Below are 1,037,206 nucleotides of genomic sequence, written 5' to 3'. Positions count from 1 at the left end.
TGACCTCTGCTTCATCACCCTTTCTACTCCTCCTTCTATCTGAGTTCCATTAACAGAAACTCTACTGAAATGGCTTTCTCCCTTAAAAGAAAAAAAGCTAAAACCCATAGATTTAAAAAGAAATACAAAAGTGTGAATGAAAATGAGAGAGTACACATAGCACACAGAATCTTTACCTAAAGAAGTTCTCTAGGCCCAGCACAGTGGCTCACGCCTGTAATCCCCGCACTTTGCGAGGCGAGGCGGGCGGATCACTTGAGGTCAGGAGTTCAAGACCAGCCTGACCAACATGGTGAAACCCTGTCTCTACTAAAAGTACAAAAGCTAGCGGGATGTGGTGGCAGGCACCTGAAATCCCAACTTCCTGGGAGGCTGAGGCACAAGTATCACTTGAACCAGGGAGGCAGAGGATGCAGTGAGCCGAGATCATGCCACTGCACTCCAGCCTTGACTACAAAGTGAGACCCTATCAAAAAAAAAAAGAAAAAGAAAAAGAAAAAAAAAAGAAGAGGTTATCTAATTTTCTCTCTCAACCCCTAATAGCAGAGAACCATAAACTATGGGGGAAGAGAAAGAACTACCACAACCTAAATCTCATGTTTTAATGTAAGAATGTTCTCACGCTTTTCACTCTATTCCATAGTATCTATGTGTGTTTTAATACTTTTAAAAATGGTTTTAAACATCAGGGAAAAAAAATTTCCCCCACTGTCTCATTGATTAATGGTCAAATAAGAGGTAACGGTACTACACCCATCCATCTGGGGAAATGGGTGGATTAAACACAGCGGGCTGTACAGAACTACAGATCAAGGCAGTTTCCTCACTCATTTGTGCGTCATTGTATTTTGAAAACTCAGACTGGCATAGATATGTAAATATGAATAACAGGCTTTTCACTGCTTTTTGAGCTATGGCAGGATTATTGCTCAAAAAAGTGCCAGAGAGCAATGTTTTCATTAAGCGTACATTCTTGCTGAGTGTTAAAGTCACAAGTCATATGTTGACTAAGAAGATCTTGGCTTCCCTAATCCATCCCTTTTGTCTCAGAAAATACTTGTTCGTGGACTTTTCCAGTGAAGAAAGTTAATGATGTTCTTAAAAGTCCATCAATGCTGTAATTCCATCACATACAAATGAACTGAGCCTCATAGGAATCATAGTTTCCACCATCAATTCATCCAAGTCCCGCTTAATTTTCATTGCATTTTCTTAGATGAGTACTATTTTAGCTGGAGTTTTTAGGAAAGCTGAAGTGCTAATGCTTCCTTGAAAGATGCAAACCCAGGGCAACAAATGAGGAACAGGAGAAATGAGACAGGAAAGAATAGAAAGCAAATACATAGTGATATGTTATCAACTTGGCCTGTGCTTCATGAACCTGAGAAGACACAGCCAGTTGCTTAGCCATGCAAAACTGTGCCCAAGAACCCGCTATCAAAGAAAATACTGAAGAAGAAATTTACCTGAAAGCTACCTCCCATTTCCTCCAGCTTCCAGGATGAGTCATCATCTGACCCCTCTGACAGCTACTAGAGAAACAAATCCCATACTTTGCAGCCAAGGTATGGTTATTGTACTGGATTGTTCTATAGGCAACATGGTTATGCTGGAAACTATGTTTCCCCAAATCCCCTTTCATATATGCTTCCAGACAGACAAAATTGAAGTTGCCTGCGACTTAGGAGGCAATACTGAAGCAGCGTCTTCGTTTGTCTCTCGTCACCTCTAACCAATGACAACTTTCATTACATTCCGACAGTCGTCATTGGTTAGAGGTGGTGATAGACAAATGCCATTTCTAACCAATGAGAAGAGATGCAGGAGAGTTCCTGTTTGTTCTCATTCTTCCCTGCTCTGCATTCTCTTCTAACAAGTAACTGTGACCACAGGCTAGCTAACAGACTCTTCACAGAAACTCACAGAGGCAGCGATCATAAAGACCCAACAACTATCTGTAGATGTCTACACCAGCCATTTTTGTGCTCTCACTACAGCAGCCGGATGTGCCTAGCCTAATATCCAGATTTCCCTGCAAGCTTGGACTCCTCTGCCCAAATCAGGACTGTTCTCTGATTCCCCTTTTCAGACTTTTAGACTTTTACTTATCTGACTCCTCCCACAAATGTGATGTAATAGCTGCTGCTTCTTTTTTTTTTTTTTTTTTTTTTTGAAACAGGGTCGCCCTGTCACCCAGGCTAGAGTGCAGTGTGATCTCAGCTCACTGCAACCTCCACCTCCTGGGTTCAAGCAATTCTCCTGCCTCAGTCTCCTGAGTACTCAGATTATAGGTGCCCGCCACCATGCCCAGCTAATTTTTTGTATTTTTAGTAGAGATGGGGTTTTACCATGTTGGCCAGGCTGGTCTTAAACTCCTGACCTCAGGTGATCTGCCCACCTCAGCCTCCCAAAGTACTGGGATTACAGGTGTGAGCCACTGTGCCCAGCCCTAATTTCTATAATAAATTCCTTATTCAATACATTCACAATGGTCCTGCTTCCTTGATGGAAGCCCATCTGCCAGGAGCTTAGGCTGGATCTGCTTCAGGAGGCCTGGACGGGAGCAATCACTTGGGGACTGTTGAGGCAGGGCAAATAGCTAAGAAACCTGGAAAAATGTGAGGCCAAGAGATTCTAAGGATGAACTCTACCTGTGCTTTATTCAAATAGCAAAAATATTCATAGTTTTGCCTTGTATTTGTTAACTGAGAGAGTTCAGCTTTGAAAATCTTTTTATTATGACTAAATTAACCTACTTTGGTTAATCACACTCATGTCATCAAAATGCATAATGGCTTATTTTTGCTTTTGTTGAGACATTGTTTTGACTTTTTTGACTTTTAGTATGGAAAATAACAGATCGAACCTCAGTTGGAAAATTCTGACCCGTACCTTTCCCCGGCTATGGAAGCATCCTAACTGAGTTTCCTGTTTTAAGTTTGAACATAAAGATGAGTAGTAGTCTTTTGTAATTTACTTTTTGTAAAGTCGATTTTTTCTTTTTTCTTTTTTCTTTTTTAAACATTTACTATTTTTACAATACCAAAACAGCACAGTAAGAAAATCAAAAGGCAGGCTGGGCGCGGTGGCTCACGCCTGTAATCCTAGCACTTTGGGAGGCCAAGGCGGGCAGATCACGAGGTTAGGAGATCGAGACCATCCTGGCTAACACGGTGAAACCCCATCTCTACTAAAAATACAAAAGAATTAGCCGGGCTTGGCGGCAGGCGCCTGTAGTCCCAGCTACTTGGGAGGCTGAGGCAGGAGAATGACGTGAACGCGGGAGGTGGAGCTTGCAGTGAGCAGAGATCGCGCCACTGCACTCCAGCCTGGGTGACCGAGCGAGACTCCATCTCAAAAAAAAAAAAAAAAAAGTTTCAACAAAATACATGATTTTTAGGGAGCATTACATCAATTTGGGAAATAAATGTATGCACATATTAAAAGGTGACACCAAATTTGACCAACGAACAGACTGCAGGTAAGAGTGTACCAAGGCCCCTTAGCCCTCAAAGCACTAGGGAATATTGAATCCTTCCTGCAAGAAATCATTATTTCAAAGAGTTTGCCCTTTGATTTTGTTTGTTTGTTTTGTTTTTTTGTTTTGTTTTGTTTGTTTGTTTGTTTTTGAGACGGAGTCTCGCTCTGTCGCTCAGGCTGGAGTACAGTGGCCGGATCTCAGCTCACTGCAAGCTCCGCCTCCCGGGTTTCCCGCCGTTCTCCTGCCTCAGCCTCCCGAGTAGCTGGGACTACAGGCGCCCTCCATCTCGCCCGGCTAGTTTTTTTGCATTTTTTAGTAGAGACGGGGTTTCACCGTGTTAGCCAGGATGATCTCGATCTCCTGACTTCGTGATCCGCCCGTCTCGGCCTCCCAAAGTGCTGGGATTACAGGCTTGAGCCACCGCGCCCGGCCTGTTGAAAAACTTTTTTTTACCAAGATTATTGCCATCAAGAACTCCTGGGTAAGCATCCGGCAAGTTTAGAAGGTCAACCTTCAGTCCTTGATTCCATTTAGTGCTATATCCTTTATTCCCACACTCTCATCATCCACCCAGATGACTTGCTGATCCAGCCCGGAGAATATTGTTATATCTACTTCAGAGTGAACCTTTCATTCAGAGTGCTTATCCAAGTGGCGAAAATGACAGAGAATTGAGATTTCATTGAGCTTATCTGGACAGGTTAAGCTGTTTTGGGGAAAGGGTTGGGTACCTGTTTCATTTATTTAATTCGATAATACTTTTTGAGTGCCTGCTCTGTATTGGGCATTATTCTAGATGCTTGAGACATCATAAGTAAGCAAAACAAAGACCATGCCCTCATGGAACTTACATTCTAGCTGGGGAATATAGACAATAAACAATAGGCTTAATAGATGAGAAAATTACACAGTATATTAGAAACTCATAAGTGATATGGAAAATGTAAAAGCTTAAGCATGTTAAGAGGGTTGGAGGAGGTTTGCCAGGGTTCAATATTAAATAAAGTGGCCAATATTGGCCTCACTGAGAAGATGACACTTAAGTAAAGACTTGAAGTAGATGAGGGAGTTAATTAAGCAGATATCAGGGAATGGCAGGAGGGGCTGTTCCCTTTCCAGTCAAGGAGACCAGCCACTGCAAAGCAAGTGGAGTGAGCATACCTACTATTCCAGAGGGACAAGGAGGCCAAAGCATCTGGAACACATGGACCAAGACAGTGAAGTAATTGAGGCCAGCTTATGAAGGCCCTGTAGGCCATTGTTTGCACTTAGACTTTTACTCTAAGTGAGATGGGGGTTAATCATAGGATTCCATGCAGAGGAATGGAATGGTTTGATTCATGTTTACGAGTGTGACTTTGGCTGCTGTATTGCGAATAGTTTCAAGGTGGGCAAGGCTGAAAGGAGAGAGGAGGCTGTGGCCGTCATCCTGGTGAGTGATAAAGGTGGTTCAGCACCAAGTGGTAGAGTAGAAGTGGCAAGAACTGACAGAATTTAACATGTACTTTAAAGGTAGAGCCAACTGGATTTTCTGATGGATTGGATTTCTGATGGATTGGATCTTGATGATAAGTGTTTGCATGAATTATGATTAAGACTAATTTTGGCCGGGCATGGTAGCTCATACCTGTAATCCCAGCACTTTAGCAGGCCAACGCAGACAGATCACCTGAGGTCAGGAGTTCAAGACCAGCCTAGTCAACATGGTGAAACCCCGTCTCTACAAAAATACAAAAATTAGCCGGGCATGATGGCAAATGCCTGTAGTCTCAGCTACTCAGGAGACTGAGACGGGAGAATCGCTTGAACCTGGGAGGTGGAGGTTGCAGTGACCCGAGATCATGCCACTGTACTCCAGCCTGGGTGACAAAGCAAGACTTCATCTAAAAAAAAAAAAAGAAAAACAAAAAGAAAAAACGACTTATTTTCATTGTACTATTCACTCGTTGGTGAGGTTGTGGGGAGGAAATGCAGGGTCCTCCTACCTCCAGCTATCAGGAATGCTGATCACTGACAAAGATCCTAATACCTGAGAGTGACCATTACACTTGCTGCCCGGCAGCACAGCAGTGCTCAGTTCACTGGACTTTTATAAAACACACACTCAAACATAGGATTAGTCCACATGGAAAGGTGGAATATTTCGGTATACACATGACAACCCCATAGGAAGTTTTTCTCCAAAGCTGTTGAATAAAATTAGCAAAGTAGAACCCACTGCTTCATATCCCAGGGTCTAATTTTAGAAAAGTAGACTTTTTTGTAAGTAAACTCAGACCCAGAACATACTTATTCAGCCCACAGGTCCTTTCGTGTGACTAGATCCTTAAGGTTTCCTGGTTATTACATTAGTCCCCCTCTATTACATTAGTCTCCTTCCCCTACAGAAGAACTAACTGAGCAAGAAGCCAACCTTCTTGATTGATACAGATGCTAAAAAGGTGAAAAGCTCTCCAAAAGGCGGAGATTCTAAACCTAGTACAAACCTTTCCTAGTTGTTTGACTTTGAACACGTTTCTGAACCTCTGTCTAAACTCCAGGTTGTTCCTTTATAGAAGAGTTGAAAAAATAAAAACTTCCAAAAATCTAGTAAGATTGTTGTGAAAGTGGTTGCAGTAATGTGTAAAGTAACTCATATATAGAAGGCTCTGGACAAAAGTTGGTTGGGTTATCTCTGCCTTCCAAAAGTCCATCTTTCCTTGAAGATGAAATACAAATGTCATGATCTTCGTGAAACTTTTTCTGATCCTTTCCAGGTTTGCATTAATCCCCACATAATGGCTTCCTGCACTCCTACATTCACCTTTTCTTAGCAGTAGTTTTAGACTTGTCTTGTTCCCTCTATTTGATTATAAGCTTCATGAGGGCAGCTGTTTGTCCAAATTGTTGTACAGTATATGGTGCGTGATTAGTACATAGCAGCCTAATTTAATCATTTTTAAAATTTATTTTAAATTGATATGTAAAAACTGTATATACTTATCATGTACAACTTGTTATTTTGAAATATATATACTGCAGAATGACTATATTGAGCTAATTAATATAGATTACCTCCCATACTTATTTTTGTGGTAAGAACACTTAAAATCTACTCTCAGCAATTTTCAAGAATATAATACATTGTTATTAACTATAGTCACCATAGTTTTTTGTTTGTTTGTTTGTTGGTTGGTTGGTTTTTTGAGATAGAGTCTCTCTCTGTCGCCCAGGCTGGAATACAGTGGTGCGATCTCGGCTCACTGCAATCTCTGCCTCTCCTGGGTTCAAGTGATCCTCCTGCCTCAGCCTCCCAAGTAGCTGGGATTACAGGCACCTGCCACCACACCCAGCTAATTTTTGTATTTTTAGTAGAGACAGGGTTTCACCATGTTGACCAGACTAGTCTTGAACTCCTGACCTTAGGTGATCTGCCCGCCTTGGCCTCCTAAAGTGCTAGGATTACAGGCATAAGCCCCCATGCCCGGCCTAGTCACCATGTTTTACAATGGATGTCTTGAACTTATTCCTCCTATCTAATTGAAATTTAGTATTCTTTGGCCAACATCTCCCTAAACCCCCCTTGTCAGCCCCTGGTAACCACTATTCTACTCTCTACTTCTACGAGTTCAAATTTTTTAGATTCCACATGTAAGTGAGATCATGCAGTATTTATCTTTCTGTGCCTGGCTTATTTCACTTAACATAATACTCCTAAATTCATCCATGTTGTCACACATGACAGGATTTCCTTCTGTTTTAGGGCTGAATAATATTCCATTGCCTGTATATACCACATTTTCTTTATTCATTCATCCACTGATGGACACTTAGGTTGATTGTATATCTTAGTTATTATGAATAATGCTGTAATAAACATAGAAGTGCAGCTAGCTGATGACATGTTGATTTCATTTCTTTGTTTTTTCTTTTTATTTTTAGTAGAGACAAAGTCTTGCTATGTGCCCAGGCTGCTCTCGAACTCCTGAGCACTAGCAATCCTCCCGCCTATGCCTCCCAAAGTGCTGGGTACAGGCATGAGCCACCGCGCCCAGTCTGATTTTATTTCTTTTGGACACGTACCCAGGAGTGGGATTGCTGGATCATATGGTAGTTCTATTTTTATTTTTGAAGGAACTTCTGTACTGTTTTCCCTAATGGCTGTACTAATTTACATCCCCAATGACAGTGTACAAGAGTTCTCTTTTCTCCACATCCTCTCCAATACTTGTTATTTTTTATCTTTTGATGATTGCCTTTCTAACAGACATAAGGTAATATCTCATTGTGTTTTTGACTTGCATTTCTCTGATGAGTAGTGATTTTTAGCATTTTCTCATATACCTGTTGGCCATCTCTAAATGTCTTCTTTTGATAATGTCTATTCACATCTTTTGACCATTTTTCAATTGGGTTATTTGTTTTGTTACTATTGAGTTCCTTATATATTTTGGATACTAACCTCTCCTATCAGATGTATGGTTTCCAAATATTTTCTCCTATTCTGTAGACTGTCTCTTAATTCTGTTGATTTCCTTGGCTGTACAGAAGCTTTTTATTTTGATGTAATCCCATTTGTCTACTTTTGCATTTGGGGTACATATTCAAAAAATCATTGCCTAAACCAATGTTATGGAGCTTTTTCTCTATGTTTTCTTCTAGGAATTTTACAGTCTTAGGTCTTACATATAAGCCTTTAACCCATTTTGAGTTGATTTTTGTTTTTGGTGAGATAAGGGTCTAATTTCATTCTTCTGCATGTGGCTATCCAGTTGTCTCAGCACCATTTATTAAAGAGAATGTCCTTTCCCCACTGTGTGTTTGGCACCCTTGTCAAAAATCAATTGACCATAAAAGTGTGGGTTTATTTCTGGGTTCTCTGTTTGGTTCCATTCATTGGTCTATGTGTCTGTTTTTATGCCAGTATCATGCTTTTTTGACTACTACACCTTTTAAATATATTTTCAAGTCAGGTAGTGTGATGCTTCCAGCTTTGTTCTTTTTGCTCAGTGTTCCTTTGGCTATTCAGAGTCTTTTGTGGTTCCATACAAATTTGAGGATTTTTTTCTATTTCTGTGAAAAATGTCATTAGGATTTTGGTAGGAATTGCATTGAATCTGTAGATTGCTTTGGTTAACATGGACATTTTAACAATATTAATTCTTCCAATCCATGAACGCAGGATATCTTTCTGTTTATTAGTGTCTTCTTCAGTGTTTTTTCATTAGTGTTTTATGTTTCAGTCCACAGGTATTTTTACCTCCTTGGTTAAATTTATTCCTATTTTATTTTATTTTTAGCTATTGTAAATATGTTTTTTTAAACATTCTTTTTGAGATCATTCATTTTTAGTGCATAGAAACACTACTGGCAGGGCGCGGTGGCTCACACCTGTAATCCCAACATTTTGGGAGGCTGAGGTAGGTGGATCGCCTGAGGTCAGGAGTTGGAGACCAGCCTGGTCAACATAATGAAACCCCATCTCTACTAAAAATACAAAAAATTAGCCGGGTGTGGTGGCAAGAGCCTGTAATCCCAGCTACTCTGGAGGCTAAGGCAGGAGAATCGCTCAAAACCTGGGAGGTGGAGGTTGCAGTGAGCCAAGATCACACCATTGCACTCCAGCCTGGGCAAGAATAGTGAAACTCCGTCTCAAAAAAAAAAAAAAAAAAAAGAAAAAGAAAAAAAAAAAAAGAAACACTACTGACTGTGTTCTATCCCCTTGCCTTGACAACTGTATCTTTGTAATGATCTGGAAGGAATTCGGAATCTTTAAACTCCATGTAGTTATAACCAGACAACTTGGCAGTGTAGGAGGATATAGCCCTGAATTCAGCCTGTGCCTCTTCCCTCCCCACTGCCAGCTCTGGCCCATCCCAGTGGGGGAGGGTCCTGATGCTCACACATAGGGAAAATCCAGTTCCCACATCCAAGCTCTGTCTACACCTTCCTCAAACAGCTGCCCCTTAGCCTCAGCATCAGAGTGCAGTGTAGAAGAGGGACAAAGGCTCTGGGTGGGCATGCCACCTGTACATCTCTTGCCTAAAAGGAGGTTCATGGCTGGACGAGGGTCAGAAAGGACCTTTAAAACACAGGTCCCACAGCAACGGTCCCCTCACCTGACACAGAACAGTTTGCCCTGCACTTAGATTTACCTGGTTTAACTTTAACATATCCCGGGAAGAAAAATTAGTTAAACCAGTTGCCTTATACATATAAAACCTGTCAGTCTTTCTACTTCATTATTAAACTCCATCATTACAGAACTATAAGAATATTCAAACCACTCTTTATATCTGAACTTCCCCAAAAAACTGTTGTTTTTAATTTTACCTGAATACATATTAATAAACAGTGATAGTCAAATTCTTCTTCTTTTTTTATTTTTTATTTTTTTGAGAGAGTCTTGTTCTGTCGACCAGGCTGGAATAAAGTGACATGATCTCAGTTCACTGCAACCTCTGCCTCCTGGGTTCAAGCGATTCTTGTGCCTCAGCCTCCTGAGTGGCTGGGATTACAGGTACACACCACCATGCCTGGTTAATTTTTTGCATTTTTAGTAGAGGCAGTGTTTTGCCATGTTGGCCAGGGTGGTCTCCAATTCCTGGCTTCAAGTGATCCACCCACCCACCTAGGCCTCTCAAAGTGTTGGGATTACAAGCATGAGCCACCGTGCCTGGCCAAATTATTCTACATAGAATACAGAGAGGAAATTGCTAAAAGTAATTCATAAAATATAGATTCTATTTCTGTCCAAATCTAATTTGCAATTTAAACAGATGGAGACCAATTTCTCTTTAAGAAGATGTGTCTTCAACATCTGAAAACTAAATGTATATGAATGAGTAAAACAATATAGCAAACCCTCCAAACTTGTATTAAAGAAAAGGTCCAGTAGTAAGTGTCAAGACAGGGAAGGATCTTGGATCTGTTTCAGTGAGACTTCTCTTCCTTGAGTCTTGTTATTTCGATTCCCTTGACACATCCACATCTGACTCCTAGGAATTCTGCCCCAAACACAAAGCTCTTTTCTTTGATTCCATTGAGCAGAGCTGACATGTGCTGACATTTCCAAAATATCTTCACTAAACAGTAAAAGCAAAGTTAATGGCAATAACTAAAGAAAAACTTATATAATTTAAACATGGCCAGCTTCATTTCCAGAGTAAGGTTTCTGCTTCTGAGTCAATGAGCTGTATTTTAACACCCACAGGTTATTATTTCCCAAGTAGCTCACATGGTTTTCTTGCCCTAAGGATTCCCTGCCTCTCTCTTGGCTGGCGGTCTCTGGCCATCATCTCATCATTTTAGCTTCCCAGGAATAATTTAATTATCCACTTTATCCAGTCCTGTGGATAAGAATCCAGTTCCCAGATGCATATTTATAGATTCCTTTGAAACCTCTCACACAGGTCCTGTTTTTAATTAAAAGGAACAGTCTCTTGCAAAACTAATTGTGAAAATTTTGTTAATTGATAAACAATAGGTAAACTTAAGTGATCAACTCTCTCCACAGCCAAATAACTCAGAAGAGACCTTTCTCCCTTTTCCAAATACAGGGAAATGAGCTCATCTGTTATCAATTCCCCATGGGGATGTATTGACCACAGAACAATATGCATGCATAGGCGTAGCATTGGTGCGGCCCAAATGAGAGTTAGTTTAAAATGGTTTTTAGGGAAATTCCCTTAATTACTGCAGATGGGGGAACAATTAAAATTATTATGAACAAAATATAATAATCCTCTCTTTTTTGCCCAACCAGGATCTAATTTTAAAGTAGAACACAGTTTAGGGGCCAGGCGCACTGGCTCATGCCTGTTATCCCAGCACTTTGGGAAGTCAAGGCAGGAGGATCACTTAAGCTCAGGAGTTTGAGGAGACCAGCCCAGGCAACACCATGAAACCCCATCTCTACTAAAAATACAAAACATTGGCCGGGCGTGGCAGTGTGCACCTGTGGTCTCAAGTCCTTGGGAGGCTGAGGTGGGAAGAGCACTTGAGCTTGGGAGGTGGAGGTTGCAGTGAGGCGAGATCATACCACTGCACTCCAGCTTGGATGACAGAGTGAGATTTTGCCTCGAATAAAATAAAATGATAAATAAATAAATCAAGTGGAATACAGTTTAGAAGTGTGCTGATCAATATAGTATTCACTAGTCACATGCGGCTATTTATATTTTAGTCAATTTTAATTACAATTCAATGAAATTTAAAATTGTGTTCCACAGTTAAACTAGCCACATTTCAGTGCCCAATAGTCACATGTGGCTTTTGGCTACCCTGTTGACTGAAGAATAGAACATTTCCATCACCACAGCAAGTTTTATGGGACAACTCTGATCCAGAAGGTTTTTTTTTTTTTTTTTTTTTTTTTTTTTTTTTGAGACAGAGTTTCGCTCTTGTCACCCAGGCTGGAGTGTAATGGTGCGCTCTCGGCTCACTGCAACCTCTGCCTCCTGGGTTCAAGTGATTCTCCTGCCTCAGCCTCCCGAGTAGCTGGGATTACAGGCATGTGCCACCACCCCCAGCTCCTTTTTTTGTATTTTTAGTAGAGACGGGGTTTTGCCTTGTTGGGCAGGCTGGTCTCAAACTCCCGACCTGAGGTGATCCGCCTGCCTCAGCCTCCCAACGTGTTGGGATTACAGGCGTGAGCCACCACGCCCAGCCCAGTAGGTATTCTTACTATTAAAAAGGAACAGAGGCCAGGCGCGGTGGCTCACATCTGTAATCCCAGCACTTTGGGAGGCCGAGGCAGCCAGATCACCTGAGGTCAGATGTTTGAGACCAGCCTGCCCATCATGATGAAATCCTGTCTATACTAAAAATACAAAAGAATACTTTTACACTGTTAGTGAGAGTGTAAATTAGTTCAACCATTGTGGAGGACAGTGTGGTGATTCTTCAAGGATCTAGAACTAGAAATACCAGTTGACCCAGCAATCCCATTACTGGGTATATACCCAAAGGATTATAAATCATTCTACTATAAAGACACATGCACACATATGTTTATTGTGGCACTATTCACAATAGCAAAGACTTGGAACCAACCCAAATGCCCATCAATGATAGACTAGATAGAGAAAATGTGTTCATTTACACCATGGAATACTATGCAGCCATAAAGAAGGACGAATTCATGTCCCTTGCAGGGACATGGATGAAGCTGGAAACCATCATTCTCAGCAAACTAACATAAGAACAGAAAACCAAACATCACATGTTCTCACTCATAAGTGGGAGTTGGACAATGAGAACACATGGACACAGGGAGGGGAACATCACACACCAGGGCCTGTCAGGGAGTTGGAGGCAGGGGGAGGGATAGCATTAGGAGAAATACCTAATGTAGATGACGGGTTGATGGGTGTAGCAAACCACCATGGCACATGTATACCTATGTAACAAACCTGCATGTACTGAGCATGTATCCCAGAATTTAAAATATAATAATTAAAAAAACCAAAACAAAACATTAGCCAGGCGTTGTGGGCACCTGTAATCTCAGCTACTTGGGAGGCTGAGGCAGGAGAATTGCTTGAACCAAGGAGTCAGCGGTTGCAGTGAGCTGACATCACACCACCATATTCTAGCCTGGGCGACAAGAGAAAAACTCTGTAAAAAAAAAAAAAAAAAAAAAAAAATCAGACCCCAGAACTTAAAATGTTTTTCCTGTTACCTCAGTCTTGAGCAGAACACTAAGGACTCAGACAAGAATGAGATAAAAATTGCAGGGCTCACGGGTAGAAAACAAAGCTTTTATTTATTTATTTTTTCAAGTACGTATCAAGTGTTAAGACATTTTCAACATTTCTGTGTGTGTGTGTGACAGAGTTTCACTCTTGTTGTACCAGCTGGAGTGCTATGGCGCGGTCTCACTGCAACCTCTGCCTCCCGGGTTTAAGCAATTCTCCTGCCTCGGCCTCCCGAGTAGCTGAGACTACAGGCACCTGCCACCACGCCCAGCTAATTTTTGTATTTTTAGTAGAAACGGGATTTCACCATGTTGGCCAGGCTGGTCTTGAACTCCTGACCTGAGGTGATCCACCCACTTCGGCATCCCAAAGTGCTGGAATTACAGGCATGAGTCACCTTGCCAGGCCATTTTCAACATTTTGGAAAGAAGCAACACCTATTCAATAATTCATGGATACAAAAAAAAAAAAAAAAAAAAACCTATGCTTAAAGTGAACTTTAAAGTACACAAATAGAGAGTAAGAATACATTTCCTGATGTATGAAGTGGAGTCCCAGTGCAGGCCAATGTAGGTAGAAAACAGAAGAGACAGCAGAACCAGGAAAAAGAGAGCATGAGACTGGACCAAAACAGGTATTACTGTCTTAGTAGCCACATCTGGCTATAAGATTATGCCAGTTCCTTAGTAAGAAAGAATTACAAATTATCAGAACCCCAGTACATGCTTTTCATATTTTCGGTTTTTTGTTTTGTTTTTGTTTTTGTGAGATGGAGTTTCGCTCTTGTTGCCCAGGCTGGAGTGCGATGGAGCGATCTTAGCTCACTGCAATCTCCATCTCCTGGGTTCAAGTGATTTTCCTGCCTCAGCCTCCCGAGTAGGTGGGATTACAGGTGCCCGCCATCATGCCCCGCTAATTTTTTGTATTTTTAGTAGAGATGGGGTTTCACTATGTTGGCCAGGCTGGTCTTGAACTCTTGACCTCAGGTGATCCGCCCACCTCAGCCTCCCAAAGTGCTGGAATTACAGGCTTGAGTCAGCGCACCTGGCTTTTGTTTTTATTTGTTTAAATTGATTATACATTTTGTGCTATATTTTATGCTACCTGGCTCTAATTATTCTATTTATTTTGATTTATGTTACCTTTAAATTTATATCCCTTATGTCATATGGTTCAGGGATATGTAAGATTTGGTTAATTCATTCTTTTTTCCAAATATTTCTCTCTAGAAAATCAATTTTTTTTTTGGAAAGGCGATCACAAGTTATATTTTTGTTGCTATCAACCATTTGATCTCCTGTTCATTTGATAAGCCACAGGATCTTAGTCAGGTACAAATCTGCTCAAGAAGGGGGTTGATCAAGCATTTAGAACTTGATTCAATGTAAGAAGCAGGGTAATACTGTTTCTCTTCTTAAACACACCCACAATTTTGATATCTTCCCTGCCCCAGGCTGTGACATAGCATGTTTCATACTATATATTGAAGGTTTATATATCTTCCAGTTTTTTAAAGTTGTTTGTTTGTTTGTTTTTCACACCGTCTTGCTCTGTCACCCAAGCTGGAGTGCAGTGGCACAATCTCAGCTCACTGCAACCTTGGCCTCCTGGGCTCAAGGGATCCTCCTGCCTCAGTCTCTTAAGTAGCTGGGACTACAGGTGTGTGTCACCACACCCGGCTAAATTTTTTGTATTTTTGGTAGAAATGGAGCTTTGCCATATAGCCCAGGCTGGTCTCAAACTTTTGGACTCCAGCAATCTGGCCTCTTCAGCCTCCCAAAGTGCTGGAATGACAGATGTGAGCCACCACGCCCAGCCTATCTTCCAGTTCTCTAGCCTCAATTAAAGGATTCTAGGTAGATTTCAGCAAAACTATTTTGGGCCTACAGTGAAGTGAAAATACAAAGCTCAGTTTACACCAGTCTAAGTTTAGGGAGATAACCAGATTTTGATTAAGACAAGAACAGAATAAATATGCCCGTAATTGCCAGAAGGATGCCTCACCAAGAAGGCCGACTGGTAAAAAACTACCAGTCTTATTCATCCCACCAGTTTCTCACTATGCATTAGTGCCTTCTTGCTCTTCATGTCCCTTTTTGTCCATCTTATATTCCAGGGTCCACTGTTATAATAATTTCTCCCATAAAATTTCCTCAATTCCTGAACTGCTCTTTCTGATTGGCTACATTCAAACCCCGTAAGAACTCAAGTACCCCAGCTTCTCTTGCTCTGCATGCGAGCAGCTGAACATTGGTGGAGAAAATTACACATTGACTTCACTCTACCTTTAGAATCTTAGTTCTCAAAAGTACTCGTTATACAACAGAGCAATCACACGACTTTTCCTGTAGCTTTCTTTTTTGCTCTCAAAAATACAATCTCATATATTCTTCTCCATCCTCAAATCTGCTACTCCATACCACTTCAAACCTCTATGTGACAATTTTGCATCATTCTTGTTGAGAAGTTAGAAGTTCAAACAGGAACTTCTTGCTTTCCATTTCACCCATTTACAAACCTACCTGCATCTAATTCTATCTTCTCTTTCTTCCCTCCAATTACCACTGATGGATTCCCCCTCTTCTCAGAGGCCATTGACATATAAAACATGTACCCGGGATACCAGTTTTCTGGCTACCTCAAGGACTTTGCTTCTTAAGTTAGCCCTTCCCTCTACTATAGGATCTGCCACTCCCTCTTTCTGGGATCATTTCCAACAGTATACAAGCATGCTTTAGGGCTAACCATTCTAAAAAGCCTCCCTGATCCTATTCTCATCTCTCTAGATGCTGCATGCTCCTCTGTTCCATTCCAGAGCTAATTTTCTCTACCTTCTCACTTCCTATTCCCTCCACAGGCCATTTCTATCTATTTAATAGCTTCTGCCCTGCTATCTGCCAGACTGCTCTCATTAAGCACCACAGGTTGGTCTTAGTGACTTCCATGTGGCTAAATCCAACATATGACTTTCTATCTACATCTTACTTGATCTTTTACCTGCATTTGACAAGTTTACTACTTCTTCCTTGAAACACTCATTCTTCTTTCTTGATTTCTGGGAGACCACATGGTTGTGATTTTTCTTCCTAGCTCTGACATACCTCTCTCAGTTTCTTCATGGTGCTCCTTCTATTAACTTCTTTTTTGCTTGCTTGTTATTTTTTTGTCTATTAACTTCTAAGTGTTGGTATTTCTGAGCTTTCATTCAGGGTCACAGACGCTTCTCTTTTCTGTGTGATCCCTCCTTGCAAATCTCTTCTCTGATCTACAGACACCGATTTCCAACTTCCTACCTGACATCTCCACTTAAATGTTTCACAGCATTGCAAACTTTACACGTTCAAGACTAAACTCATTTTATTCTTACCAAACCTCTAGGGTTTCTTATGTCAATAAATAATACCACATTCCGCTTAATTGCTCAAGTCTAAAATTTCACTTCTTATATCTAATCAATCATCAAGTCCTGCTGTTTTTGCCTTCAAAATACATCCAGTATAGTAATACGGACTTTCCATTTCTCTCTTCTCTCACTGGAAATCATACATAAACAAAAGAAGGAGAGAAAGAAGAACATTTCTTACAAGAAATGTTTTCCATTAAACTAAGGAAACAGCTAAAATCCTAAACCACGAAACAAATTATGTGGTTCCCCCAAGGCAAGGAAGATCATGCAAGAATCCACATTAACAAAAGCAGAAAGAGGGTTTATAGATGTAAATTTCATAAAAAGACAGCAAAGAACACTTCTTCAAGGCAAAAAGTATGTTTTTATTTCCAAAATCTCAATACCTTGTTTCTAACTAGGGACAAGGCACACATGTTGTCCACGAAAGTACCCCTGGACCTGGTTTTGTTCTGAGAAGCAGCAGAGGAAAACTTAAGTGAGAAAATATATAGACAAGCCATACTATAGGAAGCAGTCTGTCTCTATGGCAGAACCAGGGCAAAAATGCATTGTGAAAATTTTCTGCCTGTTTACTTTGGCTGAGGAGAACAGAAGGTTAAACAAAATTACACAAAATCAAGGTTATAAAAAATGTTCCACTAACTGGTAAGTGACCCTGGTCCTTCTATTACATGAACCTCTTTCATGTAGTGGCATAGGAAAAACTCAACTGTTTCAGTGATGAGTAATCAAAAAGGAATATGCACAGTATTCAAAAAAGATGCTACACAAAGAAATGGAAGAACAGAACAGGAAGAAACAAAGGGTTGATAAAGCACACTTACAGAAAAAAAATGTTTTCATAAAGCAGCTTAAAATTATGATCAAACATTTTACCACTAACCTTAAACATAGAATGAATGAATCTCCTCTTTGAGGAAGAACCACAAAGCAAAAATATAAGAGCTTATGGAACAGATGTTAACACAACAGGAAGAAATGAAATGTAAACTGATAGAGCATATGGAAGGGTGGGAGAAAAAAATGTAACCATTGCAGAAATAAAAGCACAATGGGAAGGAATATGTAGGTAAATATGTCCTGTTGAAAACACAAAAAGGGATATATTAAGTAGAAATGAGGAAGTGAGCAAAATGAAACGGAAATGAAGAGATTTTTAAAAGGATTAGATAGCAATAATAGATATAAAAGGCAAGCAAAGGACAGCCAATTGCCTAATTGAAGTATGGGGAAAACAATTAAACAAAATAAGGAAATAGTACTTAAAGATACAGCTGTAGAAAAATTTCCTAAGATAAAAGAATACTTAAAATCTTAAAATTTTCTTTTTATATTTAATTTAATTTAATTTAATTTAATTTAATTTTGAGTAAGCGTTTCACTCTGTCATCCAAGCTGAAGTGCAGTGGTACAATCACAGCTCATCACAGCCTTGACTTTCCTTGGCTCAGGTGATCTTCCCACCTCATTCTCACAAGTAACTGGAACTGCAGGTATGTGCCACCACACCCAGCTAATTTTTGTATTTTTAATAGAGATGGGGTTTCTAGAGATGGGGTTTCGTCATGTTGCCCAGGCTGGTCTCAAACTCCTGGGTTCAAGCGAACTATCCACCTGGGCCTCCCAAAGTGCTGGGATTACAGGCATGAGCCACCGTGCCCAGCCAAAATCCTATCTTGAAGGGACCCAATTTATTCCAGGAGAAACTCTCCTGGAACAATGACTGAGACATACCCTATTAAAGTTGTGGAACTTTAATCAAGGTGACATCAACAAGAAAGCAGACTAGGAGGTCCTAATGCTTATCTTTCCATAAAAACAACAATTAAACAATCACCTACTGACGAAAATAGCTCTGGGATTGTTCCAGATTACAAAGAAGAAACTGCAGCAAACCAGTGGAGCACAAGAGGAAGGATGCCCATATGGAAAAGCATAGCAAACATTTTATTCACATTATCTTATCCCCCAGTTCATCACAGCTCAGCACCAAGATGGATCCCCTTGGCTGTGACCTCCTCCCAGCGGGAAAAAACAGACTAGAGGGATTCTGGCAACCTTTGCCACCAAAGACTTCAGCAGTCCTTACTACAGCTGCAGACACCTGCAGCTTTTGCCACCAAGGACCACCCTTCTCCCCAGTTTTTGCCAACATTGATATCAGCTGATGGAGCTGATCTGAGTCCATGCCACTATGCTCTCCAAGAGGAGTAGCTACCACTGCAGCCCCCTTGCAGCTGGAGCTGGCATTCTCATACCTATCTGTAGATTAATGTCTTTCCCCATTGAAGCCAGTCCACAAAGTCTGGAAGAGGTGACTGCTCCCTCAAATATTCAGACATCCCTGCAAGGCTATAAGGAACACAAAAATTCAAGAAAACATGACACCATCAAAGGAACACAATAATTTTCTAGTAACTAACCTTAAAATGATGGAGATGCTAGCCTGGCGCGGTGGCTCAAGCCTGTAATCTCAGCACTTTGGGAGGCCAAGGTGGGCGGATCACAAGGTCAGGAGATCGAGACCATCCTGGCTAACACGGTGAAACCCCGTCTCTACTAAACATACAAAAAATTAGCCGAGCGTGGTGGCGGTCACCTGTAGACCCAGCTACTCAGGAGGCTGAGGCAGGAGAATGGTGTGAACCCGGGAGGCAGAGCTTGCAGTGAGCCGAGATCACGCCAATGTACTCCAGCCTGGGCAACAGAGCGAGACCCCATCTCAAAAAAAAAAAAAAAAAAAAGATGGAGATCTATGAATTTCCTAACAAAAAGTTCAAAATAATTGTTTTAAAGAAGCTCAGTGAGCTATATGAGAGTAAAGATAGACAATTCAATGAAATGCAAAAAATAACACAAGAACAAAATGAGTTCAACAAACAGGTAGGAATACTAAAGAAGAACCAAACAGAAATCCTGGAGCTGATGAATACAATAAATGACATGAAAAATGCAATACAGAAATTAAACGGCAGACTCAATCAAGCAGAAAAAAGAATCTGTAAACTCAAAAACGGATCATTTAGGCTGGGTGCAGTGGCTCATGCCTGTAATCCCACTAAAAAATACAAAAATTAACTGGGCGTGATGGCATTCACCTGTAGTCCCAGCTACTCGGGAGGCTGAGGCAGGAGAATCGATTGAACCTGGGAGGCAGAGGTTGCAGTGAGCCAAGATTGCGCTGCTGCACTCCAGCCTGGGCAACAAAGCAAGATTCCATTTCAAAACAAAACAAAAAAACAAAAGAATATCAGCTGATTTCTCAACAGAAACTTTGAAAGCCAGGAGAGAGGGAGAAGATGTATTCAAAGTACTGAAAGAAAAAGACTGCCAATCAAGGATAAATTGTATTTTAAAAATAAAGAGGTAAAGCATTTCTCAGACAAACAAAAATGAAGGTAGGTAGTCACCACTAGACCTTACAAGAAATGTTTAAGGGAATTCTTAAAATTGACATGAAAACATGCTATACAGCAAAGTGAAAACGTGAAAGCATAAGTCTCCTAAGTAAAGGTAAATATATAGACAAATACAGAATGTAGCACTGTAATGGTGGTGTTTAAGTTACTTTTAACTCTAATAAAAGTTAAAAGATAAAAATTGTCAATGGGTATACAATATAAAAAGAAGCAAGCTGGGTGTGGTGGCTCACACCTGTAATCCCAGTGACTCAAGAGGCTGAGACAGGAGGGTTCCTTGAGGCTAGGAATTTGAGGCTAGTCTGGGCAACATAGCAAGACACCATCTCTAAAAAAATAAATAAATTGGCCTGGCGTGATGGCTCATGCCTGTAATCCCAGCACTTTGGGAGGCCAAGGTGGGCGGATCACGAGGTCAGGAGATTGAGACCATGGTGAAATCCCGTCTCTACTAAAAATACAAAAAATTTGCCAGGCGCAGTGGTGGGCACCTGTAGTCCCAGCTATTCAGGAGGCTGAGGCAGGAGAACGGCATGAACCCGGGAGGCGGAGCTTGCAGTGAGCTGAGATGGCGCCACTGCACTACAGCCTGGGCAACAGAGCAAGACTCCGTCTCAAAATAAATAAATAAATAAAGTAATTAATTAATAAATATTAACTGGATGGAGGGTTGTGCCCATAGTCCCAGCTACTTGTGAGACTGAGATAGGAAGATTGCTTGAGCCCAGGAGTTTGAGGCTGTAGTGAGCTATGACTGTGCCCCTGCACTCCAGCCTAGGTAACAGCAAGCCCCCATCTCTGAAAGAATAAAAATAAATACATTTATAAATTTAAAAGAAAACAAACTCTGACTACAAGAACATAAAGTGTTGTAGGGGAAGTAAAAGTGTAGTTTTTGTGTGCATTTGAAATAGTTATCAACTTAAAGTAGGTGGTTACAACTACAAGATATTTTATGCAAGCCTTGAACTAATTGCAAAGAAAAAAACCTACAATTGGTACCTGAAAGATACAGAGAAAATAATCAAAGCAAATCACTACAAAAATTAAATAACAAAAAAAGCAAGTGAAAAAGAGAGAGAGAAAAAAAAACACTTTAAAACAGACAGAAAACACTTAACAAAATGGCAATATTAAGTCCCTATCTATCAATAATCACTTTTTGAGATGGAGTTTTGCTCTTGTTGCCCAGGCTGGAGTGCAATGGCACAATCTCAGCTCATTGCAACCTCCACCTCCCGGGTTCAAGCGATTCTCCTGCCTCACCCTTCCAAGTACCTGGGATTACAGGTGTGCACCACCACGCCTAGCTAATTTTTTTATTTTTAGTAGCAACAGGTTTCACCATGTTGGCCAGGCTGGTCTCGAACTCTTCACTTCAGGTGATCCACCTGCCTCAGCCTCCTAAAGTGCTGGGATTACAGGCATGAGCCACCACACCCGGCCTATAATCACTTTAAATGTAAATGGATTAAAATCACCAATCAAAAGGTATAGAATCGCTCAATGGATAAAACAACAGGATTCAGTGCTGCCTCGTCTACAAAAGACTCATTTAAGATTTGAAGACACATGTAGTCTGAAAGTGATGGGATGAAAAAAGACATGTTATGCAAATGGTAACCGAAAGAGACAAGGGGTAGCTATTCATATATCAGATAAAATAGACCTTAAGTCTAAAACTGTCTCTAGAGACAAAGAAGGTCATTATATAATGTTAAATTATACATTTACCTATATAATTTATATGTATCATACATTTACATGTATGACGGAAAATCAATAAACAGTTGACTTAAAGAACATTCTAGACCAAATGCTCTTAACAGACATAACTTTCCACCCAAAAGCAGAAGAATACACATTCTTCTCAAGCGTGCATAGAGCATTCTATAAGATATATCACATCTTAGGATTCCAAACAAGTCTTAATAAATTTAAGAAAATCTAAATCATTCCAAGTATTTTTTCCAACCGCATGGGATAAAACTAGAAATGAATAACAGCAGGAAAACAAGAAAATTCACAAATATATGGAAACTAACAACATGCTTTTGAACTTGAAGTCAAAGAGGAAATCGAAAGGGAATTTAAAAGGGATCTCAAGACAAATGAAAATTAAAACACAATATACAACATCTTATGTGATGCAGCAAAATCCTAAGATGGAAGTTTATAATGATAAAGGCCTACATCAAAAAAGAAGAAAAATTAACCAAGCCCAAAGTCAGGAGAAGGAAGGAAATAATAAAAATTAGGGCAGAAATAAATCAAATAGGAAATGAAAAAAAAACAGGAAAAAGCAAACTAAAACTTGGTTTTTGAAAAGATAAAACAAAACTGACAAACCTCTAGTTATACTAAGAAAAAAAGAACACTCAAATAGATAAAAGCAGAAATGAAAGAATAAACATTACAATGGATGCCTCAGAAATAAAAAACACCATGAGGGACTATTATAAACAATCATATGCCAACAAACTGGATAACCTAGAAGACACAAAAAAATTTGTAGACATATAACCTACCAAAACTGAATCAAGAAAAGGTGGAAAGCCTGAATAGACCAAAAACAAATAAGGAGATTGACTCATAATCAAAAACCTCCCAACAAAGAAAAACACAGGACCAGATAGCATTGTTAGTGAGTTTGACCAAACATTAAAAAATAATTAATATCAATTTTTGTAAAACTCTTCCAAAAAAGAGCAGAGATAACACTTTGAAACTCGTTTTATGAGGCTAGCATCACCCTGATGCCAAAACCAGACACAAACACTACAAGGAAAGCAAGATACGGGCCAATATCCCTGATTAACAAAGATGCTAAAATCCTCAAGAAAATGCTATCAAACGACCGGGTGCAGTGGCTCGTGCCTGTAATCCCAGAACTTTGAGAGGCTGAGGTGGGAGGATCACGAGGTCAAGAGATAGAGATCATCACGGTCAACATGGTGAAACCCCGTCTCTACTAAAAATACAAAAAGTAGCTGCGTGTGGTGGTGTGCGCCTGTAGTCCCAGCTACTTGGGAGGCTGAGGCAGGAGAATTGCTTGAATCCAGGAGGCGGATGTTGCAGTGAGCCAAGATCGCACCCACTGCACTCTAGCCTGGGGACAGAGCAAGAATCCGTCTCAAAAGAAAAAAAAAAAAAAAAGGAAATACCATAAAACTGAGTTAAATAGCACATTGAAAAGATTAGAGCATGACTAAGTGACATTTATCCCTGGGATTCATAGATAGTTCAAGTTATGTAAATCAATCAATGTGATACAACGCATTAACAAAATGAAAAGAAAAAAACACGATCATCTCAATAGACACAGGAAAAGCATTTGTCAAAATTCAACATCCACTTGTTTTTAAAACTCTCAGCAAAATATGTATAGAAGAAACTTATTTCAATACAATAAGGATCATATATGAAAAGCCCACAGCTAACATCATATTCAAAGCTTTCCCTCTAAGATCTGGTGAAAGGCAAGGATGCTTGCTCTCACCACTTCTTTTCAACATACTAAGTTCCTTAACTTAAACCAAAAGAGGCAAAAGACTTGCACATTGAAAACTGTAAAACATTGATGAGGGAAATTCAAGAAGACACAGATAAATGGAAAGATCCTGTGCTTATGCCTTGTAAGAATTAATACTGTTTAAATATTCATACTATCCAAAATGATCTACAGATTCGATGCAACCTCTATCAAAATCCCAGTGGAATTATTACATTAATAGAAAAGCAATTCTAAAATTCACATGGAACCACAAAACTCTGAATAGCCAAAGTATCTTGAGCAAGAAGAACAAAGCTAGAGGCATCACACTTTCTGATTTTGACATACATTACAAAGCTACAGTAATCAAAAGGGCATGATACTGGCATAAAAACAGACATATAAACCCATGAAACAAAATAGAGTGCCCAGAAATAAATCCACACATCTATGGTCAACTAGATATTTGACAAGGATACCAAGAATACATATTGGTGAAAGAATGGTCTCTAATAAATGGTATTGGAAAAACTGGATATCCATGTGCAGAAGAAATTGGACCCTTATCTCACACCAAATACAAAAATCAACTCAAAATGGATCAAAGACTTGACTACTAGACTACTAAAGAATCCATAAAACTACTAGTAGAAAAAAATAGAGAAAAGTTTCTTGACTTTGGTCTGGGCAATACTTTTTTGGATGACACAAAGAGGCAACAAAAGCAAAAACAGAGAAGTAGGGTTGCATTAAACTAGAAATCTTCTGCGCTGCAAAAAAAAAAAAAAAAAAAAAAAAAAAAATCAACAGAGTGGAAATGCAGCCGATGGAATAAGAGAGAATATTTGTGAACCGTGTATCTAATATTCAAAATATATAAGAAACTCACACAACTAAATAGCAAAAACAAAACAAAAAGAAAATGAAAGCAACCCAACTGAAAAATAGTCAAAGGATCTGAACAAACGTTTCTCAAAAAAAATATAAATTTGGCCAACAAGCACATAAAAAGGTGTTCAACTTTACTAATCATAAGGAAATTACAAATCAAAATTAAAATGAGATAACACCTCACACCTGTTAAAATCACTGTTATCAAAAAGACAAGAAGATAAGTGTTGGCAAGAATGTGGAAAGAGAACCATTGTACACTGTTGGTGGGAATGTAAATTGGCACAGCAGTTATGGAAAAATGAAAAACAGAACTACCTTATGATCCAGCAATCCCAATTCTTGGTATATATTCAAAATGAAATCAGTATGTTGAAGAGATTTCCATACTTCCATGTTCATTTCAGCATTATTCACAATAGTCAAGATATGGAAACAATAGTCAAGATATGGAAACAATCAAAATGTATGTGCATTATATATTACATGTATACATTCCATTACATATGCTTCAATGCATATGTATAATGGAGTATTATATATGTAATACATTTATGTATATAATATTCCATTATGTACACTTGTATATGTATATATGTATTCCTATATAATCCATTATATATACAATGTATATCATATATATTATATATAATGGAATACTATTCAGTATTTAAAAATAAAGAAATCCAGCTAAGCATGGTGGCATAGGCCTGTAATCCCAGATATTTGGGGGGCCGAGGTAGGAGGATCGCTTGAGCCCAGGAGTTTGAGGCTGCAGTATGCTATGATTGTGCCTGTGAAGACCTCCTGCACTTCAGCCTGGGGAGCATAGCTAGACCTCGTATCTAAAAAATTTTTTTTTCAATGAGAAAAGAAGAAGGAAATCCTGCCATTTGTGACTGCATGGATGAATCTGGAAAACATGCTAAACGAAATAAGTCAGATGCAGAAAGGCAAATACTGCATGATCTCACTTGTATGTAGAATATAAAATAGTAAAACTCACAGAAGCAGAGAACAGAATAGTTTTGCAAGACGAATAAGCTCTGGAGCGCTAATGTACAACAAAGTGACTATAATTAACAATAAATCATTTTATGCTTGAAATTTGCTAAGACGGCAGATCTTAAGTGTTCTCACCACAAAAAAAAGAAAAGAAATTGATAACTATATGAGGCAATGGATACGTTAATCAGCTTGATTGAGATTATTATTTCACAGTGTGCACTTTAATTACATACAAGTTTTATTTGTGAAGTACACCTCAATAAAGCTGGAGAAAAAAAATAAAGATAAAGTTGCTAAACTTCAAAGATAAAAATAATCATTTAAAAAGATAAAACAATGTAACCCAGGAAGAAATAAAGCTAGCTTTAGACTTCTCCGTAGCAATGTTAAATACTAGAGAGTCTTCAAAGAAAAAAGATGTGATCCAAAGATGTCATCTAATTGTTGCTTAAGTGCACAAGCATAATTACGACAAAGTTTTGAGATGCATATTGTTCCCCTGAGTGCTACTTTATGATTCTCTCAGATTAAAAAAACATAGTCCAAACAAAAGATAACCCGAGAAACGACTATAGAGGACTAGAAGGAAGCAATGGATATATTTGTCTAAGAGGAAAACAATATGGGGTAATAAAAATTTATTATTATTATTTTTATTATTATTATTTTTTTTTTTTTGAGACGGAGTCTCGCTCTGTCGCCCAGACTGGAGTGCAGTGGCGCGATCTCCACTCACTGCAAGCTCCGCCTTCCCGGGTTCCCGCCATTCTCCTGCCTCAGCCTCCCGAGTAGCTGGGACTACAGGCGCCCGCCACCGCGCCCGGCTAGTTTTTGTATTTTTAGTAGAGACGGGGTTTCACCGTGTTAGTCAGGATGGTCTCGATCTCCTGACCTTGTGATCCGCCCGTCTCGGCCTCCCAAAGTGCTGGGATTACAGGCGTGAGCCACCGCGTCCGGCCTATTATTATTATTATTTTTTTAAGATGGACTCTCGCTCTGTCGCCCAGGCTGGAGTGCAGTGGCACCGATCTCGGCTCATTGCAACCTCCACCTCCTGGGTTCAAGTGATTCTCCAGCCTCAGCCTCCCGAGTAGCTGGGACTACAGGCACGTGCCACTATGCCTGGCTAATTTTTATAGTTTTAGCAGAGACGGGGTTTCACCATGTTGGCCAGGCTGGTCTCAAACTCCTGACCTCAGGTGATCCTCCTGCTTTGACCTCCCAAAGTGCTAGGATTACAGGCGTGAGCCATGGTGCTCAGCCCAAGAGTCCTATGATTAAAACAATAAACTATTTATATTTAAGTAAATATTGTTAAAACAGCAAATATATCTTAAAGCATCCATAGGAAATGTATAAAAGTTGAGCATGTATTAAGCCATAAAGAAAATCTCAATAAGTTGCAGAAGGGAAAAGGTGGACAACTCTGATCAAAATGTGGTAAAAGTAGAAATTAATATCAATACCAGACTACACAAAGCCTCTACCACCACTACCCGGGAATGTGAAAAGTAGGAGCTCTCTTAAGTAATAGGTAAAATTCAAACTGAAATTACAAGCTATATAGAAAATAACTATGAAAAACTATATCAGAACCAATGAGGTACTAAAGCCATGCTTAGGGTAATGTTTTAACTGTAAAATACTTCTACTAATAAAAAAAGAAAGATGTACGAATTAATAAATAAAAAAACCTACCAATTAATATAAGGGAATGAGAAGAAGAGAATTAATGGAGATGTCAGATATTAATAACTTCAAAAACATAAAAAGAGTAAAACTATTAACTATATGCAAGAGCTATTTTTTAGGAACACAGTAACAATATAATATAAACTGTTGTATCCTTAACAACAACAACAACAACAACAAAAATAAAGTACGAATACACAGAATGATAAATGAAAAGGGAGAAATAGTTCTTATGTAGAAGTAGACAAAGAATCCAGTGACCTTGCTCACCCCTGTTACAGAGAGCTGCTATTATCTGTGAAAATAAAGTGGAAAACAGGGATGAATAGATGAATGGACTTTGAAGAGAAGTTATAGTCTTTGTTTCAACAATGAGGAGTGTCTTATTCAATACATTATTTAGGTGTACTATAGCTAGATACATATAATTTGCCAAAACTGACTCCAGAAGAGACAGAAAATCCAAATGGACCAGTTACCACAAAGGAAATACAGTTGTTTCACAAAAAATTCATAAAGGAACAGAAAATTCCAAAGTTTTAAAAACCGTTTTGAAGTATATTAAAAGAAAGAAATATTCTAAATTATTCTCTGTCTCTCTCTTTCTTCCTGAGACTAGTCTTCCTCTGTCATCTAGGCTGGAGTGGAGTGGGGTGATCATAGCTCACTGTAAACTTGAACTCCTGGGCTCCAGTGATCCTCCCACCTCAGCCTCTCCTCCTGAGTAGCTGGCATATCAGATGAGTGCCACTGTGTGTGGCTAACTTTTTAAAATTTTTTTGTAGAGACAGGGTTCTCACTATGTTGGCCAGGCTGGTCTCAAGCTCTGGCCTCAACAGGTCCTCTTGCCTTGGCCTCTCAAAGTGCTGAGAGTAGGGGTGTGAGCCACCATGCCTGGCCTAAATTATTTTAATAACCCAATATTCGCATTTAAAAAGCCACATGACGCAATCTCACTTATGACTGCGGATACAACGTTTCTAAAACCAAATCAAACAAAACAAAACTGCAGAAGTATTTAGTAGCATAGTAAAATTATAAGCCCAAGTAAGTTTTATTTTTAAAATGCAAGGATAATTTAAAGTAGAGTGATTCATTGCTATAATGGATATAAGGAGAAAAAATCATAATATAGTTTCTATATTCTATCTATATTCTATATCTATATTAGAATATATTCTATTAGAATCTATTAGAATATATTCTATTTCTATCAAGAAGGCATTTGATAACATTCAACAGTTACTATTTGTTGAAGAAAATTAACCTCCCAATAAAATAATAGGAATAAAAGGAAATGTCCTTGGCATGTAAGACATAGTAACCTAAACCCGAAAGCTAGCATTATGCTGAATGGGTAAATACTAGAAGCATCCTCATCAAAGTCAGGAACAAGTCAAGGATATTCTAGACATTTAACACATGATAATTTAAGACTATCCTAGAGGTAGTAGCTAAATTCAATTAGAGACAAAAACAAGTTAAGATGGCATATAATTATCGTAATTTGAAGATGATATGATTATATATTTGGAAAATCCAAGAAAATTGACTATTACAAACAATAAGATAATAAAATAAAGTTGTTACCTACAAAATGATTATATGACAGTGAACATATACATTGCTCTCCCTAAACCAATCAGAGTGTTTCAACGGGATGGGCTCACACTGCAGTTAGCATTAAGGCGAATCACATGTAAACAGCTTGCAATGGACTGTCTTCCACTCCCCTGACCCCCCTAAATTTAAGGGCTGTTTACAGGGAAAAGGAGAAATGGATACTGGATGGAAAATAACACATGTCCACTCAACCAAAGAAGGATTAGACATTTTGGTTAAGATTAGGAGCCAGTGCTAATCTCCTCTCACAAAATGGGGCTAAAAGAAATAGTATACTGGTTACTAAACAAAGATATTTAAAGAGAAGCTAGCAAGAATAGTAAAAGTGCTAGGATTTTTATTTCCTGCAGTAATATTTAAAACGAAGTAATTGTGTCTCAAATCCTGATAAATCATAACAGGCTGCGTTACCTGTTCCATCTTCCTGCCTTTCCTCCCCTGTTGTTTATTTTTTCTTTTGGCACATAAAATTGTCCAGATGAGCCATCTAGGAAGGGTACGTTAATTTAACTGGGCATATGTGAGCATTAAAGGCTTGTGACACACATTGTTACATAAAGAATGCTGAATGCTTGTATGCTGTAATGAATGTGTGAGGCCAATAACATTTTAATGGACACATCATTTGGTAATTGTAGATTATTGGATCCCAAATACCTTGCTCATTAACAGGTGCTCATATATTTCAATTACTCTTATTCTACTTGGTTGGTTTAAAACAATACTTTTTAAGAAAGCCTAATTAGAGGTCTTCTGAAGTTTTAGCCAAGATGACTTTAAAAATAGCAATAATTATATAGCATTGACAATATTTTCATGATTCACAAATATAGAAGTTTAATAATTGCTTTTAGAAGTTTACTTTGGCTAAGCATTTTTAAAAACAAGTTACTTTGAGTGTCAGAAAGATAATTGGGAATTTATTTTTCAGAATGAGTTGTTCTTCACTAGAATAAAATTCAATATCTGTTAACATTACATAGAAAATAGAATTTTTATGATCCACCACCAGCTTGACTGAATTATAGTAATATGGCAGTGGAGAGATGACAGGTATCATTTGTGTGTGGGAAGCATTTGGCAACATGTTTTGATGCATTTCATTCCAAGACTTTCCTCCAATAGGTATTACTAGGTTTAGGATGATAATTTTTTAAAGTTCTATTAAACATTTTTAAAGATAAAAGGGCTAAAATAAATTTGTGGTAATAATTCAGGAAGATGAAATAAACATGGAGCTTGTGAAAGCAGATAATGTAACTGTTGTTTGTATTTTAAAGCCTCAACCTTTAAATTACAAATATGTAATTTCATAGAAAACATGCATTTGTAATACACATTTATATTGTAGTTAATACACATACTAGTTTGATATATTAAAATGATTATAATACTGTTTCAAATGCAGAATATAAAAATTATTACATGATAAACACATACTAATTCACACTCAAAAAGTTTATTTTTAACATGATCTAAAATACTATTTTTTCTCACTCAACCCTTTTAAAAGGCACAAAATAAGGAACAGACAATGATAAACACATTCGGTTGAAACTAAAATAAGAATACAGTATTTTTAAACAATCAGTTTTTTTTGAATAGTTGATGCAAGCACTTTATGGTAGATAAAAAAGGATAAAGTAAAAAAGATAGCTCTTTTTCTTTGCTGCTGCCAGGTGCCAGCTCTTCTCCCTGGAGGATACACTATTACCAGTTTGTTTTTTTTTTCTTTCCAGAACTGTTCAATGCAAAGAAGCTAATGAATGGGTAGAAATAATATAAACAGTATCACTGTACACATGTTTTTTTAAACTGAAGAACACCTTTGGGAAAATATTCCATATTAATGCCCATAGAAATACCATATTCCTTTTTAACATTTGTGTAGTATTCCATTGAATGATGCACCATAACTTTCACTTCCTGTATTAGTCAGGGTTCTCCAGAGAAACAAAACAAGAGGACATGTGTATACATATAAAATTTTCTTTTAAGGGAGTTACAGAGGCTGGCAATTCCCAAATCAGCAGGATGGGGTAGTAGGTTGGAGAAGAGCTACTTCTCTACAGGGAACAGCCAATGTTGCAGTTCAAATCTGAAGGCCAACTGCTGGCAGAATTCCTTCTTGCTTGGGGAAGGTCAGTCTCTGTTCTATTCAGGTCTTCAGTTGATTAGATGAGGCCCACCCATGATATGGAGCACAATCTTCTTTACTCAGAGTTCGCCAATTTAAATATTAAATGTCATCCAAAAACACCCTCACCAAAACATCAGAATAATGTTTAACCAAATATCTGGGCACCGTGGCCCAGCAACATAAAATTAATCATCACAGTTCCCTATCAATGGCTAGTCTGTTTATAATTGTTGGCTAATATATTGTGTATTCTAACACATACACATTTCACAGATACACAAGTATATTACAGATTAAATTCCTAGAAGTGGAAATGCTAACAGTCCATGGGTGTATGCTTTTAACATTTTGATAAATATTGCTAAATTGTGTTTTGAAGTGCTTGTACCAGTTTATATTTAGAAGGATGAGAGTGTCGGTTTTCCTGTCCTTTCCAACACAGTGCTACGACATTTTTTAATCTGCTATTTGGATGGGTATGATATGAATCAGGTAACTAATAAGAAGGCATAGCCCGGTGCTGTGGCTCATGCCTGTAATCCCAGCACTTTGAGAGGCTGAGGCAGTTGGATCACGAGGTCAGGAGTTTGAGACCAGCCTGACCAACATGGTGAAACCCCATCTCTACTAAAAACACAACAATTAGCTGGGCGTGGTGGTGCACGCCTGTAATCCTAGCAGGGCATTAGAAGTAGGAGAATCACTTGAACCCGAGAGGTGGAAGTTGCATGAACCGAGATCACGCCATTGCACTCCAGCCTACGCGACAGAGCGAGACTCTGCATCAAAACAAAAACAAAAACAAAACAGAAGAAGGCATTGTATGTATTTTAGCAAGGATATTTCCCATCACGTATGCAGATTCAGGATGTACATAGTAGTGTTATCATAATAATAATGTAATGGAATGTAGAATTCAATTTATTTTAGTATTAACATTAGTGCTAAGAGGTTATAAATGAACCAAAATTCTTTATTTATCATTAAGAATCTGATACAGGCATTTACATTTTTCAGTTATACTTTGCTATGGTCTGAATGTTTGGGTCCTCCCAAAATTCATATTATATGTTAAAATCCTAACATCATGTGATGGATGGCATTGGGGGGCAGGACCTTTGAGAGATTATTAGGTCATGCAGATGGATCACTCAAGAATGGGATAAGTGCCTGATATGTATGGTTTGGATCTGTGGCCCCACCAAATCTCATGTTTAACTGTAATCCCCAGTGTTGGAGGTGGGGCCTTGTGGAAGGTCATCAGATCATGGGAGTGGTTTCTCATTAATGGTTTAGCAGCATTTCCTCGGTACTGTTCTTGTGACAGTGAGTAGGTGAGTTAGAGTGAGATCCCGTTGTTTAAAAGTGTGTAGCATCTCCCCCTTCTCTCTCTCCTCCTCTTGCTCTGGCCATGTGAATTGTGGCTCCCACTTTGCCTTCACCATGATTGCAAGTTCCCTGAGGCCTCCACAGAAGCTGATACCACTGTGCTTCTTGTACAGCCTGCAGAACCGTAAGCCAATTAAACCTCTTTTCTTTATAAATTATCCAGTTTCAAGTATTTCTATATAGCAGTGTGAGAACTGGGAATGGACTAATACAGTGCTCTTATAAAAGCAGCCTGAGAGAAACTCCTTGCCCCTTCAACCATTTGAGAACACAGCAAGAAGGCAGCCTCTGTGAGCCAGAAGATGACCCCTCCAAATCTGCCTTGAACTTGGACCTCCCAGCCTCCAGAGCTGGAAAAGATAAGTTTCTGTTGTTGTAAGCCAACCACTTTATGGTATTTTGTTATAATAGCCTGAATGAATTAAAACATACTTTAAGGGATAATCCACATACTTGGGGAATATTTACAAATTTGGAAATTCAGTAAAGTTCTCAGGATAGATACCGTGTTTTAACATTAAAGATGAAAGATCAGAATCAAAGGAGATAGATTTAATAGGCATTTGGAAAATCAATTCAATAGGAAATTATTAGATAGAAACCACCTCAATGTCCACTGAAAGATGAGTGGACCGGACAAAGTGTCTCAAGCCTGTAGTCCTGGCACGTTGGGAGGTTGAGGCAGGTGGACTGCTTGAGCTCAGGAGTTCGAGACCAGCCTGGGCAACATGGCAAGATTTTACCACTACAAAAACAAAACAAAAAAAAAAAACCACACACACGAAAAATTAGCTGGGTGTGATGGTGTGTGCCTGTAGTCTCAGCTACTCGAGAGGCTGAAGTGGCAGAATCTCTTTAGCCCAGGGAACAGAGGTTGCAGTGAAGCATGATTGCACCACTGAACTCCAGCCTGAGTGAAGAACAAGATCTTGTCGAAAGAAGAAAGAAAGAAAGAAAGAAAGAAAGAAAGAAAGAAAGAAAGAAAGAAAGAAAGAAAGAAAGAAAGAAAGAAAGAAAAAGAAAGAAAGAAAAGAAAGAAAAGGGAGAGAGAGAGAGGAAGGAAGGAAGGAAGGAAGGAAGGAAGGAAGGAAGGAAGGAAGGAAGGAAAAGTAGATAAAGAAAATGTGGTATGTAACATACAATGGAAGACTAGCCTTAAATAAGAAGGAAATCCTGTCATTTGTGACAACATAGATGGCCTGGAAGATATTACACTAAGTGAAATAAGCAAGTCACAAAAAGGCAAATGCTGCATAATTTCTTTTATGTGAGGCACCTAAAATAGTTGACTTGTGGAAGCGGAGAAGAGAATAGTGGTTGCCAGGGGCTGAGGGAGGGAGTGTCTGTTCAATGAATATAAAATTTCAGTTATGCAAGATGAATTATCATGCACTTAAAATTTTGTTAAGAGAACAGATTTTGTATGAAGTGTTCTTACCATAATACAAGTAAAATAAAATAACGTAACATAAAATAATTAGATTTACAGGTGAAGAAGGGGGAGGAGTTGGGAATGATGACCTCCATTCTCTTACTATTCTGGCTTTGGAAATTGGTGGGAATTCATCTCTGAAGGAATCATTTTGAAGAAATACCAAGTTGTGGACAGATTTCACATTCCTCCTATTGTTCTGTCGCTAGTTACTTACACTGTTGTCTTCAGTGGAGACTCAGGACATAGAAGTTCCCAGAAGCAGAATTATGGTGCCTTCTGACCTCCTGGACCTCTAGAATTCCCCTTTCCCCTCACCCCTCGCCCCTGGGGTTTGGGAACTCTGAGGCTCTTCTCTGTTCAGTGACATATGACTCACAACAAAGGTGAAACTCATAAGGAGTTTAGAGTCTTCTTCCTTCTCTCCCTCCTTTCTTCTTTCCCCACTTCACTTTCTTCCCTTCCTCCCCATTTCCTTCCTTTCTTTTTAGTACTTTTCTTTCTGCCTTTCATTCAACACCTTTACCGAGGACCTTCATAATCCAGGTAATGTGTTAGGTTCTGATCATACAGAGATGAATAAGATGCAAAAGTTACAGTTCCTTGAGGAACTGATAACTTCAAAAAGAAAAATGCAAATCAGTCACTTCTCAACATTCTTTATTTGTGTATTATCTGCTTTGTGGTAGCTGTTGAAATATTTTATTCTAGTAGCCAAAATTTGTTTTTAAAATATAGAAGTATAAACGAGCAACATAAGGAATATATTTTCAACAAGAAAATGCTCACAGCTCACCCTATTATGAATAGCTCTTTTGTTACATAATATTTCAGACATTTCCATCAGGTTTCACCAGAGGTTTGATCTGTGATTAACATAGTATCTTAAGTAAATTATATAACAGTTATGAAATTTATAATTTCAATGACCATTACATTGAATCTATAATTAAATAATAAATATCTACTACTATACTGATTATTTAATTAGTTACTGTTCCTTTATCTAGGAAGGCATTATTATATCACTATGCTGTCTTATAGTTTAATAAATTGTTCATCTAAAATCTTATGCTAATTATGCTAATTTTGCTTATTATTTAGAAGAGGTACAACTTTTTTTTTGTTTTTTTTTTGAGAGAGGGTCTCACTGTGTCACACAGGCTGGAGAGTAGTGGTGCAGTTGATCATGGCTCACTGCAGCCTCGAACTCCTGGGCTCAAGCGATTCTTCTGCCTTCTGCCTCAGCCTCCCAGGTAGCTGTGGCTACAGGCACTTACCATCATGCCCAGTTAATTTTTAAATTATTTTGTAGAGATAAGACCTTGCTGTGTTGCCCAGGCTGATCTTGAGCTCCTGGCCTCAGGCAGTCCTCTTGCCTCCTGCCTTGGCCTCCTGAAGTGCTGGGATTATAGGTGTGAGCCACTGCACCTGGCCAAGGAGGTACAAGTCTTAATAAAACTGCAATCAAAATTATACAGAACAGAATGGGGACATTCAGAAAGTCTAAGCTTATTCTCCTGTTCCATTATGGACACTCTGGAAGACATTGAGGAGGTTCTTTCCTGTGTCTCTTTTTCCACAAGTCAATTTAGATTAATCATTATCATCATTTTGTGACTTTGAAAATCTAGGGTTTCAGAATAAAGGGTTAAATAACTTTATACATTTGAAAAGAAATAAATTTAAAGAAATTTATTATTTCTTTCTTTTCTTTCTTTTTTTTTTTTCTTTTAAGATGGAATATTGCTCTGTTGCCCAGGCTGGAGTGAAATGACGCGATCTCAGCTCACTGCAGCCTCCGCCTCTTGGGTTCAAGTGATTCTCCTGCCTCAGCCTCCTGAGTAGCTAGGATTATAGGCCCGTGCCATCATGCTTGGCTAATTTTTGTATTTTTAGTAGAGACTGGGTTTAGCCATGTTGGCCAGGCTGGTCTCGAACTCCTGATCTCAAGTGATCCACCAACTTTGGCCTCCCAAAGTGCTGGGATTACAGGCATGAGCCACCGTGCCTGGCCAAAATTTATTGTTTCTGATTCATAGAAAAGTGTTAACATCAAATTATTTTTAAAATTATGTTAATGGTGAAAAAGATAATAGAAATTTCCTTGTCATAAAATTAAATTTTGTTTCTTTTTTAAGGAAGTAAAAGATATTAAGGTATTACATTTAAATACAACTTTTATATGGCAATAGCAATGGATGAATCTCCATTTCATTTCAATAGAAACTATACAATTTGGTTTCCTATTGCGAGGGCTTTAAATCATGATACTTAAAAACAGTCTTATTTTCCTAGTTGCAAAAAGCTCTGTTAATCAGAAAATGCACTCTTCTGTTCACAGAAACAGATGGTATGTAATATTTGACCTTCTCAGAGAAAATAGAATTTAAAAATACTTGAACAAGAGTACAAACATATGAATTTTGAAATGCTGCAGGTGAATACACAATTTCTAGTTAAAAGCTCTCTTAGAATACATCTCTCATCAAATACTAGGCCTTGCTTGGGATAAAGGAAATCATTCATTGGAGTACTCTGCTTCTCTTTCACATCTCTTGGGAAAAGAGGAGGAAAATCAGACAATGAGAAAACGAAGAAAGCAAACTCTAACCATCAAGGTTTCAAATGTGTAGTAGACATACATTGGGTTGACCACCCAGTTCACAATGCTTCTCCAAATGGCTATATTTTTCCTACTTATCCCACCCCACATTTGGGAAAATGTTCATCTTCCCCTTGCTCTGAATTGGAGGTTCCATCCTGTTACTGATATAACTGCCAGCCCCTGAAGAGATATGCATATGACTCAAGAAGGGCTAATCACTTGGCCATTGTGATTGGTCCAAGGGGTGCATGTATGAGTTAGTCTATGCCAATCAGTCTCCTTCCCAGAGATTTTCCAAACTGGGGCTAGGAGGAAGCACTTCCTTTCTGTTTGGTTGCTAAGCTATGAGGCTAAGTTTGGATCCATCACAGGCCATGTTTCCAGTCTTACACAGATGGCAGACCCAAAATCATAAAGCTAAAAATCAGAGAGAAGCAGATTCAAGCATAGAGAGAGAAAGAGAGGGAGAAGACATTTAAATTATCACTTCACACCCATCAGGATGGATGGCTACTATATTAAAAACAGTGTTGATGAGGATGTAGAGAAATTGAAACCCTGTTGGTGGGAATGAAAAATGGTGCAGCTACTGTGGAAACCAGTATGGTGATTCCTCAAAAAATTAAAAATAGAGCTACCATATGATCCACCAATTCTACTTCTGGGTATATATCCAAAAGAATTGCAAGCAGAGTCTTGAAGAAATAGTTGTACACTCATGTTATCAGCAGGATTATTTCACCATAGCCAAAGCGGAGAAACAACCCAAGTGTCCATCGATGAATGGATAAAGAAAATGTGGTATATACAAACAATGGAATATTATGCAGCATTAAAGACAAAGGAATTATGACACATGCTAGAATAAGAATGAACCTTGAGGACATTATGACACATGCTAGAATAAGAATGACCTTTGAGCACATTATGCTATGTGAAATAAGCCAATCACAAACAGATATACACTGTATGATTCCACTTACATCACTTACATATGAAATATCTAGAGTAGTAGGGTTCATAGAAACAGAAAGTTGAAGGGTAGTGGTTAAGGGCTGGAGGGAGAGGGAAATGGGGAATTTTTGTTTAACGGACATAGAGTTTCAGTTTTGTAAGACAGAGGTTGTGGAGATTGGTTGTACAACCATGTGAATATCCTTAGCACTACTGAACTGGACACTTAAAAATAGGATGGTGAATTTTATGTTAGTGTGATTTACAGTTAAAAATTTTTAAATTAAATTAAATACATTATTGTAATCATTAGAAGAAAATGTAGCTAAAATACATGAAATGTAAGCATGACATCAAAAGTAAAAGTCATAACAGAATGTCTGTGTATACAAAGAATGTGTTAATGTTGATTATCTGTTGGCCTTTGTGTTATGGTTACTTTTTAAAATCTTTGATTTGCTATTTTTCTGTAATGAACATTATTGAGTTACATAATGAGAAACTGCAATAAATAATTTTTAATTGGCAAAAATGAAATATTGTGGGTTTTTTTGTCATTCACCAAAGATTGTGAATAATTATAAAATTCCGTGTTAGTAAAGATATGAAAACAGCTACTCTTATGCACTGCTATGGGAATATAATCTGGTACAACCTTTCTGAAAGGCAATTTAGTCACCTGTACAGGCCAAAATTTATCTGTGGTTTCTAAGTCTCTTTATCTGAATGAATTGCTTTCTGTTTGTTTGTTTGTTTGCTTGTTTTTTGTTGTTTTGAGATGGAGTCTCGCTCTGTTATTCAGGCTGGAGTGCAGTGCACCATCGCAGCTCATCAACAGTACACAGGAAGCTACTTACCATGGTGGAGCCATTTGCTATCACTTTGACATCTTGTCAAAAAACAAGGGCATGTGTGGAAAGACTGAAAAATGGCTGATAAAGGGCCAACTTTAAAAATAGAAAGGAGATAATTAGGAAAACTCAAACCAACACGCTTAATGCTTCTGTTTAGACAACATCCTGAAGCATTAAGCGGCAACATTTAAATAATATTTTTCTCAGTAGAAGAAAAAATGGAAAAAGGGTGTTTCTTTCATAATACTGATAGCATATCACACTTATATTACTTGAAAAAGTAAAAAAAATTGGTAATATCCAGGACTATGTAATTAGGCAGAATTTTAAATCTGACATCCCTAAAGATACAGTTTTCTTAACTTAAACATTGATTTCTAATGCCTACGGTCTGATAAAAATAGATGTTAGCAAACAAAATAGAGCTAATTTGTGTCATAAGAATTAAATCTCTGTCTGTTTCTGCAAAAAATGATTTAATCTGCTAATGCCTGGGGTAAAGGATTTGTAGCAATTTTTCAAATAGGAATAGTTCCAAATACTAGCTTTTCCCAGATATTTCCCCCAAGGACTTATTACAAGAGAACTTCAATTGATGTGTAAATGGAGAAGACAACTGCCTACACGGATGATTCAGGAGAGTACCAAAACCATCTACCTTACTAACGCCAACAGATTCATTATCTTCCTTCCACCAATCTCTGGGTATGTTTTGAATGGAATAAGCCTAAAAACAAACAACAACATCAACAACAACAACAACAACAAACAGTTTATTTCTACTGCAGACTCTTGAAGGAGAATGACACTTTAAATCTTGTTATGAACTAAATGTTTATGTCCCCTGAAAAACTCATATGTTGAAATCCTAACCCCCAAAGTTATAGTACTTGGAGGTGGGGACTTTGGGAAGTAATTAGGTTATGAGAGTGGAGCGAGATTAGTGCCTTTTTAAGGAGAAGAGCTTTTTCTCTCTTTTTCTGTCTCCCCATCCCCTTCCTCTTTCTCTGCTCCCTGCCACATGAGAATACGTGGAGAAGATGGCCATCTGCAAACCAGGAAGTGTGTCCTCTCTAGACACTAGATCTGCAAGCCCTTTTATCTTGAACTTCCCAGCCTCCAGAACTGTGAGAAATAAATATCTATTGTTCAAGCTGCCCAGTTTATTGTAGTCTGTTGTAGTAGCTGGAATTGACTTAAGTAAGGCAAGTCAGCTCCAGTAAGGATGAGTTACTCTTCTGAGAAGGGAGGAGCCATGCAATATGAATGCATGGAACACAGGCATCACTAGGAGGCAGGGGGTGAAAGAGGGAGAAAATAGCAAAGAAAAGGGTGGTGGACCAGACAAACTCGTCCTACACCTTAACCTGCCTTCCCAAGACAGACTCTGGTTTCCACTTAGGCTTTTTCCGTTCCCATTCTCAACGTCTATATTTTTCCACTTCATGTTGTTTGATCAAGAGATGGAAAGTGGAGCAGGCAAAGAGAAGTTCATAAAATTTTAATGTTATAAATTATAGCCTTATTTAATAGTCAAAAAGTTGAAAAAATAATGGTCCTTTGTAACTCCAGAGAGAAATCAGTGAGCAAGATGGCACAAGTAGGCTTTTGGAGAGGCAGACTGTGAGTCAGAGATGAGCAAGAAGGAGGTTCATTAGGCATGCTCCAAGGATCATCACCTAGGACAGGAAAGGCAGGGAAAGGGAAGGGACTGGCAGAGGGAGAAGTGGAGCTGATGAATTGATGGATTCTCAATGAAACCCTTAGCCCTCTGGGATATTCTGAAGCAGGGATGACCCATCAAAGATGCCTTGAATTGGGGCAAGAGGGCTAGGCCTTTATACCTCTGCATTGACCAGTGATTGGATGTAGACCACCCCAGAAAGGGACTGTCACCTTAGGCAAGGAATCTCTCTTCAACTGAGGAAATCCCTGAAAGGAACTGACAGCTGAGGGCTGCCTCGTCCACAGCATTCCTTGCTGCTAGGGGAATAAAACCTTCAGTCCTGAAGGGAGAATCTGAGCAGTGCATGACAGTGACCACCACAGAGAGAAAACTCGTACCTACCACAAAGCTTAATGCATGTTTAATATTTGTTTAATAATTGAATATCCTTGTTCTATCTTGCAAATTTTCCCGTTTCCCAACAAAAAAATAAATATGGTATTATTAAAGTTTTTATAGACAATTGTCTTCGATAACTAGTTTTTCTGATGTAAAAGACTGGCAAGATATCGTTCTGTAGCTAAACCTGTGGCCAAGGAAAATGGCATTATGTGACAAATATCTGTGAGAGTCTGCTGTAACTTAATGTACGTTTAGTTTTGCATTTTTGTGAAAAACAATTTGCATTTTGAAGCCATGTTAAACGTACAGAAAACTTACAGAAAGAGGAAAAGTCACTTTTGTTATTTGAATAGTTTGAGAGTAAGTTGCTGATCTGATGCTGTATTACCCCTATACTTTAGTGTGTTTTTTCCTACAGACAATGATATTCTGCTATTTAACCAGAACACCACTACTCAAGACAGGGAGTTAACATCAGCACATTGCTATGATCTAATCCTTAGACCATGTTCAAGTTTTACCAAATGTTCCAATGTAATTTATAATAAAAGAATCCAGTCCAAAATCAAGTACTGCATTTAGTTCATCTCTCTAGTTGTCTTCAATCTGGAACCATCCTGTCTTTCCTTGACTTTCAGGACCCTGACACTTTAGAAGATTATATGTCATTAATTTTTATAATGTTCCCCAGTTTAGCTTTGTCTGATATTACCTTATGATAAGGTTTTGCTTCTTTGGCAAGAATCTCACCGAAGCAATGCTGTGTTCTCATTGCATTCTATCAGAAGGTCTACATTTTTGATTTGTTTTATTACTGAGATGTTCACTTTGATTATTTGATTAAAATGGTATCTTCTAGGCTCCTCTATTGTAAATTGACTCAGTTTCCCTTTTTTTATTCATAAATATTTTGCAGGACATAGTTGAGGCTATGTAAATATCTCATTCTTCACTAGGTATCAATTTATTTATTTATTTATATGACTATGAACTCATGGATTTATGCTTTAATCAATTTATTACTATTATTTACTTTGATGCTCAAATTGTTCCAGATTTATCTAGTGGTGTACCCTTCAAGCTGACTTCTGAGTCATTTTGACTTGATGCCTGCACAATTTTGGGGGGCACTTCTTACTTTCTAGCCTAGTAAGATTTTCCAGGTTAATCTTGTATTTCCTCTGCCCTAATCCTGAAATCAGCCATTTCTCTGAGCTCTACTTTTTTTATTTTTTATTTTTTGAGACAGAGTCTCTCTTTGTTACCTAAGCTGGAGTACAGTGGCTCCAGCATAGCTCACTGCAGCCTTGAACCTCCTGGGTTCAAGCAATCCTCTCATTTTAGCCTTCTGAGTAGCAGGCACTACAGGTATACACTACCACACCTAATTTCTAAAAAATTACTTTTGTAGAGACAGGGTCTTGCTATGTTGTTGAAATCGTTTGGCTCTGTGTTCCCACCCAAATCTCATCTTGTAGGTCCCATAATTCCCATGTGTTGTGGGAGGGGCCTGGTGGGAGATGATTGAATCATGGGGGTGGGTCTTTCCTGTGCTATTCTCATGATAGTGAATGGGTCTCATGAGATCTGAAGGTTTTATAAACAGGAGTTTCTCTGCAGAAGCTGTCTCTTTGCCTGCTGCCATCCATGTAAGACATGACTTGCTACATCTTGCCTTCCTCCATGATTGTGAGGCCTCCCCAGCCATGTGGAACTGTAAGTCCATTAAACTTCTTCTTCCCAGTCTTGGGTATGTCTTTATCAGCAGTATGAAAACAGACTAATAAAGTACATTGGCACCGGTAGAGTGGGGCATTACTGAAAAGATACCCAAAAATGTGGAATCGACTTTGGAACTGAGTAACAGGCATAGGTTGGAACAGTTTGGAGGGCTCAGAAGAAGAGAGGAAAATGTGGGGAAGTTTGGAACTTCCTAGAGACTTGTTGAATAGCTTTGACAAAAATGCTGATAGTGATATGAACCATGACATCCAGGTTGGGGTGGTCTCAGATGGAAACAGGAACTTGTTGGGACCAGAGCAAAAGTGACTCTTGTTATGTTTTAGCAAAAAGACTGGCAGCATTTTGCCCCTGCCCTAGAGATTTATGGAACTTTGAACTTGAAAGAGATGATTTAGGGTATCTGGCAGAAGAAATGTCTAAACAGCAAAGCATTCAAGAGGTGACTTGGATGCTGTTGAGGGCATTCAGTTTTATTAGGGAAGCAGAGCATAAATGTTCAGAAAATTTGCAACCTGACAATGCAATAGAACAGAAAAATCTCGTTTTCTGAGGAGAAATCCAAGCCAGCCTCAGAAATTTGCATAAGTAATTAGGAGCCAAATGTTAATCCCCAAGACAATGGGGAAAATGTCTCCAGGGTATGTGAGAGGCATTCATGGCAGCCCCTCCCATCACAGGCCCAGAGGCCTAGGAGGAAAAAGTGGTTTCATGGGCTGAGTCCAGGGTCCCCATGCTGTGTGCAGTCTAGGGACTTGGTGCCCTGCATCCCAGCTGCTCCAGCCATGGCTGAAAGGGGCTGATGTAGAGCTCAGACTGTGGCTTCAGAGGATACAAGCCTCAAGCCCTGGCAGCTTCCATGTGGTGTTGAGCTTGTGAGTGCACAAAAGTCAAGAATTGAAGTTTGGGAACCTCCGTCTAGATTTCATAAGATGTAGGGAAATGCCTGGATGCCCAGGCAGAAGTTTGCTGTAGGGGTGGGGTCCTCATGGGGAACCTCTGCTAGGGCAGTGCAGAAGGGAAATGTGGGGTGGGATCCCCCACACAGAGTCCCTACTGGGGCACCACCTAGTAAAGCTGTGAGAATAGGGTCACCATCTTCCAGACTCCAGAATGGTAGATCCACTGACAGCTTGTACCATGCACCTGGAAAAGCCACAGACACTCAATGCTAGCCAGTGAAGGCAGCTGGGAAGGAGGCTGTACCCTCCAAAGCCACAGGGGTGGGGCTGCCCAAGACTATGGGAACCTGCCTTTTGTATCAGCATGACCTGGATGTGAGACATGGAGTCCAAGGAGATCATTTTGGAGCTTTAAGATCTGATTGTCCTGTGGATTTCAGACTTGCATGGGGCCTGTAGCCCCTTTGTTTTGGCCAATTCTCCCATTTGGATTGGCTGTATTTACCCAATGCCTGTCCCCCTATTGTATCTAGGAATTAACTAACTTGCTTTTGATTTTACAGGCTCATAGGTGGAAGGGACTTACTTGCCTTGTGTTGGATGAGACTTTGAACTATGGACTTGTGAGTTAATGATGAAATGAATTGAGACTTTTGGGGACTGTTCAGAAGGCATGATTGGTTTTGAAATGTGAAGATATGAGATTTGGGAGGGACCAGGGGCAGAATGATATGATTTGGCTCTGTGTTCCCACTCAAATCTTGTCTTGTAGATCCCATAATTCCCATATGTTGTCGGAAGCACCTGGCAGGAGATGATTGAAACATGGGGGCAGGTCTTTCCCATGCTATTCTTATGATAGTGAATGGGTCTCATGAGATCTGATGGTTTTAAAAACGGGAGTTTCTCTGTACAAGCGCTCTCTTTGCCTGCCACCATCCATGTAAGACATAACTTGTTCCTCCTTGCTTTCTGCCTTGATTGTGAGGCCTTCCAAGCCACGTGGAACTGTAAGTCCATTAAACCTCCTTTACTTTCCAGTCTCATGTATGTCTTTATCAGCAGTGTGTAAATGGACTAATACAGTTGTCCAGGCTGGTTTTAAATTCCTGGGCTCAAGCTGTCCTCCTGGTTTGGCCTCCCAAAGTGTTGGGATTACATGGGTGAGCCACCACACCTGGCCTATGTCTCTGAACTCTATTAAGGTCACCTCTCCACTAGGGCACTTCACCCATCATAAGGATATAAAAGTATGCTAAAGAAGAGTTTATGAAAACTCTATAATGGAGTGTTTCTTGCTCTTTGAGTTTGAAAGATACAGCACTCTGTGCTTGAAATTCTAAGCTCCAAAGGTACAGATGTCATAGGTTTATTCCAATATCTTTACTGTGTAGATGTGTATCTTTAGTATATCTAGGAAGTAATGTAAAGTTAATAGTTTGCATAACATAGTACAATTTATATAGCCAAGGCCTGTAAAAGGTGATAAAATCCATTTAAAACTGCTCTGTGGTAAGATTTGTGATTGCCAGTTCAGCAGCATAAGGGTGATGGACTTTGAACAGAATAGACAACTTGGGTTTGTGTCTCAGCAGGACCCTTTAGTAAGAAAATAATCTCTATCTCACTGGGTTGTGTAAATATTAAATGAGATAGCTCCCATAAAGCTGCCAAGTAAACTATAAAGGACTATTTTAATATAAAATATTATTTAAAAATGCTTACATTCACATAACTATTAAAACCTCAAAAAATGAACTTGGTTTTCTCAAGGAAAGTAAAATCAATGTGGCAAAACAAACAAACAAACAAACAAATGGTAACACTATTAGCCTTTTAAAACTGAGATTGTATTTATAGGCTGCATTTTTTTCACAGAACCTTAATAGAACTCAAATTGCAATTGTGCTGAAATCTCTCTAATGATTGCCATTATTGCTTAACTTTCTTACATGCTTTGTTAAATTCAGGATATGCTATTCTTTGGGGTCATCTACAGATAAATTGTTTGTTAGACTGTTAAAATTACTGAGAGTAAACCACTGATAAAGAATAGTCTGCAGCTCTTTCAAAGGTTTGCAGACTATGGGTGGACCTGAATAATGAGTTAGGAAGAAAGTGAACTATTAAACAATTCTTACTTGTTCTTATTTAGTTGGAGTTTTATAGAAAAGAAGAGAAAACTAGTGCATTGCTGTTAATTTTGTACGTAAGAGTGTTATTGTCTTTTTAAAAAGTGATTAGCTTCTAGAGACATACTAAAACATGAAAAAATGTAATATGAAAGAGACATTTTTCCTGAGATGAGTGGATGAAAGTTCAGGAGTCAGCAAACTTTTTCTGTAAAGGGCTAAATAGTAACTGTTTTAGACTTTGCAGGCCATACAACTTCTTTTGCAACTATTCAACTCCACTACTGCAGCACAAAAACAGGCATGTAAACAGAAGTGTATGGCTGTGTTCCAACAAAATTTTATTTGCAAAAAGAGGCGACAGGCTGGATTTAGTCTGTGGGTCATAGTTTCCAGCCTCCGGGGACAAAGGAAACTAAATTTGCCGAGATTCATGATTATGAAAGCTCAGTGATGGGTACATAAAAGTTGTTACACTATTCTGTGTACAGTTTATATATTTAAATTTTTCCATAATAAATTTTCTATAATAAAAAGTCAAAAACAAAGAAGAAAGAAAATTTTGATAAGAGATAGAGAAGAAAATGAGATAACCAGGCTGTGATAAAATACCTTCATATTTGATATACACTCATTTTACTAGTTTAATGGTCCAATCTGCTGGCTATTTTCCATTTATTTATTTATTTATTTGACAGGGTCTTTCACTGTCTCCCAGGCTGGAATGCAGTGGCTTGATCACGGCTCACTGCAGCTTTGACCTCCTAGGCTCAAGTGATCCTCCTGCCTCAGCCTCTCATGTAGCTAGGACCATAGGTACATGCCACCCCACCAGGACAATTTTTGTATTTTTCGCAGAGACAGGGTCTCATTTTGTTGCCCAGACTTGTCTCGAACTCCTAGGCTCAAGCAATTCTCCTGCTTCAGCCTCCCAAAGTGTTGGGATTACAGGCATGAGGTACCACTCCTGGCCTATTTTCCTTTTATATAATCTGCCTGATCATTTTTTTAAAAAGGTACTGAATTGGAATATTTATGAAACTATTTTTTGGTAATAGACTAAATTTGGCATACTTAAGTGCCAAGGGATTTTAAAACCTTTTATTTTTAAAAAACCAACACATGAAATAAAGGATATATTTCATATAGGATTCTAGGACTTAGGATTACAATGCTATTGAAAGTTCATGATTGGCATTATTCCTTTACTCAAAACTCATGGCCATGATACATAATACATTAAAGGAAAAAAATAGACAGCTTATTATTATTTTTTTTAATGTGTTTAAAAAAAAAAAGAAAAGAAAGGACTTAGCTGTGTTCAGTAAGATAAATCTCTGTGAGCCAGGAACAGAAAATGCAATGAAGAAAATAGGTAGGTGGGAGTCATGAGCCTGCTGAATTCTGGGTCAAGAAGTAGACAGAGGCAATTGTGAGTTCATATCCTTTTGGGAGATCAGAGACAGGTTCACTGCCTAAAACCAGGAGCTAGGCTGGTGATCCTCACTTAGTCCCATCCCTTTCACAAGGAAGCTTTAAAAAGCTGCTGACTACTGCTTGAGACTACAGCTTTAGGGGAAGCTGTGAGCTTCAGGAGGCAGGACAGAAACACAAGCTGGCAACCAATATTCTACATGTTATCATGAAGGATGTAATCAATGACTTGTCCACATTATCATTTTTTAAAATTTTATTTTAAGTTCCCAGATACGTATGCAGGACATGCAGGTTTGTTACATAGGTAAACGTATGCTGCACCTATCAACCCATCACCTAGGTATTAAGCCCCACATGCATTAGCTATTTTTCCTGATGCTCTCCCTCCCCCTACCTGCTCTCATCACCACTGACAGACCCCAGTGTGTGATGTTCCTCTCCCTGTGTCCATGTGTTCTCGTTGTTCAGCTCACACTTAAGAGTGAGAACATGTGGTGTTTGGTTTTCTGTTTCTGTGTTAGTTTGCTGAGGATGATGGCTTCCAGCTCCATCCATGTCCCTGCAAAGGACATGATCTCGTTGCTTTTTATGGCTGCATAGTATTCCATGGTCTACATGTACCACATTTTCTTTATCCAGTCTATCACTAATGGGCATTTGGGTTGATTCCATTTCTTTGCTATTGTGAATAGTGCTGCAATAAACATATGCGTGCATGTATCTTTAAAATAAAATGATTTATAGGTCCAATTTATTTACCCCTTTTTGTGCCCATATCCTTTGCCAATGTAACGTTGAAGTTCTTCCCATAAAAGGAAGTATGGTCCGGCACAATGGCTCACACCTGTAATCCCAGCACTTTGAGAGGCCGAGGCGAGTGGATCACGAAGTCAGGAGTTAAGACCAGCCTGGCCAAGATGGTGAAATCCCGTCTCTACTAAAAATACAAAAATTAGCCAGGCATGGTGGTGGGTGCCTGTAATCCCAGCTACTCGGGAGGCTGAGGCAGAGAACTGCTTGAACCTCCAGGTGGAGGCTGCAATGAGCTGAGATTGCGCCACTGCACTCCAGCCTGGGTGACAGAGCAAGACTGTCTCAAAAGAAAAAAAAAAAAGCAGTATACTTTTCTGGGCTCAGCCATGGGACATGCTTTGGCCAATAGGGTGTTAGTAGGTATGATGAAAGCAAGGACTTGAAATGTGCTTATCAGGCGCGGTGGCTCAAGCCTCTAATCCCAGCACTTTGGGAGGCCGAGACGGGCAGATCACGAGGTCAGGAGATCGAGACCATCCTGGCTAACATGGTGAAACCCCGTCTCTACTAAAAATACAAAAAAAAATTGGCTGGGCATGGTGGCGGGCGCCTGTAGTCCCAGCTACACGGGAGGCTGAGGCAAGAGAATGGCGTGAACCCAGGAGGCAGAACTTGCAGTGAGTGGAGATCAGGCCACTACACTCCAGCCTGGGCGACAGAGCGAGACTCTGTCTCAAAAAAAAAAAAAAAGAAAAAGAAATGTGCTTATCTAATGGGGCTTGCCCCCTTGTACTTTTGTCACCACAATGAGAATTTTCCCCAGGGTAGCTGCTGCCCTGGGCCCCAGAATAAGCATGCTTAGCAGAAGTGCCCTCTCTGTTTGCAGACCTGGCAACTCCGCTCACCTTACACCCTCTCTGTGGCTGACAGTGCCCCAGGTGATATGATCCAGCAGCCTCCTGGCCTCGTCTCCTCCACTCTCCCTCTCTCACTGTTCCAGGCCCACAGCTTCCTCCCTGTCCCTTGAACACTTGCCCCAGGCTGTTTGCACTGGCACACCCTCCTCCATTCTTCCCAGCTGGGCCCTTCTCATCACCCATAAGTCAGTACAATTGTCATCTCCTCAGAGAGGCCCAGGCTGCCCAGGGCCCCAGATTCCACCTGCACCTCAGAATGAGCATGTGGAGCATAACTGTCCTGGCTGCCTGAGACCTGCTTTGTAAAGTAAAGCTACTTCAGCGACTGCAGCCTGAAGTTGCCCTAAATGACTTGCAGACCCATGAGAAAATTAAAAGGTTATTAACAAAATGAAAAGCTTAAAAGCTTACATGTCACTGAGATTTTGTGATTGTTTCTTCCATAGCAACAGTAAGCTAACTAGAAGTCAGCACCTAATACTGGGATGCTGCTGTAACCAGAACCTAAAATGTATGGTATTAGCTTAGGGTGGTGGATATGGTGAGGGAACTATTAGAGAAACTGAAAAATGGCAATCTATATTTGTACAATGGTTGCCCATAGTAATGTGGAGGATAGTAGGATAGTTTCTAGGCATATGTCAAAGGTATGGGGCTAGGTGCTTTAAGTATTATTATTATTATTATTATTATTATTGAGACCAAGTCTCACTCACTCTGTTGCCCAGGCTGGAGTGCAGTGGTACGATCTTGGCTCACTGCAACCTCTGTGTCCCGGGTTCAAGAGATTCTCCTGCCTCAGCCTTCCGAGTAGCTGGGATTACAGGTGTGCGCCACAACATCCAGCTTATTTATTTATTTATTTATTTATTTATTTATTTATTTTGAGACAGAGTTTCGCTCTTGTTGCCCAGGCTGGAGTGCAATGACGCAATCTTGGCTCACCGCAACCTCTGCCTCCTGGGTTCAAGACATTCTCCTGCCTCAGCCTCCTGAGTAGCTAGGATTACAGGCATGCGCTACCACACTTGGCTAATTTTTCTTTTTTTTTTTTTTTTTTTTTTGAGAGGGAGTCTTGCTCTGTCGCCCGGGCTGGAGTGCAGTGGCCGTATCTCAGCTCACTGCAAGCTCCGCCTCCCAGGTTTACGCCATTCTCCTGCCTCAGCCTCCCGAGTAGCTGGGACTACAGGCGCCCGCCACCTCGCCCGGCTAGTTTTTTGTATTTTTTAGTAGAGACGGGGTTTCACTGTGTTAGCCAGGATGGTCTCGATCTCCTGACCTCGTGATCCGCCCATCTCGGCCTCCCAAAGTGCTGGGATTACAGGCTTGAGCCACCGCGCCCGGCCTAATTTTTCATATTTTTAGTAGAGACAGGGGTTTCTCCATGTTGGTCAGGCTGGTCTCGAACTCCTGACCTCAGGTGATCCGCCCACCTTGGCCTTTCAAAGTGATGGGATTACAGGCGTGAGCCACTGCGCCCGTCTTTATTGTATTTTTAGTAGAGATAGGGTTTCGCCATGCTGGCCAGGCTCGTCTCGAACTCCTGGCCTCAAGCAACCCACCTCCTTCGGCCTCCCAAAGTGCTGGGATTACAGACATAAGCCACTGCTCCCAACTTTAAGTCCTATTTGATAAAACAGCAAGAAAAATGAGAAATTCAGAAAAAAATCCCACTGACTTGCAAGAGGTGTTTAGAGAGCCCAGAACTTGCTTAGTTGAAGAATACAATTCTTAATCTCCAGTGAGTTTCAGAACCATCCTGGGAGAAAAACATCAAACTAAGGACAAGGCTGTTATGTCCTTCATTTAGACATCTGAAAGAATTAAAGTAGTGCCTGGTAGATCCTTTCACCTGGAAAAAGGGGTTTCTAGAAAGCTTAAGGGCAGGGTCCCTCAAAAATTGAGTGAGCATTAATTCCTCATAATAAAGTCTAGAAAGACAGGCATGTAGCAAAAATAATTGTGGGTGTAGGTTTTTTTTTTTTAGACAGAGTCTTGCTTTGTCACCCAAGCTGCAGTACAGTGGTGCAATCTCGGCTCACTGCAACCTCTGCCTCCTGGGTTCAAGCGATTCTCCTGTCTCAGCCTCCCGAGTAGCTGGAATTACAGTCACATGCCACCACACCTGGCTAATTTTTGTATTTTCAGTAGAGAACGGGTTTCGCTATGTTAGCCAGGCTGGTCTCAAACTCTTGACCTCAGGTGATCTGCCCACCTCAGCCTCCCAAAGTGCTGGGATTACAGGCGTGAGCTACCATGTCTGGCCACATAAATTTTTAAAAAGAATAAATTATGAAACAAAGTCAGGCTTAAGTGATCCAAGAATAGGTAGAAAGAGTTTTTTAAAAAATTTGCTGGACATGGTGGCATATGCCTGTAGTATCAGCTGTTTGGGACGCAGAGGCAGGAGGATGGCCTGAGGCCAGAAGTTCAAGGATACAGTGCATTATGATTGCTCCTGTGAATAGCCACTGCACTACAGCCTGGGCAACATAGTGAGGCCCTGTCTCTAAAAATGTAAATATTTTTAAAATAAATAAATAAAATAAAAGAGTTTAAAAAATTAGGAAAACATACCAATTTCAAGACTCAATGGACATCCTAGACTGCACATGGTCTAAGAAAGAATTACTATATTTTAAGGCATTACTGGGGAAATAATGAAAAATGCAACAGAGAGAGATTTTTAAAAATAAGTGAGAAAATAAGTGACACAGAGACCAGATTGAGAGGCTCCAACTGTCTAATAAAATTTCAAAAGAAGAAAATAGACAAAATTACAAAGAAGCAACATTTGAAGACATAGGGGCAGATAACTTTCCAGAATTGAAGAATAATCCCTTAGAGTAAAAGTACATTCTGTACCAAGCAGGATAAAATATTAACTCTTACATAGACACATAAGAGTAAAACTGCAGGATACAAAAAAAATTTAAAGTTATCAAAGAGGGAACAAAATCAACCATAAAGGAATAAAAATTAGAATAATAACAGATTCCTAATTGAGAAAAATAAGTGACAGGATGCAATAGAATGATGTTTCAAATTGCTAAGGGAAAATAACTCCGGTTGTAGAATTCTATACTAAGCCAAAAGCTACTATCTAAGAGTGAAAGCAAAGTAAAGGCATTTGCAGACAAAAAGGAAACAAAATGAAACAAAACCCCAAAATACATCTCACTGAAATAACCATTAGAGCTTGCAAGAAGAAAAGTGAAGGTAAGGGAAAGAAGTTAGATGCAAAATACAATGGTGATTTTATGGTATGTGAATTGTATATCAATAAAATTATTTTGCTTAAAAAGAAACAATGATGAGCATAAAATTGTCATGTTTGAATATTAATTTTTTAAAAAAATATTTTATGATAAAAATGTTGATACTGAATTTCCAGACAACAATAAAAGGAAAGGTAGGAATCTGTTAATGAGTAAACAAAATAATGTCCTTTTCCTGTTTGGAAGGAAGGTAGAAATACTAAACAACTTTAGACTTTAGTAGGAAGTTTAAGGGAGGCCCCTAAGAAACATAAATGTAATCTGTAACTTCCAAGTAAGGAGAACATCAAAGTGGGGGGATAATAGAAAACCTTATCAACCTGGCAGATGAACAGAACTAAAGAACCAAATGTAAATAATGGTAAACACATAAAATAAAGTGGTAAAAGATAAATGCAAGAGCTAGGCATGATGGGCCGGTGCGGTGGCTCACGTCTTTAATCCCAACACTTTGGGAGGTTGATGTGAGTGGATCACTTGAGGTCAGGAGTTCAAGACCAGCCTGACCAACATGGTGAAACTCCGTCTCTACTAAAAATAGAAAATTAGCCCGGCATGGTGGTGCACGCCTATAATCACAGCTATTTGGGAGGCTGAGACAGGAGAATCGCTTGAACCCAGGAAGCAGAGGTTGCAGTGAACCAAGATCACACCATTGCACTCTAGCCTGGGCAACAAGAGCAAAAAAAAAAGAAAAAAGCTAGGCATGATGGCACACACTAGAAGTCCCAGTTATTCAGCAGTATGAAGCAGGAGGATCACTTGAGCCCTGGAGTCTAAGACCAACCTGGGCAACACAGCAAGACCACACTTCTAAATGAATGAATAAATGAGTAAATAAGTAAATCTAAATGTCATTAATGACAATGAATGTAAATGCGTTAAAGTGACCTAATGATTCCACAGACTATCAGATTCCACAAAGAACAAAATTTAGCCACATGTTGCTTATAAGATACACATCCAAAGTAAAATGTCACAGAAATTTTGAGAAAAAGGAATAAAAATACACTACATAGGAATAAAAATACACTACACTGATTCTGAAAATGATAGAGGAGCTTTTATCAGACCATGTCTCCTACAACAATTACAAACTCTGGGCAACATATATATATATTCAATTAGTTCACATATATATGACCTAATTGAAGGTACTTGGAGAATTCCCAAAAGCAGGCAGAAACCAAGGGGAGTAAACATTGAAAGAAGAGAACCACACCGGGTGAGATTCATGTTTATGAACCTTTACCTCAGCACAGCAATGCTAGAACTCAAGCAGAAAAGTGCAGTCTTAATGGCTTGAGTCAATGGGCACACTATGGGGATGCCTAAGCAATTTGAGAGCAAGGGAGCATCCCCTAAAAAGGGCAGAGCCAAAAAACAAGGAGTCCCAAAATCTATGATAAACCTCACTCTAAATTTTTGGCTGACTCTTTGGTTGTGCATGTGCAAGGGAGACTACCAGAGGTGGTGGTGATGGAAAACAACACCTGAAAGGCTGAAAACTCCAACAGAAATCCAGGGGCCACCCATTGCAAAAGAGGGAGAGGTGGAAATGGGGGTCCAAATCAGCTAAGTGCCTGCTAGAACAGAAATGAAGACTCTTCATCTAAAGGTAATAGAATCTAGTCTAAACAATGTTTGATTCCCAATGTCTTACATATGATAAAGCTAAACATGTGAATTACTAATGTTACAACTGTTACTCTTACATTGGGCTACTCTTCAGCCAGGAGAAGGAATGAATCACTGATACGCACCACAGCATGGATGAATTTCACAGACTTCATGCTGAGTGAAAGCACATAAATACAAATGAGTGCACAGTCAACTGTGTGTATCCCTGGTTCCACATCTGTGGATTCAACCAGCCTAGTTTGAAAATACGTGAAAAAAAAAAAAAGGATGGTTGTGCCTGCATTGAATACATACAGATCTTTTTCTTGTCGTTATTTCCTAAACAATACAGTATAACAACTGTTTACATAGCATTTACATTGTACTAGATATTATAAGTAATCTACAGATAAAGTAAACAAGAAAATGTGCATAGGTTATATGCAAATACTACACCACTTTATTTTTATTTATTTTTGAGACAGGTCTTGCTCTGTTACCCAGGCTGGAGTGCAGTGGCACAATCTTGGCTCACTGCAACCTCCACCTCCTGGGCTCAAGTGATCTCCCCACCTCAGTACCACAAACAGCTGGGAATATAGGTAGCCACCATGCCAGGCTAATTTTTCTTTTGTTTTTGAGAGATGGGGTTTCACCATGTTGCCCAGGCTGGTCTCAAACTCCTGAGGTCAGTGATCCACTCACCTCAGCCTCCCAAAATGCTGCAGTTACAGGCGTACGTCACTGTACCTGGCCTACATCATTTTATATGAGACTTAACAATTTGAGCATCCGTGGATTTTGGTATCTGCAGGGAGGTCCTGAGAACATTCCTCCTCAGATACCAAGGGACAACTGTATACTGTATGATTCCATGTATGTGATGTTCTAGAAAAGGCAACACTATCTAGTGTGAATGAAATCAGAAAAAGGATATTTTTGTGAGATTGATGGGAAAGGGGCATGAGGGAACTTGCTGCCCCAATAAAAATGATCTCTATCTTGAAGGGGTGGGATTGTCAAGAACTGTGAAGGGTCTGAGATGTTATCCTACTTGCAAGATAAAAAGCCTGCCACCATCTCCTGCATCAGATACAAAGGACTTCATTATCCGCAACACAGTAAGCAGCCTAAGCTGCATGTCTGCCTTGGCTCCTTTTGTCCCCCAGGCCTTACAGGGGTAATGCAGAGTGACCTGAGTGGATGCCATGCATGCCACAGTGTGTGCTAGAACTGAGGAACACCAAGCTTAAGGAGCCTAAATCTTTAATCAAGAGCTGTAACTCTGCTTGCCCTTTGCCCTGGAAGGAGACATTATCTTAATTTTACTAACCAGAATTTGTCTCTTGCACCAGAGGGAGACATTATCTGTCTTCTGATTCTGTTATCTATATAAACACCTTTAAAAAGATAGTGCCTTTGCTTACAAGACAAACAGAAACACAACAGACCCATGGGAATAGTCTCCAAGTGGGTTATAAGAGTGTATGCGTTAATCAAGAATTCTCAAATCTTACACTTAAGATGTGTAGATGACACTGTAATCTTTATCCCCAAAAACACAACAATAAAACCCTTTAAAACAAACACAAAAGCAGAATTAGGTGTGGCCAAATTAAGGATGACAGTAAAGGGGGATTCCTGTGTTCTTGTGAATCCTCTAAAATTGATAGGTTGGGGAGAAGCCAGCCTGCCTTACTGGCAGCTGACTCACTGTAAACTACTTTTTCAAACTACGTTATATAATAGAAGCTTATAATAATTATATAAGCTATTATACATAAGGGCAAAGAAGTCATCTTTTTTTCTCTTCACCATTATGTCCTCGGCAGCTAGTACATACATGTTCAATATATTATTGTTGAATAAACTTGTACAACCAAGGTGAAAAAGGAACCAACACTTTGACCCCGCAGTCACTGAGTCACCCTCTTTATTCTGCCATCTCTAATCCTTTTCTCTTGCTTTCACTTCTTCTCATCTCAGTTATACTTTTCTTACTTTATTCTTCCACCTCATTCTTTCACGGAGTCATACAATGGAATAAAATTTTTTTCACAATTACATGGTCTATTTATAACATAAAAGATTTTATACTTCTTAAAAAACAAATAAAACCCAGAACAGTGGTTGAATTAAACAGCGTGTAAACTTAAAAAAAAAAAAATCATTAAACAAGAGTCCTCAAAAAATTGGGTAAAGACTCATAACTGTTCCTGTCCATGGAAATCTTCAGTAAAAGGCCAAAGATTTATATGATCTGAAGAGAAACCGGAGTATCACAGTGTGTGAACTTAAGTGAGGCCATGGAGTCATATTTCTTGAGCGTGAATCCCAGCTCCATTACTTATTTGCTATGTGTCCTGTCAGAAGTCATTTAACCTCCCTGTGCCTCACAGTATTAATTTCACAGAACTGTTAGATGGCTAAATGGGAAAATATCTCACAGTGCTTGGAACAGTAGTGATATAGTTAGAGTTTAACAAGTATCATCTATTATTCAAAAATCACCTAGATTTGTATTTGGACTGTGAACCAGGCACTAGTAAAATTGTACAAACAACAAAAACACAACATTAAAATAAAAATTAGCATAATCTTTAAAAATAAGCCTAAGTAAAACTTCAGTTTGAAAGGGTAGTACCTAAACAATTATTGCAACATCTATAGAGAATACACACTTGTTAACAGAATCTCTGCAGGAGACATACATAGGAATCCTTTATGCTATAATCCAAATGGATAAAAATGTATTTTGTGCCTATTTTTGTAAGGTGCATAGCTGTGTTTGAGGTTACGAAAATAAAACACAGGCTTTGCTCATAAAAACTTTACCATCTAGTAGGGTATACAATATATTTTTTAAATTTTTTTTTCTTTTTTTTTAGATGGAGTCTCGTTCTGTCACCCAGGCTGGAGTGCAATAGCATGATCTTGGCTCACCGCAACCTCCACCGCCCGGGTTCAAGCGATTCTCCTGCCTCAGCCTCCTGAATAGCTGAGATTACACAGGCGTGTGCCACCATGCCTGGCTCATGTGTGTGTGTTTGTGTGTGTCTTTTTAGTACAAATGGGGTTTCACCATGTTGGTCAGGCTGGTCTCAAACTCCTGACCTCAGATGATCCACCCACCTCGGCCTCCCAAAGTGCTGGGATTACATGCATAAGCCAACGTGCCTGGCTCTTTTTAGTTTTTTTTTTTTTAAAGTACAAATGTTCGCTAAGGAAAAATGGAAAATAGTGAAAAGCAAATACACCCATATGGCTCTTTCAAATTCATTCTAGCAAATTCATTCTAGCTTAAAAAAATCATTAACTACATTATATGGAATTTTGTATTCTGCTTGCTTTCTCTAAATAGTAAGCATGATTTCCATTCTATCCCATAGTTGTGGAAGGATTTGTTGTTACATAATTTTGATTAGTGTGTGCATGTGGTAGCACCTGTAATCTTCATTATGGCCAGTGATATTTAGTGTAGTGGTTAAGAGAATGGGCATCAATTTTAAGTCACCTGTATCTGAAGTTCAGCTTCCCCATTTGCTGGCTGTTACTTGAGCAAGTTACTTTATTTCTCTGAATGTACTTCAGCTTCCTGTTGATAAAATAGGAAAAATAGTACTTACACCATAGAGTTTTGAGATATATGTAAAGCCACTTGCCCAGTGCCTGGCAATAAATCTAGCAAAGAAGCAGTTTTAGACATTGTGTTTGCCTTACCAACATGCTTTCCATACCTTCCCCATTATATTGCAGTCATGCAGTTGGGAACAAGGCTAGACACTGATTCATTTAAACAACCCAGACTAATCCCATCCTTCCAGTTAGTGATTGTTTCAGACTAATCATGAATAATCCAAAGAGTCCATGACATTCATGTGATCACAAGAATGGACAAGTAACCAATTTGGGCAAACAGATCTCATTGTGGATTTATTGAGATGCGTATTAGAGTTCGAGAGCAGCCTGGGCAACAAAGTGAGACCCTGTCCCCGAAAAAAAAAACGTATTAACAGTTTTTTTTTTCCCCGCAATGGGAACTGCTCTTTCATCAAAGGATAAACCCTACTTGGCAATGGTATGTTGTTCTTTGAACACGTGATTTGTACTTCTAATATTTTATTTAGGTTTGTTTGCATCCATATTCCTAGGTAAAAGAACAATTTATAGCTTTGAAAAGACAATTTTTGTCTTTTCAATGTTTTGGTGCCAGGGTAACAGTAACTTCAAAAATTGAAAAGACAATTTTTGTCTTTTCAATGTTTTGGTGTCAGGGTTACAGTAACTGCACAAAATTTAATGTAGTGTACACTCACCTTTTTCTGCCTACCAGAGAAAATTTATATAACACAGGCATAATGTGCTTCTTAAAAGTTTGGGAGAATGCATAGCGTGATCAGGACTCTTTTGAGGAGATACAATTCATTGGTTACTACATTAATTTTTTTCTTTGGTTATTGACTTGTTTGAATTTTGTAATTCTTGAGTGGGTTTTCTAAACTTGTGTACTGAATATGTCATAGCAAATATTTCAATTAAAATACATTTATTTTTAATAATTTTATTTTTCATTATCTTTATTATTTCTGATTTTGATTTTTTTAAAAAATGCATTTGTCAGGAGATTGCCTATTTGCTTTCTTCTGAGTTATTCCTAGTATTATCCATATTGTTACTTTTTCCCCTTGTGTTACATGTCTATTAGTTCATTTTCATGTTCTAAATAATAGTGGCTATCAGTTTGCCTTTCAGCATAGCTTTAAACACATCCTCTAGCTTTTATTTGCCATTTTGTTTTCACTCAATTTTACTGGATCTTTTTGAAAAAACTGTTTAGAAGGCTTCTAAATTATTTTTCACATGATTGTGATTTAATTATTAAAATCTTTTAGTTTTATTACCATGTATAACTTTTGCCTTTTAAAATGCACTGCAGGGAAATTGTCAGGCTCTAAGGATTGCTTTCAGCTATTACAGGCCATTCAGATGCTGAAGTAATGTACAGCAGGTGGGCACTGAATGTCAGAGCCATTTCATTCCTCCAGAAATCTAAGGAGGCTGACAGGATCTACGCTTAGGGTAGAAGAGAGTAAGAGATGTCCTTGCAATCAGACCAAAGTATTTCAAACAGAGAGGCTGGAAAGAACATGTTGGAGGTGTTTCTTTTATCCTGCTATAAATACTCTAAATCAGCTGATGTGCAGAAAGCTAAGAGATCTTTCTGGGTCCTCTATGCTGCTTTTGTCATTTGGTATTGCTTTCTGATCGATTTGTAAACTATTCCATTTGAGAAAAGTTATATTTTTTCTATACATATAAATTTTGCTTTATTGTTCATTTCTTGCAGATAATTTCTCCCCATATTTGATTTGTGTTGTGATGGTTCACGGAACATGTTAAGGTTTCCATCACAATCCCTACACCATTGTAAAGTATACTTTGTACTTTCATATTTTAATATATAAAAGTATATATATTATATATTTATATATATATAAAGTACTTGCAATTTCACATTTTAATCCTATACGAGCCTGCGTATAAGTGTCAGGGTCTGTTTTCTTCACTACTAATTGTAATTTTATCAGTGACTATGCTTCTGTTATTTAGCTTTATAACTTCCCCTTAAATTGTACTCTGAGATACTTTTTGTGTTAAGTGTGTGTGACAGAATTGGATTTGAAGGTAAGTCTCTTGGATGAAGGAAATAATTTCATTTTGTTTTTAGAATTTAAACAGTTTAAACAGTTTTGGTCTTATGCGCTTTTTTTTTTTTTTTTTACTTTTTTCATGGACACAATTTCACTTTTGCATTGTTCAAGAATTTGAAGAGAAGACATTCTGTTATTAACTTTATTATTAACCACCTTAACAGATTTCAAAAGATTCTTAACCTTACATTTAATTATCAAAGTAAAAAACGAATGAATTTTAATATTTCTTTACAAAAGAGAAGGATTTTACCCCTTACCTGCCTCTGTCCCCCCAAAAAAAGAAACTGCCATTCCTTCTTGGCCTTCATTAACTTAACCTAGGGTTATAAATCCCACTGAAAAATTTCAGAATAGATAAGTCATATGATAAACCTCTTTTTTATAAAAATGAAATTTACAATTACTTTCATTATTCTAATAGTTTCCATGATGATTTCAATACTCACCGACTGGCCTTTCTTTCCTTATTCTTTTATTCTTAATTTTGATTCATTTTAGGAGTGCGGTGATTAATTTTTTTCCGGAAAGGGCAAATGAGCAGTACATTGTATATCACAGAATGTCTGTTACCTTTACAATTTGGATGAATAGAGAAATCTTGGGCTACAAAACTGTAGACATTGCTCCATTCCAGATGGCATTTAAAATGTGTAGAAGAGGATCTTCAGTCTTGTGGCTTTTAAAATTTTTTAGATCAACGATTTTTTTTTTTTTTTTTTTTTTAGACGGAGTCTCGCTCTGTCGCCCAGGCTGGAGTGCAGTGGCCAGATCTCAGCTCACTGCAAGCTCCGCCTCCCGCGTTTACACCATTCTCCTGCCCCAGCCTCCCGAGTAGCCGGGACTACAGGCGCCCGCCACCGCGCCCAGCTAGTTTTTTTGTATGTTTTAGTAGAGACGGGGTTTCACCATGTTAGCCAGGATGGTCTCGATCTCCTGACCTCGTGATCCGCCCGTCTCGGCCTCCCAAAGTGCAGGGATTACAGGCTTGAGCCACCGCGCCCGGCCGATCAACGATGTTTTTTCTATTAAAATGAATTATTGTTTATTGGGAACATCTATTAGTCAATGGATAAATCTCTGTAATCAGCCTTTTTGATCTGCATCTTTTCTCTTACTATATACATTGGAGGGTGATTTTTGTCTTTCGCTCTGGTGCTTTTTGTTCATCCTAACTTATTTAAGCTGCAGAATCCTTTAAAGGAAAGCTTTTAAAGCACAATATATAACATTGATGAAAGCAGTTCTGATCTGGATAATGAACAGGAAGTGGGGGAACTTCCGTCTAGCTTCCCTTTGTGGACTCATGAGAACCCACAGGATTCTGAAAAGTAGTTTAGTATTCACTTGGATTCAATTTTCTTTAGTGCTATGACTATTTACTATTTCTGACACAAATATTAATTTAGCTTCTCCGTTTCTTTTCTCACTCTTATTCTCCTGCCCTCTTGCCATCATAATAACCTGCTGCACCATAGGGGGAGCAAAAGCAGGTATTTTCTAATATTTCTTGTTCTATAAGCACTGGAAGAACAAAGTCCTTCTTTCTAAATGCTTCAGGACATTGCTCTTCTCTCATTCTGCAGAACTGTCTGTTTCACCAGCCTCATGCTGATTTTTGCTTTATTCACTAAGAAAGAAAAACTTTAATTGAAGTATAAGATAAATAAAAAATGCATACTCCATACAGTACAGCTCAAAAACGATCAGTTATCCCATCCTGGTCAAGAAAGACAAGACCACCAGCACACCATAACTCCCTTTGTGAACTTCCCCATTCGTCTGCTCAACGGTATGTTTTGCTTGTTTTTGAACTCTGTAAGTGGGAATCCTACAGCACATCTTTTGTTGGTTGGTTGCTTTTGTTCAACATTATATTTGTGAGATTCCTTCAAATCGTTAAGTGTGGCAAGATTTAGCTCATTTCCTTGCTATACAGTGTCATATGCATTCTGTTCATGGACACTGGGGTTGTTTCCACTTTGAGGCTACTATGAATAATACCAAGAATGTTTTTGTATGTGTCTTTTGGTACACATATGTACACATCTTTGTTGGATATATGCTTAGAAGTGGAACTGCTGAGTTGAGGGCATATATATATTCAACTTTAGTAGATACTGTCAAACATTTTTCCAAGTGGTTGAGCCAATTTGCATCAGCAGTTCTTGTTGTTTCACACTGTCACCAGTACTTGGTATTGTCAACATTTTAATTCTTGCTGTTCATACCACTGTTAGGGTAGCTTATTGTAGTTGTAATGAGTAGTTCATTGATGACTAATACGGCTGAACATTCTGAGTTTTAAAAGATTCTTAAGCTTAAATTAACTATCAAATTAAAAAGAATATTTTAATATTTCTTTACAAAATGAATCTATCCACTCCTCCTGTCCTCTGCCAAAACAAAACAACCCCAAAACAAAACTAAATAAAACTCCCCAAACAAAAAACCCTGCCCTCCTCTTGGTCTTCTTTTGTGAAGTGCTTGTTCAAATCTTTTGCCCATTCAGTTACTTATTTCACAATGAGGTTATCTAGGCCAACTGCAGAGAACTGGCAGACTCTGAATATTGCTTTCAGTTCTTTCACAGTCTACTCAAGTAAGTGCTGATATAATATCCAGCAGGTGGTCAAAGGTGTTAGACTCATTTCATTTTCCCAGGAAATCCCAGGAGGTCCGTCAGATCTAGGGTGGAAGAGGGTAAGGGACTTCCTTGCAATAAGATCAAAGTTCTCAGGGCAAAGAAGCTGAAAAGAACATTCTGCGCCGCCCCCCCACAGCGCCCCCCATCTGTAAGTATTCTAAATCAGCTGATGTGCAGAGGCTAAGACATCTTTCTGTGCTGGTTATGTCACCTTTGTCATTCATACTCTTCTGGTCAGAGGCAGGATCTTTTATGACTCCCCTACCGAGGTGAATGCCAGGTGTGGTTCTCTTAGTCAAGGAAACCTCCAACATAGTGCAGCTTCAGGGCCACTAGTGAAGGAATGCAGAAAGAAGCCTATTACGACCAGACTCTCAATAGCTGTCTCAAATTAATAGTATAGCCTTCTCATACATAATGAGTGTCAGAAGATGGGAGGCTAAGGTGTCATCTTGTTTTATTTGTTTGTTTGAGACGGAGTCTCGCTCTGTCGCCCAGGCTGGAGTGCAGTGGCGCGATCTCGGCTCACTGCAAGCTCCGCCTCCCGGGTTCACGCCATTCTCCTGCCTCAGCCTCTGGAGTAGTTGGGACTACAGGCGCCCGCCACCACGCCTGGCTCAGTTTTTGTATTTTTAGTGGAGACGGGGTTTCACCATGTTAACCAGGATGGTCTTGATTTCCTGACATCCTGATCGGCCCATCTTGGCCTCCCGAAGTGCTGGGATTACAGGCGTTAGCCATTGCGCCCCGCCATCATCTTGTTTTATTAACAGGATGTTCCGATGTAAAATTGGAGTCAGTCATTTTTAAAAATCCTACCCCTTACTAGGATTCTACTAAATTTCTGTTTAGTAGAAATTCTTTCTAGTTTCCACTAATCTTAACCTAAGCTTCTATGATTGATACAAATTTTCTTCCTACTTAATATTTTCAAGGATGTTTTTGTAGAACCCTGAGAGAGGAGGTTTGCAGAGGCTTGCATTTACACTAATAATTATTATCTTTCTTATTTTCTAGATGAGAAAACAGACCCAAAAATGCAATGTGGGTATATGAAACTCACTTTTGGGGAACTAAAGGCTAATAATATCAACAAGATCTAGAAGACATGATAAATTTCCGCTACAAATAGCTAAAAGCTATTAAGTAGAAGCTGGGTATTCCAGGTACATTGCTAATCTTTAAGGATGATGTAAGGGAGGTTTACTTCCAATTTTTTTTTTGTGTGTGAAATACCCCCTTTGAGTTAACACAGTAAAATAAGGCTGTAGGGACTACATTACAGTACCTGGTAAAGACTCCTTATTGCCTGTGATTCCCAGATATTCCTAACAGGACTCATCTCCTACTACTTTTAGCCTAAATCTGGGATATTGCCAAAGCAGATCCCCCTGTCCAGTGCTCTCAGCAACTATTGTAGCTTGTTTCTAAAGTCAGTCCTTTTAAGTAACAGATTAAAATATTCTTCTCTACCCTCTTCAAAATGGTCATGCTGGCACTTCTATTGAGTTACAAATGTACTAATATAGAAGAGGGAGGAAGTCTTTTGTGCCAGTGGGGCAATGAGATAAGAATGTAAAAAGTATCTCCTAGGGCCAAAACCCAACACAATGGATAGGCTTTGTTTTATTTGAATTTTATTTTTGAGATGGAGTCTTGCTCTGTCGCCCAGGCTGGAGTGCAGTGGCAAAATCTTGGCTCACTGCAACCTCTGCCTCAGTCTCCTTCGTAGCTGGGATTACTCCAAGAGATTCTCCTGCCTCAGCCTCCTTAGTAGCTAGGATTACAGGTGACTGCCAGCATGCCTGGCTAATCTTTTTGTATTTTTTTTCAGTAGAGACAGGGATTTACCATGTTGGCCAGGCTGGTCTCAAACTCCTGACCTCAAGTGATCCGCCCACCTCAGCCTCCCACAGTGCTGAGATTACAGGCATCGGTCACTGCGCCCGGCCCACATAGGCTTTGTTGACAAAGAGAGGAAAACAATGAAATTACATATTTTTACATATCAGAACTTCTAGTAAATTAGTATATAACTTTAAAGTAGATGACTTTAATTTTTTTTCTGGCATTAAAAAAACAACAAAAAAAACATAGCAAGCAAGCAAACAAAACCCTTAAAAACTCTTGAGCTAATGAATGCTGTTACCTATGTCTTGTTAATGCTAGAAAATATTGATAATATATGAGGAAAAAAATTAGTTGTAACATCATTACTTACAAAATCAGAAAATAATTTGGAGAAGAATTCAGAGAACATAGTTTCACAGAAGTTATCAGTGGAAGCACTTAGGTTATTCTTCTGTGCTCAGTATTTCTCCCAATTTCTTTAGAAAACAGTACTGGTACTTGCCTTTTCACACAGTTCTTGAGTTTTGTACCTCATATACAAACAACTGTTTAAAAATGGTCTCCTGATGCCTTCCTTCTGCCACTTCTGCAGCATTTTGGTCAGACAGGCAGTTTCTAAGAGTCCCACGTGGTGCAGCCTACGTTAGCTAGCTCACAGGGACTTTGACATCCAGATACTGCCTTCAATTCATATATGACAGTCACAGAACTCCCTTTTTCTCCGATAATTACTCAAATAAATTTTCACAGAGCCTGGTAACTTTCTCAAAGTGTAGTGGGAGCTGCATTGTCTACTAAGGACAAGACTTTTCTACCTTAAATAAAGTCAAAGCATGGCCATTGTAATGAATGAACTACAACTTGATATTTTAACTCAATATTTCTGTCTGATCTCCTACCAATACCATACCTTCAGTTCCCAGGATCCATGTGTTCTTGAGCTACTGTTTCTAGAAAAGGAAATAATGCAATCCATTTATTAGAATTCATGTATTAAAATGGAACTTCTTGTCTAATAAGGATGACCATTTTTGTTTTCTCTTTACTGAAATCATATGTAAAAATAACTGCCCTGATTTTTAATAGCGCTTACCATCCACATATGGAACAAAGCCTGCATGTGGCTATACCTCTAGGTGAAAAGGCAATAGATTTCACTTGTTCTTGCCCTCACTGATTTTCAGCTTTAGTATTTATTAAAGCTATTGAAAGTTACAATGTACCTATAAATCAAAAGGTTTTTGGGTACATCAAAAAAGCATTCATTTTACAAGAAGATTCATCTTATGATTGTAAGAACACTCACATACATACAGAGGTATTTCTGTACCCTTTTGATTATTCTATTTCAGTTTTTTTGACAATGATAATTACATCTCCTTCATACTCCTTTGTCATTTAAAACACCTAACATGTACCTATGTACTTCTTCAGAATCGCAATCTTTGGTAATTTAGTCAGACAATTCACTTAAAAATAAATGTAAATAAAAATATTAGGTAAAAGCTTTGAATGGCCTAAACAATTACTATCCTTTACAAACATCAAAAAATACTCACTAAGATAAAAAAGATGGCCTGTTATTTGTTATTTGTGCGACTGTGTTTTTCAATTTCTTTTTTTTTTTTTTTTGAGACAGAGTTTCACTCTTTTTGCCCAGGCTGGAGTGCAATGGCGCGATCTCGGCTCACCGCAACCTTCGCCTTCCGGGTTCAAGCGATTCTCCTGCCTCAGCCTCCTGAGTAGCTGGGATTACAGGCATGTGCCACCACCCCGGCTAATTTTGTATTTTTAGTAGAGATGGGGTTTCTCCATGTTGGTCAGGCTGGTCTTGAACTCCCGACCTCAGGTGATCCACCTGCCTCGGCCTCCCAAAGTGCTGGGATTACAAGTGTGAGCCACCGCGCCCGGCTTGTTTTTCAATTTCTTAATGCAATTCATATTTACTGATATTAAACTGAGGAAAAACCAGATGCTTAATTCTAAAAAATGCCCAAGGTAAAAAGACTAGGAAACAACTTCTCCATGCCTTTCTATTACAACAGTCCAACCTAAGGTCCAACATAAGAAATCTCCTTGGGCCAGTATATTCCAAAGTTAACATCACTGACCACCCCATCATAACCACAGCTTGCTCAAAAACTCACCCCAAACCTGCAGAACCAGTATACCTACATTTTAAACAAACACTTACAGTAATTCTTGTGGACACCAAAGTTTAAGAACTACAGTTTTGGCTGGGTGCGGTGGCTCATGCCTGTAATCCTGGCACTTTGGGAGGCTGAGGCGGGCAGGTCACCTGAGGTCGGGAGTTTGAGACCAGCCTGACCGACATGGAGAAACACTGTCTCTACTAAAAATGCAAAATCAGCTGGGTGTGGTGGCACATGCCTGTAATCCCAGCTACTTGGGAGGCTGAGGCAACAGAATCGCTTGAACCCGGGAGGTGGAGGTTGCGGTGAGCTGAGATCGCAGCATTGTACTCCAACCTGGGCAACAAGGGTGAAACTCTGTCTCAAAAAAAAAAAAAAAAAGAGCCACAGTTTTAGGCATTTCAAACACCATCATTTCTGTCTCAGTGCCTTAAATTAACATTGGAATGCTGCAATTTATCACCAATGTTTATCACCACCTAGTGGTAAAGTCCCTTATTTCTACTTTCCATGGGTTCGTTCATACTGAATAGGATCCCAATTAAGAGAGAACAAAATTCAGAGAAAGCTAGAATTTTAGAGTAATAATTTCCTGGGTATTTTTCACTACCTTTTTATCTATGGTAGATTAAACCTGTGGAACTAAAAATACTGAACATTTTCTAAGTGTATTTAACCATGAAAAATTTTTTCTAGTATTTCAAGGAACATAGTTTGGAACATGTTGCTTTAGAAGCAGCAAATTTGACAGTTGCTTTCAGCAATTTACCATACAAGACCTCAGTTAATTAATTTACAAGAAGGCTTTAATCAGGCTTATTTTAAATGTTATTTCTTATTTTAACTACATACTTGAGAGGTTTATTGAGATGTATTACTTATTATTTTAAAAAGTTTTAAAGAAATATATACTAATAAAACTCCACTGTGTTGGCAGTTTTAATAACTAACATTTGCTGGGCATCTAAGTATTTATATATTATGTTCTCATACTCAAAGTGCATCTAAGAAGTAGACATTAAGGTGAAGACATAAACAACTAGATTACTAAATGCTATTTTTTAGGTTCTAGAATTTCCTCATTCTAAGAAAAATCTAATATTCTGGCTTTTAAAATACAGTTTTAGGGATCAACTTCAAAAGATAGGAAGACAGGACCAAGGCTAAAAAACTGAGAGGATTAAGATGAAATGCACTCTGAAGCTGAAGTAAGCATTGTTTACTGAGACATGCAATTGGGAAGGAAAACAAAACAACAGGTTGCACTGAAAAAGCAAAGTGTTTTGTAGGTAGAGAGGTATCATACAATCTCTTTAAAATTTATACTATGATTCAAAGAAATACATCTAGATAAGGCACCTTACTCTTAACCACAACTGTTTGCTGGGACTGGCTGCCTGACTGGTAGAAGGGAGAAACTGGGATCATTTAATTTGAATAGAGAATGTGGAGGGCTGGCCAGGTATATGACGGCTACCATATGACAGATTCAAGTTCTCCTAGAAAGCCCAGTGAAATACTTTAATAGGGGAAAACTGTAGGAAATAGGATCTTATCTCAATTGTGAAGATTAACCAGAGATGCAATGGACTCAGGTAGGAGGTAGAGAGCTCCTTTCTGTAACTAAGTGTTACTTTTACACTATTTAGATTAACCACCTGGAAGAAATATTTTTGAGGTAATTTGAGCATTACTTACATGGCAGAGCCAAATAACTTGTAAGGAACAATTTAATTCCAATCTGTGAAAACTGAACTATATGTACCGTAAATGAGTTTGGTATAACTACACCTATTTTTGGTAATTAATCCACAGCTCCCCTCATTTAGGTTTTTCATTACTTTAAAAAAAAAAATTAAAAACAAAGAAACGGAGGACAGTGGCTATTCACAGGTATAATAACAGCACTCTATAGCCTCGAACTCCTGGGCTCTGGCACTCCTATTGCCTCAGCCTCCTGAGTAGCTGGGACTACAGTCACGCGCCACTGCACCCAGTTTTGCTTTCTCTTTAAAATACATCCTCTGACTCACAGAAAGATACCTGGCCCAATTCTTATCAGCAGTTTTGCCTGTGATGATAAGACTAAATTTTCTTATCTAAATTTGCTAAAATCACTGACTTTTAAAAGAAAAGATTTTAGTTTTCCAGTGGAGATGTCCAAGTATAAGATACTCAATTATTAAGATGGCTGAATTTAATCTTTCATCGTTAGTTTGAGTCAGAATGTGAGTATAATGAGGAGATAATTATGTTTTAACAAATGCATATTATTTATAATACCTTTTTATAAAAAGTGCCAAATGCTTGATTTAGATATACCTTTTTGATACATATCAATTCAACTCCAGAGCTAATAAAATTTTTTTGTTAAAGTTTTAAAAATACAAGCAGAATAGATCCCTAATTTTAAATCTTTATTTAGTTTTAGTTTTTATTTTTGAGACAGGGTCTCGCTCTGTCATCCAGGCTGGAGCAGTACTATTGTGGCTCACTGTAGCCTCGGTCTCCTAGGCTTAAGCAATCCTTCCACCTCAGCCTTCTGAGTAGCTGGGACTATAGGCACACACCACCACGCCTGGCTAATTTCGTAATTTTCTGTAGAGACCAGGTCCTCTATGTTGCCCACGCTGGTCTCCTCTTGAACTCTAGGGCTCAAGTGATCCTCCCACCTTGGCCTCCTAAAGTGCCAGGATTATAGGTGTGGTGAGCAAACCACCCCCAGCCCTAATTTTTAATCTTTAATTTCAAAATAACTATACCTCCTATTGTAGTCTGTTTTGAAAATTCCTTACATTTCATATTTTTGGAGTGGCTATTATTTCTATAAAGATAAAAATGTCCATCCCCCAAAGCCACTGACATTTATTTAAATTTATTATCAACAAGTTTTAATTTTTTTTTTATCACTGTTCCCTTATAATCTTAAAAGAGCTTTACAAAATTACCAACACATTTTGGTATAACTAAAAAAAATACTGTATAAAATATTTCCAATGATTTTTGTCTTTTGTCCTTAGATTAAGTGTAAACAGTTAAGCTCCATGTATAGATTGAGTAGCAATTACCATATTTTATTGACTCTAAGATGCAATTGATTGAAAAAAAGCACCTTTTCATGTTTTATTAAGAAAGAAAATAAGGTTGTTAATTACATTATGCGATACAACTGATATCGAGATGCTTCTACTTTCAGGGGTGTTAGAATGAGAAAGATGTGCATCTCAAAATCAATGACATATGTCATTTAGTCAAATTCTAAAGACTGTCTATTGAATTTTTCCATTCTTGTCTTTCACATAAATAAGTCATCATTTAGTTAAGCAAAGAAAACTTTATTTCTGCTACACGTAACAACATATTGCTCTAAGGAACAACTACTATATTCGTTTTAGCATTAATGTATGGATTCAAAAATACATGTCAGCAATCCCTGCTTCCCAGACAAAACAATGCTGTACACAGACTATCAGGTATATGAAAAAAAAGCTGTCAACTGTCCACAGGGAATGCGTCCAGTCACATTTTCAGTCAGTCAGCTGAGGATTATGTCATTATTTAGTCTTTGTTCTGTAGAAAGAACACAACACAAGTATGAAAATCATCACCTGAAAGGAAAGGAAATAACTGTTGTAGTATTCCTAAAATGTTAGGAATTGTTCCTTTATTTCAATATACCCAATGTTATCTGCTTAATCATAGCTGCCCCCAAATAAAACCAAACTTACTCAGAAGGGCGATGCAGGTGCTGAATTTCTAGAGGGAAAGTGTTGTGAATTAATAAAAAATCCGATTCTCTGAAATACTAAAATTTCTATTTTCCTCAAATAGAGAATTACATTGTGGTTATCAGACCCATCTCAAAATAGAACTCAACTACTTTCAATGTTATATCCTTGGATCAGCTGCTTCTATTTCCTGGGCATGACTCACTTAATCCCAGGCCCATACCTCAGAGATAAAATAAACCAGCCTTCATGAATGGTGTTTGCAGCCTCTTAAAAATTAAAGAAACAAACAAAAAAGTGCACCTACCCCCCAAAACTTGTCACAATCATATAAAATTTGGGAAAGTCTTCCACAGTATTTTATCGAACCTTAAAATAAGGTAATATATTTATTTAATACACCAACAAAGAAGAAGAGTCTCATAATGGAGTCCATTGTAAATAGAAGATCCGCAGCAAAAATAAAAAAGCCATGCTGCAATTAAAAGAAATTCAAAACCGTGTAGCTAATCGTATCCTATCCAAATAGCCATTTCAACTAACCTGACCCCTATTTTATCTCTGCCCTGAATATGTGTAACAGTTCAAAAAAGGGAAAAATGATAGATTAAAATTTTTGTGAACAGCCATGCTGAATATGCAATTCCTCTAATGTAGGAAATTGGATGAGTTTCAGGGAAAAATGTGGTATTATAAGGCTTAGTTCTCACAGTACCAACTGGCCATGAGGTAGTTTTATATCATTATACTTTTAGTTTCTGATCATTTGGATGTCATTATTTTAGATAAGAGGACATCTCAAAGGTTTCACTGAAGCTACAAATGCAAGAGTTTTAGCTTAGACTTGCAAAGCCTTTTTTTCATTTTACAAGGAATTTTGTTGACTCATTGTCTCTCAAAAGCCCTATGAGAAAACTGGGGCTCAAAAAGGCAAAGAGGGTCAGGTGCAGTGGTTCATGCCTGTAATCCCAGCACTCTGGGAGGCCGAGGAAGGCAGATGACTTGAGCTTAGGAGTTCAAGGCCAGTCTGGGCAACACGGCAAAACCCTGTCTTACAAAAAAAAAATTACCCGGGCATGGTGGCACATGCCTGTAGTCCCAGCTACTGGGGAGGCTGAGCTGCGAGGACTGCTTGAGCCCAGGAGGCAGAGTTTGTAGTAAGCCAAGATCAGGCCACTGCACTCCAGCCTGGGTGACAGAGTGAGATTCTGTGTTTAAAAAAAAAAAAAAAAAAAACGGCGTAGAGACCAGCTCAGTCACAGTTAAATGGCTTTTTATTTTAAGCCCAATAATCTCTTTAACATGTAAATAATCATTAGAAAAGGTTCAACCATAAGAGTAATTTATATAGTTTTCTATACTGAGAAGTCTAAAGTCTATATTATTGTCCTTTTTAAGGACAAAGATTTATTGAGTAAAAGCAAGAACTATTTCCTATTCTTGAAATACTCACAGACTAGAAAAAACACATTTTTTGCATGCTAGAGAATAGCTTGTCCAAACAGAATTCATTCTTAACATTTTATCCATAAACAGGAAAAAATGCCTGCTAATTCTTTCTCACTGCCAATTTAATATATCCAGGGTTAAATTGCTAACAATGTATGGTACGATGAGAGTGGTTTTGTCATTTAATAAAACATTTTAAAAGATTTAAAAATTAGGATTATTCATAATGGGCCCAATGGGCACTTTCTCTTGTCAAATGCCTTCTATGAAGGAGGAACTAATTATGTGATCTGTTCTAGGAGAGGAAGGGTCATCAGCAGTGATGCCTGGCAGGATTCATTCTCATATGTGCTAGCTCACACAATTGGTCAGAAAGAAAATCTTAAGTGAAAAAAATAAAGGTTTCAAGCCAGTAACTTCAAACTGAATTCAAAGTGCCTGCCATCTACTACATTTGACCTATAGTAGACTTGGAAAGTTGGTGTGTGTGAACAGGAAAACAGCTTCCCCTGAAATTCAGAATTATTTTACAGAATAAAAAAAGCCAAACTTTAGGCTGGGCACAGTGGCTCATGCCTGTAATCCCAGCACTCTGGGAGGCTGAGGCGGGCAGATCACGAGGTCAGGAGATCGAAACCCGGTAAAACCCCGTCTCTACCAAAAACACGAAAAATTCGCCGGGTGTGGTGGTACACGCCTGTAGTCCCAGCTACTGGGGAGGCTGAGGCAGGAGAATCGCTTGTATCCAGGAGGTGGAGGTTGCAGTGAGCTGAGATCTCACCACTGCACTCCAGTCTGGGTGACAGACCGAGATGTCTCAGAAAAAAAGATAAAAAAAAAAAAGCCAAAGGAATATTTCCCCAAACCACACAGATATAAACTAACTGTCACAGTCAAAGAAATTGTAGTTTGATTTTTGGAAACTAATAAATAAAATAGGAAATGGAATTCATATGGCTGTATGTATCAAAATTTACAATAAAGAGTTTTTGGTAAATTGTTAGGTTTTCTTAAAAAATACATATATGCACACGAGAATATTTTCTGAAGGTACTGTTTTAATGCAAAAACTCACAAATATAAGTCCAGAAAACACCAATATTTAGGTTCAAAAGGTCCAAAAATGATATATTATTTGATATTGCTTTTTAGGCATTTCATTAGAGAGAAGTCAAAACATTATCTTTCTAAACGACTGTTATAAATTACCTCAATTCATAACTCAAGACACCAATTCTTCAAGTTAAAAATCTTTAGAAGTATTTCAATTTTTTTTTTAAAGCAATCCTTATTCTAGCACTGGACAATTTTAAAGTTTATATAAGCACATAATAAAAAGTCAAATTCTTAAAATCTAAGATTTCACAAACAAAAAACAATTATCTTTCTAAACTGAAATGTGGTTTTATTTTATAGAAGGGCAAAAACATTCTTCAGTAAATGTCAACAATTTTTAAAGTTTAAATAGTTGCAAAGCTCTTTTAACTGACAACTTCTAAATCACTAAAAAGAAAAGTTCATAAAGTACTTACACATATTCCTCATATACTATTTACTCAATATGTTTTAAAATTCAGATTAAAAAGGGCTTACCTCAAGAATCAGTAAGTTCTTTGCCGTTTGTTAGACTCTTCTCTTGGCGAATCTGCCAGCATAACTTTAAGTCTCACCCCATTCAGAATCTTCCCATGTAGAGTGGCAATAGCGTCATTAGCACTTATTCTATCGGCATACTTGGCATACCCCACATTTTTTCCTGATACAAGGTAAACTTCGATCAGGTTACCAAAACGACTGAAACAAAGTGAAAAAAATAATCAACCAAAATTGATAAATACAGCTTCTCAGGTCTAAAATTTGGAGTCCATTCTTAACTCCTTTTTCACCCTTCTCCCCACATCTGACATCCAACTCATGTCATCTTTTTTTTTTTTTTTTTTGAGATGGAGTCTCGCTCTGCCGCCCAGGCTGGAGTGCAGTGGCCGGATCTCAGCTCACTGCAGGCTCCGCCTCCCGGGTTCACGCAATTCTCCTGCCTCAGCCTCCCCAGTAGCTGGGACTACAGGCGCCCGCCACCTCGCCCGGCTAGTTTTTTGTATTTTTTAGTAGAGACGGGGTTTCACCGTGTCAGCCAGGATGGTCTCGATCTCCTGACCTCGTGATCCGCCCGCCTCGGCCTCCCAAAGTGCTGGGATTACAGGCTTGAGCCACCGCGCCCGGCCTCATGTCATCTTAAACATCTCAGTCAGTCAATTCTATTCATTCTCATTAAGACCATCATCTTTTCCTTAATCTAATTCCTTTTTCACTAGTTTCCTTAACCCTGGGCTTGTCCCTCTTCAATCCATTTTCCACTCTGTCTTTTCAGTGATCTTTCTAAAACATAAATATGATCATTTACTCCCTAAAAGTCCCCTCTGCAGCTCCCCACTGCCTCCATGGTGACAACAAATCCCTTAAGATAGCTCGAGAGCCTTTCTAACATGGTCCTTGGACTCTTTAGTTTCATCTTCCCTAACAATCTCTCAAATTACCTATCTAATAGCCCTTCTTTTATATTCTCTATGGCAGAAATAACCATGCACACTCCCAGCTTTCACCTGTGGAGAAATTATTTTTATCCTTCAGGTCTCCACATACACCTGCCTTCTTTCAAGGCTTCTCAGAGTTTCTAAGGTAACTGCTCCTCCTATGTATCTTACACATTCCTTATCACAGCAACAATCACACCGGGTTGTAATTTTCTGTTTACCTGTCTGTTTCCTACATGAGATCAGCTCTAAGATGACAAGAACTATAATGTCTTGTCCATTTAATATTTTGTTTACATAATGTCTCTTGTACTTAGCACAGTTCCTGCCTTGAACAAAGAAGAGGTTCAAGAAAAAAACTAAATATATCAGTTAAATAAAGGTCAAAACACTTGAACCATGTCCTGATTTTTTTTCCTTTTGAGCCTCAATATACTATCACATTATGTCCCTGATATTTTGTGCAGTTCTTTAACAAGTTTTCTATCTATCTAATTCACTAACATTCTTATAAGGCAAATGGGAAAAAGGCCTAAAAGAAAAATCGAAGAAAGGAGTTATGTTAAAAACACAAAAATAAATAAGAAACTTCTCTTTTTTATTATAAAAAACATTTATATGTATTTCCCTACAATCAAGTAATTGTTTACACAATGCAAATGGATAACCCTTAAGGATCCAACAATGCACCAACAAAACAGAAGATGCTTAGTAAAAAAAACACTAAAAACAAAAAGGGTCTCACTCTGTCACCCAGGCTGGAGTACAGTAGCACAGTCTTGGCGCACTGCAACCTTGACCTCCTGGGCAAAAGCAATCCTGCCACCTTAGCCTCCCAAGTAGCTGGGACCAAAGGCATGTACCACCATGCCTGGCTAATTCTTGTCTTTTTTGTAGAGATGGGGTTTTGCCATATTGCCCAGGCTGATCTTGAACTCCTGAGCTCAAGTGATCCTCCCACCTCAGCCTCCCAAAGTGTTGGGATTACAGGCATGAGCCACTGCACCAGGCCCATTTTATGTCTTCAAAAACAAAGTAGCAGGAAATTCTGTATGGAGCCTTAGGATGTGTGACTGATAAACAAGAGAAGAAAATAATCAGAAATTGAAAAAGATGATACAAATGAGGAGTTTTTAAAACCAGAGAACAAATCATCTCTACCTGATAGGTACTGGAGGAAGGAAGTGTCTAGATTATGAGAATAATTAAATTACTAGTGTAAATAAAATATAACAAAAAGTGTAACTTTCTTACCAGAATATATCTTCTAATACGTCTAAAGGTAAAGGATGAGGATTAAACACAATAAAAAGTCTTTCTTTCACAGGAGTTTCAGGAGGAGCTTTTTTTTTGCATGATGGAAGTACAACATCTGTCTGGATTTGAGGCAACTGTGATCCAGAGCTTCCTCCAAATTGCTGTTAACAGGTAAACAAGAAAAAGAAAAAAATGCCCTTTACGGATTTTTGGCCAAGAGCTAAAGACAGATATGTATCATGGCATCTATGTGGTCTTCCACTATAGCTCTGAAAATTTTCTTACATAGACAATCAACAAAGTATGATTTCTCTTCACATTTATTTTATATGCTATTGATATATTATAAAGGTTAAATTCTTACCTACTTACCATAAGTTGTTGCTGACTTGGGTTATTCCACACCATTGATGCAAGCTGTGCAGCTACCATCTGTGTTGCCATTTTTCTAAGGAGACTGGAGACAATAACTGATAATTTACAGAAAACTAAAAATATTCAGTCTTTTAACAGTAACTTGTTTTGTGTGACTTTCTCACCTGAGAGGTCAACTGTTTTCTATTTTTATTCTTCAAGTCCTATCAATCATGTACACTCAAAGCTCGGCTTTAGACACTCCTGGAATGGTACTTACTCTGTTGCATTACTTCCATCATCAATGAAGGAAACACCTATTCGATTCCCAGGAGGGTACTGAAATCCATGTAATTTGTATTTTGCATAAATAGCTGATGCTACATTAAAATACTGAACCACTCCATGACCTAAAATAGAGAATATGCAGAAATGAAAAAGGAAAGCAGATTGAGTGCCTGAGGCCTATGTTACAATCTATCTCAAAAGTGAAACCATATAGAACTCTAATATCACATAACTAGTAAATACAGAGTCAAATGTATCAGAAAACACAGTTCTGTTATCATATGTGCAACAAGTGTATTCCTACAAAAGGAAGAAATAATTTAGGGAAAAATATGAACATGATATTTTAAGGAAAATGGAATATTAACATACACCCTGTCTAATAAATTTAATTTTAGGATACTGGCTTTTCTTATATGACACCAATATACTTAAAAGTCTAAATTTTTATTCTTTGAAATCTACTTTGAAATTTTAAGATTTTCCCAACCATACTGGGTAGGAAATGGAATGAGAAGTGATAGTTGAAAAGAATATATACTCATCCTGGCTATCTGCAGCAGTAGAGAGAGGAAAAGTGATTTGAATGAAAAACAAAAAGATAGGGAACAGAGGATCTCAGATCACAAGTGACATATTTTACATTCCTTTGGAGAGATTTCTGCCAAAGGGATGAATTTCAATTTAGGAGGGTGATGCTGAAGGCAGGGACAATGTTATAATGCATTCCTTAGAGAGCCCAGGAGCTTGTGACACAACCAAAAGGTTTTCACATTTATAATACAGACCACTGGGGAAACACTTATAATTTATGTTCATCTGGAAACCCAAGCATCCAATATTTTAATGGAATTAAAATAAAATGCAGAAATCAAATGACCATATAAAGTTAATTCAAATGAGATTCGAACTATATGATGACACCTCTCTTAATAAAAAGATGTTCCAATGACACGTATGTTTCAGACACATCCAACCAGAGAAACAAAACAGGAGGTACAGGAACAAATACATTTCAACATACCAGATAAAAGGGAGGGAACAAAACAAAATAAACACAACTTCACATGCATATAACAAATGTGCCAGAGAACACAAAAATGTGTACCTAGAAGTCTTAGAACGGAGAATGACAACATATGATCGGGTTAAGGTTGGGGATGGCTCAAAGACAGCTCTACAAAAAGACTAGTGCTGGGTCAGGTACTAGTGAGTATGTAGGGGTGTCTGTATGAAGGGTGGAGTTACCTTAGTCCTGTTGGTCCACATGACCAAACTCACATCACTACCTCTGTGTCAACAGCCATGTCACTCTAAAAGGACTAAATCAGGTATCCTTACAAAACTGGAAGAAATGCCAACCAAGTATGATTTCTCTACCACCCCTCACTAACAAAGAAAAAAGAACACCTTAGATTTACTGAATGCCCTATTACATGCCAGAACTTGCATTAGGTTATTTTACATATATTATCTCTAATTCTTACCCAACCCTGGCAAAGAAAGTGTCAATGATCCCATTTTACATATGAGCAAAGAGAGGCTCAGAGGGGATAAGCAAATTGCCAAGGTCTCAAAGCTACATGCCACTGCTGGGATTTGTACTTGATTCTGATGCAAAATGGAAGGCCAGACTTTCCCATTATGCCACAATGCCTCCATTAACAAAGAGCCTTAATAAAATCAAATGCTTAAAACACAAAGATGGGTTAGCTAATGCTAGATAATGGGTGTAATCAATTAACTAATTAATAAGTTCAAATGGCTGATATTGGAGTCTTGCTTCCACTGAGAATTGGAAGAAGCAGAGAGAGAAGTAGGGCATTTAGATGCTTGGAATGAACAGAAGGAGGGATATAAATGTAAGAGAAAGAGATGTAGGGATGAATGAGGAGGAAACTTTGTGAGTTTCATAACTTTGTCTAGCATTAACCAAAAGAGTACGCAGAGACAGAGGCTCTATCCTGAGGCATTTTTTGTTGTGCAACTGGAATACAGAATGTTACATTTTGTGGGAGTTAAAATATATTTTACAGTGAATAATTTTGTAAAAAGAAGATATATTTCCAGGGCTTTGTTTATTAAGGTATCATCATATTTTGAAGTCTAAAGTAGAGAAAAAGGAGAGATAAAATTCCTCTCACATGAGCAATATCTGACATAAAAGTGCCACTGGAGAAAAGCCATTTTAACAAAACTCTGTGTGTGTGTGTGTGTGTGTATATATATATATATATATAAATGTGAATATTATTTTACCATAATTTGAATAAGGATCTCGTTGAACTTCACAATATTCCAATCCTGGTACTATATCAAAAATGCTGAAAAGCTGTTCTTCAGTGAAAGGAACTCTTGATACAACTGACAAGCGTTTGGAGATTGCTTCCTGGCCTCGGCTGTCATTCTTGTCAAAACTTGAAAATTCAGATTGTTGTTCTCCAACAATATAAAAAAAAGTAAATCTTTAGATTTCTACACAGCCAACAATTCACTTAACATTTTAAATACTAGAATACAAAGAGTCCATTGTACTGAATAAAAGCACTGTATTTTGTAATAGGCTTCTGGTCATCAGAACTACTGATGAGACTAATGACAAGAAAACAGACAACTCTCCCCACTCCCCTACCTTTAATGCAGAAATATAAGAAGAAATGCATAGTCTAATTTCACAGAAATAAGTTTAGTATGCAAAACTGAAAAATATGGCAAGTATTTTACCTGAAAGTTTATGTCAAATAACATTCACAGGCCTTACTTTCATTACCCATTTTCCCCTTTTTCTATTAGAGCTTCTACTTTTACCATTCCTCTCTTTTCTGTAGCCCTAATTTTAAAGCAGCAGTAGTTCTGGGACAAAATTTTAGGACTCATACTGAGAGGATATCTACATATGTCTTTTTAAGTTTTTGGTCAGCTGTACAGCGGCAGAAGCTCACCCAAAAAAGTGGTGGTGATATGTGGCAGTGGCAATAGTTTCTAATATGAGGAATGCGTAATTAAACAGAGAAAACTATAATTAGAAATCAGTTAAACAAAATAAGTATTAAATATTAAGAACTTTAGGAGTGATAATCCACTTTTTAGGAATTAAAAAAACCTACATTTAAGATTTTTATTCACTAGGTGAAATTTATAGATGCCCGATAACAGAGTATTTTTTAAAACCCAAGTTAGATCGCATATACTACATTATACTATTAAAAGTAAAGGTCGCCTACTTACCAAATGGAAACATATTTACTCTAGGTTCATGTCCCAAAGCCTCCTGCCTCATATTACTATAATAATCTTGTTCAGAGGATTCAGATGCTTTATTTTTAGGTTCAGCCAAGATTGCTCTAAAACCTGAAAAGAAAACCCATGAATTTCAAGTTTCATAGCAAATTTAACATACCTGCAAATATACTTGATTGCTAGTGCCTGACTCAGCTTTATAAATATAATTGTACAAAGGAAAATCTATACAATGGCCATCTCCTCCAGACCTACTTCTTTGCTTTCTGGAAGATGGCAAAGAGTAAATGACAAACAGCAAGTATACCAAATTATGGGTCAATGTAGACATGAAAGATCAGCAATTCTATGCTATCCCTTCCCATCTTCCCCTGTTACAGATAATATCATCATTCATTCACTTAAGCTCCTCAACATCAAAATCCTGTAGGGCTTCTTCATATTTAACCTGTCACCAACGTTCTTCCTTTGAAATGCGCACAATTGGAATATGCTATCTTTTACCCTAACTTCCCTGCTTCTGTTTTTAATTTAGATTCTCTTCAGTTAATTACAACAGCCCTTTAACTGGATTTTTTTTGCTTCTGGATCAAGGGTTCTTAACTAGGGGACCAAGGATGAACTTCAAAAGGTGGGAAGACTCCATGAACCCTCTGAAACTTTAAATAAAATGCTTATTATGCATTTATGTGCACATGGGCATATTTCAAGGGTTCAGTTTTCTTCACATTATTCAGTGGCTTAAAAAGGATAAAACCAGCTCGTTTGAATTCTTCTCTGGAAATCTATCATTAATACTGTGGGGTTAGATCAACTGTTCTTACTTTTGTCTTTCTAAACAATCTACAAAGGAATTCTAATGCGGACTAACCTTGAACTTTTCCTAACCTCCCATATATTGTTCCCATGTTCCAATGTACCTAGTTAACTGTGTCTCAGAATGTCTCAACAGAAATACTGTGCTTTACTCAGACAGCTGCCTTCACAACACTAAGCAAAAGACATGTTTATTCCTGGCATGGTGCCTCTGCTAGCACTGCTCTCACGTTCTGTCCTGCCTACTCGACACCAGACACAAGTCCTACCCCCTTGGCATGTGTTGCCACGCTCATCCAGCACACTTGTTTTTCACCATTGACAGACTCTACCATACACTTATGAACATTTTTTTTTCATTTGGCAAATTCTTACTGAGTCTACTATAAATGGCAGTTACTTTTATAGAGAGCTTAATAAATCTTTATTGAGGGCCTATTATTGTACTAGATACCTGGAGTGACAGACTAATAAGACATACTTCTTGCTTTCAAAGAGCCTTTTAAAAAAGTTTTTCCATTATTCTTTATTTTTTGCCTATTAGATCTTGGCTACCCAATACAGCTATAAATTCCTTAAATGTGAGGGCTGCCATATACTTCATCTGTATCTCTCTACTTAGCATATTGATCAGTATACTGCAGGTACTCAGTTAGTGCTGGCTAAATGAGAAATTCAGAAGGATCTAAGAGAAAATTTTCATATGTACCTTCAGGGTATTGAAGAATTCTACTGATTAACAGTAATTCTTTCCAGTATGTGTAGATTTTTATAATGTCCTAAAATCCAGTAATTTAATCATTCTACATATCAATATACCTAACTAGAAGTACACCAACAAAGAATATTCTCCTTGACATCTTTAAAATTCTTATTCTTTATATATACAGCAACAACAGAAGATCACATTCATGTCATTCTAGCTTGAAATTAACCCTATCTATATCAATTACCTATGTTAGCACATCTTATAAATCTTATCCTTAACCTATAGGTTTATTAATTATACTTTATACTCTTTGGGATGTAGATCAAATATAAACAAATATAAAGAATATTTTAAAAACCCTGAAAAGGTAAGTCAAGTTTTTAATATATAAAATTCTAAAATACACTTAAAAAACCCTAAAAACCTATACAAATAATACCCAAGGTATGCATTTCACTTACTAAGTTAATGTAGTTGTTCTTATTTCTTCAAGATAGTGCCTCAATAAATGTTTAATCATAGCCCCAAAATATTTTTCTTCCTTGGACTGTAAATATTTAGCCACTGCTAAAATTACATTAGCAGATACAGTTATTATCAAAAACCCATATTAAATTCAGTTATTTAGAATAATCAGAAATTTTTACAAAAGTTTTTAACAATGTTAAACAAACATATCCTTACTTCGATCACAGTTTTCTATTGCTTGGGCAGCTTGTGATGGTTTTAAGTATCGTACGTAGCCCAAACCTTTACTTTCTCCAGTGACTTTATTCTTAATAATGCTGCAATACTCGATATCTCCATACACCTAAAAGAGTTAAAAGACATGATTTCCGGGGACATAAAATTAATTGAACAGAGTATTTCAGAACCAAAATGTTGTTTATATGTTACCCTTGCATGCAAACAAAGAAATAAACAGTATAAACTATGCAGATATTGCAATATGCAAATATGCTTATTTCACAGACGAGGAAGCTAGGCTTTAGAAAAACCAAAGAGGGACAAAGTCACAGAAGAAGAGTAAGAATTTGTACATGGTCTGGATAGCTCCAAAGTCTTGCTCAACAGTGGTTAAGAGCCAGAGCTCTGGAATTAAACTTTCTAGATTGAAATCCTGAATCAACCACTCATTAATTAGGCAGTTTACTTATTCTCTCTGTGCCTACCTCTTTATTAAATGGGCCTAACAGTAGTATCTACATCACAGGGTTGTTTAAGGGTTAATTGAAGTAAAACACGTAAAGTGCTTACATGGGGCTTGGAACACACTCAAAGAACATTAGCTATAATTACTTGTCTGTCTTCTAACAGGAACATAAATGATTGTGTATTCTTTTGAAGGAGTGCTTTTCAAAGAGTATCTCTAAAATATGCTGGTTCACTCAGAAAGTTACTATTCTGAGAAACATGCAGTAGTGCTTACTTTTAATGTTCAAAGAAATATGCAATATAATTGATATTATTTATTTTATAAATTCTTAAGTAATCAATTGTCAACTTAATTATCGTACACTAGATTAAAGTGTAATATTTGTTCATTCAGGAAAAGATAAAAATTTATAAATATTTAAGGTAAAAAACATTTTCCTTACCACTGGAGGAGGCATAAAATATATGTTTTTGGTATTTACTATTTTTGAAGTATTTTATTGAATTCTCAATTGGGGTAGGAGTGAAAGTTTGAAAATTACTTTTTACTGCTTGTTTTCTTTCTTGCTTGTTGCCACCCAAATCATGGTAGGATTAGTAGAAAAAAGATAAAGAACTACAACTCAAAACAATTTAAAAATTGCTTTTTAATAATCTGTGTGAAAGCTTATCACTGCATAAGTTAATGGCTAAAAAGACTTAAAATTATCCTCAAATTTCATTTATATAGGTCAGAGCTATACTTATGTTTTCTTCTTTAAATATAACTCCTTCAAAGGCCCAATTTTAGGACAAAAACTCTTCAAAAAATAAGCCTTTCTGTGAATGAGTACCATGTCAACATACCATAGGCCTTTTCTAAATACTAGATAATACAGTTCACACACTCAGGTCTGCCTGATTCGCCTTTACATGCCAGGCAACAGAGGGGAGTGAAAAGAGCATGCTTTGAAATTTTAAAGACCAAGAGCAGGCTCCAGACTCCGATAGCCTGGGTTTAAATCATAGCTCTACGACCTACTAACTGTGTGACTTTACTTAAAAGTTTCTGAGTTTTATACTTCATTTCTGTGAATCTCTACTTTCACAATAAAGTAGGGGGAGACTACCATTACTATTTTCCAGTTTTTATATATTCTTTAATTTTGAAAACTAATTTATGCTAGGTTTAATATTTAAAAAGTAGATTGAAATTGATGAAAACAGTTATATAATTCCCCACGACTACTCTATTGACCTTATTCCAATGACACTTCAGATTTAGTACCCATACAACCTGTATAGGACTATGAGTTATCACATATGCTAGCTGATTAGAATAAGTACCTTAAATTTTTCCCGCAGATCTTCCTCTGTGTAGGACTTTGGTATCATAACAAAGATTCTTGTAAGTTCTTCATCTTCAACATCTCGGTGACTTCCAGATGATCGGGACTGTGCAATGAAAACCTAAGAAACAAACAAAACTCCCAAAATAAAATAATGTCAACTATTTTCCCATTTCTTAAATTTTTTTCAAAAGCAATTATTCTTGCAATGACTTTTTATTTATTTATTTTTTTTGAGATGGGGTCTCGCTGTGTCACCCAAGCTGGAGTGTAGTGGTGTGATCATGGCTCACTGCAGTTTCAACGTTCTAGGCTCAAGTGATCCTCCCACCTCAGCCTCCCAAGTAGCTGGGACCACAGACACATACCACAACACCCAGCTAATTTTTTAACATTTATAGAGACAAGGTCTTGCTATGTTGCCCAAGATGGTCACGAATTCCTGGGCTCAAGTGATCCTCCCACTTTGACCTTCCAAAATGCTAGGATTACAGGTGTGAGCCACCGTGCTGGGCCTGCAATGACTTTTTTTTACGAGCTAATACCAATCTCTGCATTGTTTGTTTCCCAAATGTATTTCTACTTTTGCATTTGTTTTAGCCAGAGCAATTTGAATAAATGTAATATAATAAATTAAAACACCATAAACAAGGGTCCTTGCATTGTTTGTTTCTCTTTCCTTTAAAGGGGTCTCTATATCTTGGTCTCTAATCCACTGCTGGTAAAGGGGGCTCTATATCATCCAAGCATGAAAAAACTGGAACTTATGAAATTCCAGAGTAGGAAGCAGCAACTAAGAAAACCACAGTATTAGAGACATATCCCTTTATAGTCTACTTCTAGTTATTCCTACAGTAAATCTATGCTATATGTCAAGCACTATATGAGTACAACTATTGAGTAACACAGAAATGGCCCACTAGAGTTTTGTGGCTGATATCAGTAATAAATGGTAAATAGGGAAATACAAATAGGGAAGCTTTAAGTATATGCAAAGACATTAGAGAAAAAAAAAAAAGAATCTCAGGTAAGATGAAATTGGAAGTGCCATCAGAACACAGATTTCTACATTTTAGAGGACTGAGGTGTTTCAAATCTCTGACAAAGGAGACAGTCTATGTAGAATGTATGTAAAATAATTAACCTCCTCATGGTAGATTTCTCCCATAAATTTTCACCTTCAAAGACTATGAGCGTTCATAGGCTCTAGATAAGAAGCATTCTTGCAAAACTAAAGCCAAGATTTTTTTCTTCTGTTTTCTAGGTTTCCCCCTTTCCGCCAGATAAATAGTTGGTCACAGAATAACTTTTACTTGGACAATCTTTTCTGGCTGAGGCCTGGTATGATAATATTCTTGTGTTATAGATCCTCTGAAACTTTGCAAAAGCAAAGTACGATAGAAATACTGAAGCTGAAGTAATTTAACTGGAAATGCTGAAAACAACACAAGAGTGTTCCAGTCGAAGATGGCTCGAGCTGCAGCTGCTGAATGAAACTAGGCTGTTAGGGTGTGGTGGCTCACAACTGTAATGGGAGGTTGAAATGGGAGGATCGCTTGAGCCCAGGAGTTTGAGACCTGCCTAGGTAACATAGTGAGACCCTGTCTCTATGAAAAATAAAAAAATTAGCTGGGCATGGTGGTGCACATCTGTAGTCCCAGCTACTTGAGAGGGAGGATGAGGCAAGAGGATTGCTTGAGTCTGGGAGGTAGAGGCTACAGTGAGCTGTGATCAAGAAGCCACTGCACTTTAGCCTGGGTGACACAGCGAGATTCTGTCTCAAAAAAAAAAAAAAAAAAAAAAGAAAGAAAGAAAACAAATGAAACTAGACTGTCTAGCTAGGTACTACAGTGAAACAACCTTCTGGCTAAAACTGAATAGTCAAAAATGTGACAAAGAAAATAGTAGTTTATTTCTTTTTGGGAACAAGATCTTTAATTTCTCTGCAGCTAAAAGAGAAGGTACATTTCAGTGCTGGGCCTTTAATTTCTCTTGTAGAAATTTATCAGGGGAAGGTGGTCCACCAATTTCAAATATGGCACCTTTTCTTGGGTTGTCCACATGGGCTCTGTGGCCATGTTACACTCAAAATATAAAAACCCTCTCCACTAAGGTCATAATTGGACAGTGATGAAACACATCAGTCTACTACAGAGGTCAGCAAACTACAGCTCCATTTTTGGTATAGCCCATGATGTAAGAACTGTTTTTACAGTTTTTAAGGACTGTAAAAACTGTCCTTAAAAACTGTAAAAACAGACAAGGATTTGTGACAGAGACTGTATGTGGCCCACAAAGCCTAAAATATTTACTAGCCAGCCCTTTACAGAAAAAGTTTGTCAACTCCTGATCCTGTATGCTGTGACCCTAAATTAATTTTGTTGCTCTCCTATTCTGACACACTTCAGAGGGTTGGAGAGGTGGGAGGAAGGGACTGTTTACCGTGTTACTGGTATATTCCCAGGCTCCTTCTCTTTTGTGCATGGAGCAAGACCTCCAGAGACTGAAGTATCTCTGAGTCCTTTATTTACATAAGTCCATAATAATACCATTCTCAATTTGGAAAACAATTTTTTTAAAAATTGAGAAAATATTTTTGTGCAAAGTACCAACAGAATAACATACATAGCAACTATTTACACGGGGCAGACGAAGGGTACAATTTAAGCAATTGCCAGATTCTCAGGACTGAGTCCTGATTTGAGATCACAGGGAGTAAGCAGTGACATCTTGGCTATTACCGATCAACAACAAGGACATATTGAGGGCTTACCCTGTGCGAGGCACTGTGCTGAAAGCACAGATTATGTCAAATAACCCTCAAAATGATCCTTCCTGACATGTGTCATTATCACAATGATTTGGCTCTTCTTAAGGCAGTTTACTTTGGTCTGCTTTCAAAGAAAATTTGCAGTAACAGAAAGGGTCAAGAACCAAATGTATGCTATTAACACTTTCAGAAACAGAGCTCGTTCAAAATAATCTTCCAAAACAACAAAATGTGATGAATATGTAACAGTGACCGTTTTAAACACCTGCACTTAGTATTATATACATGTATTCTTTTGTCTGGTACTGGGAAAACGTCCAACACCAGAGGTCCCCAGTTTAAAGTACTTTTGTCAAGTTGTTAACACCTCATCTCTACCTGAGGAAAAGCAGAGTTTTTCCGTTTGTTATAATGGAAATTCTGGGCATCTGAGAGAAGAAGGTCAGAAAAGTACTCAAAGTAGGCTAGGACGAGTTTGGCAGTGAACTCAAGAGCTGGTGGATTAGTGAGGGCGAGGGAGAGAGGACGCCCAGCCACTGCTGTTCTGTCACCCGGTGGCCGCGGTTGCCTGGTCCGCTCTCGGGGGGCAAACATTCCGCTTCCCGTCCCCTTCCCTGCAACCCAGCGCAGCTTCGTGGGAGGGGAGCCTCTCCTCAAAGCAGCCCCTGTCCCTACACCAGGTGCTGTCTGGTCAGCTGCCGGGAACGGATGTTCCACTCCTCCCTCACCCCGACAGAGCGGCAGGTGAAGGGAGGTCCGAAAGGCCCACTCCTTCCCCCGAGGGCACCCCGACCCGGGCACCCGCACCTTGATGGGCTTGGTGTCGTTGGGGCCGAGGCACTGGCCATGCATCTCCTCCATGGCCCTGCAGGCCTGTGAGCTGCGGGCGAACTTGACGAAAGCAATGCCCTTGGATTCCTTAGTGTGCTTGTCCCGCACCACCCAGATGTCCTGGATGTCGCCAAAAGGCGAGAAGCGCTCCCTCAGCACCGACTCAGGCGTGTACTTGCTGATCACAAGGAAGATGCGGCTGTTGGGCGGTTCGTCCAGGCTGTCCACGCCCGGGCGGAAGCCCCCGCCGCTCGCAGAGCTGCCAGCTTCGTCCATGGTACTCCACCTGAATGCAAGAGCCTCAGTGCTCTTTGCTTCTGCGGTGTCTGCCACCACTGCTATCTCACACCGAGGCTTTGCGGGCTCGTTGCTCCGCTTCCGGGAGAGAGAGGAGTCCTGCGCCAGGCGCTGTCCAGCCGCGCAGGATGCGGCCTTCCGGGGAGCGGCCTGCAGCGCCCCCTGGCGACGCGGGGGACGCTGACGCAGTCTAAGTCTCCAACCCAGCTGAGCCTCAGCCCAAGTATCAATTGTGTAATCCTTGTTCCCTGCAGGCAGAAAAGCGCTGCCTACTGCACAGGCTTTCCCAACGCTGGCTTTACCCCACCCCTAAGGCCAAGGATTCTTTCCAGTGTTAAAGAAAAAATTATTCATGACACTCATTAGAGATGGTACAGGAAGGCCAACTTTGACAAAAGGAGACATGGTGATAGGTCCAGGGACAGCTGCAATGGGGTCTTGCAGTGGGAGAGAGAGATTGGACTGAATTTTGACTCTAATAAGGACACATTTCTAACCAAGAAGCTGGGTGGGAGGTCAGTGGATGGAAAATTACTAAGAGGGTACATCAGGGTTAAGGAGGATTCTGGCTAAACCAACTTGACAGGATACTTGCTGAAGGCAGGCCAGGGTGATTGATATCCATGGTGGTCAGATACTGGATTTTCACTACACTGATTCACTACACTGAATCTTGCTGAAATTGGATTCTACAAGGACAGACAGCCCAAGATCAAGCCTAGTCAAGCAGAGGACTCAGAGGAGCCTAACTAAGTTTTGGTCAAAGAGGAGAGTCCTTTGTCATCATCTTGATCATAAGCTCAATAGACAATCAATATAGGACAGAGTTCAAACTACACAGCATTAGAGTGGAAAGGAACATTTGAGATCATTCCATTTCAACCTCATTTGTTAGAGATGAGGAAACTGAGGCCTATAGCATAGCCAAAGTAATAGAGATAAAAGTACAGCTAAAACCAGAACTAACTTGGCCGGGAGTGGTGGCTCATGCCTGTGATTCCAGCACTTTGGGAGGCCGAGGCGGGTGGATCACGAGGTCAGGAAACCAAGACCATCCTGGCTAACACGGTGAAACTCCCTCTCTACTAAAAAAATACAAAAGAATTAGCCAGGCGTGGTGGCGGGCGCCTGTAGTCCCAGCTACTCAGGAGGCTGAGGCAAGAGAATGGCGTGAACTCAGGAGGCAGAGATTGCGGCACTGCCCTCCAGCCTGGGTGATAGAGTGAGACTCTGTCTCAAACATGAACAACAAAAAACCCAGAACTAACTCCATCTGTTGATTTACTCAACTTCTACAAACAACCCTGGGGTTGGAGGGCAGTGAGGGTGGACTGCTCACCTGTGGAACTAAGAGAAATCATAGAGTGCAAGCAAAGTGGGAAACGCCTTCTTGCTAACAGGCCTTAGAGGAGAGGTCAGAAATCCAGTAGAAATCCAGAAACAAGGTCTCGATTTAGCAGTGGCATTGGAATGAAGTGAAAGGAATAAACCCCTACGTAGACTGAGGGCAGAGTTCTTCAAATGAACAAGTTCTGGATGCTAAGACCTAGGTTGCTATGAAGTCAACCAGATAAATATTTACTGTGCTCCAACTATGTGCCAGGCTCCATGCCAGGAGCTAGATATATAATGAGGAAAAGGAAAGACATGTCCTGAGGGCTTGTTTTCCCCCACTGTGGAAATCTGACATGTAAATATATAATGCAAAGTAATGTCAGATCATGTTACATGGTTTTGCTACTGAATTGTGGGAGCTTGGACAAGTTACTTAATACTTGCAGCTTCAGTTTCCTTAACTGTAAAGTAGGAATAATATTACCTACTAAATAGGTAATACATATTATTTTATAGTTGCATTAGTTAAGCTTGATAGCCACCTAATATATGCAGGAGCATGACTATCAAGTTTAATTAATTCACCCATTCACTTAATAAGTATTTTTGACTATCTTATATGTGTTAGGCACTGTGTTATACTGAAGGGATGTAGTATTGAGCAAAATAATTACTCTTCTCCCCCACAGAGTTAATCATTTAGCCTTGTATAGTTATGCTCATATGAGATAATATATATAGAGTTCATAGTTTAGAGATCAAATGAGATAATATTTGTATAATGGCACAATCGAGATTAATTTTCTTGTTTCCTTTGACTATGGTATCCACTTCCCCACCCCTGATATTGTACAGTTGTGTGATGACTACTGAGAGTCAGGGATTGTGGGTTGTTACCCTGGATTTAGCACTAACAAGATTTTTATAATTTCTCCTTGTATTACATTCCATATCTGTAATGAGGGCTCTGTTTACCCTGAGGCTGAGCAACTCTAGGAAGTATCTTTTCTTAACTTTCCATTTCTCTTTATCCTATCCACAACAATCAAGGTAAATGAAAATAATTTGATAGTGTAATAATTTTGTTGATGAGAGGAAGTGCAAAGCAGTATTATTTGCAAACCAGTGCCATCTAGTGGAAAATGTGTAATTTTCTCAAATTGTTCTGACTGGGCAATCTCTATTCTTTGTGAAATAAGACTACTGATTGGTGTCCTGAAAATTTTAGGCTGTTATTGAGAACAGTTAATTTTTTTCTCAAAAAAAGATAAAAGATTCCATAAAACAAAACCAGGAACAGAAATATTGTAAAATGCCAGGAAAGCAAAATTTCTTTACTATTCAATTATGTGAAATATGACATATTCAAGGAAAATTAGAAATTTACTTATAAATTAAAAAATATAGTAAGTACATTTTCTTCATGACTTATGTATTTATTTTAAACAAATTTATTGAGATATAATTCTTCTCATTTTTCCTTTCTTTCTTTCTTTCTTTCTTTCTTTCTTTCTTTCTTTCTTTCTTTCTTTTTCTTTTTTTTTAAGGGATGGTGTCTCACTATGTTGCCTGGGGCAATCTTGAACTGGCCTTAAGTGATTCTCTTGCCTATGCCTCCCAAGTAGCTAGGATTACAGGAGAGACCCACCACACCCAGTGAGATCTAATTCTTACATCATACAATTCACTCATTTGATGTATTCAATTAAATCGTTTTTAGTACCTTCACAGCATTGTGCAAGCATCATCACAATCAATTTTAGAACGTTTCATCACTCAATGACCAAATTGTTACACTTCAAATCATAAAACCTTTGAACACGAATTACATGTAACTAAAACACCTAAAAATGTCTGAGGTTTAAAAGAATGATTTTTAGTTAGTCTGCTTAATAGAAGAAACCAGATGCTGGGCATTTGCAGATTAAATTTTTTTCAAGGCTTTAGAACATGTAGTCTATAAGGCACTGTTATTGGAATGTGCATACATGTTTGTTTCGCATGAAATTCAGATTTTTTTGAAACCTTTCTCCCTCAAATTTTTTCTTTTTAAAATGAGAGGTGATATTGTGACTAATTTTTGAATTGCCAGGAGCAAATAGTAAATTTTTGTCATTATTTTCCAAACTCAAGTACAATGAGACTTGCTTAGTTGGTGCTATTAGTCTTCATATGTTACATTTAATTAACTAAAAGTGTTTTGCCCTATTTGCAAATTTTTTATAGGTTTTAAAACTAAGACTTATTGGTGATCAATTAGTAGCTTTCAGATTGTTATATATGAATATGGTCCAGAGTTTCCATTTGACCTATCTGTAAGGCTTAGCCTGACCTGTGGCAGGCACTCAAGAAATGGTAGTCTCCTTCTTGAGTTTGCATGCCTTTGTTTGAGTTTGAGAATAAAATCTAACACCTGATTTTTTTTTCACCATATACCTGCTCCTTTTGATTCAACTTGAGGACATACATCTTTTAAATGTGTAGATCACAGAACAAAACTCATAGATTCCACTTAGAACAGTTTCATTCAAGCATCTGGTGACTGTGGCTATTTAAATTAAAATTACTTAAAATTACCTAAAATTAAAATGAATTATAATGAAAATAATTAAAAATTCATTTCCTCAGTTGAATTAGCCAGTTTTCGACAGCGCAAGAGCTATCCACAGCCACAGCTACCGGACAGCAGGCACGCACAGCCAGAGACTGCACAGCAGGTACAAGGCTTTAAGCCTCTGCGAGAGGTGGGATCCCACGGGATCTGGGGGCCAATCAGCAGTGCGACCGGGGCCTGGCTTGCCATTGGCTGGCGACCACTGGAAGCACGCGTCCAGCTGCGCCTACAGCCAGGGCATGAGGTTCTCTTTCTGGATCACCAGCCTCGTAGTTGAGGCGTGGACTCTGGCCGGGTGGCTGTCACAGGTGACTGCTGGGAGCGGGGGCGAAGGGCGGAACCGCTGGCCGTTTTTAATGCCAATATTAAAAAGTATTTCATTAGCATTTCTCTTTTTATGAAAAGTAAGACATAACAATGGTATGTACCCTCCTAGTCCTCTTTAAGCACTTTCAGTTGGGTAAAAAAAAGTTGTAAGCTTCCACAGTGTTTCAGATACTGTGTTCAACACAGGCTTGCCAAGTCACCCTTAAAAAGGAATCGTTGGCTGGTCATGGTGGCTCACACCTGCAATCCCAGCATTTTGGGAAGCCATGGCAGGCGGATCACGAGGTCAGGAGTTCGAGACCAGCCTGACCAACATGGCGAAACCTCGTCTCTACTAAAAATAAAAAAATTATCCAGGCGTGGTGGCACACGCCTGTAATCCCGGCTACTCAGGAGGTTGAGGCAGGAGAATCGCTTGAACCCGGGAGGCGGAGGTTGCAGGGAGCCGAGATCACACCACGGCACTCCAGCCTAGGCGACAGAGTGAGACTATGTCTCAAAAAAAAAAAAAAAAAAAAAAAAGGGAATTGTTAAACCTGTAAGATTATAGATTTAATATTAATTCTTCTACACTGATTACCAACCTGTGATGGTAAAGAAGTCACTTAATCTCTGTTTGCCTCATTTTTTACATCTATAAAAATAGAGATGTTAATGGTATCCATCTTACGGGGCTGTTGTGAGGACTAAATGAGTTAATATTTAAAGTGCTTAGAATATGCCTGTCAAATATTAAGCACATACAGATGTTTGCTCTATTTAATGTTGAAATTACTTCGTTCTTGGAAGAATGACCATTTTCATACTAGATGCCACATCTTTGCCTGTTTCAGTGAGAGATTTCTTTTGAAATATGAAATGCTGGTAGAGTGCCAGATGATTATAGGACAAAATATTCTCTTCATATTCTTCCTATCCTTCTCAAGATATTCTATGCCTTGCTCTCCTGCTCTTCCTTTCCTGCTATTACTGAATCTATTGGTTTTAATGCACTTGAAAGAGGGTCATAGGTATTTGCACAGGCAATATTCGTCTATAATTAGAGAGGGCAGCAGTAAACGTTGTAATTGTGATTAATGCTGGTAGTTTTAACAGTTATAATGGAAATATGTTACACGTGACTTTCATGTGCAATCTGTAGTTTATGAGTAAGGACAGTTTTTTGTTTTTAAATGTCTAGTTTCCTGAATTACTAGTAACATTTACTTGGTACAAAAATCAATATGATTTTTCTTTTTTCTCTTTTTTTTTTTTTTTTTTTGAGGGAGTCTTGCTTTGTCACCCAGGGTAGAGTGCAGTGACACAATCTCGGCTCACTGCAACCTCCGCTTCCCAGGTTCAAGTGATTCTCTCACCTCAGCCTTCCGAGTAGGTGGGACTACAGGCGTGCGCCACCACGCCCGGCTAATTTTTGTATATTTAGTAGAGACGAGGGTTCGCCATGTTGGCCAGGCTGGTCTCGAACTCCTGACCTCAGGTGATCCAACCACCTGGGCCTCCCAAAGTGCTGGGATTACAGGCGTGAGCCACCATGCCCAGCCTCAATCTGATTTTTCTGCTTTGTATAAAAATTGGAAATAAAGATTATCTAGTTAGTTCTTAGATGACTTTTTTATGATACAAACTTCATGGTTATGGTGAATGTATTTTGTGAAAAGGCCAAAAATGTGTTTTTGTGACTGAAATTTTATCCTTTATGGTCTGTGCTCAAAGGCTCACTGAATTCTGAACCTATTTAGATAATTAATAGAACTGATAATTGAATGCAGTACTCTGAGTGATGTGTGAAATTTTAAAGTAAGCTTCTCTTGGATAAAGTAAAGTTTTCTTACCCGGCTTTCCGTGAAACCTGAACTATTGGTTAATAGCTTAGTTGTTTTTGGATACTGCCTAAAGAAAACTGTCTTCCCTTTACCTGGATTATTGGCACTGTTACGGGTTTCCACATAGATTTAAAGAAGTTAGGGAGATACTGGTTTTGCAGGTTGTTGTGTATAAAGCTTTGGCCTTTCTTGGAGTAGTAACTAACAGTGTTTATGTTATTCTGCCAATATTGAAAAATACAGATTGTTTAACTACAGTATGTTAAACCATTGTTTGACTTGTAGTTAAACAATATGTTTCTTCAATACTGGCAGAATAACACAAATGTTTTCTTTTCTATTGATAGATGAATATGTGCTTAGGACTCTACTTTCAAAGAATTAGGTATTTTCATGATGTCTGTAGTAGTAATTCTTTGTGTTCAAATCCATCCCAAACCCCATCTCCCTTGTACTCATTCTTCACAGAACACAAAAACAGAAAAATAAAACCCAGACAGTGTATTCCTTACTACATCAAAGTACACTTTGTTTTTGGACAGAAACCACAAGTGTTTATTGCAGAAATCTGGCCAAGCTCCCAGTTGGCTGGGCAGGTGAGATAGGGAGGAAGTGATCTGACCCAGGGAGGGGCTCAGAGCTGTGAGATGATATTGGGTGCCAGGCTGCAGGTGAGGCCTGTGCCATCTGGTTCCACATTCAGGGCCTTCATTATGTCATCCTGTACCACCATGAAGAACCTTCTGAGACGTTGATAAAGTACAATTTTTTGATAGTTTGAAATTATTTTAATTTTTACATCATTTTAGATGGAGGAGGCATTTATTTAGTTATAGAATTTTTAACAGTCTCAACCAAAATATCTTCGTAAAAAATTTATTTTATGTATCTACCACCATACAGTAAGGTTTTTGTTTTTTGTTTTTGTTTTTCGAGAGGGAGTCTCTCTCTGTCACCCAGGCTGGAGTTCAGTGATGAGATCTCAGCTCACTGCAAACTCCGCCTTCCGGGTTCAAGCAATTCTCTGCCTCAGCCTCCCGAGTAGCTTGGATTACAGGTGCCCACCACCATGCCCGGCTAATTTTTGTATTTTTAGTGGAGACGGGGTTTCACCATCTTGGCCACGCTGATTTTGAACTCCTGACCTTGTGATTCGCCCACCTTGGCCTCCCAAAGTGCTGGGATTACAGGTGTGAGCCACTGCACCCAGCCCAGTAAAGTCTTGACTACTTAAAACTGTATATTTTCCACTACATTAGTATTAAATGCATACTAATGCTGACCGAACTCATTAACGTCATTTCTGATTGCTTTCAGATAATGCTTGATCTAATTTGGTATCTGTAACTAAGAATGTAAAGTAAATGAGAAATTATGTTGCATATAGGTTTCCATGGCTGCATTCTTTTCTGTATAATTTTTATTTTTACAGTTTGATTATTGTAGATATATAAATACTCATAGTAATATCACATTTAAACAGCTTTCCTATTCTATTCTTATTTTTAAATAAGGGGATGCAAAATTAGACCTATATGTTTTACATCATCTTTTGCACATGCACTTTTTAGAAATGAAAAGGATTATGATTGACCTGGATAAATTAATATAATTCTTTGAAGGCTGAAGTAAAACCTGTTTGATACCAATAGCAGTTTCTGAAGTAGCTATGGCTAGAAACTTAAAATAAGCCTAATTAAAGAGATGATTGTCTTTATGAAATTGGATGCTATAATATATCTGTGTTTTTGAACACTCAGACATTAAAGCGTGCATGCTTTAAATGATATGTTTTTGTTTAACGTCATCAGCATTCACTTCAGCCAAAGTGATGGAATTCTTTTTTCTCTCCAGCTTTGAAAATCTAACAGATATATATTTTTGGTTTGTGGTTTTAATGTTCCATTGCAGAGCAACATGGGAGACGCTGAAGCAGGCAAGAAGATCTTCATTCGAAAATGTGCTCAGTGCCACACAGTGGAAAAAGGTGAAAAACACAAGACTGGTCCAAATCTCTGGGGCCTCTTTGACTGAAAAACAGGACAAACACCAGGGTTTTCTTGTGCAGAGGCAAACAAAAACTAAGCAGGTAAAACTAAACTAAAAAGTTTTTTAAACTTTTTAAACTAAAAAGGTAAAAACTAGCAGTTATGGGAGAGAACCAGATACTTTGTAGGAAAGAATAAAGCACATGATTTGGCATTATAATAATTTCCTAATCTGCGGTGTTAAAAATGGACCACTCTTTACATATTACTGAAATACGGATTTATATCGTAAGACCTGCATTTGGATAACTGATCATCCTTTTAATCAGAATAATTAATAATCTTGTATGTCATAGGTTTTTGCCTATACAGGGTATTTGATTTTAGGTAATACATTTATCTTGAAAAAGTATAAGCTAGATTTTTAAAAAATCATATTTTAGTGGTATAATGAAAGTAGTGATTCTATTTGCGGTATTGATTTTAGCAGAGTGGGAGGAATATTATATAGTTTGAAGAGTATATTCAGCATGGTTTTTTGTTGGTGGAAAGAGGGTAGATAAAATGAGACAGTATCTTAGGGTTAAGATCGAAGTGGTTGGAAAAGACTACTCTATCTTTGCAAAGCAATTTGTCATTCCTGGATATTATAATCATATGGAGATATATGTGTGTGTATATATATGTGTATATGTATATATATAAAATCTCTGAGAATGGAGATTATAATATAATCCTGTTAAATATATATATATAGTTATATATCTATATAAGCTTTTTTGAGAGAGAGATATTTATATATCAGCTTTTTTCAAAATAGGGTATAACTCTATTTGAAACTTTTCTTGGGGCCTAGCATATCTTATAGGTTGGCATTTCAAGTCACTACTATTTGGAAACGGTTTTATTTTATTTTTTATTTGTTTTTATTATTTTTACTGAAGTGAAATTTATGTAACATAATTAGGCATTTTAAAGTGTACAGTTCCGTAGCATTTAGTGCATTCATAATGCTGTAAAATCACCACCTTTCCCTAGTTTCAAAACTTTTTTTTATCACTCCAGAATAACTGCATCTATTAAGTAATCACTCTGCATTCCCTCTTAACCCTATTCCCTGGCAACCACTAATCTGCATTCTGTCTCTTTGGACTTGCCTATTGGGTCATATAAAAGGAATCATATAATATGTGACCCTTTGTGTCTGACTTCTTTTACTTAGCATAATGTTTTCAAGGCTCATCTAAATTGTAGGACGTATCAGTACTTCATTCCTTCCCCCCATTGGAAATGTTTATTTAACAACAACAACAACAAAATTACAACAAACAACCCAGAATACAACAGGTGGTACTGAGAAACTAAGTCTAATAATTTTTTATGGCAATCAATACTTCTCGTGATGCTTTTCATTCCTTTTTATGGGTAAAGTTCTAGTTATGGCCTCTAGCTACATAATTCCAATCTCTGACTTTGTTATTACATGATCCCTGTGCATCTCTGTCTCTACATAACCATTTTCTCATAAGGACACCAATCATATTGGATTGTGGGCTTGTCCTACACCAATATGACCTCATCTCAGTTAATCACATCTGCAATGACTCTATTTCCAGACAAACTCATATTCTGAGTTACCAGGGGTTAGGACCTCAACATATCTTTATTTGGGGGAGACTCATAATAAAGGACTACTTTTACATATAAAATAAATACATAATTGGCCAAACATGGTGGCACGCACATGTAATCCCAAAACTTTGGGAGGCTGAGGTGGTAGGATTACTTGAGGCCAGGAGTTCAAGACCAGCCTGGGCAACGTAGTAAGACCCTGTCTCTACAAAAAATAAATTAGCTGATGGCTGGGCATGGTAGCTCATGCCTGTAATCCCTGCACTTTGGGAGGCCAAGGCAGGTGGATCACCTGAGGTCAGGAGTTCAAGACCAGTTTGGCCAATATGGTGAAACCTCACCTCCTAAAAAAAATAAAAAATAAAAAACTTAGGGCATGTGTGATGGCTCATGCCTGTAATCCCAGCACTTTGGAAGGCCGAGGTGGGCAGATCACGAGGTCAGGAGTTCACACCAGCCTGGCCAACACAGTGATACCACATCTCTACTAAAAATACAAAAATCAGCCAGGCATGGTGGTGCGTGCTTGCAGTCCCAGCTACTCGGTAGGCTGAGGCAGGAGAATCGCTTGAATCCAGAAGGTGGAGGTTGCGATGAGCCGAGATCACGCCACTGCACTCCAGCTGGGGCAACAGAGCAAGACTTTGTCTTAAAAAAAAAAAAAATTAGCCGGATGTGGTGGTATATTCCTCTAGTCCTAGTTACTCAGGAGGCTGAGGCAGGAGGATGCCTTGAGCCAAGGAGGTTAAGGCTGCAGTAACCCATGATCTCACAGCTGCACTCCGGCCTGGGTGACAGAGTGAGACTCTGTCTCAAAAAAAAAAAAAAAAAAAAAAAAAAGAAATTAAGTACATAAATTTATAAATACATAATTGATAAAGTACTTATACTATAAGTACATTGAATAAAATTTAATATTTGTCAAGTCAATAGTATTTTATCATCTTTTAAAATATCAGCATATTTATTATTAACACAATATCATTGTAGTTGGGATGTGCAAAAATGCTGGTGATAGGTACTGGTAATACTTTGGTCTTTCTCCTGGGTTCCTGCAAGGAACCTCTAAAACCTTGCAATTTCTAGAGTGACAGGAGTATGTTTGTTATTATAGTTGGCCCTTGGGACCAAGACCTGAGTTTATGTTAATACGATGAATCGTGGTGAACTCCCAGATAGTTTCAGGATGGGTGCTGACCAAGCTGCAAGGACTAAGCAGGTGATTACAGAATTAAGGCTTTGAGCTAGATGAGTAAGTCTGACCTCTGGGAACAGAATGGGGGTTGGAGGTTGAGTTCAGTCACATGGCCAGTGATTCACACAACCATGCCTGTGTAATGAAGCCCCTATTAAAAACTCTAGACACTTTCAATTGGAACTCTGGTTGAGCTTCCTGGTTGGTGAACACATCCATGTGTTGGGAGAGTGATGAGACCTGATTCCACAAATAAATGACTCGGAAGCTTTTCATTTGGGACCCTTCCAGCTGTCACCCTATGGGTCTCTTCCTCTGACTAGTCCTGATTTGTATCCTTTATAATACAACTGTAATTGCAAGTATAGTTCTTTCCTGAGTTCTGTGAGTTGTTCTAGTGATAAATTATTGATGTTGACGAGGTTGTGGGAACCCCTAAATTTGTAGCCAATTAGTTGGAAGTTTGGGTGGCTTGGAGCTGGTGTCTGAAGCAAAGGGACTATGGAGTCTGTGCTTACTCTGGGCAAGTAGTATTAAACTTGCATTGCAGTTATTGCAGTAGGATTCTCAGTTGATAGACTACTGAATAGATCAGTTTTTAACTCATCTTCATTGTTAGCATTTATATGACTTTTTATTTTTTAGAGTAGTATTTCTCTGTAGAGTCATTTTATTATTATTATCCTGTTATAAGCACAATTTTTGAACTTCTAATTTGTAGAGCAGTCTTAAGCCAATATTGTTCCTCTAACTGCCAGTAATTTGAGGAATTTATTCCTTAATAGCATTGATTTGAAAAACTATTAAAACTTATAACAAATATGTCTTTTATTATATAGATTGTTGCCAATGGTTGAAAGTTGTATAAGGCTTGGTTTTAACGTTATTTAAGAATTAGAAATAAAATTTCCGTAAATCGGATTGTTTAAGTAATATTTGTGACTAAATTGAGGATATAATATTATTATTTGTTCTGCTGATGAAATAAGAATAATAAGTAGCTTACTATGTTAATTGCGCTAGGATTTTAAAATAAGTTGACTTAAAACTAAACAAGGATTTAAAAAATACATTAGCACAGCTTAGCTAAAAACAGACTTCAAAAACTAAGAAGAACCAGGAAGTCAGTGGTTCAGTGTTAATAAAAATTGTGGTGCACTGTCAACCATATTTTATTTTCTGTGTATGACCTTTCTGTTTCAAATAATTATACTATTTTTATTTTCAGAAGATTACAGAAATTCTCAATTTTAAAGATTCTTCATCCCATATGACTTGTATAGAATATAATTTTATGAAACTCATGATTATAGCAGTAATCTTATGTGGTTTTTAAAATTGTAGCAAAATATATATGAGATAAAATTTACCATTTTAACCATCTTAACTGTAAAATTCTGTGTCATTTTAAGCACATTCACATTGTTTTGCAACCATCACCACCATCCATTTCCAGAACATTTTCATTTTCTCAAATTGAAACTCTGTACCCATTGAATAGCCCCTGGCAACTGGTATTCTACTTTGTGTCTTTGTGAATTTGACTGCCCTAGGTACCTAATATAAGTGGAATCAAATCATATAGTATTGGTCCTTTTGTGAGTGGCTTATTTCACTTAGCATAATGTCTTCAAGGTTCATCTATGTTGTAACACATGTCGAAATTTCTATCTTTTTAAAGACTGAATACTATTCTATTATATGTAGATAGCATTTTGTTTATCTATTTATCCATTGATGGAGACTTGGGTTGCTTCCACCTTTTGACTCTTGTGACTAATACTGCTATGCACATGGGTGTACAAATATCTGTTGAGTCCCTGTTTTCATTCCTTTGGGTATATACCCAGAAGTGGAATTGCTGAATCCTATGATAATTCTGTGTCTAATTTTTTGAGGAACAACCATATCCTTTTCCACAGTGGTTGCATCATTTTATGTTTCCACAACTCCATTGTAAATTAGAATACACAAGGGTTCTAATTTCTCCAACTTCTCACCAACACTTATTTTCTGTTTTTGTGATAACAGCCATCCTAATGGGTTTGAAGTGCTATCTCATGTGGTTTTGGTTTTCATTTCCCTAATAACTGGTGATGTTGAACCATATATATTGTGTTTTTCTTTCTTCTTCTTCTTTTTTTTGAGATGGAGTCTCACTCACTCTGTCACCCAGGCTGGAGTACAGTGTTGTGATCTCGGCTCACTACAACCTCTGCGTCCCAGATTCAAGCTATTTTGTTGCCTCAGCCTCTGGAGTAGCTGGGATTACAGGCATGCACCACCACGTGCAGCTAATTTTTTCTGCTGTTGTATTTTTAGTAGAGACGGGGTTTCACCAAGTTGGCCAGGCTGATCTTGAACTCCTGGCCTCAAGTGATCTGCCCGCCTTGGCTTCCCAAAGTGCTGGGATTACAGGCGTGAGCCACCGTGCCTGGCCATACTGTGTTTTTAAAAACATCAGTAAATGGAAAAAAATTTTCTTTTGAGAATAATGTCTTTATAGTGCATTGAAGTGCCACTTGCATTTTTGGGCAGTGATAATTGAAGGAGGTTTTAGAAACAAGTTGTTTGAATTAATTCATGATTTTTCCAGGATTCTATGTTAATAAATGGTGGAACTAGGATACAAACTCTGGTTTTCTTGGGCCTTTAAAGAAATCGTATCATGAGATTAGCATATTTAGCTAAACTATCTTATAAGGGATTTAAGTCTTTATCTTTTGCCTATTTTCATGTCAAATCTTGTTAATGGATGCAGTAAGAGCACATTGAATCATAAATGTATTAATAACTTTAAAAATATTTTGAAATGCTTACATTATACAAAAATTCAAATAGTTCAAAAGAAATATTTACCATTATGAGTGGTAAGGAAATTATGTATGTTCACTTTTCCTGACCTTCTCCTATTCCTGTCCCTCTACTGACTACATTTATTTGGCAATACTACTCTTTTTGATAATTTTGATAGTCATATTTATACTTGAAAGAATATCCATGTGCCTCTATAATTAGATTGATCTACATTAAGCAACATCCGCTTATCCTCCACTCTGAGGGATGACAAAGTCAAAATATTTATACAACTTCCCATTTTTCATAGTCTCCAACTCTTACCACTAAGGTATGTTGTTACTTCTACTCTGATATGCCATACATCATTAACACCCTGTGTAACCATAATTACCACAGTTGTTTTTAATATTTGTTCCACATTTAAATTGTACCAGTGAGTGTTCCCAGATTTTACCATATTATCTTCATCTATCTTTTGGTTGGTGGATGGTTTTTCTATTAGTTATAACAATAAGAAAGTATTACTGGAACTATATTGTCCCAGTTTTTGGATGTTTAAAAACAGCTGGGGATTGTTACTATACTTGAATGATAATTTGGGCATAAAATTATTGGGAGACATTTTAATTGCTCAGGATTTTATATGCTTTATGTTGAATTATTGTTTGGAGAAATATGAAACCAGCCTGATGGCTTTCCATTATGAGTTACTGGGTTTTTTATTTTATTCTTTTCTCTCTATGTTTCAGTAAAAGTCTTACTGAGAGTTAGCAAATTTGCTAGGCTATATCTAGGCCTTGATTGATCAATTTCAGTATCTCCTGGGACATGTCGTATTCTTCCAGTTGATAGATTCAGTGCTTTTATTTTTGAAAGTTTTCTTGAATTATATGTTGTAATAGTTTTACTCTATTTCATTTGTTTTATAGAAGTCTTACTTGGGCCACCAGTTGTACAGATTCTTGTATCTCCTTGTCTGAGGATCTTCTGTATCTGTCATTTGACGTTAGGGCTGATACCTAGAGTGATCATTTAAAACTATTTTTTCCATTTCATTTGTATCAGTATTTTGAAGTCTGATTGTGCTAGCAGTAGCATTGTCCCTTTTTGCTGTCATTTATGTGTTTCTGTTTTATCATTTTCTACTCGCGCCTTTGTAGCTCTATGGTTTGGCTCTGTGTCCCCATCCAAATCTCATCTTGAATTGTAATCCCCATAATCCTCACATGTCAAGGGAGGGACCTGGTGGGAGGTGATTGGATCATAGGGGTGGTTTCCCTCATGCTGTTCTTGTGATAGTCATTGATTTCTCATGGGATCTGATGGTTTTATGAGTATTTGGAAGCTCCTCCTTCACACTTCTCTCTCCTGCCACCTTGTGAAGAAGGTACCTTGCTTCCCCTTCATCTTTCTCCGTGATTATAAGTTTCCTGAGGCCTCCAGGCCATGTGGGACTGTGAGTCAATTAAACCTCTTTCCTTTATAAATTACCTAGTCTCGGGTATTTCCTTATAGCAGTGTGAATGGACTAGTATAGTAAATTGGTACCAGGGGTTTGGGGCACTGCTATAAAGATACTTAAAAATGTGTAAGAGATGGCCAGGCGCGGTGGCTCATACCTGTAATCCCAGCACTTTGGGAGGCCAAGGCAGGTGGATCACGAGGTCAGGAGATTGAGACCATCTTGGCTAACACGATGAAACCCCGCCTCTACTAAAAATACAAAAAATTAGTTGAGTGTGGTGGCACGTGCCTGTAGTCCCAGCTACTTGGGAGGCTGAGGCAGGAGAATTGCTTGAACCCCGGAGCCGGATGTTGCAATGAGTTGAGATCGCGTCACTGCACCACAGCCTAGGCGACAGAGTGAGACTCTGTCTTAAAAAAAAAAAAACACAATGTGTGCAAGAGACTTTGGAATTGGGTAATGGGCAGATGTTGGAACAATTTGGAGGGCTCAGAAGACAGGAAGATGTGGGAAAGTTGGGAGCTTCTTAGAAACTTGTTGAATGATTTTGACCAAAATGCTGACAATGATGTGGACAATGAAGTTCAGGCTGAGGTGGTCTCAGATGAAAATGAGGAACTTGTTGGGAACTGTAGTAAAAGTCACTCTTGCTGTGCTTTAGCAAAGAGACTGGCGGCATTTTGCCCCTGCCCTAGAGATCTGTGGGACTTCAAACTTGAGAGAGAAATGATTTAGGGTATCTGGTAGAAGACATTTCTAAGCAGCAAAGTGTTCAAGAGGTGACGGAGCATAAAAGTTTGGAAAATTTACAGCCAGAGCATGTGGTAGAAAAGAAAAACCTGGGCCGGGCACGGTGGCTCATGCCTATAATCCCAGCACTTTGGGAGGCCAAGGCGGGCAGATTATGAGGTCAGGAGATCGAGACCATCCTGGCTAACATGGTGAATCCCCATCTCTACTAAAAATACAAAACAAAAAAACAAAAAAAAATTAGCCTGGAGTGGTGGCGGGCGCCTGTAGTCCCAGCTACTCTGGAGGCTGAGGCAGGAGAATGGCGTGAACCTGGGAGGTGGAACTTGCAGTGAGCCGAGATTGCACCACTGCACTCCAGCCTGGGTGACAGAACGAGACTCTGTCTCAAAAAAAAAAAAAAAAAAAGAAAGAAAGACAAACCTGTTTTCTGGGGAGAAATTCAAGCTGGCTGCAGAAATTTCTACAAGTAACAAGGAGTTCATTGGCAAGACAATGTTAAGCACCAAGACAATGGGGGAAATATCTTCAGGGCATGTCAGAAACCTTCAAGGCAGCCCCTCCAATTACAGGCCTGAGACCTAGGAGGGAAAAATGATTTTGTGGGCCAGGCCTAGGGCCCCACTGCTGCTCTGTGCTCTGTGCAGCCTTTGGACTTGGTGCCCTGCTTCCCAGTCATTCCAGTTCCAACTATGGCTAAAAAGGGCCAAGGTACAACACAGGCCATTGCTTCAGAGGGTGCAAACCCCAAGCCTTGAAAGCTTCCATGTGGTGTGGGGCCTGCAGATACACAGAAGTCCAGAATTGAGGTTTGGGAACCTCTGCCTAGATTTCACAGGATGTATAGAAACACCTGGATGTCCAGGCAGAAGTCTGCTGTAGGGGCAGAGCCTTCATGGAGAACCTCTGCTAGGGCAGTGTGAAAGGGAAATGTGGGGTTGGAGCCCCCTCACAGAGTCCCCACTGGGGCATTGCCTAATGGAGCTATGAGAAGGGGGCCACCATTCTCCAGACCCCAGAATGGTAGATCCACCAACAGCTTGCATGTGTGACTGTTTTGCCACAGATACTCAATGCCAGCCTGTGAAAGCAGCCAGGAGCAGGGCTGTACCCTGCAAAGCCACAGGAGTGGAGCTGTCCAAGACCATGGGAACTCATCTTTTGCATGACCCGGATGTGAGATATCAAGTCAAAGGAGATCATTTTGGAGCTTTAAGATTTGACTGCCTGGCTGGATTTCAGACTTGCATGGAGCCTGTAGCTCCTTTGTTTTGGCCAATTTCTCCCATTTGGAATGGGTGTATGTACCCATTGCTTGTATCCCCATTATATCTAGGAAGTAAATAACTTGCTTTTGATTTTACAAGCTCATAGGAGGAAGGGACTCACTTTATCTCAGATCAGACTTTTGACTATGGACTTTTGAGTTAATGCTGAAATGAATTGAGACTTTGGGGGATTGTTGAGAAGGCATGATTGGTTTTGCAATGTAAAAATGATGTTAGATTTGGAAGGGGTCAGGGGTGGAATGACATGGTTTGGCTCTGTGTCCCCACCCAAATCTCATCTCGAATTGCAATCCCCATAATCTCCACATGTGGAGGGAGGGACCTGGTGGGAGGTGATTGGATCATGGGGGCAGTTTCCCCCATGCTGTTCTCATGATAGTGAGTTCTTACAATATCTGATGGTTTTATAAGTGTTTGGAAATTCCTCCTTTTCATGCTTCTCTCTCCTGATGCCTTGTGAAGAAGGTACTTACTTTCTCCTCACCTTCTACCATGGTGGTAGGTTTCTTGAGGCCTTCTCAGCTATGTGGAATTGTGAGACATATAAACCTCTTTCCTTTATAAATTACTCAGTCTTGGGTATTTCTTTACAGCAGTGTGAAAATAGACTAGAACACTCTACTTTGAGCCCTTAATTCATAATGGCCTTTTCTGAATCCATGGAAATGTGGTTATGATTTTCATCTGCCTGTTTATTAACACGTAACTTCTGATGTGTATTTTTCATTTAACATTTCGATTTTGTTTTTTGAAACAGGGTCTCACTCTGTTGCTTAGGCTGGAGTGCAGTGGTGCAATCTCAGCTCATTGCAGCTTTGACATCCTGGACTCAATTGATCATCCTACCTCAGCCTCCCGAGTAGCTGGGACCACAGATGTGCACCACCATCCCTGGCCATTTTTTTTTTCTATTTTTTGTAGAGATGGGATTTCACCATGTCACCAAAGCTGGTCTTGAACTCCTGAGCTCAAGCGATCCACCAGCCTCAGCCTCCCTAAGTGCTGGGGTTATAGGTGTGAGCCACCATGCCTGGCCTAACTTTTGTTTTTCATATTCCTTTCTGCTGTGTGTATGTGATGTGTGTGTGTGTGTGTGTGTGTGTGTGTGTGTGTACTGTGTGTATTGTGTGTATTTTCAGTACTTTCTTGTGCTGGTTATTTTTTATTATTATCCACCTTTTGATGAAGATAGTCTTTTTGGACTAGTTATTTGCCAAAGGAAAATAAGGATGATGGCTGAGTTTTCTGGTTAGTTTTGACGTCTTCCTTACCCATAGTTATGTTAGATATAACATATACCTGAGCGTGTATGGGTGTATGTTTTGGTGGGGCTGTTATTTGGCTCTTTACTTCAGCTGGCAAAGACTGGCAGGCCTGGGGTTATGTTACCTTTACAGTTTCTCTTGTACCCTATAATGTAAGTTAGAGTCCTTCTTTCAAAGAGGACATATTTATGTTTTCTTCATTCATCCTGGCTCCCCTGGTCCTCCATGGTGTCAAACTGAATTTAAGAAGACTTTCATGGCCAGCTAATATGTCCTATTCTTTTTGAGCTAAACAAAGGCTTATGCCTTTGCCTTTCAGAGTGTATCACCTACTTTGAAGAGATGGTTAGTGAAATATGTCATTCCACTCTGGGGTCCAGGTTTCATGTCCTTGGTAGGCTTCTAATTATAACAATTATAATAGGTGCTTCCTCAAAAGTTTTATCAAAAGTGAAGGTAGCATTTCTATTTTTCTTTCTCCATGATCTTTTTGACTGGTTTTAGAAAGAAAAAAAGGAACCTTTCTCTATTTTCTTAAAACTGGATTTTTGAAATCGTGGATTTTGATGGAGATCTGGATAGAGGCAGCTTGGTAGGCTAGGTAGAAAACACATGGAAACATGAGTTAGTAGTCATAAATTCATGACTCTAGGTGGCTTTGTAATCTTAGGGCAAGCTTTGGACCATCGTTTACTAATCTGCAAAATTAGAGATTGGACTACATGATCTCTAAGACCTTTTCTAGAAGGAACTCACTGTGATTCTTGGAGGATGAGGAACTGCTTAAGCACAACATGTCTTTGGTGGTAGTTCACTGGTTTACCGTAGAAGACCCTAAACAGTATGCGACTATTGGATTTCTACAGAGAAGCCAAGGAGTGGAGACAAATTTTGGAAATTTCTTACAGGTCAGAATCTGTAAGTCTCAGTTAAAATAACCTCCCTACGGAGTCCAAGATTAATCTTTTGTTCACATATGTAGGTCAGATCAGAAAGTAAGCCCTACAAATGTAACTACACAAACTTAAAACTTACCTTCACCTTTGTAGGTATTGTATGGGGAGAAGAGACTCTGATGGAATATTTGGAGAACCCAAAGAAATATATCCCTGGGACTGCACGTGGTGGCTCACACCTGTAATCCCAGCACTTTGGAGGCCAAGGCAGGCAGATCACCTGTCTTGAGAGAGAAGATCTTATTCAATATATGAAACGGGCAACATCTTCACTTCAGAAATACGTTATAAGCCAAAATTTCTAATTTCAAAAATTGCACGTTTAAAGAAGTCATATTTGATCTTTTTTGATCAGCCTGTAGTAAGTTTAACATTTTAAAATAAAGGTTGGTATTTTTTATTGTGTGTGATCTACTGATCAGGAGCCCTTCAGAGTCTGAACTCTCTTTTGTTGGCTTGCTAAGGATGGGGATAGGTCAGGATGGAGGAGGAGAAGGAAGGAAACTAAAATCTGTTGTGGTTCAGTAGTCTCTACATGCACAAAGTATTTTATAAGCCTAACAACTACTATTGATGATGGTTTCCACATACTTATTTCTCTGTAATTTAAATGTAAATATAGAAGACATTAGCTTTAATTTTCATTAAGTTGTGCTTGGTTACATGTTTGCTTTTTATTATAAACAATACTTAAAGCAACTTTTTAAAAAGTAGGGAAAATAAGGTCACATAATTGATCTTACCTTAGGAATATTTTTGGGAAAAAAGAGCAAATTGTTGACCTTGGCTGACATAAAAGAGATAAGGAGAAAAGCAAGTCCAATGTTGTTAAATATTTATGTCATATAACATGTAATCTTCCTGCATTAAGATACTCTGCTAATCCTGAGTAATATGAAGCTAGATTTGCAGAGAAGGATAGCAGGGACACTGAGAGAGGGGGAGAAAAAATCCCAAAACCTTCATCATAAATGTGGAAAGAGCCCCCACCTTTCAGCAAATGTAAGAGACACATGGTGGGGCAGGTTTACAGCAGGACCCGGGTGGAAGGGAACAGTGACTTTGTGTAGTATGAGGCAGCCCCTGAAGCAGCTATGCAGTCCTGCAAGTATTGTATCACCGAAATATGACCCAATGCTTGAAGGAGAAGCTGAGTCCGTACCAAAGGGATAGGTAGTGGACTAGGTCTGGAATCATTATGGGTAATGATAAGACATGTGTTACCTCATTTACACTTCACAACAATGCCCCTGTGATGTGGGTTTTACCTTCTGTGTTGACACCTACAGAGATCTGGCACCAGAACCAAGACTTGGATCTTCTGCTCCAATTGCTTGTGGCTTTTCACCATTATCATAGGGATAATATTTTAGCAAGTTAAGATATTAGTGGGCTAGGTGCAGTGGCTCATGCCTGTAATCCCAGCACTTTGGGAGGCCAAGGTGCACAGATCGCTTGAGCCCAGGAATTGGAGGCCAGCCTGGTCAACATGGTGAAACCCTATCAATACAAAAAATACAAAAATTAGCTGTCCATGGTGGTATGTGCCTGTAGTCCCAGCAACTCGGGAGGCTGTGGCAGGAGAATTGCTTGAGCCTGGGAGGTCAAGGCTGCAGTGATCTGTGATTATGCCATTACACTCAGCTAGAGCAACAGAGTGAGATCCTGTCTCAAAATAAAATAAAATGAAGAAAAATATTAGCATATGCCTCCTGTGAAGATATCCTAACAGAGTTCTCAGAGTGAGGGGAACATATTGACAAACAGTGATTTCTAGACGGTTCCATTAAATCTGCTAAGTGCCCAGCCTTACTCTTAATGCATCTGGTAAGTCGGGGAGAATGCATTCCTCATGGAGCCCAGTGTCAGTATTGTGTAGGAAGAGTGCCTGTGGGGGCCCAGGGAGGGTTCAGAAAAAGCTGAGCTTGTTATTCTCTCCCTGAAGGAATTATCTGATAGGGGCAGAGACATCTGTAGGGACTCCAAGAGTGTGCTAAGGATGTTGCCAGTCTCAGAGCTCAGTTAGGTGTGCAAATATGTAGAATTAGGTGATGTACCCCCTATCCTAATTGGCATGAGGCCAGAGAGCTCTCTGAGAAAGAACTTGAACTCCATCCACATTTATAATTACAGTTTGTGTTTATACAACCCTGACAGATGAACGTGGTGGCATTGATAAAATTGCAGGGGGAAGTAAGAGGCCCTCAGGTTTGGAGCTTGAATACTTTTGACTTACGGGAAGTAGAAGAAAGATGGTATGAGGAGAGTTGAGATGAAAAAGGCAGGTGGGTAGAAATGGAGAAATATTAAGTAGATTTCCATTTAAAAAATTGTAGTTAGAAATAATGTGCTGAATTTGCTTTGAATTTATGTTTACCTTAGAGCAAAATAAGTATCTCTTTGCTGATAGCAATGTTTCCTGTCAAGAAATAAAAGTTGGAAGAAAGTTTGCAAATGAATGCAATAATTAAAATACTTTATTGTGATAGGTGTTATTATTGAATATATATTATTTCTGAGAGGCTTAAGTCCATTTTAGGATGAATTTGCATGAAGGGACTTTTGGGTGTGGTGGGGATTTTATACTGTGCCAGTTTAGCTAAGCTGGAACTGCATCTTCCAAATTATTCTCTATATTGTCCTCAGTTAGGGCTAGTCACAAGAGAAATTTGTCTGAGATTCAAAAGGGGTCAGGCAGAAACTGACATTTGGAAGGTCAGTTCAGGGCCCCAGGTACAAATTATACTTGTAACTAATCTGTTGACTCACCTTTGTGTGATAGGACAACAGCTCTTCCAACTCCTGCCGCATATTCTTTTATAGCTTCTTTGAGTCTTGGGCCAGGACTGTGTGGAGCTTCGAGGGGAAAGGGCCTAGGTTTTTCAGGCCACTCATATCATCCAGATTTGAAATGGGGAGAAACAGACAACACAGGTACCAGTTTACCCTCACAGGCTTGTCATTGCTCTCTCTGTTTGGTTTGCAGAGCAAGTACTTGCTCTGCTGATCTACAACAACCTTAGGCCCACTGCTAGATGCAGAGCCGTTAACAAAGATCCTTTGACCAGACTTGAGTCAGGCTCATCTAAACTGTCTTCTCGACTAGGCCCTGATCTTGGTCTCTGTGTTTGATGCACTTAGTACAGTTTTAGCAAGAATTGTGCTAAACTAGTTTAGCAAAAATCTCCCACCCTTGGTATCTGATAAAATTCCTCACCCCTCAGCTTTTTTATCTAATCCCCTGGCCTGCCTTCAGCAAGTATTCCGTTAAGTCGGTTTGGCCAGAATCGCCTCTTACACCTGGCGTTTCCTCTTAGTGCTTTTTCATCCACTGAGCTTCCACCCTGCTTCTTAGCTATAAACTCCACTTAACCTTGTTGTATTTATAGTTGAGCTCAATCTTTCTCCCTACTGCAAAACTCTCATCGTAGTAGTCTCTTCTTCAGTAACATCCTTCTTCCTGTCTTTAAGCAGTGTCAGAATAATTTTTTTCTGTAACACCAACAACCTCCCATAGTCGTCTTCACTAGTTCTGCTTTGTGGTCTTACTGACTTTCCTCTGATAGTTTAACTGTCCCTTTCTCGACCTTTATCTCCTCAACTTCTCCTCGAATTGTGGAAGGCCTAATTCCTATAATAAATTCCTTATTCACATCAATCATAGTGGTACTGCTTATCTGCTCAAACCCTAACTGATACGGGCACCGTATCTGTGCAACGCCTACTTTGTGAAAGATGAGAACCTCTAAGGAAATTACTCTTTGAGTGCACTTCCATCTAAATTAGGTGTGCCCTGACAGAGCAGAGGAAATAATAATTAACTTTTACAACTCTTTACAGTTGTCAAGTTGTTAAAGTCTGAAAATGTCTCCTACACTTGAATTAAATATCTAGTAGGAAAAGGATTCATATTAATCAGAGAAGAGATTTCTATCATGATGAAATCTGAAAAAGTAAGTATTTTTGTTTTGTAGTACCGTTAACAGGAACCAGGAGACTTTAGTGACCAGGAAATGTTATGGTGATAACATACCAACAAAAATATATTTAAAAATATGTAGACCATTGGATGATTACATAGGAACATTGATCACTTTTAGCATAGGCAATTCTAATTTATATCTTCATAAGGATCTAAAAGGACAAAGTGTTGTTTCATTTAATTGAAGTGAAAATGTGAGATTAGTTAACTTGGCAATTATTTGTGTGTTACAGAAGGTACAGAGAGACTCTTCAGAAAGGAGTGGAACATTGTTAGATCCTGTATTCTTCAAATTTTTTTAGACTACTGAGTGAAGTACTTACCAGATGTAAACCTCTAGTCAGTAGGTCTTGTGGGAAACAACATACCATTTATTTTTCTTTTTTCTTTTTTTTTGAGACGGAGTCTCGCTCTGTCGCCCAGGCTGGAGTGCAGTGGCGCCATCTCTGTGCACTGCAAGCTCCGCCTCCCGGGTTCACGCCATTCTCCTGCCTCAGCCTCCGGAGTAGCTGGGACTACAGGCGCCCGCCACCGCGCTCGGCTAATTTTTTTGTGTTTTTAGTAGAGACGGGGTTTCACCGTGTTCGCCAGGATGGTCTCGATCTCCTGACCTCGTGATCCGCCCGTCTCGGCCTCCCAAAGTGTTGGGATTACAGGCGTGAGCCACTGCACCCGGCCACCATTTATTTTTCAAGAAGAATAATTTTTTGAATTGAACTCTTGTGTCCTACAAGATGTTGTGTATAATACAGCATAATTTTGAGCATTTACGTTTTGCTTATTCTTCTTCCTCATCACATTCTTTTAAAATATTAACATAGATTAGAATTTAGAATCAAATTTTCGTCTTTGCATTTTTCACTTGGTGATCATTATGATTGAGTTTGAAATCACAATTTCATGTATTTCCTCAGCTTGAATTCCTCATTCCCCACAAAGTGGGGCTTCATGTAAACACGTAATACTGTGAGAGTAAGGCAAGTCAGAGTGGGGCACCATCATGTGAGGCAGGGGTTGCATGAAAGGCAGAGGTGGGGGATTTCAGTGCAGAAAAGGACAGTATTTCCTAATCTATAAAATGGGAGGGGTTGGGCCAAATCTCTCATTTTCAAATATATTTTATTTGCAGAACCATTTGTTTAAATGCAGCCCTCCTCCAAAAAACAAACAAAAAACAAAACAAAAAAAACTCAGTGTGTAAAACAGAACCACTCTGATTGAGGAGGAGTGGGACACCTTCCCTACTCCTCCACATCCTTCCTCCCTACTCCTAAGTATAAAACTACTTTCAAATAAAGTGTACAGAGGTTAGAAAATGTTTGAAAATGTAGTTTCCATACTCTCATTTTATTTTATTTTTGGTTTTTAAAATTTGTATAAATTTTGTTACATGCATAGATTACTTAGTGGTGAAGTCAGGATTTTGGGGTATCCATCACCCAAGTAACGTACACTGTACCCATCAAGTAATCTCTCATCATCCACCTTCTTTTCTCCCTCTCCCTTCCAAGTCTCCGTTGTCTATCATTTCACAGTCTATGCCCATGTGAAAGTGTTATTTAGCTCCTACTTTTAAGTGACAGCATGAGGTATTTGTCTTTCTGTGTCTTACTTGTTTCATTAAAGTTAATTGCCTCCAGTTTTATCCATGTTGCTGAACGAGATATGATTTTTTATGGCTGAATAATACTCAATTGTGTATATATATGACCTTTTCTTTTCCCTTCCTTCCTTCCTTCCTTCCTTCCTTCCTTCCTTCCTTCCTTCCTTCCTTCCTTCCTTCCTTCCTTCCTTCCTTTCTCTCTCTCTCTCTCTCTCTCTCTTTCTTTCTTTCTTTCTTTCTTTTTTGAGCTGGAGTCTTGCTCTAGTCACCCAGGCTGGAGTGCAATGGTGTGCTCTTGGCTCACTGCAACCTCTGCCTCCTGGGTTCAAGCAATTCTCCTGCCTCAGCCTCCTGAGTAGCTGGGATTACAGGCACCTGCCACCACACCCGGCTAATTTTTGTATTTTTAGTAGAGACTGGGTTTCACCATGTTGGTCAGGCTGGTCTCTTTGGCCAGGCTGGTCTCAAACTCCTGATCTTGCGATCTGCCCACCTCGGCCTCCCAAAGTGCTGGGATTACAGGTGTGAGCCACAGCGCCGGACTGACATTTTCTTTATCCAGTCATCCATTGGTGGACATGGAGATTGACCATATCTTTGCTGTTGTGAACAGTGCTGTGATAAACATACAGATGCAGGTTCCTTTTTGTTACAATTATTTCTTTTCCTTTGGGTAGATAGTGGGATTGCTCATTTTAAAGTTGAGAAAACTGAGGCCCAGAAACTTCTCCAAAATCAAACAGTTTAATGTTAGTTCTCAAAACTGGGACTAGAACATGAGTCCTGGTTTCCCTAAATCTGATTTTCCTACTTTTATGTGGGGTTCTGGCCAGATTCATACACTTTTAATGACTGTCATCTATCCAACCACTTCCTCACGTTTAACTTTCTGTCCTTCTATAAAAACTGCAACAATCATACAAAATAAAAATTTTTACATGGAATCTTTCTGTTTTAATCTTACCAAGAGGTTTATTTTTGGTTTGTTTTCCTTTTTTGGTAAGTATTTGGAATAGTATTATGTGAAAATCATGGCTCTATAAATTACTGTTTGATCATAAAAATAGAGTGGTCATTTTAAACCACGTATGCCCATCTCTGCCATAAATAAGAATGTGGTCTGTTACAGTGGATTATCATTCATTAGCTTATTCAATAAATATTTATTTATTGTGCGTTATGGTATCTGGTCTCTAATGATGGCCCCTGATAAACCATATGCTTCCAGCTGTTCATGCCTTTGTGTAGAACTCTCTCACGCTGAATCTGGGTTGACTTTGATTACTTTAACAATAGAATGTGATAGAAGTGATGTTATATTAGTTCAGATCCTAAGCATTAAGACCTGGAAGCTTACATTTTTGCATTTTTTGGAAGACCTACACCACCATGTAAGAAGGTCGGCAGTCCTGCTGGAGAGACCATGTGGAGAAACCTTATGTAGAGAGAGAGGCCTGAGGCTATTGGAAGAGGGGAAAGGGGAAAGATTGATTCAGCCAGGAGATGGGGAGAGAGAAGTTGAGTGATTCAGTGGTTCCAGAGTCCCAGCTGAGCCCAGACAGAGTGATCCATTCAGTCCAGTCAAGTCTCCGGGTGACTTCAGCCCAAAGATTGTTTTTATTAAGTTACAGTCTTTTAAAAACCTAGGATAGTGGCACAATTGTCTCCCAAAATCTGTTTGATTTTTGTTCTTTTTGTCTATCATACTTTGTGCTTGTCAGGCTTTCGTGGAGTCACATTCTTTTTACTGAGCCATTTATTTGCCCCAGTACTGAGTTTTAATTGGCTTTTGTTGCAAGACTATTTTTAATTTCATCTGAAATTGAGATGAGAAATAGTTGCAACTTTCAGGTCGGAAACTTCTGGGATTTCTGGATTCTCTATTTTCCCTTGAATCCCTGCTTATAAATAGGCCAGTTCTTTTTCTGAGTTCACTTCTTGTACAGTCTTGATAAACACAGCTAGTAATGACCAAATACACTAGTAACATTTTGTTCTTCACTTTCTTCACCTGAAGCTGTATATTCTTTAGGTTTATTTTATTTTTTTATTTCTACTTTTATTTTAGATGCATGGGGTACATGTGTAGATTTGTTACATGGGAATATTGTTTGATGCTGAGGTTTGGAGTATGGATACCATCACCCAGATAGTGAGCATAGTATCTGATAGGTAGTTTTTAAAACACCCCCCTCCACAGTGTCTTTTGTTCCCATATTTATGTTCATGTTCATTAGATTTCTTACCTGTTTAAGGTATTGTAGGTGACAGTTTCACCAAATATTTTATACCTGTATAACATGGGTCACCATTTTTCCAGCTCCCGATAATAGTTTCCATGCCACTCTCTGTCATGTATTGAATATAGGGCCATATATTTTGGTGATAGCAGCACCTCACTTCTAGGTCCCAATTTCTGTATGTCAACTTGCTATAGTAACAAATTCTCAGGGACTTGCAACAACAAAGCATTTATTAATATTTCTCATTCACATGGCATAGAGACTGTGGTTGGATGTGGTTTTGCTCCAAGTGTCTTCTCATTCTAGAACCCAGGTTAAAGAAGTACTTATATGGACATTCCCATTCATGTGGCAGAAGAAAAGTCCAAGAGCCACAGAAGAAGCTCCTCATGTTTCATGAAGCTTCTGCTTAGATGTGGCATACATAGTGGGTGCTCACCTTCTACTGATCAAAACTTAAGTAGTCAAGGCCAATGCCAATTAAATGAGAAGGTATACTTTCCCTGAAGGAGGAATGCAAGTCGCAAGACAATTGTCACTCTTTTAGAGGGAAGAGGGTAGTGAATAATTGCAAAAAAAAAAAAAAAAAAAAAAAAAGCTATCTACCATAAACATGCACATGCATTTCTTTTTGCTTGTATTTTTGCTTCATACAATCTTTCTGTTGAACCCAGTCTCACTGCTCTTTGACTTACCTGTTAACCTGACCAGTTATGCCCTATGTGTCAACTTTGCTTTGTTCTTTTTTCTAGTTTGTATAGTTGCTTGCAGCCTGCCTGCTCCCATGTCAGACTTGCTTGTGTCTGCATTCTGGCTTGCAAAACCATCAGCATTTCCTCCTCTTCGACTACTTCTCCCATTCTGATATGTGAGCAACAAACCAAGACTTTGTAAAATCCAAGTTTAGATTGACTATGGGCTAGTGATCAAATTATTGTGCAATTTTACTTGAAGCATAAAGAAATTAGATAACAGATTATTTGATAGCTAGGACTAGAAGGTTCTATTCCACAATTATATCCAAGAACCTCTCTGAGCTACTCAAGGAGATAATTTGTCATTGACGTTAAATTCTGATTTAGAAAAGAAAGTTATTTCTCTTGTAATTCTGGTTAGAATAAACGTGGTCTTTTTACCTTGGAGTGTTAATTTTACTTGAAGATAAAAGCCCTTTTTGGATTTTTATACTTTTGAGGTTTCATTTATTCTGACATAGAGGGATAGCTATAATACACTATTGAGTAAAGAAAGCAAATTTCTGATGGATCTTATAGAATGACTCACTTTTATGTATAGTTTTTTTCTTTTTTTTTTTTGCATTTAAAATGGGAAGGCATTTTATTGAGATGTCTTGGAGATGAGTGTACAAATGGGTACAACAGTAGCCATCACTAAGACAAATGTCCATTTTGACTTTGACTTTGACTTTCCCCTCAAAGCCTCTTTAATTAAGATGAAAAAAACAAAAAAACAAAAAAAAAAAAAACAAGGTTCAGCAGATGTCATTGGGTGCAAGTCTGAAGAGACATTAGTTAAGTACAGGAGACAGCAGAAATAAAACAAAATGAATCAATTAAAAAACCTGGACATAACAGCTGAAGTTGTGACTTCATTTGGAGGTTTAATATGCTGGGAAACTCAGAAAAATTAAACACGTCTTGGAGTCTTAACTTCCTATATCTTAATTTGCCATACTTCACATGGTGATCAATGGAACTACTGATATTTTCATTTTTTTAATTCCTCTAATTATTTTATTTTATTTTTTAATTAATTAATTAATTTATTATTATTATACTTTAAGTTCTAGGGTACATGTGCATAACGTGCAGGTTTGTTACATATGTATACTTGTGCCATGTTGGTGCGCTGCACCCATCAACTCATCAGCACCCATCAACTCGTCATTTACATCAGGTATAACTCCCAATGCAATCCCTCCCCCCTCCCCCCTCCCCATGATAGGCCCCGGTGTGTGATGTTCCCCTTCCTGAGTCCAAGTGATCTCACTGTTCAGTTCCCACCTATGAGTGAGAACATGCGGTGTTTGGTTTTGTGTTCTTGTGATAGTTTGCTAAGAATGATGGTTTCCAGCTGCATCCATGTCCCTACAAAGGACACAAACTCATCCTTTTTTATGGCTGCATAGTATTCCATGGTGTATATGTGCCACATTTTCTTAATCCAGTCTGTCACTGATGGACATTTGGGTTGATTCCAAGTCTTTGCTATTGTGAATAGTGCCGCAATAAACACACGTGTCTGACAAAGGGCTAATATCCAGAACCTACAAAGAACTCAAAGAAATTTACAAGAAAAAAACAAACAACCCCATCAAAAAGTGGGCAAAGGATATGAACAGACATTTCTCAAAAGAAGACATTCATACAGCCAACAGACACGTGAAAAAATGCTCATCATCACTGGCCATCAGAGAAATGCAAATCAAAACCACAATGAGATACCATCTCACACCAGTTAGAATGGCGATCATTAAAAAGTCAGGAAACAACAGGTGCTGGAGAGGATGTGGAGAAATAGGAACACTTTTACACTGTTGGTGGGACTGGAAACTAGTTCAACCATTATGGAAAACAGTATGGCGATTCCTCAAGGATCTAGAACTAGATGTACCATATGACCCAGCCATCCCATTACTGGGTATATACCCAAAGGATGATAAATCATGCTGCTATAAAGACACATGCACACGTATGTTTATTGCGGCAGTATTCACTATAGTTTTTTTCTATACATACAAGAATATGTATGTTTGTGTATATGTGAAGGAATATATATAGCTATTGGCTATTGATACATACACACTGATAAGTATGTGTTTCTTGGGAATGGAGATGGAAGACTTATTTTTTCTTTATATAATCTTATGTTTAAATTTTTACAAGCATATATTATCTTTTTCATAAAAGGAGGAAAACTGAAAGTATAGCTCAAAGTCACTGAAAAATTTTGTCAAATGCAAAAGCAAAATCTGCGAAACTTTTTTCTGTCACTAAATTTCATATTATTCTATGAAAATCCAGAAAGAGGAACATTTTCCTGCATAGCAAGTTATTAGGAAACTTATTTTGTATGAATTTTGGGAATGTGGTGTTATTAGTTGTACAGCCAGTCAAAGGTATGATGAACTACTGTAGCAGGAAAAGGTGATTCACACACTTTCTGGTAGGGCTCTTTGGATCTATATGCCTGCCCTGGACATGTGCTTTATTGGCCAGTCTGTGGAAACAAGCATAGCCAGTTCTTTGGAAAAACAAGTGTGTCATTTTTCTGAGCAGTACTTAAAAAAGTTTTTGTTTTTATTTTTTGGCTTCTCAAGTTGGTTCAATTTCCTACCACTTTTGTGCTCCTTCAAATGTTTAGTTCTACTGGCCGGGCGAGGTGGCTCACGCCTGTGATCCCAGCACTTTGGAGAGGCCGAGGTGGGTGGATCACCTGAGGTCAGGAGTCCGAGACCAGCCTGACCAACAAGGTGAAACCCCGTCTCTACTAAAAATACAAAAATTAGCCAGGCGTGGTAGCAGATGCCTGTAATCCCAGCTACTTGGGGGGCTGAGTTAGGAGAATTGCTTGAACCCAGGAGGCAGAGGTTGCAGTGAGCTGAGATTGCGCCACTGCACTCCAGCCTGGGTGACAGAGCAAGACTCCATCTCAAAAAAAAAAAAAAAAAAAAAATTTAGTTCTACTGAGTTCTGTTTTTCTGTATAGTGATTTTTCAATTACCCCTAACTAGCAGAAAGTATGTGAGAAATAAAAATAAGATTCTAAGCCCCACAACTGACTGAACAGACCATCTCTTGGCCAAGGTGATCAGAGTAACCTTGAAAACCAAGTTCTCAGCCAGGATTGTGTGAGAGGTCAGATATGGCTTGTTACACTGTCTCCCTGGCTAACTCTTCCTTAAGAGTTCAACAGAAACTAGCCCTTTCACTGACAACAACCAGCCAGTTGATGCTGCCCCACCGACCACAGAGTGGTTCTGGCCAGTTCACCCAGAATGCACAGTGAGGGTTTTTGTATCCTCTGCTTTACATTTGATGTCAGAGAGCAAAAACATCACCCTTGGATCATGCTAATGCTGCTGTTTTTTTGTACGTGGGCCCCATGAAGGAATATAAAGCTGAACTGTGCATGCACATTGTTTCTTCTTTCATAAATATTCATGACTCCTCCTATAGCTGATTGAATATGTATGTTTGGCCACCCTGCTAAGCATAAATTCCTGTTCCCTTTGCCCTTCCCTCAAAGTGTCTGTTTCCAGCTTCCGACTAGAGATTATGCTTCCCAATGTGTCAGAATGGCCACCCTGCAGGCTGTAACACTTACGAGGGTTGAAATTTGTGAACTCTGTCGTTTTTTAGTTGACATATGGTTTTAAACAAGGTTTTACATTAAAAAATGGTATACGTATTTTAAAATTGTATTTCAGGTATATGGACTGGTGGCTAAATTAACAACAATAATAATAGAATGGCTAACATTTATTGAGAGTTTACTATGTGACCCAAACTGTTCTGTTTCTTTTATTTTCAATCGTGCTCCTTTTGTATAGATACTATTCTTTTATTTATTTATTTATTTATTTATTTTTTTGAGGCGGAGTCTCGCTCTGTCGCCCAGGCTGGAGTGCAGTGGCCAGATCTCAGCTCACTGCAAGCTCCGCCTCCCGGGTTCCCGCCATTCTCCTGCCTCAGCCTCCCGTGTAGCTGGGACTACAGGCGCCGCCACCACGCCCGGCTAATTTTTTGTATTTTTAGTAGAGACGGGGTTTCACTGTGTTAGCCAGGATGGTCTCGATCTCCTGACCTCGTGATCCGCCCGTCTCGGCCTCCCAAAGTGCTGGGATTACAGGCTTGAGCCACCGCGCCCGGCCTTGTATAGATACTATTCTAAGTGCTGTACTCGTATTAACTCATTTAATACAATTCTATTAATAATTCACATTTTGCAGATGTAGAAACTGAGGCATCTTGCTCCACCATTGCTTGGTACTAGTAAGAATATGCAAAAAGGGAAATTGAGATCAACTTAAAATAATTAAAGGTGGTAACAGAGATGACATTGTGCCTGAAGCCCCGCACAGTGGCCTTCACTATGACTATGTGACAGATAGCACCGCTCCCACTTCAACTGGAAATCTAAATGACAAAAGTCAACCTACGAAGTACTGGGTAGTCTCTGATACATATTTAAAGTATGAGTTATATTGCAGAAATGCAAATGATTTCAATCTTGGTGTTCTTTTGTGAGGAAACCTTTGACAGTAAGTGTGGAAATGATAATTTTTAATAATTTTTTAAAAAATTACTTGTACAAATGTTGAAAGAAAATCACCAGAATTGTTTGCAACTGAAGAAAGAAAAGACTGAGCTAAAAGCAATACAGTGAAGTCACTACCACAAACAAACAAAGTGCTTAAAACTCCCTCCAAGGTCAGTGTCAGAATATCCTTGGAGGGTTAAGCTCATTTAGTAGGGGAAAATTTGGTGAGGCCCGGTTTGAAGAGATGGGTGAAAGAATGCAGGCAAAGGCACCCAAGCAGAGAAAGGTGCCATTTTGGTCATTGTTAACAAATGACACTTTCTGCTGTGCTCAAAAGGATATTTGATGAGATACTGAAATTAACCAAATTCTTTACCTTATTATTATAGTATAGCATGAATTGAATAATTTGCTCAATTTTTTTCTCTGTATTTTCTTTTACTCTTATAAACTGGTTAGACATTTACGTTGGTTTATTTCTTGGTGATAAGATAGCATGTAGAAAAGTTTTCCTATAAATACAAGAATCTCATTAAAAAGCAGGTTATGTGCCAAAAAATGTGTATGTATACACAAGTGAGAAAATCTTTCAGAGGCTAAACTTCAGGAGGAATATCTAGCATCAGGTTCTGTCTTGATTGGTTCTTCAGTGCACAAGGGTACATTCATTAGCTGTTTTTATAACATGTAGCTGTGATGTAATTAGAGTTTCCAGAATGATAACTAATTATGTTAGTACTATTCCACATTACATTGCATATTAGTAAGATTAATTTGACAACAGATTCATAGTTCCTCAAAGTTCAAACTATCTTTGATTTTGATGTATTTATTTTGGAAAGATAAATTCTGACATTAAAACATTGCAAATGTTTTATGAATAACTTGTACAGTATATTTTTTAAAAAATGCTTATTTGAAACTAGAGCTGGTTGGCCTTGCTGTAGTCTGTGATTTATCATGATCACTCAAAAAATAAAATAAATAATTGAGGCCTGCCATGTTTTTTTTTAATATATTAGTTGCTGTGGAAGTTACTCTTGGGAGTAATATTTCATCTTTCAATCAAGCCATAAATAACTGATGAGACTAATGGAGACTGTCTTTTAAATGATAAGGCATTTATATTCTATTTTTATAAAATTTTTCCTATAAGACATGCAAAACAGTGCTGGAATGATTAATTATTTTTGATTTAGTGAATGAAGGCATGGCAATTAAAAAGAAAGGCATCATTGCTTAATATTTATTTCTACCCTTCTTCTTCTATATAATCTCCCTGAATTAAAACCTAAATTAAAATCTGTTGTTGGACACGTAGACCAATGTAACAGAATAGAGAACTCAGAAATAAGACTGCACACCTACAATCATCTGATCTTTGACAAATCTGACACAAAAAAGCACTGGGGAAAGGATTCCCTATTTAATAAATGATGCTGGGGAGAACTGGCTGGCCATATGCAGAAAATTGAAACTGGACCCCTTCCTTACATTTTATACAAAAATTAACCCAAGATGTTTTAAAAACTTAAATGTAAAACCCAAAACCATAAAAACCCTACAAGAAAATCTAAGCAATACCATTCAGGACATAGGCACTGTGGCAAAGATTTCATGACAAAAACTCCAAAAGCAATTGCAACAAAAGCAAAAATTGACAAATGGGATCTAGTTAAACTAAAGAGCTTCTGTGCAACAAAAGAAACTATCACCAGAGTGAACAGACAACCTACAGAATGGAAGAAAATTTTTGCAATCTATCCATCTGACAAAGGTCTAATATCCAGAGTCTACAAGGAACTTAAAGAAATTTACAAGAAAAAAAACAAACAGGCCCATTAAAAAATGGGCAAAGGACATGAACAGACACTTCTCAAAAGAAGACATTCATGTGCCCAACAAACATATGAAAAATGCTAAACGTCACTGATGATTAGAGAAATGCAAATGAAAACCATAATGAGGTGCCATCTCAGGCCAGTCAGAATGGCAATTATTAAAAAGCCAAGAAACAACAGACACTAGTAAGTTTGTGGAGAAAAAGGCATGCTTTTACACTGTTGTTAGGAATGTAAATTAGTTCAACCATTGTGGAAGACAGTGTGACAATTCCTCAAAGATCTAGAACCAGAAATAACATTTGACCCAGTAATTCCATTACTGGGTATATACTTAAAGGAATATAAATCATTCTGTTACAAAGATACATGCACGTGTATGTTCATTGCAGCACTATTCACAGTAGCAAAGAAATGGAATCAACCCAAATGCCTGTCAATGATAGACTGGATAAAGAAAATTTGATAGATACGCACCATGAAATACTGTGCAGCCATAAAAAGGAACAAGATCATGTCCTTTGCAGGGACATTGATGGAGCTGGAGGCCATTATCCTCAGCAAACTAACACAGGAACAGAAAACCAAACACCACATGTTCTCACTTATAAGTGGGAGCTGAACAATCAGAACACATGGACATGGGGAGGTGGGAAACAACATACACTAGGGCCCATTCGGGGGGACGAGGGGAGGGCGAGCAGCAGGAAAAATAGCTAATGCATGCTGGGCTTAATGTCTAGGTGATGTGTTGATCTGTACAGCAGACCACCATGGCACACCTTTACCTAGGTAACAAACCTGCACACCCTTGCACACCCTGCACATGTACCCCAGAACTTAAAATAAAAGTTGAAGGAAAAAAGAATCTGTTGTTGAATTTTTCCCTCCAGCTTTTTCCTCCTTTTGTTCTATTAGTAGTAGGTCTATACTCTCAATATTAATACTATTGTTATGGATTAGTTATGGATTCTATTGAATATAAATAATATAATATTGTATTTAAGGATATGTCTGATTTTTAGAAAATAGATTTTCTTGCCTGTCAGACATCATCAACAATATCTTGTATTGTCAGTTGTTCTTTAAGGTAGACGTTCTACCTCCCTAGCTAGACTGTACATGTTCCTTGAGGAAAGAAATGACTCTTAGACTATTTTATATTGTCAATGTCTTAACTCAACAGTGTTGATTGTTTAAGATATTTTAGCAAAGTTACCTTTATGAAGACTCAAGGAATGTTTTAAATATTGAATTTATCCATATTCTACTGAGTTTGAGTCTCCAAATATATAGAAAATATTTTCAATAATGAAAAACCAACCAATGTTTTATCAACAAATTATTCTTCCGCAAGATACTTTGATTATGGCTGATTTTTCTGGTGAAAAATACTCTATTGATTTTAAGATGAAGAAAATATGTAAAACATTTATGGCGTGATATTGAAGCTCATTTTTTTCTGTAACTTTACGGTACATTATCGTTTACCAAGATATCTTTGAAATTTTAAAAACTTACCTTCTAGATACTTATTAATCTTTAATACAACTATGAATGTAGGTGGACTTCTGGCTTAGAGTGCTTTCAATTTCTAAATTGATAAAAGAAGAGACAAAAGAGTAGTAAGATGTGTTTTAATGCAAAGTATTTTTAAAATGGAGAATTAAATGCATCGTGTTGGGCTGAATAAACACCAGATGTTCAATGGTATATAGCAGGTAGATGACCAAAATGTATGGAAGCAGGACACATAGGACACAGCACAGCTTTTTACTGGGGAAGCAGGAACCATAGGATGTGTGACATTTGAAATAGGTGTTAATGGAAAAGAGAAGTTTGAGAAGCAGGGAAGGCGAAAAGAGCATTTCAAGTAGAAGCCCAGAAGAGAGAAGGGGAGAATGCTTGGAGAGTTATGGCAGGAGGTGAGAAGAGAGATGGAAAATAAAGGTGCGCTGAGGAAAGCTCTTGCATTCGTTTCTTAGGGCTGCTGTAACACATTACCACAAACATGGTGACTTAAAACAACACAAATTTATTCTCTGACAGTTCTGGAGACCAGAACTCCAAAATCAAGGCATTGAGAAGATTGATTTTTTTTTTTTTTTTTTTCCGAGAGAATCTGTTTCATGCCTCTCTCCCAGAATGAGGTGGTTGCCAGTAATCCTGGATATTCCTTGGCTTGTAGACCCATCACTCCATGTGTACCTCAGTCTTCATACCACCTCCTCCTCTGTGTGTCTCTGTGTCTTCTTTTTTGTGCATCTATTATAAGGAAAGTGTCACTGGATTTAGAACCTACCCTAAATTCAGGATGATCTTATCTTGAGATCCTTAACCTAATTATATCTGCAAAGACCCTCTTCCCAGCAAGGTGACATTCACAGATTCTGGTGGACATAGCTTTTGTGGAGCTGCAGTTTGACCCATTACATGCCTTTTGACAAGGACTTAATGTGCCATTTTTACATTTGTTATGTGGAAGGTGATACTGGTTGGTAGAGAATGGACAGATAGTGAAGGCTTGAATTAAGGAAAGCAGGCTTGGAGAAGACAGCTGGATTTAAACAGAAATTTCTGCAGTAAAATATACAGGATTGTGTGATTTCATGTGGGCGGGAGTGAGAGTGGTCTTGGAGATGAGAAATTTGAGGTGCCTGTGAAACATTTAGGAACAAATATTTTGTAGTTGTTAGAAATGGGGCTTTGCCATGATCATGTCACTGCACTTATCTGGGCAGTGGAGTGAGACTCTGTCTCAAAAAAAAAAATTAAAAAAAAAAAAAAAAGGAAATAGGATAGGCCTCTGAGGTTCAGGAGAGAGTTTGTGTGGTGAATTGTTAGATGAGTGGCTCCCAGTGAACCATACCTGTGAGTATTCATGTCCTTGTCCCTCTCTCAACTGATGTTGTGCTTGGCTATATAATTGGCTTTGACCAATGGGACATTAACAACTGTTATATAAGCTTGATAGGCTCTTGCATATTGGGCTTACCCTCTTGCAACACTCCCTCTTGAAATCCAGATGCCATATTGTAAGGAAGGGCAGGTTATCCTACTGGAGACAGAAGCCATGTAAAGAAAACCTGAAAAATGAGATACAATGTAGAAAGAGGCCTCCTGGAGAAAAACTGAGCAGCCTCAGCCACAAGTCGGCACTGAGGCCCTAGATATGTATGAGAGGCCTTCCTGGACCTCCCAGCACATCCCAGCTGCCGGTTGAATGCAGCCACATGAGTGACTTCAGCCAATACCAAGTGAAAGAGAAGAACCACTAGTTAACCTAGAGAATTGTGAGAAGTAGGAAAATTGTTATTTTAAGTAACTACGTTTTCAGCCTCCCTTTACATATTTGATGATGCTCACTGGTCACACAGTAAAAGTCAGTCATGTCTGTTTTAGGAGATGAATAATTAGGAGGCAAACTTAGGAGATAGAAGTTCATTGGGCTTTAGGAAGTTGATACCAAGTTGTGAGATGTTGGTAAGGGTGGGATGGAGCTATGAGTAGATCAGAGGTTGGCCTGGCAGGTGACTTTGGAGCAGTTATGTGTCCGCTCTAGATTTCAATGTAACCATGAGCAAAATGTGGAAAGCATAGTACTAGATGAACTGTAAGTTTCCATCCAGTACTAAAATGTAATAGGTCCCCTTTGGAATAACAAAAGTTATCTTGCCTGCCACCCAATGTTTTGTACATTGAAAGTACTCAACAAATGCTAATTGGCCATGATAAAGAAATAAATACTTAGATAAAAAAGGAACCCCTTATTCTTGAAAAATACAAATAGGAAGACTCCTTCATCTTCTTTAATGAGAGGCTACTTGGACAATATTTACAGCTTGGTAGAGGTGGGATAGGGTAGATGGAGAAGGAGCCTGCAGAGCCTCTCCTTGCTCTGAGTGATCTGTCTTCACAGTATCATACCTTTTCATGTGTGATAGTGCCCCGGGGGATCCTATGGACTGCACGGTATCTTCACAATATCATATCTTTTCAGGTATGATAGTTTGTGCCTGAGGGGCTTTATAGACTGCAAATGTTGTCATAGAGTGTGTTATAGATAGTTTTGATGGAATTAGCAGATAAGCAGAAGAGGTCAGAATTACACAGAAAATTATTTGGAGCTGTATTTCCTAAAGAGAAATATATTTTTATTTCTTTTACCAAAGGAACCCCTTCAAGGTTCCATATTGGACCATTCTTTCCTAGTGGGACCTCTTCCATTATTTCCTAAGGGGACCTCTTCAAGTTTCCATATAAGGCCAAGAATCATCCTTTCACCCCTCCAGAATTTATATAGATCCTCCTCTGTCCCCTCCTACTCTTTGCCCAGTGAGGATGAGGTATCAACAGACTTCAATACCTTCTAGCTTATGTCTGGTCAGTGATGGAAGGGAGGGAAAAGAATAAGTTCCAACTATTATTAATATTTGTTCCTAATATCCCTCTTTTGAGGTTAGCTTGAGCTGTTGATGCCTTTTTTTTTTTGAGACAGAATCTCACTCTGTTGCCCAGGCTGGAGTACAGTGGTGCGATCTCAGCTCACTGCAACCTCTGCCTCCCAGGTTCAAGCGATTCTCCTGTTTCAGCTTCCTGAGTAGCTGGGATTACAGGTGCATACTACCATTCCAGGTTAATTTTTGTATTTTTAGTAGAGACAGGGTTTTGCCATGTTGGGCAGGCTGGTCTCGAACTCTTGACCCCAAGTGATCCGCCTGCCTCGGCCTCCCAAAATGCTGAGATGACAGGCATGAGCCACCGTACCTGACCTGTTGATGCCTTTTGATGGGCTGTCACTGCTCCCCTCAAGGCAGTAGTAACTATCCAATCCTCTTTGCTTCCAAGTCCTAGTAACTTTTTCCTCCTCTTCCCCTCATGTCTAGGGGTGGTAACTTCTCTACTGCTATGAGTACCAGGTTTCTTCACTATTTCTGTGGTTTACCTATATTTCACTTTTGTAATTTGTTCCTTTGTAAATCAACCTTCTTGGAATTTAATTAGAATGTGCTCTGTTTCCTGTTGGGAGTATGACTAATACACATACTATTCTGCAGATTGAGAGTGAAGATCAATGGCAGTGTGGCCACACCAATACACATCTTGTTATCAGCCCTCCATTGCAGCCCTCTGGACTATCTTCTGTGTGCTGTCTGTCACTTTCTCATTTTCTTCCCCAACCATTAACTCCTTTAGTGACCTCACATACCAAGCTGGGAACATGGCTACAGCCGATTCAAAACCAAGCTCGAAATGTTGAATTCACTTTTTCGGATTTCTCTTCTATTGCTTTCCCCATCCTTCCCAGTATTCTTCTCTACTCTCACTTCTCTTGGTACTGTAGACGGAGATCTTTAGTAAAAAGCACAGGTTTTGTCTTGGTCTTCTTTTGTCCCCAGAGCCTGGAACATGGTAAATGCCAAACAACTGCTTGTATAATGAATACCTGGAAGATGGAATTAAGGAAGTGTCTTTATTAAACTTTCTGTTTCTAGGAAGCCCAGGGTTGGTCTACTTCTCTCCCTTCCCTGAGAAGCTCATTGCTTCATTTTCATCAGATCTCTACTCAGTGCTTTTCTTGTCTCCATGCACAACGCTGCTGCTGTATTATAACCAGTCTCAGGGTAGTAAATGTGTTTTGTTGTTGTCTTGTAACAGTTTTATTGAAATATAAATTACGTACCATACAGTTCATTCAATTAAATGTACAATTCATTGAATTTCAGTATACTCAGATTGTGCAACTATCAACACAATCAATTTAGAACATTTTATTAACCCCCAACCCCCCCAAAAAAACTCACACACATTAGGAGTCACCTACTTCCTCTCCATCTAGAAAGTAATCTATTTTCTGTCTGTATGGATTTGCCTGTTCTGGACATTTCCTATAAATGAAATTTTATAATATGTGGTCATTTCTGAGTGGCTTCTTTCACTTTGCATGAGGTTTTTAAGCTTCATTCAAGTAGTAGCATGTATCAGTGCTTCATTCCATTTTATGATTGAATAATATTCCACTGTATGGAGATAACACATTTTATTTGTCTGTTCCTCAACTGATGGACATTTGGATTATTTCCACTGCATATTGGTGAGTGTTTAACAATTAGCAGTCCATAAAAAAAAAAAAAAAAAAAAACCCTGGCACATAACATTTGCTGATTTCCATGGTGTAAACATTCCCATTGTGACTGATTGCAAGCTCCATGATGTGACTGAACACAGAATTGGAAAGAGATTTTAAACTAGGTGCTTGTGAGTCCTTACAAGCCAGTTTCAACATATCACTAACCATCTTTACTGATAGATCACTCGAGTGACCAGAGGCATGGCTACATGCAGTGAAGTTTCCATACACCGTCACCTTAGAATAATAATAATAACAAAAGTAATACAACAGCTAACATTTACTGAGCACTTTTTATGTGCCAGGCACTATGCTAAACATTTTTTGTTTCCTTTTAAATCTTGATAACCACTCACCTTCTTGGAAGCCAGCTGCTCCAAATTACCAGGATTCTATGCTTGGTTTACTGTCTCCTAGCTGGTCTCCCTGCTGTTTATTAAATACCCCAAACTCTTTAGCACTTGCTTCCTCTACCTGGTAAACTCTTTTTCTGTACTGTTTTACACCCTTTCTCTATGTAATCTACCCCTGCCCCAGGTGCATGAATTTGGTTAAAGTCATGAATTGCTCACATAGGAAACTTTATTTGCTATTTTCGGGGAAATGCAATTCCATTAATATTTACCGAGCACCCACAAGGCGCTGGGCAGTGTTAGTGAGCAAGTCCCAGGAATCCTGGGAACCAACAATCCACAGTCACATCCCAGAAAAATAACCCTGCCTGTCTCTGAGGGTGAACGACACCCTCGATTCCTCGGAGTCCGCGTCTGTGTTCAGATCTCTGCAAAACATCAACACTTCTATCTCGGACTCCCACTGGGTTCCCGCTGGGCCTCCTCGAAACGCTAACGGATTAAGGGGCGGTGAGTAGGGAAGGTTGGGGAGGTAAGGGAGCAAGAAAGCGGGGAAGGAACAAGGTGCGTTTCCCTCTTCTAATCGTGTTCCAATCAGGAGTCGTGTACTCAGGCGCCGATTCTGGCCGTCCAGAGACTCTTCCAGGAACCGCCGGCCGCCTGGGCCGTGGACTTTGGCTGGTCTGGCTTCCGCGGCTCCCTCCTCTTCTCTCCTTCCTCCAGGCTCTGTGCCTCACTCAGGGGCGTGTCCTGCCCTACCTCCCTGTCACAGTGGTCCACTCATCCGGTTACAGCAGCAGTTCCAGCAGCAGCGGCGGCAGCCAGAACAGGAGCAGCGATAGCTACGGTTTCCAGAACAGGAGCCGGGGCAGCGGCGGCAGCTCAGTGCTGGGCACCTGTGCGAGCAGGAGTAGCAGGACCAGGGGGTGGGGTCGGTGCCAGCCACTCTGAGCCAGAGAAGGAAGGGGCACCTCCCAGATTCCACTGCTGGGAATAATCTCCAGGGGAGGTGGCACTGAACTGGGAATACTGGTGGGGGTGAACATGTGCAGGAACAGCTAGAGGCCTCGGGGCGGGAAAACATTTGGTCTACGTGTGGACAGGCAAGGAAAGCTGTCTGGGACCATGGCAGCCTCCCGCCTGGACTTTGGGGAGGTGGAAACTTTCCTGGACAGGCACCCAGAGTTGTTTGAAGATTACTTGATGCGGAAGGGGAAGCAGGAGATGGTTGAAAAGTGGCTGCAGAGGCATAGTCAGGGTCAGGGGGCTTTAGGTCCAAGGCCCTCTTTGGCTGGTACCAGCAGCTTGGCTCACAGCACCTGCAAAGGTGGCAGCAGCATTGGTGGTGGCATTGGACCAAATGGCTCTGCCCATAGCCAGCCTCTTCCCGGTGGCGGGGACTGTGGTGGGGTTCCCTTGAGTCCCAGCTGGGCCAGTGGCAGCAGGGGCGATGGGAACCTGCAGCGGAGAGCTTCTCAGAAAGAGCTAAGGAAGAGTTTTGCCCGCTCCAAGGCCATCCACGTGAACAGGACTTACGATGAACAGGCGACCTCCCGGGCTCAGGAACCCCTGAGCAGTGTACGACGGAGGGCACTTCTCCGGAAGGCCAGCTCCCTGCCCCCCACCACAGCCCATATTCTCAGTGCGCTGCTGGAATCGAGAGTGAATCTGCCTCAGTATCCTCCTACAGCCATCGACTACAAGTGCCACCTGAAAAAGCATAATGAGCGTCAGTTCTTTCTGGAATTGGTCAAAGATATCTCCAATGACCTTGACCTCACCAGCCTGAGCTACAAGATTCTCATCTTTGTCTGCCTTATGGTGGACGCTGACCGATGCTCTCTTTTCCTGGTGGAAAGGGCAGCTGCTGGCAAGAAGAGCTTGGTCTCCAAATTCTTTGATGTGCATGCAGGAACCCCTCTGCTGCCTTGCAGCAGCACAGAGAACTCAAATGAGGTGCAGGTCCCCTGGGGCAAAGGCATCATTGGCTATGTCGGGGAGCATGGAGAAACGGTCAACATTCCTGATGCCTACCAGGTAGGACTTTGCATTGTCCCCTTCTCCCAGAACCCCATTGGCTTGGGAGATAAGCTTTCGGTTATCATCTGGCATCCAGGAACACATTAATTTAGGCTCTTAACAATACAAATCTTGCTATTTAAATTCCTGAGTTTAAAGTAGTTAGAATGTTCCTACAGCATCTTTGATGTGTTGGTCCTTTCTTTTTTTTTTTTTTTTTTGTTTTTTTGAGACAGAGTCTTGCTCTGTCGCCCAGGCTGGAGCGCAGTGGCCGGATCTCGGCTCACTGCAAGCTCCGCCTCCCGGGTTTACGCCATTCTCCTGCCTCAGCCTCCCGAGTAGCTGGGACTACAGGCGCCCGCCACCTCGCCCGGCTAGTTTTTTGTATTTTTTAGTAGAGACGGGGTTTCACTGTGTTAGCCAGGATGGTCTCGATCTCCTGACCTCGTGATCCGCCCGTCTCGGCCTTCCAAAGTGCTGGGATTACAGGCTTGAGCCACCGCGCGCGGTCCTTTCTTAACACCCAATGGCTTGTGGGAAATTCATATATCACCCAATAACACCACGTGTTTCTCTGTCAAGACACTTTGTCTTTAACACTTTGACACTTTGGCTGATCTGGCATCCACAGCTCCCTCCTCCTCTCTTTAAGATATCAATGTGTGGTTTTAGTATGCGTTTGTGAGTTGCTAGAAAAAGATATGTGCTCCAGAATTCCAGTGTTAAGATGGGCATTTTGGTGTCTTTGATGTCGTTTGGAGACCATAATGCATTTTCATTCTCTAATTCAGTATTGGAAAGGCAACAAAGTGCTTAACTACTTCCCTGTTCCCTTCTTTAGATTAGAGTTGCACAGGTTGTAAGGTAGGGAAAAGAGGAAGAGAAGAGGAATGTCAGGGGGAAAATGGTCCTGTGACCCATTTGTGCCTTCTTAGTATCTATTTTAACTGTTTCTGTTGTTGAGATTAGGAAGATTGGACAGATAGAGGGGCTAGTTATCTTTAGGCTTGAATGTAGCATTTTCTGTAGTCAGCTTTGATAGGACTGAGCAAGTAGGTTTTTAATTTACGAAACAAACAAAAAATATTGATAATTGTTTAGCAACTCCAAAGCCATCAGCAGGGTAAACATGTTAGTTTCAAGTGGAAAAGGAAACCCAACATGCTCTCATCTGGGTTTTCTGAGCCTTTCATTTTCACAGCGTTTTGAACTTGATATTAGATGCTGGATCTGAAAACCAGTCCGTTCTAATTTCTTCAGTATTTATTCACTGAATGTGATGAAACTGGATGTTATTTTCTATGAGACTTCTTCAGGGTTCATAAGAATTAAAAGTTCTCATCCTTGGTTAGGAAAGTTTTATAGTCATCTAGTAAGTACTTCTTCCAGTGGTCTCAGGGAGCTACATGTTTCTCTGGAGTTTAGTTGCTGTTGCTGAGAATAGCAAAAAGAGTGGGAAGGACACTAAAGGTAAAATTTTATCTATTTCATCTGAAAATTGACAATTTTACATAGAAAATTGACTAACTTGTACTAAAGCCAAGTTTCATATTTTTGTGGGATGTCTGCCAACCTAACACTTTAATATTAAAGGATGTTTGTCAAAATACCATTTTTGTTAACCTTTTATTGTAGACTAAGTGCATTATTCATTTTATCTTTCTTGAAAACTTTAAAAGGTGTAGGTGAAGCAACAATGAATGGTTTTCAACAAGTGTTTATTTCTCTACAATCCTAGAAAGCTATGAGAAGAAATACAAGCATTTAATAATTCATATGTTGAAGATTCTGTAAACATTTTGTCACAAATTATATTTCTAGAGAAGTAAAACAATCACAAATTTTCTTCTTTCCAATTTTTTTTCCACATCCTTATTTTATGCTTGGGCTAAAGAAAAATCCCTTCCTAGTTCAATGATACTTACTCTAGCCTGAGGTTGCAGCCTTTTCTCTTTATTGCCCTTACTTTTAAAATTCATCCCCAATTGATTTTCTCCCATTTCTGTAGCTTTTGTTTCTTAATGTCCTCATTCAGGCCCTAACTTTTATTTCATACTGTCCTTTCTTTAAGAGCATAATTCTCAAGTCTCTTCAACAGTTAACTTGTCTTGCTGCTGTCTGGAATTGTGGCTGTAGGTGTCATCACAGGCAGGCGAAAGCAGGTTTTCAGCAGCTGCTACTTCCTGTGGGCTTTACCCTTACTCTGCCGAGTGTCTTAATATTTTTGGAAGCTGACATTGGGAAAGAGGAGTTTTTTTTGTTTTGTTTTTTCTTTTCGCCCCAGAATAGTAATGATGGCTGCAAAAAGGGATGTTGGGAGGCCTGGCGAAAGGCAGGTAGGGGAAAGGTGCTATATGGGTTGGGAATTTACCCTTGGTTTACCTTGCTTTCATTTCTAACTGGTTAGAAAGTTTCTCTTTTCTTTTTCCATTGGCTTTTTTTATGTATCTCTGTATTTTTAACTTGGTGTAGTTTTCTTCATTTTACTTATGCTACTCTTTGATAAAGCTACTTTTTTTCTTTATTATGGTGCACTACAGTCACCAATGATGTGACCTTGGGAGAATTTCTTAATCTCTCACAGCCTCAATTTCCTCATCCATAAAATGGGGACAATAATATCTACTTAGCAAAGGTTATTTTTGTTTATCTCAATAAAATGAGATATTATGTCAAAGCCCCTAAAATAATATTGGTACATGGCAATTACCCAGGAAATGGTAACAGTTTATGAAGATAACGATGATATCTAGTTTGCTAATATTCTTTTTCTTTCTGTTTACCTTATTTTCCATTGTTTTTCTCCTTATCTGGAACTGAGATGTGAAGTCAGCATGTTTTGACCAGCTTAATCTTTTCCATGCTCCACCCTTAAATTAAGTATTTTAGAACCAGGTTTACATTCAAGGAACATGAAAATATCTATCCTTCCATTCTCTACTTAAAATGTCCCTAAATGTGGTTGGTAATACCATATGCTAGCCTATCAAAAGTTCTGCACTTTGTTCCTCTTAGTAAGACATGCAATATAAACTTTTTATAAGGTTGTCATAGGGAAGAATGTTGCATCCTTCCCCAGTTCTAGCATTTTCCTCCATCCTTTCCATTTCCTGGTGTTACAGATGTCTCTTAATGAAACTGACAACTTTCCAAATACATGTTCTTTTGTCATGATGTTTTAATTTGTACCATATATGCAAGCATCTTGAAGTTTCTATTTAAATATGTAACCATCCTTCCTGATTCTTTGTTAACTACTATATTTTTAAGGTGTTTCTTGCTCAGCTTCAGACAGTGTATTTTTTCTTCAGGAGGTAAGAATTTTTTTTTTTTTATCACACAGAGTTTCCAAATTTAATCATTTGATAATTACATTGGTGATACTCTTGGGGGTTCCTAATATGGGCAAGAGAATGGGCAAGAGAAAGGCATTGAAGAGACAAAATTATGATGATAAGCATGGCATTCTGGAGTCAAGGGTAGAATATTTAATGAAAGGCTAAAATTGAATAGAAATTCTGACAATCCAAAATCCCTCAGTTTATTTCATTATTTTGCATTACTCTCCTCAATTAGTCCTAAAAGACAGACTTGAAATTAGGAAAAAAATAAATTGTAAGTGGAAAAAAAAACCATTCATTTTTAGGTATCCAGTCCAGATCATAGTGACTGCAGTTTACCTTTCTCCCAGATAGTTATAAGTTATTTAACAGCCCACATTAATATAGTAATGAAAAAATTGCCCTCAAGAGGTTGAAAATAAGAGCATTCAAGTAACAGGTGTTCTCTTTGAGATTATTCTAAGCATTCAGAATATAGCACTTTAAACATTCATAAAAATCATGAGGTGAATTTTTGTCAGTGTTGATAATGATAATACAGGTGTTTGATGGGCTTGGGTGTGAAAAGCAGCAGGATGTTTTGTTAGATGAACTGAGAGGAGGAAAGGGGATGACGCTGAAGGGTTACAGGTGCGCCTACCTTTCAGAAGATCTGTTTACACAACAACTTCGTTTATTCATTAGTTCCAACAAACATGCACAGAGAGAGCCCATTATCCCCAAGGCCTTGGGTAGAGGACCTATGGGTGTATAAAGGACAGGATATACTTCTGCTCTCCAAGGGTGTACAGTAGAGAGCCATGTGCTGTCCACAAAAAACTAGTACCAAGCTGTACAAACTAAATGATGTTAGTCTTGGATGAGTATGGAGTCACTTTGTGACTGGGCTCATGATGAAAGACTTCTTGGAGGAGGCACCATTTGAGCTATAAATAGGATTAGATTTTCCAGTTAGAAATAGTTGTGGAGTAAGGAGAAGTGATCCAAGTCCAACAAAATAGCTTCAACGGAGACACAGTGATGACCAAGTACCAAGTAGGTGTAAGGGAGAGTGAGTAGTTTAATTTGGCCAAAATACTGCATATTGCATATCTATGACATTCTGTTGTCATAGAATGATTTGCAAAAGTAAGGTGAGGACAAAAGAAGGAAGGACTTTGAATACCTAGCTAAAGAGTTCAAACTTCACCAAGAGTAGGCCACAGGGAGCCATTAAAAACATCTTAGCATGATCAAAGTGGTGTTTTGGGTAACCTGGTGGCAGCAGCTGAATGGATTGAACAAGGAGAGGCTCAAAGCTGTGGAAATAATTAGGAGTCTACTGTCATGGTCTGGTGGAGCCATGATTAACAATTAAACTCAAGCAGGAACAGTGGGAATGGGCAGAAGGAGACAGATGGGAAGTGGCCTGCGGGTGTGGATTTGGGAAAGCAGGGAGGGAGGGCAATGATGACTCAGATTCTAAACCCAGGAGATAGGAGGAAGTGTGATGCCTTTATCCAGAAGAGGGAGAGAAGCTGGGTTAAGGGGAAGATTCTCAGTAGGTCCAGCTACATAATTTGTGGAGCCTAGTGCAAGATGATAAAGCAGGACTCTGGCCGGGGTTAAAGAAGTCAGTCCCCACTTCCCAAGAGTCTGTCCCCCCGTTCATAGCAACCTCCTGTCTGAGAGTCTGAAGGGATTGCAACCTCCAGGCTGGGGCATTCTCAGTATCTGGATTGAGGGTGGGCAAGGGGCCCCCGCTGAATTGCCTGCCACAGGTGCCATGTTGCTGCCAGCTCTGGGTGAGGAGGGCCACATCCTTTCTCTTCCCTGAGGAGGTGTGGGGCATGCACCTGCCCCTCTCCGCACCCTCCCCACACCCCATCTAAGAGCAGAGTGCAATGGCAGACATGGAATGTGGGCCTCTTCCTCGACCCATGTGACCTGGTTGCTAAGGGCAGGTGTGAGACTGGGGAGGATGAATGGGGCCTGGGACACCAAGGAGCAGGGATCAGGTGGCCAAAAACCAGTTCTGGGCAGGCAGTGGGAGGGGAGACTGTATGTGAACCAAGGTTCTGGACTCTGGGGCTCATACTGCATTGTTCCATTGGACTTTGCTTACAAAGCACAAATTCTATGGTAAAAAGTATTAACAGTCTCACACAGCATAGCATTAAATCTCAAGCAGGGGTCTTTCAGCCACTGCACTGGTCACATGCTCATGAAACGGGCCCTGAATCTGAGTCATATGGAGTCAAAGGTAGAGAAGTTCAATCTTAATCCAGCCTTGTCTACTGCAGCCCTTCATGTGGCCTCAGCACCATCCTAATTAAACTACAGGCTGTTTTCAATGCCCAGATAGTGCTTTTCTATTCCTGTATTTTGCATACGTTCTGCCAGGACTACTTCTCCATCTTTGCTCATTTAGAACCTGCTTGCCATCTCATGACATGAGAAGGGAGAGCTGAGTGCCTTATCCTTAAAGAGAGGAGTTGGAAAACAACCCCAAAAATATACATAAAGTTGTATTTAAGAATGCATTGTAATATGCTGATATATATTTATTATATGTATTTTCTAATACTATGAATAACGATATTTAATACTTCATTGAATTTCAGTTTTCTTTTTGGAATAATCTCCATTGAAATAATCACATTGAAAGTGTTTGCCTCAGAAGGAATTAATTTTAGGTGTCTAGAAAATTCAGCGATGAGAGTGCTTCGTTTCCTGATGAGCCAGTGCTGATAGATATGGACTACACTCATGTGATTGAGTTGCTAAGATTTGTCTAAAAAGGCAGATGTTGATCCTACTCCAATACTGATAATATAAAAAAGGAGTTTCATGAAATCTTATTCCAGCTTTGCACAGTGTTTAAAAAATTCCCCCAAGCCCACAAACATGTTCACTAGCCCAGAACCAGAGTTGATTTTGTGTTTGAAGTAGGAAACTCTGCTATTTCAGCCTCTCTTCCTGACAGACACGATTGTGATAAACACAAGGACAAATTGCATTTGCTGCTTTGTACATGAGGATAGCTTACAGAAAGGCACAGTTCCTACAGAATCATGAAAAGGTAATTTAAGGTTAACTAAATTTTTTTCCCAACCCATAAGCTAAATGTTTACTAATCTGACCAATTTATTTTGGTTCATGAGGTTTGGGTCACCTGTTTATTGACAACGCTGGCTTAATTTGGAAGTTAGGGTTTCATGTTGAATACAGCGTTGAAGAGTCATACAAACTTTCCTCTGAAACAGCTTTGAGTTGTTTTATAGGAAAGTCAACAAGATCCTTGAGGTACATTGCTTGCTGCTTATTTTAAGGGTAGTATTTTGCAATATAGCCACATTCTTTTGGAAAGTGAAATTTGAATCAGATAAAGGCAGTTTAATCATAAAAGACTGCGTTAAGTCACTAATATTTTAGGAGAAGTTTCAGTTCTTGGTCATTTATAGGCATTGAGGCTATATTTATTTATTTATTTGGTTTAAAATAGTAAAGGTCTTCTGGCATTAAAAAATATACTTTCTATAATTCCTGAGGATTTTTTTTTTTATTAATTGGTTGGTTTTGACTGAACAGTGGTTTCACATATTAATGACAAATTATGTTTCCTATCATAAAATATAGCTTAAAGGCTGTTGCAAATTCAGGACAAGAAATCTTCTTTACCTGAAGGGAAAAAAAAGGGGAAACCTATGAGATACCTCTTTAGGGTGTCTATTTTTTTCTTTTTTTTTTTAGAGACACGATCTTACTATGTTGTCCAGGCTGAATTAAAACTCCTGGGCTCAAGTGATCCTCCCACCTTAGCCACATGAGTAGCTGGGACTATAAATGTGTGCCACTGAGCCCAGCAGGGTGTCTACTTTTTTTTTTTTTTTAACGTAATAACAGAAGGTAGAGGGAAGCTTCACTGTGGATGAATAGTAACTTCATCTATGGAGTACAAACTCTGAGTCAGACAGCTCATTAGCAAGCTTTGTCTCTTTTAATCCTCTCAAAAATCCCCTGAGGTAACTATGACCACCCCCATTTTACAAAAGGAGAAACCGAGGCTTGGACAGTTTAAGTAATTTGCTTAAAGTGACTCCATTGGTAAGTGAGGGAGCTGACTCGCTTATTCTCTTCAAGTTATTCTGTTTATTCGTGAGATTCTGTATCCCCAAAGACACTCCATAAAAGGTAACCTTGGCCAAACACACTTACAGAGAAGAGGTGACTTTGGTCTAGTTTGTGGAACCTGTTCTCTGTACAACCTCATTAAATCCATTTGCCTGACAATTGAATTCTTAGGTTACTAATAACATTGTTAAACAGTAAAAGGCATCAGAGTGTGACAGAATATGCTCTAGACTTATAGTCAGGAATTGTGGTTCTATTCCCATTTCTGCCTTAGTTTTTTAGCTATAATATAGGGATAATATGTTCAGACATGTCTGCCCCATAGTATTTTGTAAGCCTCTAATCATCAAATCTAATCATTAGATTGCAATGAGATAATGGAATAGCATTTTCAAATGGATAAAGTCAGAAATGTAAGGCCTTATTAATGTTTTAAAATACACAGTCCAGAAGGCTTTATTCACAGTGTTGTCTTTGGAAAGGGCTTTGAACATAATAGGAGAGTTTTGATCTAAAATGTAGTAGTACCTGTATTGACTATATTTCCAAATTTTCTTTATTCTTGATGTTCTAGCATTTGAGGCCTACGACCCTGGAGAGACTGCCCCTTCCAGGGCTAGCTAATTTCTAGAGAGAGTGAAGAACTCCCTTTTGAGGGTACCTTTGATATATAAATCAGCCTATCCAGAGCCCACTTCCCTAACTATGTCCTTTATCAAACTCTCATACACCCAGACAATATTCTCCTTGCCCTAAATCACCCAGGGCCAAGTACCCAACTAAAGACCACTCCTATAGCCCATAGTTTGCCAAAATTAATCAAACTAGCCAATCCTAAACTTACTTAGTATACTCAGGGTAGGTATACCCTGTCTCAACCATCCTTCCCTGAAGACCCTAGTAAAAGTTCTGTGCCATGCTCTGCCCCAACTTCTGCCTCCGGACTGACCCTGGCCCTTGCCTGTGTGGCCCTGCACAGTGTGCCGTGCTTCCTGTTTCTAGGGTCTGTGAGTATGAACTTTCTTCGTGACAGTCATTTCTGTGTTTGCTTTACCATACCCCATTAAAACAAATCCCAGGTACTTTTTAACACAGTACCACACATACATAATCCCTTAAACACAAGAAATGATTAAAATGTAAAGAGATCAAATGCTTTAAATGAATATTATGCTGTCAGGATTAAGAGGCCGTAATAAATATTCTACCTTTGATGAACACAGATATGTTAAATTTCTTGATACAATTGATCAACATGCCTATTTTTCTAGTACAAAATGCAATTTCAAAAGTATACATTGGGTCTCTGTGAAATAAATCCCCATATGAAATCTCCAAGTTGATGATTTGTTGTTTTATTGTCAAAATATTAAAAATTTTTTAAAAAGATGGTATTTGGCTCAAGCACTTGTAAACTAAATCAATTCTAGCTGCTGGCATTAAAGAATAAATGAATACTAAATTTCATGCTTGTAATCAAGATCTAATAATTTAGTAGGCAAGTATATCTATGACAGTTTTATTTTAGATGTGTTGATTCCTTATACAACAGATAGACTTTCTTTATGGTTTTGTGTTTGGAATTGATGATACTTTTAATACTAGCATTATCTTTTTTTGCATTTATGTTGCATGTACTACTTTATCAGATTACCAGAATGTTTCAACCTTTACATTTTTCAGTTAAAAAATTAGATGATACTCCTTTTTCATTTAAATGGCTGTGCACAGTTTAATGAGCTAACAGTTTTTATGGGTATTTGGCAACTTAATATGCATGATTACATATTTAAAGTTTTAATAACAGCTGTAATGGCATTAAGAATTACAGGCTTGGGACACTGTGGGAAAGATTATCCAGGGCTGCTAAAGAAACAAGCCCAGATTTTTGTTCTTTTCTGAATAAAGTCCTCTGGAAAAGTGAAGCTCTAATCCCCTCTCTCTAATAGCCACCTTTATGGCTACTCACACTTCCCTGTTAGCCTCTTCTTCCTTTTGCTTCCAGAAAACCACTAAGTGAGAGGGTGCACACACTGTCACTCTGTGCAACTGCTAAGGTAGCTGCTGCTGCTGCCTTTTTTTTTTTTTTTCTGTCTTCAGATATGTGAGACTGGAGTCAGATTCTTCTCTCACTTCCCCATCTTTGAGCACTGGCTTTGAAAGCCCAAGGCAGCCCTAGCCATAACAACTCCTTTTTATCATAACCCTAAGATTATCATGCAGAGAAGCAAAGAGGAGAGGAAACAGTGGTAGCGAATGTCCCATGCATTAACCAAGCAGGGAGATGAAGAGCTGGAAGCTGAGCCATCTCTCCCCTCTCTCCTTTGCCATTCATTTTTAAAATGAATGAACAAAAGGAACAGCCTCTGATTTAGTCGTTTCCTTTACTCATGCCTGCTGTGAATAGACAGAAAGGAGCTTTAAAATATAAAGGGCAGGAAAATATTTTTCTACCTCTGACTTAACCAAATTAAGATTATTTGCTATGTTAAATTAAAGAACAGAAAGGTCAGCTGGGGAAAGAAGAGCTACTATCACTATAAGAATGTTTCATACTTAAGACTTTGGGTTTTTGTTGAAGAAAAAACTAATTTTGTTCTTCAGAAATAGATCAAATGAATGAAATGAAGTAAGAAGTTTAGAGTAAAAAGAAACAAACAAAGCCTCCAAGAAATATGGGAGTATGAGAAAAGATCAAATCTACGTCTGATTGGTGTACCTGAAAGTGATGGGGAGAATGGAACTAAGTTGGAAAACACTCTGCAGGATATTATCCAGGAGAACTTCCCCAACCTAGCAAGGCAAGCCAACATTCAAATTCAGGAAATACAGAGAACGCCACAAAGATACTCCTCAAGAAGATAATCTCCAAGACACATAATTGTCAGATTCACCAAAGTTCAAATGAAGGAAAAAAAGTTAAGGGCAGCCAGAGAGAAAAGTCAGGTTACCCACAAAGGGAAGCCCATCAGACTAACAGCAGATCTTTCGGCAGAAACTCTACAAGCCAGAAGAGAGTAGGGGCCAATATTCAATATTCTTAAAGAAAAGAATTTTAAACCCAGAATTTCATATCCAGCCAAACTAAGCTTCATAAGTGAAGGAGAAATAAAATCCTTTACAGACAAGCAAATGCTGAGAGATTTTGTCACCACCAGGCCTGCCTTACAAGAGCTCCTGAAGGAAGCACTAAACATGGAAAGGAACAACTGGTACCAGCCACTGCAAAAACATGCCAAATTGTAAAGACCATCAATGCTAGGAAGAAACTGCATCAACTAATGAGCAAAATAACCAGCTAACATCATAATGACAGGATCAAATTCACACATAACAGTATTAAATTTAAATGTAAATGGGCTAAATGCTCCAATTAAAAGACACAGACTGGCAAATTGGATAAAGAGTCAAGACCCATCAGTGTGCTGTATTCAGGAGACCCATCTCACATGCAGAGACACACATAGGCTCAAAATAAAGGGATGGAGGAAGATCTACCAAGCAAATGGAAAACAAAAAAAGGCAGGGGTTTCAATCCTAGTCTCTGATAAAACAGACTTTAAACCAACAAACATCAAAAGAGACAAAGAAGAGACATTACATAATGGTAAAAGGATCAATTCAACAAGAAGAGCTAACTATCCTAAATATATATGCACCCAGTGCAGGAGCACCCAGATTCATAAAGCAAGTCCTTAGAGACCTACAAAGAGACTTAGACTCCCACACAATAATAATGGGAGACTTTAGCACCCCACTGTCAACATTAGAGAGATCAATGAGACAGAAAGTTAAAAAGGATATCCAGGAATTGAACTCAGCTCTGCACCAAGCAGACCTAATAGACATCTACAGAACTCTCCACCCCAAATCAACAGAATATACATTCTTCTCAGCACCACATCAGACTTATTCCAAAATTGACTACATAGTTAGAAGTAAAACGCTCCTCAGCAACACACCACAGTGTAATCAAACTAGAACTCAGGATTAAGAAACTCACTCAAAACCGCTAAACTACATGGAAACTGAACAACTTGCTCCTAAATGACTACTGGGTACATAACGAAATGAAGGCAGAAATAAAGATGTTCTTTGAAACCAATGGGAAGAAAGACACAACGTACCAGAATCTCTGGGACACATTTAAAGCAGTGTGTAGAGGGAAATTTATAGCACTAAATGTCCACAAGAGAAAGCAGGAAAGATCTAAAATTGACATCCTAACATCACAATTAAAAGAACCTGAGAAGCAAGAGCAAACACATTCAAAAGCTAGCAGAAGGCAAGAAATAACTAAGATCAGAGCAGAACTGAAGGAGATAGAGACACAAAAAACCCTTCAAAAAAATCAATGATTCCAGGAGCTGGTTTTTTGAAAAGATCAACAAAATTGATAGACCACTAGCAAGACTAATAAAGAAGAGAGAAGATTCATATAGACACAATTAAAAAATGATAGAGGGGATATCACCACTGATCCCACAGAAATACAAACTACCATCAGAGAATACTAGAAACACCTCTATGCAAATGAACTAGAAAATCTAGAAGAAATGGAAAAATTCCTGGACACATACCCAAGACCCAAGACTAAACCAGGAAGAAGTTGAATCCCTGAGTAGACCAATAACAGGCTCTGAAATGGAGGCAATAATTAATAGCCTATCAACCAAAAAAAGGTCCAGGACCAGATGGATTCACAGCCGAATTCTACCAGAGGTACAAGGAGGAGCTGGTACCATTCCTTCTGAAACTATTCCAATGAATAGAAAAAGAGAAAATACTCCCTAACTCATTTTATGAGGCCAAAATCATCCTGATATCAAAGCCTGGCAGAGACACAACGAAAAAAGAGAATTTTAGACCAATATCCCTGATGAACATCGATGCAGAAATCTTTAATAAAATACTGGCAAACCGAATCCAGCAGCACATCAAAAAGCTTATCCACCATGATCAAGTGGGCTTCATCCCTGGGATGCAAGGCTGGTTCAACACATGCAAATCAATAAGCATAATCCAGCATATAAACAGAACCAAAGACAAAAAACACATGATTATCTTGATAGATGCAGAAAAGGCCTTTGACAAAATTCAACAGCCCTTTATGCTAAAAACTCTCAATAAACTAGGTATTGATGGTATGTATCACAAAATAACAAGAGCTATTTATGACAAACCCACAGCCAATATCATACTGAATGGGCAAAAACTGGAAACATTCCCTTTGAAAACTGGCACAAGACAGGGATGCCCTCTCTCACCACTCCTATTCAACATAGTGTTGGAAGTTCTGGCCAGGCAATCAGGCAGGAGAAAGAAATAAAGGGTATTCAATTAGGAAAAGAAGAAGTCAAATTGTCCTGTTTACAGATGACATGATTGTAGATTTAGAAAACCCCATCGTCTCAGCCCCAACTCTTCTTAAGCTGATAAGCAACTTCAGCAAAGTCTCAGGATACAACATCAATGTCAAAAATCACAAGCATTCTTATACATCAATAACAGACAAACAGAGAGCCAAATCATGAGTGAACTCCCATTCACAATTGCTTCAAAGAGTATAAAATACCTAGGAATCCAGCTTACAAGGGATGTGAAGGACCTCTTCAAGGAGAACTACAAACCACTGCTCAACGAAATAAAAGAGGACACAAACAAATGGAAGAACATTCCATGCTTATGGATAGGAACAATCAATATCTTGAAAATGGCCATACTGTCCAAGGTAATTTATAGATTCAATGCCATCCCCATCGAGCTACCAATGACTTTCTTCACAGAATTGGAAAAAACTACTTTAAAGTTCATATGGAACCAAAAAAGACCCCACTTTGCGAAGACAATCCTAAGCCAAAGGAAAAGCTGGAGGCATCAGGCTACCTGACTTCAAACTATACTACAAGGCTACAGTAACCAAAACAGCATGGTACTGGTACCAAAACAGAGATATAGACCAATGGAACAGGACAGAACCCTCAGAAATAATACCACACATCTACACCCATCTGATCTTTGACAAACCTGATAAAAATAAGACATGGGGAAAGGATTCCCTATTTAATAAATGGTGCTGGGAAAACTGGCTAGCCATATGTAGAAAGCTGAAACTGGATCACTTCCTTACACCTTATACAAAAACTAATTCAAGATGGATTAAAGACTTAAATGTTAGACTGAAAACCATAAAAACCCTCGAAGAAAACCTAGGCAATACCATTCAGGAGATAGGCATGGTCAAGGACTTCATGTCTAAAACACCAAAAGCAATGGCAACAAAAGCCAAAATTGACAAATGGGATCTAGTTAAACTAAAGAGCTTCTGCACAGCAAAAGAAACTACCATCAGAGTGAATAGGCAACCTACAGAATGGGAGAAAATTTTTGCAATCTACTCAACTGACAAAGGGCTAATATCCAGAATCTACAAAGAACTCAAACAGATTGACAAGAGAAAAACAAACAACCCCATCAAAAAGTGGGTGAAGGATATGGACAGACACTTCTCAAAAGAAGACAATTATGCAGCCAAAAGACACATGAAAAAATGCTCATCATCACTGGCCATCAGAGAAATGCAAATCAAAACCATAATGAGATACCATCTCACATCAGTTAGAATGACGATCATTAAAAAGTCAGAAAACAACAGTTGCTGGAGAGGATGTGGAGAAATAGGAACACTTTTACACTGTTGGTGGGACTGTAAACTAGTTCATCCATTGTGGAAGACAGTGTGGCGATTCCTCAAGGATCTAGAACTAGAAATACCATTTGACCCAGCCATCCCATTACTGGGTATATACCCAAAGGATTATAAATCATGCTGCTATAAAGACACATGCACACGTTTGTTTATTGTGGCACTATTCACAATAGCAAAGACTTGGAACCAACCCAAATGTCCATCAATGACAGACTGGATTAAGAAAATGTGGCACATATACACCATGGAATACTCTGCAGCCGTACAAAAGGATGAGTTCATGTCCTTTGCAGGGACATGGATGAAGCTGGAAACCACCATTCTCAGCAAACTGTCTCAAGGACAAAAAACCAAATACCGCATGTTCTCACTCATAGGTGGGAATTGAACAATGAGAACACCTGGACACAGCAAGGGGAACATCACACACCAGGGCCTGTCATGGGGTGGGGGGAAGGGAGAGGGATAGCATTAGGAGATATACCTAACGTAAATGATGAGTTAATGGGTGCAGCACACCAACATGGCACATGTATACATATGTAACAAACCTGCACATTGTGCACATGTACCCTAGAACTTAAAGTATATATATATATATATAAAAAGAAATAGCCTAAAAAGGATCAGGATCAACAATTCCTGTAGGTAGCAATATTAATCATTTCTTGTGACTACCTTGTGAGGTTATATATTTAATGAAGAATTGCATGGAAATAATTTAATGCAAAATTATGTGGAAAGATATGAAGGCATAAAATGGAATCGGTATGCTTTCTTACTACCAAGTGAAGTCAAACTTTGCTTCTGAGCCACCTCATCTCTTTACTCTTCCCTATTGATCTCACCCTCATGCTTGAATTCTAACTTAGCACCTACCACAGGATCTGGCATAGAGTAGATGCTTGGAAGATCATGTTTGAGTAAGTGGAAGAGCCTTTGTTATAGCCTTTATTTTGTCTCAAGACTGACATACACTGATGAGTCCATTATGTGGGTTTGATTTCTCAACAGGGGTATTGTTGGCATCTTGTACAGACAATTCTTTGTTAGAGGGAGGCTGACCTGTGCATTGTAGGATGGTTGTTTAGTAGCATCCCTGGCCTCTCTCCACTAGATACTTGCCTAGTCTGGACAATTTAAAAAGTCTCCAGACATTGTCAGATCCCTGGAAACAAAATCACGCCCTCACCGCCTGGCTCCACTGACCACCACTGATACAGGATAATTTGGCAAGAACCGTATGCTGCCTTAAGAATAGTCACAACTTCTCCAGCCTGGCCAACATGGTGAAATTTCGCCTCTACTAAAAATACAAAAAATTTCCCGAGTGTGGTGGCACACACCTGTAGTCCCAGCTACTTGAGAGGCTGAGGCAGGAGAATCACTTGAACCTGGGAGGCAGAGGTTGCAGTAAACCAAGATCATACCATTGCACTCCAGCCTGGGTGACAGAGTGAGACTCTGTCTCAAAAAAAAAAAAAAGAAAAAGAATATTTACAATGGCTTATGTAACAATTCCAGTCACGCTAAGAAAAATTTTACAGGTTTGTGCAAAGATTTGTCTATACGAATACTTGTTGTAGTATTATTTATAATAATAATACATTATCAATCCAAACATCCAACTAGAGGATTGGATGAATCAATTATGATATATTATAAAAGGGAATATTTAATCATAGGAAGTTGCTCAGAGAATATTAAGTGAACAAGGTATATTCAACAGAATCTCAGTTTTCTTAACAATAACAACAGAAGCATAAGGGAGATGGTGAAGTGCATCATTTTCAGAATCAGACCAAATTCGATTCCCAGTTCCATCATATCTAAGGGTTGTGTCATATTTTACCTCTCTAGTTGCTAGTTTCTGCAGTTCTAAAATGAGGATAATGATACCTACTGTCTTAAGAGGTTGTCAAGATTAAACCTGAAAAGTGCTTAACACTGTTTGTCACTTTGTTTGGGCTCAGTAAAAAGTCATTAGAATACCGCATGGTCAAAGGGTGGAGGTCAATATGCCAAAACACTGATAGAGGTAATCTCTGAGTGGTGGGCTTATGACTAATTTTTCTCTTCTCTTTTTGTTTTCCTTTATTTTTTTCTCTATATATACTAATCATTACTTAAATAAACCATATTTGCTTTCTCAGATACCCTTCCAAAGTCAGTGGCACACAGTAGTAACACAATGGAAGCTCACTTCTCACTCTCTGAGGCTCAGCACAGGTCTTCCTGATTGATAGGTGACTCGCCTCCAAGAGAGGATTCTTTCCTTCCTGAGCCTCAACATGGGAGTTCGAAGGGTGCTGTCAGCATTAACAGCCCATCAGCAGATGAGGGAAGAGACAGAGAAAAATGGGAAATGAAATGAGAGATTTTCCTGTCCTGTCAGGAAGTGGCACACATTTCCTGCTCATATTTCATTGTCTTTCTAGACTCTAGAACCCAGGGATGTGGCCATAGCCAACTGCAGGGAGGCTGGCAAAGGTAGCTTCACCCTGACCCAGAGTGGGTCCCAGCCCCAGTCCGATCCAGTCACTGCATGCCGTCAAAGTCCAGGGCCCTCAAGTGGTGAGCGTCCTCTCCAGCTGGTCATGATTTTCACAGGCCTGTGCTTGTGTGTGTGATTAACTGCCCATAACAAAATCTGAGAGGGAAAGCCAGTTAGGCTTTGGAAAAGGGATCAGAATGGCAAAGGGAAATGATTCTTCCTGTTTTAGTTTTCGCTGTTCAGAATGGATTAGGGAATAGGACTCTGGGGAATAGGACATTGGAGGTAGGAAATTTGCTTATGAGATTGTTGCCTATAAGCTCTGAGGGTTACAAGGTCAAGAACTGGGACTAGACCCAGCTACATAATTTATAGGACTCAGTGAAAAATGAAAACAGGGGTCTTTCTAGGGACAGGGAAGTCAATCTCCCCTTTCCCAGGCCAGCCCCTACAGGCAGCCACCTGACCCATGGTAGATGGGCAAGCCCCAAAAGATGACAACCTCTGTGCGTGAACAAGCTTGCTACCTGGATCAGGCGTGGGCAGGAGGCCCCCACAGAGTCGCTTAATGAACATGCTGTGGTGCTGCCAGCCTGGGGTGGGGACATCCCAGGATGGCCAGGGCTTTGCCCTACACAGAGACACTGACTCTCCCCATACCCATACCCTGGGCCCTGCTAGAGGTGGAGGGCAACAGTAGAACACAGGTATCTCTGTTCACTGACCCTGTTGCAGCCCTGAGTAGAGCAAGGCAGGGCTCATGGAACTGGGGCAGGAGGCAGAGGCTGAGAACCTATCAGAAGGCTGGACTGTATGTGAACCCCTGAGGCATGCTCCATCAGACCTCATGTACAAAATACAAATTCCAAAATAAAATTATTAAGAATTTCAAGATAATGACTGTAGTGCATTAAACTTCAAGTGTGGGTGTGGGGACTCTTGTTGGCACAGCACCCTGGGTGGCTGCACTGGATCTAAGCTCATGGAGCCCAACTGGTGTGAGGCCTAGACTATGACTTTGTCAAGATAAATAATGAGAATGGCAAACTCTCCATGGAAGTTCATTCTGTTTTCCACTAACTTCCATAGTAATTTGTCTGTATGACTTGCTATTTCTTCCAATTTTGGTTGCTTTAATTTTGGCTCACCTGTCTTTCTCTCCATTAGACTATGAGCTCCTTGAAGGCAGATGCTATGATTTTCTTCACTTTGTAGCACTCCCTGTGTTTGGCATGGTACCTAGCACATAGTAGGTAGATACTCAATAAAAATGTTATATGTTATATGAATAAATGAGAAAAAGGAAATGTATTAGTCTGTTCTCATGCTGCTGATAAAGACATACCCAAGACTGGGAAGAAAAAGAGGCTTAATGGACTCACAGTTCCACGTGGCTGAGGAGGCCTCACAATCCTGGCGGAAGGCAAGGAGGAGCAAGTCACATCTTACGTGGATGGTGGCAGGCAAAGTGAGAGCTTGCGCAGGGAAACTCCTATTTTTAATACCATCAGATCTTGTGAGACTCATTCACTATCATGAGAAAAACACAGGAAAGATCTGCCCCCATAATTCAGTCACCTCCCACTGGATTCCTTCCACAACATGTGGGAATTGTGGGAGTTACAATTCGAAATGAGATTTGGCTGGGGACACAGCCAAACCATATCAGGAATATGATGAAAAATTCAGCCACAGGGTAAGTGACCTAAATACCAGTACTGGGTTACCAGGTCAGATTAGGACCAGGGGGTTTAGCTAATAATGCTGAGCCAGGGGCCAGGCAGGGTGGCTCATGCCTGTAATCCCAGCACGTTGGGAGGCCGAGGTGGGTGGATCATGAGCTCAGGAGTTCAAGACTAGCCTGGCCAACATGGTGAAACCCTGTCTTTACTAAAAATAGAAAAATTAGCCAGGCGCGGTGGCAGGTGCTTGTAATCCCAGCTACTAGGGAGGCTGAGGCAGGAGAATCACTTGAACCCAGAGGGCGGAGGTTGCAGTGAACCGAGATCGTGCCACTGCACTCCAGCCTGGGCAACGGCGTGAGACTCCATCTCAAAATAAATAAATAAAATAATGCTGAGCTAGGGCACTTGTAGGGTAACGGTCCTTGCATTTTCTCATACGTAAGGGTAGGACAGGTTCTCTGGTCAAGTGGTCAGGGGCAGGGCTATCATGGTCCAGGCTGTGACTGTTGGAGAGATGAAGGTTCAGGGGACCAAGCAATTCATCTGTTACCACTAGAGAGGAGGAATGAACGAGGTTGGAAGGATGGAGCAAGAGAGAAAGACTATGACTCCAGTGGTGATGATGTAGTTAATAATGGCAATGTTGGAGGAAACAAAATGTATTCTGCATTTCATATGTTTATTTAAATGACCGTGGTGATATCTTTTGGGCAAGGCAGTATCATTTGCTAGGAAGAATATAAAAGGTCAGGCTGGGAACTCTCTGATGTAAGGGTGGTAACTTGAAGCACGTTAATATATATAAAGAGTTAGAACTCAGCCTTTGATGAAAGCAAATGCTCTGCCACCACCAGCATTTCTGCTTTCCCCTGAAGAACCAAGAGCACAGAATATGTTTTTCTAGTCTGTACTTCTCTATTTGTTTCCCGGAAGTGTCCTCCAAGATTGTCAGGTTTGTTTTTGGATTCAAGGTATTTTTATTTGGATTATCTACCATTACCCTAGAAAGTACTTAACCTCCACAATTCTTCTAAAGTCATCTGTGACCAGTTTTGTTAAACAGCTAAATGACATTTCCAAAGACGGTGATCACAACAGTTAATGCTCCAAAGCTCAAAAGAATAGTTAAATGCATTTATGTACATGCCTCAGAGTCCCCTGAACTGCTGGCTATCTCAACATCTCCTCTTTTCTCTTTGTCTTTCTGTGTTTCCCCTCCTCTTTTCATTTATTTGTCTTGTCCTCTTAATTTCTTCCTTTTGGACATCCCACACCTGCCGTTCCTTTTGTGTAATGGCTTCTCCTTGTCCGCCCCATTTTTCCCCTTCTCCCTCCTCCTATCCTTCATCTTGCCTGTCTTTCTCCTCATTCACTTTTCTCTTTTCCTAATCCTCTTCTTGCCTTCTATGACCTTAATATCAAACTGATATAACATGAAAATAAGTACTTGTTCCCAGTTTTTAATTTTACAATCAAATTTTTAAATCTCACAGGCCTCTCTCATAGAACAATTGTTTCTTTTTTACCTCCATGTGGCCTGTGAGTGTATCCTTCTTTTCCATTTTAAAATCAGATACATGAAATGTTTGTTTTTCTTTTAAATATACAGAGTTTAATTACATTTTAAATTGTTACCCATGTGGCCCTTGGTTGTAATTTAGTTCCTATATTGTAATATCTTGCAATGTAAAAAGGACCTTGCCCCTCCATTCTAAGTAGAACAAATCACAGGGAAATTTGTATTTAAACACTTGGTATGCAACGTCCAGGCTTTTATCAGAATGAGAACAATAATAAATATTCTTTCTTTGATATATCTCTTAGCCTGGTATCTACCAGGAACTTTTAGCAACAGCAACTCAGGAGTTATCATGCCAGCAATTCTCAGGCTCATTGATTGTTTGAAATCTTGTCTCTGTTAACCTAAAGTTCCTGATGGTGAGTGTCCCCTGCAGGACAATTTTTCTTTCTTTTCTATACAGAAAAGACATATTTTCCATCTTCCTGAATCCACCAGGAAGCATGTGGGATAATCACCTTTGTTATTATATTTCTTCTCCCTCAATATATTAACGCTCCCAAACTTGCTTAGTCATTTGTAAAATTCAGCCACAGGACTTGTTGGTGCCCTTCTGTGACAAGTCATCAAAGGGAAAGTCAACCACGCTTTATCAACCGTGTAGCTGTTTCTGAGAGCTTTTTTTTTCTTGACTAAAAACTACACAGAACCATAACATCTGCATCTTTCTTCATTATTTTTAGAAGAACATAATCCCTGGGCCTGCATGTGAAAGTGTATTTAAAAAAATATCACCCCAGCTTTATGAAAGATACTTTTTTTCTTTCCTAAATAAAAGAACCCATTTATTACGAATGCATTTCTTATTCTCAAATTTTCTGTAAATGTGCAAAGCTAAATAATAAGGCCAGCTTTTCAATATTTGAAATAGAAAAATGTGAATAAAGGAACATCAGATGACTTTTTCTTTCTATCTCTTCCTGTAGGGCTGTCACCTTTGATAACCACTATTTGCCTAAGGAGATGTATATAGTAAAATTATCATGATAATAATAATTATTATTACAATAGAAATACTAGTTGGTCCATTATTGTTTTTCTCTTTGTAGAAATTCCATCTATAAATTCCTTAGTCAATGCATTTGGAACTACAAGTGATGTTTCTAATATTTGAATATGACTTTCAGCCTGGCACTTTAAAGACAAAAACCTAGGTCTTTGATTCCTTTCTTTTATTCACCTACCATATTAAGTCCATCAGAAGGTTCTTTTGATTTACTCATAAAACCATCTCAGATCTGTTTACTTTTCTCCAACTCTACTACCACAACTCTTACATATGCCACAGGCACTTTAAGTGCCAGGCTCAAAGTCATATTCAAATATTGGAATATTAAGATTACATTCAAATATTGGTTATTCAAATGTTCAAATGTTGAATATTCAAATATTCAAATATTGAATATTTGAATATTCAAATATTGGTTATTAAGCTCTTCATAATAACATTTTGAGAAAGGCAGAGTAGGTGTTATCCTTTCCCTTTCATAGATTAGGAAACAAACACTGAGAAGTTAGGTCCTCTTCCTGAGGTCACAGGGCCACAGTGTTAGAGGAAGAACTCTGTGTTCCTCTCCCACTGTTCCTCCCACTCCTGAATTTTGAGAGGACCCAATACCTACCTTCTTTCTTCCCTACCCTGACCAAATTGAGATGAGAAAAAAGACAAAAAAGAAATGCATATGGGACATCAAAATATCATATTTATGGCTTAGGAAACAGATATTGGAATATGGGCTTATATTTCTAGGCATGTATAATTCTCAGGTCCAGAATTAGATAAACCTACTCTCCCAAGCACAGACAATGCTGGAAGCCCACAGTCGTCCTCATGCAAGGGGCCTGTCCCTTTGGAAATTACAGCATCAGGGAACTGAAAGCCTGCTCTTTGGGGGTGGCCTGACTCCCAAGGATTAAAGGAAAGAAGGAGCTAGGTTATGCATGCACTGTTAGTCTCCCTAATTTCCTCATCAGATAACTCACCCCACCTTTCTAGGGAGGAGCAAGGAATGGATCCAAAGTCTGGAGGGGTTAAGGGAAGTCTCCTCATGAAAAACAGAAAAGGGGGAAATATTGTTCCTCCTCTTACATATGCCATGCCACCTCTCAAACAGATTGTTATACCCAGAACATTGAGAGAACTCTTTCTTTCACACCGCGCCCCCACCCCCATCCCAATACTCTCTTGCCTTTTCCTTATCTTCTTTATCTTCAGTTGCCCAAGCCAGAACCCTAGGTGTTACCTTTGATTCCTTCCTTTTATTCATCTATATATTAGATCTATATATTAGATCCATCTGAAGATTCTTCTGATTCACTCCGTAAAACAATCTCAAATCTGTTCACTTTTCTGCAACTCTACTACCACAACTCTGATTCAAGTCACCATTATCTTTCACTCAGATTATTGAAACTGCTTCCTAGTTGTTCTTCTACTCCTGTCTGTAACCATTTCTCACGTAGAATGTTCATGAGCAAAAGGAGTTCATCCTGGGTAGGCAGTGGATAGGATGGTAGAGCCAGATTATTCAACTGCCTCCAGTTGAAGGCAGTGAGCTGTGGAAGGCCTGGGAGCAAGAGGGGGCATAGATCTGGGCTTCCCTGCACTCATCACCTGTGGGAATGCAGGCAGATGACCTGCTCTCTCTGACCCTCATGTACAACATGGGAGGGTTAGGAAAATGACTTCTAAGACTCTCCAGCTCTAAAATTCCATGTTAATTATGAAAACACAGAGGAGAAACCTTACAAAATAATTCTGCCCCCAAATTTTAAGCTAGTATCTTTGTAGCAAGTTATTCTTGGTGTTGAATGAGGCTCGTATCTGATCTGCTGATAGTGTGACTAGTGGCTACTCTATCATGTTACCAGAGGGCATCTGACTGAAAGTACTGATGAGGTGACTTATAACAAAGCTCTATTTGTGTAAAAGCATATTGGGTTTAAAAAATTTTTTTTACATTTAACTTTTTGTTTTTATTTATTTATTTATTTATTTTTATTATACTTTAAGTTCAAACGTGCACAATGTGCAGATTTGTTACATATGTATACATGTGCCATGTTGGTGTGCTGCACCCATTAACTCATCATTTACATTTGGTATATCTCCTACTGCTATCCCTCCCCAGGCTCTGGTGTGTGATGTTCCCCTTCCTGTGTCCAAGTGTTCTCATTATTCAGTTCCCATGTATGAGTGAGAACATCTGGTGTTTGGTTTTTTGTCCTTGCGATAGTTTGCTGAGAATGGTGGTTTCCAGCTTCATCCATGTCCCTGCAAAGGACATGAACTCATCCTCTTTTATGGCTGCAGAGTATTCCATGGTGTATATGTGCCACATTTTCTTAATCCAGTCTGTCATTGATGGACATTTGGGTTGGTTCCAAGTCTTTGCTATTGTGAATAGTGCCACAATAAACAAACGTGTGCATGTGTCTTTATAGCAGCATGATTTATAATCCTTTGGGTATATACCCAGTAATGGGATGGCTGGGTCAAATGGTATTTCTAGTTCTAGATCCTTGAGGAATCGCCACACTGTCTTCCACAATGGTTGAACTAGTTTACAGTCCCACCAACAGTGTAAAAGTGTTCCTATTTCTCCACATCCTCTACAGCACCTGTTGCTTCCTGACTTTTTAATGATCTCCATTCTAACTGGTTGAAATGTTATCTCATTGTGGTTTTGATTTGCATTTCTCTGATGGCCAGTGATGATAAGCATTTTTTTCATGTGTCTGTTGGCTGCATAAATGTCTTCTTTTGAGAAGTGTCTGTCCATATCCTTTGCCCACTTTTTGATGGGGTTGTTTGTTTTTTTCTTGTCAATTTGTTTGAGTTCTTTGTAGATTCTGGATATTAGCCCTTTGTCAGTTGAGTAGATTGCAAAAATTTTCTCCCATTCTGTAGGTTGCCTGTTCACTCCGATGGTAGTTTCTTTTGCTGTGCAGAAGCTCTTTAGTTTAATTAGATCCCATTTGTCAATTTTGGCTTTTGTTGCCATTGCTTTTGGTGTTTTAGATATGAAGTCCTTGACCATGCCTATCTCCTGAATGGTATTGCCTAGGTTTCCTTTGAAGGTTTTTTATGGTTTTAGGTCTCACATTTAAGTCTTTAATCCATCTTGAATTAGTTTTTGTATAAAGTGTAAGGAAGGGGTCCAGTTTCTGTTTTCTGCATGTGGCTAGCCAGTTTTCCCAGCACCATTTATTAAATAGGGAATCTTTTCCCCATTTCTTGTTTTTCCCAGGTTTGTCAAAGATCAGATGGTTTCAGATGTGTGGCATTATTTCTGAGGGTTCTGTTCTGTTCCATTGGTCTATATCTCTGTTTTGGTACCAGTACCATGCTGTTTTGCTTACTGTACCTTGTGGTATAGTTTGAAGTCAGGTAGCGTGATGCCTCCAGCTTTGTTCTTTTGACTTAGGATTGTCTTGGCAATGTGGGCTCTTCTTTGGTTCCATATGAACTTTAAAGTAGTTTTTTCCAATTCTGTGAAGAAAGTCATTGGTAGCTCGATGGGGATGGCATTGAATCTATAAATTACCTTGGGCAGTATGGCCATTTTCATGATATTGATTGTTCCTATCCATAAGCGTGGAATGTTCTTCCATTTGTTTGTGTCCTCTTTTATTTCGTTGAGCAGTGATTTGTAGTTCTCCTTGAAGAGGTCCTTCACATCCCTTGTAAGTTGGATTCCTAGGTATTTTATACTCTTTGAAGCAATTGTGAATGGGAGTTCACTCATGATTTGGCTCTCTGTTTGTCTGTTATTGATGTATAAGAATGCTTGTGATTTTTGACATTGATGTTGTATCCTGAGACTTTGCTGAAGTTGCTTATCAGCTTAAGAAGAGTTTGGGCTGAGACGATGGGGTTTTCTAAATCTACAATCATGTCATCTGTAAACAGGACAATTTGACTTCTTCTTTTCCTAATTGAATACCCTTTATTTCTTTCTCCTGCCTGATTGCCCTGGCCAGAACTTCCAACACTGTGTTGAATAGGAGTGGTGAGAGAGGGCATCCCTGTCTTGTGCCAGTTTTCAAAGGTAAACGCTTCCAGTTTTTGCCCATTCAGTATGTTATTGGCTGTGGGTTTGTCATAAATATCTTTTGTTATTTTGAGATACGTCCCATCAATACCCTCGTTTATTGAGAGTTTTTAGCATGACGAGCTGATGAATTTTGTCAGAGGCCTTTTCTGCATCTATCGAGATAATCGTGTGCTTTTTGTCTTTGGTTCTGTTTATATGCTGGATTATGCTTATTGATTTGCGTGTGTTGAACAAGCCTTGCACCCCAGGGATGAAGCCCACTTGATCATGGTGGATAAGCTTTTTGATGTGCTACTGGATTTGGTTTGCCAGTATTTTATTGAGGATTTCTGCAACGATATTCACCAGGGATATTGGTGTAAAATTCTCTTTTTTCGTTGTGTCTCTGTCAGGCTTTGGTATCAGGATGATGCTGGCCTCATAAAATGAGTTAGGGAGGATTCCCTTTTTTTCTATTGATTGGAATAATTTCAGAAGGAATGGTACCAGCTCCTCCTTGTACCTCTGGTAGAATTTGGCTGTGAATCCATCTGGTCCTGGAACTTTTTTTGGTTGGTAGGCTATTAATTATTGCCTCCATTTCAGAGCCTATTATTGGTCTATTCAGGGATTCAACTTCTTCCTGGTTTAGTCTTGGGAGGGTGTGTTTGTCCAGGAATTTATCCATTTTTTCTAGATTTTCTAGTTTATTTGAGTAGAGGTGTTTCTAGTATTCTCTGATGGCAGTTTGTATTTCTGTGGGATTGGTGGTGAATATCCCCTTCATCATTTTTTATTGTGTCTATTTGATTCTTCTCTCTTTTCTTCTTTATTAGTCTTGCTAGTGGTCTATCAATTTTGTTGATCCTTTCAAAAAATCAGCCCCTGGATTCATTGATTTTTTGAAGGGTTTTTTGTGTCTCTATCTCCTTCAGTTCTGCTCTGATCTTAGTTATTTCTTGCCTTCTGCCAGCTTTCGAATGTGTTTGCTCTTGCTTCTCAGGTTCTTTAGTTGTGATGTTAGGGTGTCAATTTTAGATCTTTCCTGCTTTCTCTTGTGGACAATTAGTGGTATAAATTTCCCTCTACACACTGCTTTAAATGTGTCCCAGAGATTCTGGTATGTTGTGTCTTTCTTCCCATTGGTTTCAAAGAACATCTTTATTTCTTCCTTCATTTCGTTATGTACCGAGTAGTCATTCAGGAGCAGGTTGTTCAGTTTCCACGTAGTTGAGTGGCTTTGAGTGAGTTTCTTAATCCTGAGTTCTAGTTTGATTACACTGTGATCTGAGAGACAGTTCGTTATAAGTTCTGTTCTTTTACATTTGCTGAGGAGTGCTTTACTTCCAACTATGTGGTCAATTTTGGAATAAGTGTGATGTGGTGCTGAGAAGAATGTATACTCTGTTGATGTGGGGTGGAGAGTTCTGTAGATGTCTATTAGGTCTGCTTGGTGCAGAACTGAGTTCAATTCCTGAATATCCTTGTTAACTTTCTGTCATGCTAATCTGCCTAATGTTGACAGTGGGGAGCTAAAGTCTCCCATTATTATTGTGTGGGAGTCTAAGTCTCTTTGTAGGTCTCTAAGGACTTGCTTTATGAATCTGGGTGCTCCTGCATTGGGTGCATATATATTTAGGATAGTTAGCTCTTCTTGTTGAATTGATCCTTTTACCATTATATAATGGCCTTCTTTGACTCTTTTTATGTTTGTTGGTTTAAAGTCTATTTTATCAGAGACTAGGATTGCAACCCCTGCTTTTTTTTTTGTTTTCCATTTGCTTGGTAGATCTTCCTCCATCCCTTTATTTTGAGCCTATGTGTGTCTCTGCATGTGAGATGGGTCTCCTGAATACAGCACACTGATGGATCTTGACTCTTTATCCAATTTGCCAGTCTGTGTCTTTTAATTGGAGCATTTAGCCCATTTACATTTAAATTTAATACTGTTAATGTGTGAATTTGATCCTGTCATTATGATGTTAGCTGGTTATTTTGCTCATTAGTTGATGCAGTTTCTTCCTAGCATTGATGGTCTTTACAATTTGGCATGTTTTTCAGTGGCTGGTACCAGTTGTTCCTTTCCATGTTTAGTGCTTCCTTTAGGAGCTCTTGTAAGGCAGGCCTTGTGGTGACAAAATCTCTCAGCATTTGCTTGTTTGTTGAGGATTTTATTTCTCTTTCACTTATGAAGCTCAGTTTGGCGGGATATGAAATTCTGGGTTGAAAATTCTTTTCTTTAAGAATATTGAATATTGGCCCCCACTCTCTTCTGGCTTGTAGAGTTTCTGCCGAGAGATCTGCTGTTAGTCTGATGGGCTTCCCTTTGTGGGTAGCCTGACCTTTCTCTCTGGCTGCTCTTAACATTTTTTCCTTCATTTCAACTTTGGTGAATCTGACAATTATGTGTCTGGGAGTAGCTCTTCTCAAGGAGTATCTTTGTGGTGTTCTCTGTATTTCCTGAATTTGAATGTTGGCCTGCCTTGCTAGGTTGGGGAAGTTCTCCTGGATAATATCCTGCAGAATGTTTTCCAACTTGATTCCATTCTCCCTGTCACTTTCAGGTACAGCAATCAGACATAGATTTGGTCTTTTCACATAGTCCCATATCTCTTGGAGACTTTGTTCGTTTCTTTTTACTCGTTTTTCTCTAAACTTCTCACTTCATTTCATTCATTTGATCTTCAATCACTGATACCTTTCTTCCAGTTGATCGAATAAGCTACTGAAGCTCGTGCATGTGTCTCGAAGTCCTTGTGCCATGGTTTTCAGCTCCATCAAGTCATTTAAGGACTTCTCTACACTGGTTACTCTAGTTAGCCATTTTTCTTATCTTTTTTCAAGGTTTTTAGCTTCTTTGCGTGGGTTTGAAGATTCTCCTTTAGCTTGGAGAAGTCTGATCATCTGAAGGCTTCTTCTCTCAACTGATCCAAGTCATTCTCCATCCAGCTTTGTTCTATTGCTGGCAAGGAGCTGCATTCCTTTGGAGGAGAAGAGGAGGTCTGATTTTTAGAATTTTCAGCTTTTCTGCTCTGGTTTCTCCCCATCTTTGTGGTTTTATCGACCTTTGGTCTTTGATGATGGTGACGTTCAGATGGGGTTTTGGTGTGGATATCCTTCCTGTTTGTTAGTTTTCTTTCTAACAGTCAGGACCCTCAGCTGCAAGTCTGTTGGAGTTTGCTGGAGGTCCACTCCAGACTGTTTGCCTGGGTGTCACCAGCGGAGGCTGCAGAATAGCGAATATTGCAGAACAGCAAATGTTGCTGCCTCATCATTCCTCTGGAAACTTTGTCTCAAAGGGGCACCCGGCCATGTGAGGTGTCAGTTGGCCCCTACTGGGAGGTGCTTCCCAGTTAGGCTACTCGGGGGTCAGGGACCCACTGAGGGGGCAGTCTGTCTGTTCTCAGATCTCAAACTCTGTGCTGGGCGAACCAATGCTCTTTTCAAAGCTGTCAGACTGGGACATTTAAGTCTGCAGAAGTTTCTGCTGCCTTTTGTTCAGCTATGCCCTGCCCCCAGAGGTGGAGTCTACAGAGGGAGCCACGCCTCCTTGAGCTGCCATGGGCTGCACCCGGTTCGATCTTCCAGGCCTCTGTGTTTACCTACTCAAACCTCAGCAATGCCAGGTGCCCTTCCCCCAGCCTCTTTGCTACCTTGCAGTTCAGTCTCAGACTGCTATGCTAGCAATGAGCGAGGCTCCATGGGCATGGGACCCTCCAAGCCAGGCATGGGATATAATCTCCTGGTGTGCCGTTTTCTAAGATTGTTGGAAAAGTGCAGTATTAGGGTGGGAGTGACCCGATTTTCCAGGTGACGTCTGTCACAGCTTCCCTTGCCTAGGAAAGGGAATTCCCTGACCCATTGTGCTTCCCGGGTGAGGCGATGCCTCGCCCTGCTTCGGCTCATGCTCGGTGGACTGCACCCCCTGTCCTGCACCCACTGTCCGATAAGCCCCAGTGAGATGAACCTGGTACCTCAGTTGGAAATGCAGAAATCACCCGTCTTCTGCATCGCTCATGCTGGGACCTGTAGACTGGAGATGTTCCTATTTGGCCATCTTGGAACCTCCCTCCAGCATGTTGTTTTATATATCTTTAGGGTAGCTGGGGAAAAGTCATTCTTTGATACTGCCACTTCATGATTTTTTTTTTTTTTTTTGAGACAGACTGTTGGTCTGTGGCCCAGGCTGTAGTGCAGTGGCATGATCTTGGCTCACTGTACCCTCTGCCTCCTGGGTTCAAGCTATTCTCCTGCCTCAGCCTCCCGAGTAACTGGGATTACAGGTATGTGCCACCATACCTGGCTAATTTTTTGTATTTTTAGTAGAGACAGGGTTTCATTGTGTTGGCCAAGCTGGTCTTGAACTCCTAACCTCAAGTGATCCATCCGCCTCAGCCTCCCAACATGTTGGGATTATAGGCATGAGTCACCATGCCCAGCCTTGGGTGATATCTTGAAGAAAGAAATTAAGTGGTTCCAAGTTTGTTTCTGGGTCTTCCCATCGACTCCAATAAAGCATATAGACAACTATCATGTCATAGGATCTGAGTCCTTTTGTCTCCAAGTAAAAAACAAAATAACAGAATTTTTTTCTGCATAATTATTCATCTAAGAACACATAATAAGTCTACAGGAATGAGATAGGCTCTAGACATAGGAATAGTGGACAAAAGATATATGCCTCAAACTAACAACTTCACAACCTATAATTCTTTTAGAGTTCTATGCACCTCAAGATTTCTGGCTTTTCCAACTGTAAGAGTCTCCAGACATCTCTGAGGACCCATCAGCAGTGAACAAGTTAATTAGTGATTAACACTAACAGAAATAAATTGACCACTTGATACAAGCAATAATGGGACCCAAGATAGGTTCATTGACTGAGAAGAGTAAAGAGAATCTACCAGGGAACTCAAGCTGAACTGACTACCTCAGCTTTGCCAAAAGCAAACCATGTTTAAGTCAGGCCTGCCTGACTTGAAAGGGTTGATCAACAGCTGTCCTTGACCTTGTATCTATCATCTCGCCTTCTGACTCTGTGACTTTATTATTCTGAAGTTCTGACCCCAATTCTTCAATTATAAAAACAAACAAACAAACAAACAAGCAAGAAACCTAATTAGAAAGGAAACATTGATGGTTACAATACAGAGATCAACTACTTTCTCAATGTTATATTTCTATAATTTCTTAGACAATCTACTACATGATTGTTTCACATTGTATAATTTATTATAAAATCTTCCAAAAGGTGAACTGAATTCAACATTATAATAACATAAGACTTCTGCTGATAAGACTTCATCCATACATTTTATAGTCCTTAAAGGATCAGCTGCAAAAAATTCATTTTTCAGTTAGCACACAGGTGAAGAGCTCATATCAACTGTACCAACCAACCCCCCCCAAAAAAATTAATAGTGATAGCCAATATTTATTGAGAGTATGTTATGCACTAGGCACTGTGGTAAGATTTAGTTATCTTATTTAATCCTCACAAGGTTCTATGAGATAGACACCATTACTTCCTACGTTTTACATGTGAGGAAGCTAGACTTGAATAGTTTTAGTAACTTGCCCACGTTTATACAGCTGGTGACAGGCAGAGCCCAGATGCAAACTCAAATTATCCAGCTCTGTTTAGACTCTACAGTTTTACCATTATTGGAAATATTAAGGATTACATTCAGGTTCTGTTCACCTGTTCAAGGCTGGATTCCTGTCCATGAAAGAAAGCGGCTCCTTGATGGAATATGGAGTTCAAAAATCTGCTAGAATGCATTCCAGAAGCTGTTTTAGCCATTCACATCCATTGACATCAGGTAAATGATTATTTTTGTGCAAAGATCCCAACAATTGTGTCGGGTTTGGAGAGTTTGGAACAAGAAGCCTCAGGAAACTTCATGGTTTGCAATATAATCTATTAATACCTGTGAAGGCGATACTACTACTACTCCTATTACTACTACTACTACTACTACTACTACTACTACTACTACTACTGACAGTAGTGATAGTTAACACTTACTGGAAGCTTTCTTTATTTCCCCAAGGTCACACAGCTATTAAGTTGGAGAGCCAGGATTTGAACCCATATTGTTGGAGCCACAGTTTGTACTCTTAACCACCACAAATTGCTGTCTCTGTAAACAATGAGCGGCAGTCTGTTCAACATCTTTTCACAATGCTCTTTACTAAAGTTGTGAGACAGTGTTGCCAAGGACTAAACAATGTTTCTGGAAGCTATGTTGTGAGTGTGCAAAATGGATAGTTTCTTTAAATATGAAAAACTTTCATTTTTCATCATAACTAGTCAGTACCCAAACCTGCAGGAAAGGAATCTGTTTATGTTACTAGGAATTAACTGGAGGATATAGTTAACAGATTTCCTACAACATTTTAGAGAATTTTCAAGGCAGAGTTTGAGTTGCTCTATGCAGGTCTTATACTTGCATATATCCATCATAAAACAAGAGATGTACAATTTGTCTCTGAGAAAAAACCTGAAGCTCTAGTGTATACAAGCAAGCAACTTATTCTAGAAAAAAACTGCACATTTCTCTTTATTGTGAAACTTTTTGTAAACTCTAGGTAACCTGTAAGTAGGGCACGGAAGTTTCAGCCATACTAGTGATCTATTGGTCCAATAGCTTTTTGCTGTTTGGCTACAGGGAATGTCCTTTGGGGGCATTCGTTGCTTTAGTCATGGATTAGTTTGATTGCTGGGGCTGGACACCTACTGAAGCAATCAAACATAATAAGTGGAGTGGGGTATAACATCCCAGAAAAAGACATCTAGGGACAGAATTTGGGAAATGGAGAGTTTCTAATGTTTCTAGACTGATTCCTGTTCTGTATTCTGAATGTGGTGATATATTTGTGTAGCACTTTATGATTTATAAAATGCTTCACCATATACTATCTAATTCATTCTTGCTGCTATGAAAGGTAAGAATTACTCTCCTCATTTGGAGGGTAAAGAAACAGTCTGAGAGAAGTTAAACGGCTCAGTTTTGGAGCTGGGCAGGGGATTCAGGACTTGTGGCATCGCATGCAGTAATTGTTATACCTCCCAAGAACTTCTTATGTGACCATGATAATGAGAGGGTTTATATCAGAAAACCATATATTTTACTGATACACACACACACACACACACACACACACACACACATAAACTTTCTGTTTTTGGAAAATATGGCAAAATCAGGATTCTTCACTTCTTTGGTCATTGCATTATTTTTATGAAACAGCCTATTACTGGAAAAAATATTTGAAAGACAGTTGCAATTCATGATGTGCCTACTCTTCATGAAGCAAGAGCTTCAAGCTTTTGGGGAGATACTTTATTTCTTCTATGTTTTCCTTCTGCAGAAGTCAATCTTTGCTAATATATTTAATCATAGACTGGAAAAAATAAAATGACCTGGTGTTGAACTGGTCACAATAGAATGGCAAGCAGTATTAACTTCTCACTCTGTTCTAGCACATTAGGCTGAACATAAACTACTGTTTGTACCACTGACAAGTTTCTTTATGGTTTTTGAGCTATGTTAAACACCAACATGCACAGAGGCCTTGAGGACAAATTGCTAACTCTTCAAAGTAGCATAGTGTGGTGAGAAGAGCCCAAGCTTTAGACTCAAGCATCTCTGAGTTAGCATCGGCTCAGTTATTGGTAAATTACTTAACATGAGATAAGTTACTTAGCTTCTCTTAGCTTCAGTTTCTTCATATGTATAATGGGGCCAATAATATCCACTTTGCATGGTTGTTGTGATTATTCTATGTATCAAAACTCTGGCACAGATATTTGCATACATAAATGCACAGGTTATATGGTAGGCTCCTGGTAAATGATAGCCATCATTGCTATTATCTGAGGAATCAGTAAGTCTCGTAATTACCTCAATTTCTTTGCAGTTTAAACTGATCACAAGTCTCATTTAGTGCCTGTTTTAAATGCTAGCTCACCATATGTGGTGCTGGAGTAATTGGTATGACTCTTATGTCTCCGCTTGTCTACTGGCTTAGAAGATCAATATTCAAAGCCAAAGTTATGAGCCATCTGCCACTGCAAAGCCAGACTATGTTGTCTTTCTCTCTTCAAGGCAAGTTTTGATGTCTGAAGAACCTTGATCTGTCTTTTCTGGATAGTCACATCTGTGTACCTTAGCAGGATTTGGCTAATATCTTGAATTTAGTGTGAAAGGAGGACCCAGTGGAGAAATTTCCTGGGGAATTCAAGCTATTTATAAGCCATCAATGTGAATCATCTGCCCATGACAGATACTGTCCGTTAGGGAAATAGCATTGATTCTTATTTTACAAAAGTACAGTTCCTTAAGTTCCATTTCACAAATGGGCACCCAGTACCTAATATCAGCCAGATATAATATAATAGTATAAGGCTGCATTGCATAAACCACAACCAGAATTTATCTTTGTGATAGTATCAGTTAGAAACTATAACTAAAGGCAAATGATTTGTTTTTATCCTGTAAAAGGGAAAAAAATCCATAAAATCTTTAGCAGCCATGGATGCCTCAGCCCCCATGTCCAAGGGGGCCAGCTGTCCCTCACCTCCCACCATTCTCTCTAATGATTTAACATGAGGTTAATGCAGGCAGCTTTGCATCAATAAGCAATGCCTGGGTTAAGCGCTCTTGCCCCTAAGTGTAGGTTTTTGTTTGTTTCTTTGTTTTTAACTTCTATGTAATATAGTTATAATTTTAGAGGCTTCATGGCCGAATGTCTTGAATGCCTGCAAGTTTTTAAAATCAGGTTTAGCATTCTGAATGTTACTTAACAAAATCACATACTGAGGCCCATTGTGGGGAGAATGGAAAGTCCATCATGTAAAACAGATTAGCTACATATTAACATCTTTCAATTTGCCACCAGTTTATTGACTTGGAATAGCCATTTACTCTTTAAAATTGTATATGTAAGGGTAAAGTTCCATGTTAGATCTTTCAGAATATGAAATAGATCAAATATATCAGTAGGATGGATGGATTTATTTATTTATTTAGAGACAGAGTCTTGCTCTGTCACCAAGGCTAGAAAGCAGTGATGTGATCATGGCTCACTGCAGCCTTAAACTCCTGGACTCAAGCCATCTTCCAGCCTCAGCTTTCTAAGTAGCTGGGACTGCAAATGGGTGCCACCACACCAGGCTAATCTTTTTCTTTTGTAGAGATGGGGTCTCAATGTGTTGACAAGACTGGTTTCAAACTCCTCAGGTGATCTTCCACTTTGGCCTTCCAAAGTGTTGGGATTACAGGCTTGAGCTACCCATACCTAGCCTCAGGATGAATTTTATTTAATTTTATGTATCTTTAGAATGCTTGAATAAGAACTATTTATGAGGTATGTGAAGCCAGCTGAGGCTGCATAAGAAAATTACATTTACTAATTGTCCTCTTTCCTCACACAAGAACCTAGACCCATTTAGAAACAGAGAAAAGGAATAGTAATGTTTACACCATGCCTTTACAATTTTTTGAAAAGAAAGCAAAAACCTTTTATGTGTGAAAATTACTTTTGCGTGATCATCTAAACTTTGGAGCATATAATTAATGTGGGCCTTATCAGAAATTTATGTTCAAGGTAGTCCTTTAATTTGCAGGCTAGTTCAGCTGTTTTGTAACATCTAGGGGGATAATGCTTGAAATATTGTCTTTTCGAGGAGAAAAGGATACAGGGCAGGTGTGACACTGGACAGACAGCACTTCCAAAGAGGAATTTACTGCTTTTGATGCCTCGGCAATGACACCTGTCACCCAAAGTGTTATGAAAAACTGGAAACTTGCCATGCGGACTTAAAATAAATATTAGTTTCTACCATTTTTGAAAAAAAAATGTGTGTGAAAATAGCTCATTGTAAGTCTTATCTAGTTAAAAGTTAATACTGAATATGCCTTCTTTACAGAAGTCACATGGTTCTCTAAAAAATTTTCTGGCCGGGTGCGATGGCTCACACCTGTAATCCCAGCACTTTGGAGGCCAAGGCGGGCAGATCATGAGGTCAGGAGTTCAAGACCAGCCTGACCAAATATGTTTAAACCCCATCTCTACTAAAAATACAAAAATTAACTGGGTGTGGTGGTGCACGCCTGTAGTCCTAGCTACTCGGGAGGCTGAGGCAGAGGTTGCAGTGAGCTGAGATTGCGCCACTGCACTCCAGCCTGGGTGATAAAGCAAGACTCTGTCTCAAAAAAAAAAAGTTCTGAGCTTGGCACGGAGATTCACACCTGTAATCCCAGCAGTTTGGGAGACTGAGGCAGGAGGATTGCTTGAGCCCAGGAGTTCAAGACCAGGCTGGGCAGCATAGCAAGACTTTGTATCTACTAAAATTCAAAAAGATTAGCTGGGCATGGTGGCTGTGCCTGTCGTTCTAGCTACTCAGTAAGCTGAGGAGAGAGGATCACTTGAGCCTGGGAGATCAAGTCTGCAGTGAGCTATGATTGAGCCACTACACTCTAGCATGGGCAACAGAGTGAGACCCTGTCTCAATAAATGAATAAATAAGTAAGTAGATACAAATTTCTGACGGCTCATTTTTGTCATTCTATATTTGTTGACTTTAAATTACATGCATGTCAGACACTAGTATCAAAGTCATAAAAATTACTTGGACAAAACAATGTAGAAAGAATTGTAAAGAACTTTTGAACTTTGTATAAATGGAATAATTCTACATGTATCCTTTTGTTTCTTTTTCTGCTCAACATTATATTTTTGAGATTAATTCATGTTGAAATGTGTAGCAATAATTTCCAGTGCCATATAATGTTCCTTTGTATAAACATATCAAAATTTGTCCGTCCTACTATTGACAGACTTTTGAGTTATTTGTAGTTTTATTTATTTATTTATTGCTATTATCAATAATGCTGCTATGGGCATTTTGTGTAGGTCTCCTGGAATCTTGGCATCATATTTGCATGACCGCAGACTTTTAACTATTCATTTTTGTAACTTTTATTTATTTATTTTTAACTCTTAGGTTTGGGGGTACATGTAAAGATTTGTTATGTAGGTAAACTTGTGTCATGGGGGTTCGTTGTATAACTCTTTCATCACCCAGGTATTAAGCCTAGTACCCAATATTTATTTTTTCTGCTCCTCTCCCTACTCTCACCCTCCATCCTCAAGTAGGCCCCAATGTCTGTTGTTCCCTTTTTTGTGTTCATGAGTTCTCATCATTTAGCTCCCACTTATAAGTCAGAACATGCAGTATTTGATTTTCTGTTTTTGTGTTAGTTTGCTAATAATAATTGCCTCCAGCTCTATCCATGTTCCAGCAAAAAACATGATCTCATTATTTTTATGGCTGCATAGTATCCCATGGTGTATATGTACCACATTTTCTCTATCCAATATGTCCCATTGATGGGCATTTAGGTTGATTCCATGCGTGTCCTGCAAAGACATTGATTCCATGTCTTTGTTGTTGTTAATAGTGCTTCAGTGAACATTCTTGTGCATGCCTTTATGGTAGAATGATTTATATTCCTCTGGTTATATAGCCAGTAGTGGGATTGCTAAAAATATGCAATGAATGAATGCCTCATGAATTTGCTCATCATCCTTGTGCAGGAGGCATGCTAATCTTCTCTCTATCATGCCAATTTTAGTATATGTGTTGCCGAAGTGAGCACAAGGATTCGTTTCTTAGTTATTCATTTTTCTTCTTCTGCTGCTGCATCTTCCTCTTCACAGTTAATATATATGAGGCCAGGACCACCATGGTCACCAGAGCACAAATTCTAGCTTTCCCTACCAAGCCCATTCCCCTCATGGCCACCTGATGTATGGACAGGGTCCTCATTTACCTCCCAGCCAATAGAAGAACAGGCCACTCACGGTGGGTATGAAAGTATAGGTCATGCAGATGTTTGGGATGAACTCAGTTAATGACTCCCCCTCAACCTTCTTTTCATATGTTTGTGTTTTCTCTTACTGTGCAGTACTGGTCCATGTCATTGGCCCATTTTTCCTATTGAGTTTGCTTTTTGCTTATTGATTTGTAGGAGCTCCTTATATATATGTATTCTGAACACCACCCTCCTTATTGGTTATATGTATTAACAAATATTTTTCTTCTCTATTGCTTGATTTTCATTCTTTTTTTAAATAATGTGGAATGAAAGAAGTCAGACAAGAATGCATACTGCACGGCTGATTTAGATAAAACTGTAACTGTAGAAAATGCAAACTACTCTCTAGTGACAGGAAGCAGGTCAGTGTTATCTGAGGTATGGTGGGGTGGGAGGGATGGAAGGTGGGATTAAAAAGGGCATGAAGAAACTTTGGGGTGGGTGATAGTTATATTCATATCTTGATTGTGGTCATTTCGTGGGTGTAACCATAAGTTCAGATTAATCAAATCATATATGTTAAACATGTACAGTTTTTTTGTATTTCAATTATATCTCAATATATCTGCTTTTTTATAAAAATAAATTTGAATATTTACATTAAAGGGTATCTAATCTATAACCCTTAGCAATTTTTTAAAAGTATACTCTAAGTTCTGGGATACATGTGCAAAACATGCAGGTTTGTTACATAGGTATACATGTGCCATGGTGGTTTGCTGCACCCTTCAACCTGTCATCTAGCTTTTAAGCGCCCCCATGCATTAGGTATTTGTCCTAATGCTCTCCCTTCCCTTGCCCTCCACTCCCTGACAGGTCCTGGTGTGTGATATTCCCCTCCTTGTGTCCATGTGTTCTCATTGTTCAACTCCCACTTATAAGTGAGAACATGTGGTGTTTGGTTTTCTGTTCATGTGTTAGTTTGCTGAGAATGATGGTTTCCAGCTTCATCCATGTCCCTGCAAAGGACATGAACTCATTCTTTTTTATGGCTGCATAGTATTCCATGGTGTATATGTGCCACATTTTCTTTATCCAGTCTATCATTGATGGGCATTTGGGTTGGTTCCATGTCTTTGCTATTGTAAATAGTGCTGCAATAAACATACGTGTGCATGTGTCTTTATAGCAGCATGATTTTATAATCCTTTGGGTATATTCCCAGTAATGGGATTGCTGTGTCAAGTGATATTTCTGGTTCTGGATCCTTGAAGAATCACCACATTATCTTCCACAATGGTTGAACTAATTTACACTCCTACCAACAGTGTAAAAGCGTTCCTGTTTCTCCACAGCCTCTCCAGCATCTGTTGTTTCCTGACTTTTTAATAATCACCATTCTAACTGGCATGAGATGGTATCTCATTGTACTTTTGATTTGCATTTCTCTAATGACCAGTGATGATGAGCTTTTTTTCATGTTTGTTGGCCACATAAATGTCTTCTTTTGAGAAGCATCTGTTCATAGCCTTTGCCCACTGTTTCGTGGTGTTGTTTGTTTTATTCTTGTAAATTTGTTTAAGTTCCTGGTAGATTCTGGATATTAGACCTTTGTCAGATGGATAGATTGCAAACATTTTTTCCCATTCTGTAGGTTGCCTGTTCACTCTGATGATAGTTTCTTTTGCTGTGCAGAAGCTCTATGGTTTGATTAGATCTCATTTGTCAATTTTGGCTTTTGTTGCAATTGCTTTTGGTGTTTTAGTCATGAAGTCTTTGCCTATGCCTGTATCCTGAATGGTATTGCCTAGGTTTTCCTCTAGGGTTTTTATGGTTTTGGGTTTTACATTTAAGTCTTTAATCCATCTTGAATTAAGTTTTGTATAAGGTGTAAGGAAGGGGTCCAATTTCTGTTTTCTGCATGTGGCTAGCCAGATTTCCCAGCACCATTTATTAAATAGGGAATCCTTTCCCCACTGCTTGTTTTTGTCAGGTTTGTTGAAAAATCACATGATTGTAGATGTGTGGTGTTATTTCTGAGGTCTCTGTTCATTCCATTGGTCTATGTATCCGTTTTGGTACCAGTACCATGCTGTTTTGGTTACTGTAGACTTCCAGTATAGTTTGAAGTCAGGTAGCATGACACGTCAAGCTTTGTTCTTTTTGCTTAGGGTTGTCTTGGCTATACAGGCTCTTTTTTGGTTCCATATGAAATTTAAAGTAGTTTTTTTCTAAAGTCAATGGTAGCTTGACGAGAATAGCATTGACTCTATAAGTTACTTTGGGCAGTATGACCATTTTCATGATACTGATTCTCCCTATCCATGAGCATGGATTTTTTTTTCCATTTGTTTGTGTCCTCTCTTATTTCCTGAGCAGTGGTTTGTAGTTCTCCTTGAAGAAGTCCTTCACGTCCCTTGTAAGTTGTATTCCTAGGTGTATTATTATCTTTATAGCAATTGTGAATGGGAGTTCACTCATGACTTGGCTGTCTGCTCGTCTATTGTTGGTATATAGGAATGCTTGTGATTTTTGCACATTGATTTTGTATCCTGAGATTTTGCTGAAGTTGCTTATTAGCTTAAGGAGTTTTTGGGCTAAGACAATGGGGTTTTCTAAATACACAATCATGTCATCTGCAAACAGAGACAATTTGACTTCCACTCTTCCTATTTGAATACCCTTTATTTCTTTCTCTTGTGTGATTGCCCTGGCCAGAACTTCCAATAGTATGTTGAATAGGAGTGGTGAGAGAGGACATCCTTGTCTTGTGCTGGTTTTCAAAGGGAATGCTTCCAGCTTTTGCCCATTCAGTATGATGTTGGCTATGGGTTTGTCATAAACAGCTCTTATTTTTTTGAAATATGTTCAGTCAACACCTAGTTTATTGAGACTTTTTAGCATAAGGGCTGTTGAATTTTATTGAAGGCCTTTTCTGCATCTATTGAGATAATCATGTGGTTTTTGTCGTTGGTTCTGTTTATGTGATGGATTACATTTATTGATTTACATATGTTGAACCAGCCTTGCATCCCACAAAAGAAGCCGACTTGATCATGTTGGATAAGCTTTTTGATGTGCTGCCGGATTCAGTTTGCCAGTATTTTATTGAGGATTTTTGCATCAATAGTCATCAGGGATATTGGCCTGAAATTTTCTTTTTTTGTTGTGTCTCTCTCTGCCAGGTTTTGGTATCAGGATGATGCTGGCCTCATAACATGAGTTAGGTAGGAGTCCCTCTTTTTCTATTGCTTGGAATAGTTTCAGAAGGAACGATAGCAGCTCCTTTTTGTACCTCTGGTAGAATTCGGCTGTGAATCCATCTGGTCCTGGACTTTTTTTGGTTGGTAGGCTATTAATTACTGCTTTCATTTCAAAACCTGTTATTGGTCTATTCAGGGATTCAACTTCTTCCTGGTTTAGTCTTGGGAGGGTGTATGTGTCCAGAAATTTATCATGCCTTCTAGATTTTCTACTTTATTTGAGTAGTACTGTTTCTAGTATTCTCTGATGGTAGTTTGTATTTCTGTGGGATCAGTGGTGATACCTCCTTTATCATTTTTTATTGTGTCTATTTGATTCTTCTCTCTTTTCTTCCTTATTAGTCTAACTAGTGGTCCATCTATTTTGTTAATGTTTAAAAAAAACCAGTTCCTGGATTCACTGATTTTTTTGAAGGGTTGTTCATGTGTCTATCCCCTTCAGTTCTGCTCTGGTCTTAGTTATTTCTTTTCCTCTGCGAGCTTTTGAATTTGTTTGCCCTTGCTTCTCTAGTTCTTTTAATTGTGATGTTAGGGTGTCGATTTTAGATCTTTCCAACTTTCTGTTGCGGGCATTTAGTACTATAAATTTCCCTCTCAACACTGCATTAGCTGTGTCCCAGAGATTCTGGTGTGTTATCTCTTTGTTCTCATTGGTTTCAAAGAACTTCTTTGCTTCTGCCTTAATTTCATTATTTTCCCAGTAGTCATTCAGGAGCAGGTTGTTCAATTTCCATGTAGCTCTGCGGTTTTGAGTGAATTTCTTAATCTTGAGTTCTAATTTGATTGCACTGTGGTCTGAGAGACTGTTTGTTATTATTTCCATTTGTTTGCGTTTGCTGAGGGGTGTTTTACTTCCAATTATGTGGTTGATTTTAGAATATATGCTATGTGGTGCTGAGAAGAATGTATATTCTGTTGATTTGTGGTGGAGAGTTCTGTAGATATCTTAGGTCCACTTGGTCCAGAGCTGAGTTCAAGTCCTGAATATCCTTGTTAATTTTCTGTCTCATTGATCTGTCTAATATTGACAGTGGAGTGTTAAAGTCTCCCACTATCATTGTGCGGTTATCTAAGTCTCTTTGTAGGTCTCTAAGAACTTCTTTTATGAATCTGAGTGCTCCTGTATTGGGTGCATACATATTTAGGATAGGTAGCTTTTCTTGTTGCATTGATCCCTTTACCATTATGTAATGCCCCTCTTTGTCTTTTTTGATCTTTGATGGTTTAAAGTCTGTTTCATTAGAGACTAGGATTGCAACCCCTGCTTTCTTTTTACTTTCCATTTGCTTGGCAAATATTCCTCCATCCCTTTATTTTGACCCTATGTGTATCTTTGCATGTGAGATGGGTCTCCCAAATACAGCACACCAATGGGTCTTGACTCTTTATCCAATTTTCCAGTCTGTGTCTATTAATTGGGGTATTTAGCCTATTTACATTTGAGTTTAATATTGTTACATGTGAATTTGATCCTTTCATCATGATGTTAGCTGGTTATTTTGCACATTAGTTGATGCAGTTTCTTCATAGTGTCATTGGTCTTTATATTTTGGTGTGTTTTTGCAGTGGCTGGTACTGGTTTTTCCTTTCCATATTTAGTGCTTCCTTCAGGGGCTCTTGTAAGGCAGGCCTGGTGGTGACAAAATCCCTCAGCATTTGCTTGTCTGTAAAGGATTTTATTTCTCCTTCACTTATTAAGCTTAGTTTGTCTGGATATGAAATTCTGGGTTGAAAACATTTTTCTTTAAGAATTTTGAATATTGGCCCCCACTCTCTTCTGGCTTGTAGGGTTTCTGCAGAGAGATCCACTGTTAGTCTGATGGGCTTCCCTTTGTAGGTAATCTGACCTTTCTCTCTGGCTGCTCTTAACATTTTTTCCTTCGTTTCAACCTTGGAGAATCTGCCGATTATGTGTCTTGGGGTTGCTCTTCTCAAGGAGTATCTTAGTGGAATTCTCTGTATTTCCTGAATTTGAATGTTGGCCCATCTTGCTAGGTTGGGGAAGTTCTCCTAGATAATATGCTGAAGTGTGTTTTCCAACTTAGTTCCATTCTCCCTATCACTTTCAGGTACAGTAATCAATCATAGGTTTGGTCCTTTCACGTAGTCCCATATTTCTTGGAGGCTTTGTTCATTCCTTTTCATTCTTTTTTCTCTAATCTTGACACCTTATTTCAGTAAGTTCATCTTCAATCTCTAATATTCTTTCTCCTACTTGATAAATTTGGCTATTGATACATGTGTATGCTACAGGAAGTTCTCCTGCTGTGTTTTTCAGCTCCAATAAGTCATTTATGTTCCTCTCTAAACTGGTTATTCCAACAGCCTTTTATCAAGGTTCTTAGCTTCCTTGCATTGGGTTAAAACATGCTCCTTTAGCTCAGAAGTGTTTGTTGTTACCCACTTTCTGCAGCCTACTTCTGTCAGTTTGTCAAACTCATTCTCCATCCAGTTCTGTGCCCTTGCCAGAGAGGGGCTATAACCATTTGGAGGAGAAGAGGCATTCTGGTTTTCTGAATTTCAGTTGTTTTTTGCACTGGTTTTTCCTCATGTTCATGGATTTATCTACCTTTGATCTTTAAGGCTGATGGTCTTTGGATAGGGTTTTTGTCTGGGGGTCCTTTATGTTGATGTTGACGTTGACGTTATCACTTTCTGTTTGTGAATTTTTCTTCTAACAATCAGGTCCCTCTTCTTCATGTCTGCTGCAGTTTGCTGGAGGTCCACTCTAGATGATATTTGCCTGGATATCATCAGTGGAGGCTGCAGAACAGCAAAGATTGCTGCCTGCTCCTTCCTCTGGAAGCTTCATTCTAGAGAGGCCCTGGCCTAATGCCAGCCAGAGCTCTCCTGTATGAGGTGTCTGACAACCGCTTTTGGGAGGTTTCTCCCAGTGAGGAGGCACAGGGGTCAGGGACCCACTTGAGGAGGCATTCTGTCCCTTAGCAGAGCTGGTACACTGTTGCTTTTCATTTGTAATGGAAAATCCAGGTTCTTTTTTTTTTTTTTTTTTTTTTTGAGACCGAGTCTCATTCTGTCACCCAGGCTAGAGTGCAGTGATGAGGTCTTGGCTCACTATTACCTCTGCCTCCCGTGTTCAAACAGTTCTCCTGCCTCAGTCTCCTGAGTAGCTGGGACTACAGGTGCATGCCACCATGCCCAGCCCAAGCTCTTAATTTTAATACAACTTGATTTATTGATCTTATAGAAATTTGCATTTTTGTTCTTATTCTTGAAACAGGGTATGAAGAAAAATATTCTCCTATAGTGACTTGGGAAATGTTTATAAATTTGTTTTCATATTAAGTATTTAGTTTAATTGTAATTCCTCTTTTTTGTGTTAGGGTGTAGGATATGAATACAATTTTATTTTTTTCTATTTGAATAAGCAATTGACCTAGGGTCATTTATTGAGTAGTTCATCTTTTCTTATGATCTGTGATGCTTGCTTTGCCATAAATCCATTTTTTGTATGTGCATGGGTTTGTTACTAGGCTCTCTATTATTCCGTTGGTCTGTTTATCTATGCCTGTATTACCATCATACTACCTTAAACTTTGTAGCTCATAGAAAGTATTAATATCTAGCAGAGTGAATCTTCTCCCCGACCCCTATGCCTTGTTCTTCCTCAGGAGGGTCTTGGCTTCAGCTGGCCCTTTATTCTTTCATGTCAGTTTTATAATCAGCCTGTTGAGTTTCACACATACACACACATACACACTGTGATAGGATTTCTATTGGAATTGCACTGAAGTTATAGGTCAGTTTAGGGGGAATTACAGGTTTATGAAGTCAGTTTTCCCAATAATACAATATTGTTTTTTGCAATTTAATCTTCTTTAATGTTTTTTAAGACTTTTTTTTTTTTAGTTTTCACTATAAAAGTCTTACACATTCTTTGCTATATTATATCCTAGGTATTTAAAAATGTTTATTGATGTTTTAAACAGTATATTTGAAAAATTATATTTTTAGTTAATTGTGGTTATCGAGAAATGCAGTTTACTTTTGTGTATCAATTTGGAATCCAACAACTCTTATTTAAATTTTTATCCGTAGCTGTTTAAGATTGTCTGTGTAAGCAATCATATCATCTGCAAACAATGATGGTTTTCTTTCTTTACAATCCCTTACCTTTTATTTCTTTTTCTTACCTCCTTACTGTGCAAGAACCTCCAGTATCATGTAGAACAAGACTGATTATAACAGATCTCTTTGTCTTCAAACTGAGCTTATAGAAAATGCTTTCAGTTTAATCATTAGGTATGAGGTTTCTGTGGGTTTTTTGAGATTCCCTTTATTGGGTTAAGAAAGTTCCCTTCTATTCCCAGTTTGCTGAGGAGGTAGTTGTTATTATTTTTAAAATCACAAGAGAATGCAGAGTTTTATTAATTTTTTCTGCCTTTATAAAGATATGATTTTTTTACCTTACACTGTTAATGTGGTGAATTACTTTAATGGCTATCATATTAAACCAATCTTGCATTCCTAGGAAGCATCAACTTGGTCATAAAAAGTTACCTTTTTTATACATTGTCTGATTTGTTTCACAAAATTTTTGGTTTTTAGGGTTTTTTGCATCTGTATCTATTCATGAGCAAGACTGTCTATATTTTTATATTTTCCTTCTCTTTTTCTTTTTTTGTCACCCAGGCTGGTGTTCTGTGACACAATTATAAGATTCACTGCAACCTCAACCTTCTGGGCTCAGGTGATCCTTGCACCTCAGCCTCCCAAGTAACTGGGACTACAGGCACAAACCACCATGCCTGGCTAATTTTAAAACATTTTTTTGTAGGGACAGGGTTTCACCATGTTGCCCACTCTAGTCTCAAACTCCTGGGCTCAAGCAATCTTTCTGTGTTGACCTCCCAAGGTGCTGGGATTACAGGTGTGAGCCACCATGCCCAGCCTTTTTTTTTTTTTTTTTCCTTAGAATACTCTTGTCTGGTTTTGAAAGCAAGGTTATATCACAAATGAACTGGGAGAATGGTCTTTCTTTTTCCATTATATGGAATAGTTTGTAATAAATTAGAATTGCCCAATGCTCTGATGTTTTGTAGAATTTCCTGGAAATCTATCTGGATCTGAGGATGTGTGTGTGTGTGTGTGTTAATAGGAATATCTTAAACTACGGATTCAATTTCTTTAAAGCTTATAGGACTCTTCGTGTTCTCTAGTTTTTTGAAAGATTTTTTGGGTAAGTTTTTATCTATTTATTTCATCTAACTTTTCAAATTTATTGGCACAAAGTTGTTCATAACACCATTATATTTGTTTAATCTTTGTAGCAACTATAGTTTTAGCCCCATTTTATTCCTGATTTTTTAAAATATAAGGCCTCTCTCTCTTTTTTCTCTCTTGATTATTCTCTCTAGAGAATTTCATATGTTATTCTTCTTTTGAACTTTGTTAATTCTTGACTTAATTCTAAGTCAGTTTTGTGCTGCTATAACAGAATACCATAGACTAGGTAATTTATAATAAACAGAAATTTATCAGTGCGCAGTTCTGGAAGCCAGGGAGTCCAAGATCAAGGTGTCTGCATCTGGTGAGGGCCTTCTTGCTATGGCATAACATGGTGGAAGGCAGCATATGGTGAAAGGGCAAAGACTGCTGGGGTGAGGCAGACCCACCTCTGCAATAATGAACCCACTCAAGTGATAATGGTATGAGTGTATTCATGAGGGCAGAGCTCTCATGACCTAAACACCTCTTAAAGGTCTCACTTCCTAATATCGTCACAATGGCAATTAAATTTTAACATGAGTTTTGAGGGGGGAAACATTTATAAAAATTGTCTTCATTATATATTTCCTGCCATTTTCTTTAACTTTTGCTCTTATTTTTGTTATTTTTTCAGTTTTCTGGAATTTATTTTGCTGTTCTTTTTCCCTAACTCCTTATGGTTGGATGATTATTAAGTTGAACATTTCTTTTTTTCTTTTCCTGAGATAAGTATTTATGACAGAACTTTTAAGAACTCTTTAACTGTGGACCACAGTTTTCATATATGATGTGTAATCATCCTGGTATTTTTATAGTTAGACATTATTTTTCTTAGTATTTTTAAAGTATTTTATAACTTCTATTTTAATTTTTTGATTGATGGGTAATTCAGAAATGTATTCTAAATGTTTAAATATTTGGTTTCACTAATTATCTTTTTATTATTGTTCCCAACTAAAGTGCATTGGAGTTAAATGATATTTTCTGCATGATATCAGTTATTTGACATGGTGATTTCAAATTGGCTAACTAGATGACTTAGCTTTTGGTGAATTTTCATAAAATTTTCATGTCAATCATGGAACTAATTGTATGAAATCTCTTGTTGTAGGGTGCAGTGTACCTAGATGTATCAGACGTACTTGTATGTGAGTGTGCTGATGGGTGGCTTATGGTGGGGAAGACAATATCCAATGATGCCTATAAGATAACCTTTCTTAAGAAAGGCAGAGGGACTTGGAAGCTATGAAATTTTTCAATTTGTTTTTGCAACTCCATCTGAAGGAATATCTAGGAGTCTTATAGACTTTGGTAGCCTAAGGCTTGTTGCAATTTCTACTGCTTCTGTTGTTCCGTACTATGCAGATCCTAAAGTGAAGAATTCTAGTTGGTTAAATTGATTGCTCATTTTATTGGAACACCTCAGAAATGAATTGAGATTTATAGAATGGTTCCTGATCCTGTTATTTGCATGAGAGTAAATGCTAGCCGATATATCAGATCTTTCTAGCCCAGCAAAACCCAAACCTGAAAAATATGAATGGTCTAATTAGCTGGCTATTCCAGGTGCTTGAACTAGTTTGTAAAACAACCACTGCAGCATTTTGCTAGCTGGCTAAGAAAATGACATGTTACAAGGCAGCAGGCAAGAGAACAGTTCTAAGAGGGGCTAGTCAACTCTATCCAAGGTGGAATAGCTTAGATGAGAGTGCCAATGAACATGCCGACTCATTTCTCCAGTGTGTCTGGCTAGAGGACTCCTACTCTCAAACATTTATGTGAAAGCACTTTGGTGCTTTATTTAAGGAAAAGGCATACTTACTTGTATTCATCCAGATTATTTACAAATGATTCCTGCTGATGGGATCCAGCCTCTGAATGACCTCCCCACAGGTTGACACCTTCAGTTTGGTATGTCACTTCTACTCTCAAATTATAGGGCAAGAGATTCATGTCCCCATTTTTTTTTTTTTTTTTTTAGTGGAACATGTGACCATGTAACTTCTGCAAGGAGTCCAGGTACTCTCGGCACTGTTGCTTATTTGTAACTGAAGCTAGGGTGAACACCAAGGAAATGGAGAGCCTGGCCTGGGAATGGAGAAGAAAGGCTTCAGGGATGCAGGAACTTATAGTGGGGAAGGGAGTGTGTATGGAACCAACCAGCTCCAGGGATCCACCTGGAAGGTTGGTGGGAAGTAGTGTTAAGCTGCTTCCAAGTCCTTTTCCCAGTGGAAGATGCCTGACTTTTTTCTAACCTGGGCTTTCAGTGGTGGAACACACTGCTGTGGCTGGAGGACTTGTTCACAGCAATCTTTTACAAACTTCTATTTACTGGTTTAATAGTTTGTTGAGTTTTTTTTTTTTTAGTTGGTAGTATTGATTCTTCTGGAAAATCAGGATGTTTTCCAAGATTATATATGCTATGCCACATAAGAGGTTGTGATATTTCACATTAAATGTGGAGAGGGTCCGAATCTGAGTTGAAAAATCCATCCATTTCACATATCAGAATATTGCCCAATTATAGTATCTTGACAGTCTTTCTGTTCTTTGTTCTTTGTGATTTTCAGGCAATACCATCAAGTTCCTTTGGCATTATGGGTAGCAGGTCAATTGGACCTTTTATGAGAAGAGTTTTTTAGCTAGGATGATAGAGGCTTAAAAAAACAGCCAGGGCCATTTGGATTGCTAACTTAGACTCACTTATATCTTGCTAAAAGTATAGAGTGCTATGGTTTTTCATAAATTATTTATGAATATTGACCCACCTCCAGCTTGACAGCTGTCATCTGGTGTATGTTGCCTATCTATTTTACTGGCAATTCAGTAGCATAATGACTTCTATCCTTTTGGAGGGCACTTTTGAAACTATTGTGCTGTCTTAGATGGTAATTTCATCACCCTTAGGAAATTATGCTAATTTTACTGATTTCTAAACCACTTTTCTTCATGTAACTTCCTCATGTCATAATAAAACCACTTATAACATGTAAAATAAATTCTAACACCTTTTTTTTAGTGGTAGTGTGTTTATATCATAATATAATCCATTTCCTGTTGAATATGTAGATATTTTTCAATTTTTCCTTATCATAAATTCCTAGAAATGAAATTATTAAAGAGTATAAAAATTTTTAAAGACTTTTGTTACTTGTTGCCAAATTGCCCTCCATATTTATTGCACTAATTTATATTCTCATTAGTGTGTACAAAAGTAGACATTTCACTGGTCCTATCAATAAAGCTAGATATTGGCCTCTTAAATGATTAATACTATAGTATTTCATGTTAAAATAGGAAATATGTCTTGCCAAGGTTTGAGTAAATTTTTTGTTTTACTTTTGCAATTTATTAAGAGATGAGTACATTTAAGTCTTTATTCTGCTTGAAATTAATTTTGATGTCTGATGTGAGATAGGGGTCTAACTTCTTTTTCCCAAATATAGCACTAGTTGAATAATCCATAATTTTCTGACTGATTTGAAATAATACTCTTTTGATTAACTAAATACACTTATTTCTATAGACATTTATTTCCACATGCATATATACATATATAGGCATATATGTGGCTCTCTATTCTCATTCATCAATTTTTCTATTTTTAGAACAGTTTTAATTATTGTTGCTTTGAAATAGATTTTAAAATCAGGTACTCATTGTATTTTTATCATCATGTTTTCACAAGAAACTATGAACTAAAACATTTTGAACATTTTAAAAACATTTTTAAAAACACATTTTATTTAAAAATCTGTTTTTAAAACACATTTAAAAATGTGACTTTAAAATATTTCAAAACCTAAAAAAGCTTTAAAAAGCAGACTTTAAAAAATTACTTTTTTCTTTTCTTTTTTTTTTTTGAGACAGAGTCTCACTCTGTTGCATAGGCTGGAGTGCAGTGGCGCAATCTTGGCTCACTGCAACCTCCGCCTCCTGGGTTCAAGTGATTCTCCTGCCTCAACCTCCTGAGTAGCTGGGATTACAGATTCCCACCATCACGCCTAGCTAATTTTTGTACTTTTAGTAGAGATGAGGTTTCACCATGTTGGCCAGGCTGGTCTTGACTCCTGACCTCAAGTGATCCGCCCACCTCGGCCTCCCAAAGTGCTGGGATTACAGGCGTTGGCCACCGCGCCTGGTCAGAAATTACTTTTTAACATTAAACTTTTGTCAAAGAGGAATTGTAACTTCCTATATTAACAATAAAACCTTTATGTAATTAAAATATAACATATCTCTATGACTTTATAAATTATGGTATTTGCCATAAATGTGGGAAGGATCAGCATGTGATTGAGACAGCTGCCTACATATCAGTTACATTTTTGGGCCATTTTTCGGGTTGTCTCAGTTGTCTTCAGTGGAAAGAATTCCAGAGCTCTCTGTTGGAGGTGGTCCATGTTAGGTTCTGATGAATGGATGAGACCAGGTCTCCATTGTCTCACTGTTACATCTGTTCTTCTGACCTGGACCTGGCTTTTCATGCATCACTGTCTCGACCTTGGCTTGCCCTGTATTCTCTACTTTCTGACTGTTTGTCTGGTGTCTGAATCACAGCTTCGTGCTGATAATTCCCTTGCTCTTATTTGCAGACTCCCTGGCCTTCCTGGTTTCACCTTAGAGCCTCATTTCCCTGATTCATTGCAGTTCTTAGATGGTCTCACTGTGCCAGGGAGAAAGGTGCCTTCTGGTTAGCTGACCCTTCCCATAGCTCTTTCTTCAGGTACTGGCCTTTTCTTAGACATTTTCATTATACACAATAAAGCTTATAGAGCATGACGTTGCATTTTAACTCCAGGTACAATATATTTGCAGACTTACTGTAATAGATATCTGGGCTGTCTATTAAAGCAGTTTAAGAATTCATCATTTTCTTTTTTACTATGTCAGTTGCACTTTGGTTTCAAGTGTGGTGTGGGTCTTCATTTTCCTGTGAATTTCCCTTGAGATTTGTATTTATTGTAATGAAGAGAAATAATGGTAGTCATGATGATAAGACAGGACCAAAGAAAAGTGCCAAGTAAGAAAGGAAGAACAGAGGGAAGTAAGATCAGCAAACAACATTTACTTTAGCAACATGACTAAAACACATGCCCCAAACAACATGGTAATCACAATAACTTTTGAAATTTCATATCACATTATTTGATGGTGTCTATCAACCATCAATTCTATTTGAAAGACTTAAAGAAAGGTATGCCCTTTAAAAATTTAGCAAATAGAGCTTACCTGTGTGAATGTACAAAATACTCCACTTCCAACTACATCACTTCAGGTCCATAAAAGAGTGAAGCTTCAGAAACAACTTTTGATAATCTTTTGTACTATTTAGAACTCTTTAGGAAAGAATTTGGAGATTCTTTTTGTTTACCATACAGCAATGAAATTCTGCCAATACATATTAAGAACAACAATGATAATTTTTCACTTTTTCTCAGCAAATATCAAATTAGGAGGCTTAAAGAATGAGCTCTGTAGTTGCCACATGCTATGTCTTTGTTTTCATGCAATGTAATCTCAAGTCTTCCATCAATTCAGAACAATTAGTTCTTCTTTCTATGAAGAAAGGCAGAATAATATATTTCAAGTTATTAAAGACTAATCAATTTTTGAAAGCTTTGCCTTCCAACCATTTTCTGGAAAATAAGTGACATCTACTGGTAAGTCGTAAGTGTAAGGAGATGATTTTATGAATTTGAATTAAATGAGTATTACTAAATGATATATCAATAAAAGCAATTTTTTGAGCTTCAGAAAGTTTGGCAATCTATTGGTTTGTATTTCAATGGATTATTCATTTTATATTTTTTATTTCCTTTAGCTTCTCTATATTACAACTCCATAAGGCATTTGAAAGAGGATGTAGACAAAATATGAGACTGAACTTTTTCTCTGAATCTTTTGGTGGGGCAATGGGCTAATGTGATGTTGAAAAAGGTATGCAGGCCTAGTTCATTAAGCCTTCAGGGAAAGTGGATGGAAAAGACAAAATAAAACAAAAGCTAAAGCTCTAAAGCATGGTTTATAATCCGTTGTCTTCAGACCCTGGAGGCCTTGGATTTTTTTTTGGAGATGGAATCTTGCTCTGTTGCCCAGGCTGGAGTGTAGTGGTACAATCTCAGCTCACTGCAACCTCTGCCTCCCGGGCCCAAGCAATTCTCCTGCCTCGGCCTCCCGAGTAGCTGGGATTACAGGTGTGCACCACCATGCCTGGCTAATTTTTTGTATTTTTAGTAGAGACAGAGTTTCACCATGTTGGCCAGGCTAGTCTCAAACTCCTGACCTCAGGTGATTCACCCGCCTCCGCCTCCCAAAGTTCTGGGATTACAGGCATGAGCACCTCATGAGGCGCTGGATTTATTAAGTGACCCTCTAATTCAGTGGTTGTTAACCCTACCCTGACCAACAGCCAGAAGTCAGATCCCCTCCAGGGCCCCTCCCACTACCAATTGTGATTTAATTGGTTGGGGTGGGGCTAAAGCATAAGTACTTTCCTAAAGGTCCCAGGTGATTCCAGTATTAACAACCTCTGTTCTATTCCTATGTGCGTCTAAGTGTCTGTAGGCCGAAGAAATACTTTATATACATGCATATCTTATTTCACCTTTTCTCTCTAATTTCTTTATAATTTTTCTCTATAATCTTCTCCACAATTTACAATTATAACTTTATAATTTTTGAGCTATATTTTGTAACTCAAAGACAAGGTCATTTGAAAGTGTTATGGAATTAATAGGGGCTTTTGTTGTTACATGTTTCCTCATAAGTATGTTCTGGAAACATAATTACATCATGTGGACACTCTTAGACTTGAACAGTTTGAGCATTTTGGCTATGAAGGACCTAAGGTAGATTTGCGATTCTGGTTTTTAAAAGTCACCCTTGTAGATTAAACGTTGGTCAAGATTAGTTCTTGGCTTAATCATGAGTACTGGAAAATTTTACCGTAAAGTATTGGGGATAGAGTCCTTAAATACAGAGGGAATAAAAGATCTTAGGCGACCCATCTTTGCCATGAATGTGGGACCCGGATAAGATTCTCAACTCTGAATCTTGCCTTAGGGAGCCTCCAGTGGTTTCTCTGAGAAAGTAGAAAGAGAAGATGGATTTCTTTTGCTTTGAGGCTTCTTTCGTACTTCTAAAGCATGTTTTTTGAGGGCTGATTGGGATTCTTGAGCATATTAAATATAATTCATTCTCAAAGACATGAAACCTGAGTTCAGAGGTTGCTTTTTACAGCCTTTGTGGATCTTGAAGGTGGGAATCCTTTTTTCTGGTTGTGCTTCATGGCACTACATTCAACTCCGAAACTTGCAGACGGGGTCCAAGTGCAAGATCCGGGGTCAGAAATGTATCCAATTACTGTTCTCTATGAAGGAGGCACAGGTCGGTTCCTTCACTGAGAAGTAAAAATTGCTTTTTGCCTTGTGACTTTGTCTTTTTAAAGGTTAAAAATCACAGCTGCATGTTATATACAAAAGACAGATCTGAATACAAGGCATGGAAAAGATTTCTGCACTTCTCAAGAGCAGTTGTACTTAAATTATCTGGGCTAGAAAAAATATTATGACATAAAAATACTCAAAGCAATAAGAGTCTACTACAATTATAACAACTCATTCCAGATTTTAACAACCTTACTTTACCTTAATTTATTAGAAATCTCTCCTGTTGTAGATCATTTCTTGTTCTTTTGTCCTAAGGGAGATGAATAAGAAGTGGGCACCATTCTCCATATGATATTTCATTATAATCCTTGAGGCATTTGTTAGTTTCCTATTCAAGTTTCCATTTTCAGAAACAAATAAGCACATTTTTTGCCTTCTTACTAGTCCTATTTCCTCCTTACCTGGCGTTCTGTGAAGCTCTGCTGGTGATCGCGGTGACCTTCTGAAGATCCTGGGCTTAAAAGTTGTTAGGTGAAATTCCCATCCTTACCTAGACAATTTTTATTTTCCATTCCAAGTCCTTTTGCTGAAATTAAAAAAAAAATGTCTATGTCTGTATCTATATGTAAATCTATCAAACTTCTTTTTGAGCATCTGCACCACATTGATGACCCACAGTCAACTAAACCTTCAAATGTCCAAAACGAAACTCATATTCCCCAGAATCTGTTCCTCACTGTGTTCCTTACTCAGTGAGTCATCCCACTACCCACCCAGGCACCTGCACCAGAAATATGGAGTCATTTTTACTTCTCTAACTTTCACAACCTTCCAAATTAATCAGCATAGAATCAGTTCTATTCATTCTACCTCCTAAATATCTCCCAACTCAGTACACTTTCCACCACTCCTACTGCCACTAACCACCATCCCAGCTCAGAGATGGTTCATCTCTCACCTGGACCTCTTGCTTCCAATCCATTCTTTACATGTAGCCATAGCAGTCTTTCTAAGATGAAGACTCAGTCATGTCACTCCCACTCACCTTCCTAAAATCCTCTAGTGACCCCTTGCTCCCTCTATGATAAATTTACAGTTCTACACCTAGTTACTAGGCACCGTCTCATCAGCCTCCAGCTGTCTTTCCTACCCCATGTCTGACTCTTCCCACAAGAGTCATCTTCAGCTTCTTTCTGTTCCTCAAATTAACCAACGTTTATTGCCTCTGGACTTTAGACATACTATTCCCTCCTTCTGGGACACTCTCCTCCACCTCTCCCTAATGCTTCTCTCTTTTTTTTCTGGATAATTCCTATTGATCTTGTGGGTATAACCTTAAAGACTTCACTTTCTTTGGGAGATATTGTCTGACCTTAGACTAGATGTGGCACCCTGCTGTGTGTTCCATAATGCTCTGTGTTTCCTCTACTATTATACTCATTTGTGGTGATTACTTGGCTAGTTAAATCTATTTTTTAATTTCTTCTATTATTAAACTTTTCTTTCCTCTATAATATCAGAGTAATATGTTCCTTTATCTAATTATTTTCCTAATTTTCTTCATCTACTATAATTAATTTATGCTTCAATTTGGGACCCAGCTTTCTTGATTGTTTCTAATTGGAAGATTAATCTACAGATTTATATATATATTAGGAAAGTGCATAATTGTATCAGCAATTCTGACCTCCCATTAGATTAGATTAATTTGATTTTATCAAGTTTTGAGTTAATTTGTGAGAATTATAAGTAGTGTAACGAAGACACAGACAAAGCATGTCTTAAGATGCATTGTTTTTTAAAACCATTAAGACTTAATGGAGGCTGAGTGTGGTGGCTCATGCCTGTAATCCCAACACTTTGGGAGGCCAAGGCGGGTGGATCACTTGAGGTCAGGAGTTCGAGACCAGCTTGGCCAACATGGTGAAACCCCCGTCTCTACTAAAAACACAAAATTAGCAGGTGTGGTGGCACATGCCTGTAATCCCAGCTACTCAGGAGGCTGAGGCAGGAGAAATACTTGAACCTGGAAGGTGGTGGTTGCAGTGAACCGAGATTGCACCATTGCACTCTAGCCTGGGCAAAAAGAGGGAAACTCCATCTCAAAACAAACAACAACAAAACAAACAAAGACTTAATAGAATAAATCTTTCTTCTTAGCTTTATTTTAAATTAAAAAATTAATACTTACCACATGTATCAATACAATTACATTTTCTCCTTTTTGTTTTTGAGACAGAGTCTTGCTCTATCACCCAGTCTAGAGTGCAGTGGTGCAATCTCGGCTCCCTGCAACCTCTGCCTCTCGGGTTCAATCGATTTTCCTGACTCAGCCTCCTGAGTAGGAGTAGCTGGGATTACAGGCGCCCACCAACACACCCAGCTAGTTTTTGTATTTTTAGTAGAGATGGGGTTTCACCATGTTGGCCAGGCTCGTCTTGAACTCCTGGGCTCAAGTGATCCACTCACCTTGGCCTCCCAAAGTGCTGGCATTACATGCATGAAGCACCGAGCCAGGCCACGTTTTCTCTTTAAGTTATCAGTTTATCAGGTGGATTTAGAGAGGTGAGGAGATGGTGGGGAGAGTTTAGAGTATTTTTATGACTCCTTATCATGCTAAAGCATCCCAGTGTCTATTGTTCTTATGTGAGTATGCTTTAGCAATGGGGTAGCAATCTACTCCATAGCCTTGGTCTACTCAGACTCAGAGTTGAGTTTTGGTCCGTAAGAGACCCTTTTCAAGAGATGCAGTTTATCACAAAGGTAAGGGCAAACAGGCTGTGCCTACTCCAGAGTGGATTTTCAGTCCAGTCCATCATGGCCAACACCACCATTGCTATGCAACCACCAGAATACATACCACTCTACTTGTTCCTCCCCATTTTAAGGCGTTTCTCATTGATAGATTTTATTGCTCTCACTAATGACTGAAACCTTTATCATTTAGGACAATGGTTCTCATATGAGGATAACAGAGGAGCATTTAAAAAAATACCAATGCCTAGTATTGATTGATTCAATTTGTGATGACTTTCTCAAGTTAATTTTCAGATGCAGTCAGGGGGAAGAACCACTTATTTTGGTCAAAGGTGCACTTCACCTTGTTTAATAAATTGATTTATCAACTTCTACTCTCTTCATATGTAGACTTTCACCTTTATCTCAATCTCCCCTATTCCAGTAAATGATACTTCCATCCACAGTTTCTCAAGTTAAAATCTGAGGCTCTTTGTCTTTTGTCTATTCTCCCCTCCCAGCTAATCCATCAGGAAGTACTACAGGCTCAACTTTCAACATATTTGTCTACTTGTCTTTGCCCTCATTGCCTTTTTCTTAAACCCAGACTATCCTCATACCTTACCTGGACCACCAAAATTTCCCAACTGGTCTATTTCAATCCTGTGTCATCCTCCACAAAGTTCTTAATTTTAGATAAGAATAAGCCATCTACATTTATAAAATCTTAATATTTTACTACATTGGGCTTTTTTCACATAAAAGAGTCTGTTTTGTTACACAGCTTTTTATTTTTAGAAATTTTATTTCATAGAATATATTTTTATATTAGAAAATTTCAAATGGGGAAATAATTTTTTATACTTTTATACTTGTAGGCAGATTGTTTTAGGACAAGTAAAATAAACATATTTGAAGGATTAAGTTTTCATTTAGAATGTTTGATATTTTAATACAATTACAAAGGAGACTTCTTCCCTAAACGGAACTTCTCTATATTCAGCAGCTTTCCAAGCTCCACTTCTTAGAATTTAGAAATTAGTAGTGTGAGATATCAGCTTTTTCTAATTTTAATGTTTCCCAAGGACATGGATCCATCAATAGCTGATATCAACCGAACAGAGGGGGAAGTTTTCAAAACTTAAATTTTGTCTAATTTTCTGCAAAGTCTTTATGCATGAATTAACAGTCTTTCTCTTTGTCTATCCTTATCAGGAAAAATACAGGAGATGTTTGATCATGTATTTAGTAATTAAACTGAATTTTCTTTAAGAGATTGGTAAATGAAGATGCAAAAGCTCATATATAATGTTTAGTTATACTCTGATTCTGGGAAAAAAATCTCATAAACTCACCAGAAAATGGGACTCAGTTGCACAGTTTCTTGAATACAAATCCTCTCAAACTTTTCCTCAAAGATTAAATTCTGGGCTGGGGGCAGTGGCTCACACCTGTGATCCCAGCATTTAGAGAGACCAAAGTGGGAGGATTGCTTGAGGCCAGTAATTTGAGACCAGACTGGGCAATGTAGTGAGACCCTGTGTCTACCAAAAATAAAAAAGAATAGCTGGGTGTGGTGTTGTGTACCTGCAGTCCTAGCTACTTAGGAGGATGAAGCAGGAGGATTGCTCGAGCCCAGGACTTTGGATGCCGAAGGTGAGCTATGATTGCGCCAAAGAGTTTTGTCTCAACAATGATCTTATCTGTTACTTCCTTTTTTTTGTTTTTTTGGTTTTTTGTTTTTTGAGACGGAATCTCGCTCTGTCGCCCAGGCTGGAGTGCAGTGGCACTATCTCAGCTCACTGCAAGCTCCGCCTCCTGGGTTCACGCCATTCTCCCGCCTCAGCCTCCTTGAGCAGCTGGGATTACAGGCGCTCACCACACGCCTGGCTAATTTTTTTCTATTTTTAGTAGAGACGCAGTTTCACTGTGTTAGCCAGGATAGTCTCGATCTCCTGACCTCATGATCCACCCGTCTCGGCCTCCCAAAGTGCTGGGATTACAGGCGTGAGCCACCGTACTTCCTTTTTATTGTTAGTAGAATGGCATGGCAGAGCAGAGGCAAAGAGAAGTACTTTTTAAGGTGTTAAGAATTACTTTTTAAGGTGTTAAGTCTAAAAGGTCAGTGCTTCCACAGCATGGCAACAGCTTTGCAGATGCCCCCATCATGATAGTTGAAATCACAAAGCCCGGCAAAGGTTAAAGTCAAGTGTGCCAAGTTAAAGTCAAGTGTGCCAAAAGGCCTGCCTTGGCAGCTTTCTCTGATGCGTCTTCATAGACATAGTCTGAAACAACTTGTTCAAGGTCCCAGTGACTAAGGAGAGTGAGGGCTGTAGCCAGGGAGTAGTCCATCGCAGAGCAAGGATTCAAAACAGCAGCTGGAAGCAGGAGGTAAACACTGGAGCTAAACACTGACAACCCCATCACCAGTCCAGTGGATAGATGCAGCCTTGAGAACAGAATGGCGGCTGGGTGGCAGGTGAACGTGCTGTGCTCCACACTATCCTGAGGTAGGTCGGCCGTAGGGATGTGCTGAGACATGGCAGGTCTGACCAGTGGGGTTCAAAGCAACAGAGATCAGCTTCCTTGTGTGCCACAGATTAACTCAACCTTCAGAGAACCACCACCTTGCTCGTGAATTGTTTTTCTTTCTTTCTTTTTCTTGAGACGGAGTCTCACTCGCCCAGGCTGGAGTGAAGTGGTGTGATCTTGGCTCACTGCAACCTCCGCCTCCTGGGTTCAAGCAATTCTCCTGCCTCAGCCTCCTGAGTAGCTGGAACTACAGGCACCTGGCACCATGCCCAGCTAATTTTTTGTATTTTTAGTAGAGACAGAGTTTCACCATGCTAGCCAGGCTGGTCTCGAACTCCTGACCTTGTGATCCACTTGCCTCAGCCTCTCAACATGCTGAGATCACAGGCGTGATCCACCGCACCTGGCCCCCCGAATTGTTTTTCTAAAGAAGTAAAGCTTTCTTGTTCTAGTTGAAGCCTCCTCTATGCCTCTCCCTGATGCCACTTCCTTCCTTCCTCTCAGCGGGTAACCACTAATATAAATGTAATGTTTATTATTCCCTCGCATGCTTTTATACTTTTGCTACATATTTGAATCCATAAATGATATTTAGTATTATTTTTAAGTATTGTGGTATTATATAGATGGTATCAGACTGCTGTTTGTTTGTTTCACTTAACATTGTGTTTCTTATATTTGTTCATGTTGATACAGGCAGCTTTAATTTATTCATTTAAATTGTTGTATAATACACTACCAAACCACAAGATCATAATTTATTTTTCTCTTGATCAACATTCAAATGGCTTCACATTTTTAATTTTCATAATTGATGTTGCAGTGAACATTTGTGTACCTCTCTTCTATATATTCGGAAAAGTGCTTCTACATATATGCCAAGTAGTGGTATGTGGACCCTTAGGACCTTTTCTATATTCTGCATAATTGCAGTGCAATCTTTTCAAAAGAATAAATTATTTAAAAAATATTATTGAGCATGTATAATAGGCATGCTAGGATGACGCAGTAAATAGAGACAAAATCTCTGCTGTCTTAGATTTTATATTTTAGTTGCGGGGAGAACAAGTAAACTGGTAAGATAATTGCAGAGAATCTAAGTGCTAAATAGTGGCCAATGCCATTCTTCTGCTTCAAGATCTTCAGAGGTTTTCCATTGCATTTGGGATTAAATATAACTCTTTCTAGGCCTGTGAGACTTGGCACCCTTTGGTCACTGCCTCCCTCTTTCACTCTCCCTTTGTCTCCCTACACTCTAGCCACATTGACCTTTGACTTTTTGGAACTTACTAAGCTTTTTCCTGCTTCAGGACCTTATATGTATTAGTTCATCTTCCTGGAAAGTTCTTTCCACCACTCTTTGCCTGGAAAATTCTTACTCATGATTGAAGTCTCAGCTTATTTGTTCTGTTTTCAGAGAGAACTTCCTTGATCCCCTTAAAAATAGGTCCTTCATATTCAGTCTCTCTCATGCATTTTGCTTTTTTCTCAGTAACACTTACCACAATATATAAATATACATTTATACATTGTCTGCCTCACCTACTTGATTGCAACTTCCACCTAGCCCATAGCCTGACATGTAGTAGTTCCTCAGAGAAATTTAAAAATAATGAATACAGATTGCTAATTTTCTGAAAGTTTGGTCACATACTTATTTTGAGCAGGAGATTTGGTTTTGTTTGGGTTTTGATTTCCCTCTCTTTAACTGGACCCTCCTGTCTCTGGGGTTTAGGGTGGCCTTCATGGATCACCAGACCAGAACCAGGCCTCATAATGGCATTTAAAGACTCCTGGCCAGGCACTGTGGCTCCCAACACTTTGGGAGGCCAAGGCTAATGGATCACCTGCAGTCAGGAGTTCAAGACCACCTTGCCAATATGGTGAAACCCCATCTCTACTAAAATACAAAAAAAAAAAAAAAAAAAAAAAATTGCCAGGCATGGTGGCTTGCATCTGTAGTCCCAGCTACTTGGGAGGCTGAGGCAGGAGAATCGCTTGAACCTGGGAGGTGGAGGTTGCAGTGAGCTGAGATCAAATGACTGCATTCCAGCCTGGGTGACAGAGCGAGAATAGCATAGCATAGGCAGCAGTGCTTTTAAGCCTCTTTTAACATGGGTGTGCAGAAGGTACAGGAAGAAGCCTCACTCCAACCCCTGGCTTGAAATAGTTTATCATCAGATTGGATGATAGTTTATCATCTACCTTGGAGCATTTTTAGTCACAGTTACCTTCTCGGGAGCCAATCTTTTTCTTTTTTTCCTTCCACCCTCCTTTATCTCTCTGCTTCCCTTCTTTCTCTCCCTCCTTCCATCCATTCCTTCCTTCCTTGAAAGTTAGTTGAAGGTATTATGATATTTCACTAACCAAATACTCTAGCATGTATATCCTAAGAATAAGGACATTCTTCTGCATAATTATAACACTTGTATAATACCTAAGCAAGTTTATAATGATACCATTATATGACTGAACTTTCTCCAATTGTCCCTCCAAAAATGTCCTTTGTGGAATTTTCAAAATTTCTGGCAAAGGATCACATATTTTATTTGGATTTCGGGTCTCTTAAGTCTTCGTTAAACTGGTATAGCTCCCATAGTTTAACTTTATATTTATTTTTTTAAAAAACTTTTTTTTGTCTCTCATGATCTTGACATTTTTTAAGCATCCAGGGTTAGGTTTCTGATAGAATGACTGATGATCTCTACCTTTCTTAATTTTCATTTCCTGAATAATTAGATTCACGTTACACATTTGATTGTATTCTTGGTGATGTTGTGTCCTTCCTGTTGCATTATATCAAGAGGCACATGGTGTTAACTTTTCTTCTTAACAGTGATGCTAAGTTTACTTGTTTGAGGTGGTGTTCACCAGATTTATTCACTACAAAGACACCTTTTACCTTTGTAATAAGGAATCTTTGGGTGTGGCACCTTGAGACTGTATGACTATACTGTTTAAGTTAAACAGTTTTTCACCCAATGGTATTAGCATACTTAATGACCCTTGCTTGTAAACATAATTATATTGGTAGTTGCAAAATACATACTGTATAATTTTATCATTTATTTTATATATTTTAGCTGGCATTCTATAGAGAAAATTTTTATCTCCCCATACCCCATATCTTTTGGGGAGGATTTTGAAATATCATTATGTACTCATAGATTCTTTTTTCACAGAATCATTTTGACTAGAAATAAAGTAGTTCTATTTTGAACAATTTTTCACAGTGTTTAGTATATATTTCTCATGTAAGTTTCTTATATGACATTTCATATCCTGTCTTTTTAAAATAACACATTTTCATAAATCGCATACTATAGGCTTTCCTTAAAAACACTTTTCCCCAATTTTGATACGTTGCAGTTGGGCTTCAAGTCTCTGTCTTCATTTACTATGGCAAACAACTATGGTGTTGACTTATTTTGATTTATATTCCTTTGGTGAATTAAAAATGAAGTCAAATCTGTTATTTTGATTAAAAATCCATGGGGCTAAGTTCCCAGTGATAAGGTATCATATGCAGAAATAAACCTCTCTCTCCTTCTCCCTGACAATAATGCACAGGCAGTTAATGCTTTCTTTGTCTTATTTTTAGGATCGACGATTCAATGATGAAATCGACAAGCTAACTGGATACAAGACGAAATCATTATTGTGCATGCCTATCCGAAGCAGTGACGGTGAGATTATTGGTGTGGCCCAAGCGATAAATAAGATTCCTGAAGGAGCTCCATTTACTGAAGATGATGAAAAAGTAAGATTTCATACCTTTTGTGAATTGTACTTTCTTTCTTGGTCATTGATTGCTATTCTCCTTTAAAAGACAAGAATTATGTGAATAGCTGTTGGATTAGCCCGTTCATGGATCAAAGAGCTTTTTCTCATGGTATACAAAATGAAATGGGAGTTTTTCGATATTTCATAGAATGTGGTAAAATTGAAAATAATTATTTCATCTTTTTTGTAGCTTGCTTTTCATTATAAGCCTCGGTGGTATTGTTGTTGTTCCCTGGTCTTTATCTTCCTTATAAGTAAGATAAGGATCACACCACCACACATGGCCTAAGGGAAGATAGAAAATATAGGAAGATTGCTGTGTTTCAGAAACTCAGCACTTTCTCCTATATTTTTATAACTACAGTGAAGAATTGTTTTCTCAGTTCTTATATAAAAATCCCAATAAAAACGAATGTTATTTAATTGTTATTCCAAATTGCTAATAAAAAGAACATTACTTTTGTCCCTGAAGAGTAATTGACCTTGGTGGAAGTAGTGTACTTTTTGCTCTGAAATTTTAAGTTCTTTCACTAGTAGTTTATTTATCAGCTTATATTAAAAGAGAGAGTCCTCAAAGAACTGAGGTTCTGGCTTTGAAGCTTCTACCTTTATATTGAATAAAATCTGGTTGAATATTTATAAAATTTGTGATAAAAGCAAATCTCAAATTAGTTTGTTTAAGTTTGATGACTCTCATATTCCTATTTAATTAAAAAACACTTTATAATTTAACCTTCTGGATGTGGGTTTGTTATTTGCCAATGCTAATTACAAATGCATTAAATTAATACAAATGTTCTGGTACAGAAGGTCAACATGAAATATGATTGTAAGGAAACAAGAAGGTTTTTAAGTGAAGAGAGTCCTTGATTTAGGTCATTTTTATAGTGGAATTGAGATGGCCCAACTCTCTGTAAAGGTTTATGAATTCATAGAGCATGATAGGACCGCAAAAGATTTCTTACAATGAAGTAAACTGCTATGGCATACGAGGCACTTGTATTGGGATCATAGGAGGCACAAAGATAAATCCCAATCATGTTATGTCATCCAGGAGCTACACAAGGCAGGAGACAAGAATCATCAGCAAGTTGTTCTCAGACAGGCTGGGGGCGCCTAGGAAAGAGAGGCTTGTTCTCACTTGGATCTGAAGAGGCTTCCTGGAAGAGGCAGTATTTGATCTGTCCTCTGAAGCAAAAATAGGCCTCCATCAGACAGAATCAGATGAGAAGGAGAGGACGTTGTTTAGAAGTGAATATAAATGTAGGCCACTTCATTCACAATAAAGATATTTCCATGGAATGTAAGATAAAGCAGAAATTTCATTTTGTGCCATCATAGATGGCAGAGTACGGAGATGATGTGCCTCTTATACAGATTTAGATAGAAGGATTTGGGTTTTGCGTCTTTCCAAACATAACCACTACATACCCATGCCATCCCCCGAACAGTTTAGTTTTTACACAGATGGTAGTCCTGCCTTTGCTCTGCTGCATTCATTTAAAAGGAACTCATTATATATTTAGTTCTTATCTTTGATTCCATTTATGTTAGATTTGTTTTCTGAACTTTTGCTAATGGACTTATACCTGTGAGATAGAGCTTCATGACCTGTGAATAATTTAAAGGGAAGATCTGCACAGGACTTTGTACCTTTCTTGAGCAGCATCAATGTTTACTTCTATTAAGAATGAGAGCCTGGGACTGAGTCCCAGCTCAGCTAATGACAGGCAGCTGCTTGGATACACAGCTCACACTTATCTCTGACCTGAAGTTTTCTCATCTGTCAACTATACTATTCACCACTCTATAGCCAGAGAATTAAATACGATCATCAATGAGAAATATTTTGCAAAACTCAAGAAACTAGGCAAGTGTAAAATACAATTTTTTAAAATAATTAAACTAACATTTTCCCTGTGAGTTTTAAAATATTCTTCTTAATTTGTCACTTATCCCCAAGCAACTTTTTTCTTAGATTCAACCGTATCTGAGTATTTTCTGGCTTGAAATGATATGTTTTTCTCTTCTGTAGTTATCCCTTGTGCCACAGTGGCATTTTATCTTCCAGTCTCTACAATTCCCACACCTGACTTGAAAACCCTACTCTAGTTTTGCTTCTTGTAAGAAGTCCTGCGAGTTTGTGCAGGTAGATTGTGTTCATGCAGCTGGCACCGGCTGGAGAGTATTTTATCTCAACAACTTCTGGATATGGTTATTGTTATTTCCTGAAAGGATCCTATATATTGTAAACCAAACAGAAAAGGTGAAGGAGAAAAGCAGGAAACCAAATCTAGAAGTGATTCACGGGAAAGTATTTCTTCCAAATAAGGGAAGACAGCAAAGTATAATGGCTGTACTGGCCATATGGTGAGTCTATTTGGGTTGAAATTACATCTCTGCCATGGCCTGATAACCTTGGGCAAGTTACTTACCTTCCCTGAGCCACAATATTCTCCTCTTAGAAGAGGGGTGATAGTAACACTTATCTCACAGGGCTGTAAGGAGATTAAATGAGAGAATCCGGGGAAAGCACTTGGAAGAAAACTTAGGACTTAGTAGTTCTCATGAGCGATTGTTTAGCTTTTCCTGACAGCACATGAATACATGTGAGGTATCATGTGTATCTCAGTCAGGTCTCAGTTTAAAAATTACCTTTGTCTAATTTAAGTCTATACATTCATATTAAGTGGACCTCCCAGGTTGCTGAAGGGTGGTGCTGGGAGGGTGGCACACCCAGAGAAGGATCAGAAGCTCTGCACCTCTTCCCCTATACCTCGCCCTATGTATCTCTTCATCTGGTTGTTTCTGAGTTACAACCTTTTACAATAAACTGGTATTCTGTATGAGATATTGGATATACAAAGGGACAATGACCAGTCCTCGCATAACGATAGACCCACATTCTCTTCAGCAAGCAGCTTAGAAGGCCAAATCACAGTCTCTGTAGCAATCAGCCTAGCACAGCCAGGATTTGGTCAATGACTGCCACCTTCCCTATTTTTTTGCTCTTATCATGCCCTCCACCCCTGCATACTTACAACTCAGAGCCACTGATGTCGTGCTTCTGGTTACCTGCCTTCAGCTTTCCCATGCCAACAACCTCCACTCAGAACATACCTAAAGTCTTCTATTTTTTTCAGCATAAAACTTGTGCACTCCCCTTTGAGTGTTCCAAATGCAAGCAATGGTGGCTGTCTTCCTTGTTATAGCACGATCTGAATAAATAACCTCTGTTTTTCTCATTTAAAGACAAATTTTTATTAAACACAATCTATACGCCAGATGCTCCTCCCATGTTGGGATTTCTCCAATTAAAAGGGGGATATATTTCTTTATAAGTTCATGAATCTCTTGCCTTATTAATGCAGATACTGTTTTACTTGGTTGTACAAGGTTATGCTTATATGTAGTAATTTGCATTCTACGTTTTAACCCAGGTATTTCTTACATATGTGTCCACATACGGATATATTCTACATTTGTCATTTTGGGAGATCATAAAATTTTCTTATTTTCTTTTTCTACAGAGCCTCGTTTGCTTAGTCACTGTCCTATTAGTGAGAATTTGGATTTTTTCCCCCCTGTGTTTCACTAATACAAATAGCCCCTGAGTGAACATCTTGAACAAATTACTTTTCTTTTGTGTTATTTCCTTGAGGGTATATTCCAAAGACTGAAATTAATGAGTCAAAGGGCAAGAAAAGTTTTATAGCTCTCATTCCATGTTATAGATAGCTTTTTGAAATATTGAGCCCATTTACAGTGGTAGCAGTATGCATACCTAATTTCTCAGAGCTCTGCCAACCTCATTCACTTCACATTTTAAAACTCAAATTAGTTTTCCTTGGTCAGTCAAGCAGACTTCAGAAAACCTTCTCCCATGTTCAATAGCATAAACTGCAGCAACCAAAGTAATTTTAATGTTGCCTACAAGTAAGAAAACAAGGAAGCAAAAAGGAAGCCATGTCATGAGTGTTAGATGAGAGGGTCTGGAGTCAGAAAGTCACCAAGACAGGTTCATGTCTTTGCTCTGCTGCTTATTAACTGAGTGACCTTCAGCAAGTGGCTGCATCTCTCTAGCCTCAGAACCTCCATCACAGGGTTGTTGTGCGGAGTAAAATAGATAATAGATGTAAAGTGCTTAGGGTAGCACTTATTATCAATAAATGAGCCTCATGAAAGTTCACCATATATTTCAAAGCCAGACTAAAGTAATTTGAACCCTCTTTGTAATTTTACTTTATACACATAACTGCCATGTCATCATTCACATGGGTAGTGGTAAATTTGTTGCACATTAGCATAATATGATTTGTATGTCCTGATATCTTAAAATGTCAGCGTCTAGAGACCATAAGTTATGTTCTGTATAATTTCAAAACATTTTGTAATATGGAAATCAGTAAATCATTTGACTGAGATAAATTAAAAATTAAATGTGGTATACTCATTTCTGGGCTATTTATGTACCTAACATAATTGTGCATAGGACCACCATATTGTGTTTCTTGAAAATTCTATACTTATAATTCAGTGGCTGTGCTACATCATGTAATACATATACCCTGTAGTAGAAGAGACTGGAAAAATCACCAGGTCCATTCCCTGCCACCTTTTCCCTCATCCAGTGCAGGAAACTTTACCTGACAGATAGTCATCCAGCCTCTGCCTGAAAGCTTCCCTTTTAATGACTTTAAAATCCTCATGCTCTTTAAAGTTCTTGGATAATTAGCAATAATTTATCAGCAGTGGTGAGAGTTTGTATGAAATATAGCCTACTGTATTCACATATTAATAATTTAAGTTCCATACTGACAAATTACTAGTTTGATAATTCATGTTGAAAGTACACACAAAGGCAGACCATGCAGAAGAGATGATTGGAATTTTCTGGTTCACTTTGTGGGTTTCAAACAAATGTTCCTATTTTTCAGGAATATGTATAAACTAGTTGAATTAGGTGGTATGACTAGACTCTTTGCATTCAATTAAGTCATTACTTTGTTATTCCTGGGTGAGTGAAGGAAGGTATTATTTTGGAGAATAAAATAATGAGACCTGGATAGGAGCAAACATTTGTGATCTATTAAGATGTGTGGGCGCGCTAGCATGAACCTGGGAAATGAAAATGAGCAAGGGCTCTTATCTGCCTTCCCAGGTTCCTATACCTCTGCCCTAAAAGTGTCATTTCATATTGCAGTGTTCCATAAAGTATGATATGTTTATTGCAGGTACTTTCCAACAGCCAATGTATTAGCAGCTGTGGCTTGAAGTTCTCCTTTGGCTAATCTCTATAGATTTTTTTTTAGCCCTGGTCACCTCTCTTCAGCTCATGATTCGGAGTGTTTGGTTACCCTGCTGCTCTCCTTCATGCTGACATGTTCCACCACCCCATAGAGCTGGGATGCAGCCAACTTGAGCTTGGTTGCTGAGGGGCTGGCTGTGTTCCAGGATCTTGTTACTGGTGATGCTGCCCTGCCAACTGGTGTTGAGGATGGTGCCTGAATGATGCTAATGAGTCTCTGCAGAAGCTGGAGTTTTGTTATCAGCAACAGGCCTGAGACTCACAGCCAGATAATAGGGAATAGGGAGAATTTTATAAATTCTTAGCCTCACATTTCTAATAGTGTGAGGAGAATGTTTAGGATTCATGAGATGTCAAAGGTGCACAACGTATTTAAGTTTACTGTAGTAATGAGGGGGATATTGACTGTGTCATGCTGAGAAGGGGCAACAAATTGATGGCCCCAGAAGACTGAATGCAGTTCACACATGTATGATTTGCATGGGATTTGACTGGCATAGAACTGATTTTTTTTTAAAATTAGATTACCTTTAGACATGGCTGCAAGCTATAGTACTACTATAATAGCCAACCCTCAGACAACTAATCAGCTTAATAAAGTCAATTTCATGGGAGCAAAGACAGATTTCTTCTGTCATCTTATGAATAGTTTCTACTAAAGGTACTTTTCAAAGGTACTTTTTGAATAGTTATTTTTAAAAAATATTGTTATGAACATGAATAGTGGTATTACAACTCTGCCAGGCAACTTTTTTATGTTTCATATTAATTCACCATTGTCTTTATAAAAGATACACAAATGCTAAAAATAATTAACTAATTATTTTAAAATACTCTTTGTGTTCTCCTTTCATTTTTTTTCCCTTTTTTGTCTACATTCCAACTAAGTTAGATTTTTGAATCTGTTGAAATAAAACTATAATTAAGCCCAGGTGAGATGGCTCACACCTGTAATCCCAGCACTTTGGGAGGCCGAGGCGGGCAGATCACGAGGTCAGGAGTTCGAGACCAGCTTGGCCAACATGGTGAAACCCTGTCTCTACTAAAGATACAAAAAAAATATAGCCAGTGTGGTGGTGCGTGCCTGTAATCCCAGCTACTTGGGAGGCTGAGGCAGGAGAATTGCTTGAACCTGGGAGGCAGAGGTTGCAGTGAGCCAAGACTGTGCCATTGTACTCCAGCCTGGGTGACAGGACGAGACTCCGTCTCAAAAAAAAAAAAAAAAAAAAAAAAAAATCTATGATTAAAAGTCAATCATTAGCAAAAAGGTTTTAAAAGTCCTGGCAGATGGCTCATGATTTCATTATATTTGATCAATAAGACTCCAGTCCTGGAATAATTTGGATTGAATCCCATAACTCATTAATTCCAATATTTTATCTATATTTAAATGATCTACTCACTGCACTATTTGCCTTTCAACAGCTATTACCCAGGCTCCATATGATCACTGTGAAACTATAATTTGTTCACTAATTTGTTTGTGTTTTATGTGTTCACTCGACTATATCTGACTGAGTGGTTCAAAAACAACCAAGATTCTTCTTTATCATAATCCATCCAACTGTTTACAAAGAATGTTAAAATCTGGAACTCAAGTGGCACTACAGTTTTCTACCAAAAATAAACCAGTTTCTGTAATTCAGTAATAGCTTTAGAAGGCCAATATAGTTCAGAGAAAAATGAAATCAAGAATTACATTGAAAACAGAGACCATTAAGTTCTCTAAATATGTTTCATTAATTATTTTGCTCATTTTTCTGAAAACCTTCCTGCCTTATCAATAAAAAGCATTCACTTCTCTTCTTGTAATTGAATCTTAACATAGATGTAGTGGGATAAAATAATGGAAATAAAATTTATGGAACACTCTGGCAAAGATGCTGTGGTAGATGAAGTTGGAGTTACAAGGAAGAAGCAAGCACTGGCCTGGCCTTGAAAGAACTGAAGTCTTTCTCATTCACTCTTCTAAAATGCTGCCAAGACAGAGGCAGAAAGAAATGTATAATACTGTCAAGCATACTTTCATTCTTTACTAAGAGAAACAGGTTACGTTTGGAATTCAACATCTTTGGTTGGAACACATTGACTTTTTCCCCCCTTGTTTTGATAGAAATGGAACTAAGTGAAAGTAGTCTTTTCTGTAGTCTTCAAATTTTATAATGCTGTTTATTTTAATTTAATCCCATTCAGTTATTTAGTTGTTATACACTGACATTAAATGCTGTATGTCATGACTTTTTTCAATAATTTTGTTCTTTCAGGGCTAGAAATAAACTTAAAAAAACAACAACCACCAAGATTTGTGGGAAAACTATCACCAACACAGTACCTGCCAGAACTCAGGTTAAACTTCAGGCTTTTTTTTTTTTTTTTTTTTTCTATTGGAGCAATATTGCCATGGTGTCGTGGCTCTGGTCTTTTCCTCTTCTTTAGGCAGAGTCTAACTTTGGGGTAAAAAGGCAAATCTGCTTGCCAGGGTCCAGCTTAGGGGTTAACATTCAACAAAAACTGGTCTACCCTGCCACTCATTTTGTCTTGGGCTTCCCACTCCCATACTTTTTGTTATATTCTTATCTAATTGCATGGAATTCTCATTTCCACCCTTCTTTTAAAGCCAAATTCTGTCATCTCAGACCTAAGTAGGCACTATTCCAAAAGTGATTATTGCTTGTCTTTAATAGTGTTTCCTAATATTTTATAGTTTGACGTTTTTTCCAGATGTCCCTAAAAGATTGCAGTTGAATTTTGACTAACATTTATTAAGAAAATATATAATGATCAAATATTAAGGAATTTAAGGAAACAGCAACACAATAATTGAACAAAATGAAGGACGATACCTACATAGTGTATTTTAAAATTCCAAATGCAGATAATGCTTGGTATATGCATGTGGATTTACAGGCCCCTTGCACCAGAAATTCCAGTGTCTTCCTGATGGCTGATATACTGGCATTTGTAATTTCCTGCTTCCCTAGCTCCTCTTTTTGTTTCTAGGAGTTACCAAGGAAATGATAAATGCTTAATTGCAACATCCTTCTTTCCATCTCTTTCCACATACTCTGCAGGATCTAGGTAAGGTAGTTTGCAGTTATCAGGAACATGAAAAATAAATGAACTTAGTAAGTTATAGGGCTCTTACTGTTACAGTGCTGAATGTGGAGGACTTTGCATGACCATTGATCTGCATACTATTTTTAATAGCTATATAGTGTTCCATTTGTGCGGAAAAACTATTCATTCATTCACTGTTTATTGCATTTCTACTTAGTAGACAGTATCACATTTGAGACACGATTCCAAATGCTGAAGTTAAACTGATGAATTAGGCAGACAAAAATTCTTGCCCTCTCAGAGTTTACATTCTAGTGATAAAAACAGACAACAAACAAAGTAAATATATTAGTATATAATGTAATTTCAAGTAGTGATGAGATACATAATTTTTTTAAGAGATGGGGCTTGCTATGGTGCCCAAGCTTATCTTGAACCCTTGGGCTCAAGCAATCCTCCCACCTCGGCCTCCCAGAGTGCTGGGATTACAGGCATGAGCCACCATGTCTGGCCAGGATACGTAATTTTTATAATTTAGATTATTCAATTTTTCTGTAGCTTTTATTTATGTGAATGAGCTTAATTAGTCTAGGTGATATCAAAAGGGCTAGCAGTAAAGTAGGATCTTTCACTAGGAAGCAAGATTTGGTCCAGAGCTGTTGCTCAAATAACTATGATAAATTGTAACTGACTCTTCAACAGAATCTTACTTTTTTTCCCCTTTACTCCAGGTGTTCATGTAAAGTGCGAACACCTGGAGTAAAGGGGACTCAACTCAGTTACTGAGTTCATTTATTTTTCATGTTCCTGGTAACTGCAGACTACCTTACCTAGATCCTGCAGAGTATGTGGAAACCCCTCTAGGCTGCCTTAGGCACTAAAACTTGAAGTTCAAGAAAGTATTGTCTTATTATTATGTTCACCCCAAGTAACTTTTTGTTGTGTCTTCCTATGAGTATTAAGTTGTAATCACAATTTCTATTTGCCATCCCCTGAACTAGGGAAGTTAAGAGACTGGATGATAATAACCTGACATAGCCAGGCTGTAGATATGCATCATAGTGCTGAGCAGACAGGACTCTGGCACATCTAGGAGGAAAAATTTGGGGGGTAAGGAGAGCTCGTTGCGTTCTGATATTAGGGACTGATACATCCATAGCTCTTAATGCTGGCAGGACTTGAAACAGTATTTTAGTTAAGCCACTTCTAAAAGTGCAAAATGACAAAGAACTATCTTATAAACTCTTCTCTGATTTGTTTAGGACTCGGACAGGAGAGAACGATTTGCAATTGTAGATTAGAAGTAAATTTGTTGGCAGGCAAAATTTTTATTAAAGAACTAGAATGGGATGTGGTGAATTCTTATTTACTGGAGATTTCAAATTAAGACAGATAACGGTCTTCTTTGAATAACTAGGTTAGTGTTATTTGAATAAAATAGCAAGGTTGCTTTTCTTTTCATCTTAGAATGCTGAAATACTTGAATCTGAATTTTTAAAAATTAAATTCCTTTCTGACAAAAAGTAAAATTTAGTAGAATCCAGGTATATTTGTCTATCTTTGAATTGGGTGTCTCTGCCTTTCTTGGATTTTCTTTTCCTTTTCTTTGGTGATAAGATTATTTCCTAATTTTAAAAGTAATATGAGCTTATTATAGAAAATTTGAAAAATACAAAAAAGGGAAAAATTAGTATCACCCATAATCCTAACTTTCAGAGATAATACTGTTAAATTCTTGGTTTATTTACTTATATTTATTTATTTTTACCTATAAATAAAGGTGTGTTTTAAAAATTTGCATAAAGTAGTATACACAGTATTTTAGCATGCTTTAAGTAATTCTTCAAAGATATAATTTACATGTTTGCATTATTTTCCACCATGTAATTATGCAATAGTTTATTTAATCATTTTATTTCTTAACATTTAGATTGTTTCAAAAATCACATTCTTACATAATTACAAATAATATCTTTACAAATAAGTCTTAGACTATGTCTTAGAATAGCCATTAGGTTGATCTATTAAATTGCTGAAGTTAGAAATCATTAAAAAAAAATAACGGGTTTGTACATACACAACTATGTGGTAGATAGTTTAATATTTTCATTTTCCTAAATTTTGTGCTTTCCTGACAAAACATTTTAAAATTTATGGTTGTTTATTATATTTTCCTCAACTGAGGATGAAAAGAAGGTGAGGATTAGTCTAATTTTAGCATTTTTCTTGCTTTAAAAAGTTGCGAGTCAAATCAGAATTTGCAAATAGCATTTAATTGCACTGAGTGATTAAGTGAGGTGTTCCAGTGTGAATTACCCTGCAGCCTACTTAGAGCATTTTTCTGTGTATAACAAAATTGATGGAGTATGCTGATTAAATGAAGCCACATCATATTTCTTGTTGGAGAATTTCAAATATAATGTAACTGTGATATACTTTGTAGTTTCTATTTTTAACAATATGTAGTGATTTTAAAAGTCAACTGGGATATTTATTTTTTCCCTTTCTTCTTTTCTGAATTGAAGGTAGAAATGAAACCATTTTTTGGTTATTTCCCATTATTTCCTTTTATTTCTCCCACGTGTGCCCTGGATAATATCCTGGCTAGATAAGAGTGTAGGTTATTTTCACTGGCAGATTCTGATTCCACTGCCAATCAACAGAAGAGCATTTCCCCCACCCCTTTCATATTCTGCACACTCTACTTAGAAATGAGAAAAAGTCTCAAAGGTAGGCAAGACTGTATTACCAAAGCAGGCAGCAAGGCCCCCAAGGGAGGGCTCAAGCTGAAGTGAGAGTGTGTTAAGAGGGGGAGAAAGTAATGAGTGGTTTTGAAAAATGAGGTTATGTAAGTTAGAGCTACCCAGAGATGCTTTGAAGGTCTGTTAGACACAGTTCTTGAAAGGGGGTTTAAATAAAACTAAAATATAATAGCAAATTCTCTCACTGAAGAGAATTTAAAATGATACCTCACAAGAATTAATTGACATCATCAGAAGGCTGGAACGGGTTTTAACCATCCAAAAAGTGTGCTTGGTGTTTTGGAAGAATTGCTCTCCATAGCATATAATAAGTGGCTGTGGGAAATCAATACCTTTTATTTAAAGGTGCCTCCCAATGTTTAATAGCATTGGGTAGCATCACAGTGTCTGGGCAGTTTCAACTCCATTCTCAGTGCTTGGTTATTTGGTATACTTCATTTACAAAAAAACCTATCCATATCTATCTTCTTTCTTTCTCTTAAAAAAGTTTCTGATTAATTTTGCAAAGCTGTAATACCGATATCAATTTTGTTTGTCCTAATGTCTCAGTGATACTTGTGATGTAGTGTAACTGAAATTTGTTATGGGTGTTCCACTTTCTATTTCCAAACCTGGAGTGAGGCATCAGAATAAGTCTTCAGTTATTCTCCCTTGTCATGAAGACAGAGAACCACGATCTTTGGATGAACCTATAAATGCCCTTTGCTTCTTTTCAGAGGTTAAATTTATTTTTAAATCTCAGCTTAACACTTTGACATGATTCCCATCATGTTTAGAACAGTCACAGGACATGGTGGGCGTTTTGCTGTTCTTATTCTTTTAACCTCTGAAACAGGGTGGCAGGAATTATTGTCTCCATGAGACTGAAAATATATTTTGCACTAGATCTAGAGTGCCTATTAAGATTTGATCCTGATGCTGTGGCTTGTTGCTATGGCTGTTTCCATTGTTTTACACTTTAAAGAGCCATCCAGTTGGGTGTAATAGTGCAGGTAGTGGGCTTGGAGAAGTTCTGAGGTGGCAGTGGTGCCGGCAAGGACAAGGGTAGCGGGAGCAGGCCCTGGGCTTGTTGCTCACCTTGCCGATGGTAGAGGAGCTTTATGGCAACTATGGCATCATGGCTGATGCCACAGAACAAGTAGGCCAGTGTAAAGATGCCTATCAAGTGATACTGGATGGTGTGAAAGGTGGTACTAAGGAAAAACGATTAGCAGCTCAATTTATTCTGAAATTCTTTAAGCATTTTCCAGAATTGGCTGATTCTGCTAACAGTTAGACTTCTGTGAGGATGAAGATGTATCTATTCGATGTCAAGCAATTAAAGAACTGCCTCAATTTGCCACTGGAGAAAATCTTCCTTGAGTGGCAGATATACTAATGCAACTTTTGGAGACAGATGACTCTGCAGAATTTAACCTAGTGAACAATGCCCTGTTAAGTATATTTAAGATGGATGGAAAAGGGACTTTAGTTTCGTTGTTCAGCCAAATACTTCAAGGAGAAGACATTGTTAGAGAACGAGCAATTAAGTTCCTTTCTACAAAACTTAAGACTTTACCAGATGAATTCATAACAAAGGAAGTGGAAGAGCTTCTACTAACTGAATCCAAACCAGTCCTAGACGATGTGACTGATGAAGAATTTGCTCTATTCATGAAATACTGCCTGGGTTAAAAAGCTTACAGACAGTAAGTGGAAGACAGCAACTTGTAGAATTGGTGGCACAGGCCGACCTAGAACAGACCTCCAATCCCTCTGATCCTGACTGTGTGGACAGGCTCTCACAGTGCACTCGGCAGGCAGTACCCTTCTCTAAAACTGTCCATTCCATAAGGTTTGTGACATATTTCTGTGAGCAGGTTCTCCCTAGCCTTGGTATCTTAACTATCCCAGTGGAAGGTCTTGATATACAGTTGGAGGTATTGAAATTGTTGGTGGAGATGAGTTCATTTTGTGGTGACATGGAAAAACTGGAAACAAATTTAAGGAAACGATTTGATAAGTTATTGGAATACATGCCCCTCCCTTCAGAAGAACCAGAAAATGGAGAGAATGCTGGTGATGAAGAGCCCAAGCTACGGTTCAGTTATGTGGAATGTTTGTTGTACAGTTTTCGCCAGTTGGGCCGAAAACTTCAGATTTCTTAACAGCCGAACTGAATGCAGAAAAACCCAAAGATTTCAAAATCAGGCTGCAATACTTTGCACAAGGCCTGCAAGTTTATATTAGACAACTTCGCTTAGCTCTCCAGGGTAAAACGGGTGAGAACAGAAGAGAACAGAAAACAGAAGAGAACTAGATTAAAGTTGTTGCATTGAAAGCAACAAACAATATCAATGTTTTGATCAAGGATCTCTTCCACATTCCTCCTTCTTGTAAGAGCGCAGTAACACTGTCCTGGAAACCTGTATGAAAGGTTGAGATTGGGCAAAAGAGAGCCAGTGGATATGCAACTTCAGGTTCACCACCCAAGAAATCTTCAGCAGTACAAAAAAGAGATGCCAGGCAGATTTATAATCCTCCCAGTGAGAAATTTAGCAGCAATTTGGGCAACTTTAATTATGAGAGGAGCCTTCAGGGAAAGTAGAAGTGGCCGAGGTTGGGGCACATGAGGAAATCGTAGTCATGGAAGACTCTACTGAATAAGACGTCAGCATTCTTCAGCATAGTCATGAACTTAATATGCTTGAATCCTACTACTTATTGGATTGCCAGGGATGTCCCCTTAAACAGACTGCTGCCTTCAGCTAAAATCTTAATGTTCTTTATACTTTGTATGTATCATCTACTTTTGTAACAGACCATGGTTGTGTCCAAGGCAAAACCACAGTGATCTTTTTGGATGCTTTGTCTGCAATATTGACTTGTTTTTGCAATATCGTTATTCAGACTTCAAATTGTGAATCTTACTTTTAAACATCTTGATAATTTGTTGTTGATAGCTGTTCATTCTAAAAGGTAGTGAAATTCAGTCTAGTTCTGCTGATAAAGATTATCGGTTTTGAAAAGTTACTGATTTTCCTCTTCCCTCTGTCTTAGTTTTTTGCCCAATATATAGAGAAGAGTAACTGTAAATCTTAACATTTTGTTTTTATTGTTTAATAAAGCTGCTAGGCAGTGGTACAACATTCCTACCTAGTGTCATAAAAGCACAATATTTACATAGCTTTCTTAAAATGTAGGAATGACATTACATTTTTAGGAGAAAGTAAGTTGCTTTGCACTGCTTACTTAACTCTTTTCCATATATTGTGATACAAACTTTTGAATATGGAATCTTACTATTTGAATAGAAATGTGTATGTGTAAGATACATAAATACATAAGCATATATGTGTGTGCATATGTGTGTGTATACATACATACATACACACACATGTGTATACATACACACATACATACACATGTGTATACATACACACATATGTGTATACACACATACATACATACACATGTGTATACACACATACACACATACACATATGTGTATACATACACACATACACACATATGTGTATACATACACACATACATACACATATGTGTATACATACACACATACATATATACACATGTGTATACATACACACATTATATACATATATACACATATGTGTGTGTGTATATATATATATGCTGTGAAACTTGACTACACAACATAAATCACTTTTTTAAATTCCAGGAATGGGTAGTCTGACACGGTGATTATCTTTTTGAGGCTGAATCTGTTATTAACTTGTTATTTAGGTTTTTACTTCCAGTAGCAAAGGATTCTAAGTCAGTTGCACTTATGTGATTATTGTTATTTAAAACTAAAAATAAAGGCTGTATTTTCTTTTCTTTTCTTTTTTTTTTTTTTTTGAGACAGAGTTTCACTCTTGTTGCCCAGGCTGGAGTGCAATAGCGAGATCTCGGCTCACTGCGACCTCCACCTCCCAGGTTCAAGCGATTCTCCTGCCTCTGCCTTCCAAGTAGCTGGGATTATGGGCACTCATCACCACACCCAGCTAATTTTTGTAGTTTTAGTAGAGATGGGATTTCACCATGTTGGCCAGGCTGGTTTCAAACTCCTAACCTCAGGCAATCCACCCGCTTTAGCCTCCCAAAGTGCTGGGATTACAGGCGTGAGCCACTGTGCCCAGCTAGGCTGCATTTTCAAAGACAAATTGTAGATTGCTATTGGTGAAATACAGCCAAAATACTGAATCTGATGTAATATAGGTTTTGACAGGAAGAGATAGTGTAATTTAGAATTTGGAGATTTAATAACCATGGCTACCCAGAAAAAGTGACTTGATAACATGGTACCAATAAGTAAGGGATGCTCTCTCAGTTTGCTTTTGCCATTTTCAAGATTTTAAAGTCCCAGGTTATCAGTCAAAATTATTGTATAAGTCAGCTTAAAACAGCGGATGGGGGGGGGGTTTGTGAAGTGTTTAACGTCATAGACACTTTTAGTAGCATAGAGCCTTTGTTCTGCATTTGAATGTTTAGTATATTTTTGTTTTACAGTTAATCTTCCCTCCGCAAGTTTGCTATTCAAATCAAATGCTTGAATGACATTTCTAGTAGTCTGATGTATTTTTTAAGGAATAGTTTGTGATTCCAAAGCAGGTATCTTCATTACCATTACCTCTACACTGCAGAAGAAGTAAAACTCCTTTGTTAGATTTACTGCACACGTTTATGAGGAAAATAGTTCTGAAAGGCTAGAATGATACAAGTGAGCAAAAGTTGGTCAGCTTGGCTATGGAGTGGTGGCAATAATCTCTAAACATTCTAAAAGATTATGAGTTGAACCTAAACTCGCTTAGAATCTGAACAGACAAAGGAGTATAAAATTGCCATTTGAAAACTGACCTGCTAATCTGGACCTCAGAGATAGATCAGCCAGTGGCCCAAACCCATTTCAAGTACAGAAATTGTATTGAGACTACAGCTAAATAAATTTAAACATTAAGTATAATTTTTCCACTTTTCTTCTTTATAAGCATATTTGTAAACTCAAAGCTGAGCAGAGGTGACTTTACTCTCTCAAGTCTGATACTGAGTTGACTGTTCCCTTACCCCTCACTCTTCCCCTTATCTTTCCTAAGGCAATAGTGCACAACTTCAGTTACTTTTGCTTCTGAATTTGGATGAAAAACTTAATATGTGGATTTTTTTTTCTTTTTCAAGACACCTGTTTATCACCTTGTTTAAATGTAAATGTCTCCTTATGCTTTTGAAATAAATTTCTTTTTGTAATTAAAAAAAGACCCATCCAGTTAAAACAACAAAACTATACAAATGATGGCAAACTTCTGATCAGCAGCATGGATTTCTTAAGTAAAGGAAAATGGGAAACCAAACTGCTTCTTACGTTCTTGTCTTCAAATGGTTACCAAGGGGAAGATTATGCACAGATCATTGGGTCAAGTAAGGGTTATTGTTCCCTCAGCAATGCACATTGTAATAAGTCATTCTCCTTCTTGAAATTACATCTTCACTAGGATCAGTATATAAAACAGAGTTCTATTTGTGCTGGAAGTACAAGGTCACAGCCATTCACCTGGAAGGTAATCCTTCGTAATTATCCCTGGGGAAAAAAAACTTGGAAAAATACTCTGTGCTCTTCATGGTTCAGTGATGTAAAATGTTTGTGTCATGCTCATTATGGACATTAAAGGCAGGGAGCTTATCCAACACACAGACCTGTGGGTCTGGTGCTGTTTTTTTAAAGACAGTCAACTGGAAGATGGTAGCATACATGCCATGTATACAGCTTTTTATGTTTACTCTCTTAGAAGCTGGTGGAAATATCAATCATTATAACATCAAAATTTACATTTGCAGGCCAGGTGCAGTGGCTCACACCTGTAATCCCAACACTTTGGGAGGCAGAGTTAAGTGGATCTCTTGAGCTCAGGAGTTCGAGACCAGCCCGCCCAACATAGTGAAATCCCGTGTCTGCTAAAAATACAAAAATTAGTCAGATGTGGTGGTGGGTGCCTGTAGTCCCAGCTACTCGGCAGGCTGAGGCAGGAGAATTGCTCAGGGAGGGGGAGGTTGCAGTGAGCTGAGATTGCGCCACTGCACTCCAGTTTGGGCAACAGAATGAGACTCTGCCTCAAAAAAGAAAAAAATTTACATTTGCGGAGTCTAATCTTCACACATATATTAAATCATATAATTCTCTCAATATTCTTATGAGGTAGATAAGAATTGTTAATTTTTTTCTTTATAGATGAGGTAACTGCAGTCTGTCTTGTCTAGCAAGAAGTTAATAGTGGAGCTGGAAAGTCATTGTTCTTTCCTCTCATTTTTCCTAGCTTGTCATTTTTCATAAACAGTGCGTTGACTATTCCTACTATTTAGGAAGAGGGGAGCTCAAAGTAAAGACTACCCCCATTTGATGAATTGTAAAAATGATGTCATTCAATATGTCAGAATATACAGACAATCAATAGGAAATGTAATTCTGTTGGAAGATTATATCTATGAAGTCACAGATAATCAGGTTGCACGTTGAGTTTGTTAAAGACATAATGGCTGCGCAAGCCTTATTTTATCAATCCTTACAGAAAAATTTTAAGAACTATGCACACTGAATGTATGAAAATCATAGAAAGCAAGGGGATTTTAAAAAATTACTTTATTCAAACTCTCATGTTAGAGCTAAACTTTTTGTTTTTTAAATAAAAGAAGAAAAATAAAGAGGTTTCAAGATTTTAAATTATTTGCTCCAGATTGCACAATTAGAAAACCACACAGCTGAGAGTTGAATCTGTGCCTTCAAATGCTACTGTCCCCTAGCCTTACTCTCTACCATGCAGATGCTTGGCTGCCTGTGGACAGAGGGCCAGATGACAGTGGTGGTTCTACTCAGCTCTGTATGTCCTTGGTGAGCAAAACCACAATGGTAGCCCCATTTTATGAGGAGGAAAATTCTGGTTGAGAAGTGCCCCTAGAAACAAGAGTCAGTGGTGTAACTTAAGTCTCAAGTGCTTCCTTGCCTGTTTTCTCACAGATAGTAGAGTGTACCATGTTTCTGCTTGCGGAGAATCATCTATATATTTCAGCCATGAGAGTTAAGAATTAAGAAAAAAGGAGAAAAAAAAGAATATCTGTTTTCCAACTATCATTGAAGTAAAGTATATATTGTCATGTTCTTTGACAATCTTGATCATGTTGGAATCAAGTCAAAATGCTAAGGGGTGCGGTTTTAGGCAGTCATTGTTCTGACTTTGTTAAGGCTGATATTTGGATAGATCAATGTTCTATTATGTCAAACTGAGGGATCTTTAAAAATTGTTATGTAAATCAAAAGCATGCTTAGCTGAAGTATCTTGAAAGAGTGCTTTAGCTACTTAATTATCTTCTGATGACCATTGATCTCTGGCCAAATCATTGACACAATGGGTTTAAGAATAAAGAGAACCATTGGAACAAAAGTTTATGCAGAATGTACTCTTAACCATCAGACATAGAAACATTAGTGGAAATGGATTAAGAATAGGTAGGAGACAGATACTTACTGAAGAGGCAAATAGCATGAATGGTAGAAATATTTTAGTAACTTCTGTTTACTATCTATATACATAGAACATTTTGATTCAAGTGTTTTTGATGCAGGTGTTTTGACAGTTAAAGTAAGTGGACGCCCTGGAATCTTGTTCCACACTTAACCACCATCTGATTTCTGAGCAATTTTTTATTTTTCACTGTATTAATTTATATACTGTTTGAAAGCTTTGTTAAACTTTGGTCTTGTATTACTTTTATTTCTGAGGTGAATCCTATTTGGTGGTAATGTATTATTTTGATATAATGCTGGGTTCAGTTAGCACTTAATATGAATAATGAAATTGATCTGTAGATTTTTTGGTACTATTTTTATCTCTACTGTCTTTATTAAGATTATGTTAGATGTATCATTTTAGAATTAGGAAAAAAGCAGTAATATATTATTTAGTCTTTTATAATTAGGAAACCTCTAAGGGGGTATCAGGTACTCCCCCAAAGCATTATTATAAAAGAGTTTTACTATAAGGGTAAATGTGTTATTTAGAGAACAGTTAGAAATTTAATTAGGGTCTCTGGTAGGACTGGAGCTGAGAATAAGAGATTGTATTATGGCCCAAATCTCTTCCCCTCAATATGTACCCAATTAAAAAGAAACCTCAGAAAACTTATTGAAAGAAGATAATGCGCTTTATATAGATGTTTTGCAGCACTTAAAAACTCATGCCATCATAAAAATCTGGAAGAATTCTGTCCTGACCAGCCATGAAAAAGTTTTTTGATGTGACTTTCTATAATTTGCTTATGAAAAGAGTATATATATTTTCATTTCCAAATGTAAGATATATTATTATTATTATTATTGTTATCATCATTTTTTGAGATGGAGTCTCACTCTGTTGCCCAGGCTGGAGTGCAGTGGCATGGTCTCGGCTCACTGCAACCTCTGCCTCCTGGGTTTAAGCGATACTCCTACCTCAGCCTCCCGAGTAGCTGGGATTACAGGCGCCTGCCACCACGCCTGGCTAATTTTGTGTATTTTTAGTAGAGAAGGGGTTTCACCATGTTGGCCAGGCTGGTCTCAAACTCTTTACCTCATTATCCACCCACCTCGGCCTCCCAAAGTGCTGGGATTACAGGCATGAGCCACCGTGCCTGGCCCGATACATTGTATTTTACTTTTTTGAGAAAAGAGTCTTACTCTGTCGCCCAGGCTGGAGTGCAGTGGCACAATCTTGGCTCACTGCAACCTCTGCCTCCCAGGTTCAAGTGATTCTCCTGCCTCAGCCTCTCAATCCCGAGTAGCTGGGATAACAGGTGTACACCACCAGACCCAGCTAATTTTTGTATTTTTAGTAGAGATGGTGGTTCTACCATGTTGGCCAGGCTAATCTCAAACTCCCAATCTCAAGTAATCTACCCATGCTGGCCTCCCAAAGTGCTAGGATTACAGGCGTGAGTCACCGTGCCCAGCCAAGATATATTTTACATATTTTTTCTTTATTTTATTTATTTATTTAAGATGGAGTCTCACTCTGTTGCCCTGGCTGGAGTGCAGTGGCGTGATCTCAGCTCACCACAACCTCCACCTCCTGGGTTCAAGCGATTCTCCTGCCTCAGCCTCCCGAGTAGCTGGGACTACAGGTGCGCACCACCATGCCTGGCTAATTTTTGTATTTTTAGTAGAGACGGGGTTTCACTATGTTGGCCAGGCTGGTCTCGAACTCCTGACCTTGTGATCTGTCCACCTCCGCCTCCCAAAGTGCTAGGATTACAGGCGTGAGCCACCACTTTTTTTTTTTTTTTTTGAGACAGAGTCGCTCTGTTGCCCAGGCTGGAGTGCAATGTTGTGATCTCGGCTCACTGCAACCTCCGCTTCCTGTGTTCAAGCAATTCTCCTGGCTCAGCCTCCTAAATAGCTGGGATTACAGGCTCACACCACCACACCCGGCTAATTTTTGTAATTTTAGTAGAGATGGGGTTTCACCATGTTGTTCAGGCTGATCTTGAACTCCGGACCTTGTGATCCACCCGTCTCAGCCTCCCAAAGTACTGGGATTACAGGTGTGAGCCACCGTGCCTGGCCTTAAATACTTTTTGAAACTTTCCCACCCCCCCACCCCCTGCCACAGATACTTGTAACTCTGAAAAATTACTGCTATAAATTTTGAAAGTAAAAATCGTTAAGTTCTGTTATTGATCAACCACATTATTAAAAGGCAAAAATAAGTGAGTGTTAAAATTGTAACATTAAAGCAGGAACCACAAAGTCTGATATGCAGAAAATTCCATATACAAGTGAATTTTCATCAACTGGGCAGTTATCTGATGGAAACAATTTATGTTTCCTTCTGAAAAGAGTACATGGTTACTAATCATGTAACTTGTACTAGGTGAATCCTTACTCTACCTCTATCCTTACCTATCCCCGTTGGTGCTGGGACGAGGCTTATCAAAGGAAAAAGTATGTTGGTTCTGCATATTATTATTATTTAAAGAAACTGAAACTGTAGTGAGTGGTGTGAATTTTAGGTTGGATTCAAATGTCACATAGTCAATTCTCTTTCTCTTTCCCCCTTTTCTCCCTTCATTTCCATCTTGTTTCTTAAAGGATTTGAGGCATGTGATGGAAAATATTGGAATATGAATAAACTTTCATGGCCAGATAATGTGATAAGCTAGGAATTCTTAAGGAGTTTTTTGATTTTTGGTTTTTATTTATTTTTTTCAATGCTAGGATGTGATGGTAATTTCCGACTACTTTTTGTCTTGACCAGAATGTGTCATTGATCCACTCTTTCTGGCATGAGGTGAGGTTGGAGGATTCCAGTGGACTCCTGGTATTTAGATAAATGCTCCTAACCTCAGGTTGAAGGAATTTCAGATGAGGAGCAGTGACTAACTGAGCATGTACTTCTTGATTCCTGCCAACCAGGAAAGCTATTCTCTCTCAAAATTGGGACATTCATTAACTGCAGTGAAGATCCTTGCTAACACATAAGTATAACTATTAGGATTGCATCCCCAGTGGCTAGTGAGTGGAGTCATTTCCCCACTGTGTCAATGGCATCAATCCCTAGTTTGTGCATAAAGGAATTCACAGAAAAAATATCCTCTGTTTGACAGGGGAAATGAGCATTCATTTCCTTTCTTATTTGTAGCTTGCTTCTGAGTATGGTAGAAAGATTTGGCTCTAGGCAGAGTATTCTTTCTGGACTTCGTTCATACTGTGCTATGATTAATAGCTTTTCATCATAACCACATCCAGAATTGATATTGCTTTAGGAAACAGAATTCCACATCTCTAGTGAATTGCTTATCTTTCTTGAAAAAGAGTAGATTGCTCATATTGTCACTCTTGTGTATTTTCTGATGTAATGAGGGGACTAAGGCTATCAATTGCTTTAGACTGTATGACGGTATTGAAGACCACTTAACAGAATGCTGAGTAATACAACTGAATCAGTCATCTCACCAAAAAGTTGAGCGTGTGTATGTAGAGCTTTGAACGCAGTAGCAGGCAAGCCTATTTTGCCATCCTCTCTGAGATATAATACCGAAATTTTGCAGACAGAAGTGATACATTTTTATGTACAGATAACACACATATCTTGATGCATCTAGAAACCCCGATTAGTTTTGAGCAAAGTCAAAATAACGGGATTACAGAAGACCTCACAAAGGTTTCAGAGGACTCAGTTTCAATGCACATTTCTTGCTGCCTGTATACTTGTCATATGACCAGGCTTTCCATAGCTGCTCTCAGTGGCCCTCAGCTTGGCTCATCCTTTTGACTTCCAACATCAATTTGTGTCTTATTCCCAGTGCCACAGACAGTGAAGAGAAGATGACTGCCACATGAGAATAGAGTTAGACAATTCAGACACTCTGGCAGGACTGGCTACATAATTTATAGAGCCCAGTGCAAAACGAAAAGGCTGGGACCCTTGTTCAAAAATTAAGAATTTAAGCCTGGGACAGTAGGACTTTGAATCAAGCACAGGACTCTTCTAAGCATGGGGCCCCTTGTGACTGCACAGGTTGCATGCCTATGAAGCCTGCTTTTTTAGTCTGGAAATAATGAAGGTAGAGAGGAATTTGCTTTACATTTTTGCAATTTGGAAAGCAGTAATAGAATGCATGAATTTTGTTTACAGTGTCTTAGAATATTAAAGCTAGGGAAACCACTGAAGTTTCAAGGTGGGTGGTGATAGCATGTGCTCCTTTACAGCATAGCAGGAACAAACTCTTTCTTTAAGAAGTCACACAAGGTAGATTGAAGAGTTTCTTATTTGTGTTGGCCACAGAGTTGGGTTGAACCATGGAAGCATCAAGAGATGACTGTGAAGACCAAGCCTGGGCATGGGTGACATTATTGAACTCCTGGTCTCAGGATAATCGTAGAAGGCTCAAAGTAAATGTTGTGTGTATTGATCCAGGCCTGGGTTGGTTTCATCAGTTAGAGCTTTAGAGTGAAGATTCTCACAAAACTTAGAAGAGACGAGAAAACACTGCTGCACAAGATTTGGTGTGTGGCAATGGTGGTACTCAGTGACTTCTCACACTTAATTCACTAGAAATTGTGTTTATAGTCTCTCCTCTTTCTGACTTTAATTTTACATAGCTGGTCAGTTTTTAATGCATGGACTGTGACAGTGGGGAGGAAAGACTTAACAAAGACTTCTTTGAAGGAATGTTCTAGAGCCACTGAAAAGCTAAAAAAATAATATTGTCTGGTTCTTTTTTCATCGTAACACAAAGTATTAAGCAAAAAATAAAAACATAATAAATGATAAACATTAAAACACAACTGAGAAATTTCTTCATTCTTTAAAGTTCTTTAAGAAGAGAGTTGACCCCGTTTTTTTTAATGCAATAGTCATGAATAGAATATTTGTTTCTGAACAAAATAATTCTAGAGGCAGCAGCCTGTTTTCTACTCATCTTGCAGTTTAACAAAACATTTATTTCTGATGAGAAAAGATACTCCTGCAGGGATGTGAAAGTGTGGAGTGGCTCACTGTGGTAGAGACTTTCATTTACATCATCTTCTTTATTATATGTAACTACCCAATTTGGTATGTATCATTATCCCCACTTTGAGATAAGAAAAATGTGGTTCAAAGGTAAACATTTCAATAAGAACATTCCTCAGAACAGTGATTGTGTAAGGTATCAATTAATAGTTGTATGGTATTATACAGCTATCATACACAATTAATAATTGTGTAAGGTATCAATTAATAGTTCTATGATAATTGAATGGTTGGAAAAATACTTGATTTTAGCAAACATTAGGGAAGATTAGGAAACTTGGAATATGTAATTGACATTCTTGGAGTATGTAATTGAGGCCTTTCGTTCTTTACCCTTTTCCCTCTTCTTCCCCTTAAGGGTTAGAAAGTCCTCTGGCTTTCGATTCTCACAGTAAGAAAAGCTGCCCTCAGAAAGCAGCAAAGAAAATGGTATCGGCTGTAGCACTGCAAGCTGGTAAGGGACATATTTTGGAGACATGGTCTTCATGGAATCATTGCAGTTTTGCTATTTAAGTTGATATCAATTGGTTAATCTATCTCTGTTTGCAAAAACACATTGAAGGATGTAGTTGCAGCAAAGTTTGTTGAAAAATACTGGACACTAAGTATTATATTTAGTCTTCAAAGTTAACATTTTATGGTAGCTTTTATGTATGTGCTGAACACCATTCTAAGCACTCTACATGCACTATCTCATTTAATCTTAATCATCTAGTGAGATATATACCACTATTATCCCCATTTTTTTTTTTTTTTGGGATGGAGTCTCACTAAGTCGCCCAGGTGCAGTGACACGATCTCGGCTTACTACAACCACTGCCTCCTGTGTTCAAGCGATTCTCCTGCTTCAGCCTCCTGAGTTGCTGGGATTACAGGTGCATGCCACAACACCTGGCTAATTTTTTGTATTTTTAGTAGAGACAGGGTTTTACCATGTTGGTCAGGCTGGTCTTGAACTCCTGATCTCGTGATCTGCCGGCCTCAGCCTCCCAAAGTGCTGGGATTATAGGTGTGAGCCACTGTGCCCAGCCCTATTATCACCATTCTTAAGGAGACAAAATCAAGGACCAGAGGGTAAAACACATGAGTAGTAAGTGGTGGAATATGGACTGGAACTAGCTCCTTAATCACTGTGGATATTGTGTCTAAGAGGAAGAACACAGAACATTCATGAAACGTCCATAGTGGGCAGAGCAGGCACACAGGGACTGTGAAAAGGCTCTGACCCTGCTGCTGCAGATGCTTCTGTTTATCCTCGGCTCTCTAGTTTCATGGCTCCTGAAGGCTGACTCTGCGGCAGGAGAGAAGACAAAGCTGAGAATGGGGAAGGGATTCAAGGATGGATTAGCCTGGTGGTAGGATCTGGAATCCCCACTTTCCTGAAGGTCTCCAGGTGGAAGATGATAACAGGTGTGTTTTACCTGTGTGTTCCGCCGACCTTACAGGGTCATGGTAATTTAGTGCTATCACCATTTATTCTTTGCCGTGTTTGTAGTTGCGTACAAAGGGGTGGGGTTAATCTTTTTTTTTTTTTTTTTTTTATATAGAGTCTTGCTTTTTCCCCCAGGCTGGAGTGCAGTGGCTGGATCTCTTGGCTCACTGCAAGCTCCACCTCCTGGGTTCATGCCATTCTCCTGCCTCAGCCTCCTGAGTAGCTGGGACTATAGGCACCCGCCACCATGCCCTGCTAATTTTGTTTTTGTATTTTCAGTAGAGACGGGGTTTCACCATGTTAGCTAAGATGGTCTCGATCTCCTGACCTCGTGATCCACCCGCCTTGGCCTCCCAAAGTGCTGGGATTACAAGCGTGAGCCACCACGCCTGACCAGGGTGGGGTTAATCTTACTCTACTTTTGGACAAAAAAGGACTCAGAAAGTGAGCAAAAGGACCCTTTTTGCCTTGTTTCCTTGCTGCTTAAAATAGTTTGATAGCTTCCTATTTGAGAGAACTTATTCTAGATAAAAGGTTTTTGGTTAAAGATCACTTTGGCTCATGTTTTTTAGGGCAATTCCACCCTTCTCCAACATAATGTGTAAGCTTTAAAGAAGCAAATGCAAGCACTTGTGCATTGTTCTGCTCTTCATGTAGCAATTTGTAAAACTCTTGCAATCCCACTTTTTGTCTTTGTACTGTATCAATTCTTAAAACTTTAAAGTTCAACAGCAGAAATCTCTTATTTTACAGATTAAGAGACTGAAGCAGATAGAAGAGACTTGTTCAGTGAGATACACAGTGCAAAGTTTGGATGAAAATCAGTGTTTCTTTTTTTTTTTTTTCTTTTTTTTTTGAGACGGAGTCTCGCTCTGTCGCCCAGGCTGGAGTGCAGTGGCGCGATCTCGGCTCACTGCAAGCTCTGCCTCCCGGGTTCACGCCATTCTCCTGCCTCAGCCTCCCGAGTAGCTGGGACTACAGGCGCCCACAACCGCGCCCGGCTAATTTTTTGTATTTTTAGTAGAGACGGGGTTTCACCGTGGTCTCGATCTCCTGACCTTGTGATCCGCCCGCCTCGGCCTCCCAAAGTGCTGGGATTACAGGCGTGAGCCACCACGCCCGGCCGAAAATCAGTGTTTCTTAACATTGAGTTCAGAATTTTTGCATTGCCTCTGTGCCACTGATTAATGGATTAATGAATTTCTCTAAATATGGAGGCTGAATGCCCAAAATGCCATTGCAAGTGAGAAGAGAATATTATCCCTTACTGATTTTTTTGTTGTTTCAATGAGTCCCCTGAAGATGAAAAGAACCTCTGTTATGCCTGTGTTCCTTGCCTTGTGTAATTTTAGTTCAAATCACAGCAACGCACAGATTAAATGAAATAGCTGGAGATAAGTTGTGTCAATCCTTCAATAAGGTATAGTACTATTAAAATTCAGAACTCTAAATGATCACTTTTCAAGAAAGCTTTACTATGTATCTACGTTTTTAATTTCAATTACCAACTCTATTTGGCGTGTAGACATTTTAGTAGAGTTGTTAAAGAAAAAAAAGCACTGTATTAACTATAATCAGCTGGAGTGATAATAGTCACAGCACAGTGACTATCAGAAGCAATTGAAGACCATTACTGGAAAAATCAAATATGTACCTGATTTCTATTGTATCAAATGCCAGTTGATTTATTGGTCCATTAGAGCAACTGGAATCTGTTTCAGGAAAGTGTTTATTTGTACAAGTCAGAGGTACCTTAGAGAAGTTGGAAAGTTCTCAGTAAGAGTTATTGAATTTCTACTTTATGAACTGCTGGGTGGTATAATAGCAACTACATAGAGACACAGAATGTCTAGGTAATTTGCCAAAGACCATAAAGCCAGTCAGCTTTGGAACCAGGTAGACCTCAGGCACTGTGGCTATTAACCACCATGCTTCAGTCTCTGCTGTACAAGGCGAGCTGGGAGCTTTGGTAGACGGTATTCTTGAATTCAAAACTTAGTTCTGCTACTTAGTAGTGTGTAAACTTGGTAAATTAACTTATACCTCTGTTCACTTTATTAAAAGAGAGAGCAATAGTTCTAATCTCATGGGGATTTTCTTGGTGAAGTTTGTGTATATAATGCTATCTACTGTACTTATCACAATATCTGGCATCTAATGAGAACTTAATATGTGTAGCTTTTATTTTATTAATATTATTTTTATAACCATGGAGAAGTTAAAAATTAGCAGATACATTATATATCCCAAGGAAGTCTTGATTTAATTGGGAACTGAAACATATAATTAGGTGCAAATTAATCGAGAATAAAAACATAAAGAATAAAATCCCGTAATTTGAAAATGCTCCAAGGAGGCACTTGTATAACCTATGTTTTCTTTCTTTCTGGAGTTGTTTTCATGCAATTAAAAGTATATGTATGCCATTCACCCCTATCTTCAGCAATATGGTATGGTTTCATGAGAAAGTTATTCATTCTATATTTTTAGTATATGGTCTAAGTTTTCCATTTACCCTGTTGCTACAATCTGTTTACAAGAGCAAGCAATTTCGTGCAGTTTGCTATGCATCACTTTTAGCTCTTTCCTTAGGCACCAGTCTAAAATCAGGATAGCATTAAGCCACTTTCAAATTATAGTGGTCTTTTCCATTCATGGCCACATTTCAAATTTTTATATAAACCACTTCGCTTCCCAAGCTGTCCAACAATTGCACACCAAGAGACAATAATTTTGGTATTGATTGATAGCTGCTAAGGAGAAAAAATTTCACAGAAGGAAATATGAGCACCAGTGCATTAAAGAGAAGATATATTGCTAATTTATTTTATTAATTGGTGCTACTCTGGGAGTCTGTTTTGTCATGCACTTCTGATAAGAGCTTCTAATCAGCTTCAGAACTCTTTATCTAGAAGGTCACTTTCCTAAGCTGTCAAAGTCAGTTGCCTTGCTTAGTTGACTGAAACAATCAGATTACACAGACTTGATGACTAAACTTTTTTATGTTATGGCTATACCTAGTGAACTAATAATTCTTAGTTTTCTGTCTATCTTGCAGTTCAATGATAAATTCATTGGTGCCATGTATTTCAAAATAAAAAATAATAAGAAACCCAGAACATATGAAAAAGTTTCCTTTAGTCCACCAAATAGCAAAACTCTCATGCATTTATGTTTATTTTTTGAGTAATTAATTTATCACAGTAAGTGGCTTCTTACGTTTGGTAGATGGCCTAGAGTGTGTTTTTGATTATAGCTGCTTTCTTTTCATTTATGTAATCTTTCTTTATCTTTATTCTGCATTGCAGCCTCAGACTTCTCCAGTTTTCTCAAAGCTACTTGGACTGGCTCACTTTTTAGAGTAGATGTTGATTAAAATGTGCATCAATAGCCCATTGCTTATAGTGCCACCTTGTGGTCTTCATCCATCACTGCTGCCCACTTAACAAGCACTGCTGGTCCTCAGTGGGGCCAAATCTAAAATTAAGTTTCTTTAAGAAGTGCATCCCTAGCACGTGTAATTATTTGTTTTTAGACCACTATTGTAGAAAATCAGAGTAAAGACAAATTACAAAGTGAGAAATGACTATTATTGAGGACAAATTAGAAATAGAAACTAACCATCTCTAAATTATTTAATACTGTCAGAGGGAAAATATGTTTACTTTATGAAGTCTGGATTTATAGTTAAATTTTTCATGATTTTTTTCTTGAGACAGGGTCTCACTCTGTAGCCCATGCTGGAGTGTAATGGCGCCATCTCGGCTCACTGCAAACTCCCCCAGGTTCAAGTGATTCTTGTGCCTCAGCCACCCAAGTAACTGGAATTACAGGTGTGTGCCACCCTGTCTTGACTAATTTTTGTATTTTTAGAGAGATGGGGTTTCACTATGTTGACCAGACTGGTCTCGAACTCCTGGCCTCAAGTGATCCATCTGCCTGCCTTGGCCTCCCAAAGTACTGGAATTACAGGTGTGAGCTACCACACCTGGCCTTGTTTTTATAGTGTAACAAGAGGCTGGTACATTTGAATTCTTTTTTTGGCTATCAAGAAACTACATTTTGCTAGCAGTTTTTAGAAGGCAAGAAATTAGGTGCCTTAAGTGTCATCTTGTTAAATTGTGAAATATTTAATCCATTCCTCCTCATTTTGGTTCTTCTTCTGCCTTCACATTGGCATATGAATCTTTCTTCTCTGCCACACGGTTCTGTCATAGGAGGTCATTAAGGCATTTGAATGAATCAATATAGCCCTAAAAACCCTAAAAAACCTAAAACCACCAAGGTGTTGTATCCCCTACTGGCCTGCATTCTGTCCTCAGAGAGTCCTATTTTTATTTCCTTTGCTAACTAATTTGAAGTCTTTTTTAGGTTGTACCCATGATTGCAGTGTTAGAATATTAACCATAGTATGTTGCAATTTGGGGCAAAATATATATCATTTTGTAAAACATATGAAGAAATAGAGATTAATGTGTAGTGTTTGGGCATTATTTTGCATGGTGAGAGTGGGGTTACGATCAGGGTGACGGCAGAGAAAACTGGCCAATAAAAATAACAAAAGCTGGCCGGGTGCGGTGGCTCACGCCTGTTATCCCAGCACTTTGGGAGGCCAAGGCGGGCAAATCACGAGGTCAGGAGATCGAGACCATCCTGGCTAACATGGTGAAACCCTGTCTCTACTAAAAATACAAAAAATTAGCTGGGCGTGGTGGTGGGCGCCTGTAGTCCCAGCTACTCAGGAGGCTGAGGCAGGAAAATGGCGTGAACCCGGGAGGCAGAGCTTGCAGTGAGCCGAGATCGGGCCACTGCACTTCAGCCTGGGCAATAGAGAGAGACTCCATCTCAATTAAAAAAAAAAAAATTGCTTATATTACTCACTAAAGACATTTAAGGAGAAAAAAAGAAATTAGCTGAAAAGAATTCATCTTGATTAGTAAGTATGTAATTTATATTTATTGAAGTTCCATTGAAGAGCGTTCTCTTCCATTTGTGATTAGTACAATTGAAGTTGTTAGACGATTAACACACCATTCAAAGTAAGGATACATGCCCTTTCTCTGTGTGGTATATACTTTTGCAGGCCTAGTTGCAAAGGCCTGTGCCAGTTTTCTTTGTCTCAAGACCAGGAATCTGTAGAATGGCAAAGAAGTCAATATCCTGCCATTCCAGATTCAGCTAAGAGCATGAAGGATACTCATTAAGTTCATACCTACGTCATTACATTGAAAAGACTGAGTACTCCTTCCTTTAAAAAGAAAATAAACAGAAAATGAATCACTAGAGAAGGATATTCTACAATTTTGAAGTACTTCATGTACTAATGTCTCTCCTACAGAATATTTCTAGCAAGATAATTTCATAAATAATTGTTATAGGGTGAGTTGTGTTCCTCCCACACCCCTGCAAAAGATAAGTTGAAGTACTAACCCCAGTTCTTCAGAATGTGATTTTATTTGGAAAGAGGGTCTTTACAGAGGTAATCAAGTCAAAATGAGGTCATTAGGGTAGACCCTAATCCAATATGACTGGTGTCCTTTCAAAGGAGTCAACATGGACAGAGGGACCAATATCCACAGAGGGAAGACTCTGTGAAGAGATGCAGGGAGAATGCCATGTGAAGACTGGATTTACGCTGCCATAAACCAAAAAATGCCTGGGGATACCAGAACCTGAAGACAGCAAGGAAAGATCTTTCCTTTATAGTCTCAAAGGGAGCAGGACCCTTCTGACACCTTGATTTTAGACTTCTAGACTCTATAACTGTGAGACAATACATTTCAGTTGTTCTAAGCCATCCAATTTGTGGCACTTTGTTATAGCAGCCCTAGGAAACTAATACAGTAAATATTGGACTAGTACTTTCTGCCGTGCCCTGTGATGAGCACTTGAGAAAAATTGTCTTATTTACATCTAGCACCAACCTCTGGAAGGCTATTATTATCTTCCCAAGATACTAACAGATGAAGATAACTAGCTTACTGAGGTTAAGTAATTTTCCCAAGATCACATAGCTATTAAGTGAAGGAGCTGGGATTTGAACTGAGATTGGTTTAACTCTAGCTTCTGTTGTGTGTGTGTGTGTGTGTGTATCTAGTTCTCACTGGATTAAGGTCACAGCCACTTTCACACCACCCTCATATCTCATTGAGAACCACTCACCTCTATTTAGAGGAGAATTACTCTTGAAATTCACTGACAACCCCACCTTTCATGTTCAAGGGCACAAGTAAGACTCTTCATTTCTCTGACAATAAAATGTTGGAAACATTCTCTTGACTCTTTATAATTCGAAATTTATAACCTTATTGGCCTTTTCCCCCACACCTCTCAATTTATTTCTGCTTTTTTCCATCATCCAAATCAATGTAGTTTAATATGTGCAACAGAGTGAAAAATCTACATGGAGTCAATTTTCTGCTTCAAAAGAATTTCTTTTAAAAAATCCAACCAATGTCTTCATAGAAAAACTAAATAAATCTGCATTGAACTGTGTAGATGTCAGAGATACTGAACCTGGGCTAAAACTTAAAACCCAAAATTGTATCAGTGAGAATAAACCCATCATTCTGAAAGCAGCTGTCCTCCGAAGGTCAGAATAAGTGGTATATTTTTACTAATTCTTATTTCTGTGTTACAGTTTGACTCCATTCACTGATCAAAAAAACTGAGAAATAAGTTTAATTTCTAACAATGCCACAGGTTGATGCAGTTAAAAAAGGAATTACAGTTAGACCAATAGTTACACAATACAGACAGTTGATTGGACATTTGTCATAGGATATAAAAGCTAAAGCTATCAAATTAGATTTCTATTAACTCATCAGAGATAGAATTGGGAATATCAGGGTAGACTTGATTTATAATGCCTAAAATTTCTCCCTATCTGGTATTCTTAACTCGTTGGTCCACCTTAAAGCAGTAGGTTTGAAAGTTTTTTGACTGTGACCCATAGTCATGGCAATCAGGGGAGGAGTTTCAAGAAGGAGGGCTATCAGCACTGTCAACTGCTGTCGGAGAGATACTAGTGATCGTCTGGGGATGTCCATTCACACTTGAGAAATAAAGCTGTAGGAGAGATCCAAGTCCCTGGATTCCATATAATTGAGTCGCTGCATAGCAGGAAAATCCTACGTCTTTGTAGGTGTTCCATATTTCAACAAACATTGCTGTATAGACAAACCACCAAGGCCTTAGGCAACTCACAAGACAGCATCTATGCATCCTGAACCTTGAGTTGGCTATCTCACAGCAATACAAAAATAATTACCAACCATCTATGGCATATTTCATTTTCATTTTCTTTTTATATTGGTCACCCCCAACACATTGTTCATAAAGTAAGAAGAAGTCACTAGTTTTATATGTCAACCTAAAATAACAACAGAGACAGACTTTCCAAAAAGGAGTTTATTCAGGAATAGCAAGGGATTGCAATCCTGCTATGGTGAACCATGGACACATCCAGAGGGGCTGGGGAAAGGGGGAAGCTTTTACACATAAAAAGGAGAAATTAATGTAAGCCATTTTGAAACAAAGGCCATTGGTTACAGGGACTTGTTGCAGGGGTTGGCATTAGCTCATTGGTGGAGGTAGCTGTTTTTGGACAAATGTCCTTGTGCAAGAAGCTTATCTGGAATGCTGTGCTTTTGAGGAGTTCCTGGCATCATTTCTGTCATAGGCATACATGCAGCAAGTTCTTTTGATAAGTCCTGTTACAGGGATATGTGCATGAGGACTCTTTCTTCATGGCCTTCTGGCTCCATTTTCTTAGGGTTTGACACAAGTGACCATATTTTGGTATTGAAAATTTCTACACATATATGTGGAGATTAGAACATAAAAGGGTTAAGTGACTTGCTCAGGGCCCCACGCTAGTTAATGGTTGTCCTGTCAGGCTAGCAAGGCTCAAAAGTCCTCAGCAATTCTCCTGCCTAAAGCTGAAAGAATCAGTTTTAGGCAGTTTTTACAAAGCCATGAGCTTCATACTGCTACCTTAGCTGACTAAACTAATACTCAACTAAACTGAACTAAAATAACTGAGTAAAACACAGATCTGTCCTGAGTTGAAGAATGCCAAATAGAGACATTCTTTACTGGTCAGTCATCAGAAAATCAGACCACATTTACATATATAACTAAAATAGTCACAAAACAACACTTATCCTTACTAAGTGCAATACACTGATTTTTTTACTTTCTTTCATTTACAAAAATATACTGTACAAGACTTAATTTCATAGCCCATTTGAACTTAGAGGTATCCTTGAGTATTGTGAGTCACAGCCACATATATTTAGTGGGCTGTCAGATCTTGCCTGCTGTGCCACAGAACTCCCAAGCTGCCTTCTCCACTCTGGCCCTATCTCATTAAGCTTTCCCCATCTCTCATCAGAGCTGTTATAATAGGCACACGTTCCCTTTTCTCAGAGTAGCAGATCCAAAGCTTTTCTTCCCCATGTAAGTGCCTACCAACCTCTACCCTAGTCCCATTCATTTGGTAACTGGCTCATTGGTTACAGAGAAGGGCATCTGGTAGGAGTCCTTACCTTTGAACTTACCAGTTGGGATGCTTGTCCTAACTTCTTAGACTGTGTCCCACTGATGTCCCTTCTTCTGTCTAGGGTCAACTCCTCCTCATATATATAGGACCCTTTGCCCACCCAGCTTCTTTATAGCTTTTTCTTCTTTCAGCTTTTTCTTCTCCTCTAACTCATTCCCCCTTGCTAACCTCTCCCCTATCATAAAACATCCTTTTTGCAATTCTGCCATTCTTTTCACATCTCTTTCTCTTTGCTTTCCTTAAAAGATAAACATCTTGAGAGAGGATTTTACACCTGATGTGGCCATTCCATCCATTTTCATTTATTCTTCACTCTAGTTTAATTTGGCTTTCTCTCCACCACTTCACTGGGTGCTTCACGGAGGTTGAGTATTACCTGTCAGACAAATCCCAGGGTGTATTTTGAGTCATTAGCTCCTCTTGGTCTTAGAGCAGTAACTGATACTCTTTGAAATCTCTCTGGCCTTCTCTCACTGTTCTTTTCCTGTCTCTCGGACCATTCTTTCTTAGGCTCCTCTTTCCTGCATGCCCTTCAGTGTCAGGGTTCTTTATGTAATCCTCTTCTACAAATGGTCTGCATTTTTAAAGTGGTTTTTTTCCTTTTCATGACATTATCTACCACTTTTACCTTGACATTTCTAAATCTCTCTTTGTAGCTCTGCTCACCTATTATACAAACCTAGCTTGATGGATTTAGCTTTTATATCCTACTGCTGGGATCACTTTCATCTAAGTGAGGAAGACAAACAAGAAAGTGATACATATTACTTACTTTCTTATGAGACTATTGGTGTCTAGATAATTCTATTTCTAGTTCTTATTATGCCCAGAAGTCCACAATGGGAAGTCACTACTGGATTGTCACATTATGCCTTTTATAACTGCCTTTTTTTTTTCTTTCTGAATTACTTAGAGGTTGCTATTTTCTAGAATTTTCTTTTTGAATTGTCTAGGTGTTCCCACCAGCTCTGTAATACGTTGAATGACTGGTATTATTGTCCCTTTTCTGCTATTATATTAATGGGCAGGAAGAGAAATACCCTGGTGACCTTACATAACGGGACTTATTATAAATATCAGCCTCCTCCTCCATCCTCTCTCTCTTCCTCTTCCTTCCCCCATCTCCTTCTCTCTGTCTAGACAGTGGATGACCAGTCAATAAAGGATGTCCCTATTTGGCATTCTTCAACTTGGAACAGCTCTATGTTTTAGTCAGTTATTTCAGTTTAGTTTAGTATTAGTTTAGTCAGCTAAGGTAGCAGGATGACGTTCCATGGCTTTGTGAAAAGCTGCCTAAAACTGAAAGTATCTGTGAAGGTAGGATAATTGCTAGGGACTCTTGAGCCTTCCTAGCCTGACAGGACAGCCCATTAACTAGCTGTGGGGACCTGAGCAAGTCAGTTAGTCCTCATGAGTTCTAATATCCATATATGTAAACTACTGACTTCTCCTTCCTACTTCATGAGTAGTTTGTATGGGAGAAAATCAATATGAAAAGAAAAGGAAAAGTAAATATACTGTAGGTGGCTGGTAACTATTTTTGTATTGTTATGAAATAGCCGGCTCAAGGTTCACATGCATAGCTGCTGTCTTGTGAGTTGCCTAAGGCCTTGCTAATGGGTAGTTTTTCTATACAGCAATGTTTGTTGGAACATGAAGAGGTAGGGTTTACTTGTTATGCAGCTTCTTAATCCTATAGAATCCAGGGACTTGTATCTCTCTCACAGCTTTATTACTCAAGTGTGAATGGATATCCCCAGATGACTATTTTAATCAAACAATGGTAACTACATTTGCTTCAATAAATAATGATCCCCAGATATCAAGTTATCATGGTCATCCTTTTAATCTCTCTGAAGCAGTTGACGGTGCTGATAGCCCTCCTTCCTGGAACTCCTCCCCTGACTGCCATGACTCCATGCTGTAAGACTCTGGTCTACTGCCTGCCTCAGTCTTCCCCTGTTGTATCTCCCATGGTTCACTTCTTTTACCTTCTTTTATCTTGAAGTGGTGGTGTCTCCAAAGTTGCTGTCTTCTGCTTTCCCTTCTGTTCTACACTCTATCCCTTGGGAGTCTCATTAGTGTACATGATTTCAGCTAACACTTTTAGGCTAAACCTAGGTCACTAGACTTATTTGACTTTTGAAGCTCCAAGGCTCCACAGGTCATTTCTGTTTGGATCTTCTGCTGTCTTCTCAAATGCTACATACCCTGAATCAAACTCACTAACTTCCTCTGCTTGTGCCCTGAGTTTCATCATCCTCTTGAGTTTTCTGTGTTGGTCAGTTTTTCAACTACTTGGCTAGAGGCATTGGCATCATCCTTGATTCTGCTCCTCCCTCTAATCTCATGCCTATATGTAACTAATCAGATAGAGTCAAAGTCTATCGATGTGACCTAGAAATGACTCTTGGATCTATAAACTTTAAAAATGAGAGTTTATATTTCTACATTCTTCATTCTTGCTCTCTCTATGAACTACTATTGCTAGAATTACATTTTTACAGTCCTAATGTGAACGTGTCAGTTTAAATATTTGACAGCTCTCTATTGCTTCTAGCATAAAACCAAACCTTTTTAACATGGCGTTTGAATGGTTTCAGGATTGAGTCTCAACTACTTCTCGAGTCTCTAGACAAATTGCGCATATGTTTCAAGCTTGATTTACGTTGGAATTTTTGCCATTTACGGTACTCGAAATGCATATTCCCGGCTCGTTATCTTTGCTTATTCAATTCCTTTAGTCCAGAATTCATTGAAAGTCACTAATGTTCATTAAAGTTCCCCATATAATACCATTCAATAAATGTTTCTTGGATTGAAATGTCATTAATAACTTCCCTTCTGAGCATAAACGTGAAAGCAGAGGTCAATTTTTTTTCAACATTGTATGTCCAGTAATTAGCAGAATGCCAAATGCATAGTAGAAATTCAAAAATATTTACTTGGAAATAAAATCTTTAGAATGACTAGTCTGCATGGTTATATGCATTTTTAATGCCCATTTATTCCCTAGGAGATACAAAGTAGTGAAATATATAGTTAAAAACATAAAATCAGCATTCTTTACTGTCCACTGGCATGATTTGTGGGGGAGAATGGCTACTTACAAGATTAGTACTGACATAATTAGTTGCAAACCCCTCTTTTAGTCACTAAGATTTGTTGATAATAATGAACATTTATAGGGAGAGGCTTACTTACATTTTTTTCTTTACATAAAATTTTGCGCATATAGGAATCATAGGTTTCAGTATCATATATTACAGGGCACATCTCTGTTCCTTGATTTCTATTAGTACAGCTTCACAATATAGTGCCCATGAAACACTGAGTGTTTAAACCTATATCAACATTAACAGTGAAATTATGGGTATAATGCAAACACTGGATAGGTTTATTTTATTTTATTTTACTTTAAGTTCTAGGATACATGTGCAGAATGTGCAGGTTTGTTACATAGGTATACATGTGCCATGGTGGTTTGCTGCACCTATCAATCCATCATCTAGGTTTTAAGCCCCGCATGCATTAGGTATTTCTCCTAATGCTATCCCTCCCCTTGCCTCCGAACTCCTGACAGGAACCAGTGTGTGATATTCCTCTCCCTGTGTCCCTGTGTTCTCATTGTTCAACTCCCACTTAGAGTGAGAACATGCAGTGTTTGGCTTTCTGTTCCTGTGTTAGTTTGCTGAGAATGATGGCTTCCAGCTTCATTCATGTACCTGCAAAGGACATGAACTCATTGTTTTTTATGGTTGCATAGTATTCCATGGTGTATATGTACCACATTTTCTTTATCGAGTCTATCGTTTATAGGGATTTGGGTTGGTTCCAAGTCTTTGCTATTGTTAATAGTGTTGCAATAAACATACAGGTGCATGTGTTCTTATAGTAGAATGATTTATAATCCTTTGGGCATATACCCAGTAATGGGATTGCCGGGTCAAATGATATTTCTGGTTCTAGATCTTTGAGGAATCACCACACTGTCTTACACAATGGTTGAACTAATTCACACTCCCACCAACAGTGTAAAAGTGTTCCTATTTCTCCACAGCCTTGCCAGCATCTGTTGTTTTCTGACTTTTAAATAACTGCCATTCTAACTGGTGTGAGATGGTATTTCATTGTGGTTTTGATTTGCATTTCACTAGTAATGGTGAGCTTTTTTTTCATATGTTTGTTGAGAGTTTTTAATAATGGAAAAATTGGTTCATCCTATAGGAATTTATTTGACTGCATACGAGTATTTTCACCTGAATTGTTTGCTTTTTAAAATAGTTATTTAAGCTTCAGTTTATTTGGAATTGTATATAGTAGTTCTTTGTTACCTTCTCAACTAGTGAGCATCACTTAGGAGAGCATCAGAACTATAAATTTTCTTTAGTTTACTATAGAAAAAACAATTTCTACCTTAGCATAATTTCTGTGATCTAGATAAAATAGGAATCAATACAAATCTACTAAAAAGGAGAAATATTTGTCTTTTTAACTGGCGTTGCCTGAACAAATTATTTTATTGCTTTGAGAACCACAGGGAAGACTAATTGGTGTTGACATAAAAATAAATATTTACATTGATAAACCTTGATTTATTAGGAGAAAAAATAATATCTTACAGTTTAGAGTCAGAATAAATACAGTCTGGTTTTTTTATTTTTATTTTTTGTCTTTGTTACCTTGTTACCAAGGTGTAGGGGATAAATAAGAATTAGCACCTCATCTGAGAATCACCTAATCACCACTCTCCCAGTTGAGAGGGTATGAGAAAGTGATTAAAAGCATCGATATTGAAATCAATCAGATTGTGGCTTGAATTATAATTTGTTATCTGTGTGACGTTGGACTAATTGCTGAATCTCTCTCAGACTCAATTTCTGCATTCATGAAATTGGTATTCATTTATTCATTTGTTTATTCAATTATTCAATAAAATAAGCAAAAATACATTTGTCATCATGGAATTTACATCCAATATGGAAATAATAACAGTACCTAGCTTCTACAGTTGTTGTGGGAATTAGCTGATAAATGCAGATAAACTGCTTAGCACAATGCCCAGCACCTAGTACATCTAGTAAATTAGAGAAAGTGACTAGTATAGTTTGACACACATATAGAAGAGGTGCTTGTGTGGGAATAGGTGCTTGTGTGGGAATGGGCCCTGGAGAGATAGTAGATTGGGGCCAGATTTTAGAGGCTGAGGTTTATTCAATACTTACTACTGTCAGTCTATACTAGGTGCTTTAAGCTTGCAACAATCCTGTGAGGCAGATATTGGAAATTAACATTTATTCAATCATTCCTTCATTCAATCAAAAAACCTTTATTATAAACACAATCAGAAGTGACAAAGGAGGCTGGGCATGGTCACTCACACCTGTAATCCCAACACTTTGGGAGGCCGAGGTGGGTGGATCACCTGAGGACAGGAGTTCAAGAGCAGCCTAGACAACATGGCAAAACCCTGTCTCTACTAAAACTATAAAAAATTAGTTGGGTTTGGTGGTACATGCTTGTAATCCCAACTACTTGGGAAGTTGAGGCAGGAGAATCTCTTGAACCCAGGAGGCAAAGGTTGCAGTGAGCCAAGATCATGCCACTGTACTCAAGGCTGGGCGACACAGGGAGAGTCAAAAAAAGAAAAGAAAAAAGAAATGACAAAGGAGACATTACTACCAACCCCATAGAAACACAAAAAGCCTCAGAGACTATTACAAACATCTCTAGACACACAAACTAGAAACCTAGGAGAAATGGATAAATTCCTAGAAACATACAGGAAGGAACCAGTAAACAATTGAAACCCTGAACAGACTGATAATGTGTTCCAAAACTGAACCAGTAATAAAAGCCTACCAACCAGAAAAAACCTTGAATTAGATGGATTCACAGCCAAATTTTACCAGATGTATAAAGAAGAGCTGGTACCAATTCTACTGAAACTATTCCAAAAAACTGAGAAGAAGGACTCCTTCCTAACTCATTCTATGAGGTCAGTGTCATTCTGTTACAAAAACCTTACAGAGACACAAGAAAAAAAGAAAACTTCAGGCATACATCCCTGATGAACATAAATACAAAAATTCTCAACAAAATACTAGCAAACTGAATCTAGCAGTATATCAAAAAGCTAATCCACTATGACCAAGTAGGCTTTATTTCTGGAATGCAAGGTTGGTTCAACGTGTGCACATCAATAAATGTGATTCATCACATCAGCAGAATTAAAAACAAAACCACCAGATCATCTTACAGACACAGAAAAGGCTTCCAATAAAATTGAACATCCCTTCATGTTAAAAAAAAAAAAACACCTCTATAAACTAGGCATTGAAGGAACATACTTCAAAATAATAAGAGCCATCTATGACAAACCCACAGCCAACATCATACTAAATGAGCAAAAACTGGAAGTATTCCCCTTGAGAACTAGAACAAGACAGGAATGTCCACTCTCATTACTCCTATTCATCATAGTACTGGAAGTCTCAGCCAAAGCAATCAGACACGAGAAAGAAATAAAAGACATCCAAATAGGAAGAGAGGAAGTCAAACTATTTCTTTTCCCAGATGATATGATTTTATACCTAGAAAATCCCATACTCTCTGCTCCAGAGCTCCTAGGTCTGATAAACAACTTCAGCCAAGTTTCAGGATACAAAATCAATGTACAAAAATCAATAACATTTCTATACACCAGCAATGTCCAAACTGAGAGCCAAATCAAGAACACAAGGTCATTAACAATAGCCACACAGAAAATAAAACACCTAGGAATACAGCTGTCTAGGAAGGTAAAAGATCTCTGCAATGTGAATTTCAAAACTCTGCTGAAAAAAATCAGAAACAACAAATACAAATGGAAAAACATTCCATGCTTATGGATTGGAAGAATCAATCATTAAAATGGCTATACTGCTCAAAGCAGTTTACAGATTCAATGCTATTCCTATCAAACTACCAATTACATTTTTCACAGAATTAGAAAAAACTATTTTAAAATTCATATGGAACCAAAATGACCCCAAATAACCAAAGCAATACTAAGCAAAAAGAACAAAGCTGGAGGCATCACACTACCTGACTTCAGTCTATATGACAAGGCTACATAACCAAAACAGCATGGTACTGATACAAAGAGAGACAAATAAACCAATGGAACAGGTTAGAGAACCCAGAATTAAAGCCACACACCTACAACTATCTGATCTTTGACAAAGTTGTCAAGAACAGGCAATGGGGAAAGGACTGTCTATTCAATAAATGGTGCTGGAATAACTGGTTAACCATATGCAGAAGAATGAAACTGGACCCCTTCATTTCACCATATACAAAAATCAACTCAAGATGGATTAAAAAGTTAAATGTAAAACTTAAAACTATAAAAACCCTAGAAAAAAACCTAGGAAATACTATTCTGGACATAGATCTTGACAAAGATTTTATGACCAAGACTCCAAAAGCAATTGCAACAGAAAAATTGACAAGTGGGAACTAATTACAGAGCTTCTTCACAGCAAAAGAAACTATCAACAGAGTAAACAGACAATCTACAGGATGGGAGAAAATATTTGCAAACTATGCATCTGACAAAGACCTAATTTGCAGAATCTTTAAGGAACTTAAACAAATTAGCAAGCAAAAAGCAAACAATACCATTAAAAATGGGCAAAGTACCTGAACAGACACTTCTCAAAAGAAGACATACACATGGCCAGCAAGCATATGAAAAAAAGCTCAGCAACACTAATCATTAGAAATGCAAATCAAAACCACAATGTGATACCGTCTCACACCACTCAGAATAGCTCCTATTAAAACATCAAAAAATAACGAGTGCTGGTGAGGTTGCAGAGAAAAAGGAACACTTATACACTGCTGGTGGGAATGTAAATTAGTTCAGCCATTAAGGAAAGCAGTTTGGAGATTTCTCAAAGAACTTAGAACCAGCATTTGACCCTGCAACCCTATTACTGGGTATATACCCAAAGGAATAGAAATCATTTTACCATAAAGACACATACACATGCATGTTCATCTCAGCACTAGTCACAATAGCAAAGATACAGAATCAACTTAAATGTCCATGAGTGATGGACTGGATAAAGAAAATGTGGTTCATATACACCATGGAATACAATGCAGCCTTAAAAAAATGAGATTGTGTCGTTTGCAGCAACATGGATGGAGCTGGAATCTATTATCCTAAGCAAATTAACACAGGAACAGAAAACCAAATACCACATGTTCTCACTTTTAAGTAGAAGCTAAGCATTGAGAACACATGGACACAAGAAGGGAACAATAGGCACTAGAGCCTATTTGAGGGTGAAGGGTTGGAGAAAGGTGAAGATCAAAAAACTACCTATCAGGCAGTGTGCTCATTACCTGGGTGATGAAATAACCGGTACAACAAATCCCTGTGACATGCAATTTACCCATGTAGCAAACCTGCATATGTAGCCCTTGAACCTAAAATAAAAGTTGGAAAGAAAAAATAATAGAGTTAAGTACTAAATACACAATCAACTAAATAGCTAAAAGTTTAATATGATTAACTCGGAGAAATAGATATGCGTATTATATATTTGGGGAATTGATGGATAGAAGGTAACGCTTCTTTTAAAAATAAATCTTGAGGTTGCACTGAGCTGAGATGGCGCCACTGCACTCCAGCCTCTGTGACAGAGCAAGACCCTGTCTCAATAAAAAACCAACCAACCAAACAAAACAGAAATAAAATAAATCCCGTTGATTATTTGACTTTTTCAAGTTATTTGTGTGTATCACTTGGAAAATAATATAAATTAAATAATATACAGTAATTTTAAAAAACAGCCATTATTGAGGATCTTTCTATACCAGGCATTGTGCTAGGCACTGGAGATAAGAAGATGGGTAAGACTCAGGGCCTCCCTTGCTGAATCCACTCACGATGACAGTTCAGTGAAAGGCATGCTGTGGTAGAGTAAAGCAGAGTACTTCCCCAGCACCTAACCCAGTCTGAAGGGGTGCAGCTGGATGGTGGAGGCCACTGGAAACATCTCAAGCTTGGGTTACAAAATAGCTCCAGTTCTCAAGCAGCCACCCTACCCCATCCTCAAGTTTTATTTGTGGCTTTCTAGATACTCTCTGGAAAGCTGCCCTATACTTGTGCTCTAGGATAAGAGCTATTTTCAGATATCATATTTCTGCAAACAGATTTCAAGAGAGAAGCAGAGAATAGGGAAAGAATGGGTTGGGAGTTTCTCTGGATCTGCTCTCTCACCTTGCAAGTGGACCAGGGGAGAGTAGTACTTGGGTAGCTGAACTGTGGCTAGGTGCAGGCAAGGGTGGGCCTATTCACTTCACTGGACTTGAGTTTATCTTTGTAAGTTGGGAAAATAACTTTTCCTTGGAGTCATTTTTCATATACTCAAAGGAATTATAGTAGAAGACCTTAAAGATCTGCTCCTGCTCTGATATCTCATAATTCTCCATGGAGGAGGGTAGGTCACCATATCGTAATGCTTATTTGGGGGTATGTGGAATGCAAAGTTACACTAGCACACACTTAGGTCTGTTTCTCGTTGAGGTTTCCTCTGGAATCTGTATAGAGCTCATCCTGAAGATACGGAAATATTGGTGTTTTGAGGGAATGAGTGAAGAAATTGTCTGAGGAGGAACCTTTATAAATTTAGTGGAAGATATTTAATCATTTGGAAGCAGTAGATTTTAGTTTCTTATTTTTCTCTCTCTGAAATAGTTAAAGGACATAGGTAACAGAAAGCCTATTGACTGCCAGATTTTATTTATTTTTCCTACAGAAGGCACAGGGATCTGGAATAATTCCCACCATCTCAACTAGTTTCTCTATTTACTTTGTCTTAAAAATTCTTCTTGGCAACTTTTCTTTTGAAAATTAAAACTTTGATCTTTGGGAAGTAACAGTTCAGAATGTTTTTTTTTTTTTTTAAATGGCATTTGGATACAGTATTAACCAAACTTCCAGTTCAAATCAGAAAATTTCTGAGATTTTTTTGAGATTTTTTTCTTTAGCTTTTTATTATCTCCCCCTGTGTTACTTGTGTTTGTTTTTATGATAAAGCATGCTTTAATTTGTCTAATAAATATATTCCTGAAATAGGAGTCAAGCTGCATTTAAAATGTTGTTAGGATTTGTTGTTCAAATGGCCACTACTCTGAATTTATTTTGCAATGTAACTTATCTGGCCCTAATTTATCTTTCATGTATGCTTGGATTTTAATTTATTTGGTTTGTCTAAAGCAAGGCATATCAGTTAACTATTGGATCTATTCCTGTTTATTACTCTCATAAAATCTAGAGCTATCACTTTAAAATTTTAAAATCCAGAATCTCATGTGATTAGCACTGTTCCTGTTAATAGCGATGTAGTTTTCCTTTATTTATAATATATTTTATATCCATGATAGTGTACTGTATAATTTCATTATATAAATAAATGGGCTTATTAAGTTTGAGTATTTTCATTTTACTGATTGTATAACTATAAATTGTGACTAGGGATATTGATACATTTGTGGACATTTATTCACTGAACAAATCTTTATTTAATGCCTACCAAGTGCAACACACTGCACTGAAAACACGGTGGAATGTGAAGTATAATATATGACCTTCTTTAGGAAGTTACAGTATATTTGGAGAAATAGATATACACAATAATAAGTTACATGATGCAAGGCTTAAATTGCAATATGAGATGACAACTTAAAAGTAGCATTTCCCGAACTGAAGTATGTGAGATAATTTTAGGTAGTAGGCATAGACAAACTTTTTTTTTTTTTTTTTTAGACAGAGTCTCACTCTGTCACCCAGGCTGGTGTGCAGTAGTGTGATCTTGGCTCACTACAACTTCTGCCTCCTGGGATCAAGAAATTCTCCTGCCTCAGCCTCCCAAGTAGCTGAGATTACAGGTGCATGGCACCGCACTCGACTAATTTTTGTGTTTTTAGTAGAGATGCGATTTCATCATTTGGCCAGGCTGGTCTTGAACTTCTGACCTCAGCCTCCCAAAGGGCTGGGATTACAGGCATGAATCACTACGCCCGGCTTACACAGACAAACATGTTTATATTAATGGTTATATTTACAATTATTTTCAATTTATGTCAAATGTTATTGACTTTCCATTATGGTCATGATCTAAAATTTCCTATAAAATTAAATGTAAGTAAAAATGTGAGAATTGGTTTCAACAAAACGATAAAGACCAAAACATAACAGGTAGTATGTGAATATGGGAAAAAATAGTGAAGGGTATGTGAATACTGAGATTTGGGAGTCTGTTGAAAGAAATGTCATACAGTTATTTGTAACAAGGCATGTTGCCGGTGATACAGCCTCTATACTAGAGAAGGAAAGGTCTCAGCAAGCTGGGATGTCAGGCCAGGCTCCATGAAGACTTGAGACTGGGCAGAGAGAAGGGTGAGCTTCACGCCTTAGGTGAGATTCTCACTGATTGAAAAGAAAAAAACCTGGAGGCGAGAATTCACATTCTCTTCTGGGACAGAGAAAGAGTTTGGAGTAGAGGTTCTGTGTAGGAGCGGATGGGAGGAGGGGCTGAAGATATCAACTGGAGAGAGGAAAATTATACAGGACATTGAATGTTGGGCTGAGAAACCTGGACTCTTCCTGCTGTTTGTAGGAGGAAGCATGTTACTCAGTTTGGGGGCAGCATCCTGGAGGAATGATCAGGAAGGTTCTGAAAAGCCATCTTGATCACATATATGTCTCTTAGCATGAGATTCTCAATATTGTAATTACTGAAGCATTTGCTATCTGGTATTGATATCTCCTTTACCACTGACCGTGCTTCTGCATCAACTTTGACCTGAAAGACCAACCAGTCAGGAGGCAACATTAGGATGTATGTGGATCCATTTAAAGGGGTCATGTCTAGGACAAGACTAGACTAGTATTAAATATGAGATGCTGGGCAGCCCAAGACAACTTTCCATAGTTTTGCTTAGGGCACACCTATTTTCTGTAAATAGCTATGTTGTACATGCAAAAGAGTTGTAATTAATGTGTTACGTTAGATTTGTTTTCATGTGCTTCATTTTTTTTCTTCTTGACTTGGCAGCTTTTCTGTTTTAGACAATTATACATGAATATGGAAAATCTCAAGTTCCCTTCTATATAATTTGCTTTAGTTCTCTCATGGGGGCAGCCCGGGCATTTTTAGCAACCTGGGAGTAGTTCTTCTAAGTTTATTCTGAAGTATGTTTACATACAAGTTTGGCTATAAAAAAGTAGACATGAAATGACTCTAATGTTTTATAATGAAACTCAATTTCAAAAAATATTCATAATGAAAACCATTATTAATTCTACTATTTAGTTGAAATTTTTTTCATTCCCAATGAGTTTCAAAATGGTACCTTTAGCTGCTTCTTTGATACACAATGGTATCAAAGTGGAACTATTTTCAAATTGTCTTCTGTCTTCTAGGTGGATGAAAAGGAGAACTTTGGTTTCCCATCTCTATTTCAATTAGAGTTTTAAAGTCCGCTTTAATTTATTTTTATATCTATTCTCTGATGACACTTTGAAACTCTAAAATAATGATGAAAAAGATAATGGAAACTCTAAGCCATGGGGAACTTTCCTAAGTTATCCAGGGATCAAAAAAATAATGACAGTGATTGCTCATCAACCCTGCCAGGAGGTGCTGGGCTAATTCTAAACCTTTAGTTATGTATCAATAAGCAAGTACATCACTGTGTAAGCTGGGGTTAATGCTTAGCTACTTAGGAAAAAAAAGAGTGTGAATTTTATTGTTACTTTATTAAAAGAATAGTATAATTATTTATTCTAATAATAAACATTAACCAGTATTTCTAATACTGAAAATTTTGAAGGTGTTACAATTGGAGTAAAATTTAAAGAAATATAATATAGAATCTTCTCACCAATACTTAATAAACCTGTATCTCCTCGCATCCGTATCTAAATCCAACTCTACTTGATTTGAGTTTTGGATATCCAATTGATATATCAAATTTTAGGCCTCTTTGCAACCTATTTTCTCCAAAGCCTTTCCTATTCCAATAAAGGACCACACCATTCCCCCAATTGTTCAACCCTCAAATCTTTTTCTTATTACTCAAATTAATCAATTCATCAGCAAATCCCTGTTGGCTTGAAAAATATCCCAGTCTCTCCTTTCTCTCTGTTTATACAGTTACCATCCTGATCATGATCCAAGCCACCCTCATTTCTTGTCTGGACTATTGGTATAACCTCCTGTTGGGTCCTCCTGATTCCACTAGTGCTCCATAACCATGTATTCTCTTTAGGGTAGCCAGAGAGATACTTTAAAACTGTAGATCAGATCATGGCCCTTTTATGCATTAAAAAACTGCCACAGGCACTTTTGGCACTGTATCCAAATTCTCAGCCCTGGCTTCCAAGGTCCTACATGATCTAGGTCTGTCTTCCTTTGAGACACCTTTCCGTCTTCTTTCCATCATGTTCAACACTCTCCAGCCATAGGGATTTTTCTGTTCCTGACACATACCAAGCTCATTTCAGTCTTAAGGTTGTTACACGTCTTCATTCCTCTTCTTGGCTCTGGTTTCCAGGTCAGCTTCTTCTTGTCACTCAATACCCCTTCCCTGGGAGATCTTTTCCAAGTTAGTCCCTTGACCTTCAAGTTACTCTTTTCTTATAGCAGCATGATTATCTCATTCATTTACTTGTTTATTGCCCATCTCTACCTCCTCCACTGTGGTGTGTAAGCTACTAGAGAACAGCAACCTTATCTTCATGGGAATTTCTCATTCCCAATAATTAGCACAGTGCCAGGAATGTAATAGGGGCTCAATAAATTTTGTTCAATTAGTCAATCTATTAATTCAGCATTTTTCTCCTTTTATTTCATAAATTTAAGGAGACAAATCTTTAGTTATTTTTCTCAGTTTCTTTCAGTTTGCTCTTACTATTATATCAATCTCTAACTCTGGAATTATGTGGAGAGGCAGGAAAAAATAGCACTTTCCTCTACTAAATCCATCTCTGAGAGTTGCTCAGTTTAAGGAATTATGTCCTTTCCTTAAGGTTTGATTCTGATGAAATTCACCTTGAAGTTTTAGCATTTCTCTTTTGATAGCCATTCTCTGCACTTCCTTCACTGTGCAGAAACCAAAAGAGGGAGATTAATTAATCCCAGTGTGCGCAAGAATGATATTCCATGATTGTCTCTTTAAGGTTACAAGGGTGTAACTAACCCTCTCCGCCTTATCTTATTTCCATTTGTGGATATAGATTTGTTAGTCTGAATTTTCTTTCCACATCCAAAATAAAATATACTTGTTCGACAGTTAAATAAAACTGCACAAACACTTAAAGCAGAGATAAAATGCAAGTAGTTTCACAAAGGGCTTGCGCTATTCTTGGGATGACCTTGTGCTGCTCACGAACATCCCTCCGTCAAGGCCATTTACCAGATCCTTCTACATCCTTGTATGTACTAAGGAGGAAAAAGCATGCTGCAATACTTTGTGTACTAGAGGATTCTATTTATTTTTTAAAATGCATTGAGGCTGGGCACGGTGGCTCATGCCTGTAATTGCAGCACCTTGGGAGGCTGAGGCAGGTGGATCACCTGAGGTTAGGAGTTCGAGAGCAGTCTAGCCAACATGATAAAACCCCATGTCTACTAAAAATACAAAAATTAGCAGGGCCCGGTGGCGCACACCAGCTACTTGGGAGGCTGAAGCAGGAGAATCGCTTGAACGCGGGAGGGGAGGTTGCAGTGAGCCAAGTTTGTGCCACTGCACTCCAGCCTGGGCAACAGCTCGAGACTCTGTCTCAAAAAAAAAAAAAAAAAAAAAAAGAGGCATTGGAAAAACAGAGGTAGAGGATAGAGGAATGTATAGGTAGGTTTTCAACAAACAGTTTTGGAATTATGGTTTTTTTTGTATTCTTTTTATCTTTGAAGGCTTTCTAGATTTTTTTTTTTTTTGAGACGGAGTCTCACTGTGTCGCCCAGGCTGGAGTGCAGTGGCGGGATCTGGACTCACTGCAAGCTCCGCCTCCTGGGTTCACACCATTCTCCCGCCTCAGCCTCCGAGTAGCTGGGACTACAGGCGCCCGCCACCATGCCCGGCTAGTTTTTTTTTGTATTTTTAGTAGAGACGGGGTTTCACAATGTTAGCCAGGATGGTCTCGATCTCCTGACCTCGTGATCCACCCGCCTCAGCCTCCCAAAGTGCTGGGATTACAGGCTTGAGCCACCGCGCCCGGCCGGCTTTCTAGATTTTAAAACAATAACATGTATTGCTCTTGTTTATTATTCTTACTACTTTTCTAATCATAAAAAAGAATACTGTTTAAAAGAAAATTATTGTAACTAAAACCCAAAGGTGGTTGTGAGCAGCCAACCCTCTGGCACCTTTGTGTGTGACAAGAGAGGGCCTGCATCTCTTCTCTCTAATAACCTGGAGAATCACATAGCTCAATGGGCTCCGTTTTATTTTCTGGTTTAGAAAAGCTGGTTTCAGGTTCACAACTGGGTTTGAAGTGTAATTCTTTTCCAGACAAAAGTGGTTTAAAAATCACAATGTACTACATAATGGGATTTCTTTTCTTCCTGAGCAACATTACCCAGGGGAAGTTTTTTGTTTTGTTTTGTGTTGTTGTTTTTAGGATTTAAAAAATTACTTCAATTGAATTGATAATGTTTGGTTCCATGAAAAGAAACACTATTGAATTTAACAGTTCTAACCATGGAAGTTCTGAGACCATTGAAAATAAAGAATTAAAGTTTGCCATCTTCTTTATCCTTTTTTGTTGGGAGAAATAGCATATATTATATACAGTGCTGAGTTTTTAAGAAAGGCGGAAATATTTGTACATTTATGTTCTCTTGTGCTAGGAGAAGCCAGTGCAGTTGATGACATCATTTTAAGTACCTTGCTGCTGCAAGTCTGATCAATGGACCAGCCCCTTGTTAGAAATGCAGAATCTCAGGCCATTGCAGACCTACTGGCTGTTTAACCAGCTCCTCAGTGTCTCTTAGACACGTTAATTGGGAAGCACTGTCCTAGACTACTTTGGGAATTTCCAGGTCCTAACTGCTACACCTCTAGTTTCATTTATTGCCCTTTCTCCTTTTCATCTTTTATCACTCATGACCAATAACTTATGGAGAAGTCTGTAAAGCAGGACTTCTTAACCTGGAATCTGTGAACTCTCAGGGAATTGTGGGTGATTTGTGAACCCACTGAAATTCTACACAAAATTATGTATGTATATACATACTCAGCTTTCATTAAATTCTCAGGAAGCAAACAAACAAAAAAAAGCCATTCCAGGCTATAAAAGCATAAATGCCACCATGCTTGTCATTAAAACATGGAATTGGATGACTCTTGTAGTTACAGAATTATTATTCCTACCCAGGAAAAATCTAAGATAAAACATCAATAAACCTTTCCCATTGTTTTAATAAAAAGAATCAAATTGACTAGAGAATTGATCACAGAGACCAGTAATTTTTGGAAGCAGCTTTCTAATTCCCAAAAATTGAATTATACTCCACTGGTCCTGATGTGGTAGGTTAGGAAAATATTGCTTTTTTAGTACTCATAGGTCTTGCATGCTTTAGGGTAATTAAAGATAAATGTCTCCATAATGTGAGTTTTGTGCCTTTACTATCATTTTGATTATTTGATTCCCTATGACAGAGCTCCTCAACCCTGGCTACATATTAGATTCATCCCATCCCAGACCAATTGAATCAGATTCTCAGATCCCCTGGGGGTGGAGACCAGGTTTACTGGGTTTTATTTTGTTTTAACTCTCCCTGGGTAATTTTAAAGTGTAGCCACGTTAAGAACCATTTGCACAGAGCAATGTTTTTGATAAATTCCAGAATGGCCTAATTGGGGAATCGTGTGTCTTGCATTAATTAAGGGGCACTTGATTTTGTTCCGCCTGGGCAATGAAATCCCTTTTTCTGTTGAAATATCATTATATATGTGCACCACTGTGCTGTCTTTCTTCATTATGTCAAATGGAGGCTGATGTACAAAGAAGCTGTCCAAATCTGGAACTGACTTCAAGAAATCCAGCATTTCGTCTGCTGCTCTAATTACCAGTCCATCTCAGAAAACCTTTCTGATTTTTATATTACCAGTGACTTTTCAAATACAATAAACCTGAAAAGGACCTCTCTCTTGGGCTCTTTTATGGAGGATACTTGATATGCTCTAAGAATGATGGAAATGAGTAATTGTGCTATAACTAAAGAATTTAATTGTAAGTAACATTTTCCCCCCATTAGAAGTACTTGGCTGATAGTGGAGTTATAAAATGAACAGCCTCTGACATTTTACAAGGCTAAGAATACATAAAAATCTGTAGGATTGAGGATTTCAAAGGGAACAGGGAAGCATTATAGACCAGAACACATAAGAATCTGTAGGATTCAGGATTTCAAAGAGAACAGGAAAGAGCATTCTAGATGGGAAATAATTTACAGTCACTGGTATGCCTTTGACCAAGTAAAGGAAGTGAAATCCCGTGATAAAGTTTCGATTTGTAAAGCTTTCCACTAAGACACATTCACAAATTGATGCACAATTACATATTCAAATTTTTCTATTTGGTACTTCAAGCATTTCTAGCATTATTCGATTTTGCAGGCAGTGCTCCAAAAAATAACCTTAGTTTGCGAACTATCCTTTTGTAAAGGAGATCTCTGGCAATCCGGGCACTTCTCACTCTTTTGGGAATTTCCATGGGAATTAGAAGGATTTGTGCTCACCTCAGGAATGAACTCACCAAGGGTTTATTTAATTACAATTTCCTCTAAGATGATGAGAATGCATTCCTGAGAATGATAAATTGACATCATTTTAGGAGTTGGGAAATGGGGAATGGAGTTATACAATAATTTAAATCTGATGAAGATATTTTTGAAGTAGCAGCTTGTACCCAACATTAATGAAAAAAATCGGAACTGATTATTTTTCTAGTATCTATGCTTTAGTCATAATGCTTTCTCAGTCTGGAGAAAATAAATTTTCAGAAAGATATAATGTAACTTGTATGATATTAACTTTTCTTAAAAACAGGATATTCACTTTTCTTTAAAATGTTATGATATTCACTTTTCTTTCCTTCTAGCTAAGGGATTTCTCAGTTTTTCCTTGTGAATATATTATAATCAAAGTGATTTTCTATTTGGAATGGAAGATGCATGCCGGTTATGTTTGTGCCTTTCATCTTTACATTGGCTTTTTTAATTGTAGGAACCTCACCAGGAAGCTCTATGACAAAGTTGCCCTTCTTTCTAATGTGCTTCAGCATCATTCTTGGAAGTTTTTTTTGGTTTGTTTTTTGTTTTTCTGATGGAGATTACAGTTTTGTGGCAGCTAGGCACTTGTCTGTTGTTTCATATTATTCTATCTTATAAAAGTTCTACACCTGAGTTCATGAGTTACCCGCCTATTTCATTTCAGTTGCTTTGATGGACTTTGCTTTTAATTTAAGCCAAACTAAAATACTCACAGACGTTTGGCGACGAATTTGAAATGTTTTCCCACTTTTTAGGAAGACAAATGACTGTTGAGTAGTGAAGTTTAATAATCATTTTAAATTAAGCCCACGTTTTGACTGTCTAAAATGTCTCAGGCTCTGTGTTAGGCATTCCAGGAAAAGCAGTACTTGCCTGTCAGGGAATCACATATGAGAGGGAAAATAGAAAACTAATAACTATAATATAGTGTAAAGTGCAATGTACAGAGTGGGGGTGGACCACAGAAAGATGGCAGAGACCTCTGAGAGAGTTGGAAAGGGATGCAGGAAGGAAGAATGTAAGTTATTAATATCACCTGTTCAGTTACAAGTAACAGCAACCTCTTCAAGATAACAAGCCAAAAGAGAGAAAGAAAATAAAGAGGGATCAGTTTCCTGGAAGGATATGGATTTCTGACAGAAAAAGAATAAAAGAAAGAAAGCTGAACCAGGCCTCAGAAAGTACCTAAACTGCTGAGTTCTGAGCATCTAGGTATCAGAAACTAAAGGACAGTTCCTAGGGAGAGTTACTGTAGGATGAATTGACTCCCAATATTTTCTGTCCTTGCATTGCCTCCCTCAAGGTTCCTAAGAGAAAGTCCAGTGTGGGCCACGTGCCTACCGCTTAGATAAGACAGGGGAGGCACTTTGATTTACAGTGCAATCAAAACTGTGTGCAATGAGGGAAGGGTAATTCCCAAAGAGAAATCAAGGTGCAATTACTGGAAGAAAGTGGAATGGATGCTATCAAGCAAAAATAATAGAAGTCTGTTCCGGGAAGGGATACTTAATCCTTGGAATGTAAGTAGGAGTCTCTTAGGTGGAAAGTGGAAAAATGGCCTTCTAAATAGAGGGCATGGAATAAACGAAGAGCCATAAAAGAGTCTACTTTGTCGTGTAACAGCAAGACATTTAGTATGGCGGGAACGAACTATACAAGAGGAAGTTTGGGTGGCAAGAAGTGGCAGGAGGTGAGTTAAGAAAGATATCCATATGGAAATACCTAATGTAATGTAAATGACAAGTTGATGGATGCAGCAAACCAACCTGGCACATGTATACCTATGTAACAAACCTGCACGTGTGCACAGGTACCCTAGAACTTAAAGTATAAAAAAAATTGCCCTTTTTTTCCCCCCTAAACAATCCTCTAAGAATGTTTGCAAAGAAAATAGCCTTGGAAGATAAAGATAATACTTCTCTCTGAGGAAAGGGCAAGTTTGTTTCTGCCAAGGACAATGAAGATAATATCTTCCTCTGGGGCTCACTGTCAGGTAAGCTTACTGCCTATTATAGAGTTGGGTTCTTCTATAACGCTCAGAATTCCTTCCCCATAGCACGGCCCATTGCATGAACAGGTGTCACATATCCCACTTGCATTGCCCTTTGGGATTGAGTCTCAGAAAACCTTCACAAATTCTGATACTCTGCTTACCACTATTACTCTAAGAAGTAAAGTTCTTTGTCTCTGACCCAGGAATCTCATGCCTTCTGTCACCATCCATAAAATTATGACAAGCTAACTAGATGATTTCAAGTGGAGTAGGATTTTAGATTCTTCACTGTCTTGGCAATAACAATACCTGAAAAATAATATAAACTATCTTTCTCAACATTTTGTGTCATTGAATTCCATTGATAAATTGTGGAAAGCACTTATTAAATTTAAGACATTCTCATATTCAGTGATCAAGAAGGTACTGTCATAATAAACTTTCACTAGAATCCAGCTATTAAAGCCTCATGTACTTAGCCAGGCAACTAAAATTGCCCAAAGTGAAATTTGTTGTTCAGTTAGATCATAGGGACACCTGGCTCCTTATAAATATCTTTCTGTTTTCCTTCACTATTGTACAAGACTTCTCATTTTATTTCTGTTCATACTTTTTTTTAAAGTAAAACTTGTTTACACTTAGCTCAGAGGAACATTTCTATCTAACATAGAAGATTCACAACAGGAAAGTTAAACAGACTTGAATTGGTAAAATATTAGTTGTGTTTGCATAGATTAATGTGTTAATTTTGTACATCACAGTTTCTTCATCTGTAAAAACAGAATGTTAATACCTACCCTACAGACTTAATAATTTTTGTAACAATAGAAGGACTAAGCATTATTAACATTGTATTGAGATGGATGTCACAACTCCCCATATCGTTTTCTTCCCATTTCTCCCCATCCTGAAAATCTCTGCCCCTCATTCTCTCCTAGGCTAGACTAATTAATACTGAGGATAATAGCCTGGTCATGCCTACTTGGATGTACCCTGCCCTGTGACTTCAGGGAGATTTTGCCATTTTTAGACCAGATACCAGACTTTGAGGATGAAGACTAAAGAATGGACAGAGATGGGCAGAAACCAGGTAGCAGAAGTTGAGAGAAATAACTAAGCAAAAGTGAGTTATAAAGGTAAAGAAGAAGGAGAGCTAAAACAAGAGGTAGGAAACTTGCTGGGGAACTCTAGCAATTGAGCTCTGGAGAGTCTGGAAAAGGTGCAAAAAAAATGGGGAGGAGAGAACAGAAAGTAGAAAAGTATTGTTAAGAGTTACTACTAGGATTCCCAAGGTATGTCATTAAGAAATAAAACTGCTTTTGTAATTTGCAGTTAGTGTCAGAAGAAAGTGGTTGTTGAAATGTGATTCTTTGAATGCAATATTTTCCTAAGTTTGAATCACATAGATCACGTATCTACAGTATCAGTACTTACGTTTAAGTTATACACAAACTGTTATATCATGTTCTCAATGAAGAGTTTTATCTTTACTTTTCCTGCTATTCCAGAATTAATATGAAATGAGGAATATAAAATAAAAGAGACCTAGATTCCACTGTCAAAGGCAACTAAGATATTTATTCATATTTGCATCATGCCCTGTAAGAATGATAGTATAAAACCTCTCTATCAATGTGAAAGCTCTCATTGTCAATCTAAATTGTCTAGAGTCACTGTCAATCTAAAATGACTCTACTGTCTTTGAATAATGCAGACCTCCCAGTTACCCAACAGCTCCTTCCTTTGGGTGCTGTGATGAGGGTAGGTTAGGCCCTCAGTGGGAGTCATATTAATCAGGTCATTACAGATACAGGATCATTGTCATTAGGTATTAATTAAGTACTCTATGGCAAGCACACTACATTATGCACATCATATGTTTTATCTCATTTATTTCTCACAACACATGATGCGAGAAGTATTATTATTATGATTACCTCCATTTTACAAAAGAGGAGAAGCAGGCTGAAGAAGCTCTGAACACATCTGGCTCAACAGGTCTGATTAATCCAGATGCCTACTCACCAGTATAAATGGCAATGCCAGAATTTGTTTAGGATGACTGATTTTAGCTCTAGAATGGGGCAGGAATGAGTCTGAAATTTGGCATTCTTAAAGAGTACAGCAGCTTGTCAAATACTGTGTGTGTAGGATGGGCACTAGAATATTTCTCCTGTCTTTTTAAGATGTTTTGTATCAGTTTATATCTTGTGATTAAACATTTTAAATACAAAAAAAGAGAAAGTTCTCCATATTAAATGCAAAAGGATTAGGACTTTTGGTAATATATATAATCAAGTTTTATTATTACATTTTTTTTTAAGAGACAGGGTCTCAATCTGTCACCCAGGCTGGAATGCAATGTTGCAGTCATAGCTCACTGCAGCCTTGAACTCCTGGGCTCAAGTGATCCCCCCACCTCAGCCTCCCAAGTAGCTAGGACTACAGGCATATGCCACCACTTTTGGCTAATTTTTGAATTTTATTTTTTGTAGAGATAGTGTCTCACTGTGTTGCCCAGGCTGATTCTGAACTCCTGGACTCAAGCAATCCTCCTGCTTCAGCCTCCCAAAATGTTGAGATTATAGGCACAAGCCACTGCACTCAGCTTGTTATTAATTTTTTAAACAATTTAAATCAGTAGAAAATTAAGCAGAAAATTGACAAAGAAATTTAATTGATTAACATACATCAGAAAAAAGTTTAACTTTCGGAAGTGAAAGTTAATGAAAAATAAACAGATACTAGTTTCGACCTATCATTTTTCTATCTAGAGTTTGAGAGGGCCAGCTGGGATGGAGCTTTTATGTATTGTACATGAGAGTATAAACTAGAACAAGTGTTATTTTTCTAGAAAAGAATTCGACAGGTATATTAAGATTCTTAAAGTTTTCTTTTCTTCATCTCTGATCCAAAAATTCTACTTCTAAGGTTTTGCCTGGAGGCAATAATCATGGATGCAAACAGATACTAAGTTCCAAGTATCAGTGTTTTATAAAATCAAAAAAATTGGAAATTTTCTAGAAAATAGTAAGAGAATAAGTATTAAACTATAAATCCTAATTCAGACATTAAATCTTGTTTTCAAAGAATTTATAACAACACAAAAGGATTTTCATGTTACATATACGCACATGCGCATAGTATTATTTTGACTCTGTTAAAAAAAAAAGTGGGGGAGCCAGGCGTGGTGGCTCAGGCCTGTAATCCCAGCACTTTGGGAGGCCGAGGCAGGTGGATCACGAGGTCAGGAGATCAAGACCATCCTGGCTAACATGGTGAAACCCCGTCTCTACTAAAAATACAAAAAAAAAAAAATTAGCCGGGCATGGTGGCGCACGCCTGTAGTCCCAGCCACTCTGGAGGCTGAGGCAGGAGAATGGCGTGAAGCCAGGAGGCGAAGCTTGCAGTGAGCTGAGATTGCGCCACTGCATTCCAGCCTGGGTGACAGAGCAAGACTCCATCTCAAAAAAAAAAAAAAAAAAAAAAAGTCTTACACACATACAACATACAAGTACCTACCTACCTGCCTACCATCTATCATGATCTATATACATATCTGAAGGAAACAAAATAAAATATTAAGAAAGGCTATCTCTGGATGGAGGGCTATCACTGAAGGGTGGGTGACTTTAACTTTCTTCTTCATGCTTTTCTGTGTTTTTCACATTTGTAATGAATACATGTTGCCTTTCTTTTTAATGTAAAATTAAAATTAAGATTTTAAAGTAGAGATATATTTATAGAAGTGATTGTGTAACAGATCAAGCAATGCAGAGATCTAATAAAACTGTTCATTTTCTAATTGTTGGATATAGAAAAGATTGTGAAGCAACCTAAATTTCCATCAGTTTTTTAAGCAGAGCCTTGAAAAGTAAATTCACATAAACAAAAATCCTTAGTGTAGTTCCACCTTGTTGTATAACTCAGTTAGAGGGTACCCTATCTGTTGCAAACATCAATGATGAAGGCTGTTTCAGAACACTTTACCAGTTACACATTGACAGAACTTTCTTTTGGTTATATTTCCGTTATTGGTTATTTTGGTTATATTTTCCATATCCTCTAATCCAAAATTTCTCCTGCCCTAAGGTAAAATACCTTTCCTCTTGTCTCTTTCTAGAGGATGGAAGGAAAAGATGGGTCCAGGTCTTTATTTTCGTCCTTCATAGACTAGAAGCCTGCTTTCACATTACCATATGGTCTTCTTTCCTTTAGATTCCAGAACAAATCATGCAAATAACCTCAGAAATGACAAAGAAAGTCCCATGCTCTGCTCATTTTTTCAGAACGTTTGACAGCACACTGTAAACACACATGAAAACAAACAAACTCAACATTAACTTCTGAATGTGTAAAGGACGTTTAAAAGTGGCTCCATCAATAAATGGTGCTGGGAAAACCGAACATTGACATGCAAAAGAATGAGGCTAAAGCCTAATTTTACACCTTACACAAAACTTAAAATGGATTAAAGACCTAAGTGTAAGACCCAAAACCATAAAACCTAGTAAGAAACATAGGGGGAAAGCTTCATTACACTGACTTTGGCAGTGGTTTTTTTGAATATGACATCAAAAGCATAGGCAACAAAGGGAAAAATAGACTGGGTCTATATCACACTCAAAAACTTCTGGGTGTCAAAGAACACAATGAACAGAATGAAAAGGCAGCATATAGAACAGGAGAAAATACCTGCAAATTATATATCTGATAAGGAGTTAATATACAGACTACATAAAGAATTTGCACAACCCAACGATAACAAAAACTAACATGATTTAAAAATGGGCAAAGGACTTAGATGACATTTCTCCAAAGATGATATACAAATGGCTAAGAAGCATGTATGAAAAGATGCTCAACAGCATTAATCATTAAAGAAATGCAAATTCAAACCACAATGAGATATCATGTTGCACCCGGGAGGATGGCAACTATCAAAAACAAACTAAGAAAAAAGAAAAGTGTTAGTAGGGATATGGAGAAATGGGAACCCTTGTGAAGTACTGGTGGGATTGTAAAATGATGCCACTACTCTGAAAAACAGTATGGCATTTCTTCAAAAAATTAAAAGTAGAACTACCATATTTTCATGTTACATATACGCACATGCACATAGTATTATTTTGACTCTGTTAAAAAAAAAAAAGTGGGGGAGCCAGGCGTGGTGGCTCAGGCCTGTAATCCCAGCACTTTGGGAGGCCGAGGCAGGTAGATCGCGAGGTCAGGAGAAATCCCACTTTTGGATATATATTCAAAGAATGAAATGCAGGGTCTTGAAGAGATATTTGTACACGCATGTTTATAGCAGCATTATTCACAATAGCCAGGAGGCTAGAAGCAATCTAAGTGGCCACTGATGGATAAATGGAAAAACAATATTGTGGTATTGTACACCTACAATGGAATATTTTTCAGCTTTTTTTTTTATTATTATACTTTAAGTTCTAGGGTACATGTGCATAACGTGCAGCTTTGTTACATATGTATACTTGTGCCATGTTGGTGTGCTGCACCCATCAACTCGTCAGCACCCATCAACTCGTCATTTACATCAGGTATAACTCCCAATGCAATCCCTCCCACCTCCCCCCTCCCTGTGATAGGCCCCCATGTGTGATGTTCCCCTTCCCGAGTCCAGTGGTCTCATTGTTCAGTTCCCACCTATGAGTGAGAACATGCGGTGTTTGGTTTTCTGTTCTTGCGATAGTTTGCTGAGAATGATGGTTTCCAGCTGCATCCATGTCCCTACAAAGGACACAAACTCATCCTTTTTATGGCTGCATAGTATTCCATGGTGTATATGTGCCACATTTTCTTAATCCAATCTGTCACTGATGGACATTTGGGTTGATTCCAAGTCTTTGCTATTGTGAATAGTGCTGCAGTAAACATACGTGTGCATGTGTCTTTATAGCAGCATGATTTATCATCCTTTGGGTATATACCCAGTAATGGGATGGCTGGGTCATATGGTACATCTAGTTCTAGATCCTTGAGGAATCGCCATACTGTTTTCCATAATGGTTGAACTAGTTTACAATCCCACCAACAGTGTAAAAGTGTTCCTATTTCTCCACATCCTCTCCAGCACCTGTTGTTTCCTGACTTTTTAATGATTGCCATTCTAACTGGTGTGAGATGGTATCTCATTGTGGTTTTGATTTGCATTTCCCTGATGGCCAGTGATGACAAGCATTTTTTCATGTATCTGTTGGCTGTATGCATGTCTTCTTTTAAGAAATGTCTGTTCATATCCCTTGCCCACTTTTTGATGGGGTTGTTTGTTTTTTTCTTGTAAATTTGTTTGAGTTCTTTGTAGGTTCTGGATATTAGCACTTTGTCAGATGAGTAGATTGCAAAAATTTTCTCCCACTCTGTAGGTTGCCTGTTCACTCTGATGGTAGTTTCTTTTGCTGTGCAGAAGCTCTTTAGTTTAATGAGATCCCATTTGTCAATTTTGGCTTTTGTTGCCATTGCTTTTGGTGTTTTAGACATGAAGTCCTTGCCCATGCCTATATTACCTAGGTTTTCTTCTAGGGTTTTTATGGTATTAGGTCTAACATTTAAGTCTCTAATCCATCTTGAATTAATTTTCGTATAAGGAGTAAGGAAAGGATCCAGTTTCAGCTTTCTACTTATGGCTAGCCAATTATCCCAGCACCATTTATTAAATAGGGAATCCTTTCCCCATTTCTTGTTTTTCTCAGGTTTATCAAAGATCAGATGGCTATAGATGTGTGATATTATTTCTGAGGACTCTGTTCTGTTCCATTGGTCTATATCTCTGTTTTAGTACCAGTACCATGCTGTTTTGGTTACTGTAGCCTTGTAGTATAGTTTGAAGTCAGGTAGCGTGATGCCTCCAGCTTTGTTCTTTTGACTTAGGATTGTCTTGGAGATGCAGGCTCTTTTTTAGTTCCATATGAACTTTAAAGCAGTTTTTTCCAAATCTGTGAAGAAACTCATTGGTAGCTTGATGGGGATGGCATTGAATCTATAAATTACCTTGGGCAGTATGGCCATTTTCACGATATTGATTCTTCCTATCCATGAGCATGGTATGTTCTTCCATTTGTTTGTGTCCTCTTTTATTTCACTGAGCAGTGGTTTGTAGTTCTCCTTGAAGAGGTCCTTTACATCCCTTGTAAGTTGGATTCCTAGGTATTTTATTCTCTTTGAAGCAATTGTGAATGGAAGTTCATTCATGATTTTGCTCTCTGTTTGTCTGTTACTGGTGTATAAGAATGCTTGTGATTTTTGCACATTAATTTTGTATCCTGCGACTTTGTTGAAGTTTCTTATCAGCTTAAGGAGATTTTGGGCTGAGACGATGGGGTTTTCCAAATATACAATCATGTCATCTGCAAACAGGGACAATTTGACTTCTTCGTTTCCTAACTGAATACCTTTTCTTTCTCTTGCCTGCTTGCCCTAGCCAGAACTTCTAACACTATGTTGAATAGGAGTGGTGAGAGAGGGCATCCCTGTCTTGTGCCAGTTTTCAAAGGGAATGTTTCCAGTTTTTGCACATTCAGTATGATATTGGCTGTGGGTTTGTCATAATTAGCTCTTACGATTTTGAGATACATTCCATCAATACCTATTTTTCAGCTTTAAAAAGGGAAAATGTCCCGTTACATGCTATGACATGAATGGCCTTGAGGGCATTATTCTAAGTGAAATAAGACAGTCACCAAAAGAACCATACTGTATGATTCCATTTATAGGAGGTATCTAAAGCAGTCGAATTCATAGAAACAGAAAGTAAAAGGATGGTTGCCAGGGGCTGGGAGGAGGGGGAAACAGGGAGTTGTTTAATGAGTATAAAGTTTTAGTTTATACTCTAAAATAAGGTCTAAAGGTCTGTTGTACAACAATGTGAATATACTTAGACTACTGAACTATAGACTTAAAAATGGTTAAGATGGTAAATTTTATGTTATGTGTTTTTTTTTTTTTTTTTTTTTTTTACAACAATTAAAAAATTTAGCCGGGCGCAGTGGCTCATGCCTGTAATCCCAGCATTTTGAGAGGCCGAGATGGGTGGATCACCTGAGGTCGGGAGTTCGAGACCAGCCTGATCAACATGGTGAAAGCCCGTCTCTACTAAAAATACAAAATTAGCTGGGCGTGGTGGCCCATGCCTGTAATCCCAGCTACTTGGGAGGCTGAGGCAGGAGAATCGCTTGAACCCAGGAGGCAGAGGTTGCAGTGAGCCAAGATCATACCATTGCACTCCAGCCTGGGCAACAAGAGCAAAACTCCATCTCAAAAAAAATAAATAATTAAAAAAAATGGCTTCAATGGATGGTATAAGAATAATAGCTAACGTTTGCTGGGCACTTGTTAGGTGCCAGTTTCTATTCTAAATGACTTACATGGTTAATCTCATTTCATTTTCGCAACAGTTTTATTAGGTAGAATCTATTATTACCCCCAATTTTACAACCAGGGAACTGAGATTCAAAGAGGTTAAGAAGTTTGTTCAAGGTCATAAAATGAGGAACTGATGAAGCCAGGGTCCCATCCTCAGCAGTCTAGCTGCAAAACCTGTGTTCATAACTATTATATTACAAGGCTAATGTAGATGAACATGTTTAAAACAGCATTTCTTTTAGAAAATAATTAATATGGGAAAGGAAGACCCTCATTACAGAAGGACTGGAATGGGAGTATGAAGTCCTGCTCCGTAGCCAATGTGACCCTGCTTTTGTCACTGAAATACTCTGAGCTTATCTGGACTAGACGGACTAGATGATATTTAAGGTCCATTTATGCTACCTGAGCCTGTAAGTCATGTGCCAAAATATCCTCTAGAATTGCAGCTGCGAAGTTATTCCGGGCTCCCGCCACAGGGAGAAATGTTTGGAGGTTCTGAAACACTCCACATTCTGTCCTTGCGTCTTCTGAGTCCTGACTATGGCAAATAATTGGTTTCCTTAAAGTAGAACATGTTACTTTTCCCTATCTCCAATCCCTGTGCACCAAATAACCATGGCGGCATGGGGAGAGGGGAGGAAGAAGAGGGCAGCTGGTGTAATCAGGTCAAATAAAGGTAATTCCAGAACCCCATTTGGCTGGACTGGTGTAGCATTCTGCATTCCAGATCTTTTTGTAGGGAGAATTAAATGTGCTTTAAGGTGCTTTTTAAATTACCCTGTCAGGCAGGGCAATAATAGTGATTGAGGGTACTCGGTATTTTGGGAAGAAATTTGAATCTCTGCACCTGAATCAATCCAGGAAAACTTGCCATGCTGCTAAATAAACACTTGCGTCAGGAAAAGGATAGGTGGGAAGGATGTGGAGGGATGGAGGGAGTTAGGCTTTGGGGATTGAGGAATTTAACTGATAAAGGGGTCCTCATGAGAGTTATAAGAAAGCAAGGGATCGAACTTGGTGGAATCTCAGCTTCTCCACTTACTAGGTGGAAAGTTTAGGGCAAGCTGCCTGATGTCTTCAAGGCACAGTTTCTTAGTCTGTCAAAATGAATTGGTAATACCTAAATCAGAAGATTGCCATGAGGATTAAATGAGATACTGTATTCAAAACACCTAGCACAGTTTTCAGCTTGCAGCAGGGATTGAACGAGTGCTGGCAGGAAAGCTGAGAAAGGAGCTTTCATTACCTGGAGTTCAACTGGGAGTTGTGGAGAAGATTAAGAGCCCTAACCTTCCCCCGACTGGTGTTAATTTTTACTGTGTATTCTCTTTCTTTGATATTTAGTCCAGATTGATCTGGTCTGAAATATGGTCATGTCAAGCTTTGATTTGACTAAGAAATATGTAAATGTGGAAACAAGTCAGTGCTTCCCAACATGTGTGTCATGAAGCACCATTTCTTTTAGACTGCAAGATAGCGGGTAAACGATGTCCTACTTAGAGACTTACAGTGTATATTCACCTGTAGGGAATGAAAAGTATTTCCCAAGATTTTGTTTAATTTAGTGATTCTTAAATTTATTTGACAGAACCCTTATCCCATGACAGCTATTAATACCATTCAGAACACACTTCAGGGTGATTTCTTGATTCCTGTTATTTGCAAAGTGAATTGCTTGTATTTCAAAAATTACCAGAATGTATGCTTTTCTAAATGAAATTGATAATGGTATTAGCTAGGAGTGCAAAGGACAAATAGGAAGACAAATTATTATAAATAGGACTTGCATCCTTCTTTCAAGAAGCTGCTGAAATCCCACCTTCTTAGTTCAGCTCTTCTGGAATAAATAAAATAGAATCAATTCCCAGGACTCTATTAAATCCTGATTATCATTTCATGTACTTTTTCAAATATAATTCCAAATATTATCAGGGCTGCCTTTTGGCCCAGATGTCTTTAAAAAAACATAGCCCAACACCAAATAGGTTGATTTAGATACTCAACCTCTGAAGAAAAAAACAAATTGGAGAATGTATTCTTAATGTATGGAAAAAAATCTTTAAAAGATAGTGTTTTTAAGAAAAATTATGGAAAGCTTCATCCTGTACATATTAGATAAAATAGTATAGTAAACCCATTCGCCAGTTGTACAACCATTCACTTCTGGACGATTCTATTTCATCTCCACTCCTATCCACTCCTCCTCCTCCCATGCAAATTTCAAACATCATTCAACTTTATCCACAAATATTTAAGTTATAGATCTCTAAAACAGAAGGATTCACTCTTTTAAAAAGCATTGAAAAACTATTTTTGCATTAAAAATTAACAATAAAAAATAAACAAACAATAAAAATAATAAATAAAAAATTGCTTCATAAAATTTTATAACAGTTTATTTGTTCAGAATAAGGTCCACTTATTATGATTGGCTGATACATCGTTAAATATTTTTAAAGTATAGATTCCTTTGTCATCTCTTTTTTTCTCTTGCAATTTGTCAGTTAAAGAGAAGGCTAACATGACCAACTTGTCCTGGTTTGCCTAGGACTTCCCCTGTGTTAGCACTGGAAGTCTCATGCCTTGGACAGTCCCTCAATCCAAGGATGTCTGCTCTGTAATGTTTCCCACAATATGGATTTTGCTGATTGCATTCCAGTAGCTAACATTTTTCTCTGTAACTATCTATTTCTGTAAATTGGTAGTTGGATCTAGTGTCTTGGTTAAATTCAGAGTCAACTTTCCTTCCTTCCTTCCTTCCTTCCTTCCTTCCTTCCTTCCTTCCTTCCTTCCTTCCTTCCTTCCTTCCTCCCTCCCTCCCTCCCTCCCTCCCTTCCGTCCTTCCCTCCCTCCCTTCTTCCTTCCCTCTTCCCTCTCTCCCTCCTTTCTTCCTTCCTCTCTCCCTGCCTCCCTCCTTCCTTTCTTCCTCCCTTCCTCCTTCCTTCCTTCCCTCCCTCTCTCCCTCCTTCCTTCCTCCTTTCCTCCTTTCTTCCTTCTTCCCTGTCTCCCTCCTTCCACCCTCCTTCCTTCCTTTCTTCCTTTTTTCTTTCCTTTTTTGTTTTTGGTAATACTGCTTTATTAGTTGTAATGTGGTATGCCTCTGCCAGGAGATATATAATGTCTGCTTGGCTCTCCTTTTGTAATGTTAGCAGTTGTTGATAAACAATGTTTAGATTAACAAAACATCTTAAAAATCCTTTCCCAGCTCCGATTTCTTCTCCTATTACAGAAGTTCCTGGTTGTATGTTATGCAAGTTTGCTAGGGCTGGAACAACAAAATACCAGAGATTGAAATGGTTTAAACAACAGAAATATATTTCCTTACAGTTCTAGAGGCTAGAAGTCCACCATCAAGGTGTCAGCATGGTTGCTGCTTCTGAGGCCTGTCTCCTTGGTGTGCCACTGGCCATGTTGTCCCTGTGTCTTCATGTTTTCCTTCTGTACCTGTGTCCCAAGCTCCTCTTCTTCTAAGGACACCAGTCATATTGGATTAGAGTTCACTCATGTGACTTCATTTTATGTTAATTACCACATTAAAGACCAGCCCTGATTACATTCTGTGGTGCTGGGGTACTGGTTAGGAACTTCAGCATACTGATTTTGGGGGGCAAAACAATTCAGCAATCACACAAACCAAACACTCTTTATTCGTCTTCTTTCTTTTTAATAGGAATCTACACTACACCTCACTGCTATGGGTTTCTGAGTAGGGGAACCTTATCCTGAGCCCCAGGTGGGTGAATTATGGTGGGTCTGGGTTATCTGGTGGGCTGATTTTCCTTGCCAGGGAATTGTGTAAGGATAGGTAGGAAATGCAGTTCCAGCCAGGTCAATGGGATGTGAGGAGGCTGCCGAGAAGCTTCTGAGGAAGATGGTCCTCACTAATTAGAAAGAAGACACAGGAGAAGAAACAGAACTGCTTCTGCTGGAAGCTGAGGGAAGCAGGCCAGCCTGCTGGTGCACCACACATCTTTCGATTGGTATGCGTGGCAAAGCAGAGGGATGGACGGACGTCCTTGAAGAGCCTTTGGAATTGGAATCACCTAACCCTACCTCCTTACTGTGGAGTTTCCATGTGTGATGATAAGTCTTTTCCCTTTTAGGAAACCCTAAGCTCATATTTCTGCCACTACTTTCAGAGGCATCCTAAGCAACATGTCCCCTAAACTCTCTCTCCTAAACATATTTAACAACTCCAAACCCAGCTGCTAGCACTCTTCCCTCCTCCCTTCCAACCTCCTCTTTCACTCCAACATCCTTCCTTTTATCCTAATTGTCATTCTTTCCTTTTTCACTCTAAAATTTTTATCTTCTCATAGTAACTCCTTCTTATCTATTTATCCCTGAGGTTGCAGGTCAAAGAAAAATATTGGGAATACTCACAGTTACCAATTTCTGTCTGTCTTCATATGATACGTCCTTTTTGCTTTTGCATTGTACCTAGTGTTTATGGCAGTGTCTTTTGGCTGCTTGGGGCTCCTCTTCAGAAAATAAAATCTATAGCCTTTTTCCCTATTTCTTGGAAAAAGAAAAACTTTCCTGGAAATGCCCCTTGTATTGGGTGACAGATGAATCTGCATCCTGTCTGGGGTATACAGGATCTTCTCTTCACCTTGGAGATCAAGGCAAAGTTAAAGTGTTCTTGCTCTTCCCATTGTAGGCCTTTGGAAAGAAAAGACAGAAAGTAAATTTAGATCAACTTAGTGAGTAGATTTCACAAGAAAAGAGTCATACTTTCTTGCCAAGAGGCCCAGACGCGGTGGCTCATGCCTGTAATTCCAGTACTTTGAAAGGCTGAGGCTGGCAGATCATGAAGTAAGGAGTTTGAGACCAGTCTGGCCAACATAATGATACCCCGTCTCTACTAAAAATACAAAACATTAGCTGGATGTAGTGGCGTGTGCCTGTAGTCCCAGCTACTTGGGAGGCTGAGGCAGGAGAATCACGTGAACCCGGGAGGCAGGGGTTGCAGTGAGCTGAGATTGCACCATTGAACTCCAGCCCAGGAGACAGTGCAAGACTCCATCTCAAAAAAAAAAAAGCTTTCAATTTATTATTAAATTTCTGTTTTTAATCAATTGTGTGTCTTTCATGTCTCCTCCAGGGTTGACATTTATAACTAAGTGCATCACAGGTAGAGTGACCATATAATGTATCATTCAACTGTGAGTGAAAGGAGGTGGTTCAACAGGCAGAAGCCAGGTCTCTCCCAAACTGTGATGTATGGTCACTCTAATTAAAGTGCTGTAAAAGCATTTACAATGTTCTTCTGTTGAAATGTGTAAAGAGATGCCTCACAAATATTTTAGGGGCCTAGTAACTAGTCCACACTGTTCCCCAGCAGCCTAAACTTTCAGAAAATTGAAGCTCTGAGAAGTATCAAAAAGATATTAAAATATAAAGCCTTCATAAAAGTATCCCTTAATTTTATTTATTTATTTATTTATTTATTTATTTATTTATTTATTTATCTATTTATTTATTTTAAGATGGAATCCTTCTCTTGTCGCCCAGGCTGGAGTGCAATGGTGCAATTTCAGCTTACTGCAACCTCCTACCTCTTGGGTTCAAGCGATTCTCCTGCCTCAGCCTCCTGAGTAGCTGGGATTATAGGCGCCGGCCACCAAACCTGGCTAATTTTTGTACTTTTAGTAGAGACAGGATTTCAACATGTTGGCCAGGCTGGTCTCAAACTCCTAACCTCAGGTGATCTACCCGCCTTGGCCTCTCAAAGCGCTAGGATTACAGGCATGAGCCACTGCACCTGGCCATATTCTTTAATTTTTAAAGCCCTGGAATAAATTAATAAATTTCCAATCCAAGACACTTTTCAAATAGCCACCTATCTGTGGTAGACCGTCTGAGATGGGGAATCTTTAGAGACCTGTCTTTCTCAGCAGTTTTTCAATTAGGGAAGATCTGTGAGCAGTTGATAAGTGAAACGCTTTGCTTCAACTAAATCAAGAGCACAGGGGTGGCTTTCTGGCCATGGTTCCGAACAATGAAAGTAATATGAGCTTTTTCTAGCACCTGAATGAAAAATAGATCTGGCGTCATTCACAGAATGTGAAATGACGGGCTGCAACTCTGACATTGTCACACAAATACGAAAATACAGCCAAGTTCAAAATAGACCAGGCATGGAAAACTTTAGCAATATGTTCTGGGAGAGCAAGAAAAAAAAATGTAAAAGAACATTCTTTATTATGGTTCGATACTCAGTTTTTCACACTTCAATCTGCCAAGTAAAACACACGCTTTCCTTTTTCCTCTCTGTCAACATCTCACTCTCTCAAATAACATTCCACCCATCTTTTTCTATGGTTCCCTAAGACAGTAGGTTAAGATAAATACATAGATGTCTATAGAAGACATTGAATTTCCCAAAGGAGTTTTAGGAGAAAATAAAGCAAAATTATATAAAGAAGAGACAACGTATGTTGACGAGTGATTTTATGTTCCCAGACACATCATGGGGCAGGTTGAGAACTGATCAGGTTGCTGTGTTGAATGGCCAGTTCCTTAGGTATTCAGGCCTTTCTGACATCTCATGGAGATAGGGAGCTGGGGCTAAGGTCCCTATTACTCCCTTTTGGCTGATGTTAATTTTGCTCAACATCGCATTTATGATGGGTGTTACAGTCAGGGCTGGGCCTCAAACCTAGGTCTTCTGGCTTCAAGTCTCAAGCTCCTTCCATGGCATGCCCCTGAGTAGCCTGCCCCAACAGATTTGCCTCTGGCTGCTCCTTCCCTCAAGGATCTCAGGACATGGCCTCAGGCTGGCAGGGTGAGGCAAGGGCCCCACCTTGAGTGTGGAGGATATGGAGGGTAGTTGGTTTGTGTAGTCTCTTGGGTACTGCCTGTGATTTGTTGTGTCAAGCCTCAGAACAAACACAACTTTGCACTAAGAGGGCAATTTGAGGAAATCAGTCTTCACACTAAAAACAAAAGCACTAGCCTGAAAATTTTATGTATAAATCAACATGGTAAAATGACATCTCACAATGACATTCACTGCAGCTGAACTACTCTTGTTTTCTGATCCTTTGCAAATTTGTAGCTATTTAACCCAACAATTTCCAACACAGGAACTCCTGACCCCTCACAGTCTGAGAAGTGGTGGTAAGTAGTGGTGGTAAGAGTTGAGGTGTTGGTAAAAGGTGGAGGGCCATGAGTAATTAAATAATTCAAAAAAACTAACAGAGACAACATGCTTAACCAGAACAGGTCTATGTAGATTAAATAAAACAAGATATTTTGTGTGCTTTTGGTGTGAATTTTATCAATATCTTCTTTTTTTTTTTTTTTTTGTATTTTTATTTTAGATTCAAGAGGTACATGTCCAGTTTTGTTACCTGGGTATATTGTGTAATGCTGAGGTTTGGGGTACAAATAATCCTGTCACTCAGGTCCTGAGCATAGTACCCAACAGTTTCTCAACCCTTACTCCCTCCTCCATCTCTAGTAGTCTCCAGTGTCTGTTGTTGCCACCTTTACATCCATGAGTACCCAGTGTTTAGCTCCCATTTATAAGAGAGAACAGGCATTAATTTGCTTAGAATAATAGCTTTCAACTGTATCCATGTTGCTGCAAAGGACATGCCCTCACCCTTTTTTATGGCTGCATGGTATTCCATGGTGTATATATATCACATTTTCTTTATCCAATCCATTGTTGATGGTCATCTAGGCTGATTCCATGCTTTGCTATTGTGAATAGTGCTGCGATGAACGTGCAAGTGCATGTGTCTTTTTGGTAGAATGATTTATTTTCTTTTGGGTATATACCCAATAACGGGGTTGCTGGGTTGAATTGTAGTTCTGAGTTCCCTGAGAAATCTCTAAACTGCTTTCCACAGTGCCTTCACTAATTTACATTCCCACCGGCAGTGTATAAGCATTCTCCTTTCTCCACAGCCTGGCCAATATCTGTTGTTTTTTGACTTTTTAGTAATAGCCATTTTGACTACTGTGAGATGGTATCTTATTGTGGTTTTGATTTGCATTTCTTTGATGATTAGTAATGTGGAGCATTTTTTACATGTTTCTTGGCCACTTGTATGTCTTCTGAGAAGTGTCTGTTTGTGTCTTTCGCCTATTTTTAAACAGGGTTATTTGTTTTTTGCTTGTTCAGTTGTTTATGTTCCTCTTAGATTCTGGATATTAGACCTTAGTCTGATGCAAATGTTTTCTCCATTGTGTAGGGTCTGTTTACTCTGTTGATGGTTTCTTTTGTTGTGCAGAGGCTCTATAGTTTAATAAGATCCCATTTGTTGATTTTTTTGTTGTTGTTGCTGTTGTTGTAATTGCTTTTGAAGACTTAGTCATTAATCCTTTCCCAAGGTGTTCAGAATGGTGTTTCCTAGGTTTTTTTCTGGGATTCTTATAGTTTGAGGTCTTACATTTAAATCTTTAATCCATCTTGAGTTAATGTTTATATATGGTGAAAGGTAGGGGTCCAGTTTCATTCTTCTGCACATGGCTCGCCAGCTATCCCAGCACCATTTATTGAAGAAGGAGTCCTTTCACAATTGCTTATTTTTGTTGATGTTGTCGAAGAACAGGTGACTGTAGGTGTGTGGCTTTATTTCTGGATTCTCTTTTCCATTCCATTGGTCTATGTGCCTGTTTTTGTACATGCTGTTTTAATTACTGTAGCCTTGCGGTATAGTCTGATAGTCTGAAGTTGAGTAATGTAATACCACTGGCTTTTTTTTTTTTTTTTTTTTTTTTGACAGAGTCTTACTCTGTCGCCCAGGCTGGAGTGTAGTGGTGTGGTCTCGGCTCACTGCAACCTCCATCACCCTGGTTCAAGCAATTCTCCTGTCTCAGCCTCTGGAGTAGCTGGGACTACAGGTGCATGCCACCATGCCCAGCTAATTTGTGTATTTTTAGTAGAAATGGGGTTTCACCATATTGATCAGGCTGGTCTCGAACTCCTGACCTCAGGTGATTCACCCACTTTGGCCTCCCAAAGTGCTGGGATTACTGGTGTGAGCCACTGTGCCCAGCCTGGCTTTGTTCTTTTTGCTTAGGATTGCTTTGGCTATTTGCACTCTTTTTTGGTTCCATATGAATTTTGGCATATTTTTTTCCAATTCTGTAAAAAATGATATTGGTAGTTTGATAGAAATAGTGTTGAACCTATAGATTGCTTTGAGCAATATGGCTATTTTAATGATATTGATTCTTCCAATCAATGAGCATGGAATTTTTTTCCATTTGTTTGTGTCATCTATGATTTTTAAACAGTGTTTTGTAGTTCTTCTTGTAAAGATCTTTCACCTCCTTGATTAGATGTATTTTCTAGGTACTTTATTTGTATGTGTGTGTGTGTGGCTATTGTAAATGGGATTATGTTCTTGATTTGGCTCTCAGATTGTACATTATTGGTGTATAGAAATGCTACTGAATTTTGTACATTAATTTTACATCCTGAAACCTTGCTAAAATTATCAGTTCTAATAGCCTTTTGGTAAAGTCCTTAGGATTGTCTAAATATAGAATCATATCATTAGTGAAGAGAGATAGTTTGATTTCTTCTTTTCCTGTTCAGATGCCTTTTTTTTTTTTCTTTAACCTCTTGCCTAGTTGCTCTGGCTAGCACTTCCAGTACTATGTTGAATAGGAGTGGTGAGAGTGGGGATCCTTGTCTAATTCTAGTCCTCAAGAGGAATGCTTCCAGTTTTTGCCTGTTCAGTATGATGTTGGTTGTAGCTGTGTCATAGATGGCTCTTATTATTTTGAAGAATATTCCTTTAATGCCTAGTTTCTTTAGGGTTTTTATCATGAAGGGGTGTTGGATTTTTATCAAGAGCCTTTTCCTCATCTATTGAGATGATCTTTTGATTTTGTTTTTAAGTCCATTTATGTGGTGAATCACATTTATTAATTTGTGTATGTTGAACCAATTTTGGATCCCAGGAATAAATCCTACTTGACCATGGTAAATTAATTTCTTGATGTACTGTTGAATTTGTTTTTATGTATTGTTGAATTTTGTTGAAGATTTTCATGTCTATGTTCATCAAAGATATTGGCCTGTAGTTTTCTTTTTTCATTGTGTCTTTGCCAGGTTTTGGTATCAGAGTGATGCTGGCTTCATAGAATGAATTAGGGAAGAATCCCTCCTCTTCAATTTTTTAGACTAATTACAGTAGAATTGGTACCAGCTCTTCTTTGTACATCTGGTAGAATTCAGCTGTAAATTCATATAGTCCAGGGATTTTATTTGGTTGGTAGGATTTTTATTACTGATTCTATCTCAGATCTTGATATTGGTCCATTTAGTGTTTCAATTTCTTCCTGATTCAATCTTGAGAGATTGTGTGTTTCCAGGAATATATTTGTTTCCTCTCGATTTTCTAGTTTGTGTGCATAGAGGTGTCATAATCATCCCTGAGGATCTTTTGTATTTCTGTGGAATCAGTTGTAATGTCATCTTTATCATTTCTGATTTTGCTTATTTGGATCTATTTGGGTCTTCTTTCTGTCTTTCTTCCTCTCTTTCTTTCTTCTTCTTCTTTTTTTTGTTCGTTTGTTAATCTAGCTAGTGGTCTATTGATCTTGTTTATCCTTTCAAAAACCAACTTTTGGTTTTGTTGGTTCTTTGTATGGATTTTGGGGTCTCAATTTTATTCAGTTCAGCTCTGATTTCAGTTATTTCTTTTCTTCTACTAGCTTTGGGGTTAGTTTGTTCCTGTTTTTTAGTCCCTCTAGGCTTGATCTCAGATCGTTAATTTTAGATCTTTCTAACTTTTTGAGGTAGACGTTTAGTGCTATAAACTTTACTCTTAATACTGCTTATGCTGCATCTCAGAGATTTGGGTATATTTTGTCTCTGTTTTCATTAATTTCAAAGATTTATTTTTATTTCTGCCTTGATTTTGTCTTTTATCCAAAAGTCATTCAGGAGCAAGTTGTTTAATTTCCATGTAATTGTGTAGTTTTGAGAGATCTTCTTGGTATTGATTTCTATTTTTATTCCACTGTAGTCCAAGAATATGGTTTTTCATGATTTCAACTTTTTTGAATTTACTGAGACTTGCTGAGAGCCAATTTTAAGTATTCTCATCACAGAAATGATAAATACGTGTGGGAATGCACATGTTAATCAGTTCAGTTTAGCCATTCCACAATGTATATATATTTTGAAACAACATGTTGTTCATGATGAATATGTGCACTTTTTATTTGCCAATTAAAAAATAAATAAAGGGCTGGGCGCGGTGGCTCACGCCTGTAATCCTAGCACTCCGGGAGGCCGACGCAGGCGGATCACGAGGTCAGGAGATCGAGACCATCCTGGCTAACACAGTGAAACCCTGTCTCTACTAAAAAATACAAAAACTCAGCTGGGCGTAGTGGCGGGTGCCTGTAGTCCCAGCTACTTGGGAGGCTGAGGCAGGAGAATGGCGTGAACCCAGGAGGCGGAGGCTGCAGTGAGCCGAGATCGTGCCACTGCACTCCAGCCTGGGCAACAGAGCAAGACTCCGTCTCAAAAATAAATAAATAAATAAATAAATAAATAAATAAAGTAGAACATTGACAATAAAACAAAATTAGAGATAGGTGGAGTTTTTGTTTGTTTGTTGTTTGTTTCATTTTGTTTTTTGAGACGGAGTTTTGTTCTTGTCGTCCAGGCTGTAGTGCTATGGCGCAATCTCGGCTCACTGCCAGATAGGTGGAGATTTTAAAACATAGTATCCATAAGGAAAAAAAAAGTAACAAAAAGGTGTTCTTGATGAGGAAAAGTGTGGGATCTATGGATTAGCCTGTGACAGTGTGAGCAAGGGGAGGTGATCCTGGCTAAGGAGCCACAGTGCAAAACTCCCTCTATGTGAAAGTTCTGGGGCTTTTCTAATTAAGGTTCAGAGACAAGTTGAGGCTCCAAGCATTCTACAATCCTCTGTGGATCCTTAGTAGGTCCCAGTTGGTTCATGGATCCTCTTTGGGATTTAGGGTGTGTTAATCAGGATGAGCATTTGTATTTTGTCCAGGGCTCCCAAAATGACTCTGGGCCTTGTGTTAGTCAATGCCTGTCTCTACTTTCTCTGTGTTTGTCCAAGTCCATGGCTGTCCTACACAGTGCATGTGGTAGCTTCCCTATGAATACTTGTGGGATGAGATTTCCTATCCTTTCTACTCTTCTGTGAATCTTATTTCCAGATAGAGGAGGCTTGGGCCATGGAGTTTGTTTTCCAGTTTTCTATACTATTCAGTATTTTCTGTTATTCAGAGTAGTTATTCAGTATTCTACTTTTAAGTCTGATTACTGGGCTTCCCTAGGATGCATACTGGGACTCATGCCAAGACTTTTTTTTTTTTTTCTATTCTGATCTGTGTTAAGCTCATTTACAACTCACCCAGGTATTGAATATGGTGCTTACTTGCAAGGTAGCCATTGTACAGCTGCTAATATCTGCTTGCCTGCTTGGCTACAGGCCTTTTCATTTTATGAGCATGCACAGTCTGTCTCCTGCATGCTCCGAAGGAACTTGTTTAAGAGTAAATCAGCCTCTAATCTGTTTTCTTAAATTTATCAGAAAAATTAGCTTCCGAAACACTAGTCACTTTGTGAATAGCAGCACAAATATAATGATATTGTGAGAGGGCTGTTGAATTTCACATAATTAATCAATCAATTGAATTATCTAAGAATAAGCTTTAAATTGAGCAATGAGAAACCTAAAGTCCTAAATGCCAAATCATATACAGGTACTGACAAAATGAACAGCCCACACTTATTCTATCAAACTTGTAAACGGTGATTCATTGCTGTTTCTTGGCAGGGAGTATATTTTGTTTATTATAATCATATTTATCCTGGAACTCTGGTTTGTTAAGTAAATAACTTATACAATGGTAGGATTATTGCTCAAACAGCGGTTACCTATTTACAGATCCCATTGCTGTCTTTAGAGTCCCACACAGGAGCAGACTGAAAGAAAAGCAACACTGTGTGTTATGATTTCTGCACTGTGAGCTTGATGTGAGACTTGGGGGGAAAACTTTATAAAGTTCTAAGTGGAATTTATTCAACTACAAAATTAACTCTCTCTTCCCACACCCCCACATTCACCCACATACAGCCTCCTGAAGTAATTTAATTGAGATTAACTGTAAAAGAAACCCAGGAAAATGCCAAATGTTGAAGGGGAAGGTAAACCACAGAAGCCACCTCATGGGAATTACGAACTGAAACAAGAGTCTTGTCCTTTTATGGATGAAGCTTCAAATTCATCCTAGCAGGCTTTAAAATACTGATGCAGCCTTTAAAATACAGTTATAGCATACAGTTACTCAGAGTATAGTAGTCTTCCCTTCTCAGGATTCATGCAGTTACTAAATACCCATTTAGGTCTGATCTTAGAGACATTGAACCAGTGTTCCTGAACATTTTGCCCAGCAAATGGGGATTCTCAGCTAACAAAAAAAGTGGTCTCTCCAAATATGGTCTCTAAACCCAGAGAGTGTGCACTCTTCTTGAAGTGCCAGGAGCAAAACAGGGTATGAGCTGACACCTTGTGGGCTGGTGCACACTGCTTTTGTGGGAAGGAGGGAACAGCCATCCGAAATGGAGGGAGGAGATTTGGATGACTGTGAGAGAACCCAGGCTGGGAGCACTTGCAGAGAAAAGTTGGCTATCCTTGTCTTGATTTTCCCCCTCTGCAACATTCAAGTTCCCCTGCAAACTCCAGCAAGTCTCCTGAAGAAAAAATATTTCTTTTTTTTTTATTCATCCCCCCAGGTGGACCTAAAAGAACACACTTTACTTTTTCAAGGTTCTCAAACACCTTCACTTTAAGGAACATAAAAATTGAAAACCTAACTTCAAGATTATTTCTAGACTATTCTGTTATTTTTATTTTTATTTTTTTGAGACAGGGTCTTGCTCTGTAACCCAGGCTATAGTGCAGTGGCACAATCATGGCCGACTGCAGCCTTGACCTCCCATGCCCAAGCGATCCTCCCACCTCAGCCTCCCAAGTAGCTGGGACCACAGGCATGTGCCACCAAACCCAGATAATTAAAAAAATATTTTTTTTAAGCAGTCCTCCTGCCTCAGCTTTCCAAAGTGCTGAGATTATAGGCATGAGCCATTGTGCCTGGCTATTCTATTGTTTTAAACAAAGTTAATTATTCAGTTTCAGTCAGAATCAGAACTTATACAGGAACTGGAGATATTGAACTTACATTAGTTTTCTACAGTTTTTTTTTTTTTTTCTTTCTCTCTCTCTCTTATTTAGAGACAAGGTCACCATCTGCTTACCCAGGCTAGAAGGCAGTGGCAAGTTCACTGCAGGTTTGAACACCTGGGCTCAAGTGGTCCTCCTGCTTCAGACTCCTGAATAGCTGAGGCTACAGGTGTGCACCACCATGCCTGACTAATTCTTTAACTTTTTTTGTAGAGATGGGGTCTCACTTTGTGGCCCAGGCTAGTCTCAAACTCCTGGCTTCAAGTGATCCTCCTGCCTCAGCCTACCAAAGTGTACAGTTTATTTTTAGAATCACAGAAATAAAATCTTTTACATTCTGTCAAGTGATTGTCATAAAGCTTTGTGAGTATTCATTAGATGAGATTTACCAATTGATGTTTTGTCTATATTATTATTATTATTATTATTTTGAGATGGAGTTTCGTTCTTCTTGCCCAGGCTAGCTTCCCAGGTTCAAGCGATTTTCTTGCCTCAGCCTCCCAAGTAGCTGGGATTACAGGCATGTACCACCACATCTGGCTAATTTTGTATTTTAGTAGAGATGGGGTTTCTCCATGTTGGTCAGGCTGATCTCGAACTCTCGACCTCAAGTGATCCGCCCGTCTCGGCCTCCCAAAGTGCTAAGATTACAGGCATGAGCCACCATGCCCTGGCTATGTTCTTTAAAAATCCACTGTAATAATATATGATGAACTTGACTTTATTGTATTTTAAATAATAACTCAGAGCTTTGAGATACTGTTTTGCTTTATGAAAGTAGTTAATGTTGGTATTTATTTCTCAAAGGTAGAAAAACTAATGCAAAAATTGGGTTACTAAAGTAGTTATTTTATTGTCCCATTTTACCAATGATTTGATATATTGTCAGCAAAGGTTTATGGAAAATAAGTTTTTCTGGAAGTCCTCTGTTAAACACTTTACTCTTTTTTTTTTTTTTTTTTTTGAGACAGAGTCTCGCTCTGTCACCCAGGCTGGAGTGCAGTGGCCGGATTTCAGCTCACTGCAAGCTCCGCCTCCCAGGTTCACGCCATTCTCCTGCCTCAGCCTCCAGAGTAGCTGGGACTACAGGCGCCCGCCACCTCGCCTGGCTAGTTTTTTGTATTATTTTTTAGTAGAGATGGGGTTTCACCGGGTTAGCCAGGATGGTCTCGATCTCCTGACCTTGTGATCCGCCCGTCTCGGCCTCCCAAAGTGCTGGGATTACAGGCTTGAGCCACCGCGCCCGGCCAAACACTTTACTCTTAACTCTTTCATTACCAAGCGCCTAATGGAACAGTTTCATCTTTGACAATGTGAAGCAGCAGTCTGGTATTTTGGAGTGTGATGAGAGTTTTGTTCTCTTTTATAATCTCAACAGTTAAGAAATGAATGTCTATCCTCTTCACATTTCCATAGAACAAAATCGGTGCTGGATATTCATGTTAGACATTGGACATTTAGGAAATATTTGCTAATTTGACTTAAGTACAACAAGTGGCAGGTTTACATTAAGGCAAATTTTTTGAAAATGATGCTAAATAACCAAGAAAGAGAAAATATTTCAAATGCAAAGGCTGACCTGAAAAATTTGACTAGCTGTCATGGCAATAATTGATTTTTTAAAATTTATGATGGAAAGGAAGAGAGCTATTGTTTGGCTTTATATTTCACTTCGTAGGTGTGGGTCAGGGTCACTTGTGCGAGGGCCGGGAGAAAATGAGAGTGGAATACATGTTGGAGTCAGACTGTGAAGGTCCAGGAATGCCCTGACCTGAAGGCAATAGGAAGTTGCTGAGGACATTTAAGCGGAGACTACGTGATCAGATCTGGGGAGTAAATGGTGGCAGAGAGAAAAGGAGATCTCAGCAGGGAGACACTGGAGGCAGAAAGACCAGTGAAGAGATTTTTCTCATGGTGCAGGTGATCATCGATTAGGATTTGCAGACGTGGGATAAAAAAATTACCAGAGTGATCTAGGCCTTCAGGTCCTCAGAATGAACCAGGATTTTAAGTACATAGGCCCCAAAATATCTGAATAGTGGTAGACTGAGTCGAGGGGAAAAAAAAACCAGGAAACACAGAAAATAATAAATAAAATGTTTATCTGTACCACATTTTGGACTTAAGCAAAATCAATAAATAGTTATGAAATATGTTGAAATTGTCAACTCCCCTTTGGAACATATCTGAGAAGCAATCCTTTCCTTCAAACCTTTCAAACCTTAAAATCTGAAACTTGCTGCATCTCTTATTTGTGAGCTTCATATTTTACTCCCTAGAGCTGTTTTCCCTCAGTACCTTAATTTCTTACTTGCTTATTTGGGTTCTATCTACTGAATTATAACATAAACATTGAGGATATATTGAGTTATATATCAGTGAACCAAAATGTTCTTAGTGATGCCTTAAACTGATTCTTTTAGGCATAGAATTTGTTTCTGAGACAATAAGAGTATAGACAAGAACATCTAAAGCTAGTATTTTGCTATGAACTTTCCCTAAAGTATCATGAAATCAAGAAGGAAAGCATAAATTCCTTTTTAACTTAAAAAAATTTGGTAGAAGTACAGATGATAAATCAATAATCTTTTTTTCCTAGAAAATGAAAAAAAATTTCTGAAATTAGCTTAAAGCATATATTAAGAATGGCTATCTATGATACGTTGGCAAAATAAGATTAGTGCTGAGTCTAATATGTAATTTACACAAATAATGCTTCCAATGATAGGAATTGTTTATTTGTTTTGGTTTCTATCATCTTTATTATCTTTCTAAATTGATATATATTTAGAGAGAATTTTTGCTGCTTCCCTATTTTTTTCAAATGGAGGAAGGAGATTTGGGTGACTGCGAGAAAACCCAGGCTGGTAGAACTTGCAGAGAAAAGTTGGCTAGCCTTGTCTTGATTCTCCCTCTCTGCAACACTCAGGTTCCCCTGCAAACTCCGGCAAGTCTCCTGAAGAAAACAGATTTCATTTTTTTAATTGATCTCCCATGTTGACCTAAAAGAATGCAGTTTAGTTTTTCAAGGTTTTCTTCTTCAAAGAATAGGGAAGATTGTATACAAGAAAAGATTGCGTAATGTAAAAGTTGATCCTTTATCTACCCCAACCCACGCCTGCCTTGTAAGCTTCTTGGTAGCTGTGCGTATGGGAAGATCTGCCCCACATTCTCCTTTTGTAGGTGATTGTGCCTAAAGAAAGCTTAACGGCTGGCAGAATGTGAATCAACATATAAATCCATAAAGATATATATTTGTGTGTATGTGTGCATGTCAATTCAAGAATTATTTCTTGAGAAACATTGTGCCAGAGATTGTGCCCTATTTTAGAAGGAGAGAAAAATAAATAAAATATTGACTCTGATATCAAGGAGTTCACTTTCTCTTCATGATTTGACACTGGATCTTATAAATTCCTTGAGTTGATGGCCTTCTCTAACTCTCATGGTCATAAATAAGTGTTAGGGAATCAAACTAACTTGCAAGAGTTAGTCTGCCAGAGATATTCATAAGGAAAATTTCTGCCCTTTAAGACCAATACAAATAGGCATCATTGCTTTTGGCTCAGGCAAAACTCTACTTGGTAGTCAGCATTTCTGTAGTGTCAGCTTAGGTCGGGCTCTGATTTGATCATGGCCATGGATGCTATAATATATCAACAAAAGTCCAAAATACAATTTGGGTTCATATATGATCATGTTACATTTATCTTAGTAAGTGAAGACAAGAATTTAAAGCCATGGCTCATATTCTCAACTATTTCTTTGAAAGGAAAAATAGAAAAGGAGATGACAAAAACATACAGATGTTTCTTTAAGCCAACACAAGCTGTGTCTGACTTGCTTACTCATTAAATAATAAATTACACTTTAGAGTAAAGCAGATATCTGGATTTCTTGATCTGATGAATGATAAATTACTTTAGAGTAAAGCAGATATTTGGATTTCTTGATCTGGTGAATGTATGTCTTTCTATATGACATTTTCTACACATTACTTTAGACCTCTGACAGACTGTGTTATTTATTAATTCATTCTTTTATTTATTTAACATACATTGCTCGAGCCACCACTCTATGCTAGTATTGCACTGGATGTTCGGAAACATCAGCCTAACATTCTTAAGAATTTCAGAATATTTTTAGAAGTAGATTTTAAATTTTATGAAATCTAAATAAGTGAAGTGACACTGAGAATTCTGCCAGAAATGAAGGTTAGTTATAACTTTCTCAAAGGACTTTATATTTGTGTACGTTTATTATCTTGGACATTCAGCATCTTGGTGGGAGGCCTTGATTTTCTTCTGGAGAACTATCTTGTCCCCATCTCTTAGTCTTTGTTGGCTCTACTCAAAGCTCAATCATGGGTATATGGCTGAGTTCTGGCTAAGCCTACTAGAGGATTGGTTTTCTTTGGCCTCAGAGATAGGTTCAGCAATCACCATGTGACCCAATTTAGGTCAATGAGAGTGACAGACAGCTGAGATAAAAGGAGGATGGGTCAGAATTTTAATGACCTCATTCAAGATCTTATTCATCTCTTACTGAAGCTAGCCCTACCCCTGTACTTACTTTCTTTCTTTTCTTTCTCCTATATATATATATATTTTTTTGTTGTTGTTGTTGTTGGGGGAGAGAGAGAGGCTTGCTCTGTCAGCCAGGCTAAAGTGCAGTGGTGCAATCATAGCCCAGTGCAACCTCAAACTCCTAGGCTTAAGTGATGCTCTCACCTCCAGTTTGCCATGAACTGTGACTGTGCCACTGCACTCCAGCCTTGGCAGCAGAACAAGACCCTGTATTTTTTTAAAAATTAAATGAAAATAAATAATAAATTAATTAATATTTAATATAAAAGTACTGCATTAGAGGTATGTACAAAGAGCTATAAAACCGTTAGAGCTATAAAAGCATATAAAGTGCCATTTCTTTGGTGGGATGAGGAGAGTGCAGAGAGAAAACGGTAGAGCAAATCAAAAAGTCCAGAAAGATTTTATTGAGATATTTGAGCTGGTCCTTGTAAAATAAGTAGAGTTTGACAGATGCACAAAGTAGGCAAGAAGGTTCTAGAATGACGGAATTATGAAGGACAAAGACAGAGGTATAAAACTTAGTTGTACCTAGGCATGATAATCTATTGTGACTAGAATATAAAAAATGTAAAGGGAGAAGAGTGCTGGAAGATAAGTCAAGAAAAGTCCACTGTGTGTTGGGAATAGATTGTGAAGGGCTTTGAGTGTAGGCCCTCTAAGCAATAGGAAGCCATGGAACAGCCAGAAGGGTAGCTTGGATTGGGGTGGGGGTGAGGGAGTGGAAAGTGATGATTAAAGGAAGCAGACAATGTTGAGAGATAACTAACAGGTAAAATTAGCTGGACTCAGTGATGTTGGGTATGGGACATGGCTCTAGGTTTTTGGGTTCAGCCCTTTGTGGAAAGATGGTGCCTTCACTAAGATATACTCCTCTTGGAAGAGAAATAAGTGGTTGAGGGTGTTTAATTATGAGTTCTGCCTTGGACATAAAGTACTTGAGGTGCTTTTGAGACATCTAAGTGAAAATGTTGAGTAAGCTATTGGATACACACAGATCTTGGGCTCAAGGGGGTAACCTGGGTTAGAAATATAAACTTGAGAGTCATATGCATGTAGAAGGCAATTTAATCCAGTGTTGTAGATAAGATTTTTTAGAAAGAGAGGAGAGTGAGATAGGAAGTCTCAGAATCAAGCCTTGAGGAGTGCTAAAAAGTAAGTCAGATGGGAAAAAAAATCACTCTGCAAAAGAACATGAGAAGGTGGAAAGTTTTGTAAAGTTAGGAAAAGTAAGATATTTTAATGATACTCATTTGAGATAACTCTTTTTCCCTTCCAGCTTCCTGTCTGTCAGATTTCCCCATTCATCAGGTGTTGCTGAAAGGCCATAGATATTTTTGGGTTGTAACTAGAGATAAGTCCAGCTGCAGATACCTTAAATTTGAGTTTAGTAGGATAATTTTTATGGTTTCCAATCCCTTTTGTGGAAAGCTGTTGCTAGCTTTATGCTGTAGGAATGGCTTTTCTGAATACTCTTTTGCTCACCATCCCAGTTAACTCAGCATCTTGATGCAGAGATACAAGGTCAGTGGTTGTATTTTGATATGAAAGTGGTCTATAGCATGTGGCTCTGGAAGTATATGTATAGTGAAGGAGAAACAAGGTTTGAAATGTATGAATTCAGAAGCTAGTCTATGGAAAAAATCTTCCAATCAGACTTGTAAAATGTGGTTTTTCATAGATGCCTAGTCAAAATAGAAATTTTATGCTCTCCTATCAGGAGCATACTCAAAAATGCAGCATATGCCATGATAAACATGATTTTTTTTTCTTTTTTTTTTTGCTTTTAGATGAGAATTAGTGCAAATAGGAATGTGTCTCTGGGTAAAGTTGTATGTATTATGCATCCCATCATCAATAACATAAAGCTCATTTTTATCAATATGCTAATGAGAATGTAATTATTTTCTGTATATCTATAGGAAAATAATATTAAAAATTATAGTTACATGCAGAGGCAATAAAAAAGCATGCTATCAAAAATTTAGAAAAATTAATACAAATATGCTATATTTCTGGATCTTGTGATGTTTGGGATATTGTCAATTTAAAAAAACTTGTACATTGTGATTTCTTTTCTAATTCTAAAAAAAAGTTATTTTTGAAACAATTTTTAATTGAAGCAAAATATACATATATAATTTACCATCTTCACTGTTTTTAAGTATAATAAATAGTACTCATGGTGATAATAAATAATATCCCTTCCCAATTGTATGAGTTTTAGGCCTTACAAAACCTGAATTTGCTCCTTGTTAAGACATTTAAATAAATTCATCTGCTTATTTACTTAAGATAAATTTCTAATAATAGAATTGTAAGGGCAAAGGGCCTGTACTTTTTAAAGGGATTTTATACACTTTGCAAAACTGTTCTTCAGAATTGTTGCACCAGTGAATCTCCCTCAAGAATTATATGAGAATGCTTGTTTTCCCATATTATTATTGGCCCTGGGTATTAATTTTGATGATAATATTTGTCAATATAGTAGGAGAAATCTGGTAGCTCATTGTTATTTTAATTTATATTTCTTTGATAATTAGTGTACTGAGCATTTTTCATTCTTTTAGCTATTTGTGTTTCTTTTTGGTAAACTTTCTGTTTATGTCTTTTGACCATTTTTGAGTTTTTTTTCTGATTTTTTCCTACTTAGGATGTTCATAATTATCATAAACATCACAAAAAATTTTCCTAGTGTCCTTTGCTTTTTAATTTATTTTATGTATTGAGATATAGATGTTTTCAATTTTAAATGTGTGTGAAGTCTCTCATATAATTTCCACATATAGGGTTGGAAATGCACAAAGTATGTTTGGTTGGAAAGGCCTTTCACAATGAAGATCTATGTAAATGTTTACCACATTTTCCCTATGGCTTTTATAGTTATATATTTTTATTCTATCTTTAATGTCCCTGGGCTTTTTCAAAAAGGATTTTCTAATTTTTAGGCTTTTTTCAAATGACGAACTATGTCCCAACACGATTTATTGATGAAACCATCCTTTTTTTACATATGAACTTATTTTATGTATTTGGTTCTGGACCACTGTTCCATTAAGTTGCATGATTATTGTTTCCTTAGTACTATTCTGTTTTGGTCATCATAACCTTACAATTGGTTCCTCTTATTTCTCTTGTTTCATTTAATATTGACTATTGTTAAACGTTTTTCATTTTATTTGAATTTTAGAATTACCTTTTTAAAAAAAAAATTCCAAAAGTATCATTCTACGTTTCACTAGAATAAAATTTATAGATTAATTTGGAGAAGTAATTGATATTTTTAAAATATTGATTCAATATCTTTTTACTGAGAAATATGGCATGTTTTTCCATTAAAAATATTCTTTAATACCCATTATAACTTATTAAAAATTTTATAGCCATTGGGTATTGGATTTTATCAAATGACCTTTTAGAATATTAAGATGATCATTTTTTCCATTAAAAGTTAATATGAAAGTTTGGAATAATTGATCATGAAACATTGAACCATCAGTTTATTCTAAATATAAATTCTTAGTCATGTTCCATTTTTTAGTATTTATATTTATATTTAAATTCAACTTTCTAATATATAGATATGTATAGATATTAAATCTTCTGACAGGGCGCTGTGGCTCACGCTTGTAATCCCAACACTTTGGGAGGCCGAGGTGGGTGGATCATGAGGTCAGGAGTTCAAGACCAGCCTGGCCAATATGGTGAAACCCCGCCTCTCCTAAAAACACAAAAAATTAGCCAGGCATGGTGGCGCGCGCCTATAGTCCCAGCTACTCAAGAGGCTGGGGCAGAAGAATTGCTTGAACTCGGGAGGTGAAGGTTGCAGTGAGCCAAGATCGTGCCCCCCTCCAGCCGTTTCAAAACAAGAAAGAAAGAGAGAAAGAGAGAGAGAGAGAGAGAGAGAGAGAGAGAGAGAGAGAGAGAGAGGAGGGAAGGAAGGAAGGGAAGGAAAGGAAGGAAGGGAAGGAAGGAAGAGAAGATGTTAAATCTTCTAATATTTTTATTTAGAATCCTTATCTGTTTTCATAAGGGATCTATTTTGTAGGTTTGATTTTTTTATTATTTTTATCATGATGTGCTATCAGTAATAAATAATGTGTCTTCAAAAAATATTTGAGAGTTTCCTTCTCTGGATTCTGGAATTGTTTGAATAGCATAGGAATTTTCTTGTTCTTGAAGGTTTGAAAGAATTTGCCTATGAAGCCATTTGGACTGGCCCCCTTTCTGAGAATGATTCTTTTACAAGTCTCTTTGTTATTTCTGTGGTGACTATTTTACTCAGAAATTTTGAGGTCTTCTTGAAGAACTTGATTCAGTTCTTGATTCAGTTTTGTTAATTTATATTTTGCTTAAAATATACAAGTTTACATCAGATTTGCAAATATTTAAGTTTGAGATTATGGCAAAAAATGTCTATTATAATTCTTTTAGTTGTCTTCTGTAGCTGTGACTCTATTTCTTTTATCACTTCTGTTTTAGTATATTTTCGGGGTTTTTCCCCTCTGATTAAACTAGCTAGTGATTTATTTGCCTTACTGCTTTTCCCTACATGAGCTATTTCTGGATTTATTTATCAATTCTAATTGTTGTTTTCTCATTTACTATTTTCTACTTTTATTTTAATTAATTCTTTCCTTCTGCTCTCTTTAGGCTTATCATTTATTCTTTCTGTTTGCTTTGTATGTAATTGAGCCCTTAAAATAAATAGCCGAACCATTAACAGAAAGGAAGCAATAAAGGAAAGGCTGAGACTCTGTTGCAGACAGAATATGGGTGGAAAGTAGAAACCGTGAATAGGGGCAAGAAAGTATTTTGGCTTCGAAGCTAGCGTCTTAGTTTGTAAGTTCGACTGTTCTAGGATACCAAATAAGAAATCTTGTTGAATTACTGATGACTCATGTAGACAGTTTCCTCTCTGCTATTTTGGATTGATACTTTGGTTTGTTAATAAATGATTGATTGGCCCTTCACAAAGTTCTGTTTTTTAGGCCAAACTTTAAAGCTCTTTTTGTCTTCAAGGCTATCCATTAAGAATGCCCTGAATTTACTAGGTACCACTTTTGTGTTTTAGTTGCATAGATACAGTTTATGAATTTTATCAAGGCTTTTACACTTATAATATCCATTTTAGGTACTATTACCTTAATTAAATATTAATGCTCTAAGCATATTTTTCAGAGCCTTCTCTGGTTTAAACTCCACTGGAGAATATTACTGGAAATTAAAAAATAGTATGGTTTATTATCCATGTCATTTGTGTTGCATTTGGATGATGAATTATTTTGGAAATTAAAAAAAAAGATATGTAAGTAGAAGAATCCCCTCTGGGTCTCATGTGTTTCTCTAAATAGCAATTTTACATTTCCTTATTATTTTTCCTGAGATTATTGCATATCTTCCACAGTGTCTGTAAAATGCTAAGCCACAGTCTTAAATATTGGAGGTATTTTCTGATGAGCTTCTAATGACATTTTTAAAAATACTGTATGTGGTATGAAAATGCTCACACTAGTGTAGTTTGAAAAAGACTAGCATTTAATATGTGCAAGACATATTTATATCTTACATTTTAAAAAGTTAAGGCCAGGCGCGGTGGCTCAAGCCTGTAATCCTAGCACTTTGGGAGGCCGAGACGGGCGGATCACGAGGTCACAAGATCAAGACCATCCTAGCTAACATGGTGAAACCCCGTCTCTACTAAAAAAATACAAAAAACTAGCCGGGCGAGGTGGCGGGTGCCTGTAGTCCCAGCTACTCCGGAGGCTGAGGCAGGAGAATGGCGTGAACCCGGGAGGCGAAGCTTGCAGTGAGCTGAGATCTGGCCACTGCACTCCAGCCTGGGCGACAGAGCAAGACTCCGTCTCAAAAAAAAAAAAAAAAAAAGTTAAGACAATGGAGCACGTTGGGATGGAGAGTTAGTGTGTTTAAATTTATAGCTTTTCCGGATGGGAAACAAAGGTTACTGGGTTCTTGTCACATTGCAAGGGTGAGAGGATCTTGGCTACTGTTGCAGCAATGGTGAGAGATCTGGGAACTGTTACCAGAGATGGTGAGTGATGGCAGTGCTGGAGTAGGGAAAATCAAGGCCATGGGAACAGAAGTTTCAAAAGCTCCTGAATTGCTTATGCCTACATCTGGATAGCAATCAATGATGGCTTCCAGGATTTGGAACTGGGTGATTTGAACTTTAATGATTTTTTTTTTTTGGCACATATGGAGGAGGAAACCCTCTTTCTTTTGGAAGAACAGGGGAATTTGAGATGATAAACTTGGTTTCGGAATGCTGAGTTTGTGGCACTATAAGAACTTTCAGGTTGGCCGGGCCCGGTGGCTCACGCCTGTAATCCCAGCATTTTGGGAGGCCAAGGTGGGCGAATCACAAGGTCAGGAGATCGAGACCATCCTGGCTAACACGGTGAAACCCCGTCTCTACTAAAAATACAAAAAAAAAAATTAGCCGGGAGTGGTGGCAGGTGCCTGTAGTCCCAGCTACTCAGGAGGCTGAGGCGGGAGAATGGCGTGAACTCGGGAGGCAGGGCTTGCAGTGAGCTGAGATAGCACCACTGCACTCCAGCCTGGGCGACAGAGCGAGACTCCGTCTCATAAATACATAAATAAATAATTTTTAAAAATAAAATAAAAAGAACCTTCAAGTTGAAATATCCTGTAGGCACCTGGTGATGTGGAGCCAGAGCACAGAGAAAATGTCAGCACCAGAGAGCCCACTTTGAGAATCGTCCCAGTGGTAACTACTGAAGACACAGATAAAAGGGAGGGACTTTGGTGCCGGTTCAGTTACTATGGTTGAATTCAGAGTTCAATTCAGTCTAGGACCAGGAATACTAAAATTAGACTATAAGATAGAGGAAGCAAATGTTTTCAGAGCTCAAGTTGTGTCTGGATTAGAGACTGAAAAGTGGGTCTGGGAGGTAGCAGATGTGACTAATCAAAAGTGGGGTTAGTGATGTAGGGAAGTGAAATCAGAGGCAGAGGGAATTTGTGACAGACCAAAGTTCAAGAGCAGAAGGAGGAAGTCTTCTCAGCTGCCTTAAATATATGGCAGTACTGAATTTGTTGTCTTTTCTGACTCTTGCTCAAAGGTTAATTCTTGCATAGACAACCCACTTTATTTTGTAATATTTGTAATATTGTGGAAATAAATAAATCCTTAGAGGGAGAATGTAGAAGGGGGTAGTTAGAAGACCAAAGACTGAACCTGGGAATATAACTTGAACATGAGTGTCAGAAATGTAGAAAAAGATTAAATAGGGGTGTATAGTCCATGGAAACCAAAGTTTCATATACAGTTGGTGATCAAGTGTTAAAGGCTGCAGAAAATAAGAATGTAGAATAGTTGATGCATTTCATGATCAGGTAATTGGGACGTCATAGACAGGCCACAAGCCAGCCATTTCTGAAGACTGCAAGACCGTAAGCAGAATGGCAGGGAATGAGGACATGAAGCCAAGCAGATGTAGATTACACAGTGAAGATGGAAGCAATACCAAATGAAGGGAAACACTCTTCCTTTGAAGGGACAGGAAGGATCCAGACATAGGAAAGGGTGGGAATGCAAAGTGGCACAGCCGCTTTGGAAGACAGCTTAGCAGTTTCTTGCAAAGCTAACGATACGCCTACCATGCAATCCCACAATTGCGTTCCTGGATATTTATACAAATGAGTCAAAAAATTATGTCTACAAAAAAAAACTGGCACATGAATGTTTATAGCAGCTTTTTTCATAATTGTCAAATCTTGGAAGCAATTGAGATGCTCTTCAATAGGTGAATGGATAAACAAACACGGGTATATCCAGTTAATGGAATATTAGTCAGTGATAAAAAGAAATGAACTATTAAGCCATGAAACGATGTAGAGGTACCTTAAATGGATATTGCTAAGTAAAAGAAGCCAATCTGAAAAGGATATATACTGCGTGATTCCAACTATGTGACATTCGGGAAAAGGCAAAGCCACAGAGTCAGTAAAAAGATTAGTGGTTGCCAGAGATTCAGGGAGAAGGAGGGAAGGTGAAGCACAGGGAATTTTTAGGGCAATAAACTATTCTGTATGATACTGTAATGGTGAACATGTACATTTGTCAAAATCTGCAGAATGTGTGACACAGAGAGTGAACCTATTGTAGACTTTGTAGACTGCACTTTAGTTAATAATGTGTCAGTATTGACTCATCAGTTGTAACAACTGTACCACTCTAATGTAAGATGTTAATAATAGGGGAAACTGTGTGCTGGGCGGGGTCCATGGGAAATTCCTGTGCTTTCAATTTAACTTTTCTGTAAACCTAAAACTGCCCTAAAAAAAAAAAACTATTTCTTTAAAACAAAATTTTAAAAGGAATAAAGTACTGATATATCTTCAATATAAATGGACCCTTAAAACAGTATACAAAGTAAAAGCAGCCTGACACAAAAGGCCACATGCTGTATGATTCTGCCTTTATGTAGTGTCCTCTACTTTATGAACCAGGAATTATAAAAAGGAAGGAGTCTGATAAACGAGACAGTGAAAGAAAGCCTTCTGCTACTAATAGGAGGAAATAATGTGAATATATTTCAAATTTAAAGAAAAACTTAGGCATTTCTCATCAGAAAATAGTCTAAGAGGAAATTTTATGTTCATATGTTGATTGTGATATAATAAGATTTTTCTAGCATTTCAGGGTGTTGATACATTGATACCTTGACTAAGTTACTCTATTGTGTAACTTCCCGCATTTATTTGTGCTGGGTAAGTGGGGAATCATAATGATCTTTTTTTTTTTTTTTTTTTTTTTTTGAGATAGAGTCTCACTCTGTCGCTCAAGCTGGAGTGCAGTGGTGCGATCTTGGCTCACTGCAAGCTCCACCTCCCGGGTTCACACCATTCTCCTGCCTCAGCCTCCCAAGTAGCTGGGACTACAGGCATGTGCCACCACGCCTGGTTAATTTTTTGTATTTTCAGTAGAGACGGATTTTCACCATGTTAGCCAGGATGATCTCGATCTGCTGACCTCGTGGTCCGCCCGCCTCGGCCTCCCAAAGTGTTGGGATTACAGGCGTGAGCATAATAATCTTAATAACTAAAACTCAAGAATGCCTGGATCAAACAGTAGCTCAAACCAACTTTTTGCAGAAGCTGTGAGTTACAAAGGCAGATAGAATAAATGGGCAGGATGATATATGTAGGTCAACCTGCTTATAAAAATAACCTTGGCAGAGTTATATAGGCAGATATCTTTGTAAAAGTTCCTCACATTGTGAGAGGGAGTAGGCCAAGTTTACTGAGCCATAATATTTATTCATCTTAGACAAAGCACTCATAGCTTGTAGGCCTAATGGATTGTATCAAACAGATGACAATTACTGTTTGATTATCAATTAAGATTATCAAATAAGTTCATGAATTGTGAAAATGAAAAATGTTTAATATTCTTAGCACATAAAGGGTACTTACTGAGCAATAAGTAATAGATGAATGTCCACTAAAAGATAAGCAAAATAAGCAAAAGAGGCCATATTTAAAAATACAGACAACCAACAAATTATGAAAAGTGTTCAATCTATTAATCAAACAGATGTCACTTAATACAAAAATTATTGATTTTATCCATCGGATAGACAAGATTTTAAAAGAATGATAATACCCAATGTTTTATGAGTTGGAGTAAATGAATCCTCTGATTACTGTTAGTGGGAGTATAAATTGGTAGAGCCTTTTTGGAGGATGATTTGGCAGTAGTAATTAAGTGTTTTTGTGCACATATTCTTCAACCTTAAAATTCCACCTTTAGGAAACTGTCAAACAGAAGTATTGTCCAGGTGCATGAAGATTTATTTGTAAGAAAGTTGACAGCAGCATTATTTGTAATAAAGAAAAATTAGAAACAATGGCAATGTCTGGTAACAGATACAACTATCCCCTAGAATATTCTGCAGACATTAAAATGAATGAAGTAAGATCTCTTCGAAATAACATGTAAAGATTTCCAAGATATATTGCCAAGTGAAAAAGAAGGTATCAAAAATAACTTATAGTGTGATCTCACTTATGTTTACAAACAATCCTAAAACTAGATATTGTGTGACTGTAGCCATAAAACATCCAGAAGAATACACTACAAATGCTAGCAGGGTTGCACCTTGGGAGGGGAATGGGTAGTGGGACAGGAAATTGAGGGGCAACTGTCATTACTTTACTCTGTGCACTTCTGTACTGTTTTCTTTTAGCAAAAAGTAAATGTGTTCATGTTGTTAAGGATTATTTTAAAGGGTACATACACTCCAATCAATTAATATTAGTAAAGCATTTAGAATATTTCCTGGTACAGAAAAGCGCTATGTAAGTTGTGTGTTGAAAAAAGTAAGTTCCAATATCAATGTTTTACTCTAAGAAAATAATAATGGGATTTGGAAAGATTTAATTTCAAGGGTGTTTAACCCCAGGATTATTAATCTAAAATTGGAAGCAACCTAAATGTCCAATGTTGTATGATTGACTAAGTAAACTACATTAATCCATACTATGAACAGAGTATTTATGGTAATTTTTAACACTTTCTTGAGGTATATTTTACATATCATAAAATGCACGCATTTCAAGTGAGCAATTCAATGACTTTTAGTAAGGTACAGCCATCACCATAAATCAGTTTTAGAACACACTACCAATAAGATCCCCTATGCCCATTTACAGCAAATCCTGTTACTGCTGCTAACGTAGGCAACCACTAGTCTACTTTCCTTCTGTATAAATTTTACATTTCTGGACCATCCAATGGGATATTTTGCATCCATAGAAACTGGTCATAATAGGTAATATTATGTATAGGATTAGCCTATTTGACTTTATGTGAAAGGAAAAAGAGAAGAAAACTTGAATGATATATTCCAAAATGTTAATAATGGTTACCCTTGAGTGGCATAAATATGGGTACTTTTTTTTCTCTTGAAATCTATGATCAGAAAAAAAATTATTTTAGAAAAGACATGGGTCCTGCAATAGATTCCTTCAGGGTTTTCCCTGAGTATCTGAAAATAAGAGGGTGGGAATAAAAAACTGCCCCCAGATATGGGAAGGTTATTTCCCTAAAGTTCTGGGGGGTGGATATAGGACCAAATAGAAATAAGGTTGTTGAGTGATATGAGTAGCACCTGCATAATTCAAGCACTCAGTAGACCACAGCCTCTAAAAACTCAAAGAGAACAGGTGTTGATGCTACTAGGCTACTTGCCAGGAACTGAATTCAGCCTCTCTGCCCCTGGATAGCCTCCTGGGGATATTTTAGCCAACACTAGCTTGTAGGAGGGGGGCTAGAGTAGTCGAAGGGGCTCATTCCAACCTCCCTGGGATCCCAGCTTTAGTACTCAGGTACAGAAGTAGAAGCACCTCAATCTCCCTGTCCTAAGAAGGGAACATGGAAGAAGAGTGATGGGGGTGCCTAGACAGGAGAAGGGGAGCCTGTAAAGACTCACGCTTTAGGATGTGTTCTGCCCCAAATTTGGACCAGTGAGGAGCCCACCTTAGGTTTGCTTTCCTTGTTTCCTTCCCCACATCTCTGCCTCATTATCTTGTCCTTGTTTCTGTCTCCGACAAACAAAGCTTCTCCTCCTTTTTATTTGCCCTCTTATTCTCCATTGTCTTTTGTGAATGAAGTCTCCCACCCTATTCTTCAGAATGTCAATTCTCATAGTGGACAATTTCAAAAGGCATGGATTATCTATTCCATTACAATATTTTCTTTTGTTTTCTTTTTGGAGATGGAGTCTCACTCTGTCGCCCAGGCTGGAGTGCAGTGGCACAATCTCGGCTCACTGCAACCTCTACCTCCCGGCTTCAAGTGATTCTCCTGCCTCAGCCTACTGAGTAGCTGCGACTACAGGTGCGCACCACCATGGCCAGCTAATTTTTGAATTTTTGGTAGAGTCGGGGCTTCACCATGTTGGCCAGGCTAGTCTTGAACTCCTGACCTTAAGTGATCCACCTGCCTCGGCCTCCCAAAGTGCTAGGATTACAGGCATGAGCCACCGCGCCTGGCCCCATTACAATTTTTAAAACAAAGTTTGTATTTTATATTTCTTTGTATTTTTTGGAGTCTGTTTCCTTTGAAGAGGGCACAACACTGGTAGAAAAAGGCATGCCTTAGCCAAGGGCATATATTTTGGCACGAACTAACAAGAGTCATTTATGATTCTGATTCCTAAAATAAAAGCTCCATCTTTTATCTTTATTGAATTTGCGTAGAAACAAAATTGCAATGAATGAAGCTACACCTCTGGAAGCAGGGCTTTCTTCTGGAATCTCTGGAAAACTCCAAACTCATTTAAAAATGATTTTTAGTATTATATTCCTAAAAATGCTCTGAAAGTATTTCATCATATGAAAATAATGTGACTGCTTTCATATTTTGATATGTTACATTCTAAATTACTCTACTTGAAGAGTTTATTCAGCATTTGAGTCACAACTATCTTAAAACATCCCCAGTTCCAAATCAGTGGGTTCCAAATCAGTGAAGCTTTATTATATAGTTACTGCCTGAGGGCAGAAGTGACTTTAAGAGTCCTGTTTTCAGAATCTACACAGAGGGAGGAAGTGTTATCTGTAGGTGGGAAAACCTTTTTTCACCTGTTCATTTGGCTGACAATGATGTGGCTCTTCAAGCTGTTTTGCCTTCTACAAGTAGGGTCCACAAACGGGATGGCCCCCTTCACTAAGATTCTCTAGTGTAGACCACCAGCATTCTTTAATGATGTATAATTGTACCAGACCACACAATGGGGCTTTAATAGCCTTTCTCTGTGACTTGCAAGTTTGAAAAGACTGGCTTCCTACTGTCTTTTTTTCTGTACATTGATGGAAGGCCCAGTGATCAAATTCTATGCATATTAGTGATATTTTAATGAGTTCCCAGGGCTAAAGTGACTTTTTTACACTGTTTAATGATTTTCAGTTTAACTCTGTTTCTGAGTGGGATGTTGTAAAGATTAATTAGCCAATGTTCATAAAGTGCTTTCAAGCCGAAAAGTGCTGCACAAGCGTGTACAGACTCATTAGCTTCTTAGTCATTAAGGCTTTTTAGACCTTTGTCATTCTGAAACTACATAGTGAAGGCCAAATTAGTTGGGTTTTTTTTTGGAAATAAGGGACTTCAGAAAGAGCAGAATAGAGTAATATGTGTGTGTGTGTGTTGCACAATTACACATTGTGCAATTGAATCTGACCCCAGAGGGCTGAATTGTCATGCCAATGAATGACACAGGGTAGAACATTTCTTACGTTAACAAACATTCTCTCTCAGTGTGCAATGAGTCATGAAGGTATAATATTGTCTCCATCCACAGTAATGTTTGGCCAGTATATACATTGGAGGTTACCATGATTCAATTAAGCCTTTCATTGAGGCTGAAAAAATGCAAATTAACTACCAATGACATAAAGAAGACCTAAAAGAAACCAGAGACAAAGGGAGATAATCTACCAAGAATTTGATTGGCAGCTGGCTTTTTAGCAGCATCAATTGCACTTGATAGGGGAATAATACCCAACTACCTTACCTTTTAAGATTGATTAGAAAATAAACATATTTTCATACAAAACTAAAAGCATTTACCACCAACACTAAAAGATACTCTAAATGATTGTCTTTGGGAAAAATAAGAGTAAAACTATATCACAGAAAGAATGAAGGAGATGTTGGAAGGAATGAGGAGGAAAAAACTGGTACACATGTGGGTAAATCTAAGCAAACATTAATAATAACAATAATAATAATGTCCAATAGGGCCAACATTTGGAAGGCCTTAACAGGGCGTTGAAATTTGAACTTTAGCCTGTATTTTCGTGAAAATATTGAAGGAGTTTGAGTTGCCTAGTAATCATCTCAGGGATATAGTTAATTAGTGGTAAACTTGAAAATAATAATGGTGTCATGCAATGTAGTGTACGGGCTGCATGTTAACCGAGGGCCTGATGGGAGAAGGCAGTCAGGAGGCTCTTGTTAAATTGAGCTGATCTGTGCATTCCCAGTACAGTGAGTAGGGTGTTCATTTTGCCATTTGCTTTTGTTTGGATGCTGTTATAGAAGCATTAACTTGATAAATTGGAGTACACAAAACAAGACAGCAGGAGTCTCTTTTGCCATTCAAAATGCCAAGTTAAATGCCTTGTAATTGGCTTCAAATAGCAGAGCTTTCGTTGTTTTTCATCTCCACTAAAGGATAAGAATTGGAGGTATATTGTGATATGAGGGGTTTGTTACATTTGTATGAGAAAATTTCGTGAAAGTGACATTTGCTAGATGTGTAAAATGGATGAAGATTGTGGAGTTGCTTTTCCTGAGGTTGTGAAAAGTAAATACCATTCATCTGTCAGGACTAAATTGAGGGATGCTTTGTCAGACACAATGGGGTAGATGAAAAGAACTAATACCAATCTGATTTGCCTGCTTTCTTGATAGTACATTGTACTATTCATGAAGAATAGCTTATACTGTTTGGAAAAGGTATTTGCAAATTCTAAATTTTTAGATGAAAAACTAAGTTTAACAGAAACAAGATTGGATGAGGATGAAGAGATTTGCAATTGACTGACGGTTTGATGTTAGGCTGTTCCTAGGCTCCTGGGGACACTACAGTGTTCCCACTGGGCTAAGACTGGAACCTCTCTAGCCATGTGTGGAACACAGCCTGGTTCCCAGTCCCTGATCCATTTTCCACTCTATAGCTGGATCCACACCACAGGACCCTCACCTGTGGGCCCAGCTTTGCCACAGCCCCTATCTATGAGCAGTTCTGTGTCTCCTTAAAACATTGTGCCTCACATTTCATACCGATGGGCCCCTTCTTTTCTTCTGCCATTTCCCTCCCTTTCACTACCAAGAGTATAAGCTGATCCTTAAAGCTCCACCTGGAGGCGAGGGCCCAGCTGCCTGCTGACAGGCTCAGTTTCTTTTCTGCCCAGACTTTCTACTCTGGCCTTCATAACCACACTCTGATGCCTATCAGTGTGGTTTGTGCTCTACCTAGGATTGCCCTTACACCAACTGCTAGATATATTGCCCCCTGAGAACAGTTGCCTTGTTATCTCCAGAAACCAGGTTTTGCCTGCTCTATCAGAACTGCTTTCTGCTTCTGCAGTCTCCTATGACTGCTCATACACTGGAGTAATGGACGGCTAGTCTTAGTAATCTATCTTGCACTGCAGTTAACCAGACTATCATATTAATGGTGTGAAAGATATGTATGACTTTGGGAAGCAGGAGAATGTAGACGTTAAGAAGGTAGATCTGGGGGGCGGAGCAAGATGGCCAAATAGGAACAGCTCCAATCTCCAGCTCCCATCACGAGCCACACAAAAGACAGGTGATTTCTGCATTTTCAACTGAGATACTGGGTTCATCTCACTAGGGAGTGCCAGACAATCGGTGCTGGTCAGCTGCTGAAGCCTGACCAGGGAGAGCTGAAGCAGGGCGAGGCATCACCTCACCTGGGAAGTGCAAGGGGGAAGGGGATCCCTTTCCCTAGCAAGGGGAACTGAGACACTCAAAACCTGGAAAATCGGGTAACTCCCACCTCAATACTGCGCTTTACCAAGGGTCTTAGCAAATGGCACACCAGGAGATTATATCCCACACCTGGCCGGGAGGGTCCCACGCCCGCAGAGCCTCCCTCATTGCTAGCACAGCAGTCTGCGATCTAAGGGCAAGGCAGCAGCAAGGCTGGGGGAGGGGTGCCCGCCTTTGCTGAGGCTTAAGTAGGTAAACAAAGCCTCTGGGAAGCTTCAACTGGGTGGAGCCCACAGCAGCTCAAGGAGGCCTGCCTGTCTCTGTAGATGCCACCTCTGGGGACAGGGCACAGCTAAACAAAAAAAAAAAAGCAGCAGAAACCTCTGCAGACACTAACGACCCTGTCTGACAGATTTGAAGAGAGCAGTGGATCTCCCATCATGGAGTTTGAGATCTGAGAATGGACAGACTGCCTGCTCAAGTGGGTCCCTGACCCCTGAGTAGCCTAACTGGGAGACATCCCCAACTACAGGCAGACCGACACCCCACACCTCACACGGCAGGGTACGCCCCTGAGACGAAGCTTCCAAAGCAAGAATCAGACAGGTACACTCGCTGTTCAGCAATATTCTAGCTTCTGCAGCCTCTGCTGCTGATACCCAGGCAAACAGGGTCTGGAGTGGACCTCAAGCAATCTCCAACAGACCTACAGCTGAGGGTCCTGACTGTTAGAAGGAAAACTAACAAACAGGAAGGACACCCACACCAAAACCCCATCAGTACGTCACCATCATCAAAGACCAACAGCAGATAAAACCACAAAGATGGGGAAAAAGCAGGGCAGAAAAGCTGGAAATTCAAAAAATAAGAGCGCATCTCCCCCTCCAAAGAGACGCAGCTCATCACCAGCAACAGATCAAAGCTGGACAGAGAATGACTTTGACGCATTAAGAGAAGAAGGCTTCAGTCCATCAAACTTCTCAGAGCTAAAGGAGGAATTACATACCCAGCGCAAAGAAACTAAAAATCTTGAAAAAAGATTGGAAGAATGGATAACTAGAATAATCAATGCAGAGAAGGCCATAAACGAACTGACAGAGATAAAAACCATGACACGAGAAATACGTGACAAATGCACAAGCTTCAGTAACCGACTCGATCAACTGGAAGAAAGAGTATCAGCGATTGAGGATCAAATGAATGAAATGAAGTGAGAAGAGAAGTCTAAAGAAAAAAGAGGAAAAAAAAAATGAACAAAGCCTTCAAGAAGTATGGGATTATGTGAAAAGACCAAATCTACGTCTGATTGGGGTACCTGAAAGTGAGGGGGAAAATGGAACCAAGTTGGAAAACATTCTTCAGGATATTATCCAGGAGAACTTCCCCAACCTAGTAAGGCAGGCCAACATTCAAATTCAGGAAATACAGAGAACGCCACAAAGATACTCCTCGAGAAGAGCAACTCCAAGACACATAATTGCCAGATTCACCAAAGTTGAAATGAAGGAAAAACTGTTAAGGGCAGCCAGAGAGAAAGGTCAGGTTACCTACAAAGGGAAGTCCATCAGACTAACAGCAGATATCTCGGCAGAAACTCTACAAGTCAGAAGAGAGTGGGGGCCAATATTCAACATTCTTAAAGAAAAGAATTTTAAACCCAGAATTTCATATCCAGCCAAACTAAGTTTCATAAGTGAAGGAGAAATAAAATCCTTTACAGATAAGCAAATGCTTAGAGATTTTGTCACCACCAGGCCTGCCTTACAAGAGCTCCTGAAGGAAGCACTAAACATGGAAAGGAACAACCGGTACCAGCCATTGCAAAAACATGCCAAATTGTAAAGACCATCGAGTCTAGGAAGAAACTGCACTCCTCAGCAAATGTACAAGAACAGAAATTATAACAAACTGTCTCTCAGACCACAGTGCACTCAAACTAGAACTCAAGACTAAGTAACTCAATCAAAACCACTCAACGACATGGAAACTGAACAACCTGCTCCTGAATGACTACTCGGTACATAATGAAATGAAAGGAGAAATAAAGATGTTCTTTAAAACCAATGAGAACAAAGATACAACATACCAGAATCTCTGGGACACATTTAAAGCAGTGCGTAGAGGGAAATTTATAGCACTAAATGCCCACAAGAGAAAGCAGGAAAGATCTAAAATTGACACTCTAACATCACAATTAAAAGAACTAGAGAAGCAAGAGCAAACACATTCAAAAGCCAGCAGAAGGCAAGAAATAACTAAGATCAGAGCAAAACTGAAGGAGATAGAGACACAAAAAACCCTCCCAAAAATCAATGAATCCAGGAGTTGGTTTTTTGAAAAGATCAATAAAATTGACAGACCGCTAGCAAGACTAATAAAGAAGAAAAGAGAGAAGAATCAAATAGACGCAATCAAAAATGATAAAGGGGATATCATCACCGACCGCACAGAAATACAAAATACCATCAGAGAATACTAGAAACACCTCTATGCAAATAAACTAGAAAATCTAGAAGAAATGGTAATTTCCTGCTTACACTCTCCCAAGACTAAACCAGGAAGAAGTTGAATCCCTGAATAGACCTATAGCAGGCTCTGAAATTGAGGCAATAATTAATAGCCTACCAAGCAAAAAAACCCCGAACCAGATGGATTCACAACCGAATTCTAACAGAGGTACAAGGAGGAGCTGGTACCTTTCCTTCTGAAACTATTCCAATCAATAGAAAAAGAGAGAATCCTCCCTAACTCATTTTATGAGGCCAACATCATCCTGATACCAAAGCCTGGCAAAGATACAACAACAAAAGAGAATTTTAGACCAATATCCCTGATGAACATCGATGCAAAAATCCTCAGTAAAATATTGGCAAACCGAATCCAGCAGCACATCAAAAAGCTCATCCACCATGATCAAGTGGGCTTCATCCCTGGGATGCAAGGCTGGTTCAACACATGCAAATCAATAAACATAATCCAGCATATAAACAGAACCAAAGACAAAAACCACATGATTATCTCAATAGATGCAGAAAAGGCCTTTGACAAAATTCAACAGCCCTTCATGCTAAAAACTCTCAATAAATTCGGTATTGATGGGACGTATCTCAAAACAATAAGAGCTATTTATGACAAACCCACAGCCAATATCATACTGAATGGACAAAAACTGGAAGCATTCCCTTTGAAAACTGGCACAAGACAGGGATGCCCTCTCTCACCACTCCTATTCAACATAGTGTTGGAAGTTCTGGCTAGGGTAATCAGGCAAGAGAAAGAAATCAAGGGTATTCAGTTAGGAAAAGAAGAAGTCAAATTGTCTCTGTTTGCAGATGACATGATTGTATTTTTAGAAAACCCCATCATCTCAGCCCGAAATCTGAAGCTGATAAGCAACTTCAGCAAAGTCTCAGGATACAAAATTAATGTGCAAAAATCACAAGCATTCTTATACACCAGTAACAGACAAACAGAGAGCCAAATCATGAATGAACTTCCATTCACAATTGCTTCAAAGAGAATAAAATACCTAGGAATTCAACTTACAAGGGATGTAAAGGACCTCTTCAAGGAGAACTACAAACCACTGCTCAGTGAAATAAAAGAGGACACAAACAAATGGAAGAACATACCATGCTCATGGATAGGAAGAATCAATATCGTGTAAATGGCCATACTGTCCAAGGTAATTTATAGATTCAATGCCATCCCCATCAAGCTACCAATGAGTTTCTTCACAGAATTGGAAAAAACTGCTTTAAAGTTCATGTGGAACCAAAAAAGAGCCCGCATTGCCAAGACAATCCTAAGTCAAAAGAACAAAGCTGGAGGCATCACGCTACCTGACTTCAAACTATACTACAAGGCTACAGTAACCAAAACAGCATGGTACTGGTACCAAAACAGAGATATAGACCAATGGAACAGAACAGAGGCCTCAGAAATAATACCACACATCTACAGCCATCTGATCTTTGACAAACCTGAGAAAAATAAGAAATGGGGAAAAGATTCCCTATTTAATAAATAGTGCTGGGAAAATTGGCTAGCCATAAGTAGAAAGCTGAAACTGGATCCTTTCCTTACTCCTTATATGAAAATTAATTCAAGATGGATTAGAGACTTAAATGTTAGACCTAATACCATAAAAACCCTAGAAGAAAACCTAGGTAATATAGGCATGGGCAAGGACTTCTTGTCTAAAACACCAAAAGCAATGGCAACAAAAGCCAAAATTGACAAATGGGATCTAATTAAACTAAAGCGCTTCTGCACAGCAAAAGAAACTACCATCAGAGTGAACAGGCAACCTACAGAGTGGGAGAAAATTTTTGCAATCTACTCATCTGACAAAGGGCTAATATCCAGAACCTACAAAGAACTCAAACAAATTTACAAGAAAAAAACAAACAACCCCATCAAAAAGTGGGCAAGGGATATGAACAGACATTTCTTAAAAGAAGACATGCATACAGCCAACAGATACATGAAAAAATGCTGGTCATCACTGGCCATCAGGGAAATGCAAATCAAAACCACAATGAGATACCATCTCACACCAGTTAGAATGGCAATCATTAAAAAGTCAGGAAACAACAGGTGCTGGAGAGGATGTGGAGAAATAGGAACACTTTTACACTGTTGGTGGGATTGTAAACTAGTTCAACCATTATGGAAAACAGTATGGCGATTCCTCAAGGATCTAGAACTAGAAGCAGCATATGACCCAGCCATCCCATTACTGGGTATATACCCAAAGGATGATAAATCATGCTGCTATAAAGACACATGCACATGTATGTTCATTGTGGCACTATTCACAATAGCAAAGACTTGGAATCAACCCAAATGTCCATCAGTGACAGATTGGATTAAGAAAGTGTGGCACATATACACCATGGAATACTATGCAGCCATAAAAAAGGATGAGTTTGTGTCCTTTGTAGGGACATGGATGCAGCTGGAAACCATCATTCTCAGCAAACTATCACAAGAACAGAAAACCAAACACCGCATGTTCTCAGTCATAGGTGGGAACTGAACAATGAGATCACTTGGACTCCAGAAGGGGAACATCACACACTGGGGCCTATCATGGGGAGGGGGGAGGGGGGAGGGATTGCATTGGGAGTTATACCTGATGTAAATGAGGAGTTGATGGGTGCTGACAAGTTGATGGGTGCAGCACACCAACATGGCACAAGTATACATATGTAACAAAGCTGCACGTTATGCACATGTACCCTAGAACTTAAAGTATTTAAAAAAAAAAAAAGAATTACCAATAAAAGAGAATAATTTTAACAACAACAACAACAAAAAAAGAAGGTAGATCCTAGGGTTAGGCCGCTTGGATTCTAAATTCAGCTTCACCATTTACTATCTAGGTGACATCGTTAAGATTTGTAAACGATCTGATTTTACTATACTGTACATGCAGGCTAGCAAGTTAATCTGCCACAGTCTCATGGATGCTGACAGAAGACATGAGACTCCTGGATCAGTGACAAAAAACAGTTTATTACTCACAACAATAGCAATAGTTTGAGCATCAGCATTTTTGCTGGTTCCCTGACCCCAGTAATAGCACATATAGTAGATTGCATGACAGCAGAGGAACCTCAAATGTCAGCAACCCAAATTTTTTATAATGAACAGTGAGCCTGCCTGACTTCTGTCTAGAGGGAGATATTGTCTTTATTATACTGGATAGTAAACACTTCTGTTCTTTGCTCTGAAAGGAGACAGTATCTCTGTCTTCCAAGGCTGTTCGTTGTATAAGCATTCCCAAAAGATACAGCCAGTGCCTCTCTTTGCCACATGTGCAGAAACACAAAATATCCATAGAGAATTATCTCCCAAGAACTTTGGGTAAGTTCTTAAAGCCTTAGTTTTCTCATCTGCAAACTGGGATTAATGGTAAAACATAAGTGAATATAAAACAGATATAGTGCATATACAATGCTTAACATCATCCCTAACACATAGCATCATGCCTGACATGTTGACAGAAGGGCTTAGCCAATGTCAATTACTATTATAAATTATTTTTTCTTGAATAAGGTACAGGCATGTTTACTGAATTCTTTGTTTTCTCTAGTAAATAGAATATTGCAGCTTAATGATGTTTCACATTATTTGAATCACCAAAGATTAGAACCAAAAAAGACCATAAACCTGGCATTTATAGATAAGAAAAAGGTTCAAGAGCTTATGTGATTTGTTGCATTTCATACAGCAAAACTGTAAAAATAACAAAGATTATTTGATTTAAAATTCAGATTCTTTTTAATTTCATATAATACCTGGAACTCAGTAAATATTGGAATTACAAATGAAGTGAAGCAAGCCTGTGATATATTAGAAAACATTTCACATGTTCATTTGGTCACTCCCCTCTTACTTGCTTGACTTACCAACCACCTTAAATTTCTCCCCTGAAGGCAAAAATAAATAAAACAAATAAGTAGTGGAAAGTTAAAATAAGTAACCCACATCTCCTCCTTGCTTTTATCCCCGCTATAGTCACTGTCTCCATGGCAGAAAAAAACAAAGAGCCAAAAACAAAACTTCCAGAAAACTACAAGGAAAGTGCTTGCTGTATGTGTAGGTGATATTGAAAGTGGTCCCATTCTGCCTAAAGGCAGGGAAATTCTGATGGAATATCTGGCAGCTTTATGCCAATAGCTTTATCTTGGTTTATGGACAAACTTTCTAAGGCATGAGGGGGAGTAGCAAGAAAGGGGAAAGTAGGGGGTAACAGAAATAACATCTAGTTCCAGAAGGCAATATGTGAAAATCCAGAAAAGGAATTTATCCCAAAAACATCCACAAAAATCATTTATTTTTGTACCTCTTCTTAATTCTGACCCCATTGTTTCTCTATCTTCTTTAAAAATGAAGTCATAGCTTTAGTTTTTATATGGCTCTGAAATTCTTTCCAGGACTGTAGGTCAGAGTTGGTCATGCCCAGGTAACCAAAGAAAGATTTTAATAAGGACATTCAGTGATAGGGAATGTGAATTGCCCTTCATCTTTTGTGCACCTCAAGTCCTCTGCGTAATTACCTTGCACTCCAGGTGATTCTGTTCTGGATGTCCCGGGTGCCTCACAAGTGCTTCCTGAGTTGGTGAGGCTGCCGTCATCCCTCACCCACAGTGGGCACTGCACTGCCTTCTGCTGGATACAGCAGGAATTGTTCTATTTTGCCAGGGCTTTGTACCTCATCCTAGGGCACCATTGTGTGTGTGTGCGTGCATGTGTGTGTGTGTGTGTGAGAGAGAGAGAGACAGAGAGGACAGAAAGAGAGACATAGAGAGACTATGATATAAACATGCTTTTTCCCTCTTGCTTTAGAGAAGTCCCAAGTATGTCACTTGTTTCATCTACATTGTGAAGAATTTACGGAAATAGTTCTTTCAGTTTTTACTTGGCGCATTCTGTCTCTCTGGAATCAGAGACTTTGGAGATGAATTTCTTGAGAGTGCAATGCAGTAGTAAAAATCCCTATGCCTAAACCTCCATGATAAGAAAGCCTTTGTTAGGAGTAGGCCCATCACGCTGGGTTTTTCTGCCCATATGAGGACTTCTCCATCACAGGCTCCCAGCCTTTCCTCATCAGGCTTCTGCGGAAGCCTCCCACCAGTATGATTTGTGTCCAGTTATGTCTACCCAGTGGTAGACACAATTAGAGCTCTTTTGCAGAAGGTTGCCAGGCCTGCTGACCCCACTGGGCCCAGCCTGACAGGCATGTTTAAAACTAGTAGCGGATAGGTCTAGAATCAAGCTGAAATCCCTGCTACAGATGTGAATTGTGTGCCATATACATATGGTATATGCCATATGCCAACAAAAGAATTGACTTATATCCTGCCTACCTCCAAATGTGAGTATGGGCACATGCCTTAAATTCCAGGTGTATCACAGTTTGTTTACTTATTTATCCTTCTTTTATCCAAGAAGCAATACAAGCTGCTTTAGGCACAGTTCCTATGTCACAGCCCTCATAATCTGTTGCTTCACTTTATGTCTTCATAGATGTGAATTCTTTAGTTAAAGACTGATTTACAACATCTTTCAGTTAACTTTGAAAAATATTCATTCTGAAGTTAAAATACTAGTATCAACAACTCTCTGTACTCAATCTCTGTAGATGCAAATAAAGTATTATAATCAGGCATATAGAGGAAGTGTGGAATTTAGCGAAGGATGTAGCAGTGTTTTTATGTTTTAATGTTCTTACTGCTCTCTTTGTCCCAGGTTATGCAGATGTATCTTCCGTTTTGTGGAATTGCCATATCTAACGCTCAGCTCTTTGCTGCTTCAAGGAAAGAATATGAAAGAAGCAGAGTGAGTAAATAAAAACATTATTGACACTCCTCAATACTCTCTTTCTAGTTTCTGTAAGTCACTATGTCTTTTAAAAACAGCCAATGAATGATCTTTGAATAGTACAGGAATCTTTTTTTATTTGTATAATTCTGCAAGGCTGTGGTTGAAGATACACTTGAAGCAATAAGCCCAAATGGAAGTGGATACAAATTATCTGTTGTTATTTGGGAGAAGGGGTACAAGCTTCTTTTAAAAATGAAATTGGCTGGGCACAATTGCTTATGCCTGTAATCCCAGCACTTTGGGAGGCTGAGGCGGGCAGATCACAAGGTCGGGAGTTCAAGACCAGCCTGGCCCACATGGTGAAACCTTGTCTCTACTGAAAATACAAAAATTAGCTGGGCGTGGTGGCGGGTGCCTGTAGTCCCAGCTACTTGGGAGGCTGAGGCAGGATAATCGCTTGAACCCGGGAGGTGGAGGTCACAGTGAGTGGAGATTGCACCACTGCACTCCAGCCTAGGTGACAGAGTGAGACTCCATCTCAAAAAAAAAAAAAAAAAAAAAAAAGAGAAAATTAATATCACATCTATACTGTAAGGCCGCAGATAAATCCTTGCTTATTTATGGCTTTGAAGCAATAACACAATTTGGTGATGCTTTTACAACTAAGTTCCTTTAAGAAGCAAGTTATGTTACAAACATGATCTTACCCCCACTTCCCAGATTTTATTTTTGAATTGAAACAATTTTTGGATTGAAACAATTTTTAAATTGAAAGGGTTTCTGAAAGTGCCCCACACTAGATACTGGGAACAATAATGCAAAGACTGTTTTATAGTATTATAAAGAAACACTTAGAGAGATCTCTTATACCTTCAGGAGCTACAGATCTAAGTTGCAAAAAAGGCAAAGTCTAGTACTCAAAAAATGCTAAATTATCAAATAGAGATTAAATTATATTGTACTCATTCTAATGTTAAATATAGGAAGATTACTGTAACAATTTAGAAATATATTTAACAAAACGATGTTCAAAAGGGTTTGAAACCCTTAATTAATCTGGGCATCAAGTTGATTAAAATTTCATTTGCTAATTATTATGCTTTATGGATATTTTTTATCAGTAAACAGATGAACAGAGTTGACTAATACAGCCATGGTCCTTAGCATGGCATACCACATCTTTTCTCTGATTTGATCTTCTTTTCATCTTTAGCCCCATGTCTTACCATGCTCCTGCTTTCATCTGGCACTCCAGCAATATAGTCCCCAATTTCCAGCAAACAATCTGTTTCATTTGATCATACCTTTAACTGTATTCATCTCTCTGCCTTCAATGCCTCATGTCAATCCCACTCCTTCCAACCACACCGTCTGCCTCACACATTCTTCAGGACCCAGCTCAGCCTTCTGATTAATCTTCCTTTCTACACTTATGGTTTTGCCTTGTATCTACTACCACTATCCTATTATGAATACTTATCACACTGTATTATGATATTTAAGGAGGTCCCACCTCTCCAACTACATTTTGAACTCCTTAAGGGAAGCTTCATGTATGATTAATCTTTGCATTCTTGTGTATGGCACAATTAATTTATTCATTCAACAAGTATTGATTGTGTAGTTCCCTTTCACATGCTGTCTATCCAAATCCCCGCCCTTATGGAACTTACTATTCATGAGAACAATAGATAATAGATAAGAAAACACATTTTTAAAATTGCATAGTATAGGTAGCGATAAATACTGCAAGGAAAAATAAAGTGAGATAAAGGGATAAAGGGTTGAGGAAGGTTGGGTTGGGAGGATGTGTATTTTAGAGGGTGATCAAAAAGGTCTCTATAAGGAGATGATCTATAAGCAGAAAGCTAAATCGAATGAAGGAGCAAAGCCACATGAAGGTCTGGGGAGAGCATTCTGGCCATGGAAATACCAAGTACAAAGGACTTGGGTCAGGAGAAAGCTTGGTCAGTGTGTTTAGAGAGCAGAGAGAAAGGGGGGAGTGAAAGGGAAAAAAAATAAAATGAGGTTGTGGAGGCAGGCCAGATGGTAGAAAAGCCTGTGGGCATGGCAAGGGCTTTGGCTTTCATTCTGAGTGCAATGGAAAGCCATTAGATGATTTTGAGCTGAGTCTGACTTACTTTTAGTAGAGTTCACTCTGGCCTCCCTGGAGACGATAAACTGGCTGGGGAGGGAGGGAGAAGGCTGAAGCAGTGAGGAAACTTAGGGAAGAACTGTATTGAAGTCAAAAAATAATATGGCTGGGACTAGGGCAGTGAGAAGTGACAGACTTCCTCCAAAATTGGTGAAATCTACGGGGTTTACTGATATGGGAAATGAGTGAAAGAGACTTGTGGCTGGCACAGCTGGCAAGTAAACGGTTCGATACAGGAGTCTAAAGTTCTGGGGAGATGTCAGGACTGGAGATTGAGATTTGGGAACCAGCAGCATATAGAGGCTATTTAAAGCCAGGGATCTAGCTGGGTTAATTTAGGGATGGATATGTAGATGAGAGAATGGAAAGCTCCAAGGACACGCCCAGGAGCGAAAGAAGGTCACTAGAAGGAAGGACAAAAAGCAGATACTCGTTTCCTGGAAGGCAAGTTGGCATCAAGAAGCAGGACCTATTCAACTGTGTAAAATGTTTCCATTATCTGTTGAATTGGATATTGTCACGTGAGTCCATGTGAAGAGAGTATACCAACAGGCTTTGTATGAGCAGTAAGGCTGTTTATTTCACCTGGGTACAGGCGGGCTGAGTCTGAAAAAGGAGTCAGCAAAGGGTGATGGGATTATCATTAGTTCTTACAAGTTTGGGATAGGCGTACAAAGTACATTCTTAAGGGTGGTGGAGAATATTACAAAGTACCTTCTTAAGGTTGGGGGAGACTATATCATATTAGTTAGGGTAGGGCAGGAACAAATCACAATGGTGGAATGTCATCAGTTAAGGCTATTTTCACTTCTTTTGTGGATCTTCAGTTGCTTCAGGCCATCTGGATGTATACGTGCAGGTCACAGGGGGATATGATGGCTTAGCTTGGGCTCAGAGGCCTGACAGATATCCCAGATTTTCTTCTCTTTTTCTCCTATCCTGGAGCTAGTCTGCATTGTTATTTGTAAAACTTTCATCACTCGTTAATAAAGCAGCAATTTTAAATTAGAAACAATAAAATTACTATAATGTGATTTGTCAGTGCAAGACTCAAGGCACAATTAGTTTTTCCTCTGAGGTGAATGTTCTTGTTTATGGATCCCAGAGGCTCTCTCCATGCAATCACAACAAATTGAAAAGTTAAATAATTGTTCAGTTAATATGATCCATCTGAAGAAATAGTCTAGATGATTAAAGAAATAATGTTTTCCCCATTAATAACAGGGCATTTTGCTTGTAATTACTCAGAAAATTCTGATTTTTAATATCTGAACATGAAATTATTGTGCATTGACCCCTTACAGAGATTTGCTGTCCAAATGCCAAATAGCAAAATTCACTTAAAAGTTTTTTCACCTTTTGTTGTTCCTGTTTGCTTTGGGATCATGGAGCAATATGGTCCTTAGCTCTGTTCGGTCTTTCTTTAGAGATAATGTAACCACCCAGTGGGTTCACTTTGCCCACTGCCTAGACAAAGTCAATTTCTCAAGGCAGGGAAATTGCAATAGAGAAAGGTTAATTCACCGAGTTGGCTGTGTCAGAGACCAGAGTTTTATTATTACTCAAATCAGTCTCCCCAGATCAGAGTTTTTAAGGATAATTTGGTGGGTGGGGGAAGGCCAGTGAGTAGGGAATGCTGATTGGTTGGGTTGGAGATGAAATCATAGAGAATTGAAACTGTCCTCTTGCCCTGAGTTAGCTCCTGGGTCGGGAAGGTCACAAGATCAGATGAGCCAATTTATCGATCTGGGTGGTGCCAGCTGATCCATCAGTTGCAGGGTCCACAAAATATCTGAAGCACTGATCTGAGGAGCAGTTTAGGAAGAGTCAGCTGTATGACTCCTAAGCCATAATTTCTGATTTTGTGGCTAATTTGTTAGTCCTACAAAGGCATTCTAGTCCCCAGAGAAGAAAGAGGTTGTTTTGGGAAAGGGCTATTATCATCTTTGTTTTAAACAATAAACTATAAACTATGTTCCTCCCAAAGTTAGTTCAGCCTATGCCCAGAAATGAACAAGGACAGTTTGGAGATTAGAAGAAAAATGGAGCTGGTTAGGTCAGCCCAGCGATAATTTTGCAATGGTGGTTTCAATAACCCTACCTAGGATATTTGGTCCTCTTTCAGTTGCTCGGTGAACTGGACTTATTTCATGTTTTTCCTAACTCATTCAAATGCCTTTTTTTTTTTTTTTTGAGGTGGAGTCTCACTCTTTCACCCAGGCTGAAGTGCAGTGGCGTGATCTCGGCTCACTGCAACTTCTGCCTCCCAGGTTCAAGTGATTCTCCTGCCTCAACCTCCTGAGTAGCTGGGACTACAGGTGTACACTACCACACCCAGCTAATTTTTTTGTATTTTTAGTAGAGACGGGGTTTCACCATGTTGCCCAGGCTGCTCTAGAACTCCTGGCCTCATGTGATCTACCTGCCTTGGTCTCCCAAAGTGCTGGGATTATTGGCATGAGCCACCATGCCCAGCTACTCAAATGCTTTTTTACCTGAATAGATTCAGAGAAGAAATTTTCACGTTTCAGTGGTTTCAGGACAAATCAAATTCATTATTGAAGTTGAAAATTAGTCATGTCCCTGAGATGATGATTAGCACCATGATGAATAGGTGTGAATTTGACAATTCATGAAATCCTTTTGTGAGAGATTAGACTTGAAATTGCACCTCTTTCTACATTCTATTGAATCAAGTGCCCTCTGGGCAATTCACTGTCTGTGTAATTTTCTGATTGCTGTCTGAGAGAAGCATAATATCTACCATGTGTACATAACCTACCATTCTTAAATCTCTGGAAACATCCATGCCATTAAAAATTCCAAGCAAATATTGTTTATTTTTATTTTTTATTTTTCACAAATGCATACCTGACCTGAGCAAACAAACATTATTTCAATGCAAAAAAAAAAAAAAAAAAAATTGCAGCTAATTTCTTAGCTGGAGAAAATCACAGGTTACTACAATTTAATTTTTAAATAAGTACACAGTTTTCAAGTTAGAGCTTCAGATTTTTTTCTAAGTCGTGTACTTTTCATTCTGCTGTTTAAAAAAAAAATTAATGTATTTCTTTCCTGATATATAAATATCTAAATGTTCTCCTGGACAGTTTGGGATAAAGCAGTATGTCCTCTTGTGTAGAGGAATTAAGGAGGGTATATATGTATGTGTGTACATATATATTTATTTATATATATGGAGGGTATATATATTTTATATATGAAGGATATGTATATATTATATATATTTATATTATATATGTAATTTATATATTTATATTTAGCAAAGACTAAATGTAAATTACATATATTTTATATATATATATATTTTTTTTTAAGAATCTGAACCTTAATTAGCATTCACCTCTCTAATTCTTTCAGAGTTGTATAAGGGATGTGTATTAGTGAAAAAGTCTGAAGTTTGACCAAGAATCTCTTTCTTCCTGATAGTGAGGAAGAGCTGCTTTGTAATTTTCGGAAATCAATGTGCTTTAGAGGTATTCATTATTTATAAAATATTGTTTTTTGTTTTTGTTTTTGTTTTTTGTTTGTTTGTTTGTTTTTGAGAAAGGGTCTCACTCTGTTGTCCAGACTGGAATGCAGTGGTGCGATCTCGGCTCACTGCAACCTCTGCTCCCTGGGCTCAAGCGATTCTCCTGCCTCAGCCTCCAGAGTAGCTGGGACCATAGGCACATGCCACCATGCCTGGCTAATTTTTTTTGTATTTTTAGTAGAGATGGGGTTTCACCATATTAGCCAGGCTGGTCTCAAACTCCTGACCTGGTGATCCACCTGCCTCAGCCTCCCAAAGTGCTGGGATTACAGGCATGAGCCACTGCCCCAGCCAAAATATTGGGTTTGTACCTAGTTGCATTGCATAAAAATTACTATAGGAGAGGAGAAATGCCTATAGCTAATGGTTATGTGATCCCTGTGTCAAACTGAAATATTAATAATCAGAATTTAGTTCTAAAGAGTTTATTAAAGTGAAAAGCTGGGAATGGCCAATCCAGGAGATGCAGACTCCAGAGAAATAGGGTAAATGTTCCAAAGTTAAAAGTTAGACTCTTGCTTCTATAGGCACAAAGCAACGAAATCTAATAGGATTTCAGCATTTTCTATACAAGGCTGGTGTATGAGTTATAACAATATAATTAATTACAGTTTGTTTTCTTTTCTATACAACTTGTTTTCTTTATAGCTGGTTTTCATTTTCTTTCCAATTTAAAAGAGTATATTTAACATTCCATCTTAAGGCACTGTGATGGCCGTGGAGTCCTTGTGTGAGAGGAGAAGAGGGAAGTTAATCTGTAGTGAAGATCAACAGTGAAGAGGGAAAGGGTCTTCTCTGGTGCTCTTTAGTAATTTTCAACATTTTACAAAACAATGTTGGTAAGGAAGAAGGCTAATCTATAGTGAGAGAAACAAGGGTTATAGTTGACTTGGTTACACCTGCCTCTCAAGTGACCCCTATAATCATCATCCTTTAAGACTCAAAATAATCTAGAGTTCCAATAGCTTAGGTTTTGAGTTACTTATTTTCAAACCTGTTACAAGAACGAGCTCTATTCTCAAGTTGTATTTTGCAGTTTAAGCATGTATTCTAAAATTGAGTGATAAAAACATATCAAAACAATCATAAAAGTTTTTAAAATTAGCTACACAAAAAGATTTATTGTATTTTATTAAAGCAAAGACTAAATTAAATTTTAAGGAAAAAAAACAACGTTTTTTCAGTTTTACATCCACCTAAATACAACTATTTCATATTTTCTAGGCTTTGCTAGAGGTGGTTAATGACCTCTTTGAAGAACAAACTGACCTGGAGAAAATTGTCAAGAAAATAATGCATCGGGCCCAAACTCTGCTGAAATGTGAACGCTGTTCTGTTTTACTCCTAGAGGACATCGAATCACCAGTAAGTTATCTGTTATCTTTTAAAGTTGAAGACGGTGTGAATAGAATAAAGTTGAGTTTATTTGTATTTAAACTTGTGAAATTGACTTGAATCACTCTCTTCCTGACTCTTCAATCATGAGGCAACTTTTCATAAAACAAGAGTTTTTTATTTTCTTTATGTGTATTTCATTCTCATTTTTCAGTCAACTTAGAAACATAGACTTTAAGCTAACAGGGACTTTCTAGATCTATCCCAGGCCTTTGTAATTGCAGATGAAGGAACTAAGGGGTTCAGTGATTTGCCCAACCTCACACAACTCCATTAGAAGATAAACTCAAGTGTCTGTCTCACATTTTATTTACCTATGAAGGGTAATGCCTTCAGCATTTCTGGGGGTGGATTTCAGTCCAGACAATGCTCCATGGTCTTCGTAAGGCAAGGAGGAAGCAAACAAATGAGTGGAGATTCAGTACCCTTAGCTCTTGGAGCCCAGACAAACTGGACTCGAGCAGATTGGAATGGCCGGTCGTTGCTGGGCTGTTCCCTGCAGCAGGTTTGTCCTGTGGAGGCTTCCAGGTTCTTTCACAGCTGCTGTGAACCTGTGAATTCTGGCACAGAGTAGCCTTACCAGGTGAAGAGGGCCGCTGTTCACTTCCCTGCAGGAGTTCCTGCCACTCCAGAAGGAAGCATCTCATTCAGGGCCTTAGGGCTGCCTCACCGTGGCTATTTGTGGCCAGCTTTCTGGTTTTATTAAGCCCTTTGGCTTTCAGGGGGAAATCTGCTGGGTAGATAAGCAACAATATTGAAATAATAATCATCATCAATCTAAATTCTTGAAAGCTAAATGTCTAAACCCTTGGCAGCAATTTAATATCTTTGCTGAGAACTTGCTTCAAAGATCAGGAATTGTCTAGCAATTAAGAGTTGCTTTAATACCTGACAGAATGTTATTTTGCCACACTTTACTTACAAAAGATTATTCCCTTTGCCTTTAGGTTTATTTTCCTCAAAGAATAAGAACCTTAGGGTAAATTTTGGAGATTCAATAATAAGTATTGTAAGACTCACAATAATGAGTTTCTTTTAAAATCTACGTCTAAAATGTTTAGAAGTGTTTCCCCAGATTTTAGCAGAGATTGGGGCTATTTCTGTTTCAGTCAGTGTGGTTTACACAAACAATAGCCTGAAAAGTATCCTGTGACTGTATAAATCTCAGCTGAACCTTGGGAGAACATGCACACACACACACTCCAATAGCCCATACTTAATGGAGTGCTTTCAGAAACTTTGTGAAACATTTTCATTCATTTAATCCTCATCTTATAAGGTAGGTGTTATTATCACCCTATAATAATTTTATAGATGAGGAAATAAGGCTCAGAGAGTTGCGTGACTTGCCAGTCACCTCCACTGCCTGACTCTAAAGCCCCTTAAAGGATGGGAAGCGGTGGGGGTGCTCATTAGTACCTGGCAGGTTTCAGGGCCACAGAGAAGCCCCCATTAAACAAAGGCAGGAAGGGCAACTGTTGGGGCTTTGGCTTCCAGGATAATCTGAACCACCCCAAGGTCCCTGTGAGAGCAAGTGGCCGGGGGTGAGGGTCAGGGGTAGGTAGGCTGGAATCTGGACACAGGCAAACTCATTGTTTGCTAGCTCAGTTGTAAACAGATATGAAAGCAACTTAAACCATCTAAGGGTGGTCATTCTTGCTAATCTTCTAACTTGAACTCGTTTTTATGGTGTGGTCTAACTCTGGCAAATGACCAAAAAAGTATAGATGATGGAAGTTGATATTGAATGTAGGGGCAGAGCTGGAGGGAACGGTAGAAATAGCAATATCTTCATGGTATGAAGTAGGGAGAGGAGTGGTCAAAAAACACCATCTAGTTAGGGTAGATGGTACAAACGATAACAGCACTGGCTGGTATTCTACTGAAAGTTCAAAAGGCCTCTTTGCTATCACTGCTGAACACTCTAAGACTAATGTTGGGGCAGAAAATTCTGGAACACTCCTCATTATATCTTCTCTTTTCTTACCCACCCCCCTCCAAAGTGATATTGATGGAAAAACCAAACTCTGTAAAATATTTTATTTTTGTTTTGTTTTGGTTTTTTGATTTTTTAAATTCTAATGTTCTAAATTTTAATTGATAAATAATAATTTTATGTATTTATGGTATACAGTGTGATGTTTTGATACATGTATATATTGTGGGATGATTAATTAATATATGCATCCCCTCACATACTTATTTTTTGTGGGAAGGACATTTGAACTTCACTCTTAGCAATTCTGAAATATACCTTGTTACTAATTATAGTCACCATGCTGTGTAATAGAGCTCAAAAACATATTCCTTCCGTCTAATGAAACTTGTACACTGTGACCAACAACTCTCCACTCACTTTTACTTTTAGCCGCTGGCAACTACCATTCTACTTTTTGCTCCTATGAGTTCAACTTTTTAAATTTTAGAAATAAGTGAGATCATCCAGTATTTGTCTTTCTGTACCTGGCTTATTTCACTTAACATCCTTCAAGCTAATTCATGTTGTTTGAAATTACAAAATTTTATTCTTTGTAAAGGCAAGATAGCTTTTTGTTGTTGTTGTTGTTGTTGTTGTTGTTGAGACGGAATCTCGCCCTGTCCCCCAGGCTGGAGTGCAATGGCGCAATCTCAGCTCGCTGAAACCTCCATCTCCTGGGTTCAAGTGATTCTCCTGCCTTAGCCTCCCGAGTTGCTGGGATAATAGGTGCCCACCACCATGCCCAGCTAATTTTTGGGGTTTTGCCATGTTGGCCAGGCTGGTCTCAAACTCCTGACCTCAGTTGATCCACCTGCCTCGGCGTCCCCAAGTACTGGTATTATAGGTGTGAGCCATGGCGCCCAGCCCAGAATAGCATATTTTAAATGGATAAGTGTTTCCATTACCTTGTGTGTTTTACAGACTTATTATTGAAAGTTTCCTCTGTCATCAAGTCCCTCAAAGCACCTCCAGAAAAGCATCTCTTGAAATATGAAACTCACTCCTTTTTTTTTTTAACTTTTATTTTAGGTTCAGGTATACATGTGCAGGTTTGTTATATAGGTAAAGAGGCTTTTTCTGAGCCAATATGAGTGACTGTGGCCCAGGGGAAATACAAATAAAAGAAGCCTTGAGTAAGTGGTCCCAAGGTAGTTGGATCGCAGTTTGGTTTTATACATTTTTTGGAGGCAGGAGTTACAGGGAAAGACATACATCAATACATGGAAGGTATATATTGGTTTGGCACGAAAGGGCAGGATATCTTGAAGCAGGGACTTACAGGTTATAGGTAGGTTCAGAGATTCTTTAATTTGCAATTGATTAAAGGAGTAAGGCTCTATCTAAAACTCAGAGTCAGCAGAAAGGAATGTTTCAAATTAAGATAAGGATGCTATGTAGCAAGGTTGGTGGCTTGCAGGAATGACTTAACCCTTCCTTGCCTTACATGTGTTAGGTCTTGTTTATAATTTGGTATCTTATTGCCAGAATGAGTATGTTTCATGAGTCTATGACCTCTATTTGAACATTAATGCTGCTCAGCTGTGTATGAACTCCAAAACGGAGGGCAAATAATGAGAAGGCTATTTGACTTTCCTTCCATTTATGGCCAGGAATTCAGTTTTTAAGGTTTTTCTTGGGTCCCCTTGGCCAAGAGGGGGTCTGTTCAGTTGGAGTAGGACTTTATTTTTAGTTTATAGTGAGAATGAGCTCCTCTAACACCATAGGGATGAACTCTGAAAGTAAAAGTGAACCAGGTGAAAAAAAATATTAATCTGTTCAGTATTGTTCCAGAAGCTGTAAAGACTTGTTGGCAAGTCTGCTGCCTGTGGAGGTGGTAGGAGAAGTTTGGGGTAAAAGTATCTATTTATGTGGCATCCCCAGCAGAAAACCTACCAATGCTGGGCATTCCTTTAATACACTTCTCACCAAAGGCTTCTCAAGACTTTAGGCTTGTAGGTGTCACAGTTCTGTGCACCACCCAAGTTGTGCAGTAGAAATTATAGAAAGGAGATGAGAAACAGTCACGCCACATTCAGGAGAAGAAGCCAGGATAAACAGGAGAATGTTTATCTCTGCCCCCACATTCAATGTCAGCTTCCATCATCTGTACTTTTTTGGTCATTTGCCAAAGAGTTAGACCACACCATAAAAACGAGTCCAAGTTAGATGATTAGCAAGAATGACCACCCTTCTAATCTACTGTATTAGAAGATTTTCAAACTTGACAAAGTTATTTTTACTGGAAATATTTCAATAATAAGTATATTTTTATAATAATAAAGGAATCCATATAAGATCTCCGTATTACCAAGCAAATCCACAGTTCAATTATACCTTTTCCATATTAATTATGACCTTTCTTTCTTTCTTATTATCAATGAACCTGTCACTAGCAGGATGCTTCTTAGACAGTCTTCATCACCTCTGATGCCGCTGGTATTTATGATAAACACCAAAGAGCTTTTTCTTATGCAAAGTGCTAGTTCCATTTTTTAGATGTGTTATAACCAATAATTATCTACATAATGTAAAGCAAAAATTTCAGGAAAAAAAGATTGATATCAAGGGGTTAAGGGAAGTCTCCCTGTCCACACCCCTCCCCAACTTGACAGTAAGCATGTGGTATGTTACTTCAGGGGAGGAATGACTGAGAATACGGGAACAGTTAAATGGAATTTTAAGTTCCAAAATGGACTTTTAAAATTTATAGCAGGGCTTTGCACAGTAGCATGCACCTACAGTCCCAGCTACTCAGGAGGCTGAGGCAGGAGGATTGCTTGAGCCCAGGAGTTCAAGGACAGCCTGGGCAAAATAGTGAAACACCACCTCTGAAAATCAATCAGTCAATAAATAAATGAATAAATAAATAATATAAAATTTATAGCAGGGTTATTCTGGAAAACCAAAACTTTTTCCTAAAGGCTTGAATGAATCAGAACGTAAAATTATGAACAAAACAGTAGAATGGAAAGAGAATAGATGAAGCCATAGACTATCCCATTCTTGGATTGCCTGGACTAAGGGAGGAGAATCGGAGAGGAGAATAAGAAATGTGAGGTCATCAGTCTTCCTAACCTTGCTCCCAGACTCAATTCTCCGTATAGTGATGGTGGTGGGCGTTGGAGAGCGGGTGGGGGGAGTTGAAACTTCCCCTAGACACCATGGCAGGAAAAATAGGTGACAATGTCAGAGGCGTTAAGAGGCAGTGAGAGCCTGACAGCTTTTCTAGAGTCCCGAAGGAGCATAAGAGGCAAATGCAGCTTTCCCCATTTCCTGGCAGACATTAACAGAGGGAGGGCTGGGGCCTGAAGAAGCCTAGCTGTCAGGATGAGGAAGGGACAGGGTTGTGACCTGGTGCTGAAGGGGCTGTGGATATTTATGCATATCCAGTGTTAGGAATGACTATGCTGAGGGCCAGCAAGGCCTTCTTATCTCAGAACAGAGGCCAATCTGCTTGAGCGGGTGACTGCAGACCTGCCGTGTCTCTTCCAAGCACCCGGAAAGGTGCAGGTCACCTTGGTGAAAATTTCAGTATTAAATTAGTTTAAATCTGAAATGACTGAGAAAACCTGAAGTGGCGGATTTAACTGGAGTAATCTCTTTTGTATTCTGTCAATAAGCAGGCTTGGGGTCAAGCAGATAAATTTAGTTGAATTATAGAAAAAGAATATGTTATTTTTTTGTATAGCTGTATCTGTGAACTTTTAAATCTATAATCAATATGCAAATTATATTCTATAATTAGTTATCTTGTATTCAATCCACATATGTAACAATTAGATAGATGGGGAGAATGATGTATTATTCTATAAATGTTTTGGAAGCAAATGGCTGGCAATTTGGGGAAAAAAGAACCGTAAGAAGCTGGATTTCTAGTTCATACCTATAAAAATATAATTTTTATAAAAGGCAAAATTATGATTCATATAAATATAAAACAAATGCAAGCTGAAGATTTTTTAAACTCATTAATGTATGAGAGAACCAATATGATGTTAAAATCAGTCCAAAGAGTTCTTGAGAAGTTAGGTATTTATGGGCAATGTTAGGATACAATTTCAAAGTTAAAAACAACACTGGTTAAAGACAAAACTAAGCCATAAACTATAACCTTCAAGATTATCTTTTCTACTGGAGAGAATCACTTGTATCTCTACCAGAGAAAGGTACAAGTTAACATGTAATTTCACTAAATCTGGAGTCTTTTATCTGTATTAACCAGTGAGAGGAAGGAACTAAGTACATTTCTTAGATCAGAAATCGGCAATGTTTTCTGTAAATGCCCAGATAGTAAATATTTTAGGGTTTGCAAGTCACACAGTCTCTATTGCAGCTACCTAACTTTGCCCATTATAACACAAAAGCAGTCATAGACAATATGTATAAAGAATGAGCATGGCTGTGTTGCAATAAAACTTTATTGACAAAAATAGGTAGTAGATCAGATTTGACTAGCAGACAAGGGTTTACAGATCACTGTTCTAGATAATCCTTTGCCCTCTTATAACACTGAAAAATGAGTACCCAGCTTTTTGCCTTATTTCTGTAATGCCAGTGTAAACTTCAGATGAATCAAAGATTTAATGTTAAAAAATCAAATGCAAAAATACCAGTTAATATGTTTTATTCATTTGGTAGGTAAAGGCTCATTAGAACAATCATTCAATTCTGATGAGAATAAGCACTTTCAAACAGCTCTATGATTTTTTTCAGCCATCAGATTGGTAAAGCTTGAAAATAATTGTAATAACCAGTATGAGTATGGGAATTAGAAAATTGACTTTCTCGTTACTGATAGTGGGAACTTAACTTGGGATAACTTTTATGGACATCAGTTTGGTAAAATATATTTGGAGATGGAGTCTTGCTCTGTCACCCAGGCTGGAGGCCCAGGCTGGAGTGCAGTGGCGTGATCTCGGCTCACTGCAACCTCCGCCTCCCGGGTTCAAGCAATTCTCCTGCCCCAGCCTCCGGAATAGCTAAAAATATATTTTAACTTGAAAAAGGGATAGGCTTTGCACCCAGCAACTCCTCCTCTTAAAATTTAGAATAATGAAATGGATGGAGACCAGACCAAACCGAGTATATAAGAATACTTATTGCATTCCTATAGTAGTGTATTTAGTACTATATAGTATATTATATATATACTATAGTATATTTATATATAGTATATTATATATATCCTATATAGTATATTTCATATAGTAAATAATTCAAATATCAATATATTTATATAATGAAATTCTATGTAGTGTTTTAAAACAATGATATATGTCTATATTCATAGAAACAATGTCTTTGATACAATTTTAGGTGAATAATAAAGGGGAGAAACAACATATATAAAAAGCTGTTTTTATCAAAACATGGGTATATAAATGAGATTACATTTTCACAACCATTAAATTGAGGGAGCTTTAAATTTTCTCCTTTTGAGTCATATTTTCTTGTATCTTCTCTTCCAGGAAGAGTCATGAGTTTATCATCTCATGGAAGGAAAGGGCAGGTAGTCAACCTCTTAGCAAGAGAACAAACTTAAAAGTCAGGGTGCCAGGAGAGAGGATTTGCTAAATGGATTTATCTTTTCTTTTAGCAATTAAAGACCAATCTGAACACCAGGACAAGACATGCAAACTCCGTAATCCACAAAAGAAGTACTCATAACCCCATGCCACAAGTCATCACTCCACTTCCACCTCATATAAGGTTGGGAGGGCTGCTTAATTCAGTAGCAACTAGGTAAGATGAAGTATTGAATAAAAGGCTGAGTGAGGTTACTTGCCTTCAGCCATCTTGGGCAGAGCACAGTGTTCACCAAAATAAGTCACGTATACTTGCTTGAAACAGTAAGAGCAGATGCCTGGGCAGGCTCAGGGATGTTTCTTGAGTCCTCCTTGCTGCCATAGATTGGCAGAAGGGGTGGCCAGGGTGAGTGGAACAAAAAAAGTTGCAGACAAGTCATCCTGGAAACAAGGCTGTTGATGTATCAGGATAAATGGGAACATGAGTGGCAAGTCACCCTGCAGCTGCTTATCTTGGCCAGCTGAAGAGATTTAAAGGCTAATTCATTACACAAAAATATCTATGTCATATTGGACTTCACAGTAAGCATAGGAGACTTCTCACCAGGCAGAAACTGAAATGGCTGCTCAGAGCAGAGTGTTGGTGAGAAAACACTCAAAGATAATAGACTGAAATTCAAATGCAGCCACCCTAAATCATTCCCCTGACTTCACCCTCCCTGTCCATTATTCATTTAAACATTAACACCCAACAAAGAACCACCAGCATGGGGCTCATGCAAAGATACTATAAGAAAAAAAGTAGGAAGGGATGTGAAAACAAAAGCCAAGTGAAAAACACACACCAGAAAAACGCTTAAAGTTTTCCATGAAATGAAATAAAAAATAATAAGATCTCTCAGGAAAAATAAAGTTGTTCAAGAAAGAGATACAAAAGCTTAAGGAATAAATGATAAGCAGTATAAAAGATAAGAAACTGGGTTGGTAGAGCTTGGAAAAAAGTAGAAGAAAAATATGTAGCTGCACAGAAAGGAATACTACATTAAAAACAAGAAGAAATAATACTTCTAAAATACTTTTAGGGACACAAAATTGAAAATAAAATGGAAAATAATAAAGCATTAAAAAAGGAGAATGATAAAAATGGAATCAGAATAACAGAGGTCCAAACTAAGGATAATTGGCAACTCTAAAGAGAACATGGCAAATGGAACAGGAAAAAAAACATTCAAAATTATAACACTAGGACATTTTATTGAGATAAAGGCAATCTTGGATTTACAGACTGAAGAAATACACCATTTCAGGCAAAATTGATACCGACTGCTTAGCACTGAAACACATTTGGTGTTAATAGACTTCAAAGATATTGGAAAAAGTATATGGGCATTTACACACAAAAAAATCAAAGCACCTATTGCAGGAAAATTCATTCGGATGTTAGACTTTCTAGTCGCAGTCTCCTGTGCTAGAGGACAATGGGCAATATCTACAAAGTCCTCAGGGAAAAAAAATGTGACCCTCTAATTTTAACTCCAAAATTTAAAGCCAAACTCATAGACAATTACACAAGCTGTGGAGAGATATTTTCAAACATGCAAAGAAGAGCACTATAATGTTGTTCTAAGAAGCCCTTCCTGAAAAATATGACAGTTTGAAATCTAGCCAAGCAGGTGATGAGTGGGGAAGTTGGGATAAATAAGATGGGTATTGAGTATTGAACATATTTAAATATCGAAGTAAGGCTAAAAAACAATGGAGCATATACTTGTAGATACAAATGTAAACCTTATATTGTAAACTGTAACAATAGTGCTGGTTCCCCATGTTCTCCAAGTTCCACAAGTGCAACAGGTGGGTGTGGGCCTGCACGTGTACTGGGTCATATTACAGAAGAGGTCATATTACAACACTGTGCTTGGGAAATATATCCCTTTTCTATTGAGTGGTATCAAGCCTGGTGTTTGTCTGAGGAAAGATGTTACTTCATCTCTCAGGTTTGTTCACTGCAAATACAATCCTGAGAACTGAACTAAGGCCTTGCAGTCCTGACCTGCATGGCTTGGTTTTGTGGATTGCCTCTCTCAACAGGTATCTTTGGTTTTGTGGAATATTTTAATTTTAATGTGTCAAATTTATTAACCTCCCTTTTTGATTTGTGCTTTAAAGGTTTTGTTATAAAAATCTTTATCTACCTTTAGTTATAATGGCATTATTGTATATCTTTTTATATTCATTTGGTATGCATGGTCTTTTTTATCCATCTAGAATTTATGTTTTTGTGTGGAGTATAAAGCGGTATGTGTATAACCAATTATCTTAGAACTGTTTTGCCTCCACTTTGTAATGGCACTTCAAAATTATAGCATTTCCATATACACCTGGGTCTGTTTCTGAGCTCACAATTTTGTCCTGCTGGTCTATTTGTTTATTTCTCCACCAATATCTGTCTGAATTTCTGTAATTTTGTAATGCATTTTGATATCTGATAGGCCAAGTCCTCAGTGCTGTTCCCCTTTAAAACTGGCTTGCTTATTCTTGACCTGTCATTCTTCTCTAAAATTTTAATAGCAGCTTAGCAAGTTCCACGAAAACTCTGTATAGATTTTGATTGAAATTGATCTAATTTATAGATCAATTTGGGTGACTTCTGCAAGTAACAGAATATTCAAGGGCAAGTGTCGTTCACACTGAGAGCATTTATTAAGTTACATGACGAGAAGTCTCTAGGAGGTGGTTCTGGGGATGGCGCAGCAGCCAGATGATGTGATCAGGGACCCAGTCTCTGTCCACCGCCCTCTGCTTGTCTCAGTAGTTGGCCATCACCAGCTGGCTTTTCCCTTTATAGTGCACCAGGCAGCACGTCTGCACATAACTGTGTTCAGAAGAAAGAGAAACTTATTTTCACATCCCTCTCTTTTGTCTCAGGGAGCAAAGTCCTTTTTGTTTGTTTGTTTGCTTGTTTGTTTGTTTGTTTGAGATAGGGTTTCACTCTGTCACCTAGAGTGCAGTGGCACCATCACAGCTCACTGCAGCCTTGACCTCCCAGACTCAAGTGATCCTCCCACCTCAGCCTCTCAAGTAGCTAGGAGTTCAGGTGCACACCATCACATCCAGCTAATTTTTGTAGAAATGAGGTTCCACTAGTTGCCCAAGCTGGTCTTGAACCACTGTGCTCAAGCAATACTTCCACTTTGGCCTCCCAAAGTGTTGGGATTACAGGCATGAGCCACCACACCCAGCTGAGGAAAATCTTTTTATTTATTTATTTTTTTTTTTTTGGAAGGGCTTATCCAGCTAATGTTTCCTAAGACCCTGTTAATCAAGAATGAAATGTCGTCCAAGTCATCTATATTCTTAATACTTTTCTATTATTCATCTATCAGTCCCTGATGACAGGTGTGTTCAAATTTTTAGCTTAACAGATTCCTCAATATTTTTTGTCCAATTATATAGGTTGTTGATTTAGTTGTTAGTATTAATTATGTGTTTTTGAATTGGGGGTTGCAGCTGATTTTGATGGGAGAGTGTTTTTGTTTGTTTGCTCGTGCCATTGCTTTCTTTCTTTCTCTCTTCCCCTCTTTGCTACCTGTCTAATAGTTTGCCCAGCTCCCTGACCCCAGTCAAGAACCAGGACCTATTCTGGTGGCTCAGATTTCCTGCTATGTAGTAATATTACACCAAGCTGGAGGCAGCTTGGTTTAGTTTCTTGGGGTGAAGCTGGGTCACCTGTTCCCTACGCCCCAGCAGGAACTGAAATTCCGACGATCGTTGCCAGCCTGTTTCTGGACTTGGAGTTCAACAGGCCTACATGTCTTCAGGCTTGTGAGTTTAGAGATCTTTTCCCTCCTTTCCCTTCTCCTCCCTACCCCTCTCCTTTTCTTCTCTCTTCCTTTCAATCTCTAAATGTCTTTCTGATTTCCTCTGTGTTTTATCAGTCTTTGCTCTGCTTTTGGAAGAGATCAGATGTGTAAAAGCATGAACTTATAGCACCATCTCTACTGACATTCTATATACTTTTATAGTTAGAAAACAAAACAGTATCATTTCAGGAAAATAAAAGTTTCTCCCTCCAAAAATAAGTTTTATTTCTATTTTATTAGGATAATTCCTGAAAACAAAAGTTCTATTTGTATTTTGTGATTCTAATACTCAAAAAAAACTGCTTATTGCAAATTTATGTTTTATGGCCTCTATATTTGAAGGGAATCAGGGAGAAAAAAATAATTCTGGTTGTAGAAGCCTTGATTCACCAAGATCTTAACTCTGCGTTTAGAAACTGCATTCATGGTCTTTAAGCTGGGCACTCGGATGTAAACTGTTCAGTTTACTGAATCGATGCCAAAAATAGAAGTGAGAAATGCCGTTCTAGCCCTTTCTCCTGACAAAATTAATATTTTGCTCCCTTTTGCTTCTCTTAAGTGTTTCAGTCCATTGATTTTAAGTGACTTTGTCAATGGTATTTTCCATTAGACTGGGAAGAAAGAAAGATTGCTCCATAGCTGGCTGCTGCTGTTAACATTAGGAACTATTTAACTCCTTGAACTGAATATTCCCAGCTTACTATTATTCCATCCTATGAACCTGTCTAAGCAATTCCTATCACTTCTCTTAGTTCTTTCCAGCTCAGGCATTTACTATTATTTCTATTTCTTTTTGTGTGTAGTCAAGGAAAGTGAATGTAGACATTTTAATCTTATGTCCTAAGGCACTGTCTCAAGTCCTAGTTTTTACAAGTGTTCTCTTCTCATGGATCATCCTGATGGCTGGCAGCTATTTCATTGTTCAGAACTCTACAAAGTACTTTCTAACTAAGCTTGTAAATACCTGGTTAGTGTCGAGTTTCTTTACAAAACTGTGAAGCATAAACTAACTAGGCACACTTGTTTTCTTATATCCTCCTTAGCTCTTTGGTCCTTTCGTAAATATACACACAATTAAGCCAGTGAACTAGATGGTCTTCCTGAATCCGACACTCAAGGGAAAGAGATGGGGTGAGCATCCTCCGATTGTTCTGGGGGCAGTCTGTAATTCAATGCCCTCCTTCTCAAGTGAGTTGTAAAAGTTGCTTCAGCCTTTCCTTTCTCTATCACTTACTTTCCATTTCCCTACCTTTCCTTCTTTGATTTTCCTTCTCCCTGTAAATAAGCCCACTTAAATTCAGTTTGATTTTTGCTCCAAGTGTTTTTCTAGTGTGCAAAATGGAGAGTATTAAAAAAACTCCTCTGATGATAACCCAAACTATTATTGTTATATACACAGTCATCCCTCAGTATCTGTGGGGTATTGGTTCCAGGACAGTGCATGGATACCAAAATCTATGCACACTCAAGTCCAGCAGTCAGTCCTGCAGAACCCACAGATAAGAAAAGTCAGACCTCTGTATCTGCAGGTTTCACATTGCCCTGAATGCTGTATTTTCGACCTGCATTTGGTTGTGGATGCAGAACCCATGGATAAAGAGGGCCAATTCTATTAACTGAAAAAAATTGCATATATACTACTATACACACACACACACACACACACACACACATCATTAATGTATCATATTACTTGTTCATACATATTAACTCATTTTATTAACTGCATATAGTAAATAAACTCACATCATTAATCATTTATATGTTAAATATACATACATATGCATATATATATATATATATATATAAAATCTCCAACTACTGAATCCCTAACCCCACTGGCTATCTCCATTACATCCCATCCCAAATCTTCTCCACCTCTGATATTTCCTATTTTAGACAATAGAATCATCACCATGTAGTAAGTAACTCAAGCTAAAATCCGTAGAATAGTTTCCTAGTCATTCTCACTATTCTACATTCACTTGTGTCTATGATCTGTTGCTTCTACCTTGAAACATCATTTCTAGCCCTTCCTTCTCACTCCTTCTACCACCTTCTTCACTCTGTCTTTACTGATTTCTCACTAGGACATTTTTCCTCTGACTCATTTCTTGCTTGCAAACAGGGCACTCTTCTTTTCAATCAATTACCGCTTCTTTTTAAACATGCACTGGCCTCTCATATGATTCAAAACATTGGTAATTGTCTATTGCTTGTATAATAAAGCTCACACTGCCCAACATTCAAGGCCCATCACTTCTGCTTCTAACTTAACTTGCGGTTCTCCTCTCTAGTCCTCAGCCTTGCTCCATCCTTTTCTTCATCTCTACCCCACCTCCCCATGGTCAGCCTATGCATATATTAGTCTATTAGCACAAAAGATACATATCTTTGTGCAAATAGTCCCAGTGAAAGACAAAATACACCAGACAGTGAAGATCATTTCATCTGGCTATTGCAATAGGGAGAATGCTCATTAATGGGAAACATCTCAAAGAAAAAGAAAGGTACTTGGGGTTTCACAGGAGCATATAGACAAGGGAGTTACCTACATCATTCATGAGCCTTACAGGAGTCATGAGGAAGGATGGAGAAACGTCTTATTTTGGAATGTGCTAGGGCAGGGTGGTCTGTTGAGGATAGCCAATTCTGGAACAGTGTTAGGGAGATTTCTTTATAATTACTATTTTGGGGGAGCACAGAGCTCAGGTAAAGTTCAACATTGTCAACTCTACTGGCTATTCTCTGGAACCCCTCCACTCCCCAACTATCTATGGTTGGTCTTTCTGTCTTTAGCTCAGTGCCCTTGAAGGCTGATCTTTACTTACCACACCACTTGGGCTCTCTTGTCCTCCGGCTGCCAGTTGGGTTTGACAAATAGAAGGTATGAGCAGAAGATTTAAGGGCCAGAGGAGTGAACGACATTGGGTGCAGTTATTTTCCTTATTCCTTCTGTACCAGTTCTAGGAGTGGCTAGATCCTTCCATGGCCTCTCTTCACATGGATATCAAACTCACCTCCAGGATCTCAAAATCACACTTCCTTTCTTCCCTCCCTCCCTCTTGTGTAACCTCAGGCCTAGGAGGTTACACAAGACCTGCTTTCCAAAGTTGCTAGTCCCTGGGTGCCTCACCATTCCTTATTGGGTTCTTTTCACCCTACCCACACTTCCATAGCTTTCCCCTTTTTTGAGTTATGTTCAGTTAAACTCTCAGAGTTCTCTATTTTCTCCCAAAATGAATTGATTTATTCCCTCAGCCTGCGAAACTTCCCCCGCTTGTCAGCCTAGAGCATTCCACCTCATCACACAGTTCACATGAAGACTTCCTAAACACCTTCCTCTGTGCACTGGCAGCATTTTGGACGTACATTGTGGTGAAACATTTGTGAACTGTTTCCTCCTCTGTAATGTGTTGTGAGTTTCTTAAGGATAGGACATGATTTGTGCCCCTTGGTGTTTCCAGAGCCTATAGCAGTGCCTGGTGCACTAAGTATTTGATAAATGCTGACTTCATGAATAAATGATTAGAGTAAATTGGCATAAGTGAGAGATTTATTAAGAAGCATAGTAAAGGGGCGGAGCAAGATGGCCGAATAGGAACAGCTCCAGTCTCCAACTCCCAGCGCGAGCAACACAGAAGACCGGTGATTTCTGCATTCTCAACTGAGGTACTGGGTTCATCTCACTAGGGAGTGCCGGACAATCAGTGCTGGTCAGCTGCTGAAGCCCGACCAGCGAGAGCCGAGCAGGGTGAGGCATTGCCTCACCTGGGAAGCGCAAGGGGGAAGAGAATCCCTTTTCCTAGCAAGGGGAACTGAGACACACAACACCTGGAAAATCGGGTAACTCCCACCCCAATACTGTGCTTTAAGCAAACAGGCACACCAGGAGATTATATCCCACACCTGGCCGGGAGAGTCCCATGCCCACGGAGCCTCCCTCATTGCTCGCACAGCAGTCTGCGATCTAACCTCAAGGCAGCAGCGAGGCTGGGGCAGGGGCGCCTGTCATTGCTGAGGCTTAAGTAGGTAAACAAAGCTGCTGGGAAGCTCGAACTGGGTGGAGCTCACAGCAGCTTAAGGAAACCTGCCTGTCTCTGTAGACTCCACCTCTGGGGACAGGGCACAGCTAAACAACAACAACAAAAAAAGCAGCAGAAAACTCTGCAGACACAAACGACTCTGACTGACAGCTTTGAAGACAGCAGTGGATCTCCCAACACGGAGGTTGAGATCTGAGAAGGGACAGACTGCCTGCTCAAGTGGGTCCCTGACTCCCGAGTAGCCTAACTGGGAGACATCCCCCACTAGGGGCAGTCTGACACCCCACACCTCACAGGGTGGAGTACACCCCTGAGAGGAAGCTTCCAAAGCAAGAATCAGACAGGTACACTCGCTGTTCAGCAATATTCTATCTTCTGCAGCCTCTGCTGCTGATATCCAGGCAAACAGGGTCTGGAGTGGACCTCAAGCAATCTCCAACAGACCTAGAGCTGAGGGTCCTGACTGTTAGAAGGAAAACTATCAAAACCCCATCAGTACGTCACCACCATCAAAGACCAGAGGCAGATAAAACCACAAAGATGGGGAAAAAGCAGGGCAGAAAAGCTGGAAATTCAAAAAATAAGAGCGCATCTCCCCCTGCAAAGGAGCACAGCTCATCGCCAGCAACGGATCAAAGCTGGACGGAGAATGACTTTGACGAGATGAGAGAAGGCGGCTTCAGTCCATCGAACTTCTCACAGCTAAAGGAGGAATTACATACTCAGCGCAAAGAAACTAAAAATCTTGAAAAAAGAGTGGAAGAATTGATAGCTAGAGTAATTAATGCAGAGAAGGTCATAAACGAAATGACAGAGATGAAAACCATGACACGAGAAATACATGACAAATGCACAAGCTTCAGTAACCGACTCGATCAACTGGAAGAAAGAGTATCTGCGATTGAGGATCAAATGAATGAAATGAAGCGAGAAGAGAAAACAAAAGAAAAAAGAAGAAAAAGAAATGAACAAAGCCTGCAAGAAGTATGGGATTATGTAAAAAGACCAAATCTACGTCTGATTGGGGTGCCTGAAAGTGAGGGGGAAAATGGAACCAAGTTGGAAAACACTCTTCAGGATGTCATCCAGGAGAACTTCCCCAACCTAGTAGGGCAGGCCAACATTCAAATCCAGGAAATACAGAGAACGCCACAAAGATACTCCTCGAGAAGAGCAACTCCAAGACACATAATTGCCAGATTCACCAAAGTTGAAATGAAGGAAAAAATCTTAAGGGCAGCCAGAGAGAAAGGTCGGGTTACCCACAAAGGGAAGCCCATCAGACTAACAGCAGATCTCCTGGCAGAAACTCTCCAAGCCAGAAGAGAGTGGGGGCCAATATTCAACATTCTTAAAGAAAAGAATTTTAAACCCAGAATTTCATATCCAGCCAAGCTAAGTTTCATAAGTGAAGGAGAAATAAAATCCTTTACAGATAAGCAAATGCTTAGAGATTTTGTCACCACCAGGCCTGCCTTACAAGAGATCCTGAAGGAAGCACTAAACATGGAAAGGAACAACCGGTACCAGCCATTGCAAAAACATGCCAAAATGTAAAGACCATCAAGGCTAGGAGAAACTGTATCAACTAATGAGCAAAATAACCAGTTAATATCATAATGGCAGGATCGAGTTCACACATAACAATCTTAACCTTAAATGTAAATGGACTAAATGCTCCAATTAAAAGACACAGACTGGCAAACTGGATAAAGAGTCAAGACCCATCAATCTTCTGTATTGAGGAGACCCGTCTCACATGCAGAGACATACATAGGCTCAAAATAAAGGGATGGAGGAAGATTTACCAAGCAAATGGAGAACAAAAAAAGCAGGGGTTGCAATACTAGTCTCTGATAAAACAGACTTTAAACCATCAAATATCAAAAGAGACAAAGAAGGCCATTACATAATGGTAAAGGGATCAATTCAACAGGAAGAGCTAACTATCCTAAATATATATGCACCCAATCCAGGAGCACCCAGATTCATAAAGCAAGTCCTTAGAGACTTACAGAGAGACTTAGACTCCCATACAATAATAATGGGAGACTTCAACACTCCACTGTCAACATTAGACAGATCAACGAGACAGAAAGTTAACAAGGATATCCAGGAATTGAACTCATCTCTGCAGCAAGCAGACCTAATAGACATCTATAGAACTCTCCACCCCAAATCAACAGATTATACATTCCTCTCAGCACCACATCACACTTATTCCAAAATTGACCACGTAATTGGAAGTAAAGCACTCCTCAGCAAATGTACAAGAACAGAAATTATAACAAACTGTCTCTCAGACCACAGTGCAATCAAACTAGAACTCAGGACTAAGAAACTCAATCAAAACCGCTCAACTACATGGAAACAGAACAACCTGCTCCTGAATGACTACTGGGTACATAACGAAATGAAGGCAGTTATAAAGATGTTCTTTGAAACCAATGAGAACAAAGATACAACATACCAGAATCTCTGGGACACATTTAAAGCAGTGTGTAGAGGGAAATTTATAGCACTAAATGCCCACAAGAGAAAGCTGGACTAAAATTGACACTTTAAGATCACAATTAAAAGAACTAGAGAAGCAAGAGCAAACACATTCAAAAGCTAGCAGAAGGCAAGAAATAACTAAGATCAGAGCAGAACTGAAGGAGATAGAGACACAAAAGCCCTCCAAAAATCAATGAATCCAGGAGTTGGTTTTTTGAAAAGATCAACAAAATTGACAGACCACTAGCAAGACCAATAAAGAAGAAAAGAGAGAAGAATCAAGTAGATGCAATAAAAAATGATAAAGGGGATATCACCACCAACCCCACAGAAATACAAACTACCATCAGAGAATACTATAAACACCTCCACGCAAATAAACTAGAAAATCTAGAAGAAATGGATAATTTCCTAGACACTTACATTCTCCCAAGACTAAACCAGGAAGAAGTTGAATCCCTGAATAGACCAATAGCAGGCTCTGAAATTGAGGCAATAATTAATAGCGTACCAACCAAAAAAAGTCCAGGACCAGATGGATTCACGGCTGAATTCTACCAGAGGTACAAGGAGGAGCTGGTACCATTCCTTCTGAAACTATTCCAATCAATAGAAAAAGAGGGAATCCTCCCTAACTCATTTGATGAGGCCAACATCATCCTGATACCAAAGCCTGGCAGAGACACAACAAAAAAAGAGAATTTTAGACCAATATCCCTGATGAACATCGATGCAAAAATCCTCAATAAAATACTGGCAAACCGGATTCAGCAGCATATCAAAAAGCTTATCCACCATGATCAAGTGGGCTTCATCCCTGGGATGCAAGGCTGGTTCAACATTCGCAAATCACTAAACGTAATCCAGCATATAAACAGAACCAAAGACAAGAACCACATGATTATCTCAATAGATGCAGAAAAGGCCTTTGACAAAATTCAACAGCCCTTCATGCTAAAAACTCTCAATAAATTTGGTATTGATGGATCGTACCTAAAAATAATAAGAGCTATTTATGACAAACCCATAGCCAATATCATACTGAATGGGCAAAAACTGGAAACATTCCCTTTGAAAACTGGCACAAGACAGGGATGCCCTCTCTCACCACTCCTATTCAACATAGTGTTGGAAGTTCTGGCTAGGGCAATCAGGCAAGAGAAAGAAATAAAAGGTATTCAGTTAGGAAAAGAAGAAGTCAAATTGTCCCTGTTTGCAGATGACATGATTGTATATTTAGAAAACCCCATCATCTCAGCCCAAAATCTGCTTAAGCTGATAAGCAACTTCAGCAAAGTCTCAGGATACAAAATTAATGTGCAAACATCACAAGCATTCTTATACACCAGTAACAGACAAACAGAGAGCCAAATCAGGAATGAACTTCCATTCACAATTGCTTCAAAGAGAATAAAATACCTAGGAATCCAACTTACAAGGGATGTAAAGGACCTCTTCAAGGAGAACTACAAACCACTGCTCAGTGAAATAGAAGAGGACACAAACAAATGGAAGAACATACCATGCTCATGGATAGGAAGAATCAATATCATGAAAATGGCCATACTGCCCAAGGTAATTTATAGATTCAATGCCATCCCCATCAAGCTACCAATGAGTTTCTTCACTGAATTGGAAAAAACTGCTTTAAAGTTCATATGGAACCAAAAAAGAGCCCGCATCTCCAAGACAATCCTAAGTCAAAAGAACAAAGCTGGAGGCATCACACTACCTGACTTCAAACTGTACTACAAGGCTACAGTAACCAAAACAGCATGGTACTGGTACCAAAACAGAGGTATAGACCAATGGAATAGAACAGAGTCCTCAGAAATAATACCACACATCTACAGCCATCTGATCTTTGACAAACCTGAGAGAAACAAGAAATGGGGAAAGGATTCCCTATTTAATAAATGGTGCTGGGAAAATTGGCTAGCCATAAGTAGAAAGCTGAAACTGGATCCTTTCCTTACTCCTTATACGAAAATTAATTCAAGATGGATTAGAGACTTAAATGTTAGACCTAATACCATAAAAATCCTAGAGGAAAACCTAGGTAGTACCATTCAGGACATAGGCATGGGCAAGGACTTCATGTCTAAAACACCAAAAGCAACGGCAGCAAAAGCCAAAATTGACAAATGGGATGTCATTAAACTAAAGAGCTTCTGCACAGCAAAAGAAACTACCATCAGAGTGAACAGGCAACCTACAGAATGGGAGAAAATTTTTGCAATCTACTCATCTGACAAAGGGCTAATATCCAGAACCTACAAAGAACTCAAACAAATTTACAAGAAAAAACACACAACCCCATCAAAAAGTGGGCAAAAGATATGAACAGACATTTCTCAAAAGAAGACATTCATACAGCCAACAGATACATGAAAAAATGCTCATCATCACTGGCCATCAGAGAAATGCAAATCAAAACCACAATGAGATACCATCTCACACCAGTTACAATGGCGATCATTAAAAAGTCAGGAAACAACAGATGCTGGAGAGGATGTGGAGAAATAGGAACACTTTTACACTGTTGGTGGGATTGTAAACTAGTTCAACCATTATGGAAAACAGTATGGCGATTCCTCAAGGATCTAGAACTAGATGTACCATATGACCCAGCCATCCCATTACTGGGTATATACCCAAAGGATTATAAATCATGCTGCTACAAAGACACATGCACACGTATGTTTATTGCGGCACTATTCACAATAGCAAAGACTTGGAATCAACCCAAATGTCCATCAGTGACAGACTGGATTAAGAAAATGTGGCACATATACACCATGGAATACTATGCAGCCATAAAAAGGGATGAGTTTGTGTCCTTTGTAGGGACATGGATGCAGCTGGAAACCATCATTCTTAGCAAACTATCACAAGAACAGAAAACCAAACACTGCATGTTCTCAGTCATAGGTGGGAACTGAACAATGAGATCACTTAGACTCCAGAAGAGGAACATCACACACTGGGGCCTATCATGGGAGGGGGTAGGGGGGAGGGATTGCATTGGGAGTTATACCTGATGTAAATGAGGAGTTCATGTGTGCTGACGAGTTGATGGGTGCAGCACAGCAACATGGCACAAGTATACATATGTAACAAACCTGCACATTATGCACATGTACCCTAGAACTTAAAGTGTAATAATAATAATAATAATAAAATTTTAAAAAAAAGAAGCATAGTAAGAGATGATTATTTAATTCATTCTTTTTCTTTTCTTTTCTTTTTTTTTTTTTTTTGAGACAGAGTCTTGCTCTATCACTTAGGCTGGAGTGCAGTGGTGCCATCTCGGCTCACTGCAGCCTCCACTTCCCAGATTCAAACCATTCTCCTGCCTCAGCCTCCTATGTACCTGTGATTACAGGTGCATGCCACCATGCATGGCTAATTTTTGTATTTTTAGTAGAGATGGGGTTTCACTATTTTGGTCATGCTGGTCTCGAACTCCTGATCTCAGTTATCTACCTGCCTCAACTTCCCAAAGTGCTGGCATTACAGGTGTTAGCCACCACACTTGGCCTATTTAATTCATTCTTTTGCCATTTTGAGTAGTCCTCTTATAGAAAAATAGAGATTCAGAAAATTAAAAAACAAAAATCATGATTACTTAGTAGATAATTTTTATTTTGGTGCCAGGAAGATCTATTTGAGCCTAGTTTTTATTTTTTTAACTTGTTTTTAAATTAAAAGAACAGAGAGAAGCCAGACTAACTAACACTTGACAAATATCCAAATCAAAAAGGCCTCTGTCCAGGGAGCGTTTCCAAAGAACAAGCAGGGAGATGTTTTGTTTACTTCACTTGGCAGGTACACTCCCTTCCCCAGGGTGCAATAATCAGGGCTGATCAACAGCAAAGGGAGCTTGAAACCAGTTGTTTAGTATCATTGATCTAGAAACTACTTGTGATATTTCCCTTATAAGATTCTCTTTTTTACTTACTGTGTGTGTATTAATTTATTTAATCCCTGTTCATTTAGTAAATGTATAATAAAATCAAAGTTGGATTTAGATAGTAAACTTTTAAAATTAATAAAACTAAGAATTATATAATTGGTCCAAGACAGGAATAAAGCATAAATTCTATTCTATTTTATTTGTGCTTTATCCTATTTGGTATTGGTCATAATTTCTGCAGTGTCACTCTATATATCCCGTTAAATTATATCCAAGTATTTAAGCTGTTTTTGCTGTTTTATTTTTTAACCCAGGTATCTGACTGTAAACAATTTTCTATTTGAATGCATTATATTTTCAATTCTTTTTAAAAATATAAGTTGTCTGATGCTTTGAGGAGCAATCAATGGCCTGCCTGCCTAGAATTTGCTATTCAAAGACACTTGTGAGTGTGAAAGTGGGCACTATTAATAATTGTCCCTGGACAACAGGCTTAATTGGAGTGGAACTGTCCTCTGCCAACTGGGGATATATCCTCAAGTATATCTCTTACTGCTTACCCTGGTGCCTAAAATTTCTATCATTGCAGTACTGTTTCAAATTAAAAGATTATGACTCCAAGAATCCTCTTTCTGAATATAGCTATATTACATGGGAATATTAATACATTAACCTATCATTAGCCATTAACAATTTAGCGAAAATAACTGATCTGGCCTGGAAATGGCTCTACACCAGATAAGTTGGCAAACTTTAAAAAATAAAGATCTATCTTCTAAATATTTTAGGCTTTGTGGCCTTTATGGTCTCAATTGCAACTGTTCACTCTACTGTTATAGTAGAAAGCAGACACAGACATTACTTAAATTAATGAGTATGGCTTCATTACAATGAAACTTTATTAATAAAAACAGGTGGTAGGCCAGATTTGGCCTGTGGGCCATCCTTTGCCCACTCCTGCTTTTGAGGACTGAGAGGCTGGCAGATGAGTTTACATCTCCAGAATTATGTTACTTCTCAACTGTTCATCTTGCTGCCCTCATCATGGACTAATGCCATGTGTATATTGCCTTGCCAAATAATCTGATGACTCAAGGTCAGTTTGGCTATGAACCTAACTTCAGAGGTCAACTCACCTTGCACTTTAAATTTCTCTTCTTTAAAATATTGCAGTATTTGTCGTTCCCCTGAGAAACAGAACCAATAGGAGACATACATAGATAGATAGATAGATAGATAGATAGATAGATAGATAGATAGATAGATAGATAGATAGGTGATAGATAGATTGAGATAAAGAGATTTATTCTAGGAATTGGCTCACATAATTATGAAAGCTAAGAAGTCCCACAGTCTACTGTCTGCAAGCTGGAGAACCAGGAAAGCTAGTGATGTAATTCAGTCTGAGTTCAAAGACCAGACAATCAGGAGTCCCAGTGTCTGATGGCAGGGGAAAATAGATGTCCTAGCTCAAACAAAGAGCACATTTGCCCTTCCTCTTCCTTTCTATCTGAGCCCTCAGTGGGTTGGATGATGCCCACCCACATTGCTCAGGGCCGTCTTGTTTACTCAATTTATTGATTTGAATGCTAATATCTTCCAGGAACACTTCGCAGATCACCCAGAAATAATGTTTTGCCAGCTATCTGGGGCACCCCTTAACCCAGTCAAGTTGACATATACCAATTAACCATCACAAATGTTAAGTCTTAAAAGGTTAGAGACCTTATTTATTATTTCTTTGGTATCTTCCTATGCTATCCAGTATTTTATACACACTGGATAATCAATATTTAACCAGAGATCAGTAAACATTAGTATTTTCATTTTTCTTCTATAGACACTAATGAAAATGAGTATTTTCATTTTTCTTCTAAAGACACAAGAACCTAAGAATTCATATAAGTGTAAAGTTAGGGAACATAGTCTACAATACTTCCCTCACTCCTAACACCAGTTATGAGTTTTGGAGTTCCCAAGACCATGCTCAGTTTCAGTAATTTGCTAGAAGGGCTCAAAGAACTCAGTGAAAGCTGTTACACTCACAGTTACAGTTTACTACAGGAAATCATACAGATTAACATTAGCATGGGGCAGAGTCTAGGAAAATTCCACATGTGGACTCTGCTCATGGAGTCATGGATAGTGTGAATGTCTCCTGGCTATCATGTGTGACAAGATGCGTGAAATTTTGCCAACAGGGCCTAAGCCTTAATGTCTAGAGTCTTTATTGCGTCTTGATCACAAAAATGGGGTTGGCTGCCCATGCGACTGACCTCTGACTCCATTCCTCCAGTGGTCAACTGATACCATGTGACCCAAAGCTCCCACCCAAATCATATTGTTGGTGTGGCTTGAAGCCCCTATTCTAAATCACATTGTTAATCTTTGCACGTTAATCAGGCAGGACATTCCAGGGGTTTAGAGATTACCTCTCAGGAGCCAAAGACAAAGGCCAGACCTCTCTTTAGGGAGGGTTCAATTCTTTTCTACACGCAAGGTCAATTGTGGTTCATGAATACAGTGTCTGACTTTGATCATGGCACCATAAGCCAGTTTATTGGGGGACACAGCTAATGCATTCTATGGAATGCTGAAGTTGGATGATACATAGTGCTTGACTTTCCCCTTACACATTAAAAATGAATGTAGAAAACAAAACAAATACAAGTTTTGTCCCTGTTTTTCTTCTCAGCCTGTAATTTATGTTGGAGTAAAATGTTCTAACATTTTAGAAAAAAAGTGTTTTTTCCTTTTAGTAGTTTTTCCAACTTCTTTTATGTTTCAAGAGTTAAAACATTCTGTCATTTCATTAAGAGACATTTATATATCTTATCCATTCTCTGTAGATCTATAGGTTCTATGGCTTTAAAACGCCATTATTTCCTATTCCATTTCTTATATCCCTCAGTTGCTATTGCTCAGATGGAAAAATATTTTTAAAAGATCTTTATTTTCTTTCATTCTCTAGACATTTCTCACATCTGTTTTCTTAATATTTGAAACCAGAAGTGCACTTATTTTTTCTAGGGAGCGCTAGTTTTGAGAGGCCAGGGCAAGTTAAGCTTCATACTATAAAGCAAGCTCCATAACTGCAGAGATTTTATTTTCTTTTACTTTCACATTTGTAACTCCAGCGTATACTACACTGCTTGACACATACAGACAGTACCTATTTGTTGTATTGAAAGATAATTTTCAAAAAGTTAAAAATTTAACTCTTGCAGAAATCTAAAGCAAGCGTGTATCAAAGATTTGTTTAACTCATTAAAAAGAGAAACAGCAGGGTGGCAAAGTTGGTTCTAAAACAGGCACTGAAAGAATGCCAGCATAAGATTGCTAGATGAGCTTTTTAAAATGGTTACTACCAGTCAGGATAATACAATTGTAACCATTGAGCTTTTCTTTTCTCCTGCACAGAAATCATTTGCATCTTTACTTGGATAAAATTTATTTGCATTGCTGTCAGATTTGCAGAAATTAACATCTACTCTTACCAAGTTGTAAATTATTCTAATCAATAGTAAGAAGTAGGCCAAATGAAGCATTCTTAGTAATATTGGAGGATTTAATCTCATCTGTCAGATCAGGAATTAAAAAATATGTCCTGCTCAATTTTCAAATGCAGAAACAATTAACAGTTTATTGATAATTTGATTAATCTTATACCAAGCCAAGTGTTTTACTTCAAGTTACTTTTTAGTCTGTGTTTACTCAAATTTGGGCATATAGGAGGTACTCAATAAATATTTGTAGAATTAATAAATAAAAGTACAGTTTAAGTATTCTGGTTTTGAAGGAGTCATGTTCAAATAATTTGCTGCTACAATAACACTTGCTCTTGCTTATTAAAGCAGTGAGAAGTGGGATCACTGGAGCTATGGACTCAGAACAACATGGCTTCCAGCAAACCACTTAACCCCCTAAGCCTTAATTTGCTATCAATAAAATGAGGGTAATATCTACCTTCTGGGATGTTGTAAGCATTGATACATACATAAAGGATTGTTTATAATGTGTGCAAAATCCCTCATTTGCAGGAAAATGGTCTCTCTATGTGGTTTGGCTCCCTTTCAGCATAGTGGCCTCAGGGCAGTTGCACTTCTTGCATGGTGACTGAGGACTCCAGGCACACATATTTCATCAGGCAAGGCAGAAGCTGTGTTGCATTTTACAACAACCTTGGAAGGCATGTAGCACCTCTTCCATATGCTCTATTTGGTGAAGCTTTCAGAAGCCCACCGGATTTAACGAGAGGGGACACAGATCATGCCACTTGGTAGGAAAGTGGCAGGGTCACATGGAAGAGAAGAATATGGGGTAGGAGATATTGTTGTGACCATCTTTGGAAAATAAAATTTACTGCAATGAGTGATTCTGCAGTGGCTTAATTCATATTACAATATGAAATGAAATATGTTCTATGGTTGCCAAGGGTATTTCCTTGCAGTCGAGCTATTGTCATTGCCCTACATTCATCTAGTCACACACAATTTTCTTTGTGATGAGCCTTTCTTTTCTTTTCTATTTTTTCCCTAATGTTGCATTTGCCTAGCTTGAGTTCATTACCTCACTGATAAAGCTGTTTTAATGTTTAATCTATTCCTAGTTTCCAAATCATTTTCTCAGGTGCCCATCAATTCCTTGTAAGTGGTTAATTTAAAAGGCCTTTGAAGCATGACATATGGCTAAGGCAAATCTAAATGTTAACCTTGGAAGCATTCTATGACATTCAGATGGACTCCTTTCTCTACAGGGGCTTGTTTTTCTATCATGTGGTATATTTTGCCAAAAGAGGATATTGGGGCTCAGAAAAAGATACTTCAAAGCATGGTGCCTTGGCATACTGAGCACATTGATCTAAAGGAAATTAAAAGGCCTTAAACTTGAGTCCCCTCAGAACCAAGAACTTTCTAACCTTTCTTGTTCCTCCTCACAAGTACAAGGTGGAACTCTCTTCCATCCCCTCCCTGAAATTTTATTAACCAGAGAATACTATTCTCATATCACAGGAAGGAAGACTGAGGAATGTCCCCATGCCCAGACAGACTTTCCATCTGTTCTTCTGAGGGCACTCTGAGAGATTACCTGGGAGACTTTATCTGCATAATAAGATAACCTTTGGCCAGATGTGGTGGCTCATGCCTATAATCCCAGCACTTTGGGGGGCCGAGGCTGGTGGATCATCTGAGGTCAGGAGTTCAAGACTAGCCTGGCCAACATGGTGAAACTCTCTACTGAAAATGCAAAAATTAGCTGGCCGTGATGGCACACCCCTGTAATCTCAGCTACCTGGGAGGCTGAGGTGGGAGAATTACTTGAACCCAGGAGGCGGAGGCTGCAGTGAGCTGAGATCAGGCCACTGCACTCCAGCCTGTGTGACAGAGTGAGAACCTGTCCAAAAAAAAGAGATAACTTTTGTTCACAGTGAAGATCCACCCCTTACCTTCTTGAAACCTCCTCCAGAGCTCAGAGAAACTTTGTCCCTGGTCATTGTCTGTTCTTTGGGCTCATTTTATTCCTCTGAAAATTTTTTCTATCCCTCAGAATTGCCTACATCCCCCATCCGTCTCCCCTACAAAGAGGATGCTATTTAAGCTTCAGCCATCTGGCCCTCCTTTGAGTCTCATATTTTATATGGCTTCTGTGCTTCTGCACATTAGTACATTTGTATGCTTGTTCCCCTGTTAATCTGTCTATTGTCAGTTTATTTCAGCAAACCTTCAGAGGGTAGAAGGAAAAGTTTCTGTCCACCCCTACAAGGGCCAGAAATAGTGCCTTTCTCACTCAACATTTGTAGTGTTGAAAGAGCTAGCACTCTAGCATCAGAGATTTCCTTTCATGCCAGTTGCCTTATTTAATTGTGTGAAACTGAGTACGTCTCTTAAAAATTAGGAGTTAGTTTCCTCATCTATAGACTGAGTATAAAATTCTTTACTTTAGATTTATAATAAACAAATGCTCAAAGAAGCTTCTGCTGTAGGGCCTGGTTTACAGTATAAACTCAGTATTAGCTAATAATAAGAAAAACTACACTGACATTTTCTGTTCCCATAAATTCCCCCTCAACATAAGTCTTGGTCAACTCTCGCACTGGTATGCTGATTTCACTGAAGAGGTGAGAAAGGCAGTGTCCACACAAGAATGATTGTTGAAGAAGGCGGCTTCCTCTTCTTCCTTTAGGTGGTGGCACCACAAAGTTCACCTGAGAACAGTGATGAGCCAAGCTTATTAATGAGCTAATTCCAGGAGCCTGGAGTTGGCAGAGGGCATCTTCTTTGAGGGGTGTTCTGTCCCTACCTGGGTCTCTATTGCTGTTGATTGGGTTGTTAAAAGAACAGTTTTCTTTTTAAGTATTCAGATGAGATTTTCCTTTACCTGACCTCCATAGCTCATGGGACACATAATTGTAAAAATATGTACATGTTTAGTGAAATGTATTAAAACTTCGACAATGTATGCTTTGTAAGAAATAGGATACAAAATGTAGGATGGGATTCTCCTCTTCTACTCTCTCTTGGCATTTCTTCACTTAAAATCTCTCTTTAATCTCCAACTATTATAATCATTATAAAGATGAAAAATGTTTATTACATTATTTTAAACTGCAATAAAGCTTTAATTGACCTGGATTTATTATCTTTCTATGTGACAGGTGGTGAAATTTACCAAATCCTTTGAATTGCTGTCCCCGAAGTGCAGTGCTGATGCTGAGAACAGGTAGGGCTTATGCGGTTCATGTGTCTTTTGATGTTCTTTGGTCCTTGGTGTTAGCAGCGTTGCATAATTCTTAAAAGATAGTAGTAGTTCTTTATATTAGCAAGTACAACCAAATAACATGACTCTTCTGTGTTTCAGGCCATAAATTAAAACTATAGCTTAAAAATAAATACATATACATCTAGCTTGCAATCCATTTTTAGGGCCAAATTTTTGGACTTGTAATAGGATTAAAATGTTGCCTTTAGCTTTTAGTCCTCTTTTCCCTGAACCTTATAAAATTTTGTTGTTGTTGTTTTGTTTTGTTTTTTTTTTAATTTATTTATTATTATTATACTTTAAGTTGTAGGGTACATGTGCATAACGTGCAGGTTTCTTACATATGTATACTTGTGCCATGTTGGTGTGCTGCACCCATCAACTCGTCATTTACATCAGGTATAACTCCCAATGCAATCCCTCCCCCCTCCCCCCTCCCAATGATAGGCCCCTGTGTGTGATGTTCCCCTTCCTGAGTCCAAGTGATCTCATTGTTCAGTTCCCACCTATGAGTGAGAACATGTGGTGTTTGGTTTTCTGTTCTTGTGATAGTTTGCTAAGAATGATGGTTTCCAGCTGCATCCATGTCCCTACAAAGGACACAAACTCATCCTTTTTGATGGCTGCATAGTATTCCATGGTGTATATGTGCCACATTTTCTTAATCCAATCTGTCACTGATGGACATTTGGGTTGATTCCAAGTCTTTGCTATTGTGAATAGTGCCGCAATAAACATACGTGTGCATGTGTCTTTATAGCAGCATGATTTATCATCCTTTGGGTATATACCCAGTAATGGGATGGCTGGGTCATATGGTACATCTAGTTCTAGATCCTTGAGGAATCGCCATACTGTTTTCCATAATGGTTGAACTAGTTTACAATCCCACCAACAGTGTAAAAGTGTTCCTATTTCTCCACATCCTCTCCAGCACCTGTTGTTTCCTGACTTTTTAATGATCGCCATTCTAACTGGTGTGAGATGGTATCTCATTGTGGTTTTGATTTGCATTTCTCTGATGGCCAGTGATGATGAGCATTTTTTCATGTGTCTGTTGGCTGTATGAATGTCTTCTTTTGAGAAATGTCTGTTCATATCCTTTGCCCACTTTTTGATGGGGTTGTTTGTTTTTTCCTTGTAAATTTGTTTGCGTTCTTTGTAGGTTCTGGATATTAGCCCTTTGTCAGATGAGTAGATTGCAAAAATTTTCTCCCATTCTGTAGGTTGCCTGTTCACTCTGATGGTAGTTTCTTTTGCTGTGCAGAAGCTCTTTAGTTTAATGAGATCCCATTTGTCAATTTTGGCTTTTGCTGCCGTTGCCTTTGGTGTTTTAGACATGAAGTCCTTGCCCATGCCTATGTCCTGAATGGTACTACCTAGGTTTTCCTCTAGGATTTTTATGGTATTAGGTCTAACATTTAAGTCTCTAATCCATCTTGAATTAATTTTTGTATAAGGAGTAAGGAAAGGATCCAGTTTCAGCTTTCTACTTATGGCTAGCCAATTTTCCCAGCACCATTTATAAAATAGGGAATCCTTTCCCCATTTCTTGTTTCTCTCAGGTTTGTCAAAGATCAGATGGCTGTAGATGTGTGGTATTATTTCTGAGGACTCTGTTCTGTTCCATTGGTCTATATCTCTGTTTTGGTACCAGTACCATGCTGTTTTGGTTACTGTAGCCTTGTAGTATAGTTTGAAGTCAGGGAGCGTGATGCCTCCAGCTTTGTTCTTTTGACTTAGGATTGTGTTGGAGATGCGGGCTCTTTTTTGGTTCCATATGAACTTTAAAGCAGTTTTTTCCAATTCGGTGAAGAAACTCATTGGTAGCTTGATGGGGATGGCATTGAATCTATAAATAACCTTGGGCAGTATGGCCATTTTCACGATATTGATTCTTCCTATCCATGAGCATGGTATGTTCTTCCATTTGTTTGTGTCCTCTTTTATTTCACTGAGCAGTGGTTTGTAGTTCTCCTTGAAGAGGTCCTTTACATCCCTTGTAAGTTGGATTCCTAGGTATTTTATTCTCTTTGAAGCAATTGTGAATGGAAGTTCATTCCTGATTTGGCTCTCTGTTTGTCTGTTACTGGTGTATAAGAATGCTTGTGATTTTTGCACCTTAATTTTGTATCCTGAGACTTTGCTGAAGTTGCTTATCAGCTTAAGGAGATTTTGGGCTGAGACAATGGGGTTTTCTAAATATACAATCATGTCATCTGCAAACAGGGACAGTTTGACTTCTTCTTTTCCTAACTGAATACCCTTGATTTCTTTCTCTTGCCTGATTGCCCTAGCCAGAACTTCCAACACTATGTTGAATAGGAGTGGTGAGAGAGGGCATCCCTGTCTTGTGCCAGTTTTCAAAGGGAATTTTTCCAGTTTTTGCCCATTCAGTATGATATTGGCTGTGGGTTTGTCATAAATAGCTCTTATTATTTTGAGGTACGTTCCATCAATACCGAATTTATTGAGCGTTTTTAGCATGAAGGGCTGTTGAATTTTGTCAAAAGCCTTTTCTGCATCTATTGAGATAATCATGTGGTTCTTGTCTTTGGTTCTGTTTATATGCTGGATTATGTTTATTGATTTGCAAATGTTGAACCAGCCTTGCATCCCAGGGATGAAGCCCACTTGATCATGGTGGATAAGCTTTTTGATGTGTTGCTGAATCCGGTTTGCCAGTATTTTATTGAGGATTTTTGCATCGATGTTCATCAGGGATATTGGTCTAAAATTCTCTTTTTTTGTTGTGTCTCTGCCAGGCTTTGGTATCAGGATGATGTTGGCCTCATAAAATGAGTTAGGGAGGATTCCCTCTTTTTCTATTGATTGGAATAGTTTCAGAAGGAATGGTACCAACTCCTCCTTGTACCTCTGGTAGAATTCAGCTGTGAATCCATCTGGTCCTGGACTTTTTTTGGTTGGTAGGCTATTAATTAATGCCTCAATTTCAGAGCCTGCTATTGGTCTATTCAGGGATTCAACTTCTTCCTGGTTTAGTCTTGGAAGAGTGTAAGTGTCCAGGAAATTATCCATTTCTTCTAGATTTTCCAGTTTATTTGCGTAGAGGTGTTTATAGTATTCTCTGATGGTAGTTTGTATTTCTATGGGGTCGGTGGTGATATCCCCTTTATCATTTTTAATTGCGTCGATTTGATTCTTCTCTCTTTTCTTCTTTATTAGTCTTGCTAGTGGTCTGTCAATTTTGTTGATCTTTTCAAAAAACCAACTCCTGGATTCATTGATTTTTTGGAGAGTTTTTTGTGTCTCTATCTCCTTCAGTTCTGCTCTGATCTTAGTTATTTCTTGCCTTCTGCTAGCTTTCGAATGTGTTTGCTCTTGCTTCTCTAGTTCTTTTAATTGCGATGTTAGAGTGTCAATTTTAGATCTTTCCTGCTTTCTCTTGTGGGCATTTAGTGCTATAAATTTCCCTCTACACACTGCTTTAAATGTGTCCCAGAGATTCTGGTATGTTGTATCTTTGTTCTCATTGGTTTCAAAGAACATCTTTATTTCTGCCTTCATTTCGTTATGTACCCAGTAGTCATTCAGGAGCAGGTTGTTCAGTTTCCATGTAGTTGAGCGGTTTTGATTGAGTTTCTTAGTCCTGAGTTCTAGTTTGATTGCACTGTGGTCTGAGAGACAGTTTGTTATAATTTCTGTTCTTGTACATTTGCTGAGGAGTGCTTTACTTCCAATTACGTGGTCAATTTTGGAGTAAGTACGATGTGGTGCTGAGAAGAATGTATATTCTGTTGATTTGGGGTGGAGAGTTCTATAGATGTCTATTAGGTCTGCTTGCTGCAGAGATGAGTTCAATTCCTGGATATCCTTGTTAACTTTCTGTCTCGTTGATCTGTCTAATGTTGACAGTGGAGTGTTGAAGTCTCCCATTATTATTGTATGGGAGTCTAAGTCTCTTTGTAAGTCTCTAAGGACTTGCTTTATGAATCTGGGTGCTCCTGTATTGGGTGCATATATATTTAGGATAGTTAGCTCTTCCTGTTGAATTGATCCCTTTACCATTATGTAATGGCCTTCTTTGTCTCTTTTGATCTTTGATGGTTTAAAGTCTGTTTTATCAGAGACTAGTATTGCAACCCCCGCTTTTTTTTGTTCTCCATTTGCTTGGTAAATCTTCCTCCATCCCTTTATTTTGAGCCTATGTACATCTCTGCGTGTGAGATGGGTCTCCTGAATACAGCAGACTGATGGGTCTTGACTCTTTATCCAGTTTGCCAGTCTGTGTCTTTTAATTGGAGCATTTAGTCCATTTACATTTAAGGTTAAGATTGTTATGTGTGAACTTGATCCTGTCATTATGATATTAACTGGTTATTTTGCTCATTAGTTGAGGCAGTTTCTTCCTAGCCTCGATGGTCTTTACATTTTGGCATGTTTTTGCAATGGCTGGTACCGGTTGTTCCTTTCCATGTTTAGTGCTTCCTTCAGGGTCTCTTGTAAGGCAGGCCTGGTGGTGACAAAATCTCTAAGCATTTGCTTATCTGTAAAGGATTTTATTTCTCCTTCACTTATGAAACTTAGCTTGGCTGGATATGAAATTCTGGGTTTAAAATTCTTTTCTTTAAGAATGTTGAATATTGGCCCCCACTCTCTTCTGGCTTGGAGAGTTTCTGCCAAGAGATCTGCTGTTGGTCTGATGGGCTTCCCTTTGTGGGTAACCCGACCTTTCTCTCTGGCTGCCCTTAAGATTTTTTCCTTCATTTCAACTTTGGTGAATCTGGCAATTATGTGTCTTGGAGTTGCTCTTCTCGAGGAGTATCTTTGTGGCGTTCTCTGTATTTCCTGGATTTGAATGTTGGCCTGCCCTACTAGGTTGGGGAAGTTCTCCTGGATGATATCCTGAAGAGTGTTTTCCAACTTGGTTCCATTTTCCCCCTCACTTTCAGGCACCCCATCTGAGAAATTTGATGGACTGAAGCCTTCTTCTCTCATCTCGTCAAAGTCATTCTCCGTCCAGCTTTGATCCGTTGCTGGCGATGAGCTGCGCTCCTTTGCCGGGGGAGATGCGCTCTTATTTTTTGAATTTCCGGCTTTTCTGCCCTGCTTTTTCCCCATCTTTGTGGTTTTATCTGCCTCTGGTCTTTGATGATGGTGATGTACTGATGGGGTTTTGGTGTAGGTGTCCTTCCTGTTTGATAGTTTTCCTTCTAACAGTCAGGACCCTCAGCTGTAGGTCTGTTGGAGATTGCTTGAGGTCCACTCCAGACCCTGTTTGCCTGGGTATCAGCAGCAGAGGCTGCAGAAGATAGAATATTTCTGAACAGCGAGTGTACCTGTCTGATTCTTGCTTTGGAAGCTTCCTCTCAGGGGTGTACTCCACCCTGTGAGGTGTGGGGTGTCAGACTGCTCCTAGTGGGGGATGTCTCCCAGTTAGGCTACTCAGGGGTCAGGGACCCACTTGAGCAGGGAGTCTGTCCCTTCTCAGATCTCAACCTCCGTGTTGGGAGATCCACTGCTCTCTTCAAAGCTGTCAGACAGAGTCGTTTGCCTCTGCAGAGGTTTCGCCTGCGTTTGTTATTGCCCTGTCCCCAGAGGTGGAGTCGCCTGCGTTTGTTATTGCCCTGTCCCCAGAGGTGGAGTCTACAGAGATAGGCAGGTTTCCTTGAGCTGCTGTGAGCTCCACCCAGTTCGAGCTTCCCAGCAGCTTTGTTTACCTACTTAAGTCTCAGCAATGGCGGGCGCCCCTCCCCCAGCCTCGCTGCTGCCTTGCCGGTAGATCACAGACTGCTGTGCTAGCAATGAGGGAGGCTCCGTGGGTGTGGGACCCTCCCGGCCAGGTGTGGGATATGATCTCCTGGTGTGCCTGTTTGCTTAAAGCGCAGTATTGGGGTGGGAGTTACCCGATTTTCCAGGTGTTGTGTGTCTCAGTTCCCCTGGCTAGGAAAAGGGATTCCCTTCCCCCTTGCGCTTCCCAGGTGAGGCAATGCCTCGCCCTGCTTCAGCTCTCGCTGGTCGGGCTGCACTCCCCAGTGAGATGAACCCAGTACCTCAGTTGAAAATGCAGAAATCACCGGTCTTCTGTGTCGCTCGCACTGGGAGTTGGAGACTGGAGCTGTTCCTATTCGGCCATCTTGCTCCGCCCCCCCTCTGTTTTGTTTTTTAAGATGGAGTCTCACTCTGTTGCCCAGGCTAGAGTGCGGCAGCACAATTTTGGCTCACTGCAGCCTCTGCCTCCCGGGTTCAAGCAATTCTCCTGCCTCAGCCTCCTGAGTAGCTGGGATTACCGGGGTGTGCCACCACGGCTGGCTAATTTTTATACTTTTTGTAGAGACAGGGTTTCACTATGTTGGCCAGGCTGGTCTCGAACTCCTGACCTCAGGTGATCTGCCCGTCTTGACCTTCCAAAGTGCTGGCATTATAGGTGTGAGCCACTGTGCCTGGCCACCTTGTAATGTTTTGAAATAAATCTTAAGATATTCTGCTGACTCCTGAACTTTGAATCCAAGTTATTTAGGTAAGTTAACATGGAATAGTACTAGAGCAAACCTGTTTTTGTTAACCCAACAGTTTCAGTTTGTTTCTTTTCACATCACATATTTGACTAAATCTTCTAATAAATCAAGTAAAATTTTAGATATATCTTAGCTGTACAGACAGCCGAATTTTCTGCTTTATTTTGGCTCTCTGTTTCTCTTCCTCCCTCTTGTTTGTCCATACTTGGCCAATAACATCCCCTTGGAAAAAAGACTGAGAGTTTCCAGGGATTCACTTCTTGTTCTCATTGGCATCTTTGAGGCTATAACAGGGTGGAAATGATGATTGCAAGCAATCAGTGAATTTCTCTTAGCTTTTTGCTGCCTTGAATAATAGCTGTGTTGCTACAAAAATTCTCTGTGGTCGCCTCTAGAGGAAGGGTTAAAAAATAGTGAAATTAACCAAAATGCAGACATGGAGAAAGAATCATAAAGCACTCAGAACAGTATGATGATGATGACAATGATGATGATGTTGATACTAAAATATGAGCAACCTGAATTCTTTGGCTGCTATGTGTTCCATGTAGCATGCTAAATGATTTATAAGCATTTAATCCACCAAACAATCTTTTGAAGTAGGCATTCTCCCCATATTATAAAAGAGAAAACCAAGGTTCATCAAGTTTAAGTAACTTGTTTGAGGCCGTGCAGCCAGTAAGTGGTAGCCACCAAGGACAAGATCACCTAGATAAGACTCTCCCAACTTCTGAACTTTGATTCCATTGCTACACGTCATTTAAAATCTGGTTGTTGATCTCATCTAGTGAATATATGTCGGATTAATGTTTCCTAAATCTAATGGGTCAGTCAGAATTAGGCTTAGAAAGTTTAGTAGAAACTAAAATCTCAGGACACACACTGAGAGATTCTGATTCACTACTTTGGAAGTGAAGTCCTAAAGGTCTATAAGTTCTAAAGGCCCTCTGGGTAATACCTATTTCAAGATGTAATACTCAAGAGTAATTTGATTTTTATATCTATTATTGCTTTAAATTCAGGAAATAGAAACTGGTAAATAAAAATAAAAAGTAAATTACTTTTTATCAAGGGCACGAAGTTTAAAAAAGGCCTTTGCTACATACTATATAACTCCATTTACAGGACATTCTTAAAACTTCAAAATTATAGGAAGAGAAGGCAAATCAGTAATTGCCAAGGGCAGGAGATGAAGAGAGGGGTTGACTTCAAAGGGGTAGAGGGTTGAGATGGAAACACTCTGTGTCTTGCTTGCAGTGGTGATTATACAACTGTATCTGTCAAAACTTGCAGAAATCTACCCCAAAAAGGGTGAATTTTACTGTCTGTAAATAATACTTTAAAATGGAAATTTAACTGGGAAAAAGAGTTCTTTGGTAAGATGTTTTATACTCATAAAAATGTATTTATGTTCACATCTATATTTAATGCCAGCTAATCTATATCCAGCAAAGATATTTAAGCATAGAAAGTTACTAGTGGTATACTCAGCAATTTTCCTAAATAGAATGTTGTAAAACAACGTGGAATACAATAGAAAAGTATCTATTCATGCTGATATCTTTAGCTATCTCTCATATATGAGGGGGAAAGTTTTATGGAGTTATTAAAACACAAACTTTGAAGTCCTAATGCTTCACTATTGTTATTTTTTTATACTGCTGAACACGTTCTCATGGTCACTTCAGAGTTAAGTACTTCTGTTTTTTTTTTTTTTTTTATTATTTTTAATGCTAGGAGAGCTTCCATGTCAAAATGAAATGACCCAAGACCTAGACTGCCCTTGGCAAACTTTCTGATAATACAAGAAAGCAAGCAAGAAAGGTCAGGTTTTCTTTAAAGAGAAATTTGAAAAGTGCCTTTGAACTTTGACATTATGAGATAGTCCTATTCATCATTCTATTTATGGCTTTTAAATTAATGTGGAATGTTCATTTATCTCAGAAGACCTTTCCATCATTGTCCAGTAATTTTCCTTGTGTAGATCTGAGTTCCTTCAGTCATTTATTGGAAGTTAAAGGATCCAAGACAAGTGACTTCAGAATTTACTTCACCAGTGACATGGAAGGGACATTGAAATGGGCTATGAGTCTACAAATCACAGCCTGATCTTTCCTTTAACCTTTCATCATTTAATATCTTCACTATAGATGATGTCTATTAGATACTTCAGTCCTCTGAACATCAGTGAGAGTTATAATAGTGTAGTTTTTAGAAGACAATTTCTATGGCTCCTTGTAACAATGTTTCAGGGTACTATTTCAATTCTGATGAACTCTGGCTTGAGGCTTGCTGATTTGTATAGATAGTCCTTGAAGCCATTTTTTAATAAAAACCAGTTGTGCTGACTCATCACTTCTGCTTAGTATCTTTCACAGCTTTGTCATAACTAGCCTCCTCCTGTTGGTTTCCATGCGATAAGTACCAACCAATTCAAGAGCTGGAAATGATTTGATCTATCTCCCTCCGTGAGGTGTGCTCCTCTTCCAGGGTATCACTGGCAACATCTCTAGTGACAAGATTCTCACTATGTCATGATAGACTTCTTGCATTTATAAGCGGTTCTAGTAGTTAGAAAGGCATTTTATGTTGAATTATGTTCCTGTAACTTCTATCTGTTTATTCTAAATTTGTTCCTTGAAGACAGTTATTCCTTCCTTCAACAGTCATATATTGAGTACCTACTCTGTGCTGAATCTTCTGCTAGGTGATAGGGCTACAGAAATTTTTTTTAAATTAGCAGTCTCTGTCCTCAAGGATCTCAAGGGCAAAGAACAGTGGTGGGAGTGGGTTAAGAATATAATACAGATTGCATTGGGAGTTATACCTGATGTAAATGACGAGTTGATGGGTGCTGATGAGTTGATGGGTGCAGCACACCAACATGGCAGAAGTATACATATGTAACAAACCTGCACGTTATGCACATGTACCCTAGAACTTAAAGTATAATAATAATAAATAAATTTTAAAAAAGAATATAATACAAAAATAACCAGATTTTACCAGGCCTCCAGACTATGGCTTGAAATAAATAGAGTCACATTAATAGTTATAATTTATATATTTGGCTGCTTAAACATTTCTCCTGTGTAGTGTAGCATAAGGACCCTAGTCCCTTGTAAAAGCCATCCTTGAAGTATTCCTGGAGTTTCTAAGATTTCTTTTTTTAAAGACAGGGTCTCACTCTGTTGCCCAGGCAAGAGTGCAGTGGTGCAATCATAGTTCACTGTAATCCTTGCACTCCTGGGCTTAAGCGATCCTCCCATCTCAACCTCCCAATTAGCTAGGACTACAAGTGCCTGCCCCCACACCTGGCTAATTTTTAAATTATTTTGTAGAGACAGGGGTCTCACTGTGTTGCCCAAGCTGGTCTCAAATTCCTGACCTCAAGGGATCCTCCTGCTTTGGCCTCCCAAAAGTGCCCAGCCTAAGATTTAAAAAACAAAACAAAACAAAACAAAAACAAAAACAAAAACTAATTTATTACTGACTCATCATTTCTTCTAAGTGACCACCCATAAATCCTCTCCCTCTGGCCATGACACAGTAGCGTCCTATGATGTGGGCTTCCTTGCCAACTCCAGAATTCCCATGGGCATAACTGCACTCCTCACCAGTGCCGTGCCACAGCTCCCTGGACACCCCAGTGTCTTAGATGCACCGGTGACCTTCACGAACCTGGGGAAGGCTGGGTAATTTGTGCAGAAATGGGAAGAAGGCTCACTTTCTCCCCCAGGTGTCATAATCTGTTGCCTAGCCCCTAAACAGCCCCGAGTGTACCCCATTTTTACAGACCTTTTAATTCCTAAAGCTTTTGTTAGATGTTAACCCACAGACGTCCAAGTGCATGTAGGGAGAGAGATGCACAAAAATAAATAAATAAATAAAGTGGAGGACAGAGTGTTGAGTAGCCTGAATGTTAAACCTTTTATGAAGACATTTTTCCTTTTTTAAACACCGTATTTTCTCTGAGTTCCCTGATCATGAGTATTGATGTTTCCTGTCCTTTAGTGAAACAGTACACTCAAGGCAGGATGGGATAATCTGGTATATTTTAGAACAATAAGGAATTAGAACTAAAAGAGATTCTATTTCCAGAATGAATACTTTTTCACTGTCTGGGAAGATACAGGTATTTGCTTCATGAGCATATGGGAAGAAAAGGATCCAGCTCTTAGCTCCGTTAATAACAACAGAAACAACATGACACCATTTTTGAGTTTTACTATGTGCTAAGTACTGTACATGAATTATCCCGCTTTTTCCTATATTACAGATAAGAGTTAAGAAATATGTCCAAAGTAACATAGTAAGTTACAGAGGCAATATTTGAAACCCAGTTAGCCTGGCCCTGGCACTAATCCTCTCAGCCATTACATTTATTACTTGCAAGTAGATTACCTGGGAAAATTCAGTAGAATTGCTAAAAGAGCACAATGCCTGGCACATAGTAGTTGCTCAATGATTTGAAGGCACTTTTTCTAACACTGAACATGTTGAAAGTCAGGATGGTATCTTACTACCAATGATGTCTTAGTGGCAGTTGGTAACACAGCTATTGCCTGTACATGTGCAAACTTGGTCAGGGCTTTGTGTTGTCTCTTCAAATGTGCATTGTACGTTGTTGGTACTACATAGATTGGACTTAAATGCTGGTTAATATGTGTGTCCAGTGAGATTACAGTATGGTCTGGCATTGAAATGAAAAGTTATTGTTCTTGCAGAAAAACATAGGAATAAGAAGTGGAGTGTAAATCTGATATTAGTGATGAAAATATTTGTTTTTGGAAAACTGGTCCCATTTCTGTATGTTCTTCCAAAGCAACAATGAAGGAAGAAACTCCCAAGAAGATGAAGTGTTTGCTATATTTTGTTACTGAAATACATCTACACGGGTCACCTAACACATGTCAAATTATGCAACTGAAGGCAGGAGAAATTGCCAAAGCTCTCACAGTAAATGAAAGAAATTTCAAAACAAGAAGAGGCTCATATAACTAAACTCGTGCATGATGCAGGACTGTTACTAAGGTGTGGAATATCAATTTGCCAAAAATTTTCAGCTGATTGGAAACTGCTTAACATCCAGTAACATGTAATTCATTTAGGAAAAACTAAGAATTTAGTCAAATAGGAAATGCTGAGAAGACCTCAGTGTCCTTTGACATGCCTGCCAGTGCCAAAAGTGCTAAAACAATTAACGTTGAGAACGCAGATGACAAAATATACAGCATTTCAGTGTGATGTCATGCATGATGTCAGATGGTCGAAACTTCTCACCATATTTCATTTTGAACAATATCTAACTAAGTGTGGGAGGCAGCATGTTGGCCCCCAAGATCCTCACCGTTTGTCATATATTCACATTACATTACAAGCCACAGAGATTACAGAGATAATTAAGATTACTAATCAATTAATGTTAAAATAGGGAGATTATTCTGGATTATCTAAGTGAGTCTAAGATAATCACGTGAACCCTTAAAACAGAGCCTTCTCCCAGTTGAGGAAACAAAAGGAAGATGAAGAGGCACAACAGAAGGGAAAAATCAGAGACATGTTATGCATGAGCAGGATTCAACACATGTTGCTGGTTTAAATATAGACAGGGCCAAATGTCAAGGAAACCTGGACCTCAGTCATACAGCTGCAAGGAGTTGAATTCTGCCAACAATCTGAATGAGCTCCATTCTTCCCCAGAGCCTTCAGAAAGGAATGCAGCTCTGTCAGTTCCTTGATTTTGGTCTTATAAGATCCTGAGCAGCAAATCCAGCATGTCATGATGAACTTGTGACTTCCAGCCCTCTGAGATAATAAATAGGTGTTGTTTTAAGCTGCTGTATTTATAGTAATTTGTTATGCAGAAATGGAAAATGAATGCAATTTTAGTGTATGAGTTTGAACCCCTTCTCATGTGAAAATGAAATTGAACTCAATGCTGTTATCTTATGTGTGTGCACTCATGCATGCATGCACATACACACACATAGAGATGAATGACAGGTGAGCTGATGAGTGAGTGGTGTACAGCCATGTGGAAAGATGGCCAGAAGTCTTACTTAACCTTCCAAGTTATGTTAGTTGTTGGTGCATTTTTAGACATGTATCTGCACAGTGAAAGAATTTCTAGTGGTAAGACTGGACATTAGCAACCCTTAAAATTGCAGCCAACAAACCAAGGAAAGATCACTTTAGGAAGGAATATGAGTTTGGTTTTATTAAAAAACCCTCCAATGACATCTTCTACTAAGTTCAGTAAGTGACGGCATCAAAACTTACAAGAGAGTGTCAGCAACTTGGAAGAAATTTCTGGAGATGATAGCAGAGCACTTTTAAAGATACATGCTGTATCATTAATATCCTGATGGCTTAGAGGATAAGATCTGTGAACACTGATGACTGAATTCAGAACTGATTTAGAAGAGTGACACTCTTTATTTTCCCTTGTGTATAATCAACTTGTAGAGTTTTACGTTTTCCTTCAAGAATGGTATATGATAGAATTTATATCGAATATGAAATATCTTTTAAAATAAGATTAAAATATTTTAAGTGATAATGCTTTGCCTCATAACATTTTTTTCTTTTAGTGGGCTGACGACAACAACAGTGCATCTTACAATCGATGCTATCATAGATTCAACGACGTAACATGACCCTAGAACCGCTTTGTTTTTCCTGTGGCTTTTCCACCCCTTAGCTCATCTACATCTCCCCCTGAGAGTACATATACCTCAACTTTGAGACGCACCTGAGAGAGTTTAGAGTTTCTTTAAATTTTAAGATTAGACAGCCCTGTGACTTTTCTCAACATTAGTTTTCTGCATTGCATTTTTTAGGTTAGAAGAGTGAAAATGCCTTATTGATTTTTATTTCCTTTTCCTTTACACATCTGTGTGGAATCTAGTTCTGCAAAACAGATTACCCCTTCTAGCAATGGTTTGCGACCATTCCTGACTTCTCTGAAACTCTTCCTTTAGATTTCCTGCCACCATGGCTCAAATCCTATCATTCTTTTAAGGAGAATTGACTTCCATGAGACGTAGCTCTAGTGAGACAAACCACAGGATGATCTCTATAGTTAGTCCAAGGGTCTCTTAGCAAGACTCCCAGAGACGTCTGGGTTACCATCCTTTGTCTTTGTCCAGCAGCAATGATACATTCAGGAATAAACTTGGAATAGCCTGGAGAGATGAAGTATGATGAGTGAGGATTTTGTTTATTCCTGAGTGTACTATGATTGTGCCCTGCAATCATATTGCAAACTTTTTTTTTTTTTTTGGAGACAGAGTCTCACTCTGTCACCAGACTGGAGTGCAGTGGGGCGATCTCGGCTCACTGCAACCTCTGCCTCCCGAGTTCAAGCGATTCTCCTGCTTCAGCCTCCTGAGTAGCTGGGACTACAGGCACGCCACCACGCTCAGCTAATTTTTGTATTTTTAGTAGAGATGGAGTTTCATCATTTTGGCCAGGATGGTCTCAATCTCTTGACCTCTTGATCCGCCCCCGCCTCGGCCTCCCAAAGTGCTGGGATTACAAGCGTGAGCAACCACACCCAGCCCGTATTGCACACTTTATAACTCTGAGATGTACCTGGCTTACATGAGGTGATCTCCAGTACCTCATCAGATTATGAATATGATTCTGGGCCTGGAGGAGCACCTCCATGCACCAGAAGGTTTTATGTGACTCATCCCACTTGGACATTATCACTCAAAAGCCTGCAACCCTGGTAAAGCTTTTGGGAATCAGAAATTCTGTCCCTACTTTAAAGAATGTTACTAACTGTCTTTATGTAAATTCTGACTGTGCTGACTTTATTGTGTATCCCTTAGATCATGACTTTCAAACCGTTTCTAATGAAATCCATGACAAAAATATCCAAACCTAGGTAGTGTATATAAATATACACACAAGTATACACACACATATCTAAGACAAATATTTTATGCAACTATACTTACCTTTACTATGCATCTATATTCTTATCTATTCTTTTAAGAAAAGAAAAACAAAACTAAAACATCTGCTATCATGACTGGTGGCAGGCACAAACTTGATTTCATGATTTACACTTTGCAGTGACCCACAGTGTGAAAAACACTGCTTTAGACTTACAGGCCTTGTCTGATTTGCCCATGCAGTGTTTGTGGCCTCACTCAGTACCTGTATTGGTTACTATTAAATACTGTGATTGTATGAAACTGGTATTTCACAAGCATTCCAAGAACTACTTCGCTCAAATACATATTATCCTTCAAATTAGACACCTTGGAGAGTAGTTTGTTTATGTAAGTCTTTTATACATCTGTTTAGTACAAGTGAATACAATATATGCCTGGAATCCCAAGGACACATGCAGACACATTTGGTCCTACCAAGGCCTTTCAGCTACATTCTTCAAGTCTTGTACTGTAGTCATTCTTAGACATACATTCATGAGTCACTTCTGCTCTCCAAAGAACTTATGCCAATATTAGATGAGCAAAAGGATTTTCAGGAGAAATAAATGTAAAGGCTAAAGAGAGCAGGATCAGCAGTAGATGGGGGAGAGCATTTGACCACAGTGCTCTGTAGAAGAAAAGAGAAAAGTAAGAAGTGAGTATGAAGAGTCTCTGGTCACAGTGTGGTTTGGAAAAAATTGCTGCCTGGCCAATGGGAAGTCCTGAGCAGAATTTGCCAGTTGGAGAAATAATGCTTCCACAGGAGTGACCCAGTTCCTGCCCTCACCACGCTCAGTCATTGTCAGGGAACAGCTCCAGGGGAAGCTTGGACCCAGAGGCCTAGAGACAGAGGTGTCAATCAGCTGTACTTCCTGATGAGGTTCTCCAAAAGGAAGATGTGAGTGGGGATCTCCATGGCCACAGCACTTGGTGGGCTACTCAATAAGTATCACTTGATTTATTCAACTATCCAAAACAATTTTTGTTATTCTTACTTGGCAGCATAATTATCATCTTTATGCTAATTATTCTTATCTTTAAGTTTTTTTTCTTGAGATGTAATTCACATACCACAAAATCAACCTTTTAAGGTGTTCAATTCAGTGGTTTTTAGTATATTCACAAGCTTGTACAACCATACCACTGTCTGCTTCCAGAGCATTTTCATCACCCCAAAAAAGAAACTCTACCCATTAGCAGCCACTCCCCTGTCTTCCCTCCTCCCAGGCCCTAGCAACTACTAATCTACTTTCTGCCTCAATGGATTTGCCTATTTTGGACATTTCATTTAAATGGAATTATATAATATGTGACCATTTGTGTTTGATTTCTTTCACTTAACATAATGTTTTCACTATTCATTCATGTTGTACATGGACTTTATTCCTTCATTCTTTTTTATGGATGAGTAACATTCCATTGTTTGGATATATCATATTTTCTTTATTCATCACTTGATGATGTTGTTTCTACTTTTTTGGCTATTAAGAATAATGCTGCCGAGAACATTCATGTACAAATTTTTGAGTGCACATATATTTTTGGTTCTCTTGGGTATAGGCCTAGAAGTGGAATTGCTAGGTCATGTCGTAACTCTGTGTCTGACTTTTGGACCAACTGTCAGACTGTTTTCTACAGTGACTATACCATTTTACATTCGCACCAACAAAGAATGAGGGTTCCATTTTGATGCTTATTTTTGATGCTTATACTTATTTTTCTTTCTGTCTGTCTTCTAGTTGTAGCCATCTTAGTGGATGTGGCATAGCATTTAATTGTGGTTTTTGTTTGTTTGTGAGGTGCAGGGGATAGAGTCTCATTCTGTTGCCAAGGCTGGAGTACAATGGCATAATCTCGGCTCACAGCAACCTCTGCCTATTGGGTTCAAGTGGTTCTCCTGCCTCAGCCTCCTGAGTAGCTGGGATTACAAGTGCCTGCCACCAAGTCCAGCTAATTTTTGTACTTTTAGTAGAGATTGGGTTTTGCCATGTTGGCCAGGCTGATCTCAAACTCTGAACCTCAAGTGATCTGCCCACCTGGGCCTCACAAAATGCTGAGATTACAGGTGTGAGCCACTGCACCTGGCCAATTTGTTTGTTTTTAATGACCATGATTTTTACAATTAGGGTGCTGTTCAGGCTCAGAATTCTAAGCCTAAACATTATGTAGTGGCAAGAAGTGAATGACCACTTGAAAATGATGACCCATATGATTACTTTTAAGTAGTAATGCAAAAGGGGACTCATTTTCTTTATGGCATTCCTCATGTGTACAAAACAAGCATATAATATTAAAGAACACTATAGGTTATCCCATCCATTAGTCACCCCAAAACATAGTTCATGTTACTTAAGATTATTTTGGACCTAAAAATTTATCCTTTGAAGAGTGCTATCTCATAATTGATTATCTCCCTTTATGCCATTTCTGAAGTACATGATGAGTCCGTATCCTTGCTGGGCAATTTGTCTCTTCGTTTTTCATATATTATGTAATTTTATTTTCTTAGAAACTCTACCACAATTCACATCAAATAATTCTATATTTGGACCATCATTTTTCTCTCCTCTACCACTTTTTCTATTTGCTAAATTCTTTTTTAAAATGATTTTTATTATGTACATTTAAGGTATACAACATATGGGATACATATAGATAGTAAAAATGTTACTATAGTGAAGGAAATTAACATAGCCATCATCTCACACTTTCCCATTTCTTTGTTTTTGTTGCAAGAGCAGCTAAATTCTACTCCTTTAGCATGAATTCCACATACAATACAATTGTATTACCTAAGGTCCTCATGTACATTATTTCTCTAGACTTGTTCATCCTACATATCTGCTACTTTGTATTCTCAGACCTACATCTCCCTATTTCCTTCCCCCGACCACTACCCCTAGTAACTACTGTTTTGTTCTCTCTGTATATTTGTAATTTTTAGATTCCACATATAAATGAGATTATGCAATATTTTTCTTTCTGTGTCTGTCCTGTTGCACCTAGCGTAATGTCCTCTAGGCTTGTCCATGTCATGGCAAATGGCAAGATCTCATTCTTTTTTAGGAATGAATAATATTCTATTATATATATGTACCACTTGATAATATTAAATTTCTTTATCCATTCATTAATCAATGGGCACGTAGTTGTTTCCATATGTTGGCTATTGTGAACAATGCTGCAATGAATATGAGAAAGTAGATATCTTTATACGGTGGTGATTTCATTTCTTGTAAGTATGTACCCAGAAGAGGGATTGCTGGGTCATATGGTAGTTGTATGTTTAACTGCTTTAGAAACCCCATACTATTTTCTATAATAGTTGTACCAACCTACATTCCCACCAACAGTGTAAAGGTTCTCTTTTCTCCACACCTTCACCAACACTTGTCATCTTTTGGCTTTTTGATAATAGCCACCCTAATGGGTATGAGGTGGTATCTCACAATGGATTTGATTTGCATTTCCCTGATGATTAATGATGTTGATAATGTTGAGCACCTTTTGATGTACCTGTTGGCCATTTTAATGTCTTCACTAGAGAAATGTCTATTCAGATTTTTTGCCCATTTTTAGATTAGGTTATTTGTTTTTCCACTTTTGAGTTGTATGACTTCTTTATAAATTTTGAATGGTTAACCCCTTATCAGATATATAGTTTGCAAACATTTGTTCCCAATCCATAGTTTGCTATTTCATTTTATTGGTTATTTCCTTTGGCATACAGAAGCTTTTTCATTTGATGTAATCCCACTTATTTACTTTTGCTTTTGTGGACTGAGCTTTTGGTGTGATATTCGAAAAATCATGACCAAGGCATTGTCCAGGAGTTTTTCCCCTATGTTATCTTCTAGGAATTTTATAGTTTTTGGTCTTATATTTAGATATTTTTTCATTTTGAGTTGATTTTTGTGTATGGTGTAAGATAATGGTCCAATTTCCTTCTTTTGCATTTGGAAATCCAGTTTTCTCAGAACCATTAATTTAAGAGACCATCATTTTCCTATTGTGTCCTGTTGGTGCTTTCATCAAAAATTAGTTGACCATGCATAATTTGGATTTATTTCTGGGCTCTATATTCTGTTCCACTGGAATGTGTGTCAGCTTTTATGTCAGTATCATACTGTTTTATTACTGTAGCTTTGTAATATAATTTGAAATCAGGAAGTGTGGTGCCTCCAATTTTGTTTTTCTTTCTCAGTATTGTTTTGGCTATTTGGGGTCTTTTATGGTTGTATACAAATTTTAGGATGCTTTTTTCTATTTCTGTGAAGAATGCCAGTGGAATTTTGATAGGTATTGTACTGAATCTGGATATGCTTTGGGTAGTATGAACATTTTAACCATATTAATTCTTCCAATCCAGGAGCATAGGATATCTTTCCATTTATTTGTCTTTTCTTCAGTTTCTTTCATCAGTGATTTATAGTTTTCAGTGTACAGATCTTTCACCTCCATGGTTAAAGTTATTTCTCAGTATCATTTTATGCTATAGTAAATGGGATTGTTTGCTGAATTTCTTTTTCAGTTAGGTCATTATTTATATATAAAAATGCTACTGGTGTTTGTATGTTGATTTTGTATCCTGCAATTTTACTCAATTCATATATTAGGTCTAACAGTTTTTTGGTGGAATCTTAGGAGATTCCAGAATTATGTCATCTGCATATAGAGATAATTGTACTTCTTCCTTGCAGTAAGTATACTTTACAATTCCTTGGAGAGGCAGCCCATTGTAGTTTTGATTTGCATTTTCCTAGTGGCAACAATGTTATGCATCTTTTCATGTGATTATTGGCCATTTGTATGTCTTATTTGGGGAAAGTCTATTCAAGTCCTTTATCGTTTCCAATTGTGTTGTCTTTTTATTGCTGAGTTGATCCCTTTACCGTTATGTAATGGCCTTCTTTGTCTCTTTTGATCTTTGATGGTTTAAAGTCTGTTTTATCAGAGACTAGGATTGCAACCCCTGCTTTTTTTTGTTTTGCATTTGCTTGGTAGATCTTCCTCCATCCCTTTATTTTGAACCTATGTGTGCCTCTGCATGTGAGATGGGTCTCCTAATACAGCAAACTGATGGGTCTTAACTCTTTATCCAGTTTGCCAGTCTGTGTCTTTTAATTGGAGCATTTAGTCCATTTACATTTAAGGTTAATATTGTTATGTGTGAACCTGATCCCGTCATTATGATATTAACTGGTTATTTTGCTCGTTAGTTGATGCAGTTTCTTCCTAGCATCAATCGTCTTTACAATTTGGCATGTTTTTGCAATGGCTGGTACTGGTTGTTCCTTTCCATGTTTAGTGCTTCCTTCAGGGTCTCTTGTAAGGCAGGCCTGGTGGTGACAAAATCTCTCAGCATTTGCTTGTCTGTAAAGGATTTTATTTCTCCTTCACTTATGAAACTTAGTTTGGCTGGATATGAAATTCTGGGTTTAAAATTCTTTTCTTTAAGAATGTTGAATATTGGCCCCCACTCTCTTCTGGCTTGGAGAGTTTCTGCCGAGAGATCTGCTGTTAGTCTGATGGACTTCCCTTTGTGGGTAACCTGACCTTTCTCTCTGGCTGCCCTTAACATTTTTTCCTTCATTTCAACTTTGGTGAATCTGACAATTATGTGTCTTGGAGTTGCTCTTCTCGAGGAGTATCTTTGTGGCGTTCTCTGTATTTCCTGAATTTGAATGTTGGCCTGCCTTACTAGGTTGGGGAAGTTCTCCTGGATAATATCCTGCAGAGTGTTTTCCAACTTGGTCCCATTTTCCCCCTCACTTTCAGGCACCCCAATCAGACGTAGATTTGGTCTTTTCACATAATCCCATACTTCTTGCAGGCTTTGTTCATTTCTTTTTCTTCTTTTTTCTTTAGACTTCTCTTCTCACTTCATTTCATTCATTTGATCCTCAATCGCTGATACTCTGTCTTCCAGTTGATCGAGTTGGTTACTGAAGCTTGTGCATTTGTCACGTATTTCTCGTGTCATGGTTTTTATCTCTGTCAGTTCGTTTATGGCCTTCTCTGCATTGATTATTCTAGCTATCCATTCTTCCAATCTTTTTTCAAGATTTTTAGTTTCTTTGTGCTGAGTATGTAATTCCTCCTTTAGCTCTGAGAAATTTGATGGACTGAAGCCTTCTTCTCTCATCTCGTCAAAGTCATTCTCCGTCCAGCTTTGATCCGTTGCTGGCGATGAGCTGCGCTCCTTTGCCGGGGGAGATGCGCTCTTATTTTTTGAATTTCCGGCTTTTCTGCCCTGCTTTTTCCCCATCTTTGTGGTTTTATCTGCCTCTGGTCTTTGATGGTGGTGACGTACTGATGGGGTTTTAGTGTAGGTGTCCTTCCTGTTTGATAGTTTTCCTTCTAACAGTCAGGACCCTCAGCTGTAGGTCTGTTGGAGATTGCTTGAGGTCCATTCCAGACCCTGTTTGCCTGGGTATCAGCAGCGGAGGCTGCAGAAGATAGAATATTGCTGAACAGCGAGTGTTGCTGTCTGATTCTTGCTCTGGAAGCTTCATCTTAGGGGTGTACCCAGCCATGTGAGGTGTGAGGTGTCGGTCTGCCCCTAGTGGGGGATGTCTCCCAGTTAGGCTACTCAGGGGTCAGGGACCCACTTGAGCAGGCAATCTGTCTGTTCTCAGATCTCAATCTCCATGCTAGGAGATCCACTGCTCTCTTCAAAGCTGTCAGACAGGGACATTTACCTCTGCCAAGGTTTCTGCTGCTTTTTGTCCTGTCCTCAGAGGTGGAGTCTACAGAGGTAGGCAGGCCTCCTTGAGCTGTGGTGGGCTCCACCCAATTTGAGCTTCCTGGCAGCTTTGTTTACCTACTTAAGCCTCAGCAATGGCGGGCGCCCCTCCCCCAGCCTCACTGCCACCTTGCAGTTGGATCTCAGACTGCTGTGCTAGCAATGAGGGAGGCTCCATGGGCATGGGATCCTCCATGCCAGGTGTGGGATATAATCTCCTGGTGTGCCATTTGCTAAGACCCTTGGTAAAGTGCAGTATTAGGGTGGGAGTTACCTGATATTCCAGGTGTTGTGTATCTCAATTTCCTTTGGCTAGGAAAAAGAATTCCCTTCCCTTTTGTGCTTCCCAGGTGAGGTGATACCTTACCCTGCTTCAGCTCTCGCTGGTTGGGCTGCACCCGTGGACCAGCACCAACTGTCCGACACACCCCAGTGAGATGAACCCGGTACCTCAGTTGAAAATGCAGAAATCACTTATCTTCTGTGTTGCTCACGCTGGGAGCTGGAGGCTGGAGCTGTACCTATTTGGCCATCTTGGGTGTGCCCACAATTAAGTTCTTATTGACTATAGTCACCCTATTGTGCTATCAAATAGTAGGTCTTATTCATTATTCCTAATTTTTTTGTAAGCATTAACCATTCCCACCTTCCCCTGAACCCCCTCTACCCTTCCTAGCTTTTAGTAACCATCACTCTACTCTCTATGACCATGAGTTAAATTATTTTAATTTTTAGATCCCACAAATAAGTGAGAAAATGTGACATTTGTCTTTCTCTTCCTGGCTTATTTCACTTAACATAATGATGTACAGTTCCATCTATGTTGTTGCAAATGACTGGATCTCATTCTTTTTTATGGTTGAACAGTACTGCATTGTGTATATGTACCACATTTTTTAATCCATTCATCTGCTGTGGGCACTTAGGTTGCTTTCAAATCTTAACTATTGTAAACAGTGCTACAACAAACATAAGTGCAGATATCTCTTCAATATACTAATTTCCTTTCTTTTGGGAATATATTCAGCAGTGGGATTGCTGGATTTGTATACTGCACTTATACACTCTTGGTTGGAATTCCCACCAACTATGTACAAGTGTTCCCTTTTCTCCACATCCTCACCAGCACTTATTATTGCCTGTCTTTTGGATATATGTCATTTTAACTGATGAGATGATATCTCATTATAGTTTTTGTTTGAATTTGTCTGATGATCAGTGATGTTGAGCACGTTTTCATATGCCTGTTTGCCATTAGTATGTTTTCTTTTGATAAATGTCTGTTCAGATCTTTTGCCCACTTTTTGGTCAGATTATTAGATTTTTTCCTATAGAGTTGTTTGAGCTCCTTGTATAGTCTGATTATTAATCCCTTGTCAGAAAGGTAGTTTGCAAATATTTTCTCCCATTCTGTGGTTTGTCTCTTTACTTCGTTGTATCCATTGCTGTGTAGAAGCTTTTAATTTGATGTGATGCCCATTTGTCCATGTTTGCTTCGATTGCTTATGCTCTTGGGGTATTGCTAAGAAATCTTTGCCTAGACCAATGTCCTGGGTATTTTCCCCAATGTTTTCTTTTAGTAGTTTCATAGTTCAAGGTCTTAGATGTAAGTTAAACAAATATTTTCTAATGTACCATTTTAATTATCTTGTCATTTCTTTCACTACACAATTTTTTCAGTTATTTTCTTAGTGGTTGCCCTGGGGATCACAATTAATATCTTAATTTGTAACAGTCTAGTTTGGATTACTGTCAACTTAATTTCCACAGTATACAAAAACTTTGCTCCATATAGCTTTGTTCCCTACCCCCTCATTTGTGTTATTGTTGTCCTACTAATTACATCTTTTCATATGATAAGCCCATCAAGGCAGTTTTATAATTTTTGCATTATGCCATTGTCTTTAAATGAGATAGGAGAAAAAAGAGTTACGAACATACATTTATACTATCTTTCATATTTACATATAAAATTTTCTGTATCAGTTCTCTTTATTCTTCATGTGGATTCAAATTGCTCTCTGGTATCCTTCATTCCAGCCTAAAGGCTTTTCTTTAGTATTTATTATAGGATAGGACTACTGGCAACAAATTTTCTCATTTTTTTTTTTATTTGAGAATGTCTTAATTTTTCATTTTTGAAGTATAGTTTTACTGGATATAGAATTCTTGGTTCATAGTCTTTTCCTTTTGGTACTCTGGATATATTATTCAGCTATTTTCTAGCCTTATAGTTTCTGATCATGGAGCTATTAATCTTATTGAGGGTTACTTTTATATAATGAGTTACATCTCTGTTGTTTTCAAGATTTTCTCTTGTCATTGTCTTAGGACAGTTTGATTATAATGTGTCTAGATGTGGATCCCTTTCAGTTTATCCTACTTGTAGTTTATTGAGCTCCTTTAATGTGTAGATTAATGTTTATTTCAATCAAATATGGGAAGTTTTCAACCATTGTTTCTTCAAATATTCTTTCTGACCCTTTGTCTCCTTTTCTTTTTCGAGAATCCTCATTATGCATATGTTTGTATGCTTGATGGTATCCCACATGTTACTGAGACTTTGTTCATTTTTCTTCATTCTTTTTACTGTCTGTTCCTCAGACTAGATGTTTTGAACTGACCTATCTTCAAGTTCAATGATACTTTTTTCTGCCTTTTCAAACATGCTGTTGGGTACCCTAGTGAATTTTTTATTTCTGTTACTATACTTTACAATTTTTGAACTTCTATTTGTTTCTTTTAAATAATTTCTCTCTCTTTATTGATATTATTTATTTGGGAGACAGTCTTCTCATATTTTCCTTTCAGTCTTTAGGTGTGATTTCCTTTAGCATTTGGAATGCATGTACAATAGTTCATTTAAATACTTTGTCTGGTAAGTCCAACATCTTGGCTTACTCAGAGACAGTTTCAATTGACTGTTTTTTCTATATATGGAGCATCCTTTACTATATCTTTGCATGTCTTATAAATTTTGGTTGAAAACTGAATGTTTTAAATAATATAATGTGGAAACTCTGGAAATCAGGTCTATCCCCTCACCCCACCATCTAATGTTTGTTGTCATTTCTGTTTGTTGCTATTATTGTTGTTAAGTTGTTCAGTGACTTTGTAGAACTAATTATTTAAAGTCTTTATTCTTTTTGGGGTTTGGCAACCGAAGGTTCTGCTCAGTTAGCTTGGTTGTCAGCTAATGATTGGACAGAGATTTCTTTAAAAGCCTGAACCAATAAGCCTTCCAGCCTTTGCTGAGGAGCGTTATGTGCATGTGAGGGATGCCTTCAATTCTCTGACAGGGATTTTACTTAGTTTTCATTTTCTACTTACACAGAGCTTCAAAATCTGCTAGAGGTGAGAGCCTTCTCCGTTCTTTCCCAGACTTTCATACAGTATTTTGTGTGTGTGTGTATGTGTGTGTGTGTGTGTTACATACGTTCTAGATGTCTATAAACATGTGCAAGCTTTTCAAAGCCTTCTGGGAACATCTCATTCCCAAGCTTATCTCATTAAGCTTTTTGCTCAGCTTCTTGTTAGCTGCAAGTGTTATCACCACCTGAAGCAACTGCCATGTTAAGCAATTACTGCTGACTTTTCCCCACAAATATCCCTGGGGGTAAAGGCTGTTCTTAGTAAACAAGCTCTGAGTCAGGTCAAATAAAGAAAGACAAGTTCTGTGAATGGAGGTTTCCATGGAACTGCCAAACAGGTCAAATAGTGACAGTTCTCTTGGGATAGAGCTTTTGGGGAGCTCCAAACTCATTCTTCCTCTGCAAGTGGCTGCTAGGCTGCTGATTTTCACAGCTACCCCAAAGATGGAGAGAGGGAGATGGAAGTAAGGTAAATTAAAAAGCCATAGATCTTGCTGTTTTTCCTGAGATTCAACTATACTTGAATAAATACTCACTGGATTTTTTGCAAGCCTTTGGTTAATTTCTAGAGTTCTGAAAAAGTTGATTTTGACAATTTTTGCTAGTATTCTCACTGCTTTTATGGAGGTACAAATTTTCAGTGATCTACTCTGCCAATTTGGAACTTCTTTCCTCTTCTCTTTACTTTTTCTTTTATTTCTCTATGCCCAAGGTAATAGGGAATGTAAGTCAAACTTACAAACACCGATATGAGACAAAATATTTCCACAGTATATAATGAATATTTCATATTTGTTCCGTTTTCTTCTGCATGGATCTTCTTTCTTCTACTGTACCTCTGCTAGGAAGGATGTAATAGGTGTTTTGTATAAATACAAATATGCTACATACTTCAATGTCAAGGAAATGAAGAAAACTTTTATAACATTAAAAAATTAAAACAGCACCATAACTACCATGACCTGTCATCTTGGAATGTAAGCAAGATTTGTGTTGCTATGTAACTTCCTTTAAACAAGGACTTTCTTTTTGACTACTGGCTAGCATATTAAGGGTTGCTGAACCTCATTTTGCCGATATTTAATGTTGTCAGTCGATGAGCAAGTGATCCAGATAACCTTAGAGGCTCATTTCTACTCCCTTTCAGTTGTCTGGCAAGGAGGTGGCTGAGCAGGTCTGAATTCGCTCAATGGAAGACAAGACTGGTGCCAGAGGTTGAACTCTGAGGCTCCCTCTTGGTATCAAGGCCACTTCATTTACCAGGAAGCTTCATTGTTACAGAGTCACCCAGATATTCTCTGCCACCTTTCACTAAAAAATATGCAGAGTGTATGAAGTTGGGGTGATCCACTGAAACACTATCGGCTTGGCCTAAGCACATCTCTCAGGGAATCATGTTGCTTTGATACTTCTGGGATTCCATATTTTCCCCCACAAATAACCCTATTTTGTAAATATACTCCTTGGTACTAATGAGGTATGTGTCTGTGCCCCATTTGCATGATATTAATTATAAGAGCTAAACATCAATGAAGGAAAGGAAGCTTTTGTAATGAAGTAGTGTATCTTCCAAATTCATCTTAATAAGCTCAAGGAAATGTATTTTTCAAGCATCTAATCTTTACCTCTTACCCATATGTAATTTCCATCTTTTCTTTATCATGGCATTGAATATGAAGACTCAGATGCTCTCATTACCCCTATTTATTTCAGACCAATGAGCTTGTCACTGTAGTAAAACTGTCACAGACGAGAATGAAAGCTATGAAAATGTTCCACTAACAATAAGCCACATGAATAAGTGCTGAGATCAAGCATATTAAAGTAGCCTATAAGGTCAGCTATCCCTCAGATTAATACTATGCAATAAACAGAATTATGGCAATTTAGAAACCTTAACAGTTGGTTTTTATGTTTGTCTCTCTTGCTTTAGTAGGTCTCTCATTTAACATGCTTTAATTAATATACTAACAAATTGAATCTGCTTCCTTTCTTGGTGTGTGTGTGTGTATATATATGAAATATATACCTATACATACATATATATTATATACATATATATGCAGAACTTGTTGGGAAGGTGTGCCCTCAATCTAGAGATGTATGGAGGTGTCCACAGCACCCTCACAGAAAGATACTGTAGGGCTACTTGAAACCTCCAGTAGGATAGAATCCTGACTGCTCTATTATCAGCAGTTTTGCCAGCTGGCACATTTTCTCCTCAGTATTTCTCCAAATCTGATAATGATGCCACTGTCAAAAACATTTAACATCTTCTCTACTGTCCTAGGAGTTAAGGAGTTAAACAGAGTATGTCTTACCTTGGTGTTTTTAATTAAAGAAAAATCTTTGTGATATAAAGAGCCAGTATTTATTGAGAGCCTTCTATGCACTAAGCAGCCTTCAACATTCTATTATTTTATCCTCAAAACAGCCCTGCAAAATGAGTTTTATTTCCCCTGTTTTCCACTACGGAAACTAAAAATCAGAGATAATAATACAATTATCTGTAATCTCACTGACAGGAAATGTTGGACCAAGATTAACAACACCACCACCAAAAAAAGCCACCTAGATTTATCCAGCTGTGAAAGAAGCAGGCAGTTGTCATTATATGATGCTAAATGGTAGATACCAACCACTTACGGTAATGCCATCTGACACCCATCTGAGAGTCACAGCCACACAGTGACACCAACTTGTAGGGGTGATAAATCCCATCATTCTAATTGCAGAAGTTAAGGAAATAAAATATAGAAAATGTGTTCTTTGGTCACCATGTGTTAATTTCTGATATTACAGAATGCTTAAAATGAGAGGAATAAGAGTGTGATGAAGTGTCCTCAGGCAAGACATTAAAGGCAAGTCCACTAAAGGCAAGATCATTATAAATTTAGGAACTCCTGCAACTTAGAGCATCTTCTCCTACCACAGAGTAAGAGCTGTCAGGCTGGCTCTGCTTTTTAATTACATTCTTTCCCATTACTTTTTTTGACTAAAAGACTTGTTCGATAACCTTCAAAGACATACTTAAGCCATTAGAAGATTATTAATGTCCCAAGTCCTGGGTGTTTGAGACTCTCCTGCTGAGGTCCTAGCTTTGAGTCCCCCTGGTATTTACTTAGTTCCCTAATCTTCTAATTAAAAGACAACTTCAAAAAGCATTGCACAGCTGGAGGCTTCAGGAAGGGCTCCAGGGATAGACAGGCTGAGCGAGGGGGAAAAAAAGTAAGGAATGCAGTTTCTTTTTGTGAACCCAACCTCAGATTGACTTCTAGTCAATGAAACAAAATGTCAAATACTCTCATATAGATCAAAAATCAGTATTTGGTTTGCAAAGCATTAAAAAGAAATCTGTCCCAAATAGTTATTTGAGTTCCTGACTTTTTGCCTCTCTGGCTCCTACCCCTCACTGGGTAACACTCAAGCTGTCAGAAGGGCAATTGACAATCATTCGTTGGTAATGAGAAAATAGATTGTGTTTATGTTGAAACTTTGAGTCCCACCCTAATAATCTATTTTTAGTTGATGGTCACACACTCTTCATTGATGCACCACTGGTGCATCAAGGGTAGTGTGTTATTTCGATCTTGAAAATGGCAAATTTGAGGTGCTCAGGAGGAAGTCTCCAGAAAGTCCTTAGGTATATACATAGGGAACTCTGGACTCTAGGGGCTGCTGATACAGATGAGAGTCATCTGTGTGGGAAACCAAATATTGCATGCTCTCACTTATAAGTAGGAGCTAAATGATGAGAACACATGGACACTTAGAGGGGAACAGTGCACACTGGGGCCTATTGGAGGGTGGAGGGTGGGAGGAGGGAGAGGATTGGGAGAATAACTAATGGTTACTGGGCATAATACCTGGGTGATGAAATAATCCATACAATAAACTCCCATGACACATGTTTACCTGTGTAACAAAACTGCACGCCCTGAACATGTGCCCCTGAATTTAAAAGTTAAAAAAAAAAAGACATTTTAAAAACAAAAAACAAAAAGAGTCATCCGTATGGATGTAGTTTGGGATACAAACCTTGTGCATGGATCCACAGAGTATATTGGTTGGCCTCTTCCACGGTAGCCTTATTCGTCACTTCCACTATGTATCCTAGGCGTCAGCTCTAGTATTTACTGTACCAATACAGAAAACCCCATACTTCTTAAAGCTTTACTCATGTTATACTTTTGTCTGAATTGGCTTTTATCTTCTTTCTCTTCCAAGTGAACTCTTACTTATCCTCTAAAGACCAGCTTAGACCAACATCCTTTCACATCCTTCCATTAGGCCATTTGTCACAATTCAGTATTACTATTGTGAACTCCCTGAGAGTATACCCCTTTGGCTTCTGCCCATACCCCTTTCTGTATAAGTAGGGGCTAGGCTGGGCTGACATCTATATAAGGATGGGTTTCCATGTGCCAGTTTCTTTCGACAAAAAGGAAAAGATCCTTATTGTTCACTCAATGCAAGACTTGGCTCACTCCTGTCCAGCACTTAGTAGAGGCCAAACTAGGGGTCATTCTTGAAAGATTCCTGGCAGTTTCTAGTGAAGACATCTAACTAAACTCTTACGTTGACAAGAGAAACATCAACACAAGCACAGTCTAATGATTAGCATTATTTTATTAAGATGTTTTGTCTTCTAATGTAGAGACTCTTTTTTTTAAAGTAACGCTGAAGATAATCTTTTTATTTTTACACAGTTCTCTGTATTTGAACCTTCAGCTAAGCCAGGATTTTCAGACAATTAAAGATGTTGAGTCGCTTATTCTGGGGTATTATACTTTGTCTTGTTTTGCTTTGCTTGTATTGATTTACCTCCTACACGACTCTGCAACTTGTCAACCCTGAGGTTTATATATACCTCACCGGCCCTCACTCCAGGGGCAGCCACATTTCAGGAATTACGTGTTTTTTGTAATAGGGCAGTTCTCTTTTATCCCTCCACAGTCAATATATTTGAGCTCATGAAGCTCTCTTTGAAGTCAGTTTGAGTCTCACATTTGGAAGCAAGATACCACTGAGAAGAATCTAAACTACAGCCTTTTATGTGAAACTCACTTAAAAATATACATTTTCTTATACCCCCTTTTCTAGCAAAATAACAAGATAAAGGATTTCTTTACAATTAGAGTGTTATTCTAAAATGAATCTTGAGCTTAGGGAGGTCTACTTTGTAGAGAGTTAAAATCAGCTATTAAGTGGTTAATTATGACCTTTTAAGGAAGTTCACTGAAGTTCAGGTGTCAACTATATTTATTTTACTTTTCTCAAACACTTATATCAATATATTTTTACTGTCTGCTGCTTTTTCCTTTAAGTCAGAGTTTTTTTAAATATCCCTACTATAGGGATCAAAATAATGTTGTGACTTAAATGTACAAAGCTATTAAACATGGACAAATGAAATTAAACATAGACAAGTGATTTGCTTTAAAAAAACTTTATAAACATTTGAATGGTTTCTCAATCAACCATTAGTCTTCAACAACAAATGAATGTTGCTAAGAATTCTATGCCATTTTTTCTTGTTATGCACTAGTGTACAGTTAATGTCTTGGCTACACACACACACACACACACACATACACCAACATTCACACTAGACATTCACTTGCATGAAGAGAGTCATAAGAGGCTTTGTCTTTTTGCTGAAAGAATGAGTTGGTACATGAGTACTCGTCTAATGTGAATGGGCATCCCAGCCCTACCCTCTATGTCTACAGAGAGGGGTATGGGCAAAGGCAAAAGGAGCTATTTAAATAGGAAACTTGTGACAATGTGGGCACACGCAATATGGCATTAGGGCCCAGGCACCAACATGTGCATACAGCTTGGCAGATGTATTCTTCCCTTCTTCCGTGAAGCTTTGGCACTCTGGGAGCTATTGGTCAGGCTCCCTCAAGTGATTTCTAAGCAGTAGGCTTTAACAAAGGGCCTTGAATGAAAGAATAAGTATCCCCAAAACTCATTTGCACCCATAAGCTTTGGAGGCCTGGGAGTAATCAAGGTGTAGTTGTGTTTCCAAACAGCAGTGAGTCTCTATCTTGGTTCTGGCCCAAACTGAAGGTCAGGGAAGGACTTGGAGGTGTCTGTGGTCTTACAGCTATGCACATGGCAGCTAAGAACTACTGAGCTGACATAAACTCATTTGCACCCATAAGCTTTGGAGGCCTGGGAGTAATCAGGATGTAGTTGTGTTTCCAAACAGCAGTGAGTCTCTATCTTGGTTCTGGCCCAAACTGAAAATCTTAATATTGAATTTGTTGGCCTTTGATATCTCTGGTGGGAGTTTCTAGACTCAAGAAGGTTGGTTAATTTGCCTTTGAATAGTAATTTAAACTTCCAAAAACTTATAAAAAATAAGACCTATTGGGAACTATCACTCCAGACCTTTGTTGGTAGAAACAGGGCCTAGAATGAAGGAGGTGATCATAACCCCTTCATCCTACTCAGACCCCATGGAGAGGTCTATGAACTGGACGGGCTTTCATACTCAAAAGGACTGTTAACAAGGGGGGCTACATCTAGGACTGGCATGGTATGAATGAGAAAGGCATGCCACAAGAGGAGTAACCTAAGGAATTGGAGACAGGTGGGAGAAGAATGATGTTAGGTGGATGATCATGGGAGACATGTTAATTATTGCTAAATATTTTGAGGGCTGTCAGATAATGAGGTTCATGCTCTGTGACCACAAACCAAGGATAATGATTATTAGAAAGTAAACTGAGCTGCCACAAAATATAATGTAATATGTGATAGGTAGTAAGTTTCCTGTCACTGATGGTGCTCCATGTGAGATTATACGCCCACTGAATCTATAAATTACCTCAGGCAGTATGGCCATTTTCACGATATTGATTCTTCCTATGCATGAGCATGGAATGTTCTTCCATTTGTTTGTGTCCTCTTTTATTTCATTGAGCAGTGGTTTGTAGTTCTCCTTGAAGAGGTCCTTCACATCCCTTGTAAGTTGGATTCCTAGGTATTTTATACTCTTTGAAGCAATTGTGAATGGGAGTTCATTCATGATTTGGCTCTCTGTTTGTTTGTTATTGGTGTGTAAGAATGCTTGTAATTTTTGCACATTGATTTTGTATCCTGAGACTTTGCTGAAGTTGCTTGTCAACTTAAGGAGATTTTGGGCTGAGACAAAGGGGTTTTCTAAATATACAATCATGTCATCTGCAAACATGGACAATTTGACTTCCTCTTTTCCTAATTGAATACCCTTTATTTCTTTCTCCTGCCTGATTGCCCTGGCCAGAATTTCCAACACTGTGTTGAATAGGAGTGGTGAGAGAGGGCATCCCTGTCTTGTGCCAGTTTTCAAAGGGAATGCTTCCAGTTTTTGCCCATTCAATATGATATTGGCTGTGGGTTTGTCATAAATAGCTCTTATTATTTTGAGATATGTCCCATCAATACCGAATCTATTGAGAGTTTTTAGCATGAAGGGCTGTTGAATTTTTTGACTTTTCTTTTTGCATCTGTTGAGATAATCATGTGGTTTTTGTCTTTGGTTCTGTTTATATGCTGGATTACGTTTATTGATTTGATGTTGAACCAGCCTTGCATCCCACGGATGAAGCCCACTTGATCATGGTGGATAAACTTTTTGATGTGCTGCTGGATTCAGTTTGCCAGTATTTTATTGAGGATTTTTGCATTAATGTTCATCAGGGATATTGGTCTAAAATTCTCTTTTTTGTTGTGTCTCTGCCAGGCTTTGGCATCAGGATAACGCTGGCCTCATAAAATGAGTTAGGGAGGATTTCCACTTTTTCTACTGATTGGAATAGTTTCAGAAAGAATGATAGCAGCTCCTCCTTGTACGTCTGGTAAGGTTTGGCTGTGAATTCGTCTGGTCCTGGACTTTTTTTGGTTGGTAGGCTATTAATTATTGCCTCAATTTCAGAGCCTGTTATTGGTCTATTCAGGGATTCAACTTCTTTCGGGTTTAGTCTTGGGAGGGTGTATGTGTCCAGGAATTTATCCATGTCTTCTAGATTTCCTAGTTTATTTGCATAGAGGTGTTTCTAGTATTCTCTGATGGTAGTTTGTATTTCTGTGGGATCAGTGTGATAGCCCGTTTATCATTTTTTATTGTGTCTATTTGATTCCTCTCTCTTTTCTTCTTAGTCTTGCTAGTGGTCTATCAATTTTGTTGATCTTTTCAAAAATCAGCTCCTGGATTCATTGATTTTTGAAGGGTTTTTTGTGTCTCTATCTCTTTCAGTTCTGCTCTGATCTTACTTATTTCTTGCCTTCTGCTAGCTTTTGAATGTGTTTGCTCTTGCTTCTCTACTTCTTTTAATTGTAATGTTAGGGTGTCAATTTTAGATATTTCCTGCTTTCTCTTGTGGGCATTTAGTGCTATAAATTTCCCTCTACACACTGCTTTAAATGTGTTCCAGAGATTCTGATATGTTGTATCTTTGTTCTCATTGGTTTCAAAGAACATCTTTATTTCTGCCTTCATTTCGTTATGTGGTCATTCAGGAGTGGGATGTTCAGTTTCCATGTAGTTGAGTGGTTTTGAGTGAGTTTCTTAATCCTGAGTTCTAGTTTGATTACACTGTGGTCTGAGAGACAGTTTGTTATAAGTTCTGTTCTTTTACATTTGCTGAGGAGTGCTTTACTTCCAACTATGTGATCAACTTTGGAATAAGTGCAATGTGGTGCCGAGAAGAATGTATATTCTGTTGATTTGGGGTGGAGAGTTCTGTAGATGTCATATTAGGTCCACTTGGTGCAGGGCTGAGTTCAATTCCTGGATATCCTTGTTAACTTTCTGTCTCGTTGATCTGTCTAATGTTGACAGTAGGGAGCTAAAGTCTCCCATTATTGTTGTGTGAGAGTCTAAGTCTCTTTGTAAGTCTCTAAGGACTTGCTTTATGAATCTGGGTGCTCCGGCATTGGGTGCATATATATTTAGCATAGATAGCCCTTCTTGTTGAATTGTTCCCTTTACCGTTATGTAATGGCCTTCTTTGTCTTTTTTGATCTTTGTTGGTTTAAAGTCTGTTTTATCAGAGACTAGGATTGCAACCCCTGCCTTTTTTTGTTTTCCATTTGCTTGGTAGAGCTTCCTCCATCCCTTTATTTTGAGCCTATGTGTGTCTCTGCACGTGAGATGGGTCTCCTGAATACAGCACACTGATGCCATCCCCATCAAGCTACCAATGACTTTCTTCACAGAATTGGAAAAAACTACTTTAAAGTTCATATGGAACCAAAAAAGAGCCTGCATTGCCAAGACAATCCTAAGCCAAAAGAACAAAGATGGAGGCATCACTCTACCTGACTTCAAACTATACTACAAGGCTACAGTAACCAAAACAGCATGGTACTAGTACTAAAACAGAGATATAGACCAATGGAACAGAACAGAGCCTGCAGAAATAATACCACACATCTATAACCATCTGATCTTTGGCAAACCTGACAAAAACAAGAAATGGGGAAAGGATTCCCTATTTAATCAATGGTGCTGGGAAAACTGGCTAGCCGTATGTAGAGAGCTGAAACTGGATCCCTTCCTTACACCTTATACAAAAATTAATTCAAGATGGATTAAAGACTTAAATGTTAGACCTAAAACCATAAAAACCCTAGAAGAAAACCTAGGCAGTACGATTCAGGACATAGGCATGGGCAAGGACTTCATGTCTAAAACACCAAAAGCAATGGCAACAAAAGCCAAAATTGACAAATGGGATCTAATTAAACTAAAGCGCTTCTGCACAGCAAAAGAAACTACCATCAGAGTGAACAGGCAACCTATAGCATGGGAGAAAATTTTTGCAGTCTACTCATCTGACAAAGGACTAATATCCAGAACCTACAAAGAACTCAAACAAATTTACAAGAAAAAAAAACAAACAATCCCATCAAAAAGTGGGTGAAGGATATGAACAGACACTTCTCAAAAGAAGACACTTATGCAGCCAACAGACACATGAAAAAATGCTCATCATCACTGGCCATCAGAGAAATGCAAATCAAAACCACAATGAGATATCATCTCACACCGGTTAGAATGGCGATCATTAAAAAGTCAGGAAACAACAGGTGCTGGAGAGGATGTGGAGAAATAGGAACACTTTTACACTGTTGGTGGGACTGTAAACTAGATCAACCATTGTGGAAAACAATGTGGTGATTCCTCAAGGATCTAGAACTAGAAATACCATTTGACCCAGCTATCCCGTTACTGGATATATACCCAAAGGATTATAAATCATGCTGCTATAAAGACACATGCACACGTATGTTTATTGTGGCACTATTCACAATAGCAAAGACTTGGAACCAACCCAAATGTCCATCAGTGATAGACTGGATTAAGAAAATGTGGCATATATACACCATGGAATACTATGCAGCCATAAAAAAGGATGAGTTCATGTCCTTTGCAGGGACATGGATGAAGCTGGAAACCATCATTCTCAGCAAGCCGCAAGAACAGAAAACCAAACACCACATGTTCTCACTCATAGGTGGGAATTGCACAATGAAAACACTTGGACACAGGAAGGAGAACATCACACACCGGGGCCTGTCATGTGGTGAGGGGAGGGGAAAGCTATAGCATTAGGAGATATACCTAATGTAAATGACGAATTAATGGGTGCAGCACACCAACATGGCACATGTATACATATGTAACAAAGCTGCACATCGTGCACATGTACCCTAGAACTTAAACTATGATAAAAAGAAAAAGAGATTACATGCCCAATTTTCAGATGTGTTGAAGAAAAGCTTGAAGGAGGGCCATTGAAAGCCCATACAAATGTCTCTGTGAGAATTAGGAAAAGGTACCCTCTCCAGGTGGATACAACTTCAAGCAAACAAGCACAGTTAGACTAATTTCAACCCCCACTTCTCCCTTTTATAGGGCATCCCTGTCCAAGGCGGAACCTGCACAACTACATGTGGCTGTGGCTGTGATCTTACCATGTTCTGTCCCAACAGCAACCAACTGCAAAAGAGAAAACCATACTGAATAAAAGGTCCCTCATAAATCAGGGGGAGGTGATAAGCTGTAGGAACTTTTTGAAAGAGCTTACCCTTAAAGTTAGATGTGTCTTTCCAAAAGCGGAAATAATTTGGGCCCTTTCCTTTGTGATTAAACTCACAACATCACATCACTGAAATGTATAAAGGTGTATGTCATGTGCAGAATTTGCTTTAAAAGTTGTGATGCGGGGGGCGGAGCAAGATGGCCGAATAGGAACAGCTCCAGTCTCCAACTCCCAGCGCGAGCGACACAGAAGACCGGTGATTTCTGCATTTTCAACTGAGGTACTGGGTTCATCTCACTGGGGAGTGCTGGACGATCGGTGCTGGTCAGCTGCTGCAGCCCGACCAGCGAGAGCTGAAGCAGGGCAAGGCATTGCCTCACCTGGGAAGCGCAAGGGGGAAGGGAATCCCTTTTCCTAGCCAGGGGAACTGAGACACACAACACCTGGAAAATCGGGTAACTCCCACCCCAATACTGCGCTTTAAGCAAACAGGCACACCAGGAGATCATATCCCACACCTGGCCGGGAGGGTCCCACACCCATGGAGCCTCCCTCATTGCTAGCACAGCAGTCTGTGATCTACCGGCAAGGCAGCAGTGAGGCTGGGGGAGGGGCGCCCGCCATTGCTGAGACTTAAGTAGGTAAACAAAACTGCTGGGAAGCTCGAACTGGGTGGAGCTCACAGCAGCTCAAGGAAACCTGCCTGTCTCTGTAGACTCCACCTCTGGGGACAGGGCAATAACAAACGCAGCCAAAACCTCTGCAGACGCAAACGACTCTGTCTGACAGCTTTGAAGAGAGCAGTGGATCTCCCAACACGGAGGTTGAGATCTGAGAAGGGACAGACTCCCTGCTCAAGTGGGTCCCTGACCCCTGAGTAGCCTAACTGGGAGACATCCCCCACTAGGGGCAGTCTGACACCCCACACCTCACAGGGTGGAGTACACCCCTGAGAGGAAGCTTCCAAAGCAAGAATCAGACAGGTACACTCGCTGTTCAGAAATATTCTATCTTCTGCAGCCTCTGCTGCTGATACCCAGGCAAACAGGGTCTGGAGTGGACCTCAAGCAATCTCCAACAGACCTACAGCTGAGGGTCCTGACTGTTAGAAGGAAAACTATCAAACAGGAAGGACACCTACACCAAAACCCCATCAGTACATCACCATCATCAAAGACCAGAGGCAGATAAAACCACAAAGATGGGGAAAAGGCAGGGCAGAAAAGCTGGAAATTCAAAAAATAAGAGCGCATCTCCCCCAGCAAAGGAGCGCAGCTCATCGCCAGCAACGGATCAAAGCTGGACGGAGAATGACTTTGACGAGATGAGAGAAGAAGGCTTCAGTCCATCAAATTTCTCAGAGCTAAAGGAGGAATTACGTACCCAGCGCAAAGAAACTAAAAATCTTGAAAAAAAAGTGGAAGAATTGATGGCTAGAGTAATTAATGCAGAGAAGGTCATAAACGAAATGAAAGAGATGAAAACCATGACACGAGAAATACGTGACAAATGCACAAGCTTCAGTAACCGACTCGATCAACTGGAAGAAAGAGTATCTGCGATTGAGGATCAAATGAATGAATTGAAGCGAGAAGAGAAACCAAAAGAAAAAAGAAGAAAAAGAAACGAACAAAGCCTGCAAGAAGTATGGGATTATGTAAAAAGACCAAATCTACGTCTGATTGGGGTGCCTGAAAGTGAGGGGAAAAATGGGACCAAGTTGGAAAACACTCTTCAGGATATCATCCAGGAGAACTTCCCCAACCTAGTAGGGCAGGCCAACATTCAAATCCAGGAAATACAGAGAACACCACAAAGATACTCCTCGAGAAGAGCAACTCCAAGACACATAATTGCCAGATTCACCAAAGTTGAAATGAAGGAAAAAATGTTAAGGGCAGCCAGAGAGAAAGGTCGGGTTACCCACAAAGGGAAGCCCATCAGACTAACAGCAGATCTCTCGGCAGAAACTCTCCAAGCCAGAAGAGAGTGGGGGCCAATATTCAACATTCTTAAAGAAAAGAATTTTAAACCCAGAATTTCATAGCCAGCCAAACTAAGTTTCATAAGTGAAGGAGAAATAAAATCCTTTACAGATAAGCAAATGCTTAGAGATTTTGTCACCACTAGGCCTGCCTTACAAGAGACCCTGAAGGAAGCACTAAACATGGAAAGGAACAACCGGTACCAGCCATTGCAAAAACATGCCAAAATGTAAAGACCATCGAGGCTAGGAAGAAACTGCATCAACTAACGAGCAAAATAACCAGTTAATATCATAATGACAGGATCAAGTTCACACATAACAATCTTAACCTTAAATGTAAATGGACTAAATGCTCCAATTAAAAGACACAGACTGGCAAACTGGATAAAGAGTCAAGACCCATCAGTCTGCTGTATTCAGGAGACCCATCTCACACGCAGAGACGTACATAGGCTCAAAATAAAGGGATGGAGGAAGATTTACCAAGCAAATGGAGAACAAAAAAAAAGCGGGGGTTGCAATACTAGTCTCTGATAAAACAGACTTTAAACCATCAAAGATCAAAAGAGACAAAGAAGGCCATTACATAATGGTAAAGGGATCAATTCAACAGGAAGAGCTAACTATCCTAAATATATATGCACCCAATCCAGGAGCACCCAGATTCATAAAGCAAGTCCTTAGAGACTTACAAAGAGACTTAGACTCCCATACAATAATAATGGGAGACTTCAACACCCCACTGTCAACATTAGACAGATCAACGAGACAGAAAGTTAACAAGGATATCCAGGAATTGAACTCATCTCTGCAGCAAGCAGACCTAATAGACATCTATAGAACTCTCCACCCCAAATCAACAGAATATACATTCTTCTCAGCACCACATCGTACTTACTCCAAAATCAACCACGTAATTGGAAGTAAAGCACTCCTCAGCAAATGTACAAGAACAGAAATTATAACAAACTGTCTCTCAGACCACAGTGCAATCAAACTAGAACTCAGGACTAGGAAACTCAATCAAAACCGCTCAACTACATGGAAACTGAACAACCTGCTCCTGAATGACTACTGGGTACATAACGAAATGAAGGCAGAAATAAAGATGTTCTTTGAAACCAATGAGAACAAAGATACAACATACCAGAATCTCTGGGACACATTTAAAGCAGTGTGTAGAGGGAAATTTATAGCACTAAATGCCCACAAGAGAAAGCAGGAAAGATCTAAAATTGACACTCTAACATCGCAATTAAAAGAACTAGAGAAGCAAGAGCAAACACATTCGAAAGCTAGCAGAAGGCAAGAAATAACTAAGATCAGAGCAGAACTGAAGGAGATAGAGACACAAAAAACTCTCCAAAAAATCAATGAATCCAGGAGTTGGTTTTTTGAAAAGATCAACAAAATTGACAGACCACTAGCAAGACTAATAAAGAAGAAAAGAGAGAGGAATCGATGCAATTAAAAATGATAAAGGGGATATCACCACCGACCCCACAGAAATACAAACTACCATCAGAGAATACTATAAACACCTCTACGCAAATAAACTGGAAAATCTAGAAGAAATGGATAATTTCCTGGACACTTACACTCTTCCAAGACTAAACCAGGAAGAAGTTGAATCCCTGAATAGACCAATAGCAGGCTCTGAAATTGAGGCAATAATTAATAGCCTACCAACCAAAAAAAGTCCAGGACCAGATGGATTCACAGCTGAATTCTACCAGAGGTACAAGGAGGAGTTGGTACCATTCCTTCTGAAACTATTCCAATCAATAGAAAAAGAGGGAATCCTCCCTAACTCATTTTATGAGGCCAACATCATCCTGATACCAAAGCCTGGCAGAGACACAACAAAAAAAGAGAATTTTAGACCAATATCCCTGATGAACATCGATGCAAAAATCCTCAATAAAATACTGGCAAACCGGATTCAGCAACACATCAAAAAGCTTATCCACCATGATCAAGTGGGCTTCATCCCTGGGATGCAAGGCTGGTTCAACATTCGCAAATCAATAAACATAATCCAGCATATAAACAGAACCAAAGACAAGAACCACATGATTATCTCAATAGATGCAGAAAAGGCTTTTGACAAAATTCAACAGCCCTTCATGCTAAAAACGCTCAATAAATTCGGTATTGATGGAACGTACCTCAAAATCATAAGAGCTATTTATGACAAACCCACAGCCAATATCATACTGAATGGGCAAAAACTGGAAACATTCCCTTTGAAAACTGGCACAAGACAGGGATGCCCTCTCTCACCACTCCTATTCAACATAGTGTTGGAAGTTCTGGCTAGGGCAATCAGGCAAGAGAAAGAAATCAAGGATATTCAGTTAGGAAAAGAAGAAGTCAAATTGTCCCTGTTTGCAGATGACATGATTGTATATTTAGAAAACCCCATTGTCTCAGCCCAAAATCTCCTTAAGCTGATAAGCAACTTCAGCAAAGTCTCAGGATACAAAATTAATGTGCAAAAATCACAAGCATTCTTATACACCAGTAACAGACAAACAGAGAGCCAAATCAGGAATGAACTTCCATTCACAATTGCTTCAAAAAGAATAAAATACCTAGGAATCCAACTTACAAGGGATGTGAAGGACCTCTTCAAGGAGAACTACAAACCACTGCTCAGTGAAATAAAAGAGGACACAAACAAATGGAAGAACATACCATGCTCATGGATAGGAAGAATCAATATCGTGAAAATGGCCATACTGCCCAAGGTAATTTATAGATTCAATGCCATCCCCATCAAGCTACCAATGAGTTTCTTCACCAAATTGAAAAAAACTGCTTTAAAGTTCATATGGAACCAAAAAAGAGCCCGCATCTCTAAGACAATCCTAAGTCAAAAGAACAAAGCTGGAGGCATCACGCTACCTGACTTCAAACTATACTACAAGGCTACAGTAACCAAAACAGCATGGTACTGGTACCAAAACAGAGATATAGACCAATGGAACAGAACAGAGTCCTCAGAAATAATACCACACATCTACAGCCATCTGATCTTTGACAAACCTGAGAGAAACAAGAAATGGGGAAAGGATTCCCTATTTTATAAATGGTGCTGGGAAAATTGGCTAGCCATAAGTAGAAAGCTGAAACTGGATCCTTTCCTTACTCCTTATACGAAAATTAATTCAAGATGGATTAGAGACTTAAATGTTAGACCTAATACCATAAAAATCCTAGAGGAAAACCTAGGTAGTACCATTCAGGACATAGGCATGGGCAAAGACTTCATGTCTAAAACACCAAAAGCAATGGCAGCAAAAGCCAAAATTGACAAATGGGATCTAATTAAACTAAAGAGCTTCTGCACAGCAAAAGAAACTACCATCAGAGTGAACAGGCAACCTACAGAATGGGAGAAAATTTTTGCAATCTACTCATCTGACAAAGGGCTAATATCCAGAACCTACAAAGAACTCAAACAAATTTACAAGAAAAAAACAAACAACCCCATCAAAAAGTGGGCAAAGGATATGAACAGACATTTCTCAAAAGAAGACATTCATACAGCCAACAGACACATGAAAAAATCCTCATCATCACTGGCCATAAGAGAAATGCAAATCAAAACCACAATGAGATACCATCTCACACCAGTTAGAATGGCGATCCTTAAAAAGTCAGGAAACAACAGGTGCTGGAGAGGATGTGGAGAAAGAGGAACACTTTTACACTGTTGGTGGGATTGTAAACTAGTTCAACCATTATGGAAAACAGTATGGCGATTCCTCAAGGATCTAGAACTAGATGTACCATATGACCCAGCCATCCCATTACTGGGTATATACCCAAAGGATTATAAATTATGCTGCTATAAAGACACATGCACACGTATGTTTATTGCGGCACTATTCACAATAGCAAAGACTTGGAATCAACCCAAATGTCCATCAGTGACAGATTGGATTAAGAAAATGTGGCACATATACACCATGGAATACTATGCAGCCCTCAAAAAGGATGAGTTTGTGTCCTTCGTAGGGACATGGATGCAGCTGGAAACCATCATTCTTAGCAAACTATCACAAGAACAGAAAACCAAACACCACATGTTCTCACTCATAGGTGGCAACTGAACAATGAGATCACTTGGACTCAGGAAGGGGAACATCACACACCGGGGCCTATGATGGGGAGGGGGGAGGGGGGAGGGGGAAGGGATTGCATTGGGAGTTATACCTGATGTAAATGACGAGTTGATGGGTGCAGCACACCAACATGGCACAAGTATACATATGTAACAAATCTGCACGTTATGCACTTGTACCCTACAACTTAAAGTATAATAATAATAAATAAATTTAAAAAAAAAAGTTGTGATGCTTTTAGAAAATGTTTGCTATGGGCTAAATAATATGCTGAGCACTTTGCATGAATTATCACCGTAATCTCCACAGTAGTAGTATTAAACCCATGTTACCGATGAAGTTTTCCTGAGATCATTTTGCTAGAAAGCAGCAATTTGATTGAGGTATGCCAAAACCCATGATCTTAATCATAACATAAAATTACCTTTTGTTTGTGAAGAAGAGAAGCAAGCTTTTGAAAGCTCTAACTCAGTGTTATGATTCTGCATTATAGTAGACCATTAGGAATTCCAAAATTGAGCTGGTACCTAAGCCAGAATGTGATTACTCTGGTCTGAATGTTTGTGTCTGCCCAAAACTATATATGTTGAAATCCAGTCCCTAATGTGAGGGTATGAAGGGGTGCTCCTTGAGGAGGTAATTAGGTAATGGGGGTAGAGCTCTTATGAATGGAATCAGTGCCCTTATAAAAGAGGCCCCAGAGCGATCCCTCATTTTTTCTACCATCTGAGGACAAGAAGGCACTAGACACTGAACTAAAGCAAGAAGGCACTAGATACTGAATCTGCCAGTGCCTTGATCTTGGTCTTCCCAGTCTCAAAACTGTGAGAAATAAATATTTATTGTTTATAAGTCACCAACTTATGGTATTTTGCTCTATCAGCCTGAATGGACTAAGACAGTGATGTAAATAGCAAGTGACAAATCAACTTTCCTGCCTGTCTCTCTGAGGATCTGATCACTCAGGCCTTAATTTATGTCCCTGTGCAACACTGAACTGAAGAAATGCAGAGATGATTTTCAGAAAATCTGTTTGCACTGTTGCACTGACCTGTAGGTCAGTTTGAATCTCACCTCCTCTCTGAAGCCTTAGCTAGATTACAACACCTGAAGTCATTTCTCCCTCCATGGACGTCTTCAGCATTCGTGATAGGTACAGTCGACTTGGCAACGTATCAACACAGCTATGTGAAAATTTTTTCATTTGAAATTTGAAGTGGGCATTTAATTTTTGTATTGTTTAAATGTCAGTGTGTTTATTTCTCATCTCCCCAGCCAAGTAGCAACCTCCCTGAGGGCAGAGATCATAGCTTATACTTTAGAAACCGCCTCAACTGTGCCTTGCACAGAGTCAATATTCCTTCTGCACTGTTCACTGATTTTACAATGATTTCAATTCAGTATGCATACTGAACCAAGCCAAATTCTAAGCATGTTTTAGATTTAGAGTGAGTTTTTCAGGAACCCCTGTCCAGTAAGTGTTTTTGTCATCATATCTTCTTTTGGAATTCTGTAAGTAGGGACCTAAAGCTCTCAGTTATCAACTCCAGTGGTTTTTCCTACCCCTTCCTGTGACTGAAGTCTCAGACTGAAGTGTTTACTATCTTTAGCAGCTTCCTTAAACTCTCTCTGGTGTGGACTGCCCTTCTCTATTTGTTCTTAGGTGACAACCCACTATTCTTGCTATAACGCTATCCATTAACTCCTTTGGAAAGGTAACAGGAAAAATACTATAATTTAGGATGTTGGGGTCAGATTTAGGTGAAACTTCCATCTCCACTTGGGAAAGTTATTGAGCATCCTAGGTCTCCATTTTCTGATCTATAAAATATAGAGAAGCATATCCATCTCATAGGATTTATCTGAGGACAAAACAAATTAGTCAGGTAAAGTATCTAATCTGACCGTTGGCCCACAGTAGATGGCAATAAGTTTAAGTTTTTCCTCCTTAAAATTTCTTCTCTTTCTCCCCTCCTCTTTTATTACTACTTTTCTTCTCCTTCCCTTCCCTAGATATAGATTTCCCAATGTGTTCTGTCCCTGAGTGATCTCATGCATTTTATATTCCCTGAAAATTATCCTAACTCTGGATTAGAGTTTTCAGTCCTGATTACTGATAGGATTTTGTTCCTGGACTTTCAAAAATGAATATGTCCCAGGCTTACAGAATATCTATCATCTTTCCCCTATCTCCCCACTCCTTAAAACAACTGTGTTCTGCTAATAGGGCCACAGGCACTCAGGAGCAAAATGTAAGCCGCTGCTATCTGGCCACAGAGCCTATGAAATCTTCTGCAACACCTCTTGAGTCACCAACACCATTGCCTCCCACCTGCATGACTTCTGTGGTTTACAGGACCTCTTCCCACCTTCAGTGTCTCTTACCCAGTTCTTGATGCTCATTGTACCTGGATTAAGCTTTCTAAAATCACATCTTAAACCAGGTCACTTCCCTGCTCCATATTCTTAAACAGTTCTCCATTGCCTATAACTAAGGTCTCAGCAACTTGGTCAAGGTTTCACCTTTGAGCCTTGACCTCTTTTTCAGTTTTATTCCCACCATACGATTGCTCATTGTGCCAAGAACACACTTTGCACTCTGCTGCATTTGTGTCTTTTGTTCCTGCTGTTTCCTTCTAACTCCTCCAATCTCTCCTTGCTGAACTCTTTCTCATCCTGAAAGACCCAGCTTGAAGGTTGTTGGCACTTATTGGTAAAACTGGCTCCTTCCTTGAGCACCACCCTACCCAACCATTTTTCAGGTTCCTCCCTTGACTTCTGTGCCCAGACTTCTCCCCAGCTCCTGCTGCAGCGATGCTTCCCACACTCCACAGAACACTCTAGGTCAGCAGCTTCGAAATGGTGTGACCACAGAACACCTCAATAATTAAAATGTGGAATAAAGTACACAGTGCAGAATGAACTGGCAAGCCAATTAATCCCTGAAAGAAAGGTCAGAATTTAGCCCATACCCTTTTATAAACTGAGAAATGGCTTCACTAAGTTAGATCTTTGTGTGAGGTGCATTATCTTGTTTCTTCCTAGATTTTGCTTTCATTGCAGCACAACATAAAATTTCATCTCATGAAATGCGACGTATATAAAACAGCAAAGAGAAAATAAAAACTTCTTTGTTGTTTTGTTTTAGAAAATAAAGCTTCCTTTTCTCCTTGAAGTACTCAGTCTTTTAACTTCTTTGATTTAGGTGCCATCTAAGAACTACAAGACTCAACTTTTTATTAAAACTTCCATTTTTCAGCCAGGGAGTCATAGAGAATAAAGTTTATGTATTATTAATGTTTAACATGCAATAAGGGATGAATAACTTTACAAATACATGCTGAATTTATCAGACACAGGGCAGCAATCATTACAGATGAGATATATTAATGATGATAAATAATGTCCATGTGTCCAACTCACTCATGCATTCAATGGCCTTTCCATGCAGTGTCCTGCCTTCTCAACATGGCATAATTTCACACAGGGACATTATTGCATAATACCAAAGACAACGTGCATGTTTAGTGTTTTCTTATATATAGTGCAGTTTAGATTAAAAAGTCAATAGAGTGATTATTATTCTTGCTGTAGTATACTCATTTAAAATCTCATGAAATCCAGGGTTCCACAGAAGTCAGCTTGAAAACCTTGCCCTAGTATGCTTGCATCCATTCACATAATTTCAATTATCACTTGCCAAGCCACAAATCAGACATCATCCAGGAAAATTTTCCTGGCCAATACTAATTTGAGCAGTTCTCAATTTTGTATCTCCACAGCTCCTGGCAGGGCTCAATATATACTTGTGGAAGAAAAGATGGAAAGGAGGAGAAGAATGGGGGATACTAACTAATTCTTACAGCATTTCTGTATATGTAGGGTCTGTCGTGAAAGTGATACAGGGGAAAGTTAAAAAAATCACTTAGCATAAAATTCCTTGTTCAAATTAAATATGAAAATAGTTTTAATTATTAATGTTAAGGGTCTGTTGCATTAAAATAGGCTTTTAAGTGAGATTTTGTAAGTGGGATATGTGCTATTGTTAAGAAACATAATCTAAAATTACCAAAATAGTTAACTAAGATACTAAAATAGTTATTAAAATATTACTAAGTTATTAAAATAATGACTAAGATAGTAAAATTGTTTTTCAAATAATTACTAATTAAAAGGCCATAGTCTAGATACGTTCTTTTGCTGCATTTGTAATTTTTTAAACTCGCAATTTACTTCCTGATTTTTCCCCATTTGGGTTTCATTCTTCCTTGTGCCAAAACATCTAGTCTATTCAATTAAAAAGGGTAAGCTGGGAGGTTGATGGAATTTTATTAGTTGTTGGTATCTTATTGTTAATTTTGTCCAGCTTTGGGACCTAAATACCACCTAGAGTTTCTCTCTGAATCATAGGGAATCTATGGTTTCTGCCCATGGGTTTAATTATTATACATTATAGCAGGTAAGTCATTTCGAAGTAGCCACTGATAATTACCTTGCTATTGTTCTGTGACTAATGTCACTTACTGCTTCTTAATAAGGACAGATTATCCTGATATTAGTGTAATTTATAGTGTTTGCTTTCAAGAAAACTTATGTTTCTCTCTTTTCTTCCTGCCTACCTTGGTGCTCTGATAGTTTCAAAGAAAGCATGGAGAAATCATCGTACTCCGACTGGCTAATAAATAATAGCATTGCTGAGCTGGTTGCTTCAACAGGCCTCCCAGTGAATATCAGTGATGCCTACCAGGATCCACGCTTTGATGCAGAGGTAAGAGGAGCCCCTCTGGCTGCAATCCTAAGGTTCAGTTGTCACACTGTTGAAAACAGTTGAAACACAAAAAGGAACATTATACAGATCGACAGCAATTCCTGAGTTTACTGGTAATTATTTTGCATCCTTCCCCTGTGATCTTATTTTTAGCATTGCCTACTGTTGACTCTAAGTTAGAAAAACTTAGAGTCTACCCTGATTTATAGCAAGATGGTTATCCTTAGTCTGATGCTGTTTTATGATTGGGTATATTTTGTATTAAACTATGAACTACTTAATAAAGAAGTGTATATAACAAAGTTATTTCCCAATAGACCTTAAAACAAGTACCGTATTTATAAAAATTGCTTCCAAGAAACAGTAAGTTGGTGTTATTGTTTAATAATAATTAAGCACACTGTGTTGATATACAGAATATATTAAAACAATTTTGAAGTTTACATTCTAAGGTAGAGTATCATACAGATAAATTCACATGTACTGATAATGTGTCTATGTACATATGTGTACTCTATATATATACTCATATATACATATTGATTAAATGCAAGGCTTCCTATTGAAGATTGCCCAGCTGAGCTCTGAAGAGTAGCATTTTTTTGGTGAGGAAGGGTGAGGAGACATGTGTTCCAGGCAAAGCTGAGCAGACATGGGGTGTTGGGGAAGTGAGATGGTCTAATGTGGCTGAAGGGCCATGATGCATGAAACTGGAGAGGGAAGCAGGGATCAGATCACCAAAAGACTTTGAAAGGCATGTTAAGAAGTTGGAGTATTTGTTCTGTGCAATGGGAAACCACTGAGTTTTAAATGGGGGAGAAGCAAGAGTTGTATTTTAGAATGATCACACTGGCTACAAAGCAGGGGATAGGTTAGTAATGATAACAACTGAACAGTTAACCATCAACCCTGAGAAGTAGATGTCATCATTCCCATTTTACAGAAATTGAGAGCTGCTCTATGGCTCTGGAGGCAGACAAGGATTCAGTTCTACTACCACTCAAACTCCACAGCCGATACTCTAAATCCTGCCCTGTGCTATCTCCGTTGTCTGTGGCCAGGACATGGTGATGGCAGGGGGGCTGGGGTCCAAGTCTAATTTATAACTTCAGTCAGATCATCTTTGCAGATCTCTGCAGGAAAATCTTATATTCCCAAACTTACCACCTACCTGTAGCTGCCTAGCACTCTCTTCCCCAGGCTACATTTTCCATGTATTCTCTATTCCTTCTTGAGGTTAGAGGCTCCTAAATCCTTACATGAACTCCTAGTCTGGGTGGGGCGCCTTTCCAGCTGCTCCCTTGGCTGTCCTAACACTGACTACCCTCTAGTTCTCCTCAGTTTTTATACATTAAATCTGAAATTCGAGTTACCTTCCTTAGGAAAGTTCACAGTTCAAAGTCCTTCAGTTCTCCTCTGGTAAGGTAGAATGCTACTAACTTGGTTATATGACTGGCACACTGAAAGTGATTTACAGATGTCAACATTTATATACTTTTCCATTGTGGTTGGGTTAGGACTGATGTTATGTACTTTTGCCTTGTGCTGTGTTTTTGTCTTCCTTGAATTTGAACTCACCAGTTCTTTGTTTTTCTATATCGTTTCATTGCACGTTTGAATCCCCACCAAATATATTGTTATATTTTTCATGTCTCTGAACATTGCATAAATTGAAAAATACTATATGTATTAGTCTGTGGCTTACTTCTTTTTTCCTCTCAACATCGTTACTGGGTTATGTAAACATGTAATGTATTCATTTATTTCAAGTATTCTACTGTATGAATAAGCCTCACTTTGTTTATCCACTATAGTGTGACTGAATGTTTGGATTCAGTGAGTTACTGTCACATATATAATTGCAAGGACATTCTCTAAGTGCTCAAGTATAACAGTTTTCCTAGAATTCATATCTAGGAGAATGACATGCTGGATCATAAACTACAAGCATCTTTTCCTTTACCAGGGAATAAAAAATTCTTGTCCAATCATTGCTCTTTTTTTCTTATCAAAAATACCACATTGAGTAAGTACAATTAATATCTCAATCATACTTCTTGCTATTACAATATAGTGAGTTTGAATATACCATATCATTTTACTACAGGCAGATTTTTACCATATCCTTTTCTGATTAGTGATACAGCCATATTACATTTTCCTCCATGCTCGTAGTCTAGTCTAATAAGGCAGTCTGTTCTGCTGATCCATAAGAAGAACAATGTGGAGTCTCCAAAGGCAAAAAGACAACAGTTATTTCTGTGGGATTGGGCATAAAAATTTCATGTCCCTATCTAGTGGTTAGAAGCAATGATGTCTGAAGACAGTAAACTGTGGTAGGTTAAGCAGTGACTCTTTCATGAAATCACTTTCTTCTCTATGATAAAATAAAGCATGAACTTAAACCATCATTATTTGTTAGTCCCTCACCCAAACGCTTTCAATCTGTGTGGCAGCAAATACTAAATTTTAATTGCGAATCTGAAGATGCATTGTATGCTGATTTTTACATGTTTTCTTTGCATGGTACTGAAATTCAAAGGTAGTTTACATTTCTCTTCTCATTCTGAGAGAAAAAACTGGAAAGGAATTAATGCACATAAAGGTGATAGAGAGGTTGGGGATGGAAGAGAGACAGTGAAAGAGAAAGAAAAGAAAGAAAGAAAAGAAAGAAAGAAGAGAGAGACTGTGTTCTGTCTAAATACAGACATTTAGTAGATATGTCCTATAAATGTGTGTGTATATGTTGTGTATGTATGTTGTGTGTATGTACGTGTGTCTTATGTATTACACTAGGTCAAGCAAAACTATTTATCTGCTTATGCTTCCTCTCTCCTCAATTATATTTTACCTCAGGGACAGGTGGCAACTGTTTATTAATAATAAATGAAACAGACTCAAGACTGAGTCACAGGGCTCTCCCAAGAGGCTAAGAGACCTGAACCTTTTCCCCACAATGCCTGATGTAAGGTGGTATAGATCATAAGATAAAGACAACCATTTCAGGTAATATTTTTTCATTAGTGTGTCAAGTATTTCCCTCAAGATAAAAAAAAAATCATGACAAAATGAAATTGCTTCATACTTTCACCCCGTTGTAACCATCTGCACAGATAAAACAAGACCACGGCATTGCATTAAAGAAAGAGTTTAATAGACATGAGGCCAGTCACACCACGTGGGAAATGGAGTTATTACTCAAATCAATCTCCCCGAGAATGTGGGGGCTAGAGTTTTTGAAAAATAGTTTGTGTGAAGGGGTGGGGGTAGCTAGGCAGTGGGTGCTTGACTGATTGGGGGTGTAATCACAGGTGGGTGGGAAATGGTCCTCATGTGTGCTAAGTTGCTTCTGGATAGGGCCACAGGAGCAGTTGATGGGTCCCCGTGGAGACTTTGGTCTCCTCAGATGCGCAAAAAACCTGAAAAGACATCTCAAAAGGCTAATCTTAGGTTCTACAATAGTGATGTTATCTGCGAGAATAATTGGAGAAGTTGCATATCTTGTGACCTCCAGAATAATGGCTGGTAATCATTTATGTCTACACCTTAGCAGAATTCAGTCTTCTCTTTCCTCCTAGCCTGGTGCCCTCTCATTAACTTTACAAAGATGATTGAGCTTTGGAGAGAGAAGAGCTATTATTATTTACTATCAACTAAATGTCTCCCAAAGTTAGCCTGGCAAAGCCCAGAAATAATTAAGGGCAGCTTGAAGGACAAAGGCAAGATTGAGGTTGGCCAGATCAGACCTCCTTCACTGCCATAATTTTCTCTCACTGTTATAATTTTTGCAAAGGTGGTTTTACCACCCTTAAAAATGATTCTAGAATCATCCTAGAGACAGAGAGCACCTTTTAGAATTGTGTTGCCTTCCTGCAAAGGTCTGAGTCCTTTCTTGTTGAGTCTGGTACATGGGTCCATATTTTTCCCCAGTTGAATAGTTATTTGTCAGTGGTATAATATTAAAAACTTTTTTAAATCCAGGATTAATTGATGATTATTATCTCCACTGAGAAAAGTGCTTGCTTTTTTGTTCTCTGCACTGACTTCTCTGAATAGTTTCAGGTTGGTTAACAAGAAAGATAATTTGCAAAGAGGTAGCATGGGGAATCCTTTTCAGAGCATTTCCTATATTTCCAACAAATTTTCTCAACTTAAGTGTACCTAATGGATTTAAATTTGCCAGAAACACAATTATTCAGAGCACTAATGATGCAGCATTTTTTTTTCTTTTTTTGTTCCTTAGCTCAGCTAATCTGGGTTCTTGTCTCATGACCAGAAAGAATTAGGCACATAGACACATTGAAAGGTGAGGAGGACAGAATTTATTAAGCAAAAATAAAGCTCTCAGCAGAGAGAGGGGGGTCCTGCAAGCAGGTTTCCACCTCACAAATTGAATACCGGGACCACTACACATGAGTTGAAGAGGCCGGGGTCCTCCTTGCATAAGGTGTTAATTCCTGGTGACTCCACCCCATTTCCCCAGAGCATGTGGGCCTCCAGTCCATTGCAGGCATGCAGGCAAGCACCCTGTGCAGGTTCCCTTATCTGTGCAAAACAACTGGCGTAAACAGTTGTGGGGCAGGTCAAAGATTCTCCAGGGACCCTTCTCTGTCTGCCTCTTGCCTCTATCATTCCTTCTCCAAAGAGGTACATCTAACTGCCATTAGAATACGGACAAAGACAGATCTTAACTGCTTCCTGCTGACAAGGGGCACTATTTTGGGAAGATGGCAGTCAGATCTCCCTCAGAGGCCTATCTACGGGTCCCTAGTAAAAGGGAGCCATTGTCTGAGGTTCTGGTTGCATGACCGTTTGGAGTTTGACGACCTAAAGGGGAGAAGAGAAAAACTTGGTTATTAGAAGATGTATCAAAATGAAACAAAAGTGGGGGGTAAGGAGAGCTCAAAAATCCCAAGATATCTCGGCATGCCGAGATAACTAGTGGCTATACTTATGCCTGCTAGGATTTGAGGGCATGGGGCTTGGCTTTGATTAACTTTCTTGGTGTTATTTCCCCAAAAAAGGAAACCTCCAGGTTATGGGCACCCTATTTACTCCCACCACCTGGCAGGATTTGTGGGATAACTGCCCAGAACTAGAATATTGATCCAGATTTTTACATTACCCATCCCTTTTGTTTCTTCTGAGCTGCAGCCAGAGATCACTGGTTGGTTCACAGGAATAAGCAGGGTGAATCTAAAATGCAGACAACAACTTAAAAACAACTAATGAGACTAGAATATAATGACAAATGTATGATAAGTTCTGGAACATAATTTTTCTCTCTTCAGCCCTCATTTTTGTTAAAAACAAATCACGATAGGACTGAGTTGTTTGCACAATAAACGTTAGTCTTATATTTGGCCTGATTATTTGCATAAAATGCAGCAAGAATAATTACTTTCACATAGGCCTTTTAAATTGGTATTGATGGAACTCTGTTCCACAGAATCTCAGATAAGACCTTTTAAAGCCCAGCCCAGCCATAGGTTTGTATCCTCAAATATCTATGAGTTAGGTAAATTCCTGTCTTCTTAAGTCCCAAGAATATGGGATACCTGTGCCTGTTAGAAAGTGACGTTCTTTACTCACCACAGGTTAGAAACCCTGTACAGGGACTGTGTAGACAAGGTATGAGGACAGTTTTCCCAAGGGTCTTTTATTGGCTCTGCAAGGCAAGCTTGATTCCCTAAAGGACAGCATGCCATTCCAGTCAAAGACTTGATAAAACAAGGCTTGATAAAACAGTTTCTCCAATTGCATCCTATTGCAAAAGAACATAGATTCTTATTGCACTGACGTAAATAGGTATATTGTCATGAGTTAAGAATACTCGGCCAGGCGCGGTGGCTCAAGCCTGTAATCCCAGCACTTTGGGAGGCCGAGACGGGCGGATCACGAGGTCAGGAGATCGAGACCATCCTGGCTAACACGGTGAAACCCCATCTCTACTAAAAAAATACAAAAAAAGTAGCCGGGCGAGGTGGCGGGCGCCTGTAGTCCCAGCTACTCAGGAGGCTGAGGCAGGAGAATGGTGTAAACCTGGGAGGTGGAACTTGCAGTGAGCCGAGACTCGGCCACTGCACTCCAGCCTGGGCAACAGAGCGAGACTCTGTCTCAAAGAAAAAAAAAAAAAGAAGAATACTCACAAATAGTTTTCAAACTCTAGAGGAACCTGGCAGAGAGAAACAAATATGCTCCAACTTTTGTCTACAAGAGTATACCTTATTCAATTATTAAAGACTGTAAATAGCTCAAAACAAAAGTTTCCTTGACTCTGGAAAACAAGGATGAACAATGTTTTAAGCAAAAGTTAAAAAAGATTACTTAGTTTTTCTATTAGTTCACTCCATTCAATTAACTCTTGTTCTGCTTGATATTCATGAACACTTCAGCTCTTCATGAATCCTGTACATTTTTCCTTTATTCCAATGTCATGGTCTACAACGTTAACAGAAAACTGCATTTGAGATCACCTGTGAAAGTTCTACAGCTGACTATAAACCATCTTTTGAAGAGGATCAAAACAAGAAAACAATCGTCTGTGAACAGCAAAATATCCAGAGTAGTTACAGTTAAAAACACGATTGACAAAGAAATTTGGTTATCTCTGTGGTTTACAATAACTTAATATAATAACCTTAATTATGATTGATAGCATATACTCAGACATTAGAATTTTAGAAATCCTATACAATTTTGGAAGATATATTAATGTTATTCACTGAAATATAACCTGAAGAAAATTAAGCATCATTTTGGCAATCCCATGTACCTAAACATGTCGAATAATCCTGTTTACCTCTCTTTCAGATGTTTCAGTGGCCCTCTGTAACATCCAAAAGCTAGGGGTCAGGAACTGCAGTTTGATTTTTGCCTGTTAAATATGTTTGAGATTTAGAACACTTGATATTAAGAAATACAATTCCAGATTACCATAAGCTATTTATTTAGCCAAAATGATGACTCAAAAAAAAATTTTAAGGTAAAAAAACTTTCATTATCCTTTACTATTATATGGAAATCTTACTCAAGGGAAAGAAAGCCAAATTTTACCCTTGCATTAGTCTACTATTAATGTCAACTCAGTTTTCTAATGAAATCTTACAGACAATTCTATCCAATCTTAACCAGTTTGACCATGAGGTAAGATTCCTATGAACTTTTTATAACCCTTTACAAATTTTGCTAAAGAGCATATTGGTGACTTAAGAGAATGTTGGTGTGCTTTTATTTCAATGCACAATTTACAGAAATAACTGTATAGTACTCTTTTGAATTTAGTCAGTCTGTTCATGCACAGAATTCCTTTTGCAAGATTAATTTTTTACAATCTTTCCACAACTTGTTTAAACCTTAAGCTTTATCTCATCTAATTCAAAACAATCCTTTAACCCTAGGTAAAAATTTACATTTCCACACATTATTAAAATCTTTTACTAAAAACATATTTTACACACCATTTCTTACACACCTTGCGTGTAAATTCATTTTCAGTAGTCTCAATTACATGTATAATGGTAACTCTTAGCAGTTTTTAACGTTAATGTAAAATCTGGTAAGTTGTTTTAATTATGTACTAGGTGCCAATAAAATTTGACTCCTTCCAGCATAGTTAAGAATCTGGTTAATTCCATATGTCCCCAGGTCTTACCAAGTTGTAAAGCAGGCAAGTTGAACAGTTCTCAAAAGCCAAAGAAGCAGTTTACAACCTTAAAACAGTTAGCAAACCTAATACCTGATTTGCATAGTTTTGACCACCTATTTACATTTTGATGACGTTTACATTTTACCAATAATCTTTAAGACTGTTTTTATATCTCAAAGATTAAAGTCGCATGAACTAAAAAGTATTACAACTTTTATCTTTCTTTAAAAAAAAATTCATCTAAGTGCTTATTTTTCTTCAAACCAATTAATTAGAGCTCTTTTCTTTATAAACATAACACACATAACACATATATGATTATATAGACAGACAGAAGAAAATCCAGTAGTTGTAAGATTTTTCATTTGCAGTCTAATTTGATTATTGGCCTCTGGGTGGAGCCCTTTAAGAGCAAGGCTAGGAAAGCTCGTATTTTCTAGGGCCTAACAAACGGATATGGCTGGAAGACAAAAACAGATTTTGAGAGGGATCTATCTGCCTCTAATTTCTGGGTTCCATGAGGAAAACAGAGGTTTCTCATAAAATGAGATCTGTGGTGCCTTTTCTGTTTTTCCCAAGGAGTCGCAGGCCCTCAGAAATTATTTTAGGACCTCTCATGGGTGCATTAAGAGTGGCAAGACAAAATGGAGAAAAATAATTCAGTCAACTGAGAAGAAACCTTTTTTCCAGAAAAACAAGATTCAAGAAGAGAAAAAAACCATAAAGGTCCTTTAAACATACTTAGGTATCCACTTTTAATTAAGCTGAGCACTGCTTAAGAAAGTCCTTTTAAATCCCTTAGTACCTGCCTTTAGCCATGCCAAGCAGCCAATATTTCTGGCTTTCGAACTTTACCAAAAGTAACCTCACAGGTGAAACCAACAAGCCTCAATTAAGGTTATGACTTAACTATGAGTATATGAAGTATTTTCAAAGGGGAGGTAAGCAGTTTTTACAACATCTAGAATCTTTAAGGGTAGCTCAGAGAAGGGAAGATTTAAGAAGAGAAGCTAGAAGTTGTTCGTGGAGGGGAAGAGAATCAGCAAATGGTAGAAGTCACACAGCTATTGACTTGAAAGTATTCATTCTTCAAGCCAGGATTGAACCTGAGCCACCATTGTAAAATGTCAGAGACTAAAAGCACTCCCACGTGGTTACAGGTCATGCTCCCAAGGACGTAAACAAAATACAGGCCTGCAGCCAAGTTTGTTACTAATCAGTTTGTTGGGCTGACTTGAAAAGTGGACTTACGGGGTCCTACACCCACATCCTATCCTAAAGTACCCCTCTTTCTGATAGAACCATACAGAAAGACATGTAAAGCATACCAGATTGGCTACAGCTTAAGACAAAACTCACAAATCCTTTTTCATTAATCAAAACTTTACAGAGAACGTAAACAGTGATCCTTACCATTCCTTTTACTAGTTTGCACAGGGAGGGAGAGGCCAAAAGTCCAACTGGTAAAAAAAAAAAAAACAAACTTTTGCCTTTTGCTGGCGTGTCAGGCTTCTGGATTCCCTTCCCCTCAGCTCAGTTCTAAGCCAGCTTCCTTGGGTGCCACAGAGGACACTCAACCTCCAGAGAACTACCATCTTGCTCCTGAATTGTTTTTCTTTCTTTCTTTCTTTTGAGATGGGGTCTTACTCGCCCAGGCTTGAGTGAAGTGGCGTGATTTTGGCTCACTCCAACCTCCACCTCCTGGGTTCAAACAATTCTCCTGCCTCAGCCTCCCGAGTTTGGGAAATTAACTTTTCCCAGTTGGAGATGCATCCAAGGGGAGTATCCTGTAGTACAGGGACACAATTACCCCTCTGTGAAAAGAGGACAGAGGAAAAAGGAAAAAGAAAGGAGCCCTCAGGCCTCAGGATGCATTTGAGAGAGGTACAGACTAAAGATGAATGGTTACCCAGCTAGGAAGAGGAGATGAGGTGTCCCTAATTCCTTTGTCTTCCCAGTGAATATGGGGTACATGAGGAAAAGAAAGAAGAGGTGTTTCTTGTCTTTCTTCTGTCCTTATATCTTCAAGTCCTGGCAACCTTGACAGGGTGCTACCCATGAGTGTCAGCGCAGCTTCCACCCATGTTAACAGAGGGGCCTAGAAGGTGGGAATATCTGTACTCACCCACGTATGCCCTGTCTCCACTGTTGTCATTACCTTTGAGTTCCTTAGACCTTGACAGACTGCAGCCAGCAGCTGGATGCCGCCTCCTTATCATAAACTGAAAGCTGAGGTAAAGCTGAGGAGCTGGTTCTCCTCAAACAAGGGACGAAAAAAAGGGTATCTTGTGAATTGGGGTCCTGGCCTAACAAGATGCCTTCCAAAAGGAAAAAAAAACTCTTGCATAGAAAATCTCCCTATATCTGCAAGGCTTCATTAACTACTAACAGGGTGGAGAAAAGGAAGGAAAAAAAGCTTAGGTGCAGGTCTGGGAAGATTCCTTGGGGAGAAACCTCTTATTCTTATGCAAATGGGTTTCTCCATCAGGGAGAAAAACCTTTAATTGCTGTCTCCACCCTGGGGCTCCCACCAAGCTGGACCCCTTGATCAGGGGAACACTGGCCAGCTAGCCACCACAGGCTCAGGCCATGTGCCCCAGACAGGAGGGAGTGGGACAGGGAGCCACCGCTCACCCGTCTGTCCTGTGCACATGCCTGCGACCATTGAGGTGAGGATGATACGCCCCTAATATTGTAAACGAAAAGATAGGTGTCAATACATTCCCCCCAAAATGAAGGAAAATCCATGGAAAAGACTGGGTTGGACTGAGGCCGACATTTCCAATGCCTGAGAATGATGGGGTAGGGAAGGGGGCAGTTTCCCCTGCCTTCAGAAAAAGTCTAAGGGTGAAAAAGCCCAGAAACAAAAGTGAGAGAGATGTTTGGGTCCACATTTTACTCACCCTTCTGACAAGTCCCCATAGAGGCCACCAAAATGATGCAGAATTTTTTTGCTCCTTAGGTCAGCTAATCTGGGTTCTTGTCTCATGACCAGGAAGAATTAGGCAGACACATTGAAGGGTGGGAGGGTGGAATTTATTAAGTGAGAAGAAACCTCTCAGCAAAGACAGGGGGTCCTGCAAGCAGGTTTCCACCTCCCAAATTGAATACCAGCACCACTACACACCAGCTGAAGAGGCCAGCTCTACCTCTGCATTAGGCCCAAATTTCTGGTGGCTCCACACCATTCCCCCAGTGCATGTGGGCCTCCAGTCTGCTGCGGGCATGCCCAAGTAAGCCGCCTGTGCAGGTTCCCTTATACGCACAAAACATCTGGTGGAACACTTGTGGGGCAGGTTGGAAATTCTCTGGAGAGCCTTCTCTGTCTAGGCCTTTGTCTGCCTCCTGCCTCTATCACTAATATCTATTCTAAATTTCTCATTAGCTCAGTGGCTAACTCTGGCAACTGAATTCTTTTTACTGACCCCAATACATCAGAAATTGGGATAGAATACCCCAAAATGGATTGGCCGTATTCTGGGATTTCATACTATGGATACATCAACTTTCAGTAAATAGAAATACTGGATATTTTTTAGCTTACAGGGGAGGAAATGGAGACTTGGAGAGTTGAAGTGATCTGCCAAGGCCATGCAGCTTTCTTAAGGCAGAGCACAGAGCACACTCTGGGCCTTCTGGTTCCTGATTCAATGCTCTTTCCTTTAGCATCCTCTTGGGGAGAGCATCAGCTGCTGAGGGTCTGCCTAGGCAATAGAGTCACCACATTCCTCCTTTCTCCCTTCTCACAGGTACATGAAGTCATGGCCAGCATACCTACCTTTTTGTCCTATCTGCTCTGCTCATGAGCTGAGGAGTCTTGGGCATACCACTTAGTTTGCAACATGTGAAGTTCTACATAAATACCTTATAAACTGTGCAGATATAGTCACCAGGTCCTCCCTTATAGGAGCCAGCAGTATGATAAAAGTGGCCAGACATCCAGGGACCAGGTTTCCTAGGCACATTGGAGATGACTAAATGTGGGGGCTGGCTGTGTTAGTGGTGGCAAATCCATGTGGGTCTGAAGCAACCTCAATTCTTGCCTCCTCAGAAGAAAGAATTTGACTGAGGGGCATTAGGCAGAAGGAGAGACTATGGCAAGTTTTAGAGCAGGATTGAAAGTTTTTTTAAAAAAAGCTTTAGAGCAGGAATGAAAGGAAGTAAACTACACTTGGAGGGCCAAGCAGGTGACTTAAGAAATCAAGTGCGCTGTTTGATCTTTGACTTGGAATTTTATACATTGACATACTTCCAGGATCTCTCATTCCTTCTCTCTGATTCTTCCCTTGGAGTGTGCTGTCTGTATACATAGTGGCCTGCTAGCGCTTGGAAGGGGAGCAGGCACAGTGTGTTTACTGGAGTTGTATGCATGCTTACTGGAGGCATTCTTCCCTTACCAGCTGAATGTTTCTTGAAGATCATATATCAGTTAAACACTACCATTTTGCCTCTTAATGCACATGCTTGAGTCTGCTAGCCCAACTCCCAAGATCTTATCAGGAAGCTACTTGTATTAGTCGGGGTTGCCTAGAAAGACAGAACTAATAGGAGATACGTATATATATATTTGTATTTGAGTGTTAAGAAGTATTCACTCATATGATCACAAGGTCCTACAATAGGCTGTAAGTTGAGGAGAAAGGAAGCCAGTCCTAGTCCCAAAGCTGAAGAACTTGGAGACCCATGTTCGAGGGCAGGAAGCATCCAGCACAAGAGAAAGATGTAGGCTGAAAGGCTAAGCCAGTATGACTTGTTCGCATTTTTTTGCCTGCTTTATATTCTAGCTGTGCTGGCAGCTGATTAGATGGTGCCTACCCAGGTTAGGGGTGGGTTTGCCTTTCCCAGCCCACTGACTCAAATGTTAATCTCCTTTGGCAACACCCTCACAGACACACCCAGGATCAATACTTTGCATTCTAGAATCCAATCAAGTTAACACTCAGTATTAACCATCACACTACTGGTCACTAATTTCAGGGTTTTTCTATCTATCGGGAGACTGCCTTTTGTTGGCACTGGCTGTGGCCAATTATTATTTTAGAGAGACAATTTAACAACCACCTGACCATCAACTGATGGTCACCTGACATTTGTGGAGGTTGCGGGGGACGGGGCACTCCTGCCCTGCTCCTGCCTGACTAGCTACCTACTGTAATACCTGTACTGTCCAAGCTTATGCAACCCACCAACCCTTAAAACATATAGCTAAAGCCAGTTACACTTGTATATTTCAAACATAGCCCTGATGACTACATTTACAATCCCTGTATCAGTTAAAGTAATATATAAACTTCAAAATTTCTGTGGCTTAATACAATAGAGGTTTAGTTTTTGTTCATGTTAAGCCCAAATGGGTTTTCCTGATCAGTGTTGGTGGGATAGGGAGGTGTTCCCTATTATGCGAATGAAATATTTCAGCAGCAACTTATGAATGACTTGCCCCATGGACCATATTGTGAATTCTTCAGACTGATAACTGCTGGTGCTGATCCCAATACACCCATTTGTGTGCATTTGATAGTTTCTTCTTCAATTCGGACTAGCATAGGAAGCTTTCCAGTTTGGGAATTCATGATGCCAGTGGCTATTTTCTGTTAATAAGAGATAATTTACTCTATCAAGCTTTGCTTTAGGTATACAGTTAATGTATGAAGGGAAGCTAATTTCTAATTTCTGTGTTTTCCTATCTTGATAAAATTCAGGGAAGTCCTTAGAAACTCTGCCCAAAGATATGCAGCAAGAGAATGATCTTTATTTTGAAATCTCAGTTTTGAAACTGTTGGTCTTCCTTTTGATAGAAGCTACAAAGGGATGTCTTTAATGTTATGTAAATCCCATCCCAAGTGCTGTCAGATGCCTGCTGAGAGGGCTATGGGGCAAGTAATCATAGTTGTTTACCTGCTGGGTGTTCTCTTAGTGATTGTCTTAAATATTTAATGGAGTCCCTCCTTGTGGTGAACAGAGCAGACTTAGCAGGTGAGCCATAGTGATTACTTGCCTTCTGAATGCCTGTTTGACTTGGCTCTCAAAAGTGGCACCTGCTGGGCTTGATAGCATACGTGGTTTTAAGGCCAAACTCTTTGGCTTATGGGTGGAAAAGTTATGACAAAAGATTATATAAGATGTCACAGAGCCAGAACTAAGTTTGTGAGCTTTAAATTCTGCAACCTTATGAAAATCACTGTTTATTCTGTTACAAGAGTCTCTGGAAAGAATGTAAGACAGGAAAGACCGACTCAATATAATATTGTTTATTTATGGTGGTACAAGAAACCCTCATGTTTATGAGTCATCTGTTCTTAGGTTTTGTAGCTTTATCAGTCATCTGCTCCATGGGAACAGGGTATCCATGTTTGTTTCTGAAGACATTGTCAGGATTATTATGTATATTGATTTCCCACTGCAGCAAAACAGATCACCACAAACTCAGCACTTGAAAACAACACCCAATTATTATTATTATTATTATTTGAGATGGAGTCTTTCTCTTTCACCCAGGCTGGAGTGCAGTGGCACATTCTCAGCTCACTGCAACCTCTGCCTCCTGGGTTCAAGCAATTCTGTTGCCTCAGCCTCCCGAGTAACTGGGATTACAGGTGAGCCAAGATCATGCCACTGCACTCCAGCCTGGGTGACAGAGCAAGACTCCGTCTCAAAACAAAAAAGAAAATATGCATATACTGTTTATGTATATACACTCACATATATTATTCTATACACACTTCTATACATTATTTTAAACATACTTCTCTTTGGCTCACTGCAAGCTCCACTTCCCAGGTTCACGCCATTCTCCTGCCTCAGCCTCCCGAGTATCTGGGACTTTCCTTTCCTTGAGTGTGGACAGGACCTGTGAATATGTTAGGACAGTCACTTCCCTGGTGATGTTACGTTACATGGCAAAGACGATGGGATGATCACTCCTGAGATTGTATAAGCCACTCTGGACATTATGTAAGCTTACATAATGTCCAGAGTGGCTTATACAATCTCAGGGAAGTGACTGTCCTAACATATTCACAGGTCCTGTCCACACTCGAGGAAAGGGATTATTCAAGATATGTAGGAAGCCAGAGTTGGGGGTGGTGGCAGGTGGGATTCTTAGAGGCCATGTTAGAATTTTGCCTATCATAGGCTGGGCATGGTGGCTCACGCCTGTAATCACAGTACTTTGGGACTACAGGCGCCCGCCACCACGCCTGGCTAATTTTTTTTGTATTTTTCGTAGAGATGAGGTTTCACCGTGTTAGCCAGGATGGTTTCAATCTCCTGACCTCGTGATCCACCCGCCTCGGCTTCCCAAAGTGCTGGATTACAGGCGTAAGCCACCACGCCCGGCCAGTATATGCATATTTTTAATAGATATTTTAAACTTAACATGTCTAAAGCACAGATTATAGTCTCCTGCCCCCCAAGCCTGCTCCTCTCTCTGTTTCCATATCTCTATTGAGGCAACACGATCCTTCAAGATGCTTATGTCAAAAAAAGTATAGGCATGATTCTCCCTTTCTCTCATGTTGAACATGAATTCATCAGGAAGTCCAATTGCATAATTTATCCAGCATCTGACCACTTCTTACCACTCAGCTGCTACCACCGACATCCAAGCTACCATCATCGCTGTACTATTTCATGTACAAATCCTGTTAAACTGTCCCTCTCCTTTTACTTTTCCCCTCTATACTCTTTTCTCAACACAATAGTCAGAGGCTATTAAATTTTAAGTTATATTACAACTCTACCCACACACTCTTCAGCGTCTCCTTGTTTCACTGGAGTAAAAGCCAAATTTGCAATTCTTTCAGAGACCTACAGTGCCAAACACCATCTGGCACCCTATCATTCACCCCCATCCCTTACTCATACTATGCAAGCCACACTAGTCTCTTTGTTCCTACAACGTGCCACTTACACACCCACCTCAGGGGCTTTGCACTGGCTACTCCCTCAGCTGAAATACTCTTCCCCCAATATCTGCATGGCTCATATCCTCTCCCCTTTAAGACCGTTGTTCAAATGTTACCTGACAGTGAGGCCTGATACCCTTGGTACTCCTTACTACTCTTATCATGCTCTGTTTTTTCCCCATCATCTTACCATCTTCTAACATATAATTTATTCATTTATCTTTGTATTGTTTACCATCTCTCTTCTATCACTAAAATGTAAGCTCTATGAAGGTGAAGATTTTGTTGTTGTTTTTTCCACTGATATATTCCCAACACCTAGAACAATGTTTAGGACATAATAGACATTCTTGTTGAATATTGTTCAATATTGTTGAATATATTATCTATGTATAATTTATGTATATGCTTTATGTCATTAAATATATTATATATTGACATATGAACTTAATACATATTTATAGGAAAAGGTGAGGAAGGACTGGTACCAACCTGTTAATAATTGCTATCTCTACAGATGGCAGGGTTAGAGCTTTTAATTTTATTCATGCTTTAAATTTTTCATGTGTTCATATTATTTTTATAATCATGAAAAATTTTAAGATATTCTAAAATCTTAGACTCTCTGTATCTTATATGAAATTATGTCTTACCAGGTTACTGTGAGTCTTCTTAAGGTTATAAACAATTATTGAAAACTGTGATTGAAATAATACAATATCTAAACAAGTCAACTTGCCTTGCTGTATCTTTGGGGAATTCAGATGGATTATTTTCTATTCGTCTTTGCCTTTGTTTCTTGGGATTTATTCCAACTAGGAGCATTGTCTGAGATTGTCCCAATAGCATGTACATAAACTGCATTTGCAGATGACCTGCTCTTGTATTACGTGACTTCTTAGAATGCATACTCTATTTACAAATATCTTCACCATTACAATCATTCTGTCCTTGCTTTCAACTGGCATTGTGCCTCTGAATTCAATTTTCTTTAGTTAGTTGCACTTTAGTTTATCATCTGTGACACTTTCTGCCCTTCTCTTCTTATTAGATTCCAAGAACACATTAAAACAAATACATTAATGCAAAACAAGCCATTATTTAGTCAATCTAAGGTATTATATTCTATTGTTTAATTCAGTATTTCCTTCCATTTGTGTAGTTATGGAGAGAATTTTCAGAGCCATCACATGCAGTATTTGCTTTTTGCCTACAATAAGAATGAACACTGACTCAACATTTAAATAGAAAAGGTTCATTCAGCAAAGGGAATGTCAGAAATTAACTAAAAAGTAGGGCAGGCCTTATGCATGAATGGATTTGGTGGTCCATTTATTTGTTACAAATTCAGGAGAGGCAGGAAACCCATCAGCACCTAGATCTCCTCTGCCATGGAAGGCCAATGCCCAGAGTTACACAATTAACACTAAGGCGGTGTGATCTAAACTCTGTAGCTCTTCAGTCCCATGCAGTTCTTCCATGTAAAGTTTTTCCTCTGATTTTTTAAAACCTATTATAGACAACTCAATAGTACTTATCCTTGTCATGTAGCAGTTAAAGATAATGGGGCTCCAGGCTCTGAGATTCTGTGACTGAGAGCGTTAAAGCCCATTTTGCCTGCCAGATCTTTGTGATGGAGCACTCCCGCACCCCCACAATGGCTGCTGAGAGCTAGCCTGGCAGGAGAGGTCATTCTCTATTCTCTGTAACACTTTCTGGTCTATCAGTTATGCTTCTGTTACAAAGGGAAATGTGCAAAATTGAAAACATTAAGAGACAAAGCTCTGTGGATCAGCTGAAATTCATTTGCTCTTGTCAATCTTCTCTCAGTTTCTGTTACTTAGTGTGAACCAGTTTGAGAACCTTTCCTGAGAAGAAGGGTAGATTGGACAGTGGACATAAGAATTACAGATGAGCAGGAGGGGAAGGAAGGTTAGAGGTTAGAAGTTAGGGGGATTACTAAGACTTAAATAAAATATAGAATGGGGAAGCAGTGGGTAGTGAAAACAAATACAAGTCCCACAGTTCTAAGAATCCAACAGACTTTGCTGCATGGGCAGTGGAGAAAATGCCTCAGCTCCAAGCATGATCATTTATTTTGTCAGGAATTTAAAGAATCATGTACAGACACTATTCTACCAGCCATTAGGATTGATCCTATGTGTAGATAAGACAGACCAAACTCAATTCTCTCTCTCATATTTCATGGAAATCAAGGGACTGACTTGGAACATTGGCTCCCTCAGCTTGTCTGGTTACTAGAATTTCTCACCAATAGATTACCTTTGGGGAGAAAGTATTGCTTTAGATTATTGTTAAAGTTCTGCATATCTTTCTAGAGAAAGGAAATACACTGAACATTAATAAATAGTATTATATTATCACCAATTTATTTAACATTTCCTTTGACCACTTTTGAGAGACTGGAAAATATAACAAGTACATGTTGATGGCTCCAAGAGCTAAACCATCTTTAATTAGATCCATTAATTGAAAAGGCCCCATGAAGACAGAAACTAGGTAACATTTTTAAGTAGACATATCTTTGATTGGAAAGAACTAACCACTCCCAGAAATATATTTAGTTTAACTGTTGCCTTCTAGAAAGGCTGCTTTGTCTCACATGGTCTAACTTTTGAGACTCTAATGGTGTGAATGTTAAACCAAGAATGACCAAGCAGGCACTGTGTGGAACAACAGAGCAGAATTTTTTGGCAGGTGTTCTTTTCAATATTAGTAATATTTGTATTTGTAAAACTCCTTACAAATTTTGAAACCCTTTCACACACAAATTTTCATAAAACAACTTGGAAAACAAGAAAAAGCACAAAGATGAGAATCAGCTGTGAGGCCGAAATATGAAGATAACCAATGTTACCATTTTGGTGTGCAGGAGATAAATATTAATGATAAAATTGAGGCATTGAAACTTTGGGTGACTTCGTTGGGGTGGTGTGGCTGATGGGCATTTTTAAGCTCCATTGACTGATTTGATATGGAGAGTTGGGGTTATCTGGTGAACAGGAATGATTCTTTCCTTTATACTTGCTTATTACTCTTTCTCCCTGTTTGGAATCTATTTAGACATCCTGTGCTTCTTTCATCTCCCTTCTCTTTTTCTTCCAGCCCCTGCAAAGGATAAAATGAACTCCTGGGCCTTGCCTTTTCATATGGTTACATGAACTAACCTGGATTAGCACAGCTTTCCAGAAACAACAGCTGCTACCTCAAATAGGCAATTATTGTTCCTAGTTTGTAAATTTTAGATAATAAACACAGGTAATTTAGGCAATTTTTAGGGAATTAGAAATTTCATTAATGATTTTTGAATTTCATTAGGGAATTTCATTAATGATTTTAAAATGGAAAAATTCACTCTCCTCACACTCTGCCATCCTTCCTTGTTCTCCTCTCCCACCTAATTGGCCTCATCAAGCATGTTGATCATCACCATTCCTTAGCCTCTCCTCCTTCCCTCAACCATGATGGAAACACTTTAAAGACACCCTCTGCATTCTCTGATGCTTCACCTCTTCTCCTGTGCTCAGCCCATACAAGACTCAAGCTCTGAATAGACGCAGCTCTGCTTTCTCAGTGTGACCTTCCTCTCTTCCAGGACTAACCACTTGAATTTTATTCCTGATCACATCCTTTCTTCCCTTGACCATTTTTGCCTTCAATTATCCCACTATGTTGCTAAATTCAGTAAGCCATTTTCAGTCCTTATCTTATTAGACTTTTCTATAGCATTGGACACTGTTGCTTCCCCTAAGTTCTACTTAGAAAATAACTTCTTCCCTTATGGACAAATTACCTGTGTTTATTATCTAAAATTTACAAACTAGGAACAATAATTTTTAAATTCTCATAGCCAAGAAATTCAAAGGAAACTATTATGGTCATAATTTTTCCAGGATCCTTCAATGTATATAATATGCTTTTGTATAACCACAGGCATGTACACCATTATCATTTAATGTATTAAATATTTTCCATATGAGTAACTGTTCTTGTATAGCATGATTTTAATTAGATGCATAATATTGTGTTGTATGAATGTACTATTATTTACTTAACCACCTCCCTCCAGTTGAATATTCGTGTTATTCTAATAAATCACTAAGATAAATAATGCCATGGTTCACACTTTTACATGTAAAGCTATGTGCATAGCTTTGATAATTATCACAGGATAAATTCCTAGATATGAAATTGACAGGTCAAAGAGTAGGTATTTATACTTTTTAGGCTCTAGATACACATCAATAAACCTATTTCCAGAAAGGTTGTAGAAATCTGTTCACACATTATAGATGCAGTAAAGCCTTCAGGTTAAGAGCATGAGCTTTGGAGTTCTTGTCCATCCCTGTCACTGATGTCAACTTTTTCTTCTAGCACCAAATATTGTGTTCCCCAATGTTCAATTTTTAGTCTTTTTGTTGGACAAGTTCTCTCTTGCAATAACCATGCAATTAACTTAAATCTTACCCATGCAATTAACACAGAGGACTGATGACTCCAAGATTAGTATCTCCAGCCCCTCCCACTTGTAACGTGTGTCCATTTGGAGTTCGTATCATTTCCCTCAAATTTCCTGTGTTCCACACTTCAAGGAACTCTTCCACATTTACTCAAGCCAGAAACCTCAATGTTATCTATCCTCCATGGGTATGGGAGAGTGCATACTCCCACTTTCCCAGAATAAAGAAAAACTCTTTGGGGGAATTGTAGTGCTTTAAAAGTGATGGGTAAACAAAATTCTCTTTTATTTAACTGGCGAACAGCCTAAGGTTTGTTTTTCTCACCACCAGCTTCTAAATTGTCTTTCTTACTACATGTTCCTTTTCTTCTTGCCCATTGTGACCTGTCCCTCAGCTGCCCGGATTTCGTAGGAGAGGTTAGACAGGGGCTACTGTTGTCCCAGAGTTGGCAGAGACAATTGTGTTTACTACTTGGTGCTGCCTGAGACCCAGTGGTCCGTACAATATGTGACCCTCCCTCAGCAAAACAAAGCAGACCCAGCCATCCTAGTGCTGCTATGGCTAGCCTGAGTCTATAGATTATACCTCTCTAAAATTGGCTTTCTTCTCTTCATGCTTACTGGTATTGCCTTAATTCAGATTTTATCCTTAGGGAGAGGAAGAAAATCAGTTTGTTTTTTTGGAAGATAACTTTGATGGATGTGTTTGCCTTTGGCTGTGCTCCTTTGAGCCAGTCTCTCTCATTCAAGGCAGTTAATCTCTGTAAGTCTCATCTGATAAGAGAGGATGATAACAGTACCTACTTCATGGGGTGGTTGTAAAAAGTATAAAATAATGCATAAGAAAGTGCTGAGCGGAGTGCCAGACACAGAGTGAGCATCCAACAAATGTGAGCTTATCATCATCATTGTTGTCTTTGAAGACTCACTGTAAAGGATCTCAAGCTGCTCCTGATTTCTCTAAACAGAGTTCGTTGTCTTTCCAATAGTGTTTGAACGTCCTCTACTTGGACACTTATTTTATCTCAATATTTCTATCTTTCCTAGACTGTGAGTAGCTCAAGGGTAATGACTATTTGAATTCATTTTTCTATCCTCAACACTAAGCAATGTGTCTGGTGCATAGGAGGTGGTAAATAAATATTTTTTGGAAGAGTACACTGGACAAATGATTTATGCTTATGTTTTTGTTTCTGTGTCTGGAATTCTCAAATATCAATCGATGTAATTCACTCTGTTAACAAACTAAAAAAGGAAAAATCACATCATCTAAAATTACATGACTAAAAGGTATAAGAATTAAGGGATAAGATGACGTGATCATGTGGCAAGAAAATCCAAAACACTTTACAGGTAAGATATTAAAGTTAATAATTGAATGTAGCAAGATTGATGGAAACAAATTTAATATTAAAAAGTCAATTATATTTTTATGTACCAATTACAAGCATTAGAAAACAAAATACTGATGTCATTTACAATAACATGAAGTTTTTAAACGTCAAGATACAAATATAACAAATTATGTGTAAGAACACTACATGGGAAAATACCAAACTTTGCTAAGAGAAATTTTAAGAGCCTTAAAAAAATTAAGAGATATTTATGGATTGAAAGACTCAGTTTTGTATATGTGTCAATTCTCCCCCAAATTGTTAGATTCAAAAAATACCAATAAAAATCCCAGGAATGTATACGTATGTGTATAAACTGCAAATTGATTCTAAAATTTTCATGTAAATGCCAGAGGTCAAAAATAGTCAAGACAATCTTGAAGAAGTACAAAGTTGGAGGATTTGCACTACCAGATACTGAGCCTTATTACACAACCGTGTTATTTAAGACAGTATGGTACTGGCATAACGGCAGATACCTAGATCAATGGAATAGAACAGAGAGTTCAGAAACAGATCCAAATATATATGGACAGTTGATTAATGAAAGCGATGGCACAGTAGAGTGCTGGGAAGAGGTATTGCTTTTTCCCTCAAAACAGTGCTGGAGCAATTGAATATCCATTTCAAAAAAAAAAAAGAAATTTTGACTCCTAGCTCATATTATACATGAAAATCATTTTCAGTTGGATTATAAATTTAAATGTGAAAGTTAAAACAATAAAGATTCTAGGAAAAGCATAGAAGAATATCTTCATGAGGTTGGAGTACGGAAAGATTTCTTGAATAAAACCAAAAAAGTACTAACCATAAATTTAACAATTGAAATATTTGACTATATCGTATTAGGGACCTCTTAATAAAAAGACACCATTAAAAGAGTGGAAAAACAAGCCATAGAATAAGAAAAATATTTGTAATACATATATCTTGCAGAGGGCTCTTATCCAGAATATAGAAGAAACTTTTACAAGCCAATTTTTAAAAATCAGACAACCCAACAAGAAAAAGTCCAAAGTTCTGAACAGGCGCTTCATGGAAGAGAGTAGAAATAGATGATAAATATATGAAAAGTTGCTCAACTTCATTAATCATAAGTAGGAAAATTATAAATTTATTGCCCAAATTTGGACACTTTTGAGAATGAAAGGCATATTATTAAATAATTATGTCAGGAAAACAGACTTAAACCAGGATTTATGGTCACCCTAGTCATCAGAGATAATCAAATTACTTTCACAAGGAGATACAACCACATATCTATCAGAATTGTCAAAATTTTTTTTTAAAGCCTGACAACATCAAATGTTGGTGATGATGTAAATCAACTGGAACTCTCATACACTTCTGGTTAGAAAGTAAATTGGTACAAGTACTTTGCAAAACTTTAAAAATATATATTTTGAAGCTGAACTTGTGAATAACTCAGCAATTTTATTGTAAGTATATGCCTATCAGAAATGCATATGTGCACTAAGTATGTACAAGAATTTAGGGGCATGGAGGTGGCTTCTGGGGTGGTGATAATATTCTATGTGTTGATCTTGGTGGTAATTGCATAGATCTGTTCATTTTGTAAAAATCCATTAAGCTGCATACTTAAATTTTGGGGCCTTTCTACATGCATGTTAATCTTCAAAAGACATTGAAAAAGAGAAACTAACATATTGGTACAACGAATAGAAGATATCTGGAAAATTAACTTCTCAAAGAGAAATGTCAAAAAGAAAAAATCCAAATATAAAATTTAGCTGTGTAAATTAACTTTTAGTTTCAAGTGTTTAAAATATGTGGCTCTTGCCTTCAACAAATAATATTTTAAAATATATTTTTATCTCAATATCCATGATCCAAAACCTTCATATCTTATTGTTTTCTCCTATTGTATCAGAACACTAGATTGACCTTCCTCACTGAGAATCACGATCATGTTAATTCACTAAGACCCTTTCACTCTTAGTGGTTTCACTCTAGCCATTCAAATATGGACCATTGTTTTTAATATTAAATGGAGTTTGTTACTCAATGTTTAATGTTGATAATTGTACCTCTGTATTTTAAATGTCACCTCCTGACATCTTTTGGGGTACAGAAGGAAAATCTTCAAACCTCTACATCTATCTTACCTTTTTGTATATAGATTTGACAACATAAATAATTATTTAGTAATAGTAAAAATATACAGTATTAAAAGTAAATGTAAATATGACAGCATTATAGGCACAAATATTTTTTACTAACAAGTGTACCCAGTCAAAGATAAAAATTGATCACTGGTTTAATTGAAATGCTTTGAATACCCAGAGGAGAAACAGTTGCTGGAATTCTTGTCTGATGGTGTGGTCATGATCAAGATAGTTTTATGTCCAGCTTTCTATGGCTGCAGGGATTGGAGGAGGTCATGTTGGTTTGGGATTTTTTTGGTTGATTCATATGTGGCTTGGGTTTGATTTCTTTAGGATGTTCATTGTGATTAAGGAGGCAGGTGAGTGAGTTTATGCATTACAAAATTAGGTTACAGTGTATAAAATAACTTTTAAAAAGTTATTTTTGAATATCTGTTATGAAGAATGGAAAAAAATGTACATCAAAAATGAATAGTTAATATTCAATTTTAATTAACTTCTTTCTTGTTTCCTAGGCGGACCAGATATCTGGTTTTCACATAAGATCTGTTCTCTGTGTCCCTATTTGGAATAGCAACCACCAAATAATTGGTAAGAGATGACCTAAATAGTTAAACTGCTTGAATAAAGAAACAGAAATTTGCTTTAAAATACTCCCACATCGATCTAATTAAACTAAAGAGCTTCTGCACAGCAAAAGAAACTACCATCAGAGTGAACAGGCAACCTACAGAATGGGAGAAAATTTTGGCAATCTACTCATCTGACAAAGGGCTAATATCCAGAACCTACAAAGAACTCAAACAAATTTACAAGAAAAAAACAAACAACCCCATCAAAAAGTGGACAAAAGATATGAACAGACGCTTCTCAAAAGCAGACATTCATACAGCCAACAGACACATGAAAAAATGCTCATCATCACTTGCCATCAGAGAAATGCAAATCAAAACCATAATGAGATACCATCTCACACCAGTTAGAATGACAATCATTAAAAAATTAGGAAACAACAGATGCTGGAGAGGATGTGGAGAAATAGGAACACTTTTACACTGTTGGTGGGATTGTAAACTAGTTCAACCATTGTGGAAGACTGTGGCAATTCCTCAAGGATCTAGAACTAGAAGTACCATATGACCCAGCCATCCCATTACTGGGTATATACCCAAAGGATTATAAATCATGCTGCTATAAAGACACATGCACACGTATGTTTATTGTGGCACTATTCACAATAGCAAAGACTTGGAATCAACCCAAATGTCCATCAGTGACAGACTGGATTAAGAAAATGTGGCACATATACACCATGGAATACTATGCAGCCTTAGAAAAGGATGAGTTCTGTCCTTTGTAGGGACATGGATGCAGCTGGAAACCATCATTCTCAGCAAACTATCACAAGAACAGAAAACCAAACACCGCATGTTCTCACTCATAAGTGGGAACTGAGCAATGAGATCACTTGGACACAAGAAGGGGAACATCACACACCAGGGCCTATTGTGGGGACGGAGGAGGGGGCGGGATAGCGTTAGGAGATATACCTAATGTAAATTACGAGTTAATGGGTGCAGCACACCAACATGGCACATGTATGCATATGTAACAAACCTGCACGTTGTGCACATGTACCCTAGAACTTAAGTATAATAATAAAAATAAAAAACGAAAAAATAAAGATCACCTAGAGCAAAAAAAAAAAAAAAAAAAAAGTAATGGCAAAAACTGCAATTACTTTTGCACCAAACTAATACAAAGTCTGATGAAAGTTCCCATCAGTACTTTTGTTTGTAATAACAAAAAACTGCAAACAACCCGTATGTCCATAATAGTAGAATGGATAGATTGAAGTATATAGTCATTCAATAGAATACCAACACAGTAATGAGCGTAAATTTTTGCTATACAAACAATGTAGATTAATTACAGGAAAATTAAAAAATAAAAAATAAAAATAAAATACTCCCATATCCTTTTTATGTGTTCCCTCTTTTATGGCCAGGACTCATCAAACTATGTCTCATACTCTTGTATAATTTCATAAGCGCAGACTGCTAATGAATCAACACTCTCCACAACTTGAACAAATATTTATTAAGTTGAAAGAACCAATAAATTTTAAAGTTGGAGAGAATCTGAGTTATCAACCAATAGAACTCTTTTATCTCACCCTGTGGAAATAGAGGCAGAGAGAGAGGGGAAAAAGCCAGAGAGCGAGAGAGAGACAAATGACTTCAAGAAAGCCACAAAGTTAGTAGCAAGGTCAGGAATAAAACTCAGGTTTCCTAACTCCTAGTACAGACTTTCTTACTATGTCAATGTGTTTACATCTGTGCTTTTATACATGATGTAAAGGAAAAGGAAGAAAGAACATTCTCTATTGGACATAATACTGAGCATGCATTTTCTGCCTGGGCAGTTCTGAAATAGGCCACATTTTCCTCACAGTAAGGGAATCATGGGCAAAAACAGCTTCCAATTTTTCTCTTCCTCCATTCCCCTTTCCTTCTCCTCAAAAAACTCAATTAGGAAAGCATCAAATTCAAGAAAGAAGCCCAGGCAAGGAGAATTCATGGTTGAAATAGAGAAGTCATGAAGGATGGAGGAATTAGTTGAAATTACTGAAACACAATAAAAATGTGACTTTTTTCCCTAAGAGACGTAAGAACACTAATTCATTTGGTAACTGATGCATCTATTTGCCTCTCTCTGCTTCCCCCTAAAATTGCCTGTTAAAGTCTAAGACACTGCTGCTTATTAAAGGATTTAGTATTCTGTGAGTGTTTTTAAGATCTGAATTCTGAGATAATTTTTTTTCATTAGCTTAATCTGCATAAGAATATTGGTATGTTACTGAATATAAAGAATATTCTAAGACTTGGGATCTAAGCCTCTAGTACAAAGACTTAAACTACATCATGCACCAAGTTTTAAATAAATTTATGTTTAAAGGGAAAGTCCATAGGAAACACCATGTGTTACCTGTAATCTCATAGTCTACATTTCAATCCTAAAAGTAAACATCCATTATTACTTCAAAATTAGGACCATAGTTTGCCTGGTTACATGCTAATAGTTTTGTGTTTCATTATTTATATATATATATCTTCTTGCATAGGATGACTTACCTCCCTGGTGGGAAGTTGGGTGTTTTTAAACATACAAGCATACTTGAGAATTACAGCTAGTTTTTTTTGTGTGTGTACTAAATGGGGACACAGGCTAATGGTTTTCAAGATAGTTGATTTTTCTTGTTAAACTTGTGTATTTTGAAAGTCATGCCCTGAAACATCTGGTATAATACTAGAAGTGAACTTTGGAAAAAGTAATCACTCATAAATTAAGTTTTTTAGAACTATATGTACCCCCTGGTAGCAGGAAACAGAACTGACTTTGCTTTGAAGGTCAACTGTATTATATCAACTTTTATTGCTTGTAGTAATTCCTAACATTTCTTGAATGTTTATTCTGAGTGAAGCAATGCGCTAAATGAACATTCTAACATCTCATTTAATCTTCATAACCCTCTTAGTTAACATTTTAATCCCCATTTTACAGATGAGGAAATTGACTGCTAAAAAATTTAGGTAATGTGCCCAAGGTCACACACCTGATGGTGGAGTTGAAATTTGAACTCAGACCATCTAAGTCCAAATCTTATGCTCTTAATCATAATGTCATACTGCCTCTTTCAAGTATTGTGCTTCAGATAATTTTATATATATATATATATAATATATATATATATAAGTATTGTGCTTCAGATAATTATATATATCAGTTGAAATATATATATATAACTGAATACATACACATATTCAGCTACATATATACTCAGTTGTATATATAATCGTGTGTGTGTGTGTATATATATATACGAACACTAATTCATTTGGTAACTGATGCATCTATTTGCCTCTCTCTGCTTCCCCCTAAAATTGCCTGTTAAAGTCTAAGACACTGCTGCTTATTAAAGGATATATATATACACACACACACATACATATAATATATGGGGGATATATTAGAGTTACTGTAACTAGTCATCTAAAATCAGATTAAAGCCTTGGTAGAACTCCAAACTTTACTGAGATCTAATCTAAATAAATCGGCCTTAAAGAGAGACTGCATTGTCCTACATCTCAGATTTATTCTCATGAAATCGGCAGGCACTTGAGAGACCAGAGTTTAAAGTGAGTGCAGTTCTCTAAAGAAGGCATAGAGTTAGCTGTGGCTACTCTATTAGAGAAACGCAATGTCCAGTACTAAAAATGACCACATAATCCACTCTTTCCCCACAGGAGTGGCTCAAGTGTTAAATAGACTTGATGGGAAACCTTTTGATGATGCGGATCAACGACTTTTTGAGGTAAGAAAATAAGTTAATAAACCAAGGTTTATATGGAGTCATCAGTAGTCCCCTGGTTGCAGCCTGCCCAAATTCGAAATGACAAACAATTATTAATCAATTATTATTATACTTAAATGGAGGGCAAAATTTACAGGAAGATTTAAGGAATATGTAAATGCTTAAGTGAGATTTGATCCTATGGTTTACGAACTGGATTATTTTGTAACCATCCATTATTTTTATCCTAATTTTGTTACAGAATTACCCTCTCTTTCCCCCAAAGTGTTATTTTCTTATTTTTGTCTTGCTTGTGTGTATTCAGAGTCATGAAACCCTGAGCCAGCTCTGCCAGGTGTACTGTCCTCACATTTCTCTTGTTTACGTGCTTCCATTAATTCACTCCAGGCACTCTAGCTGGAGAAGTTAGCCTTGAATGGGCTTCCTCATAGACTGTACCAGTAGCCAACATGAAGACCCATGATTATCTTTCTTTAGTCAAGAATACCTCATAGCTTCTTTATTAATGGTTCTAACTCAATCCTCCTTCCCCTTAACACTTACCTTATGGTTACATTAACTTGGTTTCTTTACCAAAGTATTTTATAGCCTAGCGACTAAAAGAGGTTGCTTTGGTTAAATAGAATAGATTAACTAAAATCAGTCCACAACCTAAATAAATTAAGAACCCATTTAAACAGACTGTATGTTTTTAAACATATGAAGTAGTTTCTCTACAATAACATTAAATTCATAATTTTTCCTCATGTGCGGTGTGAGCTATAAAGTTGTCATATAACAATAGTAATTAAGAATTTTAATGTGCCTATTTTCCCAAGGCCTACCTCTGTGTACAGTAAGATTGTATTTTCAGACCCATCCCTGGTGACTGCCTGCTTTCATAGGAGATTTTGCCAATGAGTTGCTGCAATGTTTAATTAGCAGGTTCGCTCTTTCCTAGGCTTTTGTCATCTTTTGTGGACTTGGCATCAACAACACAATTATGTATGATCAAGTGAAGAAGTCCTGGGCCAAGCAGTCTGTGGCTCTTGATGTAAGTATAGTATTTATGTCAGGTTTGTATGCTGTCAGCTCTAATTTTATGAGAGAAAAAATTTCCCTGGTTATGGGGTTTAATCTCTCAAATTTTAATTATCTATTCATTGGGCCTTAATCATTTTAGGTTGTGGGTTTAAATCTCATGAAGTCCGGAGAAACACAATGTTGCGTATAATTTCAGGGGTTCATAGATGCCCTGAAGCTCATTCATATAAGTACTATGTTTACATGTAGATTTTTAAAATTACATTTATTAAATAGTGACAATCCAAAGATAATTTGGCAGGATTTCAAATTTATTTTAAACTTAGATTTAAATATATATAGATAATCTATAAAGTCACAACTTTTCTTATCATAGGAGAAAACTTCACTATGAGGATGTATGACCTAGATGGGGAAAACTACTCCTGTCATTATCTGATTCCCTTTCTTCCTCCCTCCCCCAACACATGTCCCATCAAGAACCTCGACCTGTTCCCTTGTCTGCACACATGTCCTCTCAGACACTAACTTCCAAAAGAGCAGTTGTAATCTCCCCCTGAATCTCAGATGCTTGTTTTGACTTAAGACTTATTTTTAATCTAGCTTCTGCTCTATAGACTTTTTTTTTTTTTGAGTCTCACTCTGTTGCCCAGGCTGGAGTATGGTGGTGCCATCTCAGCTCACTGCAACCTCCATATCCTGGGTTCAAGCAATTCTCCTGCCTCAGCCTCCCGAGCAGCTGGGATTACAGGCATGCACCACCATGCCCAGCTGATTTTTGTATTTTTAGCAGAGATGGGGTTTTACTATGTTGTCCAGGCTGGTCTCGACCTCCTGACCTCAGGTGATCTGCCCGCCTTGACCACCCAAAGTGCTGGGATTACAGGCATGAGCCACCACACCTGGCCTGCTCTGTAGATTTTGCCAAATATTTTCTTTACATCTATGAAATACTTACTAAGTAGTCAAGATAAAATGTCAGTGCCAAGATGAAAGTATATAGAAGAGTATGATATAATACACATGAAATCTTCAAAGTATTCTATTTGTCAAGCCAGATATAAGAAGTAGGCAAACTGATGTTACCTGCACTGCTCTGATTTGAGATGTAAAAGATGTAAAATTATAGTTACTCTCTATATGCTTTTAATTTTATGGCTAAATCATGAATTCTAGAAGCACGGGGATTTTTATTTGCAATGCCTAGCAGGGTGCTTAGCACAAAGGTGGGATTTATTGAATAATTTTTTAACGGAGGGTGGGAGGGAAAGAAGGAGGAAGGAAAGAATCCGTTACCTTGGTAAGGGATGCTTTTTGTTCTTCTGAGACAGCCCTGCTTTGTTTAATATGTAATATCTTTTTATAGTAAGGACTAAAAACAGTATAGGGTGAATCAATAAATGAGTGAACTGTAAATATGCAACCAACCGATGAGAATCATTAGTAGAGCATTAAGGGTTGTGTGCAGAACTATTTTCAAATCCTGGATCTGTCACTCACCTCAATTGTGAGAATTAAATGAGATGAAGCATGTGAAGATGTTAATAAGCATTCAACAAAATCATAGCAATAATACTATTATTATTTGCAGTAGTATATTTATTACTGAGAAATCACTATGGACTGGGGGGAAATAGCAAAGGACAGGAATTTAGAACAGCAAATGTTGAGTTATACCTCCTTCACCATCATCAAATTCTCATCTCCACAGTGTTGTTTCACCCATTGTTTTTCAGTACCTGCAGCTATAAAAAGAAGGACACACCATACACTAGTCCCATCTAAATCCTACTTCATTATGTCACAGTATAATTAACACACAAAGAGAAAACATCCTACATATGCCCATATTCTCACTCCTCACCTACCTCTGGCACATCATCATCCTCTTGAGAAGGAGCTAGAATAACTGGGTTCCAGCATGAATAGCCATTTACCCCCAGATGGGAAGATTCAGTAAAAGATACCACTCTTACTGGCACTACCCCTACCCCAATGAACCACAGTTACCATTACCTAGAAAACACTCATGTACCCTAGAATTTCTGGCCACAGTCTCCTTACCCATGAATTGCTTATTTCAGTTCATAGTGAACACCTCTTGTTTATATAACCTAGATCCCTCCATCCTTAGACACAAAAATTATTACCGACTCTGACAAATCTCAGCCCAACTCTTAACCTTGCCACAATCTTAAACTTTCAAGAAGTTGACTTACAGGTGTTGACTTGTATGTTCCACATGCTTTATTTTGTGCCAGTGTCGAAAGTGGCATTCCCAGTCAGAATTATGGCATTGCCATCTCGCTCTCGCCGCTTCCACTCTCAGCCAACTTCCACCCCACCGAGTATGAAATTCTTGACACTAGTGATCAGGTGGCATCCACCCCACTCCCTGGCCTGGGAATCCATATACAAGAGTATCTGGAAGGATTTCTTACCCTGAGGACTTTATAAAGACAGAAAGTGATTTTTTGAGAGCCACTAAACCCAAACTCAGGAATGAGATATACATATATTATAATATACATCAACTTCTGAATAAATATATATTTTTAAATGTATGTATTTATACATATTATATATGAATATGTGTAAGTGTAATATTTTTCTAAATATTTCTGTTAAAAGTATGTATTTATAACTTGCTTAGTCCCATAAAAGATTTGAGCTACTTTATGAGAATATAAATGATCCAACAAATTTAAAAAAAAATAAAATAGTAATAACAGAACTGAGAAAGAGAGAAAGCCAAGAGAAACAGAACCAAATGCCATGTTATCCTTCTATCATTCCTATCCTTTCTTTCTGAGATCCTGGGCTAGCCCTTTGCCCTTTTCCATTGTGGCTAAGGAAAGATTCCCCACTCAGGTGTGCCCAGGTTCCTCTTCTCCTTGTGTGGTTTCATTTTTGCTTATTCTCTTCCATTATTATCCTCCTTGACCTTGACCCCAAAACAGCTGTGTCTAAATGTAGCTCTTTCAGTCCCATAACCTTATTGCAGTGTCTTTTTTTTTTTTTTTTTTTTTTCCAGTTAGCAACAAGAGTGGAGGGAAATAATCCATTCCACAGCACTCAGTGACAAAACCACCCTGGAATCTTTTCCTTCCTTAAAAAGGGAGCACAAGTAGTTCATGGCCTAGAGAGTTAATGGAATACACGTCTTGCTGTGTTGTTCATGAGACTCAAGAAACAGCACCACACTGTTCTCTTCTGTCTTTTAAAAATCCTATCCCCAAAGCATTTTTTCATAAAAATACTTCCATCTGTGGTTCATCCTCTGAAAGTAAATATTCTCCAGATAAATTCCCTGAAAGACTAATAATCCCCACAAATGGGGCAGAGTCTCTAAAACACTCAGAGCTCACTGGAAGTACACTTAAAAAAAAAGATAGGGCTTTACCTTTATTTTTTTTCTCCCAAACAGTCACTGATTTCTATATATTTATTTAATACTGGCTCCTTTTCCTAATGATTTTGTTACCGGGAAGTACAGGAATCCTCAGTTCATGTCTTACTTGGGAGAAAGAATTCAGCCAAGAGACCAATTAGTACTGTAAGCAAAAGATCTATTGAAAGAAAATAAAGAGTATAGAGTTTATTGAGAGAAGGACACTCCAAGAGAGGAGCAGGCTGGTCCAGCTGGAGAAACAGGAGTAGCAGCAGCAAGGGTTAGGTAGTAGCAGAGATAGTGCATGCTGAAAGATGAGGCAGAGCAGGCTATTTAAAGGGGAATGAGCCAGCAGCAGCCCCAAGAGTTCTGCATTGTGGTTATTATGGCAGACTGTTTCTTCAAGCTTCTGCTTCTGCCTCAAGTCTCCACCTTTGTCTTTGTCTAGTTCCCACTTCTGCCTTATGTTCCCACTTTTTCCCCCACCTAGTTTCCACTCCAGATTTGTGGGATTCCCCCTTACTGTTAGTTCACATGTATGTGCAGGCCAGTGTTGGATACGAATTCTATATAATGCCTGCATTACTCATTATCACCACCTGAGGAAGGTTGGAAAGTGGTTAAATCTGTACTTATTCCACCTGTGTATCTCTTAGGAATTTCTCCTTTTTCCCTATTTCCCCCCTTAACAGCATGTAGCTAGCTACATTCTGACAGGTTAATTGCAGAGTGAGTGATTACTGGGAGTCTTAAGGGGCATCTCTTTCTGCATAGGTATTTCCCTTCCTCTCTGCTTATAGTTAGGATGCATGTTTTGGGTGGTCTCTGGGTTATGAGATTTTTCCAAACCTCCCTTTTCCCAGGGCACTCCCCCTCCTTCTCGTATCTAGCTTATCCGCCTGCTCAAACAAGTTGAAATACCACATTAAATTATATAAATTCATATATATTTTTTTTTCAAGTATATTTATTTACATGTTATTTTGTCCCATTGATCTACCTATTTCTAAACCAGAACTTCATTGCTTTAAGTACACTTTAATGCAGATCTTGCTTTGTGTCGGTATCCCCTGCAGAAGGAGGTTGCTGACTTTATCCATGCAAAAGGCAGTGTAGGGAGAAGATTTAAAGTGTTGATTTTAGTATTAGCCTGATTAGTTAGTTAGATTTGAATTCTGGCTCAGTAGCTATTGACCTTGGGCAAGCGACTTAACCTCTCAATCTTGTTTTATTCACATGTTAAATGGGTATAAGAAGTCTGTTTTCCCCATAAATATATACATCTACTATATACCTACAAAAATTAAAAATTAAAAAAAAATTCAAGCCTGTTTTAACAGTTACAAAAAAAAAAAATACAGGGGAAGTGTTTAGAAAGAGTGTTTAGTTATAATTAGCACTTAATAAAAGTTAGTTGTTCTTACCACCCGGTGCATTTGGAGTCCTTAATCCTCACTGAGTTTTGTCTACTTAGCCCAAGATTCTTGTAAGAGTATGCTGACTGGGGAGCTATAGTTTTTTTCACCTGTTTTATCAGGAAAATCACTTCCTGCTTAAAGTCAGAGCTAAAAACAGATTGCCTCTTTCCTAGGTCTTTGATACATGCTGTTTAGTCACACCACTGAACATCCCAGAAGCATTGCAAGTGCAACTGCTCCAGGGCACTAGTGTTGGCTCAATGCAGGCCCATTGTCTGGAGATTGTTACTATATATGTATCTGCAGAAAAGTCTAGGCCATAGAAATACAAAATTTACCATGTCAGAAACAGAACAGGTCTTTAAAAGCTAGACGGCTCCAAGGACAAAGCTTCCCCAAAAGACTTGCCATGCAAGGCAGTCCTTTCCCTGTTGTCACGTATTGGCAACTTCAGCTCATTTCATCCACAAACCACACATGGTGAGAAATAGAAATGTAAGCATATAAAACATTTTCTACTGTTCTGGCCTTTAAAAACTGGAGTGACTAATACATTATCCAGATTTTGTTTAACAATTGAATTATCAACTCAATTATTCTGATGACTGATTTTCTTAATTTCTTGTAATTTAATTATACAATTCTATTGTTCAAATCCTTTGTCCTAAATACATAAAATTAATAGTCTAAGGCTCTTAGAGAGCAGAAATGCTCTTAAAGCTGAATAATGGAACAAAGAGGGGGATTTGCTATCATTTTTAATAACTTTAATTTTATGATCCTGATTTCCATTCTGCATGACCAAGAGCTTCAGAAGAGCTATGCTAATGTATGTTCACATTTTCTGAGAGTAGAAATTCTTAGGTAAAAGGGGTAACCTTTTTCTAAAAGCCACAATCCTACCTAAAATACAAATGTAGATGTAGAATATAACTTCCTCATTTTGAACATCAGGAATTGTTCTTTGGGGTGTCTTTCACAGTTATTGCCAATGAAGCCTTACCTAATACTGAAGAGAAATTTGCCAGAAAATATAAGTCTGTGTGCTAAGGGACACTGCATACAGCTTTAGGATCAGAAGAGGGAAGAAATGAGGGTCAGACAGAGAGTAAGAAAAAGGCATATGCAATCAGGATCCAAGCCCCATTTATTCTACCTCCCCAAAGCCTCTCTCATCTATTTCTGCCTTTCCAATTGCGACAGCAACCATCCTACTTAAGGACTCCATTATCTCTGTGCTGGACAATTGCAATAACCTTCTACTTGTTCTTCCTAAAACATATTTTAGATTTCATCGCTCACCTACTCATAGACCTTAAATTACTTCCCCATTACCTATTAAAGTACAAATGACTTTGAGGCCCTCAGAAATCTCATACCAAGCTATTTTCCTACCCCTGGCTCTCATTTCTCTTCTTAAGAGTATTGTATGCTACCTACAAACCCAATGACGTCATAATCTGATGATCAGCTACCTGTTTCACTGCCATCTGATCTCCACTCTAACCTCCCCTCTTTTGTCATTCTCTGTTCCAATTATGCCATATCCACTCAAAATTTTCCCATCATTCAAAGCACAATGTAAATGTCATCTCCTCTGTAAAACTCCTAATCCTTAAGTTTTTTTGTTCCTCTGTTTGCCCTATATTGTCATTAATTATGAGTCTGTATGTTTACCTCTGCTAAAACATATGTGCCTTGAAGTGTGTGATCATGTCTTATCTGCTTTTATTCCTTTTAATATTCTATATATAATTGGTACTCAGTAAAAGCATATTGAATAAATGAATGCATCCCACCACAAATAATCATTTTGTCTGCCACGGCAACATTCTGGAATGGAAAAGCTTGAGCTATGTTGGGAGAATTGACAGTCACTCTTAGTGGCAGTCTTGCTGACCACAGACTGGCATAACATCACCTCTGTATTCCCTTCCTCCTTCATAAGCCATGGGTACAAATACAGAGTTGCTTTTATTTGGGGAGGATGGTAGACCTCTTCCTAGATACCACCTTCCATGGGATATATCCTTAGATGAGGATGAAGAAGCCAAACCGACTTCCTGAAGGTAAGGGAGAAGGAGAGAAGTGGAAACTTCATCAGGAATCAGGAAGATTTCATCAGGAATCTTCTAAGCTCCGAGGAAAGATTTTCTCTCACTAGGTGAAAGGGCTAGACTCAGAGGCTAGAAGTAGAATGCCACTTCTTTCTTTCTCACTCCTCTTCCTTTAAACTTACTCTGGTAAATCAATCATCCCCATTCCTGTATAAACTCTCTAGCACCATTCCACCACTTTTTTGGCACACACAGATGTTAAATTGTCTCTAAGCTTCTTCCCTTCCCCTCATTTAGAAGCCTGTAGTCGGGAGAGAGACACAGTCATAGCTTCTTTACTCTTCCTCACTTCACCTCATCTCCCAATTCAGGTACAGGGTTCAAGAGGGAGGTAGGATGAAAGGGCAAAGTCTTATGATTTCCTAACCTGATTTCAGGGCCATCTGTGAGACACCAACATTTTCTTTTTGTAATGAGCTGCTTTTATAAATTCTTCAGAGAACTGCCTGGCTGGGAATCTCCTGTTAGCAATTACTTGTGGGTTTGCCTCTCCTGACTGACAGCTTATAATCCATTCTCATTCCTGGCTTCCACTGGCCCATCGTGACCCTCCCTCTGTGGGGGCCAGCTCACTTCTCTAGGCAGTCCTCTTGGTGAAGGTTATTTTTTGTTGTTTTTGTTGTTGTTGTTGTTGTTTTAAAAGAGTGGTAAAATAAACACATGAAATTTATCATTTTAACTGTTTTTAAGTGCAAAGTTAGGTAGTATTAAGTACATTCACATTGTTGTGCAATCATCACCACTGTCCATCTCCAGAACTTTTTCATCTTCCCAAACTGAAACTCTGTACCCATGAGACACTAACTCTCCACTCCCCTCTCCTCAGCCTGTGGCAACTGCCATTCTACTTTATGTCTGTGAATTTGACTACTCTAGCTACCTCATATAAATAGAATCATACAATATTTGTCCTTTTGTGACTAGCTTATTTCCTTTGGCATGTCTTCCAGGCTCATTAATGTAGCATGTGTAAGAATTTCCTTCAATTTTAAGGCTTGAATAATATTCCATTGTAAGTATATACCACATTTTGTTTATCGATTCATACACTAGTGGATACTAGGATTGCTTCCATGGTCTGATTATTTTTCATGGGTCTTTTTGGGTCAGGGGAAGACTCACTCAATTTAATGAGTCTTTGCTCATTAAATTGTACAAACACAGGTCCCCTCAATGTAGCACTCCACTGTCTTCCCTCTGTCCACTAACCTTTAGAATTTTTAGGTATGTATCAGCTACCAGTGTTTGCTAGGATGTCACATCCTAGGGAAATACATATTAGGTTCTCCAAGTAGTTCTGTAGAAGGAAGCTTTAAGAAACCCTAGCTAAGAAATCTTCCATATAAGGCTTTCTCATAAACTGTTACCCTTTTCTTACACAATTCAGAGATGAACAGTGAGCAGCTCAGCTTGGAGGAGGTAGAGCTAGTTTGGGGCATTTTCTTTCCAAGTCCTGCATAGATAACCTAAATGGCTTAGCACCTACCTTTAGAATATAGTACCTGTTGTTCTAAGTTATAAACTCAGAAAGAGTTCCACTTAAACATCCTTTTATCTCCCAAAAAATTTTTTCAGACAATACTGTCAGACAATGATCTAGTGATTGTCTAAATGATAACTATCTACTCATGTTAATTCACAGGTACAAGGAATATCAAGTTGTCCATTAGAAAGCTAAATGTAGCATGCCAGTAGATACAGAATTGTTCTCATTTGTCAATTCTTATTTACTGAAAACATGTTAGAGTAGGTAAATATTTCTTTCTCCATTGCCTACAAATTAGATCTTTCAAGATTCTCCACTATTGACATCAATATCTCACTTCATCGCTCCATGAAAAAACCTAGATTTATTAGTCTTTTTCAAATATATCTTGAAATTTTTATTCTGAAACTTTTCTCCATTTCCTTAAAGTAGTTCCTAACAAACCTCAAATTTCACCTCTTTCATTAATGTTTTCTCACCTATCCCAAGAGTTGTGATTGTTTCTTACTTTTAATCTCTTTATAAAAGGGCTATTGACACATTAGAAACTGTTATTTTAGTTACTCTTCATATATAAATATTTTACAAAGACTAGTGAAAACAGTAGTAATCATGTAGATATTTAGTATGAGGATAAATATTAGATAGTTTTTCTGAGGATTCTTGGATACTAAGTGTAATCCATATACAATATTTATCTTACTTGTTCTTTTAAAAATGTTTTTGCCAGGCATGGTGGCTCACGCCTACAATCCCAGCACTTTGGGAGGCCAAGGCAGGAGGATCACTTGAACCCAGGAGTTCAAGACCAGCCTGGGCAACATGGCAAAAATCCAACTCTATAAAATACAAAATACAAAATTAACCAGGCTTGGTGGCATGCGCTTGTAGTCCTAGCCACTTGGGACATTGAGGTGGGAGGATTGCTTGAGCCCAGCAGGTCAAGGCTGCAATGAGCTGTGATCATGCCACTGTACTCCAGCCTGGGTGACAGAGGCCCCAGTCTCAGAAAAATAAAATAAAATAATAAAAACAAAAATGTTTTTAAATTATAAGAACAATGCAATTGTTATAGAAAATGTAAAAAGTGTTTAGAAGAAATAAAAATCAGTGGTAACTTACTGCTTAAAGCTAACTACCTTATCATTTGGATTGACAATTTTTTCTTTCTTTCAACCCTTTTAAGATACCACTGTCTTTTGGCTTCCATTGTTACTAGTGAAAAATCTGCCATTATTTTTGTTGTTCCCTTAAATGTAATGTTTTTTTTCCTTACTGCTTTTCCTTTTAGATCTTTTTCAGTCATTTGACTATGATGTACATAAATGTGTTTTACTTTATGTTTCTTATGCTTGGGGTTCACTGGGTTTCTTGGATCTAAGAGTTGATGACTTTCATTGATTTCAGAACATACTTGGCTAATATCTTTTCAAAGCTTATTTTTTCCTATTCTCTCTCTTTCTGGACCCAGTTACATATATGTTGAATCAAATGATATTGGCCCACAGTTCTCTGACACTCTGACATTCTTGAGTTCTATAAATTTTGACTTGGTTCCTTTTTAAGGTTTCATTTCTCTGCAGAAACTTACCAACTGTTATTAATTATATCCACCTTTTCTTCTATAAATTTCTATAAATTGTTCTATATATTCTAAAATTCTCATATAAATTTTTAACATATAATTCTTTATAATTGTTATTTTGGATTCCTGGTCTTTAATTCTAACATCAAGGGCACCTGGAAGTCTGCCTGTATCAATTATTTCTTCTCTTGATTACAGGTCACATTTTTCTGCTTCTTTGCATGTATTCATAAGTATTTATTGCATACCAAACATCTTGTATAGAAGGACAAAAGTAGATAATACTTTTACTAGCTTTGTTTGAACTAAATAAAATTGTTTGTTTTGTCCTATTTCTCATAAAGAGGATATGTGATTTTTTAAAAAATCTCAGACAGCTAGAATGAGAGGCTGATCATAAAAATTTGACCATCTGCAATGCTTTAGCTGGGGGTTGGCTGAAGCTTTATATTAGTTTCAGTTTATTTCTGCTTTAAAAAGAGATTATGAAGATTTCTCTTTGCCCTTCAACCCAATCTCAACTACCCAGGCTGCATTGAGTGACTGGTCATAATCAGGATTTGACCTGGGTTTGAAATGCAGCTAGAGTTCATTTCAGTTCTCTTTGGCATCAACTCCATTAGGGCCTTGAACCTTACTCATGTGCAAGAATGTAAGATTTCAGTTTTCTGGCCCTGCACTCATCATCAATTTCACAGCAAAATTCCTGTGGCAGAGAATTTTCAAGCCAAGAGATTTGCATTTGTGGCTCTTCCAGATATGAGTCTGTTTGCCAACCCACACTATCATTTGAAAAATTGCTAGTTTTTCTCCTTTTAGGAGTTGCTCTATGATGGCAGGCTCATCTCTCCACTATGTAAACAATTGGTCCCAGGTATGGAAGCAGTCACTGCTCTTTATTGGTCTATAAAAGGCTTCTCTTGACTGGAATTTTATTTGTTTAGACTTCTCTTTGTCTCACACTCACTCTTTAACAGCTTTAAAATGAAGCATGATTTTTAGTTTATCTCTTTTTTGTTGTTGTTATGAAGGCAGTGATAATCTTTTGAGATCTTCTTTACCTATCCATAAGTTGAAACCACTGGCCAATCCTTTCTATTTTCCACTGCTGATCTGAATGTATCAGATATTAGCATTTTTGGTAATTTCATGATATTTTGTCAGGAAGGAAGTTAAACATATTTTTAGTCTATCATCAATCTCTCTCCTTGAATTGTTAATATTTCTTGTTTTATACATTTTTATTCCATATTATTTACAAAAATAGGTTTAAGACCATGAGGTATTTCTTTTATAGATTTAAAATTACTCTTTTATTTGATTGATTTGACCTTGGAATCAACTTAGTTTGAAATCAATGTTGTTATCTATGCTTTCTCTTTTGTTTTACTTATTTTCTGGAATACATTCATTCAATGAAAATTTCCTATTTCTATTTCCTATTTCCCAGCATTGTGCTGGGCACTGGAAATAAGGCAGTGAGAAAGGCAGACTTGTTTCTGCCTTAAAGAGCTTAGAATGTGGAGGCGAACAAAAAAAAAATCATGCAAACCAGAATATAGTAACAGTTGTGATAAATTCTTGTAAGGAGAAAATACAGGAGGCCATAAGAGCATCTGAGAGGGAACGCAACCTCCACTGGGGTTTCCGGTAAACCCTTCTTAAGGATATATATTTAAACCAATAATTCCCGACTCATCTTTTTATTTTTTATTTCTGGGTCATTTTGTTTTAGGCATATTTTTGTAAACTACATACATATATATATATATATATATAAAAAATTTAAAAATACGTTTAGGGAGTAGAAGTACATATTTCTTACATGGATATATTATGTAGTGGTGAGTCAGATTTTAGTGTATCCATCACCCTAATACTGAACATTGTATCTAACAGGTAATTTTTCAATTCTCACCCCCTCCCAACCTCCTACCTTTTGTAGCCTTCCATGTCTATTAATCTACTCTGTATGTCCATGTGTACCTGTTCTTTAGCTCCAACTTACAAGTGAGAACATACAGTATTTGCCTTTTCTGTTTCTGAATTATTTCAGTTAGGACAATGGCCTCCAGTTCCATCTATGTTGCTGCAAAAGACATAGTTTCATTATTTTTTATAGCAGAATAGTATTCCATTATGTAGATATACATAACATTTTCTTTACCCAGTCCTATAGTGATGGACATTTATGTTGATTCCGTATCTTTGATATTATGAATAGTGCTGTGATAAATATATGGGTGCAGGTATCTTTATGAGATAATGATTTATTTCCCTTTGGGGATATACCCAGTAGTAGGATTGCTGGATTCAGTGGTAGTTCTGTTTTCAGTTCTTTCAGAAATCTCCATACTGCTTTTCATAAATATTTACTAATTCCCATCAACAGCATATAAGTATTTCCTTTTCTCTGCCTCCTTGCCAGTATCTTTTGGTTTTTAATAACAGCTATTCTAACTGGTGTAAAATGGTATCTCATTGTGGTTTTAATTTGAATTTCTCAGATGATTAGTGATGTTGAGCATTTTTTTCATGTGTTTGTTGCCCACTTACATGTCCTTTCCCCACTTTTTAATGAGGTTATTTGTTTTTCTTATTGAAATATTTGCGTTCCTTATGGATTCTGGATGTTAGCCTTTTGTCAGATGCATAATTTGAAAATTTTTTGCCCATTCTGTGGGTTGTTTACTTACTTGATTTTTTTTTTTTTTTTTTTTTGGCCGTACAGAAGGTTTTTCGCTTCAGTCCCATTTGTCTATTTTTGTTTTTGTTGCCTTTGCTTTTGAGGGTTTGGTCATAAATTCTTTGCCTAGGCCAATGTCCAGAAGAATTTTCCCTAGGATACTGTCTGAGATTTTTAGAATTTGAGGTCTTATATGTAGGTCTTTAATCAATCTTGAGTTAATTTTTATCTGTGGTGAGAAATATGGGTCCAGTTTCATTCTTCTGCATATGGTTATCCTTGTCTTGTTCCAGTTCTTAGAGGGAATGTTTTCAACTTTTCTCCATTAAGTATGATGTTGGCTGTGAATTTGTTGTATATGGCTTTTGTTATGTTGAGGTATGTTCCTTCTATGTCTGATTTGTTGAGAATTTTTATCATGAACGGATGCTGAATTTTGTTGAATGCTTTTTCTGCATGTATTGAGATGATCTTACGGTTTTTGTTTTTAATTCTGTTTGTGTGATGTATCACACTTGCTGATTTGCATATGTTGAACTATTCTCACATCCCTGAAATAAATCCCACCTGATCATGGTATATTATCTTTTTGATGTGCTATTGGATTTGATTTGCTAGTATTTTGTTGAAGATTTTTGTGTCTGTGTTCATTAGGGATATTGGTCTGTAATTTTCTTGTTTTGGTGTGTCCTTGTCTGGCTTTGATATCAGGGTGATACTGGCCTTGTAGAAAGTGTTAGGGAGAATCCCCTCTTCGATTTTTTTGGAATAGTTTCAGGAGGATTGGTATTAGTTCTTTATGTGTTTGGTAGCATTCAGCTGTGACTCCATCTGCTCCTGGTCTCTCTCTCTCTCTTTTTTTTTTTTTGGTGTTGTTGTTGTTGGGAGATTTTTTTAATAAGTGATACAATCTCATTGCTCTGAATATAATTTTTTATCTAATCTGAGATTCTGCTTTTAATGAGGGATTTGACTTTGTATCTATTATTTCATCTTATGCTATCTGAGCTTCTACTTTCTTATCCTTTGCTTTTTCTGAAATTTACTATTTGGACTATATTTTGCTTGGTTTCTTTTAGTCCTTACTTGTAGTGAAAATTATTTATTCTCACTTTTTTACAAAATCATTCTTTAATCAATATTTCTCTAGTTAATAAAGACAAAAATGAACCAGTATCTTTTAATTTCTTACTATATAAAAAACAATTGGAGTATATACTTTCCCTGTAGTTTCCTAGTATTTGTTCATGTATTGTAGTTTTTAGTTAACATTTTCATTAGCAAATTTTAAAATTTATACAAGTGCTTTTGCAGTATGAATACAGCTGTATTCATAACATTTCATTAGGCATAATCTTTTTGTTTTGGTAGTCTAATCTTGCATATCAAAATGCCCCAAAATGTATTAGCTTAAAGCAACAATTTTGTTATTTCTCAATAGTAAAAAAATGTCTTGATATATTATTACCCCAAAAAGTTCCCTTGTGCTCCATCCCCAGGATATCACTGCTACCCAACACAACCAGTGTTCTGATTTTTTCCACCATAATTTTAACTGTTCTAGAATTTCATGTAAATTCCATTATACAATATGTACTCTTTTAGGTAAGGCTTCTTTCAACCACCATAATGCATTTGAAGTTTGTCCAGGTTGGGTATATAACTTTGATGTTTTTAATTGCTGTGTGACATTTTATTATATGATTATACCACAGTTTATCCATTCTCCTCTTGATCAATACTTTGGCTGTTTCCATTTTGGGGCTATATGAATAAAGCTGCTATGAACATTTTTGTATAGGTATTTTTGTGAACATATGCTATGATTTCTCTTGGGCTAATACCTAGTATTGCTTGGTCAAAAGGTCAGTGTGTGTTTAGTTTTCTAAGAACTTCCAGGTATATATTTTTCCAAAGTGGCTATACCATTGTACATTTCTATCAAGTAACTATGAAAGTTTTAGTTGTTCCACAGCCTCACCAGTATTTAATGCCATCATTGATTTCAATTTTAGTCATTCTGGTAAGTGTCTAATATTCCATTGTGGCTTTAATTTTCATTTCCCTTATGACTAAAAATGTTGTACTCTTTTCTGTGTGCTTATTTACCATTTGGATATCTTCTTTTGTGAGCTGTCCAATTTTTTGGCCCACTTTTAATAGGATTGCTTGTCCTTTTATTGTTGAGTGGAAGGAGTTCTTTATACATCCTGGATACTAGTCCCTGGTCAGATATATGTATTGTTAATATTTTCACCCAATTTGCAGCTTGCTTATTCATTTTTTCATGGTGTCTTTTGATAAGAAGATGTTTTTAGCTTTGATGAAGTCTAATTTATCAATTTTTTAATTTAAAACTTATTGCTATTAGTGATCTAAGAAACCTTTGCCTACCCACAAATCAAGAATATATTGTACTGTTTTCTCCTCTAAAAGCTTTTTGGTTTTTGCTTTTACATTGTGCTCTATGATTCATCTTGATAGCCATTGAGGTTCATTTTTTAAATAAAATATTTATCATTTATTAAAAAGTTCTTCTCTTTCCATGGGATCACTTTGGCACCATTGTTTAAAAAATAAGTGTTGGTCCATTTCTGATCTGTGTTCTTTTCCATGGATTTGTTGATTCTGAGCTCTTGCATTAAAAAAATCTTTATTAACTCTAATGTGAGTTTAAATTCTGCTGTTATAATTTGAGTTCTCTTGAAACTGTTCCACATGTTAACCATCTCCATTGTTGTCTATATAGTCATTCACTGAGTAAATGTTTGAGCTTCTGCTTTGCGGTAGACACCATTCTTGGTACCAAGGACTCAGCAGTCAAAAATCAAGCAGTATTCATATTGTCATGAATCTTATATTCTAGTGAGACAGGCAGTAGATAAGTAAACAAATAAATTAGCAAGATACATTTATTGTACTGTATCATAAAGAAAATGAAGCAGGATGTTTTAATAAAAAGTGACTAAAAATATGGGGCTACTGTGGATACATTCAGGAGAGACCACCCTGAGCAAGTGACAGTTGAACTATGTTAACTCATTCTTCTGTTCGTTTTATAAATTTCATTCAAACCTATTTTGCCTATATGGTTTTCTGATCCAGTTTCAATGATGCTCTTTCTTCTTGTATCTTATGAAAAAACTAAGCGTAAGATTTCTAAAAGGTTGCGTGCATGAAACAATTATCAGATGTATTAAAACATTCTCTCTGGGTTTTTAGGGTGCTTCTTTCCTTCCCTTGGACTGCAGTGTTTGCCAACAGGCAAGACTTTGGGGTTGTCCCTAAGCTCTCTTGTGGTCTTCTTATGTCCTGTTGAATCTCCTTGGTTAGATATACAAAAGGGGAGCAAACTTATATATTAATGTTTAATTATTAGGCTGATTCTCAGCATCTAGCATGTAGACATAGATCTAGTAGACTCCTGCTAGGCTGAAATGGAATATTCTTCCCCCAATCAGGTCTCAGTGGTTTCTGGATCCCTTATGTATAGAGATGTGTCTATGGGTCTGGTTCACCATTATGTCCCCAGTACCAGCAGCACAGAGTAGACATGTAAGAAATGTTTGTTGAGTGGATCAAGTATAGCACAATACAAATAAAAATCATAATTAAAATACAAGAATCTCAATCCTCAGCATACATTGCTACTAGGAATTTTGAATAAACTACAGTTAGGTGATTAAAAGGGCAGGCTTTAAAATTAGACTGTTAGAGGCTGGGCATAGTGGCCCACACCTGTAATCCCAGCACTTTGGGAGGTCAAGGTGGGAGAATTGCTTGAAGCCAGGAGTCTGAGACCAGCCTGGGCAACACAGCAAGATCTCATCTCTACAAAAGGAAAACAAAAAATTAGCCAGGCATGGTGGCATGCACCTATAGTCCCATCCACTCAGGAAGCTGAGGTGGCAGGATCCCTTGAGCCCTGGAATTCGAGGCTGCACTATGATAGTGCCACAGCCTGGGCGACAAAGTAAGACCCTGTCTCAAAAAAAAAAAAATTGTTTTTATTAGACTGTTAAGATTATTCTTAAGTTGTTTTTACCTTTGTTCTGAGACTGTTAGGATTTTAATTTCAGCGGTGCCACTTTTTTACTTGTGCATCTCAGGGCAGGTCAATTTCTCTGTGCTTCATTGTTCTCACTTCCCAACCTTGTGGGATTGTTATGAGGATGAAGTGAATTAAGGCCAGTAAAATCTTTACCACTGTGCTCATATAATGTCGAAAGTAGTAGTTACTTATATTATAACATCCCCCGCCGCCACCATCATACAGTGCTTTATTTGCAATGACTCTCTCCCACAAGATGAAAGCGAATACTTCTTCAAAAACAGCTATCATTCAGTAGAAGGTGAACTGGTTGATTTTCTGGTTAGTACAGATCCTGGTCTCTGAGTGAGAGCTCAGACAGTAGAGAAAGGAACACTGCCCTCTGGAGACTGCTTTCAGAACAATGCCTTCCCATCTTCTTTCAGACCAAAGGGCACTGCTTTATTTGGGGGGAGGAGATGAAGCATGGTTAAGCCACTAGTTATTTTTCTCAATCCAGCTGCATCTGCCTTATACTTGGTGAAAATTCTCAGATTCTAGTAGTAGGTTATCAGTTTTAGTTATTTATGGTTTCTAGGTTTTCATTTAGGTATTCTGTGGAAAGTGGGAGAACCTACCTGGAGAATCAGCCATGAGGTATCATTTTTTAGAAATAAACTTTATATTTTACCACAGCTTAGATTTACAGAAAAATTGAGAAGATAGTACAGAGAGTTCCCTTATACCTCATACCCAGTTTTCTCTATTAAGATATGGTACCTTTTTTATAATTAATGAACCATATTGCTATATTATTATAAACTAAAGTCCATATTTGATTCATATTTCCTTAGTCTTAACCAAATATCCCATTTTTGTACCAGGATCTCATTCAGGATACCCTATTACACTTATTTATCATGTCTCCTTAGGCTCTTCCTGGCTGTGATAGTTTTTCATACTTTTCATTTTTGATGACCTTGACAGTCTTGAGCAAACTGGTCAGGTATTTTGTAGAGTTTCCCTCTATTAGAATTTATTCAATGTTTTCCTCACAATTAAACCAAAATTATGGGTTTGGGTTTGGGTTTGGGGAAGGAAGGCACAGTTTAAGTGCCATTTTAGTCACATCACATCAAGGGGACATACTATCAAAATGACTTACCATGATTGACGTTAACCTTGATCGTCTGGTGGAAGTAGTGCTTGTCAGGTTTCCCCAATGTACAGTTACTCTTTTTTCCTCTTTCTACACTGTAGTCTTTAGAAGGAAGTCACTATGCACAGCTCACACCTAAGGAGTGGGGAGTTATGCTCCACCTCCTTGAGGAGGAATTATCTACATATATTATTTAGAATTCTTTTGCATGGGATATTTATCTCTTATCTCAATATATTTATATACTCAGGATATATATACACCAATATTTGTTTTACACTTAGGGTTATATTCCACTACTACTTCCTTCAGCAGATATCATTTTATACCAGAATCCAGTAAGGTAATTTTTTAACAGCAACAAAAAAGAACTTATGTATATGCACAAATGGTGCTTCTCTGCAAATAGTCAGCAGGGGTGTCTGTGTACTACTTCTAATAATTATATCATCATTTAAATATGTTTGAAACACTTTAATGGAAACCATGAGATTTGTAAGATAAATAATCATTAATGTTACAAATGGATCACCTATTATGTGCCAAGAACTCAATTTTCACCAAAACAGCATAGACTGTGACTATGTAAATTTCATAAGCTGTAGTACAATCTCATGTGATTTCAGTCTAATAGAGGACAGAGACAAATGAAAGTGTGATTACTGTAGAGTGTAATGAGCTCCAGGAAAGAGGTAGATACATTAGGGGAAGCATAGAGGAGGGGCATCTTGTTCAAAGTCAGACGTAACTGCTTTGCAGAGAAGGCGATTTCAGAGTGACAACAGTGAGCTATACAATTTGTAAAGACAACTAGCAGGAATGCTCCAGGGAGAAGGAAAGACATGGGTAAAAGTAGGGAGAACTGAAGTAGCATGCTATTCAAGCACCTCAGTGCAGCTAGGGAAAAGGGCACAACAGGGGAGAGGCAGGGCCTGAGACTGGAGAGCTACCAGGGGCCAGATCACAAAGCATGCTTGTATTACATGAAGGAATTTGAACTTAATTCTAAAAGTGGTGGAGAATCATTAAAGTTTTCAGCAGGAGAGGAACATGATCAGTTTGACATTTTAGAGAGATCATTCTGGAAGCTGTGAAGAGGAAATTTATCTATTTCATAATCATATTTTTTAAAGGAAAATGTTGATCATGTTTTTATTTTATTTTCTGTTAAATGATTTTGGTGGTTTTCCAAAATCAAATCTGCTCTCAAATGATTTGCCACCACTGTTATGGTCTAAGGAACGTACTTTGAGATCCTGGATAAGAGTTCCCAAACACAGCAGAACATTTGGAGTAACTTAACATAGTCCCCACAGTGGCCTTAAGAAGTAACTGTTATTTGGATGCATTTGTTCTGGTTTATTTGTTTAAAATTTTTCTTTCATTACCTTACATTCTTCTTGTTTCTTCTGCTTTTACTATGTTTTTCTGGTGCTTTTTGAAATGCTACATTTATTAAATGCTTATGTGTCAGGCATTAATTATGTGTTTCGCGTATGTATTTTATTGAATCTTCACTAAAACAGCATGGGGTACACAGTATTATTCCCATTTGACAAGTGAGCAAATTGAGGCTCAGAAAGGTTTAGAAACTTGCTGAGCAGGGTTTTGTGGCTTGCATTTCACAGCTAGAAGTAGAGCCAGGATTCAAGCTCAGATCTGTTTCAAATGGCCATGTTGTACAAATTGTACTGCAAGGGCTCTTTTGAGGAATGTCCTATCAATTGCAGGAGGGCATTTACCACTGGAGGCCTTGGCTGCCCTGACGGAAGTGGGAAGAGAGCCGAGGTGAAGAGCCTGTTTTCTACACCAGGGGGCATGCTTCTGGTTTATGAGACTGTGATGACAGTAATTAAGGGTAAATAATGAAGACTTGCCCATTGATTTAAAAGCTCAAACTGAATAAAGTACCCTTGGAAATGTATTGTCCTCCTCCTCCTCTTTTACCTCACTGAAAATTACTAACTTGTCAGTAAGGAAACTGTTTCTTTCAACCCTAATGCTTTTGGTTTTACAGTGCAGATCCTAGGAGTAATAGCCAGTGTCTCTGTTGGGTTCCGGCAGCTCACTTTTTTCTGGAGCAGTTGCTGAGTCTAAGTTAGTTGACTCAGGTCACTTACCCCACAGTGTGCGAAAGAGAACAGCTTTCTGTAGTGGAACAGCCATGCCTTCACCTGCTGGCTTCCCTTGTAAAACACTGGCTTATGAAAGCTGTGTTTATAGTCAGCAAAGTAAGAAACTGACATTCACTTTAGGCGCAACGCTCAGTATCTTGATAGTGCTGTCATAAGGGGACAGTACCAGGATGCTGTTTTCAAAAGGTGGCAAATCACACCCCACATCCAACCAGAAGGAACAAAGCCTACAAACCGTTTAGAAGACATTGGAGTTACTCACCTCCTGTTCCACCTAGCTCCCACTCCACACTGTGCTGAGTTTGAACAGCTGTGAGCCCTATATTCTGCATATTTCAGACTTGGTCAACCCCACACACAGCCCCTACAGAGGCGCATCCAGAGGAGCCCAAATCTCAGGGAGAAGCCCATGCAGGTCCTGGCAATGGGCTTGGGGCATTTGGGGTACCTGGGGGGATTTGAGATACGTGGAATTTAGTTTGGCTGATCCCAGGTACCTGGAATAGAATCTGAATGACATGTTTCTAGAAATCCATGGACTTTTCTTTCCAGGGGATGGAAGAGACAGAGTGGAGCCCTTCAAAGCTTGGGGCCCAGGCCAACTCTCACAAGTCAGTTGTCTGTGTGTCACAAAGACGCTAACCAGGCTGCTGCTCTGAGTGTCTCCATCCCAGCACCTGCCTTCATTATGGCCTTAAAGTCACAGTCAGATCTTTCCAAGAAGACTTACTGTAGCTAAAATCTTAAAGCAATTATTTTTATATATATGTGTGAGGTTTTTTTAATAAAATAATAGTAAGCTTTTTAATTATCTACAATCCCCAGGGACAACTTGGGAGCCTTTTATTTCACGGGGCCTCCCTAACCACCTGAAAGTATTTGATGATGCAGAGTCTTAGGGAGGTGGGATCCACATTTCTCAACACATAAAAATGATAAACAGAGGGTGGTGGATAGCCCAATTTCCCTGATTTGATCATTACACATTCTTTGCATGTAACAAACACAGGTACCCCATAAATATGTAAATTATCATATATCAATAAAGGGTAAAACAAAACCAGCTTGGGGTTATCTTCAATTCCCTGCCCAGTGGAAAAAGGAGAGGCCTGACTTCAGGCACCCAAGAAGGCATTTCAGAAGGCATTTGGCCAGCACCTAAAAACAAAGAGCATAAAAGCCCCCACCACCTTCTCCATGCCCTAAATGTGTACATCACATATACTGATAAACTCTGTGGTAGTTAAGCTGAAGTGGGTAATCAACACTTTCTAGCCAAAACACCTGCTCTTGGAATGGAAGCAAACAGGAGCCAATCAGAACATTGGCACAGGTGTTGGGCCCAGAGCAGAGACTGGAGAAACATTTACCTGTTGTAGCCCCTTCCCGTTCCATCAGACGTCACCAGGTGATGAATGTAAGGAAGTTTTCAAACCCTCTGTTTTTATATATCTATTTCCAAAAGCGTGTCCCACCCTAAAACACTCCTCCCATTGTCCAGAAACTCCAAATTTGGCCCCATCAGACCCATCTTCAAACCTCACATTCAACTCCCTGTAAGTGATTAAATTCATCCTGTAAAATGAAATAAGAATAAAGGTTAAAATGCCATTTTAAAAACCAGACACCGGCCAGGCTCAGTGGCTCATGCCTGTAATCCCAGCACTTTGGGAGACCAAGGCAGGCGGATCACGAGGTCAGGAGTTCAAGACCAGCCTGACCAACATAGTGAAACCCCATGTCTACTAAAAACACAAAAAATCAGCTGGGCGTGGTGGTGGGCACCTGTAATCCCAGCTACTCGGGAGACGGAGGCGGGAGAATCACTTGAACCCAGGAGGTGGAGGTTGCAGTGAGCTGAGATCGTGACACTGCACTCCAGCCTGGGCAACAGTGCGAGACTCTGTCTCAAAAACAAACAAACAAACAAAAAACAAAAACCAGACACCAATTAACAAACAGCAGACATTTGTTTGTGAGGTGTGTGTGGGCGGGGGTGTGTGTGGGGATAGGGGTGGGAATCATACCCAGATTGCCAAGGAATTAGATTCACCCAAAGAAAAAGATCTGGCTCATGTGGGTCTGTGAGGCTGACAGCAGCCCCTGAGCTTGACAGAGATGAGGGGAAAGCTGCTTTTACCTCTTTGAAAAGGAGGAAAATGGCTCCTTAATTTAGCAAGTATACGGGGCCCAATTCGATGAGCCTGCCTCTGGGAAATTTGTTTTTATCCCCAGCAAGTGCCTACGCTTACTTGTTTTAACAAAAGGCCAAATTACTATGGTTTCCAACTTCTGTGATCTAATCCCCGGTCCCTCTGTGACCTCCTGTTATTCTCGCTTTCCTCACTCTATCCCACTGGCCTCTTTGCTTTTCCTTAAACAAACTAGGCACATTCGCGCTGTAGCACCTTTGCACTTGCACCCTACACCCTCTCATCCTGATATCCACATGGCTTACTTTCTCTGCAACTTCAGGTTTTAATCGTACTATTCAGTGCTCCCTCTGCCCAGACAGTCTTATTTAAATCTGCCGTGCCCCCTTTCCTGCCCCCAACATGCTAATCTCCCTTCCCTGCCTTGTTTTTCTCCATAGCACTCATCATCACTTGACACACTACCTTTTACTTATTTCACTCCACTCTCTCCACTCTAGAACATAAGCTCCATACTGGCAGAGATTTTTGTCTCTTTTTTTGACTGGTGTATCCCTAGCACCTGCAATAGTTCCTGAAACATAGCTGATACTCAATAAATATTTGTTGACTGAGAAATCTTTAAAGGCATTGCGTTTCCCAATACTGGTGCCCATCCCTGCCTCAGATTCATAATGAAATTCACTATCTGCAGCTTCAGATGGCCGTGAACCAAAATGGTCCAGTCCCTCCCCATCCTTCTACTGACTAGACGCCGGAGCAAGTCAGCATGCCTGATCCCTGTACTGCCGCAGTGTGAGTGATGGAGCCCCAGGTACTCATAAGCAGAGGGAAGCAGCCTTCCTTGTTTTGGGGTCCAGTTTGCTTGTATGTGGCCTCACATGCCCTTTCCTCCCCCTTTTTGATGGTCTCTGGTGTATGGATCCCTCCTTCAGGGACCGGGACCTGGGACCAAGTGCTTCTGTGTCTCTGGTCCTTTCCTCCCCGAGTGGAGCTCTCTTTTTTTGCAGATCCCTGTGCATTGTCTCCACAGATCGGGGTCTCCCATCTGCCATCCTCATCCAGCCACTCTTATCCCTCCCACATCCACTCTTGCCCACCTCTAATCCACCCTCTATACAACCAGGGCCATGTTCTACATGTAATGTGAATCCATTTACATGTTCAAGAACAGGCAAAACTACACAAGGGAATGAATGCCACAAAAGTCAGAGTGGTGGTCACTTCTGGGGTGGGGTATCATTGAGGAGGGGCACATTAGGGCCTTCCAAGGTCATAATGACTGGAAAACTAACGAGACAATGTCAGCCTCTTGCCTAAAACCCTGGATGGCTTCCCATGGACCCTAATAAAGTCTTTATCTGCCTGAAAGGCCCTGCATGACTGGGCCTGTGCCCAGCTCTCCTGTCTCCTCTGCCCACTCACACGCCCTGACACCACACAGAGGTGACTGCTCCCTCTGCCCAGAGCTCTTCCCCTACCCGTTGGCTAGCTGGTTCTTTATCATTTTTCAGGTCTCAGCTTAAATATCATGTCCTCAAAGAGGTCATCCCTAACCAACTTCCCTGCCACTCGCCGCCATTCTTCCCACCTCCTCCCATGGTTTCTTTCAGCATTTTGCTGCTTGACTTTGTAGCAATTGTTTCAACTTGTATGTTTGGCTGTTTAGTGAGTGCACAGTTCTGGGCACAAATTAAGTCTTGAATGGTTATGTCTTGATTGAATGAATGGTTCATTCATCAGTACACCCTAGACTGCATTGATGTGATTCCCTGGTTTACTTGAATCTAATCTGATCTCCATGGCCACCAACCTTGGCCCAGACAGATTGGAAATTGCCCTTTTCATTTTTATTTCATCCATGGTGACCAGTCACTCCTGTAGCCCTAGTCAGTTTGACAGTGGCCCAAACTAGGCCTGTCTCTCCTTCCTCCTTTTACTTCAGAAGGAACTCCCAGCGGAGCCGCGCTGTTTCAAACATAAAATGCTCCATGGTGTTCCTGCATAACCAATGCAAATAAGCAATGTATCTCTCTCTCAAATCATAATGGTAACCCTTTGATTATGCAAAAACCATAGGAGGAGAGGAATGGAAAATCAGTATATATAAATATTTAATAACATGCTACTCAGAAGTATGATCTTAAGTGAAATCAGACTACTAAAAGTTCTAGTTATATAAATTATAGATTTGAACACAATTTGGCACATATTATAGCTGTTTCAGGAACAGCAATAACCAATCCAAGTTGTTCAATCATCCCCAAAGAATGCTATGTTCTTCTTTGTTCTTATTAACAAGAAAAGCAAGTAAGCAAGTAGTTCATTAGAAAGCATTTGTGAAACATTAATACATTTAATAACCTACGTGATTAAGAAAAACAGCCTCACTTTAAAACAGAATGAGAGGAGTAATGCAATTGTGGGAATGGAACACTTATTTTGAAACAGTTATAAATTATAGTCCAATATGCATATGTATAGAGCCATATTTAATCTCACTAAGAATTAATCATTAAAACCTTTTTAATTTAAGTGTTAATGCCTGAGATCCTTTATAGGAGAACACTAAAAGCTTAGAAAAATCAGAAGACTCATTATCACATGCAACATTTTCAAAAGAAATCGGCTATTTCTTTCACCTTAAGGACTTTGAAATGATTAAAATTAATAACTAAGTATTTCCCAAAAGTTATATAACAAAAATAAGCCAATCATTTTCCTTAACTTATAATAATTTTCTTCTATAGGTAACAAAATATACTCAAAGCAATAGAATTTAATGATCATATACTCTATGTACTATGTATGTTAAATATAAACAATATTTAATAAACATATACTATAATCTCACTTATTTGGAGATCATATCTATCAAACACAACCCTGAAACACAAAAGAGAATCAGGAAGAAAGCAAAAGTCAAATAGACCACAACTTTATATACTAGAGTTCATACATTGGACTCATTTGCTCTGATTTTAAACACTATTCTAACATAACTTGCTATTTGATTGCCCAGCCCATTGTGGTAACCATCAGTGCTCATCACCAGTTTTTTCTAGTTCTCTTCCGTCTGGGCCCATGATCATATTACACTGCCTCATTTCCTTGAAATCAAGTGGAGTGCTGTAACTTGCTTTGACCAGTGAAATATTATTGAAAAGTGCATATATTTTTTAACTTTTACTGATGAGGAAACTGAGACATAGGTTACATAATTAGGCCAAGGTTACAGGTCTAGTGAAGCCAGGATTGTGAGCTCAGCAGTCTGACACAAAGCACCTGTGCTCAAAGACCAAACTATACTGGCGCCCCAGTGTTGGCATACTAAGCACTGACAAATTAAAAAAACAACGTTTTACTAAATGAAAGGAAATGGCCTGTCTTAAGAATTGCTGCAGGTAATCCATACAGCAGTTAATCCATATAAACAAATTAAGTCCTACCACTGACCCCTGCAAATAGGGAGACAACAAGCTGAGACTACAAGCCTAGGGCAATTCACAGCATGAATTCTGATTTCTGTGCTCAAAACTGTGTAGTAGAGTTGACTTACATGATTATAATTTTCAGCTGGATCTTAATCAGATTGCTTTCATAAGCCAAAGATGTCACAGGGCAAACCTCAAAATTGGAACTCAGCTTGGGAGGTCACATGGGTTCTTGGCTTGTGCAGGAAAGAATTCAAGAGCCAGCTGACAGAGTAAAGTGAAAGCAACTTTATTAACTAAAGGAATAAAAGGGTGGCTACCCCATAGGCAGATAGCAGCATGGGCTACTTGGCTGACTATACTTATGGTTATTTTTTGATTATATGCTAAACAAGGAGTAGATTATTCATGAGTTTTCTGGGAAAGCAGCTGAGAGTTCCCAGAATTGAGGGTGCCTCTCCCGTTTAGATCATATAGGGTAGCTTTGGGACAATGCCATGGCATTTGTAACTGTAATTATAATTGTAAACTGTCCTGATGTTGGTGGAGTTTCCATTAGTATGCTAATATATTATAATTAGTGTATAATGAGCAGTGAGAATGACCAGAGGTGTTTTCATAGCCATCTTGGTTTGGGCAGGTTTTGGCAGACTTCGTTACCACATTCTGTTTTATCAGCAGTCTTTGGTCTGTATCTTGTGAAACAAGTCCTGCTGAATTCCTTTTTCATCTCTCCTCAGAGACTATACACTCTTCCTTAATCCTAAAATGTTGTAGAGGGACCAGAGTTTCATCTTCTGTAACTGCTTCATCCTGAACAGGGGCTGTCATCTCCATCTGCTCTGGAGGCATGGAAATCTCTCACTACCTTATCTAATGATTTGTAGGGACTCAGTCCTTCCTGCAGTGGCACAGGCTGGAATCCTTGAGTCAGTTATCATTTTTGTCTGGAACTTTGGTAGCCTGGAAGATATAAACTTTACCCATCTGAATACCTGTTGAATATAACAAATAATTTTTTTAATGAAATAGCACCTAGTGATAATTAATTAAATGCTTAACCCCAGTATAACAATGCTTATAGGAAGAGATCAATGCCATTTGAAACCTAAGTGAAAGGCTGGAAAACCAGTCCCCTATTGTCTGAAATACAAAGCCAAACAGATTTTCAATAAGAGGCATTTTTGTGGAAATAGAAGAAAAACAAAGGTAATTTTGGGCAAAATCTATCCAGATGTTAGACTCAAAGCATCTTTAGTTACAGAAGAGGAAGGCAGTGGCAATCTGACTACTCGTTTTTCTTTCCTGTATTGCAAGGAATAAGCTTTAGCTTGCAGGGCCTCAAGAAAAAAGGTAGTAGTAATTTTAATGCGCTTAATAGAAAAAAGAAAAATGTGAAAATGTTAGTTTGGGTACTTGTTGCTCAGAAAGAATTTAGAAATCAGTCCAAATTACAGGGGAAAAAAACACCTCAAAGCCCTGGACAAGACTAGAATCTAACCACTGAGCTAATAAATGACTTAAGATACATATGAGAACTTCTGAAGTATAACAAGGTGAATGAAATGTTATCTAACCATAGGCCCCAGCATTCCTCGCTAAGACTAAGGAAGGAATTCTATGGGAAAATCCTTGACAAACCCTCTTGATATTGTACAGATTATGAGGGAATGAATATTGACTGCCTCTAGCAATCAGAGGATGTGGGAAATTATTCTGTATGAGAAATGGAGAGAATTGTGTTATTATACATTTGAATATATGGAGAGGGGAAAGAGAAAAAGAGAAAGTTACATTGGAAGGAAGCCAGAAATATGAATAAAGGCTGAGACTGTACAAGACTAATGGTCAGTGAAATGCCCCATTGGTGGCAGGGGCAAAATCTGTTTTGAGAATGGTGGAGCTGATACTTCATGAGAGGGTGTTTGTTTGTTTGTTTGTTTTGGTGCAACTTCATAATTTGTCTTTTCAGAAAAGAAGTGGGGAGGGGAGAGATAGAGAAAGAAGGAAGGGAAGGTTGGAGGAGGGAAAGAAAGAAAAGAAATGGAGAGAAAGAGAAGAAAAAAGAGAAAGAAAGAGAGAGAGAAAAGGAAGTAGGGAAGAAAGGAAGAGGGAAGGAAGGAAGTAAGAAAGAAAGAACCTTCACACTATACTGAATTTATGAATGCATGATAGCAGTGGATATTTTTTGGTGTGGAAATTGAGGAGGGAGCTGATTTTCACATTTAGTGTGATGATTATATAACAGATACAGCACAAGAATACATAAGAACTCAAAGACCAAGGTGAGAATATAAACCTGCCAAGAAGTTGTAGATATTTTGAAAAAGACTTTGAATTTCCATAGTATTTCATGAGTTTAGGGGTTCAGGTCAATCTTATCTAGATTTTGGAAGACAAGGAAGTTTCAGTTGACACCTGATTACAGAAATCTATAGATGGCATAGGGTGGCAAGTCCCAGTTGAATGTTGATAATGTTTTGTTTATTTATTGCTTTTTAACGACTTTTTGACAACTTAATGGTTTAAACAGAAACCCCACATGGAGTCAAAGGGAAGGGACGTAGACCCCACCTCTCATAGAAATAGTGTCAAAGAATGTGTGGTCATCTTAATTCACCAGATAATAATTTGGATGTAGTTGCAAAGTACCTGTTAAATTTCAAGATTTATATAATACAAGATATGCTATCCTTTGGCAAGGGCACAGGTACCAATATTTAGAGGGAAAGATAGTTTGGGAAGCTGCCAAATGAATATCAGTGTTGTCATTATGTACTAGCTAATGAATAGTATTTAGCCTTATGAATGCATCTTAATGACTTGCATTTAAAAATTAGATTGAGATTTAAAGTGTGGTTAATAGAATTAACATTTTAATCTGGGTAATGACATAGAATGATTACATTAAACCTTTGATTTGGGTGAAAAAATGATGAATGAATTTCTCATCCAAAGTTAAGGACCCACTCAAACCACTGGAGAGTCAACTCCATACCTTTGAATAAAACAAAATGCAAAAATGGCATGTCTCTTTGGTGAAGAAGTTTAATTAAAAGAGAATTCAGCCGGCATGGTGGCTCACACTTGTAATCCCAGCACTCTGGGAGGTCAAGGCAGGCGGATCACCTGAGGTCAGAAGTTCAAGACCAGCCTGGCCAACATAGTGAAACCCCTTCTCTACTAAAAGTACAAAAATCAGCTGGGTGTGGTGGCACACACCTGTAGTCCCAGCTACTTGGAGGCTGAGTCAGGAGAATCTTTTGAACCCAGGAGATGGAGGTTGTAGTGAGCTGAGATCAAGCCACTGCACTCCAGCCTGGGGAACAGAGCAACACCCCGTCTCAAAAAAAAAAAAAAATAGAGAATTCAGCCAAGGTGGACAAGGTCTCAAATTGACCGCAAACTCTATTGGCACCATTTTTGCAACAGTGTGTGTTTACTTTGTGTTTTTGTATCACATTTTGGTAATTCTTACAATATTTTATACTTATTATTATATCTGTTACAATGACATATCTGTTACAATGATCTGTGATCTGTGATTTTTAATGTTACTATTGTAATCCTTTGGGGCACTATGAACTGTGCCCATATAAGGCGACAAACTTAATTGATAAATGTTTTGTGTTCTGACTGCTCTGCTGACCAGCTCTTCCCCATCTCTCTCCCTTTCCTTGGGCCTCTCTATTTTCTAAGACAAAACAATATGGAAATTAGGCCAAGTAATAACCCTACAGTGACCTCTAAGTGTTGCAGTGAAAGGAGGAGTTGCACGTCTATCACTTTTAATCATAAGCCAGACATGATGAAGCTTAGTGAGAAAGGCATGTCAAAAGGTGAGACAGGCTGAAAGCTGGGCCTCTTATGCCAAACAACCAAGTTGTAAATGCAAAGGAAAAGTTTTTGAAGGAAATTAAAAATGCTGTTCCGGTGAACATATGAATAGTAAGAAAGTGAAACAGCCTTTTTGCTGATATGGAGAAAGTTTTAGTGGTCTGAAGAAAAGATCAAATGAGCCACAACATTCTCTTAAGACAAAGCCTAATCTGGATCAAGGCCCTAATTCTCTTCAAATCTATGAAGACTGAGAGAGGCAAGGAAATTGCAGAAGAAAAGTTTGAAGCTAGCAGAAGTTCATGAACTTTAAGGGAAGAAGCCATCTCCAAAACATAAAAGCGTGAGATGAAGCAGCAAGTGCTGATGTAGAAGCTGTAGCAAGTTACCCAGAACATCTAGCTAAGATCGTTGATAAAGGTTGTTACACTAGACAACAGATCTTCAATGCAGACAAAACAGCTTTCTACTGGAAGAAGATGCCATCTAGGAATTTCATAACTAGAGAGAAGTCAGTGTCTTCAAAACCTCAAAGCACAGGCTGACTCTCTTGTTAGGGGCTATGATAAGTAGCTGGTGATTTTAAATTGAAGCCAGTGCTTATTTACCATTTTGAAAATCCTCGGGCCCTTAAGAATTATACTAAAGCAAGCCGGAAGTGGTGGTGTACACCTGTAGTCCCAGCTACTTGGGAGGCTGAGGTGGGAGGATCACTTGAGGTCAGGAGTTCAAGACCAGGTTGGGTGACAGAGTGAGACTCCCTCTCTAAAAAATAAAAAATAAAAGAATTATGCTAAATCTACTCTGCCTGTACTCTATAAATGGAACGGCAAAGTCTTGACGACAGCACATCAGTAAACAGCATGGTTTGCTAAATGTGTTAAGCCTCCCATTGAGACCTCCTACTCAGAGAAAAAGATTCCTTTCAAAATATTACAGCTAATTGACAATGCACCTAGTCACCCAAACACTCTGGTGGAGCTGTACAAGGATATTAATGTTGTTTTCATGCCTGCTAATACAACATTCATTCTGCAACCCATAGATCAAGAGTAAGTTCTACTTTCAAGTCTTATTATCTAAGAAATACGTTTTGTAAGGCTGTAGCTGCCATAGATAGTGATTCCAACAATGGATCTGGGTAAAATAAGTTGAAAACTTTCTAGAAAGGATTCACCATTCTAAATGCCATTAAGAACATTTATGATTCACTGGAGGAGGTCAAAATATCAACATTAACAGGAGTTTGGAAGAAGTTGATTCTAACCCTCATGTCTGAATTTGAAGGGTTTAAGACTTCATGGAGGAAGTAACTGAAGATGTGGTGGAAATAGCAAGAGAACTAGAATTAGAAGTGGAACCTGAATATGTGACTTAATTGTTGCAGTCTCATGATAAAACTTGAACAGATGAGGAGTTGCTTCTCATAGATGAGCAAAGAAAGTGGTTTCTTAAGATGGAATATACACTTGGTGAAGATGCTGTGAACATTATTGAAATGAAAACAAAAGATTTAGAATATTACATAAATTTAGTTGACAGAACAGTGGCAGGAATTGAGAGGACTGACTCCAATTCTGAAAGAAGTTCCACTGTGGGTAAAATGCTATCAAGCAGCATTGTATGCTACAGATAAATATTTCATGAAATGAAGAGTTAATTGATGTGCAAACCTCATTGTCTTATTTTATGAAATTGCCATAGCTTCAGCAACCACCACAGTGATCAATCAGCAGCCCTCAACATTCAGGCAAGACCCTCCACCAGCAAAAGTATTACGACTTGCTGAAGGCTCAGATGATCGTGAGCATTTCTAGCAATAATGTATTTTTAAATTAAGGTATGTGCATTTTTTTTAGATATGCTATTACACACTTAATAGGCTACAGCATAGTGTAACCATAACATTTTTATGCACTGGGAAACCAAAAAACATGTGTGACTCACTTTAATGCTAGATTCACTTTATTGAGGTGATCTGGAACCAAACTCAGTATCTCTGAGGTATGCCTGTATTTTATTATTACTCCATGTTTGGCAGGTATCTTTTATTCTACTTTAAATTCAGAAACTATCAGTCTTTCTTAGATGTTTTGAAAATATTTTTATGATAGATTCTGAAGGTCATGATAACGTGATAACAGATCACACAGCAGACACAGTTATCTGAAGTACCTTTTGAACATTTCATTCTATTATACAGCAGGCAGTGTCTTAAATATTTGACAATAAAAACCGATGATTTCTCAGTTTCAATGCATCTATTCCATTGCCATGTCTTTGAATACTGTCATCACCTTGTTAAGAAATCCTGGAGTATGGTTCTTCACATAGTTAGATGACACTTCTGTCTGGTCATTCCAAGTAAATTGGCTTTTCATTTCTTGTGGTTTATCATCTTTCTTAGGTTAAGGACTACTTTTGAGAGCAAAGCTTCTTTATTTCTTTGGAGCTCATCAATATAAATTATTTGGGATTTTGCTTCATATCAGCTTAGCTTAAGTCAGCCATCCAGCCTTCACCAAGCGCCACTTTGCCAGCAGAGCAATAAACGTATTCATGCAGCCCTTTTGTGCCCGAGACACTCAGTCTGAATCCTCAGTGGGATCTTTGTTTCTCCTCGCTCTTAAGTGCTTCTTTACATTTGTGTTCCTCTCTGCTGGTATAATGGTCCGTATCTCATTTCAGGAGCAAATGACTGCCCAAATCCACAACAAATTAACATTCAAGACAATTGGTGCAAGAGATCTGTCCTCCAACTACTCAGGGGCAGTTCTGGGGGTTGCAAGACAAGCATTTGGTTCTGGTCCTGAATTGCATGTAGAGAATGGCAAGGCTTGATCCAGTGGTCCTATCTCATAGCTCTGCCCATTGTTTTTCTTTTGAAATTTAGTTAATTGTCTTTTCCTGCTGTGTAAACACAACACAAAAATGTGACTTCTTTCCTCTCTCTTTCATGGGTCTGATAATTGCCTTATCTGCTTTTTTGTTGTTGTTTTGCTGGAAGCAAGTTCAATCCAAAAGTTAACTAAAGTTGGTATGGTTTTGCAAATAGTGATTTATTTTAGAAACTATAAAAATTTCTTAAGTCAGAGCTCACCAACAAAACTGAGTCAAAAATATTTCTCAATTACTACCAAAACAAAAGATAAATCCATCTATCACAGAAATTTTCTTGTGAAAGTTTAATGCTCATCAAGTGATCTGTGGATTAACTGTTTACTTTTGTACATATGCTTTACACAAATTTTACTTATCTGTCAAAAAAATTAACCGATGTGTACATTATAGTAATACTCTCATAACCTAACAAAGTTTCTCATAAAGAATGATGGTATATATAAAAAACCATGTCTTACAAATGCCTCTTTCTTCAAAACTATTATAATGCATTCGATTAAAGCTTTTTTACTTGATCAAAGGTATTATTATTCAAAAATGTATGATGAACCTAGATACTTGCTATGAAATATATAGTTTGGAATTGTGGAGGAAACTAACTTATCCAGAAAAGTGGTACAATAGTAGTTTTAAATAATATAATTCTGTAATTTGTTAAGATTTATTCTCAACTATAGAAATTTGCCTGATTTTTAGCCATTATCTGTGCCATATAGTATTATTTATGTATATAAAACAGTAACGATTCTTTTTTGAAGATTGACTATGCTAAAAGTAATTAGGAATTACTTTTTTTATATTTCCTTCAATGGCCTCCATAGATTTGTGACAGGTCTTAGGTTAATGTGGTTATGTGACTGTATAAACTTGCTCCGGCTGCCATAACATAACAAAATACCACAGACTGGGTGACTTAAACAACAAATATTTATTTTCTTACAGTTCTGGAGACTAGAAGTTCACAATCAGGTTGTGTATCAGTTCCCTCTTACTCTGCTAATAAAGGCATACCCAAGACTGGGTAATTGATAAAGGAAAGAGGTTTAAGTGACTCACAGTTCAGCATGACTGGGGAGGCCTCAGGAAACTTACAATCAGCAGAAGGGGAAGCAAACATGTCCTTCACATGGTACAGGAAGGAGAAGTGCTGAGCAAAAGGGGGAAAAGTCACTTATAAAACCATCAGATTTCATGAGGACTCACTCACTATCATGAGAACAGCATGAGGGTAACTGCCCCCCATGCTTCAATTACCTCTCACCAGGTTCCTACCATGAGATGTGGAGATTATGGGAACTACAATTCAAAATGAGATTTGGTTGGGGACACAGCCAAACCATATCAGGGTGCCAACATGGTCAGGTTCTGATGGGGGCTATCTTTCTGGCTTGCAAATGGCCACCTTCTCTCTGTGTCCTCACATGGTCTTCTATTTCTGTTCTTTATATTCCGTACTCCTCTTCTTATAAGGACCCCAGTCATATTGGATTAGGACACACCCCCATGACCTCATTTTACCTTAAGTACCTCTTCAAAGGCCCTGTCTCCAAATACAGTCATATTCTGATGTTCTAGGAATTAGAAATTCAATAAATAAATTGGGGAGGTTTGAAAATATTTCAGACTTGAGGCATTTGGTAAGCTTGCCAGATAAAATATTGTGGAAGAAATGTCATTGGGAGATGTTGTGAGATGAGGGTGAAAGGAGAAACATAGTATTTTGGGACGCAGCTTAGCGTTTTCCGGATTTGGTTCTAACCTTCTTAATTTGGAGCACGTAGAAGGAGGGTTGCCAGATAAAATACAAGACACTGAAGTACATTTGAATTTCAGATAAACCATAAAACAATTTTAAGTGTACATATGACACAAATAGCGAAAATATTTATTGCTGATCTGAAATTCAAGTTTAACTGTGGGTGTCCTCTATTTTTATTTTCTAAAACTGGTGATCCTATCTACACTGCTTACTTTATGCTCATACATAAGGCATATCATGATTTCATTGAAAAAAATACACTAATTCAGGCCACTAATAATACAAACAGTGAGACATATGAGAAATGGAGACAGTCTTTTAAGATCATTTTATTTTTTCTTCCTTGATTCATTAAATATTTACTAAGTACCAACTAAGTATCAACCATACTCCCAGGGATAGGATATACCTTCATGACCAAAACTAGACTAATTTTTGCCTTCAAAATGCTTACAGTCTAGTGGGGGAGGCAGGTGATGAATAAGATAACAGGTAACTCCAATTGTGAGAGTGGCATGAAGGAAACAGCCTGTTAACTCAGAGAATAATGGAGTTAACAGGGGCAGGGTTGATTTCTCATGATGGTCAGGGAGTAATTCATTGAAGGCGTGACATTTAACTTAATTTCAGAAGATGATACCAATGAGGTGATGAGGACAGGGAAGCTCTGAGGTAGAAAAGCACTTGGTATGTAAATGAACAAAAATGAGGTGAGTGTGGCTGAGTGTGTAGAAGATGGAGCACATGAAGCATGAAGTTTAGTTTGAGAACATGCCAACAGCCAGATGGTGCAGGATCTGTCCAGTCACCATCCAGGCTTTGGACCTAACCTCATGAACCTGAGATCTGTGACCAATGTGTGGATACCATTAAAGGAAATACAGCAAAAGTGCAGTGGGAAGCCACTGGTGACTGATTTGATTTCTACTTTTTAAGATCACACTGGCTGATGTGTACCAAGGAGATTGGATTAGTATCCAATTGATACTAATTGATTGGATGGAGTGGTACTTACAGAGCTGAGGAAGACTGAGAGAGAAATGGGTTTGTGCGGTATATTAATTTCCTGTGGCTGCTCTAACTAATTACCACGATCTTAGTGGATTAAAACAACACATACTTATTATCTTACAATCCTGCAGGTCCGATGTCTGAAATGGGTCTTACTGGGCAAAATTCAAGATATATGTAAGGCTACATTCTTCTGGAGGCCTTAGGGGACAATCCATTTCCTTGCCTTTTCCATGGAAAACCTACCCACGTTCCATGGCTTGTGGCCCCTTCCATTTCAAAGTTAGCAATGGTTAGTCAAGTCTTTCTTACATTGCATCACTGATTCTCTTGCCTCCTTCTTTCACTTATAAGGACCCCTGTGATTACATGAAGCAAAGCCAGATAATCTGAGATAATCCATCTCAAGGTGACCAGATTAGCAACCTTAATTGCATCTGCAACCTCAATTCCTCCTTGTGACATATCATATTCACAGTTTCCAGTGATCAGGACATGCACATCTTGTGGGGGAGTGTTATTCTGTCTATCACGTATGGGAAAATCTGCATGTATATTTAGATGTGTTAAATTTGAGAAGCCAGTGAATTGACCAAGTTGGAAGTTAGTGACGCAGGCAGATGAGTATGTGAGTGAAAAACTCAAAGAGATTTGAAAGTTATCAACACAGAGATGGTGTATAAAGACCTGAGAGTGTATGGCATCACCAAAGAAGAGACTGAGCCTAGGAACTTCCACATTAACAGTTAAGGTAGAGGAGAAGGGACCAACAAAGAAAACAGAAAGAACAGCTAAAGAAATAGGATGAAAACCAAATAATGTGGTGTCATGGAAGCCCAGAGAGGAGACTTTTAAAAATAGAAGCGAGTGCTCCCTGCAATTGCAAAAGGCAATTGCAGATTCATCAATGGACTTGTTAGCAAGAAATTGAAAGCCTTGACATGAGCTGTTTCAGTGGAGAGGTGGGGGCAGAACCAAAACTGAAGCAGATTGAGGAGTGAATGGGACATGGCCAGTGGCCATAGGTGATGGGGAAAAGTCCTATGTGACCACAATAGCCTGTGTAGATGCTTGTTAAAATTAGCAAGGTGATTACATTTGGTCACAGACTTTTCAACAAGAAGCTGGGAACTAAACAAAAACCTAGCTTGGTTGTGTATTTACATCCGGTCAGAATCACATGATGGCTAAATTGATACAATACATGAAAGAGGTACAAATATTACTGGGTTCTCGCTGTAACCGGTGTATAAAACCTGCAAACACTGTGGGTAAAGTGAAGCACCACCATCTTGCTGAATGCATCCCAGAAAATCCTATAGGACCAAACAGAAAAGGAGAAAATCAGAGTTCTTAAGCAAGATTTAAGGGTCTCTTACCTTAAGGAATCCACTCCTCTGGCTTGTTGGTCTTTCTAGGGATTCTTAGAGGGAACAATGCTACCATCTTCCTGGACTGTGGCTTAGCAATAGGGCCCAGTCCTTCAAAACAATGTACTCCTGTTAGCCAATGATTCCTTCCTGCTTGCCAACATGGACTGTATTCTTCTGGGAGAAGGTAGTTGAAGGATTCTTTAGCTAAACCATTTCTCCCCCACCTCTACTGGTTCTCACAGTCCTACAAAAGGAAACAGGAACTCTCAGAAACAAGAAGATTCAGAAGGTAAACCAAAAGCTTCCTTATCATTAACTTTATCTAATTAGGTAGAATAAATAAATAACTATGTACTTAATAGATTAGCCAGCAGAGGCTTAAAATCTCAGGATACCAATCCAAAAAAGCTTTAGCTCTAAGATGTGGCCCATGAAATTTAAGAACCATGAAAAAGTAACCAAAGCTTTTATTTATAAGTCTTATTCTTTAACTATACATAAATTTAATTTCAGATGTATCATAGACATAAACATAAAAGATAAAATTATAAAGTTTGTAGAAGATAGCATAACGTATATATTCACAACTCGGGGGCAGGAAAAAAATTTTAGAAAGGATATGTGAGATTGAGCACAGTGGCTCATGCCTGTAATCACAACACTTTGGGAGGGATAATTGTTTAAATCCAGGAGTTCAAGACCAGCCTGGGCCACATAGTGAAACCCTGTTTCTATAAAAAATAAAATTAGTTGGGCATGGTGGTGTGTGCCTGTAATACCAGCTACTTGGGAGTCTGAGGTAGGAGGATCACTTGAGCCAGGGAGGTCAAGGCTGCAGTGAGCCAAAATCGCGCCACTGTACTCCAGCCTGGGTGATAGAGTGAGACTCTGCTGGAAAAAAAAGAAAGAGATAATATGTGAAACGATAGCAATTTAAATAATTGACAAATTACACTTTATCAAAATTTAAAACTTCTATTTATTAAAATACACATTAAAAGAAAATTAATAGACAAGCCATAGACTGGAGGTAATATTTATGAAACATATGTCTGACAGAGGACTTGAATCCAAAATATACAAAGAATTCCTACAACTCAATAACAAACAAAACAAACTATTGTAATTTTAAATGAGCCAAAAGTCTTAATCTGTAATAATTGTCTGCTTCACTGATTCAAATAGTTTCAATTTAGTGGAGGAAATAGCTTTTTTTTTTTTTTTAATGAAGTGGGAAGAGTTGATTTAAACAAACCTGACTAAGCACCACCTGGTGGCAGAGATTTTGAATTGCAGCTTGAGTTTTTGTGGGATATTTTTTAAAGGTAAAGTTTGAACAGTGAATCTGCAGAAATAGACTTGAAAACAGTAAGAAATTCTAATAAAATGGCAGCCAAATTAAATTTTACCACAGTAAAACTGAAACAAAAGAGCAAAGTCAATTCATCTGTGCACTGAAATATCTATTGATATTATAAGATAATGATATAATATCCAGCCAAATATTTATTTGGTAGAATTTTAATTGAATATTAATACAATACATATAAGTTGGCTATTTGTGTGCCAGGTATTCAACATGTAGTATTGCATTTAATCTTCCTAAGAACTCTGTAAAGTACAGGACCACTCCATAGAATATTTCCATGGTTAAAATTTCCCAGTAGAATATATCTTTATTTTTAATAACCACACCTCATAGAACATATTTATCTCTCAGTACAACATTTTTCTGAGTCCCCTCCCAAAAGTGAAAAAGGATTGAGAAAACTATGGAAAAACAAGTAAAGTCAGTAAGAAAAATGTTTACAATGGAAGAGAAAGTATTACTTAACAGAAAGAAACTTTTTGTTAATAACTATATTAGTTATGATCAAAAAGTAATACTATTTATTTATTTATTTATTTATTGAGATAAGAGTCTCACTCTGTCACCCAGACTGGAGTGCAATGGCACAATCTCAGCTCACTGCAACCTCCACCTCCCGGGTTCAGGTGATTCTCCCACCTCAGCCTCCCGAGTAGCTGGGTTTGCAGGCATCCATCATCACGCCCAGCTAATTTTTGTATTTTTGTAGAAATGGGGTTTCACCATGTTGGCCAGGTTGGTCTTGAACTCCTGACCTCAGGTGATCCACCCGCCTCAGCCTCCCACAGAAAGTAACATTTTAAGTAACTATAACATAACAGTATTTTTTGTTTTATATATACCTATGAATTTTACTGTGCTTTATTGAGTTTTAAGAAGTTACTGCAGATCTTATAACGCACTGTAATTTTTTTCCAATTAAAAATAATTAAAAGTAGGTTCCCTGTTAGTGTTTTCAGGAGGAGCCTCTACGTTAAGCAGTAGATGCCTGTGTAGTATTATGCTATACCACCTTATATATGAGACCCAAAGAGATTAAACCATTTGCCCAAGCTCCCAGGGCTTGGAAGTGGAGGTGTGACAGCCTGACTCTGAAGGCTGTGTTCTAACCACCCTGAGACACTGCTTCTATTGTGGCTTTGCTTGTATCACACAAATGGTATGTGCCATAGGTCAGTGCTTCTCAAAGTTCTTGGTCAATAGGTTATTAGGTTGAATGTTACCAGTTTGATGTTACCTAAAAGGGAGTTCTGTGGCTAATTAGATTTGGGAAATACTAAGTTTAATGAAATAAAGCATGTTACTTTACTTTTTGCAGCCAAATGTGCACTGTGATTCTCTAAGGTTGGTAGATGAAGAAGGCGTTAGCATTTCCCAGACTTATTTGTATGAGATTTGTATAGATTAAGAATGTAGGCTGGACGCGAAGGCTCATGCCTGTAATCCCAGCACTTTGGGAGGCTGAGGCGAGAGGATCGCTTGAACCCAGGAGTTTCAGACCAGCCTGGAAAACATGATGAGACCCCTGTCTCTACAAAACAATACAAAAATTAGTTGAGCATAGTGGTATATGCCTGTGGTCGCAGCTACTTGGGATGCTGAGGTGAGAGAATCACTGGAGCCCAGGAGGTCAAGGCTTCAGTGAGCTGTGATCACACTACTGCGTTCTAGCGTGTGCAATAGAGTGAGACCTGTCTCAAAAACAAAACAACAACAAAAAATGTGTCTGGCAGCATAAAACATATAACATACATATGCTATTTATGTATGAGTGTCCATATGTCTGTAAATATGCCTTATGAAATACCACCAATGTGCATTTATTTGACTCACACAACAAGACGTCTGGGGCAGGGGAGCCTAGGGTCAGGCTCCTTTCTCTTTTCCTTTCTGTTCTGTTCACAGCAAGCTGGCATTCACTGCCATGCTTGTCAGTTCATACACACCAGATTTTGCTGCACCTCCAGGCTTTACAGCTGTATTCCACAAAGGAAGAAAAAAGAAAGAAGCAGTGCCAGCACTCCCACTTATAATTCATTGACCATCACAGTGGCATAAAGGCCACCCTGTAGGACCACCCCAGCTGCAGGGAGCCTGTGAATTAGGGTTTTTACTTTTAAGCCTCTGTATCAGTGAGTTCTGATGTAGATAAATTGCAAAAGTTGATTCTCACTCACATGATATGTCATCAGCTGCAGGTTGGCTGCAGTTCTGCTCAATATGTCTTCTTTATTTGGGGGCTCAGACTGAAGGATCAGCCCCTCTCAGGCCATGCCCTTCTCATGGCGGAGGGAAAAAGGAGGTGGCAGAACCATGTGATTGCTGTTGAAGACACACTCAAAAGTGGCATTTGTTACTTTCCCCACATCCCATTGGCCAAAAGAAGTCACATGCCAATGCGGATGTAAACAGGGCAAGGAAGCACAATCCTCTTACAAAAGGGGTCACAGATATATATATCAATATAATCTTTCCTAATATAATAAAAGCAGGCAAATGAGAATAGGTGAGGAAATGGAAGTTGAGTCATCAACCTGGTTGCTACAGATCACACACACGTGCTCTAGCTTTTCATTTGCTTTTAGAGCATTTCACAGGACAAGTATTCACATCCTTTGGGAACTATAGTTTTGAGCCACATCAAGTCTTGTTTTTTGTTTTTTGTTTTTTTTGATAGGGTCTTACTCTATCGCCCAGGCTGGAGTGCGGTGGCATGATCTCAGCTCGCTGCAGCCTCGACCTCCTGGGCCCAGGTGATTCTCCCATCTCAGCCTCCATGAATAGCTGGGACTATGGGCACACACCACCATGCCCAGCTAGTTTTTGGATTTTTTGTAGAGATAAGCTTTCGCCATGTTTCCCAGGCTGGTCTCAAACTCCTGGACTCAAGTGATCTGCCCATCTCGCCCTCCCAAAGTGCTGGGATTACAGGCATGAAGCACTGCACCTGGCCATTGTCCTTTTCATAAAATAACTATCTATAGAAAAATTCTGGTATAAAATATTCTTTAATATGTGAATTATGTCAGAGAATATTACTAGACAGGTTGTATCTTCCCATATGTTAAAATCCACCTTTAAATCAAGGTGATATACATGAGCAAAGCTTATTTTTAAGCCAGGAGAATTTCAGAAAATGCAGTCATGTATAGTTATTAAAATTATTTTTTTCTTCTGAATCAGGTGCTATCATATCATGCAACATGTTCAAAAGCTGAAGTTGACAAGTTTAAGGTAAGGAAGAAGATGGTTTCCTTATTGGTGCTTACAGTTAAACTTCTCTTGGCTTCCTGAGCTCTGTCATTTGCCTCTAGAGAATTAATCCTGCTCATTGGGAGCTGGAGGACTAGCACTGGGCAAAGGTGTATTTGTATATTTCTGTTTTAGAAGGGAAGAGGGACTTATATATAACTGAGTAGTCATTTTGTAATCATTTACATGATTCAGTATTTCTTCCCAATTATTAAGAAAGCACAGTATCAGGGGAAAAAATCTGTAATATGGTGAGAGTCAGGACACTTGGTTTTGGCATCGGTTTTACCTCTAATTTGCTGTTCAGTTAAAAACTTAGGGCTGTATTTCCATCTGTAAAAATATATGACCAGATTGAGATAATAATAGCTAACACTGTGTGCCAGATGCACTACCAGGCATTTTACCTGCATTAATTCGTTTAATCCTCACAATCCTGTGAAAAGCAAACTGTTTTACAGATGAATAAATGGAAGCACGGAGATGCCAGGCCATGGTCAAACAATTGTAAGAGGTGTAGCAATCTGGCCCCAGAAGTGGAGTTCTTAACCACCGTGCTTCCCTACCGCACAGGGTGATCCCCTTTCAACTCCAACATCTGATGAGTCTGTGAATGAGTGTTAGATATTCCTTATCACCTTAGTTACTACCATTTCCTTAAGTGCAATTCAGAATTCTTGCTTGTGTCCCTGCACTCCTACCAGGCAGTTTAACAATGAGCAAAACACTGGAGTAAAGGGAAATTGATTTCCTTTCCTTTTGAAAGTTTTGGTGCCTGTCTTTTTACATATAGGTGGCGGTTCAGAAAATTATCAGGAAAAGCTACCACAGTCATGAGAAAGATCATGTTTTGTATTGCAATATTAGAATGTAATATCACTTGGTGATGGCTACTTTTCTAAGAGTCCCATTTGCATATATATGGCGCAGAGACCATTGGGCCTAAGAATTGAATCAGATCATTAGAACTGAGCACATGAGGTCGGGCGAGGTGGCTCAAGCCTGTAATCCCAGCACTTTGGGAGGCCGAGACGGGCGGATCACGAGGTCAGGAGATCGAGACCATCCTGGCTAACACAGTGAAACCCCGTCTCTACTAAAAATACAAAAACTTAGCCGGGCGAGGTGGCAGGCGCCTGTAGTCCCAGCTACTCGGGAGGCTGAGGCAGGAGAATGGCATGAACCCGGGAGGCGGAGCTTGCAGTGAGCTGAGATCCGGCCACTGCACTCCAGCCTGGGTGACAGAGCGAGACTCCGTCTCAAAAAAAAAAAAAAAAAAAAAAACTGAGCACATGAATGATGAAAGGGAGCAAAGGAAGATGTTTGTTCCAAACACTGAGCGTAGGGATAAAAGAACTCCTTGCAAGGGCCAGAAGCAGCACATATACTGTGAGCATAGGAACTACTTGGGCTCCATCCAAGGGGATAGGGTCTATTATTGACTTAAAGAGATGCTTTGGGGAAGGACCTACAATTGTAACACAGATAAAAAGGGAGAGATAAGGTGACAGCTGACAGCAGAGGGAGGAGACAGAACAACTAAAACCACAGCAGTCAGGGCCCATTTGTTGCAGAGGAAACCATCCTGCATACCAGCTTGAACTCAAGCTCCATCAGGACAGCACTAATTGTATGTTTTATTCACTGCTGTATCTCTCCTTCCTTTTATGGTCCTTGGGATATAGTAACACTCAATAAATACTTGTTGAATGGATGAATGAATGGATGGATAAGTGAATGAATAAATAAATCCAAAGAGTACCAATGGTTCTAGTACTCAAAGCAATTAGTCATTAATTTTAAAATGGTGATAATATATAATTATTTTATATATTTCATATAAATTTTACTTAATGTATATAAATTTTATAAATATTTCCATCAAAAATATTTAAACTTTTTTTATTTTAGCCAATAAAGTTCAATTATTGGCCGGGCGCGGTGGCTCAAGCCTGTAATCCCAGCACTTTGGGAGGCCGAGACGGGCGGATCACGAGGTCAGGAGATCGAAACCATCCTGGCTAACACGGTGAAACCCCATCTCTATTAAGAAATACAAAAAACTAGCCGGGCGAGGTGGCGGGCGCCTGTAGTCCCAGCTACTCGGGAGGCTGAGGCCGGAGAATGGCGTGAACCCGGGAGGCGGAGCTTGCAGTGAGCTGAGATCCGGCCACTGCACTCCAGCCTGGGCGACAGAGCGAGACTCCGTCTCAAAAAAAAAAAAAAAAAAAAAGTTCAATTATTCAGAAATCCTGTTTATGAAAATATCCAATTCCTGCTAAAATGCTCATATAATGTTTATATTATATTTTTGCTGTTATTATAATTATCATCATTGCTAAAAGAGGGAAGTGGTAGGCAAGAAGAAAGACAGCAAAGATGATAATATGAGCTTTGACTCATATGACCAAATATGACTGCAAGAGCTGCCCAGAGATATAGCAGGCCAAAATCCATAGTCGTTTACTTTTTTTTTCTTTTGAGACAGAGTCTGGCTCTCTGTCACCCAGTCTGGAGTACAGTGGCACAACCTCGGCTCACTGCAACCTCTGCCTCCTGGGTTCAACTGATTCTCCTGCTGCAGCCTCCCAAGTAGCAGGGATTACAGGCACACATCACCATGCCCTGCTAATTTTTGTATTTTTAGTAGAGACGGGGTTTCACCATGTTGGTCAGGTTGGTCTAGAATTCCTGACCTTGTGATCTGCCTCCCAAAGTGCTGGGATTACAGGTGTGAGCCACTGCACCCAGCCTAGCTGTTTGCTTTCTAAAGGCACCAACATTCAGGCTTAATATTTTGCTTAAAGAAAACATTGCCCTGGAATTTGGTATGCATTTCTATTGTTAGCTCACAAATATACTAAATATGAAGTATTTAAATTTGAGAAAAAAGGGTTATTTCATCTTAAAATTATCAAGATTGATAATTTAACTGATTTACTCTAGATTTTATCATGAAAGATATTAGCTAGTATCCTATTACAATGTAATTGAGATATAATAGATCATTTTAACCATTTTAAAATGGGAGTTTTCTTGATATATACAGTAAATAAAACATTATTCTAATTGGTAGTTGATGTCTGTTATAACTGCAGCAATAACATTAAAATGTAGTGGGCTTAAAATAATCCTGCACGTAGACAGTGAAAAGCGTTTACTGAGATTCCAGGCTGGAATACATGCAATGGCAGTTTTCTAACATTGTAGCTAAATAACAGTAAATATGTGCTTTGTTTTGACCAATATATATGACAAACCATGTTTACGTTCAAGTATATTGTCATTCTTCCTGTCTTCAGTACTTTTTTAACAAAGATGATTGTAAAAAAATTTTTTTAAATGTGCAATGATTTGAAGTCTGGAATCAGAGTTATCCATGAGATTTCATGAGTTAAAGCAGGGGTCCTCAACCCAGGCCATGGACTGGTACTAGGCCACACAGAAGGAGGTGAGCAGCAGGTGTGCAAGCATTACCACCTGAGCTCCACCTCCTGTCAGATCATCAGTGGCATTAGATTCTCATAGGAGCGCAAACTCTATTGTGAACTGCGCATGTGAGGGATCTACGTTATGTGCTCCTTATGAGAATCTAATGCCTGATGATATGAGGTAGAACAGTTTTATTCCAAAACCATCCCCACACCCCCACTCCTCCCAGGTCCATGGAAAAATTGTCTTCCATGAAACTGGTCCCTGGTGCCAAATAGGATGAGGACCACTGAGTTAAAGGATGGCTGAGTCCCAATGTATTGGACTATACCCAACCAGACTAGTGATCAGTGATTCAGAGCTTAAGCCAGAGTTTGGGAAGAAACTGATTCATCCAGTGCTGACAAAAATCTGGAGGTCAAATTTTACACACATACGTATGACAGACTTCAGTTGGAACCCAAGCTGCACCACATCTGGGATGCAGAAATGTCTGGGAGACAAGTGAGTTGTAGTTATTTATATGAGAGACTAACAGGCCTTCTGAGTCAAGAACTCTTCCTCATGAAAGTTAAGGCCACAGACCTCAGTGTCTAGATGATTCCAAGTTCAGCATGAAGTTTTTACCTTGGATTTATCCCTCACCTCAGCCTCCCATGGATCCATGTTCTTAGCTGAGAATGTGAGTAAACACAGAAGGCGTGGACTTTGGTATAGTTTCAGTGCATTAAATGCTCCTGATAGAATGAGGGTCAGCATGCCAACAGCACACAACAGAAGGCAGCAGCCTAATGAAGGAAGCATCACTACGGACCCGTGGCAGGGCCCCTTCCTACCTGTGTGACCAGCAGAAGCTGATGGCATCGATGGAATCAATGCAGGCTCAGTGGTCACATTTTAAGGACAGGTAAGGTATACCCTGAGTACTCCCAAATATAAGTAGGAGAGATGGAGACTCTGTACTATTGGAGAATGTGATATATACACGATTAATTACTCTTAGTTTGGTACCATTTGTACTCAGAGATTGTGGGGTCTACAGGAAGATTGATTTCACATAAGACAAACCTGTAGTGAATCTTTAATAATCATTAATGCTAGGCGGATGCCATCTTAGCCTTCCTCATATCTGGTCTTCCTATTTCACACCCCTTTATGTTTTGGGATTTTCTCCCCCTATTCTAGAATGCCTTGTTAGGGGGAGCATTGTTGTTCTGTTTTATTCTGATAACCCTATTACTTCTGTTGGGAAAAATTTCCTTGAGGAGTGTGTAGTAGTGATGGCTGAGAGAATGGGATTAGAGTGTGAAAACCTTTCTAGAAGTGTCCTTGGACTGTCCAGCAAGAATAAATTAGATAAAACAACATATAATTACTCATCCAAGAATGTCAGAATTTGGGTTTATTTTTCCTGATTCTGATATATCATTTATACTTCAAGAAACAGTCTTTCTTGTAGGTTCACCTATACACAAAAAGATCACAGAACTTCCTGGAACTAATGAATTAACCATTTTGAAAGTCTGATTCAATAAATTATCCTTTATGGGTTGATTGTCCTGTGCATCTAATGAGGAAACCAGGATCTAAAAAATGGTTTTTAATCCTCATTAACATTTACTGATCTTCCATGAACTTGAAATAAGAAAGTTATATGCAGAAAATTTGTGCAGATTTTAGTGAATGTTTATATCTCTGCAGCTCTGTGCTAACAGGAATAATGTATAAAGACCATATTGACAATTACATCTCCTTGAAGATGGCTGGTTTAAAGGCTTTCAATAACCTAAAGATGCCAGCTGTGATAACATAAGAAAATGAGTTTAGTACCCCAATTATATGCTCCCGTAATTTTATGGACTTTCCTTAGATTCCAATGCGGTGAACAGACCAAACAATTATCACTATATATTGCTAGTTTACCAATTAAAATCAACTCATGGACGTTGTGGTGTTATATTGCCACCTTGTATCATCCCTGCCTTCAATTGAGAACTGCATGGGTTACGGCTGCAATCAGAGATGAACTCATTTACAGCACTATAACTGCCTCAGTAATTAAGCACCAATAACTCAGGTTGGGGTTTGGGTTTGGACTACCTCATATGTATTTCAAGTTTTCAATGTTAATGCCTAGGCCACAAATTAATATCCTGGTAAATAAAATAAAATAAAATAAAATGCCAAGAATAGGTATTCCTTGTGGCATTTATATCCTGAAATAAGAATGAGTGCATCAAAAATAGGATCTTATGGCCTCCTTTGCAGACTGAGCAATAGGATGTGATTTACTAGGCTTAAAAAATAAATTAGATTTGAGAAGACACTTTAATCCATGAAATAGTCTAAAGTGTATAATAAGAAGCTTCAGCCCTCAAGACTGCCTTTACAGCTATGCCAGGAGATGTGTCTGCCATGTGCCCTGCACTAGGGCCCCTTGCACAGCAGGCAGGTGCAGGGCTGCCCCCCTCCCCTTGGCTGGCCAAGTGCATGGGGTGCCTTTTAGTAGTTGATCTGCCAGGTGGTGTTCCTTTCTCCAGTTGGCACAAAGGCACTACACACACTAGCCATCGCCCTGTGCAATCAATTTCTAAGCCCTGGAAGAGCCCAATCCTTGCAGCGGCCCCTTGCAGAGGCAGAGTGCACTATGCAGACAGAGGGTAACACCATGGCATTTACCCAAACTCAGGTGACACAGAGAATGCCGAAGAGGAAGAGGGGGTAGACCTGAGTCCCATGGACAGCTGCGGGATGGCAGAGGCCGGGGAGCTTACTACCCACCCCATCCGTAGGGGCACCTCCAGCTCCTCCCCGTCAGGGCGAATGACCCATAGAGGCTCCTCCACAGCCAGGGATAAAGCAGGACTTCTGGGTACCAGAAAGAGGGCAGGAGCTTTGTCTTGTTTCTCTGCAGTCTCAGTTCTCATGGCCTTCCTGAAATGCTACCTTCTGAAATGCCAACAGTGGCTTTCCAGTGCATCTCGGCTCATTTCTAAGGTTGTTTAAAAGATTACTTCGAAGCCATATAAAAGGAATTTCGGTACCTAGCCTATGCTGTCTCCTCTTCTGTGCCCGCCTTTGGAATTTAGGAAGCTGTTTTGACTTTAAATAGTATTTATGCCAAGTTTAATATCCAAGTTTTTGCTTTGTTTTGTTTTGTTTTGTTTTTTATCGTCAGGGAAAGTTATTGAACCTTCACCAGGAAATTGACTGCAGAGAAAACAGCTGCATCAGCACCCTAAAGGGCATCTCCTGCTCACAAGCAGCGGCAGAGCCGGGTGGCTTGCACTGATCAGGACGCATCCATAAATATGCGGAGTGCTTTGCGTTCAAATGTCCAGCTCTCTTTATGAATTGTGTCTTAATCAAATGCCACATCAGAAAAAGGATGGTTGTACTTTGTCACTCTTGAGTATTGAAGACAGTGGCGGAGGGCGGGAGGAGTGGGTGCTGAGCATGAGAGGAATCAGGTCTGCAAGCCCAGGCTGGTCTTTCCTCCTGCTGAGCTAAGCGGCTAGGGATTGAGGGCCCTTCAGGGACCCGCCTGACCAAAATACATCCTGTGGTGACCCTGACCTCCCCTCACATCAACTTCAGCAGCCACTGTTTGTCACTTCTATTTGAAAACAAAGCAAGGACACTGTCCCCACAAGGTCACTGTGAGCATCTCCTTTCCCTGGGAGGAAGAGTGGGCCTGGAGGGTTTTCTCCTGTCTTCTCCCTCCCTCATGTTAGCACAGCAGAGTTCACTGCATTCCCTAAGTGTCACATGGGAAAGCGCAGGAAGTCTGAACCTGAGGCAGTGAAATAAAGGAGGGTTCATTTTGTTTCAGAGTGCTAGGAACAAAGCGGCGACAAGTCCTGAAGGTGCAATGGAGAGCAACAGTGTGGCCCAGTGAGATCCCTGACTCCTGAACTGTGAAGGGAACTGGAGAGGTTAAAGTCATCAGAACCTTCCAGAATGCTGGGGCATCTGGGACTGTATCACTTTATCTTCTTTTTGGTTTTCCTCTAATTAGATCCATTGATAACTCTAGCTGTGGAGTCAGGAAATGAAGAACACATAGCCCCTCACCTCAGTGAGAGGGACTTGAGTTAGCCATCACAATGGGTGGCCTTCCCTCTGCTGTTCACTCAGTATGCACAGAGCTACAACCTCCTGGCTGTTGGGCTTCTGTAGCCCTCAATCTCCAGTTGCACACTTTGGCTATCATTGTACAGTCATCATGGGGTCCTCATCACCGCCCGCCCCCAAATGCAGTCCTGTCCATTCTGCTTTCCAAACATCTCCTGCTCCTGTCCATCCTCACAGCCTTCACCAGTTCAGATCCTCATTCTCCCTCAGGCAGGCCATTATTGTACACTGCTCTCCTAGCTGGGCTCCCGCCTCCTGCTGTTGACCCTATCCCAGATCCATCCTGTGCAGAGCTAACAGATGAACAGATGAACGCTTCTGTTGGCGTAGGTTCCAGCTCTCAAAGTTTAGTATCTTCTAGAAGCCTCTAAATTCTTTCAATTTGAATTATTTAATTGGACATTAAAAGTATTCCAAACTAACTTTCAGCTCACTTTTCCAGCCTGATTCCCATGCTCACACTGAGCCATCCTTAATCAAATAGTTCTACTTGGTGTTTTCTGCCCATTCCCCGTCCTCTTATATGTTTGCACCCATCCTTCTTCCTATCTGTATATATAAAGCCCTAACAATCGATCTGACCCTTCTCAACTGCCCCCTTCTCCATGAAGTCATTCATGCTGTCCTTCAGTCAAAAGTGACCTTCTCATTTGCCCTTCTTCCTGCCATATTCATCACTTTCTACCTTGCAATATAAATCTTGGTGCACCTGTCTACTCAAATGATTAAAGCAGATGCATTTTTAGGAGAGAATCCTAGACTTACTCATTGGGTAACCCTATGTCACTTAAAGCCATGCCTTGCACCTGGGTGCTGGAGAAATTTCTACCTTGTGACTAAATTCCTTGAAATGTTTGCCATTTTTATGGCAAAAGAAATTATAATGCTTGGGTGGGATTTTGAACAGGGACCTATGACAATGGAAATTTCTGACAATTTCGTCCCAACCCTTGCTTTATGCTGTTTGAAACCCCTTGTTTTTATGTTCCTGTTGTACCCTAAACTATATGAAAATAAAGGAATTCCTTTCCTTTGTTTAGGATAGGTATTGGCCCTATCCTCTTTGGAGTGTGGTGTAGTGATAGTGTCTCTCTTCCCTGCTGGAGACAAAAGCCCCTTGCCTTTAACTCTTAGTTGATTTAGCAGTCTCTTAACTATTAAATAAGTTTCTTCATTCATGTATCCTGCTACCACTACCCTGCTGACTAAATTTTTTAAACCTATTTTTTTTGACCTTCAAAACACCTAATACTTCATTATTTGTATTTGTATTTACTATTTTATATAGTTCTATATTCTGTCTTTTGTGTTTTTGAAATCATGCTCTGGTTTGGCTGTTCTTCCTATTTTTTCTCAGTTGGAAATAATTCATCCAAAATCTTTTAAGTGTTTGTGAATCATAACTCTTTTGGTCTCAAGACACCCTGTGAAATAGGAAGTTAGGAGACAATGTCTGGCCAAAGGGTTTTCTGCAGTCTCAGTAGCCAGACCTGCCCTTTTAACAGTCTTTGTAAGACCATGGACACAGTAAGACAAGAGCAAGCAAATGTATAAAAAGACAACGCAGCCACCAGACCTTTTGGTTGATTTCCATTTCTAGGCTTCAGGTTTCCTCATCTGCAAAACAAAACCATTTCTAGCTAAAAAATGCTATAATTTTATGAACCTATAAAATTCATCTCTAGGAGAAAAGAGGAAAATAAAACATAAAACAACTTAAATGTTGACAAAACATTTAGGGGTTTTTATGATTTTTGAATACTCAAATTTTTGAATTCAAGCTCTGTTCAAGATAGCTCAGTTTGATTTAATTACATATAAGTAATTTCCAAAGCCCCTCATGACTATATTATATTTGCAAGGTAATATAATAATACTCATGAGGAAGATATGTGATTACTTGTGTAAAACAAGAGACTCAATCTCATCAGTCTCAAAACTATACACTAATGCTACCTATAAATGTTTAAATAATAAAAATGTCTTAAATAATAAGAAATAGCAGTGTACAAAAACATGTACGTGTCCATCATCTCACTTGAGGCTCACAAAGTCTTGGTGAGGGCAGGGTTAGCATATCTCCATTTTACATAGAAGGCAACTAAGGATCAAAGAACCAGAAAGAAAAATGGAACCCCTCTGCTTTGGTTTTTCTTCTGCAATGTTTTGTGTGATCTTGAAGACAATGCTGTTCTTCAAGTGGTGGAGTAGGAAAACGGAAGCAATGTCATGGAGTTTCATTCGTAAGTCATTTATTTTGATTCAGCTATTATTCTTGGAATCTTGGTGGCATTTTGACATGTTGGGGGTCAAATAAGCATGAATGGTAGTGACGTCTGAGAAAGGCAGACAGAATTGTTGACTGAACTTAACATATTGACTTTTAGTAAGACTGTTTATGGTACTCTTTGGACAATTAATATGTAATGTTGTTTTATTAGAAACTTCTTTTTGCATTGTGGTTGTGCTATCCATGCGACATTTTGCCCTGGAGGTTTAGATTGCTTGGAAACCTAAGGAAATTGGAAACAGAAACATTATGGAGACATTGCATCATTCTTAGCAAGCGAGTATATGATTCATTATTCTGACATCTCGCCTGTCTTCCTTACAGTCTGATTGGCTATCTAGCTGTATCGAAATCTCTTGACATCTGGAAAGCTCAGAGGAAAAAGAGCAGTCCCACTCTATTATCTTGTGCTCTCCAGGCCTGCCAAGTACCTTGTACGAAAGATAACAAGGATACGAGATTGCAAACATCAGTTTCATGATAAAGCACTTGTCAGGTGATAAAGTCTTATGTTTAAGGCATGAGCACGTATGAACTAGAGACTATTTGGGGGAAGATATGAAGTGAAGAATGTGAGACTGGGCTTGCATTTTTTATGATATTTCCTATAGTGATACTTGATATTGGGAACATCAGGGATGGTAATCTGCACATCTGAAATATGATGATTTTAACATAAAACTCTCAAGGTAAAATTTTAAAGATTTTTCAAAATTTTTAGCTATTCTGAATTAGCTCCTGATACTGTTTCAATTTGTGTGTGTGTGTGTGTGTGTGTGTGTGTGTGTGTGTGTGTGCACGTGCTTCAGCTTAATGGGATAGTCATATGATTTGGAGTTTCAACTCTGGCTTTACAAAAGGATCTCATGGCAATTCATTGTCTCCAAAGAGAGAAGCAAATGGAAAAGCCCTGAGAAAACACGGTCTGAGATGAAGCACTTTGGCCACTGGGTGCCATCCTTGCTCCACGTAAGGATTTGCTGTGCCACATTTCTAGGAAAATGGTTAAAACCCCAAAGACAGTAATTTAAAAGTAATTTCAAGATATAATAATGTTTGTGTGTATGCATGACCTGGAATATGTTAGTGACATGGACAGCTTATTCATTTGCCCAGGCACAAGGTGGAGGGACTGGGGGACTTTCTCCTTTGGTTTAGCCTTAAGAACAAAGCCTGGGTAAGGCCCTTGTGCTTGCTGTATCCCAGTGAGGCAGCCAGTTGGTGGCCAAGGAGGCACCGTGGAGGTCTGGTGACTGTTGATGAGGTGGTGCAGTAGGCATCTGGAGGTCAGCAGGTCAGATGCTACATTAATTGTTTTTATTGTGGTGTGTAATTGCAGCATGCATGCAGCCAGGAGACTTGAGCCTCGCTGTCTGTGTGCCTGCACTCTATCCCTTCAATGCATTCATTTCCTTGCCAGAGCTGATACAGCCATCAAGCACTCCTTCTCTTCCCTTTCCCTGGAATGCTGCATGTTGGTGAAATGGTAGCTTTGTTGAGGTGCTTTTTGTTTCCCTAGAAGCAGTTCATAACATTCACAAAGACACCACCTTAGCCAAATATCAGAACATCTACAGTCAATACACAACATCTGTGCAGGATTTTTCTGTCTTTGGATTTGATACCCATATCTATATACAACCAAGGAATTAAACTCAGCATTATAAGCAAGAATAGTCACAGAGAATATTCTAAGACTGTCCTGTAATTCAGGATGATGTTTCCATCCAGGGACTAAAGCATTTCGTTGAGACTAAAAGGAATTAGGCTGTGAACAAGTCAGAATTTTAATGAAAATTGAAAGTCTGTTACAGTCCCACTGTAACAGAAAACTCTAGAATCGTTTCTATAAGACCACATGGTAGAAGGGATCTAAGTTCAAAACAGATTTCACCTCATCCCCCCAGGCTGGGGGCCCCAGCATCTGGCCTCACGCTGGCTCTGAAAGCCTTCCCAGAGCAGCATCCACAGGTACTTCTTTACAATCCCTATAATTAAATCCACACCCGTGAAAGGCGAAAGTCTGAGAAGCACTGGTAAGAACTTACAGTGAGGCTGTGTTCAACCTATCCAGGGATAAGAGGTTTAATACTGTTCTGTCATTAAGCATCTACAGGTGGACGGACTTTAAAATACATTTCCTGGGCTTTCTGTAGGATAACATGATACCAATCATTATACATTTTCAAATATTACTGTTCACTAAGAGAAATCCTATGATAAGCACAGCATTTTTGCTCATTCCAAGTGCTTTCCTAGCTCTTATTTCACTGAATGTTAAGAGCAAGCCTCTGAAGGAGGCATCAGTGGCTCTATTCCATTTAAGGATCAGGCAGCTAAGAAAGATGTTACGCTGCCAGTTTGGAGACCTTGGTTCATGCTGCTGAGGCCCTTTTCTTGGGCCCCAGTGTATGCTCAGTCTACTCCATGTGACAGTCATCTGGAAAATAAACATTTACTGAACATTTTACCAGCTGCCAGGCTTGTTTTTGGTGCCTTACCTGTATTAATTCATTTAGTCTTCACAAAAACCCTACTATTATTTTTCTTATTTTACAGATGATAAAACTGAGGTACAAAGAGAAACGCCCAGGTAACTACATTGCACACATTAAGAAATTGAGATATGGGTGGGCATGCTGAATTTGTAAGATCCTTTTTGAAATGACGTGGAATGCTTTTTGTTTGAGATTCTTCTGGCCTTGGCTTGACCCTCTCCTTATCATCTGATTGTGAGCCCTTGAATAATCTTGATTTACTTTCTCGATAGATGAATTCAGGTTTCAACAGATCTTGCTAAGAATGTTTTGGCTTGTTTGTGTGTTCGTTTGTTTGTTTTAAGGTTACATACTTTGAAAAGTAATCCAGCCCCATTGCTTGAGCAGGTATGATTCCTTAGCCTTCAACATTCTGGAATATCAACTTCAAGGAATATGTTTGTGGGCGCTGACAGCACTTATTTTCTCCAAAGGGCAAATTTCAAACAATTCCCGTGCTGAGTGATCCCATTCCTCTTGCTACTAGGTTCATTTTCCTAACATATACTATAATTCACCTCTGGCCTTCCTGGAGATGGAGATGAGTTTTGTGAAAACCAGGCTTTGTGATTTCTGCGGGAACAGGTGGCCGTCCTCAACACTTGGGCTTAAGTGTGTCAAACAACTCTGTAAACCACTGAAGCTGGCTTTTGAGGAAAACCACTTTTTACTCTTCCCCTGACCACCAGCAGAAAAGATTTAGAATTCGGAAACAAACGAGAGGAGCATGAGAGGTTTTCTGTGATGACATTGCTCCAATGTGAATTTAAAGGGAACTTCTTTCCCTTTAAAACCATGAAGAAATGTATGCTTCTGCCTGAAATATCTTTTAAACCATCAGTGGTCTTCTTGAAAACAGCTTTCCTCCGGTTCTCTAAGGAGTTGTGTGTGAGGGCAAAAGCCGGTTATTTTGATAACCCTGAAAGACCACAGGTCCACTATTCTAGTGTTAGCAGTGGCCCTGTCTGCCCTGGGGTGCAAGCAAGCTTCTCTCCCCATAGGAACTCTTTCTCTTGTTGTGTGGTAAATTCATTTGTGGGAAGTCAGGGTTGAAAAGGGCCCAGGGTCTCAGATGTAAAATCTCCTTCCTCTACATAGTATGCAAAAGCCCAGAGTCTTCCCAGGAAGTGTTAACAAATGAGAGTACAGTGCACACCAAAAGGAAAACCTGCCCCACACAATGGGCTCCTGCAAAACCATCTGCTACCCTCAGAGCCACTTGGCCATTGCTGGGGCTGGCTGCCTCTACTAAGCACCCAGGTGGCCCCTTGGGCCAAATATGAGAAGCCTCACATTGCACATGGAGCTCTTGGGTGCTCACTGCAGACTGGCTTGCTCTACAAAGGGGTAAAAGTGGCCTCTGGCAGAGCCTAGGTTTCTCATCTTTCAGCAACTCCTTCTAGAAGGGAACTACACATTCCCAAGTTCCAGTTTGGAAAATATCAGGGGCATTTTCTGATTGGCCTACTTGGTTCACATGTCCATCCCTGGACCGGTCAACTGTGATGAGGAGTGTGTGCTTAGAAAAGTGTGTCAGTTGGAAAAATCAAATCTAGGTGGAAATATGGGGTCGCAGCAGAAGGAGGGCCAATTCTAGAAAGGAAAGAGGTACCTGGTGGAGAGTATCATAGCTGTCCTTCACAGTACATGCAGGTAACTTTTGCATGACCCCATGCCCTCTTTTATGGCAGGCAGGCATTTCCTGGGATACAGGTGAGACGCTCACAAGAGCCTCTTCATAATGTCTAGAAACTGGATGACACCCACGAGTGATTGCTCTGTCTACTGAAGTGGTTCCACAAGTGATGTTGGCTATATCGCATCATTGAGAAGAATGTTCTACTATGTCCTTAAAGCATTTCTATTTCCACAACTAAATAGAAATCAGGGGTGACCCCACTGATGCTCACCCTGATTTGGCTCTCAAACTTACCCAAATATTATAAGGCAAATAAATATAACTTTCAGGGACATGCCAATTACATTGGCGCAGGAACTCCTCACTAATGACTAGCGCATCAGGTCTTCTCAGGTCAGCCTCTTTCTCTTGTGTTTGAACACTGTAGTCTCTGATATATAGAAAAGTCCCTGCAACTGGATCAACCAATAACCCACAGATTTCTTCTAGTCATTTCTTCATAAATTTATTGGGACCTGATGGAGAATTAAGGAGATCAGACAGGCCAAACATCCCTAGATCTGATATTTGAAACTCATAGTAAAATAGCTCAACTCCTAATCTACTTCCTGGCCTCATTAGAATTCAATTAGTAGAAGGACATTCCTTCCTAGAGGCTCGTTGGCAGATTTGTGTGTGAACAGTTAACCCGGTGTTAACAAAAGCAGTTACTTGTATCCAAACAGCTCTCTCCAGCTGCAAAGATGAATCCCAAAGCTGTTTAGACAGGACTGTGCTTATCCTCCCACCAGGATGCAAATATTTTAAGTGGACAGAGTGAGATAAAATGCAGCCAATGCTGCCCCTGACACTGACCACATCCTGTGCCTGCTGGATTTTTGGACTTGAAGGTCAGGGGAGGAAGGTGAAGGAAGGGACGCTGGAGACAAGGAGGCAAAGAAAATCCTCCATGACTTTGTTGAAAATTATTTTCCAAATAAACAAAGTTGGGCTTTAAAATGTATGAACACAAATTCTATCAAAGTATGTGGAAATACCCATATATTTCTTGAACAGGAGGAACTGCTCATCAGACCATAAAAAGCAGGAGATTTGAGGATAGGACAACCTTGAGTTGTTGTTGTTGTTTCTTTCTTTCTTTCTTTCTTTCTTTTTTGTCTGCAGTATTTTCTGCAATGTTCTTCAGATGCCTGAATGTAGACTTAGGGAGATTTATTTTTCTTCTAACAGGGTATGTTATAGTTGTCACTCAGCCTTGAAATAGTCTTTCCCTCCAGTGGACCATCAGGCCAGTAATATATTTGCGTAGCTATTCCCAACTGTCACTCCTCTGCCAGCCTTCATGTGTCAGCACTGCACAGTATGCCCAGCCAGCCAATGGCAGGCCTTGAAGCTGCTGCCTTTAAGGGACTTGTTTTCAAAATATTCGCAGTCACCCAGCAACAGGAAAGGGAATTTCATTGGCTCTCTCGCTGTCAGCTGGAAAGGAGGATGATCCAGATGGGCCTCAGCTGTGAAGATCAAGATGAGACATGGGGGGCGGGGCAGATGTTTGGACACAGAAGCCTCTCAGTGGCAAATGTGGTATTTTATAAGTATCAGATGAAGCAAGGTTTTCATCCATAAAAATCAAATGTAAAAAAGTGGCACCATACCAGGACAGGTAGTTTTCGTCTGCAGTGTCATAGGATGCATACAAGATAGATGTTGCCTCCCGCCCAGTCTTATCTGCCTGATAAAGGGAAGTGCTGCTGAGGGATAGGAAGGGCTTCTGTGGAAAGTGAATTAGGGCTTTTGGTGTGGAAGCAAGCTTCTCTCTGCCAGGACTAACATGCCATGTAGAGTGGGTATTCTAAATGCAAAGCAAGTCACAATCTGATCCTGTGAATTATCTTGCCCTTAAAAAGTTTGTCATTCTGCTTGACCCTTCAAGCTGATTTTTCTTCCTCAGAGAAAAGCAAAGGAGAACCAAGGAACTAGTCAGGGTTGCCTGGGCCTTGAATAACAGGCCACGGTACCAGCTGTCTACTCTAATTTCTCCTTCATGTGGACCTGGGCTATTCAAAGGGAAAGACAAGATTTTCCTCTTTCTGGTTTTACTCTTTTGTTGTTACTATAACACAGAAAATCAATATTAATGGAACGTATATGTGAATCAAAACAACTAGGGAATGCTCTGAAAAGAACATGCTGTAAAACAGACAAGAAAAAATAAATGATTAAATTATTGACATTCAGTCCTAGCTGAGGATCTGCCCTCTCAGCACTTCCGACTATACGTTGGAAAGACATTCACTTTCAATGACAACAAACAGTTAAACTGCAAATGCTTCAATGCCAGGAATCCATACATTAGTTGTCATTAGCTGCGGACTTGAGCCTAATTCAGGGCAAACAGTTTGATTTGTAAGAGTTCACTGAATATACATTCTTCACTGCCGTTCACCTAGGCATCTGCTCTTTCCCAGTTCAGAGCAGCAAAATGGAGGGAAGGTGCTTTTTGCTTTTCCAGAGAGCTAGTCAGATTGGAAATTAACCATAACTCACAGTTATGATAATCAACAATGGGCAAACATATTAACTTAGATTGCATACTATTGCATGCATGTTAATTCGGCAGACTCGCATTAACAAATTAGTGGGTGAATATCATTCCTATGAACCTCTAATGGGTATAAATAATGATACATTCAGATTTGTCTTAGTTAGACTCTAAGCTACTTGAAAATTGCTATTATCTCTGGTGACTGACAAAACGCCTGATGCATAGTAGGCACTCAATAAAACATTTGTTGAATGACTAAAGCAATACACTGATGACTGAACTAATGAATTGATACGTAAACCCAAACTTCCAAATCCACCTGAGCTTCACAGATGATAAGCCTTGGAAAGCTGTGAAACATTTAGATCTTTTACATGTTTGGGTATATGCTAATAATGGAAAGTAAATTCAGGAGACCTGAGTTGTAATCTTGTTTATTCACAACTTTCTATGAGACAAATGTTATTATTACCTCATTTTATGGATGAAAAGACTGAAGCCTAAAGAGGTAAAATAAGTCACTGAAGGTCACAGAATTAGTAGATCACAGTGTAAGATTTAAATCCAGGTCTAATCCAGTGCTCATGTTGTTACCATTATAGGAGTCTACCCTGACACCTAGGTATTTTTTGAGTAGTGAAGGAAGAACTCAGGGAGCAGGACAGGCCACATTTCACCACAGCATTAACCCTTCTTCTGTTCCAAAGCCCAGAGTAGAACATTGAAGAGAAAATGCTTATAAAATTCAGATACTATTTTGGAGATGATATGAAATACACTGAGAGTCATGATGCAGGCTGGATGGAAAACCTGAGCTCTCAACAGGTAACTGATCTCAGGTTGCAGTTTTTCACGTTCTGTTTCTTATGGTGAGTGCTGCAAAGGTGGGAAACTGCCTCATCTGGCTCTGATTTGACCGTCACCATCACTAGATGTGGGTTCAAGTCCCAGCTCTGTCTCACATCCCACTGTGGGCAACACCTTAACCCCTGTGGGCCTCCCTTTCCACAGTCACAAAAGTGAGAACAGAAGAACCACCTCAAGGGGTTGTGTCAGGATTAAATAAGATGGAAATATGAAAAAACCTATATTTATCCTAGCACATCGTAGATGCTCAATAAATATTAAGTGCCTGTTTCTCCTGTACTCTTAAATAAGATGAATCTCATTTGTTTAGAATATTATAAAATGAGTCTACAAAGTCATCTCGTTTTTCTCTCTGGTCTTGCTTAATCAGTAAATTTTTGTTTCTTATTTAAAGAAGAGAAGAAATGGGTTTTCTCTTCCAGTAAAACTCTAGAAAATCTCAGACACAAGGAACAAATTTAAAGCTAGAAATCTACATTAGACACAGCTTTCTGAGGCTCCACCTCCCAGGCTTCTTCCCCAGCTCCCATTTCCCAGGGAAACTGCACTAATGATATGGACATTTCTGGGGCTTCCAGGACCTGCCAGATCAATGGGAGAAAGGCTTTCATAAATTGTAGATAAAGTCTTGGAATGTTTACCTACAGCAGAGGTTCTCATCATTTTTTGTGAGGAAGCGCTACTAGTCATTTACGTAAAGTTGGTATATTGGCAGGTGTAGGTTTTCTGGGTGGAGCAGGCAGCCTGTCCCTTCCTGCTGAAAATGACAACCACCAAGGAGAAGGAAGTGTGATAGGAAGTAAGTCCATGAACAGGCAAATCCACATATCAGCTAAAACTCCAAGATCAGTGAGTAGATCCAGATCTGACCCCAGGAAAAGCTTCTTTCTCAGACACATCAGAGCTTTGGAGAGCTTTTCTTTTTTTTTTTTTTTTCTTACTCACTATGACTGTATGCACTAGAAAGGGGATAATTGGGATGCATAAGTGAGAGGCTTCCATCAGTGGCTCTCAGCTCTGGCTGGACATTAGACTTGCCTAGGGAAGGGAGCCTTTGAAAATAATACCAATACCTGGATGTCACCCCAGACCAATTTAAAATAAGTTGGGCAGTGGGCCAGAATTGATATACTTTTGGAGCCCCCAGGTGATTCCATAATAGAGCTAGGAATGAAAAGCACAGATCTAGCTAATATTTTCCAAACTGGTATCTCATAGAACACTGCTCCACAGAATATTAATAGATGTGCCACATGCCCACAAAAAGTGTTTTGGTACTAAAATAAAAATTTTAAAAAGCTATATTACATAAAGTTAAACAGGTGTTTACTGTACAATTTCTGAGACTTTCTACCCTTGTGGGCATTGTGCCTCAAATGGTAGAGTACTAACTTTACCCAGCCAGTTTTGACCACACCTTTTAGGAAGCCCATCAGCTGGTGGCTTCTCTAACAATGTGCTAGGGAACGCCAGTCTAAGCACATGCTGGCCTCGGACTTGGCCTTGGCCTTGGCCTCACATTGTCAAAAGAAAGGTAGAGAGAGTCTTGAGCCGAGGCATCCACCAGTGGCCATACTCTGTAATCTGAAATGCCGCAGAACCATCCAGATCCTGGCACTGATATTATTTTGAGAACAAGCCTTTAATTATTATGCTCATCATTAAATAATGGTTGCAATAAAGACTTATCTCAGGAATTTCCAAAGAGCAAGTCACTTTCATTACAGTAATGTATATTTCAAAGCTGCTTCATTTTTTATAGTATTTCCACCCTGAAAAGAAAATTTGTTGCTGTTTTGAGTTATAAATTGCCCCCAAAGAAGGGGAGCTCCTAAAGATTCATACTGCCTTATATACCCAGAGACACTCAGAGAGCAAGTCTTTACCTCCAGCCAGGGATCTCTGAAAGGAGGTGGAAATAAAACCGAACTGACAGTGATATTGAGCTTGAGTATGTGCAGAAATTAACGATGTACTAACTATCTAACTGCCTAAAATAAAAACGGGTAGTCAGTGATTTGTATTTTACTGAGCAGAAGTGGCAAGGTTTCTAATGTGCAGCTGAGATTATGTACTGTTGTAAATGAAACCCAAACTCTAGTTTTCAGGATCTGAGAAGGGAGCTCTTTGAGCCTGCATCTTCCCTTCCTAATATAAGCCTGCATATTCCCTGAATATCTGACTTACTGTCTTTCCAACAATGTCGTTTTTCCATTTGTAGTTGGTAATATATAACCATGAGCAATTTCTAAGTCATGTTAAACTAGTGACCATACTCCATGCCAAGGGCCTTAGAATCATTAGGTATAATGAAAATAATAATAATAATTTGCATTACCATTATTGCTATCATTAGTTGAGCACTTACTATGTGCCAGATTACATGTGTTATCTTAATTTAATCATTAAAACAACTCTTAGTTGTCTGGGGAGCTGTGGTGTTAGAATTGCCTGATCTGGTCACATTTCTTTAATCATCCTCTTTGTGACACATTTATTGATGAGAAAGCTGACTGGAGTATGGCCCACTGCAATAGCCATAGAAAACAGCAAAGCTAACTAGCTTCTTAATCTCATAATCACTACCCAGAAAGGAAAGAATAACTTTGGGCATACTTAACCTGACTGAAATATAAATCTAATGTTTTTTAACCTCTGGGAAGGATATATAAAAAAGGACAATAACAACAACAACAAAAAGGAGAGTTAGAATATGAACTCCTACAGTGGCTCATGCCTGTAATCCCAGCACTTTACAAGGCCAAGGCAGGAGAGTTGCTTGATCCCAAGAGTCGGAGGTTACCGTGAACTATGATTGTGCCACTGTACTCTCCAGCCTGGGCAACAGAGTGTGAGAGACCTTCTCTGACAACAACAACAACAGCAAAAACCTCCTGTATTTCCAGCAAAAATAATGGTAGATGGGTCTACCCATCTAGTGTGTCTGATGAGTAGTGTCTGATGGGAAACGCAGTCCAGCCTGGCCCATCCTTGCAATAGCACACGCTGTATTTGACTTAAAGAAAATGGCTTTTGGCATTTATCCACATTATTTTCCACTATCTAATTCTAAAGCACAAAATTTCTAGTTGTGCCAAAAGCTATTTTTATATTTTATTTTTATTCCCCAGAAAAGAGTTTCCAATGTTGAAGAATAATAATTTTATCAATATAAATTACCTACCTGTAGGTGTTTTATATCATATTCAATGACAAACTATGAAATGTAACATTTTTGCTTTGACAGCCCATGAAATCCATCATCTATTTTCATAGATCCTTCATTCAGAAAAAGATTTGATTTTCAGGATTTATGGTCCGATCAGAAATGTTTGAATTAAAGATTTGCAGCTTTTGAAATCAATATCAGGATTTACTAGTAAAAACCTAGAGTCAGTGGGTGAAATGTTATTGTAATCATTTATCCTTTGTGACCTTTAAAAGAATAAAAAAATAACTGCTGTCTCATGCCTATAGTTTATATCCCACAACACTAGATAAGAGCAAGAAGCTTTTTTCATTCACCCTGTAGTTCATGACTCTTCCAAAAATTACCAGTACACTGTTGCTAGGAGGCAGAGGCATTGCAAGATCTCACTGTTTAATAATACACAAATAGATAAGATAGAAAAAGGGCTTTATTCACCTGCTGTCTCTTTACAAGAGTAACCAGAATGAAGAGAAATATGACTTGATTCATTTTCAGAAGATACATTTACAATCTGTCTACTCTCTTTATTTGATGGGTTAGCATGCAGGACTCCTGTATGAGTCCAAAAAATGGACTCCATCTAGAATTTCTGTTTAATCGAATCATCCTCATAGAGGCAAAACATGGTAATTCCAACTTTAAAAGTACATTGGATTTATTAAACGTGTTTCCATGTGCTGGAGCTTTCTTGACATAAAAGTAGAAGTATGACCATTATGATCTGAATGCCTCATATTCCAGACACAGGGTACACAGTGCTACCAATTAGAGTCCGATCTCAGAGAGAGATTGAGCAGGGCATCCTGAATGTTGGTAAATTCTGCCTCAGATTGAAAGGGGACTTGGCAAGGACTAGAGGATTGGGAGGGTCTGGACTGGAAATGGTAGATTCTAATCCTGGCTCTGCCACCGACAGGTGCTCTCACCTGGGGCAAGTTATTCGACCTCTCTAGCATTAGACAAGCAGGGGTCGGCCTACTATCATTTTCAGGTGTTCTGAGTGATACTCAGAGGCCCACAGTCAGTCTCTTGTTTGTTTCTCATGAGCTGAGCTGGGGATGAGACCAAGGTCTCTCAAAGGCTTTCCTGAAATCCCCGAATGCTACAGGCAATACAATAAAAGGCAGGCCATATGTTGCCTGAGAACCCAGAATTCAAAATGGAACCTTCAGTATTGGATCCTGGGTGGGGATGGAAGTGGAAGAGGAAAGGAGAAAGGTGAAAAGGATGATTCCAGCATCTCTAAGGTTTTAAACTAGTTCAAGAGAGCAGTATGGAACACCAGCAGAATTGACTTCTTTACTTTCCTTCAAGAGTAGGAGACCCAGAGCCATTTTGGACTTGGCCCAGATGCTCCACAGCAAACTCGCTGTGCCACCCATCTCATGTAGAGGTGAAGTGTGTGACTTGAGGGGCACGGAGGCTGGAGACCAGGCTGCTGGGAGTTCAGAGCCAAAAGCAAATGTGTCCAAAGTAGAGCACCAAGGTCAGAACAGGGTGGTTCCCAGAGGTGGGGTGAATTTAGAAACAGGAGCCAAGTTGTCAAAACAAGGCACAGTCTAGGGAACGCTGGCTATATTTCAGGAGCAATGAAGCTGGTCCCTGACAAAATCTCTGACGCTTTTCAAGCTGTTCTTTACTTTCTCCTCTACTAGTGAGAATCCTACCCTCAGAGTACTGTTACACGGAGACAACAGGTCAGTGTTTCCCAGGGCTCTTGCACCACCACAATAAAACTTTAGAACATGTCTACTTCTGGCCTCCATCCAGCTGACATTACAGAATGCTTTCTTTTCCTCCTTTTCTCCTCTCCTGTGCCTGCCCACTTCATACCCTGCCTCTATCCTGTTTTTCTGTCATTGTTTAATACTTTCAGATAGTTCTTAGTTTCTCCTGGTGGTCAATATCTATCTTATTTCAGCAATCCTTGTTTGACACTAATGTTAGATAATCCCAGTCAATCTTTTATTACCTCACATTTAGGTTTAGTTCTCTATATTGCAAGTTTCATTCTCACCACCTTTTTCCTCCCCTCTTCCCCTCTCACCCTCAGAGTCTCTGTTCAGTCTTACTTGTATGGTTAGAAGCTCTGCCTTACCCAGTCACAAATCTCTTTCTCTCATGCTGGCAAGTGAAGCCTGTCTTTGCTGGGCATGGGAATCTAGGGTTGCAATTCTTTTGTCTCATATGTCCATAGATGTTATCTTTTAGCTTCGAAGTTTGCCTTGAGAGATCAAATATCAGACTGATTCTTTTTCCTATTTAAGTTATGCATTGTCTCCATTTGGCAGCTTGTAGATTCTTTTTCCTTCTACCTTAGATGTGATATCAGAATATGCCTGAGTATAGGTCATTTTCATTGTTTCTAGAGACTCTGGTCTTTCCTTGGTTTAGGGAAATGGCTTATTTTGGTTTGTTTAGTTATTTTATTTCCTCAGTAGGTTCCTTTTTTTTTTCTTCTGGAATTTCTGGTGTTTGTTCCTTTTCCTCCTGGATCTATTCCTCAAGTGTTTTGTATTTTCCCTCCAGATTTCCAAATATTTACATCTTTTTATGCTTCAGTATATTTCTTCCACTTAATCTTTCAACTCACTACTTCAGATCTCAACAAGAACCATCTTCTTCAATTTACCTACTAATTTTTTTTTAGAAAGTCTCATTTTTAGTCCCATTTGTCCTGCTTTAACCCTTAGATGTGATGATTATGATGACACGCAAATTGTCTTCTGTCTCCCCCAGCAGCTCTATGTCTCTCTGGTGGCTGGGTTCTTCCTATGCATTGTTATTTTCCTTTGTTCCTTGAGGCTCAGGTCTGACTCCTGGGAGACTTCAAGGGCAGCAGTCCAAGGACTATTGAAAGGCACTGAGGCCTCACAGGTAAGCAGTGAGTTCACAGGCAGGGGGTTATCAACCTCTATGGAGACATCAGCAGAAGACCTCTTGGGCTCCCTGGTCTCCTCAGCTGGCATGCCATCCCCACCTGTCAGGGGTGGAGGAGGACTCAGCCTGCCTGACAAGTTGTAGTGGGCAAAGTATACAAGAGGGCTAGGAAAACAAATACACTCACATATGCTATTGCTGTCCTCCTGCCAAGAAGGACCACTGGGGGCAGGGTGTTCCTAGAATTCCTAGGGCTCTCCAGCACAAGGCCTGGGCTCTCATCTGGCCCAGATGAGCAGCATCTCACACCAGCCTCAGACAGAATCCTTCAGGGACTGGGCTTTGCTGGCACTCTTAAGGCCCAGCAAGCCTGCCAGTGGAGTGGGGCTAGTCCTGGCTTCCCACCCTGGCATCTCACTGGCATCACCTGAGGAATGTTGAAGAAATAAGGATTCTAGGTCCCGTCCTAGACTTACGGAATCAGACTCTCAAAGTGGGTCCTGGGAATCTGAGTTGATGCATTCTCTAGGTGAATCTAAAACAGGACTGAGCAGCAGAGCCACTGATTTAGGCTGGAAGCTGATGCTTCTGCCTAGGGGAATAGGAGGCCATTTTAGATGTGGTTGGGACAGAATATGCCCTGGTAAGAGTTCTGGCCACTGTGCTTTTATACCCGAAATGCTAGCTCTTCCAGAGACCTGAGATATACTGAGTTTCTCCTTCTTTCTCAATATACCAGTTTCTCTCTCTTTCATGCCATGATTTTTTTGTGACATGGTCTTCTATAACTTGGGATAAGAAGAAAAGATATTTGTGAAAAGGAATGAATATCCTTTATTACAGACACTGGACCTAAAAATGCTGGGGCAATGTAAAATGAGGAGGGCACACAGAGAAAATTGTCATGATAGCAACTTTCACTAGACTATGCTGTGGAAAGAAGCACTGCAAAGGTTTGTTTCTAGCTCTCACTACATTTGAGCGATGGGTTGGCTGTGGCTGTGTTGCTCCTTCATCCAGGATTCAGGCTGAAGTAGAAGCCCCATCTGAAACGTGCCATTCTTATGGCAGAAGGAATAAAACAAGAGAGCTAGCAAAACCGTATGATAAACCCTATGGTTTCTGCCCTATGCGTGCGCGTGTGAGAGAGCATATATCAACCTACTCACATTCTATTGGCCAAAGCAAGTCACGGCCAAGCTTGAAGTCATTGAACAGGTAAATGTCGTCATCCTGTGGGAGGCCCAGGGTCACATGGTAATACACGTACATGTAGAATCCTCTCACATGTAGAAGAGTGGGCACTGGAAATAATGCCATTCATCACAGCCATTGATCAGGAAAGCATCCCTTTCAGAAATTATCCCCATTAGGAGACCCAGTAGGGAAAACCACCTGATAGATAGTGATTGAATAAGGTGAACTGGACCACTGACCTCCTACACCTCATGGCTGGCGGTATCTCAGCAATCAGTGATTCAGGCAGGTGGGAGATGTCCTTTCTTTTCCTGCCCTCCACAGAGCAAACATGCACAAAGGAATCTGAAGGAAGTTTGAACATACTTTAAGTTCATGCTGATCTCTCTAAAGTTGTATAGTCAAAAAAAAGGCACGAAACAATCAGAGGTCCAACTGCTTGGCACAGTCTCCCCCAGGCAGATTATCACAGATAGACTTCAGGGACACCCTGCAAGGTAGCTAGAGTATGTCTCTCATCCTCCTATCCCCAACTTAATAACTCTTCCGCTTGCACTCATCCCTTTATTCCCTTCCCCCAATGCCTCCAGCTTTTTCTGTTTTATAGGTTCAAGGTTTTCTCCTCCCCTCTGTTTCTTGAACCAGAGTCCCCATTTGGTCTTAACTTTTCAGTCTCCAGCCGTACTATTCCCTTTCTTGTTTGGCTTCACTGCTGGGCAGGGGCAGAGGAGGAGAGGAGGGGAGGAAAGCCCCAGGTGGACCCCAGGTGGTAGCTAGCTTATCTTTCTTTCTGAGTGATACAGATACCTAAAAAGCAAAAGTTATCTCATCCAGTCAAGGCTGGCAGAGATTTTAGGGTCTTCTGCTCACACATTCTCTCATTTCCAACTTGAATTTCATGCATAGCCCTATTCAATCACCCCTTCCTGATTTCTGGGTGTTAGAGTTGTAAAACTGTCCAAATTCTTACTCTACTCCACTCCCCACCTTTTCCCTTTAGGTTTGTAATATAGTCATAACTTATTGCAACTTCTTACCAGCAAGTTAGCTAACTCTCTAAGCCTTATAAGGGTGTGAATTCAACAAGAAACTAGCTGCAGGTGGCAGCCACTTAAAAAATGCTAATTCCCTTCCTTTTAATTTATCTTCAAGGGATCTGAGTGAAGTATAACTTCTTGGCCATCCTAGACGAAGTGAAGTTGATTTTCCTGACATCTCTACCCTGTGCCCTTTTATCTGAGAGTTGTGCAGGCATTTCTACCCTGTGCCCTGTCATCCAGTGCTTGCACAGTTCAAGGCATATCGTTGGTGCTCAGTGAGCACTTGATGACCCAATTTCTTTCCCTCACCCTTCACTTTCCTGTCCTTCATCTTACAATTTGTATGCCCTCTTTCTATGTCCTTGTTCTTATCTCTTTTCTTTCACAGCTGAAACCAAGAGATCAGTATTTGCACATTTAACCTTTGTGTGGTGCTAACCATCAGTGATCCTGTAACTCTCAGAAACTATGAGAGTTTAACAGAAAATAAGTACACTTATTTAAAACTTGAGTTTCACCCCTGGTTTCTGTAATCAGCATCTGTATTAAGCTTTGATTCTTTCCCTTTCCTTGTCCCAAAGGAGAGCTAAAGAAAAATCATTATCGACAGCTTTATCAAATGACTCTCTACATCATTAAATCATGTTGTTGTTTATGCAGAAGCAGGAGGCGAATTCAGAAACACATTACCCATGAATTCCAGAAGCATCAGAGTAGGAAGAGCAACTGATACTTAGCTGCTTGATCGTTTCGCTTGTGCTCTGGGACTGGTCCCTAACACTTTCCTCTTGCTGGCTCTGCCACCTCTTCTCTTAGCTGTGGCCTCCCTTCTCAGGACGGGAATTAAGAATCGGGACCTCCATTACCTCTACTGACTTTTGGAAATGGAGCTTTTCTTCAGATCTCAAGACATTGCCTCCTTTTGCTTTCCTAGCCTCATCTTCCTCCTGAGGAAAGTGTTCTCAGAGAAAGTCCCTTTTCACATCTGTCCGTTGAATTTAGCTAACATTTAGGGACAGCCTTGCCAAGGGATGGACTCTCTAGCTGGTACAAAAATGAGGCAAACACAGTTTCTGTTCTGTCCTGCTCTTCAGAGAGTCCCTGTCTCATGGGATGCATAGATACCTGTGCAGCCTCTGGCAAGGTACCTGATACATAGCAAGCCCTCACTAAGTATTTGTCAAATGAACTGAGTGAGTGGTTGACTGCACAGCAACTTCGATGGAGAGCAGTCTATGGTAAATACTGTAGGGGAGAAAAGGACAAAATGTAAGGGAAGATCGAAGTGACAGACATTGCCTATGCTTAGAGGCACCAAGAAGGACTTCGTCAGGGGCAATAGAGAGGATTAGAGCTGCAGGCCAGGGGTTCCGTAGAGCTAGATGGGGTGAGACAAACTGGGATTGTCACACTAGGGCTCCCTGAGAAGGGAAAATCTTTCCTGGACCTTTTCTCAACAGGACAGTCATGTATAATTTTCTCTAGATACAGGGAGTATAATGATAGGAACCTAGGCATGGTAAGGGAGGGTGCACTCAATAAGATTATTAGACTGGAGAAGCACTCCACTGCCAGCTCTCCACAAGAGGGTCTCCTTCCCTGGCAGACCGGGCAGCCTGATAATCACATTTGACAAGGTTACAGTTCTCTGATCCGTATCTTTTTTTTTTTTTTTTTTTTTTTAAGAGACAGTGTCTCACTCTGTTACCAAGGCTGCTGCAGTGCAGTGTTGTGATCCTAGCTCACTGCAGCCCTGAACTCCTGGGCTTAAGCAATCCTCCCACATCAGCCTCCCAAGTAGCTGGGACTGCAGGCATGCACCACTGTGACCGGCTAACTTTTTTTCTGTACAGACAGGATCTTGCCCAGGCTAGTCTCTCAACTCCTGGCTTCAAGTGAACCTCCTGCCTTGGCCTTCCAAAGGGTTAGGATTACAGGCATGAGCCATCACACCAGGTTCTTATCTTTAACTTGGACTTGATGTATCATGTTTTCCTCCAGTGTATCTTGGATAAACCCATATTGAATATATTTCTTTCCAAGAGTGAATATGGTGCAGTTCCCTAAAGAGAAAAAGCCTTTCTAGGTTGCCTTCTCTAAGGCACCAAGGAGAGGAAGAACTAGAATTGCAATCAGGACACTTTAAAGGGACCACAATTCTTGGGTCTGACATGGAACATTTATTTTGAATTTCTAGATAGTTAGTGCTCAATTCATTTGCAATAATGATAACTGTCTGTTATGGACCAAATTGTTTATTCCCCACTCCCAAATTCATATGTTGAGGCACTAATTCCTAGTACCTGAGAATATGACTGTATTTGGAGATAGGGGTTTTAAAGAGGTCATTAAGGCTAAATGAAGTCATATGGTTGAGCCCTAATCCAATGACTGGTGTCCTACAAGAAGGGGAAAAGACAGCAGAGGTGCACATGTACAGAGAGAAGGCCATGTGAGCACACAGCCATCCACAAGCCAAGGAGATAGACCTCAAGAGAAACTAAACCTGCCAATACCTTGCTTTTGCACTTCCAGCTTCCTTGGAACTGTGGAAAAATAAATTTCTGTTGTCTAAGCCACCCAGTTTGTAGTATTTTGCGGACTAACACACTGTCGTGTACTGAGGGCCGCCTATGAACCTGGCACTGTGCCAAGTATTTTGTCTCACGTAAGTTTTTCAATGACTGTAAGATAGTTATCATTGTGTTCCCATCTCAGAATAGGACACTGATGCCCAAGGCCATGGCTTTAGCACGCAGCAAACTCAGATTCAAATGCACATCTGTTTGGCTCGGGAGGTTATGCACTTGGCATCCCACCAACCCACATTTATTAAGTACTAGCCATGAGAAAAGTACTAGGCTATGATAATTGCTGACATTTGAGAATCTTAATCCTTTCCTTATGGAACTTACGAATGATGAGAGACAGATTCACAAAGACCACAAAAATAAATAAGTTTTTTAAGGCTGCATGGAAGAAAATCTCTGGAAGCAATAATTCCATGCTGTGTCACAGTGGATCTAAGCTAAGAGGCATTCAAACGATTGTGTGAACAATATGGGGTAGTGGTTACAAACACAGAGGGCAGGGCTAGATTCATTGGATTTGATTTCTAGTCCCAGCAGTGTTCTAGTTATGTGACCTTGAGAAAGTTGTTTATCTTCTTAACCTCAGTTGCTTCATCTGTGCTATGGAGGCTAAACTGGGACTCGTGATAGAATCTTACCCATGGGGTTGTTGCAAGATTAAGTGAAATAGTATAAAGCACTTAGCACAATGCTTGATACACAATATGTCTTAATAAATGCACCATGATGAAAAAAAATTCTAATGCATGTTCCACCCAGCACTAACAAAACTGGTCAACCCGTCTAAACATGGTTGAGTTCTTAATTTTTTAAATTAAAGCTATTAGAGTTGTTAAATTTATGAATATCTTCACTGACCTTTGTATGAGTTATTCAAATATAATTTCATTTCCAAGGTAGTTTTGCTCTGTCCACCATATTCAGCTTAAATCAGATACTAACATATTTCACCAACAACACAATCCAGGCAAAATTAAATGTTTGTCAGTGTGGAATAACAGTCTACCAGAACTGAAGACAGAATGGACTAATAAAATATCTGAGAGAAGTCAAAGAGCAGATTAAATACAAAATGTGTTCATGACATTGTGTGCATGCATGTACTTGTGTGTGTGTTCAGGAAGACCAGCAGCCAGCCAAGAATAAATCCAGGTACAATTCAAGACAGGGAATTGTGGCTCAGGAATCAGGACACACACCCCGCTTTGCCTCACTTGATAGATTACTTCTTCACTGCGAGTGGTGACTTTATTCAGTCCTAAGAGTAGAAACCTCTCTTAAAATGCTTCATGTGCTTTTATGGCAAAAAACAATATAAATATTTACTGGATTTGTAAGTAAAAGTATATAAATTCTTATTTATCTTGCTGCATAGAGGGACAATGAAAAACGTGGAAACGAGAGTCTATTTTTCTCTAAGAAGACACTTAATGTTGAGACAACAGCAAAGAGATGCTTTGTTTTGGAAGTGACAAAGAGGCTCTATGATACTTTTTGATGCACAGGATGAGAAAGTGTTTATATTGAATGCATAGATTTTGAGACATTTCTTCTGACCAGTTCACTGGAATGTGATGATTGGGTAACTAGCCTCATGTGTCACTGGCGACAGAGTACACTGCTATCTCCAAATAGCAGGCCAAAATATGGGAGCTTGGGGTACAGGACAAGATTGAGGAAGAGCATGGGATCCAGTTAGTAACATGAATAGAAAACTCAAACAAAACCCCTCTCCTGGCAGTGGCTCTGCATTGTCCTCTTCATCCTCAAGGTGGCCCACTATTGCCATTAGCTACTAAGTCTAACCCCAAGGTTCTGGTTTCACCCTTCACTGGCTTTGCTCCACGGTGGGATGCAGTACTTTGTAACAGGACCATTGGCACTCATCACCCCTGTACAAGCAGGACAAGATCAGGTTAACCTTGAACAAAATGATAGAAACAGGAAGTTGAGCCTCCAGTTCCCTTTGCCTTCTAACATTGTTCTCTACCATTTCACAGACCTTGATGCCCCTTGCTGTCTTTTGTGTGTTAAGAGCTTGGTTCCATATTAGTGTTGGCGTGTTCCTTTGACTTATTGTTACTGGCAATGCTTTGATAAACTTGACATTTTAAACTACAGAAACAAGGGAATATGATGTTCATTAGGCTTAGCTGTTTGACGCTAAAGTGCTAAACCAACTCATGTGGTCTCTATTATTAGTTTACAAACCCTGGTCCATCTCTAGAGGCCAATGTTCCCAGACAGCCTCATTTCCTGCTGGTGAACAAGTTCTCTCATTATTTTCTTTGTTTCTTCTTTTTCTGCCTAGTCACTGAAACAGTCATTGAATTGTTGTCTCATGCCTGTGTGCTACCAAGCACCATGGAATATGGAAGAAGCAACGTGGTTGTGCCTTCCCTCTCTCTGGTGAGGCTGCAGCAGGAAGGGTCAGTGAGGACTCAAGAAAGACCCACAGTGCAGCAGGTTGAGGTTGAGGTAGGCAGGAAGCCATTAAGATTCAACCGAGCATGTGAGTTAAGAAGCAGTATATGGAGGGCATGGTAGTTCTGGACAGGACCAAGACAAAAGGCGGCAATCTCTGAGCTAGAAAGATCATGCTTGACTGGCAGCATCATCTTTCAGGAATTCTTATCTCACATCTCTAAACCTTGATGTGTAATGCAGTCAACACAAGCTTAACTGCCTCTTATCTCCCCCAAGAGCACTTCCTTCCTTCCATCACTTTCCTGCTACTAAGACATAGAAAGAAGGACACTATAAGAAATTCATGACAAACTCACAGAGCCACCATGCTGCACTCACACATCCACCCTGCAAGGACCCACCTTTTTCTTGGAGGGATGAAGCAGGCTAACCTCAGAGTCACCCAGCTGGTGAGCTCAGATTGGAACTTGAAGATTAGGGTCACAGGGTTAGGGACTCTTCTATGTGTTTTCTACTACAAACTGCCCCAGTGATGTATAAAAAATGGAGCATTGGATTCACACAAACTTAGAAGGCAACTTGACTCACCTATATTACCTGATCTTGGATTTCCATGTGCATGTGTATCTAAGTGTGAGCTATTCACCAGGGTGGTTGGCAAAAACTTCACACAACCTCAAATTCACCAGGGGATAACATGGCATGGTTTGGGAAAAACTAGTAAGATGACTTTCAGCAGGATTATCAAGCCTTCATTCATACATCTGATAAGTACTTAATGAGTTTCTCCCATGTGCCAGGTACTGCCTATTGTGGTGAAGACTGTGATGAGCACTTAGGACACAAAGTAAACAAGACAGACACATCCTATCCTTGTCCATCAGACTTTCAACAATAATTACACAACACATTATTGATGGAGCAGGGACATCATTAACCACTGCCTTGGCTCTCAGGAAGTTTTGAGCTTCTTCATTTCAGCTTCCCAACCTAGTTCAAGTGTGCAAGCCTTCTCCACCTCCCACTCCAACCCTCCCACTCCCACCCTCCCAGCATTCTGATAGGTTGTAGCTATCCAGAACCCTGCCCCTCTTTCTTGGCAATTTTTTTATTTTTTATTTTTTATTTTTTTTGAGATAGAGTCTCGCTCTGTCACCCATGCTAGAGTGCAGTGGTGTGATCTCGGCTCACTGCAAGCTCCGCCTCCCAGGCTCATGCCATTCTCCCGCCTCAGCCTCCCGAGTAGCTGGGACTACAGGCACCCACCACCACACCCAGCTAATTTTTTCTTTTTTTTTTTTTTTTTGTATTTTTAGTAGAGACGGGGTTTCACCGTGTTAGCCAAGATGGTCTCTCACTCCTGACCTCATGATCTGACCACCTCGGCCTCCCACAGTGCTGGGATTACAGGTGTGAGCCACCACACCCAGCCAATAATGTGCTTTATTTTATTTATTTATTTATTTATTTATTTTTATTTTATTTATTTATTTATTTATTTTTTGAGGCGGAGTTTCACTCTTGTTGCCTGGGCTGGAGTGCAATGGCGTGATCTCGGCTCACCGCAACCGCAACCTCTGCCTCCTGGGTTAAAGTGATTCTCCTGCCTCAGTCTCCAGAGTACCTGGGATTACAGGCATGTGCCACCATGCCCAGCTAATTTTTGTATTTTTAGTAGAGACAGGGTTTTTCCACATTGGTCAGGCTGGTCTCGAACTCCCGACCTCAAGTGATCCACCCACCTCGGCCTCCCAAAGTGCTGGGATTACAGGCGTGAGCCACCACACCCGGCCTCTTTCTTGGCTTTATTGGTGCTTGTAGGTATTGGGCGTTTGGTGACTGAGCAAGGGTGCATTGCCCAAACAGGTGTCATTCCCATTGGGTGGTCAGTGGGTGAGCTGCTGGACGCTGATGAGCTAAAGTCCTCACCACTCTTCCATGGGAGGAAGAGCTGGTGAACTCTTCAGTGCAAATAATGAGAGGTTTCAACTTAAACAAACGTGGGACAGTCCATCTGATTCAACTGTCACTTAGCTCATGGGAGCTCCAACATGGGAGTCCTTTGCCTTCATGGGGGTCCTTTGCTAGGTGCATCCACTTTCTAGGTAAATGCACGAGGATCAGCAGCCATGCTCCCAGGGGCTTTCTCCTTCCCTCTCTTTCCCCATTCCTGTATCTCTGTGAAAGGGAGGAAATTCCTCTGTCTCTCTCTCTCTTTCTCTCTCTCTCTCTTTCTTTCTTTCTTTTTGAGATGGAGTCTCACTCTGTCACCCTGGCTGGAGTGCAGTGCTCACTGCAAACTCCACCTCCTGGGTTTAAGCAATTCTCCTGCCTCAGCCTCCTGAGTAGCTGGGATTACGGGTGCCCACCACCACACCCGGCTAATTTTTGTATTAAATTTTGTATTTTCAGTAGAGATGGCGTTTCACCATGTTGTCCAGGCTGGTCTCAAACTCCTGACCTCAGGTGATCCACCTGCCTCGGCCTCCCAAAGTGCTGGGATTACAGGCGTAAGCCACCACGCCTGGCCCTTCCTCTCTTACTTATCTCCCCCAGGAGCACGTCCTTCCTTCCTTCTGGCTCTAGAGTACTCTCTCTTTTCCCCTGGTTCTTTCAAAACAGATAACTGACGGCCCATTAGACCCAGAATCCCACTCAACCGAAAACAAATTCCTTTTCCCTGGAGGACACAGATAGTTGCTTGGTCTTGTCTTCAACTTTTCCCAGTAGAGGAAAGAAAGGGTTTGCTGTTGAGTGCAGCAAAGAAAGGGAAAAGGAAACACTGACAATGCTTTCCCATATGAAAAGGGCCCACACATTTGTTACCTGCCGCAACTAAAATTGGGACCAGAGCTTCAAAGGGGAAGTTCTGGGAGGTTTGACCATAGAGAATGGAGACTGGTCACTGCCAGGGGTCGAGGGAGTCAACCTGGCATGGACAGTGAACAGAGGTCAGTCCTGGAGTCACATGCAAGCCAGACACCTGCACTGTGGTCCGAGGCCACTGGAGCTTGGCAAAGCGGGTGCCCTTTACTTGGATGAACTCAAGTTTTACAGTTGTTCAGGCAGCCAAGGGGTCCACGCCTCTTAGAGGAAGTCTTGGATCTCTGTGACCAAGCACTGTTTTGGGTTTTTTTGTTTGTTTGTTTGTTTTTGTTAAAAATGGGGCCCTCTGTCTGTGCCTCCTGGTATTGCACCATCTTCAGGGGAGACTGAAACTCTTTTCGGCAGTGCTGTTCTCCGCCATGTTTCCTTACTCATTCTCCTAGTGAACTTGTATTCACCCTCCAATGCCCACATCAGATGGTCCTCCTCCATTGTGCTTCTTGGCATCTCATACGCTCACTCCTGTTGTTGCCTCTGAACTTTATGCCTCTGGTTTTGTTTTGTTTTGTTTTACCACGAATCATTGTTTATTCTTTCTTCTTGAGCAGGCAGTGAGCGTCTCAGGAATGGAGTCCACAGCTTTTCTTAGGTCATGCTCTATGACCTTTAAACATTTTTGATCATAGTAACTATTTTTTAACTGTTTAAATTACTAGATGTACTTTATAAAGCTGAGGTTTAATGACAGTTTGGAATTAAGGCAGGAACGTGAAGCCGAATGTATTTCACTAAACTCTCCCAAGGGTTCCTGTGGAGTCCCGTGTTTCCCCCATCCCCCATCGCAGCTCTTAACCCGTACTGTTCTGTAATTGCCTGTTTGTTTCTCTGCATCCTCTGACAGGCTGCGAGCACAGGGACCACGCTGATTTTACAAACATAACCACAGTGTATGCCAGTGCCTGGCATACAATTAGGTGCGCAATACATGTGTACTGAATTACAATGGATTACACTGGGAGGTCTCCTGGGGCAGAGGATAGAGCTTGGCTCTTCAGAGTCTAGGTACCAAAATCTTCTCCACTCACCCTATCCTTCTATGGGGCTGCTACAAAATCATAATGAGCATAACAACAACACACCAATGTCAAGCGCCAGTATGCCAGCACCGTTATTTAGTATTTCCTATTTTCAAGCACTGGGCTAGGCTCTGTGTGCATTATTTCATTCGCTCCTCACAACAGCCATGCAACACAATTTTGTGATTGTTTGTACAAAGAATGCTCAATCTGAGGCTTACTTCAGTTTCTTGCCCACTGCCACTCAGCCAAGTAAGTGTTAAAGGTAGGATGGGAGCCCGTATCTGTCATGAAGAGTGTTCTAGGCAACTACAAGGCAAATTTAATGAATGACATCAAGAGAAAACAATTGCCAGAAGAATTTAAATCCTGCTTTTTTTAAGAGGTGGGGTTTCACTATGTTGCCCAGGCTGGAGTGTATGCAGTGGCTATTCACACGCATGATCATAGTGTATTGCAGCCTCAAACTCCTGGGATCAAACAAAAACGCTTACTTTTTCATAACATTGCTGCTCTGCTAATACCATATATCTCCTCCTTTGTCACCTCCTCATTGTTTGCTCCCCCAGAAGACAAGTTATTTTTTCAGCATCATCTTGGGAGTATTTGAGTTGATTCTGGGTTAGCTGTAATCAACACAAAGTAACAATTTGGGTTCATTCCAAAGTCAGTTGTGAATTTAGAAACTTTCCCAAGTGAGTTTTATATAAGTAAAGACAGAAACATTGTCCCTCACATGGGTCCAGGCTGCTCATAATAAAAAATGGATTGAAAAGCTAGTCATCTGGATATAAATCCCAAACGTCAGCCACGGTGCACCCAAGTTAGTTTGCATAATACAGAAAGGGGGACCCTTGCTTGGCATAGGCCCATTTTGAGAGGCAATGTGATGGTTAGGACCAATCTCTAGCACAAAGCTCCCCAGGTTCAAATCTGCCTCTGCCAATCACACTGTGCAAATTTGACCAACTTATTCATTATCTATTTCAGTTGCCTCATCATAACATAGAATTAAAACTATTCCCAAGCTTGTAGGGTTCTTGTGAACATCAAATGGGTGAGTATATGCAAAGTATAATACTAAAACAGTATCTGGCACATAATAAAGGCTATAATTATATTGGCAAAAGAAAGAACTTTACTGTCCCTTCCACATCACCACAGCTCAACCTCCTGTCTCCATTAATCCCAGAATCGTAAAGCCCCTGACTAGGGCTTTTGTCCAGAGGATTAAGACAGTGAGTAGGCTGGAATTAGCAACAAGTCAATTTTCCTTTGAATTGCCAAGGCTGGACTACCACCCACTTTGTTGTTTCTTCCCATTTTCTGAGCATCACAAAATGTAATATTCATGTGTCAAGGGATCCAGGATTATATTTTAAGATTTTATGGCCTCTTTGTAAAGCTACCTTTTCAATTTTAGAGGAGGCAGTTTTATGACTCCCTTTGATAACCACTTAACTATTAAGACCCAAACAAAGAAGAGGAATGGTCAAAGGATATCAGGTACTTTCAGCCAGCTAGAGTCTCACTTCTTGAACATTATTCAAATTAGCTCCAGGACTCATAATTCTATGTTTTCATTTATTGCTGCAGTAAAGTAAATGGTTCTTTTATCCAAATGTTATTTCCTGGCTATTAATTCAGTAGTTATTTTGGATTGTGGCACTCCTCTTTGATTTAGGGATATGACACCTTATAAATATTTAAAAGTTGAAGACTGACACTTGAAGAAATTGACTTTGATTTGTTTTGTTAATATCTTATGGCTAGAGTAATTATAGGTTTGGAAGATGCAATCTCATTTTCTGTTTACTGGAAGCAACAGGGAGCACTGTGTCTCTATAACAAGGAATTTGTCAATGGAAGGCTATTCCCAAATCTTTTGCAGACCAGAGCTCTATGCTTGTCTGCTCAAGATACATACTGCCTGTTACTCTTCATAGTTTTCTCCAGAACCTGCTCTTGAACCCAGAAATGTGAGGATGAAAACTACCCAGACTTCTCAAAATAGCTGAAAATGGTCATTCCTGAAAGGCTTGGAACTTTCTTTCATCTACACGTGCCAGCAAGGGTTTATGGCAGGGCTCAGCGTGATCTACAGACCGGTATGATTTAACCACGGATCAATCAACCTATTAGGGGAAAAAAAGACAAGGTCAATAAGGATGGGTCTTGGTGAACCAGAGGTCATTTTACATTTTCAACCTAATGTTCTTATTTCCTTTCCATTAACATTTCATAATGAAAAAAATTCCTATATTCTTTAATTTTTAAGATAATTAAGTGAATTTAGTGCCTTTGAAAGGTAGAGGATTTATAATGGTATCAGGGAATACACTATTAATAATCTACAAGACAGGGGCCACCTGGAGTGGAGCAGTGCTGCCTGTATCACCATTTCTGCTTCTTTGGAAACAAGGTTCAAACTGTAACAAGGTTCAGCCTCCTTTGCCAATTCAGAACCAAACTTCTCTCCTGAGACCAGAAAGATTTGTGTCTTTTGGGATGGGACCTCTATCTCTTGAAAAGTGTTTTTTCACTAACATTTGATTTTGAGTTGGAACAAATTATAGCAAGCACAGATATTTCTGAGATCTTGGTATTCTCTATTTACAAACCCTCAAACACATGATAGGAGTAAAGAATTGTTCTGGAGCTTCTCTAAGAAAAAAAAAAAACAAAACAAAAAACATGGCATCTGCCTCTAAGATTGTTACAGCCTAATAACTGGCAAACGTGAACCCACAGGGGCACAGAATAAGAGAAAGAGATTTACATGCCTGCAGCCAGGCCTGTGTACATAGAAACAAAGGGCCTACAGACTAAAGGCTGGCTTCCTTCTGAGTTCTCCAAGCTGACCATCCTAGGTATCATTTACTAAAGATAACTTCATTGATTTTTGGATAAAGATGATAGATCAACTACACCCATTTTCTTTTGTTGTCTCCCCATGCACTACTGAAACAAAAATAAAGGTTTTTTTTTTTATGCATAAATTCTCAAAGCCAAAGAAATTGGGAAGGGACTTAACAGTGACAAAATTTTGGACGCTGGAAAACAGATGGATGAATAGGAAGTAATTTAGCAAACTCAAGACAGCCAAATTAACCTAGCAATAGGAAAAGCTGAGAGGCAAGCAGATTTATACCATAGACTCCTCCCCACAAATAGCTCAGGAATTGACTAATTAAGTACCTTTGGAAGTGCAAATGAAGATGGGCTTATAAACAGGAAAACAGAGAGTCTTAAGAAGCAGTTAGAGCCCCAGATCCTTTGTTCTACTCCCCACTCCATAAAGACTAGAGGCTTGTCGTCTGGAGAGAGTATAATCGTGGGTCTTTGGGTTAGGGGATTGTCAGTGCAGAGCATGAGGGTGGGTGTGCAGGGTGAAAACAGGAGGACTGAATGAACAGGAGACCAATGCTGAGACTCCTCCTCCAACCTGCTTCCCCACTAGGCTCCAGCCAGAAGACTCTTCTCTGGGGATTCTGAGTAGCTAAAGAGTAAAGACACAAAGACGCTGACATTTGGTGGCTTCCCCAGGTCAGACACATTCCCCCTACAGAGAAGCCCCCAGAAGCTCCAATAGAAACTTTTAGAGCCCCACTTTTACACAGGAGTGGAAAACTAAAGATTACCAGGCCACTGAGGAAAACCTCTAATATTTCTAAAGCCTCTAATGTATTAAAATAATTTATTGAAAGTTGGCTGATGAAGAAAGAGATGAAACCATTGATTGATGAATAGAACAAAGATGTGGTATATGCATACAATGGAATATTATTCAGTTTTTTAAGAAAAGAAAACCTGTCATATGCTTTAACATGGATAAACTTTGAGGACATTATGCTAAGTCAAATAAGCCAATGACAAAAAAGACAAATATTGCATGATTCTACTTGTATGAAGTAGAGTAATCAAACTCATAGAAACAGAAAGAATGGTGGTTGCCAGTAGCTGGGAGGAGGAGGAAATGGGGAGTTGTTTAATAGGTATGGAGTTACAGCCATGCAAGATGAAAAAGTTCTAGAGATCTGTTGTTTGACAATGTGCATATAGTTAACAATACTGTACTGTACACAGTACAGTATTTGTACCACAATTTAAAAAAAGAGACTAAAACAAAATACAGAGAGTGAAGCAAATTATAAGAGGAGAAGAAAATGACAAATAGAATTGTCATTCACATCCTCAGGCAGGTAAGAGAAAATATTGTATCTGTGAAATAAAATTAGGGTGCTATTAAAAATATATAAAAAGGAATATCCAGACAACAAAAGAAGAGTTCTTAGAATGAAAACCATGGTATTAAAATCTCAACAGTAAGAAGAAATTTCCTAGAAAACAGAGCAAAAAGGAAAAGAAATAAAACATATGAGAAATGAAAAGCATGAAAGAAAAAGAAAATTAAAACTAAAAGAAAAGAGAAAGGAAAGAAAGAAAGAAGAAAGAAGAGAAAAGAGAAGAGAAAAGAAAAGAAAAGAAAGACAAACCAGTCCAAAGATCAAGTTAAGAGAATTCCAGAAAAATAAAAGAGAAGAAGAAATCTTCAAAGAGCTTATTTTAAAATGTTTTTCTAGAATTAAAAGACATAATTTTCCAATTAAGAAATGGGCTTACAACCAAACACCACATGTTCTCACTCATAGGTGGGAATCGAACAATGAGACAGTTGGTCACAGGGTGGGGAACATCACACACCGGGGTCTGTCGTGGGGTGGGGGAAGGGGGGATAGCATTAGGAGATATACCTAATGTAAATGATGAGTTAATGAGTGCAGCAAACCAATATGGCACATGTATGCATATGTGATAAACCTACATGTTGTGCACATGTACCCTAGAACTTAAAGTATAATAAATTTTTTTTAAAAAGTAAGGTTTAAAGTGACAACAAAAAATCAAAATGCAGCGGGGGATGGAATTAAGTATTGTTTTTTCTCTCTTTTTTTGCAATCAGAATTAAGATGTCATCTTAATAATTTATTATAGCTAAAGATAAGCCTTTAAAATAATTTACTACAGCTAAAGCTAAGCCTCATGGTAACTATAAAGCAAAAACCTGTAATAGATACACTGGGGGAAAAAAGAAAGAAAGAAAGAAAGAAAAAGGCTTACAAAGTGCCTAGGATAATAAATGAAAATAAACTCACACAAAGGCACATTTCCATGACATTTCAGAACTCTTGAAGCAAAAAAATTCTACACAAACTGGGTAGGAGGGGGAGTTATTTTCAAAGTATAATAGCCCAGAATAGCTTCTGACTGCTCAAAAGATCAAAGAGCAATGCCTTTAACATTCTAATAGAATGATTTCCAACCTAGAAATCTTACCTAGACAAACTGTTAATGAAATGTGACAGTAATACAAAAACATTTCAGACTGCACGGCCTCACAAATCTACCTCATACCTTTTCTTGGGAATCTGTTAGAGGATGTGTCTCACCAAAATGAGAGGAGAAACCAAGAAAGAGAAAGATGTGGGCTAGAGAAACAAAAGAGAGAGAGAAAGACATCCCCATAATTACGGTGAAGGAGTATCCTAGGATGAAAACTACATATCAGACATAGAAGATAGTTGGTCTAGATTTGAGAAATGCAGGAAGTTCCAGGAGTAATTTATTCGTGAAACTGATGGAATGCCCAAAGCATATGAACATTTTGAGAGGAGACTTAGACAACTGGTAGAGAGTTTTGGGGTTGAATTAATTACAAGTACATGGAAAACTAAGCTCCACCTATGGAGGAGCATAGAGTTGGGAAGGAAGGATTAATGATGTGTTTTCTGGAATGCTTAGAGCAGCCAGAGTTGGACTGAATCTCTTAGCCAAAGTAAGTAGCTCCAGGGTATAAATTACTGTCAGGGTAATTTAAACTCACTGAATAGATAGGAATATAAATACAGAATGGTCTCTGATAACCTGAAAATATAAAAGTGACTCCCTTACCAAGAGTGGATCCAAAGAATATGGTAAAGCCAATGAAATCACCATACAAATGATTTCCCAAGATTTTCTTTTTCTCCTTTTCAGGCTCGTTTGTGGGACAGCTGATTGACAGTTGCCTAACATGAGTGTTTTGAAAACCTTGAATATGTATGACCAGTATTATAATTATGTTATATGTTTATATAGAATGAAGCTAAACAAGACAGCAAAATTGATCTCCTCAGTGAAATTGATCTCCTCAGTGAAACATATGCTTATGCTAAACCTCCAGATATCTCTATTTTATTAAGGCAACATATTTCCCACCAGAGATGTACTGTCTGATCCTTTCAGTCATTATGAATATACAGAACACGTGTGTAACAAAGAACACTTGCAAGCTACAGGATATAAGGATAGAAGAAACAAGGCAAAGTGGTGTATTCCCATCTCCTTCTCCTGAATAGCATCAATTAAAATTCACAGCTGCTGGCTGCCCAGATGTTTCTTGCATTTAGTGCTCTGTAATATGCATCAGAATATATTGTATGACCACGGTTTCCATAAACTTGACAGTGCTGTATTCTGAATTCTGCAGACTAGATCCAGTGTGTGTATTTTATCTTCAGATTAGTTTCCCTCCCGCCCCCTGCCCCCCGCCCCTCTGCCCCCACCTTCATTTGCTTGGGGCATTTGCAGTTCAGAAACAAAGACATTTACAGCTCAGAGTTTAGCTGTATCAGGGTGTAAGTGCAGGTCAGGCCTGATTTATGTGGCACTTCTGATAAGCAAGGGAGGAGAGCAGGATGGGGGTTTAGGAAAGCTGGTGAACTTGGCTTGACTTATGTCTTTTGCTTTTGTAGGCAGCCAACATCCCTCTGGTGTCAGAACTTGCCATCAATGACATTCATTTTGATGACTTTTCTCTTGATGTTGATGCCATGATCACAGCTGCTCTCCGGATGTTCATGGAGCTGGGGATGGTACAGAAATTTAAAATTGACTATGAGGTAAGATGTCTGTCTTGGGTGATCCAAGGAGTTCACCTGGGACAATGTGTTAGGCACTCTGAACCACCAGTTTCCCAAATACAAAATGGGGATGATAATCCCTGCCCTGCACACCTCATAGGATTACTGTAGGAACCAGAAGAGATGTTTGTGGAAGGCCTGTGATCATTGAGGGTTACTCAGACATAAGGCACCTTTGAGATAAGGGTCCACTGGAATCACTTGCAACTGCCTGACGCACCCTCTCCCTCCCATTTCAGACACTGTGTAGGTGGCTTTTAACAGTGAGGAAAAACTATCGGATGGTTCTGTATCACAACTGGAGACATGCCTTCAACGTGTGTCAGCTGATGTTCGCGATGTTAACCGTAAGTGTGCTTAGCGATGGTGGAAGATCATTTCTCATTCACAGGAACTAGCAGGCCTTCTCCTTTACGTTTCCATTTCTCTGAAAAATTACCATGTGATCATTTTATGTTGGAACTTACCTGCCCTTGTTATGAAAGTATATATGTGCCAGCAATTTCTGAGCTTGAAAGCTGTAACATCGTTGACCCCTTGAAGCCAGTGTAGCCTTGGAATGATTACTTGAGCTTCTCTTCAGTATTTTTTCTGGGTAAACTGGTTCTTTTACAAAAGAAATGCTCAGATTTTAAAAGTAATCTTTTTGTAGAGGAAATGTAGATGAGTAACAGAACAAAGAGATCACTGGATATGACTCTTGGCCAGTAGGAAGGTGTGAACATCACCCACAGGAATATGGAAATCCTGAGAGGATGCCTATTTGAGAGGATGCCTATTTGAGAGAATGCCCAGGGAGGCCAAGGGGAAAAGAGGGATAGGAGTGCGCGCTCTGCAGGTTTAGGGCTTCCTTGCCTTAAAATCTCCGTCCCACCGGGTTTTAACCCAGTGATGGTGGCCAGTCTGTTTCACGGAGATACCTAGCACAGCTGGGCAGAGGTAAGCCTTGGAATTTAATCTGAAAGCAAATGTTTGTGGCAAAGATTGAAACAAATCCTCTATTTACTTCTTTTGGCAAGAAATAAGGCTTGTTTTGGCACAATTTCTACTACATTGTTACGCTATCAAGTAAAATGTTTTCTGGCTTAAATATGTTGGTTTCTTTGGTCTCCTAGTTATATATACACACGTGTACGTACATATCTGCGGGTGTGTGTAAACAAATTGCCATACCAAAAAAGAGAACGTGAGTCTTGGATTCTTCCAACATAAAGCAAATACCTTATATTTTTGCAGCCAGACTAAAATTTAAACAGAAAATCAGAGTGCCAAATGAAATGCATTTTCCTTTGGTCCAAATGAACAAAGATTATTCTGTTCTGATTCTTCCTCACCAAAAAAAAAAAAAAAAAATCTCTGCCTCATTTTCTGCCTATTAAAATTTTACTCATCCTTTAAGGCATTGATCTAATGCCAGTTTTTCTACAAAAGTCTTCCCCTTTCTCCCAAAACATCAATAATTACTTCTTTCCCTGTACTGTATCTAGTACAACACATCTTTCTTGCTACTGTGTATTTTAAGTTACAAATCTGTCATCCTCCTATAGAGTAAGGTGCTGAGGGAAGAGATCATTTCTTGTTCTTTCAACAACATCTACTTATTTGCTCAACCACCATTTACTGAGGGTCGCACCAGCGCCTTGCACTCTGTCATGTACTTGGTGGGTTTTCAAAAAATGTATGTTGAATTGACATGAGCTGAAATGTGCATCTGGCATAAGAAGATGGGGCCAGAATGTCTTTTGTACTAGGGACTTGTGCTTTGGGTCCTCGACTGCTTAAGAAACAGGCAGACTGGCCTGGGAAAACTGGACTGGTTCCAGTCTTCTGTTACATCCACCATCAGAAGAGTGAGCCAGTCAAGTGAGAAAGGAAGATGCTTTGAACCATGAGGCTTAATGGCTCAAGTGACAACCATTGCTTGGGGAAAAAAAAAAATCTTCATTTTGTTTTTCCATAGCATACCTCAGTAAACAAGGTATAATTTTTTTGTGTACAGAGTTCATGTGTCTGGCCCACAGAGGACAGTCAATAAAAAACTTCTTACCCCTTTATTTTGGAAAACCTATGGATTTATGCTGAATTGCCAAAATAAGTAAGCAGGAACCCTGTTCAGTGAAGGGAAAAGAAATGGCTGTGACATTTTTGAGTTAGAAATGTCAAAGACAGAGACAGATTTTTATGACAAGCCTTAAAATAGTTGGAATAGGGGAAACTGGCAAGAGCACCAGGGTCACAGTGGACACTTAGGAGCAAAAGGAAATATATACCCAGTTTTCTGCAGTGGGTACTTCCATTATATGGGCAATTTTGATCCTTTCCAAGAAATTGAAGAAAATAGAATTCTTAAACTATGTCACCACAATAGCGATGCTCATATCATCAGATTATTTCCAGGGTGCAATTGTTTTTGCAAGTATGATCAGCAATCTTGAAGAGCAGCATTGTTGGAGAAGGCTTAGGTTTTGTTTTTTTGCATTCATGCTAACACAGAAAGAGGAGACTTCATTGTTAAATTTCTCTAAGGAAAGGGGGTGGAGGAGATCACAAAACAGAAACATGACTTCAGAAAGAATACAACGTTATTTTGGTCTCTTTCACATTGTGTTGAGTAGCCACATCTGGAAAATATAGTATTTTCTGCTCACTAAATTTTGTTGAACTTAACCAAGGGTTACAGTCAGTTAAAAGTGTCAACATTTGTTTTTCTCTAGCATAAGTTATCTTCTACAAACTTGACTTTGGTCAATCTGGTTAATCAGAAATTTTTAATTAAGAAAATAATTACAGAAGTAACAAAGACTACTCAATCAGTGTAGCTAAAAATAAATTTAACTCACTCATCAATTCTCATCTCTGGAATGTGACGTTGGCCTATGGTAAAATGATGCCCCATTTCTTTCCACCAATGGACACTCATGTTTTGGGCACTCCTGAAGACTCTGAAAGCCTTTCAATGTTTTGATCTTATCAGTGATTAAATTTCCATTCCAGGGATCTCATATTTCCTGTCAGTGGGTTGTGTTAGAACCAAAATTCTCTATTAATCTAGGGGGGAAAAAAAGAAAGAAAAGAAATTCACCATATACCAACCATTGGATACAGCCTGGTTAATGTCATAAAGCTAAGTGCTGAGGCTTCCTCTAGATGGCGCTCCAAGGCAAAGTTTCCCAGCTGGTTTCCAGAAAAGAGGGGAAAAAAAAACCTTACCAACCTTCCTTGAAAGTGCTTCTTTTCTTCTAGCACTGAGGTACACACCCCACCACAAAATAAATGTTTTTCCTAAAAGAGATAGCAACAAAACCAGTCTGACGGAAAAAAGCCTCTCCCATCAGGGTGGGCCTGTTTTATGACTGCCACCTTGCATACCATGCTGTTAACGTGAATCATAGTGTTCTCCGTGTGACCTTAAATCTGTGATTGTGTATTTTTCCAAGCCCATTGTCTCTGGGAATGGGGAGATGCATAGTTCTGTGTCACTGCTGAACAAATTTTGGCACCACGTACAACAGGACGAGCAAATTATAAATATATGCCCCAGCTTCCTAACCTTTAACCCTAAAATCACTTCATGGGTGGAAAATAAACCTATTGACTCAGCATTGTGTTTTGCGAAAGTATTCAGGTTCGTGTCTAGGTAACAAAGCGGTTTTGTTCCTTTAGATATTTAAAAGAAAAAAAGAACTACTCTGTAGGACAGGCAAATGATATAAAATGATGAGCATTTTGTTCACTGGGAACCCTGTTAATAACTTATTAATTTGTTCCATGCCTCTGGTCTGAAATTTCACATTTATAAATTTGAAAGCTTCAATGTTATTCTTTGCTTTTAAAGAGATATTTAGGTAGTTAAAATTTCCCAAATACTTTGAATTCCTCCGACAAATACAGTACGTAGTAACAGTTACTATTTGTGGTTAAAATGAGGAAGAAAACCTGCAGATCAGTGATCATCATATAAATTGTCTTTACTAATAGGAGTTTATAGAACAAATATTCCATCATGCGCATATGTAATAAATAAATTATAACTATAAATACATGATGAAAGATGATGGACATATTTCTTAAATTCACGATGTAGACTAGATATAGGAAATGACTCTGCTTTTGTTTGTGTTCTGTAAAATAAAAGGCATGTAGTGGTGCCAAGGTTGCAGAGACATTTTTTTCGGTTTTATAAATGATGTATGAGCTCTGACAGATTTTCCAAGGGGAAAAAAAAGATTTCTTTAAGAGTCAGTATTCTTTACTATCCCATAAATGTACTCATTAGCACTTTGGGCCATGCCCTGCATCCTGTAGGATATCAATAAAGATTAATTAAATGAGTGAATTTAGTTTAGGGTAATATTATTCAAGGAACCATGCTGCTCAGTGTCCAGTTAAAAAAAGCTATAAAATGATGAACAACTATCATTGCTTGAAATCTTGTTCTTTCTTCATATCACACTAAGGTTCAGCTAGGGTTCATATAGAATATTATGATCTTGCAGAATTCACTGGATATGAAAAGAGAAGAGCACATGATCACATTAAAATTTATGGTGGTGCTGGCAGCGTGGCGCTGGTGGGGAGTTGCAGTTAAACACTAATAATAACCAAGTATCACAGCAAACACATCGACACCCCCTGACATTTACTGGGGGCTTCTTAAATCTTAATGTGGAGGTAGCATGTTTAAATCCATATTTGTGTTGTCAACAAGGTTATTTTCAGAGATAAGCCAAACCATTTTATTGATAATTCAAACTAGAGAGCAGAAGGGATGTTTAGGGAGAAAATCCATCCTATTCACCAGCTTGAGGCTAATGTTCTGTCCTCTGACTGCAGTTTCCAGGAAAGTCCTTGATTTTAGAGGTAGAAAATTCCTTCTGGAAGATCTTAGACGCACAGCTGAAACTCCTCCCTCCCTGTCCAAGAAATACAGAACCAATTGAAATTTTAAATAAAATATTTTTACTCAATAATCAGAATCCTACTCTCAACAGTAATTGAATTCCTTTGTAGATTGTAACACTGGAAGTTACAAAGAGAGAAATCTAGATGTTTTGTTCTGTAAATGACTAAAATAAAGTAATAAACAGTAATCATATTTGTAATCATCAAATATTGTTATGTTGCATTTTCTTATCAATAAAAGTAGTAACTTGTTATATTTACTTTAAAATAAATGGCAGCATTATCGTAATAATATAATAAAATCTACATGATAGAACAACCAACTCTTTAATCTTCAGGCAGATGTAATCTACAAGATGGCAAATTTTTAATTTAGAAAAGGAGTAATTTTTAAATGTTTTTGCAGAATATCAGCACCAGACACAATAAATTAACTATGGGGCTAATCAATTTGAATACTATGTTTAAATTACATTTAAGACTCCTGTCTTTTAATCATTTAAAAAAAGGTTTCTATTTTTATTCTCTCTGACTACATCTCAGAGCCCCAATTAGGCACTCTATGCTTCCAGCTGACATTCCCTTTATCCACATTTATTTTATAAAAGAAAAAAGGCAAAGCTGCACATAATTAAGAACCTGGTGTGCTAATAACCAAACATACAATTGGGCAGAAGGATAATCCAATCCATTTCCTCTCACAGGAGAGTAACCTCCATAACTCACTTTAAGCGCTGCCATTCATGAGTTATGGGTCATTCCCTTTCTAGTGAAAATAAATTCTCCCGCACCGTCAGCCAGAGCTGGGTATTTTTCTTAGGACATGTAAATTGTAAAAGTGTATGAACATAATCATGTCCGACATTACAGGGAAAGTATAACCTCTTGCTCACGGACACAGGCTTATACGTAAATGTATGTAGTTTCGAGGCTGGGTCTGCCTAGTTACAGTGTAGGATTTTTGATTAAAGTAAATTTATTCTTGAGATTTTTATGATATTGGTAAACTGCTTAATCTGTCGCTTTGTGTTTTATGACGCCAGCCAAATCCTCCAGGTCAGGGAGACCCAGCAGCAGAGCCACTGTCATTTATCACAGCCTCCATTTTCCACGGTGTATGATTTCCAAGTGGCACTTTCTTAAGACTGAAACCTGGCACCTAAGGGTGTTAAGTTGGGAGCTATAAAAAGTTTTAATTTTTCATGGGTCTCATGTTTAGTTTTGGCTCAATTATGGCTAATAAAAATTGGGGTAAGCTTTGGAGAAGCCTCAAATTCTTGAAGTTCACCAACCTGGGCTCTGTGGCATCTTGAGAGATCTGTCTTTCTATACAATTAATGTGCACCAAGTGATCTGCTTCATTTTCTATGGTCATAAACCATATGTTATATTATATGCAGTTCACTGGTAAGAAATAAAATATAAATTATATTTATCAGAAATAAAATATAAATTATATTTCTAAACATGGACAAAACATGCCGTCCTTGTCCTCAAAAAAACATCGTAAAGCACAAGTATTGTTAGGGTTGAAAGCTAAGTCCTTAAGAATCTGATACTCTTTTTCTTTTGGTTCTTTTTAAAATGCATTATATGTGCTATATACATACAGCTGTGTTTATTATCTTTTGATGTAGAAACCTCAACTTTCTCAAGTCTTATTATTTAGTTGAAAATTTCTTTATACTATTTGAATATCTTTTTGTACATTTTATCAAAATAAGAGAGCAGAAATATATTGAGCAAATTTTATTTGACCACATTAGGACTTCCTGAGAATGAAATAAAGAGTGTTGACGGATACCAGAGGTTTGCTTTGAAATACTCTAGCAAACAAACAAAACAAACACACGCTGCATGTGAAGAGACAGATGAAACAAGTCACAAAACCTGGATTCCTGCTGAAGTTAGTCTATGACTGCATTGGGTTCATTATATTAATAGTATTCTATTTTTTGTATGTTTTTAACTCTCCAAAATAAAGAATTGGAAAATTATGCTAAATAGGTTAAAAATTAAGCCTTAGAAGTGGTTATAAATGTAATAGAATATAATAATAAAGTTATATATGAATTAATTCAATTTTTAAATGTATGCATCAAACATCTACGCAACATATATAATTGTACCAGACTGTGTTGCCTTTCTGAGACTTACATGGACAAGCACTTGCAACCTTAGTTGAGGCTAAGGGTCAACATATTCCCAAAACATGACGAAGGTTTTATGATTTGATAGTAAGTGCCTTCAGAAGCTTCTGGTTGAGAAAGAAAGTCAATTATATATAGACTGTAAGGTCTTTCCAACTCTGAGCTTGGTAAGGAAAGGATCATTTAGGCCTAAATCAATATTTGGTTAATGCCAGAGCAATATTTGGCTGCATTCATCTTGAAAAGAAAGAGAAGCAAATTCAATCAAAACTATCCCGTTCCCATGGATAATTAGACAACCTGCAACTGGCTTGTTGCATTGTGTACTCTGGTAAAGGAGACATGTGACCGTGTTGGTCCTGGATGGTGATTCCCTATCAGCTGGAAAGGTTCTGGTCTCTGGACCTCAAAATGGGGCTGAGGTGCCCCCTTTTCTGCTCAGCAGACCCAAATATTGGTAGACAAACATTACTGTAAATGCCAAGGGAGTATGACCACTAAATCTAGATGCTATAGTTTGCTCAGTAGGGATTTTTTCCCTTCCATTGAAGTTTGTGGTTGCATACCTGTTCTCCCCCTTATGCTTTCGTCACACACTGTCTCTGATTGGCAAAGGTAAGACCCTTTTTTAAAAAGAAGGTATGCTGCGACAGCCAGTAGTATAAATACTCATAAGCACTCCTAGTAAGCGTTGAAATCTGCTTCCACTCCAAAGCTTGAGACAGTCCTCTGCTCAATATTATTGCCTTGAAGCATATGGAACAGTTTGATACCCATCAGGCTGCCCCTAGGATCTATATGTTGAGTGATTGCCATTCCATCACAAAGCAAATAAAATAGGGTCTCAAAAAGAAGCATACTGTGCTTGCTGTCCATGCACACGGAGCCCTAACATTGCCTTAACAATTCTCTGATCACCGTGATCCACCCATGACTGGTATATGTGCTGAACTGGGGGGTGATTGAAGGCACCCTTCTTATAGAACCATCAGCCTCCATTAGGAGACATAAGTTTCACAAGCAGACTCTTCATGTTAAGGATGACTCAGCAAAGCTGGACCAGCCATCAGCATTGCAAATTGGGGCTTTTTTTTTTTTTTTTCTTAAAATGATATGAATATCTTGTTTGTGACATTTACAATGAAACCCTCAAAGAGCAATTTTTGGCTGAAATAAATTTGATTTTAATAATGTACCAAAGACTCCAGACAGTGACCCTGCAACACTCTATGTACCAGAAATTTAAAAATACCAGAAATTAAATGCTGCTTCTATAAATACTGCCTTTCTCCCCAAGCTCATAAGGCCTTAAAATTCAAGCCATCTATAGATCAGCGAAGGCACGATGACACAGATTAGGAATATGGTGTGCAGATTCTTCTAGAGGAGGCACTTCCTTGAGAAATCATGTCTTTCAATACCCTTGGAATTGTCTGAGCCGTACTTTTTCCTCTTCTGTCCAAAAGAGTGAGAAAGATGAAGAAGAGGAAGAAAGACTCCAAAACCTATCATATTGTCCCTCAACCTTAGCCAATTCACTGAGGGCTCTGCTGCAGTGCCTGGACATCAGAATTCATGGTGGAGCATATGGAGCCTACCATCTTCAGCTTTAGGGTGTCTGCAACCACTAGGAATTTCTAGATACCCTCTCTCTTAGTTTGCCATCTGCTAGATCTCAGAATCAATAGGATGAACTCATCAGGAAATCCTTTATCATTCAATACCTCCGATAGTTGGGTTCAAAAAGAAAGGTGAGAACAGAATTTCTGGCATCACTTTCTCCGATTGCTGAGCCAGGACTGCACACACGGCAAGGGCGTGCAGTCCATGGTGTACCTCCTCCAGAAACCAAGCAGGAGGAGCTGGATATTTCTACCAGTTCTCTCTTCCACAAAGCACAACCAACGTTATGACAGCTTCTCTTTAGAAAAGAGTGCTCTGTGGCACTGTTCTGCTGGCTCAAGAGGTAACCAGATTCTAAGTGCAGCAAGGACCGGCTGTCTTCTTCACTGCTCTGTTCCTAGTGCCAGGAAATCAGTAAATAATAAATATTTGTTCAATGAATGAATGGACACTTTTCAGAGTATCACTATTTCATTTCAAGCTGGGACAATTTAATGAAGCGTGGGTTAATTCTTGAAACAAAAAAGAATATACAAATACACATACACACGTGTATAAATATAGATGTTCTTATAAACAAATGTTCTTTATGGAAATTTTAGACACAAAGGAAAAATTTTAAGCCAACTGTAATTCCACTACTGATAATATCTTGATGTACATCTTAACAGTATTTTCCTATACATATATTTAAACATTTTATAAAGTTGAGATATTACAAACTATTGTATCTTTCTTTTCTCTCTACACCTCATTTGTAAAGCACTGTATGTTATCAAGCACATATTGATGTGACAGAGCCATATTTAAACTAAAAATGTCCAATGGCTCTGCAATATCAACCTCTTCCTACTCAAGAATAATGTCCTTCATGAAATAAAGCACACACCAAGGGATTCTTTACAGCCCTATTGTCTAACACTGTATCATCACAATAGGATTTAAAAGCTGTGCAACTGAACCCACACCTCGACTTAGGGGCTGTGTAGCACAGTGAGTAAGAACACAGACTCAGGAGCCAGGCTACCTGGGCTTTTATCCCACCTCTCTTACTGTATAGTCTTGTAACCTGGTGCCTCAATATCTTCATCTACAAAATGGGAAGATAAGACCAGTTACGTACCTCAGAGAGTTCTTGTAAGGATTAAATGAGCTAATGAATGTGAAGTATTTAGGAAAATGCCTGGCATATACTAAGCGCTATACAAGTTAACTATTGTTGACATTATCCCAGGCCTCTTCTCAAATATACCCAGTGCTCAATACATCATAGGCACTTAATAACACTTCTTAAATTAGTAAATTGTCTATAGCACCATCTAGTGTTGACATTATGGGTGTTTTTACACCTTTTTGGATTCAACAGTTACAAAGTAACAGTCATTTTTCTCTGGCTATGATATTCCCCTATTCATGTGTATCACCCAGGATCAGCATTAAAATGAGAGTACATCCTGGCTGATTTAAATTTTATGTTGGCTAATGATAAAATTTACTGGGTAGTCTAGGAGACCCTGAGAATCAGTCTTACTGGCTTGGGTCTTTTGGAGTTCTAGTTATTATATGCTGTAGTAGCTGGGGTAGGCTTATCCCAGTATACATTTCAGCCCAATGAGGGAATATCACTGGAGGCCTGCTCAGAGGGCAGGCTTAAGGCTTTGCTGGAGGGGGTGCCATGGGAAATAGGTTTATATGCCCTGGCTGACTCTTTACTTAGATATATTGTATTTGCTGCTTATATTTCTGAGACAAACTGTGAAGGAATACAGGCGAGAAGATATATTAACATTAAAGCTCAATAAAACCCATAATGATTGGGTCAGGAAAAGAAAAGACATAATTTTATTTGAAAATAAAAGAATAAACCAGAGTCGAGAATGGGGTGAATGCATTAAAATATACTTCCTGCTGCCTCTCTGTTTTCTTTTGAAAGTATATTGTCTTCACCAAGCAGTTGACTTTTTCTACTCAATATCGGTACATGCAGGCCTGAATGGATAGCCCTGGGAGGAAGATGGATGAGGGCGGGGGAGGGGCAAAAGGACACTTAGTGGCAGGTGGGCATTTTTCAGGCCTGATGACTCCCAGAAACCATTTACCAGGCAGCTTTAAATCACAGTCAAGAGATAGGTGCTGCTTCAGTAACTCAGGTATCACAGTCGGGAGAGGTAAATATGTTTTGTGTGACTGTGTGTGGGTGCTATACTTCAGAGATTCTCTACTTCAAGAATCTAGAGATAGGCTCCATAGTCTTCAATATTATAAAATTATTGAAAATTTTCTAGGAAGAGAGTCTAGGCCTCTGTTATGTTCTTAAAAGTATCCATGATACCAATAGTTTAAGACCAAGATCCTAGATTTCTGGGCAGAGCAGGGGATGGGGACTGTGTAGAACATTTTAGCAAAATGTGTTCCATCTTATTATAAAATGGGTGATAACTGATGGTTTAAAAATGGCTGGGGATTTTGATCTTAAATCTATTAGATGGCATTTGATTTCAACTACTGATTAAATTTCTAGTCAAATTACCTTATTTTAACATTATCCCTAATCTTACTGCTCTGATTCATCAGCTAGTTCTAGTCAATAGCATTTTCATGGGCAAAATCTCTCTAAATTTTAGCACAATATCATTGCACAACACTTATTTCCAGCATATCATAGGTAATTATTTCATACTTGATAGACTTTTCAAGTTTTACCTAGTATTAGCAAGACCAAACTCAACAATTTGAGTTTTAAGATGATGGAGATCACCACAAAAGACATTTAATCCCCTCCCCTTCTCAAAAATCATCCTAAAATAATATGGAGAAAAAGAAATGTACACAAGTCCCACCTTGCATGGACTCACAACACATGAAGGCAGAAAATGAAGGGAGGATACTTCATAACTTAGCAGAGAAGAGAAACCCAAGTACCTTCAGAGGTGAGGGTGTGGAGGAAGGGGTAGCCATAAGAAATAATGCTACCCCCAGAACCTAATGAGACTCAGGAACCTGAGGCCTCAGATACCATGAAAATGAGGTGATGTGGAATGAGGGAGTGATGAAAACAGTGAGTACCCAAGTCTCTATCCCCTCTCTGTGTAGTTGGAGGGCTACTCTTCCCCCGACTCTGCCATAACCAGAGTATTTGCCAGAGAAACTGAATCCCAGAGTTGGGTACACAACCAAAAGCAAAGTTAGGATGAGGTGCACACTCAAAATAAGAGGATTAAGTGAAAGCCTACATCCTCACAGGTGGACAGCTACAGTTCTCTTTTCTCAGGATGCCAACACATGTGTTTACACCATTCCCAGGTAACAGATTGGAAAGTCCAGAGAAAATGAGTTTAGATGTTGACATTTGGGCATCTCCAGCAAAAAGCCAGCTGGCCCACACAGTCACCCCATGGTAAGACACAGCAATCTGCAGGCACCACCCACATACACTGGTGCACAGTGAGCTTTGTGATGCTTTACTGTTAAGAATGAATAGACCACCAAAGGTTACCAGACACTTGAGAGAAACTACCAAACACAGAGAAAAGAAGGAGTTCAGAGAAAAAAGGCAATACGGGGAACAGAAGAAATTTTCAGAAGAATTATAATCAATATCTTCAGAAAGACAAGAAAAGATCATGCATCCATGGGAGAAGAATAGCATGCTATTATAAGACAAGGAGCAGCAAACAAGAAAATGCTTATAAACTAAACTTATTACTATGCCTGGAAAGTAAGAAGAAAGGCCTATATAGGACATGGAAGAGATAAGAAAATAAGAAAATCAGTACTAGAAGTCCAGTATCCAACTAATTGGAGTTTCATTCAAATAGGGCAGAAAAAAAAAACTGCTGAAGAGGAAATTATTTTAAAAAAGAAAAGAAAAGAAAAAAAGATGAGTAAATTTCTTTATTGTACTGAAGAAATGGATTCTCCAGATTAGGCTTAACACACAAATTGAACGGGGAAAAAAGTCCCAACCCAAAGCATATCTCTGTGAAATTGCTGAACACCAGAAATAGAGAGGAAATTCTAAAAGAAAGAAAATCAAGTAACATTCAAAGTATTAGGATTGAGAATGGTACGTTCTTCTCAAAAGCAACTTTGGAAGCTAGAACACAATAGAGCAGGCCTTCAAAATTCTGAGTGAAAATGTTTCAGCCTAGAATTGTGAGGCACGCTGAGTATGAGAATAGAACAAAGATTTTTTTTTTTCAGTCATGCAAAGCCTCAAAAACAACCAACTCCCCCAGTGTTTAAAAAAAGTAAGGCCTTTTCTCATGAAGCCCCTGTAGACGTGCTTCTGCAAAATTAGGGAGTAAATGAGGAAAAAGAAAGGCATGGGCTGCAGGAGGTGGGGGACCAGACACCAGAGAGGAAAGAGGAACCCCCTGAATGATGGTGGAGGAAGCTCCAAGGGCAGCTGGCAACAGAGGAGAGAATCCAGACCAGACCCTAGGGTCGGGCTGCAGGAAGGAGTTCCCAGGACAGGAAGGATCTAGAAACAAGCTGTGACTGTTTTGACCCACTTCAAAATTGCTTTGAGAAGCATTTTGCAGAGTTGTGTAGGGTGTGAGAAGACTTAGATGTTTCACAGAAATCCTAACTCCAGGAAACAAGAAAATGTACATGATTAAGGAAACAATCATTGTATACTGGTTGACTCAGCAGTGAATGATATTTATAGGATAGTAATATAGGAAAGCTCTGTGGATCATATTGGGAGCATGAGGGGAGGGTGACCATAAACTCACCTGCTGCTAGACGTCACCAGTGTTCAAGGGCAGATTCTGGTGAAAGGATGCTGGGAGCTTGCCCTCTTCTGCTATGCACTAGCTGGGAGACCCTGGGCATATGACTTAGCCTCTCTGTGACTCAGTTTTCTCATCTATAACTGGGGTCAGTAATAGTTTCTACCTAACAGGACTGTTATGAGAACTCCATAAGTTAAACGGCTGTAAAGCTCTTAGAACAATGTATGGTACATAGAAAGGACAATATGAATACTTGGTGAATAACCAAGTATTAATAATATGTGCATGCTATATAGAAATATGGTGGGAAAACTACCAATTTAAGTAAAAAAGAAAATAGAAAGCAGTTGCCTTCGGGAATCAAGAAAGGGAGAATAATGAGGGACTACTGATTTTTAATTCTAAGTCTCAGTATAATTTGGATTTTTTAAATTACTGCAGGTAATAATTTAAGTAAAATAAAACTAGCTTAGAAAAACTAACAGCCAACGGCAGATTTTAAAATCAAGGATGTGGGCCGGGCGCGGTGGCTCAAGCCTGTAATCCCAGCACTTTGGGAGGCCGAGACGGGCGGATCACGAGGTCAGGAGATCGAGACCATCCTGGCTAACACGGTGAAACCCCGTCTCTACTAAAAAATACAAAAAACTAGCCGGGCGAGGTGGCGGGCGCCTGTAGTCCCAGCTACTCGGGAGGCTGAGGCAGGAGAATGGCTAAACCCGGGAGGCGGAGCTTGCAGTGAGCTGAGATCCGGCCACTGCATTCCAGCCTGGGCGACAGAGCGAGACTCTGTCTCAAAAATAAATAAATAAATAAATAAATAAATAAATAAATAAATAAATAAAATCAGGCCAGGCGCGGTGGCTCAAGCCTGTAATCCCAGCACTTTGGGAGGCCGAGGCGGGTGGATCACGAGGTCAGGAGATCGAGACTATCCTGGCTAACATGGTGAAACCCTGTCTCTACTAAAAATACAAAAAAAAACTAGCCGGGCGAGGTGGCGGGCGCCTGTAGTCCCAGCTACTTGGGAGGCTGAGGCAGGAGAATGGCGTGAACCCGGGAGGCGGAGCTTGCAGTGAGCCGAGATCACGCCACTGCACTCCAGCCTGGGAGACACAGGGAGACTCCGTCTCAAAAAAATAAATAAATAAAATAAAATAAAATCAAGGATGTATACAAATTTTCCTGTTTGTTTATTTGTTTGTTTGTTTGTTTGAGATAGAATCTTGCTCTGTCACTCAGGCTGAAGTGCAGTGGCGCCATATAGGCTCACTGCAACCTCCGCCTCCCGGTTCAAGCAACTCTCCCGCCTCAGCCTCACGAGTAGCTGGGATTACAGGCATGTGCCACCAAGCCGGGCTAATTTTTGTATTTTCAGTAGAGACGGGGTTTTGCCATGTTCGTCAGGCTGGTCTCAAATTCCTGACCTCAGGTGATCTACCCACCTCGGCCTCCCAAAGTGCTGGGATTACAGGTCTGAGCCACCGCGCTCGGCCAGCATAGGCAAGCTTTGACATGGACTATTTCATACTCCCAATTTATTAACATTCCCATTTGCTATACAAATGAAGTTAAATGTATTTCTAAATGTAGCAGTGGACTCAAGTCTATTTTTTAAAATAAAATTGTTGGCCAGGCGTGGAGGCTCACACCTGTAATCCCAGCATTTTGGGAGGCCGAGGTGGGTGAATCACCTGATGTCGGGAGTTCGAGACCAGCCTGACTAATATGGTGAAACCCCCTCTCTACTAAAAATGCAAAAATTAGCTGGGCATGGTGGTGTGCGCCTGTAATCCCAGCTACTCGGGAAGCTGAGGCAGGAGAATCACTTGAACTCAGGAGGTAGAGGTTGCAGTGAGCCGAGATGGTGCCATTGCACTCCAACCTGGGTGACAGAGCGAGACTCCGTCTCCTAAAAAAATAAAATAAAATTGTCAACACAGGAACCTACTATTCAGTTATTTCTGCAACACAAACATAATTAATTTAAAAACAAAATTTTCATTGCTCTAAGAGAAGTGTCTTACAGGTGTGGGCCAGTATACCTAGATTTGGGGGAAAAAAACACACATGAAAAGTAGAGCAATTTGTACCCTAACCCTCCCCCTTCTCCCACTTTCTGATAAAGACTTTAATAAGTAATGAAATGGGAGACTTACAAAGTAAAAGAGGGGATGATATAAAGGCCTTCGATCAAGAAAATGCATAGACCTTCTTTCCCAGAGGTCTACTTCCTCTTCTAAACTAATGAAAGGGCCAGCAGGAACCCAAGAAGCATTGCTGCTCTTGGTTGCATAATTATATCAACCTGCTTCTAAAAGAAATCACATCAGAGCTGTGCATTTCACCAGCAAGCTACCACAAGATAAGAAAAAAAGAATTCCCAGTAATAGATACCCCACTCAATCCTCAGTCTGGGTTGACAATCCTCTGACAAATTCTAGTGTCCATGACACACACTACCTTATTATCTGTATGAATTTCATCTGTCTACCAACCTAATATGAATTAAGGTATTTACAAGATAACCTCTAGGACGTCATTGTATAACAATTTGAGTATGTTAAAGTCTCTCCTTTTAATGTTAAAAAAAGAAGGGTTGTGTTTTACTTCTGCCTGCTCTCATTTGGGTGGGATCTGGTGGGTGTAGTATTCAGTTTGAAAGTCACTGCTTCCTCCTGTTCCCCAACCTCCAACCTCCAAACCCTATGCTCATCATTAAAATGTATAATAACAAAACACATTTTTCCCTGGGCCTTTGCCAAACCGTCACTGTCTCTGGATAGTCCAACCTTCTCTCTAAAAAGGGAACAAAATAGTCTGAACTATGTCTCGGTGTGGCAGCGTGGGCCGCTGTGACAGCAAGCTAATTTATCACTGTGGGGACCTTAGGCTGTGCAACTGACCACCCAACTTACTGTTGTCTGAGGGGGTGGCAGTTAATCATCTCCTTAAATGATGTGGGTATGAAAACAGAGTTGATTGTTGCTCAGCACCTAACCTTATCCATCCTCCGTGCCCCCGTAGTGACTGTTGCCATTTTCCCCTTCTTCCCAGACTGCTGGGTTTCAAGAGATTCTGACCGAGGTGGAAATTTTAGCTGTGATTGTGGGATGCCTGTGTCATGACCTCGACCACAGGGGAACCAACAATGCCTTCCAAGCTAAGTAAGTGTTCTAAACTGCTGTTATTTTAATGCATTTGCCTTTCTGTTCAGAGCCAAAGGTGACGAATGCTAAAGAGTAAAGCATTAATTTCTGGCATCCGAGGCCAAGGCCACGCAGGCTTAGGCGTGCATGTCATGGGGCCCATCCATCTTTATAATTCCCTATTCTTCTTTTAATTGCAAATTTGCCCTTCATGTCATGCTTGTTGATTTGGTTGGTCTCTGTTGACCTTAGTCAGATAACAAAGCTTGGATTTTAAAGGGCCTACTTTTTTCACCCAGAATATTTGCCTTTAAGGCATTATAAGCTTCTTGGACTTGCTACTCTCAAACTCTGGTTTGAGACTGTTAAAATAAAAGCAGTCTTAGGACATTTGATGAAGCAAAATATAATTTTCCTTCTCCAATAGAGTCTCTTCCAGGATTCTTTTGATGTGGGGTATTGTATAAACTATAGTGAAATAAAGTCACATTCAAGGAATGTAGTTTTTGTTCCTCCCATCCCTACTCCCATAGAAAGGTGGAAGCAACAAAAGAATTACAGAAATACAGGGATGTCTGGGCAACTATTTGCCACACACATGATCTGTATAGATAGAACAATCTGTCCCTAAGCAGGTTTTTCTGGTCAAGATAGCTGTTGCTTTGTGGCTCATACTGTGGCCAAGGCCACAGAACTTATGGGTGCTAGAAATCACATCAAAACCCAGGTCTCCTGACCTGTATATTGAGTCTTCCTTTAATGTTCCTTTCACTGTCTGCCTGCAAACAAAAGATACAAGCTATCAGAGGCTGGAGAGAAAAGTTTTGGGGTGGAGAAGGTAGAGAAGGCTTCAACAAAGAGGTAAGATTAACTTCAGATGACTGATTTCATAACCTCTAGAACAAGTCAACCTCTATTATCTGAAACTTTCACAGCCTGCTCTTTGTCAACAGGTTCTTTTCAGCTCACCATTCTCTTTTTTCCTCCAAACATCTACCCACTAAGACTTTGGGAGTCTAGGATTCTTGTATTTACTCCTGATCTAGCAGATGAATTTCAATTTTGTGCCCTCTGTCCAATCTGTATCCTATAGCCCATCACTTCAGTGCTCTCTTCTCAATATCCTGTCATGTCCTGACAAGTCTCTGTGACATCCACTCTGCAGAAACTCAGTCCTGGTTTAATCTAACAATTCAGTCTCTTGCCACTCTGTCTAGACTTGTAAGTGTTAGGAGAAAATGTCACAGTTGTGAGTTACAGACATACCAAATATATATTCCTCCCACTCGGCTGGACGCTAGAACTCGCTGCCAGTCTTCCTGTGTCCCTAGCCAGCCCCATTCACCATTGCTCTTAGCAGTTTCATACACCAAACTTGTGTCTTCCAAAACCACCTCCTGCTCCCCCGCCTCCCCCGCATCACTCAGCAGATCACCTTGCCTCCTACTTCACAGAGAAAATTGAGGCCATCAATCGAGAACTCTCTCAATTTCCTCCCCTGCCACCTACAAACTTATCTATCCATCCCCATCCTTCCCTCCTTCCCTCCTATCTCGGTAGGAGGGCTGTCCTTCCCTCGTCCGAGGCTAATCCCTCCACCTCTGCCGTGGACTCTTCCTTGCTTCTCCTCTGGGACTTTGCACCATCAATCTTCCTCTCCCCTCTGTATCTACTGTCCCTTTCTGCCAGCTCTCTGCATTCTATTAATAGAAACAGTTCTCCCGCATCTTGAAAAAAGCCTACCCTAATCCCCACTTCACTCTTCAGCTTCAGTTCTATTTCCCTCTTTCCTTCCCAGTCAAGCTTCGTGGAAAGCTGTCTGGGTTCACTTCCTTCCCTTCCCCCAACCTCTGTCCTCCCACATGGCTTCCAGTTCCACTCATTGGAGAAACCACCTCAGGAATGACACCCGTGGCCCCCTTTTCTCAAAGCTGTCGGACCTTTTTGTTGTCCTTCTTTCATAATACCTCTTGCCATGAGATATACTTTGTCGCTCCCTCCTTCCTGAAACTCTCTCTTCCTTTGTCTTACATACGAAGGGTTTTCATCCACCTGTACAGCATTGAATCTCCACTGGCTTCAGGCCTCTGTCCCCCTGCCCCAGCCTTCCCTGGCGATGCCCTCCCTCTTCCTCTCTCACTCTTCGCGATCCTTCAGGCAGGGCCACCATCCATCTGCTGATGAGCCCTGAATACATTTCTTTGAACCATAATTCTCAGCTTATCTCCAGGCACTTATTCCATTGCTTGAGGAACACCTCCTCTTCGAAGTCCTACCGTCCCCTCAGCCTCAGTCTTTCCCTCCATGCGTGTCCCTCTTTCTTGTATTCTCTACCCCAAGGAATGGCCCCACCAAAAATGCACCAGTCACCCAACCTACCCTGCAACATCCCTCAAAGCCAGCGCTCCTCTGCATGCTTACAGCAAGGACTGCTTCTTGGCATGACTCCTGGTTTGCTACAATGAACAGCGTGACTCTCCTCCCGAGGCTGCTTGGCACTCCAGAATGATCTTGCTAATTCACAAAGCCGACCAGGTCACTCCCCTGCTTAAAAGCCATCCACACCTCCTGTGGCTTTTAGAATAGTGTTCCAGTTCCTTAGCTTAACGCCTTCGGGCCCTTTTCATTTGGACTCCTGCCTATTTCATTTGGACTCACCCCAGCCCACCCCACTCATGCATCTATGTTCCAGACACAGGAACTCCAAGAAGCACTGGTGGGGTCCTGCTCAGTCACATCTCTCTGCTGCCCAATATGCTGTTTCCCCTGCCTGGCATGCCCTTCTCTCCTTCTGTCCCCAACACTCCTCTGAAAGCATCACCTTCGTGTTTCTATCCACCCTAATGTACCCCCATGGTCAATTTCCTATGCCCTGGTTATGCCTTTTCCAAAGTGTGCACTTCATGCCATTTTAATTGCTGACTTGCAGATGTCTCTCTCCTTCTTCTCTGGCATGTGCAACAGTGAATGAACAGTACCTGGGGGAGCATAATAAACAATAAATGTTTTGAGAATGAACAAATGAAGGATAACTGCATGAGTGGATGACATATTTTAACTACAGCACTTTAACAAAGTTTCCTGATTTCTTTAACAGATGCAACCTCTTATAAATTATTATAAAACATTGCTTGTTTGTTTTTAACTTTTATTTTAGGTTTGGGGGTACATGTGAAGGTTTGTTACATAGGTAAACACATGTGATGGGGGGTTTGTTAAATATATATTATTTCATCATCCAGGTATTAAGCCCAGTACCTGATAGTTACCTTTTCTGCTCTTCTCCCTCCTGCCTCAAATAGACCCCAGTGTCTATTGTTTCCTTCTTTGTGTTCATAAGCTCTCATCATTTAGCTCCCACTTGTAAGTGAGAACATGTGGTATGTGGTTTTCTGTTCCTACATTAGTTTGCTAAGAATAATAGCCTTCAGTTCTACTCATGTTCCTGCAAAAGACATGATCTCATTCTTTTTTATGGGTGCATAGTATTCCATGGTGTATATATACCACATTTTTTAATCCAATCTGTCATTGATGGGCATTTAGGTTGATTCCATGTCTTTGCTATTGTGAATAGTGCTGCAATGAAACATTGTTTTATACATTGTCTTGATGCTGCACTAAAGAGCTGGAGCCCATTGAAGTGTACGTTGTGTATGCTTTCATTGTAGGGTCTGATTACTCCTTGTTTGGAGTTCTTGTGTCTGCACTGCATTATTTTTTTAGGATTCCTCTTTCCCCCAGGCCAATGGTATCATTGTCAGTGTATCTCCCTCTAGCACACTCTCTCCAGCCCGCTACCACTCTACCACTTATGCAGAAAGATGGGATAATTGTATTAGAATTGTGTCCGTAAAACAAGAGTGAGAGCCTTTTGGGTCCTTCCAAGAGTGAAGTGCACAATACTTATACTCAGATACCAATGGCCCCTACCCAGAGAGAGAGCTGATGTATGGCACCGACAGAGGCTGCTCTTCTTGCTAGTTGATACCTTAGCTGTTGGGACCAAGAGTGCACACCTAATCAAAGCTGGACCAATCAGATTTTATCTCATAGGAATTTGGAGTTGGATTACCGTAATATTAAGACAGTTAGCTTCAGGGATCCAAGTTGCAGGCTCATGTAGATTTGGGAGCTGAGGCTGCCATTTGGGGAAAGCTATGATGACCACATACCAAGCAGATGAAAGAAACAAGAAAACCAGTCTACAAAGAGGAGAGAAGGATGGAGCTGATATTCAAAGAGAAGCAGAACAGATAGACTGTGTAACCTGAGAGAAAGACAGAGAAAAGCCAGGCTTTATCCCTGGCTCTCTCCATCCTTGTTCCTATTTCTAGGAGATCCAGCCATGCTTGTGATAATTGGGCTTCTTCAGAGTTCCTGGTATCATTCAATCAGCCTTCCTTTCAGTGAAGCTGGTTGTACTCCATTTCTGTTCTTTGCAACTACCACTTCCTGAGACAATGAGAACTACATTTTATTTATTGTTTACTGTGTCTTAAGCCCTTACTGGCATCGACTCTGTAGAGTTGATATTTTTGTCTCCATTTTACAGGAGGAACTGAGCCTCAGGAAGGTAAGTAAACTTTCCCAAATCCATTCATGTGGTAGAGTGGAGCCTGGACCAGGGCTGTCTGTTTTCAGAAGCCATTCTTTAACCACTGTATCACACTCTGGTCCATGACTTTGTGACATCTATTTTGAGTTGTTGAGCTTCCAGTTTATTGGCTACCTTGCCAAATATGTGAGCTCTTGAACGAAAATATATTTTGACATCCAACAGCTCGGACATGAAGCCATAAAAATTATAAAACCAAACTAAAGCTTATTAGTCATGTTTTGTAGTACCTCAGTTTTACAAAAAAAAAAAAAAAAAAACAAAAAAAAAAAACTAAGGTCCCCAAATCTCAGGTTGTTTGTATAAGACTGAACAGCATTCACACATATGAGTCAGTAGTACTAGATTTCAGAGAGTTTTTTGCATCCTCACATCACATGATCAAATCTGCCTATTCCAAGGTAGTGTGATACGTTTTCTCAAGACAATTAACTTGTACACAGTTTATCAGCTCATGGGATGTCAGGAGCACTGCACCTACTTTACGGAGTCAATTTTGCACTTAGGACACTTAATGCCACCATTGCCCAACCTCTGTTAAGATTTCCCTTGACAATGAATGCTGAAAGAGGCTTTTTAGCATCATGGTCAAGGAACTCCCTTTTTATTGATTAGAATGAGATTTATTCATTGAGGGTGCCATTGTTTAGAAAATCCCTTGCAAGAAACCTATCTTCTTTTCTTGCTTTTTATTTCCCAGTAAGTGAGTCCTTTCTATATTCAAGGTACTATACTAGGCATTGTGGGAGAAATAAAGAGATATAGCAAACATCCCTTCTCTTAAAGTGCTCCCAGTCTAATTCTAGTCTTTCAAGTGATTTGAAAATGGGATTTAAATGCACCAATTATTATGCAGCAAAGTATATGCTACCTTTTTTTCATATATAAGGCTATAAAAAAAACAGGAGACATTTAGCAAGGGACAAATTACTATATAAAATGCAAAATGCCTCTACAATAAAAAGTGTGGCTTTCGTTAGAGCACAATTTGATTTATTCTCTTAGCCTTTCTGATAAGTGAACCTTCGCATTTTCATATTTTGTTCTTAATTTTTAAGTATTGGAGTGCGTGCAAGGAATGATCAATAGGTAGAGAGGGCAGCAATACCACAGTGCTTTGAAATTGCTCTGTTCACACCTCTCCCCTGTTTTCTCTAGGGACAGCGTTCCCCACTCATCCTTCTCTCTATTACAGCTGCCCCTGATGATTAAATATCAGTACCAAGCAGCTTTGTAGTATATTCTCCTAGGAGACTTCTTCTATTCATTTCTAGCATAATCTCTTCTACTCATTTCTTGGGAATGAAAACCCATCTTGCCGCTTTCGGCCAGGTCCCAGAAGTGAAATACTGGGGCACATTAATCTGCCATGACAGCCTAATCCCATTCCTCACCACCTCCCAACAACTCTCAATTTCCTAATTACCTTTCATAGTTTTCCTTTTTCAAGTTTCCTTTAAGTCACGGCTGCACACTGCCATTCAGTCTCTTTTTCAAAGAATATGCCTATCTAGGGAAGTTATGAAGGTACATTTACATTTGCACACATTTTTGGTTCCTGTGCAAAGTACCAAATGCCTGTAGGGAAATTTCCACCTTGACTTTTCTTTTTAATAAGTTTCTCCTCATTCAGCTGCCAATCCAAAATGAAAAGCTTTAGTATGTTAAGATGACCTAATCAGTAATGCACATCGTGAATACTTGCATGTATAAAGGTATTTGTACTTATGGAATTTGGATTCTCTTCTCCTACTCTCTCCATACACCCTATATATATAAAATCATATTTTCACAACTAAAGGATGTGTGCCCCAAAGACACTTCTATGATGGATATACTTAGCACAGACAATTAAAATGAGGTGTACTGTTAAAGTCAATTTTTTCAATATGCAATTGATCTCAGGGTTTTTTTTCCATATTTTATATGAGAAAGTAGAAGCATACCTTTATAAGTGGAAGTATATTATGTGAGAGACATGACCTCTTTAAAAATGGTTTTACAATCAGCCGGGTGCGGTAGCTCACACCTGTAATCCCATCACTTTGGGAGGGCAAGGCAGGCGGATTTCTAAGTCAGGAGTTTGAGACCAGCCCGGCCAACATGTGAAACCTTGTCTCTACTAAAGATACAAAAAATTAGCCAGGCGTGGTGGTGCATGCCTGTAATCCCAGCTACTTGGGAGGCTGAGGTAGGAGAATCACTTGAGCCCAGGAGGTGGAGGTTGCAGTAAGCTGAGATCATGCCATTGTACTCCAGCCTGAGCGACAGGGCAAGATTCTATCTTAAAAAAAAAAAAAAAAAAAAAAAAAAAAGTTTCACGATCAATCAAAAGTAGATAATGCTGCTTATTATGTTCCCCTCCCACAAAATCACGGTGCATTTTCACATGTTGCCGCCTCTAGAAAATCCTTACCATAAATAAACAGATCCACTTTTTAAAGCCAGCATTTTCCAAACTTATGTGGCCATGGAACCCTTTTTACTTCTTCTCTTAATGCCATTTAACATTCAGAAGAACTAGTATTCTGTAGAATACTTTTTGATAAAGCTTATCTTCACAGATATGTTTTAATTTTTTGCCACTTATATCAAGACTGCAGACTTGGCTCTTGGTGGTCCCAGGAAGTTCCCAGTGTGTACCAGCAGATATAGGCAGCATTCCTAATAGGCCTTGGCCTGAGACAAAAGGCACTGAGGGTTTTGGCAGTCTAGAACACCTGCCAGGGACCAAATCTGATAGTGTAAATAAGGGATCCATTTGGAAATGGAAGTATTCTTGCTTAGATGACTTTACTTTTAAAAAACCCCTCAAAGTTGAGTTAGTAACATGCTCCATTCTCTGAGGGCTAAGATGGCACCTTGCTTGCAGAAAAGTGAGAATTTTTAGTGCAAGGTTGATCAGAGAAAAATTCCTGACACAATTGTAGGGGATTGTGAGCTTCCTGAAGGTCAGAACATGTCTTATTTCTCTTTGTATTCCACATGCCTGGGACCTGACATAATAATAGTTATCAATGCTTATTGGTTGAATGAATGATAGATGAATGAATGAATAACAAAGCCTCCCCACACTTTCATGGCATTAGTCTGGTTCAGTGGCAAACTCTACCTATTTTTTGTGATTGAATCAGTATCGTATGAGGCTGGGCAGAATGTAAGATGGAATTACAGAAGGGAACAAACAGGGAATCTGACAAGGAAGAAGCTCAAACCATAGACAGTGGCTGCCTTTGCACAAATACTGGGAGATAGAACACACCAGATCGGAGGCATATGGATATGGGGGAGAGGCCTCCATCCTATGCACAGAAAGGAGCAGTGCTTCATAAGCCATGGTGTATTTGTTAAAAGGTGTTGTGGTGTTGTCGTCCTTCCCATCCCCACCCCCTTAAAGGAGAAAACATCTCCTTATTCACGGAAACAAAGAAGATACAGAGTGACTTCTGATCATCTAGCTGATGCAACTTTTGTGCAGTCTGTTAACCCAACATTAATAAGGGAAGAGATAACATTTTGTATCTTGTACAAAAGATTCACACTAGTAAGTGAGGTGCATGTGAGCATGGCTGATTCATAGGAATGATCACATGAATCAACCTGTGGTTAGCAATGATACTAATAGAATTCTGAATTAGATTTTGAAATCTTCTTTCATTGGTAACAACCAGCTTAGTAAAAATGGAGAATCAAATATCAGAAATGTATGTTATAATTATCATTTTCATTATGTAACAAGAAGCTTAAAAACTTGGATTCAAATCTGGAACTGGTACAAGCGAGCTGTGTGACCTTGGAAAAGTTACTTAACTTCTCTGAGCCCGTTTTCCTCATGTGTAAATGAGAAAATAATACTTATATCATGGTCATTGTCAGGAATAAATGCTCTAATGTATTAAGTTGTTAATATATAGACTAGGGCATGGTAGATACTTACTAATGGTGGCTTTTATTATTAATAATCATGTTAGTGTTATAAAATATGCTAACACACTTATTATTAACCTCCCAACTTGAACTGTAGTCTCTCGACATGGTAACTACTGTAAGCTGATTAGATAAGCAACCAGTATTTTTTAAAGCACTTACTCTACGCCAGGCTCTAGGATGTGATATGCACATACAGCATTGCAGAATTTCAACAGCCAAGACAAAGGCATATAGCATACGTTTTGAAACCCGTAACTTCATAGAAATGAACTCTATGTAAGACAAATAGTAACTAACATTAAATATTAATTTATCATTAAGATTCGCCTAGCAAATTTTCACTTATTAAATGACATAAATTAAGGCAAGATTTAAAGAAATAACACATACATGATTAAAATCTAATGCCCTCCTTACTAAGCACCTTACTAAGAATAATAATAATTCCGATATTTTACACTGTATTATATTCAATAATTCCTACTGAACTTAATCCTGCTGGAAGAGCTGACCACATGTTGGGAGAAGAATTGGGAGAGTCTTTCCAAGAATTGCAGGTCCTTTACCCTTGAACCGATGGTGGTTTTGGGCTGCCTCCCACTGAAGTTGGAGGAAAGCTTGGGACCAAAAGTCTTCATGTTGCACTTAGATGCAGTCCTTGCTTCTCTAACTAGCAGGACAGATTGTGTGCAGTCAATCTCCAGCATTTCCAAGTTAAGGCCAGATTGTCCTTTCAATGTCGAAGCCCCCTGCAATAAGCGAGAAAGAACAGAATGATCTAGATGGATCTTTAACCTGAGTCCCACGGCTGCCTTTTACACTGTGGGCCTCTCTGGGATGTCTCTTGATTCTTAAGATGCTCTAACTCCCATTTCTTAAACAGAGTTGGAAATAAACGTTTTTAAACTTTTTTTTTCTTTTTTTCTTTTTTTTTTTTTTTTTTTGAGATGGAGTCTCGCTCTGTCCCCCAGGCTGGAGTGCAATGGCATGATCTCGGCTCACTGCAACCTCTGCTTCCCAGTTTTGAGCGCTTCTCCTGCCTCAGACTCCCAAGTAATGAACACTTTTCAGAACTGACATTGTTAAGGAATGGGTTGTTCTACATAAATGAAATTTACAGATAACTCAAAGTAATCCCTTTAAGTATCAATGAGTATTTTATTAATTTAAAATGGAAATAGTCATATGTGTTTTAATTATTGATTAATAATTAATATAGACTACAATCTACTACAGGCTGGGAACTGTAATAGGCATTTTCAAATATTTTATTGTTCTCATAAATAACAGGTTAGGTAGGTAATATAATCTTAGAGACAAAGAAACTGACTCTTAAAAAGGCCAAGTAACCGTCTGAAGCTACTACTTGGAGGAAGAGCTGAGATTTCACTCCAAATCCAGAGAACTTTTTGGAGTTGCACACTGAGATATCATAGCGTGACTGTGGACTGGCAGGCCATAGTAGAAGGCTGTCAGCCTTTCACGTAGAGTAGATAAAATGCACTCTGCAGAATATTCACAAGGTCTTCTCCTATGGAAGGTCAAATACGCTTTGTATAAGACAGTTGTTCTGAACACTCAGAAGTCACAGAATGTTTAGTTCATGAAGCGTTCCCTGATCCCCAGAGCCAGAAATTACGTCTTTTTTTCCTCAGAACATCCATAGCACTTTGACTGGACCTGGAGCACATTTCTACACTGATTAGTATTTGCATTGTTTTATGTGCATTATTTTTACTTATTATCTCATCTCATCTTTCTTACTAGTCTGTAAATTTCTTAGGGACAGAGACTGTGTCAAATTCATCAAATATCATTTGCAGCATCTAGCCTGATACATAGAAAGTTCTATGTATTAGGAACTTTCTTGCACAGATGATTTCTTTCATAGATGAATGAACTACAAAAGCAGTTACCCGAGAATGTGTCTGCTCATGGTCCTTCGCCAAAAGCAAGAAAAGCAGTTTGATCCAAAAAACTGGTGTGGGGGAACCGTTGATAGGCCCTGCTCACTCACCCTCTGTCCTCTTTCAGGAGCGGTTCCGCCCTGGCCCAACTCTATGGAACCTCTGCTACCTTGGAGCATCACCATTTCAACCACGCCGTGATGATCCTTCAAAGCGAGGTACAGGCCTGATGTTCTGCTTCTTTCCTTAACAGAAACCAAACAACTCTTTGTTTCCCTCTCTTTTTTTGTGGTGCCACAGGTAGATACAAAGAAGTGGGAAAATCATTTCTAAGTCAACTTAATGGGCCTTAGTGGCTTTTTCTGTTCTTTTAGATGCCTGAGCAGGACCTTGCAGAGTCTTCCTGAGCTGATTCATTTGGATTTCATTGGTTAGGAGGCTTTTCAGATTCACTTGGCAGGGTGACAGATATAGACTGCTTGTCACCAGAGCATGACCTGACCTTCCTCAAAGAATACAGAGCACTAAGGAGACAACTTGATCCAAATAGTGAGCAGCCCAACATTCCCATTTGGCGAAACTCTCAGTCATTTTAAGAGATGGTAGAAGCAAAAACGGGGAGAAAGTTACACTTTATTAGCACAATTGAGAAACTATACAACTTAAAAGAACTTAAAATTGCTGGTGGGACCAGTTAGGAAGTGAGAACTGCAGCTAAACTTAAGACCCAGGGCTAATGCCATATGCCTGATTTTGCTTCATGTGGCAATGCAGGAGTTAGAAGTAGTTGGAATTTTATACTTTTAGCCCTCCGCAGAGAAAAACAGAAACCACTAACTGACTCTGGCTGCGGCATCTGAGTTTTAACTTGCCAGGAAAGGATCTGTTTAATTTTCTGCAAGCGTACAGACTTTTTTTTTTTTTTTTGAGGCCAGGAAGGGATCATCTGTTCCCCATTATTTGTCAGTTCTCTAGCTGTGCCATTAATTATTATTATTATCATCATTAAGGCCCTGCTTCGCTGGAATGGCATCATTAAATATGGAGGTTTTTTTCCTCCAGCCTATCTTGAGAAAGCATGTCTTTTGCAATATCATGGAGGCCTTCGACCCCATAAAGGAGAGTCGGCAGTCCGGAACCTGAATGCAGGCTGCAAAAGGGAAAACCTGCTGGAAATGATGTATTTTCAGTTGGGAATGAAACACCAAGAATTAGGCTCTCAGTAACTGGCAGAAGCCAGCATCCTGGCCTCTGTGGCTATGGAATTGTCCTCCAAAAGCAGTGTCTTAGCTGCTATGGAAGAACTTTGGTTCAAACTATCTTTTCTGTACTGGTAAAGGTGGTGAGTATACACCTCTGACAAACCACCAACTTTGTAATAACAAGTATTATAAACAGGATATCAGGTTTTCTCAGGGAAACAAACCCCCCTCACTCAGAATTTGTGTTCATGCAAACAAAACACATTGGCCGTCCTTCACCCTGGGGTTCCCTATGAAGAACAGAGACTATCAATGACAGAACCATGCACTGTCCCAGCACTGCCTCCAGTCCCCTGTGGTCCTGCCCATCAGAAAGGCAGAAATTCAGGTGCTATTATTGTTCCACTTTCCAAATGAGCTCTGGTGCAGAGAAGTTAGATGGCATGAGGAAGTTTGTCCAGAACTTTCTTCCTCCACATCTGTATGTCTTTCCATTAACACCACACTCACCACCTCCCTAAACAAAGAGTAGACGCAGTATTTCAGCGAGACTCAAATCTACTTCAGGGACCAAAACGTTAAGGCACTGTAGAAGACTAATTTGCATATAAACAACATAGTGATTGCAAATTAACTTTTTAAAAAAATTAAAGCTGATCTGGCTAGCACTGTCACTCTTAGCCATAAATGACGTTAGTGATTATATATCCTTCAAAGTACAGTCACATGCAACATGTTTTGGTCAACAAGAGACCACACTGGTATGACAGTGGTCCCATGAGATTATAATACAGTATTTTTACTGTACCTTTTCATGTTTAAATAGGTTTAGATATACAAATACCAACCATTGTGGTACAGTTGCCCACAGTATTACAGGCAGTAACATGACGTACGGGTGAATAGCCTAGGAGCAATAGGCTATCGCATACGGCCTAGGTATGGAATAGGCTGTACCATCTAGTTTTGTGTAAGTGCACTCTATGGTGTTCACACAATGAGGCGGTCACCTAACAATGTATTTCTTGGAATGTACCCCACTGTTGCATGATGCATGATTGTAATAAAATGCACATCCTCATAAAATAATCCACATCCTCAAATTCAGACCAGATTTCTCCATATCTCAATGTTAACTTTTACTGTAACTTGCTCTTAAAGGCTGTGTTTCTTTGGGAGATTCTGGGTGCGTGACTGGACCCACGTGACTGCTTTTCCATAGCTTCCTACCACTTTTTCCCTGGCCCCGGAACACTTGCCTGTGATTGATCATTGGGTAATGCACAGGCAAAAAAACCTGGGCAGAATTATGGTGCAGCATTCCTTTTGTTATTTGTCTTCTTCTTAATGGCTGAATTAAGGGTCTGAAGAGCTCATTTGAAAATTATTATTAATATTGGACCTGGTCCCAGGTAGAACCAATATACTCTAGTCTTTAAGGAGTGGCGGGTTCACCCAATGAAATAAATTAACTCGGGGAAACAGATTATCATCTGGTGCCTGGTAAGAGATAATTTACTAATTGATATCCCAGTTCCCTGAAATAATTAATTTACCTCTCATTGGAGAATGGTTCGTTCTCAGGCAGTTATTCCACCACTTTCCTTCTCCAGCATCTTCTGGCTCTCAACACGAGATTTAAAGCTGGTCCAGTTCCCAGGCCATATGCTCATGAGTTCATATTTCACACTAAGAAAACCTGAAAAATGAAAAGTCCTGACTTTAAAAACAAACTAAGTGAATTGTTGGTCTGTATGGGTTTTTCACTTTACCAAAGACAAATGTTTTAGCCTAAGTGTAGCTAACACAAGTGTTGATGAAAACAAGGGTACCTGTCAAAGGTATGAAGATAAAGATGTCATCCCAACTTTACTTAGGTAAATGTCATTTTAGGGTCCCACTGTGCCAAGAACAATGTCTTATACATCCTCGCTATTCAGTAATTATTCATATTCACCATCCTGAATTTAGCCTGCCACACGCTTCATCAAAGTGCACCTTAATGGGGGGAGGCGGGGTTCCTCCGCATCTGCAGCAGTGATGTGTTGGGCCAGGTAAATCTTTGTTGTGGGGGTCTCCTGTGCATCATGGATGTGTAGCAGCATCCCTGGCCACTACTGCTAGATGCCAGTGGCACTCCAGCCAGTGTGACAATCAAACATGTCACTAGACCTTGCTGAAGTTCCCCATTGTCGAAATCGCCCCCAGTTGAGAACCACTGTTCTAATGGCTTTTTATTTTTCTTAAACTCATTTGTTGCCATAGCACATGTTCCCAAAATGCCGGCTTAAACCTTTACTGGTAGTAAAAATAGCATTTATTTTAGGGGGAGAAATGTTCCCAAATGTTTCACAAACTTCTCCTCTAAGTAATTCCATAGGAAATGGGTAGTCAGATGGAATTCTGGCCACAACATATTCACAGTAAGATAAGTTCCAACAATTTCAGATTTTCCCTTTGAGACTAAGTACATAACAAAGTGTCCCTTGTTAGACTTTCTCAAAAATGACTGTGCATTCTGGCTAAGCTATGTTTGCTGGGAATCTGTTTATATTTATGCAAAATTTCACTATGCTTTTTAAAAAGTGATTTTTTAATGTTCCCAGACTTTTTTTTAATAGAGGAAAAACATGTAATCAACAACCACAGATTTAATGTCCTTTGTGACTTCTTACTTTCTCATTACAGGGTCACAATATCTTTGCTAACCTGTCCTCCAAGGAATATAGTGACCTTATGCAGCTTTTGAAGCAGTCAATATTGGCAACAGACCTCACGCTGTACTTTGAGTAGGTATTGGCATTTGATCTGTTTGACAAATGGATATCTAAAGTTCCATCCTGTAATTAATCTCCAGTTCTACACTAGAGCTTACCTGGTTATTCTAGCATTGATATCAATGTGTAAATGAGCTAAATTTTTTGTCGTTGTTGTTTCTCTCTCATATAAATGAAGTCCATTAAAGTGGTGTATATAAGCCAAGAGAATCAAGGAAGGCTATATTCACAAGATTTCTATTTTTCTTCTGTTTTATGAGCCTTGTTTGACACACAACTCTGAAACTAAGTGATGGCCATTTTTATCTTAGATATAACTAATATTGCTATTTAAGACTGTTAATTTCTGGTCAGCTGTATAATGGCATTGATAATGAAGATGAAAAATATTCAGTGATGGAAAATTAACTAGCAATCCAACAGTTCATTCCTTGATTCTTTTCTGTCTCTTTCTTAGAAGAGCTTTCTCTCCTTTTCAACAACGTTCGGGCCTTTCTCTGAGCTGGAAATTGCACCCTCCCATTTTCAGTGGGACGTGCTTTAACAGGTGCCACCTCTTTTAGCAGCCTGGAAGTTTCTTCCACCACTCATTTGCACTGTTTTCTCTTATCTTAAAGACTAAACCATGTCACTCCCTTAAAAATATTATTTCATTTGACCCCATGGAGATCTTTAATTGCTTTTCTATTTACCTTTCTTTTACTGTCTACCTTTTTAAATAAACACAGCACATTTAGTACCTCTATTTTCCTAACACCCATTTACACCATGAAGAGCAGAGTCCATCTCTGCACTCTATCAAAATTGTACTCTCAGAGGTCACCAAAGACATTTCTCTCCTCAAATTCAATGGCCTGTACTCATTTCTGATAGTTTCCATCTGCTTTGAGATATCTGAATGTTTAATGGGTTATTATCAATTTCTACTCTCCTTGCTTCCCCAATCTCCAGCTGCCTTTCTCTCTTCTTTTCCAGATCCTTGGCAGGTTTCTTTTCTCCTTGCTCCTGTGTATAAGCTCTTGAACCATGTTCTTCTTTCTCTACTCAGATCACTCTCCTGGCCTCATTTCTATGTTACCTCTATTTATGTTATGACCTGTGTGTAGAAGACTCTGAAATTCTTCACTGTAACCCTCCCTCACACCATAGACCTGTATCTCCAACTTCCATCTCAAAAACCTTCAGTGTCCTCATTGCTTTCAAAGTAACTTCTAAATTGGTTTGACTTTCAAGACCCTCTATAACCTGCCCCCAACCTTTTTTCATTCTTACCTTCCACTTCTCCCCTACATGACTGTTCTACGTCAACCAGAGTAGTCTACGCAGCACCCTTTGGAACACCGTATGTAACGTTCCCTGTGCCCTCACTGTATCACCATTCCCACATGGAATCCTGTTCCTCCACTCCCCATCTTCCTGACTGACCATACTTTAGGATCGCTCTCTTCTATCACTTCTTCTAGGAAGTCTTGTGTCACTCGCTTTGAAATGACTCCCTTTGAAAAGCACTGTGGCATTGCACCAGTTAGAATTAAGTTCAATTGTAAGGGATGTTCAAAGCTTAAGACACTAAAAGCTCAAAGAGATTGCTAGGAAGTCACTCTGTAGAATGCTCAGTACCCAGTAAGTCCTCTGCTAACACAGCCAGGTCACTCCCTTTATTCTACCTTTAGAAGGCCAGAAATGTATCCTCTGGAGAAATAAAATGAAGAGCTCTGAACTGAGGAGAAGTACAGGGTGGGAATGAGATACAGTGCTCAGAAGAAGGGATTAAGTTAAATGGAACCAGTCTCTGGATTGAAAACCTATAGTCCATAGCCAAGCACTTAGAAGCTAGGAGTCTATAAGCCACACACCCAGGGTTGTCAGATTTAGCAAGCAGAAGTACAGAAAGTCCAGTTACATTTAAATTTCAGATAAACAATAAATCGCTTTTTAGAATAGATAGATGTCCCATGAAACATTTGGGACATATTTATACTAAAAATTATTTTTTGTATATTTCAGAATAGCTACAAGAGAGGACTTGAAATGTTCCTAACAAATAGAAATGATAAATATTCAAGGTGACAGATATCCTAAATACCCTGACTTGATCATGGCACATTCTGTACATGTAACAAAATGTCATATGTACCCAATAAATACGCATAAATATTATGTATTGATACAAAATTTTAAAAATAATTATTTTTTCTCTGAAACTCGAATTATTTTATCTGGCAACTGTACCCCTCCCCACCACACACAACTCCTATTTAGCTTTTTAATGCCTTACTATTACACGCGGAAAAGCAAGAATCACAGAACATTTTACTAGCATCCGATATGAAAGACAGAGGCCAAAACAAACAGAAAAAAAAATGAAATTCAGGGAAAACAGGGAGAGGAAGAAAACAAAAAAAGCTAAAAACTGTTGTTAGTATTCTCAGAGAGCTAAGATATTACATCCATGAAACAAGAACAGGATGCTTTTTAAAAATAACAATAGGAGCAACTATGAAAAAGAAAGCACTTACGAAAATTAAGAACATGATAGCCAAATTAAAAAATGAAATGAAAGCATTAGGAAACACAGGTCAAGGACAAAAGCCAGCAAAGTGGAAAACACTGCTATATTTCATTATATCTATTTTAGTACTATTTGATTTGTTAACTATGTTCATGTATTACTTTGATAAATATAATTTTTAATTAGTTTAAAATATATACTTAAAAATTAAAATCCTAGCTCTGCCACTAACTACCTGTCACCAGATAAATTATTTATTTCTCTGAGCCTTTCTTTCAAGTATAAAATAGAGATAACGGTACCTATCTCATGTCTTAGAAATGGTGACATCTACAACCTCATTTGCTTTATAACCTATTTATTTTTCATGTTTTGTGGCCCTTTCGTTGACTTAAATGTCATGATCTTTCATCTGTTTTCTGGATTAATGCTCCTTGATTTGGGATTTATGGAAAATCTGTATCCTTTTAATGTTTTATTGCCTGTCCCTGACACTTGCAGGATCTTGTGTTATTTTTCTCAAAGTAGAAGCATTTTCCCAAGCCATGCTTCCAAGTAACTTCTAAAGAGAGAGAAAAAAAACCTCAACACTCAGAGCCCATTTATCAAGCCCTGTTAGGGATTTGACGAATCACTGAGTGACCGCTGGCATGCAGTCAACGAAGTTGGTTGCAACTCGTTTTCTCATTACTCTGTTCTTATCTTAATGCTGCAGCCCCTGCTAATGTTTGCTGACTCCCAGAGAAGCTGGCTTGTTCTCTTTTCGTCAGCGTTATTGTTTTTTGAGGTTCTAAATAGCTGCCCATTCTCTAATCAAGACTTTCAGAGGATTGATTCACTTGCCTGTCTAAAGTTGCATTCAAATATTGCCATATTTTTAGCCAGAACAATCCCTAGGGTTATAATGAGGGGGAAAGCAGCTACTACAAACTGTCACCCAGAAGTTTTTATTTAATATATGTGCAATTGTGGAATCGGAAGGATCATAGAAATGATGCAATCCAATTCATCTCCTGTTTTGCTGATCAGGCACAGAGGTCCAAATGGTTAAATAGCGTAGCTTAGGTCACATAACTCATTATTGGTAAAACTGGAACCCACACTTCCTGTTTCAGGGCTTTTTCTTCAATCACCATGGTCCCCTCTCTAATGGAAGAATCAAGAAAGAATTGTCATTTTAATTGGGGATATATTATGTGATAATGTTGACCCTTTCCAGGTGTTCTGTAATCAGTTTAAACACCAGCTTGGGGTCCCCGTGTCCTCTCCCAAAGCAAAGTTGGAGATAAAGGCTTGCATTCAGGTAGTTTAGTTTTGGAAATGACACCAAGAATAAGAGTGAGGGTCTGGGACAGTGAGATGGGGAAGGAGGGAAGCCAGTGAAAGGAAGGCCACATTTCTTTGTTGTTCACCACTATGGTCAACCAGTCTTGATCCTGCAGGGACCATCTGAAAAGTCTCATACTTTGCACTTCAAAATTGTCCACCACCCACCATCCTCATCAACGAAATGTCGATCTGTAGGTTGTTAACTCTCATGTACTTCCAGGTTGTGCGTGCCTGATGACTGGGCATTCCTGCAGCCATCTCATCCCGGTCCCACACATGAAGTCACAGCAGTGCCAGGACAGAAAGTATGTGATCCTCAGGACCGCTGAGGCACTGCGTGTAGCAGCAATGGCAGGAGAGGGGTGGGTGGGCCAAGAGGATATGAGGCCCCCCGTACAACTCGTTTCTGGAAGTCTGGATTATTGTTGGTTCTTCTGCCCTGACTACTCAACTCAAAATTCATAATACAGTTGAAGAAACCAAAAAGGAAGCTCACTGCTTTCCTCTCCTAGAGGGAGAAAGTCACTCTAGGAAAGGGCCAGGCTGGGCAGGGTAGAGCCCTGCCTTTTGGAGACAGGTTTCTGACTCATTCCTAGAGGCAAGGTTTCTTGCCATGCTCTAAAAGGAAAAACATATATAAGATTCATGGAAATGTGGAAAGACTCAAAAACATCCATGAAAACTTATGACTTTAATTTCTAAAGACCTTGTGTGTCCTTGGGAGTCTGTCATTCAAATGGCATATGAAAGCAGAATTCACAAGATTAAAATACAAAAACAAACAAAATCCTTAATGTGAATTTCTGAGTTTCACAACCTGAGCCTGGGGTTAATGATTCATTCTGATTTTCCAACTCACTGAAAACGCTTTCCAGTTACTGCTGAGCGACTTTCTGAAACCGATTTCTGTGCCTGTTTCTGAGTCCCTGCAGTGAATAAGGCTTTGATAGTTAGTAGTAATTTCACCAGCTTTGAGAGTCGGATCTCTTTGCCTCAGTTTCCTTGTCAGCAACAGGGGTATAGGCATATCATCCATTCTAATCTCCTAGGATCCTTGTGGCAGTGAAAAGAGATTAATTTTATGAAAGAGCTTTGACAATGTAAAGTACCTTATAAAAAAAGGAATCACTCAGCCAGAAAACTTAATAAAATATGCACCATAAAAGATGATGCTTGTTGGAGTGGGCAGAGAGATCTAAAATTACAAATGTTATAACTTCAAAGGGATGGTACAAATGTCCTGTACTATTTATCTGCATATATATCTACAAAGATGACCTATGCACCTTCCACTATTAATAATAAAAACAACAACTAATATTTTTTGAGTGCTTACTTAGGACCTTTGTATACGTTACGCCATTCAACAGTGAAAGCAGTCCTATTAAAATAGGTACTATTATTAATGTCAACCTAAAAGAAAGAAGCTGTGGCAAAATTAATATAAGTAGGGAGTTTATTTGGGCCAAGATTGAGGACTGCAAGCCAGGAGCATGGATTCAAGTTGCCCTGAATATACAGTCCAATTAGCAGCAGCTACAAGTGGATTTTCAAAAGGAAAGAAAAGACAATTCCTGCATTGTTTACCAAGAATTTACGTTAACATAACATAAGCTATTGATTGGCTTTGTTACATTGTCTTTTGTATCACAAATTCTAGGAACATGAAGATAGTGGGTGAGGCAGCTAGTCAGAAACAAAATGACTTTCAACAGTGGTCCCCAAGCATGGGGTAGGGGAGTGGGGAGCCTGACTGAAGTCCCATACTCATGACTCTCTGGGCCTGCAAGGAGCTCAGACTGCTCTGAGCTGTTTTTTCTTTTCTCATTAACCCCACAGTACACATGAGGAAACTGAGGTTTGGAATGATCAGTAAATTGCTCACAATATTAAATAGTACATCTGGAATTTGAACCAAGTAGTTAGACTCCAAAATGTTCTTAGTTACTCTGCAGTTATATAATAGTCCGAGAGTACTCAAGGGGAAACTGGGGCCAATCCAGGAAATATTTGGGCATTAGAAACAGCAGAAATTTGAGGATGTAAATGTCTAAAGCTAGTTTCAAACACACTTCATGTCAGCGTGCTAAGTGTTAGCAATTCAACTAATGCCAGGCCCCACCACTGGGAGTGCAGGGTGGGTGTGGAGGCTGCAGGTCAGTGGTGCGCAGTACCCAATCTGGTGGGGCTAAGACTGCAATTAGAGGCTTCTTGTGTGCAGTTGAGCTAAGCTGGTGCACCAGGGGTTGAAAATTCTTTAGCTTTAATACAGTCACAGGGGTTGTTGCTATTGGGTAGCAATAAACAGTTTAGCATTGATCCTCAACAGGCTGTGATTACATAACACTATATCTCATCCTCTAGGTGCCTGCTCCATGCCCAGCACCATTCTAGGCATTACAGTATCTTCCTGTATCAGCACTGAAATGGAAGCTCCATGAATGCAGACACCTTACTCTTTAGCTCACTCTTGGAACCCACAAAACCTGACACACTGCCTGATATAATGAGTTCTCAAAATAACTTTCTGATATTGAATTATCATATCAATGTGCAAGGTAGATATTATTAGCCCCATCTGATAAATAGGGAAAACTGGGCTTAAAGAGGTTGAGTAATTTGTCCAAAGTCACTAAGTTGTCTGTGATCAGTTCTCCGTGACACAATGCCTCAGACCATGATTTAAGCCAATAATTTTCCAATAATTCAGATATTATAAATCCACTTGGGTGCTCAATGCTTTTAAGATTGGTTTCCTAAATTAATCAGACTTATCTTCAAATTGAAAATTTGCCACTTCTCTTTGCGATCTGCACTCATCAGCAATTTTGGAAAATGCCCAGTCTGATGGTTTCTTTGTATTTGTCTTTCCAGAGGGATGCAGTGAATAGCATTTCTCAAAAGCATCTAATGATGACAGAAAAATGCACTAAACTGTTTTAAATTGTTCAATGTGATAGTTTGGCCATTCTTTTAAAAATCAGATTAATATCTAGACAATTCATTTTAAAAAATTACAGTGGGAACTCAACAAATGTTTCTACTGCTAGGTGGACATTCATTCATCATTCAACAAATATTTATTAAAAGCCAACTGTGTTCAGTGTTCTCAACTTCCACAGTTGCCTGCAGTCAACCAACCCCATATTGGAAAGGATGAAAGCAAACTGATAGTAATAAGGTGTTAATAACTGATAGAACTTAAGCCATTACTCTATCCCAAACATTATTATATTTTAACACAGCCTGATGACTTAACTAATTAAAATTATATATTATTATAACATTAGGACAGCAGCCTCTGTAGTAGGTTGATGGAGGAAGTATTTTGGTATTTCTTGACATATTTCAAGGCATTTTTCCATATACTCATTCTATATCCCCATCCACATGATATCACAACTGACTAAAAAATGAGAAATGTATCCAACTAGCACTTCTTAATGGTTTCTCTGTGCCAGGCACTGTGCTAGTTGCTGGGAATGTACAAGCAGATAGGACATGGCTCTTACCTTCAGGCACTCAGAGCCCAGTGGGGAAGAGAGAGGGCAGCAACACCCAGCAGCGAAGGGCTGTGTCAAAGTGAATGCAGGAGCAGCTGGAGTGCGCCCGGTCAAGCCATGGCTTACACCGTTTCTTTGCCTGGTGATTGTGGTTTGACTGAACTGACTGCTAGGGCCCTGTGGTCTCTAATCTTCTGCCATTTTCAACATCTAGAGTAATCCTTATCTTTCTACTTCCTGCATTTTGCCAGTTTTATTTGCGCCATCAACAACAGCACAGCATCAAACAGGTCATTTCACTCAGGTTCTTGGCCGGCCCTTGTATTATCAGTGCTAGTCTAAAGCAGGGAGAAAATTCACTTCAAAATTAAATAGAACACTTTTTTTCTTTAGTCATAATAACTGGAGTTAACATCTGTATATTAATTTTCTATTCTTCTCCAATGTTTGTATGCAAAAAAAAAGTCCAGAAATCTCTCTAGAATCTGCATGTAACAATTAATTGCAGATGTGTGATTTGCCTGTTGAATAAGCTGTTAGAAGACCAAAAGCACCAACTAACCCCATCCACACATCCACACACCCTGTAACCCCTGCCTGACAAGTCTGGAGTTAAAATTGAGGAGAGTTATGGGCCGGGCACAGTGGCTTATGCCTGTAATCCCAGCACTTTGGGAGAACAAGGCAGGCAGATCATCTGAGGTCGGGAGTTCGAGACCAGCCTGACCAACATGGAGAAACCCCGTCTCTACTAAAAATACAAAATTAGTTGGGTGTGGTGGTGCATGCCTGTAATTCCAGCTACTCGGCAGGCTGAGGCAGGAGAATCTCTTGAACCTGGGAGGCGGAGGTTGTGGTGAGCCGAGATTGCGCCATTGCACTTCAGCCTGGGCAACAAGAGTGAAACTCCGTCTCAAAAAAAAAAAAGAAGAAAGAAATTGAGGAGAGTTACAGTGATGATTTGCCACCTCAGCAGTAAAACCTTCCTAAAGTTTATGGACTTTTAGTAGATTCAAAGAAGTTAGATGAATAGATAGATAAAGAATATGTATACATAAGTACATGTATAGATACATAAATTTGCAAAAAAATTCATGATTAAAATGTACACAGAAATGGTGATTTCTCATTTTACAAATAAAAGATGCCTTGCAGATAAATTACAAACCAGAAAGATTTTCAATGTGGTGATGGGTGACTGGTAACCAATCTTTAGAATTATTTTTGAAAGTAATTTTAGCAGTTCTGTTCAAATGATGCTTTTTTAAAGACTGCTATTTTTCTGAGTGGAACATATGTCAGGAGAGCAGGATAAAAGCCTAATAAAAACATATCTGATTATAAATGAGATTTTCCAGTAAGTTGCTTTCACTAGCTGAGGTACTTACCATTGTCCTTGAAAACCAAGGTTCCCCATGATCTGCGTGAGAAGTTAATGATACAGTTCCTCATGACAGAGAAGTCTGGATCCAGCGAGTGTTGTATAATTTTGTGGATTTTCAAATATTCTTTTTAGCAGCCTCATGCTTCTAAAAATGCCCCTGTTTCTAACAGTTTCACATATGTTCATGCTGTTTACTCTGTTTAATCTATATACACATATACATTTAGATTCTAACACTTTCACATATGTTCATGCTGTTTACTCTGTTTAATCTACATACACATATACACTTAGATGCTAACAGAACAGCTGTATGGGCAAACTTGTTCCCAAAAGCACAGTGAATTTCACATTGTTACTTTGTAATGAGTATTACTAGGGAGAAGGTCAGAAATACATCACCTGGAGCTGTGAACCACCAACCTGGCCCAGGCCATCTGCAGTTGTTCTTTGGAGCACCCCCTTATTGATGATGGAAAGAGCCCTGTCTATGTCTACCTTGATACTTGGTATTGCCTTGGTACAGCAGCCTGTGATGCCGTTACATCACATGAGGGCTGCTGGCCCCACTGTCCATACACTTACAACATGAAAAGCTATCTAGCCCAAAGGTTTATGCTACACATAGTTTACAAAGATTAACTCAGAGGGCAGAACCGGGAGGCTGGAGACTTGTAATCTACCTAGATCTTCCTGTAACTGCCCTGGAACCCTGGACAAGTCACTTCACCTTCCTTCACCTTGAGTTTCCTCACCTATAAAATGAGAGAATTAATAGGAGATTTTTCTCAAAAGTTCCATACAGCCCTACCAGTCTAAAACTATAATGAAAACTCAAACATAGAAAATAAGTCATTCTATGACCCAGCACTTTTACATATACGTGTACATATTCATATGCATAGAGAGAGAGAGAACTCACACAAATTCACAAGGAAACATGTACACGGTGGTTCATAGCTGCATTGTATGTAATAGCAAGAAATATTGGAAATAATATAAATTTTCATCATCCAGGAAATGGGTAAATAAACAGTGGTATAATAATAGATGGAAATAGCATACATCAGTGTGAAGAAATGGCCTAGAATTATATATAACAACATGGGTGACTCTTACAAGCATTGAATGGAAAAAGCAAGTTGCCAGAGAATGTATACACTATGATGACATTATTTGTATAAACTTTTAAAACATGTAGAGCAATATTATATATAATTTGCCTAGTAAAATTATAAGGATATATGTGATGATGCTTTATACAAAATTTAGAAAATGGTCATTGTATGGTGGGTGGGAAGAAGACGGAAGCAACAGTTGGGAGGTGCACAGGGCCTCAACAGGACTGACAGGGCTTTATCTCTAGGCAGGGAGGTAGATGGAAACTCTATGTGTGTCCATTGTGTAGTTTTTATACCTTTTAAATTTATTAAATATGCACAATAAATTTATTACATGATCTTGCCATATCATCACTTCAAAATCCTTTTTGTAGCCTTGTGAAGATGACTAACTCTATCTCCTGATCTTTCAAGAAGGATTTTTTTCAGGAACTTTAAAAGAATTTAAATGTGACCAGGCGTGATGGCTCATGCCTGTAATCCCAGCACTCTAGGAGGCCAAGTTGGGTGGATCACCTAAGGTCAGGAGTTCGAGACCAGCCTGGCCAACATAGCGAAACCCCATCTCTACTAAAAATAAAAAAAAAATTAGCTGGGTATGGTGGTGGCCACCTGTAATCCCAACTACTTGGGAGGCTGAGGCAGGGGAATCGCTTGAACCCAGGAGGCAGAGGTTGCGGTGAGCCAAGATCACACCATTACATTCCAGCCTGGGCAACAAGAGCAAAACTCCATTTCCAAAAAAAAAAAAAAAAAAAAAAAAATTTAAATGTACTTTGATTTAAACTTTAAAATATCTCTTTGGCTATGTAGTATGTGACTAAATGCATTACCAGATGTATTATACATGGTTCCACCAGTGACTAGACTTTTCTTTTCTTTTTTTTTTGAAACAGAGTCTCACTCTGTTGCCCAGGCTGGAGTGCAGTGGCGTGATCACAGCTCACTGCAGCCTTGACTTCTCAGGCCCAATTCATCCTCCCACCTCAGCTTCCCTAGTAGCTGAGACTACAGGCGCGTGCCACCAAACATGGCTAATTTTCGTATTTTTTGTAGAGATGGAATCCCACCTTGTTTCTAAGGCTTATTAAACAGAGAATATAGATTGAACAGAGTAAAGAGCAAACTACTGGGATCAAGCAATCCTCCTCCTACCTTGGCCCTCCAAAGTGCTGGGATTACAGGCATGAGCTACTATGCCTGGCCTCTCATGTTTTTCTTGACAAAAGTATACAAGTTGATCAGTTCCTCATGATTCCTATTATCCAGAGAGATTCCTATTATCTCCTAAGAACATAATCAAACCTTGGGACGACAGAGTAAATAGAACCTATCACGAAGCAGCCATCCTTTTGTCTGTGAAGGAAGAATCAAATTAGTATGCTACGTTTTGATATATCTGATAAAAAGGCTCCTCTCACTGTCCCTGAGGAATAGTGGATGTTTCTTTTTGTCCTAGCGTTGCTTATGTGATGTGAAGTCTATGACTGATTTTGATTCTGTTAAGACTTTCACACCAGCAACTCTAGCTGTTAAAATTTCTATCATTGGGGAATTTATTCTCATGATGCTGTTTGATTGTCATATCACAGATTTGTATTTTTTAAAGAAAGGAGTTTGGGCCGGGCACAATGACTCATACCTGGAATCCCAGCACTTTGGGAAGCTGAGGCGGGCAGATGACCTGAGGTTGGAAGTTCGAGACCAGCCTGACCAACATGGAGAAACCCCATCTCTACTAAAAATACAAAATTAGCCAGGCCTGGTGGTGTATGCCTGTAATCCCAGCTACTCGGGAGGCTGAGGCAGGAGAATCGCTTGAACCTGGGAGGCAGATCGCGCCACAGAACCAGTGAGCCAAGATCGCAACACTGCACTCCAGCCTGGGCAACAAGAGCAAAACTCCATCTCAAAAAAAAAAGAAAGAAAGGAATTTGTTTTCTGCAATGAGTTAGGCACCCAGGGAACATGTTTTCACTCTGCATCAAAGATGTTATGTTCCCTATAGTGAACATACTATGGACAGATATAACAATAGTTAATGGAAGGGAGTCAGATATTGGATGGAAATGGTGTTCTTACTTCCTACAACTTGTTATGTTGCCCATTTGGTTCAAGTTAGAATCTACTCTGCAAGAATCTGACAGGGCTTTTCTTGAATAGATTTTGTGTTGTTTACTTACTTCAGTCTCTCCAAATGGCAACTGTGAAGCCCCTAGAAAAATTAGGATCTAGGTGAAACCAGTGTTTAAAGAGTTTGTTTGTTTAATGATTAGCTTTCTGAGATAATCATTCTCATTCATTCATCAATTCAACAAATATTTATTGAGCTTCTATTACATGTCAGGCATTGTTGTAGATATTGAGGGGCAGAAGTGAACAAAAGTGGGCCAAGCCTTTGTCCTCATGAAGCTTGCATTCTAGCAATTTCTTGGAATAACTCATAGAATTAAAATGGCCACCCAGGAGCATGTGATGACAAGGATGATGGCTGACAAGCTTTCAGGAAGTCTTTCACAATCCTCCAGGATCTTCCCAGCCAAGCGAAGTACCTTCCTCTGTGCTCCAAGGACACCCTGAATGTATCTTAGCTGCTTGGGACAGCTCTTATTTTAACCTATTGTGTTTGTATCCCAGCTCTGCCACTCACCATCTGTGAAACCTTGAGCGAGGTACTCACCCTTCTGAGCTTAATCACAGTAACGAGTCCTTACTGATAACCTAATTTTGCCAGGCAATCTGCTAAAGTGTTTTACATAAATAATTTCATTTGGTCCTCCCACCAACCCTACAACGTAGATCCCATTACTATAACTCTTTTACTAATAAGAAAACGGAAGCCCAGCAAGGTTAAGTAACCTACTCAAGATCAGTCATGTGAGTAGTGAGTGCCAGACCCCAGCAAGTCTGCCAGGAACACGGTAAAGACCCAGTGAATATCATCCTCATCAGGGCTGGAACTAGGGTGAAGCAAGTGAGGTGAGTGGTTCAAGTACCAGTTCAGATCTTGTCTTTATTTGGAATTTTGTTGTTGTGTTCATTATGGATTTTTTGCATTTTATTTTTATTTTGTTAAATATTGCATTAAAATATTTATCTTGATAAGTAAATTTTTTGGCACCCACTTCAATTTTGTGCCCCAAGCAAGTGCCTCTCTCAGCTCACTCTAGTCCCAGTATTATTATTCTCATTAATATTACATTTAAAGAGGGAATTATCTATTTATTTGTTGGTAGCCCTGGCTAAACTCAGAGACATTTGAAAGAAACCCCCAATTATCCTGTGACCATAAAGCCTAAAAAGACTTGGTACAGAGTAGATGCTCAATAAATACTTGTTAGACTTCATAATAATTTGAAAAAAAGATGAATTTCTATGTAGTGAGAGGAGAAAACTGGGCAAACTGTTAGATCTCCATTAGTCCAGTTAGTCCACTGTGTATTATTGTTGGCAGTAATAGTATTAATATTGTTTACAAATTAACCATAGTTTCAGGTATTGAGTATCTAACAGGGCCAAATGTTTAGTGCACCTTATCTCAATTTCTCACTACAAAGCTGGAAACTGAGGCTCAGCAATGTGATGTGAAGTCACTCGCCCAAGATCACACAGCTAATAAGTGACAGTCAGCATTAAGCCCAGGTCAACGCAGGTCCAAACCTGGGCTCTTTCCACTCCACCACTTCCCTTTCTATTTCACTTCACAGTCAGTGATGGTAATGTTGTAGAAAAAACTGGGTTCTTGTCACACGACCAGGAAAGATTAGGCAAGCAGACACTTTGAAGAGTGAGAGGTTATGGAATTTATTGGGCAAAAAGGAAAAAGACTCTCAGCAAAGCAAAAGAAGTTCCTGTTAACAGGCCCCCATCTCACAGATTGAATCCCAGGTTCCCACGTGGGAACAGAAGGGGCCAGGCTCCTCCCTACTGCAAACAGCACAAACTTCCCGAGGCCTCACCCATCCTCCCAGTGCACAGGCCAGTTGGAGATTATCCAGGGAGCCCTTTTTACTTGGCTTTGTCAGTAATATGAAAAAGGCACGACCACTGGTCATGAAGAATGGAATGGGTCAAGTGAAGAAGATAAGAAAGTTATATGAAGAAAAGAAATGTATACACTTGCCCACCCAAAGCAGAAGGCGTTCCTGAACCCTTCTATGTAATTGGGCTATGCTATCTCGCCAGCTGCTGTAAGGTTGTCTTGGAGATTCTTCCATGCTCTATGTAGTATGGCCTAGTATGGCCTTGACCTGCATCATTTTGAAAGGATAGATCCAGGACCTGTCTTTGTGTCTCTAATACAGAAGTGAGCTATACATTTGTCTTCCTGACCTGTCTCCTTTCAAGTAATTTTAGTAGTTAGTCTGACCCATTGGCAAGAAATCCACACAGTTGGTCAGTTGGTGATGAGCACCCCAGACCAGACACAGTGGAGCCAGTTGTTCTCAACCTCTTGTCCTTTGTCCCCCAGTACAGCAGGTCAGCACTGTTTCTGAGATCCTGGTCTGATTTCTACCATAAATTATATGTCATGGTGGTATTTTCCAAAGTGTAGTTTTTGAAACATCAGTACTATGTGGAATTTTGTGGTGAAATAAGGTTAAACAGGCTTTTCTACCTCCATATTTCTCAGAGACTTCAACGGTTAATATGGATGGGGTCTCCAAGAGAGGTATATTAAGGGCAGCATTTCTCAAACCTACTTGGCCAGGAACATCTTCACATGGAGCACCTCTTAAGACTAGCATTTTGAGAGATGCACTTTGGGAAATGGTGTGTTAGGATCTTTTAAATATTCTCTCATTAGCAAGTGCCAAGAGGATGAAAACTTGGGAAGTGATTCTTAAATCAAAATGGTGATGTCCTCTTTTTTTCCTTTTCTCACTAAAAATGAAAATCATCTAACTAAAATATTCTTTTCTTGTCTTTTCCATATCTATACATCTCCAAATGAATATCCATGGCTGTACGTGTGAGTTGTAAACCAAAAAGTGTCTGTGACAGGTCTCAATCAATTTAGAAGTTTATTTTGCCAAGGTTAAGGACATGCCCATGACATAGACTCAGGAAGTCCTGAGAACATATGCCCAAGGTGGTTGGACTACAGCTTGGTTTTATATGTTTTAGGAAGACATAAGACATCAATCAGTACATGTATGATGTATGTTGGTTCAGTCAGGAAAGGCGGAACAACTTGAAGGAGGGAGTGGCTTCCGGGTCATAGGTGGATTCAAAGATTTCCTGATGGGCAGTTAGTTGAAAGGGTTTATCTAAAGACCTGGTATCAATAGAAGGGAGTGTCTGGGTTAAGATAAGGGGCTGTGGAGACAAATGTTTTTGTTATGCAGATGAAGCCTCCAGGTAGCAGCCTTCAAAGAGAATAAATTGTAAATGTTTCTTATCAGACTTTAAAAGTGCTCTTACTTAATTCTCTTCTGGATTAGGACAAAGACCTGGAAAGGGAAGGGGATTCTCTACAGAATGTAGATTTTTCTCCACAAGAGACAGCTTTGTAAGGCCATTTCAAAATATGTCAAATAAATCTATTCTGGGATAAAATACTTTGATTTCTTTTAGGGCCTGTTATCTGTCATGTTGGTATCTCATTGCTACAAAGAGTCTGCTTTGTCAGTCTTAAGGTCTCTGTTTTAATGTTAATGCTGGTCAGCTGTATCTGAATTGCAAAAGGGAGGAAGGAATAATGAGGCATGTCCAACTCCCACTTCCCATCATGGCCTGAACTAGAGTTTCAGGTTAATTTAGGAATGCCCTTGGCCAAGAGGAGAAGTCCATTTATTTGGTTGGGGGCTTAGAATTTTATTTTCGGTTTACAGGGTCAAGCACTTAAAATGTTGAGACACTATGCTACATGCTTTCCACATGTCATTCATTTAATCCTCACAGTAACTCTGTGAGTTAGCAACTAAAATCCCTGTGTTAGAGATTAGGAAATTGAGACTTAGAGGGTTTAATTAACTTTCCAAAGTTGTACAGCAAGTGAGTTGCTAAGCGAGTGTTTAAACATGGTTACAGACTTCATAGTCTATGCATTTAAGCACTGAAATGGTGAAATAGTTATTTTCTAACCTGGAAAAAAATATATTTATCTTGAATTTACTACCAGGGAGTTTATCTTATCTTGGATCATCATACAGCTCAATTCTTTGTTGGATGATAAAAGAACATTCTAGAGTTGTTCCCACTTTTTATTTGTCCTTGCCTCCCTTCTCTGACTTTCAGTAAGTGTCCCAAGGGCTTCAGAGCACATAATCCTAAATGCCGCACCACATTGTTTTCTGTTTTATGGCTCTATAATCTCCTCTGTTGTAAATACATTCAGAAATGATTGTGGCTTTTCCTTGAAGCCTCAACATTTTTTAGAAAGTGATTTATTTTGATAGTGCTTTAGCCTCATGATTTCAAATATTAAGTTACTCGGTTCAGGTGGTCTTATGTTTTTCCCATAAATGTATTTATGTCACCCCACAGACTGGGAAATCTCATTCCAGTTTTTTTTTCTTTCTTTCTTCATTTGATTTTCCTGCAGGAGGAGAACTGAATTCTTTGAACTTGTCAGTAAAGGAGAATACGATTGGAACATCAAAAACCATCGTGATGTATTTCGGTAAGAAAAAGCTCTTATTTATGTGTTTCTTCATTATTTGGACATTTAGCCATGCTTTTCTGACAGTGCTAAGAGCATAGAAGTGACTTTTAAAGTAACAAATCTTAGCTTACATTCAAAACATTCAGAGATCAGTTGGATAACTAGAGAAATTACTGAGAATGTCTTTTCATCTTATAATGTATTATATTTTTGTCTCTTCTCCAAAAACTCTGCCATCAAATTTAGAAAATGAAGTTCAAATTAGTTCAGTTTTGGCAAGCCACGATTTCTTCTGTTTTCTGGGGAAGCTGGGGTGCAAGTTGGGTGGAGAAGGGATTTTTGTACCCTAGAAATCAGAGTTACATAGTACAAAGGAAGTGGGGAGTAACTTTTGCTTTTCTTTAGCGACAATAGACCAATCAGAACAATATTGGAGGTGGAGATAAGAAGTCTGTTCTAGCCTTTGCCTGGGACATCTTCCAAGTTGTTTAGAAAGGACAGTAGCAACACACTGTGTGTATGGGGCAGATTTTAACCTCTCTTGCAGCCACTCCAGAGATTGGGCACCATTCCTCTTTCTCTCATACCCCATTCTTCCACTCTCTCCACCTCACCCACCCCAGACCTCCTACTGTCTTATTCCTGTTCTAACATTGCTAAGTTTTGCTGAGAGAGCTCTTGAGGCCAGGGTTAGGGCACACTGGGTCTGCTCCACAACCAGGCAACTAATGGATTACCCCAAGCGGAAACCTTGACATAGTCCTGCCATATCTGCTATATAAAATCTCTGGCACCATCTTCTGAACACAGGCCACTGCCTGCCCCACCCTCTGTAGCTGTCCTCATATCACCTTCCTGCAGCCCTCTCCCCAGAGGGCTCTAGTTTTTTCCTCTATACTTTAATATTCCTCTATATTATCTTTACAGACCTTTTTCTTCATTTTTCATCTTCAAGACCAGCCCCTCCACTGGTGCCCTAATTCTATTCCCTCCACCTCCCCACCCCCCACCCGCCACCGCAACCTGGCTCTATCAATCATGCTCCTTTGGCTTCCATTTTCAAAATCTGTTTTATTCATCATGACCTTTCTAAATCTAAAAACACACTTCTGCCTCCCCAGTCAAAAAGTCATCCCTACAGGCTGCCTTTTTTCCAGGTCCCATCATAGTTTTCTCCTTCCCTTCACTCCCACACTTCACTCCACACTTCCTAATTTCTTGCAAGGCAATTTCTTTCTTTTTGTATAATTTTTAATTCCATGAGTAATTATATGAGTATATATTTTCTGTAACAAATCAAAACATTGCTAATAAGCCCTCAGATCTCCTTTGAGCTCAACCCCCAGTTCCCATACTGGTTGCACAGCTGTAGTTTGTTAATTGTATATTGTGTTTTTCCAGACCATTTCCAAAGCACTTACATACATATGTACCCTTAGGAAAAATACTGTTTAGTGTGTATTTTGATTGTCTATTTTAACATAAATTATATATTTATATACCAATGTGAACCTGGTTTTCCACTCAACTACATGGTTTGGAATTCTTTACGTGTTTTTACCTCATCGTCTTTTATCATTGCACAGTATTCCAAAATACAGATACAACACAGAATATTTACCCATTCCTTACTGAGGAATTAAGTCTGTACTATGTGATTTCTGCTTCTGTTGAACCACAGTCACCTTCCAAGTATTAAATGCTGCAATCTTTGTTCTCTTCAGCTTCCTGATCTCTTTATAGCCCCTAATTGAGTTGGCCTCTCTTTTCTTAAAACCCTCTCCAGTCTTGGATTCTGCAAAGCTATATATGCTTCTGGATTCTCTTTCTTTCTGACTCTTTCCTTCTTAGTCTTTTTCTAGCCCTAAACAGAACTGTCCCCCAGGAATGTATTTTTTATTCTCTTTTTCCTCAGCATCCTTCTAGTGTCACTACTATCTCTTCTCAAATGACTGCCAGCCCTTTTCTTGGGCTTAGCCTCTCTTCTGAGCTCTTTTCCTGAAATGCCAGTTCTCATTCAGTTTCTCTACTTAGATATTTTCCTACAGAGATTTTCAAACTTTTTTGACAAGGAACCCCATGTGGAAGAAATATCTTATTTGGAAGCATGGTACATAAAATGGAGGTGCTCCAGGTTCTCCCCTCTCCCCTCATCTGCCCTCCCTCCCCCATTTCATGGTTACGCTCTGACCACCTTGCACCAAGGGTGGTGCTCTAAGGGAGCACCATCTGTAGAGAATTTTAAAATAGTAATAAAACCAACTAAAAGTCAGTCTGCTTTTTATTATCACCATGTGCCAGCAATTCTAAATAGTCAATGGTGAGACATACCTCCTAAGAAATGTCTTTTGTTGGTTTAAATTCGAAACAATTGCTGAGGTTACTGTTAAGATAAAAAATAATTGATATGAAAGCTTCAGATCAGCACATTTATTATTTATCCTTTATTTGCACACGTAACATAAGTTAATTCTAAGAATGCCCAGGCATACAGCTGGCTCCTGACGTAGGTGGATGCAGCTACACACTTTCAATAGTAAGTTCCTAACTGTTCAGAACCTCTCAAACTCTCTGGCTGTCGTTTGTGTTTCCAACCTTGCAGAACTATATTCCTGCTTTTAAAGACTATATTCAGAATAAACAATGATAGCACAGTGATGGTAAATATGAAGACACATAACTTGAGATACTTTCATTCTGTCATTTTATGTGATCATTCATGGTTTTTATTCATGTTTAAAATTTAAAACAGTGAAAGTGCAAACTGCAAAGTGTCGTATTTTTGTTTGGCAAGTACAAATTTCAGTCTGTACACAAAATCTTTTTACTCAATTTGAATACATCTTTAACATTAAAATTTGTTGATTTTAAATTGTTTTACAACTACAGAACAAGAAGATAATGATTGTCACAAGATGATTATTGAAATAATTTTGGCATATAGAGGAGAGGTATGTTAACTCACTGTAAATTGAACTAGAATTATAGGGACCTCAGTCTAAAACAGTTGGTAGAAACTCTCTCCCTGGTCTCTTACTCTCAAAAAGATCCTTCACTTCTTGAAGAGCCTTAATCTAAAAAATAAGATAGAACTGCTCATTTGTTCTCTTCAGTTCTTCCTTTGCAATCTTCCATCCCTGTATCTCCTGCAGTCTTCCTTTCCATTCTCCCTTCCTTCCTTTTAGGCTTTTGTCAATTTATGTCTCCAATGAGTCTCCCTCCTTCCACCCTCTCCTTCTTCAAACCATCCTCACATCCGCCACCTAAAGTTTCCTCCCTAAAGGTCTGTCCAGGTCCCTTGTGAGTCCCCGGCCTTAGCTGACTCTCCAGTGCCAGACGGACAAAGGTTGCAGCCACTCCACCCGTCCTACCTCTCAGCCTCTCCTGTGTCCCTTCTCTGTGTGGACTTCCTGCTCCCCTGTATTCATTGAAGTAGAGATTCTTCTGTCAGACAAAGGATTCCAATCCTAGCTTTGACACTTCCTAACTGTACAACTTTGGGCAAGTTACCTAACCTTTCTGAGCCTTATTTTTTTTTTATCTGTAAATAAGAGATAATAGTATTGCTACCACATATAGAGACTGAGTCAATCACCTTGTGGAGGCTTCCCAATAAGTGGTAGCTATTAGAATTATCATCTGAGCACCTAGCAGATACTCAATAAACTTGTTGATCAACTGATATGCATTTGAGGAGTAAGTTTCAAATTATCAATTGGACAGAACCTAAGTAATTATCCACATTGTGATACAAATAGGCAAACCTCACAGAGATTACTTGCTCTGCAGGAGAGAGGCTGAGAAATCCCATGCTTTAGCCAGTCTTGTCCCCCTCCAGTTCTGACAGCATCCATGTGTAGCAAGAGGGCATCTGGTAGCTTTGTGATAGGCACAGAATCCTGAATCCTTTACTCGCCTTGGGAAGGTAAAGTGACTTCATCTCTGCGTGCTTCTGTTACTTATCCGTAAAATAAGGATAATAGCAACTACCTCGGGGGTGGTGACGACAAGTAGTTTAGTTAGCAGTTGGTTAGTAAAGCACTTAGTACAGAGGCGGACACACAGTAAGCAGTGTAGAAATGCCCAATACAGAAGGTCAAAAATGAATAGGCTGATGTGTCTCCCTTTGCGTAGCGCTTAACACAGGGATGTTTGGAATTAGAGGTTTCATCAGTGCTGCTTGGGTCCAGAGGGCTGCTGATGCCGGTGCCGCCTGGTTGTGACTTGAATGACCTATTGTTATGTGTGACCCTGCCTTGTTCCCCGGAGGGGTTTCCTGTGGGGGGATCCCCCTGCCATCTAAGCATGCTCTGCCATCTGGGCAGCAGACATGTTTCCAAGGCATTAGATCTGGCAGGGTATGAAGTGTTAACACCCGACATCAGGACAGCCCTCTGACCTTTGGCTGCGTACCCCTTTCTTCCAAAAGCAGTTAGCCAAGATGTGGTTCCCCAGCTCAAATCCTATGTTACTTTTCATCACATTCTGCTGGTTTTCAGCACAAAGAAAGCGGATTTGGGACAGAGTGTGCCTTATTTTTCCTCCTCCCACCACATTAAATTATATATAAGCACCAGAGCTATCTACAATTTGAATTGTTCCCCGTGTTTCCATGGTTCAGTGTGAATTATAGTTAACCCTGCCCCTCAGAACTCTGATTCAGACCATTCCTGTGCTTTCTTATGTGCCCAAATTAATGAAAGCTGGAGCTGAGTATGTTTCTTCTTCATAATGCTTGTAAACCATGGTTGGAGCCAGGTAGTAAACTGGAGTGAAACGATATGGCTCCTGCCCATAAATCTTAGCTCTATAGAGCAGATGAAAATGAAGGAGCCCCTTATGTGGCATGTGCCTTGCCTCTTTGGTGTGGGTTTTCTTTCGTTCCCATCAATTAATGATAAGTTGGTAAGTAGTTTCATCAGCCATGTATATAGTGTTATATACTGATTCTCTTGCTTATAGTTTAAAAAAAAGAACAACATTGTCCATTCTAAATTATTTTAAGCAGAGCTTGCTTAGCTCAGGTGTAGAGAAAGTAGTGCTTTGCTTTCCTTGATTTGCTGCAGACAAAACAAAAGGGCCACCGGAGGATGTGTGAGAGCTTTGTCTTCCTAAGCAGCGTGGCCACGTGATGGAGATGCGGAACACAGGCACTGTAAACAGTGCTGCCCCTTGTTGAAGAAAGGAAGATGTGAGCTGGCCTCGTTTCCATTTTATTTTATTTATTTATGTATCTAGGACGGGTTTGTTTAGGAATGCAACAAAAGATTATTCAGGCTGTTTTGTTTGGTTCTGTTTTTCAGATCAATGTTAATGACAGCCTGTGACCTTGGAGCCGTGACCAAACCGTGGGAGATCTCGAGACAGGCAAGTGGTGATTAATGGCAGGGCTCAGCAGAGGAGGGACTGGGGGGGCGGTAAGGGGGACACAATATTCCCAGAGCCCAGACTACCAGGCACTGAAACCCTAGTCAATTTGCATCAGTATTAACATGGTGTAAAAAATAGCAGGAGGCTTAGGCACGACATAGTTTACCGCACAGCCTTTTTTTTTTTTTTATCGTGCTTTCACTAAGCAATAATATTTCCAACCCTGTAAGATATTTTTAATGTGCTAAATCTGAATAATACATTGACCATTAAGGCAAGAGTTTCAAAGATAGGATTTTTGGCAAGATAATCATGTCTTAGCACAAGGTCTTGTTTTTTTATATCTGAAAATAAAAGGAGGCAAAAAGGAAATGATATTTTTCTTTTTAAATATTATTTAGATATCAGAAAGCTCTGTGGTCAAAATATGCAGTATCCAATTTAATTTGCAGAAAAACAAACCATGCTTTTACCACCTATCTGATTTCTCTGCCACAAAGCATTAGTTCTATAAGAACAGTTTTCAATTTAAGTAACTACCCAACTTAAGATCGTGGATTGCTGATAGTATTTAGAGGTTAATCATTATGTACGTTTTATTATGCACCTACTGTGTGAGGTCGAAAACAGTAACTTGGCATCTAAAGACTTCACATTTTAGGGAAAATAAGATACATTTCCATATCAATAAATAACTAATATTTATTGATTGTTTTATGTATATTATCTCATTTAATCCTTAAAATTGTACTCAGCTGAATAATGGCCACCCAAAGGTATCAGGTCCTAATCCCTGGAACCTGTAAATATTACCTTCAAAAGAAAGAGTATCCTTGCAAATATGATTAAGAATCTCAACTGCAGACTGATCTTGGATTATCCAGGTGTGCCCTAAATCCAATAACAAGTGTCCTTATAAGAGGGAGCAGGGGAAAATTACACATTCAGAAGAGAAGGCAATGTGAAAACAAGGCAGAGATTGCAGTGATGCAGCCATGAGCAAAGGAAAACTGGAAGAGGCAAGGAACGGATTCTCTCCAAGAGCCTCCAGAGGGAGCACATCCCTGCTGACACCTCGATTTCTGCCCGGTGAACTGATGTAGAACTCCCGGCCTCCAGAACTATGAGTGAATACACTCCTGTCGTTTTGGCCACTGACTTTGTGGTAATTTACAGCAGCCTTAGGAAACTAATATAGTTATTATCCCCATTTCACAAATGGGAAAAATGAGACTTAGGATAAGCAGCCTGAGTTTATACAGCTTGTAGGTGGTGGAGCTAGGTATAGATTCTAGCAGGTTAGGCTCCAAAGCTTTCATTCTTAGCAGTGTTTTATGGTTTCCTTCACATATGCATCAGTCAGCATTTTTAAATGATGCAAGTGTATCCACAGAATAGGCTATGTTACCATTTTACCAAAAATCTCAGTGGCTTTAAACAACAAATTGCTCACAAACATGGGCACCTAAGGTTGGCAGGTGCCACTTTGTCCTTATTCTGTATTGGGGCTGAAGGAACAGCCACTACCTAGATTACTCTGACAGAGGCCCTGGAAGGTCTTGCACTGGCAATTAAATTCTCCCCGCAACAATTCATGAGCCAGAACTTGTCACATGACCCCACCCAACCAGGAAGTACCATCCTTCTATTTGCTCAGAAAGGAGAAAGCCAGAAATAGTGAGCGTGTGACTACCAGAGTTTGCCCTTCTCATCACCAAAAATGTGATTCATTCTCCCTCCAGCAGACAAAATATACCCATCCTTCCTCCAAGAAAGATAACCCAAATGTCCCATCAGTCATGGCATCAAACTCTTAAGTCCAGGATCTCTGGGCGATACATGCTAGTCTCTACAACAGATCTGGATACAGGTTAAAGACCTACACACACCCAAAATACAGCATCCAACATACACCGAAAAGACAAAATATCCATTATAACACTCCTGTTCAGAAAGGGAAGAGATGAGTGATATTCATAGCAATGTGGAGTGGTGAGTGGTCCATGGCAACTCTAGAATTCCGCTGGGTACTCACTGTGAGGGTGCCCTACCATGCAGGGGACCCTGATTCTCTGAGAGATGCTCTCCAGTTCCTTTTTCCCTCGACCTTTCAATCCTCCCTGGGAAATTATTCCTTTCCCATCACGCTTCTTAGCTTTATCTGGAGGTCAAACTGCCTTCTTCTCACCTAAAGAAGGTTGAAGTTCCAATACCTGTTTTGTGTAATCATGGGCTTAGGGTTTCTTTAGCACTAAAACTCTCTTGTACGTTTAGTCAGCTTTTTAAGTCTTTGATTCTAGTCCTTTCCATTTGCCCATAACCACATCCACATTCCATACAAACATCCCGGATTTTCTGTATTTATTTGCTTCTTTACATTTAGGAATAAAGAAATATGGCAAATATATTTATTCATTTCTGACTTAATTCCTAGTGCCTTGGGCCTAACAGCCTTCAGTGAGAGAACCGTATAGGTAAATCATTTCGTTGTGCCATTTTTGTCCAGTTAAAAGGATATGCTGCAAACTATAAATTCCTTCAGAATCTAACCCTAGGTGTGTTGGCAGTACCTTTGATTTGATTCTTGTTACAAAGCTGAGTCTTAATCAAACTTCGTCAAAGTGTATCACAATTTTCATTTTTACAGTTTGGAATTGAGAAGTAATTTTGTCTTCCATCCCTACAAGTCCCTGAATTTGTGACTGTTTCTATTCCCTTTCATTCCTGGTTATAAGCCTGTTCCTCCTTTTCTAAACTCACTTCCTGTGATTCCTAGCAAAACAGTCAATGGCAATCATCACATTTTATGTACATTTTGTTTTCTAATCTTATCTCCCAAGACTGTAAGTTTATTCAGAACATTGTTAGCTTTTAGTTATAATTGTACAAATTATTTTGCCATGGATTCTCATCCTTATAGCCTCCTCATTATCTTCATACCTGGCCCCCAAGCTGATGACACATGTTTTAGGGTCTTTTTCTCTCTTTCTCTTCTTTTCTCTTTTAATAGCAACACCTCACTTCCGTACCAATTTTTGTATTAGTCAAGGATAGGCTAGGCCTTGGTTCAGTAACAAATACATTCTGAAATTTCAGTCGTTCAACACAAATAAAGGCTTATTTCTTGCTCACACTGTCCAATGTAGATCAGGCAGTTTTCCTATAGAGTATTCCACCAATTGTGCTTTGGTTTAAATTTCAGTGTGACATATTTGAAGTTACAAAAAGTCACAGAAAGCAGGATAATTGTGAAGAATTTGCGTGGTTGACTAGCTTCTTTCCGCATCTCTGCCCACTGTTCATCTTACCCCCTCCCCTTTCCCATACGGGAAGGTCTCCCTTCTGGGAGAGTTGGTGAGTAGACTGCAGGGAAGAGGTAGGAGGCTCTTCCAGGTATTGGGGAAAAGTGTAGTACTCGGGGAGGCTCCTGTAATAGGGATGGAAGGAGGTGGAGAGTGTGAGGAAGTTAGGAGGACTGAGAGAAAACTAGAGAAGACCAGAAAGGGAATGGGGTGAGGTATGATGTGCCAGCACCTTCAGAAACCCCAGTAAAAAGCATGTCAAGAACTCAAGGAGCAGTAGCCCCAGGGGACAGGAAAGTGACAGGGCAAAGTACTTGCAAGGAAAAAAATTTCTGCCTTGATATTTTAGGCCAACCTGGGAGGCCCAATAGCTGCTTGTAGGTGGTCTTCTCAGTCACTAGTGTAAATATTATTTTATTTTCTGGATGTGAGCTTCTGTTGAAAAGTGCAGAAACGTAAGAGTTCAGGGAAATAAAACACAAAACCATGTATTTCCTAATGTTTCTATCAGAAAGCTTGTCGCAGTTCTAAGCTAGCAATCTCATTCTTGTTTGTCTCCAAATTGATGGGTTAATTTTTTTTTTTTTTTTTAATGCTCACTTCAAAATTTTAGGAAACATTTGGAGAAAACAATAGGCCTTTCTTTAAAAAATATTTCTCTAACTTCCTGGATGTTGATTTTTTAAAATTCCCTTTCAAAATGTTTTCTGCTGGGGTCTATTCTACTTTCCCTTCCTGCAAACAAGATTAAGCATGTGGGTTTCCCCAGTGATTCCCCCAAGGCCTGATTAGCATCTCAATTTCCTTCTTTAATAAAAAATTCAATCAGGAACCACTTAATGTTCCTGATTGGGTTTTTAAGTACAAACAAAGCAGTTGTGCAAGTTAAGCTGTGAAAGGAGCATAGGGGAGATACCAACAACTACTTGAGAAAGAGCAAGGACAGAATTTTGTTTTAATTTCTTTTCTTTTCAGGGGCTACAGACCCATGCAGGACTCCCACCTTGAGGTGCCTGATGTGCACATTTACATTCTTTAATGCAAAAGACCTAGCTTAGAGCAATCTGAGGGAGAGTTCTGGGAACTGAATAAATGAGGTCATACCCTTAGGGGACCATTTCCTCTTCAAAGGAAGGCCAGAGAAAGAAGAGAGAAGCCTGGTGTGCTGAAATGCAGGGTAGCAGGAGAGACTGGAGAGGAGACAAGTGAATTGAGTCCTAGAAAACAGGCACATATACAAGAGATTGGGGTGAAGGGATTTTTCAGTCAGTTCCAACTAGTTTTTTTGTGGTTAAATTCTTGAAAAGGGCCCATGTTTCTTAATAGAAATATTAGAAATCTGAAGTTACTGGATATTTGATTTCTTTATATATGACTGCACACATGCTACTCTCAGATATGTGTGTGCGTGTGTGTGTGTGTGTGTGAGTTTAGTGTTGTGTTTCAGTTTTTTCCATAATCTGTGACTGACCAAATCTTTTGAGAGATCAACGGAGTTATCTTGATACTATGCACTTCACCAAAATCAAACTGTCTCATCTTTGCCAGATTTAAGAACCTTATCTTCATAAGAACCTGGAATAGAGAAACATTTGTTTGGTATCCATGTCCTCTTGCCATGAAGTTGTCTGGGATTTATTCTACTCTTCCAATATTTTTTAAATCCAGCTAGTTCATCTCAGAAATTTCCTGGATGCACACCATAGTAGCGTTGAAAATAGCCATTCAACATTTAATCTGTTATATCAATTTGCTTCTCACAAGTTATCCTGAGAAGTGAAGGTGTAGAAAAGAAAAAAAAAAAAAAAAAGAAATCTGTTTAGCTTGGCAATAATCAGTAGCTGCTGACCATCCAAGCTAATGGATTAAAAGCAGAAAAATATAAGTCTCTGTTTAAGGTTTAAGGTAGAACAAACGTCCCATTGTCCTTGTACCAACTAGCGCCTACCATAAATTAACACTTTTAGTGCGTAGATCCAGACAGCCTGAAGACCAAGTCACGCTCTTCAAACTATACCGTGACCTACTGTAAAAGTCTGCTATTAACAGTGAATCTAGCATTAGTCCTGCCTCTTGATTGATTGCAACAGTGGGAAGCAGAGGATGTGCCCTGGGGTTATCCCTCCCAGAGTGCATACAGATATTGGTAGGGAGGGAGTTGAGGAGTTTTCGTGTGGCAAGATGAAGCTGGGCTAATATAAAAGTATGCAACAAAATAAAGATTCTACATAGAAACAATCAAAAGTTGGCTAAACTATCATTACATAATATAATAATAATTACACATTATTATTAAATGAATATTTGCTTCACTTTTCTGTATAAGAACTTTTCCTGCTTTGAAGCTGGCAACCTGTTGCCTCAACCCAAATATGGAAGCTGTATAGTGGGAGATTGCCTGTTGACATGCATCTAAAATTACATTGCACAAGTTCTCCTGATTAAATGAATGAAACTGATTTCCAACATGAAAGGTTAATATACTTATTTCCTCATAAGCTTTTTAAATGATTGTCTGTGTTGATGAGGATCACCAAATACATAAGCAAGAAAGAACTTCCGAGTCTCGTGATAAACTACACATAACCATGAATTGAAATATTTGTATGTTTCAGGTGGCAGAACTTGTAACCAGTGAGTTCTTTGAACAAGGAGATCGGGAGAGATTAGAGCTCAAACTCACTCCTTCGGTGAGTTCATCCTTTAATTATCACATATTTACCCTTTTGAATGACATTTTCAAAAACAACTACAAATTACAAGTTGGAAATGGGAAAGACTGAAAATGGGTTTAAGGAAACACTCCTGAAAGTTTAAAACATTAATTAAACTTAAATGCTAAACACTCTTATTCCCAAGTCTCTGATTAAGAGTGGTGAGCTACTTACTTAACAAGCATTTCCTGCGCACCCACAGTGGGACAAGTAGGCACGAGGGAGGATGAGCAAAGTGGAATTTGAATAATTCAAAGCCCAGTGCTGGCATTTCATGTATGCCTACTTTAGAATAGAAACACTGTGCAGCAAAAATTAAAGGCAGGCTGTCTAGCTTTGAGAAGCTAGATTTTATTTTCCAATTTCCAACTTTCAAAATCCCAAAAACAAATCATTTCAAATCTCTGTTTCTTTTCTTTGTCTGCAAAAGGAAAAAGTTTCACCTGTGGAACTAGGTTCTGGTGATTGGAACGCTATTTATATTGGACTCACCTGCTCAGTTATTACTTAAGAATGTTTACTGTAGGCTCAAGGTGATGCTGTTTTTAAGCATAAGGATACAGAAGACATAACTGCCTCAGTCACCACCTCAAGAGGGGCAGCCTCTTTATTACTAACCAATGATTAGCTAAAAACATAAAACCCAATGACTCTGAGAGTGGTGCAAAGCATTTTAAAGCCTGGCATAGCACAGTAGATTCAATGATACTCAAGGAATGTATCAATTGTCAAGAATGTCTGTTTATGAGAACCCAAATTAACTGAACTTGAACATTTGGAGGTATTTATAAGGTCTTCAAGTTTTAAGACATCATTCTTTGCTGACATTTAAAAACAAGGAAAAGCAAGAGAACTAGCTCCTAGTTTGAATAGTTTCACCTGCTTGAAGTAAGAATGCAGTCTTGCTAATTTTGACTATTCTTAATCAGTTGCTTATGTACAAAAGGTCAGGAGCTACATAGGTTGAAACACACACCAATTATTTTGGTTTTCAAAGCAACATTGACTTAGTTTGTCAAAACATCCCTTTTTTGGTGGTGTCACCAAATTTGGTTATAAAAATAAAAATATTAGCTTGGGATACATACAGTTAATGTATAAAACCTACTATGACCCAAATTCTCTCATCTCTACTTTCAAATAAAAGCTTTTCCCCCTTTAAAAACTGTTTCAGAGGCATACTCTGAAGAGTTTACAATGCAGCAATACCACAGGTCTTTTAATTAAATGAAAAAATATGAGTAAATTGCCAGCACTGGTGAGCTGGCGGGTGCAGTAGTACAGCACTAAGGAGCCTTTATCTGTAGGCTCAGGTAAGGCATTTTCTGCAGACATAAATGAAATTAATTTTGTGGTAGAAACATAGCTCTAAATGCTTCTGTCTTCTCACAAAGACTACGGAGCACCACTGATGACCGTGTCATCAGGGGAGGCCTGGCTGATGTGGCAGGGTTAGCCCTCAGTTCTTTTCCAGAGATATCTGTAAATGCATGCACCCAGAGCTGACACCTGCTGTGCCCATTATCCCTTGATATTTAGGAAGAAAACTGTCCTGGAGCCCTCTCAGGTATCATGGTCCCAGGCGTCATGGGAGTCACTTCATGAAGACAAAGGCTAATGTGGCCCACAGCCAGAGGGTCAGGATTGGAAGTAGTGAGTCAGTCAGGAAAGCCTGCCTGAGTGCCTCCAGGTGTTGGGCATGAAGCAAGGCACTGTGTATCCAGCAATGAGGAAGACATCATCTTCCCTGCCCTCAAGGATCTTGTCAACTGGTGGGAAATATAGACATGAAATAATTACTAATACTAATTTTATGAGATGCAAAATGCTGTGAACCACAGGACTGTGTGGGGCCTCACACTCGTTTTTTTTTGTTTTGTTTTGTTTTTTTCTCATCAAGCATTGATTAAGAAGTGACTAGTACAAAAATAAACCCCTTAAAATTATGGTCAACTGATCTTGAACATGGGTGCCAAGATAACGTCTTTTCAACAATGGTTCAAGGACAACTGCATATCCACAGGCAAAAGAATGAAGTTGGTTCCCTACCTCTCAGCATACCCTGAAATAAACTCAAAATGGATCATACATCTAAATGTAAGGGCTAAAACTATAAAACTCTTAGAAGAAAATAGGGGTACAAATCTTCCAGATTGGGGTTAACCATGGTGTCTTAAATATGAAACCAAAAGCACAGGAGACAAAAGACAAAATGACCCAGAGATGTTGGTCCAGAGATGTTGATTTGAACTTCATTAAAATTAAATTGAACAGCCAGGCGCAGTGGGCTCACGCCTTTAATGCCAGCGCTTTGGGATGCTGAGGTGGGCTGATCACTTGGGGTCAGAAGTTCAAGGCCAGCCTGGCCAACATGGTGAAACTTTGACTCTACTAAAAATACAAAATTTAGCCAGGTGTGGTGGTGAGCACCTGTAATCCCAGCTACTCAGGAAGCTGAGGCAGGAGAACCATTTGAACCTAGGAGGCAGAGGGTGCAGTGAGCCCAGATTACACCACTGTACTCCAGCCTGGGTGACAGAGTGAGACTCTGTCTCAAAAAAAAAAAAAAAAAAAAATCAAATTGAACTTTATCAAAATTAAAAACTTTCATGGACGAAAGGACACTATCAAGAAAGTAAATTTCCCCATATTATGGGAAAATATTTGCAAATCATACAAAGACAACGCAATTTAAAAGATAGGCAAAGGATCTGAACAGACATATCTCCAAAGAAAATATGTAAATGGCCACAAAGCACATGAAAAGATGCTCAAAATCATTGGTCATCAGGGAAATGCAAACTGAAACCACAATGAGATACCACTTTTGCTAAGATGGCTATAGCAAAAACGACAGACAATAACAAGCGTTGGGTGAGGCCGTGGAAAAATTGGAACCCCATACATTGTTAGCAGGAATGCGAAATGATGCAGCTGCTTTGAAAAACAGTTTGTCAATTCCTCAAAAAGTTAAACAGAGTTACCATATGCCTTAGAAATTCTACCTCTAGGTATATCCCCAAGAGAAATGAAAACATACATCCACATAAAAAGTTGTATGTGAATGTTCACAGGTATTATTCATAATATCCTGGAAGCAACTCAAATGTCAATCAACTGATGAACAAATAAATAAAACATCTATACGATGAAATATTATTCGGCAATAAAAATGAATGAAATGCTGATGCATGCTACATGGGTAAACCTTGAAAACAGTGCAAGAGGCCAAGTCACAAAAGACCACATATCATAAGATTCCATTCATATGAAATGTGCAGGATAAGCAAATCTATCAATAGAGAAAATAGATTAGTGGTTGCCTAAGGCTGGGAGTTTGGGAAAAAACGAGAGTGACTGCTAATGGTATGGGGTTTCTTCGAGGATGATAATAATGTTCTATAATTGTAGTGATAGTTGCTTAACTTTGTAAATATACTAAAAACCACTGCATTTTTTTTAAAAAGTAACTTTATAATATCCACTATAAATTGAATAATTAAATAAATATGAAAATTTTATATAGCAAAGAGAAATATAGAGAAAATAAAACCTAATTTTTTTTTTTTTTTTTGAGATGGAGTCTTGCTCTGTCGCCCAGGCTGGAGTGCAGTGGCACAATTTCAGCTCACTGCAACCTCTGCCTCCTGGGTTCAAGTTATTCTCCTGCCTTAGCCTTCCAGGTAACTGAGATCATAGGCGCCCATCACCACGCCCAGCTAATTTTTTGCATTTTTAGTAGAAACAGGGTTTCGCCATGTTGGCTAGGTTGGTCTCAAACTCCTGATCTCAAGTGATCCTCCTGCCTTGGCTTCAAAAAGTGCTGGAATTACAGGCATGAACCACCACACCCAGCCCAGAATAATTTTTTTTTTTTTTTTTTTTTTTTTTTTGAGACGGAGTCTCACGCTGTTGCCCAGGCTGGAGTGCAGTGGCGCGATCTCGGCTCACTGCAAGCTCCGCCTCCTGGGTTCACGCCATTCTCCTGCCTCAGCCTCCTGAGTAGCTAGGACTACAGGCGCCCGCCACCGCGCCCGGCTAATTTTTTGTATTTTTAGTAGAGACGGGGTTTCACTGTGGTCTCGATCTCCTGACCTTGTGATCCGCCCGCCTCGGCCTCCCAAAGTGCTGGGATTACAGGCTTGAGCCACCGCGCCCGGCCAGAATAATATTTTTTAAAGAAATATTTTGTTTATTTATTTATTTATTTTTATTTTATTTTATTTTATTTGAGACAGAGTCTCACTCTGTCACCCAGGCTGAAATGCAATGACACAATCATAGCTCAATACAACCTCAACCTCTTGGGCTTAAGCAATCCTTTCACCTCAGCCTCCTCTCAGGAGGAGACTTGTAGTCACTGAGACTACGTGTGTGCCACCACAGTTGGCTAACTTTTTTTTTTTTTTTTTGGTAGGGACAGGGGCCTCACTCTGTTGTCCAGGCTGGTCTTGAACTCTTGGGCTCAAGTGATCCTCCCACCTCAACCTCGCAAAGTGCTAGGATTACATGCATGAGCCACCGCACCCAGCTCTAAAGAGACATTTTGGACCAAGACTCATATTATTCACAAGAGCTATCCCTCTCTCCAGCACATTTTCACAATTTTCTCTAAATTCCAGTCTTCTTTCCTGCTATTTCCCATCTCCCATTGCAAGACAAGGATGAGAAGAGCCTGTGGGTATCAGTGACCTTCTCCCCAGTTTGGAGATATTTTCCTCAGATTTGGCAGCTAGTGATTTCTGCCCCACCCACTCCCACTCTTATTCATACATCTGAAGGATACAGGATTTTCCAACACCTCTGGACCAAGGGGATTGCTTGGCTCTGCCCTCATGGCCTATAAGGACACCAAAATGATGTGAATGCCACGTTTTATGTAGAGGAAAGATAAAACTTACTGTATAACATTAAGGGAGGGCAAGTTATAACTAGATAGCCCAGTCTTCTAGATAAGTAAGGGCACAAGGGAGCTTCTCAGGCCTGGGCCTGACTCCTTAAGAACAAAGGGAGAGGCAGTCTCACTGGCACAGAATTGGCAGTGTTTGTTCAGTGAATTAATTTTAACACTAAAATTCCAATTGATTGTTTCCCTTAAGTCTGCCCAACAGAAAAATGTCATTTATTTCTCTCAAAAATATACCTAAATTATCTCAAACATTATAACATCATAAAGCTTAAGGGCTGGGAATGAAGAGATAATGCGTACCATCCACCATCATCCACACAATGATAGATAAATATTTAAAAATTTATTAATGACAGAACCTTATTGAAAAACATATGTAATTGCCAAATCAACCCCTCACCCTGAAAAAGTAATATAAATGGTTTCTATTTACAATAAAATTGCTTTTAAGGATATTTTCCAATCTGTCCCATTCTATCCCAACCTCTCACTATAGAAATGAAAGCCTGCATTATTTTTGTGGCAGTAAAACATATTCCTTTCCGCTTGACCTGTACCCAATTCGCAGTGACCTGATGACTTGATTTAGTAGCAGTTGCTTATATTTGAAGACGGGTTTTTGCCCCAAGAAGTTGCACGCTAGAAAGTTCAAGTAAATTTGCTTACAAAGCTCATAAAAAGAGGTAAAAACATTTCATTTCTCATCATGACAAAGGAGAAGAAAGTCTGTGTAAAGATTGATTGTGATTTGTGAAGGGTTCAGTTTGTAAAAAATGGATCACTGTGGCAAAGTGTTTGACAAAGCACCCTGTAAAATACTTCGGTGTAGTAAAGCAAGCTTCTTCCCCCGCCCCCCTGATTCTAGGCAATTTTTGATCGGAACCGGAAAGATGAACTGCCTCGGTTGCAACTGGAGTGGATTGACAGCATCTGCATGCCTTTGTATCAGGTACTTTGATTTGGGAGGGCCTACATGTTCTGACTGAATCAGAAAAGGAAAAGTGTGTGCTTCTCAAAAGCACTCATTTTAGGAGACATTTCCAGGGTATGTACATTGCTGAGAGCTCTGGCTGCAGTTTGTCTTTTTTGAACTTCTGACTGTCCCCTGTCTGGGAAGAGTTGGTTCTAAGAGGCTGCAGACCTGCATTCTCCACCTTCTAGGACATAATCTCCATGAGCCTCCACTCCCTCATCTGTAAACCAGGGATAATAATATTTTATTTACTATCTCTCAAACTGTGTCCCATAGAACATGAACATCCAGCCATCATCTAATAACTATCTGTTCAACAAAAGCTCACAGGGCCAAGAAACATGTTTAAACTTGATCAACTCAATTTCTCAAACATATTTGACCATGGAATTTTTTTTAACAAATTTTCTTTATTAATATCATGTGAGAATAAGGATTCCAGGAAACTTAGTGTTCTGCTCTGACCCCACGGTCTGAGCGGGGGGGTTTTGTGACACACCTTCCAGCTTCAAAATCTGCCTGTCTGAGATGCATGCGGCAAATCCTCACCAGTGAATTTTGAGCGAGATGCACTAATGACTCCAGCTTTGCTACTTGGTGTGTAGGCCCCTCCTTCTGAAAGGAGAAAAGTGTCGCTTTGAATGGTTCACACTCCACGTTTTGAGTACGGATCAGGGCTGGCGTCAGTTAACACTAACAGTTTAGTGTACATTGGCTTTTAATTTTACTTCTAAGCATTTGCTTTCATTTGTAAAAACCTGGCAAGTTCTTTACCCCCAACCTAGCTCAATCAGAACTGAGCTGCTTGTCTAACTTCAAAGTGAGAAACATGCAGGGAAAGCAAAAGCTCTTTAGTTCCTCACCCTATGTAACCCTATTAAAAACACGGTATTGTTTTTTAAGGACCTCACAACCATCAAGTTCAAGATCATCTACCACTTCGTTTTCAGCACTTTTAGGAACTGCTGAGCCCTATCGCAGAACCCTGAAAACAAACAGACAAACTTAGAATACTGTCTTGAAGATGGATATGTAATTTTTAATAACTATAACAAAAATAAATTCATTTTTGTTGTATATTAGTCATTAAATACATGATACTATAAAGTCAGGTAAAGTTTTAAAATAATCTACAATTGCTTATTTTAGTTAAAAAAGGAACATAATGTTCTTTTATTTAATACTGAAAGATTGGGCAAACAAAATAGAAAATGATGTATACTTTATTTTAAGGGGATCCTCAACTCTCTTTTCTTCCTGTTGGCTCCTCCCATCCTCAGTGTCTCTGAATAAGCAGGCCCCCATATGCAAAGCCCAACAACTTTTGGGTCACTTATATCTTGCTTTGTGAAACTGACCTGGACTATACATGTTGAATTACTTTTTAATGTTATTCAGTTTTGTGTGCACACTTAGGCAATAAATGGGATGAAGAAATTATTCGTGCAATTACTACATTCCTTTTACTTTGGGTAAAGCTTAGGAGGATGAAGACATGTATTGGGGTGGGAAGCTGGTTAAGTTTTGGTACTAGTTTGCAAAGCTATTTTGGAGTGAACTCAAAGTCTACACACTCTTCCTATGTGATTGGTTATAGGAAAGGCTGTAAAGGATCCTCATATGGTTTTCCATGTTAATTTGCTTTATTACTAATTCACAATCCTTTAGGGCTTGTCTTATGCTTCCTATTTAATGCTTTGAAATCTTTAGGTTACAAAGGAAGTTATTTGAATTTAAGTGGAAATAGCAATTTCTAGAATTTAGGGAGTAATATTATCCCTTCACATTATATATCATCCTGATTTTTCACATCTGTTTTACTTTACTACTTATCTGTGGGTTAGAGACCTCTGCTATTTTCAGCTGCAGGAAATTAACATATAGAAAGATTAAGTGATGGTCCCACCAAATGAGAGTTGTGTCCTGCTCACCCCTGACCTTTGTTTTGGTGTAGTGACTTTTCTACTGCCCTTCTTCACCTCTGATGGAAATATCTTGCACCATTTTTTATTATTTAACTAACTGGGGAGAGATGTGTCATGCTGAAAGGGAATATGGAAGGAGCTGTTTACAGAAGCTCATATTCATATTTGCTGCTGTATCTTTTCATTTAACAGGGGATGAAAATCTTGCTCTTTTTGATTCCTTATTATCACTAAGTAAAAAAAAAATCTCATTTCATTTGTAAGTTTTAAATACAAGGCTTTGAAACCAATCATTTTAAGAGCCATCAAACTGAAACTTTGTAGGGTAAGTTTAAGTATCCTCTCTGAGGGTCCTATTTTATTTCATCTTATGCAGTGTTCTCCCTTCCCTCCACTATTTAACTGGATAATCTCACATTAACTGTTGGTGCTTCTGAACTGAAATCAAATCAGTCAGTGGGCAGGAATCACCATTAGTGGGAAGACACAACATCTTGAGGAAGTGACAAGCCAAGAAGGTCACTGATGTGACACCATTCACTGAGATAACTCAGTGAAAGTCAAGTTTGGGGTTTTGAACATAAAAATGCAATAATAAGGAGTCTGAGAGGATCAAAGACAAGTGGGAAGTGTGCAGGTGGCAGGAATCCCTGATGTGATTGGTCTGACATACAGCATCATAAGAATTCAGCTTCGCTTTACCATGTTGGTCTAGGCATACGGCAAAAGGATACCAAGGAGTACACATGAGACAAAGCATGTCCCCTCTGACAACCAAGGCCTGACCCCAAGGTAGGGCAAGGTTGGATGGCAAGAACCTTCATGTAGAGCCCAAGGCAAGCACTCTCATAGAGAGAGCTGGGATCTTCCTGCTGGTGGAGAAGTTTGGAGAGTTGGAGTCTACAGAGGGTGGGAGTTGACCCAGGGCACCCCACGGCTGGAGGCTCCTGGGAACAGCAGTGGGACAGAACAGCGAGTTTGGCAGGGGCGAGCGGCCATGCAGCTGCACAGTAGATACACATATGGTTTGGGTACAGCTTTTTGACTTCATTGACTTTCACTGGGTAGTTCGGTTTTACTTTGTGCTTTTAAAAGGGTTGTGCTTGTCAAATATGAAATAAATAAAGCACTTTCTGCTTGTGCTCCTGTTTGCTGAGATTAGCTCTTCTCCAAGCAAAGGGTGAAGATTATCACTACTCTCAGGTGCCTGAAGGGCTACTTATTTATGTGCCTAGTTGGCAACCCACACCAGTATATTTCAGATGCCCAGTGCATTTAAAATCAAAACTCTTTTCTCTGAGATAGCTTCCAGTTCCACTCATTTTTTTTACTACATTGAGGGAAAACAATGAGGAACTCCCCCTCCTCCAAAATCTATTCACTAGGAAGTTATCTAAGTAATCTTGAGATTGACAGAAAGTGACAGACAGAAAATATATAAAAATATATAAATGAAACAGGAAAAAAAAAACGATGTGCAGGTCCTCTTTACCATATGTATTGTCAACAAGAGAGGCTGACTGGTTCTATCTCAAGTGGAAAAAGACAGCATGTCATTGTGGCATTGATTTAGCTCTCCCAACATGCCAGGTGGGTAGGACACACGCACAGAACAGTCCCAGATTGATGGATAGTTATCTAATAAGGATGTAGGCCAGGCTTCTATCCATATGTTTATATGTGAGCATAGAGTTCGCTGGAACTTGCTGTCTTTTTAATCTTCAGACTTTTCCTTAAAGAGAGAGAGAGAGAGAAGGAGAGAGAGAGAGAGATAAGGAGAGAGAGAGAGAGAAAAGAAAGAAAGAGAGAGAGAGATACAGAAAGAGAAAGAAAGAAAGAAAGAAAGAAAGAAAGAAAGAAAGAAAGAAAGAAAGAAAGAAAGAAAGAAAGAAAGAAAGAAAGAAAGAAAATGATTGTAACAGGATGAAGTCGTGATTTATGGGTGACAGCCTTTTAATCACGAAGGCAAGAGTGGGCAGGGAACCATCAAAGCACATTTCCCCAAGAGAAGACTCAAGCCCTGGTTAGTTAGCTGTGTCCTAGCAGGGCATCTCGAAGGAATACATTGACATCTGATTCCTATGCGTTCTGCTGTCTTTGCACCCTGCTGGGGAACCATTAGCCCTGCTGCTCAACATCTTTGAAGGAAAAAAAAAAAAAGGAAGAAGGAAGAAAAAAAGACACAATCAAACTTTGTGTCATTGCCACACCAGCCTTAGGGATAAACAGAAACCCTCATGTCACAGTATCATTTTGAGCTTTTCTCTGCAATAGCAAGCTAAGTTCTGGCTCCTTATTTTCATTCTCAACTTAACCAAATCTCAGTGTACCTAGAATGTCAGAGGTGCAGAGTCATTATAAATCTTTTGTTTGTTAAGGACTGAGGGATTTAATTTTTATTATGAATATAATCCAATTTTTAACTCATCCCAAACTGGCTTTTGATTTTGGAGTGGATATTTTCTCACAGATAATGCAAAAGTACGTAACCTGGCCAGCATCTAGCCAGAATAATTTTCTCTTTCCATTAAGAGTAGGAAAATTTTGATAAGAGTAGTACCTCTTTATTAAAATGTCATGATGTTTCTGAAACAGGCAGGGCTTCTAATGTTAAGATTTACAGTAACCTTTGATTTTTTTCTCTGCCTTCACTTTTTTTTTTCTGAGATAGAATTTTGCTCTCATTGCCCAGGCTGGAGTGCAATGGCATGATCTCGCCTCACTGCAACTTCCGTCTCCCGGGTTCAAGCGATTCTCCTGCCTCAGCCTCCTGAGTAGCTGAGAATACAGGCATGCCCATGCCCGGCTAATTTTTTTGTATTTTTAGTAGAGGCAGGGTTTCACCATGTTGGCCAGGCTGGTCTTGAACTCCTGACCTCAAGTGATCTGCAGACCTCAGCCTCCCAAAGTGCTGGGATTACAGGCATAAGCCACCACGCCCAGCCTCTGCCTTCACTTTTAATGGTTATTTTGAAAAATACATTCCACGTGATGCAATATTAATAGGCTCTCTGGGAAAAAGGGAGAAAAAAACTTTAACATATAGTTGAAATAGTAGAGTGGGAGTTAGAAATTGATAAACTAGAAAAGAGGATATAAGGTGCTACTCCAGGACACTTTCTCTGGATACTGATGAAAGTACTTTAAAAGCAATCCAGTGTTCCCTAAGAACAACTTCATCAGATATTAAAAAAAAAAAAAAGACACCACCCAAATCAGTTAGTTTCCTGTGTTTCTCTATGACTTTTAGTATTCTTGTGGATGAAAGGAAGAGATAGTTGGGTTTAGTTTCTTACTTATCCTTACAAAGGGGGAATATACATGGAATGCCATCATACATAACTCAAAAAATATGGAAAGAAAGAAGGAGGGAGGAAGGGAGGAATGTAGGGAGAGAGAGAGAGAGGGAGGGAAAAAAAGAGGAGGGGGAGGGGAAGGGAGGAGAGGGGAGAGGAGGGAAGGGGAGGAGAGAAGGAAAGACAGAAGCAAGGAAGGAAGGAAGGAAAACAACTTCCTATATTCCCTATAACTGATCTATCTGGCTCCACTTTTTCCTGGTGATGGGGAGTAGGGTGGTGGCTGTGTTCAGGGACTATTATTTAAACTTCACTATATTAAAGTATCTCAGTCTCTTCGGGTTAAAGTACTCCCAGTCAGAGCTCTTTCTCCTCCCCAGCTGACATCTAGGTACCAGGGAACTCACCTATGGTTGTGATGATTTTGTGACCTTCAGGAGAAGGACACCTGGTGCACATCTCGCCTGTTGGGTCTTTCTGGGTTAACTGAGAAGTGGCCTGTCACAACTTTGGCTGTGATGCTGTGCCAGCCCCGTGTGACTATGGTGTGGGTGTGATGAGCACTTTGTGCCAGCCCTGGCCACTAGCTGTGGCTGCTTAAGTCTGTGGTCCTTGTGGCAGCCTCTTGGCAAGCCCCCCTGCACCACCCCCAGCAGCTTCCTGGCCAGTTCTAACTGACTGGTTCCCTTGGCATTTCCTCATTCCCCCTGGGGCACCCATGAACTCCCAGCTACTTTCTCGTTACCCTGCTGTCCACACAAATTTCTAAGTCTTTTCTAATATGCTGCCTGGGTGGTGCCAACTTGCTTTAGGAAGATTCTATTATTTTCCTGAATTAGGCTCTGAAATCTGAAATATAAGCCCTCCCCTCACCTTTAAGGTTTGACCCCCAAGGAATGTGAAGCCAGGACTACTCACTTCTGATCTCCCTCTCTCTCACCTACCTCTTTCTGCCTCTCTCTCCCCTCTCTCTTTCTCCTCTTTTCTCTCTCCCTGCCCCTCTCCCCACTCCCCTCTTCCCCTAATATTTCCATTTGCTTTGCTTTTCCTGATGGGAACTATCCTTATATGGTCTCCTCTGTGTTCTTCCTGCTAGAGTTTTGTAGTAAAACTTGAAGATCTAACTTAGCCAGGTTTGGTTCTTAATAGAGAAAGGAGAAGGCCACTTCACCATGCAAAGCTACAAGCAGGGTTATTCTCTTTCAAAGCTGAATGATGGCAGCTTGTTTCTAGCTGGGAACTGCCATTTGCCTAAAGGAGGGAAGCCTACTGAGATAATGGGAGAGGAGCCCCAGGCATCACCATTCAAACAGAATGGAAAATGCACTGGCTTACTATTCTCAAAATATTGTCCTTGTTACATAATAATGTACCCAAATCGGAGTGCTGCTGATAGTAAAGTCTGTTTATCTCAGAAAATATTCTATGTGTTATTAGTCAAATATGAATGGAAGAGAAACATTAATATTCAAAAGTGTTGGTTTTATGTAATTTATAGGCCCCTCTACTACAGTCTATCTTCCAAATTTTTGACAAAATAATCTTTTTTTTAAAAAAAAAAGTCTGATCACAGCATCTCCCTGCTTTAAAGACCGCAGGTTACTATCACAATCTATAAGGTACTTTCCAGAGTCCTTGGTTTAGCATTCAGAAACCCTCTCATTCATTCTGAAGCCCACACCTATTCCTTGGCCTCATCTCCTGTCACCCTGCCCACTTCCTTGCCAGATACCCTTTGCCCCAAGCACAGGACTCACTAGCCCTTTGGTCCATTTTCCCTGGCCTCTGCCTATGCCTCCTCGCTCTCATGTCTGCCTGGAAGACACCAGCCCAAGCTGTCACTTCTGTAAAACCTCTGCTTCCCCACAACATTCCACAGCACTGTCTCCATCTCCTGATAACCACACACTCTGTGTGTGATTATCTTTCTGTCTCTTCCCCATTAGACTGGTTTCCTGGAGCCACCATATTCCTGGCACCTAGCACAGTGCTAGCACATTAGAGCTGCTCAGCCCAATGTTTGTTGAGCAAAGGAATGAAGAAACAGAAATGTGAATGATAGGATGCAGTATAAGCAGTGGAATGTATGAAGTAAGTTTATAATGTCATTTAGTTATCACCTATAAATACAGTCATGTGTTGCTCAACAACAGGGATACATTCTGAGAAATGCATCTTTGACAATTTCATCATGCAAACATCATAGTGTACTTACACAAACCTATATTGTACAGCCTCCTACACACCTAGGCTATATGGTATAACCTATTGCTCCCAGGCTACAAACCTGTACAGCATTTTACTGCACTGAATACTGTAAGCAACTGTATCACAATGGTAAATATTTGTGCATCTAAACATATTTAAACATAGAAAAGGTACAGTAGAAATATAGTATTATAACCTTATGGGGCCGTGGTTGTAGATATGGTCCATCATTGACTGAAATGCCATTATGAGGTACATGACTATGTATAAAACCTTTCATCAGAGTATGCACTGTTATATTCCTGCCCATAAGCTGGAGTATATGGCCTATGATATCTTTTTATAAAGTGGTTTGGTTCTCATCATAGTTGAATTCTACTGTAAAGGGCCAGTTAATAGCCATGAATTTTTCAGAGCTTTGACTTTTTCATCTAGGAAATACATTAAATTTTCTTTTATCCAGCATTGCCAGAAAATATAGTCCTCTAGTTATTTTAATATTCAGGTTAAGAGATGGAGCTAGCATATGTCACAGATAGATTTCAAGAAATATATATTGTATGTTGCATACATATGATTTTGAGAAATTATAATACAATAAAATACTAAATTTATCATGATTATAATTTAATCTTTCTTTGACTTAGAAAACTTTTAGGATCCTCTAGTGTCTAAAAGTAATCAGTGCAAACATCAACTAAGAATATGCTCTGTTCTTAGCCAGGCATGGTGGTGTGTACCTGTAGTCTCAGCTACTTGGGAGTCTGTGGTGGGAGGATTGCTTGAGCCCAGGAGTTTGAGGCTGCAGTGAGCTATGATTGCAACACTGCACTCTAGCCGGGTGACAGAGCAAGACCCCATCTCTTTAAAAAAAAAAAAGAAAGAAAGGAAAAGTAAAAAAAGAATGTGCTGGGTAGGAAGAAGTTCTGAGTAGCAGAGAGGACTCATTAATAGAAGAACGATTAAGTTCCTGTTCCTTCCAACATTATGCATGATAATTGGCAGGTGAAGGCATCTCATACCCTTCGCTACATCTCAAAGTTCTTCCAGAATACTTGATGTTTGTCACCTCCAAAAAGGAGTTTGACCTGATAAACAACCATCTCTATGTATATTTTTTGGTAAATAAAATGGACTATAATTTATTTCATGCAACCTTGAAAAAAATACCCATTCTTTATATGTTAGTGTTAATATATTCCTATTCATATATATTTCATGAGCTCAAACAGTGCCATGAATCCATATTAAAATGCTGGAATCCAATGGAAAAAATAGAATATACCCCCAATAAGGTTTCTGAGGACAGATTTAAGATAAGATCTTAATTCTTATCTTAAATTCTCCTTATCCAGCTGACCAACATACGTAACTCTTTTTTAAAAGGATTTCTGCTTTGGAATAATGAAGCTAAATGTCTCTTAACCCCAAGTCCTTACAAGGCTTGGAATGTTCTCTTCCCTTAAGTAACTATCTAGTTTTTTTAGAGAGCATATTTTAAAAGCTTATTTACCTCTTCTTCATGACCCTCTCTTCTTTGGCTCTCTTCAGAAGAAGTAGGAAAGAAGCAGGAAGGGCAGGAGGAAAGGAGGGAGGAAGGAAAGGAGAAATATATATATGTGAATGTTAAAAACTCTGCTGTTGAGGTATCAAAAGCAAATGAGAAGAGTAAAGAAAATATACATTAGAGAATACCTAAATTGTCATGAGTGACTGTTGGGAGAAATAAGAACCTCACATTCTCTTATTTCTGATACCCCTTCATACTACTGTCCACATCCAAACACATTTTTACCAGGGTACATGAGTGTATTCTGGTAATACACTCTGCTTTGGTCACTTAACATAAAGTTCTTAATATGTTTCCATGTTTCTACATAATTTTTACATTGTCCTTTTTTTTCCCCTTCTTTCTTTATGAGACAGAGTCTCACTCTATTACCCAGGCTGGAGTGCAATGGTGCAATCTCGGCTCACTGCAATCTCTGCCTCCCAGACACAAGCAATATTCCTACCTCAGCCTCCTGAGTAGCTGGGACTACAGGCACATGCCACCACACCCAGCTAATTTTTTGTATTTTCGTAGAGACGAGGATTCACCACATTGCCCAGGCTGGTCTCCAACCTCTGAGCTAAAGTGATCCACCCGCCTTGGCCTCCCAAAGTGCTGGGATTACAGGCATGAGCCACCGCATCCAGCTTTCACATTATCCTTTGAAATGACAGTCTGGTATTCTGATCAATTGACTTGTTGTAATTTATTTAGTTATCCCCTACTTTTTTCCTAATAGAGATAATTCTGAAATGAGCACTTTGGCACCTCATTTTATTGACTTATTTAATACTATTAAGCATGATTAGAAATAATAAAGTTGCATTTCTTTTTTTCAAAGAAAGATATACACTCTGAAGGAAACAGAAAATAAGTGGAGATAAGCTACCCTCAAATATTGGAAGCTAAGAAGGAAGTAATCTCCCAGAATGTCTGCACAAGGGGAGAGCAACAGGGAGCCAGCCCATCTGCCTTTCAGAAGGAATGCCTGAGAGGCTCAGGACTTAGGAACAGCCAAGAGTGGATATGTTAGTTTCCGAGGGCTGCTGTAACGAAGTACAGTAAACTGCGTGGCTTAAAATAACAGAAATGTATTTGCTCACAGTTCTGGAAGCTAGAATTCAGCCACGAATTCTCTCCATGTGTCGACAGGACTGGTTCCTTGTGAAGCCTCTGAGGGAGAGTCCGTTCCACGCATCTCTCCTCATTGCTGATGGCTGCTAGCAGTTCTTGACATCCTCTGCCTCTGTATTCACATAACATTTTCTTGTGTCTGTGTTTTCACATGACCTTCTTATAAAGACACAAACTATTGGATTTAGGGCCCATTCTAATCCAATATGATCTCATCTTACCTTGATAACTAACATCTGCAAAGACCCTATTTCCAAACACGGCCACATTCACAGGTTCCCGGGTTAGAACTTCAACATAGCTTTTGGGAGGACACAAGTCAATTCACAACAGCGAGGTTGAGGAATCAGCCTGGAAACAAGAGGGAAAGAAAGGTTAGAAGTTGGTAAATAGGATCTCAGGAATCTCCCACAACCACATAGCCAGGTCAACAGACTGTGTAGCCACTGCCAAGTCAGAAGAGAGTTCTTCTCTCAGAGTACTCATGAAGAGAATCTGTGGCTGAAATCTAAAGCCCGTGGAATGATTTGCTGGACTCTCAGATGCCCTATACTCTGCACCTGGAGTGCCAGCAGCCAGATACCCCCAGAAGCAGAAAAGTGGGATTCTTCTCTAGGGAAACAGAATAGCCTCAGAGAAAAGATCTGCATGGACTTGCACTTCAGATTCTCTCAATGAACCAATTTCCTGCAGGATGCCCTTAAAATGGAGCCACCAGTTGACAGTCACGGCTCTCCCACTTACCTGCCTTGGTCCACTTTGTACTCTGCCTTGAATAGGTCTTTCGTCTTTCAGTGCCTTGCATTTAAATATATGCAAACAGATAAGGGCCACAGAATGTTTGAGCAAAGCCTTCAATATGAAAGAATAGATGCAAAGTAAAAAGCATGAAAGAGAAGGGAATTCAGAGCATACAGTGAAGGCAGGAAACAAAAGACAACTTCAGAAAAACTTCCAATGCCATCAAAAAGCTAAGAAATATGTTATAAAACAAGGCCAAAATGCCTGGGGTATTTTTTCTTCTCTATTACTTTCTAGTCGTGCCATCATGATTTTTCTTCTTCATTTGGATCCCCTATATTAGTAGGGTCTCCTGACTGCCTCCCTGCCAGCTGCCTCCACCCTGACCCCAGTCTCATACATATAGTCCCATCCTCCAGGCTCCATGTCACCACCACAGCTATCCTCCCAAAGCACAGCTGACTGCGTGGCTCACCTGCTTAAAGTCCTTCAGGCCCTCCTTTCCCCTTACTACAGGAAAAAAATCTCAGTTGGCACAATTGACCTTCCCATCCCACCTCCTTTCTCTCCTTCCTTTGTACCCTCTGCTCTTGCCGTAAGTGGCCACCTGCCATTTCCCTAATTGCTACGTCACTAATGTTCCACACCCCGTGCCTGTGCTCACCCAGCCATCTGCAGGCCTACCTTCCCTCCTCTCCCCATGCAACTCCTAGTCTTGCTTGAGGACTCTGCTCACATGACAGGCTCTTAGGAAACCTCTGTTTGCCCCCAGGAGGTAGATATTCTAGCCTCTGGGATCCTCTTTGTGTTCCTTTATTAGAACATCTTAATTGTTTACATTCACTGTCTCTGTTACTCAGCCAGGATGCCCAGCACAGCTGAATCTACCAACCTCCTCCCTCATCCAAGCTGCAGCAGCAGTGTGTGTGTTGTTACCAGCCACTGGGAGACCCCACAGGGCTGCCTCAGCAACACAGCAAGTGCAAGAGAGTGACGGGAACGGGAAAGATTGGGTTATCACATTGTTACTAGTAAGCGCTTGCATTTCCGCAGCATCTTGTGCTTTCAGGATGCCCTGAAATAACCTATCACTCTTGAATTGCCCTGTGGCGGTGTTAACATTCCTGCCTTTATTTCACGGATGAGAAACTAGGGAGGTTATACTTGCTGCTCACAATGGCCTCAGTGAATTAGGGGAGTCTCAGCATCTGAACCAATAACTCCTACAAGCAGAGGGATGAGCTATAGAACCATAAAATAACAAAAAAAGGACGAATTATTCTCCAAGCCTTTGATTTAATATATCATCATCGAATTTAGGTTTTAGTGTTACAGGTGATCTGAACAGCTGAAAAATCTAAAGAAGAAAGGAGAAATAGAGAAACAGAGACATACAGAAAGATAGCCAGCAGGAGGGAGAAGACAGACCTAAGATGAGGGCCTAAGAGGAGGCAGTAAGGGCTGAGTGTTTTTATGAGTCCTCTTTCAAACCTGCCCTCTACACTCATAAACTGAGGGCTCACCATCCTCAGCTTTCTTTTTATGGTGATCACCACCGGCTTGTAGGTTTGGCTGAAAGCAGCTTCACTCTGCTACTTTTTAAAGGTTTTGGGCCTCACAAAGTGACTTTCTTCTTGGAGCAAATGGAATTGATGATAGACAATAGCAACCTTTCCAAGAGTATGAACCAAGGGAGGTGAAGTATGTGGAAAAGCTTTTGGAAAGAGTACACCTATTATAGTTAAAGCCCTCCAGCATGTGAGTCACTATTGTTATCATTAATATATCTCTCAACCTCAGTATCTTTGCTGTAAATTTGGATATATAATAGCCAAGCTTTCTGCCTCACAAAGATGTAGTGAGTCCATAACAACATTTTTTGAGCACTTAGTATGTGCTCAAGACTAACTTTCCAAACATGATCTGATGTAATTCTCTTCACGATACCAAGTTAGATGCTATGAGGATCCTTTTTTTCAGATGTGAAAACTGAAGCTATAGAGCTTCTGTAACTTACCTAAGAATATATAGTAAGTGACAGGGCATAGATTCTTTCTGCTTTCAAATCTGTGACTCCTAACCAGTACGACTCAGTGCTGCCTGAGATAATGTGTGTGCAGGCGTTAGTATTATACAAACCTGAGATCATTTATTGGGTCACCTTTAACAGAAGAAACATGGTATTTTTATTCTAGAATAGTTAACTAGGTGAGTACCTGCAGACCATCTGTAGGAGGGGAAAGCAAAACCCTGAAAGGTCACTATTAAGTGACCTGACTTGATAATCGCAGAGCTGGGTTTAGAACCCAAGACTTTGGACTTTTAGTTTAAGGTTTGTTCCAATATATCCTACTATCTATGTATAAAATTTGAAATAGATTACCTCAAAGTTTTCAAAACTATTCAAAGGAACAGAATTTTTAAAGGAAATCTACTTGAGTAGCAAGTTCTGCTTGCTTTCAAACAAGCGAAAAGCAGACTGAACCAGAGAGTTTGTTTTGAAGGGCAGCATGGTGAACCAAGATGCCTCCAAGAACAGGGGCAATGGAATGAAAAGTCAGCAAACAAGGTAGAAAAGACAGCCCTGATAGGGCCTGAGAAACTGAACAGAAAATCTGAAGGAAGATAAATGGATAATTTAACAGCCATTCAGTTTATAAGAAAGACAAAGAACAAGCTACATTGCATCAGAAAAGGACTAGAAATGATGATGGATGGGACCCTTCAAATGAGTGGTGAACACAACAGAATCACAGTTGCCTGCAGAATTCCCAGCTGAGGGCAAATTGGAGGAACTAAATAAGGATATGAGACTGATACGGATTGAAGAGTTTTTCAAAATCTATTTAATGGCCAGGCAGGAGACATTGATCGCTTTTCAGAGGAAATGTTGAGGGGCAATGAGGTAGTCAGCCTTTATTTGTGATGTGGATGGGGGAGTGGAAGGAGGGGGGTGCTTATTTATATACAATGTTATTGCAACATACATTAAGGTATTAAAATTATTTTTGAATTATGGTGGTAAAGCACTAAATTCTTTTGATCTTAGTGGAAATAAGCATTTCTCCTTTTTGCCCCTGTACTTGTAAGCCTTTTTTAACAATTAACCAATCAGATGCCTTAATACTTCTACACATGACCAAAGATTGCTATTTCCTCTATCTGTTCATGATAGACTTTTAAATTTTTTACTGCTAAATAGTTTAGACACCCTCAGTGAACACAATTCACGAAGTACAAAAGGCACAAATTATCAGAGGAAAGAGATCCTCCCTCACATTCCTTTTTGCAAGTCACCCAGTTCCTTTCACTGGGGCAACCATTGTTAACCAATTCTTGTGTATGCTTCTAAAGATAGTTTATACATGGATACAGTGTTTTTACACAGTTTTTAATACATAATGCTTATACATTGTTTTCTATGTAAATATAGTGCATATGCATGTATCTATACTATGCTCACACATATGTATCTATGTGTAAGTGCATATTTATATACGAACATATATGAGCATAGTGTATATCCTGTTCCATATCTTGCTTCTTTACACTTAATTTATTTTTTAGATTTTTCGTTCTCCATGCAGAAGATGTCTCATTCTTTTTGATGGCTGCAAAGTATTAGATTTTAAAGATGAAAAATAAATTATTTAAACAATTAATTATTTAATTATTTATGGACATTGATGTTGTGTCTAATTGTTTGCTGTTGTAAACAATGTGCAATAAATATTCTTGTAAATACACAATTTTGATGCTTTATTTGTAGGAGAAATACCCAGAAATGAAGGATAACTGGGCATTTGGTGTATAAGCATTTGAGATTGTGATAGATATCGCCAAATTTCTCTCTGTGGAGTTCGAACCAATTTATATTCCTACCAGTAATGTCTGAGATGTCTATTTCTCTATGCCCTTATCAACACAATGTATTACCAAATTTCAATTTTGCCAATACGATAAGTATAAAATTTATCTCATTATAGTTTTAATTAGCATTTTTCATATTATAAATAAGTATGGTCATATTTTTAGTATAGATTTATTTACTTAGAAGCCATTTGTGTTTCTTCTGTAAATGCTTTATATTTTTGCCTATTTTTCTATTGAACTAGTGCTATTTTCTTACTGATCCATAGGAGCTCACTATCAAAGAGATAAACCCTTATTATTTGCAAAAGTGACAAATATTTTTCCAAGTTTGTTATTTTTCTTACCTAGTTTTCTTCACATCAGTTTTTGACTGAACTCTTTCCTTATGATTTGAATGGTCACTATTATCATATACTGATTCCCTTAACTTTGGTTCTATTTTAGTCTTTCTATCTGTTCTATTGACTTATCTGCCTGGTTATACTATTTTAATTAATATCACTTTATAATATATTTTAATGTCTCATAATCCTAGTTTCACCTTCCTCATTATTCTTTTTCAGTATTTTCTAGGTATTCTTATTTTTTCATATAAGCTTTAGAATTTAGTTCAAAAGGAAATCTGGTTTGTCCTTTTACTGGCTGCTTATTTAATTTTACATAGTCAATGTTTGAGAGTTAAATTAATATGAAACTTTCCAACATTTAAAAGATAGAAAATGTTGCCCATTAGGAAGTTTAATTTATAAAATTATTATGTTCCCTCTTTAACTGCACTGTAAAAATGAAATAAAACTATTGAAAATATTGGTCCCTCTGTGCCTACACAAACAAACTTTTCCCATATCTTTGGCTTTTGGGGAGTTAGCAATGTAATTAAAGAAGAGTCACAATAACATACCTTCTACCCGGTCTTCCAGTGGACAGATTGGCCCCTTTCTAGGACAAAGAGAAGGCCAGCTAATGATACAGTATCTTCCTCAGACATATACCTAGTAGTAAATGTAACATATTCCCTTTCTGTATTTTTATTATCCCAAAATTGTCACTCTTTTTTGGAGACAGGGTCTCACTCTGTCACCCAGGCTAGAGTGCAGTGGTGCTATCATAGCTCACTGTGACCTTGAACTCCTAGGTTCAAGAAATCCTCCTGCCTCAGCCTCCTGAGTAGCTAGGACTGCAGGTGCACACCACTACACCGAGCCAATTTTTAAATTTTTCTGTAGAGACAGGGTTTCACTGTGTTGTCCAGGCTGGTGTCAAACTCCTGGTCTCAAGCGATCCTCCCACCTCAGCCTCCCAAGGATCAGGCATGAGCTACTGAGGCTGCCCCACTGTCTTTATTAGGCTGTACAATTAAGAAAAAGAAGTTTCCCTTGCCATAGGGAGAGAGACCACCAAAATAATAAAGGGTTTTTATCCCCCAAGGATCTTTACCTAAAGACAAAGCATTTCTCCTGGATGCTTTGGGTCCTCTGTAGATCTGGAACATTGGGATTCACGGGCTTGATGGTTCCTCTCTATCTCAGATCTGAGCACTGTCTGGTGCTAGGCAGGGAGCCACCTTTAAACTCTCACAAGAAATGCTCAGTAGTCATCATATTTGCATGGTGCTCACTAAGCAGTTCATTAGTGTGTATAATTAGAACTCTCTTTTGGGACTCTTTTGGCACTCTCAAATATAAGCCAAAAAGTTAAAACCAATGCTAATAGAATATTCTGGAATCCATTCTTTGAGGTCCTATAGTGACTTACACAGAGCACCATTTGCACCAAGGACAGATATTTGCAATTCTCTATTTGTACACCCATTCTCACACAGACACCCTATCCATTATTTTAGGAAATCCTAGAACTTGAGGCACATGGGAAATATACAAAAAATGTACAGTGAATGAATGTTTGCAGCTCAACAAACCAAAAGTTTTAAATGATCCTTTTTACACATTGAACTTTGAAAAAATAATAGAGTTTTATATATTTCTATAAAATCTCAGGTGGCATGGTATTAGCAGAAAACATTCCAGTATATGGAAAAGTGGATTATTACCATGTGGCTGCTTTTTAGTTATATGTTCCAACCACCTCTTGTATGAAGCCCCATTCATCAAAGCCTGTGGCTTCTGGGTCAGCAGCCATTCCTTCCAAGTCAAAAGTTGCCGACACAATGAACATGATTGATTAGCTACCAGTCTGCTCTGAAAATCCAACCAACAGGATAACCAAGGACAGCATCCTGGAGGGGCTCATTATAACACAAGAAACTGTTCTTCTTGCTCCCATTTACATGAGCTGTCTTTAGGCTTGCCTGTCCTTTACAACTTAAAACTCTTGTTTTACTTTCCCAGGGCAGGGTAGAGTAGATAAGTCACAGATAAAAGATGCACAGACTACATCTAACGTCTGGGAAGTAGTGTGTCTTCTTTACTTAGCAAGACCTCCACTTTCCTGTGAATCTGTTCTGAACCAGCATCAGAGACGTAGAATAAAAGAAGTTGCACCATTGTCCTCAACACTGCAGTAAGGTGTGAGACACCCATTGTTACTAGCGTTCCAGTTGAGACCCTTGATGTAAAGACACCATGAGCCTTGTACTCAGCCAAGCCTGGACTGACATTTCAGCTGTGCTGTGTACTTAACCATGTAAACTTTGGCTCTTTAACTTAGTTTTTCCAATCCCAGGTCCCATATCTGTCAAAACAGAGCCAATACTAGCTATCTCACAGCACCATTCTGAGTTGTAATGAGCTCACATATGAAGAACTCCAAGTATGGCTTCTGGAACGTAGGGCACATGAATATTCAATAGTTAATTCATGTTAGCAAGATGTGCTTTACTTTCTATCACAGCAAGCAAACAGGCGGCCCACAGAATAGATTCAACTCACAGACATGTTTCATTTAGTTGAATATAGTTTTTAAAATTGTAAAATGTCCAGTTTGCCATAGTCCCCACCACCCCCAACTCTATCATGCAGCCTACTTCATTCATTAACTTTAGTGACCTGGCCCTGTAAACATTTTAGTTTCAGACTCTTGCCCTACATTATGGAAATAACAAGGCAGTTAATCCGAAAAGACTAACATCCCTGCCTCATTAATTCAGAATGTTAATGTCATTTGTGAATATTATTTTCCACAAAAGAGTCTCTTGTGCATATAAATAAGCAAAACAAGTAACCTGAGAGGTCAGGAAGGAACTGGAAAGAGAAAAGAAAGATGGAGATAAAACTGCTATAAAGCATTGTTGCATTTTCACTTTTACATGCACGACTAATCTGCTTCGAATCTTGGGGGAAAAAATGGTCTCTTCCTAACTTATTACTAGTACATAATTAGTTTACAGGATATTAGACATTGATGCTACAAACATCATCTTTTGTATAACTTGGGTAGACTATGCCCTTAATATTCCAATTGCAAATCTGAATTATTGTTGTGTTGGATTCTAATGAGCTAATATGCCTTCATACTAAGCAATTATCTTTGTGACTTTATCATCTTTACTGCTTTTTGGGTAACTGCCTCATATTATTTAGATTTTAAAATCTCAAATATTGCCTACTAAACAGAAAAAATCCCTAAACCAATCACTGGGGCTCTCCATTGGTCGGGCCTGAACTAATCAGAGCACATGGAATGGGTTCTGTTACCAGCAGACGGGTAAAGGGACAATGTACAGCCTCTCTTGTCTACTAGAGTTCACTTACAGCTCACTGCCAAAAAAAAGCTACTCATAACACACACACACACACACACACACACACAGAGACACAGTCCTCCAATGCAGGGCATCAATTTGTCCAAGTATCAAGACGCCTAAAACACTGTGCCCTGCACAAGTAGTCAGAAAACAGAGACCTACAATATGAAATCAATTTTCTCATTTAGGAATTATATTCAGCTCCTAGTGAAAAATAAAAATAATCTAGAAAAGCCAATGCTGTAGTGCTATTATATGGCAGTTCCATAGCCATCAGAAACCTAGTTCTCAGCCAGGCATGGTGGCTCATGCCTGTAATCCCAGCACTTTGGGAGGCCAAAGTGGTGGATCACTTGAGGTCAGGAGTTCACAACCAGTCTGGCCAACATAGTGAAACCCCGTCTCACTAAAAGAAATTATATATATACACAACTAACCAGGCCTGGTGGCACACACCTGAAATCCCAGCTACTAGAGAGGCAGAGGCAAGAGAATCACTTGAACCCAGGTGGAGGTTGCAGTGAGCTGAGATTGCGCCACAGCACTCCAGCCTGGGTGACAGAGTGAGACTCTAAAAACAAAAAAAGAAAGAAAAAGGTAAAGAAACCTAGTTCTCCTTTATCTTTCCTTAGCACATGGCTGCCATAGTCAAGTTTGCCTCATAGTCACAAAATGGCCACTCTGGCTCCAGCTATAATGTGCATATTTGTATTAGTCTGTTTTCACACTGCTGATAGACATACCCAAGACTGGTCGATTTACAAAAGAAAAAATACAGTTCCATGTGGCTGAGGAGGCCTCACAATCATGGTGGAAGGCAAGGTGAAGCATCACATTTTACATGGATGGCAGCAGGCAAAGAGAAAGAGCTTGTGCAGGGAAACTCACGTTTTTAAAACCGTCAGACTTTTTGAGACTTATTCAATATTATGAGAACAGCATGGGAAAGACCTGCCCACATAATTCAGTTACCTCCCACTGGGTTCCTCCTATGACATGTGGGAATTGTGGGAGTTACAATTTGAGATGAGATTTGGGTGGGGACACAGCTAGGCCGTATCATTCCACCACTGGCCCCACCCAAATCTCATATCCCCACATTTCAAAACCAATCATGTTTTCTCAATAGTCTCCCAAAGTCTTAGCTCATTTCAGCATTAACTCAAAAGTTCACAGTCCAAAGTCTCATCTGAAACAAGGCAAATCCCTTCTGCCTATGAACCAGTAAAATCAAAAGCAAGGTAGTCACTTCCTAGATAAAATGGGGGTGTAGGCATTGGATAAATACACACATTCCAAATGGGAGAAATTGGCCAAAACAAAGGGGCTAAAGGCCCCATGCAAGTCTGAAATCCAGTGAGGCAGTCAAATCTTCAAGCTCCAAAATGATCTCCTTTGACTCCATGTCTCACATCCAGGTTATGCTGATGCAAGAGGTAGGTTCCCATGGTCTTGGGCAGCTCTGCCCCTGTGGCTTTGTAGGGTACAGCCTCCCTCCCGGCTATTTTCATGGGCTGGTGTCGAGAATCTGTGGCTTTTCCAGGTGCATAACGCAAGCTGTCAGTAGATCTACCATTCTGGGGTCTGGAGGATGGTGGCCATCTTCTCACAGCTCCACTAGGCAATGCCCAGGTGGTGACTCTGTGTGGGGGCTCCCCCACCCCCAGCATTTGCTTCCACACTGCCCTAGCAGAGTTTCTCCATGAGGGCCCCGCCCCTGCAGCAGACTTCTTCCTGGGCATCCAGGCATTTCCATACATCCTCTAAAACATAGGCAGAGATTCCCAAACCTCAATTCTTGACTTCTGTGGACTTGCAAGCTCAACACCATGTGAAAGCTGTCAAGGCTTGGGACTTGCACCCTCTGAAGCCACTGCCCAAGCTGTACCTTGGCCCCTTTTAGCCATGGCTAGAGTGACTGGGATACAGGGCACCAAGTCCCTAGACTGCACACAGCAGGGGGACCCTGGGCTTGGCCCATGAAGCCATTTTTTTCTTCCTAGGCCTCTGGGCCTGTCATGGGAGGGGCTGCTGTGAAGACCACTGACATGGCCTGGAGACATTTTCCCCATTGTCTTGGGGATTAACTTTCAGTTCCTCATTACTTATGCAAATTTCTGAAGCTGGCTTGAGTTTCTCCTCAGAAAATGGTATTTTCTTTTCTATTGCATTGTCAGCCTGCAAATTTTCCAAAGTTTTACGCTGTGTTTCATATACCCTTTAACAGCACCCAAGTCACCTCTTGAATGCTTTGCTGCTTAGCAATTTCTTCCACCAGATACCCTTAATCATCTCTCTCAAGTTCAAAGTTCCACAAATCTCTAGGGCAGGGACAAAATGCTGCCAGTCTCTTTGCTAAAACATAACAAGAGTCACCTTTGCTCCACTTCCCAACAAGTTCCTCATCTCCATCTGAGACCACCTCAGCCTGGATTTCATTGTCCATATAATTACCAGCATTTTGGTCAAAGCCACTCAACAAGCCTTTAGGGAGTTCCAAACTTTCCCACATTTTCCTGTCTTCTTCTGAGCCCTCCAAATTGTTCCAAACTCTGCCTGTTACCCAGTTCCAAAGTTGCTTCCACATATTTGGGTGTCTTTTCAGCAATGCTCCACTCTACTGGTACCAATTTATTGTATTAGTCCATTTTCACACTGCTGATAAAGACATACTGAAGACTGGGTGGTTTACAAAAGAAAGAGAAGTTTAAGGGACTTACAGTTCCATGTGGCTGGGGAGGCCTCACAGTCATGGTGGAAGGCAAGGAGGAGGAAGTCATGTCTTACATGGGTCGCAGCAGGCAAAGAGAGACAGCTTGTACAGGGAAACTCCCATTTTTAAAACTATCAGATCTCATGAGACTTATTCACTATCATGAGAATAACATGGGAAAGACCTGCCCCCATAATTTAATTACCTCCCACTGGGTTTCTCCCATGACATGTCATGTCTAAAACCTAGGCAGAGGTTACAACTGTGGGAGTTACAATCCAAGATGAGATTTGGTTGGGGAGACAGCCAAACCATATCAATATTCCAACGGCAAGAAAGAGATAGGGACAAAGGCAAGAGAATGCACCTCCCAGCTGAATAAGCCCCATTTAAAGAGTTTTCTCCGAGCCTTTATGAATTCTGCTTACATCTCCCTGGCTACTCCTAAGCTCAAGGTAGATTAAAATGTGTATTGGGTAGGCAACTGCTAACTCTGGTAGGGATACCACAGTTCTGGCAGAATAAATGATCATGTCCTTAAACAGGGCAGGAATTATAAAGTTAGAGCCCTTTAAATGCCATTGTTTTCTAGTCTGAGAAGAACTCAACTGTTATGAACCCACTGAATCAGCTATTTAAGTCCTTGCCTCTGCCTGAGTCTATTTTTATTATTTCACCCTCGGTCTTGTTGCCAAACTTCAGCCTTGTATGTTGGTAACCTTGAACCCTGTTCACTCTTTTCCAGGGTGACTCTGCCTCTTACTTGCCCTCTGACCAATCTTGACCTCCACAGACCTAAGTCATATGAACACATCTGAGACCATAGCAGCACTTGAGTCTGTTAAGGAAAACATTTATTAGCTAATGAGATATTCCTGAACATAAACAGGCAATTCCTATCTAGAAATGCACTTTTCATTCATAATTCTAACCAGCAGGCTGACCCAGTCAAACTCACATGCCAGCATTACACATATGGTAGGTGGTTACCAACCTGGGCTCTGGAGTCAGAGACCTGAGACCAAACCCCGGCTCTGTGGCCCCAGGCAAATTATGTAGCCTTTCTGAGCCTGATTTTCTCCTCTCTAAAATGGGTTGATAATGCACATACCTGGTAGTTTTGAGAATTTAATGAGATAAACTACATGAAGCATAAATATACCACAGTGTCTTACACAGTTACGTGTGTAAGCTACCTATATAAATAATTATTATTAATTCTCCAACCTCTGCAAATAACACAAAAAAATATGTTTTAAGGCTGGTATCTTTAATGTGAATGCTTAAAAACATCCAAGGAAGTCTGTGTTCACCATTATAGCTTGATTATTTGTTTTTCAAAGCAAGTTTTAAAAACTGCTGGAAGCCTTCTATGGTAGTTAATACATTATCTTAAGCAATTTAATGCAAATTAATTTTTACACAAGTTTGAGTTTCAAAAGCCATTGAACTGGGGAGGGAAGGAGTGAGGTTTAGGAAGAGTCTGTTTGCTGCCTTCCATCTGGACTCCACAGCCAGCTCCATCTGCTCTCACATATAGTAACTAACACTTTAGCTGTCTCCTGCCAAACGCACCATGTGGAGTCTAGCTTTTTTTTTTTTGACTCAGGAAAATGTGAAAATGCATATAAAGATGTGTATTTCAGGATTTCTAGAAAACTTGGTGGGATTATTTTGGCATTTCAACGTTCTGTTTTTGTACCACAACCCAAGTTTTCCATCAGACTTTCTGGTTTTGTTTCTATTTTGTTTTGTTTCTGGATTTCATTCTCTCTTACTACCACAATACTCTTTTTCTGATAGGGTCTTATAGGCCACATTGAAGGATTTGGACTTGCGTTGATGAGCATATTCATATCAAATAGGAGCCACTGAAAGTCTTAGAGAAGTGAATGGCAAGCTCAGGTTTGTGTTTCTGATCGACTGCTCCATGGTGGCTTCAATATGGAGTGTCGATTGGACAGGGGCAAGAGGAAGGCTGGGAGACTGGTTAGGAGGCTGTAGTAGGTTTAAAACAGTCAGGGGGATGATGGTAGCCTAAACCAGGGTTGTGGAAATGGCAACAGAATCATGTTCAAAGATACTTTGGAAGTGGGGTTGACAGGACTTTGTGACAGATTGGATGTAATTAGAAGAGGAAGATGTCATGGATGACCCATGGATATCTGGGTAGGACAGCTGGATAGATGATAATGTCCAGTTCCCTGACAGAGTAAACCTAAGAGGAAGGCTTGAGGGAAGGTGAGGAGTTCAGTTCTAAACAGTCCATCCACTGAGTTTCTGGCCTCTACAACCCATACAAAAGTAGAAGGCTGGAAAGTCAAAGTGATTTCCAGCCAACTGCAGCACTGAGATGTGGCATGTAAAATCTGGGAGTATCTCAGATTAAATCATGAATAATCATAACCTTTGGACCTAAGAGGGATTAGCAGTTCAACAATTCACTAATTCATAACTTAGGATCTGCTCCCACAATTGGCTACCTGTCTCTGAAGTCATACACCTTGAACAGGAACCTGTTTCTTGAAGATGCTCTTTGCACCTGTAACTGTTGGACAGGCACATGAATTCATGAGAATTTCAGGGCCTGCCACCACTTGCATGTTCTCTTGTCCCTCCTGCTGAAGAATCTGAGCAGAGATGATAACAGTTGGTCATATCGTCAATGATTTTCCATTTCAAAATACCAACTTCCAATGATTTTTTTGACATTTTCATCCAGAAAGGGAATAATCATGGTAGTAAAGTGATCATGACCTCGTAACAGGAATATGCTGCCTCAAACAGATACATAAGTTCCAAGTCTAACTTTATATTTTTAAAAATAGATATTTAAAAAAATACTCTAAGTTCTTTCTCCTCTACAGTATATTGTGTCGCTTAGTTTCTGACTATTTCTCTTGGGTAAGGTGGAGGTGAGAGAAGGCAAAAAATAATAAGTGATATCACTAGCAATTCTCGAAATAGACTTCAACAACAGGAGGCCAAAACCATCTTCTCTGTCCTTTTTTTTCTTAATAAATGTCTTTTTTTCTTAATAAATGAATAGCCAGACAATTTCCTCAAAGTTTTAAAAAATATATTAATGACACAGTTGGACATTTTCAGGTTCAAACACTAATCTGGTTTTAATTTGATGGGGTTCCTCTATGCCCCTTTCCAACAACAGAGTATAGGAGTACTCACTTTTTCTAAGAGCATGGCATCTCTCTGCTACTCTCTTGTCCCACATCTGCCCTGTCTATCCAGCAGCTGGGTTCCAAGAAGTAACTGTGGTCGACTAATAAGCACAAACTGTGCCAGATAATAACAGATGTGGACCACAATGGCAGAGAAACATCAAGGCCAGAATCTGGCTCTTAGCAGGTTGGCAAACTGATAAAAAGAAAGGCCCAGGAATAATGGTAGTAAGAGAAAATATATCCATTTCCCAAGTGGTTCATTCTAGGTGTGTTTTTACAGCAGGATTTTGTAGCAGGTCAGAACATCCTATTCCCACTCTCAGCCACTGGCAGCTGTCCTAGCCTTAACCCTTCTTCCTGCCACTGTTCTATGGGGAGGAATGGAGGAGAGGCTGCTGCTTCTAGGGTCACTGTGCCAGATGTTGAAGATACAAAGATAAAAGACCTTGTTACCACTCTTTCTCTCTCTCTGAGCTTGTGGGATACTAAGCAAGACAGAGTTTTTAAAACCAGTGATAAGGGACCTCTGCTACTAGCCATGATTGAGTAACAGGGGCCAAAAAAAAAAAAAAAAACCTGAAAAATATATGAAACAACACTTTTCAGACAATGGGCAACAGACAACATAATACACTGGTTCCTGAGTGAGGAAAACGAATGAAGTGAGTCCTACAACTGTTCCAGCTTATTGCCAGAAGAGAATTTCTAGGCCATGGCACAGGCAGGGGGAATCCAGGCAGAGCCCAGTGATCTTGCTGAATTAAGGAGGCAGAGCTAGGAGTCTAGGGATGCCAAAGAAGTTACGGTTCCCAGGGAAGAGGAAGAGAGAAGAGAGGACTGCACAGAAAAAGCTCCAGAGATCTGCAGAGGGCCACTCTGAGTCTTCAGGTTAGTGATGTTCATCATATCCATGCGAGGAAACTACTGAGGCTGAAGCAAAAAGGAGCGAGTAGTGATCCACAGAGGTCACACAGACTAGGGAAAATAGTCCATGCTCCTGCCAGCCACAGTACCCAAGAAAAGCCTTGAAATACATGAGGCATTGGATACAATTCTCAGAAGGGTATTGCATCAGTAATGGGAGCAAATTAGCCCTCCACAAAAAAAGGCCGCTTTGGAACCAGCTTGCGCAACTGAAGAGCAAGCCCCAAAGGGATTGAATTGTTTCCAAATAACCTAACAATATTCCAGAACAAAACTGAAAAAGGCTTAAAGCAATGGGAAAAAAATCCATCACCTAACAATATAAACTGTACAATGTCTGATGTTCATCAAGAATTACCAAACATGCAAAGAAGCAAAAACATCTGACGCATAATAATTAGAAAAAGCAATCGATACAGATTCAGAGATTACATAAATCATAGACTTGGTAGAAAAAGACATTAAGATAGTTATTATACTTAGATATTTCAGAGGGTAGAGGAAAGATTAAGCATGATTAAGAGGTCATGAAAGATATTTAAAAGACCCAAATCAAACTTCTAGAAATGAAAACTCTAATTTTTGAGGTAAAAAAAATATAGTAGATGAGATCCATAGCAGGTCAAGCCCTACAAAAGAAAAACTCAGTGACAGCAACAGAAACTATCCAAAATAATATAGAAAAGATGGAAGAGAAATGAGCAGAGCATCATTTGAGCTGTGCGACAACACTAATGGCTAAATATGTATGATTAGAGTCCCAGAGGGAAAAGATAGACGTAAAACATAGCTGAAGACAGGGTGGTGGAAATAAATAAATGAACCCTGCAGTTTTAGTTCTTCACTTACCAAGTGAATGACCACGAGTGAGTTCTTCATCCAGGCCTTGGTTTTTCTCAATTATATATATAAAAGAGGATAATAATAGTATCCATTTTGTAAGCTTCCTGAGAAAATTATATGACAGTGTTAAAGAACCAAGATTCTCAATGAAGCCAAGCAGAAGACACATGAAGGACACTACAGCAACGTACATGACGATCAAATTGCTGAAAACCAGCACTTTTAAAACTTGGCTTAAAAGGAGGCAGAAGGGGGAAAAAAGACAAGTACAAAGAGACAAAAATACAATCAGAAGACAGGATCTTTGAAGAATTGCAAACAAATACAAAGACATTTGCAGTGTGATGGCTAGAATTGGAGAGATGGAGAGTGTACTACAGGCATGCCCAAGGAAGGAGAGTTCTGGTTCTATACCAGAAGACCAGAGAAGACTTCACAGAGAAGACAGAATGGTGAAGGATTAGTTCTCTAGGGAAGGAATTTTCCACCCAATGCATTAGAGTCAGAAACACTTAGGTAAACATCCTGGCTCCATCTCTCACTATATGACCATGGACAAGGCATTTAACCTAAGTGAACCTCAATTTCCTTATCTATAAAAAAGTACCTACTTCGTGGGACTGCTGCGGAGATTTTATGAGATAATAGCCTTTAGGCCCTGGCCTAGCCCAGCAGAGTGAACGTTCAATATATAGAAACTCCTCTTCTTTCTCCTTCCTAAATGTCTTCAGAAAAACGAGGTGAGGAAGAGTATGTATTTGGCTCAAGAAAAAGTCTTTCCTTCTCTGCTGCCAGAGATGCTGTTGGGGTTCAGACTGTAGCTAGTTACTTTTATTCCTCCGTCTATTTGAGGGGAAACTGAGTTCATTGAAGACCTGATAGAGACGAGACAATGCTTAGAGGCAGCAGAGCAGTGGTTCTTAACTGGGAAGATGCTGCTCCCCAGAGGACATTTGGCAATATCTGGAGACATTTTTGGTGGTCACAACTTTGGGGAGGGATGCTACTAGCTTCTAGAGCATTCTATAATGCAAAAGACAGCCCCCACCATAAATAATTATCTAACCGAAAACATCAATAGTGCTGAGGTAGAGAAACCCTGCAGTTTGAGTTCTTTACTTACCAAGTGACTGACCACGAGTGAGTTCATCATCCAGGCCTTGGTTTTTCTCAATTATACATATAAAAAGAGGATAATAATAGTATCCATTTCATAAAGTTCCTGAGAAAATTATATGACAGTGTTAAGCACTTATTACAGTCTGACACCAAACATTCAGTAAAAGTTTGCTAATGACAGTAAGAGTCAATGAAACACAGTGAAAACACCTGTAACTGGTCAAAGATTATTGATTTGCTGTAAGAGATTTTGGTAGATTCAAGTACCATTTGGGGAGTTTCTTTCAGAGAGGGAGTAAAACCAAACCTTCTGGACAATATGATTGTGATACTTGAGTGATACCAAGTGTACTGTGTAGAAATTAGCATCTGGAGTATACAGAGAGGAGAGGGATCAAATTCTAGATTTGTGTATCCTTCTTAGCTCTATCCACCCTCACACTATCTCTCCAAGGCCTTAATCTAAACAATAGCTATGGTTTCTGTTCCCTCTCTCTTATTAGTATGGCTAATATAAAAATCCTGCTATATATCTTAGGTAAAATTATATTCCTTGATTCAGTAACATCTACCAAAATGCAAATACACATTCCCTTTGACCCAGCAATACCTATTCTAGAATTTGACTCTGATAAACTTCATACCTATATAGAGGCTATGTACAAGGATATCCATTACAGCAATATTTGTAATGGCCAAATGCAAACAATGTTTGGGTTCCATCAAAAAGGAACTGGTTAAACAAATTTTGACAGCAGTGGAATCCTAGTTAGCCACAAAAAATGAGAAAATCTAGTTTTGTAGTGATATGAGATTTTTCCCAAGATATATTAAGAATAAAAGGCAAAATGCCGATCAATCTGTATGGTGTACTACCATTTGTAAAAAGGGGCAAATATATTATGGCTTACATATTCAGAAAAATTTTCTTGGTTATCTACTCAAGACACTGAAAACATCTGTTGCCTCTAGGGGAGGAAACTGAGTGGCCGGGAAATAGTAGAAGGGAAATTTTATATTGCACCTTTGTACCCTTTTGTATCCACGGAACTATGTGAATGTGTTCCTTATTCAAAACATAAATAAAATATGGAATAAACTGTATGTGCTGGTCACAAGAGAACTCAACAATGGAGTGTGAATGAAATCAGGAAGGAAGTGGGGTCCCTCAGCCACCTAGATGACCAGATGCCCAGACTGTGTCCCATAGTGGGGCAAGTATCCCAGGTCCCGTCTGCGATGGGCCAAGAGGGAACTGGAAGGAACTTGGGGCCCCAGTGATGTCAAAAAGGTTGCCCCAAGGGAGAAGCACTGCATCCCAAATAGGGTTTTTAGGTCAGCATCAACTCTGACCTACACGTAAGACAAAACCTGAGTTATCAGTCCTACGCTACTAAAGAAAATTCTGGTTTAAAGAGAGAGCACTCTGAGGATTAAAACCATTACGTAGAAGTTACAGGGGTATAGATTTCAGTTCAACATAAAGGAACAACATTTTAAAAACAGAACAATCAAAGACTAAATGGACTCCCCTGGGAGGTGGTGCAGGCACTGGCTCTGAATGGGTCTCCATGGTGGCTGCGTGGTTGCGCAGCAGGGATGCCACAGAGGAGAGTCAGGTGTCTTGAGGCTGATGCCGCCGCATGCATAACCTTTAGAATTCCTCCGTGTGTATATGGAGAGTGACCAGATGGGTTTCGTTTCAATGGGCTAAGTTTCGCCCCTTCTCTTTCACTGAGGAGCGAGGCAAACTAGACAATAGCATTCTCAAAGAACCCATCACGTGTCACTTGATGAGAAACTTTTAAATACTAAAAGCAATTCTCTTGGTGATGGCTCACTACACATAATCACCATAAGCCTTGGAATTTAGGTTCGTGGATAAACCCTTGCTTTACTAGTATTTTAATAGTTCCATATTCTCTCAGCTAACTGCCTTTCTGTAACAAATTTAGAGTGTAAGAGTAAGTCGGCCGGGCGCGGTGGCTCACGCCTGTAATCCCAGCACTTTGGAAAGCCGTGGCGGGGGGATCACGAGGTCAGGAGATGGAGACCAGTCTGGCTAACACGGTGAAACCCCGTCCCTACTAAAAATACAAAAAACTTAGCCGGGCGTGGTGGCGGGCGCCTGCAGTCCCAGCTACTCAGGAGGCTGCGGCAAGAGAATCACTTGAATCCGGGAGGCGGAGCTTGCAGAGAGCCGAGATCCCGCCACTGCACTCCAGACTGGGCGACAGAGCTAGACCTCGTCTCAAAAAAAAAAAAAGTAAGTCTTCAAGATAGGAGTTTTGTAACCTTTGCCTAGAACCAGCACCTGGCCACAGGAAAACGATATTCCTGTATGGCAATTCTGTGTTTCAGGAGAATATAAAACAAAAAGAAAGAGGAATCCTGAGAAATACGTATTCCTCCTCCCTCCCTGATTTCCTTATTCCACACAAAGGAAGCAAGAAGTAGAACAAAGAGCAAGGATAAAGGGAAGAAAGCTGTTTGGGGCTACGCCAAATAAACTTAAATGGCTTAAGGAATAAATTGGTGGAATGATTCGAATCATGGGCAGGTGCTATGAATGTAATTTAGTAAATGCTTGGGAACCTGCCAGGGAAGAAAAAAATGTGTTGCTTTTGAGATCGTTTCCCAGCAGCTTCATAAAAGAAAACTGATTACAGGAATTTAATAAGTAAAACAGAGCCAGAAATATTGTAATCAAATGAGTTTTTAATTACATATCGAGCAGAAAAAAATTCCTATTTGTACTCCTGGGATAAAAAAAAAAAATAAGTTCTAGAGAAATGCTTTTGTAGCAGGAAAATAACATAAACACTAATTTCCATAGGAATTATAGTAGTCAGTTTAATTAAAAGGCTTGATCAGAGTAAAGAGAAGCTTGTGCCAAGCTATACTAAATAAAACCATGGCAGTTGTGGCTACCTCACACTATTGTCTAAATAAAAGCACTGTGCATTGAGCAGAAAACAAGCACCTGCATTTTTCTCATGGAAATAAAGGGGATTTTGATCACTGCTGGAGTTACAATGTTGCTTTGTTTTATTATCATATGAAATAACTAGTAAATCTGATTTAAAATTAGATGTTTCTGTTTAGCGTGATAAACATCACTGTTAAGAGAGAGATAGAATATACTCTGTCTTAAGGACATCAGGCTTTCAGTGCCCAACCCCACTCCCTTAATTTACATCTAGTTACGTTTTACTCATATTCATGTAACTCCCTGGAGCACAGGATTATCTGAGCAGATAAATTAGATTTACTAACAGGTGGTTTGCAGTTGTGCTTGGAGCCATATACTCTGGCATTCTAACAGAAAAAGAGCTATTCTTCCTGTTGGAGGACTTACTATTGACTACTCCCTAACCACAGTCATGCTCGGAGAAGGCTTTTCAGAAGGTGTGCTGAAATCATAGTGGCTTAATGATATGTTCACCTTTTGTGCCCCTTGTGATGAATGGGATGCACCTACAAGGTGTCTACATGGGACCAGGGATATAACCCTGTCCACAGAACAAAAAATAGCTTACTGACCCAAAGCATAAAGGGGGAAATCACCTTTCCGTAGGCTAATAATCTCACAACTTCTGTGTTCCTTCTTTTATTTATTTCTTTATAAGGAAAATAAAAACTACCTTATAGGCCTTAGTGCAACAAGAAAGGGAAACTTTAATTTTTCAGAATTTTGGGGAGCCCGGGAAAAAACTGGCTGGTTGGCAGTCCAGATCTGTATAAAAACAGTGAGACAGGGCTGGGGAGAAAACTGGATTACTCTCCATGGGGTAAAAGACTGTGCCCTTTGAGGTGAAGAGGAGTATGTAAGAGTAAGTCAGTGGGTAAGTCACTTCCCCTGTGACAACCTCTAAAGTCGGTACAGTTAGTAGGCATCCAAAATGTTGAGGGTGATAGGATTTCCTATGAAAAGGGGAAATAAAATGAAACACTGCATTAGGAATGGTGCAGAATGCAGTCGAGAGGGCCAAGTAGACTCAAGAAGATGTCAAAGAGTACAAGGAAATAAGACTTGGAAATAACTGGAAGGAGTCTGAAAGGTCCCCCAGAGCATGAAATAGATTTGAGGTCTAATCTCAAGTCTAAAGGGATGGGGAGACCTCAAGTGACATAAGATTACGTTCAAAGAACAATGTCAGAATTCGCGAGGGTTGTATACATATGCAAGATGATGGGTGATAGAATTGATGGATAAGAGGAAAGAAGAAAGGAGAGATGGGTATGAGTAAGTCAGAAGGAAGGTCCTGGTGTCAACCCTTACCCCAAATTGATGACAACAGCAATCACATTCAATGTGTCCTCAGAAGTTCATGTCTTCAGTCTCCTCATCATCACAGTCTCTAAAAACAGGAATGATACAATTACTAGCTGGTTGGAATTGTGCATTGACAAAGGTTGAAGCCATACAATTTCAAGATGTGTACCTTATTATTCCTTGGTTTTTCTTCTTGACTCTTTAAGAGCTTCCCATTTATGCTACATCTTCAGCAGATTTCTCTATATCTTCATTCTATATGCCAGGTTAGTGTCCTATCCCTGACTTTTACTTGAGAAAAACAATGGTTTTCTCCATAGCTTCCAAAACAAATGGAAAGATTACAAAAGGAACCCCTAACTTCCTATATGGATTCTTATCTTCCTTCTGCGGCAGAAGGACTAAGGATCATTCATGATCCTAACATGTGGGGGATATGTTTTATCATTGGTAAAATGCACAGTCATTGTGAGGAATAGCTGAGATGAAGTATGTAGAGCAGCCAGCAATGTGTTTAACACATAGGAGGTGTTAGGTGTTAACGGAAGCTCCCCCTCATCCACGTGGGATGCCAGCTTTTTATACTTCTTTCAGATCCTGGAGATGGAAAACAGGCCCAAGAAGTATGAATGCTTAAAAATCCATACATTCTCATTGATTCTGTCCATTTGTAAACAGATTATAAAATACCATGTGTGTGTGATGAAGTCTCATTCTGTTGCCCAGGCGGGGGTGCAGTGGTGTGATCTCAGCCCACTGAAACTTCTGCCTCCTGGGTTCAAGCGATTCTCCTGCCTCAGCCTTCCAAGCAGCTGGGATTACAGGCGTGTGCCACCCATGCCTAGCTTTTTTTTTTTTTTTTTTTGTATTTTCAGTAGAGATGAGGTTTCACCATGTTGGCCAGGCTGGTCTCAAACTCCTGACCTCAAATGATCCACCCACCTCAGCCTCTCAAAGTGCTGGGATTACAGGCGTGAGCCACCTCGTCGGGCCATATTTTAGATGTTCTGATCATTTAACCAGTTAGAAACATAATGGAAAGATTTCATTCAAGGCAAAACCCAAAAGTTAGTAGTGTTTATCTCTTCAGTTATGAGATTATAAATTATCTCTATTTCTTACTTTTTAAATCTATTGTTTCTATATTTTCTAACACAACATGTTACTTAAAATATATAAAATAACTGTGAAGGGAAGAAAAGGTATTATTTTTGAAACAATCCTCCAAAACCTCATGTTTTAAAAGGACAAAGACCATGTTTCTAAAAGTTAAATGTCATCAAAATCTTATTTCCCTTTTCATTGAGCTGTCCAGAAAATTAAAAGGCTTCTAGACTCTGTTACATATGTTTTACAGGGGTGGCTTTACTTATACTTATTATTCATCTTTATTGGCATATAGGTACATAATAGATATTTTTGCTGATCATATTTTACTGGTTGAATATGTTAGAAGCCTTTCATTATGAAAAGTTAAAAAAAGTTAAAATAAGTAAAATGTAGATATTCATGCATTTAAAAGAAAGAAAACAATCAGTAAAGTAGAGAATAGTGGAATTTTCCTGTTGGGCAGAGTAAACTCCATGCCCCTCTGATCTGTAAAATATTTACCTATTGCTCTTTAATCTGAGCTCCTTGAATTTGTTCTAGTCCCAGTTCAGAAACAAAATCCTCGGCCCTGCCCCAAGCCCTCTGATATGAAAGCTGAAGAAGGACTCATTTGCATTAAATTAAAGTAAGCCATCTTACTTTTAGGGCTCTCATTCCACTACCAGGGGCAAACCAGGAGCGGTGAGACAAGCTTATACCATTTGGGAACAGGAGGACTCTTTCAAAAACACACACACACACAAAATTACGCACAAAATAATATACTTAGAAGAGTCTGGCACAAGTGAGGATGCTAAAGCCTGACTTTCATCAGCCTGGTGGTCCATCTGCCCCTGGCCACACCTTACATTCCCTCTTCCCTCATCCGCCTTTCATCCCTCTGTCACTCTCTTCCACACTGCTTCCCTTTCTGCCATGTCTATTTCCATGCATGTTTCCATGCTTTGTATATTTAGCACAACTCCTAGATCTTTAGCTTTAAAAATGAGCACCTTCTCATTTCAGGATTTTACCTGGCTTTTCCTATTCAATTAAGTCCACCCAGAGTCATCTACGGTACAGCAATTGTAGGATTATTTTGTAAAAATTTAAGTTCATAGTCAATTGAGATCTGGAGCCCTCTATGGTAGGCAAAGATGCACAAATAAGTAGGCATATGTGAGCTGGATATTTTGTTTCCTGTCTTGCTTGATGTAGTTGTAAAACAGGATTCGAGTCTACATGGCTGGTGTCCCCTAGAGTTGTACACAGCCATGCTGGTGATGTCTTATTTTTCATTCTCTAAGTAGGCTCTATTAATACAACACATTGGTGTTAAATGCATATTTACTTCTGTAAATAGCTCTTGTTTACCAAAATAATCATCACTTTCATTTCCTACAGCCAGTTTACATTCTCCTCATAAATGAAAGGGGGAAAATCATGTCAGTTACTCTGTTTCCTCTCTCCTCCACCTGTATTTTGTTTTGTTTTAGGCACTGGTGAAGGTCAATGTGAAACTGAAGCCGATGCTAGATTCAGTAGCTGCAAACAGAAGTAAGTGGGAAGAGCTGCACCAAAAACGGCTGCTGGCCTCAACTGCCTCATCCTCCCCTGCCAGTGTTATGGTAGCCACGGAAGACAGGAACTAACCCTCCAGGTCAGCTGCAGCTACAAAGTGACTCAGCCTGAAGGGCCACTTTCAGTCCAGCCATGTCATCCTTTTGTTCTTTTAGTTCAGAAAGACCTAACATCTCAAGAATGCACTGGGAAGCATGCCTGGGCTTTCACCTTGAAGCGTGATCAGCAGCAGAGAGAGCAACGGGAAGGACAAAGAAAGAGGTGGGGCAGGGAGCACACCCCAGGACCCTCACTTTTTCCCTAATGAACACGCATGGGCTGAAATGAAGGCTTTGGGTGGGGACTGTTTTGGATCCAAGGATCTGTGGACAGGCGGCCTACTCGCTCTGAGCTGAGGGAACACTGAACAGTAAAAGCGTCATTAGCGCTGCTTCATTTTGTATATGGCTTTTCTGTTTGTTAGAAGCCAAACACTGCCTGTCTTTGCTTCCTGTCCCTGCATGCCTTTTTGTGCCAGACCGTCCCAAGAATCCTAATTTGTATTCCATAGAGGTATTTTATTTTTAATCCTAGAGCTTCTTATTGATGGATCCTTTAGAATTGCCTACCTAAAAGTAACCTATACTATCCTTATAAATACTGGTCAATCTCAGTTCTCCCCCTAAAAAGGAATACATAGTAGGAGTATAGCAAATGTGTTTGATGGGTAATTCTAGACTTGGACTATGGTACCCTTTTCCAGAGGTTTAAAATTCAACCTTCATTACAGACCAAGTTTTCTCCCAGAAGGATGGATTGATAGATTTTGATTAAAGTAAGGGTGGAAGGAAATCTGTAGCTGGATTTACCACGGGTGACATCTAGAAACTATGGTTCACAGGACAGAGTAGAGCCATGGAGACTAAGCATTGACCACCTTGAGTTCTCCTAGTGAAGAGTTCTGATATAAAATGTAAGGTTACTGCCAGTAACCAACTTAAAGCAAACTATAGGGGTCCCTAATTTTGGATTTTTCTTTAAGTGTAAGAAATAATGCTTCAAATGTTAAGAAATAACAGTCTGGGCAAAGAACGCATATTCTATAGGAAGCCAAGTTTACAATAGGTAAGAATAAACTGTATTAAGTAGATGTAATGACTAGAAAGCTGCTTTGCTCCCTGTTTTGAGAAATTGTGGACATAGTATATCTTATCCAAAGAACGCTGGGCTAGAAGATAGATTTCTATCCCTAGCTTTGGCATTATTGACTAGATTGACTTGAACAAGTCACTTCACTTCTCCAAGCTTGTTTCCTTATTTGTCAAATTAGATTACACTAGGAAATGATTCTTGAACATGTTTTAACCTTACAACTCTTTGTTCAAATAAATCTTTCAATGAATCCCCAACATATAAAACATCAAAAAGCTGAATTCCTAGGTGAATTATAAGCAGGGTTTGGACATCCAGAGCACCTACAAACCTTCATCTCTTCGATTACATACATGGGGGTCCACAGGGACTCTGAGGAGTTTGAACATCCCTGGACTAGTTTAAACCTGAGGGCCATTCCAGTCCTTAAAAAAATCTAAAATTTACAAACCATTTTTCTTATTATTGTTTTTGTTTGTTTTTGTTTTTTGAGACGGAGTTTTCACTCTCGTTGCCCAGGCTGGAGTGCAATGGCGCGATCTTGGCTCACTGCAACCTCGGCTTCCTGGGTTTAAGCAATTCTCCAGCCTCAACCTCCTGAGTAGCTGGGATTACAGGTGCCCACCATCACGCCTGGCTAATTTTTGTATTTTTAGTAGAGACAGGATTTCACCATGTTTGCCAGGCTGGTCTCGAACTCCTGACCTCAGGTGATCTACCCACCTCTGCCTCCCAAAGTGCTGGGATTACAGGCGTGAGCCACCGTGCCCAACCCTTGATATTGTTATTAATCATTATCAATCATTAACTTTACAAATATGAAAGAAAGAGGGGCCATGTTCTACAAGGGACATTGTTTTCCTGGCACACAGTAGACAATTCAGGAAATGTTGGCAGAAGAAATGGGTAAAATTAAGATACCAAAATGGAAGTGAGGGGAGAGCAGGTAATTGTAGAGAAAAAGACTCTTCATGGCAAGAAACAAAGTAAAAGAAATGTATAAACCAGACTAAGAGGGGAATAAAAGCAAGCAAGAAGAAGAAATATAAGAACACCAATAAAGGAAAGACGGGGACTGAGGCAGGTGGTTAAGGGAACTGCCAAAAAAAAAAAAAAAAAAAAAAAAAAAAAAGGTGAAAGTCAATCCAAACAAAGAAAAATGGCACTTCCAACCAAAAACATGAAGATGTAGAACCCTGTCATCAACTGCTGAGGAAAGAGAGACACTCGAGTAGGGAGGGGATTGAGAAAGGGGAGAAGGAAGGAGTGAGAGCCCTAAAATAATGTTCCTAGCTACCCTTTACAGCTGTCTCTGCAGGGAAGACTGGAGAAAGTAGAGGGGGAAATGAGTGCAGGAAAAAACTGCCTCTGCAGAGCAGGTAAGAGGAGGTTGTTCAGATTTATGGATTTTATTAAGCCAGTTTTCTGTATCACTCTGCTATAAAGGAAAATAGCTGCTGCAGGGCTGTCTCTCCTCCTTCAGGTGAGGAACAAAGGGTGGGTGGAGTCAGAGACAGAGTCTGGTCTGCGAGATCATGGTGTGTCTGCAGCTCCGAAGCACTGCAGGTGTTTCTGGGTAATGTGCCACATCATGTTTATATCACGAACGGGAATTGAAAATCAGTCTGTGTGGCAGAGATGAGCCCACATCTGTTATCCTTACCAACAATAAATAAATAAATAGCCCAGACAAACGGATGCCAGTCCATCTACAGCAACATTTTAAAGCATGTGCTTTATGACAAAACTGGACCCAGCGTCTGACAGAGACTGCAGGCTGCCGTGAGCACTGTAGCTATCCTGAACGTTGATGCTACCTATTGCTAAGGGGAACATAATTTATAGCACAAACCCTACAGCCTCCACTAAGGTTGAGTTTTCCTCTCATTTCCTTGCCTTTTTATTGGCTTCACTGCATGGTTGCCAATAGCAACATCCACTGGTAGCAAGGGGAGTTCAACACCATTGCAATCTGCCATATAGTGGAGCCCTGACAATGTCAACCATCAATCTAGTAGCTGTTTGTAATTGCCTCCATCTATTTCTCCTGTCTTGAGGTATCTTTCCTATTGTGGGTCAAGATTCAGAAACTGCTGACTAATGCCATGGGTCTGCATCTCCATGACCATGAAGCAGTGGAAAGGAAGGTAGCAGCTTCCTGGTGCCAACAACCCCAGAGGTTAGAGGTTGAACTCTTGCGGGTTTCAGGCGTTTTTAATCTCTTTTCTAAAAAATTTATAATTTTGCTAAAATGTGAGGCATATGCAGTTATCCATATATTCTGCTTTTCCAAAAAAGAGAAAGTAAGTTTCCCAGTCCTTATTATTAATGTTTATTTCGTATTGGAGAAAGACATTTGAAATGTGAGCCTTCTTGTAAAAACTCAAACTGACCAGATTATGTTTGCTTTCTCAGGTCTCTTGGCATTAATGGTTGAAATAAATTCATCCTACTTTTTGGATGAGATGTATTTTTTTAGACATGGTATTTAGTCTTACTAATCAGTATGTAGCTAATATGTGCGCAATCTACAATATAGTGGCAATCCTGGTGGGTAGGGACAGCTTCACATACTGCAAAGGGCGCCATTCAGTGCATAGCAGACTGGAACTCCCTCCTAGCTTGGCCACCAGCTGAACCTGTAATCTTAGGACTCTCCAAGTCTTAGATTCTCCATCTATTAAATAAAAGTACTGACTTTTATTCAGTCCCCACACCAAAGGACCAAGATGTGTTTAGCTTTAAAGAAATTTTCCAGATAATTTTCTTTTTTATTCTTCTCAAATAAAATAGCAACAAACCTAAAGCGGTCATCTTCTTAATAAAGACATAATAAAAAGTTACATATTTGGGGTAGACATAAACACAATCATACTACAGATGTCTTGAGTCTGTCTCTAACTATGATGAAAGATGTAGTCATCAATACAATTTTTTAAAAAATATGTCCTTCTTTTTTTGAGACAGGGTCTTGCTCCGTAACCCAGGCTGGAGGGCAGTGGCACAATCACAGCCACTGCAGCCTTGACCTCTCCAACTTAAGTGATCCATCCTGCCTCAGCCTCATGAGTAGCTGGGATCACAGGTGTGCACCACCACGCCCAGCTAAATTTTGCATTGTTTGTAAAGACGAGGCCTCACTATGCTAACCACACTGGTCTCGAACTCCTGGGCTCAAGTGATCCTCCTGCCTTGGCCTACCAAAGTGTTAGGGTTAGAGATGTGAGCCACTACACCCAGCTTATATGTCCTTTTATTTCATAAAAAACAATTTTAGATTATCTGATATCATACATATCCCATAAATGGTAGTCATTAATTTAAAAGTGAATTTATAAAGTAAGTCAAGAGAAGTTAAAATTGCACATGCATTTTGTTTCTAAAAGCTGAGATGTCTATGCATTTCCAGGTATTGTATATTTGCAAATACGTTGGGTTAGAAATCATCTTTAACATTTTGTGTTAGTGTAATAACAATATTATCTAATATTAATGCTACCAGAATCCGGTTGCCTTTTCTGTGTATCAAAATTTATCATACTTTATCCACTTACACTAGGTGATTAAACAGAATCTGCCCAATTTATTCTGCAGTAAAATTATTTTAAAACCTATTTTTCCTGCTGACTCTTAGAAACTGCAGAAAGACAAAAACCAGTTTCATCTCCAGTAATAGTGTGAAACAATTTCCTTCCAGTGGGACAGAAATCTAGACATATTAGGGAAAGATTTAAATATAAAGAAAAATGTTTTGGCTGGAAAAAAAAAAAAAAAAAAGCAAAACACACCAAAACACAAAAAGGATTCATTAAAGCAACAGAACAAAACCTAATTTGGGACCCTAAAAATTCTGGCGATGCCACTGTAATGAGGTTTCATTATCTGCTTCAGAGTAACAGTCTCTGAAATTGTTATTCTGCTACATGCTGTAAAGAACTCCCAAAACTCAAATGTATCAGGAAATGTAGAGGTTAAGTCTGACTACAAGAAGGCCAAAATTGCACCAGCTTCCTAAGTGAAGAATAATAGAATAAAACATAGAGGGCAGAAATAAAATGAGGTGTATCTGGAGAATTTCATGATGAGCATTTAGATTTAGCAATGCCCAATGTCATGCTGACACTGTTTGTCATGACCTTGTCTGCAACTAGTAATTTGGGGTTGTACATTTTTTAAATTTAATTTTGAATGTTCTTGCATGTTTAGTACATCTCTCTGCACTGCTAACTTGTTTATCTGCAAAATATAACTACACCAATGTCATTTAATGTATACACTAGTATAGAAATGTGTTTTTTTATTAAGTAAATGAAGTATTTGCTGTGAAAAAATGTATTATTTGTGGCCACCATTTATATCTGTGTTCATTTTCTGTGTGTATATGCGTGTGTATTCGAATCTCAATTTTTCTTTTACTCTAGTTTAGATTAAGACATATTTAGATGAAATTTTAAAAATAGCATTGGAAATAGGAAACTAAGTTTTGTTGAGTCTCATTCCCTTGGGGGGAAATATGTTTTCAACTGAGTTGTTTGAAATCATTCCCTCTGTGTAAATTTTCCAGACTGATGTTTCATTGTAAGAATATTACATTATAGACCACTTGGCCATTTCACAAGCAATTAATCCATAGTTTTGGAAGTCCACTTTAAGAGACCTGAATATCTTTGTTTTTAATAAAATACTTAGAGTTTAACTAAAGCTCTGGAATAATCTTTATTTCTTTTGAGAAGGGTGATTTCAGGGCTGAAAGAAGGAAGCAAGGATCCAAATACCTACAGTTTAAATGTTGACTGTTAATTTAGTCTATTAACCTTGTGTTGATCTGTGATGTTTTCATGTGTGAGATGGACACTAGGACACCCCTGTCCATATAGCTTTTTAAAGATGACATAAGGTTCTTCGTATTATCGAAGTTTTTCTGGAGGTAGGAGAGTCTGCGGCCAAATGCTGGGTTCCTGTGTCTGTTACAGATTGCTCAAATTTGCATGGGCAATTACACAGGGGGATCGCATCAATGCAGGGCCGCCAGCCACACTGACGCCATACAATTACACAACGGCTTCGGTGCTTAAACTTTAAAATTCTTACACCATTGTGCCTGTTCTATTAGAACAAACTGCAGCAAATGATCCAAAGCCAGTTCAAGTGACTGGAGAGGAGGTGCCCAGGGAGGGAGAGGGAAGAGGTGCAGTGTGGCCCACTACCGGCCAGCGTAAGCAATCACCATTGCTGGCTGCTGCAATCACTGGCTTCTTTGTGCTTTGCAATCTGCAGTTTTAAAATGGAGCCAACGATAAGGCTCACCTAATTCACAGAAGGGCTGTGAGGATTAATGAGGGAAGTTAGGCAAAACAGGCCTGATACTCAAAGTACTGCATAAACACAGCGGCTTGGAGTAGCTCTTTGAATGGTTGATTTTTTTTTTTTTTTTAATGCTGCTGTATCCACAGTTTTGCACTCTCTATTAATCCCTTTTATACACCAAAATGCTATTGTGTTCTCCCTGGAAAGTTAGACAATAATACTGTAAACCCCAAAATACAAGCTACTTGATCAAAAGCAAGGGATATTCAAGAAGGAAATCTAATTAAAATATTAATAAAGCTGGAACTACCAGCAAAAGGAGAGTTCATAATGAGGTTAAATGTCACACCATCTGAGCACAAATGTTCTCAAATGTTGATTTTAGCATACACCTTTTCCAAAAGTCTTAAAAGATGGAACAGATGCTCCCAAAAGTCAGTCAAGTATATTTCCAATTTGGCACTAATTTATACTTTTCTTCTCTGTTCACGGTAGAAGACTGGAGTGGGAGAATAGGGATGCAAGATAACTGAGCCCCCCAAACTGTCCATCCTGAAGAAAATGGTCTGAAATCAAAGGAAAAAAGAAATAACAACTGGAAAATGGATTTGCAGAAGGTCCTCCCTTATAAAGGAAGATGTTTGACCACAGCTGTGGTTGAAATACTCACAAATTACCAGTGTTCACCAACAGAAAGGGGCCACAGATACAGTATAAATAAGACATACCTTCCAACTAGTTTTAAAAGAGAATGCCAAATAGATTGTACACACAAATAGAATACGGGATTTGATCATGGCATATTTTGGCAGGCAGAACATCAGTATGCTAAGAACCAAGCATCATGCTTTTTCTTCCTATCTATTTTGCCTAAATGAAACTCTTCTACATGATAAACATGTCTCCCTTTGTGTAGCAAAATCCACCCTGAGTCCAACTCAAATTTCATCAAACTGCAATTCCTTTCTACAAGTCACCAAATCGCTTTATTGCAACCACCAAATGCTTTCCTATTACTTGAAATGGTATGATACACTTACTTTTTGATATATCCTCCAGGTTTTCAAGATCCTATTGCAAACAAAATGATGCTTTATGATACTTCATAATATTCCACCTTATTTCTTTCCATAATTTCTATCATTAAACGGCCTTCTCTCACCGCCACCCCCAACAAAACTAATCTATTCCCCAACTGCCTATCAGAGACCAGATAAAAGTCAGTCTATCACAGCAGCAGTGATGGTCATGCCAATTTCACAGTGTGATTTGTGCACTCATTTCATTTTGAAAATGACCCTGCCCTCCATCTGTCTAAGCAGAATGTCCTGCTTTTTTCAAGCCAGGCCTCTGGAGCAGCCTCACATGAAATAAGGAGGAAGAGACACAGAATGGCCTCCCTCCTGCCCACTTCAGCCACCACGCTCACAGGTACCCACATAAAGAGGAGAACCCCAACTGAATCCTAGTAGGGATCCCAGAAATTTGGAGGAGAATATAGTCCTTTTATTTTTCATACATTCTCAAGAAGCCATTTGAAGATGATGTAAATACAACCCTGCAAAACAGAGAGAAAGACTAATGAAAGGCAATTTCCCATTCCCATGTGGTCATCTCACCTTAATTTAATAACAAATTACCTAAGGTAACAGTACATACATAAGAATATTAAAATACTAAGCCTTGTGAGACACAGTGGCTCATACCTGTAATCCCAGCACTTTGGGAGGCAAAAGTGGGAGGGTTGCTTGAGGCCAGGAGTTTGAGATGAGCCTGGGCAACATGGTGAGACCCTATGTCTATTAAAACATTTTTTTAAAAAGATTAGCCAGGCATGGTTGTGTACCTGCAGTCTCAGCTACTCAGGAGGCTGAAGCAGGAGGATCATTTGAGCCTAGGAGTTCAAGGCTGCAGTGAACTATGATCATGCCAGCTATTGCAGTGAACTATTGCATGCCAGCCTGAGCAACAGAACAAACCCTGTATCAAATAAATAAATAAATAAATAAATAAATAAATAAATAAATAAAATACTGAGCCTAAATTCCCAAGGGAGAACCATCAGGCAGCCAGCTGTAAAGAAGTCTATGCACCCTTTCCCCCAATTTATTACTGAGCAGTATCCTCTACCAATGTACCTCCTTGGGCTTAAGACTCTAAAAGGGCTCACCAAAAGATCAGATTGAAAGAAGTCTCAGAATAGTTATAGTAATATTCTACAGTTGCTTTCTGTGGGATCTTAGGTGAGCCAAAGTCCCATTCAATCCTTCTGAAATGGATGCAGTTTCCCTTTCTTGGAATTGATGCACTGTGAAGCTCCTTGTCTAGTTCCAGCCAAGAAGACACAACTCTGCCGATTCCTAGCAAGGGAGAACACTGAGTAAGTACATAAAGTCAGCCATATGATGATATGAGCAATCACACACCTATTAAAAATCTCCTTCCAGTGATACTGGGTAAATACGAGCTACACGACTCCACTAGTCACATCTGTTCACAGCTGGAATCAAGGCCTAGAAGTTCAAAGTTTACTACCTACACAAAGTTAGTTCGTTGTTTTAAAGGAGAAACAAAGACAATAATATTCCTTATACACACTTAGCACCAAACAACGGGCCCTTACAAACTCATGTACATGAGATACATGGATTGGGTTATTCATCAGTCACTATTTCCTATTGAAATTGGTTACTGGATATCATGGTTCAGCCCCTACCTACCTAGGTGTGGCCTTAAACAAACTATTAATTTAATAGTTTGATTTAATTAATAATATAATACTTAAATCTTTAAACCTTTCAAGCCCGCCGACTTAATATGCAATATGCAGAATGCAGGTTGCTTATTCAAATTAGAAATACTATATGTAAACAGTCTATAATAGAGGTGCTATGTGATATGGTTGATATACCAACCATATGATAGCTGTGAAGTTTATATATAGAAAAGATTTATGGGCAGTAATACTATTATGGATGCATACAAAGGATTTGCAGTAATTACGTAGCAAACAACACACTTTTACTTGGATTAGGTTTATATTAGGTGCCAGAGAGACCAATGGATATCACGGGAGATGACAAAAGATACTGGTTTCTTATCGGCAGAGATGGTTGGAGGACCACAGCAATGGATACAACCAAGTGTAAACGCCAACATATACTCAGTAGTATTTTTTGTCATGGAAAGGGACAGATGCTGCGATCAAAAATAGATCCTCTCCCAGTACCAATAAGATTCACAGCACTTTTTCCTCATTAACCTCTGGAACCACCAAAATAAGAAGGATTTCTGTTTGCTGCTCTATTGTGCTCTTACAAACTGTGCCCTCGGGGTAGCATAATGAGAACCTGTTCTAATTCCAAGGGAATTCAAGGACTTAACTCCCTTTTGCCATCCCGCTCCTTTTATTGAAAGGTCCTTTTATTACTAGCGAATCTCTACTTTATTAAAAGTAAGCCAAACGCCAGCCTTAGTATAGACCACACCGCATACAAGGCTCAAAATCGCCAGGAACATGGGCCGGAAATCTTCCACCGCCGCGCTAGAGACCGAGGTGGCACAACAGACACAGAGAGCGCCCCTCATCTTGAGGGGGACGGGAAGACAGGTGACCGTTCGTCCCCACGGGCCGCGGGTCGGGTGGGTGCAGCAGGGACTACGCCTCCCAGCATGCAGTGCGGCCACGCCCGCGCAGCGGCGCCACAGGAACGATGCATGCCGGGACGGGGAGATTCAGTCTCTGAACGGCCTGGAGTAGTCTTTCCCCTTCTGACTGCCGCCACTCTGCAGTCCACAATCTTTGAAGATCAAACCGAACTTGAGAGACTAACGAGAATGGTCCCTTTTTAATTCCTAACAGACTCCTTCCGTGGCAGAGTAACCGGCCGTCTTCCGTTTCCGGTTGCCCTGTTGTCGTGGTAACCGTACGCATAACAGCCGTGGTGGTTATGGCTGGCCTGAGCGGCGCGCAGATCCCCGACGGGGAGTTCACCGCAGTAGTGTACCGGCTCATCCGCGATGCCCGCTACGCCGAGGCGGTGCAGCTGCTGGGCCGAGAGCTGCAGCGGAGCCCTAGGAGCCGCGCAGGCCTGTCGCTGCTAGGCTACTGCTACTACCGCCTGCAGGAGTTTGCGCTGGCGGCCGAGTGCTATGAGCAGCTGGGCCAGCTGCACCCGGAACTGGAGCAGTACCGCCTGTACCAGGCCCAGGCCCTGTACAAGGCCTGCCTTTATCCGGAGGCCACCCGGGTCGCCTTCCTTCTCCTGGATAACCCCGCCTACCACAGCCGGGTCCTCCGCCTGCAAGCCGCCATCAAGTACAGTGAGGGTGATCTGCCGGGGTCCAGGAGCCTGGTGGAGCAGCTGCTGAGTGGGGAAGGGGGAGAAGAAAGTGGGGGCGAGAATGAGACCGATGGCCAGGTCAACCTGGGTTGTTTGCTTTACAAGGAGGGACAGTATGAAGCTGCATGCTCCAAGTTTTTTGCCGCCCTGCAGGCTTCGGGCTACCAGCCTGACCTTTCCTACAACCTGGCTTTGGCCTATTACAGCAGCCGACAGTATGCCTCAGCGCTGAAGCATATTGCTGAGATTATTGAGCGGGGCATCCGACAGCACCCTGAGCTAGGTGTGGGCATGACCACTGAGGGCTTTGATGTTCGCAGTGTTGGCAACACCTTAGTCCTGCATCAGACTGCTCTGGTGGAAGCCTTCAACCTTAAGGCAGCTATAGAATACCAACTGAGAAACTATGAGGTAGCCCAAGAAACCCTCACTGACATGCCACCCAGGGCAGAGGAAGAGTTGGACCCTGTGACCCTACACAACCAGGCACTAATGAACATGGATGCCAGGCCTACAGAAGGGTTTGAAAAGCTACAGTTTTTGCTCCAACAGAATCCCTTTCCTCCAGAGACTTTTGGCAACCTGTTGCTGCTCTACTGTAAATATGAGTATTTTGACCTAGCAGCAGATGTCCTGGCAGAAAATGCCCATTTGACGTATAAGTTCCTCACACCCTATCTCTATGAGTTCTTGGATGCCGTGATCACTTGCCAGACAGCTCCTGAAGAGGCTTTCATTAAGCTTGATGGACTAGCAGGCATGTTGACTGAGCAGCTTCGGAGACTCACCAAGCAAGTACAGGAAGCAAGACACAATAGAGATGATGAAGCTATCAAAAAGGCAGTGAATGAATATGATGAAACCATGGAGAAGTATATTCCCGTGTTGATGGCTCAGGCAAAAATCTACTGGAACCTTGAAAATTATCCAATGGTGGAAAAGATCTTCCGCAAATCTGTGGAATTCTGTAACGACCATGATGTGTGGAAGTTGAATGTGGCTCATGTTCTGTTCATGCAAGAAAATAAATACAAAGAAGCCATTGGTTTCTATGAACCCATAGTCAAGAAGCATTATGATAACATCCTGAATGTCAGTGCTATTGTACTGGCTAATCTCTGTGTTTCCTATATTATGACAAGTCAAAATGAAGAAGCAGAGGAGTTGATGAGGAAGATTGAAAAGGAGGAAGAGCAGCTCTCTTATGATGACCCAAATAGGAAAATGTACCATCTCTGCATTGTGAATTTGGTGATAGGAACTCTTTATTGTGCCAAAGGAAACTATGAGTTTGGTATTTCTCGAGTTATCAAAAGCTTGGAGCCTTATAATAAAAAGCTGGGAACAGATACCTGGTATTATGCCAAAAGATGCTTCCTGTCCTTGTTAGAAAACATGTCAAAACACATGATAGTCATTCATGACAGTGTTATTCAAGAATGTGTCCAGTTTCTAGGACACTGTGAACTTTATGGCACAAACATACCTGCTGTTATTGAACAACCCCTGGAAGAAGAAAGAATGCATGTTGGGAAGAATACAGTCACAGATGAGTCCAGACAATTGAAAGCTTTGATTTATGAGATCATAGGATGGAATAAGTAGTTATGGCTGATAGTGGCTTTTTTCAAAATGGCTTTCTTACCTATCACACTTTTTTATCTGTATTTAGCCTTGGCATCTTTATATTTGTCTTATTTTGAATTTTATCCACTTTATAATAACAAGTTTATGTTTGAGCAACTTTTTCATTTAATACAGAAGAGTAAGGACTATGCAGTGTAAGCTGCATCACTTCTGCTTTCTTCCTACTAGTGACAATCATCTGGTCTTGCTCTCAAGCAACAATTGCTAGATGACATCTTTGTATAAGAAAGAAACCCCAGATAGAGTTGATATTTCAGCTTTGGGCTGTCAAAAGGGTATGTCATGGACCAAAGCACTGTTAGTACGGGTATGTTTGCATTTGGTCACTGATATGTAAATGACTGCTGGGCAACGGCTGGACCACTTCTCAATCAGCAAATAAAGCCATGTCTATTTTGCTATCTCAAGATAGACTGTGCTGTGTAATAAATCGAATTCTTAACTCTATTTCTCCAGTTTTTTAGTCCTTTAACTTTCTGGATTGCAACAAAGTCTAGTTTAGACCTTCTTTAAGCCGTTTTAGAAGTTCAAGTATAATGGGAATTTCTTTTCTTGGTTCTTTTCAGGTTATGAGGTTCGGTCAGTGACGTAATTTTTTTTCATAATTTGATTGATTTGTTGCTTCTTAAGTTTTATAATAAAAGTTTTTCTTCATGTTCTATTTTTTGTTTTACAGAAATGATTTTGCCTCCTTGTGGATACGACATATATTAAGTGTGGAAGCCTATTAATATTTTCAGTTTTTAAAAAACTGAAATTTTTAATTTTTACTTTTTAATTTTTTAGGAGAAAATAAGCACTGAACTGAGAATGAGAAGCCTAAAGGTATGAGTTCCATACCTTCTAATTTTAGGCTTTCAGAAATTCCTTTATTCTTTGGGGTTTCACAATCATTTGATCAGAAGCCTTTACAATTGCTTTTGGCTGTAACATCTTATTTCGTATAAGCCATATAGAAAAAAGTTGCCTTTCTTTCTTTATGACCTAGATATATAAGCAAATCAGCCAGGAAATATATAATTGTATTTTATATTAATGTTTTCTAGGATTTTGGCTTACAGTAAATGTTAACCCCTACAGTCGGTGATTGTTACTGTTGGATGTTATACTGATTATTAATAAGAAATTTGGATTTTTGCCTTTTTACCTGCAATTTTTGCTTACAACTCTAGCTATGAATATATATAGAGTGGTCCCCCAGTCTCTGTTATGGTTGTGCATAAATTAATACTTTTATAGCTATTTAGAAATTGTATAACTCTCTTAACTTCCTCTTTTAGTTTTTGTACTAATGTTTGTTTTTGTTGGGGAAGAGGAGATTTGCTTTTAATCCTTCCCAAAAATGATGAACGACCCTTCCATTCAGTAGTTTAATTGACAGGCTGTTATAATGTGTATTTTTTCTTCAATTATTCTTGAAATATTTAGAGCCTCTCCTGCTTCTAACATGAAGCCCTTTAGATGCCAGTCTGCCAGAAATCTGGAAACAGGAACAGGTGAAGTGAAGACGTAATGGAGATTTAGCTAATGACATACTTCACAATCCACTTTGGATACCCTTCATGTCCAAATCTCAGTAGTTAATCAAGTGTCTGCTGCCATTAACAGAACAGAAGTAATGGATAACAGAATGGAAATAAGAGATGCCAAAACTATTCCCGTAACTAACTCACTAAATCAAATCATCAGTCCTTATATTCTTGTTTTATTTAATTCAAGGAGAAGAGGCCATGCACTTTCCAAAAGGTCAAAGCCACATAGAATATGAAAGCAATCTCTAGTTTAAAGCTTTCTCTTGGAGTGTTTTCTCCCCCTGCCTTCAAAGGGTCTACTTAAGAGATAGTGGTGTTTACTGCTGCAGAATGTATCACAAGATAAGAAATGAAAAATCTATCTTTCTTACCACCCACTTCTCTTTCCCTTTTTAATCTTTTCCCTTTTGTCAATTATAGGGACACTTTTCTCTGTTAGCTGGAATTTGAACCTCAACCAGGTATAAAAGATGCATAACAACCTTTTAGCAGTAAGTGTCAGGTGAGTGAGCACTATGATTATCAAGGTGACTTTTGAAACCTTTTAAAAATGCATTTTTGCAAAGCGAGATAATATGTATTGATAAAAAGTGACTCTCAGATTGGCAATGCCAGAAAAAAATTTAAGAGGACTCACCAAAAGTACTAGATCTATGTAATTTGTAGAATAGAGTGAACTTTTTATATATATGTATTTGTGGTAACCTCCATCTTTTAAACTTTTTGAACTCAATAGAAAAACAGACTGAAATTTTAAAGACATGCAGTATTTGTATCATTTTGAATTCTGTAACATTGGAAATTAAATGTACTCAACTTTAGAGGACACTTGCCTTACTGTAATTTATAATCATTTTATATTGAAAAATAGGGCTAGACATTAGCCAGAAGGTAATTAATTTATTGGCCATAGGTATAGTGTTTAATATTCTCTTGGGGAGTGAGTCTTTACAAGGTGATTACTTGATACTTGATACCACTATTAATTGAGGTTCTTTTGGTTGTTTAATTAAATCAGATCCTTTGGATTTGGGCCAAGATTGATCCACCACATACTAAAATCCTTTCTATAAACTCATCATGTGTATTTATTAGAAAAGGAATTGCTTCATAAGGAAAAATTGTTAGAATATAGACTTATAAGTACATTTCTAATGTGAAAAATAAGCATTTATTAGTTTAAGTGAGACCTGCCAATAACTTGATTGCAAATATTAATATCATGTGAACATATAAAATGGGCCCAAGTCCTTGTTCAAAAGTGAAATTTGCACGTTTGTGAAATAAAACACATCAATATCAATGACTGAATACCCTAAGTCAAAATAGCACATGGCTAAAATTGTACTGTGCAAACAGGACCCTAAAAAAGTATGTGGGAAAGCATTTATTGCTGCTATTTTATTTTCAACTATTTCATTAGGAGAGTCAAATGCTTAAGATAAAGGGCACATGACTAAAAGTTTCACCAGTACTCATGGCATCTGCTATAAAACGTGTGTCCGTGGAGTACCCACAAACTCTCAAGATCTTAAGTCTCAACAGTAAATTACTGGCTAGTTTTTCTGACCAGAGTCTCTTCTGTGAAAACTCAACCTCTTAGTCCCAGTTCTTCCAAAATTTCCAAAACCGTACACTATAGTCTATGTACTTTATATATGGAAAGGAGAATATATACTTTTGTGAATATCAAGTGTCTGTTCCATTTTTAAGTCATGAAGTATCATAGGAAGAGATGGTCACTCCCTAACATTGTAAAGCAAAAGAAAGCTTCAGGAATTGAACCATAACAGCAACACTTTGCTGTAAAATATTTAATTAGAAGTCAATACCACATACTCACATATGCTAAGGAGTGCCATTATTTTGTATGTTTACTGGAAAAGGCAAAAATTTTTTCCGTAGTTAATACAATATTTTTGTTTCTAGAACTTTTGTTCTTGTACTGATTCATTACCATTAAACTGTTAAAATGCCAAAGAACAGAGGAAAGCTTTACATGATTTGACTAAGACGCTGCAAGTAGTTTCAGAAACTAAGGAGACTATTTTTCTGACAATGTATGTAAGACTTCTAATGAAATGATTGGTAAAATTATAAAATGATTCTGGAAATAATCATGTAAAATATAAAATGGGAAATCATAAATGTGATTTTTTTACATTTGTAGATATGACCTAAATAGGTTCTTTTAAATTACAAATTAAGGATTAAGATAAACATCTGGAATGTATCTGCAGCTAGAGTCTGAACAATGAGGGCTTAGACCAGTTCATCTCTTGAATCATAAAACTGAGGCTCGGAGAGATTAATATGACTTCCCCAGGATAATATGATAGAGCCAAATAGGATCCAGGCAAAGCCCAGATCAGAATTCAGGGCATCTTGCTCAATTCTCATGCTCTTTCCACTCTACCACATTTCTCTTAGAGCAGGACCCCTCTTAGGGGCCTACAGGGCCCTCCAAGTATGGAAATAAAGGAAAATCCTGAGTTCCTACAAGGGAAGTTCCAGGCACCTAGCTAGCCCTGAAAAGTAAATAAGCAACTTGATAAGCAAGAAGGTAGTAGTAACTTAAGACGATAGCCAAGGAAATTGGAATCACAGGATGTTTGGTTCCTCTATAGGAACTAGAGATAACATCTTAACATATGTCCCTGAATTGTTTTTCAGAAATCCAGACCCCCACCAAACAGATCTGCCTGCACATAGACCTCAGATAAGGGGGAACTGAGGACTGAACTCTTACTGCCATTCTTTATGGTCTAAATTTTTTTCTGAGGTGCCTGGAGGAACCCACACCCAGGAGCCAGAGCTTACATTCTTTTCTGTTGACCCCAGAATTTTTAAATAAACCTTCTTTTCCTTAACCAATTGCAGATCGGAAAACCTTTCAGTCTATCTGTGATTGGTAAGTCCCCACTTCAAGATATCCTGCCCTTTTAGGCCAAACCAGGGTGTAAACTCTCCATGTATTGATTTACAATTTTGCCTGTAACATCTGCTTTCCTGAAATTTACCCCTGCCTTAAAAAAACTCTTGCTTGCAAACCATAAGGGAAGTCAGGACTTAAGCAAGAACTGCCTGATCCTCCTTGCTTGGCACTCTGCAAATAAATGTCCTCCTCTCTCCTGCTGCAAACCTCAGTGTGGATGTATGGCCTTATTGTGCCAGGAAGGCAAATCCCAGTTCAGTTCCAGAACACCTTCTCTTAGGTATTTTTTGTTTTTATTTGTTTGTTTGCTTTCTTTACACATTTTTTCTATCAGTGCTAGGCATTTCTTTTCCCAGAGCTATGACTTTTGCCACTTCAGTTCCTGCTGATGATTTAATCGGTGATTTAATAGACTTTTTCCAAAATACACTTAGTGAGAACATTCCAGGGCTGGCCTAAATTATGCTATGGTTTACAAAAGTATGTTGAGGGTTCCTGAGCAGGTGTGCTGTGCTGTTTGCAGCAGCACAGATTTAGCTGCAGTGCAATCTGGGCTGGGTGGAAAGATTATTGACTCACCTGTTGTTTCATCACCGCTTTGAAAAAAATCACCTTATATGATCCTTCTTCAAGTCAGTGATTTTCTTCTCTTCATTATAGTTTCCAGACACCAAACATGTAAAAATGGCCATCAGAAGGCTTGTCTGCATCTTAAGTGCAAAGAGCTGTGACTCATCCAAAAATCCCAGCCTAAAGCCAGCTGATTTCACAAGTATTTACAAAGTGTTACCAGAGACTTTTGAGGCCCCATAAGGCTTTACCTTTACTTGCAAAGTCCATTTGAGCTAAACTCCTAAACACCCTCTTCCAGGAGATTGATTGCTCATTTTAGCTTAGGTTTTAGGGAGGAAAAATTAAAAGCAAGCAATTGAGCCACGAGTAAGTCCCTGTTATTTACCTTCTTTTTTCTTTTTTGTACTAATAATTCTTAGTCCACATTCTACATGAGAATCAGTGGGTAAACTTTTTAAAAAGTAAAGATGCCTTGGCTCTAACCCCTAAAGATTCTATTTCTATTTATGGAGATGGGAGTGGGAGGAGGGATCAGGTTTTTTGTAAGTGCCCCAGGTAACTCTAATGTGTAGCCGAGGTTGAGAACCACTGTTCTATACACACACAGTAGTGACCATGTGGCTGCTCTATGTTGGCGTGAAGGTTGTGGTGCAACATGTTTGAGAATAAAATAACCCTGATGCTCAACCTAAAGAAATGATGAAAAATGAATAAATGGAACGAATCAGAAGATCTGAATTTTTTTTAGAGCCACTTAATCTGGGGTATTCCGATTCACTCAAATGTAGCTTTTAAACCAGTGAAATTTCTTTAAAACATTTTTTTTAAATCATGCATTCAATAATTCTTAAGAAATCTTTGGCTTCCATAGAAGGAATTTTAAAAATACTGAAGTAGCTAAAAGCTATACAATTTGATAGTGGAAGCTAAGAAGGGTTTTCAAAATTTAAGAACATGAAAATACTCTTTTTGTTTTCAGAGACTCATAAATGTCATTTGCTGTTGTAGGAGAGGAAAAGTTTTCCACTGTCCTCTTATGGTTTTCAGCTAGGTTTGATGTAAGACAGATTAAACATGAGAAAAGCATACAAATTTTGTTTACACATACGTGGGAGCCCCCACAAGGACAATGAAGACCCAAAGAAGTGGCTAGGCCTAAGCACTTATATAGTAGTTTGAACAAAGGGTGGAAACTGTGGAAAAGTAACTAGGAAGATAAGTTAGTTTAACAAAGTTTGTACAGATTTCTCTCAGCCTCAACTCCCTGTCTCTGGTGATAAGCATGTTGTTTCTTTTGTACTGGTATAGGGAGGGTATCTTTCACTTGGGAGTTTCATCTGCTTTTGGGAAGAAAAGGGGAGATTAGAGTGCCCTTCCTCTACCTGCTGTTTCTCAAGTGCCTCTATTTCAAAATAATTAATATGCCAAGGCAGCATATTTTGGAGTGGCATGTCCTGAATTCCTTCACTGTCACCTCTACTTAGTTTATTAGTTTAGCTGTGCTAAAGTCAAAAGTGACTGTGCATTATCATAACCATGCTTACAAATGCTTTTGGTTGACTTTGGATGCACCCAATTTGTTCTCCTAATATTTGAGCCATATTCATCTGTTCTTCCTATAAATCTGGATTCCTCCAAGCCAAACTCCAGTCCCATGTATGCATTTATAGATGCACATACGTTTTTTTAAAATTTACATTGGAAATTAATAATACTCAATGGTTGTGTTGGTTTATTTATTTTGAGACAGGGTATCACTCTGTCATCCAAGCTGTAGTACAGTGGTGTGATCATGGCTCACTGCAGCCTTGACCTCCTGGGATCAAGCGATGCTCCCACTTCAGCCACCCGAGTAGCTGGTGCTACAGGCACACACCACCACACCTGGCTAATTTTTTTTTTTTTCTTTTCGTGTAGATACAGGGTTTCACAAGTTAGCCAGGCTGGTCTCGAACTCCTGGGCTCAAGCTATCCATCTGCTTTGGCCTCCCAAACTGCTGGGATTACAGGCATGAGCCACTGTGCCCAGCCTTATATTGGTTTATAATTCAGTATGAATTCTCCAGCTTCACTCTGCCCCCACCCCCACCCCCAAACATTTGGTCTAAACTGATGGTTCTCAAAATGTTTGACTGCCCAGTAGAATTATCTGAGAAGTTTTTAAACTCTCATGCTGTATTAGTCCACTCTTGCACTGCTATAAAGAATTAACTGAGACTGGGTAATTCATAAAGAAACCAGGTTTCATTGGCTCATGATTTCGCAGGCTGTACAGGAAGGGTGGCAGCATCTGCTTCTGGGGAGGCTCAGGGAGCTTTTACTCATGGTGGAAGGCAAAGTGGGAGCAGGCGTCTAACATGGCAGGAGCAGGACCAAAAGAGAGCGTGAGGGCGGAGGTGCTACTCACTTTTAATCAACCAGATCTTGTGAGAACTCACCGTCATGAGAACAGCACCAAAGGGATGGTGCTAACTATCATGAAGGATCCACCCCCATGATCCAGTCACCTTCCACCATGTCCCACCTCCAACTCTGAGGACTGCAATTGAACATGACATTTGGGTGGGGACACAGGTAAAAAAACCATGGGGACACAGATACAAACCATATCACATGCCCCAGGCTGCATCCCAAAACAACTAAAGAATTTCTGAGGGTGGAACCCAGGTATCTGTATTTTCCTGAGCTTTCAAAATGCAGCTAAGGTTGAGAATGGCTGTTCTAATTGATCAGTATAATTTCCCTCTCCATGATTGATTTAGGAATAGGCATGTGACCCAATCCTTACCAAGACACAAGAAGTCTCCTGGAAGGCTGCTGGGAAAGCTTTCTTTACCCCTTTAAAAAAACAAAAGGATATAAGAAAAAGTCCCTCTTCTTCATCTAGCGTTGTTGATCTGAATCTGGTGCCACCAGTTTGTGACCTTGATGGAGGGTCCTGGTGACTTTGGGTGAAGGTGACTTTGAAGATTATCTAAGAAACAGAAAGAATTTGAGTCTTTGATGATCCTGGAGCCTGACCCACCTCTGAGTCTTCAGTAGAATGGAAATAATATCTTATTGTTTAAACTTGTTTGAGCCATATTTTTCTGCTTCTTGTCTCTAAAAGCACCCAGAAAACACTCACCATTGACAAAGATTTTCTCTTTCACAGAACTCTACTCAGGTTCCCCTGAACTTTTCAAGTAGGCCTTGACTTTTGGACTTCCGTATTTGTCCCTACACTGTCCAATTTTTTTTTTTTTTTTTTTGAGATGGAGTCTCAGTCACCCAGGCTGGAGTGCAGTGGCATGATCTCGGCTCACTGCAAGCTCTGCTTCCCAGATTCATGCCATTCTCCTGCCTCAGCCTCCCAAGTAGCTGGGAATAGAGATGCCTGCCACCACACCCAGCTAATTTTTTGTATTTTTAGTAGAGACGGGGTCTCAATCTCCTGACCTCATGATCCACCTGCCGCGGCCTCCTAAAGTGCTGGGATTACAGGCATGAGCCACCACGCCCGGCCTGCACTGTCCAATTTTAACAAGTATCCTTGGCTTAGTAGACTCCCTCTTCCTTCATATCTGATTACCCTCCAGATGTTATTGGGTCTCTCATTCTCCACCATTCCTCAGGTATGTCTGATCACCCCAGCCTGCTTTCAGCAAGAATCCTGTTATGTCAGTTTGGCCAGAATCCCCAATCCCCAGAAGCCCTAATGTTACCTGTTAGTACTTTTCCATCCATTGACCCCCACCCTGCTCCTTGGCTATAAATTCCCACTTGCCCATGCTATATGTGGAGTTAAGCCCAATCACTCTTCCCTACTGCAAAATCCCACTGGAGTGGTCCTGTATACCTATGGAGATAGTTCCCACATACACACCTTAAATAAAGGATGCCTCATCATCTAAAGTGTCATTGAATTTTTTTTTAGCACCATATATAGGCCATACATTTTGAGTATTATTCATAGGGTGATGAATCTTTATGCATATTCCCAAACACTCTGGGAGTATGTCTTCCTTGACACCCGGCATCACTCCTCAAGTTCAGGTGAGTAGGACAAAATTGACCTTCGTAAAGATGTTACCCAAAACCTTGACTTCATTAGTATTAACCGCTCATCAAGTCTTTTGAAATTGCAACAGCTACTCATGAAATTGGATATGAATTCATTGGAGGAGGATCCACTTACATAGAAGTAAATAGAGAGTTAAATTCTTCCACTCAAAGAACTAAGTCTAAATCTTGCTTACTGCTTCTTGACAAAAACACAAGGTAAATACCAATGCATACAGCAACTCACAGAAAACCTGTTCCCCAATTTTAGAATTTCCTCCACATTCGCAAAGGTGATTTCAGTAAAGTCTCAGTAATGATGGAAGAATGAAAATAATAGCAGCATTTATTCATGTATAGTAAACTTCAGCATTGAAGTGAGACAACCTAATCTATTCTCTGGTGAGAAATGCTAATCTATGTGCAGCACTATTTCACCTTGGCCCTTTCCAGCTGTAAATCTGGTTAAAGGAAAGCTTCATAAAAAGTAAATACTTTAGTTCTTCCTGATAATCCCCCTCAGCATTGCATTCTACTTATCAGGCCCAACTTATTCTGAGTTGTTGGCTTATTTTGGTTCTCTAAAAGAAGGACGCTAGAAATTAAAATTCAAACCGGATGGTCCACATCACATCAGGGGATTGGGACAGTTGATTTACTCATATAATCTATTTAAACATCCACCAGGAGAAGTTCTAAGGCAGAATTTATTGCCTCCTCCTGCCATCTTTGGGCCTACAAAAAAACGAAGCAAAATCCTTCTATGAAATCTGAAACTCCAGTCACTGATTTCCTGGCTGATGTCATTTCCAAAGCACGATGTAGCCCTGTGATAGTCACAGCAGGAATCTGCCGCTCTATGGGGTTTCCATCTGTTTGCCATCAGAAAGAACCTCTTTGGGGAGCCATGGTAAATGCGGAGAACCCATTCCTCCCCATGGGTCCCAGAGTCTTATATTAGCTTTTCAGTCTTCAGGATCAGCTGCTGTTAGAATTGAATATGCTTAAACTTCTGCAGTAACTTTCATTTTCATCCATGTTTGGTTTATCATAGGCTACTTGGTAAAAATCTTCCATATGATTCTGAAACTCTTATGCAAACGTTACCAAAATGAAAATTTAGCCACTGCAATTCTCTCCTTAGGGAGAAGAGTTTTCTATGTAACTTTATGTAATGCACTTCTTATTATAAAATGGCTTGCACTTGAAGCAAATCTTTCTGAGCTCTTTACGTCCAAAGTTGCTTAAAAGTGTAATATTTTGTGTTGAAAAACTGTTTATTCACTTCTTTTAAAATTAAAATTTAAATTTTACAGATGGGGTCTCACTATGTTGCTTAGGCTGGTCTTGAACTCCTGGCCTCAAGTGAGGCTTCCATCTCGACCTCTCTAAGTGCTGAAATTACAAGCACGTGCCACTATGCCCAACCTATTTATTCACTTCTTATTAAGAGTTAACAGAGATGATATAATAGGTTAGAGAAAAGAAAACAGATTACAATGACACGACGTTTCAAAACTGATCTTTTGTGGGTCAGCTTCAATACAGATAATTCACTGTAAATAATTGGGGTTTCACAGCAGTATCAAGTTATGACTAACTGGGAATTGTATTGATCCAGCCATAAATGCATAATGGTCACTTTTTTTACTGAAGAAACAGGGCATGAATTAATTCCACAGGAATGTTTAATAAAGGAAACGATTTCATGAAGATCAGCCTTTTTCTCATCTCCATTCTTCCCTGCAGCTATTTCAGCCTTCACAGTGCCCGAACAAAAACAGACTCTATTCTGTTCCTCAAGAAATAATTTATTAAACATGTTTTTGTACATTGGCCTTTCTGTGTTTATGTGCCATTTCCTCAGAGAAGGCTGACTATGAGGATGAAATAGAAATAACATCACTTTTCAATATTCTTCAAGCCCCAATTCCTAGAAAATGACAAGGATACAAAGGTCTTTTTATTCATCCTGTCAAATGCCAGTTTGTTTCAATATGGTTTCCCTGAGTTCAGTATCAAATGAGGCACAGTCCCCAGTGGGCAGTAGAGAAAGACGTTTTCCACACCACACTGGGGAAAGGAAATATGAATACTAAACCAAATGACTGTCAAAGGATGGAAAGGAGATGAAGAAAGGCCTCAAGAAAGAGGATAAGGCGGAAGGGCAAGACCAGATGAAGAAAAGCAGTCAACAACTTGCCTTTAAAGGAATGATGAAATTATGACTACTGTATTTACATGACTTAAACATGAGGTGCTACCTCAGTGTTTTGTAAAGCACGTTACACACACGCAATAATTAATGGAGAAGAATTTGGCACACAGATGAACATTTTTCAAGAGTCATGTATTTATTTTATCGTGTATGGTTTATGTACCCGTTCACACACATATGCATATACATATATACCTAACGCATCAAACCTGAAATTTCATGGATTCTATTGCTTAGGATGAAGTTAAAATAAAAATGGTTTTATTGAAGGAGAAATATTAAATAATACACATAGTACTAGGCTATGGCAAGAAGCATGACAGTGATATTTGAATGACTGAAGTTTAAGAAATCTTGGTAAAGGCAAATGAAAGAGTTTCACGTGAGAGTGTGGGAAGAACCCTACTCTCCACTGATGAAAAGTGTAATTTTTATTTACTATTGATTCAGTATTTTCAAAAAGCTAGCTTTATATTTTTAGTCAGATATTTTCACCACCTATGGTGAAAATTTCCTCAGGAGAATGTTGCCTAACAAATTTGTGGGAAAACGATTGTAAACTTTCTAGGACTGTGTTTTCTTGTCTGAAGAGTTGAAACTTTATAAACTACATATATATTTTTTTCACATTTCCTCACCGCTTTAATCTGTTCTGATATTAGGATTTTCCCCCCCTTTCTCACAAACCTAACAAGTTCTGACTTTTTGGTGGACGACAAATCCTACCAGCAGAGGGGGCCTTATTCTGCTTGGAAAGTCCTCGAAGCTCAAGGATATTTGCCGGAAACAGGATCACCCCTCCATTTGTTTGCTGAACACCACCTCCTTTTACTCTGAGTTAGTCATTTTACAGTGTCGGCACCAGCCTGTGGATCCGTCTGACAGCGGATGTGTTGTCACAGTGCAGTCTGAGATCCAGCCTTCAGCTTTTGTAAGAATCCAGTTAGCCACTGCAGAAAAACATCTTGTTAAAATTGTGAGTGTTCTGATAATTACCACATTTTTCATTATGTGTGTGGTAATCCTGGGCTGACTAGGCTGGGATCCAATTGTGTTCATTTTGAGTTGGATTCAAAATTTTAGAGTTGGAAGGATTTTTAAAAGCATCTGTTCCAACTCCCTCATGCCACAAAGTATAGACACTCAAAGAACTTATGTCCCACAGAAAGTTACTAGTGTGGAAATAGGATTGTTCGGCTTATGTGAAAAAGTCCTTCACAGCCCGCTTTAGTACTGACTGCACTTAGGGGCTGTGCAACTTTGGGCAGGTCATTTAACCTCTGAGACTCTGTTTTCTCTTCTATAAAATAAGTAACCGCTAAAATCACTTCAGTTCTATTCTATTGGGCTCACTGCCTCTAAATGACTTAGCTTTTAGAGGTAGATGGAGTACTAAGGTTGTAGAATTATGAATGATTTGTCTTTTATTGAAAAAAGTTTATAACTATTGCATAATCTTTATCATCTATTTGCAGGCAATTCTAAGGCCTCTTCTTGGCTTTATTGTTCCTTCCTGTTCTTTAAATTTGCAAATGATTTTTACCTTTATGAGCATAGAAGGCATTAAAATTTGACTATACTAGAACAAAAATTTATAATTCCAGCATGAATGCAACAATCAAAACATTAATCCAGGACAGTAAGAGAATGTGGAAAAGTGAAAGCAGTTGGAGTATTAAGGTTGTAGCATTGTGAATGATTTGTCTTTTTTAAAAAAAGTTTATAAATGCAAAATAAACATAGTTCAAAAGGATGAAAAAGTCCATGTAAAAAGCAACGCAGAGGTGAAGGATCGCAGCCAGCCAGATATTTTAGGGGGTGGAGCCAAAGCAATCAGCAGCTCTGTGAGCGCCAGCGCTCCCCGCCAGACCCCGCTCCTGGCGTGTGCCTCAGCCTTGCAATAAAGCTTCCCCTTCTTCAGGATATTGAATTGGGGTTCAGGGAAAGCCAGACATCATGTAATCAGTTTGAAATTACAGCGTATATCTAATAAAAGCCCACAAAGCTTGCCAAAAAAAATTTTTTTTTCCTGAATCTCTTAAAGAGCAATGTGTTTGTTAAGAAAGAGGGAGATGGGAAAGAAATCATGTATAAGAGAAACCTTTTCACAGAACCAACGCAACTTCAGACCCGACACACATACTGGCAGATAGCTTAAAATAGGAACCCCATCACCTTAGAAAGAGACAGAGAATCAGAGTCTGCACCTCAGAGTGAGGAGAGCCCTGTTCAGCCTGGATCCCAGGAAGGTCCACCCCATCTCTTTTCCTTCTGTTGACATAGCTGCTCTGCGGAGAGGACAAAGGTCTTTCCCACTAAGTAAAATTAATGCATTAGAGTGTTTTGATGATATACCCTACACATTTGTATTGATTCTATTAGAGACACAGGCCCCACTTCATTGGATGTGGGACCTGTGCAGTCACACAAGGCTCCACACATAGGAGGATCCTCTTTGCGCTTGGTTCAATCTCTGCTGTCACTGTTTTGAAATTCTCAATAATTTGTGAACAAGGGACCTCACATTTATATTTTGCACTGGGCTTTGAAAACTATGTAGCTGGTCTTGGCTGGGCGTTTTTTGTGAGGCTGTTCACATTGCTACATAGACTTCTTACGTTACTGCTCTGTGATTAACCCTTTCAACATGCTTAGCCTGTTGGCCTGCTGTGGGCAACATGTGGCTTGCTGTGAGTTGGGTCTGTGTCGTCCCATGTGTTCTGTAGTGCAGAGTGTGGGCCCCTTCCATGCAGATTAGTCCTTTCACCTCTTGTAAGTTCCAGGTCAGCACCTGTGTCTTACACAGACAATCCAGCAGGTTCTTTGTCTCTTCCCCAAATGTCCAGAGCTTCATGCTCTTTTTACCACGGGTGCTGTAAGAACACACCACCCTTTTAGAATCAACATTAAAGGTAGTTGAGTTCTTCTGAAAACTTTGCCTGGGCAAACATTGGTGTAAATCTGTGCTACTTTGAGCATGCCACATTTACCCTCATAGGCCTTGTATGTGGCAAACGATGAAGAGACCTCTGGTGGTGTACTTCCTCTTGCTCAAACATCTGTTGATTTTTAACGTTTGATTTTCTGCAGATCAGGGTCTGCTTTAAGATTTGAAAGTGGCTCCTTTGAATGAGTAAAATACAATTTAACTACAGTTCTGTAGCATTTCTATAGCCAAAACCCCATGGGCTACACAGCAGGAGCTGGGGCCCTACTCTAGCCCCATACACAAAAGGCCCAAAGGAGAATCAGAATGGCCCTTGGGTAATATAGCTCCTTTAATATTCTAGCAATAATTTTCTTCTCCCCTGCTCCCCTCCCAGAGCAGAACAGGAAAGAAACCAAACATTGTCCTATACAAAAATGGGGCCTAATGCCCCAAGGGGGAAAGAAGAAGAGAGAAGAGGAAAAGCACCTTGTAAATTTGGGAAATACTTCTCAATATCAATTTAAACTCTATCATCCCTGGGCCTGGCACAGTGGCTCACGCCTGTAATCCCAGCACTTTGGGAGGCCAAGGAGGGCAGATCACTTGAGGCCAGGAGTTTAAGACCAGCCTGGCCAACATGGTGAAACCTTGTCTCTACTAAAAATACAAAAATTAGCCAGGAGTGGTGGTGGGTGCCTGTGATCCCAGCTACCCAGGAGGCTGAGGCAGGAGAATCATTTGAACCTGGGAAGCAGAGGTTGCAGTGAGCTGAGATCATGACACTGCACTCCAGCCTGGGCAACAGAGCGACACTTTGTCTCAAAATAAATAAATAAATAATAAACTGTATCATCCCTGAAAATGAATGTGGCCATTGGATGAGACTGGCAGACACAGCATAAGAGGTGAAGGGATGAGCACGCCTATAGCTCACCCTGTTAGAAATATTGAAAAATGAATCTGACCAGTAGACTTCAGACCCACCCTTCTCCATGCAACAAGAAGTACCCTCCACCCCCCGACCACCCCACACCTTATTGTTTCGTGAGGTTTAAATAGGAACAGCCATCACTAACCATTTGGTTGAAGTCCCGGATGGTTTCTGCAGACAAAATGACTAGGGGTATTTGGGAGTGGAGTTTTCCTGAAAGAAGTGGGTGTGTGTACCTGAAGGTTGATGGGCTAGTTGTGACCTAGATTGGGAGTAGGAATCCACAAAGGGTCTTCTTCCTGTGAGCAGGCTTGTATCTTTAAAGTGCATCCCCTTTGACATTCAGATCAAAGTCCTAATTAGCAGGGGTCTTGACTTTTCCTCTGCTATATAGGTTTTTCCAAACCACATGACCTTGGATGGACTGAAGGGACAGAGTGTCAATCTTTGGTCCAGGAGAGGGACATCACCTTATCAAGTGGACCTGGACTCAGAGAGGTCAAGAAAGAAAGTAGAATGAGGCTATCTCCCTTCTCAGTGAGTGAGAGTTAGCTGCCCTCTGAAAAAGGAAAAGGCTGAGACTGGACATTGAGGTAACTGAAAGAAGCTGGGCTCCTATTGTGGCCTAGCAGGGGCACTGCACTTCTTGTGTTCACCTTCAAAAGGAATTCTGTGGAAGGGGCATTCTGTATCAAATCACCACCCAATTTCTAAAACACCAAGGACCCAGACAGCCTTAATGTTTCCCTCAGTGTAACTAAACTTCAGACAGGCTTCTTCCTGATTTGAGGCTCTGACCTCTCTTTTCTTAGAGCTTTTTTTCTTTTTTTTTTTTTTTGTTTTGAGACAGGGTCTTGATTTGTCATCCAGGCCGGAGTGCAGTGGTGCTATCATAACTTACTGTAGCCTTGACCTCCTGGGCTCAAGTGATCCTCCTACTTCAGCCTCTGGAGTAGCTGGGACCACAGGAGTGCACCAGCACGCCTGGCTATTTATTTTTTATTTTTTTAAAATGGAGTCTCACTATGTTGCCCAGGCTGTATTTTCTTTAGGAAACTTTTAATTGTAAATTTGTTCTCTGCTCCTTTGAGATATATGTAAATCTTTTAAACCATCCCTTACCAGTTTTACTACCCAGAAATGTGTTTCTCAAGGATCAATGTCCTTGAAATATAATCATCAAAGAAGATAGCTTTGAGCCTCATAACATATCCTGCGGAATGACAGGAGCCTAACTTCAGTGGGTGCCTTGCTCCAAGTTGTAGAACTACCACCTGTCATAAAGATAGGAGCAGTTTGCTTTCCTTTGGGTAAAGCCAATTAGCAAACACAGCCCACACATCTCCCTCTCACTCCAGCATTCAAAAACACCCTGTTTTCCAGTGAAGTTGAATTCAGACTAAGTTCTGGCCTCTCTCCCCTATTGCAGTAGCCTTGAATAAAGTCTTTCTTGCCTGTTTAAATTTTGTGGGCGCCATTTTTGCTTTAACATCATCAATGTAAATAAACTCAACTAAAATGTATTGTGTCCCTATAAACCCTGGTTGCTTTGCAGCATGAAAAGATTCATGATTAAACTGCAAGAGCCAAAATACCTCTTGGTTTGTGCATCTTCCTGGGGGATCCTGAGACAGTGAGTTACAGTTGACACAGGAAGGAGGGATGTCACCACTATCATAACTGAAACATTGTCAGGGAGCAGCAAGAGGCTGGCTGGAGCTGGGCTGAGATAGAGCACCTGCCTCACCCCAGGCACAACTCTAAACACTTTGCAAATAATTCCTCATTTAATTCTTACAACAACTTTATGAAACAGATTTTATTAGTAGCCCCATGTTTCCAGGTAGGGTACACCTCTGACACCACAGACATTTGGTAAGCATAGAGCACTGGCACTTTGGTTCCAGGATTTGTGTTTTAACCACTAGCTTATATTTCTAAATTCTGCAGCTAGAACCAAAAAGCACAAAATCCCAAGGCATGATGGCGGGCCCACGGAGACCTGATCAGGTAACCAGGTACATGTCAGATAAGTCTCTATGTCTCTACCAGAGAGCAGTTCCCTATTTCAGGACTAAAGCAGCCCACAACAGGGCTACCATAGCATCCACCCGTGATGTCCCCTGTCTCACACAATAGGACAATTCTGCATCTCACCAATTCCTAAGGTCAGAGGGGGTTTCTTCATAAAAGGCTATGTAGGTTCTTTCTATAAATCTGCCTTCACATGACCACAAGCCTGGCAGTTCTAGGAAAAAAGGCTGTTTTTCTGCAAAGGGTGTACAAAGGTGACGGTGTCTGAGAACAATTGAACAGTATCGAAGCTGCTTCCTCCAGGCAGTTCTGAGGTGACCTTGACTAATCTCTGCAGTACATGCTGAAACTGAAATAGCCTTGACTGCCATCAAGGGCAAACTACATTCTGTACTTGGTAAGCTGAGTACCTTTTCCCCCTGCCACTTGCTCCCTTACAACTTACTTTCCTCCCTTGCTGCTTCAAAAAGTGTGGGAGAAGCCCTTTCATAGAGCAAGCTGATGCTTGCACAAAGGAAAGAGAAGTAAAGTTGCTTTTGCACCTCAACTACACAAAAACGAACCCCTTTACTAGGTCCCCAAGGCCCCCAGTGTAGCCCCTGGACGTCTCTGCCTGGATAGCTGTAGGCTGGGGCACCAGGCTCACCATTTCATTCCCTGAACCTTCCTTTTTCCATCTGTGAAAAGAGAATCTCAATATCTTGCTTAGTACTCTCCAGGGCTGTTATGAGGCTCAAATGAGATAATGTATGTAAAGCACTTTGTAAACTGTAAAATGCTTTACAAATGTAAGGGATTATTATAAACCACAATACAGTGATGTTTTATGCTTTTATAAAACTACTGGCTGGAACTGCTGTAAGGGGAATCCCTCTGGTGATTTTTATTTTGGAAACAGGAGGACTTGGGTTTGTCTCCTTGCCAGGAATTGGATTCCTGGCAGCAGCTGTTTATTCCATTTCACTCCGCAACACACATATGGCCACAGCACGCCTCCTGCAGAGCTGACAATATGTACTACTGTGTTTGAGCACATCCACGGAAAGCGTCCTTTCTCCACCCTTACTATTTCTAACTTGCCAAGTCTAACACCTAGGAAATACAGACTTTCAAATCGCATTTCACCACAGCAGTGTTTGTTTTCTTAGATGAGGTTTTTCCTCCTTAGCAACCAGAATTTTGCAAACTCTCACCACAAAAACAGTCTTCTCTTGAGCAGATTGAAAAAATTGGATGTTGCTCTTTTCAACCTTTGCCATGATTAAAATGAAAATGATATTAATATTTGTCCTGAGATGGAGCTTGGACCAGCTGAAAAGGATTAAGGTGCTAACACTTTCTTTTTTTCCTTGTACCTGCAGTGCACAGACAGACTGGACCAGCGCTGGGTGGTGGTGCTCAAGCTTTCTGCTGCAATGGAATGGAGTGCACTGATGCTCTGCACGAATACCTGCACAGGGCAGCGTTATAGATAACCACTCACTGCTTCCTGAGGGATTTGAGATCATTCGATGTCTAAGAACTACTACTGGCTTGTAAATGTCAAGATAAATTATGAACATTTGCAGAAAAGTAACTGTTTGACTAATTTCCTGTTCCACGGAGCAAACACACTGCCCTATGTATTTAGAATCTGGTGCTGACAGCCAGGCCATGGCAAACTTCAAGGTTATAGGATCATAAATGGGATTAGATAAGCCAGACAGTGTGGCTCAGACTCCAGCACTTTAAAAATATTATTAAAACCCCAGAAAAGGCAAACAATTTTGAAGGGAAAGTAAGATGTAACAGACTCCCACCAAGAGAGAAAAGAATCTTGGATACGATACTGGAAACTTGGTAACCCTTTGCCCCACCCACCCCCCGCCCCCGGAGCACTTCTAGAGTGCATGTTAGTTAGAATCAATCAACATTTTAGGACATAAGACATAATGCAACAAGTCATGCTTTATAGCTCAGAAAGATTTTTCTATTTGGTTTGATCCACGGCAAAAAAAAAAAAAAAAAAAAGTTTAAGGAAAGAACAAAGAAAACTTATTGAGAAGACCAAAATCAACAGTAAGAAGTTGCAGTTCCAGAGAGCAGAACGCAGTGCCCCACCTGAAAGCCTTTGCGTTTTAAATTGTTTCTTTTTAATTGACCAGATTAATTATTTCCACCTTGCTGCTTGGCAGGAAGGGTCACTATTCCTTTTTACAGCATTAATGAACTCATTCACTTTTTTTCCCATGTAATTAAGACTGTGAGTTGCAGATCACATTCTTAAATCGGCTTAGTGTACAGCCAATTCAGTCTTTATTAAACAAAATATATGACATCAGGTATTTCTCACTGAAAAAGAGTTTTGAGTTTCTACTGAGTTTTCCTCCAGTTGAGAGAGGAGAGTGGTGACTTTGTTCTTTTTATTTTTTTGGAGAAGAAACACAGACCTGTAAAGGTTATAGCATCCAGGGTGGTGTTTCATTCTTAATATACTCAAAGTCTGGAGATTTAAAGGGCAGCTGATGGATTCATGTTCAGGTATTTCTATTGCCACCAAAATTCTGACCAGGTCATTTCATGAGCTATTTGAAAAGAAATAACTTTGGGTATGCTATTAAGTTAGTTATGTGAAATATATTGCCCTCTTCTGTTAGCTTTATTTCTAGGCCATTTAGGAAACCCTAGGAACATTAAGAGTGTCTCAGTGCATTGACTACAGTAGCTGAACACAATACAGAAGGCAGTTTGCGGTGTCTACAGTCCTCAAGAGAGCAGACTTTAAGGCAACACAAATTATCTCCCAAAGCATTTGATTTCATTCAGGACTTCTGGATCTCAAGTTGATTCCCAGAGGAACTCAATTTAGAAGTAAAGGGTAAGGTGCTTTAATCTTTCCAGGACCTGAATGAGATTTCCTCCATTAAATTGAGTCTGGTGGAGCACCTGATCAAGAGAGAAACTGATGGGCAGACATCAAGAAATTGATGGACAGACATCTTAATGCCTGTCCTCTTTGCCACTAGCAAAAGACAAGCAACACACATTTAGAATATTAGGAATACTAGTGCATTGTTTGTACATATGAAAAGCTTGTGAGAAATCCATTGCATTGTCTGAATACAATGGGATTGGGATCAAAGGTACAACAACCGGTGTTTTTCCTTTTATTACTCCACTTCTTAGTAGAAATTGAATCTTCTAGTTACAGGTAATAACTCTGTGACAAAAATACTCAAGTATGTAACATAACTTAGTTTCTAATTTTTTTAATGGAACCTATATTTGGCAATCTTCTGTCCCACAGTTGTAAAACTTGATGGTGTTCTTATTTTGTCTACTGAGATTTCAGGTGCTTAACTGCTGTATTTCCTTCCAACCCAAAATTCAAGTGTAGTAATGATATCCATGTGCTTCAAAAAAGGTATGTTGGCCTGTGGTTATGTTTTAAATAGGTGCCTAAACACACATACTCACATAGGGTCACGGAGTCACCTGGAATGGCATTTTGTCTTGGTCTCATGCACAGCAGACTGCACCCTGAAAAAAACATTCAAAGCTAATTGCAGCATGGCTTAATGTAACTCTGTCTTTTGCATTAAAAAAAGATAGTGTAAATGCTTCTTACCCATTGTTGTGATGGCTTGAAACAGTGTGCAGTCTTTATACAAACAGGCCATTTCAAATCCATGTTATAGGCATGTGTGGGGATGGCAGTAATGAGAAGCAAAACATATCAATTTCAAGGAGTTGGCGTCTTTATGCATGCTGTTAGGGTCCTCTTTGTGGCTTGTACCCAAATTGTTTTGTGCTGGATACAGCTGAAGCCTGGGTCTCTGGAAAGCATCGTGATTAAAGGGAAATGTACTCAGAGAAATAAGGCTTTCAACTTCTAGGAAACTAACCAAACTAAGGAACCACCTCAATGTATTACCAGTTCTCACTGGGCCAATTTCACCACAGGGACACAGTCACTTTCAATGACAGTGAGTCCATCTCTCTGCCCCTCCAGGAATGCAATGCCAAGAAGCAAAAACATCTGTCTTGGGGAAATCTTTGGGCATCATAAAAGTTCCCTGCTCTCCCTTCAACCAGATTTTCCTCCTGCGCTGGCACGGAGGGCTGCCAGACACAGTACTTGGGGAAGCCCGCACACTATTATGGCCAGCTTGGCTACCCTCCATTCTGGGCTAGGTCCTCTGGAGTCTCGTTTTCAGCAATACCTCCCCTCTGTGCCTTCCTCCCTCCCTTTCCCACAATTAACTTGCCTCCTTCCAGGTTGAAGTCTGGATCAGGACTTTTGAGGACACAAAGGGGAGAAAAATAGGAATGATGTCTGGGTTAGGTCTTAAGAGTTTATTCCACTGTATGAAATACTCCATACACTGTTTAAGAATAATAACCAAGAGCGATCTATCTGGTGATTGCAATGCTGGTTTTTGGTTGTCTGATGTTTGGTATAAATGCTATTTTATGCACAGAAATACTGATATTTTTATTGGTGTAATAATGTTATTTTGGTCATCAGTTAACTTGGTTCTCCCTTTCCAATTCTACACCATCTGTCTCTACCTATCTCCCACCCCAGTCACTGATACCCTCACCACAAGCCCCTTCAGCCCCTCTTTACCACTCAGCTTTTGTAACTCCTTGGCTTCCCTACCCCAAAACCCAATGGCTTAGCTGAATTTGGTGGGAGGAGCCAGATCTCCCTGCCTGGGAAGGGGAAGGGTAGATCCCAGTTGGGCACATCCCTCCTGGTCCTCTGGAGAGATCACACTGCTGCAGCTGGAAGTTACTGGCCAGATTCGGGAGTGGTGCAGATGTGGTGGGCCAGAGAGCTCCACTCAAGCGAGCCACAGTGGCAGAAAGGGCTGAAGTCCTGCTGGGCCACCAACTTCAAAGGCAGCAGCTCCAAGAGAGGCACAGACCAAGGTGGGGGCAGTGACTGAAGGGACAGCAAATTCCATCATTTATAAATTTCCCAGTCTATGGTATTCTGTTACAGCAGCACAAATGGACTAGGACAGTGGGGGAAGTATAATTTTCTCCCAGGGAGGAACAGCAAATATTTTGAATAATAATATAATCTATCATGAGCCCCATTATCAGACAAACATATCAAATGAAAAGTCTGGCAGAATGAGAAAAGTTACAAACATTTGTCATTATCAGGGAGAGAAAGCTTGACATTTCTTTGACAAATATAATTTATCAATATAATTCCCTCTATAACAAAAAACAATCTAGAGCCACATGGTGGAGCTCAGCAGTTTGGTGGTGGATACAGTGTGGACCAGAAAGAAGAGTGCAGCTGAGAAAGAAGAAACATCACAGATCTAATGGGGCCAGTGCCAAGGGGCAGGCAGCTTTGGGAGCCAGGATGTCTTTGACCCTGACCTGTTGGTTATGTAATTTCTATTGACCTCACTTATACTCAGCCTGTAACCTAGCACAGCAATCTCCTTTCAAGATCACACTGAAAGGGCTGAAAGGTCTCTGCCCATTCGCTTGAGCCTCAACCAGAAGACAGAGAGAACTGGCTCACCATTGGACAGATGTTTCCACACTTGCTGGATAGTATTTAGTGTTGTCTATCCAGGAGCCAGTCTGAATTGTTTGCCTCTTCCTCTAAGGAAGAACCCACTGCTTATGACCACAAAACTTTTGGCTTTGCCTAGACACAAATTTGAGTTCTGATAAGACCCTGGTAGGCTCAACTGTAGGTTCCCACACAGACTCAATGATCCCTGGAATGCAACGTGAGTAAGTAGCAGAGGGGCACAGCAGTTCTCAATTATGACCCTCTGGACCCTCACACCCAGAAACACTTAACTCTGAGCTGCATGCCTACTAGCAAGGGGTGGGTCCTGGTGGTCAGCTGCTTGCACAACAGGCTGTAATGGAGCTGTGTAAGCGAGCAGGCCTGGGCTGGCAGGCCCTTGGTGGCTCTCTGCTCTATCCCATCTGAAATGTGAGGATGATTAATTGGAAACATCTCTATTAGAAACTCACCTTCTTGCCACGTCTGACTATTCCTTTGAATGCATTAACCCCACCTCCATGTATCCCAGATCCTTTATGGAAGTAACTGGTTTTAAGAAGGTGTAAAGCTGCCCTAAGCAAAGATGAAGCTTGGTGAAATGTATGTATAATAAGTAACCAGATTATCCGAGAATGGTTTCAAGGTGAAACTGTCTCTAAGGCTGAGAGACTGTGCCCCCTCCAGACTAGGGGACAGTCAGTGACAGATATGCAGCTATATCAGCTAATCTGAAGCAGTGGGACAATCATCAGAATCCACTATTATTTTTAAAATACTTATCTGCTCAGTACCCTCCACTCCAAACACACCTGTCTTCTCAAAGGAGTTCAACTCCACTAGCCGCAGGGATGGGAACATATGACACAGTTTGGGACAATCATAGGACCTCATATGCTTGGCTCTAAAAGGTGGGTGACTATCCATCCAGGACTGAATGGAATTCTCTGTTTAAGTGGCAACTTGTCTCTTGTCCCTGAAAAGACAGTTCAGTGGCATGGACAGTCACTGAATTCAAGTGTGGCTGATCTACTTGTTTATCATTTGCGTGTTTGTCTTGACAGTGTGCTGGAACTCACTGCTTATGACCACAAACCCCTAAACCTTGCCATTTTCCTCCAGTTATGAAGCGCATTCTATAGCCTTGTTGTCCGAATCCATGTACCTTGCAGTCCATCGTTCTTCTCGGAAGCCACTGGATATCTTGGCCCTGACCATTTACCATTTGAAAGGCAAGGGCCACGGGAAATGCTAGCTCAGCTCATCCATCCAGACAGCCCTCAGCCACTTCTACCTTCCAGCAACAGGGAGGAAGTGGGCTTATGCCTCTCATGAGTCTTCGGAGAGATATTCAGTCTTTCCAGCTATCCCTGAAGAAGCAAGGAGTAATCATGTTCTTAGATGTTCCCCCAAGTCTATCTGGGTATTTTCTCCTGATAGCGCTCTCCAGGTTGAACCCCAAGTGAAAGAAGAGTTAAGAACACTCAGGTCTGACCTTTTGCCTTTCTTCCTCCTTCCTGCCCAGAAAGGCTTCCTACTTCCCCTTCTTCTTTAATCAGAACCGTGCCTAGGTAATGTCCTCCTTCTCTACATAGCACTTGCCTTTCTCCCCTTCCCCTTCCCTGGGAAAGTGATACTGGAATGGCTGCAGAGAAAGAAAGTGAATTTCTAAGATGAGAAACCAATTGGAAAGTGTCTTCAAAATAGTGTCCTCTATGGCCGGGCACAGTGGCTCACGCCTGTAATCCCAGCACTTTGGGAGGCTGAGGCAGCTGGATCATGAGGTCAGGAGTTCAAGACCAGCCTGGCTAAGATGGTGAAACCCTGTCTCTAGTAAAAATGCAAAATTTAACTGGGCATGGTGGCAGGTGCCTGTAATCCCAGCTACTCAGGAGGATGAAGCAGGGTAATTGCTTGAACCTGGGCAGCGGAGGTTGCAGTGAGCCAAGATCACACCACTCCACTCTAGCCTGGGTGATAGTGTGAAATTGTCTCAAAAAATAAATAAATCAAATAAAAAAACAAAATAGTGTCCCTATTTCTCCAGCAAAACTCATCAATCTTAGGTGAGTCTCCTCATATTTATTCATTCAATAATTATTTACTGAGGAGGTGGAGACAAGGTCCTTGACTGCAATAAAATCATCATTTCATGGGAAGTCCAATGAGCAGCTAACAATTACAAAGATCTCAGCACCTTTCAAACTGAATGACATTTTCTCAATTCCATATGTTTTCCCCTAAAAGATGGGGAGACCTTTGGCCAAGGGCTGTGTCTTATTCCGTAGCACCTAACACAGATGGTGCTTAAAAAAAAAAAAGTTTGTTGAATAGGTGAATGAATGAATGAACAAATGTAAAGGAGAGTGTTGTAAGGGCATACATATAGGGCACTATATAAACACACAGAAGGACTTCCCACTTTCACTGGGATGGGGAAATGGGGCCTCAGTCAAGCAAAAAGTTCCAGGTGAAGATGGTGTTTGTGCTGAGCTTGCTGTTGAGCAAGCATTGAGAGGTGGAGAAAGCACATCCACACAGTGATACTACGATGGAAACAATCCCACCATGTCTCAGAAATCACATGTTGGAGCTGCAAATTGCAACACACCCAGAGTCCTTGTTGAGGACATGAAGCTGGTGAGTGTGCGAGACCTAGACTACATAGGGCCTTGTATTCATGCAAGCACTGTGTCAAGATTTTTGCTCCAAGTGGAGAGGAGTTTTGTCTATTTGCTCACCATCGTATTCCTTGCACTTTTTTTTTCTTTTTTTTTTTTTTTTTTTGGAGAGGTAGGGTCTTGTTTTGTTGTCTTGAACTTTTAGCCTCAAGTGATCCTCCCACCTCGACCTCCCAAAGTGCTGGGATTACAGGTGTAAGCCTCCCTTGAACTTTAATCACAGTTTCTTCTTCTCAATCACTTTAGCTTACATGTGGTTTCAGCCAGCTATGGCCCAGACTCAACATCAAGTCAGTCAGCCCTATAGCTTGTGCCTCTGGACTGCCTCCATCACTCTATATTTCCTAATTCAAATTTGCAGGAGCACGGATCTGATTGATGTGGTTCAGATTTTCCCGGAAGACCACATGAGGGGTCAGCCAATTGTATATCTATTCTGGGTGATGTGCCCAGCCCTGGTCCAATCAGCCTGGGCTGCAAGGGCAGGTCACCTGGTACCAGACTTGGCCATGTTGGCAGGAGGGCTGTGAGCATGTGGCATTCCCTTGGGGGGGGTGGGGTCAGTGAAGCAGGTACAGGACCGATGCAATCAGTACAAGTCCTCAGATAGATGGAAGGAAGAGGCCAGGACTGTGTCTTTTTTCTGATTTGCATACTCAGTGCTTCATATATGTTGAATCAATGGACAAACGAATGAATGAACATATGAGGGAATATGTGAAATTAATGAAGCAGAAGCAAGTGCTGCTCAGAAGACAATTATTGTAACACCAGAACAAGAAGGAGCCTGGACACTGCCCAGCAGCCCTCTTCAACCAGAGCTGTGCCTGGCACACTTTGTTCCTAGACCCCAGCCTGGCCCCTCACAGGGTGCCCCTTGGAGCATGAGCAAGGAAAAAACCCTGTCTGCCAGGGGTTTCACCCAGAACCTCCATCTAGCTGTGAAAACTGCCCCTGGGCCACTGACAGGAGCTTGACCCAGGAGGCCTCTGGAATAGGAGAGGACTCTAGTTGCACTCCCTAATTAATCTCAGGTTTGGCAAGAGTGGCTGGGAATGTCAGACATGTCTAGTCAAACAGATGCTTCCACTGAGCTCTAGCAAACAACAAAGTTGTCAGTTACATTGAGAAACAAGAAGCCATAATATTATTTAAGAGCCCAGTGCCTTTGCTTGAGAGACATGGAAAGGAAAGTACTGGGCTTGGACTCAGAAGGGATGAGCTTCAGTTTCAGTTTGGCCCCAGATAAGTCATTTGGCTTCTAAGGCTCTCACTTTCCTTAAAAATAAGGATAATCACTCTGTTCTTCCTACATCTCATTTGGTTGTAGTGAAGGTCAGTTTAGATGCCTTTTGAGGAAAGAGTGTAAATGAGTGGAACACTGTACAGGTATGAGGAACTATTACTAACATCAACAACAATTAGCAAACAAATGGATGGTGATGGGCACATCTGGAGGTAGAAAGATCAGCTAGGAGGCTGCTGCAGGTCACCAGCCTGCAGGTGATGCCACCTTCAACCAGAGGCAATAGGAACAGGAAAAAGAGACAGAGACTCTCTCTCGACTTTTTGACCCATATGAGGCATCTGAACTGTTTAATAAGTGAACTAATTAAGTATAATCAGCAATTCTTTGGGAAGAAATCATCATACTTATCAAAACAGCACTTGTTATTGTAATTTCTGAATTCTGAATTTCACTCCTATTTTGTAACACTAGTAAACTTGGTACATATTTTTTATGGCATTCATCACCTGATTTAATGTGTTTGTTAAATTTTTTACCTCTTGTTCTAGGTCTGAATCCCTGCAGGGCAATGGCATGTTGAATTACTATTTGAAACCTCTCTTGGCACCCAGCATACTGCTTAACACACAGTCAACATGTAATGTTTGGTGGGTGAATGAAAGTTCACTCATGTCACTATGGATTAATTCATTACTTCAAATCTTTACAATCTTGCAAAGCAGATATTTTAATTCCTATTTTACAGATGAAGAAAGTAAGACTCAAAGATGTTAAGTAACTAAGTTGCCGAAGGCCCCATAACGGGTATAGCCTGGATTCCAATGGGCCTGCTCCAGAGCCCACTTGGCCTGTTTCCTCAGTGCCTGGCTGACAATAACAACTCCAGGTGGGTATGTCCTTGTAATTTGGCATTTATCTTGAAGTGGCTGAACTTCCATCCACTCCAGCATTTGTCTTGGTTGGACACACATTTCACTTTGGGGAGAAGGGAAAAGGCTTCTGGAAGGAAGGTACTGATAAGAAGGCCATGGGAAGGTTAAGTGTTTAAGACCTCTTCTGAAAACAATCAGCTTCTTGGCCAAGGCCCTTGGGGATAAAGTCTGATAGAAACTTTTCAACAGAGCTAAGGGAACTTCATTGCTCTGAACTTTAGGAACCTAGCACGTCCCTCCTTGTCCCATGGGGTCTTTTTGTTTCAGGAGAAGGATAGCACAGGGAATGTGGAAAGGGACAGGTCTCCACACCTGTACGGCCAGGAAGGTGGCTGGCAGGGATTGTCCAGTAGGAAAGGAGGTTCTTAATAGTAGTTCAGAATGTATAGTTTATTTTTATTTTTATTTTAGAGACAGAGTCTCACTCTGTCATTTAGGCTGGAGTGCAATGGCACCATCTCAGCTCACTGCAACCTCTGCCTCCCAGGTTCAAGCAATTCTTATGCTTCAGCCTCCCAAGTAGCTGGGATTACAGGTGCACCACCAAACCCAGCTAATTTTTTTTTTTTGTATTTTTAGTAAAGACTGGGGTTTTGTCATGTTGGCCAGGCTGGTCTCAAACTCCTGGCCTCAAGTGATCTGCCCGCCTCAACCTCCCAAAGTGGTGGAATTGCAGGCGTGAATCACCGTGCCTAGCCTCAGAATGTGTAGTTTTTAAAGGCTGCTTGTCATTAAGAAGGAAAACCAAACTCCCACTATGTGCTTGTTATGTCCCTGGTGTGTTTTTTTCAGTTATCAGAAGCACATCCAACCTGCCTGATCCAGCTAATACACTCATAGACAAACATGTTCCTCTACTAGAAGACCCAGAATTCAGTGCTCTTCATAAAACACCATTAAAAATTGCTACATTGAATGTCATCATACAAACCCGGGCCAATTTTATACTCAGAGACAATTGTCACCAGTGAAGATTTAAGGATATTTTACAAATCTCAGAGAGTACAGAAGGATATAAAATGATGAGTAAATGTCTCCTTCCTGAACTGCCACTCATAAGGAGCCCTAAAGTGAATCCTGAAAATCCCTGAATTTGCCTGAGCCAACCAGTCCATCAATCAGTGCTCACTTTCTTCTGAGATACGAGGTCAAAGATCAGTCTCTCCCTGCCTTCCCCTATAAGTGGAGAGACATGCACACACCTACAAGGAGAGCTGACCATCCAAGGAGATATGTGATAAGTACCAAAGAGTAGACCAGACATTTCACTGATGGCAGTTGGAGCAGGGGTAATTTAAAAACAGACCTTTCCTACCACAACTTCTGTGCTCTGGGCTGAACCTCAGCTGAATGTTAGACCTCGAACTCCAGTTATTTGTGACCCTGTCATTGCCTCCTGTTAAACAGGAAACTAAGCTCCTCAGAGCCTTCCTGGGTAGCACCTAGCACAATGCCTGGAACATCATAAGTGCCCAATAAATAATAAATTTATACCTAAGGCCTGATATTTAGACTGAATATCAGTTACCTGATATTTAGATTCATTATGTGTATAGGATAGATAGTGAGTGCCTGCTCAGAGCAATTCTTCTAGTATTATTGTTGCCTTTGATATTTCTTTCTAGAAACATAAAACACAAACATCTCTGTATTAATGCGCTTTGATAGCTTACTTTTGGAAGGAGGATGGGGAAGAAGGTAGTGAGCCTCTTTGTTTAAAGAAAGCTCAAAGGATTATAGAGACAGAAGTGAGTCCTGATCCAACTACTGGCAGATGTTCTGCAATCACTCCTGGCAGCAGGAGACATGGAGAGAGCTGAATTTCTTTGATGGATACAGACCTGCCCGAATGTGACAAGAAGGACCATTCATTAAAGCCCCCAAACCATTGCCAAAGGCCAGCTCCAGGGTTCCAGGGTGGGTCTGCCTCTCTGGGCCTGCGCCTGGACCAGAGGCCTGGAAGATTACCTTGATGGCCACATCCATTTGGCACAAATGAGAAGGCACGGGGCTATCCAGCAAGCTGTGCAGAGTGGCTGGCTGTGTTTGTAATCTTCTGGCACTTGCAGTCCTGGCTGGCTGGTTTTCCAGCTTACCCTGGCACTCAGACCTGGCATTTCAGAAACTACTGGCAGCAGATCTTGGAAATGGTATCTTTAAAAAAAAAAAAAAAAGCAAGGAAAGCTAATGTTGCATTGGCAAAGCTCACCTGAGGCCACCTCCATCTGTCATTCCCTCCCTTTATAACTCTCCATTTTCACTTTCTCTTTAGCAGCCAGAGCCTCTGCTGTCCTTTCCATGCCCTCTCTGGGGACAGTCCTGTGTATGGTCTTCCACCATCCCCTCGTTTATGACTCCCTCCTCCATACAGTCTGACAGCTGGGCAAGGCAGCTGAAGTAATTTCCATAGGGTTGTCAACTGAGCGTCTGGTGGATGGGAAGATGGTTTCGACATGCAGGGGACGAACCTGACTCCCTGCCACAGATGGGCAGAGGGACTGCACAGAACATGTGATGGCCATAATGAGGCAGCAGAGCTCTGGGCTCCACCCGTAGCCCAAGGAGGGCCCAGCAGAGACAGTTGTGGAGTACTGAGCTTTTCTTGACACTCTCTGGACGTCAACTAGGGTTCCTTAGTTACAAATAATGGAAACTAAGTATGTTAAATTAAAAAAAACAAAAAACAAAAAAACAAAACAGAATTTACTGAAAGGATACAGCCCAGCTCACAACATCATAAGAAATGCTGAATCCCTTAGTCTTAGAAAGGGCAGGAAGAAGGGAAGGTCTTGGGATCAAGGTAACAGGGAATAGAGTACAGATTACCCCTTCAGGACATTTGGTGTCCAGTATCAAGCTGTTCACGATTCCTAGTGAAGGCCGGGCCCGGTGGCTCATGCCTGTAATCCTGGCACTTTTGGAGGCCAAGTCGGGTGGATCACCTGAGGTCAGGAGTTTGAGACCAGCCTGCCCAACATGGTGAAACCCAGTCTCTACCAAAAATACAAAAATTAGCTGGGTATGGTGGCAGCGCCTGTAATCCCAGTTACTCTGGAAGCTGAGGCAGGAGAATCACTGGAGGCAGAGTTGCAGTGAGCCGAGATTGCACCACTGCACTCCAGCCTGGGTGACAGAGCGTGACTCCGCCTCAAAAAAAAAAAAAAAAAAAAAATTCCTGGTGAATCGGACTACGTTGGGATCAAGTGACCCAGTAAAGCCAATTAGATTGGCTTAATTTGATTGACAGTCCACCAAGACTTTATAGAGCACAGAGAAGGGCCTGCTGTACCAGGGTGGAAGAATAACTGGGTGGCCAAAAACAGCAAGTGTCCACCACCGTTAACCCAGAGAAGCCCTTTTTCTTTTTTCTTTTCTTTTTTTTTTTTTTTGTTTTGGATACAGGGTCTCACTCTGTTGCCCAGGCTGGAGTGCAGTGGTGTGATCATGACTCCCTACAGCCTTGACCTCCCTGTGATCCTCCCACCTCAGTGATCCCTGAGTGATCAGGGAGCCAGCTCAGCAATCCTCCCACCTCAGCCTCACAGAGTAGCTGGGACTTTTGTACTTTTTGCAGAGACGGGTTTTGTCATGTTGGTGAGGCTGGTCTTGAACTCCGGAGTTCAAGCAATCCTCCTGCCTGGGCCTCCTAAAGTACTGGGATTACAGGCATGAGCCACCACACCTGGCCTCCCTTTTTTTTTCACACCTGTGTTTGCTCAAACTTGCCAACAACTGGATTTTAATGTGAGAAAAAATGGCGGAAGAGCTCAGGAAACCAAGAACAGGAGGGGACTCGATTACTGTTACCAGGTAGGTTAGATCGCAAGAGGGGAGTCCTGAAGCAGATTTCTGCTCCCCTGAAATCCAGAACAGAGGAATACCATTTACCCAAGCCAAAAAGCTGTGAGTCACCCACAGGTTTCCATTGCCTTCCCTCTTCCCCCCAAATCAAATAGGGCATCAATTTATTTAATTTTTTCCCCCAAACATCTTTCATTTATATATAACCTGTCAAGCCTCCCATTTCACCCGCCCAGGGCCAGAGCCTCCTAACCAGTCTCTCTGCCTCCAGGCTTTTCCCTTAAATACTTGCTGACTGCAGCCAGAAGGATCTGGAAACCTAAATCAATCAAGACTGTCACTCTCAGGGGCTTCCTGCCACCTATGGGACAGCCTTAGCCTAAATGCAGGGCCCTTATGATTTGTCTGCAACTCACTTATCCGGCCTTCTTGTAAGATTCTCCTTTATAACTTTCACATCGAGTTTCTTGAAAGCCCTATTAGTGCCAGCTGACTGTTTGCAATGAAGAGGTGGGTAAAAGAAGTATCATCTTCATTACCTGGTTCCATGCTATGAACCAAACTGTCCCCCTTAAATTTTGTATATTGAAGCCCTAAACCCCCATGTGACTACATTTGAAAACAAGGCCTATAAGGAGGTAACAAAGGTTAAGTGAGGGCGTGAGAGGAAGGCCCTAGTCCCATAGAGCCGGTGTCCTTAGAAGAGAAAAAGACAGCAGTGCTTTCTCTTTCTGCCATGTGAAGACACAGCAAGAAGACTGCCATCTGCAAAGCAGGACGACAGCCCTCACCAGAACTGCCCCTGCCAGACCTGCATTTGAGGCTTCTGCCCCCAGAAGTGTGAGAAAATTAATTTCTTTTTTTTATGCCACCTGGTCTGTGATATCTCTTATAGCAGCTGGAGCAGACTAGGGCAAGAGCATACCCTGAAACAGTCTGTGAAAACTTTGACATCTCTTTGAAGTCTTTTTAAAAATTTACTTATCTATATTTACTTTTTTAGAGATGGGGTCTTGCTCTGTTACCCAGGCTGGAGTGCAGTCAGTGGGGCAATCATGGCTCACTGCAACCTGGAACTCCTGGGCTCAGGTGAATCTCCCACCTCAGCCTCCCAGGTAGCTGGGACTACAGGCACGCACCACCATGCCTGGCTGCTTTTTTTTTTTTTTTTTTGTAGGCACAGGGTCTCACTATGTTGCCCAGGCTGATCTCAAACTCCTGGCTTCAAGTGATCCTCCTACCTCAGCCTCCCAACATGCTAGGAAGTCTTTGGTTTTAGAATAAGTTTTGATATTCTTGCATCCTGCCTCATAATAGCCTTACTGGCTTTAATATAAATATTATTTCCAATCACACATACAGTAAATCAAGCCACAGTGACCCGCTGACTTCTAGTATCCCCAGCCCACCATGCCTCACCATAGGGAATTTAAAATCCACTTTTGGAGTCCACCTCAGTCATTTCCACTTCAAGGCTTTTGGATACTCTGCTCTTCGCTGGAAAATTCTCCCCCTGGCCCCTTTTGTCCATTTGGTGAACCCTTTAAAATGAAAACTCCAATGATCACTTCCTCTTTTAAGATGCTCCTAGCCCCACACCTCAATGCAGAGCTGACATCTTCCTTTATGTGCTCATTGTGCCTTTTGCAGATGCACAGCCCTTTATTACTTGCACATATGTGTATATGTTTACATGTATATGATGGCTACTGAATTGTAAGCTCTCTGAGGGCAGGCAGGAGGTCTGATTTATGAATGAATCCCCAGAGCCTAGCAGAGGGCCAAGCACAAAGTATATGCTTGGTGATTGTTGAAGAATAAATGAATGAATGAGTGAGTGAATGAATGAATCAATCACAAAGCAACTTAAATTAAAGCAGAATAATTTTTCTAGGATGTATCTGGGAATAGCAATAAAATGTTGAAATACAGACAGTCCCTGATTTAAGATGTTTAGACTTAGGATTTTTCAACTTTACAGTGGTACAAAAATGATACAAAGTCAGTGGAAAGTGGTGTGATACTCTCTTATGATCATGAGGGTAGACAACCGATACTACACAGTGAACTGTGTTGCCAATTTTGTTCAGCTGTAGGCTAACATAAGTGTTCTGAGCACATTTAAAGTAGCGAGGCTAAGCTACAATGTTGAGTTGGTTAGGTGTATTAAATGCATTTTTAGGTTATGATATTTTCAACTTACAATGGGTTTATTGAGATGTAACCCCATTGGAAATTGTGGAGCATCTGTATCCCCAAAGATTGACAGCAAAATCTCCATGGCTGCAGCCACCCCACTGCCTTAAATAGGACTGAGGATTGGTTAGAGGGTCTCCTGAGATTTCTCCATCTCATTTTGTGTGAGCCTGTTCTTCAAAAACCTTACTGCGTCTCTTGTTGATCCCCACCCCTCACTCCCTCTGAGCTCTCTCTAACTTAGTTGAGTCCTGAAGTAGCTAATGCTTGGACTATCACATTTATTTCTTAATTAGGCCACCTGCCTAAAAGCACCTCTCTCTTCTATGAGTCTACATATCACCTACTGATTGCTCACCCCACCCAAAATCCTACCCAAACCCTCCACGTATCTGAAGAACATGGCCTAAGGTATTTAAGCTCTTTCTGTTTCTAACCTTAAGTTCCTTTCAACAATAGTCAAAATATGTGAATTGGTAACAGGGCTGTAGGTATTCACAGGAGGGAATACAATGGACAAAACTCCCTGTCCCCAAGACCTCACACTCATCCTCCAGCTTATCTGCCCTGTCTCCCTTCTCCATCTTCCTTCCCAAGCTTCTCCCTCATCAGAACACAGCTCCTCATTCCCATCTCCTTGCCTTTGCTTCCACTACTGTCTATCCTGGAATGTCACCTGAGCCACACTTACCTGAATCTCAGTGAAGGCCTCTGTCTATGAAGACTTTTATCCATACCTCAGCCCACAGCGATCTTTCTTTCCTTCCTCTTCAGAACTCTTGAGGTATTGACTCAGCCTCCATATACTTGTGTGGATGCATGTTAGGTGGTTTTGTGTGGAAATGCATGTGTATGCGTGTGTGTATGTGGTTCCCACCACTCAAATGTAAACTCTCTTTCTCCTCTGCATCTTTCTCAGCTCTTGGCACCTGAAGCTGAATCAATATGACAGGGCAGGGAACGAGACTGGCAGCGAGCAGCTCTGCAGGACTCTCCCTGACCTCCTTGGCTTCATTTCTCACTGCCCCAGATGTCCACTTCTGTCTGTCACTCCGTCTGTCTGGCTCCTGTCAGCTGAAGCACTCACGACAACCTGTCAGGCTGGTGTAATGCCCTGCACCAGGGCACAGCAGGGGGAGAAGGAGCCCAAGTCTTGAAGATTTCACAGGATAGCCATTTTCCTTGAAGCCTGATAGAACCAGTCAGAATCCTCTTCCTTTCTTGGCTGCTTTAGAATAGAAATTGTGTATATGCTCAGGGGAATATTCTAACCAGTGGGAGATTCTCATTTTCTTTCTGAAGGACAAGGACGTTACAGTAAAGAGGAAAAATAAGGCAGAGAAAGGACCTCCAAAGAGCCAGGATGTCCTCTCAGGCACTCCATTACATGCACAAGGGCCAGGGAGCCCACAGCTTGCATGGCCACTAAAATGGAGTCACAGCATAGTTCTCAGCAACATCCTGCCCAGAGGGCTGCACTGGCATGGTTGGACAGAGCCTGCTCAAAACATGCATGTGGTGAGTAGTCCCTCCTTCACAGTGGACTTCACGGCCACCACCATTTCTTGCTGTCTCCAGCCATTCCTATTGCCATCTGCCAAAAGGGAAGAAAGAGAAGTTGTTCACAGATATCATCACTTGCCCAGCAACTCAGACTCCACACCAAGTAAGACAGCCAAGACAGCGCCTGCCCTGGGACTGAATTAAAGAGAAGAATTTAAGGGAAAAAAAAAAAATTCTCCTAGATGGCAAGACCCACAGTGCTCTGGGGCCACATCTAATTAACTTACAGCCTCTGATGTCAACAGCTTCCAAGGCTGGTGTAGTGCATTCGCAAACACATTCCAGAAGAGTCAGCATGATCTGGTGTTGACACAGGCCCATAACTGTCAGAGGCAGTAGTTTCCAATTTATGGATGCCGTAAAGCTTTGGCAATATGATTGCTACAATGTGTGGTGTGTTTTTGACAATAAGCAGGAGGTAGGGGGTTGGGGAGTATCGGTTCCACATTTGACTATGGATGTGGGCTCATAAGGGAAAACGTGTAGTGATTTCTGCAGTTGCAAAGCAGCTACAATAATGACTCCAAACAATGAGCCTAGGAATGTTATGTAGTTCTTTACTAGCAAACTCTGGACTTCTACATCAGCTCAAAGGTACATTAGTTATTCAACAAACATGCATTACCACCTACCCCATGCCAGGCACATAGTGCAGAGTAAGTACAGAGTACAGTGGGAGCATAAGAAATGGATTGTTATCAAGCCATGAAAAGACATGGAGGAACCTTAGATGTATATTATTAAGTGAAAGAAGACAATCTAAACAGGCTATATATTGTACAAGTCCAACGATATGACATTTTGGATAGAGCAACATCATGAAGGCAGTAAAAAGATTAGTGGTTTTCAGGGGTCTAGGGAGAGAGAGGAATGAATAAGCAAAGCATAGAGGATTTTTAGGAGAATAAAATTATTCTGTACAATACTATGATGGTGAATACATGTTGTCTTAGTTCATTTTGTGCTACTACAACAAAATATCTGAGTCTGGGTAATTTATAAATGACAGAAATTTATTTCCCACAGTTCTGGAGGCTGGGAAGTCCAAGGTGCCTACATCAGGTGTCTGGTTAGGACCATCTTGCTGAATCTTCCAGAGGTGAGTAATGCTATTTCCTCATATGGCAGAAGAGCAGGAGACAGATTATTCTTCCCAAAGGCCCATTTTCTAAAAGAATCCATTCAGGAAGGTGGAGGCCTCATGACCTAAACACCTCACATTAGGCCTCATCTCCCCACACTGTTGCACTGGAGATTAAGTTTCCAACACCTAATTTTTGGAGGGGACAAACACACTCAAACCATAGCACATGTCATTATGTATTTGTCGAAACTCATAGAAAGCACAACACTAATGTAAACTATGGGCTTTTATTGATAATGATGTATCATTGTTGGTTCATGAGACTAAGGACTGTTACAAATTTATCACTGAGGTGCCAGATGTTAATGGTGGGGGAGGAAGTATATGAGAACTCTGTACTTTATGTTCAACTTTGCTGTAAACCTAAGCTTTCTCTGAAAAATAAACTCCATTTAATAAATAATGAATGAATAAATAAATGCGTAAATAAATAAATGACAAAAAATGGCATTCCAATCTGTGGGCAGTTGTAGAAAGAAATCAATAGATCTGATGATTAAATTACTCAGTTAGGGCCCTGAGCAGATTTCTTAGGTTCTTTTTCACATGAGAATATCTTACATTTTTATGCTGACGTTGTTCATCCTGTAAGTCCATACCTATGTTCAGAACTGGAATAGTTTCATACTTGGAGCTTTCTGGATGACTCCAAAGATCCTGTCTCCAGCCCCAGTGTGCTAACACTTTCAAACCTGGAACCAGACAAGGTGAGCACAGAGAACTGGTGCATGAGAAGTTGTTGAAGACAGGCACTCTCAGTGTTTGGTGAACATGAGGAATGATGTTGAAGAGTGAGAATGCTTTTTTAAAACAAATTTTGAAACAGGGTCTCACTCTGTTGCCCAGGGTGGTGTACAGTGGTGTGATCTCAGCTTACTGCAACTACCGCCTCCTGGGCTCAAGCGATCCTGCCACTGGCACACACCACCATGCTTGGCTAATTTTTAAATACTTTTTGTAGAGATGAGGTCCCATGCTATTGCTCAGGCTGGTCTCAAACTCTAGGGCTCAAATGATCCTGCCACCTCAGCCTCCCAAAGTGCTAGGATTACAGATGCAAGCCACCACACCCAGCGAAGTGAGAATGCTAAACCAATCATAGTAACATGACTCTGATATATATATATTTTTAAAGAAACTTACCAAAAGTGCATAATGGATGGTCCCAATTCTGCTAAATAGTCCATTTGATCATAGATGAAAGATTAGAAAGACATGCCAATTGTTAACAGCAATTGTCTCACGAAGACAGCTCATCTGTGATTCTTATGTTTTGTTTTGTGCATCTTGATGTTTCAAATTTTCTCCAATAAATATGTATTTTTTAAAACCAAGATTGAGAGAGAGAGAGACAAAATATGAGAGACAATGATTATCCATCAACAGAGTAGTCACTGAGAGTTCTGGGTTTATCAAGATGAGAAATGACCAGCAGGAAAACCCCACATCAGACCCAGAGGGAGCTTCTGAAGAAGGACTGGGGTACAGTTGGGTTTATTTTATTTTATTTTTACTTTTACACATATATATATAGTCGTTTATATATATATAGTTGTTTTTGAGCCAAAGTCTGACTCTGTAGCCCAGGCTGGAGTGCAGTGGCATGATCTCAGCTCATTGCAGCCTCCATCTCCTGGGTTCAAGCCATCCTCCTCCTCAGCCTCCTGAGTAGCTGGGACTATAGGCGCACACCACCACACCCGGCTACGTTTTGTATTTTTTGTAGAGACAGAGTTTTTCCATATTGCCCAGGCTGGTCTTGAGCTCCTGGGTTGAAGTGATCCTCCTATCTTGGTCTCCCAAAGTGCTGAGATTATAGGCATGAGCCACAGCACCCAGCTAGTTGGGTTTAAAATAAAAACTGCACGTAAGAAGACAAATCTATATGTGTTGTTTGTAAGTCAACTACATGGGCCATAGCAGTAAGGACTTACCTAGTTCTTGTTGACCCTCAGGAGAAGGGCATCAAAAGAGTACAAAGTATTTGAATATGGTAGGTTTTCCCATCAAGGCCCAACCTCTTCATGATGGAAGAAAAGGCTATTTCTAAAGCTATAAAGGCTAAGAATGACCGTGGATATAGTCCCCAAACAGATACAAATAATAAACCCGGCATTATTAGCCAAAGGGTTTAAATCTTAATAGGTTGAGAGTAGGGAGGTCGGGGGAGGAGACAGAAATTAAATAAACCTGAACCACAGCCAGGATCAAAATCTAACACCTTCCACTTGATGTGATGGCTCTTCCAGGAGCCTGTTAACACCTCATAACTACAACTGAGGCCCACAAAAGAAACCACTCAACAGGGGAAGCACACAGCAATCCACACACCCAAAAGTGATCACGGCCTTCAGCGCAGAACAGATCATTCTTCCTAGAGAGGCTCAGCAGTGAAAAAGCGAGGAAACTGGGGCATTTATTTAATGTTTCTCAAACTCTTGGGTGTGGGCTGCTTGTTCAAGTCCTCAGTTTCGTGGAAATGCACATTTTTTTTTGTATTTCAGCAAAGGGATCCTATTTATTTGACATGTGAGGTAGTGGTTTTCTGGATCCCATCTTGTGGTCTGGATGAGAACTTGAGAATGGGCTGTGAGTTTCCACCAGGAGTTGGATCCACTAAAGTGCTGCCACCCTAGATCCTGCTGACGTGGTGAGACACATTCTGAGTCAGGGTCACTGCTGACATCAGGCCTTTCACATTCAAAAGGTCCGTCGAAGGTCAGATCAGTAAGGTCATGCAGGTGTTGCTCCCATCCTGGCCTTTTTTAAAACAAAGACTAGAGTTTAAAAATTCCCAGAAGTTGAATAAATTGACAGATAGCATAGGTTAGAGAAGGAGGTGTGTGACTGGGCATGTATTTAATAATAGCCTTTGTGGGAGATTTTTGTAATATATGAATAACTTTGATAATCACATATCGTTCATTCTTTACCAAAAAGGCAAATGGTAACATTGCCACTCCTATTTTACAGGAAGACACTGAGTCTCAGAGAGAATGATTTGCCTAGGATGGTAAGCTAGTAAGTGACAGAGCTGGGATTTGAACCCAGATCTTCTCACTCAGTTGATGTGCCTCCCCTAGGGGAAAGTACTACAATCCTATAGCTACAAAGGAACTTCCAAGCAGGGCCTGGGAATGGAAGCCTGAAGTGACTAACAGCCTTTTCAGGATAGGTATCACATCCTGTTTATTGTGTGCCTCATCACATGAGACAAATGAGGAACAAAGGAGGAAAGGGAGTTGTGATGAGTACTGCACTCAACAGAATGCAGTGCCTACCCACAGACTGATGGCTTGGCATGAATCAACATCATTCCCATGATGGGCTCTATCAGAAGGCAAAGCAATGAAACATCTTAGACCACCTTCAAGGACAGATGCAGAATAGAGACTGCAGCTGTGAGCATATGGGATCCTCCCTCCTCATCCTTTGAGGAATTTCAGAAACATTAGGCCACTTCTGAGGTCAGAGCTTGGGCAAGTAAAAAGGAGGGAGGGAGACTTCAGCCATTGAATATAGAAGGTGATATTTAAATTACCTTTGCTTTTAAAGATAGAATCATCCCTATTTTTGCACTTATCAATCTGTAGTAGTCATCTTTCCAAGTCAGTAAATATATAGATATATATCACCACGGTTAATAGCTGCATTGTTCTCCACAGTATAGCAGAGCACAATAATTTACTTAACTGATAGCCCATTGATGGGCATTTATGTTGTTTCCTACTTGTTGCTGTTATAACAATGTTGCTGTGTATATCCTTGCAAAGACAGATTTTCTGAACTTAATAAACAGCGTCAGATGGTCAGAAGAGGAAAGGTGACTTCCAGCTGGGGAAGGAGAATTGAGGCAGGCTTCACAGCACATATGGAATGTTAGCTGGATTGAAGGCTGGGTAGAGAATGTGAGATAAGGATTAGGGAGAAAGGCAATCAAGGTGGCCGGATGCAGTGACTCATGCCTGTAATCCCAGCACTTTGGGAGGCTGAGGCAGGTGGATCACCTGAGGTCAGGAGTTCCAGACCAGCCTGACCAATATAGTAAAACCCCATCTCTACTAAAAATATAAAAATTAGCCAGGCGTGGTGGTGTGTGCCTGTAGTCCCAGCTACTCAGGAGTCTGAGACAGGAGAATTGCTTGAACCCAGGAGGTGGAGGTTGCAGTGAGCTGAGATCGCACCACTGCACTCCAGCCTGGGCAACAGAGTGAGCCTCTGTGTCAAAAAAATAAAGAAATAAAAATGAAGAAAGAAAGAGAAAGAGAGAGAGAGAGAGAAAGAAAGAAAGAAAGAAAGAAAGAAAGAAAGAAAGAAAGAAAGAAAGAAAGAAAGAAAGAAAGAAAGAGAAAGAAAGAAAGAGAGAAAGAGAAAGAAAGAAAAAAGAAAGAAAGAGAAAGAAAGAAAAAGAAAGAAAGAAAGAAAAAGAAAGAAAGAAAGAGAGAAAGAGAAAGAAAGAAAGACAGGTGATCAAGGCAACTGACTGAACTAGAGAGTAAAAGCAAAGAGGTGGGAAAGGGTGGGGACAAAGAATACAGTGTAATAAGGTTGGAGCACAGAGTAGATGAAGCAGAGGGGCTGGCAGTAAGATTCATAAGTAGTTTTGGATAGCACTGAGGAGGGCTTTGGCTGCCAGGCAAAGGAGTCTATTATTATATACCAACAAGATGATTTAATGCTGATTCATTCCTCTTAGAGATCCCCCATCTATGCCTCAGTACTCAATGGGTAACACAATCTCAACTCTCCTATTAATGGTTGTAAAAGAAAAAGCAGGCCCTTGATTTCTGAGTGGGAGATCTGAAAAGAAAATTCACAGGCTCCAAGAAGCTCAGTGAGATAATGCATGAAAGAACACCGCATGGACTTGCACAGAGTAACCGTGTGGTAAGAGTGAATTATTCGTATGAACAATCATAACAGAATGGCATTTTTAAATTCTGGGGTTTTGCAGTTAAAAATTTAGCATTTTTAAATGGTGACTTGGCTCTGCCTACATTTGTACTTTTAGTTCCCCATAAAGTTGCTCTGTGAGAAGGCAAGTTTGCTTCAAGGAGAGAAAAGGAGAAACCCCACCCATGAGGTGGCTACCAGCTGAGTTTTCAGATTGCTTATCTCTTTAATATTCTAGACCTCACCATCTGGTCATCAAATTCACTTTGGTCTAAACTGGCCTACGATTTTTTTTTCTGTATTTGGAGTTTATATTAGAAATTAAGATTTACTGCATTTGCAGACCGTTTTTAGTCTTTTTATGAAAAAAGTGGAGGCAATAGAGACCCACTTGTCCAATGTGTCATTTTAAACACGCTGGGCAAGCGCACGGTGGCAGCTTTATTTATCACCACATGCTCACTGGAGTGCTGGTAAATGGAATTGCGTGCTTGGCCAAGCACACAGGGAATAAGCACAGCATTGAGGCTGGGTTTTTACAGCAGCTCTGTGATCATGAATTATGAAAGGATTAGACAAGGTTTGGGAGAAGGGAGGTTCTGTTGTTTTTCTTCCTTCTTTTGTGAAGATTTGAGGGTGAGGAAAACCCTAGAATAAAGGCAATAAAAAAAAAAGTCCACCAAATGATGCTTATTGGGAAATAGGTTGGGAGATTCCTAATTTATCTCTCTGGTTATTTACCAAGTCAGAAACCACGATGCAAATAACGACTTCTCTCTCTGTAGGAGGAATTCATTAGTGTTAGACTCAAAGTCCTGCCATGGCCCTGAAGCACTTGCTTTTACTGCCAACCTGAAGAGCTACAGTATTCTGTTTGCATGAATTTGAGAGTTGAAGGCGTGCTTACTTAACGTTATTGGTAAGTGAACCATACTTTTCAGAGCTGCTTATCTTTTCTCTTTGCTGCTAAGCTGTGTCAAATCCACCTGATCTGCAGCTGATAGCATTTACATCTCTTCTTTATTAGAGAGGCTACAGATCTGACTAGTACCATTTCTAGGACAATGCCTTATTTCTCTCTGCCTGCCTAACCTTTCAACCATGCCCACAGGTCCCAAGGCACATTCCATCATCCTTGGGTGCCACTGCAAGACTGGTGCAGGATAGAAGCTTGTCTTCCTGGGAACCTTATTCAATTCCTTAGTGAGGCTCTCCCTTCAGATCCAACCTCAGCTTACCTCTCCATCCTTATCTGTAGCCACCAAGTGTTGTTCTCTCTTATTTCACGGCCTTTGCAAAGGTTGGTTCTTTGGAAAGAAGTACCCATCTGCCTTAGCTCAGGCTGTCATGACAAAATACCATAGACTGCATGGCTTAAACAACAGAATTTATTTCTCACAGTTTTGGAGGCTGGAAATCTGAGATTAGAGTGCCAGGATGGTAAGGTTTTGGTGAGGGCTCTCTTCCTGGCTTGCGGATGAGTACCTTCTTGCTGGGTCCTCACATGGCGGGGGAGGGGGGGGAGAGAGAGAGAGAGAGAGAGAGAATATCTTCTTCTTCTTCTTATAAGGGCCTTAATCCCATCATGAGGGACCTTCCTCATGACTTCATCTAACCCTAATTACTTTCCAAAGGGCCCCGTCTCCAAATACCATCACATTGTGGGCTTGGGCTTCAACATATGAATTTGTGGGGGACACAGACATTCAGTCTTCTCACCATTGTTTGGTACTTGACTTAAAGACAACTTCTGCTGGGAGTCTTCCCTGAAATATCCAAGGTTATAGTTTCTTACAGCATCTCACATTTACCATGGTACTTACCATACTCTATTGCAATTGTCTGCACACCTATATGTCTTCTCTTACCAGATTGAACTTCTTGATGGCAGAAATGGTGTGTTATTCGCTGATGGATGCCTACTACCCAGCATAATGGCATGCACATAGTAAGCATTTACTTAAGTGCCTGTTGCCTGACTGAATTAGTCAAGGTAATGCTAGTAGAATTAACAACAACAATAAAAATTAAGACATAGAAGTTAATTTCAGTTGCACATAACAGTCCAGTGCAGTTGTTCAGCAGGCAGCCTTCCATGGGGTGATTTGGGACTCTGGTTCATTCCATCCTGTGGCTCCACCATCCTCTAGGGTCTTGGAGTCCTTCTATTCCAGTTAGAGAATGGGAAAGAAAGAATGAAGATGACACACCTACTTCCTAATTGCATCTGCCTGGAAGTGGCATGCTTCTGTGCCAGTCACATCCCATTCTAAGAACTGGCCCCAGCTAGAGGCAAGGGGTGAGAGGGAAGTGGGGGCAGACTGAGAGATTGATCACTGATGAGCAGCTGCTTCCAAGCAACCCTCTTCAGTATGGAATGAATTAATGAGATCAAAGATACAACACAGTGGAAAGAACTGAGGAATGTTGGGACCAAGAGAAAAGCCATATTAAATCACCCAATACTCTCATTTTATAGAAGACGCAAGTCCAGAGTAGATAAATAGCAAATAACACAACTGTTTACGATTTACTTAAAGACCTGGGGTTTGAATTCAGGTGACCTTGGTTCTTGCCCTAGTTTGTTGAATGTCAAAGTCACCCCTGCCTCTCTGAGCTTCAGTACTCTCACCTTTAAAATCTGAGGTTTGTGCCAGATGCTCTCTAAGATTCAGCCCAGCCTTGCTGGGCTGAAAGTGACACCACAACCACGATTGTGGAGGTTTGTTCTGGGAATGGAATAATTCAGGTCCCTGGGACCACACTCAACAACCAAGAAGTGAAATTTCAATCCCTTGGTCAGTTGTTTTATCTGCACATGCTCTGTTGATCAGAAACCATCCTTCAACAAAATGAAACGCATTGTAAAGACGTTTTAGAAGGAGGAGTCAAAACACTGTCCACACACCTTCATCCACCCAGAATTGACCTGGGTTCACAGATGAGGTCACCGAGCATGGCCTGACTACCTGTGTCACTCCTCAGGCAGAATTTAGACTATCACATAGTAAGAATGAGAGTGACACTGTCTCTCAGTTGTTTGAGATCTGAGGGTATTCTGATTGTTAACATCAGCCCTGTTCTTTCTATTTAAACAGTTCTATTCATGCATTTCAGGCTATTCAGAGGTGCTCTAAATCTCAAATTTTAAAACATTTGGGTAGGAAAGAGAAAAGAGCATTGAATAGTATGCTGACTTCATTAAAAGCCTATTTTAGGAGATAAATACATTTGAATGATAGAAGTTTTCAGAAAGAACTTCGAATAGAGGTAAACAACTTAAACTAGTCAGTCACTTTTTAGAGGTTAATGAGAAACTTCAAATGTTTTTGGCCCAAAGACTTTCTTGAAACTATAATGACTTTCTAGACTCTCATATAGCTAAATGACTTATGCTTAAGTCCTCAAAGTACAAATTAGTAAGAATGTGTTCTAGAAGTCTTATAAGCATTTATTTTCATTTAGACCACTGCATTTTCTCAGGAGAAAACGAAAGGGTTCCCCAATGTTCTGAAAGCTGCATGTTCCATGCATATGTCTCAATATATAGGATCATAACATCTCTTTCAGACCTCCCAAACCCCATGCCCTTTCACAGTGAAATCCTGTTCTGACTGATATCCCTTACCTCCCTGTCCTGGAGAAAAGCATCAAGTAACTATTCTCCTTCCACTTCTCCCTCCCTATATTCCTTAATTTGGGTATCTACTTCCCAACGTGGCAAAGGGTAGCACAGAAATGACACTGCTTTGGAAGTCATTGGCAGAGCACTCCCTAGGTTCAAACTGGCAGACAGGCTTCCCCACCCCCAGCCCTGCTGCTGCCATTTCACACAATTTACCTTCCACACCAAATTCAGAACAGCAGTCTATAAAGAAAAGAGGAAAAGCAAGCTGTCTAAAGAGTCTTCATTCTTCTTCATGGTATAAAGCAACATGTTGCTGTGGCTTTTGACCTCCAGGGGTTGGATTAGATGATTTTCCACATGGTTTATTGTGAAAGGTTTTATTGCACAGATCCCTCAACAATTTAATTGCCATAAAAATAGCTAACATATGTGGCAGGCTTTAAAAATGTCCACCCACCAAATGGATTTGCTTCTCATGTGGCCACCAGGAGCTGGCAGCTTTTACCTCCACATACCTCGGTGGGGTTCTAAGCTAAAGGGCTGAAGTCACCCCGACGGGCTGTAATGAATACAGGTCTTGGTTTCCATTTTGCTTTTTCTGTACTGTTGATGGTTCAATTTGTTTGCTTGCTTGTTTTTCTTCTTTTGGGGGTGTGTTTTTAAAGACATATCTCTGAGGGCAATAAAAAGGTGGTAGTCTTAGATTCCATGAGGGTGTAATGAACTGACACAGCTCAGGACCACTGTCCCAATGGTTTAGTCTGATCCTCATAGTCTCTCAAGTGTTCTCATTTGAGAGCTACCAACATTCATAACCTATCTTTTAAAAGCCAAAGGAGAGAAATCTGTCATCTACTAGAAACACTGCAACCACTTCCTTGACAGGAAGCCATGTTTTTACTTTGCATTAGCTAGTAAAAACAATACTAAAAAAAAAATCATACATGGATGCACTTCTCTTCACATAGCAGATGCTAATTCCTCAAAGGAGGCTGCCTACTGAGTAATCCTTCCAGGTCTAGCTAATTAATGTTTCCTCCGTAGACCAAATAACTATGTGAGAGCTCTCTGTTGACCTCTCTCCTGTCTCTTTTGACTGTTTTGTCAGAGTCTCCCCTTGCTATTCATGGGAGGCCCAAAAGACAGCTTCACAGTGTTCCACAAACCAGCCTGTGAACAGCAGTCCCCCGTCCTTCTTCCGCAGTGGTTCCTCCTCCAGTTACATACAACTCATCTGGAAGAGGATATTGCCTGATAGAAGAATGCCGTAGGCCGCGTGCAGTGGCTCACGCCTGTAATCCCAGCACTTTGGGAGGTCGAGGCAGGCGGATCACTGGAGGTCAGGAGTTCGACACCAGCCTGACCAACATGATGAAACCCCACCTCTACTAAAAAATACAAAAATCAGCCAGGAGTGGTGGCACTCGCCTGTAATCCCAGCTACTTGGGAGGCTGAGGCAGGAGAATCACTTGAACCTGGGAGGCGGAGGTTGAAGTGAGCCAAGATTGTGCCATTGCACTCCAACCTGTGTGACAAAAGCAAAACTCCGTCTCAAAAAAACAAAAAACAAAAAGCAAAAGAATGCCAGTATCTGTTCCTGGGTGCCAGCCAGGTCTGCCCTGTTCCAGCTACCAGAAGGAAGTCAGGAAAGGTGGGAAAAAGCCTCCTCCTGCCCGCCCCCGCGCCTCCCCAAAGAGCCTTATCTGTTTACCTGGCTGAGGCATCTCCATCCAAGCCCAGCGAAGTTTCTCTTAAGCAGTTCCACCAGCTTCTGATCTTCACCCCTCTTTCCACAGTGGCTCAAAATTAAACCAAGGACCATGGAGGGTTGCTCCAGTCTTCACCCTCCTGGTTAAACTGGCATTTTTGATCCCCACGTTTCTCTCCCCTTAGTAACAGTAGCAGGGAGGTAAACATTGTTTTAGGAGCAAGTAGCAGAATTTACCTGGTGGAGACTTGTATTGTTTACCAAAACATTTCGATAAGCCACTTTGGCTATAGTAACATGATCCTTAGGGCCTGGGCTGGATGAGACAAAGTTTATACAGTGAGAAGAATTTTTGAGTTTCTAAGAGCAGTGCTGGAGGAAGAGGGGACCTGGGGATGGAGATAAACTGGGAGAGATGAGAAGAGGTGATGAGAAGAGATGGACCAGCAAGAGAGGGGGCAGTCTATGACAGAAGGAGAAGACAAAGTGAGTAAGCAATTTCCAGTGCAGGATAAGACATATGGACTTTCTAGGAATAGAAATATCTAATCTTTTCAGCATAAAGTTGCTTATTCTGCCATGGATACCAGTCTTATATTAAAAGAAGTTGAGTTAAATGTATTTAATGAAATCATCAAATCCATTTACAGAAAATGCCAAGGTATAGGTTTAAAAGTAATGGGCTGGGCACGGTGGCTCATGCCTGTAATCCCAGCACTTTGGGAGGCCAAGGTGGGTAGATCACGAGGTCAGGAGATCAAGACTATCCTGGTCAACATGGTGAAACCCCATCTCTACTAAAAATACAAAAATTAGTTGGGTGTGGCAGAAATTAGTTGGGTGTGGTGGCACGGGCCTGTAATCCCAGTTACTCAGGAGGCTGAGGCAGGAGAATTGCTTGAACCGGGGAGTCAGAGATTGCAGTGAGCTGAGACCATGCCACTGAACTCCAGCCTGGCAACAGGGCAAGACTCCATCTCAAAAAAAAAAAAAAAAGTAATGAAGATCATTATTAACTGCCTCCATCAAAATGTGTTACATATATAGACACCTAAATATACTGAAGTTTTGTTTACATGTAGCTACATATTGTACCTGGGATAAGAGATATGGGTTTTTATGGCTTTTTTTTTTTCTAATGTGACTATACTTAAATACACTCCCTTCCTTAGTGTTATTCCTACTTAGTGTCTGGTGGCAATGGTGTTGGGGAGAAAGTAAGAAAAAGGGGTGGGCTTCCATAATTGTATAGTTGTAATGACTAAAGAGGGGATATGCCATGAAAAGTGAGATTCACGAGAAATCAAGAGTTCAGTAGAAGTGAGAAATCTGAGTATGAAATATTGGGGTGGGCTAGGGTTTCCAGATAAAATCCAGCATGCCCAATTAAATTTGAACTTCGGATAAACAACAAATGATTTTTAAATATATTTATTCTTATATACTTATTCTACTTATACTGATGTCCTGTAGTTTCATTTGCAAAATCTGGCAACGCTATGGTGGAGGAATGCTGGAATATGTTAGCAATAAAAAATCTTAATTTAAATATCATAGGAGAGCATGACTTGGGTACAGAAAATATCTGGTTTAAATAACATTGCAGGCCGGACGCAGTGGCTCACGCCTGTAATCCCAGCACTTTGGGAGGCCGAGCCGGGTGGATCACAAAGTCAGGAGATCGAGACCATCCTGGCTAACACGGTGAAACCCCGTCTCTACTAAAAATGCAAAAAATTAGCCGGGCATGGTGGCGGGCGCCTGTAGTCCCAACTACTCGGGAGGCTGAGCCAGGAGAATGGCGTGAACCCGGGAGGCGGAGCTTGCAGTGAGCCGAGATCGCGCCACTGCACTCCAGCCTGGGCGACTAAGCAAGACTCTGTCTCAAAAAAAAAAAAAAAAAAAAAAAAAAAAGCAAATTTTCAAAGGTACTGTATTTAGAATCAGGCTCAAAGCCTTTTACAAGCATACATCAGTGATGTGGTTTTTTACATGTAATGTGAACATCCTCCTCCAACATCAGAAATAGCTATGAGACCTTTAAGAAGGTCCTAATACCCTCCTTGTCTTACTGATTGTCTAAAAAACTAGCTATTCTATCTTGCTATTCTACCTAAAGGGAAGTGTAGTGAGACATTTAGATTTATAGAGAAATTGATTACTAGATGGACACATGAATAGCTCCCTTCCTCCCAGCCCCTACCCATGGAATCAACAGAGTGAAGGGCAGCCTGGGGACTACCACCTAAGAAAGAATAAAATTCTCCACTAGGCCGGCCAAGTCATCATATAATGAAGTTGGGGCCCTCTCCCCACTTTCCTACTACTTGGCTTTATCAAGCAATCACAACCATGCTTTTAAAATATCCAAATTTTACTTTTTAAAAGATCTAAGCTGTTCACAGAGGCAAAATGAAACAATAGGAAATACTTGTCAATTGGGAAAAAAAAGTTATTACAAACGTGCTTAATAAAATACAATGTAAAGGTACTTAATAAAGTTACAACTTAAAGTGAATGTAGAGAACCTGTTTCATTTTTATTAAAGCTGGATTTATAGCTTTGGTTTATTGGTTTATGTTCTCAGAACTTAATTTAGTCTCTAGATGGTTTGCCCAAAAGAAAGCAGGTGGGTGAGCTGTGTGTTGGACTACACTAGTCTAAGGGGTTGTGATATAGGTATTAACACGCCTTGGTTTGCACAAGCTCCCCACAAACAAAAAACTGAAAAATAAAAAGGGCTGGGCACAGTGGCTCAGGCCTGTAATCTCGGCACTTTGGGAGGCTGAGGCGGGCGGATCACCTGAGGTCAGGGGTTCGAGACCAGCCAGCCCAACATGGCGAAACCCCATCTCTACTAAAAATACAAAAAATTAGCCAGGTGCGGTGGCAGGCACCTGTAATCCCAGTTACTCAGGAGGCTGAGGCAGGAAAATCACTTGAACGCAGGAGGTGGAGGTTGCAGTGAGCCGAGATCACGCCACTGCACTCCAACCTAGGTGACAAGAGTGAAACCCCATCTACAAAAAAAAAAAAAAAAAAAAAAAAAATTTTACAACTTCATCAGGAAGAACTTCCTACAAATTCCACCCACCCTTTAAGGCTCAAGTGATAGTGCTATCTTCTCTACAGTGTCCCTCGGTTCTCTATGCTGACAGTTCTCAATGGGAGCTGCAATACTCTTAGGGGGCATTCTGAATATTTGTGGAGATGTTTTTCTGCTGCTGTCATGACCTAGCATTATAAACATTAAACTACATACTATTTTACTATAAATCATTTTACTTTTATTTATTAATCATATTATAGTAGGGGCATTATGTTGTTTTTTAAAATTAGCCATGTAAGGAAAGTAAGAACCAAGAATAGCCACAAAAATTTACCTCTGAAAAAGGAAAGTACAGAGATGGTATCCACCCCACCAGATATGAGGATTTATGATGGGCCTATGGAGATTAAGACAATGTGGCATTGTTTCAGAACTTGATAAAATTTATCAGTGGAATAGAAGAGTCAGCCTAGAAACAGACCTATGCTTATAGGGAACTTCGTATTTGACAGAGGTGGTATGTTAAATTGAGGTAGACTAAGAGACTGTTCAATAAATGGATCCGAGAAAAAAAGGTTATTTGGAAAAAAAATTAAAATGAATCTCAACTTCACATCATATAGAAAACTCAAGTACAGATGTGTTAAAAATTTAAAGGCAGAAACAAAACTGTAAAAAAAGAATATAATTTAGACATAAAGTAAACGTTTTTAAAACAATACATAAAAATTATTTACTATAAAAGACTAATAAAATTAAGTACCCTAAATATAAGTGAAAGGTTACAAACCAGATGTTTGCAATTCACACAGCTGATACAGAACTAGTATAATGATTATATAAAGAACGCTTACAAATCAATAAGAAAAGCACTAACAATCCAACAGAAAAGTGAGCAAAAGACAAGAACAAGATCTTTACAAAAGAGAAAGTCTATATGGCCAATAAACATAAATTCTGACAATAGCAGGTGTTAAAGAGGATGTATATTTACAGAATATTTTATGCACTGTGAGTGGGAAGGTAAATTAGGACAACAATTATAGAAAACAGTTTGGCTTTATGTGATAACATTAAACATTTAAATACTCTACTGACACAATTCCACTTCTGGGTATATATACAAGAAAAACTCTTGGATGTGTACACGAAGAGGCATATATAAAAATGCCCATAGCTGCACTTTTGAAAACAGCAAAAACTCAGAAACAATCAAAATGCCCATCAACAGGAGAGTGGGCAAGTAAACCATGCCAAATTCACACAATGGTATATAATATGGTTGCTGAAACCAGTGAATCTCCAGAATGACATATGCAATAATATGGATGAATAACATTAAAAGGATATATGCCATGTGAACCCTTTTCATAAAGCTAAAACAACTAAAATAAAAATATGTCCAAGAAATTCATATAGATACAATGAAATGATATAAAAAGGGAAGCAAGACAATGAAAACAACAGGTTTAGGGTGATGGTTACCTAGGATAAGAGAGATGCAGGATGGTTTGGGAGGCATCTCCAGAGTCAAATGTAGGTCATAGTAAAGATCTTGCCTTTTATGCTGGGTGATGGCTTCACTGCTGATTATTACATTATTAAAACTAAACAAAGAGAAGACTAGGAGAGAGCTATGCATGGACCACTAATGAAAGTGTGTCAATGACTAAAGATTATGATTAATCAGTTTATGCACTGGAGATTTAAAAAAGAAAAAGAAGAAAAAGAAATTATATGTGTAGAATATTATATCTTACATATGAATTTCATTTCAAAATAGTAAAGAGGGCCTTAGAAAATATTTGTTTTAAAAGAAGGGGCAAGGTATCTGATACGGTCGCAAACTGCTGCTCTAGCCAAATCAGGGTTGTTTTTTTTCTATAACTCTGAACCTCTGTGTCATGTTGTATGTGACAATGTTTAAGGCACTGTCCACATTGCCTCAATTACAATTTTTTTTTTTAATGTACCTGTAGTAACTCCTCTGGGCTGTAAATTTCTTGAAAGTTCTGGATCCTTTACAATGCCTTGAGTGGAGTAATCACTTACTCATTTGTTTAATGAACAAAATAAACTATTTAACTTGAAACTTTCATTTCTTAGAGAGAAGCAGGTTTAATAAACACACTACTTTCTGCCAGACATTTGCCCTTCCACATTCTAGAGTTTATCAGACCTTTTTTTTTTTTTTTTTTGAGACGGAGTCTAGTTCTGTCGCCCTGGCTGGAGTGCAGTGGCGCGATCTCGGCTCACTGCAACCTCCACCTCCCGGGTTCAAGCAATTCTCCTGCCACAGCCTCCCGAGTAGCTGGGACTACAGGCGTGTGCCACTACACCCAGCTAATTTTTGTATTTTTAATAGAGACGGGGTTTCACTGTGTTGGTTGGCCAAGATGGTCTCGATCTCTTAACCTCGTGATCTGCCCACCTCGGCCTCCCAAAGTGCTGGGATTATAGGCATGAGCCACTGCGCCTGGCCTTATCAGACATTCTTAGGAATATAACATCAAGTGGAAGGAGAACATCTACTCCTGGATGGCAGAGGTTTAACTTAATAATTTTGGCCCATAGTGGTTTAAGCCTAAAATAGTCTAGTAAGAATCCCAAGGAACCACAATAGCTCCATTTATGTAACACTAATAGTTAAAATGTATTACGTATCTGCTCTAGGCCAGATGCTTTGTATTATCTTGAACTCTTGTAATAAATTTACATAGCCATTTTTTGTTTCTGTTTTACCAATAAGAAAACTGTGTTTCAATGAGGTTAAGAACTTTTTCAGGGCTACACTGTTGTTGATGGCAGAACAGGGATCTCACTTCAGATGATTTTATATTGAATTGGCAACTTTCAAACACATTATGCTACCTGAGTACATTTTCATGTCTTGATAAATTTTTTGTTTGTTTGTTTGTTTGTTTATATAGGTTCTTTACAAACGGAAGGAAAGGTCTTCATGGTTTCATTTGCTGAGGCCAGAGAAAGACAAAACTGTGTTAGTTTGTTCCCATGCTACTATGAAGAAATACCTGAGACTGGGTAATTTATAAAGGAAAGAGGTTTAATTGACTCAAAGCGCTGCATGGCTGGGGAGGCCTCAGGATTCTTATAAGCATGGTGGAAGGCACCTCTCCATAGGGCAGAGGAGGGAGAATGAGTGCAGCAGGGGAAATGTGGACACTTACAAAACCATCAGAGCTAGTGAGAACTCACTATCATGAGAACAGCATGGGGGAAATTGCCCTCATGATTCAATTACCTCCCATCAGGTCCCTCCCATGACACGTGGGGATTATCAGGGTTAGAATTCAAGATGAGATTTGGGTGGGGACACAGCCAAACCATATCACCATCTCTAAAAAGTCCTCCAATGGCATAGAGATCCAGAGGTAAGAAAAGTACTTGATGTGCTTATAAAGCAAAATAATGTTATTAAATTCTTCACTAGAAGAAAGTCACAGCCAGGTGTGGTGGCTCACATCTGTAATCCCAGCACTCTGGGAGGCCAAGGCGGGCAGATCACTTCAGGTCAGGAGTTTGAGACCAGCCTGGCCAATATGGTGAAACCGCATCTCTACTAAACAGACAAAAATTAGTCGGGCGTGGTGGCGCATGCCTGTAATCCCAGTTACTAGGGAGGCTGAGGCACAAGAATTGCTCAAACCCAGGAGGTGGAGGTTGCAGTGAGTTGAGATCTCACCACTACACTCCAGTCTGGGCGACACAGTGAGACTCCATCTTAAAAAAAAAAAAAAGAAAAGAAAAACGTGACTAAATCAATTTAAGTTATCTATATCACCCTCAACTTCTAATACCACTTATAGAAACCATTTCTTCCAAAACCATTTGAAGTCTCAGTCCTAAAACATTCCTATATATTCAGGCTGCAAGAGTCATTGGGGTGAGAGCAACAGCACTCCACACCTGAGACAGAAACACTAGCATAGAAAGACAAACCACTGGGAGGTCTATTTTGTACAAGGACCCCATGATTTCCTGGGAGAAATGGTAAAGTGCATTTAAAGGCTTAATGAGGTCCCCAAAGTAAAATCCTGAACAAAGAAGGGAGATAAAGTACCTCGTAATCTTTGGAAGCATTCCAGGAAGAGATGAGGGGAAACCATTTATTCTGCAAGAAAGCTTACTGCCATATCCAAGAGAGAGATGGTGGTGGCAGAAACCAGAGCAGTGGTGGTAGAGACTGGAGAGAAGTATAGAGTTGAGTTAGTTCACAGGCAGAATTGTTAGGACTTGAGTCATTGAATGTAGGGAGTAAGATGGCAGTGGGCTTAAAGGCCAGGCTTGTTTTCTAGGTTGGTCTCTGAGTTCCTGCAAGATCTGGTTGTTTAAAAGTATGTGGCATTTTTTGCCTCTCTCTCTTGCTCCCACTCTAGCCATGAGAGCAAGAATGGACTAACACAACCCAGGAAATGTGTTCCATAACTCTCCACAGAAAAAGCCTCAAAAAACAAGTGCGGTAGTTAGGTTGCTGCTCAAATACCATGGCAATTGTCATCCAGTTCTTAATTATCCATAAGGCTGGTGTGGTCTAAGGAAAGTTAATTGTATATACTGCATTAATCTTAGCAAGAAAATTTAAAGCATAATCCAATAGGACAATTTTGCACATTGTCAGTGCTCAGGACTTAAAGATAAATCTGACCAAGCCTATAAAATATTAGGCAACAGTCAAATGAAAATTTGTGTCATTTCAGACAACTGGATGGCTGGCCATCAGAGGTTGTCTGATGCCATGGAAAAAATAGTTTGAAGGCTTTGCAAGCCAGAACATGTGTTCCTACAGGCTGATGACATTTTTCTTTTGGAAATCTTATCTTTTGACCACTGGCCTCAAAGACTCTTCCTATCCAATTTATTATTTTCATGACTTTATTGCAGGAATAAAAACAGGCATTTACAGGATATCTCTGACCATGAAAGGTTCCAGTCTGGAGGAAAGACATGATACTTCAATGTTGCTTACTTCTTGGAAGTGAAAGCAGTGAAACATGCTAAAATAATTTGGGTAACATCCCCATTAGTGTATCCCACAGCACACTCCAACTCTGAGGAATAAATTTTTCAGTGGTAGTACCCAAAGCTGTGTCTTCTCTGCTAATTCCTTTGTATAAATCATGTGACTGTGTTCTGCCTAATAAATTAATTGGGATAATAACACCTGTCTTCGTCCATTTTATGTTGCTATAGCAGAATACATCAGACTGGATAATTTGTAAAAAAAGATTTATTTAGCTCATGGTTCTGCAGGATGGGAAGTACAAGAAACATGGCACCAGCATCAGTCTGGCTTCTGGTGAGGGCTTTTGTGCTACATCATAACATGGCAGAAGGTCAAAGGGGAAGCAGACATGTGCAAAGGGGCAAAACCCAAGGGTATCCTGATTTATAACAACCCACTCTCATGGGAACTAATCCATTTCCACGAGAACTAATCCAGTCTCATGAGCACAAGAGCTCACTACTGCGAGAACAGCACCAAGTCATTCATAACGGATCCACTCCCATGACCCAAACAGCTCCCCTAGGCTCCATTTCCCTATACTGCGGCACTGACAATAACATTTCAACATGAGTTTTGATGGGGATGAACCATATGCAAACATAGCATTCTGCCTCTAGCCTCAAAAAAATCCTGTGCTTCTCATATACAAAATACAATCATTCCATTCCAATAGTCTCAAAAGTCTTAACTTGTTCCAGCAACAACTTAAAAGTCCAAAGTCTCATCTAAGACTCATAGCAAGTTGCTTCCAGCTGTAAGCCTGTAAAATTAAAAATAAGTTATTTATTTTCAAGATGCAATGGTGGGACAGACATTTGGTAAACATCCCCACTTGAAAAGGGAGATATAGGCCAAAAGAAAGAAATGACAGACCCCATACAAATCTGAAACTCAGCAGGGCAGACATTAAATCTTAAGGCTCCTGCATAATCTTTCACACCATGTGTCATCTCCTGGGCACACTGATGTGAGGGGTGGGCTCCCAAAGCCTTGGGCAGCCCTGCCCCACTTGCATCACTGGGTGTAGCACACTTGGCTGTTCTCACAGTTGGAGTCAAATGCCCGTAACTTTTCCAGGCAGGCATTGCACATTGTCAATGGCTCTACAGTCTCAGGGTCCCAAAGGTAGCCCCACTCCCTCAACTCCTACTTCCCTGGTAGGGATTCTCTATGGCTGCTTTGATTATACATTTCTGCTCAGCATTGCTTTAGTAGAGGCTCTCTGCAGTGGCTCTGCCCCTTTGACAAGTCTGCCTGGGCTTCCAGGCTTTCTGATACATCTTCTGAAATCTAGGTGGGAGCTCCTATATACCTCCACCACTCTTGTATTCTGCATGTCTACAAAATTAGCACCATTTGGATGTAGATGATGCCAAAGCTTACAGTTTGGGATCTCTGGAGTGGCAGCACAAGGAACACCTGGAACTGCTTAAGTCACCAGGATGCAAGAGCAGCAGCCTGAAGTGGCCCTGGGCAGCAATTTCACAGAAAACACCCAGATTTGTCCCTCAAAACCATTCTGCCCTCTTAGGCCTCTGGGCCTTTTCCCCAATGTCCTGATGCACAGCACTTGACTCCCTTATATGCATACTAATCTTTTTAGCAAGTAGTCTCTTGACAGTACCCTTGAATTGTTCTCCTGAAAACACTCTTTCATTTCACATGGTTGGGCTGCACATTTTTCAAATGTTTACATTCTGCTTCCCTTTTAATTATAAATTCTGCCTTTAGATTATTACTTTGCTGTGCCATAACTAAGCATGAGCTATTAAAAGTAACCACATCACTTCTTGAGTGTTTTGCTGCTTAGAAAGTTCTTCCACCAGATACACAAGTTCATCACTCTTAAGTGCTACCTTCCATAAATCCCTAGGGAATAGACATACTACAGCCAATTTCTTTGCAACTGTGTAACAAGGATGGGCCTTACCTCAATTTTCAAGAAGATATTCTTCATTTCCATCGGAGACCTCATCAGCATGGCTTTTACTGCCCATATTTCTATCAGCATTTTGGTCACAATTACTTAAACAATCTCAAAAAAGTTCCAAACTTTCCCTCATCTTTTTGTCTTTTTCTAAGCCCTCACCAGAACTGCCCTTAATGCTCTGTTCACTGCAATACAGTCTCTTTCTAGCCTGCCCCTCCTCCAAATTCTTTCAACCATTGCCCACTACATAATTCCAAAGCAGATTTCACATTTTCAGGTATTCACAGAGCAAATCCCACTCCTCGGTACCAATTTTCTGTGTTGGTCCATTTTGTGTTACTGTAATTGAATAAATACCCAAGGCTGGGTAATTTACATAAAAAAGAGGTTTATTTAGTTGATTGTTCTGCAGGTTGGGAAGTACAAGAAGCATGGTGCCAGCATCTGCTCAGCTTCTGGTGGGGTTGTTTGTGCTGCATCATAACATGGCAGAAGGTCGAAGAGGAAGTGGACATGTGCAAAGGGGCAAAACCCAAGGGCAACTTGCCTTATAACAACCCACTCTCATGAGAACTAATCCATTTCCACGAGAACCAATCCAGTCTCATGAGAGCAATAACTCTCACTACTATGGGAATGACACCAAGCCATTCATGAGGGATCCACCCCCATGACCCAAACATCTTCCAACACCACCATGCTGGTAATCAAATTGTGAGATTTGGTGGGAACAAACCACATCCAAACCATAGCAATACCATAAATCCAGAAATAAAAACTGTTTCATCAAAAGCAAGGCATATTTAAGAAGAAAATACATTACTATTTAAAATATTAATAGAGCTGGAACTACCAGAGAAAAAAGTTAATCCCATAACTGGACAGCCTAAAGAAAATGCCCTGGAATGAATGGGAGACAGAAATAACAAGTAGAAAGTGGTTTTGCAGAAAGTCTTCCTTTATTAAGGAAGATGTCTGACCACAGTTGTGGTTGAAATACTCATAAATAAACAATGTTTACCAACATGAAGTAGTTATTTTCATGAAATAATCACTTCCAAGTGGTTTTAAAAGAGACTGCCAAATAGAATATACATGCAATTTGATCATCTCATATTTTGGCAGGCAGAAACACAAAAGCGTTAGGAACCAAACATCATGCTTTTTGCTGCTATACATTTTGCCTAAATAGAATTCTTCCACATGGTGAACATGCCTCTGCTTATTCAGCAAAATCCACTGTGAGTCCTAAACCATTTCCTAAAAGCTAAATTCCTTTCAATAAGGCACTAAATCATTTTTTTGTAAACACCAAATGCTTTCTTACTGCTGGGAGTGGTATTATAGACTTATTTTTTGATATATGTTGCAGCTTTTCAAGATTCTGTTGCAAACAAAAAAGATACTTTATGATATTCCTGTTTATTGCTTTCCAGAATTTCTATCATTAATTAAAGGGCCTCCTTTCCCTCCTCTACTACCCAAAAAACTGATCTATTCCCCATATGCCTATCCGAGACCAAATAAAAGTCGGTCTATCACAGCAGCAGTGATGGCCATGCCAATTTCACAGTGTGATCTGTGTATTCATTTCATTTTGAAAATCACCCTGCCCTCCATCTGTCTAAGCCGAATGTCCTGCTTTTTTCAAGCTAGGCCTAAGGAGCAGCATTACATGAAGTAAGGAGGAAGAGACACAGAACAGCCTCCCTCCTGCCCACTCCAGCTGCCATGCTCACAGGTACCAACACAAAGAGGAGAACCCCAACTGATTTCTGCAGCGATCTCAGAAATTTGGAGGAGAAAATATAGTCCTTTTACTTTTCATATATTTTCAAGAAGCCATTTGAAGGTGAATGTGTTCATGATGCAAATACAACTCTGCAAAATAAAGGTGAAAGATAGGAAAGACAATTTCCCATTTTTGTGTTCTGTCTTCTTACCTTAATTTATTGTTACCCAAGGTAACAGCTCAATATATAAGAATTTTTTTGTTGTTGTTTTAGAGTCAGAGTCTCATTCTGTTACACAGGCTGGAGTGCAGTGGTATGATCACAGCGCACCACAACCTCAAGCTTTTGGGCTCAAGCAATTCTTCGGCTTCTATCCTGAGTAGCTGGGACTATAGTTACATACCACCATGCCTGGCTTTTTTTTGGTTTTTTTTTTTGTTTTTGTTTTTTTGTTTCTTTTTTTTTTGTTAGAGATGAGGTCTTCCTATGTTACTTAGGCTGGTCTTGAACCCCTAGCCTCAAGCAATCCTCCCACCTTGGCCTCCCAAAGCTCTGGGATTACAGGCGTGAGCCACAGTGGCCGGCCCCAGAATTTTTAAATATTAAGTCTTTTGGATATTGTTTCCAAGGACAAGTGTCAATCGGGCAGGTAGTAAGCAGAACACCCGCTACTCCTTGAATATTGAGCAGCACTAGCCAGCATCTTTCAATCTACAAACAGTTCTGGGTTGAAAATGGGATAAGGCTGTAGCTGAAATTGGGTAGAAAGAAGCCTTGAAATAGGGTTACAGAAGCCTTTCTCAACTGTTTTCCCTGGTGTTTTTGCATGGTCCAGAGCTACACTCAACCTCTCTAAAATGAGTGCACTTTTGTCCCTTTCTTGGTACTGATGAAATACGAGGTTCCTTATCTGTTCTCATCTAGGACAGGACTGTGGCAAACTTCTCAGCAAGAGAGAAGAATGTATGAGTACACGAAGTCAGTTGCTTTATGGTATAGCATTCAGACATCTACGAAGTTCCTTTTTACGTACAACAGATGACCACTCCCAACTAATCACTTTCTAATACTTGCTCACAGTTACAACTTAGGCCAAGAAGTTCAAATTTCCACTGGCCAAACCAAGGTGGCTGGTTGCTTTGATAGGAAAATAACAACATAAAAAAGCAAGACACTAATATTCCCCTATAACTGGGTGCATACATGAGAGATAAGAGTTAATTCATCAGTGATTATTACCTATTGAACTTAGCTTTGGAATTTCATGATTCAGCTGCTTCTTATCTGTTATGTCATCACAGGCAACTTACCTAATCTTTCTGATTCACATGTTCTTCATCAGTAATATGCAGAATACAGGGTGGTTATTATGATTAGAAATAATATATACAGGTGGTCTAATAGAATGTCATGCAATATGGTTGGTGTTGGCTCCAAAATTTGTATGTAGAAAATATTTATGAACAGCAATACTGTTGAAGAGGCAGTAAGGTACCTGCATTGAAGTATTTAACTACATAGCAAAGACATATTCTGACTTGGACTGTTTATCTTGGGTGGTAGTGAGGCCAATGGACATCATGGAAGACTACAAAAGACAATGCCTTGTCCCAGGCCACCATATGATAGATGTTAATTAATTACAACTATTATTGTTACCTTGAAAACTACACTATTTACAAGTACCTCACTGGGATAAGCCAAATTCATATTTTGCTATCTTGTCTACGTCCCTAATTCTTGATTGAAAAATTACATTCTCCCTTAAAGTCTATGGTCTCTAGGTCAGTTTAATCTAGGGGTATTTTTTAAATTAGTGATTATATATAATTTTATGGAATAATTAAGCCCCTAGTTTTTCACAGCCCCATCATGGGCACTAATAAATTGAAAAGACATTATACAAAAATAGCCCCAGGATAATAACATGGAATCTACAGAATCTATTCCAAATACATAATGAAGAATGAAAGAAAACCCAGAATGATATCTTGTACAGTCTAGCAAACCTGCATAGAAATCTTCAAACTAAGAATCTGGAAAAAAATTAAAGTGTAGGCAATGTTTTTTTATTTTAACAGAAGAAAATCCATATTTATTAGCTCAATATCCAAAATCCCTAGAAGGCTGACAAGTACAAACTGAGCAGTGTGTCTCTCACACACCCACACATCACTGGCTGACAAATCTAGTAGTTAAGAGAGAAGAGTAAAAATGCATAGAGAAAGGAGCACATTTTAATGTCTTGGATTTTCCCCTCTTGGAAAAGACTGAAGTCATGCATTTCTCGAACTTTTCTACTTAGTAGTGAAAGTTGGAACTCCAGCGCAATGGGGATGGCCAAGGGTAAACGCCAATATATACTCAGTAATATTTGTTATGGGAAAAAAAGAGCGGGAGATACTTTGACCTAAAACCGAACTTCTTCCAGTACCAATCAAGATTCACAGTCCTTTTTCCTCATTAACATCTGGAAACCACCAAATTAAGGATTTCTGCTCGCCGCTCAATTCTATTCTTACAAAGTGTGCCCTCGGGGCAGCGTAAAAAGAACCTGCTCTAATTCCAGGGGAATTCCAAGAGATAACTCGCCTTTTGCCATCCCGGTCCTTTTAGTAAAACTAAACCAAAAGCCAGCATTAGTATCGACGACACCGAGTACAAGGCTCAAAATCGCCAGGAACATGGGGCCGGAAACCTTTCTCCGCCGCGCCAGAGATCAAGGTGCCAAAACAGACACAGTGAGCGCCCCTGATCTTTAGGGGGCAGGGAAGGAGGGTTACCCTGCATCCCCACCGGCCGCGGGTCGGGTAGGTACAGCCGGGACTACGCCTCCCAGCATGCAGCGCGGCTACGTCCCGCGCCGCGGCACCGCTGGAACGGTGCAGGCAGGGACCAGGAGATTCAGTCTCTGAACGGCCCGGAAGAGTAGCCTTTCCCCTCCTGAATGCCGCCACTCCGCAGTCCACAGTATTTGAAGATCAAACCAAAATTCAGAGACTGACGAGAATGGTCCCTTTTTATTCCTAACAGATTTCTTGCGACAAGGAAACAGGCAGTCTTCCGCTTCCGGTTGCCCTGTTGTCGTGGTAACCGCACGCATAACAGCCCTGGTGATTATGGCGGTCCTGAGCGGCGCGCAGATCCCCGACGGGGAGTTCACCGTGGTCGTGTACCGGCTCATCCGCGATGCCCGCTACGCCGAGGCGGTGCAGCTGCTGGGCCGAGAGCCGCAGCAGAGCCCTAGGACCCGCGCAGGCCTGTCGCTGCTAGGCTACTGCTACTACCGCCTGCAGGAGTTCGCGCTGGCGGCCGAGTGCTATGAGCAGCTGGGCCAGCTGCACCCGGAACTGGAGCAGTACCGCCTGTACCAGGCCCAGGCCCTGTACAAGGCCTGCCTTTATCCGGAGGCCACCCGGGTCGCCTTCCTTCTCCTGGATAACCCCGCCTACCACAGCCGGGTCCTCCGCCTGCAGGCTGCCATCAAGTACAGTGAGGGCGATCTGCCGGGGTCCAGGATCCTGGTAGAACAGCTGCTGAGTGGGGAAGAGGGAGAAGAAAGTGGGGGCGAGAATGAGACCGATGGCCAGGTCAGCCTGGGTTGTTTGCTGTACAGGGAGGGGCAGTATGAAGCTGCATGCTCCAAGTTTTTTGCCGCCCTGCAGGCTTCGGGCTACCAGCCTGACCTTTCCTACAACCTGGCTTTGGCCTATTACAGCAGCCGACAGTATGCCTCAGCGCTGAAGCATATCGCTGAGATTATTGAGCGGGGCATCCGACAGCACCCTGAGCTAGGTGTGGGCATGACCACTGAGGGCATTGATGTTCGCAGTGTTGGCAACACCTTAGTCCTCCACCAGACTGCTCTGGTGGAAGCCTTCAACCTTAAGGCAGCTATAGAATACCAACTGAGAAACTATGAGGCAGCTCAAGAAGCCCTCACTGACATGCCACCCAGGGCGGAGGAAGAGTTGGACCCTGTGACCCTACACAACCAGGCACTAATGAACATGGATGCCAGGCCTACAGAAGGGTTTGAAAAGCTACAGTTTTTGCTCCAACAGAATCCCTTTCCTCCAGAGACTTTTGGCAACCTGTTGCTGCTCTACTGTAAATATGAGTATTTTGACCTAGCAGCAGATGTCCTGGCAGAAAATGCCCATTTGATTTATAAGTTCCTCACACCCTATCTCTATGACTTCTTGGATGCCGTGATCACTTGCCAGACAGCTCCTGAAGAGGCTTTCATTAAGCTTGATGGGCTAGCAGGGATGCTGACTGAGGTCCTCCGGAAACTCACCATACAAGTACAGGAAGCAAGACACAATAGAGATGATGAAGCTATCAAAAAGGCAGTGAATGAATATGATGAAACCATGGAGAAGTATATTCCCGTGTTGATGGCTCAGGCAAAAATCTACTGGAACCTTGAAAATTATCCAATGGTGGAAAAGATCTTCCGCAAATCTGTGGAATTCTGTAACGACCATGATGTGTGGAAGTTGAATGTGGCTCATGTTCTGTTCATGCAGGAAAACAAATACAAAGAAGCCATTGGTTTCTATGAACCCATAGTCAAAAAGCATTATGATAACATCCTTAATGTCAGTGCTATTGTGCTGGCTAATCTCTGTGTTTCCTACATTATGACAAGTCAAAATGAAGAAGCAGAGGAATTGATGAGGAAGATTGAAAAGGAAGAAGAGCAGCTCTCTTATGATAACCCAAATAGGAAAATGTACCATCTCTGCATTGTGAATTTGGTGATAGGAACTCTTTATTGTGCCAAAGGAAACTATGAGTTTGGTATTTCTCGAGTTATCAAAAGCTTGGAGCCTTATAATAAAAAGCTGGGAACAGATACCTGGTATTATGCCAAAAGATGCTTCCTGTCCTTGTTAGAAAACATGTCAAAACACACAATCATGCTTCGTGATAGTGTTATTCAAGAATGTGTCCAGTTTCTAGAACACTGTGAACTTCATGGCAGAAACATACCTGCTGTTATTGAACAACCCCTGGAAGAAGAGAGAATGCATGTTGGAAAGAATACAGTCACAGATGAGTCTAGGCAGTTAAAAGCTTTGATTTATGAGATTATAGGATGGAATATATAGTAATAGCTGATAATGGCATTTATCAAATGGCTTTGTTCTATAAATTTGCATTGCTTTATTTAACCTTGGGCATCTTTATATTTGTTACATGTTGAACTTTGTACACTATGCAATATAAAAAAAAAAAGTAGCCAAAACTTTTGCTGTTACATTTCCCAGAAAGTGAAACATTCTAAGAACTTTTACCCCAGGGTTTATGAAAAATTCCAAACTTATGAAGAATGTTTCTATCAGAAGTTGTAATACCTTTGTTTCCTTTCCTCTGTAACCTTGTGCTCTGATCTCTCTTCAGGGGCCTTTGCACAAGGATTACATCATTCAGGGACGAAGCACTATCTCAGTAATAGTTAGGAGTAGTCTTTAAATAATCATTTCAGGGACTGTGTGTTCTAGTCTCACAATTTACACTCATTAATTTGTAATGCATACTTTTTATATAGACTTTAGGATACTTTGGCAGTGTTTTTTAATATGGATATAATGCTTTATCTAACCAAAATGCCTTAGGGTATAAGTGGGGTTTTTTTTTTTTAAACGGGCAAAAGTCAGTAAAAAATTTTGTAGCTTTAATAAAATTATGGTGCTATAATGTAGACACAATGAACAATTATCAAAGAACAAATTTCCCTGGTTTTCTTTTGTTCCCTTTAATAATTTAAATATATGAACAAGATATGCTGTTACTATTTTCCATGATGACTTTTTAAATATTTATCTCTGTGACAAATAACAGATGTATCCTGAGAACTCAGGGGTTTAAGAGACAGAGGTTTTGTTATGTTTGTTGCCCAGGTTAGTATCCAACTCCTAGGCTTAAGCATACTCCCACTTCAGCTTCCCAAGTAGCTGGGACTACTGGTGCAAATCACTGGGTCCAGCTCTCAGTTCTTAATTCCTACGTTTGTGCTTGCAATTTAGGATATGCTGGGTGTACAGTGTTTCCATGTTGTAGCCTCTTGGATAAGGAAAAATCTTGGCCACCAGGCCTGGCCAAAAAGGTCAACTCTAAGTTGTAGTGTTCATTTCATGTCCACAACTCCCAAGAGTTTTTTGGAGTTCCCACTGGGAACCACATGCATTCTGATCAGGCATTTTATTTTCTGAACCTTAAAAGAGCTTTACTATTTGATTTCCCACTCCTTTCTTTCCACAAAAAGACCTAACTTGACCCAGCTTAGAAAAATCAAGTGTATTAGATTGAATCATATGAAGTTGTTGATTTTGACAGTTTTTGACTTAGAAAACTAGCAGTTTCTCATAGCTCAACCTAGTAGCTTTCTTCTGAATGATAGGGAACCTCTGCCATAATGAGATGATTTTTTTCCTTCAAGGAAAAGGAACCACTTAGCCACATAGGTACTGATAAAAACATGCTCAGCATAATTCCTCTGTAGCATGACCTCAAATTGTGCTCAAATTGTATTATACCAGGAAATTTGGCTTTTTGTGAAGTTAATGGTTTTGAATTTATGGCATTTTAAATCTTAATTATCTGAGCTGCTATCATTTACCACTGATGCTTTAGTGTCACATGTGGAGGACAAGCAATGTTTACTGACCTCTTCACTGCATCCCATAGCACATTCAATGTTTGGGAAATGTTCTTTGTTTAACAACTTCTGTACTAAAAGTGTTGCTGCAGTAGCTTTGTGCCCCTGTCAATCTTGGTAGCCTCTTAAGATTTGGAAAGTAAATGAACTGAAATCTTGTTTTCAATGGCCATATTAAAATTCTGTTTTTTTCCTGTTTCTTCTAAACCATGCTATTTTCTTTAGGGGAAAAAAAGCATAAAGTGTAACTAATGTTAACCACCCAAAAACAAATGTTTTCCAGATTCCCTTTTGCAAATAGCCTGGTCTTTATTTGGCCACAATTTACCCAGGTGTTATGTGTTTGTGGTTTTCATGTATGTGTAATTTAACTTTTCAGAACATAAAAAGCTTTTCTGAATGGTTTTTAACCCCTTGCTGCTGGGCATTTGGGATTTCCTAGTTAGTAATGTATAAGGAAATCCTGACTGCTCACACCACTAAGAAACAAAGGTGAACCATGCCATTTGTCCCCTTCCTTACCCTGGCTCTCAGACAGGCACCCACGCAGATTCAGATTGCTGCTGGCGGCAACAAAGTCTTATGAACCACACAGAGTCAAGAAGTCTGGTGCTGAGGCCTGGGAAGACAGGGCATTCCTAACTCCCCTGGCACTTGTTGTCCTTATTTTCAGGATATACATCTTTAAAACTCACATTCAAAGTACCCTGCCTTGCTTGATTCTAAAAAGCAAATGACTTTACAATGACCCCATATTTTGCCATTTGAGTGAAAGCTTCTGTACCTAAAACTCAAATGAAAGCTTTGTTCTGTGCTCCTAGAGTATATAAAGTGCTAAAAGCACTTTTCTTGACAATGAGCTCCTTATAGAAATATAAGGAATCTTTTAAGATTTATTCATAATACCTGCATAGTCTATTTTAAAGGACTCAAATATTAATTATTTCACCTTAGTCAACCCTTTGGTCTCCACACGGGCACACACAAAATAGGAGTGTATGTGCTTATACACAAGTAGTTATATTTGTTTTCTCAGGAACAAGAACTTGATCTCTTAGTGCAGAACCAGCAAAAACATACTCCTTTGATCAGTGGCATGACATGCCTGTCAAAGGATTTTTATTCCTCATGACAGTCCCCTTTTGAATGTGGCCTTAGCTGCAGAATGGAAAAAAATGTCCACACCCAAAATGTCCAGATGTTTGCCCCAATACCATCTGTGAAGGTCAGGTGTGGTGGCTAAGTCTGACCCATTCATGAGAAGCAGACAATTATGACTGTGTGGGAATGAAGGTGGGTCATCTGGCAATGAGACAGCTATAATCATAAGAGGGACACTCCTAACCTGAGGGGTGTGTGGCCTCACAGGCTTAGAGAAGCACCTCAGATGGAATCCATACAGAATCACAGTGATAGGTTTGGCCCAAGGTTAGACTGATTTGTTTAGAGAGGGCTATGGGATAGATGCCCAAATAAATATACTTATTAGGAAATATGAGATTAGAAAGGGTAAATGGCTTGGAGGGGAAGCTTTAGAAGTAACTTTCTGACCCCTCTGCCCCATAATCCTCATCTGGGCTCATTTTCTCCCTGGTGTCCTGGAGGGTTAACAGTGTTGGAAGTCTGACTACAGTTAAGCAGAGTGAGACTGCGTAAACAACCTAATTTTAAAAGGATAACATCACTAAAGAAAGACTTTACAAGTGAGTATCAGGATTTTCAAATATAATTTTTGTTTCAGGTTCCCTCTCTTCTTTTTCTTATTGACTCTGGGTGATCTGGAAAGACCTAGAGGTTGTGTTTCTGAGAGCATTCTCTGCAGAGCTTGGTGTTCCAAAGGCCACAAGGGATTTTAGACCCTGTACCCTGGACATGTTCCAAGACTCTCACATTATGTCAGACATGCAAGCCCTGCCCCAGCTTCTCCCAACACTCAGCTTTTCCTGGGATTAGTAGTTTCCTGGTATTAGTGTGACTTGCAGCTCATTCTCCACCATTGACTAAATGCCTCTTATCCTTTGTTGACCTACCTCTGGGACTAAAGTGACATTTGGGTTTTCTGTAGTTTTCAGTTTTTGGGCTATGCCCTTAGTATTAAGTCAAACCGTATTTTGTCATGAGCCAGTAACTCTTGGGTTTTGGTTGTCCAACTACATAATCACCGTGACTGTAACCATCAGATTCTAAACTGATACTTTCATTCTAGTTATAAGCTATATACTTTTTGAGTACCCTAATGTAGCTCAAACCCTTCAGCAGCAACCTGAATTCTTAAATTAGTATTTTTAAGGAATTGTGACTTTCCTAAGAACCTAGATTGTTGTCTCTAGGTTATAATAAAACATTTCTTTAATCTCAAACAGTTCTTTCAATTTTCAGTCTCCCAATGGAAGATGTATAACTTATAGAAAAAGGTTGTCTTCTATTTTTAAGTGCAGCTCAAAGAATACTAAAGTTATAAAAATGCAAATTTATTCACTCCATCAGATACTTCCTTTTATGAGTTTCATATTAAACCCACAAAATCAGTGCAGGATACTGTGGGTTAAACATTTACACAGCAGGACAATATCTGAGAAAAAACCTTTCTGGCATTCTATGGCATGTGGTCACAAAGACAGCAGCTTCTACTCTGTAGTAGGAAGAGACTCCATTTCCTTACTTGTCGTTGGGAAAAGCTGAGTGTTGGGAGAAGCTGGGGCAGGGCTTGCTTGTCTGACATAATGTAAGAGTCTTGGAACATGTCCGGGGTCCAGGGTCTAAAATCCCTCATGGCCTTTGGAACACCAAGCTCTGTGCTAAAGGGTGGAAGGCTACCCTGATATACCATCATCTAAGCCCAGGACATAAAACCCCTCGTGGCCTCTGGAATGTGTCTAGACTTGCTGGTTCCTTGCTTCTAGCCCTTCCAGGCTCCTAGATCAATTGTCTTAGAATTGGTCATATAAATGCTAAACCGTCACAGCTGTAAATCATGTGCTTAATACAATGCTCCCTTTCAACCCCACATTCTCACCACCTGTTTCTTTGATCACCAATAAACAGTAGTCTGGGCTTCCAGGGCTCAGGGCCTTGGCAGCCTCCATACTTGCGTTGGCCCCCGGACCCACTTTATTTCTCAAACTGTCTTTTCTCATTCCTTTGACTCCGCTGGACTTCATCGCCCCCATGACCTGGTGTTGGGTCTGATCACCCCAACACTTGAGCCCTTCTCTAGACAACTAATAATCTACTCTAAAAAGAAATTCTGTGTACATCATAGTCATCCAGCACAAGTAGCCTACAGCAGTGAAGCAGCCAGCACACAGGTACTGGAGTTAGTCACCTGGCTCCACAGTCCTGCAATGCCACTTCCCAGCTACTAATGGTGGGTGCTTCTTAACCTAACCAAACTTCAGTTTTTTTCACCAGTAAAAAGGGGATGATACCAGTTACTTCACAGGGTTGTTGTGATAACAATGCTACCTTCTTGCCTGTCTGGCAAAAAAGGGTAAATTTAAAAATTAATTATATAATAATCAATTCTAGGGTAGTGTTCAGCAAAAAAAACAGACACATTAGAATCACTGAGACTGAGTTGAAACGGACCTCAGAGTTTTTCACTTTATAAAAGAAGAAATTAGGTCCGAATAGGGAATGTGACTTGTAGTTTGTAGAGAAAAATGAATCACACCCAAAATGTCCAGAATAGAACCTTATCCACTGCTTCTTGTATTTAGAACCCTATCTTCTAAGTTACTTTACAGTGGTAAAATTCTGCCATTTTCTAAAAAGAGCAGCTTCACCTATCTAATGTTAGCACAATGAGGTACAAAGGACATGGCAAAACTATGCAAGGGTGGATTTCAGAGCTTGTCCATCAGGCAATACCAGGCCCAATCAACAGACCGCATCAGAAAATGCAGCAGAAAATGGGTTTGAGTCTTTCAAAAAGAGAAACATGCCCCTGAGGCCAAACATAGGCAAAAGGAAATGTGATGGCAGGAAGGTTTCATTTCTTTTTCTTATAGGGTAGCACATGAAACTGTAGTAGTAGCTTTATCAGGATTTCACTGTGGCAGCAGAAAATGTTAAAGTAAACATGATTACTTATCTGACATAAATGCTGATTAACTGAATAAAAAGTGTATTTGTGGCCAAAATGTAAAAGTATAAGGTGGACAATTGTATGTCAAGCGAAAGTGTAGATGTCTGAATCCTGAATGTTCTTTCATGGATGAAATGTCAGGATCATGGGTCAGATAGGCCCTTGTACCAATTATCTGTCATTACTTGGATGAAAATCCAGACAGTATTTGTCTCTATTTTACTGATGACCTGAAGCTTGATGGCACAGAAAATATTCTGGGTAAGAGTCAAGATCCTAACATTTTGAAAATATGGAACTAACTCCAGTAAGATACAAATTTTAGTAAAGCTAAATATAAGTAATGGGGCTTTAAAAAAATTAGCCTCCAAGGAGATGCGGCCAAAATGTCACATGAAAAAGACAATCTTTGGTAAATGGCATATAGTCAGTATGAGTTGACAGAGCAATGCCCACCAAAAATGCTTTTTTATTAGTAACTACACTAGAGGAAGCATTGGTACTACTCTGGAAGATTTGTTTTCAGGCCTAGACACCACACTTTAAAAACAGCAAATGGGCACATGTGAAGAGGATTATTAAGGTGAAAGTCTATAAATGACAGGAGCAAAGGTTGACAGGAGAAGGTGTTGAAGAACATGGGACCTGACTTAAAATACCTGAAGAGCAGCCCTTCAACAGAGAAATTGGACAATTCTTTATGACCAAAGGTGGCAGAAGTTGTATAATGGGTAGAAGGCAAACACAGATTTCAGTCTAATAATAATAATTTAAAAATTTCCTAATATTTGAAGATGACAGAAGTTGGAAAAGGCTTCCTGGAAAGGCAATGAATTTGCATTTGTTCACAGCAATAAATGGTCAGGAAGACTGGTTATCTGTTTGTGGTCTGGGGAACGTTAGGTAGCAATTATGTTCAGATGGGATGAAGCAAATAAGATGGGATGATTTCTAGAGTTCATTCAATCTGAACTTATATAAGTCAGGTAGAAAATTGCTTTTCTTAACTACATAATACAAGAGCTAAAATCTTAGTATGGCTAGTGATTACTGAAATGTATCATGTAAGACAGAGTTCAACAGGTCTGACCTTCAGTCATTTCAGAGCCCAGATAGCTACAACCTTCCTTTCAGTGTGGGAGCCACAGGCAGGGATGTAATCAGTATCTGTGCACATGCCCTTTACTACCAGAGAGGGTACTCATGGGCACAAAGTGTATCCTGTTTGTTTTTGCCAAGAATAGCATGCTGTCAACAAAGGTTAAATAGAACCAATGTGAAATAAACAACAATTTCTTTAACAATGGGTGGTTGTGGTATTGATTTATTTTTCCCCAGCACATCTTAAAAATCACACATGGGCATTTGCTTATAGAACAGTACAGTCTAAGAAAACCAATAAAAGGAGAATCTGAACACACAGTGAAAGCATGGAATACTGATATGTGTTGAGCCCTTGTGGAAAACAGTATGGCTCAGTTGGAATTGACAAAGCTACGCTGGAAACTCTCAGGAATTTTCCTTCCCACTGCATATCCCCTTTTAGACTATAAATGTAAAGAGAAGAATTGTTTGTATGCATTAGTTACAGCAGTATAATGGCTTACATACAGGTGCTTACTCACATGTAGTTCCCAAAGGATTACTACAGTCCTAGCAGGAATATGTACTGCCTTGGAGGAAGACTCAGGATAAGATATTATTCAAGTCAAGTTGTATCAGAGCCAAAGTATTTCACAGGCTTAGCAAAAATGAACAAGAATTAATATAACCTACATATATTTCTCATAAGATTTAATCATTGTCCAGAACAGAAATATTCGTTATTCGGAAGGCACCATCACACGAAAAAGGACTGGCACATAATATTAGGAATAAAAGCCACCCGCCCCCCTGCCAGCTCCACAGGTTCTGTTCCTCAGGGAGCCTGTAAGCAAACATCCAGAAAGAATGTAGTGAGTGTCTTGAGGCTCAATGCCACATCCACCAAGCCACAACTTAGGGCTACTAGGTTGGGGCAGTAGGAATGAAAATCACATACAAATCCCATTGACTGATTAGATGTGTATCAGAGTACAGGTCCACCATACAATTAGTTAAATATACTAGAACAGATTATCCAAAACAATACTGTGGAAAGAATTACCAGTGTTTCCACATACAACTACTTAATTCCTGACATGTTCTTGAAGAGGAATAGTCTTGAACTGATGAATGACCTCTGTCTAAAGACTTATCCTCTCCCACTCATTTAAAATAATGGCTATTTCATGGAAAAAAAAAAAATCTCAACAAGGCACTGTGAGCTTTTGGGGATACAGTATATAAGTAGCCCAAAAATAACTACTTATAGAAACTTATATGCCAGTATGAGCATTTCATGTCCTTTTCCGATATGTGAACAAGATTACTTTAAAGGAAAAACATGTTTCCTAGGGTGCATGTGGTGTTCAGGAAAAACACTGCCAACAAAAGGTTGTCTTAAAAACACGTATATATGTTGCTTAGAAATCCACGATGAAACAGATTTTTTTCCTTTTCTTTCTCACTCAGATTTGGAATTCAGAGTCTCTGCAAGATGTTTTTCCTTGTGGAAAAATAAATAATCTCCTTTGGAAACCAAAAAAGAAATGTTTTCATGTTCACAGAACTAAAGTTACTAAATTCTGTGATGGTTCTTTGGCTTGAGTGTTCTATATGTCAGTGGTCCTTACTCCGATTTGTTAAGGAATTGTGATTAGAAGAGCACAAGAGTGCTCTTTGAGGATCTTCCAAGGTTCAAAAGGGAGTGCTTCGGGTTCACAGGAGTCTCAATGCCTCCTGGGAATATAGCATTGATTTTAAAAAATGATGAGGGATTGACAAAACCTAGCTACCAATATCGTCAACTATAAATCCAGAGATTTAGTCACAAGTAGGTTGCACTTGATTATGCTACAAGCAACAAAATTATAAAAATAAATTTTGTGTTTTCAAATCAGTGGAAATATGAACATGAAAAACTAAAGTTAAAAGAAAAACCCATATGCAAACAGAAGAATAAACAGCTTCACACTCCCTTTGAAGAAAAAAAACTTAGACCCAGGTCCATTTTATTAATAATATGATCTATAATCTCTTGACATCACAAGTAGTTTTTACAGTTAAATTTCACACTGAAGACAAACACTGTTTGGCTTAGGGAGCAGAAAGCTGAGTAACTTACATCCTTTATATCAGACACTATATTTTAACAGTTTAAGAAAACCTTTTATACTTTCTGGATTTAAGCATCAATGTATAAGTTGTTTCCTTTACAGGAAACTGAAATAAGTAAAAATTAAGTGAATATACTGACATATGTATGGCTCATTTGGGAACATGAAGCCTAGAGCAAAGCCAAGCTTCTGTAACTCATAAAGTCAAAGGTAAAACATTCTGGATTCTTCAAACCTAAATGGGCACTTGTTATTTTCCACTTTTCTTCAACCATGAGCTAAGTCCTAACTAAAATCAGAGTTGATAAAGATTAAGTGGTAAACAAAAAAATTATTAAAGCTGTCCTTAACTCCTGTCTGAGTGTTTTTTAAGATGTAGATATATGCTTTCCACAGCATTCCATTTTGGCTGCCTGAAGCACCAGCACATGCAGTTTGTAAATCAATCTGTAGTAACTGTGTTCTAACATTTATACAGAATAGAAGTTCAACCAAACCCAGCCCCATATAACAGCCAAGGGAACACACTTCAGTGTAGGACTACAGAGCTTCTCTGATAAGCTACAGTTAAGTTGTAGCTATAAAGGAATATGACAAAGGAAAGTCTGGGTGCTAACATGCAGAAAAGCATTTTCAAAAATGCAAGCCAGGACTTAGCAGTTACTAACAGACTATTCTGGGTAGGGGGAAAGGTTTCCTTGCAACCATCTGTATCTGGTATAACATATACACCGATGGAAGCTCATCCTTTATTGCAATTTTGTTTTCAAAATACATCAACACTGTTAGGCAAACTAGAAGGCTTCCAACTTCATAAATAACTTTTAAGTAATAGTACTGCAATATGGAAGCACTTTTAGGAAGAAAACTCCTATTTCCTCAGAAGAAACAATATAATCCTCTTTTCTTTGTGTAAAATGATGGGCACAATAAATGTGGTTTCCACAATTCTTACTAAGCTAAAAACAGCTCAAGTTACTTATCATAAGACTAAATTCACTTATGCACTACTAGAAATTGCACCAAACATTAAGGCAACAGTTTCTCTAAGGGTCTATAAAGACTGTTCACACTGAGTCTTTAGTATTCAATGCCATTTCTCACTAGCGGCAAGTTACTATTCCCACTGAAACCCCAACCCAAATGTGACATTACCAAATTTAAGTAAATTATTGCAAATATGACTAATTTAAGAAAGTCAGTGTTATGCAGTACTGAAAACCAAATAGGCAATAGGTTTTTTAAATTAAAAATAAACATTAAAAATGAGTTAAGAAGTGTCACATAAACAGTGTTCTCCTAACTTTTATGAAGCCATTTTCAAATATAATAGAAATAAGAAGCATGGTTTAAGTGCTTCTGTGCATATTCATGAACTCAGTCCTCCACAGATACTAAGTCTATACTGAGGCACCTCCCAGAAGTAGGTGTGTGAAAGTGGGGGCTGGGGGTGGGGCGAGGCTTTCTGATTTACTAAATCAGAGCGAAACAGTACTGATGAATGTTCTTGTGTTTCAAAATGATTTCGGTAGAAATGATTCCACCTACAAAATGCAGTCACCATTATAAAATCAAGGTTGGGGAGTCCTGCATATACTTGGAAAAAGAAAAACAAAGACATAAATCACGAATTTCCATAAGGTTCATGTAGAATAGTGAACATAATAATTTCAGGTGTTACATTTATAGTTTCCTAATATCAAGTACGGATTTCTGAGGTTGTTGAAATTGAACTCCCTGGGAAAGAATGTTATAACAATCACATGCAAAGGAATGGATCTTCTAATGAACCTGTTTTATTTTTTAAAAATTACTCAGAAACATATATATATACACACACACACACACATATACATGTGTGTGTATATATATATACTTCCAGTGAGACATTAGTACCTTCTTTAATTTTATATTTTGATCACCAATTAGAGAAATTACCTTCATGAACAGATGCATTTTATAAAGCTGAGATTTTTATAATTCTAGAGGCAACTTCCTCATCAAGTGTCCAATTAGGTCTAATATCAAGGGCTTAAAGCAAAGATCTGCTGGAAATTCTATAATTAAAAATAAATCACCAATGAAGAGAGGCAGTTTCTAAAAAAGAAATATTTCATTTTGTTGTTAAACTGATATTTAATTCTAATTTAATTACAGATTTATTAGTTTGAGGCCAATTTTAATAGTTAAAAATTATCATTTTGAAGTCTTAAAAATATCATTTTGTCAATTTTAAATTATCATTTTTCTGGTTAAGGCTACTTCAGATATAAAAGGTATCAAACTGCCCAAAAATACTTTGGAGCTGTTGCTACATACACAGACAATGCATCCTTTTAAAGGATTGTCTGCATTTTGACTTACATTATCTGATCAAATATTAGTTTTAAAAAATTATCAAAAGTTAGGTATTACATTAAGAAAAGAATCCATCTCAAAATGTGAATCATGAACCTTGGCAGACAGTGATTCAAAGTAATCATTTCACTTTAATATCCAGGTTTGAATGTACAAATGTTTGCTAAATGTGATTAATGTCCTCATTATTTAAGAAACGGATATTTCAAACTTTTGATTATGGTATATGCATTAATACATTACATTACATTTAAAAAAAATTTAGGTTAAACCAGTTATTCAAAAAAGGCATTAAACCATTATTAAAAACTAAATTGAAACTTTACTTTTTATATGAAAATTTATCATGCAGTTGGGATTAATTTTAAAAAAGCAAAATGATTTTTGTTGTTGAAACTGCTGAGGCTTTCAAATTCAGTAGTTGAATGATGACTGTTTCTTTAGTGAAACAATTCTTGCAATTGGAGACATTAAGTCTAAGGAATTTTCCTTCTGCTCCTGCTGTAGCTGTTTCTTCTGCATTTCAGCAACAAGAATGTGAAATCAGAAACATTAGGACTCTAATTTGAATAAAGGCATTCATTTCATGGTAAACCTGTTCTTCACTTGCAATGAGGGATGTCAGCTTTTCTTACAAAACATGTTATCAATGAATTAGAATATAACAATAGGTTATCTCAGTGATACAAATACAACTCATACCTCAATAGAAACAGAAACATGGAGAACAAAAACATGTCCCCTAACAGAATAATTTGTATATTGATGATACAAGGTTTTATGCATGTATACTAATTTCAAAACAAAAACAAAAACAAAAAAACCCCATAGGCCAAGCACCTTACAGAAGTGAAGGTTTTCTAAATAACAGGTTGCCTATATTCTTTCATGAATATCCTTCCCTTTAATGGCCTAGTCACACTAGAATATGCTCTTAAACGATGTACATGTGTATCACTCCTCAGTGGAATCCTTTCCTAGACATCTGATTCCCAGAAACATTCTTTTAAAAAGAGGCTAGCTGAGCAATCAATGATACCGAAATCTGTCTTTGTTCCCCAAGAGGAAGCATCAATACAAAACAGCTGGCAGCAGCTTCCTCTGGAATAGTTGGCAGCCTTGTGCTGCCTAAAATTTGAAATGACAACCGTTGGCTGTAAAATGACGTACCTACAATGAGAGAGATTTAGGAATACCATCTGTCAATGCATAGATGTAGAAACAAAACAAACTACAGAATGAAAACAAACTTATTTTAAACCAACAAACAAAGTATCCAAAATATAGTCCATGATATATTTGATTACGATTATAACCACAGTTGAAAACTTAAAAAAAAAAATTGACATTTTTTTGTAATGATACTAATGGATTTATAAAAGGTTTCTGTTTCCAAAGATGTTATTGGGGTCCACATATTCCTTGACAGACTTCAGCATCCCAAAGCCGACATCAGAGATACTTTCCTTTAGCCACTGCTTCCGTAACTTGCCCACTGGAAAAACAAAATCAAAAATGCTTCAATATACGCTATGATGCTGGGAACCAATCAATCTTGTGACCACGAGTGAACAAACACTGTGTGATAAATGCTTTTATTCAAAAATGAGAAATGTTTTGCTTTATTTGATTTATTGAGCCCACCAGACTATCAAGCTCATTAAGCCCAGTGTATTCCCAGGGGAAGTCTGTGCTCCACAGTGTCTCCTTTCTCTGCAAACTATGAAATGGAGATTGAAGGAAGCTTGGATGGAGATTATAGCCCATTTTACAAATAACAAAATGAGAAAAACGTGCATTTCGAAAGAACCCACCTTTGCCTTAACTACCACAACACACCCAAGTTTTAGAGAAAATGAAGTTAACTAAAGAAAAACATCATATTGGGATGAATTTGTCGGGTAAATTTAGCAAAAATGACAGGATATATCTTCTTAAAATATGTTAACGAACATAAAGGCTTAAAATAAGAAAATTTGAAACTTTAATAGGCTTAAGATAAAAAATCTAGTTATTAAGCTTCTATTTACATTTTATTTTCACAGTACTTTTAAATAAATTTGCATGTTCCCAAATAATGGTTACTTTCTTCCTACTGTTTTTCCAGATTTAGATTTTTTTCCCCTAAGGCATTAAATAAATCAAATACCTAATCCATCGTAAACTTAATCTTTTGCTTTTACATACTGTACAAAGTTCCCTTTTTTTGTTTCTAGGTCTTGCTAATTTGCTCTGAGAATAATGAAGTAACATAACGGTTAGCAGCATAAATTATATTTCAAAAGGTGCTCAATGAAAAACATAACCTTTTGTAAGTAGAACTTTTGTAAGAAAGAATATGTACTTAATCTGTAAAAGAATTCTGAAATGTCAACTTGCTCTGGTATTAAAAAGCAAAGCAATACGCTAACTTATCTGTGGCAAAATGGATAAATCTTTTAATTTACAGTTAGGATTATTTGTACTTGTACTTCTCCAAAAAACCTATTATTGTAATAATTGAATTCAAATGGTCATTTTCCACAAATGTTCATTAGTGATCCAAAGTCATCAACAGTGATTTAATTGACCAACTGAAATGGAAAACCTTCTTTCATTAAAGTATTCAGCCTGTCATTCTAGAATGCATTCCCATTTATTAGGCTGTAGTGATACATCATAGCATCTGCCTTTTGGAAACCTTAAATACCATTTCAAGCTCAACTAAAACCATCTTTTCTGTCCAGTTCTCTAAGAAACCATCAAATTGTCATCAAAATAATAAATACTGTGATAATCTCAGAAAGCAAATTATATGCTTGGCTTTCAGAAATAAAAAGGTATTGCTGGTATTAAGATGGGGGGAAACGAAGTTTAGCAGAAAAAAAACCCTTAAATTCAAAATGAAAAATTTTGTTTGAGATAGTTCTAAAACCAGAAGCTAAGAGTAAATAAATCCCCCTACTCATGCAGTCTCTACCACCTAAAAGATATTCTACCAGGACCTTCTATTATCTCCTAAGGGACCATCCATTACTCTGATTCAGCCTGTGTTTTCACTTGCAAATGGATTAGACTTTATGAAGTCTCTTCAACTCTAATATTCTATGATTTTAAGCACTTATTTAAAAAGTTAAAAATCAGTTTTTTCCAGATTTGCTCCACAGGATTAAAAAAAAAAAAAAAACTACTCTGTGAATGGTAAAAGTGGCATTACTATATTATTATAAGCTGCCCACACTGAGGCTGAAGACAGAGAGGGGTGACGAGCAGTGAATGCCAGTCTCCACTGTTATCTGTAATATAGTTTCACTGAATGTATCCTGTGGTTATGGATGTAATTGTCCTGAAAAGACTGCAAACAACTGCTCCAACAAGATGGAGCACATTAGAACCTCAGCAGGATGCCCAACAGCTAGCTTGTCTGCCTGGTTTTACACCTCTAGTAATAATGCAATTCCACAAGGAACTGAACCATCGTCTGAGAAGCCACCCAACAGCCATTGCATATTTAATGAAGTCACTCACCAAGCGCTGGAAAGCAGAAGGTGCTTGGAGTGCATCATTAGTTCTGTCAGAAGGATAATTTACACATCTATCTTGTCAAATTTTCTATGGTTTACACTTTTACAATAATCAATCTAATATACATTTGATTAGTGAAGTAGAAAGTAAAAAAAAAAAAAAAAAAAGGTGGCCAGTACAGCCAACAAAGCTGTGGCCCCTCATAAACACATTTGATAAGAGCATTTAACCCCTTCATGGCAGAGGTCTGGCGCTTCTTCTGCCACTGATAACAGAATTTGAAATGGGGTCAGAAACCTTGGTTTACGCAATTAAAGGTACTAGAAATCTTTGGCTTTGTTTAACAATTTAAGTTAACTACTTCACAGGATACGTACACAGACAGAAAACACAAACAAAAGCGTTCAATATGCCTTAACAACAAGACAATTATTGGAGTCTTCTTGAGATTCTGGAGCACCTTATGTAGCTACCTCACATGGATCAATAAAACAACAAACACCACAGGCCCTAATCTTGAAGAAACACACTTCAAAGTACAAGATTTTTATTCCAGAGCTAAACACCACCACTAATAATGCCCTTTGTACAATTCTTAGTTGTACTGTTAGGCATTCGGAAATTAGCTGACTATACTGATCTATATCCATGTAACATACATGGGTATACAACTATACAGCAGTTCCTTATTAAGCACCTGTAAAACTCATTTTCAGAAAGGGAAGAAATTATACTCTGTCCCTTATGTGACATGCCATATTAAAGGAAGGGAAAATGAATGACTAAAGACAGCAAATAACAGGTGGCCTAAAACTATTTCAGTGTACCTTTATGGGATAGTTATCTACTGAAAGGCATGTGTACACATACCACATAAAGCCTATTCTTCTTTTTTAGACCTGAATCATCTGATGTGGGGTATTCATAGCTACTGACCCAACATATTCCTTTGACTTCTGATGCTCTAGAAGTATAAATCTAGCCTAAGAGTCAACACCAGAGCTACAAAAAGCCAGGATCACCATCTCTGAAAACAAGTACCTTGCATTCCATAATTCTCTATTATTCTAAATATATGATTCCTTAAGTACTTAAGTATTTAGATGTATTTTATAAGACATAAAAAAGATGGGTCAAATACTGAATATTACAGAAAACTAGGCCAGGCACAGTGACTCATGCTTGTAGTCCCAATGTTTTGGGAGGCTGAGGTGGGAAGACCATTTGAGCCCAGGAGTTCAAGACCAGCCTGGGTAACATAGTGAGATCCCATCTCTAAAAAAAATAAAAATAAAAAAAATAAAAAATAAGCTGGATGTGGCGGCATGCATCTGCAGTCTCAGCTACTCAGGAGATTGAGGCAAGAGAACTTGAGCCCAGAAGTTTGAGGCTGCAGTGAGTCAAGATCATGCCACTGCATTCTAGCCCAGGTGACAGAGTGAGGCCCCATAGTTCACACACACACAAAAAGAAACAAAAAAGAAAAGAAAGAAAACTAAGTGGGGACGGAGGGGGGGGGGTTCTGCCTAAATTAAAAATGGAGTTCACTTTTTTACAATTCAATTTCTAATAATATATATAGAGCCTGGATAAAACAAGTTGTGTGTGTTCTTCCACAACACATAGTACATTTTTAAAACTTTGCTTTTGGAACAGAGAATATGGAAGCTTTCAAGTATAGTTTTTCAAATTATAGGCTCACTATTCCCCTGGATGCTAAGAGATTCAAGAAAGAATGCAAGAAGTTGTGGTATGATCAACAGCATAAATGAATGAACAGGCATGTACTCAAGGTATGAGAGGTAAAATGATGTAAATGGAAAATGTGGACATGGAGGCCAATATGGCCACCAAAAATTATCTGGAACTACTTTTGAGGCTTAAGGGATTGAAGATTTAGCAGAAACTACCAAACAGTCCTAACCTATAAGGGATAAATCCAGCGTCTGCTGGTCACAGAAGTCTCTAGTTAAATTTTAATTTTTTGAAACATACATTTGATTATAAGTCAAAAAGATTTATTATAGACTTACTAAAAAGAACAAATTATGAAATGGGCCATACATTTAGAAGATTATTGAAGGTGAAGCTCAGAAGTAGACTTCAGCCAAAGCAAAAAGCATCTGACCATTATAACAACTATATTTTGAAAGTTCTAGTTTGAGTATCCTGGATATCTCTTTAGCACTATTCTATAGGTCAGATTTTAAGAAGAAAATCTAGACTTAGTTGCTTATATGAGTGATCTGAGCATTGACTTTGTATTTCAATATTTAATTTAATCTGACCAAACTACTGCTGGATTACGTAGTAGTGCTAGAGGGACACCCAACCTCTTCCCACGATTAACTGTTTGCTAATCACATGAAACCAACTATAAAAAGTATTCTGTAACAATGTAATAATGTAATACAGGCATTCTCCGACTAACAAACATATTACTTATAAGTTATAGACATAAAATTGTCAAAGAGAAAAAGTTCTCTTTAGAGATCCGAAGCTAAGTGATATTATTCAAGCCACCTATATTCACTCTCCTGGTGATACATCTGAGGCTAGAAGCTACTAAAGGTATAGCATGTGGTAAGAGACAGCAAACACAATGTTGTCCCTGGCCCTTTTGTCTTGGGCTTGGCCCCTGTAGTCACATAGGGGTGGGCGGTTGGTGAGGTGGCGAGCAGGGATCAGTACCTTCTTGCTACAGATTTCCTCTGTCAGCTCTCAAATCTGTTTAACCTGTGCTATAGCTGCAATATTAATAGTTTAATGTTGAGTTAAATTATGGATTAAGTTGGTTTCCACAGTATGTTCTTACACTCTAACTACATTGCTTCAATGGAAAAATAGTATAATCAACATATAAGTTTTGTTAGAAAAGGCCAAAGAAACTGAAAAAATTAAAAGGTAAAACAAATTTTCTATCTTATGGTAATATGATAAAGATTTAATGTTGGAAAGGCTAAACTCATCTGGTAGCTATCAAAGGAATAAGACATTGACATTGATATAGTCAAGAACAGTTCTATCATAACAAGGATCCCTGTGCTGTCTGTTTACAGTCACACCCTCTCCAGCCTCGACTTTTGGAAATCACTAATTTTTTTTTTTTTACTTTTAAGATTTTGTCATTTCAAACATGTCATAGAAGTAGAACCATGCAGTATGTAACCTTTGGGGATGGCTTTTATTCACTTAACATAATTCCCTGGAGAGTTATTCCAAGTTGTTGCATGTATTGATAGTTCATTCTTTTTTATTTATTGCAGAGTAGTATTCAATGGTATGGATGTACCACAGTATGTTTAGCCATTCATCAGCTGAAGGACATCTGGGCTGTTTCCGGTTTGGGTCCATTATGCTATTATGAATAAAGCCGCTATGAATATTTATGTTCATGTTTTTATGTGAACGTAAGTTTTCACTTCTCTGGTACAAATGCTCAAATGTGCATTTGCTGGGTTGAGTGGTGATTACATGTTTGGTTTTAAAAGAAACTGCCAAACTGTTTTCCAGAATGGCTGTACCACTTTACATTCCCCCGAGCAATGTATGAGTGATTCAGTTTCTCTGCATCATTGGCAGAATTTGATATTGTCACTATTTTTTTTTTTTATTTTAGCCATTCTGATAGGTGTGTAGTGATATCTCCTGTGGCTTCAACTTTCATTTCCCTAATAGCTAACAATGTTGAACATCTTTTCATGTGATTATGTGCCATCTGTATATCTTCTTCAGTGAAATTTTTCTTCATGTCTCTTGCCTATTTTCTAATTAAAGCATTTGCTTTTTACTAATGAGCTCTGAAAATTATTTATACATAATAGATATGTCTTTTCTTGGATATAGGGTTTGCACATATTTTCTCCTCCTCTATAACCTATCTTTTCATCCTAACACAGTCCTTCACAGAGCAAATGTTTCTAATTCTGATAAAATCCAGTTTATCAATTTTTTATAAATTATACTTTTAGTGTCCAGTCTAAGAATTCTTTGCCCGGCTCTAGATCCTGAAGATATTCCATGCATTTTTCTAAAGGTTTTATAGTGTTGTTTTACTTTTAAGTTCATTATCCATTTTGAGTTAAATTTTTGTATAGGTATGAGATTTAGGTCAGAGTTCTTTTCTTCCCACCAGTACTATTTGTTGAAAAAGCTATGCTTCCTCCACTAGATTGCTTTCGTACTTTTGTCAAACTCATCTTGGCATGTTTGTGTGCTCTATTTCTGGGTTCTCTTTTCTGTTCCCCTGATCTATGTGTCCTCCTCCAATAACGCACAGTCTTGACTACTGTAACTATATAATAAGTCTTGAAATAAGGTAGATTGACTGTTCTCACTTTATTCATTTTCTCAGATTTGTTTTAGCTGTCTAGCTCCTTCTCCTTACCATATAATTTTTAGAATAACATTTTCTATATCTATTAAACATCTTGCTGAAATTTTGACAGAAAATGCACTAACCAGATAGATCAATTTATAAAGAACTGACAGCTTTACTATGTACAGTTTTCTACCAAACTATGAATACTGTATGTCTCTTCATTTATTTAGGCCTTCTTTGATTTCTTTCATCAAGATTCTGTAATTTTCAGAATACAAATTCTGTATATATTTTGCTAGATTTATGCCTATTTCATTTTCTTTGGAACAACTATAAGTGGTATTATATTTTAGATTTGGTTTCTATATGTTTATTGTTAGTATTTAGAAATGTAACTGATTTTTGTGTGTGATCTTGTATCTTGAAATCTTGCTGACTCTGTTTTTGTACATTCTTTGGGATTTTCTATATAGTCAATAATGGCACCTACAAATAGGGATAGTTATACTTCCTTCTTTCCAATCTATATGCCTTTTATTTCACACTACAAATTAACAAATGGCCCCAAACCTGATTTTTTTGCTCAGCTTCTTTGAGTAGTTTCCTTTTACTTTTAAAGTTTCTAATACTATTAGATTCTGGTAAGACTACGAAAAAAAGGTAACAGCAGCTGCCCTATAATTATAATACGGAATAATTTTGGTTAGGTAAAAAAAAAATCAATATTTAAACTAGGACTGGTTATACTTAATCAAGGTTTTTAACTTCCTGACAAGGACTTAGGTATAATTTTAGCAAATGAACAACTTAAAAACTTAAGTCATAAATTGAAATTACATACATGGCTGACATAAACTTTGCTATTTAAACTGACCAGCTCGTCAGTTACAAAAACAAGCACTATGAAGATTAAGTTAAGTAGGCTTTATATTTCCTATAGCCTCCAGTTCCAGACTACATCTGTTTTCTCTGATACACAAAACCAGAGTTAAAATAGCTCCATTTATCACAGCATGATTGTAGGCAGACAAACCAGCCTGTCTGTTTCCAGATAGTGAAAGCAACTGTTATTAATCACAATTACAGGCCAAACCCTCTAAGAGAAATTGCATCAATATTCTCCCAACCCCTGGCCCTTTTACTCTGGAACTCAAAAATGGTACTGAAAGTGTCATGACACTGCCTGAAGGTCAGTAAATAAAGACGCTACTATGAGTTCAACTTGAGTTTTAAGTTCAGGGTGCAAATCAAGAAAAATATTTTCTATACATAAAAATAAGTGATCTCTCAAAAGCTCTAGTATTAAATAAGTTTAGCAAGGCAACTAAAAACATTATTTAAAATTTATGTTGAAAAGATTTCTGCTTTATGAAATTATACTGAATAGCAGCAAGCATTTGAAATATACAAATTACATGATTACCTATAAACAGAAAAGCTATTATGAAAATAACATTCTTCGATAGCAAATTTCATAGCCAATACTGTGAAGGAAATTTATTTTTCTTTCATGCTGATTGTAAGAAACTTTCCTATAGAGTGAGATCAACTGTAGTTTATAAATGAAGTTTTAAAACTATTGTTGAATCATATCCCTTGAATGTATGGCTCTTTCTCAAATACACTGTAATCCTTTTTTTAATGGTTAAGGCAAGAGTGCCAACAGAGTGCCACCTGGTGCTGTTTACTGCTATTATTAAAAACAAACAAACACAAAAAACTATTGTTTTTTAAGCACCTACTAAATGTAAGGCATTTAGATGTTTTACATACATTATCATGTTAAGTCTTACAATAAACATATGAGACAGGTACCATTATTCCCATTTTGCAGGTGAGGAAAGTGTAAGTCAGAGAAATTATTTTCCTAAGGTCACACAGTTAAATGCAAAACCAGGAATCCAATATAGATTTGATTCCAGAGCCTACATTCTTTCCCCTCTGTTGTTCAGCTACTCAAATTTTTATTGGTTTTAAGACAAAAGGTTTGAATGAAACCTTACATACTTAATGCATCTATGGAAGAACACTAAATGGTTGGTGGTATGGAGTTGCAGAAAAATGCACATTATTTTACCCTACTTCTCCAATGAATAACTCACTCTGCTAATATACTTTCCCAGAAATATTAGAGAATAAGCTGAGCCTTTCTATGACTAAATATGACCCTCTATTCAATATTTAGGCCAGTTACCAAATGTTAAGCTACATTAACTATGAGACTATTGTCTTTTTTCTTTTTCTTTTTTTAAGAGACAGGATCTTACTCTCTATCACCCACGCTGAGAGGAGTGGTGTGATGACAGCTCACCGCAACCTTAACCTCCCAGGCTCAAGCCATCTTCCTTCCCCAGCTTCCCAAGTAGTTAGGACTATAGGCATATGCCACCAGAGTGAGCTAGTTTTTTTTTTTTAGTTTTTGTAGTCTTGCTATGTTGCGCAGACTGTCTCAAACTCCTGGGCTCAAGCAATCCTCCTGCCTGGGCCTCCCCAAGTGTTTGGAATGCAGGTGTGAGCCACAGCCAACTACTGCTGTTCTAATATAAAAGAATAATATGCGGCTGGGCGTGGTGGCACACGCCTGTAATTCCAGCACTTTGGGAGGCCAAGGCAGGGGGATCACCTGAGGTCAGGAGTTTAAGACCAGCCTGGCCAACATGGTGAAACCCCGACTCTACTAAAAATACAAAAAATTAGCTGGGTGTGGTGGCGGGAGCCTGTAATCCCAGCTGCTCAGGAGGCTGAGGCAGGAGAATAGCTTGAACCTGGGAGGCAGAGGTTGCAGTGAGCCGAGATCCAGCCATTGCACTCCAGCCTGGGCAACAAGAACGAAACTCTGTCTCAAAAAAAAAAAAAAAAAGAAAAGAAAAAAAAAAGGATTAATATGCAAGATTCAGAGCTATTTGAGAATTTGCAAAACTGTTCAAATTCTGCGAGCATTTATTTGGGCATGCACTTATTCACTCATTTAACATATTCATTGAGCATCTATGATGGTGAACTATGTAGAGCAGCCATAGGGAGTGAGAAATACAGTGACAAACAAGATAAAGTCATTAACCTCAATGAATTTAATTCAAATGGGGAATACAGAAGCTACACAAGAGGACAGGGAAGATCCTTCTAAGACGGTGACATTTTTATTAGAGACCTAAACAATGGTAGAAGGTGAGCCATGCAAACATCTGAAGGAGAGGACAAAAAAAAAAAGAACATTAGAAAAAGAGGGAACAAACAGCAAAGGCCTTGAATGGGAAAAGGGACTAGTATGTCTGAGGAATAGCAAGAAGGCCAATGCTGCTAGAGGTACAAAGTAATCAAAGATGAGGACAGAGAGAAGGATATACAATGTATATCCTTGAAGGTCATGATACGGAGTTTTATTTATTTATTTATTTATTTATTATTATTATACTTTAAGTTCTAGGGTACATGTGCATAACGTGCAGGTTTGTTACATATGTATACTTGTGCCATGTTGGTGTGCTGCACCCATGAACTCGTCAGCACCCCTCAACTCGTCATTTACATCAGGTACAACTCCCAATGCAATCCCTCCCCCCTCCCCCCTCCCCATGATAGGCCCCGGTGTGTGATGTTCCCCTTCCCGAGTCCAAGTGATCTCATTGTTCAGTTCCCACCTATGAGTGAGAACATGCGGTGTTTGGTTTTCTGTTCTTGCGATAGTTTGCTAAGAATGATGGTTTCCAGCTGCATCCATGTCCCTACAAAGGACACAAACTCATCCTTTTTTATGGCTGCATAGTATTCCATGGTGTATATGTGCCACATTTTCTTAATCCAGTCTGTCACTGATGGACATTTGGGTTGATTCCAAGTCTTTGCTATTGTGAATCGTGCCGCAATAAACATACATGTGCATGTGTCTTTATAGCAGCATGATTTATAATCCTTTGGGTATATACCCAGTAATGGGATGGCTGGGTCATATGGTACATCTAGTTCTAGATGCATCACGCTACCTGACTTCAAACTATACTACAAGGCTACAGTAACCAAAACAGCATGGTACTGGTACCAAAACAGAGATACAGACCAAAGGAACCGAACAGAGTCCTCAGAAATAATACCACACATCTACAGCCATCTGATCTTTGACAAACCTGACAAAAACAAGAAATGGGGAAAGGATTCCCTATTAAATAAATGCTGCTGGGAAAATTGGCTAGCCATAAGTAGAAAGCTGAAACTGGATCCTTTCCTTACTCCTTATATGAAAATTAATTCAAGATTGATTAGAGACTTAAATGTTAGACCTAATACCATAAAAACCCTAGAAGAAAACCTAGGTAGTACCATTAAGGACATAGGCATGGGCAAAGACTTCATGTCTAAAACACCAAAAGCAACGGCAGCAAAAGCCAAAATTGACAAATGGGATCTAATTAAACTAAAAAGCTTCTGCACAGCAAAAGAAACTGCCATTAGAGTGAACAGGCAACCTACAGAATGGGAGAAAATTTTTGCAATCTACTCATCTGACAAAGGGCTAATATCCAGAACCTACAAAGAACTCAAACAAATTTACAAGAAAAAAACAACCCCATCAAAAAGTGGGTGAAGGATATGAACAGACATTTCTCAAAAGAAGACATTCATACAGCCAACAGACACATGAAAAAATGCTCATCATCACTGGCCGTCAGAGAAATGCAAATCAAAACCACAATGAGATACCATCTCACACCAGTTAGACTGGCAATCATTAAAAAGTCAGGAAACAACAGGTGCTGGAGAGGATGTAGAGAAACAGGAACACTTTTACACTGTTGGTGGGATTGTAAACTAGTTCAACCATTATGGAAAACATGATAAGGAGTTTTCATTTTGTTCTGAATGTGAGAAGAAACCACTGATGTTTTTAACAGATTAATCAAGCAGCAAGAGAAATGAGAATACAGGAGCAGAGTGGAAGAAAGACCAGTTAGGAGGCTACTGTAGAAAATAGTGATGGAACTAGCGTAGTGGTGTAGAGGTGATATCTTTTGGTATCTGGGAGTTATCAGCATATAGATGGTCTTCTAAATTATGAAACTGAGATAATCACCAAATAAATGAGTGAGCATAGAGAAATGAAGGTCTGAGGGCTGAGCCCTGGAAGACTCCAATATTTAGCAATTTAGAAGAGAAAAAACTAGAAAAGGGAAAGCATCTTCATTCTATCAACATACCTAAAGTATGTTTTGTATTCAGACTTACCAAGTTTCTTTTTCTAAGCACTAGAGAAAACCAGGTAGTTCAGAGTCTGTTTCCATGCAGTCATATTTTGACCACATAGAAAATAAAAATACAAGAAATAGGATAGCCCTAAAAGATTTCTATTTAAATGAGGGAAAACCTCTAAATAAATTAATATGCCATCAAACCTTGCTAGATTCAACTTCAAGCCAATAATTTCTAAAAATAAATCATTTCACCAAATTGGGAGTCTTCAATTAAAGAAGGCCTATAAACCTAGAACCTGAAAAATGCACATAACTTATACACATAACTTTAATGCAACATGATATGACCACCATTTGTTTTATTACCTGATACTGTTGACATGTTAGGAACCTACAATCAGGAAGTATAAAAGCAACCAGAAAGTAAATTTGACTTATGGAAAAGAACTGAGAAAACAATAGAAATATCTATGATGAGGAAATTAAAATTTTAATTCACTTCTGTTCATCTGCTTCATCTAAAGCAGGGCAAGTAATTAACTCAATGTCAACATTAAAGAAACAGATTTTATATTTTAAAAGAAAAATAGTAATATATAATATTTATTTTCCTTTTATTGATTTATTGAGACAGGGACTTGCTCTGTCACCCAGGCTGGAGTGCAATGATGCAATCACGGCTCACTGCAACCTCAACCTCTCAGGGGCAAGCAATCCTCCTACCTCAGCCTCCTGAGTAGCTGGGATTACAGGTACACGCTACCATGCCCAGCTAAGTTTTGTACTTTTTGTGGAGATGGGGTCTTGCTATGTTGCCCAAACTGGTCTCGAACTCCTGAGCTTAAGCAATCCACCTGCCTCAGCCTCCCAAAGTGCTGGGATTACAGGTGTAAGCCCCCGCACCCAACCCATATACATTTTAAAAAATTAATTACATGTCTCTTCTCAAAGCCTGTCATTTTCAGTCTTTTTAGATTTTACTAATTCCAGACATTTTAGGCTTTTATTTAAGAGGACAAGCATTCAAATTCAAATTCTGGCACTAACAATTATTACTGATTTTTGGGTCAGTTACTTTATATTCAGCACCTTAGCATCTTCATGTGAAAGAGAGGAATAATATCTATTCCACTGCATTAAGCAGAATTAAAGGAGGTTAAGTATGTGGAACACCTAGGCAAATATTTACAGCTTTATAAATGTTAGTTATTTTCCTTTATTCTATCCCCTTTCTCTTCACTGTTTCAGCATCTATAGCATTTACATGTTTATTAAAGTCATCTTTTGAATGCTTTTCAAAGAAAAGGGCATACTCTTACCTTAAAGTAGCAATAATATAATCCCATCAGTTTTCATCAGTAGCTTTTGAAATGGTGTAATATTTTATTCTACTGGACTATAAGGCACTTCACGGGAAAGACTGCCATTCTTTGAAACCATATTGCCTAGTAGATGGGTAATACTTATAATATGGAAAACGGATTATACAACATTAAAAGGTATTAAGCATACTTTGTATCAAAAAATATGACAAGCACTTTGGGAGGCCGAGACGGGCGGATCATCTGAGGTCAGGAGTACGAGATCAGCCTGGCCAACGTGGTAAAATCCCGTCTCTACTGAAAATACAAGAATTCTTGTATTTTTACTTGGTGGTACATGCCTGTAATCCCAGCTACTAGGGAGGCTGAGGCATGAGAATCACTTGAATCCGGGAGGTAGTAGTTGCAGTGAGCCGAGATGGCACCACTGCACTCCAGCCTGGGCAATAAAGTGAGACTCGGTATCAAAAAAAAAAAAAAAAAAAAGAGAAGAAGCTATTTACATTATTTTCTTTGTGATCAATAATTGAATAAACATGATCTTATAAATTAACATTTTCTAACTATTTGTTAATTAACTTTTATTTCTGTGAATTGATTACTATAATGGAGTATTACCATAGCTCTCACAAATGAAATCCAGGTTTCAAATAGATTTGCACCAGAGTTGTTTAATTCTATTATTTTAAATTTGTGCATATTTCCTTTTTTCTGTAATGACAGCTTTATGAATACATTATTTCAAGTATGTTTGCACAGACTCTGTTAGAGCCTACCAAGAAGCTCTCAGTGTCTGGGGTATATCTGAATAAGTAAAATCAGCAGTTCTGCGAAATTACACTTTCTGCATCTTAAAAACAGACACTATTATTGGAGGCACCTGAATTTCCTCATAGACTCTAAAGAAGCAGAGTCACTGGCCGAGGAAAAAACTGTTGGTTTGGTTTTCCTCTATAATGCATGCAGTCATTTGGTCATTTCCAACTTCTAGAGAATTTCTGACACTGTATAAAGATTGGGTAAACTGAGAACATCATCTCACAATTAAGGAAACAGCTCATCTAACAAACAACTACCTAAAGACAATTAAGCCTCTAGTTCCTTGTTATATATATGATTCAGCTGCTCTCACGCTCTTGCAGAATCACTTCTCCCCCATCATTTACCATTATAAACACAGAAACCACATTTCTTCATTTTAAAAGAGAAAAGTACACTGTTGGCTGCTGACACATACCAAAGGGCAAATTTGTTGGCTACGGTGGGAAAATTTTAATTTTTCTTCAAACAAGTAATTATGGCTAAATCATTTTGCTTCCTCTCTCCCATGTAATCAATTTAGACAAAGAACAAATGAATAATTCATGATATATTTATATATATTTTAAAGTTCCTTGCATATTAATACAGTGTCATTTTGAAACAGAATAAAAACTATTTAAAATAATGTATATAGCTTTCTGAAAAATTTAAAGGAAGATGCTAAAACCTAAGTATCTTTAAGTAACTCCTCATTCACATTTCCAAAATTAGGTTTGGACTTTTAGAGTAATTGGAAGCTTTTAATTCCACTTGAGAGGTTTCTCATATTCATTTCCCTCCCTTTTCCATTTTTGTTATGCTAGCATTCATGAGAACCATCATCAAATGAAAGGATAATAAATAGAAAAAGGAGAGAAGAGCATATTATCTTCAATGCTATTGGCTAAGTTAAAAATTTATTTGTGGGGGTTAAGAGAAAAGTATAGCAAAAGATTAAACTGACACAATGATGTTGGGAGCTATTTTATTCATCAACATGAGCAATCTTTTCCAGACCTGGCTGTAAGAATATTAAATGGACACACACCTTCCACAGTCCACTCCTTTTCCAACAGAATTCTTTCATTCATTCTGCATCAATCTATGGAGGGCTGACTGGGGCTAAGCACTCTTCTAGGTGCTACCACATAGCAACAAACAAATCAAAAATTCCTGTCCTCATGGATTCTCACTTTTCAGTAGGAAGAGAAAATTTTAAAAAGTACAAATATATAGCGTATTAGATAATAATAAGTGCTATGAATGAAAATTAAACAGGGGAAAAAAAGGATATAAGGAGTCAAGAGCAGTTGAATTTTTAAATTAGGTGGTTATTCTCATTGTGTTTCCTAAAAGCTATTTAAAAATCTACACATTTCTCTTTTCCTAGGCATCAAATTATATTGAGGGATATATTAAGAACAAATTTCTATTCTATAGAACAAGTGGATAACCTCAAAAATTACCATTTTAATAACTGAATAGCCATTGTTTAAGTTTTAAAGGGTCGCCTCATTATTTTCATAAGCATGCTAGTAACAAAGATAGACATATTGGTAATAATTTTTGTTGGTGACGTGATAAATTCTGACAACACTTGATACTTACCAAAATGACCACCAAGTAATAACAAGACAGCATTAAAACCTTGAAAAAAGATTTTTCTCATATCCTGTCTTGATTAATTTGCTGAGCTTTGGGCGGGCAGAACAAACAGCTCTTCAATATATTGTAAAACTGATGACCAGCTACATTCCAATAGTGGCTGAAAAACATTTATGTAGGTTTTCTTCCCCATCATCCTTTAAAAACGTTTGCCCTAATGGTCAAGTACCTCCCAGGCAAGCTGAGCTATTCTCTGATTACATGAGGTCCCTGAGACCTCAGAAGGTTGGCTGGGCTCCATTTCTATGCAGGCTTGTTAAAGTAAGCTTCTCGTGGCTACTACTGCAACCTAACTACCTACCTCAGTAAACAACTATTTCAAAGACATAGAAACTTTAAAGAAATCTCAAGTACTCTCATATTATTCATATCATGTCTCTCCCTAGCATTTTACTGAACTGAATATTTTTTAAAGTAAGAATATTAGAAATTCTACTCCCAAAAAAGAATACCTCCATGGTGATGTGACAGGCTCCCTCCATTAGCAAGGATTTCTTCTCTAGCAGCTGCCTGTATTTGGAAACAACACAACAAATTGTTGCTACTTAGATTTCATTTTGCAGTGAAAGAAAAAGACCCCAATCCCAAAGGCGGCACATTTCCTGGGTTAAATAATAAACTAGAAGCCTAACTTTCCTCTCTTTTGGTCAAATGTGTTTAAAAAGCAATTAAATAAGTAGCCTAGCTTTGTAAGATTTTTTTCTAGTGAATAGTCACAATCTCTATAAAGATCATTTTGAGATTCTAGGAAAAAAAGACAAAATGACCATTCAGCACACTAAGTTGTTAATAATACTAATAAATGCAAAGTTGTAAATGTACAGTCAGGTTCTACTTAGTAATGAACATCTCATTATACCAACAAAGTGACTAACATTTACTGACCGCCTCCTATAAGTGTACCAGAAAAGTTCCAAGTAATTTGCCTGCAGTATCTCATTTATTTTCAGTATAGCTTTATGAAATAACTACAATTACTCCCATTTCGCAGATAAAATAAGGCTTAGATAGGTTAAATTATTTGCTTAATATCATATAGTGGGCATCAGAATTATAATAAAGCTATTAGAGTCTTTATTAAACCTATTAGAAATCAACCACAAATGCCTTTATGCAGAACACTTCTTAGGTCAATGACTTGGGATAAATTACTTGTCAGTCTTATGGATACCTAAGAGTGAAAAGAAAAACCTCGTTTTATCCTAATATGTAACATCCTAACCAAGCTCTTTATAGAGCAGACAGGTAAGAAAAGATAAACACTTGTAACAAAATATAGAATGACTAAAGAGCAGTGTAAAAAAGGATGACAGAAACCAGAATTGCCTTCAGTTCCTAATGATTCGTGAATATATAAATGGCTACGAGGTAAAATATCTGTAGTACCTTGGGCCTCTCAGAATTACTCACGTGTGTATGTATAAACCATCAGGAATTAGGCAGGGTAGGAGAGGGCCCAGGTGGGACAGACGGACCACATCCCACTGCAAAGTAATCGATAAGAACCCTCGGCTGGGTGTGGTGGCTCATGCCTGTAATCCCAGCACTTTGGGAGGCCAAGGTGGGTGGATCACTTGAGGTCAGGAGTTTGAGACCAGCCTGGCCAACATGGTGAAACCCCATCTCTACTAAAAATACAAAAAATTGGCCCGGCATGGTGGTGCATGCATGCCTGTAAGTAATCCCAGCTACTCAGGAGGCTGAGACAGGAGAATCGCTTAAATCCGGGAGGCAGAGGTTGCAGTGAGCCGAGATCATGCCACTGCACTCCAGCCTGGGCAATAGAGTGAGACTTCATCTCCAAAAAACCCTCATTACTGAGGGTTTTCCGAATGAATCCTACATATGACATCTCCTGCTCTAAGAATTTATATCCTCCAACAAATTACTTTAAATAAAGCAATAGCTACTTGAGATCAGTAGCACTTAGAGACCAGCAGTTTGGACTGAGAAAGTAGGAACAATTTCACTCTGTGGTACTGTACAGAAGGGACATTTGGGTAGCCAGAGGGCAAACACTGAAGCAGTGAAAGGCTCAAGTGACAAAAAAGTACTCAGACTTTTGGGAATGATTAATATTATTCTGATTGGGGTGATGGTTTCACAGGTGTATACATATGTCAAAACTGTACACACTGTATACAGCTTACTGTATTTGAATTGTACTTCAAAAAAGCTGCTAAAAAAAAAAAGGAGGCATAGGAGGAAGCCAACCAAACCTTTTCTATACTTTCAGTCTAAAAGTGTGCTACTGAAATTTGCTTTAGCAGGTGTGTAATGCAGTTAAAACAGTAGGACACCTGAGTTTTTAAGAAACCTCAGCTTCCTACAGGATCCTCCACACTCTAGTCTGTTTAACTCTAGGCATACTCATAATGAGAAATATTGGCTGTAAAGAGAAAGCTTTATAAAAATAAACAGTTTGACACTCTTTAAGAAAGTAATAGAAACTGCTAGCTAATGAACCCAAAGCACCCACTTACAGCTGTAGCATATAAAAAAATTACAAATCTAGAATGACATTACAACAACACAGACCAAAGGCATTGCTGACTTCAACAACCACCACCATGTGGAAATGAGTGCACTGTGAAAGTGATCTAGGATTCCTATATAGTCATATGAATTCCTAATTGTTATTTAATTTAATCAGCTATCATGTATTGTAACAACCAAAGAATCACAGACTAGGTGTACAGTACATTAATTTTAGACTCACAATTCAGTACACAAGTCAGGGAAACAAATATGCTTTTCATTTCTAAGGGTTAACAGCTAAGCAAACCATGTGTGATTAAAGAGACTCAAATTAAAACTCATAAATTGACAGTAAAATTTATTGAAATTAATCAATAGCTGTAAAAGCTATATGCAGGTATGCAAAATTACCTCAGTTTGTTCAAACACGGTCAGTGGGTCACTAATTCCCCTGTAGTTAAAGGCAAAATAGAAGTAGATACATGCACCTGCATCGTAAGTCTGCGTCACCCTAAAAAACAAACAAAATCCCCAAAGGGGCTTTAAGTTAAGTCAAATCAGATTTAACATCTAGAAACTTAAAGGCAAGACGACCCAAATGATTAGTTTAAGACATAATCTCAGTTTCTTCCCAGCCTCCTACTCCATGGAAGGAATACACATTGGCTTGCTTTAGAGTTGTCTGCCAAAACAAGTGAACTGAGGATGCAGTGCAAAACAAGAATTTTACCCTCATTGAAGTACCAATTTAGTCAATATTATAGGTACACATTCAATCTTTCTCATGTCTGTCCCATGTTACTAAAGCTTCTATTGGGAAATAACCCAAAAACTTTTACACATTGTATCAGCATTTTATGATGAAGTGCCATTTTCACTGATTTTATTATGTTACCTAGAAGTAATGAGAACTATCAGCAGCATGTGTGAAAACCATATATATAGTCAGGTAAGTATGAGTATTCATTGTTTTAAATTGCATAATCAAAATAACATTTAACAAAATTACTTAAAAACATACATATCCTGACAATAAAAGTAACACTAACTTTTTCTCTTTCTGCTATTTAACAAATTTTATGCACAATTAAGTTCTTTATGTGACTGGTATAAGACAAAATTTGAGGCACTTCCATACTACAAATAGCACAACTCCATTACTTTTCAGAGTGCGTTTTCCTGCCAAAGGACCACACAATGAGGTCCATATGTGCAAGTGAAAACTATATTTTGTACTGCCACAGTAAACAGATACGATGTAAAACATCTGCCCCTTGAAAAAGGCAAAATTAGACTCAAAACAAGAAACTTGGTTCCTTTCACTGGCTCCATCACTGCTGAGGATAGAACATGAAATGCATAGAATACATATGGACATGCAAACACTGACTAAAATCAATTTTCATTCTTTTAAAAATCTATATTGATAAAGTATGGGCAAATGATAATCTCTTCAAAGTACATTAAGTCCTCTTGTCAGAGGCGTGTGAACCAGAGCAACTGCATCTTAAACAGGAGCTGGGTAAAATGAGGCTGAAACCTACCTACTGGGCTGCATTCCTAGACGGTTAAGCCATTCTAAGTCACAGGATGAGATAGGAAGTCAGCACAAGATACAGGTCATAAAGACTTTGCTGATAAAACAGGTTGCAGTAAAGAAGCCAGTTAAATCCCACCAAAACCAAGATAGCCAGGAAAGTGACCTCTGGTCATCCTCACTGCTATACCTACACTCCCACCAGTGGCATGTCAGTTTACAAATGCCATGGCAACATCAGGAAGTTACCCTGTATGGTCTAAAAAGGGGAGGCATCACCCCTTGTTTAGCATATCATCAAGAAACAACCATAAAAATGGGCAATCAGCAGCCCTCAGTGCTGCTCTGTCTATGGAGTAGCCATTCTTTTATTCCTTTACTTTCTTAATAAACTTGTTTTCACTTTGCACTGTGGACTTGCCCTGAATTCTTTCTTGTATGAGATCCAAGAACCTTCTCTTGAGGTGTGGTTCATCCTGGGACCCCTTTCCTGTCACACTCTGGCAACAATACTATGAACTCATCATTTGTTTGGATTCTTCTGGCTCAACAGACTTAAAAGATTCTGGGTAGAAAAAAAGCACATCACTGCAGTTGAGACCAAAACAAGGACACTGTTCAGTTCTGGCTATAACTTTAAAAATAAATGACAACAGAATAAATATCATTAATTTTTTTTTCTACATAGATAATTTAAATGCACTAGAAGAAACTCTTCTAAGCTCTATATAGCCAAAATATGACATAGTCCAATTCATAGAGAATGACAAACAAGATTGAAGAACGCTGAGAGAACATAAAGACAGACACCATCAATTAGCTTATGCAGCTTAAAAATCAGTCTATACAAAGAATAAGAAAATTGGGATAGGTCAGATTGGGAAAAGTGTTCTACAAAGGCATACCTAAATGCAGACTGACAAAAAACCATAAGATTGTTCTAGGTAAAACAAAAGGCAATAATTACTAAGGTATAGGAGAAATCAACCAGGAGATAACAAATGAGAGTAAAAAAAGCTAGACATCCATAAGTAGAAGAACCAGATGGATAAAAAGATTAAGGGAACAAAGCAGGAAAAATGAGCTGAAAATAATCACAACTCTGACATCATTGGGAATAAGAAAAACCAAAGAACTTGAGGAAGAAACCAAGCTCAAAGGAGCAATGGCTGCCACTGCTGTGAAAGCTTGAGGAGACGTACCTTCACTCAGCACCAACTCTACAGAACACAGATCCTCTGTGGCACACAGACCTGCTTTTCTCTCTCCCTAGGCCTCATATCTTCTCACATGCTACTCACCTTGCCTCAATCACTGATTCTTCCTAAGTATGTGTGCCCATTTTCTTCCTCTTCAAAAACCTACTTTCCCAAGTCAAAAGGACACAGAAGCCAACTTAAAAACACTCCCAATAGCCACACTGGGAAAATCTGAGCAACAAAGTGAATAATGATAATAATGGCTGCATTCCAGAGAATAAAATGTCTATGAGTCCCTACTGATAGATTGATATATAGACAGATAGATAGTGGCAAGGGGTGGGGGGCGGGCAGAAAAGGAGAGGAGAGGAAAGCTCTTCTTTTTTTTTTTTTTTTGAGACGGAGTCTCGCTCTGTCGCCCAGGCTGGAGTGCAGTGGCCAGATCTCAGCTCACTGCAAGCTCCGCCTCCTGGGTTCTCGCCATTCTCCTGCCTCAGCCTCCCGAGTAGCTGGGACCACAGGCGCCGCCACCTCGCCCGGCTAATTTTTTTGTGTGTTTTTAGTAGAGACGGGGTTTCGCCGTGTTAGCCAGGATGGTCTCGATCTCCTGACCTTGTGATCCGCCCGTCTCGGCCTCCCAAAGTGCTGGGATTACAGGCTTGAGCCACCGCGCCCGGCCGGAAAGCTCTTCTTTACAGTGAATTGCAGTTGATAAATGTAAAATGAATGATTAAAATAGAAAATCACCATTTGCAAGTATCACAGTAATAACTGTTGTAATCAAGAATCAACAGTGGGATATTGATGTGATTAGGAGATGCTATAAGAAACAGGCTACTTGCATAGTCTCAAAGTTTCTCCCCATAAGGTTTATTTTTTTTTAATTTTTTAATTTTTTTGACACATAATGTCACTTTTGTTGCCCAGGCTGGAGTGTAGTGGCACAATCTTGGCTCACTGTAACCTCCACCTCCTGGGTTCAAGTGATTCTCCTGCCTCAGACTCCCGAATTGCTGGGATTACAGGCACCTGCCACCATGCCCACCTAATTTTTTTGTATTTTTAGTAGAGACAGGGTTTCATCATGTTAGCCAGGCTGGTCTCTAACTCCTGACCTCAAGTGATCCACCCACCTCAGCTTCCCAAAGTGCTGGTATTACAGGCGTGAGCTGTGCCCAGCCATAAGATGTTTTTTAAATACAATGGGAAAAAACAGTAATTGTAGAGTGGAGAAACCTGGCAGGTACCACCCTAACCAAGTAGTCTAAGTTAATGTCACCAATAATGAGACTTAACAATGTCATGTTTCTTCTGATATGATCTACCATGAAGAGCACTTCACTGTCACTTCTGTAGTAATCTTGCCAAAATGTGTAACTTAAATTTGATCACAAGAAAACACCAGACAAACCCAAACTGAGAGATGTTTTACAAGATAACTGGCCAGTATTCTTCAAATGTATGAAGGTTATGAAAGATAAAGATATCAGTGGGACAAATGATAAAGAAAGGTTTGTGAGTTAGGTAATCATATTGAAACAACACTAATTTTTTGGTTTTGATAATCATAGTAAAATTACATGAGATATTAGCACTTGAGGAAGATGAGTAAAAGGTTCACGGGAACTATTTGTACAATACTATTTTTTTTAAGTCTAGTTACACCTCCCCCAAAATTAGAAATTTAGAAGCAATGTAAATGTTTCTCCAATTGGCCCATCTCCATCAAGAGGGATTTTTTTTTTTTAAAATACGTATACTGCACTTAAAGTCAGTCTCTAAACAGACCAGATGAAATGTGGTGATCAGTTAAGTTTTCCAAACTCCCTCAAAGTTAAAAGAAATAAGTATGAGATATAATTAAAAACTAAGAAATGGGAGAAATGTCCAAATACCAAATATGATCAGACTGAGTCCAATATAGCCTCTTCACTAAGTTTACATTAATAATTAGTAAGCATTTGGAAAACAAATAGGATGATTGCACCAAATGCAGTGACACAGCCTTAAAATATTGTCTGTGACTCAATATTTATACATGTTGAATGTGTATATACAAAAGATATCAAGAATGTTAGATTATTAAATCATATATAAAATACATATCTGAGCTTTCAAAATGCAATTAGGAAAGCATTTAAAAGGGAGGTAAGGTAATCATAGTCAAATCTCCATATGCAATTTACAGAGGTTCCCACAAAGAATTTAATTTAACAGAAGGAGCAAATGTAGAGGAAATACTCTTTTTACTACACAATACAAATAGAATCTAATCTACAATTTTAATCGCCTTTTAGGCCAAATGTTAGGTGCCTCAGAACAGAAGAAATGAACTGTTTAACAATGCTACTGTCAATTTGCCAGCTGTGTTTCTCTTCTAGTGTTAATTCATCCTCATAAAAAAAGATCCTTTGAATATTTACATTTTAACTACCAGATACACAAAGTTTAAGAAACAACGGAGAACCATTTTAACTACAAGGGCACGATCATTAGGAATAACCTAATTCAAATAAAGTGTGAAGGATAAATGAATGAAACCAATTTGTAGAAATTAGTAAAATATATATCACTCATAAGGGAATCACTAACATTCATAAATAGATGTAACTAAACATTAATAGCGCATTATCATCTTTCAACATATCCAGGATCTATATATTACACAGTTCAGTTTTCAGTAGATGAACAGATTACTGAAGTCATAACAAAGCTTGATGGGCCTGATTGATTAGTATCTCAAACAAGTCCAAATAATGAAAAATACCTTTTGGAACACCTTAATTTGGGTCCATTTCAGAAAGTGACTTAGATCTAACACCTTTTACAACAGACCAACTCTATCATTTAAGACACTTAAACACTAACCTCTTCCAAAATCATCTGGACAAGTAATAGTGTGGTTGTCAAAGTCACTATAATATTCTTTAATTAAAAAAAATTTTTGGGCTCTATATTTTTTGGAGTACTTTATTTGTATTAGACTCAATGACTAGCAATTACTTCCCATACAACTTCTTCAGAAAAGTTTGGACTGGAATTTCTATTCCAATGTACAAAGTACATTTTAATGGACAAAAATGAAATAAATGAACTCAATAAATGTACCCTACACCTAAGTTATTTTTCTTAGGATCCTTGATTTTAAATAGATCCATAATTATTTTTAAATAACTTTGGAACAGCTTTGTAAAATGTTATTTCAACTTTGATTTTAGATATAGGGGGTCTATGTGCATGTTTGTTACCTAGGAATATTGCGTGATGCTGAGGTTTGGAGTATGGATCCTATCACCCAGGTAGCAAGCATAGCACCTGATAAAAAACTGGTTTAAAAAATACATCTCACATATTCAACATAGAATAATCTCCTTAGCCACTACTACGCAGGTCAAATCAAACTAAACTGAAATCAAATTCCAATTAAATGTTAGTTTAATCAAGTATGAGCCATAAGAACTACAAAAGTCTTATTTACCAAAGCCATTCAAGTAACTAGGCTTTGCATATTCTAACTGGTTTTATAAGATGGTCACAGAAACCAAACATATCAGCTTTTATAGGAAAACCATTCTTTTTTTTTTATTTTATTTTTATTATTGTACTTTAAGTTCTAGGGTACATGTGGATAACGTGCAGGTTTGTTACGTATGTATACTTGTGCCATGTTGGCGTGCTGCACCCATCAACTCGTCAGCACCCATCAACTCATCATTTACATCAGGTATAACTCCCAATGCAATCCCTCCCCCCTCCCCCCTCCCCATGATAGGCCCCGGTGTGTGATGTTCCCCTTCCCGAGTCCAAGTGATCTCATTGTTCAGTTCCCACCTATGAGTGAGAACATGCGGTGTTTGGTTTTCTCTTCTTGCGATAGTTTGCTAAACCATCATTCTCAGGAAAACCATTCTTAAAACACAGCTACTTAATAAAAACGACATATGGCCAATTCAGTCTAAATAAACTAATTCTACCGATCAACAATACAGAATGAATATTCTTAGGCCTTATGAATACATTCTGAAGAACCTAGATTTAAGTGTAATTACAGAATGTGCCCTAAGGCAGAATATTTTACGTCCTAATCATTTTCCATAGGTAGCGGTTTATCACAATAGTTTCATAATGTTACAGCAGGGGTGGGGTTCTTAAGAGATGTTGAACAGGAACTGGGGACAGAAGGAAGAAGGGGGAAGGGTAAAATCTATTAAGTTACCATTTGACAAAACAAAGGAATAAAAATTTCTCAACTACACAAGAATAGATTTGATTACCTAAAATGTTTCAAAATCTAATGGTAACAAATAGCTTTTGGATTATTATGTCTGATTTGTTTTCAGGATAACAATAAAAGAGAGCTGACTGTCTGCTAAAAGACTGGACTATCAAGAGAAAAATGAAGCATCAGTTTGAGTTGATAATACAAATATAAAAATTTTTTTCTTAGATTTTAAGGACTTTAAGATAAAAGGTGCATTGTTAAAGATACCCCAAAATTTAAAATAAACTAAAAGTAACATGACATTCTTACACCCACTATGTCAACATTAGCTTAATCCCATTGTAAGCTTTTTACTACACAGAACAAGACCTCTCTTTGCCCTTCCTTCAGATATCTCGAATGCCCAGCAAATAATCTCTAAAATCTACTTTTTCAGCTTTTATAATCTCTGATCCTATCCTCAGTGTACCTGTTTAAAATACGTTAATACACAGATGACTAGGTACTTTCTGCAAGGCTTGTTAAACCTGGACAGTCTCTCCCACACAGAAGCAGAAACGACTACTTTAAGGAGATCCAAACGACTACTTTAAGGAGATCCGTTTGATTGAAATGAACATTTAAGGTGTAAGGAAGATGCTTTCCTCAGATCTCATGTTAGAATTTTACTTTCTTACCATGCAGAAGCACAATTTAGCAAATTCTAAAGGGTATCTCTTCCCAATGGGAACAATAAGGAAAACTAAGAAACACAACACTAGTACTAGGAAAGTACAAGATAAGACAATGGAAAAGACAAAGAAAAGACAAAAACAAAAACACACACACACACAAAATTAGCAGTTTAAAGAATACAGAAATATTTCTAGTCTTGGAAAACAAATATATGCAAATTATCATGCTACAAGGAGCAAGAAAGCTTAATAATTGAATGCCTTAATGAGGACTTGTCATTGGAAAGGAAAGGCAAATATACAAATTTTCCTTACTAATACTAGCATGGATTATCTACCTCAAGCTTAATGTAATTATGTCACAACAATACTATAGCATTTATATAGCTCTTCAGAACCTAACAGTTTTTTCATATGCTTTCTCATTTCATTTTCACAACAGTCCCATCGAGAAATGGCATTACCACTATTTTACTGATAATATTAGAGTTTGAAGAGATTAAATTACCAGTAAACAACAAAACACTGCCTTCACTCTTCAGCGTCATGTTGAGTATGTATATAATTTATAATTTCTTGACTATATAATTTATAGTTTCAGTGAGTAGAGTAGTCCTCTTCTTTTTCCAGGAGTCCAGACACCTGGCTCTTCACTGCCATGCCATCCAGATGGCGGGGAATGCTTACTCACAGAAGGGTATCCTACTCCTAAAAGGCTCAGGACTGCTGTAAAATTCCAGTGGCACAATCCTAACAAGGTGGTAAGTGAATGTTAGGAAAGCTGGCCAAATGTAACAGACTGAAGCTTTTTCTCAGCTGGAAAATTATATTTCCCCCACTGATTAAAAAACAAAACAAAACATTTTTTTTTTCAGAATACGAAATATAAGAACAATTTTTAAAACTTACCTGCATGTAGAAAAAGGAGCAAACTGTACACCCTTCTCTTTGCATTCCCTTGTTATTCTTTCTTTTACATTTCTACAGAGATCTACCACTCTAAAAAAAGATAAATGAATACAATATTAAGTTTTCAAGTGAAAACTACACAAATGCTAATAAATATTGGTTAATCTGGCATCATTCAAGTCTGACATTTTCTTAGCTAAAGCTTTCTTAGTTGTTCTTTCAAGAATGGAAAAGAGCCCTGATCCCTCAACTTGAGCCCTCCATTCCTAACTTTAAAAAGAGGAAAGTTTTTTCTTTTTTTGACTTAAGGAAAACAAAGTCACAAGAACATACTCAAGTCTCCTGAATGCAGTTTCCTACACTTAGGAAAGCCTGACATCAAAATCAACTTAATTATAAGATTTTAAGAGCTTTAAAAAAAGCTATAAAGAAGATGTTAATGAAAATTCAATTCTAGGTTATATGAATACCAATCTTTACCCATGTCTAAGAAGTTTTCCTTAATTTAGAAATAACTCAGTCTGGGTACAGTGGCTCAGAACTGCTATCCCAGCACTTTGGGAAGCTGAGGCCGGAGGACTGCTTGAGCCCAGGAGTTTGAGACTGGCCTGGGCAACAGTGAGATCCTATCTCTACAAAATATTTAAAAATTACCCAGGCATGGTGGCACACACCTGTAGTCCCAGCTAGTCAGGAGGCTGAGGTGGGAGAATCACTGGAGTTCAGGAGGGCAGGACTACAGTGAGCCATGGTTGTGCCACTGCACTCCAGTCTGGGTAACAGAGTAAGACTCTGTCTCAAATAAAATAATAATAATAATAATAATAATAATAATTCAATTAATAATCATGATGTTACTAGCCTAGGCAATATAGTGAGACCTTGTCTCTACTAAAAATAAAAAAACTTAGTTGGGCAAGGTGGCACATGCCTGTAATACCAGCTACTTGGGAGGCTGAGGCAGGAGGACTGCTTGAGCCTGGGAGGTTGAGGTTGCAGTGAGCCAACATCACACTACTGCACTCCAGCCTGGGCAACAGAGCAAGGCAGTCTTTCAAAGGAAATTATAATCATGATGTTATATCAAATGTTCGATAGTTTATTCTCAAACTGAAATCCAATTTGACACAGATCTATTGAAGACAAACTGCGAAAGATCTATTGAATACAAACTGTGTAAAGTATTAATGTGCTATGCTGGACTATTTGTTACTAAAAGTCCCATTTTATTCCCCAATAAATATCCTGGCCACATAATGACACTGATTCTGTGTCTTAAACCTTGATTTGTTTAGCATCATGAGACCTGAAATACCAGAAAAACTCAAAAGGTTGGCTTATCTCTAGTCTCATGACACAGACTTGACTGTATGAGAACCAATTTGATAAAAAAGTAGCATTTAAACAGATCATACTTTTAAAAATAAAGTTATCCATATTGCCAATAAGAACAAACAGTATATGATTAAAATATAAACACAAAAAGGGCTTTAGTGTCTTCTTAGCATGTCAAATTTTTTATTTTTATGAATATAGAATCTGCAAATTTTATAAATTCTAATTTTATAAAACAATGTTCTTAAGTTAAATTCTTTAATTTATGAGAGTTGCAGGTATACATGATTTATCAATGTTATCTATGTATCACTTATGCATAGAGGTATAGAATGGCAAGGATGCACGTTTGAAAAAATATCTCATAAAACATTTAGATGACCGATATTTAATATGTCTTTATTTTGAATATATACCTTATAAAACAAATCTTTAAATATAAATAAAATCTATTAAGCTTTAACATTTATAAGAGTTAATGAATATTACAAAATTTATAAAAGTAGTAAGTTCTTTTTTTTTTGGAATAAGTTCTTTATGTTGGCTCTAGAAAATGAAATTTAAGTGCTACAGCTAAGTAGTCTAAAAAAAACTAAGAATACAATCATCTGCTGTAACAGTCCTTTGCAAGTTATGCCACTGTGTGAACTGCATTTCAGTTTACATGCACTTAAATGTATCCAATCATCTCAAATACAACAGTAAACAGGAAAATATTAAGAGCTCCTTATATCTAAACCCTCATTGATAGATCAATAAAGAAAAGAAGATGGAGAAAGGACTGGACTGAACAGTTATAACCCGCAATGGGACACTTCCAGTAAATAATTTTTAGGGAAAGGTTTCTGAAAGTGTTCGCTCACAGAACTTGATCAAAGGCAAACACAGTCCACTTGGATCAACCCTTTTATAGGACAGAAACATAACAGCATACTTTCAAATTCTAACTTATTAGCAAATTTAACACTTGACCATTTCATCCCTGAAAAAAACTTCCCTGGGGCTTTTTTATATCATTGGAATAATATCTACATCCTCTAGATGTAGATATTATTATTATACCTATTATTATTATATCTACATCCTCTAGATATTATTATTCAATACACTTTGCTACTTTTTGTGGTTCAAGACCAGCCTAGGCAACAAATGAGACCTCATCTCTACAAACAAAACAAGTTAGCCAGGCACGGTGATGTGTACCTGGGATCCTAGCTAGCTAGGAGGCCAAGATGGGAGAATTGCTTGAGCCCAGGTAGTTAAGGCTGCAGTGAGCCGTGATAGTGTCACTGCACTCTGGCCTGGGTGACAGAGGGAGACCCCATCTCAAAAAAAACAAACAAACATTTTTTTAGAAATCTCCAACCCTTAAGATACCTATTTTCATAGACTGTAATCTCAAATTATTCCCAAGCTCATTCATAAGAATCTATGAAGAATATTCATTGAGAACCTAATAGGTGCGGCCATTGTGGTAGGGATGGGATGGAACACAACAGGATGGGACACTTAGGAATACACAAAAACTAGTATGACCAATAATCCCTTAAGTGGACTATATATGAAAAAGCCAATAATCTAATAATGTGTGAAAGTTAAAGACCCTGATCCCATGGGCTACTGCAAACATGGCCTCTAGCTAAAGGTTTGAAAGAAAAAGAAAATTGCTAAATGGTTGTCAGCAAGTAAATTTTACATAAAAATGTAGTTGCCTTCTATTAATATTATTTATTAAAACTTCAGCTGAAGAAATTGTTTTAAAGGTAAACAAATGTGTAACTGCATAAAACAGAAATTAGCAGTGTGTCAATTAAATAAATATGCAAGTATATATAAAGAATAGATAAAGAGAAATAAAAAAAATTGCACACTATTAGCTTCCACAGTTGGAATAAAAAAACAAGATGTCAATCATCAGTACTAACTGATGACAAGGAAATTCATTAACTCTTAAGAGGTAGCATTGCGGCCGGGCGCGGTGGCTCAAGCCTATAATCCCAGCACTTTGGGAGGCCGAGACGGGCGGATCACAAGGTCAGGAGATCGAGACCATCCTGGCTAACCCGGTGAAACCCCGTCTCTACTAAAAAATACAAAAAACTAGCCGGGCGAGGTGGCGGGCGCCTGTAGTCCCAGCTACTCGGGAGGCTGAGGCAGGAGAATGGCATAAACCCAGGAAGCGGAGCTTGCAGTGAGCTGAGATCCGGCCACTGCACGGCAGCCTGGGCGACAGAGCGAGACTCCGTCTCAAAAAAAAAAAAGAGGTAGCATTGCACTCCCTCACTGTCCCAGTGCTATGGACTGAATGTTTGCGTCCCTCTCAAAATTCATATATTGAAATCCGAAGCCCCAGTTAGATGGTATTAGAAGGTGAGGGCTTTGGGTGGTCATTAGGTTATGAGGGTGGAGCTGCATGAATGGGATTAGTGCTTTATAAAAAGATATGAGAGGGCTTGTTTTCTCTCTCTCTCTGCTTTTCTCCAGGTGAAGATATTAAGAAGATGGCCATCTATAAAACCAGGAAGAAGGCCTTCAACAAAACCCCAACCATGTTAACATCCTGATCTCAGACTCCAAACCTCCAGAACTGTAAGAAATAATTGTTTCTTGTCTAAGAACATTTAAGCTACCCAGTCTAAGGTGCTCTGTTTAGCAAGCCAAACTGGCTAAGATACCCAAGGAGAGGAATTAAACACTAAAATGGTCTTAGATGCATTAAAAGGCTTTCCCTCAACTTTTCAAGTCCCTTGTATAGTGTTGTATTTGCAGGGACGGGTTGTTTCGGGGTTTCTTTTGGTTTTTCCTGCCAGGTAGATAGAACTGACATAGAGAAAGGGCTGGAGAGAGATTCTGTTTGCGTAAACTAGTCCTGTGGAAAAAACCAAGCTCCATTAGAACGTCTGCCTTACTGGTTTCCCCAGGGAAGGAAAAATATGTTTCCACCCTTTTTTCTAAGTGTTTGTCTTTAGTTTTGATTTTGGAAAAATGTTAAGCATTTTTTTTAGTTAAAAATAAAAACGAATTTCATACTAAAAAAATTAATAAATTAATTTTTTAAAAAAGGTCTTTGAGACCACTATGAATAGCTGCCAAACTATTTCTACTACTCAAAGGCTAATGACTTGATACTTTTTTTTATTCAAAGGATTTATTCCCCTTGTTAAAATTTAGCATCAACATTTGTGAATAACATTTCAACTTGAGAAAGCGGATTTAAAAAAAAAATTGTGAATGACAGAGTGATAGTATAATATAAACGGGGTTACTAGCTAACAACGCATGGAATATGAACACCAATGTACTAACTCAGTAGACAGTGACTGCATGTAGAAAAGTAAAAAGTTTTCTGGCGGAAAAAAGAGAGATTGGAAGAAACCAAAATATTAAGACATGGAACCTAAGAAGTAGATTCACAGGGATTTGTTATGTCCTATACACTTCATTGCAGATTTAAAGTGTTTTATCAGTTTTATAAAGAAAAGTAAAATATCAGTATGCTAGAAACAAATAAAAATATACAGGTTGAATATCCTGCAAAATCCAAAATGTGAAATGCTCCCAAATCCTAAAGTTTTTGAGTACCAACATGATGATCAAAAGAAATGCTCCAGTGATTTCTAGTGAAATTTCCAGGGATGGAATGCTCAACTGGTAAATATATAATACAAATATCCTGAAATCTCAAACACTTCTGGTCCCAAGCATTCTGAATAAGGGATTGTATAGACAATCTCTTTGAGAATTTTTTTTTATTACTGAATGAGTTATAATAAAACTCGCAGGTCTATTAATAAACCATTTCACATTCCCTAATCAGTTTTTATTAATTCACTAACCAATACTGTATGTATGTATTTCCAGTAAAGAAACCCTTCTAAAATCTATTTCCATTTATCTTATTTGGGTCATTTCCTAAAATATGCTCCAGTATCAACATTTTGCTTAAATTTAAAAATAGAAATTGTACGTAATTTCCTGAACTAAATTTCCTTTATAAATCACTTAAATTCCCATTTTTACACATACAAATATCAAAAACTAAATAACATTATGAAGGACAGTTAACTAGTTTTGTACTTTGGGAGGAGTTTTTTGAGAATACTTAAGCAATATTAATCACTTAAGAATTTAAGTCAAAGCTAGGTATAACCTAGTAACACAGAGCATTCAATAACATTCTTCAAAATGTAAACTTCAACAATACCTTCGTTCTTTGGATCACAAATTTTCTTCAACTCCCTCCACCCAGTAAAACACTTGAAAATATGGCATTCTGATGAATACATTAATTTAAATAAAAGTAGCTGCCTTGTCTCAATGTTTCTTCATAAAATGTTTTACACTTACATATTCACACACAAAGAAACATTACTTCAAGCAATTCATATCGCATATTTGAATAATATCAGGCATTTTATTGTATTTTACCTGTCCCAAGGAGCAGAGGTCTCAAAAGATTCTCCTAATACATAGTATTCCAAAGCCAAGTCCTATTAAGACACAAACAGAAAAATCAAGAAACTACAACAGATGCAGAAGAATCAATAACACTGTTAGTCTTTCATATTCATTGTTAGTATCACATGCTTCTAATTTAACATCATCTGCTCTTTACTCTCCACCTCATAAGAGTACTGAAAAGTTGTCCCTGGAGTGAGATGCAGCCTCGATAACTAAAGGAACCTTGGCTGTCCTATTCTCCTCTGTATCCTTGGCACCAGGCAGAGTGCCTGACTCAGGGTAAGAACTCAAATTTATTTCTTTAGTGAATGGAGTTTCTATCCAGGAACAGTCTATGTACATGCAGAGAATACTGACAGAATAGAATTATAGTGGCATAAATAGTAAATTAACCAATAACGAAAATTAGTCAAGATCAAAGGAGCAGGAAGATCAAGAAGTGGGGGACGGCGGGGAAGGTATTTAGAAGGAGGAGATTTTTTTTCTTAAAATCAACTTCTCTTTAAAAACAAATTTAGAAAATATAGTAATATAGTGCATCTATCTGAAGTGACAGAATACATCAAACATCTGGAGGCACTTCTACTAGGAAAATATTCTATATTAAAAACAAATTTAGAAAATATAGTAATATAGTGCATCTATCTGAAGTGACAAAATAGATCAAACATCTGGAGGCACTTCTACTAGGAAAATATAGTATAGAGGATGTAATATTCATATTACAAGTAACTTATAATACTTAAATTTCTTTACCCAGAGCAAAATTGATTTATCATCAAAGTTGGAAAGAAAGCTTCATAAGCCACCAGAGAAGTCTAGAGATTTGAAAGAAAGTTTTATAAGGCAGAAAACTCAACATATGTTAAGTTTTCACTTCAAGTAAAATGAGTCATTTCAACCCACCTGTGGTTGGGGGAAAAAAAAATCCCCAAATTACTGATCTGATCTAAAACATGTTTTCCTCTAATGCACTCATTTATTCAGTAAAAATATATTTGGAGACAATGGTATTAACCATTGTAAAACTTACAAAAACATAAAACATGTAACCCCGGGGTGGGGGGGGGGTACAATCTCTAACTTGCTTTTGACTCAGTTTTAACATTAACTAGAACCTTAAAAATTAAGATAGATACTCCAAATTGTGCCTATGCTGTACTTGATAGTTATATTTCATTTTCTAGAATTCTGAATTCAGTATTATGGGGAAAAGGCCAATATCCTCAGAGAAAATGCCTAACAAACAACATTTTATGTATATTCAAAATGCTTATTTTGGGAAGAAACTATGATACTGACAGCCTATAAAGGTAGATATTATTTACAATATCTACAATCATCTATTACCTTTCATGATCAGTACATCTTTTTTTTTTTCCTTTGTTTGTTTGTTTTCTTTTTTTTTGAGATGGAGTTTCGCTCACTGCCCAGGCTGGAGTGCAGTGGCGCGATCTTGGCTCACTGCAACCTCCGCCTCCTGGGTTCAAGTGATTCTCCTGCCTCAGCCTCCCGAGTAGCTGGGATTACAGGCATGCATCACCACACCTGGCTAATTTTGTATTTTCATTAGAGATGGGGTTTCTCCATGTTGGTCAGGCTGATCTCGAACTCCTGACCTCAGGTGATCCACCTTCCTCGGCCTCCAAAGTGCTGGGATTACAGGCGTGAGCCACCATGCCCGGCCCAATCAGTACATCTCTTAATCAAAATTTCTAAAATGCTGAACAGGCAATAAATATACTTTTACTTATCATCATCACTGTGGGGGCAGGGGACAAAAGAGGAGGACTATATGCTTCAAATTCACTGCAATTTAAAATTCAGATTTTAGCTAGGATTAAATTTTTGCTAAAATGAGAACATAATAATTCAGCTTTTTTTAGAGAAGTAAATACATGTTGAATATAAGCTTACAACAATTGTTGTGTATACGGTTCAAAATTTCCAAGAGAAAAATTAGTAAATTTAGTATTTGGAGGTGATGGATATCCCAATCCTGATTCAATCTTTACGTATCATATGAAGCTATCAAAATATCATACGTACCCTGAAAGTATGTACATCTATTATGTATAAATTTCCAAAAAACTTTATGATTAAAAAAAGAAAGTTGAGTATTTGTGGAAACCAAATTCTCAATAGGATATCTGAAAAAACGACTTTTTAGAATAAGATCATTCAAATTAAGTAAACAGGAAAAATTAAAAAAAAAAAACAGTAACCCCAGCAACAGCAGAAAGCAATCAAGAAATCTGAATTTGTTACAACCAAAGTAGAAAAAAAAAACTAAACTGAAAAAATAAAATTTCAAAAGAACAATTTCATATCAGTAAATACAGCAGATTGAGATAAGACAATTTCAGTATATCATAAGTAGGACATCTAGAATTAGAAACATTTGAGTGCTCAAGCACACATAATTATTTCTTTAATTCCATAATCATCATCAGTGAACAAATAACTACATCAAGTTAAATATCAAAATTTTAAAACAGTTAAAAGATTTACACATCATTAAAACAGATTATTAAGTGAAGAATGTTCCTAAGTAAAACAGCTTGATTTTAACCAAATAATGTTATGAACGGTATGCTCAACTTTTAAACAGAGAAAGGCTCCATTCTTTTAAAGAGCAGAAAGACATTAAATCATCTTTAACTTCTTCAAGAGCATATGGAGAAGGTTTAAATGGGCTTCTGAAGATTTGTAGCTAAAACAAGGTTCATGTAAAATGATATGCTAAATTACAGTAGCTTAAAATTTTTAAAAATAGGGAAGACAATTGCATTCACTCAAAGTAAGAAAAAGTATTGTTTGCAACATAAATTAAGTGGCAAGGGAAATATGATATAACTTACTCGAATGTATGCAATGACATAGGTCAGCAAATAACCTCTCTGTCCATTATCTTCTCCAGCTGCCAACCCACTGTAATTAAAGAATAAACTGTTAATTTCAAATCAACTATTAAAAATATATAAAACTAACCAAACGGATATGATACCTCAAGACAACTGCTTAACAGATTAACATATATTACACTGCATTTCATTTTTATCTTAATCTTATTTATCATAAATGTATCAAAAAGCTGCCAAGAGAATAAGTTTGAATAACAAAAATCTGAAAACACTTTTAATATTTGTTTCATCTTAATTTCAAACTTTTATTCACCAAATAAAATTGACTCATAAACTCAACTACGTCTACCCATATTCACAAAAGAGCACAAAAAGAATTAACTATGAGAAACAAACAAGCTGAAATAATCTTCACACAAGTAATCTTATGTTATTTATCATATTCTTACTCATATATTCATATGTTATTATTGTCTTACTCATATTTGAAGAAATGTGACGACTGACTAGGAACTCCTCAATACGGAGAAGCTTCCAGAATACATGAACACATAGTATTTGGAATGTTAGATGTGGTGTTTATTTTATGAAATTTATGATTTAAATGAGAGACAAAACATATTTACATAGAAATATTTTATAAAGTAATGTATAAACAAATACAAGACCAACACAGGTAAGTTATTACTATGAACATATAAACTATCTCTTTCAATTTGAAAATTTCATCCATAGAAATTGTATGTGATGATCTAGTTAGAATTAATCCCATATGACATATAATTTAGTCCAAGTACTCTTGTTTGTAAAAGTTATTCTTATTTTAAAAGACAATGAATGAATACTGTTTTTCTACTACTGTTAGTAAATAGTTTTTAATTATGCTTTTTCCATTATCATACAGAAATTAAAATTTTAACTTTGGTCAACTAAAGGAAAAATTGTTTATCTTATGGCCTCAATTAACACCTCATAATTAAATATTTTCTTCTTCTGAAGTTGTGTTGAATTTGGTAGTAAGTAAATACTACAATGTAGATGTACTCTTGTTCTGTACAAATACTGTAAGATAATTTCAGGCTAAGTGGGCTAAATCAAAATTTCCTGACTTGCCATTATAGGTAGATGGTGTTATCCAAAAGAAGTGGCAAAGATTTGATATAAGCAGCTCTAGTCTAGAACTACTTGAGAATGGGGTATAACAAAAAAAATGAAGGGGACTATTTGTATTAGAATGTTAATGAGCAAAGAAGATAAAACTTCGGTCAAGCAGCTGAAAGTGAGAAGAAGAGAAAGAACGCAATTCTGAGTTGGATGTGAGGTTGGAGGTAGAAAGCCAAATAAAGTTTCAAAACAAAAGGAAAACAAGTCAGAAAACTGCTGTGGCAAGTGCTTAAAGGAAAATAGCTTAGGCCATAGCTCAAGTAGATGATATAAAATAGAGTCAGACTCTGAGTCCAAGACAGAAAAACCACCACAGGTCTAGGAACAGAAACAGTTCATCCATCCTGAACCTAGTGGTGGAAGGAAAGGAAAAGAGAAAGAGGAGTAGGAAAGGGTGTAAGACACCTGTGTTGGGAATATTTGAGAAAAGAGAATGCCAAGTATGTACCTGATGAGAAGTAACAGGTATAAACATTTAGTAGGCTTGCCTCTGTTATGTCAAGATGAGACAAAAAGTCCTACTTTTCAGTCCCAAGTCATCTTTCTTTAGACCCTCTTTTAATATTTCTAATTTCTGGCAGCAGGCAGGAAACAGATCTGTTCACATTAGGATCCAGGGAGATAAACCACAGAGAAACATGCATTTTCTCACTTAAAGCAGGAAGAAAGTGGATGTCCTTTCTAAATTCATAAGCTCAAAGAAGCACAGTCAGTCTGGGCTTTACAAGGAAATCACAGACTTATGATTGAACTTTTTGAAACTTTTCTCTTTTTAGCTTTCAGAATTGTCAATATTCTAGCCAGAATTACCTTAAAATACAATATATAAGAATAGTAGGGCTTAAAAATTAAATGCTTCTAAATTGTGACTTTTGTAATCACTCCAATATGACTGCATGTAGATTCAAACTGCTTTATATTAAAAGTAGCAACATCCATCCCCTACTTCCTGCTGTCTCCACAAATTTCAAACATCAATTCAAGGTTTTTAAACAAATTTAAAGCTGTCTCATGAGGAAGGACTGGAAAGACTAATGAAAGAGGAATGAGAGACAATCTTTTTATATAAAAGGGCCATCTGGTGAACCTAATCACTCTCATGTTGAATTACATTAAACAACTTAAGCATGCTTTAAAAATAACGATAACATATTACCTTAAGTTCTATGGAAAATGTCAAAACACCTGTCATGAGTGCTGACAGGTAATGTTTATTCTGCTCCGCTCTTGGAGAAGTTAAAATACATTACTAGCAAACATGGATAAACAATCAAAGTATGATTATTCATTACGTGGCTACTATGTTCTGTTGGGTCATATGTGTTCAAAGGTATTACTGTGTTGGAGTGGGAGTGAAAGGCAAGCAAAGAGAAAAAATGGCTAAGACAACACATAAAAATGCTCTAAATTGTTGGGAATACTTCATAAAAATCAATGTAAAGTTAATGAGGCAGCAGAGAGTTTCATAAACAAAAAAATAAGGTATAGATGAATAATGCCCCAATTCAAAATAAAATATATGAGCTAAACAAGCACATGAAAACTGTAGCAGAAAGAAACTTGGTGGTGCTTTCCCTTGTCTTGTTACGCAGGAGAGATGATTGAGGATTGAGGGTGGGAAGAGTAGCATTTTACCTAAGTAAAATATCCTTGAATATTCAGTGATTACAACAAAAAATTAGTCCCTACAGAAAACCGGTGGGATACTAGAACTTCTGAGAGAAAACCAAAAGAGGGTATTTCCAAGTATTAAAAACTTAAAATAGGCCCAGCGCAGTGGCTCATGCCTGTAATCCCAGCACTTTCGGAGGCCAGGGTGGGAAGATTACTTGAGCCCAGGAGTCTGAGGCCAACCTGGGCAACATGGCAAAACCCCATCTGTGAGCCATGATCAGGTCACTGCACTCCAACCTGAGCGACAGAGCAAGACACTGTCTCAAAAAAAAAAAAAAAAAAAAAAATTGAAATAGCTCTAAGGGAGCCAGGATGAAAGCACATTAAGAAATTAATTATAACTAAGAAGGAACAAATAACAGCAAAAAAAAAAGAGAGAGACCTCAAACGGAGCCAGTCTTTAACTCTTTACCCTTGCTTTAAATTGAATCTCATTTACTATAACCTATTTTTAATGGACAAATTTGATACAAGTTTTGTTTGAGTAAGCAAAACTGCTGGAAGTACAGCAATAGTGCTTGGGCTTAAGTATCAGTATCTGAAGGCAGCTGGATGCCATATCTTAAAGAAGATTCACTTATATTTTTAATTGGTAAATGGATAGTGACATACGAGAAAACAAAACTGGCATTACTGACATTCATGTCAGTTGGTGGCTCAAATTAAAACTGACAAAATGAATGCCTGTAATCCCAATACTTTGGGAGGCCGAGACGGGTGGACCACAAGGTCAGGAGTTCAAGACCAGCCTGACCAATATGGTGAAACCCCGTCTCTACTGAAAATACAAAAGTTAGCCAGGCATGGTGGCATGAGCCTGTAATCCCAGCTACTCAAGAGGCTGAGGCAGGAGAATCACTTGAACCCGGGAGGTGGAGAGGTTGCAGCAAGCTGAGATCACACCACTGCACTCCAGCCAGGGTGACAGAGCAAGACTCTGTCTCAAAAAACACAAAAACAAACAAACAAACAAAAAACCTGACAAAATGTTTTGACAAATACCTAAAGATGAAAATACAGTTTTACAGGTGGCACAGTAATTAGGCACAAACAAAGTAGAATAAAAGATAGCAGGAAAATATAGCATTCACTTACATTCATTCATTCAACAATTACTACATCAAGTATTTAGTAATAACTAGACATCAACAGTGATGCACAAGAAAAGACAGGTCATGCCCTATAAAAATTATGAGGCACAACAAACAAGCATTATGTCATCATCCTACCCCATTCTAAAAGGAAATGTGACACATTACTAACTAGTGATGACTTACTAGTCATACTTAATTGACATTATAAAGATAGATCCTAAAAACTGAAATTCCTCTGTGTGTGGGTGCGTGTACAGATGTGGAGGTGTGTGTGAGCGGGGAGAGGACTGAGGTGAAACTAAGCAAATTTAATCCTATATACAGTTATTCAAATGATAAAGCAAAATGCACCCTTCCATTTTCCTACAAGTCCTTCTGAGAAATTATGAAATCCAAGTAAATATTTAAATATACAATGAATAATTTTTTAAAGTTTCAGTCTCTAATATTTAAGGCTAGAGTAGGTTTTAAATCTCCTTGTTTCTTACTAATATCATATGTTTTAAGAAAACAATCTTTTAACCAAATTACATACATACTCCCTATAACTTAGAAACTAAAAAATGGGTACATACATAGGGATAAATTCCTTCTGGGAAGGAAAACATGTACATTTCAAAAATTCCAACAAAAATAAGATGACCTGAAATTCAAGTCTTCTGGTCATTACTTGGATTTTTGTAACATAATTATTTTTAAGTGATTTAGTTAAAATATCAGCAATTCCCAAAACAGTTATTAAGAAAAGATGAAAGATGAATAAACTTTCTCTTTTACTGAAAAAATTAAAATTCCATTTGCCAATTTCAGAAAAGGGTAAATATAAAAGTGAGACATTTTCAATACTTAAAAATAGTACAAAAGTAAACTAAAATTTAAGTCTAAGATTAGACTCTTTTCCCCTTTAAGAATACTGCACGTTAACACTAAATTCAGACAACCCTAGAAATAAAGGGCTTATATATGAAAAAAATACATAAAAGTGGGGCATTCTAAAACACATGGCTCCAAATTAAGTGTTCATTTGTTTTCTTAAAAAACAACAAAAAAGAAATGAAAATAAATATTTACAAAGAACTCATATTAAGCATAATGGATACGATATATTTTAATCCCTGAAATAAAAAAAGGAAAGAATCGTGTCTAGAAACTGTTAGTTTATGTACTTTAAAAGGAAAGGAAAAAATGTAGTCCTGATAAATGGCATTTTCACTATAGTTCTCATCGATCAATCTTACAATCCATCAAGAAGACAGAAACCACGCTACCATTATTCAGTTGGTTATAGATGTGAAATGTTTTCTGTTTCTTTATACCAACATAAAACAGTAAGTGACAGGGGGTGGAGTATAGATAATTTATCAAATACCTTCGATTAAACACAATTTTCTTTTAAAAACACACTAGTAGCATGCTTTATACATACACTATTATCACCACAGAGTAAGAGGACAATGAATTTTCTATTTTACTCTAGAAGAACAAATATCATGAAACTGACATTAATGTAAAAATCTAGGAAAAATACAATGTTTAAATAATAATATATATATAATTAGACAAGAGCAACATATCAATCTAACTTCCTAAAAATTTTGGAAGTAAACCAAAACAATATTTTAAATTTACTATCATAAATTACCACAAATTTAATACCAAACTGAAATTAATAACTGCTTTGAGACATGCAGTCTCCTTGGAGACATTAATGCCTAGTACTTTAATAATTGCTGGGTGATATTAGAATCTTAGCTTTTAACTTTCTCTTGGCATTATGAACTTGAAGCCATACCCAAATTTTGCAGCAATATCATACACTTGTTTTTCATGTTGAAGAACCTTCTCACGGTCCCCCTCAAAGAGCAATGTGGCTACACTTAGCTGATTTGGGTCAAATCCTTTAAACTACAAAAAAAAAAAAAAAATTATTATTATTACAGATAAGTCTTATCCTACAAAATAATAAATCAAAATACACTTTGCTCGTTTCCTTCTGATATGGGCTCAAATACATGGATTTCTTAAAAACTGAGCTTTGGAACTTTACATGTCAATCACTAAGAATGTTTAATAAATCTATTCAGGTCATTACAATGTAGTAAAACTATTCAGCACAGAAAATACACTTTATTTCAAAGTATGCCACAGTGTTAATCAAAGTGACATATTGCTTATGTAAATACAACAAATAACTTGTTGAAATAATAACTATGATAAAGAATCAAATAAAAAACTGCAGAATGATAGAATAAAGTAGCTGGATATATTGGGCGGGAAGCAAAAATCAACAACATCCCTACATACTAGCAATAACTTCTTATTAAATAAAGTTTTCAAAGGCAATATTACGCATAAAACTAAAATAGTATCTAACAATCTTAAAAAGAAATATATTAGGAAACATATCTAAAACATATCCAAAAAAAGGTGAGTAAGACATATGCTCCTAAATGCATAAACTAAGTATTATAAATCACTCAATATTTCTCCAAATTAATGTACTAGTTTCTTCCAATTCTAATAAAAAAACCACAATGAACTTCCTAAAATGATGAAAAGTTTCTAAAATTTTTCTAGAATAATAAAAAGGTGATGGTGATAACAAGGAAAATTCTGAATAGCAACAGGGAAAAATAGACCTACAACAATGAAATCTATTTAATTTTTTAAGAACAAAAAGCTCATTAAAAGAGACTGAGATGCACTAAAATGGTGTCTATTTCTTAGATAAGCATATAAGATACGAGGCATAGCAAATCAATGTATGAGAAGCACAGATTAATTAATGGTGCTGCCACAACTGGTTAACAATTGGAGGAGCAGAAGGGGAAGATTAATTTAGATCTTTTTCACATAATAAAATGGAAATAAATACAAATAGTAATAAAGACAATTTTAAAAAAAAATTCTCATTTATTATGAGAGAGAGTGAAGAAAATGGCCCTGATCATATTTCTGGAGGAAGGAAGGCTTTTCTAAGCTTAGACTATATTAAATAATCACAGGAAAAGAGATAAAAATTTGAACACCAAAAAATAAAAATTTTACACCAAAAAATAAAAATCCTGATTAAAAAAGGAGATGCCTGCCTGGAAAAAAAGAAATTATTTACAACATTTATGACAAAGGGCATCGAATAATTCCAATCTCAAAAGGATACATCAAAACACCAAGAAAAAAGCATGAAGCTGTTCCCCCACCACCACCTGGCAAAAATAAACATATCCAACGAATTCACACAAAAATTAGATCTAGAAAATAAAAGAAAGCGTTAAAGTTCAGTCCCATTGGAGCTTCAAAAAACATGAACTAGAAGAAAGAACTGTTTCCCCCCCCGGGTAAATTTAAAATGTAACAAAAAGAATCCCACATGGAATAACAAGGATGCAAGGAAAAGAAGGTGCTAACTAACACTCTAGGAAAAAAATTCAACAATCATAGGTTAAAAAAAATCCACACTCTTATTTCACTTTATAGATATCTTCCATAAAGGAAAAAACTCAAACTATAGAAAATGTTATGAAAACAGAACTGTTCAAATGCAGTGTTATTTTTAGAAGCTTCAAAACTGGAAAAGAATTAAAATTTTCTGAAACTGACTGCCTGATTGATTTACTTAATATTTACTCCAACATGAAAAATTATACTTCTGACATGTACATAGCAACACGGAAAAACACCCTTATAATAGGTGCATGTGGGAAGAAAGCAGAAAACAGATATCTTAAGCATTTAAAATTTTAGCATTTTATAAAAATTCTTACCTTTGTAATATAAAACTTTTTTAATCCATCCAAAAATGATGTAAAAATAGAGGAAACCTGAGGTTTAAGAGCATGACCTAAGAAGAGAAAAAAGTTTATATAAATAGGTTATTCTGTTTTTCAGAAGATCAAGAAGCTACTCCAAGTTAGTATCCTAAAAGAAAGTTTTCATGACTTTAATTTTTAAAATCTTCCCATTTACATAAGTATTTATATTAAGATATATAGTTATATTGTTTGATACTTTTATCTTCTTTCAAATGTCACAACTTTTTATTTACAAATCACATTATAAATTTGATTTTTCAAGTCAAATTACTATATGTAATTAATACTACACATAGTTTAGGTATCTTTCAATGGTATGGTTTACACATAATAAAATTACTTCATTAATTTTTATTTCATTAAGAACACCCATGGTGGCTGGTTTTACTTTTATTTTTTTTAATTATATAGAAACTATTCAGAACTATAACCAAATATGGAGTTAATGACAAGTTTAAGGTTGTTTCTTAATTAATTCTTAATTCAGTCAGAATTCTTGGCATAAAACTAGCAATTGCTTCCTTAATCACACCCGGAGAGTTAAAATTGCCAAAATAACATAAATGGAGTCTCAAAATCTGCTAAATTAACATCTTTGCCTGCAGATTAAGCTTAATTGAGTGAAAACCTTTGACTGTTTTCTCACTGTTTTCAGAAAGAAATGACGACTCGACTCCTATGACTGTTACATTTAAGAGTCATGCATCTGGCTTCAGTGTTAGCAGCCCAATTCAGAAAAAGGTGTCATACCATTTATATAGAATTTTTATAAAGAATTTCAGTCTTAAGTAAATCAATATTATCTCCAAATAAAAAGTTTATTTTTTTTAAAAAAGCCTTTAAGGTTTGGGGATTTTGTTTTTAATATGTAGGCCCTTCCTTTTGTTTAGTTTAGAAACAGCAAACTAGCTGTTTATACAACTATCACTGGTAGTTTTTTTCTATCCATTTTTTATAAGAATCTCAATCTGTAATACTACTTATTACTACATTTTTGCTGATTATAATAGGAAACTGTGTTACAAAAAAGACCAAGTAATAGAAGTCTTAACCAGAGGCTGAGAGTTAGGTATCTATGCTATACCTGGGGCATTAAAACAAAGCAACAAACAAACAAACAAACTGAACTGCAGGTTAGATAGAGATCACCCTAGCAATCTTTTTGAGCTCCTTGATCACAAGTAAGAGATATGTTTGGGGATTTTCTTCTTTTATTTTAAACTATCAGAGATGCTTCTTAGTATAACTAGCATTTTAAGAGACAATTTCTAATATCTATAAAGATAGAAATAATGTATCATCAAAACATTCATTTCTGGTCCCAAATGGAACTCATCCTATATTACAATTAGAAATAAGTATATAAACATTTTTATATTGAATGTGCGTGTTGTGTTCTTGGCAGAAGTTGAAATTATCTATTCTTCATACAAAAGCCTTTATACAAAAGATTCACTTATCTTTATACAATGCATGAGGACTCCATATGATACTACTCTGATATGAAATAATCCTTAAGGGTAAATGTTCACCTTAACTCATTGAGATTTATATGCACAATTTCCATTAACGCTAGTAGAATTACTCACATACATCTCTGATACTAAGGTGACATGATAGCTTTGAAGAACAAATTATTGTAAAAGTGATACTGACTTTTAAGTGGGTATTAAGTGGATATTAAGCATCAGTATCAACTAGAAAATAATATCTTTTACTTTTTCTTAAATATGTTGCCTATCAATATAATTACATTTTAAATATATTCTAGCTATTGTGGGTTTTTTCTTCTTTTTTTTTTTTGGAACGGAGTCTCACTCTGTCGCCCAGGCTGGAGAGTAGTGGTGTGATCTCGGCTCACAGCAACCTCTGCCTCCCCAGTTGAAGCAATTCTCCTGCCTCAGCCTCCCGAGTAGCTGGGACTACAGGCGCCTGCCACCATGTCCAGCTAATTTTTGTATTTTTTTTTTTTTTAGTAGAGACAGGCTTTCACCATGTTGGCCAGGTTAGTCTCAAACTCCTGACCTTGGGTGATCCACCTGCCTTGGCCTCCCAAAGTGCTGGGATTACAGGTGTGAGCCACCATGCCCAGTCGCTATTGTGGTTTTTTAAAATATTAAACTAATTTCCAAATTTACTAGCTGGACAGTTTGATTAGTGAACTTTCTGTTATTTCAATGTTAATCAAGTCATTTAAACGGATTTATTAATTATCTATATTTTAAAGCAGTGGTTACAGACAGTGCAAAAACTCTTGGGCTTTGTAGTCAGACAAATCTGGGTTCATCCCCAGCTCCACCACATATGACTTGTGGACTATGGTCAGAGTAATGAGCCTTTGAGTCATTTGTAAAGTGGAGATACCACTCTGACGAACAGTCATGAAGAGAATTTTATAAAGTGTGCTATTGACAATGTGATCAGCACTATGCTATCTAGGATTTGTTCACCCCCTTGCCAGTTTGATGACTAATTGAATCACGTAAAAATGCCTATTATGTGATAAGTGCAGGTGATAGAAAAATGACTAAGAAACATACCCTAAATTTGAGAAACTTTAGTTTACAGAGGACATCTTTGGATTATTTCATTATACTCAATGATATATATCATTTCAATATACTAAAATTAGATGTCAATATAATGTATTAAGAGTTGTACCTGAGGTAGATACCATATTAAAAATATTCACAACTAATAATATGGCGTGTGCTTTGTTAACAACCAATGTGGTATAAACACCAACCAATCAGCCATATGGTTAGTGCAAGGTCTGGACACCCTTTGCTGTGCTAAGCATTATTTCCTCTGTTGCTTGATCAAGAAGCCATGGGAGGATACATTAATGTAAAGGCTTCAATTAAGTAAAAGTAAAAAAGGTTATACAGACAGCCAAAAAGCATGATCAGATCTGTATTTCAAAAGGATCGCTTTGGTGGCTAAGTAAAGGGCAGAGGGAGGGGAGACACAGTGAAGACTAGAGAAGGTAGAACCTATAATACCACAGACGAGAGCAAGCTAGAGGGGAGCAAGTAAGTATGTTTTCAGGTATAGTAATGAGAACATGGAAGAGGGATGACAGGGAGACTTTCTTTAAACCTTCACTTTAAATTGTTATGGATTTCAATTATAAATAAGTATGGCCAAATCATAACTAATTTTACAAAGGTGCCTATGTCTAATATTGTTTACAACAACAATAACATATAAATGAATAACACAGTCTTATTAATTAGATGCATGGCTCTCTTTAAGATCTCTAAATGCAGGCCAAAACACACAAGTGGTTTTTCACTTGATTTAAGTATTTCATTACTTATAGAACATATTTATCTTAAACTTTTGTCAGTAGTATAGTATTTTGAAAGTAATTTACTTAAAGGAATAAACAATTATGACTAACTTAGAAGAATGTAATTTTAAAACTCTTGGTATGTTATGAACCTGACTTTAGTTAAGTTTCTATATAACTATAACCATGCTTCCCCAAATTAAAATCTCAGCTTACTTTTAGACATGACAAAAGCCTGCCTATCTTTGCCTTTAGTATTTATTACTGAGCGATCACTCCCATGATTTTAGGAATTGTTTTGAGGATATTTAAATTCTATAAACTTAAATCCCAAAGTAAACTTCACAATATAACTACAACCCATTATAATATCTTTTTCCCAAGACCACCACCCATTCTTCTATGTTATTTAATCTACCCAATCAGTCCAATCAGTCTAGGTGTTGTCTTCAATTCCTCCTCTTATTTAGCCTTCCACATCCAGTTAGCAAACTGATTTTCTGAAAATCTGTCATCTGTTCTCTACCTCCATTGCTGCTGCCACGCTCAAAGTCCTCAAACTTTGCTTCTTGAACTGTTTCATCTCCTAGTGTCTCTCCTCCATGCATGTACCCTTCTAATCTAACCTGCACAGTGCTACCAGAATGAGCTAAGCCGTAAAGTTGATTGATTTTATTCTTCAAAGAAATCCCACTGCTGACAAGACAAAATCCAAGTCTATCCTGCAAAGCCCTAGTCTACCTATCCAACTTTATCTCATACAACAACCCTAACCCTACCCTCTATTTGAACCACATAGAACGATTTGAAGTCGTTAACACACATTATTGAATTTCACACCTTCACATTTTTGCTGCCAAGTGAAGAAGTCTGGTAGAGAAGAAGAGACATCTAGGCAAACTTGTATTCACCTTTGAAGATTTAGCTCAAGCATCTCTCTTATACAAGCCTTTTCTGACTCTTTAACCTCAAGCAAAATCAAGAAGAATCAATTCCTTCATTTGCAGCCCATGGTATCCAGTGCAGTCTTCTTTCACAGGACCTCCAACACTGCTGCCCTCACTCATTTATGTAATTGTCTATCTTCATTAGACTGACACCTTCCTGAAAGGCAAGACTGACCTTCTTTCTACCTAGGCACTCCATACTCTTTCTACTGATATTTCATAAATTTCTGTGGCTAAATGACATTTTAAAATTATCACTCCTTACTTACCAAACTGAAACTGCTTGTTGTCCATGAGGCGAATAGATGCCGGAGCACATCTCTGTTTTAAAAAGAAAAAAAAAGGTGATACAAATTTAATACAGTAAAAAGCTAGACAGGTAGAATATGAATATTATCTTTCTATATTTAAGAGATCAAGAATTTAGTTTCTAAGGATTTACAGAGGAAAAAAAGTTAACTTTTCATATATTTTTATGAAGACAAATATCAATGACTTCTATAAAATATTTGGAGAGAAGAAATCTGCAGATACAGATAAATACAAACATAAGTTACCAGATTTTAAATTTATCAGCAGAAAAAGCTGCCTAATGTCTGGCAAAGACATATGACAATATCCTAAAAGAAATAACAGACCCCAAAGCGGATTATTTTAGAAGAAAGATGTTTCTATAACTAAAATCCAGTGCCTCAAGTATTACGCCATCTTATAAACTATACTGTATCTTATCCACTGTAAAGGCAGAAGATGAAGACATTGTGACTTTTAGATGAGCATTATTTCAGTAAACCACACAGCCTCCAAAAATCACTTAAAACACACACACATGCACACGTGTGTGCATGCACACACACACACAGCTTTAAAGTCATATTCCAAACAAAAATTACATTAAAACTATCTTATTTTCTATTTTGTAGTCTTATTAAATGTATAATAGTTTAAAAATGTTAAATGTAAAACCTGAGTAATTTCAAATCTTGGCATAAGGGTATCTTTGTAGTTGGGTTGATACTTCTAAAAATGTTACCAGTTTCCAAAAATACTAAAGGAAAAATCAGTTTTCTTCACATTTACAAATCTGAAATGTTTTTAATAAAATGGGCACATTGACTTCTAATAAAATACACAAAGCCTGATTAGACCAGATTTCTTTTCTTCATAAGTAGAATATACATATAACATACATATTTATATATTTTGGCTTAAGCACATAAGTAAAATATGAGAGAGTAATAGCCACTCTGTCATTCATAACAAAAACATTTTAAGTTCTTACCAACTTGTAAATTCCATCTCCTGCTATCAACCACATTCTACTCCACCTTTATCAATGGCAAATATTATTAATGAAAACAATTCATGCAAGTACACATATATCAGAAAATGGGAGGGGATGGGCGCAGTGGCTCACACTTGCAATCCCAGCACTTTGTGAGGCTAAGGTGGGCAAATCACTTTAGGACAGAAGTTCAAGACCAGCCTGGCCAACATGGCGAAATCTTGTCTCTACTAAAAATACAAAAGTTAACTGGGCATGACGGTATACACCTATAAGCCCAGCTAGTTGGGAGGTTGAAGCACAAGAATCACTTGAACCTGGGAAGCAGAGTTTGCAGGGAGCCAAGATTGCGAGACCTTGTCTCAAAAACAAAAACAAAAACACACACAAAAAAAGGAGGGAAAGGAAAGTATACTACATTTAGTATAGTAAATTTCTATGGGTATTTAATCTTTAAAACAATTAAAATATGCAGGTCTTGATTAAATCTTGGTTTGCAAACACTATCCATAAAACATATCTTGGAGATAACTGGAATAATCTTATAGAATGAATATTAGATGACATTAACAAATTACTGCTGATTGGCCAGGCATGGTGGCTTACACCTGTAATCCCAACACTTTGGGAGGCCAAGGGAGGCAGACTGCCCGAGGTCAGGAGTTCAAGACCAGCCTGGCCAACATGGTGAAACTCCATCTCTACCAAAAAAAAAAAAAAAAGAAAAAAAAAATTAGTCAGATGTGGTGGCACAAATCTGTAGTCCCAGCTACTCAGGAGGCTGAGGCAGGGGAATTGCTTGAACCCAGGAGGCAGAGGTTGCAGTGAACCACTGCACTCCAGCCTGCTGGGTGACAGAGCGAGACTCTGTCTCAAAAAAAAAAAAAACTACTGATTTTCTTAGACATGATAATGGTATTGTAGTTATAAAGAAGAACACTATTCTTCTGTCTTTAGGAGATGGTGCTGAAGCATTTACATTAAGTGTCGTAAAGTCTGCAACCCAGGCTGGGTGTGGTGGCTCACACCTATAATCCCAGCATTTTGGGAGGCTGAGGCGGTAGATCACCAGAGGTCAGGAGTTCGAGACCAGCCTGACCAACATGGTGAAACCCCATCTCTACTAAAAATATAGTATTAGCCGTGCGTGGTGGTGCATGACTGTAATCCCAGCTACTTGGGAGGCTGAGGCAGGAGAATCACTTGAACCTGGGAGGCAGAGGTTGCAGTGAGCCGAAATAGCGCCATTGCATTCCAGCCTGAGCAACAAGAGCGAAACTCTGTTTCCAAAAAAAAAAAAAAAAAAAAGTCTGTAACTTAATTTCAAATGGTCCAAAAAACATATACACATACACGTTAAACAGAGCAGAAAGTTAATTACTGTTGAATATATGAACTGGATAGACAGGTAATCACTGTACCAGTCTTTCAAATTTTCTACATGCTTAAAATTTTCAAATTAAAAAGCTGGAAAAATGGCAAGAAAGCTCCAGAGCAACTGCTTTATCATATAGCAACTAATATTCAATTATATTACGTGTGATTTTAACTTCATAGTCGAGTCACATAAGCCAGCTATCTAGTATTCCTATTTGTATCAAGGAGACATAGTAGATGGTAACAGACAAACACTATCAAAAAAGAACTAATAAGCTAATGAAAGTTTTTTAAAATTTTTAGATATTAGTTTTTCAACATGAACTTTTTTGAAATTATCCAGTTCAAACCAACAGTTTTAAAGTCTCATACTTCAATAGTACCAGACTTTTAAAAAGTCAGTTTTTCAGTTATTGTCATAACTAAATGCTTATATAGGTAAAGCACTCAAAAATAGCATCTAGGTTGGCTTATGATCTCCTGGCAATTGATATTTGTAAATCATTGTACATCATTCTAAATATACAAAGCTGAATATGTTTCTTATAATTCGAAATAATTAAAAGTTACCACTACAGTTAATTAAATGGAAGGTTCTATAATCAAAAGATGAAAATAATGTTACTATTCTCAAAAAAACAACATTCAATCTGAGTTACTATTCGTACAGTTAAGATTAGGTTATGTTTCCACTGCTTTTTGGTAGGTTTAAAAAAACCTCAAAAGAGTGCCTTTAAAAGTTAGAGACAGCCCAAGTTCTGAGAATTTGAGCTCTAAATTCACTCTCATGTTATTCACTAATGCCGGGCTGAGAGTGTTCCACAGATTTTGTAAAGGAGGAAAAGAGGTCCTTGAGTTAAAGTGACCCCTGCTGGTAAGTGATCAAAACTAACCTGAGAGGGAATATTTTTACAAATTTTAATGATGGGTTAATGGTAAGCTCAGGGAATTCAAGAACACTCAAACAGAAATTGCTTACTAAAACTGAGTTAATGAAATAATTGATTTCTTTCCTGCTATGATAAATGTACCCTTACTAGAATCTCTCAAATCATCAAACTTGTAACTAAGTATATTTTATACTTAATAGTCTGAAACTACATGAAACCTGATATGGACTAATACAGAAATATCAATATAATTTTTTACTTGAATAATGAAATAAATAACCACAATGACCTCACAACATGGATACAAGACTGACTTCGTCAAATTGCTGGCAATTTCTTCCCTTTAGGGATGCTACAACCAGGAATTTACTTGATTGCATAATCTGAAAAGTAAAAACTAACTACTCTAATTAGTCTTACTTAGTACTCTCTGCACTAACTTAAAAAGCAACATATTTCTCAATCCTATCATTTTATTTAAAAATATTTCCTCTGCCAGGTGCAGTGGCTCACGCCTGTAAATCCCAGCACTTTGGGAGGCCAAGGCAGGCGGATCACGAGGTCAGGATATCGAGACCATCCTGGCTAACATGGTGAAACCCCGTCTCTACTAAAAAATACAAAACGTTAGCCAGGCGTGGTGGCAGGCACCTGTAGTCCCAGCTACTCGGGAGGCTGAGGCAGGTGAATGGCATGAACCAGGGAGGCGGAGCTTGCAGTGAGCCAAGATCATGCCACTGCACTCCAGCCTGGGCAACAGAGCGAGACTCCATCTAAAAAAAAAAATTCCTCTAAGAAACACATCAACATATTTCTGCAAAACTGGTTTTTCTAAAACTAAGTCATAGCTCTTACTTGTCACAGGAAAAATCGGAACTTGCAATTCAGATGAGACATATTTGAGAAGGTACCTCTTAAAAGACTAGTTACCAGCACAATAAATTCAATATTAGCATATATTTCACATGTCTGAGGGGTTTCTGCTAATGTAATGTCATAAGGATAAACTATAAAAGTATAAGCACTGAATGGCAGCTGTATAACTCTGCTCCATGGCTAAGGAATGAATTATACTTGATTGAAAACATTTGTTTCCTCAAAGGGTCAATCCAACATCCTGTGTAGACTCTGGAACAGCCCAAATTCTTGAGCCTAGAGACTACATTGGAAATAGTCTATCAATCTCATGTTGCATCAGAAGCAAATGCTTCAATACTAAACTCCACATGCTATACAAAAATTTGGTCACGAAAAATTATCATAATATGCAATATCCTCAGTAATTACTAGAAGTCAAGAACCACATCTAACTACATACTATCCATTGCATTATGTTGGTTATCAAGCTAAGAGCATACTACCTCAAATAAAAGGCACACAACAAAATTGATTAATTTAAAAGCTCAAATCCCAGCACTTTGGGAGGCTGAGGAAGGTGGATCACAAGGTCAGGAGTTTGAGACCATCCTGGCTAACACGGTGAAACCCTGTCTCTACTAAAAATACAAAAACAAAATTAGCCAGGCATGGTGGCGGGCGCCTGTAGTCCCAGCTACTTGGGAGGCTGGGGCAGGAGAATGGTGTGAACCCGGGAGGCAAAGCTTGCAGTGAGCCGAGATCGCGCCACTGCACTCCAGCCTGGGCAACAGAGCGAGACTTCGTCTCAAAAAAAAAAAAAGTTCAAAAAAGGCTATGTAAAAAAAAGGTAATCTGTTAAATGTGAATTTCTGGATATAAAAACTTAAAATGTAGACAAATTCTTCTTCTAACTAGTAAGTCAGAGTTGGTATCACAGATGAAATGATAAACTATTTAAGGCTACAGTTATTACTCATTGGTCATCTTAGAGATGACATACTGACTTACAGCTAGGAGTCCGTATGATAAACAATAAGAAGTTTTTATTTTGACAAGTCAATTGTTGCTTGGTTTTAAAGAAGAAAATAATACATAATAGGGAGTGAATATTGTCCTCCACTTATATTAAGGAAAAGACCAAAAAGCCAGTCTCCTAATTATAACTTCATAGTTTTTCAGTTTAGTAAAGGTATAATAACTTGTTCTGAGTAGCTTCTCATAGAGAACATGTCTCATAACTGTCTTAATTTTGCTTGATCAAACAGTAAATGATCCAATTAACCAAACATTTGACTAGGGTTATTCTCTCTGCTTCAGAGAAAGAAAAGCATGACACAAAAACATGATTTAAAATAATTTCAGTTTCTCTATGTAATAAATACTCCCAAGAATTACTGTTGAATAAAAAGAAATTTTAAGTGTTTTATAAGGTAAGTGCTAACCCTGACTCCTTCCAATTTATTTGAACTCCTCCAAGATAATTAATTTTAAAACAGAACAATTCATAAAATTTGTCTTCCCAAATTATAATCTAAAATCACTAAAACAAACAAACAAAAAACCCCAAACCTTTATCAGTTTAAAATTGTTTAAAATAAAAGTGATAGAAGGAAGGAAAAGTTACCCTCTGTCAAAAGGTAGTGGGAAGAAAAGCTGCCTTTTCATCTGTAATTCTGAAAACCTAGTTCGAAGAAACTAGGTTTTACTGAGAAGAGTTTTGAGAGGAATGAGTACTAATCAATACCAAATACAGTTTTTCCTCTCGTTAGAACAAATGTTTCTCTCAAAATACCATAGGGCACAACTACTAAGTTTTTATTGAAAACAAACAAAAAACCCCAAATTTCAGAAATTGCTTCTGAGCTTGTTTTAACACTCAGTTTTCCTTTTAATCTTATAAAGACATTGTTATTTCCAAACTAACAATTTTATTTATCTCTTTTAGAGAATAATAAAACGTTATATCTAACACTGATATGCTGATTAAAAAACATTATTTCCCTCCTCTTGAGAGGTTACAGTAGGAAATGTATTTTCTGAGAAAGTCTTAAAAATCACTTACCCATCTACTGAATAAAGTAGGAGATTATACTGGACTGCCACTTATGAGAAAGAATCACATTAATCTTCCACTAAATCCTCCTTTCTAGCTTTTCATGAGGCAGTGAAGTATTAAAACAGGATACCTCCTCACATGGACAAAGATCGGATAAGAGACCTTAGAATCCTTCTGCTGCCAGTATAAGGTTGCTTAATTTATTTCCTTCAGTAAGAATAGTAATAAAAATATACATATAGCCCACTTTGCTATTTGTGAACAATAGCAAAATGTATGTTCTTTCTCAAAAGATATTCATCCAAAATACAGTTTCCCATTTCAAAAGCAACTTGAATCTGAAAATATTGCAAAGATGGAAGTGCTATAAAATGACAGTGAAGAATTACAAGCAACCAACTCATTATTCAATCAAGAATTTGGCACAATCATAAACCATGTACCATCTACTTTAATGGATCTTAATTCCCCTGCTATCAACTGAAATTCCAAATCCCAAATTGAACAATGACTAGTGCCAAAACCTGATTTTTTTCAATTTTTCTGCCTGAAAACACTATTACAAAGGAAAGCAGCAAATACTGTACCACTCTTGACATATGAGACTTGTATGTTCTATAAACTAATATATAACTTTCCCTAAACAATTATAAAACCTTTTATCCATTTCCAGGTAAGATAAACATTAATGCCTCTCTATACGTGCATTATAATAGCAGGAAAATATGTAAGTTCTCAAAATTGTTAGATGTCCAAATCCCAGTAATTACTCTTAGTAATTGCTCCATTCTTAAGAGCAATGCTTGAGAAAAAAATGTTATCTATCTAGACTTTTAAAATCAGTTTCAAGTAAGACAAACTTCCTAATCCATAATATTTATATCTCTAAAAATTGTCAATTACTAAGTACATAGAACCAAATTGTCATAACTATAGACTAGAAAGGAACTTTATGACCTGTTTTTTTAACCACATAGTAGCACTATCAATCATTATCTTTATTTTGTTACAAGATACATAGCTAATACAGTTTTTTTTGTTGTTTTTTTTTGAGACAGGGTCTTGCTCTGTTGCCCAGGTTGAAGTACAGTGGCACGATCATGACTCACAGCAGCCTAGACCTCCTGGGCTCAATGGATCCTCTCACTTCAGCCTCCCAAGTAGCTAGGACTACAGGCACATGCCACCATGCCCAGCTAAGTTTTGTATTTTTTGTAGAGACAGGGTTTCGCCATGTTGCCCAGACTGGTCTCAAACTCCTGGGCTCAAGTGATCTGCCTGCCTCAGCCTCTCAAAGTGCTGGGATTACAGATGTGAGCCACCGTGCCTGGCTCACTATAGTGTTTTGTAGTGAATTCAGATTATAGTCATTGCGTGAACCTCCTAAGAATTGTTTAAAATGAGTAAAAGGACAAGTTTCACTGATTTGTGCAAGGATGAAGGAAAATTCCATACTTGCTTTTCAATAATAGCACAAGTAGGTCTTCTGTGTCACTTTCTATCAGGGGCATATCGAATTGTTATAAAAACTGTATCAGATTAAACCAACTATTGATGTTGGAAATCAACATTTCCATTGTAATGAAATTATAAAGTTAGTATTTTGATACATTTTTACATCACTTCTTACTAATGAAATTTAAGATAGATTTACATGTAAGTATTTGCAGTGTGGAAAAGTAGATGGAGCATCAAGAAAACATAAAATATGCATACTTCTAATCAAAAGATTTATAAGTCTACTAAATCTGTGCTCTATAGAGGGGAGATATTATTGAAGAGGCAGAGTTGGTCAATACAGACTGAACATGACCTCTCTGAGATCTTTTGTTGAAAATAAATACAAATCCCAAATACTTTTATAACTTCTGTAATTTTTAAAAAATCTAATTTGGGGTTGGACATGGTGGCTCATGCCTGCAATCTCTACACTTTGGGAAGCCTAAACTGGAGTATCGCTTGAGTCCAGGAGTTTGAGACCAGCTTGGGAAACACAGGGAGATCCCATCCCTATGAAAGTTTAAAAAAAAAACATTAGACAGGTATCATGGCGTGTGCCTATGGTCCCAGCTATTCAGGAAGCTGAGGTGGTAGGATCACCTGAGTCCAGGAGATCGAGAGGTTGCGTTGAGCTATGATCATGCCACTGACTCCAGCCTGAACGACAAAGTGAGACCCTGTCTCAAAAAGGAAAAATCTAATTTGGCATTCATATTTTTTTTCATAAAATTAGAGGTAATAATGGTGAATTAGAATTATGTCATTCAAGACTTGAACAAGAAATGATATGAACTACAATTCTTTAATAATGCTTTTTGTGGCTGGGTGCGGTGGCTCATGACTGTAATCCCAGCAATTTGGGAGGCTGGGGCAGGCGGATCACCTGAGGTCAGGAGTTCGAGACCAGCCTGGTCAACATGGCGAAATCCTATCTCTACTAAAAATACAAAAAAATTTGCCGGGCATGGTGATGGTCACCTGTAATCCCAGCTACTCAAGAGGCTGAGGCAAGAGAATTGCTTGAATCTGGGAGTCAGAGGTTTCAGTGTGCCGAGATCGCACCATTGCACTCCAACCTGGGCGACAGAGTGGGACTCCATCTTAAAAAATAAACAAAAAAACACACTTTTGTGGGGGGGAATAGTGAAGCTCAACAAAGATAGAAGGAAAATAAAAGTATTTAAGACAAGCAGGGGATGGAATTTTCCTTCATCCTTACACAAATCAGTAAAACTTGTCCTTTTATTCATTTTGAAAAATTCTTAGGATGTTCACCCAATGACTGTAATCCAAAATCATTACACAACGATAAATTATAATACAAAGGGAAAACACTTGAAATTTTAAAAGCTGCTCATTAAGAACAATCTGAAATTAATGAAAACATATATGGAAACATCTTTGTTTTATTTTTCAATTAGTGAACTTCTGGTCATTAAAAAAAAAAAAAAACAAAAAAAAAACACCCTAGCTTCCCGTTCTTCTGTGTATTAATTCATAGGCAAAACCATAAGGCTCTGCAAGTTCTTTTACTTCTTAATATCTGGGGTATCTTAATTTGAAACTTCTTTCCTCTGCCTTTGAATGATGGAGGATTTTTAAAACAAGTACCAGAACACACTGGAATGTCACCACTCAGTGCTTTGATGTTACTTTAGTATAACAAATACTATTCACTCCAAAAACTTACCTCCAATCGTCCTCTACTTAATAATCCTTTAATGTTTTAAATATTATTGCCATCTTGTCATTTTAGCAAACATGGTGTTAATACTGTATACTCTAGCTCCCTAACCATAATATCATATCCCCAAAGTTCTAGTGAATTAGGGCCTCTAATGTAAGGATTTCAACTGTTACGAATCACTTCTGCCTTACCACTACCAAAGTAACTTGCCACAAGTCCAAGAATGCTTATTCCAGGACCATACATCCTTTTGAATCCTCTCCCTACCCAGGAGTAGTCTAGCAATCAAGATCAAAGGACCTATACTAAGTCTAGCAATCTAACTGACAAGTAAGTGAAGGTACTTGAAAATTACAAAAATTATCCCATCAACTGGTGAATTAGGTAGCCATATAGCTGGACTTCATGAAAGTGGGAAACTGCCAGACAGAATGAGTGTCTCAGAAAGTAAAACTTTATGAGTGTATGGAATAAACAGCACTGGGAATGATATATATGTGGGTAAATAATGTATATATTTTTTCTCATTTTAAAGTTCTTTAAAGTATTAATAGTGGTTGTCTTGAGATGACAGAAAAATGAGAGACTCTTCATCATTTTCCTTTTCTGTACCTTAGAAATTCCAAGATAAACATAGACTACTTGCTCGATATTACTCCTTTGCCTCAACAGATTCTTCCTCCACACTGCTCTGGATATCAGGAAGCTGACCTATATGGGTCACATCAAAAACTCTCTTGTCCTCAAGATTCTACTTTGGTATAACTGATAGGAAGTAGTAAAATTCCAGGAGTTTGAAGAAAGAAAAAAAAAAAGAGAGAGGCTAGAGTACATCACTTCTTCTCCAATGGGAAAAGTTGAATTAAGAATTATTCATAAATAGTTGTGAACAATAAACCAAATGCCTACAGAGATGTAGAAATTTCCATACTGACATAACTAAATACATAAATAAAATTACTTAGCATTATCTAGTCTTAAATAATATATTTTTTGAGAGGAGAAAATAAAAATTATTTTTAGCATATTATACATACTATATTCCTTAATTTAAGCTATAGCCTAGATAATATTATAAAACAAAGTATAGCCTAATAGCAGCACATTCTATGAATTGATGAAGTTGAATTATCTATATTTAAATTTTGGGGTCTTTGATATTTAGCCATTACTTTTAATTTCAATAAATGTCTCAATTTAAATTAAATATCACTTCAATTAATCATAAAATATCTTACCCAAAAATAACTTAAGGTACATAATAGTCAATAAAAGGCAAAGTTATCTGAAGCTATCAAAGTACGTATCTTACCTTGGCTTACAATCATATAGCCATCTAGACCAAGACATAGGTTTGATAGAAATAGTAACTGCACTTAAAGGGATGACTATACAACACTACCTTTTCATATAGAACTGGGTAAAAACCACAAAAATAATACAACTAAATATGAAGATTAGTTGTAACATATCACAATCAACTATGTAGTAGAATTTGAAAAATGTAAATACATAAACATATATATGTATATACATATATTTTTTATTTTACCTGTTTTGCAATTTCTCTTAAACAGGCTACTCCTTGTTCAAAATTAGGGAAAGCTACCGAGCCATACTTTTGGTATTCAGGGACTGGTCTGATTTTTATTGTAGCTTCTGTTATTACACCAAGAGTTCCTGAAAAAAAGAAGGGGGAATAATCCAGTACATCACATGACAATTTCCTAAATCATATTTAAATCTATTTAATCTATTAATTCAATTTATTATGCATATTTAAATTTATGACATCTACCTGGGGAATAATGGCTACTCTAGTCATTCTAGAAAAAATTATAAAATTAAGCAAATTTTATAATTTCCCAAAAAAGCTTGAGGAATATGCTTTACTTAGTTATGTACAAATATTTTTCAACATTTTAAAGTAAAGTTTCTTCAAGAAGGTTACTTTTAAATGGTTGTTAAAGTATTACAACTTACTAAAATAAAAAAAAATCAAAAAACAATGGATTCTTATGTCTTATATGTATTCAGACTAAAGTGTATTTTGATATTTGTGCTTATTTTTAGTCTTAAAAACAATTTATTGGGGGAAAAAACCCTAACCTTCAATGAGAATCTAAGATAATACAAGAAATCTGAGGAAATATTATCTCGCTTTTTTCCCTAAGAATTAACACAAAGAAAAGATAAAGGCATTACTGAGATGCCCTTTTAAGAAACAAAAAACACCAGATGGAGACAAAGTAGTTATTATAAACGTCTAACATAAGATGACCACCAATAAAAGAAATGCTCTTTAAAAAGAAAAATACATAAACATACACACAAATTAAAAAATGAAAAAACAAAAGTAAAAAAAGATTTTTTAAAAATGCTCTTTTCTTTTTCATAAGGGTAAGGACTAATTAGAGAGGAAAAAATAAGTTAAACTATTATATTCACAAAGCCAAGCTTTTCAAATGAATGGTTTCTGATGTACAAATGTTAGAAATTAATAACGCTATTAGTAAATTTTCTGAGCATCATTTTAAAAAAAGAATAAAGAAGGGGAGAACTCTTTGAAACTGCAGATCTTCATAACACAAGAAATTTTAAAGTTTTGCAAAAACCAAAGCTTCCAATAAGTTTACAATATAATTGAAACAACTTGTCAATATATAACACAGGATTAAAAACTAAGACAAGTCTATGAAAAGCAAACTACATTAGATCACAACATATTCACCACTATATAAACATGATTTCCTACTGAGGTTATAAAATAATTATGACTTGTATGATCATAAAAGCTTTGCAAGTTTGGCTTCATAAATATTTTAATACAAAATAGATATACCTTACAAAATTTAAAAGAGAACAAAAGTGACTAAACGTTCTCTTTTGTTTTAGCATCTTTACTGAGACATAATTTACAGACAAAATTCAACCATTTAAAGTGCAAAATACATTTATTTTTTTATTTTTTTGAATTTTTGAGATGGAGTTTCGCTCTTGTTGCCCAGGCTAGAGTGCAATGGCATGATCTCAGCTCACCACAACCTCCGCCTCCCTGGTTCAAGTAAATTCTCCTGCCTCAGCCTCCCGAGTAGCTGGGATTACAGACATGCACCACCATACCTGGCTAATTTTGTATTTTTAGTAGAGACAGGGCTTCTCCATGTTGGTCAGGCTGGTCTTGAACTCCTGACCTCAGGTGATCTACCCACCTCGGCCTCCCAAAGTGCTGGGATTACAGGCGTGAGCCACTGCGCCCAGCCCCAAAATACAATGTTTTGTGTATATTCACAGACATGTGCAACTGTCATTACAATCTAAGTTTAGAACATTTTCATCATCCCCCAAAAGAAACCATATCCACTAAACAAACCCTCTCCATTTCCACTCCCACACTCTAGCCATAGGCAACCACAAATCTATTTTCTATCTACACAATAGACTTGCCTATTCTGGACATTTCACGTAAAAGGAATCTCATAATATCTGGCCTTGTGAGTGGCTTATTTTACTTACCAAATGTTTTCAAGGTTCATCCATGCTATAGCACGTATTAATATTTCATTACTTTTTAATTCCCAAATATTATTCCACTGTATAGTATAACTCATTTTGTTTATCTCTTTATCAGTTGATGAACATATGGAGTTCTACTTTTTGGCTACTATTAATAATGCTGCAATGAACATACATGTACTAGTTTTTATGTGGACACACGTTTTCCTTTCTCTTGAATATCTATGTAAAGACTTTCTTAATTTCAGAAAAAAAATTGATCCTATTCCATGTAATACCCTGACCCCAGCTACCTTTTCCCAAGGCTAAGTTCCAGGTGAGTGCAGCTGGGAGGTAGTACTCCCCTGTAGCTCCAGGCCCCAACTGGTGGGACAAAAGCTCTACCTTGAGGGTAGCACACTAAAACTGGGGTCCCAATGCCCTTGCCCTGGCTCATAAAGGGCTGGTTTCTTGCCAGGAGAAGCAAACCTAGATAACCTAATTTCCTACCCCACTTTCTCCCAGCATTCAGCTCCTAAAGCAGAGGTGTTACTCAGATAGAAACATGCCATTGTCCCCACCCCTAACTCCTGAGCCATGGTTCAGAGATTCTCTCTGGGGAGAGAAACAGGTCATAAGACAGATAGCTGCTAATCTCTTTCCAACGTAAATGACTTTATTTGCAACAGAGCATGGTGAAGTCCAAGTACAAGGACATTCTCAAAAACAGTGAATGATGTGGTAAAAAGGTAACTGGGAAGACACAGGTAGATTCACTAGAGATACAGCCTAAAATGCAGCCCATCTAGTTTGCCTATGAGACAATGCTCAGGAGGACCCCTCTTGTGCTCCTCCAAAAAATCCCAAACACTAACCTCCAGAACTATCCCTTCTAAAGTGTCTGATTTTGATTGGATTATTCTGGATTATTCTGATGACAATGTCACATCATTAAAGATTATAAATGAAGATAAACTATTAAGATGAATCAAATGGAAATTCTGGAGTTGAAAAGCAAAATAATTGAACAATTCACTAGAAGGGCTTAACAACAGATGGTCTCTGGCAAAAGAATGAATATCAAACTTGAAGATAGATGTATAGAGATTATGCAATATGAAGAACAGAGAGAACAATGGATGGTGCCTCAGAGAAATGCAGGAAACCATTAAGCACAGCAATTTATGTGTAACGGGAGTAGTGGAAGAAAAGCAGAGAAAGGAGCAGAAAAAATTATTCAAAGAAAGAATGGCTGAAAACTTCCTAAATTTATTAAAAACCAATAACCTATACATCAAGGGAGCTCAACAAATTGCTCAAAGGAGCAATACAAAGATATCCATAGACAGACACATCATAGCAGGAATGCTAAAAGTCAAAGGCAAGAGAAAAATCTTGAAAACAGCAAGAGAAAAATGACTCATCAATTACAAGAGAAAACTCATAAAGTTAACAGCTGACTTATCAGCAGAAACAATGAAAGTCAGACAGTGGTGGGATAATATATTCAAAATGCTGAAAGGGGGAAAAATGTGTCAACATCCAGCAGTTACCTTTCAAAAATGAAAACAAAATAAAGACATTCCCAGAAAAACAAAAGCTGAGAGGACTTCATTGCTGGAAAACAGGCTTACGATAAATACTAAAGGAAGTTCTTCAAATTAAAAGCAGGTGACCCCAAACAGTAATTCAAATTAACATATACAAAAAGAGAGCCCTTTTGAGTCTTCTTCTATTTTACATAATTACAAAAGATAGTATTAATGCATATTTCTTCTCACATCTGATTTAAAAAACACTGGTATGAAACAATACATATATGATGTATTTTTGGATCTATAACATATACAAATGTGATATATGTGCCAATACTAGCACAAAAGAAGCAAGTGAAAGTAAAGCTCTATTGGGCTAAGGATACGATTACAGATGGTAATGTAAACCCCCAGGAACAAATGAAGAGAAGCACAAAGGATAAACAAAATGGGTAATATAAAAAAAAGTTCTATGTCTAGAAATGTTGAGTATCCCTTATCTGAAATGTTTAGGACCAGATGTGTTTTCAATTTGGGATTTTTTGAATTTTGGAATATATGCATTCTACTTACCAGCTGAGCATCCCAAATCCAAAAATCCAAAATCCAAAATGCTCCATGGAGCATTTCCTTTGAGTGTCAAGTCAGTGCTCAAAAAGTCTCAAATTTTGGAGCATTTTGGATTTTGGATTTTCATGTTTGGATGCTCAACCTGTACTTGCCCTCCTTTCTTCTTTCAGCTTCTTTGAAAGCCAATTATATATAGTAGTAACGTTAGCAATGTATTGTTGGTTTGTAACACTGGTTACTAAGGAGGTAACTCAAAAAAGTATACAGAAAAACATCACTAAGGAAATTAAAATGCTACATTAGAAAATACTCACTTAAGGCAAAAGAAAGCAATAATCACAAACTACAGAAACAAAAAGACATGAGACCTACAGAGGGGGGAAAAAAAAGCAGACATAAAGCAGACATAAATTCAACCATACCAATAACAACATTAAACGTGAATGGACTAAACAGAAGAACAGACAGAGATAGTGAGATTGTTTTTTAAAAAGATCCAACTATTTGCTATCTACAGAATCTACACTTTAAATTCAGAGATATGACTAGATCGAAAGAAAGAATATATATAATACAAACAGCAACCACAAGAAAGCTGGAGTGACTATATACTAATATCAGACAAAACAGACTGAAACAAAATATTACTAGCTATTAAGAGGGGCATTTTATAATGATAAGCCATAAGGAAGGCAAAACAACAAATATAAACAGAATGCACCTAATAACAAGGCACAAAAATATATGAAGTAATAACTGACAGAAATGAAGGGAGAAATAGATAATTCAACAATAACAGTTTGAGACGTCAATGCCCCATTTTCAATAATGGACATAACAACTAGGCACAAGACCAAGAAGGCAATAGAGGACTTTTACACTATAAACCAATTAGACCTAACAGTATAGAACACTCCACCCAACAACAGAAGAATGTACATTTATTTCAAGTGCTCACAGAACATTCTCCAGGATAAACTACATGCTAGCAAGGTCATAAAATAAACTTGAACAAATTTCCCAAGACTGAAATAATACAAAGTACATTCTCAAGCCACATGGAATGAAATAAGAAACTAATATGAAAGAAATTGGAAAGCTAGCTAATACGTGAAAATTAAACAATACACTACTAAACAATCAACGAGTCAAAGAAGAAATCAATACGGAAACTGGAAAACAGTTTGAGAAGAATGGAAAGGAAGATACAATATACCAAAACTTATCAGATAAGATAAAGCAATACCTAGAGAGAATTGTGATGGTAAATGTCTGTATACATTTTTTAAAATCTCAAATAGCCTAATCTTCTACCTTAAGCTACTGGAAAAAGAAGAGCAAACTACATCTAACGCAAGCAGACAGAAGAAATTATTAGAGATTAGAGGTGAAATTAATGAGATCAAGGATAGCAAATCAATGAAACCAAAAGGTAGTTCTCCAAAAAGATCAATACAATTAACAAATCTTTAGCTAACGTGACTGAGAAAAAAAGAGAAAGGACACAAATCACTAGAACTGGAAATAAAATAGGGGATATTACTAGTAATCTCACAAAAATAAAAAGGATTATAAAGGAACACTATGAACAACTGTATAGCAATAAATTACATAACTTAAGACAAAATAGGAAAATTTCTAGAAAGACACAAACTACTGAAACTGACTCAAGAAGACAATCTGAATTATTAATTCCAACTAGTAATCCAAAAAATCCTCACAAAGAAAAGTCCAAGCCCAGAAGATTCACTACTGAATATCACCAAGCACTTTACAATTGGTTGTAAAGAATTAATAGCAATTCTTTACAAACTCTTTGACAAAGTAGAAGAGGAGGAAACACTTTCCAACTCCTTCTATGAAGCCAGTGTCTCAAAACCACCAAAGACATCACAAGAAAAGAAAATGACAGATCAATCTGTTATAAAGATGGGTGCAAAAAAACAAAATACTAAACAAAATATTATTAACCAAATCCAACAATATATAAAAATAATTAGGCCAGGCGCAGCGGCTCATGCCTGTAATCCCAGCACTTTGGGAGGCCAAGGCAGGCGGATCACCTCAGGTCAGGAGTTTGAGACCAACCTGGAGAAACCCCATCTCCACTAAAAATACAAAATTAGCCAGGCATGGTGGCTCACGCCTGTAATCCCAGCTACTCAGGAGGCTGAGGCAGGACAATTGCTTGAACCCGGCAGGCGGAGGTTGCGGTGAGCCGAGACTGTGCCATTGCACTCCAGCCTGAGCAACAAGAGTGAAACTCCATCTTAAAAAAAAAACAAAAAAAAAATTATATACCATAACCAAGTTTAGCCCAGGAATGAAAGGATGGTTTAACATCCAAAAGTCAATTAATGTAATAAAACATATCAGCAGAATAAAAAACAAAAATGATATTAGCAACTCAATAAAGAAAATGCATTTGATAAATCCAACATCTGTTATGATCAAAACACTCAATTGACTAGAAAAAGAAGAGAACTTCTTCAAACTGATTAAGGTCATCTATGAAAAACCCACATCTAACATCATACTTACTGGGGATAGCCTGGATGCTTTTCCCCTAAGATCAGGAATAAGACAAAGATTTCTGCTCTTGCCACTTCTATTTAATGTTATATGGGATGTTCTAGCCCAGGCAAAAGAAAGAAGCAGTATCCAGATTGGAAAAGAAGTAAATCTATCTCTACAGATGATGTGATCTTGCATATAGAAAATGCTAATGAATCCACTAACAGAACTTAAAAAAAGGAATTCAGCAAGGTTGCAGGGTACAAGAATCAACTGTATTTCTACACACTTGCAATGAACAATCAAAAAGAAAATTTAAAAAAATTCCATTTACAATAGCATCAAAAAGAATAAAACAAAGACGTGCCCAACTTACACCTTGAAAACTGTGAAACATTGTTAAAGATCGAAATAATTGAAAATATATCTCATACTCATGGATTGGAAGACTCAACATTGTTAAGATGGCACTACTCCCCAAATTGATCTAACTGACCTACAGATTCAATGCAAACTCTATTAGAATCCAAGCTGACTTCATTGTAGAAATTGACAAGCTAATTCTCTAATTCATATGGAATTGCAAGAGACCCAGAACAGCCAAGACAATATCAAAAAAGAACAACAAAGAAGGACTCAGACTTCCTGACTTTTAAAATGTGCTAAAACTCAAAAGTAATCAAGTCAATATGGTACTGGCATAAGGACAGACTTAGCAATCAATGGGAAAAAAATGAAGAATCCAGAAATAACCATGCTGACTTTGCCAAAAGTGCCATGGCCATTCAGAAGGGGAAAGAACAGACTTTTCTAAAATGATGATGGAACAAATGTACATCTACACACAAAAGAATGAAGTTGGATCCTTACACCTCACACCAAATACAAAAATTAACTCGAATCAAAAACCTAATACAAGAACTAAAATTATAAAACTCTGAGAAGAAGCCATAGGGGTAAATCTTCATGACCTTGAATTGGGCATTGGATACTCAGATATGACAACAAATACACAAGCAACTAAAGGAAAAAATAGATAATTTGACTTTGCCAAAATTTCAAGTTTTTGCACTTCAAAAGACACCATCAAGAAACTGATGAGAGGAAATATTTGCAAACCATTTATCTGACAAAGACTTATATCTAGAACACAGACTTCTTATAATTATGTAATAAAGACAAATAATTTTAAAATGGTCAAAGAATCTGAGTAGCATTCTGCTGACAAAATATACAAATGGCCAATAAACACATGAAAAGATGCTCACCATAATTAGTCATCTAGAAACAAAAATCAAAATACAAGGAGACCCCACTTCATCCCTACTGTAATGGCTACTATTTAAAAAAGGTTAAAAGTCAGTGTTGCCAAGGATGTGGAGAAAATGGGACGGTCATTTACTGCTTGTGGGATTGTAAAATGGTGCAACCATGCTAAAAAACAGTCTGGCTATTCTTCAAATGGTGAAACATAGGGTTATGACTTATATGGCCAGCAACTCCACTCCTAGGCTATAAACCCCCCAAAATAAAAATATGTCACACAAAAGTTTGTACACAAATATTTAATGCAGCACAATTCATAACAGCCAAAATGTGGAAACAATCTCAGTAATGAATGGAGTAACAGAATGTGGAATATGCATGCGGTGGAATATTATTCAGTTATAAAAAAAGGAATGAAGTACTAATACACGCTAGAACTGTTGAATCTTTAAAATGTGGTAAGTGAAAGAAGCCAGTCATAAGATTACATATTATATAATTCCATTTCTGTGTAACTTCCAGAACAGGCAAATCTATAGAAACCAAAAGAAGATCAGTAGTTGCTTACGGCTTGGGGTAGGATTGCTGGGGAGCTGGAGGGAGGAATGGTGATAGCTAAAAGATACAGTTTCTTTTTGAGGTGAACTTCTAAAACTGTCAGAAGAGGCAAAGGGTTGACAGGTTACCTATTAATACTATGCTGTCTTATCCAGCAACACAGAATTATCTACCATATCTATTCTTTCTCACCAAGACAAGTAGTATCACTTTAATTTGCTAATTTCCTTCCACTATACTGACAATGTCACTAAGATTATCGGTCATTCTTTCCACTCTTCTCAACACTTCTAGAAATTCCTGATATCTTGGAATTAACATCTCATGTTCACAATTAGTTCTTGTTACAAATAAATTGGAAATCTGTCAGGCAGAAATTTCTAAAGGCATGAATCATCTCTTCTATTTGCTCTAATCTGCCCACAGACTATGGAAAACTTTAATAACCACTTGATCAAACTCAAAACTCAGATTTGAATGAAAGATTGAAATTCATTAAAGAAGGTGAATATAAACTCTGACTTTAACCAGGAAAACATTTCTATTCAAAACCAAACTCCAAGTTCTAAGCTTTTGGTGAAGTATTTCCTAAATTCTAAGAAATGAAGACATTTGAGAATATTTCTTTGAATCACAGCATTATAATCTAAATATAACCCAAAGACAAAATTGACCACCACTTAAATGCCAACCAACAGGAGTTTGGTTAAATACATCAGGGCATGTTCAATGAATGGAATATCATGCAGCTGTCAAAAAGAATGAACTGGCTCTAAATGTAATGAGCAAAGAGTAGTAAACTCCCATTTTTAAAAATTATATACATACATGGCTATGATAGATACAGGAGGCAGATAAGAGAGGGTCCCAGAGAATCTCTAATCTGCTCCACAAGTGTTTACATCAGATGCTTTTGTGCAGATGAGGGAACCTACCCAAGGCCTTGTCTGGGCATGCCCACAGTGGACTGGGGGACTACCTGTGCACTGGGAGAGTGGGGTGCAGCCACCAGGAATGTGTGTCTTGTGCAGGGGGAAGAAGCCTGGGCTCTTCAGCTTGTGCATGTGGTGGCCTGGTTTTGATCTGTGAGGTGGGAGCCCGTTGGCGGAACCCCTTTTTTTGCTGAGAGCTTTTTTTAAGTAACTTCCGCTCTCCTCACCTTTCAACGTGTCTGCATGGCTAATTTTTTCCTAGTCATACAACAAGATTTTAGCTGAGCAAAGGAGCAAAAATCCTGCATCAGTTATATGTAGCAATAGTGTTGACTCTGGACAGGGAAGATGCCTGAAAGACAGGGATAGGAGGCAAATTTTTCCCTATAACATTCTTGAGTAACTTCTGAATTTCCTATGTTTCTACATAGCCAAATTTTATAAATGTACAAGTTATTACTTATTCAAAAAGTTTATTCTTAAATGTACATACTGTTATATTAACAAACTTTCTTTAAAATTTCTCACTCTACATCAAAATTCTAAGGTACTAGTAAGAAGGCATCATGACTTAAATTTCTGTATATTGCTTCATATATATGCTGTAGGCAATCTAAAAGTGAAACTCACCATAAATCTATAAATGAGACTTTTAAAACTTAGTAGTATAAAATGAGACACTGCATTATTGCAAGGTTAATGAAATGATCGAGGTGAGTCTGTGCAACAAGCCAGCTAGGAATTCTGCATGGTCCCAGTGTAAGATAAAAATCCATCCAGGTCCCAAATGCAGTTTGACAGGGGTAGCTTCCATTCTGACTTATGTTCAAACTCAGCCAATCACAAATGGATATTCCAAATTCACTGCATCAAAAGGCCAATTTCTGTGGAGTTTTAATGTATTTATTGATTCTTTTGTTCTGGGAATATTATCTCAATAGAGCGATATAAAACTAAATTATTTATTACTTAATTATATGTATGTTATGCCAGTATTTTATATTCACTTTATATAACTGTTTCCAAATAACTCCATGGCAATGTGACATCAGAGAGGCTTGTATGTCATTCACTTTCCATTCTGCTTAAAAAAAAATAGTGTCAATAAATTTAAGAATTTTGTTTTATAATTTTCAAATATGTTTGTTCTCAAAGAAAACTGAAGGCTTCAAACGCCATTTGATAAAAAATGCAAGTATTTGCTTGAAGTAACTCTCATAATTTGAAAATATATTCTCAGGACTTAAGGATTAAGAACAGCAGGCATTTGATTATGAATCTTTTCTCTCCCTCTATTTTCTTCAACTCCCCAAAATATAAAAATCAACAAGGAAAACAAAGCTACACAGGACCTAGATCTTCAGCATACAAGGAAACAAAAAACACTGCAACTTTCAAATTACCTCTAAGTAGAGATAAAAAGAAAAAATTTCAACAGATTACCTGTAGTCTTCCAGCTGCTATAAGCTTATAAGGATGAAAAGTAAATAAAAGGAGTCTTATTAAAAGACTACACACAAAAAGTAGAGAGTAACAGAGGAACTGGAGGAAGTACAGCCAAAATTACTCCCAGAAAACAAAAGTGCAACAATAATGCCAAAATATTATACAGGACTTGGTAGTCCACAGCCCTGGCTACGGGAAGAAGTTTGAAAATGGGAGGAACCAGAAATGGCTGCCTTGGAGAAGCAAGATGTGCAGACGTGTGCACATGCAAAAGCATGCGGACTCCTTGCAGACAAGCCAGTAAAGAGAAAGAATAAAGTAATAAAGAGAAACTAAAGACCCTATAGAAATGAAAGAGAAACAAGATATGCCAACTCTTCCTTCATTAAAAACGCCACCATTTATAAACAAACAGTATAGCAGAGGGTAGAAGTGTCAGGAAAGAACACTCTCAAAATAGGAGCCCTTTCCAAGTAACCAATAGGACTAGAAAAAGGCAGACCAGATCTGTAAACAAAACAACTACAAAAGTCAGAAAATGCCAATAAAAACATTACTATTGGTGAAAAGTCTCGACCCTAAAACCAACCATGATCCTGAAGAAAGCTGTAACACAACACGAATTAAATATAGTCAATCAAGCAATCAGGGGTATGAAAAAATACCTTGAATCAGAAATACAAACAAACAAAAACCAACAACAAGAAATGAAACAAGAGCTGACTAAACTGAGGAAAGAAACAGAACCAAAAAAAGGTACATAAAAAGTAAAGGCTATGTTATAAACTACCCAAAGGAGAATACAAAATAGATTCAAATTAAAACTTAATAAAGGGCATTGAAAAAAACAAAAAACAAAAATAATCAAGAGAATGAAAATTAAGAAGTCAGAGAAAAAGGGTCAGAGAAAAAGTGACTGAAATGGAAAACTAGCAAAGAAAGTCAAACATATGTATAATGAATATCCCTGAGGATGAAAACGGAAACAATGAAAAGAAAAAAACAACACAATCCTAATATTTAACACTACAATCCAAAAAAACTTTACAGAAATAAAAGGAGACCTGAATCTACAAATAGAAAGGGTCCAGTGGGTACTGAAGCAAAATAACCTAGGCCTATCAACTCTAAGTTGCAAAAGTATTAGACTTCAGCAATCAAGAAAAAAAATCCTCAAGGCCTCCAGGCAAAAAGAGAAAATTAGTCTACTAAGAAAATTAAACAGGTATCATATTTCTTTAAAATAGTGTATAAAATCGAAGTAACAGTGGAAACAGCATTTTCAAGAAACTTAAAGAAATTAATGACCAAAAGGTATATCCACTCAAGCTGTCCTTCAAGTATCATAGCCACAGAAAACCACGGAATATATATTCCTGATGTGCCTTTCCTGAGGAACATACCAAAGGATGATCCTCATTTAAGCAAAGAATAACTAGTGAAACTTTAAAAAAGAACTGACATTGAGTATTTAATCTCTTTAATTGTAGACAAAGACTAAAAAAATTGTGAGTCATGGGTTAAAAAGCAAAAATGTACTTTTTTAAATAGAAGGACAAATCCATATATAGTAAATACCATATATAGAAACCGAATGGAAAGCATTTCAAATGCTTGAATATTTATTATATTTTTCATTATACTGCTCATGTTATAGCATATAAAATAGGAGAAAGCTACTTGTCGAAAAAATCATTATGAAATATTCATAAAACAAAACAAGACAAACACATTAAACTTAATATGGTTAATCACATATAGAACTTAGTGGGGTGGAGAAAATAGGTTTTTGGAGAGTAATACTTTCAAGGTTGTCATCAAATGATTTAACTGAAATAAAAGAAAATTTTTTAAAGCTCAAGAAAAAGTTTATGATTCACATTTAAGGCAGGAGGTTATTATACAGGTAGGTCAAAATAGCAGATAAAATACATTTTATTTAAAAATATGATTTCATACAAATTTACTATTTCAATCATGCTGTCTCCTGGCCTATATTAAAATAACTCTATATTCACAAACTGAAATGGGGATTAGGGATCAGAAGATCACTGATATCAAAATAATAGGCAGCCACAATAGTATTTACTACACTAAATTGTTCAGCATAATCTCACTTAATCCTTATAACACATTTATGAAGATGAACAATTTTATTGCTACCACTTTATGGCTGAGGACATTGGGCACTGAAAATTATCTAACTTATACAAAGACATGGAAATAGTAGTAGTAGAATCAGGATGGAAATCCAGATCTGATAGACTTCATGGTTCATGCTCTTATATCAGTATGCTATGTTGCATGTACTTTGTAATAAAATCTCATTTAACTACAGTAATTTAGTCTCATAAATTTTAAATAAACCATATCTCTTCTTCTATTTCTATTTCTTTCTTTCTTTTTTTTTTTGAGACAAAGTCTCACTCCATCACCCAGGCTGGAGTGCAGTGGCACAATCTCGGCTCACCGCAATCTGTAATCTCTGCCTCCCTGCTTCAAGCGATTCTCGTGCTTTCGCCTCCCGAGTAGCTGGAATCACAGGCATGCACCACCACACCCGGCTAATTTTTGTATTTTTAGTAGAGACAGGATTTCAACATGTTGGTCGGGCTGGTCTTGAATTCCTGGCCTCAAGTGATCCACCCGCCTCAGCCTCACAAAGTGCTGGGATTACAGGTGTGAGCCACCACGCCCAGCCCAATCTTACAGTTCTTTGCTTACTTTATTATAATAAGTTTGTCCCTTCCTTAAATTCATACAGTTAGTGACTACCTACAGAGGTAGCCCAGTCTTTTAGATAAAAGTTCAAACTATTTTAAAAGGCATGAAAAGACCAAATTATCTCTCCAGCTACCCTGTAGTCCTTACCATTCTGCCCCTAGACCTACAGACTGTTCTACTCCACAATTAAACCTTAAATTCCAGTCATACTGAAAAACCGGCAGCCTCGTAATGAGGCAGACACGGCCCTTTCTTATTTCTAAGCCCACCAATATGATGGTCATTCTGAAGGGCAACTCCCCTCTTCTGTCTTCCCTCAACTTGACCTGGAATTATTTTCTTCTTATCAACCTCAAAGACCACTTTAGGTATGGCCTCTCTGGGGAAGCCTTTGTAAGCACCTATCAACTTCATCTTGTCTATATTTCTTCTGCATTTTACTTGATCATTTAATTTGTCATGCTGTTATATAATTGTCTGTTATTATCTATCTCAAATGTCCCAGCATAATATCTAGCAACTAGAATTTTTAAAAGGCTGACTGATGGGAAAAAAAAAAAAAAGTATAATGTGGCTATTTGAAAAAAAATTATTTATATTTATAGAGTTGACTCCAACTATGTAAATATCAAAAAATGTAATGAACAATTATGAGTTTTAATGCCTATTTTTGTTATTCAACTTGACTTCCAATGGCAAAAAGTTATTTCTTCTAATTTGTAGATGATGCATTAGTATAAGAAGTCCCAGAATAATATAAAGTAACTACGTTATTTTAAATGAATTTAATATTATTTTTCTTATTACAAATATAGTTTTGTTTTTTCATAGAAGAGTATGCTGATCAGAAAAGGAATAAACTGAGTAAACTGGTGAGATATCTTGACAAAGGTCTGTCATTGGTTACCATGAAGAACATCTAAGCTATACTACTGGTCATCAGCCAAACAACTGATCTGTATTACATCACTAAGAAACATAGTTTATTATATTTTTCCCTCTTCGATGTTACTGTCAGATTAGAATTTAAGCCTAACATCTTAGTTTATTGTACCTGCTTTTTAATTTATGAATATGGCTAAATGTTACCAAAATATATCTTCTGCAGCTTGGACCACCTTCTGAAGTGAGTAATGAGCTCCTCTGTTAATCTAGAAATACTTGCTTATTTTTAACTTATTTCTCTGAATATAAGGAATGTCCCTCTCTCACTCTAAAAATTGAAAAATAAGCCCATGTTTACTTTATCCATACAATTCACCATGCCTACATAATAATTATTTTAAGGTTACTTCTTTCCAGATCTGCACAGGACTTAAATGTTTTAGATGAGATGAACTACATTCAAATCTACCCAGCATTAAGTAATCAAGCAAATGATACTATTTGTGTAGTGAAAACTTAAAAGACCAACAGAAGTTTAAAATATATGTGAACCAGCAGAATTTTAAATTCTACTTCTAAAAATCAAATAGTAATTAACTTTATAAAAGACATAATTATAGAAAGACAAGACAATAAGATAATGCTTTATCAATCCTTTCCCCCGATAATTCTGACAAAATTTAAGAATACTATAATACAAAATGTCAAAATAAACCATTTTAAATCCTGATGATCACTTTTCCTGAAACTCATGAAAAATTCTGAAATAAAAATTAAAAGATCAAGCTGTCTCTAGAAACATAAAAAAGCATAATGTAAGAGGAAATTTCATCAGATGTTCTCATAATAAAACTTTATAGTCTTAAAATAAAAATTTTAAAAACTCCTTAAACATATAAAACATGTCTTTCAAAGATCTGATGTCACAATATAAAGATTTTCACAAAACTGCATGACTAACCCATATTTTTTCTTAATAAATTTACAGTTATATTTACCTTCAGATCCCATGATGAAGTGATGGATATCAGGGCCTGTTGACATACGAGGTCCTTGACAGCTTTTTTCTATTATACCTCTAGGTGTTACCATTTTTATATGAACCACCTGTTTAATACAATACACGATGTAAATTCTAGACATCTGTTAGTGAATGTGTGTCTACGTACAGACATTCATATATATTTGTGTAAAACCTACTTTTAAAGTATTGGGTTAATAAATTGTGATGTTTTTAAGAATTCTAGTATCTTTTAGTAATTTTTAGACTAAAGTTAAATTTGTATATAACCTTAAAAGAGGGAAAAACCATTCTAAGATTGTACATCGCTTGATTTAAATTGGTTTAGGGATATTCATTATCTTAAGAACAACAGAATAACACATTTATTTAAACCAAATTTAGGGTTATCCATATGGCACAGAACTAAAGGACTCAAATACTAAGCAATAATCATAATCTTGATGAAGCATATTATTCATGTCAGGCATGAGTACTAGACAATTAGAATTCTAAGAAAAAAAAATTATTCTTGCTTTATCCCCACCTTCAATCCCACTTAGTAGAAAACAATGAAAATAATTAAATATTAACTAAGATCAGGTCAAAACTGGGATGAAGCAGCAGAAGCAATGACTGAGTTTTAAGAGAAGGAAAGAGATGTGTGACTCATCATACAAATGAGAAAGGAAGTACACTGGGGAAGGAGGATCACTCTAAAAATAGTTCCTGAGATCGGAATCAGAAGCGGTTAGGTAAAAATCCAACATATTTTTAGAATGAATTTTGGACAGATAAATAACAACAGTCTATTTATTATTGAAGGAAATGAGCAGAGAACATCAATAAGCAATTCACAAAATACAAAATAAAAATTGCCAATGAGGACCCTTTAAAAGTTTACATTCACTAGCAATTAACAAAATACAAAAACATAAATAAAACGTCCAGTAAAATACAAAGATTCTCATAGTGTTAGTGAGAATGTCAATTGGTACAAAATTTTTACAGGGCAATTTGGCTGTAAGGATCCAAAGTCTAAAATGGATAAACTTCTTCATCCAACAAATCAACTAAAGGAGCTTACCCAAAGAAAATGATTACAGATGTATACCAAAGAAATTACTAAAAAGATTATTTTCCCTTTATTTTCTGTAATTTTGAAATCAAGAATAATTTAAATGTTCATTAAGAGGGAATTAAATAAACCATGCATTCTCAATAAAAGAATTATATAACTCTTTAAAAATGATGGTGCAAACCTGTTCATTTACATGTTAATATATTGATAACATAAAGAGCAGATTAAACACATATGGTCCTCTTTTTTATATTAAAAACTAGATATATTTATGTGCTTATTGTATGCCTAGAAACAGTTCTAGAAGTGATGGCACCAGCAGCTCATCTGGAGTGGCTGCTGCAAAGACTTCAGCTGCAGTGGGGGTGGCATGATCAGGGCTGTGCACTTCATAGAGTCAACAGGAGCCGGAAACAGGTCGAAGCCCCACCCCCTTCCTAGTTGGCAGAGCAAAAGCCTCGCACTCTTGAGTGCAGCTGCGGCAGCCCGGCTGTGGCTCTGGACCCAGGCATCCCTGTGCTCTTGGGGGCCAGGAGCACACAGGAATCCCACCCTCCTGGACATAGCTGCAGCCACCCAGCTGTGGCTGCAGACCCAGGCATCGCTAGACTCTTGGGGGCCTGGGAATCCCCAGGCCCCTGCAGGCTCAGAAGTGCCTGCTTCCACTACCTGGCTTCTCTCCATTCTTGGAGAAAAACTGAGGCCGAGCCTGGACGCTGGTGCAATCCAGCCGGGTGTGTGCATGCTCAGGGCAGTGCTGACATGCCAGCCCCCTGCTGCCTCAGCCGCCTCCGGACTTTGGGCACCAATGAGCACAGAAGGAAGGATAAGTGGGGGTTGCGGGCAGCTTGGCACTGGCCTGCAGGAGGCCCTCAGCATGAACAGCCTGAGCATCTGGGAACCATAAACAGCTGTAGGAGGCAGACAGGCTCCTGGGCGGAAATGTGCGGTCCCTGGTGAAACCCCATCTTCAAGCCAGGGAGGGCCTGATGCCTGGGGGGCTGTGCTGCCAGTTCCATGGACCAGAGTGGGAACTTACGATGCTTATTCCAGGACTGCCCATAATCATCCATGGGCCAATCAGCACACACTTCCTCCTCTCTGAACCCCATAAAAACCCAGGACTCAGCCAGAATTGGGCAGATATCAGATGACCTGTCTGCAGAAAGGAGCTACCCACTGTGCATCTCCTCTCTGCTGAGAGCTGACACTCATCAGGACGCCCTGCTGACAGAGAGGAGCTACCCACTATGTGTCTCCTCTCTCCTGAGGGCTAAGCACTCATCAGGATGCCCTGCCTGTGGAAAGGAACTACCCACTGTGGGCTCTCTGCTGAGAGCTGGATGCTTGTCAAGATGGCCTACCTGTGAAAGGAGCTACCCAATACGGGTCTCCTCTGAGCTGTTTTGTCACTCGATAAAGCACCCCTTCACCTTGCTCACCCCCACTTGTCTACATACCTCATTCTTCCTGGATGTGGGACAAAAATGCACGACTCGCCAAATGGCGGAGCTGAAAGAGCTGTAACAGAAACAGGGCTGAAACACACCCCTTGTTTGCCCCATGGTGGGCAATGAGAGGGAAAGACAGGAGAGAGAAGGAGAGAAGAGCTGTGGCCCAGACCTAGGAGCTCCCTGAGCCAGGGCTATGACACACTCTTTGGGGCTCTGCAGTCCCTGGCATCTCCAAGCTTCCAGGCACCACCACATTCCCTGGTGCCAGCAACGGAAGCTGCCTGCAGTATGCCTGGTCCAGCCGCAGCCTTGCAGGGAGCCAATGCCTGGAGCCGCCCGTCCTGCCACAACTGGCGTCCCTGGCTGTGCGCTGTGGCCAGACTCCACATTCACTCATTCACACACTCCTCACTGCTCTGTGCCTGGCTCGTCGTTGGCAAGCATGGGATCCAGACCAGTAGCATAAGCCAAGCACAGCCTGCCAGGCCCAGTGGGCTGAACAAGCCTAGTGGGCCCAAGCAAAACTTGGGCAAAGGTGCTGCCAGCCAGAGGTTTCTGGCTAAAAAACTGACATCCCAAGAATCCCATGACAGAAGGATGAATACGAAGATGTTAAAAGTGTTCAAAATGATATGTATTTAATATACACATGACACTTAAAAAAAAAACAATAGGGTCTTGCTTTGTCACCCAGGCTGGAGTGCAGTGGTGGGATGATAGCTCACTGTAACTTCAAACTCCTGGGCTCAAGCAATTCTCCCACTCCAGCCTCCTGAGTAGCTAGAGCTACAGCATGTGCTACCATGCCCAGCTAATTGTTTAATTTTTTGTAGAGATGACGTCTTGCTATGTTGCCCAGCCTGGTCTCCAACTCCTGGCCTCAAGCCTTGTCCTCTCAAAGTGCTGGGATTACAGGTGTGAACTACCATGCCCAGCTATAGCATACATTTTTTACACTTCTGTAATTAATATTTTTAAATAAAAAACAAGTTTCTAATTGCTTGAATTGTCTATTCACAATTATAATTTTAAAAGAAGCATTTTCTTCAAAAATTCTTCAAAATGAAACGCTCACGGCATCATACTTTACTTTCTTTTGTGAAGATCCAGAATTTTTAGTTTGGTTTTGTCACTACAGAGGTCAATGTTTTTCCTTCTAATAGTGCTTCATAACTGAAGAATGTAGCAAGGCTCCTTTCACAGAAGCAATGGATTACCACTAATAGCGATGAGCTTCAGCTCTGTAACACTAGCATAAGAAAGTGTAATCAGATATGCTCAGGAAATTGGTTAGTGAAGAGACATTCACTAAATTAAGTATTTGAGATGGACTATTGTTGGAATTCCTTAAAATGACCTTGAAAACAAGTGGGAACCAGAATTTAAGATGAAAAGTTTATCCCACTGTACACAGACTTCTGATTCTTCAGATGTTAAAACTTTTAAATTTTTAAAAAATTTGGACTAAACAACTATCTTCAACTTTTTTCAAACAGTTAACTAAGCTATGAGCATCATTATTTACTGTGCTTTAATTAAATATTCACTGTTAAGAAGTATATTAACATGTTCCTTAATTTTTTTCATGGGTTCCATTGTAACCACACGTATTAAAAGACTATCAACTTTAGTAAAATTTTCACAAAAGCAAATAATATAAATTAAGACAGCTTCAGAGGATACTATATATTGCAGAGTTTAAAAATTTAAGTTAAAAATAAAATGTGCTGGCCAGGTGCGGTGGCTCATGCCTGTAATTCCAGTACTTTGGGAGGCTGAGGTGGGAGGATTACCTCAGGTCTGGAGTTCGAGACCAGCCTGGCCAACATGGAGAAACCCTGTCTCTACTAAAAATACAAAATGAGCTGGGCATGGTGGCGCATGCCTGTAATCCCAGCTACTCTGGAGGCTGAGGCAGGAGAATCGCTTGAACTTGGGAGGCAAAGGTTGTGGTGAGCTGAGATTGCGCCATTGCACTCTAGCCTGGGCAACAAGAGCGAAATTCCGTCTCAAAAACAAACAAACAAACAAAAATAAAATAAAATAAAATGTGCTAAGTAATTATTAATGCAAACAATTACACTAGGATGTACACTTTTACTTTGTATCCCTTAAATATCTCCAAAAAATGATTAAATTACATGTTTTCGCAGTGCTAAAGGTAGCTGTTTACCAAATATTTGCTTAACATTGATAAAGTCCTTAATAATCCAATAGCAAAAGGATCAAATTTTCTCCCCAAAACTGAATTTAGATTATTTTAACTGCAAAAAGAAAAATGTGCTTTTCTAAATGTCCTGAATAAAGAAAAATAAATAGGATAATGGAAATATTTAAAAAGTATTATTCACAATATAGACAAAAGTTTTAAATTCCTTGGTGTTAACTATAAAGAACCAACATATTTTATTAAAGATTTAATATTCCTATCAACAAAGATATTGATGAAAATGTGGAAACTTTAGATTTCAAAAGCAAAGCTAAACAGCTCCAGGAATAATGTTGGGAACATCATTTAATAGTCTCAAATTAAAGTTCTTTTAAACTACTATGAAAATATTGACGATAAGGAAACCACATTTATGAAGCACCTACTACACACCAGAGATTTTGAGTTTTCATTTTATGTCCTTTACTCCTCACAATAATTCTATGCAGCAAATATCATTATTCTATTTTACAGAAGAGGAAACTGAAGTTTAGAAAGGTAAACCAATTTGTACAAATTCACACAACTAATCACTGAAAAAGCTACAAATGGAACAAATGATACCTAATCCCTAACTAGGGTGCCCAGAATTTTATACTATTATTATACTAACTCCCAGCAAAGTGGCACCATATCAGCTACAAAAAGTAGTGTGAACATAAAACATGACAGGTCATACCACTACTTGGTAGAACAATTTCAATCAGCCTTAATTCTATACAGGAAAAATTATTTTCAGAAAAATGCAAAATCTCCTAAGGAAACAGAGTAGCAACAATGAAATCATCTAAGTAAATGGACTAAAATCATGGCAGAGTTGAAGACTTCATTTCCACAAGCCTTGTAAAATAATATTTGTATACAGACATCCCTCAGTATCACCAAAGAACTGGTTCTAGGACCTTCAAGGATACCGAAATCCATAATACTCAAGTCCCTTACATAAAACAGCACAGTATTTGCATAACACCTATGCACATCCTCTCACATGCTTTAAATCATTTTAGAATATTTATGAATATCTAATACAATGTAAATACTATGTAAATTGTTGTTCTACTGTACTTTTTGTATTATTTTCCTTGTGGTATTGTTATTTTTTTTTTCCAAATATTTTTGAGCTGCATTTGGTTGAATCTGTGGATACGAAACCAGTGGATATAGAGAGCTGACTGTATTTCATGAGCTGGATACTGTGAAACATCTATAAAGCTTAAAACGTAGTTGCCTGAAAAGGGGCATCCTTAAATAATGACCACAGTTGTGTTTTGGTTAACTTTCTACTATACATGTTCAATGTTATTATAGTCAAAAGGAGTATACTTATGGGAGGGGGGATCTACTGTCCAACTCTTTTTTTTTTTTTTTTTTTAGATGCAGTCTCACTCTGTCGCCCAGGCTGGAGTGCAGGGGCACAATTTCAGTTCACTGCAAGCTCCGCCTCCCAGGTTCACACCATTCTCCTGCCTCAGCCTCGCAAGTAGCTGGGACTACAGGCGCCCGCCACCACATCCGGCTAATTTTTTTTTGTATTTTTAGTAGAGACAGGGTTTCACCGTGTTAGCCAGCACAGTCTTAATCTCCTGACCTCATGATCCGCCTGCCTCGGCCTCCCAAAGTGCTGGGATTACAGGCATGAGCCACCGTGCCTGGCCCCAACTGTTAATTTTTAAAGGCTTCTAATCATTTTGTAATATCTATATACTAATCAATTATTACATAATAACTAGAAAAATATTTACCAGGTCCTCGATATTGCCATAGATATTCTTCTTCATGCCTGATGCCCGAGTAGATACCCATCCTCCTACAGTACTGAACTCCAGGGAATCTGGTTCATGACCTGTACAATAACCACTTTCTTTAAGCTGAAAAACAAAAATGTAACATTTTACAGTGAAAATGGTCCCATTACACACAGCATTCAACACATTAACTCCTCTCACTTTAAAATTTCCATGTCATTGATATTTGAATTTATTAATTCCCACATAGCAAAAAAAAAAAAAGATACTTTCATCACACTAGTCCTAAAAATTTTTTTTAAGCTTTTGCCTACTGGAAAATGTTACAAAATTGAAAAATGTAGTCTAAAAGAAGTTTTAGTTTTCACAGGTTCACCAGATAATCATACTCCTTACATCCTTTTGTTTTAAGGCCAGCTGTTCTTCCCCACTTTTCTACAAAGAGGTAATTTAAATATATGGAGATTGGATTATGTTTAATTAACTGCCAACTTTACCTAAACACTTTCAATAAATAAAGCACTTAATCTCTTGTTCTCTCTACCCTAATGTAATATGCAGCAGGCCTGCAGAAAATCTGAGCAAATTGCCTATATTTAATTCTCTCAAGGAGTCATGTGTTTTAATGTACAGGCATCTGGCTAGGTTTCCTGCATGTAATACTGTCATTTACTTGTGATGCAGATCATGCATTACTGTACATTAAATAGTCACTTGTTTCTCATTTTTCTACATTATCTTGGCTTTGCCATCTGCACAGCACCTGAGATTGAATAGATGCCCTTTATTGCAACACCACCAAAGCCATTCCAGTGAAATCATTTTAAAGACTCAGCCATCTCTTCTCAAACGGTACAGACACCACCATCTGCATACCCGCTGTCTGCTGCACTCAAGCCCATCAATCTGTGTTGACCATTTTGATAGTCATCCAGTTAAGCAACTGTTCTATTTTTCAAGTAAGCCACGCAGAGATGTAGAATATATCAGCCACATCTGTATATTTGTATTTAAGTATGGTGTGAAAGTTGTAATCCGAAATATGAAAGCCTATCAGGTTAAATATAATTTGTTAGGTTTTGCATATCAGCAATACAAATTCTCTATCTATTCTAATTTTGCTGCTAGGAAAACAAGATTTTAAAAGACATCAACTGTTATATAATAAGTTTCTCCACTAAATATTCAGTATGTTATTTAGATTTAAGAGGTTAATATCCATCTATAAAAAAGAAGCTTAAATGGCTGAAGAGCCATTTATTTATGATAAATGAAGATTATCAGACTGTTACATAATATTTCTTCCCTAACTCCATCTCCAAACAAAATACTACAAATTATTTTCTCTTAAAACACTACTGTTCCTCAATTTTCTTTTAAAACATAACCTTTTACTCAATTTTATGAAATTGGGAAAAGAAGAAAAGATATTCATGGAGCCCTAAGATGTACCAGGTACAGCAAAGACAGGTTTCACATACTCTCATGACAAAACAAACTTCGACATTATACAGAAGCAAATCATTTAGTACACACTTTAACTATTTCTTTTTTTTTTTTTTGTAGGTGTGTTAATTCATTTAATCTGCTCAACAACCCTATGAAGCTGACACTATTATTATTCCTATTTTCACAGATGGGAAACAGTTAAATCACTTGTTTTAACTGATGGTTCCCCAAGTGGTACCTCTTACTTGCATTGTTTTTATTATTATACTTTAAGTTCTGGGTTACACGTGCAGAACGTGCAGTTTTGTTACATAGGTATACATGTGACATGGTGGTTTGCTGCACCCATCAACCCATCATCTACATTAAGTATTTCTCCTAATGTTATCTCTCCCCTAGCCTCCCACCCCATTGCAGGCCCTAGTGTGTGATGTTCCCCTCCCTGTATCCATGTGTTCTCATTGTTCAACTCACACTTATGAGTGAGAACATGTGGTGTTTGGTTTTCTGATCTTGTGACAGTTTGCTGAGAATGATGGTTTCCAGCTTTATCCCTGTCCCTGCAAACGACATGAACTCATCCATTTTTATGGCTGCATAGTATTCCATGGTGTATATATGCCACATTTTCTTAATCCATTCTATCATTGATGGACATTTGGGTTGGTTCCAAGTCTTCCCTATTGTGAATAGTGATACAATAAACATACATGTGCATGTGTCTTTATCGTAGGCTGATTTATAATCCTTCGGGTATATGCCCAATAATGGGATTGCTGGGTCAAATGGTATTTCTAGTTCTAGATCCTTGAGGAATTGCCACACCGTCTTCCACAATGGTTGAACTAATTTACACTCCCACCAACAGCATAAAAGCATTCCTATTTTTCCACAACCTCTCCAGCATCTGTTGTTTCCTGACTTTTTATTGATCACCATTCTAATTGGCGTGAGATGGTATCTCATTGTGGTTTTGATTTGCATTTTGCTAATGACCAGTGATGATGAGCATTTTTTTTATGTCTGTTGGCTACATAAATGTCTTCTTTTGAAAAGTGTCTGTTCATATCAGTTGCATATTTTTCGACAGGGTTGTTTTTTTCTTGTAAATTTGTTTATGTTCTTTGTAGATTCTGGATATTAGCCCTTTGTCAGATGGATAGATTGCAAAAATTTTCCCCCATTCTGTAGGTTGTCTGTTCACTCTGATGATAGTTTCTTTTGCTGTGCAGCAGCTCTTTAGTTTAATTAGACCCCATTTATCACTTTTGGCTTTTGTTGCCATTGCTTTTGGTGTTTTAGACATGAAGCCTTTGCCCATGCCTATGTCCTGAATGGTATTGCCCAGGTTTTCTTCTAGGATTTTTATGGTCCTAGGTCTTACGTTTAAGTCTTTGATCCATCTTGAGTTGATTTTTGTATAAGGTGTAAGGAAGAGGTCCAGTTTCAGTTTTCTGCATATGGCTAGCCAGTTTTCCCAACATCATTGCTTAAATAGGGAATCTTTCCCCCATTGCTTGTGTGTATCCGGTTTGTCAAAGATCAGATGGTTGTAGATGCATAGTGTTATTTCTGAGGCCTGCGTTCTTTCCCATTGGTCTATATATCTGTTTTGGTACCAGTACCATGCTGTTTTGGTTACTGTAGCCTTGTAGTATAGTTTGAAGTCAGGTAGCGTGATGCCTCCAGCTTTATTCTTCTTGCCCAGGATTGTCTTGGCTACGTGGGCTCTTTTTTGGTTCCATATGAAGTATAAAGTAGTTTTTTCCAATTCTGTGAAGAAAGTCAGTGGTAGCTTGATAGGAATAGCATTGCATCTATAAATTACTTTGGGCAGTATGGCCATTTTCATGATATTGATTCTTCCCATCCATGAGCATGGAATGTTTTTGCATCTGTTTGTGTACTCTTTTATTTCCTTGAGCAGTGGTTTGTAGTTCTCCTTGAAGAGGTCCTTCACATCCCTTGTAAGTTGTATTTGTACGTATTTTATTCTCTTAGTAGCAACTGTGAATGTGAGTTCACTCATGATTTGGCTCTCTGTTTGTCTGTTATTGGTGTATAGGAATGCTTGTGACTTTTGCACATTGATTTTGTATCCTGAGACTCTGCTGAAGTTGTTTATCAGCTTAAGGAGATATTGGGCTGAGACGATGGAGTTTTCTAAATATACAATCATGTCATCTGCAAACAGAGACAATTTGACTTCCTCTCTTCCTATCTGAATACCCTTTATTTCTTTCTCTTGCCTGATTGCCCTGGCCAGAACTTCCAATACTATGTTGAATAGGAGTGGTGAGAGAGGGCATCCTTGTCTTGTGCCAGTTTTCAGAGGGAATGCTTCCAGTTTTTGCCCATTCACTATGGTATTGGCTGTGGGTTTGTCATAAATAGCTCTTAATATTTTGAGATACGTTCCATCGATACCTAGTTTATTGAGAGTTTTTAGAATGAAGGGGTGCTGAATTTTATCGAAGGCCTTTTCTGCATCTATTGAGATTATCATGTGGTTTTTGTCATTGGTTCTGTTTCTGTGATGGATTATGTTGGTTGATTTGCATATGTTGAACCAGCCTTACATCCCAGGTATGAAGCCAACTTGCTTGCGGTGGATAAGGTTTTTGATGTGCTGCTGGATTTGTTTGGTTTGTCAGTATTTTATTGAGGATTTTCGTATCAATGTTCATCAGGGATGTTGGTCTGAAATTTTCTTTTTTTGTTGTGTCTCTGCCCGGAATAGTTTCAGAAGGAATGGTACCAGCTCCTCTTTGCATCTCTGGTATAATCGGCTGTGAATCCATCTAGTCCTGTACTTTTTTTGGTTGGTAGGCTATTAATTACTGCCTCAATTTCAGGACTTCTTATTGGTTTATTCAGGGATTTGACTTCTTCCTGGCTTAGACTTGGGAGGGTGTATGTGTCCAGGAATTTATCCATTTCTTCTAGATTTTCTAGTTGATTTGTGTAGAGGCGTTTATAGTATTCTCTGATGGTAGTTTGTATTTCTGTGGGATCAGTGGAGATATCCCCTACAGATTTTTTTATTGCATGTATTTGGTTCTTCTCTCTTTTCTTCTTTACTAGTCTGGCTAGTGGTCTATTTTGTTGATATTTTCAAAAAACAGTTCCTGGATTCATTGATTTTTTGAAGGGTTTTTTGTGTCTCTATCTCCTTCAGTTCTGCTCTGATCTTAGTTATTTCATGTCTTCTGCTAGCGTTTGAATTTGTTTGCTGTTGCTTCTCTAGTTCTTTTAATTTTGATGTTAGGGTGTCAATTTTAGATCTTTCCTGCTTTCTCTTGTGGGCATTTAGTGCCATAAATTTCCCTCTACACACTGCTTTAGATGTGTCCCAGAAATTCTGGTACATTGTGTCTTCGTTCTCACTGGTTTCAAAGAACAGCTTTATTTCTGCCTTCATTTAGTTATTTATCCAGTAGTCATTCAAGAGCAGGTTGTTCAGTTTCCATGTAGTTGTGCAGTTTTGAGTGAGTTTCCTAATCCTGAGTTCTAATTTGATTGCACTGTGGTCTGAGAGACTGTTATGATTTCTGTTCTTTTGCATTTGCTGAGGAGTGTTTTACTTCCAATTATGTGGTCAATTTTAGAATAAGTGCAATGAGGTACTGAGAAGAATATATATTCTGTTGATTTGGGGTGGAGAGCTCTGTAGATGTCTATTAGCTGTGCTTGGTCCAAAGCTGAGTTCAAGTCCTGAATATCCTTGTTAATTTTCTGTCTCATTGACCTGTCTAGTATTGACAGTGGGGTGTTACACTTTATTTCTATCAGTATATCCAATATTATATATACTATTAATTTGTTTATTTTGTTTGGGAGGTTACTTCATTACCTTCTCCAATTACAAGAAGGTACTATATACCAGGAATTGTGTAAAGCAAAAGATAAAGATACCAAAAAAAACAGATGTTCCCCATGCTGAAGGAGCTCTACCACACCACTTTAAATTTACTTCTTTAAAATCTTACTAACTTCCTACTAAATAAGTGAAGAAAGTGTAATGGTTGAAAACCTGGGTTTTTCTTGCCAAAAAGTTTAAGAAAACAAACAAAAATCCCTGGGTTTGAAACTTGTCATTTATTGTTGCTAGAAAATTTGCATACCACAGTATACCACAATATGCAAATTTAGTGAGGAACAATTGCTGGTGCATAGTAAGTGCTTAATAAATGGTATCTAAGATCATATACATTTGGCCACTTTCTCCTTTAAAGGTCTGTGTCTCTGTTAATGCCATTAGCTGGTAAGAAAAATTTGCTGAAGATTTACTCATACAATTAATCAAACATTCATCCCCCACGTTCCCTGAGGAAGTGTCTCACTCTGTCTCCCAAACTGGAGTATAATGGCACAATCATGGCTCATTGCAGCCTCAAATCCTGGGCTCAAGCATTCCTCCTGCTTTGGCCTCCCAAAGTGCTGGAATTATAGTCATAAGCCACCATGCCTGACTCAAGATTTCTTTTTTAATAAAATAACATCTCTGCCCCATACTATGCTAGATAAAAATAACTGTGTTCATTAACCATTTACCATGTGCCATGAAGCTCTACGGGAATAAAAACTTTATCTCACTTTTGTTCCAATTCAATACTGAAACAACAAATATTTATTGACCATGAGTTGAGCTTCAGATATAACACTTTAAAAATCCCTAAATTATGGTGTTTATATTATAGAGAGATATTGAGAAAAATGTATATGCTGCTAAAAAAAAAAAAAGGAGAAATAGTAAAGGAAACTGAAATTAGTAAGAATCATCATTAAATTATACAGAAAAATTAGAAGTGTGATGAAAAAAATAAAAAGCAAAGCAGGAACTTCCCCCTCTACCCAAACTGAAGTAAAAGGAGCTAGGATTTACCCTCCTACCTAAAAAGACTAAAACACAGAAAAATAGAAGAAACAGGCAGGCATGGTGGCTCACGCCTGTAATCCTAACACTTTAGGAGTCTGAGGTGGGAGGATCACTTGATGCCAGGAGCTCAAGACCAACCTGGACAACATAGCGAGACCCCATTCCTGTATTTTAAAAAAGAAAAAAATTAGTTTTCAAACACTGAACATGCAGTCAGGAAGGATGGTGATCCCTATGAGAAAGTAAACAAAGGTGGTGAGCACTGTGACTTGACCCTAGTTTAGCACTCCACGGAAACAGAATCCAGGCTGAACTTGGCAAACACTGAGTTGAGATTGAGCATAGAGCTGTGGGCAATCAAGGCATTTAGAGTTCATAGGAAAAAGTACAGAAAAAAGCAGCACAAAGAAAGATGCCTGGAGAGCTGCAGAGCATACCCCTCAGGTCTTCAGCAGAGTACTGAAACGTAAATGCAAGTGAGTGAAATACCAAAGATCAGAGGAAGAAATAATCTAGATGGATTAGAGCACGGGTGTCCAATCTTTTGGCTTCCCTGGGCCACACTGAAAGAAGAAGAATTGTCTTGGGCCACCCATAAAATACACTAACACTAACAATAGCTGACGAGCTTAAAAAAAAAAAAGGTCTATGCATAATTTTCATGATATCTGCCACCAAAGTCCTCACATTCAAAGGGTTGGACACCAGTAGATTAGAGAACAGTGCCAGCACTCACAGAGGGCCAGAAACAGTACCTGTTTCCACTAGCCCAAGTGAGAAAACTCTTAATTCATAGAATATTAGGTAGGATACCCAAGAATGTCATACCACAATAGTGGAAAATAATTAGCCTCAGACTGAAAAAAGCAAAAGATCATAAAAGCAACAACTAAAGGATCAACTGTTTCCAAATAAGTGCATCCCAGGAAAAAAACTGAAGAATATTTGTAGAATTGAAAAACATCAAAATTCACAATGGCTACCATCTAATCAAAAATTACCATTCAAAATTAAAAATAAAAATAAAAAATATATACATATAATAAAAATAAAATTAAAAAATAAAAATTATCAAGCTACAAAGAAGTGGGAAAACACCCCATAATCATTATGGGGTGAAAATCAAAACCAATCCAGAACTAACACACATGTTAGACACAGCTGACAAGAACATTAAAACAGTTATTATAATTGTATTCCATATGTTCAAAAAGTTAAGTAGAGACATGCAACATATAAAAAGACCCAAATTAAACATCTGGAGATGAAAAATATAATGTCTGAAATTAAAAATATATTTAATGGGATTAAGAGCAGAAAAGACATAGCAAAATAAAACAGTAGTGAACTTCAAGACATGGCAACAGGAACTAAAAGAAAAAAATGAAAAGAGTAGCAGTGAGCTGTGGAACTTCAAGAGCCTAATAAGTGAGTAAACAGAGTCCCTAAAGGTCGGCGGGGAGGGGGGTTTGATGGACAGTTGAAGAAATAATGGACAAAGTTTGTCAAAATTAGATGAAAACTATAAAGCCACAAATCAAAAAAGCTTAACAAATCCTCAACAAAAGAAACACAGAGAAAAACTACACCAAGGTCCATGACAATCAAATTGCTCAAACCAGTAATAACACGAAAATCTTAAAAGTAGCCAGAGGGGGCCAGGCACAGTGACTCACGCCTGTAATCCCAGCACTTTGGGAGGCTTAGGCGGGCGAAATCACCTGAGGTCGGGAGTTTAAGACCAGCCTGACCAACATGGAGAAACGCCGTCTCTACTAAAACTACAAAATTAGCCGGGCATGGTGGCTCATGCCTGTAATCCCAGCTACTCAGGAGGCTGAGGCGGGAGAATCACTTGAACCCAGGAGGCAGAGGTTGGGACGCACTCCAGCCTGCTGGGCGACAGAGCGAGACTCTGTCTCAAAAAAAAAAAAAAAAAAGAAATTACTACTGATTTTCTTAGACATGATAATGGTATTGTAGTTATAAAGAAGAACACTATTCTTCTGTTTTTAGGAGATGGTGCTGAAGTATTTAGGTTAAGCATCATAAAGTCTGCAACCTAGGCTGGGTGTGGTGGCTCATGCCTATAATCCCAGCATTTTGGGAGGCTGAGGTGGGGGATCACCAGAGGTCAGGAGTTTTAGACCAGCCTGACCAACATGGTGAAACCCCATCTCTACTAAAAATATAGTATTAGCCAGGCATGTGGTGCACGCCTGTAATCCTAGTTACTCTGGAGGCTGAGGCAGGAGAATCACTTGAACCTGGGAGGCGGAGGTTGCAGTGAGCCGAGATCGTGCCATTGCACTCCAGCCTGGGCAACAAGAGCGAAACTCTGTCTCAAAGGAAAAAAAAAAGTAGCCAGCGGGGAAAAAAACATATTACATACACAGAAACAAAGACAAAGATAATATCAGATATCTCATGAAAAGCAATAAAGTGAGGTAACAGTGGAGCAACATCTTTGTACTGCTGAAAGACTATCAATCTACAATTATATACTCACTTCAAATATCTTCTTTAAAAACAAAGGTGAAAGAAAGACATTTTCAGACAAAATTAGAATTTGCCAACAGGAGACCTACACTAAAGTCATGTTAAAAGAAGTCCTTCAAGCAGAAGGCAAATAACATCAGACAAAATTAAGGGTATTGGAAAGGTTAACTAGATGGGTAAATACACAAGATACTTTCATATTATTTAAATTTTTTAAATGATACTGCAAAGTGTTACAGTATCACTCAAAGGTAGCTGATACAAGTTAAAGATGTATACTACAAATCCTAAAAACAAAACAAAAATTTAAAGCTACTAAAGAAACTAAAGAGATAAAACATATCATTTTTTTAAAATCCCAAAAAGGCAGTAAAAGAGGAAAAGAAAAACAAAAACAGATGGGAAATACAGAAAATGAATAGTAAGATGACAGATTTAAACTAAACCACAATAAATCACACTGAAGATAAATGATCTAAACACCTCAATGAAAAGGTAGTGATTGTCAAATTAGATAAAAAGAAAAGAACCAATTATATGCTGCCTATAAGAAAAACATTCTAAATATAAAGATACAAACTAATTAAAAGTAAAATAATGGAAAAAGCAAAAAGATATGCTAAGAAAACTCCAATAGCTATTTTAATATCAGAAAAAGCAGATTTCAGAGCAAAGCATGTTATCACAAATAAAGGAGGTCATTTCATAATGACAAAAGGGTCAATTAATCAAGAAGCCATAACAATCCTGAACATTTATCCCCCTAATAATCGAGCTTTAAAATATACCAAGCAAAAATAGAACTACAAGAAGAAATATACAAATCTACAATTATTGTTGGAGGTTTTAATATCCCCCTTCAATAACTGACAGAACAAGTAGACAGAAAATAAAAAATATAAGATATCTGAATTACATTATAAGTCAATCTCACCTAACAGACATTTAAAGACTACTCCACCAAACAGCAGCAGGAAAGCACATTCTTTGCAAGTGCACATGGAACATTTTAAAAATAGGCTGTACTGTGGGCCATAAAACAAGTAGCAATAAATTTGAAAGGATTCAAGTCATATCAAGCATGTTTTCTGAACACAACAGAATATAGAAATCAATGACAGAAAGATATCTGGAAAAATCCCAAAATAATTGGGAACTAAATAACATATATACATGGTGAGTAAACCATGGATCAAAGAAAAAAATCAAAAAAGTAGAAAATATTTTCAAATTAATGAAAACAAATATATCAAAATTTGTGGCATGTCACTAAAGCAATAATTGGGAAAAAAAATTAGCACTGATTTTCTACTTTAGAAAATAAGACTGAACTCAAATAAATTACTTCAACTTAACCTCTACTATAAGACACAAAATAACATTTTCTTTCACAAATCCATCATCCATTCCTAATTAAAACTCTATAAACTAACACAAGAAAGGGACTTCTTCAACTTGATAAAGGGTATCTACAAAAAACACCTATAGTTAACAAATACTTAATAGTAAAGGACTGAACACATCTCTCCTAAATCAGGAACAAGTCTCACTTACTTTCAACATTATCTGGCCGGTACAATCAGGTGAGAAAAAGAAAAAAAGGCAAACAGATTGGAAAGAAAGAAAGAAAACTGTTCTTACTCACACACAACATAGCCATCTATGTAAAAAATCCAACGAGATATACAAAAAAATGCTTGTTAAAATTTAGTGAATTTAGTAAAGTTGCAGGATATAAGATCAGTATTTTAAAAAACTGTATTTTTATGCACTATTAAAGAACAACCAGAAACTGACAATTTTTTTTTTTTTTTTTTTTTTTTTGAGACGGAGTCTCGCTGTGTCTCCCAGGCTGGAGTGCAGTGGCGTGATCTCGGCTCACTGCAAGCTCCGCCTCCCGGGTTCACGCCATTCTCCCGCCTCAGCCTCCCAAGTAGCTGAGACTACAGGCGCCCGCCACCACGCCCGGCTAGTTTTTTGTATTTTTAGTAGAGATGGGGTTTCACCATGTTAGCCAGGATAGTCTCGATCTCCTGACCTCGTGATCCACCCGCCTCGGCCTCCCAAAGTGCTGGGATTACAGGCTTGAGCCACCGCACCCGGCCGACAATTTTTAAAAATACCAATTACAACAGCACCAAAAAATATGTACTCCTTAGGGACAAATCCTATTTTTAAAAATATACGAGGCCAGGTATGGTGGCTCATACTGATAATCCCAACACTTTGGGAGGCCAAGGTGGAATGATAGGTTGAAGCAAGAAGTTTGAGACCAGTCTGGGCAATATGGCAAGGTCCTGTTTCCAGAAAAATTTAAAAATTAGCCAAGCATGGTGGCACATGCCTAGCTACTGGGGAGGCTGCAGCAGGAGGGTCATTTAAGCCCAGGAGTTTGAGGTTACAGTGAGCTATGATGGTGCCACTAGACTCCAGCCTGGACAACAGAATGAGATCTTGAAAGAAAGAATGAAAGACACGTACTTAGAAAACCGTAAGACACTCTTGAGAGAAATTACAGACCTACAAAAAATTAAAGATATACCATGTTCATGGGTCAGGTCAGAAGAATCTAAACTGTTATGCTGTCAGTCTCCTCAAACTGATATATAGAGTCAATGCAACCCCAATCAAAATCCCAATGGGACTTTTTCTTTTTTTAACAGAAACTAGCATACAAAGAACCTAGAACAGCCTAAACAACTTTGAAAAAAATACTTATGATAAAGCTATAGTAATCCAAACCATATGGTATTAGCACAGAGACAGACATATATAGAGTCCAGAACTAGAAGCAGACATATATAGACAACAGATTTTTTTTTAAATGATGGTGCAAAGTCAACTCAGTGAAGAAAGGATAATCTTTTCTAATAAATGGTGCTGAACAATTGGATATCCATATGCAAAAATCATTAACGTCAATCCAGTTTTATACCATATACAAATAATAACTCAGAAATCTTCAAAACTGATCAGAAACCTAAATGTAAGACTAAAAATTATAAAACTCAAATGGGAGAAAATCTCTACAACCTTGCATTATGATACAAATAGCAGAAGCATGATACAAAGACAAATTAATACACTGGGCTTCATTAAAATTAAAAACAGCTGGTCTTCTATAGATACTGTAAGAAAATGAAGAGAGAAACCACAGACTGAGAGAAAATATTTGCAAAGCATATACCTGAAAAAAGACTTATTCCCAGAATAAATAAAGAATTCCAAAACTCATTAGTAAGAAAACAACCCAATCTTAAAATTGGGCAAATAATTTAAGGAGAACTTCACCAATAAAGATATATGGATGGCAAATAAGCACATGAAAAGATGTTCAACATCACTAGTGATTAGAGAAATACAAATTAAAACTACAATGAGGCCAGGGGCCCGTGCCTATAATCCCAACACTTTGGGAGGCCAAGGTGGGCAGAACACTTGAGCCCAGGAGTTCGGGACCAGCCTGGGCAACATGGCAAAAAAATTCCATCTCTACAAAAAAATATAAAAATTAGCCAGGCATGGTGGCACTTGCCTGTGGTCTCAGTTACTCAGGAAGCTGAAGCGGGAGGATTGCCTAAGCCCAGGGAGGTCAAGGCTGCAGTGAGCCATGATCGTGCCACTGCACTCCGGCTCGGGCAGCAGGGTGAGACTCTGTCTCAAAATAAAAAAAACAAAACAAACCTACAATGAGATACTACTATGCACCTACTAAAGTTTAGACTAAAATTAAAAAGACTAACAATACAAAGTATTGGCAAAGATATGGAGAAACTGGAACTCTTATACAGTGCTGGTGGAAATATAAATGATATAATCACTCTGGGAAAAAACTTCATAGTTTCCCAAGAAGGTAAATATATATCTACCATTTTGATCTGTTCATTCAATTTCCAGTTACTTACCAAAAGGAAATGGAAGTATATGTCTACACAAAAACCTGCACACGAGTGTTCATAGCAGCTTCATTTGTAATAGCCCAAAACTAGAAATAATCCAAGTGTTCATCAACAGATGAATGTATAAACAAAACAGTGGCATATCTATACAATGGAATACTGCTGAGCAATAAAAAGAAATGAACTACTGATAAATGCAACAATATGGCTGAATTTCAAAATAATTATGCCTAGTGAAAGAAGCCAGACCCCCCTCCCACACATGCTGTAGGATTCCACTTTATTAAAATTGTAGGGAATTTAAACAAATCTACAGTGACAGAAAGCAAATCAGTGATTGCTGGGGGGTTGCTTAAGGGTTGTGGGTGGGAGTGGGGAAGGGAATGAATATAAATGAGCAAGAGGAAAACTTGGGGTGGGTGGATATCCTCATTATATTGATTGTGATGATGGTTTTATGGTTATATTCATGTGTCAAAACGCATCAAATTGTACACATTAAATTATACATATTAGATGATAATTATATCTCAAGCTATTATAAAGCAACATAAAACAAAAATCTATGACTGCAAAGATTGTGGCCCAAGCTGCCTAAGGAATTGAATTCCATCTCCTGAAGAGAAGAAGGCTACAGAACAGACACATTTTGGAGGCAAGATTGCAAAATTTTCCTTTAAAAATTCAGTTTTTAAAATGCGGAGTTTGAAATGTCTGTAAACACGCAAGTGGAGATATCAATTAGGCGAGTGGCTATATCAGTTCAGGAAAGAAGTCTAGGATGATAATATAAATTTTGGAGTCTATAGCATATAGAAAGAATATTTAAAGTGAGCCTGAATGAAACAAATAGTGCTCAATAAAAATTAGCGGAATGAATCAAAGTTCTAAGGAGTTCACATTATTAACTTATTTCATCTTGACAAAAAACCCCAAAGTAGGAATTATGATCCCCACTTTATAGGTAAAGAAACTGAGGCTTAAAGGTGAGTAACTTGCCCAAGGTCACACAGCTAAGAGCTATATTTGAGGTTTGCAGTGAGAGCTAATAGCTGTTAGAAACAAAAAAAGATAATGTGAGGTTATTAGTGATGCTGTCCCTAAGCAGAAAAAATATGCGAGTCAGACATCCTCAGACATTAACTAATAAAATAAAGTAGCCAAATATTTAATAAACCTAGAAAAAATTCTCCAAATCCATAATTGACATGTTAGCAGCTTCCATTAAATTTTATCATGTTAACATCAATGTGATTTACAAGTTAAAGCAATTAAAATCTGTGCTACCCAGCTACTGTACTTGTGTCATTTTAAGCTTGCAGAAAGAAAAGGCAGGATGTTTTAAACTGGTTACCTCAACTGAAGTAGAATCTGAAGGGCATAGAAGTCTAACGAGGAAGAACTTTAACTGGGATCAAAATAGCTGTAGGAACTACGTTATAGCCTACTGGAGGCAAAAAAGTAAGTTCTATATTGGCATTTAGGGAAATGAACTACTAGGTAAAATATCAGAAGTTCCTAGTCTGGGAAAATGTCATTTAAATTTCAAGGAAATATGTTCCTTGAATTTTAATTCTAACCTTTAAAAAAAAAAAAAGAAAACTTGGAAAGGTTAAAATACTACATCAAATGCTATAATAAAGATACAAAATTGGTGACATAAAAGGCCATTCTTTGTTATAAAAAAAAATGCTGTGCTGATAATGCCTCATTCAAGTGTAATGGAATATTGATACAGGACGTTTTAGAGGTTTTTTCATTAAATACTATTATTCTGCCCACTGAAGTTCATTATAAACTATAATAATTGACAAACCTATTTATCTGATATAAAATCTTAATTTATTGAGGATCTTTAACAGTCTCAACAAATAAGTTCAATTTTATTCCAGTTATCTGCATCTTACTGCATTAAATAAAAAATAAATAGCTTAATAATTTTTTTCAAAGCCTATCATCCAGAAATGGTCAGGAGAAGACCAACGTCAATCAACTTTTCAAGAAAGAAAAGAAAACAACAACAAAATAAGATCAACAATCACATCACATCTCTTCCTATTAAAGGTCTGGGGGAGAGGGGTCTCTATAGCCCAAGTTGAACAAAATGGTCAGTACATCACTAACAAATGGAACCTTCTAATTTTTGTTTACAAAAGCTGAGTTATTGTTATCTTGATTATGTTTGAGAAAGTTGAAGGAACCAATTTATTTTCACTATTACCTGCTTAGAATCTATGAAGGAAACCTAAAGTTTTCCAAAAATTCATTAGGATCCCAAAAAAGTACTATAAGAACTTCAAGAATTTCATGAATTTATGAAATGAGTAGTTGTCAATGAAGTTGTGCACTGAAAAGTTCAATGAATACCAATATCTACCCAGCTGATGAAATATATCACCAACATCCTAGAATTCCATGTTCAAACTGTTCCATTTTATTCCATTTCTACTACTTCAGGTCACTATCAGCTCTTGCCTAAATTATTGTTGCAGTCTCTTAGTCCACCCTTACATAGACCACCCATTTCACCACACAGCAGCCAGAACAACACAAGTAAAAAAGTAAAGTTCAAACTTCTAACAGGTGCTTTATAAGGCTCTTTATGATCTGAACTCCTCATGTCTTCCTGGCTTGATCCTTTACCACTACTGTACCCACTCCCACCCAATATACAAATACCAAGAAGACATGTTCTCCCATACACACACTAGCCTTCAGCCATATTCAGCTATCTGCAGTCCCTCAAAAGCAACAGTCGGCCGGGTGCGGTGGCTCACGCCTGTAATCCCAACACTTTGGGAGGCAGAGGTGGGAGGATCACAAGGTCAGGAGATCGAGACCACGGTGAAACCCCGTCTCTACTAAAAATACAAAAAATTAGCCAGGCATGGTGGTGGGCGCCTGTAGTCCCAGTTACTTGGGGGGCTGAGGCAGGAGAATGGCGTGAACCCGGGAGGCGGAGCTTGCAGTGAACGGAGATCGCATCACTGCACTCCAGCCTGGGCGACCGAGCGAGACTCCATCTCAAAAAAAAAAGCAAAAAAAAAAAAAAAAAAAAGGCTGCAGTCACCCTGAGATGCTCTGCATATATGCTCCTTCCTCTGGATTGTACTCTCCTTTTTTGCCAACTCAGACTCATCCTGAAGTCTCATTTTAAATGCTGTGTCCTTTGCCACTGACTCAGTATTAAAAAAATAATAATAATAAATGCCAGGTTCTATGTGATACCTTCTTTGTGCAACTCATTGCCACCTAGCCCCATCTGATGATCCATAATACCCTGCACTTGGCATCCACATAGCAATATTCACTCTGAATAATTAATTATTTTTCAAACTTTCTGTCCTAATCTAAGTTACCTGAGGGTAGGAGACAATGCCTTACTCACTATCATGTCCTTGGAATCTAGCTCAATGCTTGACCCATAATAGAAACTAAACAAATTCATTGAATGAATGAATGTATCATAAAAGGTATTTCATTCATAGAGGCGATACAGTTTTGAAAACTTTCATTAAAGAAATAGCATCAGAATTGATATTAGAATACGTTGATTTTTTTTAAAAAATAAGAAAAAGAAATAACATACCTGTCTTTCCAACTCTTGTCCTGTTATGCCAGCCTCTACATGAGCTGTCAAATTGTTCTCATCAACCCAGAGAATTCGATTCTGTTGCAAAGGAAGAAAGAAATCTGATCTCCATGAACTACTAATATTTTCTCAGGAAATATAACTTCTTAATTCAAAGCAACAAGTGATAAGACAATGATTAAGCAAGAAGGGTTCCCCTCAACCACCCACACTGGAAACCAAGTCCACTTATCCCAGACTATACAACATGATGACACAGTAACAAAGGCAGTATATTATGCAGGGGTTGGCTTAAAACATAGACTCTGTCTTTATTCAGATGTTAATTTAAATTAAACTCCTTCTCTTACCTTAGGCAAATTATTTAACTGTTTAGGCTTATTGTTTCCTCATTCGTAAAATGTAAATAGCAATAATACAGAAAGTGTTGCCTACAATAATTAAATGAGATACTCCATGTAAAAAAACAGCATATACAGGTCCTGGCATTGTGCAAATACTATCTGCACTATGTTAACATAGCAATCATTATCTAATTGAAGAATATCAGAATATGACCATAAGATTAGAAAAAAAAATCTGCAAAGACATTTAAATATAGCAGATGGCATCCCTGCTTTATTTTTAATTCAAAACAGGGCCAGAGATCTCATGTACAAAACAAAGCATATCCCTGCCTTGGGCTCAAAAGAAGGAACTAAATTTCATCTGGCTCAAGTTACCAAATGTATGACTGCCAATAAAAAATGTTATCTGGCATTCTTATTTGACCTAACTTTTACATATATATGAATTTTCATGAATTACTTTCTACAATTAAGAGCAGACTTCTTTCCCCTTTCTATCTGGCTGAGCAACTGGGTAACATATAGAACCTTCTTCTGGATCCCAGGGAAGCTTTCTTTCGACTTTCATATGCTCAATTTCACGGCAATAACTAACATAGATAAATCGACTTAATAACAAAAAGAAAAGAGCACAACAGACAATACAAAAACAGCAGTTGCTACCTACATTCCAAATCTGAACACACATGAATAACCACACTGCTTAATTTATGGGGTTGTGAAAAACATTAAATAAGATGATGTATGTGAATGCACTTTTAGTTTTATGTTACATAAAACTCATAATTATACTCTCACTATAAGACAATAGTAATTTCTTTCTTTCTTTCTTTCTTTTTTTTTTTTGAGACATAGTCTTGCTCTGTCACTCAGGCTGGAGTGCAGTGACATGATCTTGGCTCACTGCAATCTCTGCCTCCTGGGTTCAAGCAATTCTCCTGCCTCAGCCTCCCGAGTAGCTGGGATTACAGGCACATGCCACCACGCCCGGCTAATTTTTGTATTTTTAGAAGGGAAAGGATTTCACCACATTGGCCAGGCTGGTCTAGAACTCCTGGCCTCAGATGATCTGCCCACCTCACCCTCCCAAAGTGCTGGGATTACAGGCGTGAGCCACCGCGCCCGGCTGACAACAGTAACTTAGATACAACTACGGTATAATCAGGGTTTTGGTCCTTTGGCAGCTAAACAAAAGACAGTATTATTAAATTGCAGAATGAAAAGACAAAGAATTTTTAATCTGATGGTACCTTATGTATACATCTTCTCCCCCAACAGACTGGCTCTTGAGGCAATTACATACTCATTCTAAATATATACCTTGTAGCTACCAAGAGTTCAAACATATCTTTTGGTAGAAAAAGGAAATTAAAAGCAGCAGAAAAAAACTTCATAGGCACTCACAGAAAAACCTAAAGAAAACATATAGGCTACCCTATTACATCCCATATACACTACCAAATCCATGTTAACATTCCAGAATAAGCTATTCTTCAGCTATCTTCTGAGGAAATAAATTGCCTTTTCTTAAAATCTGGGATAAGGAGATAGGTTAATGGGGAACTTTACAATAAAAGAAGTGCTCACCATCTGAACTTGATCAATTTTAGCATCACTAAAAGTGGGACAATCAGCTATTACACACCTCTATTGATGTTACGTGACACTTTTTTAAAAGCACATTACCATCTATGAGGGATTCTTGCTGTAAAAACAAAACAAAACAAAAGGCAATGCCTGAACCTAACTAGACTTTATATGGAAGTTCTATTTAGTGGACATACAGGGCTTAGACAAAGAGTTAAATGACAAGCAGCAGCAACAGATAAATTCAAAATATGACATTCTATACCACAAATAAACTTGTTTATTCAAAAGTCTATAACATTCAAAAGGAAAAAAACAGGGAGTAAGAGGAGGCTTTTACATAAAGTGAGACTTAAGAGCTACAATGGAAAGCTAATGTGAGCCTTGTCTGGATCCCCATTTGAACAAATGAACTATAAAATAGACATTTTTTATATTGAAAATTGAATTTAGATAACTACTAAATAACATAAAGAATTACTTTTGATTTTGCCAGGAGTGATAATAATAGTTATGTGAGAAAATGTCCTTTTTAAATGAGATTATACAAAAATAATTATGTGTAAAGTAGCATTGTGTCAGAATTTGCTCTAAAACTACTAGAAAAAAAAGAAAGATAAAGAAAGTATGGCAAAATGTTAATAACTATTTATCTAGAAAATGGGTAAACTATTCTCTCTACTTAGGCGTTTGAAAAAAATTCAAATTTGGTAAAATAGCATGAAGACACACACCTGAGGGTAAAAGTAAACCTATCTTTTGGAGAACTGAATACAAGGGTAAAATGTAATGATGAAATACATTTAAAACAAAATGGATATTAGATTCCTTTTTCTTTATTGCCCAGGCTTGAATGCAGTGGTGTGATCTTGGCTCACTGCAACCGCCTCCCAGTTTCAAGCAAGTCTCATGTCTCAGCCTCCCAAGTAGCTGGGATTACAGGCACACGTCACCACACTCGGTTAATTTTTGTATTTTTATTAGAGATGACATTTTCCTATGTTGGCCCGGCTGGTCTCAAACTCCCAACCTCAAGTGATCCACCCACCTCAGCCTCCCCAAGTGCTGGGATTACAAGTGTGAGCCACAGTGCCCAGTGGCTAGATTCTTTTTTAATGACAATTAAGGTGGAGCCAATAAAGACAATGTTTTAAATATATTTCAAATTATTAAATACCATTTGTGAAGTGTCCAAAGAAATAATTGTTCTTGTCTCATCTGCAGGACACATCAGGCCATATGAAACACTTGTTCCTCCTGCCAAAATAGGAAACAACAACTTTTATGTTTAAATATTCTGTTTTTAGCTATATTTCTAGGGCAAATCCCTCATATCAAGTACACAGATAGGGCCACTAGAAAAGTGATACCTATTAATACTTTGCAAAATACAATTTGCCAATGCTAACACACTAAAAGCAAACTCACCTTTATTTTATGCTGAGTGCCAAAATGAAGCAATATTATGGAACTGAAAGCAATGGGCTATGGCTCCATCCCCTGGATATGCCACACTCAAGTGAGCCCCCTAGCAATTTGTGGAACTCCAAAAACATGATTAGAAAAGTTCTAAGCTGAGGCCGGGCGCGGTGGCTCAAGCCTGTAATCCCAGCACTTTGGGAGGCCGAGACTGGCGGATCACGAGGCCAGGAGATCGAGACCATCCTGGCTAACACAGTGAAACCCCGTCTCTACTAAAAAAATACAAAAAACTAGCCGGGCGAGGTGGCGGGCGCCTATAGTCCCAGCTACTCGGGAGGCTGAGGCAGGAGAATGACGTAAACCCGGGAGGCGGAGCTTGCAGTGAGCTGAGATCCGGCCACTGTACTCCAGCCCGGGCGACAGAGTGAGACTCCGTCTCAAAAAAAAAAAAAAAAAAAAAAAAAAAAAAAAAAAAAGAAAAGTTCTAAGCTGATAATAACTGAGGAGAGGGAGCTTAAAAGAAAAAAAAGACTCATCCTATACAACTAGAGACATCATTACTTCCTACCACAATTATGAGATTCATTTATCATTTAAAATAATCTTATATTCTTATACAAAAAAGTTTTAATAAATTAGAAAAGAAACAAGTTTAAAATGTCTAGATTACGAGGTATTTAAAAACAAATTTAGATGTTTTTGGTGAAAAAGTGATTTTAATATAGAATAATACATAGAAGTATTTAAATATACTGTTGTCTTAACATTTACTGTCAAAGGAAAAATGCTTTCTTGATACCATTAAAGAACAATACAATGTTCTCTGTTCTTAACCAGATCTAAATCATCATATATCAGAATAAATTCTTGACTGATACTTCCATAAGCTCTGCATGAAAGAAAACATGTGAAAATCACCTTCCACAAGAAGTACAAGGGGTGTTAATCCGTAAGGTTCAGCGTAACTTTACAAAGTGAGATCATGAAGTGTCGGTTAAAAACGTGATGCCTGTGATCAGTAACTACTATTTGCTTGTTACAGTCATTTGGAATTAGAAAAATATTTCACAATAAATGGCATTTTAGTGCCTTTTTTGCATGAATTCAACAGAAAGCATCAGCTGAAGAGGGAATATGGAGCTTCTGGAATTGTTGGGAGTCTCATCACCATTCCTATGCTAATCTCAAAGGTTTATATAGGACATATTTACATTTAGCTTTTGAAAAAGACAATTATCTCCACAAATATACAGGTTAAAAAGTAACTACTAAAGCAGAAACATTTTCTTATTCAGGCATTAAATCACAGCTTCAACTAGGACCCATAGAGGAAAAAGCCGTGAACTAAGGTATACCATGTCTCAAACAGTTTAAGGAATTCTACTTAGAACACAAATGAGCATCATCGACCAATTTGTTAGAATAACCACATCACAATTACAATAAGGTTTGTTTTCAGTAGGGTGATGCAAATATTTAAAATACAAATATTTTAAATAGAACAAATTTACATACCAAAATTCAAAAGGCACAATACCTACCACCAATTGGTATGATACAAAGGTTGTATTTGCAAGCTAGATTCACAATCTTAACTACATCATCATGGCATGCTGTTGAAGAAAGGGAAAATAAATTAATTACAGAGGCACGAATAAAATCTGATAACCTTGGCAAATAAGAACCTACGAAATTCTTTATCAAAACTTTTCCTTCATTTATTCACTCATTAACACAATGAGTTGAGTATTAAAACACTTTACCTTTTTAACTTTTCATTTTGAAATAATTTGACTTACAAAAAAGTTACAAAGACAGTACAAGAATTTTCCTTCATCTTACATCCCCAGATATCAACATCTTATGTAGCTACAGTCCAACTATCAAAACCAAGCAACCAACACTGATATAATACAATAAACTAATCTACAGACCTTATTCAAATACTTCCAATTGTCCTACTAACGTCCTCTTTTCTAGACCAGAATCAACTCGAGGATCACACCCTGCATTTAGCTGCCTTGTGTCTTCTTTAAAAATAGGCATTTCCTTAGTGTATCTTTAACTTTCATGACCATGACAGTTTTGAAGAACAGTGGTCAGTTATTTCATAGAATGCCCCTCAGTTTGGGTTTGTAGATGTTTCCTCATGATTAAGTTCAGGTTATATATTTTGGGAGTAATTCCACAGAAGTGATGTTGCATCTTTCTCAGTGCATTACATCTAGAAGCACATGATACTAACATGCCTCATTTCCAGTAATGTTAACTTAATACATCATTTGGTTAGGCCGTGTCACTAGGTTTCCCCACTATAAGGATACTGTGTTTCTTGCTGAAATCAATAGGTATTAATTGTTCAAATAGTTTATTCAATATTCAATATTAATAGGTTCAAATATTAACAGGTATTAATTGTTCAAATACTTATTAACTTCAATAAGAAACACAGTATCCTTATAGTGGGAAAACCTAGTGACACAGTATTTACGTATTTTAGACTACATAAAATACCATGTTTCTCATCATACTTTCACCTAATTTTAGCACCATTGATGATTTATTGTTTAAACAAACGTTTGCAATATTGCACAAAATACACTGCACATAAATTCCTTTCCTTTGTACAGAACTAAAGAGTTCTCTTTATGCTTGCAAAAGTTATATAAGTAACAAAAAACTGACTGGAAGATTTTAAATGCCAAGCAAGAGGTACTAAGACTCAACTTGACTGGCAATAGGACATTAGTGGAGGTTCCTAAGGAGGAGAACAAGATGGCAAAGAGATTGTTTTGGAAAAGTCAATCTCCTGATATAATAAGAGATGGCATGCAGGAGTGAGACTTGAGGCAAGAAAACTATGCAAAACTCCAGTATTAGTTGCTAAGAGCCTAGGGACTCAGCAGGAAATAAGAATGCTGAGGAAAGCAAATGAATATCCATTTATGAATGCAAAAATAGTTCTATCAAAGTTGCAATTATCTTTTCTAAGGTTTGTGTAAAGCTAAGAAAACATGTCACTTGTATCATTCCAATTTTTAATAAATATCTATTTCAAGCTTTTGGATTAAGCTTATAAAGCTTGCTATCTGTGGTAAATTTACTAAATAGAATACTCATTAATTAACAATTCACAAAATACCCAAAGATGTCTATTAAAAAATCTTCAACAAGGCAAAATTATCTTCTAGGAATGTCACCTAATCAAAAGGCTTCCTTAACCATGTTATCTGAAACTGCATCCATCCCACTACGCATCCTTGTTCACGCTACCCTCTTACATGCTTTTATTCACAGCACTTAACACTAACCAATATGTTACATATTTATTTGTGAATTATCTGTTTCCCCTCAGTAAATTCTATGGCACTTGAGAGCAGGGATTTTTGTTTTATTCACTGCTTATCCTCAAGTACCTAGCCTGTATTTTCACAGTCCTAAAGTTCTGGTGTTTAAGCCAATGAAAATAATGCATAAACACTAAATTTAATAAGTGAAGTAACTGTCCTTACTCTTAAACAAGCCCCAAGCATCCTATTAAGCAACACATAGAATTCCCATTCAGATCAAAGCCAGACTTAAAGACAACTACAATAGATTTCCTAGTTTTGTGTGTGTGTGTGTGTGTGTGTTTTGCAAGAATGAGACAGCCACATCCACTCTATGGAATACCACATTGCCTCAAATTTCTTCATTGTCTCAAAACGAGGCCTCCTACAAAGAAAAACTTGGACTTCATCGCCAGTAGGAAATTTATATTAAAATTAAATAAAGACCTCAGTGACTTAATAACTTGTTGGGAAACTATTTCCAAAGAAGTCATTACACTAGGATATTGAACAGAATAAAACTATAAACTTGATTCATCCAGGAATACACCATTCATAGAGATTCTTGAAGTATGGAAGAAGCTGGCAAAAGGATTATTGAATTAATCTCCCAAGTGTGTATGGCAGACTTAAAGGGGCAAGAAACATGAGGCATGAAAACCCTTATGGTTTCACAAAAACCTAGATATACACTGAGAAGGAACTGATTTGGAAATTGGGATGGAAAAAAAGTGGAAGAGCAATGGTGCAAGGGAACCAATAAAATGGGAGGGATTTTACAAAGCAAAGAAACTTTTGTGAAATATTGTTTACTACATCTGAGTTTTTGAGACTATTTGGATTTCTTAAAGCAAAATGTACTTCCACTATATTATTCTGTTTTTGTTTTTGTTTTTTAAGAGATGAGGGACTTACTAGTCCACGTTAGACTCGAACTCTGGGCAAGTGATCCTCCTGCGTCATCATTCTGAGTAACAGGGACTACAGGAACACACTGCCAAGCCCAACTCTCTCAGTATTTTAATGTTGAAAGACAGGAAGGAAATGCCTGGAAGGTACACTTGAAAGGAAATGCCTAGAAGGTACACTTGAAAGTTCTTATTAAGATACATCAAAGGATGGCCTATTAGGTTTCTTGTGGGAAGTGAAAATTGATAAATTTTGCTTTCACGTTTTCCAGTAATAAACAGAATAAACCTTCTCCAAATCTTGATAGAGAAGTAACCTAAAGCTACTAAAAAACAGGCAGGCAAAACAAATATATTTCTTCTATTGGAGAATACCTTTTCCTCAGGAACAGTTAACATTTCTATACTAAACTAACAGAGATGAAAGACTTATTTAATAAATATTCCAAATGCATAGAATAATATACTAGTATCAGGAAAGTAATTTCATCTCTGCTACATATGCTCTTGGATTTTCCTCCCATGTATCTCACCTGCCTCTTGCCCCCACATTAAAGTATAATTTTTCCCTCAGACAGTTCCTCCAAAGTAGAAGGATCTCATTTAAGAACTGAGAGTCCATGAATGATCCAATTTATTAAAAAATAAAATACGTACTCTGAAAAGGAAGATCTGAAGATAAAATGAATCAGAAAATCAATAGAACTCTTTAAAAAATGCAATAATGGACAGCAAGGAACACTATACCTGTTCTGCTTTAAATTACCTGCTAAAAGAGATGGGTAAAAAACCTCAGATTTATACTCACTAAGAGTAAAATTACAACACAAAGCTCATCCATCCCCCGTCCCAGCCAAACGCTAATAATTACTCAAAATTTAATTATTCATTTCAAACATAGTATGCATATATATAATACATAAAATTTGTTTGACCAGGCTTTTTAAAGCTCACAGCTGATATCAACAAATTATTACTAATATTAGTTTGCAGTACTCAATTATATTAATAATTCTATATATCTGAATGTAACACTGACACTAATTTCATGAAGCTTCCAAATTATCCAAAAATACATTTTTCTACTGACATCTCAATAAGATCATTTACATTTGAAATGATTATTTAATTATCAGCAACAAAATGAATTGTTAAAACCATTAGTTCAGAACAACCAGGTCAAGAAAGAGCTTTAAGACTGTTACGTAAACTCTCTTAAAAATACAGCAATTTATATTTTTTACAACTCATATGCCAAAAAGTACATATTTCCAATATTAAATTAACTTAAAATTTAGCAATACTAAATTAATGATACAAGGAGGGGAAAACTTACTTGGCCATAAAACTATATCAGGAATTCGCTCAAACATTCCTTCCCTGAGCAAAAATATCTCATGAAGACAATGACCTGTTTTGTGGTTAAAAAAACAAAAACACAAAAACAGCTTAAAATATAGAAAATTTTTGTTAAAAATAAATAGGGCTAATATAAAGTAACTTACCATGAGCTCTAAATACTCGATCATCTGCCTCTTGTGAATATGAAATATTAGTTTCTTTAAGGTCATGAAGAAAATCTTCGTTTACAACAGAAGGAGGTGTATCACTAGGATTTAAGGATGCCTAGAAAATAAAATTGATTTCTTTGACTTATTTTTAGACAACGAATTTTGGGTACTTACAGAGAATGATTACAAAATGTAGACTTTTTAAAAAAACATTCAAAGTAAGGCTGAAGCATAGGAAAATACAAAACAACATATACAGAAATCAGCTTTATGAGAGTAACAAATTACAAATGCTCTGGTTAATCGCAATCATTTCTAAAGATTGTAATCAACAGGGAAGATAGCAAAGTATCAAATCTTTCATTGCAGATTAAGGAGACTGGGAGAAAGTTACTTGACTTGTACACTATCTACACTTAATCTGTCGATAAAATTTAGCATTTCTGGCCGGGCGCGGTGGCTCACACCTGTAATCCCAGCACTTTGGGAGGCCAAGGCAGGCGGATCATGAGGTCAGGAGATCGAGATCATCCTGGCTAACACAGTGAATCCCTGCCTCTCCTAAAAATACAAAAATTAGCCGGGCATGGTGGCGAGTGCCTGTAGTCCCAGCTACTTGGGAGGCTGAGGCAGGAGAATGGTGTGAACCCAGGAGGCAGAGCTTGCAGTGAGCCAAGATCACACCACCACACTTCAGCCTGGGCAACAGAGTGAGACTCCGTCTCAAAAAAAAAAAAACAAAAAATTAGCATTTCTTATTATTCAATTGCCATTTTAAAATGATCAACAGAAAGCCTCAAAATAGGTAATAAATCCGTTTTTATACAGCTGCTTTAAAACTCACAACATAATTATAAACTTGATATTCAATTTCACCTAACAGGTAACTTGAAATCTAATCTTCAACTTCAAAGTTAAAACTATGAGTCACTGGGCATGTCACCCAACTTCTATGAGCCTTGGCTTCTTCATCTGTTAAATGAGATTATCACCATAGGGCTACTATAAGGAAGGCAGGTTAAATGTGGTAATTTTTGTGAAAAGCACCTAATAGCATGCCTAGAACATAGGAAGAGGTCTATAAATGGCTGGCCAAGTAAAATCTGCTATGGGGGATGGGGGGAAGCTATCATACGGTATTTGGAAAAAAGAAAATATAAGAATATGCAAAGAACAAATATGATACTTCCATATTATCTTAATCTCTTATTAAGGTACTGCATAAAAAATACTTATTGAGTGGTTGCTATAAGCTAGGCACTCTTCAAGGTCTTGATACAACAGTGAGTTAAACAGAAAAAAGTATTTTGACCTTATGAAATTTATTCCATAGGAGAAGGAAATACTAAAAGAACTCCAACAAAATACATTAATATTTTAAGTAATTAAGAACTGAAAAGGGCTCAAAAACTGGTGAAATCTAACTATGGTATGTGGATTGTATCAATGTCAAAAACAAGTAATTGCAAATAGTCAAGAGATCGAGAGAGAGAGAATTTAAGAGATAAAAAAGAGAGACCTCTAGGAAAAGTTAAAAGATGGCTTGGGAGGGGTAGAATTAGTTGTTCAGCCTAACTTAATAACTAGAATAAAATAACTGTGGATTTTTAAATAAACCCAACAAGTACTCACCAAATACCTATACCACTTAATAACAAGTTGGATATAGTGGAGAATATTGTATAAGACATAGCCCCTGTACTTATGGAACTTATATCCAGTTAGAGAGACTGGAATACAGAATACTATGCTACAGCAAAATAATAATAAAAACACAACAAAAATAATAATAAAAAGAAATGCTAAATATTTATACATACAGTTTAAAGTTTCCTAATTCTACTTTCAGAAAAGTGAAACTACATGAACAAACTAAAATCCTCAATTGCTCATATCTTAATCAAATTTTTACTTTTTATAATTCTTCAAATATTCTAAATGTCCTAATATTAAATGTGATTTTACATTTTTATTTTAAATTATTCTCCATTAATCCTAGATTATGGTCAGTCTACTAAATAATCTAAACATCACGGCAACTTATATTTCTGTAACAAGCACTCTTTAAGGAAGTAAATAATTTGCACTTCACTATTACCCTGTGAGAGGCAGAACAAATAGTTATTACTCCCAATTCTAAAAATAATCAAGGCTCAGAGAAGATAAAAAGTTTGCCAGATAAATCTCAGATAAATTGTGAGACTAGGGTCTAGATCTGTGACACTGAATAACTGTCCGTAACAGTCTAACAAGGCCAATATAATTAATAGGCTTTATAACAAAAAACATGACAGTTGCAGGGAATCCAATATAACAAATTACAAAGAGAAATCATATTAATTTGGGTTTAAAAACACAGTTAAATGTATTAGTAATAATTTTTGTTTGCTTACTTTAGAGGTAGTTTTATGCTCCACATTTACTCCAAGGGTATTTTGGATCCATTCTTTAAATGTTGGTAAACCCATGCCACTAAGAGGGTACCTAAAGTACAAAGAAAGTAAAAATATTAGAGCAACGTATCTTCATTTAAATTTAAAGCTTAAATTCTGCTTCCAGTGATGGTCAAGCAGTTACTATCAAACCAACACTTTCACATGTAACTATAAACTCTGAACAAAAACAAAACAAACAAAACCCAGCTATCTAAAGGCAGTATAGACAGACCAAAAGCAGTCAAAAATAGGGCAGAAGGGTGTGTTACATTTGAAAAAAAGCAAAAAATACTACGTAAGTTCATAGGTTTCCAGTTTGGTTTTGTTTTTTACATAAGTTTTAGCTTTATGGCAGGCCCCAGCTGGTGCCTCAAAAGGTAATAAAAATGCTGAAAATTTACAGTCTTCCTGGCTTAAAGAACCAGACCACAGTGTTTGGGGTGAATGCTGCATCTGGAAAGCATACTGGGAAATCACAGAAAGAAGCAAGTAAGACAGGAACCTATCTATCAGCTCTCTCCAAATGTCTGGCTGACTCTTAATGGCATGTACAGAAAACATACTGGAATATTCTAGGCAGCCCAGTTAAGCTTAAAAAAAAAACTGGACAGGCAATTCAGCTGCTCACCACAGGGGGACAGAATTTAGAGTTTCAGATCAGTCAAGTTAATTGCTTGATTTAAAACAAATTTTTTAAAGGTCTCCTCAGAGGAATATAACAGAATCCAGAGTTCCTACATCATGTACAATGTCCAAAACACACTCCAGTATTACTAGACAAGAACAAACTGTAAAGTATGAGTCATAATCAAGAAAAAGGACAATTAATGATGACTGACCCCAAAATGACCCAAGATACTGGAAGTAGCACACAAGGGTTTTAAAGCAGCTATTGTAGCTATGCCAATGGACAAAATGGAAAATGTACTCCCAGTGAATATTAGAAAAAAAAAAATCTTAGCAGAGAAATAAAAAAACTATAAAAAAGAACACAATAGAAATTCTATAACTGAATCTCTGACACATTCCACTGGCATCTCATTACAATTTTAATTTGAATTTTACTGAGTACTTATGAAATTGAGCATCTATTCCTATATCTACTGTCCATTTGGATATCCTCCATTTTGAAAACCAGTTCCAGTCTTTTGCTCATTTTCCTCCTGGGTTATTGTTCTCTCAATTACATGTAAGAAATCTTTATATATTTATAAAATGAAAGATATATATATTAGACATTTTCTCTTACTCTGTGATTTATCCTTTCACTCTCTTAAAGGAGTCCTGTAGTTTGGATACCGAACCCTCCAGAACTCATGTTGAAATCTGATCCCCTAGTGGGAGGTGTTTGGGTCATGGAGGTATATCTTTATGAACAGATTAATGCCCTGGGGGGGAGGGAGAGAAGTGTGAGTGAGTTCTGTTAGTTCCCACAAGAGCTGGTTGTTTAAAAAGAGACTGGCACCTCCCTACCATCTCTCTCTTGCTTCCAGTTTCACCATGTGATCTCAGCACATACCAGCTCCCCTTCCCCTTCTGCAGGAGTGGAAGCAGCTTGAGGTCCTCACCAGAAACAGACCCTGATGCCAAGTTTCTTGCACAGCCTGCAGAACCATGAGCCAAACAAACCTCTATTCTTTATTAATTACCCAGTCTCAGGTATTACCAATAAAATAAAAAGGTGACCACCTTCAAGATATCTGAACTTACAGATACAGAGTAAGCGTTACTATCATGTATAAAATTTAAAACTATCTTCTATCACTAAAATAAAGTATTTATATCTCTATATCTGAATGCACAATATTTATTTAACGCTCAGAAGACTGTACTTAGCAGTGCAGAATACATGGAATTGGTATTATGACTCCTGTTCTTAAGAAACTTACAACCTAGCTTAGTCAAAGCTGCAGCAACATTTAATTTGTGAGATGAACACACGGGCAGAGAACACGAAACTTTAACCAGAGATGTGATAAATAGAAAACTAAGCACCTATACCAATTGTTGAATCACAGTGACTACTGAATGGATCTTCTTCTTTTCCATGACTGAAGATTAGTTTGAGAACATTAAATGGCTTTTTTTGTAAAATATAAGATGAGATCAATTTATCACTTTCCCATAGCGCTGAAATAGACTATACTATAGAAGATACAGAACCAGAATGAGTTTTCAAGGCCAATGAAATTTCTGTGGACAAAAATTATCCAAGAGGGAAGTGCACATCAGGACGGACAATGACTAAAGACAAAGTGACTCTTACTCTGGGGCAGCACATAAGCAGCAACAAAAATATTAGTGTATGTTGCAGGAAGTCAGGGACCCCAAACAGAGGGACCAGCTGGAGCCATGGCAGAGGAACATAAATTGTGAAGATTTCATGGACATTTATCAGTTCCCAAAATTAATACTCTTATAATTTCTTATGCCTGTCTTGTCTTTAATCTCTTAATCCTGTTATCTTCGTAAGCTGAGAATGTACGTCACCTCAGGACCACTATTGTACAAATTGATTGTAAAACGTGTGTTTGAACAATATTAAATCAGTGCACCTTGAAAACGAATGGAATAACAGCAATTTTAAGGAACAAGGGAAGACAACCAAAGGTCTGACTGCCTGCGGGGTTGGGTAGAACAGAGCCATATTTTTCTTCTTGTAGAGAGCCTATAAACGGACCTGCAAGTAGGAGAGATATTGCTGAATTTTTTTCCCAGCAAGAAATATTAATAATTAATACCCTGGGGAAGGAATGCACTCCTGGGGGGAGGTATATAAATGGCCGCTCTGGGAGTGTGTTTTATGCAGTTGAGATAAGGACTGAATGAAGTATGCCCTGGTCTCTTGCAGTACCCTCAGGCTTATTAGGGTGGGGAAAAGATCCCACCCTGGTAAATTTGAGGTCAGACTGCTATCGAACCCTGTTTTCTGTTGTTTAAGATGTTTATCAAGACAATATGTGCACAGCCAAACATAGACCCTCATCAGTAATTCTAATTTTGCCCTTTGCCTTGTGATCTTTGCTTTGTCCTTTGCCTTGTGATCTTTATTGCCCTTGAGCATGTGATCTTTGTGACCTACTTCCTGTTCATACACTCCCTCCCCTTTTGAAATCCCTAATAAAAATCTGATGGTTTTGCAGCTCAGGGGGCATTACGGACCTACCGACAATGTGGTATCACCCCTGGCAGCCCAGTTGTAAAATTCCTCTCTTTGTACTCTTTCTCTTTATTTCTCAGACTGGCCGACACTTAGGGAAAATATAAAGAACCTACGTTGAAATACTGGGGGTGGGTTCCCCTGATAAGTATATACAATCATCTAGCCTCAGGGTGAGTTCCACAATTGCTAAGCAATTTAACAGCCTTTTTATAATCAGATAAAGCTTCAATTAAAAATTATGCCATCAAAAAGACAAAGTCTAACAAACTCAAATTCTCCATTTATATACTAACTTGTGATTTGTAAGTACCAAACTAATATATAACACCCATAAAGTCAAAAATAATGACATTTTTCAAAAATTTTACTTTATAGAAATCTTCAGGGACTGAGATGGCTGATTAGAAGCAGCTGTGGTCCACAGCTCTCATGGAGAAGAATGAAAATGGCAACTGAATTCAGCACCTTCAACCGAAATATCCAGATTCTCACACTGCGACTGACTAGGCAGACAGCTCAACCCATGGAGAACAAAGAAAAGCAGGGTGGGGCAATGGTCCAACTGGGAGAAGCATGGAGCCAAAGGAACTCCCACCCCCATCCAAGCAGAGCAGTGAGAGATTGTGCAACCCCACGAGGGAAACCACACTTCTCCCACGAGTCTGTAACCTGTGGATCAGGAGATCCCCTGGTGACCCATGCCACCAGGGCCTTGAGTTCAATACACAGAGCTGTGCAGAGTCTCAAAAGAACAGTCACTCCGGCTCACACAGTAACCCAGGAGTTTTACAGACTCCGCCCCAGGAATCCCAGCAAGGTGGGAGATCCATCTGCTCACTCTTCTAGGAGGGGGACTGAATCCAGGGATCTAAGCAGCATTGTTCTGCAGGCCACACTTTCACCTCACAAGTTAAGACCCACTAGCTTGGAATTCCAGTCAGACAGTGCAACAAGCTGGAGACTGCCTGAGATGGATGAGTTCCCTGGAGGAGGAGCAACTACCATTTCTGTGGTTAGGTTGACTCAGCTGTTCTAGCCTGCCAGTTCCAGGCAGTCCAGGTGGTCAGAACAAGAAGGAATCCCATACAATGCAACACAGCTGCTATGCCAGATTGTGGCCAGACTGCCTTTTTAAAGTGGGACCCCAATCCATTGCTCCTCATTGGGTGGGGACTCCCTGTGGGAATTTCAGCAACTCGAGCCAGGGTTACACAGACAGAACTCTGATCTCTCCCTAGGACAGAGCCCCCTGGGGGAGAGGCAGCCGATGTCTCTGCAGTTCAGTTGACTCAGCCTTTCCAGCCTGATGGCTCTGAAGAGTCTAGGCAGTCTTGACATGGAAGGGTTATCCCCAACATGGCACACCTGCTCCACCAAAAACCAGCCATCCTATTCCTCCTGACTGGGTCAGAGCTCCCAACAGGGGTCTCCTGACACCTCCTACGGGAGCATCCAGGCCAGCAACAGGTCACTACCCACCCTGGGATGGAGCTCCCAGAGGAAAAAGCAGGCTGCCATCTTTGCTGTTTCACAGCCTCCACTGGTGATACCTCCAGGTCAGGGAAAAATGAGGCAAATAGGGTCACGAGCAATCCCCCAACAAACCACAGCAGCCCGACGAAAAAGTGGCTTGACTGTTAAAAGAAAAACAAACAAACAGAAAGCAACAATAACAGCATCAACAAAAAAGACCACACAAAAATCTCACTCAAAGGTCAGCAACCTCAAAAAATTGAAGCTACATAATCCCACAAAGATGAGAAAGAATCAATGCAAAAATACTGAAAACTCAAAAAGCCAGAGTGCCTCTTCTCCAAATGACCACAATACCTCTCCAACCAGAACTGGGCTGAGGCTGAGATCATTGAATTCACAGAAGTAGGCTTCAGAAGGTGGGTAATAACAAACTTTGCTGAGGGAAAGGAGCATGTTGTAACCCAATGCAAAAAAGCTAAGAATCATGATAAAACAATACAGGAGCTGAAAACCAGAAGAGCCAGTTTAGAGAGGAGCATAACTAATCTGATGGAGCTGAAAAACGCAACACAAGAAATTCACAATGCAATCACAAGTATCAACAGCAGAACAGACCAAGTGGAGGAAAGAATCTCAAAGCTTGAAGACTACAATCTTCAAGGCAGACAAGAATAGAGAAAAAGGAATGAATAGGAATGAACAAAACCTCTGAGAAATATAGGACTATACAAAAAAGACTGGACCTATGACTGATTGGGGTACCCAAAAGAGATGGAGAGAATGGAACCAAGTTGAAAAACATACTTCAGAATATCATCCAGGAGAACTTCCCCAACTTAGCAAGACAGGCCAACATTCAAATGCAGGAGGTCCAGAGAACCCCAGTAAGATACTCCATGAGAAGATCAACCCCAAGACACATAATCATCAGATTCTCAAAGGTTGAAAAGAAGAGAAAAAAATATAATGGGCAGCCAGAGAGAAAGGCCAGGTCATCTACAAAGGGAAACCCATCAGACTAACAGCAGACATTTCAGCAAAAACCCCACAAGCCAGAAGAGATTGGGGGCCAATATTCAACATTCTTAAAGAAAAGAATTTCCAACCCAGAATTTCACATCCAGCCAAAACTAAGCTTCATAAGAAAAGAAGAAGATACTTTCCAGACAAGCAAATACTGAGGGAATTCATCACCACCAGGCCTGCCTTGCAAGAGCTCCTGAAGAAAGCACTAAATATGAAAAAGAAAAACTGTTACCAGCCACTATAAAAACACATTTGAAGTACACAGACCAGTGACACTATGAAGCAACCACATAAACAAGTCTGCAAAATAACCAGCTAGCATCATGATGACAGGATCAAATTCACACATAATAAAAACCTTAAATGTAAATGGGCTAAATGCCCCAATTAAAAGACACAGAATTGCAAGCTGGGGGAAGAGTCAAGACCCATTATGCTGTCCTCAAGAGACCCATGTAACATGGAAAGACACACATGGACTCAAAATAAAGGGATGGAGGAAAATTTACCAAGCAAACGGAAAACAGAAAAAAAGCAGGGGCCGCAATCCTAGTTTCTGACAAAACAGATTTTAAACCAACAAAGACCAAAAAAGACAAAGAAGGGCATTACATAATGGTAAAGGGTTCAATTCAACAAGAAGAGCTAACTATGCTAAATATATATGTACCCAATAGAGGAGCACCCAGATCCAAAAGCAAGTTCTTAGAGACCTACAAAGAGACTTATACTCTCACACAAAATAATGAGAGGCTTTAACATCCCACTGACAATATTAGACAGATCACTGAGACAGAAAATTAAAAGATATTCAGGACCTGAACTTAGCTTTGGATCAAGCAGACTTGACAGACAGCGAGAGAACCCTCCACCCAAAAACAACAGAATATATATTCTTCTCATAGCCACAACACTTACTCTAAAATCGATCACATAATTGGAATTAAAACACCCCTCAGCAAATGCAAAATAACTGAAATCATAACAATCTCTCAGACTACAGCACAATCAAATTAGAATCAAGACTTTAAAAAATCACTCAAAACCACACAACTACATAGAAACTGAACAACCTGAATGACTCCTGGGTGAAACTAAGCCAGAAATCTAGAAGTTATTTGAAACTAATGAGAACAAAGAGACAAAGTACCAGAATCTCTGCAACACAGCTAAAGCAGTGTTAAGAGGAAAATTTATAGCACTAAATGCCCACATCAAAAAACTTCTAGTAGAAAGACCTCAAATTAACAACCTAACATGACAACTAAGAGAACTAGAAAACCAACAACAAACAAGCCCCAAGGGTAGCAGAACACAAGAAATAACCAAGATCAGAGCAGAACCGAAGAAGATAGAGATGCCAAAAACCCTTCAAAAAGCCAATGAATCCGGGAGATGGGGGTTTTTTTGTTTTGTTTTTTGTTTTTTTTGAAAAAATAAATAGGTAGACTGCTAGCTAGACTAATAAAGAAGAAAAGAGAGAAGAATCAGACACCATCAAAAATGGTAAAGGGGATATTACCACTGACACTACAGAAATACAAATAATTATCAAAGAATACTATGAACACCTCTATGCATATGAACTAGAAAATCTAGAAAAAAGTGGGTAAGTTCCTGGACATAAACACCCTCCCAAGATTGAACCAGGAAGAACCTGAATCCCTGAATAGACCAAGAATGAGTTCTGAAAATGAGATAGTAATAAATTGCTTGCCAACCAAAAAAAGCCCAGGGCCAGATAGATTTACAGTTGAATTCTACTAGAGGTACAAAGAAGAGCTGGTACCATTTCTACTGGAACTAAATTGAAAAGGAGGGACTGCTACCTAACTCCTTTTATGAGACCAGCATCATCCTGATACCAAAACCTGGCAGAGACGCAACAACAAAAAAGAAAAATTTAGGCCAGTATCCCTGATGAACATCAATGCAAAAATCCTCAATAAAATACTGGCAAACTGAATCCAGCAATACATCAAAAAGCTTATCCACCACAATCAAAGTTGGTTCAACATATGCAAATCAATACATGTAATTTATCATATAAACAGAACTAAAGACAAAACCACATGATTATCTCAATGGACACAGAAAAGGCCTTAGATAAAAGTCAACATCCTTCATGTTAAAAACTCAATAAACTAAGTATTTAAGGACCATACCTCAAAATAATAAGAACCATATATAACAAACTCATAGTCAATATCATACCTGAATGAGTAAAAGCTGGAAGCATTCTCCTCAAAAACCGGCACAAGACAAGGATGCTTTCTCTCACTACTACTATTCAACACAGTATTGGAAGTTCTGGCCAGGGCAATCAGGCAAGAGAAAGAAATAAAGAAAATTCAAATAGGAAGAGAGGAAGTCAAACTGTTTCTGTTTGCAGATGACATGATCCTATATCTAGAAACCCCCATTGTCTCAGCCCAAAAGCTTCTGAAGCTGATAAGCAACTTCAGCAAAGTCTCAGGATACAAAATCAATGTGCAAAAATCACTAGCATTCCTATACACCAACAACAGGCAAGAGGAGAGCCAAATCATGAATGAACTCGCATTCACAATTGCTACAAAGAGAATAAAACACCCATGAATACATCTAACAAGGGAAGTGAAGGACCTCTTCAAGGACAACTACAAATCACTGCTCAGGGAAATCAGAGAAGACACAAACAAATGGAAAAACATTTCATGCTCATGGATAGGAAGAATCAATAATGTGAAAATGGCCATACTACCCAAAGTAATTTATAGATTCAATGCTATTCCCATTAAACTACCATTGACATTCTTCACAGAATTACAAAAAACTATTTTAAAATTCATATGGAATCAAAAAAGAGCCTGTATAGCCAAGACAATCCTACACAAAAAGAACAAAGCTGGAAGCATCACACTGCCCAAGTTCCAACTATACTACAAGGCTACCATAACCAAAACATCATGGTACTGGCACAAAAACAGACACATAGACCAATGGAACAGAATAGACATCCCAGAAATAAGACTGCATACCTACAGCCATCTGATCTTCAACAAACCTGACAAAAACAAGCAATGGTGAAAGGATTCCTTTTTTTTTTTTTTTTTTTTTTTTTTTTAAAGACGAGAGTTTCACTCTTGTTGCCCAGGCTGGAGTGCAATGGCGCAATCTTGGCTCATCGCAACCTCCACTGCCCAGGTTCAAGGGATTCTCCTGCCTCAGCCTCCCAAGTAGCTGGGATTACAGGCATGTGCCACCATGCCCAGCTAATTTTTGTATTTTTAGTAGAGACAGGGTTTCTCCATGTTGTTCAGGCTGGTCTCGAACTCCCAACCTCAGGTGATCCACCCACCTCGGCCACCCAAAGTGCTGGGATTATAGGCGTGAGGCACTGCGCCCGGACAGGATTCCCTATTTAATAAATGGTGCTGGGAGAACTGGCTAGCCATATGCAGAAAATTGAAACTATACCCCTTCTTTACATCTTACACAAAAATTAACTCAAGATGGATTAAAGACTTAAATGTAAAATCCAAAACTATAAAAACCCCAGAAAAAAATCTAGGCAATAACATTCAGAACACAGGCATGGGCAAAGATTTCATGACGAAAACGCCAAAAGCAATTGCAACAAAAGCCAAAATTGACAAATGGGATCTAATTAAACTAAAGAACTTCTGCACAGCAAAAGAAACTATCATCAGAGTGAATAGACAACCTATAGAGTGGGAGAAAATTTTTGCAATCTGAGCCTCTGACAAAGGTCTAATATCCAGAGTCTACAAGGAACTTAAACAAATTTACAAGAAAAAAACAACCCCATTAAAAAGTGGGCAAAGGACATGAACAGACACTTCTCAAAAGAAGACATTCATGCAGCCAACAAACATGAAAAAAAGCTCAGCATCACTCATCATTAGAGAAATGCAAATCAAAAGCCAGTTAGAATGGCGATTATTTAAAAGTACAGAAACAACAGATGCTGGCAAGATTGCAGAGATAAAGGAACGCTTTTACACTGTGGTGGGAGTATAAATTAGTTCAACCATTGTAGAAGACAGTGTGGTGATTCCTCAAAGATCTAGAGGCAGAAATACCATTTGACCCAGCAATTCCCTTACTGGGTATATACACAAAGGAATATAAATCATTCTATTATAAAGATACATGCATGCATATGTTCATTGCAGCACCATTCACAATAGCACAGACATGGAATCAACCCAAATGCCCATCAATGATTGACTGGAAAAGAAAATATGGTACATATACACCATGGAATACTATGCAGCCATAGAAAGGAACACAATCATGTCCTTTGCAGGGACAGGGATAGAGCTAGAAGCCATTATCCTCAGCAAATGCACACAGGAACAGAAAACCAAATACCGCATGTTCTCACTTATAAGTGGGAGCTGAACAATGAGAACACATGAACACAGGGAGGGGAACAACATACACCGGGGCACATCAGGGGGAGCGGTGGAAAGAGGGAGAGCATCAGGAAAAATAGCTAATGGATAGTGGGCTTAATAACCTAATAACCAAGGTGATGGGTTGATCTGTGTAGCAAACCACCATGGCACACGTTTAGCTAAGTAACAAACCTGCACATCCTGCACATGTACCCCAGAACTTAAAAGTTGAAGGAAAAAAAAATCTATAGAATTGGCTCCAGAGTATTGCCTTATGCTGCTTAAACCCAGGAGGACTAAATTCATCCATACTTAGAAGGAATAAAAGTGGTAAGTTATAAATCTAGAGATTTATAAACTGATAAATTATAAATCTGTTCAGAAGATAGACTGCTCAGAAAAAAAATTTCAGACCCTTCTCCTAACATAGGGGAAAATCTGTTACTCTATAATAGCTTCTAATAATTGCTTACAACTTAATGCCTAGGTTTAAAATGTCAAAGTTACCCTCCCACAAAATACATACAATCAACTACATTCCACATAAAAATCTCTTTTCAATGTTCTTTGGATCAGAAATAGGAGAACCCCACACCTCATCAATTTTCACTGATAATCACTGTTAGTTTCTGGCACGTAGGATTTCCCTTTCTTTCTTTCCAGCTCTGTTATATTTCTTTCTTCTGATATTTTATCCAACTTTTCTATGTGGTTATAAAAGGCGAGAGGCCTGAATTATTTCAGTCCACCTCACTGACAGAATAGAAAGTCTCTACAAAAAAATGTCAAAAATTGTCCTTAACTCTAATATTATTAATAAATAAGAGTGAATCAATACTGTTCAGCCAAACAGCGTTTTCTTGTACTCAGCCTTTGTAGTCATGAATTCCATTTTCTCTTTCAGGAATATCACAATCTTCTTACGCTTCTGCCCTTTGCCTTTCACAGTAACAATAGGAATTTTTGATGCAAGATAAATGTTTATAATATGACTAACTCTACTGTGCTGTTATACACAGCGTAGTGCTCCCAGGGTTTGGAGACAGAACAAGATCAGTACAGTGGATGAGTTTAGTTATCTGCAGAAGTAACTCAAAAGCACAGTATAATAGAAACTGCAGAAGAATGAAGCTTAAAAACACCTGGTTTTTAATCCCAATTTACCACTGAGCAGGCGACTTCAGGTAAGCTACTTAACTTTCCTCATCCTCATTATTTTTAAGAAGATAACTCTATCCATTTGATAGGGTTATTGTAAGACAACTCAGTAGGCACTCAATAAATAGTAGATATTATTATCTTAAGAGTGTTTGTAAATGTTTTCTGATAAAAATCAGAGAAACCTACTCATTCACCAGTTATTCTCAGGAAAACAGACTAGACATAGAGAAAGTTATGATTCAATTCAACTCAGTTTATGACCCTGTGACAAGGTACTGGTGCTTCCCACCAAAATGGGAATTGAATTTTGTTTTGCTTTTTCATTTTAGTTACTGTTTGTTTAGTATATATTTAATCCCAGAGCACCTAAATCCCATTTATATGTCTGGGGAATTATCCTTTGTGTAAGTCTTGGAGGAAGGCAAAAGCTACCCTCCACTAATGCAAATTTGCCAGATATTCACTTTCCTGGTCTCTCTTGCAGGCTCTTCCAGTCAGACGCACCCTTATTCTCCCTCTCCCCCACTGGACTCAGACTTAGGAGTCAACAATGCAAAGAAATGAGGCCTTTAAGGAATGCATTCCAGTAGGAGTGGTAGTAACCCATTAAAACCAACAGAAAAATTCTCTGGTTCTATTACAGCCTATATAAATATCTCCATCAAGACCATCAAATCTCCTTTGTTCTGAATGTATGCTCTCCAAATAATATCTAAGTTGCAAATGTTGTTCTCTAGATACCCTAACATCAGAAAGGGCACTAACATGTATTCCACACCCTGAAAAAGGAATAATCTAACCATAATTGAATACACTGAGGTTTCTAATTTTTTAAATCAGTCTCTTAGAAGTGTGGCATGTGTCAGACCCCTACAGCCTCATCTCTTCCAGGAAACTGACAAATCAGGTGCCAGAACACCCAAAATAAGAACGAGATCCTGAACCCATGGGACCCACTAAGGCATAGTTACCTGTGATGTTTTATGACTAATCATTCATTTCACACACACACACACACACACACACACACACACACACACACACACACCCTTTCTCATATAAACCACTACATGGCCTACAGTACTGTACAGAAGACTTTGCTGAAATACAAGTGACCATCTACCCTGCTCCATAAAACAGAAATGCTGTGTACCTTCAAGATCCAAACACAAAGAGAGAAAAAGAGAAAGAGAAATGAGAGCAGTGTCCGAGAAGAGAGAAATTTGGTTTTCTAAATTCAGAAGATTCGTTTTTTTTCCTCCAGAAGATTTTGAAAAGCCCATCTCTACATCGATGTTTCTACTATATCAGACATTATTCTATTTAAATAAAACATAAAAGATTCAACATTTAGAACACTGGTAAATTTAATTTTAACCAGAAATCCCTTCTACCTGAATTACACAATTTCTCAACTAAGCCTCCATTGCATGCTACCCAATCACACTTAAGGATGGGAATGAGAACACAGATAATATTTATTTTCCTAATAAAAAAACTAATGTCGAATGTACCTCTTCATACCTTGATTAAAATTACTTTCAAATTACTATTCCTGAGATTTTATTTTAGGTACAAAATATTAATAAGTCAGAAAAATAGAAAAATTATTAATACATTGCACTGAAAAGGAAATAAATAACTTCTCCTAAGGAATGAAACTTACTTTGTTGACATTTTAATATATTGATATAGCATATGTTTTAAAAACATTAACTTAAGTATAGTAATGTCCAATAGATATTAAATCAGAGTACAATACTGGAATAGACTCGTAATATATCTGATCCAATTTTTTACTTAGTCTCAATTTCTTTTTATTTTTGGTTCCAGCATTCAAGTATTACATATTTGTACTCACTGCCCTTTCAAATGTTGTATCAAAATTCAACAGACAAGCCAAAAACAGAGCTTTGGCAAGGGCAGTATTGCTTAAAACCAACAAAGAACTTATTTTACAATTCTGACCACATCTAGAACAAATAGGAATAACAGAAATATCCTTTAGAATTCTTTTTAATATTTTTTCCAGTTTTACTGAGGTATGATTGAACAAATATACTTTGTAATTCTTATCAGCAAATAACCACATTTCAGATACAGGAAAGCTATCACAAAAATGACTGATCTTTCTCTATCACTTCTTTCCTAATTTATCTCAGAAACTAATTTTTTACAATACTATTTATATTCACACAGACCTAAAATCGTTCACTTTTCATAATAACCCACACTCCAATGTAAATTACCAGATTTAAATATGAAGCTGCTTTCAAAAAACTGAATGGCATGGGGATTGGGTGGTGGGTGGCTTATAGACATTATTTGGATCCTGACACAAATAAACTACCTATAAAAGATGTTTGTGAGACAACTGGAGAACATGAATATGAACTGGATAACTAGATAAAAAATTTTTGCTATTTTTGGATATATATTATTATATAATTGTTTATATTAGGTCCTTATTTTTTAAGACATAAAATATATATATACACATACACACATATGCATATATTTAGAGGTGACATGACAACATCAGAATTTGAAATATTACCAGGGGAAAAAAAGCAGTTATAGCAAAATGTTGATAATGTTTAAACTCAGGGAGAAATCATATTTTTAAGTGTGTTTAAAATTTTTCATAGAAAGAATTAAAGAAGTAACAAAAGAAGAAATAAACCAGGGTTACCTTTTCCCAGTCAACTCAATTTGGCCCTTCTTATTGAAGATGAATTTAGAATCATTATATCCCCATCCATTCCATTTCATAACTTCTTGCCTAGTGAGAAGAAAAAATATATAAATGAGACCAATGCTAAACATCTTAAAACTGTATAGTATATCATTGATTATTAACTCACAATCATCTAAAACACCTTATGCCCACTAATTGTATAAGGTTAAATAAAATTAGCACATGTTAAAATGTCCATATACTAATATTTCTGAATATAGAATCACTCTGATGAGCAGCACCTGCTTCACAGAGGGCTACAACCAATAAATTTAATGCATTCAAAGGAAGAAATAAAAAGTTGCAAAAAGGAAGAAGATAAGTTTAAAATATAAATGTCTCATTTTGTACATGTTATTGGGTTTACATTGTAGAATGGCCTAAAAAGTTTTGCAATTAAAACTAAGGAAACACAATTTTACACATATGAGAAAAAAATCATAATTACTAATCTTCTGCTATGATTTTTAAAAAAGACCAACTTACCAAGTAGATTGGCTGGCAATAGACACAATAAAGTAAGTTAAAAATCTCAGTGCTGGGTTTACATTCTAAATCCTTCAAATTCCATACAACTACCAATCTCTACCTTGACCTACATATTGTAACAGTTAATGGTTATACCCATTTTCAAAATTCCAAAATAACATGCTATTTTTAATTTCCAAAACACCAATATTTCATAGCTGTAAAAATCCTTATTTATCAAAATCAATGGCTAAATCATTCAATTTTTCACATCATGTAAGAATAGATAGGTCTGGACCTGTAGAGAACATAATAAGCAATCACGCTGAAGTACTGCATCACTTTTTATTACATGTTTTGGCAGACTACCCTAGTTTGATCTTGGCTACTGAAATAAATGGGTGGTGAGTCTTCTTACCACAAATTTAACTATGCAGTTTATGATGCAAATAATTTAACAAAAACATTTTTCTATCTTGAAAGTTATTTGCTGCATTAAAATTTCAAAATAAACAAAGATGCACTCATTACAAAGCGTTCTTCTTATTCTCTGTAATTCTCAAGAAAGAAGAAACAAGCAAGTTTTTTTATTACAATCATAATTCTTGTTCTAGTTCAAAGGCTTTTCAAACAAATGAACATGAACATAATACAACTAAACCAGATACAGGTAATTAATTATGAACTGAAATCTCCATCTATACATAAAATTAAGACAAAGAAACTAGGAATGCTCTGTTTACAACTATGATTTGCTATTAATAAAAGCTACAGTCCCTCTACAAAAACTTCAAAATATCTGAAGAGTATCAATCCAGAGACTGGATTTCTAGATTAGTCAGTTATAAACTAACACCAAATATTTTTTCTAATCCCATAACATTCCTACCTCATTGCAGAGGGAGGTTTTGGAAGGGAGCTTTTGGAAAAATCTCTATGGAAAAACATCACGACTAATGTTACCAGTGACACACTCATTTTCTTAAGATTTTACTTTTTTTTGTTTTGGTGCCAACACTTGGGATTGAACCTAAGATTTTCACATTCTAAAAACAGATTAGGATATTTTCCACTTTTTTTCATGATTAAATTATCTCCACTTTTATGAAGTATAATTTACTTAGTGTATTCTTATATTTCAATAATCAGAAGGGTAAATATATATTTTAACACATTAACATCTTTAATGGCTTATAATGTGCATAGATTTTATGTGATTGCATTTTATTAGTGAATTTCAACATTTATTATAATTCTGTTCTTTACAAAATAGTAATTTGGTATTACACAAAATAAATGCAAAAATCTCAAGGCAAGGCACAGGGAAATAATTTCAGTACAGAGGTTGAATTTGGCATGTTTATGTAGCTTAACAATGAAAATCATTTTCCTTAAAATTATCCCTAGAATTTAAAAAATTGTTCCCAGATGACCCCAAAGTAAAAAGCTAAACTTGGTCACATGGGTTCATTCTTAGCACTTCATGAGGAAATGAATCAAGATGAGCAGGAAAGATCTGCTGTTATACACTATAAAATGAAGGGTTTTACATCCTGAAGAGTCTTTGGCCTTACATTTTCAAGTTGGGTAATATCCTAAAGAACTTCCAAATTTTCAACTGTAGGTACCTTTTTCTCTCTTTTCATCCCAGTCATAAAATTGGGCTTATAAAATGGACTTTACTATATTTGTAACAACTTTTGGAGTCCTCTCAGAAGTCGAATGTAGGCATTTGGAATGCATTTGTGCCCCAAACAGGATTACAAAGTATAAATAGTATACAATTAAAATCTAGATTACCCCCAAACCAATCTTTTGATATCTTCAAGTACCCCAGGTGTTAAATAAAAGACAGGTAAATTTTCCAGGCTTCTGGTTTTATACTTTTTTGTACACATATTCCAACCCCCCCCTCCGAAATTACTAGTATATACTCTGATAGTTAAGTACAACTATATGATTAAATTTTTAAATAACTTCTTATAAATAAGAGTATAATAAGTATTTTGAAGGGCATTACAGCATAACATTTTAAAATTAGAATAAAACTTTACATGGTCACAGAATTCGAAAACTAAAAAGAGTTCAATTGCTCATTTTTCAGATAAAGAAACTACCCAGGGAAGCATCCCTGGCCACACAGCTAAGTTAGTTGTGAGTATCCAAAGGCTGACTTCCAGTCTCACAATTCTTCCTCTTCAGACAGGCAATAATATCTGAAACCCATCTAAGTCAGGCTCTCAGAAAACCAGAATATTTGAAAGAACTCATTTTTTTCTTCACATCAATAGTGTTTCAAGAAACTATTGGGCCGGGCGCGGTGGCTCACGCCTGTAATCCCAGCACTTTGGGAGGCCGAGGCGGGCGGATCACGAGGTCAGGAGATCAAGACCATCCTGGCGAACACGTGAAACCCCGTCTCTACTAAAAATACAAAAAAAAAAAATTAGCCGGGCGTGGTGGCGGGCGCCTGTAGTCCCAGCTTCTAGGAAGGCTGAGGCAGGAGAATGGCGTAAACCCGGGAGGCGGAGCTTGTAGTGAGCCGAGATCGCGCCACCGCGCTCCAGCCTGGGCCACAGAGCGAGACTCCATCTCAAAAAAAAAAAAAGAAACTATTATATGTTATTATAAGCTGAGTATCCTTTATCCAAAATGCTTGGGACCAGAAGTGTTTCAGATTTCAGACTTTTTTCAGATTCTGGAATACACAATGAGACTTCTTGGGGATTGGACCCAAGCCTAAACACAAAATTTATGTTTCATACACATCTTACCACTTAGCCTGAAGGTAACTGTATACAATATTTTTAATGGTTCTGTGCATGAAACAAAGTTTGTATACACTGAACTATCAGGAAGCAAAGGAATCACTATCTCATGGCAGTGTTCAAAAAGTTTCCAACGTTGGAACATTCTGGATTTTAGATTTTCAAATTAGGGATGCTCACCCTGTGTTGTAGTCATTCGTCTGCACTTGACCTGAAGGAAAACGTTTAAAAATCAAGGGATATGTTTGTGTCAGAAGCCAAATTCCCTACACCTCCAATAGGGTAATGAATTCTGCCATTCAGAATAACCCCAAAGTACTGCAAGCACTAAAATGAAGAATGATTAAAGAATCAACAACTTTCCATAAGATTCAAATAAAAGAATCCAATTCTCAACTAACCCCAGAGGTCAATTAGCCAGTATGATCTCTCAGACATTCCAATTCTTAGAGCTAACTATACCAAATTTAACATCTTTTAAAAAAACAAGACCAGGCCAGGCACAGGGGCTCACGCCTGTAATCCCAGCACTTTGGGAGGGCGAGGTGGGCAGATCACAAGGTCAGGAGATGGAGACCATCCTGGCTAACATAGTGAAACCCCGTCTCTATTAAAAATTTAAAAAAAAAAAAAAATCAGCTGGGTGTGGTGGCGCATGCCTGTAGTCCCAGATACTCAGGAGGCTGAGGCAGGAGAATCGCTTGAACCCGGGAGGCGGAGGTTGCAGTGAGCCGAGATCACACCATTGCACTCCAGCCTAGGTGACAGAACAAGACTCCGTCTCAGAAAAAAAAACCACACACACACACACAAGACACCTCCTCCTGCCGAAAGACTAGGTGGCTTGATTTTACTGCATAAAAAAATAAATGTTTTACACATTTACACATCTAACCACAGTACCAAACAGTGAAAAAGCACACAGTATTAGCTGGTGTAACAAAAGAAAATGGAGGCATAAAATAGCATCCCATATGCACAAGGTGGCAGTATTCTCCCATGATATATACATGATGTACATATTCAGTATTTAGAATTTTCCAGGGCTGTTATTATACAATCTTTAGGTGAAATATTTAGATTTAGCCTTACTATTATAAAAACCATGAAGAGTTTCTTTATTCCTCAAATGGGAAATTTTCACTTTGAAGTCTCCGTCTACAGACTGGTTGTCAGATTACTATTCCTCTATTAGTAACAAACTGCAAGCATCCTGACATATATGCATGATTTCTACATTGCTATTTCTAATCATAATAATCACAATATTTTTCACTAGAAAATAAGGAAAAGGAAAAAATGATTCAGCCTACTTTCATTCTGGGTTGACAACTGTAAAAGTTCAGCTATCTAATAACTTTTTTTAGAAGTTTTTCTGAAAAAATTCCAATAATCAAAATTCTAATAAAAGATGCTTCACTCTTCAAATCAATATTTCCTCTTGCCGTGAAATAAAACTCACAAAGCTACCTTCATCTGGTAATACTGTGATTTCCTAGAGAGAAAAAGGCCAAATGAAATGGCCAAAAGGATCTATAATTTTACTTTTCATCATGAATTAGTTTAATGGCTTGTTAATTAACTTTGGTAACTGGCGAGGGCAGTAAGACTACCTAAATGTAATCAACTTGAGGACTCTGATAAGATCTTGTTTCTATGTTGAATAGGAGTGGTGAGAGAGGGCATCCCTGTCTTGTGCCAGTTTTCAAAGGGAACGCTTCCAGTTTTTGCCCATTCAGTATGCTATTGGTTGTGGGTTTGTCATAAATAGTTCTTATTATTTTGAGATACATTTCATCAATACCGAATTTATTGAGAGTTTTTAGCATAAAGGGCTACTGATTTTGTCAAAGGCCTTTTCTGTATCTATTGAGATAATCATGTGGTTTTTGTCCTTGGTTCTGCTTATATGCTGGATTACGTTTATTGATTTGCATATGTTGAACCAGCCCTGCATCCCAGGGATGAAGCCCACTTGATCACGGTGGATGAGCTTTTTGATGTGCTGCTGGATTCAGTTTTCCAGTATTTTATTGAGGATTTTTGCATCGATGCTCATCAGGGATATTGGTCTAAAATTCTCTTTTTTTGTTGTGTCTGCCAGGCTTTGGTATCAGGATGATATTGGTCTCGTAAAATGAGTTAGGGAGGATTCCCTCTTTTTCTATTGATTGGAATAGTTTCAGAAGGAATGGTACCAGCTCCTCCTTGTACCTCTGGTAGAATTCGGCTGTGAATCCGTCTGGTCCTGGACTTTTTTTGGTGGGTAGGTTATTAATTATTGCCTCAATTTCAGAGCCTGCTATTGGTCTATTCAGGGATTCAACTTCTTCCTGGTTTAGTGTTGGGAGAGTGTACGTGTCCAGGAAATTATCCATTTCTTCTAGGTTTTCTAGTTTATTTGTGTAGAGGTGTTTATAGTATTCTCTGATGGTAGTTTGTATTTCTGTGGGGTCGGTGGTGATATCCCTTTTATCATTTTTTATTGCATCTATTTGATTCTTCTCTCTTTTCTTCTTTATTAGTCTTGCTAGCGGTCTATCCATTTTGTTGATCTTTTCAAAAAACCAGCTCCTGGATTCATTGATTTTTTGGAGGGTTTTTTGTGTCTCTATCTCCTTCAGTTCTGCTCTGATCTTAGTTATTTCTTGCCTTCTGCTAGCTTTTGAATGTGTTTGCTCTTGCTTCTCTAGTTCTTTTAATTGTGATGTTAGGGTGTCCATTTTAGATCTTTCCTGCTTTCTCTTGTGGGCATTTAGTGCTATAAATTTCCCTCTACACACTGCTTTAAATGTGTCCCAGAGATTCTGGTATGTTGTATCTTTGTTCTCATTGGTTTCAAAGAACATCTTTATTTCTGCCTTCATTTTGTTATGTATCCAGTAGTCATTCAGGAGCAGGTTGTTCAGTTTCCATGTAGTTGAGCGGTTCTGATTGAGTTTCTTAGTCCTGAGTTCTAGTTTGATTGCACTGTGGTCTGAGAGACAGTTTGTTATAATTTCTGTTCCTTTACATTTGCTGAGGAGTGCTTTACTTCCAACTATGTGGTCAATTTTGGAATAAGTGCAATGCGGTGCTGAGAAGAATGTATATTCTGTTGATTTGGGGTGGAGAGTTCTGTAGATGACTATTAGGTTCGCTTGGTGCAGAGATGAGTTCAATTCCTGGATATCCTTGTTAACTTGCTGTCTCATTGATCTGTCTAATGTTGACAGTGGGGTGTTAAAGTCTCCCATTATTATTGTATGGGAGTCTAAGTCTCTCTGTAAGTCTCTAAGGACTTGCTTTATGAATCTGGGTGCTCCTGTATTGGGTGCATATATATTTAGGATAGTTAGCTCTTCCTGATGAATTGATCCCTTTACCATTATGTAATGGCCTTCTTTGTCTCTTTTGATCTTTGATGGTTTAAAGTCTGTTTTATCAGAGACTAGGATTGCCACCCCTGCTTTTTTTGGTTCTCCATTTGCTTGGTAGATCTTTCTCCATCCCTTTATTTTGAGTCTATGTGTGTCTCTGCATGTGAGATGGGTCTCCTGAATACAGCAAACTGATGGGTCTTGACTCTTTATCCCATTTGCCAGTCTGTGTCTTTTAATTGGACCATTTAGTCCATTTACATTTAAGGTTAATATTGTTATGTGTGAACTTGATCCTGTGATTATGATATTAGCTGGTTAATTTGCTCGCTAGTTGATGCAGTTTCTTCCTAGCGTCAATGGTCTTTACATTTTGGCATGGTTTTGCAATGGCTGGTACTGGTTGTTCCTTTCCATGTTTAGTGCTTCCTTCAGGATCTCTTGTAGGGCAGGCCTGGCGGTGACAAAATCTCTAAGCATTTGCTTGTCTCTAACGGATTTTATTTCTCCTTCACTTATGAAACTTAAGTTTGGCTGGATATGAAATTCTGGGTTTAAAATTCTTTTAAGAATGTTGAATATTGGCCCCCACTCTCTTCTGGCTTGTAGAGTTTCTGCAAAGAGATCTGCTGATAGTCTGATGGGCTTCCCTTTGTGGGTAACCTAACCTTTCTCTCTGGCTGCCCTTAATATTTTTTCCTTCATTTCAACTTTGGTGATTCTGACAATTATGTGTTTTGGAGTTGCTCTTCTCGAGGAGTATCTTTGTAGCGCTCTCTGTATTTCCTGAATTTGAATGTTGGCCTGCCTTACTAGGTTGGGGAAGTTCTCCTGGATGATATCCTGCAGAGTGTTTTCCAACTTGGTTCCATTTTCCCCATCACTTTCAGGCGCACCAATCAGACGTAGATTTGGTCTTTTCACATACTCCCATATTTCTTGAAGGCTTTGTTCTCTCTCACCACTCCTATTCAACATAGTGTTGGAAGTTCTGGCTAGGGCAATCAGGCAAGAGAAAGAAAGAAAGGGTATTCAGTTAGGAAAAGAAGTAGTCAAATTGTCCCTGTTTGCAGATGACATGATTGCATATTTAGAAAACCCCATCGTCTCAGCCCAATATCTCCTTAAGCTGATAAGCAACTTCAGCAAAGTCTCAGGATACAAAATCAATGTGCAAAAATCATAAGCATTCTTATACACCAGTAACAGAGAGCCAAATCATGAATGAACTCCCATTCACAATAGCTTCAAAGAGAATAAAATACCTAGGAATCCAACTTACAAGGGACCCAAAGGACCTCTTCAAGGAGAACTACAAGCCACTGCTCAGTGAAATAAAAGAGGACACAAACAAATGGAAGAACATACCATGCTCATGGATAGGAAGAATCAATATCATGAAAATGGTCATACTGCCCAAGGTAATTTATAGATTCAATGCCATTAAGCTACCAATGACTTTCTTCACAGAATTGGAAAATACTGCTTTAAAGTTCATATGAAACCAAAAAAGAGCCTGCATTGCCAACACAATCCTAAGCCAAAAGAACAAAGCTGGAGGCATCACGCTACCTGACTTCAAACTATACTACAAGGCTACAGTAACCAAAACAGCATGGTACCGGTACCAAAACAGAGATATAGACCAATGGAACAGAACAGAGCCCTCAGAAATAATACCACACATCTACAGCCATCTGATCTTTGACAAACCTGACAAAAACAAGAAATGGGGAAAGGATTCCCTATTTAATAAATGCTGCTGGGAAAATTGGATAGCCATAAGTAGAAAGCTGAAACTGGATCCTTTCCTTACACCTTATACAAAAATTAATTCAAGATGGATTAGAGACTTAAATGTTAGACCTAAAACCATAAAAACCCTAGAAGAAAACCTAGGTAATACCATTCAGGACATAGGCATGGGCAAGGACTTCATGTCTAAAACACCAAAAGCAATGGCAACAAAAGCCAAAATTGACAAATGAGATCTAATTAAACTAAAGAGCTTCTGCACAGCAAAAGAAACTACCATCAGCATGAACAGGCAACCTACAGAATGGGAGAAAATTTTTGCAATCTACTCATCTGACAAAAGGCTAATATCCAGAACCTACAAAGAACTCAAATAAATTTACAAGAAAAAAAAAAAAAACCCGATCAAAAAGTGGGCAAAGGATCTCAACAGATACTTCTCAAAAGAAGACATTCATACAGCCAACAGACACATGAAAAAATGCTCATCATCACTCGCCATCAGAGAAATGCAAATCAAAACCACAATGGGATACCATCTCACACCAGTTAGAATGGCAATCATTAAAAAGTCAGGAAGCAACAGGTGCTGCAGAGGATGTGGAGAAATAGGAACACTTTTACACTGTTGGTGGGACTGTAAACTAGTTCAATCATTGTGGAAGACAGTGTGGTGATTCCTCAAGGATCTAGAACTAGAAATACCATTTGACCCAGCCATGCCATTACTAGGGATATACCCAAAGGATGACAAATCATGCTGCTATAAAGACACATGCACACATATGTTTATTGCGGCACTATTCACAATAGCAAAGACTTGGAATCAACCCAAATGTCCACCAGTGACAGACTGGATTAAGAAAATGTGGCACATATACACCATGGAATAGTATGCAGCCATAAAAAAGGATGAGTTCGTGTCCTTTGTAGGGACATGGATGCAGTTGGAAACCATCATTCTCAGCAAACTATCGCAAGAACAGAAAACCAAACACCGCGTGTTTTCACTCATAGGTGGGAACTGAACAATGAGATCACTTGGACACAGGAAGGGGAACATCACACACCGGGGCCTATTGTGGTGAGGGGGGAGTGGGGAAGGATAGCATTAGGGGATATACCTAATGTAAATGACGAGTTAATGGGTGCAGCACACCAACATGGCACATGTATACATATGTAACAAAACTGCACGTTGTGCACATGTACCCTAGAACTTAAAGTATAATAAAAAAAAAAGGGGGGGGGGGCTTGTTTCTAGATGGGTCAACAAGGTAATAATCTGTGTCCCCTAGACAGTGAGCCTTCTTGCACATTATCATGCAACACTTTAAACTTCAACAAGAATTTCAATCTTCCCTCAATATCCCCATTGTAAGTTTTTCAGCTCTAGTTGCCAGAATAAAAATGTGACCCTGTGATATAATAAGTTATTAATCAGTGTGCTAATTCTTGGCAGTGTGATAATGTAAAGTGGCTTAAATATGAGATTTGAGAACACAGAAACCTGTTAACAAGAACATGAAGAAAAGGGACCCACATGCATACTGGTAAGCCACTCCAGAGTAATCACGTACTAAGCTTTCATAGGTAATGCCAATTCTATGACCCAACTATACAACTCCTGGGTATATATTGCCAATGAAATTCATATACAATTCCATAAGGGAACACATTTGATATATCCCCTGGAGCATTGTTTGTAAGAGTAGCTGGAGGCATCACTAGAGAAGCAGATAAGTAAAGTGGAAAATGCATTCTATGAAATATTAATGCAGTAATCAAAAGCAGTAAGTTGAATAGATATGCATACAGAAACATGAAGAAATGTTTAAGACAGTGGTAAACACAAAGGAGAAACAATAAAATCCATAGTAAAACAGCATTTAAGGGAATCAAAAATATACACACTAAATAACACTGCATATTTCACAAAACACAAAATATTATATATAATATATCCAGATATATATAATACATTCATCATATATGTATATTATATACATTATACACACACACACAACACACAAGAACCTTCATAGGCACCCATGGGATAGGCAGATGAAATTAGGAATCAGAGATGGAGGAAAATTAGAGGCCTCCCACAAATACCATACATTAAAATGTATGTTACCACAGCTCTCTGAACCTGAGGCAAATATGCTGCTCAGCCTTTGAATCTCAGTGCAGTTTCTCTCTGTTCTGAGAAAATAATTCTTTCTTCCATATATACGCAGAACTTTCATGATGGTTTATTGTAAAATCTACTGGGCTTCTTACCAATAGCTACAAATATTTTTGAATGATAGAATTCCATTATGAATTAAACAGCTTCAACTATATGGTAAACCAAATATACATTTAACTACCTACAGTCAACTTTTTATAGTCCACAAGAAACTTGCACTCTAAAAACCTTCTTAAGGCCAAGCACAATGATTCACACCTGTAATCCCACCACTTTGAGAGGCCAAGGTGGGAGGATAACTTGAGTCTTGAAGTTCAAAATAAGCCTGGGCAACACAGTGGGGCCCCCAATTCTCAAAAATAAAATAAAATAAAATAAAATAAAATAAAATAAAAGCCAGGTATGGTGGTGCAAGCCTGTAATCCCAACTACTACAAGGCCAAGGCAGAAGGATCCCTTGAGCTCAAGAGTTCAGGGTTGTAGTGAGCCACGACTGCCACTGCACTCCAGCCTGGGTGACAGAGTGAGGCCCTGTCTCAAAAAAAGAAAAGAAAAGAAAAGGAACCTTTAAAACTTGATTCAAGACTCAAAAACTGCATCTCAAAGGTCCAATTCCTACATTTATTGTGAATAAATGAATGAAAGAAAAAGTAATATACAGGTATAAAGGGGAAAAATTGTAAACAGAGGCACAGGAAAGTGGTGGGGGACAAGAAGGGCAAATAAGGCAAAGGCAGCTTTACTACACATTGATAGAATACTCTGGGCAGTCACTAATCACTCCCACACTTCTGTCACACACTATACTATAATCTACCAATTAGAACCTCATTACTGTTTGAATGATGCATTTGAAAATGGAAATACACACTATTAGTGATTCATACATTTAGTAGTGTATGTTACAAATATTTTGTGGTAGGGCAGGTGTGTACCCACATATCCACTCACACAAGCTTGGTACCTGCCATTCTGAAAGCCTGGAAAGAACCACCACTCTATCCTTTACCCTCAGGTGTTGGTCTACGTAATGTGGAAAACAATCCAAATCTGCATCAGGAGGTTGTCATAGCAAAGGACAAAGAGAAAAGGACGTATCCTTCTCTTGGACTCTTGTGTTCCCTGGACTGTGCTTTAAATTTCATGATTTGTTCCCTTCACTGTCCACTTGTAATCTAATCAATGTGGCAATTCTGGCAACCAACCCCAGACTTTCTCTACCACCAACTGGGAAAAATGCCAATTCACTTTCACTGCTCACTCCATGCTTGCTAGTAATTAAAAAAGGAATTGTATCACAAGCTTATTATACTGACCAACCCATAAGTGACCAAAGCCATTTCCAGTAGAACCTTGAATTTCTGTAGAAACTATAAAACTGAACACAAAGAAAACACGAATGTCTTCAAAAATCTATATGCTATTTTAGCATTGAAACCAAGCCCAAGTTCCCTTCCCCAGCTGTCCTTTGGGGACAGACCAACAATACCCTTGGCATGACTCTAAAAATGCCAAGACTGAAATCCATACCAGCTTGATGTACACAGTATTCTTGCTGTAAACTGTAGTTGTTGGGCAACCTCCTTTGGGTCCCCTCTCATTGTAGGGGAGCTCTGTTTTCACTCTATTAAATCTTGCAACTGCACACTCTTCTGGTCCATGTTTGTTATGGCTCAAGCCAAGCTTTCGCTCACCGTCCACCATTGCTGTTTGCCGCCATCGCAGACCTGCCACTGACTTCCATCCCTCCAGATCCAGCAGGGTGTTTGCTGTGCTTCTGATCCAGCGAGGTGTCCATTGCCGCTCTTGATCGGGCTAAAGGCTTGCCATTGTTTCTGCATGGCTCAGTGCCCAGATTCATCCTAATCGAGCTGAACACTACTCGCTGGGTTCCACGATTCTCTTCCATGACCCACAGCTTCTAATAGAGCTACAACACTTATCGCATGGCCCAAGATTCCATTCCTTGGAAATCCATGAGGCCAAGAACCCCAGGTCAGAGAACAAGAGGCTTGCTGCCATTTTGGAAGTGGCCCGCCACTATCTTGGGAGCTCTAGAAGCAATGACCCCCAGGTAACATTTTGGCAACCACGAAGGGACTCTCCAAAGCAGTGAGTAATACTGAACCACTTTCACTTGCTATTCTATCCTATCCTTCCTTAGAATCAGAGGAAAATACCGGGCACCTGTTGGCCAGTTAAAAAAAACAATTAGCGTGGCCACCGGACTTAAGACTCAGGTGTGAGGCTGTCTGGGAAAAGGCTTTCTAACAACTCCCAACCCTTCTGGGTTGGGAGTGTTGATCTGCCTGGAACCAGCTTCTGCTTTCAATTTTCCTGGGGAAGCCAAGGGCCGACTAGAGGCAGAAAGTGGTCATCCCGAACTCCTGGCGTTAGCCGGTTGAGATCTTGGTGCAGCCAGGAGTCTCTACTCAACAGTCGCCCATGTGTGCACCCCACCTTTCCTTCTGACCCATTCCTCCTAGGTCCTGACCATGACTTTCTTGAAAGTGTAGCCCCAAAATTCTCCTTACCTCTGAATCTACTTCCTCCAATCCCTGCCTCCTAGATACTAATGGTTCAGACTTTCATTTCCTCTCCCATGTATTAGAGCAAGCTGTATCTCCAAAGGGATCCAAGGAAGCTCTATGCTGTGTCCTTAGGCATCTAGGCTATGAACCCAGGGAGTCTTGTCCCTGGTGTCCCTCCCAATTTAGGCATATAGCTCTCAACATAAGCAGTTATATGGGACCCATTCCCCAACACCCTTGCCAGGGCCCCAAGCTTGTAAATGGCTAGGAGGACTGCTCTCCCATTGTGTAAGATGCTCTCCTCCCCCGATTTCTACCCAGCTTACCCCTCTGCAATACAATCTCCAAGCCTTGGCTCCTTGGCCAGGGCCTTAGAACTGATGACCTAGCACTTTAACAACTGGAACTGGGTCTACGACAACATAATTGATCAGGATAAAAGCAAATTAAGTCAAGGAGAGAAGAGACAGAGAGAGAGACAAATTAAAATAGACCTAGGTAAATTATCAGATAACCCTGATGGCTATATTGATGTTTTACAAGGGTTAGGACAATTCTTTGATCTGATATAGAGAGATACAATGTTACTGTTAGATCAGACACTAACCCCAAATGAGACAAGTGCTGCCATAACTGCAGCCTGAGAGTTTGGCGATCTCTGGTATCTCAGTCAGGTCAATGATGGGATGACAACAGAGGAAAGAACAATTCCCCATAGGCCAGCAGGCAGTTCCCAGTGTAGACCCTCACAGGGATGCAGAATCAGAACATAGAGATTGGTGTCGCAGACATTCACTAACTTGCATGCTAGAAGGACTAAGAAAAACTAGGAAGAAGCCTATAAATTATTCAATGATGTCCACTATAACACAAGGAAAGGAAGAAAATCCTACCGCCTTTCTGGAGAGACTAAGGGAGGCATTGAGGAAGCATACCTCTCTGTCACCTGACTCTATTGAAGGCCAACTAATCTTAAAGGATAAGTTTATCATTCAGTCAGTTGCAGACATTAGAAAAAACTTCAAAAGCCCACCTTAGGCCTGGAGCAAAACTTAGAAACCCTACTGAACTTGGCAACCTCGGTTTTTTATAATAGAGATCAGGAAGAGCATGCGGAATGGGACAAACAAGTTAAGAAAAAGGCCACCACTTTAGTCACGGCCCTCAGGCAAGTGGACTTTGGAGGCTCTGGAGCATGGAAAGGCTGGGCAAATTGAAGGCCTAATAGGGCTTGCTTCCAGTGTGGTCTACAAGGACACTTCAAAAAAGATTGTCCGAATAGAAATAAGCTGCCCCCTCGTTCATGCCCCTTATGTCAAGGGAATCACTGGAAGGCCTACTGCCCCAGGGGATGAAGGTCCTCTGAGTCAGAAGCCACTAACAGATGATCCGGCAGCAGGACTGAAGGTGCCCAGGGTAAGTGCCAGCCCATGCCATCACCTTCACAGAGCCCTAGGTATGCTTGACCACTGAGGGCCAGGAGGTTAATTGTCTCCTGGACACTGGCGTGGCCTTCTCAGTCTTACTCTCCCTGTCCCAGACAACTGTCCTCCAGATCTGTCATTATCTGAGGGGTCCTAAGACAGGCAGTCACTAGATACTTCTCTCAGCCACTAAGTTGTGACTGGGGAACTTTACTCTTTTCACATGCCTTTCTAATTATGCCTGAAAGCCCCACTCCTTTGTTAGGGAGAGACATCCTAGCAAAAGCAGGGGCCATTATACACTATAATTAGGAGAAGGAAAAGGGGTAAATATAATACAGACTCTAAGTATGCTTACCTAGTCCTCCATGCCCACACAGCATATGGAGAGAAACGGAATTCCTAACTTCTAAGGGAACACCTATCAAACATCAGGAAGCCATTAGGAGATTATTATTGGCTGTACAGAAACCTAAAGAGGTGGCAGTCTTACGCTGCCGGGGTCATCAAAAAGGAAAGGAAAGGGAAATAGAAGTGAACCGCCAAGCGGATATTGAAGCCAAAAGGGCCACAAGGCAGGACCCTCCGTTAGAAATGCTTATAGAAGGACACATAGTATGGGGTAATCCCCTCTGGGAAACCAAGCCCCAATACTCAGCAGGAGAAATAGAATGGGGAACCTCACAAGGACAAGTTTCCTCCCCTCGGGATGGCTAGCCACTGAAGAAGGAAAAATACTTTTGCCAGCAGCTAACCAATGGAAATTACTTAAAACCCCTCACCACACCTTCCATTTAGGCATTGATAGCATCCATCAGATGGCCAAATCATTATTTACTGGACCAGGCCTTTTAAAAACTATCAAGCAGATAGTCAAGGCCTGTGAAGTGTGCCAAAGAAATAATCCCCTGCACTTCAGGCCATACATTTGAATCCCTGTATCTTTAACCTCCTTGTTAAGTTTGTCTCTTCCAGAATCAAAGGTGTAAAACTATAAATGGTTCTTCAAATGGAGCCTCAGATGCAGTCCACGACTAAGATCTACTGTGGACCCCTGGACCGGCCTACTGGCCCATGCTCCGATGTTGATGACATCGAAGGCACCCCTCCCGAGGAAATCTCAACTGCAAAACCCCTACTACACCCAAATGCAACAGGAAGCAGTTAAGAGTGGTCGTCAACCAACCTCCCCAACAACACTTGGGTTTTCCTGCTGAGAGGCGGACTGCGAGACAGAACTAGCTGGATTTCCTGGGCCGACTAAGAATCCCTAAGCCTAGCTGGGAAGGTGACCACACCCATCTTTAAACACGGGGCTTGTAACTCAGCTCACACCCAACCAATCAGGTAGTAAAGAGGGCTCACTAAAATACAAATTAGGCTAAAGCAGGAGGTAAAAAAATAGTAAAATCATATTTCACCTGAGATCACAGGGAGAGGGACAATGATTGAGATATAAACCCCAGGCATTCGAGCCAGGAGTGGCAGCCCCCTTTGGGTCTCCTCTCATTTTATGAGCTCTGTTTGCACTCTATTAAATCTTGCAACTGAAAAAAAAGAAAACAAAACAGTAGTTGTTGGTTTTTTTAGGTTTGTTTTACTTAAAATAATGATACAATAATAATCAGCAGTAGTCCCTTCTACTTTAAGTGACAGGTAGTTGGGATTGCTATCTTTGCTTCTGGTAAACCCACGGAAAAAATGAACCCCATAAAGTTTAGGGGAAGAGAAGAAAGCATTAAAAGCGGGACCCAATCACAAGAGAGGTTCTCACACTTCCTGGGAGTATAAAAATCACCTTGGGTACTTATTTTAAAAGCAGAGTCCTGGATACCACCCTAGACCCAGCCCATGATTAAAATTTCTGGCAGTGGGGCCTCAGAATCTATACTTTGGACAAGCAGCCTCAGGAAATTCTGATGAGGGTCATCCACAGATCACACTTGGGTAAGCATTACCTTAAGATACCAGAAAAAGTTAAGAATAGAAGACTCATCTGTTGAATAACCACAAAGGAATACAAAGCTTTAATGTAAATGGTTTACAATTAAGTTGATCTCACTCAAACCTTACCAAAATCAGGAGACTGGAATCGAGAGAGAGAAACAGAAAGGAAAAACTTCAGACTCACTTCACTGTAGGAGAGGATGGCCCTGAGTAGAATTCCACAACAAAACAATGGGCAGCAAGAGGGCAAAGCGGCAGCACTCACCATATGGAAGACAGGGGAAAGAGATAACAGGAAATGGAAATGTGATTACATGACAGAGGAGGTGGCATAAATCTATACCCAAATCTTACAAAGGACTATCTGGAAGGGGAAATGAGGGCTATATAGAGATCACGTTTTCTGATGCAAATTTTAGGAAGTTTGATCCACTATTGAACTTTGCCTAGTTCATACATGTTAAAAGTCTTTAAAAGTATAAGAATTAAAACAATTATTTGCCGGGCGCAGTGGCTCACGCCTGTAATCCCAGCACTTTGGGAGGCCGAGGCGGGCGGATCACAAGGTCAGGAGATCGAGACCACGGTGAAACCCCGTCTCTACTAAAAATTACAAAAAATTAGCCGGGCGCGGTTGTGGGCGCCTGTAGTCCCAGCTACTCGGGAGGCTGAGGCAGGAGAATGGCGTGAACCCGGGAGGCGGAGCTTGCAGTGAGCCGAGATCGCGCCACTGCACTCCAGCCTGGGCTGGGCAACAGAGCGAGACTCCGTCTCAAAAAAAAAAAACAAAAAACAAAAAACAATTATTTATCAAATAACTTTCCTTTAGCACAAGAATATATGCATTCTAATTCCAATATGTGGCCACCAAGGCCACATATCACACAGAAGCAAGCAATGGTGAACCATGACTACTAAGACTCACGGAGAAGAGTTTCAAACCAGAAATAGCACAACAGTGACCAAACATTATGTGTGATACTGACAATCAGCCTAAAATACAGTATGAGAAACTGCTGATGCTCTACACTTTTTGGGTTCTTCCCTTCCTTCCTAATGCATAAGGTGACATTTACTAGAAATTTGTTTTCTCGCCAGGCACAGTGGCTTGCGCCTATAATCCCAGCGACTCAGGAGACTGAGGTGGGAGAACCACCTGAGGCCAGGAATTCAAGACCAGCCTGGGCAACACTTCGAGACTCTGCTCCAAATTTTTTTATTTTTTTTAATAACCAGGCATGGTAGCACATGCCTATAGTCCCAGCTACTCAGGACAATGGTTTTTGAGCCCAGGAGTTCAAGGTTACAGTGAGCTATGATCACACCACTGCACTCCAACCTGGGTGACAAAGCAAAACATCATTTCTTTAAAAAAAAAAAAAAAAAAAAAAAAAAGGAAATTTGTTTTCTCTATTAAAATATCATTATTGCCACTGAGTACCTCCTACTTCTTGCTGTGCTTCCACCTTCAGAAACCGATATAGTTTGAATATTTGTCCCTGCCCAAGTATCATGCTAAATTGTAGTCCTCAGGACTTGAGGTGGGGCCTGGTGGGAAGTGTTTGGGTCATGGGGGCAGATCCCTCAAGGTTTGGTGCTGTCTTTACAACAGTGAGTTCTCATGAGATCTGGTCGTTTAGAAATGTGTGGCACCTCCCCCTCCCACACCCAGCCTCAACTCTTGCTCCTACTTTTGCTGTGTGAAGCGCCTGCTCCCACTTCATCTTCTGCCATGACTGTAAGCTTCCTGATGTCTTCCCAGAAGCTGATGCCAGAGTTATGTTTTCTCAACAGCCTGCAGAACCGTAAATTAATTAAACCTCTTTATAAATTATCCAGTCTCAGGTATTTCTTTACAGCAATGCAAAAGTGGTCTAATATAGAAACTATTTTAGCACTCTATTCTTATTACTCCTTTCTATGTAGTTTACTGCAATAATGACAGTATTGCATAATACTGTAAAGCTAAGGGCTTTACAATCATTATCTTATTTCCTTCTCACTTTAATCCTGTGATGTAGGTGTCATTATCCCTATTTAAAACATGAAAAAACTGGTACAGAAAGATTCAGTAACTAGTCCCCAGTCACACGAACAGTGTATGATACAGCTAGGATTTAAACCATGGCTGTCTGGCTCCAACACTCCTAACTACCAAGCAAAGATTTCAGTATACTCAATGATGGCCACAGAAGGAGTACAAATTATTACAAGAGCTCAGTGGTGTTCATCTCTAGCTGAAAGAACCCTTCATTGTGGAGGCATTTAAACTTTCCCTTCTTTGGAAGATGGTAAAATTTCAAGTCAAACAGAGGGAGAAATCACAAGGATTTTCCCGTCTAATAAACAGCATAAAATTGGCTGAAGCATAAAGCACATTCAAGAAGTCACAGAGAACAGCTGAAAGCCTTGAATGCCAAATATGAGATTCAGTGTTATTACTTCAATAATCAATAGAGAACAATAGAATCAAAACAGTATTTTCCATGTTCATTGCTTCTACCAAAAGTCAAAATCTAGCAGTGTGTACTTTAAAACTTCGCTGACTCTCCAATGTGGATGAAATCTCAATTCTTTAACATAGCATCACTCTACATTTTCACCTTCTTTAACAGCTGTTCCCAGACACATTAAGTTACCACAATTCCTTATACACACCATGCCCTCTTATGTCTTCCTGTATATATCTCCTGTCTAAAATGCCCTTCTCTCCCTGGAGGCAACCAGTCTAAAAGTCACTTCTATAAACCCTTTTCCTATCTTGTTCAAGAATTTATGGCTCTTTCTTCTGTATACAATGACTAGCTACATCATATCTTTTATATATCTATCTATATTTCTCCACTGACTGTCAATCATTTTTGCAATGTTAGAATGTAGCACAGCACAAGTACGCAGCAAGTACTGACACTTTCCCTGAACAAAGACTGGTCTGGGCCAGGCGAGGTGGCTCATGCCTGTAATCCCAGCACTTTGGGAGGCCAAGGCAAGTGAATCACGAGGTCAGGAGATTGAGACCATGATGAAACCCCATCTCTACCAAAAATACAAAAATTAGCTGGGCGTGGTGGCGGGCACCTGCAGTCCCAGCTACTTGGGAGGCTGAGGCAGGAGAATGGTGTGAACCCGGGAAACGGCGCTTCAGTGAGCCGAGATTGTGCCACTGCACTCCAGCCTGGGTGACAGAGCGAGACTCCGTCTCAAAAAAAAAAAAAAAAGATTGGTCTGGTAATAGAATGAAGAATCGTTCAAAGGCGGGAAACAAAAGAACGGGAGACCAGGCTAGATGTGAGACAATTAAGATTTCATCTAGGGTGGTGGCAATGAGAGAAAAGCAAAGTGTCTTGAGAGTCAATAATAGAGTCCATCTGGTTTGCAGTCCATCTGATTTGTCAATGAACCAAATAAGGGATAGGGGATGGAGCTCAGCAAGGACTCACAATTGAGGTGGTGTTGGACTTGGGTGTCTAAATAATGGTGGAAGTGAAGAGAAACTGGAGCACTGAGACTGAAGACTAAAACAACGACCTTATCCATGAATGCTGAGTTGGAGAAACCAGCAAGATACTCAGATAGAAATACCCAATAATTAAAAATGTAAAAATGAGAGTTGAGAGTTAGGGATATTAACTTAAAAGTTTCTCCAACAGCGGTAAAAGCTATTACAGTTCAAGTAGGTGAAATTATTACAGAAGAAAATGCAGAAGAAATGACTAAAAATTAATCTTAGGGATTTTTAAGCCTAGGAAGAGAAGTCAGTAAAACTACGGTCAGAAAGCTAGGAAGGCAGGGAAAAAAAAAACCAGAACAGTGCAATAATATGGGAGCTAAGAAGAGATAAGAACATCTACCAGGTATCGGAACTGGTTAAGAGGCTAAAGGTTTTATAATTAGGTTATTCATGGCTGCTAAAGCCTTTTCGAAAGAGTAATATGTACGGAAAATTTCAAAATGTTATCTGAGCATGCTTTTAAGCAGCAGGAAAAATCAACAAAGAGAAAAAGACTGATGACGAGGAAAATAAATAGAATAACTCATGGAGCAAGATTATGGAGAAGGAATCATCAAAAACAATGAACAGACAATCTGGTTGTATCATCTTTAAATGCATGATAGCCAGAGTTGGTTCAGTTCATTTAGCTGCCTGGGCAGCTACCTACGTCCTATGACTACCACCACTTCCTTCCAGGCAATAACTGATTGCAGCAATGTAAACATGTAACCCAGGATTGGAAACAAGGGGTTCAATTATTCTCTGCTATTGGCTGAATTCCTGGAGGAGTGGGGCAGACGTATTTTACCATTTGGACAGAAGAGCAGAAAAAGCTGATCCACTTAGAGAAGTCTGCAGCAAATAGTAGCAAGAAGTGATACTAGCAAGAAACCTGATGGCTTTCTGGTTCTTGGCTCTAATTCCATCTGGAGGCCAAGCTCCATTCTTACCCTTGGGTTCTTTGGTACCCCTGTACTCTTAGAATAAATTTCCCTTTTCTGCTTTAACCTAGCTCAGATTAACACTTATAACAAATATCCCTAATTAGTATACACACCAAAATATGAGAATTTTTTTTTAAGTTACCAATTATATAAAATCTGAGTGCAGGCATGGCAAACTAGAATGTACTTTCTGAAAATAATGGCAGATGGCAGGTATGAACTTGGAAATAAAATCAAAATTAGAATAGCAGTCTAATAGTTGTGAAGCCAGAAATAATTTGTGAAGGCAAAACAAATACTATCTGGAAATCAAAACCAACTGATATAAAAGAAAAAAGCAGAACCTTTCTGAAGGAGATTTAACTTCAAAAATGAAACTACCAATTTACTTTAAAATGCATCAAAATAAAATAGATTAATATTAGATGGAGAAAATAATGGATTAATGAATGGATATATGACAAATGCATCCAAAATAAAATAGATTAATATTAGGTGGAAAAAAGAATAGATTAATGGATATACGACAAGCACAGTAACATGTTAACAACAGAATCTAGGTGGATGGTACACAAATGAATATTGTGAAGTTAATTCTGCAACACGTTTAAATATATGCAAAATGTTGGGGATGGGGGGGCAGGGAATGAAAACTGCTGACACCATAATCCTTAAATTACATCACTTCATATAACAAGATTTGCCTGAACAGTAAATAGAAGCCATCTGAATAAGCATGGAATGTACATTATTTACTGATAGCAATAAATGGTTTAAACTGATACATCTAAGCCAGTTGTCTTAGCTCTTCCTCTTCTCATCACCCCCATAGACCCAGGCAGGGTTAAGCACACTATTCCTTAGGTTCCCTGTGGTCATGTTTTGGTTTCCCCCTTTGAGACTCAGGCTAGAACATCTAATTTCCTTTTATCTAAATTTCTAGAAAGCTGCTTCTCTAAATTATAAGATAAAAACCTGCTCAAATATGATGTAGTCTTTCTCCAAAGATTCTGATTATTTTCAATTTTTTATTACTGGTCAGAATTAAGTCCAAACAAGCAACTGTCCCTTATTTCTGTCCATGCCCAGTGAGATCAGTGAATGATGTATTCCAATGTTCTTTGACTTATTAAGGCCCTTTTTAAAAAAATGTGCCTTAAGGAAATTATTAAGGATTTAATTGTAAAAAGCTTACCATAGCATTGTCTATAATAGGGAAACACTGGAAACAAATATAACACTGTCCTCATCATATAAATGGTACCTACATATAATATAATACTTCCTGAGTCACTGAAAATGATTTTACACATTATTATTTCTTGATAAGGAAAGGTATACACCAGACAGTGAGTGAAAAATCGTAATTTCAAGACATTATTATGGCGTGACTTTGCACACATATGCTTATGTCTCAAAGGATCTATGCCAATGTGCTACAGCGGTTATCTCTTAATGTTAATCTTCATTTTAATTATTATTTTCTATTTTTTCTGCAACAAAATGCATAACATTTCAGAATAACAAAATTATTTTACATTTTCTCTATAATTGTAAAGTAACTGCCAGACATCCAGCTGCTAGCAGAATGACACTTCTAAACACTATCCAGATGGCTGAAAGACCATCATTACCAGAGCAAACTGCCACACCAGTTTTATAAACTTTATTACATTGCCCAGATTTTCCTACCCTAATTCTTCTGATTCTGTTCTCACCCAAATGCTCTCTCACCAATATTTTCACCCTCAGATTTAAGAATTTTTGCGTAACATCTTGACATAGAACAATCTCTCCCAATCCTTCTAGACGTTTCTTTGATATAAAATTGCCCTTCCATTGTTGTATTAGTCACCATTCCTTTCCTATACCTTACATCTTGCAGTGATAGAAGACACATCAGTCTTCCTTAGTAGACCTAAATGTCCCAGTAGGCAAAAACCATGTGTCAATAATCCTCCCTAGTGCTTAGCATATAGAAGACACAAAATAATTGCAAACCTGGGTAGATGAAGTTTCTTTTTTTCTTTTTTCTCCTTTTTTGAGACAGAGTATTGCTCTGTCACCTAGGCTGGAATGCAGTGGCATGATCTTGGCTCACTGCAACCTCCACCTCCCAGGTCCAAGCGACTCTCCTGCCTCAGCCTCCAGAGTAGCTGGGACTACAGGCGTGCACTACCACACCTGGCTAATTTTTGTATTTTTAGTAGATATGGGGTTTCATCATGTTAGTCAGGCTGGTCTTGAACTCCTAACCTCAGGTGATCCGCCACCTCAGCCTCCCAAAGTGCTGGGATTACAGGCACGAGCCAACGCAGCCAGTCGGTAGACGAAGTTTCAAATGGGTGAGATCCCTGGAGAGTACCTAGGTGATTTAAATGAATTCAAGGCTCTAGACCTACATATTATATCCTATGACACTTAGCACTTAACTGTATGATTTAAAGTTACTCTTCATAATTTGAGAAATCATGGGGAAAAGGTAACAGGAGATAGATCAATGTTCCCCCAGTTCTCAAAAGTAAAAAGAAAAGATCCCCAAACCAAGAGACTCTGAAACATGGTATCAATCAACAAGCAAAGGTCTTCCAGACAATGGCACAAGAAAAGGTGTAAAAGCTGAAAAATGTGGCATGAATAAGAGACTCTGCCTAGAACAGTAGAAGAGTTAGGTAAATCAGAAGCTGAAGTTTAAAAGGTACATATTTTAAACAGCGGTTAGAGGTGAGGGGATATGAATTGAGTCCAGCTACACCAGTCTCCTTGTGGCTTTCCTGATATGCCACATGTGCATTTCCTCTTGGGATATTTGCACATACTATTCCTCTGCCTAGAACACTCATTTGCCTGGATGTCCATATGACTAAACTCATCTCCTTTAAATATCTGCTCAAATGTCATGTTTTCACTGACATCCTACTTAAAATTTGAACCCTACCTTCTTACCCTCTCTACTTTTTCTTTTTTCTACAGTACTTATCATCTTCTAACATACTTAACAATTTATTTATTTACTATGTTTAATTATCTGTTTCACCCATTGGAATGTAAGTTTCAAGAAAATAAAAATCTTTCTCCATTTTGTTCACTGACATAGCCCAAGTGCTTAGAACATAAGTGACCAATAAATATTTGTTTAATGCACAAAATGAATGTGAAAGATTGTGAAGGAAAAAATGAACAGGACTGGGTGATAACAATATAATATCAAGGAAAAAGCTCTAAACTTGAGATTTTTTTAAAATCTGGAATCAGCTGGGCATGGTGGCTCACGCCTGTAATCCCAGCACTTTGGGAGGCCAAGGCGGACAGATCACCTGAGGTCAGGAGTTCGAGACTAGCATGGTCCAACAGGGTGAAACCCCATCTCTACTAAAAATACTAAAATTAGCTGGGCATGGTGCTGTGCGCCTGTAATCCTAGCTACATGGGAGGCTGAGGCAGGAGAATCGCTTGAACCTGTGAGGTGGAGGTTGCAGAGAGCCGAGATCGTGCCACTGCACTCCAGCCTGGGCAACACAGCGAGACTCCGTCTCAAAAAAAAAAAAAATTAAAATTAAAACATCTAGATTCAAATTTAAGCTTTACCACTCAGTAGCTAGAAGCTGACTAATATATTTTTCTGGCAAGTATCTAGGAATTTCCTAATCTGTGAAATGGGCAATTGTGAGAATCAGATTACACAAACATGTATGAGAGCAGCAGAGTGACTGCAGAATTAATTATTAATTTGAATACATTCACAAGAAAGTTCGATCTTAAAAGAACGAAAAGAAGTTAAAGTTAGGGATTGAAGGATGTGACTGTGGGACTAGTGATAACACTATGAGATATGAGAAAGCCCAGATAAATAAATTCTAGAGGATGAGAAAGAAGATAATGAGTTAGGTTTCCACCTATACCTGTACTGGACAGCATGGTATATCACTAGCCACATGTGCCTATTTAAATTAAAATTAAACAAAATTTAAAAGTCAGCTCCATAGTGGCTATGATACTGGATAACGCAGATTACAGAACATTTCTATCACAGAAAGCTCTACTGGATAGTGTTGACCTACAAAATTCGAGTTAACAGCAAAATATCCACTCCATAGTATATGTGAGTAAAGTGATAAGAGAATTCAAGTAGGTGTCATTTTAATATTCCTTAGGCTGGATTCCTATACAGTTAGTTCAAGCACTTTTAGAAAAAATGTAAAACCCAACTAGTAATCAATCTGAGTTGGAAATGCGAACTTCTGTGAACATAGCAAATTAAATAGTTCACATTACTTGATTCTAAGGTCCTGGGATACCTGAGCATTTCCTTGCTTATAGGATGAGGTCTCTGACACAGCAACTATAAATAGAATTTGGAGAGTCCCACTGAAGTCAACAACAGGGACCTGGTCAGCATCCTGGCCAAATCTCTGATTAGTAATTTCAAACATGCTGGCAAGAACAAATGTTATATGCAATCATATAACAGTTTTCTTAGTGAATGACAAGATGATATCTACCCCTCCGAATCTCACCCAGGAGGCAAAACTCTCTCATCAAAAGTAACTGCAGTTACGGAATGGTAGCAGTTTTCTTTAATGAGTAAGCATACTTCAACTACTGAAAGATCCAGAATTAAATATATAAATGCTTAAGAGAACCAAAGACAGATGTTAATGTTTTTAAAAAAACTACACAAAAATTGATATTTTATATATTTACAAAACTTAAGAGAATCTAGTCTTTAAGAATGACTGACTTGTAACTCAAATTTAAAATGTGTAATTAATAGATTTGGACTTATGATTTTAAGCTGAAATCTTATAAGCTCATAAATAATATGTGAACACTGCAAGGTCACTTTGTTTAAAAATCCAATTATATTTATTTATAAAAATGATTTAGTACCTGGGAGCATTCTGTTTATTACCTCAGACAATTGATGTACTTAAGAAAAGTAAATATATTAACTTCTAAACACTATTTTAATTACTTTAACCTCTTCCTATGCAGTAATATCTATAAAAACACTAGTTTGATATGCACTTCATATTAAAACAAGTAATTATTTTAACCAAAAGTAATCACCACCTAAATGTTCATCAATAACAGAATGGATAAATTGTGGTATATATCTACCCAATGGAATACTATTCACCAATGAGGATAAACAAAATGTGACTAGATGCAACATGGATGAATATCACAAACATAACACTGAGGGAAAGAAGCCAAACACAAAAAAGTACACACTGTATGATTCCATTTACATACAGTTCAAACAGGCAAATCTGTATGTTGGAAGTCAAGGTAGTGGTTATCCTGGTGGAAGGAGCCACTGGGATGAGCACGAAGAGGGCTTCCTGGAGTACTGGTAATGCTGTTTCTTAATCTAAATACAGATAAAACAGACGTGCTCATTCTACAAAAATTAATTATGCCATAAGTTCTCTTTCTACTGTTTGGGTAGCATGTGTTAGGCTCTACACTTGCAGAGGAGGCCTTCTGTGGTACACTGCCTGTGATGGAGTCTAATTCAGGGTAAATATTAGGTAGCACAGATCTAAGCCACGATCTCCAACCAGCATTATCAGTAACAAAGCTAACGTTTTTATCTCTCTGTCTGCATCCTGTGTCTTATCTCTCAGTTGATTCTGAGCTGAGATGTTGGGACAGGGATATGACAAAATATTACCCCTAAGACCCAAGTAAAGAGAGCACTAATAGGCAGAGGGCTATTAATACTTTACGCTACAAGGGTAGACTCTAGTCATGATCCTTTGATTTGATTTAGGGTTGAAATTAACATACTAATCAGATTAACAGCAGAAGTTATCTTCTCAATAATAAGGAAATAAAATCAAAAGGAGTAATATTTGCTTAGCACTTGCTTTTAAAGTGTTCCATAAAGTATCTCATCTGACTACAACAGTAATCCATTTCTCTGCAGCCTAAAAACGGATCACTTCATTTATTCTCAGGCATTTTTATTAAGTGACCACAAGGGTAGATAGCTCTATAGTAACTTCCCAACATAAAAAAGTCTATATGGAGAAGGTCTGGTCCATCTTAAAAGGCAATCTATAGAAACATGCTAACAAATAACCACAGCGATTAAATCTTCAGTTTCTTGTTCATTCACAGTCCAAAGACAGTTTGCACGTAGGCAGTAAACCCTCCATGACCTATTCTCTTTCCTCCTTTCTTCTCTGATCTTGGGTCTTCCACATTCTTCCTAATTCCCTTTTATTCCAAACACTGTCTTCTTCCACAAGTTAAATGGCAAAATTCACTCACAAAAGTAAACTGGCTGGTCTATCTTTTTAAACCACTCATTACATTTTCTTAAATTATGAACTTCATTTTGACAGAATGATGTTTTATAATTTATTCAGTAAGTACAACATAAACTAATGGCTTCTTAACTATATGACAAAGTATTTGATCATGATCTACTTAATCACAAAAGCTTTGAAACTTGGCATGACAAAGAGAGCAACATGATGAATAGTAAGTAGATAATATCTCCCCGGGAACATTAGGTGAGGTAATCCACCATAGAGGAAAGAACGTGGACTCTGGAGCAAGAACAGAGTTGAAATGCCATCTCTTTCATTTCAAAAATGCAAGGCCTTAGATAAATTAACTTCTCTAAGCCTCTAGTTCCTCAACTGTAACATACATATAGTATCACTCACTTTTCAGAGCTGTTGTGTGAGATTTAAATGACATAATGTACATAAGCTTTAGCATGGTTCCTGCCATATTAGGACTTATTCAATTAAAACTCCTACTACTACTATCACTAGAATTCCTAGCTAGGAATTCAAAATAGGGTAAATATTTCATTCAACATCAACTACCAAAATAAGCTTGAATTTTGCCAAACGACATCAAATTTTAAGCCAGGTCACTTGTGCAAATAACCTTTGCTGCGGAACTGTATCAGCTCTTACACGCTTCAGGATACTCTCTTGGAAAATATTTACAACAGGTTAACTCAGCTGTATTCCTTCTGGAAAATAGCTACCAAAGCTTCCGGCAGATGTTAAATAATACTTTTTTGTTTTGTTTTTTGAGACACAGTCTCGCTCTGTCATCCAGGCTGGAGTATGATGACACAATCTCACCTCACTGCAACCTCTGCCTCCCAGGCTCAAAGCAATCCTCCCACCTCAGCCTCCCGAGAAGCTGAAACCACAGGCCCATACCACTACATCCAGCTAATTTTTTTTTGTATTTTTGTAGAGATGGGGTCTCACCATCTTACCCAGGCTGGTCTTGAACTCCTGGGCTCAAGTGATTTGCCTGCCTGGGCCTCCCAAAGTGCTGGGATTACAGGTGTGAGTCACCATGCCCGACCTTAATATACTGCTTTTTATTAAAATGGCATTTGTAAGTGACATTATAAACAAGTAAACTAAACAATTAGTGGCATTCTTAATCAGACATTCTTTTGACCTGAACATTTATAATCTCTGTAAAAACTACCATTGAGCAGTTCTGACTAATGCAAACTACAATGAGGTTGGAGCCAAAGTTATAACTGGGAAAGAGGTTAGCAGTGTGGAGGAATGAAAGTTAACATGGGATTTTTTCTTCTCTTTTTCGTAAGATCACAAGAGCCAAAAAAAAACAAAAAACAAAAAAAAAACTGAAAAAAAATCCAAAACCAAGATATAAAAGTGTTACATATGTAATTGACATTTACTATGATTTTTATGGATCTAAATTGCACTTAGAAGCAAAGTCAAAAGAAAACCTGTACATGGGTAACATGCACTTAAGGAAAAAAGTAGGATCCAAAAGTAAACTGTTACTTCAATACTCTGCTCAGCAACTTCAAATGAGAACATATGTTCTGGGATAGAAGTAATTGGAGCCAGCCAGTCCTGGTGGCTCATGCCTGTAATTCCAGCACTTTGAGAGTCTGAGGTGGGTGGATCACTAGGTCAGGGATTCGAGACCAGCCTGGCCAAGATGGTGAAACCCCATCTCTACTAAAAATACAAAACTTAGCTGGGCATAGTGGCAAGCGCCTGAATCCCAGCTACTGGGGAGGCTAAGACAGGAGAATCGCTTGAACCCAGGAGGCAGGAGATTGCAGTGAGCTGAGATCGCGCCACTGCACTCTAGCCTCGGAGACAGAGCAAGACTCCACAATCAAAAAACAAACAAACAAAAAAAAAAAAACAAAAAAGAAAAGAAAAGAAAAGAAAATTGGAGTCGACTTCATAGGAGACCATGTGATAAGTAAACAGCAGGTTTTGTTAGGTCAGCCCTCTGAAATGTCCACATTCCTCTGGACTGTGTCATCCCTTTTCTATTGTCATTCAGTCTCCAAACTCCTGTGGCATTAATTTAGTCACATAGTTTTAAAATGTGATTAAACTTTAATGGTGTCACCTGATGAACTAACTTCTAAAACTCTCACACACATCATTTCCTCCCTATTTTCATTGCCTTCATCTTAGTTTAATTCTTCATTATTTCTCACCTATTGTGTTACACCAGCCTCCTCTAACTGATCTATGTCCATCCTTACTGTTCTCCAATCCATTCTTAACACTGTAGCTGGAGTGACTTCTCTCCAACCCAAACCCAATCTGATCATGTCTCTTCCCAGCTTAATTCCTTCAAGGGTTCTCTATCACCAAGCCCCTTCAGCTGCTTCATTTTTCTTTATATTTATCACTACCTGACATACTATATTACTTGTTTGTTCACTGTCTCCACTCCAGCTAGAATATAAGTTCCATAGAGCAGAGTTCTTGTTCACTGCTATATTTTACAAGCATGAATGAATGCATGAATGAATGGACTGATAACCCACAAGCCAAAGACCTCCATGACCTGCCACTGCCCTCCTTTCATTTTATTCTCACCTCTACCAATACTAAATCATTTAGTTATGTAAATACAATATGCACTTTCATGCCCCCTTGCTTTGCCATATGCTGTTTCCTTTGCCTGGAATATAAACTCTCAAACTACCATCAACATTTTAAAACCTTCTCCAGAAAGCTTCCTCTGACCACCCCCACCCACCCACCCCCATATAGAATCTTTCCTTTGTGCTACATTTGTACCTGTATCTACAGTGGCTCTAATCAAACTGCACTGTGTCTCTCACTTCCTAGACTGTGAACTCTTTGAGGCTGAAGACTACTTATTCCTCTCTTTACCTCCAATGCCTAGGACAGGACCTTCCCAAAGCAACTACTCTATAAATGTTGAAACATATGCATGACTATTCTGTAACAGGAATGAAAATATGGCATTTCAAGAAGTCACTACTCCAGGCCATGATGAATTTAAGTATAACCAACCATGCGATAAAACAATTACAACCAATGCCATCATCCAAGGTAACAAAAGGGAAAGACTAATAACAAATCACAAAATTATTCCAAAATAATTGACATATAGGCATACTCACACCTTATTAGATATATACTGTGGTTCCTTCTTCCTCCACCATTTGTCTTCCCTTTAGGCTGGATTCTGTAGCTGGCAACTGGAGGCCCAGCTAAGCAGGCAGTAGAAGGGAGACTTGGGTTCCTCATGAATAATCTTTCAAGTATATCACCTTCTGTGGAAGCTTTTGATGTGTCATCTAAGTTTCTGTGTTCCCTCATATTTTAATAAAAATCTCAAAGTACCAGTACAGGACTAGATTTTACCATAAGCCATCTAACCCTGAACCAAAGACCAGAGCTTCCAACCAGCTATAATCTATGCAATAAATGGGTTACAATTGTGCCTCAACTATTGATGCCTTCAGTCCTTGGAGCAGCCACACAGGGCATCCCTGACCAGTCACTTTCAACTATAGGAAGACTCATCCATCATCTTGGTGTGCCTTACAAGCATTACTATTTTTTCTTTGAACACTGTAAACCAAGCCATTAAATCTAACCATAAGGAAAACCTGCCCTCCTTACTTGGTTCTAAGAGTGTGAATCTGCATAAAATGTACAATCACACACATGCATACAAATGAGTAGACATAAATGTACATGAAACCATTTAGAAAAGTTTTAAATCCAATGACAGCTATTAATAATATAACCTCAAGTGAAGCCAGGAGACGAGATGAAATCCTTTATTCCTCCCCTCCCCACCACTCGGTAACCAAGTTATGGAAAATTTACCTCCTAACATTTTCTCAATTAAGTTGCCTACTCCCAAAAATTTGCCTTAGTTCAGAATCCCAGCATTTCCCCCTGGGATAATAGTCTCCTAGTCTCTCTGCCTTTGGACACAGTGAAAATTGCAGCTACCATTCTTTGAAAGGTTATGTGACAGGCATTGCACTAAACACTTGATCATTTAACTCTATTTTTTTCAATTCTCCCAGCAACAGTGCAAAACAGGATTACTGTTCCCGTTTTCACAAATGAGGGGGACTGAAACTCTGAGAAGTTAAGTGATTTGCCGAAGATCATACATACAGTTGAAACTGTGTAGTGGAAATTCAAATCCAGGTCTATATTCCCAGCCACTATATTGCCAAAATGCTCAACTGTCTTCAATTTGCTCCCAGTGTGACCTTTATCAAAGGTAAATCTAATCATGTATTGCCCCACGTAAAATCCGGTAAATAAGATTCACCTTTTCAGTCTTCATCCCACGTCATTCTCATACTCTACTGCTACACTTAAGTCTCAGCAGTTCCCTAATTTGTCTTTAACTTCTTTGACTGTGAACATACTGTTTGTATGCCACGAAAAATGTTCCCCTTTGGCAAACTATTACTAATGCAAACATCCAAAATTTACTCAATCTTTACTTTGGAACATCTTTGCACTAACAAACACCAACCTAAATCTGGATTAAATGACCAGGTGCTATAGTTCTCAGTTAAGTTTCTCATAACGCTGTATTATAATTTTACCTACTAAGCTATTCCTTCCTTAAGAGTAAATACTATATTTTTTAATTTCTGTATTGCTGTCACAGTGTATTTTGTAAAGACTCATGTATGTTGAATTAATTCATCAGAAGCAAGTATAGCTTAGGAACTTGGCCATTAAGTCAATTTGATGTGCTTTCGAATTCTAATCTGTCACACAGCTATCTGCTAAGCCTCCAGCAGACTTAACTTTAATGTATTCATCTGTAAAATGGGAGAAAACCGCGCATACCTCATAGCATGGGAAGAAACAAAGATTTAGCACAACCTTTGGCACACTTAAAAGTACACTTTAAACATTAGCTACATATTTTTTTCACTCTCGGTTTATCCACGGCGACAAAGCCACACGTCAGAAAATAGCTTCTCCTAATAGTTTTCATCAGAGATTAAGGAGATCGAGACCATCCTGGCTAACACGGTGAAACCCTGTCTCTACTAAAAATACAAAAAAAAAAAAAAAAGAAGATTTCTCCAAAAAAATCTAAAGTCAAGATCTCTTACAAACATCCCTCATCGGTAGACCCTTGTCATTTAGCTTCTGGTTACACACAGCTCAGTAGCTATACCACCACACCTTAAACCACTAGCTAGTGTTTGCAGTTTATGGTTTCTTACCATTCATCGGTTTCCTCCCTCAAAGTCAACACATCTTGCTGCTAAGCAAGCGGAACTTACCCCACAGATACCAGTCAGCACCTTTTTCCAGGGCACCATCAGTTTCCCCACAGCAGCCTTTCGCGAATTAGAAAGATCCCTATGATCCATCATCTAGTACAAACTTAAATCTCCTCGGAGCAAAATAGAACCTCTGCTACCCATTCCAAGACCTCAGCACCCAAACTATTACTTCAAGATAAAGAATGAATTCCCGGCACTAAAAGCTCAGGAAAAAGGAACCTTTAAATCCTCCTCCAATTAGAGTTCTTCAAATCTGTTTCCCTCACATAGTGACCAAAATCCACCATCCCATCCCGCCCCCTTCCTGACAGAATCCAGGGTCTAGTTTACTCTCTCGAAAGAGAGGTGGGTCCCTACTTTCAGGGACCGGGATGCCTTCCGCCCACCCGTTTCACTTCCTTTCCCACCTCGCCTGCACTCCTTCAGCGCAGGCCCGGCCTGGTCCCTCGCCGCTAACTCCTTCCACACCCCGCTACTCACCGTTTCTTTGGGATGGTGCCCGACTCCTGCGCAGCGGGAGTGGCCGTGGGCGCCGCCGTGGCCGCCGACGCGGCTCTCCGCGCTTTGCACTCATTGGTACTCAGAGCCTCCCGGGGCCGGCCCAGCAGATGGCCGGAGAGAACCCGTAGCCTCCGCCCGGGGCGGTCCGGGTCCCGGTCGCGGTCCACTGCAGACCCGTAGCTCGCGCTCGCGCCCGCGCCCGCGCCCGAGCCCGTCCCACCCGCTGCAGCCACCGCCTCCGCCATGGCTACCGCCTTGTGCCGCCGCCCGGAACCGCTGGGCGCGGGTGAAAGGTCACTCATAGCGGCGCCCGGCGCGACCATTCGCTGCGGCGCATCCCGGCAGCCACCGCGGCGACTTGGCGGCGGGTGCCATGCGCCTGGAGCTTCACGTTCTCTGCCCCCACCCACCGCGCCGGCGCTCCCTGGTCACGCCTTGGGAAGCGCGCACCTGCCAAGCAGGTGAGTTCGAGCTGACTCCAGGTTAGCTCAGCCTGGGCCAGCTGGACCAAGAGCCAAACTACGTCTGCCCTCGAGATGTCCTAGAACCCTGGGTGGTGTCCTTGGGTGTGGCCTGGGGGCTTTCGAGGGCAGATCCCTTGCAGCACGAGAAGTGAGCAGTGCTACTGGACCTGATGGATCCAGCGGCATCCTTTTCCTGAAAGAGAGTCTAATGTTCCACCTGTGCTCTTCCTCCCTGCGGGGTCACCAAAGTAACTCAAAGCTGACCATCATTGCCTCTAACCATTAGAGCAAATAACTTTATCATTTTCTTATTTCTCACCACCTATTTCGTGCCTGGCACTGTTTTAATGCTAGATCACAAGTAAGTACAGAAAGTGAGTTGCAACTTAAGTTCTGTTTTCATTCATTACTGGATCCTAATCCCTTCCTAACTCTCTAACAGAGACAAAGTTTCTTATTGGTACAGATAAAAATTACCCAAGAGCTGTTAAGACATCTCAGTTATTTACAGATTGAATTCATTTCTGGAAGATAGCACGTGAAAAGTGCTCCTCACCTATTTTTCAGCCAGTGTCTTGCATAAGAATTAGACAAAAACGCACATACACTGGCCATTGTCATTCTCCATCGTGTCGCCACTTTCACGTCAGGCTTTCCTAACAAGAAAAATATTGGCAATGAAATATGAAGAACACCACATCCGTGAGACTAGAGACTAACAAGTGCTCTCTAGGGTGTCGCCAGCTTCTAAAATTGAGATTATGCCTTTACAGTGAACTTCCAAAGAGGCTCAGACTGGTTAAAAACTATCAATTAAGGGCTAAGCAAATTGTTGTTGGAGGGCCAGCTCTAGCCTGTGACCTGTTTTTACACAGCCTTCATGCTAATGGTTTTTGTATTTGAGAAGGGTTGTTAAAAGAAAACAAGAAATTTTTTAAAAGAATATGCAACAGAGACCTTATGTGGTCCCACAAACCCCAAAATATATGTTACCTGGCCTTTGCAGGAGGTCCTAATGTCCTCTAAAATTCATATACCAAGAGATGCCAAACCGTTGAAAATAGTCTAAATGTTTAGCAACAGAGAAATGGTTAAATAGTCAATATGGTAAAATACTTTTGCAGCTATTAAAATAATTTAGTACAGTTGTAGAAACAAGAAAGAATTATGAATTTGGTAAATATAAAAAATGGCCATAACCTAGGCATCATATACGTATCTCTTTAATCAATCTTTGCAGCAACACAATGACATGTTTTATTATCCTTGTTTTATAGATGAAGTCTCAAGGAGAGTAAGAAGCTTTTCTTAAATAGCTATATTTTATCTCAAATACCGTATACTTCATGTTATTGTCCTTATTCCACCATTAGAGTTTGGGGACATTAACTTTGTATGTTAAAATTACTTATATAGGCTTGGGGTTTTTGTTTTTTATTTTATAGATTCTGAAATTGAACTTTATAAAATAAATTTTCACTTTAGTTATAAACTGTACTCCTGGTTCTTAAGGATTGAGTTCTGGGGAGAATTTCAGAGATTGCCACCACAGCTATCAGGACCTCATTCATGAGGTGCAAGAACATGAAACACATATAGCACTTTCCTAGGTATTTATATTTGAAAAAAGAGAATCTTTAGTTGATCTTGTGTAATTAAATATCAAAGCATGCAAGCCACTAGTTTCTGGCTTTTGCGTACTTTGTTGCCTACCCTCACAACAAGGAAGTTGTACCTGATTGACATTTCCAATATTCAGCTGATGCTCAGAAAAGTGGCTATATGCTCCTACATATTTGATAACAGAAGAAAAATACTAGCTTCCTTTCCTTTACTTGATTTCATTGTCAATTAGAGGAGTTGTCTCTTATTTAAAAACTTTAAAACCCACTTTGCCTTCCAATGTCATGTACATAATTCTAATGATGTTCTTTTTGTCTTGCACAATCTGAAGAAAGCCACACTCATCTCCTCTGACCTGATAAAGCAGTCTCCAGAACAGATAGATGAAGGTGGCACAATCCAATAATTAATGAGCCAAGAATTATTCCCGCATACTAGCTCCTCAGTTCATCTAGGCATTACCTCCATTTCCTCATGTTTTACCTCCTCCTTTATCTTTAGAATCCAGTCTCAGATGTCACTGATGTTGTTACAGAGAAATACAATAACAGCTGTCTAGACCTACCAGTTATTGAATTGAGATGTCCTGTAGCCTTTGATACAGTAGGTCATTTTTTGTTTTTGCAAGAATGTAATCCCCTGATTCTCCATGTGTTCCTTGAATGGGGTAGAAACTGAGCTCATTTTCCCCTCCCTTTTATGCTTCCCTGTACTCCACCAAGGTGCCACTGTCATCCTGTTCCATCAACCTCAGGGTTATTTTCAGCCTTTTCTTCTTTTGCCTTTTATATTAAGTACATCAACAGTACATTATCCTCTGTGTCTCTTAAATCTATTCTTTCCCTGAGAATTTATCCTCTTGCTTATTATTTATCATATACTGCCTTTATATGTTAATTAACTTTTCATTTACTCATGTCTGTTTCTTCTAGTAGGCCATAAACTCCATGAAGGCAGAGTTCATATCCCATGTAAGAATCTGAGACTTATACTTAATTTATAAATGACTCATCACTTTGAATTTGGGGAGAGACACTGAGCCAGACTCCCCATAGGAACTATTTTCCTCTTTTCCCCCATTTGAAAATGCCTAGCTAACAGAGGTTTCAGTGAGCTGAGACTGTGCCACTGCACTCCATCCTGAGCAACAGAGTGAGACCCTGTCAAAAAAAAAAAAAAAGAAAAGAAAAAGGAAGGAAGAAAGGAAGGAACGAAGGAAGGGAGGGAGAGAGGGAGGGAGGGAAAGAAAATGCCTAACTAATACTTAATGTACAAAGTTACCTCATAGAAGAGCACTTTCCAAGATGATGGGAATGTTCTGTATCTGTACTGTCACTGCTAGTCATATATGACTGTGAGCACTTGAAATGTGGCTAGGAAAACTGAGAAACTGAATTTTTAATTTTAATTAATTAATTTAAACTTAAATGGCTTTATATGACTCATGGTGACTATATTTGATAGCACAGTTGCAGAGTTTAAGTTATTGGTGCCTGGAGATATCAACCTTACCTTTCGCCTACTACTGTTATAACTCACACTGGGGTATGGAGAAGAAAAATATGCAAGAAGTATTTGTCCCTTGCATACTGACCTAGGGCTGTAAATGTATTTTTTTCAGAAAAAAAAAATGCTATAAATGATTAGGTGGTCAAAATAATACCATTTCCGGTACATTATGGATTAGATAGGCTTTTATAAGCCAGCTTGCTGATCTAACCATCAGAAATAAGTATCTTTCTATGTAATGTGCAAATCAAAGATAAGTCTTGGGAATGGTAAGAAAAAGGGTTTCCATAAGGTTTCCAAGCCTATGCAGTTACCTCCTTTCTGATTCACCACCTCCTTTGTAACACAGGCTCTGTAAAAAAGTTAAGACATTCTAAGAGTTATTTGACTAACGTAAAAGAACTATTTAATGGTTCTGAGAAAAATCAGACAATGAGGAGGACTTGATTTTTGTGCTAGATCTCCAGATCTTAAGAAATTGTTCAAGCACTATCAAGTCAAGCTCGGAAGGATCTGTTAATTTTTACCTGACTCCCTGGAGTGCTCAATCTGACACTACTAAAATACTTTAAATGTAAATGTAGTTAACTGCTTCCTTGTCTAAATTGAGATATAGATATGCTTCTTGCCAATTCTCAGAAGGCAAAATGTATAAATTTTGCAGATATTAACAGAGTAACAAAAAGCTTTCTTCTGGGTGATAAAAAGCTTAATGTAAACCAAAATTGTACTAGTAGAAAAACTACTGATTATATATATTATATGTATTTTAAATATGTGTACAATAATGAAAACATAGACAGTAAAAGCATTCATTACTAGGTGCTATGAGATGCAAAAGTATTTAAGCCAATTTCTCATTTACATGGTGTAATCAGGCTAGTTAGGAGTCAGTCTGTAAGTGGGAAAAAAATTATGTAATACTATTGGTGGGAATAAGTATGAAGGTGACCTTGACGAAGAGTTTCCTACCACCTCTCCGTACAAAAATAGAACCCAAGCAGGATATCCTGAATTCATGCTACCAGAGGAACAGATATTTCACATGAAGCCAAGGCCATCGAGATTCTTGTGATTCCCACAAAAATTAAAACCTCAGTGAATATCACTTTTAGGTAGGCCATCTCAACAAACCTGTTCTTTCTGAGTCCTGGGACACTTGGCTCTTGATAACTTGGCTCTTAATTGGAAGCAGACCACATGCACAGAAACAAGCAGTAAATGTATGACCTGTAATTTTAAGTGGAGTGGATTTATTTGCATTCATGACATCTAACTTGAGGCACAAAATAAGGCTAAATAGGATAGATTAACTCCTAGAATCATGCACCAAATTTCTTTATTGCTCTGATTTTTATTACTTGTCTTCAGAACTTCTGAGTGATCCCTAAATATAGGAATTCTTGGATTTTTATACCCTTTTTTTGTGAAACATAACACAGAGAAAAGTGAACCAAAGCATAAATTATCACAAATCAAGTACCCTTAATTTACCATCTAGGTCAGGAAGTAGAACATTACAGAATCCAGAAGTCCCCCTTATGCTCTCTCCCAATCGCTTTATGCACTCTCCCTGCCCACCAAAGGTAACCATTGTCCTAGTTGTATGATAAGCACTTCCTTGTTTGTTTTTTATGGTTTTACCAACTAAGCATGCATCCTTTACCTGCTCCTGTTTTTTGCATTTATATAAATAGAGGCTTATGATATGTTCTTTTGTGTCTGGTTTCTTTCATTCAACATTATCTTTATGAGTTTCAATAATATTGTTGTAGTTGTGCATTTATTTTCTTTGCTGTATAGTATTCTGTTGAATCCATATATCAGAGTTTATCTTTTCAACAATTAATGGATGTTCGAAGTGTTTCCAGTTTCATACTGCTATGGATAGGGGTTGCTATGCACATTGTTGTAGATGTCTTTAGGTGGATAGGCATATGAATTTCTGTTGAGTATCCATCTAAGAGTGGAATTCCTAGGTCAGAAAGTATACATATGTTTAACTGTGCTTAACTGTAACAGATAATGAAGCACCAATCCGTTTTCCAAAGAGATATTACAAAATTTACTACCCCAGTAGTATATGAAAGTTCCCATTGCTCTAATATGTTATTGCCAATCTAGTTATTTTCAGTCACTCTGATAGATGTGTACTCTTATCTTATTGTGGTTTTAATTTGCAGTTCCGTGATTACTAGTGAGATCAAGCACCTTTTTATGCATTTGTTGACTATTTGGATGTCATTATTTTTGAAACTACTGTTCTAGACTCTTATTCATCTTTCAGTTGGTTACCTTTAATCATCGTATTGATTTGTAAGAATTATTCATATATTTCAGATATGAGCCTTTTTCAGATAGTTGTATTGCAAATTTCTAACTTCATTATGTGATTTGCCTTTTTATTTGCCTAATAGTGATGTTTGAAGAGCAAAAGATGTAACTTTCATTGTGATCAAATTTACCAGCCTTTTCCTTTATTTAACATTTTTTGTGTTCTGTTTAAGATATATTTTCCTGCTTTGAGGTAGTGAAGGTAATTCTCCTGTATTATCTTCTAGAAGCCTTATTTTTATAGGGCTGTTTTTACTTTCATATCTATATTGATTTGCCTTTCATATTTATATCTATAGTTCACCTGGAATTGATTTTGGTGTTTATGGAATAGAAGTCAAGATTTTTTTACCCCACATTGGTATGGGGGGTTGTCTCAGCACCACTTGTTGAAAAGATGTTGTTTGACATTGCCACCTTTGTCATCGATCAAGTGTCCATATAAGCACTGATCTATTGCTGGGCTCTCCATTCTGTTCCATTGGTTTATGTATCAACTTTATATGAATATCACGCTATCTTAACTATTATATATTCTTCTAGATCTTTTACATAGAATTGCATCATTTGTGAATAATGACAGTTGATTCCTTCCATTTCAATTGTTATATCGTGTGCTTTTTCTTGCCTTACCCAGCTGGCTGGGACCTCCAGTGCATTGTTGAATAGAAGTTTAGATAATGGCAACCTTATGATGTTCCTGATTTCCAAGGGAAATCTCTCCACGTTCACCATTGTTTGTAGTAGGGTTCTGATGTTTTGCTTTTTTAATAAACCTTTTAGCAGATTAAGGAACTCCATTTTTGATCGTGGTTTGCCAACAGTTTTTATCATGAATGGATATTGAATTTTAGCAAATGTTTTTTCTTGCCGGGCTGGGTGGCTCACGCTTGTAATCTCAGCAGTTTGGGAGGCGGAGGCAGACAGATAACTTGAGGCCAGGAGTTCAAGACCAGCCTTGCCAATATGGCGAAACCCCATCTCTACTAAAAATACAAAAGTTAGCCAGGCATGGTGGCACACACCTGTAATCCCAGCTACTCAGGAGGCTGAGGCAGGAGAATCACTTGAACCCGGGAGGCAGAGGTTGCAGTGAGCTGAGACTGTGCTATTGTACTCCAGCCTGGGTGACAGAGCAAGACTGTGTCTCAAAAAAAAAAAAAAGAAGCGTGGGCTGGTGACAGGGGTGGCTTCTGTATCTGTTGAGATAATCATATGATTTTTCTCTTTTATTCTGTTGGTAAGGTAAATTATAAGGATTGGCCTTCTGCTATTAAGGCAACCTTGTAATCCTGGCATAAACCCAACCTGGTCATGAGGTATTGGCCTTTTTATATATTACTAAATACAGTATACTAAAATGTTGTTTAGGGATTTTTGTATTTATATTTAAAAGTATATTTATATTTAAAAGTATATAATTTAAAGTATATTAAAAGCATATTTAAAAGTAATTTAAAAGAAATTTTTCTTTCTCTAATATTCATGTCAGGTTTTGCTGACCTCATGAAACAAGCTAATGAGTACTCCTTTGTTTTCTAGTGTCAAGAAGAGTTTGTATAAGATTGATCATTATTTCTTCCTTAAATGTTTGGTAGAATTCACCAAAGAAACAATCTGAACCTAGAGTTTTCTTTATGGGAAGGTTTTTATTCATAGATTAAATAACATAATGCTATTAGGATTTTCTATATATACTGTTTGTTTTTTCTTTACTTTTTTTTTTTTTTTTGAAACAAGGTCACTCTGTCACTGGAGGGCAGTGGCATGATCATAGGTCACTGTAACCTGGAACTCCTGGGTTCAGATAATCTTCCCACCCCAGCTTCCTGAGTAGCTGGAATTACAGGTGCATGCCACCATTCTGGCAGGTTTTTTTTTACAGACTATATCTCTAAGGGGTATAAATTTCTCTCTAAGCAATTCACTTTATTCCTTCAAGTTTTGATAACTGTATTTTCACTATTATTCACTTATAAATAGTTCACTTTTGTATTTAAAAAGAATAAATATTCTTTCTTGTTTGGGAGTATAGGGTTCCGTATAATGCTTGTTCAAATTTGCTGATTGTATTGTTTAAATATTTTAAATCGTAGGTATTTTATCTACTTATTCTATCAGTTACTGATGAAATATTCCACTATTATGGATTTATTCATTTTTCCTTGTAGGTCTGCTAATTTTTATTTTCTCTATTTTGAAGCTATGTTGTAGATATATCAAAATTATTATATTTTTCTGGCAAACTGAACCTCTTATAATTATCAAGTGTCCCTCTTTGTTTCTGATAATGGTTTTTGTTTTAAAGTTTAACTACACCAGCTTTGTGAGTGTGTGTATGATTCCATCCTTTAACTTTTAATCTTTTTGTATGCATATATTTTAGATGTGTCTCTTGTAAACAGCATTTAGATGTTTTCACCAATTTGAGCATACAGTCGTGGGTCATTGAGCCCATTTTAATGTAACCAAATTAGTAATATAGTTGGTATAATGGCTAAGAGCAGTGGCTTCAGTGCTACACAGACCTAGGTTTGAATATTGGCTCTACCATGGCCAAGTGTGTTGTCTTGATCTCTGGGCTTGTTTCTCAGAAGCATTAAGGATTAATGAGCAAAAATATAAATTCTAAGTGCAATTATGGAAGGGGAAGTGAAGCTGGTATAAGGAAGACAGTCTTCCTGGAAAAAATTAATTATTGGTAGAGGGAAGAGAAATAAAGATAAATGGGTAAGGTGAGACCAACTGTGGGAGCATTGAAAACTTAGCAAAAGAGTAAAAACTTTTGCTGGTGGGAGCTTTTATAAGCTCTTGAGCAGGGAATTAGCATGACAAGCCTGAAGAGATCACTACTTTGGAATTTTCTCCCAAGTGGAAGTCAGTCTGTTGGGTATACCTGAGAACCTGTTGGCCATTGTAAAAAGTTGTACTGAGAAAAGATGAAGACCTAAACAACTACAAAAAGAAGATTACAGTGTTTGAATGACAGGAAAGCATTGAACTATGGTTAGCTGTCTTTTGCAGTAAAGAGCAGTGAGTTAGCTCAGGAGGTGAAGATGTTTAATGTGAAAGTGGCTGCAGGTAGTTCCATGTTGTGTCACAATGCCATTCACTGTGCTCCTGGATGTCACAATTGCACTAAAGTATACAGGGAAAAAGAAAGCGACTTTTAAAATTAGCCAAATAGTTGGGAGAGAGTTGAAAGTACCTTATGTATAATTTCCCTTCTGCTAACTTAGTATGCAATCTAAAATTCTTGATTTCTTGATTTTTTTCATATTTTAAGTAGGAATAATTTGTGACTTGCCTACATCTCAGATTTATTGCAAAATGATAGATGCACAAGTATTTTGGGAACCCAAGTCAAAAATCACTTTAAAATATTTATTTTTATTGGAAAATATATATATAATCAAGATTTTATATTTACCAATATCAATAATCTAAAGCGCGCGGGGTGCAGTGGCTCACACCTGTAATCCAAGCACTTTGGGAGGCTGAACTACACTGATGGCTCGAGCCCAGGAGTTCAAGACCAGCCTGAGCAACATGATGAAACCACACCTCTACAGAAAATATAGAAAGTTAGCCAGGGGTAATGGCGCGTGCCTGTAGTCCCAGCTACTAGGGGTGGGTGCGGGGTTTGAGGCAGGAAGATTGCTTAGTCCTGGGAGGTCCAGGCTGCAGTGAGCCATTATCACACAACTGCACTCCAGCCTGGGCAACAGAGTGAGACCTTATCTCAAAAACAAAACAACAACGACAACAATAAAACACCTCTAAAGCAGCAATTCTTAAACTTTTTAGTCTCTAGGATCCCTTTATAATATTAAAAATTGATACCTAGCCAGGTGTGGTGACTCACACCTATAACCCCAACACTTTGAGAGGCTGAGGTGGGAGGATCACTTGAATCTGCGAGTTTGAGATCAGCCTGGGCAACATAGGGAGACCCCCATCTCTACAAAAAATTAAGAAATTAGCCAGTCGTGGTAGAGCCTGCCTGTGGTTCCAGCTACTTGAGAGGCTGAGGTAGTGAGGTAGGAGGTAGGGGCTGCAGTAAGCCATGATCACACCACTGCACTCCAGCCACGGCAACAGAGCAAGACCCTGTTGCAAAAAAACAAAAAAAATTGAGACCACCACGGCCCACAAAGAGCTTCTGTTTATATCTATCCAACTATATTAGAAATTAAAATTGAAAAATATTTAAAGTCTTGATTTATCAGTTTACTTAGAAATAATGATAAACCAATGCATATTATAATAGCATATTTTATTTAAAATAACCATATTTTTCAGAAAAAAAATGAGAAGAATGATATTCCTTTACATTTTCATAAATATCTTTGATGCCTGGCTTCTGACTTAGTAGAAGACAGCTGGGTTCTCATATCTGCTTCTGAATTCCATCTTTTGAGATATCACATGCTGTGTAACCTCTGGAAAACTCCACTCTATGCTCATGAAAGCATGAGAGTGAAAAAGACAAATAACGTTTTAGTCTTATTATGAAAATAGTTTTGACCTTGCTGACCCACTGAAAGGGTCTCAAGGACCCACAGGGGTTTCCAGATGACATCTTGAGAACTGCAGCTCTAAAATATTTCTAAAAACATCTGCTAAAACATGCACTGAGGAAGCTCTAGACAGCCAATTGCCAGAAGTAATATGTAATGCCACTATTAATTTTAAAGAGTTGCAAAAAATATTTAAGGAATAATTTCATATATTGATATGTATGAAATATATATATTTCAATTTCATATAATCACATTTTGAAAGTCATAAGCAATCACATAGTGAAAGTCATTCCTACACTTCAAAATCAAATTTCCAAATCCAACCCAGATATGAACACAAACATAATTCCTATAAATGGGATAGCTGAATTTAGTGTGACTTTTGTGATATAACATGATTAAAGTTACTTTGTAAGATCTGATTCACTTCCATTTTAGGGTCACAAAGTTATTTTTATCATTGCAGTTAGATCAGTAGTAAATAGTTAAAAGATGTTCTGGGTGGGTTGTTCCCAGGATGATTTTTTTAATGCTATGGACAGCATAGTTTGGATATTGTTTATTCATAAATCCTAGCACTTAGCCTTTTCATATCTCCAAGTTTCTTAGTTATCTTCATCTGACCACCTTTATCCTTTGTAGACAATAACTACCAAGCACCCAAAAGCAAGTGGTATTCTCAAAGGCAAGTCTTTTCTATCTTAATTCAGATATGATAGTAATTGTTTTTTTTTTTTTCCATTGACTAGAAGTATTCTTCTGGGGCAAAGAGATGAACCAAGTCCCTGCATGCACTAAGATTCCCCAGAGCCCCAGAGAAAGTTGGGACTGAGAATGTGGCAAAAGTCAGTGGTCTTCAGGGGCTTATAATCATCTCTGACTAATTCTGCCTTTGACTACTTCAGGACTATAGACTCCCTTAGGACTCCCTATTCTCTATTCAGCGGAATTTACAGAGAGAGTATCCTGCCTGCTTAATCCTCCCAAGTGGCCCTTAGCTCTCCCTCTATTCACCATTTCCCATTATTTTCTTTTCTGAAAGGGGAAGCTGACTTTGCTCCCCACTGCTTAACTTATGCTGTAAGAAAGCTACTGTGAGTGTATTAGGAGTACACATACCTCTAATGGTCATCCCATCCTTATTTTTTTAACAGTCAAATAAGTTTTCTCTTTAGTCTAACTGAACCATGGCACCACCTCCTACCACAAGCAATAATAATCCTGAAGCCTGAAAAAGCATGAAAGCTACTTTGAATCAAATGTTTAAAATGACCTGTTAATCATCCATGCAGTGTTCCCACTGCATCCCTCAATCTGCTAGTGAAAGAAGCAATATCTGTTTTTGAAATCTATTTTTTTAATGTTGATATATTTGCTGACTAGATTTTTAAGTGAAGATATATGGTAGCTTCTTCATGCTCTTAATTTCCTTCATTTTTTTTTAACATCTTCACTTTCTTGTTTTTCCTTTCTTTTAGACTCATCTTTTTTCCTGTTTTTTCAACCTGGGTCAATGTGATGCAGGACTAGAGAGAGATGAGAAGAGAAACATGAGGGTCAGTCTGTGAGCCAAGAGACAAAGTCATGGGAAGACAGCTGAGGTTAATTCCAACAAGTCCTCCTAGGAGAAGCCAAAGCAGGGGACACACCTGAAAATAGAGCCCTGCATAGAACCACTCATAGCCAGACTGCAAGGCGGGAACATGAGGATGGTCACTAGGAGGCCGACAAATTCTGCTAAAGGGGATTCTTTTTATAAAATAAACTCTTTCAGGACATTGTCAGACCCTGTGCATATAGTCCTCAAAATATGGCCTTGATCCAGCTTGTTTTAAGTGTTTATGCCAAATAATGGTATGTTTGAAAGTGTTAGATATTAATTTTTTTATTTCTATTTCGAAGGCATTCAAGTATCAGGGACTGTCAGCACCTTCATTTCTTTTTTTTTTAATGCCAAAGCTACTGGATCAAAAGTAATATACTACTTTGTTTGTATGTGATGTTTGGGGAGAAGAAAAGTCAAAATTCACATAACTGAAATTTTAATTAATCAATTCTAATACTCTTTTTTTATGATGAGCCATATATAGGATCCATAAACAGCTTCTAAACCTATCCATGTAATCACAGCTCAGGTTAGAAAGGTTGCCTGTGTAGAGCAGGGTCATAGGATGAGCTCTCTCAGAGGGGCAGGAGGCTGCTGGAGGAGTGAACATCAAGAAGCCTACAGGGAAGCAGTACACCAGCTGGAAAAACATGACACCAGATGCAATAATAATCATGAAGAGATGTAGGCCTCACAGCAGCCAAGGATTTTGTAAAAAGGAAAGGAAGATACTTGGGTGAATGAGCCACTTTAAAAGCCAGTTCTGGGTGACACTTATAAAACACCAGCTCCAGGAAAATCAGTCCTCAGTAGTTAGCTACCCACTGACCTACCCTTTTGCACCTAAGCTACAAGTACATTTGTAGTCATGGGAAGCACAATCCCAAGTTCTAACTATGGTCTTCAAAACACCACTCATCATTTAGGGAGTTTGTTTATTATAACCAGTCTGTGGAACTTCCAGCTCCCTGGTGGATCTTAAAATTTCTGGAAAAAAAGTTGTATTTACCTTCAAACCCAGAATTCAGAATGTGAATTTATAATACTGCCATAAAACTGTGAAAATTCGGTTTTACCTTAGAAGAAATAATATAGGTTGATGATCAGTCATGTAACATGCCTGAAATACAAACATATTTATGGGAACTCACATTTTCCTTAGAACCCATCAGTGAGAACAACAGGTGAGCTCCTGCTTCCCAGCTTTGTACTAAGAATAGTAATTACCTTGTCTTATGGAAAAAGATGATATCTTGGATTTGCATCCAAATAATCCAGTGCAGATAGTTAGCAAGGAACACAGCAAGTGGATCAGAGGATAAATAAGACAAGAATGGCCGTGTTAAAGCCAGGTGATGGATACATAAGGGTTGATGTATGCTCTACTTGGGCATGTTTTCAAGTTTTCCCTAATAAAAAGTGTAAAACTATATTTAAATGTTTAACTTAGGATGGGCATGGTGACTCACTCTGTAATCTCAGCACTTTGGGAGGCCAAGCAGGCAGATCACTTGAGGTCAGGAGTTTGAGAGCAGCCTGGCCAACATGGTAAAACCCTGTCTCTACTAAAACTATGAAAAATTAACCGGGCACAGTGGCATGCACCTGTAATCCCAGCTGCTTGGGAGACTGAGGCAGGAGAATTGTTTGAACCTGGGAGGTGGATGTTGCAGTGAGCCGAGATAGTGCCACTATACTCCAGCCTGGGTGACAGAGCAAGACCTTGTCTCAAAAAATAAAAATTAAATTAAAATAATTTTTTGACTTAGCCTGTCCTTTTATTACTGTTTCAAAAACCATCAATGAATATTGTAAAAAAAAAAAAAATTTACAGAGGATAGTAGAGTATAAAGAATGAGCAAAAATTTTAGCATGCATGACCTGTCCCATCACTCAGATATCAAATATGCTAACCATGCCACTCCATAAATGTAAATTCATCAGTCATCCTAGTGGCCTCAGCTAGTCATTAACTTTAATGTCATGATTTCTCCAGTGTTCACTAATACTAATACTACCCCACACTTGTGAAAGTGAGAGATGAGGAAAACAGCTATAAAACGCATTATGCTATTTAACCACCTAGCAGTTCTGATTGCAAGGACAAGCCAATGGTAAACCAATGTAAGTAAATAGATATCTTAGAGTAATGTGTTCATCCTCTGTGAATTGAATGAACTCTTTCAGAGAATCAAGATATAATCAGGTCAATTACTGTCTTCAGTAGTTTTGCAAAAAGCAAACTGGCAAAATACTTTGACAAAGCACTGGAGAGCAATTAACTGCCACCTGCAGAAAAGAGCAAGAGATGTCATTTCTTCAACCTAACGATAAAGCCAGTATGTTACATTTCAATACAGTTATGTTATATTGGTTAACTATTGCTGGGTAATAAATCACACCAAAACTTAGCAGCTTAAAACAACAAACATTTATTATCTTACATCATTTCTAAGAATCAAGAACCCGGGAACAACTTTGGTGGGTAGTTCTGGCTCACAATATCTCAAAAAGTTGCAATCAGGCTGTTATCCAGGGCTACAGTCATCTCAAGGATTAACTGGGGTTGGATAATCCACTTCCAAGTTCACTCACAGGGTTGTTAGCCAGCCTCGGTTACTTACCACATGGGTCTTTCATAGGCTGTTCGAGCGTCCTTATGAAATGGTAGCTGGTTTCCCACAGAGCAAGTGATCAGACAGAGAGAAGTGAGAGAGAAAAGATAATTAAGAGAGCAAGCAAATGAGAGAGGGTCCATAATAGAAGCTTCAGACATTTGTAATCTAGTCTTAAAAGTGGCATACCATCATTTCTGTTTTATCCTGTTGGTCATTACACATCAATCTTGGTTGTGGCAGGGAACAATAGAAGGATGTGAATTTCAAGAGGCAGAAATCATTGGGGACCTTTTGAAAACTGGCTACTCCTGCATCTCCAAGACAATCCTAAGTCAAAAGAACAAAGCTGGAGGCATCACGCTACCTGACTTCAAACTATACTACAAGGCTACAGTAACCAAAACAGCATGGTACTGGTACCAAAACAGAGATATAGACCAATGGAACAGAACAGAGTCCTCAGAAATAATACCACACATCTACAGCCATCTGATCTTTGACAAACCTGACAAAAACAAGAAATGGGGAAAGGATTCCCTATTTAATAAATGCTGCTGGGAAAATTGGCTAGCCATAAGTAGAAAGCTGAAACTGGATCCTTTCCTTACTCCTTATACGAAAATTAATTCAAGATGGATTAGAGACTTAAATGTTAGACCTAATACCATAAAAACCCTAGAGGAAAACCTAGGTAGTACCATTCAGGACATAGGCATGGGCAAAGACTTCATGTCTAAAACACCAAAAGCAGCGGCAGCAAAAGCCAAAATTGACAAATGGGATCTAATTAAACTAAAGAGCTTCTGCACAGCAAAAGAAACTACCATCAGAGTGAACAGGCAACCTACAGAATGGGAGAAAATTTTTGCAATCTACTCATCTGACAAAGGGCTAATATCCAGAACCTACAAAGAACTCAAACAAATTTACAAGAAAAAAACAAACAACCCCATCAAAAAGTGGGCAAAGGATATGAACAGACATTTCTCAAAAGAAGACATTCATACAGCCAACAGACACATGAAAAAATGCTCATCATCACTGGCCATCAGAGAAATGCAAATCAAAACCACAATGAGATACCATCTCACACCAGTTAGAATGGCAATCATTAAAAAGTCAGGAAACAACAGGTGCTGGAGAGGATGTGGAGAAATAGGAACACTTCTACACTGTTGGTGGGATTGTAAACTAGTTCAACCATTATGGAAAACAGTATGGTGATTCCTCAAGGATCTAGAACTAGATGTACCATATGACCCAGCCATCCCATTACTGGGTATATACCCAAAGGATTATAAATCATGCTGCTATAAAGACACATGCACACATATGTTTATTGCGGCACTATTCACAATAGCAAAGACTTGGAATCAACCCAAATGTCCATCAGTGACAGACTGGATTAAGAAAATGTGGCACACATACACCATGGAATACTATGCAGCCATCAAAAAGGATGAGTTTGTGTCCTTTGTAGGGACATGGATGCAGCTGGAAACCATCATTCTTAGCAAACTATCACAAGAACAGAAAACCAAACACCGCATGTTCTCACTCATAGGTGGGAACTGAACAATGAGATCACTTGGACTTGGGAAGGGGAACATCACACACCGGGGCCTATCATGGGGAGGGGGGAGGGGGGAGGGATTGCATTGGGAGTTATACCTGATGTAAATGACGAGTTGAGGGGTGCTGACGAGTTGATGGGTGCAGCACAGCAACATGGCACAAGTATACATATGTAACAAACCTGCACGTTATGCACATGTACCCTAGAACTTAAAGTATAATAATAAAAAATAATAAATAAATAAATAAATACGTCATGACATTCAAAAAAAAAAAAAAAAGAAAACTGGCTACTACAGGTGGAATAAGAGAAAAGAAATAACTTCTAAATACTAGAGATAAGATATATGAAAATGGATTTGCAAAGATTTTCTTTAAAAGAATTATAGTTGGACCCCAATCTATCTGAGATGGTTTTGTTACTAAAATCAAAAGAAAGGGAGCTAAACAATGACTTCCAATTATGTAAAACTTTCAAAATGCTTTGATGCTATAAATATCTGAATATAAGAGCGGAGTACTGCCATCAGGCACTCAAACTGGGGCTTCCTGAGTTTATCTGTATTCATAGATGTAGAGAAGAACGATAGCAATGGCTGCTAAATTTTTTATTATCCCCACCATTCCCAGAGGGGGTTATGGGTGCAAAGCTCAGCTCCTAGCTTCTAGTCCCACTCCTGGTAGACTTCAATCTGACATGGCACAAATACTCCAGCCTACCTTTTTTTGTTTATTCTTAACCTTGACCACCTCAACCAAGGAATTGTGGTAGAAGAGAAAATAAATACAACATATGGTTTCTGCCTTCAACAACCTTAAAATCTCGAGAAGAAAATGATCTCCCATACCTACAACTGGAGGCCTTGGGGAAAAAAACATAAGAAACTTTATACACTGACAGACCCTAGCTATCCCTAGGCCTCAGTTGATACAGAACATATTAAAAGTTATGTTTCAGTCTCTTTCTCTGTATTCATCTCTAAAACTACACTTAGGTAGTGATTTCTAGCACAAGTGGTTTTAAAAATATTTTGGGTTTCCTAGCATACTTTCAGAATGCAAATCATCAGTACAGAACAAAATGTGACTTTGCTCACAACCTCAATGCAATAACTCATTGTAACTGATACGGGTTAACCACTGAAGTAGTAGATAAGTTTCAGTCCACCAGGAGAATTATATTTGTTCAACTATGATGTTGATCAGATTATAATAGTAAATCATGCACTCTATTGGCAAGTAGATATCATCTCATCAGAAATAGAGACTAGCTTGATGTAGTCTGCAATACTGCTTTGGTATAATTAAATAGCTTCTTACTGCCTAAATTGGCAAAGCACTTCATCAATCAGTGATTTGGTCCCTTGGAGATTGCTTTTATTGTTTGTTTGACACAAACCTTTTGTAAGATTTCTTGGATGCCACTCTCCCTCAGGTTATAATAATAGTAACTGCTGTTTCTGGGTTACCTTACTGTAATTTTCATGTCCCGTGATGTCTCACTATAGATGTTCTCGAAGGGGAATGAATGATAGGGAGTCTCCACTTATAAATAAAACACATTAAATAAAAAGAGATTAATAGCATACTCAAAATGAGCCCTAGAAATGGTTAACTATGCAAACTAAAGAATGATTATTTAGGTAGAAGAAGGGAAAGGGAAAGATAAGTGACATCTTTTCACTTTCATAACTGTTGTGAAAGAAATCATCTTTCTAATAATTTTACTTATTGGTAAAAGAGAAATATAATTACTCATTTTTACAGTCAGTAAGATAATAAATTAACTCTCCTTAATGGAAAGAGTTTGATGCATATGACCGTTCATTCTGAGTCCAGTAGTCATCACTATCAATCTTTATCTCCTCCTGACCCAGTAGTACTCTCAATATCCTACAATTCTGAGGTGCAGATTCCTTTTTCAGCTCTCTCGATGTTACCAGAACATACGGAATTATAGTGTTGTCCGGTGTTTTCTTGTTAAGATAATCCATTTGTGTATCTTCAAATAAGTTTTTTTTTTTTTTTTGGTACTTTTTCAGGATAAAGCCCCTATACAACATCGCCCCAAAAATTAAAATATTTATTATCACTTAATAGAGAATTAAATAGTTTAGGATCAAGATATTGAGCCCCTCGGGCTCATGCTTTGAATTATTATATTTACCTGATGAATTATGTGGGTCTTCTTTTTAGTTTCACTTTAGCAGACACTTTTCCCCCAGGGAAAGACATTGTTGATCATAGCAGTAGGTCTAATTCCTTTCTCATATATTTATTTTTGAGGAACTCCCACAGACTAGCTTGGCCTTAACCATAGAAAGAAGTTTCTTCTGTATGATTTGTGTATGTGTGTGTGAGGTAGGGGGCAGTGATGGGAGGGTAGGAAATAAATCTTGTTTTATACAAACATGTAAGAGAAACCTCAAATACTCTAGGCCAAAGAATAAATCACTGATGTCACATTCTTTCCTAAGAGCAAGTTTTGATAGGTCAGAATGGAGATACCATCAGAACACTAGGCACCTAAAAGGGGGTTGTGAGAGGTCAGACAGAGCAAACCTATATCCAGGATCAGTCATGTGTTCTTCTAGCCAAGTTCTACCTAAGGGTACACCTCCCCCAATAACTTACAGAGAAATTTAAAATGAATATTTGCAAACACTTTGCCGTCTTATTACTTCGAAACTATTATCAACTAAGTAAAACTCTTTTTCATATTTTTAATTAAAAAACTCTAATTTGAAAACTACCCACATAATCAGGGCACTGTCTCTAATACCTAGACAAGGCTTCTATTTGTTTTTCACTTTCCACTTCATCCTGTAAATTCCTGCCACACTGACAGCTCTGATGAAAACCTTCGATACTACCATTATTGTCTTCTGGCATATAAGGCTGTTCAAGATTTGCCCCAAAATTACCTTCCAAGATTTTTCATGCACTATTCCCCTAACAAAAAGGGTTTCTTGCCAACAATTTTATTATGCAGAAAACACCTCCCCCACCACCGCCATTCATAATGCCTCCTCGTTTATCTAGAAGTTATCCCCCCTACCCCTGCACTCTTCTGTAATACTTTGTTTGGTTCATATGTTTGGTTCAAATCCCTATGGCCTATATGGATTTTATATTTTCTTATATTGTAGATGTTTATGTATACATCTATATCTACCATATACTATAGTAACTACTAGAAGACAACAACCATATCATAGGCAACTCTTTTATGTGCATAATCTCTGCAGGATACCTTTACCATTACTAATACTTAGCAAATGTTTGTGGAAGGAAAGAGTTGCAAGAGGTAGGGAGGCAGGCGTGCTGGCTTTTTAAAATCTAATTTTCATCAACCTCTAGGTCAGTGTTCCCAATCCTGGTGGTTTGTTTGAATCACTAGGGAATTATTTGTAAAGAGCAGTGCCACACCTAACACCTATTAGATTCAAATCTCTGGGAGGTAGGACCCTAGCATCAATATGTATGTTTTAAAAGTTCTTCAGATAATCCTAATGAGCATTGGTTCAAAGTCTAGTCCCCAGAACAGCAACATCAGCATCCCTGGGAATTTGTAAGAAATGTAAATTCTCAGACCCTTCACTGCATCTACTAAGTCAGAAATCTGGGAATGGAGCCTAGCAATATGTGTTGGAACAAACCCTCCAGATGATTTTGATGAACATTAAAGTTTGAGAACTACTGCTCTAGAGTGTTAATGAAAGTAGGACAGGAGCATTGTGTCCACAAGAAAATAGTTTGATGTTCTTGTGACATCAAATGGTCAGGTAATAAAATCATTGCAAGAACAAAATGGTTTTTAAAAACTGTACAAAGAGGCCAGGCGTGGTGGCTCACACCTCTAATCCCAGCACTTTGGGAGGCCAAGGCAGGTGGATCACTTGGAGTCAGTTTGAACCCAGCCTGGCCAACATGGTGAAACCCTGTCTCTACTAAAAGTACAAAAATTAGCCAGGCATAATGGTGTGCACCTGTAATCCCGGCTACTCAGGAGGCTGAGGCATGAGAACCATTTGAACCTGGGAGGCAGAGGCTGCAGTGAGCAGAGATAGCAGCACTGCACTCCAGCCTGGGCAATAGAGCAAGACTCTGTCTCAAAACAACAACAACAACAGCAAAACTGTACATAGAGCCTTTTAAAAAATAAGAAAGATCTTCAAAAAAAATTGGTAGTCAGGCTAACATGAAGGATGGTCTTCATTGTATAGAGGCAAGATGAGAGAAACATAAATGAGAAAAGACAGGCAGGATCCTGCCAAGATGGCTGAATAGGAACAGCTCGGGTCTGCAGCTCCCAGCAAGACCAATGCAGAAGGCGGGTAATTTCTGCATTTCCAGCTGAGTATAAACAAAGCCACCAGGAAGTTCAGACTGGGTGGAACCTACCTCTGTAGCTGCTGTAGCCAGACTGCCTCTCTAGATTCCTCCTCTCTGGGCAGGGCATCTCTGAAAGAAAGGCAACAGCCCCAGTCAGGGGCTTCTGGATAAAATTCCCATCTCCCAGGGACAGAGCACCTTGGGGAAGGGACAACTGTGGGTGCAGCTTCAGCAGACTTAAACATTCCTGCTTGCTGGCTCTGAAGAGAGCACTGGATCTCCCAGCACAGTGCTTGAGCTCTGCTAAGGGACAGACTGCCTCCTGAAGTGGGTCCTTGACCCCTGTGCCTCCTGACTAGGAGATACCTCCCAGCAGGGGATGACAGACACTTCATACACAAGAGCTCTGGCCAGCATCTGGCAGGTGCCCCTCTGGGACAAAGCTTCCAGAGGAAGGAGCAGGCAGCAATCTTTGCCATTCTACAGCATCTGCTGGTGATACCCAGGCAAAAAGGGTCTGGAGTGAAACTCCAGCAGACCTGCAGAAAAGAGGCCTGACTGTTAGAAGGAAAACTAACCAACAGAAAGCAATAACATCAACAAAAAGGACACCAACACAAAAACCCCATCCAAAGGTCATCAGCATCAAAGATCAAAGGCACCTAAATCCATTAAGATGAGGAAAAACCAGCACAAAAATGCTGAAAATTCCAAAAACCAGAATGCCTCTTCTCTTCCAAAGGATCACAACTCCTTGCCAGCAAGAGAACAAAACTGGATGGAGAAGGAGTTTGATGAATTGACAGAAGTAGGCTCCAGAAGGTACATAATAACAAACTCCTCTGAGCTAAAGGAGCATGTTCTAACCCAATGCAAGGAAGCTACAAACCTTGATAAAAGGTTACAGGAACTGCTAACTAGAATAACCAGTTTAGAGAACATAAAAGACCTGATGGAACTGAAAACCACAGCACAAGAACTTCATGAAGCATACACAAATATCAATACCCAAATTGATCAAGCAGAAGATAGGATATCAGAGATTGAAGATCAACTTAATGAAATAAAGCATGAAGACAAGTTTAGAGAAAAAAGAATGAAAAGGAATGAACAAAGCCTCCAAGAAATATGGGACTATGTGGAAAGACCAAACATATGATTGATTGGTATGCCTGAAAGTGATGGGGACATTGGAACCAAGTTGGAAAACACACTTGAGGATATGATCCAGGAGAACTTCCCCAACCTAGCAAGACAGGCCAACATTCAAATTCAGGAACTACAAAGAACACTACTAAGATACTCCTCAAGAACAGCCCCAAGACACATAATCGTCAGATTTGTCAAGGTTGAAATGAAGGAAAAAATGTTAAGGGCAGCCATGGAGAAAGGTCAGGTTACCTATAAAGGGAAGCAATCAGGCTAACAGCAGATCTCTCTGCAGAAACCCTACAAGCCGGAAGAGAGTGGGGGTCAATATTCAACATTCTTAAAGAAAAGAATTTTCAACCCAGACTTTCATATCCAACCAAATTAAGCTTCATAAGAGAAGGAAAAATAAAATCCTTTACAGACAAGCAAATGCTGAGGGATTTTGTCACCACCAGGCCTGCCTTACAAGAGCTCCTGAAGGAAGCACTCAATATGGAAAGGAAAAACCGGTACCAGTCACTGCAGAAACATACCAAAATATAAAGACCAATGACACTGTGAAGAAATTGCATCAACTAATGTCCAAAGTAACCAGCTAGCATCATGATGGCTGGATCAGATTCACACATAACAGTATTAACCTTAAATGTAAATGGGCTAAATGTCCCAGTTAAAAGAAACAGACTGGCAAATTGGATAAAGAGTCAAGACCCATCAGTGTGCTGTATTCAGGAGACCCATCTCACGTGCAAAGACACACTTAGGCTCAAAATAAAGGGATGGAGGAATATTTATCAAACAAATGGAAAGTGAAAAAAATCAGGGGTTGCAATCCTAGTCTCTGATAAAACAGACTTTAAAACAACAAAGTTCAAAAAAGACAAAGAAGGGCATTACGTAATGGTAAAGGGATGGTGGCAAGGGAAGGATGTCTGAGGAACGGAACAGTCACGACTGGAATAGTTGCAGAGGAGAATGAGAGAGTGTGCTAAGTAAAGACATACTTGAGAACCTAGCCAACATTGAAGCATATACTTCAGTAGAGGCTTCAATTTCTATAGTTTGTGACACCCAAGCCCTGCCACCCCCATCTGCTATGCCAGGATCTAGTTAGGAAGGCTGGGAAAAGATAGATTGAGACTTTCAGGGTTTTGCAAAGAAGCATATGCATCCTTAGAAATGACTACAAGTATATACAAGATGATTGATCCCAGATGCTCTACTATAGATGTAAGTAAAGTACTGCCAGGGTACAGTACATGGAGAGGGATTCATTCTGATAGGAAATTAGAGAAATCTGAGGATATGGATGACATTTAAACTTTTACTAGTGTAAAATTTGAGCAGTTTTCAAGCCTGATCTACTGAGAAATTAATTAACAGAGCAGAAAAGGAAGAGCATATTTGCAGGGAAAACAGTAAGTTCAGTTTTCAGACATTGATTTTGAGATGCCTACAGTTGTAACACATAGAAATGTTTAGATTTGGAAGTTATCACCTACAGGTAGTAGTTCAAGCTTCACACACGAAGTTGCTGGCATGCAGAGGGAGTAAAGATATCATAAAGCTATCTTGCAATCTCATCACAGATAAGGACAGATGCAAGGGTACCGCTAGGCACCAGGGCAGAGTTCTCTGCCAATGAAATCAAGATAGAAGAGCAAGAAAAGCCTGGGATGCTTTAGGGCATGGAGTGGGTAGAGGTTTGCTGATGTAGGTAGCCCTTAGGAGTGATTAGGAGATTGCAAAAGAAACTTATGAAGGATTTAAGATAAAGCAAGGGAGGTGCCACTTGGAGGAATTGCAAAAACAGAGTTTAACTTTATTTTTGTTTTTACAAGCCTGCCTGGATCCAGCCTTGCAGAAGATTATAGCAAAAGTATTCTGGACTCAATGGCAAAGTCAAGATGACTGGACAAGGCACTGGGAAATGAATGCTAACTTCTCACTTTTTTTTTTTTTTAACCTTTCTGCTGCCTTCATTGTACTTTATTGTACAGTGCTCTCCCACTCCCAGAGACATTATCTCATATGTCCCTCTTTGCCCTCAAAATCTTTTTTTCTTTCTTTGAGACAGGGTCTTGCTCTGTCACCCAAGATGGAGTGTAGTGACGCAATCACAGCTCACTGCAGACTCAACCCCCCAGGGTCAAGCGATCCTCCCACCTCAGCCTCCCAAGTAGCTGGGACCACAGGTGCACACCACCATGCCCAGCTAATTTTTGTATTTTTTTGTAAAGACAGGTTTCACTATGTTACCCAGGCTGATCTCGAACTCCTGCACTCAAGCAACTCCCCACCTCAGCCTCCCAAAGTGCTCGGATTACAGATGTGAGCCACAGCGCCAGGCCCCAAAATCTATTTTAAATGTAAAGAAACCCAAAAGTAACCGTTTTGTAAAAGAAAATTAGTGTACTGTTTTGTAGTAAATTCTAAACCCTGTGTATCTTTGTGTCTAGTTAAATCCTAGGCTTACAGCTAAAATTCAATGAGAAGGCAACCAAAGAATACTTTAGGAATTAACCCCTGGAAGTAAGACTAGTCAAAAGGCACCTCAACCACATCTGCCAAGTGTATAAAGAATTGATGGTTAGGTGCCACATCCTTTATCTACATTTGTACCGACACATGAACCTAGACCCTTTTTATTAATACCACTTGTCATAACAAAATAAGGATAGAGTGATCTCCAATTTCAACACTGTCTAAAAGAACTCAGGCATGGTGCAATGGCTTACACCTGTAATCCCAGCACTTTGGGAGGCCGAGGCAAGTGGATTGCTTGAGCTGAGGAGTTGAAGAGCAGCTTGAGCAACATAGTAAGACCTCATCTGTACAAAAAGTAAAATTAGCCAGGTATAGTGGTGCACACCTGTGACCCTAGCTACCTGGGAGGCTGAGGTAAGAGGATCACCTGAGCCTGGGAGATCAAAGCTTCAGTGGGCCATGATCATGCCACTGCACTCCAGCCTGGGTGACAGAGTGAGACCCTGTTTCAAAAAAACAAAAAAATTGCAGATGGAGAGTGAGAGCAAGGGACAAAGGGGAGCAAGAAAAAGCGAAAACAAGAAAGGAAGGGCCTCCTTAACTGGCTGCCTTTGTCCTGAAACCTCCTTTATTTGAGTTACTAAGATGGGGTTCCAGAAGGTATTTTTCCATAAAAACCATTGAAATCATTAATTGAACTGGATAATCTATTCCATTATGTCTTGGATAGGTTCTGACCTTCACACATGGTCCCGTAGAATAAGAAACTGAAGAAAGCAGTTTTTATGGCAAAAAAAAATTTAATGAGGAAGGCCATATCTGGCTTGGTGAGCCAATGTTTTGCATGAGAGACAGCTTTGGCAGAAAATATGTATGGCTGCATTTTTTAAAATCTAAATGAAATAGCTTTATTTTACTAAGTCCCTTGGGTAAAATGTGTACGTTTTTACAATATATTAACCTACACTGTTAAGTAGAAAAATGTCAGTAGCAAATTGGCACAGCTTCTTAGGCTCTTAATATGTATGCCTAGTGTTCCATTATTGGAATGCTAAACTTGTGGGAGTTATTTATATCCTACTGCTCAAGATCATCGCCAAGTTCTGATTTTTCACGCACAAAAAAAATTTTTGCAGCCTCCAGCATAAATGGGTTAATGGTTAATATCTGGGCATAGCTGAAAAGTAGCAAAACAGATGCTGTTTTCAGATTTTTTATTTTGATTAGTAGCATCAGGGAACTGGCATGGTGAGGGTGGTTGGGGTTCAGAAAAGGAGAAGGAAGCTGAAAGGGGAAAAAAACATAAATACGTGAGATGATCATTGAGAGATTCAAATTTTCTATATTTTCTGTCTTTTGAAAGAGACACAATTTAAATTTTATGGGATTTCATTAGAATTTTTTAAATGAATGCAGAAAAACACCTTAAAACATATGTAGGCTGATGCACAGAAGAGTAAAACCAATTCCTGTCTTTTCTCTGTATCTCCCTCACACACACACACACACACACACACACACACACGAACGATTAAAAGTTTCTGAGGTTCATTTTTAATTTATTTTTATTTCTAGTATACAAAAGCCTAGGATTATACTCCTTTTTATGTGTTTTAGAAGGGTGAGGTGCAATGTTAAGGAAATTAGCTCAATAACATTTTACCTGCTAAGTGAAATACAAAATCTACCCCTACGATTAATAGCGTATACTTTTTTGTTGTCTTGAATTACATGGATAAGTAAGAAGGATTTTTTTCCAAAAAAAAGATATATGTGTAGTCTGAGACCACCATGAGCAAATGGCAAAATCCCATCTCTACAAAAAAATACAAAAATTAGCCAGGCATGGTGGTGCATGCCTATAGTGCTAGCTACTCAGGAGGCTGAGATGGGAGGGTGACTTGAGCCCAGGAGGCAGAGTTTGCAGTGAGCCAAGATTGTGCCACTGCACTCCAGGCTGGGCAACAGAGCCAGACCTTATCTCAAATCAATTAATTAATTAAAATTTAAATATATATGTGTATGTGTGTGTGTGTGTGTGTTTATGATATGTGTGGAAATTAGTAGGTTGGTGAGAATGATAAAAGGCTGCACATTTACAGAGAGCCAAAAGACAGAGAGCCTAGGAATAAAAGGGGACTGAGCTGGTTTCACCTTCAAGACCAGCAATCATTTCAGACAACAGTCTGCTCTTTCAGCTGACAATATGGGAAATGGAGTGGCACAAATAAATGCGCTCCTTAACTGTCCAAATATCTGTAAGATAATTAAAGTGTCCTTCACCCTTTTTAATGGGAGCCCACTGCTTCACTCTATGTAAATGAAGTTAGGATCCTTTCAAACAATACAAATAAGAGAAGGAGATCATATATATATTATAATATTATATCATACATATATTACATAGAATGTTCTTTTCTGATTATAAAGTAATTCATGAGAAAAATATTAATAAAATATTTTAAATTAACGATCATTTTAGAAAAAATGGAGCATACAAAAAAGATTTAAAAGAAAATAAAATATTTATATTAATTATTAATACAATTAACCATTTTTTAAAATATTTTAGATTTAAAATTTTTTAATTTTAAAATTTAAAAAAAATTTTAATTTTAAAATGTTTTTATTTTTAAAATTATTTAAATGTATGATTTGAATTTATGTTGTAATTCTACTACCCAAGAAATATGCTGATAATATTTTGATGTATTTCTTCCTAGTAATTTTTCTTTAATGCTATGCTATCTTTGCCTGGTAGAAGAAAATACTCCCATTTCATGCTTTCAGCACTGCTAGACAGTAAATGAATTAAAAACACTAAAATAAAAGAGAAACAAACAATAATTACACCCAACTGAACTGTGGGAAGCTGTACCAGCCTCTACAACTAAGTACTCGAAGAAAGAAAACAGTTGTGAGAAAACAGCACAGGGCTGTGGAAAGAACACACAGAAGACTCGGTCCTAGTACTGTCTTACTGTTACCTCACTCCATGACCTTGGGAAAAACATTTTCATTTTCTAGGATTCATTTTCTTTATCTCTAAAATAGAAGACAGCAGCTCAGCAGATGCACAAACATTATAAGGTATTTTACCCTTTGCTGAAGACTAAGGATGATGGGCAAGAAGCTTCTCATCTAATAGAATAGTTTTGCAATTTAGAAATGAAAATGTAGGCAAAATTTTATGATATCCCTGAAATAGACACTGAAGTTTAGAAGAAGATAATTTTCAAATTCTTGGCCTAGTGAAGTGGACAAAATGCTACCAAAGTTCCTCAGACTCTGAAATTATGTACTTTATTGTCACCAAAAGTCAAATGCCCAGACCAGTGTTGATCATTCTCATGCTGAGAGTAATTAGTGAATTTGTTCAGGGTCTGAGAGGACCCCACTTCCAAAGCAAATGGAAACCAGAGATGGTTGTTCTGTCAATCCAATTGTCACTTTATAGTCCCTAAGTACCAAAGGCTAAGCTTTGGCAAAGTTGGGCAGTAAAAATCTACCCTTACTCCAAATTTTTCTCCTTCTGATCCTTCTCTCCCCAGTCAGTTCCACTTGAATCCAGAAGGTCAGCAACTTTGAACTTTCTCTTCCATCTGTGAAAACCTATTGGAAAATGGTAGATATTTACAGCTTAGTAAATATCTAAGTGTTTCTCCCAAGGATATTTATGTTAAAGTTTTATATCTAATTATCTAATAAAAGTTTTTTCTCCCCATTGATGGAATTGTTTTCCATTTATATAAAATTATTTTTTAATTATTTGTATAAATTTAAGGGGTACAAGTGAAGTTTTGCTAACATGGATATACTACCTCCTGGTAAGGTCTGGACTTCTAGTGGAACCCTCACTGCAATAATGTTACAATGTACCCATTAAGTAATTTCTCATCCTTCTTCCCCTCCCCTCCCACCCTTCTGAGTCTCCATTGTCTATTCCACACTCTTAAGTTCACGTGTACACACACTACTTAGCTCCCACTTATATATGAGAATTTTCTGTGTCACGATGAGTAGGTGAGGAAGATATATTTAGGGGGTAAGACAGAGGACTTTCTTCAGTTCCCTAAATTCATACAAGATATTGGGAGCCTTTGTTCAAGAGTATTTTCAAATTCTGGAACAATGAGGATTGTGTCTTTAATATGGGCCTTTCCCCAAACACCACTAATAAGGACCTCTTCCTCCCTCTACTTGGAGCTACATTTGAACATAGTTTTCAACAAGTTACAAAAACACTACCCCCAATTACTCCAAGCCCTGAATGAAATCTAACACCAAAGAATCCTTTTAAGGATTGGATGCTGGGATTGTTTGCTCTCTCTTCTCTCTTCTTTTCTTTTCTTTTGTTTTTTCCTTCGACAGGGTCTTGCTCTGATGCCCAGGCTAGAGTGCAGAGCACAGTGGCATGTTATCAGCTCTCTGCAACCTCTCCCTCGTGAGCTCAAGCGATCATGCCTGAGTAGTTAGAACCACAGACATATGCCACCATGCCAAGCTAATTTTTATATTTTTTGTAGTGATGGAGTTTCACCATGTTGCCCAGGCTGGTCTCAAACTCCTGGACTCAAGTGATCCGCCTGCCCTGGCCTCCCAAAGTGCTGGGATTACAGGTATTACCATGTCCGGCCTTGCTTTGTTTCTGGTTTATAGTGAGGCTGAAAAAATTTAAGGAAGGTATCTCGATTTAAATGAACTACTTATTGAATGAGTAATTCAATCATTTACAGATAAATGATTCTTCTACATCAATGCTGTCCAACAGAACTTCTGTGATGATAGAAATGTCCTATAACCGCGCTGTCCAGTGGGTAACCACTAGCCCCATGTGGCACTAGAAATATGGCACTTGAAAGTCGGAAACTGAATTTTTAATTTTTATTAGCTTTAATTAATTTAAATCTAAACAGCTATATGTGAGTAATGGACATCATATTAGATAACACAGTTCTAGATGATTCTGTGTAGAGGCTGGTTGGGTGCCAAATATACTATTCTGACCCTGACAAGGGAACCTCATCCAAGTAGAGTGACTCATCTTTTTAATCTCAGGTCTATTATATTATATTAGTTATCAAGACCAAGGCTATTGCTGTTAACAGATGAGAAAATCTATGGAATTGTTGTGGAAACTCTATTGGAGAAACACAGGTTTCCATGTCAACCCCTGTCCAGGATACCTCTACAAAATACCCTATAAGCAAAAACTCCTGAAACCACAATTTTTTCTGACTAATGGAATTAGGAGACTGTGACTATTGTCCATTGTTCTTAAGCAAGGCATTTGGGGCCCTTCCAAGAAGTAGTCTGAATGTCTGTTATAAGGAAAAAAAATGATACAGTGTCTAAAGGTCCTTGATTGAAAAATTTGTTTTTTGATAAATATATTTTTATCTAAAGGCTCTGTGTCAAAACTCGTTCCTTGGGATTATACTTGCTGGCTTTTCTGATATGTTTCTATTAAAAAAAAAAAAAAAAGAAAGAGAAGAAAAGATGAGGGAAAGCTTCCCATCAGTGATCAGTGTTTCAAATAAAGAAGTTTATGATGAGATGTTACCATTGACCCTTAATTTCTGCCCCGATTGAAACACTAAGGGAGTTCAACCATTGTCCATGCCCCTTTTGGAACGGTTGTGATTTCCAGGGCCTTGGTTAACTATTACTCCTAGCCCAAATCCTGGTGAACTCCACTAGCTGCAGAGGCCACCGTTTGCAAGAGCAGATATGCAGAAGATCCCTGGCCAGCCTCCTCATACCTACCTTCATTGCTATGTGGAGACAATAGAATCATCAAAAGTTATGGGCTGGACATGGTGGTTAACACCTGTAATCCCAGCACTTTGGGAGACCGAGATGGATGGATCACTTGAGTCCAGGAGTTTGAGACCAGCCTGGGCAACACGATGAAACCCCGTCTCTACAAAAAAAACAAAAAAATTAGCCAGACTTCATGGCACGTGCCTGTGGTCCCAGCTACTCAGGAGGCTGAGGTGGGAGGATCACCTGAGCCTGAGAGGTCAAGGCTGCAGTGAGCCAAGATTGCACCCCTGCACTCCAGCCTGGGTGACAGAGTAAGACAATATAGCAAAAAAAAATTTTTTCCATAGATCAGTGGAACACAATAGAGAACCCAGAAATAAGCTCAAATACTTACAGGCAACTGATCTTTGACAAAGCAAACAAAAACATAAAGTGAGGAAAGGACACACACCCTTTTCAACAAATGGTGCTGTGATAATTGGCTACCCACATGTAGGAGAATAAAACTGGATCAACTCAAGATGGATTAAGGACTTAAATCTAGGACCTGAAACTATAAAAATTGTAGAAGATAACACTGGAAAAACCCTCTAGACATTGGCTCAGGCAAGGATTTCATGACCAAGAACTCATAAGCAAATGCAATAAAAATGAAGATAAATAGTTGGGACTTAATTAAACTAAAGAGCTTTTGCACGGCAAAAGGAACAGTCAGCAGAGTAAACAGACAATCCACAGAGTGAAAGAAAATCTTCACAATCTATACATCTGACAAAGGACTAATATCCAGAATCTACAATGAACTCACACAGATCAGTAAGAAAAAACAAACAATCCCATCAAAAATTGTGCTAAGGATATGAATAGACAGTTCTCAAAAGAAGATATATAAATGGTGAACAAACATATGAAAAAATGCTCAACATCACTAATGATCAGGGAAATGCAAATCAAAACCACAATGCAATACCACCTCACTCCTGCAAGAATGGCCATAACCAAAAAATCAAAACACAGTAAATGTCGGTGTGGATGCAGTGATCAGGGAACACTTCTACACTGCTGGTGGGAATGTAAACTAGCACATCCCATATGGAAAACAGTGTGGAGATTCCTTACAGAACTAAAAGTAGAACTAACATTTGATCTAGCAATCCCACTACTGGGTATCTACCCGGAGCAAAAGAAGTCATTATTCGAAAAATACACTTGGACACACATGTTTATAGCAACACAATTTGCAGTTGCAAAATCGTGGAGCCAACCCAAATGCCCATGAATCAACGAGTGCATAAAGAAACTGTGATGTAGGCTGGGCACGCTGGCTTGTGCCTGTAATCCTAGCACTTTGGGAGGCCGAGGTGGGTGGATCACCTGAGGTCAGGAGTTTGAGACCAGCCTGGCCAACATGACAAAACCCCGTCTCTACTAAAAGTAGAAAAATGAGCCAGGCATGGTGGCGGGTGCCTGTAATCACAGCTACTCAGGAGGTTGCGGCAGGAGAATCGCTTGAACCCAGGAGGCGGAGTTTGCAGTGAGCTGAGAATCCAGCCTGGGCGACAAGAGCAAGACTCCATCTCAAAAAAAAAAAAAAAAAAGAAAAAGAAACTTATATATATATATGTGTCATATATATGATGGAATACTGCTCAGCCATAAAAAGGAATGAATTAATGGCATTTGCAATGACCTGGATGAGATTGAAGACTATTAGTCTAAGTGAAGTAACTCAAGAATGGAAAACCAAACATTGTATGTTCTCAATGATATGTGAGAGCTAAGCTATGAGAACGCAAAGGCATAAGAATGATACGACGGGCTTTGGGGACTTGAAGGGAAGGGTGGGAGGGGGCAAGGGATAAAAGACTACAAATAGGGTGCAGTGTATACTGCTCGGGTGATGGGTGCACCAAAATCTCACAAATCACCACTAAAGAACTTACTTATGTAACCAAATACCACACGTACCCCAGTAACCTATAGGAAAAAAATTTAAGTTATAAAGGTGTATTTATTTCTATGGTTAAATAAAAATTTCCCCTTGTTATGGAAGACTGAGGTGCCTGGAAAAGAAGCCTGAGACTTGGCTGCCCTGGGGAAGGATCCTAGGAGGCTGGGGTTGAAGAAACTTACATGAACCCACGTCCTTGGCAAGAGTGCTTGGTTTCCTGAATTGTTATGAAAGTTGTTGAGAAACTGAGGACTGTAGTGAAGGGAGAATATTTGTTTTAGACAATAACAGATGCTGGTATGAACGAAAACAGGTGGTGGCAATCAGTTCTTAGTCGGGAGCCCGGAGAAAGGAATCCACATGTGGATCCTGTCTCAGTTTAATAAGATTCTTTGAAATGTAGCAGAGAAGGCTCCCTGTTGCCTTCAGTAAATGGCTTGCTTGCTTTTTTTCCCACTCAGATCTATACAGTATAAGCTTTTGGACCTTGCTTTCCATACTGTATTAGACCAAAAGTTGCACTTAGAAAATCTCCATCTTATATAATCTCCTTACTTTAAGTGAGAAAACAGAGGTGCAGACTTGCCAAGGGTCAACCTGTTATTGCTAAAATTCCTGTCCCAGAGCTTACTTCATATGACACGAAGTTCCTGTTTCCACAACAGCAGCCAAACCCTATCTGCTCCCTGTTTCCTTCTCCTTTTTGTAATGAAATGATAAAAGTTGGGGACTCTAAATAATTTTCACGGAGTGTATGTAACCCTCAGAACCTTTATTATGCTTCACTTCAACAAATATTTACTAAGTGACTACAATGTCCAAGCCTTAGCACTACTAAGTTGTTGTTCCTCCAGCAGATAAGGGCCTCAAACGTAGTTGAATCTAAGATTCTCTCTAAAAGATTATTTCATCTCCACCCAAAACAGGAAGGCCTGGGAACTTGTACTTCTTTCTTTCTTTTCTTTCCTTTCTTTCCTTTCTTTCCTTTCTTTCCTTTCTTTCCTTTCTTTCCTTTCTTTCCTTTCTTTCTTTCTTTCTTTCTTTCATTTTGAGATGGAGTCTTGTTCTGTCATGTCACCCAGGCTGCCGTGCAGTGGTGCAGTCTCGGCGCACTGCAACCTCCGCCTCCTGGGCTCAAGAAATTCTCCTGCCTCAGACTCCCAGATAGCTGGAACTACAGGTGCATGCAACCACACGCAGCTAATTTTTGTATTTTTAGTAGAGACAGAGTTTCACCATGTTGGCCAGGCTGGTCTCAAACTCCTGACCTCAGGGGATCTGCCTGCCTCGACCTCCCATAGTTCTAGGATAACAGGCATGAGCCACCATGCCCAGCCAATGTATTTCTTTAACTCAGTACAGCTAGCCCATATTTACTTATCATCCTTTTCTTTCTAGCTGATTACGGGTTTTCTCTTTTCTTTTTTGTCTTCCTAATATCCTTGTCTGTTCTCTCTGTTTAAAGCTTTGCACAAGGTTCTGGGAAAGGATTCAGGAATGCTTAGGGTGTGACCCCACAAGCCAAATCTTGCACAGTTTCAGTATATGGGGATTAAGAAAAGATGAGTGATTCTTGACGTTCTGGTCTGACTTTGGGCTTGGTTCGAGAGTGTCAGGATTCTAGTATAATGCAAAAGAGAATATAACTAAAAGTGGTGCAGATTTGTTAGTCTAAAATCTGGTCCCTGCTTAGAGATACTCTCACTCCTCTCACTGCTATGGGACACACACACCTACACACCACCCCAGCTGATCTTGTCACACACACACACCACCTCAGCTGATCTTGTCTCACACAGACACACCACTCCAGCTCATCTTGTCTCTCTCTCACACACACACCCCACCCTAGCTCATCTTCTCTCTCTCTCTCTCTCTCACACACACACACACCACCCCAGCTCATCTTGTCATACACACCACCCCAGCTGATCTTGTCTCTCTCTCTCTCACACACACACAAACCACCCCAGCTGATCTTGTCTCTCTCTCTCTCAATCACACACACACACACCACAGCTGATCTTGTCTCACATGCATACACACACACACAAACCACCCCAGCTGATCTTGTCTCTCTCTCTCACACACACACACACCACCCCAGCTGATCTTGTCTCACACACACACACACCACCCCAGCTGATCTTGTCTCACACACACACACACCACCCCAGCTGATCTTGTCTCTCTCTCACACACACACACACCACCCCAGCTGATCTTGTCTCACACACACACACACAACCACCCCAGCTGATCTTGTCTCACACACACACACAACCACCACAGCTGATCTTGTCTCTCTCACACACACACACACACCACCCCAGCTGATCTTGTCTCACACACACACACAACCAACACAGCTGATCTTGTCTCTCTCTCTCTCTCACACACACACACACCACCCCAGCTGATCTTGTCTCACACACACACACAACCACCACAGCTGATCTTGTCTCACACACACACACACACCACCCCAGCTGATCTTGTCTCACACACACACACAACCACCCCAGCTGATCTTGTCTCTCTCTCACACACACACACACCACCCCAGCTCATCTTGTCTCACACACACACACAACCACCACAGCTGATCTTGTCTCTCTCTCTCTCTCACACACACACACACCACCCCAGCTGATCTTGTCTCTCTCTCACACACACACACACCACCCCAGCTGATCTTGTCTCTCTCTCACACACACACACACCACCCCAGCTGATCTTGTCTCACACACACACACACCACCCCAGCTGATCTTGTCTCTCTCTCTCTCACACACACACACACCACCCCAGCTGATCTTGTCTCACACACACACACAACCACCACAGCTGATCTTGTCTCACACACACACACAACCACCACAGCTGATCTTGTCTCTCTCTCTCTCTCACACACACACACACCACCACAGCTGATCTTGTCTCTCTCTCACACACACACACACCACCCCAGCTGATCTTGTCTCACACACACACACACAACCACCACAGCTGATCTTGTCTCACACACACACACAACCACCACAGCTGATCTTGTCTCTCTCTCACACACACACACACCACCCCAGCTGATCTTGTCTCACACACACACACACAACCACCACAGCTGATCTTGTCTCTCTCTCTCTCTCTCACACACACACACACCACCCCAGCTGATCTTGTCTCACACACACACACAACCACCACAGCTGATCTTGTCTCACACACACACACAACCACCACAGCTGATCTTGTCTCTCTCTCTCTCACACACACACACACACCACCACAGCTGATCTTGTCTCTCTCTCACACACACACACACCACCCCAGCTGATCTTGTCTCACACACACACACACAACCACCACAGCTGATCTTGTCTCTCTCTCTCTCTCACACACACACACACCACCCCAGCTGATCTTGTCTCTCTCTCTCTCTCACACACACACAAACCACCCCAGCTGATCTTGTCTCTCTCTCTCACACACACACACACCACCCCAGCTGATCTTGTCTCACACACACACACACACACCACCCCAGCTGATCTTGTCTCACACACACACACACACACACCACCACAGCTGATCTTGTTTCTCTCTCTCTCTCTCTCTCTCTCTCACACACACACACACACCACCCCAGCTGATCTTGTCTCACACACACACACACACCACCCCAGCTGATCTTGTCTCACACACACACACACACACACCACCCCAGCTGATCTTGTCTCACACACACACACAACCACCACAGCTGATCTTGTCTCACACATACACACACACACCACCCCAGCTGATCTTGTCTCACACACACACACAACCACCACAGCTGATCTTGTCTCTCTCACACACACACACCACCACAGCTGATCTGTGTCACACACATCCACAAACACACCCACCACCTCAACAGATCTTATCTCACACACACACCACCCCAACTGATCTTGTCCTACACACACACACACACACACACATGCACACCACCCTAGCTGACCTTGTCTCACACACGCACACACACACACTCCATCCCAGCTGATCTTTTAAACACACAAACACACCATCTCAGCTGATCTTGTCTCACACACACACCCACAAACACACATACTCACCACCTCAACAGCTCTTGTCTCACACACACACCACCCCAACTGATCTTGTCTTACACGCACATGCACACCACCCTAGCTGATCTTGTCTCTCACACATGCATACACACACTCCATCCCAGCTGATCTTTTAAACACACAAACACACCATCCCAGCTGATCTTGTCTCACACACACACACGCACACACTCACACACACACACACACCACCCAGCTGATCTTGTCAAGCCAGACTTTCTCTTCAGATCTTGCCCTCCTCCTCCCAAACTTTCTTCCTGAATCTCTCCATCCCCAGTGTCTCCACCCTAATACAAGTCACCCTCATTTCTTTGCCTGGATTCTAGGCAGGTCCCAGTAGCCTTCTGACTGGCATTTGCCATCGATTCTTTTCTCTGTTTGATCCTTTCTCCATTTTGCACTCAAACTGACCTTTCAAAACTATGTTGCTTCCTGGCGTGTAAGGGTAATGACCCAAATCATGAATGGGGCCTACAAGGCCATGCACAAAGAGGTTTTCACCCACCCGCTTAGCTTTCTCACTCTTCATTGGCCACCCACACTGGTGGTGCTACCCTGAACACTCTTCCCCTGCCCTCAACCCCTAACTCCAGCTTCTGCCCTCACTCTTCCTTTAGCACTCAGTTCAAATGTGACTTCTTCAAAGAAGAATTCCTAATACCCCAGACTGTTAACTGTTCCCCTAGCATCTTCACTTCTTTACACTATTAACAGTTGTAGTTATGTAATTAGTTGCTGTTTAAAGACTGTGTCCCTAGTCAGAATATAAACTTTGTGAACTCAGAAGCTACGGCTGTCTTGTTCACTGCTTTGTCCACAGCATTTATGCCAATGCCCAGCACACAATGGGGTTCATTAAATATTTGATGAACGGATAGCCACATTCATGTTATAGAGATACATATGGCTTCTTCCTTGATACGTGGGTTCTGGAACAGAAAGAACCTGGCCTGTTCCGTATCGTATTGTTATTCTTTTAACTTTGGTTTGGTTTGATTATATTTATCCTCTGTGTTTACATTTTGTTTTGAAAAGGCAAGAAAGAACCCTCAAGTGGAATTGCTGCTGGCAGTTGGTGCCACACCAGTGTTCTCAGAATACACCCTGTCCTTTCCGATTTCCTTCATATGATGTAACCACCAACAGTCTCGGAGTAACAAGTCTTAAATTCTGATTCTCAGTCTGCTGAAGTAAGATCCCTCGTGGCCCCAACCACACTTCACTTTCTCTCTGAAAGCCTGTCTGTTCTTGTCAGAACTTCTCTCTTCTTGCTAAAGCATTTCATTTTCACCTCAATGGTTATATTTTCTAGCTTTTTATTATAGTTGTTTTGATACCCACCTACCCAACCTACTAGACACTGTGCTCTCTGAGGGCAGGTACACCAAACTGATAAAATGTCTGAATCACCTGTGTATTCTCAGTATCTAGCACAATGTTAGGTGTTTATTAAACACAATTAAATTTTTCATTAGTATAGTAGCAGAGTGACTGGGGTAAAGTCCTTTAGTTTTATCATTTCCATTCATCAGTTCCATCATATATTCTCCCTCGCTTCCACCAAGAAGTACAGAGAATAAAGACATCCTATTCTCTCTTCCCTTCCTATGAAAGGTTTCCAAAATTACTGAGAAAGAAGAAAGAACTGGGGAGGCTTATGTAAGTAGAGAACAAAGAGAATAATGCCAATAAATACATACATTGTTTAAAGCCCTGCAGCTCTTCCTCAGATCAGATGATAAGAAGTTGAGAGTGCCAGGGGCATCTGGCAAAGGGCGTCTGCTGAAACTGATGCCTCAAAAGAAAAAAAAAGAAAGAAGAAAAACAATAGTCCATGTGATGATAAATGGAACATTCCTTATTGTTGATTCTTAGAAAGACAGTACCATACATTGTATGCTTTATAGTGGAAATTATTTTTCCTAATGTGTAAACATCTAAAAATAATATATTCAGCCCAGGCGCTGTGGTTCACAGCTGTAATCCTAGCACTTTGGGAAGCCAGTGCAGGAGGATTGCTTGAGGCCAACTGTTCAATACCAGCCTGGGCAACATAGTGAGACCATGTCTCTACAAAAAAAAATTTAAAAATTAGCCAGGCACAGTGGCCCATACCTGTAGTCCTAGCTATTCAGGAGTCTGAGGCAAGGAGAATTGCTTGAGCCCAGGAGGTTGAGAATACAGTGAGCTATGACCATGCGACTGCACTCTACCCTGTCTCAAAAATAAATAAATAAAAATAGCATATTTACTGAAAGCAAATATATATACCTGGAAATATAGGTTCTAAACCCATTTCTGCCTCTCTCTAGCAGGGTGACCTTGGTCAAGTCAGATTATCATCTATAGGTAGTTGTGCTGCATATGGGGCCTCTTGTTACAGATTTAAAAATAGAAACCCTTCTAAAGCAAATTCCTTTTATTTAAACCAGCCCTCATGGAACCGAATGTTTTCATGGGAAGGATACAGTCAGGCCATGACTGTCAATGAGAAACAAGATTGATGCCATTATTGAAGATATGATATCATATCATATCTAGGGAAACAAATCTTCTTGTCAGTTGTTCATTAATTTCCATTCAGGTGTTTCTCTGTTTTCTTCAGTTCAGCTGGTACTTATTAAAAGCTTGTTACTCAAAAGAAATAACCTAATACGGCAGAATTGTGCATCAGGAAACCCGTGCTTTAAATCTTGACTGTACTACTACAAGCTGTATGATATTAGACACTTTATAATAGTGACAATTGCCAACTACTGAGCGTCTACTCTCTGCTCACTGTGCTAGGCCCTTTACACGTGCTATTTCCTTTAGTTCTCACAAAGCCCATCATGATAAATGCTATTAGCTTCATTATACAGATAACTCAAATGCGACTTGAAAAGGTTAAGTAATTTGCCACAGGTCACATAGCTGGTATAGTAAGTGAGATTCCAAAGTCCTTGCTTTTTTTCCAAAGAGCAAGAGCTTTCCAAAGTGCTTTTTTGCAAAGAGTCCTGGGGGAATTCTTTGCTCAAATTTTTCCAACCATAAATTTAGGGAATTTAGTTACGTGACCTGCAGAAGTGATAGTAAATAAATAACTTTTTTGTTGATTTTTTTGTAATGGATTTTTTTTTTTTTTTTTTTTGACACATGATCTCACTCTGTCACTCAGGCTGGAGTACAGTGGCATGATCATGGCTATTTTTTGTAGCAACAGAGTTTTGCTATGTTGTCCAGGCTGGTCTCAAACTCCTGGGCTCAAGCCATCTGCCCACCTCGGTTTCCCAAAGTGCTGAGATTACAGGCATGAGTCACCACAGTAGGCCTATAATGGAAAATTTTTATCATACACAAGAATAGAGAGACTAATTCAGTAACCAATCCCACAGCAACAAAGATCATCACCTCATAACCACTCTTATTTCATCTACACCCATTCACTTTTCTCTTTACCTCAACACCCAATGGATTCTTGTGAAGCTGCCCAGCTATATTATTTGATCTGTAAATATTTTAGTATTTATCATGAAAGGGAAAGACTTTTTAAAAACATAATCCTGATCCTTTTGTAGTTCATAAGCGTGATGATTGGGTGTTCACATGCATCCGTGAGATGTGCCACCCTTGAACCTTGTTGTGTCATCAGCACATTACCCGTCTGACATGAAAAATAATAATAATACCAATACCATTAGCATACCTTAAACATTAACAAGAATTCCTTAATATCATAAAATGACCAATGTCTGTGTTTCTTTCATTTTCTCCTTTTAAAAAAATAGTTTAATATATTTTAATAGCAAACTTACAGGAATAGCACAGAAGACAGACATTAAAAACCTGTACTTGCATGTAGGACAACTCAGAAAAGTACAGTGAATGCACAGAATCGACTGTATGATCAAATGCTACTAACATTATTTAGTTGCCATGAATAAGAAATGTGCTTGTTTTTAAAAAGTCCAAATACTGGCATTGTCCAGAAAATTTTAACAGGTTTATTTATATTGTTATAAAGTTGAACTGCTGGCCAGGTGCAGTGGCTCATACCTGTAATCCCAGCATTTTGGGAGAGTGAGGCAGGCAGATTGCCTGAGGTCAGTAGTTCGTGACCAGCCTGGCCAACATGGTGAAACTCTGTTTCTACTAAAAAATATGAAAATTAGTCGGGCATGGTGGCGGGTGCCTGTAATCCCAGCTACTTGGGAGGCTGAGGCAGAAGAATCGCTTGAACCCAGGAGGTGGAGGTTGCAGTGAGCCGAGATCGCGCCGTTGCACTCCAGCCTGGGTAACGAGAAACTCCGTCTCAAAAAAAAAAAAAGGTGAACTGCTGAAACTTGTTCACTGAAACATTTTGACTTGCATTAATGCTTTGTGTCCTTGCATTTTTTAAATTTTATTGATACACAATAGTGCATATTTTTATTGTACATGTGAAAATTTGATACATTCATATAATCAAACCTGTGTCCCTGCATTTATATTAAAAATTCATACACAAATGAATATGGAGAAATTGCCAGTACCTGATTTCTGTCTTCTGTTTTTCCACTTGTTGTCATTGTATGTAGGTACCATTTGACCTCATGGGGAAAAACAATCTAACATTCACAACTACCAGTGTCAGGAGGAAGAGAGAGAGAGAAGAATGAAATGTTTTCCATCACAGTGAATTCTTTTTTTTTTTTTTTTTTTTTTTTGAGACAGAGTCTCGCCCTGTCGCCCAGGCTGGAGTGCAGTGGCCGGATCTCAGCTCACTGCAAGCTCCGCCTCCCGGGTTCACGCCATTCTCCTGCCTCAGCCTCCCGAGTAGCTGGGACTACAGGCGCCCGCCACCTCGCCCGGCTAGTTTTTTGTATTTTTTAGTAGAGACGGGGTTTCACGGGGTTAGCCAGGATGGTCTCGATCTCCTGACCTCGTGATCCGCCCATCTCGGCCTCCCAAAGTGCTGGGATTACAGGCTTGAGCCACCGCGCCCGGCCTTTTTTTTTTTTTTTTTTTTTTGAGACGGAGTCTCACTCTGTCGCCCAGGCTGGAGTGCAGTGGCCGGATCTCAGCTCGCTGCAAGCTCCGCCTCCTGGGTTTACGCCATTCTCCTAAGCATGTTTTTCACGTACGTTATGTGCTAGCTGGATGTCTTTTGCCATAATTGTTACACATGTGGCATGGAGGACACATAGGTTGTTGTCTTCAAAAAGGCCAGCCAAATAGTCCTCCCTTGCCTCCACAAAGCACCAATGGCTGTGCTCTGGAAGCACAGATCTGTTTTGAAGTCCTGAGAAATTTATTGCACCAGATGCTGGAAGGGAAGTTAGCAAATCAGGAGTTGATAGACTTCTGATAATATTTAATTTTACAGAGTACCACAGTAGCAGTGCAGCAGTATCTCAGTGACGAAGTTTCTTCAGCACTCCAGTAGAGGTTGAACTCTTGCAGGTGACTTTTGTATCCAGTAACTTCCTGAATGCTTTACCACTGATAGCTTTGTGGGCCATAGTATGGAAATCTTTCTTACCTCCTTTTCTTTCCACTGGAGCTCAGTGAGCTAGAGGCAGCTTGTAATCTCTCTCTCTGTCTGACAATTTGGTCATTAAAGATTTATTTGCAGTTGTTTTGTGTGTGTGTGTATCCCAAGGTAGTATATTCCGCTAGGAGTATACAGTCAAATTACTGGGTTCTAATATCATTGATAATCAAAATATTAAAACAGTTGAAACCAATCAGAATGGACAGCCCCCTGCTATGATCTAACCCTTTAGTTATTGGCCCATAAGGATGAGGGGTGGGAAAGGGTGATATCTCAGGGCAGCAGTAGTTCACCAACCTATATGTTGTTTAACAACCCAACATTGTTTCAGTGTTTTGTTTTGTTTTGTTTTGTTTTGTTTTGTTTTGTTTTGTAACGGTGTCTCTGCTCTGTCACCCGGGCTGGAGTGCAGTGTGAACATAGTTCACTGCAGCCTCAACTTCCTGGGCTCCACCTCAGCCTCCCAGTAGCTGGGACTACAGGCATGCACCACCACGCCTGGCTAATTTTTCGTAGTTCACCCTGTTGCCCAGACTGATCCTGAACTCCTGGCCTCAAGTGATCTTCCTGCCTTGGCCCCCGAAAGTGCTGGGATTATAGGCATGAGTCACCACACCCGGCCTGTTTCAAACACTGGGAATACCATCCTCTGCATACTGACTTGTTACAAACCCTGGTGTCTTTTAAGTTCCTTTCTAGCTCCAACAGGAATGTAAATAGTCACTTAATGGAGATACCCTTTTCCTGCTTCCTTACACTAGTAGTCTTTATATACATAAACACACACACATAAACTTTACAATAACACAAATGATTATTTCCTATAATTCTGGAAGTTCTGGCAAGTAAAATAAACAACAAAATAGAAATATGAGTTACGACTATTAGGAGACGAAATTATTAGTATTTAGAACAAATATAATTAGATACCTAAAACAAAACTAACAAAAAATAAGAATAAGCAAATTATGAGTACAAACTTGTAGGCCAAACAAGTCTAAAAATCTATTGTGGTGGGGCCAGCTACAGTGCTAGCAGACCTGGATCAATTAGTAATTATAAATGAAGTTAAATATAATTAAATATATAATTTAAATGTAATTAATTATATAACTTTCAGCTCTTCTGATTTAATTCCACTAAAATTCTTAAGAATTACTTGCTCTGGCAGGTATCTGTGCGATTGCCTTCACTAATAGCACTCTTTCCTAAAGAGTATATCCTCATCTCCCACCACCATCCACATGGCTACAGCCAGAACTTTTCTGTGTTTACATGATCCTACTTTCCTGGCCACACTTGATAAATCAGGGATAGGTGCACCTGATCTAAGCCAGTACAATAAGAGGCCTTCCTCTGGATTTTTCAAACTGGAATGAAGAAAGAGAGACAGCCACATGGTTCTTAAAGGACACTGACCCAAATAGCTGTTGGTAACCATGTTTTCTGCTTTGGGCAGATTCTGTCAGCAGTGAGAGCAAATGAAGCTGATATGCAGAGAAGGGCCAAGCCAGTTGTCAAAGGGAAATTTGATGGCAGTGGGGTTTCTGAGGTAGAACTATAGTTCTGCTCATCAATTTGTTTGGCTTTATAACCCTTCTTTGGAACCCATAAGCCAATAATTTCTCATTTTTATCAAAGAAATTCAAATTAGGTTTCTATCACTTGCTATCAAAAGAATTACCACTTCATTGACAAAAGGAAATGCATAGAATAAATTTTCTACAAGTAACAGATTTATATTTGAGGCATGTTCATTTTACTGTATACAAATCTTTTCAAGTCCCTCACTACTACCAAATTTTAAAAATTTGGAATGTTCATGGATTTTTGATTATGTGATTAAAAAAAAAAACTTGGATGTTCAGGGTCTAGGGTGTGGTAAGACAGGTGGGAGGTAAGTTCGGAAAGGTAAATTGAGATTACAATATATAGGGCCTTAAATGTCATGTGAAGTTTAGACTTTATCCTGCAGGTAATGGGGATCCATTTGGCAAATTTTCAAGCAGGGGAAGGATAGGTTTAGATAAATAATTCTGCTGGCAATTTGGAGCCTCAATAAAATGGGGGGAAAATGAAAACAGCTTAATAGGTGCTTGTGCTGGAAACCTAATTACATGAAGAGTATTCCAGGTGTCCAAGGCAGGGTTGATGAGAGAATCACCTAGGAAAGTTACGCTGAAAATTGTTGGGAAATGGAAGGATTCAAGAGACATTTGAAAGGTAGAATTGGTACTACTGAATGACCACTTGGACACAGGGGATGAAAATGAGGAAATATAGGACTATGATTAGATGGGGATGCCATCAACACAGGAAAAGGAGGAACAGATTTGAGAAGACACTATTCTGAGTATCACCACTCACTTTTATGATACTTCTAGCAGGTATGGAGCTAAAATGTATGATGTCCCATTGTAGCACTCACATTATATCTTGGCAGGTTGTTTGTACTTTATTGGATTTGCTGCATAATGTAGGATGCCAAAGTAATCATTACATTCTGGAAGTTAGGAGTCCTACTTGGTCTCTGATGAGGAAGGCATTAACTGTGATTTCTGTCACATGCTGGTATATACTGGTCTGGGAGAAATCTTTGATTTAATGAATAGAATTAAACATAATTATAGCCACCTTAAAATTCTGTATATCGCATATAGAGAATACCATTAACTCATTGTCTACTCTGCCTTCCTCTACTTTCATGATTAAGGGCAGAGGAATTAAAATTTTATAGTGAAATAAAATTGGATAGATATGATAAAGTAATGCGAGGCTCACAATTTCAAAGTAAATATTTCTGTGTTCAAAGCAATTCACCAGAGGGCCACTTTCCCTGTACCTTCCCTGAAGAACTAAAAGCTCTAGTCCACCTGATTTTTAAAGCAAAATTATCAAATGCCAGCAATGTAACTTGTTCTGTGTTAAAAACAAAACTAGACATAGTCCTTATCCTTGAGGACTAGCTCACTATCATTCCAATATTTTTTGGAAAGTGTGAAATTGCGATTTGCAGATGGTGACTTTGCCAAAATTGAAAGCTTAGTAGCTCACATACACTTGTGTGAGTACCTAACAACTTTATAATTCTGACAACACTAATGAGCTACAGGAAACACTGGCCAAATTCTGCTTGATTTGGTTTCCATTCTTTTGCTAAATCCCTTATATCAGCACTGACCAATAAAAATATAAAGCAAGCCACATTTGTGATTTTAAATTTTCTAATAGCCATATTTTTTTAAAGTAAAAAGAAACATGTAAAATACATTTTAATAGACTTTTTAAAAAACTTTATTTTTAGAGCAGTTTTAGGTTCACAGCAAAATTAAGAGGAATGTACAGAGACTTCTCATATACCCCTTGCCCCCACACATGCATAGCCTACCCCATTATCAATATCCCCCACCAGAGTGGTACATGTTTTATAACTGATGAGCCTACATTGGAACACTCAAAGTCCACAGTTTACTTTAGGGTTCACTCTTGGCGTTGTGCATTCTATGAGTCTGGAGAACTTTATGACCTATAGTATCACACAGAGTAGTTTCACTGCCGTAAAAATCCTCTGTGCTCCACCGGTTCATCCCTCCCTCCACCCTAATCCCAGGCAACCACTGATCTTTTTACTGTCTCCAGAGTTTTGCCTTCTCCAGAATTTCATATGGGTGGAATCACACAGTGTGTACACCCTTCTCAGATTGGCTTCTTTATGAAATTAATTTTAATACTGTATTTTCTTTAACCAAAATTGTTTAATGTGATTAACATGTAATCAATATTTAAATATTACTAATTAAATAGTTTACATTCTCTTTTCATACTGTCTTCTAAATATACACCAGATATATATCCGTATATCTATATCTATATACCAGATATATATCTGGTATCTAAATATATACCAGCTATATATCTATGTCTGGTGTATATTTACACCAAAATCTGGTAAATTTACACCAGATTTTGAAGACTTACAGCATATCTTAATTCAGACTAGCCAGATTTCAACTTGATCACCACATGTGACTAGTAACTACTGTATTAGACAGTGCAACCTTAGATACGAGTCACAACTGGAGACATCTTTCAAAGATTTAAGCTGCCTGTCCCTTAATTTAACAACGAATACAATGTCCTTTACACTGTTTGCCACTTATAGATGGAAGGCCACTCCAAGTCTAAGGGAGAAAGGTAATATGAAGGAAATTACAAATATGCATTATAATATTTAATCTTTTTTCCTTCAGGCATCTATCCTGCCATTCAGTTTTCCATGCTTTGAGGAATGGAAAATGGTGATACTTTTCTGTCATGATGAGTAATGGATTAGATAATAGGGAAGAGTGGAGTTGCCATTATATTGAATTTATTCTCAATTACAGAAGTCACGTACTATTTTGGAGAGAGCGCCAGTTTAAGAGGAGAATTTGAGCCTTTATTCTGGTAGACACTATATGGCCTGAGACAGATCAAGTCAATTTTTTGGATATTTTCTTATTCTCTAAAGTGAGATTGAACTAGTTCAGTGGCTTTTAAACCATACTCAGGGGAACGTAAGGGTTTATACGGGAAGAGTGAGAGTGAGGAAGGATTTAGGAGGAATTTTTCATGCACACACACACATACGCACATACACACACACACTGGCAGATTCAACCACTGCTGGATCAAGTTTATTGGATATACATATTAATCTTCAGTGTAAGTTCCAGAGCTAATTAAAATTTTAAACATGATAACTAGATAATTTGATCATATCTACTTTCCTTTTCAATGATAATATGAGGTATAATGTTCACATCTTCTGGCCTATTTCTAGAGGTCCTTTCATGTACTTTTTACTCAGACTTCCTTGTGACCAATCTTAACCCTTCCAAGTCACTGGTCAAGTTACCAAACTATTAGCCACTGCTAATTCCAGGCAAACTGAACAATGAGATACATATTATTTCAATTTCTGCCCATTTTGAGGATTACCCCTTTTTTTTCTTTTTATTTTTTGTTTTATAGATTGAGATGGGATCTCGCTGTTTTGACCAGGCTGGTCTCAAACTCCTGGCCTCAAGCAGTCTTCTTATCTTAGCTTCCCAAAGTGCTGGGATTACAGGCATGAGCCACCGTGCCCGGCCAAGGCTCGTCCTTTCCCCTGGTCTTTCTGGGTCTTGGAGCGAGCTGTAAATGCTAAAGCAACCCACTTCAAACCAAGAAAAAAGGATCTGTAAACCAAGATTTTAATTTTTCCTCTCAAACCAATTGGACATAGTGAATACCCCATGAGACACACGTAAGCTAGGGAGGGACAGCAGTGTGACAGACGTAAGCAGCAGGAGAATACAAGCAACGTGCTCGCTAAACTCACTCATCCTCAGGACTATCCAGGCCTAGTGAGTTATGAGCCTGAATTAACACCTGGATCCTGATAGGCAATTATGACTGCAAAGTCACTTGGTGTCTCAGGCTTAGGTGTTCCACTGGGACTTAGTAGCAAGCCTCTAAAATCCAAAGAGGTCCATCAAAATAGTGCCTCTTCACATTGGTAAGGAGCTCAGGTATAACAGTTTATCTCTCACTTTAGAATTACAGCCAAACATATTCTGTAGACCACTGGACCCTTGAAAAATTCCCACTCAAGCTCTCACGTGTCTTTTTCAAGGTGTCCAAGGAATTTATTGCTTTCTACTCTTTTGTCCCCACCTGTATAGGATGAATAGTCTGATACCATGTGAGATGAGGAAATAAGAAGCTTTCTGCTGACTTCATTGTGACCCAGGGTCCAAAAGGTGATGTAATCCTGTGGCAAGAAGGTAAAGCTATATTCTTGTCTGTACCAGATGAAAGTGAACTGTTTCTGCTTCATCATTCACAACTGTTCTAATAAATGGCCACAAGTCCCTTTGTATTCCAGGAGGTAGATTCAAGTAGGCACTTCCTCAAGGGTACTCAGATTTCCTTTAACTGTGTCTGAGAACTGATTCATATCTGGAAATTGGATACTGTCTCTCTTTTCTAGACATGAAGGTTTTTTGTTTGTTTGCTTGTTTGCTATACAAATCAAGTAGGACCTTAGTGACTTCTTATTTATTTCAGTCCTGGGGACTCCATGATCAGTTAGTCACCTCCCATGAATCCATAAGTCAGAGCATTCTGATTTTCACACTGACCCTACTACCTTTCAACTTAGCCCCATGCAAATGTGCTATCTAGACCATGTCGCTCTGGGATCCTGCCATCCCTCTGAAACTCAGTAAACCAAATTCAACTGTAACCTCTTTTCAGCATCATCACTGGTCTACATGAAATGTTCTCTAAATCACGTTTCAAATATGCTGACCCTTCCCTCATAGATTTGTTTCTCAAGGCCTTTGTAAAGAGTGTTTTCTGGACCTTTTTATCATTTTTATTTTAATTAGAGACAGGGTCTCGATAGGTTGCCCAGGCTGGCCTGAAACTCCTGGGTGAAGTGATCCTCCCACTTCAGCCTCCCAAGTAGCTGGGACAGGTGTGAACCACTGCACTTGGCTAGATCTGTTTTTGGAAGACACAATTGAGGTGGGTGGTTGGGTCAGATATGACAAATCTAATCCAGCATTCCTGTCTCCTAAAATTTAAAAATCTGTTCCTTTACATTTTACCTAAGAGATTTGCATCTCAACTTTATTTTGTATGACTCACCCCTCAGTCTAAATTTCGATGAACATTTAGCAGAGCAAACAGAATTATTCCTAGCTTTTCAAACTAGAATAATCCAGAATCTCTTGTAAGCCCTATTAGTAAATTCAACCCAATCTCAAATTGTGTCCTCTTCTTCATTCAACATTCTTAAAATCTATTCTAACTCACATCCCACAGATTAATTAGCAAAGTTCTTCCATTCCTTTGTTGCTTGAGACATAGCTTACTAAGCTTCATTTTGTAAACTGGCCTCTTGAAGCACACTAGAATTTTCTGGGGGGTTGGGGTGGGGGACACAGTCTTGCTCTATCGCCCAGGCTGGAGTACAGTGGTGTGATCTTGGCTCACCACAACCTCCACCTCCTGGGTTCAAGCAATTATCCCTGCCTCAGCCTTGCGAGTAACTGGGATTACAGGCACCCGCCATCATCCCTGGCTAATTTTTGTATTTTTTAGTAGAGACAGTGTTTCGCCATATTGGCCAGGCTGGTCTCAAACTCCTGACCTCAGGTGATCCGCCCACCTCAGCCTCCCAAAGTGCTGGGATTACAGGTGTGAGCCACCGCACCCAGCAAATTTGACTCATTGCAGATCTGGAGATAGTGCAGAGTAACAGTAGGATATAAGAGAACCTCTTATAAGGTAACTCCCTCAAACTAGGGAATTTCAGCCTCTTCAAACAAAGGAGAAATAGCTTTATACATAAAAGCTTCAGCTGCAAAGAAGGCTGAGTTTGGGGGCAAGGAGTCTCTGCATTCTTCAAATTCTCCCCTATATAGCATTTTAACTTTAAAGATCTTACTCTTTCGGAATCAGCACTTTAACACATGCTCTTCTAAGACCCCAGGTAAGAAGGTGAATTTGACTGATTTGCAAAACAGCAATCGACAAGAACAAATATTGGTTTATAGCTATCTCCATCCTGGGGCTATAAGTTTCTTTTGACAAATTCACACTTGGGTTTCAGTTCATGTTTTAAGATGAGAATTTAGAGATTTTCATTTGTTAATGTCTTCAAATGAAACAGCTAGCCTTAGCACCCAGCTCTTGAATTCCTCATTTCCTTCATACTGTTCTGTGAAAACAGCAATTCTGTCCCCCACGGTCTTGTCTTTAATACCCAACTCAATCCTAATCCTCACAGGCATTAATTTCATTAGCTATTTTACTACTACAGGCTGTGGGTTTCCAGAGTCTCATCTTTGAATATTAATTGGTTTTTATTATCTTCAAACACAATGAGTCTGCATACCCAGATTCTCCTGATTTCCCTGAAAGTCTGCTGTTTGTAACTGAATCCCCATTACCAGTTTCTGTACAAGTCAGAATTCCTATTTGCAAGCATTAGTAACCAATTTTAGGTAGATTTAAGTATAATGGAATTTATTGAAAGAGTAACAGTATCTATATACAAAATTCTATGGGAAAGTTAAAAATCAGTCTCAGGAATCAGACAGGAGCCAAAGGAGGCTGGCAGCAGATGAACCAGCCAAGGACCACTGTAGGAACAGTCTGATTAGAATGCTGCCAGAACTTGGTGCAGAACTGTTATAGGAAGAGCCTAAATAGAAACTAAGGACAGTGCCACCACCCGACATTCTCTTCTCCTGAATTACTGACCTCATCACTGTCTTGGTGGATAGCTTGATGGTCTCTGCATCTTTGCATCACTCCTTCTGGATTCAGTATGGGAATCCCACTGGACAAACCAGTTATGTGCTGATGTCCTTGCTGTCTAGAAGAGGAAGATATGCCTTTTTTCAGTTTCTATAACAGGAAAAGTGTTGAGATGCCAAATACCAAAGCACACAAACACCAGACAAACAAACACATCCAGGACACCATCCTTGGGTTTGTTTCTGGACTCGCTGTTTTATTGGTTTGTTTGTTTATTTTGCTGTCATTATGCTACTGTTTTAATTTCAGTTGTTTTATCTTTAAAAAAAATCTGGCAGTTCAAATCCTCCTTCCTCTCAAATGGTTGTCTTTCTTTCTTAACTCTTTTCAGTTTAATTTTTCTCAATGAATTTCAGAACTCTTCTGTAAAGTTTCAAAAAAATATTCCATTGGCATTTCCATTGGAATTGTATTATATTTATGAATATATTTGGGGAATAATTTTAAATTTTTAAAATGCCAAGTCTTCTTATCCAAGAACATAGTATATCTCTATTTAAGCCTTGGCAATTTTATAGTTGTCTTCACATAGATTTGACATACTTATTAAGTTTATGTTTTTGTTATTCTGGGAATTACAATTTTTTCACTTTGTTTTCTTTAAAAGAGTTTCAAAGCCCCCCTTTTGGACCACAGAAAATCTTAACATTCTATAACCTAACTATGCAAATAGCTCTGTGATTCTAATTTCTCTTTTATTTTATTTTATTTATTTATTTATTTATTTTTGACGGAGCCTCACTCTGTCGCCCAGGCTCGAGTGCAGTGGCGCGATCTCGGCTCACTGCAAGCTCCGCCTCCCGGGTTCACGCCATTCTCCTGCCTCAGCCTCCCGAGTAGCTGGGACTACAGGCGCCCACAACCGCGCCCGGCTAATTTTTTTGTATTTTTAGTAGAGACGGGGTTTCACCATGTTAGCCAGGATGGTCTCGATCTCCTGACCTCGTGATCCGCCCGCCTCGGCCTCCCAAAGTGCTGGGATTACAGGCTTGAGCCACCGCGCCCAACCCTAATTTCTCTTTTAATCATTGAACTACATTCTTCCTATGTTTATCCAGCTTTCCGTACCAAATTAAATCTCATACTTGGTAGTGTAAATTTGAGTTTGAAGGTTAAAGAATGTTTTCCAGGGGACTAAAACAGGAAAAGAACTGTCAACAGAATTGAATAAATTGGAAGATGGGAGGCCACTGCACTAGTACTACAGTGCCCCCTAGTGGACACAAGGAAACATGGGCATGTTTATACCAAGAATGACCCCAGTCTCTTTCTTCCGCAGGCAATTAGAATCTGGAGGTGCCTCAGTGGTCAACTAGGTCAACACCTCTGGCTTCCAAAAAGGGAAACTTAGAAACAAAATGAAGAAATGACTGGCCCAAGTTCACATTGTCAACCCAAGGCTAAAATCCAAGATTCCTAACTCTCATTTTTCTTCCTTTTTGCTACCCTTGATTTCTTTTTTCTTCCTTCTTTTTCAAAATATATTGTGCTCCTATTATAAAGCAAGATTCTAGGAATACAGATATAAAGAAGATTTAGTCATTGCCTTCAAATCTAGTTTTACTTCAAGCTAATTTTTTTAGCCATTTTCAGGGAAAGAATTTGTTGGGAAATGACCAAACAACTATGCAGGGGAAGGTTCTCAATCATCCACAAATTGACTCACAATATGATTAATTAATTATGAGTTTTAACTGGAAAGTACAATCACAAATGTGAAAATTGCCCTTGATCAGATTCAAACCATTTCATAAAGAGGTAAGGCATACTTTCAAATGGCCTGTATTAACCTTTATCTTATTTCTCCTTTGCGGATTCAACTGTGAGCTATCTTGCAAAAAATACAAGAAGATATGGAAAGTTTTCATGAGTGCCTACCACCTAATCCCAAACACTGTCATTCATATGCGCATCATTGAGCAAATCTTTATTGAGGATCTATATGCCAGGTGTGTGCTAAGCGCTGGGCTTAGTGTGGCAAAGAGAAGAGATATGACCTTGAGGTTTCTGCTCTCACAAAGCTTGCAGTCTCCTATTTGTGTATGTGTAATTCTCTAATGCTCAGGAAAGCTGTTTACCTCATTTTGCTTTGGCATCATATTTTTAGGCTATAGAAATCAGAGAGTATGCAAACATTTTCTAAAATTACTCTGCCCCACAAAAAGGGAAACACAAATAACAATTTGGGGCCAGATAGAACTGGATTTGAATTCCAAGCCTGCCCTTTACAAGCTATTAAACAAACGAATTCTCTGAGCCCCTGTTGCTTTCATGAAGTGGAAATAATATGTATCCCTTGTAAGGGATCATATCCTTATTAATACCTAAATAGAGACATTACTTTTTGAGTCAAAAATATGAATTCTATGGTCCATCTCCTAAAATGCAGAAAAATTATCAAAAGAGAAGCATTATTAATATTGTTCACTTAGTTTCATCAAGAATGTCACTTTCCAGCATTAATACAGACAGATATTCTTTGCCATTGACTTTTTCCTGTTTTAAAATAAGGTGAGATGCTCTAACAATGGATGCCACTCCAACAGAGTTTCTGTAAGGCTGTTAGTTTCTTTTTCCATGGATAGTTTCCATGGCCTTGCTCCACATAAACTAAGCCCTATTATTTCAATTATGGTGACTAAATCTAGTATGACCATTATTTGTCTGTATAAGGGATCTTGTAGTAATCTGTGTATAAACTTATCACTCCATCTATTTAATGATTTGACTAAGTCAAGGATCATATTTTATTTCCCTCTGTTCTCCCCTCCCAGTGGTACCTCACACAGAATTAGAGCACACTAAATGTGTGCTGAGTAAAAAGACTATCTTTCTATGTGCTTTTTGACATGTAAGCTGAGAGAGAAATTTTAGCATATGTTGTAGGTAAACTTACTTTGTTTTACCTGAGAGTAGCAAGTATCAAACAGATCCTACTCCTGTTACAATCCTGCTAGAGGAAAAAAAGTAGTTAAATTCCCCAATCTCTACTCAAACCAAAACAAAACTTCAAAAATATTGAGACACAGAGAGAAGGAATAGGATGGGGTCAGTGAGGACTGGTGTTTGTGCATGGTGTGCATGCAGCAGGCTAACGTCCTTTCCCTGTTGTAATAGCTCCGAATGTAAGTGCCACACACCACCAGGTCTATGAAAAGCCCAGGGTTTAAAGGTCAAACAAGTTTGGGAAAGCTTGCCCAGCATTTTCCTCTCTTGCAAGTTGGCGGTGCATACTGGTAAATTAAAGCCTATAAAAACTGCTTAACATTGTTTTACCTTGCAGTCCCCAAATTCATTTGACCAACATTTCACCTATAAACATCCCGCAGATCTGGTAGATTCTGTGGAAGGCACAGACTTCAGGGAACTGCTCCACTGTGTTGAAAGGACTTCTTTCTCTTGTTCATTCACACACAAAAAGCTGCCATTTTATTTCCAAATCCTACAGGTCTGGGAATGTGAGTATTTCCAGCAATGTTTTAACTATAGAAAAGTGAGACCACTTCCTGACAATTTAGCGGTCCCAGAAAGTTTATACAATTGAATTTTAGGTATGTTTAAGAAGTCAGTTCAAATCCAGGAAATGGCTTCCCAGCAATGCCTGGAATGTCCTCATAAAAACTGAGAAACAGATATCCAAGTCCTGTTTTGGATCTTGGAGGGACAGAGAGAAAGAAGAGAAAAACATAAAATTATAGTCCCAAATCTCATGATGTTTCTTCCAGTTTTCTACAAATAAATATCCACTTTCTCTGAACTCCATCTTGGGGCTTTATTTTTGTGTGTTCTTAATTCTCCTCTCTAGATGGCAGCACAGATGAAAAAATGCCAGAAACAGCAGGCCGGACTTAGCAGCAGCAAACTGCCATCAACAGCCCTCCCCCAACTCACCCTTCATTTTGTTTTGTTTTTTTTTTAAGAAACAGAATCTAAGATACGATGGCTGACACTTTTTCCCAAATAGATTTAATCAGTCACATGAGAATACAAAGAATGACTAATGACACACTGATATTAGTGAACAAGGGAACTGACTCTTAACAGCGTCTCTTACATGTTACTTGTGTTTTCTGTATCTTAAAGATAATGTAGGCATTGTTCCTAAGTCATGCAGAAGGGTCGTGTAAGCATGGTCTTTTGCATCATTACCCTGCACATCTGATACAGCCAAACTCCACGCCACCTGGTTTGCTATAAGTGTTGGATTCATTTAAGATCCGTAACAATGCTATTTACTGACCTTCTTGTCAACTGATGCTGTGACACTGCTGTAAAATGATCCCTATGTCACCAGATGCTGCCCTGAAACTTAGGAAGTCAGCATGAAGGTAACACTTCATTAGAAGTATGCAATTTATGGGAGAATTAATAATGCAAGAGAAAAGGAGTAGAACAGACATAAAGAGAAGACCTTTGAGGTTTACATCAAACCCCATCAAAAGATCTTTTTAAAAAAAAAAAAACCTTACCCTTCAGGAGTTCATTGAATCTCATCATTAATAAGATGGGGTCTACCAGCAAGATGTTCTTAACAAAATCTGCTGACAGGGAAAACATAAGAAAGCTGGCCCCTTATGTATGACATTTCAAGGGCTCAAGAGTGTTCTAAAGAAAACTAAATTGTTCATGTGTAGTGAACTGGACAGAAGCTAAAAGGTGACCTGTGTCTTTTAAGCAACAACAGCAAAACATCGCCATGGGACTGGGTGCGGTGGCTCACCCCTTTAATCCCAGCACTTTGGAAGGCCGAGGTGGGCGGATCATTTGAGGTGAGGAGTTCAAGACCAGCTTAGCCAACATGGTGAAACCCTGTCTCTACTAAAAATACAAAAAATTAGCGAGACGTGGTGGTGTGCTCCTGTAATCCTAGCTACTCGGGGAGGCTGAGGCACAAGAATCACTTGAACCCTGGAGGCCGAGGTTGCAGTGAGCCAAGATGGCACCACTGCACTTCAGGAAAAAAAAAAAAAAAGAAAGAAATCACCATGGGAATAAAAACAAATATAGTACATAAATAAACCAACCCGAGGCCAAAACAAAAAACTAGGTGAATCTTTCATATTTAAGAAAAAAATCAATATTTGATGTGTCAGAGAACTTTTAAATTCTGTCTCTATCCTTTTTTTTTTTTTTCTTTTTTGAGATGGAATCTTGCTCTGTCACCCAGGCTGGAGTGCAATGGTGTGATCTTGGCTCACTGCAACTTCCACCTCCTGGGTTCAAGCAATTCTCCTGCCTCAGCCTCCTGAGAAGCTGGGATTACAGGCACGTACTACCACACCCGGCTAATTTTTGTATTTTTAGTAGAGATGGGGTTTCACCATGTTGGTCAGACTGGTCTCAAACTCCTGACCTTATGATCTGCCCGCCTTGGCTTCCCAAAGTGCTGAGATTACAGGCGTGAGCCACTGTACCTGGCTCCTATTTTTTTTTTTTTTTTTTTTAATGAAAGCAGTTTTTCCACAAGATTACTCTAAATACCACATCTTTCCTTAAATGAATACCTTTGATAATTAGTGTGGGTTGAAATTAGTTAATACTATAATGGGTCAGGCTATCTGCCTTTGCCAACACAACTCCTAGTGCTCTAAGGATACTGAATACTTTTTCCTGGACTCTAAGTTTAGAGACAAAATCAAGCCCTAAAATGAACAGGCAGAGAGGTACTGAGACAGTATGGCATATGAGAGAGTGAAGGAGCTGGGACAGGCCTGCATTCATCTCAAAGACTACGCCAGTCCAGTGCTGCAGACCAGCAACCCTCAGCTCTGAACCTATCTCTGGAATCAATACTCAGCCCACTCCTTCCAGAGACTCAGGAGCCTTGGAAGTATGACACACCCAGGACAAAGCTGAAGGCTAAGAGACCTAAATGTTCTTCCATTCCCACTAATTCTGCATCTGTGCGGCCTACTAAACCCACCATCCCTCAGACCCTCAGTATCCTTAATGTGTATCCAAGAGGGGAGGTTCTTTCAATGAGTTATCCTCTTAATGAACTCTCATCCTCATACTAGACTCGGTTTCCCATTCCGCCCTGTGATATTGTGACAAGAAATAAATATTTAGGGCCAAGCACAGTGGCTCATGCCTGTAATTCCAGCACTTTGGGAGGCCAAGGCAGGTGGATCACAAGGTCAGGAGTTCAAGACCAGCCTGGCCAACGTGGCGAAACCCTGTCTCTACTAAAAATACAAAAATTAGCTTGGCGCGGTGCCAGGAGCCTGTAATCCCAGCTACTCCAGAGGCTGAGGTAGGAGAATCACTTGAACCCAGGGGCGGAGGTTGCAGTGAGCTGAGATTGCGCCACTGCTTCCAGCCTGGGTAACAGAGTGACTCAAAAAAAAAAAAAGGAAAAGAAATATATATTTGGTCTCTTCCCCTGGTTCCTGGCACACAGCTCTTAAAACCCTTGGACTCCCCAGAGTGATAAGAGTGTCTTTGGTATGCTAATAAGACATTGGTGGCTGGGGAGCCCTAGATAGCTTCAAGAGGGGGGCTGGTCACCAGAAAGACCAAGGCATGATTAGAGGGATGGGACTTTCAGCCTTACCCTCCAACTTCTAGGGAGGGTAGAGGGGCTGAAAGTAGAGTTGATTACCAATGGCTAATGATGTAATTAATCATGCCTACCTAATAAAGCTTCTGTAAAAACCCAAAGGACAGAGTTCTGAGAGCTTCCAGGTTGCTGAACATGTAGAGGTACCTGGAGGGTGGAATGTCTATGAAGGGCAGGGAAGCTTCATGCCTCTTCCCCCATCCCTCGCCCTATGCATCTCTTCCATCTGGCTATTCATCTGTATCCTTTGTAACATCCTGTATTAGTCCCTTCTCGCTGCTGGGTGATTTATAATTTAAAAAAAAAAAAAAAAAGGTTTAATCAGCTCACAGTTCAGCAGGCTGTTCAGGAAGCATAGCAGCTTCTGCTTTTGAAGAGGCCTCAGGAAACTTACAATTATGGTGGAAGGACAAGAAACACACACATCTTACATAGCCAGAGCAGAAGAGAGAGTGGGGAGATGCTTTTAAACAACCAGATCTTGAAAGCACTCACTGTCACAAGAGCAGCACCAGGGAGGAAATCCACCCCATGGTCCAGTCACCTCCCACCAGGCCCCATCTCCAACACTGAGGATTACAATTCAATGTGAGATTTGGGTGGGGACACAGATCCAAACCACATCACATGCTTTGTGATGAATGTAAGTAGTGATTGCCTGAGTTCTGTGAGCTGCTCTAACAAACTAATTGAACCCGAGAAGTGGAATCCTCACAGGAACCCCTAATTTATAACCAGTCAGTCAGAAGTATAGGTAACAATACTGAAACATTGGAATTGGCATCTGAAGTGGAAGCAATCTTGGGAGACTGAGCCTTCTGCCTGTGGGATCTAATGCTATCTCCAGGTAGATAGTGATTATAGGATAATTGTGTCCACTGAAGAACTGGTTGTAGGTGGAGGAAAACCTCCACACATTTTGGTGACCAGAAGTATTGTATTCGTTGAGTATGTGAGATTAGGAAAAAATTTTTTCTTATATCTCTTACATTCCCTTTCCTCTGAAACTTTTCCTCTATGACCTTGGGAATCTCATTCCATCATCAGCTAACTCCCTGATACACCCAGCCTCTTCAATGACCTTTTTAAATTATTATTATTATACTTTAAGTTCTAGGGTACGTGTGCACAACACGCAGTTTTGTTACATATGTATACATGTGCCACTTTGGTGTGCTGCACCCATTAACTCGTCATTTACAGTAGATATTTCTCCTAATGTTATCCCTCCCCCTCTTTAGCTATCTAGGTATTTCCATGAAACATACCTGACTTCTCAGTTTCTTGATTCCATTTCAATTACCTTCTCCACTGTGCTTCAATCACTCAATCCCATGGCCACCCCTAGGTCATGTCATCAAGAAACCACAGCACCTCTGAACCCATGACTTTTAAGTCCTCCAGTTCTTTTCATTTGGTTATTTTCACCATGTTTATTTTCCAAACTTATTAAGATCTGCAGTCTTTCTGCTTTCTCCTTTCCCCTTATCTATAATCTGCTTACTGTCCCCTGTTCCTTCTCTACTGAGGAAGGACTCCATGGCTGATAACATTGGCCTCTGACCAGTGTTCTCAACTCCATTACTTCATTATTCTTCTGTTTTATCTGCCTGACAAATTTTAGAGTGTGTACCCTGAATCCAGCTGTCTGTCTTGGCCATTCCTTTACCTAAGCTGTTGGGCACTGGAGGAAAAAATCACCCTGTCACACAGATTGGGGCTACCTTAAATTTATGCTCAGCAACCTCAGGTGGGACCTCACTGCTGCCTGCAGTCCTACTCTATTCTCCGGCCTGCTCATTTTCTCAGTCTCCAGAGGGGCTATTTCAAGGATTCGCCTCTTTCTGCGCCTCCACGTGTTGGCCTCTCTACCTTCTCATTCTCACTTGGTGATTTTTTTCCCCCACATATCAGAGTTGGTTGGGGGTAGATGTTATGAGATGTGAGCAGTCTCAGTTTTCCATAACAACCTATACACTTTTTTGTGTGTGTGTGAGACAGGGTCTCACTCTGTCACCCAGGCTGGAGTGCAGTGGCGTGATCATGGCTAACTGCAGCCTCAACCTCCTGGGTTCAGGTGATCCTCCCACCTCAGCCTCCTGAGTACCTGGGACTACAGGCCCATGCCACCACGCCTGGCAAACTTTTTGTAGAGATGGGGTTTCCCATGTTGTCCAGGCTGGTCTCAAACTCCTGGGCTCAAGCAATCCACCCGCCTCGGCCTCCTGAAGTGCTGGCATTACAGGCATGAGCCTACAACCTTTAAACTTACTTGCATCTTTACACATTTTTTTGACCTTGCCTCTTATTATAACAGAAAAATTCCCCCTGCCTCCATCCAAGGCCAATCTCTTGGCCTGATGCTCTGGGTTCCATCTCTCTCTGACTTCTCATTGACCTCACTCTCTCAGTTATTCCTTCATACTCCTACTTTTGTATTCAACCTCTTCCTCTCCACTGGCTCTTCCCTTCTCAGACTAAAAAAGCCACATCCTCTTCCATCTACTGTCCTCTCTTCTCTTGCCAGCTAAACTTCTTGGAAAAATTGTCCACTCACTGTTTTAACTTCCTCACCTCCCACTCACTCTCCAAAATTCCTCTCTCCAAAATAACCCATGATCTCCGTGTAGCTAAATTCAAGGGGCACTTTTCAGTTCTCTCCTTATTTGACCTGATGACAGCATTTAACATATCCTCCTTTTTGATACTTTCTCTTTCCTGAGTATCTATGGCACCATCTACCTGCTCCCAGATAGCTCTCTCCATCTCCAACCCTTCTCTTGAGCTTCAGACCCTATAAGTTCCACAGGCATCTTAAACTCAAACTGAACTCATTTTCTCTTCAAATCTGTGTATCTCCTCCTGAGTTTCCCCTGGAGGTAGCAAGCACTGACGTGGACTCATTGCTGCAGCTAGTCATTTGTGTATCATTCCTTACTGCTCTCTTCATGATACCCCATGTCCAATTGCATCACCAAGGGCTCTTGATCCTGCCACCTGAATACCTTTCCTACCTTTTTTCTTGTCTCCTTCCCCTCTACTCTCATCAGTCTCACCTAAACCCCAGTTTCCAGTCTTCCTCTCAAACCATTCACCATGCAGTAGCCATGTGAGTGTAATGAGCAAGGAGTCTCACAGATGCAAGAGTCCACAAACCCTCATGTGTGCGGTCATGGAATGTTTTTTCCTGGAGTTCAATTTTAGAATCTGAACCTCCAACCTTCCTTCTGGTGGACAACTTCATCTAGATTATCTTAAATGAATTCAGTGATTTGTCAACTGAGATTCCATAACTACTTCAGTTCAGAATTCAGTTTCAAACCTTCCTTCCCCTGTTCTTGCCTCTTACTCTTGGGGCTCATGGGGCTGACCAGCCAAGGGAAGTGAGGAAGAAGATGGAGGTCCATGTGTGAGTAGCAGGTGGCTCTGGGGGAGCTGTCCATCTAGTCATTTCTGGAGTGACTCTAAAGCTAGCCTGAGCCGCTAATGCCATTGTTGCCTATTGTCTCAGCATAGGCAGGCCCCAGTGTGCTGTCTAGGGTACCGGATCCTGCTGGCTTTGAAGGGTGGGGATGGGCTGTTTGGGTGGTCCTGCAGGTCCAATGTAGCTTCATCTCACAAAGGAGCAGTCACGTCCCCCATAATGCTGGAAGCAATCCAGGAACATTCCTTCCTTTTGCCCTCCACATCAGCTTTCATGTCAGATCATTTCTTCTCCCCTCACAGCATAGAGGTGAAAAACCAATTCACATTTACACATTTGTATGAGTTGGTTTCATTTTAATTGTTTCATCTCTGAGTTAAAGTGTGGAGCCCTTTGTATTTAAATTGTGCAATGTAGAGTCTGGATTTCTCTCAGCAGCAGACGATCTCCACAATCATTAATTTGCTTTCCACTTTCCTGGCAGAAGAGTCAGGTGGGGTGTGTGCGTGTTTGTCTATGTATGTGTATGTTGGGGGTGGGGGGGCAAGGAGCAGATGAGCAGCCCAGAGCCCAAGTAGAGAAATGAGTGGAGAGAATACATTCCATTAATACTTCTCATATTATCCTGTCATGTGTTCTTTCCAAATCATAAATCTGAACAGGGTTTTCACCTGCTTAAAGCCATCTGTAGCTTCCCCATTGCCTTTAGGATAAAGTCTAAACTTGTAAACTTGATTTACAAGTTAAGATCTGTTTACAGATGACCTTTCCCACCTCATTTGCCACAATTTCCTTTCTTTCAGTTCCGTGGGTTCACCATACTCTGTTGCCTCTGGACTTTCTCACATTCCTAGAAGATTCTCTTCAACTTTTCCCTACACCTGGCTAATTCCTGCACATCCTCTGATCTCCGGTGAAACATCACCTCTTCCTAAGTCCTCCTTGACCTCTCTCCTACCTCTGACTTTGATTTGTCCCCACTATGTGCACCCATAACGTTCTCATATCATAGCACTTATCATATTCTAACTTTTTGTTTGTTTTTCCACTTGACTATTAATGCTCTTAAGACAAGAATATCTGTCTTGATCAGTGTTCATTCTCCAGCACTAGCATGTGTCTGACACCTGATAGGTACTCAATAAATATTGTTAAATAACAAGTGAATGAATGACTGAAGAAAAATTGAATGTGCAAGCCAGGTGCTGGCTTCATGTGCACTGTCTTATAGCAGGACTTAGTACTTTATTGTGTTTCCCCAAAAGCAAATCAACTCCACAGAGCAGAGGTGAGCAATGTGGATTTGACCAACAATTTTATGAGGAGACATAAAAGAAGCTTTAAATGGCAGACATTTCTATTCACCCCTCAGTGTTCCTCTTTGGTTTCCAGATATTGGGTCTTCCTCTCTTTTGACCCTCCCTTCCTCCCACTCTCTCACCCCCAACTAGCCTCTACTTCCCTTTTCTAGGCAATATCACTCTGAGAGGACTATAGAGGATGAATTGGAGAAAGATGAAGCTAGTATCAGGGAGTTCCATTTAATAGACAATTGAACAAGGTCAGGCAGAGATGATGAAGGCCTGAGTTAAGAAAATGACAAAATGACCTGAATCCCAGGACTTTGGAGGCCCAGGTGGGAGGATTGCTTGAAGCCAGGAGTTCAAGACCAGTTTGGGCAACATAGTGAGACCCTGTCTCTACAAAATAGAAATTTTTAAAAAAGGAAAAGAAAATGACAAAATGAAGAGGAGGGGGTGGGTTTAGGAGATGTTTGGGAGGGAAGATCGATAGGATGTGAGAATCGATTGGATTAGAGTAGAAGAGAAAGAGGAATATAGGGCATGGTCAAGATTTGGTGAATGCAAAAGGAGAAATAAAGAAAAGAAGAGGAGAGAAAAAAGGGTAGGGGTTGAGAGTTTCACAGGATTAGAGTTATTACCAAGGGAAGTATGAAAGAGAATTAAGCAGAGAAAGACCAGTATAAGGATTATAATCACCTGAGAGTCTAACAGGTTAGACACCAAAATTGGTATGGGCATTAGTATTTAAATTGTGTAATGTGGAGCCTGGGTCCCTCTCAGTGTCAGTCAATCTCCACAGTCATTAATTTGCTTTCCACTCTACTGACAAAAGAGCCAGGTGGGGTGTGTGCGTGTTTGTCTAGGTATGTGCGTGTTGATGGGAGTAAAGGGGCAGGTTGACAGCCCAGAGCTCAAGTAGAAGAGAAATAATTGTGTGTGATTTTCTTTAAAAACTTGGGCTGCCAATGGTAAGAGCTGAGAAAATGGGTGGTAGGTTGACCCAAGACTTAGGATTTCTGAGACGATGGGGCAGAAGGATCAAGGGGCGAAATGATGAATGATTTTGTGAAAAGAATGTTCAAAGTGATGGACAATGGCATCTAGGCTCATCAGGGACAGAAATGAGCCAGGATGGGGCTGACAGACTGGGGGTGGGTGGGGGTAAAAGAGCAGGGGCCATGCATGGTGCAATGTTTACAGGAAATAGGAGTCCATAGGATGCAGGACCCAAGAGGAAAACAAACTGTGGAAAGGAGAAGTTACTCTTCCTTCTCTGAAATGAAACAGAAAAAGAGATATAATCTTTAAGTATTTCTCAGTTGAGAAAAAGCAATGAGAGGACACCCACATTGGAGAATCTTGATTTCTTCTATTAAGCAAAAGGAGAAAGTTGCATGCAGAGGTGGGACTGGGGCTTGAGGGAAACAGGAAGGATTTAGAAAAGGAAAAGTGAGGACTATGGAAGGAAGGAAATTTTGAAAAATCAGAGAATTACCTGGGAGTAGTAAAGGCTCAGCTGGGACCAGTCAGCTGATACTGGCTTGGGTCAGATTTTTACATTTTTAATTTAATTTTCAGCAATATCTTTTGCTTGGGAGCAGAAACAGAAAGTACATGGTGGATTTCACTGAGGGATAGAGATTTGGAAGACAGGAATGGATGAAGAACCAAGTGCATGAGGGCACCTATCAGGATTATTGCTGAAATCCTTATGGAGGTTACTGGCTGAGAGGAAGGCAAGCGAGTGAGGACTGATGGGCCCTTGGCACTGTGAGAACAGTGGAGGAGGAGGGAGCAGGGGTCATAAGGAGGAGCACAAACAGAAAGTTCAGAATAACACCAGAATCTTCCAAATACTTTCCCCATAGGGTGAAAAGGTAAATGCCCCTTTAAATCATTAACTAAACTGGCACTCAGATCTGGGCAGGCTCTCCCAGATTGGGCTGTTCTGTTTTGCCAGGAATTGATAAACTTCTGTGACCCCTCCAGGGTAAGTAAGCATGATCCATCTTCCCTGACTGGACAAGTTTGATCTGGCCTCCTTCCTCCTGCTGAAGCAGGCCTGAGGTGTGTGCCAGGATTCCATGTCTTATGCTAATACTCACATTCCACATACCAGCTCCTGCTGGTACTGCCTTTAGGCTTTTAGAAGGCCCTGCTTTGACCCTCCGTGGCTGCACCCCTCACTACAGGGTGAGGAGACTGTGTCACCTAGGGGATGTGTGCCCTCAGAACCACATTACCACATTGCTCCCTTCTGGACCACACTCTGGATAACTTGGACCACCTCAGAATTCCTTGCTCAAATGCCCCAAGCCCACTTCCAGGGCCTGCCTAGACTTCTTTTCCAGACCCATCCTCCCAAGAGCAAACCATGCCACTAGTGTATATGGTCAGCCTGAGAGGTAGCCAAGGGTAGCCTATTTGAAGAGGCATGCACAGGGTATGGATGTGTCAACTGGGGCATCTACATGCATGCATGAGAGGGCCTTCTCATTCAGAGTCAAGGATGGGAAGAGAGGGGGAATGTTTCAGGTTGGAGTCCAGCTCTCTCCGTGCCTCTCCATCCTGGTGCAGAACTCCAAGGAGTCCAAGTGTTGCACATTCAAACCTGACCTTCAGGTCTTTTGGAAGATAGAGTTATCAAGGTAGGAAAATAGAACATATTTTATTTAACAGTTTGACTTATAACTTTTATATCATTAGACACATGGAATATGGGCCTCCGTTTGTACTCTTGCCCTTGGCCCCACAAATGTTAGGGAGAGGCCTGGCTCCTACAAGGTACTATTTACCTGTTGTGAAGAATAGCCCTTCAAAAGTGTTATTCTAAGTCTGTTTGACATAATAGGTCCAAACCGTATTAGAAGATGGTAAAAAACAACAATCCATTAAAAATCCTCTTTGGATTTCCAATTTTTGATATCACTTCATGTCATTTGAGACAGTAAGTTTTCCTGTTTTATTAATGTTTATATTTAAGCTGAATTTTCTAAAAGAATTGTGAATGTTTTTATTCTATTGTGACATTTAAGGTATGCAGCTGAGCCTTGAGTATAAGCCCCATCGGCTAAGTACGCATCAAACATGTCTTCAGTACATCCCTTTAGAGCTTAACAGTTATTCATCACTTTTTCAGAAGTTCCAACGTTCCAGATGGTTACTGATGCATTCAGTCTGACCACTGCTAGATTTGAGACTTGTCCCACAGATCTGCACACTGTATCTTCATTTCTTCATTAATAGATCTTTTTTTTTTTTTTTTTTTTTTTTGGAGACATGGTGGTTCTCACTAAGTTGCCCAGGCTGGTCTTGAACTTCTGGCCTCAAGTGATCCTCCCAACTCAGCCTCCCAAAGTACTGGAATTACAGGTGTGAGCCACCACACCCAGCCTAGATCTCAATTAAGGGAGTAGAATCAGGTGACACTGAAAATGTTTGGTCATAAACCACAGTGAAGGGAAGGGGAGGCAGCTGTTAGATCATCTGACTTGTCCCACAGTCCTCATCCATTTGCATCTTGGCAAGCCTTCTGCTACATCTGAATCTCAAAATGGGGGATAACCTCTTGGGAGAGTCTATGCTAGTGCCCTTCTAGTAGTAGTTTACAATCTGCCAACAAATCTTGAAGCCTTATTTGGTTGATATCGATTTGAGAGGTGGGAGGTTCAGTTTCCAAAGAGTCAGGAAAGAACATTCATCTAGGCTTGAGAAGCCTCCATTTCCTGACTCAAGAGTTCTGATTAGGTTATTGGTTGAGTGACACAAGGCAATCATCTCACTTTTGTGTTCCTGAGCTTCTCCTTTTATAGAATGTGGGCAGGAGTGTGGAGAGGGAGAATTTATTTCATTTCCTGTTTCCAAACTTACTAAACTGTGGAACCTTTTTCTTTTGCAGCATTAGGCAAAACTAATGTTCTAAGGATCACTCTTTAGGAAAGGTCAGCCAGTTCAGTGGTTCTCAACAGGCATGTGGTACACATTTAGTAATGTCTGGAGATGTTTTTGGTTGTTACAACTGGGGATCCAGGGATACTGCTAAATATCCTGCAATGCCTAGGACAGCCCTCCACAACAGAGAATTATCCAACTCAAAATGCCAGTCATTCTAAGGGGTTGAAAAACTCTGGACTAGATGAACTATCTCAATTCTCTTTCAAACTGACATTTAAATGTGGTGTTTCTTGTTTGTTAAACACACAAACTTTTATTTCTCTCTTACACAAAGTCAGCTCTGGGTCTGGATGAATCCGTGGACAGTTTTCTTCCATTTGTTGGCTCCATATTTCAGCTGCTTTGATTTTTTTGACATCTTCTTATCAATATGTGCTTCTATGATTTCCTTGGCAGAGAAAGAGAAAGCAGAGAGAATCATGCACTGGATCTTAAATGCTTCTACATGGATGTAATAAATGTCTCTTCTAATTTTTAATAAGAAGTTTATTAAAATATATCCATATATCATAAAATTTACTCATTTAAAGCATAAAATTCGGCTGGGTGTGGTGACTCACACCTGTAATCCCAGCACTTTGGGAGGTTGAGGAGGGGTGGATCTCTTGAGCCCAGGAGTTCGAGACCAGACTGGGCAACATGACAAAACCCCATCTCTACAAAAAATACAAAAATTTGCCGGATGTGGTGGCATGCAGCTGTAATCCCAGTTACTTGGGAGGCTGAGGTGGGAGTATTGCTTGAGTTTTGAAGGCAGAGGTTGCAGTGAGCCAAGATTGTGCCACTGCACTCCAGCCTGGGTGACAGAGTGAGACACTGTCTCAAAAAATTTTTTTCAGCTAAAATAAAGTGTAAAACTCTGTAGTTTTTAGTGTATCCACAAAATGTGTGCAACCATCTCTACACTCAATTTTAGAACATTTGAATCACCCCCAGAAGAAACCCTGTACCTATTAGCAGCCATTCCCCATTTTCCCTCAACACTTCCACCTCAGCCGTAGGCAACCACTAACATATTTTCTGTCTCTATAGGTTTACCTATTCTGGATATTACATATAAATGGAATCATGTCTTTGTAACTGTCTTCTTTCACTTTGCATAATGTTTTCAACGTTCATTCATGTTGCAGCCTTCTCAATATTTCCTTTTTATTGCTGAATAATATTCCATTGTATGAATATAACACATTTTACTTATCCATTCATCACTTGATGGATATTTGAGCCATTTCTACTTTTTAGATGTTAGGAATAATGCTGCTATGAACACTTATACGCAAGTTTTTACATGGACGTATGCCTTCATTTCTCTTAGGTTATATATCTAAGAAAGGAATTACTGAATCATATGATAACTTTATGCTTAGACTTTTGAGAAATTGCCAGACTGCTTTCCAAAATGACTGTGCCATTTTACATTCCCACAAGCAATGTATGAAGTTTCTAATTTTTCCGCACCCTCGCCAACACTTATTATCTGTGTTTTTGATTCTTGCCATCCTAGTGCGTGTGAAGTAGTTTCTCACTGTGATTTGGATTTGCATCTTCTTGAAGGCTAATGATTTGGAGCATCTTTTCATGTGCTTATTGTCTCTTCTTTATATAAATGTCTATTCAGATCCTTGGCCCATTTTTAATTTGGGCTATTTGTCTTTTTATTATTGAGTTTTAAGAGTTATTTTTATTTATTCTAGATATAAATCCCATATTAGATAGGTGATTTGCAACTATTTCCTCACATTCTGTAAGTTTCTTGCTGGTGTCATTTGAAGAATAAAAGTTATGCGTTTTGATGAAGTCAAATGTGTATGTTTTCTTTTGTTGCTTGTGCGTTTGAACTCATATCAAAAAAACATTGCACAATCCAAGGTCATAAAGAGTTATGTCTATATTTTCTAGATTTTTATCATTTTAGTGCTTACATTTAGGTCTTTGATCTTTTTTGTGTTAATTTTTTATGTTTTTGTGAGGTAAAGATCCAATTTCATTCTTTTCCATGTGATATCTAATTATCCAGAAGCACTTGTTGAGAAGGCTAGTTCTTCCTCACTGGATTATCATGGCACCCTTGTCAAAAATAAGTTGACTGTAAATGTGAAGGTATGAGTTGTTAAATACCTCTTCTGTGAGATCTATAATTTATTTTCTAAAAGGATAAGTTATAGGTCACATCTCAGATTACAATGACTCTTTTAAGTCAAAAAATTCAAAATAGAATTTACATTCAAAATTGTTCTCCCAGAGCTAGTTAATAAACTCTATTCACAGATAAAAGCATGCTTTCCCTTCAAAGGCATTTCACCAATACAAGAAACACAAATCTAAATAAGCTGGGAAACTGTGGATACACAGAGGTTCTCCTTAATCTCTGGATATATGGTCTAATTTATCCTTTTTGTGCTCATTTTTTCCCTTTTATCCAGAAATATGACATTACCTTTTTATAAAATTCCTGGAGATTGATCATATCTCTAGTGTTTGGGTCTAGAATGTATTTCTTGGCTAAAACATCTCTTTACCCCACTTCCACATGTGGAAAGAAAGAAAACATGGGACTTTAATCTCACAAATGAGGCATGGGGTTGTTTCCTGAAATGAGACAAGGACTTTGGACAGGAACATGTTTGGGCTTGAGATGGTTTTCGTAAACCCAAATGATTCTAGTTCTAGTCTGCCTTTATCGCTCACTGTATTTTGTTTTCATTCATACTGATGAATAATAGACTTGATTGTGTTCCATCATTTATGTCATTAATATTTCCTTTATGTTTGAGTGCTGTGCAGTTCTCCTTGAAACTTGTATGGGGATTGAACTTGGTGGTGATGTAAAGTAATTAATTCATATGTCAGTTGTTAGCAAGGCCTAGTAATTAAAATCTACTTTAGAGTAAGTTATTAACTCTCAAAAAAAAAAATGCTTTATCAACTTACCAGTTTTAGCTATTATTCTACTAGACAGATGAGATAGGGTAGTTATTGACTGTACATAATCACCTATGTACTTTCACCACTGAACACTAGGGTCAAATTGAAGTCTAGGTTATTAAAGTTCATTGTTTAAATCTAGAATAAACCAGTTCAGGTTGATGGGGGAAGGAGGAGAGTGCCCTTGGATCTTGTTATCTTTGCAATATTGTCTCCTTAGATTTTGCAAAGTCCATTTTTGCTGTCTTCAAAATTCTCAAACTTCTAAACTAAAAACACCCTAGACCAAGGATTTCATTTTGAGATCTAAGATATCAAAGTGCTATATTGTTTATGATTTATTTTATAATGCTTTTTAGAAAAACAAACTTTAGATGCTATGATTTCCTTGTGAACAGGCTGCAGGGAAGAAAACAAGTTACATGTAATGCATGGGACACAAGTGCAGGCCTTTTATTTGCAGGCCTGAACTAGTCACAAGTTTCCATCTTATGATAGCAAGTTTTCTTTTATTCTGCTTTGTTTTTTGTCTTGACATCCGGTTACATTTATTCAGTTTGAGGGTGTCTTATAATGGGCCCTTTGCTTCCCTCCATTTGACTTGTGATGAACTACTACCAAGGTCAATCTAGGTCTGACTCTTTCATGGAGTCAGTGTGGCTGGGGTAGTGTTTCCCAAGCCAAGCTTGGCATCAGAATTACCTGGGGTGGTTTGTAAAGAACTTTTCGGGCCTCGTTCCAAACCTACTAAATTTAGATCTCTGGTGTGGAGCCTGTAAATCTGTATGTTTGAAACCTTCCCAAGGTGATTCTGATGTCCAGTCATGTTTGGGTCATAGTCCAGAATGCAGTCATGCATTGCTTAATGACAGGGATATATTCTGAAAAATGTGTCATTAGGTAATTTCTTCATTGTAGGAACATCACAGAGTGTGATTACACAAACCTAGATGGTATAGCCTACTACACACCTAGGCTATGTGGTATAGCCTATTGCTCCCAGGCAACAAACCTGTACAGTATGTTGCTGTACTGAACACTGTAAGTAATTGTAATACAATGGTAAGTATGTGTGTATCTAAATGTATCTAAGCATAGAAAAGGTACAGTAAAAACACAGTATTAGAATCTCATGGAACCACCATCATATAAGAGGTCTGTAGTTGAACTGAAATGTCATTATGTTGCCCATAATTGTACTTGGATTTCAGGACTCTGCAGATGCTTGGAGGTCTTATGGGTTTGGCCATAGGACATTGCCTCTGAGAAACTGCCATCTGCTTACCAGGGATTCTGAAAAGACCAGAGTTGCCTATTTGCAATCTGTTCTTCAAGACTATCTACTATGTTGGAAAAAGGCCTAGGTTTCTTCTCTGTCCATTCTCAATCCCTCAGTCTGTCCTTGTGACTTATTTGCTCCTTCAAGCTGCCCACTAGTGGCGCTGGTGAAAATAAAATAGACTTTGGTCCTATAGACCTGTCACGGACTCTCAGCTCTGCCTCTTCTATGTGTGCCATTTGCCTCATCCATAAATTTAGTTAATATTGTCCTCTCAAAGATGTTATGAAAACCAGAAGAATGTATTTATGTAACACCTAGAACAAGTATACCCTGCATTAGGCATTATTTGTTTGGTTTTACCTGTCCATCTCAATGAACATGCTGGGTTAATGAAGTGTGTTCATCAATTTTCCCTGATCATAGCCTTTTAGATTGCTCTGGGTAGTGTTTCTCAAAGTAGGAGACACAGACCACCTACCTGTGATTGATGAGAGGACAGAAATCTGCTCTTATGCACTCTAACCTTCTGCACTTTTCAACTTTTTATTGAAAAATATATATAGAAAGGTGGATTTATTGTAAGTGAACAGCTCAGTGGCTTTTCCTAAACTGAACACACCCATGTAACCAGCACCCAGATCAAGAAACAGAACATTACCAGCACCCCTGAAGCCTCCTCTGCAGGCACACTTTAAGAACCACTGGTCTGGGAAGAGCCTAGCTGGGGCACTGTCCTAAACCACCGACCTGCCTTTCCCTAGCAGGCCAAATCTGCATGCAGTGTCAGCTATTCCCAGTCTGAGAGTCTGGGCATGTAGCCTCACATACACGCTTCATAGTGATGCGGCTTCATTTGTAAAAAGGGTCACAAAGGGTGTTTCTATCATTTATATTCCTAGCATACACCCTAAACTGCTTAAAGCAAATGAATTCAGGTCCCAGCCAAAAAGGAGTGGAGATCAGTCATTGCCTGAAAGCATTGGCTGATTACAACACTCCAGCATTTTCTCACGGAAGGGTGAATGAGGTGGATTCTAGTGTAATTACCTTTATGTAATTGAAAACTAAATCACCGATGGCTGCAGAGTTTAAATATCCATTTAAATACTTTCAATTTATTGCACTTATTTTTGCAGGACATGCTACTACCAAATAGGCTATTAATTTTTCTAATGGATTAAAATCTGAATAGGTACATTAAAAACTAGCACAGCTCAAATAAATGTCCTCTTTTTCCAAAGATTATTAAAGAGAGTTTTCTTTTTCTTTAACCCAGCTATTCAAATACTCTATTAGACCAGGACCTGTAATAATACAGGCCTTGTCCAAAAGGGATCAGGTTTCTATGTAATATAATTAGGCGAGACTTTAAATAGTAAGACATGCACCTGTGGTGCTTTTGTCTCTAGCTCCACAAATTTCAACATGCATACAAATCAAGAAGGGGTGGGGGTGTTATCATGCAGATTCTGCTTCAGTGGGTGTTGGAGCCTGAGATTCTGGCTTTCTAACAAGCTCCCAGGTAAGTGCTGATGCTGCTGGTTTGAGGACCACACACCTTGAGGAGTAGGAAGAGTATTCACACTGGAAGAGTATTCAGTACGGACTGGAATCCTGCATACATATCTGAGCTCGGTGTTCTGGTGTATAGATAGACTTTTTAAAAAAATTAGTAGAGATGGGGTCTTGCCGTGTTGGCCAGGCTGGTCTCAAACTCTGGGGCTCAAGAGATCCTCCTGCCTTGGCCTCCCAAAGTGCTGGGATTACAGGCATGAGCCACTATATCTGGCCATATAGACTATTTCTAAGGTCCATTCTAACTGTACAATTCCATGATTCAGTCTCTCTTTGGCTATTAACTAATTTTTTTAGGCTTCTGATTCTCATTGTTTATAAGCTGTTATATTAGAGAATGTTTTATACTGGAAGGCCAGATCAAAAGTCTTACTTATGGCAAATAAGTTTTATTTTTCAATCTTCTACAAGTCTGCCTCAACCCATGGGAAATCTTGGCTAATAGTAACATGATACTGGGCTTGGACCATAAACTAAACTTGAGTCAGCAATGTAGGGCTTTGGTTAGATAAGCAAGTATAAACTTGGGAGTATAACCAAAAGAAAGGGACAGCTAATCCTATCAGAATAGGCAGTATTTACATGAATACTTTTTTCAAATATCCACAACAGGGAAAAGCTGCTGAACACATAAAGAAAAGTTAAAAGCATGGCATTATTTAGCTAGTGAAGGGAGAACAAAGAATGCCTTAAGAATAATTTTTGAATGGCAGCAGAAACCAGCATATCCTCTGAAGTAAATGGCTTTTCAGGACATCAACATAGATTTAGGTTGCCTCTGAAGCAGAACTTTCCCATGATAATGATGATCCTAGGTGGTAGGATTGCCAATGGTAATTTTCTTTCCCAAAGATTCTTACAACCAACCATAAACCTACTACATAACCTATCAGTTGTGTTATTAACTGATATATCAGTTGGGGTTCAGTGCAGACACTTCTCTAGGTACTAAATGCTAGGAATTATATGCTTAAAAATTATATGCTCTTACCATTAGAAGGGCTGGAAGAAGGCTAAGGGAGAAGCCTTCTTCCAGCTCTTCTAATGGTAAGAGCATTAAGAGGGCTGCTGTTGGGCTTGCAGTTCAGTCCATACATCTACAATCTAGAGGTCAGGAAGCTACAGAGTTCACTGCTGACATCACAGTCATTTCTCACCGATGAAGTTAGTGGCAATACACTGGGCACAGAAAGTCTGGTCACTAAAAATCACATTTAATGTTGCATGTACATCAACAACTACCAGTGAAAACTAATAGACAGCCAGACATATTGGTGCATGCCTGAAGCCCCAAACATTTGGGCCGCGGAGGTGGGAGGATCCTTGAGCCCAGGAGGTCTCGGCTGCAGTGAGCTGTGATTGTGCCACTGCACTCCAGCCTGGACAGAGCAAGAATCTTTCTCAAAAAATAAATAGAGAGAGAGAGAGAGAAAGAGAGAGAGAGAAGCAGGGAGGGGAAGGGGAAGGTAAAAAGAGAAGAAGGAAGGACGGAAGGAAGGACGGAAGGAAGGAAGGACGGAAGGAAGGAAGGAAGGAAGGAAGGAAGGAAGGAAGGAAGGAAGGAAGGCAGGCAGGCAGGCAGGCTAATAGGCAGGGGAAATAGCCTCTCTCTTCCTTTTACCTTTCAAATTTCGCGTCATTATATCTGATTGGCACAATTTAAATTGTATAACAAATCCTATTAGCAGCTCAGACTAGAATTATAGTTATTGAGCTTTGTTTTAACTCAGTATAAGTCCATCTTTCTTGAAGTATCGCATACAGACAGAAAAATGTACAAATTATAATCAGAGAGCTTGATGAATTTTCATAAAGTAAACACACCTACATATAGCTAGCACCCAGATTGGGAGGGAGAAACTACTACTATACTAGAAGCTCCCTTCATTATCTTTTCTAGGTGTTATCCTCCCTCAAATTGACTGTAATCTTGGCTTCTAATACCCTAGACCAATTTGGCCTATTTTTAAACATTAGACAAAATGGAATGATATAGTGTGTATTATTTTATTACTGGTTTTTCCTACTCAACTATTTGTGAGATTCATTCATGTTGTGTGTAGTAATAGTATCTTCATTTTCATTGCTGTGTAGTATTCCTTTGTATGAATATAACTCAATTTATACATTCTACGAAAGATGGACATTTGGGTTGTTTCCAGTTTGAGATTATTGCAACTAGTGCCACTATGAACGTTGGTGAACACACACACACACATATATTTCAGTTGGATATATAAAAGTCGAATTTCTCTGATGCATGGGGTTCAGCCTGAGTAGATACTGCCCAACAGTTTTTCACATCTTCATGGTCTTTTCCATCTTTTAAATTTTAGCCATTCTCTTTAAAGACCAATGCAGTGTATTGAATCTCATTGTTGTTTTCATTTTTCTGATATCAAATAAATTAAACACCTTTTTAATTGTTTATTGGTCACTTGGGTATCCTCTTCCATGAAATGCCTATTCATGTATTTTGTATGATTTTCTATGGGCTTGTCTGCCTTTTCTTGTTCTTTGTAGTCCTTTATTCTGGATATGAGTCCTTTGTTGGGTATATGTATTGATCTCATAGATCTGATCTTTTGCCACTATGTGGCTTCTTTTTTTTTTTTTTTTTTTTTTTTTTCTTTTTTTGAGACGGAATCTTGCTCTGTCACCCAGGCTGGAGTGCAGTGGTGTGATCTCGGCTCACTGAAAGGTCCACCTCCTGGGTTCACATCATTCTCCTGCCTCAGCCTCCCGAGTAGCTGGGACTACAGGCGCCTACCACCACGCCCAGCTAATTTTTTGTATTTTTAGTAGTGACGGGGTTTCACTGTGTTAGCCAGGATGGTCTCAATCTCCTGACCTCGTGATCCACCTGCCTTGGCCTCCCAAAGTGCTGGGATTACAGGCATGAGCCACCGTGCCCAGTCTACTCTGTGGCTTATTTTATTCACTGTTTTAATAATGTATTTTGATGAAGACATTCATAATTTATAATTAGTTTAGTTTATCAGATGTTTTCCTTTATGGCTTATTTATTTTGTGTGTCTCCAGTTTAAGAAATCTTTGTGGACTCCAAAGTCATAAGAGTATTCTTCTGTTTTCTTGTGAAACTGTTATTGTTTCACTTAGATTTACAGTTAATCTAGTATTTTTATGGATGGTGAAAAGTGGGAAATATAGTTTTGAGCCTTCCAGTTTCTATAATTCTATAGAGTAGAGATGGAGCGTATAGAGAAGGTAGTGAAAATGTATGCGAGAAGCCATATCTAACACAGTTAGGTGACTGTTTACACTGTAAAACAGTGATATGGTTAGGCTTTGTGTCCCCACTCAAATCTCATCTTGAATTGTTTTTGTTTTTGTTTTTGTTTTTTGAGACAAGAATCTCGCTTTGTCGCCAGGCTAGAGTGCAGTGGCACAATCTCGGCTCACTGCAACCTCCGCTTCCGGGATTCAAGCACTTCTCCTGCCTCAGCCTCCCGAGTACCTGGGACTACAAGCACATGCTGCCATACCCGGCTAATTTTTGTTGTTGTTGTTTGTATTTTAGTAGAGATGGGGTTTCACCATGTTGCCCAGGCTAGTCTCAAACTCCTGAACTCAGGCAGTCTGCCTGCCTCGGCCTCCCAAAGTGCTAGGATTACAGGCGCACGCCCGGCTTCTCATCTTGAATTGTAATTCCCAGGTGTTGAGGGAGAGACCTGGTGGGAGGTGACTGGATCATGGGGGAGGTTCCCCCATGCTGTTCTTACCATAGTGAGTTCTCATAGATCTGATGGTTTTATAAGGGGCTCTTCCTGCTTTGCTTCTCTCTCACTCCCTCCTGCTGTCTTGTGAAGAAGGTGCCTGCTTCCCCTTCACCTTCTACCATGATTGTAAGTTTCCTAAGGCCTCCCCGAACATTTGGAACTGTGAGTCAATTAAATCTTTTTTCTTTATAAATTACCCAGTCTCAGGTAGTATCTTCATAGCGGTATAAAAACAGACTAACACAAACAAGTAGCTCTAAATTGTGAGTTTTTCTTAACTCCTTTTCAAGTATGATCTTCTGTGATAGTGATTTTTCACATTTCACACTTCCCTAATGCCAAAAATCCACCTCCAGCAGCTGTTTTGCCTCTTTCTTATCCTGCCCCTTGGAAGAATGTCATCATCGTTGCTGCCAGAGCACTGTGTTCTTTTTCAGAAGTTACAGCAAGAATTGGTCGGCTTTTTTTTTTTTTTTTTTTTTTTTTTTTTTAATGAGACAGAATCTCACTCTGTCACCCAGGCTGGAGTGCAATGGCGTGATCTCGGCTCACTGCAACCTCTGCCTCCCGGGTTCAAGCAATTCTCTCACCTTAGCCTCCCAAGTAGCTGGGATTACAGGCACACGCCACCATGCCTGGCTAATTTTTGTATTTTTAGTAGAGATGGGGTTTCACCATTTTGGCCAGGCTGGTCTCGATCTCCTGACCTCATGATCCACTTGCCTCAGCCTCCCAAAGTGCTGAGATTACAGGCATCAGCCACCACATCCGGCCAGATCTGCTTTCAAATAAATGAAAAGAAGACCAGGATTAGAATTGGTAGGAAAATGTGAATATTAGAATTCTTTTAAAGAAATATAGTTTTACCACATAATCTAAGATGGTGTGATCAAGTACAAGGCATTGTTCTAAAAGGTTGAGGAAAAGTTGTTTCTCCTAAGAGGTTAAACAAGCTCATAACCCTACCTCTCCTCACTTGCAGGCACAACCACTTCCTGCATTTTTTTCATGTGGAACAATTGATGTTTTCTCAGTCTTATATAAGATGTTATACAAGGCCAGGCGTAGTGGTTCACACCTGTAATCCCAGCACTCTGGGAGGCGAGGTGAGCGGATCACCTGAAGTCAGCAGTTTGAGACCAGCCTGGCCAACATGGTGAAACCCCGTCTCTACTAAAATACAAAAAAAAAAAAAAAATTAGCTGGGCATGGTGGCATACACCTGTGATCACAGCTACTCAGGAAGCTGAACCTGGGAAGCGGAGGTTGCAGTGAGCCGAGATCGCACCACTGCACTCCAGTCTGGGTGACAAAGCAAGACTCCATCTCAAAAAAAAAAAACAATTACACAAAAGAGGTTTCAAACAAGTTCCCTACCTTCCTCACAATCAGATTTTTCCCCATAGGCTCCTCTAGAAATTATGGCATGGCTACTGGAACAGTAAAATGTATCTAGAGCAAGATTCTTCTCAACCCCTTTGTGCCTTATCCCCGCTCTCTCCTTTGATATTTGGATATATCATTTGGTTCCCTAATAATAATAGCTGAAATGGGTTGTGAAATATGACTTTTTTGTTATTCAGCCCACTTTCTATTCCATGGCCACATATCTCTGGGCTGTTAGGAAAAGTCATTTTAGGATATATTTTCAACTCGCACCACACAGTAGCAGGATCTTACACAGTGCCAAGCCTTCTGGAATGGGGCAGGTATCTTAGCTGGTTCTTATCTAGTTCACAATGATTCAGCCAAGATTCATATACATTGTAGGGGTCCCGTGGCCCCTTTATGTCTAGGACCTTCTATTTTTTCTGAGTTACCCTAGAGGTCTGCTCATCTGCATAAATGCATCTGCATAGTCATTCCCCTAATTCCTACTTGCCAGGCACTCTTCTAATTATTCCATGTGCATTGTCTCATTTAATCCTCATAATAACCCTATATGATGGTTGTTGCTATTATTATTTACATTTTATAGATAACGACATTGAGGTTTGGTAATATGCCCAAAGCCCTTATATCTCATTAGTGCTGAAGTTTTTGCTGTGGGATTGACTCTCTACTTTTAAAAGTGTGAGTGCTCATTAATAATCCATTGGCACACTCACTGTGCTTCTCAAATCTTAGGCAAACCTCTTGTCATCACCTTGAAGAATTCATCTTTGCAAAGACCCATTACACCAAGGCGTGCCAGTCATCTTAGTTAATCTTCATATTCAATTCATGAAGCAAGTATTTCTAGGGACTGGCTATATGCCCAGCACAAGTTCTGATGACAGAATGGGATAAGGAGCAACAGTAGTACAAGAGTCCCTTTCATCGAAATCTTAAAAGCAAATTTTGTCCAAGTTATCAATCTTATCTAATGGAATTTAACTTAATTAGAAAGAAACCTAAGTCCTTCAGTCACTAACCCATAGATTTAATACTTGGGACTCAGACATATGAACATTGTTGCTTTTGATGGCCATATTTTCTGGGTCATCTCCCAGAAGTACCATATTCTTAGGCTAATTTGAGTGCTACTAAACCCAGAAGGGCCCACCTTCACCCACCACTCACTCCCCCTTGGTTCACTAGGCCTCAAGTCTCAATTTTCCAATTATCTAATAAATTGAACGTTTCCACTGGGAGTAGGATGAGGATGGAATCTTAAGGATATTGAAAGTGCCATTTCAGAGTCAATATAGTTTTAGTAGGTTTTAGGGATGAACCTGGTACCTAACCACTAAATATAAGGCTTTTAAAGGAATCTATGTCCATGTCCCTCAAAAAACAATTTGAAACCCAGTCTGGTTATATTCCTTAATTAAGAACCATGTTATATTCCTTATTATTGGTACCTTAATCATTAAAAACCTGGCCACTTTACAGTGGAACTTCTAGCATTTTCTCTACTTTTTACTCTTCTAGACGGCAGTAGATGTTTCTGTCCTGATAGCAGCTCTTGACTTGAGCAAAGCCGTGCTTCTAGCTACTCAAGGGCAGACAGAGCTCTCTGGAAGGGACCATTGAAGAGTTTATAACAATGTTTTACAAAGTTCAAATTACCTGTGCTTATCTGGAATCTTTTGAAAATTAATCCCTAATTCGCTGAATGTAAGATAACTTACTGTGGGAGCTAGTTTTACTGAAACATTTTGTCCTAGATTTTTGTGACAATGTGTGTCTCCTTCTCCCCTAGAGGATATCTGTTCTATGTCATTCTTACTTCCTGGAGAGGAGAAAATTAGAAATATTTCCTCTACTCTGTCAGGTAGGTCTAGTCAAACAGTCCATCATTCTGATAGCAGAATATCTGGGCTTCATAACAAGAAACATAGAATCCCTAACCCCAGAGAGTAATCAGCTCATCTCATTGCTTCCCCTTTAGACTAAGAGCAATTTTAGTAGAATGAGTTCCCTGGGCACAGCACCTGCAGGATATGTGAAGGGGCTTTATAAATGTTTTTGTTTGTTTGTTTATGAGACAGGGTCTCGCTTTGCAGTGAACACGGTTCACTGCAGCCTCGACCTCCTGGGCTTAAGTGGTACTCTCACCTCAGCCTCCCAAATAGCTGGCACCACCACACCTGGCTAATTTTTGTTTTCTTTGTAGAGACAGGGTTTTGCCATGTTGCCCATGCTGGTCTCAAACTCCTGAGCTCAAGTGATCCACCCACCTCGGCTTCCCAAAGTGCTAGGATTACAGGCATGAGCCATAGCACCCGGCCTTGCTTTATAAACTTTAAAGCAGCATATACCACTGCAGGTTGTTGAAAATTTGTCTTTATATTTCCTTTGCTTTTTAGCCTAGAAAGTACTCTGACCAGCAAAAATGACCACATTACACATTTTAAAACCATTGCTAGATTTCAGTGGTGGTGGTATGATAGTAGCAATAGCAAAAGAAACAAAAAGAAGAGTGTAAGGGTGGGGTATGTGTATGTCCATGCCCATGTACTGGCTTTTCTACATGCTCCAAGAATGTTTCTCAAAGGTATCCAGGGTTCAAATGGGAAGGAGCACAGATCAGATGGGGAATCTGCCCAAAATAACTATCCATTCCAAGTTCATGTTATTATTTTTTGAAAAAATAACAACCATTTTCATTGCTAATACTCTTCAAAGACTTGCAGAGATTTTACCCACTTCTGTAAAACTGTTTAAGATTTCTTAAGTTAGCTCTTAAGAACTTATCTTAAGATAGCTGTGTCTTAAGAGCTGAGATAAATTCTAGTCTGGAATGACCCAGAACAGATGCCCTTTCTCAATTCTACATGAATGGAGACTTTAGGCTGGATTCTACCTCCTTAAAATAAAGGCAGGGATGTGTATGGACCCAGTCAAGGGTGGAGAAACAAAGTTGGTAGTGACTCACTTCAGTTTTTGGAAGGAGGCGGATTAAGCTTCCACCCCCACAAGCCTGATGCTGGGAACTCCCACTTTGGAAGATGAGGCAGATCTTGACATGAAAGCAGTCTGAAGTAGCGTCCCACCCTAGAAAAGAAGTTAAATTCATTGGTAGATTTGAGACTGCACAGCTAAAATGTAAGAAACACAAGTGTCCACTATATTCAAAAGCCTTAAAAATGCACATTTTGTTCGGTGACCAGTGTCAAATTTATAACTCTATCTTTAGAAAGTTATTAAGCATGTGTGCAAAGATTAAACTACTAGGCAGATCATCTAAACTGGGTTTATCATAAAAAAATAGAAAGCCAACCTAAGTGTCCAACAATAAGAATTTTATTAAATACATCCATATAATGTTATATTTTTCATATTTAAAATAATGTTATAGATACATATTTATTAATGGATAAGGTGTCTAAAATATATTAAGGACAAACACAGGTGACCAACACATATGTACTTGATGATTCCATTTCAGTAAAATAAATACATGTGTGAGTATATGCATATGGTTTTAAAAGCTCTTTATTTATTTATTTATTTATTTATTTATTTATTTATTATTATACTTTAAGTTCTAGGGTACATGTGCATAACGTGCAGGTTTGTTACATATGTATACCTGTGCCATGTTGCTGTGCTGCACCCATCAACTCGTCAGCACCCATCTACTCGTCATTTACATCAGGTATAACTCCCAATGCAATCCCTCCCCCCTCCCCCCTCCCCATGATAGGCCCCAGTGTGTGATGTTCCCCTTCCCAAGTCCAAGTGATCTCATTGTTCAGTTCCCACCTATGAGTGAGAACATGCGGTGTTTGGTTTTCTGTTCTTGTGATAGTTTGCTAAGAATGATGGTTTCCAGCTGCATCCATGTCCCTACAAAGGACACAAACTCATCCTTTTTTATGGCTGCATAGTATTCCATGGTGTATATGTGCCACATTTTCTTAATCCAGTCTGTCACTGGTGGACATTTGGGTTGATTCCAAGTCTTTGCTATTGTGAATAGTGCCGCAATAAACATACGTGTGCATGTGTCTTTATAGCAGCATGATTTATCATCCTTTGGGTATATACCCAGTAATGGGATGGCTGGGTCATATGGTACATCTAGTTCTAGATCCTTGAGGAATCGCCATACTGTTTTCCATAATGGTTGAACTAGTTTACAATCCCACCAACAGTGTAAAAGTGTTCCTATTTCTCCACATCCTCTCCAGCACCTGTTGTTTCCTGACTTTTTAATGATCGCCATTCTAACTGGTGTGAGATGGTATCTCATTGTGGTTTTGATTTGCATTTCTCTGATGGCCAGTGATGATGAGCATTTTTTCATGTGTCTGTTGGCTGTATGAATGTCTTCTTTTGAGAAATGTCTGTTCATATCCTTTGCCCACTTTTTGATGGGGTTGTTTGTTTTTTTCTTGTAAATTTGTTTGAGTTCTTTGTAGGTTCTGGATATTAGCCCTTTGTCAGATGAGTAGATTGCAAAAATTTTCTCCCATTCTGTAGGTTGCTTAAAAGCTCTTAAGGCTGGGTGCGGTGGCTCACGCCTGTAATCCCAGCACTTTGGGAGGATGAGGCAGGCAGATCATGAGGTCAGGAGATCAAGACCATCCTGGCTAACACAGTGAAACCCCGTCTCTACTAAAAATACAAAAAGTTACCCAGGCATGGTGGCGGACACCTGTAGTCCCAGCTACTCGGGAGGCTGAGGCAGGAGAATGGTGTGAACCCAGGAGGCAGAGCTTTCAGTGAGCCGAGATCACACCACTGCACTCCAGCCTGGGCGACACAGCAAGATTCCATCTCAAAAAAAAAAAAAAAAAAAAGCTCTTAAAGGGTTTCTGGTTCAAGGTGGTGGACTGACTGCATGCATTTAACTTCCCCTTGCTCTCTAAATCTCACTAACATAATATAAAAATACACACACAGTCACAAAGAACACAGTTTGTATAAAAGTATAAAAATAAACTCCCCCTGATTTTACCCCCCATCCCAACTCTAGGTCTTGCCTCCATCTCTAGAAATGGGAAGAATGCTGAGGAGTAAGACAAAAGAATGGGAAAAGGAGATTTTGACTTTTTGTTTTTATACTTGTCGTTTTCATTAGTACTGTGTATTTCTGTAACTTTAAAAGTTATCGAAGGCTAGATTTAAAAGTGGTAATACAGTAGCATCACAGCATTTTGCATTTAGCTTAACTAGGGTTCACCTAAATTTGGGAAGGGTGGAGGGCAAATGAGAAAGAATAAAGGAAAGAAAAAAGGGAGAGAAAGAGGAAGAAGGGGAGTGCAAAAGAGAACATTTTAAATGGTGTTGTGATTTCTGCCTGACCTTTCTTCTTTCTTCTTTCTCTCTCTCTCTCTCTCTCTCTCTCTCTCCCCCTCCCTTTAAAATACAATATCTCTCTCTGTCACTCAGGCTGAAGTGCAGTGGCATGATCATAGCTCACTGCAGCCTCAAATTCCTGGGTTCAAGCCATCCTCCCACCTCAGCCTCCTGAGTAGGTGGGACTACCTACTGGCCCACCACACCTGGCTAATTTGTTTTTATTTTTGCAGACACGGGGGTCTTGCTATGTTGCCCAAGCTGGTCTCCAACTCTTGGTCTCAAGCAGTCCTCCCACCTTGGCCTCCCAAGGCAATAAGATCTGATCTTTTCAATTAACTTGGACCTAACCCAAAATAAATCTGAAAGAGCTGATGTGAATTTGATCTATTTCTGGTCCTGTGTGCTCTTCATAAGTTGAGTATCTTGTCATGCTAAGTGTGATTCTATTGTTAACAGGTCCTTTTATTTTTATTTGTTTATATACATTTAAATAGCATGGCTTATAAATACAACTACTTCATTAGTTGCTCAACTAACAAAGCTGATGTCATGCACATGTGTTGGGTTTTCTACATGCTCCAAGGTTCTATTCCAAACTGAATGATTTATGGTATTTTCAGGGGTAATCCCATTCCCCTCTTAATTTACTGGTTAACTCTCAAGAAGATGGAAAGCCAGTGCAGAAATTAATAATCAGTGGTGAAATTCAGGTGTTTTTAATTTTCTTCCCCACTCTCTCTTTTGTTGTATTTTCAATTTGGACAATAAGTATTCCTTTTGTAGTAAGAAAACTAGGCTGGGCACAGTGGCTCACGCCTGTAATCCCAGCACTTTGGTAAGCTGAGGTGGGTGGATCACGAGGTCAGGAGTTTGAGACTCAGCCTGGCCAACATGGTAAAACCCAGTCTCTACTAAAAATACAAAAATTAGCCTGGCATGGTGGCATACGCCTGTAATCCCAGCTAGTCAGGAGGCTGAGGCAGGAGAATTGCTTGAACCCGGGAGGCAGAGATTGCAGTGAGCCAAGATCACGCCATTGCACTCCAGCTCTGGGCAACAGAGCAAGACACCATCTTGTGGGGGGAGGGAAAAGAAAGAAAGAATTATATCTGTATCTATTTATCTATCTATTTATTATTTATTTAGAGACATGGTCTTACTCTGTCAGCCTGGCTGGAGTACAGTGGTGTGATCACAGCTCACTGCAGACTGGAACTCCTGGGCTCAAGCAATCTTCCTACCTCAGCCTCCTGAGTAGCTGGGACTGCAGGTGTGTACCACCATGCCTGGCTAATTTTTTATTTTTGTTTTTGTAGAGACAGGGTCTCACTATGTTGCCCCGGCTGGTCTTGAACTCCTGGCCCCAAGTGATCCTCCCGCCTTGGCCTCCCAAATTGTTGGGATTACAGGTGTTAACCACTGCACTGGGCCAGAAAACTGTATTTTTAAAAATTTTTTGAAATGATAGCTATAGTTCTTACTCCACCTTCACCTGGATGATGGGCATCCAGGGACTCTCCTCTCTCATGACTCAACTCTATTCTCATAGGCATCTCATTTCCTTCTGCTGCCCCAAGTGAAGCACTTTTCAGTGACAAGAAATCATAGCATCACAATTTTGCACCTGCTATCCATCCAGTTAGAAAACTCACTGAGTCCCAATCTGTGTCAAATAGTATCTATAACTAGCCCCTTAATTGATTTTCTCTTTTTCCTTCTGTAAAGTGCTTCCTGAAATTATAAGAAACTCAAATTTATATTCATCAGTAAGATTTTTTCTTCAGAATTTGAAATATACATAGAAAAATGTTTTTGTAGCAAAAATGTTAAATAGATTACTATTTTATGATATAAATTAAAAGTCAGCCAAGAAACTTCAGAGAGTGTAGATGAGGAACTCACATACTGATGATTAATCCGTGCTTCCGGCTGCAAAATTGAACAACTGGGGTTGGGCCATCCCCAAAGAACAAGTTTGAAATCCTGGAAAGACAATCAAGCCTTTTTCTCAGGCCTGTGGTAAATCCTTTGGATCCTTTTGAAGTTAGGGGGTAAGGAGCAGTTGAGGGATTTTTACTCTTTAGGGGGCCAGGTCCTATGGAAATCTGCCCAACCTGGTAGCCTAACCAGGTTGCAGGGTTAATGGTCCTGATCAGTAGAAAGTGAGACTCCAAAACTGTGTGTTCTCTTGGAAGATAGACACTCGGGTAGATACTTAATTACGAGTTAGGGACCCAATTTTTGTTTGTTTGGTTGGTTTTGGGTTTTTTTGAGACGGAGTCTCGCTCTATCACCCAGGCTGGAGTGCAGTGACGCCATCTCAGCTCACTGCAATCTCCACCTCCCAGGTTCAAGCGACTCTCCTGGCTCGGCCTTCTGAATAGCTGGGATTACAGGTGCCTGCCAACATGCCCAGCTAGGGACCCACTTTTAATACCTTATTATGTGATGCAGAACAATTTCTTTAATCTCATGAACTCTTATTTTTATAGATTTGAAATGGAAATGATATTGTTTATTCTGCAAATTAAATGAGAGGCTCCCTATAGGTATACAGTGCTGAGGTCCTAATGGATAAGAACAAGCTTTAAAACATTTATTAAGATAAAAAGGATAAAATACATTCTGTCTATAGTACAGTTGTTGTGTCTTTTTTAGTGTGGAAAGTGGTAGACAAGCAGTTCATGATCAGCCCAGTGGGAAGCCTGGAAAGACCTTCGTGTTCTACTTTAGTATTTTGTAACTTGTTTACTTATTAAACTAACGCCTAGGCAACAAGAAGAGCATTTTTCTTGCGTGGAATCCATCTCTAAGAAAACATACACCTGGAAGCTGTCAACAACAAATAAGCCAGCAAGTCAGAGTAAGCCCATTGACAGAGTTGGCATGGATCAGCTTTGATCCTTCCTCAGGGCACTGAAACAAAGGACATAGGAGAGTACTTGTCAGGGGTTCTCACAGGAATTCCACTCTGCCTGGCTATTCAGAGATCACAGCCACCTCCCCTGTCACCTGACATCAGGGCTGCTAAGGTTGCTTTACAGAAAGCTCTCAAATAGCACAAGTCCAGATATAAATTCTGAAAATCCTTCTTGAGACGAAAACGTCTCTCCCCAGATCCACCAAGCTGTCTGATACATGCCAGCCTGGCCTCTTTGTTCATTATCTCCAAGATCTCAGGCTGGCTGCTAAGCCACTGCAGCAGCCTCCTCACCTGATGTCCCACTTATACCCCCAAACTCAACACAACTTCTCAGGGTATTCTCTCCATTGCACCATTTTACCCAAAATTCTTAGGTGTACTAAAATTTTGTTCCAGCTTGGATTGTGCACAGTAACTCCAATACTATCCTCACCACTATTCCCTTGCCTCACCCCCACTAAGTCTGCTGGGTTGGCCCTGTACTGAATCTCCGTACCACCCTCACCCACTCCACCCTACCTCACCATCTTTGTTGGATCAGTGCTCACTTGCAGAAAATGAAGTGTAAACCCTGCTAGTCATTTCTACTCTTTTTGGTCTTTAATCACACATGATAGACCTTTAACGTGTCCCTTAGAATCTACCATATTTGATAGGAAAAGAGGTATTGAAGGCATATTTTCTGCTCCTCCTGCTTTCAGATTCGTCCTTCTGTCCCTACTTCTGAGATGGAGACTGAGTAGGGAGTCACCAAATTGATCTGGAGAAGATGAACCAGATGTGCTCAGATTATGGAGCCTGGCCTCAGTGGGGAGAACTGGAATCCTAACCCACCAGTCCAACTGTCATATCCAATTTTAAACTCTGGCTGGGAACCATGGTTCATACCTGTAATCCCAGCATTTTGGAAAGCCAGGCAGAATGATTGCTTGAGGTCAGGAGTTCAAGACCAGCCTGGGCAACACAGTAAGACACTGTCTCTACAAAAAAAAATTTTTTTTAATTAACCAGGCATGGCGGTGCATACCTGTAGTCCCAGCTCCTTGGGAGTCTGAGGTGAGAGGATTGCCTGAGCCCAGGAATTGAAGGTTACAGTGAGCTGATCATGCCACTGCACTCCAATCTGGGTGACAGAGCGAGACCCTGTCTCAAAAAAAGAAAAGAAAAGCCAGTAGTCTCCCACCTCTTTCCTTCTTCTTCCGGGCTCCACCCCCAAAGCCCTAACACTCACTACTGTGCTCCCCTTTCCTCACCCCAGATTTCTTTATACTCTCCCTGCCCCAGTGGAATCTTCTCAACTAACTGTTGATCTCATTGTCAGATTATAGGAATTCACAATAAGGCATGAATGCGGATTAATTCTTCTGAAATATATTTACATTTTAAAAGAGTTTGTTGACATCTGCAGTAGCCAGATAGTGGTGGCCACCAGAAAAGACTCCTTCTGCTTGAGGAGTGGAGAGGGAAGAGTGGGAAGGACTTTGTCTTGCGGCATTGGTGCCAGCTCAGTCACAGTAGAATAGAGCAGCAAGTAAATTCCTAATGTTCCCAACTCCAAGCCCTGGCTTTCAGATGATATTTCTGGATATGCCCTGGGTTGAGGACAGGAGGGGAAGGATAGAGCTTGCTGCCCTGAAGGGAAAGACACAAGCCTGTCTGGATTCTGACTGAAGAGCCTTTGGGCCTTGAGTGAACATTGGCAGTAGCTAAACGGTATTTACCAAGGGCCTTCAGCAAAACCCAGTGCTGTGCTGGCTTTGGGTCTGACCAAGCATGGTCACAGTGGTGGTGGCCACAGTGGTACCTGTATCACCCCTTCCCCAGCTTTAGGCAGCTCAGCACAGAGAGACTCCATTTGTTTGGGGGAAAGTAAGGGAAGGGAACAAGAATCTCTGCCTGGTAATCCAGAGAATTCTCTCAGATCTTACCCAAGACCACCAAGGCTGTACCTCTATGAGTCTGTAAGAGTCACAGTGGTACCGGGCTTGGGGTGCCCCCTAATGCAGATATGACTGTAGTGACCAAAGACATAGATCACAACACTAAATTCCCTTTGAATACCTGGAAAACCTTCCCAAGAAGGACAGGTACAAGTAAGCCCAGACTGCAAAGACTATAATAAATAACTAACTCTTCAATGCTTAGACATCAACAAACATTCACAAACCTCAGGACCATCTAGGAAAACATCACCTCACCAAACAAGCGAAATAAGGCACAAGTGACCAATCCTGGAGTGACAGATATGTGACCTTTCAGACAGAGAATTCAAAATAGCAGTTTTGAGGAAGCTCAGTGAAATTCAGGATAACACAGAGGAGGAAATTCAGAATCCTATCAGATAAATTTAACAAAGAGATTGAAATAATTTTTAAAAAGCAAGCAGAAATCTTGGAGCTGAAAAACTCAGTTGATATGCTGAAGACTGCATCACAGTCAACAGAACTGATCAAGCGGAAGAAAGAATGAGTAAGCTTGAAGACAGACCGTTTTGAAAATACAGAGAGGAGACAAAAGAAAACAGAATGAAGCATGCCTGCAACATCTAGAAAATAGTCTCGAAAGGACAAATCTAAGAGTTATTGGCCTTAAATAGGAAGTTAAGGGTAGAAAGTTTATTCAAAGGGATAATAACAGGGAACTTTCCAAACCTAGAGAAAGATATTCATAGTCAAGTACAAGAAGATTATAAAACATCAAGCAGATTTAGCCCAAAGAAGACTAACTGAAGGCATTTAATAATCAAACTCCCAAGGGTCAAAGATAAAGAAAGGATCCTAAAAGCAGCAAGAGAAAAGAAATAAATAACATACAATGGAGCTCCAACATCTCTGGCAGCAGACTTCTCAGTGGAAACCTTACAGGCCAGGTGAAAGTGGCATGACATATTTAAAGTGCTGAAGGAAAAAAAAAAAAAAAAACTTTTATCCTAGAATAATATATCCAGGGAAAATATCCTTCAAAGATGAAGGAGAAATAAAGATTCCCAACCAAACAAAAGTTGAGGGATTTCATCAACACTTGACTTCTCCTACAAGAAATGCTAAAGGGAGTTCTGCAATTTGAAAGAAAATGATGTTGAGGAGCAAAAAGAAATTATCTGAAGGGACCAGGTGCAGTGACTCACCCCTGTAATCCCAGCACTTTGGGAGGCCAAGGCGGGCGGATGACCTGAGGTCAGAAGTTCAAGACCAGCCTTGCCAACATGGCGAAATCCTGTCTCTACTGAAAATACAAAAAAAAAAAAAAAAATTAGCCGAGCGTAGTAGTGCATGCCTGTAATCCCAGCTACTTGGGAGGCTGAGGCAGGAGAATCACTTCAACCTGGGAGGCAGAGGTTGTAGTGAGCCGAGATTGTACCACCGCCCTCCAGCCCAGGCAACTGAGTGAGACTTTGTCTCAAAAAAAAAAAAGAAAAAAGAAATTATCTGAAGGTATAAAACTCTGATAATATTAAGTACACAGACGAGCACAGAATATCATGACACAATAATAGTGGTGTGTAAACTACTCATATCTTGAGCAGAAAGTCTAAAAGGTGAATCTATCAAAAATAATAACTACAACAACTTTTCAAGACATAGAGAGTAGAATAAGACATAAATAGAAACAATAAAATGTTAAAAAGTGGGGGTGACCCGGCGCAGTGGCTCAAGCCTATAATCCCAGCACTTTGGGAGGCCGAGACGGGCGGATCGCGAGGTCAGGAGATCGAGACCATCCTGGTTAACACGGTGAAACCCCGTCTCTACTAAGAAATACAAAAAACTAGCCGGGCGAGGTGGCGGGTGCCTGTAGTCCCAGCTACTCGGGAGGCTGAGGCAGGAGAATGGCGTAAACCCGGGAGACGGAGCTTGCGGTGAGCTGAGATCCGGCCACTGCACTCCAGCCTGGGCGACAGAGGGAGACTCCGTCTCAAAAAAAAAAAAAAAAAAAAAAAAAGTTGGGACAATGTAGTGTGGAGTTTTTATTAACTTTCTCTACTTTGTTTTTGCAATTAGTGTTAAGTTGTCATTTTTTTTTTTTTTTTTTTTTTGGGAAGAAGGGAGGGATGAAGGAAGCGAGGAGAGGGAGGGGAGGACAGACAACAAATAATCCGAAAACAAATAACAATATGGCAGCAGTAAGTCCTTACTTATCAATAATAACATTGAATGTAAATGGGCTAAATTCTCTAATCAAAAGAAATATAGTGGTTAAATGGATTTAAAATACAAAACCCAACCAGGCATGGTGGCTCGTGCCTGTAATCCCAGCACTTTGGGAGGCCAAGGAAAGAGGATTGCTTGAGCCCAGGAGTTTGAGACCAGCCTGCGCAACACAGTAAGACTCTGTCTCTATAAAGAAAAAAAAATTTTTTTAAAAAGTGAGAAAACAAGACCCAACAACAATCTGTTGCCTACAAGAAACACTCTTCACCTATAAATACATACATATGCCTAAAATAAAGGGATGGAAAAAGATATTCCACACAAATGGAAACCAAAAAAGAGTAGGAGTTGCTATATTTCTATCAGACAAAATAGATTTCAAGAGAAAAATATAAAAAGAGACAAAGATTATTATATAATGATAAAGAGGTCAACACAGCAAGAGGATATAACAATTATAATTGTATATGCACCCAACACTGGAGTACCCAGATAAGAAAAGCAAATGTTATTAGAACTAAAGAGAGAGTTAGACCCCAATACAATGATAACTGGAGACTCCAGCACCACACTTTCAACATTGGGCAGATCATCCAGACAGAAAATCAACAAACATCCAATTTAATCTGCACTGTAAACCAAATAGACCTAATTGATATTTACAGAATATTTCATCCAATAACTGCAGAATACACAATCTTCTCCTCAGCACATGGATCATTCTTGAGGATAGACCATATGCTAGGCCACAAAACAAGTCTTCAAAAAAAATGTTTTTAATTAAAATCAGGCCAGGCATGGTAGCTCATGCCTGTAATTCTAGTATTTCAGGAGGCTGAGGTGAGTGGATCACCTGAGTGAGGAGTTTGAGACCAGTCTGGCCAACATGGTGAAACCCCATCTCTACTAAAAATACAAGAAAAATTAGCTGGGTGCAGTGGCAGGTACCTGTAATCCTAGCTACTCAGGAGACTGAGGCAGGAGAATTGCTTGAACCTGGGAGGCGGAAGTTGTATTGAATCGAGATCACGCCGCTGCACTCCAGCCTGGGTGACAGAGTGAGACTACGTCTCAAAAAAAAAAAAAAAAAAAAAAATTGAAATCATATCAAGTATCTTCTCGGACCACAATGGACTAAAACTAGAAATCAGTAACGTGGAATTTTGGAAACTACACAAACGCTTGGAAATTAAATGATATGCTCCTGAATAACCAGTAGGTCAATGAAGAAATTAAGAAAGAAAATTTAAACTTTCTTGAAACAAATGAAAATAGAAACACAACATACCAAAACCTGAGGAATACAGTGAAAGCAGTACTAATAGGGAAGTTTATGGCTATCAGTGACCACATCAAAAAAGAAGAAAAACTTCAAATAAACAACCTAATAGTGCATCTTAAAGAACTAGAAAAGCAAGAGCAAACCAAACCCAAGTTAGTAGAAAAAAATAATAAAGATCAGAGCAGAAGCCAATGAAATTGAAATGAAGAAAACAATACAAAAGATCAATGAAACAAAATATTGGCTTTTTGAAAAAATAAACAAAATTGACAAATCTTTAGTCAGACTAAGAATAAAGAAGATTCAAATAAATAAAATCAGAGACAAAAATGGTGACAACTAATACCACAGAAAATCAATGGATCATTAAAGACTACTACAAGCAACTATATGCCAATAAGTTGGAAAACCTAGAAGAATCAGATACATTATTAGACACATACCACTTACCAAGATTGAACCATGAAGAAATCCAAGAGTTTGTTAATTAAAAGTATTTCATATTTACAGAAAGATTTGTAGAAACTTAGAGAAACAATTTTTATGCAGTTTATTTTTTCTGATTTTAAATTAATACATGCTATAATCAGCAGATATATATTCACATTTTCACATAAATATACATACAAAAATTGTCATAGGTGCACTATTCAGAATAGCCCTGAACTAGAAACAATCTGAATGTTCATCAACAGAAGAATGGAAAAATTGTGACCTATTCATACAACAGACATTACACAACAAGGACAATGTAGGAACTACAACTTTGTGCAGTCACATGTATGAATCTCACAAACATAATTGTGAGCAAAGTAAGCCAGGCACAAATGAGAACACATTATATGATTCCACTTATATAAAACTGAAAATTAGACAAAATAAATCAGTGATGTTGGAAGTCAGGATGGTGTTTACCTGTTGGGATGGTGGAGATAGTAGTGACCAAGAGTAAGGCACAAGAGCAACTTTGGGGTGGTAATATTGTTCTTTTCCTTGATCATACTCACATAGGTTACATAGGTGTTGATTTTGTGAAAATTCATTGAACTGTAAACTTACCTACTTTTCTGCATGCATATTTTTATCCTTATAAAGTTTACTAAATTACTTGTACATCCTTATGATAGGAAATCTAGAAAACAGAAAGTATATAGTGTTAAAAAACAGTTTTCAAAATAAGGAAACATTATGACTGTCATATAAATATAAAATGAGCACATCAAAGGTTTTATTTAACTCATTAATTAATGAGAAAACCAGTAAGGTGTTATAGCTGGTTCAAATGGATTTGATTTACAGAGATCTATATTACCTGCCAGACAAAATTTATTTGCATTGACACGAACAGAGATCATTTGCAGTTATAACAGGAAACATTTGTATTAATGTCAATTTTCTACATCTTAACCTCTTTCTCTTCAGAGTTGTAGTCCAATCAAAGACTAGTCAAAGACAACGAAAGCAGAAATGAATGAATGAACTAATCAGGACACCCACTAAATTTCAAAGGCTTTAACATTTTTTCTTACAATACGGTAAAATCAAAACAACCTGTAATCCCTCTATTCAGCGGTAATCTATATATGCACAATTTTGTGCCATAGTTTTAAATATTACATAAGAATTGTCTTATATCTAGAGCAAAATTACTTAATTAAAATTTTTTGAAAACAACTTTTCATACTGAGTACAGAGGTTTTTTCCCCCTGTGTTCTAAAAAGCCTCTGTTCACATTTCTGGTTATTTTCTTAACATATTTTCTTAGAAGGAAAAGTATTGGATCAAAAGATATGACCATTTTTAAGACTCTTGATACATATTGCCAAGTTGTTGTGGTGGTTGTTGTTGTTGCTGTTTTTGAGACAGAGTCTCGCTCTGTTGCCCAGGCTGGAGTGCAGTGGCGCAATCTCAGCTCACTGTAACCTTTGCCTCCGGTTTCAAGTGATTCTCCTGCCTCAGCCTCCTGAGCAGTTGGGACTACAGGTGTGCACCACCACACCTGGCTAATTTTTGTATTTTAGTAAAGATGGGGTTTCACCATGTGGGCCATAATCTCGAACTCCTGACCTCAAGTGATCCACATGCCTCAGTCTTCCAAAGTGCTGGGATTACAAGTATGAGACACTGTGCCCAGCCTTATATTGCCGAGTATTATAGGAATACTTTGCAGCACATAATTAGGTTGGAGGGTGAGAGGAAGCAAAAATCTTTCTAAGCTACTTTCATACTCCCAGAATTACTCCTGTCTGTAAGACTTGCAGGAGTAAAATATGTTTATAGTTTTATAACTACCCACCATCTGCTTTTTTCTCTTCCTTTGCTTTTGGACTTTGAGCAAAAACCCAGTACTTGCCTAAGGAAAAAGTGTGGGTTGGCACAGCAAACCACAAAAATCTCAAGTTCTAACCAAATTTAAGGCTACAAGAGGCTTCCCTGCACTGATGGCTTCATCTGTATTAGGTTATAAATCCCTTGAGGAATTTTCTAGGACCCAATTCAAACCCTGCTTCCCGTGTTTACACATATTTTCTGATCTGTTTTGCCAGTCTTGATTTAAAATATTCTGGCAGCCAGGCATGGTGGCTCACGCCTGTAATCCCAGCGCTTTGGGAGGCTGAGGCGGGTGGATCATGAGGTCAAGAGATCAAGACCATCTTGGCCAACCTGGTGAAACCCTGTCTCTACTAAAAATACAAAATTAGCCGGATGTGGTGGTGTGTGCCTGTAGTCCCAGCTACTAGGTAGGGTGAGGCAGGAGAATCACTTGAACCCGGGAGGTGGAGGTTGCAGTGAGCCAAGATCCTGCCACTGCACTCTAGCCTGGGCAACAGAATGAGACTCCATCTCAAAAAAAAAAAAAAAAAAAAAAAAAATTCTGGCCAGGCGCTGGGGCGGGTGGCAGGTACCTGTAATCACGCCTGTAATCCCAGCACTTTGGGAGGCTGAGGCAGGCGGATCACGAGGTCCAGAGATCAAGACCATCCTGGCTAACACAGTGAAACCCTGTCTCTACTGAAAATACCAAAAAGTAGCTGGGGGTGGTGGCACACACCTGTAGTCCCAGCTACTAGGGAGGCTGAGGCAGGAGAATCGCTTGAACCTGGGAGGTAGAGGTTGCAGTGAGCCAAGATCGTGCCACTGCACTCCAGCCTGGGCAACAGAATGAGACTCTGTCTCTAAAATAAAATAAAATAAAATAAAATAAAATAAAATATTCTATAAGCCACATATATCTAACCATGAGACCCAACTTAATTCAACTATTCTATCAATTGCCTACTAAGTGCCAGGAACTGTGGTGTACTAGGCCTAGGGTAAGTGGTGAGCAAAACAGACTTTTTCCTGCTATAGGAGCAGAAAGGTGTAGTACCTTTCTTCATCCATCATAAGCGTCACAGTTGACACTCCTGTAACAAAAGACAGATTAACAAGATAAAAGCATAATAAATTTATTTAACCAAAGTTTTACATGACATGGGAGCCTTTAGAAATGAATAGCTCCCCCACACCCCCCCAAAAAAGAAATGAATATCCAAAGATGCAAGGAAAACTGTGTTTTTATGCTGAGGCTTGATGAAGAATGGACAGCCATGTAGAAATGTGATTGGACAAGAGTATGATCTTACTGTAATAGGCTGAGGAAGAAACCCAGCAAGGCCTGCCTTTCTGTTTAGGTTCTTCTGGGGGTCTCTTCATGTAGCATTCCTTCCTCCTGAGTATGGGTAGGACCCCTCTGGAATGAGAGTCTTCAAGATAAAATGGAGAGTGTGACCTGGAGGTTTCATGACTTGCTTTGCAGAAGAGGGGTCCTAGTTTCTAGGACCTGCCATAGGGAAGAGGATTTCTCTCCTTGCTTTAGAGGAGAAAAAGGGGCAAGTGACAGGAGAGCAGAAGGTCAGAGAACACTGGCTTCTGAGGTCCTTCCAGTGTCCTTCAGTTTAAAGTACTACGCCAAGGGCCGACCGTGGTGTCTCACACCTGTAACCCCAGTACTTTGGGAGGCTGAGGCGGGCAGATCAATTGAGATCAGAAGTTTGAAACCAGCCTTACCAACACAGTGAAACCCTGTCTACTAAAACACAAAAATTAGCCAGGCATGGTGGTGGGTGCCTGTAATCTCAGCTACTTGGGAGGCTGAGGCAGGAGAATTGCTTGAACTCAGGAGGCAGAGGTTGCAGTGAGCTGAGATCGCACTACTGCACTCCAACCTGGGTGACAGGGTGAGACTCTCTCTCAATAAATAAATAAATAAATAAGTAAAATAAATAAATAAGTAAGTAAAGTACTCAGCCAAGTGAGGTACCATACTTTGGGGTAACGTCCTGAGTCCTGACACTGCACTGAGGATTTAGAAAGGATGATTACTGTATACTATATAAAATATAGCCATATATATAGAAGGAAGATTATACATTTTAATGTCAGCTATTTATTATTTTGTTTTATTTCTTTATTTTGTAGAGACAAGGTCTTATTATGTTGCCCAGGTTGGAGTTCAGTGTCTATGCCTAGGCGCGATCATAGTGCCCTGCAGCCTTGAACTCCTGGCCTCAAGGGATCCTCCCGGCCTCATCCTCCCAAGGATATTTATTATTTTGTTATATTGGTAGGTAGGTCTCTTACCAACTGGATAAAATTCTCCTTAAAGGCAGGGGCCATGTCTTTACTTCTCTGGCATACTCCAAAGTGCTGAGCATTTAACAGGCATCCAGTGGAGAGCAACCCAGTTGAAAACATTAGTGCCTCATGTCTGCATGAACCAAGCTTACCTTCTAGCTCCTCACAGAATCTCAGTGGGAATAAGTAACATGATTGGAAAACATGAAATAACTTATTATGTAAGTGATCATTTTATACTTTGTATCATCACCAATAGGTGGCACCATCAATTTTAAAATTATATTTTCTATTGTTTATAGCCCAAAATTGTATTTATGGTGTTTGTTCAATGGATGTTTATTGGACTCCATGTATGTAGAAACTGCTCAGCTCACCATTACTAACAGAGTAAAAATAAAAGTATTACAGACACACTTTATCATACTTTCTTTTCTAGTAATACCCTAAAACACATGTATTTCCACTTTCATATTTCATCCCCATTTTAAAAAAACAATATCTGAATCTTGGATAACAACACAAAAACAACGGTTTTACAATTTTGTCCTTTTGTGTGTGTGTGTGTGTGTGTGTGTGTGTGTGTGTGTGTGTATTCCAACCCAGCTTAATATCTGATTGTAAAAGGGGTAAAGGGATGCAAAAATCAATAAAAAGCAAATTTAAAAACCTGGGTTTTAGTGGGGGAAGGGGACCTACCAGCAGAATTTAACCCGAGTTGGCTTTCTAGTTAACACAATTTGCCACTCCTGTCTTTCTTTCCTTTTGGAAGATAACAAAAGTTTGATCCAGGCACAGAAGAATTATTTCAACAGCGTCCAAGGCCGCACAATCCCATCTGGAAGATAATAAAAGGCCCCATTTCTCTGTGTTTATTTCAAGAGGTTCGTTCTTTGGAATGACCTGAGGTTGCAAACTATAGAACAGCTGCCAGCTGAGGAGGACTGCAGCTTGAGTGCTACTCAGGAAGTCTCTATGGACCTGGGATAACTCTGAGATTTCCTTAGTGTAAAAAGAGGCCCCTGTGCCCTTCCTTCTCTATAAGATGAGGGCAAAAAAGGAACAAACGAGAAAAAGAGGGGAAAGGGAGCAGTGAGGAAATGGAACTTCAGTATTTGCATCAAATACCATATATTAGTCACTAATTCATGAATTTATCCACCTACTGCTGAGAGAAAAGGAAACTCTGCCCAAGTATGTGCCTTTTTTTGAGACGGAGTCTCGCTCTGTCGCCCGGGCTGGAGTGCAGTGGCGCGATCTCGGCTCACTGCAAGCTCCCTCTCCCGGGTTCACGCCATTCTCCTGCCTCAGCCTCCCAAGTAGCTGGGAATACAGGCACCCGCCACCACGCCCGGCTAATGTTTTGTATTTTTAATAGAGACGGAGTTTCACCGTGTTAGCCAGGATAGTCTCCATCTCCTGACCTCGTGATCTGCCCGCCTTGGCCTCCCAAAGTGCTAGGATTACAGACGTGAGCCACCACACCCGGCCGTCTGTGCCTCTTTTTACTGAATGTCTTTAAAGTGCGATGAATGGTATTAGGGAGTTGGGAAGATGCAAAGAGGGAACATACAAGGGAAGGGTTTTTGTCATTCAGGAAATTCCAAGCTAGTAAACCATAAGAGTGTCTTGTATATTGGTGGTTAGAAGTGTGGACTCTGGAGGCAGGTTGCTTTATTCATTTGAACCTCAACTCCACCACGTATGCACGTTTGTGCTAATTTCTTTTTTTTTTTTTTTTTGAGACGGAGTCTCGCTCTGTCGCCCAGGCTGGAGTGCAGTGGCGCTATCTCGGCTCACTGCAAGCTCCGCCTCCCGGGTTTACGCCATTCTCCTGCCTCAGCCTCCCGAGTAGCTGGGACTACAGGCGCCCGCCACCTCGCCCGGCTAATTTTTTTGTATTTTTAGTAGAGACGGGGTTTCATTGTGTTAGCCAGGATGGTCTCGATCTCCTGACCTCGTGATCCGCCTGTCTCGGCCTCCCAAAGTGCTGGGATTACAGGCTTGAGCCACCGCGCCCGGCCGTTTGTGCTAATTTCAAGCAAAGGGAAATACCGATCCACTTTTACACTACTCTGCAAAAAAGAAAAATTTTCTATCCTCCTCTGATGTTTGTAGAAATTCAAAATAAATTTTAAATGAAGTAAAGCAATGAGGCAAAGTTTTTATTTCAAACCATGAGCCCTTCTCTCCCCACTAGTTGAGAATCTCTATGATACTTATTCAATGTGATGAAAGATTGCTCAGGCTCAGAGAGGGGCAAGTTATGATTGGAGACAATGACTTTGCAACATAATCAATTCATCTAATTTTGCTATTACCTTGACAGCCTAGGTCCAGGAGCAAGGAAATTAGATGGTGTGTCCTATTCAGAGTTGGGATTGGCAAGACTGGCTCATGGGGCAGGGATGATGAAACCAGCATGCTGGTCAAAGCCTTTGCTAAATGTCTCCCCATGGAGCCCAGGCTCAGAAGGGGCTGTCCAGCCTTCTGCAGCCCTTCCTAGGCTGCCATAAAAATGTACCACTGGGCGGCTTCAAACAACAGAAATGTATACTTTCACAGTTCTGGAAGCTAGGAGTCCAAGACTAAGGGATTGGCGTGATTGGTTTCTTCTGCGGTCTCCAAAGGAGAATCTGTTTCATGCTTCTTTGCCAGCTTCTGATGGTGGCAATTTCTGGTATTCCTTGTCTTGTAGATGCATCACTCACATCTCTGTCTCCATCTTCACATGATGTTCTTGCTGTCTCTTTGCATCTTTACATGGCCTTCTTCACATGGACATTAGTCTTGTTGGATTAAGGGCCCACTCTACTCTAGTATGACCTCATCTTAATTAATTACATCTACAATGACACTATTTCCCCCAATAAGCTCACATTCTAAGGTACTGAGGGCTAGGACTTCAACATATCTCACTGAGGGGACAAAATTCAACCTACAACAGGCCTGATGGCAGGGAAGAGAGCTGAGTGTTGTAGGGGGAGAAGGAGGGACTGAGGGCTGGTCAGAGTGGCAGGGAGTACAGGGTAGAATTCTCAACACTCAGGAATGGTGGAGGTGGCTTTGGTCTCAAATTGATCCGAGTTTAGGATAACTATATTGGTTTATGCAGATTTAATTGTGCCTCCAGTTTTAGAACTTTTTTTTTTTTTTTTTTTGAGATAGGGTCTCGCTTCGTTGTCCAGGCTAGAGTGCGGTGGCGTGATCATAGCTCACTGTAGTGCTAACATCCTGGGCTCAGCCTCTTGATTGGCTGGGACTACAGGCACACTGCACTATGCCCAGCTTTTTTTTTTGATTTGTGTAGAGATAGGGTCTCACTAGGTTTTCCAGGCTGGTCTCAAACTCCTGGGCTCAAGCAATTCTCCAGCCTTGACCTCCCAAAGTGCTGGGATTATAGGCATGAGCCACTGCACTCAGCCTAGAACACCATTTTTTAACCATCAGAACTTGACTTGGATATGTGAGTTAAGTGCTTTACTAAAGTCCCAGTGTAGATGGATTCAGTCCTCTCCAGAGGCTTGGGGTGCTAATTTGGTTGGAAATGAGAAGCTCGGGGACTTGTCTTAAGCTGTGCTTTATGGCAAGCTCATCATGTTTACATTCTCTTATTGCCTGGATCCAAGAGCATCTCCTGGGTTCTTCCTGTTAGAATGCTGAATGTCCATGGAGAGTTTAAGATGAGGAAGACGATGGCTGTCTCCCAGCTGAAACTGGTGCAGCAGATCATGCAAAGTAAAACCTCAGCAGCTTTGATGAAATAGAGCAGAGGGCCTGGGTGTCTGTCAACTCCAAGTGGAAGATTTCCCCCAGCTTTCTATGTAACTGTGCTTCCACTGGGCAAGCCAGACATAGACTTGAATGTCATCACAATTTGTGCCTGTGACATATTTCTCCAAGAACAGCACAAATTGAACTTTTACATTCTTCATAATATGGAAGGAAAGGTATTGACTGAGCCACTCCTTTAAGCCTCAAGACATCTCATATATATTTATATGGATACATACATGAATATATATATTCTGTCATAATAACATATTCTATTATTATCTTTTTATTATAGCACAATGTTAGGATAGGCTACACAGGCTGCAATTAACCCCCAAATAGAAGTTTATGTTATGCATCATAAGCCAGTGCAGGGGCTCTCCTCAGCAACATCTCTAAGTGGTGACTTGGAGGTTCAGGCTCCTTTCATCTTGAAATGCCATCACCTTCAGCATTTGGCCTCAACAGTTGCCAGAGAAGGAGAAGAGAGTATGTATAAGATCACACTGCAGGATCTGTGGTAGGTCTGCAAGCACTGCTATCACATCTGCCAAATCCCGTTAGCCATAACCCAATCATATGGCCCCATCCGAACTGCAAGAGAAGCCTGGGAAAGGTCTTCTTGTATGCCAGGAAGAGAAAATGAAATTGGCAAGTATGTAGCCAGTCTTTGCTACAAGTTTCTACATGTTGAAATTATTATCTATATTTTTCTTCTGATTATGCTTAGCATTTGATACTATGTAGACTGTCTTGTTGAGTCCCACTGTATTTCATAACATCCACATGCAGCATCCCATTCCTCACAACAGGACTAGGAGTGGTCATGAGAAGTTTTATCACCCACTTTATGGATGGAAACCCTGAGGCCCAGAGCAGTTACATGGCTTGTCCAAAGTTACATACCACTGTTAACTTAAACATACACACAATTTATAAATTTAGACAAAGAAAGAGGAGACTTGATTTCTTATAAAGGGTTATAACCTTCAAGGTGGCTATCCCACAGGCTGGGAAGCACAGCTTTCAGCAGAAGCCCAGAGACAAGCACTTTGAAGACAGAGGGGTTGGGATGGAGCTTTATGCTGAACAGGTTGACCAAATATAATATTTAACAGGTTACAGGAGGAGCTGTGAATATGAATGAAGGTAGTCCTGACACATGCATACTGAACAAACATGTATGTAACACATGACCCATGTTCACTTTGGGATGGAGACTTAACATTTCAATGTATTACAGTTAGGCCCTACACATCAAAAGGTCGTTTCAGGACACAAAAGCTCACAAGTACACAATCTCCGTAAACTAGTCAGAATCAGTCCATGGTTGGTGGTCTTATCAGGAAAAAGTTATTAAGATTAGTCTCTCATCCAATGAAAGATGTAGTTATGGCTGGTGGAACGGGAGTTCAGTTGGGCAGTCTATGAGCAGGACGATTTGCAATTGTTTAAGTACTGCTTATCTTGAGGCCAGTGCTTGTTTAGCTGCTAGAGAAAAAGAAAATCCTTGTGGCAGTTAGAGCACAGTTTCTTCCTTAGGTGTAGGAGTACATGACTTCCCCTCACCTGGCATAGCCTTAGGTCCTGTTTATAATTTGGTATCTTATTGCCACAAAGAATCTGTTCTGTGAGTCATGTGATCTCTACTGGAACATTAATGCTGCTTAGTTGTTGTGTCTAAACCATAGAAGAGAGGGGGAGTATCATTAGACATGTCTGACCTCCCATCATAGCTGGGAACTAGACTTAAATTTTTTTTCTGGGGTCCTTTTGGCCACAAGGGGGTCCACTTAGTCAGTGGGGGACTTGGGATTTATTTTTAGTTTACACTGCTAAGTGACAGAGCTTTTCTTCTTTCACTCTGAGGTTACTGGTCTCTCTCCCTTGCCACATTGTCTTCCCCAGAGGCTCAAACTGGATGCCCAGCTCTCAGTGTACAAACTCAGGTATGCAAGAAATATATCTTTATTCTTTTATTAATCTACCTAATTTATATTTTAAGCCTCCACTCTATGTTGGAAGGTGTCAGCAATGAATTTCATCATTTTGGTATTTCTCTACCTTTAAAGATATGTTTACATTTGGGGTGGGATGAAGGCTTGGTGGAGGGGTGGGTGGTTAGGTTGTGCCAAGGTATTGGGAAATCCATTTGTTCCTCCTCATGTCAGCTGTTTGAGGAGGCACCAACCCAGATGTCCACAGTTCCTTCTGGCCTTCCTTTACCAATACTGCTGCACCTGTGCCTGCTTCCTGTTTGCATGGCCCATTTGTGCCCAGCATCTCCCTGCTATTTTGGGGCCATTCCAGGGTCTGGGAAGTTCTATAGGCTTACAACATACAGTCTTTCTTCTCTCCAGCTTGCTGCCTCCCTAAGACACAGAGGTAGAGAAGTAGGAAAGGACCCACCCTACCCAGGCCTTTGCCCTCTCACTTTTCATCCATCCTCTTCCCACTGGTGGAGGGATGTGTTTCTAGTCCTCCAGGGAAGCCCCTCTCTCCTCAAACCATTTTCTTCCAAATACTTTGGCTTTATTCCAAATCCTCTCTAGTCCTCTGAGATTTTTTTTATAACACAAAACACAACTTACAGAAGTTGTGCTGTTGTTTTGCTGTTTAAAGTCATATTATTTCCCTACCTTGAGGCAATAGGACAAGGGCTTGCTGTCCAAGGCATGGAGGCAGGGAGGAAGGGGTAGGGGAATACTAAGAAAAAAAAAAAACAATTTATTGATCATATGTGTATCACATTTAACTTTATCACATCCTTGTGAGGTGAGCATCTGTATGTCATTGTTCTGAAACTAACAGTGAGGGGACGAAGCATTGATGGGAGTTCTTACAATATATTTGGGAACTCGCAGGTGAGGGCCTCTCCTGCCTGATTGGTCTTTAAATGTACCATCCCAACCCACCCACCTCAATCCCCATGTCTTGATCCTACAGTCTTGGTGATCAAGCTTTCAGTTAAGAACTGGGTGATCATGAGCTAGTTAATCCAATTAAAAAAAAAAAAAAAGAATTAGGATCTGGGCTCAGAAGTCCCACAGCTGTGAAAGGCTGGCCATAGATTACTAGGCTTCTAAATATGGAACAGATTATTCCTTTCTCTGGCTATTTAAGTCTCACCTGCCTCAGTTATCAACACTGCCTCATCCTGCCTCAGTTATCAACACACGCCCTAGAGTAAATCTGTTCCCTGGGGGCGGAAATAGAAGGGGCTTGTCACGGTACACTGATGAAGGGAAAGGAAACATTAAGACGGTTTAAGTGGAAAGGCCACACACGGCTTGTACTAGAGAGACACCATGCTAAAGCAAAACGTCATTTAAAAAAATTCTGACTTGTCATGTGCTCGGAAATGCTCAAATGGGTACAACCATCACCAGGGTGGGACGGGAGGGCAGGGGGAAATAAAATATGAAGCATCAAAAAAAAAAAAAAAATTCCGACTTATATTTGTGAAATTCAATAGAATCCTATTCATTAAATGGATTTTAAAATCATTTCAAAGCACATTCGGCTTTCAAAAGATGTTTGTTTAAAGAATACTGTTGGCTTTTGGTCAAAAAATGAAGTTTCGGTAATGCATAGTAACAACTGTAGTGTAATTACTGGCCGCAAAATACCAGGTGCCAGACCAACCCTTTTCTAACCATTTAAGAGAGCCAAGCCAAGCAAAAATGCCCAGCCTAGCCTTACCCAGAAGTTCAAAAGCTCAGCCTTTGTTACCAGGAAAAAATTAATTCAAAGAGCAAAGCCATTATTAGGCACAACCAGGTATTCTGTTGTAAACATCTTTTGTTAATACATGTTGAAAGCTGAACTTTCTCACATTTGAATGAAAGAGGGCTGCTTAAAGAGAGTTTAAACCAAGCCAGGTTCAAGATTTTTTTTCTTTTCTTTCTTTTTATATTTCTGACATCATATCTGTGGGATCCACACAGTGGGGAGGTGCTGGCCTTGGAATCCATGGTTCCCCAGCTTTCATTTTAATTTAGAATTACAGTGTTCTCTGTTAGCGTCAAGGGAATGAACCTGAAGAGAAAAGACCAAACATAGGATGGTTACAGGGAAGAAAAATATGAAAAGACCTAAAGATGCACTTCCTCATTATATGTAAGGAACCTATTTCCTAGAATCCTATAAAAAGCTCAAGTGAATTTGCTTCAGTTAATAAATGTGATTTAATTATAATGATAATACCACAGCATATGTTTTGTTTCCTCTTTTTTAATTGCTTCCTGTTAATTATTGAGAGAAGAAATTCAGTGTAACTTTTTTGTATTCTGATAATGATGAGGCTGTCTCATGTATTCTGTATGTGCTTCACAATGTATGCGTATGCGTGTGTATATAGTTAAGTTGAAGAAGATGGCCATGTGTGGTCGCTACAGACAGATGTAAGGCTAAAGAAGGGGCTCCATGGTGTTAGAGCAAAACCCCATCATAAAAAGCTCTTTGCTATACTTAGGACCTGATTGTATCGGGAAGAAAAACATTCAGTCTTGGAATGACCTGAAAAACCTATGGTATGAACCTACTCCCCTTTCCTCACCCTGGTATTAGAATGAAGTTCTACAGTTCAGCTAAAGTGACCAATTCACTTTGGTTCATCCATGTTCCATGTCTCAGGAAGACAGGAAGAGTCTGGGCTACCCTAGGTTCAGCTGATGGAGTCTAATGGCCCCGTATGTCTCTTCACCAGTAGGATAGTGGTGGCTGACATCACTGACATGGACTGTGGGGCTGGGACTGTTCTGACCACCTTATGTGTCCCTCTCATTTGGTCCTCACAGTGTCCTGAAAAGTTTGGTGGCTATCTGCGTTTCACACATGAGGAAACCAAGGAAAAGGGAGAGTAAGCTATTAGGTTGAACTACGTGGAATTCCTGTTTGTGTAGATCAAAAAGGTTAAATATCAGCAAATGCATATTATTCAACCTACAACTTGCCCAATATCACAGAGTTGGTAGGTGGTGACCCCAGAGTTTGAACTCTTAACTACCCAGGATCATAGCTACATATCTATATTACAGATGACAGACCCAGGCTCAAAGCAAATGCACTATTTTATTTATATATATATATATCAGTAATTAGTAAATTATGTCCTTTCTTCTCCAGTCTGTGGCTTCAACTGCTGATTTTATTCAGGTCATAGTGTGAAAGTTGGCTCAAGTCAGACAAGACTGCCCTGCCTGTGGCCTGTTCCTGCTGCGCAGCTAAAAGCAGCTCATCAAACCAGCTCTTTCAGGCTGGCTGCCTCAAAACCTGCCTGCCTAAAAATATCTTTCTCTCAGATGGCACACAACCATACACTCCATCTCCCCAGCTGAGCTTCCCACCATTAGAACGACTCAGCTACCCACATGCCTTCCACCCAAGCCATTGTTAAAATTCAACTGTGAACCCTATAATCCTCTCCTGTTAACACACTAATGATTAGTTTATCAGGTTACATGAACTCGATCTTGGATCAAGTGAAGTTTGTTTGGGCCTTGGGCTACAGATGGGTAAGGTCAGGTGCATGAGAGTGAATCATGGGCCATTAGATGTGGCAGTAACATTAGAAGCTGTACTGGCCAGTCCCAGCATTTTACAGACGAGGAAACTGATGTTTAGGTGCCAAAGCCTAGGTGTCTTGACTTCAGGGTGACCAACCATCCCAGTTTGCCTGGGACTGAGGAATTTCCTGGCTGTAGAACTTTCAGTGTTCAAACCTGGGAAGTCCCAGACAAACTGGAACAGACTGACCACCGTGCTTATTTGGGAGCCCAAAACTCTTCCACTTGTCTGGACAAGTCAGGTTTGAGCGCGCCCTTGCAGTAAGACTCCCCAGGCTGCTTGGTACAGCTCAAAAATGCCAGGTGGGGAAATGACCACTAACCTGGTTTACCAAGGCTGGGTCCCCTTCAGTCTCTAAGCATGGACTTGGATGCCATGCGGGAGCAGCCATATTGCCCCATGACTGACCAAAGTGTTGGCCTCTTGGGCCACAGCATTTAGGGAAGCTGGTTTCATAGAGATGGTCTCAGAAAATAAGGCTGTGGTATGGTTTATGTACTTCATAGAGATAGGGCCACTGTGTCAGTCACAGCTCTGTGGTTCTCAAAGCCTGTGGGTGGAGTGCTGCTGCTGTTTGTCTCTGCTGCACATGGCTGCACAGAGGTTGGGAATGGAGAAGTATTTGGGCAGGGAGATGGATCAGCAGGGTTCCCCATGCTATCATCATTTCCTTTTTTAGAAGTTTTGTCATTTAGAGGTTTTGAATCTTGCAATAAGCGGTCATCCTTGATTAACTTTGGACTTTTTCCCTTAAATGTCAGGCACCTAATTTTAAACTTTTTCCTGGTTTTACTTCTCCTCCCAGGCTATTTTGTCCTCAGTCCTTGGTTGCTTGGCAGTTGTTTCCAATATAGCGCCTCCTGCTTTCTGTTCAGCTGGGATCCAGCTCTAGCTCATGCCCTATACCTGGGGCCTATGTGTGTAAACTAAAGAAGGGAAGGAGGCTGGGCGTGGTGGCTCACGCCTGTAATCCCAGCACTTTGGGAGGCCGAGGTGGGCGGATCACGAGGTCAGGAGATCGAGACCATCCTGGCCAATGTGGTGAAACCCTGTCTCTACTAAAAATACAAAAATTAGCTGGGCATGGTGGTGCATGCCTGTAATCCCAGCTACTTGGGAGGCTGAGGTAGGAGAATAACTTGAACCAGGGAGTCGGAGGTTGCAGTGAGCTGAGATCACGCCACCACACTCCAGCCTGGGCGACAGAGCGAGACTCTGTCTCAAAAAAAAAAAAAAAAAAAAAAAAGAAGGAAATCAGGAGACAAGGAAGGAATAACACAAGAATCCCAGCCAGGCAAAATTGTTAGTGCAAGTTCTCTTCAATATTCTCTTTCCTGCATGCATTGTTTTAACATACCCCCAAACCCACCTCCACTTCCATCCCTACCTCTACACACATCTACGAGCATCTAAACTTTCCACGATCCACGCTTGCTCTCAACCATCACTAAAATGGCCTTAGTGCCCAAATAACAAATTTACTGATCTGGTAAATGAATCCCTGATGATGGGGGTTAAAGTTAGAGGTGCAGCCCTCAGAAGTGAATCTTAACTTTGATCTTTATAGTTAATATCCTGCCGAGGCTATCTTAACACTTTAATAAATGTAGTTCTTATGGAGGAACTGTGGCGCTGGGAGGGCAGGTAGTGGCAGGAAGCAGAGTGGAGGATTATTTTCGGAAGAGCTCTGTGATGAGCTCTTTTTTTCTTTTTAACAAAGAAAAATACAGGATGCCCAGTTGGATTTGAATTTCACATAAACAACAAATAATTTTTTGGTATAAATATGCTCCATGCAATATTTGGGATATACATATACCAAAAATTATTTCTTATCTGAAATTCAAATTTAACGGGGCATCCTGTATTTTACCTGGCAATTCTATCTGTGACCTGTGATGGCTCCTAAATGTGCAGCCTGTGCAGTAGAGGGGCAGGATTGCTGTGGAGCTCAGAAGTTTCCAAATTCTGGCAGAAGGCAACCACCCCTTCAGGGAGGGCATTGCACGATATAGTCAAGTGAAATTGCTGCCCCCACAGCCAACCCTGCTGATGCCTGCGGGCATCCAAGGCAGGCCTGAATGGAACATGCCCAGAGACTGGCCAAGGTGCCAGTAAAGTGGGTGTGTTCTGCCAGATCCTTCCAAGAACGTAAAGTGTCTAGTTCTGGTGCTGACAATTGACCTAATATCCACCACACCAGAACACTATTTTTAGGTCTGAGGAAGGAGTGCAAGATTTTAAAAATAAGGTAGTAGATATAGGGAAATTACATTCAAGAAGCTCAATCCTGAATGTGAGTTTAAGACCAGGAAATGCAATATATTAGATCTAGCAAAGGTTAGTACAAGTAGCTTTCCATATATAAATACCTAACACTGACCATGCATGGTGGCTCACATCTGTAATCCCAGCACTTTGGGAGGCCAAGGTGGGCAGAATCACTTGAGGCCAGGAGTTCAAGACCAGCCTGGCCAACGTGGTGAAACACCATCTCTGCCAAAAAATAAAAAAAATTAGCCAGATGTGGTGGTACGCATCTGTAGTCCTAGCTACTTGGGAGGCTGAGGCATGAGAATTGACTGAACCCGGGAAGTAGAGGTTGCAGTGAGCCAAGATCGTACCACTGTACTCCAGCCCGGGTGACAGAGTGAGACTGTGTCTCAAAAATAAATAAATAAATAAATAAATAAATAAATAAATAAATACCTAAGACTTTTCTTTCGCTTTTTTTAATGAACAAAGGTAATGCTACCAGCTTTAGGAAAATTGCCTTTACCACCCATAATGTTTTGTTTTCGAGTAATAAAGACAGAGGCTATTTTGTTGTCTGCTATTAGTTTCCATATATAGCCTACAGTTATACCCTGTCTACACATCCAGATCTACTCTCTACCCTTCTCTGTCCTGCTCTATCCTCTGGGAAGCTGACCCCTTATGGACTTCTTTCCCTTCTGGATTCTGACTGGGGCCAGCCAGTGGGAAACAACAATAAGAGATCAGATGGTGGGAAGACAGAAAGATCAGAAGAGTAGCTTTATTCTTGTTGATGTTTATTAAAATGCTTATGGTTTCAACAACCTGGTAAAAAGCACTCAATAAAATAGAAGCAGATTCATACTTCTTTAACATGATACAACACATCTAGCCGGCATTCTGCTTGATGGGGAAAGGCTAGAGGTAGCCCCAATAAAGATAGGAATAGACGGGGTGCTCACTATCATAATTACTATGTAAAATTTTACTGAAGGTACTAGCCATCATGACTTGGCTTTATAAAAACTTCAAGTATAAAAATAGGAATGTAAGAAAAATATTTTCACTATTTGTAGATGATGTGACTCTGATTTCAAACCCAAGAGACTCAACTGAAAAATTATTATAAACAATAAGACAATTCAATAAAGTATAAAGGTGGAAAATTAATATAAAGAAACCAATCAATCTTATATGTGCAAATAATAACCTACTGGAGGATATAAGGATGAATGACCTTATTTAAAGTAGCAATAGAAAAAATAAAATACTTAGGAACAAATTTAACAAGAAATGGGCATGTCCTATATGTAGAGAACTTTAAAATAAAACCAAGGAACCCAAATAAGGTTAGAATAAATAGAAAGACATACCTGGGTAGGAAAACTAAAAATTGTTAAAATGTCATATCTCCCTAAGTTAATTTAACATTTTAACACAATTCCAATAAAAAGTACCATTTTTTCCCCTTTCAAATTTGACAAGAGAGTTTTCAAATGTGTATGTGTGAGGGAGAAAGTGGAATGGTTATTTGACAAGAGAGTTCTCAAATGTATATGTGTGAGGGAGAATGTGGAATGGTTAGCCCTACCGGATATTAAAAAACATTATAAAGCCTCAGTAGTTAAAACAGTGTGGGACTGGTCCATAAATGGACATACAGATCAACAGAATAAATGAAAATGTTCTGATATAAATCCAGATACACATAGGAATTTGTATACGATGAAGGTGATATTGCAAATCACTAGGGAAAAGAGAGACTGACTATTCAATATATGGTATTGAACTAGTTGTAACAAGTTAGCCTAGTTCTAGGCAGGCTGTAACTAGGTAGCCATCTGGAATAAAACCGGATCTCTACTTTATACTATACACTAAATTACAAAGACATCATATATTTAAATGTGAAAAACCAAATTAAAATTACTAGAGGAAAATATGAGAAAATGCCATTATAACCTTGAAAGGTCCTTGTAAATGTGACTTAAAATATATAAGCCATTAAAAATTGATAAATTCAATTATGTAAAAATAAAAAATGTCTGTGTGGCAAAGAAACAAAATCACCATAATCAAAGTTAAAAGACAAATGACAAACTGGGAAAAGTATTTTCAACTCATATCACAAAGTACGAATATCCCTTATATACAAAATACTACTAGAAATAAATAAGATTTTAAAAATCAACAACCCAATAGAAAAATGGGCAGTAATATGGATATGTTTGTCACATTTTCAAAAATCTAAAAGTTTGACAATCTAACTTATGGTATTATACATCGGTACAACTCCATAATTTGGCAAGATCTCTCAGTCTTATAAGTGCACATATCCTTGACCCAAGAGGCACTTTTCAATGACTTTATCCTGTGAATATACTTGACACATAAAATGACCTATTATTAATAATTAAATTTATTTAATCATTTCATAATGTGTGTGTGTATATATATATATCATAACATCACATTGTACCCCATCAATATATACAATTATCATTTGTCAATTAAAATAAAATTTTAAAAATCATTTAAAAAATGGCCAGCCACGGTGGCTCACACCTGTAATCCCAGCATTTTGGGAGGCCAACGTGGGCGGATCACCTGAGATTAGGAATTCAAGACCAGCCCGGCCAACATGGTAAAACCCCATTTCTACTAATAATACAAAAATTAGCCAGGCGTGGTGGTGCTATAGCGCCTGTAGTCGGAGCTACTCAGAAGGCTGAGGCATGAGAATCACTTGAACCGGGAGGTGGAGGTTGTGGTGAGTCGAGATCGCACCACTGCACTCCAGCCTGGGTGACAGAGTGAAACTGTGTCTCAAAAAAAAAAAAAAAAAAAAAAATTAAAAAATCACCTAGGTCAAGGTAACTTATTGCAGCATTACTTGTAAAAGCAAGATTAGAAACAATCCAGTGTTCATCAATATGAAACTAGTTAAATAAATCATGATGCATCCATGTAATTGAATATTATGCAGCTTTAGAAAGAAATACATAGAGGTGCAGCAGCTCATGTCTGTAATCCCAGCACTTGGGGAGGCCGCGGTTGGTGAATCATGAGGTCAGGAGATGGAGACCAGCCTGGCCAACATGATGAAACCCTGTCTCTACTAAAGGTACAAAAAATTAGCTGGGCGTGATGGTAGGCACGGTAATCCCAGCTACTCAGGAGACTGAGACAGGAGAATCGCTTGAACCCAGGAGGCAGATGTTGCAGTGAGCAGAGATCGCGCCACTGTAGTCCACCCCTGGTGACACAGTGAGACTCCGTCTCAAAAAAAAAAAAAAAGAAAAGAAAGAAATACATAAAGAATGAAGATGTACCACATAGTATATTGATAAACAGTACAAACCTCCAAGACATTTTTAATGAAAGACACAAGATGTAGAACCATATGCACTGTTTGCTAACTTTTGTTTGAAAAATGAGAAAAATAGAGTATATATTTGCTTATATATATACACACATATGAGTATATTTATACAGTGTATATATTATAGTATATATAATATGATAGTATTTAGTATAGAGTATATATTTGCTTATATATACATATGAGTATATATAGATAGTATATATTATAGTATATATAATACAATAGTATTTAGTATATAGAGAGTATATATTTGCTTATACATACATTTCTGGGGAAAAGTGAAGAGATTTAGTGAATGGAAGATAGAGTAGGGAGATTAACTTTTTACTTTTTATATTTTTTACATATTGAAATCATGAGGATTAAATATTAAATATATAAAAAGTGCTTATTAAAAAATCAAACAATACGGAAATATGTAAGGTGAGAAGTAACGTTCCCCTACCCTTAAACCTGCCACTCAGAGAAAACCAACATGAATAGTCTGTTACATACCTTACGGGATTTAGTCATTGAGAAACAGATAGGAGACTTCAAAAAATTATTTATTAGGCAAGGAAAGCATTAGTTTCTGGGTCCTGGCAGTCACGTTGTTCTGGCACTGCCAAATCCACTTAGACCACATATAAGCAGCTGAGATAAATGTCGATCTCTTGCTGCCGGCCCACAGCGAGCTGCTCTCAAGAGACTTCACCCAATCCTACGGGAGTTCAGTCATATGTAAAATAAGAAGTTAGAAAATAATTCTGAATTAGGCTGGCATTTTAAAAGTGAATAGTAGAGGCCATTAACTCTACCAAATTAAGTATTATGGTAGATTTTAAATTAAGACATTAGCATTTCAGTAAATGAAAATGCTCGTGTAGTCTGCAAATTCTTGGCAGTATTACCACAGAATTCAGCCAGTAAGGGCTCCTAAGTTACAAACATGAAGAGTCCCAAAGAACACAAAGAATTATTCTTTATTTTCCACTGCTAATATTAAAAATTTTAAAAAATATATTCTAGATGGAGCCTGCTAGTTCACTAGTGCAATAAAGCGAGCCTCACATTACTGAGACCTCCTCACAATCCTGTTCCTTTGCCTCAGAAAATTCCTGGATGAGTAGAATATGAATGTGATAAATATTTATTAACAAAAATATATACAAAATGAAATACACAGCCTTCCCATTTCAACATAAATACTGAGGTCTCTTGCCAAACCAGCAGTTGATATTTTAATACATGTGCCCTAATGCAACAAAACAGTGTTTATGCAACACTCTTTCCCGTCGTCTTATAAAAGCAGTCTGTTGATGTTGGAACAAACCTTAGAAAGTTTAGTCATGCAATTGTTCATTCAATTAAGGAACATTTACCGAGTATCTCCACATAGCAGGTCAAGTAAAAAGTAACAGAGATAAGATGAATAGCACCATCTCCGGCTCTTGAATTTAAGTCTAAGCCAATTCTTTTATTTTTATATCAAAGAATCTCTAGGTTTCTCAAGTTCAGACCAGAACTCTTCATTATGTCAAATATCATGCATTTATAAAAATAACTAAATATTTTATATTTGTAGGTTGGCAGTCGTCTATTCTTCCATCAATGTTGTTCACATAGTCATTTTTTGCTTTCAGATGATTATTTCAGAGGATCTGACTGCTCTTCATCTTCATTAATAACTTTAAATATATTATGCCAGTTAGCCTCACAACAACCCTCATTTTACAGACTAGGAAACTTTTGTCAGTCATGCTGAATTACTTTCTCAGACTCTCACAGCTAGTATCTAAACTCAGGTCTGCCTGTCTCGCACTTATATTCTCTACACAATAGTAAACAGCAGGATTTGTAGAAATGTAGGCTAGAGAAATTGTAATTTCTATTAATTACATGATTGTCATTTGTTAAAACCTCAGCTGCTTCACAGATAATTTCTTAGAGAAAAGTGTACTATGACAGTAAACACAATGTGTTTCTGAGGTTCATAAGACCATGAAATGATACTGGGTAACTGTTAGTTTCCGTCATTACAATATTGTACATTAAAATGATAAACATATAAGTGAAGTTACTATTTTGATCGTATTTCTTTACCCTTTATCATCAAACCTTCCTACAGCCTTATCTTTTGTTCATTTGAACTGCTTTCCTATACATCTTTTGACTATCCATGTTGTTTATTATATCTTTAAAGGTACCATAATATTTTTATATTATATTATTATGTTTTTAAAAGATACTTGATCTTTCTTCTTCTAGTCACATTGGTGTGACTCTTCTCCTAACACACTCTTTCTACATAAGCCTTCTGAAAAATAAGGCATTCACTCGCAGTGAATGATCAATGCATAGCTCGCTCAGAGCAGGGTACACATTTTTGAAATTATGAAGGTGATCTGTAGTAAAAGACACAACTTGAGTTGAATATGATAATCTGATAGAATCTGGTGCTGATTGTGAGCTTTGAAGACCTCAGACTACAGAATCAGACTACAAAATCTTAGAGTGATATTCTTCTAGTGAGCCACTAGCAATCAGATAGAGGTTTCTAGGAGCCCTCGTATTTTCTGTTTTATGTATTTACAGATTTGGATCAAGAGCAGACGGTTAGTAAGCCTTAATCAAGAAAGCAAAAACAAATACATGGAAATCTTAAATTGAATTCCAACATGAAAATTACGGCACAGTTTATACAGCTTTATGATATCCCAGTTGCATAAAATTATACTTCACCCTGCAAATAATGTCATACAATTAAATGAGGTCTATGGCAAATACTGTCATATAGATCACGATCCCCACAATGTTTAATTATTCACAAAGCATTGGGAGGTGTCTTGGGGCCTGGCCCAGTGAAAAGAGCAAAGGTTTTGAAACAGCCAAATCTAGAATTTCACATGAGCTCTTCCACGGAATCTTGGCCAAGTTACTGAATCAGATTGAACTCAGCTTTATCACCTGTAAAATGGTTATTGCTAGTATCAGTAATGACACATATAAAGTGTTTGGAAGGAGAGCTTTGTACATAATGCTCAATAAACTCAAGTTTTACCTGAGGCACTTCACACAGTACACAACAGTGTTCTTAAATTAAATTGAATTGATTATAAGGAGAGCAAGTGTTGGTATTATCTAATTTTCCAACCAGAGTGGGCAATTGAAAAGATGTATTTCCTGCTAATATAGCACTTACTTTCCCAGGAGGCTAGATTGGGCAAACTTTAGGAAGAAATGTCTCCATATATAGTGTACAAAAAAATCTCCCTCTAGCTTATGAATCCGTATTGTCACAAAACATCTATTCAGTGTTTAGAGCTTTTTAAAAAATAAAAAATAAAAAAATTACAGTGACTTTTTTAGGATAGATAATAGATATTTTAACCAATTTGATTTAAATTGTTAATGGTGTCATCTAGGAATTTAAGGGAAGAACAGTCAAGAAAAAGAAAGAAACAGGTAATAGTTGTTGCATCTCAATGCAGTTCAGAAAACATTAGTAGGTCCACCAGCGCGTGGTAGTAGAAAAAATTCTGAGGCACCAGTTGAAAGTAAAAGTTTGGTATTTTATAGTTTCCTTTTGTAAGAACTCAAGTTTGTGTTAAGTTGCATATTTATATTTTCTGGAATTTTTGTGTCATTTTATCAATAGTTAATAATACTGTTTCACCATAACTCCTCTTTGATTATGTAATCAGCAAAGTTTTTAACAATAAAGCATATTTTAGGAGTATATACCTTCCTCTCAGTCAATGTATAGAAAATATTACATTGTGTATTAAAACCACGGTGCCATGACAAGATGGTCAACATCTTTAGTCATCAGGAAAATGCAAATTGTAACTACAATTGTGTGTGTATACTTATCAAATTGTATACTTTATATATACGTAATTTATTTTGTATCAATTAGACCTCATTAAAGGTATTTTTAAAATATTATGTGGATTTTGCAGAAAATGAAAAGAGAAACCCCTGACCTCAGCTATCAGGTTGGCTACATCAACTGTTTGCCTCTTTTGCATCATCAGCTACTTCCTGACTCTGGGCAAGTGTGATGTTTTATTACTGGACTATAAGGACCTTCAGCGTAGAATCCATGTTTAACTCAACAGAGTCTTCCCTCAAACTCTCTCACTAAGTATTCAACTGTTGTTTTTAAAATGAAACATAAATTGCTTGGATCGTTTTTGGTGACTCATTTCAGAAAACATTTCTACCCAAATTCCCTAATGAACCCTTATGATTTTTTGAACCACGCGTGGGACGCAGCATATCTTCATGCTTAAGAACTTTAAAGTCAGTGACTTGTTCAGCTACTTACTAACCGCTTGACCATAGATAAAATTATCTTGCCTCTTCAGGTCTCAGTTTCCTCATTTCTAAAGTGGGACAGTAAAGGACCTATGTCTTGGGTTTTCTTAGAGGATTAAATGATATAACCCATATAAAGTACATGGGCCATATTTAGCACACAATAAATACTTGTTGTTTTTGTTGTGTTGTTATTGCTTTCCATATCCCTAATATGTTGTAGAGAAATCAAGAATCTAAAATTTCGGGTTATTATGCATAGTAAGCACACAAGAACTGTTAGCAGGGAAAAAGGCAAGTGAATTCACACATTCACCATTACAAAGTTTTGACAGTTTATGAACTCCAAAGACTAAAATATTCCATCTTTCATCAGGAGAAAGAAAACGTGATGAACAAGTTACCTGAATCTTACAGGAGGGATAGCTCTAAACTGACATTAAAGTTATCTGCATGTTAGGCTTTTTAGAATCACACAGTTAGAGGAATTTAATTTATTGGAAGAAGCAAAAGGGTTTTAATACCTTATAGTCTTCTCAGGACATTTTGATTCTTGTTCTTAGACCTTTTCATTAAAAAAGAAAAATTAAAAATCTGCCGGTAGGTAGAGAGACTAAAGTTGCAAACAGCTCGTTTACTTTCTCCCTACACTTCACACTGAAGTTCTTAAATGTAGAAATCCTGTTCTCCTATTTGTTTGCAAGTTTTCTCTCTAGTGAAAAATACTTCATCATTTTGTCCTTGGGGAATTAATTAAATAGAATATGGAAAAATGTCATCTTTAGGGAGTTTTGCTGTGAGTACTCTCAATAAATACAGCACAAGCCAAGAGACTCTACAGAGACCTGACCTAGAGTAGATGAAACCTGGGCCATTGTCAGATAGTCATTTCCTTGAGCTTTGAGCCAGTCACGTAATTGTTTTGTCACCTCTGATTTGTAATATTGGGCCTAATCGCATCTCCCTGATTTGTAGGGAGTGTTTATAAAATATATACAATAATTATTATCATTAAGCTAGATTATTAATCCCCTCCAAAAATAATGTGCTAACATGTCAACAAAATTTATGCCTTATCCTTTAGGTCTGGCCCAGTACTAGATTTGCCTTTAAAAGTCCAAGTTGGCCAGGCGCCATGGCTCACGCCTGTAATCCCAACACTTTGGGAGGCTGAGGCAAGTGGGTCACCTGAGGTCAGGAGTTCGAGACCAGCCTGGCCAACATGGTGAAACCCCATCTCACTAAAAAATACAAAAATTAGCTGGGCATAGTGTCACATGCCTGTAATCCCAGCTACTCAGGGACTGAGGCAGGAGTGTCACTTGAACCCGGGAGGCGGAAGTGGCAGTGAGCCGAGGTCATACCACTACACTGCAGCCTGGGCAACAGAGCGAGACTCCGTATCAAAAAACAACAAAAAAGCAACCAAAAAAAAAAAAATCGATTCGTTGTATGCAAAGAACATAATACCACGAGTCAGGAAATGTTATTCTGTTTCTGGTTCTGCCAGTAATTACCTCTGTGGTCATTAGTAACCACTTCACTCTTCAGTTTCCTCAAATGTAAAAGTAGGAGTTTGGACTATATCAAGGAAGAAACATACCTGATATGCGCCACCACTCTCATAATTCTGCGCCCTTGGCAGACATTGTTAATCAATCATTGAACTTTTTCTACCAAATTGGGAAGCTGTTTCTGAATACTTTTCACCAAAGCATTGTAGGCAGTCACTACCAATGCATCAGAATTGGCAATCAAAGTGAAATTTACTTCCCATCTCCGGGCCAGAAGATTTCTAAGGTTTTTTAAAATTCTCATATTACTCAAAGGGCATGACAGTCCCTGGAATAGAAAGTATCAGAAGACAATTATGTTGGCAAACCTCATTTCCCTTTTTTATTTTCCAGCCTCCAAGAATGTTATAGATTGTCTGTAAGGTCTGTTTATGAGGATGCTCTGCTCTTCCATTCATTGTAGTCTATTTTTTGTTTCTTCAAAGTGGAAATGGTTTAATTGTTTTTATCCCTTAATTCTAAAAATGCTTTCTGTAAAGATTTGAATAATACAGAAAAATACAAAGATGGAAATGAAAATTATCTGATATTCTACTCCTATTATTAATATTTGAGAACTGGCCTTGAAGACATAGCTCTAGGCATAATGTTTTTCTGTATTTTATTTTCCCCACAAAGCAATGTTATGTTTGGGCCACTTTGCATATTATTGAGAGGCTGCAGTTCTTAATCTCTATTCATAATATTTTGTCTTTGGTAACTCATGTTCTGCTGAGTTAAACTTTGCAAATATAGCAGTAAACTGAAAGAGAAAGGATATTTAGAACCTTACAACAACTACACTTAAAGATGTGGTAAAATTCTCCAGGCTCCACTCAAATAAATACAAAATGGAAAGATTTGCAAAGCTTGTGGTTAAAATTCAATTTGGAAATAAAACAGATTCAGTGGCATAGGAGAAAAGCAAGCGTTCTTTCCTTACTCCCACACCCTACTCCCACCTTTTTTCTTCTTCTTATAAAAGTAATGTATTTTGGCCAATCACAATAACTCACGCCTGTAATCCCAGCATTTGGGGAGGCTGAGGCAGGAGGACTGCTTGAGGCCAGGAGTTTGAGACCAGCCTTGTCAACATAGTGAGACTGCCCCCTCTACAAAAAATTTTACAATTAACTGGGCATGGTGGTGCATGCTTGTCGTCCCAGCTACTCAGGAGGCCGAGGTGGGAAGATTACTTGATCCCAGGAGGTCTAGACTGCAATGAGCCACGAATGCACGGCTGCATTCCAGCCTGGGTAACAGAGCAAGACCCTGTCTCCAAAAAAAAAAAAAAAAAAAAAAAACAAGTAATGCATGTTTATTTCTTTAGAACAATGCAAACACGGAAAAATGAGAAAACAAGTCATCAGTCTCCATCTAGTCAGAATAATTATGGTTAACATTTTGGAGTATGTGCATTCTGTCTTTTTTTCCTGTGCATATATATTTATATAGGTATCAACACATAAAATTCAAAGGACTCTTTCAAACTTTCTTCTGTTTACTCACTGAATTGCTGTTGCTGCAAGATACTTTTTCTCTTATGAGCAGGAAACTACACGAGTTAAAACTGGCTTTGGAGATGTACAGTTCATTTTACCAGTAATTTGCACAGTCAGGTGTACACTCCAGGGAACCAAGGATATGGGTATGTTTTGAAACTAATACACCAATTATTTTGAACACTGCTATACTGGAGTTTATTACTTATTTATTTTTGAGATGGAGTTTCACTCTCGTTGCCCAGGCTGGAGTGCGATGGCGCAATCTTGGCTCACCACAACCTCCGCCTCCCGGGTTCAAGCAATTCTCCTGCCTCAGCCTCCCGAGTAGCTAGGATTACAGGCATGCGCCACCACGTCAAGCTAATTTTGTATTTTTAATAGAGACGGGGTTTCTCCATGTTGGTCAGGCTGATCTCCAACTCCCGACCTCAGGTAATCCGCCCACCTTGGCTTCCCTGGGATTACAGGTGTGAGCCACCGCGACTGGCCTATACTGGAGTTTAGTTTATCCACTGGGCAGGTTGCTTCTCAAGTTCAAACTCCCTAAGCAGATATTCAGTGAGTATCTTACATAACTGGTACAAACGAGGTCATATCAAGGTCAGAACCTCTGTATGCGTTTATCCCTCCGTCTACTTCATTGATGAAATGTCTGTGTTTCTGAAGTGTATTTTGATAAGAATATCTGTCCACCATCTACCTAATAAAATGAAACTGATGCATGGTGTGATGAAGTTTTTTACCTTGTATGTAGCAACAAACATATGTTATGGGAAAGGCAGCTTCCTCATTCCCAGGGAAGTCAATTTTCTTCTGAGAGTCTGAGTCTTTATTAAATCACCAAATACCAACTCCCTGTATGTGCTCCCAATGTTGATTAACAAAAAGCAGCCGGGGGAAACCCTGCCTTTGATAGTCACCATACAGTATGCTGTTTTTGTTATCAATTGCTATGAAACAAACCACCCCCAAATTTAATGGCTGAAAGCAATGTATTATAATTTCTCACAGTTCTTTGTGTTGACTCGGCTTAGCCAGGCAGTCTTCTGCTGGTCTTGCTTACAGTCTCTTGTATGTGACTGCAGTCATATAGCAGCTGGGGCTGGAGTTCTCTGGGGGCTTGACTAGGTGGACTCGAAGGTCCAAGATGGTTTCTTCATTCATATGTCTGGTGTGTTGGTTCACATAGTCTCTTTATCTCCATTTAGAGTTTCATCTTCCATGACTTTTCCCATGGCCTCTCTTTCCATCAAGGTAGTCAGACCTCTATGCATAATGGATGACTTCCAAGAATATAAAATTAAAAGCTGTCAGGCCTTTTTCAAGCTTAAGTTAAAACCTGGCATAATGTCACTTCTGGCCTCTTTCCATAACTTAAAGCAAGTTGCAGGGCCAGCCATGCTTAGTTCAATATGAGGGGACTAGACAAATGCCTCAATATCAGGAGGGGTGGTTTACTGGGTGCCATTTTTAGAAGCTTTCTGTACTTTGTGCTGGACAGAGTAGAATTTCAACTACAATTCTAAAAGATTCTGAATATTTTCTGGCTTAAACATGGAGAACAATTGAGAGGAAGTGACAGAAAGAGGAAGAAGCCTCAAAATGATGGAAGATTTTGAAACAATCGGTACTTTCTTGTGCCTTGCAACTTGGCAGATTAGAGCACAAAGAAGGTGGAATTAATGGGTTGATGCATCACCATTATCCAGACTTCATGATACCTTTTTTTTTTTAGATGGAGTCTCGCTCTGTCACCAGGCTGGAGTGCAGTGGTGTGATCTCGGCTCACTGCAACCTCTGTCTCCTGGGTTCAAGTAATTCTCCTGCCTCAGCCTCTCTTTGAGTAGCTGGGACTACAGGCATGCGCCACCACACCCAGTTAATTTTTGTATTTTTAGTAGAGACAGGGTTTCACCATGTTGGCCAGGATGGTCTTGATCTCTTGACCTCGTGATCCGCAGCCTCGGCCTCCCAAAGTGCTGGGATTATAGGCGTGAGCAAGCGCGCCCAGCCGAGGATACTAATTTTTTATGAGAAATCTGGAGTAAGGTATTACAATGGACGCATCTGAAGCATGTAGGGAGGGCTGTCTTCCCAAATACAGCAAATAATTCAGACATCAATGAAAAGGTACAAGAGTCAATAGAACACAAAACCAATTGAAGGGTATTTTTTCCAGATAGTAGCTAGGAGAGCCTGGCAGCAAAAAAGGATCCCACGGCAGCAAGACAGCTGAGAAAAACCAGCACCTCCTCTTTCTCGCTCTTTCTTGCTCCTCCGGAGCTTCTCAATATGCAGTATCTGTGCCCTCCTAACACAATAGGCAGGTTTGGAGGGCAAAGCAAGGGCTCAGGCTTTCATATGAAGACAATCACATTCCAGAGTCTGCCAAGACTGGGCACCTCCGTGACATGGGTGGTCTTGAGAATGGGGTTCCCTTTATTTGACAAAACCAAATGCCAAATAGCTTTTCCTTACTGTTTGTTTTTCTTAAACATGTTCAAACTCTTATCATATTGCTCTCCTCCCTTTGAAAATATGTACTCTGCAGGTGCCTGAAATAACATACTCTCAGCAAATTGCAGCATTGGAAAAGTGAAGGTTATTTCATTCAGTCTAAACTCAATGGAAATTTTGTGGCTTAACAAGGAAACACCAAATTATAAACTCCTTTAGAGCAGTAACCGTGTCATATGACTCTGGTATCTCCTACCTGCTAGGTTCATTGTCTACCTTCTCTGATGTCGTAATTTTAATAAGTAACTTGAATTGTTAACAATTTACTCTTGTCTTTCTCTTGGACTCAGAAATGTTATTTTATTATTATGTCTCTGCATCTTTCATGTGAGGTCCTTTGCAAACAATTTCTCCTAACTTGTTTTCATTGTGCAGATAATGTTGCAGGGTTTTCACATAACAGCTGAAAGGAATTAATAGGAATTGAAGAAGCTTGCTTCAATTACAAGTAATTAATGTAGGCTTCACTTATCTCAAGGAATATCTGAATATACAAATTTACACATAAATCCTGGGAGTGTCAAATTATGCAACAGAGAGAAAGTAAGCTCTGCAGTTTTTTGGGCGTTGATCGCTATAGTCAGGGGTGTGTGTGTGTGTGTGTGTGGTTTTTGAATGAAATAGTAAAACCACTGCCAGTATTATCTACTTCACCTGGTTCTGAATAATTCCAGGAAGGTAGAAACTGAAAACCAGTCTTGTTAAAGAGTTAGAAAGACTGTAAATGCGTAAGAGGAAAGAAAAAAACAAAACCAAACCATTTATCTATCCTCTTTGAACCCGTTTCACAATATTCCTGATTTCAAATACTTGAAGTTTTCTCTGGGCAATAATTAATGTTTAAATAATTGTTTTTAATGTAAGACATAACACATACGCATTGCAGATTTAAAGCATACTTGGAAGTAGCAAGGAAAAAGATAAAAATCATTGATTCCACAGCATTTAATATATTGGTAACTATCCTTCAATTTTTTTCTGGGCACATGTTTTTATAAAATGAGCCAATACTATACAAACGTTTTTGTAACTTTTTAAAATTTGTACTATTTTGTGAGTACGTGAAAAAGAAATTTGTAAAGATTAAAAGATCATAGCATGTTGTGGTATTACACACTGTTGAAGGGCGCCATCTGTGGCGTGGTGGCTGTGCTTTAGTGGGAAGAAGTTCTCTTGCGGTTCCCGTTTTTCTCCCAGCTCTGGGTAGGCAATACTGACCACTCTCCGACCTAAAGGGACTTCTCCGTTTGCCCTTGACGGAGACACGTGGGAGTTCAGAGGAGAGCGTTCAGGGTGACTGCGAACACGAGCTCCCGGCGCTGTCCACATCTCCCCTGGGCAGGGCCCACTGCCCCCAGCCCGGGAGGGGAGCAAGGGCGGGAGGGCAGTTGGCAGTGGCACGGCCTGGGTCCAAACCTTTAGCCCCCCACCCCGGCTGGCGCCACTCTCGGGCGGTAAAGTGAGATAAAAGCAGGGCAAGGTTCTGTAACTCCAAATCAGGGAGGCGCAGCTCCTACACCAACGCCTTTCCGGGGCTCCGGGTGTGTTTGTTCCAACTGTTTAAACTGTTTCAAAGCGTCCGAACTCCAGCGACCTTCGCAAATAACTCTTTATCTCGCGGGCTAGAGCGCTGCCCTTATTTGCGGGGGAGGGCAACTGAACGCCGGCACCGGGGCGCTAACTGTGGCCTCCTCTCGATCCCCCGCCTGCTGGGACCCCAGCTGGCAGTCCCTTCCCGCCCCCGGACCGCGAGCTTCTTGCGTCAGCCCAGGCGCGGGTGGGGGATTTTCGGAAGCTCAGCCCGCGCGGCCGGCGGGGGAAGGAAGGGCCCAGGCTCTTGCCCCGCCCTTCTGGGGCGGGAGGCGGAGCGGGGCAGGGGCCCGCCGGCGTGTCGCCGATCAGCGAGTGCCGGGGAGCCCGGAGGAGCCACCGACGCCGCTGCCGCCACCAGAGCCGCCCTGTCCGCGCCGCGCCTTGGCAGCCGGAACGGGGCCGCCGTCGGGGAGCCCCAACACACGGTCCCCAGCTCAGCATGATGGAGTTGGAGCTGCCGCCGCCGGGACTCCCGTCCCAGCAGGTGCTGCCTCGGCCCTCTGGGCCCTGCGGTGGTGCCGGGACGGGGGCGGGGGAGCTAGGGAACCGCGGCCCGGGAGGGATAGCCGCAGCCGGCTTCCTCCACGTCCGGCCAGAGCCAGGACCGCAGCGCTGGCTGGAGCCGCCGCGCTTGCGCTGGGGCAGGGTGGGGAGGGGCAGCGGGGACGCGGCCGGGTGGTCCGACCGACCACGAGCCCGAGGGCGAACGGGTGGGAAGTTGCGGGAAGGTCTGGGGACTGAGCCCGCGGGCGTGGGCAGTGGTGGGCGAATCCAGCCGCGTCCCCGGTCCCCAGAGCTGGGCTTCGGAGCCCCTAAGTTTGAGCGGCCCGGCGGGCGGCGGGGCAAGAGGGGCGGACGCTGGCCGTCTGAGCCGGCGCGGCCCGGCCCTTCCGGGGCTGCGCGGCTCCCCCGCCTCAGAGCCGGCAAAAATGTGCCTAGTCACGGGGCCACTCTCGGGGGAACTGAGGTCGCCTTCGTGCTGGGACCCAGAGCCCCTTCGCCGCGCCCCAAGACCTCCGTGTGTGCGGGCTGCGGCGCGCTCACACCGCTGGGCCGTCTGTGGGCGCTGCTTTGCGAAGTCATCCATCTGTCGGATCACTCTCTGGCAGCCTTGAGCTTTCTTGAAAGCTCAACCCCGGGACGAGGGAGGAGCGCCTGAAGTGCCCAGCGGGCCCAGAAGCCCCGACGTGTGGCGGCTGAGCCGGGCCCCGCGCACTTTCTCGGCCGGGGAGGGGTTCGGGCCCGGGCACCCGGAGTTGGCCTCTCGCAACGCCGCGGGAAAGTGCGGGCGAGGGCAGCGGACTCTGAGGCCGGAGTCGGCGGCACCCGGGGCGTCTAGTTCGGACGCGGTGCCCCCTGGTGGCGCGCACCGCGCGCGTGGCTTTGGCCTCTGTGACAGCGGTCTGTTGGCCGTCACAGCAGCCCTCGGTTGGCCCTTTCCTGCTTTATAGCGTGCAAACCTCGCCGCGCCAGGGCCAAGGGACAAGTTGGAGCTGTTGATCTGTTGCGCAATTGTTATTTTCCCCAGAGCGGCTTTGTCTTTGGATTTAGCGTTTCAGAATTGCAATTCCAAAATGTGTAAGACAGGAGATTCTCTTCTGTGCTGTCAAGGGTAAGAGTTGCGAGTGTAGATTAGAATTTCTATTGCTTTTAGTTTGTTAATAATTTTTTGCTTTCAGCTGTTATTTCTTCCCTGAGTACTTTATATATTTTTCCTTTTCAGTTGAGAATTTGCCTCAGTTTCTTAACATGTCCACCCTCTTTTGCAGGGGCAGAGAGTGGAACGCTTGCGTTTCAAAACACATGCTAATTTCTGTAAATTGTTATAAAAGTGAAAAGAAGTTTCAGCTCATCCTTGTAGAAACTTTAAAAGTAGATATTTATATTTCTAATTTCTTTTGTAAATGAATTTTAGGAAAAAAATTGGAATTCAAGGAAACGTGTACTTGATGTACGGTAAATTCGTTTATGCTGTTAAATGTAAAGTCTTAGGTTAATTCCAAAGATCTATTGTAAAGTTTTAAGTTATAGACAATGTATTAATTGTGCCTTTTTTTCCCCCTTTAAAGTTGTCTTGAACTTTTCCCCAATCTTGATTGGGATTATATTCTTCTGGTTCCAACTAGGGAAGAAGTAAATTGTACTTTACGATTTATTTAATAGCTGCTGTTCAAGAGTTATCTATAGGAATGCTTGTTTGACCGAAGGATATATGATAAAAATGAACTTTGGTTTTTCTAATTTCCCGAATTGTCTACAACCCTCTATTAAATTTTTCTTTCTTTGCTGTGTAATATAACATTCCATATACAAAAATGCATAAAACATATGTACTGCATTAAGTGTGTATTTTTCAATTACGTTTGATAAAAATAACTGCTTTTCTGCCTTTGTAATCAGATATCGATTTGCATATTTGAAAACAGAAAAAGAACAAGAAAATTTAGAATTGATTTCGTTTATGATTCATATTAGATTGTTGTCATCCATAAAGATTTGAACTGAGTCAAACATTTTCTTGATCTTTTGTCAAAAAAACTCTCCAGGTGTGAAGTGGTAGTAGGATGTAGTTTTTCACCTTCTGTGCAGAGGATGTGTTGATAAACAGGGCAGTAAGGAGAGCCTTAGATTCAGTATCCCCATTAGGTGGAAGGAACATCCATTACTCTTTTCAAGGGTGTCTTGGAGAGATAAAGTACTTTCCTGGATGAGGGATGAAGCTGATATTGAAATAGACCGATGAGATTATGTTTAAGTCAAACAAAAGAAAAATAGGACAGGCCTCTCATCTCCTGAATGAATGTTAAGCAAAGACCAACTTGACTTTTTAGATATGTGAAAAATCTCTTGAGAGGTTGTGGAAGCAGCATGTAGGAGGATAAATGCATAACTCACATCAGTCTTTTCCGCATTAAAAATAACTTGGGCCATTTTGAAATCTTTCTTTCTTGCCCTGGGTTGTTATAAGCAACGTTGGGGGAAAACCGACTCTGTCTTTAGGATTACCAGGAAAAGTTGAAAGCCAAATGCATCATTTTTCTTAAGATTTGTTTCTATTGAGGATAAATCATGTTTAACAAAGCTGCGTGAAAAAAAGGAACACAACAAGTACATTTTTTTTTCTGGGAATTTCCTCTGTCCTGACTGAAGACATTAAAAGGGGGTTTTGTGTCAGTATTTCCTCCTTAACTGTTCCTTGAACGTGGGTTATCTTTTCAGTATGCAGGAAGAATTTGGCACTAAGATAATAATAGATAAGTTACTGGGCACTTCCCTGGGTCCAAACATAATTGCTTCACATGCATAATTTTACAGTAACCTCACGGGAAATACTATTATCCCTGGTTTCCAGGTTGGGAAAACCAGAGATAATAGTTAGATCAGGCATTAGGTTAGGAAAGAGGCACAGAGAAAGGCCAAGACCTGCTAAGGTGACCAAACTATTGAGTGGCCAAGGTAGCATTCAAACAGGTTTGACTCCTGGGGGCTCCTAATCACCACTTCCAGACTACCAAAACTCCTTAAACTTTAAATAGGAAGAAAAACTCACACTTCAAAAGGTGAGTAAGTTGAGATTTGCCTATTCTGGGGGAAGGAGAGGCTAGAATGTAAAAGATTGATGTTTGCAGCTTTTCCATTTAGCAAGACACTTAATCACTGTATGACTGGGGGAGGTGGACCTTGTTAAATGCTGGGAGAGTGAATACAACCCATCAATGGGATTACCCACTGTGGTCCTTTTCAGGAAGACACAGAAGCCTCGGTGGGTTCAATTTAGAGAGGCAGGACTGTTTTTTTGTTTTGTTTTGTTTTGTTTTGTTTTTGAGATGGAATCTTGTTCTGTTGCCCAGGCTGGAATGCAGTGGCCTAATCTTGGCTCACTGCAACCTCCACTTCCCGGGTTCAAGTGATTCTACTGCTTCAGCCTCCAGAGTAGCTGGGATTATAGGCACTCACCTCCCGGATAATTTTTTGTATTTTTCGTAGAGATGGGGTTTCACCATGTTGGCCAGGCTGGGCTGGTCTCGAACTCCTGACCTCAGGTGATCCACCCGCCGCGGCCTCCCAAAGTGTTGGGATTACAGGTGTGAACCACTGCGCCAGCCTGTTTCTTAATATAATAAGTTTTTTAAATTCCTGGGGTCTTGGCAATGTCTAAGATTCTGCCTCACAGTTTTCAGGAACTGTTTCCCTTTGTTCTTAATTAAATCTCTTTGCTACTGGAGTCTTTGCCTTTGTTCGCCTTGCTAGTTGGTACATTTCTTCTGTTCCATTGGCGCTTTTTGTTTTGAAGTAGTGCTCAAAAATAAGTTTGGTAGTAAGAATATGGTGAAGACTGTGACGGACAGGGTTAAACCAGGTTGAAGGAAAGAGCAGAATGGGGAAAATTTGAGTTGAAAACAGCTAGCAGAAACCTGATGGCGCAAATTCAACCCTAATCTCATGTTTTGGCACTTTTGAACTATAGCAAGCATAAGGGCTCAAGTCTTATCTAGTTGAAGCTAACTTGGGTCTTTGAGAATAGTACATCTCAAAATTAAACACTTTCTTAGTCCTTATTGTTAAACAAGTTGTTTTTGGAATTATTGTCTTATTTGTCTGAATTAAGTGTGCTGCAGGACTTATAGGATCTGATGGATGATTTGCCTAAAAGTTAGTCCAGGTCAGCCTTAGGGCATTTAAGTGCTTGGTCCAGCCACTTTCTGAAAGTTGACTGAAATATGTTGCACACCAGGGTAGAGGAGGACAAGTTTACTAGATGTCATTTTTAACCTGCTTGTCTTCATCTCTGACTGTAGAAATGTTTATTCATTGTAAGTTTGCCATAAATAGAGAACAGAGTTTATTTTTTTGATCATTTAATTTCTAGGAGCTATTGAAATTTCACTGCTACCTGCTTTTAAATAAGCACCAACAAACATTTATTAAAAGGGCTTTAAGGTATAGGCCAAGATTTATTCAATTGCTAATGGTATGTTTTCTGTAAATGAAAGCAAAAATATGTTCAAGTATATAATATTAAATATTAACATTCAGAAACTGTTGGAGAAATATATATGGCTTTCTTATACCAGACTATACCCCAGACATGAAAACAAGACTGTTGAACAACATCCTGTGCTACTTAAAGTTTGAGCCTTCTATGTGTCAGCTTCTGCCATAATAACTTTGAACTATGACTATTAAGTATATTAAGAACTTTGAGTAGGGGAGGCACTTTTAATCATTTGTTTTTATGGCATATGTACTGTAATACCTGTGTGTTGCAAATCCTGGTGTTTAAAAGTCTTTTTGTGTATTTGAGCATGTAAGTTTATTTGGCCCAAACTGTTGGTACTAGTAAAGACAAGTTCAGGGCATTAAGTAGGACTTGGACTTACAGCACCAAGTTCGTCTTTCTTTTTTTTTTTTTTGAGACAGAGTCTCACTCGGTCACCTAGGCTAGAGTGCATTGGTACAATCTCGGCTCACTGCAAGCTCTGCCTCCCGAGTTCAAGCGATTTTCCTGCCTCAGCCTCCCGAGTAGCTGGGATTACAAGTGTGCGCCGCCACGCCAGGTTAATTTTTGTAGTTTTAGTAGAGATGGAGTTTCACTGTGTTGGCCAGGCTGGTCTCGAACTCCCAACCTCAGATGATCCGCCTGCCTTGGCCTCCAAAAGTGCTGGGATTATAGGCGTGAGCCACTGTACCTGGCCTCCAAGTCCATCTTTCAAAGGCCCTGTTGATAATTGACTCTTGAGAGTCATTACAGTCCATCAACAGCCTATATTCTGAATATATATATATTTTTTAAATTCTAAGGCAATGCTAAGTAGCCATTCCAAATAAGGTTAGAACTGAGACTTTAGGGCCTGTATTATCAGTTGTACACTGACAAGCTCTGAACTCTATTGCTTTTTCAAATCAGAGAAGAAAAATGAGTAAGAAAAGAAAAATAGGCCCGGCGCGGTGACTCACGCCTATAATCCCAGCACTTTGGGAGGCTGAGGTGGGCGGATCACGAGGTCAGGAGATCGAGACCATCTTGGCTTATACAGTGAAACCCCATCTCTACTAAAAATACAAAAAATTAGCCGGGCGTGGTGGCGGGCGCCAGTAGTCACAGCCACTCAGGAGGCTGAGGCAGGAGAATAGCGTGAACCTGGGAGGCAGAGCTTGCAGTGAGCCGAGATGGTGCCACTGCACTCCAGCCTGGGCAACAGAGCGAGACTCTGTCTCAAAAAAGAAAAAGAAAAAAAAGAAAAGAAAAATATGGATCACTTTGGCTTTGAGGCCTCCTCTGAGTTTATAGTTTTTACCTTCTGTATTACTTAGGTGATCCTCTCTAATGGCATTTTAAATCTTTCTTGATACTTGTCTTACTTATCTTTTTTTTTCTCTAAGTAGATAGCTCCTTGAGAGCTGTGCATAGAATTTATAGATATAGATGTATTTTAAAGTAAGATACAATTTACATACCATACAGTTCACCCATTTAATCTAATTCAGGGTTATGCAACCCTATGAACCCTATGAATTTAGTGGTTTATTCATAGGGTTATGCAACCATCACTGTAATCAATTTCCAACACCCTCAAAAGGAACCCCATATCCATTAGCAGTCACTTCCCATTTCCTCTCAACTCTCCTGGCCCCTGGTAACTACTCAGTTATTTTCTCTATCTGTGAATTTGCCTATTCTGGACGTATGATGTAAATGGAATGGCATGTAAATGTAATCATACAATATTTATCCTTCTGCTGCTGGCTTCTTTTACAGCAATGTTTTCAAGGTTTAAAAATGTTGCAACTTGTATCAATAGTATGTTTTCGAGGTTTAAAAATGTTGCAACTTGTATCAATAGCATCATTCCTTTTTATGGCTGCATACTATTCCATTGTATGGCTATACCACATTTTATTTATCCAGTTGATGATCATTTGAGTTGTTTCCACTTTTTATATTTCTGTTTGTTTCTTACGGCAGTGGTTCTCAAGCTGTTGTATATTAGACTCACCATCAGTATTTTAAAAACTAATGCCCAGGCCATATCCCTCATGAGATCAAAATCTCTGGGGGTGGGGCCCAGGCATCACTATTTTTTTAAGGTTCTGAGGGGAGTCCAATGAGCAGTCAGGTTTGAGAGCCAGTGCCCTAGGGCAGCAGTCCACAGTGTTTTTAGTACCAGGGATGGGTTTTGTGGAAGACAGTTTTTCCATAAAAGGAGGTAGAGGACGATTTCAGGATGAAACTGTTCCACCTCAGATCATCAGGCATTAGATTCTCCTAAGGAGCCAGCAACCTACATCCCTTGCATGCTCAGTTCACAACAGGGTTCGGGCTTCTCTGATAATCTGCTGCTGCTAATCTGACAGGAGGTGGAGCTCAGGTGGGAATGCTGGCCTACAACTCACCTCCTGCTCTGCGGCCTGGTTCCTAACAGGCCACTGACCCGTCTGTAGCCAGCAGGTGGGGACCCCTGCCCTAGGAGACCCACCTCAATGCTTGGTACCCATTGAAGTATGTAGTGATTTAGAAAACTGGTTAGGATGTCTTATTTAAATCATGAAAGCAAGTGCTTTTGTCTTTGATCACTGCCCTTCACAGCCTTACATTTAACACCTACATTCAGGAACTGTGTTTCAAGGTGCCTGGCGAGTGTCTGAAACTCACTTAGTATATATAACCTGAGCTCATTAAACCCCTCCAGAAGATTTGGGTAACTTTGTTATGAAAGGGCTTCTCTGAAGTGGGTCAGTAGGATTGTTCCGTGTTTTTTCAGGAATGTGGCCTGTGATAACTTGCAATCTAGGTTATTTGGAAATAGCACTGAGAGAAGCCAGTGAGGACAGAATGCTCAGAAGCTTGGGATAGGTGTTGGACATCCTGGAGGCCAGGATGGAACACCGTCTTACTCTAGGAATCCATGTTCCTGGGCCTCATTATCTTCCTCCATTAAAAACAAAGACTTAAATCTCTACAGCAACTTTTAGCAACTTCATTTTTTGGTTCTCTGTATCTGCCTGATGAAGTCCCACTTTGTAGTGACTCCCACTTATGTTTACCTGAATGGCTTTTGGGTTGACATATTTGGAAACTGGGGCTAACTTCCAAACTGTTGCCAAATTGTGTGTGGGTGTGCGTGCCACAGCGCAGCGTTCCCACTTGACAGACTTGACGGTATGGTGGTTGGGGGCTTGTGAAGCTGGCTTAGCCCCAGCCCTATACACCCACCCCACAGATGGTGCAAACAGGCCCAGAAGAGAGTGGGTAACTGTCCACTGTGGCCTCCACAGCCAGGGTTGCCAGGCAGAGCTCTCAAGGCCCAATTCCAGTCTTGTCTTTGACCATTGCCCCTTTGGGAGGGGGGAGGTGGATTTGTCACCTTTCTGGAAGCATGCTTTTCTAATTCTAATCATCCGTAGTTTGTTGCTTTAAGATTTAGAAAATGGTATCCTGTTATTTTACTTGTTCTTAGGAGTTTCGTATTGAATGGTGTACATAATGTGATTCATGTACCTCAAAACAGAAGGACTTCAGTTAAGATTTAGGCTGTATGCAGCATACACTTCTTGAATTTCCTCATTCAATGTCCTTTCCTTATTTATTTATTTATTTATTTATTTTGCAGGAATGTGGCGGACATTCAGAGTAGATTAGTACCTTCAATGTCTGTGTGAAAGAAATGACCTTAATATGAGGACAGTATTGACTGTGTATGTAGCGGGCCCACTGATAAGGTGTATAGAATTTTGCTTTATTTCAGACCTGACAATCTCTTGTCTGTTCTGCTTCCGCATAAAATTATAATACTGCACATGGATGTAAAACCCAATCTATTCCTTGCCTAAGGGACTAGAATAGAGGGAAGAATGATTATAGTTGTTTGTTGCCTTTTGTGAAGGTAACAGGCACAGAGGTATGATGCATGATGGAATTATATACCTTTTCTTCAGGTGCTTGAGGGCTAACTAAGGACCTGTACTTTTTGTTTGTTTGTTTGTTTTGCACTACTGGGGCCAGGGAGCCTTGCTGTTGCATCTAGAGAGTAGTGAAGAACCATGAATATTTCACAAAAAGAAAAAAAAAATTTTAACCATTAAGAGTGCTGGTAGTGACTTCCTCTTGCAAGTAAAAAACTCATTTTTTAAGGAAAATGAGAGTTTTTTACTTGCAGTAGGAAAAGTTGCCAATTTTTCAAGTTATTTTTATTCTTGATGATTCTCAATGAGACATAGAGAATATACATAGAAAAAACAACCCTAGGCCAGGTGTGGTGGCTCACACCTGTAATCCCAACACTTTGGGAAGTCGAGGTGGGAGGATCATTAGAGACCAGGAGTTTGAGATGAGCCTGGGCAGCATATTGAGACGCTGTCTCCTCAAAAAATTAAAAAATTAGCCAGGTCTGGTGGTGCACACCTGCAGTTGTAGCTGCTTGGGAGGCTAAGGTGGCTTGAGCCCAGGAGTTTGAACGTGCAGTGAGCCATGATCATGCCACTGTACTCTAGCCTAGGCAACAGAGTAAGATCCTGCCTCAATAGAAAAAAGAAAAACCAACCCTAATGGCCTGGAACAGGGCTGGTTTACTTTGTGTCAGCTACAGTGCCCCCACTCACCAACCCACATGTTCTTCTCCTGCTGGTTCCCAAGCAGAGACCAGGACCAAGGATGGGAATCATCCTGTGGTGCAGGTTGTATCTTATCCTCCGGAAACAGCACTTCACCCTCTGTTAGAAACTTCTTTACCACACTGCCTGTTTGGTGAAATCCTTAGGGTAGTGACTTCCAAATTGTGATCCAGGGGCCACCCCTTGGTGGGAGGATCAGGAAGGAGGGGGAATGCATCTTAAGAAAAGTTGGGGGAACCTCATATCTTATTGATCCTGAAAAGTAAAGTCTTTCTTCCTCAGAGAGATGCAGGTAGACATGACTCGCTTAGACAGAAACTCATTCGTCTCCCTCCCTTCTGCCCCTGCAGGACTCTTGGAAGTCTGGGGCCCCGTGAGCACGCAGCTCTTGCTCTGTGCTACAGGTTTCCAAAGTTCACTTGATAACAGTACAATTGTGCTGTAAATTGTGCAATAATGGAGACTGAGGAAACAATTAGTCTTTCATCTTGATTCATGTTACCAGCTCACTTCCTATGGTGTGAAAAGAACCAGCCTTTGGAGTTAGGAGTCATCTGAATACAGACAGAACTGGCAATATTACGGGGAAGAAAGGGGAAAATAAATGAACATTTTCAAAGACGTTAAGTCATTTGGCCAGGACCACACTGCTTGCAGATAGCAGAACTGGGATTTTGACTGTCCATAATCCCTATTCTCTGCTTGTTTTACTCCTTCCCTCTCGTCTTTCTTTTTGCTTTGTCTGATGACCTACAGACATTCTGTCAGCTGCTAAAGGATGAGGGACTACTTTATAAAGATTGACAGGACAGTGCCGCTACTCAAGGAGCTCATTCCATGTGGACCAGTGGGGGCACGGTTGACGCATGGGCTGGACTTCTCTTTGGAGCGGAGGCCTGTTCCACCTTACAGGATCGTTGTGACAAGCAGAAAGCACCCCGCCTCACCTCCATACAATTCCTAATGCTCCTGGGTGATATACCCTCCCCAGTGGAACCATGGTGGTGCATGGACTTCTAGGGACCATTTGAAGCCAGGACTTTGCTGCTTGTTCTTAGGAAATCTCAGAATATTACTTCCTTGTTTTTGGTAGGGAAGCCTGCCATCTCCCCAGGTGGCAGCCTGTTTATACCTTTTATCCTCACCTGAAGCAGGTGATGAGACAGAGGCCATGGAATATAATGAAAGCGCCACAAAGGTAGATTCTGGGTATATTTTATTTACCCAGGTAGAGTGGCTTGTCCAGATTCCTTCACGCAGAGCAACATTTGATATGGTAATTGTTACTGCTGAAGTTTGCCATTTCTCAGACCTATGACTGCAAGGAATTGGTAACAAAAGGATAAACTAAACATTGTTATTAATTTTCAGAGAGATAAAGTTAAAATCATGTATGTCATATCTCTCTGGGGCTTAACCACCTTTTCTGCTAGGCACTTTTTGAAGAAGTCTGAATACTGAGGTAAGAGAGTAAAGGGGGGAAAGTAAGTTAGCCCACTTCTCATCCTTTTTCTGACCATCAGCCTGAGGGCAGTAACTAGAGTCCACTAAGGAAATTCACTTAATCAGCAATTAATCAGTTGATTGTTATATTGTCCACACTGCAAAATTCTTTAAAGGATATTTGAAGATATTATCACATTTGTTCTCTTACAATCTATTTTATTGTTTATTTGAAGGGGTGTGTGTTAATAGTTCTTAAGATATCATACTTTATTTCCAGTAGCATATCCAAGAAATAATTTAGAAGTTTTTTTTTTTTTTTTTTTTTTTTTTGAGACGGAGTCTCGCTCTGTCGCCCAGCCCAGGCTGGAGTGCAGTGGCGCGATCTCGGCTCACTGCAAGCTCCGCCTCCCGGGTTCACGCCATTCTCCTGCCTCAGCCTCCCGAGTAGCTGGGACTACAGGCGCCCACAACCGCGCACGGCTAATTTTTTGTATTTTTAGTAGAGACAGGGTTTCACCGTGGTCTCGATCTCCTGACCTTGTGATCCGCCCGCCTCGGCCTCCCAAAGTGCTGGGATTACAGGTGTGAGCCACCGCGCCTGGCCTAGAAGTATTGTTAATGGGAATGATGTTAAATAGTTTTTCTATGACTAGTAGTTGGGTCATATATGATATAAAACATGGTATCTTTGTTACTTAAGTAATTTGAACTCTAACCCCATATATCTTAGGTAGACAATGAAAATACTGAATTGTGAGTCTAAATAATATACACTTACTCATTCCACAAATATTTATTAGGTATATATACACCCTAGGAAACTTTCAGGGCATGAAGCTGTTTTAATCTTCCAAGATAATGCAGCACGTATCCCCCTTGAGGGACATTTGTTTTTCAAATTGCTCCTCTCTGTCTCCTCTGCTTCGGATATGAGTTCTTCTAAGTAAAGACTGTATTTTAATCTTTTGTGTAGTTCTAATGTCTAGCGCCATGCCTGGTGCTTACTTAATAGTTGCTCAGTCAGTGTGAGGGTAAGTCCATTAACTGCCTCTAGGAACTTGATATTTTATATAAACTAGTCTGTGATACATGACAAGGCTGTGACAGTGCAGATGAGAAAATGTGACTTCTAACTGGGGTGCTCAGAGAGGATATCCTGGAGGAACTAGCATTTTAACTAGACTTTTCTTTTAAGCTGGTAGATTTTGTTTGGTTCAGGCTTCAGCTGGAAGCCCAAGCAATGGTGCAGGTATGAGCTGGACTATGACAGAATATTGGGCCAGTGGGGGTGACAAGGCTAACTTGGGGGTTGCCATAGAGGGTCTTCAGTGCTCATGTGCACTGTTTCAAGTTTGTACAGGGCATCTGGAAACCATGGAAGAAGGTTCTGGAAAGGGCAAGGCACGTAAACTGGATGTGGATAGGAAGTTATTGTGGCGGGTAAATTGGAAGATGGACAGGTTGGAGTCAGGGAGATGTGAGCAGGCTCCTGCCAAGGTGTAGGTCTGAGCATTGTTGTGATGGCTTAGTTGGTTTGGCATCAGCACACATGTTGAGAATCTGTCACTGTAACTCTAAATTGTATCCTTGCTAAACATGTAAAAAGAACTTCTTGGAGCCTCCTTTTTTAAGGAGGGAAGTGGGTTGTGCTCAAGCTTGCATGCTCTGCTGTTCCTGTGCTTTAACAGAAACTCATCCACCAGTGTGGTCATGGATGAAAGGAGAGGAAAAACTAGCCAGAAGTTGCCATTTTGCTTAAAGAATGGTTTCCTTTCTTCCTTAAGGTGGCACAGAGGGTTTCTCTCTTTTTGCCCTTCTCTAAGATTGATTTACTATTTTCAGTAAATTCTAACAGTCTGATCCTTGACTTCCAATTACAATGATTAGCAATATTTGCCCAAGAAAAGAAAAAACAATTTCCTCTCTTTTCTCTCCTATGAGCTTTTCCTGTGAGCTCCAAGCAGACAGATGTGGACGTCTAGCAATGCTGTTAACAACAGCTGTGTCTGTTGGACTCTGCAACACTGGGCACGGTACAAAGTGCTCTGACAAACTCTTCTGCCCTTCGCAATCCTTACTACACCCTGTGAGGTGAGGAGCATTCTCCCTGTTTTATAGGTGAAGAACTGAGGCAAAGAGAGGTTATGTCATTAGATTTTACAATAGGGTGTGCTTCCGTTTCATCATCTTTAGATTGATGTTACTGTGACATCGTCTTCCTAGAATTAACTAAGTGAACTGGGCACAGGAAATAGCACATGGCATACCTTCAGCAAACGGTGGCTATGATCATTATCATCATTCCATTTCTTGAAAAAAATCCCTCCTCCTTTTTTTTTTTTTTTTTTTTTTTGAGACAGGGTCTCGCTCTGTCACCCAGGCTGGAGTACAGTGGCGCGATCTCGGCTCACTGCAAGCTCCGCCTCTCAGGTTCACACCATTCTCCTGCCTCAGCCTCCCGAGTAGCTGGGACTACAGGCGCCCGCCGCCAAGCCCGGCTAATTTTTTGGATTTTTAGTGGAGAAGGAGTTTCATCGTGTTAGCCAGGATGGTCTGGAACTCCTGCCCTCGTGATCTGCCCGCCTCAGCCTCCCAAAGTGCTGGGATTACAGGCATGAGCCACCGCACCTGGCAAAAATCCCTCCTTGAATTTCAGCGTAAACACTCATGCCTTTTTTTGCTGTTTGCTATAATCCTCTCATTCTCCTTGGTCTTCTTGGCCTTGCGTGAGGGCCTGGTTGTTGTGGAGACCGAGGTCTTCTGAAACAGAAAACCAACCCGTAGCAAGGCCTGATGTGTGCCCTAGAATGGCAGAGGCCCCACACGCTGCCCTGGCTTCCCTGGAAGACCCTCCAGCCTGTCTGCTGGATTTCTTGTCCTTACAGGGATTGTTAAACCATCTCGTAGGATTCCTTTCCAGACTCAGCCCTTCACTTGTAGCAGCATTTCTTACTCTGAGGTTCTGGGCCTAGAAACCCAGTGTCCAAAGGTCTAGGACAGAGAGAGTTTATAGAGAGTGGGAGTGCATCAGTGGAAGGCTGAATCCAAACATGAACTGAGCTGGCCTGGGTGGCCTTGTCCTTTTGCCATCCTCGTAACCCTTTAAAGGCTTTAAGATACTTCTTTTGTAATAACTACCCCTAACTAAATTTGGCCAGAGCTGTGAAGGGAAAGAAAATCTAAGACCCTTGAGGGAGATGACAGCCGACTGTTTTACATTTTTACTACCTTTGTTGTTGCCATGCACAGCTGATACATAAACAAGCAATGGCTTCATCTTCTATTTTTTTATATACTGGTTGGACCCAGAACCCTAAAATGTAGATGCTTCTCATGGTCATTTGGCATTTGCAACAGGAGCTGAATTTATTAATAGTACTAATACCTCATCCTTGAGTTGTCTGATATTTTTAAGGGGCATTTGCATACTTTGTTTTTCATATGGAAAACTTTCCATAAGGGCTGGTATCATCTTGGCCTTCCATTGCAGGAACAGCACAGGGAGGTTCGGTGGCTAGGTCACAGTTACCCACACAGCTAGGTAGCAGCAGAGACCCCACCTGGCACCCACCTGGCTTCCTAAGCCCATCGCACTGTGCAGCCTCCCTGAGGAAGCCTAGAGTGGATAGGAACTCTGGTTCTTTAAGATGACCCTGAGTTGGATCTCACTGTCACCATTTATCAGATGGGGGGGTGTCTTCAGGCAAAAGTACTTAACCTCTCTTGTTTCTGTTTCCTTACTCCAAAATGGCAATGATCATACGACTACCCACCTGGGTGGATTGGTGTGCGTATGAAGGAAGTCACGGGGACAAGTGGTTGGAAGAGTGTTGAGCACATAGAAAGTACAAGATAAATGGTGGCCATTGTGTTACTAGTTAGACTATATCATACTTGTCTTTAGCTGGGCTTAGAATCTTGACACTGTGATCTTTCATTCTCAGATCTTAATATGAAGGCTTACCAGGTAACCACTGCCCCAACATAATTATTTAGTGGGTTCATACATGTGAAAGCAGTTGAAATACAATTTCTGAACTCAAGGTTAATATATATCCTTAGTTGGAACAGGTAGTACTCTCCCAGCACCTAAAGCCCCTCACTTCTATCCATTCTTCAAATGACCTTTGCAATAATCATGGTAATTGAGTAGCGTCTGCACCATAACATTGTTGAATAACATCAAAATGATCCGTTTAGCCATCATGAGCCCTCCTAGTAATTCAGACGCACACCAGCTCTTTCAGGTTATTGAGGTAGCTTTTATAAATAATTGCTAACAGTACAAATACTGTCTCGGGTATTTTGGAAGAGTGAATTTTCCTATTGATTTCAGTGTATCTTTAGGAAGTAATTTGCAAAACAGAAGAGTTTGGTTCAGGCGAACTCACCCCTAAGGAGTGTGGAGGGCCACATTGTAGGTTTACTCTGCACTGCCCCTCGCGCTTGAAATTTGGCTCTTGCAACCAAGGAACTGAATTTTTAATTTTGTTAAATTTTGATTTAAATTTTAAAACAGAAGTAGTATAAAATATTTTTCTGTTAAATATACCTTGTAGTTTTGGTAAGACTACATTTTGTGTTACCATGTTGGGTAAGATTTCTTGTAGTGTGTATTGTGTTTTGTCACCTCGTTAATAATTTTCTTATTTTGGTTGCATGTTAAAATAATTTTGGATATATTGGGTTAAATAAATATATTGTTAAAATTAAATTCACTTGTTTCTTTTTTTGTTGGTGAGGCTAGTATACTAAAAAATTTAAAATTACCCGTGTGGATTGCATTATATTTCTATTAGGGCTGCTTTAGCTGAAAGTAGCCTATTTAAAAAAAAAAAATCATTATTTTCAGACTTACATTTGGACTTCATAGAATCAGAGGTATTTAGAGGAAGGGATCTTAGGGGTCACCTCACTCAGCTCCAACCTTTTGCAAGTGATAAGACCAAGACCAGAGGCTACTATAAGATGATTGACCTCCTCCCAGATGGGGACTGGATCCAGTGGCTTTATAGCTTTTGTGTTGGATCCTGGTTTTACTTGGAAACATAGCAGACATCAGAGCTGCAGAGAACTTCTACCAGATCCAGAGTGAAGAAAATGCCATATTTATTCATTTATTTACTTATTTATGGAGACTGGGTCTTGCTCTGTTGCCTAGGCTGTAATACAGTGGCAGAAACACGGCTCACTGCAGCCTCAACCTACTGGGCTCCAGGATCCTCATGCCTCAATCTCCGGAGTAGCCAGAGCCACAGGTACGGGCCACCACGCCTGGCTAATTTTTTTTTTTTCTCTCTTTTGTAGAGACTGCGTCTTCCATGTTGGCCAGGCTGATATCAAAACTCCTGGGCTCAAGTGGTCCTCCTACCTTGGTCCCCCAAAGTGCTGGGATAACAGGTGTAAGCCACCATGCCTGTTTTGGCAGTTTTTAGGGGCCCACACTAATTTTGAGACAGGTCTGCACTTGATAATGTAATGCTAGAGGCTGGGCAGGGGAGATGATCTGCCTGAAAGGGCTGAGAACTGGGAGGCTCTTATTCCTATAGTCTTGAGCAAAGGCACAGTCTTAGAGAACCACACAATATTCAGAGCTTGCGGGTTGGAGAAGGAAAGTCCTCTAAAAAATAAAGAGTATGGGGGCCGGGGGCAGTGGCTCATGCCTATAATCCCAGCACTTTGGGAGGCCGAGGCAGGCGGATCACCTGAGGTGAGGAGTTCGAGACCAGCCTGACCAACATGGAGAAACCCTGTCTCTACTAAAAATGCAAACATGGCCAGGCGTGGTGGCGCATGCCTGTAATCCGAGCTACTCAGGAGGCTGAGGCAAGATAATTGCTTGAACCCGGGAGGTGGCGGTTGCGGTGAGCTGAGATCACGCCATTGCACTCCAGCCTGAGCAACAAGAGCGAAACTCTGTCTCAAAAAAAAAAAAAAAAAGAAGAAAAAGAAAGAAACAGTACAGGTCAGACATTGGGCAATTTTCTCATAGCAGAATTTCATAGGCCATTAATTTGGTTACAGACTTGAATAGCACACAACAGTTCTCTAAGGGTCTGTTTTCAAAGTAATTCCTAATATTTAATGAATTTTTAAGTAATAGAAATTGCAATAGGAAAGTCTAGCTTGAAATCTAATTTGTGTTAGGTTGACCAGGTGACAACCAACCACCCCTGGATTCTGCTCAGTTAGCTGAGACCTGGGGCCAGTTGCCCATTTAGCATCTCAGGCCTCAGGATCCTCATTTATAAACCTGGAGTTTGGACTGCGGTCTCCATGATCACTGTCAGCTCTCCTTAGTCAGTTGGTTGTTCTAAATGTAGTTTAATTGCCAGTAAACACCTGTTCCTGAGTGATACATCTTTAGAAAGAAAGCCTTTTCCTGGTCTTTAAGGAGCCAGTAGATGGGTCAACCTGGCTGGACTTGCTTTTTCAAGTCTGCCTTGTCTATTAGAAAGGCCAAGCTTGCTGATTTTGCCTGTTACATTTGAGTGTTCCTGAGACTTTGCCCAACCTCGGTCTTATCTGCAGGTACCCCAGCCTCTGCATTCCTTGCCCCTACAAAATGTGTTGCAAGTACCAAAGGCACAAATGAAGATTAGCTTGGCTGGAGCATGGCTAGGCACACACCAGTGATTAAATAAATGCTGTTTGCTGGCTGACACTTCTGGAGTGGAAGTTGATTCCTTTTTCTTTTCTTTTCTTTTTTTTTTTTTTTGTGGGGTGGGGCAGAGTTTTGCTTTTGGTGCCCAGGCTGGAGTGCAATGGCTTGGCGCCATCTTGGCTTGGCGCGATCTCGGGTCACCACAACCTCCGTCTCCTGGATTCAAGCGATTCTCTTGCCTTAAGATTATAGGCTTCCGCCACCATGCCCAGCTAATATTTTGTATTTTTAGTAGAGACAGGGTTTCACCATGTTGGCAAGGCTGGTCTTGAACTCCTGAGCTTGTGATCCACCTGCCTCGGCCTCGCAAAGTGCTGGGATTACAGGCTTGAGCCACGGTGCCCAGCCTTTATTCCTTTCTTTGGCCTCAATTTTATTGTTAAAAGATAGTGGGAAGGGCCTGATTTTGAAATCATCCTGGAATTAAGGTAGGAGGCCTTGTATAAGCAGTTCATATGTATTTATTGAGTGGGTACCATGTGCCAATATGATACAAGATGTGAAGGACACATGAGTTGGGAAAGGCGTGGGGAAATGCATGCTCACACTGCTGGTGCGAGTGTAAAAGGTACAACCTCTTTGTAGTGCTATTTGGCAGTATATACTCTTTGACCCAGCAACTCCACTTTTAAGTATTTATCTTACAGATACCCTCACACATATATGAAATGATTTATATACAAGATATTCATTATAGCAATATTTGTAATGGCAAAAAGAAACAAAAGTTAGATAGGGGATTAAATAATTATGTTATTAAGTAATACTGTTTTAGTACACGTGTGTAATGAAATAATGTCCAGTCATTAAAAATAGTGAGACAAAGTCTGGGTGCAGTGGCTCACCCCTGTAATCCCAGCACTTTGGGAGGCTGAAGCCGGAGGACTGCTTGAGACCAGCCTGGGCAACACAGTGAGACCCTGTCTCTACAAAAAAAAAAGTAAAATATTAGCCAGGCATAGTGGCACATGCCTGTAATCTCAGCTATTCAGGAGGCTGAGGTGGGAAGATTGCTTGAGCCCAGGAGGTCGAGGCTGCAGCGAGCTGTGATTGTGCCACTGCACTCCAGCCTGGGCAACAGAACAAGACCCTATCTTAGAAAGAAAGGAAAAAAAAAAGGACAACTCACAACTCTATGCCCTGATGTAGAACCATCTTCAAAATATGTTAAATGAGTGTGGGATACTATGCTTATATGCAATTGTGTGTATTTAATGGCTTCCTAAGAAAAAAGGAAAAAACTGATACTAGTGATTGCCTTGGAGGAGGGTAACTGGGAGATTACTTTTGCAACTTTTAAATTTTATACCACGTACATCTGGTATCTATTTTTAAAAAGCCATTGTCATGCCCTAGACGAGTTTAGTCAGGCCCTAGTAAGAAAACCTTGTAAGACATACCAAGTATGGGGTAATTACTGGCTTTATGGGAAGATTGATTTCAATGCGAAACTCTCTGTATGCAAGTGAACTGTCCTGATTGCAATGCTAAGCTCTCTTCAGGCAAGTAAGTTGGCCTGATTTGCCTGTTAAGTTGTATGGGGCAGGCAAATCTGAGTGTCCAGAAGGCAGACCTTCAACTCTTAGTTTCCCGCCTAGGGAGAAGGCACGGGGCTAAAGTGGTTTCCAGAACGTGTCTGTTGTGGCATGAACACCAAGGAGCTGTGGATGAGCTTCCCAGGCTCAAGGTCAGAAGGTCTGGGTTGGAGTCCTGCCCCTGCTACTTGCCAAATATGTGATTTGGGGCAGGTTGCTTAATCCCTGAAGCCTCAACGTGTTCATCTAGAAATGAACATTACAGGCCGGACGCAGTAATTACAAGCTCACGCCTGTAATCCCAGCACTTTGGGAGGCCGAGGTGGGCAGATCACCTGAGGTCAGGAGTTCGAGACCAGCTTGGCCAACATGGCAAAACCCCATCTCTACTAAAAATACAAAAATTAGCCAGGTGTGGTGGCAGGCAACTGTAATCCCAGCCACTTGGGAGGCTGAGGCAGGAGAATCACTTGAACCCAGGAGGTGGAAGTTGCAGTGAGCTGAGATTGTGCCACTGCACTCTAGCCTAGGCAACAGAGCGAGACTCTGTCTTAAAAAAAAAAAAAAGATTACAATACCTGGCCCACCTCCCTCATGCTACAGCCTCACTGTAGTGAGGCTCAAATGAGATAGTGCCCATGAACACTCCTGTAAACCATGAAGTATGCAAACACCAGGTGTAATAGAAGCTGTTAGGTACCTGTGAGACCAGCAGGCTAGAGCAAGAGATGCTAATTAAAAAAGAATTAAGGTGAAGCAAAGATCTTTTCCCTCTGCCAAATAACTTGGGAAGAATTGTAAAATTAGAAAAGTAGACCCTTAGTAGTTTGCTAATCCTTTGACCTCTGACCCTGCACAAATGATCTCACCCTTTAGACCCGTTCTCTTATTTGCAAAATGAGAGGGGCTCTCTGGGTGATTCCTGTGGTCCCTTCCAGTTGTAGCATTCCGTGACAGTGTGGCATTAACAGTAATTCCCATCTTGGCTGAGATGGATGAGTCATACTAACTGAAAAGTCAAAATCTGAGGAGGAAGTCTCTTTACGTATGAGAATTTTCCTTGAGCTAGAGACTCAGAGCCTCTGGAGGGGAGATGAGAGAAAACATTGCCACCACCAAGAAGGGAGACGAGGGATGTATAAAGAGAATAGAGATGTATTTACTTTTTTTTTTTTTCTGAGACGGTGTCTCACTCTGTTGCTCTGGCTGGAGTGCAGTGGCGCAATCTTGGCTCACTGCAAGCTCCGCCTCCCAGGTTCACATCATTCTGCTGCCTCAGCCTCCTGAGTAGCTGGGACACAGGTGCCTGCCACCACGCCTGGCTAATTTTTTGTATTTTTAGTAGAGACAGGGTTTCACTGTGTTAGCCAGGATGGTCTCGATCTCCTGACCTCGTGATCCGCCCGCCTTGGCCTCCCAAAGTGCTGGGATTACAGGGGTGAGCCACCGCGCCCAGCCGAGATGTATTTACTTTTTGTGTGTTCTTGCCACCTCCATAGCCTCCTTTGCTTTCAAATGCCCACTTGGGCTGGGCCTTTGGAAAATAGATTTAACCCTTGTTTATTGGAAGGATATTCACACAGTAGGCCAGTTATACACTTTATGGCAGTTGTTACCTCCTCTGTGAGGTCTTTCTGTGCAGATTTAGTGGCATCTCCTCCATGCTGCCTGGGCTTCTACTTCTCATCACTTTGTCTGATAACTCAGATCAGAGACTGTCTCTTACTCATCTTTGTCTCCCTGGCACCTGAGGAGTGGTATTAGATGGTTAGATGGATTAGTGATCCATTTAGGGTATTTACACTAATCTTGTTGATCTTGACCACCACCTTTATAACCACCACCATTCTAGAAGTTTTAACTTTTTCTTTTTTTTTTTTTTTTTGAGACAGTTTTGCCCTTGTCACCCAGGCTGGAGTGCAATGGTGCGATCTTGGCTCACTGCAACCTCTGCCTCCCTGGTTCAAGCGATTCTCCTGCCTCAGCCTCACGAGTAGCTGGGACTACAGGTGTGTGCCACCACGCCTGGCTAATTTTTTTGTGTTTTTAGTAGAGACGGGGTTTCACCGTGTTAGCTAGGATGGTCTTATCTTCTGACCTTGTGATCCACCTGTCTCAGCCTCCCAAAGTGCTGGGATTACAGGCGTGAGCCACCACACCCAGCAAAGATCTATTTTTTTTTAAGCTAAGTGTTTTATACATATTATAATATTGTTAATAAAATGTATCTAAAATTCATACCACCAGCACACACGGTCTCTAGCTAGCAGCAGTAAATGGCATTTAGTACTTTCTTAGCTCCCAAACCTGGATGACTTATTACTTTTAGCTATATGTAGGTAGTTACATCTGAAAATTGACCCAGGCACAGTGGCCCATGCCTCTAATCTCAGCACTTTCGGAGACCAAGGCAGGAGGATCAGTTGGGGCCAAGAATTTGAGACCAGCATGAGCAACATAACAAGAACCATATCTACAAAAACTAAAGATTAACCAGGCATGGTGATGCATGCTACTTGGGAGGCCAAGGTGGGAGGATCACTTGAGCCTAGGAGTTAGAAGCTACAGTGAGCTAGGAAGGTGCCACTACACTCCAGCCTGGTCCACAGAGCAAGACTCTTATCTCTTTAAAAAAAAAAATCTGAAAAGGACCCCAAGGATTGAACTAATAATTTATCTTTACAAATGCAGGACCAAAAGAGAGGGTCAAGGATCAGCTGGGGAGTGTAGAAGTGGCAGAAGTCTCTGGAGAAGCCCTACGGTGTGAATGTGCTAGAGTATGTGTGCCCATCCTCATGGGGGACTCCCTTGGAGGAGGAGGGTACGCCAGCATGGGCAGCAAAGCTGTTTGACCTCAAGGTGGAGATCCGAGCCACCTGGTTAGTCCCATGCCCAGTTAATTTCTATGGAGGTTTGGTAAAGTAGGTTAGGGAGTTGGATCCAATGTTCCTGAAGGTTCTGTTGGTAATATGGCAGGGTCAGTCAGGTCAGGAGTGGGGAGGGTTGGATCATTCTAAGGGCAGTAGAAGACCTAATCCCAAGGGTGAGAATTTCCTCTCCTGTGGAGGACAGCATTTAGAACTCAATACATACATGGCTGGTTCAGAAATGGGGAGGAGATTAGAAAAATTTATCCTAATGTTTGCTTGTCAAACCAAGCCTTTCTATCAGCAAAGTAGTGAAACCCTTACGTAAGTCCTTTGAAGCCTAGCAGCAGTATCCTACTCAAACACAAACCACCAAAAAAAAAAAAAAAAAACCTCCTTGGGGACCCAGATGGATGTGAAACCTCTCTCATGGAAAATTCAGCACCATGTGCTCTTTGTAGCAGGTAGGATCACCTGCTGTTTTGGAAATTAACTTTTTTTCTGACATATTTTTGACTGAACTCTGCATGTGCCTCTTGAGAAAATAATCCAAATTCTTGCTTTCTTCACTTTCCAGTTTTGCTTTATCTTTGCATCATGCTCTGCAGTTTACAGACAAGCATAATGGGTGAGAGTTCCAGTAAATTGGCTGGATCATATTTCTTAGACTGAGTCATGACTGAGGAACTTGTTTGGGAACAGGAAGCAGCCCATGAAAACGTCTACACATAGTAACCTGCCAGACTGAAGAAACTGGACCACTTTTAGTGGAAAGATAAAAGGGTAGAAAAATGGTTCTATAACTCAGGGAATGGTAATTTTGTGAACTAGGGTTTTAACTTGTTGAATAATTCGTCTTTGTGTGTATTTGGGCTTTTTTATGCTGTTAAAAGTCTCTAGTTTTTCAAGATAAGGGAAAGGAAAACTTGGATTCGTGGTAACTGTTGCTACCTCTTAAGTGTCTCTGCTGATGTATACAACATGTTACTCGGCCAGTTTGTTTTTTTTTTAAGGCACTGTAGTTACATAGAAATAAACCTGGCAACATTTCCATTTGGCCTAGACGACTGTAAGGCCCCTTTTGTCTCCAGTATTCTGTGGTTCTGTATTTTAATCACTTACTTTACAATTATTGTAGCAACACAATCAAGATAGCAAATCAGTCTAGTAAAACCAAAAGTACTGGAATGTGGGCAAATAGAAAGAATGACCTAGAATTCTTGCTGAGAAAACAGTTGGCATTGCTATATTCTTCTAATGCAGTGTGAGAGAAGCCACAGAAGTAAATAGGCAAGTAAATGTTTATGAAATGTAATAGTCATCAGCAAGATGTATTTTAAAAACACATCTGCTTGGTGTCATGTTGCTTTATTTAATAAGGATTATGACTGCAAGGTAGAAATTTGTAAATGAAGATCTCTGTTGTTTTGTTTTGTTTGTGCTTTTGTTTTAAGACAGGGCTGGAGGGCAGTACGTGATCATGGCTCACTGCAACCTTCATCTCATGGGCTCAAGTGATCCTCCCACATCAGTTTCCCAAGTAGCTGGGACTACAGGAGTGTCCCATCATGCCTGGCTAATTTTTTAATTTTTTTGTAGAGTTGAGGTCTCACTATGTTGCCCAGGCTGGTCTCAAACTCGTAGACTCAAGTGATTTTCCCACCTCAGCCTCCCAAAGAACTGGGATTACAGGTGTGAGCCACCGTGACTGGCTGTTATTTTATCAATTCCTCAAAATTCAAGCATGCCCTCAAATGTTTTTGCAGCCTCATATAGCTCTTAATTTGGTTTATATTCATCCAGATGGTAGGATATGTTTCATGTTCCACCTGGTTTTGTTAGAAATACTTGGGCAATGTCTATGGGAAAAAAACATTGAACTAGATTTAGCTTTCAGGTAAATAATGTAATCACCTGGGAATAATATGAAGAATGAAATGAAAGAAAGAAAAATATAATCAAGTGTAACTTAGACTCTGAATGCTAGTAACTAAGATTTGGGATGAAGGAGGGATCTCAGGGGAATAACGTTAAGATTTTTTTTTAATGGAAATACATGATTTTAAGAAGGAATAACTTAAGACATTCCAACTTTATACTACATTAAAGTAAAAAGAGCAAGGATCAGTTTTCTCTTTGGAGCAAGGCTCAGTTTCACTTACTGTTGAGACTAGTGTGTATAATTAATTTTTTTAACAGTTTATTGATGAAATATATTTTTAGAAGGAAATCTCCCACCACCTTCCTGTCATTCTCAGGGCAAGGCAGAGGGTAGGAGAGGGAAGGGAGACTCGGGGGAAATGGGAGGTGCAAGCCTTAATTAGACATTTGAGTGTTTAAAAGAAACCGTTTTACTTTTCAAATACTTTGTCTCAGTTTACTGAATAGCTTTAATTTAGGACAGGGATTGTGTTATCTTTTCTGATATTTTGGATCATCTAAGCATGATAAATGCTGGTTTATTCAAGGCACTAAAATTGACTTGCAAAAGACATATTTAGTATGGAGTCTGCGTTCAAGTCCTTTCTTCTTTGTTTATCCTGGTACAAAGATGTTTGTTTTAAAGTGGTATGAGTTAATTGTCCAACTTCAGATTTCCCTAAATGTGTAACAGATTACCCAGTTGGCAAATGATGATATATATTTTTTAAACATGAATATTTCCGTTAGGCCAGATGGTGATTTAACATGAATTGTCCAACATTTGTGTTTCTTATCAAATTGTCTTCTTTTGTCTAAGCCAAGCTAGCAACATAATTTGGAACACACTCAGGAATCACTAAAGAACAAGAGCCAAAAAAATTCAGACACCAAGTGGCAGACGGCATTTGCTCCATATGCGATGCAAAGGCTCCCGGCCAGTGCTCGCCTGGCCCTTGGGAAGCTTTCTCACCCATTGTAAGGAAGTATCTGTGGAGTGCTGTGTAGCCCATCCACCTGCTTTCCTCTCTCTACTCAAACCCTACTTATCTAACACTTGGTACTGTGGCCTTCCTCCATGGGGGACTTGCACTTCCTCAAAGCCCTGGATTTCTGTGCAGAAGAGCAGTTTTGGTTCTTCCTTAGGCACTTCCTTTCCTCCTGTCCAGTGTCATGTTCTTGTTTGTTATGGGCTCCACCCAGACGATTATTTCCTCTTAGATGATGTGTGAGCCTTGCAGAGAGCTGGGTCATTTGTGGAATAAATCATGTGCCCAGTCACACGGCTCCTTACAGGAAATGGTCGCTGCATATTAGCTTAGCACAAAACACAGTAGTGAACTTGTGGGCCTCCCCAACAGTGAGTCTTCAGTTAACTTCTGCTGTTTTTTTTTTTTTTTTTTTTTTAACATAAAGCTTTGAATGTTTCGTACAGTATCAAATCTCTGCAGGATTTTGCCCGCTGAAACAGATGTGAAAATCTGAGTAGCACAGAGTTTGACATTAAGGCCATAACAATAAACCCATTGTTGCTACGTTCTAAATTTGATCAAGATGTCTGTTTTTGGGAACCCAAAACAGTTGCTTCAAATTTAGCTTTTTTCTTTTATGAAGCAGTTTTTTTTGGGGATCTCTCATAGCAAGAAAAAACATTACATAAACTTTTTTTTTTTTTGAGACAAGGTCTCACTTTGTTACCCAGGCTGGAGTGCAGTGGCACGATCTTGGCTCACTGCAGCCTCGACCTCCTGGGCTCAAGCAGTCCTCCTACCTTCGCGCCCCCAAGTAGCTGGGACTACAGGCACGTGCCACTACGCCTGGCTAATTTTTGTATTTTTAGTAGAGACAGGGTTTCTCCATGTTGCCCAGGCTGGCCTCGAACTCCTGAGCTCAAGCTCCAGATCTGCCAGTCTTGGCCTCCCAAAGTGCTAAGATTACAGGTGTGAGCCACCGTGCCTGGCCACATAAATATAAACTTAAAAATACACAGGAAAACCTTTCAGAACACTTTGAAACCTATTTTGGTCCTATTACAATTGCACTGAATGCCCCACAGCCTAATGAAGAGCAATGAGATGTTGTCATTTGGTGACATTCTTGGTGGAGACAGTAAGCTAGGGCCACAGAATCTGCTTAGTCTCCCAGGGTCCAGCATTGTTTCAGATAACGTGAACAGGATGCTCAAGAGCTAGTCTAAATAATGCTTCATGGCTTATTTTTCCTGTTTGTTGATAAGGATTCATAAAGGTGTCCTTTTCTGGTCATGTCAGGAGAAATTCAAATAAAAAACATTGAATTGGTTTGGAGTTGTCCATTGAAGGGTACTCACAGCAGGAATTGAGTGGCATTGAGCGTGTGTGTGTATGTATATAAACATTTATGTTAGAGTGTATGCTAATGTATATGGGGTGCCCACTGCCGTCACCACCCCCCCACCAACAGTAACAAAACCATCAATAGCAATATCCACCAAAACTTCTAATTTGCTTATTAATTTGCTTTATTATTTGTAAATAATTCAGAATCTCTCTGAGATCAAAATCCTTTTTTATTACAACATGTTAATAGTAGTCTAATTCAGACCTGCCCTGAGGAAGAACCAAGCAATGAAGCCGTCCATGATTTTAGAAGTTAATTGACTTATTCTTTCTGACCATCTAGATAGTCCCCATATTATTTTAGGCTCCTCCTAGTTAGGTCCACTACCTCATTATTATCCATTGGCCTGGACTTTGGTCTCACTTATACAGCAAGTAGTAGAGCCTATCACTGTCGACATGTAAACATTTGCATATTTTACATTTATAGAGATACTTTTCACATGTCTCATTTGATCCACTAACATCTGTATGCTTGGACGATGGAATAATTAAACAATGTATAGCTAAAACCATCTAAACCCCTCAAATATTATCATCTGATGGGAAGGAAAAGGGGGAAAGAGGAAATTAAATATAGTTATTTCAATTCTTGGCATGATTGACACTGACAATTAAAGAGTAAATTCCATTCAGTATTTTCTTCCAGCTCATGAGAGTTGGCTGTAAGGATACTTTGCAAGTCAGATTTGTGGGCAGATGTTTGCAACCTAAATTGCTTCAGTTGCATGAAAAACTCACAACCTTTTACTGATTTTCATCCTGGGATCTCTTTAACAAGGAAAAACCTCAGGCCCAGGAAGTCTGGGGTAAGTGAGGCAGGGATGTGTCAAAGTGCACTTTTCCCCAGGTGCAGGGACAAGTATTTGAGTTTCTTTTATTGACCTTGCAAAGAGCTTTGCACACTTTGCATATCAGTTCTTGAGATGAGTGGGAACATGGACTGCCTGCTTTATGGAGTTCAATTAAGATTGCAGGATCATGCATTCCTTTCATTTTTGGTGCTAGTACCTAGAAGATGGGAATATATTGAACACTTAATACTTTGCTTGGGCAGGTAGCTCCAGTTTGCAGAAAGTCTAGATAGGATACTCTGCTATATATCTAGTTTTACTGAGAAGAAAGGGCCCAAGCTATTTTTAAAGAATTTTAAAGTAGGTTTCTCAGCCTGGCGTGGTGGCTCACACCTGTGATCCTAGCACTTTGGGAGGCCGAGGGAGGCAGATCACTTGAGGTCAGGAGTTTGTGACCAGCCTGGCCAACATGGCGAAACCCTGTCTCTACTAAAAATACAAAAATCAGCCAGGCATGGTGGCACGCACTTGTAGAGGCTGAGGTGAGAGAACTGCTTGAACCCGGGAGGCAGAAGTTGTAGTGAGCTGAGCTTGCGCCACTGCACTCCAGCCTGGGCAACAGAGCGAGACTCTGTCTCAAAAAAATAAATCAATAAAATAAAGTAGGTTTCTCTATACCTTGGAATTTTCTATCTCCCACGATAACCTTTGGGTAAACATGTCCATCAAAATGGAAACAAATCAATTTTTAAAATAGAAATTATTCTCATGTCTATTTTAGTGGGAATCCCCCTGAGAAGATAGCCATGTATGACTGAATGCTCTGTGGTTGCTATTTTGTTGCTCTTGGCCAGGAAACTGATCTAGGTGACATACTTAATCTGACCTGCAGACTGGCCACTTCATACTACCAAGATTCCAAAGCAAAGTATATATACAGTCGGCCCCATGTAGCCTCTGGTTCCATGATGCAACCAATGGCAGATTGGTTGAAAAATATTTGGAAAAAGGCCAAGCGCAGTGGAGTGGTTCATGCCTGTAATCCTAGCACTTTGGGAAGCTGAGGCAGGAAAATCACTGGAGCCCAGGAATTCAAGACCAGCCTGGGCAAAATGGCAAGACCTCATCTCTACAAAAAGTAATTAGCTGGGCTTGGTGGCGTGTGCCTGTAGTCCCAGCTACTTGGGAGGCTGAGGTGGGAGGATCATTTGAGCCCAAGTGAAGGCTGCAGTGAGCCATGATTGCATCACCACACTCCAGCCTGGGTGACAGAGCGAGACCCTATCTCAAAATGAGTAACTAAATAACAAAATTTCAAAAAAAAAAAAAAAAAAAAAAAAAAGGGGGAAAAAAATGAAAAAATAACAATACACAAATAAAATACAGTATAACAACTATTTACACAGCATTTACACTTTATTAGGTATTGTAAGTAATCCAGGGATGATTTAAAGTATATAAGGGGATGTGCACAGGTTATGTGCAAATGCCATGCCATTTTATATTAGTGTAGGCTCATGGCTAATAAAGCATGAACCCGACTGAAGCTGCCTGGGTATGTGTCCTTGTTCAGCCACTTTGTGGTAGTATCTCTTTTTTCTTAACCTCAGTATTCTTATAACAGGGATGTTTTCTCTGTATAAGGCTGTTTTGAGGAATAGTTTCTATATGTAAAGTACTTAGAACAGTGCGTAGCATATGGGCCGGGTGCAGTGGCTCACGCCTGTAATCCCAGCACTTTGGGAGGCCGCGGCGGGCGGATCACGAGGTTGGGAGATCGAGACCATCCTGGCTAACACGGTGAAACCCCGTCTCCACTGAATATACAGAAAATTAGCTGGGAGTGGTGGCGGGCACCTGTAGTCCCAGCTACTCAGGAGGCTGAGACAGGAGAATGGCGTGAACCCGGGAGGTGGAGCTTGCAGTGAGCCGAGATCCTGCCACTGCACTCCAGCCTGGGCGACAGAGCGAGACTCCGTCTCAAAAAAAAAAAAAAAAAAAAAAGTGTGTGGCATCTAGGAAGCCCTTAATAGATACTGCCTTAAAAATAATTAGGTATTTCCTAGTGAGGTATACCTAACTACAAGTGCTGTTTTAACTATGCCTACTCTGTGTGCTTTACACTATATATTGTTCAAGGCTAGAATAATTAGCCCCATGAGCAGGGTTTCATAGCATGTAAGATTCCAACACCAGCCTTCAGTCATGGGTACAGGTGGCCTGTGCCATCCAGCTAGCTGCGCTGCCTCCAGACTGGGTGGCCTGCTCCTCCTCCGTTGGATAAAAATAGCCTGACTCTTCACTGAAACCACCACCATGTTATTTGTGTCCTTGGGAAGCTGAAAGTAATAGAGCTCTAAGTCTGGCATTGCCAGCTGTCAGCAGAACTGAAATGCAAAGTGCGACATGTGTCTACACTGTACCCACTGGCCTCCAGGTCGCAACTCCCATTCCCCCATCTTGATTTTTTTCCATTCTCAAATTCATTATTTCCCCTATAGGTGACTGTGGAATGGAAACAGATTTAGATTTCCTACCTATTTAGATTTTTTCCATACTAAAATTACAAAGCAGAAAAACTGCTATTGACACATTTTTGGTTAGGAAAATCTGGATGTGGTTCCTATGCCTAGCCTAGTCATATAAATTCTCTCCCCATGTATCTTTGTGTGTGTGTGAAACAGGGTCTTGTCACCCAGGCTGGAGTGCAGTGGTGCAATCACAGCTCACCATGGTCTTGACTTCCTGGGCTCAAGCGATCGTCTCACTTCAGCCTCCCTAATAGTAGGGACTACAGGCTCACATCACCACATGCAACTAATTTGTTTTGATTTTTGGTAGAGACAGGTGTCACTATTGTGCCCAGGCTAGTAACTCCTGGGCTCCAGCAGTCCTCCTGCCTTGGCCTCCCAAACTCCTGGGATTACAGGCATGAGTCACCAAGCCTAGCCTCTCCTCATCAAAACCATTCCCTCTTTGTAAGATTCTTCCTATGTCTTAAAACTTAATACCTTTAATCCTTCCCTGGAGCCATAGATTTATTTATTTATTTATTTATTTATTTATTTATTTATGAGGCAGGGTCTCACTTTGTTGCCCAGGCTGGAGTGCAGTGGCACAATCATAGGCTCACTGCAGCCTTGACCTCCTGGACTCAAGTGATCCTCCCACCTCAGCCTCCTGAGTAGCTGGGACTACAGGTGTGCACCACCACACCAGTTTTGTTGTTGTTGTTTGTTTTTGTTTTGGTAGAAACAGGGTCTCTCCATGTTGCCCAGGCTGGTTGTGAACTCCTGGGCTCAAGCAATCCACCCGCCTCAGCCTCCCAAAGTGCTGGGCTTGTAGGCGTGAGCCACCGCACCTGTCCCTGTCTGCTCTTTTTTTTTTTTTTTGAGATGGAGTCTTGTTCTGTTGCCCAGGCTGGAGTGCAGTGGTGTGATCTCGGCACACTGCAACCTCCGCCTCTCAGGTTCAAGCCGATTCTCCTGCCTCAGTCTCCCAAGTAGCTGGGATTACAGGCATGTACCACCACGCCCGGCTGACTTTTGTATTTTTAGTAGAGATGGGGTTTCACCATGTTGCCCAGGCTGGTCTCGAACTCCAGACCTCAGGTGATCCACCCACCTCGGCCTCCCAAAATGCTGGGTTACAGGCATATAGGTGAGCCCCAGAGATAAGAGTAGCAAGCAGTGATGGGGAGAAGATAATCAATCTAGTGTAGGAAAGATGGAAAGAATGGTGACATTTCATAACTGCTAGATTGACACTTTAACTTGGGAGTTATCCCTCTATAAACTGGATATTTGCTGAGCAAAGTTTAAAGAAAGCTCCATGTATTCAGTAATGTTTTCCAACATTACTTACTTCTCGTAAGTCAGTGGCTTAGAGTGCTTGCTCTAATTTCTATATTGCGTTAAACAAGGGTGGGATTTCTTTTCATTCAAACCATTTGTGACTTTGCCCTTTAGTGACCTCTACCATCACCCTATCATTAATGATCCAAGTGATTAGAATGGATGGCTATGTGTTTGTAGGTTGTTTGTTGTCTTTAATGAATAGATTCATTGAATGGAATTAACTGTGCTCTTCTAGAACATTGGATCTGTGTTCTCATTTAGATTGTATTTGTAATCTCCCCACTCCCCACCATCAACAGTGGCATAATGTGAATTAATATATGTGGTATCTGCCATTTAAAAACCATGATCTCTCTCCTTCTTTTGTCTTAAACATAGGACATGGATTTGATTGATATACTTTGGAGGCAAGATATCGATCTTGGAGTAAGTCGAGAAGTATTTGACTTCAGTCAGCGACGGAAAGAGTATGAGCTGGAAAAACAGAAAAAACTTGAAAAGGAAAGACAAGAACAACTCCAAAAGGAGCAAGAGAAAGCCTTTTTCGCTCAGTTACAACTAGATGAAGAGACAGGTGAATTTCTCCCAATTCAGCCAGCCCAGCACATCCAGTCAGAAACCAGTGGATCTGCCAACTACTCCCAGGTAGAGTACTCCATTCTTGGGAAAGTTATGGCAGGGTTTAAGGAAACACTGACCAAGGAATTAAAGTATCTGGATTTGAGTTCCAGCTTTGCCTTTCTTTTACTTAACCTTGTCAAATCTACCTTCCAACCTCAGCCTCCTGATGAGTCCAGTACCCAACCTACTAATCTTAACAGAGTTATTGTGAGGATTGGGAAGACATAAGTTACACAAAAGAGTTTTGTAAAGTATAGAAACATCCTGTAAGGATCAAGTAGCAGCAACAGAAGTAGTGGCAGGAGAACCAAGTAGTAGGAATTACTGGCGTTACTGTGTGTGGCAAGCACTGTTTTAAGAACTTAACATATACTGACTGATTTAATCAACACAAGTATATTAATTAGGTACCATTATCCCTATTTTATCTGCGACGAGCAACTGAAGCTGAAAAAAGGTTAAATAATTTGCCCAGATCACTCAGAAAATTGGAGGAGCTAAGATTTGAACCCACGTGGTCTGGTTCAAATTGTGTACCAAAGTGATCTCTGCAATAAGATAAATATTTACCTAACTTGATTATATTTTATGAACATCAAGTATTGAATATTTTGCTTGGCAATGGAATATTTAACCATTTTTGTCTTCCTTTGTGTCATTCCCTTTTATCAGGTTGCCCACATTCCCAAATCAGATGCTTTGTACTTTGATGACTGCATGCAGCTTTTGGCGCAGACATTCCCGTTTGTAGATGACAATGAGGTGAGGTATAAAATAACCTGGTTAGGAGCAAAACTCCCTAACTATAAAATAACAATCGTATTCTACGTAAGTCCCGTCAATGAGTCTCCATTTAAAAGAATAAAAACAGTTTTAGGAGGAAATTTTTTAACCAAGGAAATACTCTGTCAAGGAAACCTTAGCCTATAGATAACTTTACAATTAAGAAAAAAATAATAAAAAACCTTCACACAATACAAAACCAAAACCATTTACTGTTGCATAGCCAGAAACATGGACAGCATAACCATGGAAACAAATAACTCATTTGCTGCAAGTATCTAAGAGGTCTTGGTGAGTAAAAAGCCAGCTGGGCAATAAACGAAGACTTCTTCAGTTAACAGTTTTAATAAATCGGTTTTATCTGGTACCACTGTGCTAGATATTATATAAACTAAATCCTAAAGATTATGCTTACTCATTTTAAAGTTTACTTCCAAATGCGTAGGCTGAAACAATTAGGCCGGCAAATAGTAAATCTGAGTCAGTGCGGTAGGAAAAAAAGATTTGTTTCATTATTTACAAAGGGTCATGACTGGTTAGTAAGTAGCGAGACACGGAACTGCAGCTGATTCCATTTTGTATTGTGGTGGTGCCTTAGAGCTTACTTATCCCCTGTTGGTGGAAGACTCATAAATCAATGCCTTATCAATTTTAGGTTTCTTCGGCTACGTTTCAGTCACTTGTTCCTGATATTCCCGGCCACATCGAGAGCCCAGTCTTCATTGCTACTAATCAGGCTCAGTCGCCTGAAACTTCTGTTGCTCAGGTAGCCCCTGTTGATTTAGACGGTATGCAACAGGACATTGAGCAAGTTTGGGAGGAGCTATTATCCATTCCTGAGTTACAGGTAACTAGAATAGAATGTAATACTGAAGATATTATTTTATATTCAGTGCCTTTAGTCATTCTGATTATTTATATGCCACCTATTTATAGGAAGGATTGGAGGGTGCTATTAAATTAGTCATGAGTACTGCCCATGCTAGTTAAATGGGTTGGATATCTTGAGGATAGAATGTTATAAACCTGATGTCTGATCCGGGAACTCTGAAAATAATACATATGCTTAGGCATAAATACGTATTGGAAGTGAGAATTATCTCTAAATTATAGAGAGAATAAATTATAGAGATAAGCCTGAAGATAATGTGGGTAGGGAGTTTATCTAAATTTATCACGTATTATCATGGATTAACTTTGATTTATATAGTATAAACTTCTTTCCCATGCAGTGTCTTAATATTGAAAATGACAAGCTGGTTGAGACTACCATGGTTCCAAGTCCAGAAGCCAAACTGACAGAAGTTGACAATTATCATTTTTACTCATCTATATCCTCAATGGAAAAAGAAGTAGGTAACTGTAGTCCACATTTTCTTAATGCTTTTGAGGATTCCTTCAGCAGCATCCTCTCCACAGAAGACCCCAACCAGTTGACAGTGAACTCATTAAATTCAGATGCCACAGTCAACACAGATTTTGGTGATGAATTTTATTCTGCTTTCATAGCTGAGCCCAGTATCAGCAACAGCATGCCCTCACCTGCTACTTTAAGCCATTCACTCTCTGAACTTCTAAATGGGCCCATTGATGTTTCTGATCTATCACTTTGCAAAGCTTTTAACCAAAACCACCCTGAAAGCACAACAGAATTCAATGATTCTGACTCTGGCATTTCACTGAACACAAGTCCCAGTGTGGCATCACCAGAACACTCAGTGGAATCTTCCAGCTATGGAGACACACTACTTGGCCTCAGTGATTCTGAAGTGGAAGAGCTAGATAGTGCCCCTGGAAGTGTCAAACAGAATGGTCCTAAAACACAACCAGTACATTCTTCTGGGGATACGGTACAACCCTTGTCACCATCTCAGGGGCAGAGCACTCCCGTGCATGATGCCCAATGTGAGAACACACCAGAGAAAGAATTGCCTGTAAGTCCTGGTCATGGAAAAACCCCATTCACAAAAGACAAACATTCAAGCCGCTTGGAGGCTCATCTCACAAGAGATGAACTTAGGGCAAAAGCTCTCCATATCCCATTCCCCGTAGAAAAAATCATTAACCTCCCTGTTGTTGACTTCAACGAAATGATGTCCAAAGAGCAGTTCAATGAAGCTCAACTTGCATTAATTCGAGATATACGTAGGAGGGGTAAGAATAAAGTGGCTGCTCAGAATTGTAGAAAAAGAAAACTGGAAAATATAGTAGAACTAGAGCAAGATTTAGATCATTTGAAAGATGAAAAAGAAAAATTGCTCAAAGAAAAAGGAGAAAATGACAAAAGCCTTCACCTACTGAAAAAACAACTCAGCACCTTATATCTCGAAGTTTTCAGCATGCTACGTGATGAAGATGGAAAACCTTATTCTCCTAGTGAATACTCCCTGCAGCAAACAAGAGATGGCAATGTTTTCCTTGTTCCCAAAAGTAAGAAGCCAGATGTTAAGAAAAACTAGATTTAGGAGGATTTGACCTTTTCTGAGCTAGTTTTTTTGTACTATTATACTAAAAGCTCCTACTGTGATGTGAAATGCTCATACTTTATAAGTAATTCTATGCAAAATTATAGCCAAAACTAGTATAGAAAATAATATGAAACTTTAAAAAGCATTGGAGTGTCAGTACGTTGAATCAGTAGTTTCACTTTAACTATAAACAATTTCGTAGGACACCATTTGGGCTAGTTTCTGTGTAAGTGTAAATACTACAAAAACTTATTTATACTGTTCTTATGTCATTTGTTATATTCATAGATTTATATGATGATATGACATCTGGCTAAAAGCAAATTATTGCAAAACTAACCACTATGTACTTTTTTATAAATACTGTATGGACAAAAAAATGGCATTTTTTATATTAAATTGTTTAGCTCTGGCAAAAAACAATTTTAAGAGCTGGTACTAATAAAGGATTATTATGACTGTTAAATTATTTGTTTGGGATTCCTTTGAGTTTATTCACAAGTAGTATTTTCCGTAAGATAATCATCCTTTTAATTTAGATGTTTTGCATTTTCACAATGTTTTATTTGAAAATATAAAAATCATTTTATACTAAATTTCTAGTACCAGGGTTACAGAAAAATAAAGTATATCAAGAGGATACTTTGCCTCTTCAATAGCAAGTACATCTAAACCCAAGAAAATGTTATACACTGACGTGAAAGCATTGATTCATTTATTTCCATCAGTAGATATACGCCCACTATACACTAGGCACAGTTTGAAGTAGAAAGGACAAAACCAATATCCCTGCCCTGGAACTTGCATTCTAGTGAAGGGGAGGTAACAAGCATACTCCACTATGTTAGAAGGAATTGGATGGGGAAAACCAGTAAAAAGCGTCACAACTTAAGGCTGTAAATGGGAAGAGCGTTACTGAAGTGGCAACATTTGACGATGTGGGGGAGAAGCCGTTCTCATAGCCAAGAACACTGTAGACAAGACACAGTGGGTCCAAAGGCGGAACCACATTTGAGAAAAAACAAGGACAATGTGGCCGAAGAAAGGGATGGTGGTGGAATATGACAGAGCCTTGTAAGTCTACATAAGTGAGGTGGGGAGCTAATGGTGCTGTTCAGCAGTAACATTCAACTTTTTTTAAAGTTCCCTCTGGGGTTTGTGACTGCTGGCAGTGGCTGCCTAGCTTTCTGGTAAAGGAGTGCAGTTAGTGGCAGGTGGCTGTACCAATCCGGATGGAGGAGAAAGAAGCTGGGCTGGTCAGTACAGTGGTGGCAGCTGGACTGACCATTTCTGCTGCAGGTTTTGCAAGCCAGGAAGCACATATAGCCTGAAGTAAAAGAGTATTTTCAAAGTCTACCAAAATCTGCCTTCAGCGGTGGCTATTAGAGAGGTGGGTTTGAACCCAAAATGACAAAATGGGAAGCAGCAATACTACCTGTTGTAAGCCTTACTGCCAGGAAGGGAAAATAAAAGAGATGCTCAGTAACAAATATGATCTTAAATCGCCCAAAGAAGGATCTCCTTATATAGCAACCCAAATCAATGAAGCTAAGGATTTACTAGGTCAAGCCCAAAAAAGAAAGAAATGTATGATGAATTTTAGCTTCCTACTACTTTTTATGTATATAAATACCAACTGGTTTTTTTTTTTTTTTTTTTTTGACGGAGTCTTGCCCTGTCGCCCAGGCTGAAGTGCAGTGGTGCAATCTCAGCTCACTGCAACCTCCGCCTCCCGGGTTCAAGCGATTCTCCTGCCCCAGCCTCCTGAGTAGCTGGGATTACAGGCGCGTGCCTCCACGCCCAGCTAATTTTTGCATTTTTTAGTAGAGATGAGGTTTCACCATGTTGGTCAGGCTGGTCTCAAACTTCTGACCTCGTGATCCGTCTGCTTCGGCCTCCCAAAGTGCTGGGATTACAGGCGTTGAGCCACCGCGCCCCGGTTGAGTATCAACGTTCTATAAAATGCCTCAGAGCTACAACTTTTAAAGTTTCCTCTGGCTTGTATGTTGAGAACAGTATAGAGGGTAAGGATGGGAGTAGGGAAACCGATTGAGAGGTTCATGCATTGTGATGGTGGTTTGGTCCAGGGTGATAGAAGTGGGTAGTCAGGGACATCGGATTCTGCCACGTCTCAGAGAACTAAAAAGATTTTCTGGTAGAATGGATTTGAGTCAGGAAGTTTAACATCTTTAAGAATTGAGTTGTCCAAGGATGGAGAAGACAGGATAGAGGGAGACCCAGGTGGGAAAATCAGTTCCTTTTTGGACATACTGAGAGATCTATTAGACGTTTAAACTAGAGTGCACAAAAATAAGTTCCCTCAAAACCCTTTGAAAATCTGCATGCTAATGAATCATTCAGTTATTATTTCCTCACCTAAGCACGTTTCACTTGTTCATATTGTTTTGCCTTTTTAAAGTGAGGAAATGGAGATTCATTTAAGTATGTTTAAAATAAGCACTGCATGTGTTAACTATTCAGTGAAGACTCCTAGCAACCCATTAGGAGCGATGTAGTGTTAGAAATCCTGTCCCTGGAACCAGACTGCATGGGCTTGCTGCTAATTCCTAGAATGACCTTTAGTAACTCACTTTAGTTTTTTTTTTTTTTTTTTTGAGACAGTCTGGCTCTGTCACCCAGGCTGGAGTGCAATGGCGCTATCTCGGCTCACTGCAAGCTCTGCCTCCTGGGTTCAGGCCATTCTTCTGCCTCCTCTTAAGCGTGTTTTCTCATTTAAAAGCAGAGTGGTACTCAGTGGGTCACCCCCACAAAAAGCACTGCGCCTAGCTCATAGTAAACATTGCATAAACAATGGGTGTGTCAGTTTCCTTTAGTCTTGTATTATGCTTTTTGGCTACAAGTGAATCCAAATTAGCTTACAAGAGAATTTTACTGCTGGGATTGAAAATGACTTCAAGGACTAATGGATCTAAGGGTTCAAATGTGAAGATTTTGTGTTCTTCTTCTTCTTGAGATGGAGTCCCACTCTGTTGCCCACGATGGAGTGCAGTGGCACAATCTCGGCTCACTGCAACCTCCACCTCTCAGGTTCAAGTGATTCTCCTGCCTCAGCCTCCCAAGTAGCTGGGATTACAGGTATCCGCCACCCGCCGGTTTTTTTTTTTTTTTTTTTTTTGTTGCATTTTTAGTGGAGACAGGTTTTCACCATGATGACCAGGATGGTATGGAACTCCTGACGTCAAGTGATCCTCCTTGGCCTCCCAAAGTGCTAGGATTACACGCGAGCCACCACGCCAAGCCCAAGATTTTGGGTCCTGAATATTTTTCACATGCTATCAAGGAACTTCCTTCCTCTGATGGTGTGGTGATGGGGAATCTCGGGAGAAGACATCACTTTTCCAAACTCAGATAATCCCAGGTCTCGAACAAACTATATTCTTACACCAAATTGTGAGTGGGGAGATGGTGGCAAGAATCTCAGCAGCAGCCCTATCTGGAGCACCTAACACTGACTGGTATTTGAAGGGAGAAGAGCATTGCTGGGCAGACAAAAACAGACATTCTTTGGCAGTAAACTTCAAAGTATTCTGACCAATTCATACAAGGTAACTGGCCATAGAAACTTATGGTACCTAAAAATACTACAGTGAAGTATAAAACATTGTGAGAAATTATAAATTTCAAATAACAAATCCCAACTATGCCATGACTAATAAAACCAAGTGTTCATTTCTCTTAATTTGCATTTGCGTTGAGAGCTTTATACCTGTGCTCAAATTTGACTATCAAACTGTAATTGCACAACACTTTATATGAAAACCTATCTTCTTGCCAAGATTTCCCAAGTTCCTGTTTTTAAGGGGGGCACTGCTCAAATGTTTGCCATATCCGTATTTGTGACTAAGCTTCAGAATACATACATTTAAACATACCTACCAGGGTGCTTTGTCTTCAGTTGATGCTGTTTAACACCTGAGAACTGGAAAAAAATTAAAGACTAGAAAACTTCAATCCTATATTGGGGTGGCGGAGGGGGGAAGACATTGGCATAACTTTTATCACCCATTAGAATTTTAGGTATGCTTCAGGATATCCTTGTAAGACAGTATCCAGCATTACCAAAATACTATCTTTAGGGTCCACAAGACAGGCGCTAGGTTAGGTTCTTTAAGCTATTGAATTTAACTTTCTGATTGAGGGAAGGGATTATAAATCCATTTTACCAAAAAAAAAGAAAAAGAAAGTGTGTGTGTGTGTGTGGGGGGGGGGGGGGGGGGAATCAGGTTAAAAACAGGAGTTCTTAACCTGTATAGTTTTTAGGTCTGAGAATTTTGATGGGAAGAAACTTTCTTCATTTTTACTTCATTTCCTTCAATATTCCAGGCAACAAACTACTGGTATTTCACTGTACTTGGCTTAAAGTACAATTTAAACCACATTATCAATTATGCATCAGAACTTCAATGTTAGAAATCAGACCCACCATTAGGCCTAATTTAGTGTTTCAAGTACATTAAGTCATAAACTTAATATTTTGGTAATTATTTTCATGTAACATTTGAGTAATCTCACCTGCATCTCATGCCATGTAAAAATCAACATTCTAAGGGGCCTGCTGGAATACCAATCTGCCAGAGAGCATGGCATTAAAAGGAACCAAGTAACCTGCCCACGCTCACAAAACTGCTTTTACATTCTGTATTTACATTTCTTACTGATAAAATCTGACCCAAGAATCAGAGTAACAAAAACTACGAATTACGTTTTCTTTCAGTACCTATTGAGAGTAAGACCACTGACTTCAAATAGACAATCCATCAGAATTCTTTTGATATAAAGGATGTAAGTTTACTCAGCATTTACCGAACAGCATAGTTAATACAATTTAAAAATTAAGTTACCTGGAGCCTCAGATACAGCTAAACATTTTACACAATTCCTTTACGATGACAAGTCCTTTAATTAGTGGCTATATATATGGATGTAGTCAATGAAACTCTTCCATATATTTTAAGGTATTTTTAAGCTGTCAACATTCTTGTGTATACCCTTCACCCAGTTACTATTTCTTTACCAATAAAAGTTGAACAGTATGGGTTAATGCCCATTTCCTAGCAAGCTTTCAGAACTGTGCACAATGTACACTTCAACGCACCCTTGCCATTACCTGGTGTTAGGGTCTCTGAAAATTTGTTAAGCTTAAAATGGCTTTTATCTATCACCACCTTACATCCCCCTAAACCTTGGCATTGTAGTGTATTCAATCCAAAGTTAAAAATCAACCCAGTGTATCCAATTTTTGCAAAAGAAAACAATCTTTACATTTACTATGTCTGTGACGCACACATGCAAACTCTAATTTTATCTCATTTCCTATTTTGCTGTTTATATAACAATGTCCTTTCACTGTGAGAAAACAAGGGTAAATATACTTTTGTTGGAAATAAGTCCACACTCGTCCTTTATTATTCCAGGACCTAAGTATTAAACTGAAATTATTAGACACGCCATTCTTTTTTGAGACGGAATCTCGCTATCACCCAAATTGGAGTGCAGTGGTGCGATCTCTGCTCACTACATGTTCCACCTTCTGGATTCACGCCCTTCTCCTGCCTCAGCCTCCTGGGTAGTGAGACTACAGGTGCCCACCACCACGCCCAGCTAATTTTTTGTATTTTTTAGTAGAGATGGGGTTTCATCATGTTAGCTAGGATGGTCTCAATCTCCTGACCTTGTGATCTGTCTGCCTTGGTGTCCCGAAGTACTGGGATTACAGGTGTGAGCCACCATGCCTGGTCTAGACATGCCACTCTTTAAGATTACTTAACTGCACAGAATATGAAACCAATGTTTGAATACAAGCAAAATGAGTTTGCATTAAGTCTAACAGCTAGCCAAGAACCCTCATCTGGCTTCAACTTATAAAGTATTTCACTTGAAAAAATTATATTGGGAAAATGCTTAATAGCTAGTAAGGCTAGAAATCCAAATACACATGTTGTAATTTCAAAAAAAAAAAAAAAAAAAATCATCAAAGACCTACCCCCATAAATGAATCCAGCAAAAGATGATCATTACCCACATCATCCTTACCCTTTTCCTCTTCGGTTAAACATCAGTGTAGTTTGAGACTACAAAATTTCCTGAAAGGTTTTCCCCAACTTACTTTCACCATATAGTACTGAACCACTCCACTGCCTCTCAAGAAACTAGGGAATTCCAACATCTGAAATGCCCTTTCCCTCCTAGCAACCACCTTTTTCTCCTAGTTTCTATTCACTCACTCGTTTATCCTTTTTTCCCTCAAAGGTTCAGATGCCTCACATGTATCACCCAAATACCTAATACATTGTCAAGACCTAAACTATTTTAGGCAACAAGTGCTGATAACTTTAAAAAATATTTTTTCTTCCATGCTTATTTCCCACGGCTTATTTCCCATATAATAGAATTCACATCTTTTAAAATAACTGATAAAGGCTCACTCCAAGTTTCCTGTTGTTTTATTACTTACTGGTAAAATAACTCAAAATATTCACCTATAGTGTTTAAGTCACATGAACATTGTGAAGTGACAAAACAACACACACATTTCTAAAAATATTTTAATGAAAAAGTTATCTTTCTGTAAACATTTCATTATACTACAAATGAAACATCTGAATCCATTACAGAACACTTCTGAATTCTTAAAAATCAGAAAACATACTGAAGTTTTAAAGTAATTTTGAATATTTAGATAGGCTAACAATCCTTACATTACCCTTGCACACTGGCATGCTTATTCACTAATTTGTGACATTACTGGAACTCCAAGAGATACTGTCAATTAGGTTTCAACTTTTGACTATTATATACCGGAACTCTTAAAACCAAGCCTATTTCAATTAGTTACTTAACAAATGTACTTCATTATCACATATTCTCCTTTAGGACATGAGTATAAATTCAGCTTTTTAGAAGTGTAATATTAGAAGCAGTAACCTACAAATTGGTTTAACAAAATCAGTTAAATCTGCCCCAACCACTTATATAACAATTTTTTTTTTTTTTACTGCTGCTACAACTTATGAGAATACTGTATTTTTCAGAAACGACAATGGAACTATGTTTAAACAAAATAATTTTATTTCATAAAAAGAAATGAACTAGAAAGAACAATGCCCTTAAAAAATAAAATTGTCTGCTTCACTAAAACCATGTTGTGAGGGAAATTCATCAAAGGCTGTTAGCTTATTCAACACGTGTAGAAATTGGGTTCTGATTTAGATACAGAGCCAACCAGTCATTTTCTGAGACTAAACACTGGCAAACTGCATCTTCCTGTAGGGAACTGGTAATTTAGAAACTAGTTTGCATTTTCACTATCTGTCTCCAAAGGATTTTTGTTTTTTAAAGTAAACTAACCACCTAAATGGTTAAGCCCTTTTGGGGCAGCAAAAACAGCCCTTATTACCCAACAACAACCAGTCTGAACAGTAATTCAGTATTCTTCAGGAAAACGTCTTTTTACAAAGGAGCACTAATTAGGCCCCCACTGCCTAACATGAACCAAAACAAAAAAGGAAGCAAAATGTAACCTATTGGTCCAATGAATTCCCTGAATTTATATGCAAAAGAACGTATGAGGCCACTTGAAGACCAACCTTTATCCATGACATCTGGTAACTTTTCTTGAGATGGGGTCTGTCACCCAGGCTGGAATACAGTGGGGCAGTCAGCTCACAGCAGCCTTAACCACCTGGGATCAAGGCATCCTCCCACCTCAGCCTCCCAAGTAGCTGGGACTACAGATGTGTACCACCAGGCCCAGCTAATTTTTGTATTTTTTGTTGACAGGGTCTCGTTATGTTGCCCAGGCTAGTATCAAACTCCTGGACTCGGGATCCATCTGCCTCGGCCTCCCAAAGTGCTGGGATTACAGGCGTGAGCCATTGTGCCTGGCCCTGGTAACTTTTAATGTTCCTCTGAAGGTGTTTTCCTAGTATGAGGATTGGCAGCTTAGTGTGTTGTGTGTCATGCTTATTACAAAAATGGTTTTCACAAAAGCTGAAGCTACTTTCTCTTACCAAAAATTGAGTTTACCCTGAAGACACTAATAATGAATTGCATACACGAGGGGTCACAACTGACTTGATATTAATACTTATGGCTATTTTGCAGGAGAATTTTTAAAACTAAGGTTTAAAATGTGTTGGACATGGTACCCAGGTAGTTTTCAGTCGAATTTTATCAATGTGCCTACTAGAGAGGGACAAAGTTGTGAAATACGTAATGTAGACTTGCAGGGAAACAAATGGTGTCATCAGGTTTTACTGTCAACTACAAACCTTACCCAGCCAGAAACCTTCGTATTTTAGATGGTAGGAAAGACATTCCTCATTTAGGCAAGTAGGGTTCTCATTCAACCTGCAAATCAAAAAGATTACTCTTACCTTGCTTTACAAAAAATTACTCTTTAATTAGTGAAAAAATTCAAATTCAAGCCTTACCTAATGCTTATTGCCCTTCCTTGCAGGTCTAAATGCTAGACCTAGCGACTGTGGCAACTATCTCTCATTGATGTTCCAAAAGGCGAAGAGCTCCTTCCTGCTAGACTTTCTTCGATATTTCAGTTGTAATAAGCAGATTTAACTAGCTTTTGGAAAGTTGCTCACTATCATCATAGTATCTTATGCCTTCACTTCTCTGTAGTTGAAGCTCTTGCTGCTGCCTTGTCATTCTTTATTTATGCTGACTTGTCCAAACACAAAAGGCTGCTGAAGTCCTGTCTTAGTGAGTTTCCTTTGATCCACACTGTGCTTAAAAAGCACATCTTAGGTCCTTTAAAGCTGGTTAAATCGCTCTCCTCATGGCTTACTTTTCCACACTGTTCACAAGATCTAAGCTAATACAACTTATAAACAGGTCACATACACAGATTTCACCTGCTTATAGGTTGTAAACATCAACTTACTGCAAATGTTTTCACTATAATACTAGTTCCAGAACATAGAAAGTTGGTTAACAGTACAATTAACCTCATGCCATTAAAGGATACTGTCAAGGTTGTGTCAAACAATTTCACAAACATAAAACAGGAAATGTTAATCTCCCCCATTCCTTTAAACTTTATTTATATGAATAAAAGAACTTGAGACAATTTAGCTCAATTTTAATGTTTCCCAAGCATTATTTTGACCAGGTACCCAGGTTTAAGTTATGAACATTGACAGTGTCCATTATATAACCACACTTGAAGTTATTAAGGACTTAACCATTTTCTAATATTAGCCTATTTTCTACACTGCTTTTCACATATATGCCCATTAACAAATGGAATGTCTGTTACATTTATTGTTTTGTGAATGTTTCTGGAAAACTGCAGTATGTGTGAAGACCAATTTCCATGCTGGCATTGCATGCATCCAAATATTAATGCACAGAGGCACAGAATTAGAGCAACAAGAGAGCATATTCAAACACTAGCACGCCCCATTCCCCTTTTTATTGCTTGTTTGCTTAGTACTTCTTAAAACAAAAAAAAAGACTTGAATTCAACGTTCAACTACCAAAGAAAGAGTAACAGCAGGGCACATACTCAGGGCTCAAATGAAATTGTAAGCACTAGCTGGCGCAAAACAGTAGACATTGGCTTATATTACTATATATATATATGACCTTATTATCTAAAAGTCTTCTCAACCAGGGCCTTCCGAACCAATTGATAACAACATGATTTATGTTGAAATATACACAAGAAATAACAGTGTGTTCTTTGGGCATTTAAGAACTCAAGACTATTCAAATTTGAATTCAGGTCTGTAGGAAGTGAGAAGCCTGTACTAAGCAACTGTGCTACATTTCTGCTGCAGTTAGGTTATTTTGAACAATTATACCTAAACTATCCATGGTTTCATCCAGCAAAATGTATAGAATACAAACAGGAAAGCATGCCAGCCAGTTAGGGGTTTAATAACGCATCATTTTTATTCTCTTGCTCTGAAAACCTGTATCAAAAAAAAATTAAACTAAGGAAAATAACTCAAGATTTATGGGCCTCTTGTGCTTTAAAAAAAGAAAAATAAAAGGTACCCACTAATTTGCTCAGATATAGCAGGCTTAATGGTTCTATATTTTGAAAAGTTTTTAAGAATAGTTTCTAACATAGGAGAGGGAAAACATCCACTATCCCTTTTCAGAATTTAAATGGAGGGCAGTAAACATTCTTTACACCCAAAACCTATGGCAGCAGTTCAAATTTGACCAAGGTAAATGTATGGAGATGTTCTAAACACAGCTAGGACTCAGCAAGTCTAACACACTAAAATCATATGATTACATTTTAAAAGAAAATGCACAAAAACCAAATAGAAATTTTGAGATTTTTTTCATTTGAAGGTAATCTTAATGCTATTAAATTCACAAATGCTAATTTAAATACCCAATCCTATTTATCTAAAACACACATTGCAAACACACAAATTATCTATTCTCTCCACATGTCAGCGCCCATTCATATCATGGTTTGGAAATGGGGAGACTATAGATTCCCCTTATACTGCAAGTCAGCAGGTGTTTCTTTACAGTTAACTTTAGCAAAATTCATACAAAATAGTAATTAACAATGATCTTCTTTACTTGTTAACTCACAAGGAAACACCTTCAAAACTGCATTTTGTTAAAGTTTCTGTACTAAAATGTAGAAAAACTGAACTACACAAATATTGAAAAGTTAAAAATTCCTTAATTTTTTATTCCTGGTACCACTACCACAATTTACAGGGCAATATACCTGATGTAATGAAAAGAAAAAGAAAAAGACAAAGCTACAACAGATAAAAGACCTCAGGAATGTACATCTAATTGACACTACATTGCATTAATCAATAGCTGCACTTTTTGCAAACTGTGGCTATGACAGTCCTGAACAAGAAGGGTTTCCTGTTTAAGCTGCAGTAACTTTTCTGACTATGGATCATCGTTCCTTCTGTGGCAGATTTTTACAGTTCCTCTAATGCATTTGGGACGACTGTCTCAAAGTAACCTGCAGCTTTCCTGACAACTCCTCGCTCTCTCTCCTGCTAAGAACTGTAGCCTGTTGAATAATACAGGATAAAAAAATTATTACACTCAGTGAACAGTTCCACATATTCTTTTATCATCATAATAAAAATTTAAAGATACCTACCCTTTTCTGCTGTTTTTAGAACCTTCTGCTACCATATCCACCACTTCCACCACCAGATCCATAACCACCTAAAAATAGACATAGTATTTTAAAAGAAGTATACACATTTGTTTAATTAAAAAGGCTCTAAAGAATTTATTTAAGAAAGTACTTACCACCATAGGGACTGCCCGAGCTTCTTCCACCAAAACTGCCCCCTTTCATGGGTCCATAATTTGACTGCTGTTGTCCACTATAATTTCCAAAATCATTATAGTTCCCACCACCACCATAGTTACCTGAAATCAGAAAGGTTTTTATGTGTGGTTTACCTACACAATAATCATTTTCCCCTTTTAATGTATGTAATTATCATCTTTTAAGAATTATGATAGCATGATTATACACATCACTTTGGTAGCACCACTTGGGATAACTGACGTCAGGGTATTAAAACACAATCAACATTTTGTCTATATTAGATGCTATTCTCTAGGCCCATGTTCTCTCTACCATTAACACCATTAAAATTGTCAGTGTTCCATTCACTATGATTCTGAGGCATTATAACTTGTTAAAACTTCACTCATCTGTCACTGACATGTTAATTAGGTCCAACAAAACAGTCCATTCCTAAGAAAGCTTTTAACAGTATTCTGGATTAATGACCTATACTTGCTTGCTTAAATTCGGCAACTACCTGTGACATATTAAGACCCAAAGTACTTTGTTAACCTAAGCCCTAGATGGCAATCTGCACACTTCAACATGTCTGGAGTATTCAAACATTTTATTCCCAATTATCCAGTTTAAATGTACCTAAGAGTTAAGTAACATTTTGGCAGTAAATAAACTCCCAATCTTTTACATGTAAAACATGTATTAAATACTGGTAAATGTTCATTTTTAACTACTCAATTAAGAATTGAGTACATCTGACTGAGCGTGGTGGCTCACACCTGTAATCCCAGCACTATGGGAGACAGAGGCGGGCAGATCACAAGGTCAGGAGATCGAGACCATCCTGGCTAACATGGTGAAACGCTGTCTCTACTAAAAACACAAAAAAATAACCGGGCGTAATGGCATGCACCTGTACTCCCAGCTACTTGGGGGGCCGAGGCAGGAAAATCGCTTGAACCCGGGAGGCGGAAACTGCAATGAGCTGAGATCACGCCACTGCACTCCAGCCTGGGCAACAGAGCGAAACTCCATTTCACAAAAAAAAAAAAAAAAAAAAAAAGGAGTTGAATACATTTTACTAAATAACCAGCAAAGTCAAGAAAATTTGGTTTGAACTACTCACCATTTTAGTATTTTTTAATATTACAAAACATAAAATTTGATAAAATGCTAACTTTTAACACTTTTCAAATATGTGTCATGCCAACTATTAGCAACACTGAATATTTAACATTTAAATAAAACAAGTGAATGCTTACCGCCAAAATTTCCTCCTTCATTGTAACCATCATATCCTCCACCACCGCCACCATATCCACCACCTTGGTTTCCATATCCTGGTCCACCACCACCATAGCCCCCTCTACTACTATAACCAGGACCACCGCCATAGTTGCCACCTAAAAAAAAAAACAAAAAACAAGACCACACAAAAACGTTTCAAGTGTATAGTCAAGTTATTCAATTCTGGTGTGTGTAAGAGACTGAGTCTTGCTCTGTTGCCCGGGCTCAAGTACAGTTGTGCAACCACAGCAATGGAGCCTTGAACTCCTGGGCTCAAGTCATTCTCCCACCTCAGCCTCCTGAGTAGCTAGACTATGGGCATGTGCCACCACGTTCCCCTATTTTATTTTTCTAGAGACACGGTTTCTCCTTATGTTGCTCAGACTGGTCTCAAAAGCCTCACCTTAAGCAACCCCTCTGCCTCAGCCTCCTGAACAGCTAGGATTACTCAACTATGGTTTTATATTACATTTAAGCCACTGGCAAATAAGCCAGTGAGTTGATTTAACACTCTGAAGCCTGGTGATAGCTAATAATAATAGAATATCAAGTATCTGCGCTAGTAAGAATGAAAATAAGTGTTTAACCATCTTGTGATAGTTAAAAAAAAAAAATCAGTTTTCCTTTTATAAAATTTCACTAAGAAAAATACAGTCTCAGACTTAATAAAACAATCTGGCTCAACCCCTACTACTTGCTGAAAAAGAGCAGCTGATGTATCTTTAGGGGAAAAAGGGTTCCTGCTCTTCTATGGCATTAGTTTGGAAATACACCTTAACCATTAAGCCATTCAAGCTTTGACTAAAATTAGAAAAGTGTAGTAATTTTCAGGAAGTTAAAATATCAATCGAAAATAAGCCACGTACCATCACCTCCAAATCCATTATATCCACCATCACCTCCTCCATAACTACCTCTGCTACCACCACCTCCACCACCATAGCCTCCTGAGGAAAAACAAGAAATGAATTAAAATCATATATTCAACTTACTGAAATGTTAGGTGTGCATGTACTCAGAAGATAAACAGCCTACCTCTTCCACCAAAGTTTCCACCACGGCCAAAATTACCTCCACCACCTCCAAAGTTTCCTCCACGACCCATAAAATTGCCAGATCCACCTCCACGACCTTTAACACAGGCAAGGGAGATTTTTAAGAACCTTACAAACATGACTCACATCCACTGTGTACATGTGTATGGTCCTACTCACCTCTCTGTGATCCAGCAGACTGCATCTCTTGTTTAGAAAGGGCCTTTTTCACTTCACAATTATGCCCATTAATAGTGTGGTATTTCTGAACTAAATTTTTTTTTAATCAAACAAAACAGAAAGTTATTTTATGTTTGGAAAAGCACATATACGAGATACCCTCTGTCATTATGTAACCCATTAAGACATAATCAGGTAGTTACTCTGGGAATGAAGGAGCATTCTGAGATGTTAATGTTTATTTCTTGATCTGGATACTGATTACACAGGTATAGACACTATAAAAACTGACTATACACTATAAATGCCATTACACGCAACAGAAAATTACAAGCAGTTTAGCAAATTTAGTTCAAGACAGAAAACCCACGTCTACTTTCTCATTCGAGTTACCATAAATTGTTACTTACCAACAATTTTATCAACTGTATCATGATCATCAAAAGTTACAAAAGCAAATCCTCTCTTTTTTCCACTCTGCCTGTCTTCCATAACTTCTATGGTTTCAATTTTGCCATACTTTTCAAAGTAGTCTCTCAAATTATATTCTTCTGTATCTTCTTTAATACCACCAACAAAAATTTTCTTCACTGTTAGATGGGCACCAGGCTTTACAGAATCCTATAAATAAAGTAATAAATTAAGTCAAGAAACAAACTTTCACAACAATTTCATATATTACACAATATATTATTAAAATACCTCTCTAGAAACAGCTCTCTTTGGTTCCACTACACGCCCATCAACCTTGTGTGGTCGAGCACACATTGCTGCATCCACCTCTTCAACACAAGAATAAGTCACAAAACCAAAGCCCCTGGAACGTTTTGTTTGGGGGTCTCTCATTACCTACAAAATAAAAGTTTTACAACGTTGAAAACATCTCCACGGATTCTCTTCAACACTTAGAACCCTTCTATTCCCTTAGTGTAACTTACCACACAATCTGTGAGTGTGCCCCATTTCTCAAAATGTTCTCTTAAACTATCATCTGTAGTTTCAAAGCTCAGACCACCAATAAACAGTTTTCTCAACTGCTCTGGTTCCTTTGGATCATGGCCCTGAGAGAAAGAACCAATACTCTTAAATTATCTTACAGTAGATGGATTAAGATGCACGAAGAGCCTTTAATGTACTGTAAGTAATAAAATCAACATCAAATTCCTGTGACAATTAACACTTTGTCCAGTTAACTCTGACCAGACACTGGGCGCGGTGGCTCATGCCTGTAATCCCAACACGTTGGGAGGCCGAGGCAGGTGGATCACCTGAGATCAGGAGTTCAAGACCAGCCTGGCCAACATGGCGAAACCTCATCTCTACTAAAAACACAAAAACTAGCTGGGCGCGGTGGCAGGCGTCAGTAATCCCAGCTACTCGGGAAGCTGAGGCAGGAGAATCGCTTGAAGCCAGGAGGCGGAGGATGCAGTGAGCCAAGATCGTGTCATTACACTCCAGCCTGGGCGATAGGAGCGATACTCCGTCTCAACAAAAACAAAACAACAACAAAAAAATAAACAACAAAAACTTTGACCAGAAATACAGACTTCAACTGTTAAAAGGGCTAACTCTGTCAAGGAAACCTATAACCAGCCTTTCAAATGCCAACATCACTTCAACTAAACTGAAATCCAAGACAAATCCAGAATCTAAAAACCCTTCATTTTTTAAAAGCTGCAATTGTCTGAAAACCTTTACTTTAGAAGTTGCTAATGAGAAGTCATTTTCTAAGGCACTAAACTGCTGGAGAAGCAGTGTTGCATCTATCCCACTTCAACTCTTCTCAGTCTACATCCCAACATGCTTTTAATTTTAAACTCCAAACTGTGATGAACAATCTAAAAGTTCTAAATGTCAAACTTACAGAAACTCACTGCTTTCAAGCAAATTAATTTAAAATAGGCATTCCTAAGCCAAACCAGCATCTCCCAAAAAAACTAAGAGGAAAAAAAAAAAGCCGACCAAATAGCTTTCTATAACCCATGTTTGTTATATGCTGCAAAAATCTTCATTTTATGACTCAATTTTAAGAGTCACAACAAACTGCCAAGTTGAACTTACATTAGGAATGGTATGTATTGTCTGACCATAAGAACGGAGCACAGCAAAACAAAAATTGAGATTTTTAAGAATTAGGATGTCTTGAAATTGTTTTATACTTCAGTCAGACTTCTTAACACATTGCATGAACTGTTATTTAATGCATGAAGGTTTCCTTCACCCGAAGTCCTTAAATAAGGGGGCTCACATTTACATTCTCATGTCTTCAAGTGTCTTCTAGAGGTAGAGATGTTAAGGCATTTAATGTGAAGATTGTCACATGCTAGAAAAAAATGTTAAGAGCCTAAAGCATTAATTCACGTAGTCTCATCTTTTCAAGTCTTGGATAAATGTATTCGATTGACAATAACGAAATCGACAAAAATATTTAGGATCCACATTAAATGTACTGCAAACAAGTGAAAATTTCAACTTTGGTTGCAGTCCTCTAAATAAAATTCCAGGAAACTACAAGCAGAGCCGACTCAAAGAATGGGAAAACATGAAGATAAAAAACATTTTAAAATTCTTCCTTAACATCTACACTCAAATTCTTCTCCACCCACCCTCCCCAACGGCCGGGGTCGGTAAAAAGCTGGCTGGGTTTTCACATCTGCACTCAAGTTCTCAAATACTAAGTTCTTCGCCCACATGGCGGTTTGAGAAGTGTAATGTAACTACTTCAGCAAAAACAGGAAGTATTCTAAAGCAGCAAAGTTTTTAACAATCTCATATTTCCAACAGGATGCTGCGAAGAAAAGAACAGGCCAATTATCGACTTCTCCTCGCGGAGAGAACCGGTAAAATGCCCAGAAAAGCGTCCGCCGAACTTCAGCGAAAGCACTACCTTCTCGTGCTTCGAGGCCATTTGCGGCATTTTCTGCCGGGCCGCCTCCGCCCTCTTCTCTCCAATCCCAGGCTCTCTTTCCCGGCGGCAGAGCGAGGCGGCGGCCATTGCGGGCCAATGCGCCATTTCGTAACACGGCGGCGGATCAATGTCAATGTGGCCGCCGCCCGCCTGCTCGCTCGCCCGGATGTGCCTGCTCGTCCCTTCCCCTCCCCCACAACCTCTTCCCAACCGCTCCCGCCGGGGCCCGCCATGCCGCCCTCGGCCTCGCTTCTGAGGCCGCGCAACCGGCAGGCCGGCTTCCCTCCCGGGACCTCCCCGACCACGCCGCGCCTCCAAGGGGCCGCCTGTGTAGCCGAAGATGAAGGCGAGGCGGGTGAGGGGCCCCGAGGAGGTCTCCAAGGCCCGCTCCCCTCCCCCTCCCACCGCCCGTCTCAACGCAAGAGCGCGGGACGGCCGCCCCGGTTCACCCGGCCTCCCCGCTCCCACCGAACCAGGCCCCCCACGCCGGCCATTCCCCACCAACCCCCCGCTCTCCCCCTAATACCTCCTCCCCCCGGCGGCGACGGCGACGGCCGGAGTCGGGCTGGGGGCGACCGGGCGGCGGTTTTACCTCCATTTTGAGACCGGACTCGCCTCTTCCAACTCGAGTTCAATATGGGACCGAGAGGAAGAGGCGGGGCCAGTCGTCACGTGACGCGTTTTCCGCGCGCCGCCAGTCTGGTGGGGGAGGAGCGAGCTGGGAAGGGGGCGGAGCCAAGCGGGCGCGAAGAACGACTGGACCAGCGGGTTGGCGGGCGGAGGGCGGAGGCGCGGCGTGCCGCGGGAGCGCGCGCGCCTCGCCGACTTTCAGGGCAGGACCGCCTTGGCGCCGTTCGCGTCCGGACGAGTTCCGGGACGTCAGTTCGGTCTCCGCCAATGGTGAGCGTCCACGTAGAGAAAACGCCTCGTGATCGCGCGTCACCAGAGAGAAAGGCCTTTCCTTTTCTTCTCGCGCTTGTGCCTCCTTCCCCCGCAGGCCTCTAGTTTTCCTTTTCCGAATTCATTCCATTCCTGTGCCCGAAATAAAACCTACGTTTTTCTTGCTTGTAATTTAAAGGTTGCAGGTAAAACCCCTTAGCCCTTCGGACCACCTATCCTGTTTCCAAATGCCAGGGACCAGTGTCTGTGACTGCGGCGCCCACCTGAGGGCATGTACTGAAAATCCCTGCGGCTCCGACGTGTAGGAATCACAGGCACCCTGGGCAGGCCTCAAAACGCGGCCGACATACAGAATTTTTACCATTAACGACCTGAGGCAGGACTGGTGGAGGTCAGTTCATTAGTTACTGATCTCAAGAAACAAGTCAGGACTATTTTCTAATGTGCTTCTTTCAAGTTAGTGTGGAAAGAGCTGATGCATCTGTTGTAGCTGACGGAATTTAAGGAACTGAATAATTGACAAGATTTTCAGAAAAGCAGGGTCGCCAGATAATGCTACCAGTTTGCGAAAGATTGTTACCGTAATGCTCTAGAGATCTAATCCTTTCTCGGCCTAGTCAGATGATTTTAAATCATTTGACTTCACAGAGCTGTAGTTTCAGTTTTTTACATGAAAAGGGGGATGGGATTAGGTCATCTTCTAACACCCAGGCCAGCCATAAATTGATAATCTATGAATCCATATTTAAAGTTACTGATAAAAATAACCACAATTGACGAGCCTCCCTTCCCTGTTAGAAAATGCTTTATATTTTAATTTAGCAACCCATGTGACCAACTCTTTTAGAATTGAACTGGTTCTCCCTAGGAAAGGTTAGAAATCTAATCAGTTACATTAAAAGTTTCTGTTAACAAATGGGGAGTGGTCGACTTCGAGTTTGGAAAAGGGAGCGCAAAGTCTAAGAATTTGTTAATTTATTTAACCGTTGCCCCAGGAGGACCTGCGTTATAGTTTGGAAACATGCACAAAGGGTAGTTTTGTGGGGCAGAAACCAGTTAGCAGTCCTTAATGTAATTTGGATGAAATAACCGTTCAAACCAGACTCCTCCTGTTGCTTTGATTCCTTTTTCGCAAACTTTCACGTATTCTGCGTATCCAGGTGCTCCTGATGGCCAGCAATAGACTTGAGACATTGTAAGAATGTATAGCCTTAGCGTCTAGTTAGTGTTAAGATTTTCTAAGTCTGATTACTGTGAAATAGTCCTGGTAATTTTATCAATTCTGGATACAAAGAAAAATGCAAAGTGAAAGACCTTTGGAAAGTGGTATTCACACCAGAGTACCCTATGAAACACTACATAGGTGATCAAGAAGAGTGATCACCTGGCTGCACTTTAGGGTATGTTTTTCCAGGTTTTTCTAATCAAGTTAATTCTAATCAATAACTTTTGTTCTAATTAATAACTTTTGTATAAATGTTAATGTTAAATCGCGAAACAATGTGGGATGGGATACTAAGTTCTCTCCAGGAACATGAAATGTCAGTCCATTTATTCACATCTTTTTGTCCTCCCCATTGTATTGGTCCAGATTTGTTGTTCATCCTGACTGTGTGCTGTTTTTAGACGTTATTTTTTATGCTTTTGTCTAAACTTAAGCTCTGGCTGGGCGCCATGGCTCACACCTGTAATCCCAGGATTTTGGTAGACCGAGGCAGGCGGGTCACCTGAGGTGGAGAGTTTGAGATCAGCTTTGCCAACATGGTAAAACACCATCTCTACTTTTAAAAAATACAAAAGTTAGCCGGGCATGGAGGCACACGTCTGTAATCCCAGCTGCTTGGGAGGCTGTGGCACGAGAATCACTTGAACTCAGAAGGCGGAGGTTGCAGTGAGCGGAAATTGGCCCAGTGCACTCCAGCCTGGGTGACAGAGCGAGACTCCGCCCCCTCCCCCACCAAAACAAAGGCCGGGCGCAGTGGTTCAAGCCTGTAATCCCAGTACTTTGGGAGGCCAAGGCGGGTGGATCATCTGAGGTCAGGAGTTCGAGACCAGCCTGGCCAACATGGTGAAACCCCGTCTTAAAATACAGAATTGGTCGGGTGTGGTAGTGGGTGCCTGTAGTCCCAGCTACTCTGGACGTGGAGACTGGAGAATTGCTTGAACCCGGGAAGCGGAGGTTGCAGTGAGCTGAGATCACACCATTGCACTCCTGCCTGGGTGACTCCATCTCAAAAAATAAATAAATAAACTTAAGGTCCAGTTGTGTCTCAGGTACAAAAAGCACTTTTCCGAAAGTCCTTGACCCTGTAGGGCACAGACTTGAAACTTGGCAATGGTCTACACTTGCAGCCCTGATTCTTTGAAATGAGAAAGGGAGTGTATAGGATGGGAGGAGGGAGTGAGGGTCCTAGGGTTAGATGGGTGGCAGGCAAACTTTATAATCTGTATCAGACCCTCTCCTTTATATCATGACATACAGAAAATGATCATTTTTGTGCAGCGTACTGGGGTAAAATAGAAAATATTTGGAGGCATCTAAATGGTGGTAATGTTTTCTTTTAAGTATCTAATTTTGATAAAATACAAAGTATTAGGAATGATATTAAATATTAAATTTGCAAAAAACTTTCAAATTAAAATTTCCCATGTTTTTTAGTGATCAACTCCTGTGAATATATTTTGATATTAGATTTTATGGTTGAAGTGGCTTTATGCAGTTTCTGATCTAGACTTTTTTTTTTCTTGAGACAGTCTCACTCTGTCACCCGGGCTGGAGTGCAGTGGCATGATCTCAGCTCATTGCAACCTACCACTCCTGAGTTCAAACAATTCTTGTGCCTCAGCCACCCAAGTAACTGAGATTACAGACCCATGCTACCATGCCCAGCTAATTTTGTTACAGAGTCTCGCTCTGTTGCCCAGGCTGGAGTGCAGTGGCACGATCTCTGCTCACTGCAACCTCTGCATCCTGGGTTCAAGCAATTCTCCTGCCTTAGCCTCTCAAGTAGTTAGGACTACAAGCGTGCACCACCATGCCTGGCTAATTTTTGTATTTTTAGTGGAGTCGGGGTTTCACCATGTTGGCTAGGCCGGTCTGGAATTCCTGATCTTAAGTGATCCGCCCGCCTTGGCATCCCAAAGTGCTGGGATTACAGGCGTGAAGGAAGAAGGTAACTCTTAAAAGGGAGGAATTGTAATAAACTATAAGCTTTGTTATCTGCTGTTATATTCAGAATATACCAAAGCTTTATTTTCTAAAATCTTGATTTTTAAATAAGGAGTTTATGAAGTAAAACACACACAAAAAAATCTTTCTCCACAAAATCCTATTACATAGATTTGACCATGATCAACAACTTATTATATATCCTCTCACATTTTCTTCTTGGCTAATCAATGCTTATATATATATGAAACAAACGTATTTGTTTTATTTTTGCAAATGTATGTCTAACTATCCAGATTGATTTGAAATTTCCTTTCTTTCCCGCTTAACAAAGTTATTTACCAAACTCTTACTATGTGCCAGGCAATGCTAGGTGCTGGAAATTCATCATAGTCACTCACATTATTGAATACTACTGTATACCTTGTAATGGGCCAAGTACTTTATGTTCCTGGTCTGATTCCCCTAACAAACTTAGGAGGGTAAATTCTCCCTAATCTGGGATGTAGGGAAGTTGAATACATTGACTAAAATTATATAGGCTCTACAACTAAAGTGCTGAATGAGAATGTCATATAATCACTGTATTTACATTTTAATATTCTTGAAGGTAACAACCTTTTCTTTAAAAATGTATTCATACATTTGTGTTGTTCACTATGTTTCTTATGTTTCCAGAGACCACTACAGAGATTGGCTCTGTAGTAGGCATTTCACTTATTTGTGGAGTAAACATTCAACATTAGATGAATGAATGATGGATGACATATTTTGGGTCCCCTTCAATGCCCTGTTGGACCTTGATATGGTTTGGCTCTATGTTCCCATCCAAATCTCACCTTGAATTGTAATCCCGTAATCCCCACATGTCAAGGATGGGACCAGGTTGAGGTAATTGAATCATGGGGGGTAGTTTCCCCCATGCTGTTCTCATGATAATTTGTGAGTCTCAGGAGACCTGATGGTTTTATAAGCATCTGGCATTTCCCCTGCTTGCACTCCTTCTCTCTCCTTCCACCCTATGAAGAGGTGCCTTCTGCCTTGATTGTAAGTTTCCTGAGGCCTCCCCTGCCTTGTGGAACTGTGAGCTAATTAAACCTTTTTCTTTGTAAATTGCCCAGTCTTGGGTATTCATAGCAGCATGAGAACGGACTAATACAGACCTACTGCATAATTTGTGGAGACTTGTGCAAAATGAAAATGCAGGGTGCCATGTCCAAAACTTATTAAGAATTTCAAGACATGACATCAAAGTATTAAGCCAAGCCAGGACCCTTATAAGTGCTGGACTCTGTGCAACTGCAAAGGTCATATGCCCGTGAAGTCTGCATAGTGCCCTGTCTAGAGCAGGTACCTGGTCTCTTTCCAGAAATTTATTCACTTGCCATCTTGTATTTACTTCCGCTTTCTCATCAGCCACTCATTTCTTAAGTGTTCCTAATCTAGTTTCTGCCTCAGGCTGCCACTCATTTCTTAAGTGCTCCTAGTTTCTGCCACAGACTATAGAAATTGTTTTTCCAAGGTCACAAGCGATTATCTAACTGTCAAATTAATTTCCCTGTTCTTAAATGTTAATCCTCCCTGACCTAGGGATTAACATTACTGCCTGTTCCTCCTTTTTTTCTTTTTCTTTTTTTTTTTTTTTTTTAGACAGAATCTCGCTCTGCTGCCCAGGCTGAAGTGCAGCAGCATGATCTTGGCTCACTGCAACCTCTACCTACTGGATTTAAGCGATTCTCCTGCGTCGACATCCCAAGTAGCTGGGATTACAGGCATGTACCAGCATACCTGGCTAAGTTTTATTTATTTTTATTTTTCATTTTTTGAGTTGGAGTTTTGCTTTTGTTGCCCAGGCTGGATTGCAGTGGCGCGATCTCGGCTCACTACACCCTCCGCCTGCCAGGTTCAAGTGATTCTCCTGCCTCAGCCTCCTGAGTAGCTGGGATTACAGGCGCGTAATCCCACTATGCCCAGCTAATTTTTTGTATTTTTAGTAGAGACAGGGTTTCATCATGTGGGCCAGGTTAGTCTCAAACACCTGACCTCAGGTGATCCACCCGCCTTGGCCTCCCAAAGTGCAGGGATTACAGGTGTGAGCCACCACACCCGGCCCTGTTCCTTCTTTTCGATGTTTTCATTTTTTGTCTTTATTAAGGACATAGATTCTTCCCTTTAGTTCATCATTGCTTCCTTCTGGATCCTTCCCTTTTTCATTTTCTCTCTCCTCTTGTTTCCACAAGGTTTTGTCACACTGAGGTATGGAACTTCCTGAGAAACTTTGTGAAATGCACCCATTGTTCTCCTAGGAGTGACCACTTTCCCTGGGAAAAGTATGAGGTGGTGTAAGTGCGTGAGAACTCTCAGGGAATTTGTACATGCCTAGCGGGAAGCTAAAGAAGAGGTTAGGCCTGATTAGTGTGTTAAGATGACAAGATATATCACTTCCTTCTCCCAACACACACTCACCTCCCCCCCCCAACACACCCCCCACAGTTGAGTGATTTAGAGACTGAGAAGGTAATTTGATACAAGAAGTATCGAGGAGTCATTCACAGGGACTATGTTCTCTTTCAGACAAATCCCAATTTGGAAGTCTGAAAAGGCTGAAATCTTTTTGGTAGGTGCTTTACAAAAGACTTTCACATAAAACTTTGATTAAATAAATTAGTTACACTTTTACTAACTTGTCTTCTGTTATAAGAGTGTTGGCCATGTCCTTTACAATGGGTAAGGAAAGGTGTCACACCTCCACTTTTTTCCCCATAAAATTGACCTTTTGAAGAGATCAAGACAAATTAATTTGTAGGATGCTTTACATTTTGGGTTTATTTGATTGTTTTCTCCAGGTGCGATTTAACTTGATTCTCTATCTCCTTCATTTCCTATAAATTGGAAGGTTAAATCCAAACTCTTATTAACTTCAAATTAATCAGGTTGAGCAAGAATATATCAGAGGTGATGATGTGTACTTTAGATTGTTGTGTCACATCAGGCGGCACACAATATCAGATTGTCCCGCTATTTGTGATGTTAAATGTCATCAAAGTGGTAAAGCCCTCCTTTGTAATTAGAAGGTCATCTGTGAGGTGGTACTTTAGTCCCATGCAAATATCAGACCCCAAAACAACCTTTCCCATTATGTGTTAGCATTCTTGATCACCCTTGACTGAATTATTTCATTAGGGATGACAGAATGATGACTTTTCTAATTATATCATTTCTTCTACATTTATTAGCTAGCATTTATAAATACACACACACACGCACACACACAACGTTTCTTCAGCTGGGAATGAACTACAATTCCTCCTTAAAAGACGGGGTAGGTGCTTTAATTACCAATTTTCAGAATAAGAAGTTAGTATAACAGTCACCTTCAAAGGTGGCAAATTATCTTTTTTCTCTCTGAGTGTCACTATAGATTCATGGGTTTTTATTTATTCACTGTTTTATAATCAATTGCAGTCATTATTCCTTTTGATATTTAAATTGCCCCAAATTTGGCCTCTGTGTCCTTTTGAATTCTCTCTCAGGTGCATTTGAATTTTATTAATCAAAACAAACTCTATATGGTGGAATTTAGGCAACATTTGGAAGAGATTTGGGGAAGAGGAAAGGGAGAGAGTGGCTTCTAAATAGGTAGGGTATCACTGCCAGCAAGATTGTCCTTGGAGTCAGCCAGTGTAAGCACATCTCGACCTGGGAGTCTTTTCTTCCTTCACATTTAAGCCCCAGATTTACAAAAAAGCTGCATCGTTTTCCATAATTAATTGGCAATGGGAGACCAAAATTGCTGTATGAATGTTTGGCTCATTTGTAAATTAAGAACTGCCTGCTTACCTATGTAGGAATGGTGAAGATAACTATAACCCAAATGTAATTCATTAAAGGGAAATACTCATCAGTAGCAATATCGGATATTAAATGAGGAAAATATGTTAGTATGTAGTGACATGAGACTTCTGACTGAGATGTGTGAGAGAAAACAGATCCACGGGACCTTCCACACACACAAACTTAGCTGTTCTGTGCCTTGTTCCTTCGTGTCCTGCTGAGTTCACATTAACAAATGAATCCCAGGCCAGGCACAGTGGCTCATGCTTGTAATTCCAGCACTTTGGGAGGTCGAGGCAGGCAGATCACAAGGTGAGGAGATCGAGACCATCCTGGCTAACACGGTAAAACCCCGTCTGTACTAAAAACTACAAAAAATCAGCCGGGCGCGGTGGCGGTTGCCTGTAGCCCCAGCTACTCTGGAGGCTGAGGCAGGAGAATGGCGTGAACCTGGGAGGTGGAGCTTGCAGTGAGCCGAGATCACACCACTGCACTGCAGCCTGACACACACAAAAACAAATGAAGCCACAAAAACAAATGAAGCCCAGAGCTTTGGGTTATCTTAGCTCTCCCTAGGAGATCTATGTCTTAAGGAAATTTCTTGTGACAATAATACCTTAACCCAAAGCAAACATTTTCAAATGGTGGGAATAAGAGTCAGTGAAGCAAGTCAGTGGAAGAATTTGATTTTAGACAGAAACTCTTTCAACAAGTCACACCATAATAGCTCCTTCCAATTCTGCTATACCGATCTCTGGCCCAGGCTACAATCTTAACAGCTATATGGCTGTAAACAAGGTAGAACGTGGAGATTAAATTACCTGAATGACAGGAAATCTCCTTTCTGGTGGAAGCAAGGACAAATGCTTTCATATTGCTGTGAGTATAGTAATGCTCAAGAGATATTTAATGTGCGAAATTTAAATAACACTCTGGGCTGGGCGCAGTGGCTCATGCCTGTAATCGCAGCATTTTGGGAGGCCGAGGTGAGAGGATCACCTGAGGTCAGGAGTTTGAGACCAGCCTGGCCAACAGAGTGAAACCCCATCTCTACTAAAAACACAAAAATTAGCTGGGTGTGATGGCATGTATCTATAGTCCCAGCTACTTGGGAGGCTGAGGCAGGAGAATTGCTTGAACCCGGAAGGCGGAGGTTACAGTGAGCCGAGATTGTGCCACCGCACTCCAGCCTGGGTGACACAGCGAGACTCTATCTCATAATAATAATAATAAAATAACACTCTGTAAAGGCTTAAAGAATGCAAGACATTTAAGGTTGCCTATGTTTTCAGTAACCTCTCAACCCCGTTTCATTCTGTTTACTTAAATTCCCATTTAGATTTTAGAATACTTTTGCTTTATTTGCTGATTTTAATTTCTTTGTATTTTCCTTTCTTCTGGTTCTTCTGGTCCTCTTGCTATTACTGACTTAATTAATTTCTTGGGCTCTGGCATCATTTTTCTTCCCACCAACAACTTTTTAAATATATACTTCAGTTTTTGTAATCAATAAACTTTTGGTTTTCTTTACTAAGTAAATATGAAGGGGACACTGCTAAGCCTGTATCTTATACAAAATTATACACAATCTTAGATGGCAAATAATTTGAAAATTAATCAAGGATCTAGATTTGCCAAGCTTAAGTGTGATTCAGGTATTCCTCCTCCCCTGGATTAATCTAAGCAGAGTCCTTCCCTAGCTGAGATTCTTTTTGTTACTGTTGTTTACCTTAGAGCTCTGCTCAAGTAAACGGTCTCTCTCTCTCTGTACAAGGAATCTGGGTATGAGCTGCTAAGGAGTTACTTCTGCCCCCACATCATTAAATGGAAAAAAACGTATACCAAGTAAAGTGCTATTTTATTTATTTATTATTATTTATTTATTTGAGACAGAGTTTCGCTCTTGTCTCTCAGGCTGGAGTGCAGTGGCACCATCTCGGCTCACTGCAACCTCCGCCTCCTGGGTTCAAGTGCTTCTCCTGCCTCAGCCTCCCGAGTAGCTACGATTACAGGCGCCCATCACCACGCCCAGCTAATTTTTTGTATTTTTAGTACAGATGGGGTTTCACTGTGTTAGCCAGGATGGTCTCAAACTCCTGACCTCAGGTTATCCGCCCGCCTCAGCCTCCCAAAGTGCTGGGATTGCAGGTGTGAGTCACTGCGCCCGACTATTTTTTATTTTTTTGAGACGGGGTCTCACTCTGTCGTCCAGGCTGCAGTGTAGTGGCATGCTCTTGGCTTACTGCAAACTCTGCCTCCCAGGTTCAAGTGCTTCTCGTGCCTCAGCCTCCCAAGTAACTGGGATTACAGGCGCCCACCACTACACCCAGCTAATTTTTGCCTTTTTAGTAGAGAACTGGGTTTCACCATGTTGGCCAGGGTGGTCCCAACCTCCTGGCCTCAAGTGATCCTCCTGCCTTGGCCTCCCAAAGTGCTGAGATTACAGGATTGAGCCACTGCCCCCGGTCTCCAAGTAAAGTGCTTTTATTTGTAATTATTCAGCTAAGCAAACAAATATGCTGGTTACATATTAGACACATTCTGCAGCCTCCAAAAGCTTTCATAAAAATTAGAATAAGAAGTCGGTATAGAAATAGAGATGATTGAAAGGTTTTGGGGTAGGCATCTTTTCCTGTATTCTTTTAACATAGTTTTTTTCTAGCTTTTATTTTGTGGTAAAAATATGTAATATTAAGTGTGCCATTTTCAGTATTTTAGAATTACAATTAAGTGTCATTAATTGTAGTCACAATATTGTGTGACTATCACTACTCTCTATTTCTAAAACCTTTCCATCACTACAAACAGAAACTCTGTACCCACTAAGTAATAATTCTCCATTCTTTTTCTCCCAGCCCTAGTAACCTCTATTCTGCTTTCTGTTTCTATAAATTTGTCAGCCGTTTTAAAAAGATGAGCTTTGGCAGCTGTGTGGATGGGAAATGGCCTAAGGCAGGGTCCCCAACCCCTATGCCACAAACCAGTATTGGTCCATGGCATGTTAGGAACCAAGCTGCACAGCAGGAGGTTCATCTGTATTTGACTGAATTATTATTTCTGAGAGCGAGAGTGGAGCTTCATCTATATTTACAGCTGCTCCCCATTGCGTGCATTACTGCTGGAGCTCCACCTCCTGTCAGATCAGCAGCAGCAGAAGTGGCGGCAGATTCTCACAGGACCCTGAACCTTACTGTGAACTGCACATGCAAGGGACCTAGGTTGCATGCTCCTTATGAGAATCTAATGCCTGATGATCTGTCACTGTCTCCCATCACTCCCATATGGTATGATCTAGTGGTAGGAAAACAAGCTCAGGGCTCCCACTGATTCTACATTAAGGTGATTTATGTAATTATTTCATTATATAGTACAATATAATAATAGAAATAAGGTTCACAATAAATGTAGTGTGCTTGAATCATCCTGATAACCATCTCCCCACCCACCGTCCCAGTCCATGGAAAGATTGTCTTATGATGAAACCCATCCCTGGTGCCAAAATGATTGGGGACTGTTGGCCTAAGGAATGCAAAGGAATGAAACTTAGCTCTTTTCCTTCAGGTAATTGTAACAACATAATGTTTTGAAAACTATTCTTGTTAGTTTCTTTTTTGCTTTTCTCAGAACCCAATCTTTGCTCTAGTTGGCAGAGATGTTGATCAGGCTGGCAGAACTGGGATATGGAAAGGGTACAAAAAGAAAACGCTACATGGTATTCAACTTTTGAAAACAAAATAGTATTATGCATGTCAATAGCCTTGCAAGCAAGCTGAGTTTTCCTTTTTTTCTTTTCTTTTTTTTTTTCTTTTGAGGTCTCACCATGTTACCCAGGCTGCAGCCCGTGTTGCCCAGGCTGCAGCCCAGTGGCCCAATCATAGCTCACTGCAGCCTTGACCTCCTGTGGTCAAGCTATTCTCCCACCTCAGCCTCCTAAGTAACTGGGACTACAGATGTGCACCACCATACCCAGCTAATTTTTAAAAATTATTATTTGCAGATATGAGTTCTCACTATATTGCCCAGGCTGATCTTGGATTCCTGGACTCAAATAATCCTCTCTCTTCAGCCTCCCAAAGTGCTGGAATTATAGGCATCAGCCACCTCACCTGGCCACAAGCTGAGTTTTTATCTTAAGAGATGGTTTTTCTAAATTCCTTTTCCCCCTTTAATATATCACTTGCTGAATCAGGAGAGACCAACTCAAAGTTTCATGTTATTGAAAGGATATTCTTCTGTTTATGTTAGCAAAGCCACAAGTCTTGCTAATCAATGGTAAAAAGAGGCCTGACATGGTGGCTCACACCTGGAATCTAAGCATAATAATGTATGTAATTATTTCATTATATATTAGGGAGGCCAAGGCAGGAGGATCACTTGAGCCCAGGAATTCGAGACCAGCCTGGGCAACATGATGAAATTCAATCTCTACAAAAACTACAATCACAGCTCACTGCAGCCTTGACCTCCTGGGGTCAAACGATTCTCCCACCATCTGGAACTACAGATGTGGGTGGTGCACGCCTGTAGTCCCATCTACTCCAGAGGCTGAGGTGGGAGGATCCCTTGAACCCAGGAGGTCAAGGTTGCAGCAAGCCGTTATGGCACCACTGCACCCCAGCCTGGGTGACAAAGCAAGACCCTGCCACACACACACACACACACACACACACACACACACACACACACACACACACACAAGAGGGCAAATAGGTTAAGTTTGCCTGCAAGTAACAGAAATACTGCAGATAATAGTAGCCTCAAGGTAAGAGTTTGTTTCTTTGCCATATTCCGGAATTCATTAAAATAACTGAGGTCGGCTGGGCGCGTTAAATTTGCCTGCCAGTAACAAAAATACTACAGGATAATAGTAGCCTCAAGGCACAAGTTTGTTTCTCTGCCATATTCCAGAATTCATTAAAATAACTGAAGTTGACCAGGTGCAGTGGCTCACGCCTGTAATCCTGGCACTTTGGGATGCCGAGGCGGGTGGATAACCTGAGGTCAGGAGTTTGAGACTAGCCTGGCCAACATGGTGAAACCCTGTCTCTGCTAAAAATACAAAAATTAGCCAGGTGTGGCACATGCGTGTAATCCCAGCTACCAGGGAGGCTGAGGCAGGAGAATTGCTGGAACCCGGGAGGCAGTGGCTGCAATGAGCCGAGATCGTGCCACTGCACTCCAGCCTGGGTGACACAGCGAGACTCCATTTCAAAAATAATAATAATAACAAAATAAAATAACTGAAGTCTACCACGTTGTCAGACCAAGTCTGTTATGGCATTCCATCGTGTTGGGGACTTAGGTTCCTTCTATCTTGCTATCTGCTGTGCCTCACAGAAGAGATAAAATCTACATTCCAGCCAGCAGGAAGACACACAGAGAAAGAAGAGCGCATCACCTTTCTTTAAGCATACTTCCCGTAAATATACAATGTGTGGTAGAGAAGAAGAGATTTCTTCTTTTTTTTTGAGACAGGGTCTTGCTGTATCACCCAGGTTGGAGTGCAGTCGTGCAACCTTGGCTCAGTGCAACTTCCGTCTTCTGGGTTCAAGCAATTCTCCTGCCTCAACCTCCCGATTAGCTGGTACTACAGGCAGGCACACCATGCCAAGCTAATTTTTTTTGAATTTTTAGTAGACACGGGGTTTCACCATGTTGGCCAGGCTGGTCTTGAACTCCTGACCTAAAGTGATCCTCCTGCCTTGGCTTCCCAAAGTGCTGGAATTACAACTGTAAGCCACCGTGCCTGGCTGGGGAGAAGAGATTTCTTTCCTAACTCATTGCTAGGTTCATGGCTGAGGCTTCTATAATAACAAATAAGAAAAACATACAAATTTATTCAGTAAGACTTTTATGTGACATAGGAGCCTTCCTAAGGAAATGAAGACCAAAGAAACAGGTAAGCTTGTGTGTTTTTTTTTATGCTTAGGTTTGACGAAGAAGTGGACAATTTTAGAGAAGTATGATTGAACAGAGAGGGTAGGATATGATGATGATGACCTTATGGGAATTTGAAAGGCCTGTTTGTTCAGGTTCAGTATGTTTCCTTTCCTTCAGGTATCGGAGGAGTACCTCTCAAATGGGGGTCTTACAACCTGCTTCAGGGGAGACAGGTCAGGGAAAATGAGAGTGACTTCCTGCTTCCGCTGTTTTCTCAAATGTCAGGTTGCCATATTTCAGGGTAGCATATCCTGAACCCCATCAGTATGTTTACATCCCATTGGGTAAAACTTAGTTATATGGCCATAACTAACTGCAAGGCAGCCAGACAATAGGTGCTCTATCATTATGGAAGAAGGGGCATACAGATATTAAAGAGTAACTAGCACTCTTTCCACAGAAGGGGAGGTAGTTTAAAGAATGAGACTGCAAGATGGCACTACGGAGTGGAGGGCTATAATGGAGCCTTCTGAACAGGTTAAAGGCAATCATCGTGAGGGCAGTGAGTATCAAGAGTAGGTTAGGGGTCGGGCACAGTGGCTCATGCCTATAATCCTAGCACTTTGGGAGACCGAGGCAGGGGGATCATCTGAGGTCAGGAGTTTGAGACCAGCCTGGCCAACATGGTGAAACCCCGTCTCTACTAAAAATACAAAAATTAGCCAGGAGTGGTGGTGCATGCCTATAATCCCAGCTACCCGGGAGGCTGAGGCAGGATAATCGCTGGAACCCGAGAGGCCAAGGCTGCAGTGAGCCGAGATTGTGCCACTGCACTCTAGCCTGGGTAACAGAGTGAGACTCTATCACGAAAAAAAAAAAAAAAAAAAAAGCAGTTTAGGCTCTGAGTACATCAAGAGGCTGGGAAATGGGTTTTGCTGGCTAAGAAAGTAACAAAGAACATTTCTCTTTTCTGTAACTGTGGCTAAGACTGGTCCTGTCCTGCCTTTGCCATAAACTATGTGGGAAATGACTTTCCTTCAGAAAATGAGTCCCTAAAGAGAAGGGAGCCTGATGATCATCTCTCTCCATGTTGCCTTGAAGAGCCAGGAAGTAGGAATAAGGGGAGTCAAGCAAGGCCTTAAGCAGACTCTAATACTCAAGCTGGCCCTGTTGCCTTTGGAAGAACGTGGCTCTGGTGAGTAGCAGCAGGTAGAGGTATATAATCTGGGATATGTGCGGCTCTGATGCCTTCCATTTTAGAAAGGACTCTGCTTCCCTCTGGCCTTTAATTTATGCCACATAGGCACGGGGGCTACATAACATAGTGGTTTACAGCAAGGATTTGGGAACCAGACTGGCCAGATTTGAACTCCAGCACTATTCCTTGATATCTCTGAAACTTGGAACAAGTAACTTAGTCACTATGCATGAAAAGAGATAATAATACTAGTACTTTCCTCATACTACAAGACTGCAAGATGTAATCAAGACCAGAAATATATAAGCACTGTAAAAACAATGTAAAACCAAATGAAAATTTTTCACTTGTATCTTCCAAAAATAAAAAAAAATAGCTATTTGGGATTCTTATCTACTTTGTCCCTATAGTCTTATATATTGTTTCTCTTATGTCAGATTTCTAACTGGTGGTTCTATTTTGTTTTTTTTTACGAAGTTTTAGTAAGGTTTTTTTTTTTTTTTTTTTTTTTTTTGGCAGAGCTAGCTGAGGTTTTATTTTGGACCACCCCAAAAAAGCAATTGAATTGTTTTGTAGCTGGAGGCATGGAGTAAAGGGGGTGCCCAGGCAGTAAACTCTTCCCGTGGGTGGGCTGAGGGTTAGGGCTGAGCCTCAGGTGGGTCACCTGTTTCCTGTGCTCCCCTGCACAGTGGCCTCCCTCCTGGGCTCTGGGGCAGCTGCAGGCGGGGCAGGCTGGGAGGGACTGCTGCAGCTGTTCAATGGGCAGGACTTCAGAGGACTCGGACACCAGCTTCCCATTGCGGTTCTTTATCTTCTTCACAACCACGGCCCTGGTGGAGCTGGTGCGGCTGAAGGAGCTGGAGCCCACGCCAGAGCCAAAGCTGGAGCCCAGGCCATAGCTGAGGCCGGGGCTTGTGAGGCCCCCATAGGCCAAGCTCAGACCACCTGCATAGCTGCTGATGGTCTTCGTATGGTTACTCATGTTCTGCATCCCAGACTCCAGCCAGCTCTCCTCGCCCTCCAGCAGCTTCCTGTAGGTGGCGATCTCCATGTCTCTTCCTGTAGGTGGCGATCTCCATGTCTAGGGCCAGCTTGACGTTCATCAGCTCCTGGTACTCATGCAACTGCTGCACATGTCCTGCTTGGCCCGCTGCAGGGCAGCCTACAGCTCGGACAGCTTGGTGTTGGCATCCTTAATGGCCAGCTCCCCACACTGCTCGGCATCTCAATGGCGGCCTCCAGGGAAGCCCTCTGGCCTTTGAGACCCTCAATCTCAGCCTGGAGCTGGCTGATGTTTGGGTTCATCTCAGAAATCTCAGTCTTTGTATGCCGCAGGTCATCCCCGTGCTTCCCAGCCAGCATCTGCAGCTCCTCATACTTGATCTGGTACATGCTCTTGGCCTCAGCCTGGCTGTGGTTGGCAATCTCCTTGTACTGTGCCTTGACCTCAGCGATGATGCTGTCCATGTCCAGGGAGCGGCTGCTGTCCATGGACAGCACCACAGACGTGTCTGAGATCTGGGACTGCAGCTCCTGATCTCTTTATACAGCTGCCTGAGGAAGTTGATTTCGTCAGTCAGCCCTTCCAGGCGAGACTCCAGCTCTACCTTGTTCATGTAAGCTTTATCCACATTCTTCTTGAGAACAAATTCATTCTCCATCTCTGTGTGCTTATTGATCTCATCCTTATACTTGTTTTTAAAGTCCTCCGCCAGGTCTTGCATGTTGCCAAGTTCTGCCTCCAGCTTCAGCTTCTTCTGACCCAGAGTGTCTATGCCGCCTAAGGTTGTTGGTGTAACTCTCAAACATGTTGTCCGTGTTGCTCCGAGCCATCTTCTGTTGCTGCAGGAGGCTCCACTTGGTCTCCAGCATCTTGTTTTGCTGCTCCAAGAACTATACCTTGTCTATGAAGGAAGCGAACTTGTTGTCGAGAGTCTTGATCTGCTCCTTCTCTTGGGTGCACAAGGCCTGGATGTTGGGGTCCACCTCCAGGTTAAGGGGGCTCAGCAGGCTCTGGTTGACTGTGACGGTGGTGATGCCTCCCATGCTGCTGGCCCCACCATAGCCTCTACCCAGGCCACCCCAGAAGCTGCTGTTGCCCACTCAGGAGAAGCTTGAGGAGCTGATGCGGGCACCGGACCCACTAGCGTAGGAATGGCTGCTGAAGGCCCGGGGACCAGAGGTAGACACCTTGTAGGACTTCTGGGTCATCCTGATGGACATGGTGGAGGCAGGAGTAGAAGTAGGCAGACAACCAGGTGGAGATTCCAGAAGTGGAGAAGCTACTTCTTATTAATAAGGTTCTTATAAGTATTAAATTAATTACAACACAATACATAGTAAAAAATCAAAGTTAGCCATTATATATTAATATTATTATATTAGGGCCCATAGAACAAAATAGAGAAAATGGCTGAAAAAAATGAAACTATAAGGAGTCTACTTAGGCTCAGAAAATAGATAGATGGTGATGACCTATAATCCTTTTAGAAGTTAATAGATGAATAAATATAGGTGGTTTTCAGTTGTGTTATCAGTTCGTACAATGGAAATAACCTTAAATCTATAGGAAATGACAAACACAAATGGGGTAAAGACTGAGTTAATGAATTATTTTTACAGTTGAGCAGTATTAAATCCAAAAATGTTACTCTGTTGCTTATATAACAGATCTATGCTTTTGCTTAGTCCCTTGCAGCAATTATGAAAATCACAAAACTCCAAGTAAAAAGCAAAGTTCAATTCAGATTTTCTTGGGAGTAAATATATGTGACCAAAACAGTACCATTATATCAAAGAGAAACAATACAAAGGGTTGTAGGGACAGAACAGATAAAACTCTTAAGTGTCTTTTTGTTTTCCTTTTTTTTTTTTTTTTTTTGAGATGGAGTCTCCCTCTGTAGCCCAGGCTGGAGTGCAGTGGTGCAATTTCAGCTCACTACAACCTCCACCTCCTGGATTCAAGTGATTCTCTTGCCTCAGCCTCCCAAGTAGCAGAGATTACAGGCACCTGCCGCCACGCTGGAGATATATATATACATTTATTTTGAGACGGAGTCTTGCTCTGCCGCACAGGCTGGAGTGCAGTGGTGTAATCTCAGCTCACTGCACCCTCCACCTCCTAGGTTCAAGCGATTCTCCTGTCTCAGCCTCCTGAGTAGCTGGGATTACAGGCACACGCTACCATGCCCAGCTAATTTTTATATTTTTAGTAGAGATGGTGTTTTACCATGTTGGCCAGGCTCGTCTCAAACTCCTGACCTCAGGTGTTCTGCCCGCCTCGGCCTCCTGAAGTGCTGGGATTACGGGTGTAAGCCACTGTGCTCAGCCTTTTTTTGTATTTTTAGTAGAGATGACCATGTTGGCCAGGCTGGTCTCGAACTCCTGACCTCCAGTGATCTGCCTGCCCCAGCCTCCCAAAGTGCTGGGATTACAGGTGTGAGCCACCGTGCCCAGCTTGTTTTCCTTTTTGAAAAATACAGGCAGACAATCTTCATTTGGTAGGATTAACCATGCTGAATTTACAATAACACATTTCTGGCCTTGTTTACATCCTGTAGCTTATTTGTAGAGCATACTACCTAGCATATGTTGTGTGTTTACTGCAAGCTTATAATATCAGCTGTGAATTTTGTTCAGTTCAAGACTATCATAGTCTTTTAAAGATATAAAGATATATTATTTTAAACATTATCGGGTATAGGAATGAAGCCAGAGTAATTCCTTTCAGTAAATATTCCAAATTTCTTCAATTTTTTTTTTTTTAGATGGAGTCTCACTCTATGTCCCAGGCTAGTGTGCCGCGGCATGATCTCAGCTCACTGAAATCACTGCTTCCCGGTTCAAGCAATTCTCATGCCTCAACCTCCAAAGTAGCTGGGACTACAGGCACCCACCACCACACCCAGCTAATTCTTTTTTCCTTTATTTTTTTCTTTTTTGAGATGGAGTCTTGCACTGTCGACCAGGCTAGAGTGCAATGGCGCAATCTTGGCTCACTGCAACCTCTGCCTCCCAAGTTAACACTGTTCTCCTGCCTCAGCCTCTCGAGTAGCTGGGATTATAGGTGCACACCACCATACCCGTCTAATTTTTTGTATTTTTAGTAGAGATGGGCTTTCACTATGTTGGCCAGACTAGTCTCAGACTCCTGACCTCATGATCTGCCCACCTCGGCCTCCTAAAGTGTTGGGATTACAGGCGTGAGCCACTGTGTCCAGCGTTTTTTGTGTTTTAGTAGTCTCGAGCTCCTGAGCTCAGGCAATCCTCCCGCCTTGGCCTCTCAAAGTGCTGGGATTAATTTTTATTATTTTAATTATCTACATGTTGTAACTATATTTCTGCAATACTTTTTCCAGCAGATTATTTCTTGGTGAAATGTCCCTTAAATCAGATATGAACCATGTGAAAATAATCATTATAAATATTCTAATATGCAGTTATTTATTTGTTAAAAATGTGGGTACGTAGTAGGTGTACTGATTTAGATTTAAAGCAATTTTAGTTCTGGAAATATGTATTACTTTATTCATATTATCTTAAATTTGAACTTAAGCGTTAACTATTAGGTACAGGACAATTGTGAAAGCTGAAAATATTATTATTAAATAATAAAGCAATAAAAATGTTTTTTGTTGGGGGGAGAGGAGAAGGAAGGTTCAAATACACCTAGTCAGCGACCCAAGAATCCTAATAAAAAATCATTTGGCATCGAGTCTTTCAGAGTGTGCTTACATGTTCAGAACATTCAAAACACTTGATTCCATGTATCTGAGGGAGAGTTATCACACATTTTGATCCTCCAAATTGAAATAATTTTTTAATTTTTTTTTGAGACAGAGTCTTACTCTGTTGCCCAGGCTGGAGTGCAATGGTGCGATCTTGGCTCACTGCAACCTCCACCTCCCAGGTTCAAGCAATTCTGCTGCCTTAGCCTCCTGAGTAACTGGGACTACAGGTGCACGCCACCATACCTGGCTAATTTTTATATTTTTAGTAGAGACAGGATTTCACCATATTGGCCAGGCTGTTCTCGGATGCCTGACCTCAAGTGATCTACCCACCTCGGCCTCCCAAAGTGCTAGGATTATAGGCGTCAGCCACTGTGCCAGCCTCAAATGGAAACTTTGAGTTTTTTCTCCTTTTGGCTGAAAAATGACTTTTTCAGTTTTGAAATTACACATTCCTTAATCTAGAGCTAATAAGTAACAAACTGACCACATGGTATAACTGTTGAAATTAGGACTGTATCATATAACAGATACCATATTATTAGTTAATCTGAGTTAAGTTTCTAAAATTTAGAAAACTGACTCTCTCTCAATGAGTACTACTATTTACTGAAGGGTAAAATAGAAGTTACATGGTGTAGTTGATGGTGTGGGTTAGCACACCTCCTGCAGGTGGGTGCCTACTGCTGCACTGAATCAGAGCCTCCAATGCCCCTAGGTTTCCCATTTGCCTCTCATGAAGCATTTTAGGTTGATTAATTCCAGGATAGGCACTAATACCATTGTTCCCAGTAATCTAGCAACATAGAGCCTTGTAAACCAAGACCTTAGACATTTCCATGAAGTCTTTTCAAGTGCTGCTTTCTACTCGCTGGCTGTCGTAGATCATTGCAGCTCTACAGGAAATCTTTGGAGTATATTTCCAGCCATTTTAGTCTCGGCTCTTTATTTTTATTTTTATTTTTTTATTTTTTTAAAGACTAGTCAAATGTAATAGTGAGATGAGGGGAAAGAGTAGAACAAGGAGGTTGATCTGTAACTGACTGTGACCCATCAGTTGAGATAAATCACTTCTTTGTACCAGCCTCAGCTCTTTTTGTGAATAAGGAACAGAAATCTACCCACATTAGTTCAAATAAAGGAGATGGGGATATGCAATAATTTTGGTAATTAAAATCAAATATTGTCAGCCTTCATGAGAAATAAGGCTGTACACTGAAGTTGTCAGGGACCAAGAAATCTGTATTCTCCCTTTTTTTTGTCTTCCTGGGGCCAACTGGTGTCTCCTTTTCCTTTCTCTTAGCACATTTACTCCATTTTCCTTTTTCATTTAGTTGGCAGATTGATGCACTGTTTTTAAAATGGCAAACAGACTGCAAGTCTATGTGACCCTTTAGCATAATTACTTTCAGGCTTTAGGCATCTGTTTAAAATCTTGAGAAATAGGGAGAGCAAGAGATGGAGACTGGGAGAGTGGAGGAAGAGGGAGAGAATATGATTTCATGTGGGAAAGCCAGTGATGGACTTCGTTTTACTTCAAGTATCTATGATTCAGTCAACCTTGGTTGTAGAGCTGTTAAATGTTAAAGATCAATCTTGTTCATCAACAACAAAGAAATGAAAGATAAAAAACAATCATTACATTTTTACGCTCCTTGACATTTTCTCTTAGAAGGTTAGCTGGATTTTATGATATTCAGTTGGCAAGAGCTTAAAATAAACAATTTGGTGGAGCAATATTGCAGTGTGGATAGAGTTTAGAAATAGACTATCACTTTCTTGTACTATGTACCTGTTTCTATGTGTATCTTTTCCTTTATTTTCACTAAATCAAATATAAGCACTGAATTTCTAATTATAATCCTAGATCTGCTAGAGAGGCATTTGATAAACCAAAACTTTTGAAAATATTTAGAACTTTCAAAAGGATCAAAACCTCGTTAGTGGTGATGAGAGTATTTTAAAGCTCATATGGGCTTTATAGCTTCATTTAGTTCAATTCCATAATTTTACAAACAAATAAATGGAAGAACAGGCAAGGGAAGTAAGTGATGCAAGGCCACACAGCTCACTGGAGATGGAGCTGGACTCCACTTTCTGTCATTATGTTTCTAAATTCACCGTCATTATGCTTCTAATTAAAAAATACTACTTAGCAAACAATTCACATTAAGAGAAGGGATGATTAAAATCTAATAAGGTTATTAAAGGTTTCTCTCTCTTGATATGGGATCATTTTAACAAATTCGTACTAGATTGACATGTAACCTTGAGTGTTTTGCTTATTATCTAGGGATCTCCAGTTCTTTTGATTTACTATAATTCCCTTTACAATAATGAAGTTCCATGCCCGATTGGATTACCAGAAAGGATTCTACCCCTCAGGTGTTTCAATTAGTTCATTGTTACTGTGATTATATTTTTCTCCTCTCTCTATATTATTTATGAAATTTTACTATAATAGAATTTAAAATATTAGACCTGGAGGAAACCTTAGGAATTACATAGTCCAAAACTCCCTCATTGACTTATACCATATTTTATTTTATTCTTCTAATTATTGATAAACTACTGAGGTGGCAAAAAGGAATAAGAATCTGAGACTATGAATATGAAGCACTTTCAGGATGACTACTTTTGACCTCTGTAGAGAAAATGAAACTCAAATGAGGCCTCATCTTTGTCAATGAAGCTTTATTTACTTACACTATAATTATTTCTTGACTATTTGTACAGAATAGATTTTTAACTTGCATTAACCAAATCATAATATTCACAGATATAAAATAAGAAAGTGACCATGTTTATGATTTTTATTGCAGGAAATAAAACCAAGTTCTAGGTCATTCTCTTATATTGATAATTAGTAGAGCATAAAATATACATGGACATTAAATATGTCATTAATGTTAAGGTTTTTCTACAACAGAAAATCTCTTGTAGAAAATCTCATAGAAAAATCTTAAGTTTTATGATACATTTTGAACATTCTCTATAATATATTCATTAAATATTTACAGTGCTCTCATGAACAAAGCACCATCTCAGATATAAGGAATAGGTGTTCTGAAGTCCTCAAGCCTAAAGTTCTCTGTCAAACATTTCGGTTTTATTTATGTTTTAGTGACAACACACTTTAAGAACTGAAAGGAGCTTTACAGCATAATGATGAAAAGGACAGAAACTAGGCTATTTTTACTTGCCAAGAACATCACATTCTAGCCAATACATTTTTTTAAATGATAGTGTGAGCCAAGTCCCAGGTGTCATTAAAGTATCCCTTAATGTGTGGAGCAAAGATTGTTTCTAAAAATTATTCAAATAGCCAAATTCCTAAATAGTAAAAAATTTTAAAAGTAGGTATCTAAAATTTAAAAAATTCTTTCTCATTCCTTTAAAAACCTATTTCTATTTTTCAGGTAAGAACAGCACAGCCTTCTTCCCATTCCTGGCTCTCTGTCAATTCCAGTACTAGATTCTGTGCTATTTCCTGTGCTGTGAGTTTGAATTTCTAAGCAGCAAAGATGAACAAGGTAGGAATAGTATGTCTTCCCATTTTCATCTATATTTAAAAGGTAGGAGGTGAGGCTGTGCGCAGTGGCTCATGCCTATAATCCCAGCACTTTGGGAGGCCGAGGCAGGTGGATCACGAGGTCAGGAGTTAAAGCGTAGCCTGGCCAACGTGGTGAAACCCTTCCTCTACTGAAAACACAAAAATTAGGCCTGGCGCGGTGGCTCACGCCTGTAATCCCAACACTTTGGGAGGCTGAGGTGGATGGATCATGAGGTCAGGAGATCAAGACCATCCTGGCTAACAAGGTGAAACCCTGTCTCTACTGAAAAATAGAAAAAATTAGCCGGGTGTGGTGGCAGACGCCTGTAGTCCCAACTACTTAGGAGGCTGAGGCAGGAGAATGGTGTGAACCCGAGAGGCAGAGCTTGCAGTGAGCCAAGGTGATGCTACTGCACTGCAGCCTGGGCTACAGAGCAAGACTCTCTCTCTCAAAAAAAAAAAAAAAAAAAAAAGAAGATAAGAGGTGGTGTGAAAACTTAGATAGATTAAGAGCCCACTAGCTGCCAGAAGTGTTTATATACATTGTTTCAATTCATTACTTTATAGACCATAGGTAGGCTTATTATCTCCACTAAGAGACCAGGATGCGCTGGTTAAGAGAAGTTAAGTAATTTGCCTAAGATCATATGGCTAATAAAAGACTGGCAGAGAATGCTAGGTCTGGCCAGAGACAGAGATTGTGGGAGATAGATATCTCACTCTGTAAGCAACTAACCTGTGGTATTTTTTATTTATTTATTACTGATACATATTAATTATTCATATTTATGAGGTATAATGTGATGTTTTGATTGATGTATATCTTGTATAATGATCAAATCCGTGTACTTAAGATATCTTTCACCTTAAACATTTACCATTTTTTTGTGATGAGAAAATTCAAAAACCTCTCTTCTAGATATTCTCAAACATACATTATTGTTAATGCTAGTCTCCCTACTATGTATCAGGATACCAGAACTTATTCCTCATATCTAACTGCAGCTTTGTACCTGTTGACCAATCTCTTCCCCTTCTGGCCTTGTCCATCTTCTTCTTTTTCTTCTTCTTTTTTTTTTAATAGAGAGATGGGGTCTTACTATGTTGCCCAGGCTGGAGTACAGTGATGTGAGCACAGCTCACTGCAGCCTTGAACTCCTGGACTCACGGATCCTCCTACCTCAGCCTCAGCTGGGACTATAGGTGCCTGCCACCACACCTGGTCTTCTTTTATTTTCTATTTAATTTTTAGTAAAATTCTTCAAATGGAGTTGCCACTGCTTAAGATGGCAATGCTGGGCACCTGTACAAGAGCTGCTTTCTCTTCTGGTGACCTTGAATAAGTCTTATAGGTTTATTATTGTGCCCTTTTCCTATTTGGTTCTTTCAGTTAATGGACAATTCTTTTAAGACTCAGAACTGAAAGCCAGGCACCTTGGCTCATGCCTGTAATCACACCACTTTGGGAGGCTGAGGTGGGCGGATTGCCTACGCTCAGGAGTTTGAGACCAGCCTGGGCAACATAGTGAAATCCTGTCTCTACTAAAAATACAAAAAATTAGCTGGGCGTGGTGGTGAGCGCCTGTAATCCCACCTACTCAGGAGACTGAGGCATGAGAATTGCTTGAATCAGGGAAGCAGAGGTTACAGTGAGCTGAGATCATGCCACTGCACTCCAGCCTAGGCAACAGGGCAAGACACTGTCTCAAAAAAAAAAAAAAAAAAAAAAAAAAAAAAAAGACTGAGAACTGGCTTTAAGCAAAGATTTTTTTCTTTCCAAATTGGTGTGAAATAGGCTGGGCGCAGTGGTTCACGCCTGTAATCCCAGTACTTTGGGAGGCCGAGGCGGGCAGATCACTTGAGGTCAGGAGTTCGAGACCAGCCTGACCAACAGGGAGAAACCCCATCTCTACTAAAAATACAAAATTAGCCGGGCATGTTGGTGCATGCCTGTAATCCCAGCTACTCAGGAGGCTGAGGCAGGAGAATCGTGTGAATCCAGGAGGCGGAGGTTGTGGTGAGCCAAGATCACTCCAGGAGGTGGAGGTTGTGGTGAGCCAAGATCACACCATTGCACTGTAGCCTGGGCAAGAAGAGTGAAACTCCGTCACAAAAAAAAAAAAAAAATTGGTGTGAAATTTAGATGTTAATTGTGTTTTGCTCATCTAATTAGATGTGTGAGTTAAGGAATATAAAATAAGCCACTAGCTACTTTCTTACAAGATACAATAAATCTATCAGATTGAAGAGCAAAATAGCATCAGTTGTAATCAAAATAATATATATCATGTCATGATGCCAGAAGAATATATTACATTATTTCCAACGGCTCTCCTGAGAAATTAGATTGGGAGATTGGCTAAATCCTCAGATCCTACCTGTTCCTCCACAAGAAAAGCTAAGCAGGTATCTTACAATATACAATTTAAGGTGAAGCCATAATGATTAACTAGTAATCTCTCACTGTATAATTCGTAACATCTTTTTTTTTTTTCCCCCCAAGATGGAGTCCCACTCTGTCACCCAGGCTGGAGTGCAGTGGTGCAATCTCGGCTCACTGCAACCTCCACCTCCCGAGTTCAAGCAGTTCTCTGCCTCAGCGCCCCCACCCCAAGTAGCTGGGATTACAGGCACCTACTACCACTCCTGGCTAATTTTTATATTTTTATTAGAGACAGGGTTTCACCATCTTGGCCAGGCTAGTCTCAAACTCCTGACCTTATGATCCACCTGCCTCAGCCTCCCAAAGTGCTGGAATTACAGGCGTGAGCCACTGTGCCTGGCCAATTTCTAACATCTTTACACCATTTGATTTTTTTTTTTTTTTTTTTTTTTGAGACGGAGTCTCGCTCTGTCACCCAGGCTGGAGTGCAGTGGCCGGATCTCAGCTCACTGCAAGCTCCGCCTCCCGGGTTTACGCCATTCTCCGGCCTCAGCCTCCCGAGTAGCTGGGACTACAGGCGCCCGCCACCTCGCCCGGCTAGTTTTTTTTTTTTGTATTTCTTAATAGAGACGGGGTTTCACCGTGTTAGCCAGGATGGTCTCGATCTCCTGACCTCGTGATCCGCCCGTCTCGGCCTCCCAAAGTGCTGGGATTACAGGCTTGAGCCACCGCGCCCGGCCTACACCATTTGATTTTATCTTTTCTCTGCTCAAAATAAGGACTGCAGTATAAGCTGTTGAATGTCAATAAATTCCTTGGCAAGATTACATGATAGAATAACAAAACAAAAATTGCTCTACAACAAACAAAGCCTTTGATCTCTCATAAGAAATATATGCAGCCACTCACTTCCAAACGTCAGTATGTCATCAGCAAACTACAAGCAATATTGACAGTGTCCCTAGAAACTCATGGAAAGGCCTCCAGGCCTAAACGGAGTATAGTCAGTCCATTGCCCTCAACTACCTACAGCAAGATATGCAATTCTGTGATTTTTATTAGGCTAATCCCCTTGTAGACATTGTTGTGGCTTTTTGGGACTCCCGAATTCTTTGCCCAAACAACGTGTAACGTGCATCAGAATCTTCAGTATCCCTTCTCAATATCTGTCCTCCCTAAGGTGCACCACTCCCATTGTGTGCGCCCCTTAGATGGATGTGCTGGAGTGTCCTCACAAATACTTGAGAGGCCCCATCTGGTGTATGGGTGAGCTGGAGGTCAAAAGAGAAGGTGGAGCCAACCTGTAGGCAGTGGCTTCCTTTTGTACTCATGCCCCAGGTCCCGTAAATGTTACCTGTTTCCCTGGATGGAAGTGGAGTGGGCTTACTCCATCCCACAAGGGGCTAGGCCTAGAATAGAAAGTTGTCACTGCATAGAGAAACTGAAATGTGTTGTTCTTTTTTAGGGTTCATGTAAGGATCAGTTTGCCACTAGCCTACTTCCTTGTGAAACGGCATATTTGAATCTTCTGGTAAATTTATACAATTGCCATAGAATAAATTTTTATTTAAACCATAGGTTATTTATATATCGTGTCTTACATAGAATTTAGAAAAGCTATTTCCAACTGTTACCCCTATAGATATAGATGGACAGACTGAATGGCTTTCTATCTCAGACATACTATAATGTAATTCCATTTTAGTGAGCAAAGATTCTTGTTATACACGCACAGAATGAAAGCTGGAGTGTTCCATTTGATTACTATAATTAACATATCACACTGCGTTTGAAAATTCAAGGAAAGCACTCTCCTCAGAGAAAATAGGAGATGGCCTTTCTGTCCTCTGAACTTTATGACAGGCATATATTTATCAGAGACATCATCTACATTTCCTGAGATTCCCTCTGGCCTCACAGGATTAGCTGCTGTCTCAGCCATGCGCTCAGCTATCTGACCACTTTGGGACCTGTATGGTTTTGCTGTGAGGGGCTGACCAGTTGCTTATCCAGGATATTGGCTCTTCTTGGCTGCTGCTGAGCCAGTCAGGCATTTTGAGTTTCTGGCTCCTTTCATCACTTGAAACTTGGAGGAAACTCCACACTAAAGAGCATGGTATCTGGCTTCCCAAATGACTGCTGAGGGATCCGGATGATGCAATGCAGAAAGCTGGGTGTTAACCACACTTGGGATGAACTTTGGCCTATAGAAATAGGAGATGCTGGGAGTATGACAGATCCATCACCTCACTTCCTCCTTGTTGATTGACTGCCTTCTCGTTAACAGTTTTTTCATGTAGCCTACCCCTGCATTGCTTCCCATCCTTTCCTGCCACATCTCCCTTTTTCTCACTCTCACATTCCTGGGCTTACCCCTAAACAAATAAAGCAGTAGCACCCAATCTCCCTCAGAATTTGTTTTCTAGTAAACTGGGCAAAAAGGCTTACTACATGAATTGAGAAAGATAAAATTCTGAGACTGTGTAAAGTACAAACTCAAGTAGACTTAGGCATAACTGATAAAGACCTATTTTTGAATCAGTATCTTCAAGTGGCATGTATAATAATAATTGTTTCAATATTATTTTGGAGGCACTATAGTGCTTGGATATAAATTTCATTTCTTTTCCCTTTGACTCCTAAGACTCTCCCCTATATCATAATTAATCAAGAATTTACTGAGAATTTAGTATAGGTGCAGCACTATGCAAAGCCTTGAAAACACTAAAAGGGGTTATGACGTTTTCTCTGTCCCCTGTCCTCATAATATAGTTATTATAGAGAGACCACATACAAGTAATGACTTGCATGGTCTACATTAAAGTGCTGAGATACAGAGAAATGGGGAAATAAATGAAGGTCTCAAGTATATAGGAAGACTTCATGATGGAGATGAAACTTTCAAAGGGAATTTTAAAGGATGAATAATACCTGAATTGGTAGAGGGGAAACAGAAAGGTGCGCTCCTGGTGAGTTTCAAGTCCATGTGAAGATGTGAAGATGAAATTGCATATGGTACTTGCGACGGACTCACTATTTCTGGGTTGTTTGTAACAGCATCCCAGAGGGCTGCAGATCCCCTAAATCTCATCTGTAGAATCTAGGTTAATCTATATGATATAAGGAAGATTCATAATCTGATCATTTCCTTTTTCTTTCTTTTTTTTTTTTTTCAGACAGAGTCTTACTCTGTCACCCAGGCTGTAGTGTCATGGCACAATCTCGGCCCATTGCAACCTCAGCCTTTTAGTTTCCGGTGATTCTCCTGCCTCAGCCTCCCAAGTAGCTGAGATTACAGGCATATGCCACCAGGCCTGGCTAATTTTTTGTATTTTTAGTAGAGACGGGGTTTCACCATGTTGGTCAGGCTGATCTCAAATGCCTGACTTCAGGTGATCTGCCGGCCTGGGCTTCCCAAAGTGCTGGGATTACAGGCATGAGCCACGGCTCCCAGCCATAATCTGATCATTTTCTTAAAACAGTAACAATGTTCCAGTATATGACCTATGAAGTTTTGTTGGTCTGTGATATGGTTTGGCTGTGTCCCCACCCAAATCTCATCTTGATTTCCCACGTGTTGTGGGACAGACCCTGTGGGAGGTAATTGAATCATGGGGGCAGGTTTTTCCCATGCTGTTCTCCTGATAGTGAATAAGTCTCACGAGATCTGATGGTTTTAAAAAGGGAAGTTTCCCTGCACAAACTGTCTTATCTGCTGCCATGTGAGACATGCTTTTCACCTCCTGCCATGATTGTAAGGCCTCCCCAGCCACGTGGAACTGTAAGTCCATTAAACCTCTTTCTTTTGTAAATTGCCCAGACTTGGGTATGTCCTTAGTAGCAGTGTAAAAAGAGACTAATACAGTTTGGGAGTAAAATTAGAGAATTTAATTTTGGCGGGGCATGATGGCTCACACCTGTGATCCCAGCATTTTGGGAGATAGAGGTGGGCAGATCGCGTGAGTTTAGGAGTTTGAGACAAGCCTGGGCAACATGGCAAAGCCCTGTCTCCACAAAAAAATACAAAAATTAGCTGGTTGTGGTCCTGCATGCCTGTAGTCCCAGTCACTCAGGATGCTGAGGTGGGAGGATCCCTTGAGGCAGGGAGGTTGAGGCTGCAGTGAGCTGAGATTGTATAACTGCACTCCAGCCTGGATGACAAAGCAAGACCCCGTCTCAAAAAATTTTTTTTAAATTTTATTTGAGGACAGCTTATTTGAGAACTCCCAATTCAGCATAAAAAGTTTTACTTGGCCAGGTGCGGTGACTCACGCCTGTAATCCCAGCGCTTTGGGAGCCCGAGGCGGGCGGATCATGAGGTCAGGAGATCGACACCATCCTGGCTAACACGGTGAGACTCCAGCTCTACTAAAAATAAAAAAATTGACCGGGCGTGATGGCGGGCGCCTCTAGTCTCAGCTACTCAGGAGGCTGAGGCAGGAGAATGGCGTGAACCCGGGAGGCGGAGCTTGCAATGAGCCGAGATCGCACCACTGCACTCCAGCCTGGGCAGCAGAGCGTGACTCCGTCTCAAAAAAAAAAAAAAAAAAAAGTTTTACTTGAATTTAAATCATTGATTTCAGTACAATTGTGAAACTTAAAAGAGCAATTAATGAAGGGAAGGAAAATAGAACATTTAAAAAAAGTCCTAAAGATTCCATGAACAACTTATTGTTAAGGGGGTAGATTGTGTTCCCAGACTATCAGCTACAAATTTCTCCTCTCTTTTCCTGAATGCAACGAAAATTTCAAAAATTCAGTGTATGAGGTATGTACTGGATGGAAGAATTTGCCTCAATATACTCCGAGAAAAAAAGCTGTGAAGGGAGCGGTCAGGAGAAGGAATATAAGGGATAGGTCATAGAGGTTCATTAGTCTCTTTCTTTTGTACATACTTGAATTTTTTATAATATAAAATTCTTATAAAATCCTACATTGTTTCTGTAGATGATAACTGATAAATCAGGTCTAAAGTTTCTGATTTTGGCTGGGTGCAGTGGCACATGACTGTAATCCTAGTACTTTGGGAAGTCGAGGAAGGCAGATGGCTTGAGTCCAGGAATTCAGTACCATTCTGGGCAATATGGCAAGACCTCATCTCTACAAAAAATACAAGAAATTAGCCCTACGTGGTGGCAAGTGCCTGTAGTCCCAGACACTTCACAGGCTGAGTTGGGAGGATCACTTGAGTCCAGGAGGTCAAGGCCACAGTTTGCTGACATTGTGCCACTGCACTCCAACCTGGACAAGACAGAGAGACCCTGTCTCAAAAAAATAAAAAATTAAAAAATAAATAAATAAATAAATCTGTTTTCATCAAGAAGTTTATAAATATACATTAATCATTTCATTTTGGCTATACATGCGCCATTTTTGGGGGTGGGGAGTGGGATAGTGATAGATTTGGTAGGAGGACTGATGGGGGCAGAGTCCTTAGATGTAGGGAAAAATAAGAAACAGAAGCTTCTAGAGAGAGAGTTCACAGGAGTCAACCACTGATTGCATAAAGAGAAGTAAGAGTTGAAGTTTCTGCAACTGAGTGGATAATGGCGCCATTAACAGATGAGAATGTAGGAATAAGAAGATGTCCTTCCTTTAAATGGGTTTGTGTGCACAGTCTTCCCATGGACCGCCTCAGAAAGACTCAGGGAACCCTGGCTAACATCATGTTGCTGAGGAAACGTTAACTTTTTAGGATTAAGAAACATTTCATTTACATATAACCACAAAAACAAAAATTAAAACTACTAAGCCTTGATCACATTGGTATCTGGCAACAGGGTGCTTTACAACCGTTTATTATCATTTCCTCCCAACTCAGTCATAATTACTGTCCTTGTTGTGGATTGAGTAATTTGACCAAATGCTAGCTGCTAAATACAGGCAAAGTCCAAGTTAAAACTCCGCATGTTTATTCCTTATCCCATTTGCTTTATCTTTTTTTTTTTTTTTTTTTTTTTGAGACGGAGTCTCGCTCTGCCGCCCAGGCTGGAGTGCAGTGGCCGGATCTCAGCTGACTGCAAGCTCCGCCTCCCGGGTTCTCGCCATTCTCCTGCCTCAGCCTCCCGAGTAGCTGGGACTACAGGCGCCGCCACCTCGCCCGGCTATTTTTTTGTATTTTTTTTTTAAGTAGAGACGGGGTTTCGCCGTGTCAGCCAGGATGGTCTCGATCTGACCTCGTGATCCGCCCGTCTCGGCCTCCCAAAGTGCTGGGATTACAGGCTTGAGCCACCGCGCCCGGCCTTTGCTTTATCTTTCAAAAAATCTCCACTGCTGTTGCAAAATAATAAACTATCAATGAAAGCAGCATATTCTTGCAAATAGTGTTTCTCAGCTAAGTTCCAAGTGACAGAGCTCAGCCGTCCCTACCCCTCCCATGTACCTTCATGGAATTTTTCCAGTAACAGAATGTCCATCTCTGCTTATTTCCCTTCAGTTCACTCCATCATCTTGCAGGTTAAATGAAGGAATTTCAGTAGATTATTTTTATTTATCTATATATGTATGGTGGCTTCCTCTCCATTCTCAGGACAAATTGCCAGCACTAACCAGGTACCTTTTCTGCCTTCCTTACAGAGAAAGATTTTTGTGAATATTTGCTTTGTTATTTCTAGGTAGAATAGAAAATTTTACTTTCAGGTTGATTTGGCTTTTTTTAGTTTTTACTGGGTTTTCCACAGGTTACTTTACTGCTGCCCTAAAGAGATCACTGCTAAAATAAAGATAGCTCTTTTGTTTTCCCCACTTTGGCAGTTGTTTAGCCTTAGGTCCTTCTGACACCACTGGTTAAGGGTTCAATTAAAGCTAAGGAGGTTTAGATTCTTTTGAGGTTGTGGACAGTTCTGGCTTTGAGACCTTATCTAATTGGCCACATGAAAGAAGATGATGAGAGAGAGATGCCTGGGAACCTGAATCAGGCTCCTGATTGATCTCGTGTCATGGGAAAGAGAGAGAGGAGCATGATCTTTAACCACACAGTGAATCTGCTTGACAGCAAACTGGGCCTAATTCAATGTCTCTGGCTTAGAACAATCATCAGCATTTTTCTTTGGGGGTTAGGTTGGGCACAGGCAAGAAGTGAAATTAGGAGAAACAAGCAGAGACCCTCAACTCACCTACACATAAGGAAACAAGAGTACAAGACAGTTTTGGTGAGGGTGGAATCTTCTAGGTGACAGTATCAGGGATAAAGTTGGAATGACAAACCAGGGTAGGACAATTCCTGAACATCAAGAAGAAGCTTGGGGAAAGGGAACTCTGGTGGAAAGGGATGCTAAAGGGAAAAAAGGGGGTACCGAAGACAAGCTTACCTAGGATCTTACCTAGGGCAGATCCTAAAACAATCATTATCTTTGGCACAAATAATACATACCAATGTAAGATATGCATTACTCTACTGACATTTTGAGTTACTATAAAATTTAATTATAAAATAATCAGGAAGCAAAACGGAACAAATCAAGTTACATTTTATTCTATTTTTGTCTTTTTTTTTTTTTTTTTTTGAGACAAAGTCTGGCTCTGTCGCCCAGGCTGGAGTGCAGTGGCGTGATCTCTGCTCACTGCAACCTCCGCCTCCCGGGTTCACACCATTCTCCTGCCTCAGCCTCTCGGTAGCTGGGACTATAGGCGCCCGCCACCACGCCTGGCTAATTTTTTGTATTTTTAGTAGAAACGGGGTTTCACCGTTTTCGCCAGGATGGTCTCGATCTCCTGACCTTGTGATCCTCCCGCCTTGGCCTCCCAAAGTGCTGGGATTATAGGTGTGAACCACTGCGCCCAGCCCATTTTATTCTATTTTATGCCTTAACTTTTTTCTTTTTAATGAGCCAAGATACTGGCTAATTTTTTGTATTTTTAGTAGAAACGGGGTTTCACCGTGTTCG

General features: G+C 39.1%; 8 protein-coding genes, 3 long non-coding RNA genes, 2 other non-coding genes and 5 pseudogenes across 37 annotated transcripts; 10 read left to right on the top strand and 8 right to left on the bottom strand.

The window, feature by feature from the left end:
• Window positions 1-55,080: 55,080 nt before the first annotated feature.
• Window positions 55,081-55,197, bottom strand: LOC114671673 (U5 spliceosomal RNA). Its single transcript, XR_003721690.2, has one exon. It is a non-coding gene; the product is annotated as a U5 spliceosomal RNA (small nuclear RNA).
• Window positions 55,198-60,957: 5,760 nt separating this feature from the next.
• RBM45 (RNA binding motif protein 45) lies at window positions 60,958-86,135 on the bottom strand. Of its 9 annotated transcripts, none has more exons than XR_013402057.1 (12): window positions 85,712-86,135; window positions 82,133-82,255; window positions 80,336-80,462; window positions 78,115-78,237; window positions 77,146-77,325; window positions 74,879-75,008; window positions 74,617-74,701; window positions 74,242-74,405; window positions 72,050-72,250; window positions 64,037-64,076; window positions 63,127-63,235; window positions 60,958-61,607 (listed from the first exon to the last, which is right to left on the bottom strand). XR_013402057.1 is itself a non-coding variant. In XM_077957244.1 (10 exons), the coding sequence occupies exons 1-9, from the start codon at window positions 86,009-86,011 to the stop codon at window positions 72,058-72,060; spliced, it is 1,455 nt and encodes a 484-aa protein (XP_077813370.1). In that variant the 5' UTR covers window positions 86,012-86,135; the 3' UTR covers window positions 68,594-68,849; window positions 72,050-72,057. The 9 variants fall into 9 exon arrangements, 4 of the variants coding, with proteins under 4 accessions (XP_077813370.1, XP_077813372.1, XP_014965911.1 ...); XR_013402060.1 differs by having other exon boundaries at window positions 74,609-74,701; window positions 77,146-77,334; window positions 78,118-78,237; XR_001438661.3 differs by lacking the exons at window positions 60,958-61,607; window positions 63,127-63,235; window positions 64,037-64,076 and adding an exon at window positions 68,594-68,849 and having other exon boundaries at window positions 74,609-74,701.
• Window positions 86,136-127,695: 41,560 nt separating this feature from the next.
• Window positions 127,696-590,164, top strand: PDE11A (phosphodiesterase 11A). Its single transcript, XM_028830876.2, has 20 exons — window positions 127,696-128,942; window positions 190,459-190,617; window positions 295,065-295,154; window positions 302,072-302,212; window positions 330,722-330,786; window positions 377,158-377,290; window positions 401,361-401,436; window positions 405,153-405,220; window positions 406,161-406,253; window positions 447,271-447,321; window positions 488,826-488,972; window positions 489,233-489,340; window positions 505,465-505,574; window positions 516,139-516,229; window positions 519,902-520,002; window positions 536,387-536,464; window positions 541,750-541,813; window positions 547,734-547,808; window positions 553,607-553,690; window positions 587,789-590,164. The coding sequence occupies exons 1-20, from the start codon at window positions 128,031-128,033 to the stop codon at window positions 587,942-587,944; spliced, it is 2,802 nt and encodes a 933-aa protein (XP_028686709.2). The 5' UTR covers window positions 127,696-128,030; the 3' UTR covers window positions 587,945-590,164.
• LOC114671554 (U6 spliceosomal RNA) lies at window positions 165,433-165,547 on the bottom strand (annotated as a pseudogene).
• On the bottom strand, window positions 186,448-188,439 carry LOC144333553 (succinate dehydrogenase [ubiquinone] cytochrome b small subunit, mitochondrial pseudogene; annotated as a pseudogene).
• On the top strand, window positions 195,753-204,386 carry LOC702582 (apoptosis inhibitor 5 pseudogene; annotated as a pseudogene).
• On the bottom strand, window positions 493,706-543,956 carry LOC144333422 (uncharacterized). Its single transcript, XR_013402056.1, has 5 exons — window positions 543,852-543,956; window positions 518,770-518,912; window positions 516,122-516,256; window positions 514,594-514,853; window positions 493,706-493,906 (listed from the first exon to the last, which is right to left on the bottom strand). It is a non-coding gene; the product is annotated as an uncharacterized LOC144333422 (long non-coding RNA).
• An 8,061-nt stretch (window positions 590,165-598,225) lies between the features above and the next one.
• On the top strand, window positions 598,226-600,960 carry IFT70A (intraflagellar transport 70A). The gene has a single exon (XM_015110424.3). The coding sequence runs from the start codon at window positions 598,262-598,264 to the stop codon at window positions 600,257-600,259; it is 1,998 nt and encodes a 665-aa protein (XP_014965910.1). The 5' UTR covers window positions 598,226-598,261; the 3' UTR covers window positions 600,260-600,960.
• A 58,039-nt stretch (window positions 600,961-658,999) lies between these two features.
• IFT70B (intraflagellar transport 70B) lies at window positions 659,000-665,423 on the top strand. The gene has a single exon (XM_015110423.3). It carries the CDS (start codon window positions 661,669-661,671, stop codon window positions 663,664-663,666), a length of 1,998 nt encoding a protein of 665 aa, XP_014965909.3. The 5' UTR covers window positions 659,000-661,668; the 3' UTR covers window positions 663,667-665,423.
• A 5,188-nt stretch (window positions 665,424-670,611) lies between these two features.
• AGPS (alkylglycerone phosphate synthase) lies at window positions 670,612-831,461 on the bottom strand. Of its 6 annotated transcripts, XM_077957233.1 has the most exons (21): window positions 831,148-831,461; window positions 816,344-816,447; window positions 798,165-798,254; window positions 784,202-784,292; window positions 781,803-781,923; window positions 781,634-781,708; window positions 777,602-777,673; window positions 775,816-775,895; window positions 772,702-772,782; window positions 756,384-756,509; window positions 749,896-750,004; window positions 734,525-734,652; window positions 723,589-723,640; window positions 719,033-719,109; window positions 717,061-717,173; window positions 711,334-711,403; window positions 708,440-708,501; window positions 702,677-702,766; window positions 694,547-694,646; window positions 692,110-692,167; window positions 670,612-676,353 (listed from the first exon to the last, which is right to left on the bottom strand). In XM_077957233.1, the coding sequence occupies exons 3-21, from the start codon at window positions 798,242-798,244 to the stop codon at window positions 676,232-676,234; spliced, it is 1,707 nt and encodes a 568-aa protein (XP_077813359.1). In that variant the 5' UTR covers window positions 798,245-798,254; window positions 816,344-816,447; window positions 831,148-831,461; the 3' UTR covers window positions 670,612-676,231. The 6 variants fall into 6 exon arrangements, with proteins under 6 accessions (XP_077813359.1, XP_014965907.2, XP_077813358.1 ...); XM_015110421.3 differs by lacking the exon at window positions 816,344-816,447; XM_077957232.1 differs by lacking the exon at window positions 816,344-816,447 and having other exon boundaries at window positions 830,665-831,156.
• Window positions 831,462-831,511: 50 nt separating this feature from the next.
• On the top strand, window positions 831,512-884,872 carry LOC106992636 (uncharacterized). The gene is made up of 3 exons (XR_013402054.1): window positions 831,512-831,629; window positions 878,465-878,566; window positions 882,391-884,872. It is a non-coding gene; the product is annotated as an uncharacterized LOC106992636 (long non-coding RNA).
• LOC114671629 (small nucleolar RNA U13) lies at window positions 870,793-870,896 on the top strand. The gene has a single exon (XR_003721663.1). It is a non-coding gene; the product is annotated as a small nucleolar RNA U13 (small nucleolar RNA).
• A 46,496-nt stretch (window positions 884,873-931,368) lies between the features above and the next one.
• On the top strand, window positions 931,369-932,047 carry LOC144333420 (putative uncharacterized protein FLJ44553). Its single transcript, XM_077957242.1, is given in 2 exon segments — window positions 931,369-931,798; window positions 931,801-932,047. Coding segments are annotated over 2 exon segments (543 nt in total). The 3' UTR covers window positions 931,914-932,047.
• Window positions 932,048-952,319: 20,272 nt separating this feature from the next.
• Window positions 952,320-987,440, top strand: NFE2L2 (NFE2 like bZIP transcription factor 2). Of its 3 annotated transcripts, none has more exon segments than NM_001257607.1 (5): window positions 952,320-952,513; window positions 983,481-983,747; window positions 984,396-984,485; window positions 985,162-985,353; window positions 985,739-987,330. In NM_001257607.1, coding segments are annotated over 5 exon segments (1,821 nt in total). In that variant the 5' UTR covers window positions 952,320-952,468; the 3' UTR covers window positions 986,966-987,330.
• A 633-nt stretch (window positions 987,441-988,073) lies between these two features.
• LOC144333421 (mitochondrial import inner membrane translocase subunit TIM14 pseudogene) lies at window positions 988,074-991,178 on the top strand (annotated as a pseudogene). The gene has a single exon (XR_013402053.1). The product of XR_013402053.1 is annotated as a mitochondrial import inner membrane translocase subunit TIM14 pseudogene (transcript).
• A 2,348-nt stretch (window positions 991,179-993,526) lies between these two features.
• On the bottom strand, window positions 993,527-1,004,328 carry HNRNPA3 (heterogeneous nuclear ribonucleoprotein A3). Of its 9 annotated transcripts, XM_077957236.1 has the most exons (12): window positions 1,004,200-1,004,328; window positions 1,001,704-1,001,826; window positions 1,001,468-1,001,614; window positions 1,001,176-1,001,386; window positions 1,000,766-1,000,855; window positions 1,000,587-1,000,682; window positions 1,000,418-1,000,498; window positions 999,607-999,667; window positions 999,527-999,564; window positions 998,261-998,383; window positions 998,106-998,173; window positions 996,022-998,012 (listed from the first exon to the last, which is right to left on the bottom strand). In XM_077957236.1, exons 1-11 carry the CDS (start codon window positions 1,004,269-1,004,271, stop codon window positions 998,121-998,123), a joined length of 1,095 nt encoding a protein of 364 aa, XP_077813362.1. In that variant the 5' UTR covers window positions 1,004,272-1,004,328; the 3' UTR covers window positions 996,022-998,012; window positions 998,106-998,120. The 9 variants fall into 9 exon arrangements, with proteins under 9 accessions (XP_028686702.1, XP_077813363.1, XP_077813365.1 ...); XM_028830869.2 differs by lacking the exon at window positions 996,022-998,012 and adding an exon at window positions 993,527-995,344 and having other exon boundaries at window positions 999,527-999,667; XM_077957237.1 differs by lacking the exon at window positions 996,022-998,012 and adding an exon at window positions 993,527-995,344 and having other exon boundaries at window positions 999,527-999,667; window positions 1,004,266-1,004,328.
• Window positions 1,004,329-1,018,443: 14,115 nt separating this feature from the next.
• Window positions 1,018,444-1,023,368, top strand: LOC144333419 (uncharacterized). The gene is made up of 2 exons (XR_013402052.1): window positions 1,018,444-1,018,651; window positions 1,022,422-1,023,368. It is a non-coding gene; the product is annotated as an uncharacterized LOC144333419 (long non-coding RNA).
• Window positions 1,018,834-1,020,981, bottom strand: LOC707397 (keratin, type II cytoskeletal 8 pseudogene; annotated as a pseudogene).
• Window positions 1,023,369-1,037,206: the final 13,838 nt, after the last annotated feature.

This window comes from Macaca mulatta, chromosome 12 (assembly GCF_049350105.2).
Source record: "Macaca mulatta isolate MMU2019108-1 chromosome 12, T2T-MMU8v2.0, whole genome shotgun sequence".
Lineage (NCBI taxonomy): Eukaryota > Metazoa > Chordata > Mammalia > Primates > Cercopithecidae > Macaca > Macaca mulatta.
This window is presented reverse-complemented; position numbering and strand designations above follow the sequence as displayed.

Excerpts from the sequence above, each read along its gene's own strand:
- NFE2L2 (XM_015110368.3), top strand. The coding sequence starts at position 983,484 with ATGGATTTGATTGATATACTTTGGAGGCAAGATATCGATCTTGGAGTA. Across the intron at positions 983,748-984,395 it reads GATCTGCCAACTACTCCCAG|GTTGCCCACATTCCCAAATC; the intron begins GTAGAGTACTCC and ends CCCTTTTATCAG. Across the intron at positions 984,486-985,161 it reads CGTTTGTAGATGACAATGAG|GTTTCTTCGGCTACGTTTCA; the intron begins GTGAGGTATAAA and ends TATCAATTTTAG.
- RBM45 (XM_077957244.1), bottom strand. The coding sequence starts at position 86,011 with ATGGACGAAGCTGGCAGCTCTGCGAGCGGCGGGGGCTTCCGCCCGGGC. Across the intron at positions 80,463-82,132 it reads ATCTGCGGGAAAAATTTAAG|GTGTATGGAGATATCGAGTA; the intron begins GTACTTATTCTA and ends TAACTCTTTTAG. Across the intron at positions 75,009-77,145 it reads AGATCCTTATTCAAATTATG|GTCATGGAGTGGTTCAGTAT; the intron begins GTAAAATAATAT and ends TCTCTATTTTAG.
- HNRNPA3 (XM_028830869.2), bottom strand. The coding sequence starts at position 1,004,271 with ATGGAGGTAAAACCGCCGCCCGGTCGCCCCCAGCCCGACTCCGGCCGT. Across the intron at positions 1,001,827-1,004,199 it reads GTCGCCGCCGGGGGGAGGAG|GGCCATGATCCAAAGGAACC; the intron begins GTATTAGGGGGA and ends TCTTTCTCTCAG. Across the intron at positions 1,001,615-1,001,703 it reads GCACACTCACAGATTGTGTG|GTAATGAGAGACCCCCAAAC; the intron begins GTAAGTTACACT and ends TTTATTTTGTAG.
- AGPS (XM_015110421.3), bottom strand. The coding sequence starts at position 831,413 with ATGGCGGAGGCGGTGGCTGCAGCGGGTGGGACGGGCTCGGGCGCGGGC. Across the intron at positions 784,293-798,164 it reads ATTGAGTTGACTGGGAAAAG|GTACCCTCTTAGTGGCATGG; the intron begins GTAACCCTGGTT and ends TTTGTACTTTAG. Across the intron at positions 711,404-717,060 it reads GATATTGCTGCAAAATTTGG|TGGGTTGGCAGCTGGAGAAG; the intron begins GTATGGCTTCAA and ends CTTTAATTACAG.
- IFT70B (XM_015110423.3), top strand. The coding sequence starts at position 661,669 with ATGGCGGTCCTGAGCGGCGCGCAGATCCCCGACGGGGAGTTCACCGTG.
- IFT70A (XM_015110424.3), top strand. The coding sequence starts at position 598,262 with ATGGCTGGCCTGAGCGGCGCGCAGATCCCCGACGGGGAGTTCACCGCA.
- PDE11A (XM_028830876.2), top strand. The coding sequence starts at position 128,031 with ATGGCAGCCTCCCGCCTGGACTTTGGGGAGGTGGAAACTTTCCTGGAC. Across the intron at positions 447,322-488,825 it reads CTGAAGTTGACAAGTTTAAG|GCAGCCAACATCCCTCTGGT; the intron begins GTAAGGAAGAAG and ends TTGCTTTTGTAG. Across the intron at positions 536,465-541,749 it reads AACCATCGTGATGTATTTCG|ATCAATGTTAATGACAGCCT; the intron begins GTAAGAAAAAGC and ends TCTGTTTTTCAG.